This window comes from Lissotriton vulgaris, chromosome 5 (genome assembly GCF_964263255.1).
Source record: "Lissotriton vulgaris chromosome 5, aLisVul1.2, whole genome shotgun sequence".
NCBI lineage: Eukaryota > Metazoa > Chordata > Amphibia > Caudata > Salamandridae > Lissotriton > Lissotriton vulgaris.
This window is the reverse complement of record NC_141693.1, coordinates 1,601,936,043-1,602,985,641: the sequence shown is the minus strand read 5'-3', so window position 1 is coordinate 1,602,985,641 and position 1,049,599 is coordinate 1,601,936,043. Positions and strand designations below refer to the sequence as shown.

General features: G+C 47.0%; 2 protein-coding genes, 1 non-coding gene and 3 pseudogenes across 4 annotated transcripts; 3 read left to right on the top strand and 3 right to left on the bottom strand.

The window, feature by feature from the left end:
- Positions 1-37,092: 37,092 nt before the first annotated feature.
- On the bottom strand, positions 37,093-38,134 carry LOC147716796 (28S ribosomal RNA; annotated as a pseudogene).
- Positions 38,135-51,896: 13,762 nt separating this feature from the next.
- Positions 51,897-52,050, bottom strand: LOC147716795 (5.8S ribosomal RNA). Its single transcript, XR_015296141.1, has one exon. It is a non-coding gene; the product is annotated as a 5.8S ribosomal RNA (ribosomal RNA).
- A 327-nt stretch (positions 52,051-52,377) lies between these two features.
- On the bottom strand, positions 52,378-54,103 carry LOC147716794 (18S ribosomal RNA; annotated as a pseudogene).
- Positions 54,104-112,014: 57,911 nt separating this feature from the next.
- On the top strand, positions 112,015-691,914 carry REC8 (REC8 meiotic recombination protein). Its single transcript, XM_086920433.1, has 19 exons — positions 112,015-112,070; positions 113,044-113,112; positions 119,620-119,762; positions 128,219-128,294; positions 221,072-221,195; positions 250,415-250,496; positions 253,250-253,329; positions 292,879-293,038; positions 293,144-293,210; positions 306,257-306,366; positions 306,457-306,542; positions 317,606-317,752; positions 501,813-501,879; positions 552,476-552,678; positions 555,150-555,195; positions 555,301-555,367; positions 621,143-621,256; positions 641,077-641,183; positions 691,826-691,914. The coding sequence occupies exons 1-19, from the start codon at positions 112,015-112,017 to the stop codon at positions 691,912-691,914; spliced, it is 1,893 nt and encodes a 630-aa protein (XP_086776559.1).
- Positions 308,055-317,489, top strand: LOC147716793 (uncharacterized; annotated as a pseudogene).
- Positions 691,915-815,283: 123,369 nt separating the features above from the next.
- Positions 815,284-1,006,712, top strand: LOC147716791 (dehydrogenase/reductase SDR family member 1-like). 2 transcript variants are annotated; one of them, XM_086923742.1, is made up of 9 exons: positions 815,284-815,548; positions 885,321-885,472; positions 885,550-885,693; positions 902,084-902,163; positions 908,072-908,204; positions 924,907-925,050; positions 954,800-954,869; positions 955,134-955,214; positions 1,006,303-1,006,712. In XM_086923742.1, the coding sequence occupies exons 2-9, from the start codon at positions 885,323-885,325 to the stop codon at positions 1,006,437-1,006,439; spliced, it is 939 nt and encodes a 312-aa protein (XP_086779868.1). In that variant the 5' UTR covers positions 815,284-815,548; positions 885,321-885,322; the 3' UTR covers positions 1,006,440-1,006,712. The 2 variants fall into 2 exon arrangements, with proteins under 2 accessions (XP_086779868.1, XP_086779869.1); XM_086923743.1 differs by having other exon boundaries at positions 815,306-815,361.
- Positions 1,006,713-1,049,599: the final 42,887 nt, after the last annotated feature.

The window sequence follows — 1,049,599 nt, the reverse complement described above, 5'->3', positions numbered from 1 at the left end:
GCAAACCAGGACATTTTAAGGGTTCCTGACTGACCAGCGCTTTCTTTGTGGCCAAGAGGTTTGGGTCAGAGTCAGTCCCAGGCTTGTCTGGAGTTCACCCCATTTCCCAATAGACTCCTTTTGGTTTTGACTGAATACTTCAACTGCCTTATGCCACACCAAGGTGAACTTGTATGTGCAAATGTAAGAAACTGGAAAATTAGTTGGGGTGGGCGACTACTCATCTCAAGGAATAATTACAACCCTTGTCAGGGTGGACCACTTAATTCACTAAATAATCCTGTGTTCAACACCAGTAGTTATGCCACAGAGAAGATTTACATTGGAGGCAATGTTTAAAGCATTTATGCAGTAGCAAAACAGTAATAAAGTCAAAATACAATGCATGAAAAATTCCAAACCAATTTAGAAAAATTGAGTACATTTTAATAAACAAATGGACACCAAAACAATAAAACAAAATCCAATAAGAGGGACCAGAGATATACTTATTTTTAAGGATTTAAATTACAATTGCACAAAAAAACATTAAGAGAAAAATACCCGGGTCAACTGGTCATATTAGTCTGAAATTTTAGGCCAACCATGGTGCAGCACAGGTCGGTAGCAACAACTAGGTTCGACCAGTTCAGAAGTTTTACCATGGGACTTAGTTACGAAAATGGTAGTTCAAAATCTTCAGCGGGACAAGGCAGGAGGCCTCCACCAAGGAGGGCTCTATGAGGTCAAATAGCCTTTGTAGAAGGTCAAAAAGGAAGGTGTTGGTTTTTGGAGAGAAAGCCCGGAGTGAGAAGAAATTTAAATTCACGCCCAGGAAAGGTCCCTATCGGGCCGAATATATTTAGCGCCGTCACATGGTCAAGATTTCTTTTTAACTTTTTAACTGCCCAATCACTGCGGCCGTCCCCGGAGGAACCGAATCGGAAAACTGTTACTATGTCCTCGTAAGAGACCGACATCGGATTTTCGTCCCTGCCGGGCAATTATCGTCTTTGAAGCTGTAAAAACTAACCGCTGAGAAGAAATATACCACTATTATGAACCTCGTTTAGAAAGTGGTCTGATTCGTCCATTTGCTGTTTCTTTTTTAAAAGGAATTGACACTTAAAGCTGTGCACTGCTGTAACAGAACAGTCTCTACCCTTCCGGGTACACGAAGCCCCTGAGAGCTGATCCGGTCGTTTAAGAAACTTGCAAAAAATATCCCACAAAGAAGCGTGAGTGATAGACGCCTTGCGCCAGCTGGTTCTAAGAGTGGCCAAGGCTGTAATTTTATGTTGACCCCTTTGCCCCCCATTGTGTACATGCCCTGATGAAGGTGCCGCCGTAGATCGGGCTTGGCACTGAAACGCGCGTCGATGTGGTGATCGTCTGTTCTGCTAATACCATCTTGTTTTTCCCCAGCTAGTTGCTGAGAGGATAGCGCAGAACAACCTCAGTGTATTTGTCCGCGATGGGTACTGAGGTTTATGTATTATGTTAATTGAGTGAGTGGATTGAATATGTGTTGTTAGTTTAGTGGAATGAGTCTGTGATTTTGAATGGAAAATGAGTGGGTGCTTAGGGGTGTCCTATTTATGTCTATTGTGATTTAATGATTGTATATTGTATATATCTCGAAGATGATGTTTTTGTATTCGCTTAAAATTAACTTTATATCTTGAAAATGAAAATAAAACTATATATGTATTCCCATGCTGTGTGGATAATTTAAATGTGGCAGCCGTGAGTCACAGTGAGCTTAAAGTTGTGCGCATTATTTATGTTGGACTCCTTATGAGCCTTTAAACTAAAACATGTAGGGCAGACTTATCTCTCCTGAATTGGACAAGATTTCTTTTTTCACACTTAGTCACAGTTTTGGAAGACGGATTCCTCCAACTCCGGGCTGCCACCAAAGAGGGCTCCAGGAGGCCGGATAGCATTTCTATGAGCTCCTGCTGATAAGGATTTGTCGTGAAAAACCTAAAAAGCGGGGGAAACCTGAATCTACAGCTGTGTGGCAACACACCTTGGTCAGATCAGATTGGCAGATTTGTCTTGGTCATCCAGAGGTCTTTGCAGCCAAAACTTTCTAGTTTCCAGACTCCTGGGTTGCTTGTGTTCCAGTAGGCCCAGGCCTGGCAATTACGGACTGGACTGTTCCTATTGGAGCATGGTCAAGTTTGATTTGAATATGACTGGACCCAAACTGAGGTGGCGGGGTGTTCAAAACCACACTGGACTGGGATGCAGCCCCAGGTAATTACCAGTGGCTGAGCTTAATTCAAGCATTTTATCCACCAGTTTTTGTATACTTTAATATGTTGCCCTAAGTAGGATGGCTATGTCAAGATGTGGGTCCTGTGAGCACGTCACTCGACCTAAGCTATACCTTATTGATGAGCCCTGACTAGGGCGAGCTGGTCCTGGGTAGCATGTGTTCTGGTTCAGGGAGGGCCTTGCCTGGCAGTTAGACTGGACTGTTCACACTGGAGCAGGGACAAGGCTGATTTGCATGTGGCTGGGTCCGAACCGAGGTGGCAAGGTGTCCTGAGTAATTATCAGTGGCTGAGAATAATTCAAGCATTCCATCTATCACTTTTTATATACTTTAGTGTGCCGACCACTAATGACATTTAACTTAAAGGACCTTGGCACACCTGGCACCATACACTAGGGATTCATAGGTCAGTTACATATGCTAATAAGAAGCATACCAATTCAACCATGTTAAAAGGTGGATCACAAGCACTTTACTACTGGTTAGCAGGAGTGAAGTGCGCAGAGTTCTACCGCCAGCGAAAACATATAGGGCAAAACCTGGGGGTAAGTCAGGCAAAAGGTTGTTCATTTCCTACAGTAGGCATGGGGTAAAACCATTGAGATGGATTTTATAACTTGCGTGTGTGGATATTTACTTGTGTCCGCCTTCTCTGCAGAGAGCAAGGATTCTTTACTAAGACATTTCCAGTGGAAGACCAGTTGTCTGTCATTGACCATTTGGACAGAGCCATTGAAAGTCTGTGTTCAGAAACTCATGATATGGAGGTTCTGCAACCTGATGGAAAGAAGTGAAAAAAGGAGCAGGGAGGCCGAAAACTGAATTCAAGGGCGGTAAATTGAATACAGACCACCCGAATAGACTACGCAAAAAGGCAGTACGCAAAAAATAGTCTGACAACATCCAGTCACGTGCTATACCTTAGGCTGATCCTCTGTCTTCTAGGATGACTCCAAAAAGTCCCTTATAACGGTGGCTCCTTTTTCCTTCTAATAAAGAGAACTCCACGGAAAAGTTAAGATAAAAAGACTTGTGTGGACCTTTTACACCAATATTACTAAATGGTGTTTCATGACGATTGATGGAATTTTCCTCGAATTGACTACAGAGGATTACATCTCTAATGTAATGAGAGTTCTTTTCAAAAACCCTGTCCTGATGAAGGTGTCATCATAAAAAACGAAACGCTGCGTCGACAACTTGTTTTTAACAGCCATCTGCTTTTTAATTTTGTTCTTGTGTTTAAAATATTTGCACTACTGAACCAATGGAAGTGTGATTACACTCTTTTAACTATTTCATATTGAGGCACTGTAATTAATATTTGATATTGTATATTGTACGGAATAAATTGTTCACATTTTATAAAATTTGTTTTATTATTGTGCATATTCTTTCATAATGTGGTTTTACATGTAAGGATCTCTTGAGTTATGGCGGTACACTATAGATAGGATAACCCTTTATGAGTTAACAATAGGGACTGTTTGATTTCTTGCTTGCGGTTCTTGAAGAGGTGCACACAGTTACCAAACAGTGGTTAAACTTTGCCTTAGACCTGTATGGCATCAAACGAATGAAGAGAGTATTTACGACATACATCGCCATCATTTACAGGTTGTAGCGCTTTGTGCCGAAGGTGGCAGGAAGAGGTGAAAGCACATAAGGTATCAATAGCGACTACCACGATTGTAGATAACCTGTGTCGGGTGTCTATAGTTTCAGTGAACTACACTAAAGACAGGAAATGCAAGAAGTATTCCAGGGTGAAGAGAGAGTCCAGTGGTTTGACAGCCAGTCAAAAGATCTACTAAGTGGCGGCTCATCTGCTAAGGTGGAGGAGCAACGCCCCACTGCTTTGTGCAGTGTAAAGAAAAGAAAAAACATTGCAGTGTTGTGATTGGCTGCGGGGAGTGTGGGAGCCCTGGTGCTTCCTGTTTCCCCCAAGAAGCCAGGAAAAGGATGCAAGAGAGGCGGCGGCCGGAAGGTAAGTGTTTTTTTTTTTAGCCGATTCCTCCCCCTCCCATTCCCCCCCTCACCTTCCCCCCACTGCACCCCATTGCTGATTCTAGGTAGCAGCCACCACTGTGTCTACTAATGAATATTTCACATGGAAAACTATTAGCACACTTTAAACTGTTTTGAAAAAGAGAAGCTTAAAATATTTGTTCGAAGTATATGAGCTGCAGATCACACAATTTGCATTAGATCGCCATCTGGTGTTGGGCTCGGATGGTTGCACCTTGTTGTTGTCTTGGAAGAAGTCTTAGTAGTCACTAGATAGGTGACTCCTCCCTTGGACGATAGTGCGCATGGGCATCAACTCCATCCTTAGATTGTTTTTTTCCGCCATTGGGTTTGGATGCAACTTTTGCGCACTGGTTCAAGACTTTGTTTTCAAACTTTTTTGACGCGCACAACTTCTCTAACTCGTCGAATTCTCTTTAAACTTCGACGCTACCTTCATCGTTTTGATTCCAGTTGACGACGCCGGCCGCTGGGCCTATTGACGCAGTTAGGGCCTACGGCTCATGGAAAGGACTCAGTCTAAAAAATGCCCCCAGTGTGGAGCAAATTTCCCACACAGTGACCATCATAAGGTCTGTAACCTGTGCCTCTCGCCAGAACACAATTAATCCAGCTGCCAAGCCTGCGCATCTTATTGATCGAAAAAGACTGAGATCGACGGGCTCGACGACACATCATGGTGCAGAGATGAGCTCTGGAACCAGTGGAACATCTTCGGCGAAGGCCCAGATGTCCCAGAAGAAGATTCCAAAGATCTGGAAATCGTGTCAGAGGCAAAAGACTCAGACGACCCTATCAATCCTAGTCGAGTGAGTACTACTGCCCCGGCAACTCATTAATAGGGCTGCTGTTTTTCACGGTGTGACCATGCACTCGTACACACCAGAGGAGGATTTCCTTTTGGATACATTTGAACAGTCTAAAAAATCTTACCAATGATTAAAGGAGTCATTCAACATGCCCCTGACATATTCAAAGATCCTGTACGAGCCAAGATTCTAAATCCTAGAATCGATAAGAAATATAGACCTGCCCCTGACGACCCTGCCTATATCAAAGGACAGCTGCCTTTGGATTCACTAGTAGTTTCCAGCACTAGGAAGCGCACCAATTCACAAATCTCATGGGATGCACCACCCCGATAAAGAATCCAAATTACTAGAGGCATCTGGCAAAAGGGTAGCTGCGCAGGAGGCCAATCACTGGCGCATAGCCAACACTCGAGCCCTGCTGGCTAGATATGATAGGGCCCACTATGACCAACTGGAGACCCTATTACAGCATTTACCAGACCAATACAAAACTCTAGCAAATGACCTCATTCAAGAAGGAAAATGAATAACATATGCCTCAATTAAATGCGCCCTTGATGCAGCAGCCACTGCTTCTAGGTCCATTAATACTAGTGTACTGCTCAGACGACATGCCTGGCTACACATTTGAGGCTTTACGCAAGAGGTCCACACCACCATTCTAAATCAGCCGTTCAATCAAGTACACCTTTTTGGACCGGCTGTGGACACAGCTCTTAAAAAAAATAAAGAAAGACACAGTGACTGCAAAGTCCATGGGAGCACTACAGTCTCCACACACATGTGGCTCCTTTCGTCGCTCCTTTTATAGAGGAGCCTCTAAAAACATCAGTACAGATACCTCATCTTCCTTCAAAACCACCACCCAAACATCCCCCAACAGAGGATATTTTAGAGGAGGTTACAGAGGGAATAACAACAAAGGGAGAGGCTGCAGTAACAATAACACTCGCACCTCCCCTGCTGCTAAACAGTGACTTCCCTCCACTTCCCACAGGCGATTCCACTCCGGTCGGGGAAAGATTATCACAGTTCCTACCTGTCTGGAACTCCATCACAACAGACAAGTGGGTAAGACAAATTATCCAATATGGTTACTGTCTGGAACTTACAGCTACACCCGTAAACATACCACCCAAGCAGCGTCAAATGTCCACAGAACATCTTACGCTTTTAAAACAAGAAGTTCTCTCACTGCTTCAAAAGCAAGCCATAGAGCCACTCCCCTTACTACATCAGGGAACAGGAGTTTACTCCGTATATTTCCTAATCCCCAAAAAGGATGGGACCCTAAGGCCATTACTCGACTTCAGACCCCTCAATCTGTATATACACTCGGATCACTGCCACATGATCACTCTTCAACAAGTGCTTCCACTGCTCCAACAAGGAGACCTCCTTGCCACACTAGATCTCAAGGACGCCTACTTCCACATTCCCATACATCCTTCTCACAGGAAATATCTAAGGTTCATAGTGGACGGTCAACACTATCAGTTCAAAGTCCTTCCATTCGGAGTCACCATCGCACCCAGAGTGTTTACCAAATTCCTCACAGTGGTAGCAGCACACCTAGGAAGACAACAAATTCATGTCTTCCCATATCTGGACGACTGGCTAATAAAAGCCATGTCATTCAACCAGTGTGTTCAGCATACTCATCAAACGGTACAAACATTGCACAACTTGGGATTCACAATCAACTACACCAACTCGCATCTCCATCCCTCTCATGTACATCAATATCTAGGGGCTACAATAAACACTTCCACAGCTCTAGCGTATCCCAATACAGCCAGGATAGCCAGTATACAAGCTCTCATTACCAAATTTCAAACACAACACTCTCTCCCAGCCAGAGTGTTAATGCAACTAACAGGCATGATGGTATCTTGCATACTGTAACTTGTGCAAGACTTCAAATGAGTCCCTTACAGGAATGTCTAGCACATCAGTGGAATCAGACTCAAGGACAACTTACAGATCTGGTGTTGGTGGACAGCCGCGCACAATGCTCTCTGCAGTGGTGGAACAAAATGTAAATTGATACTTGTATAGCGCACTACTCACCCGCAAGGGTCTCAAGGCGCTTGTACGAATACCGCTGTGGAACCCATCCTGGCTTTCCCTGTGAGGCGTCCACTCCTGGGCACCCCCAAGATGGAGGCCAGCCATCCTTAGCGTTGTGGGGGCCGTTGTGGAGATTAAGCAAGCTATTGCCCAGAGTTGCAGAGTGGGACTACATGATTGGAATAGGCACCGAGGCGAGAATTATCAGGTCCGTGGAATTTTGAGCCCAAGACCCGCCGAGGCGGGTAATTGAACCCTGGTCCCGGGCTAGACCTTTGCATCAGGGTCTGCCGCTCTAATCATTGAGCCTCACTTCTCCACAAAACAAACTTGTCCAAGGGGCGGCCGGCCGTTCCTCGAGCCGGTACCACAGATAGTTCTAAAAACAGACGCATCACTCACAGGATGGGGAGCCCATCTCCTCAATCACACCACTCAAGACAAATGGACCGCTCAACAGAAAGTGCTCCATATCAATCATCTGGAACTACTAGCAATATTCCTAGGCCTGAAATCATTCCAACTCCATGTACAAAACAAGGCTGTCCTCATCCGGACGGACAACATGACAGCCATGTATTACATACAAAAACAAGAAGGCACACATTATCTGCCGCTGTCTCAGCTCGCACAGAACATTTGGAGGTGGGCCATTCCACAAAACATATACCTGCTTGCAGAACACCTTCCAGGAGTTCACAATCAGATTGTGGATCTGTTAAGTCGACAGTCACAACAGATTCACGAATGGGAACTACATCCACAAATTCTTCTACCATTTTTCCAAATATGGGGCTGACCAGACTTAGATCATAGATTGCACCTGCTGACCTAGGGCAATGCGATATGGATGAACTGGTCAGGCAGATTTGCGTACGCTTTACCGCCACTCCCACTGATTCCACTAGTGGTATGCAAGCTCCGACAAAAGTCTCAAACAGTTTCAAAAAGTGATCCTAGTGGCTCCCACATGGGCACGTCAACCGTGGTTCACCACACCAAAAAAAAAATGCCTCTCCCCATCACTACTAACCCAGAACCATGGAGAGATAAGGTACCCTGATCCAACTCAGCTGAATCTGGCAATCTGGCCCCAGAAGTCCTAGAGTTCAGTTACCTTAACCTTCCACCGGACTGTATGAACATCATTAAAGAAGCTAGGCGCCCTACCACCAGATCTTGCTAAGCAGCAAAATGTAAAAGATTTGCCATTTACTGCACTAACAATCATATCAATACACTGAATGCGTCCATCCAGAACATCATTTGCTACTTACTACTTTTGCAAAGATGTAATTTAGCATACTCATCCATACGTCTACATCTAGCAGCAATTGCGCTTACTTACAAAACAGACAACACTTGTCACTTTTTAGAGTCCCAGCAAATAAAGCCTTTATGGAGGGCCTTAAAAGAATCATTCCTCCTAGATTACCACCCTCTCCGGTGTGGAATCCCAACATTGTCCATACTAGGCTCATGGGACCCCCATTTAAACCTTTACATAAATATGAACTTCAGTTCTTACATGGAAAGTAGCTTTCCTTATTGCAATCACCTCTCTTAGAAGAGTAAGTGAGATCCAGGCTTTAACCATACAAGAACCCTTCTTACAAATACATCGTAACAAGGTAGTTCTCAGAACAAATCCAAAATTCCTTCCTAAAGTCATCTCTGCTTTTCATTTTAACCAATCTGTAGAGTTGCCAGTGTTTTTTCATAACCCAGACTCCGTAGCAGAGAGAGCTCTCTACATACGCTAGACGTCATAAGAGCTCTATTTTATTACAAAACAATTGTTTGTAGCTTTCTCCCCACCGCATAAAGGTAATCTCATCTCTAAAGCTGGGATTGCAAGGTGGATTGTTAAATGTATACAAATATGCTACCAAAAAGCCAAACGCTCATTGACGATTCCCCCTAGGGTGCATTCAACACGCAAACTAGGGGCTTCTATGGCATTCTTAGGGAACATTCCCCTAGAAGACATTTGTAAAGCAGCAACATGGTCTACAACACACACCTTCACTAAACACTATTGTGTTGACGTTCAGGCCAAGCAACAGGCTTCTATGGGCCAAGCTGTTCTTAAAACACTCTTTCAAACTACTGCAACCGATACAGGTGACCACCGTTAGGGGAGATACTGCTGTACAGTCTATGCAAAGTGTGTGATCTGCAGCTCATATGCCTCAAACGGAAAATGCTACTTACCTGTATGCATCTGTTCTTGGCATATAGAGCTGCAGATCCACACATGCCCACCCACCTCCCTGGGACCTGTATCTATTCCAGTACTATCTTACTTAAATATACACACAGGGACATCTTTTTCTTTTCTACTAACTGCACCATTTCCCATCATGGGGAAAAACAATCTAAGGATGGAGTTGATGCCCATGCGCACTTTCGTCCAAGGGAGGAGTCCCCTATCTCATGAATACAAAGACTTCTTCCAAGATAACAACAAGGTGCAACCAGCCGAGCCCAACACCAGATGGCGAACTAATGTAAAGTGTGTGGATGTGTAGCTCTACATGCCAAGAACAGATGCATACTGGTAAGTAGCATTTTTCCTTTTTCTGAATAGGTTGAGCTACTCTTTCAGTATGACTGTTGGCTTTTTAAGTAGACAAATAAAATCAAATGGCTTAATCAACTTTGTAATGTCCAGTGTGCACAGTGAAGAATAGTGGGGGAATCTAAACTACATGGGTTGACCTCTGCCCTGGGGTGGTCGGATGCATGGCGTGCCTACCATCCATCGGAGTCAGGCTTCACTTACCTCTCAGCAGCACACTGATCATTGTCTAGAATAGACTAAATTTTCCTCCCACGGGTACACATACATAGGGCCACAGGGGTCTTTATCCTGCCCAGGGGATTATCAGATCATTCCCCAGTCACACTAAGGTCCCCATGCCTCTCGCCTTAGATGGTGCATGTCACCCTGGCATCTACGAGACCCATCCTATCAAGCTGCCCTTGGACAAGCAATCATGTACTACCTAAAGTCCGATATTGACACAGCCCCATCTTGTACAACATTATGGGAAGCTCTTAAACCTCCAATACGGGGATGGATATCAGTCACCGAGCTAGAGAGAAACCCCGCAGCCTGGCGCAGGTGGTGGATCTCAAAACTTGCCAGTGTTTCCTAGAGACCGAAGTAAGGGAGGGCACAAGAACTAGTGCCAAATGAGATCATCTCCTCACGGAACAGCAACTATACCAGTTGCTTACCAATGAAGCCCAGCACATAGGGCAAGTTACCCAATCCCGAATTTACCAACAGGGCGACAAGTCAAGCAAAATGCTGCATTGCCTCTGTCAGGAGGCCCTGTCACCCATTCCAGTGCCGCACTGCAAAATGCGGAGGGGGCTCACATACGTGAGCAGCTTAAAGAGCCAATCACGTAGAGGAACTCGGTAATGCTTTATCGGGCCGTCGCCCTGGTAGAGCACCAGGCCCCAATGGATTCCAGAGGGAATTTCTATGAACACACATGACCCTTCTGAGCCCGCATCTCCTTTGGGCACTCCATGAAGCCCTAGAACTGCAAATCGTCCCTCTAGACTGCCAACATGCCGAAATAGTGGTGTTCCTTAAGCCAGGACGCAAACCTGAGGAACACTCCTCATACTATCCTATTTCTGTCCTGAACATGGAGTCTAAATTCCTGGGCAAGGCTCTTGTGGACCGTCTACATACACATATTCACAAACTAGGGCATCCAGACCAGGCAGGTTTCATGCCACAGAGATCCACACAATACAACATCCGCCATGTCCACAATGCCATCACGAGGGCTCCAGACCTTGGTCTCCCCGCTGCCCTCCTGCTGGCCGACATTTACAATGCATTTGACCCAGTCAGTTGGGACTATGTTTCTCCTCTTTCGAGCACTCAACTTCAGCCTGCGGTTCCTTTCATATGTCTGTCTCCGCTACACAGCTCTCTCCTCCTCAGTACGGGTGGCGGGGACACACTCAGCGCAATTCCCATTCCATCGGGCACTATTATTTACTTTGGCTATCGAGACCTTGGCAACATGGGTGAGGCGGGACCCTCTGGCGCGCAGATATGAATGGTCCCCAGGAAAATCCAACAGAATTGCATTATATGCAGATGACATATTATATTTGGGGAAACAACTGGGATTAGAACCAACCCAGCGAAATCGTGGAGACCAGGATAGAGACTCCTGGGCTACTCGACTAACCCATGCTACAGGAGGGTTCCAAACCTAGGGGTATACATTTCGCCATGCCCTTCTATTTCATGGTCATATAACATTTATCCAATATTGCCACATCTCAAAGAAGAGACAAAGGTGGAGTCGGCTCTGCCCCTATCCCTGTATGTGCGGTCGGTAACCTTTAAGATGTTCTCCCTTCCACGAATACTGTACCAGCTTCAAAACTTCCCATATGCAACTTGCCATAACCACAACTGTGGTTTTGGCAAGTTAACTCTCTCCTAAATCAGTTCCTATGTTGCCATTCAGGTGGCTTTGCGGAGCAGCACACAATTCACCTACTGCGGGTGGTGGTACAGCGCACAGGCACACCCGGCCTTATTAGGTCTCCTATACAGCCAGACAAGCCTATACCACCTACCACCAGCATGTAAGGTAGTAATACTCATATGGCGATACACAGTTAGGATGGGCTGGAAGGGGCGACTGACATAGACAACCCCCCTCTGGACGGTACCTACCTCCATCAGGTCGCTACATTACCAGGATTCTGGGCATGGCACACTATTGGAATTTCAACATTAGGTGACATAATGCACGGGACAGTGCTTAAGTCCTTCCAACAACTACAAACAGAATACCAATTACACCGGTCAATTTTATGAATATCTTCAGCTTAGGCAAGCATTGATACCACATATCCGATCCATGAAGGACCTACCAGAGTTTCACCTGCTGGAAGGACGCTTGTTGATGAGCGACCGGGTTGCCCACTTAATCAGATAAATCTATCAAACACTAATCACACCACACTTGACACATCACGCACGACATGGGAAGCAGACATTACGGATCTCATAGACATCCACTCAACTGAGGCCCTGGCAAGTCCCCACAGAGTAACTGACGCCACCCTAAACCGCATAATCCAATTTAAATATATATATACAGCATACTACACAAAGTCCTGTCTGGCGTATGGGCGTTATCCCGTCCTCTGCCTGCCTTAGATGCGGGAATGAGGAGGTGACCATCCTGCATACACTATGGATATCCAGGACACTTCAGCCCTTCTGGGGGAGGGTGACCCTGTGTTTCGAACAGGTCTTATCCTGGCGAGTTCCTTTGATCCAAAAGTATTCATACTACACATTACTGACAGGATTGGGGAAACCGATACAAGCAACATATTTTATTCCTATGGCTCAGCTAGCCAAATAAGATATAGCCCAGTACTGGAAGGGTATCTCCCCGCTGTCCGTGGGCGGGTGGAAAAACACCATGGATAAATGTATGGGAATGGAGATTGTGGTGTTCAGGGCACGAGGCTGCCCACAGAAGCATAATAAGATTTGGTCTCGCTGGGCTGAATACAGGGGTATTGAATGCCCCCTCACCACCCTTAGAACCGTTCATCCTACGGGAAACGCACCCAGGCAGTCACAGACCCTCAGTCAGCGGTGTAGGTCACTCTGGTCAGCTTGACAGACAATCCCCATGGGTTGCCAGAGTTGGTTTTTATAGTTTTATTTTTCTTTTATGTCTTTGTTGATGTATTGCAATCTTGGTATAATTCTGTAATATTTTCTAATTGTATCTATGCAATGGGCCACCTGGGCCATGGTGTACCAGCAAAAATATCAATAAAAAATGTTATAAATAAAAATCACAATTGCACTCAATATGACATACTAGAATTATTATAAACAAATCAGTATTTCTGAGTGCTACAGATGGCAGGCCCTGCACCTATTCGTTCCCCCTCTGGCCCCCCTTTACCAGGCTCTCTTCCCTAGTGCTGCACTCGACTGCCTCCCCCCCCCCACCCCCCCTCCCCAAGACCCCAGGGCACTCCAGGAGTAGCATGAATGAATCTCGGTGCAGTTTCAATCCCACCAAATGCATTCTGACAGGGGGCTTTAGGGTCAAGCTATAAGAATAAGTAGTTCTTTTTAAGAGATTGATGAGTACAAAAGCAGATATGCCGTGGGCAAATTTGTCTCAAACAAGGGAACAATATACTTGAATGGTCCACGTGCAACCTCTGGAAAAATGTATATAATTTAAAAAGAAGTTAGCAGGGGTTTGTAGATATGAACTAGTTTGCTTCAAATCTTACATTCACAAGAGCAAATTGAAAAAAGGAGCTATCCCTGTAGTTTCACGACTGAGGAAGTTACCTCTTAGTGTATGGGGCAATGTATAATAGGAACTAGAAATGTTGTGTGCCTCTAGGGTAACAGAGCCAGTTGAGGCAATTGAGTGGCTTGCCCTCCATCGTAGTGGCGCAGAACACTGATGGGAAGATATGATTATCCGTAGATCTGATAGCTTTAAAGAAAGCTGTGGTGGTGAAGGACAGATACCCCCTACTCATCTAAAATGATGACTAATTTGTGTTGCACCAAGATTTTTTTCCACCCTAGATCTGGCATGAGCCTACCAGCTTAGCTCACCACTACCATCAAGTAAGGCTACATCCAGATTAACAAGACCTCACAACATTTATCACGCCCATGCTCGCCTACAGGTTCAAACGCATGCCCTTTGGATTGGTGTCTAGAGCCACTGTATTTCAAAGAGCAATGGTGTTCATGCTGATGTTCATCCCAAGTCAAGTCAAGTCAAGTCAAATAATTTGTATAGCGCACTACATACCCAGAGGGTTTCAAGGCGCTTAGGAAGGGGAGGAGGATTATTTGTCAAATATCCACGTTTTAAGCTGCTTTCTGAACGCTAGGTGGATCTGGGTGAGGCGAAGGTAAGCGGGGAGTGAGTTCCATGTTTTAGCAGCCAGGTATGAAAAGGATCTGCCTCCCATGGTGGTCTTGTTGATGCGAGGTACAGTGGCGAGGGCTTGGCTGGAAGAACGTAGTTGGCGGGAGGGGGTGTAGAAGGACAGTCGAGAGTTGAGGCAATCTGGTCCGATGTCGTAGAGTGATTTGTGTGCGTGGGTAAGCAGTCGGAAAGTGATCCTCTTATTGACGGGAAGCCAGTGGAGGTCTTTAAGGTGACCAGAGATGTGTTCGTTACGTGGGATGTCTAATATGAGCCTGGCTGAGGCGTTTTGTATTCGTTGGAGTTTCTTCTGGAGTTTAGCGGTGGTACCTGCGTAGAGGGTGTTTCCGTAGTCCAGTCGGCTCGTGACCAGAGCGTGGGTGACTGTTTTCCTTGTTTCGGAGGGGATCCAGCGGAAAGTTTTTCTGAGCATGCGAAGAACGTTGAAGCAGGATGAGGATACGGCGCTGACTTGTCTGTTCATTGAGAGTGAAGAATCCAGGATGACGCCAAGGTTCCGTGCGTGGTCTGTCGGGATGGGTGCTTTTCCGAGGGCTTCCGGCCACCAGGAGTCGTCCCAGGCAGAAGGGGATGTACCTAGGATGAGGACTTCTGTTTTGTCAGAGTTCAATTTCAGACGGCTTTGTTTCATCCATTCGGCGACTTTTTTCATTCCTTCGTGTAGGTTAGTTTTGGCGGTGCAGGGGTCCTTGGTGAGAGAAAGGATCAGTTGAGTGTCATCCGCGTAAGAGATGATGTTGAGGTTGTGTTGGCGGGCGATGGCCGCGAGGGGAGTGATATGAATGAGCATAACTGTAGGGTGAAATCTGCTCTGAATAAGTTTTTTGAGGATTAGTTAACTTTGAAGCACATAAATGTAGATAAATTGATTACTTAGGACATTTAGGAGGTATAAACCTAGGAGAGAGCTAATTGAAACCATAGTTAAGATGTCTTCACCCACAAATAATGAAGAATAACGTTCCTTCATAGAAATGGCTGTATTTTACAGCAAATTCATTGACAACATGGCAAAAAGAATATTTAATATGAGGAATTTGTTGAAAAAACAAGTGAAAAAATGTGTGTGACACTAGGGGTGTAAGCCTTAATTTAAGACCATTAAAGTTTGTTTGAGAACAACTCCTAAATTAAAAGCTTTTTCACCCCAGCATATTGTGATGGTCACCACTGATGCCAGTTCAAAAGCCTTAGATGCTTTACTTATACAAGCAAACGAGTCAGGAGAAGAATCAGAAGTGACCATACCTTTTGTCTCTACAGCCCTTTATAGTTCAGAATCTACCTACTGAATCATAAAGAAGGAGGCGTTGGCAGTACACTGGGTTTTGAACAGGTTCAGACATTTTTGTGGTGCATACAGTTGAAAGTATGGACTGACTACAAACCTCTGAGAGAAATTGTCATGAAAAAGGGTTAAATGTGATAGGTAGTAGTATAATGCATTGGGTGATCAATTTACAGGAGTATACCTTTGAAGTTAATTACATTGCTGGAATAAAGAACAAAGTTGAAGATTGTTTGTCCAGGTTAGCAGAAGATGATGATCTGGATAAAGAATCTGGAGGTAAACCAGAGGATGAAGATTGGGCTTTAGATAAAGTGTGTTATTACTAGAGCTCCTAGTTTTATGGTATTTTGTTTCCATCTATATTTATATGTATTGGTTGTTATATAAGTCACTCAACTTAGAATAGATTTGAATGTCCACAGCTATAAAACCCTCCTTTATAGGGCAAACTCCCCCTAAGCTGGCCGTAAAAACTCCACCAACTACAAAACATGGAGAACTACTCCTCTCCCCTGTATGCATAGACCTCTCAGCACCTCTTGCCATCTCTCCCTGTCCAACCTTACTGACCTATGCAACTCCTACCATCCCAGTTCATCAATCAATAATCCTCCACCCCCCTACTCTAGCATCCCTGTTATATTGGGGACCAACAGAATCCCCTCTCTTGTCTCCCCCAGACCACCTCTTCAACTCACCACTATCCACTCCTGCCCACCCCCCAAATGCAACCCCAAACCTCTCGCCTGCATGCTTTTGAACTGTTGATCCGCTGTCCGACATACCACTGACATTTCAGAAACTATTCTTAACGAAACCAATAACATCGCGTTCCTCATGGAAACCTGGGTAAATGACCATTCTACGAGCATACTTGACCTCCAGGATATTCTATCCTTAGAAAAGACAGACCTGACAGAATAGGTGGTGGTTTAGTCATCTTCAAAGACGAAATTCAGCTCTCCCTTGTTAACAATTCTGAACACTCCACCTTCGAATACCTTGAAGCGGAACTAAAAGTACAAGGTTCCCTAGATAATTCGCCTACATAATATCTACCACCCTCCTGGAGATCCTCATCCCTTCATTGATGAGTTATCCAACCTTCTGACACAATCCTCAATATCAAACTCTAAAAATCTCTTCCTTGGAGATCTCAACCTTCATTGGAACGATCCTGATGATCTCTCAATCACCCTCCTCACCAATCTTCTTGAAATCAATGACCTCAAACAACTGTCAGTCCCTAACCCACACCAAGGGAGCCATCCTGGACGCTATTATTACCAATAAGGATCTGGGCTTCCGGTCCAATATCGTCCCCATCGACTGGTCTGACCACCACCTCATACTGTTCACCATAGCTACCACGGCACCCCCCCACTAATATCATTATACCCAAGAAATGGACCAGAAATATAAATGTTATCCCCCTTGCTGTACTCGAGTCTAAACTTCATGCTCAACTTCTCCACATCCCTCCCTCACGAAATGCAAATGAGCTTACTGAGCACTTTAATAAAGCAGTCACTGATACCTTGGACCAATTGGCCCTGCTGAAACCAAAAAAATCAAAGAAATATCCCTTCCAAATCATGGTTTAACTCAAAGCTAAACAAAGAAAGACGTACACTCAGACTGACGGAAAGAACATGGAGACAGCATCCCCCTCCCTCACATTTGGCACTCCTCAGATTAGCCAGATCAGCATACAAGAAACGCATTTTAACGAAAAGGCATCCTTTTTCCGAAATCAACTCAACCGGGCCAAAAATAGACCCAGAGAACTGTTCAACATTGTTCATAACCAAACCTCCTCTGCACCTCCGATTCCGCTGGCCTCGACTACTAGATGTTAAGTAATTGCTCACTTCTTCTCGGATAAAATCGCAAAGATAGAGCAATCCTTCCTTTCAACTCTGATCCCAACCTCCCCCAGCTCACCCTGACATCTCCTCTAAAACTCACTCCGCATTCACCACACCCCCTAATCCCACTTCGAACCTGCATACGACTACCTCATCCTTACCTTTCCTCACACACACCCTCTATAATACCTCCCCTAAACCACTCCTCACACTTCCCCACAGCCACACTTCTTGAAACCAATCTCCCTAACCCACAACTAAAAAACAATGCCTCCTGGCATAATTTCCACCCTGTAACTGAGCATGAAGTTTTTAACATCATTCCTAAACTAAAACCGTCCTCCCACACTAAAGACCCCCTCCCTTCCAACCGTGTCTAAGACCTAAAACAAATCATTACCCCATCCTGGACCTCTATCATCAACACCTCTCTTGCCACAGGTTATGTCCCTACCTCCCTTCAAATTGGACAAATCACTCCCATTCTTAAAAACCCTATGGCTGACCCCAATGACCTTAAGAATCTCCGCCCCATCTCTAACCTCCCCCTTCTTTGTAAAAAGCCCTCGAAAAATGAGTCCTGCTCCAATTAGATAATCACATTGAAAATATTGACTTACTGGACCCCCTACAGTCAGGCTTCAGGAAAGTTTGCAGCACCGAAACTGCCATGCTTAAAATTGTCAATGACATTCCCCACTCCCTCGACAATGGCGAGACTTGTGTTACATCCAAATAAATAAATTGCAGCAAATCCAGTAGGTAATAAAAACAATATTTAATCTTGTAAAGAAGAACAACACTAAAGATCCAACAGTGTGTCTCTCCTGGTCAGTCTCCACTCACTAACTGAAGGCTGGAGCTTCCAAGAGAGCAACATTCTATATTGCTAGGTAAAAGAGCATATTGAAAGATGCAGACTTGAATAAGGATAAGTGACTAATTGATCCTATGCATATAAAGAATACAACACATCTTCCTTCCTATAATAATAATAATAATAATACAGAAAAGTTAAAAAACTAAGTAATGTAATTCTTTAGATACTTAGGTCTACATTTCTGCCTAGAACATGTGACATCATTCAAAACATTGGAAGATAAATGGTCTTCAGCACTCTCTACAGTCATCTCAGATGAAGAATTAATCAACGTATCAGAACTGGAGTGATCATTTTGTAAGAGTTCCGTTTGTGAGATGGTATTACAAGGATCTTCCAAATTATGATCTTGAACATGAGAATAAGATGTCACATTATTATTAAAAACATTCTAATCATTAGAGCAATCTGGGAATTGAGAATGTCTATCTTGATGAGAAAAATTAAAATCAACATTCTTTACCCTGGCAACATTTCTCTTGCTCCACCATTTTCCTCCAGAAATCATAACAGAATGTTTCCTAACTTTGACAACAATAGTTTCCGGATAGAATTTAGAACCTCTCACTTTAAATTGTCTCCTTATGTGAACTTTATCACCAACATTGAAAATTTCCTCCTCAACATGTTTATTCACATTATACCTGGACTTAGATACAATTTGAGAATGTTTAACATTAGTTTTAATTTGATCTAAAGAGGGAATACTGGGGCGTGGCCAAGATGGCGGACTGACCAGACGTCTCCTTGAGTGGCTCCCCGCCTTAGCACCCTTTAATGCCCTTTCTGTAGCTGAATCTCCCCCCCAAGCACCTTAATCCGGTGCGGCTACTGTGGGGCCCCTCACGGTTGTGCCGGTGTGTCCAGACTCTGCGGTGCAGCTGCCCCCGGGCTCTCCGGGGCTGCGAGTGAGGCGCGTGGCCAGCGAGCCGAGTAATGGCGGCCGTGTCCGTTCAGTGATTGCAGCCGGGCTTCTATTCAGTGGCAGCCAGAACCTCGGCGCGGAACAGACTTGCCCGCGGTGTCTGCCAACGAGTCAGGCAGTGAAGGCAACGCCGGACGGTGATCGGAGGCTGCGGCTGGCTGTGCGGCGCCAGAGTTGAGGAGAGGCGGGACCGGCCGGGAGGAGCTGTGGGAGCGGCCCGGATCGGGCCTACGCGGGACCGGCTGACGCGTTCCCTGGAGCGCTTGGGCCCCGGGGGAGAAGGAAGCAGCGGCCCGGGAGGGCGGAAGGGGCACCAGCTGCCATAACAGCCCAGAGAACTCCCCATAGTTGGAGGCTGGAGGGGCGGGGGCATAATCAAGCCCCCGGAGTTGAGCCTGGCGGGGCATTGCCGGCCTGGAGTAGTGGCCTGAGGAGGCGCTGGAGGACGTGGAGTGGGGGAATCCTGGGGGCTAACGCACCTGAGCCCATTTGCCCCATTATTGAGACTGCAGCGTTCCCCCCCCCTACACCTTCCCCGGTGGCAGTCGGCTGAGTGCCCTTGGAGGTTCAGCGGCATCATTCCCGCATTGCGGGCGCCATTTTGGGAGCTCGGCCTGAGCCGCGGTGGCCCCGGGGGGTAGCCGGTAGCTCACAGGTGTTGCCGCAGCGGGGGCCTGGAGGAGGGGCCCTTGTCAAAGCGCAGGGAGGTGACGTGGTCCGATGGGCATCTACCGCCTGGGCCTGGAGTGACTGCACTGGGAAAGCTACCCCCTGTGACCGGGGGACTGTCCCGGGGGCGAGGCGAAGATCAGCGGTGCTCCCGGTTGCAAGGCATCAAGAAGCGAGCCCGTCCTACTGTGACCACGGGGACTGTTGGTGCGGGGGCGTGCCACCGGGGATCGAGCTGGGCCCGGCGCCGGCGCGCACGAAGGCATCGGTGGGCCGCCTTCCCCCGAGGCCCAGAAATCCATACCGGCCCCCGCTGAAGACAATGTGCCTATCACCAAATCCTTTTTGGAATCGCTGTTCAACTCCCTCAGGGACGATTTCAAGTCACTGAAACAAGAGGTGGCCGGTGAGGTCAGGGAGCTCAGACGGGATGTTGAAGATCTGGGGTAACGCATGGTAGCTATTGAAGACGCAGACAGGTCCCGGAGTGAAGAGGTCGAACAGTTTCAACAGGAGGTCCTGCGGCTCAAGGACCAACATCTGGACCTCCAGGCCCACGCGGAGGACCTGGAAAATCGGTCCCGCCGAAACAACATTCGGGTCCGGGGGGTTCCGCTTCAGGCAGAGGGAACGGACGTCACCGGCTATCTACAAGGCCTCTTCAGGGATATACTGGGAGAAGCTGAGGGCTTTGAGGTCAGGATAGATAGAGCACACAGAGTGGGACCCTCTCGGCTAACATCTGGCCCACCCCCGGACATTCTGGCATTCCTTCCCGATTTCCCCCTCAAGGAAACAATCCTCCGAGAGGCCCGGCGGAAACAACCGCACCAGTTCCGTGGTCTTTCCATTGCCCTTTTCCAGGATCTTTCCGTGATCACATTGCAGAAGCAGAAGTCTTTCAAGATCGCCACAGACTTCCTTCGTCAACATGAGGTCCCATACTCCTGGGGCCATCCGTTCCGCCTCATTTTCAAATGGAATGGTGCCCTACATCAGCTGCGCTCCCTCATTGTCACCTGCAAGCTGCTGGGCATAGAAAGCGAGGAGGAGCCCCCAACGCAGGGGCCGGAGCGGGGCCAACCCAACAATGGCTGGCACACGGTCAGCTGCCGCCGCTCACCGAAACAGCGCCTGAAACCTGAAGCCCTCATCATATCACAGGAGCGAGCGACGGCCATCCTAGAGGGGGCCAAAGAAACTGCAAATTCTGAGTGATTCTTTCATTCGGATGGGGGGGGATCTCTTCGCACGTTTGTATTGGCAGGGGGTGGCGGACGGGGGGCCATGGAGGCCACCACGAGACAGTGCTCCTATTAGTGTTAACACCACAGCCCTTTGTTGTTTTGACAGGTCTGGGACTATGGACTCACATGGTTGGGGAGTTGGGGTGCAGGTGGGGGTGGTGGGGCTGGGCCTTGGGGATTTTGGGGAAAGGGTATCCTGTGGGTTTGGGGGGGAGTTAGCTGGGGTTGGGGGGTGGGCAGTTCCAGGTCCGTGGTTGAGAGTGCGAGTGTGTGTTGTGCGGGAGGATGAGATGTGCGTTGGCTGGGTCGCGCCAGCGACGGGGTCACAGAGGAGACGGGGCTACTGAGTGATCATGCCTGCTACTGAACTGCGCCTGCTCACCGTGAATGTTCGGGGCCTAAACAACCCGGTAAAGAGGCGAGCGGTCCTTTCCTTTCTGGAGAACTCGAGGGCTGACATCTGTCTCCTTCAGTAAATGCACCTCTTGGCCAAAGATTGCTTCAGGATGAAGTCACTTAGCTTCCCACACCAATACTTCTCCTCAGGTCCCAACAAGTCCACAGGGGTGGTGGTACGGGTGGCCCGGCACTTCAGGGGGAGGGTTGGGAGGAAGGTGGCAGAAATCCGAAGCAGACTGCTCTCCTACAGCTTCTCCCTAGGGGGTTCCTCCTTTACGGTTAGCTCAGTTTACGCACCTAATGAAGGCCAGGAGATGTTTTTCCATCAGACACTCACTGAGGCAGCGGCTGCACCGGATAGACATGTCCTGATCGGGGGGGACCTGAACCTGGTGTTTGATACCCAATTGGATAGGTCGGGGCAGCGCTCTACGCAGGCGGGTGCCCTCTCACAGGAGGGGTTGGCTAGAATGGAGGAGGTGGGGCGAGTGGACCTTTGGCGCAGCGTTCATCCAGGAACCCAAGACTTTTCCTACTATTCCCATGCCCATAAAACCTATGCGAGATTAGACTATTTTCTATGCTCTACATCACTTAAAGCGCTTGCGACTTAGATAGACTTTGGAGCCGCGGCACTCTCTGACCATGCACCGTTGTCGGTGGTGTTCTTCTTTCCCCCGGTGCCTAGAGCCGGGATTTCTATCGCACAATAACACTGCATACACATCTCTGGCCACACGTTGGGCGGCACTTAAGGCGGTCCTGCGTGGGGAATTTATAGCAATCTCGGCGGCGGAAAATTCCGAGAAGGCACACAAACGCGAGGAATTGACGGTGCGGACGAGGGAGCTGGAGCAGATGCACCAGCGGACGGGAGCACCCCGGGTGTGGAGGCAGCTCCATCAAGTTCGACAACAATTGTCCGCCTTAGACCAAGACAGGGCTGAGTTTGCGGCACTAAGGACACGGCACATGTTTTACAGTGGAGGTGACAGGTGTGGGCGTCTGTTGGGCCACGCACTCCGAGAGACTCAACAGCAGCGTATGGTACAGGAGATAGCCACGCAGGATGGGGGGTCCGTCACGGGCGACGGGGACATAGCGAAGGCTTTCAGTGATTTCTACGCCTCCCTTTACTCAGGGGCGAGGCTCGACCACGCAGATGCTGAGACCTTCCTGGTGTCGGTTCCCCTCGCGACCCTGTCGAGGGAGCAAGCGGAGCAGCTAGACAAGAGCATTCGCCCCGAAGAAGTTATCTTGGTGATCTCTAGTCTCAAGCTTACCAAGGCGCCGGGTCCTGATGGATTCACAGCGGTCTTTTATAAAACCTTCTGCCCCCAAGTTGCACCGTTGTTGACGGCTTTATTCAATTCCTTTTCGGAACCCGGAGCGATTCCGCGGGACTTGCTAGACGCCACCATCTCAGTCATCCCTAAGCCGGGAAAAGATCGCACACAATGTGGGTCATACCGCCCCATATCTCTCCTTAACGTCGACTTTAAAATCTGCAGGGGCTGATAGACCCAGACCAGGCGGGTTTTATCCCAGAGCGACAAACGGTTGATCATACGAAAAGAGCCTTACACTTGATAGAAAAGGTGACACGCACTAGTGGGGAATATATGTTGCTCGGCATTGATGAAAAAGCCTTTGACCGAGTCCACTGGCCATATCTAGAGAGCGTCTTGATGAAAGCGGGGCTGGGAGAGACTTTCCGGACCTGGGTCCTCAATTGTTACACCTTCCCCACAGCAACGGTGAGGGTAAACGGATATTTATCTCTGCGCTTCCCCATTGAGCGGGGGACGGGGCAGGGGTGTCCGCTGTCACCCCTGCTGTTCGCTCTGTATATGGAGCCTTTGGCGCAGGGGCTGAGACTAGATTCAAGAATACAGGGGATTAAGTTTGGCGCATTTGTTCACACGGCAAGTCTTTACGTGGACGATGTCCTCCTGTCACTAGGCTCCCCCAGAACATCCTTACCCGCATGTTTGGATATTCTGGACTCCTTTGCGAGAGCTGCAGGGTTCAAGGTCAACATGTCAAAATCAGAGGCGCTGGACCTCTCCCTGGAGGGACAGACGCGAGCCTACCTGCAGAACCGTTTCCCTTTTCGGTGGGCGTCGGAGGCTATCCCGTATTTGGGGATCCAGCTGGCGGACACCCTTTCTGGCACGGTGCGTATTAATTACGCTAAGTTGCGCCAGACGCTGAGGACGGAACTCGGCCGGTGGAGGCATCTCCCCCTGTCATGGCTTGGCCGCGTCGCCGCTGTTAAAATGACCATCCTGCCGCAGATTTTATATGTCTTCCGAGCTGTCCCCCTGCGTCCCCCGGAAGGGTGGATTCGGCAGACGCAGTCGGAACTCGCCCAATTCGAGGATGAAGCTAAGGTTGGCCATGCTGCTGCCGGAACAGGGGAGCCTGGACCTTCCGGACCTTCGACTCTACTATCAGGCGGTGCAGCTAAGAACCCTGGTAGAATGGAGCAGATGGGAGTCAGAAAAGCACTGGCTCTTCCAGGATCAGGCTGTAGCGGGTAGACCCTTACAGGAAGTTCCCTTCCTCCGCCAGAGGCATCACCCTCCTAACCTACACGCTTCTTTCATCACGCGGGTGCCCTTGGAGGTATGGGACCAGACTAATCTGAGACATGAGCTGACTTCATTTCCCTCCCCGCTTGCGCCGCTAGTAGACAACCCGGAGTTTGGGCCGGGATGCGATGCTTAGGCCTTCGCCAGGTGGTGACCGGCGGGATGCAGAGTGCTGTACCACTTATACACGGCAGAAGGGATAGCCCCCTTCGAGCATTTGCGACGGGAACATGGCCTACCGTAGACAGAGAGGCTCTGCTATTTACAGGTGCGACACAGGGCACTTCATGTTCAGGTGTGGACGGAGGCGGACAGAAAGCTTAGCCCCTACGAATACTGGCTCCTCTCACGGACGTCGGACAAACGACTCATCTCAGATCTATATCGCATGCTGCTGCTCAGGTATGCACGGGTCTACAACCCAAGCAGGGTCCGCTGGGAGCGGGAGCTGGGTCGGGAGCTCTCTAACAAAGAATGGGAGGACATCTACTACCGCGCACGACACTCGGCGTACCACATGGGGCTGACAGATACCTTCATCAAACTGGCAACCTACTGGTACTATACACCAGAAAGAATGCACCAAATGGACCAAACTAGGGATGCCACCTGTTGGCGGGGTTGTGGCGAAAGGGGCACATTGGTACACCTGCTATGGGAATGCACCCGGATCCAGGACTATTGGAAGTTGGTTTTGGATGAGGTAGATGTCCACTTTGAAACGGAGATCCCTAGGTTCCCTGCCTATGTTCTGCTGGGTCTTCCGAATGCCCTGACCTACCCGTTGAAATCACGCAGGGGAAGGTTGATAGCTATAGCCTTAGGCTCTGCAGTTCAGAATGTTCTCTCCTTCTGGCGTACAACACACATCCCCACCTTTCAGGGTTGGTTGTTTCGACTTTGGGCAGTACTTGGCATGGAAAAGCTGTCCTTAATCAAAGCTGGGGAGGGATCTATATACACTGAACTGTGGCAGCCGTTCCTTGCTTTGTTGGCCACAGAATTCAGGGAAGTGACATGTCCTCGATATTTGCGTTTGCTACGCCTCTCACAGGCTCATCATTGAGAGGCTTTGGTATGATTGGTTGTTTGCGTGCTGGCGATCACGGACCGGGAACCGGGGAGGGGGGCGGGTAGTTGGGGGAAGGGATGGAGGGTGGGCGTGGGGGGAGGGGAGGAGGGGTTGTTTGTTTTTCCCTTGTGCAGCCGATTTGACTTTATAATTACTGTGGAAAAGAGAGAGCATTGCAGGGCTTGGGTACCGCTTACTTATGACTGTTTTGGGTTTTCAATGCCTCTTCCATTGTTTGGTGCGTTCATTATCAACAATGCTTCTCTGCCTGTATTTGAGCTGCCTTTTTCAATAAAAAGATTTAATACTAAAGAGGGAATACTTTTACTTGTATTAGTGTTAGATACAAACCTTTCAGGAGATAATTCATTGAAAGATTGTCTGCCTCTCAGCATAGCAAAAGGAGTAACACCTGTGGTTGCATGAGGTGTATTATAGTACGACCAAATTCTGTCACTTACAACTTCTTGAACCTTTAAACCTGAAGATGATGCCAATTGTATCGAATCTTTGAAAATCCGGTTCACTCTTTCCACTAAGCCGTTTCCTTTTGGGCTATAAAGCGCAGTCGTAAGATGTTTAATGCCATAATTTTACAAAAAACTTTTCATGTTGTGTGATATAAATTGTACCCCATTATCTGACACTAAGAAAGAGGGTAATCCTTCAGATCTAAAAAGTTGTTTCAAATACTTAATCACATTCTCAGTATTAGGATCTCTCATGAATGTATAAGAACCCCACTTTGAATGATAATCAACCACAGTTAAAATGTACCTAAACTCTTGATTGAGACCACCAATGGGACCAATAAAATCAATTCCAAGTTTTTCCCAAGGGTTGTGGGGAAAATTGACTGGACACAAAGGCGAATTAACAGTATGAAGAGATTTTTCTGCATGTGTACACTCAACACAATTGTTTAAGGATGTTTCAACAAGAATATCCATTCCAGGCCACCAGTAATATAAGCACAACCTTTTCGTGGTACTGGTGATACCAGTGTGACCTTTATGAACTAAAGAAATAAGTTTATTCCTAATACTAGCTGGGGGAATGAGAAAAGAACCCCTCAAAATGAAATCACCTTCAATGCTTAATTCCTCCTTAACTTTTGAAAAAGGAACAAGTTCTTTATCAATTTGGTTTTCTCTGGGCCAACCATTTGAAATACATTTTTTGAGTATTATTTGGCAACTGTCAGAAGACATTGCTTGTAACCAATCAGACTGAGAAATGGTATCACTGTTCAACTTTAACCCTTCAATAAAGTTAACAACTACTTCTTTGTCATCCAACAATGTTTCAATGTTATTTTCATAAATAGGATATCTCGATAAAAAAATCAGCTTTAAAATGTTTCCCACCAGGAATGTGTCTCATTGAAAAATGTAATCATATAATTTTGAAAACAAGCGTACAAGCCTAGGACTGCCATTCCTTAACCCTCTATCATTCCAAATGGAGATTAAGGGTTTATGATCAGAAATTGGCACAAATTCTCTTCCCCATACATAATGCTTCCTTTTCGATGGTACTGTAATTTTTCTCAGATATGGAAAGTCCTCGGGAAGCAAACGCAATTATATTTTCCTCACCATCAACCATTTGACTAAGAATAGCGCCCAGACCAGAGTTACTAGCATCAACAGTAATGTAAGACAAAATATCTTCATTAAAAGGTCTGAGTGCAGGACCATTAACTATTAAATGTTTTTAACTTTCAAATGAAGATTGTTGTTCCTTGCTCCACATGAATTTAACATTACTTCTGGTTAAGTTTCTCAATGGTTCACTGATCAGAGCAAAATTTTGTACAAAGCGTGAATAATATTCGGTCAAACCTAAGAATGACCTTAATTGATCTTTGTCAGATGGTTGAGCACACTCACGAATTGCTTTTTAAGAGGTCTTGTTTAGGAGTTATTCCAGAGTAAGAAATAACATGACCCAAGTATTCCACACTATTAAGCATACATTTGCACTTTTGTTTGTTGACTGTCATGCCAAATTTACCAAGAATGCCTAAAACTTGGTTAAGCTTTTCCAAGTGTTCGTGAACAGAATTTGTTGAAATTAAAATATCATCTTGATAAGCCAAAACGTCTTTGATCTCACCAAAAAGTTGAAACATGAGCTTTTGGAAAACTGAGGCTGCTGAAGCCAGTCCAAAGGGCATTCTTAGAAATCTATAAGCACCAAAGGGCGTGTTAAAAGTAGTGAGAACCTTGGAATCTTCATGTAACTCAATTTGATGGTAGGCCGCCTTTAAGTCTATGGTACAGAAAATGTTTGTACCTTTCAATTGAGCCAATATATCTTGTATACGTGGAAGAGAAAAACAATCAACTTGTATGTTTTTGTTTAAAGATCTTAAATCTATGCACAACCTAATTTCATCACAATTCTTTTTAAGTGCCACGACTATTGGAGAAACCCATGGGGCAGAGTCAACTTGTTCAATAACTCCATCAGCACACAGTTGTTATAAATATGCTTTTAATCTGTCTCTCATACTCAACGGAACATGTCTCACTTCATGAATGACTTGAACTGCATCAGGTTTCAGTATAATTTTATGTTGGAATCCTTTAACTGATCCTAGTTTGTCATAGCTTTTAAAAAAAGATTTTCTGAATGTAAGGCATTGATGTTGGTGAGTTATCTAAAGAAATGGGATTGTCAGTGCCTGGCCTTAAGACCATGCGAAATTTACCTTGGTCTTTCCAGCCAAGTATATTATAACCTTTCTTGGCTACATAAATTTTAGAATTGATCATTCTATCTTGAAAATTGAGATCATCAGTGAAATAACCCATCATAGCAATTTCCTGTCCTCCAAAGGCCACTGTACGAATGTCAGGAGGGAGTAGTTTGGTTTCTTCCCATTCATTAAAGAAAAAATCATCCGACAGGATGGTTACAGGTGAACCAGAGTCCACTGTGACTTTAGTTTGAGTGTCACCAATTTTAATGTCACAGACAGGATCACCAATATTGACTTTGTCTGCTACTTCTAACATGTCAACTTATAATAAAATTTTATTAACAGTGGCGTTATCTGTATGAGATTTTGAGACATTGGAATCTAAGGATTCTAAATGCATTACTTTAGATTTAAACTTACATGCCGAAGTAAGATTCCCATTTTCTTACAGTTAGAACATTGTTTATTAATAGCAGGACAATTAGATGCATTCGCCAAATGAGATTTGGAGCCACATCTGAAACACTGAAGTGGTTTATCAGATTTTTTCCAATCTTGTCTAGAGTTTACAGGTTTATTTCGTTGAGACACAGTTGGTGTTTGAGTAGAGATTTTATTTATGGATTCAGTGATAGTGTTTTTTACATTTCCTAATTCTTTAGAAGAAGCTACAGATCTTTCAATACCTCTAGCAATTTCTAATGTTTCAGTGAGTGAATGTTTTCTGCAGCACAAAATGTTGTTGCTGAAACAGTTCATAACAATTTAATCTCTCAAATATTGTTCAACAGGACCCTCAAACTCCCAAGAGGAGGCAAGTACTCTTAAAAAAAATATCAATAGATTCATGTTCACATTGTTTATGTGTATAGAATTTGTGCCTCTCAACAATTATACTTGGCTTGTCTTTAAAATGCTTTTCAAGTCTCAAAACAGCATCAGTGAATTCATTCCAATCATCCGAAGGTGGACGAACAATAGGAGGTTGATGATCAAATATTCTTTGGCCTTCATTGCCTAGACAATTATATAACATTGCATTTTTCCTAACAGGGGAAAGTTTTACACCATCAATGGCTATAATATAGCTATTGAATGACTTGTACCATTGAGTCCATTTGATTTTAGGTGTACCAGGTTCAGGAAGAAAAGGAGAAGGGAGTATTGCAGTTTGAACAGCCATAGTTAGATAAAGCGTGAGAATAAAAACATGAAAGTTGTAAGGTAAACAAGTGAAAAGAAAGAAAAAATATAACTAGCAAAACCACAGTGGAGGTGTAACAGGGAATCTGAGCAAACACAGAACTGTGCACAGAGACTAAGGCCTAATTAGGTAGTGCCAAAACTCACCTTAGGGCCATCTCAGGAATGGTGGGAAGTGAGTACACTCTTTTGTTATATGCTCATACCAGTCCGCAACAGGAGTAAAATAAAGACACAGTAAGGTTAAAATGTTTATTTTAACGACATGTTCTCAAATGCAGTATTTTAATCAACATCAGCATACACATGGATAATAATAATAATAATACGGACAGCACGGTTACAATTCCATAAAATACAAATGGAGGAATCATGTTACAATGATAGTGCTAACAGGTGATAAAAGCGCCTATTTAAAGCACCCTCCCTATCTAGGAACTATGTATTATAAAACTATAGAAGGTCTCTTGAGATTTCTTAGGGGGGCCCTTATTTACCTGTCCGCTCAGTAAGTGTAAATTACATCAGGATCGGTTAGTCTCTCTGCATGCCTGGAATCTTCCAAGTGTGTACAATTCTGGCAAGTGTGCTATGATAAAGGTGCCAGAATCCTACTCGACTTGCAGCTGCCAAATTGTTGTGTCTAGAGTGTGTTACATGGACAAGCCAATAAACAGGCTCACATTATGATAACCTTGGCGGCTTAGCACTCACTGTACAGACTGGGGATACAATGTATGTCTAGAGATGTCGAAAAACATCCCTTTTCCCTTGTATAGACCTTCATCCAAGCTTAGTCAGCAAAAACAGCTAAGCAGTGTCGTGCGCAAAAGTAGCAAAAGGGAAAAATGGCGTTAAACTTCGAATCAGCCATGCTAACTTAACATACATGCAAAAGAGGCCCATAAACCATACGATAGAGAATTATATTAAAATGCAATTTTCATGAGATCAAACATGTAAATGTCAAGTACAAGCAGTCATATAATTAGCAGCAAAGAATTGTTATATATTATTCAGATTAACTTCCCAAAATTATAGTAAAGGTGTGCGCGTCACCGCGCTCATGTTACTTATTATTGTTGAAATGAAGATATACAAATGCAGTTTATTAAATCCATTTTTAAATGGTGTGCGCATCACCGTGCGCAATGATAAATGCAAATAAATAAATGAATTAAATATATAATAGGTGTGCGCGTAACCGCACTAGAATACTTACTATAGTTGAAAGAAAAAAAAGATATACAGAAGCAGTAGATTAAATCAATCGTCAAAAGGTGTGCGCATCACCATGCACAATGAGGAATGCAAATAAATATATACAGAAATGCACGTGAATGCGTTTAAAAATGGAAATAAATCAGTCAGGAAGAATTGAGGTGTGCGCGTCACTGCGCTTCTCACGTAGCACTTGATAGGACGAAGATATGCGCGTAGAGGGTGTGCGCGTCACCGCGCATGAGAGGAGTATAAATGACGCATCAACGTGAAACGTCACTCGAACGCTGATCCAAGGAATGGAGAATGAAGACCAGGAACTCCAACGCTGTAGCCCGTGGAATGAGGAGTGGCGAAGGTTCCAGAGGTTCGGTAAGTCGTTATGAATTCACGGTCTTAAAAATAAGCAATGTTGTTTGAATATCGCCAAAACAAAACAACTATCTCAGGAAAAAAATGGTCTTTTGTATAAAAATTGGGGTTGAAAAAACTACAGGTTGATTTGTCAGCATAAACTATAAATACCAGCATTAAGTCCAGTTTAATAGTGAAACATGAGGAGTCAAAAACGAGTAAATCAATGTGAAATGAGGCACCTCCAGAAATAAAGTTTAAAAGTCGCTCAATCGTTGCAAGAGGCTTTTCAGCAAGGAAACCGTTGAATGATGTGCCAACACAGATTGAAATCAATGTAGAATGAGGTACATCCAGAAACAAAAACTGTAGAAGATCGCTCAATCGCTCGATCACTGCAGGAGGATTTTCAGCGAGGTTACAGCTAAATAAGGTACCAGCATAAACTGAAACGAGGCATTAAAACTTACTCAATCACTGCAGGGAATCTTCAGCGATGAGTAGTAGTTCGATAAAGTACTTAAATAATCAAATGGATTGAAGTTGAAATCACGAGGATAAGGTCTCATAAAAATTAGTGATCAATGCATACCTTAACATCCAGTTGAAATAAGATGAAATGATACTGAGTTCGGTAGGATCATCAAAGTTTTTGAAGATAAAATGGTGAGTCCGTGTAGTGCTGTCTTCTCCACCTCGTTGGCAAATTTATGTTGCATCCAAATAAATAAATTGCAGGAAATCCAGTAGGTAATAAAAACAAGATTCAGGGCCAGATGTAGGTAATCCTAATTTACCGATTCGGTAAATGCTATGTAGGAAAACATTCGGTAAGTATTATCGAATCGGTACGATTCGGTATTTACCGAATCGGGATTTACAGATTCAGTAATTCCCATTCATTCCTATGGGCCGAATTTGTAAATTGGCCACCTACATCTCAAAAACCTAATACCGGTCGGTAACGGGCGAAATTCGGTAATTTCGGCCATTACCGATCAGTATTAGGCTACCTACATCTGGCCCTCAATCTTGTAAAGAAGAACAGCACTAAAGATCCAACAGTGTGTCTCTCTTGGTCAGTCTCCACTTACTAACTGAAGGCTGGAGCTTCCAAGAGAGCAACATTCTATATTGCTAGGTAACAAAGCATATTGAAAGATACAGACTTGAATAAGGATAAGTGACTAATTGATCCTATGCATATAAAGAATACAACAACTTGCCTACTTATACTCCTTGATCTCTCCGCTGCATTCGATACAGTCAAACCGTATGCCCTACTTAATCTCAGAGATCGATTCAGCCTCAATGATACAGTACATAAATGATTTACCTCCTACCTCCAACACCGATAACAGCAAATCAAAATCCACAGCTGCTTATCAAACCTCACTCTGTTCTCCTTAGGAGTCCCCCAAGGATCTATTCTCTCTCCTTCTCTCTTTAACCTCTTCATGGAACCCCTCACCCTCATTCTTAAACAAGCTGTAATCAACTACCACCTCTATGCCGAGGATACTCAACTCTACTATAAGATCAAAACCCATGCGGACATCCTATACCTTAACAACGCCCTCGCCAAGATTCAACCCTGGTTCCACTTAAATCCTCTCAAATTTAACCCACAAAAAACTGAAATCATTCTCTTCTCCCCAAAAAACAACCATCTCCCCATTCACACCTGGATCTCTGACTTCAATGCCCTCAACTGCTCCCTATCCTTGTCCAACTCAGTAAAACCCCTGATTATCTCCATCGATAATAGCCTAACTCTCAATGTGCACATGAAAAACTCGGCTAAAGGAGCCCTCTTCACTCTCTGTCATCTAACGAAAATTAAGCCCTTTGACTTTAAATGAGTTGTTCAATCTCTGGTCCTTTAGCGTATTGATTACAGCAACGCCATCCTCACCAGAATCCCCAAGGTCCACCTTGCTCCGCTCAAATCTGTGCTCAACCTTGCAGCAAGACTCATCACCGACTGCAAACGCTTCGGCCACATCTCCCCAGCCCTCAAAACCCTTAAATGGCTCCCCATCAAAGGCCGGTCCGCCTACAAAACTGCCTGCATTACACACACAGTCCTCCATCCAAATACACTGCCATACCTCGACAACAAAGTATGCAAAACGGGCAGCACACGACCCTTCAGAAGCACCAACGCTATCCTAGTCCCACCCCTGCAAAAAACAGAAATCCACTCAATCCCGCTCCTACTCTGGCAATGGCCCAAACATCTGGAATGGCCTCCCTAAAGGCCTACGATGCAACCCTGCCCACAACAGCTTAAAAAAAGACCTCAAAATGCACCTCCTCAATAAAGAATGGGGGTCTTAACCGCGCCCTGAACTCGCCCTTTCTCCTTCCACTTTTCGGATCCCCCCTTCTTTCCTACCGTCTCTCTCCTCTCCCCCTCCCCTTCCTCTACATTCCACTGGCTCAGCTTTCTCCCTTACCCACTGCTCTCTTCCTCTCCCTCTCATAATCCTTTCCACCCCCAACTACCAAATTGTTCCACTTTGCTTCCCTCCTCCCTGTCTCACGTCTAACCTCCAACCCCCTGCTGTCCTTCATGCCTTTCCTCTTCCCATACCACCACACAAAATTGTGATCTCTCACTTCCATGTATAACTTGCTTATATAGCCCCCACTCTTTCTATCTGTTTATTTGATTTATGTAAATTTAAGCTGTTTCTAGTTTGTGAACATGTTTGCTGGTTTTCCATGCTGTTGAAGGATTGTTTTATACCATGACCACCTTCTTACCCATGTAAAGTGCTCTGATACCACTGGGTCCAGCCAGCGCTATATAAAACCTCTAAATAAATACATAATTTATTATATCAGTATTTATCCACATTTATTTTCACTTTTGTGAACGAATGAAGTTGTAACTTGTATATTTCCACATTTAATAACTGATAAATGTGAACTCATACTTTGATGCCGGTGGGTTTCAGAACATTACACAGCCAATCCATACTGCAGCATAGAAAATATTGTCATTCTACCACAAGCACATGCTGCAATATGGTGTTATTTAAGGAACTCTCATCCTGTTTTTAACTTCTCTATGCGGTCAATTTGCATAGCTATTGGCCTGAAAATGATGAATGACAGCATGGAAGCCTGATTATCTGTATTTTTCCGCATTTAAAAAATAAATACGGACAGGAAACACACTGTTTTCTGCCTGTATTTATCTTTACGAATCAATAAAAACAGAAATCTAGGAGCCTTCATTATTACACAGGGTGCTATATCAGAAGAAGAGTGGAAAGAATATCTAAACAGTGATAATTTGTCAATGGTGAGGGACATGGTGAGTAAAGGTTGAAAACGTGGTGGCAACACCTGGGACAGGTTGAGGCCGTTTTTGATGGTGAGAGAAGAACTAGGTGAGGAAAGATTTTAAGGGGCATGAAGTTGGTTCCTCCTGAAGATTTGCACGGGACTTGATTATGAGCGCAGTTTTGGAATCTGTAAAATGAAGGAGATGTTGAGCATGGATTTTTGGTGGCCAGGAATAAAAGTTCCAATTGAAAGGATAATAAGTAGGGGTGGGCAGAAAACTCTGCTCTGCCAGCGTAGCGGATAAAGCCAGCCACCCCTTCTCCCCGGCCCTGTCCCTGCTTCTAAAAGCAGCCAGGCCTCCCTGGGCCCCGGTGAATCCCGTCCACAGTGCCCAGATCCTCGGCTGGCTTGTCGGACGGGGGGCTCCCGCACCCCAGGGCCCGCCAGACAGAGCATGAGCTCCGGGCCCGGTCCCAGCTTCTGAACCGTAGCCTGGCTGGGGAGAGCCTCCCTGGGCCCCAGTGGACACCCTTCCCCAGTGCCCGGACCCTCGGCTGGCTTGCAGGACGGGGGGCTCCTGCAGCCTGGGACCATGAGATGCAGCACGAGCCCCAGGCCCGGTCCTGACTTTCGAACCCTAGCCAGGCTAGGAAGAGCATCCCCGGGCCACGGTGGACCCCCGTCACCAGCGCCAGAACCCTTGGCTGTCTTGCAGGGCGGGAGACTCCCGTACTCGGGCCCGCCAGACAGAGCACAAGCCCCGGACCCTAGTCAGACTGTAGCCAGGGTGGGGAGAGCCTCCCCAGGCCCCGGTGGACACCCTTCCCCAGTGCCCGGACCTTCGGCTGGCTTGCAGGACGGGGAGCTCCCGCAGCCTGGGACCATGCTTCCAAACCCTAGTCAGACCGGGGAGATCCTCCCCGGTGAACCCCAGTCCCCAGCACTCGGACCCTCGGCTGGCTTGCAGGACAGGGGCTCCCACAACCTGGGTCGGAGCACGAGCCCCAGGCCCGGTCCCGGTCACAGCTTCTGAACCCTAGCCAGGCCGGGGGGAGCCTTCCTGGGCCCTGATGGGTCCCCTGGACCATTGGCTGGCTTGCAGGATGCGGAGATCCAACTCCCCGGGGCCTGCTGGATGGAGCTGAAGCACCAGGCCTGGACCCAGCTTCAGAACCCTAGCCAGGCTGGGGAGAGCCTCCCCGGCCCCTGATAGACCCCCGTAACCAGCGCCCAGTCCCTCTGATGGCTTGCAGGACGGGGACTCCTACCCCTGGGGCCTGCTTGATGGAGCTCAAGCCCCAGGCCCGGACCCAGCTCAGAACCCTAGCCAGGCTGGGGCCTGATGGACCCCCGGGAACCAGCACCCAGACCCTCTGATGGCTTGCAGGACGGGGCTCCCACACCACTGGGCCTGCCAGTTGGAGCTCGAGCCCCAGGCTGGGGAGAGCCTCCCCGGGCCCCGGTGGACCCCAGTCCCCAGCGCCCGGACCCTCGGCTGGCCTGGAGGATGTGGGGGCTCCCTCACCTCAGGGCCCGCCAGACAGAGCACAAGCCCCGGACCCTAGTCAGACTGTAGCCAGGGTGGGGAGAGCCTCCCCGGGCCCCGGTGGACACCCTTCCCCAGTGCCCGGACCCTCGGTTGGCTTGCAGGACGGGGAGCTCCCGCAGCCTGGGACCATGCTTCCAAACCCTAGTCAGACCGGGGAGATCCTCCCCGGTGGACCCCCGTCCCCAGCACTCGGACCCTCGGCTGCTTGCAGGACAGGGCCTCCCACAACCTGGGTCGGAGCACGAGCCCCAGGCCCGGTCCTGGTCACTGCTTCCGAACCCTAGCCAGGCCGGGGGGAGCCTTCCTGGGCCCCGTTGGGTCCCCTGGACCATTGGCTGGCTTGCAGGATGCGGAGATCCCGCTCCCCGGGGCCTGCAGGATGGAGCTGAAGCACCAGGCCTGGACCCAGCTTCAGAACCCTAGCCATGCTGGGGAGAGCCTCCCTGGCCCCTGATAGACCCCCGTAACCAGCGCCCAGTCCCTCTGATGGCTTGCAGGACGGGGACTCCCACCCCTGGGGCCTGCTGGATGGAGCTGAAGCACCAGGCCTGGACCCAGCTTCAGAACCCTAGCCAGGCTGGGGAGAGCCTCCCCGGCCCCTGATAGACCCCCCATAACCAGCGCCCAATCCCTCTGATGGCTTGCAGGACGGGGACTCCCACCCCTGGGGCCTGCTGGATGGAGCTCAAGCCCCAGGCCTGAACCCAGCTTCAGAACCCTAGCCAGGCTGGGGCCTGATGGACCCCCGGGAACCAGCACCCAGACCCTCTTATGGCTTGCCGGACTGGGCTCCCACACCACTGGGCCTGCCAGTTGGAGCTCGAGCCCCAGGCTGGGGAGAGCCTCCCCGGGCCCCGGTGGACCCCAGTCCCCAGCGCCCGGACCCTCGGCTGGCTTGGAGGATGGGGGGCTCCCTCAACCCCAGGGCTTGCCGGACGGAGCTCAAGCCCCAGGCCCGGTCCCAGCTTCTGAACCCTAGCCAGGCCGGGGAGAGCCTCCCCGGGCCCCGGCGGACACCCCTGGTCCCCAGCATCCAGACCCTCGGCTGAAACCAAGGAGGGTTCAGCCCAGGCCACGTCCTCGCCCCGATGGGAGCCCATTTTTCACGACTATTAAGCGTAGTGGGGGCTTACAGAACTTTGGGGAAGGCCAAAAGTTGGTGTTAGCCCAGCCGCCAGCCCGCAGGGCCATCTGGTCACCCAGCCAGCAGGGCCATCTGGTCATCCGGCCCGCAGGGCCATCTGGTCGCTCAGCCAGGTGACCAGATGGCCCAGGACGACCCAGCACCCAGATGGCCTGGGAGGGTGCCGTTCCCAATCGCCCTTGTAGTCCAGCGAGGGGTGGCCAGGCACACTTAGGCAGCCACTCGGGAGGCTCCTTCCCCGGTGCTGCTGCTCACCTCCCTGCCTGAATGGGGCAGCGGGAAGGAGAGACTTGGCCGGCCCAGGCCATCTGGTCACCCTGCCGACCCGCAAAGGATGGTGGCCCCGTCCCCGCACCCCAGTGGGGCAGGGACGGGAGGGGGAGGGCACGTGGTGGAGGCAGCCTCCCACGAACCCCCGTCCCTCCAGCCTGCCCAGTGGCAGAGGGATCCACCCCTGGGTGTGATGAAGGAGGGCGTCCGCGGGCACCCACGCACGGAGAGACAGTAGCTTGTCTCAGAGGATGGTTTTCAATAGATCATCACGAGGTAGCTCCTCTGCTACTTACAAAACCCTAACCCAGAATCAGGTCGTCTACGAATTATTTAGCCTCGGGTGCCCCACGAACATGCGGTGCACTAAGGGCGATTAAGGCGGCCCCCTTCCGTCTGCGCTCCGGTACCCAAGCGAGCTGCTCTGCGCACCGGCCCCCCCCGAAGGAGGCCAGCAATTCCAGGCAAACCGAGGCTCCACAGCACTGCGGTACCATTACGGTTTAGGGGGAATTCTGACTTAGAGGCATTCAGTCATGATCCCACAGATGGCAGCGTCGCCCCATTGGCTCCTCAACCAAGCACATACACCAAATGTTTGAAACTGCTGTTCCTCTCGTACTGAGCAGGATTACTATTGCAACAACACATCATCAGTAGGGTAAAACTCACCTGTCTCACAACGGTTTAAACCCAGCCATCGTTCCCTATTAGTGGGTGAACAATCCAACGCTTGGTGAATTCTGCTTCACAATGATAGGAAGAGCCGACATCGAAGGATCAAAGAGCCATGTCGCTATGAAGGCTTGGCCACCACAAGCCAGTTATCCCTGTGGTAACTTTTCTGATGCCTCCTGCTCGAAACCCAAAAAGTCAGAAGAATCATGAGGCCCCGCTTTCACGGTCTGTATTCATACTGAAAATCGAGATCAAGCGAGCTTTTGCCCTTCTGCTCTGTGGGAGCTTTCTGTCCTACCTGAGCTCGCCTTAGGACACCTACGTTATTGTTTGACAGGTGTACCACCCCAGTCAAACTCCCCACCTGCCACTGTCCCCCGAGCCGGTCACGCCCGGTGGTCGCCGGACACTTGGAGCCAGAAGCGAGAGCTCCACGGGGCTCGGCCCCCCGCCTCACTGGATAAGTGAAAAAACAATAAGAGTAGTGGTATTTCACTGGTGGCCAGAGGGCCTCCCACTTATCCTACACCTCTCATGTCTCTTCACAGTGCCATACTAGAGTCCAGCTGAGCGACCTTCTTTCCCTGCTGATTCTACCAAGCCCGTTCCCTTGGCTCTGGTTTCGCTAGATAGTAGGTAAGGACAGTGGGAATCTCATTCATCCATTCATGCGTGTCACTAATTATATGACGTGGCATTTGGCTATCTGTACCACCTCGCGGTGGCTCATTCTGGGTTATTATGCTGCCCATCAGCGTCAATTCAGTTTTGCTTCCAACAATACAGCATTCTTTCGCTTTGGAGTACAGCCACACTGAACACTGTCCTCACTGGAACTGGGATCACGTGTAGGCCAGAGATAGTACACCCTGCAGTACTATTCCAACAATTTTAAAATTGTCTACGAACAGTCCTGAGAAATTAAAATATGATTAGCAGGACATCAATAATCAATGTGTGATAATTATGTGTATGTGATTATTTGAGACCTTTTCATCATTCAAGACATTTCAATAAGCATGATGTACATAACTATATCTACATTTTACACATCTACAAATTGCACATCTAAGTAGAAAAAGCACATCTAAAAAAAGTCACATCTTTAAAATTCACATCTATACTAAATCTTGTGTCAACTATAAACCTATATGTTAAAATAATATGCTTTATAAGGGTGACATGTGACAAATGACTGTCCCAAAATTCAAACACAGCAGGCTCGGCGGCCAATCCATCTCAGTTAGAGCGGCGAGAGCATGGAACACCCTCCTGCAGCAGCTAAGAACAGCTCCCTCCATCTCATTGTTCAAGAAGGGACTGAAGACCCACCTTTTTAACATCATTGTTTAGGGTCCCCTCTGCCTTGCCTCTCACCCCTTTCGCGCCAGGATACTATTTTTTTAGTAACAGAGCGCGCTATAAAAGCCTATAATAATAATAATAATAATAATAATAATAATAATAATAATAACATGTGTGCTGCAAGAAAGGTATATCTAAGTATAGCTTGATACTCAATTGTCCATGAATACTTGGCACATTTTAAGAGTGTCCATTAAGGTAGTCAGGCAAACATTTTTCTTGAATGGGAGTAACATTTGCAGACCTAAATCAGCCAGAACAACATCATTACATTGAGGCCAAATACCACGACATCCAACGATAAAGCCATGAAATTTTACAGTGTTGCATTTGCTGGGATAGATCCTGATAGTATATCAGTTTACTCTCAAACGCTAATTCAAGGGAATTCTGAGAATTTTCATAACGAATTAGAACATGAATCACTACACCTGTACCATTTTTGGTAAACACTACATCTGGTTGTCGTAGTTCTCCTTGATTATTCTAAACATGAGGTTCCCTATATGCCATCCAACCTCACCTTTTTGCTATATCAATGAGCAATTCCAGAATTTTGTTATGTTTTTTTATCCTAATGTCCTTAGTTTTAGGACGTGCGCCTGAAATATGAGAAACTGTTTTGCAAACATCATTACAATACCTACATGTAGCAAATGCACGATTTCTTCCCCTAGTGATGGTTTCTCTAGTATATAATACATTTGCTCTTAACATCAGCACAGCTATGTACTGGTTTTCTTTAATTTTGTTATGCTTGCTGATCCAGAAGTTTGAGCTTGGATTACTTGCTAAGTATTTTATACCATCACCTTGGACTCGGAGATTTGCCCATTTCTCAAACTCTTCTTTTCTCCAATCATATGTTGCTAACAAATTCAAATCATAGCTCATAAACCTACTGTCTAAAATGTTGAGTTTGTGTGTTTTGATGATGTTATCAATTTTTTTCATTCAGATCTTCTCCTGCATACATGAATGAATGAGCTATGTACAGGTCTGGAGCTGCCCTGAGATACAATAAACTATTAACTTTATTGAGACCAATTTGTGTACATAGTGTTGGTATACTGAGGCCCCCAAATGATCTTTTCGAATATAGGAGACCATCACATGTGTATGCAGGAAGGTGTAGAAAGTGTTTGACATACTTTTTTATTGTTTGATTCAGAACATTTAACGTTTTTTCTTCTGTTCCTGTCATTTCCAATTTGAATGATAGTTGAGGTACCAAGTACTGACACAAAATTTCTATTTTCTGCGTGGCCTTAAGTGGTAGATTATCACGTTTTTGAGCCCAATTGACAAGAACCTCATTAATTTAGTTGTTGCTTGTATGACCAGTGTGTGGATCAAAGTTAAATCCGAGGTATCTCTCACTTTCTCCTGGATGAATGTTTTCAATATTTTCTTTTTCAAACTGCCATGGTTTACAGTTGTTAATCGGGATTTTATCTTTATGGTGACTGATATAAAAACCATGTGTCTTTTTCACATTAAGTTTTAATCCTGTAGTTTTACTGAACTTTTCAATGATTTTCAGATTTGTACTCATTCCTTCCCAGGTACTGCTGAGTGCTGCGATGTCATCGGCAAAGGTGAGAGCAGTGATTTGCTCAATAAGACCATCTGATCCAAATGTGAAGCCCTTGCCGTTTTTCTGAAGATCACAGATCAGAGGATCCATGGCAATGTTAAATAGTAGTGGGGATGGGGGCGTGGATATCAGCCGACAGCAATGGCCGCAGCCCAGAGGAGTTCTGGGGACAGGATCGCTTCCACAATATTCCGCATTCTAATCCGCTGATAAAACTACACCCAGAGTCACTATGCACCCAACTGAGACAGAGCGACGTCCACTGGCCTGACTCTGGAGCCGGAGAGTGCCCGAAAACATGAACGGTGCTCACTGATCGGTAAGGCCTAAGAGTGAGGCTGCAGCCGGGGCCTCCATTAGCCGCGAGCCATCCGGGGGGTTTGCGGGGAGACCGGCGGACCGCGAGACAGCAAGCGGAACAGGCCAGGTGATACTGAGTGCCGGGGGGGCGCGGAGTGACAGCGCTGCCCGCAGATACCTACAAGAGATAACAGAGAACGTTGGCGGCCCTGCGCAGGCACGGAAGCACTAACTCCCATGGGAGCATCGGACCAGACGGCCGGATCGGCCCCCGGCCACCATTTTGAATCAGGAGCAGCCAGAGATCCTGCACAGCACTGTGAGGCGGTAAGAGTAACACTGCCCGGCAACAACACCAGAAGGGGCACCAGGGGACATTACAAATAACTATATGAACCCGCGCAATACATTTCCTTGGAGTGAAGGGGGAAAACAAAGGTCCACACTCTGCAAGCATTGAATTGAACCCACGGGGGCTATCAGTAGCAGTACGGTGCGCCCGTCACCCGGCGAAGCAGAGGCTACACGGCTCAAAGTTTGGAGGAGGGAAGGAGCCGCTCCCGCAGAAGCACAGGTTGACCACCTGGGGATCGCACTTTGTGGTTGGAGGAGGGGTGGACCTGAGACATCCTGGTGTCCCCCGCATCCCCCTGCGATGAGGTGACTACCGCGTTAGGCAGTAAACGATGAAGCGTTGCAGCGCTAAACTGTGGTGAAGCCTCCCAATAGCTGCCTGTTGTAAATCACGACCACAGGTCTTCACACTTGCGTGCCAGCTGTCAGCATCATGAGTGGCAGGAGAACTCGTGCTAACCAACAGGGCAAATTGGACAAATATGCTTACACAAAGGATTTCCCCCCACTCTCAGATACCGCAGACCAACCAAATAAAGGCTAAGTGGCGTCAGGGAGGCCCAAGGTGACACTGGAGGACATCATTGCGGCCCTCCACAGCGTGCAGACGACGGTGGGCACCATCTCAACAGACATCACTTTTTTGCAAGCTGATTTTCAGAAAATGTCTGCCAGAGTAACGGAAGTTGAACAAGTGACAACAACACTTTCAAAAGACTCTGCACTCCTAATTAACAAAGTGACACCCTTGGAAGACGAAAACAGACGAATGGCGGCGAAGTTAGACGACCAGGAACGACGCTCTTGCCGCAATAACGTTCGCATCACGGGGTTTATGGAGACGGAAGGGAGCCCTGCAATGGACCTGTACGTCGAGGAACTCATAAAGTCTCGCCTGCAACCTAAAGGTCTCTCAGCCTTCTTTTCGGTGGAACGGGCACATAGGGTGCCAGGTGGACGACCAAAGCCCGGAGCCCCTCCACGGCCGGTGCTGGCCCGTATCTTCAACTTTCGGGACAGAGATGCAATATTGCAGACGGCCCGAGTGGCACCGCCGGTCAGAGTCCAGAATTCTGTCATTTCCTATTTCCCAGACTACACTGCAGCGGTTACGGCGAGACGCAGAAGCTTTTTGGAGGTAAAGAAGGCATTGAGAGGCCGTGAACTGCCGTACTCCATGCTATTTCCGGCTAAATTGCGTGTCGTAGCAGATGGTAAGACCTGGTTCTTCGAAACACCGGAGGAGGCCCATGATTGGCTAGAGGGGTGGAGAGTGGCTGGAAGAGACGGCAAAGCACAAAACGGTAGACGACCTCATGGAAGACATGAAGATCCGGAGAATGATGAGCAAAATCAAGACGATATCAACCAATCGCAGGCAAGATTGACACTGTGAGCTGAGGTGGACTCGGACGCTCCTTGGTGATTTAACGGCAATGGAACTATACATGAAGCAGACTCTGGGGCATGGGAAGCTGCAATCCTCCTTGGACTTCCCGCTCCCATACGTGCAAGTACTGTTTAAAGGGTTGGGTACCAAGCAATCTGCTCAGTTGGGGTGGCGGGCAGTTCTAAGTCCGCAAGGCAGGGAGGCAGGGAGGGGAACGGGGAGGGTGGGATTGTTACATTTTTGTTTTCAAGCAGTTTATCCTATCAGTCAGTACACAGTCAGTAATGCGGTAGCACAGAACCTGGAGCACGGCTCCCATTTTATCCTACCCGATTGCGATAGTCACAGTAGAAATGGCAGGAATGACATCGGATGGTACGGTGCAGGCTGAACCGCTGGTGGTCCATGACACCATGAGGCCTACTCTCTCCCTGCTTACATGGAATGTGAGGGTCTAGGGGATAAAACAAAGCGAGGTATAGTTTTACAGAGCATCAAGAGAACGGGTTCGGCTGTGGTACTACTGCAAGAAACACATCTAACAGGTACAGCTAGTAAAGCGATGGATAGATGGGGATACAAAATGTTAGTCCACTCGGTGTTCACGTCAGGCTCCCGGGGAGTAGGCATTTTATTGAAGAAACAATTCCCGCTGAAAGTGCATAGTACTAAATTGGATACACAGGGGGGATTTGTAGCTATCAGTACACAGTGGGAAGGGCGGCCCCTTAACATAGTGTCTGTCTTTGTTCCCCCGGCATTACATACAGTGGCTCTACCGGATCTCAGTAAGTTCTTACTTGACCTTCCAGAGGGAGAGCTCCTTATTGGTGGGGATTTTAACGCAACTTTACATGATACCTTGGACAGACTCCCGGCCAGAGTAGGTACAACTGGAGGGTCGGACCTTGGGAGTTTCCTGGAGGCAATGGGCCTTACAGATATATGGACTCAGGGGTAAATAACAGTCTGACCAGTATAGATTACTTCCTGGGATCACTGGGTAGTCTTAAAAATGTAGACACTATAGAAATCAGACCCCAGGGCATTTCCGACCATTCTCCACTCTTACTTAAGTACACATACTGCCAACAGAAAAGACGTAGAATCTATCCAATTCGCCCTGGATATTTACAGATACCGCAAATCAGGCGAGAGCTTAAAAAAGGAGTTGATCACTATTTCAAAGAAAATTTGGGTTCAGTGGCTTCCCCAACCACCCTCTGGGAGGCCTTTAAAACGGTGATCAGAGGCCGAGCCATTTCGTCAATAGCAACACATAAAAATGAAGGACAAGTAGAACTACAGAACTTAGAGTCTGAACTGTATGCAGCGGAGGCCTCCCATGCTAGAGATCCCACCCCTGACACGGCTGATAACCTCCGCCGCCATCGGGGCACTGCAGTCAGGCAAAGCTGCAGGACCGAATGGGATCCCGATCGAATTTTATAAAAGTGAGGCAGACAACATAGCGCCTCACATGTTGAATATGTTCCTTAACAGTCTGGAGAGGGGTGAACTACCCTCAGACCAACGCACGGCCACAATCGTGGCAATTTTAAAACCCGGGAAGCCGGCAGATAGGTGTACCTCGTACCGACCTATCTCCCTCATGAATGCAGAAGCCAAAATCCTCGCGAAATTATTAGCTAGACGACTTATGCCACAACTAACGACACTCATACATCCAGACCAGTCTGGATTTATGCCAGGCAGGAACACAGCCCTGAATTTAAGGAGGCTACACAGGGTACTAGCCCGTGCATAGTACTTGGAGGAGCAGGCGGTGGTGCTTTCATTGGATGCCCATATGGCTTTCGATATGGTTAGGTGGTCATTTCTCTTTGTGGTACTAAAACACTTGGGATTTGGTCCTAAATTTACCTCTTGGGTGCGACTCCTCTATACCAAGCCTCTGGCACATGTTACTGCTAATGGTCATATTTCAAATGACTTTTCCCTAGCACGGGGCACACACCAGGGCTGCCTACTGTCGCCATTACTTTTTGCACTGGTCCTCGAACCTTTGGCGGCATGGATACGGTGGGAGTCAACAATAAGGGGCCTTAAATGGACGGACGACTGGGAGGACCGAGTGTCCCTTTATGCTGAAGACCTCCTGCTCTTTCTAGCCAACCCAAGGCGATCTATAATAACCCTATTGGATGTATGTCTGGCCTATGGTGTCGCTTCAGGATATACCATTAATTGGTCGAAATCCATACTCTACGTGCTTTATGGCCCTCCGTCACTCCTCCCTGATGACTGCCCGCTTACAATAGCCGGAAACACGTTTAAATACTTAGGGATCTACGTCACCGCTGACTCAAGGAATTTTTCAATAAAAACCTCCAGCCCCCACTGTAGCGTCTTAGGAGAGAAGTGCACCACTGGGAGACACTGCCACTAACGTTATTGGGAAAGGCAGCGCTTTTTAAAATGATGGCTCTGCCTCGCTTCCTCTATGTTCTAGAAAACACGCCATACCAGGTACAAATTACTTACTTCAAAGCTATCACAACACAGGTCTCCAGCCGCTTATGGGGTAATAAACAGCTGCGCATCGCACAGGCCAAACTGGTGAAAGGGTGGTACGATGGAGGAATAGCGCTCCCTGATAAACAGCTCTATTACTGGGCAGCACAGCTCAAGGTGATTAATCACTAGTTACATGTCCCACACTCCGACCCAGCGTATACGGCAGATAGAGCGCAACTAGGCACGCGCAGTATGCTCACTCCCCTATATGATAAAAAAATTTGCATTGACAATGTTTGGCCCACTGCGGCATACGCTGCTATTGTGGCATACTGCGCAGACAAAACTGGGATGGCGGGGGGGTGCTGACACAACTCACACCACTATAGGACAACAAAAAACTAGGAAAGCTTCGAAACAGTAAGGGCTTCGATCACTGGGATGACAAAGGAATATCAACAGTGGGGGACCTGTGGCAGGGAGGGGAAGTGGTGCCGTTCGAACGTCTCCAACAATTATACAACATGGTGCCCTCTGAACTGTATAGATATACACAAATTAGACATGCCCTGATGACGGCGATACCTCCTGGCTCTGAGGTCCCTGAGGCGTCATCTATGGAAGATAGACTGCTGACAGACTTCATGCAGAAGAAGGCTACCTCTTTCACTTATCGGAAATTAATAAACAACTTGCCCGATCCCACAGGCCCCCTGAAAGTTAAGTGGGCACAGGACATAGGCGAGATGGATGATTCTGAGTTGCAGGAGGTGTTGGCATCCCCGAGGGAGGTTGGAATACCCTCACGCCTTAGACTTGTACAACTTAAAATTCTGCACCGCTCCTATTACACCAGACTGGTTTTGCACAAGATGAAACGAATAGACCACCCCTTTTGTCTCCGAGGCTGCGGAGAAGAAGGAACTTTCTTTCACACTATGTGGGAGTGTCCCAGAATAGCAGCGTACTGTACGCAAGTGCTACATACTGTGTCACAGGTGCAAGGGGTGTTGCTTATACCAGAACCACGCAGATGTAAATTAAATATATGGGAGCCAAATGATCTCACGCGCCACGGGCAAACTTGGGTCACGTTCGGAATAATGATAGCTAAGAGAAATATAGCACAAAGGTGGGGAGGGGTGGAGGTGCCTTCTTTATCAACATGGAGCATAAACATGGATGAGGCTATGATAACTGAACGGGCAGTGTTTAGTAATAGAGGATGCCCCAGAAAACGGTCCAAAATCTGGGGGGCATGGAATGACTACAGGGGGGGAATTTGTGATCCACCAGCAGATAATGAAAGTGACAGCTCGGGACTGGATGAGGAGTGAGGGGAGGTGGTTAGAGGGACAAGGTTTGACGACAACGGTAAATAATCGGGGATATTATATGTATGCTCTGTGCAGAACTGTGTATTGCTGAACTGAGATGTGTTATAGATTTGTTATGTATACGATTGATTCAAATTACTGACAGGATGTAACAATAAAAAGTTTTAAAAAAAATAGTAGTGGGTATAAAGAGTCACCTTGTTTAACCCCAGATTTCATTGTTATTTCAGGAGTTGCTTTGTTGTTCAATCCCTTGAAAGATGTTGTTGAGTCAGTGTACAAGTCTTTCATTATGTCTCTAATGTATGATGGAACTCTTAGCCTTGCGAGACTCTGTATATTGTGACCATGGCTGACAGAGTCGAAGGCTTTTGATATATCTATGAACACTACTGCCAATGAGTGACTGTTTTTTCGTGCCCCTTTTATGATATTTTGCAGGAGAGTCAGATTCTCGAGACAACCTCTCACCTTCATGAAGCTTTTTTGTCTCGTATTCAATTCCACAAAAAATGAGAGTGTTTTAGTTAGTATTTTTGTGAAGAACTTCATGAATGCAGTACCGATGGTAATTGGACGTCAGTTACTGATTTTTTTAAGTTCAATAACCCACGGTGCGCTCCAGGAGCCGGTGCCCGCCGTGCCACGCCAGAGGCTCGCGCTCCTGCCGGGCTGGTATTGGCGACCAGGGCTGGACATGTCGCCACTCCCTCCAGTCATGATGTTGGACGACACGCTGCTCTTCGACCCTCGGCTGCTGCTCAACCTGGACTGCAGCCTGAACGCGGCGTCCTTCTCCCCCGCTGAGCCCGGCGACGGGCTGTCGCTCAGCTCGTCATGAGGCACAGTGCTCGTGTGCTCGTGACGAGCTGAGCTCGTCACGACCACACCCGTTTCAATGGAACGTTCAGCACAGCAGGGGAATCATCCCCGCGTTTGAGCGTTCCACAGCTCATGACGAGCTCAGCTCGTCATGAGCACACGAGCACCTTGCCTCATGACGAGCTGAGCTCGTCATGAGCATAGAAGGTGTTATACAAGTCATTCAGACCAATTTTATCAGGCCCCACTGCTTTCTTTAAATTGGAGTTCTCAAAGGCATAAGTTATTTCAAGCAGTGTTATTTCTTTACATAAATTTCTAATTTCGTAATCCTCTGGTATTCGATCAATCGGCATGAATTTAGGGCTTTTCTTGTTTTCTTTCTCAATTATGTTTTTGTAGTAGTGAAAAATTTCATCAGCACTGATTTGGCAAGTGGCATCTTCTGCCCCATCAGTGATAATCCTGGCAATTTTCTTTTTATCTTTTTTAAACATTGCCTGGTATTCTTTATAGCTGCCCTTTGCTTTTGCATAATTTTTCTTGTGGGTCCGATTAAGCCTTCTGTTTTTCTTGTCTTTTTTTGTTATCTTGTTCCCTACTGAGGCATTCTGGTGCTCATCTTGAGCAGAGTTCACAGGCTCATTATTGAGTTCACTTGCTGGTTCATTTGTAGGTACACTTGCTGGTGTAGGACTTATATCAGTGGTGTTCTCTGCAAAATAAGTCACTACATCATCCATCAGATCCATAGCAGGCATTGTGTTGCTCTATGTTTTGGGTGTACTTCTCGATTTCTGTGATTCTATCTTCCAGCTCATCAAAGTTCTTGATATTTTGCGCACGTTTGCGATTGATAAAGTCTCTGGGCTTTTCTGTTGTTACTTACACTGTAACCTCTGGTTCAACGCAAGAGTCATTTTCATTTGATGCTTGCAGTACATCTTTTGCGGATTTTTTGCTTTTATTTCCTCTTTTTTCTGGAATTTGTTTTCTGTTTTTATTATCAAAATGTGGAACCATCAGCGCATTAATATTCCTCTTATTTTCATATACTTTTTCCAATTCTGCTAGTAGCAGTATTTCTTCCTGTGACCATAATTTTGACGGTTTGCTGCCTGCTAGAGCTGCTAGTCTAGCCTCATTTTGCGCTCTTGGATGCGCATGCCGAGCATGTTGAGAAACGCCAATTTTTGTTCCAAATCTGAGGTCACAGAAGCTGCACAGGAATGGCAGCTCTTCTTTTTGAGGTCTTCCTTTACATTTGGCATAATGGCATACAATATTGTGGTATTCGGCTTCTTTGTCACATTTTGAGCAGTACGTTTTAAGATAGAAGCCTTTGTGCTTGTTGGAGACATGTTTTCTCAGTTCTTTAAAAGTTCCAAATATGTCTCCACACAAGTCACATTTATATTTTTCGTTTGGGTATTTCCAATAAGTGTCTTTTTTTGTGTAGTCACTTTTCTTTGTTATTACATCTTTGCTGACCTCGTACACATCAGGAAGATTTTCAGAGTTTGCAGTAGCGGTGGGTGACATTTGAAAATGGTGGGGCGCAATGTGATTTGCATACCGCACCGTAGCGAGCGTGTGTAGCGCGCGAGCCCGAACCCCAACATTTTGAAAAAAAAGACGACAAATCGTGCATTTTCAAGCAAATTTGAGAAAGCAGTAAGGTTAATAAAGCAATTGTGAAAGTGCAGTTATTACATTATTCTCTATGTTCTCGTAGTAAACTCTCCTAATTGGACTACTTAGGCTCTCGCTCTCTCCCCTCTCTATCTAGTATCTACGTCCCTTTTCTATCCCGTCTCCTCCTTCACTCTTCCCTAAGGTCTATTTCCCTCTCTCTCAGCACGTTCTACTTCTCTCCTGCTTGCCCTGCTCTTCCCCTCTCTCTCAGCAAGTCCTTCTCTCGTACCTTTTCCTTCTCTCCCCACACTCTGACCCCTTCTCTCTCTCTCTCTCCACTTCTCATTCTCACTAGTCCCCTCTTTCACTTTTTTCTTACTCTTTTTGCCTCTCTCTCTCTTTCTCTCTTTGCACTTCCCTCTTCACTATGGCTCGATCTTCTCACCCCCCTCTGTCTCTGCACATCTCTTCTCTCCTGTGCCTTCCTTCTTTCTCCCACTCCTCTCTCTATCTGTTGCTGCACTTCTCATTCTTTCCGGCCTCTTCCTTCTCTCTCCCCTCTCGCTCTGCACTTCCCTCCTACCTCCTTCACCATCTCAACCCCGTTCTTTATCTCTCCCCTTCTCGCATCCTCTTCAGCTTTATCCTATTGACTCTTGTACTCTAGCCAGCTTAAACATCTCATTATTGTACCACCTTTTTTTTCATTTTATCAGTGTTTGCAGTTCCATTCTTCTCTCTGTCGACCTAAATGCATGCACGCATGCCTGTCTTCCTTCCTTTCTTTCCTTCCTTTCTTTTCCTTCTTCTCTTTCTTTTTTCCCCAGGTCTGATTAGGTGCACACACTCTTTATCTAGCTAAATTGTTCCCTCTGCATTCCCATTATCAGTGTTTCCTTGTCCTTTCTTCGTCGCTACAATTACAGTCTAGGTATGCCCCACGGTGCCCTGTGCACTGTAACTTGCTCACGCCGGCAAAAATGTGCACACGGATATGCAGCCTGATGCAAACTGGTATTGATGTGCATAGTCATATGCGCTAAACAAGCGAATTACCTACAAACGACGGGAGGTAGTCAAACCAGCATTTATCAGTTCAATGTCTTTGTTTTGTTACAAAATATTTTTTACAAAGTGGGTGCCCATGAACGAGGGACCAGCCACCATAGACCCTCTGTCAGTCAAACATCTTGGTCAAAGAAATTATAAAATATTTCTCAGCACTCCAAATCAAGCGACCACTGCAATATTACTTCACGCATAATGTGAATCAATCTCTGTAATAAACGCAAAGACAGCGTAGACAACCCAAACTAGTTAGGCGGCTGCAGCTCAGAGATCTGCGCTGCCCTCCAGCTGTGTCTAATAAACCTCCCAGAGGACACGTTAGGTCTTTCCACAAACGGGATCACAGAAAGCCAAAGCTGTCCTAACAGGTGCACATAAATACAAAACTGCTCTCTAGTTTGCCACGGTGACGGTTTCTATGAACAAATCAGGGAGGGAGAAAATGGAGTAAGTAAAAAACAGACAGAAAACTGAACATTCGACGGCGGTATGTGGCATGACGTCGCCTTAAGCACATGGGTGGCTCTAATTAGGCCAGGCGGCAGTGAGTTTCTGACTGTTGGTATGTTTGGTGTTCGGAGTGTCCCTTAGGTCCCGTCCAACATGGCTAATCAGAAGTCCGCTAATTAAAATGAAACGCTGAAAAGAAACAGTCGAGCGGGTAATGAAATGCGAACCCTCAAATGCAAGGGAGACAAACAAAAAAGCAGCACATCTTGGAAGAACCTGGCAAACGAAGCACTAGCGTGAACACAGCATTTTATCGAAGTCAGAATGTATTACATTGACATGTGAAGCGCGGCATCAGCGGTTGTTTTACGGCGGTAAATGAATAATTTGTCTAACAACATTTCTTTGATATATGCATGAAATGTAAAATAGGGGAGATCAAGTGAGTAACATGATTTACATTTCGTCATTCAGTAATTCACCTTGCCACCAACTCCCTCACACACATTTCCTGTAGAAAGTTGGCCGTGTAGTCTTATAACGCGAACCTTACCTAATGGTGTCAGGTGCTGTGATAACTGGAAAGCGTCACCGAGTCCCGACACCTCTCGTCCTCCCTGAGATTCACTCTCTTTCGCCTCGAGGGCCGCGGCTTCCTGTTCAGAGAGAGTGAGAGTGCGCGGCATCCAATGATGGATGCCGCGAGGCTGACCAGCCAATCCTGGAGCTGTATGCAGCGCCAGGATTGGCTAGAGGGTCATTTTGCTGCTCGCCCTGTCGCCCTTTGGAAACCCGGGCTGTGGCAGGCGAGCAAGCACCCCTGGGTCCTGCTGGGAACTTACAGTGCGCATGCTTGAGAAAGTTGAAAACTTTCCCAAGCATGCGCACTGTAAGTTACCCAGTGGCGGTCTGCTGCAGCCTGAGTGTGTGGACTGTCACTCAGGCTGCAGCAGGCCACGCCCCCTTTGCAATTCACGCGGCTGATTCCTGATTGCTAGTTTACTTGTCTTTACACAATTATTGTTAGATCCGGCGGCCGCGATGCGGGGCCATTGTGGCTGGTGGGGCTACGCCCCTACGCCCCAATGGACGCACCGCTGCTGAGAGTTTGTTGTACCAATGTCATTCTTGGCTGAGGAGGCCATAACCTCGATGGATTCGCTGAGGTCTACTATTGTGTCTTCTTCTGCTACGGAGGGTGAACTAAGGCCTATATCGTGATCTGAATCGTTGTTGCTTGTTGCATTGCTTGAAGCGGGCGCGGGTTTGTCAAATTCGGTGAGGAGGTTAATGATTTCTGGGAAAGACAATACCTCCTTACGCCATCTTAACAGGGTTTTTATTCTACAGGAACTACCCCATCTGGTTTGTTTGCTTCGCCATTTCTCACTATCATGCTTGCTGCCATGATAGAACCTTGTTTGACCTGTCTCTATATGCTTCTCTACACCATGGGCAATCAGGGGGTCTGACCTTGTGGGGGGACAAAGGGAAGCAGAGCTAACCGTGCGACGGCCCAAGCCGCATCCCGGGAGAAACCCCGGGGCGATTGACGATTGAGCGACCCTCAAACAGGCGTAGCCCCGGGAGGAACCTGGGGCCACAAGGTGCGTTCGAAGTGTCGATGATCAATGTGTCCTGCAATTCCCACTAATTCTCGCAGCTAGCTGCGTTCTTCATCGATGCGCGAGCCAAGTGTTCCACCGCCAAGAGTCACAGGCAACTTTTCAAAAACGTTCACCCACCTGTGTAAGTAGGAGATGCGGCTTGGGCGTACCATCTCAGGAGGGCCTACCACTGTGCCCCTCCCAGAGAGGGACAGGAGACAGGGGCCTCCCTCGTCCTCAGTCCCTCACCCGTCGGTCGGGTCCTCCCCGGTGGAAGAGGCCCGCTACTCTCCTGAGCACCCCATGCGGCCGGGGACCGCTCTGCCAGCCAGGGAGGACCAGGGCAGGGCCGGCCCCGTCCCTACGGTGTGTGCTTGCAGGAGGAAGCCGAGGGCTTCAGGCTGGCACCATCGGTCGCTCAGGCCGCTCCAACGTTAATGATCCTTCCGCAGGTTCACCTACGGAAACCTTGTTACGACTTTTACTTCCTCTAGATAGTCAAGCTTGATCGTCTTCTTGGCGTTCCACCAGGGCCGTTGCCAACCCCGGTGGGGCCGATCCGAGGACCTCACTAAACCATACAATCGGTAGTAGCGATGGGTGGTGTGTACAAAGGGCAAGGACTTAATCAACGCAAGCTTATGATCCGCACTTACTGGGAATTCCTCGTTCATGGGAAATAATTGCAATCCCTATCACAAACGAGGTTCAGCGGGTTACCCGCACCTGTCGGCGAAGGGTAGACACACGCTGATCCGTTCAGTGTAGCACTTGTGCAGCCCCTGACATCTAAGGGCATCAAAAACCTGTTATTGCTCGATGTTGTGTGGCTGAACGCCACTTGTTCCTATAAGAAGTTGGACGCCGACCGCTGGGGGTCGCATAACTAGTTAGCATGGAGGAGTCTCGTTCGTTATCGGAATTAACCAGACAAATTGCTCCAACAACTAAGAACGACCATGTACCACCACCCACAGAATCGAGAAAGAGCTATCAATCTGTCAATCCTTTCTGTGTCCGGGCCGGGTGAGGTTTCCCGTGTTGAGTCAAATTAAGCCACAAGCTCCACTCCTGGTGGTACCCTTCCGTCAATTCTTTTAAGTTTCAGCTTTGCAACCATACTCCCCTCAGAATCCAAAGACTTTGGTTTCCTAGAAGCTGCTTGGTGGGTCATGGGAATAACGCTAGTCGGCATCGTTTATGGTCAGAACTACGACGGTATCTGATCGTCTTCGAACCTCCGACTTTCGTTCTTGAATAATGAAAACATTTTTGGCAAATGCTTTCCCTTTGGTTTGTCTTGCACCGGTCCAAGAATTTCACCTCAAGCGGCACAATACAAATGCCCCCGGCCGTCCCTCTTAATCATGGCCCCAGTTCCGAAAACCAACAAAATAGAACCGGAGTCCTATTCCATTATACCTAGCTGAAGTATTCAGGTGAACGCCTGCTTTGAACACTCACATTTTTTTAAAGTAAACGCTTCAGACCCCCAGTACAGGGGCTGGGACAGGCGGTAGCTCGCCTCGCGGCGGACCGCCAGCTCGATCCCAAGATCCAACTCAGGGCTATTTAACTGCAGCAATTTTAATATACGCTATTGGAGCTGGAATTACCACAGCTGCTGGCACCAGACTTACCCTCCAATGGATCCTTGTTAAAGGATTTAAGGTGTACTTATTCCAATTACAGGGCCTCGAAAGAGTCCTGTATTGTTATTTTTCGTCACTACCTTTCTGAGTCAGGAGAGGGTTATTTGCACGCCTGCTGCCTTCCTTGGATGTGGTAACCGTTTCTCAGGCTCCCTCTCCGGAATCGAACCCTGATTCCCCATTACCCGTGGTCACCATGGTAAGGCAGATATCCGAATGTATTGTCGCCGTCACGGGGACGTGCGATCGACCCGAGGTTATCTAAGTGGCCGGGCGAGCCCGGAATGGTCTTGGTCTGATAAATGCACGCCTCCTGTGAGGTCAGCGCTCGTCGGCATGTATTAGCTCTAGAATTACCACAGTTATCCAAGTAACAGATGGAGCGATCAAAGGAACCATAACTGATTTAATGAGCCATTCGCAGTTTCACTGCACCGGCCATGTGTACTTACACGTGCATGGCTTAATCTTTGAGACAAGCATATGCTACTGGCAGGATCAACCAGGTAGCCGCCCCTGCTGACGGGGTGGGGCTACGTGCCCATCTCCCCGACCAGCAATCTTCACGTATCCCTCCATTTCTCAGTAGCCTGCCAGGGGAAGGAAACCACCCGCCTGGGCGGGAGGGCTCACTGGAGGGGTGTGGAGAGGTGCGGTCGCATGGGCACCGGCAGGCCCAGCCGTCTCCCCTGGGAGGGAAAGGCAGGCAAAGGCGCAGACTGTGTGAGGCGCAGGGGTGCCAGAGTCTGGCGACTGTGACACCCCTCGGAATTGTCGTTCTGAGCTGCTGTGGAAATATGCTGGGCAGAGACGGGTGACGGAGTGGCGCACTGGGCCTTCGGACCTGCCGGGCAGCAGCATCCGAGGGCCTGGCGCCACCCGACCCCTTCGGTCGGGTCAGTTCACTGGGGGGCACAAGCTGCTGGGGCCACTCGGCCTTCTCTCTGCTGGGTAGGGTCTCCTGCCAAGCGGCAGGCCCTTGAGTCTGACAGTCCATGTGGGGTGGAATCGCTTTGCTCAAAATAGCTGAGGCTGGCCAAGCAGTCCATCCCTAAATGGACCGAGAGTGCCCTATCGATCAGAGTACGGCTGAGGCATCCCCTGGCAGGCCACCTTGCGCAGGGGGTATGCTGGCTTAGCGTCCCTGCCTGCACCCGGGGCAAGCAGACTCGAAGAAAAAGGACCATTGGGTAGGGGCTGAGAGGCAGGTGCGTACCCAGGCCCCTGGGGGCCCCGTCGGGTGGGCCAGGGTGCTGCCTCCCCCTTCTCAGCATCGCTGGACCTCACGGAAACCTGACTGAGAAAACTCGGAGAAAAAGGACCATCTGGAAGGGGCTGAGAGGCCGCTGAGTACCCGGCGGGCAGGCCCGGGTTCTGCCTTCCATGGTTTCAGAATCGCCGGACCTCACAGAGGTCTAACTTAGCAAACGCGGAGAAAAAAGGACCATCTGGAAGGGACTGAGAGGCAGGTGAATACCCAGGCCCTTGGGGGCCCTGGCAGGCGGGCCCAGGTGCTGCCTTCCCTGTCTCAGAATCGCCAAACCTCATGGAGATCTGCCTGAGCAAACTCGGATAAAAAAGACCATCGACAAGAGGCTGAGAGGCAGGTGCCTACCCGGGCCCCTAGGGGCCCCGGCAGGCAGGTCCGGGATCTGCCCTCCCCTGTTTCGGAATCGCTGGACCTCATGGAGGTCTGACTGACCCTCTCCCTCGTAATCCGGAGGAAAATTACCCCCCTTTCTTGTAATCCGTGCACATGAGGTGACAGAGTGGACCCAAAGCGCAAAAGTACCTGAACTCTTGGAGCCCTCGCTGGGATCGGGGAGGCAAATGAGCCCTCATCAGGACTTCCAGGGAAGCCCGGCCATCTGGTCACCCCATAGGAAAGCATTGGGTGCAACCAGATGGCCGAGGGGAACGTGCGTCCAGATGGCCGGGCACGAAAGGGAAGCCATCTGGTCACTCTGTGCCCCAATGAAAGAGTGAACGGGCGCCGGGGCATGGGGAACCGGAGGCCATGGAGGCTGTGAGGGGGACCCGACGGGCACTCAGACCCAGGGCCCACAGACACCTTGACAAGCAGGGGAGGCCTGCACGGGACCGACTGACCCCTGTCCTGGGCCCTTGGTGTAGCAGCAAGCCGGGGGATGAGGCCCAGGGCCGGAGCACCGACCTGGGGCCCGAGGGGCCCCTTGAGCAAGCAGGGGCTCACAGGCCCGGAGGCGCAGGGGACATCTCACCGGGCCCTCCGGACCCCATATTGGGCATCCTGCCAGGCGGCAGGACCGAGGACGGAGCCCGGAGTGGGGATGCCGCCCTCCCCGGGCCCTCAGGAGCCCTGGCCGGAGCTCCTGAACCAGGCCAAGCAAGGGGAGGCTCCCCGGGCACAACAAAACCCCATACTGGGCCTTTGGCAGTGCAGCAGGCTGGGGACAGGCCTGGGGCCGGAGCACCCGACACGGGGACCGGCAGGTCCCTGGTCCCAGCCCGGGCTCCCAGGCCCGGAGGCGCAGGGGAAGCCTCCCTGGGCCCGCAGGACACCATCCCGGTCACCCTGCCATGCGGCAGGACCGAGGACTGAGCCCAGGGTGGGGAGGCTACCCTGCCTAGGGCCCATAGGGGCCTCCGTTGGAGCTCAGGAACCCAGCCAAGCAAGGGGAGGCTCCCCAGGCACAACGGAACCCCATCCCAGGCCTATGGCAGAGCGGCAGGCCGGGGGAAGGGGGCCAGGGCCGGAGCACCCGACCCAGGACCCGGCGAGCCCCTAGACCCTGCCAGGCCTCCCAGGGCCAGAGGCGAAAGGGAAGCCTCCCCAGGCCTGCGGGACTTCATTCGGGCACCCTGCTACGCAGCAAGTCTGAGGATAGAGCCTTCGGTGGGGAGGCCACCCTTCCTGGGGCCCCTGGTCCCTGCCCAGCCCGCCGGACCCCATCCAGGGCAGTCTGCCACGTGGCAGGCCCAGGGACGGACCCAGGGCTGGGGCGGCATCCTGGCCCATCCAGCTGCCGGCTGAGGACCGAGAGGGGTCCCAGAGTACCTTGTCCTTAGTAATCCGGAGAAAGGCTACCCCTCTTTCTAGGAACCCGTACGCACCGCAAGGCTCAGGGGACCCAAGGCGCAAATGCGCCCAACCTCCTGGAGCCCTGGCTGGAATCCGGGAGGCAAATGAGCCCTCATAGGGACTTCCAGGGCAGCCCGGCCATCTGATTGCACCATTGGAAAGCATTGCATGCGGCCAAATGGTCGAGGGGAAAGGTACGACCGGATGGCCAGGACTGAAAGGACTCCCATCTGCCCACCCGAGCCTTCACGGTAGGAATCCCGTCTGCCCATGCAGGGCTCAGGGGCTCCGCTTCCCGGGGGCTCGGGGACCCCGCTGGGCCTCAGGCATGGGGACGACCCCCTGAGCTCTCAGGCCCGGACGCCCAGGGGAGCACTGCCTGGGAGCCATGGAGCCCGTCCCTGGCACTTTGCCATGCCGTGGGACGGACAAGAGGTGTTGTCCGGGCATAGACCATCTGGTCCCCGGCAAAGAACCGCCAGCCCAGGAGGAGTGTTCCAGCATACCATGCCCCTAATAATCTGGAGGACTGCCTGGGATCCATGGAGCCTGTCCAGGGCACTTTGCCACGCCGTGGGCCGGAGGAGGGCGCCCCCGGACGGAGGGGAGGTGTTGTCCAGGCATAGACCATCTGGTCCCCAGCAAAGAACCGCCAGCCCGGGAGGGGTGTCCCGACATACCCTGCCCCTAGTAATCTGGAGGAAGGCTACCCCTTTCGAGGAACCGGTGCGCAGGGCGAGGCTCCGGGGACCCTAGGCGCGAACGTGCCCGACCTCCTGGAGTCCAGTCTGGGATCCGGGAGGCAAATGAGCCCTCATCGGGACTTCCAGGCCAGCCCGGCCATCTGGTCGCCCCATTGGAAAGCATTGCGTGTGACCAGATGGCAGAGGGGAGAGGTGCGACCAGAAGGCCGGGACCGAAAAAACGCCAATCTGCCTGCCCCAAACCTTTGCAGGGCTCGGGCTGCAGGACTCGGGGGCTGCAGGGCTCGGGGACTGCAGGGCTCAGCGCTGGGGCTGAAGGGATCCAGAGCTGCAGGGCTGGGTGGTGGTGCTCGGAGATCCCACGCTGGGCCTCAGGCATGGGGAGGCCCCCAGGTGTTCCTGGGGCCCAGACGCCCAGGGGAGGACTACCCTGGACCCATTGAGCCTTGCAGGTCTCTGGGGTTCTGCACCAGGGACCCTCGTCCCGGGCAGATGGACACTTGGCAGGCCGCAGGACGGAGGCTCCCAAACCCCAGGCCCTAACTGAAACCCAGGCCCCGGGGATGGTCCCTGCTTCCCAACCCAGCCAGGCTGGGTAGATCGGGGAGCCTGCCCAGGCACGAGGGACCCCTGTCCCGGGCACATGGACCCTCAGGATGTGCGCTCGTTTTCCACACATTTTTTCTAAAATTCTGCATATTGGCGCTATGCTAACTACGCCCAGCCCTAATAATAAGGGAGTGCTTTCTGTGTAGTAACAATGAAAAAGTTCTTCCCACTAGGAGACCTCTAATGCATTGCTGCAAATTACTAGTGAACTTTAGTTAGAAGTAGCGATGCACACTATTGGTCCATGGTGAATCCAGATTTCTCTACGTGATAGTCATGATAGATCTTTTGTCAACGTGGCCAACATGGCCAGAGATACATGTGTTGCATATATTAGTAATAATAGTGTAACAATATTTTAAGACAAGTTGTGTACGAGAGAGGGATTCCCAAATGTAATTCTAACTGAAAATTAGGTTCCGTTCTGTTCCAAAGAAATGTAAGAATTTCTGGTCAACAAAGTGATAGAAACTTGCAAGTCTTCCCTTTATCATCCAGAAATCAATGGTGTGGTAGACAAGATTGACAAAACACTCAAAGAAGCTATAAAATTGACCAAAGGAAATGGTCTAAACTGGAGAGATGAGGTTGTAGAACGTTTACTTTCATTGAGGCTGACCCCATATCAAGTAATGGAATATTCCATTTCAATTGTTTAGGAGCAGAAACCTCAACACTTCACTTGTCCCTGGGTGGATGAAATGGCAGAAAGGCTGAATAAAAGTAGACACATGATATGTCTGGAGGTATAGAGAATGAAAGCTGGAAAAGAAGGGAAAGGAAGAGTATGATACTAAGAAAAGCACGGGTGTGATTGAGAGGACAGTGGTGATATGATGACAGTGAGAGTTCCCACTGAATATGCGGCAGTGTTGAAATTCACTGCACCTTTGAAGGTTGTGAAATTATTTTGCAGTGCAGTCAAAACACAAGTTCAGAGAAACTTGAATGTAGGAAGAGTTCCCATGGGAGAAGTTAGCCTGGCATATGATTTCCACTATTCTTGTGGGCACCTTGCACCAGTCTAAACGACCCTTATTGATAGTGGTTGTAAAGTCAACCTTATAGACAAGCTATACTAGTGGTAGCATGGACCAGCAGTCATAGACTAAGACTTCAGAGAGCATGTGAAGCAAGCTGTTTTACCAATTATAATCCCTTGAATATCAAATGAAAGGACACCACACAAGGTATATATCAAATATGTATGTATTTATTCCTAACACAACCCCTCTGCACTCTTTATGAGGTCAGAGATCAAAGTACATCACAAGTTACTCAATTAGCATACGATAAGTTGCACAAATACAGTTATGCCCTAGGGGCCTCACAAACCATATACTAAGTAAGTGGTATAAGAACCACTTCAGGAATAGTGAAGAGGTCTAGGGCCTAGGGAATCGTTGGGGCTACACTAAACAACCAAAGGTTAGGAAGTAGGAGACCCACGGGAGACGCGTTTAGTTTGTAAACACAGTTGTGAGTTACCATTGACTTATAATGGAGAACGAAGAAGTTACAAAGTTACTGTTTTAGGGCACTTCCGGATGGACTACGACAAAATCCCTTTAAACTAGGACACTTGGAGAGTCAATACCCATGGAAGCACCGGAGTACTCGAGTTACTTCACCCAGGGAAGCCGGGTGCATAGGTGTCTTTTCGTGTCGGGTTTCGTCGATGCTTTCAATAGAGATCTGCAAAAGAGGTGCTGCATGTGGCCAAAGGAAGAGTGTCCGGGTGGATCCAAGGGTGGATCGAGGAAACTGAAGAACCTGAAAGCAGAGGGGACAGAGTCTGGGTCCATGCAGGAAGTGAAGATTGGCTTTAAGTCAGACCAGCAAGGTCTGGGGAGCTTCTCCTTTGCAGGGAAGCCTGAGCAAGCCTGGAGCAACCAGGAAAGCAGTTTGGTTTCAAAGGTTTGTCTTCAGGGGGCTCACTAGCCAACGGGCTAGCAACTGGGAAGACGCGTTGAGCTGAAATGCAAGAGCAGGCCCCACGCGGCACTCGTGGAGTGTGGAGGGCTGAGCTTTGGTGCAAATGGCGCTCGGGTCTGGGGCTTCTCATTCCCCAATGCACAACTGCGAGGGTGCCTTGGTAGTTGCCCTGTTAGCAAAATGCAGGATGTCCAGGGTGTCCTGTCCCATGTCTCTCATGTCCGCCACGGGTCTCAGCTTTGCTGTGGATGTGGGTCGGAGTCAGAGAATTCTGAGAGTCCAGTTCCTGAGTCGCTGAGTCTTCGGGATCCGTCGGGAGTGTCGACAAAGCAGACCGGCAAGTTACTGGTGGTCTCTGTTTACACAGGGTGGTCACTCCTTGACCACAATGGAGATGTCTTCAGACTTCTAGTCAAAATAGAACGTTGAAGGTCCAAGAGTTTCGTTTCAGAGTTTCCTTCCAGGATAATCTAAACTCCTGGGGACACAGCACCTATCTTTATACTAAGAAAATGGGCTGGATTACCTGCTAAGTCCCTCCTATGGGTGGACCTGGGAAGGGGGTGGTTACACCCCTTTCCCTTTGTCCAGTTTCGCGCCAGAGTGGGGCTGGAGTGCCCCAGCAACTGGTTTGAACCGGGCCATGCATGGAGCACCTTGTGTGCCCCAGGCAGTGTCTGGAAAAGCATCTTTCCATTCAACCCACCCTGCCCCAATATACTACAGGCTGTCTGGGGAGGTGCTAGCATCTCCCTCGACAGGAAACCTATTGTCCAGGCCTCCCTTGCTGGAGTTTCCCCCAGCTGCAGGAGGTCAGACTCGTGTCTGTGGCAGCAGCATCCATTTTATGATACTGAGGCTCTGTTTAACTTTAACCCGGTAAAGCAGTAACATACATGTCTTTTCCCTCTAGAAGGGTGGAATGCTACCCCCGCCGCCAGAATTGGCGGGGGGTAGTATTCCAAAGTGTTTGACACCTTACACAACATGTTTTGATAAAGCCAAACCAAAGTTAGCATTAACCGCGAGGATTATAATGCACTTAAGACTATATGGTATGGCTATATCATAGAACAGCTATAAGGACATGGTTCCGAAAGCTGCGGAGCGGCTCAGCTCATGCTAGGGCACCCCTCACATAAAACCAAGCACTCTGCCTCCAGGATTGTTAAAGGCCTGCCTTAGGAGTGACTTATAGGTTACTATGTGTCGATATATAAGGTAGATATAGATATACTATATCTAAGTAAGGGGTGATTACACCACCTTACACCAAGCTGAGTGATCAGCCTCTGGTGTCAGTTTGGATGGCCAGCCAGGGGTAGCATAATACATGCTGCAGCCCCTGGTAGGCCTTGGATGCACGTATGCCCTGGGTACCTAGGGTACACTATACAGGGGCTCACAAAGGCGACCCAATACCCAATCAGGTATGCACCTAAAGTACATGGTATCAATTTAGAGAGAACAGCTGGGCTGTGGGTTTGCTTAGCAGGCCCACAGCCACACTAAAGTCGAAAAACCAGAGAATCACAGCAAAAAGTGGGGGTCACATAGGAAGCAGACCCTACTCTCCTACACAACCCCCTTCCCCCCCAAACGCAGGGACATTAAACTAACCTTGACCAGTTGAGCCTTCATGTTCTAAGTGGAAATATCTGGAGAGTCCATCTGCATTGGCATGGTCAGTCCCAGGTCTATGTTCCACTGTAAAGTCCATCCCCTGTAGTGAAATGGACCACCTAAGCAGTTTGGGATTTTCCCCTTTCATCTGATTTAGCCACAAGAGGGGCTTATGGTCTGTCTGAATCTTGAAGTGAGTACCAAACAAGTATGGCCTCAGCTTCTTCAGGGTCCAAACCACAGCAAAGGCCTCCCTCTCAATAGCTGACCAACGTTTCTCTCTAGGGGTCAGCCTTCTGCTAATAAAAGCTATTGGCTGGTCTTGACCATCTTTATTCAATTGTGAAAGAACAGCACCCACACCCATTTCAGAAGCATCTGTTTGAACAATGAATTCCTTGGAGTAGTCTGGACTTTGCAGAATAGGTGCAGTGCACATGGCCTGCTTCAGGTCATCAAATGCCTTTTGAAGGCTTACTGTCCTCTGAACTTTCTTTGGCATTTTCATTAAAGTTAAGTCATTGAGAGGTGTCACAATGGACCCATACCTTTTGACAAACTTCCTGTAGTACCCAGGCAGGCCCAAGAAAGCTTTGACCTGTGTCTGGGTGATGGGGGCAGTCCAGTCCTTTATGGCCTGGATCTTGCTCTCCAATGGTTGAACCTGACCCCCACCACCAGGGGGCCCAGGTACACAACCTTGCTCTGCCCTATCTGGCACTTGGTAGCCTTCATAGTTAGGCCTGCCTTTTGAAGAGCCTCCAAAACATTCTTCAGGTTGATCAGGTGATCTTCCCAAGTGGAGCTAAAGACAGCAATATCACCAAGATAAGCTGCACAGTAGTCATCCAGACCTGAGAGGACTTGGTTTACCAACCTTTGGAATGTGGTAGGTGCATTCTTCAGACCAAAGGGCATTACCACAAATTGATAATGACCTTCTGGGGTTAAAAATGCTTTTTTTCATCAGCTAGTCTGATCTGCCAGTAGCCAGCTGTCAAGTCAAATGTACTCAAAAACTTGGCAGAATCCAATCTGTCAATGAGCTCATCTGCTCTAGGTATTGGGTGGGCATCTGTCTTAGTGACAGTATTGAGGCCTCTGTAATCCACGCAAAACCTCATCTATCTCTTACCATCTTGGGTGTGAGGATTAGGCACCAGGACTACAGGACTGGCCCAAGGGCTCTCTGAGGGCTCAATGACTCCCAACTCCAACATCTTTTGTACCTCTGTCCTGATACAGTCCCTGACATGATCAGATTGCCTGTATATTTTACTCTTGACAGGCAGACTGTCCCCAGTGTCCATTTCATGAGTGCATCAGGTAGTCTGACTTGAAGTCAGTGAAAACATATGTCTGTAGGCCTGCAGAACTTTTCTGCAGTCCCTCTGCAGCTGATCAGTGAGGCTGCCTGCCAAGGCTACACAATAAACTGACCCATCATCAGGGTTCTGGGAGAGCAGGTCTGGGAGAGGGTCACTCTCTTCCTCCAGTCCTTCATCAGTAGCCACGAGCAAGCCCATGTCAACCCTGTCAACATATGGTTTCAGTCTGTTGACATGAAGGACCCTGTGGGGGCTCCTGGGAGTTCCAAGATCAACCAAATAGGTTACCTCTCCCTTCTGTTCAACATTGCTGTGGGGTCCAGACCATTTGTCTTGGAGTGCTGCAGGGCCACTGGCTCCAACACCCACACGTTCTGCCCTGGCTGGTAGACAGTCAGCACAGCCTTTTGGTCATGCCAGGCCTTTTGGAGTTCCTGGCTAACCTCAAGGTTTTTGGATGCCTTTTTCATATTCTCAGCCATCCTGGAGTGGAGACCAAGTACATAATCCACAATGTCTTGCTTTGGAGCTTTGAGAGGTAACTCCCATCCCTCTTTCACCAGACAAAGGGGCCCTCTTACAGGGTGCCCAAACAGAAGTTCAAAGGGGCTGTAGCCAACCCCCTTCTGTGGGACCTCTCTGTAAGCAAACAAAAGGCAGGGCAGTAGGATGTCCCATCTTCGCCTAAGCTTTTCAGGTAAACCCTTAATCATGCCCTTTAAGAACTTGTTAAATCTCTCCACCAGACCATTGCACTGTGGATGATAGGGTGTGGTGAACTTGTAGTTCACTCCACACTCCTTCCACATAGCAGTCAAATATCCAGACATCAGGTTTGCACCTCTGTCTGAGACAACCTCCTTCGGAAAACCCCTCTCGAGAAAACTCCCAGAAGGGCTCTTGCCACAACAGGTGCTGTTGTGGTCCTTAGGGGAATAGCTTCTGGGTATCTGGTGGCATGATCCACTACCACCAGAATAAACCTGTGCCTAGATGCTGTTTGGGGATCCATTGGTCCAACAATGTCTAACCCAACTCTTTCAAAGGGAACCACCACCACAGGTAGTGGTATTAGGGGGGCCTTTGTGGTGCCACCTGATTTGCCACTGGCTTGGCAGGTGACACAGGAGCGATAAAACTCCTTGGTGTCGTCTGACATGTGGGGCCAGTGAAAGTGAGGGAAAGCCTATCCCAAGTCTTGTTCTGGCCAAGATGTCCTGCAAGGGGAATATCATGGGCTAATGTAAGAAGGAAGCCCCTGAATGCCAAAGGTATGACCAATCTCCTGGAAGCACCAGGCTTGGGGTCTCTAGCCTCTGAATACAGGAGCCCTTCATCCCAATACACTCTATGGGTTCCATTAGTATTCCCAGCAGCCTCAGCAGCAGCTTGCTGTCTGAGGGGTTCAAGAGAAGGGCAGTCCAACTGCGCCTGCCTCAGACCTGCCCTTGAAGGTCCCCCTGTCCCAAGAAACTCAACCTGATCAGCCTCAAGCTCTTCTAGGACAGTTCCTTCTTGGGTCTCACAATCAGCTTCCTTGGAAGGCTGATACTCACTCTGAGGCAAGGGGGAAGGCACTGCCTTAACCCTACTGCTTCTCCTCTTGGTAAGCAACTGGTCTATAGTTTCAGGATTCAGGGCCTGTTCAGTGTTGCACCCTTTGGCCTGTGCCCTGGTCACAGCAAGGACATGTGCTGAGATACCTAACATTTCTGCATGAGTCCTATACTCCACTTCAGACCAGACTGAAGATTCTAGGTCATTGCCAAGCAAATATTCTACAGGGAGGTCTGAACTAACAACAACTCTTTTGAGGCCAGTTACCCCTCCCCAGGAGAAATTAACAATTGCCATACTATGGGTGGTAGTGACATTGCTTGCATTGGTCACTAAGTAATTGTCACCTAGTATGATCTGTCCAGGGTCCACAAAGTTGGCTGTCACCATTGTGACACTTGCACATGTGTCCCTGTAGGCCTGAGCCACTTTGTTATTAATCAAAAGAGTCTGTCTGTACTTGCCCAAGTTACTGGGGTTCACAGTAGAGGACATAGCCCTGTCCATATCACAGACAAGAACATCTTGAGTTGGTATTCTGACTAGGCCAGAATCCACCTCAGTTTCCAGGGTCAACCCTACTACACCCTTCTGTTGAGAACCACCACTATTAGCTGTACTAGGGGGAACAGTTGCCTTAGGGGCAATGGTGGTTGGAACTGTCTCCTTTTTGGTGCATTCACTGGACCAGTGAGTGTTAACCTTACAAAAATTGCACCATGGTTTCTTTGGACCTTCTTTCTTTTTAGACTTTTGGGGACCCCCACCAGTAGAAGCTTTTTGGGGACCTGGCGAAGACTTCTGGTCTTTTGCTTTCTCCCCACCCTTTTGGTCTTGCTTCTTCAGATCATCACCTTGGTTCTGTACCTTCTGCTTCACCCTGGTTCTGACCCATTTGTCTGCCTTCTTTCCCAATTCTTGGGGAGAGGTTAGATCAGAGTCAATCAGGTGTTGATGCAATAACTGGTTCTGACAGTTGTTAAGTATTTGTTCTCTCATGATCAGATTATACAATCCTGTATAGTCATTAACTTTACTGCCCAGTAACCAGCCTACCAAAGCCTTAGTAGCACAATCTACAAAGTCAGTCCAGTCCTGAGTCTGTGTCTTCTGAGTATCTCTGAACAGCAACCTGTACTGCTCAGTGGTTAAGCCAAACCCATCTATCAGAGCACTCTTCAGGACATAGTAGTTGTCAGCATCCTGTTCACTTACTGTCAGGAGCTTATCTCTACCTTTGTCTGCAAAGGAGAGCCACAAGATTGCTGCCCACTGATTTTGGGGTACCTGCTGTACTTTGCAAGCCCTCTCAAAAACAGTTATTCATTTGTGGAAGTCATCCCCAACCTGATAGGGAGGGACAATCTTCTTCAGGTTTCTATGGTCATGAGACCTTTCGCTATCACTAGGAATATTGCTGCCACCAGTGGGTGCTAACCCACATAACTTTATCTCTCTTTCAAGAGCCAGGGTCTCTTTTGCAAGGGCAATTTCGTGCCTCTTGATCCTAAGATTTACTTCCTTCATCCTAGCTGTATGCTCTCTCCTCTCAAGGGGAGTCATCCTCCTTAGAGCAGAGGCATCATGCCCTACTGAGTCATCAAAATGCTCAGAGCCACTGGACAGTGACCTGTGCCTTCTGTGTCTCTGGTTAGGCCTACTTGGAAGGTTAGGAGGGGGCCCACCAAGGCCCTCTCCATCTCCAGATAGTCCTGTGTTGCCCAGGATAGGTTCATCAACCTCCTCCTGTTCAGCATCCACCACCTCATCAGATAGTGGTGGATCTTCCCCAACATTCTCTTCTGTGGATGGATGGCCCCCCTCTCTATTACCTTTGTTATCTGTGTCTGATGCATTCTCTATATCATGAGCCACTACGATGTCTACCAGGTGGTTAAAGGTTGGACTTGTCCTTGTCTCAATCTTCTGACTGCACACCGGCTTCTAAGTTGATTAAAAGTGAATGAGTCCTACTTAGAGGGCACCCTCTGGGTGTCTTCTTGAAGAGGTCCACTAGGGCCGGCTTCCAAGGGCATTTTCTAGTGAGATGTGGTGTGTGCACCTACCTACACTAAATGGTTTCCTACTAGAACGTCTTTAGGAGTTGTAGTCAGGGTGTGCTAAGCCCTTTCCTCTACAATTGCTAAGTTCAGTAGAACTTAAAGTATTATAAGAACTTGATTTATATGTACCTACAGGTACCTTAATGTGATCTTTCAAATGATATCTTAAGATTATATGGTGAAACAACAGCAAGCTCTCATCCCATCCGCTGCACACCAATGTGAGAAGTTAGCCTGGCATATGATGTCCACTATTCTAGTGGGCACCTTGCACCAGTCTAAACGACCCTTATTGATGGTGGTTGTAAAGTCAATCTTATAGACAAGCTATCCTAGTGGTAGCATGGACCAGCAGTCATAGGCTAAGACTTCAGAGAGCATGTGAATCAAGCAGTTTTACCAATTATAATCCCTTGAATACCAAATGAAAGGACACCACACAAGGTATATATAAAAATATATATATATATATATTTATTTCTAACACAACCCCTCTGAACTCTTTATGAGGTCAGAGATCGAAGTACATCACAAGTTACTCATTTAGCATACGATAAGTTGCACAAAAACAGTTATGCCCTGGGGGCCTCACAAACCATATACTAATTAAGTGGTATAAGAACCACTTCAGGAATAGTGAATAGGCCTAGGTCCTAGGGAATCGCTGGGGCTACACTAAACATCCAAACGTTAGGAAGTTGGAGACCCACGGGAGACGCGTGCAGTGTGTAAACACAGTCGCGAGTTACCGTTGACTTATAATGGAGAACGCAGAGGTTACAAAGTTACTGTTTTAGGGCACTTCCGGATGGACTACGACAAAACCCCTTCAAACTAGGACACTTGGAGAGTCACTACCCATGGGAGCACCGGAGTACTCGAGTTACCTCACCCAGGGAAGCCGGGGGCATAGGCGTCTTTTCGTGTCGGGTTTCGTCAATGCTTTTAATGGAGATCTGCAAAAGAAGTGCTGCAGGCGGCCAAAGGAAGAGTGTCAGGGTGGATCCAAGGGTGGATCGAAGAACTGAAGAACCTGAAAGCAGAGGGGACAGATCTGGGTCACTAGCCAGTGACCAGAAAGGTACCAGGCGATGTTGCGATGATCTAAGGTGAAGAGGTGAAGCTTGTCTCTGCAGCCACGAGGACCAGGAGGTGTCAACGACGACCAGGAGCTGGATTCGAGCTGTCCCATGAAAGATCTATTTGACTGCGGTGTCAGTATCCGGATTGGACTCAACAAGCCTTGGCAAACGCAATCCACGCAGGAAGTGAAGATTGGCTTCGAGTCAGACCAGCAAGGTCTGGGGAGCTACTCCTTTTCAGGGAAGCTGGAGCAAGGCTGGAGCAACCAGGAAAGCAGTTCGGTTTCAAAGGTTTGTCTTCAGGGAGCTCACTAGCCAACAGGCTAGCAACCGGGAAGACGTGTTGAGCTGAAATGCAAGAGCGGGTCCCACGCGGCACTCATGGAGTGCGGAGGGCTGAGCTTCGGTGCAAATGGTGCTCGTGTCTGGGGATTCTCCCAATGCACAACTGCGAGGGTGCCTCGGTAGCTGCACTGTTAGCAAAATGCAGGATGTCCAGGGTGTCCGGTCCCACATCTCTCATGTCCGCCACGGGTTTCAGCTTTGCTGTGGATGTGGTTCGGAGTCAGAGAAGTCTGAGAGTCCAGTTCCTGAGTCGCTGAGTCTTCGGGATCCGTCGGGAGCGTCGACAAAGCAGACCCGCAAATTACTGGTGGTGCCTGTTTGCACAGGGTGGTCACTCCTTAACCACAAGGGGGATGTCTTCAGTCTTCTAGTCGAAATAGAACGTCGAAGGTCCAAGAGTTTCGTTTCAGAGTTTCCTTCCAGGATAATCTAAAGTCCTGGGGACACAGCACCTTTCTTTATACTAAGAAAATGGGCTGGATTACCTGCTAGGTCCCTCCTATGGGTGGACCTGAGAAGGGGGTGGTTACACCCCTTTCCCTCTGTCCAGTTTCGCGCCAGAGCGGAGCTGGAGTGCCCCAGCAACTGGTTTGAAACGGGATATGCATGGAGCACCTTGTGTGCCCCAGGCAGTGTATGGAAAAGCATCTTTCCATTCAACCAACCCTGCCCCAATACACTACAGGCTGTCTGGGGCGGTGCTAGCACCTCCCTCGACAGGAAACCTATTGTCCAGGCCTCCCTTGCTGGAGTTTTCCCCAGCTGCAGGAGGTTAGACTTGTGTCTGCAGCAGCAGCATCCATGTTGTGATGCTGAGGCTCTGTTTAACTTCAACAGGGTAAAGCAGTAACATACATGTCTTTTCCCTCTAGAAGGGTGGAATGCTACCCCCGCCGCCAGAATTGGCGGGGGTGGGGTTAGTATTCCAAAGTGTTTGACACCTTACACAACATGTTTTGATAAAGCCAAACCAAAGTTAGCATTAACCGCGAGGATTATAATGCACTTAAGCGTATATGGTATGGCTATATCATAGAACAGCTATAAGGACATGGTTCCGAAAGCTGCAGAGGGGCTCAGCTCATGCTAGGGCACCCCCTCACATAAAACCAAGAACTCTGCCTCCAGGATTGTTAAGGCCTGCCATAGGAGTGACTTATAGGTTACTATGTGTCTATATATACGGTATATATAGATATACTATATTTAAGTAAACAGTGATTACACCACCTTACCAAGCTGAGTGATCAGCCTGTGGTGTCAGTTTAGATGGCCAGCCAGGGGTGGCATAATACATGCTGCAGCCCCTGGTAGGCCTTGGATGCACCTATGCCCTGGGTACCTAGGGTACACAATACAGGGGCTCACAAAGGTGACCCAATACCCAATCAGGTATGTACCTAAAGTACATGGTATCAATTTAGAGAGAGAACAGCTGGGCTGTAGGTCTGATTAGCAGGCCCACAGCCACACTAAAGTCGAAAAACCAGAGAATCACAGCAAAAAGTAGGGGAGACCATAGGAAGCAGACCCTACTATCCTACATTCCAAGTATACAGGAGGGTTGTGTAGAGGTGTAGAAAAGGATCCTGTGGTACACCGAGTAATATTAGTGAAAGTGGTGAGTCTAACTGAAGAAAATCACAGGGAAGGACCAGAACCCACACTTCATGCCAACTGAGTTATTTTAAAAGATGGTTTACAAATAAGTGATGTTAGTCAACACATGAAAAACTGGTAACCAGGTATAGGTTCTGGCGCACAACTTGTATATAAAGGCAAAGTAATATGAAATATAATCACCGAGTGCTCCAAGGGTGAGGAATGGGTTACCACTCTATCCCACAAAACCCAAAATAAATTCTGGATACATCAATAATCACAACAAAATTCTCCCTGAGCTCTACAAAAGTATACATTAAACATTACATATATTCAAGTAACACAGAAATGATGTATAAGTGCAGACGCAGTCCAGTAATCTTTTCTTCTTTTTACCTCAAGAATTTGGCTAAAGCAATAGCTATATAGGGAGAACAATCAGATCCTAGTATCCTTAAAGCTTCTATATGCCTCAAAGTTCCCAAGGAAGAGCAGATAGGTCTCAAACATTTGCGTCGTGGGGCTGCATATAGGGGACATACAAAAAGTAAATGGGCTATAGTCTCTGCCATATCTAAACAATTATGACATTTTTCATCTAAAGAGTACGCCCATTTATGAGTAAAAGCTTTAATTGGTAAAGTTCCTATCCTGAATTGAAAATACAATTTTCAATCGAGGGGACTCTCAATTATATCCAAGTATGCTTCACAGGACGGCCAAAATTTGTGATCTAAAAAACGGCTTGTCAAATTAGTGTTCATACCGGACCGGTAGGATGACATCAGGACCATTTCCCAGTATTTTTCTTTCAATTGATTTTCTGTGGGGAAAATTGCAGTACCTGGTTCATCCCATAATAATCTTAAATCCATCTTTACCAAGGGAGTCCTTAGATCTTTTAGCCACTGGATTTTATGAAAGCGATCTACAAGGATCACATCCTTCAAACCCTGGGCATAATGTGTAAGTTCGGGGGTGGTCTAGATTCGCCTCCAATACAGGAGTGGGCGTAACCTAGCCATGTCTACCACATTTTTCTTACCTAGGTCTAATAAAAGCAGAGCCATAGGAGTACTTTGGGGAACACCAATTAAACCACGTAGGAATTTGTTTTCAGCTTTTACAAGGTGACTCAAATTATTAAATCCCCATAACTCTGCTCCATAAAGGGCAGAGCTTATCACTTTGATGTTATATCTTTCCAAAACTGGAGTCATTGGTTTTGTGAAAGAGGATTTATATTTTGAAGATAATGTACCTACAAGCTGATGGTATTTTAAGATAGTCATATCCATGTGGCTTTTCCATCCCATGATACTCTGAAGCATAATACCTAGGTAGGTGAAAGCACCCACCTGCTCTAGGGGAGTGTTTTTCAGGAGGATTCTACCTTTGAAGGGTTTATGCTGATTCAGGGACATAAACTTTGTTTTTGCGGTGTTGACCGCAAACCCACGCAGATGACAAAATTCCCCAAATGCGTTGACAGCCTTCTGCAGACCACACAGGGTCCTGGAGACGATCAAGGTGTCGTCCGCAAAAATGAGGACAGGTACGCAAACCCCAGCTAAGACGGGGGCATCAGTAGGGGATCTACAAAGATGGTCCACTATTCCATTGATGTATAAAGAAAACAGGGTGGGAGCCAAAACACAACCCTGCCGAATACCACGTTTGACAGGGAATGAATCAGTGACCTCACCCTGTGTGCCCCGTCTGATCCTAGCAAAATTGCTCTCATGTAAGCGGACGAGGAGAGTCAATAACTCAGGTGCCATCCCCAATTCATTGAGGACTCTCCAGAGTTTGCAGAGAGGTACAAATCGAAAGCCGATTTCAAGTCAACAAATACCACGTAAAGTGTCCCTTTAGTCAAGACCACGATCCTCCAGTAGATTGTGATGAAACAAAAGACTTGGTCTATTGAACTATTGCAAGTGCGAAAGCCAGCTTGAAATGGGGATAATATATTAGATTCCTCTACCCACGACTTTACTTTATTTTGAACTAATCGGCCCATTAACTTTTGTGCTGAATCTATTAGGCTTATAGGCCATATAGTTACTGGGAGGGATTTATCTCCCTTTTTAAAAACAGGGATTATTTCTGCTCCCTTCCACGAAGGTGGAATGGGAGCACCCTTTGCCACTGAATTAGCTAGCAGTGCAAAATACTGGCACCAGGTCGGTCTATCGCTTAAAAAAACATCGGCAGGGATACCGTCCATGCCTGGGGCTCTGCCACTTGACACACAATCTAGTGCTAGGCTAACATCTTTTATGGAAAATACCTGACCTTGATAAAAGATATAAGGGGGTAAGGAGTAATCCTCCTCTATCGGGCTAGAGGCCTCATTATACTACCTAGCCACATTGATTTTTGTACCTCGGTTATCCGTTTTTGACTCTTTTGAGAAGAAGATTTTTAAACTAGAGAAGAGTCGGGTGTGAGCCTCTAACATAATTTGGGGAAAATCCGAGCCTTTGGTAAGGGTATTTAAATGGGTCAGCTCGCTCACGACCTCTGCTTTAAGCGCAGCCAATTTGACTGGGTTTTCAATAAATTCATTCCATTTAACATGGCGCATATTAATAGAGGCAACAATGTCGAATGTTGATACCCCTCCCCTCGAGGGCTCCTCTCTATCCCCCTTTTGAATTAGGAATATGGAACAAAGGGGGTTATGGTCACTTTCCAGTCACGGTTTAGTAACCATATCCACAAGGCTATGCCAACGTCTTATATCCACCAACAAGTAGTCTATACGGCTACTGTTACGTCCGTTATCAAATGTGTTTGCTCCCTGGTGGTCAGAAGGGGGCCTTTTGCCGCTCTAAGGCCTCTTTCTAGACAAATAGCTTTTAATTGAATTGCAGCTGCTGATCATCTTTTTACAGCTGGAACTTCGAGTTTTGGGATTCCCCATCTGGAATCCTGATCTGCAGAAAGGTCCTGATGTTCTTGGCCAAGTGGTTTGAAAGTAGTGAACAATTTGGTCTGGTAGAGCCTCAAGCTGAGAGTAAAGAGCAGCTATTATCTCGGAAGTATGCCCCCCAATTAACCCCTTAGCATAGACGTTAAAAATAGCCACCCAGCGATCTTGGCTCCATTCAAGCCTGACCATCAAAATATCGTAAACGGGGGACAAAATATGCTGGACTTTGCAACGTAAGCTCTGGCGAACCCAAACCACCAGGCCACCTGCAGGGCGTCCTTTAGTTTTTTTTGTTGCAGGGCTATAGAAATTGAGGAACCCCACACGAAAAACAGGGGCCACTGACGAAGACTGAAAAAGCAAATGTCATACTGGTCTATGAATCTACACCATTCCGGAGACAGTAGTTTGTTACCAATGCCTGCAATGTTCCATGAGAGCAGGGACATATTTGCTTTAGTTATCAAGGCAGAGCTAACATTTAAAGGCCTCTCTATTCTTACTGAAATGTCAACCTCCCTCTCAAGTATTGACTCGGCAGTGGTAGGTTTAGTAATTGGTATGCTGGCCGGAAATATATTCTTTATACGAACTCCTAGGTCTACAATGGGATTGGAATATACCACTAAAGAGGTGTTAGATTCTTGGGTAGCCCTGGTATTGATCGATAAGCTAGCAAAAGGGGGCAGGCAGCATATTATCTAGGTAGGTAGCCACATTACCTTGCACTTGGGGCTCACTAGCTCGGGTGTTAGATAATGTATTTCTCAATGAGATTCTAGTGTCAGCCTGTAGTCAGTCTTTTCCTTTTCCTGCTATCTGCTCCTCTTCCCTTTTCCTCTTTCCTTTTTTCATTCTCATCATGTTCTACTCCAGTCTTGCATTCCATATATCTACTTTCCTCATTTCTCTTCACATTCATTGTCTACCGCATCTATCTTTGCCTTCAGACCTCTCCTCCTTCCTCATTCTCCCTTTTACGTGTTTCCGTCTTGCTCAATATTTTATATCCACCCCAGGAATCTGTGTTTGTCCTCAGGGTCAAGAATTTAAATCTTGGTGCAGCAACTCAGTCTTTCATATATCTGAGGTCGATCAAATGTGTGCCAGTGAGCTGGATAACATTTTAAATTCAGTGTTAAAAACCATTTTGGTGAATATGTGCTTTACAAACATACATGGTATGTTAAGGACACAAATGTATTTCAATTTTTTTTTCAATTTCTATGCAATATCACACTGTCATTATCCTCTCTCCTTGACCCAGTACCTTTCATACTCCTATTCATTTCCCTGACCTCCTTTCTTTCCTTCGTCTCATCTTTTTCTTTTCCCCTTTCATTCCTCAGCACCTCCAGCCATGCCTCCTATACCCTCTTGCTTCTTGCTTCCTTACACCCTCATTCCATTCTTGCTTCCTTACACCCTCATTCATTCCCCATACTTCCTTCCTGGGTGCATTTATTCCTCCTTCCTCTATTCTTTCCTCACTCTTTTTCCTGCTCCTTCCGTCACCTCTTCTTTAATTTCTTCCTTTCTCAACCATTCCTTATGCTTATCTTGCTCCTTTCCTTTCTTCTTTCTATTCATCCATCACACATAATTCACTTCCTTTCTCCCTCTATTCCTTCATTTCCTCCATTCACATTCTTTTCTTATTCCCTCCTTCTTTCATCCATTGCTCATATATATCATCACTCCAGTACTCCACTTCCTGCCTGCATTTGTTGCTGCCTTTTTTAATGTAATCCTTCCTGTACCGTTCCTTTCTTTTAAACAGCACAGTAGAATTACATTCTCTTTAATTTGCAAAGGTACCTCTAAGTCCTCTAGTGACTGTTCCCGAAGCTGCATTTTGAGATTTACACACATTCTCCAATTTGAGTTCACTTTTAAGTTGTTGTCATGGACTTCCCAGATGTTACATTATGTTAAGTTATAATTGAGTTGTAGTAAAACTAATCACCCAAGGGGGTATCTAGGCACTTGGGCAGGTGTGAGGTCCCTGAGGCACTTATGTGAAGAGCCAGGTGTTGAGCTTCTTGCGGATCTCAAGATGTGAGGAGAGTGGCTATGGTGTGTTGAGGCTTGTGGCTGTGGGTAGAACCGATAAAGGAAGTGGGTGCAGCCTCTGGAAGAAGTCTCTGGCGGAAGTGGGTGGAACCGGTAAAGTGGGTGTGGCCTCCTAAAAAATATTCGAGCACCTGCACTTAATATTTTACAAATTAAGCACTGTGATCAAGACAATTTATCCATCCACTATCTCGACTTGTAATATCAGATATATGCCCTCTGGGTTCATGAGTTTGGCCAAACAACGGAATCCCAAATTCTTCCCCACAAGAGTTGATAACCCCCTGGACAAGGAGTGATAAGAAGAGAAGTACCTGTGCAGCTCTAAGGATTGCAAACTTCTGCTCCAAGTTTTTCGTGAGATTTATTTCTTATCAATATACAATTTCTATATCATACAGTTTCACATAGGCCAATACCAATTTCACCTTTGTTTGGTTGCTCAGGCGTTAAATGTTCCACGTCATGAATTTAATTGTAAGTGGACCTAGGTGCTTCTTTCTTCCCGAGATAGCAGAGTAATAGCATTGTTTGTGATATGCTGTAAATTGAGCTTCCACGTTCCACTATTAGCCGGGCATGGGGTCTAACAATATCCTCTCTCTGTCGGATATTGTGACTCAATATTATGTAAACCTATGAGCAGTCTCAGAACAAAAAATCCTCAAAAAATGCATATACAGAACACAATTTGTAAAAAGTGTGATTCCCACGTTGAGGCAACCAATGACCACCAAAAAAGATCTTCTCCCTCCCCCTGACCCCTCGTTAATGGCAGCTGCTGCGCAACAGGGTGAGCAAGACCTCTGACCTCCTGGTCAGGGAAACTGCTCTACCTTCGTGCAGCTCCGTCATTGTGCTGCTGCCCGCACATCTCTCTGATTGCAGGTAGGTGTTTGAGGCCCTCCTCCACCCGCAGGCTCCTGTATGCACCTCATCCCTGGTGGTCCAGTGGGAGAGCCTTCCTCTTCTGCTGGTTTACTCTGCCAGCCTTTCTGGGTGTCTTCCCTGATTTTGTCTGTCTGTGCCCTGTCGTCTCTCTTTGCCCAAGTTGACCGTTTTGTGCAGTTTGTTTCTTGTGCCTCGTTGTTGGTTGTGCCTGTCTCTCTTCGTGCCTCTCTCTTGTACCTTTTTGCCTTTTTATCTCTTTTTTCAGCCGTATTTTTTCTCTGCTGCTGCTTTTTGCTCACTTTCCCGCCGCTGCTGCCCCCAAGTCCCCTCCCCCTGCTGTTCCCTCTCACGCCTCCTAGCTGCTCTCCCTCCCCTGACCTCTACTTTATGGCAGTCGCGTGCAGCGGGTGCATCGCAGGCATGCCGAAAGCACACCAAAGGCAAGCTCGTCTGCGCCTGTCCGTGACTCGACCGCGACTAGTGCCAGGGACACAGTTCCTTCGACCACCCACTGCTATGACTCAGCTACCCTCCATGCACTCAACCTGAGAAGAAACAACAACTGCCAGCTGTCGATGCCCAACACCACCCAGGGCCAGTTCTCCTGCAGACACAGCGGCCGCACCTTCACCCACCTCTGGACCCTATTGCTACCGCCGACACATCGGACGGCAGTGGGCCCAAACCCCTGAGTTGCATCCTCCTCAACATACGCTCCCTGCACAGACATGCAGTAGAAATCTGTGACCTCCTCAACAACCTCTTGTCCGGTGTCGACTTCGTCACAGAGACCTGGACCAATGCCAGCTCCGCACTCGACATTGCAACCGCCTTGCCCGACGGGTACAAGATCCAGAGGAAGGACCGCCACAACCATCCTGGAGGTGGACTCGCCATTGTACACAAAAACTCCCTCTGACTCACTACAGCCAGCACGAACGACTCCTCCTCCCCCATGGAGCACCTCCATTTCCAGATCAACCCCAGAACGATTCTACGTGGCACCCTCGCCTACAGACCTCCCGGACTGCGCACCACATTCACCACTACCATTGCAGGCCTCATTCCCATGCCATCGCTTGCACAGACTACGTATTTCTCAGAGACCTCAATTTCCAGCTCAAAAACCTCAGCGACCCCAACTCCACTGTCCTCCTGGACAACCTCGCCAACATCAGACAGAGACAGCACTTCACCACCGGACGCACCTGGCAGGACACACCATCGACCCCATCTTCGCAGGAGGAAACATTTGCTTCAGCCACGCAACCCCTCCAGACCGACTTCCACTGCGTCCACTTCTCCTTCTCGAAACCAACCGCACACAAGCCTACACCATGCTCCCTGCACAGGAACTGGAGCAAGACGACCGAAGAGCACCTCAACCACGCTCCTCCACCCACCACGACCGACGCCATCTCCGCAGCCTACGAACTTCACAGATGGATCACTAACTGCGCAAACACACTCACTCCCCTCCAGAACTCCGACAGACAACACACCACAAAAGCCACCTAGTTAACCACCTACCTCTGAGAATCCAAGCACACGTGCCTACGACTTGAGAAACAGCAAAACCTTGGAAACACGCACTGCCTACAAGACCGCCATGACGGAACACCACCAACTCATCAAAACCACGAAGAAGAACTTTATCCAGGACAGAACGCTCTCCAACTCCCACAACTCTAAGGAACTCGTCAGCATCATACAAGAATTCACCAAACCCCCCAGAGAATCCTCCGACGTCCCTCCCTCCTGGGAACGCTACACAAACTTAGCTCCTACTCCCATCACAAGATCAGGACTCCCTATGACAGCTTTGACAAACAAAACCAAGGCACAGACACTACACCCACCACCAGCAATGCCACCCTCATACCATCACCGCCTGGACCGCTATCACCACAGAAGACACCGCTAAGACCATGAGGAGCATACACTCAGGAGCCTACACTGACTCCTGCCAGCTGCACATTTTCCAATGAGCCGCCTCCACTACAACACCCAAACTACGATGTACTATCAACTGCACCCTCAAAACAGGCATGTTTTCCGATGACTGGAAACACGAAGAAGTCAAGTCCCTCCTCAAGAAGCCCTACGCAGACCCTACAGACCTCGAGAACTACAGACCCATCTCTCTCTTCCTCTTCGCAGTCAAAGTCACCAAAAAGATCGTTAACAAACAGCTCACGAACTTCATCGCAACCAACTCGATCCTCAACCGCTCCCAATCCAGATTCCGCAGCAACCACATGGCCGAGACCACCCGCCTAACGGCCATGGATGACATCAACACCCTCGTCAACCAAGGTCACACAGCAGCCCTCATCCTACTAGGCCTCTCAGCAGCCTTCAACAGCGTCTCCCACAGCACACTAATCGCCAGACTACTCAACGCTGGCATACAGGGTACCGCCCTAGACTGAACCTGCTCCTTCCTCACTGGCCGAACTCAAAGAATCCACAGAGATCAGCTGCGGACTACCCCAAGGATCCTCACGCAGCCCAACGCTCTTCAACATCGACATGGCCCCCCTCACTTCCATCATCAGAAAACACGGACTCAGCATAATATCCTATGCCGAAGGCACCCAACTTATCCTCTCCCTCACCAAGGAACACAACATCACCAGACACAGTTTCCAGGAAGGAATGAAAGAAGTCGCTTCCTGGATGAGCAGCAGCTACCTGAACCTCAACTCGGAAATAAACAGAAGTCCTCGGATCCACCCCCTCCACATGGGACAACACCTGGTGGTCCACCGCCCTCGGCAACCCTCCCACACCCACGGACCAAGCCGGCAACCTCAGCATCATACTTGACTCCTCCCTCACCAAGAACCGACAAGTCAGCGCCATACCTTCTACGTGCTTCAACATCCTGCGCATCCTCCGCAAGACCTTCAAATAGATCCCCCCCCATCCAGAAAAACCATTACCCATATCCTCATAACCAGCAAACTGGACTACGGGAATGCCCTCTATGCCGGACTCAACATCTCTACTCCTCAAACTCCAGACCATCCAGAACGCGGCAGACAGACTCGTGCTCTACATCTCACAACAAGACTGCATTACCCAGCACCTACGAGACCACCACTGGCTTCTCATTGACAAGAGTCTGACCTTCAAGCTGCTCACTCATGCCTACAAATCACTCCACAACATCGGACCCCCGATACATCAGTGAAAGAATTTCCTTCTACGCACCGAAGAGAAACCTCTACTCTGTCGACCTTGCCCTGGCTGTAATCCTACGCATCCGCAGAGCCAGAACGGGAGGAAGAGCCTTCTCCTACATCGCAGCCAAGACCTGGAACAAACTCCCCCTCAGCATCAGACGAACACCCACACTGCAAGCATTCAGGAAGTGCCTCAAGACCTGGTTCTTCGGATGAGAAGGAGCTGCTCGAATTCCCCCCTCCCCCAGCACCTTGAGACCCTCTTGGGTGAGTAGTGCGCTTCACAAATGCCTGATTGATTGATCCTCCAATTCAACTCCTCCATCTTGCTTTTCCGTATTTGGTCTTCCTTATTCATTGTGGTGAAACCACGTTTGTCAGTTTATAATCTCAAAGTTATTCATCAATTTCCTTCCACCAAAGCAATGATAAATCACGGCCACAGCCAACCAGCACTTAATGATCAAGGTCATGTCAGCCAATTTTGACCTATTCTGGGATGTAACATTCGACTATTGCCCGATTGGAAAGTTAAGAGCCTTATATACTGTTAATACTCCTTGAAAAGTTTACACAGCTCAGTTCACACCCATGTCCATAGCGGACCTATTCCGTGATCCCAAAGTGGATCTTGGAGAGCTCCGTTTAGATTCTCCCTGCAAAAAAGACATGGCCGATTTTGGGTTGGTAAAAAAAAAAGAAGGATTTTTTCTTGTAAGTGATTTTATTATGCAGCAAGCAGGGCGCTCTTTCTACCACCCAACAAGTCCCAACAATTCCCAGTTGTGTGCTTCAGCCAGCAGCACTTCAAGTTCATTCAGCGGCTGTATCTGGGAGGCGAGAGTTTTCAAACCGCTAAACTGATGAATTTACAACATTGTTGAGGGAATTATGGCTATTTTAATAGGACAGATCGTGACCTGGGAACTGAGTTGCTTGATCAGGTGGTCATATTGATTTACAGTTCTCGGGCGCCCCCGAACTACTTTAATTTTGGTCACAAAAGATGGGCATTAACTAACAACTCTAAGGTACTGCTCCAAAATATTTTATTTATTTGAAACACAGCGTAGACAGTAGCACAGAGTACAGGCCGCTGATCCAAATCTGACCCCATTTTCAAACTTAAACATTTATATGAAAAGTGAGGGCAAAAGCTTGTGGGCAATTTACATATAATTATGGTTACAAGACAGCATATCTCCATTTTCCCCCCTAAACAATTGATAAATCTATATATAAAAAAAACAGAAAGACAAACGTTACTATACAAAATAGGGCATAAAGAGTTTGTTATTATGAAATAAATATCCATCATGGATTGTATTTTTTTGTGTAACCATTGATTAATGTTTTGAGAGATTTCCTTAACGTACGATAAAAAGGCATCAGCTTGAGTTACTGTGACTACTTTTTCACGTGGGATAATGTTTTGCGGTGGCGGTTGGTTATCTTTATTGCCATTTTCTTTCAGTCTTGATAAAGCATCTGACAAGATCTGTTTTTGTCCAGGATGATAGGTAATAATAAATCAAATTCACAGAAAAAATGTAACCATGCATTTCTCTTGGGGTGAGTGCTTTCACTGATGTAAAGAATTGCACATTTTTATGGTCTGTGAATATAGAAATGGTGAGTTTAGCTCCTAACAGGTGATGTCTCCATTTCAGAAATACTGCCTTAATAGCTAACTGTTCACGTTCTACCCCTGTATAATTTTGCTCTGCTGCAATAGTTTTCGTGAATAGTAAGCTATTGGGTGTAAATGACCATTGTTGGGATCTTTTTATAAAAACACTCCTCCTAAGGCACTTTGAGACGCATCCGCTTCCACAAAATATGATTGATCTGAATCAGGATGGATTAGAATAGGGGCTATGGTAAAAGATTTCTTTTAAATCTGAAAGGCCTGTTCAGCATCTGTGGTCCAATTAAAAACTTGAGCTTTTCGTAATAGTTGAATGATGGGTGTAACTATTCCAGAGAAATTAGCTATGAACCGTCAATAAAAGTTTGCGAATCCAAGAACTCGCTGAACATCTTTTACAGAAGTGGGCGAAGGCCATTTAAGAATGGCCTCTACCTTTTTAGGGTCCATGGTAATACCTTCCGGAGACAGCCAGTATCCAAAGAAGTCCAGTGATTTTACATGGAAAATACATTTTTCCAATTTTGCATACAGGGTATTTTCTCTGAGCCTCTGTAAAATGGACTGGACATGATGGATGTCTACTTCTTCTGTTTTAGAAAAGATCAAAATATCTATATAGACAATAACACAGATATCCAGAAAATCGTGAAGGACTTAATTAATGAAATATTGAAGCGCTGCAGGGGCATTGCACAGCCCAAAGGACATTACAGTATTTTCAAATAAACCAAGCTTTGTGTGAAAGGCAGTTTTCCATTCGTCTCCCTCTTTAATACGAATAAGGTCATAAGCTCGAAGATCGAGCTTGGTATATATGGTAGAACGCTTTACTTGATTTAGAAGGACTGGAATAAGAGGTAATGGATAACGATTTTTATGGTAGCCTTATTAAAAAGTAGTGATGAAACAGGGGGTGTTGAGTGCCTAATGAATCCAATTTCCAATAATTCATCTAAGTATTTTTTAAATACTGGATCTCTGGTTCCGTAAGCATGTAAATTCTGCTGCATGGTAAAACTACAGAAGTTACTAAATCTATTCTGCAATCATACACCTTGTGAGGGGGCAATTGTGTGGCTTAAATAGGGTCAAAAACATCAGCAAACTTTTCATATTCTTTGGGTAACTGTGATGAATGAGTCATTTGTGGTGGGACTGTAAATGAGGACTTGCACAATCTAATGGGATAATAGGATCCTGTGCTTCTTGATAACAATGAGTTTTACAGTATGAGGAATCCTAAGTGATAGTTCTTTTAACCCAGTCTATTTTAGGGTTATGTAATTCTAACCAAGGTACTCCTAGTGTAATTCCAAAAGTGGGTGTGTCAATGAGGTCAAAACAGTTTTTTTCTGTTTGGCCATTTTCACTGACTAAGGTAAATAAAATAGTGTGAAATGTAATCAGCCCCGATGAAAGCGCTGATCCGTCTACTGATTTAATTACTTGTGGAACTCCCAATTTTTTAGCTAAACCTAAATCGAGAAAATTATCCGTAGCACCAGAATCAATTAAAACTGAAAGACCATTTATTTCTTTATTTTATTTTAGCAACTTATAAAGCGCCTGGTGACCCGAGGGCATCCCCGCGCTATTAAGATTAAATCCTGCTGAGGGGGATAGAGCCAAAGAGTTTATTTAGGAAATAAAAGGGTTTTGAGTTTTTTCCTGAACGTCAGGTAACTGGGCTCCAATCTGAGGGAGCGTTGGAGGGAGTTCCATCCGGTGGACGCTTTTACAGAGAAACGTCGACCTCCGGTGCGTGTCCTCTTAAATTTGGGGATATTGGCCAGGTGTTCGTTCTCGGACCGTAGAGCTCTGGGTGCTTTGTAAGGAGTGACCAGGCCGCTGAGGATCGCAGGTCCCGAGCCATTGATCAGTTTATAGGCCGTGCACATGGCTTTAAATTCCACCCTTTGGCGGACTGGGAGCCAGTGCAGAGCCTTGATAGCGGGTTTGGCGGATACTCTTGGAGGTACGCTCATGATAAGACGAGCTGCTGCGTTCTGGGCTCTTTGCAGTCTCGCTAAGGTAGCTTCCGGCGCACCCAGGTAGACCATGTTGCTATAGTCTAACCGTGACAATATAAGGCCCTGAACTAGTAGTTTCTGGACACGGGCGGTAGAAGGGGGAAGATTCTGCGGATGGTCCGCAAGAGCCCAAGACAGGTCCCTGCCGTTTTGGCCGCTTGAGTCTTCATTGAGAGGTCGGGTTCTAGCCAGACTCCGAGGGTCTTGATTTCGTGTTTCGGGGTGGGGATTTTCCCGAACACGTCTGGCCAGATCGCCGGGGGGATGGTCGCCCATTGTTTACCCATGAGCATCACCTCGGTCTTCGAACCGTTGAGTTTTAATGACGATTCGCACATCCACCCGTGAATTTCGGTGAGACAGTTTGGTAATTTGTCTGGGTGGTCGTCTAGATGGGATAGGGAGACGACCAGTTGTGTGTCGTCAGCGTAGCTCACGATTTTTATCCCGAATGGTGTTACCACATCTTCCAAAGGGGCCATATACACGTTAAAAAGCGTGGGGCTCAGGGAGGAGCCCTGAGGCACCCCGCTGGTGAGTGGAAGTGTGGACGAGTGGTATTCGCCGTCCCAGACCTGGAACGTGCGTCCGGTGAGAAAGGACTCTATCCAGCTGAGTGCCATCCCGGTGAGCCCTGCTGTCGCCAACCGATGGAGGAGGACACGATGGTTGACCGTGTCGAAGGCGGCACTCAGATCCAGGAGGATCACTGCCACTGATCCTCCTGAGTCTAGAATGCGCCTTGCCTCCTCGATGACGGCAAGAAGGGCGGTGTCTGTACCGTGTCCCGGACGGAACCCGGTTTGGGATTGCCGTAGGATGTTATTCGTCTCGAGGAATCGGGAAAGTTGACCATTCACCAGTTTCTCGGTGATCTTGCTAATCCCCGGGAGGAGGGATATGGGTCGGTAGTTTGCCATATCAGTTGGGTCAAGCTGAGGCTTTTTAAGGAGTGCTTCACCACTGCGCTTTTCCAGCTGTCGGGGACTGATCCTCGTGCAAGTGAGCAGTTGATGAGCTCCGTGAGTGTGGGGGTGATAGCGGGGGCCACTTTTTTAAGAAATCTCATGGGTGCAGGGTCTAAAGGAGATCCGCTTTTTATTTTATTCAGGGTTGCTTCCACCTCGTTAGGCGTTACTGGCCTGAATGTCTCAAGTTGGGGACGTGTTTCCGTCTGACAGAGGAGCTGAGTATTGTTCCTGTGGGTGGGGGAACTAGGAGGGTGGAGGGATGTAAGGATACGGGCAATTTTGTTGTTAAAATATGTGGCTAGGTCGTTGCTTCTGTCTACCTGGGGGGTGGTGGAAGAGGGAGAGATGGGAACTTTCAGTAGCTCCTTTACGATGAGATAGGATTCCCTAGAGGAATTTGAGGCTTCCTTTATCCGGGTGTCATAGTGGGAGGCTTTGGAGAGCTTAATTGCAGTTTTATAGATTTTGACTGAGGTGTGGTAGGCCTCTTTGCTGGCATTTTGCCAGTCTTTTCTCCAAAGCCGTTCGGCTCTTTTACAGTTTTTGCGGAGCTGACGAAGTTCTGGGGTATACCACGGTGCAGAGCCCGTGTTGTTGGTTTTGTCTTCTCGCATTCTGAGTGGGAGCACGGAATCAAGGGAGGTCGTGATCCAATTTCTGAAATTGCTATCGGCGTTGTCCGGGATATCTTCATAAGCCGGGGTAGTGGATATCAGGGTCTTGGCCCATTCTTCAATGGGAAGTTTGGACCAGGTCCTACCTCTGGTGTAGGTGGGCAATTTCTGAGGTTTCCTAAGGGTTCCCGGAAGTTGGAATAGGACCAAGAAGTGGTCCGTCCAAGGAAGAGGGATGGAGTCTATTGCTTGCATCGTGGGGGTGCTGGTGAACACTGGGTCCAGCAAGTGGCCTTTGATGTGGGTGGCTCCTGAGTTAAGGAGACGGAGGTCCAAGGCCGCTAGTTCAGTGATCAAGTCGACTGCTCCAGGATCTGAAGTGTCTTCGAAGTGAATGTTCAGGTCTCCCACTAATATGAAATTCGTGACGGAGTGAACCTGTGTTGCTACAGTATCTAAGAGGGCATTGGGAAAAGAACCAGGGTGGCCGGGGGGACGGTAGACTAGAATCCCTGAGAGGGAATTCGAAGGGTCTAGTTTGATTGTGAATTGAAGGCTTTCAGAGTCAGGAATTTGTGCATCGCTAGAATTACAGATGAAAGAGTCTCGGTAGATAATGGCAATGCCTCCACCTCTACCTAGTGGGCGAGGGAGAGACTGGATGAGAAAGCCCGATGGTGTGGCTAGCACTATGTCAGAGTCAGAGTGTGGGGTGAGCCACGTTTCCGTCAGGAAGAGGATGTCAATCTCGTAGTCTTCTATAAGGTGGTGGATTGGTGTCGCATGTTTAGGGAGGGAGCGGCAGTTCAGCGAGGCAAATTTGAGGGTTGCGGGCTTCAGCACTCGTGTAGGGAGTTTAAGGTGGGCTGGCTGGCAGTTAGTACAGCTGATAAAGGGTCCCTTCATATCGTGGATATATCTACATGAGGGGGCGATGGGAGGTCTGAGGCTTAGAAGGTCCCGACGGGAATAAGTAGTCTTGTTGGAAGCTTTGTGTGCCAGGGGGTATGGCCCTAGGCCCGGTCGTGCGTGGACGGGCGCAGACGGGCTTGCCTTAGGCGCGCCTTCGGCGCGCAAACGGCGCTCCCGCTGCGCTAGAATGGCCGACACATTAGTAGTGAGTATTATGGGCGTGGCTTCGCCTTTGACCGCGCTGGCGGTGTGGGCATTTTCCCCCTCTGACAGCGGGGACTCGCTGTGTCTGGAGGGTCTGGGAGGGCAGGCTGAGCGCGTGAATGCGGCGCTTTTGCTCAGGTGAGCTTCGTGATGTCGAGTACAAGTTTTAAAATCAATAACAAGTGAAAACAGTGACAGGTTTAAAATTCAAATCAGGTGCAGCGTGCTAAACCTCCGGCTTTCCGCCTCAGAGGGAAATTAATCAAGAATGAGTCGTTGCGCTTTTCAAGCGTTTATGTAGTCCGATGGGCGTGGCCTCGCAGTGGGCGTGGCTTCGCCTTTGACCGCGCTGGCGGTGTGGGCGTTTTCCCCCTCTGACAGCGGGGACTCGCTGTGTCTGGAGGGTCTGGGAGGGCAGGCTGAGCGCGTGAATGCGGCGCTTTTGCTCAGGTGAGCTTCGTGATGTCGAGTACAAGTTTTAAAATCAATAACAAGGGAAAACAGTGACAGGTTTAAAATTCAAATCAGGTGCAGCGTGCTAAACCTCCGGCTTTCCGCCTCAGAGGGAAATTAATCAAACCATGTCTCTGTTGTGCCAAAATGACAAAAGTAATTCTAACGGTTATGTGTTTAGAGACATGTTTTTTTTGCGCAGTTTTATATAGCGCAAACTTGACCTGAATCGGGTATCAAAGTGCTTTACATAGCACCAGTTGTGTTACATGAGGACACATTCCTTTTTTTGTTAGGCAAGGGGAGATTACGTGATTTGCCCAGAATCACAGGATGTTCAGCTTCGTTGCTGAGACTCGAACCCAGTTCCCCAGATTCAAGGACAACCGCCCTAGCCGTTAGGCCAACTCCTCTGCCAATTAATTACATTAGTAACATATTGTGAGATCTGTGTCTTTATTACTACCGAAGCGGCGACCTCTAAACTCTTCGAAATAATTAGTTTTCCTATTCCGAAGTAACACAGCACCGAAACCGCCCTCATCACAGCAACAGACGACATTCGAACACTACTGGACAACGGAGAAATAGTTTCCCTCATCCTACTTGACCTCTCCGCAGCCTTCGACACAGTCTGTCATAGCACCCTCATACAAAGCCTCAGCAACGTCGGAATACAAGGAAAAGCATTGGACTGGATCATCTCGTTCCTCGCTGGAAGAACCCAAAGAGTCCGCCTTCCCCCTTTTAAATCAAAGGCCACTGAAGTCATCTGCAGGGTCCCACAAGGATCATCACTCAGTCCCACCCTCTTCAACGTTTACGTGAGTCCCCTTGCATCCATTGCGCGCCAACACAACCTCAATATCATCTCCTACGCAGACGACACCCAGCTGATCCTCTCTCTCACCAAAGACCCAAACACCGCCAAAACCAACCTACACGAAGGAATGAAAGAAGTAGCTGAATGGATGAAGAACAGCCATTTAAAACTGAACTCGGACAAAACGGAAGTCCTCATCTTAGGCTCATCCCCCTCTGCCTGGGATGACTCTTGGTGGCCACCTGCCCTAGGAACAGCACCCATACCTACGGCTCACGCACGTAACCTGGGCTTCATCCTGGACTCCTCCCTCTCGATGACCAGACAAGCCAATGCCGTCTCATCTTCCTGCTTCAACATCCTACGCATGCTCAAAAAAGTCTTCCGTTGGATCCCCACCGAAACTAGAAAGACGGTCACACACGCACTGGTCACCAGCCAACTGGATTACGGAAACACCCTTTACGCCGGTACCACAGCCAAACTACAGAAAAAACTCCAACGCATCCAAAATGCCTCAGCCAGACTCATATTGGACATCCCTCGTCAAGCTCACATTTCCGGTCACCTGAAAGATCTCCACTGGCTCCCCGTCAACAAGAGAATGACGTTCCGTCTCCTCACCCACGCACACAAAGCCCTCTACGACCTAGGACCCGAATGCCTCAACACGCGACTGTCCTTCTACTCCCCCACCCGCCATCTACGATCATCCAATCAAGCCCTCGCCGTTATTCCGCGCATCCACAGATCCACCATGGGGGAGAAGATCCTTCTCCTACTTAGCGGCCAAGACCTGGAACTCTCTCCCCACCCACCTTCGCCTTACTCAGAAACACCTCTCCTTCAGAAAGCAACTAAAAACTTGGATATTCGATAAGTAAATGCACCCGCCTCCCCAAGCGCCTTGAGACCCTCTGGGTGAGTAGTGCGCTATATAAATCTTTGAACTTGAACTTGAACATTCATTGTAACATTTGCAATCATTTTCTTCTTTTTTGGTTTGGGACCTTCCCTAGCAAAATGTCCTGCCTTGCCACAGTAAAGACAAAGGTTTCCTTTTCCACGCCTTTCTTTTTCTTCAAAAGTTTGGGAAACTTTTATTCCACCTAGTTGCATAGATTCAGTACTATTGTGTTTATCATCTGTATCTGTTTTCTCTGGTTTTACAATAACTAACCTAGATTCCCCATGTGGTCTTTCACTTCTCCTTTCTCCTAGCCTGTGATCTAATTTGACGACAAGATCTATGAACGCAATATAGTCATCACGCAAATTGACAATATGAACTAATGAGTCCTTTACCTCATCCCTAAGCCCTCGATAAAACAAGGAGGTGCGTTTTTCTTCTGTATATGCAAAGATTGCTGTGCTGTTCCTAAAGGGAGAAGGAAGAGGAGATTAATATAGTCTGTGATGCGAATGGTAATGGTAGGGTAACGTGAGGTTAACCCTGGGGGTCAATTTTGTTGGATGTAATGCCCTCACACACCCTTTCAGGTGTCATGCTTCATCATTTGAGCCTGCTCCTTGTTGGGTCGGCGGTGCAATACCCAACGGGCAACACCTCATAGAGGGGCTCTTTGGCAGAGATCTTTTTCCAACAGCCGTATGGATGAAGTGCGGGTATGGGTCCAGAATAGAATAGTAGACATTGCTGGTTGAATTAAAATAAAGCTAGGGGTACCGGGAATGATTTATTTGGATGGTCCGCTGCTTTAATTAAAAAGGGATTTCTAGAGGAGAGTGCTGGAATATTATGCTTCCAGAAATCCTCCAGATCTTATTATTATCTGGTCAACATGTTTTAATTAAACAAGCGATTCTTCAGGACCTATGTGACTATTTAGCAAGTATCTAAAAGTGAAAACTGTCTACTCTAATTCCCTAATGTGTAGTGTGTGTACACTAGTGTGGGTACAACAACAACTAGGGATGAAGGGAGAGAACATTCCTATATTACTCTTCTTCTATTGAAACCTGTGTTAAGCTGTCATTACCTAAAAATTTGTAACAGTCAGATAACAACAGTATCCAGCGGGAAAAGCTTCAGGTAGATCTTCCACCGCAAGTTTGGGAGTTCCTGAGCTGCGTAGATCGCGCCTACCCCTCGCCGCTGGATCCGTTTTTCTTCTGGCCAGTGAGTTTCTGAAATCAATCTATTGAAATAGGTAATGCAAGTTAGAAGATCTTTGGACCCGTCTCAAGTTTAACAACTCGTTTTCACTTGACTAAATGCAGACGTGTTTAGCAAAAAGACGGGACGTAGCATCCTTAAATGCAACAAAGTTATTTAACAGAGGATCATTATTGTCAATTACTGGTATTGCCCAGTTTGCTGCTACACCACCCAAATATTAGCAGTATCAGTGTTAAAAATCTGTGGTTTGCATAAAAAAATGTAGTTGACATTGACTCATAAAATGATGCAAAACGACCACGGTCCTCAGTGAACCTTTCTGGATTAGCCCAAGGAACTGGGTTTGGTGTACTTACAGTAACCTGAAGATTTTGATCTGGACGTTGACTAGAAGTGTTTGGAAGAGAAAAAGTAGGTATACCAAATTTGGACAGAGCTATAATTGGACGCGTATATGCTCCCCTAGGATCCCTCCACTGAGTGAATACTGATTTTCTCCTGGTAACTTCCTCTCTAAGAGCTTGGTTTTCCTGCCTTAGTTGTTGCATTTCATTTGTTAATCCACAAATTATGTCGGTTAATTGTGAAGTATCCAAGGAGGATTGATCAAACTCCATTATGAGTCTTCGTCAAAAAAGGAATATAGTTTATTGTGGGTTAGCCTTCTGTTATGCTTTGCCACTCACCTAAACTCCAGGTTATTCCTTCTTTGACGTTGACTGTTCTCAAATCCCTCCGGAAACTAAGTGGTAGGAAATGTAATTAACACAATTGCTAATCCACAAGTCTCCTGGGAGAAGGGGGATTGGATTGAGAGACAAAAGAGAGAGACCGGACTCAAGCTAGTAGCTTCAGGTACATGGGCGGTGTGCCTCTCGGCGTTTTCAGAATCTCAGGAATAGAGTGTGTAGTTATGAAGGGTTTCTGAGCAATTATAGGTATGAGCTAAAAGAAATAAACAAACAGTCAAACGACAAATATAATATAATAAGCTATTCCATTCTATATATATTTCTTATCTATTTTGTGTCCTACCTATCTTATTAAAAATCGTGCTTTCCTTAGTTGAAGATGTCCGTAATAATCACAGCTTGATGCACCATCTAAATATTCCTGCATTAATAAGGGAACGATTGTTCCTTCACAACCATTAAGTATTTACCATTCATTCTGGTATGTTCATATGATTCTAATAATTGTCTGTCCAACACTATTGCCACCAAAACGTATGACAAATGTACAATGTTCCTTCTACCTGAAGGTTGCTGAATCGTTGAGATTGTTGGCTGTATTATTAACAGGCTGCAAATAATTTGTAAAACTAGGCTTACCGCGTTGTTGAGGTTGTAAGCATTTTACCCGTCTAGATCAATGCGTTGCTGGGCTACGTTGTTGTAATGCGGTCTGTTCTTTTTTTTTCAGGAAGCATGTAGCATGGAGAACGGATGGACGCGTCAGAAGAATGTTGAGTAGCACCGGGCAGAAGACCCCCTCTCAGGATACTTAAGGCCAGAGAAGAGAGGGGAAAAAAGAAAACACAAGACTAGTATATTCCCTCATAGCCTACATACTTTACATATTGAGACATAGTTCATAGCATTTTCTGCGACCTTCAAAGCACAACAATTGCACTTTCCGTGGTTGTATTATTAATAATTTCTTTCTTTTTTATCATCACTTTTCATCTTTTTCTTTTAATTTGTTCTACTCTTTTTATCATTTATAGTAAGGCAACATATAAAAATATTTTTTTTAAATAGGTAAATTGTCACCATTCTGTACAGTACAATAGATTATCTACAACACTTTTTGTATCAGACAGAAAAAATTGATTTTCAGAGAAACCAAAAAAGGAGAAAAACATGTGATACCCTGGTTACACAACACCGTAATTACTAACATACTACACTCATACAAAATCATACACTTTCACACCAGCCAATTGCAATCATATCTCTACATAACAAGGTATGCTGTGTGGCAGAAAGAAACTCTGCTATGATGAAAGCCACAGAGTGTTTAGTAGGGTTCCACGCCAGGTCGGCACGCGTTTCGGTGGGTTATAGTATATGTCAACCACCTTCCTCAGGACCTAAACAGAAACACACTCTTCCTTTATATGAACCATGGCATATGCTAAAAAGAAGTATTTATTGAGTCCATGTGTAGACTTTAATAATTGAATTAAGTGCCGACACCCAATAGGGTCAGCCAAAAAGTAATTCCAAAAAATCAATTGGGGAAGTGTAGAGGAGATGATAGAATCACCCTCCTGAACTAGACTTGTAAACAATGGGATTCTATCAATGTGAGTGGTGACTAATTTTATATGATTTTGTATATTTTCTAAACTAGTGGATACACTGCAATTTGAAGATTAGGCCTCTCTGCGGGTGGCAAAATGAGGGCACTGTGTGTTTTTAAAATACCCCTCACACACTATGAATCTCATAGTGTCATTCTCCCATCATTGGGGTCTTCTCGTCCCTCTACGGGGCGGGGCGTGCTTCGACCTACGAGTGACGCCGGAGCACTTATATTTTTGACAATAGACTATGTGATGTGATGAGGATAGTGATATGTGTTAGGGAGTGTAGGGACCTATTTACGTGAATGGTAGTGTAAAAAAGGGTATAAATTCCTTGGCTAGTCGAAAAAATTAACTTTAATGGCTTCGCAAGCTGGGAACATTAAAAAGGGGGTTAGTAAGTAGAATTACAAGTGTGGTCTACTTTGTCGTGGTAAAGTTGGATTTTTCATTACAATTTTGAAAATGCTACTTTTAGCCACACTGCAGGATTAACTCATTTGGAAAGAATCACATTGCTCAGACACAAATACAATGGGAATCTTACAAGACACTAAAGTCTATGGTTGTGCACAGCCTCTTAATTTTATTCAAATATTAATGTCTTAACCGTGCTCCAAGGTATCGCTCCCCGCCTGGAGTGTAGTCAATGTTTGGTAGGTAGCAGTTACATACACAAGTATAACTGTCCCCCTGGGCACTGGTGTTTGGCTGACAAAGAAATTCAGCCCTTTCTACAAATCATATGAGTTCATTCCGTTGATTGTTAACATTCAATTTTATTTCATTGAATTTAAAAGTCTTTGCGTGTTCGTATCAATGATATTCAAATTTCATCCAAGAAAATGATATACATCCAATGCATTTCGGTGGAGAAACCACCTTCATCAGGGATCCATCTGCACTGGCCGCACTCGCGTTTCTTAGGTGTTACCGTGGGTAACACCTAAGAAATGCGAGAAACTCATATGATTTGTAGAAAGGGAAGAATTTCTTTGCCAGCCAAACACCAGTGCCCAGGGGGACAGTTATACTTGTGTATGTAACTGCTACCTACCAATCTTACAAGACAACCACCACTTTCAAAGGAATTATGTGAGTCTGGTCAATCCAAGTTTTGACCAGTCTGTGCTCTCTCTGAAACTCTTAATGGGCAGTCCACCTAGTCACCCTGCTTGTTTTTCTCACTCAGCCTTATCTACGGTATAAATAAAGATGGGGAAATGGAATAAGCAGAATCCATAAAACTGGAGTTAATATAAGTTTAGCAGTGAACTGTGATCCTTCACTGATATTTAGCCCACTTTGAAACTAAGTTAGAACACTCACAAAATATTTCCCCCATTTCTGTTTCCCCTTGTTATGCAGTGTCAAGCAGTTCTGGGTTCTGAGGAGAACCCCGAATTGTTCACAGGTTAAAAATGCGTCAACAGTGTTAAAAACCAGGAAGTGTGCTTGAAAATGCAACTTTGGCACACAACGATTTTTGAGTTGAACATTGTATAACAGAGATCCCTGTTCTATGCCTCGGATTTTACATTTAGCGTGCACCCTCTGGGTATGGCCCAATACACAGGGTCTTACATTGTTAATTAATTTATATACAGGCCCCCTTTGTGTTCAGAACTGAAACACAGATGAGTCTGTGCATTCATAATGTTTTGATGTTATGTTAGCTTTTTGTAACAATTCATTTTGTTGATAATGTGATGTGCTGTTAAATGCGATGTTGGAGACTTTTAAAAGAAGTTTAATTCAGGGTGGTCTTTGTTCCACTGGTTATGACATTTAAGAAAAAAAAGTGCATTTTTTGTGTAAATAATGATGAAAATAAATTGTGATCACAATAATTTGTTTGTCTGATCACATATATAGATCATTGTGACAAAGTCAGGGCAGTACTGGCACTTGCTGACATTAAACTGGCCCCAATCCCTTGCTTTTCTTTAGACTTTTAGAAAGTTGGCATTTTCCTGCCCTTAGCCATCTGGGCCTGCAGCCTCTCTTGGGTCACATGAATGGGTATAGCTGACAGACTTTGTGAATTTCTCCCAGACAGTCACGCAATAGAGGGATTACGTATGCTTCAATGGGCCATCTGCTTGCAGGATGAGGGGGCGGAGCTGAGCACAGCCCCACTTACACCTGAATAGCCTGTGCTCTCCCTTCACACAAAGGGCCTTAAGACCCTGTATTGTCCCTACAGCCATCTTGAAGCCAGGACAGGGGAGTCAGGAAATTCCATGCAAAAACACAATTTTGTATTAATTGTTTGGTCCAAATGTCAGTGCAGATTTTAACCACTGTAATCTGTGTGATCTGGTCCATTGTTTTTATGTTTTGTGTTTGGGACAGGCTTTAAACCAATTTTTATTTTGATGCGCAAGCCAAGACCATGTAATTCCCCCACATTCTCCATAGTTCAAGTAAGTTTGTTTACCTAACTATTTGTTGTACAGGGTATACTCTTATACAACTCACCTACAGCCAAGACACCATGCAGTTGGTCGTTGGAAACTTTGAAGACAACATAGCAAAGCAAATAACTGCCAACTGTGACCTCGAAAATGAACAATTTAATTGCCACCCTAACAACGACACTTAAAGAAACAAAACATCTTCCAATTTCTTCTCTTTCCTTCAAGTAGTTCCATCATTCATTTGGCAACAGTGAAACCACCGATCATCAAAAGACATATTTTATAAGTGTGTAGTTGTGTGTAGTTGGATTGTCTTATAGTACTCCTTACTCGTATAAACATGCAGTGGTGCGTACTACATGAGGATCTGGTACAAAATATGGTGATGGTTCCTCAAGGCTTCCCTTAAAATACAGAAAGCAACTTGGGTTCAGTAGACCCGTGCCCCTTAAGTGAAGTAGCTTAGGTTACACCTCTACAACCATGTTGCTGGTCCAGTCTTTAGACATTTTCTGTATCTGCTCTCCTGCCGGCTTTGGATTGTGAAAGTCAGATTTGTATTAGCAGACTGCATGCGGCCATCTGGTCAGCTCAGCGACAGAAAGTGACCTAGATTAGACAGCAATGTATGCTTTCACCCAGTGCTCCTGTTGAATGGCAGCTGTTCCCAGCTCTGGCATATTCATATTCGGATTCACTGGCAACAAATCACCAAAATCACAGGGTCTCTCCAGACAGACTGCCTGCTGCTGCTGCATACACCATAGCAGGAGCCAGTCGGCAATTCTAATCCTGCTGGACCTGTCCGCCGCATTCGATACGGTGAACCTTGACATTTTGCTTTCAAGGCTAGAGACCTTTAGAGTGAAAGGAGTAGTGCTTAGGTGGCTGCAATCTTATCTGTCGGACAGAGGACAGGCGGTGGCACTCCCCCCGTACCAATCGGAGCTTGTGGAAGTTTCTCATGGGGTACCTCAGGGGTCGTCAATTAGCCCTATTCTGTTCAATGCGTATATGCAACCCCTGCTGGGTATCATTAAGGCGCATAATATCAGCGTGATTAATTATGCTGATGATGCACAGCTCCTGATATCCTTGGATGAGGACCAGGCGGAATCATTGGACTGCTTTCATGCTTGTATGCATGAAATGACAAAGTGGCTGAAGGCAAACTCTCTCTAGTCTAACAGTGGGAAAACTGAGGTTCAACAGTGTAGGACGGGGGGATTGCCCGAAGCCTGCCAATAGATTTCTGGCTCCTAACATCAGATGGTACACTGACCCCAGTGAACTCGGTACGCAACCTGGGGGTCAGTTTTAATGAGAATCTTAATTTGGACACCCACGTTAATAAACTAGTGGGAACCTGCTTCTCCTTAATTCGAGGTCTCCGGAAGGTGCTGCCGCTTCTACCTACTCAGGTCAGAGCAACGGTAGTTAGGAGTATGCTAAAACGAAGTAATAGCGTTGACATCTCTTAAAGAAGGTATAAGTAGATTTATTCACGTAGTAATGAACAGGTATACAGTTACAAGAAGATGTATAGCAAATCAGGTAGTCTCTGGTAATGTCTGGAAATGCCCCACCAGGAGCAAGGTCCTCTCTGCTCAGCCCATCAGACCAACTGAATCCCAGCTACATACAAACCAGCCCTAACATTCTAGATGACCTCACACAGGCTGAGCAGACAGGCAGAGAACCACAGTGGGGAGACAGTATTAGTAAATAGCACATTACAACACATCTCCCTTTTTAATAATCAAAGTATTCAAAAGAAACAGAAGAAGATAAAATCACGAAATAGACAAAGATAAAATACACGAGTCTGGAATGGAAATACAAAAGCTCAAGACTGAAAGAGAATGCACAAGTCAAGAATAGAAGCAGATAAAATACAGAAAATATAGAAGTCAGGAAAAGAAGAATGTATCAAAACAATAAATAATGCAACCTTCCCCCACACAAGTCAGAAAAAGAAGAATGCAAAAACAATATAACACATCCTGAGGCATACACTTAAAAAACAGCTCAGTCATAGTGTAGTTTTCATTTAGGACATGTCACAGCTGTCAATCCATTGAAGAGTCAGTCAGAGTCAAAGCAGGGATAACGTAGCAAAGACTTTCAGTCATTTCTCAAAGACAGCAAGCAACAAACAGAAACTGGCACAATCTAGTCAAAAAGGGCGACCGTTGACAGGGTCACTGGTGGGGCAAGTGGGGTGCCAAGTTTCATCCCTTTTACTTATTGTAAAACACTTACTTGAAGTCTTTAAATCTTTAAGTTGCAATTCTTTAAATCCTTCTTTAAAAGCGCTACTTCATCTACTTCAGTTTTAAAAGTCAAATCCATCCAAGGTAGCATACATGGGTTCTTTTTAAAACGTCGCCAGTGTTAAAACGAAGTAATAGCGTAGACATCTCTTGTAGAAGGTATAAGTAGATTTATTCACGTATTAATCAACAGGTATACAGTTACAAGAAGATGTATAGCAAATCAGGTAGTCTCTGGTAATGTCTGGAAATGCCCCACCAGGAGCAAGGTCCTCTCTGCTCAGCCCATCACACCAACTGAATCCCAGCTACATACAAACCAGCCCTAACATTCTAGATGACCTCACACAGGCTGAGCAGACAGGCAAAAAACCACAGTGGGGAGACAGTATTAGTAAATAGCACATTACAACAGAGTACCATTCTTAACCGCCTGGACTATTGTAATGCTTTGCTTTTGGGATCCCCGGGATACCTGATTACCAGATTACAAAGTATCCAGGCGGCAGCAGCGAAGTTAGCACTCTCCCGACCACGCTGTTCCTCTACAACACAAGCACTGGTGGATCTACATTGGCTCCCAGTAGCCAACAGATCCGGTTTAAATCATTGTGCATGGTGTTCAGAGCACTCCATGAACAAGGAACTAAGCCACTTCAGGATAGGTTTCAGTGGTATAAGCCTACCCGAAATCTTCGCTCTTCCACTGCCAATTGTGCAAGAGTGCACAAAATAAGGAGGGTGACCCTCGGAGGAAGAGCCTTCAGCGTGCCAGTGGCTCGCCTTTGGAATGATCTCCCTTTAGATATCAGGAGAACACAAGGCCTGCTGCTGTTCCGTAAGAAAATTAAGACCTGGCTCTTCCCCAAGATATAATATGCCCCCATTTGAGGGTAGGAGTAGATTTTCTGGATGATAGGCTGCTTTCATCATGCTCCTGTGCTGGATAGTTCTCTTAGCACCAGGAGGCCCGCAGGGTTATAGTGCGCTCTATAAATGTTTTATAATAATAATAATATAATAATAATACACAAACACCCATGCATGCATTCTCAGAAGTGCCAACTCAGCGGCTTCTTGTGGCGCACACTTTTTTCCAGCAGACATAAGCACCCAGGGTCGCAACATGTGTCCTTTTCTTCCACACCACCACAATCACAGTATAACTTCACGGCTTGTGTCTAAGATATACTTAGGTGAATCTTACCTTTTGCCACATCTGTCATGCCTTTGTTTATTATTACAGACTGTAAAGTCTAGTGAGGCCATCAGTTTTTTTAACAGCGCTATATAATACCATACTATTACATTTATAATGCATGTATTTCTCTATATGACATGTGTATATTGTAATAATCAAAATCTGAGCAGCGTGTCCACAAAAAACAGCAAATGAAGCGCTCTTTTCATCTCAGGAGATAAACCCGGAATGTCAAAAATTGCATACAACGGTAATATCTTTGGAACAGTGGCCGGTGTTTTGGACGAGTGGCATCACCAGGAGGGGCATAGTGGACATGGAGGGAGGGGGGACAAAATAAAAATAAAAAAAATAAAAAAAATTTAAAGTACCTTTAGCCGGCGCGTTGCGCATCCCTCGCATGCTCCTGTGCTCCTCTTTTTCAGGTACAGACTCCCAGAATGCCCTGTGGCCAATCCTGAAGCTGCTCTCAAACGCGAGCAGCTTCAGGATTGGCCTGAGTGCCTTCGATTAGCTCTCCATGACAGACTGGGAGTCTGTGCCTGCTCTCTCCAATCCCAGCAATGTAGCTGGGGTTGGAGAGAGCTTCACTGCCCATGATGGTTTGGCCGGCCTGAGACGACCAACCAAACCGTCATGGGTAGTGAAGGAAGTGCACTACTACTCCCCTCAGTGCGGTCAACCCCCCAGGCCCATCCCCAAGACTCAGCAGGAGTCATGTTTGGGGGGTGATGCTCCTCCACCATAGCAGAGGAGCCGCCGCTGCCTCTTTGCAATTTAAATATGCATCATGCTGCAGGTGTACAGAGTGTTAACATAATTACAAATGATCAAGCTCTACAATTCCAAAACAGTTGCATCAGCAACTTTATTCTTAGCAAAACGTGTCCTAAATAACCAAGGGACGCACTGAGTAGGGACTAAAAATGAACACTCCCTGAAATCAAAGGCCCTTCCCTATGTGACAGTAATGTTTACAGCTCACATTTGTGACATGTTTTAAGCATTTGGTAGAGCGCACATCTGGCTTCAAGAAGCAGCAGCACACTTTACATTTTTGTAGCAAGAAAACCTCAACATAGAACAGAATGGTGTACAGGGTCGGGTTAAAAGTGGATTACAAAACAGTGGAAGGAGGGCAAGGGGCAGGCGGGGAATCAATATGAGTGAGGTGCTTGGGAGTGAGGCAGAAGCAACAATGGACAGCAGGAGGAGAGGCGGGTGGGGGTAGACCTTTTGAGTTTATATCATAAAGTTTTTTTTAAAGTACCTGGACCAGCATTAGGCCAGCGGAAGGACACTGGACGCAAACAGCAAGCAGTGATAGATACATGCTCCAATGTAGAGAGAGAAGCCACAGGAAGAAAGTAGGAGGCGGCAAGCGACGGGGAGGAAGCAGGCAATGTGACTAGTAAGAAGCAAAAAAATGAGAGTGACATGGAACCCAACCAATGGTAAGTAATGGGCGGGCTCTAACCCCATTTTTAAACTTTGTTTTTTAATAACAATAGCTTTCCCTGACAGCTCATGTGCTCTGTTCAGGCAAAACCTAAATATTCTACTTCTTCTGCTTATAGAGATTGAGGAGTGCATAGCTACCCCAATGGGGTTTCCCAGAACTAAGCAAACACAGAGCAGGAGCCAAAGTTAGAAGAGCAAGGTTTTTAAGACTTTACGAAAACCAGCTAAAGATTTGCATGTTTTCAAAAAGACAGGTAAGATATTCCATAATTAGGGACCCAGGTGGGAGAAGGACTTCCCACCCTGCCTAGCCCACCTATACATGGGAACTGCAAAAAGATTCAGATTGCAGGAATGAAGGGGTCACCTGAGGCAGGTATGTGACACAAAGGATCTGAGATAGAGTGGACCTACATTCGGCATAGCCCTATGCATAAAGCACAGGCCGTTAAATTGGACTAGCTTCTCAATGGTGAACCAGTGGAGGTCACATGGTAGAGTAGAGATAGGAGAGTGCTTAGGAGGATGAAACAGCAGCCAGGCCGCCGTATTCTGGACTATTTGAAGGTGTCTAAGAGAAGCCTTAGAGGACTACAAGTAGAGAATATTCCCATAGTCCAGCCTACAGATAATTAAGGTCTGAATTACCATCCTCTAAGTAGAGAACGGGATCATCCAAAGTATTTTCCTAAGCCACGTAAGGACACAAAAGCAGGTGGAGGCTACTTTGGTGATTTAGGGCCATGTGTATCAAACAAGCATTTTGTGATTACCAAATAGCGACTTTTACTGAATCGCTATTTGGTAATCACAAAATGCTATGTATGCAAGCATCGCAAAAAACTAAAGGGGGGGGGAGAACTAGGACACGTGGACGGCCGTCCTTGTCCCTAAATGTAACTAAGACGGCCACAATAAATGACTGTCTGACACTATCCTGTGGCTCACTATTCACTAGGATATTGATGAGGGGACGGGGAGGTGGAATGTCACACTTGAATTCACCTTAGAAGAGATTACTGCTGGTATCCTGGGTCTTACTAGAAATAAGGCACCGCGACCAGATGGGATTGCCCCGGACCTCTTCTTAAATAAGGTGGACCTATGGGCGCCAATCTTAACAAGAGTAATAAATGCTGCTATAGCTACAGGGCTCCCCCGTTTGTGGTCATCTGCCATAATAGTGTCCATTTTCAAAAAGGGGAACAGAAATAGTCCCCAGTGCTACCGCCCAATCTCCCTCATAGATGTTACTGCCAAAGTGCTTGTACATGTTGTTTTAAATCTCCTGATGATTTGGGACGAGGAAATTATTACTGACGTCCAGTACGGATTTAGGCCTAATAGATGAACAACAGATCAATGCTTAAACGTATATTTACTGGTGGCTAAATACACCATTGCCAATAATGAAGCGGTTTATCTAGCCTTTATGGACCTTACTGCAGCATTTGACTGTGTCAATAGGGAGAAGTTGTGGGTTCTAATGAGTAACTTAGTGGCAGATCAAGAGTTTATCAAGATTATGAAAGCCCTACATTGCAACACCTCGGCTAAAGTCAGGTACAATCTAGAGGGCGGATGCAATGAGCCTTTTATTTGTACCAGTGGTGTACGACAGGGGTGTATTTTGGCTCCGTTTTTGTTTTCCCTGTATATAAACGGCCTAGAACAAGCACTAATAAGCCTAAATGTAGACTCATCCAGAGTAGGCAGAAGAGCAATCCCTGTCCTGCTCTATGCAGACGACGCGGTCCTGCTTGCACGCACTCCACTGGGACTACAGCGACTGATAGATGGTTTTGTGGACCTTATGAATAACTTAGATTTGCCTGCCAACTTGACCAAGTCGTATGTCATGGAGACAGGGACCAAATCAAGGAAAAGTTTTAACTATAGAATAGGCGAACATAGTCTAGAGAAGGTGCAGTCCTTCTCGTATCTGGGCATTTTAATTTTAAAGCATTATTTGAGGAGCGCTGTAATAGGTTAGTGTCCAGCACAGGGGCAATCATGAATTTTGGCCGTAGACTTGGACGTTGGTCCCCGGAGCAAATGATGAATTTATATAACTCAATCTGCTACTCCAAAGCCGCGTATGGTGCGGAACTTTGGGGGTTTGTCGACTCTGACAAACTGCAGGTAGAGAACAAATATATGAGAAGGCTCCTTAAAGTCCTACAGATGGTGCGTTCCCTTTTACATTGCCCACGAAGAACTGGGTGCGGCTTTTATAGAGGACAAGGTCCAGGTCAGACCCCTGTTAGCATGGCTAAAGATTTGGGTTAATCCAGAGGCAACGCTGACCAGACAAATAATCACGGATTGCCTTGGTAGGGATAGAGGAATGAATATTCCTTGGTTAAAGCATTTAAAGGCTGTTTTTGAAAGCATTGGCTGTAAGGATCTCTTCTTAAATCCGACTGGAATTATAGGTCGGGATAAGGACAGAGTGAAGAAGAGGTTTTCGAACTATAAAGCCTCCTCCAGAGAAGTGAGGGAATGGGGTAAACAGTCAGTCAAAGCTTACGGCTTAGTGAGGACCAGTGAAGGAATGGAACCTTACCATGCCCTCATACACAATGCCCAGGATAGATTTTTAATCACACGTTTTAGGCTCAACCTTTTACATTATTTATTAGCTGATCCGGCAGGTTTTACCCGTTCAGTTGAGTCAAAGGGTCCCTGCGGCTGCGATCAACGATCTCCGCAGGACACCCTTCATTTTGTATTATTATGCCCCTTTCATTTATTACCCAGGCGCCGTTTTTTAGTATGCTGAAAAAAAACAAATGTAGGCATGTCAAGGTGGCCCTTTTATACTTGCAAATGGCCCAAGACCCTCTGGCCCTACTTTCTTTTACGGGCTTTCTAAGGCTAACAGTCAAATTAAGAGAGACAAGAGGGAACTGCTGAAAGGAACCTCCCCGAAAATAGGAGCAACATGTGGGGGTTGGACAGGAGTTCAACGAATTGTAATTGGAATAGCTTCTGAATCTTTTTTTTTTAAATGTGCATTACTGTCATTTTAAACTGTACTTTTATGGTGTTTTTGTATAATGCCGAATAAAGACTATTGATTGACTGTCTGACATTCAAGGAGTGTCGAGTTGTTGTGGCGTCACACGCCAGCAGGATTAGGTTTGTTCAGTTGCTGCACCTGGCGCACCCGGACCTGGGTCGGGACCGCGGGGCTGAGGGCCTTCCATCGGACCGCATTCACCGTTTCCAGTCTCCCGAGGCTCGGTCCGGTACACCCGCCTGCCAGCCTGCCTACATGCCTGTGTATCCCTGGTTGAGAGTCTGCAGGGAGCGGTCTGTGAGCCGAGAGCCGTGAGTCTGAGCCGCGGGTCCGAGCGGCTGGCTTTCTCCAGAGCCGTTCTCGCCCGCCTGGGTCCGTCCTGATTCACCCTCCCAGCGATTGCCGGTGATTGCCGGGTGCCGCCGTCTCCAACGCCGTCTATGCGGACTCCAGCGCTGGGGGTGACAGCAAGAAGAAGCAAGCAAGAGTCTAAGCGAGCCCAGGCAGAGCCAAGCAGAGCGGAGCTGGCATCCCGGCATCTAGCATCCTGAACCTAGTGCGGCAGCGGTTACCAGCGGCGCAGGCGGCAAAGAGGTGAGCTGCAGCAAGAGGCAGAGGCGGGCGGGTGGAAAGAGGAGAGAGAGCGCAGCCCCCCGGCCCATAGCCCTGCCTTGCCTCGCACCGCCTAGCATTGCCAGTATTGCCGTCAGTAGCACTCAACAGGACCCAGTGGGGCTTGGCTTAGCTTAACCCAGCAGGTCACCTCAGCTCTTCATTTCTGTGTTTCTGCACCCACTGCCCAGCACCATGTGCATACTGCACCTGCTATTTCTTCATCACCAAACGCCTTCAGCAGAAGTTCATAGTGCAGTAGTTTAAAGTGCAAAGTTTAATTAAGTGCACTTGACCTCTAGAGCCGCTCATCGGTTCAGGCTCTGACAGAGTTTGTAAGGAGCAGAGTTCATCCATCACGCCGCTGCAGAAGCCACTCCGTGTTTTTTAGTGTCTCTCACCAGTGCAAGCCAGTGAGCAGAGCAGAGCAGAGCTAGTAAGCGGAGCCAGCGGAGCGGTCACGTTGCCACCGCACACCAGCATACAGTACACAGTATCCAGCTGCCTTGCACATCCCGTGCAACTCGCATTACCTCTTAATTTTCCCCAACAAATCGCACCAACATCCACCCCCTCCTTTAGGGGGCGGAGTAACGGAGGATGCGGTCAGGGAGAGTAAGAGGCACACCTCCACCAAAGAATAAGGAAAAAGCTAAAGCGGTAGCAGCCGAAGAACTCCAAAGTTCGACCTCCCCCGGCCCCCGTCCTCCTGCCAATAATGACACACATCAGGGGCCAGATCCCAGAGTCTCAATAGATAAACAACCATTGCTTACAAAAGCAACTATTGCAGCAACTACAAGCAACTGGTTAACTGCCGCACGTAAAAAAACTATTGTGGCAACTCCTGCAGCGAGATGGGGCAGCAGCACCAAGACCATCCCGATAGCCCCACCAAGGCATCACTCAGTACCAAACAATAGTAAAGGGGCACTGATCACGGACTTTTTAAAAGCTGTAACAGAAACCACCTCATCCAACCGACAGCGTAGCAACTCCGGTGCCCTCAACACAAGAGGCAAAACTAGCACTACCCCAGCAAGTGAGTTCACAACATGCACCCCCAGCGGGAAAACTCCGAATCTGGAGTGCGGCAGGAAAGGTTTCCAGTCACCACAATGTTTGGAAGCCCCTCAAGGAGTACCCACAGGCATCCCAAGCCTTCAGTTCCTATCGTCCAATGCCCTTATCCCTTCTGAACTTAGATACAAGCAGCATATCCAAGTCTTCGAGGCACGAATACACAATCCTCCCACTCCAGTTGATTTTCCCAAACATCGGACACCATTTTCATTTTCATTTTTTCCACGTATAGATGGACCCCAAGGTCACAACGAAGGGGCCCCCGCCGAGGAGACGACCACAAACATCCCGAACCCAACCGGGAACCTAATGGGGATCCAGACCAACCCCCAGGGCGTCAAGTACCCCGGGGCCCAGGGATTCGCCAACCCCACCCCCATTAACAAGTCTCGTTTTTCTCCACTTTGGTTTGAAGCACATGTAATACGGAACCACTCCCAGTCGCCTCGTCAGGCAACCCCCAAGGAGGTGCAATCCCTCCTCCCAGCAACGCAGGACTTAGACCCCCTTCAGCCATTATCCCCAACCAGGGAATCACCTAGCAGGACCCCGTCTTTTCCACACCCTCCTCGGTCAGCTTGCTCAATATAAAGGACAAATGGCGCCCAGGCTTCCCCAATCGAACCAAGCAGTGATTCAACTCCATCAGCCTGGCAGCTCTTGTTACAAACAATGGACACAATCGCCAAAGCAATGTCTTACCATGCTGACAAGCTGGATACCCAAGTAGATCTTCTAAACATCCTAGCAATTCACGTTCAGGGGGTAGAACAGAAACTGCAAAGTTTCAACAAGATGGTCTCGAGGGTACAGCGAGACCAGGAAACTACATATCAAACGTGTAACTGCCATTGCACCCAAATAATAGACAAACTAGCGGAGGTCCCCACCATCCTTTTAGATCTACTCGCCTCAAGCAGGGAAGTCACAGAAAAGGACGCCCCGCAAACAGTGAAAGATAACAATGCCCTAAGGGAGACTGACCCCGAATCACCCAACCATGTGGGCAAACAGATACAAAGCGGCGCAGTTCCCTTTTCAAATCAATATCAGTCAGACCTTTCAGCACCTAGTCCAGCAACTACTGTCACTAACCCAAATATCTCAGTCTTACAACCAGCAGAAAAGGTGGAGCAACCACAATCTGAGCCACTCACACCAATCAAGTTACTAACTAAGCGTGAGAGAAAACGCCTAAGAAAAACAAGAAAAAAAAGGCAACCTAGACAGGCAATCAATTCATTCCCTGTGCAAACTAACCAGGAACCAAACCAGAGCGACAATGAAGAAGCCCCCACTCCTCCTGACACAACTCCATACAATAATCAATTGAATCACCCACCCATGCAATTTACCCACGCAAACCGTCCAACTAACATTAAAAGGGAATAACTGCAGTCTGAGAAAGTATATAGCATTTTTAAGCCACCAACGAAAGCTAAACACATTAAATCCACCAAGGAAACCTATTCAGTGAACTCACCAAACAAACCAAAGAAACCTATGATAGATACAACCACATCAAGTCCACGCAATGCACTTTCAGTTACAGAAAATCTAGGGGACAATATCTTTCAAACCGACACAGCCAATAATTCTAATGCGGGAAGCACTCAAGCAACCCGAACAATTGTCCATAAATATCCAACCGAAAACAATGCTAAGGTAACTTTGACCACTTCTCTGAGAACAACAGCGCCACCACTGCCTGATAATGTCTCGGGAAGGGCAGTACACCCAGCATCGCACCAGGATTTCTCCTCAAATTCCACCAAATTAGACTTCATCCCCCACTACGTATCAAGGGGAAATCATGACATTTTAAATAGAAGCATTTTACTTAAACTCTTTAAAGCACTGCCCTCCCTGAGTCACATAAATACCAGTGACATTGTTAGTATTGCATTCAAAGAGAATACGTTCTTTAAGGGACAGGAAATCACCACAGCCTCGTTCTCAGCCACCTCCTAAGGTGAACAAATTTGGCAGCAGAGGGATCAATTTGCAACATGGGGTATTGAGTTAAAAAAGATCGACCCCCCCCTGCTACCCCAACCTGCTCCAACCAGTCTACCCATCAGTGGGTCTGCTAAAAGGGGCAAAAGGCTTGAACCATCAAATTTTTCAAAAAAGAAACGAGTGCATGTCCAAGAACATTACTATCACTTTGCTAACCCAGAATCCATTATGCCTTTGGATCGAACCACAGCCGGACCATCTCAAGATATGGCATGAATCAATACTCATGCAGCTTCTAATCGTCTCCAAGGCTGTAACATCTGCTCCTGGAATGTGTTCGGGCTTAACACAAAACTTGAAGATCCAGGCTTCATGGAATTTATTTCAAAGTATAAAATTCTTCTCTTCCAGGAAACTTGGATGATTAATCCTACTCCCATAACTGGATATAAGGAATTTCAGCGCCCCGCCGAAAAGGCAGGAAAACTAGGGAGAGCCAAAGGAGGGCTTTCAACGTTTGTCTCAACCGATATTCCATGGCAAGTATCAACAATAGAACTCGAGTTTTCTTGGCTGCAATGTGTCAAACTTGAAGCCCCGTCTCTAACTTGTTTCTGATACTCAATATCTATATTTACCCATCGTTCAGTCGGAAAAAGATATGCGTAGACCGTCTATTAGCAACAATGACAACCTTAAAACTTGCCTATCGGGAAGCAAATATCATCCTGTCTGGGGACTTTAATATGAACTTACTTAAAGCCATTGACGAGCGCTCACAAGCACCGAAACTACGAGAGTCGCTCGGCAAGAGATGTGCGGCCAGTCTGTCGGACCTTTCAATGCAAATGCTAAATGGGAGCGGCCAGACAGACTGTGCAGCCGCACACACTAGGATTACTCACAAATCTGCCTCAACAATAGACTACACTTTCACGGATCAAGAGCTTTCTCCCTTTATCCCAAATTTCCAAATATTGGATAGGACTGAAAGCGATCACCAACTGCAAACATTCACGTTACCAATTAATACAGACCACGCAGAGCCATCTAGAGTATTATCAAACCAAACGCAATGCTTTAACCTAAAACGTCTGGTCTGGAAACCAGATTCGATAAACGACATCATGGGGACATGTACCAACCTCTTAGAAAGACTTCAAATTGAACCCATTAACACTCAGGCATGGGAATGCTTTACTCTAGAACTAAATCAAAAATTTTGCAAGCAGGCTATAGGGAAAAAAGCCAAAAGTCATCAAGGGGCTGAATGGTTCACAAAATCCCTCAGGAAGCAAAAACAACAATTGAACAAACACCTCAGGAGATTACGCACTCAGTGCTCTGCCCCCTCCCAGGACCTCCTGCAACTCATCTCCAAAGCCAGAAAAGACCTAAAAAAAGACATCAAGGCAGCCAAAAAAGCATTCCAAGAACAACTATGGGCCAAACTCCACCATTCTACTAAACAAAGGGACTCAAGGCAGTTCTGGTCAATAATTAACCAGTTAGAAAATGGCAGGAACGGGCACCACAATTCTGACATCACGGAGGACTCCTGGAGTGCCCACATTGATTATCTATACAACGACATGTCAATGGTTTGTCCCGTAACTCACAGCCTGGAATTAGGGGAGAAGCCAACTGTTGTAGATCATACCAGAACCACCCCCAAATCTGAAGCTTTTGAATACTCTCTGCAAATCCAGAAGGAGCAAGTATTAATAATCATTAAAAAACTAACACCCGAGGGAGCCCCAGGACCCAACGGGTTGCCAAACGCCTTGTTTCGGCACAACCCTCTATTCTGGTCTGATGTCCTCACGCCACTTTTTTCTTCAATTTTAGCTTCTTCTACCATCCCAGACTCTTGGAGGGGCAGTATTTTAAATCCAATATACGAGTCGGGTCCCCGCTCCGACCCCTCCAACTACCGTTTGATAGCCTTAATCGATGTGGAGGCCAAAATGTATGCATCAAACTTGCTGGCTGACCTGGAGGACTGGTCAGGAAGCAGTTACCTCATCCCCTATACCCAAACAGGATTCAGGGCAGGGATGGGTACACTCACGAACATCTCTGCGGTTACCCTGCTAGCCAACCAAGCTCTCGCAAAGTCCAGGCCTTTGTATGCTTGCTTCATAGACCTGAAAGCAGCCTTCGACAAAGTCCCAAGAGCCAAGCTATGGGTAAAAATGCGCAACTGGGGTGTTCCAACCAAACTCCTGGATGCCATAATCAACTTGTATTCCCAGACGTGGGTTCAGGTCAGGAAAGGCGACGGGCACAGCATCACCAAAAAGATTCAAACCCTTAACGGGCTAAAACAAGGGTGTGTGCTGGCACCCTGCCTCTTCAACATCTATATCGCCGACCTAGATAACCAACTACGGTCAATTCCATCAGACCCTCCAAAACTGGGTAATGTCCCTATACCCAGTCTTCAATACGCGGACGACATTGTGCTCCTCGCTCTAACACCAGTAGGCCTGCAGCGACTCATCCCCAAATTAGGAGCTTATACCACCAATGCCCAATTAACCATCAACCATCAAAAAACAAAAGTGATGTGTTTTGCCAGAAGAGTTAAATCTAAGGCTCATCGCAAATTTACCTGGCACCTGGACGGGCAACCCCTGTCCCCAGTAGACTCCTATAAACATCTAGGTTTCACTATTAACAGTAACCTCAACTTCAATTTACAACTGGGGCAAGGCTGTATCAGAGCTAAAGAACTGCAGTTCGCCTTCAGTGTCCTAAAGAAAAAACTTACGGGGTGCTCTACAGGCCATTTGCTTAAAGCCATTTCAGCAAAATTTTTACCCTCAATTTCATATGGCTCGGAAATTCTAAACACGAAAGACGTCATCTCCTTAAACTCAGCACAATCAACTCTCTTCAAGGCCCTGTTCTCAACCCCCCGACACATTTCACCATCCCAAATTCGTCTTGAGTATGGCCTGAGAAACCAAATCCCCAACAGACAAGGGGCATTAGCGAAATACTACTGGAGAATGAGGGACGCAGAGGATAACACCTTAGCACACTACTGCTGGAAGGAAATTGAAACCCAATCCAGGCTAAGTAATTCAACGTTCAGTGTTCTGAAAGACTCTCTCGCGGCACTGCAAGTAGAGGAGGCCTGGCTTACCCTCCCTACTTACTCCAGTTTCAAAATCGTAGTGAACAACGCAATTAAAAGGACCTCCCTATTAATGGACAAAACAGCTGTCTAAAAAAAAAACACACCTGGACCGTGATTCAAGGCTATCAGCGGCTGAAACCTCAACCATATTTACTCGATCATTTCTCCCAGGAGAAAAAACAGTACTTAAGGTTATTGCGGCTGGGGTAATTTCCATCAAAAGATCTGACACCAAAATGGAAATACCTCTGGCAATCCAAGGAATGTCGCTTATGCGGAGGTCGGGAAGAGTCCCTTTTACACCTGCTATGCATATGCCCCTCCCTGGCAGCTACCCGAAGAACGTTCCTTCAGGAAGCCTTAAGGAAGGAAGAAATACGGACATGCAGAGCTGCTGTCATCCAATGCCTTGGAGGGTCATCAATCCAACTGTCCTGTAGAGCAATAACATTTCTCAAAATGGCAGCAAGAGAGCTGGATAAAAAGGAAATCATTCACTAATTTAATTAGTTCCAGCATACCCATCAACGGCATAGTCTTAATGTTTTAAATTCCTCTGTTTTAAAATTTAAAATGTATTTTTATTTAAGGTGGTTCCCCACCCTTTTATGATTTTTTAATTGAAATCAAATAAAAGTATATATGACTGACTGACACTAGAGTGTCTCCCACCTCAGAGGTTTGTTAAGAAAACCCTCACACACCAACCTGGTTAGTGTCATGCTTCATCATCGGGTCCCAGCTGAGTAGCCAAACCTATTTCGGTATCCTCAGGAAGAGGCTGGCTTGTTCCTGAGTACTCCTTGGTGCGAGTACTAAAAATGCTTTAACACGTGGTAGCTGTTTTGCTTCCCTTTTCTTAGAGAAGTTTTTAGTCCACTCACATGATTAACTAATAATGTGACAAGTCCATGGCGATACCAAGAGGAATGTGAAAGTTCTAAATTGTGTACAAATTGCTGGTAAAGCATCACATGGAGTATTGTCCTCAGTTTTGTAGAACCTATCTAAAAAAAAAAAAAAAGTTTCATCAGCACCTACGTTTATTTAATGTCTGCCTCTGAACCTTGTGTACTTGAAGACTTTACATTTTTTTATGAGGAGTACTATTTCTGTTTACGAAGGTATTTCAGTTTCATTATCAGCTATTCTCGATTCTTGGTTCACTCCTTCCTCCCTAAATTTACATAGCACTTTATCTGTTGCATCACATGGATTTTTCAGGCTATAGATGTTTGTAATAAAGTTGTGCTATGTTTTTCCATCAATCGGTACTTCAGATATTCTACTATTTTTTTCCCTAATAGCTAGTCACCAAATTCTATTATGTACATCTTTTTCTTTATAATTTAAATTCCCCAGTAGGGTAGCCCTGGACAGCCGAGAGGTAAGGGTGCAATGTATTTAAAAAGTAGGACATGTACTTTTAAGTTCTACATGTCCTGGTAATGGAACACTCTTAAATTAGTTTCGCTACTGCAAGACATACCTCTCCCATAGGATAAGTTTGTAGTTACCTTATTACATTATTACCTTATTACATTTTATAAGTGCCATTTCTAAATGGCAATAGGTAACCAGATCATGTTTGGTGTCTGTGGAATCACAATTTAAAATCCGCATTTCCAAAACATATGGTGACGTCAGATTTTAAATTGCAGTTCCAAACATCCCACTTTTAGAAAGTTGAAATTTTCTTACCCTAGTCATTTAGTGTCTGTAGCCTGTTTCCAGTCACGAATGGATGTAGTTGACCGTTATGCTTTATGTATTCCTCCTAGACAGCCACACATAATGGGGAGCTCTAGTGGAACTGGATAGACCATCACTGGCAGGATGGGAGGGAGGGAGGAGTTGGGTACAGCCCCACTTAAAACTGAAATAGGCTGTGTCCTGCATCCACACAAAAGGATGCATACCCCCTGCAGGGCAGGAATGTCAGGGAAACCTCTAGCAGCTTCTCCCCACTTCGAAGGCACAACTGTATAAATACGGGACCTCAGGCTACTCTTCAGTACACTTCTGGACCTGACAGGAAAAATAACTGCCATGTTATTCCAAGGACTGGCACTCTGCTGGACTGCTGCGCTAAAGGAACTGCTGCCCATCTGTGCTGACCTACTGCCCTCTGAAGTGGACCTGCAACTTCATCTGCAACCTGGGACCCCACAGTGACTCCAAGAGGTAGTCTGCTGGCCTCCTGATCTGAGCCTCTGGGACATAAAAGGCTTCTTCCCAAAAAGGTCCTGGGCCCAGCAGCAGCAAGAAATGACCCCTAAGTGGAGCCTCTCAGGTCGTGGGCTCTTGGTGTGGATGACAGGCTCTTAAATCAACCTTTGGGTTCTTTGCTACAGTGAACGGGCCCATTTGCACCAAGACCGCAACGCTCGCACTGAAATCCAGCACGAGCCACAACAGCAGTGATCGCCTTCGGGAGACTGCTAACACAAAGCACTCTCCCTGCCATCTGGATTGCCCGTCCTGTTCCTTGCGCCATGCTGACAACTGGCCACGACGCTCTCCTTGCTCTCTGCGACGCTCTCCAACATGGAACATGGTCTAATTGTGTCAGATAGTTGGGAGCTGGATGATGTTGGGAGTTCCAGAGGGTAAATGGTTGCTGTAAATCATGCTTGTTAAAATTACGCAGTGGCTGCTGCTGGATTCTGCAGAGATTTGGCAGCAGCAGGCGGAGATGATGTTTCTGCTCATGTAATCTCATGTGGTTTACATGTCACCCTCTACACACCAAGTACGAGTTCTGGGATGGGAAGATGTAGGAGACGTGTGGTGCTCCTACGCACTTAATAACATTTTATGTCTATCTTACTTTTATTTCTAATGTTTTGGGTACTTAGCATGGTCTGGATGTATCTTCTTTCGACAGGATAGCCATATTTAACATGCACTACATTCAAGTAGCTTTTGTATTACTATTTTGATGGTTATGATTTTCTCTTTTTATTTTTTGCTTTTATTGATTGCTGCAAGGGGAGGTGTGTAACATATATTGGATAAAGCACTACTTTATACATGGGATAAAGGATAGCAAAAAACATACATGTTGCTGTAAATAAATACTTTCTTCCTGTCAACGTACCGCTAGAAAAACAGGGCAAAAGAAAGTAAAGCCATGTTTGGTATTCGTTATATGAACAGCTGCTCTAATTGTGCTCCGTGACCCTCGTTGCCATCCACTGCTGGCTTTGTCAGTAGGGACTGTGACATTAGAATTCAACCACAATAATTTGTTACAGTTGAGATTTGACGTAATTTCTTTATAATCGGCGAGTGGGTGGGTCAAAGTTCAGCGTTTATAAAGACATTAGAGACGAGTTTATAGACAGGGGTTGTAGAATCCTATGTATTTATATGGTGTATTTTCCAACCTGCCTCTTTTTGTATAAAAAGCTGCTGCTGTCAGAATAGTCTTCTCTTCATCATCCATTGACGAGCGTTCCTGAAACTGTAGTAGTCGGCAAGGGACGTCGAGTGCGGTTTCCTTTTTTAATCTATTAAAATAAATCCCAAAAAACTCAAGCGGCTTTAGACTCGTGGTTCCCATCATGCAACACCGAGTGCAGAAGTGAAAATAATTTATATAAAATGAGTAAGCAAAATGCCTGACCTATCAATGTACTAGTGGCAGTTGCCAGGGGTCGTGTAGCAGTTGTCTGGCTGACAACAACCTATTAGCTCCCTGCTCCGCCCCAGCCACTGTCACCCTCACAGGAGACGAGCCTGCTGCTCCGCTTTCCACGATGACTGGCTCCTCATGGGCGGGACGAGAGACAAGTGCGAGTGAGAGCCGTGCTGTCATTGGCCTTGAAAGAACGGGGCATTCACTCTTGGCCCCTCCCACTGCTACCAGCGCCAATTAGAGGTGAGGGAAATCCCGACCCCCGAGTCACGAGGCAGGAGAGCGGTGCTCGAGGGATCTCCTGCAGCTAGCGTGGGGGCATTTCACGCCTCTGGACTCCCACTGCACCGACTGCAGCACTGATCGCTGCACCCCTCCCCTTTAAAGATCGTTTTTTTACTTCAGGTTAAAGTCGACGGTCCGCGTGAATAGAGGAAAGAAGTTTACCTCAGGAGTCAACAACGTGACTGTCACCTAGGACGAGGAGAAGCGCGTGGCCATGTTTTACTACCCCAGCGTCCTTCAGCGCCACACCGGCCGCTTCGCCACCATCTGGTATGGGTCCCGAGGGCGAGATTGTGGTAAACCTTTGCAGAAGTACTATTGCATTACTAACAGTTGAAGGGCAGATTTGCAGCGGACTTGTTGGGAATGCTGCAAGTAATGGTTGCTATTTACAGCTTGGAGTTTAGTGAAGTAACAACCCCTGGGGTACCGTTGGACTTCGATCTCCAACCAGTTGGCCTATGCTGGAAGTAACATTAGTGTAGTACTGGCCTTGGTAACTCAACTATTTGGTCAGTGTCCACAAGGGGTTGTTTAAACGTGTGAGGACTGGGAAAAAAAGAATTAAAGACACTATACACACACACACACACACCTGTGAACCCAGGGGGCCTTACGTGGTTGTAGTTTGCACATGCTAGTTGGTGAGGCAGCTTGGGCCTCTCTGTGAGCTGGATAAGCGATGCGAGCCAACGATACTTTTCAACCTCTTCCTCACTATTCTTCTCCGCTATGTACACACAGCTATTTGTAAAAGCACCAAAATGCCTGATTATATTTTTTTTATTAATCGAAATCCCCATTTTGATTTTCTTTAGCCCTCAGCTTGCAAGCAAGCAGCTTCCAAACCCTTGTTCCATCCTTAGTAGCAGGATGGTTCCTACCTAAGGAGTGCATACTGGGCTCTGTGTCCAAAGCTTTTTAGCTTACCCCAAGACCCTTCTATTTGGTCCCAGAATTGTTACGCCCCCAGTCCAGCTTAAGAACCTCTTCAAGCTCTCTGATTCGAACCTCGAGTTCTCCTCGCTTTTCTTTCCTATTAGTCTTAGCAAATAAAGACATCAAAAGCCCACAAATGACGGCCTTCAGTGTGTTACAAACTATTTTCATCTTTGTTCCCTGCGTATCTTTCTCTTTAAGGAACGTCACTACTGCATCGGTGAATTTGGATTTCGGTTATTATTTCATAGTAGGCTTTCTCTTAGAAGCCCCACCCTTGATATTATTTGTGTTTTGGTTTCAGGTTGGCAGCGACACGTGGTACGAAGATTGTGAAGCGAGAATATCTGACGGTCAATGTGCCGAAGACCTGGTGCGTATCATGTGAAAGCCTTAGGTTTGTGGTTGGGCGGCAGGTGCTGGCTTCGGGATTAAAGTGGGCAGGTGCTTCCTGAGGGACTGAAAACATTGCTTTCTGCAGCTTTCGGTAGGGTGGAGGCTCTTGGGTGGGGCAGGCTGTCCATGTGTCCTGGATCAGGGTGGAGGCTCTTGGGTGGGGCAGGCTGTCCATGTGTCCTGGATCCGCAGGATGCAGTGCCAATAGGTGGACTGTAGTTGCTCGCTCAAAGTCTCTGCGATGCCTCTGGGTACAGGTAAGACAGTAGTGCTGCTTAAGGCACCAGCTGGCTGGTACCACTGGTCGGGAAGCTTAGATGGCAGGTGGGCTCTGTTGGGCAAAATATTGCTTGCAGTGGCATATGCATGCTGAGCTTGGTGCTGGGGAACCAATTCCTGTCATCCACTCAATGTCCTGCGATTCTTGGCAAATCACTTTGAACTCCCTGTGCCTAAAAAGTAAATAAAAAGGGATACTGACCTTGTGTAATGTAATCTGAAGCTCATAAAATGTGCTTTAATCGTCTTGAAAATTAGTAAAGTGCCAGCAAGGGAACTTGTTTGAAAGGATATTTAGCAGATATCAGACTTGAATATTATTTGTGCCAATTAGTCTGTTCCAACCCAATTGGTATCTGATCACGACTATATTGTTTGTCTAACTATTAGACAAAAAAGATCAAAAAGCAACACAGGAAATCTTTTTTATCAAAACAATATTTCTTTTATATATATTTTTCATAAATGAATAGGGTACATATCAACCATCAAAACTGATCATAATGCATTCAAATGAAAAAGGAATTTACAAATTGTTCCCATAGTACATCTGAACAAAAAAGTCCAATCCAATAAATCAAAACAAAAAATGACTCTTATTTTTCTTAAAGTAAAGGTCACTTGTAAAATTAATAGTGGATACGGAAAATGGACTCGGTAGTCGACGTTTCGGTCTTTTGTCGTGTTACTCCTTAAGACCTTCCTCAGGACAACTGATATTAGCATGTAGCAGTGACCCCTTTTTTCAATTGATCCTGACGTTACTTCAGAACCAGTATATTCTAAACGGACTCTCTATGGCGGTCCCGGTTTTCTGAGCGACTTGCGTCTCTTAAACTGGTCTGCGTGGGGAGTTACTTTCTCTCACAGCCAGGCGTTTCTTTTATTCTTTTAAAATATTACTGTCTCTTTTTACATTAGACAATTTGCAGAAATTAATCCTCCGCATGGAAAGTAAAAACCTTCCAGATCCAAACGCTAGAGTCCTCCAAAGTCACGCAAGATCGAGAAACACCGAGAACAGACTAATTGGCACAAATAATATTCAAGTCTGATATCTGCTAAATATCCTTTCAAACAAATTCCCTTGCTGGCACTTTACTAATTTTCAGTATCTGCCCAAGCCCACAAGGGTATAGTGGGTTTCCCACCGTTTTTTATTTAATGGTCTTGAGCCAAGTTTGCTCTATGTAAAACTGTAAAAATAAAATATTAATGCTGGTGAGAAGATATTGGCTGCTGGACTCAAGTGAGCTGACCTACAGGTGAGGGTCTGCTGTGCTCCTGTTTGGCTTTGGGCTTTGTTAACTGGCTGCTGGACTTGTGTATGTGACTACTGCCTGCAGGTACTGAGGACGACTGATTGTCCTAGCTGCGTGATCTTGAGGAAGACTGTGTAACAGTGCTGGTGGTAACATGGTATAAGCTGGCAAGTGGAGTTACAGTAGGACTCTAATAGCAGAGGCTGGATATCACCCTCGCATTCCAATGGTAATGTCTGTGGGACTAGAGTGGGCATTAGGTGCTCGCTGTGGTGCTTGGTGTTCGTATTGTGTAGGCCAGGGTACTGACTGCTATTCTCTGCAGATTTAGCTGGTTGTGAAGTTAGGATACGGCTGACAAGCTTATTTAATACCTCCAGTGGACAGGTGCGACTGGCTGTGCATGGGAAGATGGCTCGGGCACATGGGATTCTAACTGATGGTGATTTGTTTTCAGGGTATTCTGACATGGTACTACGTTTCCCCGACAGGGTGGTGGAGGAGGGAGAAAAGAAAGCCGGGATTGAAAGGGCTTACTGACTATGGGTGAGGACTGAGAGATGCTGTAGGCCATGGCTCTTTCTTGGTCAGAAGAAACATTCTACTGTTTGGTGTACGGTGCTGGGAAGGTGGTGCTGCTGGTAGAAATGGGTTGGTAGAGGCCACTCTCTGCATACTTCTTTTGAGCAGAGGTTTCTGGCTGTGGAGCTTGGATGAAGTTGGAGTGATAGCTATGGGATCACAAGTATTCAAGTGACTGTAGTCTTTGGAGTGTAGCGGTTGTGCTATGGAGGATATTGATGGCTTCTTGGCACATGAGAGCGAGTGGACAGCACCTGCTCAGTCCAGAACCCTCGTACAGTTTCTGAGCTGCAAGTGGGTTCTGGATGAGCAAGTCCTCGACTCAGTTTTGTTTGAATAGGGTGCAGGTTCAGGGCTCCAAACGTAGGAATTACTACTGGTGAAGTTAGCAGGAGATACTGGCTGCTTTGCTGGGAAATGCAGATGTGTTGACTGGTGTCTTTGCAGCTACATTCAGGCTCTGGTGGTCTGAAAGTGTTGATTGTAGGTAGGCATGGTGTGCTGGCTGCGGACCTAGACATGGTGTGCTGACTGCGGACCTAGACATGGTGTGCTGACTGCAGACCTAGACATGGTGTGCTGACTGCGGACCTAGACAAGGTATGCGGACTGCAAACCTTGACATGGTGTGCTGACTGTGGACCTAGATGTGGTTTGCTGCGCTGTCAAGACATGGTATGCTGGCTGTGGACCTAGACGTGGTGCGTTGGCTGCGGTCTAGACGTGGTGTGGTGGCTATGGGGCAAAACATGGTGTTCTGTTTATGGACTTGGTCATGGTGCGCTTGCCATGTACCTATTCGTGGCGTGCTGACTGTGGACCTAGATATGGTGTTCTGGCTGCGGGTCTAGACACAATGTGATGGCTGCGGCCTTGATATGGTGTGCTGGCAATGGACCTAGACACAGTTTGCTGGCTGCGGACCTAGACACAGTGCGCTAACTGCGGACTTAGATATGGTGTGCTGACTGGGGACCTAGACAAGGTGTGCTGACTGCGGGCTGTGGCCTAGACATGGTATGCTGGCTGCAAGCCTAGACATGGTATGCTGGCTGCAAGCCTAGACATGGTATGCTGGCTGCAAGCCTAGACATGGTATGCTGGCTGCAAGCCTAGACATGGTGTGCTGACTGCGGACCTAGACATTGTGTGCTGACTGCGGACCTAGACATGGTGTGCTGACTGCGGACCTAGACATGGTGTGCTGACTGCGGACCTAGACATGGTGTGCTGACTGCAGACCTAGACATGGTGTGCTGACTGCGGACCTAGACAAGGTATGCGGACTGCAAACCTTGACATGGTGTGCTGACTGTGGACCTAGATGTGGTTTGCTGCGCTGTCAAGACATGGTATGCTGGCTGTGGACCTAGACGTGGTGCGTTGGCTGCGGTCTAGACGTGGTGTGGTGGCTATGGGGCAAAACATGGTGTTCTGTTTATGGACTTGGTCATGGTGCGCTTGCCATGTACCTATTCGTGGTGTGCTGACTGTGGACCTAGATATGGTGTTCTGGCTGCGGGTCTAGACACAATGTGATGGCTGCGGCCTTGATATGGTGTGCTGGCAATGGACCTAGACACAGTTTGCTGGCTGCGGACCTAGACACAGTGCGCTAACTGCGGACTTAGATATGGTGTGCTGACTGGGGACCTAGACAAGGTGTGCTGACTGCGGGCTGTGGCCTAGACATGGTATGCTGGCTGCAAGCCTAGACATGGTATGCTGGCTGCAAGCCTAGACATGGTATGCTGGCTGCAAGCCTAGACATGGTATGCTGGCTGCAAGCCTAGACATGGTGTGCTGACTGCGGACCTAGACATTGTGTGCTGACTGCGGACCTAGACATGGTGTGCTGACTGCGGATCTAGACAAGGTATGCTGACTGCGGACCAAGACATAGTGTGCTGACTGTGGACCTAGATGTGGTTTGCTGTCTGCGGTCTAGACATGGTATGCTGGCTGTGGACCTAGACTTGGTGCGTTGGTTGTGGACCTAGATGTGGTTTGCTGGCTGCGGTCTAGACATGGTATGCTGGCTGTGGACCTAGACTTGGTGCGTTGGTTGTGGACCTAGACATGGTGTGCTGACTGCGGGTTGTGGCCTAGACATGGTATGCTGGCTGCAAGCCTAGAAATGGTGTGCTGGCTGCAAGCCTAGACATGGTGTGCTGGCTGCAAGCCTAGACATGGTGTGCTGACTGCGGGCTGTGGCCTAGACATGGTATGCTGGCTGCAAGCCTAGACATGGTGTGCCGACTGCGGGCTGTGGCCTAGACATGGTATGCTGGCTGCAAGCCTAGACATGGTGTGCTGGTTGTAGACCTAGACGTGGTCTGCTGGCTGTGGCCTAGATGTGTGTTCTGGCTGTGGACCTACTCATGGTGTGCTGGCTATGGACCTAGTTATGGTGTGCTGGCTGCAGGTCTAGACACTGTACTGGCTGCGGCCTAGACATGCTGTGCTGGCTGCGACCTAGACATGCTGTGCTGGCTATGGACCTAGACACGGTGTGCTGGGTGCGGACCTAGTCACGGTGTGCTGACTGTGGACCTAGACACGGTGCGCTGTTTGCGGCCTAGACATGGTGTGCTGGCTGTGGTCCTAGACGTGGTTTGCTGGCTGCGGCCTAGACATGGTGTGCTGGCTGCGACCTAGATGTGGTGGGGTGGTTGTGGTGTGCTGGCTGTGGGACTAGACATGGTGTTCTGGCTGTGGGCCTAGACATGGTGTGCTGGCTCCGGGCCTAGACATGGTGTGCTGGCTCCGGGCCTAGACATGGTGTGCTGGCTAAGGGCCCAGACATGGTATGGGCTGCAGCCTAGACATGGCGTGCTGCTGAGGGCCTAGACATGGTGTTCTGGCTGCGCGCCTAGACGGTGTGCTGGCTGCGGCCTAGATACGACATGCTGGTCATGGACCTAGTCATGGTGTGTTGGTTGCGGGCCTGGACATGGTGTGCTGGCTGCGGGCCTGGACATGGTGTGCTGGCTGCGGGCCTAGACATGGTGTGCTGGCTGCGGGCCTAGACATGGTGTGCTGGCTGCGGGCCTAGCCATGGTGTGCTGGCTGCGGGCCTAGACATGGTGTGCTGGCTGTGGACCTAAACATGTGTGCCGACTCCGGGCTTAGACATGGCATGCTGGCTGCAGGCCCATACATGGTGTGCTGGCTGCGACCTAGACATGGTGTGCTTGCTGCAGGCCTAGATATAGTGTGCTGGATGTGGGCCTAGACATGGTGTGCTTGCTGCGGGCCTAGACATGGTGTGCTTGCTGCGGGCCTAGACATGGTGTGCTTGCTGCGGGCCTAGACATGGTGTGCTTGCTGCGGGCCTAGACATGGTGTGCTTGCTGCAGGCCTAGACATGGTGTGCTTGCTGCGGGCCTAGACATGGTGTGCTTGCTGCAGATCTAGACATGATGTGCTGGATGCGGGCCTAGACATAGTGTGCTGAATGCAGGCCTAGACATGGTGTGCTTGCTGTGGGCCTAGACATGGTGTGCTTGCTGTGGGCCTAGACATGGTGTGCTGAATGCAGGCCTAGACATGGTGTGCTGGATGCAGGCCTAGACGTGGTGTGCTGGATGCAGGCCTAGACGTGGTGTGTTGCAAGCGGGCCTAGACATGGTGTGCTTGCTGCGGGCCTAGACATGGTGTGCTGGATGCGGGCCTAGACATGGTGTGCTTGCTGCGGGCCTAGACATGGTGTGCTGGATGCGGGCCTATACATGGTGTGCTGGATGCGGGCCTAGACATGGTGTGCTGGATGCGGGCCTAGACATGGTGTGCTGGATGCGGGCCTAGACATGGTGTGCTGGATGCGGGCCTAGACGTGGTGTGCTGCAAGCGGGCCTAGACATGGTGTGCTGCAAGCGGGCCTAGACATGGTGTGCTGCAAGCGGGCCTAGACATGGTGTGCTGCAAGCGGGCCTAGACATGGTGTGCTGGATGCGGGCCTAGACATGGTGTGCTGGATACGGGCCTATACATGGTGTGCTGGATGCGGGCCTAGACATGGTGTGCTGGATGCGGGCCTAGCCATGGTGTGCTGGATGCGGGCCTAGCCATGGTGTGCTGGATGCGGGCCTAGACATGGTGTGCTGGATGCGGGCCTATACATGGTGTGCTGGATGCGGGCCTAGACATGGTGTGCTGGATGCGGGCCTAGCCATGGTGTGCTTGCTGCAGCCTCAGACATGATGCGCTGGCTGAGGACCTTGTGTTTGGCAGATGACTGAGATGACAGAGGTGCTGGTTATATAGCTCAGGGATGCAATAAACTTTGGGTGGGGGCACAGTTATTTGTAGTGATTCTCTAACACCAGGTAAGCCCTTGTCTGCTCTCTTCCTCTTTACAGCGAGGAGATCATTGCTTATATCCTGGTGCAGGTGCTGCCTTCGTCCCCAGGAGGCCAGCGCCCTCGCTTCTCCCTCTATCTCTCTTCCCAGCTGGGCTATGGCGTGGTCTGCGTTTACCATAAACAATGTGACTACCTCATCGGTAGGTGGTGAAGCCAAGTCTATGTCTGTTAGGTTTTCCATAGTTTTTGGAGCATGTCTCACTATTTGTCATTTGCATTCGAAATCTAAGTATCTCATTTAATAATCGATGTATACCATCTCACGATGTGTCCTGTTGGAAAATGTATGCATATTGCCTCCGTTTATCTGTCCTGTGTCAACATTTATGTGTTCTGACTTTTTATTTTTTTGTCACATGATCTATGTATCCCATCTGACAATGTGTGGGTCCCTTCTAATATTTATGACCTCTTCTCACTGTCTTCAATTTACCATGATTTTTGGAATTTTTAAATAAAGGTTCTGGGAAGACAATTTTTGCTAGCAAAAATTAGGATTTCTTATTAGTAATACCTATATGACAAGGTTATGGGTACTTATTTGTCTTTAGTGTGTGTTATGGTAATGAGTGTGCCATATGATTTACCAGGTACCATGCTCTTTTTCATGCATTCCATTATCATGAGGCTTGAGAATTTGGTTTATCATATATTTTTAATAAAAAAAAATGTAAACATATTTTATTGAATGCTAATTAACATACAGCAATATTTGCAATACTCAGCACTCCCAATCATTAATTAACGCTTCATTTATACCTCAACAGATTCAGATGCCCACCTCCCTCTCTCCCTCAAGTGGTGTGGGCGTGCAAATTCAAGAGGATACATTGTGTGATGCGTAGCCATCAGCTAAGAGTACACAACCTAATAACTCCAGATGCCATCTGCGCTTCCCAGTGCTCTAATTCTCCTCGTCCGTCTGTGGGACTGACAGGGCCTGCACTAACGCTTCCCATGCTCTGGCGTGCTCTAAGATCTTGTCATGACCTGACCGCTGCGCCTGCCTCATCCTAACAGTACTCTCGGCCTTTGCCCATTTGCTAAATTCCGCTTTCCAGCGTGCATAGGACGGTCCCTCCTTTGACTTCCAATGTAGGGTGATCTACCTCTTTGCCAATATGAGCCCCAAATCTATAAATGTACACGTTATTTTCGTCTTGGGTGTGTGGGGGAACCAAAGTAACACACATGTGGCCATGTCATAGGTTAGATCCTTACTTGTGATTTAATTTAATAGTTCTCCCACTTCCGTCCAATAGCTCCCTATTCCCGGGCAATCCCAGAGCATGTGTTCCAGTTCTGCTCCTCCCTCCTAACACCTGGGGCATGGTGCGTCCCACGCCTGGAAGTATTTCTGAATCCTCCCCGGCGTCAGGTAGGCCCGATGTAGTATAAAAAACGGTATCAATTGGAGCCTCGCATTCGGTGCACTCTTCAACACTCTTCTGATGATATGCCCCCATGTCGTGTCTGGTATTGGTCTGCCTATTCCTGCCTCCCATTTTGACTTCAGGTCAGTCAGCGGCCGTATCCCTTCGTGCAGCATCCTGGAGTGGAGGCATGTAACTGCTTTAAAGGTCCCTGATGCATTACCACATACTGGCATGCCATTGTCGTCTGTGGTTCCGCCTGCCCTTCCCTCCAATGTTTCCGGATCGCCGACACCATTGCGGCATGGACAGGAAGTCGCCTGTCGGTAGGTCATATCTCTCCTGTAAGGCCTGATAGGACAGCAGTTCTCCCTCCTCATAGAGGTCTCCTACCATCTGGATTGCCAACCGCTCCCACTCTTCGAGGGCCGACCAGTCACTCCCATGTGGAAGTGCAGTTAGCATCCCCAAAGGATCTCCGGAGCATAGGGATGTAAGACTCCTGCCTTGCGCTGGCTACGATTCCAGCATGATCTCAATGTACGCTCCTCTAGGGTTAAGTCCCTTAATCGGAGCGTCTGTTGTAGAAATATATACGATAGGACATGCCTCGGGATCCCTGTACCTCTCATGTGTCAGGGCCTCTGAACTCCAGTGCGACCGCCTGCGTAAGAACCTGCAGCTGCGCCGCTAAGTAATAGATTTCGAATTCCGGAACTGCTAGTCCTCCCTCCAACTTCGGCCTCATCAATTTGTCCAATGCTATCCGTTTCCTACCGGTCCCCCACAAAAAGCTTATAATCAATGTTCTTAATTCTCTGAACGTCGCTGGCGGAACCCAGACAGGCAGCGTCCGGAAGTAAAAAGTAGCCTCGGTAACGCCACCATTTTAAGTAGGGCTACCCTCCCCATAACTGATAATGGGAGCGTGGACCAGAATGTTATGTTCCCCTTCAAGGCTCTTATACACCGCCCTACAATTCCCTCCAGGACATCTGCGGCGCCATGATACAGCCTGACCCCGAGGTAAGTGATGCATCTCGGTTCCCATTTTATCTCCTGAGGGTAGACCGGCGCCACTGCACCCGGCCGCACCGGCATGAGGCTCGTCTTACTCCAGTTCACTTTAAGCCCAGACAGCTCCCAAAACCGAGTCAGCAGTGCGATCGCCCCCCGTAATGCTTCTCCTGTGTTTTCCAGGTATAGGAGCAAGTCATCTGCATACAGCGAGATGCGATGTGGCATCTCATTCCGCCAGAGCCCTCCAAAGCACTGTCCCAATCTCGCTCGCACAGCCAGGGGTTCTATCGCCAATGCAAACAGCAGCGGGGACAGTGAGCATCCCTGTCTCGTCCCCCTCATGACCGGATACTGGTCAGAGATCAGTTTCCCCAGCCTCACCCTTGCCACCACCGAGGAATATAAAACTGCTACCCAGGCTCCAAACTGCTCACCCAGACAGAAGCGATCAAGCACTTTATAAAGATATAACCATTCCAGGCTATCAAAGGCTTTTTCTATGTCCACTGAGAGCACCGCCGGTGCGTCCAGGCCACGGTGTTCCGTGTCCAGTATCCCCATGAGCCGGTGTATATTCATGGAAGTGTTCCTAGTCGGAATAAATCCAGGTTGATCTGGGTGCACGAGAGTGGTCATGTGTGACAAAAGCCTAGTAGCTAGTACCCTGCTCAGTATCTTATAGTCCGTCGTCAGCATAGATAACGGTCTATACGATGTGACGTCCACTCTGTTCCTGCCCGGTTTTAGGAGAGGTATAATAAACGCCTCTCGCATGGAGGATGGTAGTCGACCTGGCACCTTAGCTTCCCTGTAAACCGCAAGGAGACTTGGAGCAAGGAAATCAATGTACTTTACATAGAACTAAATCGGTAACCCGTCTACACCCGGTGTTTTGTTCCGGGCCATTTGCTTGATTGCACCGCGGATCTCATCTAGCGTGATGTCCAGTCCCAATTGTGTAGCCTGTTCCTCTGTCAATTGTGGGAGCTGGGATTCCTCCAGCTATTCAACTATTGCGCCCCTCTCTGTCCTTAAGCCACTCTCGTACAATACCTCATAATATCCCCAGAACCGCGCCAGGATCTCGTGTTGGGCATGCACTATAGCGTTTGGCTCTGTTTCCAGCGCTAGCATTGGACATCCCTTCGGTGTCGGGTCCGCCAGCCACGCCAACAGCGCCCCAGCTTTGTCCCCCTCTGCGTGTACTCTAGCCGTGTACTTCTTATAGTCGAAACTGCGCAATCTTTCTACTTCTATCTCTACCTGTTCCTTCGCCTCGATCAGCTGTGTGTTCAGTGCCGGCCGCCCCGGCCTCTGTAGTTTCAGAGTTCTCAGTGTCCGTTCAGCTTTATCTATACCAGTCAACAGCACTTTCCTCATCCCCGCATATTTGCTAATACATATCCCTTGGACCACCACCGTGAAGGCGTCCCATTCTACTGCTCTGGATGACGCCGTTCCCTCATTTTCTTTAAAATATTGTTCTATGCCTTCTCCTATTGCTGCCTGGTAGGCTTGGTCTTCTAGGGTTTCTGGGCGTAGACGCCAAGTAGGGATAGTCGATCTCTCTAATTCCCAATTAAGAGATATCAGCAAAGGGTTGTGATCAGATATGGTTCTGGCCAGGTATTCTGATCTACCCACCACGGCGGCCAGCGGTCTTGAGCACAGAATCGCATCTATACGAACATGGAGCTCGTGGAGGGCCGAGAAGAATGAGTAGTCCCCCTATCATGGGGGTGTTGATTACGCCAAACATCTACCAGGCCCCATCTGTCCTGCCAGTTCAACCTGTTCTGTGTGAGCCGGTGTACTGGTGATTCCGCTAGCGGAGGGTGAGACCTATCCAGGTCGATATTTGTAATTGAATTGAAATCTCATCCCGCCAGGACCGGATTAGTCAAATAATACGCCAGTGCGCCCGACAGATGCTCAAAGAAGTGCGCCTGATCCGTGTTTGGTGCATATATACTGCAGAGTGTGATGTCCCTCCCATTCAGTCGGCCCTCCACTGCCACATATCTCCCCCCTGGATCTACAACATGTTGTGTGGCCTGAAACGGAACCCCAGCTCGCACCCAAATTAAGGTACCTCTCGCAAACGCCGAATACGACGTGCAGAAAACCTGACCCCTCCACCTATGCTTTAGCGCTTGCCCTTCCACTTTGGTAAGATGGGTTTCTTGTAGGAAGGCTATTTGGACGCCCCTCCTGAGTAAATAGGCATGTACTTTCTGTTGTCTCGTCATTGTGTGTAGGCCGCGCACATTCCAGGAGACGCAAATCAATTCAGGTAATGTCCCCATCGCTAGCAAGCCAACCCCCCCCATGTGATTTCTAAGCATCCGCCCACACCGTACCTTCCCTGCTTCAAAACAACATTCCCAACAGTCCGCCTCCTCCTCCCCCCAGAACAGGACCCAATATCAAAGTATCAGCCCCCATCCAAACACAAAAAAGAACTCAAACGCTCAACTATACTCCGTAGTATTCACTGCGGATGTGCCTTAAGGGCAAGTGGGGTGTAACTCCGGCCCAACAGGCAGCTACGCTCGCCCACAGCTCCCAACGCCACGACCCCACTGTGGAAGTCCTCGCCAGCCGGACCCTATCTCCCACTGTTATAAGGCCATCGTCTCTGTATTACTGTGCAGCTTCGGTGTCCGTCAGCCCGTGCTGCCTCCCCCATCTCATGCATTTAGTACTCCATCTGCCGTTCGCGGTGTGATCTTCGGTCCCTTGAGAATGTCCGTTTCCGACAGTTCCGTTTCTGAGTACGTTTTGTGCCCCTCCGATTCAGTTCCTCTCGTCAACGTAGTTTTTTGCGTCCCAGAGAGCTCTAGCACCGCTTGCAAGGCCGCCCGCCTCTCCTCACCAGTCTGGGAAGTCGATGGTTTCTGCGATCCCTGTCGCCGCCGGCGTAGTCTCTGCGATTTCCGCACTTGGCGTGGGCTTCTGAGGTACCGGGTCACGGTTCCCTTTGCAGTCCGTTCCTGCTTTGTAAGTTTCCAGCCACGCCCAAGCCTCGTCAGGCGTACTAAAGAAGTGTGTTGTGCCGTCCAGTATGACCCTTAGCTTTGCCGGGAAAAGCAATGAGTATTGAATTCCCTCAGTTCTGAGTTCCTGCTTGACTGACAGAAAAGACGCTCTGAGCCTCTGAGTCTCGTACGTGTAGTCCGGGAATAGAGTCACTTTGTTGTTGTCTACTGTGAAGGGCCCATCACTGCGTGCCTTCTGGAGCAACATGTCCCTATCCTTATAGTGAAGTAGCCGTGCAACTACTGGTCTTGGCGGGCAGCCTGGCTTCGGAGGCCGCGCAGGGACACGATGTGCTCTTTCGAGCGTGAAGAAAGTGGATAATCCCTCAGGGGCCACTGTTGTTTGGAGCCAGGACTCCAGGTATCCAATCATGTCTTTCCCTTCAATTCTATCCGGCAGACCAACAACGCGTATATTATTATACCTGTTCCTGTCTTCTGACTCTTCGGCGGACTCTTCGGCTCTCTTTTCCAGGGCCTGAATACGTGGGCCAGTCTGGGAAGTGAAGGCGATCGTCATTTTGTTCTCCAGGGCCGCCTGGGCCGGGGTTAGGACCTGGAGTATGTCCTTGTTGACTTTACTCTGTCTCTCAGTTTGGAATGATCCGCTTGTAGGAGCCCCAGTCCCGTTACTACTTGAGCAATATCCTGCTGTGACAGCCTCCAATATGCGGTCCAACTGTTTTTGTAGGTCTGCAGGTCCCTGCAGTGTTTGGCCCTGTCTCAGATTCCATGACTCCGTTTGGCTTCTTCTTTGGCTTGACAACACTCAAGTTGTCGCTACTCTGCTTTAGTCAGTGTGATCATGTCGCATAGAGGCAACTGCATGCTGTGCCCCTCTTGTTACAGTAGTCTTTAGCTGTTTAACCACAAAACCGCCGATGTTGCGCGTCGAGGAGGCAGGACAATACCAGCAGTGTCGCTTTGCTGCCACTATCTCCCTGGCCTTGATTAGTAGCCGCAGTCACTTAGCCGTGCAGTCGGTGCCCAGTACTTCTGCGCCGTAGCCCGAACGGCAACTGTCACTGTTCTGTGCACCCAGTCGCCGTGACCCTCAAGCGCCTTTATGCAGTGTGACGCGACCTCACGGTAGCTCCCTTGGCCCTCCTCCGTGTGCGCAGTTGCCCAGTTCCATCCACTTTGGCGCTGATGTTCCCTCTATATGGTTACACGTCCAGAGTACCCTCCGTCACTTCGTGGGTGATGTCGTACACTCGCTCAGGGTCAGTTCAGCCCCACCCGGTAGTCCGCCGCCTCCAGTGTCCCTGCGCAAGTCCGTTATCTTGGCGTGCGCTGCCGCTTTCACTCTCGTGTCCGCAATCTCCAGATGCGACCTGGCCAAGGGGTGCTTGCAAAGCATCCTCTCCAGCACACTGTGCACCACACTCCTACGAGACTCGGCACTCCTTGGTAGGCCTTCCAGCAGCGTCCACTCTTTCTTCTTTCCTGATATCTCCGGCGGCCCCAACACGGCTCTCGCCTCTTCCCACACGTCTGCCAAGGCCTCCACCAGTCAGCCCGCCTGAGTGCTGCACTGCCCCTGGCCCGCAGGACGCGGCCCGCCTGCACCCCGCTATCACCACTTTTTGTGCAGGGCCCCAGGTACACCGCGCCCCACTCACCCGGGCCGCCTCAGGTGTATAGTCTAGCAGCCACCGCCGTCTCTGCTTTCCTTCTGTACCCCAGCGGTGCTCCGGAGATTGTTCACCTCTCAGTCTCCGCTACTTCCTGCTCTTCTCCCGCACCACTTGCTCCGTCGAAGGTGTTCCAGCCCCCTCGAGTCGGGCAGCGATCCTCAGGGGGTAGGCGTCCTGCACGCTCGGCCTCAGTGAGTGTTCTTCTCCTCCCCAGGCCGTGTTGCGCACTCCGCAGTGCCCGCTCTCATTGTATAGTCGCCGCCATTTTAGGGGTCAGTTCCTCCGGCTCCGTTCCGCTCGCCTGGGCTCAGCGCGACTCGTCCTCTATTTCTGCCACTGCTTTCCCGGCTGTGCTCCCTCTCGCTCCGCGGCTGTAATGTCTGATCGGGCGCTGCTGCCTCGGTGTCACCGGGTCGTGTGCTCACCTCCCCCTTAGCAGTACGCCAGGAGCAGCCGCCATTTTAACTTGCCTCCACGGCGGGGCTCCGTTGTGTGGTTTAGTCTCTTCGTGGCGCCGGGGGGGTCTCTGGTCACTCTCAGGTCTTCCGTTTCCGTGCTTAACTGTTCCAGCCTGAATTTGGTCTCGGTTCAGGGGCCAGTTAGCGGATTTAGCAGGAGAAATGCGGGATCTGGCGCGGAGCTCCGAGCTCACGCCGCTGTCCTCATCACGCCCAAGCCACGCCTTTTTAATCAATAATGCTTTTATCAAATGTATTAAAATAGTTCCAGATGACTTTTGTATGTATCTCATATGCAGCATAATTTATGTATCCTGACTGTAGGCTTCCCACCGCAAGATTTAAATGTTCATATTAGCAGTATTTCTGCTGTCCATATCTTCTTTCATAGTTTATATGCGAAGTCTCATTGTTGGCTGCTTGCCTCACAGAGGGCCCGATTTACAAAAGTAATCTGAGACAAAATCCTAACTTTACAACTTTTGGTCTTCACAAAAGGCATTTAGGAGTAGTAAAGTTAGGATTCCTAACTTTACTACCCCTAAATTGAGAAAAATCATAACATTACGACTTTTGTGATTCACAAAAGGCATTTAGGAGTAGTAACGTTATGATTCCTAACTTTACTACTCTTAAAGTGAGAAAAATCCTAACTTTACGACTTTAGGTCTTCACAAAACGCATTTAGGAGTTGCAAAGCTAGGATTCCTAACGTTACTACTCCTAAACTGAGAAAAATCCTAACTTTACAACTTTCAATATTCACAAAGGAAGTAGCAAAGGTAGAAATCCTAACCTTACTGCTCCTAAATGCCTTTTGTGAATACCGAAAGTCGTAAAGATAGATTTTGTCTCAGATTACTTTTGTGAATCGGGCCCAGAGTTCGTTATCTGTCTTGCTCCTTCTTTTGTGCCATCTCACGGTTTAGCGCTGTCTCCCCTCAGTTTGTGTCACCTGTCTTTGTCTCAGAGCTGTCTCTTCCATCGCGGCGCGTCTTTCTCATGTCACTGGTTATTTGTCCCACTTTACTGGATGTCTCTGCTCTCTCTCGTTTCTCTGTCTCCCGCAGATGAAATCAAGATCACCCTTGAGCGGCTGCACCGCTCCCAGAGGCAGCCGCGGATTGACTTGGTCCTGCCGGAGCAGTGAGTATCAAACCGCAGCGAGAACAGATAAGGTGGGGGAAGGTGATCATTGTAGGGTGAAAGCCTTCCGGCCGGCAGTGGGACCAGCATGAGCCGATAGCCACATTGCCCCCTACCGCCTCGGTATTTAGCCCACCCTTTGCTTATGACCCCCAATTCTCTGTGGCATACCCCTTATTCCCCCATGCTGCAGTTCTGCACGCCATACCTCGTAGAAGGAAGGCTCAGACATGTTCTAAACCACAGGTACTCATAGTACGGCCCGCGGACCTTGAGACATCATGCCCGTGTTTTAAATATTTTTTTTGAAATTAGTAAAAACAGTTCCCAACCACGCACCAGCCAACTATTTTCAAAGTATTAGGCAGTCAGTATTTTAAGATGCTTTTTTTATTAATCGAAAGCCAGTGATTCATTTTGCCGCACACTGTATTTCTTCTCCGGAAAGCTGCCAAGCACTTGTTAGCGAGTATGAATATCTGAGCAGCTACCTTAGGCACTGTAGCCCTGATAACTGTCTCGAAGTTGGCAGGCGAATTCCCACATGGGAGTGCTGTTCTTCATTTTTCTTATAAACACATGCACACCTCAAAAGAAAAGCGCATTCTTTAGCTGGAAAACCACCTACTTAATCTGCACTTCTCGCTCGCTCAGTCTATTGCCCCACATTCAGGGTCTACCATGGAATGCAAGACCACCGATAGAAAATTACGATTTACATTTTTGTCCAAAAATAATCAGTGCAACAAATGCTACTGCAGCTTTGAGTAACCTTCTTACATGTAATCGGTTTTAAGCCCAAACAAGGTAATTTAGCTCTTTCCCTATCCAGGATGCCTGTAAGAATTTGAATACTCTTTCATATTCAGCAACACATTTATAGCACAGGTCAGGTTTTACTAAGAGGGATTGCCCAGCGTTTATTTGGTTAAAGTAGTGTATGTACTATTGATTCAGCGCCGACTATTAGTTCTATATTTGACCCCATGGCTTCCGGAAATTATGCGCTACATTTGTTTTAAAAAATATTATGTTTTTCTAGGTGTTATCTATTCACAACCCTGTTTGCGGCTGTGAGTGTGTGTGTGACACACAGGCAGGGTGAGATGAGAGGGAGGGGGACGGAGAGGGAGGGAAAGGAAGAGAGGGAGGTAGACGGAGAGGGAGGGAGATGGAGAGGGAGGGAGAGGGAGGGAAAGGGAGAGAGAGGGGGGAGTGAGACTGAGTGAGACAGAGGGAGTGAGAGGGAGTGATAGAGAGTGAGAGGGAGCGAGAGGGAGCGAGAGAGAGTGAGAGGGAGTGAGATAGAGGGAGAGAGAGAGAGAGCTAGAGCGAGAGGAGACCAAGAGAGAAAGAGAGATGTGTGTATGCCGGGTCTGGTAGCTCAGTGGACGAAGGCGTCCACTGCAGGGACCTGTGATCAACCTCATGGTCAGTTTTTTAAATTGCTCTAGCCCCACCCCCTCTGACCCCGCCCCCACTGGTGCGGCCCTCGGACACAAACCAAACTGTAAATTTGACCCTGAGAGAAAGTTTGTGAGTATCTATGTTCTAAACCTTCATATGTGCTTTATTCCTACCCTTGAAAGTAGAAGTCACACTTCCAACATTAAGAACGACTTCCAATCTTTCCCAACAACAAATGATTCACCAAAGAGCAAAATGAATTCTTTAAAACCAACTACTATGGTCTGAAGACTTTAGGTGGTACATCTATATATATCAGCAGTATCGTTTCTTGGCATGATATAAGCATACCCCAATCGATCTTTTTCTGTTGGTGTTAATATCGGAACCTTCATTAAAGTTGTTTATATAAAAATAATACATTTTTTTTTGTTTTTGTTTAAGAAATTTTTATTAGGCATTGAAAGGTAATACAAAAGACATGTCATGAAAAGTTAGAAAAAAGTACATATGAATATAATATTAAATGACGTCAGTCCTGAGGAATTTTATGAGGAAAAGGGGGAGAAAGATAGAGAGAAAGAAAAGAGAAAGAAAGAAGAAACGAAAGAGAAGGAAAGAGTAGAGGGTAGAGAGGAGAGAAAAATAGGGTAACCAGAGGAATCATGTGGGAGTAATAGCACGTGGTAAGGGAGAGGGATTAAAGGAAAGATATGAAGTGAAGGGAAGCCAAAACAGATCAGATTTAATTTTTAGAGGTACAGAGGTGGAGGAAGCAATAGAAATTCTGTGTTCATCACAAATGTAGTTCAACCAAGTGTGGACAGATAGTTTAGTATTATCCTTCCAACACGATAAAATAACTTTAAATGCAAGAGCAATAAATAGGTCTAATAATTTAGCAGAAGAGGATGTAACAATATTAATATCATCATCAGATAAAGAACCTAAAAATTTGTGTAAAAAATATAATGGGGAAGAGAGAGAACATTTTCATGCAAATATTCCAAACATTAGTCCAGAAAGATAAAACAGGGGAACAATCGTATAATTGGTGTTTTAGAGTGCCTGGAACTTTGGAACAAGACCAGCATAAAGGAGAAGAGGCATGAGAAAATTTATGAATACTAACCGGGGTAATAACAACTCTATGATATATAAAGAGTAAGGATTGTCTAATGCGTGCAGCAATGGAGACTTTAAAAATCTTGGACCATAACCGATCCCACATTGCAGTATTGAGGGAGACATCAAGATCAGTCTCCCAAGCAGTCTCTACATTAGATTTGGAGCGATCAGAGGTATTGGATAATAAAATTGAGTATACAAGAGCAGCTTTAGGGAGTTGAGTAGAAAATAAAGGATAAAGTGGAGTGACAGGAGTGAAGGAAGAGAAAGACTCAGAAGAAGAAAATAGGGAAGACAAGTGGGATTGAATGGCAGATGTAATAATAGTATATTCAGAGAGAAATGTTGAAGGTAAATGAAACATGTTTTGCAATACTGGAAAGGAAATAAGAGAGGAGTCAAGAAAAAATTGATGTACAAACAGTATATCCTTTTCCTTCCAGTGTTTAAAATAAAACGATTTTCCTTGGTATCTAAGAAATTTGTTATACCAAACCACAGAGGATAAAAAACATTGAAGAGGTGAAAGGGTAGAGGAAAAACAGTTTGTAATAGGGATTGGGAATATTTTAAAATAGGATATTTGGATAGAAAGGTACAATTTGACATAAAGGTGATATGTTGAAAGGAGAAAGGGAGCGTTCCAGGAGAACCCACTTAGGGACAGGAGTATCAATGAAGTCATAAGCCAAGGAGAAGGATTGTTTGATCAAAAAGGCAGAGTGGTATGATTTAAAGTCAGGGAATCGAACACCACCTTCATTTTTAGGCCGGATCAACTTATTTTTTTATTTTTTTTGAAATAATTTTTATTGTAATCATGCCAGAGCAGGCCAAAGCACAGATATACATCACCGTAAGTTTGAGCTGGTACATAATATCATCTGTTGTCCCATACACAGCCTTCGTGCCCACAACCCGGGGGTTGGGCGGCAATGATTTTGTGGCTCCCCCATGCCTGTCGTTAAAGATATAGGAGTAGCTAGTTACAGGAGTGTGTGCATGACTACTTTTTATGCCTCATCTAACCAACGCGCTAAGCCCCAACTCCCACCCCCTGCGCTAAACCTGTATCCCCGGCGATTTGTTGCGTGCCATATTCCGCACCGCCTTCCTAATCTCCCCTAGTTCGATGTCCGACCCCAGCACCTTCGCCTGCTCCTCCTCCAGCCGCTGTAGGGGCAGGCCGCTCAAAAAGGGCTCGGCCAGTCCCCTCCGATCGCCCGGGGTACTCTTATACAGGCCCTCATAATATTTTTGTAATCCGTCAACTATACCCAGCTGAGTGTGCTGCACCAGGCCAGCTGCATCCCGTAGCTGAAGTATGGGAGAGCATCGCCTAGTGGGGTTCGAAAGCCAGGCTAGAAGGGTGCCCGCCTTATCTCCGTCGACGTGGGAGCGCAGCACGTAACGTTTATAATCAAAGGCTCGGAGCCTCTCCACTTCAGTGGCCACCGCCTCCCTAGCCGAGCAAAGCGCCTCCTGGAGGTCCGGGTGCCCGGGCCGCCCCCGTTCCACCTCCCTTAGTTTGGTATCTGCCTTATCCAGATCGCTCAGCAGCACCTTCCTCACGCCTACATAGTCCTTGATGCAGATACCCCTCACCACCACCTTAAAGGCGTCCCATTCTGCTGCCCTAGTGGCCGCCGTCCCCTCATTCTCCGCGAAATATAAGTTCACCCCCTCCTCCAGGGCCGCCCCAAATAGGGGGTCTTCCAGTGTCTCGGGCCTCAGTTTCCAGGTCGGGACCCTTGGCCTCTCAGCCACCCACTCTAGTCGGACCAGGAGTGGATTATGGTCCGAGATCGTTCTTGACAGGTATTCCGACCCAGTGATGTACGGCAGTACCCCCCGGGAGCATAGTATCGCATCTAGTCGGACATGCAAATCATGTAGCCCAGAGAAGAAGGAGTAATCCCGGTCAGTCGGGTGTTGCCCTCGCCATACGTCTGTCAGTTCCCACCTCCCCTGCCACTCCCTTCTACCTTTAGACAGCCTGTGCACCGGGGAATCTTGCAGTGGGGGGTGGGATCTATCCAAGGAGGGGTCAGCTATGGAATTAAAGTCAGCCCCCAGTAGGACCGGGCCCGCTAGGGAGTGAGCCAGCGTCCCCGATAGTGTCGCAAAGAAAGCCAGCTGGTCAGTATTCGGGGCATATATACTAGCCAGCACAATATCTCTGCCCTCCAGCTTCCCTTCCACTACCACATATCTCCCCTCCTGATCTACCCATTGACGCGTGAGTTGGAACGGTGTGCCTGCTCTAATCAAAATCAGTACTCCCCTAGCATAGGCTGAATAACAGGTGTGATAAATCTGGCCCCGCCACCTCCTCTGCAGCGCTGTCCCCTCCTGCTTTGTGAGATGCGTTTCCTGCAACATTGCAATATGCACCCCCCTCCGCACTAAAAAGGCATGTACTTTGTGTCTACGCTGCATAGTGTGTAGGCCCCGCACGTTCCAGGTTATGCAGTTCAAATGGTTCGCACTAGCCATTGTCCCAATGATCCGGTCGGAACACTCTCCTCATTGCCTGCCCTCCGACGGTGGTGGTACCTCCCTTGAACAAAACAAAACCTCCCAACTGCCCGGCCCATGGCATACCCAGGGTCAATGACTTCAAAGAGAGCAAACAAACCCCAACTGTGGGACCCCCCCCACCCCCAGAACAGGCCCCAATATCGAAATATCAGTCCCCATCCAAACACCCGCACCTGATTGACCCAGGTCTCTACTACACAGCCGCAGCCGTGGGTGCCTTAAGGGCCTACGGAGCGCGGCCTCGTCCAGAAGGGAGCTGCGCCGCCCGCCCCCCTGCCCCCTCCCCAATCCCCCATGATCGTCCGGCTCTGAGCCCTCTGGTGTGCCCCGGCCCTCGTGTGCATGGAGCTATGGGCCCCCGCCTAGCGCCCCAAATATTACCCATTGTCCACTACAGGCAGTTCAGATGTTCAGGATCTCATCCGCAGTCTGCGGCGTCACCAGTGGTCCTTCGGTCCGATGAATACCAGAGAGGTCCGATTCTGATCCTGAAGCCGAGACACGTGTGTCCGAGTCCGTACCATGTTTAGAGCCGGGATCCCCAGCCCGCCCCAACCTCACCACCTCCAGCAATGCGGCCTGTCGTTCTGCCTTGGGAAGCCGTCGGCCCATGCTTCCCCTGCTTCCGTTTCCTCAACCGTTTCGATGTCCGCAGCCGGGCTGGCGAGCGCTCCCGCTCCTTTTCCCTTTCCTCCCGTACCTTGGCTCCATCAGTTCCAGCCTTGTACGTCTCCCACCAGTCCCAGGCGTCCACTGCCGCATTAAAAAAGAGCGTCTTGTCGTCCACCACTCCCTTGAGTGCGCATTTCCTTTTTAATGGTGAGGAAGGAGGCCCGTTGCTTCTGCGTCTCGAAGGTGAAATCTTGGAAGAGTGTGACCTTGCTGTTCGCGATCTGAAATGGGCCGTCTTCCCGGGCTTTTTGCAGGAGCAGATCTCTGTACTTGTAATGAAGCAACTTGGCTATGATCGGCCTGGGCGGGAGCCCGGGCTTGGGAGGCACTGACGGGACCCTGTGGGCACGCTCCAGTGTGAAGAATGGCGACAGTCCTTCCGGTGCCACCACTGTTTTCAGCCATTCGTCCAGATAGGCCACCATGTCCATCACCCCCTCCGTCTCCGGCACGCCCACGATCCGCACATTGCTGCGCCGGCTTCTATTTTCCGCGTCTTCCGCTCGCCTTTCCAGGGTGCGTATTCGGTCCAGTGCCTCCGTCAGTTTGCCCTCCAGCACTTTGTGTGCGGGCGCCAGGTCCTGAATCGCAGTCTCAGTGTTCTTGACCCTGTCCTTTAATTTATCGTGGTCCGCCCGAAGCAGGCCCAGCCCCGACGCCACCTGCGCTATATCATTGTGGAGCGCGTCACGCGTGGCTGTTATGGCGTCCAAAATGCGATCCTGCAAACGCTGCAGGTCCGTTTGCTCAATGGGGTCACCCTCCGCCACATCTGACGACGCCGCTCCCTCCGCCTTGGCTTTCGGCTTCCCCATTGCGGCAGGCCTTGTCGCTGGCGTCCGTCCGGTGGTTGGCGCCCCCCCTGGGCCTCTGCAGCAAGTCCAGCTCCAAGTTATAACGTGGCCTTGTTGCACAGGTACTGCACTCCTCCTGCGCTTTCCGCCGTGGCTAGGGGGGGGGGGGGGACACCAGGGCTCTCGGCCAGTCCCCCTCGATGCGCGCCCTCTGGGATCCACAACAGTCGGCCCTTCTCCGCCGCGGCTATTGCTCCTGCTCCGTCGCGCCTCGGGAAACCTGGCGCCGCCGGGGCCCCTCCGTAGCTCAGCGGGCCACTCCTCCTGGTCCCCTCAGTCAGTGCAGTCCCCCGTGGAGGGACACCACCAGCGCTGGGGGGGGCCGGGGACGTGCGAATCAGTTTCCCCCCCCCCCCCCCCCCTCGGCCCGCTGCACAGGTCTGCCCCGCTCACCTCCGTGCACAGCCGGGGCCCGGCTCAGGGTCTCGCTTCGCCAGCCCTTCGGGCTCTGGATGCAGTCTTGCAGCCCCGCTCGTGAAGGCGCACCCGGGCGGTCGCCTCTCCTAGCGCTCGTTTCCGCGGCGCATCGCCGCCGGGGGGTCAGGGAGTATCTCCTGCCTCAGAGGGGACCACCGCAGGATGCCCCAAGGCCGGCGGCCGCGCTCAAGCAGAGCGGCCCGGCAGTGTAGGCAGCCGGTCAATCCGCAAGCTCTCTGGGCTCCGCCGCGGCCGCCATCTTGTGCGCCGTCTTCGGCTCTCCGCTCCGGCAGCCTCGATGGTCGGCGGCCGTGCGCTCCGAGGCAGTCTCCCCAGCCGCTCACACCTTGCCCCGCCGGTCACCACCGTGTTCTCGTGCGGCACCGGGGCACACGCGGGCTCTCCACCGCGTTTGTCAGGATCTTCGAGGGGAAGAGGCACGGAGCTCTAGGCTCACGCCGCCATCACCCTCGGCGCTCAAGCCACGCCCCCCCCAGGCCGGATCAACTTATGCAAACCAATACGAGGATGCTTATTATTCCACAGGAATTTTATACATAGAGAATTAATATGAGTAAAATAGGATTTGGGAATTTTGAAAGGGAGCATAGAAACTGTGTACAAAACATGTGGGGTGATCATCATTTTGATGGTGTCCAATCTACCCCACCAGGATAGGAATAAGGGGGACCAAATTTGAAGAAGAGATTGAATTTTGTTAGTCAGTGAATCAAAGGTTAATTTAAGGGTATCCTTTAGAGAGGAAGAAAACCATATACCAAGGTATTTAATTTTGGATGGGCACCATGCAAAATCAGTGTTATTAAACATGTATTGAAAACATATTGAGTTAAGGGGAAGGACTTCCGTTTTGGATAGATTAAGCTTATAACCTGATATGGAGGAATACAACTGAACTCCATTTAAAAAAGGTGGAAGGGAGGATTCTGGATTAGACATGTAAATGAGGACATCATCACCATACGCAGATAATTTAGTATCAACAGAGGAAAATTTTATACCAGTAATAGCAGGGTTGGAACGAATACGTTCTAAAAAAGGCTCAAGATATAAAATAAATAACAAAGGGGAAAGGGGGCAACCTTGTCTTGTGCCTCTGGTCAATGAAAAGAATCTGGAAAATTGGTTGTTAACAAAAATACTGGCACAGGGGGAAAATTGGTTGTTAACAAAAATACTGGCACGGGGGGAAAAAAAAACTTTCTCGAATAAACAAGAAGGGATTAGTTTCTGACAACCATATAACATGACAACTTTGTTCCCCAAGAATAAGAAATATATCTTCAGAGTCGCGGAAACAATAGATGGCTATTTCACTCAGGCAATCGTGCATGCTTGTTTCACCAGCAGTGCAGAGAAATAGAGAGATGGGTGTTTTCAATAAAAAAGTTATTTATTGAGCAGTCTTCTTTCTCATGCAAGAGAAGTTAATTGCAACAATCGTAATACTTGCTATGAAGTAAAGTGCGTACAGTAAAAGGAGTATTATGAAATAATACTATAAAAAGCATTTGTATGGTTTCTAAACCATAAGATACTTAAAATATATAAAATACATACAATGATAAATAATGACTAAAAGTACTCAACTGGTGCATCTAAAATACGCCTACCCCGGTGTACCTAACCTAAGTCTAGCACAAGGGAAGAAGTAAGTGAGGTGTAGCTTGAGTTAAATAATTTCTGCCAAGAATCTATCCAAGAATTCTCTACGAGTCTAATCAGCTCCGTACCTTGGTTATAGAATGAAGGAGGTCTTTTAGCTCTCTCTCAGGACTCGATCTCCCAGTAACCTGCAAGGGTAGCAGGGAAACACTGGAGCTGGATTTCTCGGCAGGAGAAGACAGCGTCTCTCTCAGTGTGTCGCTGGAGGGTCTGCTTCCTTCGGCACTCGCTACAACAGGGCGTCGGGCAAGTAGTTAGTCGATCTGCTCCAAACCACCGTATGTTTGCTAGGGCAGATGTGGGTATATTTATACCTGGAAGGTGCCGAGTTTGACGTAAGGGTGGACATAATACCGTCACTAAGAACTTGAAGTTCTTCACACGCTCCAGGAGTTCTGGGACAAATCAATACTGAAGCAGGGGGAAGTCCGCTACTGCTGAAGGCTGGTTGTCTTCAAGAACTCGTTGTAGTCTAGGAGCTTAGTGGAAGTAGCCATGCCGTATTTGAACTGCATTGGCTGTGCCTAAATATGGTTATGATTCTTATGCCTATATAAGGATATGATAAGTTATACCTATATAAGGGAATGAATCGGGAAAATTACACTAGAGCCCTAGATACGTTACAACAGGCCTGGGACCAGAGCGCTACTATGCCTCTCTTGGCCACCGCCACAGCTTTCCCCAAAAGGTGCTTGTCCATCCTATACTCATCCAAGCCATCAAACACCCCCAACAGCATACGCATTGGATCATGGGGAACCTCCCACCCCAGGGCATGCGTAAGCTCAAGCTCCACTCCCTTCCAAAACGGCGCCAGCGCCGGACAGCACCATACCATGTGATAAAAATTGGCAGGGGCAAAGGCACATCGTGCGCATGCTGGAGAGGGTTTCAACCGGGCCTGAAATAGATGTGCCGGGGTGAGGTATGCCGCATGAAGGTAATACAGTTGGACAAAGCGCAACTTGGAGGATGTGTTCAGGGTTTGGGGCGCCATGAGGGCATCCCTCCAATCCGCCTCCTCTAGGGGAACCAGCCAACCCTCTCACCGAGCCCTGAACCGATCCAGGGAAGCGGGACCATTATTTACCAGGCACCGGTATATGCGGAACACTCCCCCTCTTCCTAGGTTCCCCATCATCACCTGAGCCTCCAGCGGGCTGAACTCTGGAAGGGAGACAGGAGGTGAGACATGCATATAGAGGGCGTGTCTAAGTTGCAGGTATCTATAGAGTTGGGAGTGAGGAAGGGCGTGGCGCTGCTGTAGGTCTGCAAAGGAGTGGATGTGGTCCCCCACCCAAACATCTCCGAGCTCTGAAACTCCAATGAGGTCCCACCGTCAGAACCCCTGCAGGGACGAGACCACCTGCATTCAGGACCCATGCCAAAGTGGCGTCTGTCGAGTGATTTTCGGGTCCCACTTCACGTTGGGCCGTGCGCCAGGCCAGAAACACTCTCCTGGTGACCGGGGGCATAGCCTGTGGCACTGGACTACCGTATAAAAGCACCTGGACCTGCGTGAAGTCCGACATACTGAGTTCCACGCGATAGGCAGGGTCGGACCAGCCTCCCGCATACCAGTCGTGGATGCCGATGAGTTTCGTGGCCAGGTAGTAGAGTCGGAGAATGGTCACCCCCATACTCCTGTCAAAGGGGGGAATACAACAGTGTGCCAGGGATAAGCGTGGTCTCTCGCCTCCCCAGAGAAACCGGGCGAGGACGCCATGAAGCTCGCGAAGCCCAGAGACCCGCTCAAAATAGGAAAGGACCTACAGTCAACTAGGGCCAGAGCTTTCCGGGTCCGCCAAATACAGCAGTACGTCATCTGCATATAGGGCTATCTTGTCCACCTGGCTCGAGTCCCAGGCTCAGCCCCGGATAAATGTGTCCTGCCGGATGTGCGCCTCCCAGGGGCTCCATTCCCAACGCGAACAAGAGTGGTGAGAGGGGACACTCCTGACGCGTGCCCCTCCGGATCGGGAAGGCCTCGGAGAGCTCTCCGTTAATGAGTACATCGGCTCTAGGATTAGTGTAGAGAACTTTAATCAGATGGCGGAACGAGGGACCAAAACCCATCCCGTCCAGCACCGTATCAAAGGCCTTCTCGAAGTCTATAAAAAAGCAGTGTTAGATACGGGGTTAGCCAACCACAGTGGGCCAGAGCCAGATGGAGATGACGGATGCAGTGGCGAGTGCCCCTAGCCGGCATGAACCCGCACTGGTCGGGGTGGACCAGGTCCTACAGGAGGGGTCGGAGTCTCTAAGCCAAGACAGTGGCGAAGAGCTTGACCTCCGTGTTGATCAGTTAGATCGGGCGGTAGTCCGCACATGTCTGCTTAATTTAGGTATGAACACAACAGCTGTTTATTAATTCAATATACATTGACAATGACTGATACCCTCCCCCAATCCATTCTTATAGCTTTGAGGACCTGGAAAAATATGAATTGTCACACTTGTAAGAGTGTGACGGTAAGTAGTTGTGTTTGTACCGTCACTGGCAGAGGTGACATGGACAATGTATGGTACAAGCTGCAATGTCCTCTTGACTAGGGCCCTGGAACTTATTATTTTCCAACATAAGAACTGGACAGCCATTGTACCTGCAATAAAGTCAGGAACAGATGTCTTGTAGAACGAAAGTAAGGTTTTCCAGCAACCAGACAATAGGTACACAAAAACTGTTCTGGCATCTTCTTGCCCTTTTTCAAGTGGTCCCTCGTGGTCTATGTAAAACCCAGAGAAAGAAGTCTGGTACTTCTGACTTGGTATACCTGCTGCATTTTGGAAACCATTCAAAGCGCCAAGACTTAAAAAGTGATGTTTCTAATCAGCTTGGGAGCGCGCACAGGATTTCCAAATTGCTTCAGCTTCACAGGCCATTGATAGACCTTCAAACAGTATTAAGCTTTGCCTGGGCACATCAGTGGGAAAATGTGTGGACACCTTTTCAAAAGGGGCACATTGAGGCGGGCTGACGGGTTAAGTGTGGGGGTCTCTGTGCAGACATTCGATCTCATAAGAGGTTTATGTCTAAAGTATATATTTGGATTCAATAGAGGATTTGTAGCCTTGTATTTTGTAAAAGGAAAAGTATCAGTAAATACATTTATTCTAAATTGCACCTTTTCCCAACATATGGTTGTCTGTATGCCTTCACTCTGAGTCGTAAAGTGACTTAAACATTTTTTTAAAAAAAAAGGAAAGACATCATTTTAGAAACATGCTCAGACGACTGCCAACAACTACACATTTCAAACGGGTAAATTTTGTGAGATAATGTTAGAAAATTGCCATTATTAATAGCAATTGTATGTTATGTGAGTAACACCTTACCGCATTTAAAAAAATGCTCAAACTAACATCTGTTCTTTGGCATTTCTAAGGTTAAAATTATTCAGTTTAACTCATCCCCACTTTTACTCCGCACCACTTAGAAAAGTCATCAGCCACCACTGTTATTCACTCTCTCTTTCCGTTCAAGTAAAAATTCCTGATTCAACCATGAACAGGAATAATATTGCCACCTTTTCAAACTGAAATTCGACTCATATGCCAAATCCTCCAATCACTAAGGAGTGCTAAATTACAAAAAATTTTCTTTATTTGCAAGGACTTTGAATATCCGTTATCACACTTCCTTGAGAAACTTGAAAACTTGACCGTGAAAATATCACCTACAGTCAGTTGACTTTTCTTACAACTATGTTTTTAATCAAAATAATTTTTGTATGTATTCTAGGCATCTTTTAACTTTGCTTTGACCACTTATGATGACCAATCCACCTTCATAGATTCTGACATCCACCCCAAGTCATCCCTTGAAAAAGGAGTTCTCCCCCTCATTAGTTCAAAAGGACTATGTCACGTAGAGGCACACAGAGTAATACTATTTGACCACACTGTAAGTAGTCATTTCATTCCTCAGTTCCTACTAGCATTATAAGCCAACGTACCCTTCTCAACTCTGTTAAAGCGCTCAACAGTACCAGTACTCACCGAATGGTATACTGAAGGTGTCCTATGTTTAATTCCATTCCTCTTGATAAATTCCTTAAAAACATCTGCGGTAAATTGTGCTCCATTGTCACTCACTGTAATTTTAGGAATCCTTCCCTTACAAATATTTTATCCAAAAACTGTCCCGCTGTCTTAGAATCTGCCCTTGCTACCACTTCAATCTTGGGCCATTTTGAAAAATAATCCATCACAGTAATGATATACTTTGGATCACCCGTTTCAGCAACTGGTCACACTATATCAATACCCACTCTTTACCAGGGCGTGTTGGGACTGTCAATCGGACATAAAGGTGGATTGCAAAGATTTCTAGGTTTATCAGACTTATTGCAAAGTACACATTCTCTGACCTGCCTCTCAATTGCCACATCTAATGAAGGTCACCAATATATATTTTTCATTCTTCCTTTAGTTTTCAAAATACCAAGATGACCTTTAGGACAGATGTTTACAAGCTTGTCCATTGTACACTCAGGAGAAATAACTTTTCAATTCCTAATGAGTTTATCAACAACCAATGAAGGTTCATGTTTCAATAATCCAAAAACTTGCAGTTTATTCAGTACTTTTTTCCCTCCGGCCTTCCCTCAACAAATAACTTTTGTAGTTTGTGCAAAACATCATATTTAGCTGCAGCATCCTTCCACCCTTCTCGTGAAATACCAATTACCTCATAACTTAAATCAATGCAGCTGTCTCCTAATGCCTCTAGAAGAACCTCTTTGATTGGTGTAGGTAGACTACTTATGAAATCTGCAATTTGTTTTCCCTCCTGCCATGTATTGTACTTAATACTTCTAATCACTCAATTACGCAAAAATGCTGGCAAGCCGTGGCGACGTGTTACATACCTCTTTAGTAGCGAGAAGCTTCGTTAGAGGTTTATGAACCGATCGCAACACCACATGGAAGCTCCATATGATTTGTCTAAAGTGATCTAACCCCCAGGCAGATGCAAGTGCTTTACTTTCTATTACAGAATATTGTTCTACGGTAGGTGGGAGAGAACGTGAAGCAAATGCTATTATATATTCCTTACCACTTGAGTTAACCTGATTGAGCACAGTACCCAAACCTTTCCCATTGGCATCAGCTGTCACAATTCTGGTACCTTAAATATATTATTTTTAATATTTTGAAATGCAATTTGACATTCTTATGCCCCCCAAAAAATCCTTCTTATTGTAAGTAATTGCCGGATCTGGTAGCTTTTACTTGAAAATAGGTTAACAAACTTTGAATACAATTCTGCCTATCCCAAAATGTCCTTACATCATCTTTACTCTTTGGAGAAGGTGAATGTTTGATGGCTTCCTCTAGATCGCTCCCCCACGCTCCCTGGTCTCCCTGGTCACCTGGTATCGTAACGCTCTGCACCCATTGCTTGTATGTTATTAGTGCCTGACTATAGCGTAGCGCTCTGCCCCCATTGCTTGTATCTCATTAGTGCCTGATAATAGCGTAGCGCTCTGCTCGCATTGCTTTTATGTTATTAGTGCCTGACTGTAGCGTAGTGCTCTGCCCCCATTGCTTGTATCTCATTAGTGCCTGATAATAGCGTAGCGCTCTGCTCCCATTGCTTGTATGTTATTAGTGCCTGACTATAGCGTAGCGCTCTGCCCCCATTGCTTGTATCATATTAGTGCAGATTATAGCGTAGCGCTCTGCTCTCATTGCTTGTAATTTATCAGTGCCTGATTATAGCGTAGCGCTATACTTGCAGAGCCCACATGGCGTGTATATTGATTTTGATCTGTGCCTGTCTTAACTCGTAGCGCTTCACTGCAAAGTTCGCATTGTACCTGATTGTGCCGGTGCCTCTACCCACATCATAGCGATATTGCATCTGGTGCCCCAATCTCGTCCTGTTTTGCTTTTGTTTTGCTGCCATCTTGTTGTTGTGCCTCCCAGCCTGTCCCTCCACCCCGCTCCCTCCTCCCAGCTGCCCCTCCCTCGCTCGGCCCCCCCCCACACTATCCACTTATGTCATAACAGCTTACGCGCAGTGGACGCGCCCCATGCGCGCCGAAGGTGCGCCAAAGGTAAGCCCGTCTACGCCCGTCCACGCCTGGACCGCGCCCAGCGCCAGACCCCCTGGCCTCCGCAAAACCCACTCCACCCGCATAACGTACGGCGCCGCAACCCTCTCAGCACTTAACCCCGGCCGACTCCCTAAATGCTACCAAGCCGTCCCAGGACACTCCCATGGACCCTTCACCTGCCACTCCTGCAAGTTCGACTGCATCAGGACCCTCAGCAAATTTACAAACTGCAAACAGAGCTCCGACAACAACCACCTGAAGTGCATCCTGCTCAACACCCGCTCGGTCCACAGACACGCCATTGAACTTTGGAACCTACTCGACACCACATCGCCGGACGCCGCCTTTCTTACAGAAACCTGGATGAACGCCTCATCAGCGCCCGACATCGCCAAAGCCATCCCGGACGGCTACAAGATCATCCAAAAGGACCGCACCAACCAAACAGGAGGAGGCATAGCCATCGTCCACAAGAACACCATCCGCATCACGACCAATTCCGACGATAACCTCGCAGCCGCCGAACCCCTTCACTTCCAGATCCACACCGACCCCAAGACCACACTCAGAGGCACCCTCATCTACAGGCCACAAGGACCCCGCACACATTTCAGCGAAGACATCACTGACTTCATCAGCCCACACGCCCTCGCCTCCGAGGACTACATTCTACTGGGAGACTTCAACTTCCACCTGGAAAAGAACGACAGCAACACCACCACCCTTCTGGACAACCTCGTCAATCTCGGACTCGAACAACTTGTGGACACCCCCACCCATATGCCGGGCACACGCTCGACCCAATCTTCACCTCCAGCAAGCCCATCTCCTTCAATCACACCACAGCTCTCCATTGGACGGACCACAGCTGCGTTCACTTCAACTACAAAAAGACTACGACCTACAACCACCCACAACCAATTCCCCGCAGAAACTGGAACAAAATCACCACCGACCAGCTCTTCACATCGCTCCACCAAAACCCTCCTGCCAATTCATCGGACCCAAACCAAGCAGCCACTAACCTCACACAATGGATCACCCACAGCGCTGACGAATTAGCACCCTTGAAAAACAATCAAACCAAGCAAGGTAGCAAAAAAGCCCCCTGGTTCAATGATGACCTTAAGAAGTCCAAGAAGATCTGTTGCACCCTCGAGAAAGCCTGGAGAAAAAACCCAACCACTGACAACCTAGCCACCCTCCAGAACGCCACCCGAAAACACCACCAACTGATCCGATCCACCAAGAAATCAGCATTCAAGGATCGACTCAACAACAACGCCCACAAAAGCAAGGAACTATTCAACATCGTCAAAGAGTTTACCAACCCCACCGCCGGCACCAACAACATCACTCCCTCCCAAGACCTCTGCGACTCTCTAGCCTCGTTCCTCCACAACAAAATCGCGGACATACATAACAGCTTTGGAGACCAGTCCACCCCACCCCCCTCCGAACTAAAACCCCCCTCCAACAACCTTTGCGCCTGGAACCCAATCACCACTGAAGACACCATCCGCCTGATGAACACCATCCATTCAGGATCGCCAACCGACCCTTGCCCCCACCACATTTTCAACAAAGCAGACTCCATTATCGCACCCCATCTCCGAGACGTCATCAACTGCTCCCTCAACTCCGCTACCTTCCCGGAAAGCTGGAAACATGCCGAACTCGGCACCCTCCCGAAGAAACCCACAGCAGACCCTACTGAACTTAAGAACTACCTCCCCATTTCGCTCCTCCCATTCCCTGCAAAAGTCATCGAAAAAGTCGTCAACAATCAGCTCGCCACCTTCCTCGAATCCAACAAAGCCCTCGACCCTTCGCTGTCCGGCTTCAGAGCCAAACACAGCACCGAGACCGCCCTCATCGCAACAACTGACGACATCGAACTCTACTAGACAAAGGAGAAACAGCTGCCCTCATTCTACTTGACCTCTCCGCAGCCTTCGACACAGTCTGTCATAGCACCCTTATGCAACACCTCAGCAACGTCGGAATTTAAGGAAAAGCACTGGACTGGATCATCTCGTTCCTCACCGGAAGAACGCAGAGAGTCTGCCTCCCCCCTTTTAGATCAGAGGCCACCGAAGTCATCTGCGGCGTACCACAAGGATCATCACTGAGTCCCACCCTCTTCAACGTATACATGAGTCCCCTCGCATCCATCGCGCGCCAACACAACCTCAACATCATCTCCTACGCACACGACACCCAGTTGATCCTCTCCCTCACCAAAGACCCAAACACCGCCAAAACCAACCTACACGAAGGGATGAAAGAAGTAGCCGAATGGATGAAGAACAGCCGTTTAAAACTGAACTCGGACAAAACGGAAGTCCTCATCCTAGGATCATCCCCCTACGCCTGGGACGACTCATGGTGGCCACCGGCCCTGGGAACCGCACCCATACCGACGGACCACGCATGTAACCTGGGCTTCATCCTGGACTCCTCCCTCTCGATGACCAGACAAGTCAACGCCGTCTCATCATCTTGCTTCAACATCCTACGTATGCTCAAAAAAATCTTCCGTTGGATCCCCATCAAAACAAGAAAGACGGTCACCCATGCACTGGTCACAAGCCGACTGGACTACGGAAACACCCTTTACGCCGGAACCACATCCAAACTACAGAAAAAACTCCAACGCATCCGAAACGCCTCGGCCAGACTCATCCTAGACATCCCCGCCAAGCTCACATTTCCGGTCACCTGAAAGACCTCCACTGGCTCCCCGTCAACAAGAGAATAACGTTCCGCCTCCTCACCCATGCACACAAAGCCCTATACGACCTAGGAACCGAATTCCTCAACACGCGCCTGTCCTTTTTCACCCCCACCCGCCAACTACGATCGTCCAATCGAGCCCTCGCCGCAATTCCACGCATCCAAAGATCCACCATGGGGGGAAGATCCTTCTCCTACTTAGCGGCCAAGACCTGGAATTCTCTCCCCACCCACCTCCGCCTTACACAGAACCACCTCTCCTTCAGAAAACCACTAAAAACTTGGATATTCGATAAGTAAAGTACCCCCTCCCTCAAGCGCCTTGAGACCCTCTGGGTGAGTAGTGCGCTATACAAATTTTTAAACTTAAACTTAAACATACTTCATGACCTAAATAATTCACCTTTTCCTGATCAGATTTACACTTCGAGTACTCGACAGTGACACCCTTTATTTGCAAAATCTCTAATACTTGTGTAATTCTGGCATCATGTTCTTCTCTCTTTTTTTCCCATGACTAAAATGTCATCTTGGAAAAATATAACCTGTTTTATTCTTTTAAAAGCTTGTACATCAACTGCTGGAATATGGCAGCTGCTGATGCCAATCCGATAAAAACTCTCACAATTTGGAAACACACAAATGGAGTAATGAATGCAGTCAGCCTATTGTTTTTAGGATATAAAAGGACTTGATTATAGGTTGAAGTCGAGTCTATGAATGAATACCATTTAACCCCCTTAAATGAGGCTAGCATTGCTAAAATGTTTTAATTTAAAACTCTTAGTCCACACACGATCTGATCTTCCTATTGACCTTCTGTGCAACCACTAAGGGGGTAACCCAACTGAGGACTCAATGGGTTCAGTAAACCCAGTTTATTCCAATTTGTCCACTTCCCTTAAAATGCCTTCTTTCATTGTAAAAGGAATGCCTCTTGCTTTGTGTACACACGGTATGACATTTCCCTTCAGAATTATTTCATGCTGGAACCCTTCTAATTTTCCAGCCTTACCAGAGAAAACACCAGGTTATGACTTAATAAGATTAGATTCCATATCCCTCTCTGGTTGTATCACTAGTAATGATTCTGGAGCGTTGGGATCAAGTATAATTCCAAGATCTCCTTGATCTCTCCATCCCAAAACTGACGGACCTTTTTTTCGAAAAATAATGTTTACATGCAGCTTCTTTGTTCTTACATTTTAACAATAATCTCCTTTAGCCAATGATGTCAATACTTTCTCCAGTAAAACTCTAGTAGGAAATTGCTGGTGCTTTCTAAATGTCCACCCACTGTACCTGCACATTTGTATGACCATACATCTTTATTAATAATTGTGTATGGTGAACCTGAATCCGCAACAATTGACATAATAACTCTTCCAAACAACATAACACAAACCGGTTTCTTTTTCCTTCAATTCTGTAAATCACAAATATTTGGTTCCATTGAACAATACTCAGAACATACATGTTAGTGTCACTGTCTATAGAACTATCATATTCTGGACTGGAATCATCCAATAGCGCTTTGACTGCTAGGTCTACTGTCTTCTGACAATCCTTGTAAAATGCTCTTTAACTCTACAACTAGAACTCTACTGGTTACATGCAGGACATGTTTTTACCATTGGCATAATGTCCTGAGTTGCCACACCTGCTACATCTTTCTTTTAGCTCCATGCTAGTAGCTGTTTTTCTCCTATTTTTTCCAGAGTTTTTGGAAATTTCAGCCTTCAAAAATGTCTTCCTGGTTTTAATCCTTGCAATGGTTTCTTTGTTGTCCTTTATTCTATCATCAGGTAGAACTGCCTTCGAAGCTGTCGATTCAGCTCTTTTAACAATATCAATCGCCACTTGAAGTGATGATTCAACTTTTGCCCATAGACTTTCATGAATGTTTGAATTGTAAGTATGCACACCAATCTGGTCACGAATAAGCTCATTGTGTAAATTTCCTCACCTCCATGTCAAAGCACATAGTTTTAAAGCTGCCTCAAACTCCTCAATAGACTCATCTTTGTTCTGCTTCCTGTGATAAAATGTATATCTGTCAATCCCAATGCAAAAAATAATACTTTATTGTTGATTATTAAAAATCATTACAAACAAGAAATACATATAAAAACATTAAATTGTGCATAAACACAACAAAAAATTATAGAGTGTAAAATAGCACCGAAGATACGTTATATTTTAATTCCATGATTATACCATAGCTAGGCAGCATTTTCAGGATTTTTTTTCTCCAGATTTTAATTTAAAGTGCCATTGGTAAGGTGCCTTTATATGTAAACATTGCAAAGAAGCCAACCTTCTATGGTTGGTATTCCATTTCTAATATTAGAAATCAGAAGTTTCACACAAAGTGCAAAAGACCACACTACATTATTTGTAAAACTAATAATAAAAATTTCTAAGATTTTTTGGGAAAAATTACCTACACTGCCCCGTATTTTAAAATCCAAAGGTTAAAATTTAATAATTAAAAAAACATAGGTAAGATGCCACTTTGCTTTTCCTTTTTATATGGAGCCTTTCTCAAAGTCTTCTAAGAATTGCTTAAACTACCCCTTTTTTAGTGTAAAAAAATAAAATGCCATAGATACAATGCTACTGTGCAAACCTTTTCAAAGAAACCTTTCCTACGTCAATCAACATTCTATGTAATTGTCAGATTATGGCGGTATAGATTGCAATAACATCTTTGGGATAGCATCTTTGAACAGCCGAATATTGGTTATCACAAGCCCCTAACATCAGGTGGCATACTGTAAGATTAACTTTTTTCTGCAATAAGAATAAACTTTACAAACTGTGTGGTCAAATGATACGATTGCTCGGAGAGGCAAATAGTAATTGCTTGGCGGCATGCCCTTAAACCAATTTTCTTTAAGGATGGTTTTTAATAGGACTTACCCCTCTACTAGTAGTTGAGGACAAATAGATAAAATATGCAATAGTGATTCATTATGAAAGCTGCATAACCTGCAATTGTTTCAGTGCCAAGTTTGTACCCAAGGGGGGATTCCATCCTTTATGGGATATCTCCCAAATCGTAGCAGCAAAAATGTGTCTCTTATAAGTAATTTTAGATGGTAAATAAGATATAATTGTGGCTCCAATTTGGTGAATGACTTAATAACCGACCATGCATGTTTTTTTTGGCAAACTCATCCTTGTCCAAAAGATCCGTTAGGAAATTAGCTGTTTGGTTTAGTGTCTGTCTGAACACAGCTTTATTTCTAGCTACATTTTCAAAAGGCTGAGACTTTTAAGTTATTTAGGCTCTCCATTAAGTAAGATCTCCAACCCTCAGTGTGCTCATATCTCATTATTCCTGCCAACAGAAATTCACAAGTGTGCCTGAGTCTGAACAAAAGAAGGAGTATAAAGATTTTAAAAATGCAGATTCTTATTAAAGATTGTCTTTTCAGACCAAATTCCAATCTGACATTGACATGCCTGATGTTCTTTAGAACCCTGAAGACCGATTTGAAAACTTTAACCTTTAGATTGTCAAGAATTTTTTTGTCTTTTCCTTGGAAAATCACTTACCCATAGGCAAGGGAGGGAATCAGCTTTGCTTTCATTACCTTAAGTAAGTGTTCAAGGTTCGGACATGCCAGGGTGTCTCTCAGCTTTCTGAAAGCAAAAGACAGCGCCGTAGCTTTTGCTTTTAAATTAAGAAAGTGATGTTTGAAAGATAATCTGTTATCAAATGTTATTCCTAAATATTTATAACATTTTACAGTTTCAATCTTTAAACCATTAATATTCTAAACTTGTGTGTGATTTAGTTGAACCAATTGTCATCATTTTTGTTTTTTTTGGTGTTCATCAGTAAACCATTGGATAATATGTAGTTGTTAAAAGAATCTATTAATCTTCATAAACCTATGGGAGTATGACTTAATTGTATGGTGTCATCTCCGTACTGTAAATATTTTACTAAACCGTATGGTGTCATCTGCGTACTCTAGTTATTTTTTCCCTAAGCATACTGTGTAGTGAGGGCTGGGCCTTGTTGCGCACATTGCTATGTTAGCATTGGCTTATTAGAAGTTTAAACACCATTTTACCTTTTTGCTGCTTTTTGCACACAACACTGCATATAGCTGTTGTTGTAAGTTATGCTGCGTGAAATGCTTCACATGAGAATGGCTTGTTTTCGGCATCCCTAGACTTACATCGCGTCCCTAGTCTGCACAGTGAGTGCTAAAGCCTCCAAGGTAATCATAACAGGGTAGCTGTTGTTCGGGCTGATCGGCTCACGTTTTATGGTTTAAATCTTTTATTGATTTTCAGAACAGATAAAGAGAGAAAGAACAAGACCTCTGCTCCCTGGGGCAATGTAATACAGACACCAAGTATCGCGATTAAGGGCATTACCGAGGTAGCATGCACGGAGCAGGTCTGCCAGGAAAAAACATTCAAAGAGAACAGAAGAAAACAGCACAACAAAAGAAACCCAACCTTACCACCCTCCACCCTCCATCCTCCCCCCTCCTCGTCCACCAAACAGAATAAAACGGGAAAAGGGAAGAAAGGAATCGCGGGACATGCTGAGAGTTATCATGGTCTGTTAACTTTGCGCGAGGAGCCCTCCTGTGGGATTTGCGTGCCGTCAAGGCATAGAAGTCTGAGATATCGGGGGCAAGTCAGTTCCCTGAATTCCGTTATGAGCAATGTTAGGAAGGGACGCCACAGCTCCGGGAACTCGGACCCTGTTAGAAAGGGGATCTTAGGGGGGAGGCAGAGGCTGTCTGGCCGACCACCCCGAGACCCACCCCTTATTCTAGAATTGGCCGAGCGAAGTCGGGAGGCCTCCTGGCGATGTTCCTCCCCTAGGATCGTACAGACGAGCAATCACACCACTACAGATGGACACCACACAAGGATAGATTCTTAACGTCTTTATCAACAATTAAGGCAGGTAATCGTAGCAATACAGGTTCAACTGTATCAAGGGATCTCTTTCAGGTTTAGTCATTGAGGGAAGGGGGTAGCGGGACAGTCTTGGTACCAGCTTGGTACAGGGATACCCTACGCTCAGCTCTCAATCCTAGAGCTGGGGGGTTCCTCGGGGTCGGGCCGCGGCAGCGCCAGCAGAGCTCCAAAGGTGGTTTCAGCGAGGATGGGCCGCGGCAGCGCCAGCAGGGCTCCAAAGGTGGTTTCAGCGAGGATGGGCCGCGGCAGCGCCAGCAGGGGCTCCAAAGATGGTTTCAGCGAGGATGGGCCGCGGCAGCGCCAGCAGCGCGCCAAAGATGGTTTTAGCGAGGATGGGCCGCGGCAACGCCACTACGGCTCCAAAGATGGTTTCCGCGAGGATGTGCCGCGGCAGCGCCAGCAGGGCTCCAAAAATGGTTTCAGCAAGGATGGGCCGCGGCAGCGCCAGCAGGGCTCCAAAGATGGTTTCAGCGAGGATGGGCCGCGGCAGCGCCAGCAGGGCTCCAAATAGGGTTTCAGCGAGGATGGGCCGCGGCAACGCCACTACGGCTCCAAAGATGGTTTCCGCGAGGATGTGCCGCGGCAGCGCCAGCAGGGCTCCAAAAATGGTTTCAGCAAGGATGGGCCGCGGCAGCGCGAGCAGGGCTCCAAAGATGGTTTCAGCGAGGATGGGCCGCGGCAGCGCCAGCAGGGCTCCAAATAGGGTTTCAGCGAAGATGGGCCGCGGCAGCGCCAGCAGGGCTCCAAAGATGGTTTCAGCGAGGATGGGCCGCGGCAACGCCAGCAGGGCTCCAAAGATGGTTACGGGTTCCACGTAGATGAGTTCGTCTCTGTGTCTCTCGACTCCAGGATACAACTGCCGACCTGCTCTAGAGCTGCCCCAGATATAGGTCTGGCGTCCTTTGATGTCCGGACCCTCGCACCTGGGGGTCGGAGGGGCCGGGATGAGAGTGTCCAGACACCCAGCAGGGGGGTGGAGCCAGCGCCCAGGGAGGCCGGAGGCGATCGAAACCAGGCGTCGGGGACGGCTGGAGGACCATCGAAACTCTTCTGCTCATTGATCCGTCAAGTGGCCGCTTTACCACCTGGTTGGATCTTGGTGCCTCGATGTCGGGGCTTTGCTGGGTCCGAGGTCGGGCCGAGGCCACGGGGCCTGGTCGTGGAGGGTCCAAGATGGAGTCGGGGTCTGAGATGGTGGCCCGGGATAGGGGTCGGACCAGCAGAGTGGGGCGAGTAGGGGTTGCCGAGTTCCAGAGGGGGAGAGCCGGCGGTCGCCCGGAGGGGCGGCTTTCATGAAGGGTGGAGGGTTTTGCCCTAGGCCGGAGGACAGGGGTCGAGGTCGTCCAGGTCCCGCCATGCGGGAGGAGTGGGACCACGCCACGAGGCCGGGTCCAACAGACCCCCTGCCCGCCAGAGTGAGAGTTAGTTTCTCCAACCCTATTACTAGCCAGAGTCCCTGCAGCCATCCAGAATGCGGAGGGGGCTGGGAGGAGCGCCAGTATATTCTGAGTGGCCTCCCCCAGGGTGATTGCAATCAGTCAGCCCCTTCGGGTTTTGGGGGATACATTAACGTGTTGGGTAGGCCCAAGAGGATGTAGGCTGGGAAGCGTGGGAGTTGCGTGTCGATGAGAATCTATTTAGTCTAGGATTTGGGACTAATATGGTTGAATGCGGTCACAGCTCCACAAAAGGTGCTCCAAGGTACCCACCTCCCCACAGCCTCCCCAACACAGTGCGCTCTGGGGTGTAGTACCAGTAGGTAACCACCTTAGTCAGTGTCTCAGTGAGGCCTGTGTGGTACGCTGAATGTTAGGCCCTATAATAGATATTGTCCCATTCCTTGTGGGGGAGAGATCGGCCCAGCTCCCGTTCCCATCTTGCCCTCCCTGCGTTGTATGTAAATGTAGTGGTGGCCAACAAATGTTTGTAGAGGTCAGAGATGAGCTTCTTATACGAGGTTCGGGTAACAAGCCACCTTTCATACCTGGTTAGGAGTCGTTGGGCACCAGGTTTAACTTGTGACTGCAGAGCCCAATGTCTGAGCTGTAAATAGGGCAGTCTCTCAGTTTCCGGGATACCATAATCTGCACGGAGTTGCGGGAAGGGAATGATTCCCTCCAGATTAAATAGATGACCCAGAGATCGGCAAGGAGTGGGGCGCCAGTTTGCAAAGGCCTTAGCATCCATGCCGGGTTGGAATTCCGGATTATTAAATAATGGCATCAGGGGGGACGGAAATGATGTCAACTCGTGGGTGATGGCAGTGCGGTCCCAGGCCTCCATAGTCGTGCTCGTGATGTAGGATGCGTAGAGGTTAGGTGGCCTATGTGTCCTGTGGAGAAAGGGGATACTCTGCAGGGGCGTAGCTGCAACTGCCTAATCTTGGAACAACCAATGCTTCTCAGATTCGAGACTGCTCCACTCCACTAAATAACGAAGCTGCGAGGCGTAAAAATAAAGCTGTAAGTCAGGGATCCCCACTCCACCCCGGCGGTAGAACCGCTATTGCGTGCTTGAATCTAGGTTTGCGGCCCTGCCATATGAAGTGTGCTAAGTCGATTGAGTTTGCTGAATCCAGCCAGCGGGGGGCCGAAGAGGAAGTGTCTGGAAGAGATATAGAATCTGGGGTAGTATTGTCCTCTTGGTGGCCGCTATCCCGCCCAACCGGGAGAGAGTGTGATGTTTCCACTGGCCTAATTCTTTGCTGATGTGGGCACGAAGCCTATGGCAGTTAGCGGTGACAGTATTTCGAATAGTAGAGCCTAATTGCACCCTCAAGTACGGGATCGTGGAAGCGGGCCACTGTATTGGATGTTCTTCCTGTATGTGAGCCAACGCGTGTGGAGTGAGTGAAATGTTAAGAGCGGTCGATTTGTCCATATTAATTTTAAACCCCGAGGCCTGCACAAAACCGTGTAATTCGATGAAGAGCGCCCTCGGGCGCCTGAATCGGGCTAGAGAGGCAGAGCAGGATGTCGTCTGCATATAAGCTGATGGTATGAACATCCCCTCCAAATCTGATCCCAGTTATTAGGGGGTGGTGTCTGACCCGTAATGCAAGCGGTTCCATATAAAGCGCAAAGAGGAGGGGAGATAGAGGGCACCCCTGTCTCTTGCCTCTACCTATGGAGAACAGGGAGGATGTCTGACCATTTACTCGAACTGTGGCTTTGGGTGAGCAATAGCAGTTCAGGATTTGCTCGCACAGTTTTTTCACAGAAACCGAATCTCAACAGGACCTGCTCTAAATAGAGCCAGTGTATCCTATCAAAGGCCTTTGCGTCAATGGCCAATAACATATATTCCCCTTGTGTGCGAGACTCTTTTTTCAATGAGGTGTAGGACCCTTTTTGTTTTATCGCTTGTTTGTCTTTGTGGTATGAAACCCGCCGGGTCTGGGTCTACCAGTTGAGGCATGTAGGGCGCTAGGCAAGTCGCGGGTATTCTCGTGTAGAGCTTAATATCTACGTTTAGGAGGGAGATCAGTCGATATGCGCTGCAGAGTCTTATCTTTTTCAGGTTTTGGGATCTCTACAATGGGTTCTTACAGCATTTCCTCAGGGATGGCTCCATTGTGTGCAAAGGTGTCAATAGGTCCCGTAACAGAGGGGCCACCTGAGCACAGAAGGTTTTATAAAAGGCTGCTGAATAGCCACCTGGCCCAGGCGATTTACCATTCCAGAGGCGGGAGATCTCCGCAATAACTTCCTCTGTTCCTATGTGCTATAAAGATGGTCTGCTTGCGCTTGATTAAGAGAGGGTATCTGTGCCGCCTCAAGGTAGTCGGAACTGTGGAGTGCTTCCAGGGGGTCGCTCGAGTAAAGTTCCGCGGAAAAGTCTCAGAAGGCCTCCGTGATGGATGCATCATCCGAGGTAAGCTCGTCCCCCGTGTGTCTTATGGTCTGCACCCCTTGACGCTGCCCTGATTCCCGCTGTTAGTGGGCTAGAAGACGGCCGCACCTATCGCCCCCGGTGTAACAGGAATGACGAAGACGGAGAGCCGCACATTCAGCCTTATCTTGATCTAGTGCTGCGAGTTGCTCCCTTTCCGTACAGAGTTGACGCCAGGCTCTGGCCGCACCAGTGCGTTGGTGCATCTGCTCAAGTTCTGCACCCCTTTTAGTGAGCTCTGCTAGTTTTTGACTGCGTTCTATGTTACTGGCTGTCGAGATGGCAAATTCTCCCCGCAAGACTGCTTTAAGAGCAGTCCATTGTGTCGTTATGGATGTGTCTGAGTTAGCGTTGAGGGCAAGATAATTTGAAATGGCTGTTTTGATTTGGTCAACTGTGGAGGCCTGGTGTAGTAGTGCGTCACGCAAATGCCAGTGTCTTAGTGGTTGCTGGACACGCAGGAACTGAAAGGATGCCATAACTGGAGAGTGATCGGATAAGGATGCCGTGAGGATCTCGGTGTCAGTCGCAAGCGCCTGCAGTGGGGTGGAGCTAAGGAAGTAGTCTAACCTGGTGTACGTTTTATGAGCCCCTGAATAGTAAGTGTAGGCCCGACTGTGAGGGTGAAAGTGGCGCCACAGGTCAGTGAGTCTCAACTCCCGGACACAGGCCAGCTCAACCTGAGAAAGAGCCCCAACCTGGGTTGTGCGCTGACAGGAACGGTCAGCAAGATTGTCAAAAACCAGGTTTAGGCCCCCCACCCCCCCCAGCAGCAGGCGTCGCTCAGTGTTAGCCGTCGCCTCAGTGAGCGATGCGTGGAAGAACTTATCTTGTCCCTCATTTGGTGCGTAAACAGAACCCACTATAAGGGAGACCCTTGCTACTAGAAATTGGTATGTAAGCAAACGACCCTTAATCACAGCTTCCTTTTGGCATACTCACCTCTGAAAGGAGCATGAAACTAGGATGGCAACCCCCGCAGACTTGGTAGAGTTAGAGGAGAACATTTGTGTGGGGAAAGCACAGGACTTCATCCTATGATGGTATTTGGGAATGAGATGTGTCTCCTGTAGGAGGCATATGTCTACGGTAGACTGTTCCAAATAGTGGAGAACCTCCCTGCGTTTGATCGGGTTATTGAGGCCTCGGACATTGAGCGTTAGGATCTTAAGTGGTTTATGTGGCATCTAGCATGTAAGAGAGGCACTGGCTAAACCATACCCAGCAGAGACCTCCCTGGTGTACATTGTTGGGGAAAGAGGGACTCAACTTGCTGACAATAGGGCCAACTATCTGGAAAGGAGGGGAAGGTGGTCACTGGTCACTGGTTACGCTGGTCTCCCGAGACAACTGGCACTGCAGCCGTTATGGCTATTCTACTGTGTTGTGGTGTCGCGTGTGCTCTCCTTGTGGGTCTACAGGGGGGGAATCCGCCCTGGCCAGGAGTGGCTTCGTCTGAGCCATTGCCTCTGTAGGGCCCCAGGGGGACAAATCAGTGCTTCGTTTTGAGGCGGGGGGGGGGGGGGGGGTGGAAGTCCACAGCGCCCAGCCATAGGTCGGGGTCACTTGCTCAGAACCTCGGGGGGGGGGAGGGCGGATGGTGTAGGCGTACATACAAGGGCCCCCTTGTCTCTTCAATACCCCACAGGCCCTACATAGCCCTTGATCAGTCACTGGCGGGGTCGGCTGAGTGTAGTTCAAGTTCCTCCCCATGTGATTGGATTCCCATGTTGCTGAAGCACCAGGTCCCGCAAGGCAGCAAATGACGACACACCGGCCCCTGGTCAAGTCATGCAAGCCTCTCACCGTGTGCTCCACAGCTCCCGCTAGGTTCTAGGGACGTCCCCGCCGCCAGCTCCTCCGGGGACTCTCCTCCACCGTATGTTCTCTGCCGACCAGTATGGGCCCACCAGGTCCTGCGCCACGTGGGCGGCCGCCCCTGACCGGTTGGAGAAGGTCGGTGTGCAGAGGGTGGGGCCACACCAATCCGGCCCCAAGTGTTGGCAATCAGGGCCCGGCCTCTAAAGCAGCGGCTTCACCTAGGCTGCGGCTGCGTTCCTTACAGCCACGGCGGGCTCACTCCCTACTCCAGGCCGGGGATCTGCGTGGCCTGGTGCATTGGCAAAGCCACCAGGCCGTAAGCAGCACTCTACCCGTGCCCGGCGGTGAATCTTGCTGCACTCCTGGTGTGGTCATGTCGTGCGTCCAGGAGTCGTTTGGTCAAGTTTCCCCTCTCCGTAGCTCAGGGGGGGGGGGAGCAGGCCTCACCCACAGCCCCGAATGCGGCCTCACCGGAGCTTCGTGTCCCGGAAGGTAATCCCGGTGTTGGGAAGGTCACTGGTCGAGTCACTGGTTCCGAGGTGGCCAGGAGAGGAGTAGCTGGCCTCGATGGTCCGAACCTTGGACCCCCGCATGGTTGGAGCCTCCCCGCCTCGGGGAAGCGGGAACCGTCTCCTCGCTGACACGATGGGATGCCCGTTTCCGCTCCCTCTGCCGATTTTTCGGGCTCGGCTTGGGTCCAGTACGCGCCAGGCCAGGTCCCGGGGTCACCTCAAGCTATATTGTACCCTGGAAGGGTCAGGCTATGCCGATCTGGGAGGCGGAGGGCAGGAGCCGAGAAGAGTGCATTCTATCCCGCCGCCATTTTGGGCACGCCCCCCCTCGGCTCACGTTTTAGACATAACATACATGCAGCTGCAGCCAACGCGATTCTGGCTCCTTTAATATTGCACTGTAAGCATGATTTCAGGCACTTGGAAGAATCCCGTTTTTCAAGAGAGACCGAGAGCTTTTGCAGATCCTGATGTGATACACTCCTGATCTTGAAGACCTTCTATATTTTATAAAACATAGTTCCTAACTAGGGAGGGTGCTACACTAGGCACTATAAGACATGTTTTCACCATCATTGTAATATGATTTCTCCTTTTGTGTTTTATGGGATTGTAACAATGCTGATCATATTATTTCTAATCATATGTCTGCTTATGTAAGCAAAGATACTGCATTTTAGAGCACGTTGTTAAAATAAATATTTTAACCTTTCCCTTGTCGCTTTTCGCTCCTGTTGTGCACTGGTATGAGAGTATAACGAAAGAGTCTTCTTGCTTCCCACCATTCCTGAGTACAACCTAAGTTGCATGTTCTGGGTTGTCTAATCATTGGTTCCTTTGCTATAGGACGAAGAGCTAATATGACACTGATGCTAGCTTGTTAGGGTTTCTAGGTACTGTGGTGAGTTGTTTGGTCCACCACAATTCACTGAGGTCCTGGGTCTCTGTGCACAGTTCTGTGTAGGAGCAGAATCCCTGCAACAACTGTAGGCGCAAATTAAGCATGAAGATTCTTCAAGGCATCAGTAAATGGTGCCTTGCCCCATTTGTCTTGGTTTCTTTTCTATTCTATTATACTCTTTTAGACCTCCTTAACAAAATCTTATTTTTCTTATCTGGAGTCATGGCAGCATCCTTATCAACCGTGTCAATATAATTTATGAAATTTTCTTGCCACTCCTCCCACTTCATACATGATACTCTAGAAGATGGCATAAATGTTTGAGGTGGTGTCAAATTTAATACATTTAAAATAGCCATTATAACAACAATCAGCACATTGTGTTCATATAGGCCAACAAAAAACGTCTTAGCATCTCTAGTCTGCTAGTGATCACTGGAGTTAGTAGTCGATAGGTAACCCAAATTATTCTCAACAGGTGTTCCTGTCACTGGATCCACAGACACAGGGCCTGATATGTAGTGCTCACTATTCTAGTGATCACTGTGTATCAGTCCAAACGACCCTTATTGATGATATGTTGTAAGTCAACCTTTAGACCAGCTATCCTAGTAGCATGGACAAGACCAGTCTTTAGGCTAAACTCTAGAGGGCGTGTTAAGCCAGCTGTTATACCATCACATATACCCCTTGAACACCAAGTGAAAGGACACCACACAAGTTGTTCTGAAAATAAAGTATATTTATTTAGAACACAACAGCCCTGGACTCTTTATGAGGACAGGGCGCTAAGCACAATACAAAGCTCTTAGAGAATTTCTGAAAGTCGCACAATTTACGCAAATGCCCGAGGGGCACGGAAAACCATATACTACAAAAGTGGAATGCGAAATACTAGGAGGTAAGTAACTAATCTCAATGACTTTAGGATCGCTAGGACTTGACTACTGAACCTTCAGATTACTAGCAGGAGGCCTAGGGAGATCGGGTGCAGAGTGTGCACTCTCATGCGGGACAAAGTCTAGGGATGCTAGATTTCGTAAAGTTAGTGTTATCGGAGGAATCCGACTAGGTAGAGCTGAAACGAAAAAGGATCTGGACACTTAGATAGTTAAGCTATGCTGGAGCACCGAAATGCTCGGGTTACCTAGCCCAGGGGCTGCGGCTGCATAGGTCTGAAAAGACGTCGGGAATCCTCGTTGCAGTCTATGGAGCCTGAAAGAAGAAGTTGCTGGCAGGCGACCAGTGATGAAGTTCGAAGTGATCCAAGCCTGGATCGAAGATGGAGGACACCTGTAAGCAGAGGGGACCAAGTTCTGAATCACTAGCCAGTGATTAGATGGGCACCAGGATGGCATCGGACGAAGTCACCTCGACCAGGTGAGTGGGCGACGCTGGGCTCTGCAGTCTCACAGACCAGGAGGCGTTGTCGGCAACCAGGATGAAGGTGCGAGCTGTCCCACGATGGTATCTGCTGTCGACGTCGCTGGACCCAGGATTGGGGCAACAAGTCTTGGCAAATGCAAGCCCACGCGGTGGACTCAAAATGGCGTCTGGAGTGGACCAGGAGGGTCCGGGGTGCTCCTCTGTTGGAGGGGAGCAAGGGCCAGTCTGGAGCAACCAGACCAGCAATGTTGTCGTCGTGGTGCGTCGTCAAGAGGGCTACAAGCAAGCAGGCAAGTGGCCGGACAACGCGGTGAGCAGCAAAGAACAGAAGGGCCCCACGCAGATCTCGTGGATGCTGGGAGGCTGGACTTCGGTGCTGGAGGTGCTCAGGGTTAGGGCTTCTCAAACCCCAAAGCACTCACTCTAGGATCCCTCGGCGGTCGTGCTGGATAAGCGTCGTGCAGTTCTGAAGATGGCCGGTCCCTCGAGGTCTTGTCACTCCCACGGATCTCAGCTGGGCTGATGATGTAGGTAGAGGTCAGAGGTGCCAGGGTCTCGTCGTTCTGGTCGGTCGGATTCCTGAGGAAGGACGTGCAGCAAACCGCAGTGTTCTTAGTTGGTGCCCGCAGATGCAGGGTGACTACTCCTTAGCCACAAGAGAGAAATCTTAAGAAGAAGTCTTGAGTTCCTTTCGTAGAAAGTAGTTTCAGGATTCAAAGATGATCTAATTTGGAAGGGTCCCCGCTCCCACCTTTATACTAAAGAAAGGGGCTGGTACGGGACTAGGTCCTGCCCATGGGTGGGACCAGGAAGGGGGGTGGTTACACCCCTCTCCCATTTTTTTTTTTTTTTTTTTAAATAATTTTTATTGTAGTCATACCTGTACAGGCTCCTACACATAAGCAGCTTCAGAAGAATGAGCAGGTATACAGTGTGATTTGTTGACCAGTACACAGCCGTCATGCCCACAACCCGGGGGTCGGGCGGCAATGATGTCTCTGCTCTTCCATGCCTGACGTTCAATATCGAGGAGTGGTTAGTGTCCGGATTATGTGCATGACTACTTTTTCAGTCCTACCCAACTACGCGCAAGCCCCAACTCCCACCCCCTGCGCAAAACCTAGAACTCCCCCCCTTGTCCCACCCCACTCACCACCACCCGTCTACGGCTCTTGTAGCGGTCATTCCTGGTGATCTGGTGTCAGTCCCCCTGCATATCTGCTGGTCCTAGAGCCTCAGCTCGCTTCTTCCGCCCTACCTGCCTCGGGGGCCTCCCCCTCCTCATCAGCCTCGCTGTCCCTGAGTGCCTGTACCTGTACCATTACTTCCCATGAGGTCGCAGTGTCAGCCGCTGTCTGGCTAGGGGTCCTGCGCGCAAGCTGGTACCTGTGTGTGCTGTCAGCCGTCGCCCATTTTAGAAATTCCTGCCGCCACCTCCGTGGAGTTGGCCCCACCCTCGCCTTCCAGTTCCTAGTGATCTCCCTCTTAGCTACCATTAATCCAATGTCAATAAACTTGCTCGTGAGTTTGTTTTTGGGGGTGTGGGGAAACCAGTGCAAGAGACATTCCGCTGGTCCGTATTCTATGGTCCTTTCAGTCACCTCGTTCAAAACCTCCCCAATGTCCAGCCAGTAACCCCATAAAGTATTTATGAAGAAAAAGTACCCCCCCACTTATTTTTCAGAACAGCTCTTAATTATGAGCAACACATCCACTAGAATTAGATATGTTCGGTATATTTATTTGTACCTTGAATCCAGCAATTATTTAGAAAATTCTGTACATTTCATGTCAGACAAAGAACACCACAAATATAACATAAGTTTTAAACATAAATAAAGGAAAAAATCACTAAATACATGTACTGTACACAACAAAGCATGACATCAGTGTTAGGGAAAATCACAAAAATCAATAATGAGAAATTCTTTTCACAGTAATAAACAAAGTCACAAACGAAAGGAGATATCACGACACATAAATTGTGCCAGCCGTTACACAACACTCGTTTTTTGGTCGTGTTAATTATTTATTGTGGTTGCTTGTTGTTTCTATCCCCTTTCTTGCGATACCAAAGTTAGCAAATAACCGCGAGGATTATAATGCACTTAAGAGTATATGGTACGCGTTATCATTAACAGCTATTAGGACTTGGTTCCGCAAGCTGCAGACGGGCTCAGCTCATGCCAGAGCACCATCTCACATAATTCCAAGCACTCTGCCCTCAGGATTGTTAAGGTCTGCCATAGGAGTGACTGATAGGAAAACATGTGTCCAATTTAGGGTTAGATATAGGTATACTATATCTACAGCAAAGGGTGATTACACCACTTTGCCCCAGCTGTCGTGCAGCCAGTTGTGTCAGATTTAGATGGCCATCCAGGGGTGGCATAATACATGCTGCAGCCCCTGGTAGGCCCTGGGTACACCTATGCCCTGAGTTACAGGGTCTGATAAGGTGGCCCAGTACCAATTGGTAAATGCACCTAAGGTACACGTGTCAATTTAGTGAGAGAACAGCAAGGCTGTGGGTCTGATTAGCAGGCCCACAGCCAGAGAAGTCGTAAACCAGTGAAGCAAAAAGCAAAAATCTGGGGTGATCATTGCAGCCCCTACTCTCCTAACACCTTTGCTGTAGGACGAAGAGCTAATATGACACTGATGCTAGCTTGTTAGGGTTTCTAGGACTGTGGTGAGTTTTTTGGTCCACCACAATTCACTGAGGTCCTGGGTCTCTGTGCACAGTTCTGTGTAGGAGCAGAATCCCTGCAACAACTGTAGGCGCAAATTAAGCATGAAGATTCTTCAAGGCATCAGTAAATGGTGCCTTGCCCCATTTGTCTTGGTTTCTTTTCTATTCTATTATACTCTTTTAGACCTCCTTAACAAAATCTTATTTTTCTTATCTGGAGTCATGGCAGCATCCTTATCAACAGTGTCAATATAATTTATGAAATATTCTTGCCACTCCTCCCACTTCATACATGATACTCTAGAAGATGGCATACAAGTTTGAGGTGGAGTCAAATTTAATACATTTGAAATAGCCATTATAACAACAATCAGCGCATTGTGTTCATATAGGCCAACAAAAAACGTCTTAGCATCTCTAGTCTGCTAGTGATCACTGGAGTTAGTAGTCGATAGATAACCCAAATTATTGTCAACAGGTGTTCCTGTCACTGGATCCACAGACACAGCTTGTAAACAAACCACGTGAAATAGTATAAACTTAATGGTGGGTCTCCCAGCCACATTAAAAGGCCACTGTTGCGTACCAAAACGTTGTTTTTGACACACAATAGGGCTTGTTTTTAAACAAATAGCCAGTTTTCGACAGATGGTGGCCCTTTTGTAGACGTCGTTCATGAAGCAGTGCAGCAGGAAAAAGGATGATTGTCTTGACGCAGATGAGGAGCTGCAAGAAGCAGAATCCAGGCATGAACACACTAGTGGCTGTTACGAGTGCAGGATACTGAAGTAATGCTTGTAGATACAGGCAGTGAAGTTACTTCTTCCTGTATTTGTATAGGATTATTTTTTCACAGCCTCGTATAACTCTCCCATACCGGAATTGTTTTGAATGATGTGATAACATTGTTGTTCCTCCACCTCCTTTCACACAGCGGTGGGGTCTGGTGCCAGGAAATCCTGTCACCAATTTGTAAAGATGCTGCCACACTCGAGTTAGAAGTTCAACATTTAATTCTCCAATAAATCGTGGCACCCTCTCAGGAGACACAGCTTCCCCCTGGGCGCGGTTTCTTCTAACTCTCACTTTTGCTCATCACATTCCATTACATCATAGTGCTAATATTCGGTATACAGCTTTTAACAAAGGATTTCAAAACAGAGCCTGTGGAATATCCTTCTTTTTAAGGTAGTGGTCTGATGATTTTAGAAATGGGGTACCTAGAGGGGAGCATGTTCTGAGAGCATTATTAGGTGTATATTAGTGTTATGCGCTTCTGGGAACTATGGCCCAGGAGCGCATAGGCAGTTTGGGAGTATGGCCTAAAGTGTGGATGGAACAATTTCATGAACTTTGAGGTTAGCACGTGGTCAGTCGAAGTACAACACATACCATGAACATTGTCGGTTCATACGCTGGTGAAACTGGTATTAGAAATACCCACACATTACCCTATACAATATACCTGGAGGTTCAGGCCCACATCCTTGCTTGATCCAGTATTTAGGGAGAGAATGCACACTGCCATACTCTAATACTTCAAGAATAATGTGGGATCTGTGACTTGGGACAGACACTCTCTAGGAGGCATTCAGGTTTACCACTAGAGGAGTCTGCATAGGTACCCAAGCGCGAGTGTTACTCCAGACTATAGAACAGAATATTTGACACCTTTAAGCAGAACATGAGTCTGCCCCTAGGCACCACGTGTTGGCTGCCATTCGGAAACATGTCACAAATTATATAGAAATGGCAGAGCAGGAGGTATGCCACTTGCCTAGGCATTATTTGGCGAGGGCTTTTGGAGAGAGAGGTCACCCAGTCTGAAACCTGGCAACCAAATTGAAAAAACCTTGGGCGCGCACCCATATTACAACTATATCCTCGACTTTCTTATGCCGGAAAACCTCCTACAAATTTGAGTCTTAGTAGCCGCCCTCATTAATTCATATTTATGTAAAATACTGGTTGCTAGACTCCAGCCACTCCTTACATATATGGTGCTACTCGATCAACAGCACGCAATCTCCGCACTCTCCTCGCGCTCCTCCACCGATTGGACCCATTATTGCTGACAGCGGCGGTACTATTAGATACCTCCAAAGCTTTTGATTCCATAGAATAGACGTATATGTTTACGATCTTGCAACGTATGGGGATCCCTCAGACATTCACCAAATTGATATGCCTGTTTTATACTGGTCCACTGGCACGAGTGCAGATCAATACTAACCCATCAGTACTGCTACACATATACCGATGCACAGGACAGGGATGCCTGTTATCCCCGATTTTATTTACGCTAGCTTTGGAACCCCTGGCATGTGTGATCCGACAGTGGCACGCGGGAGCTGCGCTTCGATTTTGTCAGCACCCACTTGTGATATCGTATGATGACAATATGGTACTGTATGTCAGAGACCCGAGCACTCACTTAGCACCTGTCATACAAGAATATATCAGCTACAAGCGATACTCTGGTCTAAGCAGCAACTGGTCGAAATCCACTATATTTCCACTGACCCTGTCCACTTTGCCTTTTCAACTGGACTTCCCTTTAGAGTGGAACACAGACCCGGTTAAATATTTGGGAGTCTGGATACATAGAGACATCCATTACAATTATGGTAGGGCAATTTTTAAACTTGAGAACCAGGGAAATGGTCACAATTAGCATTGTCACTAGCTGCAGGGTAGCACTAATGAAAATGATAACACTGCCCCAGTTTCTATATCTTTTCATTAATATACTCATTACACTAACCCTGCATTTGTTCACAACACTCCCATCGCACATGATAACCCTGGCCTGCGCTGGCAAGCAGCATAGAATCAGTTGGGACACACTCACACTATCACATGGTCAGGGGGATTCGGAGCCTCGGATCGACATCTCTACTATTTGTGTGGACAGGAAACATCTCTACTATTTGTTTGGACAGGCACAATTTGCTCACTATTGGGTATGCCCCCCTCCATATCTTCCGCACTTAATAATAAAAAGCGATTATGCGCATGGGGTCTCCAAACCGGTCCTGGAGGGCCGGATCCATGCCAGATTTTTGGGATATCCCCATTGAGATACATGTAGTTATTTTAAAAATCTGGCATGGATCCGGCCCTCCAGGACCGGTTTGAAGACCCCTGTACTACAGTATAGATGGCAAGAGAGAACATGGGAGGAAATTAATAACATTCACTGTACTACGAGAGCATGGAATATGCTGTGCATATGCCCCAGTATTCCAGTTACTTTGTCACCCGTTCATCTCAGTCACCCAGGAGAAAGGGCACTCACCGCGCTTGAGAAACAAGGTCTAAAGAAAATTGGGGCTTTGTTGTACCCTCAATTCCCGCTAAACCTCCAGCTCTTAGTGCGCTACAGACAATGCAGACTGGCACCACACACAGGAGACTTGTTACAAAGTTATATAGTGGTTCGCAACGATACAAACAGAGGGTAGCACCCACTGCCTTTGAAAAATAGACCGCTGCCCTAGACACACCTTTAAGTCCGAAACATTCTGCTGTGTGTTAACAGGTATGCTCACACACAATTGTAATATGAGAATATTCCATTTTAATTTCTTGCAACAAATGTATTATTACAGCCCTCAGATGTGTTTACTTTGCCTGGTTAAGCCATTACCACCCGCAAATCGCAAATATGTAGCGGTGGCGCTCCTTCTGGCAAAATGGAGGATTGCGATACTCTGGGGAAAAGAAGCCTGTTCTCTAGACTGCCCATATGGCTTAAGGACATAGAATACTGTAAGGAGCAACTTGAACTGTATGCAGAACTAGTGCTGAAACCCTTTAGACCTAAGGATACATGGGGCGAGTTTACTGCTTACTTACTGTCCAGCTCTGATAAAACTTAAACATGAAAATATGTAGATAAATCTAGTTTTTGGTACTTAGATCTGTGTTATCTACACTTGTCTCCGGGGTGACGTGCGGAAAAAATACGCAAAATGCAAGGAATGTATATCATGTAATGGCAGAGGGTTTACTCCCTGTGGTGTATGTTGTTAAAACTCAATAAACAGAATAAATAAAATGGTATTTTCTTTATCTTGGTGGTGCTCTCTCCAGGGATTGCAATAGACTAATGTGTTTTAGTATTTTTTTAAGGTTGCTCGAAAAGGCACCTAAGTGGTTTGTTCTTGCACCTGATCTATCGTCTATTATGTCCCACCTTCGATTAAAGTCTCCTTTCAAAATTTAGTGCCCCACTGTGAAGTCAGCCAGTGTATTTATAAATCATATTAGGAATTTAGTCTGTCCAACATCTGGGGCATATACCATGGCAAATATGGTGCGTCTGACTTATAGCTTTTCTAAAACCTTAAAATATCTCCCCTTTTTGTGTTAATAAGCAGGAGGAGCAGAACCCAAACACTTACTAAAAAAGCTGTTGTGCTTCGTTCCAGCGAACAATATGAAAGTATTTGTGTGTTGCTTGTGTCTAAGACAAAACTCATCCTGTTTTCACATGTGAGTTTCCTCTAAGTCTATACATATCAAACATCCCTTGCCAAAGAAAAGACCACATTTTTGTTATCATATTCGGGGGGACACGCCCTTTCATGTTCACCAAGACAAATCTAACTTTCATTTATATTGAGTGTGTGCTTGGGCTAGAACTGTGACAGTACATCCTGCTACAATCCCCATGAATTCTAACCCTCTCTCAGCTGCAGATCTTGTGAATGTTGACCAAATTAGATCATGTCCACCACATCTGTGTCTCCTAACTTCCCCTAAACATAACCCCAACACTCAATTACCCAAATACAAGCTGGAGTAATGAAAAAAAAAAGTTGGGCAAATTAGCTTGTGAAAGGGAGGTATCAGTGTGTGCTATTAGCATGGGGGCTATGAGGCACTAAGTGTTGGAGGGGGTACAATAGTCATCTTAGGCCCCTCTGCAAGTAAGTCACATGCAGCTAATTTATACTGTGGCTCAAGTTAGAAAGGTTACTCTCAGACCACTTCCTTCCTCCTCAAGTCCAACCCTCAAAGATGTTAAATAAGCATAAGCAACAAAGCTGTTCAACACATAATCAGGGCTTGAAAATTCCACTTGCCCACTCACATTGTCGAGCAAGACTTATTCAGGATGAGCTATTTTTTAGGGAATACTCAGAAAGGGTGAGCTGAAAATCCTCTACCTTCAAGGAAGACAAACTGATTTTGACCTCTGTCTCTGAAAGCAGAGCAAATGTGACAAGATAACAAGATTTAAAGGCATCTTTATTGCTCACATAGTGAAAGAGCAATAAAAATATTGTTAAATCTTGTTCTCTTGTCACATTTGTTGGCTTTCAGAGACAGAGGTCAAAAGTCATCCATAGCCTTTTGATACTTTTGTTTTCCACAATCTGTAGGTGGCGACTTTTGTTGTAACCCCAAACTCCTGCCCCATAGGATGCGACAGATAGACATTTAACATTATATAAGGTACCCTTACCGAGTGGGATGGGTATGCTCAGACGTGAGTCCCGTGCTCTCCATGCCACGGGAATCAAGCTATCCTTGCTGATAACCAGAAACCGGTCCTGGGATGCTTGATTCCGGTCCAGGAAAGACATGGCTTGGCAGTTCGGGCTGGACTGTTCCCATGAGGCACAGGGTCAGACTGATTTCATATGGCCATGTCTGAACTGGGGTGGTGTGGTGAGCAAAATAACGATTGATTAAACCCAGATCTGTGACTGGGGGTGAATGTTTTGCCATTGTGCAACATTCCGTCCATCAATTGTTGTTTTTCCATTTGTCACCCCGAGTGGGACGGGTATGCTCAGACGTGAGTCCCGTGCTCTCCATGCCACCGGAAACAGGCTTTCCTGGCTGATGACGGCTGATAGCCAGAAACCGGTACTAGGATGCTTGATCCCGGTCCAGGAAAGACATGGCTTGGCAGTATGGGCTGGACTGTTCCCATGAGGCACAGGGTCAGACTGATTTGCATATGGCCATGTCTGAACTGGGGTTGTGTAGTGAGCAAAATAACGATGGATTAAACCCAGATCTCTGACTGGGGGTGAATGTTTTGCCGTTGTGCAACATTCCGTCCATCAATTGTTGTTTTTGCATTTGTCACCCTGTAAAAAGGTGGGAAGCAACCAATAAACAAAGATCCTTAAGTATTGCCCGGCGGTGTCGCCTCTTTAACCCACAAAATATTAATCAATGAAGAGGCAGGCGCTGGAGACTGGAAGGCAGGAAACAAGGGTTTATTCTCTCCGGAGGAGAACACATCAGTTCGGACAGCAAGTATCGTCACAAGGTGCTCTATCCGCATCTCTGAGGCTTGGCCTCTTATACACAAGTTTATGATCTTTATTGCATGTAACACATTCTTGCAATGCTTTGAAGTATGAAAGGACATCCTCGGAATCTCCCCTTCAGGCCCGTTCCCACACACATTTACAGTTGAAGTCCCCACCCCGGTCACAACAGGTGATGATTATCGCGCAGCTGGACATTCCGCCGATTCACGGAATGTGTGGAGTTGATCGGATCTCATAGGGTGGGGGCTTTGATCAATTCGAGGGTCCTTTAATGGGGGAAGCTTCCTACTGTACGGGGGGGGGGGGCAATAAACAGTATCCGCAGGGCCAGGTGGCGGCCTGGGAACGAGGAAGACAAACGGGCACACAGGAAAAGGGGGTTTGTATCAAAGGACCTGGGACCATGAAAGGAATGAAGGGAGGTGTCGCGCTGGGAACAGGATGGGATTCCGAGGCAGAGCTGCGCTGAAGAGGGGTTTATGACCCAAGGCATGTGAGAGCGGGGGGGGGGTTGTCAGCGTGCGGGTGATGCCTGCGAGGTTAGGAGAGAGAGAGAGAGAGACGCGCTGGCTATCAGCGAGGGGCAGGGAGGCCATGGTGCTCAAAATGGCTGCCGCTTACGTGCACGAATGGGCTCAAAAAGAGCAAGATGGCGCCGATAATGTTGACGTTCGCAGCCTAACTTTTAACAGTCCTCCCTTTTCAACATATCTAGCCAACTTACCTACTCAATGTCAATCTTCATCAAATTCCTAACCTCGGCATCATATAATGCTCCCATGCGTTCGTTTCCAAAGTCCACAGTCTTAGGGCAAATACAATTTGTACATAATGAACACAGAGGTGGCAGACATTGAATTCCTAAGCATAGACCGCATATTACAACTACAGGAATCAGGATAATGGTGAACAGTCTCCAGCCCCAGTTCTTAACGGTGTTCCAGAACCAACCACCAAGCGACCATTCTTCCTGTTCCTGGTGGACTTCTGAAGAGAGTCTGTGAAGATGTTCGATGGCTTTGTACACTGAGGGTGAGTTGTCCGGTATGTATGTACAGCAGCTGGACCCAATAATGCGGCATGCTCCACCACGGTCTGCAAGAACCACATCTAGGACAAGGCGGTTCTGGAGGGCCACCAAACGGACCGCTTGAAGCTCGGCGGTGTTGTTAGCAAGGATACCAGCTGTGATGTTCATTGTTGTCTCAACTGCCTGAGTCAGATGTCGGATGGCACGGCTGTTTGCCATCGGGCCCCAGAGTGGAACAAGTCCCTTCATAGCATCGAGGAACTGCGCTCCTGTTGAGTCGGCTTGTTCAATGTCCTTGGCTCGTTTTTGTCTATGATGATTCGCTGGAGCCACATAAGTCGGAGGAAGGATGAAGGAGATGAAACAAGTGCCCCCCCCAGCCTTTGGGGAGCCAGGTGTAAGCCTTTGTGCCGCAGACGAAATACATGTTTGGGGACGACACAAAGGAAGGTGGATCAGTGGAGTCCAAAGTTCTGGTAAAACGGCAAGCACTGCGGCCTACCAGCTGTGTCCCAAGCCCTTCTATGCACATGTGGCCTGTGACGTTGATGACTGACAGGGCCACAGTCAGAGTGGCAGCCGTCCGTTTCCGCAGGTAGGAGAAGGTGGGTCTGGTTGGATTGTTGAACACCTGCATTTCAAATCGTTCTTTAGCAGGGATGTCCATGTGGATTGAGTCGTTGGAGGTCTGCGGGCAGAAGTGTGTCTTTGTTTTGTTTCGCCAGACCCCGTGGAAGAAATGCGTTACGGTTTTGCTGGAGGTGGCATTGTCCTTATAGCTTTCTTGCAGGAGGATCAGCCAAGCAAGGCAGGAGCCATGAACTGAGAAGGGTGAAGGGATGAATGGTATCGAGTGTCCAGTGGCGTGGGGTAGCAACCCACAGATCCAACAGTTGGTGGCATTGGTGGCGAGATTGTGCTGGTGAAGTAGCTGTACGAAAGAGTTATTCCAAAACTCCTTTCGCCTCTCTCTGAGTTGAGGAGAGAGCGAAATCAGATAATGTTCCTTCATGGTGGTAGGCTGAGCAGTGGTCAGGAATGTTTCGTGAGCAGGTGCATTTTCTTCCATAATCCAGAGTGTGGTCATGAGGAGAAAGCAGAAAAGGATTGTGATGAAGAGTGCAATTGTCTTTGAGCTGTGGAGTCTGTCTGTTCTTGGGTTTCTATAGTGGGTATTTCCTGTTGCTTCCATCATCTTCTTATTTGGCGCTTCCATCATCTTCAAGGTGCTCGGTAGCGGGCAGAACCACAGACTTCGTTTAGCTTCTCTCCGGGTGACCCTTGGTGGTGTTTAGGTCACCGTTCTGAGATTTAACTTAGTCCGTGGTCTACTTAGCCGAAGCTCCCTCCTTTCGACGCAGGAAATACCCTCTCTGGATGGCACAGTGGGATCAGAGAATTTTGAAAGTTCAAGTGCTTCGGTATCAGGATAGCAGGTTAGTGACGGTCGGTCCTTGTTCAGGAGCTCTTCTTGGTTGTCGATGTTTTCTGTCGTGGCCAGGGTCGAGGAGACCTTCTTACAGTGGTGTGCGTGCAGCCAGTGCCGTTTCCCCTCCACACGAAGAGCCGTCCGGGTGGTGATTAACACTTGCCAGGGGCCCGTCCACCGGGGTTCCAAACTCTTCGACCGCTGAAAGTTTTGGATCAGCACGAAATCTCCAGGTTGGATGGCGTGACCCGGACCCCTGGAAGCATCGGGGATGGCCTGCTGCACCTGCTGATGAATGACAGACAGAGTTTCAGTCAATTTATACAGATAATCAGACATTAGGACGTCCGGGACGTCATGAATGGAAGTTGGTTTCGGTGCAGACCAGACACTCATGGGTCGACCGAAAACAACCTCATAAGGTGTCAAGTGATGTTTGGTGGGGGTGGAACGCATCGATAGCAATGCCAGTGGGAGGGCGTCTGGCCATTTCAGACTCGTGGTAGCCACTATCTTGGCCAGTTTAAGCTTTAGTGTGGCATTGTGTCGCTCAACAAGTCCAGCAGACTGGGGGTGGAAGACTGCGTGGAAGTTATGCTTGATGCCCAGCCCCTTTAAGATGAGCTGGATGACTTCGGCTATGAAGTGGGGGCCATTGTCGCTCCATAAAATACGACAGAGGCCGTAACGGGGGAAAAACTCCTTTAACAGTACTTTTGCAGTGGCCATAGCAGTGTTGTCACGGGTTGGGTATGCTTCCACCCATTTGCTAAATGCGCATACCACAACAAGTACATATTTCAGGCCTTGGCATCTGTCTAGCTGGATGTAGTCCATCTGCAGGACTTCAAACGGGTGATTTGGGACCCCAAACCCTCCCCGGGGTACTACAGTTCCTTTCCAGCAGTTGTGTTGCAGGCATATCAAGCATTGTTGGACCAGACGTTTGGCGGAGTCTGTTATTTTTTCATTGTGCCAAAGTCCGGAGACAAGTTCAATCATGGGGGCTGATCCTATGTGGGCAGGGGAGTGTGCCATAGTCAGTATGGGAATCAGGTACGAGTCAGGTAGCAACCATTTGTTTGTCCGCCAGCAGCCTTCGTCATCTTTTAATCCCACCCGTGTCCATTCAGTCAGTTCGTGTTGTGTGCTAGCCATTTGAATGTCTCTAATAGTGTCCCTAGCGTCAGTCCATTTTTCTGCTTGTGACCTGGTCACGTACATATGTGTTGTCGTCCTATTTTCAGCTGTCGTTCGGGCAGTGATGTCGGCTAGTGCATTTCCCTGTCCAATAATGTCTGTCACCTTTTTGTGTGCCTGGCATTTGACGACTGCAAGCTTTTTGGGGAGAAGGACAGCTTCGATCAAGGCGGAGACTAGATCCCCGTGCAAAATGGGGGTGCCGTGTGAGGTCAAGAATCCCCTTTCCCTCCAAAGGAGCCCAAAATGATGAACCACCCCGAAGGCGTACTGGCTGTCGGTGTAAATGTTCGCTGTGGTTCCTGCTGCTAGAATGCAGGCTCGTGTCAGGGCAATCAGTTCCGCTGCCTGGGCAGATCGTTGTGTGATGCGGGCTGTCTCGACTACAGTTCGAGCCGTGGTGACTGCATAGGCAGCTGAAGTGGTGCCATCGGGGAGTTTGATGCAAGAACCGTCCACCCACAGCTCTCCGTCAGGGTCAGGAAAAGCCGTGTCTCTGAGGTCAACCCTACTTCTAGTCTGTTCGTCCGTAAGAGTCACGCAGTCATGTACAGGGTGCACATTGGGATCGTTCTCTGGTAAGGGTAACAGAGTTGCTGGGTTCAGTGTGGTGCATCTTTTCAGGGTGATATGGGGTGCAAGCAAAGTCAGTTCGTATCCAGTCAGTCGTGCACTCGTCGGGTGTTGCGTCTTGGTTTGGTTCAGGAGGGTGTCAACTGCATGGGGTACCAGTACCGTGAGGGAATTCGAGAGCACGATCCCCTCACTCTGTCGGATAGAGATTGCAGCGGCAGCTACAGCTCGAAGACAGGCAGGCAAGGCTCTGGCTACAGGGTCAAGAGTGGCAGAGAAGTAAGCGCACGGTCGTTGCTTTGGGCCGATGGACTGGGTCAGGACAGATAAAGCGCACCCCTCCCTTTCGTGAGTGTAAAGGGAGAAGGGCTTTGTGTAATCGGGGGTACCTAGGACAGGGGCCGAACAAAGGGCATCTCGTAGTTCCGTGAAGGAGGTTTGACATTCAGGGGTCCAAGGGAGTGGGAAGGGGACGTCTTTAGCTAGCAGAGAAAGCAGCGGTTTCACAATGAGGCAAAAGTTTGGTAACCACTGTCGGCAGAAGGAGGTGAGGCCTAGTAGGGAGCGAACCTGTTTCTGAGTCTTAGGGACAGGAGTTTCGAGAATGGTTTGGATCCGGTCGGGAGTGAGTTTCCTTCCGTCTTTGGACAAAAGGTGGCCTAAGTAAGTGACCTGGGGTTGGCAGAATTGCAACTTCTTCTTGGAGACCTTGTGGCCATTTTCCGCAAGGAAGTGCAGTAGTTGAATGGTGGCTGTAACTGCTAATGGAGTGGTGTCTGCTGCCAAAAGGATGTCATCGACATATTGCACTAACACCACTCCATCGGGTAACTGGACTTCAGTTGTCTCTTGAGGGCCTGGCTGTAGATGCTAGGGCTTTCTGTGTAGCCCTGGGGTGCTCGGCAGAACCTATATGAGCGGGCTTTTAGGGTGAAGCCGAAGAGATATCGGCTGTCTGGGTGGATGGGGATGGAAAAGAATGCGTTTTTGAGGTCAATGACAGTGAAGGTGGTGGCAGTAGAAGGAATCAAAGTCAGGATGGTGGTGATGTCCGAGACCACGGGGTACTGGGGTACCACCACTTTGTTGATCTCTCGAAGGTCAATGATAAAGCGGTATGCTTTCTCATCTCCCTCTCCCTGTTTCTTGATGATGGGCAAGATAGGGCTGTTGCAAACGTTGCTAACCACTTCCTCTACCACTCCTGCGTCTATCAGTGACTGAATAATCTTTACCAATGCCTTCTCGCCCTTGGGCGATATCCGATATTGTGGAAGTTTTGGGAGTGTTGCGTCTGGTCGGACAGTAATGTGCACTGGGTCAATCATCATGCGCCCTACGTCCGAATCCGTCTTGGCCCACAGATACGGAGGCAGAGTGTCAAGCAGGGATGTGTCAGCGTCGGTGATGGAAAACATGCGTCGGGGAGGGCAATGTCTAAGCAGAACGGGGTTGTCGTAAAGGAAAACTCGAACTCCGTCTTGAGAACATCTAATTTTCGCTCGGAAGTGTTTCAATAAGTCAAGTCCCATAATGGCGTCAGGGCTATTGGAGGAAAGCAAAAACGTGGTGTCAGTGGTGTTGTTTTCTAAGTCGAAGAGGATCGGGGCGGACAAAGGGTTAGTGGAGGGCGTTCCATCGAAACCTGTCGATGTTATAAGTGAGCCAGACAAGGGTGCACTTGGAATCAGTCGTTTAGATAACGCACTACGTGCTGCGCCAGTGTCTACCAGAAATGGAGACTTTGTACCCAAGACCTTAGCAGTGACGTAAGGGCCTTGCTGGTCAACATAGAGCTCGACTGGATCCCTCCCTTGCCCTTGGCAGTCCTATGCAAAGTCGTGGGCGTCATCGTAGTCAGATTGCTGGCATTGGTTCTGTCTGGGTCGATCAAATGTATTTGGTCTGCCTGATCTGTCGTTAGTCGTGTCATTTGGGGGCCCTCGCTGCTGTCCCTTATTTCTCGGTCCACTTGCTATGTCCTTGGGGTCTTTGTTTCTGATTATTTCCAAAAGAACCGGGCACTGGGATTTCCAATGGCCAGTTCCTTTACAGAAAGCACACTGGTCCTCTCTAATGTCTGTACGTCCAATGTGGGGAGTCAAAGTGCGGTCCTTGGGAGGTGCAGTCTTAGGGACGTTCGTCTGATAGTTTCCCCGGTATTGGTCTCGTCCTATAGTCACCCCTTGCAGTTGTGCAATCATCACCCTCTCTTTCAAGTCCTTCTTCTTTTTCTCTGTTGCTCTATCGTTTTCATTTTTCTGATGTTCATAATATTGGGCCATCTGGAGGATAGCCGTAGGTTTGGAGGCTGCCCAACTACTCTCGCTGGCCTGCAGTTTCTGGGAGACCTCTGGTGACAGACCCTTAACATAATTCTGGACAAACAGATGGTGTCCGGTTGCAGTGGTCATGTCCTGGCCGCTGTAATCGGAGAACACCGTTTCAAACCGGGAGAAGTAGTCCGATACATCCTCCTGGGGTTTCTGGCGACAGGCCGTTACTATCGACCAGTCCACTTTCTTTTCTGGAATCAGGGTTTTTAATTTCTGTACGATTTTATCTGAGAGGTCTAAAATGGATTTCAAATGCTTTTGTCCAGGTTCTCGTTGTTTATCAATGCCATCGAGTTGTGACCAGGTATGTCCAAACAGCTCAAGGTGGTCGACTTTCCGGATTTGCTTCCACACATCAGCTGGTAGACATAACCCGAAAAACAAGTCGATGTCAGCCGAGGTCATAATCGTTGAACCTAGGGCTGTACCTAATTCAGTATAGAAGGCAGTGGGGTTTTTACGTAGGTCAGGCAGAGATTTCCGGAATGTCAGAATCTCTAGCCGGTCCCATGGCTGGTAGACCCAGTTGTACACTACCCTTCCTTTTGCATCTTTGTGGTTTGCATCATCGTTAGTCCCTTCACCTCGTGGAGGAACCCAGTAAGGGGCAGCCTCTCGTATCGGCATCATGGCGTTAGATTGCTCAGTTTGTGGTTCGGTCGCTACGGATGTCGTGGGTTTAGTTCCCGATTCTTGTTCAGTGAGGTGGCGGAAAACCTCAAGCGTACGCATAAGGAGGTCCGTCACATCACACTCGCCCTCATCCCCGAAATCGACCTTCCGGTACAGAGTCGTTAGGCTCTCGGGACCTTTGTCTCGATATCGGTCCTCGTATGCGTTCAAGACATGGTAACACAGTCGTACGGTAAAATGTCGTCTGTGACTCCCTGTATACGAGTTAAACATATCCGTGATGTACTCTTCATCTTCCTTCCTTTCTACCAGTGTCCTTGCTATCTTGTCAATCCCTGCTCGCTCATCTTTGCTTAGTCTGCCTGTTCTTGCAGAACCAACCCTTCGGGTCTCAGGGTCGCCTAACGTTGTCGTTTGCGTAGTATCTAATACAAGGAGTTCGGCCGGCACAGAGGCCATGGGGGCCGAAGCTGTGGCGCTACTCTCGTTTGTACCTGGGGGTGGTGGGTGCTGTGCTAAGGGTTGGGAAGGGGCATATGGAGGGGGCATGTAGATGATCGGAGGACCTAACAGCAGATCATTGTTGGCTCGTTGTTTCAAGGGTAATTCAGGGTAGAGCGTGGAGGACGTTCTAACCGGACACTGGCTTGATGTTTCCATTTCTAGTTTCTGTTTGGCTTCCTCTCTTTCCTTTATCTCTTCTTCTAGTTTCTGAGCAGCTAGGTGGGCTGCTTTTCGCAGCTCTTTTCCCAACCTACTCTCAGTTCTCTTTGGGCGTTGTCTTGTTTTTACCAAGGGCTGTTTCTAGTGCGTTTATTTTATCATCATCGAAGGATCCTATCAGTGGCCACTGACTTTCTCGATCCTTTTTCGTATATTTATGCCACAGCTTGCTATAGGCTATAGCGATCAATCCATGCTTCATGAACATGTCCTTATTAGGGGTGCCTTCCAGTGGAGCCGGATGGTTCATCTCTAATAAGCGGTCCGGGCTAAACAGGCTACCAATCAGTGGGGAGAAGACAGGCATGACGGATCACAATGGGGACAAAAGTCAGCACTACCTATCTTATCACTGCGTGCAAAGACTAGACAGAATATTTCTATTCTACGTTGTTTGCAGGCAGTGAATACCTCATGAACCAATATCGAACAGTCAATGTTCGGTCAATCAAACAATCAGTGGGGAGAATAAGTAGGCCCGCAAAGGTCTGCGTTACCTACCCTTTCACTATCTGCAAAGAGGGAACCTGTTCTTTCCTGTTTGCAGACAGAGAATCTCCAGAAAACAATCCGCGAACAGTAGTTCGGGTTCAAACAATTAATCAGTGGGGGAGAAAGATAGGCACGACGGCTGCGTTACCTATCCTTCACTGCTTGCAAAGAGAGAGCCTGTTGTTTCTCCGTTTGCAGACAGCGAATCTCCAAACAAATCAACAAAGAGTAATACTAGTATTTTCCAAACAATCAAACAATCATTTCGCAATTCGTCGTGTTTACACGACCTTACCGGGACCGCATGGACAGTTTCTTGTCTTCCGAATCCAGCGCCCGATCGTCCTCTATTCTTCGTATTCCTCGCGGCACTCCTGATGGTTCCCAGTCAGGACCGTAGATCACTCGAGAGAGGTCTGTTCGGAACCAGTGAAGTTTGGATGATCGGCTGTCAGACGAGGGTCTATCGGACAGGTGCACTCCCGATCGTTGCAGTCGTTCACTCTGTCGTCAGGACCTCTCCCACTGGATCCACGAGTCGCTGATGGGCCCCACGTTTGGGGCGCCAATTGTAAAAAGGTGGGAAGCAACCAATAAACAAAGATCCTTAAGTATTGCCCGGCGGTGTCGCCTCTTTAACCCACAAAATATTAATCAATGAAGAAGCAGGCGCTGGAGACTGGAAGGCAGGAAACAAGGGTTTATTCTCTCCGGAGGAGAACACATCAGTTCGAACAGCAAGTATCGTCACGAGGTGCTCTATCCGCATCTCTGAGGCTTGGCCTCTTATACACAAGTTTATGATCTTTATTGCATGTAACACATTCTTGCAATGCTTTGAAGTATGAAAGGACATCCTCGGAATCTCCCCTTCAGGCCCGTTCCCACACACATTTACAGTTGAAGTCCCCACCCCGGTCACAACAGGTGATGATTATCGCGCAGCTGGACATTCCGCCGATTCACGGAATGTGTGGGGTTGATCGGATCTCATAGGGTGGGGGCTTTGATCAATTCGAGGGTCCTTTAATGGGGGAAGCTTCCTACTGTACGGGGGGGGCAATAAACAGTATCCGCAGGGCCAGGTGGCGGCCTGGGAACGAGGAAGACAAACGGGCACACAGGAAAAGGGGGTTTGTATCAAAGGACCTGGGACCATGAAAGGAATGAAGGGAGGTGTCGCGCTGGGAACAGGATGGGATTCCGAGGCAGAGCTGCGCTGAAGAGGGGTTTATGACCCAAGGCATGTGAGAGCGGGGGGGGGTTGTCAGCGTGCGGGGGATGCCTGCGAGGTTAGGAGAGAGAGAGAGACGCGCTGGCTATCAGCGAGGGGCAGGGAGGCCATGGTGCTCAAAATGGCTGCCGCTTACGTGCACGAATGGGCTAAAAAAGAGCAAGATGGCGCCGATAATGTTGACGTTCGCAGCCTAACTTTTAACAACCCCGAGTGGCACGGGTATGCTCAGATGTGAGTCCCGTGCTCTCCATGCCACTGGAATCAAGCTGTCCTGGCTGATGACGGCTGATAGCCAGAAACCGGTCCTAGGATGCTTGATTCCGGTCCAGGAAAGACATTGCTTGGCAGTTCGGGCTGGACTGTTCCCATGAGGCACAGGGTCAGACTGATTTGCATATGGCCCTGTCTGAACTGGGGTGGTGTGGTGAGCAAAATAACGATGGATTAAACCCAGATCTGTGACTGGGGTTGAATGTTTTGCCATTGTGCAACATTCCGTTTATCAATTTTTGTTTTTGCATTATATAAGGTAACCATCTCTGTCATCAGTTTGTGACCTAGTTTGCAGGCAAAACGAAATAGCCCCTCCACCGCCCTGCTAGTATGTTGCGCCCTGACAGTGAGTAGGGGACTCCAATTCATAGTATCATTAAAATTATTCCCCAGATATGTTAAGTTGGTCAGCTTGTCGAGGTCTTTCCCCTTACAGTGAACTTTCTTGTTTTAGTAGATTTGGGGCCACACACCATAATATAAGATTTTATAAAATTTACATTTAAGTCAAGAGCCGAGATAAAATCTGTAAAAGATTGAGTGACTTTTGAAGGCTATTTACTGTCCAAGCCATTAGAACAATATCAGCGTAGGATAATAGCTGGACTGGATTGCCACCTATTCAGGGAAAGTCAAAATCGTTTTCTATTAAAAAGTGCCTCAAGACCACTGTATAAATTAAAAAAGGAATGGAGCTAGAATATACTCCTGCTGTACACCTTCTGTAGACAAGTACTTTCCCCCTGGGAACCATACCTTATGGCGACAGTAGTAGAGGCATGAAGCCTACTTACAAGGTAGATGAGAGCCTCCCAACACCTATTGTCCCCATCAGGGCTCAGAGCTTCTCCCTGTTAACAGTATCAAAAGCGCTAGACAAGTCCATGAAGGCCAGGTGGCTAGAACCCCCCCGGGCCTTCATGTACTTGTAAATAATCAGGGACAGGTTAAGGCACTGTTCTGTATGCTCAACCCTCTCCTGAAGCCATATTGTGTCCTTGACATGATCCCTGTGTTGGAAGCCCAGTTTTTGTGTTGCGCAAGAACGACCCTCCCCAAAACCTTGGCCCTAGCATCAATGAGGGAAATTGGCCTATAGCAGGCTGGGTCACTCCTATTATCCATTTTGAATACAGGAACCACAATGGCCTTCTTCCATGACACTGGTATAGGACCAGTCACCACAGATTTGAAGACATTGGTCAGTAAGGTTGCCCAGAGGTTGGGATTACTTCTAAACAAATCTAAAGGGACCTCATCGGACCCTGGGGCTTTCATACAAGTTCCTTTTTCTAGAGCCTCCTCAACCTCCACTACAGTGAGGGATGCACCTAGTTGGGCGACCATGGGAGGTTCTGGGGGTAGGTCCTCACTTTCCTCCTCTTACTGCACACCAAAAATTGTTGCCAGGACTAACCTCATTTTTATATGTATAAGTCACCCTCAAGGTAGGCCCTAAATAACTCAATGCAGGGTGCATTGTATTTAAAATGTAGGACATGTTTTTTAATTTTTCATGTCCTGGTAGTGAAAAACTCCCAAAGTCGTTTTTCACTACTGTGAGGCCTATCTCTCCCATAAGGTAACATTGGGTTACCTTATTGGGAACAGGTGAAACTGTTATGCTTGGTCTCCAAAGAACTGTACATTTTAAATCCGCTTTAATGGTAAAATCAATTTTTTAAGCATTAATTCTATAAATGCCACTTTTAGAAAGTTACTAACAACGATAGGGGTTAAGCCCAAAGGACCGGTTCCAAGTAAGGCTATTCAAAATTCAAAATACAACACGAACACCTGGCTCCGTACTAGCCTACACTCCTACTATTTATGGAGCAATGGGCAGACTATTCTTTTATCTGTCCGAATATAATTTTTATTAAGTAGTCTTTAAACTGATCTAAAACAATTTTTTAAAAAGACTGAAAAAGAAATTCATATTTCGCAAATTGACACAGAAACCATCACATATAAATAACACAATTCACAGTCAAAAACCAAATTGAACATACGTCAAAATAAGAATTATTTGCAACAAGTTACAACAAACGACAAAATCACTAAATGAATACAAACATGAAACAAATACAGAAACATTTAAAGCTTGCATCATCTGTGAAAAACACAAAAGTATTTGTGAAAAGTGTCCAATTTTATGGACTAAACTTATTTCAGCAAAAATATCACAAAATTGTTAGAAATCATGAACTTAATCTTTAATATATCCAACACTAAACGCATTTAGATTTGACTAAATGCCTCTCGAAATGCTTCTCGAATGTTGTAATTTTTTTGTCCTAACCATTTGGTGCCTGGGTCCTTGGTCACATGAATGTGAATATCTAGCAGTTAGCATTTGTATATTCCTCCCACACAGTGAGACTGCGGGAGGCTAGGTGTTGGCAGGATGGACTATCCTGCCAGGAGGGGAGGGGTGGATGGCCCTGCCCCTCTTCCAAAGGGCTGCCTCCAGCACTAAGGACCTTGACACCAGCCTTTTGTCACGTTAGACTAGTTGGAATCTGGGCAGGGAAAGGAAGGAACTTTCCGGAACCAGATGAGAGGGTAGCCTAGAAGTTTCCCCAGGCTGCCCATTCAAAGGCTGGTACCAGGTATAAATATTTGACCTCCTGTGCCACTCTACAGTACACTCTTGGACCATTGATCAACAGAAGGACTCTCTTGTTCCCTAGAGGACTGCCCTGCTCTTGCTTTGTTCCTCAGAGGACTGCCCTGCTCTTACTTTGTTCCTCAGAGGATAGCCCTGCTGCTACCAGAGGACTGCCAAGCTGCTTGAGCCCTGCCTTTTCCAGAGGACTGCCCTGCTGTTTAAGGCCTGCCCTGCTCTCTGTGAAGAAAGATTGGACCTGATGCTCGAACGGTCTTCGTGCTACAGCGACTACCGTGTGTGACGCCTGGCCTGCTCTCTCACTACAGCGATGACCATCTGCGAAGCTGATAGAGCGCGGGTTCACCTGCTCGTTTTACCATACTTACCTGGGCCCATAAAACATACACACTTTGAACAGGTAAACCTACGCTTAACCAGAATTTTAATTAACCAGTTAGGACCTATACCATTAACTTACCAATCCTAGTTGCCGGTACCTAGAGTCTTAAGGGATCAAGGGAGTTAGAATAATAGGCAGTATATAAACATTTGCACTCATAAAATAACCACAGACTCTGGAACGGTTTAAACACTTTATCTATGTAAATTCTTAAATGTCAGAGTCCATAACAGTTTAATTAGAGCTTGTTAAATTAGGAAGAAAATAATCCAAGTAAGATGATGTGAAAATATTATGAGACTTTCTTTAACACCTTGGCTGCTAGGCGTTTTCCCCCTCCTGTGCTGAAAATTGCCATTTTGCTGGTGTCATGACGAGCTCAGCTCGTCATCAGCACAGCTCAACTGTGCATCATGACGAGCTGAGCTCGTCATGAGCATCGAAAGGGTTAAGCATTGAAATATATTAAGGGTAAGAAAAGGGAAACAGTACAATGACATACCCACATGAATTTTTATATTTACCTAGAATTGTGTGAAGACCAACCCTGGCCACAGGCTGGGATTAAGGACAGGACTCCCCATAGTTCAGGTGCCAACAGGACAGGATAGGTGCAGACCAGAATCAAAATAAGTACGGACCAAATTGGATCAGGACAGGACCACCGCAGGTCAGGACTGGCACCCACAGCTAAAGTGCAACGCCAGCGTTGCAACCCTCTCTGCAGCTAACAGTCGGACCCTGATTGGGTAATCGAATCGTCTCCCACAGAACCCCGATTGGATTATCGAACTCCTTCCCAGAACCCCGATTGGGTTATCGAATCTTCTGACAGAGTGCTACGCCAGCACCTCTGCTCTCGATCGCCTATTGAGTGCGTTGGGTCAGTGACAGGTCAACTATTCGGACAAGTCAGACAATCTAACTAGCTAAGCCTACCTTAGTTATAACATTTTCCAGGGCAGTGTACCACCCCCCAATGTTGCAAATGTGTGTATTCCCTCAATTTGATTGGCCAAAAGGCGAGGAGAGGAGAGGTCATCACACCATACCAGTTATGAGGTCACTTGATTCAATAATGCAAATTATCTTCCCGCCCATAACTTTATTTTTCCCATGTATTTTATTCCACCCAACAATGAATGTTCTAATAGTAAATACAATGTTAAACAAGTTATCAATCTTTCTTCCTCTCAAGAGGTCGCGGGTGAGTTTCCCAGGCGCATCTTCAGGCAAGACTGTCGCTGACATAGATTCAATGCTATGGCTTGTGGACTCTTGAGAGCGCAGCATATGCGCAGTCGCGGGACCCAAGATGGAGCAACATTGTACTTGATTGGTCCAAACACGAGCTAATAGCAAAGTCGAAGAAGAATAGTTTTAGAACAAAGAATAAATGAATGCTCTGTATACCACTTATCTCTACTCTATTCCCATTTCTTTATTTTAACGACAGCGTTAGGAATTAGGCAAAACGAACAATTTAGTAAAAGCTGCAATGCAAGCGTTAGCACATGAACCCATAGAGCAGCCATCTTTAGTTCTAGTGCGCAGAAGCAAAGTTTCCCACCAAAGCAGAAAGTACTTCATGTCACGTGAGTGTGACAGACGCATTCGCTGAAAAGTTCCCGCGTTGCGGCTGCCACTTTAATATTACTCAAGTTACTGTTAGTAAGAAGCACATTGTCAAGCTTCCCCAGTTTACTAGAAATGTTGTGTAGTGCATTATTAATAAGACAAAACATGTTTATTAGAGCATTATATATTATTTCGAGAGTATTGAGTCCGAGCAAGTCTCTTTACGAGCGAAACCTTGCTCCATCAATCCCCTCTTTGATTATATTTTATATCATCACAAATTACAGAAACAGATGCCAACTTTTCAACATTTGCTTATTTCTATTTCTTTAAACATTCTCTTGGTTTTCACCATTATTCATGTGGAAGTTTTTCATCTTTTTATACTGATCCCCATTCAATTCTTCAAGCTCAATTTCACTGAAGTTCCTTTTCTTCCCTTTCTTTTTTACTGCATATGTCTTTTTATGCTTGCGACATTTGCAACAAATTATTATCCCTAATATCAGTAGGGCTACTCCCACCATTGGCATCAGTATTCTAGCTACAAAACTTTTTCCTACGTTAGAAAACCAACTACCTATTGAAGAGAGACCACTAATTAGTCTCTTCCATACACTGGCAACCTCCAGTGGTTTGAATTCTTCTCTCAAATGGGTAATATTTCTCGCATACTTTTTAATTTCTAAGCTTTCGTCTGGAATGTAAGTGCAACAATGTTGCGTCTTCAACATTCTACAGACTCCGCCTTCTTTTGTCAATAATATATCAAGAGCAAGTCGATTTTGTAAAACCATTGATCTTACCGCAACTAGTTCGGTATTGATCATTAGAAGTCCACTAGCAGTGTCAGTCGATAAGCGATCCACCACTGTTGACAATTTGCAAATTCTTTGAGTGTTCAAAACTACTCCCACTGAAGGTATTATTGCACTAAATATGTCACCTACAATTTCAGCAAATGATGCTCTTTTACTACGAGATCAGGCAATTTAAAATAGGCCTTGTTCCCACAAATGTAATAGATTCCAGGATAAACTGGTTCAGTTTCATCTTTGAAACCCCAACCCCCAATTACTTTGAAATTATGTTCACATTCACTGGAACCAATGAATATATTGTTATAATATTCTGTTTTCTCTCTATGGAGTTTCCCTTTCTTTTCCAAATCCAACAACATAGCATTAGGTAAGGTATAGCTAATGTCAATCCAAACCATAATATAACTACTGTTACTTTACTACATGTGCATATTCTACAACATGTCTTTAGACAATTTCTTTTCGGTCTTCCGTTAACATTATAATCAGCCATTTTCGACTAAGGAGATTTTATCCCCTCTTAATAACTTTTCCACCGAATTTAACCTGTGAATCTTTTCTCAAGTTGGTCTCACTTCTTCGTCAGTCTGATCAACAATCAGTTTGTCAACACAGTTCTAGATTTTCGAAATCTTCAAGTATGATGTAGGTCCACTCAGGTCCTTTGAACTTGTCATTTACAGCCTGATTCATCATTGTTAAATCCGGTCGCAAAGGGCCAGATTCTGACAATCTGGCCCTTTGCGAGCGGTATTTTTGCATTTGGGATTCATCATCCCAAATGCAAAAATCGCTATTTAAGAATTCGCATTTTTGCGAGGAATAGCATTTAGGGAATCTCTATTAGAGATTCCTTAAATGCTATTCTTGAAACATTTTTAAATTGCAAATTCGCAATATTTTCCCGCTATTTACCGCGAGGTCAAACCTCGTGGTAAATAGCGGAAACTTAGAAAAATGCATTTAAATGCATTTTTCTAAGTTTCATGTTACACACACACATGTCCTTGGACATGTGTGTGCGCAACACCAATGTAGCATACATTTCAGGGGTGCTACAGGGTATGCTTTGGACACCCCTGCACCCTTGAAATCGCAATTTCAATATGCGAATCGCTAATTGCGATTCGCACATTGAAATGTCTTCCCATTCATTCCTAAGGGCCTTTGGGCCCATAGGAATGAATGGGGAGATATTCCTTAATTGCGATTAGCAATTTGCTAATCGCAATTAAGTAATAATTAGAAATCGCAATTTATTTCGCGATTTCTTGGTGAATAGCATTTTGCTATTCCTTAATAGCGATTCCTTAATAATCGCTATTAAGGAATAGCAAATACTCACCTTGATGAATCAGGCTGCAAGTCTTTTCAAACGTGGACTTCTCCTTCTTGGTTGCTCTGTGGACGGACCAGCTTGGCTTGATATTTCATTTACTTGTTCAGGTTCTTCATTTATTGTTTTAAGGCGAGATTTTAGTCTTTTAACAAACCCAGGCCACTTATCTCCCTTTCTGAGTGTTTTAGCTTGCACTTTGCTTTGGCTTTCTTCGGATGCTCTCTTATTCTCGTTCAGTTGTGGCACTACTTGTTCTTCATCAATTTCTGAATTCCTCCCTATCTGACTTTGTCCAGGGCTTAATTTGATTTCTTCTGCCTGGATACTAATCTGGCCTTGTTCAGGATTTTGCTGTATTTGACTTTGACTTTCTTCACTTTCTTCTTCCTGAACACAATTTTCTACACCTATCTGGTCCTGCTCAGGTCTTTGGATTTCTTGTTTGTCTTCTGCCTGAGCTTTCGCCCTAATACCTATCTTTCCCTCCTCAGACTCTGGAGTTCTGTCTGGAGTTTCAAATGTCTCAGTAAACCGTTCTTTCCTTATCTGGTCCTCCTCAGAATTACTTTTTACTTGGATTTCTGTAATCTGAGTACATTCTTCTATTCCTGACTCATCCTCACTATCACTCTGTCTATCTAGATAGGTTTGACTTCTGGTTCTCACAACTATATTGACTACTGGAATCCATTCATCCTGACTGGTGCTCGATTGTTCCTCGTCAACTACTTCGGGATCAACTTCTTGAGACCCCTCCGCTGTCTTCAGCTCCTACGTCATCAGGTTCAGTCACTCTCTTGGTATGACTCGCATGGATCCAGTTTGGAATTCCCCTGCACTTTACAGCTGTGGTGGTGACCAATATCACTTGATGTGGCTCTCCCCAACTTGGTGCTAGGCAAGATTCTCAAGTATGTTCTTTTATGACTACCCAGTCACCTGTATTCAGATCATGTGCTGGAGTTGATTGTCTGGCGACAACGTCTTCCCCAACCTGGTGAGATATAGAACGCACTTGGTCAGCCAGATCTTTGCAGTACTCGAGCACTAAAACATCAGATATATTTATCAGCTTATGTCCTGGTACCCATGCCTGCCTCATTGCTCTTCCCATGAGTATTTCATGGGGACTCAAGCCTGTGTTTCTGTCTGGGATGCTTCTGAGTCCCATCAGAACAAGAGGTAAAGCATCAGGCCACTCCAATCGGGTCGATTCATACATCTTTCCCAATCGTGACTTGATTGTGCCATTCAGGTGTTCTACCTCTCCAGAAAACTCTGGGCGGTATGCTAAGTGCAGCCTTTGCTCAATTTGGAATGCTTCACAGATCAGACAAATTATTTCATTATTAGAATGAGACCCTCGGTCTGATTCAATCGTTACTGGTAAACCGAAACGTGGTATGAGTTCCCTCAATAGTAGTTTAGCTACAGTAATGCTATCATTTCTGCGGGCAGGGTAGGCTTCCACCCATTTTGAAAATGGGCAGACAATTACAAGGACGTACTTCAATCCTCGGCAAGGGGATAACTGAATGAAATCAATTTGGGGTCGTATGAAGGGACCTTCTGCCTTTCCAATCTTTCCTGGCAGCACTATAGTTCTCTTACCAGGATTCATTCTTTGGCATGCTATGCACCTCTGGGAAAGAATCTGTGCTACATTCCTGAATCTCGCATTGAACCAACTCTGTCTGAACTGCCTAATCATCGCTTCTCTACCTTTGCGTGAACTTCCATGATACATCCTAGCCATAGGAGCAAGCATACAATCTGGTAGCACAGGTCTCCCATCAAGGTAAACAATAACACCATCCAAAGCCCTTCTCCGACATCCTATTTTCTCCCACTCTTCCTTTTCCTTCATTTCTGCCTCATTTTGCTAATCTCTCACTTCTTCCCATGTTTTCATTCTTTCAAACAACATAACTTGTCAGCTGTTTCCATGTGCATCGATTTTCCTATTTATTGCCATCTTATGTTTGGCACAATGCTGGGCTAGTTGGTCAGCATATTGGTTACCTGCTGACACATTGATTCCAGCAAGTCTTTTACATAATGTCCATTCTTAATAGGAGTACCCGAAGAAGTCAGGAACTCCCTTTGCATCCACAGTTGGCCAAAGTCATGCACAACCCCGTAACCATACTGACTGTCACTGTATATGGTTACTTTCAAATTTTTCCTAAATTTGCAGGCTCTTGTCAATGCAACTAATTCGGCTACTTGTGCAGACTTGACTCCAGGTAAATAGGATGCTTCAACTGGACCCCATAAAGTACATACAGCACAAGCAGCACTTAAAACTCCTTCCTCATGTGTCATGCATGAGCATCCACAAACAGCTCATATTCAAAAGTTAACAATGGCTCTTCTTTTATGCCTGGTCGGGGCTTAGTACTGTATTCTGTAAGGTCGATGCAATCATGCTCGACTTCCCCTTTCCCTTCTGCGAAGTGTGATTCAGGTAACAGTGAAGCTGGATTTAAGACAGTGCATCTAGCAATGGTCACATTCCCTGCACCTAGAAGAATTCGCTCATACTTAGTCAACCAACTAGGAGTCAAATGCTGAGTACGTGTTCTGGTTAACAGAATCACCACTAAGTGTGGAACATACAAAGTTACAGGGTGTCCCATAATAATGGATTCACTTTGTTCAAGACTCATGCAGGTTGCTGCTACTGCTTTCAAGCATCCTGGCAATGCAGATGCCACTGGATCCGGTGTGGATGAAAAATATGTCACAGACCGTCTCATTAACCCATGAGTTTGGGTCAGAACAGACAATGCACAATTTATTTATTTAGTGTGCTTTGTATAGCGCACAGCTACCCCAACGGGGTGACCCGACAATTGTCGCGTGCATCACAGAACAATGCAAATTCATTTGAATAATCAGGTATCCCTAAGGCTGGAGCTGAGCACAGACAGTCTTGCAGCTTCAAGAAGGCAGTCATGCTTTCGTCATCCCACTCTACTGGGTCTTTTGCTCTTTTCTTTGTCATTTGTATCAAAGGTTTAGCTATGACTGCAAATCCCTCAATCCACTGCATGCAGTAACCTACAACTCCAAAAAACATTCTGATTTCTTTCTGTGTTTGAGATAGATTCATGTTTCTGATTATTTAAATTTTTTCAGAGGTAACTCTTCTGACTCCTCTTTCTATCTGGTGCCCCAGATATTTTATTGATGTGGTGCAGAATTGTAACTTTTCAGGTGACACTTTATGCCCTCCTTCTGCCAAATGATTCAGCAATGCAATGGTATCAACAACACAGTCATTTCGAGTCTTAGACGCCACCAACAGGTCGTCTATATATTGCACCAGGACAGACTGTCCAGGCAGGACCAGAGATTCAAGGCACTTTTTCAAAATCTGATTAAAAATCGATGAACTCTCTGTGTACCCCTGAGGGACACGGTTCCAAACGTAGACATGGTCGTTGAATTTGAACGAGAAGAGATATTTGCTATCTGAATGTAACGGGATGGAGAAAAATGCATGGCACAAATCAATTACCGTGAACCATCCGGCTCCCCATGGTATTTGGTATAGAATTACTACAGGATTTGGTACAACTGGTCAACATGGGACGACAATTTTATTAACTTTGCGGAGGTCTTGTACAACCCTATATTTTCCGCTCGGTTTCTTTATTTGTATTTTTGTATTTGTATTTGTATTTGTGGGGGTATTTGTAGAGCGAGACGTTCGCTCCGGAGGGAGCATCTTGGCGCTGGGAATCCTAGAAGCCCAGTTCGGAAACAGAGGGGGGTTAGATGGCTGCCTTGACGAAGTCATCGGGGAGGTTAAAGATCCAAGTCTTCAAGAGCTTTCTGAACGGTTTTTCGATGGTTTGTTGCCTAAGATTTTTGGGCAAGTTGTTCCATGCTTTGGTGGCCAGGAAGCTTAAGGTTTTGCCTCCTTTCGTCTTGAGATTATACTTTGCGGGGAGGATGAGGTTGTCCAGAGACGAGCGGAGGGATCGACTGGGGGTATAGTGGGGAAAACGTCTGTACAGGTATTTAGGGCCGGTTTTATTAAAAGCTCTGAAGGCGATGATCAGGATCTTAAAGAGAACTCTTTTGTGGAGAGGCAGCCAATGTAAGGATCGAAGGGCTGCGGAGATAGATGTTCTACGGGGCAGTTTGAGTACCAGTCGGGCGGCAGTAGTGAGCACGCTCTGAAGTTTCGCTAAAGTGCTCTTTTTTGCCCCAGCAAGAAGGCCGTTGCAGTAGTCCAAACGTGAAATTATGAGGGCTACCGCAACAGTCTTCCTGGCGTCGAGAGGGAGAAAGTCGAAGAACTTTCTAAGAGATCTTATAATTCTGAAGCATTTGCCGGCAACAATCTTAGTATGATGATCGAAGGAGAGGTCTGAGTCGAATACGACCCCTAGATTCCTCGCCGTAGTCACAGTTTGAGGGGGAGCGACTGAGTCGTCAGGCCACCAAAGGGATGGGCAAAAAGAGGTGTTTTTACCAATCGGGAGTATCTCAGTTTTGTTGGAGTTACACTTTAGATGGTTGGTGTTCATCCATTGGAAGACCTCGGTTAGGCAATTCTTAAGGTTGAGCTCAGAGCTGGTCGAGTTCCCATCCAGGGGCACGATGAGTTGTGTGTCATCGGCGTAGGAGGTAACTGGTATTCCAAAAGATTCGATCAAGGACAGAAGTGGAATGAGGTAGATGTTGAAAAGGAGGGGACTGAGGATTGAGCCCTGAGGAACGCCTGAGGTGATCATTTTCTCTTTAGAGTGAAAAGGGCCCAAGGCGACGGTCTGTGATCGGTCAGCAAGGAAGGATTTTAGCCAAGATAAAGCGGAGTCTGATATCCCTATGTCCATCAATCTACTGACAAGAATGGAGTGGGAAATGGTGTCGAACGCCGCGGTCAGGTCGAGAAGAATGAGGATAGAGTTTTTTCGCTGATCTTGGAGCATTTTGATCGTATCTGATAGTTCTATCAGCGCTGTTTCCGTCGAGTGTTTGGGACGGAAACCCGACTGCTGTGGGTGGAGTATGTTATTTACTTCCAGGTATTGTCTAAGTTCTCTATATACCAGTTGTTCTGTTATTTTTCCCAAGGCTGGGAGTAGTGAGATCGGGCGAAGATTAGTCAAGTCAGACGGTGATTTATTAGCCTTTTTCATGAGGGGCTTGACAGTTCCATTCTTCCATCGTGGGGGAACGATACCTTTACTAAGCGACGAGTTGACTATGTCGTTGATTGTAGGGTTTAACACCTCAATAAGTTGGTGAAGAATTTTGGGGGGACAGGGGTCAGACGGGGAGCCCGATTTGCAGGCCAGGATGACTTCTCTGGTTAGCGCCAGTGTTGCAGGGGAAAAACTTTTCAGGTTGCCGGGGAGAGAGTCCGGGGGGGGGGGGGTGAGTGAAGAAGTACAAAAAGGGGGGAAGTTGCTCTGGATGGAGACAATTTTGTCTTCGAAATAGTCGGAGATTTTGTCGCATAAGTCTTTATGCCAATTATAGGCGAATTACATGGACTGCTCATTATTTCTTGTAAAATGCCTTGCTCAACCAAACGCTTTATTTCTGCTGCAATGCCTGCTTTTATTTCTGGGCTCATTTTGTATTGTCGAATATTTGGGTAAACTGCACCTTTATTTGATTTATTATTTTTATTTTGTAAGCTTGTATGGCGCAACAGCTACCCAAAAAGGGTTTCCCGGCGCCTGATAACACAGCCTCAAGGATGGACGAGTATAGCTGGCACATTCAGGTTACTGATCGAACAACCAGGTTTTTATCGCTTTACGGAACTTGGAGAGGCTACCCTCCTTGCGTATGTGCAATGGAAGTGAGTTCCATGTAGTGGGGCCCAAGTGGGAAAAGGATCTTCCTCCCATCCTGGCGAGCTTGAATCTTGGCACGCAGAACTTTTCTGCTGATAGGGACCGTAGGTTTGTTGTAGGGACATAGGGAAGTGCAAGTGCCTGAAGATATTTCGGGGCGGTACCTGATTTAATTTTGAACATGTAGTTTAAGGCTTTAAATCTGATGCGATTTTCTACCTTCAACCAATGTAATTCCCGTAAGTAAGGAGACACGTTAGTATTTTTGGGGATGTGGCAGAGAAGTCGGGCAGCCATGTTTTGAACAAGTTGTAGTCTTTTTATGACTGCTTTATTAGCCCCCAAATACAAGATGTTCCCGTAGTCAAGCTGGGATGTAATAAGGGCATTGACTACTGTTTTTTGCATGGGGACTGGCAGCATCCATAGAATTTTCTTGAGCCACCTTCTTTTACGGTCACTTTTACTGGGTCAACATTTGCCTTTAATCATACATCTTTCCCAGTGAAATCCCACACTTCAGGATTTACCGTATGCTGTAATTCTTTCCGGAGGTCTTCCACTAGCATCTTTTTATTTTCAGTTTCTTGTTTGGCTAATATTAATTTATAAACTCATCTTCGTCTGGTGTTTGAATTTCAACACCACTCGGGGTAGAAAAGATTGCGCAATTCATTTTACACAGCAAGTCCCTACCTAATAGGTTTACTGGACTGGAGTCGCATACCCCAAATTTGTGCATTTCTTTAAAATTCCCTATTCTGATTTCCATGGGTTCTGTAACAGGGGTACTAATTTGTTTATTAGAAACGCCCACTACTTGGATTGCTTCTCCCGAGAGGGGTAGGTTTGGAACGTCTGCTGTTCTTACAGTAGAACGGGTAGCGCCAGTATCCAACAAAAAGTTAACATAATTTCCTTCAACTTTTCCCTCAATGTATGGACCTGACTGATCTACCGGCAAGGATGCGCTAAGCACGCACTCCTCGTCCTCCCCTCGCAGGCACCGTCCGTAACTATCTTCCTCGAAAAATGCGTCACTCAGAAGAAATTGTGATGTCACTGCGTCTCTCCTTCCGCTTCCCTCCCAATTTGTGGTATCCACCTTGTAATTTGCTTGGCTCCCAGAATCTGGCATAGGTGCAAGTGGTAACTGGTTCTGTATTACCTGTTGCTGTGGCTTCCTTGACACCCCATTCTGCGTCTGTGGATTCAAATTATCATTTTGCACATTGTTACTCAATACAGCCTTACACTCATTCCTCCAATGCCCCATTTTTCCGCACCCATGACAAGGAAACTTTTTCTTGGCCTCCTCTCTATTCATTCTACCTCTCGGTTTACCCCCATTTCCATCTCCTTGATTCTGATTATTTTTCAATTGATTTAACTGGAGTTCCTGTTGCTCTGCTAATTGTACTTGTGCTCACATAACCTTTTCTTCTAAATTCTTTCGTTTATTCTCAATTTCATCCCCACAATATTTTGCATACTTAAGTATTTCATCTACCGGCTTGGCCTGCCAACAGATTTTATGATCTTTAATCATTTGCGAAATGTCTGGCTTTAATCCTGACATGAATCGATAAATAAAATGTGTCATGTCTTTCGTATCGATGCTTTCCAAACCACTATACTGCTTGAAAACGTGTAAAAGGCATTCATAATATGCATGTACTCATTCATCTTTATTTTGGGTAGTTTTGTCTATTCTTGTCCAATCTGTTTCTGTCAGGGGTACTTTCCCTTTCAGAAATGTTATGACTTGATGATACTTTTTCATCACGTCATCTGAGGGTGCTCCTGTCTTTGGGTCTCTTGGGTACTCGTCATTAGGCCAATCAATAGTGATCTTACATTCTGTCCATTGATCTGCGGGGACTACAATATCAAACAACCCATCTAAATCTTTCAGCAATACTTTTGAGACTTTCACAAACCTTTTGACTTGCCTGTACCACTCTACAGGTTTCTCTCTGAGTTTCGGGAAATCATTTGTAAATGATAAAATATCCTGTCCGGACCATGGGACATGCACATATCCTCCACCTGGTACTTCTCTCATTGGGCACAATCTTTCTACCTTTTCTGGTTCTTTTAATACATATACATTTGTAGTGTTTTTCGCTTGGGCTTCCTCCTTTTTCTTTGCCCATCTAGCTTTCCATTTATCTAAATCACCCCATATTTGCAGTAGGGACAGTAGCTCCTTGATTTGCACTTTTCGTCCTGACACATTCATGTTTTCTAAATCTTTGTCAGAAAATTCAGCTCTGTAAGGTTTCTGTAAAACTTTAGATTTTCCAATATCAATTCCCATTTCAGAAGCCAAACTCATTAACTTTTCATGAAATGTTTTAGTATTCCGAGTGATACTTCGACATATAAACAACAATTCGTCCTCACTGAAAGTGTTTAACCTTTCCAATCCCACATTTCCAGAAATCATTTCTTCTAGTTCAACTCTTAATTTAAAAATGTTCAACATCTTTGGCTGTGATTTTGGCTTTTCTATTTCTCGAGACCATCTCTCTATTTCTTCCGGGGATACTACAGTAGCGCTTCTTGTACCTAAGGATGTTTCCATCCGTACCTCCCTAGAGCTTCCGGGAGTGTTTTTTCTGTTTGAGTCACCCACCGGTTCTTTTCTAGATTGTACTACACGTGTAGTCAGAATGGGTGGTTTAGGATAGGACTGCTTTTCTCCATATAATGGAAAAACGGGACCTATGGTTACCGGAATGGTTAATGCTTCGGGACTCATATTCAACTGTGAAATTTTCTGATTTAATTCACTTCTCTTTTTATTTATGGCTTCTCGTTCCCTATCCTGTAATACTTTTTCTAACGAAATTTCATGAACCAAAGGTGGTTTCAAAAACTGGGCGCTAGGGTTAACTCTATTTTCTTCTTCATGGTAAGGTGGTGGACATTTTATTAACAAATCCTCCAAGTAGTCATCATTTAAATCACCACTAGTCATCAAATTTCTCGTTTTCTCTGTGCACTTGCTTCCTGACAGTTCCTCTAAAGTCATTACAGGATATAATCCTTCCACTAACATGGACTGTCTCCATTTCTTCATTTGCTTATCTTTTGTCTCTTTTGGAAATCTGGGATAACATTTACTCCAATTTCTGTCGCGTCTGTGTCTATCTAGCTCAAAAGCCTCAGTTTCCCATTCTTCTAATGCTTCGTACTGAGTTAATCTAGGTCTGGGATCTAATTTATTCATGCGTGTTCTCAAATTGTACAAAATTCTACCATTAAAAGTACCATGTTCTGGAAATGCCAAAACACCATCATCTTTTGTGTACTCTGTCCAGTTCTCTTACCACACACAGGTGTGGTATCCCCTTTCTACCATCATGCATGATGCAGGCGTATTTGGTGGAGGAATAATAATTCCTTATTTAGTTTTTAATCGCTCTATCCTTCTTAAAGAAATTTTTAATTTTCTTAAATAGCGACATGTTTCTCTCTACTCCACACATGATATGAGGTCTTCCTCTTATGTATTGTTCTTGCGCAAAACCTAAGTACCTCCTATTGGGTCTTTTTCCTATAACTGTTGGATCTATATGCCACATATACTTTGCACAGTTTAATTTAGTATGCAGCTACACTCAATTGTTTACTAAATGCTTCACCAATACCAGCGCGTTTCTTATTTACGAAAACCAATCAGTGATTTGAATTCAAGTAACTTTCGACCAATGATTGCGCCGCTGCTTTACTCGTGAGACAAGTTCTCACGCTCCTGCACTCACCCCTCCTTTACAATTATTACCTCAGTTACACACCCGCTGTCTCAACCAATAACAGCGCGGCTCTTGGTGACGTCAGCGCAGCTCCGCAACAGACTCCCTCCTTTGCAAGGTAATATGTAAACTTATTTCTTTTCACTTTTAAGTGCAATATTCATTAATTTACAACACAAAAACATTCGCCACTGTGCCTAAGTGACTAAATTCAAAGGAAAGAAAATTTTCTCTCACTGCGAGTAAATCCCTTCCGCCTACTCTTCATACACTGCTAGTAGATCCCTTCCGCCTACTCTTCATACAAACATTAGAGGACCTGTTACGCCTTCGGGCTTACCCTTTCTAGGTGATATAAGGCCAAAGTTTCACCAGAGAACTCCTTTGTTATTATTTATTCACACATTTATACAGAAAATCCCTAATCAGCGCTTCCAGTTTTACCTAACCATGCAGTTACTTCCTTAGGCAAGTGACCTCACTGCTGTGTGGCTTGCATTTACCATCCGCTATTCCGCTCCGGGGATTCCAAAACAAACAGAACAATACAAACAGGTTTTGGTTAATACATAAAATCAAATACAATCAACTGATCAATACACAACTAACTACCTATCTTAACTTAACCCTAACCATCTTACTGCTACCAAAAGAATACTGATAGAGCGCGGGTTCAAGTGCTCGTTTTACCATACTCCCCTGTGCCCATAAAACATACACACTTTGAACAGGTAAACCTACGCTTAACCAGAATTTTAATTAACCAGTTAGGACCTATACCATTAATTTACCAATCCTAGTCACCGGTACCTAGAGTCCTAAGGGATCAAGGGAGTTAGAATAATAGGCACTATATAAACATTTGCACTCATAAAATAACGACAGACTCGGGAACGGTTTAAACACTTTATCTATGTAAATTCTTAAATGTCAGAGTCCATACCAGTTTAATTCGAGTTTGTTCAATTAGGAAGAAAATAATTAAAGTAAGATGATGTGAAAATATTATGAGACTTTCTTTAAGAATTGAAATATAGGAAGGGTAAGAAAAGGGAAACAGTACATATTTACCTAGAATGGTGTGAAGACCAACCCTGGCCACGGGCTGGGATAAAGGACAGGACTCCCGATAGTTCAGGTGCCAACAGGACAGAATAGGTGCAGACCGAATCAGGATAAGTACGGACCAAATTGGATCAGGACAGGACCACCGCAGGTCAGTACCGGCACCCACAGCTAAAGTGCAACGCCAGCGTCGCAACCCTCTCTGCAGCTAACAGTCGGATCCCGATTGGCTAATCGAATCTTCTCCCACAGAACCCCGATTGGGTTATCAAACTCCTTCCCAGAACCCCGATTGGGTTATGGAATCTTCTGACAGAGTGCTCCGCCAGCACCTCTGCTCTCGATCGCCTATTGGGTGCGTTGGGTCAGTGACAGGTCAGCTATTCGGACAAGTCGGACAATCTAACTAGCTAAGCCTACCTTAGTTATACCATTTTCCAGGGCAGTGTACCACCCCCCAATGTTGCAAATGTGTGTATTTCCTCAGTTTGATTGGCCAAAAGACGAGGAGAGGTCATCACACCATACCATCTATGAGATTACTTGATTCAATAATGCAAATTATCTTCCCGCCCGTAACTTTATTTTTCCCATGTATTTTATTCCACCCAACAATTAATAGTAAATACAATGTTAAACAAGTTATCAATCTTTCTTCCTCTCGAGAGGTCGCGGGGTGAGTTTCCCAGACGCATCTTCTGCCATGGCTTGTGGACTCTTGAGAGCGCAGCACATGCGCAGTCGCGGGACCCAAGATGGAGCAACATTGTACTTGATTGGTCCAAACACAAGCTAATAGCAAAGTCAAAGAAGAACAGTTTTAGAACAAAGAATAAATTAATGCTCTGTATACCACTTATCTCTACTCTATTCCCATTACTTTATTTTAACTACAGCGTTAGGAATTAGGCAAAACGAACAATTTAGTAAAAGCTGCAACGCAAGCGTTGGCACATGAACCCATAGAGCAGCCATCTTTAGTTCTAGTGCGCAGAAGGAAAGTTTCCCACCAAAGCAGAAAGTACGTCATGTCACGTGAGTGTGACAGACTCATGCGCAGAAAAGTTCCTGCGTTGCGGCGGCCATTTTAAGAGTACTCGAGTTACTGTTAGTAAGAAGCACATTGTCAAGCTTCCCCAGCTTACTAGAAATGTTGTGTAGTGCATTATTAATAAGACAAAACATGTCTATTAGAGCATTATATATTATTTAGAGAGTATTGAGTCCGAGCAAGTCTCTTTACGAGCGAAACCTTGCTCCATCCACGCACTCACTGCAACTTCTCGTTCGTCTCGCCCAGCCCAGCTCTGACTGCCCTAACACCTACTTCTGCTTCCACCTCTCCTATCAGCAGGCTGGCCCCACAGCATTGCATCGCCTGGCTGGGGACTAATGCAGTTGGATGGTTCGGGCTGCTTGATTGGACGTTCAGGCTTCTGCATGCTGCGGCCTCTGTGACGCCAGGACGGCTTGCTGATCTTCAGCGCAAGGATCGGCTTGTTGGGCTCGCCCCTGTCCTCCTTGAAGGAAACCTAAAGAGGTGTGCGGGCACAGGCAGACTGCAAAGGAGGGGCATCGAGAGGCAACATGGGCCCGGTGACCTGAAGAGGTTGTTGGCTATTGTAGGCTACCCACCCCCGTTGTGTCCTACTCCCTTTGGGGGATTGGATGTGCTGCAGGGTGAGAGGGTGGGGGGTATTTTTTTCTCAGCCAGCCTCATTGAGCCCAGTGAAGCCTAGTGATCCCAGTGAAGACCTGTATGCCCAGGCTCAACAATGTTGTCAGTCCCCCCTCGTCCCCCCTTATTTTTACCCTGGTCTCAATCAGCATCCTAAATCAAGAGTTCCATGAAAAAAGTTGATTTTACCCTCTTCCCGGCTGTACAGACTATGATGTAGTATTAAGTGGCGTTTGGTAGATGAGTTCAGAGGAGGTGGTGGAGGCGGCGGCAGCAGCAATCTTGAAGCGTGCTTAAGAAGGAGGTAAGTGTCACTTTTCTTCTCTTTGGAGCTCTCTTTGATCTTGATCTTGCCAGCAATGGATACTTCCTCTGATGTCTTTCCTCCCATGCTTAGACATAAGAGAGACCTCCCCGGTGTTTCAAAAGGAAGTGTCCAAGAGAGAGGCTGCAAAAGGAGGAAGACAGGAGGGGAAAAGGGGACCATTGAAACTGACTTAAGTCCCCAATCAAATGGGAAAGCACCACACTCACCCCTTGTCACATCAATAAGAAACTTTGTCCTCAAACACTTTAATACAGGCTCTTTTCCGTCATTAGATGGGCAATGCAAGGTACCCAGTGAGTTACCCAATGCTTCCTGTTCAGCAACAGAGGCATCGTGAACAGCAACGGATTGTGCCCAATTAGTCAATCGTTCAGAAGGCCCAAGCAGAGGTTCAAGACTGTCTTCTTCACCTTCCCTTGATATTTCTTTATCCTCTTTGTTATTGGAAGGACTTGAGTCCCCATGGCTAGATCATAGTGGAGGCTCCCTGAATCGAAATAGCTTACCATCTCTGGGGGGGCGATAAATATTCAGCCGACCCCTAGTTCATCCCTGTTGGACGTAATGTTGCTAATGCAAAAGACTTTGCCTGGCATTTTAGAATCTCTCATGCCTGTGAGATCAAATCAGGTGGACCAATCAAAGCTTCTGAAAGACATGTAGTGTGAACTACGTAATTCTAATAGTGAGGTATTAAATGTATGCGAAGCCATAGGCTCCAAGTCCCAGCCCCAGAGTCTTGGGGGGCACCAAAGTCCTATACTATAGGAAAATGTGAGGCCCAATCAGTCCGGGAAGGTTCTGTTTACGTCTCTAAACACCCAATACTTGTGAGGAAAAGACAGCACTTTTTTGGCCCCCTCAAATTCTCAAGTTTTTACCTTTCCCAGAGGGCTAGAACCCAGAGTAAATTTGCAGGATCTCTCAATCCATGTGTTGGCAAAAAGAAAACTCTGAATACGAAAGCAAGGTCCAGTCAGAATGTCCCCTGTTTAGACCAGTATTCAATGCCTCCAATGGCGCCTAGCGGCACTTTAGCAGCTGAACCTACTTGTAATGAGGCTACAACAAAAACTTGAATTAAAACTTGACCAGTTACCATTTCCAAACCCCTCCTTAGCACACATAATAATTATGTTAAGCTCAAGTGAGTAAGTGTTTCCACACATTTTCAAGTAATAGAATACAATGATAATTCTTTTTCTTCTTTCTTGTCCACTTTTATTCTTGTGTGGTTTATTCTGGATATTGTTTCACAGCCGACACGTGTTTCGTCGTAATGGGAAATCTTCCCACAACTTTCTCAAGGCTAATTCCAGTTAGATTCAGTCGTTTTTATATGCGGAATTTCGCTTCGATTGGACAGGGAGACGTCCAACAAAGCAACAGAAATAGCGGCGAAAGCTACATTGACAGATTAAGAAGCCAAATAAAGGCCCCCAATATTCAAAAAGGAAATTAAAGATACAGACGCCTACCTGAGAACCCCTATGCGGGTTGGAATTATCACTGCATATAAAAACGACTGAATCTAACTTGAATTAGCCTTGAGAAAGTCGTGGGAAGATTTCCCATTACGACGAAACATGTGTCGGCTGTGAAACAATATTCAGCATAAACCACACAAGAATAAAAGTGGACAAGAAAGAAAAAAAGAATTATCATTGTATTCTATTACTTGAAAATTTGTAGAAACACTTACTCACTCGAGTTTAGCATAATTATTACGTGTTGTAAGGAGTGGTTTGGTTCTAGAAGGCAGTAGCCTGTTTTAACCCCTTCCATGCTCATGACGAGGTCAGCTCGTCATGAGGCACAGTTGAGCTGTGCTGAAATAGGATTCAAGGAGCTGCAGCACAGAGGGGGAATTACTGCAGCAGTCAAGGTGTTAAAGAAGACTAGTGGTTCTCTTGATCTTATAGCACCTTACGATAACAAATGTTTGATAATATATTATGTTAATGTTCTAAGTGGCGCCGTATTACCTATAACCAAAACCACTACCAAGTTGAACTAATCAGTTACCATTTCCCTACTCTGAGGTGTTTTTTTTTTTTTTATTTGTTTTTATTGCAGAATTAGAAACCCTTGCATACAATAAATCAACCAGCACACTCGTGGTGTCCCCCCGCATGGATCGAGTAAACATAGATTATACACAGCCATTCAGCCCGTATCCCGGGGGCCGGGCGGCATAATTTTCCATAGTTCCAGAAAGACATCATAGTGAGCATCCCTGAGGGACAATTGGTCGAAAATCTCTTCATGTATCTGCATTTTACCCCCCTAACCTCTGACCCACCCCCAACACCGTCCAGCATATTCTAACAGTCCGGTCACATGGCGACATTGCGATCCCGTCCCCCAGTCCCTCCTGTGGTGGGCCCTAACATAACAGTGCCACGTGTTCCTGCCCCTGCTCCGCTATCTATCCAAACTCTGCAGACCCGTTAGGACAGTCACAGGCCCGGAATTACCTCCGCTTCCCAACCTGGATCCCGGTGCCCAACCCGCCCCTCAACAACCCCAAAACAACCCCCATCCCCTCCCCTCCCCCCCCCCCCCCCCCCTAGCAACCGCTAATGATGTGGACCGCGTTCCTAGCGCCAGTATGGGTCCCGCTACAGATCTACTAATACCTCCATATTCGTAAGCCTCACGGAGTCCTCATGTCCTATTCATTCAGTCCTCATCGTCCACCAGGGAGTCACGCAAAGCCTGCACTATCAACTCCCACGCGCGCGCTGATTCTAAGTTCTTTTCATTGTCGAGCTTAACAGCTTGTCTCATACGGAGCACACTCTCGCATTCAGACCACCTCAGCAATTCATTCGTCCATCTCCTCACAGACGGCCCTTCCCTGGACTTCCAGTGCCAGGTGATCTCCCTCTGCGCCAAAATCAGCCCCAGGTCAATAAATTTACTTGTCACCTTAGTGTTTTTTGTGTGCGGGAACCAGAGCAACAAGCACGCCGCCATGTCAAACTCCACCTCCCTGTCGGTCACTGCATTTAGGAGTTCCCCAACCTCCGCCCAGTAATCCTCCAGTTTCGGGCAGCCCCATAATAGATGATCCAAATCCGCCTCCAACGCCAAGCATCTCGGGCACCGCGCCTCCTGCACCTGAAAATACCGTTTGATCTTCTCCGGGGTCAGGTAGGCCCTATGCAACACATAAAAATGCACCTGCTGGAAGCGTGCGTTCCTCGTGCCCTTCCATGTACGCTTAAGGATATGACCCCACACCGTGTCCGGAATAGGCCTGCCTATGCTAACCTCCCATTTCGCTTTCAGGCCCAGGAGCGGTTCTAGCCCCTCATGCAACATCCTATTATGGAGGCAGGTCACCGCTTTAAAGGTGCCAGCGGCCATCACTACATATTGGCAAGCCATAGTCGTTTCCGGTTCAATGAGCCCCCCTTTCCAATGCTTCTGCATGGCCGCCACCACGGCCGCATGCAAGAGGAAGCTCCCCTCCGGCAACCCAAACTGTTCTTGTAGCTTTTGGAAGGGAACCAGCGTCCCATCAATATACAAATCCCCCACCACTTGCAGTCCCAGCTCCTCCCACTCCAGTAATGGAGACCAGTCGCCCCCATGCGGCAGCGCAGTTAGCATACCTATCGGTATTTCCGGGGCATACGGTCGGGACGCCTTCGCTCTCCTCAGACTCCTCTGCCAGCATAACCTGAGCGTCTTCTCCTCCATGGTAAGGCCTCGCAACTCCAGCTTCTGCTGCATGATAATGTAGGCCAGGACATGGCGTTGTACTCCCTGCTCTCGGTCGTGTTCCGGCCCTCTGAACACCCTACCCACATGCTGTGTGAGAACCTGAAGTTGCGCGGCCAAGTAGTACAACTCAAAGTCAGGGACCGCCATCCCTCCCTCAAGCTTGGGACGAAGCAACGTGTTCAGTGCCACTCTACGGCGACCATGCCCCCCAAAGGAAATCGATGACCATCGTCCGCAGGTCCCTAAAGATCCTCTGAGGAATCCAAATGGGCAGAGTGCGAAAATAATACAAGAGCCGCGGGAGCGCCACCATCTTCAGCAGAGCTATCCTACCCAACACCGACAGAGGGAGGGAGGCCCAAAAAGACATGCAGCCTCTCAGCGCCCGTATGCACCGCCCAATATTACCCTCTAATAAGTCCACGACCTCGTGGTAGATACGGACTCCCAGATAAGTAAAGCAAGATGGCTCCCAGACCACCCCTACATCACGAGAGGGGCGGGGCGCGTCCGCCCTAAGCGGAAAGACACAAGTCTTCGTCCAGTTAACCCTGAGGCCCGACAACCGGCCAAACTCAGACAGCATGCCCATCGCCCCTTCCAGAGCCCGCTCCGTATCCTCCATGTACAGTAGCAGATCATCGGCATACAATGATATGTAGTTCAACTGCCCGCCTCTATCGATCCCTGCGCGCATGTCTCCCGACCTGGCGCGCGCCGCCAGTGGTTCCATCGCCAGTGCAAACAAAAGCGGGGAGAGGGAGCACCCCTGTCTCGTCCCCCTACCAACTGGATAAGCCGCAGACACCAGAGTGCCCAGCCGTACTTGCGCCGTTGCCGAGGAATACAACACCTTCGTCCATCTACGAAACCACTCACCAATGCCGAACTTCACTAGGACTTCATCCAGATAGACCCATTCCAGACTATCAAAAGCTTTCTCGATGTCTACAGATAACACCGACTGGGCATCGTCCCCGTCCGTTGCACCGTCTAATATCCCAATCAGACGGCGAATATTAAGCGCCGTGCTCCTCGTGGGGATAAACTCTGCTTGGTCCCTATGCACCAGTTTGGTCATATGTGGGGCCAACCTGGTGGCCAAAATAAGGCTTAAAATCTTATAGTCCACCGTCAACATGGACAATGGCCTATAAGACTTCACATCAGTCGCCTCCCTGCCAGGTTTCAGCAACGGTACTATCAGCGCCTCCCTCATAGATCCGGGCAGACCCCCCAACCTGTGAGCCTCCTCGTACACCACCAGTAGTCTGGGTGCCACGCTATGAACAAACTTCTGGTAAAATTCAATCGGCAGGCCATCCACCCCGGGTGTTTTATTCCTCGCCATATGTTTAATGGCCGCCCTAATCTCGGCTAGCGTGACAGGTCCACCTAAGTCCTTTGCATCGTCATCGTCAAGCACCGGAAGCTGCATCGACTCCAAATATTCCGCGATCTCCCAAGCCTCCACCCCTAATTGACTCTCGTACAACTCAGCATAGTAGGTCCGAAAGCATTCCAGCACCGCCGTTTGTGAATAGACCGTCTCCCCCAGTACATTTTTAATGCTCAAGATCGGGCAGCCTCTGAGTTCAGGATTAGCGAGCCTAGCCAGTAACGTGCCTACCTTATCCCTTTCAGCATGCGCTCTGATGGCATATTGTCTGTAGTCATAGCTCCGCAGCCGTTCCGTTTCAGTAGCCACCACCTCCTTGGCTTCCAATAACCGGGCCTGTAGGTCCGGCCGGTCCGGCCGATGCCGTTCCAGATCCCTCAATTTCTCCTCCGCACTGGCAAGCGCATTCAACACCGACATTCAAGCATTCGAAAACCTACCCATGCATACTCCTCTCACCACCACTTTCATCGCGTCCCATTCAGTGGACCTACAAGTAGCTGTCCCCTCATTCTCATCAAAGTACTGATCTATGCCCCGTTGGACCGCGTCACTAAACACCGAGTCCTCCAGGGTGTCGGGCCGGAGCCGCCATGTTGGAATCGCGGAGCGCGCCCGCTGCCATTGGACGTGCACCAGCAAAAGATTATGATCCGAGATGGTCCTGGCCAGGTACTCCGTATGGGAGACCAGTGGGGCTAGGGACCCGCTGCACAGGACCGAGTCGATCCTAACATGTAGAGCGTGGAGGGCCGAGAAAAAGGAGTAATCCCTACCCCCCCGGTGTTGTTCCCGCCACACATCCAGCAGTCCCAATCTTTCCTGCCAATCCTTCCTGTGTGCAGCTAGCTTACGTACAGGGGAATCGACCAGTGGTGGGTGAGATCTGTCCAAGGCCACATCTGTGATCGAGTTAAAGTCCCCCCCCAGTATCACAGGACCCGCTAAGAAAGAGGCCAAGGAGCAGGATAAACCATCAAAGAAGCGGGCCTGATCAACATTTGGAGTGTATACACAGCTTAAAACCACATCCCGACCATACAACCTCCCCTCCACCGCCACATATCTACCCTCAGGATCCACTGATTGATTCAACACCTGGAACGGTATCCCCGCTCGCACCCATATCAGTACCCCTCTAGCAAACGCGGAGTAAGTGGTTCCAAAGACCTGACCCCTCCATCTCTTCTGCAATGCGATGCATTCTTGTTTCGTTAAATGAGTCTCCTGCAACATGGCAATCTGGACCCCCCCGCCTCACCAAATAAGCATGCACTTTGTGGCGTTTGACCATAGTTCGCAGTCCTCGGACATTCCATGTTAGGCATTTCAAGTTAGGTAACGTCCCCATACCAACGCAGGATGATCCAGTTCAAGTGTAGCCATTCATTGCCCACACCATAGCAGTTGCCCCCCCAAACGAACCATAAAAAAAACTCCCCAAACCCCACTCCCCAAGACAGAGCCTACAAACCCAGTTTCAGCCCCGATCCAAACCTTAAACAAAACACACATCCGACTAAACTGTGGTCGCCACCACAGAAGGCCTTAAGGGCCCCGAGGGGGTGAGTTATCGCCGACCTCGGGCAGGCGGAGCCCGCGCCCCGCGCCTTCCATCCCGCAATGCTGATGCTTCACCCTACCTGGCAACCCATCTAGTGCCAACAGAATACCTCCCCACTAGAGCTACAGTGTCCCAAGTCCCATACAGGAGTCAGCCATGAAAAATCTCATCAGACGTCTGGGGGGTGACCACCGGTCCCTTCGAGCTCTCCGCCTCCGAAAATTCCTCTCCAGTCCTGCCACCGTCCTCGCCAGAGTCCGTAGCCGCCAAGTCACTCTCCTGCTGTGATCTCGTAATGGCCGCCGTCGCTGCCAGCGCCCCTCTTTTGTCCGCAGCCATTTGGGCCTCCCGTTTCGCTCGCTGAAGCTTGTTGCGTGAGCGAATCCGTTGCGATTTCCGGACCTGAAGCGGTTTAGGCCTCTCTCGCTGACTTTTGCCAGTCCTGTCCGTGCCGGCGCAATACAATTCCAACCATGACCACGCTTCATCCGGAGTTTGAAAAAATTGAGTGCTCCCATCCAGGATTATCCGCAGCTTGGCCGGGAAGAGCAAGGAGTACTGGATGCCCTCCTCTCTCAGCTCCTTTTTCACCGCCAGGAAAGATGTCCTATTCTTCTGGACCGCCTGAGTATAGTCAGGGAAAATCGTGACTCGGCTATTTTCCACCTCATACGGACCCGAGGCCCGAGCTTTCTGGATTAGGAGGTCCCGGTCTTTATAATGGAGGAGCTTCACCACCATCGGTCTAGGGGGGCGACCAAGCGCTGGTGGGCGAGCCGGCACCCTGTGTGCTCGCTCTAATGTGAAGAAGGAAGTGAGACCCTCCTGTGCCACCACTGTCCGGAACCAGTTCTCCATGTAGGCCACCGCATCCTCCCCTTCAATTCCTTCCGGCAGGCCTACGACCCGCACGTTGTTCCGTCTGTTGCGGCTTTCGGCATCCTCCGCTCGTCGCTCCGTGTCCAGCCGGGTCAGGATGTCCGTAATCTTATGTTCCGCGGTCACCACCGCCGGTTTCAGGTCTAATAGCAGCTGCTCATGGTCCTTAACCTTATCCGCCAACTTGGCATGATCCGCTCTCAGGAGCCCCAGCCCCGTGGCGACCTGCGCAATGTCCTGCTGCAGTGCCTCCTTGGTCGAGGTGATGGCATCCAGAATAGCATCCAGGCGCCGTTTCAGTCTCTGTTCCTGGTCCATCACCGGGGGGGAGGCCTCACCGACCTGGGATAGCGCGATCGAATCCTCCCGGCCCTGCTCCGTGATGGCCGCTCCTCCCGCAGCCGCCATCTTAGGTGCCTCCGTCGCCGTTGCACGGGCAGGCCCGGACCTCACCAGGGCCCGATATCCTCTGCCCGGGGGACGTGCGCTTCAGCAACGATCGGGGTAGGGTGCCTCCGCTGTGCCTGCAACTCTAAGAATCAAGAGTTCTAGCGCCGTCCGCCCCACTGTCGCCAGAACTGGGAGGAGGGGGAGTGGGGGGGAAGTAGAGACGAGAGCGTGCCCCCAGTACACCAATCCAATGTCGGTCACCAAGCCCCCCGCTCCTCAGGTCTGTGCCAGCAGTTCCCGCAGCTCCGATCTCGCATAGGCGGGCCACCTCGCAAGCCGATGCCAACTCTCCTCAGTTTCGGTTCAGAGACCATCGACCCTCACCGCCGCCATTTTCTTCGCACTCCGGGCAACACCTCGGGCGCCGACTTTCTAGGTCTCCGTGGGACTAGCGGTCCCCAAAGAGTTCTCAGCCGCTCTCCAGTGGTTCCCCAACACCTCGCTGGCCAGTTGCGCCGATCAGGGGTTGCCCCAGATGTAGTTTTCAGGAGAAATATCGGGATCCTGCGCGGAGCTGCAAGCTCACGCCGCCATCCCGATCGGCGTCCAAGCCACGCCCCCTTCCCTACTCTGAGGTGTGCGCTCCATGTCAAGTAAAAAACCTTCAATATTAGTTAACGGTAAGGTGTCTAACTCCTCGAGCTCCAATAAGTCTTGTGAAGAATCCTCCATCGGTTCCGAATCCCCGCCTAAGTTTGATCTGGAGTCCTCAGAATTACTGCTGGATATTACCCACCGGGGTAAAAAAGTAAAGAAATCAAGGCCCCTGAATCCTTCAAAAATTCTTCATATATTTCATAAAATCCCTTCACTCTCTGGGATATCCACAGAGGATTTATTCTCTGTGTCGTTCTAGCCTGGGGAACAAGCAATGGAAGTGTCAAGAGTTTATTTTATTTCTCCTGCTTTGTGCAATTAGTGCTCAAGGCGGTAGAGGATTTGGCCAAGGCAAACTCACAAGCCTCAAGCCCCTTCAAATGGACCCACGCCGTACTTGTCCCCCAGCCTGAGCTTATCCCACCCTCCTTTTAAGTGTTCATGGTGGGTTATCTGCCAGCCAGTGGGAGAGACTTACACCTTATTCCTATGACAGGCCACTCCCAAGGCCTAGAAATCATGGCAAGATAGTCAGCTAACCAAGAATTCGAGGGTAGTTTATGTAAATAACAGATCAACTAAGCAGACTGAGGCTGTTCTATGGGGGCCGGGTAAGAGATTCTCTCTCCTGCAGCAACTTTCGAATGTCAGTTGTCGGGATGCCTGGCCCAATTTCGTATGCAGCGAGGGTTCCTCTCTAAACCTGAGCGTTCCGTTTTGGAATATCCATGGGTTGCGAACGCCTCAGGAGTAGTGGTGACCTCGAAGGAAGATTGAATACCATTTGGTGGTCCTTCAGGAGTTGTGGTTGAAAGAGGAATAGACCATAGAAGTCTTCATGGTACTGAATAATAAAGGCAGAGGGAAGAGGATAGCGTTCTAACCTTAATATTTATTAAGGTGATTAAGAAATCAGTGCATGTTATAAATGTGTCCAGTGTTTTACAGCTGTCAGTGGTTGAAATCGGTCTGAGTAAAGATATTTGTAGGCGCTTTCTTCTTATAAATGTATATATTTATAAAGAAGAGTACCGGAGAATTAAAGGCTGGTTGGAATCCTTAGAGCAATCTTTTCACAATTTTGTAGCAACATTTCCTGAAGCAATCATAATAATGGCTTGGGACGTCAATCCCATCTTTTTCCTGCCCAGTCGAACTTACTGATGGAGGATGCCCTGGATTTTTATAACATCCTTACATCTCAATTCCCCCCTTGTGCTGTTAAAAAGGATGCAAAAGCCTTGAGTCAGTGGGTGGTGAATAATGGATTGATTTGTTTAAATGGCCTTTTTAACAATGACCTGCCTGCCGCCAGGCCTGATTGACTATATGTTAATGCCCGTTTAACATTTTGATCTTTTTAGATTTTGAAGTGGCAAAATACGAGGGTAGCGACCATTGGGCTACCTCGGCAGTTCTTAGTCTCTGCAAGCCGTTGGCTGTAGAGAAGGTATTGTCCTTGAAAGTATCCTATCCGTGGAGGCTCTCAACTTGTTTAGATCCTTTTCATCTCCAACGCCTTACTGCATTCTAATTAAAATAGAATATCCAGGCTCTAACCGACTTCTCGGAGAACAGAATAGTGTGATTCAAAGAAATTGTCCTCAATGTGCTGGGCTGCATTGATTTAAATGTAAGGGAGTGGGCATTCCAAGCTCACCTTCACACAAAGGGGAAGGGTGGGTTTCATTTAGCCTGTCAAGCAGGTAATCTCCAATTCAAACAATCCACCATGTTATGGTAGCAGACAAGCGTGAGAGCTACTTAAGAGGTGGCTCAGGTTCCCTTTGAGTGTGGTCTGGTAGGGGGTCTCAGGTTCCCTGAAGGTAGTTGTGAGTCTTTCCATGCCTGTTACTGTCTGCTAGGGCAAGACTTGGAGCACGCCATCTGGAAAGCAGTGGAGCTACAGTCTTGTTTAGAAATGTTAGGGGAGCCTGAGTGGGTGTGCCTGACCACAAGGTTTCTAGCATCCCGTGAGGGTAGTCAAGGAAGCCTAGAGCTTGGAAAAACGGCCCAGGTTGCTTCAGGTGTGGTGTGGGAAACCAACTTCTGAAACTCCCATTGTCTGAGAGGAGGCTAAGCCTGAGGACGACACACCAGAACCTAAAGTGGAGGACATTGCTGCCCTTGGAAACGTTCCTGAGCTGGCCGGCTGGCAAGTAAGCATAAGGTGGGCAACGCAGGGTAGAGTTCTGGGCTCAAAAGGAGTCCCCCACTCTTAAGAGCTTGAGCGTCAAGCTAAGACCCAGACAGCTGTTGACACCTCTGGAGATACCTTTATCTATTGGGAGAGTGACCTTCTGTAAAGTGAGCTAAGGTTCCGGAGTCTTAGGCAACCCATGTGTTTGTGGGCCTTCAGTGTTACAGAGCCTTCCTACTGGGTCTGGCTCATGACTTACCCCTGGCAGGACATATGGGGCAGAAACTGGTGGCTATCATTCGAGTGTTTTTTTTTTTGTGGCATTAAGGGGCTCATTATGATCGCGGACGGACTTGAGTCCGTCCGCGACCATCGAGGAGGAGGGAACCTCCGCATGGCCTGCGGAGTTCCCTCCTGTCCAATTAGAATGTGACCGCCACCCTGGCGGTCACATCCTCTATTTTTAACATTGCGGCTGGTGCGGCTTCAATCTGCACCCGCCGCAATGTTAAAAATGCATACATTGCATTTGTATGCAGAAAGCGGAAGGCACCGCGCGGTGCCTGCCGATTACTGCATACAAATGCAGTACCCCCCATGTGCTCCCCCGATCCCCCCCTTCACCCAGGGGGCCCGCAACGGGCCCCCGCAGTGAAGCTCCGTATGCTTTTCCACGGCGGAAAACCCGCCGGTAAAAAGCATTTCTTTTTGGGCATCCTAATATGGCTGGCGGTGTCTGAGACACCGCCACCATATTAGGGCTTTTCCGCCGCGGTTGTAAGCCAACCGCGCCTAAAAGCTGCGGACGGAAACCAGGACCCACCAGCCATCCTAATGTGGCGGTGGGTCTTTGGTGGGTCCGCTGCGGTTTTTCCGCATTCTCTGGGCCGGCGGTGGCTTCCGCCGGCCCGGAGGATGCGGAAAAACCTCAATCCTAATCTGCCCCTAAATCTTTATATCCAAGAAGGTCACATTGGTAAGGACTCCAGCCTGTTCCCTGAAACACTAGTGTTACTGATATAGTGGAGAGTTGTATCGTGACTCAGATGAGATGTCACTCACTCCTAGTGTGCCCCATGGTGTTGTGGACAGGACCATGGTTTCTGCAGTTCACTTCTGGCATATCATTGTAATTGCACTGGCTTTGAATACATTATTCCCAGCATAGGAACGTGTCAGGGAAGTGTCTGCATTAGGATTCAAGATTGCAGCGCTCTTCTCTTACTTGGCTCTGTTGGTTTCTCTCGTTATTTTAGACTTTTTATATCATAAAATTAAACCTGATTACTCCTGTGTTTTTGTTTTGTACATGTTTACGAATTGAGTCACAATGCTGCCAGGCCTCCGGGATCTACGGCTGAATAGCGGTGTACTTTGTTTTGGTAAATAAAGGTTTTCCAAAAAAAAAAAAAAAAAAAAAAAGATTGCAGCGCTGCACCCCCAGTCCTCGCAGAAGATTACAGTACTGCGCCCGCATCCAATCAGACACTCTCTCCCAACATTTCTCCCAACAGAGCCCCTTCAAAGAGGGGAGTCCCTCTTTTGTATCAGTATCACACAGCTGTTCGTGTTGGGGCCACCTCTTCACCACAACTCCTCCTTTTACCATTCTCTCCATGGGACACAATGGAAGAGAAGTAGTCTCCATTCTTTTTTTTTTTTTTAATTTTTTGAAAACCTTTATTGTGCATGAAAAATGGAACAAATACGGGCCTACAACCGTCAGGCCGGCCACGATACTTTAAGCACAGGAGCAAGCAATACGGTTCCCCAGCGCCACCAGGCAATATAGCAACAATTAACAGCAGTTACACTGAACGGAATCATGCCGCTAGGGAAAAGGAGCATTGAAGGTTAAAATTTTTAAATTTTTCAGTCTAAAGATAAATCAGTGAAGAATAGAATCAAGGAGAACTGAGTCCGTACATTAACTTCACAACATGGGCAGGCAGCATCAAGAAGAAACAGCAGTAGTGAGGAACACCCCGTCAACTTGGCAGTACAGTACAAATCAACAGGAGAATCAGTTCGCATTTACGTACCACCCACAGCGCTACCCACTCCCTACTAAACCCCAGAACAGAAAGAAAGAGAAAATTATAAAAGAAGATCATACATAGGCACCATAGAAACTAACAAAAACTAAATATAACCCCCCACCCTACACACATGCAGAGGCTACGGCCTGCCCCCCCCCCCAGCAGAGTGTCTGTCGCCCCAAAAACCCGAAATTTAGGAAGAAAAGAGAAGTAGAGAGAGAAAAAGGAAAGAGGAAGCAAAGAAAAATATTGACCAATGATATAGGGAGCAAGGAAAGAAATCTGTCCCAGGACTCCCACTAGAGAACGACGGGGAGGAGGGCCACATCATACACGCTCGGACACCGCCGGCTCATTAAACATTCTCTCCCCAGTACCGGCAACAGATAGCTTCACCAAAGGTCTAACCATTAAGGAGAGTCAACAGACAGTACACAGTGTCACCTGCAAGAGTCGGATCCCTCGCAGCCTCCACCCGCCAGTATATCAATGCAGCGAGGGGACCGCCTAGCCCTGTCCCGACCTGGGATTTATTCTCTCACCCACCCTACGTGGCAGTCCGATGCAGTCCGGGTCGACAAAGAAACATGGCCGCTCCGAGGATGGGGGAGGTGCACAGTCGCTGAAAGAGCATCGCCTGTCCTCCGTAGGTAGTTCTCCCCTGGTAACACACTCATCCGAGGCATCCAGGCGACAAAAGTCACGAGATGAGGAAGTCAAAACTTTCAAGGAAGGAGCAGAAGACAAGGCAGGAGGGCAGGCTAGCAGTGACCAGAGCAGCGAGACTGTTACACGAGGCAGACAGCCAGTCAGAGAACAAAGGGGAGACAATGTTGCAGCAGCAGTCCTGACGGGTGGCAACAAATCACCACAAGCCTCAGCAGTAGTTTCCTTAATCGCAACAGTAGCACTCGGAGGCGGCGGTGGGCTGGCAGATTGTAGCAAGGTCAATTCCAGACCTTGTCGGGGGTAAACCTCCTGCGCTCGGCATATATCATGGGCACATGCATCAAGTGTCTCACTCAGTACGTTGTAGTTGTGCATCATCTCCGATCGTACCTCACTCAAGACCGTCATCACATCCTTGTAGGTCCATTCCGGCTGTAAGTCCCGCAGCTCAACACTCCCGGAGGAAAAATCAGACCCGGCCCCCTGTACGAAGGTGTGCTCGTCGTCCCAAGAGGAGAGCACATAGTCGTCCCCACAGCGCCGAAGAGCAGGCACCGCCATCTTGTCCTCAGTCCACGGAGTGCTGGGGGGGGGAGAAAGGGGGCCGCGGGACCCGATCGGTAGGCAGCTGTCGTCCATGTAGCAAACTGTATCCCCTCCTGTCTACCGTGTAGTCAGGGAACAGCCGGCCGCGAGGTAGTCAGGCAGGACAGTGAGGAGCTCACCGGTAACAGGCACAGTAACGGGAAGAGCCGACCAGCATCATGGCGGCCACGAACAAAGGAAGCTCAGGCAAGCCCTCTCTCATTCGTCCCGGTACAGTTCCGTGTAGTCTCGGCAGGGTAGCGAAGGCAGGCGTCAGCCAAGCAGCAGTCGGGTGGAAGCACCCCCACGTTGTATTACAGCTGCCGCAGCAGAACAATCACCTCGGGGCACGCGAGGTCCGGCAGGCGCTGTGGAGCGGGTGGGGACCCGGGCAAAGGCGATCCGTCCAGTAACTTCCGACTCCGGGCGGGCGGAGAGGTCAGAGGGACACCGTCAGAGTCAGTTCCATTTTCCCGCACAATCCAGGCAAAAAGATCCGCAGGATAGCAAGCAGGATGTAGGTGCGGGATTCCAGAGCCGGCGGAGCCGAGCGGCCGCACGTCCGTTCAGGTCGCCATCTTGGCTCCTCCCGTAGTCTCCATTCTTGACGCTTCACCTTAAACTCTGCAGCCTTCAGTTTTAAAGGTGCCACTTCTGTTAGTTGGGCTACCAATCACCAGTTACCACTGCTGCAGCTAGCCTCTACCAGATAATGTCCTGGTACTCCCCTCTTAGGTTTGGCACCGAGGCTTCGGGGGTAAGGGGTCAGGGACGGGGTTTAACTTTAGTTCTGCCATGCTCTCTCTCTTTGCAAGGTGCAGCACGTCTGCGCAGGATGCAGCTGCACTCCCTCCACCCTCAGTAGTTGTTGGTGTAAAAGGGTGAGTGTGTTTGTGAGAGTGAGAACCAGTGAGTATATGTCTGTTTGTGTGTGAGTAACTGTGTGGGAGTGAGTAAGATTGAAAATGAGAGAGTGCGAGTTAGAATTAGGGGAAGAGAGTAAATGTGAGAGGGAGTGAGTATGAATGAGAGTGTGAGTAAGTAAGAGTGTTTACGTGTTTTATGATTGTGAGTCTGCCACTGGCCAAGACATATTCAATATAATTAGGGACATGGCCAGTTTTTGAATTTTGAGGGGGAAAAGTCATGACGTTTGGACAATTTATCCTTAGATACACTGCAGTTTTTTTTTGTTGTTGTTTAAATCTGTTTATTCATTTTTGTTTTTCCAACATTCTCAGAAACCATGTTATACAGGAGAATTGGACAGTATACACTCTTCTACAGCATGCATCTCTTACATGAATGTGCCGTTTCCAGAAAAACATGACTTCAGTTCTTGTGAAGCGGGCACGCCATTCCTCCCCCATGACAAGACACTATCCCCACTATTTTGGATACCCCCCTGTACATACACGCCATGTGGCCCTGCCTGATGGCCGTATCAGTTGCCATTAGCTTGTGCATGAAACAGCACGGGCCATCCCATCCTGGTTCATGTCCGTGTCTTCAGGTGTATTTGCCTCACCTGTGTGCTGTCCAGTGAGCATTCTGTAAGGTGAGGAGTAGTCCCTCCCAGTGAGCTGCCATTGGCTCTTTCCGTAGGCCTAGTGTTTCCTCCCTTTTAATGGCGATTCCCTCCGCTTTGGCCCATGTGGAGAGGGAGTGCCTCCATGTCTGCGTATGTGGTGGGTCCTGGGCCTTCCAGTGCTTAGTGAGGAGTCGTTTGGCCGCCACAATGCCCAGGTCCAGGAACCTAGACGTCACTTTCGTGGCCGTGGTTCTGTGGAAATGGAGTAAAAAGTATGTGGGACAGTCAAAAGGTATGTCCCGGCCGGTACACTCGTGCAGCTGTGTGCTGATGTCCTGCTAGTATGTGTGGAGTCTACGACAGTTCCAAAGCATATGTACAAGCCCCACCCCCTGCTCAGCACATCTAGGGCAAATTGCGTCCTCCCGATGGAAGTATATATTAATTAGGTCGGGTGTGAGGTATGCCCTGTGTACGATGAATAATTGTATTTGTCGAAACCTCATGCTCCTGGGTATACGTATTGGGCTCTGCAGTATTCGGTCCCATTCTTTGTCTCTCAGCTGGATTCCCCAGATCTACCTCCCACTTTTATTTGAGGGATGTCAGGCTAATCGCCGTGTGTGTCCGGAATGCTGCTGCAAACCAGCGGACTAGGTGTCGGCCTCTACTCATAACGCGCAAATATTGTATGACAAAGTGTTGCTTGGGTTCTACCGTCAGGTCCCCCCATTTGGCCGTAAGTGTTGCAATCAGCGATCTGTGCATGAGGAATTGTCCCGGTGGCAGGTTTTCCTCCCTGATTAGGGTGTCATATGGCAGTAGCGCCCCATCGTGGTATAGGTCCCCTAAGGTCTGTATGCCCGCCTCTCTCCAGTCTGCGAGCCTCGGCAGTGTGAGTACTCCCGTCCCACTAGGTGAACCCACTAGTGATAGCGCTGGTGTTTAGGCTGTCAGTGTCCTGGTAAGGGTGCACAGACAAAATATTGAGTCCAAAATATCGATTGGACATAATATCGAGTTTTAAATATCGATTGGACAAAATATCGACGGGACAGAATATAGATATCAAAAGTATCGTTTTTAAGGTAAGTGATGTAATATCGATTGTAAAAAATATAGAAAGTTAAAATATCGAAGTATATAATATAGATTGTTAAAAATATCGAATTTTTAATAATATCTAATTTTTTTATAGTGTTTTTTAATGTTATAATATGTGTGAAAAGTGTGTATTTATATTATAATTAATTTTTATTAATGAATTTTGTATTTTTCTTATTTGCGTAATTTAATTCTGTAGCGGGTTGTGGGTTTATAGGGGAATAGGGTGGGAAGTAATTTAATTATAATTAATTAAATAAGTAAATGTATTTATTGGTATTTTTTATTATTTGTTAATTTTTTTTAATTGGTAAATAAATAAAATGTAATTGGTAATTCATTTTAATTAATTGATTAATTGCTAATTATGTTAATTTTACTCAACTTTTTTGTGCAGTGGGTTGTGGATTTATAGTAGAATTGGGTGGGAAGTAATTTAATTATAATTAATTAAATATGTAAATGTATTTATTGGTATTAATTTATAATAAATAGTTAATTAATTTATATTTGGTAATTAATTATAATTTTAATTGGTAATTACATTTAATTGATTAATTGCTAATTATGTTAATTTTACTTTTTTATTTTCTGTAGCGGGTTGTTGGTTTATAGGGGAATAGGGTGGGAAGTAATTTTTTTTATAATTAATTAAATTAATTTAATAGTATTTAATTCTAAGTGATTGTTAATTAATTATTTAATTAATAAATAATTAATAGTTAATTAGTAATTAATTTGTATTAATAGGTAGCTAATTGTAATAAATAATGTTAATTAGTCATTTTAATTGATTAATTATTTAATTATAATACATTGTTAATTTCTTATAAATTATTTATAGATATTAATTAAAAAAAATTACAATAGTATATGAAGTATTTACTTTCCCTAATGTTGCATTCTCTGGAGTGGGAATAGTAATTTTAACCCCTACGCTATCCAATGCTTTCCCTACTGTTGCATTCTTTGGAGTGGGAATGGTAATTTTTACCCCTACGTTATCCAACGCTTTCTCTACTGTTGCATCCACTGGAGTGGGAATAGTAATTTTAACCCCTACGTTATCCAATGCTTTCCCTACTGTTGCCCCCACTGGAGTGGGAATAGTAAATTTTACCTCTACGCTATCCAACGCTTTCCCTACTGTTGCACCCACTGGAGTGGGAATAGTAAATTTAACTTCTACGCTATCCAACGCTTTCCCTACTGTTGCACCCTCTGGAGTGGGAATAGTAATTGTAACCTCTACGCTATCCAACGCTTTCCCTACTGTTGCACCAACTGGAGTTGGAATAGTAAATTTTATTTCTACGCTATCCAACGTTTTCCCTACTGTTGCACTCCTTGGAGTTGGAATAGTAATTTTTACTCCTACGCTATCCAACGCTTTCCCTACTGTTCGACTCCTTGGAGTTGGAATAGTAATTTTTACCCCTACGCTATCCAACGCTTTCCTTACTGTTGCACCTACTGGAGTGGGAATAGTAATTTTTACCCCTACGCTATCCAACGCTTTCCCTACTGTTGCACCCACTGGAGTGTGAATAGTAATTTTAACCCCTACGCTATCCAATGCTTTTCCTATGATTGCACTCTTCGGAGTGGGAATAGTAATTTTAACACTTCTGCTATTGTACGCTAATAATATTCGATATTATTTAATTATTTTATGTTAATATATATATATATGTTTTCACAATTGTGATTTATATATTTTTTTTAACTTTTATTAATTATTTAATTATTATAAGTTAATTTAAGTATTTTTATATATATTTTAGTAATTCGTTTTTAATATTAATTTAATTTAATATTGTTTTTAATAAAGTCGATATTTTTATAAACTATATTTTAGTAAACGATATTTTATACTCGATATTTTTGTACTTACCTGTTTGTAGATACAAAGTCGATATTCTGTCTGTCGATATTTTTAACACGATAATTGTGGTAGTCGATATTCTGTCCCTCGATATTATGTCAGTGATCCCTGGTAAGGTATAAGCTCCTCCAATAGCATTTGTGCGCTACCGCAAGGAGGAAAGGTGTAGGCACTACTGTTTTATTAGCCGGGTGGCATAGGGTGTTTATTTGTTCCGGGGTGTATGGGGGTTGCACGGACGCCGTATCGTCGCGTCCCCTGTCCGCCAGCCACCGAGCTATCCACTGCAGCTGCGCTGCCAGGTAGTAGTGCTCCAGGCAGGGCACTTCGAGTCCCCCTTGATCCGTGGGTAAGTGCAATTTCGACAGGGACAGCCTGTGCCGTGAGTTCGCCCAAATGAAGTCTCTGAGCAGTTTGGTAAGTGGAGTAAAGAATGCTGCCGGGATATATAGAGGTAAGTTAGTGAAGTAATATAGGAGTCTGGGGAAGATCACTATCTTAGACAGAGCCACCCTGCCTGTGATTGTTAGTGGTAGCGCAGACCAAAATTTCACTTGCGATCTGATCGCCGTTATCGCTCTCCCCAGATTCCCATCTATCAGATCTGACGGTTGGCGGTATATTTGAACTCCCAGATAGCGGAAGGTGTGTGTCTGCCATTGCACCCTAGTGCCGTTGAGGGTATATCCCGGGTCCTGGTTCTCTTCCCCAAACGCATATATGCAGGACTTTCCTGCATTCACACAGAGCCCCGAGACCGCAGCGAAATCTCCAAGGATGTACTCCAGCTGATCCGGTATACGCTCAATGTCTTGCACGTAGACCAATAGGTCATCCGCATATAGGGAGACTCTATGGATTGCATCTCCTAATTGAATGCCGCTGCTGAGTGACGCTCGCAGTGTTGCCGCGAGGGGCTCGATAGCAAGCTCAAATAATAGGGGCGATAGCGGGCAACCCTGTCTGGTTCCCCTGCCCTAATCTTACCCTGACCGTAGGTCCCCTGTACAGGAGGCTAACTAACTGCTGGAAACCTTGATCCAGACCGTATCTCTGCAGTACTGCCGCCAGATAGTTCCATTCCAAGCAGTCAAATGCCTTTTCCAGGTCCAGAATAAGACATCCCGACTTAGGCCAGATCCTCGCTCCAACTATCGCACCCTGAAGAATCTCCGTAAGTTGAGGGATGTGCTCCTTTTGGGCACAAATCCATTTTGGTCGGTGTGTATCAGATCGGGGACCACTTAAGCCAGCCGCTCCGCCAAGACTTTGGCTAGAATCTTATAATCTGCATTGAGTAGTGCCAAAGGCCTGTATGACCCCAGAGCGGTCGAATCTCCGCCCGGCTTCAACAAGGACACCAGATACGCCTCACGCATTGAGGGGGGCAATCTATCTTCCTCCACCGCCTCCCTATATAGAGTGTGCAAGTGTTGCAGCAGATACTCTCTGTTGGCTTTGTAATATTCAGCGGGCAGGCCGCCAGGCCCCGACGTTTTGCCGGACACCATTGACCCAATCACCTCCCCGATTTCGTCTAGGGTGAGGGGGTCCCCTAAGGACTCACGTATTCCCCAATGGCTACGGGTAGCTGGACCTGCTCCAAGAATCTCTCGATGTCATGCGTAGTGCATTGGGTCACGGATTGATATAGCAGAGTGTAGTGGTCTGTGAAAGCCTTGTGGATTTCGTGTTGGCTGTACACCAGGTTGCCATCTGGAGTGCAAATGGCCCCAATGAGAGTATGAGCGTTCTCCTGCCGTAGTAGCCATGTCAATAAGCGGCCCGGTCTATCTGCCGTGGCGTGTGTGCGCGCCGTGTAATTGTGGCATCGGAGTCGCTCAAGCAGGTCCGCGTGCTGCGCCCTAAGCCTCCCCAGTCTGTCAGCATGCTCTCCTTCCTTCTCTCCCTCACATTTGTATTGCAGCAATTGAGATTCTATCTTGGCTAATGAGGAGGATAATTGTTTCCGGATGTTCCACGTGGAACCCAGACAATGACCCCAGACCACGACCTTTAGCGCGTCCCATTCTACCAATTTGCTGCTCGTTGTACCTTCATTTTGGTAAAAATATGCCAAAATGGCTGTCTCTAGTGAGGAGCGGAATTCGGGGTCTTCCAGCGCAGTAGGCTGTAAGCGCCAAGTGGGCACCGGGCGACGGCCAGCATCTCAGACAAACTGAATTTTTAGGGGGTTCTGGTCAGAGTGGGTCCTGACCAGATATTCGGACCCATGTATGAGAGGGAGCAGTGACGAAGAGCCCACCACCCTGTCCAACCGTAGGTGTATATCGTGCACCGCCGAGTAGTATGAGTAAACACGGTCAGTGGGGTGGTGTGTGCGCCATAGATCCATCAGCGCCCAATGTGTGAGCCAATCTGTTGGAGCCTGGGCATTGGACACTGCTGTTGTCCTGTTAAGTGGAGGGAAGGATCTGTTCATGTGTACATCTAGCACCGAGTTGTAGTTTCCGCCCAGCAGCCAAGGAAGTCCCGCAAATGGGGTCAATGTGAGCAAGAGTCGCGTCAGGAGAGAAACCTGGTCTACATTCGGGGCATGATGCTACTTGCGTGAATCACCTTAGACAGGGCGCCGGTCAGTGTCAGCCTGTTTCATCCTATGATCTCGTCTGCTGTCTGGGGGGTGACCACCGCTAGGTCAGTGTCTTCTGACAGGTCAATAGACGGTGAGGATGGACCACTGACCATTATCGTGTCTCGTTCATGATGGATTGATGTCCCTTCTCTGGGCGAAGTGCTCAGGGTCAAGACTGCTGCCACTGCATTCTGTCGCTCCACTCTCATGTTGTCTGGGCTCGGAGCCGCTGTGGTCGACTTTGTTTGCCGTTGTTGTCGTTGCCTTCTACTTTTCCGGTACCCTGACTCCTCCCCTTCTGCGTCCAATGGCCTGGTGCCTGACCACTGGCCAGATTCCTCCAGCCAGTCCCATGCTTCCGCTGGTGTCTCGAAAAAACGGGCCCCGTCTTTTGTGGCCACCCTCAATCTGGCGGGGTAGAGCAAGGAATACGGGAGCTCCAGTTCCCTTAGTTGGCGTTTCACGGCTATGTAGTTGCTCCTGCGTCAAAGCTGTGTAGTCTGGGAAAAGCATGATTTGTGCCCTATCAACCTTTATCATTCCCAATTTTCTTGCTTCACGCAGGATCACGTCCCTGTCCCTGTAGTTGAGGAGTTTAAACAGGAAGGGTCGTGGGCGCGCTCCCGGCTTGGGCCTCTGCGTTGGGACACGGCGCGCTCTTTCCATTACGAACTGTTCCGATAAGGTACCCCGGGGTAGTAGGTCTCGGAGCCAGGTTTCCGTATATTGTTCAGGGTTCTTCTCTTCCTTTCCCTCCGGCAGACCCACCACTCGGATATTGCTGCGCCGGGAGCGCCCTTCTGCATCTTCCACGCTGTCTTCAAGGGCGTGTATACGGTTGGTCGTATCCTGCAGGACCGCAGCATGACTATTTGTGATTGGTTGGAGTTCTTGAATTGCCTGACCTTGCGTGGTCACCTTATCCGCCAGTTTTCTGTGGTCCTCGTGTAAGAGCGTGAAATCGGAGGTTACTTTATCAATCCGGTTTTGAAGGGAAGTTCTAGTTTAGATACACTGCAGTTCTTGTTTGTTGCATTTAAAATTTCAGTTGTTTACCATGTACATTGATGGCAAAAAGTGTTCCTGGTTAGGAAGATTGTAGTGCTAATGATATCAGTGAAGAACCTGCAGAATGTATTTTATCGCAGGCAACCAAGAAGATATTACAAATAGGTCATATCAAATTGTTGTTGGTGCATGAAGATGGCACTCAAGTAATTTATGGTTTGCTATAGGACGCGAATAGATGTGGCTTAAGCATTTCAAGAACACTTTTTGTGCTTGACACAAGGATAGATGTTAGTGATACCTCTTTGATAAGGTGTTTATGTCGGGCAGTGAACAGTTGTAAGTAATAATTCGAATTTAAACACCTCATAGACAGTCCTATATTTTATGACCACTACTCTGGAGAGTAAAAATACACAACCCCTACTACTGCTGCACTAGGAACCGTATGCAAGGCTACTATCTGTGGTCGGCTGCGTACTACGGAATGTGAGAGGCTTGTACATTGAAGCATTTCCACCAACAATTTTTCTATGGATTTATTTTTTACAGCAACCCATGTTTTCTGCTGTTCTGGAAATCACAGTGCAGGTATCTACTGCTATTACAAATCTATTCATTTGGGGACCATACAAAGGCTGTTCCGTCCACCGCCCTGGGCGTCAATGTCCTCATTCTCCTCAGATTGAAGCGCTTGATTTTTTCTCCGCCTTGAGAAATCTCGAACGGCAGATACATATGCAATGCACGTATGTTAAGGTGACTCGTACTGGTGAAAAAAGTGTTACCTGCCTTTAAGAATTGCACCACTTACGTCTTTCCGCAGAAGCCATGGGGTTTCTACATGGATGGCAGTGCAGTGTAGTCTCTAAGATATATATGGTATAACCCCGCAGGGTTTGTTGTGATTTATCTTTCATCCTATATTAAACAATGTTGTGGTTAGAGGCACTTCCTGTTGCTCCTTGATCTGTAACTGAACTGGTCTTCCTCAAGGGGCCAATGTTTAGTTGTCCCATATTCTGTCCAAAGTATTTTATTACTAGAGTGACAGTACTATAAAAATGCAGTATTATACGGTATCTTTGCCTTGCGTCACCACACTCCATCTCACTATCTCCTCCTTCTATCTCTCCTGTCTCCTGTCACTGCCTCCACTTTAACTCTTTCTCTGTCTTCAGTGCTTTTCCTGTTTTTTGATTCCCTGGTATCTTCTCCCCTCAAGCGTGGCTCAGTGGTGTCCTACCTCTTGTCCATCATGGGGGCACATTCTCACCCTCATTTCCTAATTTCTCTTTGTATTTGTCCTCAGGCCTCCTGGTTTGCTACTTCCTGATCATCTGTGTATGATGGAAACACTGGAGGATGCACCTGACCCTTTTTTTGGGGTCATGGAAGTGGAACCAGCCCTCCCTAGTCCTATGAACATCCCACAGGTACTTTTGTCCTCTTTCCTTTTCCTCCCTTTGAGTGTCCTGTACATGTGCTAGGTGGATGCTGTATTTCTACCTACTACTTACTACCTTTCTTTCCTCTACTCTTTCTCCTCCCCTTTCTTTTCTTCCTTTCCTACATCTTTCTCCGTCCCTTTTTACTTTCTACTTTTTTCCCACTTTTAGGGAGCTACTTCTTCCTTTATGCTTAAGCACTCAGAGACTGCATGTGTTTTGCAGCGGTCTCTCTCATGTTCTTGTCTCCCCCACATTGCTCTCTCTTGCCTATGTGCTTGTCTCCTCAGCTTCACTTTGCTCTCTCTCGCCCAAACGTTGCTTCCCCCACCCTTGCCCTTTGTGTTGGTTTCCCCCACCATATGTGCTTTCCATATTAGTTCTTCCCTCTGGCACTCCCTGCATTGGTTCACCCCTAACTGCACCCTCCATGTTGCCCCCAAACCTACTTTTGAAAAACAAATGCTTTTGTCTTTTTATTTTTTACATTTACGGATCAGGAAAATAAAAACAAGAAAGAAAGCCCTTGTGTTTTTCTGTTGATGAGTGCATGAATGATAATGCATATACTTCCTTCCATAATGACACAATCGCTACGGCTGTGTCATACTGTCTTTATCTCTTGTCCTCCATCTCTTTAGCCATGCTGCACAGCATTGGAGATGCTGTACAGCATTGTTGAAAACCAATGGCAAAACTCATAGGTCCCAAAGGCGAGACCTATTGCTTTGCCAGTGCTTATTTTCTTTCTCACCCTCTTCTTCCTTGACACTACCTCTTCTGCTTCATTTACTCTTCTCCAGCACCTAGCGCTTGCTGAATCTACCCACCTTCTATTCTGTGGTCTAATTTTTTTTCTTTTCCTTCCTCACTCCAAAAATCCCTTCTCAGCATCCCTACTATCATCTTCTCATTCCCTCCTTTCTCCTACTTTGTTTTTCTTTCATTCCCCACTAACACACTCATTATCGTTCAGTTCACTTCAAATGTAATATTGTTTAGTGACATAAAAGTTTGTAAATTAAACCTCGATTCATAATTTTGCAAATAACATCAGTTATTAATACGCTAGAAATAGTTGTAGAAGAACAATAAAAGCAGCCACTCAAAGTCAAAATTAATATTCATCAATCTATATTTATAATATTTTTAAATATGAAGCCCTGCGTTAACATTAAAACTTCAGAAATCTAAAAACAAACTGTGTTTATTTTTACTAAAAGAAATATTAGAATAACCACCTTAAAAAACTGGTAACGCACAGTGGGCTGGAGGTCATTTGAATGCATCGCAACAACAAATGTTCATATGTGACTACTTGCACAGCACCTCCCTGAATGTAAGAAGGCTATTTTCTGATAAAGACTTCTAGCTGCAGATTCCTCTCCTTTTGAATATTCCCTAGGGGCCAGACTGGATCTGTAAACTTTTCCTTAGTATGTCTACGTGCTGGAAGAAGGTGCAGTGTGACACGGATGCTGTTCTGCTCCAGAATTGACGTGTGGGGGCCTACATAGGCACAACCCCTGTGCGCTGACCTTAGTTCCTTTCCTTAACCGCCTCTATTATCAGATCCGGAACTATTTGTTCGAGGCATATGGGCTGCAGATGGTACATTATGAATAGATCGCCATCTGGTGTTGGGCTCGGATGATTGCACTTTGTTTTTCTCTTGGAGAGTCTTTTGTATCTTGGTGACTCCTCCCTTGGTTGGTAGTGCGCATGGGCATCGGCTCCATCCTTAGATTGTTTTTTTTCCGCCATCGGGTTCGGATGAGGATCGAGACGCTCCAGATCAACTTCAGGAAAAAGTGATTTATCGGCGCGTATTCCCTTTCCAATTCGACGGTATTGTTATCGAACGCGTTTCATTTCCATTCCGGCGCGTTGCGAATTCAACATCGAAGAAAAAACTTTGATCTACGTCGACGAACAGGAGGCCTTTCTCGACGCAGTCCAGCCCGGAGTCCATGGAAAGGACTCCATTCAAAAAATGTCCAACGTGTGGTGCTAAGTTCCCACACAAGGACGTACACGAGGTGTGCAACCTCTGTCTATCGCCTGAACACGAATCCAGGGACTGCGAAGCCTGCGCAGCATTCTCCTCCAAGCTAACGATTAGAAATCGTCGGGCTAGAAGACACGAGGCTTCCAGAATGCAGTCGGAGGCGATCCCGGAGCTGTTCGGAGACGAGCAACTTGAGGAAGAAGAGGATCAGGAGGATCAGTCGGGGTCGGAAGGGGACAGTCGGATGTCGAAGAACTCGACGTGCAACAAACCGTGAGTGACGACGTCCCCTTACCGAAAAACCGACACCGTGTGGTAACGACCCCGCCTTCGAGCCCGGTCAAACCGCAGAAAAAAGTTTCCGACGCCCCGCCCTCGGGCCCGGCAACGAAACCGAAACTGAAACCGAAACACTCGGCCTCCCACCATGTCGGATCCGAGAAAAGGTCGACATCAACTTTGACACCGAAGCTTCATACAAGGGAAAGCTCGGCATCGAAACATTCCATGTCGAAACACAAACATGATTCGTCGTCCAAGACTCACTCGATACCCAGGAAGTCGGAATCGAGTAGACACTCGGTGCCGAAAACACCGAACATTGACGATCGAAAACATAAGCACCTTTCGGAACCAAGTTCGGTACCGATTCAGGAGCAACAGACAGATCCCAAACAAAAGATTTTGTTTATCGATCCGCAAACTGGCAAAGTAGTGACGAAGAAGAGAAAGAATGAACAGACAGAAGATAAATCTCTTCCTCCAAAAAAGAGAACACTGGGGACAAATACAACTCCTCCTGCTTCTCCTCGACCTAAAGTCACACCCTCTTCTCCTATTCCTCACACTATGCCAAATATTCCTACACCTTCCACACCAAGACCATCTACACCTCAGTCTGATGTAGACAGTGATCCAGGGGAGGGAGAACCTCAAGGGGATGATGAAACCATCCCAGATGAGGATGACCCATGGGAAAATTATGACGTAGGGTCAGAGGAGGACAACGACCCAGAGTTATATCCCTCAAAGCCTTCACCACCTGATGATAACACAGGGTTTGCACAGCTCATTAATAGGGCAGCAAAATATCATAAAGTAGATATACATACAGAACCTCAAATAGAGGATTTCCTGTTAGAGACGCTACCTAATGCACAAAGAACATCAGGTACTCTTCCTATGTTGAAGGGTCTTCTCAGTCACACAGAAGAAATATTCAAAGACCCAGTGAGGGCTAGGGTGTTAAACCCAAGAATTGATAAAAAATATAAGGCGGCTCCAAAGGATCCAATATTTATCAAAGGGCATGTACCTCTGGACTCGCTTGTAGTTTCAAACGCTCGTAAAAGAGCAAACTCATTATCTACAGGAGAGGCTCCTCCACCTGATAAAGAGTCAAAATTAATAGATGCATCAGGCAAGAGAGTAGCATCACAAGCGGCAAATAGCTGGCGTATAGCCAATACACAGGCACTACTTGCACGTTATGACAGGGCACATTATGATGAATTAGGAAAACTCATCACACATCTCCCCAAAGAACATCAGAAAAAGGCAGATCAGTTAATACAGGAAGGAAAAATAATAAATAATACTTCCATTAAGTGCGCCCTAGACGCAGCAGACACTGCAGCAAGATCCATCAACACCAGTGTCATGTTAAGGAGACATGCATGGCTTAGAATCTCAGGATTCAAACAGGAAGTACAAACGTCCTTATTGAACCAACCATTTGATCAAAAGACACTTTTTGGTTCAAGCACAGATGAGACCTTAGAAAAAATGAAAAAAGATACAGAAACGGCGAAGTCAATGGGAGCATTGCAACAGCCAACACAAAGAGGTTCCTTTCGTAGATCCACCTATAGAGGGGGCTCAAAGAATACAGGAACAAATCAGCAATCCACCTCTTTCACACCTACATCACCCAAAGGCAATTCAAGAGGTAATTACAGGGGTAACAACAACAAAGGTAGAGGCCGCGGAAATAATAACAACCGCAACGCCTCAACCCCAAAACAGTGACTTCATAGAACTCCCCCCAGACCACATAACACCGGTCGGGGGACGTCTATCACAGTTCCTACCTGTCTGGGAAAACATCACATCAGACAAGTGGGTGAGACAAATTATCCAACATGGTTATTGCCTGGAACTCACAGCTACCCCACCAAACATCCCCCCCAAACAGCGTCCAATGAGTCAAGATCATCTGACATTGTTAAAAGAAGAAGTACTAGCACTTCTACAAAAGCATGCAATAGAGAAGGTCCCAAAAAATCAACAAGGGACAGGAGTATACTCTCTATACTTCCTAATCCCCCAAAAAGACGGGTCCCTAAGACCAATATTGGACCTCAGACCTCTCAATGCTTACATAAATTCGGAACATTTCCACATGGTCACGCTCCAACAGGTACTCCCTTTACTGAAGAAAGGGGACTTTCTTTCTACACTGGATCTAAAAGACGCTTACTTTCATATCCCAATTCACAAAGCCCACAGAAAATACCTAAGGTTTGTAGTGGAAGGACAACACTATCAGTTCAAAGTCCTTCCGTTCGGGGTCACAACGGCACCAAGAGTGTTCACAAAATGCCTAGCTGTGGTGGCAGCACACCTAAGAAGACAACAAATACATGTCTTCCCCTACTTGGACGATTGGCTAATAAAGGCCAAGTCACAAGAAGAATGTCTTCACAACACACAGAAGACAATTCAATTGCTGCACCACCTAGGGTTTACGGTGAACTACAAAAAATCACACCTGCAACCAAACCAGATTCAGCAATACCTGGGGGCTACTATAGACACAGAAAAGGCAATAGCATACCCCAACCCGATCAGGATACAGACAATGGTCGGGTTAATACAAAGATTTCAACCACAACACTCACTACCAGCACGAGTGTTTATGCAACTGTTAGGCATGATGTCCTCCTGCATACTGCTAATACCACATGCCAGGCTACAAATGCGTCCACTACAGGAGTGTCTAGCGACACAGTGGAATCAGGCTCAAGGTCAGATTACAGATCTGGTGTTGGTAAACGACCGGACGTATCGCTCTCTGAAGTGGTGGAACACAGAAAACATTTCCAAGGGACGGTCGTTCCTAGAACCAATTCCACAAGGGATAATAACAGCGGACGCATCGCTCTCCGGATGGGGAGCGCATATGGACAAATACACAGTGCAGGGGAAGTGGAGTGTGCAGCAAAAGAAACTGCACATCAACTACCTGGAACTATTAGCAGTATTTCTAGCACTAAAGGCTTTCCAAATGCAAATAACAAGCAAGGCAGTCCTGATCAGAACAGACAACATGACTGCAATGTATTACATTCAAAAACAGGGGGGGACACACTCTCTCCAACTATCCAGACTAGCGCAGGACATTTGGAGATGGGCCATTCCTCAAAAGATTTATCTGTTAGCAGAACACCTACCAGGAGTTGAAAATCAGATAGCAGACATCCTAAGCAGACAGTCAGAACAAGTACACGAATGGGAACTGCACGACCAAATACTGCAGCCATTCTTCCAGAGATGGGGGCAACCAGAGATAGATCTGTTTGCCAATCATCAGAACGCAAAATGCAAAAACTTCGCATCCAGGTACCCACACCAACGGTCCCAGGGCAATGCACTATGGATAAATTGGTCCAACAAATTTGTTTACGCTTTCCCTCCTCTCCCACTAATTCCGTTACTGGTTCGGAAACTGCAGCAACACTCAATGACCATGATACTAGTGGCACCCACGTGGGCAAGACAGCCGTGGTTCACCACGCTACTACAACTCTCACAGGTGCCACATCAAAAACTAAGATGATTACCCATGCATCTTACACAGAACCATGGAGAAATAATGCACCCAGATCCCAAACAACTGAACCTAGCGATCTGGCTCCTGAGGTCATGGAGTTTGGATATTTAGATTTACCACCAGAATGTATGGAAATCATTAAACAAGCAAGACGTCCTACCACCAGAGCATGCTATGCAGCAAAATGGAAGAGGTTTGCTATACACTGTAACAGTAAGCACATCAACCCTCTGGACGCATCCACTAAACAAATCATTTGCTATTTACTACACTTGCAGCAATGTAACTTAGCATATACCTCTATCAGAGTTCATCTCGCAGCCATAGCAGCGTACCTACAAAACAGGCAACATCTTTCCCTGTTTAAAGTACCAGCAATTAAAGCTTTCATGGAGGGACTCAGAAGAGTCATTCCACCAAGACGACCACCTTCCCCAGTCTGGAATCTCAACATAGTACTTACCAGACTAATGGGACCACACTTTGAACCTATGCATAGGTGTGAAATACAATTCCTCACATGGAAGGTGGCTTCCTCATAGCTATCACGTCACTTAGAAGAGTAAGTGAGTTGCAGGCTTTTACGATTCAAGAACCATTCATGCAGTTACACCAAAAATAAAGTGGTTCTTAGAACAAACCCAAAATTCTTACCAAAGGTAATTTCGGCATTCCACATCAATCAGTCAGTGGAATTACCGGTTTTCTTTCCAAAACCACAAACAGTAGCGGAAAGAGCCCTACATACATTGGATGTTAGAAGGGCAATACTGTACTATATAGAAAGAACACAAACTTTCAGAAAGACAAAACAGCTATTTGTTGCGTTTTCTCCTACACATAAAGGCAATCCCATCTCTAAAGCGGGCATTGCCAGATGGATTGTAAAATGCATTCAAATATGCTACTTAAAAGCAAAGAGAACATTAACTGTTCCTCCTAGAGCTCACTCTACACGTAAACTAGGAGCATCTATGGCATTTTTGGGAAACATTCCACTAGATGACATATGCAAAGCAGCTACCTGGGTTACACCGCACACCTTCACAAAACACTATTGTGTAGATGTGCACACAACACAACAAGCTAGAGTGGGACAAGCGGTATTAAAAACTTTATTTCAGACAGTTGCAACAGACACGGGCAACCACCGCTAGGGAGAGAACTGCTGTATAGTCTATTCATAATGTACCATCTGCAGCCCATATGCCTCGAACGGAATATGCTACTTACCAGTATGCATCTGTTCTTGGCATAGAGGGCTGCAGAGTGGTACATGCCCTCCCAGCCTCCCCGGAAACCTGTGTCTGTTCCAACATTATCTTATTTAGATACACTTACATGGGCATTCTTATCTGTATTCTATCATACTACTCCATCTAACCCTACTATGGCAAAACAATCTAAGGATGGAGCCGATGCCCATGCGCACTACCAACCAAGGGAGGAGTCACCAAGATACAAAAGACTCTCCAAGAGAAAAACAAAGTGCAATCATCCGAGCCCAACACCAGATGGCGATCTATTCATAATGTACCACTCTGCAGCCCTCTATGCCAAGAACAGATGCATACTGGTAAGTAGCATATTCCTTCATTTCTCAGAGACCCTTTCCTTCTCACAAATGTTTTTTTCAGTGTGTAAGGGATGGTACAGCGTAAGACAATAGTTTTTAAAACTTGTAAGGACTTTTGTAATCAGATCTCTGTGACAGTACCCCACTAGATATGCCTGGATTGTCTGGAGTCAGGCCACAACTCTTAACACCTGTGAAGACTGCGCATTGATGAACCCGAAAGCCATCAGGAACCACAACTCGAAACTTTGTCACCAAGCACAAGAAGATGCAGTATTGGGACTGCTCCAATCCCAAAGCTCAAACCCGGTCCCAATCTTGGAGTCGATGGAACCCCTCTAGAGGCCCATCTTTGTCACTCTCCAAGTCCTCCGATGAGCACAAAAACCACAAAAAGTTTAAGTGGCGTTCCGCTCCTTCACGCCATTCCCACTTCCCTGAAGAAACTCGTAGGGCGGCCCAACCGTCTCGCTCTAACTGCTGAGCCAAATCTGCAGCGGGTTCGATCAGAATCTGAATTTACAGAGCCTTCAGCCATGCTGCGCCAGATCAAAGAGCTTCGTGGTGCTATGCTCCAACTCTTTAGATTTCTGCCTACTCCCTCTGGCGAGTCTTTGGGCACCATGAAGCATGAGGCCTTCCACCAGAACTGCCATGGCAGGTTCACCCTTCGTGCCAGCTGGATCCTCTGAGCCACTACTGCCCTTGGCTCCAGCCCTGACGCCACCCCTAGGACTCAAACCCACATCTGCCCGGGCATATCAATGCTGATGCCGCTCTTGCCTCCTGAGACCTCCAGTTAACACACAATTTGCCAGACGCCATCGCCCTGCTGTAGGCGACCTTCCTTTTTTTAATCACAAGACCCTTCTCCAAAGAGCCTCTATCAGCGGATCACCCACAAGACATTCAGAAAATGCCTCTTCTTATCAGCCAGATTGGACCTGCGATCGATCAATGGCTCCTCTTTGTTGAGCAGTTACACTCATGCCCTTTGGATCTCAGTGGCACAATTCCTCACTGGTGTACTATAAGACCTTTGCCTTGTCTACTTGCAGCGATTCAAGATGGTTGTTATGTGGCCAAGTTCCCAATCCATTGTACCTGGAATACCACTGACTCAATTGTTCAAGCTATTTGCATCAGCATTGCCATTTGTCGCCATGCATGGCTGCGATCGACTTGAGTTCTCGGGACATCCAGTTCTTGCTGAAGGACATGCCATCAGGTGGGACTCGCCTGTTTGGGGACAAGGCTGACTCTTCCCTTGAACACTTCAAGAAGAGTAAGGGTCTCTCTGGGCCTCTCTGCCCAGCCTTTCCAGACGAACAATTCCACCATTCCTTTCAGGTCCTCTTGCAGGCTCACAGCCACCCAGTAGGAGACAGAATCCATCAATTCTACGTGGATTGCTCTACCTTGTCCTTCTTCCCCATTGCACCTTCCACAATCCATTCAGCAACGGACGGAGGACCATCTGTCCATTTTGCAGAACAAAGTGCAAGTCTTTTTGGCCAAAGAGGCAGTAGAGAGGATGCCAGTGCCATAGTAGGATGTGATTGTTAGCCTCGCTACTTTCTGGTGCCCAAGACGGGCAGAGATCTTCGGCCTGTGTTGAACTCTGCTTTACTTTGTGGTTAGCAACTTAGACCTAATGCGGCAAGTATAAAGCAGGTACAGTGAGATGGTGAACACTAGCCGTTTAGTGGAGTCTGATCTGGAAACTCGCAGGGCATCTGCTGGTCGCCTAAACAATAGTCTGGGCATAGCAGAGGCAGAAAAACATATAATGGTCTAAAGATTCAGGACTAAGAGAAGACGCACGGCACATTGGAGTTACAGTAGCCCAAGTCCACCCACTTCAGAAAAAATTCTGAGTTAGTGTTCCATACCTGAATTGTAAGTAAAGGTATGTGCGTGTGGAGGTTCACTTTAATCCATACATGCCTAAAAAAAATACATTTCTGAACCCTAAAAACCTTCCTGTTAGGGTGCCCTGTGATATGACAGCATAACATGAGCCCTGATTATGAGCCAAGAACTTTATTTTGAGAAGAGGTACTGCTTTGTTTGTCAGGGATTTAGAGTCGTCCCACATAGCCTTCAGCCCCAAATTCACTAACCAATGGCTCACCTCTCTAAACCTGTTCACCCGTCCCACTGCTCTATCGAGGTTTTGTAGTTTCTCAACAGCTTTTTTTTACGTGGATCTGAGTTTTGGTTTACCATATCCTGACCCAAAATAATAGTCTTGAGTTCAGCTATATGGTTAACACTTCTTAGGCCAAGGTCTAGCCGAACTGGAATGAGTGGGGTACTTTTTGGGAGTTTTAATATAGACCTTATGAACTTGTTTTCTGCCAGCTCTAAACTGTTTGTTTGATCCAAGTCCCACAAATCTGCACCAGAGAGTGCTGCCCCAGACCTCTAGCTCGATGTATTTTAAGGGCTGGGGAAATAAGGCGGTAGGCTGTTTGATTCAGTTATTTGGCCACTGCTGAGTCACCATGCTCACCTCTAGACTAATGTGAACCTCCTGTCATCTATGGGGATCATTATAAACATGCCAAAGTCACAACTGCCTCCTTCCCAGATGCTGCTTTTCATCAGAGCCATTCTTGACACTGTTCGGTTTCGTGCCTTTCTGGGAAAGAGAGTCCAGGACATTCAGACTATGATTCAGATTTTTCAGCCTAGGTCCTGGATTTCAGTGAGGCCTATCCCAAGGCTGCTGGGACTTATGGCCTCCTGCATCCTACTGGTCGAGCACTCCAGATGACGTACGCGGGCTGTAGTGGGAATTGAAGTTCCTGTAGGCTCAACATCAGTGGGTCCTCCCTGACTAAGGAAAAAAACGGTTGGGAACGGGAAGATTTGCAGAATCAGCCCCTTTGCGACTGGTATTTGGGATGCAAAAATCACAATTTAAGTAATCGCAAAATTTGCGATTACTTAAATTGCGATTGCATTTAAGGAATCGCAAATTATGATTCCTTAATTGAAATGTATTAACCAGTAACATTTAGCAATTTCGCAAATAGAAAATTACCGTCAATCACAAGTTGATGGTAATTTGCCATTTCTTTGAAAAATTATTAGTGCAGTGTTTCCCAAACTGTGGTCCGCGGACCCCCAGGGGTCTGATACACATTCCCAGGGGGTCATCTTTTAAAAGCACAACAAAGTTCCTTGTAGAATTACCACTTTTCCAGCAACAGTAAAAGTGTCAAGATAACATCAGTGATTAATGTACCTGCTGGAGAGAGATGAGAGATTTGTCAAGTTGCAGCTTTGACTTATCTAATTTAGCACAGAGGGTTAACATACCTACTGCAAAGAACGTGTACCATGCATTTTAAAAAACAGTTTTTTATGTGCATAGGTTAGTGGGTTACTGCTTTTGTCACAGAGATTATTTTGTTACTGTGCAGTTCATCAGTGACAATTGTAATCTAGCACAGTGACCTATAAAATGTCATCAAAGATCTGCTTGCAAACTGCATGGTACAAGTTAGAAACATTTGTTTTTTCCAAGTCTTTCATTATCCTGATGCTGCTAAAAAGGTTTATTTAGATGGACATACATTATTTAGGTGGACATACATTTTTATTGTTAAAGTCAATGCTAACCACTGTGTTATGTTCTGAAACCTGAGTTTGTGCTTCTCCAGACCAAGCACTCTTTAAAAATGCCTACCAGTATGAATGACATGGGAATCCTACACCTTGTAGTCACCTTTGCCTTATGTAACATTTTCTATAAACTGATTTACACGTATAAATCATTGTCTCCATGGGGCAGATTTACATTAAAAATGATTCAGTGTGTGCCACAAGCCATTTGGCTGCGCCACACTAAGTCACTTTCAAAGCACAGGGATGCGACATATTTACAACAATATGTTGCATCTCTGTGCTTCCCCCTGCGCTGGCGCACAAACTGCTGCCATGCGCCTGCCCAGGCACATTTGCACCATGGTGCAAGGATGCCTGCGTCATAGGGAGATTGTTTATGTGCAGGAAGGGAACCCTTCCTGCATATAAACAATCAGAAATTGAGTGTTCGAAGCATGTGGGCTGCTGAATTCATATCTGTGCATAGATCGCCGCCTAGTGTTGGGTCTGGATGATTGCACATTGTTGTCCTGGAAGAGTCTTCGAAGTATCACGAGATAGGTGGCTCCTCCCCTGGACTACAGTGCGCATGGGCATCGCCTCCATCCCCAGATTGTTTTTTTCCGCCATTGGGTTGGGATGTGTTTCGGTTCCCTCTGTCGGAATCGATAGTTGATTAACTTTTCTAACTCGAGACCAAAAGGTCTTTAGGCTTGGCGTCGGTATCGTTTTCGTTCGGGTTTTGTCTGTTTCTCAGCTCCGAACTCTTGCTACCCATCCGCGTGCTCTCGGCGCGGACGGGCCTACTCGACGCTCCAGACATGGAACGAACTCCGTTCAAAAGGTGCCCGGTGTGCACCTCCAAGTATTCACACCTCGATGTGCACCCTGTGTGCAACAAATGTTTGTCACCGGACCATGATGAGGCCAGGTGTATGGCCTGCTCGAAGTTCCGGTGTAAAAAGACTCTCAAGATTCGTCGGGCCGCTAGACTCCAGGCCCAGTTATCGGCGCCCCCGGCGGACAACATCTTCGAGGAATTTGTTGAAGAAGACGATGTCCTACAGGTTTCGGACTCTAGCCCTGCGTCCGAGGGGGATGCCTACGACGCGGGAGACGAGGAGTTTGACGAAGCCGGCGACGAGGTAGGGGACGACGATGGGGCCATTGCCACCGTGGGGGACAGCTCGGAGGAAGAGCTTCCCCAAACTGACTCAGGGGTCAACCCCCTTCATGCGGCCCAGGTCGAGGGATCGCCTTCGGGCCTTACCCAAGACCTCGTTACTCGTCCAGCAGCCCCGCCTCCGGGCCCGGCCACGGACATTTCGGATGCGCCACTCCCGTTAACGAAAACGAAAGTGAAGCCATCGGGATCCACACCTCCGGTTTCAAAACCGAAAGTGAAAGCTGCACTGGTGGGACAGAAGGCTCTGGAGGCGTCAATGTCTAAAAAATTCAAAATGGCCGATTTGAAGAGCCGCGCCAAGATGGCCGACCCGGGGACCTCGGGGTCGACGCCGAGGGCGAAGTCGTCCGACGCGGCCGCGTCGGCGCCGAAGATGGTCGAGGTCGATGACCCGAAGAAAGCTTCGAAGAAGCGTCAAGGCGATTCCAGAGCTCTGGCTACGCCGACTCCGACCGTCGGGGCCAAGGATGGTGATGTGTCGGCTCCGAAGACGGTGCCTCTCGCCGACCCGACTCCCGCACCGGGGAAGTCGCTCGAGCCGGTCAAGCCCTCTCCGGCCTTAACGAAAAAGGTCGCGGAATCCCTGCAAAGGATTCGGAAGGACGCTGTGGTTCCCGAACCAGAGGATGTGGTGTCGAAGCCCACACAGAAGCCGACAAAGGCGCAAACGCCTATCCGCTTCACCCTGCCGCCGAAGTCCACGCCAAAGGCTTTCGCTCCGAGGCATGGGGCAGGCGTGCCCTCGAAGGAGGTGTCGACGCCCAAAGCGACGTTGGTGGTGTCGAAGCCTCGGCTCCAGCCACTTACAGAAGAAGAGCGTCGAGAGGTCATCATCGACTCCAATACCGGGAAACTGTCCCTCCTCAAAAGGAAAATCACCACGGAGCCGGTGTTGGAACATTTTCGTATTCCTCTCAAACACAAGAAAGACTCTGAGGGTGCTTCGGCCCCTATAGCGCCGGCATCCCCACAAGGCCTAGAACGTTCTCCAACGCGTTCCAACGCGGGGGATGGTGACGAAGAGGAGGTCGAGTACAGCTATCCGGCGTACTCGGATCCGGAGGAGGAACATGTACCTTGGTCTGCCGGAGGCGACCCAGAGGACCCGCAGTCGGGTCAGGAACCGCAGCTCTTTGCGGCAAAAACCTCACCGACGGAGGACTCTGCAGCCTTCAACGCTTTGATCGAGAGAGCTGCAGCTAACCATGATGTAGAGCTACATTCAGATCCTGTGGATGTGGACTTTTTGTTTGACACTTTCTCAGTGGCTGAAAAGTCAGTAAAGACATTGCCAATGCTCAAGGGAGTGCTAAAGCACGCGCCGGAGGTCTTCAAAGAGCCCACTCGGGCACGTGTCGTCAATCCACGCATTGACAAAAAATATAAGGCAGCGCCCTCGGATCCAACATACATCAAGGGACACTTGCCACTGGACTCTTTGGTTGTATCCAACGCTCGCAAGAGGGCGAATTCACAGACCACTGGTGACGCTCCTCCCCCAGTCAAAGAGTCAAAAATATTTGAGGCCTCAGGGAAACGGATTGCTGCGCAGGCAGCTAATATTTGGCGCATCTCAAACACTCCGGCCCTACTTGCACGCTACGATAGGGCTCATTACGACACCCTAGAAACAATGCTGCAACACTTGCCTGACCAGTACAAGGAGGCAGGGGAAATGTTAATTCAGGAGGGAAAGCTCATCACAAACGCTTCCATCAAATGTGCGTTGGATGTGGCTGATACAGCCCCCAGGGCGATCAACACTAGTGTGTTGCTAAGAAGACATGCATGGCTTAGGATATCAGGTTTTAAACCGGATATACAGACAACCATCCTGAACCAAACAGTTAATCCTGACCACTTGTTTGGCCCCGAGGTGGATGCGACGCTCGAAAAAATGAAGAAAGACACAGACACTGCTAAGTCTATGGGGGCCCTCCAGTCTCAGCAGTTTCGGGGTGGTTCCTTTCGCCGCTCCCATACCAGAGGCACCTCAAGGGGTCAGGCATCGCAATCCACACAGTACTATAAGAGCAATACCCAAACCTCATACACCAACAAGGGTAGAGGTGGCTACAGAGGCAACAACATCAAGGGCAGGGGACGTGGAAACAACAGCTCCAGGTCCACCACCGCCAACAAGCAGTAACGTCTTGTCACTGCCCCCCGACCACACAACACCGGTCGGGGGGAGACTCCAGCAGTTCCTGCCCGCGTGGAAATCCATCACCACGGACAGGTGGGTCAAATCTCTTATCCAGTACGGTTACTGTCTGGAACTTACTTCCACTCCGCCAAACATACCTCCAAGAAACCGTCCTATGTCCGGCGAGCACTTGCGCTTGTTGCAGCAGGAAGTCCAAGTCATGCTGCAAAAAGGGGCAATAGAGCTCGTTCCACTACAAGAAAGGGGAACAGGAGTTTACTCTCTGTACTTTCTAATCCCCAAGAAGGACGGATCCCTGAGGCCCATCCTGGACCTCAGGCCCCTCAACTGGTATATTCTCTCGGAGCACTTCCATATGCTCACGTTGCAGCAGGTGCTCCCTCTGCTTCAACAGGGGGACTTCCTGGCTACGTTGGATCTAAAAGATGCATACTTTCATATCCCCCTGCATCCTGCCCACAGGAAGTACCTCAGATTCACGATTCAAGGCGAGCACTACCAGTTCAGGGTCCTGCCTTTCGGGGTCACCACAGCGCCAAGAGTCTTTACAAAGTGCCTGGCGACTGTGGCGGCGCATCTGCGACGCCAGAACGTCCACGTCTATCCCTATCTCGACGACTGGCTCATTCAGGCAAAGACAGAACAGCAGTGCGCGGACCATGTGTCCCGCACAATTCACCTCCTGCACGATCTGGGATTCTCGCTGAACTATCCAAAATCCCATCTCCAACCCGCCCATATACGGCAGTACCTGGGCGCGACAATAGACACTCTGGCAGCCACTGCGCAGCCTAATTCAGTGAGAATCGCCAGTATCCAAACGCTGATCCAACGATTCAGACCTCAGCACTCGCTTCCAGCGAAGGTGTTAATGCAGTTGATAGGCATGATGGCCTTCTACATCTCCATCGTCCCGCACGCGAGACTACATATGCGTCCGCTTCAGGAGTGCCTGGCACGTCAGTGGACACAGGCTCATGGGCAACTGACAGACCTAGTGTTGGTGAGCGGTCGGGCGTACAACTCTCTGCATTGGTGGAATCCACAAAACCTTTGCAAGGGCCGACCGTTCCAGGAGCCTGTGCCTCAGATTATCCTGACAACGGACGCTTCTCTCCAGGGATGGGGAGCGCATGTACTCCACTACACAATGCAGGGACTATGGACACTACAGCAAAGGAAGATGCACATCAACGTTTTGGAACTGATGGCAATCTTCATGGCCTTGAAGACATTCAAAGTACATCTGTGCAACAAGGTCGTGTTGATCCGGACGGACAACATGACGGCCATGTACTACATTCAGAAGCAGGGGGGCACCCACTCTCCGCAGCTGTCTCAGAGCATGTGGAAGTGGGCCATTCAGAGGAACATCTTCCTCATGGCAGAGCATCTCCCGGGCAAGGACAATCAGATGGCGGACCTGCTCAGCAGGCACAGCCACCAAATGCACGAGTGGGAGATACATCCATCAGTACTCCAACCGTACTTCCAAAGGTGGGGTCATCCAGAGATAGACCTGTTCGCCACAAAGGAGAACGCAAAATGCCAAAGCTTCGCCAGGTTCCCACACCCGCAATCGCAGGGCAATGCGATGTGGATGAACTGGTCAGGCAGATTTGCGTACGCTTTTCCCCCAGCACCTCTGATACCGCTGGTGGCACGCAAACTCAGGCAGCACTCGATGACTCTCATCCTGGTTGCTCCAACGTGGGCTCGCCAACCATGGTACACCACGTTTCTGGAACTCTCCGTGGTGCCGCATCAAAGGCTTCATCTCACTCCCAGCCTTCTGACGCAGAGCCATGGCGACATTCAGCACCCAGATCCGCAACAGCTCAACCTGGCGATCTGGCTCCTGAAGTCCTAGAGTTTGGCTACCTCAATCTTCCTCCCGACTGCATGAACATCATTCGGGAGGCAAGGAAGCCCACTACTAGAGCTTGTTATGCGGCTAAATGGAAGAGGTTTGCCATTTACTGTGTAAACCACGATATTGACCCGCTAGATGCTTCCATTCAAAACATAATTTGTTACCTGTTCCACCTGTATCAATGCAATTTGGCGTACTCTTCCATCCGCATTCACCTGTCTGCTATGGCAGCATACCTCCAGAATAGGCAACACCTGTCACTTTTTAAGGTCCCTGCTATCAAGGCTTTTCTGGAAGGACTCAAAAGAGTCATTCCACCAAGGACCCCACCAGCTCCAGAATGGAACCTCAATGTGGTTCTTACAAGACTGATGGGTCCTCCCTTCGAGCCACTGCACTCTTGTGAGCTTCAGTTTCTGACTTGGAAGGTTGCTTTCTTAGTAGAAATTACATCGCTACGGAGGGTTAGCGAGTTGCAGGCGCTCACCATCCAAGAACCTTTCTTCCAAGTACATGCTAACAGGGTTGTACTCCGTACTAACCCTAAATTCTTACCCAAGGTTGTATCTCAATTCCATATGAACCAGACAATTGAGTTGCCAGTGTTTTTCCAAAACCCAGAGACGCTGGCGGAGCGGATGCTCCACACCCTTGACGTTAAAAGAGCCTTGATGTACTACGTGGACAGGACAAAAGATTTTCGCAAAACCAAGCAGCTTTTCGTTGCTTTTGCCTCACACCACAAGGGAAACGCTATCTCCAAAGCTGGGATCGCTAGGTGGATCGTGAAATGCATTCAAATCTGTTACGCTAATGCTAAACGCACTCTCACTATCCCACCAAGAGCCCACTCCACCAGGAAGTTGGGGGCCTCTATGGCTTTCCTAGGTAACATTCCCTTAGAAGATATTTGTAGAGCAGCCACATGGTCTACCACACATACTTTCACTAAACATTACTGTGTAGACGTGCACTCCAAACAGCAGGCAGCTGTTGGCCAGGCTGTTCTCAAAACACTTTTTCAAACTGCTGCAGCTGGCACGGGCGGCCGCCGCTAATGGAGGGACTGCTATGTATTCTATGCACAGATATGAATTCAGCAGCCCACATGCCTCGAACTGCAAATGCTACTTACCAGTATGCATCTGTTCTTGGCATGTAGGGCTGCTGACATTCATATCGCCCACCCTCCTCCCCGGCGCCTGTAGCAGCTGCAGTATTCATATATATATATATGCTCATAGCATGGTCATCACTCACATACTTTACTCCATCTCTGCCAATGGCTAAAAACAATCTGGGGATGGAGGCGATGCCCATGCGCACTGTAGTCCAGGGGAGGAGCCACCTATCTCGTGATACTTCGAAGACTCTTCCAGGACAACAATGTGCAATCATCCGGACCCAACACTAGGCGGCGATCTATGCACAGATATGAATGTCAGCAGCCCTACATGCCAAGAACAGATGCATACTGGTAAGTAGCATTTGCATTTTCAACTTCTAAGTGTGCTGCATTAGCACACATAGATTCTGCAAAACGCCATTGTTTTACTAATTGTTTATGTGCAGGAAGGGACACATTCATGTACATAAACAATCACCAGAGGTGATATCCTCTTTCTAAGCGTGCTGCAGAATGCAACACGCATAGAAAGAGGAAAAACAGATGAGAAATTAATACATTTCTCCTCGTTGCGCCTACCTATGCCTCCCCTAGGGAGGCATAGCATTCAGACACATTTCCAGATTAATGATTTCTAGTAAATTTGGAAATGTGTTTGGTTTCACGGCTGTTGCTTGGGAACACCCAAAGCAACACTTATGGAACACCCCTTTCACGCAAAGTGCTGTGTGCAAATGGGCCATATTTACAAAACCAGGAAAAGTCATGGACGGTGGCTTTTCCTGCCTTGGAAATATGGGGCACTAAAATGCACCACCGGTGCGTCTCTTTTTGCGACGCACCCGTGGCGCAAGGGGCTTGTAAATCTGCACCTATATGTTTGTGATGTAAAGTGCTTTGACATCCTTCAATGGTATGAGAGATGCTATAAAACAAATGAAATACATGTGACAGACGGGCTATGGAGAGATGAGAGTTACAGTTGAAGGGTGATAATAAGGGAATCATTGAAGAACCCCAACAAAGATTGTCGTATCCTGGTGCATAGTAAGGCCATCATTTACTATTCTTTAAAAGCTGATACAATTCAATATATGATACATTTGTTGCTGAATGCACCAATGTTTCCTACATTTTCTTGGGGGGAGAACCTCCCAAAGCCCCCTTTGTAGTGGTCAGGCTCACTCACTGCACTTGGTGTGCACTGTATGGGGACTGGTCTGAAAACATTTGCCAGGGCTGCTTTGGGTTTCCAGTCCGGCCCTAGCAGGAGCCTCGTACTGCGCAATAAAACCAATCATTTAAAAGTTAGTCACAGAGATGCAGCACTAACCATCCTGTTTTTTGCAAATTCTTCCAATGTAAAATACGAAAATCCTTAGTAATTTGAGTATTTTTTTTAATGTTTAAAAATTTAAATCATAAAAATTGCTTGGGGGGTCCCCGGCTTCCAGTGGTGACTCAATGGGGGTCCTCAAGAGTCAAAAGTTTGGGAACCACTGCATTAGTGCATTTTTCAAAGTCCCATGTTACAGACACACATTCGCTTGGGGCATGTGTGCGCGCAACATGTGAATAAATTGACATTTCAGGGGTGCAACAGGGTGTCCTTTGGGCACCCTTGAAATTGCATGTGCAATTTGCGAGTACTTATTAGGTACTCGCACATTTCGCATGCAAATCCCATTCATTCTTATGGGCCTTTAGGCCCATAGGAATGAATAGGAAGCAATTCCTTAATTGCTACTCGCAATTAAGGAATGTGCAGGAATCGCAAATTATTTTGTGATTCCTACATGCATAGGCAATAGCGATTCTTTAATTGCGATTCCTTAAAAATCGCAATTAAAGAATCGCTATTGACTGGAGAAAGCGAAGGATCGACAGTGGACCGCAATTGGGTCAGAGGTAGACCCCTCTCACTTTCCTACCCAGAGCTGACAATGGTAGCCGATGCATCACTTCTGGGCTGGAGTAGTCACCTCGGAGAGGCGGCGATCAGGAGCCTCTGTTCTCCGGCAGAGTACCAGCTAAAAAACAACCGTCTGGAGCTGAGGGCCATCCGCTTGGCGCTGAAAGCCTGCCAGCTCGCCATCAAGGGGAGGCTAGTACAGGTGCTCAAGGACAACACCACCATATGGTACTGCAACAAACAAGGCGGATGTGGTCGTGGACCCTGTGCCAGGAGGACTTGAGCCTCTGGAAATGGCTGGACAATCAATGATTCTTCCTGGTGGTGAACCACTTGGCAGACTTAATGAACAGAAGAGTGGATGAACTCAGTTGTCGACGCCTAGCAGATCATGAGAGGTAGTTACACCCAGAACTGGCACAAGGTCTTTTCCACAAATGGGAAGAACCTTGGTTCGATCTATTGACTACCGCCTAGAACGCGCAATGTCTGCACTTCTGCGCGTTGGAGTTTCTAAGGCATCACTTGCTTGGAAACTTTCTGCCTCAAGTGGAACGCAGGACTCCTGTGTGCCTATAATCTAATACTCCTGCCCTGAGTTCTCAAGATCAGTACCAGTTGGGCCCTGGTCATCCTAGTGGCTCTGCCCTGGGCAGGAAGACTATGGTATCCAGAACTACTGGGCTTGAGCCTCTGTCCTCTAATCAGGCTGCCCCTCCGAGAGGATCTGCTGTTGCTGCAGAAAGGTTGGATTCATAGAAGGTAATGTGTAGGGTGATTACTCCACGTAGGAGTCCGGTAATGTGTGGATCATCGGGCACAGTATAATACATGCTGTATATAAGGCGTTGCTATCTTGAATCTGACAAAACCTTATTCCCCTAATACCTTTTTCAATAAAGTTTTCTTTCCATTTCTTACAGCATTGTACAGCAAGAGTTAAAAAAATAAAGTGTGTTGAATATATGTTTGTGATTTGTAATTAGATTGTGTTGTGACATTGATAGCAGTGACATATACATCAAACAGGGGCAACCCATTGGTCCTAGAAAACTTGTGTAATAGTAAACTTAAAAGAGACAAATAGAATCACTTTACAGGTTTTATTAAAGAAACAGGACAATAGTATTGCAATGGGATAAAAGGTTTTACTTATAGTGGAAACAGAGCCGTACGCATGGTCATTGAACAAGAGAAATGGTGCTCGAAAGAACACAGCATGTTCCATAGTTTTATGGCCATTTTAAATAATATGAGATGACATAAATGAGAGTCTTCAATTAAGGATCATAATTCCACTTTAAACAGTCCAAAATATAATTATAGTCAACATTTAAACCCATATAATTCTTGTGTAGATGGGGTCTTCATCAGTATGAGTAATTATTTGGTACACTTTAATAAAAGAGATCAAGGATTAAAAGGTAGCTAGATGTTACTGTTACAAATGTGATGCACCAATCGTCCCCATAGGCGTATGATATTCTGCATTGAATCACTCGAAAACCTCAACAAAATATGGTGCGCAGTCATGACAAAAAACGAGATTCAAAACAGCATATTAATTCCTCAAGGCTCTCTGTATCAGGCTCAGATTGCATAAGATGGAGAGCCCTGAGGAATGTTATGTTATGTTAGCTGGTTTAATAGAGCACAACAGATCCAAATCCAAATCGATTCCCAGCGTTCACAGGAAGATGACTAAGGGCCAGATGTAGGTAAATACTATTTACCGATTCTTAAATACCGAATTTTACCGATCCGGTATTTAAGAATAGGTAAATAGTATGTAGGTAATTTTTCGGTAAATGTTACCGAATCAGTAAAATTAGATATTTATCTATTCGGTATTTACCGAATCTGTAATTCCCATTCATTCCTATGAGCCTGGAGGCCCATAGGAATGAATGGGGAACACATACAAGGTTGGCAGGGTGTCACATTGACACCCTGTTGCACCCCTGAATAGTGCATGGGTGCACATGTGGCCCACATACATGCCCTAAGGGCATGTATGTCTGCCACATCGCAGTGTTGTAAAAGCAAAAAATTGCTTTTTTGAAGTATTTCTTTATTTACCACCAACTTGTAGTTGGTGGTAAATAACAAATCCTTAACTGAGGAATGCACTCACTTGAGTGCCCTCTACATTACGGATTCGGTAATTTACTGAATCGGTATGTTAAGAAATCGGTAATTTACTGATTCCTTAAGTTACCGATTCGGTAAAATACCGAATCCTACAAAAATGCCACCTACATTCCAAATGCCAAATACCGGTCAGTAACGGATGAAATTCGGTAATTTCGACCGGTATTGGGCGACCTACATCTGGCCCTTAGAATGCTATTTGTTTCCTGAAATTTAGCAGATTATTGTTAAACGAGAGCTGTTGTGGAAGATAATTCCATAATTTGGCAGTAAGGAAGCTGAATAAGGGAAATTAATATTCACACCATATTTTGTAGTACTTTTTGAGCCTTTCATTGCTGAATTCCACAAGTATATGGTCGTGACTTGTGCAGTAACTTGTAGCAACTAACAACCGGAACACTACAGACAGGTGAACTTGTTAAGGACAGTACAAGACCAGGGGATAGGTAACTGCTCCAAGCCCAGGGCTCTATTTCTCAAACAGGAGCAATCTGCATACAGCGTTACTATAGTCAATTCGGTTGTCATTGAGTTATTGTGTATATTAAAATGCTTGAACTTAAGCCTGGCCTCCCTCCGTCATTGTCCTCTAGCTAATTATTTGGCATTTGTGTTTGCCAGTATAAAGGTATTCCCAACGCCACATGAAATTACACTCGCCCAATTTCTCATTAAAGAAGAGTTTTGGAGAGAGACGGAAATAAAAATACAGCAACATCTATTCTGCCTAAAATTAAGTGTGCGCATTGTCAGTATCTCCAGCCTTAAGAACGTGTTGTGTGAAACTAAGCTTGCAGCACATCAAAAATCTGCAGTTTTTTTAAAAGCGGAGAAACTGGGCAAGCCAATCTCACAACAAAGAAAGGAAAACATAGAATACCTTGCACAACCTGAATAGCAGTAGACGGGTGTGTTGGAGAGTATGTCATGCAACGCATGGGCTGGGTCGAACCAGCCACCCTCAACAACGGGTGGGGCTTAGGTAAAGAGACAAGGCACAGTTGGGAAGATAGTATAAACCAGGGTGACTGCAGGGTAAAAGGAATATTGGAAAATTCCCAGCAGTCAACGTTTTAATGGAAAACCCGTAAGACTATGGCCTTGGGCTTAAGTACATGCCTCACTGTCAAGGCTAAGGTATTATCCTTTTTCTTTGTTCCATGGATAATTTTCTTCTGGCCCAGGCCCTTTTCAGAATTCAGAAATGATGGGTGGCAGAGCTGCAGCACGTTGATATCTGAAGAGTCTTCTGGTTTTCCTGAAGTACGAATGGTGTGGTACAAAGGAATTAGAATATAATATAAAGGGATTCAAGACAGGGTAGAAAAAGAATGGCAAAGACCTTGTGTAGATGGGTTACATCCACATGCTGTTTGTAATCAGGGGAGATCTTCTAGAAGTATTATTACTGCATCCTGGGATAGATTTCTGGTGGGTTCCACTGTTAGAAATTTGGAAGGTACTACATTGGCAGTTTCCCAACTTTATCTCTCAATTAAAGGCTGATGATGGAATAACCTGGATCTTCAAGGTTTGATGCAGATCTGCTCGTATCTATTCAAAGACTAGTTCATAAATATTATACATTCAGTGGTATTAACCCTAAGTAAAGTTAGGTGTACTGATTTTCAGGGTGTGTCATTCTAAATACTTATGATATCTGTATTCCTCATGAATGGGGCTGGAAGAAAGAGTATATGGGGATAATGTTTTAATACTTAACAGTAATCTATTACTCAGAGATTCTTCTGTTTATTTTAGCTCTTCCTGATAATATCATGTGCTGACGTGTAAATTAAATGATTAGTTATATTGTTGTCTGAATATGACATACCAAAATGTAGTTTTCTTTTGTTCACTGTGTAATCTACAAAAATATAGATTTCAAAAATGGCATCTACCAAAATAACTTTAATATACAAAAACATTGATTACTTAAATGTATTTCAAAAAATGAAATGTAAGCATCTCAAATATTGTAAACAAAAATATTGTCTTCCAAAACATCATTAAAATATTGAAAAAAAACAAATGCATACAAAAGTCCTCTCTTACAAACACCACATGCTTGAATTTTTTTGGGGGAATCAATTAGCTAACGAAATATTGCACATATAATCCACCTCACATCCTCCTTACTCCAAAAGAAATGTTTGTTTGGAGAAAACACACATTTTGTGAAAGGTTACAGTGGCAAAGGATAGAACTAAGTGACAAAATGTAAGTCAACTTATTAATAGAATTAACTACATAGATTAAATTATAATTCATACAGAGTGCATATTTCATAAAATGAGAACTTTAACACTTGCTCATATTATTTTCTTCCATAGAAACATCAACTGAAATACTTGAAAATTAAGAAATCTATCTAAAACAAACAAAACAAAGAACTGTGCAAATGGTTCCAAAGTAAAATATATTACAAACACTTTCATTTACTGAGGTAAAAATTACATTTGTATGTTCATAAAATATTTTTGAAAATAGTAACTTAATTATTTCCAAAATAATATCCAGAATTAAAATGTATATGTATGTTTGTTACTTAGAGATATAAGTAATGCTTTGAACGTAGCTTATCTCACCTTTCAAAAGACATACACTTACTCTAAGGTATGTGTACTCTCAAACATTTTCTGAGGGGCTGCAAAATGTGGTCTGTGGTGTGCCCGAGAGCCGCAATCAATGCAAGCATGGTGGGATTCGGGCTTTTTGAGAAGAATGGTTATGGTGGGCACTATCGCTAACTTGGGAGACACAAATTTTAAAAGGAAGTGACTTGATTATTGAATTGGAATGAAATAGAATGGTACAATGTGAAACCAGAAAACCTGGGACCAAATTGTCTAATTTCACTTTGCCTCCTGGGTTCAGGCTATTAGCTGTTCAAAACCTTCTCTCTTGTGTTTGATTTAATAGACTCCAATGTTCTCCATGTATAATAACAACCCAGACCAACCAGAAGGTTCTATGTGACAACTGACTTGCCTCTTAGTTCACTATTGGCGTTGTTGTCAGGGTGGGTGGAGGTATGAATGTTTCTACGCTCATTTTTTAAAACTATCAGTTGTTCAAAATACTTATGAATGCACAGATATAATCTGATTTACTATGGTGAAATGCATCTGCATGTTAATGAAATACACTTTTTTGAATTTTTAAGAAACGTTATCACATTTTTTACACGTTTGTTGCGAAAGGTCATAAAAAGCATAACGCTTTCCTAAAGTTAAGTGGTGCAGTACACCTTATTTGCTTCTTCTCTTTTACTCCAGTTAGGGTAAATGAATGCTTGCCGTGTATTTAACATCTTTCTGAATGTTACTGCTCAATCAAGTAAACAATGTAAAAAGAAGGGACATTGCTACAAGGGATTTTGTTTGTTGAATATTTCAAATAGTTTATCAGATAAATCTTAGGGGTTAGTTGGCAGCAATCTACCTCACCTGTATCCAAAAGCAATGTCAATATTGAAAATCATACATGAAAGAACAGATTAATCTGAGAAAGCACACGGAAGATCTTGTTTATATGAAAATATATTTGTATTATTTCATTGGAATCAATTCAAGGGGATACAATGTACAGAAAACATACTCACTTGCTCAGGTGTTTTTCTAATTTTAATCAAGCTTTCTGAATATAAATGCATAAAAAACTCACTAATTCAAGATTATTTCACATAAGAGCTCAAGTTAAATTGAAGGAAAAATGTATTGCCTGTACATTTTGATCCACCAATGGAAATGACCATCCTTAAAATTTAATCACACTAATGGGGATATCCCCACTTGATTATTTTGAAGATACCTGGGTGGGTCGCATCATCCAATCGAATAATGATGAGAACCCAGGTTCCACTTCCTGTAGTGGAATTGTTACGAAAGCACTAGAGACAATCCGGCAAAAACTAGTATGCAAGTGAATAGTGGCACAATTAATTCTAAGCTGAACTTGGAGAAATCACCCCACTCTCTATCAGTTCAAAGACATTTTAAAAGGGAACAAGGCTACCAAGAAGTTTGACAACATTTCCCTTCTCTAAATGTCTATGCTTTAGTTGCCCAAATGGAACAGTCCAGTGCATGCTATGTTATGTACAAAAAGTAAAAATGTTTAACGTTGTTAGGGGCATACACTACCTGAAATCCATAGCCTACACCCTATTGTAACAAACAAAGCTAAGTTCCAGAGTCAATACATTTCTTAATTGAAGGACACAAATAAAGCACAATCCATACTCAGTAAAATAAAACACAGCTGCACCTATTATCAACAGTTACCGATAAAATTACAGTAAAACCAAGCAAAAAAGCATTTCTATGTACACATGCCAAACCTTAATTAAGCGATATATTTTCTGTCTCAAATACATAATATCAATTAATCATAGGGGGAAGGATCACTTGTCCTGCACAACCAGGGTATGCAGGTGGATATGTGGGGTGTCTCAGGTAAAAAACCCTCATGCACGTGATGGGAAGATCGTGGTAGCGGTATATGTTGATACTCCGCTCTTCATTCACGTGTGTGCATAATCATCGGGTCAGTATGGTTATGCAGCCTCCACCTGGAGGTTCTTACCCATGGTTAAAACAGTAGTGATCAAGTGATGTGGACAGTGCTCAAATTCGTTAAAATACCCGGACAGCCAGATGCTTCGCTTTATTGGGTCTGGATTCGGGTAGCCCGTCAAAGGGTATTGAAAATTGTGCGTTCCGCAAATGTATTAGGGATTCTAACGCACTCAAAGTTAGTGATTGAAAATGGCCGACATGTTTCAGCCCAAATTGCCTAGATAGGTCTTATGGGCTTTCTTCAGGACCGAGAGTGAAAGGTGAAAACGTGAATGTTTATAACAAAAAAATGCCTTATTATAAACAGTGTAAGAAAAGGAAAAATTCAACCTGTTTCTTTGCAATACGGGAGGTCACAGTGTACCTGCAAAATATAAAGACAATATGTATACAGATGGGGATGGGGTGGAGGGATGGGGGTAGAAGACACACAAGGTACATACATTACAAAATCAAGGTTGATTTTGTCCCAATTAGAAAATGGCAATACTTTACAGACTCCACAGTCCTTGGCAGTGTCAACTCTCTCATTGTCTGACTATAGTGGCATGCACATGATCTTCAGTTTTTTTTGTGATTATCCAATATCGTCTATGTCTTTAGAGAGCATGCAGTGGAATTGCTATACTTAGCATGCTGGCGCAATTACTGGTGTTGAGCCCATGCGCATGTAAGGGTGACTACTGTGCACCGTTGGCCGTTTATGAGTTACTGTGAGGGTTGCCTAAATCGGCGCTATGGTACGCATCCATTCAGTGGGCGTGAATCGGGTGAAAGGAGACCAATGTCTATTCTTTTTGGGCGCTTTTAAGACGTACCTCAAGTGTGAAATTGTCACACTTTCTCGGGTTATGGCAGGGGGTGAGGGTGCCTTACTAAAAGGAAATGAAATGAAGGGAAATGTTATTCAAAGAGTACTTGCGGTTCGCATTGTGCAGACAATCGGAGATCCGTCTCTGCTATCTGTGGCTCTGAACCTCGTGCGCTGCTTGTGCTGACACTTCGCCCGCTAACCCGGAAATGCTGCGGGGTTGCTACAGGGTCTATTTTGAGTATTCAGTGTTGGTAACTGAAAAAAGACTCGGTCGATAGACGCGAGTCTCTCTTCGAGAGCGGAGTCTTTCAATTATGTGAATATTCATATTTAGGGGAAATTTCTGTGAATGCGTTTAGCGGAGTCTTTCAATTATGTGAATATTCATATTTGGGGGAAATTTCTGTGAATGCGTTTAACGCGATAAAAATACCTATTCATGGAACTCTCTAAATTAATTAATACGGGTATTAAGACTGTTGGTCTAACATGAGAAGTATATCTATAGGGTCGATTTGACTTGCAAATCCTAGTTGGATATGCTTAATACTGTTAATGTTTCCTTTCTAGTCATGTTGCTTATTGGGGGGGGGGGGGGGTGATTTTTTGCAATTCGAAATTGGAAAGGTAACTGGTTGTGTTTGAAGAGAGGATAAGTACTTATACAGGTTTTGTCTGTATATCTTTTCTGTAGCCATCCTAATCACGTTTCTTAGTTCATGAATAAAAGGATTATTCTTTTCTCAGGCTCAGCCAAGGTATATTGTCATTTAAGCCCTCGGAATCTGTCTTCAACCTATGGACCCAACGTTGCTCTTTTTCGAAGAGGATCTTCTCTGCATTCCTGTCTTTTGTCTCAAGGGTTTCAAGGATGACCCAGTTAAGTTATTCTACTGTGTGGCCCACAAGCAAAAAATGATTGGCCATCTTGGTGGTGCTTTTTTTGCACTTAACATTGCTCTGATGCTCAAAAATCCTCTGCTTGGCCTTCCTGCAAGTCATTCCGATGTATCGCATATTACACAGGCAAGTTACCATATACACCACGTGACTGGTGTTACAATTCGTGTGAGTCCTTATGGTCCATTTTAGGTTTGAGAAAAGTTGTAATTCCTTCGTCGGTTGAGTGAGACTACACACCGAGCAAAAGCCGCAGGGGAAGTGTCCTGTAACAGGTGAAATACATAATAAACATTCACTTGAAGTGAATTTTTCCAGATGAAATTAAATGTAGTACAGTGTTCAAGATAAGCAACATTGCATTCAAGGCCTTATAAAAAAAATATCCAGTTAAGTGAAACATTAATAAAATAAAGCAGCAGTTATAAATAAAACATCCAAATACCAAAATAAATCAGATAACCATAGCAGGATTCAAGGGAGCTCTCTGAATCTGGATTATAATTTTTTTAAAGATTGAAATCAAAAAAGTTGAGCAACACCTGTTCCAGGTAAACATAGCACATAAAACAAACATTCGCCCAACATCACAGTAAAACATTCCTCCATAATACAAAGTGTAAATGTTTTCACGGAATAAGGTACTTATGTCAATGGGAGTGGCTGAAGAGTGGTGTAACTTAACACCATGAGTAAGATATGCAATTGGCACAAATGACAGTCATGAATTGAAAAAGATTAAAAAAGAAAACATTTTTTCTTTTCCAATAAACCTTCTCTTCCTCTGTCCACCCTGTGAACATGAGTTTGACTGTGATACCTTCACACCTAGTTACTGATGATTATACCACCAACTTGCACTTTTAACTTGGGGCTTGCTAAGGTGACCAGATATGTGTTGAAAAACATTTGTGAATGTCTTTAAAGTTAATACCTTTGGAATGTTGGCATTTAGAAAAGTTTTAAAACTTTGTTGGATAGGGTGATCACCCATTTAACATGATAAACCCTAAACAGACGTTGGAGACTTATTCTGTTTATAGAGCTCGCCGTACTAGTCAGGACATCTACAATAGTAATCCTCAGTTTTTTAAAGGTGCTTTTATTCCAGGACAAATCTCAGGCAGAGGCGGGAATCTACAACTATAGTGTTCATTAGAAGAAACATATCAGGGCTTTGTGTTTAAGAATACTGGAATACAGGCTCCACAATTTTAATAACATCTGGACTTGCTTATTAGCTAGGAACATTGCAGATCCTCTCTTAAAAAAATAATGCTTGACCTACTTTCTTCTCTGTCTTTTAATGCCCTCTCTCCTCTTCTTGATGCTCTTACACTTTTCATTTTCACCCCTATTGTTCACCTCTTTAATCTTTCACCCCATACTCATATCTGTTTTTTTAGTTTCTCTCTATTGCCAGGAACAAACATAATTTCCTGTTTTCCTTAATTTTTTTGAAAGATTCGCCACCTCCTAGAGACCCCGAGTCCTGAACGACGACGACTGGAGCATACCCCTCCCCGACCACGTACCAGGAGGCCAGGTTAGAGTGGCATGTGGTCTGAACACCACAGGGAGAAAGTGACTTTAGATAGATTGAGGGCAGGAGCAGTCATGCAGGAGTGTAATGTATTGATATGGTTCTGATTGGGTTTCACTCTGCTTTGCTGGTAATATGACTGAGTGCTCAGTGCTTGCAGCTGGTTGGTAAGGCCAGAGATGGAGTATGGTTTCAGTAAACCCGATCACAGTTTACCAGGATCCGGTCATTTCTCATTACGCCCTTGGAGTTATACAGGTTGGGGAGAGAGACACAGGAAGAAGAGATGTGATATGCCATACAGTGACCTACTGTGCATACAGGTATATTTTAAGTAGAGATCTGGGTTTGCATGCATTCAAGTGTAAGCCTCTACTACCAAGTCAATCCATCACCAGATCCCATTCCTGCTCCCTATCTGGCAGACAGAATAAAAGATTAAAAGATAACCTTTAAAAGGCTATGCTAGACAAGAGCCTTTATAAAACAACAGTGCATTTTCAAACAAATCTTTTTATTTAGTTTGTACATAGAAAAAACAAGGGGTTGCAATCTAAGATCTTCTTGTCGATACACAGAGTATTCTTTAAAAAAAAGCATGTAACACACTCTCCACCTCCCCCAGTAAGCACTGCCATAGATAAGCCCCCCCGAGAGGGAGTGTCACAGGTTAAACAGCGAGGAGAGCTCCCCAAGTTTATCCATCTGGCCCCCAAACCGGATACCTGTAATTCCCTGGTAATTTTCTTGTCTGGGTGGATCCTTATAAGCAATGGTTCTACGATGAGGGTAAAAGAAGGGGCGACAAGGACAGCCCTGTCGTGTTGCCCTGGCCAGTGTAGTGTGTTCTGTGTGTTGTCCATTTACCCTGAATACTGCTGTTGTCCATTTACCCCGAATACTGCCGTTGGATCCGTATAGGCATCCCAAGATTTTCTCTATCATGCCCTGTCCCTGGTGAAGTTTGTTGATTGCATCCATAAGGTAGAGCCAGCTGAAGCATTCGCAGCATCTAGGGAGAGGAGCAGTACTGAGATATTTTGCATGTGTGCTTTTTCGATCAAGTGGGCTAGGAGGCAGGGTCCAAACTGAGGTGACATGGTAGAAAAAAGAACAATGGATTGGGAAACTTCCCAAGTGATTACTAGTGGTTAGACTTATTGCAAGTATTCCTGCCTACACCTTTTGTGTTTTTGATGTAATGCCCTAAGTGGCAGGGGTATGCCCAAACTTGGGTCCTTTGCTCACTGTGCCACTGAATTCAAGCTAGGCTTGACTGATGAGCCCCAGTCAGGACATAGGTAGTCTTGGGTTGCTTGTGCTGGTCAGGGAGCATCGGGCCTGGCAGTTCCGTTGGAGCAGGGTCAAGACTGATTTTTATATGGCTGGTCCAAACTGAGGTGACATGGTGAGCAAAAGAAAGATTGGTTTGACTGCTACCCTGAGAAATTGCCAGTGGTTAGAATTATTATAAGCAATCCTCACATAACCTTTTGTGTGTTTGGCAGTTGTGATTACACCAGGGCTCCAAGTCAACTGCCATGTGTTCCTAACTTATTAGGACTGATTATGCAGCAGTTCTGATCACGTCACGGTCTTTTCATTCCCAAGGCGCAGTCTTTAAAAATCCCACCTCAGCCTTTTCATTTATAAAGACCTAGATGAAATATAATAGTTTTCTGTGAAAACCATTGTTCTAATTATAACAGCGCTCTTTATCAATGCTCTATTGATGGCTTGCCTTTGAATATGCAAGTGATTTCTACTTGGTATGGTAATGATGATTCAGGGCTTTCAATATACCAGTGGTCTGGTTATGTCAGAACTCTCATGGCAGTGCAGCTCTGAAAATGGGATGATGCCCTTTATGCCAGAGTTTGGCTTGCATTCAGGGCTGTGTCCGTGATCGGATGGCACTGTCACTGTGAATATACCAGGGTACTGAAGATGACAGGTTTCTTATTATTCCAAATTCCAATTACACCTGGGCTGTGAATAACCTAGAAATCGGATATGCTTGTGGAGATTTTCACCCAATTCTGTATGCTATTGATTACCCTGCAAGGGGTCTCTAATGTAAAGTCCTGCTTCTAGGTACTTGTTTTATTTTTATATTGAATTTTGTGTTCATCGACTCTTCTCAAGGTTATTCTGTACAGTTTTTTATTCAGATCCTATGATTTTGCCCCTCAGTGTCTCCTGTAAATAGTGTAACCATAGATTAAATGCTGGGTTATGCATTCCCTTATTCCCCTTCTGATGGTATCTTGTTAACCCCTTGCGTGCGGGGCGTATTCCCCGCCTGTGCTGACTCCGCCTTACGCGGGCGGAGTCATGACGGAACGGTTCCGTCATCAGCACAGCTCAACTGACGCTGATGACGGAACCGTTCCGTCATCAGCATGGAAGGGGTTAAAGCCTCTAGTTACTCATATACGTTCTGTTGTGTGTCTTTCTGATCCTTTTAAAGGCATCCTATTGAAGCCTTTACTTTTGTCTATGACTCGGTTATGCTACATATCCCCACTTTCCTCTACTTGGAACCTACTGTTGAGAGTTTCAAAATATGTATATGGTGTATATTCACTTTCTCACCTCCTTTGTGTCTCCTGAAGAGACAGACCTCCTTAGAGGTGTAGCTGTCATATAATGTGCTGCCTGATTTCCCTCTCAGGGTCCTCTGTAGAGTCCTTTACTCAGGTCTGTGGGTCTCTGATATCTGCTTTTTACGGACAATTACTATTCTTCCCTGACAGCTATAGATCGAGAATTACGAACTTCCCCTGAACAGATCACACTAATGGAGGAGGTCTCAATCAAGATGCCAGAAGTAGAGGTAACAACTTGTTCTTTGATGATTTTAATAAATACGTGTGCCTATTGAACCTACCTTGGTACTTTCTTTGTAAGTTTGTGGCTTAAAATGCTTATGGTTCCTGCCTAGGTCTCTAGACCTATTACTGAGTGTTGCTGCGTGTACTTATTGTTCTCCATCATTGTCTGCACACCATAATTCATTACCTTTAACGAACAAACTTTGCACCCCACCATTCTGTCCAGTGGTGGCTGCTCCCGGGAAAGCAGTAGTGGGGGTGGGGGGGGGGGGGGGGAGGGGGGGGAATGGTGTTTTAAAAAAAATTAACCTGTCGTCTCCTCCGTCCTTTCCATCCTCTTCCTTCTGTAAAAGCAAGAAGCACCTAGGCTTGCCTAAGCCACTCCCGATAGTGTGTGGGCCCAGCATGGCCTCCTGGAGGGCCATGATGAGTTTTGGGTCACGACGATGGGCTGCTGGCCTGCCCGCGCTGCTAGGTATAGACTGCCTTTCCAGGCTACTCTAGCTGTGGCTTGTAGAGGTGACATCCCAAAGTCGCAGCCAGAGAACTCCACACTTGGATCCCCACCTGCGCAGACAAGCTCGCCCCTCTATGCAACCCCGACAAACAGCGCTCCAGGAAAGCCGCCTGGTTCACCACCGATCTCCAAGAAACCAGACACACCTGCAGACGCCTGGAGAAGAAACACCAAGACACCCAAAAACCACACCACCTACAGGGGCGCCATGACGAACTACCACAACCAAATCAGAACCACAAAGATGAACTTCATCCACAACAAAATCCTCGCCAACTCCACCAACTCCAAGGAACTCTTCAGTGACATTCAGGAATTCACCAACCCACGCAGCAAAACCACAGACATCACCCTGTCCCAAGAACTTATGATAAGCTTTGAACCTACTTCTACCTCAAGATCAAAAACCTCTACGGCAACTTTGTCGACCATCCACCAGATGCTGCAGCCGCCCCCCATCCTCCCACACACACCAGCCAGCCCACCATCTCCACCTGGACGCCGGTCATGGCGGAAGACACCGCCTGGACAATGAAAGGCATCCAGTCAGGAGCCCCCACTGACCCCTCCCCTCCCCACATCTACCACAGAACCGCGGCCACCATCTCACCCAAACTACAACACACCATCACCCCACCTTCAAAACGGGCACCTTCCAGATGACTGGTCAAGGAAGTCAGGCCCCTGCTCAAGAAGCCCACAGCTGACCCCAGCGACTCAAGAACTACCAGCCCATCTCGCGCCTCCCCTTCACGGCCAAAGTTGCAGTGAAAACAGTCAACAGGGAACTAACACTCGCCGTCCTCGACCTGTCCCAGTCCAGATTCCGAAGCAACAACAGCACCGATACCGCCTCACTCGCCGCCACGGACGACATCCGCACCATCCTGGACCAAGGCCACTCTGCAGCCCTTATCCCACTCGACCTATCAGCGGCCTTTGACACCGTCTCCCACCACACACTAGTTGCCAGACTACACGACGCCTGCATTCAAGGAACATCCCTAGACTGGATCCGATCATTCCTCGCCAGAAGAAGGCAAAGGATAAGACTGCCACCCTTCCTCTCCAATCCCACGAAAATCACCTGAGTCTCACAGGGATCATCACTGAGCCCAACCCTCTTTAACATCTACATGGCCCCCCTCCTCGACATCGTCCGACAACACGGCCTCAACATCGTATCCTACGCTGATGACACCCAGCTCATCCTCTCTCTCACCAGAGACCCCACCACCGCCAGACTCAACTTTCAGAAAGGAATGCAAGTCATCCCAGAATGGATGACGAATAGCTGCTTGAAGCTCAACACAGAGAAGACAGAAGTACTCATCCTTGGAACCACCCCTGCAGCATGAGACAACACCTGGTGGCCACCGCCCTCGGAAGCCCACCGACCCCCTCAGACCACGCTAAAAAGCTCGGCATTGAACTTGAATCATCCCTCACTATGAACCGACAGGTGAACGCTGTCACCTCCAACTGTTTCAATACCCTCCGCAAGACCTTTAAATGGACCCCTCCCACCCACGCACTCATTGCCAGCAGACTGGACTATGGAAACGCACTCTACGCCGGCAATAACAAGTCCCTACTCCTTAACCCCTTTGCTGTGGGGGTTAATCTCCCGCTGTGCTGGGGGGGGTGAGGGGGGCGTGCACAGCCCCCCCATGCTCATGCCGAGCTGAGCTCGTCATGAGCTACGGCGCTCCAGTGCTCATGACGAGCTCAGCTCATCACATGTGTATTGCCTCCCGTGGAACGCTCAGCACAGCGGGGAAATTCTCCCCGCACCTGAGCGTTCCACGGGCCATGAAGAGCTGAGCTCGTCATGAGCACCGGAGCGCCGTGGCTCATGACGAGCTCAGCTCGTCATGAGCATGCAAGGAGTTAAACTCCAGATTATTCAGAACACCGCCGCTAGACTCGTCCTCAGCGTCCCCCGGCACAAACACGTCAGACAACACCTACAAAGACTCCATTGGCTCCCTGTGGAGAAAAGAGTCACCTTCAAAATCCTCACGTTTACACGTGCCTCCACAATAACAGACCCAAATACCTCATCAAGAAAATCTACTTCTACATACCCAAATGAAACCTCCGATCTTCCAACCTCGCACTGGCCGAACCCCATGCATCCACAGAGCCAGAGCAGGGGGAAGATCCTTCTCACACATTGCAGCCAAGACTTGCAACGAGCTACCAGCAGACATCAGACACGCCCCCTCCCTGAACACCTTCAGGAAGACACTCAAGACCTGGCTCTTCTGCTAAACAGATTGACGACCATCCATCGCCAGTGAGGGGCTGGCAGCCTAACCCATCGATGGGTACTGGCCTTTGGGGCTGCTCTGGGAGCTCTCTGACACACCAGCTGCCTGGCCACCACCTGTCTTCTCCCAATACTCCAGGGGTTTGGTAATCAACATCCCCTTGTTGCCAGTGTGGGCCTACTTGGGGAACACAGGCTGCGACCCTCCAATGCAGGAGGTACAAACCATGATAGCCATTTACCGATTGGGCTTCCTCACTGGGGTGTTCTTCCCACCTTGACGGCGGGTGTCTCAGGCACTGATTTCGCCACTGGTAGTTCAGGAGTTGCACCACGACCATTATGGCCCCACTCCAGCAAACAAAGCATGCTGAACAAGTTTGTGCATTCTGGGGGATTTTGTGTTTGTGCACCTCACCACATTGCGAAGCCGGCTGACCAATGAGACGAGATGAGGAGCCCCACATCAGACACTGCCAGGTTCCTAACAGCCATTGACCAATACTGAGATGCCCCAGAGGCTAAGATCAATGCCATGGGGGCAAATATCATGTTGGTGTGCCAGATATGCCGCCAAGCTGTGGACAGAATAATGACAGCTGAAGTCTGAATGTCTGGGGTGTAAGACACATTGGTGGAGATGAAGAAGATCATAGCACTTCTATCCTCTATCTCAAGAGAACTGGAGGCGAGGGTGGACGATGCAGAGGGAAGAGCCCAGAGGAGCAACCTCCAATTTGTGGGATTCCCCATGGATTGCGAAGAAGCCTCTCCTGAGAAATTCTTAAACCCAACTACCGCCGCCTGGAGCACCTACCAAACCTGTGATTGCTCATTTACTGAACTATTCTATTCATTTGTTATGCTTGCTCCCGAGACTCTCTGCTGTTCCAGTCTAACAAAATAATGGTCTTCCCAGATTACACCAGAATGGTCCAGCAACAGTGAAAGTCCTGCGTAGAGTCCCCGAAAAGACTGTTGAACTTCATCTTCTGTTGCATGCTTTCAATCACAGATCCTCTTATTTGATCACCGCTGAAGAGGTACTTCACCCACATACCCCTCCACTGTTTGAAAGCGACATTGTTCGTGGGGACTGACCCAGGCCTCCCATGAAAATCAGCAGTGTAGGCGGCTTTGGGCATCTCTACTCTCCTAGACACAAAAATTGAAGAATGCTTTTTGTAGGTAGAGGATATTAAGAGACTCACTGGGCCTACGATCTGAGGTCTTCCTGCGGCTTGTCATCCAGATTTGCCATACGTAGGAGAATGATGCTCTGCTTGCTGGAAGTACTGTTTTTGATTATGGCCTAAGGTGGGCCACTGGTTTAGCCCAATGACTGCGCCCCCACTTGGTACTTGTTGACCCTCCTTAGACTTTTGAGGTTGTGACTCCTAAGCTGGATGACAGGTGCTGATGTTAAATTTTTGGGAAAGGATACAGTTGGGAGATTACCTCACCGCCGTCCGTTGGCACTGGTCCACCATTGGTCCCGCAACCGATGCTTTATGTTTCAGAAGTATAGGGTGGAAGAGATTTGGAGGTCATTGCTACCAATCACTGTTGTTGGCGCTGAAGTATTCTCCATTTCCCTTGACCAGAACTGTTGTTGGCATCGTCCCCCTTCCTGACGGCTGCTCACATTAGTGGGAGCCGAAGAGATCTGAGCCGGGTAATATCCTGGACCGTGAACTGCCTCTTGGAGAAGATTAGGTGTATTGCAGTCCTGTTCCTCCAGGAGATCCACTTACTGGGCAACAAGGTTCCCTTTCTGGCACGTTATGAGTTCATTCCAGTCTTTTACTGTGGATTCACAAGGGGATTTAGAGATGCATCTATCTTTTGTTAGGGGCCGCTTTCATTTTGTGGAGAAAACGGAATTAATGGATTGATGGCGCAGATATATGGTCCCTCCATAGAGATCTTTTTACATTGGTAAATGTCTTCATCCCATCACAACTGAGCGCCTTATTTTTTAAGGTAATCACAACATTGTCTGGAAACCTCCCGGAGGTTACTGTAGGTATGGGGAAAGATTGGAATAGAATGGTTGATGACACTAGATATAGGCTTCGGGGAGGGGGCATTGTGGCCAAGAGATGTTTACCAATGGCACCTTTTATAAATGCGATGGGCCTCTCTGACATATGATGACTGTTCCACCGACCTGAGTGGGGATTTATGTTTCACTCCGAGGCACACAACACTTCCTCCAGACTTACTTTCTGTTTCCAAAGGCAAAGGTCCATAGAGTATTGGTAGCACACATCCTTCCCCAGGAGATCTCTATCCTTTTACCGGTGAATATAATCATTAAGATGGGGCACGTCAAATTCCAGATGTGGTGGAGGTTGGCCATCTGGTCTCCATGGTAAGGCATGCAAAGACCACATAGATGAGGCCACAACCACATACTTTTCCCAGAACCAAGGTTCATTTAATTCCCCAGGTATCTTATGGGAATCCTTTTAAGCTACCCTTGGGGGGGATATCATAAGTTATTGAACAGGCAAGAAACGCAGAAGGCTGCAATCAGTAAATGATCTGGAATCGCAAATTCTGGACCAGGTGAACACACTGTTTTGTGGATTCAGGGCCAGAACTACATAGGAAATTGGCCCTCACTCAATTATTGCTCCAACAAGCACTACTAGATGATGCTAAGAAAATACGGCTAGCCTCACAGACATGTCTTAATCAATGGGGACATGGTGCTTCACTGACTCATAAAACACCAAATCCCGATTTTCTTTATTGTTGAGTGTTGACTCAGATGACTCGAAAATTACTGGAGGCAAAGATGAAGCCAGACAATTTGCGCAATACTATACCGATCTATATGTGCAGCAAGATGTAAGTCTCCAGGCCTTGTGTGATTGATCTACCCCTCCGGTCCTTCTTGGATTTTGATCGGCAGTCTTTGTAGATGGACCTCACAGCAGGGGAACTTTTGGTGGCTCTGAGCGGCCTGAAATCTGGGAAAAGCACCTGGAACTAATTATTTCCCTGTGGAATTTTTCAAGTCATTAATGCATAAATTGAGTATTTCCCTGGAACAGGCGCTGACGGAGATGGTGAACGCCGCTGCCCCCTGACTTTACAAAGCACAGATCATGAAAATTCCTGTGCCGCTCCCACCAGCGACTAAAGTGGTGGTCCACACATGGAGAACATTCCTGCAATGCATGGGGTGGCGGCAACAAACTGGCGGAAATTATGGAACAGACACTACTGTGGGTGGGCACTCTACTGTGACATTTGGCTGGGTTGAAGGGATTCCAGAAATGGGATGCTTTAGGCATCTTCACCATTGGTGACTTGATGGAGGACGCAAAACTTAAATCCCACCAGACTCTACAGCAGGAATTTGACCTACACCACAGCCAGTCATATCGCTTCCTGCAACTTAGGCATGCTTTAAGACCACTCCTATTGCATTTAGAGGACCCCTGGGAATTAACCCCTTTGTGGTTAAATTTCTCATTGGAGAACAGGGAAGCCATACAGTGACGCAGGTCTACCGCTCACTAATCCATCAAATGGCTGACTCCTTTGACACCCTCCGCTCTTCCGGGTGCAGGATCTGGGTGCCCCAATGGCTGAGAAGTAGATTGCGGCTAGCGCATCTCGGTGACACTCTGCAATTACAGCTAGAATCCTCCTTATACATCTGAAATGTTCTCATAGGGTATACCTTACGAGAGACTAACTGTGCAAGATGGTTGTGGTTGCCTCCCTCAGCGCAGGATGGAGACCTTCTCTACACAACCAGTAGTTGTACCAAGTTAGGTCCATACTGGAGACTGGTGCTCTCCTGTTTGTGATTGGTACCGGGGCGGAATATACTGTGGGATCCCAAGTTGGTCCTCCTACATGTCAACTCAGATTTCAATGACGACCGGTTCAGGCTGACTTTGCTTTGTCTGAGATCGACTGTGGCAAAATGAGATGTCTCTCGCCGATACAAAGATGAAACACCCCCATCTATTGAGGTGAGGCGGAGGAGATTAGACTCCTGCATGAGTATGATAAATTCAGTGTGCTAAGCTCAGGGCTGCTGCCAAAAATATATGCAGAAAATGCAACATTAAATATAGGAGAAGTGGGCAGACTATTGGGGTATTACCATCACTCCAGGCGAAACCCGCACTGCAATGTAAGAGACTAAAATACACACGAAGGATAGCTGTGTATAATCCTGAATAGCCTAACTATTGTCAGACTTCGTCTGGAGGTGTGGAAATCGTTGAGGGAGACGGTGGCACATAAACCAAACAGACCACCAGAGCTATGTGTATCCTGTCTTCAGATTTCCCTCTTTAACATTGAAGCCAAAATTAGAGCTGAGGTACTTGGTTGATTCACTGGAACTACAGTATATCTGGATCAATGTGTCTTAATGTTCCATTGCTCCATGAGGCATAACATTAGACATAGATGGACCGACTAGAAGGGCCACTGGCGCTACTGATGGTAAATTTTGAAAAGGTGTTTTGACTTGATGGATTGGACCTAATTGCTCGTTTAGAAAAAATTAACCTTGGACCCAAATTATGAGGATCTAAGTCTTCTATATACTAACTTTATAGCCAAGGTACTGTTGTCTGGGAGACAATGGATATCCTCTCCCTACGAAATGGTATCAAACAGGATGGTAGCTGTTACCACTACTGTTTGCTATGGCAATCAATACCCTGGACGTGTGATTCAGAATCTATGCCATGCCGGGGGATTCAAGTGGTTGCCTAAGATAGCGGGTAGATTGTCCCTATACTCTGACTATATGATAATGTTCCTTCAATGCCTCAAAGAGTTAACACCCAGAGCCTTCCAGGTGTTCTGCATCTTTAACAAATATTCTGGCTGAAGGACAAACCTGTCCAAGTCAGTCATATAAAAGATAGGTGTTGGGGAGCGAGCCTGCAGCGGCCCACTGACCTGAAAAATGCTACAGAGGGCTTTAAATATTTAGATTTTTATCTGGTTAGAGGAACGATCAATGCATAGCAACGAATCATAGTACCGCAAATGAACAGGCCAAAAAGCGATCTCACCTTTTATTTTTTTTTTACCATAATTGTTAATGGGGAAAGCAGCCTTTGTCAGAATAGTTTTACCGCCACGCTGTCTATAACTATTCCAACACTACCAATATAGAATCCCAAAAGAGTTCTTCACTTGTCCTAACTTAATGATTAGTGTTTTTCACTGGAGTGGATTACCATAGCAAAGTGCTCTAAATGCAAATATGATTAGGTTATCTGGGTTGCAGATATTATTGTATACTATCTAGCAACACATCTAAAACTCAAAATCAAGTGGCAGAATATCACACAAACAATCCAAACTGAACTTATTCAGTACTGGCCGACTTCTTTTGTAGAAGGTGAACCCACCCAGATCTCCCACCAGCTACAAAAACAGTAATAAAACTATTGCAAGAGACCTTGTGGATCACAAGATGGCATAGAAAACTGATGCTAACCCAAGTAAATGGCTCATCGAACCTCCGTGGAAGGGATAACATAGGACTCTCTAGATTTAAGAGCAGGATGAAAGATGCTACCATGAGCTAAAGATAATTATAACATGCACAGAGAACAGAGCTTCAGGAATTACCAATTGAAACATGCCTTGCTCCCCTATATCAATGATCTTACTGAACTATCAAACTGTAATTCCCCAGAAACATAATTGCTGGTGTAGGATATGGGTTGGAAGAAGATATCCACACTATATTGTTCATTAGTGATTACACCCCAGCCACATTCGATGTTCTCATGTGAGCTTGGGAGAGGCATGTGGGACAATTCTCAGATGAAGAATGGCAAAAGGTCAGGATAGCGATGAGGGACGTTGCCGTAGCCACCTATTTTAGGATAATTCTACTGCTATACCAGGGCCTTGTAGTTTCATTGCGTGACATTACTAATGCCTGACTGAATGAAGAACTACTTAGCTTGGAGGGGTGGTGGGTACAGGGGGTGGACCCCTGCATAACATTGAAGATTATAGTATATAAATCACAAGGCTGTCCGTAAAAGCATATTAACATCTCGGGATAGTGGTTGTTTTTTCGAGTTTTAGAGAGGGAACTGAGGGAAGAAGAAGATACACCAAATGTAGCTTTAAGTCTGTTCACATATTTACAGTCATACAGCAATTAAGGAATGTGAAATCGGATATGCACTGGGACCTAAAGGTGCCAAATAAATTAATATGATGCATCCTACAATGTGATTTATTGCAGCTGTTGTGTAAATTATGTCCTAAATGCCAATAACTGTTTCATTAAAAATGACCTTTAATCTCACAGCAAAATAAAATACTACATAGTTCAAAAGTAATTCCAATTACGGGGTTCCGATCCTCAGTAAGGCATAACACCCTATTTCCGGTACTCTCTTCCCGATCTAGGGGGTTTCTAATTAATCTTGTCTCCATATTCTGTGGGCACTAGGTAATAAAAGATGTGGATTATTTCAAGTTTCCTTACTGATCAAATGCTAACTCCTGTTGAATGCCTTTGACAACCTGCGTCCATTTTGTCAATAAGTCTAAAGTCTGTGTAACAGGTTCTTCTGTGCCTCTGTGAGAAACTGCCCTCTTTCTTGCATGGTATGCCCCCTCTTTGTGCTGAATTGCTGATGTTATTTGACTGAGTGTGCCCTGGGCTCCTGCTAATCAGGTACCCAGGGCCTATGCTCCTGCCCTAAAATTGCATTGAAGCCTAAACCCAATTGTGGTAAGTGGTACCACAGGTACCCAGGGCACTGTGACCAGAGAAGGCCTCTAAGGGCTGCAGCACTTATTGTGCCACCATTAGAGGTCCGGTACCCTGACACAGAACAAAGTGAAGAGTCGACATGGCACACATCTCTGTGTATCACAACAAATGGAGTAGTACCCCCTTAAGGTTGGTTACAACCTCTATTGTATAGGTTAACTAGGTGCATGGCTTGTGACCCAACTTGGGACAACCTTTGTCCTTAGAAGACCCCTCACTCACCAACCTAGTTGGTGACATGCTTCATCATCGGGGTCCCACCCAGACAGCCGAGTGCCATCTGGGTGTGCTGCGACACCTGACTACAGTGGAGCTGGTTTCTTGATATTTTATATGTGCAAATAAACTTAAAATAGGTGTATTAAAAGTTGTCCAATGCTACTCACTCATGGACTTTATTCCGGAGTGCTTGGGCAACGGTTAAAATATATTTAGTTGGACACCCTTGCCTGATTAGGTAGGCTGTGGTGTCAGTATAGTCGTGTTCTGTTATCCTCCAAGTCCTCGGAATCAGCAGGCTGATGAGATAAGGCCACCTCCTGATCTAACCGAACCCAGAAGGCTATTATAGCCTGGGTCCAGGAAGGATCAAGCGAGGGCAGAAGGACAAAATAATAAACAGGAAGGAAAGGAAGGGAACAGCAGGGAGGGAGAACTGCAACGACAAAAAAAAGAGAAAAGAATAATTGTCTCGGTTCTTGATAAATTCTAAATACTACAGTACTGATGATTACACTACACCCTATACCTGTAACAAAACTAAAGGTAGGCCTGAAGATAACGTCTCTTCCCCCACTAATTGGTTCAGGGTATGGGTCTGCAGTGTCTATATACGCCACCTGAAATATACAAGCAGATGCGGGCTTAGCGTGGAAATGACCTTCCTGACACTTATTTGAGTATATAGTTACGGACATACCATGCTTACTCCGCTGGAGGCCAAGAACGTACAAAATCCCACTCGATAGACCAATGATACCACTGAATAAGTATATAAGAAGAAATGAAAACATAAGGGGTTACGTCACCCTAAATTATAAAGAACGATAGTACCTGATAGATGACTTCAGGAACCTGGCGCACCCTGCACGAGCCGGTGCAAGAAGGCTCAGCCAACAGGGACGCCGTGGAACCACAAGAATGATGAAAGCGTGGCGCACCCTGCACGAGCCGGTGCAAGAAGGCTCTGCCAACAGGGACGCCGTGGAAACACAAGAATGCTGAAAGCTTAGCGCACCCTGCACGAGCCGGTGCAAAAAGGCTCAGCCAACAGGGGCGCCGAAGGAATGGATGACAAACAGGGCGTTCCCCGCACGAGCCGGTGCAAGAAGGCTCAGCCAACGGTGACGCCAGAGGATTAAGCAGAACACTTCCAGCCCTAACAAGCAATGCCGGTGAGTGAGCTGGAAAAAACAGAACCGCCAAACTGAGAGGAAAATTGCCCCTCCTCTGCACGAGCCGTTAAGAGAACGACTCTGCTGCTGGAACAAGAACGTGGAAGCGAAAGCACAGGAAACAATCACAAGAAGCAAACAGGAACTCTGAGATGAACAACTCTCCACACCAGGTCCGGAGTCAAAATATCCGACGTCCCGCGTTGTTTCCTTCGTCCTTTTATTCTCCGCCACCAGCGCCAAGGATTCTGGGACATGTAGTTCCTTGTGAGCAAGATCCTTATACGGGTGCACTTTCAGTGAGCTTCCAATCACTTGACATGTTCTATGGAGATAAAAAAAGGGGGTTGGTCTACATGTTTCAACCTATGTGTAATTTTAAGGTTTTCGTTAGGACTAGTGTGCTGAAGTCTGGGTGGTGTACACACTCTAAGGTGTACCCTTCCCTCGACTTCAAAAGTGTCTATATCACAAAATTATGATTTAATGTAAACTGTGTTTTTCGCCTCGATTCCTGGAAAAAAAACCTGTGAAGAAAAAAGGGGCAAAGGGTTGGGGAAAACAAGCATTTGGTACATACTCGTGTTGTATGTTATTTGCTTCAGGTGCACCTCGTGTTAAACTTTCTCATGGCGTGGAAAAACCACAAGGAAAGTTCATTTAGTTTTAACTATGATTCATAGCTTACACAGGCAAACGTGCTGTTCCTTGTATGACTCATAGCTTTCACAAGCAAACGTGCTGTTAAATAACAGACTCAGTCCGTGGTTGTTATTTTTGCATACCCACACATAAGTTGACGTGCTTGGCTCATACAGATCAACGCGTGGGTATCAAACCTCGTGGTCGAGGGGATCGTAAAACAAATGACTCTCTCTTCACGTGTTTGCATTAGAAGAATATTGATTAAAAACATTCGTAAAAGCATAGCAAAACACACATACGAATGCAGCCGCTCGGAAACCGTACGATACTCAACAGGATTACATTCTCAAGAAAGTTTGAAAAAAGGGGGGAAGGACAGGGAGTCCTCTTACTAGAAGCACTCGGATTGCTGGCTTCCTGGGCGTCCCCGGGCCTGCCGTCGGTAATTTCCACGATCTGTGAAAAAGCGGCGGGCGGAGATGGGAGGGTTAGTGTGCCGTAGGGGATGGGCGGAGTTTCCGTTCTGAAACGGAGGGGCAAAGTCCCCATTTAGTTCTTGACGCATTAGCACTTACTTGTAGAAGAAATCTCGAAGGCAGTGAGCCTAGCCGGTTTGCCAGGAGCCCCGTGAGTGTGGTTTGCCAGCTACTGCGGCTGTGATAAAGGGAGTGAGTGACTTCCTGGTTAGGGGCTTGGTCACGTGGGGCCCGTATCTAGGGCGACCGCAGCCTGTGTCAAGCGCGTCATTGCGTGCCGGGATGATGAGATAAGTTGTTCGTGTGTGAAAGACAACTCGATAAAGTTAAAAATAAGGGTAATACAGTTCAGTAAACCATGGCTAGGCGATTGGTAACGGGACATGGGTACATGTCGTGTCACGTGGTGCTCGTTGGTGGGTCTGATAGTATGCGAATGGCAACTCATTTGGGTTTAAGTGACGAAGACTATTTGACAAAATAAATTTAATCCTCCAGGTAAAGTATACGTCATGGACACCAGACGTAGGGAACATACTCCAACTAGCATGTGTATAATTCAGTGAGACAGAAATTGTGGGGAACTTAATTTTACATGTGCAACATCAGTCATACCAATATAGGTCATACCGAATCATATTGCATTGCAGGCAGGTAGCACAGATTAAAATATAAGAATACAGTTATATGACAACCGTATGCTTAAAGTCATTCGATTCGTGGTCAATATTCATGAAGGAATTTGTCTGAGAACGCATGTTTTTCATGGGAGTGCATATTATGGTTTAATTGTGCGGCCCTCTTTGCAGAAATACAGTTTCTGCTTGATCTTAGTGCATAGTTTATTTTGTGAGTACAGAGTTCCACGGAATATTGTCGTTGAGGCCATTTTTATGTGTAGAAAGTCTGTAGATCCAGCGCTGTTCTTTTTCAACAGCTTTTGTTGTAGTCTTTCTACTGTACTTATTTGCTCTATGATGGTCCAGCTCATAACATTGGGAGTATGATTGGATGTAAGGTAGTGTTCTGTGAGTGTTGTCATTGACTTCTTACATCTGATAGTGCTTCTATGTTCACATATTCGCTGTTTCACTTTCCTGCTAGTCATGTCTATATACTGAAGGTTGCAGGGGCACATGATTCTATACACTACATTAATGCTGTGGCAGTTAGTGTGGGACCGGATTGTCCAAGTTTTCCCTCTTCATCGTCTACATGAGCCCTCTCGCAGCCATCGCACGCAAACACAACCTCAACATCACCTCCTACGCCGACGACACCCAGCTGATCCTATCCCTCACCAACGACCCTGCCACCGCCAGAACCAGCCTACACGAAGGGATGAAAGACGTCGCCGAGTGGATGAAGAACAGCTGCCTGAAACTGAACTCAGACAAGACGGAAGTCCTCATCCTGGGATCATCGCCCTCCGCCTGGGACGACTCCTGGTGGCCCCCTGCCCTGGGCACCACTCCCAAGCCAACGGACCACGCAACCTGGGCTTCATCTTGGACTCCTCCCTCTCGATGACCAGACAAGTCAACGCCGTTTTATCAACATGCTTCAACACCCTGCGCATGGTCCGTAAGATCTTCCGATGGATCCCCATTGAAACCAGGAAGACGGTTACCCAGGCACTCGTCACCAGCCGACTGGACTATGGAAACACCCTCTACTCCGGAACCATGGCCAAACTTCAGAAAAGACTGCAGCGCATCCAGAATGCCTCCGCACGACTCGTCCTGGACGTCCCCCGACACAGCCACATCTCCGGCCACCTGAGAGACCTGCACTGGCTCCCCGTCAGCAAGAGGATCACGTTCAGGCTCCTCACCTACGCACACAAGGCCCTCCACGACCTGGGCCCCAAGTACCTCAACAACCGCCTGACCTTCTACGCACCTGCCAGCTACGATCGACCAGCCTCGCCATCGCCGCCATACCATGCATCCGCGGAGCCACCGCCGGGGGAAGATCCTTCTCCTACCTGGCGGCCAAGACATGGAACTCCCTCCCCATCCACCTTCGACTGACCCAGGATCACCTTTCATTCAGGAAGCTCCTAAAGACCTGGCTCTTCGAGCAGTAGAGGATCCCTCCCCCCCCCTGCGCCTTGAGACCCTACCGGGTGAGTAGCGCGCTATACAAATGTCCATGATTGATTGATTGATTGATGGTCTGCTGCTTGTTTCCTTTGGTCTAGTGTTTACCATGTTGTCTCTTATGCTTCTTGCCTTTTTAAAGGAAAACAAGGGTTTTTACCATTTCAGGTTTCCAGTGTTCAGCAATTTCCAGTGCTTGTTGATTGATTTTGTTACATTGTTGGATGCTGTGTTGTATGTTGTTACACAGGTGAGAGGAGGGTCGGTGTCATCTTTATTCACATCCTCTAGTAGTGCTTCACGCGGCTGGTTACGTGCCCGTTTCTGGCATTTGTTGAGGATTTTGTTCGGATATCCCTTTGTTTGTAGTTTCGCTGTAAGGTCGTTCGCTTGTTCTTGGTAGTCACTGGTCCTACTACCAATTCCGTCGGATCCTCAGATATTGTCCATATGGGAGATTTTCTCTCAGATGTCTAGGGTGAAAGCTTCCAAATCTAAGAAGATTGTTTTTTGCAGTCAGTTTATTATGTGTTTTCATTACCAGGCGTTTATCTTCCTTGCTGATAACGAGGTCCAGGAAAACCATCGTTGTAAGATCTTTTGTGTAGGTGAATTTCAGATTTACATCCCTAGTATTAATCCATTCGAAAAAGGAGATTAGTGTAGTTTCTGATCCTTGCCAAATTGCTATGACGTCATCAATGTAACGTTTCCAGAATAGAATATGAGGTCCAAAAGGATGTCGATCATTGAGTATGTGCTTCTCCTCAAAGTCAAAGAAGTACAACCCAGCGATACTGGGGGCAAAAGTACTGCCCATCGAGGTACTCCCTGTTTGCAGATATAGGGTCCCCTCGAATTCAAAATAATTCCTTTTTAGGGCCAATCTGGCACATTCCATGCACCTAGTTAACCAATACAATAGAGGTTGTAACCAACCTCAAGGGGGCAATCCTCCATTTGTTGTGATATGTTAATTTAAGGGGACCCGGAGTTCCAAGAGTATATGGTGCTGGGAGTTTGTCATTATGAACTCCACAACACCATATTGGCTACACTGAAGACTAGGAAGTGGTATCAAACTTCTCAGCACGTTAAACCCACACTGAGTGTAAAGTGTGGGATTTAATGTAAAATGCACAACAGAGGGCATCTTAGAGATGCCCCTGAAATTCAGGCAACTCCTAGTGACCTGACTGAGTGGCTGCTTAGGCTGCCACCAACAGACATGTTTCTGGACTCCTGGGTCAAGAACCTGCTGCTCTCAGGGGGCCTGAAACAATGCACATTCTGGAACGAGGTGCCAAGCCTCCTCCCCCAGGATGGGCAGGGTTTACAAAGAGAAAGCTTCAAAGGCTGCCGACTTTGTAAGCCTCTCCAGACCATTTGCTGCTTTCAGCAACTGGTCCCTACTGGTTCTACCCCCCACACTCGGGGTGGCAAAAACAAGTGAGGGAAAGAGAAGTGTCCACCTCTGCCAACTCCACCCCTCAGGTTGGGGAAGCGAGGTGAATCACAAAGCTGAGTCCCCGCCATCTTGTGGATGGAGGGACCTATGTAGCAATCAAGAATAGGGAGAAGGAAAGTTAGTGATCCCACCAAGTTCCTTGGCTTTAAATACTGCTAATCAAGAAGGGGGGGGGGGGGGGGGGGGGGGATCACTTGTCCTGTGTAACCTGGGTACAGTTCTTACTAGAATGACCCTTGGTAAAAGACCCTCATACACGTGTAATCATGATGGTATGGGCGGTATATCTTGATTCTCCGCCTTCGTTTACACGTCTGTGCAGAATCACAGGGTCAGTTGGTATGCACCCTCCACCTGGAGGAGAACACCCTAGGTTAAAACAGTAGTGATCAGTGATTGTTGGTGAAGTGTGAGTGAATATCTTTAAAACAATCCAATCATGCCGGGAAGGAAATAATTTTATTGTCCGGGATTGAATTGGTGGTAGAGGATATGGCAGAATAAGTTGAGGAAATTGTTAGGTTTCACACATATTCAATCCTCCAGTGTTCAAACAATGGTCGACATGTTTCAGCCTTATTGCCCAAGGGGTCGGTGCGGCTTTCTTCAGGACCAGGTGAGTTCAGTGTAGAGAGTGACTGAGGTCTACTCTTTAATGAAGGTCAAAATTGGACCTATAGGTGAAAAGAAAATAGTATTGCTAGGGTGTGGGTCATAAGAATTAAAGTTAAAGTATAGTTAAAAAATAGGTTTCAGTCAAGAGTTAAAAACTTCGCTGTAGGACTCCCTATCTCTAGGGGACATAAACCACATACTCAATACTGGTAAACAAGTAGTGAATGGGAACCTCCAATGATATATAGCAGGAGGTAGAGGTAACTCTAGAGTTTGTGTAACTTCCTAGGGTTCTCTAAAAGCGTGTTGTTTAGTAAGGTATACAAAGGTCTGGATTCAGAAGAGAATCATTGTGAAGTAGTAAAGCTGTATAATCACCACCATTTGTTTGGGGTATCAAAACGTTGTTACATCAAACAACAGTATTAGGGAACTGTTGTGATTCGTTCTTAAAAATGCCCCTAAATGCCAAAATTACACTCGTAGTACATACCTTTCATTAGTTAATTTTTACCATCTCAAACAGGTACCCAGAGACTTGAAGGAGGGCTCCTACAAAAATAGAAGTAGGTTTTAATTAAGGGAGCGGGTGGGTACTTATCTCCATTCAGTGTCCCGGTCGCTTGGTCTTTCCGCGCCATACCTCGTTGCTCCGCTCGCGAACACGCAGCTTGTGCTGTCTCTGCCTCTCGCGGTCCCGGATATGGCAGTAGCCAGTGTTGCCGGGTTAAATGCTCATTTTTCAGTATGGAAATAGAGGAAGACACACAAAGCCAGGAGTCCACCTCCGGGACGCCCCATAGTGTCCGGTATTGGGTCAGTTCTGGAGCCCCTGTCCCAGTTTGTAGATGAGTACTTAAAACCTTTGACCCAACAAACTCCAACGTACCTCAAGGATACCAGAGACCTTCTGAACCACCTTTCCACCGTGACCTTCTGTGAAACATCCATGATCCTTGTAGGGTTAGATGTGGAAAGTCTCTACACGAGTCTCCCTCAAGAAAAAACATTAGATACCCTGGAGAACATATTATTCAACATGGATTGGAACTATAAAACACCAAGACATTTCATACTGGAGTGTTGCAGACTTGCACTAACAGAAAATTATTTTCTTTTTGAAACAACCATGTACAAACAACGACACGGAACCTCGATGGGCAGTACATTCGCCCCGAGTGTGGCCGGGCTATATGTCAGTGATTTTGAAAAAACGTTTGTCAACAACCAATGTAACCCCTTCCAGAAACAGATTCGTTTCTGGAAGCGTTACATAGATGACATTCTTCTCATCTGGGAAGGGAGTGCTGACAGCCTGACACAGTTTCACAGTTGGTTAAATGATCGAGACCAGTGGCTCAAATTCACATACACATCAAGCAAAGAGAGTCTAGATTTTCTGGACATCACCATCTATGTGGAAGAAGGCATACTACACACAAAAACTTTTTTCAAACCTACGGCCAAAAACAGCTTATTGTCGTTCAACAGCCATCATCCACGACCGCTGAGGGAAAACCTCCCCTTCAGCCAGTTTCTACGCTTACGGAGGAACTGTAGCAAAATCGAAGAGTATCAACTCCAAGCAGATGATCTATGTGCTAAACTCTCAGCTAGAGATTACCCCAAGAGAGTGATTAAGAACTGTAAAAAGAGAGCCAGGAACCAAAACCGTGAGAATCTTTTGGAGACCAACCCAAGAACTCAAGACCAAGACCTCATGACCTGTGTCACGACATACAGTCCGGCTTCCAACCAAATCAAGAAAATAATCAATAAACACTGGCGAATCCTAACCTCGGCGAACCTATCGTGGCCTAAACCAAGATTTTCCAACAAACGGACCCAGAACCTCAAGGACATTCTAGTCCACACCAGACCTCAACTGGAGCAAAGAAAAAAACAAACACAACTTTGGGACCTTCCGCCTGTCCAAGGTCACTTCCCTTGTGGGAGTTGTTCGGTATGCCATCTGACAACCACCACAAAAATGATTCAACTATTACCAGATCTGAAATGGTATTTAAGAGCCCACACAAATTGCAATTCCAGCCACGTGATCTATATGATCACGTGCCCCTGCAACATGCATTATATTGGAATGACATGCAGAAAGATACGACAAAGGATCTGTGAACACAGAAGTAATGTGAAGTGCAAGAAGGCTACAACAAAAATGGCCAACCACTATCTGGAGAAGGGACACACTGTGGAAGACCTCAGATGGGTTATCTTAGAGACTTTGAGCATTAAAGATCACAATGCGGAACGCACCTTGTTCGAAAAGGAACAGAGATGGGTTCACCGTCTGAAGACAGACCAATGGGGACTGAATGACAACGTCCCTTGGCTGAGCCTCAACAGATGAACTGTTCCCTTATAAATCCTTCTGGACACTGTGAATCAGACTAATTAGATAAATGATAAATTTTAACAATCACAAGACTACCTTCGATACCCGTAAAAATAACACCCATTTAGTTGATAAATGACAACAATACGGGAGTCTTTCTTCCCCAACAGTTCTTCTGGTGACATTAAACCTCCCGGTAATAAAAAATACTAATCTGCTGTTGGTCTGTATAATCTCACCACTGTTTTACGAATTATGGACAAACTATACCTCGCGATTAATATCGCTTTTATTACATTCGCCAATATTTCTCCTTTACCAGGTGTGATTCCGTTAATCCCTCAGAGTCTTTCCTCTATTTCCATACTGAAAAATGAGCATTTAACCCGGCAACACTGGCTACTGCCATATCCGGGACCGCGAGAGGCAGAGACAGCACAAGCTGCGTGTTCGCGAGCGGAGCAACGAGGTATGGCGCGGAAAGACCAAGCGACCGGGACACTGAATGGAGATAAGTACCCACCCGTTCCCTTAATTAAAACCTACTTCTATTTTTGTAGGAGCCCCTTCAAGTCTCTGGGTACCTGTTTGAGATGGTAAAAATTAACTAATGAAAGGTATGTACTACGAGTGTAATTTTGGCATTTAGGGGCATTTTTAAGAACGAATCACAACAGTTCCCTAATACTGTTGTTTGATGTAACAACGTTTTGATACCCCAAACAAATGGTGGTGATTATACAGCTTTACTACTTCACAATGATTCTCTTCTGAATCCAGACCTTTGTATACCTTACTAAACAACACGCTTTTAGAGAACCCTAGGAAGTTACACAAACTCTAGAGTTACCTCAACCTCCTGCTATATATCATTGGAGGTTCCCATTCACTACTTGTTTACCAGTATTGAGTATGTGGTTTATGTCCCCTAGAGATAGGGAGTCCTACAGCGAAGTTTTTAACTCTTGACTGAAACCTATTTTTTAACTATACTTTAACTCTTGCACTAATTCTTATGACCCACACCCTAGCAATACTAATTTCTTTTCACCTATAGGTCCAATTTTGACCTTCATTAAAGAGTAGACCTCAGTCACTCTCTACACTGAACTCACCTGGTCCTGAAGAAAGCCGCACCGACCCCTTGGGCAATAAGGCTGAAACATGTCGACATTGTTTGAACACTGGAGGATTGAATATGTGTGAAACCTAACAATTTCCTCAACGTATTCTGCCATATCCTCTACCACCAATTCAATCCCGGACAATAAAATTATTTCCTTCCCGGCATGATTGGATTGTTTTAAAGATATTCACTCACACTTCACCAACAATCACTACTGTTTTAACCTAGGGTGTTCTCCTCCAGGTGGAGGGTGCATACCAACTGACCCCGTGATTCTGCACAGACGTGTAAACTAAGGCGGAGAATCAAGATATACCGCCCATACCATCATGATTACACGTGTATGAGGGTCTTTTACCAAGGGTCATTCTAGTAAGAACTGTACCCAGGTTACACAGGACAAGTGATCCCCCCACCCCCTTCTAGATGGAGGGACCTAGCCAACCAGGAACAGGCTCCTGCCTCCCCTCCCACTGGAGGGTGGCACATAGGGGTGTACCCACCCCAGGGAAGGGACCCATTGGTCCCTGCCCTCTACCTATCTGTAACACCCCTAAATCTAGTATTTAGGGGGCACCCTGATTCTTGCTTCCTCAGATCCAGCAAAAAAAAGAAGAAGGACCGAACAGCCTTGCAGCCAGCTAACAAGAGGAAGATGCCCACTGGCTTGGCCCCAGCCGCACAGGCCTGTCTCCCCTCGAACCTGCTAATGCGAAATAAATACCGGCCGGTACTGCAGCCAGCAACCTCGAAAACCCAGAGGACCTGCTTGCCTTCACTTCCAAAGAATGCTTCTCCTGTGAACACTGAATTTATTCAAGTGCAACCTCTGGCAGCAGCCGGAGACCGCGAATCCAACCCTCTGTGCACCCGCCAAACCCGGCCCGAGCTCAAGTGAAAAAACACCACGTGGAGGTCACCCTTGCGATCCTGAGCCGAGATCCGGCGACCCCTGACCTGCCTCAAGCCTCCAGCCGAAGCCTGCAGTCTAAATCCAGACGCCCCCCCCCCCCCTAACCACGACCAGGAGCTAGTAAGAAGATCCGACCCCAAAAGGCACCCCTGCTCCCAATGCCCCACGGCCTTGTGTGCCCAAACCGACTGGCCCTAACCAACCCTTAACTTCCCAACTTACCTCTCCAAGTGGTGGTCGCACCCAGAAGTCCTTCGTCTCCCGACCTGCAGTGCTTTTGCAAACCAGAGGTTCTCCATAGAAAACAACATGGCGCCCATCGTCGAAACAGCACTCTGCATCTAGTCGCCCCAGTGCCACTGAGGGTGCACCTTTTGTGCTACTGTGTTTCCACATTTGCCCTCACCTAAACCCTAGGAGCTTTGCTCCCACAACCCAGTGGCCTGCTTGCCAGCAGCCACCGACCGGAGGCCCTCTAGCCCCCATTGGATAACATTGGGCCTCAACACTACCTGTGAACCAATATCCTGTTTTTCCTCCATAGGTTAACATTGACAATTTTTTTCCAAAAGGTTTCTAAGCGTGGAGTTTTGAAATCTAAATATATTCTTTAAAAATTGCCCAAATAACCAAAACGTATTTACTTACCTCTTTTCAGGAAATGTCCTAGTGCTGAATCTAGGTATCCAGGACTGAGTTAGAAAAAGTAACGTAAAAAGTAACTTACCTGTAATTTACTGAAAAAGCCTATTCATTTCAATGTACTGTATTTGCTAAGTGTTGCAACCTACTGCCTCCCCTGTAAATCAAACAAAGTACAATTCCAGTTGCATTTTCAAACTGTTCTATATTCAGCAGCTTATTACTGAACAGTATTTAATGCTTACCTGTGCCAGGCTTGCTTGGTTCTAAAATAAAACATTATATATTTTATACAAAAACAATTGCCTAGAGTTCAGTTCTTGAGTTTGCGAATTTATTTGCTGACTGAGTGTGTACATCAAATGCTTAACACTGTCCTCTGATACTGCCTTACTGCTCAACCACTCTACCACAAATAGAGAGTAAGGTTCGTTTTTTCTTTTTTGTACTCATTACCAAAGAAAAAGCTCTTGATGGGATTCCTCTGCTCAATCCATGCCAACTATTACCGACCCTAGGGTGAGGCATATGGAGAGAAGAGAGATCATTCTGTCCAAGATGTTACCCTTACCTTTTCCCCACTCCTGTTCACATTTTGTGTGGCGCCCAGGGTTACTTAGGAGAACAGGACCAGCGGTATCTTGGCTTAATCATAGGACCGACTTTACTTTTCCCTCCAATCCACCAGAGCTGCCCGAATCTTGCTTTTGCTTGATTGATCACATCTAATTTGCTGGTATAAATAATATTCTTTAAACAATCCGCAAAAATTGGGTGGGTTTCAGATTTCCGTGCCCTGCAGATTTCCCTCCTGGCAAGAACTACCACATAGAAGACGAATTTAGAAGTGGATGTATTCATAGAATAATCATTTGGTAAACCAAAGAAAATCATATTAGGACTTATTTCCAACTGTTGCTGTAACACAGCCTCTAGAAAAGCACATACCTCCGTCAAATACTGCTTGATTCTTGGGCAATCCATGGACATATCGATATCATCTGCAGCAGAGCACTTACATCTGGGGCAACTATATTCCTTCCCCGTGGCTTTGAATAGTTTTTTGTAGACCAATAGACTCTGTAAGCCATGTAAAGATGGTTCCTCCTTAGAGTAGCTGCTTTAACTATTGCCTGCAACATAGAAAAAGAGCCAGGCCATATGTTATATACTTCCTTTTCTCTGCCTCTGAATTCTTTGCCCCACAGTCTTACGACTTCAAGTTCCACATCGTCACCAACTTCCAGAAGGACCCAATACCAAAAGTAAGCTTCCCTTTTCCATGTGCTTGTTCTAGAGACTCGATTTTCAGTTTGTTTCATCTTCGCACCACGTCTGCGTTGCCCACCGGGAGGATAGTTGGTGAAACTTAAACCTGGTCAACATCCCTCGAGTTAGGCTGCTTAACGCCTCCCAGCTTATTAACTTTGAATCCTCTTGCCGGTCTCCCCAGAGTCTTATACCTCCCCTTTCTAGCGGTTGACAGAGTTGGTCTTGTAAACATTCCGGAGTACCCAGTGAGTCCCAGACTGGAGCCTCCGCTGCAAATTACGTAATTTTCATTCTTCTCCTGATTTGCATCCAAGTCTTTAATGCCGCCCCCAAGATTTTTATTCTGACTTTTTTATAGAACTTCGGGTAGCTGTACTTATAAAGGAAAAAATACTGCCCGTACTCTACATCTTTTAACATTGCCTCAAACAGTAGACCTAAAGATAAGAGAATCAGTTTTGTTGGCCAAAATTTTAAAAAAAATTAAATGGAAAGCGTAACAGTACGTAAGTAGATCAGGTAGCGCTAACCCACCCACGGAAAGGCCTCTCCTTAACTTTTTCCACGCTATCCTGGGACTTTTTGTAGCCCAGATGAAGAAGCCTATTTTACCCTATAATTTAGCTATATCCTCCACCTTAAATATTAGTGGAATAGAGTTATATAAAAAGGTGATTTTTGGCAAAATTATCATTTTTACAAGGTTGACCCTCCCATAGATGTTTAAAGGGAGGTTAGCCCATTGTGTTAATAAACTAACCACCTCTTTGGAGACTTTCTTCCAGTTGATTTGGGGGATATCATTTCTGAGCCAATTGGACACCAAACTACCTCATTTGGCTTTTAACCCGCTGGCTACCATCAGCTTAATTCCATTCAATTTTTTCAGTCTTTTCTTTATTGATTTTATATCCTGAAACTCCACCAAATATTTCTGCCTTCTCAAATAGCCTGGGTATGGCTTCTGCCGGGTTTGATGAAAACAGAAGCAGATCATCTGCGTAAAGAGCGAGGTTTAGCTCAAGCTCTGTGATTTTAAAGGGGTGAATAGTTGGATCTGCCCTAAGCTAACACACAAACGGCTCGATGTATAGGTTGAAGAAGAGCGGAGACAAGGGGCACCCCTGCCTAGTGCCTCTTGTAATATTGAACCAGTCTGTCAGTGCTCCGTTCACTAGAATTTTTGCTTTTGGTTTAAAGTAAAGAGATTTCACAGCCTGAACAAATTTATTTGGGAAACCAAAACTTTCTAATGTCCGCCAAAGATATACCCAGTTCACCTGGTCAAAAGCTTTTGCCGCATCTCTTGCTATAATTGTGAGAGAGAGCCTTTTAACTTCTGCAACATCAATTGCACCCATTACCTGAAAGGTGAGCTCGTTTAACTGTCTCCCAGGGATGAACCCTCTCTGATCCGGATGAACTATAGTCTTGATAACTTTAGCCACCCTTGCTGCCAAAATACCTGCAAAAACCTTATGATCTGAATTTAACAAGGATATTTGCCTATAAGACGCTATCTTCTGAGGATCCTTGTTTGGTTTTAAGATCAGGGTCACGGTCACTTCGGCCCATGAACTTAGGGTTCCTTCCCCCTCCATATATATTTTATTAAACATGTTTTTTAAAACCGGCTCTACCTTATCCAACATTCCAAAGTATACCTCGATAGGAAGCCAATCTGGACCTGCTACTTTGCCCCTGGCCTTTTTTTTACATTGTGCTCTGACCTCTTCCTCTGTTATGCTTGCTCCCAAGAGTAACCTATGTTCTTCTGACAACTGAGGAAGAGTTATTTGCTTTAACCATGCCTGGGCTCCCTCAGAACCTGATTCAGTATCTTCCTCATATAAATCATTCATAAGGGATCTTGCCTCCTCCCGAATTTCACCATCCTCATAAAGCAACGCTCCTGTCCTTCTTTGAGTTAGGATCTTTATCAAACTCCTTACCCTATCTGTCTTTGCCTTCCATGCTAAAAGAGAAAAACATTTTTTGCCATAAGAGAAATGCTGGAGCTTGCTAACTTTCCACCTGCTAATAATGTTCTTATCCAGATTAGCCTGATATTATGCCTGTAAACATTCCAGGTCTTTTTCCAAACACAACACCAAACTCTGAGACGCCAAAGACGCCTTCTGTAAATCCAACTCCTTTTCTTTTATCTTCCTCATCATATCAGCTTCATCTTTTTTCATAAGTTTCCTTTTGCTAATCATAAAGGATGAAAATAACCCTCTTATGTAAGCTTTAAAGGCCTCTCAGACTATCTGGTTGTTAGCTGTGCCGTCGTTAAACTTAAAGTACTCATCTGTTTTTATTCCCAACTCCAACATCACTCCTTCATACAATAGCATGCTCCTATCAAGAGTCTACCTTCTTTGGAGCTCTTTTTGCTCAAATCCCAAAATCATCTCTACGGCTGAATGGTCTGATAGAATTGCAGTGATATGCGTTATTGCCTCAATTTCGGAAAGCATCACCCGGTCCGTGGGAAAATAGTAGATTCTTGAATGATGCTTATATTTCTTACTATAAAAAGTAAAATCCCTAGTTTTCCCATTCTTACATCTCCAAATGTCGATCAGGTTAAAATCTTTAATCATATTTTTTTAGCGCCACAGACATTCTTGTTGGGGTATTATATTTTGCTTTAGAGGAACGATCTAAATCCTTATTCAATATTAGGTTAAAATCTCCGCCGATTATAATTGGTGCGGTGGTGTTTAACAAACTGGCCTCTAATTTCAAAAGCGCTCCTGGGTTGTCATCATTTGGCCCGTAGTATGCTACCAAACTAGCGCCATGCCCTTTACTGTCAAGGTAGCCACCAACCATCTCCCTGTCAGATCTGTGTCATATTTTACTAAATGTATGCCTGCATTACCGCTAATAACTAAGGCAACTCCCCTTGTGCTTCCCTTTTGCTCTGAGCAGAGCACCTCTTGGATCCATCTAACCTTGCTAAAACCCAATTTACACTCTTGGGCCTCTAAATGAGTTTCTTCTAAAAAACAGATTTGAGCTTCACTTTTGTTAAGAAATTCAATGACCCGGTACATTTCCATCCTACCCCTCAGGCCGTTAACGTTCCAAGTTATTAACTTAACTTTATTTGGCCTATCCATTTTCACAGTTCCCTGAGCTCATCCTTCACAACTCTAATGTTTTAAAACCCATACGAGGACTATATTTTTTATTATTCCCCTCTTGCTTCCTCCACCCTGTGCTCCCACCCCCTCTCCCACCCATAAGGAACCCTCCTACCATACCCTTGGCGATAAAAAGCCGCCTTTCGGAACCCTCCCTTAGTGGCAAAGGCACCTACCCTAAAAAGAAAAGAAAAAGAAAACAAAACCTCACCCTTCCATATTTCATTATAGTAGGGCATATCAAAAATATACTAAATTTTAACAAAAATTCATTTACTTATTTATTTATTTGTTTTTAATACCTCCTGGAATATTTTGTGCCCCTCCCTTTTTTTCACTCCACCCCTTGATTCTGCATTGCAAGAAAAGCATAACATGCCTCCCTAATCCTTAGTGTGTCCATATAGATACTGGTACCATGTCATTGCCCTAAATTATTTCTTCATTTGTGCCAAGAAAGTGTCTACTTCCTCTGGGGAGTTAAAATTATGCATCTTGTTTCTCCAAATGACATTCAATTAGGCTGGAAATTTCATTTGGAACTAGAATGCATGAGCTGAGAAGTCAGGGCGCCCAGGTCCATATGAAATTTCCAGCCTTATTGAAGGTCATGTGGAGAAACAAGAGAGTAAGGTTCTATCTAACTTTAACCTCTGCCTACCTCTGGGGTCACCTGGACTCAATGCACACTATACCTCATTTTGGTTTAGTATATATAGAGCCAGTTTCCTACATTGGTGGATCAGCGGTGGGATACACAACTTGTATTTGTTGGACTTCTTGATTACCACCTGATCACACGACAGAACTCTTAAATTGCCTTTAGAATTCAGATTTTTTTCAAATTGGCATTTTTACCAAACTGCTAAAAGTCTTGTTAGGACCTTGCTTAAGTCCCTTTAGAATTTTAGAAAATAAAAAGTCACTGTAGTCAAGGGTAAAGGGGTTAGAACTTTTTTGTTAGAATGTCTCAAAATAAGAATCCAGCTGTTAGTGAAGATAACCATAATGACATACAGGACATGGTTGAGGAGCTTGACCTCACCCCTTACCTCCACTTGTCATTCAAGGAAGTAAGGTCCCTCATCCAACCAAACAAAAGCTCCAGGAGCTGTTGGCTTAATTTTTAAAGGCCCACACCTCTGAACATGGTGATGACCAGTCAGAGGCAGAAGGAAGATAGAGAAAGGTGCCCATCTCCACCACTTCCTAGGGAAGAAAGGAACACTGTTCCCTTACTTCCAAGAATAAACCCATGGGGACCTAGAGGCCACACAGTTGACTCAGGTTCTGGTGAGGACATTGAGGACAGCCTCAATGAGGAGGATAGCCTGTTAGCAAGGCTGGCCAAGACTGGATCTAGAGTCCAGACTCCTGGGTCTAGAGAGAGAAAGAAAGAAGATGGGTTTAGCACCCATCAATGGTGGCAGAAATCAAAATAATAAGGATAAAGAGCAATCTTATGATCCTAAATTCCCTATAGGGATTGTCCCTAAATTTGAGGAGGGGGATGACATCACTAAATGGTTCACAGCCTTAGAGGGGCTTGTGACATGACAAAGGTGAAGAAACCTCTCTGGGAGGCTCTCCTATAGGAACTGTTCTCTGGTAACTGCAAAGACAGCCTCCTGACCCTTTCTGGGCCAGATGCAGGGTCTTATGACCTCATGAAGAGAACTCTGAATGAGGGATTTGGACTCTCAACTGAGGAGTAGAGAATTATAATCAGGGGGGCTCACAAAACCAAAACCAGTCCTGAATTGATTTTGTAGACTACTCAGTAAAGACACTAGATGGTTGTTTAACTGAACACAATGTGCATGACTTTACTGGACTTTAGAATTTGTTTATGAAGGAACATATTTTAAGTAATTGCACAAATGAGAAGTTACATCAGCATTTGGTAGACCTAGGTCTAATTTCTCCCCAAGAATTGGGAAAGAAGGATGGCCACTGGGTCAAGACTAGAGTGACCAAGACAACCACTGGGGGTGACCCCAAGAAAGGAGTTACAAAACCTCCCCAGGGGAATGGTGGTAAGAATCCCCAAGATAACATGTCTGAATCTTGTAAAGGGCCACAAAAACGTGCACAGGGCGGTGGGTCCCAAAATCTTTCCTACCCTTCAAAACCATATAGGGGAAATAACGTTGATCCTGCAAGACCTGGTGTAACAACTGTAAGAAGTTGGGACACTTAACTGGAGACAATGCTTGCCCTAGCAAAAAGGCCCCTCGTCCTACAGATAGAGCTACTCCTGGTGTATTAAGTCTCCAGGTGGGATCAACAGTGTGCCCAGGGCAAATCAGGTTGCACACTGAAGCAGTTCTAGTTTCAGAGGGGGAAGTTTAGTTTGCCTCTGTAGCTGTGTGGCCACCCAACTCAACGAAATACTTACACTACCCTTGGATTAATGGAACTAGGATAGAGGCTCTGAGGGATACAGGTGCCAGTGTCACTATGGTGAGAGACACACTGGTTTCCCCTGAGCAATATTTGAATGCTGACAGTGTTACCACTAACCATGCAATGGCTATGGTGACATAGACTGGGGGCGCTTACAGGCCTGAAACAGGTAGTGATTGGTCTCTCCAAAGCTACCAGCTGCATGTCTGCTTGGCAATAACCTGGAAACCTCACCCTGGGCTGAGGTTGAACTAAAAACCCATGCAGCAATGCTGGAATTCCCTGAATTGGTGTGTGTAAAAACAAGAACACAGAGCAAAAGGCAGGTCGAAAAAGTGTTGGAGCCTGAAAGTATGGCCCAAACTTCCAAGGGAAAAGGTAAGAAGCCTGGGGAACCAGCTTCTGTTCAGCAAAAGGATCAGGACCCCACTCCTCAGGGAGAGGACTTGGACACCCCAGAGGGAACTGAGCCTATGGAGCTTGACCCTTACCAGGTTGAACTCTTGGGCCCAGGGGGACCCTCCAGGGAAGAGCTCTGCCAGGGGCAGCAAGACTGTCCCCATCTTGAAAGCCTGAGGCAGCAAGCTGTTTCAGAAGGAAAGGGAGATGACCGTGGTACCTACAGAGTTTATTCGGAAGAGGGATTACTGTACACTGAGGCAAGAGATCCCAATCCTGTAGCCACCAGGAGAGTGGTAGTGCCACAGAAATACAGGGAGTTCCTCCTAACTTTAGCTCATGACATCCCCCTAGATGGACATCTGGGCCAAATCCAGACTTGGGAAAGGCTAGTTAGCCACTCTTTTTGGCCCCGGATGCGCCAAAAGGTGAAGGAGTTTGTCAGCTCCTGTGTTACCTGTTACCTGTCAAGCCAGTGGCAAGACAGGTGGCCACCCAAAGGCCCCCTGATACCACTGCCTGTGGTGGGGTTTCCCTTGAAAAGGTAGGTGTGGACATAGTAGGTTCACTTGAACCTACCCCAGCATCAGGGAACAAATTCATTGTAGTGGTAGTGGATCATGCCACTAGGTACCCTGAAGCAATTCCACTTAGGACTACTACAGCACCTGCAGTAGCCAAGGCCCTCGTTGGTTTCTTCACCAGGGTAGGGTTTTATAAGGAGGTGGTTTCAGAAAGAGGTTCTAACTTTGTTTGCTTTCCTGAAACACATGTGGAAGGAGTGTGGAGTGCAGTACAAGTTTACTACACCCTATCACCCACAAACCAATGGCCTTGTTGATCGGTTCAACAAGACATTGAAAGGCATGATTATGGTACTCCCTGAGAAACTCAAAAGGAGATGGGATGTCCTCTTACCATGCATGCTTTTCGCTTACAGAGAAGTGACACAGAAGGGAGTAAGGTTTTCCCCCGTTGAACTTCTGTTTGGCCATCCTGTGAGGGCACCACTCTGTCTTTTAAAGGAGAGTTGGGAGAAGGCTCACCAAGAACCCAAACAAGATATTGTGGACTATGTGCTTGGCCTAAGGTTCAGAATGGCTGAATACATGGAAAAGGCATCCAAAAATCCTGAGGCCAGCCAGGGTCTTCATAAGCACTGGTATGACCATAAAGCTGCACTGGTTGAATTTCAACCTGGGCAATAGGTGTGGGTTTTGGAGCCAGGACAGGACAGATGGAGTGGCCCTTACCCTATCTTAGAGAAAAAGAGTGAGGTCACCTACTTGGTTGACCTGGGCACAAGCAGGACCCCCAAAAGGGTTATCCATGTCTACCGCCTAAAGCTCTACAATGACAGGGCTGACATCACCATGCTGATGGTGACTGATGAGGAACAGGAAGCAGAAAGTGAACCTCTCCCTGACCTCCTCTCCTACAGCCCAAAAGATGGGTCAGTAGATGGAGTTGTCTTTTCAGACATCCTCTCGGCCCAACAGCAGACTGATTGCAAGCAAGTCTTGCAACAGTATATGAACACCTTCAGCGCGGCGCGAATTTTCGCGCTGTGCTGAAGGTTCTAAATAACGGGCGTGGCCGTGACTGAACGGTTCCGTCATAAGCACAGCCCAACCGGCGCTCGTGACGGAACCGTTCCGTCACAAGCATCGAAGGGGTTAAGCTCTTTTCCTTGTCCCCTGGTCTCATAAACTGGTGTACCCATGATGTGGACACTGGTGACAGTGCACCTGTCAAAAACAAAATCTATCGACAGCCAGACCAAGTCAAGGAAAGCATCAGAGCTGAAGTCAAAAAGATGCTGGAGTTAGGGCTTATTGAACCCTCCAAGGGCCCCTGGGCGAGCCCAGTGGTTCTTGTCCCCAAACCTCATCCAAAGGGTGGAAAGAGAGAAATGAGGTTCTGTGTGGACTATAGAGGGATCAGCTCTGTCACAAAGACAGATGCTCACCCTATCCCAAGAGCAGATAAGTTGATAGACGAATTGGGGGCAGCCACATTTCTAAGTACCTTTGACTTAACTGCAGGGTACTGGCAGATTGGCATGGCCCCAGAAAAAGAGAAAACAGCTTTCTCCATACATGATGGCCACTATCAGTTCACTGTTATGACCTTTGGTTTAAAGAATGCCCCTGCCACCTTCCAGAGGTTGGTGAATCAAGTGCTTGCTGGGTTGGAGTCCTTTAATGCAACTTACCTTGATGATATTGCTATTTTTAGTTCCCTCTGGCAGGATCACTTGATCCACCTTGGGAAAGTTTTAAAGGCCCTACAAACTGCTGGACTAATTATCAAGGCATCCAAATGCCAGATAGGGCAGGGAACTGTGGTGTACTTAGGCCACCTTGTTTGTGGAGGCCAGGTACAGCCATTACAGCTCAGGATCCAGGCTACCCTGAACTGGGCCGCTCCAACCACCCAGACTCAAGTCAGGGCACTCCTTGGCTTGACTGGATACTACAGGAGGTTTGTGAAGGGATATGGGTCCATTGTGACTCCCCTCACAGAACTCGCCTCCAAGAAAATGCTCAAAACGTTTAACTGGACAGTTAGTTGCCAAAAGGCTTTTGACACCCCGAAAGGAGCAATGTGATCAGCATCAATTCTTAAGACTCCAGATTATGCCAAGCAGTTCATAGTTCAGACTGATACCTCTGAGCTAGGGATAGGAGCTGTCCTATCCCAGACCAATGATGAAGGCCAAGACCAACCTGTTGCTTTTATAAGCAGAAGGCTTCTCCCCAGGGAGCAGCATTGGTGTGCCATTGAGAGGAAGGCCTTTGCTGTGGTTTGGTCCCTGAAGAAGTTGAGACCATACTTGTTTGGTACTCACTTCCCAGTTCAATCTGATTACAGACCTCTCAGATGGCTAATGCAAATGAAAGGAGAAAATCCTAAACTGTTGAGGTGGTCCATCTCCATACAGGGAATGGACTTTGAAGTGCCCATGCCAATGCAGATGGACTTTCCAGGTTCTTCCACTTCGACAATAAAGACTCTAGGGAAAGGTTAGTCTCATCATCTTTCATTTGGGGGGAGGGGAAGGGGGAGAAAGTGCCCTCTTTCTTGCATGGCATGCCCCCATTTTTTCTGAATTGCTGATGTTCTTTGACTGAGTGTGCCCTGGACTCCTGATAATCGGGTACCCAGGGCCTATGTTTCTTCCCTAAAATTACATTGAAGCCTTAACCCAATTGGCATTTCTGGCCACATGTCAGCCCATGTTAAATGGTACCACAGGTACCCAGGATACTGTGACCAGAGAAGGCCTCTAAGGGCTGCAGCACTTATTGTGCCACCCTTAGAGGTCCTGTACAGTGACACACACACACTGCCTTGGCAGGCTGCGTGTCTTGGTGCAGAACAAAGTGAAGAGTCGACATGGCACACATCTCTTTGTGCCAAGCCCACAAACCACTGCCCTGGCATAGATCAGTCACCCATCTGGCAGGGCGCACTACACCAGTGGTGAGGGGACAGGTGCCTGAGCCCTGTACCCCTACAGCGTCCAAGTCCATTCTTGGGCAGTGCTGCCATTAAGAGTATATGGTGCTGGGAGTTTGTTATTACGAACTCCACAACACCATAATGGCTACACTGAAGACTGGGAAGTTTGGTATCAAACTTCTCAGCACATTTAACCCACACTGATGCCAGTGTGGGATTTAATGTAAAATGCATAACAGAGGGCATCTTAGAGATGCTCCATGAAACACGACCAACTCCTAGTGACCTGACTGAGTTGCTGCTTAGGCTTCCACCAACAGACATGTTTCTGGGCCCCTGCGTCGAGAGCCTGCTGCTCTCGGGGGCCTGAAACAATGCACATCCGGGAACGAGGTGCCAAGCCTTCTCCCCCAGGATAGGCAGGGTTCACGAAGGGGAAGCTTCAAAGGCAAGTCGCCTTTGTGTGCCTCTCCAGACCATTTGCGGCTTTCAGCAACTGGTCCCCACTGGTTCTACCCCCCACTTTGAGCAGGACAACCAGCGGGGAAAAACAGGTGAGGGAAAGAAGTGTGCCCACCTCTGCCAACTCCACCCCTCAGGTGGGGAAAGCGAGGTGAAGCACAACTCTGAGTCTCCGCCATCTTGAGGATGGGGGTACCGAGCCAACCAGGGACAGGTTCCTGCCCCCTCCCACTGGAGGGTGGCACAATAGGGGGGCTTACCCACCCCAGGGAAGGAGCCCATTTGTCTCTGCCCTTTACATAGCTGTAACCCCCTAAATCTAGTATTTAGGGGGCACCCTGAACTTTGCTTCCTCAGATCCAGCAAAGAAGAAGAAGAAGAAGGACCAAACTGCCATGCTGCCAGCTAACAAGAGAAAGACGCCCACTGACTTGGCCCTAGCCCTACAGGCCTGTCTCTCCTCGAACCTGCTCCTGCGAAATCCTGGCGTGTCCTGCAGCCAGCAACCTCAAAAACCCCGGAGGACCTGCCTACCTTCACTTCCAAAGACTGCTTCTCCTGTGGACACCGGCTTTGTTCAACTGTAACCTCTGGCAGCAGCTGGAGACCGCAGATCCAGCCCTCTCTGCACCCGCCATACCCGGCCTGAGTGGAAAAACACCACGAGGAGGTCTCGCGGGCCATCCTGACCGCGAGATCCGGCGACCCCTGACCTGCCCCAAGCCTCCAGCTGACGCCTTCAGTCTAAATCCAGAAGACCCCCTAACCGCGACCAAGAGCCGGTAAGAAGATCCGACCCCAAAAGGCACCCCTGCACCCGACGCCCCACGGCATTGTGTGTCCAAACCTATGGTGCCTAACCAACCCCTACCTTTCCAACATACCTCTCCAAGTGGTGGACACATCCAGAAGTCCTTCGTCTCCCTGCCTGCAGTGCTTTTACCAAACCGGAGGTTCTTCATAGAAAACAACCGAGTGCATGAAGTCGAAAAAGCACTCTGTACTCGGCCGCCCCAGTGCCGCTGAGTGTGCACCTTTTGTGCTACTTTGTTTCCCCATTTGCCCTGACCTAAACTCTAAGAACTCTGCTCCCACAACCCAGTGGCCTCTTGTCAGCAGCTACCAACCAGAGGCCCCCATCCCCCTTTGGATAACATTAGGCCTCAACACACTACACACTACACACGGCCGCCCTAGTGCCGCTGAGGGTGTAACAAGAGTGCATCACTGACCCTGTGGGACCCGTGAGTCTAACCCCAGAACCTTAACTCCCACAGTTGATAACTTACCTGTGAACCGATAACCTGTTTTTCCTCCATAGGTTCAATATTTACAAATTTTCTTCCAAAAAGTTTTCAAGTGTGGAGCTTTGAAATCTAAAAATATTCTTTAAAAATTGCACAAATAACCAAAACATATTTACTTACCTGTTTGCAGGAAATGTCCCAGTGCTGAATCTAGGTATTCAGCACTGAGTTAGAAAAGTAACGTACAAATTAATTTACCTGTAATTTACTGAAAAAGCCTTTTAATTTCAATGTACTGTATTTGCTATGTATTGCAACCTACTGCCTCCCCTGTAAATCAAACAAAGTACAATTCCAGTTGCATTTTCAAACTGTTCTACAATCAGCAACGTATTACTGCAAAGTATTTAATGCTTACTTGTGCCAGGCTTGCTTGGTTCTCAAATAAAACAACAGTATATTTTGTATACAAAAACAATTGTCCTAGAGTTTAGTTCAGGAGTGTGTGAATTCATCCCTGACTGAGTGTGTACATCAAATGCCTAACACAGTCCTCTGATACTGCCTTACTGCTCGACCACTCTACCACAAAGAGAGAGTAAGGTTCTATCTAACTTTAACCTCTGCCTACCTCTGTAGTATATAGAGAGCCAGTTTCCTACACTATTCGCATGTACAGTTCATTAAAATAGTATAGCCTAACCCCAGGATTACATGTAAGACCTCTACAGGAATACAAGACAGATCAGTAGTGTAGGGAGACTGAAGGCTTGGTTGACAATATTCTAATAAATAAGTCTGCTATCCTTTTTCTTGAAAGTCTCAAAAGAGTAAGATGTTGTTGTGTCAACCTACCCTCAAGTAACAAATTGTTCTGATAAATTATTACATGATGAGTTGTGACCGCTTAAGGGTGACCTTGGAAGACTAATTAAGGAACAGCAGTCATAGCAATATGTTGGAGTTGAGTGATTTTGCACTAAAATCCTTCCTGCCAGCATCCAAAGCACTACCGTACTACTTCAGACAAGACGGTTTGACTGTGTCAGACAAGGAGAAAAAAGTTTAAAAATTCTTTCCAAGGCAGCCTAGACATAAACAGGCTAGCACTGGCTGCTAGCTAGGAATATCTTTATCACTGTAGCCGATCTCCACAGATTTCAGATCTCGAAAGCAGATAAGATTGGCAGATCTCCTCAAAAATAGCACAAATAGGTGCCAAATAAAGAAGTATTCTCTAAAGTTTTCTTAGCCTTGACGATACCGAATAATCTTCATATGTGGTGAATGCTTTTATAGATTTCTGGACAAATTCAGCATGTTCCTTACAAGCAACTACAGTTTAATATATTTTTCTAAATAGTCTTTTAACTGTAGCACACCATTAGAATCACTAAAAGGGAAGGGGGACAGATACCTGTAAAAGGCAGCATGTAATGATCTGGTGTCAGTTGGGACTTTTTCTGAAAACTGGTTCAAATATCCATATTTTTCCTTTTTGTTCAGGTGTCTATTTTCTTGCTCTTCTTATTTAGGGATTTCCTCAGGACACTGGAATTGGTGGAAACTGTTTCTGAAATATTTTGGAGGGATAGTCAGTTAATACTGTAATTATAAAGTTGGGCAACCTGTGGTTTGGGAGAAAATGGAGTGAAAAGCAGCATATACCTGCACCCTGCATATAAGAAAGAGCCTGGACAGTATAGGTGACAAGTAAGATGTTTGTAGGACTACATGACCGCGTTGTCTGATCTGTAGAGTGAGCACAATAAATTCAAATGACCTTACCAGAAATGACTCGAGACATTTTAGTGTTGTTGCATTGATTCCAATTCCAGCAAAGGGTTGAATCTGTATCCCATGGTCTATAATATTGAATTAGTGGGAGATGCGCAAGTGGGCAGTGATCAGTGCTGACTCAGTTCAGTGAACAAGGCTCAGATCCTGTTGCCAAGCTGTTAAGTTCTCCAATGTAAAAGAGTTTCTTGGTGATAGACTTCTCCTGCAGGTTGCACAATGCAAACGGAAGGGTAGTGGGCCGTTGCTATTGGGGTCAACAGCTTTGGAGTTATTCTTTTACCAGAGCTCCAAGAGCTCTCCGACCTAAGGATTTGAAACTTTCTGGATGTGAGACTAGCATTAATCACTAGTGCCACTTTCGTAATTATGCTGGAACCTAGCAGTCAAAGAAGTGCCACTTGTCAAGGATCTTCAGGGGACCTATAACTGTGGTTCACCAGCGGGAAATCATCCCCGGATTCATACTAACCCACTTCCCTCCCAACATTGAAGGATTAGTTGCAGATCAGACTTTTAAAAAAAACTATTAGCTGCCTAGGGCGGTGTAGTGATGAAAAGGCCTTACACCGGATTCGTTGTTGTTAACAACTTTATTGGAGCCTGCCAGGTGCGTGGCTTCCTTCCTGCCAACTGTGGAGCAACTGACAGATCATATAACCCATGCTCCTGAGCGCTCTACGGAACACTGAGGCACATACACATCAAAACACATCTTCCCCCTTTACATAACCAATGCAACAATGAGATTGACCTAAGCAAGAAACCTTCAGTGACAACATGCAGAAAGGAAATGTACCAAAAGTCATTAATAAAATACAATACACTTATACCAAAACCAAAGAAAGAAAACTTAACAGTTTTTGAAAACATATAAAATGACATATTCCACTCAGGAAAGGTAACAAGGGATAACACAGAGTTCACAAGGGCAAATCAAAAACATTACTTCACCACCTAACCGCTCAGGTAACAGGGAGGTTTGCGAACTCGTGGGGTCCTGTCCCTGAAGTTCACACACTCCCCACCTTCTCCAACTCTTGTACGTCTTCAGCATCTTTTACTAACAACTCATTGTCATTAATCATCATGTTCCCACTAATGTTTCCACCGGAGACAGGTGAGGATGGCACCCCACCACCTTCCTGTTAAAGAGCCACCCTCCTCTTGTTCCATCTGTCACCATTTTCAAGCACGACGTGCAAGTCATAGATTGCTTTGACCTTAAAGGATCCACGAATTTCGACAGCCCAGCTCCTACCCAGCCACTTTTGACTTTCACCCAATCTCCCAACTTTATTTTGTCGCACCCCGTACATTCAGCATTATTCTTGAAATACATCATCACCTCTCAGTATCAACCAAGCAGGAAGCAATTTAATTCCAGGCTTCCTTCCCTTCATACACTCAAATTGGGAAACGTTCAAAGATCCAGTGACAGTAGAGCCTATGTACTTAGGGTAACACGGCTCCAATGCCGGTGGCACTGGCATCCACCATTATAAAGTCTTAGCAATGGTATCGAAAGGTACAAAGATTCCTGCAATACAAATCTCTCCCCTGATCTTCTCAAACGCATCTTGCTGTTCCTTGCCCCATACAAACTTGCATCCCTTCCTCAAAAGAATTCTCGATCCTTCCGTCTTCACAGCGAACTTGTCCACAAGTTTGCTGTAGTATTCTATTAATCCCATGAAAGACCGTAATGCTTCCTTGTCTACGGAAACTGAAACCTCCTGGATAGCTCTAAGTAAGTCTTGCTTAGTCAAGACTCCACCCCCTGTGATGGTATGGCCTAAATACTCAGTTTCATGAACCATGAAACAAATTGTGTCTCTCCTGAAAAGTAGGACCAGCTTACACCAACCTTCTAGGGACTTGTTGGAAAGGACAATTATGCTCCTCCTGCGTCTTATCATACACCAGTATGTCATCTTAGAAATAGATGACATTCTTGATGCCTCTGAAAACAGTAAACATCATCCGCTGAAATTCACTGGCAGCGGCCGAATGTCCAAAAGGCATCCTTGTAAAATGAAATGTCACCTCCATCATAATGAACAAGGTACGGTCTTTGGAATTTTTGTGCAGAAGGATCTGATGGTAAGCGCTCTTAAGGTCAAGCTGTGAGAACATGTTTCCTCCATTGAGCAACACAAACATCTCATTAATATTGAGAAGGGTAAAATTGTCAGTCACAATCTCCTGATTCAAGCTCCTGAGGTCTACACAAAAACGTAATCGTCCATCTGCCTTCTCCGGTATGACCACAGGAGACACCCAACTAGCTGCTTCTACTGGCTCTATCTATCACCCCCTCCTGCAACATCTCATCCATCATTGCTTACACTTTATCTCTGATTACTAATGGGACTCTCCTCACTTTGTGCTTTGCAGGCACAGCTCCTTCCTTTTGTTTTATCTCATGGGCATATCCTTTCAGTACTCCCAATTCTTCCCTAAAGCCGTCCTCCCACCACCATAAAGGATTGGGTGCCCTGGAATTGATGATATGTAAATTAAATTGGTGCACCCATCCTAAGATGGGAGGACCACTCCGCTACATACACTTTATCCCAGACATCCCGGTTCTGAAATTGTATGAGCGCTGAAAAACAAGCTAACAAGTCGATGGTTTATCCCTGGTACCCCACTGGATTTATGTCTTTGGGTAGAAGCGTCACTCCAGGCCACTTGACCTGAAAAATTGCTTTGGGAATGATGGGAAACATGGATCCAGAATCTACCATTCATGCCACCTCTTTTCCTATTAATCCAAAAGAGGTAACGGGACGACATTTTCTTCCTTCAGCCCATTCTGAGGCTCAGCAACCAGAACATGGACCACACTACCCCTTAAAAGCCCTGCATCCATTTCTGTAATTGCTACGCTCACTTTCCCTTTGCACACCCTTGCATAATGCCCACCCTTGCCACACTACGCAATCTTTGTTGGCAGCATGGCAAGATTTCAAGTCTTCAAGATGATACATACTCCCACATCCAGAACAAGACTTTTGATTTAATTTAGGAGAGAAAGTTTTCCTTTTAGAATATTTTTCGCATGTCATTGCTCTGTTCAGTACCCCCATGCTCTCTTGATCCTTGTCGACCGTAGAAATGGGAAAACCACCTCCTCCTTCGGACTCATCTCTCTTTCCCATTTCACGCATACAGTAATCTGACTCCTCTACAATTTTTGCAATTTGGATGGCACCCTTCAGAGATGGGTTCTTTGCCGCCCATAACCGTTCTTGTATCTTCTTGCTGCAACATTGTACTATGAGTTAGTCTCTGATTAACTCATCATTCATTTGACTGAACTGGCACTTCATTGACAACTCGCTTAGACAGGAAGCAAAGTCATCGATGGACTCCTCTGCTTTCTGAGGATGAGTATAAAAGTTGTATCTCAACGTTACTACATTGGTCTCTCATCGTCATTGGAGTCGGCCGGGTGGTGGTGCTGCCAGCTGTGGATTAACTGACAGATCATGGAACCTGCGCTCCCGAGCGCGTTACGGAACTCTGAGGCACTTACACATCATAACAGGTAGCTCACTCTACCCACAAGTAAGCTCCATTCACTGAGGAAAAGGGTTTTAATGGAGCAGACAGTCTTTTATTGTGTGCTACTATACTGATGTGTAATTTCTTCATTTCAAAACTTAATTATTTGCAAATGTACAATGTAGGAAGAAAGAGGTTATGTAAAAACAACTTAAATAATTTGATGTTCTTGCCTGCTAGCCAGGAATCGGCCTGGAGGTATGAATCTGCTAGGTAGGTTTCCTTGCTGAAGAACTATAATTACGATCACGTTCCTGGTGAAGTTAGTGTGTTAATTGCTCCCTGGTAATAACTACACATGTGTGTTGTTTCGAATGGCTCTCTAGCTGTGTTAGTTTATTTCATAAATATATCTGCAGGCCTGTTGGATGTATTTTCTGGTAATAATGAGCTTGATAGAAAAATGTTATTGCCAACTGCCCGGAGTGTTGCCCGTCATGCGTCTCATCTACGTTTTCCCTGTTTCAGTTTGACAGAGATCTGCAGGAAATCACTGCACAGGAGCTGGAGTTTCTTATGGCGGAAGAAATACCCGCTCAGCCTCCAGAGGAGCCCACCCAGCCCCACAAGGAGTCCGTCCAACCCCGTGACAAGCGAGCGGTGCCTCGCAAAAAACCAAGTGTGTCTGGTTAGTGTTAGCCATCAGTGCTTGTGCAACTTGAGCACAAGAGCACAGAACACTAGTGTGAGTGCCTGCTGACTGTCCACTCAATGCCTCATACTCCCTTTTCAGAGTCTGTGGAGAAGGGGCGTGCCCCGGAACCGGAAGTCAGCATGGCGCCGGTCTCACCCATTTTACGGTAAGGCTGGGCATCTGTGAAGGTCATTCGTTCATCTCAAGTAATGGGGAGTTTTACGGTCGTTATGGTGGGAACAATCAATACTTGTATCACAGCACTGGGAATTATTATGATCAGAAACACTGTCCGAAGATTTGTGGGAGCCATGGATGCACTGTAATAAGCATAGCTGCCAAGGTTTCAGATTGAGGGGGAAGTGACATTTCCATAATTTCAATGTAAATATGAGTGACATTCAATGACTATGAGTGACACATTCTCACGAGCAAAGTCAAGAAATAATGACCATTGAAACATATACATATTAGAAATTACACCCATTTGAGCAACAAGAAACAGATCTTAAAACTGCTGGAAAGCATCAAAAATGGAAGGGATCTTGTTCCCTTGTGACCTGATCGTACTATTATACAAATGTAACATAGGTGGGCCCACTTACAGACAACTTCCAGAAAGCTGTGATTTTATTATTAAGTGTGAAAAGCAGACACACTAATGACCCCTGCTTTGTAATGTGCAGCTGCCAGGGGTGCAATGCCCATTGGGCTGAAATGGATTTAGCCCACCAAGTTCCTTAGCCCTGTTTGTGCAGCCTAAGTTTCAAACAAACAGTTATTGAGCTGTCATGGGCTCGGGCTGGGCAGGGTTTGATGCCTCAGACTCAGTTTTGTCTGGTCAAAATGTCCACTCATTAGAGGTGACTGGTGGGCTCTTAAATCTAAATTATCGAGTGACTGCTTGTATCGAATCACCGCCCGTGAAGCCTCGTAAAACCAAAAGAAAAATAGAAAAGAGAATATTGTCTGCAAGTCTTTTCTATATATGGTACTCAGTTATCCTTGGTAGTATGACCCCTTTGTGTTCTGCTTACGGCTCTCCCAAGAATAAACATGCACCATAGGACTCTTAATAACTATTATAAATATTGTGACTGTTCAGACCTTGGATTTAACACCATGCCACCTGTATATCATTCTTTAAACCTTCTGTTTTACCCGTATTTTTAAAACCTCTTGCTTAGTCAAATAAAATATACAGAATTAATAATTTCCCTTTTGCACACAGACTCAATATGCACCATTTGTATATTGAAACAGCATCGTTGGAATGTAATCCATGTATTTGTTATTGTCTAAACTTCTCCTTTGATAATGTGGCAGGGTGTTTTCTGTGCTTGTGCTCGTTGGTGGACATAATGTTTGCTGACATACTGTAAAAAAAACTCTTTTTATTACAAATTTCCTATGCACTAGGTTTTTGTGTAAGATTTGTGTGTCGGACGCTCCAACACTACACATTATTGCACACCTTAGTGGAAATAAATATGAAATCACCAACTAATGGTGTGGGATTGCATTTTAATCCAGATCTATTTGGCTGGGAACAAAGGCACTTTTCCTGAGGAATGGAGCAGACATTTAGAGACAAAAGATGCATGTTGTTCGGGGGAGATGTTGAAAATCTCCCCACTATCTGTGTGCTCTGCTGCATTAACATGCAGGTCGCATATTTTCTTTTGAAGTCAGGGCTGTTGAAAAGGAATCTATTTTTTAGCTGGGAGTACTGATTGCTGGCCAGGTTGAGGTTGTACACACAGAGCAAATTAATGAGACACACAGTAAAGAAGAAGCTTAAGACCAATTTACAACAAGCATTTGCAATGCAATAGGTCTCGCATTATTAAAGTTAGAGCTATTAGCATTGCTAAAGAATGCATCACCAATAGCTCACACTTTAATAATGCGAGACCTATTGCATTGCAAATTCTTGTTAATATATTGCTGCAAAGGTAATGTTTGTAAATAGGCACATAGGTCAAGTCTGAAAAGGGAAGAAAAGATTTTGCTCTGCAAGGATTAAGGGAAAATATGAAATATAACAACTGTGAGAGGCATTCAAAATATGCGCTGGGTGAACAGACCCCTCCCTCTTCGATAAGTGGTTACATCTGCCTGGATTAGCCGCTCGCCACATTGAAGAGGGACCTGTACAGTCATGCCAGCGAAAAGGAGAGGTGACTGTTTGCTTAGAATACATGGAGGAGGCCCCCAGACAACCCCAGGCACCCTTCATTCAATAGCTGAAAATAGCCAGGCTTAGAAGAAGGGGGATGAGGGGGAGGAAGGGGTTGTCGCTTGACAGAATGTCAGGCAGAAAGAAAACACACCTTTAAACAGATTCCAAATCATCAGCCTCGAGCTGAAGAAGGGATATCAAGGAGGCAAATAAAAAAAACGAGCGTGTTCAGAAGAAAAAGCTCACAAGTTAAAGAGCGAGCGTGACTGTGTCAGCCAGTGTCTGTTGCAGCACCTCTGCTGCTAACACGCCCGCGAGTGGTGCGAGTGGTGCGCACGCGTGCGACACACGTGACCACATGGCCTATTGGTGTCTATTACGCGAATCGAGCGTAATAGACACGAATAGTCCATGGGCGGAGCAATGCGCCCGCCTGTGGCCTATTGCGTGCAGTCTTCATTAAAAGACGCACGCAAAGGCCAATACCTGCCCACAAAAGGAAAAGAACACGCACAAGCGTGTGCGATTCCTAGGGCAGCTTACAAACCCCGTTTTTCACCTACTAAAGGGCTCGAGCTGCAAGCACTGCTGCGCAGTGCAATGCAGGGCGCGAGCCCTAAAAAGTGAGCAACTACTGTCAAGTCGACCACTGATGTCATGGAGCAGCCCCTCTCATATCTGTTCCATCCTTCAACAAATCTCGCACCAGGTGAAACAGCGAAGATGTGCTACTCCGTGCCAACAGGAATAAGAGGAATTTGCAAACAGCAAGAAAACTGGAGCACATTAAATCTTGGCTGCGCAGCCATGTAAGAGGGAGGGCATGTCTGCATGTAAGAGGGCCGATCTGCGCTTTCGCACAGAGTACCCGTTTCCAGACCTCAAATGCGTCACTCAGCATAACAGCCACTGGTCACGCTTGAACCCACACCATCTTAAACCTTTGCACTTACGGTCTCAGCATAAACCGGAGTGCTCCACAGCCCGGGGATGAAGTGCTGTGTAAATGCCACAGTGCAGTACATGGTATCGGCAAATTCTACTACAGTACCTACTTCAGTGCACACTTGCACTCAGAGCAACTGCTACCCCCTCTTGTTATGTTCTTTTGATTTTGAAAAGCTGTGGAGGCTGTGTTGAGGGGTGAGTCGAAAGGATGCAGGGAGTTCCTTCCAGACCTTTGCACAATCAGTGTGCATTCACGCCACCCCTATTTCTGTCTCTTTTTATATGTTCACTCTCATCTATGCAAGACATTTACTCTGAAGTTTTTAGGCCTTAAGTGGAAGGCTGGTCACCCTGAGTTTAACCCTCTCCAGATCAGCTGTAGAGATCCTGCGTCTTGAACTGTGGCTTGCTTGGCAGTGTGTTTTCCCAGTGTACTCTTCTATAAGCAGTCTCTTGTGGTGGGGAGTAGCTGCTCTGCGGTCCCATCTCCAGGTCTCTTAACATCCTGTCCGGCCTTGCAGAAGTGGCCTTCGGGATCTGCAGTCCCTGGATGTGTGTGTTTTGATTGGACAGCTATGTGTGGAATTACCTCGTTTGTGGATTAGTGAGCATGAAGTCTGACCAGGTGCAGGCCTGCTACCCCCCCCCCCTCTTACCCCCCGTTCTGCCGAGAACAAGAATACAGACGCAATGAAAAACTCCCAAGAAAAGAACTGGTCTGGTGGCTTCTTAGTGAGTGAAAGTTAAGGGTTTTACATTCCCAGGGGCCATTCTCGAAGCATGCGTCATCGGCATGCGCGCGGTTGTGAATGTATCTGCGAAGTTCCGCGGGCCTCGTTCAGAGTGGCGCGCATTGGCTGGGTCTTGGAGATCTGCGTCCACGTAGATCCGGACGCAGTTGGCCATTCACAAAGGAAGGACAAGTGCCCATCCCTGCTCGTGCGCTTTACTATTCACTGGTTGCCATGGGACACGGGGAGGGGGTGAGTTGGCAGGCCCACGACTACAGTCCAAAGCATGACCTGTGCACGCATCCCATTTACTTTATTGTCTTATGTAGAGTGAACTCGAAACCGAGTTTCAGGGCTTGGTACAATGGATATTTAACAAAGTAAAATCAACCATACGTTGACTGGTAGCATATGAAGGAAAACATCTGTGGCGTATATGCCACCATGGCTACGATTTTTTTCAGAGTTGCAGATTCGTATCTGAACTGGTATTGATGAAAGTGTGACGCATATCCCTGAAGACCCACAAAAGGCAAAACCTCCTCGCCAACTTAACCCCCAGGACATTGGTCTTGTACATACCAGCAAAGAGTGCACCATGTCCCAGATGCAGGAGAAAGAGGGTAGGCAGAGGGGAGATAGGAGCGCGAAGTAAACGGTAACCAGGAATTGTACAATACGATGAAGTAGTTATACAGTAAGAGGTCAGGTAAATATGTAGATGTCAGTTGGATAGCAGCAAGGAAATCACTTAGGTATTTGCTTGTGGAAGAGAGTAATAGAGAACAAGGGCATTAAACAGAGCGGGTAAGGAGAGCTTGATTGACCATGCAGGTGATAGGCAGCGTAGACATAGCTCACGTAGACAGCAGCACCTTTGAGTATGGTGTATGTGCTTGGCTTTGCCCTGGCCTCCAGAGTAAAACAAAGGATTAAGCTGTCTCTTTATCCATAGTTTATTTTGCGCACAAGCTGAATTTTTTGGAAATTCGACTGTTACAAAATAAAAGTTAAAAAAAATGCAATTTTCATTAATTTCCACACACGTCGATATTAGGAAAAAATATTTTGTGACTTGGGTTCTTCAACCGTATTCCCGTTTTTCAGAATTGTGTGGTGACAGAAAATCCTACAATAGTATTTTGGTGAATGAAAAAAAAGCTCAAAAGTTAAAGAGCGAGCGTAACTTTGTCAGCCAGTGTCTGTTGCACCGCCTCTGCTGCTAACACGCTCGCGGGCGTTGTGAGTGGTGCGCTCGCAAGCGTCACACGTAACCACATGGCCTATTGGTGTCTATTACGCACACCAAGCGCGTAATAGACACCAATAGCCCATGGGCGGAGCAATGCGCCTGCCTGCGGCCTATTGCGTGCAGTCTTTCATTAAAAGACGCACGCAAAGGCCAATAGGTGCACACAAAAGGAAAAGAACACGCATGAGCGTGTGCGATTCCTAGGGCAGCTTACAAAACCCGTTTTTTCACCTACTAAAGGGCTCGCTGGAGGACTCTTTGTTGTCGCTGCGTGTCGGATTGTCGGTTGGCCAGCCCTAACTATCACATTACGATTCGGGCATTATATTTGCAAATGGACTTGGCATGAATATCTACGCACTGAGGGACTACAGACTAGGATTGTACGACAGATAGGTTGTGCAACATTCCATTCCGGACTCTCCGTGCCTATATACTTGGACGGCCCCCGAAATCTATTTGGCCTTTTTAAAATTTTACTTTGTGAAGTTGTCAGACGGCTCAACCTTCTATCTTGGGCTAGTATACATAAAAACCCGTTCGAAACCTGCGGAGATCGGCACTGGGACGGCCCTTAAATTACTTGAGTCGTATCCGGAAAGACGAGCCTCTCCTCTGTGCGCAGTATCATACACATACCTTTGCCCACTCTTGGGGGTACTTTGAAGTTTCTTCTTCTTTTTTCGCCCTAATACACTGACGTTATTCTCTTTTGACAGGAATTTTGCCACTTTTAGAGGTTTCCTTCTAGTGTGTGAAGTATGTCATCATGTAGGACAGGTTGTAAGCCCTGCAGAGCTTGTCACCGGGTGAAGTTGGTGATGGTTCTGCATCTTGCCTGTCTGCCGTGGCTGGAACGCGATTATGACTCCAAGATGTGTTCGATTGTCGGGCCATGGTGCTGAAGGCTTTACGGGTGCAGTCCTGGTCAAGACGATCGTTCACGGAGTCCAAAGTCCTCTTCATCCCAGCTGAAATCGTTGGAACATTCAGGTAAGAGGCACAAAACGAAGAGTAAGAAGTCAAAGCTCTCTTTGACTTTTCTTCGCCCGTCGGCTGACTCGACGAAGCAGCATCGGCATCCATGGACTGGTTCTTCGGAGCCTGTGCCTCGGTCGACTCCGCACCTCCCCAAATATCCCTGAGCCGGAGCTACCCATGCCAAACTTGAGTTTTATGAGGCCCTGCATCTCATATTTGGCAGCTTGACTCCATTGTGGACCCTATGGCCATCCTGGGGTTGGGAGTGCCCTATCTAGTTCTGCACCAGCAACTCCAGCTTTAGGAGGCCCCGTAGATCTGATAATGTATCCAGATCAGCGGCGGTGGTACCACATTGAGCTTCCCCAATGTCGCTCCCGTTGCCGACCCTTCTGGCGCTGAATCCGACACGGAGCCAGAACCACGTTGCCCGGTGCCGTAGCCGCAAGGCCCATCGGATCCTAGATCAGATCCTGAGCCCCATTCCTACAGGCTAGGTCTCGGGGAGGAGTGGAAGGTGTCACTCGACCCTCTAGAAGACCAGAGCCCCAAATGAACTGGTGTTAGGAACTGAGTGACGCCAGCAGACTGGATACCACTCCAGATCTGGGAATGTTTTCTCCCCCTACTGTGGCTACGGAGGAGGGAGCTTTTTTTGCTATGGTGGTGTGGAGAGCCACCGAGGTCCTTGACTTTCAGCTGCCCTTGGTGGCTGTCAAGACTAATCTCTTGACTTAGGTACTGCAACCGGGAGTTTCCTCCTCAGACCCACTCCCATTCAATGAGGCAGTTAGCGATGTCCTCCTGGAAACCTGGCCAATACCCAGGACAGGGGCTCTTGGGAATAGGACCGCAGGTCCCGGAGGAGGCATGAGCCAACCTCTCCCAACCCGTTACAGACGGGAGAGACTCACCAAAGTTCACGATCTGTTGTGGTCTAGACACAACTGACTTGCTAGGCAAAGCAGTTTCCTTAACTGTGGCCCTGAGATGCCACAACTGACTTCTTGTGGGATGTCCAAGCTTCAACTCTGGCCATACCCTTAGATGGCACTCATCTATTCAGAGACTAGGCATACTAGGTGCTGGAGCGCTTTAAGGACTCAGGAGCTATGGCCAAGTCCTTGGGCCCACGTCATCCCCAATCTGCCTTTCTTGGCTACAGAAGAGGTTTTCAACAGCTCCAACCCTATCCCAGCCCCGAGTCACACGCGTCCCAGCCTTCGCATGGGCATGGGTCGGGTAGCCAATGGTCTGGTCCAGCCACCACACCCCAGAAGCTACAGCCACCAAACCTCCTAATCTTGCCCTTCTAGATAATGGGCGTCCAGTTGGTGGCAGGATCTGCCATCACTTCCATCACTGGCAGTCTATAACATCGTACAGGTGGGTTTTGCAGATCGTCCGAAAAGGCTACTCCCTCCCATTCAAGACCACCCATCCCTCCATGCCTCCATCTTACGACCAGCTGATGGACTATCATTTTTCCTTGCTCTGCAAGGAATTCATGGTTCTCTTGGCCAAGGAAGCCATACAGAGGGTTCTGGGGCCAGAAGGAGGCTGTGGTTGGTATTCCAGGTACTTTCTTGTCCCCAAAAAGGACAAAGTCCTTTCCCTATCTCTGAGCCCTCAACATGTACCATCAAAAAGGAGGTATTCAAGATGAGCCCACTGGCTCAGGTCTTGTCTGCCCTGGATCCAGAAGACTGGATGGTAGCTTTGGACTTGCAGGACTCTTAATTCCATATCTCCGTCCTGCCTGCCCACCAGTGTTATCACAGTGGGCCACAAGCACTTTCAGTTTACTGTGCCCTCTTTTAGCCTTGCCTGCGCCCCTCGGATGTTCACAGAAGTGATAGCACGGTTGTTGCAACTCATCTGCAGAGATCAGGGGTGTCAGTCTTCCCTTATCTTGACGACTGGCTGTGGAAGGCGGGCTCACCCCAGACTTTCTTCTTACAGTCCAGGTTACGGCGGACATCCTGTATTCGCTTGTGTTCAATATCAACATGCTGAAGTGACACCTGACTCCCTCTCAGACGCTCCCTTTTATCTGAGCTGTTCTGGAAATAAGGATGTTTCGGGCTTATCCTCACCAGTGGCGAGTCCAGGATATTCAGGCTATCATACCGATATTTCAGCCTCTTTACTGTATTTTACTGAGACTAAGTCTGAGCCTGCTGGACCTCATGGCCTCCTGCATCCTGCTGGTCATACATTCCAGATGGCGTATGTGGTACCTGAAGGTCCTATGAACGCTACCTCAGGGGAATCCTACCGATCTGGTCCAGATCTCAGAGGAGGCTGTAAAGGATTTGCTGTGGTGGCTAACGTACTGCGATTGGGTCAGAGGCAGACCCCTCTCACCCAAACAGATCTCACAGTAGTTACAGATGCGTCACTCCTGGGATGAGGCAGCCATCTTGGAGAGGTGGAGATCAGAGGACTCTGGTCTCTTGCAGAATCCGGGCTCATCAACCTTTTGGAGCTCTTAGTGATCCAATTGGCATTGACAGCCTTTCTACCCTCCAAAATTGAAGCCTAGTACAAGTGTACAACACCACCACCATATTTTACTGCAACTAACAGGGCGGGGTGGGGTCCTGGACCCTTTGTTAAGAGAAGTTGTGTGTGGAGATGGCTGGAACATCAGGGCATTTCCCTAGTGGTTCAACTCCTGGCAGGTTTCCTGAACACCAGGGCGGACCAGCTCAGCCTTCGATGCCTAACAGATCATGAATGGTGTTTCAAACTGGCGGTGGCGCAAGGTCTTTTTCAGCAGTGGGGAGAACCTTAGTTACATCTGTTTTCCTCCGGTGAGAACGCGCAATGTCAGCAGTTTTGCATGCTGGAGTGTCCAAGGTGGCACTGGCTCGGAGAAATTTTTCGGTTTGAGTGGAGCTCAAAATTCCTGTATGCATTTCCGCCCATACCATTTCTGCCCTGAGTTCTCAAGAAGATCAGGAACAACCGGGCCCAATACATCCTTGTGGCTTTGGACTGGGCACGGGCACGAAGAGTCTGGCATCCCCAGCTCCTCAGCATGGCAATCGATCTTCCGATCAGGTTGTCCCTTAGGTAGGATCTCCTGTCGCAGCAGCCCTCCAGCCAAACCTGTTAACTCTCCCCCTTCTTGCGTGGATATTGAGCAGCGGGAGTTGATAGCTTTCGATCTTCCTCTCAAAGTCTACAATGTTATTTTGGAAGCCAGGTGTCCCTCCATGCCTCCTATTTGAAGCGATTGAAGCATATTGTACACAAAAGTCAGTTGACCCATTTTGTGCCTCCCTTTCTGATATTTTACTTTTTATTTTTTACCTTGCCCAAGAGGGCAGTGCTTTGAGCAGTCTGAAGGGTTATTGCATTTATATAGTGCTTAATACCCCTGACGAGGCGTTGAATCGCTTTTTCTGCAAGTAGCATGCTACTCCAGAACCCTTAAAGTATTAGTGGTGAATTAGTATAAGGAAATATGAAAAAAGTATGAGTGTTAGATGTTAGTCAGTTATTTGGATTGAGGATAATGGAGGGATAGAAGAGGGGAAAAAAGGTTTGCATTTATATAGCGCTTGCTACCTGCTAACTGGTCGTCTCACTCTCACATCTTGACAACCACCCAGACAATCTGTTGAACTGCCTCCAGGAAATCCATCACTGGATGTGCGAGTCATCACTTAAGCTCAACGGATCGAAAACCGAAGTCATGCTTATGGGCAAGAAATGGACCACCATCCCCCCATCGGTCTGGCCAGACGTTTTCGGCGAGGTGCCCACCCCGAAACAAGAAATCAAGACCTTGGGAGTCTGGCTTGAACCTGAGCTGTCCTTGAAGACCCAGGCAGCCAAAACGGCAGGTACCTGCTTCGGACTCATGGGCTCCATCCGCAGGATCCTTCCACTACTTCCGCCCCTATCAAGGAAGCTCTTGGTTCAAGGTCTGATCCTTGCTCGGCTGGACTACAGCAACGCTGTCTATCTTGGAGCCCCTGAATCCACCTTGGCAAAACTTCAACAAACTCAAAACGCTGCTGCCCGGCTCCTTATGAGTCTCCCTTCCAGAGTCTCCGCCAGACCAGCGCTCAAGGCCCTACACTGGCTTCCAGTACGTCAGAGGGTAGAATTTAAGGCCTTGTGTACCGCCCACAAACTCCTCAACGGGCTAGGCCCTTCTATCCTGAGAGACTTGGTCACTCCATACAAGGCCTCCAGACCCCTGCGCTCGGATAACGAGCGTCTGGCCAATGTCCCTAGATTTAGGAAGGCACGCACTGGCGGTCGACGCTTCTCAGTAAAAGCGTCCTCAGGATGGAACTCACTCCCCCGCCTCCTGCGGCTGGAACCCAGCCACCTCCTTTTCCGTAAAAAATTGAAACCTCTGCTTCTCCCAAAATAGTTCCCCTTCCCCCTCTGGTCTCCACAAGTTTTATAGCGCGGGGATGCCTCCGGGTCACCAGGCGCTCTATAAATCGCTAAATAAATAATAAATAAAATTGACTTGCTTTTTCGGCAAGTAGCATGCTACTCCGGAACCTATAAAGGATTAGTGGTGAATTAGTATAGTGAAAATCTGAAAGTAATTTGAGTGGTGGATATGTTAGTTAGTTATTTGGATTGAGAAGTATAGTGGAGCGCTAGAAGAGGGAAAAGGCTTCCCTGATGAGATGTTGAAACGCTTTTTTGCCAAGTAGGACTCTACTCTGGAATTCATATAGGACTCATGGTGAAGTAGTACAGTGAAATATGAAAATGATGTGTTTGGTGGGCATGTTGGTCTGTTATTTAGATTGAAAAGGATAGTGGAGGGATAGAAGAGGGAAGAATTTAGATTTTTTTATTGGTCATAGCAATAGGAGGAGGCTTGGGATGAGTAAAAGGGAAGTGGAGGGGGAAGAGTCCGAGGGAAGGGGTTAGAAAGGCTTTGTTAGGAGATCTGAATAGTAAAAAGGTATGAGCTGATGCAAGGTGGTGTAGAGTAGCAAAGAGTCTAGTAAGGGTTATTTTGGGGATCATAGTAGTGGTATGGGGGATGGGATGAATTAGAGGGTGGAGGTAGAGGATATATTGATAGAGGTTTAGGGTAGGAAATAGGGTAGTGCATTGGAAAGAGTAGTAGAATGAGATTTGAAATGAGTCAGAGAGTTGAGGTAGAGGACATATTGAGAGCGGTATATGGTGAGAAATAGGGTAGTGCATTGGATTTGCTGAATTAGAAGAAAAAGAATAAATATATAGATACATAAGTACATGGAAGGTATATATATGCATAAGGAAGGTAGTATATGTAGATTAAAGATGCAACTAATAAACTTCGGCTTTCAAGTGTTGTTGACTTTTTTTTTTTTTATTTACAATGTTTGTAATTCCATAATGAAGGAATTGGTGATCATTAGTTATAATAAGAGATTTAGTTATTTATGCATTTACTTATATACATGTTAAAAACTTAGAATATTGTAACTATCAGTAAAATGTACATTTGTTAAGCAGAACTAATGAATATCTATATTTTTTTTAACATAATTTCTATACACATTTATGGAAAGCAATACACATGTGTAGATACATATGTATATACTGAGGTATATGGTGTATTTTTCTGGTTGCGTATGGTGTTCATGCAGCAGTAGTTTTCTGAAGATAAAGTGGTTATCCTTGGATCTTATGTTGAGGGGTAAAGAGTTCCATGGTGTGGCTGCAGAGAAGGATGTGCCACCCAAGGTTTTTCTTGTACTTTGGGATTTTGAGGCAAGATGCCACTCTAGAGCAGAGGTTCCTTTGTTGAATGTGTTCAGGGATTTTATTCCTGATGAAGAGCGGTCCCGTTCCATGTATTGCTTTGTGGGTGATACAAAAAAGTTTGAACATGGATTATCTGGCCACTGATAACCAATGCAGGGCTTTAAAGGCAGGGGAGATGTGGCCTTGCAGTTTTATGTGTAAGAGTAGGCTGGCATCCGAGTTCTGAATCCGTTGTAGTCCTTTCATAGTAGTTAAAGGTGATCCATGGTAGAGGCTATTGGCGTAATTGAGTTCGAACAGAACAAGAGGGATGGTAGCCTGGACCTTGGGTAAAAATGCTGAATGGGGGAAGATTTATCTCCGTTTTTATAGTAACAAAGCTTGATCTTGCTGGTTTGTCCACTTTGGCATTCATTGATAGCTTTAAGTCCATGGTCTTTCCGAGGTTTCTTACTTCCTTAGACACTTTAGGCGGTGTTCCCAGATCATCAGGCCAGGCGGCGAGCGGGTCATAATTTTCTAATCGCCACATGTGAGTATTTCCGTTTTGGAAGCACTCAATTTGAGATGGCTGCACGTCATCCATTGATCCACGGCTCTGAGACAGCTGAAAATAAGCGACTTTCCAATGTCTTTGGCGCTTTCCAGTTGGAAAAGTATTTGCGTGTCATCTGCATAGTTATAGAAAGTGAGGTGAAATTGATTGATCAGTGCCGGTAATGAATTCATGTAGATGTTGAAAAGGATGGGCGACATTAATGCAGACCTTTTCCCTCTTCTATCCCTCCACTATCCTTCTCAATCCAAATAATTGACTAGACCAACATATCCACCAGCCAAATTAATTTCATATTTCGCTATTCTAATTCACCACTTATTCTTTATGGGTTCCAGAGTAGCATGCTACTCGTCGAAAAAGCTCTTTGTCATGTCGTCAGGCATAGTAAGCGCTATATAAATGCTGTTACAATACAATACAGTTGCCTCAGACAGATCCCACCATCTACTCTCTGAATAAGCAGAGAGTACCGAAAAAGGCTAGTGCGTCAAAGGAGGCATGGGCCATATCGATACTGCTTGAAACCTAACCATTACGGAAGTTCATCCGATGGGGCCCAGAACTACCAAGCAGGTCTCCTAAGCAAAGTAATATCACAAGCATACGAGTGGCCCATCCACACAAAGGTAAACCAAATCTTTCATACGTGTGGGAAGTCCAGAATACATATCTTTTTAGCAAAAGAACATGTAAAATGTCAAGATTTCAAATTTAGGTACCAAGAGAAGAGACCTATGGGAAATGTACTTTTAATTTACTGATCTTAGCCTCTAGTAGTAAGTCAGTGTCTGTAATATGCTGATTCTGGTTTTGTCCTTAGGCTGCAGGAAGAGCCAGGCCCAGAGCTGGATTCTGTGATTCTTTTGGATGACGTAACTGGCGAGCCCATTATTTTGCCCCCTGCCCCAGAGTCCTCCGAACTTCCTGCTGGTAAATACATCTGTACTGTATTTATATAATGCATCGTGTGTATTAACTTTTCGGTGGTGACTTTTTCATCTTCCGTTGTTTTTTTTCCAGAGGTGACACCAATCGAGCCTCGTGTCCCTTCACTTCAACAAGTTCCGTTGTCTCCTATGGTTGTAGAGCGCCCAAGAAGCCCTCAAGTAAGCACTTATTTACAGAAAATAGGAATGTCAGTCTATGCACCTCATATTTGTGAAAAGATAAAGTTGCCCACACCCTCTGTTCATGTCTTAAGTTGTCCACACCTGTGCTCTAGATAATATATGAAAACAAGGAATAGGGTGTCCTTCAATGTATGTGAAGTAAAGGCAATGATGCACTCTCAAAAGTTGTAAACATCTATAGCAGCCGAACCTACTCTAATTGTTAAAAATAGATGTTTTGGAAGTGAGTGTTTTTTGTTCCACCACTGGGATGGGCTGGTGTGGTTTCCTTTCCATTGCAGCAGCATTTCAGCTTCGAATGATAACACTTGGTGACAAACATTTGTGGATGGTTGGTGTGGGCGCTTTGATACAGGATCAGTCAGGGTGGGAGTCAAAGTGTCCTTGCACCTTTGACAGGAGACAATTCTTCCAAGGGCTTTCCTCTTTCTTTGCAGATTTTCACAATGTTCTTTTACTTGTTTACTTTGACACTGAAGAACAATCACATAGTGGACAATCTTGGCTGGTTCTTTTAGAACATTTCCGATTCTCACCCCTGGTGACATTGCATGGGTCAGGGTATCTTCAGAGGTCATTTGAGATGCAGGAGTGAAAGAGAGGAAAGAGTGTAACGAACCTGGTAACCAGTGTGAAAAGAAGATGGAATTACAGATGAAATGTTTCATAGAGCTCAAAAGTTGCAGATAGACTGGGCAAAAGCGGGCCCATTCAGAATGGGAACACAATGTTGCACCCTTCAGCAGCAAGAGTGCAAGAACATCACAGATGGAAATCAAAGGGATTTTCATCCTGTGTGATCTCAGGAAGGATGGAGAAATCGGGTAGCTGATAAGTTTTAAAAGAGATTATGGGTGAAAGCGGCATGACTCAATAAACATCAGTGGGCACATGAGCAGCGGCAGGAACAAGCTGCTATGAATCAAGCAAATCATTGGTTTCCTTTCCATAGAAGATGGTTAAGCCTTTTACCATTTTGACCCAAATCTCTCTTGGCCATAACTGGATAATCCATTGGACAATGAACACATTTATGAAATCTAATGCAAACCACATACTGCAGAGCATTGTTAGCCTCAATGAGTCAAATAAGACAAAACAATAAAGCACCAACCAAGTTATTTCATTTTTCTTGAGGAGATCCGACTTCCATCTTCTCCCGCTACTTTGCCTTGAGGAGCAGATTTATTACAAACTAGTTTGTTCGTTTTTGCTGATGCTGCCGTTCATAGGGACATGGACCCCCACTGGTGCATGTGTCCTTGCATCATTGATGATTTTACCATGAGGTGGGACACAAGAAGGCAATATACTTTAGACTGCTTAACTTGCTTCCTCATTTATTGATAAATGAAACCATCAGTACAGACAGATCCTGCAATATTCCTTTTGTAATACATAGGAAAACTTCTCCTTCCCAATTTGCCAACTAAGGAACTGGAGCTAATCACTATACATTTCTGTTTGCATAGTCTCCAAATATCGTCCATGTTAAGTAACCCAAATGGGACTAAGAAGGAGAAAAAAGAGCATAAAGTGATCATTAAAGCAGCCTTCAAAGTATATTCTACATATCCGCTCAGCTTCCTCTACGGTGAAAACTCTCCCGGGAGATCAAGAATGACCTCTTCAGGCAAAGGTCACAATGAAATTCCCGTCTGCCCTACATTACCCCATTACCATCTAGCTTCTCATTATGTAGCATCTGCTGAATTTATGCCATCCAGGAAAGTGCGAGCAGATTCCTCTTGTGTGAAGACAAAGTTTTCCCTTCATCTCAAACTTTCAGACATCCCAGGGGATTCGCCATCACCGGAACCTCCAGAGCCAGTAGCTCAGTTCTAATCTCCCACAGTTCAGACTTTGGGCCTTTCGACGCCACGTGGGCCTGCTGTCGATGGAAATGAGCTTGTTCAAAAGGTGCCCACAATGCCACTTCAAATTCCTGCATACTGACAAACCTACATTATGCAACAAGTGCTTATCACCGGAGCACACCGAAGAAAATTGCCCAGCGTGTGCCCAATTCCGTTCGAAGAAGACCATCCGGAATCAACGGGCTGCTAGGGAAGAGATGCAGCGGCCGGCACCGGAACCGGAGAACATCTTCGATGATGAACACGACCTCTCAGAAGCGGCGGACTAGGATCTAGAAATCGTCACCGTTGAGGACCAGTCGGACTCTGATGACCAAATCACGCCGGGGCAAAAAGTGAGTACCCAGCCCCCAACACTGCTTATCTCAAAAGATAAGGCTCCGGTCGAAGCATCGCCTAAAGGCCTTCGCCGAGATCGACAAGCTCCTTCAGAAGCCCTGCCTTCCGGCTCGGCTCCGAAGCACAAAACCAGGCCTTCTGATAGCCCAGGACCGAGTACCACTTTCCCCAAGGAGGTTGTCGACCCCAAGAGGGTTGTCGAACCGAAGGACGTCGAACCAAACGTCGTCGAACCGAGGAAGGTTGTCGAACCAAACGTCGTCAAACTGAAGAAAAAGGTTCTCGAGCCAAAAGCTATCGAGCCAAAGAAGAGCCTCGAGCCAAAACGGGTGGTCGATCCAAAAAGAACACCCGACCCAAAGAAGGCCGTCGATCCTACAAAGAGTGTCGATCAACACAAACAGGATCACACTACAAAGTACGTCGAGCCGAAAAAAGCCATTGACTCGACCCCCGAAAAAGCCATTGACTCGACCAAAAACATTGAGCCGAAAAAGGCCGTTGAGCATAAAAAGCGTATCAAACCAAAAGATCCGGTCGATCCGAAACAGGTTGCCGAGCCAAAAAAGGTCGGCAAAATTAAAAAGACTGTTAAACCAACAAAGGACGTCGAACCGAGAAAGTTTACCAACCCAAAAGCAACAGCAGAGCCAAAAAAAGCTCCACAACCAAAGGCCCTCGGGCCAAAGACTCACAAACAAGTCACTAAGCCAAAAACATCGGCGCCAAAGCCACGGACAGTTGAGGAAGAACTATTCCATCCTGATCCAGTGAGTGAGGAACAACCTAAACTATATATAGACCCTGAAACAGGACACGTTACAGTTTACCACTGGAAAAAGAGACCATTGGACACGGACACTCCTTCCCCTGTTCCTCCAAAGAAAAAAGACTTCGGGACATCTCCCTCAAGGCCTTTTAATCCTCCTCCTTTCTTTCCTAATATGCCTTTTGTGCCCTACTCTCCTACACATTCAGATTATAATGATGGAGATAACATGGGGGTAGATCCTCAGGATAATTTTAATGAGCCAGAGGATCCTGATGCACAGGATGACACATGGGATGACCAGAATGATCCATATGACCCACAACCAATCCAAGACACCTCCTCATACCCTACAAAGCCGTCGCCTACTGACAACACCATTGTCTTTAACCAACTGCTGGATAGGGCAGCTAAATACCACAATGTCGACATGCACACTGACCCAATAGAAGAAGATTTTTTATTTGACACCTTCCCTACTTCTGAGAAAAATGTCAGAACACTTCCTATGTTTAAAGGGGTACTAAAACACGCGCCAGACATATTCAAAGATCCAGCCAGAGCACGTGTACTCAATCCCAGGATTGAGAAGAAATATAAAGCGGCCCCTACAGACCCTACTTATATTAAATCCCAGTTGCCTTTAGACTCACTAGTAGTAGCAAACGCTCGAAAGAGAGCTAACTCACAAACCACAGGAGATGCTCCCCCTCCTGACAAAGAGTCTAAGGTTCGAGGCATGTGGGCTGCTGAATTCATATCTGTGCATAGATCGCCGGCTAATGTTGGGTCCGGATGATCAGACATTGTTGTCCTGGAAGAGTCTTCGAAGTATCACGAGATAGGTGGCTCCTCCCCTGGACTACAGTGCGCATGGGCATCGACTCCATCCCCAGATTGTTTTTTTCCGCCATTGGGTTCGGATGCATATTTGTTAACTCAAGTTCGGAATCGATAAAAAACTTTCTTTTTGGCCAAAAGGCCTGTAGTATGTCGCCGGTATTGTCTTGCGATCGGTGCCCAGTTCTGTTCCAGCTCAGTTCCCGAGCCGGACATCCAGTGGAGCCGCGTGGCTTTTCAGCACTGAAGGCCCGGTCGATGCCAGAGGCCTTATCGACGACCCATCATGGAACGGAGCCCGTTCAAAAGATGTCCCGTGTGTAACTCAAAATATCCCCACATCGACGTCCACCCAGTGTGCAACAAGTGCCTGTAGCCGGATCACGATGAAGCCAGCTGTATGGCTTGTTCTCGTTTTCGCTCCAAGAAGACGATTCGACTTTGACGAGCAGCGCGCAAGGAAGCCCAGCAGACGGCACCTGACCCGGTGAACATATTCGATGCCGGGGACGATGAGGGGGCAGAGCGGGAGGTTCGAGATGACCTGTCTGATCCCGCATCGGAGATTGACTCCAGCTACGACGCCGATATTGAAATGGTCGATACTGAAGACGTCGTCGACGAGGTAGGAGACGACGATGGGGCCTTTGGGGCCATGGAAGATAGCTCAAGTGAGGAGCTAGGCCCGAACGCTGATACTGGGGCCGAGACACTGTAATAAGGCCACATGGCCTTACCCAAGATCTTACACTAGGTCCTGCAGCCTCGCCTTCGGGCCTAGTTTCGGACACTTCTAAGGAGCCACGGGTTGCCAAATCGAAACCGAAAGAGAAAGCTTCAGTGTCTACACAACCAAAAGCACTAGAGGCGAAATCGAAACCGAAAGTGCGTATTGCTTTGGTCGGCTCGAAGTCGTCTGAACTATCTGCACCGACGAAGCAAAAAGGTGTTATCGACCCGGTGAGGTTGCTAAAGGGTGTCGAGCCGAAGACTGGGACACTGAAAAAACTGGTCAAAGACGTCGACCCGAAAAAATCGGCGCGGAAGACCGTCGACACAGACGAAGGACTCGGAGCTCAGAAGGTTCTCAATCCTACGCGTCGACCAGACAAGGCTAAGAGCGGTACGAACCTCGAGTCGACGCCTGGCGGTGGCTCGAAGGAACCCGTCGGATCGACGCAGCCGTCCGCCTCCTTCTCGACGCAGGTGTCGGACTCGCTCAAGCGAATTAAGGAAAAGGCTTCGGCTGTCGGACCAAACGATACTCCACCACCAAAGCCTGCCAGAATACTTCAAAAGTCGCCGGCGCCCATCCAGTTCACGCTGCCGCCGAAAGTGGTACCTAAGGCCTTCGCCCCAAAGAGGGCCGTCGAAGCGTCTAAGAAGGTGTCCACGGGGCCGAAGCCCACAACTGCGGTACTGGTCACGAAGCATCGACAATCCTCGCTAGAAGAGTAGTCGGAACAATTCATCGATGCCGACACAGATAGACTTTCAATTTACAAACGAAAGATCGCCCCGGAACAGCCTATGGAGTCATATAGAATCCCATTGAAAAAGAAGAAAGATTCTACTACAACACCTGTTCTTGTCGAACCTATATCTCCACGTGGCCAATACACTGCTCCTGTTTCGCCCACTTACTCGGATGTGGAGACAGGGGAAGGTGACAATGAGGAGTACAGCTATCCTGTGGACACTGATCCAGAAGATCAAACTGAACCCTGGGCAGACGCTGCTGACCCAGGGGATCCACACACTGCCCCGGACAGTCATGTGTATGCTGTAAAAACATCGCCTACTGAAGACTTGGCGGCGTTTAATGCACTTATTGAAAGGGCAGCCAAAAATCATGATGTTCAGCTCCATGCTGACCCTATTGAAGTGGATTTTCTGTTTGACACCTTTTCCACCTCAGAAAGAACTGTCAAGACTCTGCCAATGTTGAAGGGTGTCTTAAAACATGCTGGAGACATATTTAAAGAGCCCACAAGGGCCTGGGTAATAAACCCCAGAATTGAAAAAAAGTACAAACCGGCGCCTGGGGACCCTACCTACATTAAGGGACAGTTGCCGTTGGACTCTCTAGTGGTTTCCAATGCCCGGAAGAGGGCGAACTCACAAACAACGGGTGATGCTCCTCCCCCTGACAAAGAATCTAAAGTGCTAGAAGCATCAGGGAAAAGGGTGGCAGCTCAAGCGGCCAATATCTGGCGCATTTCAAACACTCAGGCACTCTTAGCCAGATATGACATGGCCCATTACGATACACTTGAGACCCTGTTACAATACTTGCCAGATGAATATAAGGAGGCAGCAGAGATGCTAATTCAGGAAAGAAAGCTCATATCAAATGCTTCTATCAAGTGTGCACTGGACGCAGCAGACACCGCGGCCAGAGCCATTAACACCAGTGTGATGTTGAGGCGACATGCCTGGCTCAGAATCTCCGGGTTCAGCCAGAGATACAGACCACCATACTAAATCAGCCTGTAAACTCCGATCATTTATTTGGCCCAGAGGTGGACACCACCTTGGAAAAAATCAAAAAGGACACTGAAACTGCAAAGTGTATGGGGGCTCTCCAGTCGCATCAGTTCAGGGGTGGTTCTTTTCGTCGCTCAAACAATAGAGGAGTTGCCAGAGGCCAGCTGTCCCAGCAAACACAGTACAATAAAGGTGGCGCGCAAACCACATACACCAAACAAAGTAGAGGTGGCTATCGTGGAAACAGTGCCAAGGGCAGAGGGCGTGGAAACGACAGCTCCAGATCCTCCGCCACTAACAAATAGTGACGCCTTGTCACTGCCCCCCGACCACACAACACCGGTCGGGGGGAGACTACAACAGTTCCTGCCAGTCTGGAAATCCATCACCACAGCCAGGTGGGTCAGGAAGCTTATCCAGTACGGTTATTGTCTGGAGTTAACATCTACTCCACCCACCATACCCCCAAGACACCGTCCTATTTCCACAGAGCATTTGCACTTATTGCAGCAGGAGGTACTCGTCATGCTGCAAAAAGGAGCAATCGAACTCGTGCCTGTGGAAGAAAGAGGCACAGGAGTGTACTCACTGTACTTCTTAATCCCAAAAAAGGACGGGTCCCTCAGACCCATACTGGACCTCAGACCCCTAAACCAGTACATCCTGTCAGAACACTTTCACATGCTAACACTGCAGCAGGTCCTACCGTTGCTCAGTCAGGGAGATTTCCTCGCAACATTAGATCTGAAGGATGCATACTTTCATATTCCGCTACACCCGTCACACAGAAAATACCTCAGATTCACCATTCAAAATCAGCATTACCAATTCAATGTCCTCCCTTTCGGAGTGACGACGGCACCCAGGGTGTGTACAAAGTGCCTGGCGACAGTGGCTGCACACCTACGGAGACAAAATGTTCACGTCTACCCTTATCTGGACGACTGGCTTATCCAAGCAAAGTCGGCCGAGCAGTGTGCCGCCCACATGTCCCACACCATTCACCTTCTTCACGATCTGGGATTCTCACTAAATTACCTAAAGTCCAACCTTCAGCCCGCCCACGTACGACAGTATCTGGGTGCGACGATAGACACTCTGGCAGCCAAAGCACAGCCAAATTCAGTGAGTATAAACAGCATGCAATTGCTGATACAGAAATTCAGACCTCAACGCTCGCCTCCAGCGAAAGTGTTCATGCAGTTGATAGGCATGATGGCCTCCTGCATTTTCATAGTCCCGCACGTGAGGCTACTCTTCAGGAGTGCTTAGCACGTCAGTGGAATCAGGCTCAAGGACAGTTAAAGGACCTAGTGTTGGTAAGCGGTCGGGCATTCAACTCTCTGCATTGGTGGAACCCACGAAACCTTTGCAAGGGCCGACCGTTCCAAGAGCCTGTTCCACAAATTGTACTGATGGCGGACGCGTCTCTCCAGGGATGGGGAGCTCATGTACTCCACTACACAGTGCAGGGACTATGGACAGCACAGCAAAGAAGATGCACATCAACCTTTTGGAACTGATGGCAATCTTCATGGCGGTGAAATCTTTCAAGGTACACTTGTGCAACAAGGTCGTGTTGATCCGGACGGACAACATGACTGCCATGTACTACATACAGAAGCAGGGAGGAATGCACAGTTGTCTCATCTGGCTCAGAGCATGTGGAAGTGGGGAACATCTTCCTCATGGCGGAACACCTCCTGGGCAAGGACAACCAGATGGCGGATCTGCTCATCAGACACAGCCACCAGATGCACGAGTGGGAGATACATCCATCAGTACTCCAACGGTTCTTCCAGCAATGGGGTCATCCACAGATAGACCTGTTCGCCACAAGGGAAAATGCAAAATGCCAAGCAGGTTCCCACACCCACAGTCGCAGGGCAATGCGATATGGATGAACTTGTGAGGCAAATTTACGTACGCTTTTCCCCAGCACCTTTGATACTGCTGGTGGCACGCAAACTACGGCAACACTCGATGACCCTCATCCTGGTTGTTCCAATGTGGGCACGCCAACTGTGGCACACCACTTTTCTGGAACTATCCGTGGTACCGCATCAACCGCTACGCCTCACACCCAGGCTTTTGACGCAGAGCCATGGAGACATTCAGCATCCAGATCCGCAACAGCTCAACATGGCGATCTGGCTCCTGAGGTCCTAGAATTTGGCTACCTCAACTTGCCGCCGGAATGTATGAATATCATCAAGGAGGCAAGACGGCCCACAACCAGAGCATGCTATACGGCTAAATGGAAAAGGTTTGTCATATATTGTACCAACAATGACATTAACCCACTGGATGCATCTATTCAAAACATCATCTGTTATTTGTTGCATTTATACAGATGTAATCTAGCGTACAGTTCCATTCGCATACATTTATCCGCCATAGCAGCCTATCTTCAGAACAGACAGCACCTCTCCTTATTCAGAGTGCCTGCCATTAAAGCTTTTCTGGAGGGACTTAAAAGAGTGATCCCTCCCAGACACCCACCGTCACCAGTCTGGAACCTGAATGTGGTCCTCACCAGATTAATGGGACCACCTTTTGAACCTCTACACTCTTGTGAGATTCAATTTCTGACTTGGAAAGTTGCTTTCCTAGTGGTCATTACCTCACTGAGGAGAGTTAGTAAACTCCAGGCACTAACCATTCAAGAGCCATTCATCCAGGTCCACGCAAATAGGGTGGTATTACGCACCAACCCTACATTTATGCCTAAAGTGATTTCGCGGTTCCACATGAACGAGACCATAGAACTGCCAGTTTTCTTTCCCAATCCGGAAAATGTCGCAGAGAGATCCCTACACACGTTAGATGTCAAAAGGGCTCTAATGTACCATATAGACAGAACAAAGGATTTCAGAAAAACAAAACAGCTTTTCGTTGCCTTTTCTCCACAACACATCGGCAACCCCATTTCCAAAGCAGGGATAGCCCGGTGGATCGTTAAATGTATATAGATTTGCTATGCTAAGGCTAAACGCACACTAACCATTCCACCACGAGCACACTCCACACGTAAGTTAGGAGCGTCCATGGCTTTCCTGGGGAATATTCCTTAAGAAGAGATATGTAAGGCAGCCACTTGGTCCACCACACATACATTTACGAAACACTACTGCGTAGATGTGCATTCTAAACAGAAGGCAGCTGTAGGACAGGCTGTTCTCAAAAGTCTTTTTCAGACTGCTGCAGCTGGCACGGGCAGCCGCCGCTAACAGGAGGGAGTGCTATGTAATCTATGCACAGAGATGAATTCAGCAGCCCACATGCCTCGAACCGAATATGCTACTTACCAGTATGCATCTGTTCTTGGCATGTAGGGCTGCTGACATTCATATCGCCCACCCTCCTCCCCGGCGCCTGTAGCAGCTGTAGCATTCAGAATTACTATCTAGCATGGACATCACTCACTGTATTACACTCCATCTCTGCCACAATGGCGAAAAACAATCTGAGGATGCCCATGCGCACTGTAGTCCAGGGGAGGAGCCACCTATCTCGTGATACTTCGAAGACTCTTCCAGGACAACAATGTGCAATCATCCGGACCCAAAACTAGGCGGCAATCTATGCACAGATATGAATGTCAGCAGCCCTACATGCCAAGAACAGATGCATACTGGTAAGTAGCATATTCGATCCATGTTTTATAGGTAGATGCAAGGCCGTCCGGCCACAATAATTGTATTGCCTAGGGCTGTAATCTAATTGATCCAGCATTAAGGTTGGTTGAAGACACTCACCATGGTTCAAGTCAAGGAGTTCCCTTTGCATGTAAGTTTGCCCAGAAAAATGGGCAGGGGTTCTGGCGCTGGTCGCGCTCTGGGCGCAGACGGGCCTGCCTTTGGCGCGCCCGCGGCACGGTCGCAGCATCTGGTGTTTTATTGTAGTGGTGGTGGGAGGTGAGAGCAGCAGACTAGAGGGCTGACCTTAAAGGGCGGGTCCGCTCTTACAGGCAGTGCGAGGAACAGCTAGTAAAGTGCAGGCAAGTAGTACAATTCAAACACAATGTAACAATTCTAAAAACACTAAAAAAGCTAAGCTCAGTAATGTAGGAGCGAGTAAGAAAGTCTCCCAGTGCTCCAGCAGCGCAAGTTCCGGGTCGCACGTCATAGTGGTCAGAACATCACAGGGAAATCGTGGAATGAAATGACTTGGATGGGCTTTTGGATTTTTCCATTCAAGACTATTTTTATAAATTAATTCTAGTTAATTGATTTCAAAGCACAATGTTGTACTTACATTTAAGTAGTAAGTATGGTACAGTTGTAGGAGTGTTTTGCTTCCTTATTAATTAATTGCAAATTGGTAAATTTTACACTTCCCTAAATAAAAACTGTTCTGAAAACATAGCTCAAGGTGCATCATTTTATTTGTGAGTAGATAGAGTGATTGTGACAACGACAAGTATCAGAATGGAAAGAAAAAAACAGGACTGGATGGACTTGATTGGCAAGACATTGGTTCTTGTATATGATAGGAGAGGCGACATTGCCATTTACACAGTGATGTACTTGGGAATAAGTTGATACCTTAGATAGATGTATTGTTGCATATCCTTAGAGATCTATTAAGCGTGATACAAAATATCAGTAAATAGTATGTATTGTAGTCTAAACATGCGCACCATTGTACATGCATGATATCGGGTCATCGCCTAGAGGCCTTGACCTTTATCTGAACTAAAGAACTTTTTCAACTTCTCCCTATAGTTGGAGCTCCCGGATATATATGAGCTACCAGGAGCTGGTCCACGGAGACGCCGCCGCCAACTACGCTTCATTGACCAGGTAACACAGATCCCGCCGGAGGTGATAAGGCAGCTGCTTGGAGATCCACAGGCCCACTGCCAGACAAGGGTGAGTTCCAGGGGTAGTGGAGTGACCCCGGCCTGTAACACCATATCTAATTCAATTTTGTTAGTAGTGAAATTAACCTAAGGTTCTGGAAAGGCATGGATTTGGTTAAATATGCGCTCACAATCTTTTGTTAAGAAGATCCTATTCCAAATCTGTGCCTTTAGACTATTGCATTACCCATGACCCTCACTGTTTCCTTTGGTGTAGCTTCTTAAAACATCTTGCACCACATGTGACCTTTACTTTGATGATATCCAGCTACTGATCGATTTCAGTAATAATTCCAATATGGTAAATCTGTTTGAGGACTATTTACCTATTAAAGACTTGATGCACACCAATAGCATTTGCTTAAATGCCAACAAAACTGGCCTAGTGCTATTGAGTAGGGCTCCAGGCTTCAGTCTTTTCCACACTGGTTTGTGTTGCTTTCAATGTTGGGAATCATGTTTGATGCCAATGTGCCTTTCAGCCCACAAGTTTAGGCCATTGTCAATTTTGCATTCAGCACCTATATGCTGTAGCCATCGTCTGTTCATTGCTAGCTTCCAACAATTGTAAACTATTCATTTAAGCTTTTGTCTTTTCTAGAATTCACCACTAAATGACTATTTAGGCCTTCCCATAAACAAGATCTTCAAAATCCAAAAAGAGCAGACCCCATATGTCTTGGACTTAATAATAATAAGCATGATCATGTCACACATACAAGAAATTAATTAGTATGGCTCGCCTTAGAAAAACAGATGCACCATTGATGCCCGACGCTGGTATGAAACTCTTTACATGACAAGCACCAGTTTATTTGGCTGACTTCACTTTTACTTCCCGTCAGCTCACCAGACTGCTATGTTCTAACAAAGGAAACTACACATTTTAAACTGGGGCCTTCGAGGCTTAAGGAGAAATAATTGAAAGTTATAGGTGCTAAGCTTTGGAACGATCTCCCAAGAGACAAATCAAGGCTGATCCTCTTGGCTTTGATATTTCAGTTTTTCAGTCCTTTTCATTGATCTGTTTAATTTGTATGTTATGTGTTGGCACCTAGAGCCTGGGATTGTCTGGTAATGTTGCACTTGATAAATTCATAAACATATTAGATTTATCTCCGGCCTTCTCCTTTGACTGGCATGTAAAGCTCAGGTCAGTGCCTTCATAAATAGCCCTATCATTTAAACAAAGTAGTAATTTCTAGATCTGTACCCTTGTCTTAGCCATGTGGTCAGAGAGTTCTTACCTAAGTATGTTTCCCCTAGGTTTGTTTATCTTTGGTGTACTACTGTTGTTCCATTTTATTTCTCTTTCTTCCCCATTCCCTTATTTATCCCTGATCACCTTTAACATTTAAGGTGTTGCTCTAGGGTCCATCAGAATGAGCAACTGAGAGCTTTGGCAGGCGGCTGTTGGTGGTTTTGTTGAAATACTCTGCATAAAACATGTTGAAGTGCTTTGCTTATTTACATCATGCCTATCACTGGCGATGAAGACAACTTGGAGAATAGCTGTGGTGGAGGCAGCACTGACACCAACCCCACACTTTTGGATCACCTTCCGTCAACTCAGTCGGTCTGCTGTGGCGCCCACCAATGCTATACTTTTGCCGAGTGGAATGCAATTGACTGAATTGTTGTTCTTTCAGCCACAGTGCTCATCTCCTGAATTCCACTGCGCCCCTATGCTGTTGAATGTCCTATTGGAGTGGTTTGCGACAGCGGTTCACCATGTTGCACTCATAACACATGAAGAAGTGAGGCCCAGCAAATATCTGCCTGCTCTTCACATTACTGCCATGCTGGAGGCACTGCTGCAATGCCATTGGCTGCGACCTGCCTGACCTTGGCGCAACCAGGACGCTGGGTCTTGTTGTGTGTGCTCTGTGCTGCTTGGATACACTTTCTGAGGAGGGAAAGCGGATCTCACCAGAGTGTTTTCCCTATCTGGTGGCAAAGGATCGATCTGAGCACCTTGTAATAAGCTATTCTTGGCTCACCTTTTCTGAAGTGAAGCAAATCCTTGGTGCATGGGCACTGTTCCTTCTTAGAGTGCTTTGGCAGAGAAAGGCCCTTCTCCTCACACATGGCAGTGTTCTCTGACTGATAGTCTCTTCCCAATGTGATCTGGTTTGTCTTTTATCGCTCTCCTTGAGAGCATATCGTTGTGTTAATGCTTCTTGGATGCCTGCCCTCTGTAGCGGCTCCTGGTGTAGCTGGAAATCCCTTTGTGTTCTCCCCCCGTGCGCTTGGATGTTTTCTACAAGGCCGGTAGTGATTAACAATTCGTAAAGCACTGTGAATTTTTTTTTTTTTACTTTAAACTCGTATTTTATTCTGCTACGTTATGAAAACTAGTAAGGGGTACTGAGCTAGGTGTTACATTTGTTTATGAACTTTTCCCATAGGTTTCTGTGTAATCTACAGCCGATAACGTCTCTTCAAACTTCAAGCATCATAAATGTATTCATTATTCTTAGTATTTGTCTACTGCAGAATATAGTCTTTATTACTGAAGTTTATATTACTCCAGTATAGGGCCTTCCCATAGTTCATATGTGTGTATTGCCCTCCCATTTCACCTTGGAATGCTTGCTTCCATGGCTGCAGCGTGCATGTCTCAACTACCACTGTTTCCAAATGAAACAGGAACTCCTCTCACCTTGAAAACATTGGGTCAAACTATTTGAATCTTATCCAACCGCCAAAGGAGGTGAAATGATTTCCCCTTTGAGAAATCAGCATGTTTTTCTTTATGACCTGGAAGTGGAAGGGAAAGTCTTCAAGAATAAACCCGAGAGCATTTTGCCAGAAAATCTACGGATGTATTCCAACCAGCGTAAAAAAATGTGGATGATCATTTTGAAGAAGGATTAATAGAGAGAATGGTGAAATAGAGAATGTAGCTCTTTTTTGGCAAGATGCAAGTAAAAATGTCAATTATAAAACAAGTCTGAGTACTATCCAGTACGTGCAAGTTTGGGGAGTTATGCGACGTCCAACTTATCCAGCGCACTAACAACCCTTGCATTTAATAAAAACTGCTCGCTAAAAATCCATATTTCAAGGAAGTGATATTCATAGAAGAGGGGATTGTGCTTACAGTGGACTGTGCTAAAGACATTAAAGTTTCTGGTGGATCACAAAAATGTACTGCTAAAACAAAATAAAGCAAAAATCAATTATCAAATCGTAGTTCTGAGAAATCCTCCCCATATAAGACAACCATTGAGACTCAAGTCTTTTCGGTGTGGTAATTCCGGACTTCTAGGAAACAGTACCACTAGTGCTTCAAGAACCGTGGTGTGCAGGAAATGTAGTAAGAGAATGCATTTTTCAATGATAGAATACCAAACATGTCAGTACCCATTAAAGTCTAGAAAAAGGCTTCAATACATTTGGTTTCCAAATTGGCAGCGATGTTGATAATGATGGGAAACCCTTCCTGCTTACAAGATTGATCTTTTTAGTCTTAACAGTAATGTTTACCAGACATATGCTTTGACATATACCTTAGTAGATAAAGGAATGTTTGAAAACCTTTCTTCAGACATGATTGTTGCTCTAGAAGTATCAGATTCTGGCTGTGGTGGGAACAACAAGGACTCTGTTCCTCTAGGCAAGATGTTAGTGATGCACATTTCTTTCAAAGTAAGGTCTACGGTGGTCATGATACATGAGGGTAAGAGAACACTCATTTTTAGCTCTTGCCTTGACAGCGCATGCTCTGTCTCTTCGAGACGTGTTATGTTCAATCTGGGGGCTTCAGTCCGCTCATTGTTTTTCATTTGTCTGTTTCATTTGCAAAGCTTTAAAAGATTGTGTTATTTATGTGCTTGCTGTGGCAGCTGCAAGTCAGCATGTGACTCCTTATTATTTATTTGCTTTCTCTCAACATGGCAGCGTCTGTAGCCAATGAAGACTTTACGATTTATTCCTTATGCTTCCCTTTATAGCGTCTGTCTCCTTTTCAAAGCTATTTCTTTGCTTTTTATCTTTGGTTTTTATATCATGCAATCTCTAGATTAGATCTGAAAAGTATAATTAAAATCACCTTTGAAATTAAAGCGAGCGTTACCTTTTTTAGGTCTCGCCTAGCGCTGGAGCGCTCATGCGCTCCTCGATCTGCAGGGCTTAATGTGATCGAAAACATTTCTGTAGTGGACTTGTAGCCACGTCCATCATTTTGATTGGCTGGCGTCATCATTTATGTTAAACGCTGGCCTCCGATTGAAAAGTGAGGCCTTTTTGTTACCGCCCTGTCTCCTTCTGCAACAGCCCATCCAGACTGGATTGTTTGCTTGTGGCGTGACACGGTCTCCTTCATTAGTCTTTGTAGGTCCTTTTTTTTCCATTAAAGTGAAAGCGTGATGGCGACAGCTTGTTTTAGTTTGTAAGCCCTCTTTTCTTTATTGGGTTTCGGCCTGCTTTCACTTTTAAACACTGCATGCTTTAACTTTTATTTATTGTTTTTTTCTGGCCGCTTTCACTTTCAAACACAGCATGCTTTTAACTTTTCTTTAATGGGTTTCTGGCAGCTTTCATTTTCAAACACGGCATGCTTTAACTTTTCTGTAATGGGTTTTTGCCCGCTTTCACTTTCAAACACGGCATGCTTTAACTTTAGTGGCCTCGCTCCACAGGATGTTAAGCGCCCCTGCCGAGACTCAAACCCGGTTCACCAGCGCTGAAGTCCACCTGGGAAGTTCCTCGCGCCTCTAGTGAGTCTTTCAGTTGCACGAAGGACCGTTTCAGTGGAGATGTCCTGTGACGGGTTCTGGTCAGGCTTGTGATAACATTTTCCGGTCTCAGGTTTACCACTGCCTGTACGAACAGTTGCCATCTTGGAGTGGGAGACATTCGATTGTTTTGATGAGTCTTAGTCTTAGCTGTTGTTTATATGGAGGCGACAGTGGTGGCACTCTGTATCACCTACGAGCAAAGACCTGCTACTTCCGGGTGTGTAAACATCTGTTTACAGTATTAATCTTGGCATAGGACTGATTATGAGAAATTAAGGAACTGATGTTTGAACACTACTGAGACAGCAAAACAGCATTTTGCGATTTATATACATCCTAGTTTTGTGACTCATTTCGAATTACAGATAGGAGGGAGCGTGAAAGGGACTTCCCTCCTAATTGCGAGTAACAATCAAATAAATCAAGGGTTTGTGAATGCAGTAGCAAACTGTTGAACAGACAACAGTGTTGGGGCGGCAGGATTTAACAAGCATTTTCAATGCACTAGGTGTCGTTAAGCTATTGCCATCATAAATGACAACGCCTTTTATGTATGTTTTAAAAACCAAAAGGCATTGTCATTTACAATGCCAATAGCTCAAACTAGCGTCAATTTGAGACCTATTGCATTGCAAATGCTTTTCTTATTTTCTTCACGCAGTTACGTTTTGCTATGTTGTCAGTAGGCTTTCATTTTTTTTTTTTTTTTTAAACAATTTTTATTGTAGACATACCTGTACAGGCCAATACACACATAGCAGTAGCATCATAAGTGTCCGCAGATATATAATACATTTCTCCAATCAGTACACAGCCGTCCGGCCCACAACCCGGGGGTTGGGCGGCGTTGAAGCCTCTGCACATCCATGCCTGACGTTCCATATAGAGGAGTGGTTAGTGTCCGGATTAAGTGTATGTCTACTTTTATAGTCCTACTAAACTACGCGCTAGTCCCCAACTCCCCTCCCCTGCGCTAATCCATAAACTCCCCCCCCCCCCCATCCCATCCCATCCCGCCCACCATCACCCGCCTAAGGCAACGCAAGTACCATCCCTGGGCTGCTAGCTTCATGCTCCCCATATTCCTGCTGTTCCTGGGGCCTTAACTCGTCTCCTCCGTGCCCTCTACCCCGGGAGTCTCCTCCTCTGCGTCAGCTTCGCTATCCCTGAGTGCCTGCACCATTACTTCCCATGCGGTCGCAGTGTCAGCCGCTGTCTGGTTAGGGGTCCTGCGCGCAAGTTGGTATCTATGTGTGCTGTCAGCCGTGGCCCATTTCAGAAACTCCTGCCGCCACCTACGTGGAGTAGGCCCCAGCCTCGCCTTCCAGTTCTTGGTGATCTCCCTCTTAGCTACCATCAGCCCCATGTCGATGAACTTACTCGTGAGCTTATTTTTGGGGGTGTGGGGAAACCAGTGCAAAAGACATTCGGCCGGTCCGTACTCTATCGATCGTTCAGTCACCTCATTCAGCACCTCCCCTACTTCCTGCCAAAAGTCCCGCAGGGCCGGGCACGCCCATAGCATGTGCACCAACTCAGCCCCCTCCTCCGGGCACCGGGGGCAGGCTGCTGTGTCATCGCCAAAATACCGCCTGATTCTACCTGGGGTCATGTACGCCCTATGCAATACATAGTAATGGATCAGCTGGAACCTGGCGTTCCTTGTGCTGTTGCGAGCCCTACGGACAAGTTGTGCCCAGGTCGTGTCCGGTATGTCCCTATTCAGATCCGCCTCCCATTTGGTTTTTAGGGATGTGAGAGGAGGGATATTCTCCCTAACCATTCGATTATACAGGCATGTAACCGCCTTAATCGTGCCCGCCGCCATCATGGTGTACTGGCACACCGCTGCCGTCTCGGGTTCCCCAAGCCCCGCGCCCCAGTGGCGTGCATCGCCCTGGTTACCGCTGCGTGCAGCAGAAATCCCCCTCTCGGGATACCGAAGCGTTCTATTAACTCCTGGAACGGGAGCAGTGCACCACTTTCAAAGAGGTCCCCAACTACCTGTATTCCCGCTTCCTCCCATTCCTGCAGGCTCGACCAGTCGCCGCCATGTGGTAGTGCCGTCAGCATGGCCAGTGGTATCTCAGGCGCGTAGGGGCGCTGGGTGCCCGCTCTCTTCTGGGCCCGGTTCCAGCATTGGCGGTACGTGCGCTGTTCCAGCGACAAATCCCGACTGTCCAGCCGCTGCTGGAGGGTTATGTACGCCAGGACGTGCCTGGGCGTTCCCCGCGAACTTTCGTCCTCTGGGCCCCGAAATACCCTCGCTACCTCCTGCGTGAAGACCTGTAATTGGGCCGCTAGGTAATAGAGCTCAAAGTCTGGCACCGCCAAACCCCCCTCGTCTTTCGGGCGAGAGAGCGTGGCCAGCGCTACTCTGCATCGTCCCGCTCCCCAAATGAACGATGTGATCTGAGATTTAAGGAGCTTAAAGAAGGAGCCAGGTATCCAGATTGGGAGCGTCCGGAAATAGTACAGTAATCTCGGTAGGGCTACCATCTTTAGTAGGGAAATCCGGCCCGCTACTGATAGTGGTAATGTGGACCAGAAGGACATACAGCCCTTCAGTCCACGCACACAGCGTCCCAGGTTGCCCTCAAGTAAGTCTTCCGACTTATGGTAGATGTGGACCCCCAGGTATTTCATGCAGGTAGGGTTCCAGGTCGCCTCCGACTGGTGTTGCGGCTGGGCAGTGCCCTCCAACAAGCTCGTCTTGGGCCAGTTGACCCGCAGGCCTGACATCTCTCCGAAGCTCTCAAGTAGAGCCTCCGCCCTCCGTAGGTCCTCACCACCGTCGCAGAGGAATAGTAATAAGTCATCGGCATACAGCGAGATGAAATGATGTCCGTCACGGGTCGGTACTCCGCGGGTGTGCCGCCCCGTTCGGGCCGCAGCCGCTAGCGGCTCAATAGCCAGTGCAAAAAGGAGCGGTGATAGGGAGCAGCCCTGCCGAGTGCCCCGCTCCACCGGGTATCGGAGGGACACCGCCGGCCCTACCCTTACTCTCGCAATCGCTTCCGCGTAAAGGACCTTAGTCCAGTGGATATAGCCAGTTCCCAGGCCGAAACGCTCCATGACAGCATAGAGGTAGTCCCTTCAGTCAGTAGGCTTTCATTTTGCAACTTTATTTACATGTGGACATCGCCTTCTTCACATTTAAAGAATTATAAGCAAAGAAGAGCGTATGTTGCATACAGTTACAGAGGCCAACATTAAAGCTGGGGAACCTGATTTAAGTCCCAGCAGGAGGCTCAAAATCCCTGCAAATCACTTAATAGCTGGGTGCTGTAACGACCGGGTTCTAGACTAGATGGGATCAGCTCCTGAGAGCCCCTCCAACCCAGGCGGAACGTAACCACCTCCCTCCTCAGGACCATCTATCCAGGCACCTGGGTACCTACCTGAGGATGGGGAACTCGCAATATACAAGCTCATATCATCAGAAACACCACTAAATCTATAGGGATACTAAGAATACTCACTGATTACTAAGGACATCCATGCCCTACACCACACTCATACCTCATAGTCTCGCGACCACATGGGTCCAGACTAATCTACCCTGGGGCAGTTCTGATTATCTACCATTACACACTGATCACTATCAGTGCTCACTCGACACACAATCTGGCGTGCCTACACACTGGGCTGTAGCCCCAGTGCTCACTCTTTATCCGGTCCACAATCCGGCGGACCTAAGCACCAGTCTCCTACCTGGTGTTCTCATTAACGCCACTTTCCCTAGAGGCGATCTCATTACACACCGTGTCCCCCCGGTGCTCACTCAAGCCGCAATCTTGCGGGTATACACACTGACCACAATCAGTGCTCTCACTAACGCCACTTACCAATGACGACCACTTTCCTATGAATACCTTCAGCTCTCTGTCTCTCTATGTTGGGAAGTCTCTCTCTCTCTATTCACTAAGGGCTTGCTACTACAATATTAGGAGTTAGAACAGCTTTCCAAATTGAATTATGTACCTTCTGCTCTTGGCATCAAATGTTCCCTCTCTCCCTACTTGCTCAGTCACTCCTTACCTGATCGGGATTCGCATCCGTTCATGCAAACAATGTCTGACTAGAAGACCAGGTTACCCTGATTGAACAAGAATACAAGGCACATGTCGGTTCACTAAGAACTGGGGAAGTTTTATTTTAACAATGATAAAATACACATACATAAATCTGCGGGGTCTCTATGACTAACAGGAACTTTAACACACCGCTGAAAGAAAAGGATTAGACATACAGTACAAGGTTATCTGCGGGGTAACAGGAACTTTTAACACACCGCTGAAAGAAAAGGTTTAGACATACAATAGCCTAGGGAATAAGGACAAGATTAAGGTGTAATTGTAAAGGGGACTAGTTTAAACTACCTCACCTATTGGAAGGAAGATTTCTCTCTGACTCTGGTGGGATCAGGTCTCTCTCTGTCTCTCCCTCCGTCACCACAACACCACGCCTCTGGTTCAATTGCTCCAGCTGACAGCCTTAGCTCCTCCATCTGCTTTGATGCTCTCTGCACTGCTCTCTCTTCAGCTTCAGCAATCATCTGCCTTCTTTCTCCATTCCAGAACTGCACTGCATTCTGCAGCTCCAGCAGACATCCTGCTCTCTCTCTCCTCTGCAAGAACCAAACTGCACTGACTCCAGACTGCACTGACCACTCCTCCTCTCCTGCAGCTCGCTAATATGGATTCCTCTCCCCTCATGGAAATTTCCAACAGAGGGCTGCCTCCCACCGAATTCCTGTGCCTGCTCCAGAGCTCTTTGCGCAACTGCAGTGCCCAGCTGCTTGTTACGTCTGGGCCCAAGAGACAAACACATTCCTCGGATAAGAAGCAGTCCTGACTGGTTTTCCTCTAGCAGTCAACAGCCTTAACTATAAACTTTACCTTTACCCCTGAAGCCTCTCAGCTCCATCAAAATGGAGTCCCTCTAGTTCTGGGCCTGTACGCCTGAGAAGGATGAAATAACCCTTAGCTCTGTCAGAGTACCTACATAAACCATACCAATGTGTAATATAAAGTCAGGACCACAGGATCCAACCTCTACTATAAGCAATAATGACAGGCCAAAGCCAATAGGCAATAGATGGCCTCTTCTAGGTCTGGAAGAAAGGGCTTAAAAGGGCCAACACAAGCTAGGAATACGTATCCTAGATGTGAGCAAGATTAAAGTCTATATCACTGCCAACTAGGGCCAAAAGCCTGTCTATACAGGTGCCTAGTAATAAATGTGTCCATCTGTAATACACCTTGTGCCAATATAAAGTGCTCCAATCCTTTGGGTTGAGTCAGCAGTTTATAATACATCATAGCATTTCATAATACCACTGTTGAATAGGCTCCAGGACAGAAAATAAAAACAGAGAGGATTTTTGCGTACATTTCCAGTAACATACACTGGCCAGCACGCTATGGACATTTATTCCAACTGCCATTTTCCTACTGCTCTGGAGGACTTGGAGTCAGGTTTTATAAACCAAGGGCCTCTCTTAATGACTCTGGAATAATTGGATTTTGTTTCCATTATTAAATATCAGCTTCAAGTAGGTACATTTCACAATGTTATTACAGGAACTTTGTTTTGTAAATAGATTTACATTTGGTCTTCACCTGCTTCACTATATAATACATCATATCATTTAACTTTATAGCATCTGAAGCCTTTTCAAGCTATTTCTTTGCTTTTTGTCTTCAGTGTTGATTCACGCGATCTTGCTGCACCACCCCTTTTAACCCCTTGTGGAAAAAGCAGCCTGTTTTCCAGAAACCTCCTTCACCTTTTAAATCCCCCTCATAGCACTGCTGACTCTTACCACACAGTGCATAATTAATTAAACACAGAGGTGTGAAAGCTTTAAAATTAACCAAAACGATAGCAGACTTGACTCCATCCTGTTGCACCCATTCAGATTTAGCCAAGAGGTGTGAGCGCTTTAAACTCAAATAAGGCAGTGAAGGTAGCCTACAGGCTACAAGCCACAGGCTAAAATAAAGGATTATTAGAAGACCGCACAATAAAATGTATCTCATTCCTGCTTTTTTCAATAAACACCACTGTTGAATAGGCTCCAGGACAGAAAATAAAAACAGAGGATTGTTGCGTTCATTTCCAGTAACATACACTGGCCAGCACGCTATGGACATTTATTCCAACTGCCATTTTCCTACTGCTTTGGAGGACTTGGAGTCAGGTTTTATAAACCAAGGGCCTCTCTTAATGACTCTGGAATAATTGGATTTTGTCTCCATTATTAAATATCATCTTCACATAGGTACATTTCACCATGTTATTATAGGAACTTTGTTTTGTAACTACATTTTCATTTGGTCTTCACCTGCTTCACTATATAATACATCATATCATTAAACTTTATAGTGTCTGTAGCCTTTTCAAAGATATTTCTTTGATTTTTGTCATCAGTATTATATCACACGATCTCTAGTTTATTTCAGAGAAATATAATTCAAATCAACTTCCAACCTAATGCATGTCGCATTTTTCTTATTTGTTTCACGTAGTTACATTTTGCAGTGTAATCACTAGACCTTCGTTTTGCTTTAAAACTGTTATATTCCCAAGTTAAGCCCATTCAGCGAAGCAGCTTATTTCTTACATTGTCCTCACAAATAACATTTTGAGCTGTGACCCTTTGCACATATTTGCGTGCAAAACAATGTTGGATTTGTTACCTTGAAAGTAAACTTCTTTACACATCTAGCTTCGCACACCATTATCACAACGCCCTGAATATTATGTACAAAGTGTTGTTTACACTATGTACAAATGTCATCTCTATCTTCATCCATGGGGCGACAGGGCTATCTATATATTCAGAAAATCACTAATCTATACGCACATCGTAAGGCTGCTTTCTATTATGAAAGATGAGCATCCTGATAGATTAGTAGAGGAGGCACTTCCGCTAACACCGAGGTCCCTGCATGCTGTGAAATCACCATGCAGCGGTCTGACATCTTGTGAGGGTGTGTCCAGTTTGTGACCAAGATGGGGTCCTTCATTCTGTCCCATCAAGTAATGGGGTTGGATAGTCCCTTGGGGGGATTCCTGGCTTCACATCTAATACACTCTAGATACACTCAGAGTAGGGTTCTGTTATATCCTAAGTATTACATTTATATGTAATCAGCCTAGGTCCTCCTAGCTGCTCAGCCAGAGTGAGAGATGGTATTGGAATGTTGGTGTGACTGTGATGAATGGAATGCCTGGGTGCCTGTGTGGATGAGTGGTGACAGTTGGAGATGGGCTGAGCCGCCAGGCAGGCTGCTCCTGGTGGGGCTGGTACCACACTATAACTGGCTGGTCTTAAGATTTGTGTAATCTGGACTGAGACATAATAAAGAAGACTTGAAAACTCTATCTGGCTCCTGGTGTCTACCTTTACAGCAGAATTGGACCCTAGAGTCTCTTAGTACAGCACAGAAACCAAGGGACTACAAAGAAACTACAAGAGAAACCAAGAGATCCTAAAAGCAACTACATCTACAAAGAATGTATTTCCAGGCAAGCCAGCGCCAACCCCACCAGTGTCCTTACCAATGGACAGCCCCACCGAACAGTGTCATCACCTACAGACAATACAGCCTGTAAATACGCTAATGGTCTACAGTGAGTTGGAGGAGTAGTTAAACTACAACCGCATCTGGTGTTCCAGCCACATCATTCTCTAAAGTATTACAGTGAGTTGGAGGTGTAGTTAAACTACAACCACATCTGGTATTCCAGCCACATCATACTGTAAAGGATTACAGTGAGTTGGAGGTGTAGTTACACTACAGCCATTTGGTGTTCCAGCCACATCGATTTACAGTGTCTTCAAGACCACAGTGATTTCAATTAAAAGGTACCTTTTGGGGACACTTGTATCGTGTCACAACGGTCTGCGTGCAGTGGTCGCACAGATGGACAATGTTTGATGCCTGACAGGAATTTTAACCAAAGCGAGTGACAAGAATTTCAACCAAAGTTAGTACGTCTACTTGATACTACGTGCTATTGTGCAGATGCCTGCCCCAGGTTTGTCAACCTCTGGATGTCTGCTCTAAAGGCGAGGTGCCAGCTCAATGTCTTTGAGGCACTGTTTGGCGTCCACACAATGGTTCCTGTCTACATTAGAATAGAGATCCCCACACCGGGTCTTGCTCTGGTTTTCGCTAGTACAAGGTCAGCTTGGTACAGTTTTTTTTACTTCCAAATCTGTTTATATTTTCCAAAATAAAAACAAAACACCGGGCCAGGTATACATAGCGTTATGCCCACAACCCTATTCAGGGCTGGCCACGCAATTTAGAGTAAAAAAAAACCAAAGGAAGCATAGTGTGGCAAGTTAAACACAGCATGTCGCCTACAACCCTTGGTGGGCCGGCCGCGTTGTATAGCATAGAAGGCAATACTGGTTTGTTGTGTTGCTTCACAGGGCCCATAAAAACCAAACCATTCAATTCTAGAACATTGGCTAGAGGCCCAGAAGAGAAAGAACCGAGAAGAACAGAAAGAATGAAGACAGATAAAGAGTGAGTAGGAGCATTTAGGTAACAGTAGAAGAAAAGGTCCTGCGAGCGGGGGCGGGGGGGGGGGACAAAACCAGTGCTCTAAGCCAGTGGGGATGCTGTTACTTATATGAGGAGATTACGCGCAGTACTGGGTCGGGTACGGGAGCAGCCTACCGGGTACCGGGGTCAGGCGGGAGGACAACATCTTCGAAAAGGCTCAGCGCTCTAAGCTTGGCAGGTAGATAGTGTGCATGTTCTTGCTTGCAGAGATAATTAACTAGGGGTAGCCAAACTGCTGTAAAGCGTGTATCACGTGCTTGTAGGCACGCTGTAAAGAGCTCCATAGTGATGACCTGCCATAGATGCGCGTACCAAGCGGCGATGGGGGGCGCCTCTGTTTTTTTCCAATGCAGCGCTATAAGCTGCTTGGCTGCTCCAAGTATATGCAACGCTATAGTCCAATCGCTTTGGGTGATAGCCTTTAAGTTAGCCGGTTTAATGCCCAATAAAATAGTGTTTATAGACTCAGGCAGAGGGAAACCAAGTACCCGTTTGATATGACTAAGGTCTTCCTTCCAGAATACGGTCAGAAGTGGGCAGGCCCACCAGATGTGTATGAAATCACCAGACGCAGCCAAACACCTCCAGCACGTGGGAAAAGAAGCCGGAAACATTTTGTGTAGACGGTCCGGTGTGTAATACCATTGGGTCATGATTTAGTATGCATTTTCCCTTTGCGGGATACTGCGGAAGACCCTGGTGATGTCGCACCACAAATGACCCCACTGTGCAGGCGTTGTGTCCGTGTTGGACGTCTGCTGCCACTGGCGCTGGCCCGGGTGAGTAGGGGGTGCTGTATCGCTCAAAGGGAGTTAACGGATGGGTAGCTGCCTCGTGCATCTCCGCAAGGTGACCCAGTGCCGTAGCTGTGCGTACTGTAGCTCAGTTCTGTAGTAGGGGATCTCTCTGTATAGTCATAATCTAGTGAATAGTCCCGCCCATGTGCGTGGACCCCGGAGCAATCAAAAATAATCTCTTAAATTGTCCTCAGTGCAGTCCTGCATAGACACTTAAGAGAAAATTAAAGACAATAATGCAGCCTATACCTGTAAGGCTACACTGTCCAGTATTTCAACTAGAAATGCAAAGGAAAATTCCACCAACATCACCTGCAACACAGTCTGTTAAGTTTCACCCATAGAGAAACTTCCCCTTCACAAAATCCTTGGAATGATAGAGAGGAAAGGATGGACAGACAATTCCCCATAGGCTGCCATTATGTGTCTGCAAAAAGGGTACCGTGCCTTTAACACCTTGGCTGCTATGGCTTTTCCCGTCCTGTGCTGAAAAACCTTGAAAGGCATTATTTCATGACGAGCTCAGCTCGTCATAAGCACAGCTCCAGTGTGCCTCATGAGCTCGCCATGAGCATGGAAGGGGTTAAGGAACTCTCCAGAGACCGTCGGTATCCTATGATGCACATCAAACTCATTTTACTTTCAGTTCTTTTTTCCGGCTCCTGCTAGCAGGACCCTGGAGCATTGAGCTCTCCCTTTTTGGGTGTTTTTCAATTTTTTGGCACTTTTAAAGTGTTTAGAGTGTTTCACTCGACGTCTGACTGCTTCTACCTGTTTCTAAAGTTTTTGGCCAGGTTAGACCACTCTTTTGTCGAATATGCCAGCCTTGTTCGACAAGTGCCCGACTGTTCTAGGAAGAAAGCTAAGTCAGACCCTCACAGGGTGTGCATCCTCTGCCTCCCATCCTCTCATGTCCCTGAAGACTGCGAGATTTGCCAACAATTCTCCAGGAGGACCCTGAAGGAAACAGAGAAGATCAGGCTCCAAGGACTGGAGCTCAGGAGACAACAAGAGGTGGGTCTGGGCATGGAGGGACTTCTTCCTCTGTCCATGCTTCAGCCTCTGGGGGGCTCCCCAGCCAAGACAAGGCCAGAAAATGGCACAGATCTCTGTCGACGTCGATAGCCTCGGCGTCGAGGGGGTTGACCGCCATTTTCTCCCCGTCGTCCCAGGGCTCTGGGTCGAAGCGACGTCGCCGTTCGACGTCGAGGAGGCCGACATCGAGACCTCGGATGAGGTGGACGTCGAGGACCGCGTCGACGTCGAGACACCATCGACGCCAAGAGGGGTCCGAGAGACGCCGGCGCTCGACGTCGACATCAAGGCGATACCGCCGGTCGAGGTCGACGTCGAGGAGGAGAGACTCGACGTCAAGGAGGAGAGACTCGACGTCGAGGGATGTATCGACCTCGAGACGTTCGACGTCGAAAAAGAGGTCGACGTCGAGGAAAGAGAAGTCGAGGTCCTGGGGGCGTTCAAGGGCCGGGACTGTGTCTCATTATTCGGTAGTCACCCTGTCCTCTGCATCCACAAGCCCACGGTCACGGCAGCACCCACGCTCGTCTAAGAAGAGATCGGCCTCTAGGGCATCGTCTTTAAGGCCTGCACAGAGGAAGAAGAAAAGAGTGGTGCGGTCTGTGGACTCTGATTACTCTCAGACATACTCGCCTGCTAAGCTTAGGACGCCTACACCTCCTCCGCTGCCTAAGGATGCCCCTCCTCTGCTGCCTAAGGATCCTCCTCCTTTGTTGCCTAAGGATCCTCCTCCTCGTAATCCTCCTCTTCCTCCTCCACCTCCTCCGCCTCATCTTCCTCCCCCTCCTCCTCCACCACGGTCTCCACGGTCTGGATCATTGCTGCATTTCCATCGCCGCCTACGGGGCCTCCACAACCTAGGTTTCCGGTCCGGCCTCCGCAACCTACCTCTCCAGTAAGGCCAGTGGATCGCCCTAGACCCAGGAGGTCAAGGCCACGGTCCATGAGGAGACACCGCTCAAGGAGTGACCGTTACTCTTAAACACGGTCCAGACACCGTCACCGGAGGGGCAGGTCCAAGTCCCGTCACACGGACTCTTCCATTGCCCGCGACTACTCACCCACCTTGTCGAATTCACCACTTACGAGGGTGTCACCGGTGGATGACATTGTGTCGTACCAGGAGGTGTTGTTGAAAGGGGCGGCAAAGTTGGGAATCAAGCTGACGGTCCCTACACCTTCGACGTCAGTGATCTTCGAGACCCTGCACAAGAAGCAGCTGTCTCGACCTTTGTTGCCCTTGGTACCAGGGCCGGAGGAGCTGGCTATGGAGCTCTTCCTGACTCCGGCGTCGACAAGATCGGCTCCTTCCCGGCTGCAGAAAAAATACAGACCCCCTGACTCCGATCCGGCGTTCCTTAGATCGGTGCCAGATTCAGTGATTGTCACTGCGGCTAGGAAGCAGCACACTACTGCCCCGTCCTCTACGGTGCCTCCTGACAAGGAGAGCCATATGATGGATTCTGCAGGAAGAAAGGTGTGTGGTACGGCAGCGACGTCCATGAAAGCTGCTAGTGCCACGGCTCTCCTGGGTCGGTATGACCGGTCTTTATGGAGCTCCCTACAACAGTTTCTGGAGCACCTTCCTAGGAAAAAGAGGGAGGACTTTCAGGAGATCATCAACGAGGGCATGATGGTATCCAACCAGGTGATCAGCTCGGCTGCGGATTCCTCTCTCCTGGCTGCTCATGGTTACTGCCACGGAATTAACCTGAGGCGGCATGCCTTGTTGCGCCTGATTTCGCTAAAACCGGCTGCGCAACAGAGTCGCCAACCTGCCGTTCTCTGGTGCTACGCTATTTGGAAAATATGCGGATGAGGGGATGGCCCGCATGAAGGCGGAGGCTTAAACCCTGACGGCTGTCGGGTTAGAAAAGCCGCAAGAGAAGAAGACCTTCCGCCCCTTCCAGAGACGTTTTGGTGCCCAGGGCAGAGGGCAAGGTCGTCAAGCTGGGCAGCAGCAACACCAGCAGCAGCAGTACCAGCAGCGTCCTTTCCAGAAACGCCAGAGGGGTAGAAGCGGCCAGAAGTCCTCCTCGACGCCTAAAGGCCTGGGTCTAGGCCCTGAGGTGCTACTTCCCCCTTATCCGTTACCCTCTCCGGTGGGGGGAAGCATACAACATTACTTGGCAGAGTGGAGAAAAATTACTCGGGACAAGTGGGTGCTGAATATTGTTTGCAATGGATACAGTCTTCGTTTTGTCAGCCCGCCTCCAGCGATTTCACCAGTTTGCTTGCAGTTCCAACTGCACGAGCTCCAGGTGGAGGAGGATACCCTGTTAAGAAAGAGGGTGATAGAAGACGTCCCTTTGTCTCAAAGGGGAAAGGGTCTTTACTCCTGGTTCTTCCTCGTGCGCAAGAAGGACAAGAACGAGTTCAGGCCTATTCAGGATTTGCGACAAGCGAACAAGTGGATTCTCAGGGAGAAGTTTTGAATGCTGTCTTTGCACCGATTTATCCTCAGCTACAAAGGGAAGAGTGGCTTTGCGCAATAGATCTGCAAAATGCACCAATCACTATCAGTACACCGTACTACCGTTCGGACTGAAGTCTGCACCCAGGCCGCTTTCGAAATGCATGGCAGTGGTGGCCGCGCACCTGTGAAAGAACAGGTGTTTGTCTAGCCTACCTGGACGACTGGATGATCAAAGTCTCCACCTTCCAGAAAGCACAGCTGCACTTCAACAGGACGGCCGTTCTGCTGAACCAACTGGGGTTGCACATAAGTATGTCCAAGTCTGTCCCGACGCCTGTCCAGTGCCTACAGTACTTGGGAACCTCCATCGATACACTTTCAGCAAGCGTGTCTCCTTCGGAGGAGAGACACTTGTCGATCCTTCGGAAGGCTCAGGCTCTCATAGCTGTTCCATCTACAACAATGAGGACGGTGTCTTCTCTACTGGGGTCGATGGCCTCTTGCATCTTCCTCACGCCACACGCACGCCTACACATGAGGCCGTTGCAGGAATGTCTGGAGGATCAGTGGGACCAGAAGCGAGGGAGCTGGGACGACAGGATCAAGCTGTCCCTCCATGCTCAACAGTCCCTGAGATGGTGGTGCTCTGCAGTGAATCTCCTCAAGGTGGTCCCATTCCACAAGGACATTCCCACTCAGACTGTCATCACGGATGCTTCTCTACATGGCTGGGGAGCGCATTCAGACCATCTACAGATCCAGGGAACGTGGTCCCCGGCGGAATCCACATGTCACATCAATTTCCTGGAACTCAGAGCAGTGCACTTGGCACTGAAGGCCTTTCATCTGTCCTTCCAGACCAACTCCTTGCTTGTGCAGACGGACAATACGACCACAATGTATTACCTCAACAAGCAGGGTTGCTCGAGATCGCGCACACTGTCGCAGGAAGCTAAGGCAATCTGGCACTGGCTGCTAGCCAGAGGACTGACGATCACGGCTACTCATCTGCCAGGTGTGCAGAATGCTCAGGCGGACGCACTCAGCAGGCTGGTGCAGGAAAACCACGAGTGGGTTCTAAACGACGAAGTGCTAGGAGACATCTTCAACAGATGGGGCACTCCGGTCGTAGATCTGTTCGCCACCGCCGAAAACAGAAAATGCAGAGATTTCGCCTCCAGGTATTACCAACCGGGGACCCTGGGGAACGCGCTATGGATCAGCTGGTCGAACAGCTTTCTGTACGCTTTTCCACCCATTCCCCTGATTCCGGCGGTGCTCATCAAGCTGTCCCAGTCCAGAGCACGGATGATCCTCATAGCTCCGGAGTGGCCCCGACAGTGGTGGTTCACGGACCTGCTTCACCGGTCTCTTCTACCCCACATGCGGCTGCCATATTGGCCGGACCTTCTCACGAAGTTCGGGGGACAGATGGCGCACCCCAACCTCTCATCATTGAGTTTGGCGGCATGGCTCCTGCAATATGGACACCTGAATCTGCCTGAGGATTTCATGAACATTCTCAAGGAGGCTAAGCGACCGTCCACTAGGACATCTTGTGCCTACAAATGGAAGAGGTTCTGCATATGGTGTACTTCCAAGAACTATTATCCGACGACTTGCAAGGAAGATGTTGTCCTTCCTATCTCTTGCATTTGGCTCAGTCCGCCCTTAATTTTCATTCTATTAAGGTTCACCTTGCAGCGTTAACTGCATACAGGAAATGTCCTTCACAGACTTCCTTTTTTCAGGTCCCTGTGATTAAGGATTTTTTGGAAGGATTGAAGAAAGTGTTTCCTCCCGTTTGGAGTCCTTCGCCGTCCTGGGAGTTGAATGTGGTGCTGTCCAGAATGATGAAGGATCCTTTTGAACCCATTCATAAGGCTTCACTGCAGCACTTATCGTGGAAGGCGGCTTTCCTTCTGGCCATTACATCGGCCCGAAGGGTGAGTGAGACTCAGGCATTATGTTGTCAAGAACCATACACTGTTTTTCATGCTGCTAAAGTTGTGATGCGTACTCACCCTAAGTTCCTTCCTAAGGTGATCTCTGATTTTCATGCTAATCAGACAATAACTTTACCTACGTTTTTCCGGAATCCTTCCACTCCAGCGGAAAGGTCTCTCCATTCTCTGGATGTCAGAAGGGTGTTGAAATTCTACTTGGATAAGACTAAGGACATTCGTAGGTCAGACCAACTGTTTGTCAACTATGGGGCGGTCAGGACTGGTCTTGCTACCTCGAAGCAATCCATCTCTAGATGGATTGTGTCCTGTATCCAGTTATGTTACCAGAAGGCTAATAAGACCTTAGGAGGTAAGCCTAAGGCTCATTCCACCAGGGGCAAAGCGGCTACAACGGCTTTGCTACGTAATGTTCCCATTGCAGAGATCTGCAGGACTGCCACGTGGACGTCGGTCCATACCTTTGCTAAGCATTACTGTCTGGACTCTGATGCCATAGCAGATGCTCAGGTGGGGCAGGCTTCACTAAGAAATCTGTTTGCACAGTAGTGGTATTGTTTTTTTCTCCTCCGCCGGTTAGATTTTGGGGATGGGCTTGCCATTCTATTCACTAGATTATGACTATACACAGAGATCCCCTACTACTGAAGGAGTAGTTTCTTACCTGTAACTCCAGTTCTGTAGTAGGGGTATCTCTGTTATAGTCATAAGCGCCCGCCCTCTTCCCCGGTGGAGAAAATGGTACTGTAACGTATGCTACAGGCCTTTCATTATACACCTTCAAAAAGAACTGAAAGTAAAAGGAGTTAGCTGTGCATCATGGGATACCAAGGGTGTCTGGAGAGTTCCTTAAAGGCACGGTACCCTTTTTACAGACACATAATGGCAGCCTATGGGGTCTTGTCTGTCCATCCCTTCCTCTCTATCATTCCAAGGATTTTGTGAAGGGGAAGTTTCTCTATGGGTGAAACTTAACAGACTGTGTTGCAGGTGATGTTGGTGGAATTTTCCTGTGCATTTCTAGTTGAAGTACTGGACAGTGTAGCCTTACAGGTATAGGCTGCATTATTGTCTTTAATTTTCTCTTAAGTGTCTATGCAGGACTGCACTGAGGACAATTTAAGATATTATTTTTGATTGCTCCGGGGTCCACGCACATGGGCGGGACTATTCACTAGATTCTGACTATAACAGAGATACGGTATGTAACTGTTACCACAGATTTTTTACAACGGATTCCATTACCACAGATTTTGTACAACGCAGGTCATTTTACCACGGATACCTTTACAACGCAATACACTACAACGCAGATACTATTACAACGCATACCATTACATCGTAAGTATTATTATAGGTAAGTTTATCTTTTTTAAAAAACATTTATTAGTGGTATTTTGTTATGGGTACAGGGGTATTTTTAGGTTTTAGGGCTGGGTTTGGGTTTTGGGGTACAGGGGTATTTTTAGGTTTTAGGACTGGGTTTGGGTTTTGGGGTACAGGGGTATTTTTAGGTTTTAGGGCTGGGTTTGGGTTTTGGGGTACAGGGGTATTTTTAGGTTTTAGGTTTGGGTTTTGGGGTACAGGGGTATTTTTAGGTTTTAGGGCTAGGTTTGGGTTTTGGGGTACAGGGGTATTTTTAGGTTTAAGGGCTGGGTTTGGGTTTTGGGGTACGGGGGTATTTTTAATATATATTTACAAATTTAAAAATTACAATTATTTGTTTTAATTTTTTTTTATTAATTAAATAATAAATAATTAAATGTAATAATTCAAAAATAATTATTTACATTATATATTAATATTATATACTTACCTATAATTATACTTATGTTGTAATGGTATGCGTTGTAATAGTATCTGCGTTGTAGTGTATTGGGTTGTAAAGGTATCCGTTGTAAAATGACCTGCGTTGTAAAAAATCCGTGGTAATGGTATGTGTGCTAAAAGTACGCGTTGTAACATCATACATCCCAGAGATACCCCTACTACAGAACTGGAGTTACAGGTAAGAAACTACTCCTTCCCGATGGGAGGTTAAATTCTTCTCGGCACTGCACAAAAGTTTTAAGCACTCCCCCCTCGTAGAAGTCACAGACCACTCTGCATCCCCCTGCACCCATCTATCAACTGCCTGGGAGCAGTAGGACGGGGGAATAGCGGGTTGCCCACTGTGGGAGTGTGAGGAGAGGGCAAGGTTGTGAGACCCCTGCGCACCGCCACCTTGTCCCAGATGTCCAGTACCGTTTTAGTGGGTACCACCATATAGGCGCTTCTGGAGCGAGCTGTACGGTGGAGCCACGTGAGGTCCCAGATGATGCACCCAGTGACCAACCTGGACCAACCTGTCCATGTGGAGCCAGACCTTTTCACTTTCCGTAGTTGTCCACTCCAACGCAATGGGGAGATGGGAGGCCCAATAATAGTCTAAAAGGTTGGGACAGGCTAACCCTCCTCTATCGAGCGGCAGCATAAGGATCTTCTGGGAGAATCTCGGTCTACGCCCACCCCATATGAACGTAGTAAGGTCGCGTTGGAGTCCCTGTGTCTGATGATGCGGGATCGGGTTGGGTAAGCATTGGAATAAATATAATATTTTAGGGAGGACCAGCATTTTGATGGCATTGAGTTTGCTCAGCCATGACATTGTCCCGGGAGAGATATGTGTGGGCGTGAGAGTATGAGGATGAGGTCGAATGCGAAGAGCGCCACCTTGTTCTGTCTACTCCCCATAGGTATGCCATGTATGTCTGCCCTTTGCCTGATCATCTCCGCTAGGGGTTCCACCACAAGGGCAAACAGCAGAGGTGACAGAGGGCATTCGCTGCAGGGTACCCCTGTGAATGAGGAAGGGCTCAGTGAATTGTCCCTTAACCCGAACCCTGGCCTGTGGTGATAGGTATGGCGCCATGATCTTGGAGTTCATGTTCCGGCCCAGCCCAACCTTCTGCAGCACCGCCCGAAAGAAAGCCCAGTCCACCCGGTCAAAGGCCTTCTCCGCGTCAAGCGATAGAAGGCAAGCTGGTATGTTCCAGGCGTGCGCCTTCCCTACCAAGTGCGCAAGTCTACGTACATTATCCGCCCTCTGGCGATTGCGGATGAAGCCGACCTGGTCCGGCTCAATCTATCCAGGCATGTGGGGGTCCTGCTGTTTGGCAAGAATTTTGGTGTAGTTTTTAAGGTCAGTGTTCAGCAGCGCTATGGGACGGTAGGAAGCGCACAGCGTGGGATCCTTCCCGGGTTTGGGTATTAGTGGGTATTAGTGTGATTTCCGCCATGCCCATGGAAGGTGTCGGCCCGTCCGTGTCCGAGAAAGAATTGTACAGTCGCAGAAGGTGGGGCGCAAGCTGTGTCTGAAACATATGGTAGAAGGCTAGTGGCAGGCCGTCCGGACCCAGTGACCAACCAAGAGGGAGTTCCTTCAATGCCTTCGCTATCTCCTCTGCCATTATAGACCCCTCCAGAGCCTGGGCGTGGTGGGAATGTATCAGTGTCTAAGCACACTGATTTAATGCATCCTCAATGAGTTCTGGGGCCGGTGGTTCTGCCGCGTAGAGTGCAGCATAGTACTCCCTAAAGGGTTGTATTTGGCCCGCTCTGAGGTGACCCGAGTACCGTCTGGGAGTTGAATATTGGCTATGTGAGCCTTTGCTATCCGCGCTATAGCAATAGCAATAGCCTGCCTGCCTTATCTCCCCCATCATAATAACGCTGCTTCAAGGCTGTCCGGGATCTTTCCGCTTTATTGACGCGCAAATCGCGAAGTTGTCCCCTGAGGTTCACAAGCCGCCGCCAAGATGCGAAAGAGGTGCGGGCCTGGTCTTGTTTTTCGGCTGCCTTAATGTCAGCAGAGAGGTTATCCTCCAGAAGTTGGGCCTCGCTTGCGCAATCGAGAGCAAAGTGTTATGACCTCGAATCGTGGCCTTGAAAGCATCCCACACCATGGGGAAGGGCTTCTCAGGGGTATCATTGCTCATGAAATAAGAGTCAATGGCAACCTGTATGCTATCCCGCAAGATACTCAGCGGTAGGCACCACCGCGGTGTGGGAGGAGGGCAGGCGGCCGGGTCCTGCAGGAGAAGCTCTACGTGGGCATGATCAGAGAGGGTTATTGCAGACATAGAAGCCACCAGCATATCTCGCACCAGGGCATGAAAGATAAAGAGACAGTTAATGTGCGAGTATACGCGATGTACGTGAGAATAATACGAAAAATCCCGTGCCTCCGGTGAATGATATCGCCATGAGTCCATCAGGCCTAGGTCCGCTATTTGTGCCCGAAGCGTAGAGGACATGGCCCCCGCCCCATTATTAGATGCGCCACTGCGTTCCACCCCAGGGTCCCAGACCAGGTTAAGGTTCAAGATCAGTGAGGGATCTCCCTGCGGGATATGGTCTCTCAAGAGTGTTCGGAGACAAGAGTCCTGCATCTGGTTTGGTGCATAGACATTGCACATCGTAAATATGCGCCTCCCAATTCCAACTCCCACTTTAATAAAGCGCCTATCCGGGATTCGGAAGTCTTTGGTTTCCCCTGGTTTTCCCTGAAAGAACGCAGCACTTCCATGGACAGACCTTTCAAACCTCCGACCCATCTCCCTCTTGCCTTACCTCAGCAAAATGACGAGAGACACGTGAACACTCATCTGTCCAAGTACATCGAGGCAGCGGAGGGCCTAGATTTTTCTCAATCTGGATTTAGGCCCAATCACAGCACAGAATCTGCCCTCCTCTCAGTGACCGATAACATCAGGATGTCACTGGATGAAGGAGGCTCCATGATTCTGGTGCTGTTAGATTTATCCGCTGCCTTCGACACAGTGTCTCATGAGATACTCCTCGGTCGTTTGAGGGAGATGGGCATAGAAGGTGTGGCTCTGTCCTGGTTGGAAAGCTTTCTTTCGGATCGACAACAAGGGGTCAGACTGGGCTCCCATCATTCCATCTCAAGGGAGCTCACCAAGGGAGTACCACAGGGCTCATGCCTAAGCCCCACACTTTTCAACATGTATGTGGCCCCCTTGGCAGAACTTATGGGTTCACCCCTGTGTCGTACGCTGACGACACTCAGCTTTTGTTCCCCTTTAAAAACCTAACGCCCGCAATACAAAAATCTTTTGCGGACGGAATGAGGGCAATATCAGACTGGATGGCTACAAACTGCCTCCAGTGTAATGTAGGCAAGACAGTGGTCATGCTGTTCGGAGAGGCCACACTTTTGTGGTCCCCCGAATGGTGGCCCCCGGATTTGGGACCAACACCAAGCCCCAAACAGACCGTAAAAAACCTCGGCGTGCGGCTAGATAAAACACTTCTGCTCAAAGAGCACACGAATCAAGCAGCAGGATCTTGTTTCCGGGTAATTGGACTGCTACGACGCATTTTCCCGTTTCTATCAGACTCCTACAGGAAAACTCTCGTCCAGGCCTTGGTAGTTAGTAGACTGGACTACTGTAATGGCTTGTTAATCTCGGCCAATGAGGAACAACTACAGAGATTACAGGTGGTCCAGAACACCGCAGCGAGACTCGTTCTCAACGCTCAGCCAAGGTCTGCTTCACTCCCCCTATCTTGGTCAAACTTCACTGGTTGCCAATTAGGCAGGGCGTAAAATTCAAAATTTGCTGTACAATTCATAAATGTCTTTTTGGTAATGGACCCAAATACTTAAAAGAAAAATTCACTCTCTATAAACCTACTCGCATTCTGCGCTCTAGAAGTCAGCAACTACTCCAGGTCCCAAGGATAAAAAAGGCCAGGCAGGGAGGGCGAGCCCTGTCCTATAAAGGCCCCATTCTTTGGAATTCATTGCCCCCAACCCTTAAAAATACCACCAACTTTCAATCTCTTAAGAAAATCTTAAAAACCTTTCTATTTATCGCCTGCTAAGAAATTTACTCAAGCCCTTTTACAGCTCAGAACCAGGTCTTAGCTCCTTTGGTCGGGGGTCGAATTCTAGCGCTATATAAGAATATAAATAAATAAATAAAAATTGAAAGCCTTTCTACCCTTTATCAAGGAAAGGCTATTGCAAGTGTTTCTCTGACAACACCACCTCCATATGGTAGTGCAACAAGCAGGCCTGGGTGGGGTCGTTGACCCTCTGTCAGGAGGCCCTGTGGCTCTGGACATGGGTGGAACAACAGGGCATATTCCTGGTGGTTCAACATCTGGCAGAAGAACTCAGCCACAAATGTTTCATAGATCACGAATTGCAACTTCATCCAGAGGTGGTGCAGTGTCTCTTTCAGCAATGGTGAGAGCCTTGTTTAGATCTGTTCGCCACTAATGAGAACGTGCAATGTCAGCTGTTCTGCGCGCTAGAGTTTCCAAGGAAGCTCTCATTTGGAGATGCTTTTTGTATCGAGTGGAGCTCAGGCTTCCTGTATGCCTTTCCTCCCAAAGCACTGTCAATGCTCTGCCTTCTTGTATGGAGATTGAGCGGCGACAGTTGACAGCTTTCCACCTTCCTCCTGAAGTCTGTCTTGGTAGAGGGACGCCTGGCTGCCACAATAATGTCACAGTTTACGCCTGCCTTTGGGAGAAATTTGTAGCATGGTGTACAGAAAGTTTAGTTTAGTTTATAAAACTTTATTTGGATATCCAAGTATCCACAAAAGTACACTGCATAAAAACAGAAAACAATACATTAAGAACACCATAATAAGAATGAAAGGATCACCATGATACATTTCCAAAAAGCCAGAATTATGGATCAAACATAGTCTGTCTTGCTCGAACGGCTATCCGCAAAAAATTACTAGTGCGAAAAGTAATTTCATCATCATGCAGAGTTAGCATCATCAAATGAGCAGTTTCCAAGTTAATAGGTTTACATTTTCCAAAATACGGAATTAAAAACCCTTTACTGTATTTCATATAAAATTTGCAAAAGAATAAAAAATGCAATACGGATTGTCCACTCATCCCATCACACGGACAGGGCAGAGAATCACGTTCATTGTGATGGCCAAGGGGGAAACAAAGTGCGGATTTAATAGTGCCAGCCCTTAGGCGAAATAATAGGCCACGCTCCCAGTTACTCATCGGGGGGTGTCAGATAGCGGGGCAGGGGTGGAGTCAAAAAAGCATAAGACAAGTAAGAGGAGACATTTTTCTTCAAAGATTCCCTGTGGGATCTTCCCCTGGCGTAAAATGTGTATAAAGAATGTCGCAAGTCATTTTTTGGTGGGAGGACATTAACAGAATGGTTATTGAAAATACTCCCTTGATTGATACTACTAAGACTATTATAGACTTCCGACAACCAGGGAATGTCCATGCACTTATCATAGTTCAAACAATCAGTGATAATATATTTTGTGAGTAGTGCCGCAGGGTTCTTCCAAATGGAAAGCCAGAAAAGAGCAGGGCGTGTGCGAACAAAGTCTTCAATAAAATTAACTCCCAGTTTTTCATGGCAGATATATTGGGGGGTGGAAATAGGAGCTCAAAGTGTTTTCCTCAGAAACCTGTTCTCCTCATACTGTATGGGTAAGGTCTTGGCAATGCCCCAAACCTCTGCTCCGTAAGTGGCGACCGGGAAACATTGTGCTTTATAAATCTTTAAAGTTGGCACTAGAGAACCTTTGTTTTTTTTGGTGCGGTAAGCTGAGGATAGAATTAATGGCATTTGAGAACCTGCCCCTGGAATAGGCAATGTGTTCTGTCCAGGAGTTGTTCGCAGCAAAGACCATCCCTAAATACGGGAAACTGTTAGTGGACCATAGCTTATCGGTGCCCACAGAAATACAGCATAACTGTCGTTTGTTAGGGCCGCAGGACATAATAAAAGATTTTTTAAAATTGGCTTTTAAATCAAGGGACTCCATATGGTCAGTAAACCCCTTGACCAGGGTGCGTAAAGCATTCGGAATGCGGACCATAATCACTGCATCATCCGCGTATAATAAAACAGGGTAGGGTTTACCCATTATTTTGGGAATGTCATGTGTGATTTCAATTAGGGTTTTGTGCAGCCCGTTAATATAATATAAATAATAAAAAGAAGCGGGCCAGCACGCAGTCCTGTCTTACCCCCTGTGGACTTTAATTGCTTTAGTCACTTCACCCCCCTGGCCGATCCTCACACAGGCATTAAGGTCTTTGTGCAGATAAGCTAAAAAATGCACAAGAGATTCGTCTAGACCATAATTTAAAAGGGCTGTCCAGAGCTTCGATCTATTCACAAGCTCGAAGGCAGAGGACAGATCCATAAAGGCAAGATAAAGTTCTGATTTACGTGCAATGTTATATTTGCCTAGGATAAGGTTTAGATTAAGGCACTGTTCAATGGTTCCTACTTTATTACGGAAACCCAATTGACAGCGTTCCAATATGCCATTGTCCTCTGCCCAGCTTAAAATCTTGTTATATAAAATCCTGCCAAGAATTTTCAAAGTATTATCGATAAGGGATATAGGTCTATAACAGCTCGGTTGAGAGCGATCTCCCTTCTTGAAGATAGGAACGATAATACTTGATGACCAGGTAGGAGGAAGGGGAGAGGACGTTAGGTTATTAAAAACATTTCAAAGAAGTGGGGCCCAGATTTCCAAGTTTAATTTAATAATATCAATTGGTAGACCGTCAGGGCCAGGTTCCTTGTTCCCTGCGCTCTGAGTGATGCCGTCTTCTACCTCTGCTAGGGTTATGTCGACCCTCGGTGGTTTGGAGAAGGACACTGGGACTAGCCTAGAAGTTGGTGCGGCATAGATGGTAGCAAAGTGATCCACACATGCTTCGCCTGCGATGGTACAGCTAATCGGGGTCAAACTTTTACTTGAACTGCGTAGGTCCTTGACAGCGGCCCAGAAGTCGTCACCCTTTCTTAGATCGGCTGCTCTGGCTAATGCATCCCAGCGATCTTCAAGGATTTAATTTTTCCTTTTATTAATTATTGTCTTATACCTTTTTCTTGCTTCTCTCACAGTGATAGGACACACAGGTTTAAAGGATAATGCCCTAGGTAATTCTCTATTTGCTGCTGAACACTCAGAGTTAAACCATCTCGGTTCTGATTTAATTTCCCTTTGTGGTACTGATTGTAAAGACTTTGAGGCTGAACAAATCTTAACAAAATCACAGACAGCCTTGGGATGAGGAGCTGTATCTGACAAGCAAGAGTTAAAGAGGCATAAGTTATCTCTTACTAGGACACCAAACACTTCCTTTATATTAATTCCCGGCCATCTGATTCTAAGATTATCAGTTGAGGGTGATAAGTTCCTGGCGCCACATTCCCTTACTGTAATCGATCATGATTCCAATCTCATAGTGACCTTGATGGGATTATGTTTCCCTGGCTCATTGGGATGACAGAACCCTCAAGTAGACTGTCAGCAAGGCGAGGTGAAATAGAAAAAAATCTATAGTTGACGAGCACCCCCTTCCTCTAAAAGTAGGCACAAACTGGGCTTTTGGTAAAAATTTAGCAGCTATATCCAGGGCATTTTCCAAGTTGTGGGAACTCAGAAAAGAACGCAACTCGAGACCCCGTCGATGGGAAGTGCCTTGCTCCTTACTCCTGACAAGCGTGGGGGCATTATTAAGCCTAGCATTAAAGTCCCCATCCACTAAAATGCCATCAGCTTTCTCATAGCCTTGCATGGTTTCTAATTTAGCAATAAATGTAAATAACGCAATAAAATTCCTATTTGGAGTCGTGTTAAAATCATTATTATAAAAATTGATGAAGAAAAAAGAAACCTTCCTCTTAAAAATTAAGGCTTGGAAATGTAAATTATCTGTAGAGATATACTCAAAACTCCCGCCGGGGGTGATGTTAATCCAAATAGAGAGTCCCCCAGACAGACAGAAAGACAAATCGATCCCCCTTCTGCTCCCCTTTCTCAGGGTCTCCCGTTCATACTTTCCCTTGCTCAGCAGGGCTCTGCACTGAGCCCTCTGAAGGGTTATCTCTGCTATTTCAGCTTTTCTGTCATTGCCTGATCAACCATCCTTCTTCAAATCCCCTATTGTATATAGGTTTCTGAAAGGTTTACAACATTTGTTTCCACCTTTTGCCTTTATCTTTACCTTTTTTCCCTCAGTCCTGTTCTCACTTTTCTTATGTGTGCGCTTCCTTGTGCCCCTGCACAATTGTACTCTGAGGGTCTTTAACATCAAGACGGCCTTCCTGGTAGCAATAACATCTGCCCAGAGCTTCAGGCCTTGTTATTTAAGCCTCCTTATCTAAACATCTACCTAGACAAACTGGTGCTTAGTATGAGAGCTTCCTTTCTCCCGAAAGTGGTCACTCCATTTCACATAGGCCAGTCTGTCACTCTGCCTACTTTTACGCTTCACCTCATCCCTCCAAAGAAAAGGAGCAAATTTACCATCTGGACCCCAAAGGAGCATTGTCGTTCTACCTTGATCACACACGAGAGCTCCGGTTGCACAACCAACTCTTCGTAGGGTATGTCAGACCAGAAAGAAGGGATGCCATACAGAAGCGGACCATCTTATGATGGATCGTGCTCTGTATCAAAATCTGCTATGCATTGGCTAAAAAGCAACCTCATAAGGGCTTGCATACTCATTCCACTAGATCTATAGATGCAACTACTGTGTTTGCCAGGCAGCCACGTGTGCTTCCCTACACAAGTGTATGGGACTTTCTCATGTGAAATCGTTTGGCAAACCCACCGCCGGAAGGTTTTGCTTCGGTATCTATTTAAAAAAAAAAAAAACTCTTTTTATTGGTTGAACGCACACAAACGCAGCACTCCGTATCCCGGAGGAACTACAGTAGATATAACATAGCATAGTCAGCGATCCAAATAACATTTTATGACAAAACCCCGAACCCCCCACTCACCAACCCCCCCTTGTGGCCCCCCCCCAACCCTAACCCCCCCGCACAATGTCTCTGTATTCCAGTAGAAAGGTTTGCATGCATATCACCGTGTGTACGATATTGCCCCCTCATCCCAGTCCCTCTGTGTCTCTTATCTGTGCTGGCGGTTCCAGCCATATTCCCCTGTAGTTTGCCCATCTTTTCCATATTTTGTAGTGTTTCCTAGAGCAGCCCCTGGCTTCGAAAATCGGCCTCTAACCCCATACAAAAATCAAGGCCCTTCTTCCATACTACTACCTTGGGAGCCCGGGGGTCCTTCCAAGCCTGTGCCACATCCCTCTTTGCAACTGTAAGACCCAGTAAGAGTAGGTGCCTCTTATACACATTGCCACCCACGCCTTGCAGGAAGTGAAGGAGCCCAAGTTTAGGGGAATAAGGCAGGTCCCAGCCCAGCACCTCAGACAAGCAGTCCCACACCCCGGTCCAAAATCCAGCCAAACCACCTCAGCTCCATACTGTATGGAGGAAAGGGCCCACCTCATGACCACATCTCAGACATGCAGGGGATTCAATCAGACCCGCTCGCCACAGTCTCTCCCTGGTGTAGTACGCCCTATGTAGGTACTTAAACTGGATAAAACGCAGGCGGATGGCTATAGCCGCTCCCCTAGGGGCCTCAAGAGCTTCTCGCCAATCTTCCTCCTCTAGGTCCCCAACATCCCTCACCCAAGAGTCCCGCAGAGACTGTAGAGAGGAGGAGCAATGCGTGACCAGCGTTTGGTAGATGCGGGAAATCTTTTTCTCTGCCAGATCTCCCATGAACACCTTTGCCTCAATCGGGCTGAACTCAGGCAAGGAGTTCAGTCCCTCACGTGTGGGTGCCAGGGCATGGCGGAGCTGCAAGTACTTAAAGAACTGCATCCGGGGCATACAGTACTCCTCACTGAGCTCCTGGAAGGATTTAAGTGTCGTGCCCTTCAGGACATGTCCAAGTGTGGAGATTCCTATAGAATCCCAGCCTCGGAAACCCGGCAGTGACGCCAGCGCCGGCAGCCGCCCATTGTGCCAGAGTGGGGTCTCCTCCGTCAGCCTACCCCACCAGCCCATACGACGCAGCGCTTGTCTCCAAACTTGGAAAACCACCTGGGTAGCCCTGGGCAACCCCTTCCATAACCGCGCCGAGTATAGAATCGTATGTAGCGTATCCAGGTCCATCAAGTATCTCTCGAGGGCATATGCTGGGTCACCCCTGTCTCCATACCACCATTCGTTCAAGAGATGAAGGTGGGATGCCTAGTAGTAGGACAAAATATCTGACGCCGCTAGCCCCCCACAGTACGTGGACAAAAAGCAGGTGCGCAAGGCCACTCGCAACTGCCCCCCCCCCCCACAGGAACCGACCCAATGCCTAGTTGATTTGCCGAAACCATGATGGCGAAATCGAATAATTTATTTATCTATTTATTTATTTTAGCAATTTATTGAGCGCACAAATACCCTTAGGTGTCTCGGCGCTATTGAGGAGAGATCCGTGCTGAGCAAAAGGTGCCTAAGCTTGATCAAAAAGCCAAGTCTTCAAATGCTTACGAAATGTCAACAGTGAAGGGCTCTTTTTTATGTGGAAAGGAAGTGTGTTCCACAGTCTAGAGACCGCGACAATGAAGCGCTTTTCTCCCCAGTTTACCTTTTTCGTACGGGGGATTGGCAGTAGATGAGCTGAAGAAGAACGTAGAGTTCTAGTTGGCATGTATGTGCATAAGCATTTTTTCAGGTAATGCGGCCCTATATTATTCATAGCCTTATATGTGATGCACAAGGCCTTGAATTTTGTACGGCTTCGAAATGGAAGCCAGTGTAGTTGTCGAACAATAGGGGAAATTGATACAAATCTAGGTGTCCGTGTCAGAATTCTAGCAGCAGCGTTTTGGATTAACTGCATTTTGCTCATGACTCGCTCCTGAGCATTTAGCAATAGTCCGTTGCAGTAGTCCATTTTAGATAGTACTAACGTGCACATAAGGGTCTTGCCTGCATACAGCGGGAGAAACTACAGGAGTTTCCTGATCATTCGGAGAGTATAGAATGATGACGAGACCACTGCGTTTGCGTGACTCATGAACAACAGCTTCTCATCAAATAAAACCCCTAGATTTCTAACCTTTTTAACTGGAGTTGGGGGAGAACCCAAATCTGACGGCCACCAAGTGGGAGACCAAGATGGAGTCAACCGGCCGAAGATCAAGACCTCGGTCTTTTCCGAATTCAGCTTTAAACAGTTATAGTCCATCCACGTACTGATTGCCATCATTCCATCTTGAAAATTTGATGCTACTGCTTCTCCGTTGTTATGGATGGCTAATATCAACTGCGTGTCATCAGCGTACGATGTTAACCTCATTCCATAGGACTTAATTACCCTCGCCAAGTCCGACACGTAGATGTTAAATAGTGTCGGACTCAGCGAGGAGCCCTGGGGAACACCGCACGGTAGTGAGAAGACAGGAGAGTAGAAGTCACCCAATTTAACAGTTTGGGAGCGGTCTGACAGAAAAGAAGCCAGAAGAGATTTGGCTTTGTCTATGATGCCCAGTTTGCCTACACGGTTGATCAAGATGTTGTGATCAACCGTGTCGAAGGCAACAGATAAGTCCAGCAGGATGAGCACTGCTGCACCTCCCTGGTCCATAATCTCTCTGACTTCATCTGCCGCTTTTATTAATGCTGTCTCCGTCCCGTGGCCTTTTCTAAAGCCAAATTGTGTGTTATCGAGAAGATTGTTCTGGTCGATGTAATTAGTTAATTGGCTGTTCATAATCTTTTCGATTATTTTAGTAGGGAAAGGGAGCCCTGCAATTGGTCGGTAACTTTTCGGCTCAGCCGGGTCCAAGTTGGGTGAATAAGGATAATTCTGTAGCTGGTACAGCAGGCGCGGAAGGGCAACCATCTTAAAGATAGCCAATCTGCCATAGAGATTGATGGGCATGCGAGACCAGGACTTCATTTCCGTCTGAACTCGGTCCCAGACCGGCACTATGTTGCGTTCCCAAGCTATAACGGGCGTAACTGTCAAGAACACCCCCAAGTACTTAAGGCCTCCTGTCGCTACCTGCAGTGTTGACGCCCATGGCCTTATCCCACCATGGTCGCCTAGCACCCAGAGGGTGGACTTACGCGGGTTCAGATACAATCCCGACATTTCACCGAATATCCTCATAACTTCCAGGACTCTTGGCCCCGTTTTATTCACTTCCGTAAGGAAGAACAGGACGTCATCGGCATACAATGCGATTCTGTCCGACGGGCCCGTCTCCCACTCGAAGCTCCGCAGTTGTGCGTCAATCCTGACCCACGCCGCCAACAGCTCCATAGCCAGAGCGAACAGGTACGGCGAGAAGGGGCACCCCTGCCGGGTGCCTCGCCCAATGGGGAAGGCCCCAGAAGTAGCACCAGCCACCCCTACCGAAGCCGTCAAATCAGTATACAGCAACTTCAGATAGGACATAAAATGCGGCCCAAAATTAAGGCGCGGGAGTAGTGCAAAGAGTTAGACCCAACTTAGGGAGTCAAAGGCCCTATCTATGTCCGCTAGTAACAGCGCCGCCTGGACCCCAGTTTTCCTAATCGCCTCGACTGCTATATGTGCGCGCCTGATGTTATGTCTCGTCGCTCTACCGGGCATAATCCCGGCCTGATCCGGGTAGACCAGCTCCGTAATATAAGGGAGAAGCCAGTTCGCAAGCGCCTTGGCCAGTATCTTGGCCTCGACGTTTAGAAGGGAGATCGGCCGATAAGACTCGTGCTTATCCGGGGGTCGTCCAGGCTTACCGAATACAACAATTTCAGCGTGTCGCCAGTCCGCCGGCAGGCGTCCATTTTCTCTCGCTGCCTCCAGAGCTGCCTTGTAGTGTGACCCTAGTTGCAAATGATATTTCTTAAAAAACTCGCTCGGGAACCCATTGGGCCCTGGGGCCTTACCAGTGTTAAGCTCCCCCAGGGCTGTGCCCAATTCCTCGGCCGACAACGGAATCTCTAGGCGTTCTCGCACGTCCTCTAGGAGTGCACGCGGTGGGAGGTTTGCAACAAACCTATCAATATCCAGCGCTGTGAGACACTCCTGCGGAGCATATTGAGCCGCGTAGTACTGGGCGTAGCTGTCTGCCAGCGCCTTTGGGGCCGAGATCGGGGCCCCAGCGTCATCTCCGAGGCCCGGCAGTGTCTGCGCTCGAAACGTATTTTGGCAGAGTCTATGTAGCATGGTACTCGATTTGTCCCCCCATTGATAAATCCTGCTCCGAGTCGCCAGCCATATTTGCCGAGCCTCATCGAGCAGCAGGGACGCATAGGTCTGCTGCGCCACGAGTAACTATCCCACTTCCCTTCCATCCCGTGCACTACCGCACTGAGTCTCCAGCAATTCCACCGCCGCCGTGGCCTTCACTAACTCCTCCTTACGTTTCCGACGAGCCGCCGCGCACCAGGCGATATCTACCCCACGAAGCGTTGGCTTTAGGGCTTCCCAGAGCGTCCCCACATCAGTCACCGTGCCTATATTATCTGTCCAGTAGTGGGCTATGGCCTCTCCCATATGATGCTGATATTCTTCCTGCTGTAGATTCCATGCTGAGAGGCGCCACTAAAACAGCTGCCTCCCCCTATCTAATGTGGACATTATCCACTGTAACCGGAGAGTGGTCTGACAGCCCCCATGGCAAGATAGACGCCGCTTCTACCCTCCCGACAGTGGCATGAGGGACAAAGATGTAATCGAGCCTGGAAAAGGACTTATGAACTGCTGAAACGTATGTGTACTCCCGACCATGTGTATGGAGATAGCGCCACGTGTCCACCCATCCCATACCATGTTTCCCAGTCTGGTGGGTGTGTCTGTAACCTGCCCATCTCCTGGTCTACAGCGGTCTAGCTGGTTTTGCATAACATCATTCCAGTCACCCGCTATCACTGCCATGTCTTCAGGGATCTCCGCCCACACCGTATGCAACTTCTCAATCAAAGACCACTGCAAAGGGGACGGGGGATACACACTCCCAATTATTAGCGCCTCCGCACCAATCATCCCTCTTACAATCACATACCGGCCCTGTGGGTCAATCCATTGTTGCAGGTGGACATAAGACAGTCTACGGTGAACTAAGATTGCTACTCCTCAAGACCCCCTTACAAACCCAGCATGATAAACCTGGTCGTAGCCGTATCTCTTCAGGCTGAGTATCTTATTGCCCGCCAAATGCGTCTCTTGCAGCAAAAGAATATCGGCTCGCTCCCGTTTCCCCAACCTCAGGACTGCCCCTCTCTTGATTTTATCAAGCATCCCCCGCACATTCCAGCTCAACACTCTCATGGAAGCCCTGGGTGTTCCCAGTCCAAGATTCTCAAACGCCATCTAATCGCAGTGTGGTAAATAAATTTACCAATGCATTTTTCCGTATAATTATCAATACAAGACAGCTCATTCAAATGAGAGGCAGAGTCCGTGGTATCTGAGTCATACGGGCTTTAATGGACAATGATCCTCGAGGATGGGATATCATGTTCCATCACCTCTAAGGTTCAGGAAGGGACATTCAACGTTTTATTAACATTACACATTATATATAGTAAAACGTTACAATAGAATCCAATACAGTAGGCGTAACAGGTGAAAAGAGAGAGATAAGAACACATGTGCGTAACAGGAGGCGTGTAAAAGGGCGTACACATGGGCGTGCACAGTACATGTCAGAGAAACGTCATAAGAAACGTCACATGTGGGTGGATGCATAGAGAAAGTTGCAGAATCAGCAGAAACCCTTGACCTGCATGCGCGCACAACTAGCATGACGTGTAACTGGGGGCTTTGACTTTAGCACTAGTGGAGGAGACTGGTGTCTGGAGTGTCGGGGCAACCTGTACCTATAGCATATCTGGTATCTCATGTTTGGAGGATGTAGTGTCTGAAGTGAAAGGTCTCTCGGGCAAGGGCCATTCAATACTGAATGCTAGTGTGTGCATACGTGTCTTGGTGCAACGTGCGGAGCCATGGGCCTACCATGGTAACGGTTTCAGTAAATCACTTGCAAGGAGGACAGAAAGGCCGGGCCCTTTGCTCTGCAGCCGGGAATATGATTACCTATTTCACTAGACAGGAATGTGTTTTCGAGGAGGCTGAGCAGATAACTGTAGGCAAAACATGATTTTGGCAGGCAGTCCAGGCCGAGCCGGGCACCGCTGCGCTGGCAGGAAGTAAGGCAGGGGTCAGGGATGCGTACAGCTTTCGGAGACAGGAGAGATGAGGCAAAGAGGCCTCGTTTAAGGGCCTAGCTCGACTGGGCCAGGAAACATGGAGAAAACGTGTGCGAATTTCAGAAGTGCACCATGTAAAGACGTTGGCACCGTATGCCTAGAAGTCTAATTAACGGGATTTCTTTGCATGACTGGATAGCTAACATGTTAAGGTTGGACGCAAATGTATTTGCGTCTTTCTAGCATGTACAGAACAGAAGTTACACGACATACATGGAACATGGGTGCATGGATAGGGTGCGAGTGGGGGACACATTAGCTACCTGAAAATTTCTATTACCTCATTCCCTCCTTGGACCCTACTACACCCTTTAGGATATATCTATATTCATGAGACCATCTATCTGTTCATAAAGCATCATTTGTTCTTCTTTCTTTATTCGGGAACGGGAACGTGTACTTGAACGGGGAATACAAGCTGTGGCGCACAAGCCGCAAATCGCTGGCCCACATTGCAGACAGAGACAACAACTGAATACTATGACCAATATTATTCCTAGGAATGACAACAATCTCCATCCCCAGGCGGATACCACACTCCAGAGCCAGCCGGACCAAGTCCAGGTGTCTGGATTCTGATGCATCTGATGAGCTATGGTATGGAGCCTCGCTATGGCTTTATACACGGATGGCGCGTTATTAGGAATAAACACGCAACAACTGGATCCGATGACTCTACAAGCCCCGCCCCTATCTGCCAGGATGACGTCAAGGACAAGGCGATTTTGGAGAACAACAAGTCTCATAGCAGACTGTTCCTCTGTCAGGTTACCTAAAGCAAAAGTAGTCTCGTTCACTACTGCTTCTAAAGTTCTGGTCAATCTTCGAATTATCTTACTGTTTTGGACAGGACCTATGAACCAAAAATATCCTTTAATGTAATCTTTGTACTGATCCCATGATGATTCAGAATAATCGATAACAGGAGGAAGGTCTCTCTTATGTCTTACGTGTACAAGGTTTGGATTTCTGTGATAATCGGGCGGTGCTAGGAAAACAGGTGGCAATAGGAACGCAATATAGCACGTCCCATCCCAATCCAGTGGCAGACGTACATAGGCTGTCTGACCACATATAAAATAAGAATGGCGAGAAGCTTTGAAAGTAGACTTTCCTTTATCACTGAATTTGACAACAGTATTACAATCACTGTGTCCTAGATGTACTGAACCATTCTTTCTGACGCATAATTCACCTTTCACTGGCAAAACTGTAATAAACGGCAAGTCCGAATTAGTCTCAGACTGCACATTCAGGATCATGAGGTTAAGTGTAAAATTACCTAATCCATACACTTCATTTTCTAGATCGGTCCCTGTCCTTTGGGGAAGACCTTCTTTGTCTGGGAAACATATTTTATTCATGACTGTATTCAGGTTCCCCCATATCCAATTGCCTTGGGAAACCGTGGACTTACTATCTAGGGAGGACATTAGAGTAAACCATGCACCACACGAACCATTATGTGTGAACGGATAAGGAAAGAGGGGCAGAGCTCCCTTGTACTTCTGGTAGGGAGGGAGTCGGCCACATACCCAGCAATTAGTGGCATTGCTGGTCTGGTGAGAATGGTGTAACATACGGATGAATGTATTGTTGCGCATGGCTAAACGATAGGATAGTTCATGTGGGGGCAAATCACTAAAAGTGTGCTCCACAGTGTCATTAGAGGAAACATGTACATGTGAATCAAGAGGGAAAAAAACGTGTAACAGTAAACTTATGCAGATTATCGTAAGACTCAGAAGAAACATCGAAAACAGCGCGATTATGCATCCACTGTGCAAAACTTTACAGTGCTTTTTTCTTTTTTCGTCACGCCTATCTCTCTGACTACTTGGGTCTATTCTATACATGTCAGAAACCTGTCTAACCGCTTCACCCGAGGGGGACTTAAACAATTAAACGCTGTCTGACTTACTAGACCTTAGCTTGGCACGGTACTCCTCTTGGGGAGTTTTCTCTAGCAGGGGAAGTTTAGAGTCAGAAAGTGGGCAGTCCTTAAACGGAGTTTCTGGACACAGTCCGTGAACTTTTTTCACATGGCTCGAATGCAGCCATCCCTTCCTTCCTTCTATCTTGACTGCAGTCCTTGTAGACAATAAAACCAATTTAGGCTGTTTCCATCTGGGTTCCAGCGGACTCTTCCGATCGAAGTTCCTCACACAGACGAGATCACCAGGGCGGACTTCTTGCGGTTTTACTTGGGTGTTGTCCGGAAAGGCAGCCGCGACCTGTGAACGACAAGATTGTAGTGCAGACATCAAGGAGGCCAGGTAATCTGTCAGCATAGAACTGTCAACATCAGTAATCTTACGGGGCATAGGCGTCCCCCACATATTCGGAGGCCTACCGAAGACCACCTCATACGGGGATAGCCCTGTCCTAGAATGAGCTACCATTCTCATGTGTAAAGAGTGCAACTGGCAAAGCAACTATCCAATCTACACCTTTCTCGGCACATATTTTGGCTAGGCGTGTTTTCAGGGTCTGATTATGTCTCTCTACGAGACCTGCGGCTTCAGGATGTCGGACACAATGGAACTTCCACTGGTAACCTAACAGGAGTGATACCTGCTTCATAAGCTCGGACGAGAATGGCTGTCCATTATCAGAGTACACAACACGGGGCAAACCGTACCGTGGGAAGAACTCACGTACCAGCTGTTTGGCAGTGGTTGCAGCAGTGTAATCGGGGACTGGATATGCTTCTGTCCATCGGGAAAGAGCACATACGACTACGAGGACATACTTGAAACCTCGGCATCTGTCCATCTGGATATAATCCATCTGGAGGACTTCAAAAGGATGGTCAGGAGGATGAAATCCACCCTGTTCCACGGGGACACCTTTTCCTGGATTAAACTGACAACAGATCATGCAAGTACGCACTTTCTGTTTTGCTGCTGCTCGTAAATGTTTGTTGAACCATAGATTCTGTAAACTGTCTAACATGGCTTTCTCTCCTAAGTGTGCTGGACTATGTGCTGTGTTAATTATGATTTTAACCATAGAGTCAGGGAGGAACCATGTGGCTTTTCCCTTCATCCATCCCTGATCTGTTTGGATCCCTCCTTGTTCAGTCCATTTCTTGATTTCATCTGGTGTGGCATGTGTCTGTATGTCGAGTACATCTACAGTGGGATCCTTAACTGTCAGGCAATGTGTCAGTGTAGTTATATCAGTCTTTGTCATGTCAGTCGGAATGTCTGTCTGAGCTGTGAGTTTGGCTGTACGATCTGCCAGGTCGTTACCCTGGGAAATAGTGTCGGTGACTTTGGTATGTGCTTTGCATTTCATAATGGCTATGGCTGTAGGCAAGTGTATTGCTTCTAACAGGGCTTGAACAAGGGGACCATGATGGATCTTGGTACCATGAGAAGTTAAAAAACCTCTCTCTTCCCAAAGGACTCTGAAGTCGTGAACGACTCCGAATGCATACTGTGAGTCTGTGTATATGTTTACTTTCTTGTTCTTGGCTAGTATACAGGCTTGAGTCAGAGCAATGAGCTCTGCAGCTTGAGCAGATAGTGTGTCAATACGGTGTGTTTCTATGACTTCAGTTTCAGTGGTCACTGCATATGCGGCCACTAACTCTCCTGTACTTGTTCTCATACATGAACCATCCACATAAAGTGTCAGGTCTGGATCGGTCATTGCGATATCTGTCAAGTCTTGTCGGGGCTTCGTTACTGTATTAATGACGTCTACACAGTCATGTGGTGCTGGATCTGTTGTACTCGAGGGTAACAATGTGGCAGGATTAAGTATGTTGCAGCGTCTGATTTCTATGTGTGGCTGGAACAGTGTCAATTCATAACCTGTCAGTCGTGCTATGGTCAAGTGCTGAGTCTGGGTACGGTTCAGAAGAACTTCCACGGAATGTGGAACCTGTACTGTCAAGGGATGTCCTAACACTATTGAATCGCTTTGTCTGATAGCTAGTGCTGTTGCTGCAACTGATTTCAAGCACGCAGGCAAGGCCTGGGCTACTGGATCCAATGTACTAGAGAAATAAGCACAAGGCTTATGGTGTCCTGCTTGATCTTGTGTGAGAACGGATAACGCTGTGCCATCACGTTCTGTGACAAAAAGTGTAAAAGGTTTACTGTAACATGGTGTCGCTAAAACTGGTGTTTGACATAAAGCTTTCTTCAAGTCATTAAAAGCTTGTGTATGTTCCTGAGTCCAAGGGAGGACAGTCGAAGTCGCTGCCTCCTGTGTTGTCAACTGTATGAGTGGCTTGGCTAGAAATGCATATTGGGGAATCCATTGTCTGCAGTACGAAGTGAGGCCAATAAAGGCCCGTACTTCCTTTTGTGTCTTAGGTTGTGGCAGATGTGCAATTAACTGGATACGATCTGGTGTCAACTGTCTACCCCTCTTGGACAGCAAGTGTCCAAGGTATACCACTTGCTGGGCACAGAATTGGAGCTTCGAAGGGGACACCTTGTGCCCCTTTTCGGCCCAAAAATACAAGACTGTTAGTGACACGCGCTCGCAGTCACGTTCGGTCCGTGCTGTGATCAAAAGATCATCAACATATTGCAGTAGAGCAGTGTCAGTAGGCATGTGAATACTGTCTAGTTGTCTCTTCAATGCTTGGCTGTAAATACTAGGGCTTTCCGTGAACCCTTGAGGTGCACGAGCAAATTTGAAGCTTCGGCCATTTAAACAGAATCCGAAAAGGTATTGGCTATCGGGATGAATGGGGACGCTAAAGAAGGCGTTCTTAAGATCAATTACAGTAAAGAACGCGGCTTCAGAATCAATGGCAGTCAATAGTGACGAAATATCTGGGACCACTGGGTACTGTGGTACTATACATTTATTGAGTTCTCGAAGATCGATCACCAGTCGATAGACTGGAGGTGCATTTGGATCAGTTCGTTTAAGAATCGGAATGATAGGAGAATTACATACATTGGAGTCAGTTTCTACAACTACTCCTTGGGCAATGAGTTTGTCAATAATTTTCAGTAAGGCTGCTACAGCCTCGGGGGGCAATTTGTATTGTCGGATTCGGGGCAGTACAACACCTTGCTTGAGTGTGACACGATAAGGAGTGATGTGCATACAACCTACATCAGTTGGACCTTGCGCCCATAAATGCTGTGGAACATTTTTCAATCTTACATCAAAATCTCTCAACACATAATGACCCTTAAAATCACGAAGGAATAATCTCACTCCTTCCGGAGAACAACATATAACCGCTTCGTAAGCAATAAATCTGTAGTACGGGACAATGGACCAACTGCAAGGGGAACTGGCTTTGATACTTTGTTAACAATAGGCTTTCCTGAAAATCCAAGGGAAACATTCTGTGAGCCTGAGAGGGGTGCCCCTGGAACCTCGTCATGACTAATGGTAGTTCTGCTCGCCCCTGTGTCAATCAAAAATTTTCTGTCTTTCCCTAATACCTGACTATGTACATAGGGACCATCTTGATCTACAGGAACCTTGATAAAGGGGCAAGCCAACCTCCCTCTCTAGGCTGTTTCATGTGTACTGCTGATAATCGGGATAATCTGACTGTGCATACTGGTACATTTGTTGGGTGACGTGTTGTGTTGCGGCAATGGGTTGGGGTTGGGGTACAGCTACTGTCTGTTGCTGTGCATTCTGTGGAGGTTGCGGATTCTGTGGAATATTCTGTTGAACGTGTTCTGGTCTAGGCGGACGTGGTCTTTCTTTCGTTTTGCCTGTAGCAATATTGTGTCTGAGAACGGCACATTCGTTTATAAAGTGACCTGGCTGTTTGCAGTAATTGCAATTCCCTTTAACAGGAGCTGTAGAATGACTAGTCTGTGTGTTCTGCGTGTTACCCCTTTTCTGACCATCTGCTGGAACAGACTGGGCAACTAGTACTTTCATTTTCGTGTCTTTCATACGTCTCTGCTCATGATCGTGTTCCTCTCTAATTCTGTTCTGGTGGTACTGTAACATTTGTAGCATTTGGGAAGGCGTATTAGCTTGCCATGTACTTTCGACTTTCAATACTCTGTTCTTAACCTGGGGTAAGGAATTCTCTACTAGTTTGGTCACAAAAAGGTGTGGATATGACTCGCTACTTGTTTTCAGGCCACTATTAATAATGAAACATTTCTCGAATCTGGAATAAAAATCACTAGTATCTTCGTCTTGTTTCTGTTTGCAGGCTGAGATTGCATCCCAGTCTTCCTTTTTAACTGTCAATAATCTAGGCAAAACCTGTACTAATAATCCTGGTAATGCTTTAGTTTTGTCCCCAAGACCCAAACCTGGGGTACGTCTATTTTCCTTGTCTTCTAATTCAGTCCAAATAATCTTTTTATCTCCCACCTCCCATTCTTTTTCTTTCAGTTTTTCGTAAATCCCTGCTGGCAACAATACTTTTAGCATTTTAAGAATGTCGGAATACGTGTAATCGCCCATAAGTAACATGTGTTTTAATTCACGGTGGAATCCTGCAGGATCTTTATCGTGACAAGGTACTATATTCTTCATTTCCAATAATTCCATTTTGGTCAAAGGAGTGTATACGAATACGCGTTCAAGCGTACCTCCTGTATTCAGGACGGGATGTACTTCTCGTAAGGGATTCTGTCTGTCTAGGTGATATGTCTGTCTTACCGGGGGTGGAACGGAAACAAGATGTGGAGTCAGGAAAGTTCTGTATTTATGACGTTGTTCTAGAATGATATCAATTAAATCGGTACCTAGGCCTCTCCATCTTCTCAGGAGTAAGTCTTGCAATAAATTATACAATGGACCTGGATCAGATTGCTGATTTTCATATAATGTAATGAGATGTTGGATCATGTATATACCAGCTAGTCGCTGTTCTTCTGGAGTAAGGCTCAAAAATGTTTGCACTACTAAATCGTCTTTATATATGCTGTCATTTCCAGCCCATTGGACTGCTGACCGGGCTAGTTCCTGATCACGTAAGGTATTAAGTTCATGGTAACCTATTCTTTCTTTCAGTATTTTATCAGTAACTTGGAATACATGTTCAAGAGAACATTGCTCTGGTATCGGGGAAAGGAAACGTTTCTTGTTTTCGAGTCGAATGGGTCTGTCAAAAGGTCTATCAAAAGAATACTGTTTAGGGAGTTTCACTCTACCTACGTACGCTATTTTATCCTCAATCTCTACTGGAGTCTCTGCTTCTTCCTCCTCCTCCGAGGATTCATTCTTGTTATTTGTTATTTGTTATTTTATGGGGTATTTCTAGAGCGCGACGTTCGCTCCGGGGGGAGCATCTTGGCGCTGAGGATCCTAAATAAACCAGTCCAAGAGGATTAGATGGAAGCTTTGGAGTAATCATCCGGGAGATTAAAGATCCATGTCTTTAGAAGCTTTCTAAAGGGTTTTTCCTGGGTTTGTTGTCTGAGGGTTTTGGGCAGTTTGTTCCAAGCTTTAGTTGCAAGGAAACTGAGGGTCTTCTCACCCTTCGTTTTCAGATTGTATTTAGGGAGACGGATGAGGTTGTCATCGGTTGAACGAAGGTGGCGGCTGGGCACATAGTGGGGAAAGCGCTTGGTGACGTATTTAGGGCCTGTTTTGTTGTAGGCACGAAAGGCTATAATCAGGATTTTGAAGAGAATCCTTTTGTGAAGGGGGAGCCAGTGAAGTGAGCGAAGCGCTGCAGAGATAGAGGATCTGCGGGGTAGGCCCAGAACAAGACTGGCAGCTGTGTGTAGGACGCTCTGCAGTTTAAGGATGGTGCTCTTTTTGACTCCTGCGAGCAAACCGTTGCAGTAGTCCAATCGCGAGATTATGAGCGCTACTGTCACCGTTTTTCTGGCATCGATGGGGAGAAAGTCGAAGAACTTTCTTAGGGATCTGATCGTTCCGAAGCATTTGCCTGCGACGGTTCTGGCATGCTGGTCAAAGGAGAGTTCGGAGTCAAAGATTACGCCGAGATTCGTGGCCGACGACACTGTCTGGGGGGGGGCAACAGAATTTTCCGGCCACCAAAGTGCTGGACAGAAGGAGATATTTGTGCCGATCGGGAGGATCTCCGTTTTACTCGAATTGCATTTCAAGTGGTTATTGTCCATCCATCGAAATACTTCGGTCAGGCAGTGTTTCAGGTTAAGTTCAGCTTTGGTAGATAGTTCGTCCAGTGGCACAATGAGTTGTGTGTCATCGGCATACGAAGTGACAGGTATGCCGAATGATTCTATCAGATTAAGGAGAGGAATGAGGTAAATGTTAAAAAGGAGAGGGCTCAGGATAGATCCTTGAGGGACACCTGAGGAGACAAGTTTGTCTTTGGAGTGGAATGGGCCCAGAGTGACGGTTTGAGAACGGTCGGAGAGAAAAGACGTAATCCAGGATAGGGCGGAGTCAGAGATACCAATGTCCCTGAGTCTACTGATGAGGATGGTGTGGGAGATGGTATCAAACGCCGCCGTTAGGTCGAGAAGGATTAGGATGGAGTTTTTTCTCTGATCTTGTAGGGTTTTTATGGTGTCAGACAGTTCAATGAGAGCGGTTTCTGTTGAGTGCTTGGGGCGGAATCCGGATTGTTGGGGATGTCTGACTCGGCTTCCTTTTCAGCCTTCTGTCTTTTATGTATGGCTACTATTTCTTTACGGATCTTTCTGGACATGGCATCTATACAATTCTGTTTATCATGTTTACAATCTGCGATATTTTGACTCCATTTTGTCAGTACATCCATTTCTTCTTGAACAACACCTGGCCGATCTTGTTCCCTTATCAAACAATTAATTAAGAATCGTAATAGTAAACCTTGTGTCTCAACTTTCTGATATGCCATGGCTTCACGAACATATTCTGGTCTCTCCCCAGTTCTAATAAAATTATATATTTTGTCTAGATGTTCTGGCATTTCTGGTAATATCATCAAATAATCTGTAACACGTCGTAGACGTAACGAGGCTAACATCATGTCTCCTTTCTTGCCAGGTACTGAATCATATCTACCATCCGTAATATACTGTCTAAGTTTTTCATGTGTCATTGCTTTCGGAGTACGCTGCGTTGCTAATTCTCTGATTGTCATTCGTTGTAACTGTGGCGGGGTGCGAAGGTGACCTCCTACGGCACCTCCTGAAGCAGAAGCGTGGGCATGACCTGACGTCATGGCGGGTGGAAAAGGTATATGTAACGGGGACGGACTCTGAGTTATATCTGTCGCAAAAGGATTATGAGGACCAATAATAGGGGGACCAGTAGCAGCAGCAGCAGAAGGGGAAGTGACAGCAGAAGGAGAAGTGACAACAGGTGCGGGAAGCAAATCTTGGCGTGGAGGGGTCGTGGCTTGATCAGCCGGAACATGCTGCTGTACATTATTAGCGGGTGGTACGGGTACATTGGTATATGCTGGAGCTACATCATCTAAATAGGAAGAAAGGAAAATGTCTGCTGCGGTCTGTTTGTGACGGAGTTTAGTCGGAACCAATGGTGGTGGCAAGTTACGGGGTACTTCCTGGGTCGCCTTGGGCAGGCCCTCGGCAAGAACTGGATACATACCTGTAATGAGTGCATTTCTTTGGTGGTCTAATTGTTCTAATCTGACCTGTTCTCCTTCTTCTAGTAACTCTTTTTCTCTGGCTTTTTCGGATTCTTCTCTACTTTTCTCTGTTTTTTCTGATTGCTTTTTCTGTTCTTCTATGCGATTCTTTACGCCACAATTCTATGGCATCTTTCTGAGATTGTCTGGCTTTCTTTTTCCACAATGCTTCTTCTACTCTCATGATGCATTCGGCATCCCATGTCCCTGAGACAGGCCATCTATACTTCTCTTCCAGATTCTTGGTGTAATCCACCCATAAGTCTAAATACAGCACAGCATCTAAGCCGTGTTTGTGGTACATAAAATATCCTGGAGTGTCCCTAGGTGGGACAGGAACTGCTTCTTCGAGTATCCCTTTCCTAGTACCTATCTGACGTAATTTTGAAAACAGCGGCATGACTGGAATGATTCGGACGTGAACACAATAAACACAGTAATAAACAATAAACAATCATTCATCCCAAGACATCAAAATACATTAAAACATATCGGACTGAAATTACCTGGAACACAGAAAACAAATATTCTGAAAAAATCTTGAGATAATACTGGATAACTAGATGCACTGCTAAAACAGTACAGACAATACCGGTCCCATAAAGAGACACGTCGGACCGTATTCACCTAAGTGAACATGTCAGGACCAGGTCTGTGTACCCAAACCTGTCTTTACCGGGCACAAATTAATGAACCCGTCTAGATGCGTTCCCAACAACGGTACTCACCGGGAAGCAAGAAACTGAAGGCCTCGGAAACTGGACTGGACTGCTACGACATCTGACGGTGACGCATCACGCTACCACGCATGCGCTTCGGAACAGGTGGGCCTCCGGACACCTCGGACCTTGCTCTCTCGACTAGGGCTCTGGTCGGGATCCTCCGCATTCCTCACCGCCTCGTCTGGACGCCGGACCGCAGTCTCCGTCTCCCTCGTGGGCCCGAGGGAAGATAGCAGGAAAAACCCGCAAACGTGCACGGTTTCCGTCGGGGCTGTAGAAGGGGTCAAAGGCCGCGTGACTTCACCGGCGAGTGGGGAAGGGGGGTCCCTATTCGGGCGCCAAATTATGTGGTAAATAAATTTACAGCTCATTCAAATGAGAGGCAGAGTCCGTGGTATCTGAGTCATACGGGCTTTAATGGACAATGATCCTCGAGGATGGGATATCATGTTCCATCACCTCTAAGGTTCAGGAAGGGACATTCAACGTTTTATTAGCATTACACATTATATATAGTAAAACGTTACAATAGAATCCAATACAGTAGGCGTAACAGGTGAAAAGAGAGAGATAAGAACACATGTGCGTAACAGGAGGCGTGTAAAAGGGCGTACACATGGGCGTGCACAGTACATGTCAGAGAAACGTCATAAGAAACGTCACATGTGGGTGGATGCATAGAGAAAGTTGCAGGATCAGCAGAAACCCTTGACCTGCATGCGCGCGCAACTAGCATGACGTGTAACTGGGGGCTTTGACTTTAGCACTAGTGGAGGAGACTGGTGTCTGGAGTGTCGGGGCAACCTGTACCTATAGCATATCTGGTATCTCATGTTTGGAGGATGTAGTGTCTGAAGTGAAAGGTCTCTCGGGCAAGGGCCATTCAATACTGAATGCTAGTGTGTGCATACGTGTCTTGGTGCAACGTGCGGAGCCATGGGCCTACCATGGTAACGGTTTCAGTAAATCACTTGCAAGGAGGACAGAAAGGCCGGGCCCTTTGCTCTGCAGCCGGGAATATGTTTACCTATTTCACTAGACTGGAATGTGTTTTCGAGGAGGCTGAGCAGATAACTGTAGGCAAAACATGATTTTGGCAGGCAGTCCAGGCCGAGCCGGGCACCGCTGCGCTGGCAGGAAGTAAGGCAGGGGTCAGGGATGCGTACAGCTTTCGGAGACAGGAGAGATGAGGCAAAGAGGCCTCGTTTAAGGGCCTAGCTCGACTGGGCCAGGAAACATGGAGAAAACGTGTGCGAATTTCAGAAGTGCACCATGTAAAGACGTTGGCACCGTATGCCTAGAAGTCTAATTAACGGGATTTCTTTGCATGACTGGATAGCTAACATGTTAAGGTTGGACGCAAATGTATTTGCGTCTTTCTAGCATGTACAGAACAGAAGTTACACGACATACATGGAACATGGGTGCATGGATAGGGTGCGAGTGGGGGACACATTAGCTACCTGAAAATTTCTATTACCTCAGCAGGCACATCACAGGACACAGCAGCGGGCAAGGTGGGCATGTACACACCAAGAATAGCAATCGAAGCAACATTGTGCAGTGCAATTCTCCTGCCCATCCTCCCACAACCCCATCCCGCCCCCCCCCTTCCCAACTCCCCCTCAACCCCCCAACTTCCCCCCTCCCCATACCTCAAAAACAATGAAGTACCTGTCGCGGGACAGGATATCGCCAGCCCCCAACGGGGGGCTGGAGACCATCTATCCCAATGGATCCCCTTGAACTACCCACCTAACCCCCACCAACCCCCCTAAGAATGAACTCCTCTAAACTCGGGGATTGCGTCCGCCTCACATTCTGCATCTCCCCCACCCTTTACCCACATCCCATATCAGCTAAACAATTGTCATTTACACCTCTCCAGCGGTGCTTCCCAGGGCAACCACCAGTTTCAGCCGGAATGTTCTTGGCCACTCAAGCCGCTCGCGCCGATCTGTATGACAATATTTCAATCTGTATCCCTCAAGCCCTCATGGATCTGGCTTCTGATTGTCCGAGGCATCTGTCCCCTCTGCTTCGGCCTCTTTGGAGGGAGAGCGTCTCTTAGGTCGGGCTCTCCAGTTGCTCCTACTGTGCGAACGTCTTGGGGTCCGTGTCTGCGCCGTTGTTGAGGATGAGTCAGAGTCTCGAGCTGGCGGAGTGTGTACTCTAATGCGAACTGTCTCATCCGTCCAGGTGAATACTTCCTCCTGCGTATTGAAAAACTGTGTGCGGGACTGGAACACCACCCGCAGGCGGGCCGGGTATAGCAAAGGGTATGGGATCTTGAGGTCCCTCAGGCGCGCCTTGGCTGCTGTAAATGACTGCCGTTGTTGCTGTACCAGCTTGGTATAGTCTGGGAATATCAAAATCCTCTGATTATCCTCTGATTATCGTACATGAGGGGCTCCTTCACTTGTCGCAGGATAGTGTCTCGGTCATGATAGTTGAGCAGCCTGGCTATCACCGGCCGGGGGCGAGCGCCAACGGGCGACTTCTTGGTAAGTGCCCTGTGTGCCCGTTCTATAATGAAGCAGCCTGAGAGGGACTCTGGCGGGAGCCATCCCTCCAGCCACTGAGTCAGGAAGGCCTCCATATCTCCTTTTTCGCAGTCTTCCGGAAAGCCAACGAACCGTCAGTTGTTGCGTCTAGCCCGCCCTTCCGCGTCTTCCGCCCGGAGCACCAGGCCCTTCTGAATTCCTTCCATACTGGCCACCATTTTCTTTAAGGTCGCTACATTGTCTTCCACTCCCGTGAGTCTGGTCTCGGCTTCATTGATGCGGGCAACGGCATTTCGCGGGTCCTGGCGCAGGAGAGTGACATCCGCCCCCACCACGCCAATCTTTGCATCTAGCATGTCTCTGGATTGTGTAATGGCGGCCATGAGAGGTGCGTTGTCCGGCCCCGGCGCCGGATGGCCTCCCGAGGCCCCGGCACCTCCACTCTATCCCGTGAATTTGTCGATAGTCCCCTGATTCGAGGTTCCACCGCCACTCCCGCCTCTGGTCATGATCGGTGGCCGCCGAGGGCGCTACACCTGGCCCCGCCGCGTGTCCCCTCGTTCGCGCCGCCGTACCCCCGGAGGGAGACCACTTGCCAATGCCCTCGCCTACACTCCACTTGGGGGTCCCGCCAGCCGCCCCTTCTGAACCCCATGTGTCACACTGCCACTGTGCGCCACATCTGTCGTCCGACGGAGTTCTCCGCAGTGCACCCCAGCTCCTCTCTCAACGTCTCATGTAAGCCGGTCTTCAACCCAGGACTCTCGCCAGGGGTCACGCAACGGTTCGTGGGGCCTCAGCCGCATACAAACAGGGCCTAGTGCAGCGCCTCTAACGGCACCTCCTCCGCCTCCCTCGTCAGTGTTGCTCCAATGGTGTTCAACTAAATTGGCTATTCAAGGCCCACTGGCCTCACCTCCGCTGCGGCTCGTCCGTCAAAGCCCGGTCCAGCAACCAGGTGAAGGCCCTTTCTTCTGTGGGCAGGGCGCCCTCCCAGGCCTACGCCGCGGTCTGACGTGACGCGGCAGCCCCCCTGATTGAATGTAGGGTCCCCAGTTTCGACCCACATCTCGTCTTGCACAGTTCCACACACCCCCACGAGATCAGGGGGAAAAAAAGGCCGGCGCGCGGCAATCAGCGCCCACAGCAGAGAAGAGCTATGCTGCCACCGTCTCTTGCCTCCGCCGCGGTCCAAAATGACCGCCGGGGTCCTGCCGGCCGCCCTGCCACTCCCCTCGCTCCACTGGGCCCCCACACACTGTCCCTAAGCGCGACTCACCTTCCGCCGGGCTCCTCCATGCCCCAGTCGCGCCGCGGGAAGATTGCCTCGGGGATCGCCAAAATCCAGGTCCCGCCTGCCCCGTGTCTCCCAGGCCTCCACTCCGTTGTGTCCCGGGGCAGCCACTCGATCGCCGCAGCTAGGCGCACTTTGATGGCTCTCACTGGCGATATGCAGACTATGTAGTCAGCGTAGTGACCGCCGGCACCAATTCGCCCTCGGCACCTCCGGCTTACCGCTGCCCCTCGCTGGTCGGCCGTTACCGCCGGGGCCCGCGAAACTCGAGGTCCCCGGCACCTTATCTCCGCCCAGGCCGCTCCGCCTCGAGACCCGGTATCCGGCCTTCCGGACATCCGATGCAGCCCAAATTCACTCGAGGCCCTCCTGCCACCTTCCGCTGCAGGACACCTCGTTGGGACACAGGCAGGTGAGGGAGAAGCAGGATAATTGCGCAGATAATAAAGCAGCGGGACGGAGCTCCTCTAAGCTGCGTCTGCCATGTTGGCCCCTTCTGTATCTATTTTAAGGTAAGGACTCTGCTGCTAGAAGTCTCTATGAGTAGAAATTTGCCTAGCCTACGAGAAGGAAAGTTTCAGTTCTATTAAGGACGCGGAGGCGAGGATTATGCTCATTCTCTCTTTGCTTTTATTCAACAAAATTCCACAGCAGCTCATCACAAAACTTAGTATGAAATAACATTTCCCAAAACAGGAAAAACACAACAGTCTCTTTGCAGTCCTTCCACAGTGTCCATGGATCCTGGCCAATAACCGATACTGACACCCCCTGCACTTCCTCTTTCTTCGCTGGAGGATCCCTTCCATAATTAACCATTCTGCTTCGCATTGTCGTTTCCTGAAAGAAACCACAGTAATCAAACAGCATTCCACGACTATGAAGGAAGACAAGTAAAATATCAACACAACCTTATCAGACCAGTATTATAACATTGATACATCAATCATTAAGGCATAGAACCATTCTAGGAAGCATCATAAATCAGAAGAACTCAAAGGTAATTACTTACCACCATTATTGGCAGGACAGCAACCCATGCGCTTGCTGGGAGGGATAATCCTCGCCTCCGCGTCCTTAATAGAATTGAAACTTTCCTTCTCGTGGGCTAGGCAAATTTCTATTCTATGCCAGGACCGGAGGCGAGGATTATGCTCCTTCAAAGCTTGTTGATAACCACCTAAGTCACGTTCAGCAGTGGTTTAAAATAAAACCTTTTAAAGGTCGAATACGAGGACCAATCCGCTGCTCTCATGAGTTCTTCCAGGCGCGCCCCCAGGCTGAACGCCTTCGAAGCCTTTGCTCCTTTAGCAGAAGGCGCACCAAAAATGCTTGTATTAATGCCCGCTTCTTGCATAATCCAAAGCACCCAATGGGCTATCGTGGGCGAGGACAATGCCCTGAAGGGCTTTTTGAGGGCTATCAGGAGTTGTCGTTCGCCCGGGGGCCGAACTTCCTCCGTGGCCGCTTCATAAGCTTTCAAGCATTGCACCAAGCAGAGTTTAGGTGTTTCCACAAAAGCAGGATAAGAAATCGTGCGAGTATTAGATTTGGTCCTCCTACTCACTGTAAAGGTCACCCCTTCCGGGGAAAAAACTCTCGCCGTAATATCCAGAGCTCTAACATCTGAGACTCTCCTACATGACACCAGGCAGAGCAACTTGGCTGGCAATTCCTTCCGTGACAGGAAACGATTTGGTTGCCAAGATAACAGCAAGTTCAACACCTGATTCACATCCCAAAGGACCGAATAGCGTGGCTCTGGAGGGAGCGACAACCTAATGCCCCTAAGTAATTTGCATACAAAAGCATGTTCCCCCAAGGGCGCTCTGTCGAGCGGAACATGCCCGCTGAGATGGCCGAACGGACAGTATTGACAGATCTGTAGGCTAAGCCTTTCTGGGTCAATTCCGCTAGGTAGTTCAAAACATGAGTCAAATCGGCGACCACGGGATCCACTTCCCGTCGCATACACCAACATACCCACCGTGTCCATGCTGATCGGTACCGTTTAGACGTGCTGTCTGCCCAAGCCCTGGACAGCAGGAGTTCAGCGTGGCCCGAAAGGCCTGGCAGGCGCCAACGTTTCCTGTAATCTGCCATGCCATCAGCTGGAGCGAGCCCTCCTCCACCAGCCAGTGAGGAGTCCCCTCTGGTCTCAACAGGAGACGGGGAGTTAGGAGGAGTCGGATTGGAGAATCCCCAAAAAGTTCCAGTAGAACTGGAAACCAAACTTGCGATCTCCAACAGGGCGTTATCAGGACCACTGAGGCCACCTGTCTGCACACCTGGGCTGCCACCCAGGTTATCATGGAGAACGGCGGGAACGCATAACCCTTCTTCTGACTGCGTTTGATGCCACCACCAATGAATCCGGCCTCCAAATGAAGAACCGTGGAAGTTGGTAGTCCAAACGACATGCAAAAAGGTCTATGGAGAAAGGACCCCAACAGTCCTCCAGCCAGCGGAAGACCTCCGCGTCCAAAGTCCATACACTGGCATCTGGGAGGTGACGGGAGTGCCAATCGTACTCTGCTGTGACCGATACCTGATTGGAGAGGCAAAACTTCCAAAACTACTTCGCCAAGGTTGCTAGAGCCTTTGATTGTGTGCCGCCCAGGGGACTGATATACCTGACTGCGGACACATTGTCCATCTTCAGGAGAACGGATGCCTGAACTCTGTCCTTGGTCCAACAGCGAACCCGCTAGCAATTCGAGGCAATTGATATGAAGTTGCTGTTCTTGAGGAGACCAGCCTCCTCCTGTGGAGAATTCCCCACACCTTGCCCCCCATCCGGACCGACTGACGTTCGACTCTATGACCAAGTCGGGGGCCGAGCCAAAGATGGCTCTCTCTTTCCATACCTCCATGTGGGACAGCCACCACTCCAATTCTTCGCGAACTTCGTTCGTCAGTGGAACCACCTGAGAATATGTGAGGCCTTTCCAGAGGTGATACGCCTTTAAACACTGCAGGGCCCTGTAATGCAACGGCCCCGGAAAGATTGCCTGGATGGAGGCTGAGAAAAGGCCCACCAGCTGAGCTATCTGCCGCAAGGATGTCCCCTGCCTGGCCAAGGTCTGCCCAACTCGTGGCGGATCTTCGCTACCTTTCAAAAAGGAAGGCTGAGCGTGGCTGATACGGAATCTATCAAAAATCCCAAGAAAGAGGCTTGCTGAGACGGGGAGAGCAGAGATTTCTTCTCGTTGATCACGAACCCCAACTGTTGGAGCAGGGACACCGCCATCTGCAGGTGAGTCCTGAGCGTCACCGGACTCTGAGCCATGATAAGAATGTCGTCCAAATAGACGATCAACCAGACACCCCGAGCCCGCAGGTACTCCACGGCCGGTTTGAGGACCTTGGTGATGCACCATGGTCCCGAGGAGAGGCCGAACGGAAAACAGCAAAACTCGTAGGCTTGACCCTGCCAAAGGAACTGAAGGAAACGTCTGTGCGGAGGAAAAATTGGTACCACTAGGTAGGCGTCCTTCAAATCCAGTCTCACCATCCAATCGAGTTGCTGGAGTACATCCCGAAGCAGGTGCATACCTTCCATTTTGAAGTGCCTGTACACCAGCCACTCGTTGAAGTTCGGCAGATTGATCACTGGTCGCTGACCCCCATCTGCTTTGTCCACTAAAAAGATGTTGCTGTGGAACCCCGTAGGGTGAATCTCTGTGCGATATACCGCCCCTTTCCGCAGCAACTCTGCTACCTCCTCGCTCACCAGCGCTGCATCTGCTGCCGAGAACATTAGTGGCCGGGGTCGCACTCCCTGTCTGGGATCCCAAAGAACTCTATCTGGAAACCCCGTACAGTCTGAAGCACCCATGCTTCGCCCATCAATGCTTCCCAAGCGGGGAAGAACTGCGCCAGTCTGTCACCCATTCGCAGCTGCGCAGAGGGACAAACACTCACCGTTGACATTGCCATCTTGGCCTCTGTAGCTCCCTCGTCCGCGGAATCGCTGCCCTCTTGTGGGATAGAAGGTGTTAAAGCGTTGGTCTGCCTGGTACTGGCCGCGTCCGGAGCCTTGCGGGCTGCTGGTTCTGTCCCCGGACGGGCGGGCGGCTCCTGCCCAGACCGGCCCCGCGGAAAACCCAGGGCTAAAATCCCTCTTTATGTTGGCGTGCGCCTTATCTAGGGATGTGAAGGTGGCGACACATTTTCCAAGCTCTTTAATAATCTGCTCGCCAAACAAGCCGCCTTGCGCCGAGGCACCTGCCTCGGAACAGGCCAAATCCCCTAGCTTGGGGTATACTTTGATGAAGAGGGCCTACGCCTCTCTGTGGACAGGGCTTAGTTTGTGTACCCCATAAAGCAGATCGTGTGCTACGCCCACGCCGACAGAACCTCCGGGTCAATCAGGGCACCTGAATCTTTGATAAATTTGGCGAGGAAGGTCACCATCTTTCTCTCTGGGATGATCGCCACTTTACCCTCCAGAGTAGGGCGGGGACATTCAGCCCTCAGTCTGCTTCTGGCTTCGTTTTCTAGGGGTTTTTTCAGTCGGGTCACCACATATAGAGCCGCTTTCTCAGCCGGGACCCATTCCGCTGACCTAGGGTGTACTATTTCGTCGGGGTCAAGCATATCCGCTATTCCAGCCTTCGGAGGGTCAGTAGACCCCGAAGGCCTCCATGACCTCGAGGAGCCAGCTTCGTCGTCTGACGCATCTGGGGTGTCCCCCTGCTGGGTCTGCGGGGAAGCTGGTCGAGTGTGCTCTACCTGGGGAGCCGGTTGTTGGGGCAACACAATGGGAGCGGTATGCTCCAAGAACGCCTGCTTCAGGTGTTCAAACGCGTCCTTATCGACGCCCTCTTCGCACTTCTTCTTGTGGGGAGGAGGTCCCTTGCTACCCGACTGAGGCGACACAGTCGCCGCCGCAGGGGCTGACGTGCCCGGCGACACCTTCGCACACAGCTGGTCAATTCGATCCGCTAAGCGTTGTTCCATGGGGGTCATCAACTCGGTGACCGCGCTATAAATGGAGTTATCAACCTTAGTATAAAACTCATCATCCCACTGTAAGTAGGCCAAAGAATCCTCCTCCTCATAGTAGTCCTGCTCTACCGTGTTGTCCATTATGAGCAATAATCGACAGTCACAGCACCTACAGACTGGGAACCCCTCACAAGCAGCACCAGGGAGGGTATTTATATATATGTATATATAGATCTAGGGCAGAGGGTCTCTCAGGCGTTAAAGCAGGGCCAGATGCACCAGATTTAACAGGTCTGTTAACCCCCAGGACACCTCACTCTCCCAAAAATCTACAGGGAATCACTCCTGCCTGCCCAGGTGTCTTTGTGAGCAGTGGCCCCAAAGCCCCCTCACACTTAATACAGACCCGTGCCACCGGGCGATGTAGGGCGAACCCCACGTGTGCAGCGCACAACTACCTACCCGCGAAGCGGGCGTTTTTGAAATCGGGCAAAACGTACCGACCCAGGCCAGAACTGGGCGATTGGCAGGCCAGGCAAGGCGCAAATTTTCGCGGTGACCGGAGCGCGTTGTTTTTGAGCATTAACTGACAGTATACGCGCTCCGGGCACTGAGTCGCGATGCCACCCACAGCGCTCTCTGGCGGGCGGATGACCGCACCGCGGTCGGGAAAGTGGCGGAACCGCGTCAGGAGCGCACTAGCGTTCCCGCGGCAGTATAGGGAATCTGTAAACACGCAAATATATGCACAAATTCTCCCAAACGAACGCCCGTAGGCCCAAATAAATAACCCCACAGCAGGAGCAAAAAGGAATGCACTTATCTCGAGCTGCCGAGCAGGGAAGAAAGAGGAAGTGCAGGGGGTGTCAGTATCGGTTATTGGCCAGGATCCATGGACACTGTAGAAGGACTGCAAAGAGACTGTTGTGTTTTTCCTGTTTTGGGAAATGTAGTTTCTTACTAAGTTTTGTGATGCGCTGCTGTGGAATTTTGTTGAATAAAAGCGAAGAGAGAATGAGCATAATCCTCGCTTCCGGTCCTGACATAGAATTGAACAAGTTACTTACTTTCATAAACGCCTTATCTTGTAGAGAGTCTATCTAGCCACAGATTCCTTACCGACTCACTGATCCTCCCCACTCTGCAAAATGATTTCTAGGGACAGGACTTTCGCCTTTCAGGGCCCTAGTTTTCCACTACAGTGGTCAGTGTCCGTCTTGGCTCCGTGCTTCTGGCTTGGAAAGTCGTGAAAAATAATTAACATAAGACTGCCTGGCTAGCGTATATATAGGCACCGCTAACATCACTTTCGGCGTGGACAATGCCAACTGTGCCAGGTGGATAAGAACAACGCCACCTACCGGCATGCAAGGGCACTGCTCACGAAAACATCTCTGGAAGCTAAATAATAACTTTTTTTTGCGAGCAGGTAGAAATGTCATTTTTGGTGTCTAAAGAATTGCAACTTAAAATACTCTTTAATGGTAGAGTCAGATTTCAAGTCACAGTACTGAAAATGCCACTTTTAAAAATTTGGCATTTTCTTGTTCTAACCATTTGGTCTCCACAGCCTGATTCCTGGGTCATATGATTAGATGCATTTGGCTTTAGTGTGTTCCTACCTGACAGCCACACAGTAGAGAGACTGGATGTTGGCAGGATGGGGTATCCATGGATTGGGAGGGGGCAGAGCTGTTCACAGCCCTACTAGCACATCAAAGACACTGCTTCAATTCACAAACAAAGGACTTCACACTACCTATTGTGCCTGCAAATGGACTAGAACCCGGGCAGGGAGGCAGGAAACTCCAGACCTTTCTATAAGGGGAAAACTCCTGAAGTTTCATTCACATCAAAGCCAGCACCAGGTATACAAATTGGGCTTCCATACCCACTCTTCAGTTCACTACTGCACTTGCGGAAATACTCAGTGGGCTGCCCTACTGCATGTGGCCTGTTGTGAACTTCAAAGCACTGCCCTGCTGCTGGAGGCCTGCTATCCTGCTTGAACCAAAGACGTCCAAAGTGACTTGAAGTGTTAGTTGGCTGGGGTCCTGATCAGAGCCTCAGGGACAGAAAATGCTCCGACCATCTTGAATGCCCACCTGGAACCAGCCTAAGTGAGTCAATACCAGCCAAGTGGTGCCCCTACAGTCCTTGACCCTTGTAAGTGGTGCTAAAGGTACCCAGATGGCCCACATCTAAAACTTGGGACATAAAAAATGTTCTGCCAAAAGGTGCTCTGCCAAAAGGTGCTCTGAGAACTGAGAAGAGACCAGGACTTACCTAATCTCCACTAGGACATATTCGGCTAATGTACTTAGGGGGGTAAATCATATTATCAGGTGTAACTGCGAAATCCCAATAGATAATCTATGGGGCCCTATTTCATGTCGTACATGTTCATGGACTATGCCAGGGCCGATTTCTGATGTACAGGACAATCCCCCCACTGTACAAAACAGTCTAAAAGGAGGGCTTATCAATGCTCCATGTGTAGACAGAATCAGGACATTAAAGATCTGATTTTAAACCACCACCTCGACTATCTCTTTGTTACAGAGACTTGGCTCAAGGACTGGAGCGCCCCGACTTATCGGTGGCTTTACCTCCGGAATATGGCATATTCAGAGCAGACAGGGTGAATGACAGGGGAGGAGGGGTGGCCATAATCGTGAGAAGTTCCTTGAATTGCCACACGTTTAACCTTGACTGCATTAAAGGCGCTGAAAGCATAGGCTTTTCCATCGCCATCTACGCCTCATCTTCTTTCACAGGAGGTCTAATATATCGCCCCCCGGGCAACCCCACGGGGTTCCTGGAATCCTTGAGAGAATCTTTAAGACACTTGACTCTTCGTTACCCCTATTTTACACTTCTAGGTGATTTCAACCTTCATCTGGAACCAAAAACTGAACCTCAGGTTAATAGTTTCCATCATACCCTCGAGATTTTCGGACTCTCCCAAAAAACAGGAGATGTAACCCAGCTAGCAGGGCATATACTGGATGGGATCTGTTCCAACTTTCCAGTATTAACTACTTATACCCCAATACCCCAAATTTGGACGGATCATTGCCTTATTCTATTCAGCATTAAGCTACATCATCCTCAGAAAAAGGAGATGAAAGGCCGTCTATTTCCCACCACTTCGTTAAACTTGACAGGGATTGCTAAGAATATTAATCTTAGGCAATCAGTCCAGTCACAGGTCCCCACTTTGTCTGGAGAGGTTGAGCTAGACTCTAAAATTTTTCATTCCTGGATACAGCCTTCTACGCGGGAATTAGTCCCCCCGAAGCATCTCCATAAGAAGAACGACAAACTTAGGAAGATAAGTGCCTCATGGTATACACAGGCCTTGGTGGAAGTTAACCTTCAGTGTAAAAAACGTGAACGGAAATGCAGGAGGGACTATGATCTCTTAGCAAAAGACCTTTAAAAAAAAAAAGGCACCACTATTTCGCGCTTATAAAAACAGCCAAGAGAAATCATTACATCAAAATGATTTCCGAAGCTCAACAAAGACAAAAGACAGTCTTTGCCATAGTGAAATCTTTTACCCATCCTAAAACCCTGCAAGTAGAATTTCCACCTTCCCAAGATCTCTGCGACCGGATCGCAGACTACTTTGAAGATAAAATAAAACTGATTCAAGAAGATTTCTCCGAAACATCGTTGCAAATTGCCAAGGAAATAAAAAGCCTCCCGGCTGAGACACCTAGTGCCCCCAGCGCTTTTAAACCCATCACCTTAGCCCAATCAAGGGATGCCATAATGTCCTATAAATCAGGGTCACCCTCGGATTCGTGTCCTCCGTTTATTCTCCATCAAATAGTGGATATAGTGAATCCTATCATAAACAGAGTAGTTAATGACTCACTTAGTAATGTAATCGTACTAAGAGACTGGAAGAAAGCTACACTGAAAGCTTTAATGAAAAAACAAAATAAAGATCCCACTGAGCTTTCCAATCTGCGTCCTATATCCCTATTGCCAGTACTTGGGAAAATAACGGAGTCCACGGTCCACCAAGAACTCTCGAGCTTTGTTGAAATACACAACCTTTTACATCAACAACAAACAGGCTTCCGTAGTAAGCACTCTACTGAAACTGCCCTCATGGAAGTAACTGATACCATTAAATCTATCAAGATGAAGGAAAAAATGCCGTCTTGATATTGCTTGATTTATCAGCGGCGTTCAACACCATATCTCATGACATCCTCATCAACAGATTGAGATGTAATGGTGTAACAGGCAAAGCCCTTGACTGGATTGTCTCGTTCCTTGCTGATAAAACTCAGACGATATCTTTAGGACCTTTTCTTTCAAAGGAAAAACTAATAACCGCAGGAGTTCCCCAGGGTTCGATTTTAAGTCCCCTACTTTTTAATATTTATATGGCACCCCTCATCACTCTCATTGAATTGTACGGCATAAGTGTTACTTCATATGCCGACGATACACAACTTATTTTATCCTTGGACAAAAATGCCACTAGAGCCGAACAAAACTTTCAAAATTGCCTAATGGAAATCTTGCAGTGGATGAAAAACAACCACCTTAAATGCAATTCTAATAAAACGGAAATTCTGCCTATGGGGAAAAATAATAACTTCTGCCCTGCCAAATGGTGGCCTGAAGGTATCACTTCACCTCCTGCCGTGGTTGAGTCAGCAAGAAACCTTGGTATTCTTTTTGATTCCTCTCTTTCCTTTGATCACCATGCGAGAAACATAGCAGGCAGCTGTTTCAATATAATAAAATCTCGGAAGAAGTTTTTTGATTTTCTCCCTATCGAAGATAGAAAGTCCGTGGCAGTCTCACTTATACTTTCCTGCCTAGATTATTGTAACGGGCTGATGGCCGGAATTAAGAAACAAACATTAAAGAAGCTGCAAAGCATTCAACATGTGGCAGCACGGCTTGTCTTAAAACTCCCTAGAAGATCCTCAGCATCTGCAGCCCTTAGAACTCTACATCGGCTCCTGATGCACAAAATAATTCTTTTTAAGCTCCTATTAACTACCTTCAGAGCCTTAAATGATAGTGGCCCAAGGTATCTGTCGAAAAGACTTTGTCGTTATAATCCAACCAGAGTCTTGAGATCAGCGGGGCTCAACCTTGCCAACGTCCTCAAATTTAATCTCAAAACGAAAGGAGGCAAATCATTTGGTGTCCTAGCTCCTAAAGCCTGGAATGCCATGCCAAATGACCTCAGAATGCAACTTACGGAAGCAGCCTTTAAAAGAAACTCAAAACCTGATTATATAACCTGACAGACACATATGTACTTGCCGCCATCTAGCGCTTTTCTTCCACTCCCCTAAGCTACCTTCCTCAGCGTCAGGATGCTCCTTTCGGAGCGACAGTTTGCGCTCTATAAATACCTTTTTACATTACATTACATTACTAGCGAGTACTCCCAAGGTGCATCACCGCCGGACTGAATTTGCGATAGCTCCCTCCACATTTTTCTCTGCAGCAGCAAATCCTGTTCAGTGGCTCCTCTCAGAAGGTGCGTCCGGCCTTGTGGAGCCCTCATTGGCTACAGCCTGCAGCTTCATCCCACTGGAGATTTCTAACTTCCAAAAAAGGACTTGGGGCCTGATTTAGATCTTGGTGGATCTGGTCCCGCTGTCAGTTTTTCGATGGTATCACCGTCTGCCTACTTGGCAGTCCGCACAGTCTGATTTAGTTGTTGGCGGGTCCATGGACAAAAGACCGCCTGAGTGCCGCTGATTCCGGAAGGATTGCCCGACGGCGTCAGAGGTAAGAGCAGCTGTTGGACCGAGTACAACCAGGATTACCTGCGGGCTAATCACAATGTGCCTTTCCATTCGGACTACTATGGCAAGGATACTTGAGTTGGCAGAATCAAAGGAAATTAGGTATTAACCCCCTGGATGCGGGTTTATTTCCTGCGCGGTGCAGGAGAAATAAACGGCGGGCAGGAGTCGGATGGCTCTCGGCCGTCGTGCGCACACGCCCACTGTGACTCATGACCTCTATAATACTGCACTGGCAGATACTCAAAACACAAGAACAAATGTTACGTTACGTTACGTTACATGAGGCAATGGTGGCAATTGTGCATGTATCAAAAGCAAATAAAATAAAAGAGGTAGCAAACGATACATTACTAGAGGAAAAGTGATGTGTGCATGTTACAAAGGAGTACACACTACAAGTAGAAGTTTAATACTGCAATAAATGGCAGACTCTCAAACCAGAAGAACACATTGGGAAGGCACTTCTATAGTCATGTAGAACAGAATTTCCTATAATTGGAAGGACTTCCTTCAGATAATAGAGAGGGCGTGAATTACATTTGGAAGCGTCTTTGAAGGAGGAGAGCTTTGAGGTTAGTTTTGAAGGCCTGGGAAGAGGTGGTGGTCCTGAGCTGAGGCGGAAGTGAGTTCCAGATTCTCACTGCGTTGCCTGAAAAGGATTGGGCCATCGACCTTTCCTTCTTGAAAGTGGGAGGTTCAAGCAATAGATTTTCTGTATTACGTGCTGGTCTAGAGCCTCCAGAGAGTTTCAGTTTGTTCGCCAGGTAGCGAGGAGAGTGCAAGGCTTTGTGGGTGATACAGGCAGTCTTGTAGATAGATCTTGCCTCGATGGGAAGCCAACGGAGGATGGATAAAATGGGTGTGATGTGGTCGCTTCTTTTGGCCCCATATATGAACCGAGCTGCTAAATGGAGAACAGATTTAAGGGGGGACAGGTGGGATTTGGGGAGGCCAGTAAGAAGAGAGTTGCAGTAGTCCAGTCTGGAGAGAACCAGCGATTGGACCACTTTATATGGTCATGCTCCGGGAAGGAGCGACAAATCCCCCAAAGAAGGCGCAGCTGGTATCGAGCAGACTTTGCAATGGAATTTATGTGGAAGAGTAGATTGAGTTTTGTGTTGAGCGTGACACCAAGGGATTTTGCGCTGTCAACAATGTTGGGTTTATTGTTAAGTAGATTCATCTGATCCATCCATGATTGAACCGGGGGAGGAGAAAGAGAGGAGGAGAGGAGGAGGAATTCAGTTTTAGAGGGATTCAGAATCAGTTGATGAGTTAACATCCAGTTTTGAATGGAGTCGAGAGTAGAGTTTAGGAATGAGAGATCGTGAGTGGAGGCAACCTGGAGGTAGATTTGAGTGTTGTCCGCATAGAGATTATAGTGGATCCCGGATTTGCTTAGGAGATTTCCCAATGGTTCCAAATAGAGATTGAACAATGTGGGTGCAGGTATAGAGCATTGAGGAACACCTTGACCTACCGCCAAAGGAGATGAAAGACTATTCGCTATTTTTATCATTTCGGATCTATCAGAGAGGAAGGAAGCAAACCATTTAAGCACAGTGCCCTCCATGCCCAGTCTCTGTTAAAGAGTGTTAAGGAAAGTGTTGTGATTGACAGTGTCAATTACTGTAATTCTTGGTCCTGTCCATCTGCATCTGCAATCACATGAAATTCAAGCCTTTCACCCTTCTAGACATAAAGCCCATCCAATCTCGGTATATCGATTCGGATATGACCATGCCTTCTGAGCAGGATCTTACTCTCAGTGTTTAAGCAATGAAATAAGTATATATGAAGAACCTCAGTTCGCCGGTTTCCCCTGTTTAGAAATGACCACTATAATCGCATGGTTGACATCGGGAGGCAAGTTCCCTTCGCCATGTGTCGTCTGGAATAGATTAAGTAGGTGGGATTGAGGAGGGAGGCCAGTCGCTTATAGAGTTCCCCTGGGAGACCAATAGCCCCAGGTGTTTTCCCAGAGACATTGCCTGCACTGCCTCCTCTGTCTCTTCCCCTGTTAAGTCTTCCTCCAATTCCCCACTACTAGCCGCGTCGCGTCCAGGACAGGAACTGGTACTTCCCCCAGGAAGGCCGCAATATCTTGTCTGTGCTGTCCAAAGGGGGCACATAGACCGCTTGGTAGTACTCTGCAAATGCCTGAGCAATAGCAATGTCAGTATGCGCAATGTTCCTTGTGTCCTTCCGCACCTCACCCAACCACTGCACTTCCTCCTCCCTCTTCCACAGCGAGGTCAGGAGACGGCCCACTTTATCCCCGATGTCATATAGCTTCTGCTAAACCTCCAAGTAATGTTGGCCGCCGCCTGGGTATGTTATTATGGTACTGTTGTCGTGTGGTCCCCAGGATCAGGTACGTTGCCGGTTACCAGTCTCTGCTAAGTTTTTTCTAGTTAAAGGAGCATGCGCTCTAGCTGGCGCCGCTTTTTCTCCCTGTATTTCTTTTTAACCCAATGGCGTTCTGGGCTGTATCTCTGAGCATCATTTTGTAGTTAAAGGAGCATGCGCTCTAGCTGGCGCTGCTTTTTCTCCCTGTATTTCTTTTTAGGCCAATGGCGTTCTGGGCTGTATCTCTGAGCATCATTTTGTACACCTCTCAGAGGGTGGCCAAAGAGGCCACCGACCCTTTGTTTTCATCAAAATATATTTGGATGTCCACCCTCAGAGACCCAGCTATTGCTACGTCTTTCAGGACTCAGGCATCAGGTTTCCAGGTCCGTTTCCGATCATGCAGGTGGACACCCAGTCAGTAATGGCAAATGATCTGCTATTCCACAAGCTAGGTATTCCGCATCTCTCACCCATCCCCTTTCTCCTATTGGAGGAATGTCGTCCTGTCGTGTCAGTGTCCCATAAGCCCCAGAAAGAAATGAAAATTGTCTATCCTCAGGGTGGAGGTGTCTCCAGACATCCTCCAAGCACACTATGTGGGCAAATCATGGTAGTGCAGTTGGCTCGCTGAGTTTTGATGGCCAAGGAGGATGTGTATCTATATCCCAGTCCAGGACGTCATTAAAGTCTTCTTCCAATATATGCATATCACTCGATACTGGCCCCAGGGCTTCCAAAACACTGTCCTTAAGCTGCAGAGGAGCGTATACATTGACTATAAGGACCTTTTTTCTGCCCCTCTCCTCTCACCACGGCATATCATCCCCTCAGGTCCACCCATTGCTGTTTGACCAAGAAGAGAGGGGACTTCTTAGCTAGGATCGCCAGTCCCCGGGAGCCATTTGTGAACTCCTTGTGAGCCAACACTGTGTATTTGCGCTTCTGGAGGCTGCGACATGTGTTCCCCATTAAGTATGTTTCCTGGCGGAGCACTAGGTTGGGAGATGGTCATCGTATAGACTGCATAACCACCTCTCTCTTGTGTTTGCATCACAATCCATTGATGTTTTACAAGAGAACACTCAATGCTTCACTATAGTGCATGGCCAATTGCACTTGTAGTATTCCCCCATGTCTCTGTGGGCTTAGGATGATGCATTCTGGCTCTGCATTCTGGCTCTCCCTCTCCGTCTGAAAATTTTTGTTGTTGGTTGCAGGGGGAAGAATGGGGGGTGAAAGCCTACTCTCACAACAGCCACAATCTTTGTCAGGGTGAACCACAAAAAGTCACTAAAGGAACCTGTGCTTGGAGGCAGGCCAAAATGGAGGTCGCTGCTTAAGCCGGATCACAACCTCCTCCCTTATCCTTCGCCACCCTTGACCTCAATATCTACAGGGGCTCCTCCTGGCCTTAGCCCCTTGTTGGCTGGTGAGTTGATCTGTGAGGGCTCAGAATTCAGGGGTCCGTTGGAGGAACCAGTGTGGCGTAGAGGGCCTAGGCCGGCGCTGCAATGCGATCCTGAGGAGTGTCCTGCTGCCGGGCCTTATTGCGGGGAGGCTGCCCGAGGCGTGAGGGCCGAGTGGAAGGCACAAGAGCCATTCCAGGACAATTGGCGAGTTGAAACTGCTGAGGCGCAGGCAAGGAGTCCTGGGAGTTGGCGATTGCGACCAGAGGCTAATCCAGTGGTGTAACGAAACCTGAGGGGGCCCCCCTTCAAGGTACTTGGAGGGGCCTGCTCAGTAATTTATCAGTAGCTCTTGGGCTAGAGTATTGTGCTCAGGGGGCCCCCTACAGCTCAGGGGCCCTGCACTGCGTGGGCCTGTGTTACGCCAATGGACTGATCGGGGCCTGAAGGAGGAGGTGCTGGTGCCCTCACACTGTTGGAGTTTAACCCGTTTGCTGCTTCGAACTTTCCGCGCCAGTGCGGAACGTTCTTTTAAGTGGGCGGGGCCGCGTCAGTCAACGGACGTGCGCAGCACTACAGAGGTAGTGCTCACGACGGCCGTTGACCGACAGAAGTAGCAAACGGGTTTATCAGACCATTAAGGATTGCGGATGTAACATAGAGTATGGTCAAATTGGGCAGTGGGAATATAGAAATGCTAAACATGTTCTGGAGAATTCTGGATCTCAACCCTCCCAGTACAGTTGTATGTCAGACTATCATAGTCAGTGTTGCATTCCAAGAAGAAAGAAGTCGCTTGTTCTAGCTGTGTCCTTACGATGTTTATTTAACATGCAAACATCGAGCCCAGAAAGAGACAGGAGAGAAGAAGAAGGAATGCCAACTGAGCTAACAGAACACACCATGGCAACAAACTCAACCGTGCTGATTCATAAGCACACAACAAGGTAAACATATTACAAGTAAACATTTCAAATTACATATAAATAAAATAAGAAATTATACTTTAAAATAGCAAAAATGTATATGATAATACAACATCTCTCTTTCAGCAGAAGCAATAAAAGAGATAAAAAAATCCCCCCAAAATTACTTAATAAAACATATAACTCTTGCACAGAAGGCAAAACGCTTGTCTTCTAACCTGGCCTGCTATCGAACCTGAAAGAGATAAATTATCCATTTGAGTAAAAATGTCGACATCCTCACTGGACAACAGATTATCTGACCTCCTGTTTGACCACTAGAATTTCCATTGTCAATTGCTTGATCAGAGACAACACTGGGCCTCAAATCAGGACCGTCAACATTGCCACAATCTGACACTTTCTCATGACCACTAGCATTTCCATACAATCCTGCACTGCTAGTATCCACACCATTACACCATGTCCGAACTGCTACACAACACAACTGTCATCGGACTCACCAATATGATGTTTACTTCATTCAATAAGCTCTTTTTGAAAAGGATGGATCATAAATACAGATCCCTTATTCCACCACCCTCAATCTTTGAGTAAAACAGCAGAGCGAGTGACTCCATTTCCACGGGATCAGAAAACTTGGAATCACCTTTAGTCACCTTCCTAGGTGTTTTAACCAAGTGTCACTTACCTACAAAAAAATATTTTTTTGACAAGAAATGAGATTTATCATGAGTTTTATACTTGCGCGCAAAATTTCTTCTGACTGCAATGTTCCTTTAGTTTATTCTGACATGACATCTTACAACTCCAAGAAAGTGTGAGGATAGTTTTGGCTTATCCAGTATTAGGTGTGTCTTTCATAGATTCACATGCCTGAATCATTCCCCGTCGTCGAGACGGGAGTCTTTGGTATATAGAAAAGTAATGTCCTATAGACATACATAGAGAGAAGTAGGCCTAAAGGTCCCACCTTAGTAGCCTATCTATGTCCTTTTGTAAAAAGGACCAAACTCTAGAAGAGAGCCAATCAGATAACACCTCCCTCTAGAACCTTCCTGACAGGAGCTTCAGTCTCTCAGATTTTCTACTGCACGTTGTGCTAGGGAGTCTCCACCTGAGTTCTCCTCAGGTTTGCTTGTTTTAAGCTTCTTTCTTCACTATTTTCAACAACTTTCAGCAAAATCTGACTATGGCTGACCCACAGAAGAGGGGTCTCTTCAGAGCTTGTGCCTCTTGTAATAAAAAGAGATTACATATTGAGGACCAGCACAAGACCTGTCTTTACTGTCTCTATCCGGAACATTCGCCAAAGGAATGCAAGATTTGTAGAACATTCTCTACAAAAACGCTTAAGGATAGAGAGGGACGACTTTTGATCTGGTTGAACAAACTTAAGACCAGGGACAACTTGGAGTCTTCAGAGGACGGTGAGATTGCTTCTGTTTCCTCTAAATTATCCTTGAAGAGGCCAAGGGTTACTTCCCCTAGCCCTTCAGACGCTCCTCCTAAAAAGACTGCTAAAAAGTCTTCAGAGGCAAAATCTTCAGCGTCTGACAAGGAAATTCCTGCCTCCAGGAAGCCAGCGCCGTCGACGACATCGTCAACGCTATCGTCAGCGCATATGAAGACTGTGTCTCCTGCCCATGTCTCCACTTCGACGACGACAGTTTACACGACGACGGCGTCGTCGGCGTTTTCAACGTCGACGAAGACTACTCCATCATCGTCGGCGGGTAAGACTGTGGCGTCGATTATCCTCATAAAAAAACAGTCGTCGACGCTTAAGATCTCGTCGACGACGTCTTTGTCGACGTCAGTGTCGACGACGAAGCCAAGGACGTCGACGCCTTTGCCGCCGACGAGGACCCTCCCGTCGACGGGTGTACCGTCGACGACGATATCAACGATGAAGAAAACACCGTCGACGGCGGCACCGTCGACAAAAGTTACACAGTCATCGTCGACAAGGGCACCTACGACAACATCGTCGACGGTACAGTGGAAGCAGTGGGAGATGATTCCTCCGTCGACGGGGAATATGGTCTCTATGCCGTCGACAACCTTACAGTCGTCGGTTCCGATTTTCATGGATGAGGACGGTCTACAGCAATCCTCTCAAAGAGCAAAGAATGTCAAGAAGACGCTTACACCGGACTTAGCATCTCCGAGTAGGGTACAAAGGTTGCCACCATCTCGTCTTCTACAGGATGAAGACTCAGATGAGGAACAGGACATGCAGGCTACGAGTCCTTCTCACCTGGTGGTAAAGTGCCAAAGCACTGATGATGAGCTCGACAATGCGGAATTTACTCAAGAACCTTCTGTTCAATCACAGGTCCAGACACATAGTATCAGACTTAAGGTTTTTGATCCAGGACTATAAACAAAGGTTCCCAGAATCTTTCACCCCACAGGCAGCGGAACCGGTGCCATCAACAACTAGGGTGACGACGTCTCCACGTGCTAGACCATCGCCCTTGGTGTCCCATCAGGAAAGGGAACCAGTGCAAGTTCTTCCGTCATCGGACGATGAGGAGGTAGAACAAGAAGAGGGGGAAGTCCAATCTGATCATGGGGATGATGTAGACTATATAGCTTCTTCCCCAGCCCCACCTGAACCTGCAACCTCAGACTCACCTCCTGCAGACATAGGAGGGTTCCACAATCTAGTTGAAAGAGCGGCTAAAAGGTTCCATATGACTATGGAATCTCATGAAACTGACTGTTTTCTTTATGATTATAAGGACCCGATTAAGAAAACAACCAGGTCCATTTTTATTATTGAACACATATAGGAGCAGGGTCTACAAATAATGCAAACACCGGCCTCAGTATCGGTGGTTGTGCCGAGACTGGATAAGAAGTACAAGGCCCCATCGACGGCACCAGCTTGCCTTACCGCTCAACCCAAGCCGGATTCGGTAGTCACTCAGGCGGCACAGAAAAATACTAGGAACCTGTCCTTGCCGGTGACAGCTCCACCAGACAATGAGGGTAGGAAGCTGGACAGCATTGGGAACCGGTTCTCTACCTCCTCAGCCATGACCGTGAAAGTGGCAAACTCAATTGCACTGTTAGGGAGATATAACAGGCAGTTGTGGGCTGACATTGCTCCGTATCTCTCCGAGCTGCCAGAAGACATGAAAGAAGAGGTTCAATCCCTACTCAAGGAGGGCCAAACATCAGCTTCTGAACTGATTGACTGCTATGGATATAGCAATGACAGGTTTTAGACAGCTGGCTGGAGCATCATCTGTGTCCTACCGTTTGGCCTCAAGTCTGCGCCCAGGATTTTCACCAAATGCCTCTCCCCGGTTGCAGCTTTCCTCAGGCCGCATGGACACCAAGTCTTCCCATATTTGGACGACTGGCTGGTAAAGGCACCATCACTAGCAGACGCAACTGCATCCTCCACGTCTGTCTGAATCTCTTCAGGCATCGGGGTTTGACACTCAACCATGAGAAATCCACTCTGCAACCCTCCCGGGTCATTTCCTTTCTCGGGGCGACGTTATTATTATTATTATGTTTCTTATATAGCGCCAGAATCGACCCCCAAATTGGTATCTCCGCGCTTGCCTTGGGAACCCGTCCTGGCTTTTCCCTGTGAGATAGCCCCTACAGGGCATCCCCAAGGTGAAAGCCAGGCATCCCGCCGCGGGGGGGCCGTTGTGGAGATTAAGCAAGCTTAATGCCCAGAGTTGCAGAGTGTGAACCCAAGATTAGGTCAGGCACCGAAGCGAGAATTATCGAGTCCATGGACATTTGAGCTCAAGACCCTGCCGCGTCAGGAATTGAACCCTGGTCCTGGATCTGACCTCTGCTTCAGGGTCTGCCTGCTCTAACCAACGAGCCACACTTCTCCATACGTTGGATACGGTAAATGCGAAGGCATTCCCATCTCAGGAGAGGAAACAAAAGCTTGCCTCTCTGGCTGCGTCAGTGGCCTCAAAGAAGACTTTACCAGTCCGTATTTTCAAGTCACTCTTAGGGATGATGTCCTCGTGCATCCTGCTCATACCGCACTGCCGCCTCAGGATGCGTCAGCTGCAAGAGGCCTTGTCAAGACAATGGACTCAATGCTCGGGATCCTTAGAGGACCGCATTATGATCACACAGCAAATAACCAAGGCACTGCAGTAGTGGAGGTCGCCCAAGAACCTTTCACAAGGGTTGCCGTTTCTGCTCCCTGCAGCTCCACACGTAATAACAACGGATGCTTCTCTGGAGGGTTGGGGAGCAGTCCTTCAGGAATTGCAGATCACTGGCAAGTGGACAAACCAGGAAAAACAGCTTCATATCAACCTCCTGGAGCTAAGAGCGGTTTTCCTAGCCCGGCAGGCTTTCATACCTCGGATCAAGAACTCCCCAGTGCTCGTCAGGACCGACAACACCACGACGATGCACTACTTGAACAAACAGGGAGGGACGCGTTCGCTCACACTATCTCGCGAATCGCAGAGGATCTGGAATTGGCTTGTTCTCCACAACATCTCATTAAAAGCAGAGTATGTCCCAGGCAAGGACAACGTCATAGCAGATGCTCTGAGCAGGCAGATGTCTCTGTCCCACGAATTGGAACTCGACATGGAAATGGTAGCTTACATCTTTTCGGTGTGGGGGACACCGCAGATCGACCTGTTTGCGACCAGGGAGAACGCCAAATTGCGCCAAAAGTACGCAAGTTGGCATCCCCAGTCAAGGTCCCTCGGAAATGCATTTTCCATTGCATGGTGCAACGTATTTGCGTACGCATTTCCGCCATTCCCAATGATCCCCAGAGTCCTCAGGAAAATGAAGGCGGAGCATTGCACTCTGATGCTGATTGCCCCATTCTGGCCGAGACAGCATTGGTTCACGGACCTTCATCGCCTCTCAATGCAACCTCCAATCCGCCTGCTTCAAAATCCATCTCTGCTCACGATGAGCAACAAGCAGGTTCAACATCCGGATCTGAAATCTCTCAGGTTATCAGCTTGGCTCCTGAGTATAGAGAGTTCAGTAAACTGAGCATTCCGCAGGAGTGTAAAGACGTCCTAGCCAAAGCAAGAGCGGACAGTACTAACAAGACCTATTCTCTAAAGTGGAAACGTTTTTGTGTCTGGTGTGCGGACAACGGTCTACGTCCCTTCCGCATGTCTCCGGAACAAATATTACCCTATCTGCTACAGCTGGCGCAGTCGGGCTTGGCCCATTCATCCATTAGAGTACATCTGGCTGCAATTTCAAGATTTAAAAGAACATTGAAAGGACCCTCCCTCTGGTTCAATAGACTGATAAAACAGTTCCTCAAAGGGCTTTACAGATCCTTTCCTCGGCCACGAATAATTCCTCCAACATGGCATCTTAATGTGGTTCTTCACCAATTGATGAAACACCCTTTTGAACCCATCCATAGGGAAGATATCAAATATCTTTCATGGAAGACAGCCCTTCTACTTGCACTTACATTGGCAAGGAGGGTCAGTGAATTGCAGGCTCTTTCCAAACAAGACCCTTTCATGCAGTTTAAGGGTGACCGAACCGAGTGGTTCTCCGAACTAATCCTCGGTTCATTCCTAAAGTCCCGTCGGACTTCCACTTGAATGAGCCAGTGATCCTCAGGTCTTTTTTCCCAAATCCCAGCACTGCAGCCGAAAGATCTTTGCACTCATTGGACCTCAGGAGGTGTCTGAAGTTTTATATTGACAAAACAAACAATTTCAGGAAATCAAATCAGCTATTCATAGCCTTCAGTAGACCACGGAAGGGTATGCCACTCTCAAAACAAAGTATTTCAAGATGGATATCTTCGGCAATTGCCTTTTGTCATGACAGAGCTGGACGGCCATTGCCAGCAAAAGTCAGAGCTCACTCTACAAGAGCCGTGTCCACTTCTGCGGCACTTTTTGCTGGGGTGCCAGTTCTGGATATCTGCAGAGCGGCAACTTGGAAGTCGCCGCATACCTTCACCAGGCACTACTGCCTGGATACAGAGCTGATAAAGGATGCGGCTGTGGGACAAGCAGTGTTACGCCATCTGTTTTAGTAAGGTGAGCCTTCCTCTATCCCTCCATCCCTCCATCCTTTGCTGGTATGCACATTCTTTTATGATGTTTCTGGTTAATGGGTATTGTTTATTCATAATTGCATGATATGTATTATTGGATGACTTGTATATGTTATTCCACCAGAAATGTGCACAATGTATTGCTTGCAACTCTGATTCAGGCATGTGAATCTATGAAAGACACCCTTAATACTGGATAAGAAATGCGTTACTTACCTGTAACTGCAGTTATCCAGTATTGGTGTCTTTCATAGATTCACATGCAACCCTCCCGCCTCCCCTGGAAGGACTCACCTATCTCTCTGTCAGAGCTACGCCTACCTAGCTTGGTGCGTACGAAAATCTGAGAGACTGAGGCTCCTGTCAGGAAGGTTCTAGAGGGAGGTGTTATCTGATTGGCTCTCTTCTAGAGTTTGGTCCTGTTTACAAAAGGACATAGATAGGTAGGATAGTAACGGTTAGGATAGTAACGCATTTCTTCCCTACCTTCTACAAAAGAAAAGGAGAAAAACCCTGTAACCGAATGACGTACATTAATGTTAAAGGCTAAAGCAGTTTGAATTCCTTCTTTAAACAAGCATTGGTATAGCCAATAGGTCTCGCCTTTGGGACCTTATAAGTGTTTAGCCACAGCTATTGGCTTTGCCAATGTTTTTAAGATATGGTGTAGAGCAGTGTGGCTGCTGTGCAGCATGTTGTAAAGTTATAATAAAAAAGAGTTTTATTTTATTTTACATACAACCACGAAGATATTATTTAGAACTGAACGACCAGATTAAAAAAAAGAACAGAACAAATGTCTTCTAGTTTTTTTGTTCTTGTAGAAGGTTATACATTGTGCTATGTAACATTTTCCATAGACTGATTTAGACATGTATGATTCATTGTCTCTATATAATGTGTGTGATTTAATGTGCTCTGGCACACAATACTATTATGAGTAGTGCTAAAAAATTCATATATGTGAGAGAGGGGCTAGGAATAGACGAGGGGCACTGTTGCTATTAGCTTTAGGTGAGAGCCAGGCATTGCTAACATTACTTTTTGCCTCGATAGAACATGCAAAGTTTCAGCTATTATAAGCTGAAACAATGATCTGACAGTCTGTAGAGTTGACAGGTTGCAAAACATTTAGTTGGTCTGCAGTGTACGCTAGTCTCTCAGCAGACCGGGACCAGGGCGCAGACAGGCTTGCCTTTGGCGCGCCCACTGTGTGTCTGCTCTTCTTAAACAGGCCCGTGTCACTCGGAGATAGACAGCAGTCAACAAAGAAAAAATTGAAGCGCCACAAAAATGGCCGCCAGGTTAGGAAACAGCGCTCAAACACATGCTTTCCTACAGCCCACCGGTAAATGCACACCACCCCAATCCCCCCGAACAACGTGTTCGCACAGCAGACACAAAATGTTAAAAGTAGAACAAGCAGGGGAAAAAAAAAATCGATATGAGAAATCATTCCAGTAACATGGTTTTATTCTTGGGCACTACACAATGACTTGGATGCACATATGTTGGCAGCAGATACAGAGGAGCAACGTACACTGGCTACAATAACTTTAATAAACTTCCTAGAATCCCACGATCATAAAGCATCACCTGAAAAAAATTACAATTTTGCAGGAAACGGGTGCCTTATTTTGGCCAGCTGATTTCTGAAGGGGAGAGAGGATGGTCACCTGAAAGAATACGAGCCATTCTACACCATCCCATACCAACTACAGACTGAAGTTGGGCCTTTCTTGGGGATGGCTGGTACTTGTAGACAATGGATACCAAATTTCTCTCTGATCTCCAAGCTCCTGTAGAAACTGACCCACTAGGATATTTCAGCCCCAATACTATGTACACCAACTTAAAAGCTGTGCTTTCAGACATTGAAACAGGTTTGTGTAGCCTCCCAGCTCTGGATATTCCTGATTATACTAAGGAATTGTCAGTTTACGCATGAAACAGTGTTAGCATAGAATCATGCTTTACCGAGGTGCCTATGAGCAGCAGCTCTATCGGTGGAACAATGGGATAGTTTAGTGCTGGGAAATACTCTTTACGTATATGTTCGGAAGATACACTCTTAAGTCAGACTAAGACTCAACACTTCACAAATGCTCAGTAGCTTAAATATGAGCTAATGTTGTTGGCTGCCTCCAATGTGATACTGCATAGATGCACAACAATAAATACAGCACAACATTAAATACAGCAACACTGATGCACTTGCCTGACTGACAAATCATCGGAATTACACAGTTGTGTTTTAGTGACACAGCAACAGACCAAGGAGAGGTTTGATATGTCTGACACTGTATTCTCAGAAAGAGAAGCGGATGTATGGGTGGATAGGTCCTGTCTTCAATTGCCATCAGGAGAGACAAGAAAATCTTAGGCTATATGTACACTACAGACAGTTGTTGAAACAAACTGCATTCCCATTCATCAGCGCCAGCAGCAGAATTAGTGCCTTCAACTACAGCATGTGAAATCAACTAAGGTTTTAAAGTAGACATATACGGAGAACCGGTGTGCCTCTGGGTTGGTCATGATGTTTGGAGATTATGACAAAAAAGAGCATTTTTGACAGTGTTTTTAGAGCATGGCACGTTGATTACTGAATGCCTTGGCTATGGCTAAAATATTAGCCATAATAAATTGTGCAGCAAACCAGAAGCTGACAAATGAAGTAGCTAAAGGAAATGATTTTGCTGATAGAATGCCGAAACCGCAGCAGAAGCATCAGATTGCACAATATATGTAGCAACGGTGGCGGACTGTGACTTCAATAATGAAGGAGCGAGGAAAGACCGATGGCGGCGCCGTGAAAGTAATAGCGGCTGTAAGGGTGCCTGCGAGATGGTGCCTGTGCTTGTAAGCGCACACCCCTTTGGTAGCTCTTCAAAAAGCCAGTTACTAAATGTCTCACCAGAGCAGCGCATGCGCTGGCTCTAGCGAAACCTAAAAACTCGTTACACCGTTCAACCAAAAAAATCAGTACTTTTCGTTGAAATAAAATTAGTGCAATTATCGGAGACCAGATTATACGGACTTCCTTCAACTGCAAACACTTTATCCACATAAGTTGTAGATGGATACAAAATCGTAAACTAACCATTTAGATCAATAATATACAACTACAATAACAATTTCATGTTGCTGGGTAAAGTGAAACGGCCCTGAAAAATCAATGGCTAGTTTATCCCAAGCTTTGTCAGGAAGAGATTTCATGACAGTTTCCCACTTACTAAGCTTCCAGTGTTTGTCAGAAAGTAAACATTCCGAACACTTGTTTACAAATGTTTCTACACGTGTTTATACCTGGCCGTCAATAACCTTTTCGGGGCTCATGACGAGACCAGCTCGTCATGAGTCACAATGGAGCTGTGCTCATGACGAGCTGGTCTCATCATAACGGTGCCGCTCCGCCCACGCGCGATTGATTCCCCGCCTCTGGGGGCGAATTAGTCAGTGGGCGGGATGCAATGTTGGGTTTACATTTCTTACAGGTGGCCATTTACTTAAAATTAATTGTTTTACTTTAGATAATACTGTGTCGTCATTAGAATGCCCTGCCCATTCCTCTATATGATAATACAAGTCAGAAATATTGCCCGACATAAATGTCGTGCTGTAGATATCTTTTAGCACATTATTGCCCTGTTGGCTGTATTTTTAGAGGGCAATATTTCTGTAATAGATATGTCGCTGGAAATGTACAGGGCTGTGATATCCTGCTTGTATTAGCCATATTCTCCTGGTAGACTCCTGTCATGTGGTTACTAGAGAGTGATAATGTAATTATTGTCGACTGGGGTGGGCTCCTCCGGTTCCTCCCTGCAGTGTACAGATTAGCTGCTGTGTATACACATGCAAATAACATGGACACAGAAATAACTTGACATGGACTAAATATCACCGTACATGTTGACTTTAAAACGAAGTGGAAGTAGTCTCATTACTGAGGAGAATAATCTTTGGGATGCCCCCAGTTTGAGTGCACTCATAATATCTCCAGTGACCTTCATTGGTGATGGGTGACAAATCATGCCTACGGGTCAGAGCCCACGTGGCACACTGTACCCTGGTGGTTAGGGATGAAACCACACAACCCCAGGCCAGCTCATCTGCCGCTTTCACCTTTAAACCACGCCTGATTGGGGAAGACTCATGAACCTTAACATTTGTGCAATCTTACCTGGGACCCAGTTCCTGCTGGTTCAGTGTGTGCAACTCTTGTGACCTGCCTCAAAAGCTGTACCAATCCTGAAGCAATTTTACTTCTTTGCCACTGTTTTCAAACCACAAGCTCATGCTCATCTTGAACTGGTAGACTGTGAGCAGAAGCCCATCTGAGTGCTTCTTGACCTTACCACCACAAACTATTCCAAAACTGACCAGGCACTTTTCCATTTGCATTTGTTTTGCATAGTTCAAGTGCCTCTACTACCTCTATGTGTGTTGGACAATACAATACCAAAACATATTGACTCTCTTATCTTTATGATGCAGCATTGTTCCTGTTGAACCATCTTGGTGTTGTCCTTACCTTTGTAAACAGCTACCAGCTCACTGGCTCTGTTTGCCCAGTGATATGAAATGTACACTCATACAATAATCAGATTCCACTTATTACAGGCTCACAATTAATTATATCAATCAGTGGCTCAATAAGGTATACCTACTGTTCAGTTCAGTTCAAACTTAAAGTTTATTTAGACCATCTTGTCTTTAAACAACAGCTCATACAATAACTTTTAAAAAGAGTCTACACATTAAAAAATCTTGTTCACAACCATATAAACATCATAATACTTAAAACTTCATTCCTAAAATTTTAAAACATTAAAAAATTTTAAATAGTGATACGCTTTTTTTGCGCTTAGGCCTCCAATGAATGTAACCCTGCATATATTTCCCAATGGCTATCGCTATATCTAAGTTTTCAATATCTGCGAGAAGTTCCCATGCTTGCAAGCACGTCTTTACCTCATACTTTAAAAAAAATTTGGGCGAAGGAATAAATTACGTAACTTTAAAAGTATTCGACAATCCAATAAAATGTGTAAAATGTTACATTTCATTCCTAACACACACATGCATTTGCCATCGGGTTGCATTAGGCCTGTTTTATTTGCACTATTTATTACAGTCGGGTTTATTCAGATTCTTATCCTTAAAACTTCCATTTTAACCATTGATTAGGTAGTATATCAAGGTAGGGATAACCTATATTTTTCTCCCAGCTTTTGCTCATAAATTTTACAGAATCTTTCTTACTCAGATACTCTAGGTCTTTTGCTCTTGACAGTTCTTTTCCCTGCCTTTTGAGTACACACTTTATTACAGTAGTTTGTAATGTCTTCGGGTCAATTTTCACCTTCAGGTGGTCACTGATGGTCTGAAGTTTGCTTCTTGTGGCTTTAGCCCATTTTAGCTCACTTACTTGGATCTCTTTCATACACCATTGAGATACCTTTGTGACCTCCTCACAACCTAAGCGATTCCAAAACCTAAGAAGACTTTGTTGCACCTGTATATTCCATGCTATCAGCCCTGATTCCAGTCTGATAACTTGGATCATTACCGAGCTTGGCAGGGGCAATAAAGATTTTAGGCATTTCCCTTCCTCTTTTGTCCCAAGAGCTTTTAGCATCGATACAGAAGATTTCTGAACCATATTGGAATTGTGGGGGAATCATTGCTATATAGGCCGTCAGTAAAGTTTTATGGGACATATCACCATAGCTATGATTGAATCTTTTCAGCCCGCCTACTGCTAGCTGAGCTTTTGTGTTCTGTGCCTCTAAGTGCACACACCACTTCATGGAATTTGTAAACCACATTCCAAGGTATTTATATTCTTTTACAATATCTAGTTTTGTTTGGCCCAAATACCAATTGCACTTCGTATTCCTTTTCCCGAATCACAACATTTTTGTTTTGTCCATGTTTACTGATAGTCTTTTGACCGTACAATATGCACTAAAAATGTTTAGCTTTCTTTGTAGACCTATCTCAGTTTGGTCCAATATCACTAAATCGTCAGCATACAGCAAGCATGACAAATGCCTCCCTTTTTTTTTGTGAGTTTGTGCCTCTAGCAGAACTCAGAGTACTTGGCAGGTCTGCTAGATATTTGGCAAACAGGAGCGGGGCCAAGACACAACCTTGCCTAAAACCATTATTTATTGCTATTTCTGGTGTTAGGCCGCCGGATGTATCTTTAATTACTTGTGCCCAATTATGTCTATGTAGCTCCTGAACCACCATCAGAAGATCGGGTGGAACCTCATATTTTCTCATGGTCTCCCACAAACACTCCCTATCCACCAAGTCAAATGCTGCGCGAAAGTCCACAAAGCAGCAATACAACTTGCCCTGCAGCTCCATGGACTTCCGCGCCACAGCCCACAGGGCAAAGCAGTGGTCAATAGTAGAGTGACCTTCCTTGAAGCCTCCCTGTTCTATCGGGACTATCGACCGTGGCCCTTATCTTAGACCAAGATCCTCTTTCCCATGCCACTGTCACAAAAACGTTTGTGCTGCTTGGCAGCCACTGGGCTGCTCCCTTATCCGCCAAACCCACATACTGATGTGTATGAGACCAACCTCGTACTGTCACTGGCAAAAAATCATCTGCATACAAATAAAGACAGCTCTGGACGTATGCAGGCTGAACTAGTAACACCGGCATACAACGGGGACAGATGGGCTGTGACAACAAGAAACAGAGAAACTAAAATAGCAATATAGAAAATGGAAAAATAAAAGAAAATAAAGAATGCCAAAGCACACAGAAACTAAAAGTAAGTCTGAAAGCAAACCAGCAAGACAACACCAGTTCAGACAGAGTGTCAACAGTATAAACAGTTGTGGAAAAACTATGCTCACAAGGCAGAGGGAAGGCTGCACCGGGACTTGGAGAAGGAAAAAATAAGAAAATTCAGTAGGGAAATCAAGAATGGAGGGCAGATTGGCGCTGCGAGCAAGAAAAGTTAGCAAAGCATCTATGACTAGGTGAGTATATCCATAGGAGCCAAGAGCAATGATACCAAACTGAGCTCTACCTACAGGATGTAATGTAAGCAAAGATTGGTGACATAATGTACTACATGGACTGTAGTATTTGAGATGGTGGTGTGGAAACCAATACTGGAGTGTGATGTGGAGCACATGTACAAAGTGCTCGAGATTGTTGTCACATGACCTGGTCTAAAGGCAGGACCCCTCAAGGCCTTTGCAAGCATCATGTGATGTAAAGACGGCAGAATCCTAACAGATTACAATTATTTGCAAATTATCAAGGATCGTTCATGTCCAGATCCTGCTCATGCTCATGATCGGAGCATGCACTAATGATCAGTTCTTTACCGCTTAGCATGTGGCAGCATGTTTTGTCTGCTTCTTTTAGTCCATCATATGGTCTGCTGCCATTTTGGCTTCATCGGAGTTTCCTAAGTGAATATTTCAAGCATAGGCAGGTGTTTAGTATTGCGTCTTTGAGTGTGTGATAATCACTCTCTATTGGACTATTTAGGTCCGTCCATAGACGTTAGGTGTCATTTAGCATACAGTGATGCCCTGCACTAATATCTTAAATGAGTATGCACTGATGACTAGAATCTGAACGTTGGCACATCTGTTAATGGGCAGAAATGCTGTTGATGATATAATGGTCTGTTTACTTGTGTCTATAGTAGGACAAGTAAAGACATCTTAACATTCATTACTACATTTAACTCTGTTATCCATAGTCATGCAATCTGCTGCTGGTTCGGCTTGGCAAGCATTGGCCTGGATCGCACAGTTTAAGCATGGCGAATACATAGTATCTCCCCTCTGAGTACTAAAAAACAAAATGACTAAACCAATTTGCTTTGTTAAGTCCTTTTTTTAAAGAGACAGGTGTAATTCAAGAGTTTGTTTTTATTTCTAAGGATTTTGGAACCTCCAGTAATCTTTAGGTTGTGAACCAGATCTTGCAGAGTCTTCATTTTAGATTTGTATATGAAGCAGGCTTCTTTGAATGAGTGTCAACCTTCAATAGATAGCCACCTGAGAGCAAAACTGTCAGGAGCTATTTTTGTGTAAGAATGTGCTTGAGGATTCTCTTTTTCTCTAAGTGAAATCTTGGCTCATTCATCTGTAACCTGGAAGTGATCTTCAAGATGAATCTATTTTTCTATTTAAAGATAGAGAGATTTAGCATTATAGGACTCTGATGTCTGCCAAAAAGCATGCATTGCACCTAAGAATGTTTCTGATATTTACTTTTATTGGGCTGATAAATTATTGAAAATTACTTGTGGAGCCATGTCCCCTTGCATCAGTACCGGACTGAGAGAAATGCTTAGGGAGGCTAGAAGCAGTGTGAAATAAAAGAAGTGCTAATATGTTAAGGAGTGCGCTGTCATGGTATTAAATTTGTAGATATAATGTGTTTGTCTGAATTCTCTGGCCATGCATCTTTTTTCTGGCTAGTCGTGAAATGTCATTGGATAAAGGAACAACATATTGACAGACATTAAAGATATGAATACTTTCACAGAGGAGGGTGAAGCATGTAATACGTATAAGAATATTTCGAGTATTTATCAGTAGTAGATGGTTAATATAATTGAAAATGACATCCTGATCCACAATCACCTCGTGGCACTGTGCCCTCTCTTCGTTTTAAGAATATTGGGCTGAGTTTATTGAAAACTGCTTACACCTTAATGCTTGGGGAGGTTAGCAGTTAAGCAAATAAAAATACAAGGGCTAATAATAATAATAATACTTTATTTGATTTAAAACAAATCATAAAAGGGTGGACTTACCACCATGCAAGAGATATTTACATCATAAAAACAACACAGAATAAACTTTGAGTCGAGTTAAAAATTAATAACATGCTCTGCAAAAGTGGCGGGAAAAAAAGATCTAAGAAGAGAAGAAAAAGTATAAAAGAATAATGGTTATTCAAACAAGAGGCTCATTATTATTAACTTGTGCTGTGTAAAAACAACCATTGGAAAGAAGGGAGGAAGAGTCTGTGGTCTGCCAAAGCCTGGCCTATTGTCCAGGAACCTCTTTGGATGGTGCTCTTTTTTCCAGCTCTATGGAGCCAAGGTTCAAAAATGTTATGGTTTTGCATGATAGTTCAATCCAAGACCCGCTTAGCCATCTTATCACCGCCGCCCTGCAAGTTCTCACCTGGGCTTCTCTTAAGGGAGATCGAAGGAGCGTTTTTCTTAGATTTTGGAGTGCCGGGCATATACATATGAGGTGCAGTAAAGACTCTGCACCGTTGCCGCATAGGCGGCAATCGGGAGTTGCCCACTGCCGTAGCCATTTGGGAGTGAGGTCTTTGGACGAGAAGCAGCCCAACCTTAGAAGGCTTAGTTTCCTTTTATAGTGGTCCCTGAAGCATTCTTTCAAATAATCCTGTGGTTTTAGGTGGGTATATGACGGCAAGACTATCCAGGCATGGCTTTTGCCAGCCACTGCTGCTTTGTCCATGAATAGTGATGATTGTTTGACTGCTTTCTTGGTTAGCAGTTTGAAGGCAGAATATGTCATGGGCAGACGCCAAGATTCATCTAGTTTTAATGCCTCCAGCGCTTGCCTCAAGATCTTGTATATTGAGTCTGGCTGCCCGGCCTGTTTTTCGACTTCTAACCAACCTACACCGGACAACATGACCGCCCTCAAACTCGCCACCCGGAAGCACCACCAACTGATCCGCGCCGCCAAGAAAACTGCATTCAAGGACCGGCTGGACAACAACGCACACAACTGCAAGGAACTCTTCAACATCGTGAAAGAGCTCTCCAACCCCAACGCCGGAAACAACGACATCACCCCTTCGCAAGACCTCTGCAACTCCCTCGCCTCCTACTTCCACAACAAGATCGCGGACATACACAACAGCTTCAGCACCCAACCGACGCACGCCACGACCACAGCAACACCGCCCACCACCACCCTCCGAGCCTGGACTCCAATCAGCACGGAAGACACCGTCCGCATGATGAACTCCGTCCACTCCGGATCTCCGACCGACCCCTGCCCTCACCACGTCTTCAACAAGGCCGACGCTGTCATCGCACCCCACCTACGGGACATTATCAACACCTCCTTCGACACCGCCACCTTCCCCGAGAGCTGGAAGCCCGCCGAACTCAGCGCTCTTCTCAAGAAACCTACAGCAGACCCCACCGAACTCAAGAATTACCGCCCAATATCGCTTCTCCCGTTTCCAGCCAAAGTCATCGAGAAGACCGTCAACAAACAGCTGGCCGCCTTCCTCGAGACGAACGGATCCCTCGACCCCTCGCAGTTCGGCTTCCGAGCCAACCACAGCACCGAAACCGCCCTCATCGCCGCCACCGACGACATCCGAGCCCTGATGGACAACGGAGAAACAGCGGCCCTCATCCTCCTAGACCTCTCCGCGGCCTTTGACACTGTCTGCCACCGCACCCTAGTGCAACGCCTCAGCAACGCCGGAATCCAGGAGAAGGCACTGGAATGGATCTTCTCCTTCCTCGATGGAAGAACACAGAGAGTCCGCCTACCGCTGTACAAGTCAGAGGCCACCGAAGTCATCTGCGGCGTCCCTCAAGGATCCTCGCTGAGCCCTACCCTCTTCAACGTCTACATGAGCCCCCTCGCGGCCATCGCACGCCAACACAACCTCAACATAATCTCCTACGCCGACGACACCCAGCTGATCCTCTCCCTGACCAACGACCCCGCCGCCGCCAGAGCCAACCTGCACGAAGGGATGAAGGAGGTAGCCGAGTGGATGACGACCAGCCGCCTGAAACTGAACTCAGACAAGACGGAGGTCCTCATCCTGGGCTCCACGCCCACCGCCTGGGACGACTCCTGGTGGCCCCCCGCCCTGGGCACCGCACCCAAACCGACGAACCACGCACGCAACCTGGGCTTCATCCTGGACTCCTCCCTCTCCATGACCAGACAAGTCAACGCCGTCTCCTCGGCGTGCTTGAACATCCTGCGCATGCTACGGAAGATCTTCTGGTGGAAGACCGTCACCCAGGCCCTCGTCACCAGCCGTCTGGACTACGGCAACACCCTCTACGCCGGAACCACCGCCAAGCTCCAGAAGAGACTTCAGCGGATCCAGAACGCCTCAGCCAGACTCATCCTCGACATCCCACGAAACAGCCACATCTCCGGACACCTGAGAGACCTGCATTGGCTCCCCGTCAACAAAAGAATCACCTTCCGTCTCCTCACCCACGCACACAAAGCCCTACACGATCAAGGCCCGAGCTACCTCAACAACCGAATCAACTTCTACGCTCCCAAACGCCACCTCCGTTCAGCCAGCCACGCCCTCGCCGCCGTCCCTCGCATCCGTAGAGCGACTACAGGAGGAAGGTCCTTCTCCTACCTGGCCGCCAAGACCTGGAACTCCCTCCCGACCGACCTGCGCCTGACCCAAGACCACCTCTCCTTCAGGAAGAAGCTCAAGACCTGGCTGTTCGAGCAGTAACGGCACCCCCCCCCCCCCCCCCCCTCCCCTAAGCGCCTTGAGACCCTACGGGTAAGTAGTGCGCTCTATAAATGTCTTGATTGATTGATTGAAAGGTGGGCCAGGGATTCCTCTTCTGCCTCCCTCATGCGCCAGTAATATTTGACGAGTGCTCCTTGTCTTGCTGGGAGCTGGTTAGTGAGACCGTTCCAAACGGATTTGGGCTTGCGAAATGTGTCTCGGAATTGAGAAAAGAGTTTTGAACAGCCTAGATTGGGCGAGATTTAACGCTGTAGCGTCCTGGGTTGCCTGTAGTTCGGAACCGTATGTTAGTGATGGCAAAAATTTGGCAGCTACGATGTTGAGAATGTGGCCGGTGGAATGACCTTTTAATTGCTTTTGGACTGTTTTGAAGGCAAATTGGAGCTGCTTTGCTTTGGATTCCCCCTGGTCTTGGTGCAGTTTAAACTTTAATCGGTGGTCTAGTAAGATTCCCAGGTATTTGTAATGATTTACCTGGATTAGAGGGGTAGAATTAATCCTCCAGACAAAGTTTTTTTTTTTTTTCTAGAGCCACAGAAGCATATGATGCTGGTTTTCTTTAGGTTTATAGTCAATTGTGCGTTCACAAGGTACTGCGACAGTTTAGAGATCGAACATTGTAAACCGATGGGGGTTTTTGAACGGAGAACAATGTCGTCAGCGTATTGGAGACTTGTTATAGGCGAGTGGGCCAAATTTTGGTGGATCCCCCGGGATGGTGCTTATGACACTTTCTAGGTCCGCAGTGTAGATGTTAAAGAGGCTTGGGGCCAGAACGCAGCCTTGCTTTAAACCGTTAGTTGTGTGGAATTTCCTGGTCAGGCGTCGACCATCTCCTTTTTTCACTTGGACCCAGGTATCTGTGTAGAGCTCAATAATTGCTCCCAACAGCTTTGGCGGCACGCCCCAGGCTTTCATTTTTTACAAGGGCTAATATGCTGAGGAGTGTGCAGCTAGAACCTGAAATGCTGAAATTCACCCTCCCTTCTAAGAACTCAAGGATTCATAAGCGCTTCTGTGAAACCTGCTTGCAAACAGTTGTGTCTCTTTTTTTTGGAGTATACGCATTAAAGCCTCAGCTAACACCAGAATATTGGCAGAGCCCAGTCCCTTGCCTCCTCCGTCGCTGTCAGGCAAGCTTGCTCCACTTGTACTTGGATTTGACCTCATTGTTGTTCCATACTGTCACTTCCCATACATCCCATGTTCTACTTTAGAATTGCAATGGCTTGTTTTGCATATGGTCCAAGATTTGCCTTTATGGATAGACTGCACTTGTGAGCAACTCTGCAACTCCTCTCCGAATTTGTAGTAATTCTAATTTGGATCAAATTACAACATGGTCCCTTTTCCTTTTCTGTACACACTTTTTTCCCCTAACACTGAGGGACAGAATCCGAAGGGTAGCTTTGCCAACCAGTCCTTAGCTTCCAGCACTTCCAGCATTACCATTACCAGGTTACTATGACACTATTAATTACATTTTTACATATCTGAGTATTCATTAATCATGTTAACTAGTATCTTATCTCAAAAGCGAAAGTGGAGGACAACCTATGTCCCATGTTAATTTGTGCCACTATCAGATATAAACATTTGTCCCAGACATTAATTTGCCACCTTATTAAAAGTGCAAACTATATCAAGATTCATTTTTTTGTCTGATAAATGTTTTTATAAGGATAAACAACACCTTAAACAAAGCATAACTAATGGCAATCCATTAGAAGACAAGAAAAAACTAACGTGATCAGAAACATGGTAATAAAATACAGCAAATGCATAATCATAATCTGAAAATAAAAGGATGACCTAAAAGATATACAGAAGACATCAGACAGTGAAAAGCACAAAACTAGGAAAAAGGGTAAATGATAAGGAATAGGTGACTTTATAAAATACATTACTAATAACATAAAATATTTACTGTAAAATAGAGTTCGAGGCATGTGGGCTGCTGAATTCATATCTGTGCATAGATCGCCGCCTAGTGTTGGGTCCGGATGATTGCACAGTGTTGTCCTGGAAGAGTCTTCGAAGTATCACGAGATAGGTGGCGCCTCCACTGGACTACAGTGCGCATGGGCATCCTCAGATTGTTTTTTTCCGCAATTGGGTTCGGATGTACTTTCTTGACTCAAGTTCGGAATCGATATAAAACTCTTTGCGCAAGGCCAAAAGGCATTCGGGGCGTCGGTATTGTCTTGTTCGGTGCCTATACTTCATCCAGTTCTTCGAACAGAACGTCGAAGGCCGTTTGCCTTTTCGACACCACTGCCCCCAACTACGACGACGATGGAACGGAGCCCGTTCAAGAGATGCAGCGTCTGCAACTCTAAATACCCTCACATTGATGTGCACCCAGTGTGCAATAAATGTTTATCCCCGGCCCACGACGAGGCCAGCTGTATGGCCTGTTCAAAGTTCCGGTCGAAGAAGACGCTTCGACTTCGGCGTGCCGCACGACAGTCGGCACAGAAAGCGGCGCCTGACATCTTCGAGGCCGATGCCGATGAAGGCGTAGATGAAGAGGATCCTGACTAGCAGTCGGACCCCGAGTCAAGGCGAGACTCTACCTTCGGTGTGGACGACGATGAAGACTACGTCCATGAGGAAGACGTCGTCGAGGTAGGAGACGACGCTGAGGCCATCGGAGCCGTCGATGACGACTCGAGCGATGAGCAAGGCCCACCCGCAATCGCGGGGCCTAATGTTGACACTGTGCTCTCTAAGGCTCAGGTCGAGGCATCGCCGGAAGGCCTTAGCCGAGATCCTACGTCACATTCTATAGCCCCACGTCAAGGCCCGGCTAAAAATACTTCTAAGGGGCAATCGGTCGATCCACAAAAATCGAAACCAACAGAGGCAAAAACGAAACCGAAACTGTTAAAGGCAGTCCTCGGATCGACGCCCTCGAGCTCCTCGGCTCGGGTCGAGTCTACAAATGTCATCGACCCTTCGGGGCCACAAGGCGGGGTCGGCCCCAACAGTGGGGCCCCGAAGCCAGTCTCGACGGTCAAGCACGTCACTCTGACGCCGTCGACGTCCAAACATGGCGACACTGCCAAAGGACTCCAGACTAAAAAGACTGTCGAACCGACGCTTGCAGCCTCGAAGACACTGTTCAGCAAGGCCCTCGAGTCGAAGACCAAACCCGACCCGAAGGAGCGTGTCGCGTCGAAGCCCAAGGCCGTACCTGCTGCGCACCATGAGCTTGAGTCGACGCAAGGCCGCAAGCATGCTGGTGATCCATCGAAGCCAAACGGATTGAAGACGACATCAATCCCTAAAAAGGTTGGTTCGTCTCCGAGGCTTCCTCCACCAATTAAATATGGACTGCCACCGACCGCTCGACCCAAAACGTTCAAGCCACAAAAGAGCGCCGAAACCTCCAAAAAGGTATCGGGACCTTCTAAGTCTCAGGCCATTCCGGAGGAGGTAATGTTCCAGGTACCCTCGTATGACAATCAGTCGAAGCTCTTCACCGACTCGGATTCTGGCAGACTCACCATTCACGAACGGAAAATCGCTCCAGAACATCCTTTAGAGTCATACAAAATCCCTCTCAAAAGGAAAAAGGATTCAGCCACCTCACCTGTTCTCTTTGAACATGTTCAATCCTATACACAACTGTAAAAAAGTAAGAGGCTCCTTTGTATAAAAATAGTAATTTATTTAAAGTTGGATGGAAAGAAGCACAGCACATCCAATAAGTAAAAGGTACAGGGAGATAATACAGTTGGGAAAGAATCTGGAACCAAGGATGTAAGATGCAGGCACGCATCATACATTCCAGGTTCCAGCACAATGAGGTAAGGCAGTGTAAATAAACAAGCAGAGGAAAAGCAAGGATGCAACACATCTTACCCCAATAAAAGAAAAATCAACATAGAAACCTACTAGGAGTTTTCTTGGGTCTAACGTCAGATTTAACCCTAGAAGCAACAGACAAATCTTTAAGAACAGGAGTCTGGAGAGGTACATTAACCTGCACATGAGGAGGAACATTGACAAATGCAGGAGAAGGCATATTGGCCTGTGCATGTGATGGTGATGGAGAAGATGGAGAAAGGTCAGAAGTAACAGGGCATCTAGCAACCCTACGAACATTCCAAACCCTCCCGTCTTGTGTGGCAACACAGTTTTTAAACACCTTGACTACTTTAATAGGAGGAAAGAACTTGGAGAAACCTTTAATTAAGAAACCAGGTTTCTTTACCCTCACCCACTCACCAACAACGAAATCATGAAGTTTAACATTCATTCTGGAATCATATGCAAGTTTCATACTCTGCTGTTTGTCTTCAACACGCTTGGCAACACTTTCGACGTCAACTTTAGGGTCATTCCTATTAAGTTTTTTAACCCACCAGGGGCAAATGGCAGAAGAGGGTTCTCTACCCTTTAAGAGTTTGAAAGGGCTCACACCTGTGACCGAATGTCGCGTGATACGGTAGACCCAAAGTCTTTTCCTGACCATCTCCAACCAGGAATCGTCGGAAGAACCAATACCAGAGATACAATCTTTGAGGACACGATTAAAACGTTCCACCAGACCATTTTCTCTAGGCTCGTACAAGGACACAGTATGATGTTTAATACCACAGCAGTCAAGAAACTGTTTAACTTCAGATGAAACAAGCTGTGTACCGTTATCTGTAACAAAAGTTTCTGGAAAACCTTCTCTGGCAAAAGTCTCTTTCAAGAAAAACAAAATAACCTGAGAGGAAACACTATTTACAAATTTAACTTCAGGCCATTTAGAATGGTAATCAACCAACACAAGTGCAAAACGGGCATTAGAAGGTAACTGTTTAAAAGTGCCTGAGATGTCAAAAGCCACTTTTTGCCATGGAAATTTGGGCCAAGTCACAGGTTTAAGAGGAGCGGAAGACAAATGGAGCATTTTGTCACTGCTAATGCACTGAGAACATTCCCTTACCATTCTGTCAATCATTTTGTCAAGGCCAGGCCACCAAAAGTTTTCCCTAACAAGGCGCTTCATGGATGACATGCCAATGTGGCCTTGGTGAGCTAACAACAAAATCTTCTCTTGTAAAGAAGCAGGGGGAATTAACTTGCCAGATTTAAACAGAAATCCCCCAAATTCTTCAATCTCTGAAGCAACTTGGGAAAAGGAAGCTAAGTCAGAAGGAATGGATCTATTATTAGGCCATCCATCCTTCACAAAGCCAAAAATTTGTTGACAAATGGAATCCTTTGCCATTTCACTAAACCACTCCTCCTCAGACAATGTTAAAAACTCCCTCGAAATACAATCCTCAATGGAAGCAATAACATCAACATCCTGGTCAATGGTGGAAACCTTATCAATACTGCACGGTAGTCTGGATAAAAAATCTGCCGTTACATTGCTTTTTCCAGGAACATACATGATTTCGAAATCATATTCCTGGAGACGTGAGGACAAACGAGCAATCCTGGCAGTCGATTTCCAACCACCACCCGGGGAAAGAATACCTACTAATGGTTTGTGGTCCGTTCTCAAAACAAACCTGTTCCCCCAGACATAGTTTCTAAAGTGTTCTACAGCCCAAATGCAAGCAAGTAGCTCCTTTTCAATAACAGAGTATCTCCTTTCAGTGGGGGATAAAGTTCTGGAAGCGAAGGCTACACACCACTCATCCTTACCCGCAGTTTGACTCAACACAGCACCAATGCCATACAAACTGGCATCAACAGTGATGACACACTTCTTACTAATACAGAAAGATTTGAGTGTAGGAGCATTAACAATCTCACTCTTAATTTGCTTGAAGGCAATATCTTGCCTATCAGTCCAGACAAATTTGGCTGAGCTTCTAGTCAACTCCCTTAAAGGTTCCATCTTGTTGGCGAAATTTTGAATGAATTTACTGTAATATTCGCACAACCCCGCAAAAGAGAGTAACTTCTCTTTACTATCAGGGGCCGGTGCATTCATAATTGCGTCAACAAGGTTCTTCTTTGGTACCACCCCATCACCAGAGAGGGTGTGACCCAAATATTCTACTGACTTACAGAAAAATTTACATTTGCTGGCTTTAATGGTCAAACCAAACTGCTCTAACTTAGAACAGACTTCTTTAAGGTGAGTATGATGTTCACTGTTATCTTTTGAAAAAACCAGAATATCGTCCTGGAAACATTTGACGAATGACGGGTCCTTAAAAATATGGTACATGGCTCTCTGAAACACTGAAGCAGCCGAAGCTAGGCCAAATGGCATTCTCTTGAACTGAAATAACCCATGAGGGGTAATGAAAGCAGTAAATTGTTTGGAGTCTTCAGTGAGTTCGATCTGGTGATACGCAGATCTCAGGTCTAAAGTAGAAAACACACTAGCCCCATCTAACATGCAAAGCATTTCGTTAATATTAGGGAGTGGATGACAGTCTGTGACTAAACTCTTGTTAAGTGCCCTTAAATCAATGCATAGCCTAATACTTTTATCAGGTTTAATGGCTAAAACAATGGGGGAAACCCATTCGGACGATTCCACTTCCTCAATTATACCATCTTTTACCATGGTGTCAAGCATATCTCTAAGTTCGTCCCTAATACTAATAGGCACTCCCCTTAACTTCTGTTTAACAGGGATAGAGTTAGGTTTGACTTTAATCTTATGGCTAAACCCATTCAATTTACCTAACTTGTCAGAAAACACTTTAGGAAAAGCACGAGAAATCTCAGTGTATTCAGATGATTCAGTGGAATCTCCGTCGGATATAGCTAAAACTAACACAGGATCTTTAAGTCTAGGATTTAAAGAAACACCAAGTCTCGCTTGGTCCCTCCACCCCAAGACATTCACACCCTTCCATGCAATGTAAAGTTTCACATTAGCAGAACTATTTTTGATAGTAAGCACAACTTCCTTAAAGCCAATAATATTGATCTTGGAGCCATCAAAATTGTAGCCACGTATGCCAGGCTTAGATAAGGCATTAATATCAACTAAATCACCAAAAGACTTAATACAATACTCATGTGTGATTATAGTCCAAGGAGAACAGGAGTCCACCATAAGTTCTAGCACTTTGCCTAAAATGGTAACAGGACTTTTAGGAGAGGAAAGGGTATCTGCTTGAGATAAATCAAATGACTCCTGTATAGCAATTACAATACCAAATTCCTTAATATCTGGATCATTGCATGCATCATCATTGACATATGATATTTTACCAGAAGAACGTTTAGATGAAGTAACAGAAGATCTTCTAGTGTCCTGGAAGGACCTTGTGGAAGTTTTACACATATTAGAAAAATGACCAGAGCGTCCACACTTATTACATTGTCTAGAGATAGCTGGACATTGAGGAAAGGAAGCAATGTGGTCAGGGTTTCCACATCTAAAACAATAGAATTGTCTACCTTTTCCATCATTCTTGTTGGAAGGCACGACATTTCTTTGTTCTTGGGGTTTTACAACACTAACTTCACTAGAAGAAGTGGAACTAGTCGAGGAGGTGGAAGCAGTAGATGCTTTATGTAATGTTTTTATCCATTTATCGGACTGTTCAAGAGCTTTAGCAGTACTGATCGCTATTTCCAAACTAGGATCACCTAAAATCCACAACTGCTCTTGAACTTTCTTATTTTTTACATGTACAATGATCTGATCTCTGATCATTTCGTCTGTCATAAGACCAAAATTACAATGTAACGATAATGCACGTAGAGCTGTAAGGAAATCATCAAAGCATTCTTTTTCATCTTGAATTCTGGTATAGAACTTAAACCTATTCAGAGCGACACTAGTAACAGGTTTGAACCTCCCTTCAATTCTAGCAACTGCCTCATCATACACACTAGTGTCACCTCCAGATCTTACAGGTGGTAAAGTTCTAAAAACTAATTGCCCTTCAGAGCCAAGACAGTGTAGAAATATGTTCTTCTTTCTCTCCGCAGACATGCGTTCTCCATCCATGGCCTTGAGATATGTAAAAAATTCCTCCTTCCATCTTGTCCATGGAATGGGTGGATCACCCTTAGACTGTAAAAATTTTGACGGTGGATCAAATTGCACCTCCTGGAAAGAAAATGGCGACGCCATTACAAGAAGGAAGATAGGGAAAACTATAAGAATGTTAGGAGGAATTACCACACCTCCATCAAGTTGGCGAAAACAAACTATTACACCAACTTGATAGAAGCGACCAACAACAACCAAAAAGAGATATTCTAAATAGTCAATGGCTTCAGAAAACCCAAAATACTATCGCAGGAAATTCCACCGTCCCAGGCCCTCTGCGACAAAATAGCGGAATATTTCGAACAGAAAATCACAAACTTCACAAAAGAGTTTCCACAGATCAGTCAACAAGCATTAAACACAGCAGACCCTACCATTCAAAAAGATTCACCTTGTACCACTACATGGGACAGTTTTACTTTGATTAACCCAACCGAGTCCGCTCAAGCTATCTCAAAATTGAACTCAGGCTCTCCTCTTGATCCCTGCCCACCTCTACTACTCAAGGCTATAAAAGATGAGGTCAACCCAATCATTAATTCAATCCTGAACTCCTCCCTACAAACAGGAGACATCCCCACATGCTGGAAGGTCGCGGTAGTCAAACCCCTTCAGAAAAAAGTTATTCAGGACCCTACGACATTGTCAAATCTCCGACCCATATCACTTCTCCCAGCACTATGTAAACTCACAGAGACATGTGTAAACAAACAGCTCACTGCATATTTAGAGAACAACAACTTGCTACATCCTAATCAAGCAGGTTTTCGCTCTCACCACTCAACTGAATCTGCCCTTATTTTCTCAACGGAAACCATCAGGGCCGCTCTGGATCAGGGCAAAAGAGCCGTCCTGATCCTACTGGATCTATCTGCGGTGTTCGACACGGTGTCCCACGATATTCTACTTCATCGCCTTAGTAGTGCAGGCATAGGGGGCACCGTGTTGAAATGGTTCACCAACTTCCTCAGACAAAGAAAACAGACTATCCTCCTAGGCCCATACCACTCTGAGGCAAGAGAAGTTCAATCTGGGGTACCTCAGGGCTCTAGCTTAAGCCCCATATTGTTTAACCTATACATGGTCCCTTTAATGAAACTTATCTCCTCTTTTGCCATCAGCTCAATAGCCTATGCCGATGACACTCAACTAGTTGTAATCCTAGATGAGGACGCGGCACCTGCGGAACGTTCCCTTAGAGATTGTCTGAAGGCCACTTTTGAGTGGATGAACATAAACCATCTGAGATGCAACACTGCAAAGACGGAAATTCTACCCTTTGGGAAAAATAATTTGTTTTCTCCCCAAACCTGCTGGCCACTTAATGCTGAAGCCCCGCCGAGCACTATAAAGAGTGCCCGAAATCTAGGAATTAAAATTGACGAGGCACTATCCTTCAAGCAACAGACCAGTGAAGTGGCTGGCTCCTGTTTTAATATCATCAAAAGTCTTCGGAAATTCTTCGACTTCCTCCCCCTATCAGCTAGGAAAACGGTAGCGGTGGCATTGATCACATCTAGGTTAGACTATTGCAACGGACTATATGTAGGTGCCAATAACGCCTTCCTACATAAGCTGCAAATGGTACAAAATACTGCAGCAAGGCTGGTGCTAAAAATGCCAAGAAAGTCCTCAGCAACCGCAGCACTCGACACCCTCCACTGGCTCCCTATCCAAAAGAGAATCCTATTCAAATTACTGATCATTTCCTTCAGAGCATTTCATAAAAGAGGCCCTACTTACCTGATCAACAAATTTAATCGCTACCACCCCGGACGTCATCTAAGATCTGCTACTGCCAACCTAATGACTATTCCAAAGTTTCGATTGGCCACTAGAGGGGGAAAGTCCCTGGCGGTCAAAGGCTCTAGAGCGTGGAACACACTCCCACCTCAAATTCGTGAAATCTCCTGTGAGAGCAAATTTAGGAAAGCCATCAAAACCTGGATCTACAACCAAACTGCCTCCACCTGCAAAACCTTGGTCTAAAATCATCTCTAGGGGCTATTACATCTCCCCTCTGCCTATGAACTACACAAACTACACCCAGCGCCAAGATGCTCCTTGGAGCGATAGAGAGCTATATAAAATCCCCCAATCAAATCAAATCAAATCAAATCAAAATGTTAAAATTAAATGTCAAAGTAACTGTCTGTAAATAACACTAAAAGAAGTGAAGAGAAAAAAAAAATACCAAAAGTATCCAGTAGATGGCAGTCTAATAAAGGAGTACAAACTTCCACTGAAGATTCCACAAAAAAAAAATCAGGATAACTTGGAATATAGAAACAGTTTGAAGCCAAGTAGTAACAATTAAGCCACTGAAATAATCATCCCAAAATAGTATTGACGATGAAAGTGTCTAGTTTATGTCAATAAAAGTTATTCCTAAAATAAATAATAATAGGAACACATGATTTGCTGGAAAACCAGAAGGAAACACTCCGCTTCTCTCCTGAAGCAGATGGGACGACCTTGAGATAAATAACGTGGATTCTTTACATTTCTGCTCCTGTGCTTCGAAAGGATGTGGCAGAAAAATAGATGAGATTCCTTCGTCGCCAGTGTAAAAAAGTAAGAGGCTCCTTTGTATAAAAATAGTAATTTATTTAAAGTTGGATGGAAAGAAGCACAGCACATCCAATAAGTAAAAGGTACAGGGAGATAATACAGTTGGGAAAGAATCTGGAACCAAGGATGTAAGATGCAGGCACGCATCATACATTCCAGGTTCCAGCACAATGAGGTAAGGCAGTGTAAATAAACAAGCAGAGGAAAAGCAAGGATGCAACAACAACACGTTGCCGATTCTCCCACACGCAGCGATGAGGATGTGGGAGATGATTACAGTCATATGGGATTTATTTATCATGCTGACGCAGATCAAGGGGAATCTCAACACTGGACTGACCCTGTTGACCCTGATGATCCACACACTACGCCTGACACTCAGTCCTATAATGTCAAGACCTCGCCTACTGAAGACACAGCGACGTTTAACGCTTTAATTGAAAGGGCGGCCATTAACCATGATGTTGAAATGCACTCTGCTCCTGTGGAGGAGGACTTTCTATTCAATACTTTCTCCACCTCAGAAAGATCGGTCAAAACATTGCCTATGCTGAAGGGTGTCCTCAAACATGCTACTGACATTTTCAAGGAACCCACAAGGGCAAGGGTTGTAAACCCAAGGATTGAAAGAAAATATAGGCCTGCGCCTGTGGACCCTACGTACATCAAGGGCCAGCTCCCATTGGACTCCCTAGTAGCCGCTAATGCTCACAAGAGAGCAAACTCTCAAACAAGTGGTGTGCTCCTCCTCCGGACAAAGAATCCAAAATCTTGGAAGCTTTTGGCAAACGGGTAGCAGCTCAAGCGGATAATATTTGGAGGATCTCCAATACACAGGCCCTATTAGCCAGATATGATAGGGCTCACTACGACACGTTAGAACAGCTGATGCAACACCTGCATGACGCTTATAAAGAGGGAGCAGAAATGCTAATACAGGAAGGAAAGTTCATTTCAAATGCATCCATCAAGTGTGCACTCGATGCAGCAGTCACAGCAGCTAGAGCCGTCAACACTAGTGTAATGCTGAGACGTCATGCCTGGCTCCGCATCTCTGGTTTCAAACCAGAAATCCAAACAACTTTGCTCAATCAGCCAGTTAACCCTGAATTTCTATTTGGCCCTGATGTAGACACTACCCTTGAAAAAATTAAAAAAGACACTGAGACAGCAAAATCAATGGGGGCTCTGCAGTCACAGCAGTTCAGGGGCAGTTCCTTTCGTCGCTCCGGTAACAGGGGAGCTTCTAGAGGTCAGGCATTACAGCAAGCCCAATACAACAAGGGGAGCACGCAGACAACCTACAACAAGAATAACAGGGGTGGTGTAAAAAGGGGCTCGAGTGGGGGTGCGGCAGTAATAGGCAACAACTTAGTTTTGGTTACTTGTGGGTTTATTTTAGACAGTAGATGGTCAGTACAACTCCTTCTACTTGAGGGGGGCCTCCGAGGCGATCTGCTACGGCTCCTCCTTCGTCTAGGGGCTTTCTTCTTCTTTCTCTGTCCTTCCAAGGGTCTTGGGGGAGGCTCTTCGTCGGAGTCCGTCGCGGCTGGCACTGGCCCCTCCCAGATGGTAGAGAGGGAAAGAAACAGGAATCGAGTATAAGTACTGTGTACTCTAGTGCATCATCAAAGGGGGGTAGGGAGTGAGGGAGAATAACACCGGTGCTCAACTATCTACAGAGTACTACGTGGGTGGAGTGGTAGTGCTCAGGATTGGATATACCGTGGCTTGGGTCTCCCCTGCTTTAGTACCTAATGTACCTTTACCGCCAACCCAGCCCCGCAAGCGGTCACGCACCTGTACAAGCCACGCACCTCCCCTGGGTGAGTGGCTGGGCGGCTCACAGGAACGGTGGCCTCCTGGCTTGCTCCCGTCCTCAGCTGTCGCCGACTCAGCTTCCCTCTGGGTTTTCTCCGCTGGTATACTCTCCGCTGATACTCCCCCGGCCTCTGATGGTGTCCGCCGTCCTCCTTCCGCTCCTCTCCGTCTACCGCGTCCTCCTTCCTCCGTCTCGCTCTCCAAACTCTCTCGCTGACTGTTCCACTCGTTCCGCTCCTCCGACCTCCTCTCCTCCGTCCTCCAGGTGTACAAGCACACCTGTGGTTCCGGGTCTCGACCTTTTGTCGGAAACGCGTAGTCGGTAGACTCCTCCCCACCTTGCAGTGTCCAGGAATTAAAGGGCCAGTCCTCCTCTGCCGTCACAGATGCAGCCCAGTCCATGTCCTGCGAGGTGGAGAGAGAGACAGAAGGCGGTAAAGGCAACACATCACCAACCCCTCCCATGCTATTTGCGGTGTCCCGAGGGGGTGTGGGAGCCGCAGGCTGTGCAGAGCGGTCACGTGCAGGGTCCCTCCTATGCACCCCATTACAGGTGGATATCGTGGGAACAGCACCAAAGGCAGAGGACGTGGAAATAACAATGCCAGATCCTCCGCCACCAATAAACAGTGACGCCTTGTCACTGCCCCCGACCATATAACACCGGGCGGGGGAAGACTCCAGCAGTTCCTGCCAGTCTGGGAAGGCATTACCACAGACAGGTCGGTGAGACAACTTATCCAATACGGCTATTGTCTGGAACTAACCTCCACTCCTCCCAACATACCCCCAAGGCACCGTCCTATGTCCGCAGAGCACATGCACTTATTGCAGCAAGAAGTAATCTGCATGCTGCAAAAAGGAGCCATAGAACTCGTGCCTTTAGAACAGCAAGGTACAGGGGTGTACTCACTGTACTTCTTAATCCCAAAAAAGGACGGTTCCCTGCGGCCCATTCTAGACCTCAGACCCCTGAACCAGTACATCTTGTCAGAACACTTTCATATGTTAACTTTACAGCAAGTTCTACCATTGCTCAGGCAAGGGGACTTCCTGGCAACACTAGACCTGAAGGATGCCTATTTTCACATTCCCATTCACCCAGGTCACAGGAAGTATCTCAAGTTCACAGTCAACAACCAGCATTACCAGTTCAAGGTCCTGCCTTTCGGGGTCACTACAGCCCCCAGGGTGTTCACCAAGTGCTTGGCGACAGTGGCTGCACACCTTCGGAGACACCACATCCATGTCTATCCTTACCTGGACGACTGGCTTGTTCAAGCAAAGTCAGCCCAGCAATGTGCCAGCCACAAGTCCCGCACAATTCACCTCCTACACAGTCTAGGATTTTCACTAAATTACCCAAAATCACACCTTCAGCCCCCACATGTACAACAGTACCTAGGGGCAACAATAAACACTACGACCGCAACAGCGCAGCCAAACTCAGCCAGAGTCAACAGCGTGCAATTGCTAATTCAGAAATTCAGACCCCAACACTTGCTCCCAGCGCAGGTGTTCATGCAACTGATAGGTATGATGGCCTCCTGCATCTTCATAGTCCCACACGCAAGGCTGCACATGCGTCCCCTCCAGGAGTGCTTAGCACGACAATGGAACCAGGCTCGTGGACATCTAAAAGACCTAGTGTTGGTGACCGGTCGTGCTTACAACTCTCTGCATTGGTGGAACACACAAAACCTTTGCAGGGGACGACCGTTCCAAGAGCCTGTACCACAAGTAGTGCTTACGACGGACGCGTCTCTCCAGGGCTGGGGAGCGCATGTCCTCCATTATACCGTGCAGGGACTATGGATGACACAGCAGCAGAAGATGCACATCAACCTGCTGGAGCTGTTGGCAATCTTCATGGCGATGAAGGCGTTCAAATTACACTTGTGCAACAAAGTCGTGCTGATCCGGACGGACAACATGACTGCCATGTATTACATCCAGAAGCAGGGAGGCACACACTCTCCACAATTGTCTCATCTAGCCAGAGCATGTGGAAGTGGGCCATTCAGAGAAACATGTTCCTCATGGCGGAACATATCCCAGGCAAAGACAACCAGATGGCGGACCTGCTCAGCAGGCACAGCCATCAGATGCACGAGTGGGAGATACACCCCTCGGTGCTCCAACCATATTTCCAGCAGTGGGGTCATCCAGAGATCGACCTATTCGCCACACAAGAAAACGCAAAATGCCAAACCTTCGCCGCCAGGTTCCCACACCCGCAGTCTCCGGGCAATGCGATATGGATGAACTGGTCAGGCAGATTTGCGTACGCTTTTCCTCCAGCACCACTCATACCGCTAGTGGCACGCAAACTGCTACAACACTCCATGACGCTCATCCTGGTTGCTCCAACGTGGGCACGGCAGGCCTAAAACACCACGTTCCTAGAACTTTCAGTGTTGCCCCACGAAAGGCTGCGCCTCACGCCCAGTCTCCTCACTCAGAGCCATGGAGCCATTCAGCACCCAGATCCACAACAGTTGAGCCTTGCGATATGGCTCCTGAGGTCATAGAGTTTGGCTACCTCAACCTACCCCCTGACTGTATGAACATCATCAAGGAGGCAAGGCGACCTACAACTAGAGCATGCTATGCGGCCAAATGGAAACGGTTTGTCATTTACTGTTACAATAATGACATTAATCTGCTGGATGCGTCCACGCAGAACATCATCTGTTATTTGTTGCATTTCTACAGATGCAATCTGGCATATAGTTCCATCAGGATACACCTGGCCGCCATTGCAGCATATCTTCAAAACAGGTAGCATCTTTCCCTTTTCAGGGTGCCTGCCATTAAAGCCTTTATGGAAGGACTCAAAAGAGTGATCCCTCCCAGGCACCCTCCTTCACCTGTCTGGAATCTAAATGTGGTTCTCACCAGACTAATGGGACCGACCTTTGAACCTCTTCACTCTTGTGAAATACAGTTTCTTACATGGAAAGTGGCTTTTCTGGTAGCCATCACATCGCTAAGAAGAGTTAGTGAGCTTCAAGCCCTAACTAATCAAGAGCCTTTCATACAGATTCATGCTAATAGGGTAGTGCTACGTACCAACCCTAAATTCATGCCTAAAGTGGTGTCGCAGTTCCACATTACCCAAAACCTAGAACTGCCCCTTTTCTCCCCCAATCCAGATTCTGTGGCAGAGCGAGCACTGCACACCTTAGATGTTAAAAGAGCTCTCCTGTATTACATCGACAGGACAAAAGATTTCAGAAAGACTAAACAACTGTTTGTTGCCTTCTCTCCACAACACAAAGGCAACCCCATTTCCAAATCAGGTATAGCCAGATGGATTGTTAAGTGCATACAAATCTGTTATCAAAAAGCTAAACGCACATTAACAGTTCCCCCAAGAGCGCATTCCACACGCAAGTTCGGCGCATCCATAGCTTTCCTAGGTAACATTCCCCTCGAGGATATATGTAGAGCAGCCACATGGACCACCATACATATATTTACCAAACACTACTGCGTAGATGTACACTCTGAACAGCAAGCTGCTGTAGGACAGGCTGTTCTCAAAACCCTTTTTCAGACTGCTGCAGCTGGCACAGGCAACCACCGCTAAGGAGGTAACTGCTATTTATTCTATGCACAGATATGAATTCAGCAGCCCACATGCCTCGAACGGAATATGCTACTTACCAGTATGCATCTGTTCTTGGCATGTAGGGCTGCTGACATTCATATCGCCCGCCCTCCTCCCCGGTGCCTGTTGCAGCTGTAGCACTCAGAATCATTCTCAGGCATGGTCATCACTTACTGTATTATACTCCATCTCTGCCACAATGGCGAAAAACAATCTGAGGATGGAGAGGATGCCCATGCGCACTGTAGTCCAGGGGAGGAGCCACCTATCTCGTGATACTTCGAAGACTCTTCCAGGACAACAATGTGCAATCATCCGGACCCAACACTAGGCTGCGATCTATGCACAGATATGAATGTCAGCAGCCCTACATGCCAAGAACAGATGCATACTGGTAAGTAGCATATTCCTTTCTAATGAAGGGAAATGTTAAAGTATTCATTAATAATGCATAGAATCCATATAACTATATCTTTAAGAAGGGCTAGCCACTCCATTATTTGCAATCATACAAAAATTTGAAGATAGATATTTTTCTTCAGTATTCTGTCAAATGTAATAACAGTTTGTTATTTTCATAACCTGGATGAAAAATAATCAATAGTATTATATGTGAAGAAAGTTGGTAATATTTTTCCAGTGCAGAGAAATTTGCTGTCACATGATTACAATAAATCTATATAATATCCCTTCATTGCTATGCTGTCAAGAAAATATTTTGCAACGTACCGTGAGTACCGAACACCCCTTAACCCAAACTCCAACCCAGCCGAAACAAAAGGCTTCGGTCCCACCCCGCCTTCGTGCCATGGTCGGCACTGACAAGATGTTTCTGACGCTCTGCCCTCCGGATCGCACCAAAACACTTCTCTAAGCTCGAGATAGAGTCGGATGAAATCTGGCACTGAGCCAAAACCTTCAGGCCCTGAAGCCGAAAACCGATTCAAAGCTGAAATCGTTGACACTAAAATCAAAGCCTCCTTCGGCACATAAACCTTGAGTGCCGAAAATTTATTCTACCACAGCACTGAAATCCTTGGCGCCGAAACCTAAAACTGTTCCTTCGAAGCTGCAAGATCCGATTTTCGACGCCCAGCACTCAAATCAGACCCAAAACAAACAGAAATTTATATAAATCCAGATACAGGACGTGTTCTTACCAAGTCACCTCAGAAACGCAAAGCTGAGTCAGGGGACACACCTTTCTTTATTCCTTTCAAGAGGAAGAATGTGGGTACTAACCCTTCCACTCCTCCTCTTTTACCACGTTTCCCTACACTAACATCTCCACCTTTGCGTCATTTACTGATCATACCAATTAACTGTCCTTCACTACCACCTGATGATGATGATGATGATGATGATGATGGAGATGGGGGGAACAATATTTTACCAATAGACCCCTGGAAGGATTATCACACAGATTCACCTACAGATAACGACCCAAATCTTTACCCCGCAAAGCCTTCCCCTCCTGAAGACCATGTAGGATATCTAGAATTACTTGCTAGAGCTGCAGAATATCATGGGGTACAGTTATACAAGGAATCTTTACAGGAAGATTTCCTATTTGAAACCCTCAGTACCACACAAAGGGCTAGTCACACCCTACCTATGCCTAAAGGCATGATGAGCCATGCCGACAACATCTTTAAAGATCCAGTGCAGGCTCACATTCTCAACCCAAGGATTGATAAAAAATACAAATCTGCTCCCTCAGATCCAGTTTTTATTAAAGGACAGTTACTACTAAACTCTTTGGTGGTCTCTAATGCCCATAAACAGGCCAATTCACAGACTACAGGTATTGCTCCCTCTCCAGACAAGAAGTCAAAACTATTAGATGCCTCAGGTAAACGAGTAGTTGCCCAAGCAGAAAATTATTGGCTCATTGCCAACACCTAGGCCCTTCTAGCCATATATGATAGGGGTTACTGGGATGAAATGGAGCAGTTGCTACAACACCTCTCAGATGAGCACAGAGCAAAAGCCCAGGATTTAGTCCAGGATGGGAAGCTCATATCCAATTCCTTAATAAGATGCGCTTTAGATGCTGCAGACACCGCTGCTAGAGAGATCAACACTAGTGTGTAACTAAGAAGACATGCATGGTTGATGATTTCTGGTTTTAAACAAGAAGTACAACAGTCTATTTTAAATACTTCTTTTGACAAGGAACATCTCTGTGGGCCCGAAGTATTTAAGTCATTATAAAAAATGAAAAAAGACAAAGAGGTATCCAAAACTATGGGAGCTTTGCATTCTCCCTCTAATCGGGGCTCCTTTCGTCACTCTTTCTACCGTAGAGGGTTGAAAACCATGTCCTCAGACAATACTGCCACCTCTTATAAAGGCAACAGTCAATCTTCCTCTACAAGGGGTTTCTTTAGAGGAGGATATCAAGATTCACAACAACAGAGGTCGAGGCAAGAGTTCTGCACCGCCTAATTCTCCCTCCCCTAACAAGCAGGGGACGTCTTCTACAATTCCTCCCCATTTGGCAATCTATCACCACAGACAAATGGGTGTTAGGAAATATCCTACATGGTTACTGCCTGGTGCTTACCAACAATCCTCCAAGCATACCACCCCATTCTCACAAAATGCCACTAGAAAATGTACATCTACTTCATCAAGAAGTCCAGTCTCTCCTACCCAAAGGAGCCATAGAACCTGTGCTGTTTCAACATCAGGGGGCAGGCATGTACTCCCTGTACTTTCTCATTCCCAAAAAGGACAGCTCTTTGAGACCTATTCTAGATCTCAGAGAACTAAACCGCTGTACTGTCAGATCATTTCTGCATGGTAACAGTTCAACAAGTGCTCCCACTTCTACGGCAGGGCAATTTTTGTCTATTCTAGACTTAAAAGATGCCTATTTCCACAATCCAATTTAACCCTCATCGCAAATACCTCAGATTCATCATAGCAGGTCATCATTACCAATTGAAAGTACAACTGTTTGCTGTCACCACTGCTTCCAGGGAATTTACCATATGTCTGACAATAGTCGCAACACATCTGAGAAGACAACAGATCCATGTCTTCCCATACCGGGACGACTGGCTCACAAAGCCAGTACTTACCAAATGTGTCTCCAACACACTCAAACCAATATTCACTTACTTCACCAACTACAGTTTACAGTGAATTTTTTTTGAAGTCTCATCTACAGCCTTCCAACACACAAACTTATCTGGGAGCCACAATAGACACTCACAAAGTGCTAGCCTTTCCCAGTACAGCCATGATTCACAGTACTCAGTCCCTTCTCACTCAATTTCAGCCCAACCAAGCCAGCAAGAGTCTTCATGAAACTGCTAGGCATGATGGCATCTTGCATTATAATTGTTCCCCACACAAACCTTCATATGCGTCCCCTTCAAGAATGCTCAGCAAGTGAGTGGAACCAGTCGCAGGGTCAGTTAACCAATCTAGTGTTGGTGGATGGCCAGACCCATCACTCTCTGCAGTGGTGGATTCAACAAAATGTATCCAAAGGGTGGCTCTTTCTCGACCCTGCTCCACAGACAGTGCTAACAGCAGACGCATCGCTCACTGGTTGGGGCGCTCAACTACAGAGTCACACAATCCAAAGATTATGGACTCTAAAGTACAGGAGCCTACATATCAATCACCTAGAGCTACTAGCAGTGTTTCTAGGGCTCAAAGCCTTTCAAACTCACCTTATAGGCAAAACTGTTTTAGTCCGCACAGACAACATGACAGCTACGTACTACTTACGAAAACGGGTGGAAACACTCTCTGCAACTGTCACGCCTATCACAAGACTTTTGGAAATGGGCTATACATCACAAAATGTATCTCCTAGCAGAACACCTTCAGGAGTAAACAATCAAATTGCAGACATTCTCAGCAGACAAAGACAGCAAATCGACGACTGGGAACTTTATCCCCAAATTCTTCTTCCCTACTTTCAGTAATGGGGATTTCCTCACATACACCTGTTTTCCACAGCTCAAAATTCAAAATGCCCAAACTTCGCCTCCAAGTCCCTACTCACGCTCTCCAAAGGCAATGCCCTATAGATGAACTGTATACACAAGGAGGTTTTGGGTCCTACAACTGACCAGCCTGGACCTCAACAGTTGCAAAACAGAACAAAGTGGCTAGCCAGGATACTTTAAGGGGAAGTTAGAACCCACACAGCCCATGTATGCTGCGTGACCCAGCAATTTGTTTAGCAAAACATTTATTTTCATTTATAATCAAGCTTCAAGAATTCATAAAAACATGTCTTCAAAGGAAACAATTGTCAAAAACAGTCAAGTCAAAAGCAAAAACAAACAATTATGTGCACAATAAATACAAAATATGCAGACATTGATAATGAATACTCAAAAATTACGACACCAAAATACGACTTGATACACAGTACATACATTCCAAATCAATTGCGATCAAAAAACATTACACAAGAAATAAAGGGAAAAGCCAGTCCTTTAACTAAAATACCAATGGACAGGCGGAACTAGAGATGGAATGAGACTGCCTGCCTGTCTCACAAAACCTGTGACATAGTATTTAATATGATTGCAAGCAAGGGCCCACAACAGTGGAATTAGTTGATCCCTAGCTGCACCCTTCTTTCTTGTCACGGGCTGGGGGTCAACGCGTTTCGAACCAAAAGAATTACAGGTTCTCCTCCGGACAGGGACTGGGTATAGACTTCACTGTGAAAAAATTAGAAAGGGTAGTGTCAAACTGGTAGTGTCACAATTTAAGGAACCTCTCTGTCTATCCACAAGAACATAAAGGCAAGTTACCTGCACAGCGAGTAAAGGGATTGCAGGAGTGGAGGAAGACTGTGAATCAGGGGAAACTATCTGTAGAAATAAAATGAGTGGCAATCAGGGCAAATTAATGTGCTGCTTAGGCGCACACACCAAGGGCACATAGAGAGCGTTCGTGCTTCTAAACGGTGAAATACCTGTATAAAGTTGTGGAGATGTCAAGGCACAGGGCGCCCGCGAAGCGGTGCGCTGTTGGATCGTGACTTGGCTCACATTCTTTAGATCAACTGAAAGGAAAAAATATATATATATATATACAGCCACATAATGGGTTCCCGCGGATTGGTACATTAATTCAAAGCGCGTCTCCTACCTGCACGCCGTATGGCAAGTTGAACGGCTGTATTTTGGACGGAGCCGGGTAGTCTTTAGTTAATTAGTTTTTTTGTTTTGTCTCATGCGGGTATTATTTAGCCGCACCGAGCCACTGGAAGACAAGGAAAAGAGAGGCGTGTTCGATATTACCTACAGCAGCGAGTGATTAGTCTACAAAGTCGGCTGGGGGCCTCGGGGAAAGAACTTACTTGTGCACTACAGATTCAATCCTTTCAGATGCCGAGGACGTTAAGGAAGTCCATGACGCGGGCTGGTTTGGGTGCTTCTAAATGCTAGCTCGGTTGATAGATGGAAAGCGAAGGAGGACACGAGGAAGGTCCTAAGGATGCTGGTACTCGTAGTCCCACCGGGCGGAGTAGTGGGTCAAAAAACACAGTTTACCAATGTCAAAAAATGTTTTTATGAATTCTTGAAGCTTGATTATAAATGAAAATAAATGTTTTGCTAAACAAATTGCTGGGTCACGCAGCATACATGGGCTGTGTGGGTTCTAACTTCCCCTTAAAGTATCCTGGCTAGCCACTATAGATGAACTGGTCAGGGATATTTGCCTATGCTTTTCCACCTCTCCCACTCATTCAGCTGCTAGTTCGGAAGCTCAGACAAACATCCCTCACACTGATTCTCATAGCTCCCACATGGGCACGTCAGCCCTGGTTCACCACCCTGCTGGAACTTTCAGTAATTTCACACCGTAAGCTGCATCTCAACTCCAGTCTCCTCACTCAGAGCCAGAGAGCAATCAGGCATCCAAATCCTGGAATTCAACTTGGCGATTTGGCATCCCGAAGTCATAGATTTTGGTTATTTACAATTACCACCCAACTGTATGAATATCCAAAAGGATGCTAGGAGACGTACTACTACTGCATGTTATGTAGCAAAGTGGAAATGTTTTGTTATGTATTGTAACAATAATATCAATCCCCTTGATGCTTCAGTACAAAACATCAAACATCATACAGCAATCTGGATTAGCTTATACATCCATTCGATTGCATTTGGCAGCAGTAGTTGCATACTTACAAAACAGACAACACTTATCTCTATTGAGAGTACCAGTGATTAAAGCCTTTATGGAAGGACGAAAAAGAATAAACCCACCAAGAGCTCTACCTGCACCAGTATGGAACTTGAACATAGTCCTTACAAGGCTAATCGGACCACCTTTTGAACGGATGCACAAGTGTCAACTACAATTTCTCTCATGAAAGGTTGCTTTTCTTATTGCAATCACTTTCTTAAGGCGAGTTGGTGAACCTCCAGGCACTAATTATACAAGAGCCTTTCTTTCAACTTCACAAAGACAAGGTGGTTCTTCGAAGCAATCCCGAACTTCTTCCAAAAGTGGTTTCTGCTTTTCACATCAATCAATCGGTTAAGTTACCTGTGTTCTTCCCTCAACCTGATTCTGTAGCAGAACGAGCTCTGCACGCACTGGATGTTAGAAAAGTTCTACTATATTATGTAGAAAGAACAAAAGAGTTTCAAAAGACAAAGCAGCTCTCTGTTGCTTTTTCTCTACCACACAAAGGCAATTCCATTTCTAAATCAGGTATTGCAAGATGAAATATTAAATATATCCAAACATGTTAAACAAAAGGAAAAAGAACATTGCCAGTACACCCAAGAGAGCATTCCAACCTCAAACTTGGGGCTACTATGGCCTTATTAGGGAATATTCCCTTAGCCAACATCAGTAAGGCAGTAACATGGTCTACACCGCACACATTCACCAAACACCATTGTGTAGATGTTAGTGAGGCAACAAGCTAATGTAGGCCAGGCAGTACTTAAAACACTTTTTCAAACAATTGCAACAGCTACAGGTTAGCCACCGCTTTGGTAGAATACAGCTGTATAGTCAATGCAAAGCATGTGATCTCCAGCTCACATGCCTCGAACATAAAATGTTACTTACCCAAGAAGCATCTGTTCTTGGCATGTAGAGCTATAGATTCACTTGCGCCCACCAGCCTCCCCAGGTACCTATACCTGTTGCAGTTCTTTCTTATCTTACATACATACATACGCATGGACATCTCTATTCTACCGTTACTAACTCCGAGGATTCACCTACCTTGAGACTAGAAAGACTTCTTCGAAGAAAAACAACTTTTAAACATCCGGACCCAACACTAGATGGCAGGTGTATGCAAAGCACGTACATCTAAAGCTCTACATGCCAAGAACAGATGCTTAATGGGTATGCAACATTTTCCTTCCATATCCACCAGATTTTCAGGGCAGACTGAGGCTCAAAGAACAGCAGAACCTGATTAGTTCGAAACGACGAGTGGAGGAAATCACCGTAGAATTGCTGGAACTAAGAGTTGAACTACACACAAAATAGACAACAGGTGGTAGCCTAGCAGAAGTGTTCAAAAGTCTCTTTTCTACCTGGTTTTACTGAATGACAACAAAAATAGCATCTGCCTGTGTCAAAAAAGATTGCACAATTAAAGACATGCTAGCGGGGACAGCCACTTGGGACCTGGGCGCCCCCTTGGAACAGCTGCAACCCCAAGACGAAGCTACATCTTATGAGCCACTGACGCGGTCCTTCATGGAATGTTTGTTCTCCTCCCTTAAAGATGATCTGCCAGGGCTTCAGTAAGAACTTTTGCAAGATCTGAGAAACGTCCAAAAAGACGTCGACGCACTAGGGTACCGTGTCGCAACATTAGAAGAATGGGGAGACAGGCATGAGGAAGAAACGAATATGCTCCCGCAGAAGCTCATTCGACTTAAAATGCAAAACCTCAAGTTGCAAGAACACACTCAAGAACAGGTCTAGACGTAACAACATAAAAAATAGGAGGAATTGCTTCAAAGTCTGATGGAGACGATATGTTTGCTTTTGTAGGAGACCCCTTCCGTCATATTTTAGGATCCCTACCTGAAACCATAATTAAAATGGAACGTGCTCACAGGGTCGAGAGGCCACAACCGAAGGAGGCGCCTCCAGCAGATGTACTGGTCTGCCTACACCATTTTCCCATAAAGGAGAATATACTCTATACAGCCCATGAGAAACAACCACTTAGCTTCCGTCGACAGTCACCAGTGTTGTTCCAAGACGTATCAGCCATCGCCCTACAAAAACTGCGTGAATTCCGGCCTGTCGCATAGCACCTGCGGGACAAAGGAATGGCTTACTCCTGGGGCCACCCCTTTCCGTTTTATCTTTCGCCTAGAGTGCCGGCTCCATCAGTTGCGCTCTCTGTCTGAGACCTGCCAGATTCTTGGAATAGACACAGAGAAAGGAAAACAAACTTCGGACTCCTCCTGGGCACAATCTAAAGACTGCAAAAATCGAGGGAGGTATCGAGGAGGGAAGAAGAGTCCGAATGTCCCGGACTCAGCCGAGATAGCTGAGGGGCAACAGGCGCCCCTTAAATCCATCTCGGAGGTTTGGGCCAAAACAGATGACTCACATGGTTCCGGTTGAGCCTAGCATCAAAGAAACAAGCGGTTTGGTTAGGGTTTGGAGGGAGGGACAGGACTATTGGTCACCATACAGGACTTGATTGTGTGCTTTCCGCACCACACTTCCCATAATGCACAGTCTCATCGGAGCCTCCCATCGGCGGGTGTGTCATATGGGGCAGATCCATTACGGAGCGGTATCTACAAGCGGATCCCCGTCCTCACTTACACATAAATCAAGCTGCTGCTCGTGTGCTACTCAAGAGGTGGACAACCTGGAGCGACAATTTACACGCGGCAGTCCAGCCGCGGAGTATGCACCACCCCATTATCCTTGGGGGTCACGGAAGTGAAACAGCAGCCGTACATGGGATCGAGGACGGGCCCACTTGTGAGGTCCATACAGGACTTGATTGTGTGCTTTCCGCACCACACTTCCCATAATGCACAGTCTCATCGGATTGAGGAAATATAAATTTTATGGTCAAGTTGTGTTCCCTAGCGTGTACCCCACCGTCTCCATGTACCAGCTTAAAGTGCATGTAACTTCCCTCCTGTGCCAGCTATGAAGACGCAAATACATTTGCGTCCAACGTTAACATGTCCTCTTTCAGACCCACCCTGAATGGGTTGAATAGTCCGTTCCTAAATATGCTATGCCAACGTCTTTTTGTGGTGTACTTTACACGTTTTTCAGCTCTGGCAAAGTAGGCCCTGAATTCTGCCATCGAGCCTTTTTCTGCTGCCTTCTGACTCTGAAAGCCTCAGCCCAGGCTGTCTCTGTACCCGTGACCTCTGCCTTACTTTCTGTGCGGCTCCCGGCGCTTAGCACAGCCTGCTGCCTGCCAAGACTGACTTCAACCTTCGAATTATCTGTTCCGCTCCTCGAAAATACATTCCTGCCTACTAGTTTAAGTAAACATCCCCCCAGCTGCAGAGCAAAGGGCCCGGCCTCACTGTCTCCGTGCAAGTAATTCATAGCCCCTGTTACCATGGAAGGCCCATGCCCCTCGCATTCTCATGTAGACACTTAGGCGCTTATACACACACTCACAGTCAGTATAGAATAGCTTCTGCCCCAGAGACCTTTTCCGTTTAGATAATATGGTTCCCAAACATCAGATATCAGATATGATAGAAGTACGAGTTGATCTGACATGCCAGACTTCTGTCTCTTTCCGCCAGTGTAAATGTCAAGTCCCCCTGCACCCTCTGGTTTCACGTCAATCACACGTCATGCAGCTGCGCACGCATCCAAGCCTCAGATTTCTGCTGACATTGCAACATTCTGCTTTGTGCCACCCACTTGTGACACCTATCTGTGACGTTTCTAGCACACACCTCTATGTTCACGCCTAGTTCACGCCTTCTAATTACGTATCACTACCACGTGGATGCTGTTATCTTGTTTCTCTCAGCTGTTACGCCTACTGTATTGGTTTCTACTGTATGATTTAAGTATATAAGCTATGTATTGTCAATAAAATATTGCTCTATCCCTTCCTGAACCCCTGTGGTTGCAGGAACATGATATCCAGTTCTAGAACCATTCCTTTTTAAGGAATAAAACCCCAAAGAACTCTAACACCACAGACTCTGCCTCTTTCTTTCCGATTGAGTTATTATTGATTAAGTACTTACCTGCATAGAAATTAGGACGGTAAATCAAATATTTACCACATTATTCTGGCGCCCGAATAGGGACCCCTCCCCCACCCCACGCGCCGGTTGGTGCGTTGCAAGCTCTGTCCCCTGCCATCAGTTAGACGGAAACTACGCGTACTGGCAGGATTTCCTGTATCTCCCTCTGGCCCACGGAGGTGACGAAGACTGCGATCAGCACCCAGACGAGGCGGTGAGGAGTGCGGAGGATCCCGACCAGAGCCTAGCCGAAAGAAGCAAGGTCCGAGGTGTCAAGAGGCCCACCAGTTTCCGAAGTATCCACGTGTCGAGTCGAGTCGAGTCCGGTCCAGTCCAGTCGAGTTTTCCGAGGCCTTCTGTTTCCGTGCTTCCCGGTGAGTACCATTGCTGGGACGTATCTAGACGAGTTTGGGTACACAAATTCGGTCTGCACTGTTTTAGACAGTGTATCTGTGCTGTTTAGCAGTACATCAGTGATTCAAGTTCTTGCATTGTCTCAGACAGTGTATCTGTGCTGTTTAGCAGTACATCCGGTATAGGGGGTAGTCATACATGTGTCAAATGTCTTTCATGTGATTAATGTCGTGGTATGAGTGTGACTGTTTTTAAATGTGCATTATTGTGTTTTTGTGTAACTAGTCGTGTTCAGAATTAAGTAGCAAGGATTGAGCATTCAGTACTAAGTAAACAAGATGCCGTTTTTCAATAAGTTAAAGCAGATAGGAACTAGGAAAGGGATACTAGAGGAAGAAATTCCTATCCCCCCTAGGGACACTCCTGGAAATTTTATGTACCACAAGCATGGCTTAGATGCCATATTGTATCTAGATTTATGGGCCGATTATACTAAGCATCTAGACGAGAGACACAGATGGCCTGTTACCGGAACATGGGATGCCGAGTGCATCATGAAGGTAGAAGAAGCACTATGGAAAAAGAAAGCCAGACAATCTCAGAAAGACAGCGTTAATCAAGTGAAAAAATGGACACTTGTAACAGATCCAGACCATTGGTTGGAAAAACTATGGTACCCTCAAAAAACCCAATGTGAATAGGTGTACCGGTATATATCGTTCCTCCGCCCCTACATTGTGGTTAGTTGGCAGTTATCATTGGGTACCATAGGTAGTGTAGGTGCCTGCCTCAACCAGAGGCTCCTCTGGTCTGGATTGCAGTGGCCAGAGAGAAAAAATATTGTGCAAAAGGAAAATCAAAAAGGATAAAAATAAGATCAGCACTTTAGGAAATTTAATGAAATAGTGTGGATCTTATGTTAAAACCAATGGGTACTTGTCCTGGATCGAATTATGGGATCCAGAAGTAATCAATTTACAAGAGTGTCGACATGTTTCAGCCCCCTCTGGCTCAAAGGAGTCTACGGGGCTTTCGTCAGGACAAAAATGACAAACAAACACAAAAGTTCTACTCACACTTAAAATGTGGAGTTCAAAGGAAAACGGCGAGGGTCAAATTAAACCACTCGAGTTTTGAGAGCCTGTAAAAGACAATATAAACAGACATGTTGTGCAAAGCAATGAAACATTCGTATCATGTAGCTTAAATGAGAGCGGCACACTAGTAAGCATTAGTCTTAACTAGCAACACAGAGCTTAATCTAAGCTGAGCGAGTCAAATATCATTTCTAAACATCAGGAGCATTCCCTGGTAGAGTAGAGGAAAGAGGGGAGAGTGGAGAGCGGTTCTATATGCTGTAAAGATGTATATTACAGCGCCAATCAATGCTATGTTGTGTCGAGGTCTGTGTGATGGAATATACCCATCGTGCGTATTTAAGAGTCTATCACCACTTAAAACTCAAAGGGGACACATTCAACGAGAAAGTTAGCATAGTTGAAAAGAGACGCTCTGTTTGAGAAAGCGGTGTTTGCTGACTCTGATGCGATAAAGTAGCGCGCTCAAGCAAGCGTTCTTGGAGAGGCACTTACCCCCTAATGTGGAGATTCTAGCTTGCATCGGGAAGGTTCAGAGCTGTAGGGAACAGGTAAGAATGTTTCAGAGATCTCTTACCTACTCGGAGGAGGAATTGAGAATACCGAGCGAGGTGCGCGTGGCGCCATTACCAGCGTGTCTGCTTTCCTAAGCTGCTTGTGCTGGCTCTGCCCCCGGACGTCAGAACAGCGTCCGGGGGAGGGATTAAGACTCCGTTTTTTTCAACAAACTTTATTGAGTAGTTGTGAAAAAAGTCTGTTTGATAGGGTCTGACATGTGGGTGTACACTAACGTAATATGCAGACCTCTAATCTGAGGAAGGTAAAGCAAATACTCAATACGAGGTCTTGTTAATGAACTGCAAATTGGTGCCAAGGGACATTATCATTCATCCCGGTGATGTTGGTCTTCAACCGGTCCACCCACCGTTGCTCTTTTTCATACAGGATTCTTTCTGTGTTGTGGGTTTTTTCAGATAACATTTCGATGACAGTCCATCTTATGTCGTCACATGAATGTCCTTTCTCTAGAAAGTGGGCACACAGTTTTGTGGTGTTTTTCTTCAGGCGAATATTACTGCGGTGTTCCCCTATTCTGATTTTGATTTTACGGCACGTCATGCCTATGTAAAGTTTTTTGCATGGACACATAACCAAGTAGATGACACAAGAAGAGTTGCAGTTAGTATGTTGTTTTTGAGTCCAGTTTATTGTTTCTGATAATTGAAGCTGTTTTGTATGTGTGGTAAATTGACAGACTGTACAGCTACCGCATGGATAGTGCCCACTCACCGGGGCCATAGCGGCGTTCCTGATGGGATCTTGACTGCGTGTTACACGTGGTCGTGTATGGACCAACGTGTCTCGTAAATTTTTGGCTCTTCTGTTGGCGAAACGTGGTTTTGGCCAGTCAAATTTCCCAGTGTTGAGGATTTTCCAGTTCTTGTTGACTAATTTTTGGACCTCGTAAGTGGATGGACAAAAGGTAGTTACACATGTCGTGAGGTCTGGGATGGGGTCTTTTGGGTAAATTTTTAAAAGGCATTCCCTCGGTTGATGGTTAGCACGTTTCATGCATTTCTGGATGGTCCTCTGTGTGTAGTCTCTCTTTTTTAATTTGATACACAAATCTTTTGCTTGAGTTTTATAGTCATTGTTCTCTGTACAGTTTCTTTTTAAACGGAGAAATTGGCTATAGGGTAAATTGTCCCGCAGTGGTTTTGGGTGGTAGCTCTTATAGGAAAGCAGACTGTTTTTGGCAGTGGGTTTAGTGAATGTTTTGGTTTTGAGTTTGTTGCCTTCTGCGAAGATTGTGAGGTCGAGGAAGTCAATGGATACATTGTCGGCCATATGTGTGAATTTCAGCCAAGGATCTTTTTTGTTCAGCCAACTCAGGAAAGCATCCAGATCCAGTTTGACGTCCCAGATGAGGAGGATGTCGTCAATATATCTCTTCCAGTATAGAATACTGGAAGAGTATGGATTTACCTCGTTGAGGACGAATTGTTGTTCAAAATTGCTGACGTACAATCCTGCCACCGAAGGGGCAAAGGCACTGCCCATCGATGTACCATGTTTTTGTAGATACAACGTGCCGTTGTATTCAAAGAAATTCTCTTTAAGTGCAAGTTGGCAGCACTGTAAGATAAAATGTCTAGGGGTGTGATATTCCCAGTTTTCACTGTAAAGTACATCCTCCAGCATTTGTAGGGTGTCATCTTGGGGCAAGCTGGTGTATAATGACTCCACGTCAAGACCTACCAAGAACATCGTGTTTTGATCAAATGGTATATCTTTGATTTGTACCAATAAGTCACGTGTGTCTTTGAGGTAGGTGGGTGTCTTTTGCACTATTGGTTTAAGAAACTCATCCGTTGTTGTTGTCCCTGTTGGCCTGGATGTTGTTCGTTACCTTGTTGAGGCATCTGATGCATTCCGTAATTGTATGGTGTCATCCATCCTCCGTATGGTGGCATGTAAGGTTGGAAATGGGGCATATTCATGTTTGGGTAGAAGGGTCTTTGCCATCGGTTACCCCTCCTGAATCTTTGTGGTCGATTGTTAAAACCACCTCTTCTTGTCGGGTGGTCCTCAGAGCTACTCACCGAGTTGTTTGAGGAGGCTCTGCCTAAGGATTCATTGTCAGAGCTCTGGTCATTGGAGTTATAGTCCTCTTTAGTGTAAAGATTCAGGAGGGGTAACCGATGGCAAAGACCCTTCTACAACAACAGCCGCCTTTTTTAGGCAGGGGCCAAAACCAATTCAGAGGAAGAAAGAAAAATATCGTATGGCAAGATCAACAGAGGAGTGTCCAGACGAGGAGCATGTCGTCTGCCCAACCGAGCACGAGCAAAACCAACACTCGCTAATAGTCAATATTGCCAATATCGAGCTAACAGAAGACCAAAGGGATGTTCTGGAAAAAGGGCTTGGATTTGTCCCTACTCCACCTACTGATAATTTCAAGCTAAAATGTGAACTAGCTGAGTTTTGTCGAACTTTAAAACTTAAAGCGTTCTTCTCAGACAAACCTTACCAGCCTTCAGAAGGGGATACCAATCTAAGAAAGAGATCGACCTTCAACCCTCCAGCAGGAAGTATACCACCTGAAGTCCACACCTTCGAACAGGCTATACTAAAAGGTATAGACAAAATGACTACTAGAAAGAAACCACCCTTCCAAAATTTGACTACTAGGGAACGACAGGCTCTAAAAGCACTTGAATCCAATACAGACATTGTCTTGAAACCAGCAGACAAGGGGGGAGGGATCGTGATCCTAAGTAAAGAGGGTTATGATCTACAATGCCTCTCCCTCCTATCAGACAGTAAATACTATGAGAAAATTGAGGAGGATCCCACAGTAAGGCTCCAGAACATAATCAGCATAATGGTCAATGAAGCTGAAACCAAAAGATGGATCACAGGGAAGGAAGCAGATTACCTTTGTACGAAAGAACCTAAAATCCCCTTCTTTTATTCCTTACCCAAAATCCATAAAAATCGCTCACCTCCACCAGGACGCCCTATTGTGGCTGGCATAGGATCACTGCTCGAACCCCTATCAAAATTCGCGGATGAGTTTCTTAAACCAATAGTGCAAAAGACACCCACCTACCTCAAAGACACACGTGACTTATTGGTACAAATCAAAGATATACCATTTGATCAAAACACGATGTTCTTGGTAGGTCTTGACGTGGAGTCATTATACACCAGCTTGCCCCAAGATGACACCCTACAAATGCTGGAGGATGTACTTTACAGTGAAAACTGGGAATATCACACCCCTAGACATTTTATCTTACAGTGCTGCCAACTTGCACTTAAAGAGAATTTCTTTGAATACAACGGCACGTTGTATCTACAAAAACATGGTACATCGATGGGCAGTGCCTTTGCCCCTTCGGTGGCAGGATTGTACGTCAGCAATTTTGAACAACAATTCGTCCTCAACGAGGTAAATCCATACTCTTCCAGTATTCTATACTGGAAGAGATATATTGACGACATCCTCCTCATCTGGGACGTCAAACTGGATCTGGATGCTTTCCTGAGTTGGCTGAACAAAAAAGATCCTTGGCTGAAATTCACACATATGGCCGACAATGTATCCATTGACTTCCTCGACCTCACAATCTTCGCAGAAGGCAACAAACTCAAAACCAAAACATTCACTAAACCCACTGCCAAAAACAGTCTGCTTTCCTATAAGAGCTACCACCCAAAACCACTGCGGGACAATTTACCCTATAGCCAATTTCTCCGTTTAAAAAGAAACTGTACAGAGAACAATGACTATAAAACTCAAGCAAAAGATTTGTGTATCAAATTAAAAAAGAGAGACTACACACAGAGGACCATCCAGAAATGCATGAAACGTGCTAACCATCAACCGAGGGAATGCCTTTTAAAAATTTACCCAAAAGACCCCATCCCAGACCTCACGACATGTGTAACTACCTTTTGTCCATCCACTTACGAGGTCCAAAAATTAGTCAACAAGAACTGGAAAATCCTCAACACTGGGAAATTTGACTGGCCAAAACCACGTTTCGCCAACAGAAGAGCCAAAAATTTACGAGACACGTTGGTCCATACACGACCACGTGTAACACGCAGTCAAGATCCCATCAGGAACGCCGCTATGGCCCCGGTGAGTGGGCACTATCCATGCGGTAGCTGTACAGTCTGTCAATTTACCACACATACAAAACAGCTTCAATTATCAGAAACAATAAACTGGACTCAAAAACAACATACTAACTGCAACTCTTCTTGTGTCATCTACTTGGTTATGTGTCCATGCAAAAAACTTTACATAGGCATGACGTGCCGTAAAATCAAAATCAGAATAGGGGAACACCGCAGTAATATTCGCCTGAAGAAAAACACCACAAAACTGTGTGCCCACTTTCTAGAGAAAGGACATTCATGTGACGACATAAGATGGACTGTCATCGAAATGTTATCTGAAAAAACCCACAACACAGAAAGAATCCTGTATGAAAAAGAGCAACGGTGGGTGGACCGGTTGAAGACCAACATCACCGGGATGAATGATAATGTCCCTTAGCACCAATTTGCAGTTCATTAACAAGACCTCGTATTGAGTATTTGCTTTACCTTCCTCAGATTAGAGGTCTGCATATTACGTTAGTGTACACCCACATGTCAGACCCTATCAAACAGACTTTTTTCACAACTACTCAATAAAGTTTGTTGAAAAAAACGGAGTCTTAATCCCTCCCCCGGACGCTGTTCTGACGTCCGGGGGCAGAGCCAGCACAAGCAGCTTAGGAAAGCAGACACGCTGGTAATGGCGCCACGCGCACCTCGCTCGGTATTCTCAATTCCTCCTCCGAGTAGGTAAGAGATCTCTGAAACATTCTTACCTGTTCCCTACAGCTCTGAACCTTCCCGATGCAAGCTAGAATCTCCACATTAGGGGGTAAGTGCCTCTCCAAGAACGCTTGCTTGAGCGCGCTACTTTATCGCATCAGAGTCAGCAAACACCGCTTTCTCAAACAGAGCGTCTCTTTTCAACTACGCTAACTTTCTCGTTGAATGTGTCCCCTTTGAGTTTTAAGTGGTGATAGACTCTTAAATACGCACGATGGGTATATTCCATCACACAGACCTCGACACAACATAGCATTGATTGGCGCTGTAATATACATCTTTACAGCATATAGAACCGCTCTCCACTCTCCCCTCTTTCCTCTACTCTACCAGGGAATGCTCCTGATGTTTAGAAATGATATTTGACTCGCTCAGCTTAGATTAAGCTCTGTGTTGCTAGTTAAGACTAATGCTTACTAGTGTGCCGCTCTCATTTAAGCTACATGATACGAATGTTTCATTGCTTTGCACAACATGTCTGTTTATATTGTCTTTTACAGGCTCTCAAAACTCGAGTGGTTTAATTTGACCCTCGCCGTTTTCCTTTGAACTCCACATATTAAGTGTGAGTAGAACTTTTGTGTTTGTTTGTCATTTTTGTCCTGACGAAAGCCCCGTAGACTCCTTTGAGCCAGAGGGGGCTGAAACATGTCGACACTCTTGTAAATTGATTACTTCTGGATCCCATAATTCGATCCAGGACAAGTACCCATTGGTTTTAACATAAGATCCACACTATTTCATTAAATTTCCTAAAGTGCTGATCTTATTTTTATCCTTTTTGATTTTCCTTTTGCACAATATTTTTTCTCTCTGGCCACTGCAATCCAGACCAGAGGAGCCTCTGGTTGAGGCAGGCACCTACACTACCTATGGTACCCAATGATAACTGCCAACTAACCACAATGTAGGGGCGGAGGAACGATATATACCGCTACACCTATTCACATTGGGTTTTTTGAGGGTACCATAGTTTTTCCAACCAATGGTCTGGATCTGTTACAAGTGTCAATTTTTTCACTTGATTAACGCTGATATTGTTTGGGGAAATAAAATGGACACGTTTTCCTCGTCCCTCCTCTGATTATCCTAATCTCAGAAAGACGCCATAGAATTTTGGCGTAAGGAATCACATAAGCGTGCTGAAAAAGCACTCCGTAGAGAAGACAGACTTAAAGAATCAGATAAAGCCCGAGAAAACGAATTAGTTACTGAAGGTATCCGAGTAAAATCAGAACAAGTAGACCGCGCACGAAACAATCTCGTAAATGGCATGTATCTTGTGGCCGAGGGTTCGCCTGAAGCCACTTCAGAAATACCGAAAGATCTGCCGCCACCATTGGTTCCAACTAAAGTAAATCACAGGACTACTAAAGACATATTTCTGAATTCCTATCTAGAGGATGTAGCACCCGCTTACACTAATCTGCCTGTCCGCGTCCCGCCTACTGACGGTGACGGAGGTGGCAACCCGCCTCCAGACCATATCCCACCGTTACTGCAACCAGGTTTTCCCTCCGACAGCCTGTCGTTCCCCCACCTCCACCACTTCCCACACTTAAAATTGATGTACCAAAACCGCTTCTACCTGATCCTACTAAAAGACAAGTTCAAGTACAGATACAGACTCCACAGAGAGATAATGTCCAAGCTTCCGCCTCAGGAGGTGCGACCGGGGGTTACCGGACCCCGCCACCAACACACAGATTACACCTTAGGGATATGCAGAACCCTTTTACACTCCAATCACCCCGTCTCGACATACTCAAAGAACCGCTTCAAGTTTGCAGATACGATCCGGTACCCGGTAAAGACGATAGGATGTTTTTAGCATCACTACGCTTACGACATGCTACAGATTATCTACTGTTTTTCTCTGGAATGAAAGAGCACCTAGATAGAATATATCATTTTGTCCAGACTGGGGAAGACCCTGACAGTATTAAGGAGGCCATGGCACATCAGAAAGTTGACACTCAAGCATACATACTACGCTTTTTTATAAATTGCCTAATAAGAGAACGAGACAGGCCTGAGACAGAACAGGATGAATTAGATGGACTCAACAAGTGGGGTCAAAATATATCCGAAGGAAAACATGATAAAGGAGGTTGCATAGCCAGTATGTACAAGAGAATAAGAAAAGCAGTGATAGAAATACACGAAAAAGAGAAAGAAAAAGCTTCCTCCGAGGAGGAGGAAGAACCTGAAGAACAAGAAAAGACTACAGATACGATAGCGTATGTAGGTTAGGGAACTTACCTTAGGAAAGGCATTCGTCCGGAAAGCAAGAGAGTTTTTCTCTCTGGCATAACAAAAACGAATTCTCCTGAACATCAGTTCCAAGAGACTGATAAAAGGCTTCGAGAACGAATGGGGTACCATGTACTAAATTCTATGGATGAACAAGAACTAGCCCGGTCAGCAGTACTATGGGCTGACAATCCGAACATATACAATGATGACACAGTAGCGCAGACATTTCTGAACCTTTCCCCAGACGAGCAGAAATTAGCAGGTGTATACATGATTCAGCACCTCCTCACGTTATACAGAAACCAACATTCTGATCCAGGTCCCTTACACGATACATTAGAAGCACTACTCATGGATAGATGGAAAGGCCTAAGTACCAAGTTAATACAAATAATTCTAGAACAACGACATAGATATAACACCTTCGTAAGCTCCGAATATGTTCCCGCTCCGCCCCCAGAAAGAAAAATGTATCATATGGAGCGTCTGCATGGTATTGAAAGTCAGAACCCCTTACGAGAAGTACATCCAGTTATGGGTACCGATAATAACTTGAAACGTGTGTATGTACACACGCCTCTGACCAAGTTGGAACTGTTAGAAATGAAGAAACTAGTACCCTGTCATGATAAAGACCCTGCAGGTTTTCACAGAGAACTTAAAGACATGTTACTGATGGGGGATTACACATATGAAGATATCATGAAAATGTTAAAGGTACTGCTGCCCACGGGCATCTACGAGAAACTCAAGGAAAAAGAATGGGAGGTGGAAGACAAAAAGATTGTATGGGCAGAAATAGAAGACGAGGAGGAAAAACGTACCCCAGGGCTAGGCCTTGGGGAGAAAACTAAAGCATTACCAGGTTTGATAGTACAGGTTCTGCCAAGATTACTGACAACTAGAAAGGAAGATTGGGACGCAATTTCGGCCTGTAAACAGAAACCAGATGAAGATACTAGTGACTTCTATTCAAGATTCGAGAAATGTTTCATTATTAATAGTGGTCTTAAACCAAGTAGCGAGTCGTACCCGCATCTTTTTGTATCAAAGTTAGTCGAGAATTCCCTGTTAGCAGTTAAAAACCGTGTATACAAGGTTGAGAGTACATGGCAAGCAAATACGCCATCACAGATGTTACAGATGTTACAATACCATCAGAACAGAATTAGAGAAGAACAGGATCATGAACAGAAACGTATGAAAGACACAAAAATGAAAATGTTAGTGGCCCAATCAGTTCCAGTCGACAGCCAGAGAAAGGGTACGACCCAGACAGGTCACGCCGCAGCTCCCGTTAAAGGGACATGCAACTATTGCAAGCAGCCAGGTCACTACGTACATGAATGTCTAGTTCTGAAACATAATATAGCAACAGGTAAAACTAAGGAAAGACCGCATCCGCCAAGACAAGACCAGGCCCAGCAACAGACTTCACAGAATGTACAGCCCATGCAGAATACACAGCCTATGCATGCTTCATCACATGCAGCACAGACAGTAGCGGTATCACAGCCACAGCCCATTGCCGCGACTCAACAAGTTTCACAACAGATGTACCAGTATGCCCAGTCCGCTTACCCCGATTATCCACGATACACATGAAACAGCCTAGAGAGGGAATTTGGCTTGCCTCTTATTGAAATTCCCGTAGATCAAGAGGGTCCTTATGTACACAGTCAAGTATTGGGAAAAGACAGAAAGTTTTTAATTGACACAGGGGCAAGTCGCACAACAATCAGCCATAATGAAGTCCCAGGGGCACCCCTCTCAGGCTCACAGAATGTTTCCCTTGGTTTTTCAGGACAGCCTATTGTAAATGAGGTATCAGAACCAGTCCCCCTGGCTGTGGGTCCATTATCACGTGTTACAGACCTGTTACTTACGAAATCATGTCCAGAAAATCTGTTAGGAATAAAGACACTGAAGGCTCTAGGAGCAGTGATATGCTGTTCTCCGGAAGGAGTTAGACTCTTTCTGCGAGATTTCAAGGGTCACTATGTATTACGAAAGTTTGATGTCAGATTGAAAAATGTACCAGATCACTTGTGGGCACAAGGCCCAACTGATGTAGGCTGTATGCATATCACACCATACCGTGTTACACTCAAGCCAGGAGTTGTTTTACCCCGAATCAGACAATACAAGTTACCACCCGATGCTGTAGTGGCTTTACTGGAAATCATTGAAGAGCTCATTGCCCAGGGAGTGGTCGTAGAGACCGACTCCAATATCTGTAATTCCCCTATCATTCCGATTCTTAAACGTACTGATCCCAATGCACCGCCAGTATATCGGCTGGTGATTGATTTACGAGAACTGAATAAATGCATCATACCACAGTACCCTGTGGTTCCCGACATCTCTTCCCTATTGACTGCTATTGATTCAGAAGCAACGTTCTTTACTGTAATTGACCTCAAGAACGCCTTCTTTAGTGTACCTATTGATCCAGAGAGCCAATATCTCTTCGGATTCAGTTTAAATGGACGAAGTTTCAAATTTTCACGCGCACCTCAAGGATTCACAGAAAGCCCCAGCATCTATAGTCAAGCACTGAAAAGACAACTCGATTGTATTCAAATTCCAGTTAACACCGCTTTATTGCAATACGTCGATGATCTGCTGATCACCGCACGAAGTGAGCCCGAATGTGAACAAGCATCACTGACAGTTCTACATTTTCTGGCCGACAAGGGACACAAGGTGTCTCCTTCGAAGCTACAATTCTGTGTTCAGCAAGTTGTGTACTTGGGTCACTTGCTGTCCAAAGTGGGGAGACAGCTCACTCCTGATCGCATTCAGTTAATTGTAAATATGCCACAACCCCAGACACAAAAGGAAGTTCGGGCCTTTATAGGCCTCACCTCGTACTGCAGACAATGGATTCCTCAGTATGCATTTCTAGCTAAACCACTCATTCAGTTGACAACACAGGAGGCAGCGATTTCGACTGTCCTCCCTTGGACTCAGGAACATACACAAGCCTTTGAAGAATTAAAGAAAGCTTTATGCCAAGCACCAGTTTTAGCGACACCATGTTACAGCAAACCTTTTACACTTTTTGTTACAGAACGTGATGGTACAGCGTTGTCTGTCCTCACCCAAGATCAAGCAGATTCACATAAGCCTTGCGCTTATTTTTCAAGTACATTGGATTCAGTAGCCCAGGCACTCCCTGCGTGCTTGAAGTCCGTAGCAGCGACAGCTTTAGCAATCAGACAGAGCGACTCAATTGTTTTAGGACATCAATTAACAGTACAAGTTCCACATTCTGTAGAGGTTCTTTTAAACAGAACCCAGACTCAACACTTGACTATAGCACGACTGACAGGTTATGAATTGACACTATTCCAGCCACACATAGAAATCAGACGCTGCAGCAGTCTAAATCCCGCAACATTGTTACCTTCCATTATGACAGATCCAGCCCCGCATGATTGTATAGAGATCATTAATGCAGTAACAAAGCCCCGACGAGACTTAACAGATGTTCCATTGACAAATGCAGACCTGACACTTTATGTGGATGGTTCATGTATGAGAACAAGTACAGGAGAATTAGTGGCCGCGTATGCAGTGACCACTGAAACTGAAGTAAAAGAAACATATCGTATTGACACACTGTCCGCTCAAGCGGCAGAGCTTATTGCTCTGACCCGAGCCTGTATACTAGCCAAGAACAGAAATGTCAACATATACACTGATTCCCGTTATGCCTTCGGAGTTGTACACGACTTCGGAATGTTATGGCAAGAACGAGGTTTCTTGACCTCTCATGGTGCCAAGATTCAACATGGTCCCCTCATTCAAGCACTGTTAGAAGCAATACATCTGCCTTCAGGCATTTCCGTCATGAAGTGTAAAGCACATACTAAAGTTACAGATTCCATTTCCCAGGGTAACGACCTGGCAGACCAGACAGCAAAACATACAGCACTGACTCACACCCAGACAACTGACGTGACAAAGACAATAGTACCGACACATTGTATGACAGTCAGGGATCCCACACTAGATGTAATCGATATTCAGACACATGCTACTACAGATGAAATAAAGAAATGGACCGAACTAGGAGGGATCCAGACAGATCAAGGTTGGATGACGAAGGGAAAATCTACATGGTTTCTCCCCGACTCTAAGGTTCAAGTCATAATCAATACAGTACATAGTCCTGCACATCTAGGAGAGAAAGCGATGTTAGACAGTTTACAGAATCTCTGGTACAACAAACACTTACGAGCAGCAGCAAAACAGAAAGTGCGTACCTGCATGATCTGTTGTCAGTTCAATCCAGGAAAAAGTGTCCCCGTAGAGCAAGGTGGATTTCATCCTCCCGATCACCCTTTTGAAGTCCTCCAGATGGATTATATCCAGATGGACCGTTGTCGAGGATTCAAATATGTCCTCGTAATTGTTTGTGCACTTTCCCGTTGGACCGAAGCATATCCAGTCCCAGATTACACTGCTCCGACCACTGCCAGGCAGCTGGTTCGAGAATTCTTCCCACGGTACGGCTTGCCTCGTGTCGTGTACTCAGATAACGGACAGCCATTCTCATCCGAACTTATGAGACAGGTTTCCTTACTGCTAGGATATCAGTGGAAATTCCATTGTGTCCGACATCCCGAAGCCGCTGGCCTTGTAGAAAGGCATAACCAGACACTAAAGACCCGCCTTGGTAAAATATGTAAAGAGAAAGGGGTCGATTGGATAGTCGCCCTGCCAGTTGCATTGTTCTACATGAGAATGGTTGCCCACTCGAGATCAGGACTATCCCCGTATGAAGTGGTCTTTGGCAGACCACCGAATATGTGGGGGACGCCCATTCCTAAGAAAATTACCGATGTTGATTGTAATATGCTGACAGATTACCTTGCCTCCTTGATGTCTGCACTCCAATCATGTCGTTCACAGGTTGCCGCAGCTTTCCCCGACAACACTGATGTAAAGCCGCATGATGTCCGTCCAGGAGATCTGGTCCTGATTAGGAACTTCGACAGGAAAAGTCCGCTGGAGCCCCGCTGGAAAGAGCCGAAGACCGTCCTTCTTACAACGAGGACCGCCATCAAAGTGGAAGGCAGAAAGGGGTGGATCCATACAAGCCATATAAAAAAGTGTAACGAACTGATGCCAGAAAAAGACTCGTCCACCCCCTCCAAAGACTGTATCGAACCTAGTGACTTTAAAGTTCCGAAACAAGAGAAAACTCCCCAAGAAAAGTACCGCATGAAACTCCGATCTAGCAAGTCAGACAGTTTAATTGTTTAAGTCCTCCCCTAGGTGAATCGGTTAAATAGTTTCTGACATGTATCCCCTAGATCGAGATAGAGAGAGAGAGAGACAACTCAAGAAACGTACATATTGTAAATCACTCCGCAGTCACTGTATAGTGACATTATTGATTATGTTTTTTCTAAGTCTTCTGATTATTGTTGCAAGTATATTGCTTCCTATATACTACCCTATTTTCAAGCGTGAACAATCTGCTTACAATGTCACTTCTGAACATTCTTTTAGTGAATTACCTCCACACGAACTTTCTTACAGACTTGCGCTGCGCAACAACACATTCATTAGTATGTTACATCACTCCCATCAGACTAACAATGCTACAAACTGTTGGATATGTGGCCGACTCCCTCCCTACCAGAAATACAAGGGAGTTCTGCCCCTCTTTCCGTACCCGTTCACTCACAATGGCTCCTGTGGTGCATGGTTTAGAATAATTAATTCCGTAGATCCTGATATTGCTGTTTTCAAAGGGAGCTGGGTTTGGGGAAACTTGAACTTAGTTCTGCTTAATGCCTGTTACCCTGACAAGAAGGGGCTTCCCATTAGAATAGGAACTGATCTAGAAAATGAAGTATATGGATTAGGTAATTACACAATTAACCTTATGATTCTTACTGTTGAATCCGAAGCTGCACCAGTTCTCCCTGCTATGTCAGTATTACCAGTTACTGGTGATTTATGTGTCAGTAAGAAAGGTTCAGTACACTTAGGGCATAGTAAATGTACTACTGTGGTCGAATTCAGTGATCAAGGTAAATCGTCCTTTAAAGCTACCCGTCATTCCTACTTTGTTTGTGGTCATACCGCATACGTACGCTTACCTCCAGATTGGGATGGTACCTGTTACATTGCATTCCTTCTGCCACCTGTTTTCCTAGCCCCTCCTGATTATCACAGAAATACAAATCTAGTAAAGAATAGGCTCCGAAGAGATCTCCCGATTGTCGACTACACTGAAACGGCATGGGAGCAGTACACAGATTTCAATAAAGGATTCTTTTTCTTCACAGGCCCCGTCCAAAATAGTAAATTAATACGCAGATTAACTAGAACACTTGAAGCAGTAGTAAATGAAACTGCCTCCGCCCTAGGTAACTTAACAGAGGAGCAGTCCGCCATGCGGGTTGTTGTTCTTCAGAATCGTCTTGTTATTGACGTCATCTTGGCAGATAGAGGCGGAGCTTGTAAGGTCATCGGGTCAAGTTGCTGTGTTTTTATCCCGGAAAACGCGCCAACGGTATACCAAGCTATTACACGTCTTCATAAAATTGCAAATCTGATACATCAGAATCCAGGCACCTGGACTTGGTCCGGTTGGTTCTGGACAACGTTAACCGCTTGGGGATGGAAGATCCTATCCTTCCTAGGCATTGGCCTAGTCATAGTATTCAGTTGCTGCCTGTGCCTACAGTGTGGGCCAGCGATTTGTGGACTGTGTGCCACATCATGCATTGAACATTCCAGTTTTCTCTCAAAACGTGAGAGGAAGAAAGAAGAGCAAATGATGTTACAAGAACAGACTGATCGATTCATGAGGATCGATATATCATGAAGGGTCCGTAGGGAACAAGGAGGGAATGAGGAAATATAAATTTTATGGTCAAGTTGTGTTCCCTAGCGTGTACCCCACCGTCTCCATGTACCAGCTTAAAGTGCATGTAACTTCCCTCCTGTGCCAGCTATGAAGACGCAAATACATTTGCGTCCAACGTTAACATGTCCTCTTTCAGACCCACCCTGAATGGGTTGAATAGTCCGTTCCTAAGTATGCTATGCCAACGTCTTTTTGTGGTGTACTTTACACGTTTTTCAGCTCTGGCAAAGTAGGCCCTGAATTCTGCCATCGAGCCTTTTTCTGCTGCCTTCTGACTCTGAAAGCCTCAGCCCAGGCTGTCTCTGTACCCGTGACCTCTGCCTTACTTTCTGTGCGGCTCCCGGCGCTTAGCACAGCCTGCTGCCTGCCAAGACTGACTTCAACCTTCGAATTATCTGTTCCGCTCCTCGAAAATACATTCCTGCCTACTAGTTTAAGTAAACATCCCCCCAGCTGCAGAGCAAAGGGCCCGGCCTCACTGTCTCCGTGCAAGTAATTCATAGCCCCTGTTACCATGGAAGGCCCATGCCCCTCGCATTCTCATGTAGACACTTAGGCGCTTATACACGCACTCACAGTCAGTATAGAATAGCTTCTGCCCCAGAGACCTTTTCCGTTTAGATAATATGGTTCCCAAACATCAGATATCAGATATGATAGAAGTACGAGTTGATCTGACATGCCAGACTTCTGTCTCTTTCCGCCAGTGTAAATGTCAAGTCCCCCTGCACCCTCTGGTTTCACGTCAATCACACGTCATGCAGCTGCGCACGCATCCAAGCCTCAGATTTCTGCTGACATTGCAACATTCTGCTTTGTGCCACCCACTTGTGACACCTATCTGTGACGTTTCTAGCACACACCTCTATGTTCACGCCTAGTTCACGCCTTCTAATTACGTATCACTACCACGTGGATGCTGTTATCTTGTTTCTCTCAGCTGTTACGCCTACTGTATTGGTTTCTACTGTAATTATTTAAGTATATAAGCTATGTATTGTCAATAAAATATTGCTCTATCCCTTCCTGAACCCCTGTGGTTGCAGGAACATGATATCCAGTTCTAGAACCATTCCTTTTTAAGGAATAAAACCCCAAAGAACTCTAACACCACGGACTCTGCCTCTTTCTTTCCGATTGAGTTATTATTGATTAAGTACTTACCTGCATAGAAATTAGGACGGTAAATCAAATATTTACCACAGGATCCTCCCATCGGCGGGTGTGTCATATGGGGCAGATCCATTACGGAGCGGCATCTACAAGCGGATCCCCGTCCTCACTTACACATAAATCAAGCTGCTGCTCGTGTGCTACTCAAGAGGTGGACAACCTGGAGCGACAATATATATATATATATATATATATATATATATATATATATATATATCAGCATAAAGACGTCTCGCTGCAATGCAGCAGCAGAAAAGACGAGGCAAACCCGGATATCGTGAATAGTGATTTCATTGCTCACCATCATACCACCATGACGCGTTTCGGTGCAAACAGCACCTTGATCACATGACTATATATATATATATATATATATATATATATATATTTCTTTATTTATTTATTTATTTATTTATTTTATTTGACAAGTTATACTTCTGTAGTTGAGCAAAACAAAGCCACTCATCAATATCATAGAGTGTACATACCCAACAACAAAAATTTCTCTGCGCCCAACTTTTCTAAATAGTTTTACTTTTAATTATTATTTATTTTTGTACCAAACACGTGAAGCTTTAAGTGGTTTTTGGACAAAATATCGAGTTGTAAATAGCAGGAGACATAAATATTAGGAAAAATATATATATTGTGAAACAAAAATATCACAATGCATAAATATCTTTGTCGAGAATATCATTTTTTCAGGTACATAATATCGTTGTTAAGAATATCATTGTAAATATAGTTTTCAATATTATAGTTGTATAGAATATAATTTTTTAATTCATTTGATGTGTTTTAGTTTATATATTACGTTTATGTGTTAGTATTGTTTGTATTATTGTTATTAGTATTTTTAAATATAGTTTGTCATTTTAGGTGATTTAGAATTTTTTATTTAATAGGTAATAGTAAGTTATAGTGTTGAAGCACGTTGTTTGTACGGGATATGGTGGGAAGTTAAGTAATAATAATGAATTAATAATTTTTAAGTGAGTGATTAATATTCATTATGTATATTATGTAATATTTATTGTGCTTATATTTTAAGTATGGCTTCTGTTTTTAGGGGAATAGGGTGAGAAGTTAATTATTTTTGGACTAATAATTATTTAATTTGTGTAATATTCATATATTTTGGATAATGTTTTTTAAAATATATATATAATGGTAAGTAATGTTTATATTTTGAGTTTTATATTTTTTCTAAATGAATAGGGTTATTTAAATATGTAATGTGTTTGAAGTGTAGTAGTTTACCTACTTTTGCTTAGACTTGGGCGGGAATAGTAAATTTTACCTCTCCAAAGTCCAGCGCTTTCCCTACTGATGCACACGCTAGAGTGAGAATAGAAAATTTTACCTCTCCAAAGTCCAACGCTTTCCCTATTGTTACAGGGACTGGAGTGGTAACAGTAAATCTTAGCCCTCCAAAGTTGAACTTTTTCCCTACTGTTGCACAGATTGGAGTGGAAATAGTAAATGTAACCTATCTGAGGTCCTACACTTTCCAAACTGTTGCACAGACTGGAATGGGAATAATAAATGTAACCCCTCTGATTTCCAACACTTTTCCTACTAATGCACAAACTGGAGTGAGAACAAGAAATGTAATCCCTCCGAAATTCAAAACTTCCCCACTGTTGCATAGACTGAAGTGGGAATAGTAAATGTAACCCCTCTGAAATCCAATGTTTTTCCTACTGTTGCACAAACTAGAGTGGGCATAATAAATGCAACCCCTCCAGAGTCCAACACTTTGACTATTGTTACACAGACTGGAATGGGAATAGTAAATCGTACTCCTCCAAAGTCCTATGCTATCCCTACTTTTGCACAGAGTTGCGTGGAAATAGTAAATGTAATCCCTACGAAGTCTGACCCTTTTGCTACTGTTGTGATGTCGGAGTGGTAATGATATACTTAACCCCTCCAAAGTCCTACAATTTTGCATAAACTGGTGTGGGAATAGATTACCTAATATTTACAGATTCCAATACAGTTCCTAATATTGGTTAGATATAATTTTCATTAATGTTTGTTTATAATGTTATAGTATTGGTTTATATCTTTATTTGTGTTTACAATCTTGTAATATTTTTTGAAACTTTTTTATTTTGTTTTTTATTTTTTGTATTTTATTTGTTTGGTAATTAAAACAAAGGATAAAGGGATGCTATAGTTAGGTTCAGACTTTAAACACACAAAACCATACCAATTCAGCAGCTATAGTTATCTCACGTAACTTTAACTCATGCCCTAAGGTAACTGTAATGCATTGCCCTGCCATGCACAGTTTTCTCATCAATAATTTCAGTGCAAATGTTGCTGTGCATATCATCAATGATTTCATAGATGATGTCATGAGTGATATAATATGTGGGGTAATTAGCAGTGCATGGCGAGGGCCCTAGTTATAGTTACTTTGGGCCATATGTAGGTGGCCAAACACCAGTGGGTAAAGCTGAAATTCTGTAAATTTCGGCTTTACCGACCAGTATTTGGCCCTGTGCGATGTACGTGTTACCGAAACGCCATCGGTAATAACGAATCGGTAAATATCGATTCCTTATTTACCGATCAGTGAACATCGAAACAGACAATACCAAATCGGTAAATAACCAATCGGTAAAAATCCCAAAATGCGATGTAGCAAAAATCGGTAATGACCAAATTCGGTTTTAACGATTAATTATTTACCACTGATCCAGAGCAGGTGGTAATCAGGTGCAGCGCTTAAAAACAGCCCCAAAATGCAACAGTGTGAACACAATGGCGGGCCTCTACCTCATAGCGAGGCGGCTACGTTTGAGAGCAGCACGAGTGAGGATTTGGAGACAGGAAGAGCGGGTGTACAGACTGCGCGTCACATTGTTCCAATTGACTGAACCAGAAATCCGTGAGAGGTACAGGCTGCACCCACACACCATCCTTGACCTCATACGGGACCTGAAACCATATCTTGAGCATCAGACACCAAGGGCGCACTCAATACCCACCCATGTACAGGTGCTCTGTTGCCTGCACCTCCTGGCCTCAGGAAGTTACCAGGGTGTGATAGCCGCAGTAGGTGGTGTGTCACAGAGCTGCCTATTCAGATTTTTCAACACCTTCCTGGACGCCATGATGGACCGAATGCATCATTACATAACCTTCCCCAATACACGGGCGGAGCTGCAGAAGACGAAGCTGGATTTCTACCAAATAGCACAGTTCCCACACGTCATTGGCTGCGTCGATGGGACCCACATACCAATCTGCCCACCTGCAGCAACAGAATACATTTATCGCAACCGCAAATCCACTCACTCCATAAATGTGCAGGTGATATGTGATGCAAAATTCATCATAACTGACATTGTGGCAAAATTCCCAGGGAGTACCCACGACTCGTACATATTCAGGAACAGTGGTATCCATACACGTCTGGCTGCTGGTGAATTCGGAGAAGGATACCTATTAGGTAAATCAATGTCACACACCCTGATGTATACCTTGGCTCAACCTACTGGTTATACAAATTACTGGCACTTTCATTTGCATTTAGGTGACAGTGCATATGCCCTCCGGTCCTACCTACTCACACCATACCTCAACTCAACCACACCAAGGGAGAGGAGATACAATGTGGCACATAAGAGCACACGCAACGTGGTGGAGCACACCTTTGGACTGTTTAAAAGCAGATTCCGTTGCCTCCACAAAAGTGGATGTGCACGTCAGTACTGCCCCATCAAATGCTGCAAAATGATTGCAACATGTGCAATGCTCCATAATCTAGCCACCAAAAAAGGAACAGCAGTGGAACTAACTGACTCTGAGGACGAGGGCGAGGACAATCCCCAGCCAGAGCCCTGCGCAGCTGGTGTTGCAGTAGAACAGGATGGGAAACACAGACGGGCAGAGATTATGTCCAACTATTTCTGAGTGAGTAACGACACAGAGCCAGTAACAGTTTTTGTGCAATGGTGTTTAATCAGCACACCACCAGGATTGGAAGCAGTGTCCATAAAGACATGGGTTACATCACCCATCTAATGATAGCCAAATAGCAGTTGGACCTATTTTCTGCGCCCACGTGCTGAATGTGCACGTTCCCTTGCCACACTGTCTGTAATGTCAGATTGTTCCTGAGCAGCGCTGTGCCTCCTGCCCTCGGTGGGAGAGGGCGTAATGCTACCACGGCTGGTAGCCTCCTCACTGTCCCCCGCCTTCCATTGTGGCCGCCTTCACGTTCTGCAGCAGTTCTAATGCAGAGATCATCAAGACCATGCCCCTGGCCACGTCCCTGCTACAATGCGCCATCTCCTCCTGCATGGCGATAGACCTGCGACACATGAGGGAGGTAGCAGTGGCCAGCCGGTTCACTGCCTTGGTATAAGCCTGGAGTCTCTGTCTCTCCCTGCGCCTACAATGACGGTCCTGCTCCAACTGGATGCATAGGTTGTCTACAGAGGTTGCAATTCCCATTATTCCCTGACACATGTTGTCGCCCATTAAACTAATGCCCTTTTCAATCCTGCACATGTGTTTGTTCATGTGGGCCACCTCTCTGTTCAATGTTCGCATCTCCCTCCATTGCAGGCGCTGGACCTTGAGCATGTTGCCTTCCAGTCCAGCGAAGACACTTTCTTCCTGTTCGGAGTTTGAGGACTGGCTGGCCTTGCCCTGCGGCGTCTTGATGAAGTGTGGGCGCCCTCAGATGGAGTACCAGCCCTCACTATGTTGCCCTTTTCATGGACTGGAGACTGTTGGCCCCCTGTGCCCTCCTCCTCCGACTCCTCCATCTGCTGGAGGGTGGCCACGGCATGCCTCCTGCCTGACAGCGGTGGTGGTGGTGGTGATTGTTGCAGTGGTGATTGCGTATGAGGAGATGGCGGCGTTCCCTGGCGCTGTGGTGATGTCGGTGAAGGAGTAGTTGTTGGTGGTGGTGGTTGTGCGGAGCTTGTGTGCCCTGCAGGCAATCTCTCTTCATCATGTTGCCTCCCCTCTGGCCTGGCTGTCTTTGTTCTACTCCCCTCTGCAGCACTGCGAGATGTCTCGCCTGTAATGACAGAATGTAGATGTTCGAGGCATGTGGGCTGCTGAATTCATATCTGTGCACAGATCGCCGCCTAGTGTTGGGTCCGGATGATTGCACATTGTTGTCCTGGAAGAGTCTTCGAAGTATCACGAGATAGGTGGCTCCTCCCCTGGACTACAGTGCGCATGGGCATCGACTCCATCCCCAGATTGTTTTTTCCCGCCATTGGGTTCGGATGTCTTTCGGTTCCCTCTGTCGGAATCGATAGTTGTTTAACTTTCTTTACTTGAGACCAAAAGGTCTTTAGGACTCGCGTCGGTATTGTCTATCGTTCGGGTTGGTTATTCCTCGGCTCCGAACAACTGCTGCCCTTCCGCGTGCTGTCGGCGCGGACGGGCCTACACGACGCTCCGGACTACTTCATCATGGAACGAAGTCCATTTAAGAGGTGCCCAGTGTGTGCCTCAAAATATCCGCACATCGACGTGCACCCAGTGTGCAACAAGTGCTTGTCGCCGGACCATGACGAGGCCAAGTGTATGGCCTGCTCCAAGTTCCGGTCGAAGAAGACTCTCAAGCTACGCCGGGCCGCTAGACTGCAGGCCCAGAGCTCGGCACCCCCTCCGGCGAACATCTTCGAGGAGGATGTTCAAGACGACACCATCCAGAATGTCTCGGACTATGACCCGGCGTCAGAGATCGAAGAAAGCTACGACGCGGAAGATGAGGAGTTCGAGGAAGTCGTCGAGGAGGTAGGGGACGACGACGGGGCCATTGCCACCGTAGAGGATAGCTCGGAGGAGGAGCTTCCTCACACTGACTCCGGGGCCAGCCACCATTATGAGGCCCAGGTCGAGGGATCGCCTTCGGGCCTTACCCAAGACCTCGATACCCGTCCCACGGCTCTGTCTTCCGGCCCAGTCACGGACATTGGTGCGGCACCACTCCCGGTGCAAAAACTGAAAGTGAAACCATCAGTGTCGACACCACCAGTATCGAAACCGAAAGTGCAAGTCGCACTGGTTGGATCTAAGACTTCGGAGGCCTCGGCGCCGAAGAAATCCAAGATGGCCGTCGAGCTCAAGAGCCATGCCAAAATGGCCGACCCGAAGACTACTGTGTCGAAGCCGAAGGCGAAGACGCCCGACGCGGCTGCGTCAGCGCCGAAGTTGGTCGACGCTCTGAAGAGTCGAGTCGACGCCAAAAAGGTCGATGACCATAAGAAGGCCCCGAAGAAGCGCCAGGACGACCCCAAGGCTCTGGCTGCACCGCTTGACCCCAAGGCTCTGGCGGCACCGCTCCCATCTGACAAGGCGAAGGGGGGAGCTGCGTCGGCTCCGAAGACTGCGGCCTTGGTCGCCGACCCGAATCCGGCTTCGGAGGACTCTCTTGAGCCGATCCGTCCCTCTGCCTCGTTTACCAAGAAGGTCACAGACTCCCTTCAGCGTATTCGGGAGGGGGCCGCGGCGGTCGACCCGAAGGACACTGTGTCGCCCAAGCCTCTGCAGAAACCGGCGAAGGTGCAGACGCCAATTCTTTTCACGCTGCCGCCAAGGACGGCGCCGAAGCCATTCGCAGCGAAACCTGGGGCCGGAGTGCCCTTGAAGTTGGCTTCGACTCCAAAGGCATCGTCGGTGGTTCCAAACCCACGACACCAACCACTGGCGGAGGAGGAGCGTCGAGAGGTGGTCATCGACGCCAACACAGGCAAGCTATCTCTCCTTAAACGGAAAATCACCCCGGAGCCGGCGTTGGAGCATTTCCACATCCCACTTAAGAAGAAGTTGGACTCTGCGGGTACATCTGCCCCTATGGAGCCTGCATCTCCGCAAGGTCAGGATCTCTCACCCACTCATTCCAATGCTGGGGAGGGTGATGGAGAAGACGAGGATGAGTATGCTTATCCAGTTTACTCAGACCCCGAGGATGTCACGGAGCCATGGTCTGCTGGGGGCGACCCTGGGGACCCTCATTCGGGACACGAGCCACAGCTTTTTGCTGCCAAAACTTCCCCAACGGAAGACTCTGCGGCCTTCAATGCTTTAATTGAAAGGGCTGCCGCCAATCATGACGTCGACCTCCATGCAGACCCAGTTGATGTCGATTTTCTTTTTGACACTTTCTCGGTGGCAGAAAAGACTGTCAAGACACTGCCAATGCTCAAAGGAGTGTTAAAACATGCGCCAGAAGTTTTCAAGGAGCCCACCCGGGCAAGAGTCATTAATCCTCGTATTGACAAGAAGTACAAGGCAGCGCCCACTGATCCAACGTACATCAAAGGACAGTTGCCGCTAGACTCTCTGGTTGTCTCCAACGCACGTAAACGAGCCAACTCACAGACCACGGGTGATGCTCCTCCCCCAGACAAGGAATCAAAAGTGTTTGAGGCTTCAGGGAAACGTATTGCTGCGCAGGCAGCCAATATGTGGCGCATATCCAACACGCAGGCCCTACTTGCACGCTACGACAGGGCACACTATGACACTCTAGAGACCCTTCTACAGCACTTACCAGATCAGTATAAGGAGGGTGCGGAAATGTTGGTTCAGGAGGGAAAACTTATCACTAATGCCTCAATTAAGTGTGCTCTAGATGTGGCTGATACCGCCTCGCGAGCTATCAACACTAGCGTTCTGCTGCGCCGACATGCATGGCTCAGAATCTCAGGCTTCAAACCGGACATTCAGACTACCATCCTAAACCAAACTGTCAATCCTGACCACCTGTTTGGGCCAGATGTGGATGCCACCCTAGAGAAAATGAAAAAAGACACTGACACGGCTAAATCTATGGGTGCCCTGCAGTCCCAGCAGTTTCGGGGTGGTTCCTTTCGCCGCTCCAACACCAGAGGCACCTCAAGGGGTCAGGCGTCACAATCCACGCAATTTTATAAAAGTAACACCCAATCCTCATATACCAACAAGGGTCGGGGTGGATACCGTGGCAACAACGTCAAAGGCAGAGGACGTGGAAATAACAGCTCCAGGTCCTCCACCGCCAGCAAACAGTGACGCCTTGTCACTGCCCCCCGACCACGCAACACTGGTCGGGGGGAGACTCCAGCAGTTCCTGCCCGTGTGGAAGTCCATCACCACGGACAGGTGGGTCATATCTCTTATCCAACACGGTTATTGTCTGGAGCTCACATCCACTCCACCCAACATACCTCCAAAAAGCCGTCCTATGTCCGGCGAGCACTTGCACTTGTTGCAGCAAGAAGTCAACGTCATGCTGCAAAAAGGGGCAATAGAGCTCGTTCCACTGCAGGAAAGGGGTACAGGGGTTTACTCCCTGTACTTTCTCATTCCAAAGAAAGACGGATCCCTCAGGCCCATCCTAGACCTCAGACCTCTCAACTTGTACATTCTGTCAGAACATTTCCATATGCTCACTCTGCAGCAGGTTCTCCCACTGCTTCAGCAGGGGGACTTCCTGGCAACTCTGGATCTCAAGGATGCATACTTTCACATTCCCCTGCATCCTTCACACAGAAAATATCTGCGGTTCACCATTCAAAACCAGCACTACCAGTTCAAGGTTCTGCCTTTTGGGGTCACCACGGCGCCCAGGGTCTTCACGAAGTGCCTAGCAACGGTGGCGGCGCATCTAAGACGTCAAAACATCCACGTCTACCCCTATCTGGACGACTGGCTCATTCAGGCAAAGTCGAACCAGCAGTGCGCCGACCACGTGTCCCACACTATTCACCTTCTGCACGATCTGGGATTCTCACTGAATTACCCAAAATCCCATCTCCAGCCCGCCCACATACGGCAGTATCTGGGGGCGACCATAAACACTCTGGCGGCCACTGCGCAGCCGAATTCAGTGAGAATCGCCAGCATTCAGTCGCTGATCCAAAGATTCAGACCTCAGCACTCGCTTCCAGCAAGAGTGTTCATGCAGTTGATAGGCATGATGGCCTCCTGCATCTCCATTGTCCCGCACGCAAGACTACATATGCGCCCGCTTCAGGAGTGCTTAGCACGTCAGTGGACTCAGGCTCACGGGCAATTGAAAGACCTAGTGTTGGTGAGCGGTCGGGCATACAACTCTCTGCATTGGTGGAATCCACAAAACCTTTGCAAGGGCCGACCGTTCCAGGAGCCTGTGCCACAGATTATCCTGACGACGGACGCTTCTCTCCAGGGTTTGCGGAGCGCATGTACTCCATTACACAGTGCAGGGACTATGGACTCTACAGCAGAAGAAGATGCACATCAATGTGTTGGAACTGATGGCGATCTTCATGGCCTTAAAGGCGTTCAAAGTACATCTGTGCAACAAGGTCGTGTTGATCCGGACGGACAACATGACCGCCATGTACTACATTCAGAAACAGGGAGGAACACACTCTGCGCAGCTGTCTCATCTGGCTCAGAGCATGTGGAAGTGGGCCATTCAGAGGAACAACTTCCTCATGGCAGAACACCTCCCAGGCAAAGACAATCAGATGGCGGACCTGCTCAGCAGGCACAGCCACCAGATGCACGAGTGGGAGTTACATCCATCAGTACTCCAGCCGTACTTTCAAAGATGGGGTCATCCAGAGATAGACCTGTTCGCCACAAGGGAGAACGCAAAATGCCAAAGCTTCGCCGCCAGGTTCCCACACCCGCAATCGCAGGGCAATGCGATATGGATGAACTGGTCAGGCAAATTTGCGTACGCTTTTCCCCCAGCACCCCTGATACCGCTGGTGGCACGCAAGCTCAGGCAACACTTGATGACTCTCATCCTAGTTGCTCCAACGTGGGCTCGTTTCTGGAACTGTCCGTGGTACTGCATCAAAGGCTTCATCTCACACCCAGCCTTCTGACGCAGAGCCATGGCGACATTCAGCACCCAGATCCGCGACAGCTCAACCTGGCGATCTGGCTCCTGAAGTCCTAGAGTTTGGCTACCTCAACCTTCCTCCCAATTGTATGGACATCATTCGGGAGGCAAGGAAGCCCACTACTAGAGCCTGTTATGCGGCCAAATGGAAGCGGTTTGTCATTTATTGCGCAAACCACAACATTAATCCACTCGATGCTTCCATTCAGAACATCATCTGTTACCTGTTCCATCTGTACCAGTGTAATTTGGCATATACTTCCATCCGCATTCATCTATCTGCGATGGCCGCATACCTCCAAAATAGACAGCACCTTTCACTTTTCAAAGTGCCTGCTATCAAAGCTTTTCTGGAAGGACTCAAACGGGTCATTCCACCACGGACCCCACCAGCTCCAGAATGGAACCTCAATGTGGTTCTTACAAGACTGATGGGTCCTCCCTTCGAGCCACTACACTCCTGCGAACTTCAGTTCTTGACTTGGAAAGTGGCCTTCTTAGTAGCAATTACATCGCTATGTAGGGTTAGTGAGCTGCAAGCCCTCACAATCCAGGAGCCGTTCTTCCAGGTTCATGCTAACAGGGTAGTACTCCGCACTAACCCTAAATTTCTACCCAAGGTTGTGTCTCAGTTCCACATAAACCAAACAATTGAGTTGCCGGTGTTTTTTCAAAATCCTGAGTCACTGGCGGAGCGGATGCTCCACACCCTTGACGTCAAAAGGGCTCTGATGTATTACGTTGACAGGACCAAGGATTTTAGAAAAACTAAGCAGCTTTTCGTTGCCTTTGCGTCACACCACAAAGGTAACGCTATTTCCAAGGCTGGTATTGCTAGGTGGATCGTGAAATGTATTCAGATCTGTTATGCAAAAGCTAAACGCACTCTTACTATTCCACCAAGAGCCCACTCCACCAGAAAGTTGGGGGACTCTATGGCCTTCCTTGGAAACATTCCCTTAGAGGACATATGTAGAGCAGCCACATGGTCTACCACACATACCTTTACTAAACATTACTGTGTAGACGTGCACTCCAAGCAGCAGGCAGCTGTAGGGCAGGCTGTTCTCAAGACACTTTTCCAAACTGCTGCAGCTGGCACGGGCGGCCGCCGCTAATGGAGGGACTGCTATGTATTCTATGCACAGATATGAATTCAGCAGCCCACATGCCTCGAACTGCAAATGCTACTTACCAGTATGCATCTGTTCTTGGCATGTAGGGCTGCTGACATTCATATCGCCCGCCCTCCTCCCCGGCGCCTGTAGCAGCTGCAGTATTTACATACATTTCATAGCATGGTCATCACTCACAAAGTTCACTCCATCTCGGCCACAATGGCTAATAACAATCTGGGGATGGAGTCGATGCCCATGCGCACTGTAGTCCAGGGGAGGAGCCACCTATCTCGTGATACTTCGAAGACTCTTCCAGGACAACAATGTGCAATCATCCGGACCCAACACTAGGCGGCGATCTATGCACAGATATGAATGTCAGCAGCCCTACATGCCAAGAACAGATGCATACTGGTAAGTAGCATTTGCAGTACTCACTTATCTGGCTGCATTTGCATTGCATTAAATAGCATGCCTAAAGATCTCAGTGACGGTCTTGAGCTTGCCAGTTACTTTCACATGCTATTGTTTTTGCTAGGCTGACTGTCCTATACATCAGTTGCCTAGGACTACATCCCCCACAATGCATAGCAGGTAATGAGTAAGACATGAAGTGGAGTGGGAGCCCCTATGCCACTATGGGGATTGGGGTTGGGGAGGGAGTAGCAACGCATACTGGGCAGGCATCTTACCTTGTTTCCTTGCAGCTCTGGCAGAGATGTCTGCATCTCCCACGCCACTCACACTCTCCGGCTGGAGGGTGGACTCTACCATCAGTTCCAGTGGTCTTGGTGCAGGTGCTTTGTTCTTCCCTCCGCCAGTTTTGCCAGCCTGCCTCTGCCTCTCAGCCATCCTTGCCTTCCCCATCTTCCTGAGGTCGTACCACCTCTTCTTGATGTCCTCAATGGAACGCTGGGTGACACTAATTGCATTGATCTTGCTCTGTATCCCACTCCAGATCTGTCTCTTCTGAGACTCGGGCACATGGAGGGACTGCTTCCCAAACAGCTTGCCGTGGTCCTGACTCACATTCCGAATTAGCACCTCCAGCTCCTTCTCGCTGAACTTCATTTTCCTTTTCCTTTCAGTTGCCTCCGTCTCTCCCTCCTGGCTTGCCATTTCAAAAGTTTTTTTTGTTTTTTTCTGTAGCTGTGAGGATATGTAGCTCCTGGCTCCTCGGCTCACGTGCCTGCCTCACAGTCAGCTCCAGGTTCAGTGCAGCTGCCTGGGTGTGGCCACTTCCTGTTTGGGAGGTAATTGGATGACACAGGATTGGCTGATAAATCATATTACGAATTTTTGAATTTCCGAATCGGTATTGCTGTTTCGTTTTTTTTTTTTACCGATTTCTTCTGATTCTGTATTTTTTACCGATTTTTAGTGTATCGGTAAATTTTACCGATTTTTTTTACGTACATCTCATTTTCCGATTCCTTAATACCGAATCGGTAATATTCGGTATTGAGGAATCGGTATTCATAGTTTACCTACATTTGTGGCATAATATTGTGTTTTGGGCCAGAGAGAGTGCTAGAAAGAGTGGCATTGAAAGGGACCTAGATTTACCTAATGTGAACATTACTTGGGTTGGCCAAAGAAGGTTAAAGTGGCATCAATTGCAGCCTTTGGTTGAAAGCATTCAGATTGCCAGCATCCAGACATCATGATTGTGCACTGTAGTGACCATTGACCTAGGCACAATTACTGGGGGTCAGACTGAAAATCCTAATGATGGATACCTTTGGTAAATTAATGTCACTTTTCCGACATACTGCGTTGGTGTTCTCCAAAATTTGCCTAAGACAGAATTGACAATAGTCAACCCAATGCTGTCCACAGTTGTAGAAATCCAGGAAACCGGTTAAGAAAACTGTTTCTGCATTCTTCTGAGACAACACCTGTTGTATGTATGATTATCATCTACACATAATAAACACAAAGGCTCTTTTTGGAGCCAACACTTTTCCCAAATACTGTTTGGTTTTGTTTTCAATTTTTTTTTATTTCTCACTCAGATCAGTGGATCCCCAACCAAATGCTCATATTCAATACAGCAAAGCAACACATTTTGGTTCAGTGACAGATCTGAGGATTTGGTCCCAACCACAAGCATTCATTCAGAAGTACAACAGAACTACAACAGATTTATTACACTGAGCATGTGAGCGGCAGCATGGTAATGAGAGAGAATGTGCGAGTGTCTATGTGGGTTGTGTGAGTGGTTGTGTGGGTCTGTTAGTGGATGTATGAGTGGCTTTACGGGTCTGTGAATGGGTGTGTAAATGGGTAAGTGAATGTGTGAATGGGTATGTGAGGTGTCACTGACTGTGATGGGTGTGTGAGTGGATTTGTAGTTCTGTGAGTGGGTGTATGAGTCTGTGAGTAGGTATGTGAGTGGGTGTATAAGTGGGTATGTGGGCCTGTGAGTGGATGTGTGAGTGGATGTATGGGTGTCAGAGTGGCTGAATTAGTGTGTGAATGGGTGTGTGAGTGAGTGGCTGTGGGATCTGTGAGTGGTTTTCTGGGTTTGTGAGTGGGTATATGATTGGTGGTGTGGGTCTGTGATTGAATGTATGAGTAGTTTTGTTGGTCTGTGAGTGGGTGCGTCAGTGGCTGGAAGGGTGTGTGAGAGCCGGGATGGGTGCATGGGTGTCAATGCTTGTGTGGATGGGTAAGTGGGTGTGTGTTGATGTGTGGGTCTGTGAGTTGGTGAGAGTAGCATTGTGGGTGTGTGAGTGGCTGTAAGGGTTTGTGAGTGGGTGTGTGAGTGGTTGTTTCGGGTGTGAGAGAGTATGTGAGTTGGTGCATTTTTTTTAAATTGGGGCTGGTTTTGCAGATCCGTCACAGATTCACACCGGGAAGCGGTGCTGAGCGCCACAGTGGGTCCAAGGATCCTCAGGCTCCCCCAAAAAACATTTTGTTCCCATGAGTAGTCCCTCACAGACCCCATCATGGGACATCTGGGGTCAGGATGCCTCTAACCTCACCCCTTATATCCCATTTATAGTTTATTCCCCCCCGCTCCGGAACCGAGTCCAATAAAAAAAATGACAACTTTGCTCTCAGCTTGCGGCCAGCCTATCACAACATTGCTGTTGGTGCATGGATCTGCGTATACGTCTCTAGATGTACTTGAATTTTGTTTTCTTTAATAACTCCAAAACTACTGAACAGATTTACACCACATTACAAAAAGAGATCTTTCTAGACCAAGATCTGCCAAATTTGGTGTTATTCCACAGCTGTGTCTAAATTCCCTATGGGAAAATGAATTTTGGGACCCCCCCCTCCCCATTCCCGAATCCCCCCCCCCCCACCCTTTTTTCATAAGCCCTGATTTACGAATCACCCAAAAACTTTTCAGACAGCAAAAAGATGACTGGCTTACTAGTTTTTATAATTTTATGAAGATTTTTCAAACAGCGACAAAGGTATTAGCGAAACAAAAAACGCTTTGTCTATTGAAACTAGGTCCTTACTATGGTGTTCATTAGGATGGCGGATGGACTTTCGTCCATCCGCCATCCAACGTATTTGGGACCGCCTGCCTACAAGGTGGTGGTCCCACAGGGCAAATTAGCCCATGTTTTTTATTGCGGCTGGTGCTGCGCTCTGCAGCAGCCTCTGCAAGACAAAACAGACACCCCATAGAAATCCCTGCACTACATGGCAGGCACCATGCAGAGCCTACCACATGGTGTAGGGATATGTAGGGGGCACCATAGGTGCCACCATGGCCTTTGTCCCTGGCTTAGGCTGTTAGGGTCGTCCGCCATCGGTCCCCAAATCTGTTTACGCCTGCCGTTTTGCTGCTGTTTGACCGCCGCAGAACGACCCGCAGAAAGGGATATTGTAATCCCTATGGCTGGGACCTGACAGGCACTGCCACCATTCTAGGACTACAGGGAGGTCAGACAGGCGGTCAGATAAAGCTGCCTGTTAGGACCGACCACCCTCGGACCGCCACCCGTCCAGAAGCCATTGTGATATGGCGGACGGAGATCCCTGTTAGCATGGTTTAGGGACTATATATATATATATCCATCACAGGCTTCCATTCAATAGAACAGACGTCTCCGACACTCGAGAGTTGCAGTGCACGTAATTATTTTAATCAGCAGGAAAACAACGCGTTTCCCAATGTTGCTTGATCACGTTTACAGATTCCAATCAAACATGTGTCATTTTACTCTCTCCCAAAAGACGTAAACATCAAAAGTGGACTTTCACCCAGGTGCATTGGTACTGGTTTTGGCAGACATTTTGAACTGGTCAAACACTATAGATATCGTATCCAACACTCGTAATTTGTTACGGTGATGACAATTTGCCCTCTACATCATATCTATTAGAGACAATTTGTAATCGGTTCATATTCACAGAAAAATTCATTATTGACATTGCGACATTTGTTATTTGAATGTTTATTCATGTGATCTTCAGTTATAACAAAAAGAATTTAGCCCAAGTGGGCATTCAATTTCATCTTACGAACTATGGCTCGGTGTGAATATCAATATAATATTAATATTCCAACTGCAGGAGTTCAGGCCCAAGTGGGCACAAGCTACTTCGAACCTTATATTTTCCTTTCATACTCCGCCCAAGTGGGCAATGGATATCGGTCTAAATCAATTACGATCCATTCTTATCATGTTATATCACAATTTCAAAAGAACGAAAGAAAACAAATTGCACGTTACAGTCCAAGCACATACTTCTCAAGTTTGCCGAACCCAAAAGTTCTGTGGATAGATCACAATGTCAGAATTGACTATATGTGGTTTGGCAACCAAATACTCTTTCAGCATTCACATGTGTTTGACTTCATATTCATGGTCACAGAAATTCGTCACAGTACCAATAAAATAAAATAGACGTTTTAAAAGAAAGACCATTAAGGGTCCTACAGCAGATACTTAATATAATTACATTATACTTAGATTTTTCATTATGCCAGATGTATTGCTAGCTCCTCATTAATGTTTAACCCATTCGGATTCATACATTCGAAATCGATTATGTATCTTGACTCCATCTGGCGTAGTGCTAGTTTCTTATTTCCTCCTCGAATACCTAGATTGACCTTGTCTATGACAACCATTCTCAACAGATTTTCGTTCTGAAAATGATGGTCAAAGAAATGGCGAGCCACTGGATATTGTTCATTGTGGTTTTTTATGGCCCTACGGTGCTGTAAAACTCTTTCTTTAGCTTTTAAAGTAGTGCTTCCAACGTACCACATTTCACACGGACAGATCAGTATGTATACACAGTACATTGTGTGACAGGAGAGTGATTTTTTGATTTTAAACACCCTTCCTGTAGTTGGAACAGTGAGTTCTTTACAGTTTATGCTGTGCCGGCAGGCTTTGCATGAGCCACAGCATTTAAAACCTGGATTAGCTTTGGGTTCTACTTTACTCATTACAGCATTAAGGCTTAGATCATCTTTGAGTGATCTACACTTTCTGAAGGTAATCTGGGGATTAGGGTTCAGATGGGGTTTCAGATGATTGTTGGTCAAGAGAACAGTGTTTTTGGAAAATCCTTCTAATCTCATATGACTGACCTGAAAAGGTTGTAATGAACCTGACCTTATTCTCCTCTTCTCTTATTTTGTTGGGGTTAAGTAACTCATTTCTAGATGTGGTATCCACCTTTTTGCATGTTTCTGCAATGGTTTTGTTCTTATAACCCCTTTCTCTGAAACAATCACTAATGACTATCTTTTCTGCCTCATACGCCTCATTTGTACTGCAGTTCCTTCTAGCTCGTAACAGTTCCCCATAGGGTATACTGTTCACGAGGTTTCTAGGATGTGCACTTTTTGCATTAAGAAGGCTGTTTCCTGAAGTTTTCTTACGAAACAGGCTCGTAGTCATGGCAGTTCCTTGTATTTTTACCTGGATGTCTAGGAACTCAATTTCAGTTTTGTGTATATGTTCAGAGAATGTCAGGTTAACATTATTTTTGTTAAGTGAGCCCACAAAAGCTCTTGCACTGTCAGTACATCCATCCCAAATCATAAAAATGTCATCGATGTACCTAAGCCACAGGACAACATTGGTGTTAAATTCGGCTAATTGATTGGACACCTGCTCCTCCCACCAACCCATGAAAAGGTTGGCATAACTAGGGGCGAAGCAGGTGCCCATAGCCGTGCCCTGTAGCTGTCTGTACATCTTGTCGTTAAACACAAATGTTTGTCAAGCAGAATTCAATTAGCTTGAGCAGCATTTTAGAATGGTCCAAATATGAGACTGATCTGGATTTTAAGAAATGTTCTATGGCCACTAGACCTAGGTCATGACGTATGCTGGTATATAAACTGCTCATGTCTAGTGTGACCAATGTGAAAGAAGATTCCCAGATGATGCCTTCAATAGCTTTCAAAAAATGAGTAGTATCTTTTTGATATGATGGAAGGGAGGTTACAAACGGTCTTAGATAGTGATCAATGTATTGGGATGTATTCTCTAATAGAGAGTCTATAGACGACACAATCGGCCTTCCCGGTGGATCTACAGCATCCTTATGTAATTTCGGAAGGAGATACAAAATAGGTGTTTTCGGATAATCACATCGCAAAAATTTGTACTCATCCCATTCCAATAATCCTCTCTCCCTATAGTCTTGTAACAAATCATCAAAGATACTCTTCACATTCTTTATATCCGACTGGGTGCACATTTGATAACATATTGTGTCACTTAATTGTCTCATGCCCTCAGCCAAATATTTTTCTTTCTCTAGCACAACAACATTGCCCCCTTTGTCCGCATTGCGGATGACAATCTGATTGTCCTCCTTCAGATCTTGGGTAGCTTGAATTTGTTCAAGGGTCAAATTTTTCATGTTGTAGCCTAGTCGCGTTTTTCTCAGTTTTTTTATGTCCTTGAGTACACCCTTTTCAAATACATCTACCGCTTCACAAGAACCGTGGGGAATAAATCGTGATTTGGATTTAAAATCACTTCCAGGATTCACATTGGTGACCTTATCTAGCAATAAATCATCACTTTCAATTTCTCCTGATATTAGCTCCAAAAGTTCCACATCGTTCGAATTCAAATTCCTAGGATTGGCCACTGCGCCATCTACAGATGATCTAGACCCATGATTTTCAAACCACTTTTTAAGTTTCAATTTTCGTGAGAAATAAAATAAATCAATCCTGGTCTGCGCGTAATTAAAGCTGGTAGACGGACAAAAAGATAACCCCAATGACAATACATCGTAATTATGTACAGTTAGAGGTCTGGTAGAAAGGTTAATTACCGTCATACTTTGGCCTTGTTGCCCCGTGTTATTACTCCCATGGTTGATTTTTCTGCGCTTCTGTCTTGCTTTGGCTTGTTTGTTCCTCTTGGCCTTCCCCGGTTTCCTCTGCCTCTTCCCCTCTGGGCTCCTTGGTCTTGTTGTGGATCCGTTCGTCCCTGATAAGAATGGATCGTAATTGATTTAGACCGATATCCATTGCCCACTTGGGCAGAGTTTGAAAGGAAAATATAAGGTTCGAAGTAGCTTGTGCCCACTTGGGCCTGAACTCCTGCAGTTGGAATATTAATATTATATTGATATTCACACCGAGCCATAGTTCGTAAGATGAAATTGAATGCCCACTTGGGCTAAATTCTTTTTGTTATAACTGAAGATCACATGAATGAACATTCAAATAACAAAGGTCGCAATGTCAATAATGAATTTTTCTGTGAATATGAACCGATTACAAATTGTCTCTAATAGATATGATGTAGAAGGCAAATTGTCATCACCGTAACAAATTACGAGTGTTGGATACGACATCTATAGTGTTTGACCAGTTCAAAATGTCTGCCAAAACCAGTACCAATGCACTTGGGTGAAAGTCCACTTTTGATGTTTACGTCTTTTGGGAAAGAGTAAAAGGACACATGTTTGGTTGGAATCTGTAAACGTGATCAAGCTACATTGCGAAACGCGTTGTTTTCCTGCTGATTAAAATAATTCCGTGCACTGCAACTCTCGAGTGTCGGAGACGTCTGTTCTATTGAATGGAAGCCTGTGATGGAAATAGTGGGTGACCGGGAGCCCTACTCCGACCTACTCGTGAGCGGGACTGGTAATATACCGGAATCTTGGGTTGATATATACACACACACACCCATGTATATATGTATGTGTGTTTACAGAAGTATATATCTATATATTGTATTAAATATTAGTGAGATTCATTTAACATTCATTTAATAATTTTTATTAAAGATATATATATATATATATATATATATATATATATATATATATATATGTATATTTCAAACAGAAGACCACGCCGTGTGAGATTTAAAATGGCTTTTTTAATGTGCCGCTGCCAAACGTGTTTCGACTGCACAACAGTCTTGATCACTGGTCATCGTTACACAAGCGCGCGGCCATTTAAAAAAGAAACTTTACGCAACGTCATTAAAACTACCTGTCAATAGACAGGGAAGACAGAACCGTAGTTTTTACTTAAAGTGGATCACATTTCATTGTTAGCAATCATAGTCTAAATTCATATTGCACTTTGTGCTCGCATACACAGCAAAAATTCGTAATTTATAACACAACGATACCAGTTAAAAAACATTCCGTCTTTTAAAGCATCTTGTTTGTCAATATCAATCAACTTTATCGACAATCTCGCGTGTGCACTCTCGCGCTGCTTGGAATTTGCTGTAGCCACTGTAGCGCGCCAACTAATATAGTCCGCTTCCCTCTAGTACTGCTCAAGTGAGCATGTAACCTCAAACGGCATATTAATATCTCTATGTGCAAGCACTAGCAATGAAATCAATTTTAGCAAGAATTATAACCATAAGCCCCCAGTGGGGATCCAAACCAAATGTTCCTCAATGTTCAAACCGTTTCCAAACAACCTAACGGTTTGAACATTGAGGAAGATTTGCACACACATTTATGAGGATAAATGTCTTTGAATATGAGTAGCCGCCTGCAATAATATTTATATGTACTGTGATCAGGTATATTTTTTGGACAGACTTTGCACTAAAAATTTGGTGTGGACCCCCACTGGGGGCTTATGGTTATAATTTTCAATACGTAAATTAACAGCGAATTTCTACACAAATTTACGTATTGAAAATTAAATTCTGTCCGGCTGGACAAAGAATATAGAAACTATCTAGTCTATATTTACTCTGCAACTTATCCCGAACTGTCTAGGGACCACTGTCTTTAGAAAGGATATAAGTACCCAAAGTCCCTGACCAATTGCTAAATTAGGTTTCCCTTGTTTTTTTTGGAACACCATCTTCTACCTAATCAATAACTGGTAGTCATTTCCTCATAGTGATAAATAAAATGCATATTCATTCAAGATGAAATTGATACAAATCTTCACAGCTTTTGTAAATATATCTATCTATATTTATCTATATATATATATTGATATATATATATATATATATATATAGATCACCTCCACAGCGGTTCCTTCTCGGGAGTTGATGCAGCGCTCTCGCATGTGCGGTATCCTGCGGCAGAACCAAACCGCTAATTATCCCAACAACTTTTTCCCGAAGGGGAAAACAACGGGTCGCACAACCAGCTTAGATTTAAACAGCAATCCTTTTTATTTTTCAACTCAAAGGGCAACAAGCGAATTGATCTACGCGTTTCGGTGTCACTCCACCTTGCTCACGATCACCGGGTTTGCCCCACCCTCAAACATTTAAACACATTTTTTTCTCAAAATTAGGTATTTCCTGTCACATGTTCTACTAAGGATTCTGGTCCTTGTAGTTTTATCGACGACTTGTTGATAATCTGGGATGGAACTGGAGCAGAATTCCAGGAATACTTTCAAATAATGAACAACAGTGTGAAAAATCTAAAATTCACTTACAATATGAGCAAGGAAAGAATCATATTCCTGGACACAGAAATTTATATTAAGGACCAGCAGATACACACAACTCTCCACCGAAAGTCAACGTCAACCAATGCTACACTTGAAGCCACCAGCTTCCACCAGAAAACACTACTCAACAGTATAACGTACGGTGAATTCTTGAGAGTCCGTCGGATATGCAGTGAAGAAGAAGAGTGGAACAAGAACAGTAGAAAGACAATGGAAAGATTCATAAAAAGGAAATACCCAGAGCAAACAGTCAGAAACAGCCTCATAAAAACCAACACAAAGACAAGAGAGGAATGTCTGAAGAGGAAAAACAAAGAGGATGACACGGAAACGGATAAAATCCGCTTGATAATGGACTTCTCCCAAGAAAGTGACAAAATATCCAAAATCCTCCGAAAAAACTGGAAACTTCTACAATCGAAATTTGCCTAGCTTACGTAACGGTAAGTTTCAATTCTATTAAGGACACGGAGGCGAGGATTATGCTATATCTTCCTTCGCTTTATTAACATAAAGAAACCACAGCAGCTCAGGAAAAGATATAATAAGAACAAAGATGCTTTAAACATAAAGCATTGACGTAATGTTCAACAAAAAAACCAACAACAACTCCCAAGAGTCTCTTTGCTTATAATAATAGTCCATAGTCCTTTGTCTCTGTCCATCATCACTATATAACCGGACTTCCCATCATCTTCCTCCTCTTTCTTCGCGCAGATCACGCTTAAGCCTCATTGGTCCTGTTTAGCACCGTCGTTGCCTGCCAAAAAGGAACAGCATCAGCGAGGTGGCCCAGGAAATGCGACAACAAGGCGAGGAGCATTCAGTGAACAACACAGTACCGACAACGTGAAGGAAAATGCTTTACTTACTGCCATATGGGTGGGTAGAGACACCACTGTAGTCCGGGTGGGATAATCCTCGCCTCCGTGTCCTTAATAGAATTGAAACTTACCGTTACGTAAGCTAGGCAAATTTCGATTCTATGTCAGGACCGGAGGCTTCAGATTATGCTAGTTTAAAGCTTACTTACCACCAACTGAGCCAAATCCACCACCGGCTTGAAGTAAAACCTCTTGAAGGTGGAATCCGAGGACCAGCCTGCTGCTCGCATAAGGTCCTCCAGACGAGCACCCACCGAGAATGCCTTAGAGGCCATGGCCCCCCTGGCGGAGTGTGCTCCAAAGAGAGAAGTATTGATGCCCGCTTCCTGCATGACCCAACGCACCCACCGAGCAATAGTGGGGGAGGAGACAGCTTTGTGTGGCTTCCGCAGGGCAATCAACAACTGACGCTCGCCCGGAGGGCGCAGATCCAAAGTCAGGTCCTCATATGCTTTGAGGCATTGCACGACACACAACTTAGGAGTGTCAGTAAAGGCTGGATAAGAGATGGAACGCGACGACGTCTTAGTGCGTCGGCCCACCGTAAAAGTAACCCCATCCGGGGAAAAAATGCGTGCAGAAACATCCAGCGCGCGCACGTCCGAGACGCGCCTACAAGAGACCAGACATAACAACATGGCTAATTTCGCTGAGAGCTCCTTAAGAGACAGATAAGAATTCGCTGGCCACGACAGGAACAGATTCAGAACCAAATTGATGTCCCAAAGGACGGAGTACCTGGGTTCCGGCGGCAGTGCGAGGCGAACCGCTCGCAGAAGCCGGCACACAAAAGGGTGTTCCCCTACCGGATGGCCATCGATGTTATCATGGCCCGCAGATATCGCCGACCGGATAGCATTGATCGTCCTATACGCTAAACCCTTGTCGGCCAAATGAGCCAGGAAATTCAGCACGGGAACAAGGCCGGCGACCATGGGATCCAAATCCCTTCGTAAACACCAACGCATCCACTTAAGCCAAGCGGATCTGTAACGCTTCGTCGTACTATCGGCCCATGCTTTGGAGAGCAAGTGCGCAGCTGACCCCGAAAGGCCCGGGAGCGTCCAGCGTCTCCTGAGAGCCACCACGCCAAGAGGCGGAGAGTGTTCTGCATGACGAGAGGGTGAGGTTCCTGATCCGGGCTCGTCAGGAGCAGAGGAAACAGGGGGAGTAGGATTGGAAAATCCCAAGAAAGTTCCAGAAGAACCGGAAACCATACTTGAGACCTCCACAGCGGTGTAACCAACACCAGTTCCGCACCCTGGCGGCGTATTTGAGCCGCCGTTCGCATGATCATGGAGAACGGGGGAAACGCAAACGGCTGTTCCCGACTCCAATCCTGCAGGAACGCGTCCGTGGCCGCCGCCAGAGGGTCCGGCCTCCAGCTGTAGAACCGCGGCAGCTGGTGGTCGAGACGGGACGCGAAGAGGTCCACCGAGAAGGGGCCCCAAAGGGAGTGTAGCCACCGGAAGACTCCCGGATCCAGTTTCCACTGGCTGGCATCCCTGAGATGTCGAGAGTGCCAATCCGCCACCTGATTGCGCTGGCCTGGCAGATACTCCGCCGTCACCGCAATGTGACGAGACAGGCAATAATCCCAGAAGTCCTTCGCTAAGTCCGCCAAGGCGCGGGACCGAGGACCTCCTAGGTGGTTCACATACCGGACCGCCGAAATATTGTCCATCCGCAGCAGGACACAGGCCTTGACCGAATCCTTGGTCCAACAGCGAACAGCGAAGGAGCCCGCTAGGAGCTCCAAACAATTGATATGCAATTGTTGTTCTTCTGACGACCAGGCGCCGCCGGTGGAAAAATCCCCGCACCGGGCTCCCCAGCCCGACCTGCTGGCGTCGGACTCTATGATCAAGTCCGGAGCCGACCCGAAGATCGCTCGCCCATTCCATGCCTCCATGTGAGACAGCCACCATGACATCTCCTCCTTCACTTCGTCCGTGAGGGGGACCCACTGATTGTAACACATCCCACGGCGCAAATACTGCGCCTTCAGGCGCTGAAGAGCCCTGTAGTGCAGCGGGCCTGGGAAAATCGCCTGGATGGAGGACGATAGAAGACCCACCACCTTGGCGACATGGCGCAGTGACGTACGGTCCCTCGCGATCGTCTGCCGAAGCAGGTGACGTATCTTTGCGACCTTCCGACCCGGAAGGCTCAAGACCGCCTGTACCGAGTCCACCACGTAACCTAAAAAGGTGATCTGCTGAGTGGGAACCAAAACCGACTTGGAGCCGTTGATGACGAACCCCAGTCTCTGAAGCAGGCCGACAGCTTGGCGCAGCTGTCCTGCCAGCACCTCTGGGCACTGCCCCATGAGGAGGATGTCGTCTAAGTATACCAGCATACGGACCCCCTGACTTCTGAGAAACTCCACTACCGGGTGGAGGACCTTCGTGAAGCACCACGGGGCCGAAGAAAGACCGAACGGCAGGGCGGTGAATTCGAACACCTTGCCGTCCCACAGGAATTGTAGGAAACGACGATGAGGGGGGTGGATGGGAACGACCAAGTAGGCATCCTTGAGATCCAGTCGCACCATCCAATCCCGAGGGAGGAGCACGTCCCGAAGGAGGTGGATCCCCTCCATCTTGAAGTGACGGTAGACCAACCACCCATTGAACTCCTTGAGATTGATCACAGGCCTCTTGCCGCCATCTGTCTTGTCTATCAAGAAGACGTTGCTGAGGAACCCATGTGGGTGGCGCGTTGATAGACGGATGGCTCCCTTGTGCAGCAAGTCTGAGACCTCCTCGTCTATCAATCGCGCGTCGGAGTCTGAAAAAACCATCGGGCGCGGGGGCCTCGCCTGAGTTGGTTGGTCGTAAAACTCTATATGGAAACCTCTCACAGTTTGCAAAACCCAAGCGTCGGCAGTGAGCAATTCCCACTCCCCGTAAAAGCTTGCCAGCCGCCCCCCAATCGGAACATGATCCAAGCAAAGTACACTTACCGGGGGCATTTCCTTGTCCGGAGTTCTTCTTGAACCCTCTGCCACCATAGCGCTGTCCCCTTGTGGGGTAGAAGTTGGTGTAGTTGGCCGAGGTCTGGTACTGACCTCTTCCGGAGCCTTGTCCACGGTTGTTGGTCTGCTGACCACGGCCGATCGCGCGGCCCCTGCCGCGACCGGCCCCTCCAGAAAAACGCTGGTGGAACACCCTCTTGATGCTGGACTGGGCCTTGTCCAGCGACGTGAACGTATTCACGAACTTTCCCAGCTCGCGGATGAAAGGCTCACCGAAAAGGCCACCCTGGGCCACGGCACCTGCCTCCGACGAGGCCAGGTCCCCCAGCTTCGGATCCAGCTTGATAAGGAGCGAACGCCGCCTCTCCGTGGATAGGGCACAGTTGGCGTTGCCCAAAAAGACGATCACCCTCTGGGCCCAGTTGGAGAGCACCTCCGGTGAAATGGCGGTGCCATTCGCTCGGGCCTCCTCCGCCATATCAAGGATCTTCGTGGCGGGCCCGACCGCATCCAACAGCTTGTCCTGGCAGGCCCGCCAGGACCGGTCGATCCCCTTCCTGGGGTCCTTCATGAATTTCGCCAGGAAGGTGGCCATCTTGGGGTCCAATTCTGGTGTCATGGCCACTTTCCCTTCCAGAGTAGGCCGAGGGCATTACCCGCGCAGGCAACCCCTCGCCTCCTTCTCCAGGGGCTTGCGCAGCCTGCCCGCGACAAACTTCGCCACCGTCTCCCCCGGGGCCCAGGCCGCGGATCGGGGGTGGACGATCTCGTCCGGGTCCAGCATGCCGACTCGTCACGGGGCATCTCCTTCGCTGAAGGTGTCGGGAGCCAAGAGCGGGTCGACTCCCCGTCGTCATCCGTGTCCGGGGAGTCGTAGATCGGGGAGGCGGGTGCCGTAGACACGTCGCCCGAAGTGCCAGGGTCCACCAAGGGCGCCGGAGGCACCGCCGTCGCCTTGGCCAGGAAGGCGTCACGAAGTCGCTCGAAAGCGCCCTTGTCCACGCCTTGGGCCTCCGATGAAGGTCCCTCACCACGGGGTCTCTTCGGAGCGGGTGGCAACCCGCCGGACGTCCCCGGGAGTTCGGGGGACGGAGGCACCTGCGCCGCTGCCAGCTTCGCACACTCCTCCACGATGCGGGCAGAAAGGCGGTCCTCCATGGGCCCTACCACCTCCGTCACGCAACGATAGATGGAGTTGTCCACCGCCTGATAAAACTCATCATCCTGCAGATAGGGGCAGGCCTCCTCATCGTACTCCCCTTCCATCTCGGAACCAAGGGGCAAATGCGGGGCACCCAAGAGGGCGGCAACCGAGAAAGTTCTCGAATGTGGGCAGGCCCAGCGGCTGCGATCACGTTTTTGGGCCAGCTGACGTGGCAGGTGGGCTGCACCAACCCCCAAGCGCGCAGACCCTCCTCGCCGGGACCTGGTCTACGTACCCCTCAAGCGCGCTAGGCCACACACGGAAAAGAGGTGCACAGATCTCGCCCGAGGGCGATTCACGCGGTCAGAACCGCTATACAGACCCCAGAGGGCGTCAAAATTGGTAAAGTACAGACCCGGATCACCAGGTGTCAGAGGGGTACGCGAGGGTCGGCCCCTGCGCAAGCAGACCCCACGGCGTGGCTCCTCGCACTGCGGAGGCGCGCCGGAAGGTCGGCGAGACGACAGGCCGCCCCCTTGCGGTCTATGTACACACCGCACACAAGTGGGAATAAAGTCGCGTAGGAACGATAGAACGTTCCCGCAACCGGGGACTCTGAAAGGGAATAAACCATGCAAGGAGTCCCCAAAGACCGCACACAAGACAATCAATCACAATAAAAAGAAGTCGAAACAGAAAAGCACTTATCTGGCTGCGGGAGCAGCGAAGAAAGAGGAGGAAGATGATGGGAAGTCCGGTTATATAGTGATGACGGACAGAGACAAAGGACTATGGACTATTATTATAAGCAAAGAGACTCTTGGGAGTTGTTGTTGGTTTTTTTGTTGAACATTACGTCAATGCTTTATGTTTAAAGCATCTTTGTTCTTATTATATCTTTTCCTGAGCTGCTGTGGTTTCTTTATGTTAATAAAGCGAAGGAAGATATAGCATAATCTGAAGCCTCCGGTCCTGACATAGAATTGGATAACACCGTAAAAGAGTTCATGGGAACGCTCCCTAAAATAACATATAGGCGTGCAAAAAACCTGAAGGATCACTTAATACACAGCCACTTCCAGAGGAAACGACAGGATGACTGGCTAAAAACCAAGGGATTCGTGAAATGTCATGGCTGCAAAATGTGCCAGATAGCGAAACAAACTAAAGAGATCACGTTGGCTAATAAAAAGAAATGGCAAATTAGACAATGTATAACGTGTAAAACACCATTCACTGTATACGTAGTGGAATGCCCGTGCCCTATGCAATATGTGGGGAGCACAACTGTGGAACTAAAAAATCGCATTTTGCAGCATATGCGGGCAACAATTCATAAGGACCGCTCAAATGCCATAGCCCAACACATGGAACAATCACACCAGGGTGATTGGCAAAAACTGAGATTTTATGGCATACAAACAATAACCAAAGGTGAGCGGGGAGGTGACCGAGCGAAAAAATTAAGGCAAGCGGAATCAAGATTTATCATTAACCTGAGGACCCTGCACCCGAATGGGTTGAATCAATCGGAGGAATTGTATGTGCACCTATGAAAAGACATTGCAATGAGAACCCAATGTACATTGTATAGTAAAAGTTGCAAGCCTATTGGGAGGCAGGATAATGACAGAGACATCAGCCTATTGGAAGGCGCATGAGTTCATGCACTGAATAGTTACCAATAGATCTAAATTTGATGACTGATCTGCACATTGAATAGTATTATTTTGTTTAAACAACCGGTAAAACTACAAGGACCAGAATCCTTAGTAGAACATGTGACAGGAAATACCTAATTTTGAGAAAAAAATGTGTTTAAATGTTTGAGGGTGGGGCAAACCCGGTGATCGTGAGCAAGGTGGAGATACACCGAAACGCGTAGATCAATGCGCTTGTTGCCCTTTGAGTTGAAAAATAAAAAGGATTGCTGTTTAGATCCGAGCTGGTTGTGCGACCCGTTGTTTTCCCCTTCGGGAAAAAGTTGTTGGGATATATATATAGATAGATATCGCTCTCTCTCTATATATATATATATATATATATATATATATATATATATATATATATCCTAATCAGTGCTAAGGGTAAACCTCTCCCAACAGATAATTAAGATACACTAAAATTCACTCCATGAATATATCATAATCTGTATAAAACTAAAGGGGCTGGAGGTTCTCCCTAGGAAATACATACTATCTGGCTACAAAATATTAGTAATATAAATTCATCATATCAAACTATTAATTTCATCAATAAATACATCAATAATATCAAACGAGAGGTGCCACCGACAAGGTAATTACAAAATGAGGACAGTTTACATCTCCTAATCCATCTACTCCATAAGGTAACTATAGACTACTCCAAGATGGCGTATGCAGGTGGCATCATTAAATTATCAGTATTCTCCCCAAATGCACTTCTAGCTCTTCATCCTTATTGAGACTGGCTGGGAATTTTGTATGTAGGTCCAAGATAAACGTCTCAAATTGTTCACCCTATTCCTCCCTCTTATATTTGGGACAACTCTTTCTACTGCAAAGTAGTTCAGTAATCCTAGGTCACTGTCATGCTTATCATAAAAATGTCTAGCCACCGAATAGGTAAAATCTATATATATTTTTTTATCACTCATCTTGTCAATGGAAATAAAAGATTGATACAGATTTGTATATTTTTTAAACTGGGCAAAGGTAAAGAAAGAAGTTTTTGTGAAATATGAAAAAAATCAGAGAAAGAAAACGTGGTAATGAAGGCTCTCTCCAACCAGATTAGAGAATCCTAAAAAGACGAGTCCTGTAACCAAAATCAGAGTTTTGTGGGGGAATAAAAAGTAAGGAAAATATCTATATAAATTGGAATAAAAAGTAGGAAGGTATCTGCAATATCCCTGTGAGAGCCATCATAACACATCCAGTGTTCCATCAGTAATAAAGTCACAATAGATCTCTTTTTTGTAACCTTTAGATATTCGGCGAGTAAGTTCCCAATCTTATTTATACCTCCATAACTCTAAATAAAGTATCACATAATTACTTGGGAGAGGACATATTGAAATCTCTTCTGGTTTTAATAAAAATTGTTAGGATATCCTTATATTATAAGATTGGTATATGTGTTCAGAACTTTTAATATGCCTTAAAATGTATTTGTCTTGTTTGCTGCTGCCTTTTTTTTGCGGATAATGAAAAATCGTCTTGAAGCAGCTTTAAAAGCATCCTATGATTATGAACAGAAGTATTAGAATATTTACTGATTTAAAAAAAAATCATTAGTTAAATGTTTAAATTATGTATTAAACACAATTTTTGTAATAATGATTATTTAAACCGTCATATAATATTACTGTTTTCCCCAATAAGGCATCAAAATCTGAAAGACCTGGGACATAATCCGAGATCAAGATATATCCAATTTCAGAATGCAACAGATTAGTAGTTATGTGTCTACTAGAGATTAATATATTCTAATTTAGACTGAGACTGATGTTCCGTGAGTAAAATGTAAACTCTAATATAATAGGATTACAAATTCTCCAATATTCTGAGAGCGTTCTTTCCATAAAAAGTTTTGGCATTTTATTGATAATAAATGCGCTATCCGATTTTCTTTCTGAAATGAGGCCAGAGGACAAAATATAATCCCCTGCTGCAATTAAATTATCATCATCAAAGTGTGACAACTTCTCAATGATCAAAATACTTAATAAGCAATATAAGATGTGAGAAGGTGGTCTGATATGCAGTGTTCACTATTCTAGTGAACACTATGTATCAGTCCAGCAACCCTTATTGATGATTGGTTGTAAGTCAACCTTATAGACCAGCTATCCTAGTAGCGTGGATACGAGCAGTCTAAGGCTAAAGACTCGAGAGGGCGTGTTAAGCCAGCTGTTTACCACACATATACCCCTTGAATACCAAGTGAAAGGACACCACACAAGTGTTAAGAAAATAAACAGTTATTTATTTAAAGATCACAACAGCCCTGTACTCTTTATGAGGACAGGGTACTAAGCACAAACCAAAACTCTTACAAAAATACTTAAGTTAGCACAGTATATACAAATGCCCGAGGGGCACGGAAAACCATATACTCTGAAAGTGGAATGCGAAATTCCTAGCAGGTAAGTACAGTACTAATAGCTTTTGGAATCGCTAGGACTTGACTAGGGAATCGTTAGATTACTTCTAGGAGGCCTAGGGGACTCGGGTGCAGTGTGTGCACTCTCACGCGAGATGCGGACAAAAGTCTATGGTAGCTAGGAATTAGAAAGTTAGTGTTCTCGGGCGAACCCGACCTGGTAGGGAGAAAACAAAAGTAGATTCTGACCCTTGGATAGTGAGGCTATGCTGGGGCACCGAAATGCCGAAGTTACCTAGCCCAGGGGCTGCAGCTGCATAGGTCTGAAAAGACGTCGGGAATCCTCGTAGACGGACCAGGAGCCGGAAGAAAAGATGCTGGCCGGTGACCAGTGAAGAAAGTTCAGTTGGATCCAAGCCTGGATCTCGAAGATAGATGACACCTGAAAGCAGAGGGGACCAAGTTCGAGACTACTAGCCAGTAGTCAGTGGGCACCAGGAGGGCACCGGATGGTAGCCACCTCGACAAGGTGAGTGGGTGACGCTGTAGCTCGAAGATCTCGCGGACCAGGAGGCGTTGTCGGCGACCAGGATGGAGGATCGAGCTGTCCCACGAAGTTGGAAGCTGTCGGCGTCGCTGGACCCAGGATTGGGCAACAAAGCCTTGGCAAATTCAAGCCCACGCGGTGGACCTAAAATGGCGTCTGGAGTGGACCAGGAGGGTCCGGGGTGCCTCTCTTGAACAAGGAAGCAAGGGCCAGCCTGGAGCAACCAGACCAGCAGTCGTGAAGTCGTTGGGCGTCGTTCAGGAGGCCACAAGCCAGCCGGCTAGTAGCCAAACAACGCGGTGCACAGCAAACAGCAGAAGGGCCCCACGCAGATCGTGGAGATGCAGGGAGGCTGATCTTGGGTGCTGGAGCTGCGCAGGGTCGGGGCTTCTCGGACCCCAAAGCACTCACCAGTGGAGGACACGGTGGGCTTGCAGTAAAGATGTCGTGCAGTCTTGGCGATCGTCGGTCCCTCGAGGTCTCGTCGCACTCACGGTTCTCAGCTTGGCTGTAGAGGTGAGTAGAGGTCAGAGGTGCCAGGGAAGCCGGGTCTCGTCGAGCTGGGTCGTCGGATTCGTGATGAAGGACTTGCAGCAGACCGCAGTGTTCTTTAGGATGGTGCCCGCTTGATGCAGGGTGACTACTCCTTAGCCACAAGGGAGAATCTTGAAGAAGAAATCGTGAAGTCCTTTCGAAGAAAGTGGTATCTTGATTCCAAAGATGATCTAGTTTTAACAGGGGGCCCGCTCCCATCTTTATACTAAAAAAAGGGGCTGACCCGGTGACTAGGTCCTGCCTATGGGTGGGACTAGGTGGGGGGTGGTTACACTGTTAAAAAGGGTTCCAAAGACAACCGGTAACCAAAGACCCTTTTATGTTGCCCGGCGGTATCGCCTCTATGACCCACCGATATTAATTAATGAAGAAGCAGGCGCTGGAGACTGGAAGGCGGGAAACGAGGATTTTATTCTCTCCGGAGGAGAACACATCAATTCAGACAGCAAGTATCGTCACGAGGTGCTCTGAACACATCTCTGAGGCCGGGCCTCTTATACTAGAGTTTACAACCTTTATTGCACATAACACATTCTCGTAATATTTTAATACTTGAAAGAACATCCTCGGAATCTCCCCTTCAGACCCGTTCCCACATACATTTACAGTTGGATTCCCCACCCCGGTCACAATAGGTGATGGTTGTCGCACAGCAGGGCATTCCGCCGATTCACGGAATGCATGGGGTTGATCGGATCTCATGGGGTGGGGGCTTTGATCGGTTCGGGGGTCTTTTGATGGGGAGGGGAAGCTTCCTACTGTACGGGGTAATAAACAGTATCCGCAGGGTCAGGTGGCAGCCTGGGAACGAGGAAGACAAACGGGGACACAGGAAAAGGGGGTTTGCATCAAAAGGGATTGAGGCCATGAAAGGAAAGAGGGGAGGTGTCGCGCTGGGAACAGGATGGGATTCAGTGGTGGAGCTGCGCTGAAGAGGGGTTTATGACCCAAGGCATGAGAGAGCGGGGGTTTGTCAGTGTGCGGGGGATGCTTGCGAGGTTAAAGGGAGAGAGAGACGCGCTGGCTATCAGCAAGGGGCAGGGAGGCCATGGCATTCAAAATGGCTGCCGCTTACGCGCATGAATGGGCCTGGAAAGGGGCAAGATGGCGCAGATAATGTTCACCAAGTTTGTATTTATTTTCTACAGTCCTCCCTTTAACATTTCCAAGACATCTTGCTGGCCTATTTCCTATCTACATCTATATGCAGCGATCATAAGTAAGGGAGAGGGGACTTAGGCGAAAGAATTGTACATAAACATCACATTATAAACATCACATTGAAAAATCTCATCATTTAGTAGGCGGGTTCATTGTTAAGTTGGTTGCAGGAAAAAGTCATCGTAATGCAATATCAGACTAGAATTATGTAGCGAGGGCGTTGGGTACAGATCATAGAATAAGAACTGGTAAGTTATCATATAAGTAAGTCCTTTTTGTATACGGCGGGTGCATAGTCAGTCCAATGGTGATTGGGAGAGAAAGGAGAGATAGAAAAAAATATCAGAGTTCTCGTTGTCTTTTGTCGTCTTCTGTTGGCACTGTTAAGCACCTGGATTACAATTCGGTCTGTCAACAGGAATGTTCATGTGGATTGAGTCGTTGGAGGTCTGCGGGCAGGGGCTTGTTTCGCCAGGCCTCATAGGAGCAATGCGTTACTGTTTTGGAGCAGATGCATCTTCTTCCGTAATGCAGAGCATAGATTTGCAATAAAAATGCGATTGTTCCTGAATTGTGAGATCTGTTTGTTTCTTGAGTCTCTGTGGTGGGCATTTCCTGTCGCTTCCATCATCTTCGAGGCGTTCAGCAGCGGGTAGAACCACATACTTCGTTCATCTTTTCTTTGGAGGCGACCCTTGGTGGAGTTCTAGGTCACCGTTCTAAGATTAACATAGTTCGTGATCTACTTAGTCGGAGCTCCCTCCCTTCTGACATAGGGAGTACTCTTCTCTGGGGAGCTCAGTAGGATTTGGAGGAACTTGGGAGTTCGGATGGAAAGGTGCGGGTGTGAACAGTCCTTATGGTAGGTCGGAGGAAGAGGGGATGGAGCAAGGCCAAGTCGGGAACAGATCAGGGGGAGGCGGAGAGTTTTGCGTCAGGCGAGTCCGAGACCATGTTCAGAGAGCGGGGGCTTTTTGGCACACGTTGATCATAGAGCAGGGGCTTCAGGTCAGCCCTTTCCTTAGCTTTGTCTGAAACAATGCCCCGTCCGGCGTCTCCTTACTGCTGGGGTCTCGCCTCGGCCTCCGTCGCTGATGTTCCACAATCCGCAGTCAGGCCACGTGCTCCCACATCCGGTCTCTTTCTCCTCCGACAGTGGTACCCTTAAATGAGTTTGAAAAGACAGTCTTTAGAGATTTTGCAGAAGAAGGTAATTACATAAATCTATTTCTCTCCCAACACCAAGCAGCAGGGGTAAGCACTCGCTACATTTGAGATTTTTGCGGCTTACGTATAAACAATTGATGATGGGTTTGCTGGATTCCTTGCAATTTCCTTTTGTTGGCTAATTCTTTGACGCTTTGATGATTATTACGTTCATTTGTCATATGTCTATTATAGTAGATGTCAGTTCTTCTGGCAGAGACCCATTTCCCTAGTACGAGTCTTGCAAGGCTAGGCTAGTCTTCAGGGCCTTGTATTTTACAAAAAGTGCAACGTGCTATTCACCATAGTCTGATAAGCATCCTTCTGAGGGATGAACATAGGCTAAACAAGTCTGCATTACATAAAAACATCTTATTTTCAACCATGCCTACTGCAACAAGTTCTTTCGTTTTTCAATCTAATTTTCAACTTTGCACACATCCTTCTAACTGTCTATATAAATCCTCGCAACCTGGTTACTACAAAAACTCGGGAGGGGTGGTTTGCAATAATTATTAAACTTATCCTCGGGGAAGGTGGGATCTTATGAAAAACGATCAGGAACGTAGTGAATCGGAGCAATGTGCGTTTTTCAAGTTCTCGTTCAGGGCGGCTGATACCAAACTGGGGGCATTTTGGGTAGATGGGGGTGTCTCGATCATTTCTTACAGCTTGGGGTACGGAGACAATTTGCAATGGGGATGGTCGTATTACTACAGACATATTTTATCATAGAAGCCACTGACAAATAGTTCCCTCAGAGCGGGTCAAATTTAGGGAACTTTAGTCGTCTTACCTGTCCCTTTCCTATTGGCCAATTTAAATTTCGTCCATATTTTAGTAGAAAAGGAGAGGTAGTAACGTGGTATCGATACAATTTTATTTAGGACAAATTTGTGCAAATACTTGTGGTATTTGGGGCCAATCAGGAGGTGCACCAGGTTCGCCAATTAGGTGCCAGTTGTTTTAGGAAGAGGGAAAGCGTGGAGGGGTGGAAGAGTGAGTGAGAGAGAGAGAGAGAGAGAGAGAGAGAGAGAGAGAGAGAGAGAGAGAGAGACAATAGGCCGAACAGTACACGTGTGACATAGAGAATGACCGTGTATTGTTTGGGCTATTCAGTGCGTTACCCAACGTTAGACGTTTCGGGTCTGTGTTAGGAGGTGGGAAGCATGCGGTTTTGGGACAGAAAAGCGTTAGATTTGGTAAAAAGGTCGTGAGAGCGTCCTTATTGTGCCATTTTGTAGCGCTAGTCCGTCTTCATGCATCGGGCGTGACGTGGTTCCAGATCCCTTATGATACTCTAATCGGGATTCTAATGTAACCTGCAGAAAAAAAGGGGGAGAAAAAGGGGAGGTAGGGGGACAACATTCGAACACATCAAATGTAAGGGCACGAAAATCCTTTACTTACCACATAATCGTACTTGTCTCTTCGGGATATAATCCCTTAGGGTTCTGGTTTCTTAAAGTCATGGGGGCAGGCAATGTGATAGGTGGTTCATGGGGAGGTTCGAGGATGGCGTTAAGGATCGTGTGTAGTGAAAAACGCTAAAAAGAGGAATCAGAGGTGCCTAGCGCGAGGTACCCGGTTTCGTAGATGTATCCGGTCATCGGGGTCCCAAAATCATTCCCAAAGCTGTGATGTTCTTAAGGCATACCAGTTCTTTGTTCAACCCTGTACCTTAGTACCTTCGACCACCATATCCTTATAGCAATTTATCAATCACACCATTTTACTTTACCCATTCTCTGAAGTCGAGGTCCTTCTTCATAAGCAGCGTATCATACCTTCGTTTTGACCATCAACCCAGGGCCGAACAACCATTTCTCGGATAACCTTAAAAAGAGAGCAGAACAGTTGCGCACAGAAAAACCCTCCCACCGATACCCGTATTTACAAAAGTACGCGGAGCCTATCCATAGCTTCTAGGACTTTTATTTGTAGAGTTATTCAGTACGTAAAAGGTGAGAGCGCAATTCATATTTTGGCCTGACATGTCGTCGATGGAAGCACATACAGTAGGGGGTTATTTTGTAGTACAAGAACATGTAAAAAGGTCTAATTAATTATTTGTAAGTAACCAAAAACATTTCATTACGTGACGAAGGAATCAGGGGCATTTCAGTTCATAGATGGAAACACAGTCAAGCTCATCGTAATCACATTTCCTAAATGCAAACCGCGGGCGTGCATCATGAGCGACGTTATGTATCAGTTACAACAAATATCAAAAATAAATTGTTCATTGGAATCAACATTTTATGGAACCCTTCTTAAATGTTCGCCAAGTGAACCCTCCTCCCTTTAACATCGAGTGCGCAATGGTTCATATATATACATATATATCTTAGTACATCAAGTTTCATTAGCTAAGGAACACCATGTGGCACCCGTAAGTTCCATTGATACCAGCGCCATTTTGGGCGAGGCCGGTTTAGTCCGGAAGTAGCATCAGGGGCAAAAATATTCCCGGCAATTGGCGGTTGGACCAGAGTCCCTTTCGGCAGTTCAAAAGAAAACTGTGCTAACAGAGGGGCTGGTGGTGCGGACCATCAATCAAGAGAGGGAGGGGGTAAAGTCTCTCTTACCGGGTCATGTTGATGTTCAGCCGGAACTTGTTCAAGTTCGTTAGCCCATAATGTTCCTGGGTGGTTCAGACGGAAGCTGATGCAGACACGAGAGCACCGCCATCTTGTTGCTGTGCCGTGGTTATTTCATTTGAGATCAATGCAGCTGTTCCTCACCGGAAGCCTGAAGGGGCCGAGGGCTCTTGGGACTTTGGTAGAATCTTCAAAGTCGAGGGGATGTTTTGTCGATGGTGGGGGCTTGCGCCCAGGTGGGCAAGCGCCCGAATTGCAATTTCGGACAAAGTTACTCCAGCGGCCTAGACCCGCCTTTCGAGGGCCCAGACGCCATTTTGAGGCCCTGCAGCAACCTTTGCCGTATCCATCAGGAGCGGAGGAAAACTTCTTGTGATGGCGAAAAACAGAGCATCATGCGGTTGGAGCAGGACATTTTGGTTCGGGGCGCCAGGGTGCAGCAGTGGAGCCTTCATCTGGGGAGGTGAGGGAGGCTCACCGTGCCGTCTTCCTCTCCCGGTGCATCCTACGCCGTCTCTTGGAATCAGGGGCGCACATGATGACCACCCTACACCCCTGATTCCGACTCTTGGGGGACCACTGTACATCCGGTACTCCGGAAGTATGCCCATCGGACATTGTGTGTCCTGTACCACGCAAGTATACCAGCCGGGTCTTGTATATCCTGTACTGAGAAAGTATACCAGTCGGGCATTATATGTCCTGTGTTACGGAAATATACCAGCCGGACATTATATTTCCTGTGCAGCGTAGGTATATGGCCGTCGCCCGGCTGGAGGACATCGGCGTCGGGCCAGGGCAGGGAAGCCTCCTACCTGTGGAGGTGGAAGAGGCTCGTCCGCGTCGCCTCTTCCTCCCTGCCCACCCTGCATCCGTTCGATGGAGGAATTCGTGATGGCCGGACCAGGAGATATGAGGGAGGGGGTCATTTTCATCCGCCCCCCTCCCTACTCGCGGCCCGGGGGACGCCATCCCTGGAAGGGCAATATGGGAAGACCATTTCATTGCCCGCTGTGTGGAGTCTCCAGTACCTTCTCGCCAGCGATCTCTTTTTGGCCCATGGTTGCTGGCAGGCCCCGCCCCACACGTGCTATGTGTTTCGGATGGGCGGGACCATCGAACTGTTACATTTCGAGGACTTCCGGAGTGAGCATAACATGTTTTGTATTTTTCCTATTAGTCAAGTTTGCTTTTTAGAGAGTTCTACTAGTTATTCTATTTACTGTTGGTTGTGTGTTTTACCGTAATTAAATCCTAAGTTATATAATAGACGTTTGGCTTTCTTGAATCTTTTCTCTAACGGGGGGTTGTTTACACTGACCTGCAGTTGTGTTTGTTTTTCAGAGTGGGGGAGCAACAGAGAGCAATCAGTCCCAGAACTCCAACATGTCGTTAAAATTTGTCTGACGAAATCTGTGCCACCGAGCATAATCGAACGGGGTGGTCCTGTCTGTCCTGTCTGCACTAGTCTGATTGGTTTTTATCTCACGTCTTTTTCCTTTCTGTCGGTCCGTCCTTTCTGTCACCCCTTCATTCTTACCTATGCTTTGCAGAGTCGGGCATTGGGCTTTCCAGTGTCCAAGACATTTACAGAAAGCACATTGGTTTTGTTTTAAATCTGTCCGTCCTGTGCGTAATGTCGGGGGATTACCTTCAGGTCGTTGTGTTCCGGGGTTGGCTTGTCGGCACATCCCTTTACACCATTCGCTTTTCATGTCTACTTCTCGGGACTGTGCCATCGCTGGCCCTTCCCTTTGCCTACTAGACGTTTGGGGGGTTGTCCGTCGTGTCCCTTCACCTTCTCCGAATTCGTCGCCTTCCCTTCGTCGTGCGGCTTCTTTGCGCCACATGCCGAGACTATCGAGCATAATAGGTGTTGTTTCATTCCTACGAAGGGCTATTTCTACTGTTTCTATTTTGTCGAGATCAAAGGATCCTCTCAGTGGCCACTGTCTTTCTCGATCCCTTTTCGTATATTTATGCCACAGCTCACTATAGGCTATAGCAATTAATCCATGCTTCATGAACATGTCCTTATTAGGGGTGCCTTCCAGCGGAGCCGGATGGTTCATCTCTAATAAGCGGTCCGGGTTAAACAGGCTACTGACCAGTGGGGAGAAGACAGGCATGACGGATCACAATGGGATAATAATCAGCACTACCTATCTTATCACTGCGCGCAAAGACTAGACAGAATATTTCTATTCTACGTTGTTTGCACGTAGTGAATACCTCATGAACCAATTCTGAGCAATCGATCAACGTTAGGTCAAAAATAAAAAATCAATATGGTCAATGGGGAGAATAAGTAGGCTCGCAAAGGTTCGCGTCACCTACCCTTTCACTATCTGCAAAGAGGGGACCTAATCTTCCCTGTTTTCAGACAGAGAATCTCCAGAAAACAATCTATAACAGTTAATCAATGTTAGGTCAAAAATAAAAAATCAATATGGTCAATGGGGAGAATAAGTAGGCTCGCAAAGGTTCGCGTCACCTACCCTTTCACTATCTGCAAAGAGGGGACCTAATCTTCCCTGTTTGTAGACAGAGAATCTCCAGAAAACAATCTATAACAATTAATCAATGGGGGGAAGGGGGGCAATTGTTCAATGGGGAGGGGGAAAATAGGTCCGACGGGTGCGTACCTATCCTTCGCTGTTTATAAAGGGAGAGCCTGTTGTTTCTCCGTTTGCAGACAGCGAATCTCCAATAAATTAACAAAGAGTAATACTAGTATTTTCACAACAATTATCAATTATTTCCAATTATCTATCACTATCGCAATTTCGTCGTGTTTACACGACCTTACCCGGACCGCATGGACAGTTTCTCGTCTTCCGAATCCAGCGCCCGATCGTCCTCTTCTCTTCGTACTTCTCGTGGCACTCCTGATGGTTCCCAGTCAGGACCGCAGATCACTCGAGAGAGGTCTGTTCGGAACCAGTGAAGTTCGGATGATCGGCTGTCAGACAAGGGTCTATCGGACAGGGTACCTTCCGATCGTTGCAGTCGTTCACTCTGTCGTCAGGACCTCTCCCACTGGATCCACGAGTCGCTGATGGGCCCCACGTTTGGGACGCCAATTGTTAAAAAGGGTTCCAAAGACAACCGGTAACCAAAGACCCTTTTATGTTGCCCGGCGGTATCGCCTCTATGACCCACCGATATTAATTAATGAAGAAGCAGGCGCTGGAGACTGGAAGGCGGGAAACGAGGATTTTATTCTCTCCGGAGGAGAACACATCAATTCAGACAGCAAGTATCGTCACGAGGTGCTCTGAACACATCTCTGAGGCCGGGCCTCTTATACTAGAGTTTACAACCTTTATTGCACATAACACATTCTCGTAATATTTTAATACTTGAAAGAACATCCTCGGAATCTCCCCTTCAGACCCGTTCCCACATACATTTACAGTTGGATTCCCCACCCCGGTCACAATAGGTGATGGTTGTCGCACAGCAGGGCATTCCGCCGATTCACGGAATGCATGGGGTTGATCGGATCTCATGGGGTGGGGGCTTTGATCGGTTCGGGGGTCTTTTGATGGGGAGGGGAAGCTTCCTACTGTACGGGGTAATAAACAGTATCCGCAGGGTCAGGTGGCAGCCTGGGAACGAGGAAGACAAACGGGGACACAGGAAAAGGGGGTTTGCATCAAAAGGGATTGAGGCCATGAAAGGAAAGAGGGGAGGTGTCGCGCTGGGAACAGGATGGGATTCAGTGGTGGAGCTGCGCTGAAGAGGGGTTTATGACCCAAGGCATGAGAGAGCGGGGGTTTGTCAGTGTGCGGGGGATGCTTGCGAGGTTAAAGGGAGAGAGAGACGCGCTGGCTATCAGCAAGGGGCAGGGAGGCCATGGCATTCAAAATGGCTGCCGCTTACGCGCATGAATGGGCCTGGAAAGGGGCAAGATGGCGCAGATAATGTTCACCAAGTTTGTATTTATTTTCTACAACACCCCTCAGCCATGCCGGACTTCCCCAGGCCAGGGGCTGGTGTGCCCCTGGAACTGGTTCAGACCGGCCTATGTGTAGTGAGCACCGGGGTGCCACTCAGCAGTCACCTTCCTGTAAAGCCCTGCCTACCCAGGATACACAAAACCATGTCTGGGACGGTGCTAGCACCGCCCCTGACAGGAAACCCTTTGTCCAGGCTCCCCTCGCTGGAAGGACTCCCAGCTGCAGGGGGTCAGACTCGTGTCTGTGGTGGCAGCATCCATTTTGTGGAGCTGAGGCTTCAGTTAACTTTAACCGGGGTTCACAGTTACATACATGTCGTGTCCCTCTAGAAGGGTGGAATGCTAACCCCGTCGCCAGAATTGGCGAGGGGTTAGTATTCCAATTCGTATGACACCTTACTCGACATGTTTTGATAAAGCAATACCAAAGATAGCATTTAACCGCGAGGATTATAATGCACTTAAGAGTATATGGTATGCGATATCATGGAACAGCTATTAGGACTTGATTCCGCAAGCTGCAGACAGGCTCAGCTCATGCCAGAGCACCATCTCACCTGATTCCAAGCACTCTGCCTTCAGGATTGTCAAGGCCTGCCATAGGAGTGACTGATAGGAATCTGTGTGTCCATTTTAGGGTTAGGTATAGGTATACTACACCTACAGCAAAGGGTGATTACACGACTTTGCCCCAGCTGTCAGGCAGCCAGTTGTGTCAGATTTAGGAGGCCAGCCAGGGGTGGCATAATACATGCTGCAGCCCCTGGCAGCCCTGGGTACACCCATGCCCTGAGTTACAGGGTCTGATAGGGTGGCCCAGTACCAATTGGAAATGTACCTAGGGTACATGGAATCCATTTTAAAGAGAGAGCAGTAGGCCTGGGGTCCTGATTGGCAGGGTCCCAGGTCGACTATGTCCAAAACCAGCTAAAACACAGGGCAAAAAGTTGGGGGCAACCATAGTCAGGATGTACCTTCCTACACAACCCCCCCCAAACGAAAGGAGATAAGGCTATCCTTGTCCAGGTAAGCCTCTATTACCTAAGTGGCCATATAAGGAAGTACCAGCTCTGGCTTGGTTTCCCCCTGTGTCATGGTCCACTAGGCAACCCCTCACCCTAAGGGTATCTGAGGGTCTCCACCATAGGGAATCTCTGTCTCTGGTGTGTCTTGGGAAAGAAGAAGGCTGATGCTGGGATGGAGTGCTGAAGTGAGGCTCCTCTACCTTTGGGCTCAACTTCCTCCAATAACCATTCATCATGTGTGCCTTTCTTTCTTTAGCTGAGATGCACTGAGCTCTCAGGGTCAGCCTCTGGCTACCTAAAGCTGGAGGTTGAGTCCCTCTGTTTGGCTCACTGGAGGGACAGGTCAGGTCTGGGGTTTTTAGGCCCCATGTTTGGCTGTGCCCAACAGTGTCCAGCTGTGGGAGTTCCCTAACTACTTTTAAGGGGGATCCCTCAGGAGTCTGTTCTATTTTCACTTGGCTAGGTTTACCAGCTTCAGTGATCCTAATCTGCTGATTAGGGGGTTCTTTTGGACAGGGGGCCCTTTGGGGTCCACCACTGGCCTCCCTGGTCTCTGCAGCCCTGGGCTGACTGAGGCAGGGTAGAGAGGTGCAGGTTACCTGCTCCAGACTGGGTCCCACCTGGGAAGGGTCCACTGACATCAGGGGCTCTGCCAGGCTAGGCCTGACTACCTCTGGGGCAGTTCCTTCAACAGGGGTAGAGTCAGTTCCCTGAGGAGGCTGGCTCTCACCTAGTGTCTGGGAGGGGGAAGACTCTTCTTCCTCCTCAATGCTCTCTGTTTGAGTGGAGTGATCCATTGTTTCAGGCTTCACAACCTCACTATCTGTCTGAGTAGAGGCTGAGACCATTTCAACCTTGCCAACCTTTTCAGGAGGGCACTCAGTTTGTGTTTGGGCTGTGACTGTCACAGCCCTCCTATCCTGTTCTGGAAAGTCTGTCTGAGCCTGGGCAGTGGCTACCACTGCCCTTCCAACCTTTTCAGGGAGGACTGGTGCTTGGACTGGGGCTGTAGCTATTACTGCCCCACTAACCTGTCTGGATAGGCCTATCATTCTGGAATGAGTTTCTTGTTCCACCTCAGCCCATGCTGAGAGTTCCAGGTCATTCCCCAGTAAGCAATCTACAGGTAGGTTATCTGTCACTGCCACTCTCATGGGCCCTGTGACATTACCCCAGCTGAGCTTGACTACTGCCATGGGATGCCTTCTCTTCATTCCATGAATGTCTGTCACCTGATAAGTAAAACCAGGGGCCAGTTGAGCAGAGGGGACCAGATGGTCACTCACCATGGTGAGGCTGGCCCCTGTGTCTCTGAATGCCTCAACTTTCTGACCATTCACTAAAACTTCTTGTCTATACTTGCCCAAAATGTGGGGTCCAGTAGTGAAGTTGGCAAACCCCATGCCAGTCTCACAGACAAGAGTGTGGTCAGGGAACCTGGCTAAGCCATAGTCCTCCTGATTGCCCAAAGTAATGCCCACCACATTCTTGGGGGCACTCCCACCACCTGGGGGATTACCACTAGTGGTAACAGGAGGTTTAGGAGTATTACCTGGGGTTACATTTCCCTTATTGCCATTTTTAGGGCAACTGGCATCACTTTTGTAATGGCCCACCTGTTTACAGGTATGACAATAAGGTTTCTTTTGCTCTGAAGGAGTGTTCTGGGACCCACCACCCTTGTTGGAGTTTTGGGGCCCTTGGGAAGTCTTCTCTGTGGATTTATCCCCACCCTTCTCTTGAGGCTTGGTTGATTCCTTTTTCTGGTCACCACCCTGGTTTTTAGGCCTAACCCTGGTTCTGACCCATTTGTCTGCCCTCTTACCCAATTCCTGTGGAGAGGTCAACTCAGAGTCTACCAGGTGCTGATGTAATAGCTGGTTCTGACAATTACTTAAGATTTGCTCCCTCATAATTAGATTATACAATCCTTTAAAATCAGTAACCTTACTACCCAGTAGCCAGCCTTCAAAAGCCTTAGTGGCACAATCAACAAAGTCAGTCCAATCTTGAGACTGAGTTTTCTGGGTGTCTCTGAACAGCATCCTGTATTGTTCAGTGGTTAAACCAAACCCATCAACCAGTACATTCTTCAAGACTTGGTAATTGTTAGCATCCTCCACCCTTGTGGTGAGGAGCTTATCTCTACCTTTACCATCAAAGGAGAGCCACAAGATAGCTGCCCACTGACTTTGGGGAACACCCTGCACAGTGCAGGCTCTCTCCAAAGCAGTAATCCATTTGTGGATGTCATCCCCTTCCCTAAAGGGGGGCACTATCTTATTCAGGTGCTTTTTATCAAAACTCCTTTCCCTATTGCTAGGTTTATTGCTGCCACCAGTGGGAACTAGCCCACATAATTCTTGCTCTCTAGCAAAGGCAAGCCTTTCTTTGGCTAGGGCAAGTTCTTCCCTCTCAATCCTCAGATTGGCTGCCTTTTCCTTGGCTTCATACATTCTCCTCTGGGGAGATGTCATTCCCTTTTGAGAGGAACGTTGAGAGCCATTGGTATGAAGGGATCTGTTAGAGCCTCTTGATAGAGACCTAACTCGTCCATTCCCAATGTTAAGCTGACCTGAGAGTGGCCCTAGGGGTCCCCTAGTGCCCATCTCATGTCTGCTTAAGTTGGACCTGGTTAGTCTGCTGACTTCTACCTGTCCCTGGTCTGCCTCACCCCCAGACTCCAAGTCATCATCCTCATCATCAGCATCATCTGCTTCCTGAAGGGGACGGTCCTGGTTATCAAAGGGTCCCTGTAGGGAGGGCATATTGCCTTCTGAAGTAGAAGGGTCTGGGTTACCAGCCCTCCTTGCATCATGAGTCTCTAAGAGACCAATCAGAAAAGCAGTTGTGGGGTTAGACCCCTGCTTAATCTTCCTAGAGGTACATACTTGTCGTAACTCATGGAAGCTAAGCGCAGTATATCTTGAAGGGATGACCTGTGGAGGGTCAACTGACACAAGGGGAGACTCAGTGTTTCCTCCTGTGACCGACATACTGCTTCTAGTGTGGTGTAAGTGATGCACCTACCTACACTATGTGTTACCTACTGGTCCCTTGCTAGAGTTGTAGCCAAGGTGTGCTAAGCCTTGAGGAGCTACAACAGCTGGTTCAGTAGAACTCAGAGTATTCTAAGCTTGATTATATGTACTAACAGTACTTATGTGATCTTTCAACAAGATATTCTTAGGATACGTGTGGTAAAACAACAGCAAGCTCAAATCCCAACCGCTGCCCACCAATGTGAGAAGGTGGTCTGATATGCAGTGTTCACTATTCTAGTGAACACTATGTATCAGTCCAGCAACCCTTATTGATGATTGGTTGTAAGTCAACCTTATAGACCAGCTATCCTAGTAGCGTGGATACGAGCAGTCTAAGGCTAAAGACTCGAGAGGGCGTGTTAAGCCAGCTGTTTACCACACATATACCCCTTGAATACCAAGTGAAAGGACACCACACAAGTGTTAAGAAAATAAACAGTTATTTATTTAAAGATCACAACAGCCCTGTACTCTTTATGAGGACAGGGTACTAAGCACAAACCAAAACTCTTACAAAAATACTTAAGTTAGCACAGTATATACAAATGCCCGAGGGGCACGGAAAACCATATACTCTGAAAGTGGAATGCGAAATTCCTAGCAAGTAAGTACAGTACTAATAGCTTTTGGAATCGCTAGGACTTGACTAGGGAATCGTTAGATTACTTCTAGGAGGCCTAGGGGACTCGGGTGCAGTGTGTGCACTCTCACGCGAGATGCGGACAAAAGTCTATGGTAGCTAGGAATTAGAAAGTTAGTGTTCTCGGGCGAACCCGACCTGGTAGGGAGAAAACGAAAGTAGATTCTGACCCTTGGATAGTGAGGCTATGCTGGGGCACCGAAATGCCGAAGTTACCTAGCCCAGGGGCTGCAGCTGCATAGGTCTGAAAAGACGTCGGGAATCCTCGTAGACGGACCAGGAGCCGGAAGAAAAGATGCTGGCCGGTGACCAGTGAAGAAAGTTCAGTTGGATCCAAGCCTGGATCTCGAAGATAGATGACACCTGAAAGCAGAGGGGACCAAGTTCGAGACTACTAGCCAGTAGTCAGTGGGCACCAGGAGGGCACCGGATGGTAGCCACCTCGACAAGGTGAGTGGGTGACGCTGTAGCTCGAAGATCTCGCGGACCAGGAGGCGTTGTCGGCGACCAGGATGGAGGATCGAGCTGTCCCACGAAGTTGGAAGCTGTCGGCGTCGCTGGACCCAGGATTGGGCAACAAAGCCTTGGCAAATTCAAGCCCACGCGGTGGACCTAAAATGGCGTCTGGAGTGGACCAGGAGGGTCCGGGGTGCCTCTCTTGAACAAGGAAGCAAGGGCCAGCCTGGAGCAACCAGACCAGCAGTCGTGAAGTCGTTGGGCGTCGTTCAGGAGGCCACAAGCCAGCCGGCTAGTAGCCAAACAACGCGGTGCACAGCAAACAGCAGAAGGGCCCCACGCAGATCGTGGAGATGCAGGGAGGCTGATCTTGGGTGCTGGAGCTGCGCAGGGTCGGGGCTTCTCGGACCCCAAAGCACTCACCAGTGGAGGACACGGTGGGCTTGCAGTAAAGATGTCGTGCAGTCTTGGCGATCGTCGGTCCCTCGAGGTCTCGTCGCACTCACGGTTCTCAGCTTGGCTGTAGAGGTGAGTAGAGGTCAGAGGTGCCAGGGAAGCCGGGTCTCGTCGAGCTGGGTCGTCGGATTCGTGATGAAGGACTTGCAGCAGACCGCAGTGTTCTTTAGGATGGTGCCCGCTTGATGCAGGGTGACTACTCCTTAGCCACAAGGGAGAATCTTGAAGAAGAAATCGTGAAGTCCTTTCGAAGAAAGTGGTATCTTGATTCCAAAGATGATCTAGTTTTAACAGGGGGCCCGCTCCCATCTTTATACTAAAAAAAGGGGCTGACCCGGTGACTAGGTCCTGCCTATGGGTGGGACTAGGTGGGGGGTGGTTACACCCCTCAGCCATGCCGGACTTCCCCAGGCCAGGGGCTGGTGTGCCCCTGGAACTGGTTCAGACCGGCCTATGCGTAGTGAGCACCGGGGTGCCACTCAGCAGTCACCTTCCTGTAAAGCCCTGCCTACCCAGGATACACAAAACCATGTCTGGGACGGTGCTAGCACCGCCCCTGACAGGAAACCCTTTGTCCAGGCTCCCCTCGCTGGAAGGACTCCCAGCTGCAGGGGGTCAGACTCGTGTCTGTGGTGGCAGCATCCATTTTGTGGAGCTGAGGCTTCAGTTAACTTTAACCGGGGTTCACAGTTACATACATGTCGTGTCCCTCTAGAAGGGTGGAATGCTAACCCCGTCGCCAGAATTGGCGAGGGGTTAGTATTCCAATTCGTATGACACCTTACTCGACATGTTTTGATAAAGCAATACCAAAGATAGCATTTAACCGCGAGGATTATAATGCACTTAAGAGTATATGGTATGCGATATCATGGAACAGCTATTAGGACTTGATTCCGCAAGCTGCAGACAGGCTCAGCTCATGCCAGAGCACCATCTCACCTGATTCCAAGCACTCTGCCTTCAGGATTGTCAAGGCCTGCCATAGGAGTGACTGATAGGAATCTGTGTGTCCATTTTAGGGTTAGGTATAGGTATACTACACCTACAGCAAAGGGTGATTACACGACTTTGCCCCAGCTGTCAGGCAGCCAGTTGTGTCAGATTTAGGAGGCCAGCCAGGGGTGGCATAATACATGCTGCAGCCCCTGGCAGCCCTGGGTACACCCATGCCCTGAGTTACAGGGTCTGATAGGGTGGCCCAGTACCAATTGGAAATGTACCTAGGGTACATGGAATCCATTTTAAAGAGAGAGCAGTAGGCCTGGGGTCCTGATTGGCAGGGTCCCAGGTCGACTATGTCCAAAACCAGCTAAAACACAGGGCAAAAAGTTGGGGGCAACCATAGTCAGGATGTACCTTCCTACACAACCCCCCCCCAAACGAAAGGAGATAAGGCTATCCTTGTCCAGGTAAGCCTCTATTACCTAAGTGGCCATATAAGGAAGTACCAGCTCTGGCTTGGTTTCCCCCTGTGTCATGGTCCACTAGGCAACCCCTCACCCTAAGGGTATCTGAGGGTCTCCACCATAGGGAATCTCTGTCTCTGGTGTGTCTTGGGAAAGAAGAAGGCTGATGCTGGGATGGAGTGCTGAAGTGAGGCTCCTCTACCTTTGGGCTCAACTTCCTCCAATAACCATTCATCATGTGTGCCTTTCTTTCTTTAGCTGAGATGCACTGAGCTCTCAGGGTCAGCCTCTGGCTACCTAAAGCTGGAGGTTGAGTCCCTCTGTTTGGCTCACTGGAGGGACAGGTCAGGTCTGGGGTTTTTAGGCCCCATGTTTGGCTGTGCCCAACAGTGTCCAGCTGTGGGAGTTCCCTAACTACTTTTAAGGGGGATCCCTCAGGAGTCTGTTCTATTTTCACTTGGCTAGGTTTACCAGCTTCAGTGATCCTAATCTGCTGATTAGGGGGTTCTTTTGGACAGGGGGCCCTTTGGGGTCCACCACTGGCCTCCCTGGTCTCTGCAGCCCTGGGCTGACTGAGGCAGGGTAGAGAGGTGCAGGTTACCTGCTCCAGACTGGGTCCCACCTGGGAAGGGTCCACTGACATCAGGGGCTCTGCCAGGCTAGGCCTGACTACCTCTGGGGCAGTTCCTTCAACAGGGGTAGAGTCAGTTCCCTGAGGAGGCTGGCTCTCACCTAGTGTCTGGGAGGGGGAAGACTCTTCTTCCTCCTCAATGCTCTCTGTTTGAGTGGAGTGATCCATTGTTTCAGGCTTCACAACCTCACTATCTGTCTGAGTAGAGGCTGAGACCATTTCAACCTTGCCAACCTTTTCAGGAGGGCACTCAGTTTGTGTTTGGGCTGTGACTGTCACAGCCCTCCTATCCTGTTCTGGAAAGTCTGTCTGAGCCTGGGCAGTGGCTACCACTGCCCTTCCAACCTTTTCAGGGAGGACTGGTGCTTGGACTGGGGCTGTAGCTATTACTGCCCCACTAACCTGTCTGGATAGGCCTATCATTCTGGAATGAGTTTCTTGTTCCACCTCAGCCCATGCTGAGAGTTCCAGGTCATTCCCCAGTAAGCAATCTACAGGTAGGTTATCTGTCACTGCCACTCTCATGGGCCCTGTGACATTACCCCAGCTGAGCTTGACTACTGCCATGGGATGCCTTCTCTTCATTCCATGAATGTCTGTCACCTGATAAGTAAAACCAGGGGCCAGTTGAGCAGAGGGGACCAGATGGTCACTCACCATGGTGAGGCTGGCCCCTGTGTCTCTGAATGCCTCAACTTTCTGACCATTCACTAAAACTTCTTGTCTATACTTGCCCAAAATGTGGGGTCCAGTAGTGAAGTTGGCAAACCCCATGCCAGTCTCACAGACAAGAGTGTGGTCAGGGAACCTGGCTAAGCCATAGTCCTCCTGATTGCCCAAAGTAATGCCCACCACATTCTTGGGGGCACTCCCACCACCTGGGGGATTACCACTAGTGGTAACAGGAGGTTTAGGAGTATTACCTGGGGTTACATTTCCCTTATTGCCATTTTTAGGGCAACTGGCATCACTTTTGTAATGGCCCACCTGTTTACAGGTATGACAATAAGGTTTCTTTTGCTCTGAAGGAGTGTTCTGGGACCCACCACCCTTGTTGGAGTTTTGGGGCCCTTGGGAAGTCTTCTCTGTGGATTTATCCCCACCCTTCTCTTGAGGCTTGGTTGATTCCTTTTTCTGGTCACCACCCTGGTTTTTAGGCCTAACCCTGGTTCTGACCCATTTGTCTGCCCTCTTACCCAATTCCTGTGGAGAGGTCAACTCAGAGTCTACCAGGTGCTGATGTAATAGCTGGTTCTGACAATTACTTAAGATTTGCTCCCTCATAATTAGATTATACAATCCTTTAAAATCAGTAACCTTACTACCCAGTAGCCAGCCTTCAAAAGCCTTAGTGGCACAATCAACAAAGTCAGTCCAATCTTGAGACTGAGTTTTCTGGGTGTCTCTGAACAGCATCCTGTATTGTTCAGTGGTTAAACCAAACCCATCAACCAGTACATTCTTCAAGACTTGGTAATTGTTAGCATCCTCCACCCTTGTGGTGAGGAGCTTATCTCTACCTTTACCATCAAAGGAGAGCCACAAGATAGCTGCCCACTGACTTTGGGGAACACCCTGCACAGTGCAGGCTCTCTCCAAAGCAGTAATCCATTTGTGGATGTCATCCCCTTCCCTAAAGGGGGGCACTATCTTATTCAGGTGCTTTTTATCAAAACTCCTTTCCCTATTGCTAGGTTTATTGCTGCCACCAGTGGGAACTAGCCCACATAATTCTTGCTCTCTAGCAAAGGCAAGCCTTTCTTTGGCTAGGGCAAGTTCTTCCCTCTCAATCCTCAGATTGGCTGCCTTTTCCTTGGCTTCATACATTCTCCTCTGGGGAGATGTCATTCCCTTTTGAGAGGAACGTTGAGAGCCATTGGTATGAAGGGATCTGTTAGAGCCTCTTGATAGAGACCTAACTCGTCCATTCCCAATGTTAAGCTGACCTGAGAGTGGCCCTAGGGGTCCCCTAGTGCCCATCTCATGTCTGCTTAAGTTGGACCTGGTTAGTCTGCTGACTTCTACCTGTCCCTGGTCTGCCTCACCCCCAGACTCCAAGTCATCATCCTCATCATCAGCATCATCTGCTTCCTGAAGGGGACGGTCCTGGTTATCAAAGGGTCCCTGTAGGGAGGGCATATTGCCTTCTGAAGTAGAAGGGTCTGGGTTACCAGCCCTCCTTGCATCATGAGTCTCTAAGAGACCAATCAGAAAAGCAGTTGTGGGGTTAGACCCCTGCTTAATCTTCCTAGAGGTACATACTTGTCGTAACTCATGGAAGCTAAGCGCAGTATATCTTGAAGGGATGACCTGTGGAGGGTCAACTGACACAAGGGGAGACTCAGTGTTTCCTCCTGTGACCGACATACTGCTTCTAGTGTGGTGTAAGTGATGCACCTACCTACACTATGTGTTACCTACTGGTCCCTTGCTAGAGTTGTAGCCAAGGTGTGCTAAGCCTTGAGGAGCTACAACAGCTGGTTCAGTAGAACTCAGAGTATTCTAAGCTTGATTATATGTACTAACAGTACTTATGTGATCTTTCAACAAGATATTCTTAGGATACGTGTGGTAAAACAACAGCAAGCTCAAATCCCAACCGCTGCCCACCAATGTGAGAAGGTGGTCTGATATGCAGTGTTCACTATTCTAGTGAACACTATGTATCAGTCCAGCAACCCTTATTGATGATTGGTTGTAAGTCAACCTTATAGACCAGCTATCCTAGTAGCGTGGATACGAGCAGTCTAAGGCTAAAGACTCGAGAGGGCGTGTTAAGCCAGCTGTTTACCACACATATACCCCTTGAATACCAAGTGAAAGGACACCACACAAGTGTTAAGAAAATAAACAGTTATTTATTTAAAGATCACAACAGCCCTGTACTCTTTATGAGGACAGGGTACTAAGCACAAACCAAAACTCTTACAAAAATACTTAAGTTAGCACAGTATATACAAATGCCCGAGGGGCACGGAAAACCATATACTCTGAAAGTGGAATGCGAAATTCCTAGCAGGTAAGTACAGTACTAATAGCTTTTGGAATCGCTAGGACTTGACTAGGGAATCGTTAGATTACTTCTAGGAGGCCTAGGGGACTCGGGTGCAGTGTGTGCACTCTCACGCGAGATGCGGACAAAAGTCTATGGTAGCTAGGAATTAGAAAGTTAGTGTTCTCGGGCGAACCCGACCTGGTAGGGAGAAAACGAAAGTAGATTCTGACCCTTGGATAGTGAGGCTATGCTGGGGCACCGAAATGCCGAAGTTACCTAGCCCAGGGGCTGCAGCTGCATAGGTCTGAAAAGACGTCGGGAATCCTCGTAGACGGACCAGGAGCCGGAAGAAAAGATGCTGGCCGGTGACCAGTGAAGAAAGTTCAGTTGGATCCAAGCCTGGATCTCGAAGATAGATGACACCTGAAAGCAGAGGGGACCAAGTTCGAGACTACTAGCCAGTAGTCAGTGGGCACCAGGAGGGCACCGGATGGTAGCCACCTCGACAAGGTGAGTGGGTGACGCTGTAGCTCGAAGATCTCGCGGACCAGGAGGCGTTGTCGGCGACCAGGATGGAGGATCGAGCTGTCCCACGAAGTTGGAAGCTGTCGGCGTCGCTGGACCCAGGATTGGGCAACAAAGCCTTGGCAAATTCAAGCCCACGCGGTGGACCTAAAATGGCGTCTGGAGTGGACCAGGAGGGTCCGGGGTGCCTCTCTTGAACAAGGAAGCAAGGGCCAGCCTGGAGCAACCAGACCAGCAGTCGTGAAGTCGTTGGGCGTCGTTCAGGAGGCCACAAGCCAGCCGGCTAGTAGCCAAACAACGCGGTGCACAGCAAACAGCAGAAGGGCCCCACGCAGATCGTGGAGATGCAGGGAGGCTGATCTTGGGTGCTGGAGCTGCGCAGGGTCGGGGCTTCTCGGACCCCAAAGCACTCACCAGTGGAGGACACGGTGGGCTTGCAGTAAAGATGTCGTGCAGTCTTGGCGATCGTCGGTCCCTCGAGGTCTCGTCGCACTCACGGTTCTCAGCTTGGCTGTAGAGGTGAGTAGAGGTCAGAGGTGCCAGGGAAGCCGGGTCTCGTCGAGCTGGGTCGTCGGATTCGTGATGAAGGACTTGCAGCAGACCGCAGTGTTCTTTAGGATGGTGCCCGCTTGATGCAGGGTGACTACTCCTTAGCCACAAGGGAGAATCTTGAAGAAGAAATCGTGAAGTCCTTTCGAAGAAAGTGGTATCTTGATTCCAAAGATGATCTAGTTTTAACAGGGGGCCCGCTCCCATCTTTATACTAAAAAAAGGGGCTGACCCGGTGACTAGGTCCTGCCTATGGGTGGGACTAGGTGGGGGGTGGTTACACCCCTCAGCCATGCCGGACTTCCCCAGGCCAGGGGCTGGTGTGCCCCTGGAACTGGTTCAGACCGGCCTATGCGTAGTGAGCACCGGGGTGCCACTCAGCAGTCACCTTCCTGTAAAGCCCTGCCTACCCAGGATACACAAAACCATGTCTGGGACGGTGCTAGCACCGCCCCTGACAGGAAACCCTTTGTCCAGGCTCCCCTCGCTGGAAGGACTCCCAGCTGCAGGGGGTCAGACTCGTGTCTGTGGTGGCAGCATCCATTTTGTGGAGCTGAGGCTTCAGTTAACTTTAACCGGGGTTCACAGTTACATACATGTCGTGTCCCTCTAGAAGGGTGGAATGCTAACCCCGTCGCCAGAATTGGCGAGGGGTTAGTATTCCAATTCGTATGACACCTTACTCGACATGTTTTGATAAAGCAATACCAAAGATAGCATTTAACCGCGAGGATTATAATGCACTTAAGAGTATATGGTATGCGATATCATGGAACAGCTATTAGGACTTGATTCCGCAAGCTGCAGACAGGCTCAGCTCATGCCAGAGCACCATCTCACCTGATTCCAAGCACTCTGCCTTCAGGATTGTCAAGGCCTGCCATAGGAGTGACTGATAGGAATCTGTGTGTCCATTTTAGGGTAAGGTATAGGTATACTACACCTACAGCAAAGGGTGATTACACGACTTTGCCCCAGCTGTCAGGCAGCCAGTTGTGTCAGATTTAGGAGGCCAGCCAGGGGTGGCATAATACATGCTGCAGCCCCTGGCAGCCCTGGGTACACCCATGCCCTGAGTTACAGGGTCTGATAGGGTGGCCCAGTACCAATTGGAAATGTACCTAGGGTACATGGAATCCATTTTAAAGAGAGAGCAGTAGGCCTGGGGTCCTGATTGGCAGGGTCCCAGGTCGACTATGTCCAAAACCAGCTAAAACACAGGGCAAAAAGTTGGGGGCAACCATAGTCAGGATGTACCTTCCTACATAAGAATCATTTGTTTAATAATGATAATGAGGCACCTTTAGCTGTACAATAAGTAAAACTCCCTCTTGCTCCTAGCTTGCTTTCTTGAGAAATCACAACCTTCTGGAGAGATGTATGGAATACTATTGCTCTCCCATTCTTTATACCTAAGACTGTAGACCAAACAATATTACCCACCAATGTTCACTTCAGTGTTTAGAATTGAACATCATTCAAATTAGTATTTTGTAATAATGCAATATCTGCATTTAATCTGGAAATATGAGCTAAGTCTCTTTGTTATTTAATTTGATTGTGAAGATCTTTGCTATTCCAAGAGATTATGCGTACCATCTCACATCATTAATAAAAGAATGTAGAACAACACTACATTGTTTCAAATAAAGTATAGTATTGTGATTATACTCTTAGACGTTGAGTACAAGAATACTGCAGCACACTAATATCGTGGACAAAATATTGAAAGGTACGTGTACAGAAAGAAGTATAGATTTACAAGGCACCTTTATGCATAGTTATTTATAGAAAATCTAAATCTACTTACATTTCTACATTTTGGTCACAATATTAGTATCTCGTTATATTCTATACTCGATATTTAGGAGTCATTGCTAGAACTGTAAAATGAAAGTCTCCATATAAACACAAAAGGAGGGAGGAAGTTACAAATAAACCATATAGAATAGGAGAAATTCAAATATGCGAAGATAAAGACAACAAAAAATAACACTGACAACAAATGCAATTACTATAGGGCATGGCGAAGTCAACAGGGTGAGACAAATCTTAAAGAAAATAAAAATCATAAAAACATTACGTAATAGTTCATGAGTGAAACTGAACATTTAAAATGCAAGAAGAAACAAACATATTGGGGTCGATTCTGATTCGGGAAACTAATCCGTACAACGATTCGAATTAATAGCTGTTTCCGTACAAATCCGTCCGAATCGCGTAGTATGATCCGTAGGAAAAAAATACGTCCGAATCGTTGTGAACCGTACAAAAAGCAAGGGAAAATCCGTACGATACGGACCCTGAAAGTGAACCGTACGAATCGTAAACATGCCGTATGACCCGACAAGTACGATCCGGACCGGGGACCGAGAACGCGATTCGTACGGAAAACGTTGTATGAGCAATTGGTACGAAGAGCCACACATTCACATACGCACCGTACCCCTTCAATCATGGGGGTACGCACTGTACCCCTATGTCCTGTACCCCAGCTCACTGTACCCCTATGCTCTGTACCTTTACGCACCGTACCCCTATGCTTTGTACCCCTACGCACCGTACCCCTGCAATCATGGGGTGTATTCGCGTACCCGGGGCGTCCGTTTTGCACGCGATTGGAGTCTAAATCTGCTTTTACGGACGTTTTATACTTCCGTAGAAGAAGAGTCGTACGGAGTGCTGTCGTAACGAATCGTACTTGCTGGGTCGGAAAAAGCTGCTTCGATCCGCACGGACGTCGCGTACTGCGTGTTTCGAATGCGATTTGTACATAAGTCGTATGGTCTTTCGTACGATTCGTACAGAGATCTGCTTTGGGTTCGGATCGTACTTCATCGTACATACGGGGACCTTAAAGGTGTACGTTTCGTATGGGAAAAATGCTCCGTAGGCTATTCGTAGGGAATTTTACCGAATCGGAATCGACCCCATTATGTTATTACAACAGAAATATGAATAAATATACAGAATACAATTTAAACGGTTAACTGTTCAGAAAGACCCATTTCATTTTCCCTTACATCTTAAGATGTTTTATTTAAGTTTCATGTGATCAGAATACGTAAATGTTTTATTGTTATGCGTGACCTTGAAAAAAAGCCACGTGTAGTATTGAGTTTTATTAAAGCAGATCTCAAATTCAGTAATTCTTTGCATCTCACAGTTGTAGCTCTTGCAACATTTAAAAAATGTAAAATGGTGTGACCATTTCAAATTAAGTTCCTTACTGCTGCAGCTTGAACAACTTTTGAAAGGTCAGTCTATACCAGAAAATAAATGATGATGCATCTGGGATTAAATTACTTACTGTTAGTAAAGTTCTTCCCCACTCTATGAGCTTTCTGAATATTAACCTTCAACAACTCTGGATGCCCTATAACTATGTAAAAGGAAAAACAGGAATGTACGTAAATTAACTTCTTCTGACACCATAAACCCTTACTTAATTCGTTGCAATTTCTGTTTTCAAAATCTTTAAGTTTAAGTAAAGCGATTTCTTTCCCCATTTCGACCAGTTTAAGAATTTCATCTTCCACATTGCTAATTTGTTGCTCTATTTCTGATTTGATTTTCTACAACAGAGCATTTGTTATCTATCTTTTGTAGCACCTTGTTAGTCTTGTCCATAAATGACCGAAGCACTCTAATCTCCTCTAATAAAACTTCCAAGGATAGGTTATCAGGCGTTTTACCCAGAAAAGGTCCTGTATTCATTGTAACGGCATTGTCAGATAAATCTTTCTTGTTTTAACTGGAACTCAAAGAAGATTTTTTCAGGTGCCTTGATAGAGCATTAAACTATTTGGTCACTTAAGATCAAAAAGGACTCATAGGATCAGATAAATTAAAGGCAGCATTTTTAAGGCTAAAGGGGTAGTTTAATTTGAAATTAAAGAAAGCTGCTTGCTATTTCCCACATGATTATATGAGGCACTAAAATGACAGCATTATAATTAGTATGGCCTTATACTGCATCTCATACACATCAAAATAATTAGAAATGGTCATAAGTGCAGTTGAAGCTAGCAAAATGGTATTAGATTATGGGCTTATAAAAAGTTATGTGTCGGTAAAAACACACCATCAGAATATCCACACACATGCCACTGCATCAAAATATACATTCTAAGAAGCATTTCAATAATATTTGTTTTAACTATATTCAGTTCACTGTTTTGCATTCAATAAAATGTGCTGCAAACAATTAAATCAGGCTTCACATTCATAAATAAACAAGCATGCTCCCATGAACGTTTTCTTTTACTTTAGCGTTAAAATTGTTGTGCTCTTCGTGCTGGGAAACATTTATTTCAAGCTCTACTGAGCACCACAGAACAACAAAGGTAAAGAGGTGACAGGCTCCTAAATCCCCTCATCCACAGCCAAAAAGGACTCTTAACAGTTGTAAATGTATGCCAGCTCAGTGCTGGAGTATGTTCAGCATCACACACGCCCAACCACTGGTACTGCAACACCTTACCCTTGAAAATAGTGGAGCTAGGTACTTAAATTAAAACCCTGTAGTAACTAATGCTAAAATAAATTAAGTTAATGTTAACGAAATTAGTTTATAAATAAAACATAATTAATATTTTATTTTAAAAAAGCGTATTAAAGTTATTTTTAATTAAAAAAATGATTGTAACATTAATATTTATTTTACCAATATTAAATTACTTTATTTAACTTAGTACATTAACTTTATTACGCTTTAATACATATTTTAAAAAAAATGTTTTACTTTAGGTGGGACTTTTTTTAATTTAAACTTTAGAAAAAGAATTTAATTTAATTTTATATATTTTAAATAATGACATATTGTATTTAAAATTGAGTTATTAATGTTGTAACATTTAAAATACATACATACAGTTAATATTTTTCTATTATTTTTCAAAGGTTTAATAAATTTTTCTTTCCATATACCTTACCATTGGGAGCTCTCTGCCCGACTGCAGAAGTCTCCACCAAGTGTGTGTGGAATGTCAAATACAGTTATAAAGCCACTGCTTTACAGTCGTATTTGATGGTATTACAGATTCCACCCCCTATTTCAGGTAATGAAGACACATACGTCTACAGTGTGAGCTGTTACAACACACTGTGCCCATACTGCTCACTTCGATACCACTTGACGAAAAAGAAGGGCATAAGATGGATTACTCTGAAGTAAAAAATGTTCAGATCCAAGCAAATAATTTCAGGTGTTTTGCATGGTAATGATGTCACATTATGTATCCTAATGGTTTGGTCCATTCCTTTTATGCGCCAGCCCCCAGTTGAATTGCCATATAAGAGGAGGAAGAACACAATAGAACTGCTCGACAACCCCACTTATGGTGAGTGTGTCAACTATGTATATAGGGGTGCAAATCCTTTTTCTTCTTTTTCAAACCAACTTAACTACAATTGCACTTAAGGAACATGTTTGCTATGCATATCCTTATACAGCTGACATGGTTTGTTACAGTAACAGCAAGATATGATGCAGTGTGGTGTCAACAAACATGAGTATCTTGGGCTCGCATTAACTGTTTGGTTTTTAGATACTATCTTAAATATTGTGAAGAAATAAAGGAGAAAACTTCTGAACAATAATCATTGCAGGTAGAGGATTTAGTCAGCAAAGCAATCCAATGATGGCCTTGGGGAAGCTGTAGCAGGAGTAGCTAAAATCTATAGGTGCATCATTAGGACTTTGATAGTATTGATCAATGACATATAGGGCAATTCAATCAAATAAAATTAATTGAATGGAATTATTAAAGCCTTCTATTTCATTATGTAGTTCAGTTTAGTTTAGTCCTTCCCTTGGGCCTTTCCTGTACTGTGTTCATCAGTCAGTTCCTTGGGCATTATAGGCTGGAAGTTATCGTTTCTCATCAGTTTTTTAAAAGTAAGGAGCAAGTCATCCCAACTGCCAGTCACTGGACTTTTTCTAAGGCTCTCACCTCTTCTCAAGGAAATGCAGCACTCTCATCCTTTGCCTAGCATTGCTTGTTCCCACATGTTTGCTTCGGGGATGATATACTCGCCTTCCATTTAAGTGTTAAAGTTTACTTTGCTTACAATTGAGCTAGATTCAAAAAGCGAAAGGCCAGGTTGTTTTTCTTTGTCAGCTTAAAGAGACCAATAGTGCAAATCTCAAAGCTTCCAAGGCCAGGAATACTAGTTGTGGCTGAACGTTTGTCAGATACCTTGTGCCAATAATGTACTAGGGCAATAGAACTCCACAGCATATAGTGGACATCTGCTACAGGGGCATTATATCAGGGGCATATAAGATTGGGGAACAATGTGTTGCTCTTAGCAAGGGGAAACCTAGGTCCTATGCAGCGTAATAAACTGAATATATTTAAACGTCTTGAGACTATTGCGGATATGTGTTACATCTAAAGTTTATTTTTTGCCTTTTCCCCGTGTTCCCTTAGCCTACCTATTTGGATTTGGTTCTGTCTTCTCCTCTCTCCCCCTACACCTCCTTTGGTTCTTCCCTCTTCCTGGAGCTGACATTAGAATGTTGTTGTTGCGAGGATTCTATTTCTTCTGTGGCGGAGAGTGGAGGCTGGAAGTAAAACTCCAGAACTGAACTTGCTGTGTGAGGGAGATTTCTTTAATACGCAAGGACCCTCTCCCATTCCTTATCATGTAATGCCCTTCACACTCATACCTCCACACTTGCAAAGCTCATGTAAAGAGATTTGTGCATAATCCCTTGCGACTACTGCTAATTGTGAATAAGTACTGTAAGGGGACTTGTGTTTGTGGTTCCTCTGCTAATGTATCCTAGCTAGTCTGGCATATGTGAATAATGGCTCTGTATGTCATAAAATGGCCTCTGTGGATGGTATACTGATCTATGACAGATTCCAAGGCTATTAGCTGCCCATCCTAAAACAGATCACCTAATGTTGGTATACTAGCTGCTTTTCAGTGTCTCAATCTATCGTAGAGAGGAAGTCTGATGTTTTGGTAAACTCAAAAGAAGGATGGAAGGTGCATAGGGCACACTACCCTTAGTAATTTGCAACTTGTACGGAAATCTGTTTGAGATCTGCTCTATAGACTCGACACATCTTGCTAATCAATGGACCTTACCCTGACCAGGTGTCTTCCATTAATCATCCTGGGAGCCACTGGCTTACCCATTGCAACTGCGCAACCAAATACTAGTGCACAAAGTTGGGTTCCTTCCCATATCTGTTGGAAGGCAAAGCTTAGCTATTGCTACCCTACACTGGCAATTTTGCCATCCAAGGTACCCTAATAACAATTCTACCTCCCAGAAGGGGACGTTAGCAAAATAATGCAAATGGGGGCAAGTATTAATATCTTGGATAAGGCGATGCAGCACATGACCGCAAGTGGAGAAGTGCTCCAAAACCGGACCAGAGCCTTCACAGTCTTAATAGATTTTCTATCTAGCAAGTCTTGTTTGGCATGATAGATCATAATCTATAGGTATCTCAAGTATGTTCCCTTTCTTTTAAGTGCCTTTGCCTATAGGTCTCCCCTTCCCTGACCCCACAATCCACTGGAATCTCTGTCATATTCAGGTGTAAAGGAAACAAACAAGATTTGGCCCCGTGAGCACAGTCTCAAAACTAATCTGACGTTCTGTGGAGTGTGTGCGATACCTTTATTCTCTGCATGACCAACCCAGATACAGACTAGAAGGTACTCTGCAAATAAAGATACTGCATGAACACTGTCATATAAAGGGACCCCTCTCTGCACATCCTGACAGCGAAAGGCCCCATAGCAAGAGCAGATAGCAAGGGGGAGAGCTGCAGCCCTGTCATGTTCCTCTGTGTACCGCAAATGGGGAAGACATCAGCTTCCCAACTTTGACCCCAGCCACTGGGTCTATGTACAGTAAATGTATTAGCTTTACTGCTCGCTTACCAAAGCTGAACTTGATCAGGGACGCTTAACAGGCATCGTCAGCCTGGCATGTCAAATGCTTTCTCCAAATCAAGGATCAAGCATCCTGAGTAAGGCTAGTTCACGAGGGCCTCCTTGATAAGCCTATAAAGTTTGTAGATGTTGAAACAAGTATTTCTCCTAGGAACAAAACCATTTTAATCCAAAATAATTAAATCCAGAAGAACTGGTAGTATTCTGTTTGCAATAATTTTACTAAGTATTATATCCAGTGTCTTAAGTATCTTTTGCTAGTGGTCTGTAAGAATAGAGGTTATGGGAGTCGCGGCCCAGCTTGGGTATTGAGACAGTCAGGGCTTCTGTAAGCAAAGGAGGCAGCCTGTGTTCTGCCACTTTTGTCTCATTTAAAATGGCTAGTTTTGGTGGGAGTGTGTCCAGAAATGATCTATAGAGTTTTATTGGGAACACATCACTACCAGGAGTTTCCCTAGAAGCCAGCTCTCTAATCTCTTCAGTCCAGCTCAGCTTTAAGGGTGGGGAATGAGTGGTAATGGTATGCTGGCTAGGAATTCCTCTACCACACAATCTGAACTACAACCTGCATCACTGTATAGCTCTTGATTGATTCTATGGGAAGGTTTATGCATTTTACGTTGGGCATAAATCATAGTGCCTCCTGATATCTGAAGAGCAAGTATCGGGCATGTTTATGCTCTTGAACAAGAACTCATGCCAAGGATCTGCCCTCTCTGTTCCCCTTCGAGGGTGTTCTGGCTACATGCACAATATAGTCAAATCGGCAGAACGACCCAAGCGGCGCGGCATGTGGAGTACGTGCCGATTAAAGTGCGCTTTCATTGATGGAGTCTACTGCTCCTTCTTGGTCTAGCCCGTGGGCAGGTTTCTTCCCCTATGCAGAATTCCCTACCTAAAGTTTTACGTGCTCCTGCTAAATTTTGTATACAGAGTTCCCTACTTCCCACTCGAAAGTCAAAGAGGCGGCTGTACCCAAATTGTCATCAAGTTTGTTTATGAATTTCCTCGCCCAACGGAGCTCAAAATGCTGGGTCTTCTTAGGTAGATCTGCAAACAACAAGCCGGATTGGGGTCCTGCACATTAACCCAGTTACATCCAGCCAACAGGGGTTATGATCAGAGATAGCTCTACCATAATAATAAGAGTACGCAACCAGGAAGCAGAGTAAGTCAGAGCAGATGATTCTTTCTAGGCAAAAATAGAAGATGTGGTGGTAAGTAAAATGAAAAAATTATGATCCTTGTTGTAATCAGGAGGAAAGCTCTTTTGCGCTGTGTGTACTAGGGGCTTGAGGGAGAGAGGGGATAAGATCTATCCAGGCAGTATCTCAAACACAGATGAAGTCTCTCCCTAGGATCCAGGGTATACCTACCCAACTACTAAGATGCGCCAACAACTTAAATAGGAAAGCAGGCTGGTCATCATTCATACCTTAAATACTTTATAGCAGTATCCACTCTCTCTTGGCAGTTCGGGCTGGACTGTTCCCATGAGGCACAGGGTCAGACTGATTTGCATATGGCCATGTCTGAACTAGGGTGGCAGAGTGGGCTAAAGAACAGTGATGGATCAAACCCAGATCTGTTGACTGGGTGTGAGTGTTTGATTGGTTCAGATGCCTGTCTATCACCACCCCCTTTTGTATCGCTTTGTTCGCCATAAGTTGGCAGGGTATGCTCAGACGTGAGTCTCTTGCTCACTTTTCAACTGGATTCAAGCAAGCCTGGCTGAAGATGGCTGGAATGCCAGAAACCGGTCCTAGGAATCTTGTTTCCGGTCCAGGGAAGGCATGGCTTGGCAGTTCGGGCTGGACTGTTCCCATGAGGCACAGGGTCAGACTGATTTGCATATGGCCATGCCTGATCTGGGGTGGCAGAGTGGGCTAAAGAACGGTGATGTCGAAGAGCCAGGTTTTGAGGTTTCTTGAGAAGATGGGGAGCGATGTTGTCTGTCTGAGGTGGAGCGGAAGGGCGTTCCATGCTTTGGCCGCGAGGAAGGAGAAGGAGCGGCCTCCCGATCTGGTCTTTCTGGTGCGGGGGACCACGGCGTAGGAAAGCTGGGCTGATCGTAGGGTCTTTTGGGGTGCGTGGAATTTGAGTCGGCTGTTCAGGTATGCTAGTCCAGTGCCGTGGAGGGCCTTGTGTGCATGGGTGAGCATCTTAAAGGTGATTCTCGCCTCGACGGGGAGCCAGTGGAGTGTGCGCAGGTGCTGGGAGATGTGGCAGTGTTTTGGCAGGTTGAGGACCAGTCTTGCTGTGGCTTTATGGATGTTCTGTAGCTTGCGGATGAGGTTTTTGTTTATTCCGGCGTAGAGTGCGTTGCCGTAGTCGAGTCTGCTGGTGACCAGGGCGTGAGTGACTGTCTTTCGGTGTTCGAGGGGGATCCATTTGAAGGTCTTACAAAGGAGGCGTAGGGTGTGGAAGCAGGAAGATGAGACAGAGTTGATCTGGCGGTCCATTTTGAGCTCGGAGTCCAGGATGATTCCCAGGTTGCGTGCGTGGTCTGTGGGGGTTGGCGGGTTTCCGAGGGCGGTGGGCCACCAGGTGTCGCTCCAGGCGTCGGGGTTTGGGCCCATGATGAGTACTTCTGTTTTGTTGGTGTTTAGTTGAAGGCAGCTGTTTTTCATCCATTTGGCGATGGCTTCCATGCCTTCTCGAAAGTTGCGTCTGGCGGTGTTGGGCTTGTTGGATAGGGAGAGGATGAGCTGGGTGTCGTCTGCATATGACACGATGTTGAGTCCGTAGGTTCTGACGATGGGGGCAAGTGGAGCCATGTAGACGTTAAAGAGCGTCGGGCTGAGGGAGGAGCCCTGGGGGACTCCGCAGGTGATCGGTGTGGGGTTCGAGAGGAAAGGGGGGAGTCTGACCCACTGCGTTCTGCCGGAGAGGAAAGAGCAGATCCAGTCGAGGGCCTTGTCCTGGATTCCTGCATCGTAGAGTCTGCTTATTAGGGTGCGGTGGGAGACTGTGTCGAACGCCGCTGATAGGTCGAGGAGGATGAGGGCTACTGTTTCTCCTTTGTCCAGTAAGGTGCGGATGTCGTCTGTTGCGGCGAGGAGGGCGGTTTCCGTACTGTGGTTTTTTCTGAAGCCGGATTGGGAGGAGTCGAGGATGTTGTGTTCTTCAATGAATGTGGCGAGTTGGCTGTTGATGGCTTTCTCGATGACTTTCGCTGGGAACGGGAGCAGGGAGATGGGTCTGTAGTTTTTGAGGTCGGTGGGGTCTGCTGAGGGTTTCTTTAGGAGAGGGTTGCCCTCGGCGTGTTTCCAGTCGTCGGGGAACGAGGCGGTCGCCAGGGAGAGGTTGATGGTTTGGCGGAGCATGGGTGCGATGGTGTTGGCGGCTCTGTTGAAGATGTGGTGGGGGCAGGGGTCCGTGGGGGCCCCTGAGTGGATTGATTTCATTGTCTTCAGTGTGTCTTCGGTGGTGAGGGCTGTCCAGTCATCAATCGCTGGTTTCCGGGTGTCGGGGGTGGTTGGTGTGGGTTCAGTGTGTTGGTTGTCTTCGTCGAAGTTGTCGTAGATGCTCTTGATTTTGTGGTGGAAAAAGATGCTGAGTTTGTCGCAGAGGTCTTGTGAGGGAGGGATGTCGGTAGACTCGCTGGTGGGTTGGGCGAACTCCTTGATGATGCTGAAGAGTTCCTTGCTGTTGTGTGCGTGGGTGGAGATTCTGTCTTCCAGCGCTTATATCCTCGTTTCTCTGATGAGTTGATGGTGGGCGTTGGTGGCGGCTCTGAAGTTGTTGTGGGCTTCTGTGCATTTGGTGTTTCTCCAGGCCTTTTCAAGGCGACGACATGTGCGCCTGGACTCTCGAAGTTCGGTGGTAAACCATCTGGCTTTCTTGGCACGGGTATTGTTTTTCTTGAGGGGGGCTATGGTGTTGGTGCTGTCCGAGATCCATCTATGCAGGGTTCGGGCTGTGGTGTTGGGGTCGTCGTTTTCCGCGATGCTTGGGGTGGAGTTGTTAAGTGAGGAGGTGAGCTGGTCATCGGTGATTTTGGTCCAGTTTCTTTGTGGAAGCAGGTGCTGGTGTCTGTGGATGGTGGGTGTTCTGAAGGTGAAGTGGACGCAAGGATGGTCGGTCCATGGGAGTTTCCTGTAGTGAAGAGGGGTTCGAGGGTGTGTCCTGCTGAGTGCGTGGGCTCGGTCACGATCTGGCGGAGTCCTATGTTGTGGAGGTTGTCCAGGAGGGATGTGGTGTTGGGGTCCAGTTGATTGTCGAAGTGGAGGTTGAGGTCTCCCAGCAGGGTGTAGTTGGTGGATGCGATGGCCTGCGGGGAGATAATGTCCGTGATTGAGTTAGCGAAGGGTCCGCGGGGTCCAGGGGGTCGGTAGATGAGGGTTCCTCGGAGGGCGGCGGTGGGGCTGGCCAGTATCTTGAAGTGAAGGCAGGGTATGCTCAGACGTGAGTCTCTTGCTCACTTTTCCACTGGATTCAAACAAGCCTGGCTGAAGATGGCTGGAATGCCAGAAACCGGTCCTAGGAAGCTTGTTTCCGGTCCAGGAAAGGCATGGCTTGGCAGTTCGGGCTGGACTGTTCCCATGAGGCACAGGGTCAGACTGATTTGCATATGGCCATGCCTGAACTGGGGTGGCAGAGTGGGCTAAAGAACGGTGATGGATCAACCCCAGATCTGTTGACTGGGTGTGAGTGTTTTATTGGTTCAGATGCTCCGTCCATCATCACCCCTTTTGTACCGCTCAGTTCAGAAGTGCAGCACATCATATGAGGTGAGAAGTCAATAGCCGCAGAGAACTGAGGTTAAGGTTCTTGGTGCATGTTGACATCGTGTGCAGGGGTCCCTTCGAGATGCACACCATTACTCTGAAAGCACCATTGGAGGATGCAGAATACGCATATCACAGCCAGTTCATGCTCAGTTACAGCCAATGAGAGGGTTTGCAGTGGCCAGTCATTACAGGGCCTCTAGGCCCTCAGCGCTATTCAGGGGAAACTCTGGCCGGTGTAGGGAAGCCTTAATCCTCTCAAGCTGGTGATAGATACTGGACCCGGGGCTGGGGGAGTCCCAGGACCTTCTCTTTTCCCACGCAGTTCTTGGCCAAATGGTTATAAAGAAGATGGTACAACGCTAAGCCAAAGGAAGGTGTACAGGGCACAGAACTAACCCCATGCACCCTATTTGGAGAACCCGACCTGCATAGCGGAAATGTCTGTGCTGGGAATGGTGACATCTTTGCCGAGACTCTCTACACAGAATGATATCGGGATCCCTTATGCTGATTTCTATAGACATGGGTGAACTCACATTAATGCACCATGACATGGGCTTGCTCCACGGATTGCAATCTTTTTTTGGACAGTGAGAGGCTCCCAAAGCTTTACTGTCATAGTGGAGAAAATCTACTGCCTTTGCAAGGATTTGAGTAGCACACGCACGGTGGTGGCAGCGACCTCACTGAACTCTATAACAACACCATGCAATCTGCCTTGCCCCACTTCAACTAAAAAGAATTCCCATAAAAGACTCCAAACCGTGGTTCAATGACAGTCTAAATCAGAGGTCTTCAAACTTTTTGATGCCGAGACCCCCTTGTAAAACCTTTTTAGGGGTAAGGACCCCCTTCCGACAAAAGTTTCTAGAAACTGGTACTCCTCATCATCATCTTTCGACAACCATAAATGCGCCTGTTAGACCTCATCACATCCATCCATCATTCATCCACCCACACTTTCACACAGCCATCCATCCTTTCATCCTTCCATCCTTCCATCCATCCTTCCTTCATCCATCTACCCTTTCATCTTTCCATCCATACATCCATCCTTTACCCATCCACCCTTCCATCCATCCACCCATCATTCATCCACCCACCTTTTCACACATCCATCCATCATTCATCCATGCAACCTTTTATCCATCCACACATCCATCCACCCTTTCATCCTCCCATCCATACATCTATCCATCATCCATCCACTCTTTCATCCATCCTTCCACCCACCCACCCTTTCATCCATCCATCCATCTACCCTTTCATCCTTTCATCCATCCACCCACCCTTTCATCCTTTCATCCATCCACCCATCATTCATCCACCTTTTCACACATCCATCATTCATCCATACATCCATCCACCCTTCCTTCCATCCATCCATCCTTCATCAGTCCACCCTTTCATCCTTCCTTCCATCCATCCAGCCTTTCATCCATCCATCCTTCATCCGTCCATCCTTTCATCCTTACATCCATACATCTATCCTTCATCCATCTATCCTTCATCCATCTATCCTTCACCCATCCACCCTTTCATCCTTCCATCCATACATCCATCCTTCATCCATCCACCCTTTCATCCATCCATTCACTCATCATTCATCCACCCATCTTTTCACACATCCATCCATTCATCATTCATCCATGCAACCTTTTATCCATCCATACATCCTTCATCCATCTACCCTTTCATCCATCTATCCACCCTTTCATCCATCTATCCACCCTTTCATCCATCTATCCACCCTTTCATCCATCCACCTTTTCACACATCCATCCATCTTTCATCCTTACATCCACCCATCGTTCATCCACCCACCTTTTCTGTGCCTCTCTCATGGGGGGGCTGTCAGTATCTCTCTGCGTCTTCTTCCTTCTTTCCCGATCATGGGAGGGCATCTCTGTGCCGCCCTACTGAGGGCGGGAGACGTGGCACAGGACCCACAGCTCCAGGCGCGCAATATCCATTCACCTCAAAGGGCTACACTACAGCCTGCTCCCCCAGTCCCCCTCCGCCCCTCCGCCCCCCGCCTCCACTTCCCCTCCTCCCCCAGCTCGAAACGGCTTTAGGGACACACACATACAGCCACACCCGAGTACTTGACAGGTCTTTAAAAGACCTTTTACTTGTTAATGAGGCTTTGATGTTTTTCACACCTCAGTGTGAATTAGGCCTCCACCGTTAGCACCCTCGATCAGGCCAAGCCAGGAACTACACTCTGACAGAATCTGCGACCCCCTTCCAAGGACTCCACGGCCCCCCTGGGGGTCGCGCCCCACAGATTGAAGACCACTGGTCTAAATGCTGACAGACGCAGTCTTAGACTAGCTGAACATAAGTGGAGATCCTCTCCCTCCATGGATCTTCTAAAAACTGTACGACTCAAAATAAGTACATACAACAAACAGATTAAAACGGCGAAAAACAACTTTTTCAAATGCCAACTTGACGAAGCCAAAAATCGCCCGAAACTACTTTTTGAGCTCATTAAATCTCAATCCACTAACACCTCTACCCTATCTATAGCACCCGGCACCCCCGCAACCAAACTGCGATGCAGCTGCTAAATTCTTACTCAAAAACACTGAAAAAATCGAATCACACCTAAGGACTGCTGCACTCATTCTCTCGCCGTCTCCACACCTCTGCCCCCAACTCTTGAACTCTCATTCAAAAAACAAGGCTTTATGGAGTTAATTACTCCCCTCAATTACATTACCATCCTCAATACTTTCTCGTCCCTTAAACCATCAAATCACTTCAATGACCCCTTTCCCCCCAACTTCTTTAACCCCTTCGATGCTGATGACGAGCTCAGCTCGTCATCACCCACGGGTGTCGTGTGCTGATGATGAGCTGAGCTCGTCATGGTGCCACTAAAATGGCAATTTCCAGCACAGGGGGGGGGGGGAAACGCCTAGCAGCCAAGTGGTTAAAGTAAAGTAAAGTAAAGTATGAAGTCTTATATAGCGCGCGATTACCCTGGGGCATCTCGGCGCTTGCATAGGGAACCCGTCCTGGTATTCCCCTGTGAGATAGCCCTGGAAGGGTATCCACAAGGTGAAAGCCAGGCATCCCGCCGCGAGGGGCCGTTGTGGAGATTAAGCAAGCTATTGCCCAGAGTCGCAGAGTGTGAACCCGTGAGCTGAGAAGGCACCGGAGCGAGAATTAACGAGTCCGCGGAATTTTTGAGCCCAAGACCCGCCGAGGCGGGGAATTGAACCCTGGTCCCGGACCGAACTCAAGCTCCAGGTCTGCCGCCTCTAACCCCTGAGCCACACTTCTCCACTTAAAGAAATGATGGACTCACTAGCTCCACTCTGGTCGAAGATCATCAATGCCTCACTTCTGCAAGGTGAGATCCCGGACTGCTTGAAGGCGGGCCTAGTTCTCCCTATTCTCAAAAAAACCCTTGGCTGACCCTGTTGACCTGAACAACTACCTTCCAATCACAAACATACCCACCCTGGCAAAACTTCTGGAGAAATGTGTTCATGATCAACTACGCAAACACATTGAGCAATTCCAGCATCTCAACATATTCCAAACAGTCTTCCGCACGGCAATCCCTTACATTGTGAATGACACTCTCACTTTTCTCGACCAAAATGAAGCCTGCCTCTTAATTCTGCTCTAATTCTCATCGGCTTTTGACACTGTCAAACATGACAATCTACTCAACCATCTTGAACGCAGAATCGGGCTCTCAGGCACAGTCCTTAAATGTTTTTCCTCTTTCCTCAGCAACAGAACACAAAGAGTCAAATCCAACCAGTCTCTCTCCTACCCGAGCCCATGCACAGTGGGTGTTCCCCAAGGATCCTCACTCTCCCCCACACTCTTCAACCTTTTCCTTGAACCACTGACTTTAATTCTTAAAGCCTTCTACATCCAATATCACATGTATGCGAATGATACCCAACTCTACATGAAAATATCCTCCCCCGAAGACATCAACTCCCTCAATGGAACCCTTCTCAAAACCCTCAACTGGCTCACCTCCAACCATTTCAAATTAAACGCCTTCAAGACTGAATTCCTCATCATTGCACCCGCTAGGCAAAACCCCACGGTGGTGAAATTTCTCTGTAACCTCATAGCCCTCAAATGCACACCTCACATCGTGGACTCCACTAAATCACTGGGAGTTGTGCTTGACAAAAACCTAAACATGCAAGACCACATCAGATGATCGACAAAAGGAGCGAACTTCCAACTCTGCATCCTAAGAAAACTCAAACCCTTGCTTCCCCATGATGACTTTAAATTGGGAGTGCAAGCACTTCATCTCCAGACTAGAATACGGCAATGCGACTCTTTGCGGTCTGCCGAAACTCAGTATAGCACCTATCAGAGCAGCTCTAAAAGCTGCTACCAGACTCATCACAGGTTCTAAGAAGAACAACCACATTACTCTGGACCTGAAATCACTCAATTGGCTCCCCTTTGAAGGAAGGATACAACTAAAGATCGCTTGTATGACCCATAGGGCACTACACTTCAACACCCCACTATACCTGTCAAACAAGCTGGAACTCTCTGGTGGCGCCTTATCCACAAGGAGCACCGGAACACTGCTGCTCAAGCCCAAGAAATGTAATAAGCTTAAAACATAAAATCGTACATTATCTGGCATCGCCACGAGAATCTGGAAGTCCCTCCCAGTGGAAACAAGACTGATTCCCTCTACACTTGCCTTCAAAAGGGAAGTCAAAAATCTACTAATGAACAATGCGCTGAACTAGATACTGTGCTCCTCTTGTCGCTACGTTACTATACATTGTCTCCTTTGTTTCTGTTGTTTATTGCCCGACATGCTCTCCTCTTGCCGCAGAGTTGAGTATACTGTCTCACTTGTTCCGGTTATTGTTCATTGCCCTACATGTCGGTATCTCCCAGCCTGCTTCCTTTGTCCACCTCAATTTCTTCTTGCACCGGCAGTATTTTATCCCAGTGTCCACCTGATTTCTCTCCCCTAGCTATTTCCTTTGTCTACTTAAACCGTATGTAAAGCGCTCTGATACCCTTCTGGGTCATGTTCGCGCTATACAAAACTTTAAATAAATAAATATTGTGTTGTGAATAGTCGGTGTGAACAGGTCCTTTTTACCTGTGTCACTAGAGTGAGGCTTATAGACTCACTTATTTAAAAACCTTCTGCTGTGTGCTTAATTCACCCTTGTCTTACATCGATTTGGTTTGCAGTGCTGCGCAGAGCGTTTGTGTTTTGCATGTGCTTGGATGTATGTGTGCCTGCGAATGGTTCAATACAAGGATAATGCAGCGCTGTGCAGTGCAGTGCATGTATATGATATGCATGTGTGCCTGTGAATGGTGAATACATGGAAGACTTCGGGCTCCATTTTCGGAGACCCAGGCTGACTGGAGGAACATGAGGAGGGAGAGGGATCCCCCACCCTCTTCCAAGACAGATTTGTGGATTGCTGCATTCCTGTGAGTTGACTGGGACACACTGGAAACAAGCATTGGCATAGCCAATAGGTCTCGCCTTTGGGACCTTATGTGTTTATCCATAACTTTGGCTATGTTGTAAAGCATTGTGGCTGCTGTGCATTATGTTAAAAAGATATAATTAAAAGTGTTAAGCATTTTTGTTACCTTTATACAAACGAAGACAACATTCTATACGACTGAAAAACCTGATTAAAAAAAGATTTACACATAAAAAATGTCTCCTAGTTTTTTGTACTTGCACTGCTGTAAATTCTTCCTTCCTGTTCTCATGCTTGTTTGCTATACATTACTTTGTTACGGGGGAGCGGGACATAAATTACAGGGCAGTGGAGGTCGGAAACAGTAATTTAATTAGAACACGAGCAGCAGACAGACACTAAGGGAGAATCAACAGATGCCAGATTCCAAGGGCAGACATCTAGGGGTGTCTGGAGCCGCCCTCACTTGGCTGCAATCCTTCGTGGAGGGCAGGTCATTCCAGGTATTTGAGGGTGAGGCCACCTCGAAACCTTTGCCCCTCCAATGTGGGGTCCCTCAGGGTTCCTCCCTGAGCCCCACTCTTTTTAACGTTTACATGGCCCCTCTCGCGGATGTAGTTCTCTCCTTTGGGGTGAATATTGTAACCTATGCTGACGACACTCTGATGATTGTTGCACTGAATCACTTAGATAGAGCCTCTATCTGCCTCAGTCTCTGCTTGGAAGAGGTAAATAAATAGATGGAACTCTCATGCCTGAAATTGAATAGCCATAAGACAGATCTTATGCTTCTCTGCAACCCCTCTCTATTCAAGGCACACACTATGTGGCCAGTGTGCATGGGCTGCACACCCTCTCCCAAGCAGGAGATAAAGAGTCTTGTTTTTTTGGTTGATTCAGATCTTGGCTTTAAAACACAAGCCAGGAAGGTTGTGGCGTCTTGCTTTGCCATTATAAGAATGCTTCACAAAGTGCTTCCTTTGCTCCCCTTCCAAGCTAGAAAGCTCATGGTCCAGGCGCTTATTCTATCACGCCTGGACTATGGAAATGCCCTCTGTCTTGGGGCACCAAGCTTGGTCCTCGCCGAACCTCAAACTGTGCAGATTTGTGCTGCAAGGATTCTCTTGGGGATTCCAAGTAGGCAATCTGCAAAACCTGCCATTACATTTCTGTGACTAGCAGCCAAGAGAGGTGGACGCAGCTTCAGCCCCGTGGGGCGCACAGGGATGCCCTTGCTGCCCGCTGCGGAAGCCTCAGCTTGCCGTCCCGCATGTTCAGGACCAAACGATCGGTGCTGGTCTGGTGGTTTCCCGTGACCATCCGGCTGTGGGGAGGGCGCCGGAGGCCGAGGCCCGGGACAAGCTCCCCGGCGGCACCAGCACTGGGGGCTGCTGCATGGGCAAGGCGGCCAAGATCGCCTGGGCCGCACCGGGCCCCCCGGAGGCGGAACTGAAGGCACTGGGCCACTCTGCGCTGAAGAGGCTGAAGGAGCAGCAGCTGGAGGCGCTGCTGCAGGCAGTGGAGGCCTGCGGGGGCATCTGGACCGCCTGTCTCCTGCTGCCTGCCGAGGCCCGGCCGCAAGTCCTGCTGCACCTGATCTGCCTCCTCTTCTGATGGCCCGACCTCAGGCATTCCTGCGAGCTGAAGCGGCTCAGTGGCTGCGAGATCCACGGCAAGGCTGAGCCCGAGCTGGTGTGCTGCAACCTACACCACCTCAGCCGGCTCTGTGAGCTAGAGTCCCCTCCTCCTCCCTACTCCAGATACCCCATGGACTTTTTAAAACCAAACTGGTGAGTGCACTTTATTTTAATTTTTATTCGGTTTGACTTACCTTTTCATTCATGTTTGCCTTAGTTCGTAAGTCCCTGCTGGAAGAAATGAATGTGGCTGTGCTAACTTTTTTCTGTACAGTTTTTATTGTTCAAACTTGGCTGCGGTTTTGTGCCGATTGATGCCCCTTCGATGATACCAATAATGCATGCGGCGATGGTCGTTTATGTTTTAGCTCTGTTTAGCAGTATATTATAGCCATCTGTTGCCTCCAAGCAGAAGGGCATTCCAGGGCCCAAGTCTCAGACCTCCGCCTTCCGCCAGCCGGGGGGGTTAGCAGGCACAGTCAGCTAGGGCTCCTCTGTCTCCCAACAGGAGGAGGTTGCACTCAGTGCAGTGGCCAGAAGAAGGGGACACGGCCATGGGCTCCTCTGCCTCCTTTCGGGGTGAGGGTGCACTCAGTGAGATGGCTGGACGAAAGAGACAGCCAAGGGCCAGACGAAAGAGACAACCAAGAGCAGAACGGCTCCACGAGCACCCTTACGTGTTTATGCGATTGCTCTACATGCGAAGAACTTGATGCTCGTTCGATTTCCTATCATGGCTGTCCTTCGATACCCAAAACACGCAGCCACCATTTTCTTGTTTCTTGTCCTCTCCCTCGGTCTGTTGGACTTCATCCTGCCAACCCTCAGACATTGCTCCTCGGCTGGACTACCTTATCGCTTTCTCCCCCCTAGGGCCCTGTCTCTCCTATCACCTATCGCATCTTCCTCCCCTCCCTCTATCTACCCCCTTGGATGTCTTATTTCTCTGTTCACTCTGTAGATAAGTAATATACAATTGTTTTTAGCCTAATCGTTGTGAAAATGGAACCCTGAGTGAATGTACTATTTGCATAGTTACAACTCTAACCACTAGTATATGTAGTAGTTCTTTGTACTTAATATCACTATTTTGTGATTCTGAGCTTTCCTGTTTGCATCTCTCCCCTAAGTGACTCTACAACGTATACATTTCCTTTTCTGCTATCTGTATCTCTTCCTTGTGGGGATCTTCAACTCGCTGACTCCCTCCCTTTGTCCTCCCTGACCCTTGCCTTTCGTGGATCCTGTCTTTTTCTGGATCGCTAATTTTCCCTGGTATTGAATGTGTTATCTTTCTCTAATTAATGTGATTTTTTCTTTTGCCATTTGTTCCCCCTCTGTTGACCTGCCAGTTCCGACTAGCCTCCTAGCTCCCTGTGCCTTGTTGCCCTTTGACTAAGCACTCCTTCTCCCCTTGTTGGAAAAAGATCCAATATTCATACTCTGGAGTCTCAGTGACCCCTCAGAGAGAGTCCAGAGTGTCAAGGGAGCCACGCACAGTTGAGGTATGGTATGGCGCCCCTTACCAAAACACTCCTTCTCCCCTTGTTGGGGAAGGATCCAGTAGGTAGGTCTTGGAGTCTCAGAGACCCCTCAGAGAGAGTCAACTGCGTAAAGGGAACCACACGCAGCGGAGATGTGGGAATGATACCACTTTCCCTGGGAGCACAGCTTACTGGACCTGAAGAATATCGAAATGAGTAAGTGCCTTATGTGAATACCAAAATGGTAGTAAGTTTAGCATTTTGTCTTAAGTTAGTTCTGTGAATCGGGCCCATTGAGTACAGTATAATTATGTAGCATAGAATTATGTGGCACTGAGTGGAATTGTATGGAGTGTTTGTTGCATTCAGTAGAGTGTAATTATGTGGCCTGTAATTATGTTGCACTGAGTGGTATTATTTGGAATCAAAATATCACAACCTAAGGTGGCAAAAGTGCCTTGCACCATTCCGCCTACTGAATCTTAGGCCATGATGTCTGAAAAATGGCCGCCTGAACCTCAACAAACGTAACATTTTAGATCTGCAGTGTTGGTGGTAATGCCATGTCGTTGGATGCTGATTATAGTAATCAGGCTTTATATTTAATTTGAATAGACAAACATGTGCAACGCAGCCAACAACTTTGCGCATGTACACTAGGTCAGTGCTCCCAGCAACCACTTCCTGTACTTGGCTACATCTGTTCTCCATTTTCATATCTGTTGGCATTTACAGAAAAATTGGAGCTCCAATTTCTGAAGTGCTTGTCCCCTCCCATGTGACCATCACAATCACGTAGGCAGCCGTTCCCAGCAAAAGAGCAAACTGTCTCCGCATTTTAACAGAGCTCTGTGGCATTTACACTTAGCGCAGCAATTTTCTTTCAATTTCAGATGTAGAAGTTTCAGTCGTGATTTTTTTGCCATCACGGAGGAATATGCAGAGAGCCAACCACAAGGCATTTACTCCAACCAAAACGGCTTAGAGGCGGCCTTAAAATGCTGGGTGTGGGTGAAGGGTAGACAGGCCTCAGACATTGAACTGTGCCAGTGATGGCAGCAGAGGGGTGGGAACATTCCCGACGACTCAACATAGAGCTCCCATTCAATCAGACATATTTATTTTATTTTAGGAATCTGATATAGCAAGGGTTGAGCTCCAAAGATCACATGGAGCTACTTTTCATTGTAGCGGGAGAATCTTAAACGTGAGTTGTGGTCCACAGAACACTATGGGGGCTGGTTGAGAACCACTCCTGAACGCAGAACATGAAAGAGAGGGCAGAAGCTTCATATCATGGAAGAAAGACTAGAAAGAATGCTGCATCCCCCCCACCCCCACATAACTCATATTTACATTTGGACCCCTATATGACTGAAGGCACCGACAGATGAAGTCATTTTTCTGGAGTCACACAACGCTCGATGGTGAAATACCGCAACCAGGATTAGAGCCCGGGTCTGGCGAATCCAAACCTAGCTGTTTAGCCCTACACTGTACTAAAGAAGGCAGGATGAACATGCCTTTAATTACAATGTATCACAAGTACTGAATGTAGAATCTGCAGAATTGCACACCCTTGTATTTAGCTGAGATATATATCTCAATCCTTTCAAAGAGGGGGAAAAGGGGGTCGTTTGTACTTTTTAAAGTTTTGTTCAGCATGTCATTTTGCAGGTGTGACTAATGTGAAAGGCATCCGATGGATAGCACTTCTCGGACATCACCAATTTCCCAATTCTGAAGGGCTTGTTTGCATAAAAAAATATCCATTCCATATAACACGTGTTCCACGTGATTGCAGTACAGAATGGTTAGGATCAGAGTTGGAAAGATGTGGTCGAAATTTGGAGAAAAAAAAACATACATGCATGTCCTTGCTAGATAAAATGTTCGCTTAATTTTATGACATGTATCTGATTTGCTAAAAGTATAGCGGACAATGTTGAAAATCATATTATTTTATGCAAAAGTCCCAATTCACTTGAACATTAAATAGTCCACAAATCTAGAAGTAGAAAAAGGAGTAGTACTGCTGGAAGCAACTCATAAATAACTCTGTAGGAGACTAGATAGACCACACATCCAGGTCTTGTAAATCCCGTGCACTGAGGCGTGAACTCTGCTGGAACAGTGAGAAACATTGAGTGGCTGCCATCCTCTGGGTAGAGAAAGCAGGGTGACCTCGGCGAAGTGGGGCTGTGTGTCCGTTTCCTGTTCCGAGGGAGGAAGTGGAAAGCCAGCTTAGAATGTGAGAAGGGCTCGTGCTGCTTCGAGTAAAGCAGCTGTGATCTGACTTCTGTGTATCAGCGTGTGCAGTGAAAACTCATTAGACAAACCCGGGAGTGCCCGCTGTAAGGAATGCAGCTGCCAGAACAGATGGCACCCTGTGCACTCCCGAGACCCCTAGACCATGGGAGGGAACATTTAGAGATAAAGCGGGACATACCCAAGCCTTTGGCCATTTGTTTGCTTTATTTTGTGAAAGCCTTACGCAAATGGCCAATCAAATGCGGGCCGGAAAAAAAAAACACGAGGAAAAGATGTGTAAGATGGAAGTCCCTACTACAGGGGTGTGGAATTTTATGAAATATGTACTTGTCCATGGGACAAGTAGCTTTATAAATCTACATGTCCTGTAACAAAATGCACTTGTCCCTTTGGTGCCATGTAATGCGCCATCAAACAATGGCTGCAATCTCTTTATAGAAGAGCTCTGATAATAGCCTCTCTGGTTATGTCAGGCTAATACTATAGAAGGATTTGAATTTTGGAGTTTTTCACCAGCTCTTCTCTAATCTTTTCCCATATTAAGAAAGGTCGGCAATATACCCCTGACAATGGCAGAAGTAAAGTTTCTTCCAGGGCTGGGAAAAATATGGTTGGAGAAAAAGTGAACTTGTAAACACTCAACAGATTTCCACTGGGGGCATATTCATATTTGCTCATGCTAAGATGCAATTCACAAATATTTCCTAGGACTACGGTTTCCTGGCCTACTTAAGGATATTCATGTGAATTCATGAAAAACGTAAATCTGCATTAATACAAGGACATATATCATGGGTGCACTTTTGTGACTTTAACATTTGAGCCCCTAATTAAATATGAGTTAACCAAGACCTTTTGTTTTTAATAAAATGCTATCTCTTCCTATCTGTGAGCTTACTTCATTGTGTGTCACAGCATTCTGCTCTTTTACAAAGTAGTTTTGTTCAGTGCCAGGAATTTCTATGGCAATGTGGCCTTTATGAGACCAAATACTAGCGGTCTGGCATGCAGCACCACGCCTACCTGATAATCCCAAGGTAAAGAAAGGAGCATAGTGTAGGCCAAGTGAGTAACTAGAAAATTAAAATACCCCCCACGTTGATCCAAAGTTCTTATGACACCAAGCAAGCGAAAAAAGTTTTTGGAATCCTCGACAGAATAGCTCTCTTGTCTTTTCCCTCTAAGCATCTATCCATTCATCCTTTCACCCACTGATATCTAGCCTTTCACCTTTACATTGGCACCCATTCATTCTTTTATCCATTAGCCTTTCACCAATCTGTTCGTCCATCTGTTCATCCGTCAGTCCATCCTCTCATCCATAGCCAAACCTACCCATTCATCTCCAAACCTATCCATTTCAACCATCCATCCTTTCGCTCATCCATACACCCTCCATTTCACTCATCTATCCACCCTCCCCTTCACTCATCCTTCCACCCACCCTTCGACCCATCCATCAATCCATCCTTCCACTCATCCATCCATTTATCCTTTACACTCATCCATCCTTTCGCTCTCTAATCCTTACACCCTGTAACCCATCCACTCATTCACCCTTTTCTTCATTATAACAACTGTCCATCCACCATCCCTGTCACTCAACCATCCCGGTCACTCATCCATCCATCCATCCATCCATCCATCCATCTAGCCAGCCACACTTCCACTCACTCATCCTTTCACCCACACATCCGTTCATCCTTTCACATTAATTATGAATCTTTGTCTGCCGAGCTGCAGACACAAGGGGCCCATCAAGGGCTCCACCTCTACTGTAGCTGCTAAAGCGGGGCGTTCACGAAGCCCCTGTTCAAACCTACCCTGCCATCTCCAAATCTATCAATCCAACTGATCCATCCAGCCTTCCTTTCACTCATCCATCCTTTTGCTCATCCATCTATCCTTTCACCCCACACATCCTCCCTTTCACTCCTTTTCATCCACCCTTTCACTCATACCTCCATCCATCCTTTCACTCATCCATCCATCCACCCTATCCATCCTCCTTTTCACGCATCTATCCACCGACCCTTTCCCTTCCTCCATTTATGCTTTCGCTCGTCCATCCACCCTTTCACCCGTCCATCTTCCGTTTCGCTCATATATCCATCCACCCTTTCACTAATCCCTCCATCCACCTTTACAGGAAACTGTCCACCCATCAACCCTTCCACCCAGCCACCCACCCACCCACCCATCCATCCATCCATCCATCCCCACCCACTCAGACATCTATTCATCTACTCTCTCACCCATTAATCCACACTTTCAATAAGCCGTCCATCCTTTCACTCATCAATCCACTTTCAACCTATCCATCCACTCACCCAGCCCTTCTTTCACCCTTGCACTTATCCTATCATTCTTTCACACATCCATCCACTCATGCATCCATGCATCTGTTTCACTCCACTCATTCAATATATCTATCCAGCCAGCCTTTCACTCATTCATCCATGCATCTATCCATTCACCCTTTCACTCATTAATGTATGCATCTATCATCCACTATTGCATGTATTCATCCATGCATCTATACATCCAACCTTTCACTTATTCATACATGCATCTATACATCCACTCATTCATCCATGCATCTATCCATCCACCCTTTCACTCATTCATGCATCTAAACATCCGCCCTTTCACTCCACTCGTTCATCCAAATATCCATCCAGCCTTTCGCTCATTCATCCATGCATCTATCCATTCACCCTTTCATTCATTAATTTATGCATCTATCATCCACTCTTGCATGTATTGATCCATGCATTTATACATCCGCCCTTTCACTTATTCATACATGCATCTATCCATTCACCCTTTCACTATTCATCCATGCATCTATTCATCCACCCTTTCACTCACTCTCCCGCCCACCCTTTCTGTGGACTTGCAGACTGAAGAGGCCCATCAAAAACTCTACAGCTGCTGTAGTTGCTACAGTGGTGTGTCCACAATGCCCCTGGTGCAGGCACAAAGTGATATGAGAGGCCTAGTGCAAGGACAGAATTGGGGGTGGCCAGGCCTGCATGAAAGCCCATGGGGAAACTAATGAGCTTTAATGTAAACCCTTGATGACGTAAGATATGAGAGGCCAAGGGGAGCAGGTCAGAGAGGGCGGCGGAGGGTGGGGTGGAGTTAGCATGTTCAGGCACCGGGTGTAACATAAGGTGTAAAGGGAAACGCAAAGTGTCAAGGAGGGGGTTCATGAGAAGGGAAATCAAAGTGAGTTGAAGATGAGCAGGGATATTGGAGCCCTATGAGGCCCAGGAGTGGAGGAGAGAATACAAGGCAGGGGTCATACAGTTCAAGTCAGAGCAAGGGGCCAAGAGGCACAAAAAGCAGCCTCTTACATGCCATTGCTGCAAGTGTACTGGAGCTGTAAAAGCTCGATGTGTGTCTCATGCTTGAAGAAAATAAAAAGACCAGGGGAGGGCCTGGAAGCCACACGAGCTTATCGAGCTGGCTCCAACTTTGAGCTCTGCTTTATCATTTTGTTGTTCTGCTCTGAGGAAAGTAAAGTGCAGGCCCCAGCTTTTGCATTGACCCTTTCACTGCCAATAAACTTCTCAGAGCAACTTATTTACTGGCTGTGACCTACAGGGTTATACAGCTGTGTATCATAGTACCATAAAACTGTCTACTTGTCCTTTGGACAAAATGCAGATTAAAACCTCTTGCCCTCCTAAGAAATCTAGATGTCTCGGGCGTCGGGAGATAGGAATTCCCCACCCCTAGCTGTGCAACGCATGCGCTGGCTCAGGCAAGACCTGAAAAGGAGAGCCAGACTCTTTAGTACACTTCACAAGGTGCTCTTTGAGTCAGAGAACAGAGTTGGGGGCAGAGTAGCAATTGCCTTTTCTAGTAAATTTAACGTCTTGATTTTTGATATACCTCTCGCCAATCAGCTAGAGATGAGTGTGTTTGGGCTTGATTTACCTTCTCACAAGTCATGGAAAGGAGTTCTAGTCTACCGTCCTCCTGGCCCAAGGAAACATTTTAGTTTTAGGTTGGTAGATTTGCTCACTTCGCACATTTTAGAGGAAGAAACTTTTCTGTTACTGGGAGATTTTAATTATCATGGAGAAGACATATTAGATAAAAAGGTTGATTACATTGATGATGGACTTGGGGTAGTTGGCCTGAAGCAAATGGTGGTAGGCCTGACGCATATTGTGGGCCACACAACTAGATTTCATAATTAGTAATTCTATCCACCTGAAAGTCAATCAGCCCAATCCATTATTTTGAACCCATCACCATCCTACTTGTGTGAATTACCTTTGGCTAGTAACTGTTGGCATCAATCAATCAATCAGGATTTAGATAGTGCTGCTGATCACCCAATAGAGTATCCAGGCTCTAGCAAGTCTCGGAAGGCTTATTCGAATAGCCAGGTCTTGAGGGCCCTTTGGAATTCCGGAAGTGAGGTCATGCTCCTGAGCTGCATGAGGAGGCTGTTCCAGGTCTTTGCTGCGATGTAGGAGAAGGATGTCCTCAACTTCTGCTTCGATGGATGCGGGCATGTGGGCGAGTGATGAGGAAGCTGAGCGTAGTTTTCTCGACAGTTGGTGGAAGTTGAGGTGGTGGTTAATGTAGGCAGGTCCTTCAAATGTGTAGAGCTTTGTGTGCACTGGTTAGCAGTTAGTTGCTGGAACTGTTCTGTTCTGTACTGTCTTCCCCACTATCTGGAAAAAGGTATCCATAGTGCTTTTATTGAAAAAAACCTAACCTTGACCCCACACAGCCCAATTATTATAGGCCAATTTCTCATCTTCCTCTACCTGGCAAAGTAGTGGAGAAAGTCATGAACGAACAGATCTACTAAAATATAACTATTTAGATAAAACACAGTTCAGTTTCTGAACAGAACACAGCACAGAAGCAACTTCTATTAAAGCCACAGACGAAATCAGAGTAACCTTGGACTTGGGGAGTGGCCGTCCTGGTTCTACTCGACCTATCGGCAGCGTTTGACACTGTTGACCATGATCTTCTGCTAAGTCATCTAATTTCCATCTGCCTTTCTGACAAAACACTTACACTGTTTTCATCCTTTTTGTTTGGCAGAATACAATCAGTAGCCTTGGGGAGCTGCGAGTCTCTGCCTTTCGTCCTCCAGGGTGGAGTTCTGCATGGTTCATCTTTAAGCCCCACACTATTTAACATTTTTGTATCAGAACTGCCTAAACTGATAAGGTCTTTCGGTCTAGCGTTGACATCCTACTCAGATGATACACAAATTGTATTATCTTTATCAAAGAAATCTGCATTACCAATGCAACATTTTGAGGATTGCATGTTGCCAGTCAGCTCCTGGATGAATTTCCCAATGTCTGAGATTAAACTCAGACAAAACGGAGGTAATCACTTTTTGCAACTTTTTGCCTAACTGGTCCCAGAGCTGGTCGCCGGACGAACTGGGATCGGCCCCTATTCCAGTCACCAAGGCAAAGAACCTTGGTGTGATCATTGATGACAAATTGAATTTTAAACCACAGATGATTGCTGTCGTCTCATCGAACATCTTCTTGCTGAAAACCATGAAAAAAATACTACCTTTCATCCCCACTGACAGCAGAAAAACAGTGATTTCTTCTTTGATCCTGGAAAAACTTGACTATTGTAATGGTCTCTATATTGGCCTTCCTGGAAAACAACTCAATAAGCTGCAAATGATCCGAAATGTGGCTGTGCGTCTTTTGCTAGGTATCCTACACACTCACAGTTCAAAATCATCCGTATAAGCTGCACTGGCTCCCAGTTAGGAATCGCATTATTTTCAAAGCCTTATGAATTACCTATAGAGCACTTCAGAATACTGGTCCCATGTTTCTGAGACGCCTACTTTAACTGTATGTTCCAAAATTGCGTTTGCGCTCCGAAGGAGCTAAACTGCTAGAACTCCGAGAGTCTTTAAGGCCAGATGGGGTGATAGTAGCTTTAGGGAAGCTGCCCCCAAACTCTGGGATGCACTCCCTCTCTCTATCAGAACCCTCTTAACTATACTTGCCTTTAGAAAGGCCTTGAAAACCTGGCTATTTGAGAAATAGACACTTTCGTCTTACAGATACTGGCATAATCCACTGCTCAGCGCCAAGACACCCTCGGGTATTCGCAAGCTAAACAAATTTATTAACTTAACATCTCTACCAAGATTGTGGACACCCATGGTGTGGGTCCCTTGGCTTTCTTTATAATATCTGCCTTTTCCAGCATCCTAGGCTCCTGCTGTACTTTTGGGCGGAGATGAAATGGAAATCTTCCGTGGCAGAGGGTGACCGGTTTGATCGTCTAGTCTATGTGGAGGCCTACTATTTGTCCTTCTAGGCACCCGATGCCTTGAAATAGGGGAACACATTCACCACTATGGACTTCACTCCAGCTGTGTGTGTGTTGAGTTCAAACTAGAGGAGTTGGAGTTCCTCTGACGTGTGGCAGCTGAGGAGAAAACCATTTCTTTCTTTTGTGACATAGACTCTGGTCTGGGCCATGTGGTCTTGGTAGCAGATGTCCGTGGTGAAGGTTCCTGACAACGGAAAGGGTGCATGACTTCTGAAATCATAGATGTGAACCTTTCTTATTTTTTATTTCATGGGTACAGTTCTTGTAAGATAAGGTTTGTGGATGCCCTGGTATCATGCAGGCTGGCAGTGGCTGTTCTTGTACATGGACCTGACATTTGGGGGATGACCGGGTGCTTTGCCTCCGCAGTTCAACGGTATGGATGATGAATGCATTCCTGTTCATCATCATTCATATGCTGTTTTCTGGGGCTGTCTGTGGGACGTCAACGATGTTCACTCCTTTCTATGAAGGCTTCTTTGGTGTAGGGGTGGACAGGCACACTTTTGTGAAGTGGTTGAGTTTTCCACACATGGAGCACTGTTGCTGAATGCCGGGCACTCTCTGGTGTGAGGGAATTCATTCTCACAGCTTCCCTGACGAGCAGCCATGGAATGTATGAACTTTGCCCTGATTTAATCTTCCTTGTCAGGGGTGGGGGAGGGGTACATAATTTGCTTATGCGGGCGTAGAATGCTTCTACTGATTCATCTAGGGTCAAGCATGCTTGTCTCAGAATGAACCTCTCGTAGTCGGGATTGAGAAGTGACTCTAAATGGGCTGAGAGGACAGCTTTGAGGGTGTTATAGGTGAAAGATGACCGGGCTTCTGTGACTGTTCTGGGTAGCTTGTAGACTTCTACCCTTCCAGGTGAAGCAGAATCAGTCGATTGCAGCAGTCTTCAATGGCCAAAGCCGCAAAATGTTTTCCATCATGCAATGTCTGTGAGTGGGTGCTCTGAGAGGTCAAAAGGCTCATTGGGCGGGATGAAGGCCATGTCACAGGCTCTAAAAGGCATAGCAGGGTCACTGGTAGCTCTAGTACAGCTATGTGAGAATGGTCCCCTTTCATTAGCATGCAGGGTGGAATCGGCGAGCAATGTAGCTTGAAAAACACGTTGAGCGTCAGGGTTGTGCAAGGGGATTGTGCTGTAGGTGTCTGACTCTGCTGTAGCAGAAGCACAATCCCCATGAGCCGGGGAGGGGCTGAGGCACTGCAGCCAGCAGTCAGCTGTCTCCAGTTAGTCCTGTGGGCTGCCTGCTGGAATGAAGGCACCGAGAGGCGCGTGAGCAGCACCTCAGTGATGTTCTGGTTGGGCGGATGGCTGGCAGAATGCCCGCCTGGATGCCAATTTGGGCCAGGGTTCCAGCAACCTATGAAAAGCGGAGCAGCATGAGAACATAGCTGCCCACTGTCAATAAACCATCAGGGGCCTCTAGAGCTGTCCCGTCGGCAGCAGGGATTACCACGGTGTCCCATACACCCTGGCGGGGTTCTGGAGAAACACCTGCCTCGTCTACATTGTAGGGTATTTGGTAGGCAAAACACACGTATATAAAACAGGCCAAGTATAGTGACCTGAGGTCAGGGGCACTAGGACCCTGCACTCGGATGGCTGGAGGGAGGGGACTGAGACCGGACACCACTTCCGGTCAGGGAGTGGGGAGGCAACTTCCAGGGACCAGAGCAAGAGATAGGACGTGCACGTGGGCAGAGGGCCCGGGGAAAGAAATAAAGAATAAAGCGATCATCTACCTGTCTCTGAGCAATAATTGGTAGAACACGACAACTGGCGACAAGCAGGTAAGATCAGGAGCCACCATTGAAGCGTGTTTGCCCATCCATCACAGCGACGCGGAGCCAGGAGCCCAACCCGGTTAGCGGAGTAAGGGAAACGACTTTGGGAGTACGCCCAACGAAGAAAAGACTAAACCAGGAGCCCACCCTGGTCCACCGGGCCCCAAAAGGAAAAAATGCCAAATCGGGAGCACACACCGATCGGAAACGGAGCCAGGAGGACGACCTGGTCTGTGTGAAGCATGTACTGCGGCATCCGGCGCCCACCCCGGCCGCATCCAGGAAAGCGAGGTGAGGAAATTGCAGTACAGGCACCCAATCGTGGTGAAAGCTGCCTGCTGACCAAAAGAGAGCCCAAGTCTCCCTCGTTAAGATTTGACTCGAAATCTTGCAAGACCCGGCGGCCATCTTAAAGTCAGGCGGGACAGCTAATGAACAGCTGAGAAAGGCCCGACGGCCATTTTGAAGTCAAGCAAATCCAATACATTAAAAATCTCACCCACTGAAGTCCCGGCGGTCATCTTTGGGTCAGGGGGACAGCAAATAAGAAGCTGGAGAAGGTCAGGAGGCCATTTTTGACTCAGGCATCAACCAAACACAATAGGAAAAAGGCAAAATAGATTTAAAGGGATTTTACAATGGAAAAAAAGCAAATAAGAGCAGAGAATAACAAAGAAAGACAGAAAGGAACAAAGATACAAGGAAGATGAGCATCGAAAGTGACAAAAGCGGCACAAAGGCAATATTTTGCAGAGCACTACCATTTAGCCTGTCGGAACCACAGACAGGCATGAGATGGGAACGCTGGATTCAGAAATTCTAGCGATACGTGCGCGCCACAGACGTCGTAGAATCGAAACACGTTGACCTCTTCTTAAATCTCGTAGGCGATGAAGTGGAGGATCTGTCCTCCACATTCCGCAGCAAAAAAACTGCGACGATACAGTGCCTCACGGAGAAGTTCGACCCGTAAAGAAACACCGACTTTGAGAGGTACACTTTTAACACCGCATGTCAACGAACAGTGGAGTCCCTTGATGATTTCCAAACAAGATTGCGCAAGCTAGCAACGTATTGCGAGTTCGAGAAGTTCGACAATGAACAAGCAATACAACTGCGCATCATTGAAGGCTGTCAGTCCGTGGAGTTCTGCGCGCGCATCCTAAAGGAACCAACAACGCTGGAGAAGATACTGGCACTGGCCCAAGCAGAAGCAAAAGCAATGGCACATGCCAAAGAGATGGAGCTGGGAAAAGTTAGAAGGGCAGAGCAAGCTAACTGCGTAATGGGAAGCAACAAAAAGAAAGACAGCACACCGCCACCACCAACGAAAAGGCAGGAAAAAACATGCTACTGGTGCCGCCTTAACGTTCGAGGCATGTGGGCTGCTGAATTCATATCTGTGCATAGATCGCCGCCTAGTGTTGGGTCCGGATGATCGCACATTGTTGTCCTGGAAGAGTCTTCGAAGTATCACTTGATAGGTGGCTCCTCCCCTGGACTACAGTGCGCATGGGCATCGACTCCATCCTCAGATAGTTTTTTTCTGCCATTGGGTTCGGATGTATATTGGTTCACTCTAGTCGGAATCGATATAAACTTTCTTAAGGCCTTTAGTTTTTTCGTCGGTATAGTCTTGCGTTCGGTGCCTGATTCTTCCAGCTCGGTTCCGAGCCGGATTCCAGAGAACCGCGTGCTTTCGACGCGGAAGGCCCAGTCGACGCCACAGACCCTATCTACTGATCATCATGGAACGGAGCCCGTTCAAGAGATGTCCTGTGTGCAACTCCCCCACATCGACGTCCATCCGGTGTGCAACAAGTGTCTGTCGCCGGATCATGATGAAGCCAGTTGCATGGCTTGTTCCCGTTTTCGATCCAAGAAGACGCTTAAGCATCGACGCGCTGCGCGCCAGGAGGCCCAGCAGACAGCACCGGCGCCTGTGGACATCTTCGATGCCGGGGATGATGAGGGAGCTGACCGGGAAGTTAGTGAAAACCTATCGAATCCCGCATCGGAGGTCGTCTATAACTACGACGCGGCGTTGAAATGTTCGAAGCAGAAGAAATCGTCGACGAGGTAGGGGACGACTATGGGGCCTTTGGGGCCATGGAGGATAGCTCGAGCGAAGAGCTAACTCAGACTGACATTGGGGCTGAAACGCTTCAAAAGGCTCAGGTCGAGGGATCGCCACTAGGCCTTACCCAAGATCTTACAATGGGTTCTATGGCCCCGCCTCCGGGCTCGGCTACTGACATTACTGCAAAATCGAAACCGAAAGTTAAACCAACGGTCTCGACGCAAGCGAAAGCACTGGTGCCCCCCTCGAAACGGAAAGTGCGCGTTACTTTGGTCGGATCGAAGGCCTCGGAGCCGTCGGCACCGATGAAGCAGAATGGTGTTGTCGATCCGAAGACACAGGTCAAGGGCGTCGAGACGAACTCTGCCATGCCGAAGACAAAGGTCAAGGTGGTCGAACCGAGTAAATCGGCGCCGAAGGTGGTCGACACAAACAAGGGACTCGGTGATCCGAAGGTTCTCGAGACTCCGCATCAACATGACAAGGCCAAAAGCGGCACACCCCGCGAGTCCACGTCTAGTGGTGCCTCGAAGGATCCCGTCGACTCAGCGCGGCCGTCCGCCGCTTTCTCCAAGCAGGTGGCGGACTCCCTAAAGCGCATCAAGGAGAAGGCCTCGACTGTCGGCCCGAAAGATCCTCCTACTTCGAAGCCTGTCGAGAAACCTCAAAAAGCGTTGACGCCCATTCACTTCACGTTGCCGCCGAAAGTGGCGCCGAAGGCTTTCACCCCTAGGATGGGCGCCAGCGTGCCCGAGAAGGTGCCCTCGGTGCCGAAGTCGACGACAGTGGTTCCTACCTTAAAGCATCGACAATCTTCGTTACAAGAACACTTTATCGATGCCGAAACAGGCAGACTTTCCCTCCATAAACGGAAAATTGCCCCGGAACAGCCAATGGAGTCCTATAAAATTCCTTTAAAGAAAAAGAAGGAATCGACTCCAACTCCTGTTCTTGTGGAACCACTTTCTCCACATGGCCATGATGTCTCACCCACTTACTCTGACGTGGATGCTGGGGAAGGTGATGTTGATGATGATGATGAGTACAGCTATCCTGTCTACACCGACCCTGAGGATACCAATGAACCCTGGGCAGCTGGTGCTGACCCAGGTGATCCTCACTCTACCCCAGACACTCAACTCTATGCTGTAAAAACGTCGCCTACAGAGGATTCAGCGGCGTTTAATGCCCTCATTGAAAGAGCGGCTAAAAATCATGACGTCCAGCTCCATGCTGACCCCATTGAAGTGGACTTTCTTTTTGACACTTTTCCGTCTCAGAGAGAACTGTCAAGACTCTGCCTATGTTGAAGGGTGTCTTAAAACATGCTGGGGAGATCTTTAAAGAGCCTACCAGAGCCAGGGTGATAAACCCTAGAATTGAGAAGAAGTATTAACCAGCGCCTACTGACCCTACTTACATCAAGAGACAGTTGCCTTTGGACTCTCTTGTTGTTTCAAATGCCAGGAAGAGGGCTAATTCTCAAACAACGGGTGATGCTCCTCTCCCAGATAAAGAATATAAGGTGTTTGAGGCATCAGGGAAAAGGATGGCAGCTCAAGCGGCCAATATCTGGCGCATTTCGAATACACAAGCACTTCTAGCGAGGTATGACAGGGCACACTATGACACACTGGAGACCCTGTTGCAGCACCTGCCAGACCAATACAAAGAGGCAGTTGAGATCCATATCCAAGAGGGGAAGCTAATATCCAATGCTTCTATTAAATGTGCACTGGACGCGGCTGATACTGCAGCCAGAGCTGTCAACACTAGCGTCATACTGAGACGACATGACTGGTTCAGAATCTCGGGATTTAAGCCAGAGATACAGACCACCATTCTTAATCAGACATTAAACCCTGATCATCTGTTTGGCCCAGAGGTGGACACCACCTTAGAAAAGATCAAAAAGGACACTGAAACTGCTAAGTCCATGGGGGCCCTGCAGTCCCAGCAATTCAGGGGTGGTTCTTTTCGTCGCTCAAGCACTAGAGTTGTTTCCAGAGGCCAGCTCTCCCAAACCACGCAGTACTATAAAGGCAACACACAGACCACATACAGCAAACAAAGTCGAGGTGGATATCGTGGAAACAGCGCCAAGGGCAGGGGTCGTGGAAACAACAACTCCAGATCCTCTGCCACTAACAAACAGTGACGCCTTGTCACTGCCCCCCGACCACGCAACACAGGTCGGGGGGAGACTTCAACAGTTCCTTCCAGTCTGGAAATCCATCACCACAGACAGGTGGGTCACACAGCTTATACAGTACGGTTATTGTCTGGAGTTAACATCCACTCCACCCAACATACCCCCAAGACAACGTCCTATGTCCGCCGAGCATTTGCACTTATTGCAGCAGGAAGTCCTCGTCATGCTGCAAAAAGGGGCAATCGAGCTCGTGCCTGTGGAAGAAGAGGCACAGGAGTTTACTCACTGTACTTCTTAATACCAAAAAAGGATGGGTCCCTCAGGCCCATACTGGACCTCAGGCCCCTCAATCAGTACATTCCCTCAGAGCACTTTCACATGCTGACCCTGCAGCAAGTGCTCCCGTTGCTCAGTCAGGGGGATTTTCTCGCAACTTTAGATCTAAAGGATGCGTATTTTCACATTCCGCTGCACCCGTCACACAAAAAATACCTCCGGTTCACCATCCAAAACCAACATTACCAGTTCAAGGTTTTGCCTTTCGGGGTCACCACGGCACCCAGGGTGTTTACAAAGAGCCTGGCGACGGTGGCGGCGCACCTAAGGAGACAAAGCATTCACGTCTACCCTTATCTGGACGACTGGCTCATCCAGGCAAAGTCAGCCCAGCAGTGTGCCGCCCACATGTCCCACACCATTCACCTTCTGCACGATCTGGGATTCTCACTGAATTACCCAAAGTCCCACCTGCAACCCGCCCACACTGCAGTATCTGGGTGCGACGATAAACACTCTGGCAGCCACAGCACAGCCAAATTCAGTGATGGTCAACAGCATTCAATCGCTGATACAGAGATTCAGACCTCAACACTCGCTTCCAGCGCAAGTGTTCATGCAGTTGATAGGCATGATGGCCTCCTGCATCTCCATAGTCCCGCACGCGAGACTACATATGCGTCCGCTTCAGGAGTGCTTGGCACGTCAGTGAACTCAGGCTCGCGGACAGTTGAAAGACCTAGTGTTGGTGAGAGGTCGGGCATACAACTCTCTGCATTGGTGGAATCCACAAAACCTTTGCAAGGCACGACCGTTCCAAGAGCCTGTGCCACAGATCATCCTGACGACGGACGCTTCTCTCCAGGGATGGGGATCTCATGTACTCCATTACACTGTGCAGGGACTATGGACACCACAGCAAAGGAAGATGCACATCAATGTTCTAGAACTGATGGCGATCTTCATGGCACTAAAAGCCTTCAAAGTACATCTATGCAACAAGGTCGTGTTGATCCGGACGGACAACATGACGGCCATGTACTACATTCAGAAGCAGGGAGGAACACACTCTCCAAAGTTGTCTCATCTGGCTCAGAGCATGTGGAAGTGGGCCATTCAGAGAAACATCTTCCTCATGGCAGAACTCCTCCCAGGCAAAGACAATCAGATGGCGTACCTGCTCAGCAGGTACAGCAACCAAATGCACGAGTGGGAGATACATCCATCGGTACTCCACCCGTACTTCCAAAGGTGGTGTCATCCAGAGATAGACCTGTTCGCCACAAGGGAGAACGCAAAATGCTGAAGCTTTGCCGCCAGGTTTCCACACCCACAGTCGCAAGGCAATGCGATATGGATGAACTGGTCAGGCAAATTTGCGTACGCTTTTCCCCCAGCACCTCTAATACCGCTGGTGGCACGCAAGCTGAAGCAGCACTCGATGACTCTCATCCTGGTTGCTCCGACGTGGGCTCGCCAACAATGGTACACCATGTTTCTGGAACTGTCCTTGGTACTGCATCAAAGGCTGCGCCTCACACCCAGGCTTTTGACGCAGAGCCATGGCGACATTCAGCATCCAGATTCAGCAACCTGGCGATCTGGCTCCTGAGGTCTTAGAGTTTGGCTACCTCAACTTACCTCCTGACTGTATGGACATCATCCGGGAGGCAAGGAAGCCCACCACCAGAGCATGCTATGCGGCGAAGTGGAAGCGGTTTGTCATTTATTGTGCAGGCCACAACATTAACCCGCTGGATGCATCTATTCAGAACATCATTTGTTATCTCTTACATCTGTACAAATGTAATCTGGCTTATGCTTCCATTCGCATACATTTATCCGCAATGGCTGCTTATCTCCAAAACAGACAGCACCTCTCACTTTTCAGGGTGCCTGCCATTAAGGCCTTTCTGGAAGGACTCAAACGAGTCATTCCTCCGCGGACGCCACCAGCTCCAGAGTGGAACCTCAATGTGGTCCTCACCAGGCTGATGGGTCCCCCTTTTGAACCACTGCATTCCTGCGAGATTCAATTCTTGACATGGAAAGTGGCTTTCCTTATAGCGATTACATCGCTACGACGAGTTAGTGAACTCCAGGCACTAACTATCCAAGAGCCATTTATCCAAATTCATTCTAACAGGGTGGTGCTTCGCACTAACCCTAAATTCCTTCCTAAGGTAGTGTCTCAGTTCCATATCAACCAGACTATAGAACTACCTGTGTTCTTCCAAAATCCAGAGTCACTGGCGGAGAGAATGCTCCACACACTTGACGTCAAAAGGGCCCTAATGTATTACATTGATATGACCAAGGATTTTAGGAAAACTAAACAACTCTTTGTTGCCTTTGCGCCACAACACAAAGGTAACCCCATTTCCAAGGCTGGTATAGCCAGGTGGATCGTTAAATGTATTCGGATCTGCTATTAGAAAGCCAAGCACACTCTCACCATTCCACTGCGGGCCCACTCCACCCGAAAGTTGGGGGCCGCCATGGCTTTCCTTGGAAATATTCCTTTGGAAGACATATGTAGAGCAGCCACATGGTCTACCACACACACATTTACAAAACATTACTGTGTTGATGTGCACTCCAAACAGCAGGCAGCTGCAGGGCAGGCTGTTCTAAAAACACTTTTCCAAACTGCTGCAGCTGGCACGGGCGGCCACCGTTAATGGAGGGACTGCTATGTATTCTATGCACAGATATGAATTCAGCAGCCCACATGCCTCGAACCGAATATGCTACTTACCAGTATGCATCTGTTCTTGGCATGTAGGGCTGCTGACATTCATATCGCCCGCCCTTCTCCCCGGCGCCTGTAGCGGCTGCAGCATTCACACATACTTCTAGCATGGTCATCATTCACTTAGTTCCACTCCATCTAGGCCACAATGGCTAAAAACAATCTGAGGATGGAGTCGATGCCCATGCCCACTGTAGTCCAGGGGAGGAGCCTCCTATCTTGTGATACTTCGAAGACTCTTCCAAGACAACAATGTGCGATCATCCGGACCCAACACTAGGCGGCGATCTATGCACAGATATGAATGTCAGCAGCCCTACATGCCAAGAACAGATGCATACTGGTAAGTAGCATATTCGTTCCCACACGTCGGGGCACGCCCTGCAATGGGCCAGACGAGCAGGAAGTGCAACAGGGACAATCATTTTGTGAGCGCTTGCATGAGCTGACAGTTAAGAAATGAGCGAGGCAGACCGGCATGAACATGCGTAGCAACAACAAGGTATGCCAGGCACATGGAGACAGCAAATCGCAGCTCATCAGATGAATCTGATGGAACAGTAACATCAGAAAAAACAGAACAACGGAATCTGATGTCAGATGCACCCACGTAAGAGCAAAGGGCAGAGCACATTAACAGTGTAGAGAAGCATCAGATCAGAAAAACAGCGACAGTGTAGATTTGGTAGGCGGCATAACACACAGTTCATGCTTGACAGTGGGGCAACGTGCAACATCATGTACACGGCGGAGTACGAAAAGATGAAGACAAAACCGCCACTGTCACCATCCACCGTTGACGTTTTCACCTGGGGCTCAAAAAAGCCGGTGGAAAACATGGGGAAATTTACGGAAACACTGACGTACATGGACAGGTCTTGCAGAAAAGAGATACATGTGCTATGGCGAGACATCCCAGTACCATGCCTGCTAAGCAATGTCACGGTGCAGATAATGGGCCTACTGGCAATGACATACCACATGTCAGAGAAACGGAACATTCTAGAAGGCATTCAGCAATACTAGAAGGCATAGGGAAACTAAAAGGGAAACAGATAACATTGCACATTAACGAGGGAGTCAGACCGGTGGTGCAGCATCACCAACGAGTGCTTATACATCTGCAGCCTCAGGTCGAACAAGAGATATAGAGTCTATTAGCACAAGAAATCCGTGAGCCCGCGGACGGACCGACACCCTGGGTGTCTCCAATAGTGGCATTTCCAAAAAAGAACACGTCAAAGATCCGCATTTGTGTGGACATGCGGATACCGAGCAGAGCTATTAAGAGAGAACAACACCCTTGGCCACACCTGAATGACATGATAAGCTGTCTCACTGGTGCATGCTGATTTTCGAAGTTGGACCTGTGCAAAGGGTACCACCAACTGGAGCTCGACGAGCAGCCAAGGTACATTACCACGTTCTCCACGCACATGGGCCTCTTCCGCTACAAGTGTTTGAGTTTCAGCATCTCATCTGCTGCTGAGATATTTCACGAAATGATAAGGCAAGTGATAAGGCCCGTAAAAAACAGTCTAAATTACAGCGATGACATCCTGGTATTATGTCGGTCTGATGAAACACATGACAGTGCCCTACATGAGGTATGCCGACAGCTGGAGCAAGCAGGTCTAACACTGAACGCATACAAATGCGAGCTAGGAAGGAGTGAACTTGTGTTCTTTAGACACATCTTTTCCAAGAAAGGAATGAGGCCGGACCCCAGCAAGGTCGAGACACTGCAGAAGGCAAATCCTCCACTAGATATGGCAGAAGTGAGTTCGTTCCTAGGTTTTGACAGCTACTGCGCCCACTGCATAAAGGGCTTTGCCACGGTGAGCACCCCTCTGCGGAGCTAACAAAACAGGGCCAGAAGTTTATCTGGTCACAAGAGTGCAGCTGGGCATTTGAAGCCATAAGACAAGCAGTAACGGCTGTAGATTACCTTGCATACTTTAATCCATTGCTATGCACCGAGTTAACAGTAGACGCCAGCCCGGTTGGACTAGGGGCAATCATAGCACAGCACCTGCCAGGCAAAGACTCCCCAAGAAACATTGTCGCGTACGCAAGCAAAAGTCTGTCTGAAGTTGAAAGAGCATACTCTCAACCTGAAATGGAGAGTTTAGCGGTAGTATGGCCTTGCAAGCACTATCACATGTTCATTTATGGAAAACCATTCACCATCGTAACTGACCATCAGGCCCTGGTGACAATATATGGCAATCCAAATGCAAAGATGCCACCCCACATTAAACGCTAGGGCATAAGACTGATGAACTACGACTTCAAAATAGTGCACAAGCCGGGAAAAGAGCACAACCCGGCTGACTACATGTCTCTGCACCCATTACCACTGGTACCAGAAAAGACCTCAATGGCAGAAGAATACCTGAACTTCGTACTAAAGCAGAACGCACCAACACTAATAACACTGGCGGAACTAGCGCAGGAGACAACAAAGGACAACACAATGCTAGCGGCAAAAATAACAAGACAGCAGAGATGGAGACACATCAACAACAACTGAACAATGGGAGACGGAGTCAACAAGGAGGAAATGTTAGTGTTCAAAAAGATACACGATGAACTATCAGAGACTGAGAATGGCATACTGATGAGAGGAACACGGATAGTGATACCAAAGGGGCTGTGTCGATGGACTGCCAGTCTAGGACACGAATCACAGAGAGGCATGGTTGCAACAAAGAAGATGGTGAGGGAAAAGATGTGGTTTCCTGGCCGAGACCGAATGGTGGAAGACACCATCATGAGCTGCCACATCTCTCAAACAACAGGCAAACCAGCAAGACCAGAACCACTACAAATGAACTTCCAAATGCAGTATTGACAACGTTAGCGGCAGACTTCTATGGGCCGCTAGACACAGGCGACTATCTACTAGTCATCATAGATGAATACTCAAGGTTTCCCATCGTACGCCACATCTCCTCCACATCAGCAACCGCAACGCTACCATATTGGACGACGTATTTGCAGCCTGGGATCACCAGAGACACTAAAGACAGACAACGGTCCTCCGTTTTCAGGGGAGGAGTTCAAAAAGTTCATGGCGCATCTAGGCATCCATCACAGGAAGATAACGCCTCTGTGGCCACAGGCTAACGGGATGGTAGAACGATTCATGGGTAACGTAAAGAAGGCAGTACAACGAGCAAAGATAAGGACAGGCACTCTGTCAAGTGCTACGGGATTACAGAAACAGCCCCCACAGCTCCACAGGACGATGCCCTGCTGAATTAGTGCTGGAAGGTCAAGCAGAACAAGGCTACCTCAGCTAGAAGCAAAGAAGTCACCAGAACACAGCAGCATCGCCATCAAGGACCATGAGGCTAAGGAGAAGATGAAAGCAAATGCGGACGCCAGGCGACATGCCACTCCCGGCCACCTGAAGCAAGGAGACCAAGTAGTGGTGTGTCAGCGGCAAAGGAGAAAATCTGACAGCCCATTTTCAAAGGAACAAATGACAATAACAGAAGTCAAGGGACCAATGATCACGGCGAAAGCGGGTCCCTATCAAATAAGTAGGAACAGCTCTCACTTCAAAGAAGTAAAGACAAATGATGAAAAAGGAGAAGAGACTGCGGCAGAGTACATCGGTGCCCATGAGAAAAGCAAACCAGTAGAAAATGAAGGAAAAAGCACGGACAGCTGCGAAGGACAAGACGAGGAGTTACAAGAAGGGAAAAGAGTGAGAAAAAGGGCAAAAAGACTGAAGAAATGCCATGATGAGGAGGGCATGCCTTTCACCTTTTCCATTATTTATCTCTCTCTCTCTCTCTCTCTCTCTCTCTCTATCTCGTTTTCTCTCCCTCTATCACTAGTTCTTTCTGGAAATACAATGGGATCTATCACCACCTCCCTGCATTCCTTTTTGCGACAAAAGGGGAGATGTAGTGACCTGGGATCAGGGGCACTAGTACCCTGCACTCGGGTGGCTGAAGGGAGGGGACAGAGACTGGACACCACTTCCGGTCAGGGACTGGGGCGGGCACATCCAGGGATGAGGGCAAGGAGATAGGACGTGCAAGTGGGCACGGGGACCGAGGAAAGAAATAAAGAATAAAGCGATCATCTACCTGTCTATGCGTAGTAATTGGTAATACTCAACACCAAGCAACTGTGCTATTTATTCCGCTTGCTGCCTGCCCAGCCAACAAGCCTTTATTTTATTTTTTTACGTCACTCAGGACTAAACCATAACATACCGTATGGCTCGTGCTAGTATACTTGTCCTCCTCAACTGCACCCTGTGATCTGTTCATAAGGTAAATAAACATTATAGCAGTAGGCTAGCGCACACCTGAAAAGACTGAGTGTGTGTAATGCACTTTCAGGATGCATATGTTCAAATTACAATTTTCAAGATCATAAAAAATGTGCTTGTTGTTAAGCATTAAGGTAGGAGGCATTTGAAGATTTTGAAGTCACTTCCAAATGCATAATCTAGAGCTTTGTAGTGTTTTTCCACTGTGATGCAGAGGATTCAGCATATGGGGCCTTTTGTATATAACACACTAGCTTACCCGTCGCGCGTTGCTGCAATCTCCAAAGGAAATTCACGGAAACTCATATGATAACATTCAATTTACATTGTGTCGTTTTTATTTAAACTTATTCATTTTATTATGGAAAACATTTCAAAGTGTTGTTTATGAGGGCCCTGGGGGGCCGATATTTAAAAAAAAATGTATGCCAGAAACCTTTGTGGGAGTGTACTCAACAACTTCCCAAGTTTCCTGACGATCGGATGAATGCTGTTTTGATTCTATTTATTCATTTGAGTGCTTTTGTTTTTCCGTCTTGTGCGTACATCAGTATTCGAAAGATTAGGAGGGTCCTGGGGGGCTGATATTTAAAATAATATAATGCCAGAAACCTTCGCGGGAGTGTACTCAACAACTTCCCAAAGTTTCCTGGCGATCGGATGAATGCTGTTTTAATTCTATTTATTTATTCGAGTGCTTGTGGATACACGATTTTTTTTTCCGTCTTGTGCGTACATCAGTATTCGAAAGATTATAAGGGCCCTGGTGGGCTGATATTTTAAAAAAATGTATGCCAGAAACCTTCGCGGGAGTGTACTCTACAACTTCCCAAAGTTTCATGGCGATCGGATGATTGGTGTTTTAATTCTATTTATTTATTCGAGTGCTTGTGGATACACGATTTGCTGTTTTTCTGTCTGGTGCGTACATCAGTATTTGAAAGATTATGAGGCAGGGCGGGCTGATATTTTTTAAAAAATTATGCCAGAAACCTTCGCGGGAGTGTACTCAACAACTTACCAAAGTTTCATGGCGATCGGATGAATGGTGTAGTAATGCATAAAGGACAAACAGACAGACAGACCGACAGACATACTTTCATTTTTATATATATAGATTTTGTTATGATTTTCAAAGGCATAATGATATATGCCATTGTACAGTGTGTTTCTTTCGGGGACTGTACTAGGCCACTCGGGTACACATTCAAACTGCACTTGTTTATCAACTGTAAAAGAAGAAATAGAAAAATAGAACACCCCATCCCCCCAAAAAAACTCCTTCATTCCTTCTCCGCTCACACAACACTCAGGCAATGCGTTTTCAAGACCAGCAGCCACTAGGGATCGGTCCCTTGGCTTTTTCAGGGGTCCTCGTTTTTGTCTACGCCAGACTAGGTCCTAACTGGGTCCTATTCCCATTGTTTAGGCGTGCCATGTGGGGACTTTTTTGCAACAGAAGTTGCCAGAGGATCTCTGACGGTCAGACCATAAATGTTTATCTGTAGGGTTTATTTTTACTGAAAGGTTTTCGTTCTTCTGCTAGCCAGACTCCATCCATTTCAATTGAAACCCTAAGCACAACTGCACCTTGGTTTCAGGAATGCCTCAAACCAGTGGTGTAAGTGGTCAGGAAGCTGGGAAGACAGGTTAATTGTTCTCTCTTTTGCTCTTTAGTCCCTTCCATCTGGCTGAAGAAAATAGTAAAATAAGTTATTTTTCACAATCAGCTTGCTATCCACATTCTGCGCTGAAACAGTCAGGTAAACAACACTGTTAAAGGAATTGCTATCTCAAAAAGAATAATAAAATATTAGCAGCGTGTTTGAACTGAGAGCCATTCCTCTTAGCCTGACGTCATTCCCTACTCCCTTCTAAAAGAGCCATACTACACACACGATACAGTAACCATGTATGATCTCCCAAAAAAAGATGAATGTAAACCATGACCCTCTCAAAGTAATCTCACAATGTTTGCCATTGGCTAATTTATATTTAAAGCAACCAAGCTGAACAGAGGTCCTGAAACCCAACTAAAGTCATCAATGGCTTTCTTACTAAAACCTTAGTTCAGACGGGGGATCCCACAGCTATGTCTTTTCACCCTAGCAGAATATTCAACATATCAAGACTTTGCTTCAGGGTGTGCAGAGCTTAACTCCAAGGACAGTGCCTTGGTGATAATATCATCAGATGCTTTCTCTATACTTTCCTCACTTTGTGCTATTTCAGCAAATATGTCCCTTAGTGGGTAGATAAGGGTGATTGTTATCTGTCCGGATTGGCCATGTCTGTGTATTCCAACCTGCTTTTCCTGTCTTTTAAACCACAGGGGAGATTGTAGTGCAAACCTTATCTCTTGTACATGGCTGATGACAACATTTCCATCTCAAGCCTGCAACACTGAACTTGAGGAAAACATCCATTATTAGTTCATTCATATGGGTTCAAATGAAAGGGGCTCTGCATCCGATGCCTAGAAACATAAATTGAACCAAGGACATGCCTTTTCTTCTTTATTTAGTTAAATGGAGGTGACAGGTTTAGTCCATAGAAACTTACCTAGCAACTATTACATTCTCTGAAAATGCTCCAGTCGGGCTTTTATTTGCTCCTGTGTGAGTTATGAGTTAACTACGTTTACTCACACCCATAAAGTATACATAAACCCGCAGTTAGACTCCTAGCCCCACAAAGTGAAAAAGAAGGGTAGTAAAATGTATAATGAGAATACATTGTTGAAAAAAGTTTATAGAATAATTTGAACTGAGGTTGTGCTATAAGAGGAGGAGATTACTAAATGGTGGATGCTGGAATGAACAATGTCTGCCACCTATCCTACGCCTTTAATAAGAATACGAATAGCAGATAGTTTTCCAGGTGTCTCACATGACCTAATAGAATAGAGCTGCTAGGAAAGGAGGTTCAAATATGTAAAACAACCTTTATGTTGTACTTATAGCCTTGAACAGACCTCTGATGTCTGATGTCAACCAGCGATGGGCACTCAGCAAAGGAAGCATGGTAAAATAAAAACCAATCCATGGCTTCAGCATCCTGCAAGCCCTGTGACTATCCAGCATGTGTTTCACCAAAGCGTCATACAGCTGCAAGATAGTGCTTAAACTGTGAAAATTATGGTGACTAAAAAAAGAACTCCTAGTATCTTCTTAACTTTAGAAGGATCAAAGCAGTGGCCAATGTGTACAATCAGATAGATGCTTGCTGTGTGAGCCTTGAAACTGGAGAATCTCTCTTTTTGAAAGGTTATGTTTTCAAACAAATGTGTCCATCCAGTAAACATTTTATAAAGTTGCTGAGGTTTCTGGCTGATGCCTGATTTAGGCTTTGGACAGTGTGGTATTCCTATGGTGAATATTCTTCTATAGAATGTTATTATTCTTTTCTGGTCATTCATTCTATTGATGGGAGTTGGGCACTGAAGGGTTGAAATTCAACAAGCGTGGACGTTTAAGCTGTCTTGCAAGAATAAACGAAGTTTACTTATGAACCTGCGTTTTCCATTTACTACATAATTTAGCGACAATCTGGATTTTCAACAGACAGCGTTCACTTTTCAACAAAACAGGTACTATGTTTATCCTAATTTTGTGTCTTGATTGTACCAGCAGGCGTTTTACGACTATTGTGCCCTGATAGCACTAGCCGCTGTTAATTGGATAAACGTTCCTGTATAGTGTGGATTTTGTTTGGATAGGGCTGTCTCTTCTCGTAAATTTGAATATTGATTTCATCCTTGGTATTTCCAGAAAAGAGCTTATTTAATCAGCTGATGTTTCCGTTTGCAATTTGACTACAAGGAGAGTATTTATTTTACAAAGTTGAAGTTCTACGGACAAGAAACCTAATTTCACTTGTAATCTCTTTAAAGCACTTTCTGCTGTTCACTGGATATTCATGTCAAGTGTGTGCTAGTGACTATTGAACTGTGAGTTTTTCAGCGATTTTTTATTTCTCTCTCATTCACCAAGATCTCTGCCTGCAACTTGTGTAGGAATTGTGCTTTACCTTTAGTTTCTTATTTCTTCATTTGCACGGCTCTATTCAACGGTGTTTCCGGGCCGCATTGTTTGAGCGGCGGTGCCATTCCATGAGCGAGTTGATCTTCTTACGCACGCCTCACGTCAATGTTTTGACTGCGTATTACGTTCCAAGATCTGATTTGTTTCCACAGAGATTTACGCGTGACAATATACGTTCCATATCATCAAATCGACGTCACGTGATGTTAAATCTCAATTTTGTTCTGGGAACCAACTCGTTAATGCAGCAACGAGTTATCATTATATTTTCTTTTTACTCATGACTATTTTAAGGAATTCAAGGTACTTTGTTTAATTAACTTTGAAACTGTCATTTTCATCGGTGATGTGCACTCCGCATACTACGATGAGCCCCATTCCTACACAATAATTTTATGCTGTGGTGTGCCAACTATAATTTTTCTTTCACACAACAAGTTGTTCCAACTTTAAGGATTGTAATTTCATCTAGAAACAGTCAGACTTCGGTGACTACATTTAATATTTTAGTTTCATATCATTTCTGAATCAGAATGGTAGAATGCTATGTGTGCGGACAGCACATTATCTAATGCTATAAAATTCCCGCAAGTTGGTTGGCCTGAGGAAAGGAAATTAACTGGTGATCTTTTGTCTTTTTGCAAAATCAAAGACAAATTAATGTTTTCTCATGGTTTTGTAACTAGAGGGGATAAGATTGTTCCTCCTTTTAAGATGAGAGAAAAAATTCTGCTCATGGTTCATGAAGGTCATACGGGCATGCCCAGCACCAAAAGACGTATTAGAGAATTTTATTGGTGGCCTGATGTTGATGGCATGGTTGATAAGTGGGTCAGATTGTATCTGCCGTGCTCTAAAAGTGACAAATCAGTTAAACCTTTGTCAGCAGGTGTTACTCCTATTGAGTAAGTTTCAAGTCCTTGACAGAAACCTGGTATTGACATTATTGGTCCTCTTGGATTGTCTCCTAACAAGGATGTGTATGCATTCGTTTTCATAGATTACTTCTCTAAATGGCCAGAATTGAAAATTGTAGACAAAATTGGTCCAACTCAAATAATTGAATTCTTAGATGAAGTTTTTTGCCGTGAAGGGCTACCTGCTGAAATTGTCTCCGATAATGGCCCCCAGTTTGTTAGCAAGGAGTTTGATTTGTTTCTTCAAAGGTGTGGTATTTTACATAAAACACTATCCAATTATAACCCACAAGCCAATGGTCAAGTGGAGCGCTTCAATAGAGTAGTCAAAGAATCTGTCCAACTAGCTATAGAAAGTGGGCTTGAGTGGAAAAAAGCTTTACGTGCCACTTTGTTGTCATATTATACTTCTCCAAATTCTGTTACAGGTTTATCTCCATTTGAGATGTTACATGGGAGAAAACCTGGTTCTAAACGTTTACCTTGGTGGATGAAAGTTAAAACTTCTAATGTTTCTACTCTTGATACTCTTGATTTATCACAGGTCAGGGAGCAAGAGAAAATGAATAATTTTTTCCAGCATTGCATCCATAGCACTAAAATCAAAGTGGGAGATTTTGTTTGTGTCAAGTTTGGTAGTTTTCCTGGTAGGAAGTGGGCCAAATGGTCTCATCCCTGCAAAGTACTGGAAGTTTTCAGTAAAGCCGTAAGAGTAGATGGGGGGGGGGGGGGAGATTTTGATTTTTTTTTGTGTAAATCTGGAAATTCACAATAATTTTCTCAACCCATTACTTTCGAAACCTCTGACAAAAATGATAATGCTGCCGTTATGTTGGATACTTATGAGAATGACATATCTACTTCAAATGTCTTGGAGTCACGTTCTACTAGTATAGACATTATTCTGAATCCAGCTTCTCCTATGTTTAATGATAACAATGCTGAGTCATGTAATGACATGCTTGAAACCCGAAAGTAATGTGATTGAGTTAAGGAAAAGTTCTCGTATTAAGCATACTTCTGTCAAACTGAAAGACTTTATTCAATATTAACATTTACATTTTCTAATACTAGTATAGTTTTTTTTGTTGCTTTTTTTGTTTGTTTGTATTTATAAAGGGGAAAGGTGTATGGTATTCCTATGGTCAATATTCTTCTATAGAGTGTTATTATTCTTTTCTGGTCGTACATTCTGAGTTGAGCACTGAAGGGTTGAATTTCAACAAGCGTGGATGTTTAAGCTGTCTTGCAAGAATAAACTGTTTACTTATGAACCTACGTTTTCCATTTACTACAGACAGTATGGGTATTATTGGCAAAATTGAAGAATGATTGACCAAAGAATATAGTCATTTTGTCTTGGGGCGAAGCTATGTACAGAAAAAGTTAGAGGCATACTATGGCCCTGTGATGCTACAAAAGATGAATTAGTACAGCTGAGTTTTTTCTAACCTAAGAAAAATCCAAACAGCATCTGCCTTCTCTTTAACCACATGGCTGCTGGGCGTTTTCCCCGCCCTGTGCTGGAAAATGCCATTTTAGTGGCACCATGACGAGCTGAGCTTGTCATCAGCACACGACACCCGTGGGTGAGGACGAGCTGAGCTCATCATCAGCATCAAAAGGGTTAAGGAACAGACACGTGTCTGTGAGCATACTTTGGAAAATTGTTTATTTTGATGGTTTTATTCCATTCTCCTTCTCACCCTTGTGCATGTGAGATGAACTTCTCTCTTTATTCACTGTGCACGAATATTAATGACCATTCAATGAACAAAAAGGTAAAGTTATGTATTTATAGTCCTAGCTCGTTATCTTGGGTGTGGTCAATAGCTTCACAAGCAACCACCATGCCTCTCCATTAAAGTCAGACAAACATTTGGGTATAGTGATTAAGATCCATGTTGAATGATCCGCCAAAATGAACTGTCCTTAACTGACCCTGCATTCCACTCTAGAAGCCTGGGTTGGTCTTGACCTATAAGGTTCGGTGTCAAATTTCATTCTGAAGCAGTAGTTACCATGGTTGATTCCCCAAAGTTCTTTCCTCTAAAATAAATAATTAAAACATAACCTCTCATGGCTAATGCTTCTTTATACTAAATTCCAAATGAAACATAGATGGTGCTGACGTTTTGATTGTCAGATTGGCATCTGTCTGAATGTTTTTTTACAAACGGAAATTTCTCTTGAAATGTGCCCTAGCTTCCTGCCCTTAGCTATCGATATTCACAGGCACATGCATCAACCACTTTTGCAAGCGCAAATGGTGCGAGTCGCAAAAATAGTCCGTTTGCACCCGCAAAAAGGGCAATTGCGGTGCATCAAGGTTCAAGGCACTCACATTTATTTATTTATTTATTTCCAAGGTTTTATATAGCGCTACTGGACCCAAAGGTATCAAGGCAGGGAAGGGGTCGAGAGAAGGCGAGTGCCAGGGAGCAAGGAGTGAAGAGTCAGGCTTCAGTGAGATTACGTTGCCCAATATTTGTTGAGAAGGAGTATTTTGAGTCTTTTTTTGAAGAGAGGATAGAAGGGGTTGCATCGAAGATCTTTGGGGAGATAGTTCCAGATCGTGGGGGCGTTCCCAGAAAAAGCACAAGATTGGGCTTTTTTGTGTTTGAGTCTAGAAGGGATTAGGGCAAGAGAGTTGGTGCTTCTCAGGGACCTGGAGCACCCAGCTTTTTTCAATTTCTCTGCCAGGTAAGAGGGGTGGTTTGGTGAAGGGCTTTGTGCGTGATACATGCAATCTTGTTGGTGGATCTTCCTTCTATTGGGAGCCAATTGAGGTTTTTTAGGACCAGAGAAATGTGTCGAATTTTTTACAATCGGAGATAAGTCTGGCGGCAAGGTTGAGAACAGATTTGAACGGAGCTGGGTGTGCTTTAGGGGTGCCAGCGAGTGTGGCGTTACCATAGTCAATACGGGAAAGGACAAGCGATTGGACAACGGTTTTTAAGTCATCTGCTGGTATGAAAGGTTTGAGTTTTTTGAGGTGGTGGAGGGTGAAGAGGTCACCCCTGGCAGCATTTTTGATGTGTGCGATGAGATTCATGTTAAGATCAATGGTGATGCCTAAGGATTTGACAGTATTCAAGGAGGAGAGGGAGCATTTGAGAGCTGTTATATCCTTATATCCAGAGGTGAATGGGGAGGGAATTGTTTTTAGGAGTGAAAAGGATGATTTCAGTTTTTTTCGGGTTACGTTTGAGATGATTAAGATGGAACCAAGCTTGTATTTTAATCAGGGCCTCGTTGAGGTGAAGGATGTAATTGTGAGATTAAATCCTGTAGTATAGCTGGGTGTCGTCTGCATAGAGGTGGTAGGATATTTTAGCTTGTTTTAGGACGTGGGTGAGAGGTTCCATGAATAGGTTAAATAAGGTAGGGGAGAGGATTGAGCCTTGCAGAACAGCAAGTGAGACAGGTTGAGGCTTGGAGAGGCAGAGGTTGAGCTTAATTTGTTGGGATCTATTTTGAAGGAATGAGGAGAACCATTTGAGTATGGTGCCCTCTAGACCGAAGCGGACTTCGAGGGTGTTAAGAAGGGTGGGTTGGTGGACAGTATCAAAGGCAGCCGAGAGGTCAAGGAGGATTAGTAGAGAGGATTCACCTTTGTCTAAGGAGCGATGGATGTCATCAGTAATATTGAACATGGCAGTTTCAGTACTGCATTCTTTTCTGAAACCAGATTGGAATATGTCTAGGAGATTGAATGAGGCGATATGGTTATCTAGTTTCGTCAGGACACATTTTTCCAGGGCTTTTGAGAGGAAAGGCAGGTTAGAGATGGGGCGTAGGTTGTTAAGGTCGTTAGGGCCAGCAGAGGTGTTTTTGAGGATGGGGGAGATTTGGCCTAGCTGAAGGGAGGCGGGAACACAGCCCGTGGAAAGAGAGGAATTGATTATGTTGGTCCAAACTGGAGCAATGACATGTTTGAGTTCTTGTACCAGGTGTGCGGGAAGAGGATCTTTAGTGTGAGAGGAGGGTTTGAGTTTAGAGATGGTATTGGTGACAGCGGTTTCGGAGACAGAGGAGAATTCGCTCCAGGAGGCATAATTTTTTGCATGGTGGTTTGTGACAGTGGAGACAAGTTGAGGGCGAACAGTGAGGGATTTAGAGGGAATTTGAGGTGGAGTGGAAGAGGATGTACTAGTGTTAGGGATGTTATGGAGGGGTAGTTGATTGAGGGGAGGTTTGGGTGGGAGAAGGGTGGAGGCGAAGGAGAGTTCAATCGAGTTGGCTTTATTCGAAAAGAAGCTGGCGATTTCTTCGCATCGTTCAACAGACGCTAGCATTTTGGGCGGGGGGGGGGGGGCGGCCGGAGGATGTTTGTTTTTTAACAATGTTAAATAGTTCTCTGGGGTGGTTTCTGGCCTGATCTAGTTGGGACCGGGGATAGGAGGCTTTTTCATTGAAAATGTGTTTTTTGTATAGGGCTCTGGCCTTTCTGAGGAGGGTCAGATTGCCAGCGGAGGGATGGTTCCTCCAGGTCCGTTCTGATTGTCTGAGGGCCCGTCTTTCATTATTGAGGTCACAATTGAACCAGGATTTGGGCGGAAAGTTTTTTTGTTGTTTGATTTTGATTTGGGCAATTTGGTCAAGGGCTTCAGTAATAGAATTATTGTAATGGTCGGTTAGGTATTTAGTACTGTGGGAGAGAGGGGCGAGGAGTAAGTGAGTTTTAATAGTGGATTTCAATTTGCCTGGCGGAATAAGGTGAAGTTTACGAGTAGGTTTCAGAGGAAGACTGCCAATGGGGGTGGGGTGCGTAATGGAGCAATTCAGGGTGAAGAGGATTAGGTGGTGGTCGGACCAGTCAACAGGAAGGATGTTAGAGAGGGAGGCCAGATCCTTGCAGGTCAGAATCACATCAAGGGTGGCACCTTTGGCATGAGTTGGTGATTGGCAGAGTTGAGTCAGCTCAGTGATACCCATGATGCCGTTAAATAGGGAGACTGCAGGGTCATCATTTTTATTCCAGTGGATGTTTTAGTCCCCAAGAAAGAGATTTTTAGAGGGGGAAAGCGATGCTTGGGTAATAAGACCAGACATCTCTTCAGTAAAGGCGATAGAATTACCAGGAGGGTGTTAGATAGTGTGAAGCCTAATGGAGGGGGAGCCAGGAATGTTGATGTCAGCGCATAGGTACTCAAATGTGGAAAGGTCTTGCACCTGGACTGTTGAAAGATTAAGATCTTCTTTAAAGATTAGGGCAAGGCCACCTCCTATTTGCTCACTTTTAGATTTCTTGATGATGGAATAACCAGGGGGGATCAGCAGGTCGAGGATAGGGGTGTAGTGAGGGCTGAGCCAGGTTTCAGTAAGGAATGCTATGTCAATGTTATCGCAGAGAATGGTTTCCGCAATCTCAGTCGCGTGGCAGGAGGCGGATCAGCAGTTAATCAGCATGCACGAGAGGGGGGTGGGGTTGGGCAGTTTGGAAGGGGGACAGGTCTGAGTTGTCGGGGGGTCTAGGTGACGCCGGAAGTAGAGGGAGTCTGCTTGTACCAACGAGAACTGGGATAGTGGATTGATGGTTAAGGGGAGTGGAGGGAAAGGATGGTGATGGAGAGACGAGAGCGCTAGTATGAGAGTTAACTTCTAGGGCTGTCGTGCAGGTGTCAGGCTGTGGGGGAGGCGTGTTGGCATAGAAGGGGGGGATGATTTTGGTAGTTTCAGTGGGTTCGGATAGGGTAGAGCCGTTTAGGGGGAGGGGTGGGCAGGGGGAATGTTGGAGTTGGTAGCAGCTCCAGGTGGAGTGTGGGTGTTGGCAACAATGTCATGTGGGCAGTTTGTAGGGGGGTTGAGGGGAGGGGTGTTGGAGTGTATAGAAGAGGGGATGGTGTAATGTGAAGGGATCGATGTGGGGGCATGAACCAAGGAGTGGGCTTTGGTGAGGAGTGAGACATCAGTTCTAAGGGAGGTGAGTTCAATGGCAAGGGATGATAGGAGAAGTTCAACATTAAGGAGTGATTGGGTAAGAAGTGAGGAATGAAGTGGCTCAATAGTGTTAATGAAGTTAGAGGGGTTAGAGTGGTCTGAGGGTCGGAGATAGAAGGAGGGACGGGGGGGATAGCCTGGGGGAGGGAGGACACCAGAGTTGTGATGAGGGGGAGGATCGTCATTGGGGAGAGCGGGGGAACAGGAGATAGATGGGGTGGGGCGTTCAAATTGGGTGGAAGGATTGGAAAAAGGGACAGGGAGATAGAGTGGGGTGGCGTTTCTGGTGTCTTTTGGGTTGCATGAGAAAACGAGGGAGTGTGGGAGGGAGGAATCAAAGGGAGGGACGTGGGAAGTAATAAGGGGCTAAAGGGGGACGTTAAGCGAGGAGGGCGAGGGAGAAGTGCATCAGAGGGTGGGGTGAGGTGGAATTCAGAGGGAGATGAGGGTGTAAAAGAAACTGCGTTATTAGTATGAGGGGAGAGTCGGTTGGGCTCAAGAGTGGGCGAGTTTGTGAGGGGGGAAGGGGGGCTGGGGGGATTGGGCATTTGGGGGAGTTGGGGACACTAGTGGACAGAAGAGGTTGGGAATCGATAACACAGATGGGGCGTGGGCTGTAAGACCGGAAGTAGAGAAGGGGGGGGGGGGGGGAGAAACAATGGATAGTGATGGACCCGGTAATTTGAGAATTCGCAAATAATTGCGAATTCTCAAATTGTGTTTGCAGTTAAGGAATCGCAAATTGCGATTCCTTAAATGCAATGCAAGAAACACTTTCAAATAGCAATTTCGCTATTAGGGGGCGCAAATTACCATGAAGTTGAACTTGATGGTAATTTTCAAGAACTTTGAAAAATGTACAAAAGTGCTTTTTTCAAAGTTGTAGGTTACACACACACATGCCCTTGGGGCATGTGTGTGCGCAACATCTGTGCGCAAATTGCGATTCCTTAAATGCAATGCAAGAACCACTTTAAAATAGCAATTTCGCTATTGGGGGTGCAAATTACCATGAAGTTGAACTTGATGGTAATTTTCAAGAACTTTGAAAAATGTACAAAAGTGCATTTTTCAAAGTTGTAGGTTACACACACACATGCCCTTGGGACATGTGTGTGTGCGCAACATGTGTGCACAGAACAATTTCAGGGGTGCAACAGGGTGCCCTTGGACACCCTTGCCCCCTTGAAATTGCAAGCGCATTTTGCGAGTACCTATTGGTACTCGCAAATTGCTCATGCAATCTCCCATTCAGTCCATAATTGCGGCTCGCAATTTGCGAGTCGCAATTAAGGAATGTTTAGGAATCGCTATTTTAATAGCGATTCCTACATGCATAGGCTTTTGAGAGACCTTAATTGCGATTCCTTAATAATCGCAATTAAGGACTCGCTAAAGCTTTTCTTGATGCATGTGCCTGTCAGTGTTTGTTTATTAATTTAATGACGATGTCCTGAAGGAGAAATTTGATTACAAACAAGGTTCCATTCTTTATACAAGTTTCTATCTATTGACTCTGTCCTTCGACCTTTCCATCTTCCTTTCACTATTGACGACTGTTTTTCTCTTCTGTCTCTTGACTCAGTTGTTATTTGCCTTATCATAGTCTTCTTTTTTATGTTGTTTTGTGCCTAGTCTACAAATTTTCTTTCATCCGTTAATCTGTCCATGCGCCTTCTCTTCTCATTTCTCTCTGTACTTCTCTCTTTTTGTCCTTCACCCCTCTCAGTCTGTTTAGCTGTGCCTTCTTTATCTCTTCTATGGTTGGTGTTGTTTGTCTCTGGTAATCTCCACATTGCGTAGGGTACTCCACACAGTGCTCATTTTTGCAGATCGCTGGATTCCCCCTGAGCTCCGCCACCTCTGGTCTCGCTGTGCTCGGATAGAGGCTGTAGACTATGACAGGCTGCAGGCCGAGGAGGAAAGGAAGGAAGCTGAGGAAAGGAAGGAAAGAGAGCAAGAGAAGGAAGCAGAGCAAGAGAAGGAAGCAGAAGAAGAGAGGAAGAGACAGCAGGAGAGTGTCAGTGAGCTTGAGGTACGCAGCTAACTGTTGGACAGCTGTCGACAATATAGTACAGGAATATCATTGTCAGAATAACCCCAGATATAAATATTTTGTCCTAAATACCATTTACTAAATTAAAGCCCTATTGGAGTTAATAATAGAATGACTATAGCCAACAGGGACATATGTAGGTCCACGGTATTCTAACGTAAATTACACCTATTTAATGAGATCATTTTGTTACAGAGCATGTTTTAGACAGTAATAGTATCGCTGTGGCGCCACTGGACCCATTTACTATTGAACATAATATCTCCTGGCACTACACCTCAGAGTCATTTACATGGTCCTCTGATGGGACTTGAACCGTGCCGAGAGGGGTCGGATGTAGGGGATCCAATCCAGTTATCCATTGAGAACCAGGAATTGGGTCACTGACCTACAGGCTGGTAATTAGATTCATGTATATAACTCTCAAAACTATGCTATACAAATACAGAATTTGTACGGCTAGATCAACTCTCCTGTAGAAATTCAGTCAGACTAGAACTATACAAGCCAACAATTCAGTTAAAGCAAGGCAAAATAGTAACATTACAATATGTTGACAAGATACCTCTCAATTAGAATTCTCATCCCACATCGATACTATCATTCGAATACACAATCAATTATTGGAGACAAAATCATAGAGAGACGGAAACAGGATATAAAATAGTTAGATGTTTATCTTTAAGTTAGGATAGGTAAATCAAGGAGTACAGAATAATCAAATGAATCTCTTTCAGGCCATCAATTACCAAGGCTCAAAAGGAAGAGTTCAGAAAGGGACATGAACCTTATTAGCTCTCTCCTAAGGGGGAGAACAGTCTGGGAGTATTGCACACAGCCTATGCGTCAGAGCAGGGAAAGCCAGAAGAGCCTGCAAGAACGAAAATTGTCTCACAGTCCGCAAGGAAGCAATCCTCAGTGGAAAGGTGGCAAATTGTGTCACACGAGTGGCATCCTTATCATCCATCCAACATGTAATATCATTCCCCACCTTCCTGGGTGACACCTCCTGGGTCACGTCACCCGGTCAGACCACTCAGTCTACTGGTCATTTTGTTTAGAGAGATTGTCATGTAGCATAAAGAAGACACATATTATGGGAGACAGGTGGAGATCATTACGTAAGCTATCGAACCATTAAAAAAAATTAGGTGTCTGAACAATCGTCTTTTAGCAAGGCACATGAGTGAGTTGAAATGGCCAGTTGCTCACGACTAATGCTCCCAAAGTAACAAAATAGTTGTGAATAGTACTGGTATGTGCATGGGAACTCTTTTTATGGAACATAGTTTTATCCCACATTACAAATGTATGAGACCTTCTCATTGGAACACAATTGAGCAAAAGTAAGAAAATGCAAGCCTAAATCAAATTTAAGTTCATAAAATATACAATATAAGTCAATGGAAACACATATTCCATTCTAAAGGTTCTTAACCCTTATATTCTTTCCTCACTTTTAGTTACTTGTAAAGCATTTCAATTTCATTCCCAATAGCACATGTAACTAAGGCACATTACTACATTTCGAAAGTACCAACGTATAAAATTATTTCAAAATGTGAAGTAACTTAATCGTTACAATTAATTCTCATTAATACATGAATGAAGATCATTTTCTGAAAGTTTCAGTGATATTGGAATTAGCATAAATGTGCAACACCATTTCATTTTGTTTGGTTGGTGAACAATTTAACATGAGCAAAGATAGCTTTAGAGCAAACCTCTTCAATAAAAGTTCATAGGGTTATCTAGTTTACATTTAGTTCCATTAATTCCTCACATACATCATTATTCAAAAGAGAATTGATTAATGAAACTTATAACATGGGTCATCACTTTCACAATTCTGTTCCACGTTAAAAAAATGCACCATGGAAATGTAATAAACACAAACCTATGTTATTCAAACGAGCATTTTCATCTAGTCTACTCTCTTCTGCATGCTTTTACGATGCAATAACTACGTTCTTTATGATCTATTTCTCATAAGTCTTCAATGTATAATGTACACAAGGGGTGCACGCTTGTCATTTTTCTCTCAAAAGATGTCAAGATCAGTTTTATGTGTCAATTAGAGAATCCACAGTTTATCTGCTTCATCTGTATACCGTAATAGCCGTGCTGCATCAGAAACTTTGAAGACACGTGCATCTTCTAAGGGAAACTTGTGTTACAGAGCCCTCAGAGCACACAAGCTTCTCTTCATTTGGAGAAGGTCTATAATGGGTGGATGGTGGTATTGACATATCTCAGACACTGGTGGATGTGGTAACCCAGACGGTTTGAGAATGATATAGTGTGGCCAACAGCTTAATAGATATGGCTTAACTGACTGATGGTTGAAGCTTTCCTACTGCAGACAAGTAGGATGTCTACACTAAATTAGAAAGATGTCGGAATACTTTCATTGAAAGAAGAATGTTAAGATTATCTTCTTTTTTCTTCAGTTATTGAGAGAAGAAGAACGGACAGCCCCCCACCTGTTGTCCTCAGGTAATCCTGGGAGTAAAGTGTGCCTTGATGTAAGGGTAGAAATAAGGTGTGTTGTTTACGTTCCTAATGTTGACTGATTGGTTTCTGACCTCTTCCTACTGACAGAAATTACTCTGGAAACTTCAGAGGAGGAGCGTTCACGAGTTATGATGATGACACCTGAAGAACGAAGGTGAGGTTGGTGCAGCGTCAGTATGGTGTGAAACATGGCCTAGTTGCCATGAGTTTCTAGAGTGTGTTATATGGTTATTTTGGCATCTGTATCTAGTGGAATATGAAGGGACATCAAAAGGCAGCAAAATGAGAGACTGCAGTTTTACAGGTTGTTACCAGGTGGTGTTCAGCAGCCTGGTATTGCCACTCTATAACACGTAGAATACCTGTACTCTACAATAGTTGCATAGCTATGAGTTTTAAAGCCTGACAAACATCACCTTGTAGCTAACTGCTTGTGACACTGAAATCTCTCACTACGCCTCTTCCTGCACTCCTTTTTTATTAGACAGGTCATGAAATGCAACTATTGTGTTGTGTTGGTATTAGTTCAGGGCTTTCCATAGCCCTAACGAGGCCTAAGGCACTTTTCTGGGAGCTCTGGTTGCATAATTTATATAGCTCCTCATACCCCTAGTAAGATCATGAAGTGCTCTGATATTCTTTGGATTCCTAGGTGCCCATCAGGGTGCATGATTCGAACTATGTTGTTAATTTGTTTGCCTATATGGGATTACCTTGAGGAGTATATAGCTAAAGAGCACTTAACCGGCTTTGATCACAAGTCAGGTAAAGTTGGAAGTGGAGCACAAGTAGAACTGATTTAGGAGGAGGCGTTAAACTTATTTTTTGAAAGCCGGTAAGAAGGTAGTAGTGCAGATTGCTGGGTATGGAATTCTACTCTTTGGGTGTGACAACTAGGAACATTGGTTGGAGTAACACTTCTTTTTAAAAGTAGTGATTTAGAGTAATAGCGAGTCAGAGCTGTAGAGTTGGTGTGAACCACCAAAGATCTTCAGTTTCTTTGCCAGGTAGTATTAGTGGCCAAAGAGGGCGAGATTATGACCTAGACAGACAGCCTGTAAGTGGATCTACCACTAAAGAGCCTAAACGGAGGTGGCAATTGAAGTAGTCAACCCCTGACCTCGAGGGTGCTACTGCATTCAGAGAGGCTTTAGGATGAAACAGATTCTGCGAATGCTGAATAGAATAGCATACCCATATTTAAGTCTTGGTGAGAATATATAAAAAAATAACTTGGTTTTGGAGATGGTGTGGGCTGGCAAGGATAGAAGGTACCGTTCCATCCTGGAGGGGTGATATGGTCATCTTCAGGTCCTTGATGAGGTTTGCTGTTAGGTGTAAGATTACCTTAATGTGGGTCACTGAGACATCTGGGAGGCTGTGGAGCAGGGAATTGCCAGCACCAAGATGCAAGTGTACCAGCTAGGGTTTGAACAACAGTTCTGAAAACTCTTTATTGAAGGGGTGGTATCATTTACTTTAGTTGAGTGAGTTTGTGCCAGGTCATCTTTGTTTTCTTGGCAATGTGTTCCTTGAAGATGAGATCTATGTCCAGGGTGAATCTTGCATTGGGGGAAAGTTGTAGTATGAATCTGTCAAGGTTCATGAATTTGAGCTAAGTTAGGACTAGTTGGTGCTTGTTGTTCTTGGCATATAACAGGGATTCTGTTTTGGGGAGATTTGGGCATCAGCTAGATTTTCAACATCCAGCTCTGAATGAGGTGTAAGCAGTGATTGAGGCATTGGTTATCTAGGTAAATTATGCAGCCTACGTCCCTGGTGTAGTGACATTCTGTCACTGATCAGAACTGCTTAGTGAATTACCAAGGAGTGTATGACAGACCAAACGGCAACAGTAGGTTCTCTTCCAGGGGAGACTCGTCAATAGTCATAAGCTCTGAATAATCCCCGCCCACGTGCAGGATCCCGGAGCATATAACAAAAAATACATATATATGTGTATGTTTAGACAAACAAGCACAGAGTACTTCTAAAAACATACATACATATATTATGCATAAATATGAAGCCTAAGGCACTTCCAATACGCTAATGTGCCAAAATTACATGGATTGTTTAGAATAGATAATAATCTCTAACATAAACACTATAACAGAATACATATACTGCACTTGTGGATGTTTTAGAAAAGAAAATAATCTCGAATATAAACACTATAACAGAATACATGTACTGCACTAGTATACCAAACACAGCCCTTTATTTTCAGTAAAGGCAAGTAATAGTAGGCAATTAGCCCATAGGCTGCATAACAGAGAAAAAAATCACAGTAATAGAAACCATTGGCACTTTGCATTTAAGGATTCCAAAAGCATGGACACTGTGCCTTTTTAGACCCCCAGGAGCCCCCTGCTCCCATGATGACCACAGGTGACAGTTAGGTTAGTTTTTTTTCTGGCTCCTTCTATTAGGATCCTAGAGCTTGAGCTAGTCTCTTTTGTAGTCAGAATTTGTTTTTTTCTTCCTAAATTCGACATTTTTGATTGCTGGTAGCTATTCTTAGTGATTTTCTGACTAATTTACATCTTTTTTTCCGGTCAGAAATGGCATCTTTATTCAATAAATGGCCTTCCTATGGGAAGACGATGGCAAAATCGGATCCACACTCGGTGTGCATTGTGTGTCTACCAACTTCACACAAGCTGAGATATGCTAATACTGCCAGAATTTCTCTAAAAGGACTCTCCGTGATAGAGAGAGGATAAAGCTTCATGCCATACTGAAGAGAGGAAAGAGTCCCTCTAAAAATGGCCTTGGAAGTACCCAAAGAGCCCTCCTCTCATGAAGAACGCAGAAAAAGGCGTAGATCTGCATCTCCAGCATCTAAAAAGAAGCAGGTTCCTATCTGTTTAGTTTATAGAGCGCTTACATCACCCTGGGGCATCGCAGCGCTATCCAGATAGACGTACAACCTAGAGGTAGAGAGATGAAGGAGGTAGACTACCCAAAAATCAAAACAGATACGCTTTCAACTTTTTTCTAAAAACATTATAACTTGTCGTTTTCCGTAATTCAAGCAGGAGTTGGTTCCAGTACTTTGGTGCCAAGAAAGAAAATGCTTTGCCTCCCGTCCGGACCAGCCGAATTCGAGGAATCAGGAGCAAGTCCTGGGCCCTAGATCTAAGGTTCCTGCTAGGAATATATTTACGTAATTTATTCCGTAAGTACACAGGGCCAATGTCGTTAACTGCCTTATTCGTTAAGCAGCAGATCTTAAAGAATGATCTTTTTTTTACTGTCATCCAATGCAGCTTCTACAAGAGCGGGGCAGAGGGTGAACCTGCCGGTTGATTAAGGATCATTCTAGCGGTAGTATTCTGCACCACCTGCAGTTTGGCCAGCAGAGTCTCTCCAACTTCCGCCAGTAGGGCATTACCATAATCCAAGGGAGGAATGTCCATTGTTTGTACTAGGGTTCTCCGATGGGTGACGGGGATATAGGGTAATATTTTCCTCACAAGTCGAAGGGCATAGTAGCGTGAGCTTGTCATCGAGGAGACTTGGGCTTTCATGTTTAGGGCTTGATCAAGCTTTAACCCCAGACTTTTTACTGATCCTTTGGGGGATGGTGCTGATCTTAACTCCTGTGGCCACCAATCCTCTGACCAGACATCTGTTGCTTTCCCCAACAGCATCAGCTCAGTCTTGTCCGGGTTCAACTGGAGACAGTTTACTGTCATCCAGTTCACGATGGTAAGCATACCTTCCGCAAAACGAGCTTTATCAAGAGTGGAGTTCGATCCGATGTTAAAGATCAGCTGTGTATCGTCTGCATAAGAGACAATTACAAAGCCTAATTGCTCCACTATCCTGGCCAATGGGGCCATATACATATTAAAAAGTGTAGAGCTCAAACAGGAGCCCTGCGGGACGCCTCTGCCCAAATACCTTTTTTGGGATGTATAATGACCCAACATCACTGTTTGGAATCTCCATGACAGGAGGTCATTAAGCCACTTAAGTGCCACCCCATTTATACCTGAGGCCACGAATATCTCCGCCAGCCTAGAGTGCGAGATGGTATCGAAGGCTGCGGAGAGATCAGGTAAGATTAGTATTGCTGAGCCCCCTGCATCAACGGTTAATCTGAGCGAGTCTGTCACTTCCAGAATCGCAATCTCAGTACTAAACCCTGGCCTGAATCCAGATTGCGAAGGATCCAGGAGCTGATTTTCTTCGAGGTAAGTACTGAGTTGTTGATTTGTAATCCCTTCCAGGATTTTACTCAATTTCCGAGTATGGAGGGGTCCGCCGCAGGCTTTTTCAAAATAGGGTGCACAAAGGCCTCCTTCCATATTGATGAATAGAACCTGTGAGTATTGATCGAGTCTGTTTGCCGTTGGCGTCGAGAAAGCAGGCAAGACATTCGTCGAGGGACAGATCATCATGAAGAAGACAAGAGCCTCCGTCGCCGAGAAGTAGGTCGGCGTCGAGGAAGGCTACTTCAGGATCGAAGTATGCTAGTCAGGAGACACGTAAGTCTCAATCCACGGCGAAACACCCGTCGACGTGGAGACATCTGTTGTTGCCTAAATCTCCGCCTCCTTCTCGAGGGTCGGCGTCGAGAAGTTCGACAGCTAAGCCTCTGCTCCAGGCTTATAGGTTGATAGAGTCTCAGTCTTCATCGCTGTCGAGGCGTTCGACCTCAAAGATGGCGGTGAAGAAAGACCAAGGGCGATCGACGTCAAAGACACATTCCCGGTCCCGAGGAAGATCGATGTTGAGGACTCATTCCTGGTCCCAGGGTCCGACGTCGACGATTTCGCGGAGGCTAGAGTCCTCAAGCACGTCGCCAGAGAGGCGTTCGACATCAAAGGCGGCACAATCGGTGTTATCGTCGAGGCATCGCTCGACGTTGAGAGAAAAAGAGCCGGCGGTGGCTACAGAAGATGTGCCTGAAAGATCCAGATCAGAGTAGAGGATACGGTCGACGTCAAGAGAAGTCTCATCCTCTCCTGGTATCACTATCATCCAGGTTAAGCCAGAGGGATCTCCGATTAAAGCTGAGAAGTCTCCTCAGGTCAATCTTTCTGCCAAAGTGGTTAGAAAGTATTCTACACTGGAAGGTGCTAGCGGCCACTACTAGTTGTAGAAGTCCGGGCTCGGATTTCTCCAGGACATATTCTCCTTCCAGACTGTCTGGTGATCCTCTTCCAACTGCATCCACTCGAAGTAGGACTCCAAAAAGGGCTAGGTCACCTTCTGCCCGGCGCTCACGACCTCAAGAACATTCACAATCTCATCGTTCTCCTACGCCGAAAAGGAAGAGAAGAAGGTCTCCATCCTGGTCTACTTGCACAAGGTCGTCTATCAGAGACTATTCTCTGACTCTGTCTGCAAAACCTCCATCCAGGGTCTCCCCTATTGATGATGTGTGAACTTTTAATGATGTTCTTTGTAGAGGCGCCTCCAGGTTGAACATTAGTTTGTCGACTCTGACAGTCTCTACATCTGTCATCTTGAAACCTTACATCATAGGTCATCAGTGAGACCTTTTTTGCCACTGGTGCCAGGTCTTTTGGAACCGGCAATGCAGGCCTTTCTTATCCCTGCAACAGTGAGGTCAGTACCCTCTTGTATTTCTAAAAAGTACAAAGCGCCTGACCAGGACCCACTCTTCCTGCGCTCAGATCCTCCCCCGGATTCTGTCATTGTGGATGCTGCCTGGAAGGCGCATTTTAATACGACTTCCTCTTCAGTTCCCCCAGAAAAGGACTCTAAGAACATGGATTCTCTGGGTAAGAGAATGTACAACACTTCTGCTGCTGTTATGAAAGTAGCTAGCGCTTCCGCTCTCTTAGGAAGATATGATTCACCGAGAAGCTTCCAAAGGAAGATCAACAAGACTTCCAGGAGATTCTACAGGAAGGTGGTTTAGTAGCCAATCAGGTGATTAGTGCGGCGGCGGACTCATCTGATCTAGCTGCACATGGTTATGCCCAAGGCATCTTTTCAAGGTGCTCAGCGTGGATGCGCCTCACAGGTCTCAAACCGGACTCACAACGGAGGATTGTGAATCTCCTTTTAATGGTTCCTCGTTGTTTGGTTCTCATGCACACTACGAAATGTCCAAAATGAAAACAGAACTTGACACAGTTAAGGCTGTGGGGTTGGAAAAGTGTAAGGAATGTCAAAGAAGGTTCCGTCCTTATGATCAACCTTCTTTTCAGCAGAGGGTTCAAACCCCTCAGTGGTCTTCGCAGCAACAACACCAGTCAAGGTCCAACTACCATCAGAGAAGACCTGGTAGAGGAAGAGGATCCACAAGACATCCAGCGTCCTCTTCGAAACAGCCAGCTAAACAATGAACAATGGCTTCCTCCATGCCCGTTAACCACTCCGGTGGGAGGAAGCATCTCTTTTCACCTGGCAGAGTGGAAAGCAATCACAAACGACAGGTGGGTTCTGAATATTGTGCAGAATTGCTATTTGCTCAAATTCAGATCCCCTCCACCGTCAGTTCCTCCACCAGGCATGTTCCTTCGAAATCGCTTGTTGTTGCAGGAGGAGGTCAACAGTCTTCTGCAAAAAAATGCCGTAGAAACTGTTCCGGTTCAACAAAAGGGACAAGGTGTTTATTCCCGTTATTTTCTGGTGCAAAAAAGAGGTCCCACCAGAGAATACAGACCAATACTCGACCTGAACAAATTCATCCACAAGGAGAAATTCCTGATGTTAGCTATGCACCAGATCTTCCCGCATCTACATCAGGGAGACTGGATGTGTGCTATGGACTTGCAGGACGCCTACTTCCATGTTTCAGAGTCCATAAAACATCGAAAGTTTCTTTGATTCCAAGTGGCCCATCAACATTTCCAGTTCACGGTTCTCCCGTTCGAGCTCAAATCATTCCCCCGAACTTTTTCGAAATGTATGGCTTGGCAGCTTTTCTGCGCAAATGAATAATCTTCATTTACCCTTACCTGGACAACTGGCGTTTGAAGAGCTTGTCACCCGCTCTGCTTCAGAGTCATCTAACATACTGTCTCCAGCTCCTGGGCAAGTTGGAGCTACAGGTCAACTTAAAGAAGTCAATCTTCAATCCCACTCAGCAGATTCTCCACCTGGGTGCTTTTTTAGATACTGTAAAAGAAAGTGGGTGTCCTTTGAAGGACAGACTATCCTCAATCAGGGAGAAATGTCGCAATCTTCTCATCTCTCAACATCCTACAGCCAGACAAGTTTCATCGCTTCTGGGTTCATTGGCTTCGTGCATCTTCATTGTTCCGAACGCCAGATTGAACCTGCAACCTCTGCAGCAAGCGCTGGAGGACCAGTGGATGCAGATATCGGATTGCTGGGAAGACCATGTGTTTCTCCGTCAGTCAGTCATGGATTCCATCAAATGGTGGATGAAACGTTCTCACCTAGTCAAAGGAGTTCCTTTTCATCAGGACCCTCCTGTCCAGACACTTGTTACGGATGCGTTTCTGCAGGGTTGGGGCGTTCATATGGGTTCCTCTTCAAGTACAAGGACTTTGGTCAGATGTAGAGCAAGGATATCACATCAACCTGTTAGAGCTGAGAGCGGTACACCTAGCTCTCAAATCACTGCTCCCCTCTCTTCAGTCCAGCTCCCTGTTGTTTCAAACAGACAACACCACAAAGATGTATTATTTGAACAAGCAGGGGGGCACCAGGTCGAGGACTCTCTCTCTCTCGAAGCACAGGCCATCTGGAAATGGCTTATCGCAAGAAATCTAAGTATTGTAGCCATTCACCTTCCAGGAAATCTCAACGTCCAAGTAGATGCCCTAAGCCGGGACTTCGTTGAGGCTCACGACTGGGTTCTCAACTACGAGGTCCCGTAGGAAATATTCCGACAATGGGGAGAGCCAGACATAGACCTGTTTGCACATGTGGCAAACTACAAATGCCCCATCTTCGCATCCAGGTTCCATCAACCAGGCTCACGGGGCAATGCCCTTTTGATAAAACGGTCTCAGACATTGCTGTACGCTTTTCCACCAATTCCGTTGATTCCTGCAGTGATCAACAAATTCTACAGGTCCAACACCAGAATGATTCTGATAGCTCCGGAGTGGACTCGTCAGTGGTGGTACCCAGACCTTCTTCAGCTGTCAGAAGTTCCTCACAGGAGGTTACCATGTCGCCCAGACTAGTTTACCAAGAACAGCGGGAAAATCGCAATCTATCATCCCTGAGATTGACGGCATGGCTATAAACTGAAGTCCTTCAGTTTGGACATTTAAACTTACCCTTGAATGTATGGACATTCTCAAGGAAGCCAAGAGACGTTCCACCAGGAAATACTATGCTTTCAAGTGGAAGCGTTTTTACTTGTGGTGCAGAAACAATGGGCATGATCCAATGCAGGGCCAAAAACAGGTGATCTTGCCCTATTTACTACATTTGGCTAATTCTGGTCTGTGATTCTCTTCCATAAAAGTTCACTTAGCAGCGATCACTGCTTACAGTAAATCTCCTACAAAGGTGTCCTTTTTCCAGATTCCAGTAGTTTAAGATTTTCTTGAAGGTATAAAGAAGATTTATCCACTGATAAGCTCTCCAGTGCCACCTTGGGAGCTTAACGTAGTTCTGGCTAAATTGATGGGTGCTTGTTTTGAGCTTATTCATAAGGCTTCTCTGCAGCACTTGTAATGGAAACCTGCTTTCCTAGTCGCCATCACCTCCACACGCAGGGTCAGCGAGATCCAGGTATTGTGTTGTAAAGAACCTAATACTGTTTTTCATGCAAACAGAGTGGTGTTAAGAACCCATCCAAGTTTTCTGCTTAAGGTGGTGTTGGATTTCCATATTAACCATGTCATCACCCTGCCCACCTTTATGCCCAACCCCTCCACTCCTCCTGAGAGATCACTTCACTCTTTTGACCTTAAGAGGCTGATAAAGTTCTATCTGGACAAAACTAAGGACTTGAGAAAATCAGACGGTTATTTGTTAACTATGTTTCTATAAAAACTGGGTCTGCAGCTTCTAAAAGGTCTATTTCTAGATGGATTGTCTTTTGTATATGCTCCTGCTACCAACTAGTCAGTAAGACCCTTCCGGGCAAACCTAAGGCCTATTCTACCAAAGGGAAGGCCTCTACCACTTCTCTCCTCAGGAATATACCTGTTGCAGAAATCTGTAAAGCAGCCACGTGGCGATCTGTACACACTCTCACTCGCCACTACTGTTTGGATTCTGATACTCCGGCGGATGCCCAGTTTGGGCAAGCCACTTTAAGAAATTTGTTTGGGTGATTTCTATCTGTGAAATGTTGAAATATTAGTATACTTACACTGCTCCTCATCCGTAGGGAAGTGGGTATGGGCTTGCTACTCTGTTCAGTGCTTATGACTATTGATGCGTATCCCTTGGAAGAGAAGGATAAGTTACTTACCTGTAATCCTGGTTCTCTTCCAGGGGTATACTCATCAAAGTCATAGCCAACCCTCCCGCCTCCCCGGACGAGTATTGATAGTAGGGTATTATTGTCTATGTTCCTACCATGATTCCTCTATTGTTGTACACAGTAAAAAAGAACTGACCTAACTGTTACCTGTGGTGCATCATGGGAGCAAGGGGGCTCCTGGAGGTCTTAAAGGCACGATGCCCATGCTCTTGGAATCCTTTAAGGCAAAGTGCCAATGGTTTCTATTACTGTGATTTTTTTCTCTTTTATGCAGCCTATGGGCTAGTTGCCTGCTTTTACTTGCCTTTTTTTCTGAAAATAAAGGGCTGTGTTTGGTGCATTTAGTGCATTTTGTTATAGTGTTTATATTAGAGATTATTTCTTTTCTAAAACATCCATCTAATTTTGGCATATTAGTCTTATGGAAGTGCCTTAGGTGCATATTTATGTATAATACATGTATATATGTATGTTTTTAGACATACTCTGTACTTGTTTGTCTAAACATATACATATATATGTATTTTTGTATATGCTCCAGGATCCCGCAAGTGGGCGGGGATTATTCAGTGCTTATGACTTTGATGAGTATACCACTTGAAGTGAACCAGGATTACAGGTAAGTAACTTATCCAACTTGAAGATCTGCCCCTGCCGCTCAATCTGAAGAAATCTCTGGTGGGGCTCGCAAATTGGTATTTCCAGATAGGTGCCCATCAGGTCCAAACGCACCTTCCATTCCCTTAGCATTTAAGAGGTCACTTATGGGGTGAATGCCCTCCATCTTGGAATGCAAGTAGCCCTACCGAGATTTGAATTCCCTCAAGTTAACGACCGGCCTGAAACCTTTGTGGTTTTTTTCTCCATGAGAAATATATTGATGAGGGACTCTTGGGGATTCTCTATGGTTCTCCAGATGGTGCCAGTTTGCTGCAACTGTTCCACATTCCCCAAGATGAACAGCTGCTGATCCTTGTAAAAACAAATCTACTTTGGCTAAACCTGTTGAATTGGAGTGCCATAAAAGCTAGCTATAGGTCCTGCACTGTCTGCAAGATCCATGCATCCACAATCATCTCCTTCCATTTGTGAAGGAACAGTAAACTGCTCCTTAGAGCAACTTGTAGAAAATGTATACAGCTAACCTGCGCCTCGTTGTTATAGGAATCCTCCAAATTGTCTGTGATCTTAATACTAGCGCTGTGGGGCAGTGATGCGTGGGTATGACTGGTCAAGTGCCCCCACTGTTACCAGCCCTTCCAAATCCACTAGGCCTACAGAACTTCTTGATGGCGATGTGTGCAGTGTCCAGGGTGTTGAATTTGATGACAAAGTTCAACAACTCTTTGAAAAACAAGTCACCAAACAGCTAACCTAGTTCCTCTGGCTCCACCCCAACCATGCCAGCTCAGTAAATTTCAGGTTAATGGGTAGCAGCAGAGAATGCCTTCTTGCACAGTTTGCATTTCCTACTATGTTGTAGTGTTAATCAGGCAACTGTGCGCTTGCTCCAATTCCTTTGCATGTCGCTCCTCTGGGTACCTTCCTTCTCTGAGGCTCCAGGTCTCAGTTTGAGCCCTACTATCTCTAGTTCATAGAACCTTTCTGGTTCTCCAACCTTTTCAGCTAACTACTCTTGCCATCTCCCGACTGGCCACAGCCATAGAGATTGTCACTCTCATTGTGTGGATCATGATCTTCAACTAGCCTACAGTGGTGAATACATATACATTATTGTGTATCATACCATTGTTTATAATATCTAAAAGGATTCCAGTTGATATACCTGACAGAAATCACGGTGACTCTGTATACCTAAATGTTAGATTTGCCTGAAGGGTATTGAAGTACATGAAGAACTTGCAACAGGACCAGTGTTTATCCCATTCCTACAACTTCTTTCCTGTTTTCCCTGGTTGTTTTACTTAGGGTTTGCGTATTATTTAAGCATCCATATACTCTGCTCTTGGGAGGCTCGGGTCTTGGCTGCAGGCATCCATCTTATGGTTATTTGTGAAAGGTCCTGACAGTTGCCACATCATGTAGGGGTGTTCGAGGCATGTGGGCTGCTGAATTCATATCTGTGCATAGTCCGCCACCTAGTGTTGGGTCCGGATGATTGCACATTGTTGTCCTGGAAGAGTCTTCGAAGTATCACGAGATAGGTGGCTCCTCCCCTGGACTACAGTGCGCATGGGCATCGCCTCCATCCCCAGATTGTTTTTTTCCGCCATTGGGTTCGGATGTGTTTCGGTTCCCTCTGTCGGAACCGTTGGTTGTTCAACTTATACTCGAGACCAAAAGGTCTTTAGGCTGGGCGTCGGTATAGTTGCGTTCGGGTTTCTTTCTGACTCTCAGCTCTGATCTCCTACTGCCCTTCCACGTGCTTTGGCGCGGACGGGCCTACACTACACCCTTTGCTATGGAGCGGACTCCATTCAAGAAGTGTCCGCTGTGTCATTCTAAATATTCACACCTCGATGTGCACCCCGTGTGCAATACCTGCTTGTCACCCGATCACCGCGAAGACACCTGCATGGCGTGTTCGAAGTTCCGAAGTAAGAAGACTCTGAAGATTCGCCGGGCAAATCGGCTACAGGCTCAATTGTCGGCTTCGGCACCCCCACCAGACGACATTTTCCAAGAATCTGTCGAGGGAGAAGACGACGAGCAAGGTTCGGACTCGAATCCCGCGTCCGAGGGTGAGACCTACGACGCGGGTGAGGAGAACTTTGACGAAGTCACCGACGAGGTAGGGGACGACGATCAGGTTTTTGCCACGATGGGAGATAGCTCGGAGGAAGAGCATCCCCAATCAGACTCAGGGGTTATTCCCCTTCATACGGGCCAGGTCGAGGGCCTTACCCGAGATCTAACTATAAGTCCTACGTCCCCGCCTTCGGGCCCGGTCACGGACATTTCTAAACCATCACTTATCGTCAAGAAAACGAAAGTGAAGCCAATTGGTCTCACACCCTCGGATGCGAAACCGAAACTGAAAGTGGCGTTGGTGAAGAAGGTTCTGGAGGCGTCGACTTCCACAAAAACCAAAATGGCCGACTTGAAGAGCCACGCCAAAATGGCCGACTTGAAGAGCCACGCCAAGATGGCCGACCCGAAGCCCTCTGGGTCGGCGCCAAAGGTGAAGGCCTCCGACGCGGCTGCGTCGGCGCCGAAAGGGGTCGTGGACCCGAAGACGGCTCCGAAAAGGCGTCAAGACGACGGCGCGCATAGCCATGGGGCGTCGGCACCGAAAAAGAAGCCTACCGGAGATCAGGCTCTCGGAGAAGAGGGGTCGCTCGGGCCGGTTCAGCCCTCGGCATCCTTTTCAAAGAAGGTGGGGGAATCCCTCCAGCGGATCCGACAGTCCACTGTGGTTCCCGATCAGGACACTGTAGTGCCTCAACCCACGCCTAAGACTGCTAAACAGCAAACGCCCATTCGTTTTACCCTTCCACCCAAGTCGGCGCCGAAGGCCTTCGCGCCTAAACAGGGCGGACACTCAAAGGAGGTATTGACGCCGAAAGCTGCCTTGGTGGTGTCGAAGCTTCGGCTCCAGCCGCTTGCGGAGGAAGAACGTCGTGAAGTACTCATCGACGCGAACACTGGGAAACTGTCGCTCCTCAAACGTAAGATTACGTCGGAGCCGGCGTTGGAACCTTTTAAGATCCCACTCAAGAACAAGAAGAACTCTGAGGACTCTCCGGTTCTGGTGGAGCCCGTGTCCCCACAGGCCTTGGAACACTCGCCGACGCACTCCCCCGTGGTTGATGCGGACGAGGAAGATGCCGAGTACGACTACCCTGCGTACTCGGATCCGGAGGAGGAGCATTAGCCTTGGGCCGCAGGAGGTGACACAGATGACCCGCAGTCGGGTCAGGACACTCAACTTTTCGCCGCCAAGACGTCCCTGACGGAGGACTCGGCGGCCTTCAATGCCTTAATAGAGAGAGCTGCGGCGAACCATGACGTCGAGCTGCACTCGGACCCCGTGGATGCGGACTTCTTATTCGACACCTTCTCGGTAGCCGAAAAGCAAGTCAAAACGCTACCGATGCTTAAAGGGGTGCTGAAACATGCGCCGGAGGTTTTCAAAGAGCCCACCCGGGCACGGGTGGTCAACCCTCGCATCGACAGAAAATATAAAGCGGCGCCCACGGATCCCACTTATATCAAGGGACACTTGCCATTGGACTCCTTGGTTGTTTCCAACGCTCGGAAAAGGGCGAATTCGCAGACTACTGGTGACGCTCCTCCCCCAGACAAAGAGTCGAAGATCTTTGAGGCCTCGGGCAAACGCATTGCTGCGCAGGCAGCAAACATCTGGAGAATATCTAACACCCAAGCCCTGCTTGCACGTTATGATAGGGCACATTATGACACATTAGAGGCCATTCTGCAACACTTGCCTGACCAATACAAGGAGGCGGGTGAGATGCTCATTCAGGAGGGTAAACTCATTACAAATTCATCCATCAAATGTGCCCTGGATGTGGCAGACACAGCCTCAAGAGCTATCAATACCAGTGTGTTACTTAGACGCCATGCCTGGCTCAGAATTTCGGGGTTTAAACCCGACATCCAAACCACGTTATTGGCTCAAACAGTGAATCCTGACCATTTGTTTGGCCCTGAGGTGGATGCCTCCCTGGAAAAAATGAAAAAGGATACCGAAACTGCCAAGTCAATGGGGGCATTACAAAGTCAGCAGTTTCGGGGTGGTTCCTTTCGCCGCTCAAATTCAAAAGGCACCACGAGGGGACAGGCATCCCAGTCCACACAATACTACAAGGGTAACACCCAACCCTCATATAACAACAAGGGTAGAGGGGGTTACAGAGGCAATAATATCAAAGGCAGAGGACGTGGAAACAATGGCTCCAGGTCCACCACCACCAACAAACAGTGACGTCTTGTCACTGCCCCCGACCACACAACACCGGTCGGGGGGAGACTCCAGCAGTTCCTGCCAGCGTGGAAAGCCATCACCACGGACAGGTGGGTGAGGTCCCTTATCCAGTACGGGTACTGTCTAGAGCTTACATCCATTCCACCGGACATACCACCAAAAAGCCGTCCTATGTCCGGCGAGCACTTGACCTTGTTGCAGCAAGAAGTTCTCGTTATGCTGCAAAAAGGGGCGATAGAGCTCGTTCCATTGCAAGAGCGGGGAACAGGGGTTTACTCCCTGTACGTTTTGATCCCCAAAAAGGACGGATCACTCAGACCGATCCTGGACCTCAGGCCCCTGAACTGGTACATCCTCTCGGAGCACTTCCATATGCTCACGTTGCAGCAGGTGCTTCCCCTGCTTCAGCAGGGGGATTTTCTGGCTACGCTGGATCTGAAGGATGCTTATTTTCATATTCCCCTGCATCCTTCCCACAGGAAGTATCTCAGATTCACAATCTTAGACCAGCATTACCAGTTCAGGGTCCTGCCGTTCGGGGTCACCACAGCACCAAGGGTATTTACAAAATGCCTGGCGACTGTGGCGGCGCATCTACGTCGCCAGCACGTCCACGTCTTTCCATACCTGGACGACTGGCTCATTCAAGCAAAAACAGAGCAGCAGTGCGTCGACCACGTGTCACGCACCATTCATCTCCTGCACGATCTGGGATTCTCTCTGAACTACCCAAAGTCCCATCTCCAGCCCGCCCACGTGCGACAGTATCTGGGCGCGACAATCAACACTCTGGCAGCCACTGCGCAGCCGAATTCAGTGAGAATCGCCATTATCCAGGCGCTGATCCAACGATTCAGACCCCAACACTCGCTTCCCGCGAAGGTGTTCATGCAGTTGATAGGCATGATGGCCTCCTGCATCTCCATTGTCCCGCACGCGAGACTACATATGCGCCCGCTTCAGGAGTGCCTTGCACGTCAGTGGACTCAGGCTCGTGGGCAACTGACAGACCTAGTGTTGGTGAGCGGTCGGGCATACAACTCTCTGCATTGGTGGAATCCACAAAACCTTTGCAAGGGCCGACCATTCCAAGAGCCTGTCCCACAGATTATCCTGACAACGGACGCCTCTCTCCAGGGATGGGGAGCGCATGTACTCCATTACACTGTGCAGGGACTGTGGACACTACAGCAAAGGAAGATGCACATCAATGTGTTGGAACTGATGGCAATCTTCATGGCCTTAAAGGCGTTCAAAGTACATCTGTGCAACAAGGTCGTGTTGATCCGGACGGACAACATGACGGCCATGTACTACATTCAGAAGCAGGGAGGCACACACTCTCCGCAGCTGTCTCATCTGGCTCAGAGCATGTGGAAGTGGGCCATTCAGAGGAACATCTTCCTCATGGCGGAGCATCTCCCGGGCAAGGACAATCAAATGGCAGATCTGCTCAGCAGGCACAGCCATCAGATGCACGAGTGGGAGATACATCCATCAGTACTCCAACCGTACTTCCAAAGGTGGGGTCATCCAGAGATAGACCTGTTCGCCACAAAGGAGAACGCAAAATGCCTAAGCTTCGCCGTCAGGTTCCCACACCCCCAATCACAGGGCAATGCGATTTGGATGAACTGGTCAGGCAGATTTGCGTACGCTTTTCCCCCAGCACCTCTGATACCGCTGGTGGCACGCAAGCTCAGGCAGCACTCGATGACTCTCATCCTGGTTGCTCCGACGTGGGCTCGCCAACCATGGTACACCACGTTTCTGGAACTCTCCGTGGTACCGCATCAAAGGCTTCATCTCACTCCCAGCCTTCTGACGCAGAGCCATGGCGACATTCAGCACCCAGATCCGCGACAGCTCAACCTGGCGATCTGGCTCCTGAAGTCCTAGAGTTTGGCTACCTTAATCTTCCTTCTGACTGCATGGACATCATTCGGGAGGCAAGGAAGCCCACTACTAGAGCTTGTTATGCGGCTAAATGGAAGAGGTTTGTCATCTACTGTGCTGACCACAACATTGACCCGCTAGACGCTTCCATTCAAAACATCATCTGCTACCTTTTTCACCTGTATAGATGTAATCTAGCGTACTCTTCCATCCGCATTCACCTGTCTGCTATGGCAGCATACCTTCAGAATAGGCAGCACCTGTCACTCTTTAAGGTCCCTGCTATCAAGGCCTTTCTGGAAGGACTCAAAAGGGTCATTCCACCAAGGACCCCACCAGCTCCGGAATGGAACCTCAATGTGGTTCTTACAAGGCTAATGGGTCCTCCCTTTGAGCCACTGCACTCCTGTGAGCTCCAGTTTCTAACTTGGAAGGTTGCGTTCTTAGTAGCTATTACATCGCTACGGAGGGTTAGCGAACTGCAGGCGCTCACCATCCAAGAACCTTTCTTCCAAGTACATGCTAACAGGGTGGTGCTCCGCACTAACCCTAAATTCTTACCCAAAGTGGTTTCACAATTCCACATAAACCAGACAATTGAATAGCCGGTGTTTTTCCAAAACCCAGAGACGCTGGCGGAGCGCATGCTCCATACCCTTGATGTGAAAAGGGCCTTGATGTACTATGTAGACAGGACAAAAGATTTCCGCAAAACCAAACAGCTTTTTGTTGCTTTTGCCACGCACCACAAGGGAAACGCTATCTCCAAAGCGGGGATTGCTAGGTGGATAGTTAAGTGCATCCAGATCTGTTACGCTAAAGCTAAGCGCACTCTCACTATCCCACCAAGGGCCCACTCCACCAGGAAGTTGGGGGCCTCTATGGCTTTTCTAGGTAACATTCCCATAGAAGATATCTGTAGAGCAGCCACATGGTCTACCACACACACTTTCACTAAGCACTACTGTGTAGACGTGCATTCCAAACAGCAGGCAGCTGTTGGTCAGGCTGTTCTAAAAACGCTTTTTCAGACTGCTGCAGCTGGCACGGGCGGCCGCAGATAATGGAGGGACTGCTATGTATTCTATGCACAGATATGAATTCAGCAGCCCACATGCCTCGAACTGCAAATGCTACTTACCAGTATGCATCTGTTCTTGGCATGTAGGGCTGCTGACATTCATATCGCCCACCCTCCTCCCCGGCGCCTGTAGCAGCTGCAGTATTTATTCATTAATACACATATGCTCATAGCATGGTCATCACTCACATTCTTCACTCCATCTCTGCCAATGGCTAAAAACAATCTGGGGATGGAGGCGATGCCCATGCGCACTGTAGTCCAGGGGAGGAGCCACCTATCTCGTGATGCTTCGAAGACTCTTCCAGGACAACAATGTGCAATCATCCGGACCCAACACTAGGTGGCGGACTATGCACAGATATGAATGTCAGCAGCCCTACATGCCAAGAACAGATGCATACTGGTAAGTAGCATTTGCATTCACAACCAATCCCACAGCCTCTCTGCTACAAGCCATTAAAAATATGCAAACGGGGGGGGCGTGGCTAGCAGCCGATGATGGCGGCAGCAAACTAGAGAGGCTCCCGTAGCGTGGCGGCTTCCCGCATCAATCCGCATGCCTATCCGCTCAACGACGAACCCAGAAGGGGTGCCCCGGGTCCGGTGACCGAACGACAACTGCAGGAGAAGTTTGGGTGCGTTTACGCCCCCGGGAACGGGAGGAAAGAGCTACCTCAACTGACCTCAGAGTGCGGCCTGGCGGCACGAGTGCAGCCGCGGTGGCTGAGTTGAGTCCTGTCCGGGCGGAAGTGGACCATCGCCGGCACGGCCAAGCGGAAGTGCCCGTGGCGGACACAGACCAATGCCAGCGGGGCTTGAAACTTGCGGATCCTTCTCGGTCACTCAAATGCTGGCTTTATCACTCCGACGTCAAGGCAGTACAGTGAACAACAGCGGCGATAATTGTAACTGAAGTTCGAAAGTAACTGCGTAGTAGCCGCCATCTTGCATCTCGTCCGCCAGTGCTGGTACGGACTCACTGCCGAAGGGACTAGACGCCATCAGTGACTCGCACTCTACGACTGGCGTGTCTGCCTGCTAAGACGACTGGGCACCGCTGAAACAAGGGCGGCCTGACCGCCCATCCACCGGGAGTGCTCCGACGGCGTGCCACAATGGCGGGGAAGGGACTCTGACAAACCACCACTCAGGCTAAGCTCGATAAATTCGCCTACGAGAAACAGACACTCTCCCAACCGGAGCAGCGCAAATCTGTGGGCAAAGGCACGGAAGGTGAAGGGGCGAAGAAGGCTACCCTGGACGATGTCTTGCACGCCCTGGCGCAGGTACAAGCAACGGTGGGTGCGACTGCTACCGAAGTGACCCTGATACGAGCGGACCTCCAGAAGATGAGTGAAAGAGTGAAGCAGGTGGAGGTGGTAGCTAAATCGTTGGTGGAGGATGTCTCAGATCTACAGGTCGCAATGGAGAAGCTGCAGGCCGATAATAAACTGCTCAAAGACAAACTGGACAATCATGAAGGACGCTCCCGGCGGAACAACGTCTGCAGTTTGGGGGTCCCGGAATCTGAAACCAAAGGGGCCATGGACTTGTATGTGGAGGACTTGATAAAAAATCAGCTGGCCCCCAAGGGGCTCTCTAACTTCTTCACGGCTGAACGAGCTCATAGGGTACCTGGAGGAACACCTAAGCCAGGTGCTCTCCCGCGTCCGATCCTAGCGAGACTTTTTAACTTCAGAGATCGTGACACGATCCTCCAGGTGGCCAGAGTGGCACCAGCCATCCAGATCCAAAACTCGCGGATTTCCTTTTTTCCGGACTATACTGCGGAGGTTACGAGACGGAGGAGAACTTTTCTGGAAGTGAAGAAGACACTACGCGAACAGGAATTGCCGTACTCTATGCTATACCCGGCCCGGCTCCGGGTGGTTGCCGACAAGAAGGTTTGGTTTTTTGACTCCCCCGAGGCAGCAAGAGACTGGCTGGAGGGTTGGCGCACAGTGGATCGCACGTCTGGCCGACAGCGCAACAGACACCAAAACGACAGCCGGCCCGGCTCACAGACTTCAGCTGGAAGGAGTGCGAGTGCATCGCCGATGCAGGACCTGTCCGGGGCTGCCGGGGGCAAATGAGGTCAGCAGGCCGTGAAATGTTTGGACTTGGACTTCCTCCCACATTGGTTGCTCATATATGTCGTTAGTGGGTGCTGCCCTGGGCATCCCGAGGGCAGCAAGTGAGCCGCCTGCTTTGGGAGACACTCTCCCCCGACGTGCAAGTACTCTGTTTGTGGGATGGGTTAAGCGCTCTGCTAAGTTGGGGTGGCGGGCAGTTGTAGGTCCGTTAAACAGGGAGGCAGGGAGGGAAGGGATGGGGGGGGGTTTGTTTCTTTTTCATTGGAAATTCACTAAGTCGGTCAAGAACGGAAGTGTGTGGTGCTACTAGAATGGTGTTTTTGCAGGTACGATTGATTCTTTCTGGACGATTTGTGTGTGGTAGTGTGATTAAAAATGGCGGATGAACAACTCAATGCCGCGGGGCAAGATAGGGCGCGGTCCAATGGCTCCGCCCTTAGAATACTTTCCTGGAACGTAAGGGGCCTAGGGGACAGGGTGAAACGCGGCCTAGTACTAACTGAGCTGAAACGGCATAAACCCCAACTAGCACTCTTGCAGGAAACACACTTGGTGGGAGGGACTACTAAGGCCTTAGATAGGAGGGGATACAGGATGATTGTGCATTCGGAATTTTCATCGGGTTCTCGAGGTACGGGTGTCCTGATCAAAAAATCCTCACACTTTATTCCACTGAGCACGAAAACCGATAGTCAGGGATGCTTTGCGGCGGTGGTGGGGCAGTGGGACGGTCGTCCCTTGACAGTGGTTTCTGTATATATTCCACCGTCCCTCCATTCAGCAATGCTTCCAGCCCTTGGTGGTTTTTTGTTATCTCTCCCCGAAAGTGATGTAATTTTGGGTGGAGATTTTAACGCAACTGCGGATCTACAGCTCGATAGGTTTCCGGTGACTGCTTCGCCGGGGGGACCCTCCCGGTTTCAGCGGTTCCTAGAGGCACTGGGATTGGTAGATATCTGGCGTCATGTTCATCCTCAGGTCAGACAGTACACGTTCCACTCCACAGTCCATAACAGTCTTTCCCGCATTGATTACTTTCTGGCTTTGGGGGAAGGGATACAGCGAGTCGACACTGTTGACATACACCCGAGGCATTTCAGATCACTCTCCGATAACTCTCACCATTTCCACCCAGACAAAATCGCGCCACCGCATATACCCCATTCAGGCATCTTATCTTAAAGTCCCAAAACTCAAGAGGGCTCTTCAGAGGGCCACGGAGCATTACTTTGTTGAGAATGTGTCAACTGTGGCATCCGCCGAGGTCCTCTGGGAGGCCTACAAAACAGTGCTTTGGGGGCAGGCTATAAGCTCAATCGCGGCTCATAAGAAGGAGCAGGCAGCTGAACAGTCAAAAAGAGTGTTGTTCTACATTGTTCGTACCAGAGAGTTCAAGGTGGACTATTAACTCTTCATTAGGTACATTGGGGTTAAGAAAGGAAAGGCTGTGAAGAAACAGGGCATCTCACAATGGATTGTGCTCTGCAATGACATCTGCTATGCACTGGCCAAGAAGCAACCCCCTGAGGACTTGCACACTCATTCTACCAGAGCCAAGTCTGCAACCATTGCAATGGATCGGGGAGTCCCTGTCATAGACATCTGTCAGGCTACAACGTGGGCGTCTCAGCACGTGTTTACCAAGCACTACTGCCTGGACAGTGAGGTCTGCCGTGACAGGCACTTAGCTGCTCAGTCCACAAGGACTTCTTTGTCTAATTTGTTTGCAGACCCAGCTCCGGGAAGATATTGTTTGGGTAAGGAATCTGCGGCTAGAAGACTCATTCAGATGAACAAGTTACTTGCCTTTGATAATGCCTGACCCTCCCATGCTCCAGCTCTGCAAATGAATTTCTCATTATACGGTAACCCCTTATGAGGTCCTTAGTGCCTGCACCCTGGTATATCAGCAGACTTCATCAGAGCTACATGCTTCTGATATGGAAAAGTTGCAGAAAGTAACTGATGTCAGCGCCTCTATATTGTTACAAAACACAAGGGAACCCAATATGCAATTGGTCAGGGACCTTGGATGTGTTACTATTTCTAAAGACAATGATCCCTAGACAGTCAGATAGAGTGTAAATTAATATAGACCCAATCAGTGCTATATTCTCTGTCTTGCCGGACAGGTTTTTAATATACAATATACTTATAACACAAAGTAAACGAAAAATTAAAGTGGGACACAACCTGTGTCCTACTAACTTAGACATACAAACAACATTGAGGGAGCGGTTCAGGCAAGGAAAACGTGTCTGCATTTACGTTAGATATAAATAGTCAGCGCCTATATAGCCACCACACATGTCATTTCCTGCTTGGAGCCGAACGACACCACCTACCTGTGTGTGCAGAGGTACTGCTCAAAATGTTTCCGGATCCCGTCTGACACCTGGGGAATATTCTATGATAAGGAATCCGCAGCTACATAGAGTCTCTACTGGATAAGGTGTTACCGAAGGTAAGTAACTTGTTCAACTGCAAAGTGTATGTCAGCAGCCAACACTCTGGCTTCCCAAAAGTTGAGTATACCGATGCTCGAAGGATAAGGAAGAACAAAATAACTTACCCATAGGGAAATAGAAAGAAGGGGTAGGAAAGGAAGAAACAATGGTCTTGACAAGAAGTCTTCAGGCATTTCAGTACCACTTGGGCAATACCATCATCTGAGTATACAAAGTCACAGTGGTTTTTGTCAGCGAATTGCCACACTTGTAGAAGTTAAAAACAATGGTGTAGCAAACAGTGATATAGAGTCACCACTGTAGGCTAGTTAAACAACAAGACCCACAGGATGAGATTGACAGTCTCCATAATAATAGCTACCCAGAAGATGGAAAGAGTAGTCAGCTGAAAAAGCTGGAGGACTAGGAAGGATCTGCAGACAGGAGGCAGAGGGACTCTGAGGCCAGGAGAGTCCGAGAAGGAAAGTACCTGAAGGAGCAACAACCCAAACAATGATGCACACGGAGAGAGGCCAAAGGCAAGGATACTTAAACAAGCACACAGTTACTTGGCATTGCAGCTCATGTTGCGCCGCCTCCTATACCAGCACTGTCAGTCTTGACCTGGAAATTCCTGAAAGATCACTGATATTTTAAAAAGGAGAAGTAATCATTCATGCTTATTGCCAACACTGCCCTCTTGGATTGAAAAAACACAGAAGTGGTTATCAAAGACTTTAGGCTTCGAATGCTGTATGGAAACTGAGGTTCCAATATTTCCATTGATGTAGTGGTGGCTGTAAATGCCATCCGCTGTGGTCAAGCCATGTCAGGGAGTGCCAACGTTCAAGTAGGTGGCACAGCTGTCTTGTTCTTAAGTGAGAAGAATGTGGTACTCCAGTTGACTAGTGGGTATTTGCATAACTCCTGTCACCAAAGATTATTCGGAAACTTCCCTTTCTGCGAAGCATTCTTCAACTAATTCACAGCTGCCTTTGTGTAAAGCTGTTGTTTCTTTTTTGTATCACCCCCTTTTCAGTTGGAATGACCCCCTTTTCAGTTGCAATGATCCTTTTGAAGTTTCAGATGCTGAACATTTTTGAAAGCCTTTTTGATTATCTTCTTTGAGGATCTCTAATCTCCTCAACCCTATGAAGAGTACCTGCATCTATAATCAGAGTGATATTTTCAGGGGGCTTTATTTCTCTTATACTTCTAAAATTATACTCTTTCTGAATGCCATCATATTTATATAACCTTGTCTTTCCTTTGTAGGATTTGCCTATAAACATAGATGTATCTTTTCAAAAGACTTCATATCCCATTTCTTAGATTTAGCATCACCTTCAGCATCTTCAGATTTTAGTTGAAGTTTAGAAGCCTGGCACCTTGGGGGATCTAAACCCAAAGCAGCATATACTTCAGACGTGATTTTAGAAAGTTCATCTTCTCTGTTTTCAAAAGTAACATCTGTATATTTCTGTCTGACAGCTAGAATTGCTTCCTCTCCTTTGACGTTGCTTAGAACCATCTCTGCCACAGTTTCAATGTTTCCAAGGAGTTTCATCCCAACATCTTCTACAGAGAAAGCACTTTGCTCTTACTGTATTTTCTTCAGCATATCAGAAATCACTGCACATGGAGGGATGCTATGTGTCGCTGTGTAGGGTAGAAAACCTAATTCTCCATGTTCTGCTCTGTTTTCCCTTTTGCTCTAGAGTTAGAGGTAAACAGAAAACCATAATTCTGTGTTAATCTACAGTGGTCCTACTGGGATTCATTTCATCTGTCTTGTGCGCCACCAAGAAAGGAATTTCTTAGCAATCTGTTACCCATTTTCCTATAGTAGATTTTATAGTTTGTGGGTAAATGCCTCCATCAGTGGACATACGTACAGCAGGCAAGATTGAAGTACTTCTAATCTTCAGAATATACTGTTTTAGTTGTATGTATATGTTGTTTTTTGCAGTCAACACAAGTCAAATGTCTGGCCCTTTGAGGATAATGACCCTTTTTGAATTGCTGCTTTGGGATGCCCAATTCTACCATTAAGACATGCTTGATGCTCAGCATACGTGGCTGTACACAAATGTTTCAAATTTGCAACACTTTATCTAGCTGGAGACACCACTTTCAGATGTGCATTTTCATGTTATGTAAAATATGTAGGCCCCTTCCCTTGAACTAAAGTTTGATTATAACTAAAAATCATAAATATTTTAGGAAATGGTAAATATAGAGGCGAAACCACAGTCTGAATTTCCTTCATCGTCCATGTAGGATGCTAGAGAAAATTCATTCTATTCCGTATTTAGCATTTCCTAAAGAAATTGGAGAATTTTCAGTTACCACAAGTCAGTGCCTTAATGTCTGAAATTTTTCATCGTAACATACTACTAATGGATACATGGATTTAAAATCACTCTACTGTCCTACTCCTTTACGTTTTACACCCATCTAAAAAAAGACTTCTTAGATGTGACAGAACATTACAGTGGACATTTCAAGTATGGCAATGTTCATTTTGAGTATTTAAAATATAACAGTAAAATACTTCTTCTGACCCTCTTATCCATTTGTGTGTGGGTGCTTTTTAGCATCTTGCAAAGTCAGCCGGAGGCTCCCGTATTTCATGCAAACAACGCGCGCATGCGCAGGGCTGAAACAGTTGTTGCCGACGTCCGGATCAGCGTGAAGGAAGACATGCAAGGCCACAACGTGACAGGCAGGGACCAAAGGGCTCAATTACCTACATCAAGGACCGCGCGAGCAACGTGGTGCCCAGCGGCAAGATCGGTTCCCCAGACAGGCTTAAGCAAACAAGCATTGGTAAAGGCAACAACAGCTTGTGAAGAAAAGAGACAATAAACAGAACCACCACTCGCCACACCCAGCGCCTGGACGACTCCTCCACGGAAGAAGACGAATAATGCTACCTTGTATCGTTTGCAGGTGATTTTTTTTTTAAACGACGACCGCAACCCTAGTGCAACATTGAGATCCATGGGTCCCCAGTAACTGGCCTGATTGACACAGGAGCGACCGTTAACGTAATGGGGTTGCAACACTACAAAAAGCTGAACCCGAAACCAACACTTACCCCATCGAAAATCAGGATTCTCACGTATGGAAGCCAAAAACCGCTTCCTTTGAAAGGAAAGATGACAGTCCAAGTGAAGTCCGAGACCCAGGAAGTAACAACAACATTCCATGTTGTTGATAGAGAAGCAGATATACTAGTTGGGAGTCACACCGCCGAAGACCTCAATTTGATTGTGTTTGCAAACGCAGTGAAACTTCTCCAAACCGACGACGTTCTGGATTTATTCCCACAATTGTTTAAAGGATTAGGGAATATTAGGAGACCACCAGTAAAACTGCATATAGATCAGGCAGTACAACCTGTTGCGCTAAGACACCGACAAATCCCTTTCCACCTCCGGCCACTAGTAGAGCAAGAACTCCTGAAGCTGGAACAATAAGGGGTGATCGAAAAAGTAACAGGGCCAACTCCTTGGATATCCCCCATGGTAATCGCTGAAAAACTAAAGCAGCCAGGGAAAATTCGAATCTGCATCGATATGAGAATGCCCAATCAAGCCATAAAACGAGACAGACACCTAACACCAACAGTTGACGACATTTTGGCCGACTTTAATGGTTCACAATGGTTCTCAAAGTTAGACCTAAATGCTGGCTATCAACAGCTGACACTAGTAGAGGAAAGCAGGTACAGTACCACATTTTCAACCCACCTTGGGCTTGGTCGGTACAAGAGACTGAACTTTGGGATATCTTTAGCAGCGGAGATATTTCAGAACGCTGTGAGAGAGATTCTGTCAGGCCTCCAAGGCGTCCTTAACGTAAGCGACGATATTCTCATTCACTCCAAAACTCTTAAAGACCACCACCGACGACTCCGAGCCATGCTCCAGCGACTGGCAGAACATGGCGTGACCCTTCACAAGGAAAAATGCCAGTTCTTCCGCAAAACAATTGCTTTCTTCGGTTACGTATTTAGCTCGGAGGGTGTCAAAGTAGACCCCAGGAAGTCCCAAGCAATTCAACTCGCTCCTGCTCCAACCAACGCTTCTGAAGTAAGAAGTTTTCTAGGGATGCCAACATACTGCGGATGATTTTTCCCAAACCTGGCAACAATTCCAGAACCATTGCAGAATCTCCGAAAGAAAGAAACACCCTGGAAGTGGCCCTCAGAGGAAGACAGAACCTTCAAGCAAGTAAAGTCAGCTCTACTAGATAGCACAACCATGGCCTACTTTGACACCACTCGCACCACAGAGTTGCTGGTGGATGCCAGCCCGGTAGGCCTTGGAGCTCTGCTCACCCAAGAGACTGAACCAGGAACCTGGGTCCCATTAGCTTTTGTAAGTAAAGCACTCATAGCAACAGAAGCCCAGTACTCACAAATAGAGCGAGAAGCACTGGCCATCAAATGGGCATGCAACCACTTTCATTTATATGTGAGCGGCCACCCGTTTCGAGTGATAACAAACTATCAACCTCTTGTTCCTTTGTTCAAAGGAACAGCGCCTCATCCATCTCCCAGGATCGAAAGGTGGGCCATCCAATTGCAACATTACCAGATGGAACTAATGTACCGACCAGGCGCAAAGAACCCCGCTGACTTCTTGTCTCGCCACCCAGTGCTAACAGCCGAAACAGGCGGTGATCAAGAGACAAGGACAGAAGAGTTCGTCAACATGGTCGCCCAGTGGTCGTGTCCACGAGCTCACTCGATAGAAGAAGTAAAGACGCATATGGACAAAGACACGATCCTCCAGCGAGTAGCTGACGCTCTGAAGGACGGCTCTTGGGAAGGATTCCTTAAAAACATCCAAGGGTGGAGTGAGCCTGACAGGTCCCGCCTGGGAACATTTTGGAAAGTTCGAAACAAACTCAGTTCTGCGGAGAACGGAATCATACTAAGGGGCAGACGCATCGTCATACCGCAAAACCTGCAGGAACGAGCACTGATACTCGCACACGAGGGTCATCAAGGCATCGGGAGGATGAAGTCAAGGATGAGGGAAAAGGTGTGGTTCCCAGGTCTAGAAGACAGCGTAGACACCGTCGTGCGCAACTGCAGAGCTTGTCAACTCACAAGCAAAGTTGAAGCTTCAGCATCCGTGATCACCGAACATCCAGCCCCATCGCCATGGTCGTGGGTGAGCCTTGATTTCGGAAGCTTCCCTGACAGGAGAGTCACAGCTGTTCTCATCCACAGTTACACCAAATATCCAATCGTCGAAGTCTTGCCGTCCACAGCATTTGCCAATCTGCAACCCGTTTTGGAAAAGCTGTTCGCCCTATTTGGCCTGCCATACGTCATCAAGACCGACAATGGGCCCCCATTCCAAGGCAGTGAGTTCAAAGACTTTTTGGCACGAATAGGAGTTAGGCATCACCGAATCACCCCTCAGTGGCCACAAGCCAATGGTGAGGTCGAACGGTTTATGCGCACTACCAACAAAATATTACGCATAGCGATGGCCGAAAACACAGATCCAGAAGTTGCTCTACAACAGTTCCTGAGAGAATACCGCAGCACACCTCACTGTACAACACAACGGTCTCCATGGTCACTCATGCTGACAGGACCTCGACGAGACATGTTACCCATGGCCGACAACTGGAGGCAAGAGCCCTACGACCCAGCGGGTGCCCAAGCAAAAAGACAGAAAACCAACGTCCTCGACGAAGAGCGAGGGTCTGTGTAGTGACGCCTGGGTGCCACGTGTTGCTACGGAATCGGTGGAGCGGAGGGAAGTTCCGAGCTCCCTATGAGCCCGGGGTGTGGACCGTCAAGTCAACCAAGGGAACGGCGATCACTGTAGAGCGAGATGGCGAAATAATAACGAGGAACATTTCATGGTTCAAGAAAGTTCCGCCCCCAGTCAGAACATGCGAGGGGCAGATCAGTCCAGAACTGCCGAGCTGCAACCTGATGAGGCTGAATGCAACTCTGATGAGGCTCCACCTCAAAGTCCAACGGGGTCACCACCTTCTGAAGCTCTCGGTCTTAGGGACACCGCTAACGATCAAGGACCGATAAGTCCCTGGCAAGAGCAAGAGAGCCGCCAACACCCGTACAATCTCAGGCGGAATTCCCGGTCTAACAAGAGACTAGCTGACTTTGTATGTTCACATCTGTCTTCTATTATTTGTTTGAAAAACCAATTTGGGATGGGATGTAGCGATCTAGTTGCTCATCCTATGGGGGGTGAATCCCCGGAAGCAACTTCACACTATGAATCACTCTCTGGCCAGGCGTAGCCAGAGAGCATAAATAAAGGGGCCGGGGTCGCTCGTGACTGCCGGCTCAGACGACCATCACTGAGTGTCTGTCGTCCTTACTTGCATACGCTACATATAGGTGTATGTTTCCCTTTGGTTTAGTCTGTCGCATATGTGCAGGACCCCCACACTGGCGACGAGGGTGGGATATCATATGCCCAACACCCGCACTGGAGGAGCGACGCCTACCTGAATTTGAAGGCGGCACCGACAGGCACGAGCCCAGCGGCAATGAGGCTCGTAGGAGAGAGCGCCGTCGTAAGCAGATCCAGAGGTGAGCGGCGCACGACCCAGCTAACGCTCCCGAAATCCTCAGTATCGGAAGGCGCTACGCGCATCGACCGACGGCATCACAGCGCAGCCGGCGGCTCCCGTATTCCATGCAAACAACGCCCGCATGCGCAGAGGCTGAGACAATTGTTGCCGACGGCCGGATCAGCGTGAAGGAAGACACGCAAGGCCACAACGTGACAGGCAGGGACCAAAGGGCTCAATTACCGACATCGAGCACCGCGCGAGCAGTGTGGTGCCCAGCGGCAAGATCGGTTTCCCCAGACAGGCTCAAGCAAACAAGCATTGGTAAAGGCAACACCAGCTTGTGAAGAAAAGAGACAATAAACAGTGACAAAGGCAACTCACCTGGGGCACAAAATCGCACGGCGGCAAGGACGACATCCCCAAGAAAAAAAACAAAGACAACAAGCACGAGCAAAAACAACACAACCCGACACAAAGGTGCATAGAGACACAGACACGTGGCAATACACTTGTGTTGCAGACAAGTGAGTGTACACCATGTCGAACCCTGCGGCGCAAGCAGCTCAACAGCAAGTGGCCCCACCTGTGCCACCACATCCAGTACACACCCAGATTACCGCACTTCCACCATTCAGTGAACTAATTGACCCTGCTATCGCGTCACCAAGATGAAAGGTGTGGGTTGGCCGCCTCGACAATTACTTCATGGCAATGAGCGAGACAGACAGAGCCATCAAAAGATCACTGCTTTTACATTTCGCTGGAGACGAAATATACAAAGTGCGCATCTCCTGAACACCGGCGCAGCCACCAACTATGATGCTGCGGTCAGAGCCTTGAACGCACATTTTGACCCCCAGCTTAACCCTCACTATGAGCGGTTGAAACTCCGACAGGCCAGGCAAAGAGAGGGAGAGTCAATGGACACTTTTCATGCACGCCTCAGAGAACTAGCAAGCACCTGCACTGAGGACGATCAGACAAAAAAGGTGACGGCACAACTCATCCAAGGCTGCCGCAACAAGACACTGCGGACACTCATACTTCGACAACCCCGCAACTCTCTAGAAGACATTTTGATCCTCGCTCGCTCACACGAATTATCAGACATCTGAGCAACTGCTATGGAAACCGCGCTCAACCATTAAACTGAGCAACCAGTTAGCGCATGCCTAGTGTAATGCAGGAGCCTGAAGTTAGGATCCTGCTCGGGTGGTGACGTACAGTCGGCCCATGCCCTGTCAAATGGCAGGAAACCTCCGAGTAGCCGGCCCCAGTCAGAGACGTGATGCGTCGCGGGACCGGCTGAGGAGGTGCCTCATCCTGATCCTGGTAAGTTTGTTTTCGAGGCATGAGGGCTGCTGAATTCATATCTGTGCATAGATCGCCGCCTAGTGTTGGGTCCGGATGATTGCATATTGTTGTCCTGGAAGAGTCTTCGAAGTATCACGAGATAGGTGGCTCCTCCCCTGGACTACAGTGCGCATGGGCATCCTCTCCATCCCCAGATTGTTTTTTTCCGCCATTGGGAAGATACCTTGCCAAGAAAATTAAGCTATCGGGAAGCAACAGACCAACGAGAAGCGCTAAAGAACTGCTACTGAGGCCAGCCTTTTTCCGTAAGAAAAAGACCTACAACCGAGCGTTCTCAGGAGCCGCCCCCAGAGTCTGGAATTCTTTACCTCCGAACATCAGGAAGATTAAAAACTTGATATCATTCAAACGCGAACTGAAGAACCACTTGATGAGCAAACACCTCTCTTAGGAAAGAGTATTGAGTACTGATGAGAATATCCTCACCTAAGAGAGACGGCCTCGACTGGAACTTCTTGAAGATCAATTATCTGTTAACTGATTGATTTCATGTTTATACATTGGCCACACACGTTACTACTACCTTAAATCAAGGGGATCCGATATCTGTAACTCTCAGACAATACGATATACCCTCTACCTCACTTTGTTTAATTGCCTAGGATACCGGTTACATGGCAACACTTTTTACTCCTTAATGCTATTTATACACGATATTTGCACTGTTATGCTATACAACCCTACCTCATTCACCTCCTAATACTAATTGGATAGGCTGAAGAACTATTACCTATAATCCCCCTTACAGCTTATCGCCTTAGACCTTACACTCATGTATGTCTGTTGATACAATTGCCTCCATAATGTCTGTAACTTATCCTACATGTGAAGCGCTCTGATACCCACGGGTCTTGTCCGCGCTATACAAAACTCTATAAATAAATAAATAAATAAAATTGGGTTCGGATGTCTAATCTCTTACTCCAGTTACTTAACTTGTACTCTTTCTGTTCCTAAGGCCAAAAGGCCTTCTTAGCGTCGGTATTGTATCGTTCGGTGCCTGGCCCTTTCGGTTCTTCGATCGGCGTCGAAAAAAGATTCTCTCGACGACTCAGGCCCAGACTACATCGACGATGGAACGGACCCCGTTTAAGCGGTGTCCTGTGTGTAATTCAAAATATTCGAACTTAGATGTGCACCCAGTGTGCAACACCTGTTTGTCCCCCGACCACGACGAGTCAAAATGTTTCGCCTGCTCGAGGTTCCGATCAAAGAAAACTTTTAAACTTCGCCGCGCGTCGAGGCAGTCGGCCCAACAGTCGGCTCCAGCACCTGCAAACATCTTGGATGCCGGGGACGAGGACATCTTCCAAGATGAGGATGAGGCGGAAGATGACGTTCCCGAAGAAATGTCGGAACCGGCATCGGAGCAAGACTCCAATTTCGAAGTGGACGAGCCAGACGAGGAGTTCGGCCACGACCAGGATGTCGTCGAGGTAGGGGACGACGATCAGGCCCTTGCGACCGTTGATGACGACTCCGGTGGTGAACCGAGTCCACCCGCATTTCCAGGGCCTATCATTGACACTCAGCCCGCTCCGGCTCCGGTCGAGGCATCGCCGAAAGGCCTTAGCCAAGATCCATCCTTTCGGTCTACAGCCCCGCGACATGGCCAGGCTAAGAGCCTTTCAAAGGAGCCAACGGTCGATTCCGTGAAATCGAAACCGAAACAGACGGAGACGAAATCGAAACTACTCAAAATGGTGGTCGGTTCGACGTCGACGCCCGCCTCGAAGGTTGTCATCGACCCTTCGGCGCCGAAGATGCCCGTCGGCGCTAAGACTGGGACTCCGAAGCAGGGCTCTTCCACCAAGAGCGTCGCCTTGAAGGCCTCGGCGCAGGTGCCTGCGTCCACTACCAAACATAGCGAGAAGGGCAAGGGACTTCCGTTCGGGAAAGGTGTCCAGCCACCCCTCTCGGGACTCAAGGCTGGGCTAGCGAAGAGGGTCGAAGCCACGGCCAAGGACGCCCCGAAATTATCGTCGACGCCCAAAGACGGAGGTGCACCGCGCAAGGAGGTCGATTCGACGCGCTCAAGCGAGCGGCCTACTCAGGCGTCGAAGAAACACGAAGCCGGCGCTTCCGGTTCGAAGCAGGCTGAATCGACGCCACTTAAGTTTGGCCTTCCGCCCACTGCACGTCCAAAGACTCAAGAGGCCTCCAAGGTGGCGATGGTGTCCTCACATGCACAGGTCGTCTATCATGAGCCTTCTTACGACAACCAAACAAAACTGTTTATTGACTCGGAGTCGGGCAGGCTTACTGCCCACAAGAGGAAAATCACGCCTGAACATCCTTTGGAGGGTTACAAAATTCCCCTCAAAAAGAAGATGGCCTCCGGCACCTCTCCGGTTCTTGTTGAACCTCTTCAGGACTACTCGAACCATACTGTTCATTCTCCAACACAAAGTGAGGAAGACTTAACTGCGGACTATAGCCACATGGGCTTCTCTTACAATACTGACACTGATCAGGATGTCTCAAATCAATGGTCAGGGGCAGCGGATCAAGACGATGACCCTGATGACCCCCATACCGCCCCAGACTCTCAGTCCTACAATGTCAAACAATGTCCAACTGAGGACACTGCAGCGTTCAATGCATTGATAGAGCGCGCAGCCCTCAATCATGACGTTGAAATGCATGCTGAGCCAGTGGATGAAGACTTCTTATACGACACCTTCTCCACATCTGAACGCTCCACCAAGACTCTGCCCATGCTTAAGGGGGTCCTCAAACATGCCACAGCCATTTTCAAGGAGCCAACGAAAGCCAGGGTTATCAATCCACGGATCGACAAGAAATACAGGCCTGCTCCAGTGGACCCCACCTACATCAAAGGACAGCTCCCCTTGGACTCCCTTGTGGTGGCTAACGCGCGCAAAAGGGCTAACTCTCAATCAACGGGAGACGCTCCCCCTCGGACAAAGAGTCCAAAATCTTTGAGGCGTCTGGGAAGCGGGTGGCAGCGCAGGCCGCTAACACTTGGAGAATAGCCAATACACAGGCCCTGTTGGCTAGGTACGACAGGGCGCACTACGACACCCTAGAACAATTAATGCAGCACATGCCTGATATGTACAGAGAGGCTGCGGAAATGGTTATACAAGAGGGTAAACTTATCTCCAATGCGTCCATCAAGTGCGCACTGGACGCAGCGGACACTGCAGCAAGGGCAATCAATACTAGCGTGATGCTGCGACGCCACGCATGGCTGCGCATCTCTGGGTTTAAACCCGAGATCCAAACTACTCTTCTCAATCAGCCGGTTAATCCGGACTTCCTGTTTGGACCCGATGTTGACACAACACTCGAAAAAATGAAAAAAGACACTGAGACGGCAAAGTCCATGGGGGCTCTCCAATCACAGCAGTATCGGAGCGGTTCCTTTCGTCGCTCCGGTAACAGGGGAGCAACAAGAGGACAAGCTCTACAGCACTCCCAGTACGCCAAGGGCAACACGCAGTCTGCATACACTAAGAACACCAGAGGTGGATACCGTGGGAACAGCGCCAAAGGGAGAGGCCGCGGCAGTAACAACGCCAGGTCCTCCACTCCCAACAAACAGTGACTTCTTGTCACTGCCCCCCGACCATCTAACACCTGTCGGGGGGAGACTTCAGTAGTTCCTGCCACTCTGGGAAAACATCACAACAGACAGGTGGGTGAGACAACTTATCCGTTACGGCTATTGTCTAGAACTGACCTCCACCCCCCCAACATACCCCCAAGAAACCGTCCTATGTCCGCAGAGCACTCGCACTTATTGCAGCAAGAAGTTCTCTCCATGCTGCAAAAAGGAGCCATAGAACTGGTGCCTGCCGAAGAACGGGGTGCAGGGGTGTGCTCTCTGTACTTCTTGATTCCAAAAAAGGACGGGTCCCTAAGGCCCATTCTAGACCTCAGACCCCTCAACCAATACATCCTCTCGGAGCACTTTCACATGCTAACTTTACAACAAGTTCTGCCGCTGCTCCGTCAGGGCGACTTCCTAGCCACCCTGGACCTCAAGGATGCGTATTTCCACATTCCCATTCACCCGAGTCACAAAAAGTATCTCAGGTTCACAGTCAACGGTCAGCATTACCAATTCAAAGTCCTGCCATTCGGGGTCACTACTGCTCCAAGGGTTTTCACCAAGTGCTTGGCAACTGTGGCAGCGCACTTACGCAGGGAAGGTATTCACGTGTATCCCTACCTGGACGACTGGCTCGTCCAGGCAAGGTCTGCCATACAGTGCGGCCACGACATGTCGCGGACCATTCACCTCCTTCACAGTCTAGGGTTCTCTCTCAACTACGCAAAGTCTCATCTGCAGCCAGCCCATGTGCAACAGTACCTGGGGGCGTCAATAAACACACAGTCGGCCACGGCGCAGCCGGCCGCAGCCAGGGTCAACAGCATGCAAGCGCTCATCCGGAGGTTCCGACCTCAGCAATCCCTCCCAGCACAGGTTTTCATGCAACTGATCGGCATGATGGCATCCTGCATATTCATAGTCCCGCACGCGAGGCTGCACATGCGACCCCTCCAAGAATGCTTAGCCCGTCGGTGGAACCAGGCTTATGGGCATCTAAAAGACCTAGTGTTGGTGACCGGTCGTGCTTACAACTCTCTGCATTGGTGGAACCCACAAAACCTTTGCAGGGGACGACCGTTCCAGGAGCCTGTCCCATGAATAGTGCTAACGACGGACGCATCTCTCCAGGGTTGGGGAGCGCATGTCCTCCACTACACGGTGCAGGGACGATGGACTGCACAACAGCAGAGGATGCATATCAATGTGTTAGAACTCATGGCGATCTTCATGGCACTGAGAGCATTCAAGTTGCCCCTGTGCAACAAGGTCGTGTTAGTCCGGACGGACAACATGACCGCCATGTATTACATCCAGAAGCAGGGGGGCACGCACTCCCCGCAGCTGTCTCACCTAGCCCAGAGCATATGGAAGTGGGCCATTCAGAGGAACATCTTCCTCATGGCGGAGCATCTCCCAGGTGTCAACAACCAGATGGCGGACCTGCTCAGCAGGCACAGTCATCAGATGCACGAGTGGGAAATTCACCCGTCGGTTCTCCATCCGTACTTCCAGCAGTGGGGTCATCCAGACATCGACCTGTTCGCCACAAGCGAGAACGCAAAATGCCCAAACTTCGCCGCCAGGTTCCCACACCTGCAGTCTCAAGGCAATGCGATATGGATGAACTGGTCAGGCAGATTTGCGTACGCTTTTCCGCCAGCCCCCCTCATACCTCTGGTGGCGCGCAAACTGCGACAGCACTCCACGACACTCATCCAGGTTGCTCCAACGTGGGCACGGCAAGCTTGGTACACCACGTTCCTGGAACTTTCAGTGGTGCCTCACCAGCGGCTGCACCTCACTCCCAGCCTCCTCACGCAGAGCCATGGCGACATTCAGCACCCAGATCCACAACAGCTGAACCTTGCGATTTGGCTCCTGAGGTCATAGAGTTTGGATACCTGAACTTGCCTCCTGAGTGTATGGACATCATCAAGGAGGCAAGGCGACCAACTACCAGGGCCTGCTATGCGGCCAAATGGAAGCGGTTTGTTATTTACTGCTCCAACAATAACGTTAACCCGTTGGACGCATCTACGCAAAACATCATATGTTACTTGTTGCATCTGTACCGATGCAACCTGGCGTACAGTTCCATCAGGATCCATCTGGCGGCCATAGCCGCTTACCTTCAAAACAGGCATCACCTTTCCGTTTTTAGGGTACCTGCCATTAAAGCCTTTTTGGAAGGCCTTAAAAGAGTGATCCCTCCCAGACACCCCCCTTCACCAGTCTGGAACTTAAATATCGTTCTCACCAGACTCATGGGGCCACCCTTTGAGCCACTCCATTCCTGTGACATACAGTTCCTCACCTGGAAGGTGGCCTTCCTGATAGCTATTACATCCCTGCGGAGGGTCAGTGAGCTGCAAGCCCTCACGATTCAGGAACCCTACCTGCAAATCCATGCGAATAGAGTGGTGCTTCGCACCAACCCTAAATTCATGCCAAAAGTGGTTTCGCAGTTCCACATCAATCAAAATATAGAACTGCCCGTTTTCTTTCCTAACCCAGATTCGGTGGCAGACAGAGCACTGCACACCTTAGATGTTAAAAGAGCTCTCCTGTATTACATCGACAGGACAAAAGACTTTCGAAAGACTAAACAGCTATTCGTTGCATTCTCTCCACAACATAAAGGCAACCCTATCTCCAAATCAGGTATAGCCAGGTGGATTGTTAAATGTATCCAGATCTGTTATCAGAAAGCTAAACGCACACTAACAGTTCCCCCTAGAGCGCATTCCACACGCAAATTGGGGGCCTCCATGGCTTTCCTGGGTAATATTCCTCTAGAGGACATATGTAGAGCAGCCACATGGACCACTATACATACATTTACCAAACACTACTGCGTAGATGTACACTCCAAACAGCAAGCTGCTGTAGGTCAGGCTGTTCTCAGGACTCTTTCAGACTGCTGCAGCTGGCACGGGCACCCGCAAGTAAGGAGGAAACTGCTATTCATTCTATGCACAGATATGAATTCAGCAGCCCTCATGCCTCGAACGGAATATGCTACTTACCAGTATGCATCTGTTCTTGGCATGAAGGGCTGCTGACATTCATATCGCCCGCCCTCCTCCCCGGTGCTTGTCGCAGCTGCAGCTCTCAGAAGCATTTTCAGGCATGGTCACTTTCAGTATTACACTCCATCTCTGCCACAATGGCGAAAAACAATCTGGGGATGGAGAGGATGCCCATGCGCACTGTAGTCCAGGGGAGGAGCCACCTATCTCGTGATACTTCGAAGACTCTTCCAGGACAACAATATGCAATCATCCGGACCCAACACTAGGCGGCGATCTATGCACAGATATGAATGTCAGCAGCCCTTCATGCCAAGAACAGATGCATACTGGTAAGTAGCATATTCCTTTATTTAATTAACCACCCCCGCGCCCACCCCAGAGTCATGCCTTATCCTTGCAAGTTTATTTGACCCCCCCACGCGTACCCCCGAGTCATGCCTTATCCTTGTAAGTTTATTTCCCTCCCCAACCCCCTCCCGCGCGTACCCCCAAGTCATGCTGGCCGCGAGGTTCCATCCAGAGTGACACCCTCCTTAGCTTTTCAAATGGCTAAACCTCGATGGCTGCTTCTGGGGTTATCTGAGACACACCGCCCTATTGACCAGGAATCAGATTCATCCTTGCTCATAAAACGATTTAGAAACACAGTATGTTATCTATTTTAGCAGCAAATGTTTCGTTTAGAAATGTAAATGGACACAGCTTTATTTTTCGCTGCACAGCATCGTACAAGCTCTGAGTGTAAAGCTGCACTTTTCTGCATCATGGTACCCCACTTATCACTGTCAAAGAACTCAATTAAAACGATGGCCTATTTCGCTGGCACTGACTAACCTTCGCTTCTTCCAAACTATGCATTTGGTGAAACAAAAGGGGAGGGCAGCCAGCTTACATTTCTTGGTATTTATGTAGCGTGCCCCTCGCACTGGAGCTGAATTTGCAGATTTTGAGGTTTTTTTTTCATGGCTGGAGCATCGATTCTCTAGTCTAACTGTGATCCGCTGATAATAGGTTTACGTTGCACACCATGGTGGATATTTTTGCCTAAAGACAGTTTGGCATCCTGTATGGTACTTAGGACGTTGACAAATCTGCTGGTGTGCACGTCCAGAGTGGACTCCATGTGGCTAAGCAGCACGTCCTATTGTTGAAGTGATTCCCACCCTTCCATGTGCAGCTCTCCGTGCTGGGGCTTGTTTTGCTTGGTCTTGTCTATAGCTTGAAATGCCACTTTGACCAAGGATTAGAAAGTAAGGCACAGCTCTCATATCTGATGCGGTTGCTGTCCTTCTGCAATGAGGAATGCGCAGAATACGGCAAGTTACAGCCTGGGTCCTCAATGGCATTAAGCGCTGTTTGTGCAATGGTCACCTTTGGTGATTTTTGTTGAGTTATGCTTTGTCCTGCCTTTATTGTCAGAATGCGCATGGGGTGCCCCCGGGGTGGTCCAGGTTGCATGTTGGGAGGACGCACTCATTGCTTCTCAACTGAATCCATTGATGCAGGGGCACGTCCCCTGTGGAGTGCAAGGGTGCTCTGGTGTAGGGGCCAGGTCTCATCACAGGTGTCTCCTTCACCTAAGGCAAGTAGGGCCTGCCACCTCCTGAGAGAAGGTATTGGCTTGCTCCTTTTTCGTTCTTCAAAGGGGCAAATCTGGTATTCAGGCTCCCATAGCATTCTACTGCTCTCTGGTTGGCCTGTCCAATGAGTCCCTGATCCCCCCCGCGGCCCTCGCTTACTGGTTACCAGCACCCACGCTCGCTACGGTGCACCATGACAATAATTTTACGCCTTACCACTTTCAAATGTCACCAGCCGCCACTGCATCTAGCGCCAGAAGAACCCACAACTTTGCAATCAACTAGAACCACCACTCGCCACACCCAGCACCTGGACGACTCCTCCACGGAAGAAGACGAAGAATGCTATTTGTATCGTTTGCAGGTGACCTCAAAAAGAGACGACGACCACAACCCAAGTGCAACATTGAGATTGATGGGTCCCCAGTAACAGGCCTGATTGACACAGGAGCGACCGTTAACGTAATGGGGTTGCAACACCACAAAAAGCTGAACCCGAAATCAACACTTACCCCATCCAAAATCAGGATTCTCATGTATAGAAGCCAAAAACCGCTTCCTTTGAAAGGAAAGATGACAGTCCAAGTGAAGTCCGAGACCCAGGAAGTAACAACAACATTCCATGTTGTTGATAGAGAAGCAGATATACTAGTTGGGAGTCACACCGCCGAAGACCTCAATTTGATTGTGTTTGCAAACGCAGTGAAACTTCTCCAAACCGACGACATTCTGGATTTATTCCCACAATTGTTTAAAGGATTAGGGAATATTAGGAGACCACCAGTAAAACTGCATATAGATCAGGCAGTACAACCTGTTGCGCTAAGACACCGACAAATCCCTTTCCACCTCCGGCCACTAGTAGAGCAAGAACTCCTGAAGCTGGAACAACAATGGGTGATCGAAAAAGTAACAAGGCCAACTCCTTGGGTATCCCCCATGGTAATCGCTGAAAAACCAAAGCAGCCAGGGAAGATTTGAATCTGCATCGATATGACAAAGCCCAATCAAGCCATAAAACGAGAGAGAGACCTAACACCAACAGTTGACGACATTCTGGCCGACTTCAATTCTCGAAGTTAGACCTAAATGCTGGCTATCAACAGCTGACACTAGCAGAGGAAAGCAGGTACATTACCACATTTTCGACCCACCTTGGGCTTGGTCGGTACAATAGACTGAACATTGGGATATCTTCGGCAGCGGAGATATTTCAGAGCGTTGTGAGAGAGATTCTGTCAGGCCTCCAAGGCGTCCTTAACGTAAGCGACGATATTCTCATTCACTCCAAAACTCTTGAAGACCACCACCGACGACTCCGAGCCACGCTCCAGCGACTGGCAGAACATGGTGTGACCCTTCAGAAGGAAAAATGCCAGTTATTCCGCAAAACAATTGATTTCTTTGGTTACGTATTTAGCTCGGAGGGTGTCAAAGTAGACCCCAGGAAGTCCCAAGCAATTCAACTGTCTCCTGCTCCATCCAACGCTTCTGAAGTAAGAAGTTTTCTAGGGATGGCAACATACTGCGGACGATTTTTCCCAAACCTGGCAACAATTCCAGAACCATTGCGGAATCTCACAAAGAAAGAAACACCCTGGAAGTGGACCCCAGAGGAAGACAAAGCCTTCAAGCAAGTAAAGTCAGCTCTACTAGATAGCACAACCATGGCCTACTTTGACACCACTCGCATCACAGAGTTGCTGGTGGATGCCAGCCTGGTAGGCCTTGGAGCTCTGCTCACCCAAGAGACTGAAGCAGGGACCTGGGTCTCGTTAGCTTTTGCAAGTAAAGCACTCATGGCAACAGAAGCCCGGTACTCACAAATAGAGCGAGTAGCACTGGCCATCAAATGGACATGCAATCACTTTCATTTATACGTGAGTGGCCACCCGTTTCGAGTGATAACAGACCATCAACCTCTTGTTCCTTTGTTCAAAGGAACAGCACCTCATCCACCTCCAGGGATCGAAAGGTGAGCAATCAAATTGCAACATTACCAGATGGAACTAATGTGCCGACCAGGCGCAAAGAACCCGCTGACTTCTTGTCTCGCCACCCAGCGCTAACAGCCGAAGCAGACGGTGATCAAGAGACAAGGACAGAAGAGTTCGTCAACATGGTCGCCCAATGGTCGTGTCCGCGAGCTCACTCGATAGAAGAAGTAAAGACGCATATGTACAAAGACACGATCCTCCAGCGAGTAGCTGGCGCTCTGAAGGACGGCTCTTGGGAAGGATTCCTTAAAAACATCCAAGGGTGGAGTGAACCTGACAGGACCCGCCTGGGAACATTTTTGAAAGTTCGAAACAAACTCAGTTCCGCGGAGAACGGAATCATACTAAGGGGCAGACGCATCGTCATACCGTAAAACCTGCAAGAACGAGCAACGATACTCGCACACGAGGGTCATCAAGGCATCGGGAGGATGAAGTCAAGGATGAGGGAAAAGGTATTGTTCCCTGGTCTAGAAGACAGCGTAGACACCGTTGTGCGCAATTGCAGAGCTTGTCAACTCACAAGCAACGTTGAAGCTTCAGCACCCGTGATCACCGAAGATCCAACCCCATCGCCATGGTCGTGGGTGAGCCTTGATTTCGGAAGCTTCCCTGATGGGAGAGTCACAGCTGTTCACATCGACAGTTACACCAAATATCCAATCGTCGAAGTCTTGCCGTCCACAGCATTTGCCAATCTGCAACCCGTTTTGGAAAAGTCGTTCGCCCTATTTGGCCTGCCATACGTCATCAAGACCGACAATGGGCCCCCATTCCAAGGCAGTGAGTTCAAAGACTTTTTGGCACGTATAGGAGTCAAGCATCACCGAATCATCCTTCAGTGTCCACAAGCCAATGGTGAGGTCGAACGGTTTATGCACACTACCAACAAAATATTACGCATAGCGAAGGCCGAAAACACAGATCCAGAAGTTGCTCTACAACAGTTCCTGAGAGAATACCGCAGCACACCTCACTGTACAACACAACGGTCTCCATGGTCACTCATGCTGACAGGACCTCGACGAGACATGTTACCCATGGCCGACAACTGGAGGCAAGAGCCCTACGACCCAGCGGGTGCCCAAGCAAAAAGACTGAAAACCAACGACAAAGCAAGTCATTGACGAAGAGCGAGGGTCCGTGTAGTGACGCCTGGCTGCCACGTGTTGCTACGGAATCGGTGGAGCGGAGGGAAGTTTCGAGCTCCCTATGAGCCCCGGGGTGTGGACCGTCAAGTCAACCAAGGGAACGGCGGTCACTGTAGAGCGAGATGGCGAAATAATAACTAGAAACATTTCATGGTTCAAGAAAGTTCCGCCCCCAGTCGGAACATCCTGAGGGGCAGATCAGTCAAGAACCGCCGAGCTGCAACCTGATGAGGCTGAATGCAACTCTGATGAGGCTCCACCTCGTAGTCCAACGGGGTCACCACCTTCTGAAGCTCTCGGTCTTGGGGACACAGCTAACGATCAAGGACCGATGAGTCCCTGGCAAAAGCAAGAGAGCCGCCAGCACCCGTACAATCTCAGGCGGAAATCCCGGCCTAACAAGAGACTAGCTCACTTTGTATGTTCACATCTGTCTTCTATTATTTGTTTGAAAAACCAATTTGGGATGGGATGTAGCGGTCTAGTTGCTCATCCTATGGGGGATGAATCCCCGGAAGCACCTTCACACTATGAATCACTCTGGCCAGGCGTGGCCAGAGAGCATAAATAAAGGGGCCGGGGTCGCTCGTGGCGGCCGGCTCAGACGACCTTCACTGAGTGTCTGTCGTCCTTACTTGCATACGCTACATATAGGTGTATGTTTCCCCTTGGTTTAGCCTGTCGCATATGTGCAGGGCCCCCACACTGAGGACGAGACCGACGCGGCAAAGGCAGATGAGAAGGGTGCAACGCAGCTGCCTGGTACTGGATATTGGACCCTATGTGAGCGGCCACAAAGATGATGAAGGGTTTGTGGGGTGAAAGCCAGGTCAAACACTTATCCCCAACCCCGCAAAAGAGATGAGCTCTTGGGCTAGAGGGTCTTGACACACAGTAACGGCAGGCAGAGATTAGTGGTGTACAAACTCCCCACGGGAGATAGGTGGGCTGACCGAATCAAAGTGCCTGGCCTCCAAGGCAGTTACTGCCTATAAGTCTAGAAAGAAGGTATATATTGCTGGAAGGGTCTGCAGGGGGAGATGGAAGGTGCACTGCCGCTGAAGCACTCTAAATTTAGAAGACCGGCAAAGTGACACCCGGCGAGCAGCCATTTTGAGAAGGATCGCTGTGAAAGGTGATTGAGCACCCAGATCTCAGGGACTGGATAAAGGCTTAAAAAGACAATCACAAGCCCTTAGGAGTAGACGTGACACACCCTGGGTGAGATAAAGTGCTGGGGTTTACTATATGATCCAAAAAGCGAGCACTGCAGCAATCAAAGCTCAGGCGAGAGAGGTGTTGTGTGGCATCTGTGAGTCCTGGCAAGATGTTGACGCAGAAGGGGCAAACATCAATGCACCAAACAAAATTGGACAAATCTACACATTCCAAAACAGAAACAGCCTCAGAAAACAGTGAAATGCACGACACTAAGCACCAAGTGGAGGACGGCGCCCCAACTCTACAAGATATTATGGAGGCCATACAGGTAGTACGCTCAATACTAGAGATTAAAATAGACACAGTTACAGCCAAAGTAACACTAATGCATGCAGACCTGAAAAATGTAGGGGATCGAGTGAAATCTAACGAAGACTCGGTCTCCGCAATGCAGAGATCTACAAAAACATTGGGAATAAGTGTTAAAAAATCTTCAAACAACGATGGTGGATTTGGAGGTGAAGCTCGAAGACTATGAAGGGCAGGCATGTAGAAATAACGTGTGAATTTTTGAAGTGCTGAAGAAGGCAGAGGGCCAGGCTGCGGACTTGCTTATGGAAGACCTCGTAGAGAATCATTTACAAGCCAGCACTCTCTCCCAGTACTTCTGAGAGGAACGTGCCCACGGGGTGCCAGGAGACCCACAGAAACCGGGTGCGCCCCCACACCCTATCCTCGCGAGGATCTTTAATTATAGGGACATTGATATCATTTTGCAGCCAGCCCGCACAGCCCCCTCACTAAAGTTTGAGAACTCTACAATAGCCTTTTTCCCAGATTTTACATAAAGGTGCAGAGGATGCTACAATCCTTCTTGGAGGTGCTCCGGGAAAAAGACATAAAATATGCAATGTTCTTCTCGGCCAGGCTGCGGGTAGTGGCGGAGGGGAAGTCATTTTTTTTGTGAACCTCGAGGAGGCCTGGGAGTGGCTGGAGGGGTGGAGAACCCCTGAAGCCCAAAGACCTAACACTTGGAGACGCACACTGGGGCAAGAGAGTAGTCAAGATAATCGTGGACACAATGAAGGACTGGAAAAGGAAGTAGGTCAGAACGGTAAAGCTAAGCAACTGCTAGATTCTCAGGACAGTCATTGAAGTAAGACCCGTGCAAGTGGGCACTGATGGCCTCTTCCGATTTGTAATGAATATACTGCAGACTGTTAAATATGTCAACATTTTGCTGTAGGATTTAGTAGTAAGATGCTAGACAAGTCAGTTCAGTACCACCAAAGTAGGGCAAGTCACTTGAAATCTGTTATATGATATATCTGGTTCAAATTGCCCTAAATATAAAATGTAACAAAAGGGCTTAATTGAGGGGAATAATGATGATTGGCTAGGAATAAGTGAAACCGCGTTGCCCTACGCTGTGTTCAATGGTTAAGGGGATGCAGGCCCTCTGCACAGTTGGGGGGGGGGGGGCAGTTTTAAGTCCATGCTGCAGGGAGGGTGGTTGGGTTGGGTAGGGTACTTACACTAGGGTATATTACAGAGTTGTTGAATGTTTAAAGTGAAACGTGGAAGAAAACGTTTTGCAGTGCATGTGCTGAACAGAAACGATGGATAGGACGAACGATATCACTAAAGGTCAGATGGTCAGTTGCGACGACATCAGTCATTCAATGGCGTGTTGAGTCCCGGAGAGGTATTCACAATCTCATGTATCGGCAGAGGGCACCCTCAGAAACGGTGGGATGCATATTGACTCGATGGTAGCTCCGCCATCCTGCAATTATAAGATACTTTCATGGAACGTAAATGGGTTGGGGATAGAATTAAACAAGGGGTAGTATTGCAAGACCTGAAGCGACAAGCACCTTGATGTGGTATTTTTGCAAGAGACCTACATACGGGGACCTCCTATTGTGCGTTAAATAGATGGCGATATAAACTGGTTGCCCAAGCAAGGTACACCAGAGGATCAAGAGGGGTAGGTATTCTACTGTGTAAATCGTTCCCCTTTAAAATACAAACTGTTAAATACAGTGCATTGGGTGGGTTTGTGAGGGCAGGTTAGTGAACATTACATCTCTCTAAGTAGCACCCAGCATCCTGTGCCCTGGCTGATTTGGGATTGCCTATACTTTATCTTCTCAAGGAAGATTTATTAATAGGAAGGGACTGTAATGCAGCCATTAGCGGTGACTTGGATAGAAATCCAACCAAACTAAGGGAGGCCTCCGGGAAGTCACTAGAAGAATTTCTGAGCGCAATGGGCATAAAAGATGTCTGGAGAGCTCACAATCCCACAACTCCCCAATATACTTTCCACTCTAGGGCCCATGGGAGTCTGTCACGCATAGAATATATTTTTGGAAAAGCTGAGCAGCTCCCAATGTTCAACGAGGTGGACCACTCCCCAGAGATCACAGGTTATGGGGGCAGACATTTTTCCAAAAGGCATGGGATGTTACTAAATCCCTGGTATCTACAGGTACCGAATATAAGGGACGGTCTGACTGAGGCGATCACAAACTACTTCAAAGAAATTGAAGGATCAGTGGACTCAGCCTAAACAATGTGGGAAGCGTACTAGACAGTAGCTAAAGCACAATACCGAGCGACCCAACATAGAATATACGAGGTGGGAGATTAGGCGGGTAAATTATTGGCACGGTTGGAAAAGAGGAAAAGGCCACTAGATGGGTGTTTGAGATTACGTCAGGTGAAGGGACTCAGTTTATAAATAGACCAGAAATAGCAGAAGCTTTCGCAGAATATTTTAAACAGATCTATACACCAACGGGTGCACAAGAGTAGTTGGCTGCACTCGATCTTCCCTTCCTGGAGAGTATAGATAGAGAAAGTTTAGAGTCTGACGACCAAAAAAGAAGTGACACAAGCAATTAAAGCACTGCAGGCCGGCAAAGCAATAGACCCGAATGAACTACCAATCGAACTATATGGACTATATGCATCCACAATTGCCCCATATTTGTTGAAAATATACGCAGAGTGCAGCGAGAGGTATCCTGCCTGAAAGTCAGAACGGCTAATATCGTAGTAACACCCAAAAGTGGGGAACCTCACGAAAAATGTGGCTCTTATCAACCTATGTCCCTGTTGAATCCAGAGGTTAAAATTCTGGCTACTCGTTTGTAACCCCTACTACACAAATTGGTCCACCCTGATCAAACCGGATTCATGCCGGTTAGAAATACTGCACACAACTTGCGGCGCCTCAGTGGAGTTCTGGGTAGGGCAGAGACTATTAGAGAAGAGGCAGTGATACTGTCACTGGATGCAAAAATGGCATTTGATATAATCAAATGTCCCTTTCTGTTTGTGGCTCTTGAAAGATTTGTATTTGGGGAAAGGTTTTTGTCATGGATTCGGCTTCTCTACTCAGAGCCCCTAGCACAAGTTACAGTGAATGGAGGAAGATCATAGGTTTTAAAATTGCAGAGATGGACGCGACAAGGCTTCCCACTCTCCCCACTAATATTCGCACTTGGCAGTCTGGATCAGAGGTGATCCACTCATCAGGGGACTTAAATGGACAGAGGAATGGGAAGACAGAATTTCCCTATATGCTAATGATATTTTCCTTTACTTAGCCAAACCATATTTCTCAATACACAGAGTGCTACACATATTTACCTTTTTTTAAAAATTCTCAGGGTATACTATTAATTGGGATAAGTCGGACATATATGTTCTTTGCAGGACGAGCGGTAACCTTGACAAGGTCTGTGCTGCGAGAAGAGTAGCTGAAGGGTTTAGATAGTTGGGGATGTATGTCACCACAAGCCCAACAGTTTTTTATGACAAAAACTTGCACCGCGCCCCCCCCCCCCCCCCCCCCCCCCCTCCCACTACGTCATCTACAAGAAAACATGCAATACTGGAAGACCCTGCCCCTCTCGCTACTTGGTAAAGCTTCCCTTAACAAAACAATGGCACTCCCCGGTTTGTTTATATCTTGCAGAATACTCCATACCTTGTACCAACAAGGTATTTTCAGGCAATAGAATCAGAAATACGCACACTTCTGTGAAATAATGGTATCCCTCGTATAGAACTGACTAAACTCATGAAAAGCTTGTACGATGGATCATAGCCCTCCCAGCAATCCAAAATTACTATTGGGCATCTCAGTTGGTTGTCACAAATCATTGGGCGCACTGGCTGCAAACAGAGCCAGCCTATAGGATGGACAGACATAACATGTCCACTGGAAATTATTTAAGAGCAATTTACGGTTGGAGGAAGAATGGTTCAAGACATACACCAACCTCAACTACTGTCACTATGGCTCACGGCATCAGCCGTGCTGGGGTGGAAAAACACGATAACAAGGGCCACTCCACCCTTGAACCAGGGGCCCGGGCAGATTATTTGGCGATGTTTGCTGCATATAAAAAGGCAATTCTGACAAGCAAATCAGAATTCTACGAAGCGAAGATTGCTGCAGCTGATAACCCACACAAGGAGACCTTCTGGATCCCAAAAGAGCTAAGACAGGAAAAGGAACAGAAGCCTTCCTTTCGTCAGGAAGACTGCAACAAATTCCAATCTTTCTTTATAAAGAAAGTTGAGGATTTCCTGATGGAAATTCAGCGCACCCCCACATTCCCCTGCTCTGCAGTGCCAACAGTCCCGCCCTCTACGTTCGATAATCCACTGATCACCTTCCCTCTGCTCACCAAGCATTCTCTATCGCTCCTAATAGGACAGGGGGAAATCCGGATCTCCGGCAGACCCCTGTCCGCCAAGGATCTTCAAGGTGGCTCTCCCCGGGATTGATAGTGAACTTCTTAATCTGTCCCTGGAAGCAGGGCATGTCCCTGCTAACTTTAAGGAGGCCTGTGTCATTCGGCTGCTAAAAAATCTGGGGCAGACACGAAGAATGTTAAAAAACTTCAGGCCCATCTCCCAACTGCCTTTCCTCGCTAAAGTATTAGAACAGAACGTCCTATGCTCTCTGTCACACCATCTAGAGGATAACCACCTCCTGCAATTTAATCAGGCAGGGTTCAGAGTTCCCCATAGCACGAAACTGGTCATGCTGTCGGTACTGGACGAACTAAGACTGAGGGCTAACAAGAAAAAGCCCTGTCTTGCTGGACCTATCTGCGGCATTTGATCCGGTCAATCATTACCTATTATTGTCGCGGATCTCAGAGATGGGAATCCAGGGCACGGCCCTGGCGTGGCCCACATCCTTTCTTAAAGGTCGCTCCCAGAGAGATCAGCTTTCTGACTATGTGTCCGACCCAGGGACATTTTTGTGCGGGGTGCCACAGGGTTCAGCTTTGTCACTCCTCCTTTTTAACGCCTACCTTCAGCCCCTGATAGCTGCACAAAACCATATGGAGTGCCGGATCTATAACTATGCTGATGACACTCAGATTATCATCCAGATAGACAACTCTCCGACTGCCCACTTAAGGATTCATAACATTCAAAAATGTACTGTCAACTGGATGACGGCCAACTCCCTCAAAATTAATCCAAAAAAGCCTGAGGTACTGGCCGTCACTACAGACTCTAACCCACGGAGTGAGCTCTTTTGGCCACAAGAGCTAGACACTTATCCAGAGCCGGCCTTGACCATGAAAGGTTTAGGCATCAAAATTGATGCCAAGCTCTCCATGATACAACAGGTGTCGGCAGTAGTGGGCACATGTGTCGGTTTGCTGAGACAGTTGGCGGAAACTGGCCCCTCTTTTCACTTTCGACGCACTCAGACTGTCTGTATGAGCAATGATACTGTCACATCTGGAATATGGCAATGCCCTATATATCGGCCTCCCGCGACAACTGTTGGCCAGACTGCAGGTTGTCCTAAATAATGCCGCCAGACTAATCTTCAGAGTGCCAAGAGGAGCACATGCCACCCCGTTGCTACGCCAGCTGCACTGGCTTCCGGTCAGGCAGAGAACTATGTTTTAAGGCCTCTGCATTGCACACAAAGCCATTTATGGCCAAGCCCTGAGATATATCTAGGACCGCTTAGCCAACTACACCCCCAGCAGGGTGCTCCCGTCTGCGGAGGCCAGCCTATTGGTCTACCCCCCTCTTCAGCCTGTCTTCCCTGGGAGGAAGAACATTCTCAATATCTATTCCCCAAATCTGGAATAACCTGCCGGAGAACGTACGCAAGGAACAGGCCATCCTCCCTTTTAGGAAGAAGTTGAAGACAGTCCGTTTCTCAGAGGCCTGGGGCGTTAACTAACAGCTGAATTCTCCCCACTATCATGGTTAGGTGCTCTCTCTTACAGCGCTTAGAGACCTGCAGGTGATAATGCGCTCTATAAATAACAATTACAAATACTTGGAGTCGGTCCATCTGAGGCTGCGAGCAATGTATCCGGGGTTGGATAAATGGGACCTGATTGGCCATACTAAGGTTGGAGATTTAGGGGCAAGAGAGAAGATTGTCCCCTTCAGTGACCTTCAAAGAGACTATGAACGAGATGAGGGGGGAACTTTTCAACACATTCAGGTTCGCAGCGTATTACAAAAGGCTTTCTCCAAAGGTACTGAGCTCTCGGCCTCCTCACCTTTAGAAGCTTGGACGACTATATGAAGGAAAAGGTGATATAATTGACATACAGGAAGATATTGAAAAATACACCTGTAAATTGGAGAAATGGGTGGATGATGTAGGGGACATGAGTGACGAAGAGTGGCAAGAGGCCTTGGCATCCCCCCGGGAGGAGGCGATACGTTCACAATTTAAATCAATACAACTAAAGATTTTACGTAGAGGGTAATAAACCAGTATGGAACTAGTTAAAATAGATACATTAAGCTCACCATTGTGTCTTAGGAGCTGTGGTCAGGTGGGAACGTTTATACACCAATGGTGGGAATGTCCAATTATTAAGATATACTGGGATAAAATAACATCGAGAATGCTGACATTGTGTGGAGGGGAGGCAAAGGTCTCACCTCGATGGTGCCTCCTTAACATATGGGACGTAATGAAACTTACTGCGAAAGAAATAACCTGGGTCTCCTTGGGATGCATAGTTGCCAAGTGCAACATTACGAGGACATGGAGGGGAATAACCGGGCCTAGATTCCAAGACTGAAAGACAGACATAGATTGGTGCATGCAGGCGGAAAGAGTAGTTTATGAGGGAAGAGTGTGCCCACAAAAATGGTCCAAGATTTGGGGGGAATGGAACAAAAGTAGAGGGATGATATGTATGTCGATCGATGGCACTTCCTTCCAAGGGGAGAAATGAAGGAGGAGAATATTTGCAATGCGGCTGAGAATAAAGGCGATGCTACAATTGATATTGAGCCTATGCAATGATACATTCAAAACTATAAACATGCACTCTATCAGATTGATGTCAAATGTTCATGTACTCCGATTACTTTTCAATAAAAAGAATAAAAAGGGAAAAAAAGAATGCGAAGGACAAACCCAATACCACGAACAGCAATGAAAAATAATCTAAAACCCCTGCAAACATTAATCTAGGTATCTTGATACAGGCTTTTCTCATACTTTCATTCAAACCTACGACAGTTAAAACACTAACAGTGGATACATGATAAAGAGATCCCTTACATAAGAACAGAAAATATCCTCCAAAGCACAGACTAACGAATAACTCCTTTAAAAAATTGAATAACGAATCAGCTAATTGGAAGTCTGGTTGGTCATATTCTTTACATAAGCAAGCCCTCCTTGGTGCTGACAATTCCTATAAAAAGATCATCTGGTTTTCTATGAGCTTTCTAGCCTTCTCACAACAACTGAGCAATAACAGCAGTGGCTTTCCTTTTGAATAAAGGTGAAGCAGTGCACTTTAATATACTTTTCTCTACCACTTCCACGCAGGACAATTTTTGTATTGAGCTTTCTGACAGTCATTTCTGGTGCGTTTGTTTATCTCTAGGAGTTGAAAGTCGCCAAGTTCATCATGCGACAAATTTGATCTATTCACAAATTATCATTAACAACGACAAGACACATCTTGGCATCTTGACCTAGTTCCTTTCACGTTGCTAGTTTCAAAAGGCACTTTATTCAATTTAACACAGTAAATCATAAAAATACACAGTTCAGTAAAAACACCTAAAAACAATACATCAGATCTCATAAGGAGGCATGAAACACCTCTGCTAGAAACCACAATACACAGAAACAGACATAACTATTAAAGAACTGAAGATACACTAAGGCAGATTCATTGATAAGAGAAGGGGACATATGCACTTATGACGTAAATTAGCAAATTTAAAGCAAATAAAAACAATATGTAAAGTGTCCAGTGCAACAGCCATTTCACAAGTGCTCATTGGAGACTCTAATAGTTTAGGCCAGCCTGCTATAAGCGGGTGAAACAAATTTAGGTGAAAATAGGACAGAAGTCATCTTTGCAAAATTGTCAAATACAATTCTATTTTACACAACGATTCCACCATGGCATAATGAATACACCCATTTTTAGACAATGCTGGTTCAACTCTTTTTCATGCATATTGGCGCAAAATGCATACTTCACTCATAACAAGTCTAATTTGGTCATTTGCTCTGGTTCAGAAAATAGTTTGGGCCTACCAAGATTACACAAAATACCTTTGTCATATTACAGCCAGGAGATACGATGGCTATAATCCAGGCCCAGGCAATCTTTCTGTATTTCCAGATAATTTTCTTAACCAGACCAAAAACCCCAATAACAAGGGGTGGATTTGTATATTATTAGAAATGAACCCTGCACCCAATTCTTCATGCACAATCTCTGAGGATACACCATGCGGTATCCTCAGGATCCTCCTGAAGAATTTATTTTCAGCAACTTGAATAGGGTGTCAATGCTCATAGCCCCAAATCTCAGTGCCAAATGATTCTGTTCGGACACATTTCGCTTTGTGAAGGGCCATTATAGATTTGACATGGGTACGACGAAGGCTCTTCAAAAAGGCATCAATACTATGGGCTACCCTACCGAAGGACTGTACGTGGGCACTCAAAGGAGGATGTATGACGTTAAAACGCATACTTTTACATCGCATACCATTACAACGCGATTTTTACAACGCAGGATCTTTTACAACGCATGCCTTTACAACACATGTCAATACATAGCAGATGCTATTACAACGCATGCCATTACAACGTAAGTATAGGTAAGTATATCTTTTTTTAAAAATTGGAATTAATAAATATTTAATTAATTTAATTTAATGTAATTAATTTATTTTATTTTAAGTAGTTTTTTTAATAACTACCCCATAACCCTAACCTAGCTCTGAACCCTAAAAATACCCCTGTACCCCATAACCCAAACCTAGCCCTGAACCCTAAAAATACCCCTGTACCCCATAACCCAAACCTAGCCCTGAACCCTAGAAATACCCCTGTACCCCATAACCCAAACCTAGCCCTGAACCCTAAAAATACCCCTGTACCCCATAACCCAAACCTAGCCCTGAACCCTAAAAATACCCCTGTACCCCATAACCCAAACCTAGCCCTGAACCCTAAAAATACCCCTGTACCCCATAACCCAAACCTAGCCCTGAACCCTAAAAATACCCCTGTACCCCATAATCCAAACCTAGCCCTGAACCCTAAAAATACCCCTGTACCCCAAAACCCAAACCTAGCCCTGAACCCTAAAAATACCCCTGTACCCCATAACCCAAACCTAGCCCTAAACCCTAAAGATACCCCTGTACCCCATAACCCAAACCTAGCCCTGAACCCTAAAAATACCCCTGTACCCCAAAACCCAAACCTAGCCCTGAACGCTAAAAATACCCCTGTACCCCAAAACCCAAACCTAGCCCTGAACCCTTAAAATACCCCTGTACCCCAAAACCCAAACTTAGCCCTGAACCCTAAAAATACCCCTGTACCCCAAAACCCAAACCTAGCCTTGAACACTAAAAATACCCCTGTACCCCAAAACCCAAACCTAGCCCCGAACCCTAAAAATACCCCTGTACCCCATAACCCAAACCTAGCCCTGAACCCTAGAAATACCCCTGTACCCCATAACCCAAACCTAGCCCTGAACCTTAAAAATACCCCTGTACCCCATAACCCAAACCTAGCCCTGAACCCTAAAAATACCCCTGTACCCCATAACCCAAACCTAGCCCTGAACCCTAAAAATACCCCTGTACCCCATAATCCAAACCTAGCCCTGAACCCTAAAAATACCCCTGTACCCCAAAACCCAAACCTAGCCCTGAACCCTAAAAATACCCCTGTACCCCATAACCCAAACCTAGCCCTGAACCCTAAAAATACCCCTGTACCCCAAAACCCAAACCTAGCCCTGAACCCTAAAAATACCCCTGTACCCCAAAACCCAAACCTAGCCCTGAACCCTTAAAATACCCCTGTACCCCAAAACCCAAACTTAGCCCTGAATGCTAAAAATACCCCTGTACCCCATAACCCAAATTAAATAAATGTTTTAAAAAAGATAAACTTACCTATACTTACATTGTAATGGCATGCGTTGTAATAGCATCTGCTATGTAATGCCATGCGTTGTAAAGGCATGCGTTGTAAAGGATCCTGCGTTGTAGTAGTTGCGTTGTAACAGTAGTCCGTTGTAACTGTTGTTTCCCCTCAAAGGATCCTACTTCATGCTACTATCTAGCCAATCTGTATTGCCGATATGTCCATTGCTGTGTATGTTTTAGTTTTGGCATTTTCAGGACATAGCACCAGAGTATATGATTCTGTAAAATTAGATCTCAAACCCATGCTATCACTAAATTCATAAACAAGAGCTGCAGGCCATTAGCTGTATATGCAATGAGGACAGTATCATCTGCATATAGCAATGCAATACAGCAATGCCGGAACATGCCTATTCCCTACCTTTGGGACATCCCGGCATGGAACCACTAAAAATCTGTCAAGCTGATAAAAAGCAGAGGGGCTAAAATACAATCTTGGTGGACTCCTCCCCAACTGAAAATGAGTTGTGCATTCCCTATCGGGATCGAATCTTACTGAAACTTCGAGTCCAATGTGCAAATCATGCAGGAAAGTTACAAGGGCACTGTCTACTCCATTTCCCACAGTACAGCCCATAACTTCGATCTATCCACTGTATCGAAGTCTATACTGAGGTCCATGAAGGCCAAATGGACAGACTCCTTTTTTACTATTGAATACTTGTTGATCAGCAAATAGAGATTCAAATATTGTTCAATCGTTCCTCGACCTGATCTAAAGCCATACTGAATATCTGACATGATGTTCCCTTTCTCTGCCCATTCTCCTAGCCGGTTCCATAATTCTCTGCCAATAATTTTAACCTCAGCGTCTACTAAAGAAATGGGCCGAAAACAGGCTGGGTCGGCTCGGTTCCCTTTTTTGAATATCTAAACATTTACAGACTTTTGCCAGAAAGGGGATATATGCCCTTGTACAGCTGCATTTAGGTATTGAGTGACTACAAGAGCCCAGAGATCAACACAGAACTTTAAAAGATCGCCTGGCCCTCCATCCGGGCTGTGCGCTTTCCTAGATGAAAGGACCAATATGGCTTCTGATACTTTGGCCACCTCGAAAGTAACTCTCTCCCTCTGTTAAAGGAAGTATTAATGTCAGAAGGCAAATAGTGATCAACAGAATAAATGGATTCAAAGTGAGTGACCTAATCCTGCGCTGAGATACTTTGGACCAAATCTGGGAAAACTGCTTCTTTAAAATTGGGCTGGTTTCCAAAAGGCTAAACTATCTCTAAACTCACATGCAGTCACTAACTGATCCCACTCTTCCTTTTTGAGAGCTTTCTTCTGATTCCGGCCGGCCATTCTCTATTGAGTTCTGGCCTCATTTACTGCCTCTTTGGATCTCGGTTTTTGTTGCAGGACTGTTATCTGATCTTCATGGGTCTTTCTGCAGCTTTAATAAAACCACTTCGGTCCAGGTATATCCACCCTTCTCCTGTCCCTCGTGAGAGTGATCTTCACTCCTTTACAGATATTTGGAAATAAATCCAGAATTACTTTATCGGCTGTATCTAATTGTAGACATGCTTCAAAGTCATTATTGCATGGTTCTATCAGCTTCCTTAGGAAATCCTCTGGAATGATCTTCCCCCAACCAATTCTACAGCCTTGCTCCTTGGGTACAAGAGGTTCCTTATATCAAGAAGCCCCCCCCACCCCCACCCGTCCTCCCCAAAGTGTACCATTTGAACTCTGCAAAAAGAGGATTATGATCGCTAACGCTATTGCTTTCAGTTTTAAACTTAATAAGAAAAGTTATAAAACAGGTCAACACATGAATAAAATCATTAGTAGATCTAAAACTTCTTCCCTCGAACGTGGGTACTAAATCGGGAGAGCTACACTCAGATTTATTAATGAGAAGGATAAGATTAAGCTCTATCAGCATACAATTTAAAATGTCTCCTTCCCAAGAGTGAATAAAATGAGCCTGCATGACTCAGCAGGGGGTATCTGTCTCTGTAATGGGACCACAATGTGAGCAAGGTGTAGTAAATAGCTGGAGACCACAGGTGTACCAGAAGAGGTTTATTGCAGGAGAAAGGTAAAGAGCAACCTCAACACAAGCTGGCCAGGCACAAACTGTCACCACCTAGAACACTAGGAGGAGGCAGAGCCATCTACATTCTGGAATGAGTGACACAGGTAAGAACTATGGTAGAGCATGGAAATAGAGGAAAGATAAATATACAACACATCTCCTCTCGTAGAATAAAACAAAAGATAAAAGGAAACTTAACACAAAAAGGAGGAAAAGTCAAGGAAAGAAAACTTAACTCAAGACTAAAGAGGATTAGCACAAATGATGATAAAGCTGCAAACAACAGTTGAGGTGAATAAAATTAGGCATTGCAAACATAAGTTGAGATAAATAAAATTAGGCATTGAAAGGGACACACGTCACCCCTCTAAAAGCTTAATCGCAACAGAAATCATTCAAATAAGAAGGGGGTCTATGGCACCTCTGAGGTCTGGAGACAGGTAGAGAGGAACCAGAATCAGCAATTGGGTTGGGTACAGCAACAACAGGGTCAGGAGCATCCCCTCCACCATCGCCCCTCACCAAGGCATTTACAGGGGCAGGCACAGCAAGGGCCGGATCCGGATCCTGAGAGGGAATAAACATGAACCCTGAAGAGGAGAGATCCCGGGCAGGGACGGACGGAGAAGAAGAAGGGCCAGGACAGACACCAGCTTTCTGATAGAGGGCAACCCTCCTTAAATTCCATTTTTCCCCATTTGAGAGGACAACATAGTGAGGGTAAACCATTTTTACAAGGAAAGGACCACGGAATTTGGACAAACCACCTGAAACACGACCAGACTTTACCTTGACCAGGTCACCTTTTGCGAGTTTGCAGGAAACAACTTTAGCAGAAGACTTACCACCAACAGCAGATTTGCATGAAAGGCCCTTAGAGGACAGACTCACAGAACTCTTACTAGAGACACTCTTAGCAGGTAAGGCCACAGGACTCTTACAGGGAGACTTAGGGACCACTCTGGACACATCACCCAAGAGGGACTGACAGACCAAGTCCTTGAGCCAAGAGGGAATGAGTTTGGTGCTGGGAACCCTACCCCTCATCATCTCAAAAGGGGATTTGAGGTGAGAGCCGTGAAGGGTGGTACAATACGCATAGACCATTTCACTAACGAGGGAAGAGACAGACGAACCACTGGAGATGGCCATTTGAACGGTACCCTTCACCAACCTATTAAGGCGTTCACAAAGACCATTCCCCTGGGGGTTGTAGAGGGAAGTCCTATGGTGAGAAATACCACAATCAGACAAAAAGGCTTGCATCTCATGCGAGACCAACTGCGTACCGTTGTCAGTTATAAGAACGCTAGGAAAACCTTCCCTAAAAAACACAGAACTAAGATGTTTAATAGTAGTGACCGTAGTGATGTCTTTAAGAAACTCCACAGACAAACATTTGGAATGGCAATCCACAATTACAACAGCAAACCGCTGGGAAAGAGGTAGCTCAGCCATGGGACCTATGAAATCCAGACAGATGGTGTGCCACGGAATTTCAGTGAACTGCAGCACACCCATCTCAGATCCCGCAGAAACCTTAAGTCTCTTCTCACCCACCTTGCAAGTATAACAGTCCTCAACCCAAGAAGAAACCATGGAGTCCATACCGGGCCACCAGAAGTTCAACTTGAGACGCTGTTGCGTCAGGGTTTGGCCAAGATGCGAGAAAAGGAGCCCTCAGTTAGCAGGAGAACATCATCAATCCAGGCAACATTCTCATCAAGGCCCTCTAGACTAAATCCAACATCAGGACCAGAAGGAACGGCCAACCTAGATAGGCAGTCAGCCTGGAAATTTCTCCACCCAGAGATGTGGGAAATGTCAAAATGGTATTCCTGGAGTTTGGAGGCCAACCTTGCCAACCTTGGAGAACCAAATGCCCCACCCCCGGGAGAAAGAATGCGTATAAGGGGTTTGTGGTCAGTCTTAAGGTTGAAACGAATGCCCCATAGATAGGGTCGAAAGTGATGAGCACCCCACGCAGCAGCCAAAGCCTCCTTCTCGATAACAGAATAATTCTGTTCACATTTGGAAAGGGTACGTGAGGCAAAAGCAACCGGCCTGTCGCCGTCCTTGTGAGACTGAAGCAAAACTGCACCAAGACCATGAGCACTGGCATCTACCAAGAGAGTTGAGGGTTTTGCAGTATCAAAGGGGGCCAGTACCTTAGCATTGCAGATGGCTTCCTTGATACCATTGAAACATGCTTCTAGATCAGGGCCCCAGGAAAATTTGCAACCCTTCTTCAACAAGGCCCTCAGAGGCAAGGTCTTCTCTGAGAATTTCTCCACAAACTTGGAGTAGTATTCGATTAAGCCCATGAATGACCGCAACTGGTCCTTGTCAGACGGGCAAGGAGCTAGGCGTATTGCATCAAGAAGATTCTTCTTTGGTCTGACTCCATTGACAGAGATTTCATGTCCCAAGTACTCAATGTTCTCCACAAGAAAAGAACACTTTTCCTTACGTAATGTAAGGCCAGTGTCCCAGATTCTGTGTAAGACATTCCTAAGCACGAGGTTGTGATCTGCCACGGAGTCACCAAAGACCAAGATATCATCTTGAAAAAACACCACGTTTTTGAGCCCCTTGAAGATTTCGCTGACCAACCTTTGGAAGACACTCGCCGCCGAAATCAACCCAAAGGGGAGACGAGTAAATTGGAAAATCCCTTCCAGGGTGATTAAGGCCGTAAGATGCTTCGAGGATTCATGGAGCTTAACCTGATGGTAGGCACTCTTCAGGTCAAGTTTGGAAAAGTATCTTGCCCCCTGAAAAGTGGAGACCATCTCCGTAATATTGGGTAAGGGAAAGTGTCAGCAACGACACACTTGTTTAGGGACCTGAGGTCCACACAGAATCTCAATTTTCCGTCTGATTTTTTAGAAATCACGACGGGCGAAACCCATGCTGATGCTTCTGTGGGTTCAATTACCCCAGACTGGAGCATCTCTTCAATTAGGAGTTTCACCTCATTGCGGATAGAAATGGGAATCCTCCTTACACGATGTTGCACAGGCAAACTATCTTTCTTCAGTTTTATAAGATGGGCATACCCCCGAAGCTCACCCAACTCCTCCCTGAAGACAGACCCAAATTCAGAAAGGATAAACTCAATAGAGTCATCATCTACCACCATTATTTGATTCTTTGCCCTAGGATTAATAACAATGTGGAGGTCATATTGATGTACCCACCCTAAGATGGGAGGGCCATCAATAGAAACATAAACCTTCCCAAAGATAGACCTCTTCTCAAAGGTAATCTCAGATTCAAAGAAACCAAGGATTTCTATTTTCTGGCCGTTGAAACCTTTAGGGGAAATATCACTGGGATGTAAATTCACCCCTTCCCAAAAGGCATCAAAGGTAGACTTAGGTATAATGGTATGACGAGAACCAGTGTCAACCATCAACAACACCTCGTGGGAGTCAATCTTAAAAATGGCTTTGGGTCTGGTTTGTCTTGGATCATCACAGATGACATCCACATCATCAATGACCAGGAGTCTATCGGGCTCAACGCCAGAATCATCAACATAGTCATCAACAATATTCACTCTCTGTCTGGCTTTGGCCTTGCACATTTTGGAGAAGTGTCCAACTTTCCCGCACTTCAAACACTCTTTGTTTGAGGCAAAGCAAAACCTTGCGTCGGAAGAGTGACTACTACTGCCACACCTGTTGCAGACTTTGCTCACTGAGGTTTTCTTGGCAGAAGGTCTGGGTCTGTTTTTCACTACAGCAACATTGTCACCAGAGCAGTGTTCACACTCCGCAACACCACCTTTGTCAGAAACCACAGAGACTTCTTGATGAGGAGAAGGTTTGTGTGAATCCAGGACCTTCATGCATTTACTAGACTCCTCAATCACTTTGGCCAGATCGATAGCATCTTTCAAAGTCGGGTTCTTAGCAGCCCATAGCCTCTCTTGGATTTTTTTTACTTGAGCACTGGACTACTAATTGGTCTCTTATGAGCTCATCGTTCATAGAACCGAACTTGCACTTTATAGACAGCTCCCTAAGTCTGGCCACGAAATCATCTATTGTTTCTGAGTCTTTTTGACGTTGTGTATAGAATTTATAGCGGTTCATAATCAGATTCTCCTCCTTTGCGAATCTGATCTCCAAACGATCAACCGCTTCTTTAAACTCATCAATGTCTTGTCCACTAGCTCCAAGTGTGTTCGGTAGGAATCTAAAAACTCTCTGCCCTTCCTTGCCCAGAGTACTCAAAAGGATAGCCTTTTTCCTTTTGGCTGAAAATTCCTGTCCATCCAGCGCTTCTAGGTAATTGTCAAACATTATGTACCAGTCTTCCCAAGGTATGTCTGGAACCCCAGGCTCAGGTAAGAACTGAGGAGGTAAAGTAAATATAAATTGTTGTGCCATATTTACCAGGTTGGCAGAGTCAAAGGTGAAATAAACGAAAATTTAGCACAACAGGTTAAGTTTTAAATTATAATAGTAACATACCTCTTTTCATTCAAAGAAATGTCCAAGATGATGTCTGAGCGCTGTGACAGGAATAGGCAAGAGTTTGACTTTGTAACGAGGAAAATCACGTTAAATCCGCGTTAGGGTGGCTTAAGATGGCCGCCGATCGAAGTCGAGGCTTGGAAAGCAAACACTTGAGGTTAGAGATGGCCGCCGCTGAAAACGAGGCTGGAATTGCACCCAAACGAGGCTTGGAACGCACAAGGAAGTGCGCGTCGGCGAAACAAAGCAAGGAGGCGTCTCCCAGGTAACGGTGGACAACAGCGTTGTCAGAGCGAGGTAGAGACGTCTCCTAGGCAACAATGCCGCTCGCGCTTCACTCACCGATCAGCTGACGATGACGTCAGCGCTGGTTGCGCTCGAGCTCCGCTCCACGATGTACTCCCAAAAATGCTCACAATTTCCCCAGAAGGGCGTCTTCCTTTGAAATTGAAGCGGACCAAGGGGAAATTGATGAAACCAGCACGCCGCAGGTTCGTTTCTTGTCGAGGGTGCTCCGCTGTGACTCACTTTCTGGTACAGAATCTTGAAGAGGAATCAGGCATCAAGATGAGGTCTTCACAGGTACTGGCTAGCAAACATCGTCGCCAAAATTGTAGTAAATAGCTGGAGACCACAGGTGTACCAGAAGAGGTTTATTGCAGGAGAAAGGTAAAGAGCAACCTCAACACAAGCTGGCCAGGCACAAACTGTCACCACCTAGAACACTAGGAGGAGGCAGAGCCATCTACATTCTGGAATTCACAGCATCGAGTTCGGAGATAGGCGTGAGGAAAGACACGGGATAGAAATCTACCTAACTTCATTCAAATACACTCGGTTGCGTTGTGCCTGTTACAAAATGGCTGCCTGAGCACGTCGTGACATTTCACGTAGGGCAATGACACGCTCTGTGAATGTTGCTGTGGCAACGCTGTGCTCCTTAGTGACAATGAAATGCTTTCACGAGACGCTGCCTCCTAGCAACACACAGCGCAAGTATGGCGCATGCGAGATGAACTAGAAATCTTGAAACTGACTCACAGTAATGGCGAGTGACGTCAGATCTGCCTCAGACGATTTTCTTGATTTTTTCAATCTTGCCCCAACAAAATTTGCATCACAGGTTGACAACTGCGGGAAACACAAACGTGAGCTACTCTTCTCATTTTTCTCATATTTAAAGTTTCTTGTAGCAAAGAATTTATGGGCGATGCCAGCAGTTGTTTTCTTTGATACTCGGCCAGAGATCAGCAATTAACTCACTTAGAACCAGTACTTGCTCCTTCTTTCGTTACTTCAAAATGTAATATCAGTTTACAGTCTTTTACAAGATTTCTTACTTCTTGTCACCACGTTGTAGATGGGCTGCCTTAGATTCTTAGTGCTGCTGCCAGGGATGAGAAATGGACTCACAGTTTTTTTTTGCTTGCTTTAGTCTATCAACTGGATGACCTCCTGTAAGACGTTGTCCCTAGACATAGCTTCGACCCACTCAGAGCGAGAAAAGGAGCCCTCAGTTAGCAGGAGAACATCATCAATCCAGGCAACATTCTCATCAAGGCCCTCTAGACTAAATCCAACATCAGGACCAGAAGGAACGGCCAACCTAGATAGGCAGTCAGCCTGGAAATTTCTCCACCCAGAGATGTGGGAAATGTCAAAATGGTATTCCTGGAGTTTGGAGGCCAACCTTGCCAACCTTGGAGAACCAAATGTCCCACCCTCGTCGCCAAAATTGTAGTAAATAGCTGAAGACCACAGGTGTACCAGAAGAGGTTTAGTGCAGGAGAAAGGTAAAGAGCAACCTCAACACAAGCTGGCCAGGCACAAACTGTCACCACCTAGAACACTAGGAGGAGGCAGAGCCATCTACATTCTGGAATGAGTGACACAGGTAAGAACTATGGTAGAGCATGGAAATAGAGGAAAGATAAATATACAACACAAGGATGTATATTAAAATCCTCTAAAAGCAGAATCAATGGTGAGATTGTCCGAAACAGGAAGAAACCTTCCAAAAACATTTTGAGATCTATCTCCAAAAGTTCTACTGAAGAAAATGAGTTGTAGACATAAATTATTAGGACACTTGTCTATTGAAGCATGGTTAGAAGGACACCTAGTACATTTACCAAATTAAAAGGGACTCACCATGTCATGGCCTAATTTTAGGTTCACAAATGTCACCAACTCCCCCTTTGCTCTTCCATGTGGCAAAGGTATAGCATGGACATGAAAAACAGCATAACCATCAAGGAAAGAAGTCCCCCAGGTGTCCCAAGTCTCTTGGAGACCAATAATCTCAAAAGATTTTAACAGGCTAATGCCACGATGATCAGCTATTAAAGATCTGACCCCTGCCTCATTCTGGCATAATATACCTAGTGTATTAAACGTCCCCAATGACACCCTTTTGGTGGAGATGGCGTATGCAGGGTCAGGTACCTCGGGCAGGCATAAATCCACATTGGTCTGGGTGGACCAATTCGTGTAGGAGGGGGCAGAGGCATTGGGCCAAGGCAGTGGCAAAAATATTCACCCCGGTATTGATGAGGGAATTTGGGCGGTAATCCGCACAGGAGAGGGATGGTGCCTGTGTCTTATCGATAACCATGATAGTGGCCACGTCAGTCTCCGGAGGGAAGGACCCCTTCTCCACCACGTGACGGAAGAGATCGTCTAAATGAGGAACCAGCAAGTTGCGGCAGGCCGTGTAGTATTCCTGAGGGTAGCCGTCAGGCCCTGGCGTCTTGCCGGAATGCAAGAGGGAAATGTCCCCATATATCTCCTCCGGGGTAAGGGGGAGGTCCAGATCTTCCAAGACAGTCTGGGCAAGGCAGGGTAGTTGAACCTCGGCCCCCTCCAACAGGTCAGCTAGGGATGCCTTGGGAGGCCGGATCACGTAAAGCTGGGCATAATAGCCCGCGAAGGCCTGGGCAATAGCATGCGAGGTAAAATGGTGGGTGCTGGCTGCGTCGCCAACCTCAGGGATTATGCTGTTGGCTTTGGGCTAGGAGACCAAATTGTGGAGCAGTTTTCCGTTCTTGTCCCCCCAGCCATATACACGTGCCACTGAGGAACGCCATAACATTTTAGCTGATTCTAGGGAGATCTGACAGTTCTTTTCACAGAGCAACGTCAGCTGTCTCTTAGAACGAGCACCCTTTGCGGTGGCAAGAGTCGATTTCAACTGAGCGGCCTGAGCCTCAAACTGCAGCAGGCGGGCGGTCTGGGCCACTCGTTTTGCGTGGACCATTGTATTGTAGCCTTGCCATATCCACCCACAACTCGCCGATCTTGTTCTCCACCGAGGCTTGAGAGGCGCCAATTGCCTGGAGAATAGTGGAGAGGTCCCTCCCGGCAGGTAGTGGGGGGGGTGGGCGAAGCCACAGGTCAAAATCCCAGCCCCACGTGGGGTCCAGCATTGGGAGGGGGCCACCACGAGACAGGGGTGTCCACACATGCCCAGCCCGTGCCCACAGGTTGACACATGCAAAGAGGCGCCCCCAGGCAGGATTCGTAGCGTAGGGGAAGGTAAGGTAGATCAGTGAGGGGAGGGGGGCAGGAACTCCAACATTGTCCCTCTGCACCGCCACCCGACATGGCAGCCCATCCCCAACTCCAACTCCACTCACCAAGGGCCCGCAGATGGAGGCCTCACGCGGCCTGTGTTGTCCTGGGAGGTCGGTTAGGCCCAAGAGCCGGGGTGAGGCCTCAGCACTGTCACGGCCTACGAAGAGTAGGGGCCCAGGCAGGGCCGAGCTCACTGTCCTCGTGTGAGTAGTATGGCGCCAGCAGATCCTAACAGGGAAGGGACCTAGAGTGGCGTGAAAGGCCGCTCCGAGGGCCGAGTCCACCGCCCCAGTACAATGGAAGGCGGTAAGCAGTGTCCAAAGGGGCCAAAGCAAATCCACGGGCCTCCGCAACCCACCTCCAGCCGTAGGGGAAGGGTCGCCTCAGAGATGGGTCGGCAGCACAAGGGTAAAAGTCACTAATTCAGTGAGGGGGAAGGGGGGCGGGTGGGCCGGTGCCTGACTCCCGGCGCCGCTACCCGACAATGGTAGCCGGACCTGGCTCAGCCCCACTCACCGGGTAGTTGTTCCGCCATCTTGACACCTCAGGCTACGCCCTGAGTAAATCGAATTTAGTGTCACTGCTCGGCATAGTGCAGCCATAGAAGTTGCCACTTTAGTTGTCCAAGGTTTCCGGTGCCCATTTACGATTGCACACAAATCGTCCAAGGTTTCCGGTGCCCATTTACGATTGCACACAAAGACTGTCCTCAGACAGCCTTCTGCCCTCCTGGGGAGAAGTGAACGACTCCCAGGAAAGGATACAATTGAAGCCTGCATGGGTAAGAAGTGTTACCTTTCCCTGGCAGGAAGCCACACGGGTGTTAGCCCAATAGGCAAGCTTCAAAGGAGAAGATGCCTTTGAAGGGACAAAGGGAAACACTTGGTAGAGGGGCTGCCCTGTAGTTTAGGCAGACAGGCTGGCACTATGGACATAGAGGAGAAGTGAGTTGTCACACCGGTTTTCTTGGGGCGTATAGACTCCCTGGTAGCAACACCTCTGGGTTGGGCCAGGGAGCTCTAGACGCAGAGAAAATGTTTGTCATCTTAAAAGTGGGCAGGATGGAAAATGCGGACATAGACAGATGCCACACTTCACAGGAAGTGGTCATCAGGAGGGAGGGAACATAGTAGCCCATTGGCTACTGACTGCGTCCACCCTGAGGACATATTCTGGGCATAAAAAGGGCACCCCGGCACTCACTACTCAGATTGCGAAGGACTGGAAGAGAGGACAGCAGAAAGACTGCCCTGCTGCTCCAAGGAACCGGCAAAGAGAGGCTGCACTGGCATGAACTGCACCGGGGGGACTGTGCCTGCTGTGTCCTGCTAGTGGAGAAGTTGTCTATCGAGCCCAGCTGAAGCAAGAGACTCCCGGGGGTCTTTGTCTGATCTACTGTTCGCAGCACAATAGTGGAAGAAGACTGGTGAGGCGAGTCTGTAGCACATGTCTTTAAGCCGACACTCCTCATCGCCGTGGAACACCATAGACCAGAACCCGATGCTCAAAGTTGCTCCTGTGTCTGCTGAACCTGGGGGAGTCATTGAAGTACAGCTTATTCACCAAGAAGATGTTATCATCCAAGAAAGGATTTTGCTGTATACGGGATACCGAGTGACTGGTAATCCAGTAGCGACTGGACTGCTCGATTTTAGGCACTTCGTGGGACATTAACCCCTGTGGCCAAAACCACCCTGTCATGTTTGTGGACTGAGGAGTAGCCTCAGGATGACCCCCGTCGACCGCCTTACATATACAGCATCCTTGAGCATCTTCAGCATCCAGTATCCCTTGCATTAGGACCACTTCAATAGGAACCTATAGCAAAAGGATGAAAGTGCTCCCTGTCTTAGTTGATGGCTTAAAGTAACTGGAAGTAACATTGATACTTACCCAGATTTTTCCTAAAAAAGTTTATAAGTCCACAGTTAAGAAAAATTACATATTTACTGTATACAAACTCATTTTACCACAAGCCTGTTTTTTACGATATTGCATGTTGCTGCCACGGTCGTTATCCAAATCAAGTTTAAACTTGTATTTTGATGTGGGAATCACCGTTTTAATTTAGTCCAACCTTCTCAGGATCATTTTTATCATGATAGTGTTTGTTGTACTATGGGACCAAATAAATCTTGCTTTTAAATGACTCCTTTAATATATGAACCTTTTCCCACCTAAGTTCTTTTGCTGGTTCTCTATTGTATGATCCTGAAATTTCTTGAATAACTGTGCACATGCACTTCGAGAATGTAGTTGTGGAAGTTATACATGCTTTGCTACTTCTTATTGTCACCATGATCCTGAAATTGCACATGCACTCCCACAACTACATGTCTCACACAACTACAGTAGTTGTGGGAGACATAAATGTTAGCTTAATTCCATAGAGGAGTCCTGCAGCGTTGGGCTTGCACTCATCACAACAATCCTCCGATTCACTTTCTTTATTTTAATTGTGGAAATGATATATGTCAGCTAAATCTGCAAAGGAGTCTGCCAAATGGGGACTTCTACTTATCATAATAATCTTCTAATGCACTTTCTCCATTTTCAGTTATTCCGTTTGTTTGTCCCCATTGATAATTGATTTTAATAATTTGTAAGGATGAGTTTTATGATCTCGCTGCTTATTGAAAGATTATTTAACAAATAAAAAAAAGTATACTTTTATTCTGTACATTGTATATTCTGTATCTCCGTAACTCTCAAGTGGATTTTTTTCATTTTGGTGTCTAGAAAGGCATAAAACTAAATCTATTTTTAGAAATCGGTGTCATTTTTCCTGAGTGTCTTGTGTATTCCTTTTTTCAATTATATTAGTGTTTAAATGCTTAACACTTGTTCCTTTGTGTAAGCCTGACTGCTCAGAGCCATAGCTACGGTTTTCTCAAGCGAAACCTTCTGGTCCTTAAGGGATTGGCATGTATATTACATGCTGAGGTCACACAACCACAACATATATACACCCAATTTCCTTACAAAGCCCTATTAAACATGTATTTTACCCTTGAGTTGTACTCACCACACTGCTTCTTCTCACAGGGCCACAATGGAAGTGGAGGAACCTACCCTGCCGATAGTGTTTGAACAACCAGAGCCCGTGGTATCAGAGCCACATGTGGATAGGGAGCAGATCACCCCTGAATTTGTGCACAGGTGAGTAGTGTTTCTTCACTTCTATGCATATATGAAATAGATAGCAAAAGTTGTTGTATTCCTTTTTAGCAGAACAAAATGAAATGCTGTAATTGGGAGATTCAGCTGTCCTTTGCCTATATTCTTAGCTCAGTCAAAGTATAGAGAAGGGACATAGTGGAAAAGATGTTAGTAGCTTTATTGCTCAAATGCTGATGGGTGATATCAAGCTATGTTCATCTTGGGCCCTGGAGCTTTTACAATAATAATCTTGGGTGTACCCTTTCACCGAGTGGATATGAAACTGCTTTGATAGCCGTTAATTAAGAGCTTTCTGCTCTTTGTTCCATTAATCTTTTTAGAGCAGGAACCTCCATTAAACATACCTATTCCTTTCCATCTGAAAACACTTATCAGGGATAGATTGGTCCCACCATGTCTGATAGATACTTGTGCCTGCAGATTTCTCACCTTTTAAATGTCCCCATGCACCAAACTAGATCATGAACCAATTACATATAGAATCTGCATGCCTCCATTGTTACTCTATCCTTTCTCCGGAAGTGACGACTCATAGCTGAATATATACACTCCATGCTGAAGCCAGTACTTCATTTTTCACACCCATCAATGCAGATTTGGAGCAATGTCCCTACCAAGTTCAGTTTTGACTGATTTTTTTTGTTGCAAACCAAATCTTTTGGAAATGTGCAGGAATCTCGCCCCCAAAGATGATAGACCTCTGATCGATACTTCTAATAGCAGCCCAAGTGTCAGACTGGATCCAGAGGTTTTTCTCAGCAATTGCCTTGCGGGCAGATAGGTGGCTTTGTGCGGCTCAACATCTGATCCGTCCCGCCCTGGAAGTGATCTCATTGGAGTCCGCGAAAATGCTTTGGCGCTCTTCGGTTGCGCGCGTGTACGGCTGGGGCAATAAGAATAGCAAACTCCTCCAGAACCTGGTCTCACACCCCAGAGCCTTATCGCATTATTCCCTAGATTCGAGATGGAACTGGAACCCACCACACTACCTCCCACGACATTGCCCAGACGTTCGCGGACTACTACTCAACCCTCTACGCAGCCCACCCTCCCCGGACCTCCTTGGCAGGTTTGATGTCCGAGACTGGGACTCAGTTGCCCTGTCTTTCCCAGACTGACTACGAGTTCTTGGACCGACCCCTCTCCCCAGAAGAGATACACGGGGCTATCTCTTTGTTGCGCTCTGACAAAACGCCCAGGCCCGACTGTTATCCCCAGGAATACTATGCGGCTTACTGAGACACGTTGGCCCCGCACATACAAGACCTGTTTGAGCACGTAATCGAAGTGGGGGCCTTCCCACCAGAGACTGATGTGGCCGCTATTGTAGTCATTCTGAAGACACAGCCACCTTCCCTAGTGTGTTCAGACTACTGCCCCATTTCGCTTATTAACATGGAAATTAAACTCTTTGCCACCGTGGTGGACCAACGGCTACGTCCCCACTTACATGAACTGGTGCACCCCGATCAATGCGGCTTCATGCCTGCCCGAGGCACCCGGCACTGCATACGCCATCTCCATCTCGCCCTTGCGCACCGCCACCTCCTCACCCCGTATCTTGCACTGCTTTTCATAGACTTTGAGAAAGCATTTGATACGGTGTATTGGGGCTACCTGGAGGATGTGTTGGAGAGGATGGACTTCGGCCTCCCTTTCGATGCCTCATCCGGGTCCTTTACTCCGCCCCAAGGCTAGGGTCCTTATCAATGGCTTGGCTTTGGAGGCGTTCCCCATCCGGAGGGACACACGCCAGGGTGTCTCTCCGGATGGGGAACTTCTATTCGTACTTGCAATGGAACCTTTAGCTTCTCTCATCCATCAGGACCCCCTCATCCACAGCTGGGCCTGGGATTCGCACCAGATTGACAAGATTTCCCTGTAAGCTGATGGCGTCCTTCTATTCCTGGCGGACACAGAGAGCTCTGGCCCGAGATGCCTGGACGCCCTTTTGGCTTTTGAGCGGGTATCTGGCCTCAAACCCAATTCTGCGAAGTTCACCCTAGTTCTCTTGCATTCCTCCAGGGCATGCTTCGATTGGCAGACGACCATCCCCCTGCGGAGGCAATCCTTCAAGTACCTGGGGGTGTGGGTGGCCCTCATCCGAGAGCTTGAATGGGCCCTGAACATCACACCCCTAGTCTCCAAGGCCAAAGCGGACCTCAGAAGATGGCAGACCCTTCCCCTTAATCGCCATGGTAGGAGTGCTATCTTCAAAATGATGGTCCTCCCCCGCTTCCTATACATTCTACAAAACGTGACCACTCATCTCCCCAGCGGCTGGTTTCAAGAGTTGGACGGCATCCTCGCCCGATTTTGGGGAGGAGGCAGGCCGAGCATGTCCCTAGCGCATTGACGCATACCTCCTTATGATGGGCGAATGGGGGTAACTAATCTCCACCTCTACTATTTGGCCACGAGGCTGATTGTGATCCATGACTGAATTGCGGGCAGCTGGTCCGACCCGGCGTACAGAGTGGAGCTCCGGTCGATGGACTTTGCGCAAATCCAGGCCTACCTGTACGGGACCCCAGTAACGCTGGCTCTCTCCCCCCCTCCCCCCACCTCTAGAACGGTGCTCATGGCATGGCGCACCGCCCTAGGGTACGTTGGATGGGACCGGAAACTCACCAGACAGACGCCTCTATGGAGGGGGCCTGGCTGGAGGAGGTCTCGTCCCTTCAGAACTTCCGTAAATGGGACCACATCGGGATCTCGCTACTTGGGGATGTTTGAGTGGGAGACCATGTTAGATCATTTGCAGACCTACAGCACCGCCACTCCCTTCACTCTTCCCAATTCTACAAATACTTGCAGTTGAGGCACGCCCTCGGAGCCCATATTCTGTCCCCTACCTCCCTCCCCGAATTTAAGCTCTTGGAGGCCCAAGCGATGATGGGGAACCTGGGCAGAGCGGGGGTCTCGCGGATTTACCGCTCCTTGGTGAACAACAGCCCCGCGTCCTTAGACACGCTCCGAGCTCGGTGGGAGGGGTGGCTGGGTCCCCTGGAAGACGCGGACTGGAGGGATGCTCTTATGGCACCCAAGACTCTGACGACTTCCTCCAAGTTGCGTCTAGTTCAACTCTACTACCTCCACACTGCATACCTCACCCCGGCCCGCGTGTCTGCGCTGCAGCCACGCCCCAGCCATACTTTTTAATTGGTGTGGCAATGCCCTGCCTTGCGCCATTCTGGGCGGGAGTGGAACGTGAACTCACGCAAGCCCTAGGGTGGGAGGTCCCTCACGGCCCGGTATGCCTGATCCTGGGAGTGTTCGATGTCCTTGATGGATCACAGGCAGACAAGCGCTTTCTGGGCACAGCAATAGCGGTGGCAAAGCGGGACATCACTGCACTTTTGTCCCAGGCCAGGCCGCCCACCTTGAGGAACTGGAGGCGGGGGTGGACTGGTGCTGTACCCAAGAGGAGCCACTCTTTGAGGCCCGAGGTTGTCCAGAACTCTTTAAGAAAATATGGGGCAAGTGGTTTAATTTATTGCCAGTGTGAAGGGTCCAAACGGATGCGTAAGTGATGAGCAGCGGGCGGGGCAGGGCCCCCCCCCAAGTATCGAGTGAGTCTAAACCTTACCCTATTTAATATGATGTACCTTTATAACATGTCTGATTGCTACCGATGTTTTTGATCTGCAAAAATGTTAATAAACTTGATTATCAAAAAAAAAAGTCCTGCAAGAATGACTACAAACATATATCATTACCGGACACTCATAAGGTCTGTCTCTAGGGTGTGGACTCCTGGCATGACACAAAGTCAGTGCAGCAAATGCTTTCAGGGGAGGCTGTTAAAACTGGGGGTCTCTAGTTGGCAGAGGTAGGTACCACTGTCCAAATAGGGACCCTTGATTCTAGTCAGGGTAAGGAGGAAACCCTCTGAGATAACCCCTGCTCACCCTCTAGGTAGCTTCGCACGAGCAGTCAAGGCTTTTCAGGAGGCAATGTGTAAAGTATTTGTACCAACACTCACAGTAACACAGTGAAAACACCACAAACTGACTCCACAACAGTTTAGAAAAATAAAGGTATTTAATCTAAACTACACAAGACCAAAACGACAAAAATCCAACATACACAGTTCAAGAATATGGTTTCAAAAAGAGTTCTTAAGGTTGTAATGTAAGTTCTTTAGGTTGCGATAAAATAATCCACGGATGCGTGAAAAGTTCACAGTTGCGTCACGTTTACTCACAGTACCTTTTAGTTGCGACAAAGTTCCAAAAGCAGAAGCTGGTGCGGTGGAAAACAAGCGATGTGTTGCTCCTGAGACCCTGGGGAGGCGATGCGACAGCCCCGCTGCAGCAGCGGGCGTGTTGCGACGAATCCGGCCTGGAGAAAGGCCACTTGTATGGATTCTGGTGCGTAGGTTCTGTAGGAAGTTTATTCTCGCAAAGGCACGATGCGACGATCTTTGGAGGTGCGACAATCTCCCGGGCGACGATGCGCTGACCAGCGGTGATCTTCTCTCTCGCAGCTCCTCGACGCGATTGTTTCTGCGACGACACTCGCAGCGACGTGATGCGATCCGCAAGCAAGCAGTGCGGCGATCTCGCCCAGCGACGAAAGGCTCTGCGAGGACACTCGCAGCGATGTTAGGCTTCCCGCACCAATCGGGTGCGTCCCGCTAACGAAGAATGCGACGGCTCTGACAGCGGCAACAGGCGCTGCAACGATCTCGACCTTCGTAGCGGCGGGAAACTTCTCGCACTGTCGGGGATGCGCTCCGCAGCGAGTGATGCGATAACTTTTCAATTGCAAAAAAGTCTCTCAAGCTTAGTTTCAAGCTTCCCAGCACAGGTACAACTTCCAGAGGAACCACAATTGGATCAAGCACTCTAGGAAGGACAGACCTCTCTCAGCAGAGTTCAGGGAAGTTGGGGGTGAAGTCCTTTTGTTCCTGGGACTTCAGAACAGGGAGCCAGCTCTTCTCAGGCCCTTGGGGATTCCTTCAAGACAGGGGACACAGCACAACAGCAAAGTCCTACCCCTCTCCTTGGCAGCAAAGCAACAGGTCAGTCCAGCAGAGCAACAACAGGATAGTCTTCCTTCTTCAGATTCAGCTTTCTCCTTGGCAGAGGTTCCTTCTTGATTCCAGGATGATCTAATTTTCTGTTTTCAGGGGTCCTGTACTTATACCCCTAAAAGTCTTTGTTCTCTTTGTGCATGTGGGCCCTGAGCCCGGTCTGAACCAGTTCTGGGTGTTTCTTGAGTACTTTGTTTTCCTGGCTTCTCCTTTCCTTTCAGAGTGAGGGGCAGGGTCGTCGGCCGCCCAGCAGGAGATGGAGCCAGCATTGTGGCAGGCAGGCACAGCCCTATTCAGGCCCAGGTGCTAACTCCTTCCACCACTCAGGTTGCAAATGCAGTCATTCAGCCTAGGGTTGACCCAGCCAGCCTCCTGGGGAATCCCCAGCCCCTGTCACTCTCAAACCAGACAGTCAATACACAAACAGGCCAAGGCACACAGAAGGGTCAGACAAGAGTACAGCATCTTTCTAAAAGTGCTGTTCCCAAACACAGGATTTTAAAACAACCTTTCCTAAAAGATGTGTTATTAAATTCTGAGTTCAGGGATGCTAGATACTCTTGTCCTATCTTGTTCCTATGGGAAGAAATGCTGGAAGCCACTGTCGCCAGCATCCCCCATGTTAATCTATGGAGCAAGATAGCCTTACAGTAGTGAAAAACGAAAATGGCTGTAATTCACTACCAGAGCATGTCACCTGCACTAGTACATGCTCTACCTTTTACATACACTGCACCCTGCCCAGGGGGGTACTTTAGGCCTTCCATAGGGGTGACTAATGTGCACAAAAAGGAAAGGGTTAGGCCTGGTCAGTGGGGACACTGACCAGGAGGACACAGCAGTTCCTAGACTGCACACAGGCACTGCAGTGGCAGGCCAGAGACACCATTTTAGGGCAACTCATGTGGGTGGCACAATCAGTGCTGCAGGCCCACTAGTAGCATTTGTCATCACCAGCCCTGGCACACCCAGTGCATTTTACTAGGGAATTCGGGGTGATACAAATATGCCAATCATGTATATCCAATCATGATAACAATTTACATAGGGAGCACCTACCCTCTGGCACTGATCAGCAGTGGCAGAGTGCCCAAAGCATCTAAACCAGCAAAAACGAAATCCAGCACAGCATCAAAAATACAGGAGGCAGAGGCAAAAAGATAGGGGAAAACCACGCCAAAGATGCCAGGTCTAACAGAGGCCATTTGTGACCGTGAGGACAAGCTCTGTTTCACCGACCACAGCTGGAAGGCTCTGAAGGCCCACTCAAAGTTCCAGAGTGGTCATCATCCCAAACCAAATCCTCAGGAATGTCCAAGAAGAAAAAACACAATAAGTTGAAACATGTCTCCCTTTCTGTCCACTACTCTCATCAGGAGAAATCGCACAGGTGTTTGGGTACCTCCAGATCTCAGCCCCAGTCAGCCACCATGGAACTGATCCCCTTGTTAGTCACGATCCAGCAAGAGTTACTATGGTCATTGGCGGCACCTTAGCAGATACACGTCTTCAAGGAGGCTGAGCTACAGTTTTTCAGGACCCTTCCAGAGCCCTTCGGAGCCTTCTGCCTTCTTGGATCTGAGGAGGCATCTAATCGGGTTACCGACGGCGGATAAGTCCCCGACATAGACTGTGCCTCTTACTTACCCTGTTCCGGCATTGAAAAATGCACCAGTTTACATTCTAACTCTGCAAGCTTCCACTACCACAGAGATTTTCACCCCGGCCAAACAACAGCGATGATGAATTATAAATGTGATGAAAATATTTTCCTTGACCTCAAGCAGACCAGTAGGCTTGGCACTTCACCTGACACCGGCCTCAACTCTCTTCCTGACCCCTCTATGGAGGAATTACCTCATTCGCAATGGTCTTAAGAAGGGCGGCAAAAGTTCTTGATCTCCAGCTACCCTCAACCGAGGTTAATTTAAACGCAGAGGTCCTTCAACCAGGGCACACCTCTTTGGAATCACTCCTACTGTTTAATGACACTCCTATTTGGGCACCTTGGCGAAGCCAGGCTATAGCCCTCCTGGCGACAGACAGATGGCCAGATACTACTGGCCAGCTCCAGAGTGCCTTGCTTGCCACTGTCAGCACTAAACACATGAGAGTCTAGTGGTTCAAGCCTCCACAAGTAAACTTAACCCAAATGCACTTCTGACCACCCCACCAGACTGAGAGTTAAAATGTATGAATGTGTTCTGGGAGCAAATGTTCTCCTCTTCCAGCCTTGCCCTCAGGTCAGGAAATTTGAGTTGACTTCTGGGACTCATGGGGAGCAATATCTTGTCTGCTGTTCCAGATGATAGCCGCGCCAACTTCCTACAGATAATTTAAGATGTCCAGAACCTGTTGAAGTATTTTTTCTTTTTTACAGTTGTATATAGCGCAAACTAGACCAGAGACATCGGGTATCAAAGTGTTTTACATGAGCACAAGTTTCGTTACAGATGGGCACATACATTTTTTTTTGTTAGGCACGGGGAGATTAAGTGATTTGCCCAGAATCAGAGGGTTCGAGGCATGTGGGCTGCTGAATTCATATCTGTGCATAGATCGCCGCCTAGTGTTGGGTCCGGATGATTGCACATTGTTGTCCTGGAAGAGTCTTCGAAGTATCACGAGATAGGTGGCTCCTCCCCTGGACTGCAGTGCGCATGGGCATCGCCTCCATCCCCAGATTGTTTTTTTCCGCCATTGGGTTTGGATGTGTTTCGGTTCCCTCTGTCGGAATCGATAGTTGTAATACTTTTCTAACTCGAGACCAAAAGGTCTTTAGGCTGGGCGTCGGTATCGTTTCGTTCGGGTTTTTGTCTGTTCTCAGCTCCGAACTCTTGCTACCCATCCGCGTGCTCTCGGCGCGGACGGGCCTACTCGACGCTCCGGACATGGAACGAACTCCGTTCAAAAGGTGCCCGGTGTGCACCTCCAAGTATTCACACCTCGATGTGCACCCGGTGTGCAACAAATGTTTATCACCGGACCATGATGAGGCCAGGTGTATGGCCTGCTCGAAGTTCCGGTGTAAGAAGACTCTCAAGATTCGTCGGGCCGCTAGACTCCAGACCCAGTTATCGGCAACCCCGGCGCCCCCGCCGGACGACATCTTCGAGGAATCTGTTGAAGACGACGATGTCATGCAGGTTTCGGACTCTAGCCCCGCGTCTGAAGGGGATGCCTACGACGCGGGAGACGAAGACTTTGACGAAGCCGGCGACGAGGTAGGGGACGACGATGGGGCCATTGCCACCGTGGGGGATAGCTCAGAGGAGGAGCGTCCCCAGACTGACTCAGGGGTCAACCCCCTTCAAGCAGCCCAGGTCGAGGGATCGCCTTCGGGCCTTACCCAAGACCTCGTGATTAGTCCAGCAGCCCCGCCTCCGGGCCCGGTCACAGACATTTCTGGTGCGCCACTCCCGTTATCAAAAACGAAAGTGAAGCCATTGAAATCCACTCCTCCGGTTTCGAAACCGAAAGTGAAAGCTGCACTGGTGCAGAAGGCTCTGGAGGCATCGACTTCCAAGAAATTCAAAATGGCCGACCTGAAGAGCCGTGCCAAGATGGCCGACCCGAGGGCCTCGGGGTCGACGCCGAAGGCGAAGGCGACCGACGCGGCCGCATCGGCGCCGAAGATGGTCGAGGTCGATGACCCGAAGAAAGCTTCGAAGAAGCGTCAAGGCGATTCCACGGCTCCGCCCGTCGGGGACAAGGAACGTGAAGTGTCGGCTCCAAAAACGGTGCCTCTCGCCGACCCGACTCCCGACTCGGGGAGATCGCTCGAGCCGGTCAAGCCCTCCCCAGCCTTGAAGAAGAAGGTCGCGGAGTCCCTGCAGCGGATTCGGAAAGAAGCTGTGGTTCCCGAATCAGGGGTTGTGGTGCCGAAGCACACACCAAAGCCCACAAAGGCGCAGACGCCTATCCGCTTTACCCTGCCGCCGAAGTCGACGCCGAAGGCTTTCGCTCCGAAGCATGGGGCAGGCGTGCCCTCGAAGGAGGTGTCGCCGCCCAAAGCGGCACTGGTGGTGTCGAAGCCTCGGCTCCAGCCACTTGCAGAGGAGGAGCGTCGAGAGGTCATCATCGACGCCAATACCGGGAAACTGTCTCTCCTCAAGAGGAAAATCACCACGGAGCCGGTGTTGGAACATTTTCGTATTCCTCTAAAAAACAAGATGGATTCTGCGGGTACTTCGGCCCCGATAGAGCCTGCATCTCCACAGACTTTAGTACATTTTCCAACGCGTTCCAACGCAGGGGATGGTGACGATGAGGAGGTCGAGTACAACTATCCGGCGTACTCGGATCCGGAGGAGGAACATGAGCCTTGGTCTGGCGGAGGCGACCCTGAGGACCCGCAATCAGGTCAGGAACCGCAGCTCTTTGCGGCAAAGATCTCACCGACGGAGGACTCGGCAGCCTTCAACGCTTTGATTGAGCGAGCTGCAGCTAACCATGATGTCGAGCTGCATTCGGATCCTGTGGATGTGGACTTTTTGTTTGACACTTTCTCAGTGGCTGAAAAGTCAGTCAAGACATTGCCAATGCTCAAGGGAGTGCTAAAGCACGCGACTGAGGTCTTCAAAGAGCCCACTCGGGCGCGTGTCATCAATCCTCGCATTGACAAAAAATATAAGGCAGCGCCCTCGGATCCAACATATATCAAGGGACACTTGCCACTGGACTCGTTGGTTGTATCCAACGCACGCAAGAGGGCGAACTCGCAGACCACTGGTGACGCTCCTCCCCCAGACAAACAGTCTAAAATATTTGAGGCCTCAGGGAAACGGATTGCTGCGCAGGCAGCTAATATTTGGCGAATCTCGAACACACAGGCCCTACTTGCACGCTACGATAGGGCTCACTATGACACCCTAGAAACACTGCTGCAACACTTGCCTGACCAGTACAAGGAGGCAGGGGAAATGTTAATTCAGGAAGGAAAGCTCATTACAAACGCTTCCATCAAATGTGCGCTGGACGTGGCTGATACAGCCTCCAGGGCAGTCAACACTAGTGTGTTGCTGAGAAGACATGCATGGCTTAGGATATCAGGTTTCAAACCCGATATACAGACAACCATCCTGAACCAAACAGTTAATCCTGACCACCTGTTCGGCCCTGAGGTGGATGCGACACTGGAAAAAATGAAGAAAGACACAGACACTGCTAAGTCCATGGGGGGCCCTCCAGTCTCAGCAGTTTCGGGGTGGTTCCTTTCGCCGCTCCAATACCAGAGGCACCTCAAGCGGTCAGGCATCGCAGTCCACACAGTATTATAAAAGTAATACCCAAACCTCATACACCAACAAGGGTAGAGGTGGCTACAGAGGCAACAACATCAAAGGCAGGGGACGTGGAAACAACAGCTCCAGGTCCACCACCGCCACCAAGCAGTGACGTCTTGTCACTGCCCCCCGACCACACAACACCGGTCGGGGGGAGACTCCAGCAGTTCCTGCCCGCGTGGAAATCCATCACCACGGACAGGTGGGTCAAGTCTCTTATCCAGTACGGTTACTGTCTGGAACTTACTTCCACTCCACCAAACATACCCCCAAGAAGCCGTCCTATGTCCGGCGAGCACTTGCACTTGTTGCAGCAGGAAGTTCAGGTCATGCTGCAAAAAGGGGCAATAGAGCTCGTCCCACTACAAGAAAGGGGAACAGGGGTTTACTCTCTGTATTTTCTAATCCCCAAAAAGGACGGATCCCTCAGGCCCATCCTGGACCTCAGGCCCCTCAACTGGTACATTCTCTCGGAACACTTCCATATGCTCACGTTACAGCAGGTACTCCCTCTGCTTCAACAGGGGGACTTCCTGGCTACGTTGGATCTAAAAGATGCATACTTTCATATCCCCCTACATCCTTCCCACAGGAAGTATCTCAGATTCACAATTCAAGACCAGCACTACCAGTTCAGGGTTCTGCCGTTCGGGGTCACCACAGCGCCATGGGTCTTTACGAAGTGCCTGGCGACTGTGGCGGCGCATCTCCGATGCCAGAACGTCCACGTGTACCCTTATCTGGACGACTGGCTCATTCAGGCAAAAACAGAACAGCAGTGCGCCGACCACGTGTCCCGCACCATTCATCTCCTGCACGATCTGGGATTCTCTCTGAACTACCCGAAATCCCATCTCCAGCCCGCCCATGTACGACAGTATCTGGGCGCAACGATAAACACTGTGGCAGCCACTGCGCAGCCAAATTCAGTGAGAATCGCCAGTATCCAAACTCTGATCCAACGATTCAGGCCTCAACACTCGCTTCCAGCGAAAGTGTTCATGCAGTTGATAGGCATGATGGCCTCCTGCATCTCCATTGTCCCGCACGCGAGACTACATATGCGTCCGCTTCAGGAGTGCCTAGCACGTCAGTGGACTCAGGCTCATGGGCAACTGACAGACCTAGTGTTGGTGAGCGGTCGGGCATACAACTCTCTGCATTGGTGGAATCCACAAAACCTTTGCAAGGGCCGACCATTCCAAGAGCCTGTGCCACAGATTATCCTGACAACGGACGCTTTTCTCCAGGGATGGGGAGCGCATGTACTCCACTACACGGTGCAGGGACTATGGACACTACAGCAAAGGAAGATGCACATCAATGTGTTGGAACTGATGGCAATCTTCATGGCCTTGAAGGCGTTCAAAGTACATCTGTGCAACAAGGTCGTGTTGATCCGGACGGACAACATGACAGCCATGTACTACATTCAGAAGCAGGGAGGCACACACTCTCCGCAGCTGTCTCATCTGGCTCAGAGCATGTGGAAGTGGGCCATTCAGAGGAACATCTTCCTCATGGCAGAGCATCTCCCGGGCAAGGACAACCAGATGGCGGACCTGCTCAGCAGGCACAGCCATCAAATGCACGAGTGGGAGATACATCCATCAGTACTCCAACCGTACTTCCAAAGGTGGGGTCATCCAGAGATAGACCTGTTCGCCACAAAGGAGAGCGCAAAATGCCAAAGCTTCGCCGCCAGGTTCCCACACCCGCAATCACAGGGCAATGCGATGTGGATGAACTGGTCAGGCAGATTTGCGTACGCTTTTCCCCCAGCACCTCTGATACCGCTGGTGGCACGCAAGCTCAGGCAGCACTCGATGACTCTCATCCTGGTTGCTCCAACGTGGGCTTGCCAACCATGGTACACCACGTTTCTGGAACTCTCCGTGGTACCGCATCAAAGGCTTCATCTCACTCCCAGCCTTCTGACGCAGAGCCATGGCGACATTCAGCACCCAGATCCGCAACAGCTCAACCTGGCGATCTGGCTCCTGAAGTCCTAGAGTTCGGCTACCTCAATCTTCCCCCCGATTGCATGGACATCATTCGGGAGGCAAGGAAGCCCACTACTAGAGCTTGTTATGCGGCTAAATGGAAGCGTTTCGTTGTTTACTGTGTAAACCACGATATTGACCCGCTAGATGCTTCCATTCAGAATATCATTTGTTACCTGTTCCACCTGTACCAATGTAACTTGGCGTATTCCTCTATACGCATTCACTTGTCTGCAATGGCAGCATACCTCCAGAATAGGCAACACCTATCACTTTTTAAGGTCCCTGCTATTAAGGCTTTTCTGGTAGGACTCAAGAGGGTCATTCCACCACGGACTCCACCAGCTCCGGAATGGAACCTCAACGTGGTTCTTACTAGGCTGATGGGTCCTCCCTTTGAGCCACTGCACTCTTGTGAGCTTCAGTTTCTGACTTGGAAGGTGGCTTTCTTAGTAGCAATCACATCGCTACGGAGGGTTAGCGAGTTGCAGGCGCTCACCATCCAAGAACCTTTCTTCCAAGTACACGCTAACAGGGTGGTGCTCCGCACTAACCCCAAATTCTTACCCAAGGTTGTGTCTCAATTCCATATGAATCAAACAATTGAGTTGCCAGTGTTCTTTCAGAACCCAGAGTCGCTGGCGGAGCGGATGCTCCACACCCTTGACGTTAAAAGAGCCTTAATGTACTACGTTGACAGGACCAAAGATTTTCGTAAGACCAAGCAACTTTTTGTTGCTTTTGCCTCGCACCACAAGGGAAACGCTATCTCCAAAGTTGGGATCGCTAGGTGGATTGTAAAATGCATTCAGATCTGTTACGCTAAGGCCAAGCGCACTCTCACAATTCCACCAAGAGCCCACTCCACCAGGAAGCTGGGGGCCTCTATGGCTTTCTTAGGTAATATTCCCTTAGAAGATATCTGTAGAGCAGCCACATGGTCTACCACACATACTTTCACTAAACATTACTGTGTAGACGTGCATTCCAAACAGCAAGCAGCTGTTGGTCAGGCTGTTCTCAAGACACTTTTTCAGACTGCTGCAGCTGGCACGGGCGGCCGCCAATGATGGGAGGACTGCTATGTATTCTATGCACAGATATGAATTCAGCAGCCCACATGCCTCGAACTGCAAATGCTACCAGTATGCATCTGTTCTTGGCATGTAGGGCTGCTGACATGCATATCGCCCACCCTCCTCCCCGGCGCCTGTAGCAGCTGTAGTCTTCATACATATGTATATGTTCATATATCTGCTCGCAGCATACGCATCATTCACATACTTCACTCCATCTTTGCCAATGGCTAAAAACAATCTGGGGATGGAGGCGATGCCCATGCGCACTGTAGTCCAGGGGAGGAGCCACCTATCTCGTGATACTTCGAAGACTCTTCCAGGACAACAATGTGCAATCATCCGGACCCAACACTAGGCGGCGATCTATGCACAGATATGAATGTCAGCAGCCCTACATGCCAAGAACATATGCATACTGGTAAGTAGCATTTGCAATTATGAGCGTCATTTCCGAGACTCGAACCCAGTTTCCCAGCTTTGAGGTCGACTGCTGTAGCCATAAGGTGACATCCTATTTGATACGACCTAGGCCTGGACACTATGATCGTCAGTAGAGGGTAGTCTGTACCATCATGGTGTTTTGGTACCAAGCATAGTTATGATGTACAAGCTTCTCAAGTGATGTGCAAGCATCACTGATGGACATCCATTTGACGGCACCCAGCACTTCAGAGTTAAGTTTCAACACTAGAGCGCATCAAAGTAGGCAAAGCAACAGTGCACGCTCTTGACACAGTCTGATATTGGACCTCTGTCTTTGACTACACAGCAAATGTGACGAGATAAATATAAAATATAAATGCACCTATACTGCTCATTCACCTTCTGAACTCCTGCATGGCTATATTGTGGGTGCTGTAGCACCTACCTCACCCTGAACAGTTACTCCCTGGCCAGCCAGATGAGGGACACTTTGCCTGGTCAATCATGCAGGATTTTCAGATCTGACAAGGGGGTGTGACAACTTTGGTATTTATTCTAAAGGTTAAGATTCTGTGGTTAGAAGTATCCATCAGAAGTTACTTTCCTTTTGTAACCCTCTTTCTGATGGATACTCTTATCTAACTGCAGGTTCCTCACCAACCTAACCTCTTTCCTGTTTCTGTGAAATGGAGTCCGTTGGTCCAAAATATTTCAAATTATAGATATGCGCTCTGGCACAATCTGATTACTGAGAAATGTATTTTTTAACTCGCGGACAGATATCAGAAATTACCTGTTGTCGACGCACAGAGGTTGAGGGTATATTATATCCCTGAAGTCACTTACTGGGTGGGAAAGACCTGACGAGGAGCAGCACAATACCACCTTCCGGATGAGAGGGAATTGCTGAGAAAACTCTCTGGATCCAGTTTCTAATCTGGGGTATTCACAAGAGGTAACTTGTTCTTAAAACCATGTTGTAAGTGCCAAAAACAGATGTCTGTCTGGACCCACACAGCCTTTTTCCGTTGTGTCTCAGTATCAAGCACGACTTCAAGTCCTGAGTAAAATGCTCCTTTTAGGCATATGATGGTCTTCAAGAAGCAGAAAGCCAAACTATCAGTCAATAATTACAAGAAACTAGGTGGTTCCAATCCAGTTTGCCCTTTTAAGTTTCCTGGGTCATTGTTGAGTCTGCAGCAGATTTCGGTCTGCATGGAGGCCATGCTGTAAATGTTCAACTTTGGCATGCCTCCATAAGGAGCATCTTTAGTCCCCACTGACCTGTTGGATGCCATTTACACTTCCGCATGCGGGTCCTCCCCAGCGCCAACTAACTCTGTCCAGAGCGAACCTACTCTGCCTTCGGCAACAGGCCATGCCTGAACTTCTCTGCCAGAAGCCTTCTGGTTCTGGCTTCACTAGTGCAGCTACAGATGATATAAAAGTTGGGTACAATCCGCTGGCACCAGCTCCTGATCAGTCTTTTGCAAGATTTTGTCCCATGTCACACAGCGCTATCACTGTATTGCACGTTCTGTGCAAGAGGGCTCCCCAACAGTGCATCTTTCTCAGGAACAGGTTTTTTGATTGATAGAAAATAATTTTGGATGTGATTCAGATGTTCTCCAAGGTCTTGAACCGGTACAACATAATAATGGTTATGAGGCAGATCAAGTGCTATATTACCCTGATGCTGGCTTGTACAGTGATTCACAAAATGCCAGCCATTTGATATTTAGCCTAAATCTGCTCTGGGATGTGGCTCGCCTACAGAGGAAAGTGTTTCCTTTGTGGTGGGTGGTAGGAGGATAGCTGAAGTTTTGCGAACTGCCCCTCCTGGCAGAAGAAACCAAAGCTGGTTTACTAAATGAGATACTCAAACAGGGATCCTTCACTAGCGAACCTCTGTTGCCATTCAGTGAGGCTTTTGATGATCCCAGTATGGCTGCTTGATCTATGCCTCTCTGGTCCAGGCCACCCCGTTGTTCAGTGCCATATACCCAGCTCTTGGATTTCCCAACTTTTTGAGTTTAACACTGTTTTTAAAATACACTCTGTCTTTTAGTCCATTACACCCACACTATTTTGGACATACATAGTATGCATTATTTTACCCTCAGTCCCTGAAGATATGAGTGCATCTTTCGAATAAATGGCTCAGGATGGACAGGATGCCGCCAACAGATTTTATACTCTGGTCTTAGTGTTAAGGGTAGCTATGCCATGGGTACTATTGTGATTATTATATAAACTACCCGGATGTGCTTTGCTGGATTTTCCTGAGAAGTCAAGGCTTCCTGGATGGACATGCCCTTTGATGGGGTAAGGCTGTCCGGTGAGAAAACCAACTCAGACTTGGAGATATTTACAAACACTATGAAAAGTTTGAAGGTTGTTCCAGAGGACTTTACACCAACATCAGCCTTCCTAGACACTTAACAGTCCACACAGACTTTTTGTAGCTCTAGGTGCAGAAGCGGTACCAAGGGAAGAACACAGCCACAGCTGTATTAATCCTCCCCCTTTCCTGTTAGTGCCTCCAAACTACTTCAGATTGCCCTTGAGTGAGCACCTGAACCTAGTGGGGGGCGGAATTCAGCATTGTCTGTCCTACTAGTGTGCAATAACTTTTGATCAGTGGGCCCTTCAGATTGTTCAGATTAGCATGCTCTACTGTTCGTGGCATATGAGCTGTAGATCATATGCTGTACATAGATCGCCATCTAGTGTTGGGTCCGGATGTTTGCACTTAGTTTTTGTTCGAAGAAGTCTTTCCAGTCACAAGGTAGGTGACTCCTCCTTTCGGTGATAGTGCGCATGGGCATCGACTCCATCCGTAGATTGTTTTTTCTGCCACCGTGTTCGGATGTGTATTGCTGCGCCCCAGTTTGGTACCGTTTTTGGACCACTTCGACGCGCAATCCACTTCCCTCGACTGTATTGTTATCGATCGCGGTTCACCATTTGATGCACGTCGTCTCACCTTGGAAAACCTTTGTTCGGGAAACTTGTGGCAGGCCGTTGGGCCTACCTGCGCCGACCGCGCTAGCAGTCGATGTAACGGACTACCTTCAATTACTGTTCCAGGTGTCGTGCTAAGTTTCCAGGCACCAAAATGCACAAAGTGTGCAACCTCTGCTTGTCCCCGGAACACGACGAGAACGACTGTGTCGCGTGTTGATCGTTTCGATCGAAAAAGACACTTCATGACCGTCTGGCTCGACGCCACCAGATGCAACACCAGAGCGGGTCTGCACAGGACATATTCGGCGAAGATTCCGACACTGAACATCAGGCTCAAGGAGCCGAAGAAGAAGAAGAAGAACAGATCACCGTGTCCAAGGCCGACTCCGACATGGAAGAAGAGGAACAGGTTACTCCGGGTCAGCGTACTGTGAGTAAAGATACCCCTTGGCCCCTCAACATAAAACAAAGGCTCCGGTCCATCCTCTGCCCTCGGACCAGGTCGGCACTGATAAAAAGTTTCCTACGTCCCGCCCTCGGGCCAAGCTCCGAAACAGAAAGAGAAGCCTTCCGGCTCGGGCTCGAGCCGGCCCCACTCTGGCGCCAAACCAACACCTTTGGCGCCGAAACACAAGTGCGAGCATGAATTGGTCACAGTACCACAGTTGCAGAAGATTCCACCTTCAACACCGAAAGGGTTGGAGCCGAAAACTTCAACGCCCAAAGGCTCGTAGCCAAAACCTTCAACGCCGAAACTGGCACATAAAGAGAAAGACACTCCCTCTAAAGAGCCTCGACCCGATACCCCGCCTTCGGATCCGATACAGAAATAACTGCAAAATCATGCCACTCTTCCAAAAAATTGAAGATTGACCTATCTGAGGACTACTACATTCCTCTCAAAAGAAATGTGATAGTTCCACCTCCTTCTCCGACTGATCCCAACTTGCTCATCACGCCATCAAATTCACCACCACCACCCCTTTCACCTGACCCACAGGATGAAGGGGATGGGGATGAGGATCAGGATAGGCTACACAAAACTGACCCTTGGGAGGATTATCATAAAGACCCAAACATAGACAATGACCCTAATTTGTATCCCTCTAGACCAGGGGTCTTCAAACTGTGGGGCGCGACCCCCAGGGGGACCGTGGAGCGATGTAAAGTGGGTCGCGCCTTCCGAGTCACATTTCTGCTTAGGCCAAGGGCTTTAGCCCCCCTCTTCCCCTGTCCTGTGTCTCAGCCCGGGCTGCTGCAGTGCAACTCAAGCTGCTGGGGGCTCAGCTTGGCAGTACCTGGAGTCTTATCTCCGGCACGGCCGTCAGAGTTTTTCACAGGTCTTTAAAGACCATTTGCATATTTACATGCCTTTGTAAACTGCTTACAGAGGCTTAGTTTTTTTCCTGGTTCCAGTACCCCTGTCCCCCACTCTGCCTATTCCTTACGTTTGTATTTTACATTTTCTGCAGTAGTGTCAAAAAGTATTTTTCATAAAAAGGAATATAAAGTAGGGTTGTCAAAAGACAAATGCCTGCCGTGTTCTGTTTAAAGAGCCTGCAAAGATCTCCTCTTGACACTAAATAGACTTATAAATAAAAAAGTATGTATTCATTCATTATGTAACTTTTCTGTCTTTGTTCTCTTTAATTATGAGTCATGGATCATTGAGGCAGCCCTAGAACACAATTAAAAGGGCTTTCTATTTATATTTGCTGTTCGAAGTATGCTCAGATAAGTGCTGAAAATACAGCTTTAATTGACTGCTTATTTTTGTACTGACTGGGCCATCAAAATAATCTGCTGGCAACCCTAATCATAAGACTGGAAGTTTGTTGCAGGATCAGCACATTATTTATTTCCTTCACCCTTGATCCCAGATTAATGCCGCAATAGTTTAACCTAGATCCAACTCTACTCCGCCGTCAATAACATGCAGAGTTACTTCATGTGTCTGAGAATGCACCCTATATTCAGACAACTCGTTCCTCATTCTCGCCCTTCACTTTCATGCTCACCTTGCACTCACAGCAATCACAATGCATTCATACTGATCACCATGCACTCACACCATACACCCTCTCACCCTACACTCACAGTGATCACTCTGCACCCGCAATGCACTTGCGCTGTTCACCCTATACCTCACCCTGCAGTCACACGAGTACACTACTCATCCTGCACTCATGTGACACTTGACTCACCTGTCACCTCTCACTAATCAAAATGCAATTCACTCAAACAAGCCCATCAGTAATCATACATTCATTCATCCCATTCTGAACTTGCATCCGCACCCAAATTCATACGCCACCTCACTCACCCTGCAGTCACTCCTCTTACCCTACTCTCACACTGTTGCATCGCTCACTGTGCACTCACATGGGCACTCTTGTCACCCACACAGTGCAGAGGGTTAATGTGCCTGCTACAAAGAATATGTACCATGCAGATCACAGAAATGAGTGTGAGTAAACTATGAGTAGCGCTATAAAAAAATGTAATGTTTGTCAGGAAGGTCCTCCTGGGGCCCTGTTGCAGTCTGGGCAATGCAGTCCCACCAAGATGCTGCCCAGCCAATCTCCACTAATATCGTAGACAGTATACTGAGGGACAGAATATCGAAAGGAAAGTATTTATAGATTTTCTGTACCTAACTCTACGTGCATGTTCCTGTGTTTATCTTCAAAGTACATAGATGTGAAGTAAAGAATAGTAAATCTATACTTCCCTATGTGCACTTACCTTTCAATATTTTGTCCACGTTGTTAGTGCGCCACTGTATTCTTGTATTCGATATTCCAGAGTGCAGTCTGCACGCTCTAAAGTGCTGCAAAGACTGGAAAACTGTAGAACGTTAATCTGGGCAATTAGATAGTAGAGGTGATGGCCTGAATCACTCAAGACACTGTGATTGTGGCCACTATCATTGATGTGAAAGGCCAGAGAAAATCCTGTGAGCATCCCAGCTGTGGTACTGACTGCAGACTGTCTCTTTTTTTAGAATGCTACATCACCAAATTGAGCAGTTTGGAGAGACCGATTTTGAGACCTTGGTTCCCTACACCTCTTCGCGACGGATCGCTGGAAAAATCTTCTTCTGTTGCTTAGGTAAGAAACAGTCAAGGATAATCAGCGTGAAAGAAATGGACATCAAGAGAGATGGAGAGAGAGAAATAGAGATAGGGAGAGTTGGAGCAAGAATGGTAGAGAGATGCATACATAGAGAGTTAGAGCAAGAGTGATAGAGAGATGCATACATAGAGAGTTAGAGCAAGAGTGATAGATACATACATAGAGAGTTAGAGCAAGAGTGATAGAGAGATACATACATAGAGAGTTAGAGCAAGAGTGATAGAGAGATGCATACATAGAGAGTTAGAGCAAGAGTGATAGAGAGATACATACATAGAGAGTTAGAGCAAGAGTGATAGAGAGATGCATACATAGAGAGTTAAAGCAAGAGTGATAGAGAGATGCATACATAGAGAGTTAGAGCAAGAGTGATAGAGAGATACATACATAGAGAGTTAGAGCAAGAGTGTTAGAGAGATGCATACATAGAGAGTTAGAGCAAGAGTGATAGAGAGATGCATGCATAGAGAGTTAAAGCAAGAGTGATAGAGAGATGCATACATAGAGAGTTAGAGCAAGAGTGATAGAGAGATACATACATAGAGAGTTAGAGCAAGAGTGATAGAGAGATGCATACATAGAGAGTTAGAGCAAGAGTGATAGAGAGATACATACATAGAGAGTTAAAGCAAGAGTGATAGAGAGATGCATACATAGAGAGTTAGAGCAAGAGTGATAGAGAGATAAATACATAGAGAGTTAGAGCAAGAGTGATAGAGAGATACATACATAGAGATTTAGAGCAAGAGTGATAGAGAGATGCATACATAGAGAGTTAGAGCAAGAGTGATAGAGAGATACATACATAGAGAGTTAGAGCAAGAGTGATAGAGAGATACATACATAGAGAGTTAGAGCAAGAGTGATAGAGAGATACATACATAGAGAGTTAAAGCAAGAGTGATAGAGAGATACATACATAGAGAGTTAGAGCAAGAGTGATAGAGAGATGCATACATAGAGAGTTAGTGCAAGAGTGATAGAGAGATACATACATAGAGAGTTAAAGCAAGAGTGATAGAGAGATGCATACATAGAGAGTTAGAGCAAGAGTGATAGAGAGATACATACATAGAGAGTTAGAGCAAGAGTGATAGAGAGATACATACATAGAGAGTTAGAGCAAGAGTGATAGAGAGATACATACATAGAGATTTAGAGCAAGAGTGATAGAGAGATGCATACATAGAGAGTTAGAGCAAGAGTGATAGAGAGATACATACATAGAGAGTTAGAGCAAGAGTGATAGAGAGATGCATACATAGAGAGTTAGAGCAAGAGTGATAGAGAGATGCATACATAGAGAGTTAGAGCAAGAGTGATAGAGAAATACATACATAGAGAGTTAGAGCAAGAGTGATAGAGAGATGCATGCATAGAGATAGTGGCAGAGAGATCTAGAGAAATAGCTAGAGATATATATAGGGCTCTAATATGATTTCGTTGAGGATTTTGAATTTTCTATGTGGCCCAACATTATAACAAATGCATGAGTTAAATGCACAAACTATAAATAACATTAATTTAATTTGGAAAATATGCAAGCTGTGAAAATGATAAAAGAATTAACGTTTTGCGCTATCTGTGAACAAAATTAACAAACTACATGTCCCAGAATGCCTGTATAACCTACAGGAAGTGATGTAATCCCAAATGGTTTCCCCCCCTTCTTTTCTTCTTTATTTAAAAAGCAAAATGTTGTCAAATACACTAACCTGTGAGCAAGGTCTCCGTAGAGACCGAAACGCGTTAGGTTTTGCTGGATGCTGAAATAAAGAAACTGTAATTCGACTTAAAACCCGGTGTGGTTTTTGAATTTTTCACACGGGAGTGCATGAGGAAAAAACTTCCCTACGGGAAAAGCTGAATTTTTGTAACCGCAGCGGGTCCTGCTGCGCCTCGCGTGCACCGCCCCAGAGCACCGGGAGCCTCCGAACTTGGGCCAGACTGAATTTTATATATATATATATATATATATATATATATATATATATATATATATATATATAGAGAGAGAGAGAGAGAGAGAGAGAGAGAGAGAGAGAGAGAGAGAGAGAGAGAGAGAGAGAGAGAGAGAGAGAGAGAGAAGTAGAGACAGGGAGTTAGAGCGAGAGAGATCGAGAGAGTGAGAAAGACAGTGTGAGAGAGAGAGAGCCCAAGCCTGATTTCCTCTCCTCTCAATCAACAGGTTTCTCAGGTGGGCCTTTTTAGCTCGCAAAAAGAAAAGGCAACAAAAACATCAGGGGACTAGAGTTATTGTTTTTGTGAGCTTCCTTTTCAGTAGTGCCACTCAGTCTTGGATCTGCTACCTCCACCTGGTTCACCCCGATTGCCATCCCTGGTCAGACCTAAGAACCCTCTGCAAGACAACTGTCAAGCTCACAGTTGCTGGAGATTGGTCAGAATGACCCTTTGGATCTAAATCCACTAGATTTCGGGAGGGCAAACCTGCTGAATTTTACCATGTGAAAAAAGCTAGGCAAATAATACAAACTCTACGATAAGCACCACATTTCACATGTTCTGCTGAAACTCGTTAATACCATCATTTATTGAAGCCAATAAATAACAATCCCCGGGCTATCGCTAGTTATCAAATGCAATAAACAAAGCAGCAGTTATGCCGGACTCATAATAAAGGCCTTGTACTTGCACATGTTCCTGAGCAGTTGAAGAAGTCTAACCATTAATGAGGCATTCTCTAGAGTCCACAAGTGCTTAGCCTAAAGGAAAAATCAATGAGATTGTCACCAAGTTAGAACACCTAATTAGGATTCTGGGTCGGTAACATTGTTAGTATAATTTAATATTTTGTTTCTGCTCAGCTGGCAGACCCCCGGGCACTGGCCTCAGGAGTCAGTTCATACCAGCTTTCTCCCCTGTGTGCTAAGGTTGTGAGACCTAAAATGCAGAGCAGTAGTATTGATCGCCAATAGTCCAGCCCATGCTCCTGTTCCCATTCCAAATGGCAGGTGTTAGTAGGCAAAGTTATAAGTCCAGAATTTGAAATCTGGCCCCATTTTGCCTCATTTCATCGGAAGGAGCCAGTGGCCACCTCAGCAGGTGCCCTGCTGTCGAGGTCCGACCCGGTTTATTGTCGGGCCATGTGAGCAGCATTTCTGCCTATCCCTAGTATGAGCATATATTCTATTGAGGGTGGTCGATTTTAACAGCCCTGCTAGCCAGTTCCACTAAAGCTGATCTTATCTGAATTTCCAACGTTAGGCACATTTATGAAGATTATGACACCTGATTTGAGAACCTATTTTAGGGACTTCAACTAATATGTCCAAAACCAGGTATGTTTGAACAGGGATGTCCCCTGGATGGCGTGCAGGCGTTTGTCCCTGCTCTGACGGCTTGACTATATGAACCTGGTATCCTGGCTTTAGATTCTTGGCCCTGGCGTCACAGTGATCTATTGTATGGACAGTGACCTAGGCCTGTCCCTGACATGAGGGGTCCTGGACTTGACCTGTTAACTGGTGAAGTGCATAAAGCGTGCCCTCATTTACTGACATTGACTACCATCCCTGTCATGGGTTTAGTACATAGAGTGGTGGTGTGTTTTTAGAATCCTTAGTTGTATCAGATCTTTTTATCTGAGTCACTAGACTGGAGGGCTACTAGCCCACCCATGTAAAGTTCTTCTTCTGTGCACTTTCCCAGTTCATAGCGCTAACATCTTGAATGCATGTAATGCAAGTTGATGGGTTTTGTAGTTCCTACAGAAAGTATACAGGATCTGCGCGTTTAGACAACATACAATGTAGGATTTGTGCCAGACAAACTCTGACCACCCCCACCGGGTATGTTGGCCTTTGTACCAACTAGCTCACTGTGCCACTAGAATCTCCTCTTACCAAGGAGAGAATAGTTCCTGGCCACCATTGAACATGACAACCCTGATACCGCTGGACCGTGGAAACAATATACTACCTTTCAATCAGTCACTCGTGCTTACTTAGTCTGTCTCAGAGAATTACACAAAATAAACAGGCTGGGTGTTTTCAAAAAGCATTTATTGAACAGTTGTTATTCTGGTGTAAAATAAATGAGCTGCAGCACCCATTAGCCAGTATAGGATATACATGATTGGCAGTACTATAAAGGTAAATGGATGGTATAGCTCTACCATCTTACAATAATCATAAATACATCCGAGTATATAAAACACATGATAAAAAGATGCGTACTCCTATAATGCTTCCCTAACTAGATGTACCTAAGTGTACCTAGCATGGTGATATGTGTTAAGCCAAGAATCCCTCTAGGATTTAGTTGACCCCATTACCTGAAGTGAGAGACTGGGGGACCCCGTCCTGGTCTCAAGTTGGACACCCCGCAAGGGATGTTTTAGGACCACTGCAAGCTGGAGTGTCTGCATGCAGGAACCTCAGTGTCTCTGGTCAGTATGTCGGCCGGCAAGTCTTGGTCTCCTCTGTCTTATCTTAGCAAGATGTGATGCATATATACCCATAGGTCTCCCCAGGGGTCCTACCCTGCTGTGTTACTGTGTTGGACTAAGGATGACGTTGGGCATGAACTTTGTACATAGATTTTATACCGGAGATGATAGTCCTGCTGTGCTTTCAAGAATCGTCATGCATAATGTATGAGATTTCGAACTAGGGAAAAGCTGCTTCTGAAGGCAGTGTAGTATCTAGGAAAATGGTCAGTCCCTGCAAACCGTGACAAGTGTAATGTAGTAAGAATATAGGTGAAAGGTAATGAAGTTACTGAGGCCTATATTATGGTACCTATATGGAATACAACCAATTTGTGTAGCCTCCATGGTACTTGCATGCTGTTTGTGAATGAGCTAGAGTAATAAAGGTCTGCGGTATCCATTTTGCATACTCCTGGGCTGTATTTGCACAAGGTGGTGTTACGGAAAAAAAATATGAAATGGCTCAATTGACAATAATGCACAGAATTTAATAAGCGTGGAATGTCTGTCAGCTCTGGGGAACTGGAACTTCAAATTTCAATACAGAGGATAGTTGCTTTTATACTTTTTTAAAGTGAATATGTCATATACAAATAAATTTGCATATTTACTGATAGGTTGTTCAAGCATAGCATCATTATCAAAAAAAAGCAATACTGTTCTACTAAAATAACTGATGAAATGGCTGAAGGATGCTGCCTATCTACTCAAGTGGTTTGCTACAATTCTACACTGCCACTTGTACTTCCTGTGTCTGGCTTGTCTGGCTTCAAAGCATATCAGTGCCCTACTCCTACATGTCTAATGTTCTGTGACTTCTAATATCTCATCTGTCCACCACCTCTATTCTGCTTTTTCAGCTTATTTTCTTATTTTCCTAAAAGCTCGTTCCCTCAACGGGAACCTGTGGCCTTCTCTTCTACAGTAGTGTATAAATATATTTCCCTATTCTACCAGAGCTTGCATCTATTTCCCTCCCTCCAAATCTTAACCATATTTGTGCTGCTTTTTTATTCTGCCTTTGAAGTAAACCTGGGCCTGTATCTTTCCTTTTACACGTACACCTGCACGCGTTCTCTTGCTGATGTTTGCATTTACGTGTATAGACATCCTTAATTTTTGACAACAGTGGAAATGAGGTTTGTGTTCACAGCCAGTGGAAGTGTATTACTAAAGTTGCTTAGAGAGAAGGCCTCAACACTGAGGTGAGGGGATAGAGAAATAGGTCCCGTAGATATTTATTTTGGGCTTTTGCTTAGCAAGGAGCTGCTGATTATTCTTCCTGAACACTGTCATTTGGTGGACGGCAAGTGTGAGGGGTGGGGCTGAAGACTCTGTGCAAGGTAAGGAACCCTTTAGCGGAGGCCTGCCCTTTTGTCTTTCTCAGATTACTTTTTCAGTGGGTAAAGGCAGCCAGGTGCAGAAGAAACCCCATTCCTTTTTGTGCCTCTGTTGTGCCCTCCTGTGGTAGGCTTCACACTACTCTAATGTTCTATCTAGAGAAGAGCCTAGAAAGGACATTTGAAAAGAGAAAAACCTTAAGCCAGATTTACAGTTTCAGACAGCGGCGGCTGGCAGAAGTAAACGCAGTGGGGCGGTTGCGGGGTGGGGCAAAGTCGACAGACAACAGAATAGGTATAATTTAATAAATAATACCTATTGCACTGTCTGTAGTCTTCCCCTGCCGCGCCCTGCCCCATCTCACGGCACTTACCTGTGCCGGCCGCCGCTGGTTTCAGACAGTGGATACACATCTGCTGTTTGCTATTTGTGTATGAAACTGGGGCCCTACTACCCAACTACTGCACTTTTTGTCCCAGTTCCAAACTGTGATGGCCAAAGAAGGAAGTGCTCAGCAGAATAGTCATACGACTGCTGCGCAGCCAAGATTGTTGTCTGCCCGATAGCCAGTTTCCCAAAGGTAACATGATGTCACCTGAGGTCTGGGTCTCTTGCTGTGTTGTAACAGCTGCATTATTGTCCAGAAGTTGCTAGAGGCCTGCCTGTCTGCTGATAGAAGGGAAGGATCCTGCCTACCTTACAGGACGTGGGTCCTGAAAGGTGCAAAGAGCAGTGCGACCCCAGTGTCGGCTGAGAGTGATCTGTTTGGCCTGAACAATAACGGGCCGACAGACTCTTTTGCCACTTCATGGCAGGGACTGCAATTACTGTGGCACAGTGAAGGCAGCGATTGCTTGTTGTGACCGGCCTGTGTGTTGCCACAGCTGCCAAGTCGAAGATCTGCATGTGCACGGATGTGCCTGCTCAAGTTATGATCTGCCTCTGTGTGGGCGGAACTACCCCAGTGTTGATAGGCCTGTACATGTCTACAACTGCGAAGGTGATCAGTCGAAGTCATGATCAGCCCAGATCACACCGACCAGTCCACTCGTGAATCCAGGGACCTCACTACTCCGAGCCCTGAATTAATTGGCAGCATATTACCCTGCTAACATTCTCAATATATACTGAGACAAGGATAAGTGGAGCATAATTGGAGGAATAGTGCTCTTTGACTACATACTACCTTATCTAGAGGTTACTCTAAAATTGTTTTGCAACATACTTAAGAATACCAGAATTTTTTACCTCCCACACTGTCATATCCTAACAGGAGGTCTGGCCTCGGGACCAATACAAAGACCAGCCCTGATGAAGTCATAGGGACATTTCCCGGATACGACGAAATATGTATTGGCTAAGGCTAAAAGAAGATCATCTGAAGAAGATGAAATAAAACAAAACACCAGAAAACCAGACAACCGATATTTAGCATATTTATTAATTCTGATTATTGTACAAAACAGTAACTGATTTAAATGGCGTGTGCTTCAAACCCCTAATTATTATTTGCTGAAAAACCTTTAAACTCGTGTTCTTATGCAACCAAACTAAGGGGCTCATTAGGATTGCGGTTAATCCTCATCCTCCTGGACGGCGGAAGCCACCGCCGGCCCGGAGGATGCGGATTAACCGCTGCGGACTGAAAAAAGACCCCACGCCAGATTAGGATGGCTGGGGGATCTTTTTTCCGTCCGCCGCGGTCACCTTCCGACCGCGGCGGAAAACCTCTAACATGGCTGGCAGTGTCTATCAGACACCGCCAGCCATATTAGGATGTCAGCGGTGCTATGCATTTACACGGCGGCATTTCCGCTGTGGAAAGGCATACAGACTTTTCTTTGGGGCCCATTGCGGGCCCCCAGGGGTGAAGAGGGGTGGGGGGTGCACATGGGGGGTACCTATGGTACCCCCCTGCCTTTGCGTGCACGAAGCGGCAGGCACCACGTGGTGCCTGCAGCTTCATGCACGCAAAGGAAAACTTGGTGTCTACAAAAGAAATGATTATAAACAAAATGTTAAATGGCTGTGTACATCATACATTTTCTCTTTATCTTTTTAAGGCAATTAAAATGAAAGGAAGCAAGAGTAAAAACAATTCTGACGGAGACTTCTTTTTGATTTCAGAGTAATTAATAAAATGTTATACATACATTTATCATCGCTTTACCATTATAGGGTAACTGCCCTAACTAGCTGTTCCTTTCAATGACACTTCTAACCAAAGATTCCTCACCATGTGAGTGTTCCCAAGTGCCATGCTGGATCTTGAAAACTCAAACAGCAGTGCTCCTGCATGCTGGTAGGTGGTGTCATGCGACTTCGTGATGATGCTGTTCTGCTCCGGAAGTGACAAACAAAGATGCATCTACGCACCAAAAGTGCTCGCTGATGTCAGTTCATTCTGTGCCTTCAAACACAGATCCGGAGCTCCACTCTTTCTTCTCTCTGCGATGAGATTTTCTTGCAAATTTCCACTGTGCAATGAACATGTCACCCCTTAAAATGACAGGGTTTCATCCTTGTAGGTACTGTCACTAACAGATGTCTATGACTGTGACATATCCCCACGAGATGTGCCTGTGGTATTTGGGTTCAAGTCACAACCCCAAGACCTGCGATGACTGCTCCCAGAGGATTACAAAAGCCATCCAAGAATGTGAAGCGAAGCTTCATGTGCCGAAGCACTGGAAGCCTCATCACCGGCCCCTCTCCAGGCTGAAGTCGAGAGCACACACTCATTTCCAAAGTCCTTCCTATAGCTGATTTTCTTCGTGGTCGAGGAGCTGATTACTTTTTTGGTCCAGATACATCCCGAGTCCCAGGGTCCGTTAGTGATGTCATAGCAAGTCAATGCCTTTTGAGAGTATCTTTTGCACACTCCCGACGTCCTCTTCCGTGCCTTCAGGCCCCATATATTCACATAAGCCTCCAGTCGGGTTACTGCCTGTGGGCTTGCCACCAGAGCCATCTGTGTGTAGTGTAGAGTCGGGTAGTCTTGAAATCCTTTATTGGCATATTAATAAAGATCATATGTACAACAGGTGAGTGCCAGGAAGCAGCATACACTCTTTAAGCTACTGGACAACTGACCCATAGAACCAGAATGGCAAATCGCCATACTTTCTATGGCTCTGGCATCACGAGCATTTAAAGTAACATAACACAAGGAATTTGTAAATAAACAATATAACCCCCCCCCCCCCCCTTTATAACAAAAAAAAGAAAATATACAAAGAGAAAATAAAACAAAATGAATTATATAACATATTACTAAATCCATGAATTATATAACATATCCTTTAAGCCAGCCCGGTAACACTCTTGTTCTTTTCCCAAGTACAGACTCAACAACCTTAGAAATACCATCTCCAACCCTTTCCCTCCTTACAGGAAGAGGATGCATTTTCCAAAGAAAGGTCCTTTGGCTGTTCATATGTATTTCCCACATCACCAGCTAATTGAGATTGCAGACAACTATTCTCAAAGTGATCCTCAAGCCATTCAACATCATTTTGATTGTTCAACTCCTGAGAACCCATAATCCCACTTTGTTCTGGATTAATAGCAATCTTTTTAAGATTCCACACTCTACCATCACATAGTCTCATTGAGTTCCTCAAGATTTCTATTACTTGTCTAGGTGGTTCATAACGGCTTTCACCTTTAGGTACCTTAAAAGGTTTTTTAACCCGTACCCAATCACCTACCTTAACTTCAACATCTTTGGTACTATGATGTTTGTCATAGAATTCTTTGTTTTTGGCACGAACAAAATCCAAATCATTCTTTACTTCCACAGGAGACCATAGTGTAACTTTTCCATCCAATAGCCAACCAGGGTTGAACTTGCAACTGGGTGACCTACCTCTCATCATGACAATTGGAGATGATCCAGTGCTAGTCTGAGATGTTATCCTGTACGACCCCACAGCTTTTTGCACTTGAACTTTCCACTCCAACCTCTTGCTAACAGACGCCTGAATGATCCCTGTAATTACCCTGTTAAACCTCTCCACTGTGCCGTTGCCGCTTGGGTTATATAAAGCTTTAGTTTTATGTTTAACACCGCATTTCTCAAAATAATCTTTTGCCATCTTAGACATAAATTGTACTCCATTGTCTGTTAAAATACAGACAGGCAAGCCTTCCATAATGAAAATTTTATCAAGAAACTTGAGAACAGTATTTGTGTCTATTTTGTCAACAAACCTGACAATGTGCCACTTAGTGAAAAGATCAACAGCTACTAATCCAAATTCCTTCAGTTGGCCAATAGGTCCAATAATATCCACTGCAACAGTATCCCATGGGAGATCTGGGATCTAACCATCACTCATTGTAGGATTCAACGTTCTAAGTGTTTTATCAGCAGAATTACAAACCTCAAATTCCCTCACAAAACTTTCAACATCCTTATCAATTCCTGGCCACCAAAACATGCCTTTAACTATCAGTTTGTTCCTTACAGTCCCAAAATGGCCCTCATGGCACAATTGCAGAATGTTCCTTCTCAATGAAACAGGGGGAACAATTCTATCACCGCTCAACAGTATATCTTTCTCAAGAGACAATTCCATATAAACTTCCCAAAAGGCATTTAAACTTCCTTTTATAAAGTTTTTCCTAGGCCAACCCTTACAAATGTAATCCATAACATCTTGCAAAACCATATCCTTCCCTTGTTTTTCCATCCATTGATCTTTGCTGATAGATGGTGCACCAGAATCATGAACCAAAGCCACAGTAATATTGCCTCAAGGATCATCAACACACGCTTCAAGTGGAGACGGCAATCTAGATAAACAATCCGCTATAAGATTTTCTCTTCCAGGTAAGTAAACCATTTTATAAATGTACTCTTTCATGCGCATGGATAATCTAGCTAGTCTCGCCGAAGCTCCTGAAATACCTTCACAAGACAAGATGCGAATTAAAGGTCGATGGTCAGTACAAATAATGACCGGTTTACCCTACACAAAAGCCCAAAAATGTTCTAAGGCCCATGCATACGCCAAGGCTTCTCTCTCTATAATCGGATATCTTCCCTCAGCATGAGAGAGTGCTCTTGAAGCAAACAAAATTATCCTTTCCTTGCCATCCAATCCTTTCTGTGATAATACAGCTCCGAGACCCTTATCACTAGCATCTGTAGTCAATAAACACTCTACGTTAGGATCAAAACTAGCTAACGCATTCACATTTTTTAAGTAAACCTTGATCATTGCAAATTCATCCTGACAAGCCTTAGTCCACTCAAACTTTGTATTTTTCTTGAGCAAACTACGAATGTTATATACCTTCGATGCAAAATTATTGATAAACTTCGCACAGTACTCTGCCATGCCAAGAAACGCTCTCACTTCTTCTTTAGTAGTAGGTGCAGATGACGTTACAATATTTTCTACCAGTAAAGGTTTAGGCCTGACTCCCTATTCACTAATAATATGGCCCAAATAAGACACACTTCTTTAACCAAATTTACATTTAGACATTTCTACTCAAATCCAGCTGACTGCAACGTATTTAGAACCTGTTTTAACCTTGAATCATGTTCAGTTTTATTTGCCGCTGCCACCAAAATGTCATCCTGGAAGAATGAAACCATGTCCATATCTCTCAAAAATCTATGCATGAAACGCTGGAAGACAGCCGCAGCTGACGTCAGCCCAAACGGCATGCACCTGAATTGGTAGCAACCGAAAGGCGTGATAAATGCCGTAAGCTTCCTAGTTTTAGATTCTAATTCCACCTGATGGTAAGCGAGCGAAAGATCAATTGTTAAAAACCATGTGGCACCTCTTAATGAAGACACCATTTCGTTAATCTTAGGAAGCAGAAACTTCTCAATCCCAATATCATTGTTCAGGTGGCGCACATCAATGCATAAACAAATTTTCCCATTGGGTTTTTAGGCAACCACAATGGGAGAAATCCATTCAGATGTTTCCACCTCCTCGATTACTCCCTTGGACAACACGCCTTGTAACTCTTTCCTAATTTCGTCCCTGATCAACAAGGGAATAGGTCTTGCTTTGTGCACTTTAGGTTCAGCATTTGCTTTCAACACAATTCTTAGTTCAAAACCCTTCAATGCTCCTAGTTCTTCACCAAACACTTCAGGAAAACTTTTATACATTACATCACCCAACTTGCTGCACTCATCCATGATCAAAACTTTCTCTTTGCTATTGGGGTCTAAAATTATGTTTAAGTTCTTTTGATCAAACCACCCAAGCACTGATGGTCCAACCTTTGCCACATACAACTTCCCCCTAGTGGAGCCACCCTTGAACAAAAAGGTAAGCCATTTAAAGCCCAACATCTCAATGTTCTCCCCAGTATAACTAACAGGGCAAATGTCCAATACATTCAATTGGTCCCCAATTTTTCCAATACATTTTTTCCTCCAATTTTCCTCGTTAACAATGGTGTAGGGAGATCCCGAATCTGCATATACATTTACTATGACACCTCCCAAGGATATCTCGCACACAGGTTTACCCTCTAAGGAATTTTCTGTGATGTTTATAACATAATTCCCTCTTACATTTTTAAAACATTCATAATCCAATACTTCATCTTCCATTTCACCACCTTCCACATCCCAAATATATTTCACATTAGCGCGTTTACGGCACATTTTACTAAAATGGTCCATAAGTCCACAAATCCCACATTTCTTCTTTAAAGCAGGTCAATATTTACTAAAGGCTAAATGTTCTTTACTGTCACAATGATAGCATCTTCTTTCTTCTATCTTCCTATCTTTACTTTGATACTTGGCAGGTTGACTCATCCATTTCCCCTGCGATTGCTGATGAAAACTCTTAATCGGTGTCTGAATTTTACATATAGCTCCTGATGTTTTGACTGGACCTTTATCTGTCTCCTTAACAATTGTTGCACATCTGCCTGACATTTCTGATTTTCTCATTATAGCAACTACGTCGTCTAGTGATGAATCACCATTAACCCACAGACGGTCCTGCAAGGTAGAATTGTTATTGTGCATGACTAATTGATCACGTAATAGATCATCGTGCAGTCCTCCGAATTTGCAAACAATAACCAGTTTTTTTTAAATCATCGATCCATTCTTCAACTGTCTCCTCCTTTTTTGCTTCCTCTGAAAGAATTTATGTCTTATAAATCCAATACTGACTTTTGGAGCAAAGTATTTATCCATATCTCTAAGAGTGTTTTCAAATACATCTAAATCTGGATCCACATATTTACTCATTCGTGAGTGAGTTTTCAATCCTATAGGCCCTAATGAATGCAACAAAATTCTCTTTTTCTGTTCAGCTTTCATCTTTTTAGCCTCATCAATAGCTTCAATATAATTAATGAAATATTCCTTCCATTCAATCCATTTGATAGTAGGTTGTGTACCTGTTGCCCAGAATGGTTATGGGGAACTAATTGAAAAATTCTGCTGTGTCATGTCTTTATTCCTATTTGCAGAACAATCTCCTTCTTCCATACACAGTGTAACTTGTTAAAAAAAAGAAAGTATTTTCCTCTCAACTTAGAACGACTTAAACAAAACAAAATAGCTGTTCATACAACAAAATAACTTTTCCCCAACTTTCTCACCTGTTGTTACTTAAATTGTGCCAATTTTCAAACAGGAACTCCTTAAATACTCCGCGTGTTGCTTTACACAATTTCCATAATCGTATGTAATTCGTTAAATTATCCGATCCTTAGATGTCCTTACATCGGTGGCTTTATCATAACCGATGTGCTCAAAATGACCTCTGGGCAAGGTCACGTCACTCGGTTTTCAGATGTCTTCAATCCTGCGCATGCCCGGTGACGTAAGGAGAAGAACACTCACTGCGTCACTGGCAACGCGCACAGCCCGTGCCGAATCCCGCCGCTGCTCGAAAAATGCAGCCGGAGGCAGTGGATTCAACGGTCACCGTGCAGGCCCAAAAAAAAAAAAGTAAATCTTACTGCAGTAATTTGACTTGATGGCCGGTCGATCATTGAGACTCCCAAGGCTGAGGTTTCCACGAAGCCCTTTTTTCTTTTTTTTTCTTTTCTGTAAACACCGCCCAAAATGACTTCTTGTTTCCGTTCCAATAAAAAAAAGAAAAAAAATGAACACCATAAAAGATGTTATTTCAGGAAAGTCCAGTTTCCCTAGTAGCCAATTTGTAGTGTACAGTTAGGTAGTCTTGAAATCCTTTATTGGCATATTAATATAGATCATAGGTACAACAGGTGAGTGCCAGGGAAAGCAGCATACACTCTTGAAGCGACTGGACAACTGACCCATAGAACCAGAATGGCATATGGCCATACATTCTATGGCTCTGGCATCACGAGCATTTAAAGTAACCTAACACAAGGAATTTGTAAATAAACAACATAACACTGTGCCTCTTGAACCCACTTTGGGTTCCAGATCAGCATCTGTGCGGGCTTGATGCACGTTGCTGAAATCCTTGATGACGCTGCAAACATCGACACCAGCTCCCACGCTACCTGCACCAGAGGAGGAGTCACAATCCATTGTGTTATACGATCCAAGCTGTCTTCCTGTAGACCTTGACTGATGCCCCGTCCAAATCTTGATGTGGCATACTCAATAGTGAACCCATCAAACTGTGACATAGTACCGGCAGCCACTAGTAGAGTAAACACTAATGCCTTGAGCAGCAGACACACTTAGGGACATTGTCGTTAAAGTCACACCATTTATGATAGTCAGGAAGCAGCCAAATTTGTCATCCATTCAGGCCTAGACACCAGAGATTGTCTGGGCAGGACTAGGGAAATGAGCATGGTACTCTGCCTCCACACATGGATGAGGTCGACCATTTTCTCCAGGGGTCTCCATGTTTACTTAGTGGACATGCCTTTCAACAGCTGTCTGGTGAAATGTTAGACTCGCCCCTAGAACTTTTTAAGGAAAGCAGAGCCATGGCTCAATTTTTGGGCCTTTCAGCTTCATCCCTTTTTAGGGATATGCCAGTGACTTGGCATATCAACAGCGTCAAGGCCCACTACACCCACAACAGGCCTCACAGCCCTTTTGCAGTTGGGCAGTGGGCCCAAGAGACTACACCCTAATAATCAGAAGGAACACACATCTTAAACCTCCACTCCTCTGGCAATAACATCAAATTCCCTTTAGTTTGACCGTAGCAGCACACAGCTATCCGGTAGGAGGCAGGATCAGCCACAACATGCAGAGGTGACAACACTTTACATCTGAAAAATGAATCCTGCAGATTTTCCAACAGGGCTACACCTTGCCATTCGATTTCACTTACATGACCACTTCTCTGAAAACCATCTGTTCTTTTTATAGCAGGAAGGGCAGGCTCTTTTGGCCAAAGAATTCATAGAGGTTGTACCAGCTTTGGAAGTTGAAACTCGGTGCTGTTTCCACTCCTCCTTGTGCTGAAAAAGGAAGGAGGCCTCCACTTTATCCTAGATCTTTGCCCACTCAACACCTCCCTGTGCAAGGACAAATTAAAAAGAGAACCCTAGCCCAGGTTCTATCTGCCCTGCATACTGGAGATAAGATACTGGTGCTGGATATGCAGAAGGCTTATTTTCACTTCTCCCACAGGCACAACCTGTAATTCAAGGTGAGCGATGAGCAGTGCCTCTTAGGTGTACACAAAGGTGATGATGGTAGTTGCTGACCATCTGCGGAGGTGAGGGGAACTAGTATTCTCCTCCCTTGACAACTGGCTGTTCAGAGCTTGCTTACTACAGTCAGTCACCGACCCCCTCCAGGTGTCGTAAACCTCTTGACATCATTGGGGTTCTCAATCAATCTTTCAAAGTCAAATTTGACTCCTTCAAAAATGCTTCCCTTCATTGGAGCTATTCTATACTTGGTGCAGTCCCATGCCTTCCCCCATAATGGAAAGTCCAGGACATTCAGGCTATGATCCCAATATTTCGGCCTCTGTCCTGGATATCCATGAAGATAACTAAGACTGTTGGTGCTCCTGACCTCCTGCTTCCTGGTGGTAAAGCATGCTGTGGTATATGCAAGCTTTATAATGGGGTCTGAAGTCCCAGTGGGCATAGCATCAGGGTATCTGTCTGACATTGTCCTGCTTTTGGTGGAGGCTACAAAAGACATGCAGAGATTGCTGGTGGACCATGATTGGTTCAGTAGCAGATCCTTCATCCTGTGCCACTCACAGCTAATAGTGGTGACCCATGCATAGATTCTTGGTTAGGGCGGCCATTTGGGAGAGGTGAAGATCAGAATCACTTGGTCTCCGTAGGAGGCCCGTCTCCACATCAATCTCCAGAGGTTGCAGGCTATCCATTTGACATTGGAAGCCTTTCTACCACACATCAGAGAAAAGCTAGTGCAGGTGCTCACATACAACACCACTGCCATGTGGTACTAGAACAATCAGGGATGAATAGGATTGTGGACCCTGTGTCATTAGGCGCTATGCATCTGTAAGTGGCATGAAGATCAGGACATTTTCCTGGTGGCACACCACCTGGTTGGTGAACGCCAGGGCGGGCAAACTCTACCACTGACACCTAGCAGATCATTAATGGCAGCTGCACCCTGAGGCAAGGATAGGTCTCTTTCTCAAATGGGGGAAATCTTGGCTCTCTCTTCACAGCTGAAAATGCTTAATGTTAGCTTGTTTGCGCTTTGGAGTCCCCAAGACGTCTCTCTCTCGGTGATGCATTCCACCTAGAGTGTAGTGTGGGACTCCTGCATGTCTATCTTAACCTACCTCTCCTGCCCAGTGTTATGAAGTTCATGAATGACCAGACCCATGTCGTCCTGGTGTAACTGAATCAGGCCATGAAAATAAGGTACACGAACTCCTGGGCAAGAGCATATGTCCTCTGATCAGCCTGCTGCGTCTGGAGGATCTTCTATGACAGATCCTGCAACAAGGCCTTAGGAATCTTCATCTCCACGCTTTGAGATTGTGTGGTGGCAGTTGGGTTCATTCGCTCTTCCTCCCAAAGTAATTGATGTCATTCTCGCAGCCAGGTGTTCTTCAACAAAATAGTACATGCCTGCTATTGGAACAAGTTTGTGGTTTGGTGCAGTACTCTGCAGATTGGCCCACTTCAAGCTGAACTATTGCTTTTTGTGTTGGGCTTAGTCCAGTGTGCACTTGCTTTGGGCACAGTTAAAGGTTATTTGTTGGATCTTTCAGCCTTTTTGCAGTTGCTAGACAAGCCCTCTTTACTTAAATCACCTGTTGTGATGCGTTTTATGAAAGGACTGCAACATTTATTTCTGCCGACACCCTTCCTCATGTCCAGTGGGACCTGAATCTAATTCTCACATTCCTTTCTACCAGTGTGCAGCTGTCCATTGTGGTTCTTACTCTAAAGACAGTTTTTCTCATTGCCCTAACATCGGTGAGGCCTGTGAGTGAACTGCAAGCCTCTGTCAACACACCATACACAACATCTTTTCCAGACACGCTGGTGTTTAGAATCCCTGCCTCCTTTCTCCTAAAGGTAGTAACTCCTTTTGATGGCAAAGAGAAGAGACTCCATGGGTTGGGTCCCAAGAGAGTTCTCAGCTTCCACATTGATAGCATGAGGGAACAATATGTGAACAATCAGCACCTTGGTGGGTTCGCTGGAGCGAAGAACAGCAGAGCCCTGCAGAAAGGGACTATTTCTTGCTGGATTGTTCTCTGCATCAAAATCTGCATGCTCTGGTTAAGAAGCAGCCTCCAGAAGGCTTCCAGAAGGCTTCTGGGGTCATTCCATTAGAGCCAAGGCTGCTACGTGGAGAAGTGTGGCTCAATGATTAGAGCGGCAGACCCTGATGCAGAGGTCTAGCCCGGGACCAGGGTTCAATTCCCCGCCTCCGCGGGTCTTGGGCTCAAAATTCCACGGACCTGATAATTCTCACCTTGGTGCCTATTCCAATCATGGAGTCCCACTCTGCAACTCTGGGCAATAGCTTGCTTAATCTCCACAACGGCCCCCACAACGCTAAGGATGCCTGGCCTCCACCTTGGGGGTGCCCAGGAGTGAACGCCTCACAGGGAAAGCCAGGATGGGTTTCACAGCAGTATTCGTACAAGCGCCTTGAGACCCTTGCAGGTGAGTAGTGCGCTATACAAGTATCAATTTACAAGTATCAATTTACCAGTGCACTGGATAACTGAGTGCGTGTTCTTAACATTGGCCAACCTGATACGTAGGCATCGCACCACTCGTACATGAAGCACCACTGTCTGGATAGCCAGGTCCGTCGAGAAGGGCACGTTTCCCACATGGTCCTGCAGGACTTATAACCAGTTCACAGACCCACCTCCTGGGAGGTACTGCTTTGGTATTCAAAAAATGAGTGTAGGAAAATGCCTCTTTTTGCATAATCACCCCAAAGTTTTTGGACTGATGCTTCTAGCTAACCAAACCTCAGTTCCAATGCTCTGATCCCTAAATGTACATGGTTTATTGCCTTTGACCCAATTGGCATAGGTTAACTTACTTGTAAGATAGATCACTAGTCTATGGTAGCAGGGGTACCAGGGCCTGTAAGTAAAGATGTTCCTGACGGACTGCAGCACGTATTGTGCCACTCTGAGAATGACAAAGTTAAACATGGCTCCCAGCCTGACACTGCAGACTGGAAGAGCAGTTTTAAACTGCTAAATCAACTTTGCCATTTAAACCAATGACAAAGTCTACACTTCCTTTTTTAACATTGATAAGACACCCCTGAGTTAGGGCTATTGAGTCCTAATGCCGGGTGCTGTATGTGATTAAGTAGGATATGTATTTTCACATGCCATAGTTTATTACAAGCCTCAAATTGTCGTTTTGACTGAGGAAAGGCTGTAGCCCCATTTGTGAGTACAGAGTTACACCCTAACAACTCACCTGTGCTAACTTCTGAAGAGGACTACTAAAGTTAGTACTTCAAAATATCAAAATAATTGTCACACTAAACCCAACTTGATGCCCAAGTCATATTTAATGTAACTTTTGAGTATATGCAACTTTTAGATACTTGCCACTCTGTTGCCCAATTATTCCAGTGGCCATTCACAGATGCTGGCTTAACGCAGTCTTCTTCCTACAAGATGTGTAAACAACTACCAGGAACTGTAACAGTGGTGGATGCCTGCCATTGGAAGAGGTGTGACCTATCCCTGGCAGGAAGTTAGACAGGGTGTGAGCCCAAAAAGCGAGCTTCAAATTTGAACGCACCTTTGAAGGGCCACTGGTGAATACATATGAGAGGGGCTACTCTTTTGTTCAGGTAGTGCTGGCGTTAGGAACAGAGAAGGGAAAACAGTTGCCCAACCGTGTTTCCCATGGGCGTGGAGCTCTCGCGAACACACCTCTAGAGTGGGCTACAAGCCCAAGAGAAGGGGTCCTGCCTTCTTGGCAGTGGGCAGAGTAGTGCACTTTCGGATAGCTAGTTGCCACACATTGAAGGAAGTCATCATTAGGCGGGAGGCGACCTAGTAGTCCATTGGCTAGTGACTGTCACAACCCCGAGCACACTTTCTGGGAATAAAGGTGGCAGCACTGGCACCCAGACCTTAGATCACATCTGGACTGGAGAGTGGGCTGATGAAGGCCTGCGCTGCTGTTCCCTAGACCTAGCAAGAAAAGCACCACCAAAGACTGGACTGCACCTGCTGCTCCTTGGTTCAGCACAAAGAGGACTGTGCCTGTAGTGCCTGATTCATGGAAAAGTTCTCCTGAGCCCCAGTCAGAAGAGGGGAACTCAAAGAGTCAGTTGGCTGTTTTCCTATTACAGCTTCAGGGCCACAAACGCTAAGGAAGCCCATTATGGCAAGTCATTTGACAAAATCACTTGACCACCACTGCCTGCTGATGTGCAACCTGGGAGACTAAAATCCGACACTCAAAGTTGCATCTCAGTCTGCTGGACCTGGGAGAGTTGCGACGTGCAGTTTGGTTGCTCAAGACAGACACCTGCCTTCACCAAAGGAAACCGCTAGTTTTGCCGTGACTGGAGACTAGTAGTCCAGTGGCAACTGGACTTTTGCTGCACCCACTAGGACTTCGAGGGAAATCAAAGCCTGTGGCCAAAGTCACCCCGCCAGAACCATGTTCTGAGGAGTAGCTCCAGGAAGCCCTCCATCGACTGCACAGCACCCTTCAGAATTCTGTATCCTTTGTATCAGGACCACTCGATTGAAGTCTATGGCGGTTCTCCAATAGAGGTTGGAACTGAACTTGAGACTGCTTTGATGACGAAGTAATTGTTCTACAAGTCCTTACTGGTCCCCTTAACCTCTTCCCTACCAGAAATGGGTGCCAAAGGGGGCTCGATTAGCCAAACACAACTTAACAAAAGCTTTACAAAGTTTCCAAAGCTTCTGCTAACCCCTCCATTTGCCTATACTTGTTGGTGATTTGAGTGAAAAGCAGTGATTTACGTGTTATTTAAAAATCAAACTCCCGAGAGCCTTCAGGTGGATTTTCTTAACTTTTGTGTATTAAAATGAATACAAAAAAAATGTATTTTTATTATTTAGTGTAGGATTTCTTTTGTGTCTTCTGGCTTTCTTATTTCGTTGTTTTGGTGCATCTAAATGCTTTATACTTTTTCCTTTGTTTTAGGCCGAATGCCCAAAGCTACAGCTTCGCAGGCTTGAGCTAAAGAATTTACATACGGTCCTGACTAAACCCAAGTCGGTATTGTGAGTTTATTACAAGTTGAGTGAGGTTTTACACCCACACCTCTTTCCTCACAATGAGGAATCTGCGTTTAGAAGTAGCCATCAGAAGATGTAGTTACTTCTCTTCGGGAATGCTCTGTTTGAGGCATGTGTGCTGTAGATGCACATGCTTTGCATACTCCTTCAATCTATTTTTGGGTACGGATGTTAGCAAGTTGTCTTTCTTCGAAGAAGCCTTTCTAGTCACGAGGTATCGCGTCTCTTCCTTTAGGTGATAGTGCACATGGGCATCGACTCCATTGTTAGATCGTTTTTTTCCGCCATCGGGTTCGGAAGTGTGTTGCTGCGCTCCAGTTCAAACTGTTCTTCTGATTCCCCTCGGTGCGCAATCAACTATACCCTCAACGGTATTGTTCTCTAACGCATTTGCCTGTTCTCCGGTTATCGAAACGATTGTTAAACATCGGGGCGGCCCTCGAGGCTAGCAGCGTCGGTCCACCCTTCCGGCGATGGAACGAATCCATTCCAATTCAGTCCTCGGTACCCTTGCACTGACCGACATCAAGTTTGTAACTTGTGCCTATCACCGGAGCACATGGAGGAAGACTGTGATGCCTGTAAGTCGTTTCGGTCGAAGAAAACTCTACGTGATCGTCGGGCTTGACGACGTCAAATGCAACACCAAAGCATTCAACACACTCCGGACATCTTCTGCAAAGATTCTGAGTATGAAGAGGTCGAAGCATCTGCGGCAGAAGAAGAAGAGGCCTCCTCATCCCAGAGCCGGATTCTGAACTCGAGATCGACTTGTGTACGAAGACGTGCCACCTGGACGGGGTGCTGTGTGTACCCAAGACCCCTTGCCCTCCAAAACCTTTTCCAAAAAACATAAGGCTATCGCACCTCCTCTGCCTTCTGTCATCTGCACCAAGATAATGTTTCTGATGCCCCACCTTCTGGCTTGGCACCAAAACAAATTGTCAAGCATCCGGCTCGGGACCGAGCCCGCTGAAATCATCTTCGGATGAAAAAAATTCTCTGGTTTAAAAGGAAGATCTGGGTTGGAGCTTAAACACTCCGGTTCCTAGGACAAATCTGGTTCTGAGCCGAAACCCTCAGCACCGAAACAAAAACATGCTTGCGAGCCATAAACTTCTGCTCCCAAAAGCAAATCTATTTCGGTGCCAAAATCAAAGGACAGCTTCTCCGAGCCTCCCAAACCAATTTTAGATGTTCTCAAGGCTAAATTGGACCCAAAATTATATCAATCCTGATACAGGACATATTTCTGCCAAATGCAAACTTCATTCAGAGGACCCTGCAGATAAAATCCCTCTGAAGAAGAAAAGAGACATGGCAACCAGCCCTGATTATCCTGCACCACAATCCCCTCCACTGCCACCATTTTCTCCACATTTACCAATTCAAGAACCTTTACACAAAACGCCTCAGGGATCTCCACATACAAAGCCTGAAGGAGATGATAATGATGAATAAGTCACTAATTTGCCTGTAGACCCATGGAATGATTACACCATTGACCCTCCATTAGATACTGACCCAGACCTTTACTGTGCAAAGCCATCACCATCAGACGCTAATGTGGCTTATCAGGAACTTATTGCTAGATCAGCAGAGTACCAAGGGGTGGCTTTAGACAAAGAGTCCTTGGAGGAAGACTTTTTATTTGAAACTCTTGGGTCCACACACAGGTCAAGCCAAACACTCCCTATGCTAAAGGGCATGATGAGGCATTAGGATATTTTCAAAGACCCTGTGCGAGCATGCATTTTAACTCCCAGAGTCAAAAAATATATAAACCTTGTCCATCTGATCCTGTGTTCTTCAAAGGACAATTGCCTCTTAATTCCCTAGTGGAGTCCAGTGTTCGTAAAAGGGCTAATTCGCAAACATCAGGGGATCCACCTCCCCTAGACAAGGAATCTAAACTTATAGATGCCTCGGGGAAACAAGTTGCTGCTCAAGCTGCTAACCACTAGCACGTTGCAAACACACAGGGCCTACTCGCTAGTTACGACAGGTCACACTAGGATGAAATGGAGCAACTGCTCCAATAGCTCCCAAATGAACACAAAAGTAAGGCACAAGAGTTAGTTCAAGAGGGCAAACTCATTTCTAACTCCTCTATCAGATGTGCTCTAGATGCCGCTGACACTGTGGCTAGGGAGATAAATACCAGCATTCTCCTCAGAATGCATGCATGCCTTAGGAGGTCATGGTTTAAATCTGAGGTTTAGCATTCCATTTTAAACACTCCTTTTGACAAGCAACACCTGGTTCGAGGCATGTGGGCTGCTGAATTCATATCTGTGCATAGATCGCCACCTAGTGTTGGGTCCGGATGATTGCACATTGTTGTCCTGGAAGAGTCTTCGAAGTATCACGAGATAGGTGGCTCCTCCCCTGGACTACAGTGCGCATGGGCATCGCCTCCATCCCCAGATTGTTTTTTTCCGCCATTGGGTTCGGATGTGTTTCGGTTCCCTCTGTCGGAACCGATAGTTGTTCAACTTCTACTCGAGACCAAAAGGTCTTTAGGCTGGGCGTCGGTATAGTTGCGTACGGGTTTCTTTCTGACTCTCAGCTCCGATCTCTTGCTGCCCTTCCACGTGCTTTCGGCGCGGACGGGCCTACACTACACTCTTGCTATGGAGCGAACTCCGTTTAAGAAGTGCCCGGTGTGTAACTCTAAATATTCACACCTCGACGTGCACCCTGTGTGCAATACCTGCTTGTCGCCGGATCACCGCGAAGACACCTGCATGGCGTGTTCGAAGTTCCGGAGCAAGAAGACTTTAAAGATTCGTCGGGCCAATAGGCTCCAGGCTCAGTTATCGGCTACGGCGCCCCCACCAGACGACATTTTCCAGGAATCTGTCGAGGGAGAAGACGACGTGCAAGGTTCGGACTCTAATCCCGCATCCGAAGGTGAAACCTATGACGAAGGTGCGGAGAACTTTGACGAAGTCACCGACGAGGTAGGGGACGACGAACAGGCTTTTGCCACTATGGGTGATAGCTCAGAGGAGGAGCATCCCCAACCAGACTCTGGGGTTATTACCCCTCCTACGGCCCAGGTCGAGGGATCGCCTTCGGGCCTTACCCAAGATCTAACTATGAGTCCTACGTCCCCGCCTCCGGGCCCGGTCACGGACACTTATGAACCATCACTTACGTCGAAGAAAACGAAAGTGAAGCCAACTGGTCACCCACCCTCGGATTTTAAACCGAAAGTGAAAGTTGCGCTGGTGAAGAAGGTTCTGGAGGCGTCAACTTCCAAGGAAACCAAAATGGCCGACTCGAAGAGCCACGCCAAGATGGCCGACCCGAAGTCCTCGGGGTCGGTGCCGAAGGCGAAATCGTCCGACGCGGCAGCGTCGGCTCCGAAAGGGGTCGTGAACCCGAAGTCGGCTCCGAAAGGGGTCGTGGACCCGAAGTCGGCTCCGAAGAAGCGTCTGGGCGACGACGCGCATGGCCAGGGGGCCTCGGCCCCGAAGAAAGCGCATGTCGAGCCGGTCAAGCCCTCTCCGGCCTTGACGAAGAAGGTGGCGGAATCCTTGCAGCGGATTCGAAAGGACACTGTGGCGCCGAAGCTCACGCCTAAGCCTGCGAAGGAGCAGACGCCTATCCGTTTCACCTTTCCTCCCAAATCGGCGCCGAAGGCCTTCGCGCCGAAACAGAGTGGACCCTCGAAGGAGGTATTGGCACCTAAAGCGGCCTTGGTGGTGTCGAAGCTTCGACTCCAACCCCTTGCTGAAGAGGAACGTCGTGAGGTAACCATCGACGCCAACACCGGAAAACTGTCGCTCCTCAAAAGGAAGATCACGACGGAGCCGGCGTTGGAACATTTTAAGATCCCTCTCAAGAACAAACGGGACTCCGAGGGCTCTTCGGCTTTGGTGGAACCTGTGTCCCCACAAACCCTGGGGTACTCGCTGACGCATTCCGTCGCGGCCGGTGCGGACGAGGAGGATGCCAAGTACGACTATCCGGCGTACTCGGATCCGGAGGAGGAGCACGTTCCGTGGTCCGCCGGAGGCGACCCGGAGGACCCACAGGGGGGTCAGGACGCTCAACTTTTCGCGGCCAAGACGTCCCCGACCGAGGATTCGGCGGCCTTCAATGCCCTGATAGAGAGAGCTGCTGCTAACCACGACGTCGAGCTGCACTCGGACCCCGTGGATGTGGACTTCTTGTTCGACACCTTCTCGGTAGCCGAAAAGTCAGTCAAAACGCTACCGATGCTGAAGGGGGTGCTTAAACATGCAACGGAGGTTTTCAAGGAGCCCACCCGAGCGCGTGTGGTCAACCCTCGCATCGACAGGAAATATAAGGCAGCGCCCACGGATCCGACATATATCAAGGGACACTTGCCATTGGACTCCCTGGTCGTTTCCAATGCTCGGAAGAGGGCGAACTCTCAAACTACTGGTGACGCTCCTCCCCCAGACAAAGAGTCCAAGATCTTCGAGGCCTCAGGCAAACGGATTGCTGCACAGGCAGCTAATATTTGGAGAATATCTAACACCCAAGCCTTGCTTGCACGTTATGATAGGGCCCATTATGACACATTAGAGGCCATACTGCAACACTTGCCTGACCAATACAAGGAGGCGGGGGAGATGCTGATTCAGGAGGGTAAACTCATTACAAATGCATCCATTAAATGTGCGTTGGATGTGGCAGACACAGCCTCCAGGGCTATCAATACTAGTGTGCTGCTTAGACGCCATGCCTGGCTTAGAATCTCGGGGTTCAAACCCGACATCCAAACCACTATACTGAATCAGACAGTGAATCCTGACCATCTGTTTGGCCCAGAGGTGGATGCCACACTGGAAAAAATGAAAAAAGATACGGAAACTGCCAAGTCCATGGGGGCTTTACAAAGTCAGCAGTTTCGGAGTGGTTCCTTTCGCCGCTCAAACTCCAGAGGCACCTCAAGGGGACAAGCATCACAGTCCACACAATATTTCAAGACTAACACCCAAGCCTCGTATAACAACAAAAATAGAGGTGGTTACATAGGCAATAATGTCAAGGGCAGGGGACGTGGCAACAATAGCTCCAGGTCCACCGCCAACAACAAACAGTGACGTCTTGTCACTGCCCCCCGGCCATGCAACACCGGTCGGGGGGAGGCTCCAGCAGTTCCTGCCGGCATGGAAGTCCATCACCACGGACAGGTGGGTGAGGTCTATTATCCAGTACTGTCTAGAGCTTACGTCCATTCCACCGGACATACCCCCAAGAAGCCGTCCTATGTCAGGCGAGCACTTGACCTTGTTGCAGCAAGAAGTTCTAGTCATGCTGCAAAAAGGGGCGATAGAGCTCGTTCCATTGCAAGAGCGGGGAACAGGGGTTTACTCCCTGTATTTTCTGATTCCCAAGAAGGACGGATCCCTCAGGCCGATCCTGGACCTCAGGCCCCTGAACTGGTACATCCTCTCGGAGCACTTCCATATGCTCACGTTGCAGCAGGTGCTTCCCCTGCTTCAACAGGGGGACTTCCTGGCTACGCTGGATCTGAAAGATGCCTATTTTCATATTCCCCTGCATCCTTCCCACAGGAAGTACCTCAGATTCACGATCTTAGACCAGCATTACCAGTTCAAGGTTCTGACGTTCGGGGTCACCACGGCACCAAGAGTGTTTACCAAGTGCCTAGCGACTGTGGCGGCGCATCTCCGTCGCCAGCACGTCCACGTCTTTCCCTACCTGGACGACTGGCTCATTCAGGCAAGGACAGAACAGCAGTGCGTAGACCACGTGTCGCGCACCATTCATCTCCTGCACGATCTGGGATTCTCTCTGAACTACCCGAAGTCCCATCTCCAGCCCGCCCACGTGCGACAGTACCTGGGCGCGACAATCGACACTCTGGCAGCCACCGCGCAGCCGAATTCAGTGAGAATCGCCAGTATCCAGGCGCTGATCCAACGATTCAGACCCCAACACTCGCTTCCAGCGAGGGTGTTCATGCAGTTGATAGGCATGATGGCCTCCTGCATCTCCATTGTCCCGCACGCGAGACTACATATGCGTCCGCTTCAGGAGTGCCTTGCACGTCAGTGGACTCAGGCTCATGGGCAACTGACAGACCTAGTGTTGGTGAGCGGTCGGGCATACAACTCTCTGCATTGGTGGAATCCACACAACCTTTGCAAGGGCCGACCATTCCAAGAGCCTGTCCCACAGATTATCCTGACGACGGACGCCTCTCTCCAGGGATGGGGAGCGCATGTACTCCATTACACTGTGCAGGGACTATGGACACTACAGCAAAGGAAGATGCACATCAATGTGTTGGAACTGATGGCAATCTTCATGGCCTTGAAGGCGTTCAAAGTACATCTGTGCAACAAAGTCGTGTTGATCCGGACGGACAACATGACGGCCATGTACTACATCCAGAAGCAGGGAGGCACACACTCTCCACAGCTGTCTCATCTGGCTCAGAGCATGTGGAAGTGGGCCATTCAGAGGAACATCTTCCTCATGGCAGAGCATCTCCCGGGCAAGGACAATCAAATGGCGGATCTGCTCAGCAGGCACAGCCATCAGATGCACGAGTGGGAGATACATCCATCAGTACTCCAACCGTACTTCCAAAGGTGGGGTCATCCAGAGATAGACCTGTTCGCCACAAAGGAGAACGCAAAATGCCAAAGCTTCGCCGCCAGATTCCCACACCCCCAATCACAGGGCAATGCGATGTGGATGAACTGGTCAGGCAGATTTGCGTACGCTTTTCCCCCAGCACCTCTGATACCGCTGGTGGCACGCAAGCTCAGGCAGCACTCGATGACTCTCATCCTGGTTGCTCCAACGTGGGCTCGCCAACCATGGTACACCACGTTTCTCGAACTGTCCGTGGTACCGCATCAAAGGCTTCATCTCACTCCCAGCCTTCTGACGCAGAGCCATGGCGACATTCAGCACCCAGATCCGCAACAGCTCAACCTGGCGATCTGGCTCCTGAAGTCCTAGAGTTTGGCTACCTCAATCTTCCTCCCGATTGCATGAACATCATTCGGGAGGCAAGGAAGCCCACTACCAGAGCTTGTTATGCGGCTAAATGGAAGAGGTTTGTCATCTACTGTGCTAACCACAATATTGACCCGCTAGATGCTTCCATTCAAAACATCATTTGCTATCTCTTCCACCTGTATCAATGCAATCTGGCATACTCTTCCATCCGCATTCACCTGTCTGCTATGGCAGCATACCTCCAGAATAGACAACACCTGTCACTCTTCAGGGTCCCTGCTATCAAGGCCTTTCTGGAAGGACTCAAAAGGGTCATTCCACCAAGGACCCCACCAGCTCCAGAATGGAACCTCAATGTGGTTCTTACGAGGCTGATGGGTCCTCCCTTTGAGCCACTGCACTCTTGTGAGCTTCAGTTTCTGACTTGGAAGGTTGCGTTCTTAGTAGCGATTACTTTGCTACGGAGGGTTAGCGAGCTGCAGGCGCTCACCATCCAAGAACCTTTTTTCCAGGTACATGCTAACAGGGTGGTGCTCCGCACTAACCCTAAATTCCTACCCAAAGTGGTATCCCAATTCCACATAAACCAGACAATTGAATTGCCGGTGTTTTTCCAAAACCCAGATACGCTGGCAGAGCGCATGCTCCACACCCTTGATGTTAAGAGGGCCTTGATGTATTATGTAGACAGGACAAAAGATTTTCGCAAAACCAAGCAGCTTTTTGTTGCTTTTGCCACTCACCACAAGGGAAACGCTATCTCTAAAGCAGGGATTGCTAGGTGGATAGTGAAGTGCATTCAGATCTGTTACGCTAAAGCTAAGCGCACTCTCACTATCCCACCGAGGGCCCACTCCACCAGGAAGTTGGGGGCCTCTATGGCTTTCCTAGGTAACATTCCCTTAGAGGATATCTGTAGAGCAGCCACATGGTCTACCACACATACTTTCACTAAACACTACTGTGTAGACGTACATTCCAAACAACAGGCAGCTGTTGGTCAGGCTGTTCTAAAAACGCTTTTTCAGACTGCTGCAGCTGGCACGGGCGGCCGCCGTTAATGGAGGGACTGCTATGTATTCTATGCACAGATATGAATTCAGCAGCCCACATGCCTCGAACTGCAAATGCTACTTACCAGTATGCATCTGTTCTTGGCATGTAGGGCTGCTGACATTCATATCGCCCACCCTCCTCCCCGGCGCCTGTAGCAGCTGCAGAATTCATTCATTTACATACATATGCTCATAGCATGGTCATCACTCACATTCTTCACTCCATCTCTGCCAATGGCTAAAAACAATCTGGGGATGGAGGCGATGCCCATGCGCACTGTAGTCCAGGGGAGGAGCCACCTATCTCGTGATACTTCGAAGACTCTTCCAGGACAACAATGTGCAATCATCCGGACCGAACACTAGGTGGCGATCTATGCACAGATATGAATGTCAGCAGCCCTACATGCCAAGAACAGATGCATACTGGTAAGTAGCATTTGCATTTTGTCCTAAAGTCAATCAAGCGTTAGAAAAAATGAAAAAGAACACAGAGGTAGCAAAGTCTATGGGACTGCTCCAGTCTGCTTCAAATAGATGCTCCTTTCACTGCTCCTTTTACAGAGGAGGGTCCAAAACCACATCTTCAGACCCAAATGCTTCCTCGTATAAAGGCAACACTCAATCCTCTCCCTCCTGAGGTTTTTATAGAGGAGGATATTGAGGAAACAATTCCAAAGGTAGGGGTAGAGGTGCCACAGCACGAAACTCCCCTTTTACCAACAAACAGTGACTTCCCAACATTCCCCTCTGAGAGGAAGGCCTCTCCATTTGGCAATCCATAACATCCAACAAATGGGTGATTGATTTTATCCGACATAGTTATTGCCTGGAGCTTACCACCAATCCTTCAAATTGTCATCAGACCACTTACAGTTACTCAAAAAGGAAGCGCAATCTCTCTTAGAAAAGGGATCCAAAGAACCAGTTCCATTACAGTACCCCAGTTCAGGGGTGTACTCTCTCTACTTTTTTAATCCCCAAAAAGGAAGCCTCCTTAAGACCAATTTTGGATCTCAGAGTGTTAAACCTGTAAATACTGCCACAACACTTCCACATGGGAACCCTCCAACAGGTGCTTCCACTTCTACAACAAGGCGATTTTATGTTCACACTAGACCTAAAAGACGCATACTTTCACATTTCGGTCCATCCAGCTCATCACAAATATCTCTGATTTCAGATAGAAGCAAGCACAATCAGTTAAAACGTACTCCCATTCAGAATAACTACTGCTCCTAGAGTGTTTACCAAATGTCTAGCAGTGGCAGCTCATCTCAGAAGACAACATTTTCATGTCATCCTGTACTTAGACGATTGGGTCATCAAAGCTATCACACACCAGAAGTATCTAAAACCTGCTCAGACCACAGTAAATTAACTCCACCGATTGGGCTTCACGGACAACGCACAAAAGTCTCATCTAAAGCTTTTACAAATACAATCTTACCTGGGAACAACTCTCAACACTCACACAGCTCTAGACTCTACCAGTGCAGCCAGAATTCGCAATATTCACAATGTTCAAACTCTGTTACTACAGTTTCAAGCCAATCAAACATTAACAGTCAAATCTTTTATGCAAATGTTAGGACTGATGGCGTCATGCATCGCAATAGTGCCTCATGCAAGACTAAACATGCTTCCTCTACAGGAATGGTTAGCACGTCAGTGGAATCACTCACAAGGTCAATTAACAGATCTAGTGTTGGTAGACAGCCAAAACCCATCGCTCTCTGCAGTGTTGAAACTCTCAAAATTTAACAAAAGGGCGGCACTTGGGGCGTGGCCAAGATGGCGGCGGTGTAGGACGTGCTCTCCCTTCCCTCCTGCGCCGCCTGTGCATTTGCCTTGTGTATCGCCCTATCTGGTGCCCATCCACGCCGCCCCTGGGGATTTTCTGCCTCTGTGTACTGCCCTGAAGCTGCCGGTGTGTTTCTTTCCCCGCTGCGGTGTGCCTGGTCATGGTGCTGGGCATCGCGGCCCCGGCGTCTCAGAGGCTCCGTGGGCCTGGAGGAAGAGAGCTGCTGAGCTTGCTACCTACCGCGTGGGGCCCCGCTTGCCTGGTGTGGCCGCTGCCTTGTTGGTAGGGTGGCTAGGAGCCCGCTGGCCTGGAGACGTGTGAGATGGGGCAGCGGTGGTGGAGGAACGGAGCTGGGACCTGTGGAGTGGCTGCCATATTATGGATCGGCGGCATGCACACGTGGGGCGTGAGGGGCCTAGACAGCGGCTGCTGAGACCGAGACCCCAGTAGGGGGGCCGTGAGCTCCCGCGGCGTGGTGCAGAAGAGTGCCCTTGCTCGGGCCCTGGGGACGGCGCTTGGCAAGGTGAGGAGTGAGGGACTGATAACTCGCAGCCAGGAGGTCGGTCCGCGAATCGGCAGACGGTGGGAGGCCCCCGCGGGTGGATGAGCGGGGGACCTCGTTGCCGGCGCCGGTGTGTGGTGTGGTCGGTGCCCTCTCCCCCTCTGTGACTGACAAACTGTGGCCTGCTGAGTGGAAGCGGGGGCCCTGCGGATGTGCCCTGTGGACTGCGGAGGTCTTCTCCAGTGTGCTGGTGGCAAGAAGCATGCTCTGCGGCGCCAGGGGTGAGGGTCCTGTAAAGGGTGAGAGGCCCTGGCTCGGCCTGCACGTCGGCGGGCGGCACACACACGCTGCTCCTCTGCATTCCTGGACCGTGCTTTAGACCTGCCGTTGTATGAGCGGCGGGAACATCCCGATATCGGGGAGCGAGCTAGGAGGCCTAGGAGAGGCCCGGTGCTGAAGGTGTGCATATATTAGCGGGCTGACCCCTGGATTGCTGTCCCTCCTGGGCGGGCCGGCCCCAACGGAGCGGCGCACTGCTGGGTCCACCAAGGCGGGGCTGACGTGTCGGCCCCCCTGTCTTGTGGGCTGTGTGAGGCTTCAGGGACTACAAGTTAACAGCGCCTCAGTGATCGGTACGGCCCCTTGGGTGACACAGCTGGGGTAGTGTACGAGTGGAGCTGGAGCCTGGGGAGTTGCCGCCATCTTCAAATTATAAGGCCTGCTACGTGAGTGCAGTGTGGAGCCTGGTGTTCGGAGGCTGCAGTGCGGGTGGGCCCTCTGAGTGGCCTGGAATGAGGTCTGTAGCTGTGGCGGTGGAGGAGGAGAGCCTGGCTTATACCTGACTTAGTGTTTGTAGTTGCTGGACTGTGCTACGGCCGCTGCAGGGTGTGAGGGCACTGGGGTTGGCCTGAGTCTCGGAGCGCGGTGCTCCTCTGCCTCAATTACCTGGTTGCCACGGCGAGACACTTCCTGAGTGGTTGGTGGGCCGGGAGGCCTCCTGGTGCTACCCCTCGGCGGTGATGCAGTGGTGAAAGGAGTCGGGGTCAGTGGGAGGTGCATCATTGGCCCGCACGTCGATGGGCAGTGTTTCCCTGCTGTGTTTCGGGCCTGGGCTGCAAAGTGAGGTGTGGGCGCTGCTGTGGCTTGATCGCCCCGCTAGGGACCTGGCTACGTCGCGAAGTCAGCTTCCAGGAGCAAGCGAGATAAACCCCTTAAGGACATGCTGCAGAGGGCGGCGGGGAGGGCCGCCTCGCAGTCGGATGCCCAGTCCTCGCAGCCTGAGGATATTGACTCACCGGCGACAAAGGCGTTTATGTTAGAGCTCTTTGCGGCCATCAATGAGGACATTTTGGAGCTCGGCTCCCAGCTCTCTTCAGATGTGCGGGAGATGCGGCGCGATGTTGATGCCATTGGAGAGCGAGTGGCGACCCTGCAAGAGCATGACCTGGGCACTGCTGATGAGGTTCATCAGCTCCATTAGGATGTTCTCCGTCTTACGGAACAAAACCTGGATCTGCAGGCGCACACCGAAGATTTGGAGAATCGATCGTGGAGAAATAACATCAGAATACGAGCGGTCCTGTGGAAAGGAGAAGGAGACAATCTGCGTGAATATGTCAGTGCGCTGTTTTGACAGATACTTGATGAGCAGGACGAGCGGGGCATTCAGCTGGATCGCTTCCATCGCGTGGGCCTGCCGAGGGGGGCCAAGGCTCCACCATCAGACATCCTGGTGTGTGTGCATGACTTTCAGATTAAAAAACGGATTCTTCGCAAAGCCCGAGATCTCAATCCTGTGCAGTTCAGGGGCCATCAACCCGCACTCTTTCAAGACCTAGCGTCCTCTACACTTGTCAAGCGCAGAAGCTTCAAACCCATCACGGCCTATCTGCGGGAGCAGGGCATCCCCTACTCGTGGGCACACCCATTTCGACTTATTTTTAAATACAAGGGCAAACTCCTGCAGATTCGCTCGCTGGATGCAGCCTTCGAGGTGCTGGGATTGGAGCGGCCCGCACATCGGGCCGAGTCCGCTGGATCACCTCCTCGGCAGCGCAGACGCTCTACCGAATGGCAGCGAGTTGGGAGATCGCCTCTGCCGGTGAAGCCGGACCTCTCTGCGAGCCTCCTGGAGAGGGAATCGGCTGTTTCATCGGTGGCGTTGGTGACTGATAATACTTGAGTTCCTTGAGGTCCGCATGCTTGATTCTGGTTGGGTTCTTCGGCGACGCCGGAGGCGGGACACTTGGGGGAGAGAGGGATTCTTGGATTCTTTTCTTTGCCCTTGTCGATTGGATGCGCCCTGTATCAGGTGGGGTAAGGTTCTAGGATGGCGCCATGTTCCCCCAACGGTTGGTTTTATCAGACGGACTAAAGTCATCTCACAAGACTCTTGGTATTTTCTTTCCTCCCTATGGTTCATTACTTTCTAGTGGGAGTTGGGGTTTGGTTTTGGGATTGGGGTTGTTTTTGGGGCTCCGCATCAGTTCTCCTAGCAGTTAGGCGTAGGTTAGGCCCGCAGGCAGCTTACTGTGATCCCTTTAGCACTACTGTCCTAGTGTACCGCGCTGGCTCTTCCCTTCTTTTCAGGGATTGTGGATAGTGATCTGAAGATTGTAAGGCTGAACGTTAGGGGCCTTAATAATCCTGTCAAGCGTGCAATCATCCTTTCCTTATTGGAGAATGCAGAAGGTGATGTGTGCTTGTTACAGGAGACTCACCTCCTCTCTAGGGATACTAAACGGATAAAGGACAGGCGATTTCCTGTACAACTGTGGTCCTCAGATCCAGCGAAGAAACATGGGGTGGCAATCCTTTTTAGTGCACGCGCGCATTGCAAAATTCTCTCCCAGGTGGTTGACATCAGAGGGCGGTTCTTAGCTGTCCGGGTACAATGGGGAGACACGCAACGTGGGGGTCACTCTATGCTCCAAATGAACTGCAAGAGCCATTCCTGCAGGCGGCCCACTCTGAGGTGTTGGCATCCCCGGATGCATTTGTACTGGTGGGGGGGGGGGCGTCTGAATGTAGTAATGGACCCGGGGCTGGATAGGTCTGAGAGCCGGTCTCACCAGGCGGGGGTTTTGTCGCCACGCTCCCTCACCGATCATGCTCTCATTTCAGTCCTGCTCACCTGTCACAGCAAGCGGCCTCCACCCTCTGGTTGGCGTCTCCGAGACTCCCTCCTTCATTCAGAGTCCCCAGTTACTCGAATCAGAGACACGATCACCCAATACTTTGCCAATAAAGACCAAAATGGCATGTCCCTGACGGTGGTTTGGGAGGCCCTTAAACTGGTGGCTCGGGGGGAGTTTATTGCACTGACCGTGACATATGCGCGGGTCCTCAAAGAGAAGCGTGCAGAATTAGAAAAGGAGGTGAGTGCCCTAGAAGCCATACATAAGAGGACGGGGGCCCCACGAGTTTGGTGGGAGTTGGAAACAAAGCGGCGCATGCTAAAGCCCCTAGACTTAGATAGGGCAGAGCACGCCCTATTGCGCATGCAAAGGGGGGCGGATGTTAGCGCATAGGTTGAGAGCGCGAGTACAGCAGACGGCCATTTAATCCATTCCGGATTCTCAAGCAGTGGAACATACTACCGATTCACTTATTGTGGAATCCTTTCGGCAGTTCTATCAGGACCTGTGTAAGGGGGAGGCGCCGGACTCTGGGCGAGTAGCGGCTTACTTGGCATCCTGTGATATTACGCCTTTCCTTAAGACCTCGGCAGATGCTCTGGATGCCGCGATTCGTGTAGAGAAGGTCATATCCGCGATTGCGCGCCTGAAGGTGGCCAAATCCCCGGGGCCGGATGGTTACTCTGCCATTTTTTCTAAGACGTATTGTGTGGACCCGCCTTTTCAATTCCTTTTTGGTTACGGGAGAGGAGACTCCTTCCATGTCGAAAGTAGCCATTACGGTTATTTCCAAGCCCGGGAAGGATACTAAGGAGTGTGGATCGTACCGGCCGATCTCGCTCCTTATTATTGACATGAAGCTCTTTGCCAGTATCCTGGCAGCGAGACTTAGCCCGTTGATGGATGGAGTCATAGACCCTGACCAGTCCAGCTTTGTTCCAACGCGCCAGTTGGGGGATAAATCTAAGCGGCTTCTTCACCTCACGGATCTGGTTCACCGCTCTCGTGCAAGACCTTTTTCATATCTTTCGACGCATAGAAGGCCTTCGATAGTGTAGATTTGGAATATCTGCTTGCGGTATTGAAGGCCTTCGGTCTGGGCGACGGCTTTGTGTGATGGGTCCGCTGCCTTTATGCGGCTCCTAAGGCGGTGGTGCGGGTGAACGGGTGCAGGTTCGCCCTTTTCTCATCACCAGAGGGACACAGCAGGGGTGTCCCCTATCCCCGCTGCTTTTTGCGCTCTATATGGAGCCTTTTGCCCAGTGTATCCGGTCCAATGGGGGCATATCGGGGATTCGGTTCGGTGCCGATTAGCACAAAATTAGCTTATACGCCGATGATGTGATCCTCTCGCTCACTCAGCCTCATTCCTCCCTGCGGCATTTGTCCAGAGAACTCCTCAAATTCGGCGAGGTTGCGGGCTTTAAAGTTAATTTCTCCAAATCCCAGATCCTTAATAAATCCATTCCTGATGCGGAGGTGCAGGATCTGCAGCAGGACTTTGCCTTCCAGTGGATAAATTCCAATAATCAGTACTTTGGAATTCGTCACACCCCCTCTTTAGCTAAAACGGTCTCTCTCAACTAAAAGATGTTGGTGGACCTGACTGCCAAATCCTTGTCGGATTGTTCCCGTTTTAATTTAGCTTGGTACTGGAGGCTGGCGGCAGTCAAAATGATGGTGCTCCCCCGCATCCTGTACCTCTTTCAGATGCTCTCATTGTGTTATGAGTTGTATTACCGCTCAATAAAAATGATTGACCCTGTTCCACAAATAGTGGTAACAACAGACGCATCGCTCACAGGTTGGGGTGCCAATCTCCACAGTTACACAAATCAGGGTCTCTGGGACAACAAGCACTAACAACTCCACATCAACTATCTAGAGCTTCTAGCAGTATTTCTAGCCCTGAAAGCTTTTCAGTCTCATCTCATAGGCAAACTATGTACAAAAACAAAGGGGAATAGTGTTAAAAAGAATTATACCACCCAGAATACCTCCGGCACCAGTATGGAATCCCAACATTCTACTTACAAGACTCATGAGTCCACTCTTGGAACCATTATACAATTGTCCTTTACAGTTCCTTTCATGGAAGGTTGCCTTCCTGGTTGCAGTCACTTCATTAAGGAGAGCTGGTGAGCTTGAGGCATTAACCTTAGAAGAACCCTTCTTTTAGCTTCATAACAATAGGGTACTTCTTCGCACCAACCCAAAATTAATCCCTAAAGTAGTTTCTACTTTTCATCTTAACCAATCAGTTAAGTTACCTGTGCTCTTCCCTCAACCTGAATTGTAGCAGAATGAGCCCTTCACACACTTGATGTCAGAAGAGTGATATTATATTATATCAAAAGGACAAAAGATTTTTGTAAAACAAAGCAACAGTTTGTCGCATTTGTACAACCTACTAAGGCAATCCTATCTCTAAATCTGGCATTTGAAGGTGGATTGTTAAATGCATTCAAACTTGCTATGCAAAAGCTAAAATAACTTTATCTTTACCCCCTAGAGCGCATTCCGTTCGTAAAATAGGTGCATCTATAGCTTTTTTAGATAACATTCCATTAGCTGCCTCCAGGAGACCCATCTTAAGGGCACAAAATGTGGATTCCTGGCGCGAGGAGCCTATAAGGTCCTAGCCCATGCAGGATATACATCTGGGTCCCGGGGAGTAGCCATTTTGATTAAAAAGTCCCCGCCTTTTACCGTGACTCGTACTTGGACAGATCCACAGGGGACCTATGTGGGGGTAACAGGGACATGGGTGAGGCAGCGGATCACTGTGGTCTCGGTCTATGCTCCCCCGAAACTGCAGACCAGGACACTGACTAGGATGGCAGAAATAGTGCTAGACACGCCAGATTCACTACATATTATAGCAGGCGCCTTTAATGACGTCATGTCCACCCCCCTGGACCGGTCAGGCACATGACTAGATGATTCCCACGCAACACCTCTGACCAGAACTGTGGGCACACTGAGATTGATAGACGCTTGGAGATGGCTACATCCTGACACCAAAACCTACTCTTACTACTCAGGGGCGCACAGTGTGTATTCCCGACTGGACTACGTCTTTCTTCCCCGACACGCCATAGGGCCCGCCCATGTAGCTGACTATTTGGCACGAGGTATCTCGGACCACTCGCCGCTAATGGCCCGACTGGGGAGCAGGCCGAGATCGCACACGGGGAGCTGGAGGTTGGCATCATGAGACCTGCAAAACTCTGCGATACTTCAGGACCTCTGGGCTGACACCAAGGTCTACTTCGCTGAGAATTTGGGCTCAGTGCAGTCGGGGTCACCTTGTGGGAGGCCTACAAGACGGTACTTCGAGATAGTGCGCAGAACAGGGTATCGTGGGAGAAACGGAAAGCCCGCAAGGAGCTGTGCACAGTGGAAACCAAAGTTTTAGACCTGGAGCGTCCACACTTGGCAATTGGAGATACACAAGTGCTTCGGTACCTGCTTGATGCTCAGCAACAATACAGGGATCTGGCCACCAACGAAGCGAAATCACTGGCACTCGCCACCCTGCACATACTGTACGACATGGGGGACAAGTCTGGGAAACTCCTGGCCTGGTTGCTTCGTAGAGAAAGAGACTCACGGTGGGTGGAGGGTGTGATTGATAACCAAGGACAACTGCATAGAGGAGACACCCAGATAGCCCACACGTTCACCTCCTACTTCAGGGACTTTTATGGGGCCCAAGATTTGGGTGATGCAGACGATATTGTGGCCTATTTAGATGAGATACACACCCCAATTCTAACTGAGGAAGACACTGACGCCCTGGATGCCGATATATCAGCTTCGGAACTGAAGGAGGCGATAACTAGGCTTTGGCCGGGGAAGGCTCCAGGTCCCAATGGCCTCCCTGCGAAGTTCTTTAAGAAGGGTGCGGACCTCCTAATTCCCCACCTTCTGGCACTGTATAGAGATGGAACCCAAGAGGGTGAGCTCCCGCCGGACCTTAGAATGGCCACGATAGTCCCGATCCATAAACAGGGCAGACCGTCAGACGTCTGCGAGTCGTATAGACCGATCTCTCTCCTTAATATAGAGGCCAAGTTATTGGCCACAGTTCTGGCCCTTTGATTGCGCCAGATGATTTCCAGGTTGGTTCACCAGGACCAAACAGGATTTCTGCCGGATATGGCGACAAGGCAAAATCTCCGGCGGACCCATAATTGGCTCATGGAAGTGAAATAAAGGGAGGACCCACATATGTTCCTCTCCTTAGATGCAGAGAAGGCGTTCAATGCGGTCCACTGGCCCTTTCTGGAGGCGACGCTGATTAAGTTCGGGGTCGGCCTCAACTTTCGGAGATGGTTGGGCCTACTATATACAGACCCGAGGGCCCGGGTGCTAGTAAACGGTGTGTTGTCACAGGACTTCCCAGTTCGGAGGGGGACCCGACAGGGTTGCCCACTGTCCCCGCTGTTGTTTGCCCTCACGGTTGAAATAGTGGCATGTCATATCCGTCAGGTGGATGGGGTACATGGCTTTCGCATAGCACGGGAGGACCTGCAGGGGGAGAAGATCTCCATATGTTACGCAACCGGAAATTACGATCCCGGCACTGTTTGCGCTCCTGGATAGGTATGGCTCCTTTTCGGGCTACAAGATAAATTGGCACAAATCGATCTTATACAGCCCACGCCCGGATGAAGATTGGCCCCCGCTTCCGGGAGCCCTACAGACTACACAATCTGGTTTTAAATATCTAGGGTTATAGTTGACTACAGACAAACAAATCTCATATCAAAAAAATATACTCCGAGTAATCCAGAACTTTGCAGAAGACGCCCTCCGCTGAAAATCATTGCCTTTAACAGTACTAGGACGAGCAGCGATGTTCAAAATGATCACGCTGCCACGTTTTTTGTATGCCCTGCAGAACGAATACTTCCCCCTGCCCCGACAGACGTTTTTGACAATTAATGCCGAACTGCGAGCTCTTCTCTGGCTAGGGAAACAACTGAGAATAGCCTTAACTACCCTTCAACGGAATCAATATAACGGGGGGATCTCTTTGCCAGATGTGGAGGCCTATTATTGAGCAGAGCATCTTGCACCAATAAATGACTGGCTGCACGGACCGGTGGACAACCCGACCTACAGACTAGAGAGAGCCACCATGGCACACCGCACTAGCCTGCACTATCTATACGGGGGAATAGGGAGGCGACGGCAGCTGCCCGCCACGCAGCTCACCATAGATGTATTGGACAGGTCGACAAAGATGATGGGGCGGGCACATAAGCTGACTAAACATACACCGATTTGGACCTATACATGGTTAACTGAACTACATAAGCTCGCCGGCTTCCGTGAATGGGACGCCATAGGGAATTCAGCATTGGGTGACTTAGTGAGAGGAGGGAAGCTTGGGACATACGAGTCCCTGAGGGCGGAATTCGGACTAACCCCAGCGCAGTTCTTTAAATACGCACGACTCCGTCATGCCTGGAAGGCCGAGACGGCCCTAGCATCGCAACTACCAGAATATGCCCCCCTGGAGGGTCGCCTGTTACAGGAACAGGTTCCCAATAAATTGATATCCCTGACGTATAAAACTTTGATTAATAATGTACCGGACGGATTAGGGAAACTAAGGGCGGCCTGGGAGCAGAATGTGGGCGACATGGACACCATAGACTGGGAGTCGGCCTTGATGCACCACAGGGAGGTTGCGGTTAAGTCCTGATTACGCCTCATTCAATATAAAATACTACACCGGGTCTATTACGACAGGGTCAGAATGCACCGCATGGGGAGAGCTAGTGATCCATATTGCTTGAGGTGCAGACACCCTCAGGGAACCTTTTTTCATACCCTATGGGAGTGCCCAGCCATAGTCTCCTACTGGACTTATATACTAGATGAACTAAGTAAGGTCGTGGAGGTGACGCTACCGATGGACCCTAAAATTGTGCTACTCGGAATCACAACCGACATATATTTGACCCGCCCACACTTGATCTTTGCCCTGTTAGCATTGGTGGTGGCAAAGAGAGTTGTGGCACGGGAATGGGGAGCTCCACTCCCCCAAAGGTGGGAGAATGGCAGAGAGGTATGGACATGTATATGGCGACAGAGAGAGTGACATATAAAGCTAGGGGCTGCCCCTGTAAGTTTCGCGGGGTATGGGGAAGTGGAGAAAATACAATGGGTTCGACGCAGGGTTGGGGAATGACTGAGAGGCCGCGGAGGACACCGGCCAGGATGTCGCCCTGGGCCAACGGCCTATGGCCCAGGACGTTAGATATACAGTTCTGTAGTAGGGGATCTCTATGTATAGTCATAATCTAGTGAATAGTCCCGCTCATGTGCGGGGACCCTGGAGCAATCAAAAATAATCTCTTAAGCTGTCTATTTGTGCAGTCCTGCATAGACACTTAAGAGAGAATTTAAAGACAAATAATGCAGCCTATACCTATCAGGCTACACTGTCCAGTACTTCAACTAGATATTCCACCAAGATTAAAATTCAGCACAGCCTGCCAAGTTTCTTTCATAGAAAAACTTCCCCTTTTACCAAGAAAGCCTCTGGAATGATAGAGAGGAAGGGGTGGACAGACAAGCCCCATAGGCTGCCATTATGTGGCTCAGAACAAGATACTGTGCCCTCTAAGGAAACTTTCTAGAACTCTCAGTATCCCAGAATGCACAGCAGGTCCCCTCCACTTTCAGTTCTTTTTTCTGGCTCCTGCTAGCAGGACCCTGGGGCATTGAGCTCTCCCGTTTTAGGGTTTATTTCAATTTTTTTGCACTTTAAAGTGTTAGAGTGTGTTCACTCAACGTGTTTTTGTGCCTTCTATAAATACGGGTGTTTTTCTGGTAATTCTGAGCCCTCATTTATCAAATATGCCTGACTTATTTGATAAATGCCCTGAGTGCTCTAGGAAGAACGCCAAGTCCGATCCACACGAGATGTGTATCCTGTGTCTTCCTTCTACACATGTTCCTGAGGAGTGTGAGATCTGCCAGACTTTCTCCACCAGGACCCAGAAGGACAGACAGAAGATCAGGCTCAAAGGGCTGGAGCAAAGAAAACAGCACGGTCAAGGTGGGTCTGGGCATGCTGGACCTGCTTCATCTGCCCGTGCTGAGGCCTCTGGGGGGATCCCCAGTGAGAAGAAGGCCAGAAAACACCACCTGTCTCCGTCAATAGCCTCGACGTCGGCGTGGAGAGGATTGACCACGGTCTGTTCCCCGTCTCCCCAGGGCTCTGGGTCGAAGCGGCGTCGGCATTCGACGTCGAGGGGACTGACGTCGAGACCTCCGTTGAGGTCGACGTCGGGTACAGATTTATTGTCATCGACGTCGAGAGAGGTCAAGGCGACACCGCCGTTCGACGTCGAAGAAGAGATCGTCGACGTCGAGAAGATCATCGACGTTGAGACGAAGAGCTTCGAAGTCGCGGCAATCTTCGACGTTGAGACGTAGATCATCGACGTCGAGGCGACGCTCGTCGGTGTCAAGAAGTCGTTCATCGACGCCGAAGAGGCGCTCGAAGCCTAAGAGGAAGGCATCGGCCTCCAGGAGACGTTCTGATGTCAGAAGCTCCTCCAGATCATCGGGGGCACGGCGGCGATCTCGTTCACTGACAGGGGGCACGGCCTCTCGGTCTCCCCAGTCAGGTCAGGCGAGGAAGAAGAGGAGAGTGGAGAAGTCTCCGGTCTCTGTGTACTCTGTGAATACTCGCCCCCTTATCCGAGGTCGCCTTCACCACTGCCTCCGTTGCCAAAGGATCCGCCCCCTCAGATTCCGATGCCACCTCCTCCTCATCATCCTCCTCCTCAGCCGCTTCATGGGCTGCCACCGACTCCACATTTGCCACCTCATGGGGGGCCGCCTGCTCCACCGAGGTCGGCCTCGTTGCCGCACTTTCCGACTCCGCCTACAGGGCCTCTTCTTCCGAGGCTCCCTGTCAGTCCGCCGCTAAGACCTGCGGAACGACCAAGGCCTAGGAGGTCTAGATCCCGCTCCGGACGGCGCCACAGGAGTGGCAGGTCTAGGTCCCGTACGGTTTCGTCCAGTGCCAGGGACTACTCACCTACCCTGTCGGAATCCCCTCGGACGAGGGTGTCACTTGTGGACAACATTATCTCCTACCAGGATGTGCTGCTGAGAGGGGCGAGCAAGCTGGGCATCACACTTACTGTGCCCACGCCGACGACCTCAGTCATTTTTGAGGCCCTTCATAAGAAGCAATTGTCTCTACCTCTGTTACCGTTAGTGCCGGGATTGGTGGAGCACGCCATGGAGTTGTTCCTCACTCCTGCGACTACGAAATCAGCCCCCTCCAGGCTACAAAAGAAGTACAGGGCTCCTTACTCGGACCCAGCATTTCTCAGGGTGGATCCGGCACTATCTCAAGAGGGCGGTCCCTCGTTTTCATGGGGGCATAGCCATATGCAAATGAGGAAATCTCCTTACCTCTGCGCCCACGCTGTATTATGGAGGCGGGCCCAAAGGCAAACAAGCTGTCAGGAAGTGCACTGAAAGTGCAACACAAAAAGGTGGTGCAATGTTGATACCCCCTGATGGCAGCCCTGTGGAGGGGGGCAATTTGGTCCTATGGACCCCCACTCATCCCCTTGCAAGCGGGTAAAGTTACTCGCGGCTAACTCCTGCAAGTTGTTCTCCAATCCCTCTTAAAAGTGCTGGCGGGTTGCCTCCTGCACAGTGAAACATCGAGTGGCTTTTGAAGTAGCCTTTCCGTATTTCACTTGAATGTGCTGTCCCTAGGTCAGCAAAAGTTTGTAGCTACCCTCAGGGCAGCGCAATTTTCCTAATAGGGCGCACTTTCCCTGTTTGCGCGCTGTTCACCTATTCAAAGATGTGCCATGGCGCAAACATGAAAAATGCCCCTTATCTGTAATAGGGACCCAGGTCATCCCCCAATCTCCTTGGGACTGCAGACATTTCAACACACCGCTGCTTCCCTTCTAGATGGCATTTCACATCAAGGTTATCTGAGGCTACCCACTCAATTTTAATTTCCACTTGACTTTCAAGATATTTTTCATCAGTGAGGACCTCATGGTCCAGCAGAGATTCACCATTAATGCCTCCAGCAACAAATAATCATATCATTCAGTCCAGTACAGTGTCATGTAAGAGAATTAGGACTCTTCCGCCATTTTGGGTGACTGTGGAACCCTCTGCTGAGAAGCTTCTACCCATTTACTCTGCAGGCAATGATTGCAATCTAAGCAGCATCCATAGAAGCCAGCCACTCCATAAGCAGTTCATCCACCTGCTGAGGCGCTCATCATTCTTGCGCCACAAGAGAAGACAAATTTGAATACAAACATAAGTGAGGACCGTTTGGAAGACTCATGTGAGCAACAAATAAAAGAGCACCACACTCAGGATCTCTCAAGGAGACACAAATCAGAATATGACTGACCAAAACATGTCAAGAGCTCTTTTTCAACACAAAAAAATCTAGAAAGGATGTCCTGGGCAGGAAGAATCAGCAGAAAAGCGTCTTCCTTCTCCTTGGTTACACCACAAACAATCGTTTTACCTATGACAGCAGATTTTCAGACTGCAGTACTTGATTTCTTTTTAGGAGGCTACCAACGGAGAGAAGAAACGCTGAACATTAAAACTAATATTCCCGTCTATAAGGTATCAGCTATTCTTGAGACATTGGGTCATAAGCCGAAAGCAAAACCAATCGTGCTGGTTCTGTGCTTTATTCAGCCCACAATGCCTACTTTTCTTAAACCCCTTTCTGTTAAACAGTTAGTAGGAAAGCTGTAAAAGTACAAGCCACTCTGAATCATTTAGTAGTGGCCTTGACTGCCAAAATGTCTCTAATTCCAAAGCTAATCCTAGAAAGAAGAGGGTACGGTATGCTCCTTGGGGAGGAAACTGTCTGACATCAGCTAACAGATGGATAGGAATTTGTAGAAGTACAAGCATGAATATTGAAATATCTTTATTCGGCAAATTAATCACCATAAAAGAATACATATACATTTACATTTCCAAATTACCAGTAAAAAGATTATAAAATACAATAAAAAAGCATGGACACCTCATTCATTAGTTTGCTAACAGTAAATTCATCATCAGCTTGTAGGACCCCCCGGGTGCAGTTTCAGTAAGCGGGAGCGTGTCAACCACGCACTTCCCAGAAATTTAGCCACCCCACAAATCATACTGGCAGATGAAGAATCTGTAGAGAGGACGCGTAGTGCCTGGCTATGGCACCTCAACCCTAATTCCCTACAGACGGGTTTCAACCAGAATTTCCGCGCCCCTTTGTAGGCTGGGCAGGCGAAAAATAAGTGAGCCACCGATTCCTTTGGAGCCGCACAGCCAGGGCATGCACGCAAGAGGGCATCTGAATTCGACCATCTCACCGAAAAGTCATGCACCGGGAGCGTCCCATATCGCAATTTTAGGTACAGCGCTCGATCCAACGGTTTAGTTATCAAATCGAGAAAGGGTTCCAATTTTCTCACACACTTAATTGACAAAAATTGATCAGTAAGTGAGCCCACATTCGTAAGCCTCGTAGCGTTACTCTGTACCCAGTCCCAGTATAGTTTTTTAATAACATCTTTGGGTGGCGGTGATTGCGACTCCCATGCCTCTCTTAGACCCAAATTGAAAGCCAGTTCTTTCAGTTTGTTTAGCCATCCTATTTTTTTACATGTGTCCAGTAAGAGTAGATCGTCCAACCCTTCTGCGTACTTTGCGAGCTCCTCAGTTCTTCTTAGACGGGACCAGAAGAGCAACGGGCGTAGCCTCACCAAGTCCTTTAATGTTCTTCTGCCCAGATTTAATCTTAGTGGGATCATTGGGGTGGAAGCGGGAAGAGCTACCACTTTCCTAAAGAAATTGTTTTCCGCTATCATCAGATCTGAAACCCCTTCAAACCCCCAAAGTTCGGAGCCATAAAGTGCTGCAGGAAGAATCTGTCCCTCATAGATGGCCATAGCTGGGGAGATCGGTTTACTACTTGATTCACGGAGCTCCTTCAGCGTCACCCCGGATACTCTTCGGTGACTGAGTAACATTTTGGAAAGATGGTCCTTCCAGGTCATGCGGCTGTTTATCCGGACACCAAGATAGTCAAAAGATTCGACCAGCTCGAGGGGAGCATTATTGAGCACAAAATTATTTTTAAATCTTTTTGAGGGGGCAAAAGCCATCAATTTGGTTTTCGATGTATTGATGGTTAAGCCTCGGGTGGTACAGAAGGAGCTAAACCGATTCAAGAGTTTTTGTAAGCCCACCGGGGATTTGGAAATTAATAGGGTGTCATCAGCGAAGAGAAGTGTGGGGATTTTCTCCCCCGCCAGGGATGGGGCATCCGTCTCCTCCCCCTTCAGATGGTCCACCACTCCATTTACGAATAGGGAGAAGAGGGTCGGAGCCATGACACAGCCCTGACGTACTCCTCTCCGCACTGGGATCCTATCTGTTAGTTGTCCCTGGGATCCCCATCTAACCCTCGCATAATTCCCCTCGTGCAGCTTTACGATTAGGTTCAGAAGACCGCTGGGAAAACCCATCTCTCCAAGTATTTCCCAAAGTTTTGTACGAGGGACCAGGTCGAATGCAGTTTTGAGATCTATGAAGGCCATATACAAACTGCATTTCTTGATGGTAACCGCCTTCCAATAGATGGCAAAAAAACGAAAGACCTGGTCCATCGTGCCTACCTTCCTTCTGAAGCCTGCTTGTAAGTGGGAGAGGATACTGGCCTCCTCTATCCAATCGCCTACGCTTTATTCAGCCCACAATGCCTACTTTTCTTAAACCCCTTTCTGTTAAACAGTTAGTAGGAAAGCTGTAAAAGTACAAGCCACTCTGAATCATTTAGTAGTGGCCTTGACTGCCAAAATGTCTCTAATTCCAAAGCTCATCCTGAGAAAGAAGAGGGTAAGGTATGCTCCTTGGGGAGGAAACTGTCTGACATCAGCTAACAGATGGATAGGAATTTGTAGAAGTACAAGCCCTATTCACCTCTTCTTTTCCTTCAAGACACTCCTCCGCGCGATTTGGTATTGCTCTCAGCTGCCAGATGGGCTCCACTTTCTAAGCTCATCCTGAGGAAGAGAGGAGTAAAATGGGCTTCATCAGGAGGAAAGTGTACCTGAAATCAGCCTTTCCATGATATAATTATCACCACAGGTTTCTCGAGACACTACAATAATTCCTGATTGGATTTCAAAGAGAGATTTGTCAGGGAGAATTGAGAAGATTTCTTTTACATTTTTAAGTAAAGGCAAATCAACTTGAATAGTCTATGGAATAGGGAACTGAAGCAGAAACAGTTTTAAGATCAATCCTCCTCTATCAGGTCAGTCAGAGCCTTGTTAAATGGCAATAAGGGCTCAGAGGTGGAAGGGTCAGGTTGTAAAATCTGTCAGATTAGCTTCAGTTTCCGATGGTTACTTCCAACCACAGATTCCTCACTTTTAGAATATTCCACAGGCCCCGGACTGGGTCAGGAAAGTTTTCACAGCAGTGCTACTGCCCGAAGCCAGGTGGCGAGCAGAGCCACATATAAGCACCATCCGTGCAGACTAACATAAGTTTGTTTTTTTCTGTGCCTTTGAAGACGAATCTGGAGCTCTGCTCCCTCTTTAATTGGTTTTTAAATCTAACTTAAGTGTGCAAGGGAACAATGTCCTTGTCTAAAGCTGTAGGGTGTAGAACATGCCATGACTGTCGAAAACCGTTGTCAATAACTGACCTGCACTAGGTGTACTTTTGGTGTTATGGCCTGACTCGGGTGAGTTGTGCAATGAGTTTACCCGAAGGTGATCCACGACTGTGAGGTGAAGCTGTACGTCACAGAACATAGGAAGAAGTCAACAGACTTCGAGTAAGTCGCGCTCCAAGTCTGGGGTAAGAACTGCTCCACTCTCAGGGCAATCCTGCAACAGATCTTCGCAGTCAAGGACATCCTAATCAGCAAATTTAGAGCTGTCGGAACCACTGTCATGGCGGTAGTTTGACAAACGATGGTCAGCCATGATGGCTAGCTGTCAAACTATTCACATTTTTTTTGTTTTTTAAAACAAACTCCGAAAATCGATGTGAGTTTGTGAGTAAAAAAATGATGCCCCTACTCGTTTTCTCCCAGGGTGTGGGGGTCATTATTGATTTTTTTCCGGTCCTCTCCCAGGTTTCTTCCCAGTGCCGATAGACTGGAAAAAGAAGCATTTCACCATCCACCCTAAATAGGGTTGACTGTGTGATGTCTTTCCTCTGAAGGACCCTACTCCTTTGGACTGTCAGAGGAAGTATTCTGTTGACGTAACCAACAGTGGCATCGTCAATGGAATACTTAAGTTCTGTACGTCTCTAAATTAGGCGCGTGGACTGAGGTTTTGGTGAACAGGGTACTCCATTGTGTATGTGACAGAGAACCTTGTCTGCCAAACTCTGAATCAGGCCGTTAGTCTCTATCAAAGAAAACATAAAATCTAATTAAATATTTTTTGATCAATGTTATCTATAATCAAACAGCAGAGACCTAGCACTATTCGGCACTCTCATCTATTTTATAAGCATATTGGATTGGTATGAGATGATATTCTTATCTTTTCCAAAACTCAGATGCACTCTGACCTAATCCCCTGTGCCTAATTGATTAATAATTTAAAACAACCAGAAAGGAGAAACCAGTCGTCAGTCAGATCACTCAGCAAACAGCACTCAAAAAATTAAGTGTATGTGTACCATAAAGAAAAAGGTGTGGAGAAATGAGAAAGTATCTCACATGTGCACCACCAGAGGAGCTACTGGCAGGTTCTCACCAGCTTGCGTGTGTACTTATTATTATTATTATTATTATTATGCTGTTTTATTACGCGCTCAATTACTGCCGGAGTATCCTGGTGCGAAGATGAAAAGGAAAAACAGAATAGAAGCAGAACAATAAGACAGAAGGCAGCTAAAAGGCCAACCTGAATAAAATGCGTTTTCAACGCTTTTTTAAAAGAGCCGAAGTTCAGGGTAGCTCGCAGGAATAATGGAAGTTCATTCCAGGCCAAGGCGGCCTTCACCGCCACTGATTGCCCTCCCAGCCGGGCACGCCAGAAACGTGGGACCTGCAGCAGATGTTGAGCGGCAGAGCGCAAGGGTCTATTAGGAGAGTAACGACTGAATCGTTTCATCAAATATGCAGGACCTTGCCCATTAATGGCTTTAATAGCCAGTGTAAGAATGTTAAAGATAATCCGCTGTGGAACTGGCAACCAGTACAAACTCTGCTAGTGATTCTTTACGCTCACCCGCATGGGGATATTACCTAACAGTCGGGCGGTCGCATTTTGAATCACTTGGAGATGCCTCACCAAGTAAGCCGGGGAGCCACTAAGCAAGGCGTTGGCATAGTCAAGCCGCAAGAGGATTAACTGACTCGCTTGCTGAGGAAGGAAGATAAGGAAAAAACTTCTGAAGCGCTTTAAGGGTCCCAAAGCAGCCCCCCGTCAGCTTCTTAATGTGAGCCTCGAACCGGAGGTCCTCTCCGAACCAGACCCCCAAGTTCTTAGCGAGGATATTGACTAAACAGGGCATCGGAAAGCCAACCGGCCAAAGTAATTCTCTAAAACTAGGGGGAAAATGACCATTACACTTCAATTGTGAGGAAGCAAGCCAATTAAAAACTGAGGATAGACAGGACTGAATTTGCCCTGTGTCTAAGACATCGCTGGGCCACGTAAATAGCAGCTGCGTGTCATCCGCCTAGGAAATAATTTTGGCCCCTAGTTGTTCGGCCAATTTTATCAGGGGGGTCAAATAAACATTAAAAAGCAAAGGGCTCAGTGTGGAGCCCTGAGGGACCCCCCTGAGGACTTATCATCATTGATAACTTTCTCATATGAAAAAAGATATGTGTTCAGTGTAGGGAGTGTGTGAAGATTAAATGTAAAGGAAAGGCCCGTGAAAAATGAGACACAAGAAGTCTCTAGTAAATATTGAGCTAAACTCACACACATACTCGCAGCTTTTAATCCAAAACGTGAGTTCGCCGATTATTAAAACACAGCATGTTGTGAACCACTTCAAGGCATGCCAACATGTTTCATTGCCAATTCAAAAGTAGCTGCAAATTCGTCAGGGCATTCAGGGTCAGCAAATTTTTGGAGTGCTGTTTGCTGAGTGATCTCACTGACAACTGGTTTCTCCTTTCTGGTTCTTTTAAATTATTAATCAATCAGGCACAGGGGATTAGGTCAGAGTGCATAAAAAGCATCTGAGTTTGGGAAAATATAAGAATATCGTCCCATACCAATCCAATATACTTATAATATTGATGAGAGTGCCCAATAGTGCTATGTCTTTGCTGTTTGATTACAGGTTGATTGGGGGGTGACCTGGCACATAAATTCCCTCTGCAGCTCCTTGTTGAGAAAACAATATTATCTATAGCCTTACAAAGACATTTGTTAGAGATAGATGACCGTTGAGTAGACAAGTGTGTCCAATATTACCTCTGACAAGTAGAGCGTCTTTCACTTCCAGCCTGAACACCAATGTATAGATTTCATGTCTGAGAGAGCAACTGAAAATAAGTAGCACCCTTTCAGCCCAGCATTACTTAGTCCTCACAATTATTGTACCAGGCATCCTTCTCTGTAGTCAACAAATGCACAGTTGTTGGAGAATGTTGTGTTGACCGTGTCAAAGCATGATCTGATGTCTTGAAAAATATCTTCCACATCTTGACAATCTTTCAGGGATAGCTCCTAGTTCAGTGAAATCCAGATGACGGAGCTACTATGGAACACACAGGTTCCAGCATTATACTTGTAAGCCTCAAGAGGGAAAAAAGAGGATAGGCACCCTCCAGATTTCCTTCTGTAGCCTGCAAGGTCATGGGAGACGTGCATCCATACCATAGCTAGGGAATGCACCAGCTGAACTTTTCTTTTTGTAATGACAGGAAACTGCCCAGCTGTTTAGGTTGCCCATCAGAGACAGACACTGTCAGAATTTAATGGAGAGCACTGAATTCCCATGTAGGCAGTGGGACGGCATGAGGTACTTAGATCAGGTAGCATAGTTCACTTTCTTTGGGTGAGGCTCATTATCATTCAGGTAAGGATTGCAACACAGAAGAAGGACGAGGTGGAAGCAGTGTGTTTAGTGGTGGTGATTCTGAAAGGATAAAAGCAAAGTTTAGCAAAATAATTTTGGTGCCTGTATTAGACGAGAACTGACCTTAGCTAGCTGGAACGCTGCAAGGAAAATACTTTCAATTTAAAACTGTTTTATCACCCTGATTGCTTCATTACTTGTTTACATTAATACAGCTCCCAAAGCGTGTACTACTCCTCAGAAGCAACAAGGTGAGTGTACTACTGTAGCTAGAAATTATTTGGTGCTATCCTTTCCTGTTTACACACCGTCCATGTTTCCTGTTTCACTTGTCCTCGACTTTGCTTCATTTTTTCAACTGTACACTGGGTGTAGGCTTCGAACAGAACCCTCTACATTTCTTGTCCAAAGGACACTGACACTTTTGATAATGTGCACGGTGACACCCAGTGCTTCACTATGCCCTTGAGCCTGCTCCTCTTTGACATCATTGGTTGATATTTGCCATGTGCTGTGTTTTTACAGGTGTGCCTAACTTGTCTCTCCCTGGCTCTTCCTTCTACCCCACCCGTCTCCACCTTTCCTAGTTCTCTCTTCCATGCAGATCCTTGTGCTGGAGCAAGAGGAGCCTTTCGAACGAATTCTGATCAAACCAGGAAGCAGATTTTATCAATAGTGACGCCTATGCGCGCAGGAGTCTCTGACTACAACCAGTGGAAGAGTCTATAACAGATTCCAGCGCAGAGAGCATTACTATTACTAGGGAAGTGGCCATGTACTGATACCGACGCAGATCAAGAAAGTCTACAACCTAAGCTTAAGGGATAAACCTGGCCAATGAATTGTGTTACGGGATGTCACATTCATGCCCTGGGCACACCAGGAGCAGAATGGAAACTGCTGTGTTTCTAAGGTTGGATCCAGAGGGCTGCCAGGCCAGAGCAGAAGCAGCCTAGAGTAGTCTTAGTGAGAGTACCTTAGCCTGCTGCTGCTTGAAGCTGAGTAGCCCTGTTGTGAGTCCCAGAGGATGACAAAGCTCCATGCTTCAATGGTAATTACCTACTGTTCACTCAAGGAATACAACACAGTTCAAGTTTCTGATTATGTTCATGGTTTATTGTTAACGTATGTTTGCAATTATGTAATTAACTTCTGAATGGTCAGTGAGCCCTCATCTGTTTTCTTCTGGTTCGACTGTTCACTCGCTTTTTTAATCATTTCCCCTTTTGTTGTTCCATGTGTAACTGTTGTTGTCTTTATTTATACAAAACTACTTTACTCTTTTTAGACGTAGGTGGGAAGTGGCGGACCCAAGCTACTCAGTTTGGCTGGGGTGGTTTAGATTATTTGTGGGCTTGGATGCCCAAAACAGTCTTCTCTCTACCTGCAGCATGGGACATATGTTGCCCTCTATGTTGCTAAAGGCCCAGCTGTTGGTGCACCCATAGATTAACTTTTACCTGCCACTGGACATTGAGATTTCTCTTGAAAGTTTTAGAAGAAAGTTCATCAGTGGATTTCTTCATTACCAGCCAGCTCTAAATCAGGCACCTTGTTCTAATTTGCAGGTGGTTCCTGTTAATTTACAGAAAAGGTTTTAAAGTTCTTTGATTTATTCATCAGAATTGCTTTGGGAAAGTATATATATATCACCAAAACACTACAGGTCTTGCCTTCCTCTACACTGGATATGAACTTGTGCCGACCTTTAATGTTGGGGTGCTAATAGCTCTTAGCTAATGTGTGTGTCGGTCTGCCACTGAAGAAGGTGAGCTTTTCATGTACCGGCATGTGGATCTGTAGGTTCATATGTTAGTACATGGGGCCCCAACGGCACCAGAATTGGTGTTTTAAAACAAAAGAAGGATTTGATAGGCAGTGCCCATCTCTCATGATGCGCCAGCGTTACTAATTGGGAGTAAGAACTGAGCTTGTTCTAAACCCTGACTAGGACTCAATGTTAGTGTTTTGTACTCAAATCTCAGAAGCTCCTGTGCCGTTGTGTAAATAGGTGGGAGACCAGAGCCTGGTCTTAAATGTTGAGATGACAAAACCTGATCTCTTTGCGCTGTGATCAGTTTCGCATTGTGACCGAATTATCTTAATAGTCACTGTTTTAATTACATTAACTATGTCAGATTTTGCAATAAATTTGTTTTTATTAGAGGTGTGCAAATACTTTATTGATGTTCGTGCATATGAGGGTGTGTGTTTCAGAGTGTATGTATGAGGTGTTTGATCAAGGGTTACGGGCAAATGTATACGGACAAAAAAGCTGATTATATATTTTTAGGTTTGTATGGTTTGCAGTTACTTTTAAGTAATGTAAAGCACTGGGACAGCAGCAGACACTCCCTTTTCAATCCCCTCGCTGCTCTCTTGCTATGAGAACATCACAGGGATTGGCTTGAGCAGGATGGATTGACGCTCTTCTCAGGCAGATGGAGTCTGTGCTGTTTCTCCAACCCGGCTGTTTAATACAGCTGGATTAGAAAAACATAAGTGTGATTGTGTTTGGCTGGCTTAAGGAGGCCGGCCAAACACACATGCGCACTTCGAAGTGACCCAACCGGTCCTCCTCCATCTTTCCCCCTTCCCTCCCTACACACGCTGGCTCAGTCAGAAGGTGAAAAATAAAACGATGATAGAATATCGTTTTATTTTTCAGCTGCTGTCTCTGCGACAGTGGGGCGATGCACCTATGCCATTGCGGAAGAGCCGCACCTGCCTTCACCACTGAGAAACTGGTGTCATACAGACCTTCTCTGGATCACAGCAGCTCTTGGAGTACTTTGTGGAACATTCTCTTTGTCAATGATATCTAGGAACTACAACAAAGTGTGATGATTTTGATCCTATCTGTATGCTCATTTTATAGGCATGGGATGTGGATCCTCTGCGTAAGGTCCTGGAACTGTTTTGAGGTGGTTCCTTTTCAGATGTCCTTTGCTGGTTGTAGTATAGACACAGCCTTTCTGAGAGCTGGCGTCTTTCACTGCTGGTAGTTGTGATACTAGCTTCAAGCTGGAGTACACAAAACATGGGCACAATGAGGTGTGAAGTCTCTGCACTGAACTCTCACCAGCCCTCTTGGATTAGCAATAAAGACAGACAAATAGGAGGGCTCTGCCTAGAAAAGTCCTTACCTTTAACAGTGGAATCTGCTGACTCATCCACTCTCCCCTATTGTCCACAAAATGGCAGTGCATGGGAACGACTAATCAGCTATCCTCGGCTAAAAGGTCCACAAAGGATATCCCTGTCTCCTTCCTCCCTCACTTTATTGCCTGGGTTTTCACTCTCCAGCTTCGGGAGTTCCAGCAGTACACTTCACTGTCTGCGTCTTGTACCATGCTAAACAATTGGCATTACAAACTGGACCCCACAATCATACGATCAGCACTCATAGAATATCGCTATGACATATCACACATCTATCGGGTATACACCCACTCTGAATGTTAGCACCAGGGTCTGGGTGTAATATCTAAGCAGAACCTTACGCAAGTGGGGCAGGTAGGCTACACTACATTTACACAGGCATATGGTCTATTCTAGTAGATACCTTTACCTGCAGATTCATCACCTGTTGAATTATCCTAGGCGTCAGACTGGAACTGGAAAACTTCAAAGCTATTTCGTATGAGTTAAGGGCCCCGGCTCCCTACCGGTGTTGCAAGTGATCTCTGGTGTCGTCACTAAAGACATATATGGCTAACTCTAGTGCAGCGATGCTAGTTCAGATGTCCATCACCAGCCTTCTTTCTGCCTCCAGTGCCTGGGGTCAGACCATGGCTATAAGTCATGTTGATCTTGCAAATGCAATTATGGAAAGGGAGGCAAGACTCATGGTAGGAAAAGATGCAGGTGTCACTCTTGGGCCCACTCGAGGTCACCATCTTCACAATCCTCGAGCAGAAAGAAGAAGCATATGAAATACTCAGCATTTTCTAGAGGTAAGTCACCCGGGCACCTGCTGACAGCCACAGGATGTTAATCCTCGTAGCTGACGGTAGTACATGTTACTCCTTCCAAACTGGCCTCGATGCCCCCTCCCCCTCCTTCTGCATTCCCTCCTCTCAGAGCCTGCCAAACAGCGTCCGGTCAGTGCCCATGCCGCCTTATTCTGACTTCTCGGCCCCAGGGTCAGATCCAACTGTGGTGCTTTATGCGATGTTCAAAGTTTTCTTTAGGGCAGCAGCTCCCTCTGGCGTACCTGGGTCCCCAATGGAGCCATAAGGCATGCCCATGCCTGTAAAGCCAACTCCAGACTCCGACGCTAGCCAGGTCTTTGTCTTTACACTGGTCCAAAGATGGGTCCACCCCCTACATAATCAGAGCTTGTGCATCCCATTGAAGAGCACAGATGCAGACTAGAGGCTCAAATATTGCTGGAGGAGGAGTGATACCGCCACACTAACCATGATCTTTTTGGGTTTCATTCTGATCGTCTTGATCCTTATGGGTCTAGACAGGTGCTCTTGACCCAGTTGTTGATTTTTCTGGCCTCCCTTCGACCAGTTACTTTGATACCTCGCCTGTGATAGAAAAAAAGTTCCGTTCAGGGCCTCCACCTTGTGAGGGTACATCTTTCCACTCCGTTGTGAGGAATGCAGCAGCAGTTCTGGAGTTGCCCCTGCCCTCAATTGAAATTAAAACAAATGTGCTCATTGAAGCTCTTCAGTCCTAGACTCTGAACCACTTCACCTTTTCAATGAGACCATACTAGAGCCGATACAGTCAGCATGGCAGAAGCCCACTTCTGTTATGGCAATAAATAGTGTGGTGACAGGTAGCTATTGCCCTGCCTCTGGGGACAGCCCCCACTGCCCTCTTCTTGTCCACCCCTCTTTTTCTGGAGAACTTAGCAATTCAAGCTTCTTACAGCTCAGGATAGATCTCAGAACTTTCACATCCACTCCATCAGACTGAGAATCAAAACACCTGAAGGCTTATGGCAGGATTATTATTTCTGCCGACAATATGGTGTTGAAAATCATTGAACGCTATGTGCCTTTTGAGCCAATACGTGCATGCCCGTTGACTCAGTGGTACTGGTTGTGGCTATGAGGTCCTTTGCTGTTGTGCATCATCATGCTTGGCTTCGCTTGTCTTGGTATTCTATGGATTTGCAGGTCACTGTCATGGACTTCCATATAAGCAGCTCCCATTTGTGTGGAGACAAAGCTGATTCAACCTTGGATATATTGAAGGGCAGTAAGGCTACTGTCTCTAGGCCTGCAACAATAACAGCCACAAAGAGGTTGTAGGTCGTTTTGGTGCTTTCAGAGCTTTTAGAGAGGCTTCAGCTTTCGTCAGCAGCAGTCCACTAAATCACAATAGTCCAAAAATCCCCTCGTTAGACAATAAGTTGTCTCCTCCTCCTTCCCTGCACCACTAGGGAAGCTACTCTAGTTTTCTTTTACCAGAGCACCAGGAGCTCATAGAAGGCCTCATGTCTTTCTTCCTATGAGCCTGGAAGGCCATCACTTCGGGCCAGTGAGTCCTACAGATATTGTACATGGAATATACTCTACTCTTCCTATAGCCCATCTGCCCCATCCCTCCCTGGCCTTCTTCCCTTTCTGAAGACCACCTCCATCTTGCTGCAGGAGGGGACAGCACTGCTTCTCAAGGGAGCAGTGAAGTTGGTGCCAGAGCAGGAAATTGGGTAAGTATGTCACTTGTGATACCTCCTTGTTCCCTAGAAGGATGACGGTCTGCATCCAATTTTAGATCTCAGGAAACTGAACTTTTTCCTCAGGAAGGAAAAATTTAAGATGTTGACTCTCGCTCTGGTCTTTTTGGCGTTGGAAGCGGATTTGTGTCACTCGATTTACAAGATGAGTACTTTCATGGTCAGATCCTGCTGTTGGTTTGGAAGTACCTGTGTTTTGTGGAGGGATCAACCTTTTTCCAGTTTGCGTTACTTCTGTTCTGCTTGATATCTGAACCTCATGTCTTCACTGCCGTGATGTTCGTGGTTGCAGCACATCTCAGACAGACATTGATCCCAGTTTTCCCATACCTGGAACACTGGCTAATCAAAGGTGAGTAGCCAGAGGTGATGACATGCCATCTGCACTCAACTGCAGTTTTGCTGTTTCACCTGGGCTTTTCCATCAATAGGTCCAAATGTCACCTGGAGCCCTCCAACGTCCCCTGTTCATAGAGGAAGTTCTGGACACTAATGACCGCAAATTTCTCTTCCAGGGGATCCTCATCAATAGTCATAAGCACTGAATATTCCTGCCCATGTGCGGGACCCCGGAAACAATATAAAAATATATATGTAAAAACACATATATCTCGCTCCACTATATGTACGTACATAAATTATTTTTCTCACACCAATGCAGCCCCAAAACTGAGGCTAAAACAATGTAATCACATGTACATGTACTGCAATTAGTAAGGAAACAAAAAACACATTAGGTCAAATATCCCTTGAACTTTGTGTTTTAATGAGTAAAACCACTCATAAATCCTGAAAATTCCTAATAAATAGACATTGTTAGCCCTCAGGCTGCATTGTAAAACAATAGCATAGAAAATGAAAACATTTTCAACAAAAACTGGCACCGTGCCTTTAAGACAGCCATGGCCCCCGGCTTCCCATCATGCCTCAGAGGTGACAGTTAGGTCAGTTGTTCTTTCCGGCTCCTTCAGTCAGGACCCTGGTGAAACAGCTCCCTTTTCTTTTTGACTTTCTGTCAAAAAATATTCTAATTTAACTACAATTTTTGCTTTCACTCGACGTCTTTTGGTTACTGCTACCTTTTTTAGGCTTAAAAAAGGTCATTTTTCTGTCAAAATGCCTTCCCTTTTTGACAAATGCCCTTCATGTGGAAAAAGAAGGCCAAGACTGACACTCATCCAGTGTGTATCTTGTGCCTTCCAGACTCTCATTCTTCAAGTTCCTGCGAACACTGCCAGGTTTTATCGGCCAGAACTCTCAAAGACAGAGAGAGAATTCGTATTTATGGGCTTTCTGAGAGAGGAAGATCTCCCAAGAAGCAGAAAAGTCGCAGGACGCGGTCGTCGTCGAGAGGAATCCCGACGTGTTCACCTTCGGCGTCGGGATCAGCGTCGAAGAAGCTATCGACGGCGATGAAGAAGAAGTCTTCAGCGTTGAGAGACAAGGTACCTCTGCTACAGACAGCGTCGAGGGATAGGTCGCCGTTGGAGCAGATGGGCTCGACGGCGAACCAACCGGCGTTGAAGCAGCATCGTCATGCTGTGACGTCGAGGCCTTCTCCGTCGACGCCTGACTATCGGCGTTCGACGTCGAGACAGCCTCCGTCGACGATTAGTCGTGGTCGTTCGACATTGAGGGAGCCTTCGTCGACGATCAGGCATCGTCGCTCGACGTCAAAGCAGCCCACAATGACGCCCCATCAACGGCGTTCGACGTCGAGGCATACTCCGACGTCGCCAGATCATCGGCGTTGGACGTCGAAGCAGCCTCTGTCGTCATCTGGCAAACAGCCCTCGACGTCGAGGAAATCTCCGTCAAGGGACAGTCATCGTCACTCGAGGTCGAGGGAACATTCGAAGTCGGAGCAGAGGCGCTTGACGTCGGAGCATCCTATGCCGTCTCCCAGAAACCGGAGATCGGTGTTGAGGAGATCACGATCGACGTCGAAAGGGCGCAGGTCATCTACACGACATCGGCGTTCGACGTCGAAGCAACCACCGTCGATGGGTCAGCGGAGATCCAGAGAACAGGGTGGCTCGAATTCCAGGCATGTCTCCCCTGCAAGATCACAGGGAAGGTCACCTTTGCAGCAGGTGGTGCAAGACTTGGATAGTCAATCATTGGATCATCCTCAGGCCCTTACATCTCAGCAGGGTTCCCCAAGATCAGCCTCAGCTGCGGAGGTGGAGCAGTCCTCTGTACAGGATCCTCCCAACAAAAGGAGAAGGGTCTCAGATGAGAGAAGTCGGTCGAGGTCTTCCTCTAGACGATCTCTGGTTAGCCTGTCTTCATCCTCCTCGGCATCTCGCAGTAACAGATCTTCGGATGGGGAAGTCAGCTCCTCGGGCAGTGAGAGGTCCAGGCATTCTCTTCCAAGGTCGCAGCATGGGCAAGCGGTTCAACCTCATCCGGCACGTTCTCCAGTGAGAGATCACACCCAGAAGTCTCCTCCTGTTCGTCTTTCCCCAAGATGGTACAGACCACTTCACCACTGCGCAGCGGACAAGGAGACGGCGGACCGTTTGAGGGGGTATCGAGAACAAGCCTCCCACCCCAAAGAGCGTTCGCGCTCTAGAGTGCTCTCCAGTAAGAGAAGATCTAGGTTCAGGAGCAGAAGGCGGTCTCATAGATCTTCAAGTTCATCGAGGACCCACTCTCACAGGAGTTACTCTCCGACTCTAACAGACAGCCCACCATCAAGAATATCTCCAACTGAGGATATTTTTTCGTTCCAAGACATCTTGGGCAGGGGAGCCCTGAAGCTAGGAGTGCCTATGACTACTCCGCAGGTCAAGACGACGGTCATCTTTGAAACCCTGCAGCACAGATCGGCACCCAAACCTTTGCTGCTGTTGGTCCCGGGAATCATGGATCTGGTGAATGAGGTTTTCCTGACTCCGGCGACGGTGAAGTCTGTCCCAGCGAGGATTCTTAAAAAATATCGCTCGCCTGAAGAGGATCCTCTGTTCCTCAAGTCAGACCCACCACCAGATTCAGTAATCATTGCGGCGGCTAAAAAATCCAATGCGGTGGCCTCCTCATCCACGGTACCGCCGGATAAGGACAGCAGGTTGCAAGACTCATGGGGGAGAAGAGTGTGTAACACCTCAGTCTCTTTCCTCAATGTCGCCAATGCGGAAGCTCTACTGGGCAGATACTATAGATCTCTGTGGGACTCGCTTCAGAGGTTTTCTGGAAAGCTTCCTCTGGAAGATAGAAAGGACTTTGAAAAGATTCTGATGGAGGGCAGTCAAGTCCCCAATCAGGTTATAGGGGCGGCTGCAAATGGAGCTACTCTGGCTGCGCCTGGATATGCGCATGGGATCACAGCAAGGAGATCCTCATGGTTGCGCCTGACAGCCTTAAAACCCGAAGCTCAAGCCAGAATCCTAAACCTTCCTTTTTCGGGCACATCTCTCTTTGGGGCGAGTGCTGATGAAGAGATGCAACGGATGAAAACAGAGTTAGACACCCTTAAAGCCGCTTGAAAAGAAAAAGGAATTCCGGAAGAAGTTCCTCTCTGACAACAAGGGCTCTTTGAAGCAGAGGGTTGAAACCCCTCACTGGCAGAAGGGTCAGAAACCAACAAGGCCAACAAAAATCACAATATAAAGGCAAGCGCAATTCCAAAGTAGGAGGGAATCAGCGCCAAGGCAACAGCTTCAATAAGCCTCAGCAGAAACAATGAGTCTTCACTTCCCCAGCGCCGTTGTCCACTCCAGTGGGGAGAAGCATTGCACATCACAGGGCAGAGTGGCAGGCCATTACAAAAGATCAATGGGTGTTGTCTACGCTGCAGAATGAGTACTGTGTTCGTTTTCGTCTACCTCCATCCGTTCCTCCGATGCCAACGTCAAGCCACCAAGTACAACTGCTAAAGAAAGAAGTAGCGACACTCCTCGAAAAATCAGCCATCGAGAGGGGCCCGTGGCTCAAAGGGGGAATGGAGTCTATTCAAGGTATTTTCTGGTAAGAAAAAAGGGCCAGAAGGCAGAATACAGGCCCATTCTGGACTTGAGGACACTCAATCTACATGTCAGAAAAGAAAAGTTTCGCATGTTAGCGCTTCATCAAATATATCCACATCTCAGGAAGGGGGATTGGATGTGTTCGCTGGATCTTCAAGATGCATACTTTCATGTCCCAATACGGCCCGATCACAGGAGATTCCTTCGGTTCCAGCTGGGGACCTCCCAATACCAGTTCAAAGTCCTACCGTTTGGGTTGAAGTTGGCTCCCAGGGTGTTCACTAAGTGTGTTGCAGTGGTGGCAGCAGCTCTACGCCGCAGGGGGTCTTCGTATACCCATACCTAGACGATTGGCTGTTGAAAGGTCCTTCCCCAGACAACGTAAGGAATCAATTCCAGACCTGCATAGAACTCTGTCAGCGGCTAGGCCTATATGTCAACTACAGCAAATCTGTCTCCCAACCCACTCAGAAGATTCACTTCCTAAGAGCTCTGCTAGACTCCGAAGTGGGAAAAGTGTTTCCTTGGGAGGAGATACAGTTTTCTATAACGCTAAAGTGCCAGCAAGTTCTTCGCAGCAGGACTCAGAAGTGCAGAAAATAGCCTCCCTCCTAGGGTCAATGGCGTCATGCATTTTCTTGGTACCGAATGCCAGACTTCGGATGCGTCCTCTTCAGCAGGATCTGGAGGACAAATGGGACCAGCAATCATCTCGCTGGGAAGATCAGATCAGTTTGTCAGAGGTCGCTCAAGCTCCATCCCGTGGTGGACAAAGAAGCAGAACATGCAGGTGGGAGTACTCTTCCATCAACCTCCTCCTGCGCAAACGATAATCACAGACGCTTCTCTACAAGGCTCGGGAACGCAATGGGGCCTCTCCAAGTGCAGGGTCTGTGGTCTTCCAAAGAGCACCTACCACATCAACTTGCTGGAATTGAGAGCAGTCCACCTGGCCCTCAAAGCGTTCCTTCCCTCGCTTCAGGAGGCAGCGGTTCTAGTACAAACAGACAACACCACCACAATGTACTACTTGAACACGCTCAAGGACGCTATCACTGGAAGCTCAGCGCATCTGGCATTGGCCTCTGGCTCGCAAGTTGTCTGTTCAAGCAGTCCACCTCCCAGGAGAGCAGAATGTGAGGGCGACGCACTAAGTCGGCACTTTGAAGACAGAGAGGACTGGGTTCTCAACGACGAAGTGCTAGAAGGTATTTTCCAGTCTTGTGGTCGCCCTTCCATAGACCTCTTCGCGGACAACGTAAACAGCAAATGCCCAAGCTTTGCCTCAAGGTTCTACTGGCCAGGAACAAGAGGGAATGCTCTTTTGATCGACTGGTCAGGGAAATTTGTGTACGCTTTTCCACCCCTTCCGTTGATTCCGAAGGTGGTGAGCAAGCTGAACCACTCGTGCACATCAATGATCCTGATTGCCCCCAACTGGCCGAGACAATGGTGGTACACAGACCTGCTTCTCCTGTCAGTGGCTCCTCACAAGAGGCTTCCATGCAGGCCGGACCTGGTATCGAAGATGAACAGGAGGATTCACCATCCCAAACTTCCGTCACTGAGCTTGGCAGCATGGCTCCTGAGGTCATTCAATACGGCCATCTAGGACTGCCACAGGACTGCATGTCCATTCTGAAAGAAGCACGACGGCCTTCCACAAGACATTCTTACGCATGCAAGTGGAAACGGTTCTATATGTGGTGTATGCAGAATGGGCATAATCCGGTGATGGGTTAGGAAGAAGCAGTTCTTCCCTACTTGTTGTACCTGGCTAAAGCAGGGTTGAAGTTCAATTCCATTAAGGTGCATTTAGCTGCTATAACAGCTTATAGGCGATCACCTTCACAAACTTCTTTTTTCCAGTTGCCAGCAGTAAAGGATTTCTTGCAGGGTCTAAAAAAGGTGTACCCTCCAATACGTCATCCTTCTCCTCCCTGGGAGCTGAACCTAGTACTATCAAAATTGATGGGCCCTCCTTTTGAGCCCATTCATAAAGCGACTTTACAGCATATTTCCTGGAAAGCCGCTTTTTTGGTTGCGATTACGTCAGCTCGTAGGGTGAGTGAGATTCAGGCTCTCTGTACCAAGGAACCATATACAGTGTTTAATTTAAATAGAGTGGTTCTGAGAACGCACCCTTCTTTCCTGCCGAAAGTGGTGTCAGATTTTAATGTCAATCAGTCAATTTCTCTGCCCACTTTCTTTCCCAATCCCTCTACTCCAGCTGAGAGGGCTTTACACTCTTTGGACCTGAAAAGTGTTTTAAAGTTCTATCTGGACTGGTCCAAGTCAATTCGGCATTCTGATCAGTTATTTGTTAACTATGGATCGATCAGAACTGGTCATGCAGCATCGAAACGTTCCATTTCCAGATGGATCGTTTCGTGTATCAAACTTGCTTACCAATTGGCGCAAACACCTCTGGGGTTTACCCCTAAAGCGCATTCCACTAGAGGTAGAGCGGCCACGGTGGCCTACCTGCATAATGTGCCCATGTCTGAGATTTGTAAAGCGGCGACCTGGATGTCTGTCCATACATTTACCAGACATTACTGTCTAGATTCTGACACGAGAGCAGATACCCAGGTGGGCCAGGCCTCCCTGAGGAATCTGTTTAACAGCTGAGTTATTGACTGTTATGATTTGGTTGGGTCATGTACTTCTCATTTACCTGTAGGTGGTTGATGGGCTTGCTATTCTATTCAGTGCTTATGACTATTGATGAGGATCCCCTGGAAGAGAAAGATAAGTTACTTACCTGTAATCCTAGTTTTCGTCCAGGGGTATCCTCATCAAAGTCATAAGCAACCCACCGCCTCCCCAGGTAAATGAGTTTCGGTACTGTTACAATCTTATGGTTGAGCCCTGTTTTCAGGGTTATGCAAAGAACAACTGACCTAACTGTCACCCCTGAGGCATGATGGGAAGCCGGGGGTCATGGCTGCCTTAAAGGCACAGTGCCAGTTTTTGTTGAAAATGGTTTCATTTTCTATGCTATTGTTTTACAATGCAACCTGAGGGCTAACAATGTCTATTTATTAGCAATTGCAGTACATATACATGTGATTACATTGTTTTAGCCTCAGTTTTGGGGCTGCATTGGTGTAAGAAAAATAATATATATACGTACATATATGTGGAGCGAGATATATGTGTTTTTACATATATATTTTTATATTGTTTCCGGGGTCCCGTACATGGGCGGGAATATTCAGTACTTATGACTTTGATGAGGATACCCCTGGAAGAGAACTAGGATTACAGGTAAGTAACTTATCCTTACATCCCCTCAGAGCAACTGAGACATCCAGTCTATGGTTTGGTCTTGCGTCTGCTAGATCTGCTGGCTTCCTTTATTCTCCTGGTCATGCAACCAAGCACATCGATACATAAGGACTCTGCAGTGCTGCATCCACAAGCAGCGGTTCCAGCATGGGGCAGGTCTGTCGAACACCACTGTGCTCTCCTGGAATGCTGCAGTGCATGTGGTCTGGTGATAGACCAATGAGAACCTTCTTCGAGGAATGTCCTTCTGTCCCCCTCCAGTCATAGCCACGTTAGTGACAGATGCCTCCACTCTCGGTTGGGGAGCCCATCTCGAGGATCTAGAGATGAGGGGCATCTAGTTTCCAGAAAAGCAGGTGCATCACATCAAGTTGCTAGAGCTGTGGGCAATTCGGCGGGTGCTTAAGGAATTCCTCCCCTCCATTTGTATCCAGTCCGTCCAGATCCTAACACACAATATGACAAATATGTAGTACATTGGTGCATGAAGAAGCAAGGGGGAATAGGGTCTCAACGCCTTTGTCAGGAGGCACTGAGGCTTTGGTCTTTGACGCACCATCAAAAGATCTAGGGTCTCTGAATGTCAAAGGCGACAGCCTGAGACAGTGTTATTGTGCCGATCACGGGTAGTGTATTCTACCAGATGCAGTCCTGGACATGTTCTTCTTGTAGGGCACTTTTCAGGTGAACTTTTTTGCCTCCTCTAAAAATGATTAGTGGTAGCAGTTCTGCATCCTCTGGTATCCCTTGAGGGGAGCCTTGGAGGACACGTTACAGTTGATGTGGAACGTATTCCTCGAGTTTTGAGAAACATTCACCAAGGCTGGACTCAATTCACTCTTATCACTGCCGACTGGCTGAGAAGCGTGTGATACACAGACCTTGGCACCTCTTTCTCCCTGTGTCCCATGCTTCAACTGCCACTCAGGGTGGATCGCCTCTCCCAGTTGGGGGATGGTTCTGCACCTCAATCTGAAGAGACATTCCTGCATGGAAATTGAGCTGGGCATGTAAGTGTCTTTCAGCTGCTGACAGGTCGTCAGCATCATTATGTCAGCTCACTGGCCTTCCATGAAATCTGTATTCTGTAAGGAGGAACAGTTTTTGCTCATGGTGCGTGGGCAGCAATGTAAATCTCTTGTGGGCCCAGTTGTCGGAAGTCCTCCAGTTTGCACTCTCTCTGGCTCGGAGATGGTTTGCAGTGGGCGTTGTCAAGGGTTATTTGTAGCATTGACACAGCCAGCACATCCTACCAGCACCTAAGTGCTTTGACGTTGTACAGATCCAGTCTGATCTCTGGGATATTTCAACAGGTGAGGAATCTGTAGCTAGAATTACCACAAGAAAGAATGTTAAAGTAAGTATTTTTTTCAAAAGAACTATTAACTCACAAAAATGTGCAAGCTGCCACAGCCATTCATGTCAGTAACCTAGAACATGGGCAGTATTCTCATGTCGACAATAGATGGTATGCTGGGTGCACCCCTCCAGGCCACCAGACAAATTAAGGACCTTGGCTTTAAGATGGACAGGCCAAGACCTCTGCTCACATGTGAGATTCGTTTGTAGGTGGGCAACTAATGGTTTAACAGTTCACATACTATTAGGTCTCTCAGGGAATATATGAAGTTACAAGGCAAACAATTACAACGCATGCTTTTACAACACTGTGTTTACATCACAACGACCACTACATCGCATGATTTTACAACGCTTGCCATTACAACGCATTTTTAAAAAACTACCATTACAACGAATTCCGTTACAACGCATACCATTACAATGCATGATACTTTTAGGGCAACAGTAGGGCAAGTGTTGGATAGTGTAAGGGTAAAAATTACTATTCTCACACCAGTGAGTGCAACAGTAGGGAACGTGTTGGATAGTGTAGGGGTAAACATTACTATTCCCATCTACCCCAAAACCTATACCCACCCTAAAACAAAAAAATCTCTTTTACTTACCTTATAATGCGTTGTAATGGCATGCATTGTAGTGACATAAGTTGTAATGGCATGCGATGTAAAGGTAGTTGCGTTGTAACAGCTACTTTGTAAAAGCAGTGCCATGTAATCACTGCGTTGTAATGGTTGTTTCCCCTCTCAGGCCAGGGGTACATACCGGTTCATCATGCAAGGGAAATTACCATCCTAATATTCCATTCAGGCTTATTCCAGACTTATATAAGAACCTACGGACCTTTCCAGAAAGAACCCTACCCTTAGAAGGACCTCTTGACCTGAACCCTACCCTTCTATTATCTATCTATTATCGACATGGGAATACTGTCTGTGATGGGTAGTTTACTATCTGCAGCTCCAACTGCGACAAGTGGCATTAGTCTTTTAGCTCTGTAAAATAAATAAACATAGCAGTACAATGTATACTCTCCTGAATAAAGTTAAGAAAGTAAGCACAAAATACGCACTCACAATTTTGCTGATTTTCATTAGTGTGAACACAAGAAATGATGTCTGGAGTAAAAACTTCACATAAGTGCGTTAGTGGATGATAATGCCTTACAAGTGATGCTAATCAAAATGTATTAACGCTAAGGAATAATTTCTATTATTAACATAGTTACATTCAATATATGGCTTACATGAAGAATACAGGTAGACAAAATATTGTTTTTTAAATATTTTGTTTGTCTAATTAAATAATATATTGTAAGCTCGCTGCAAGGAAATGCCTCCTTTTGCATGATCACCCTCAAGGTGTTAGACTGATGGTGCTGCTGGTTTTTCGACTCTAAAGGTCTCTGAGGGCTGCTGGACAGCCCTCCATTCCAATGCAATCTGATAGGTTCACCCATAATTGGCATAAGTTAACTTAATTATAAGTCACTAGACTATGGTACCAGGGGGACCCAGCGATTGTAAGGTAAAGTGTACCTCGAAGACCACAGCATTTAATGTGCCACTACGATTATTGCAAAGCCAAACAAGACTCAAAGTCTTTCATTGGTGGCTGGCAAAGCAGTTTCCGAACTGTTAGCTCGACTTTGCCATTAAATTAATGACAAAGTCCAGACCTTCTTTTTTAATGTATATAGTTAAAACCCTGAAATATCGTGTTCGAGGCATATGAGCTGCAGATCCACACACTGCGCATAGATCGCCATCTGGTGTGGGCCCGGATGTGTGCACTTGTTTTTGTATTGGAAAAGTCTTTGGAAGTCACAACATAGGTGACTCCTCCTTTAGACCATAGTGCGCATGGGCATCGGCTCCATCTTCAGATTGTTTTTTTCCGCCATCGGGCTTGGATGTGTTTCTTGCGCTCCAGTTCGGTGCTGTTCAGATACAACTTTCGCCGCGCAATCCTCACCCTTTCTCCGGTATTGTTTCGATCGCGATCCTTAGTCGTTGCGCATCTCTCCAACTTCGAAATCCTCGATTCCGGTCGTCGACGAAGGCCTTTGGGCCTACCTAGGCCAATAAATCTGGCTCATGGAAAGGACTCCTTTTAAAAAGTGTCCTCAATGTGGATTGAAGTTTCCAAACACAGACTTTCATGAGGTATGTAACCTCTGCCTGTCACCGGAGCACAAGGCCAGAGACTGTCCAGCTTGTGCCTCTTTCCACTCCAAGAAAACCATTCGGGATCGTCAATCTCAAAAAAGAATGGCTTGCTCGTCGATATCCATACCAGACGACATCTTCCAGGAGGGCGTTGATGTACCAGAGCAGGAGCGGGTCGAAGAAGGCCTCATTAGCGCCTCCAAAGCCAATGACTCAGACGTCGAAGACATCACTCCTGGGCAGAGGTTCGTAAGTAGTGACGTTAACCCGACCCCCTGCCCCACCACCGAAAAAGGCTTAGGTAACACTGTCACCTTCGGGCCTAGGTGCCCACCGAGATAAAACCTCTCACGCCCACCTTCGGGCCAGGCAAAGAACTCCACCAATCAGCCTTCAGGCCACTCGGCATCGAGTCAACCTGCTGTCGGTGCTGTATCCTAAACCCCTGCCCCCAAAAAGAAACCGACCACTGCCTCCACATCCAAGCACTCAGCACCAAAACCTACTGGCACCGACCCCTCGACTCCGAAAAAGTAATCGAAACAGAGTTAAAAACCACGTCCGAAGAGTACAGATGCTCAACCTTCGGAGCCCAAAAAACCCTCGGAGCCCAAAAAACATCCGGTTCCGCAGGCTCCTTCAGAGACTAAAAAATCTCACGCTTCCAAGCCAAAAGACTATAAATCCACTTCAGATTCGGTGGCAAGTAAGCCTTCGGAACCGAAAAAAATCGGTGCCAAAAGACCAGCCTCAACCACAGAGGTTTTTACACCGGATCCAACCCAAAAAAAACTCTGCTAAAGGACCCAAAAACAGGTCAACTAACTCTCAGCTCTAAAAAGAGGCCAAAGGACATGCCTCTACCATCTCCATCTCCATCTCCACCAAATAGGAGAGACATTGCAACATCTCCTCTCAAAATCCCTTCTCCACCTCCCCCTCCACACCACTCCCCTACACCATCTCCACTCCCCTCACCATCTACTCCACCAATGGATGATGATGACACCTCTGATGAAGAAGGGGAGAGTGCAGTTGATGAACCACTCTGAAATCCTAGTCCACCTTACACCCCAGATCCATGGGACGATTATAGTACACCAGATTTCCCTTATGTACCACAGGACGACATCTATCCCTCTAGACCTTCCCCTCCAGAGGACACCATAGGTTTCACCCAGCTCGTTCATAGAGCTGCACAATACCACAGGGTAAATTTACATACAGACCCTGTGGAGGAGGATTTCTTAAAGGACACATTTGAAACATTACAAAGTTCCACATCCGTTCTCCCTATGTTAAAAGGGGTAATCAAACATGCACCTGAGGTGTTCAAAGATCCGGTTAGGGCTAGGGTTATTAACCCCAGGATAGAGAAAAAATCCACATCTGCCCCAGCAGACCCTCTTTACATCAAGGGACAAATATAATTGAATTCTTTAGTAGTCTCCAACGGCAGAAAGAGGGCCAACTCACAGACATCAGGGGATGGCCTGCCTCCCGACAAGTAATCAAAATTCTTGGACGCTTCCGGTAAACGTACAGCGTCACAAGCAGCCAACATATGGCCTATCGCCAACACACAAGCTCTCTTGGGAAGGTACGATAGGGCACACTATGATGAGCTAGAGACCCTATTGCAACACCTTCCTGACAAATACAAGACCAAGGCCAGCAACCTCATACAGGAAGGCAAACTCATAACAAACACCTCCATTCCTTGCGCTCTAGATGTGGCAGACATCCCCTCACGAGCCATTAACACAAGTGTTCTCCTACCTCGACATGCATAGCTGCGCATTTCTGGTTTCAAACCAGAAGTACAAACTACAATACTTAACCAGCCATTTGATCAGAAACACCTATTTGGCCCTGCCATGGATTCATCTCTAGAAAAGATTAAAAAAGACACAGACACGGCTCAATCAATGGGAGCATTGTAATCGCAGGCTCCTAGGCGTTCTTTTCGTCGCTCCTCTTACAAAGGCACTTCCCGAGGCTATTCCTCTGACAACTCTTCCACATTATATAAAAATCCCGCCCAAACCTCATTCACCAAAGGTTATCAAAGAGGCGGCTACAGAAGCAATAATAACAAAGGTAGAGGCAAAACCAACAATACTCGCTCCACCTCCACCCCTACCCAATGACTTCCTTCCACTCCCCCCGAACCATTCCACTATGGTCGGGGGAAGATTGCTACTGTTCCTACCTGTATGGAACAACATTACTACAGACAGGTGGGTGACACAAATCGTTCAATCAGGTTATTGTATAGAACTCACATCTACCCCCCCAAACATACAATCCAGACAGCGCCCAATGTCACCAGAACATTTATCGCTGCTAAAGCAAGAGGTAATTTCCCTCCTGCAATAGAACCAGTTCCCCTGCATCAACAAAACACAGGGGTTTACTCCCTGTACTTCCTCATTCCTAAGAAGGACGGCTCTCTGAGACCCATTTTGGACCTCAGACCCCTAAACCTATACATACAATCAGACCATTTTCACATGGTCATATTTCAACAGGTCCTTCCTCTTCTCACACAAGGCGATTTCCTTGCCACTCTAGATCTGAAGGATGCCTACTTCCATAGTTCCATTCACACCTCTCACAGGAAAAACCTTCGGTTTGTAGTGGACGGTCAGCATTACAAATTCCAGGTACTCCCATTTGAAGTCACCAGAGCACCCAGAGTATTCACCAAATGTCTGATGGTGGTTGCAGCTCACCTGAGAAGACAACAAATTCACGTCTTCCCATACCTAGACGACTGGCTCATAAAAGCCAAGTCATACACCCTGTGTGTATATCACACTTACGCTACAATCCAACTACTCCTCAATTTAGGATTTACCATAAACCACCCAAAGTCCTAGCTACAACCCCCACATACAACAATACCTCGGTGCTACAATAAACACCTCAAAAGCACTTGCATATCCCAGTCCACCCAGGATAGCAAGCATACAAAGCCTCATAACAAAATTTCAGCCTCAACACTGTCTTCCGGCTCGAGTGTTCATGCAGTTGATAGGGATGATGGCCTCTTGCATCTTTATAGTGCCTCACGCAAGACTCCAGATGCGCCCCTACAAGAGTGCTTAGCACGTCAGTGGAACCAAGGTCAGCTTACAGATTTGGTGTTGGTGGACGGCCGCACGCATCGTTCTCTGCAATGGTGGAACACCCAAAACTTTTCCAAGGGGCGACCGTTCATCGAGCCCGTTCCACAGATTGTGCTAACAGCGGACGCATCGCTCTGCGGCTGAGGAGCTCATCTATTACATCACACCACGCAGGATGTGGAGTAACAAAGGTTACTCCACATCAATCACCTGGAGTTACTGGCCATATTTCTGGCGTTAAAGTTATTCCAGAAACAAGTATCAGGCAAAGCTGTCCTAGTCCGCACCGACAACATGACAGCAATGTACATGCAGAAGCAAGGCAGGACACACTCCCTACAGCTCTCTCAACTAGCACAAAGCATATGGAGATGGGCTATTTGCCAGAATATTTTTCTCCTAGTCCATCACGTTTCAGGAGTCCAGAACAACATAGCGGATCTGTCGTCAAACACAACAGATTCACAAGTGGTAACTTCATCCGCATGTTCTTCAACCGTTTTTCCATATGTGGGGACAACCACAGATAGATCTCTTCGCCACACTCGAAAACACCAAAGGCACAAGCTTCGCCACCAGATATCCTCACCCACTGTCCAAAGGCAATGCAATATGGATGAATTGGTCAGGCAGATTTGCATACACTTTTCCGCCTCTCCCACTCATTCCATTGATGGTGCGCAAACTGCAACGACACTCAATGACTCTCATTCTTGTTGCTCCAACATGGGCCAGACATCCGTGGTACACCACATTACTGGAACTATTTTTAGTCCCGCACCAAAAACTACACCTCTCCCCACAACTCTTAACCCAGATCTGTGGAGAGATCAGACACCCGGACCCAGCACAGCTCAACCTAGTGATCTGGCTCCTGAGGTCTTAGAGTTTGGTTACCTTAACCTCGGCCCCTGACTGTATGAATGTTATTAGAGAAGCTAGACGCCCCACCACTAAAACCTGCTATGCAGCCAAGTGGAAAGATTTGTCATATACTGTCACAACATCAATCCTTTAGATGTTTCTATACAACAAATCACAACTTATCTACTACATCTCCAAAGGTGTGTTCTAGCATACACATCTATTAGGTTACACCTCGCTGCCATAGCAGCATACCTACAAAATAGACAACCCTTGTCGCTATTCAGGGTACCTGCCATCAAAGCATTTAAGTCGCTTTCCTCATAGCCATTACTTCCCTTAGACGAATCAGTGAGCTACAAGCACTCACTATTCAAGAACTATTTTTACAACTCCATCATAACAAAGTGGTTCTCAAAACCAATCCAAAATTCATCCCTAAGGTTATTTCTCCCTTCCACCTCAATCAGTCTGTAGAGTTGCCAGTATTTTTCTCGCAACCACAAACAGTCGCATAAAGAACTCTTCATATTCTAGATGTAAAAAGAGCACTCCTTTATTACATTGAAAGAACAAAACCTTTTTGCAAAAGAACTTTTCGTGTCCTTCTCTCCACCACATAAAGGCAACCCCAAATCAAAATCTGGAATCGCAAGGTGGATTGTCAAATGTATACAAAGTTGCTATCACAAAGCAAAACGTACATTATCTATTCCCCCTAAAGCCCACTCTACCCGATAGATACGGGCTTCAATGGCATTTTTAGGGAACATTTCCTTATATGACATCTGCAATGCAGCTACATGGTCTACACCGCACACATTCACAAAGCACTATTGTGTAGATGTGCAAACAAAACAACAAGCTAGTGTGGGCCAGGCTGTACGCAAAACACTATTTCAATCTACTGCAACAGATACTGGTGGTCGCCACTAGGAAGGGGTACTGCTATACGATCTATGCACAGTGTGTGATCTGCAGCTCATATGCCTTGAATGGAAAATGCTACTTACCAGTATGCATCTTTTCTTGGCATGTAGAGCTGCAGATCCACACACACCCACCCACCTCCCTGGCTACCTTCATCTGTTCCAGTATTATCTTATTTAGATACAGCATACATAGGCATCTTTTCTGTTTATAACAAAACTCCATCATTTCCCTGCTGGCGAAAAAACAATCTGAAGATGGAGCCGATGCCCATGAGCACTATGGTCCAAATGAGGAGTCACCTATCTCGTGACTGCCAATGACTTTTCCAATACAAAAACAAGTGCAAACATCCGGGCCCAACACCAGATGGCGATCTATGCACAGTGTTTGGATCTGCAGCTCTACATGCCAAGAACAGGTGCATACTGGTAAGTAGCATTTTCCTTTTACTGTAGAAAGGCTAGTAGCCACATTGGCGAGTACATGGTCACACGCTGACTACTCAGCTCTGCTAACTTCTCAATAGACTACTAAAGTTGGTACTCTAAGTTATCAACAGATTTGTTGCACTAAACTCGATTTGATGCCCAGGTCAAATTTAATGTAACTTTTAAGTAAATAGCACTTTTAGAAATTTGCCTCTCTGTTGCCCAAAGGATTCCATTGACCGTTACAGTTGCTGGCCATAATACTGCCTTCTGCCCTCCTGTGGGGAGGTGTGAACGGCCTACCGTTGGAAGAGGTGTTGCGTTGCCCTGACAGCACAGCCAAACAGGGTGTGAGCAGAAAAGGCAAACTTCAAAGGAGCAAATGGTGGACACACATGAGAGGGCTTGCTCTTTTGTTTTTGTTTTGGTAGACAGGTTGACTTTGGGGACAGAGATCGGGCATTTAGCTGTCAGGTAGACACACCTTTATTGTGGGCTACCATGCTCCACTCACAAAAGGGTTTTTACCATTTTGAAAATGGGTAGAATATTGCATTCTGGGATAGACACTTTGCAGGAAATAGTCCTCAAGTGGCTAACTAATTGGCTAGTAGTCACTGCTTCCCCTGAGGGCAAGTTCTTGGCATAAAAGTGGCACCGCTGATACCCAGACCTAAGATCACGTCTGCACTGTAGCGAGGACCGAAGAAGGCTTTCCTGCTGTTCCCTGGAGACTGCCCCGAGGCTGCACCAAAGGCTGGATCCTAGGGATAACAAAAAGAGGACTGTGCCCGTGGTGCTCTGCTCAAAGAAGAGTCTTCCCCTAAGTCCCATACAGAAGATGTGACTCCAAGAGTCAGTTGACTAACTTCCCGTTCCAGCTCTAGGGCCTCAAAAGCTGAAGAAGCCCCCATGGTGAGTTGGTAGCCAAGATTGCCTGATCCCACTGACCACCAAAGCGCAGCCTAGGAGATCGAGTCTCAATGCTCAAGAATTGCACCCATGTCTGCTGGATCTGGGAGTATCGACAGGGTGTACTTTGGTCACCCAAGACGGACACTAGCCTCAGTTTAGAGGAACCGCTGGTCTTGCTGTAACCAGAGACCAGTAGCTTGGTGGTAAATGGTTTTCGGCTGAACTTCAACCGGACATCAAGGGACATTGACTAATGTGCAAAAGTCACCCCACTGTGTTCATGGACTTAGGAGCGGCCACAATAAGACCCTTGTCACCAGATCGGAATCCTTCAGCATCTTGTATCCCTTAAATCAGGACCACTGTATTGATGTCTATGTTGGTTTGCCTGCAGAACCTGGAACTGGACTGGAGACTACTTTGACTGTAAGGTAACTGTCTTGTCAAGCCTCATTGACTCCTGTGACTCTCTCGCAGCCTGAGTTGGTCACCCAGATCTGGCCTGACTAGTCATAGTCACCCTTACAAAAAATGTCAAAGGTTTTCCAGGTGACCGCTAACCGCAGTAGTTGCCATTGCTTGTTCGTGATTTGAATGAAAAAGCTGTATTATTATTTGGTTTAAAATTTAAAACTTCTGAGCCCTCTGGTGGATTTTGTTTGTATTAGTGTCAAAAAATTCTTACATGTATGAGCTATTTTTATCAGTTGGGGTCAGATTTCTTTTGTGTCACGTTTCCTATTTAGCTGTTTTGGTACATCTAAATGCTTGGTACTAATTTCTTTCACAAGGCCTGATTGATCTACGTCACAGCTACCCAGGGTTGAGCTAGGGTTTTACAAACAAGCCTGACTGAATCCAAGATGGTTTGGGTGTTTATTACACAGTGAGGTTGCATAACCACACCATATAATAAACCGCCTTTATCACACTTGCGGTATATAGTAGGGAAATCATTAAATAATGGCAGTTTGATGTGTAGAAAAAGTGGCTTCCCAGAGTTGTTTTATGTTTTTGTGGCACTTTACTCTCCACCAAGGTGAGAAATGTGTAATGTTCTTATTATGTCAGAACCCTATTTAAAATGAAACTCGTATTCAAAATGGAAATGTATTTATGTTACTAACTGTTGTGTTATTATATAACTGCAGCAATGTCAGTTCTTGATGTTATTCTAATGTGATCAGGATTAAGGTCAAGTGACATCAATTCCTGGGAGGATTCAGTGCTAAAGAACATGTGTTGTCACTTCCTCTGATGTCACTGAGTTAAAGGGTGGTTATCTAATGTCACTTATGCTACTGCTAGAATTTTGTTGACCTGAACCCTGTGGTTAGTCCCTACATCAGAGATATTTGTAACTCATCCCTACTCAACAGAATTCTACATTATAACTCTCTAGTTTGAGACCCATAAGAAAATAAACATCCCTATATTCCTGTAACTGCCAATTCCAGGCCCATTTCTATCCAACCTTATCTTTGTGAAGTAGTGTGGCTCACTGGTTAGAGGCGGCAGACCCGAGAGCAGAGGACGGCCCGGGACCAGGGTTCGATTCCCGGCGCGGCAGGTTTCTGGACCAGGGTCAGCGGACTCGATAATTCTCTCGCCTCGGTGCCCACTCTGATCAGCGATCACACTCGGCAACTCTGGGCATTAGCTTGCCTCATCTTCACTAACGGCCCCACCAGACCGCCGGGGATGCCTGGTCTCACCCTGGAGATACCCATTAAGGGACCATCTCTCAGGGAAGCCAGGAAGGGTTTCGCAGCGGTCGAAGCGCCTTGGGACCCTACGGGTAAGTAGTGCGCTATATAAATGCCAATACATTTACATTTACATCTTGCAAAGCTTTAAAGAAGGTGTTCATCTCTCAGCATCAAAGTTTGGTCAGAAGATACATCCCATGCAAGACAGCTTCAGACCAGGACAAAGTACTGAGCTTGTGGTCATTTCTGACACTGATGACCAATAAAAGATGACAGACAAATGGAACAAGGGGATCAGGATTATATTGTACCTCTTTGTTGCATTCAACACCAGTCGATCCTACAACAACTAGAAAGCCTATCGATGAGTGAAACCTATTAAAATAGATTTATTTATTTCTGTCAGAGGGGATTACAATCAGATTCTCTGCAACAGTTCACTTCTCAAACTAAACCTTTACTCCCGGCGGGATCCAACAAGGATCAACATTGTCTGCTCTTCTCTTACATATTTACTTGTGTCCATTCCGGCACATACTACAAAATGTATTCAATTTATTTTGCAACTACCAGTAACTACACCCCAATTTAGAAAGTGAGCCTTAGTGTGTACCACCCAAGAATGGATGATTAAAAACCTCTAGAAATAAAACCTAAACTAAGCAGAGATCATCCTGGTTTCAACAAACTTTCTGAATGGAACAATTTCCTCTGGCCATCTTCCATTAGCAAATGTTCATCCCCAATCAGGACTGTTCATGATCAAGGTAGTATGTATTATTCTCAACTGTCACTAGAGGCTCAAAGTACTACCGTTTTGAAATTCTGCTTCTAGCACTTAAGAATATTGAGGAGAATTCTCCCTTTTTCTAAATGTTTCTCAGAAGACATACAGGCAATTTAATTGGCTCTCCATATCACAGTGAAAGCAATTTAAAGAGTCTTGCATACTTATAACAGTTTCTATCCTCCTTTATTTCCCAGAAATTTGAGATGAAGGTGATCAGTGAACTAACTGTAATTTGAGGTCCCTAAATATAGGCTTGAAAAATGGGAAGGCAGAGGCTTCTCCACTCTAGGACAAAAATGTGGGAATTCTCTTTCACTCCAGCTGCAAGCGGAATCAGATCTTCTAGAATTCAGAAAACAATTAAAAACATGTCTGTTCAGCCAGTAGCTCCTTTGGTACAGTAACAGGACCAGGAATGATATGTATGATGAATGATGTGCACTCTATGAATGCTATCAATAATAGCACTAATGATCTAAATTGTGCCTAAAGTATAGCCTTCAGAACTGTAACCAATATTACAGATATTGGCCCTAATCCTAATTGCAGTGGTCCAATTGTGACACAGAACTGTAAACAAGGTAGTACTTAAGACATTTAACAATTTTTCAGATGAAACAAACTAAGCTAAAACCAACACAACACAATATGAAATATATTGGTAGGTAGTAGCAGTGCTCCACATGTGACTTCAAGCACTTGATAGAGTACTCTAGATGTGGCCTTCAGAACTGGATACAATGTGACCAAAATATGACGTGATCTCAAGAATTGGATACAATTCGCCACAAAAAGCATTTAGAACTGGACATGACTCACCAGATTTTGACACCCATGTCCTGGTACAAAGAAGGACTCCACAACTTAGCCACAGATTCCATATTTTAGAATCCTCCCCAGCGCCAAGGCTGGATACAGAATTTTTTTCCATAGCATGTCTGCTTGCTGACAAAGGGCGTAGCACGACTCTGTCTTCCACCGGATGTGATGTCAACGGAGGACATATACATTCTGTGCCGATACACTGACTTCAGTTCCTTCTTTTCTGCGCTTGCTACGCAGATCTGGAGCGGTTAAGAGGCCATGTTTCAGGCCCATCTCGATGTCTTGTCAAGAGAACAGTGTAGTTTTTCAAAGAATGTCATCCGGGTTTAAACCCCTGTGGATCTTGTGATAGACTAATGTTGATCACGGATCCACATAGTCTATTTGTGGTCCCTCTGAGAAAATCACGACTCCCGAGGACTACGGTTCCTGCCATCATCTTCGACCAAAGGCATTAAAAGAGTGACATATGAAACTCCTGGTGGCACGCTTTTCTGAGAAACAGCAGCATCATCACTCCTCACTGAAGATCAGGGACAGGCGGAAGAGTCGTTCGGGTGAGGGGTCACCTCCGTCGATGTTGAGGAGCAGGTCAGAAGTAGAGGAGACAAATGTATTTCTTGCTAGGATCTGACTATACCAGGCTATACTCTCCATCTTTACCTGGAGTCTTGCCAGCCTCTCCTTCACCACCTTCTCCATTTCCTCCAATTCCGCCACCTTCTCCACTGCCTTAAGCGCTGATACCATCTGCCCCAGCACCTCTTTTGCTATCTCGTCTGAGGCCAATAACTCGTTCCAGGACGCACCATCATTCTCACAGCCACCATAGGTCACAACATTTATCATCAACATGGCCTCGTCATCCTCAGCGGTCACACAGATGCCAAACATGGTCACAATCGCGATCTCACCATCGTTCCAGATAATTGTCCTCCACCTCTACAGGACACTACTTGCCTACCTTAACAGACTCTCCACCAGATAGAATCTCCCTGATAGATTACATTACCACATTTCATGACGTCTTAGTGAGAGGAGCAGAAAAATGAACAATCCAAATGTTGGTGCCTACTCCAATCACATTAGTGATATTTGAGATGCTCCAGCAAGGCACAGTATCCAGACCACTCCATTCTCTAGTGCCAGGCCTCTTGGAACTGGCCATGTAACTCTTCTTGACTCTGGCTTCAGTCAAGTCAGCTCCATCGAGGCAGCTAAAAAAGTACAGTACACCTGAGCAGGATCCACTCTTCCTGCGTTCGAACTCTCCCCCAGACTCTGTAGTAATATTAGCAGCAAAGAAGCACCATGCTACTACTCCTGCTTCCCCCGTTCCACCAGATAAGGAGAGCAAGAAGTTGGATTTGATGGGCCGCAAACCATGTGCTACTGCTTTCACTTCCATGAAAGCAGCAATTGCAGCTGCTCTTCTCTAACGATACGAATGGGCATTGTGGGATTCTGTTCAGAAGTTTGCCGAAGATCTGCCCAGAGACAAGTTGGAGGATTTTCTAGAAATAGTGAACAAGAGTATGATGGTCTCAAACGAGATAAGTGCTGTTGCTGACTCCTCCCTTCTAGCACCTCATTAATATTGCCATGGTGTGGTCCTCTGCAGGCATGCTTGGCTCCACCTCACATCTTAAAACCGTAGGCACAGCAACGTATCATAAATCTGCATTTCTCTTGTTCTACCCAATGTAGCAGCCTCACGGATGATGAAATGGCTCGCATGAAAGTTGAAATAGACACTCCTAAGGTGGTTGGCCTAGAGAGGCCTAAGGAACAAAGTAAATTATTTCGCCCTTACCTGAGGTGATACTACTCTCAGTGGGTTCAGACCCTTGCATGGTATCAGGGGCGACAGCAATGACCCTATACCCAACTGCTAGGGCAGCCTAGAGGAAGAGCCTTGCAGAAGCCAGCACAAGTCAGAAAGCCTATCACAGGCACAAAACATGAATTGTTCATTCCCCCTCTTCCGTTACCCACTGTAGTGAGTGGAAGTATTTCAGATTTCCTGGAAGAGTGGCAACAAATAACAAAAGACGTCTGGGTACTGAATATTGTTCGGCATGGATTCTGTCTTAAGTTCACAAGTCCTCCTCCTACTGTACCACCAAAGTCATCCTATCGCCACCTAATAATGTGAAGAACAGAAGTCAACATCTTGTTTCTAAAACATGCGGTGGAAGCCGTTCCTTGCCAACAACAGTACAGGCATTTATTCCAGATACTTTCTGGTACACAAAAAAAGGCAAGAACTAATTCAGACCCATTCTCAACCTCAAATACACCTACAAATGGATTAGTCTGGAAAAGTTCTGGATGCTGTCCTTACATCAAATCTATCCCCAACTCCACCAAGGGGATTGCTTCTGCTCCATCGACTTCCAGTATGCTTATTTCCGCATCCCACTTACAAAGAAACATCACCACTACCAATACCAACTACTACCATTTGGTCTAAAGTCAGCACCCAGAACATTCTCGAAATACATGGCATTCATAGCTGCCCATCTCAGTAAACACTAGACATATCTAGACGATTGGCTCAGAAAGGTGTCAACTTTTCAGGAAGCAGAGCTTCATTTCAACTTGGCATGCAACCTCCTATTATGCTAGGGGCTTCATGTCAATCACAGCAAATCACAACCAATCCCTGTTCAGACCTTGCATTATCTAGGAGCCTCCATCAACACCGTCCAAGCAAAAGTGTGTCCTTCGGAAGTGAGATGCTTATCAATCCTTCGGAAATGTCTCTCGTTTATAACAGCATCTCATCCCAAGGAGAGGACAGTCTCATCCCTACTCGGTTCTATGGCCTCCTGCATCTTTCTCACTCTGAATGCCCATCTCCACATATGACCTCTCCAAGAAAGCTTAGAGGACCAGTGGGATCAGTTAACGGGCAATTGGGACAATACATTCCCTCAAATGGTGGTGTTCCCCTGCCAATCTGCTTCAAGAAATGCCTTCTCTTTAACAGGTTCCTTGTCAGACCATAGTGACGAATGCATTACGCCAGGGGTGGGGAGCCCACATGGATCATCTACTAATCTGAGGCATGATGTTAAAGGAGATGTCTTATCACATCAACCTTCTCGAACTTTGGGCTGCCCATCATTCAAGTCACAGACACTGCTTATTCAAACGGTCAATACGACCACATGTACTACCTCAACAAGCAGGGGGGATGAGGTCCAAGCCATTGTCACTGAAAGTTCAGTCAATATGGAAGTGATTGATTGCCCAAAGCCCACAAATCACAGCGACTGACCTTCCAGGCATGCAGAATGCACAAGTAGATGTCCTCAGCAGAGTTCTACAAGAAAACCCCAAATGGGTCTTGCACGACAACGTTGTTCAGTAAGTCTTCGGACTGTGGAGCACAGCCACCATAGATTTATTCGCTACCACACAAAACAAAAAATGACATGGCTTTGCCTTGAGGTACTACCAACCAGGGACACTGGGGTATGTCCTATGGATTGACTGGACCGGCAAATTTATTTACGCCTTTCCACCGACTCCTCTGTTCCGGTCGATTCTAATCAAACTAACCCACTCCAAAGCCAAGATGATCCTCATAGCTCCAGAGTAGCCATGTTAGTGGTGGTTCCCGAACCTCCTTCACTGGTCACAGCGTCCACATGCAGACCCGACCTGCTGATTAAATTCAGAGGTCAGATGGTACACCCCAATCTCTCCTTGAATTTGGCTGCATGGCTCCTGAGCTAGTGCAGTATGGTAAACCTGCCACAAGACTGCATGAAGATCCTGAATGGGCCACACAACCATCCACCCGGTCACCATATGCCTTGAAGTGGAAGAGATTTTGCATCCAGTGTTCCTCCAAAAGTGTGGATCCTACAACTTGCTAAGAAGATATTATTCTTCCGTACATCTTGCAAAATCTGGCCAGCAATTCTCTTCCCTAAATGTTCACTCAGCTGCTCTTACTGCATACAAGAAATGTCCTCACAAATCTCTTTTTTCAAAATCCCCATCATCAAGAATTTCCTAGAGGGGAAGGGCCCCCAGTAGGCGCCCTTCCCCTCACTGGGAGCTTAATGTGGTCCTTTCACGCCTTATGCAGGACCCATATGAGCCGATACACAAGGCATCTCTCCAACACCTCTCTTGGAAAACAGCTTCCCTTGTAGCAATAACTTCAGCACGTAGGGTTAGTGAGATCCAAGCATTTATGTTCTGACAAACCATACACAGTCTTCCACTCTTCCAAGGGTTATGAGGACTCACTCAAAATTCCTCCCTAAAATTATTTCAGATTTCCATGTTAACCAAACCATTTCATTACCTATATTCTTTCACAACCACTCTATGCCAGTCGAGAGAACACTTCATTTTGTAGATTGCATAGGGTTTTAAAGTTGTATCTTTATAAAACAAGGGACATCTGCAGATCAGACCAATTATGTGTTAATTATGGCCCAGGCTGCACCAGTCTAGCCACTTCCAAACAGTCCATTTTGAGACAGAGTGTTTCTTGCCTCCTGTTATGTTATCAGAAAGCTAATAAAACACTTGATGCCAGACCTAATGCACATTCCTCTCGGGGTAGAGCTTGCACTTCTGCCTTAATGTGGAATATAACCATTACAGAGAATTACGAGGCAAGGGGGTATCAAAAAATGTTTTTTAAACAAAGTTGCGTAGGCTCTCAGCCTTGTGGGCTTCCCTGAAGTATGTGAAATAGTGTCAAATGAAAATCTGGATTCTGTGGCTAAACGAGTTTGCAAATCAGGCATTGATAAGTCAGTTGGGTAGGTGTGATCTGTATCATCAAGGCGAGTACCAGGCAAAGCACTCAATAAAGGACTTGAAACTGCAGGCATCTTGAGGGCCACCTCCGGTGCACGATCCGAAGCAGTGGCCAAAACAGAATTTCTCACTATCGAAGGACATGAGACTGCCGGTGTCATGCTAAGAAGAATCGGCCACTCTGTGTATTTTGACATTGTCAATGGAGATATACCTGTTCTCTTTACGACCTGGAAGTGGTGGTAAAATGACTGTTCTTGTGCCCTTCACTCCAAGCACGAGAACCGGAGCACGGTATGAGGGACCAAATTCCTTTTTGTTATCGATCTTCTCCCAAACCAGTTCTCCAACTTGGGGTAGCCAGCCAACTACCGGGATCTGCAACGCATCATCCGATGTGGAGAGCAAATGTTCCTTTGCAAGACTGTCTCTGGTCTCTTGTAGAGTTGCAATGTTCATCTATGTCAAAGGAGGCAGCCGAACCGACCGTGTCTAGACGGTCAAGGTCCGGGACATACATCTTGATACCAAAGAGCATTTCGTATAGGGTCCGCCCACCCAGAGACCTTCTAGGGAGATTATTAAGAGCACGCTGCACGCCATTAAGATGGGCCAACCAGTTTCTGCCAGTGCCTATAACTCGAGCTGTCAGTGATTGCTTTAAGTCACGGTTCATTCGTTCCACAACACTATTACCCTCAGGTCGGTATGGAGACGAAAACTTGACATGAACTCCCATCAAAGTCATGGCATCCCTATACGCCTTAGAGGCGAAAGCAGGACCCTGATCCGAATGGAAGGTACCACAGGCAAAAATCCCTACAAAGACACGCAAATCCCTGATGACAGTCCGTGAATCAGCGCTGCGATGAGGCCAGACCCAAACAAAGCGTGTGCATGAAACAACTGCTACTAAGATGTACTTAAATGCAGTATCAGATGAAAAACGACCGCAGTGATCTAAATAAACATAACCAAATGGTTTATTAGAAATGAACAACTGTGTTTGGGGCGGACGCGTAGCAGTTGAAGGCTTAATCTGCTGGCAAATGTCACATTGAAGGACATAGTCACGCATCGGTTTGTACAGTTCCTGCCACCAAAAACGTTGTTGCAACTGAGACAAAGTAGCTGAAACGCCTGCATGCTCAGACGCAACCCCTTCATGGGCTGTTGTGATCAGTGAATGTTTGCGATCTGAGTTGGGAATCAACCTCTCCCCAACCTCAGGTATTTTCACATAAGGAACATTATCGGGACTTAAGTGGTATGTGTACTTCGGAGGGAACCCCGCAGGACATTTATCTTCCTTCTCAGTGGCAGCAACAGCCGCCAAGATATCATTATCAATCTTACTTTTGGACCGTGTGACTGCTGCAACTAAATATGTCGATACCGCTGATTTCGCTGCTTCATCAGCAAGCGAGTTGCCGACAGCGTGGACTCCAACGTGCTGGTGACCGAGAGTATGAATTTCAAACACGAGTGGCAACTGCTCTTTAAGCTCAGCCACTCGGACCCAGATCATTTTATGTTTTATTGTGCTACCTTTGGAATCACGAAAGTCATTGTGAATCCAAAAGAACAAGTTCTCATTGTAAGACTGGACACAGTAGTAAGAATCACTTACGATAAGTGTTGTCACACTAGGATCAGCGTACTCCAATGCAAGCATCAGAGCACGAAGCTCTGCTAATTGTGCGGTGCAGTCCCCTAGAGTCTGCGTGTGCACGACTCTGGACTTGAACTCATCGTTCACCATGGCACCTACCACAATGGCGCAAGCGGAAACGTAGGCGTGTTTAGAACCATGCGCAACCTGCGCCGAACCATCAGTGTTTATGATGCAATGGAAATCCTCCTAAGGCCGCATAGCTAAAGGAGCAGGATGAACAAACTCATATTGCAAAAACTCCTGCAACCGTAAGGAGGCATCAAAAATGAATGTGACATCCGGAGACGTCAATGATGCAGCCCATTGTATCCACCGAGGGTGCAAAGCTTTAGAATTTGGTACACTGGCTTTCGTAACCGCTTCCAAAGCAGGACACGGGGTAACAACCAACATGCGTTTTCCCTGTGACAGAGCGTGTTCCTTCAGAATCGCCATCTACACTGCCGTCAAAACTTTCTCCACAGTGGAAAATCGCATTTCAGCCGAAGTGTACAAGTGTGACTTTTAAGCAATAGGTACTGTATCTCCTTCGTTAAAAGTAAGGTACGTGAAACCCACCGTCCCAGGGATGATTCTTATCACTAGGTTGGTGTGATTATCACGAGTCAGTAAGTATTTAGAAGCGAGCAGATCAGCCTTCAGGGATTGCAGTATAGCTGAGTGCTCAGGCAGCGAGTTAGATTTTGTAAAATGTGGTTGTATCAAAGCATACAAGGGCTTGATACGCTGGGCATATTTAGGAATGTATGTTCTCCCGAAATGTAAAAATCCCAGCACAGACTGTAATTTTTTCAGAGTTGTCGGAGCGCGCAATTGTGTGCATTTCTCCAAGTGAGGAGCCAATCCTCGACCTTCATTGTTGAGCTCGTAGCCCAGGAACAACACTGTGTACTCTGCAATGTGCGTTTTTGCAAAGTTGAATTTGTAACTGAAGTCCGCAAAGCTACAAATTAACCGGTCAACTCGACATAGATGCTCCCACAATTCATTATCAGTGAGATAAATGTCATCCACATACAAACAAGCATCTGGGTCAGCTCTCTCTAAGAGAGAGATTATGCGGGCAGCAAACACCCCAGGACTAAATTTGAAGCCCATCGGTAAACGTTTGAAATGTTTTTGGACACCGCCGCAAGTAAAGGAGGTCCATTGGGAACTCAGACTATCCGAATGGTGGGCATAAAAACCGTTGGAAATGTCAAGTGTGGTCTTAAACCGCTTACGCACAAGACTATCCACTAAAGCAGAGCCGTGTGTATTCTGTACTGCACAGGTACAGCAATGCGAGTTCAAATGGCGATAATCCAATACCAAACGATACGAACCGTCAGGTTTGGTCATAGTAAAAAGAGGGTTTTTCATTGGTGACACGCAAGTTTCAATAACACCCTGATATTCTAATTGTTCAAGGATTTCCGCAACGGAAGCCTTCGCTTCGCGCTTCAAGGGATATTGAGGTTGATGCTGAGGCAAGGAATCTCGTGGTGAGGGGAAAATGTATCCCATCCACAGTGAGTATGGTACAGAGCCGGCGCAAGGGCCATAGCCCACTCTTCTGCAAAATTCAGCGCATGCTCCTTCGAGACTGTGTGCGCGAACTAGGGAGGATTACCTCCTCCCCTCTCAGAGCTGCGAGCACAAAAGGTGGGGGCCAGTCAGCCTCCGCTAACAAAATGTCATAGGTAGTCGTAAGATTCTCCCAAAATACCCCTTCTATGGTGCGTTGAATGTCACCGTCAATGAATAAGACTATTTCATAGATCCTGTCAGGGGGAGCTACTCTAGTGTCAGCTGTCTCCACAACAACATAACGGTCAGTCTCTGTCACCTTCAGTAGTGGACGCAGGGCCTCTCGCACTATGGTAATCTCCGCTGCGCTGTCCAGCAAGGTCAGAGCCCATGTCTGATTCCGAAGCTGGGTTCTCACTATCCGTGGCATATCTGTGTGCTGTTAAAGCAGCGACTTTCTTTTTCTGAAACTGGGGTGTTTTCTGTGTAGAATCGTCCTGCTTGCCTTTGCCGTCTTTCGGGTGGGGCTAGTCGCGTCCCTGCTGGCCACCCCGACCCCTGCCGCCTCCTCCACCACAGGATGAAAAAGCTGATGACTCCTGAAGAGAACGAGAGCGTTGATCAGAAACCTGAAAACGATCAGGTGATTTTATCATTGCGCGATCGCGCAAGTCATAAACACGTTCTGTGGGTGCAGGCAATGGAGACGCAGGACGAGACTCCTGTTTCTGTTGTTGTTGTTGTTGCTTTCCCGGTTTTTGTTTTTTTAGGCCAATTTTGTTTTTTGGACTTGGGCTGGTCGTCGGTTTGCGACTTCTGCCCTTGGGGTTGTTTTTTCTCTTTAGTAGAAAAAGGCTTGAGACCCCTACTATTGCGGCCCACTGTTTTATAAGCCGCCACGATAATCTTCGCCAACTGCCGGGGTTTATCGGGAATCGCCTGCAAAGCATTGGCAACCTGAAAGTTCCCGGCATCCCCCTTGACATTCGCAAGTATGAGATTGGAAACCACATCAAAGGTGCCACAGAGACGCATACCCAATTCAACCGCAGCCTCTGGTCCGTGTTCATCCTGAACACGTTTAAGGACCGTCGGCAGGACAGTCATAGACGGAGTGCCGTAACACCTCGCATAGACCGCCGCAAACGTCTTTCCCCAGGTCTCACAGTCACCAATTTCGTGGGTCAAGTCCTTTGGTAAGCTAATTGTCAGAATCCTGTGTTTTTCACCAGGAGAAGTGTTAGGAAATATTGCTTCCAATTGGTCAAACTTTTCGGCAAGCCAGAAAGGAAATTCATCCTGTTCTTGGGGACGCTTGCCCATCACAGCGTTGACCATAACGGGACTGAGCTTCATTCCGCCCTGCCCGGCAGGAAGCGCCGCACCACCCGGGGCCCCGCCCGGGAGATTGCTGGTAATGTATTGTACTAACGACCTAATTACGCTATTTGCGACTACATGTAGTCGCCTTAACTCAGCTACATTACATGCTCCATGTAGAGGATGATTCAGAAAAGGGGGTGGTGATGAACAGAGTGTCTGAATTAAGCAGACCACTCTTACCCAGTCCAAAGACCAGGGCTTTATACATCACCGTTTTTTAGCTCACTGCACCATCCCAGCTCAGAACTTGGCTATATGCAAATTAGTCTGACCCTGGCCCAGTGCATCATGGGAACAAGGCACACCAAACTACCAAGCCAATTCTTATACTGGGAAGGAAACAAGCTACCGGGTTCATCACCACCCCCTTTTCTGAATCGTTTTTGGCTACTATAGGTGTGGCAGGGTATACTCCGACATGAGTCCCTTTCTCACTGCACCATCAGGTTTCAAGCAAGCCGGCCGAAGACGGCTGAAATGCCAGAAACCTAGTCCCCGGTAGCTTGTCTCCTTTCTGGTGAAGAATTGGCTTGGTAGTTTAGTCTGCCCTGTTCCCATGATGCACTGGGCCAGGGACAGACTGATTTGCATATAGCCAGGTTCTGAGCTGGGATGGTGCAGTGAGATAAATAACGGTGATGGATCAAGCCCTGATCTTTGGACTGGGTAAGAGTGGTCTGCTTAATTCAGACACTCTGTTCATCACCACCCCCTTTTCTGAATCGTTTTTGGCCACTATAGGTGTGGCAGGGTATACTCAGACATGAGTCCCTTTCTCACTGCACCATCAGGATTCAAGCAAGCCGGGCCGAAGACGGCTGAAATGCCAGAAACCGGTCCCCAGTAGCTTGTCTCCTTTCTGGTGAAGAATTGGCTTGGTAGTTTCGTCTGCCCTGTTCCCATGATGCACTGGGCCAGGGACAGACTGATTTGCATATAGCCAGGTTCTGAGCTGGGATGGTGCAGTGAGATAAATAACGGTGATGGATCAAGCCCTGATCTTTGGACTGGGTAAGAGTGGTCTGCTTAATTCAGACACTCTGTTCATCACCACCCCCTTTTCTGAATCGTTTTTGGCCACTATAGGTGTGGCAGGGTATACTCAGACATGAGTCCCTTTCTCACTGCACCATCAGGATTCAAGCAAGCCGGGCCGAAGACGGCTGAAATGCCAGAAACCGGTCCCCAGTAGCTTGTCTCCTTTCTGGTGAAGAATTGGCTTGGTAGTTTAGTCTGCCCTGTTCCCATGATGCACTGGGCCAGGGACAGACTGATTTGCATATAGCCAGGTTCTGAGCTGGGATGGTGCAGTGAGATAAATAACGGTGATGGATCAAGCCCTGATCTTTGGACTGGGTAAGAGTGGTCTGCTTAATTCAGACACTCTGTTCATCACCACCCCCTTTTCTGAACCATGTAGAGGATGAGGCGTAAATCCAGCCAAAACAGGCCAAGTGTTGCCTGGAATGGACAAAGGACCTAACCTCGGAGCTGTTAAAGTATAGGTTAGGGCGCCATTAAACCAAACTCGATGCTGCTAAGTGTCTATAGGAATCTCCTGTGCCCTATACGGAGCATATTCCTGTGGCACAGCCGTGGGAGTGTACGTGCCGAACACACGCATATCTGCATTCATAGCTGGGAAGGTCACCCATGAGTAAAAAATCTCATACGGGTAAGCCACCTCTGCACTCACTACCATTATCACGGCCAAGCCATCTTCGGGGACATTATAATTCTGTAAATGATTGCGCACCGCAATGCGGCTATGTTGCGCAATGTCCACCCCAACCATAGTGACACAGAAAGAAAAAAGTTACAAAGGAAACTTTGTAGCACAACTGGGGAGTAACTCAATGAAACCGTTTTAGAAAGATTCAAGCTTGAAAGGACCTATACGCATACAGGTAGGTTTGTCCGACACCACTGTTAACCGGAAACAATAGTGAAGGTGTTAAGGACTGAATGATGTACTACTCAAGTATCAAGCTATAAGACCACCAACGATTGGGCGCCATGTCGCAGGGATTCCGGGCTCAGACAGAACTGTGCATAGAGGCTTGGAACCTCAGTGAATTAGGGTGTGCCAAAATTCACCTTAGTACCCAAAAATCCCCTACCAGACTAGCAATCAGTGTCTCATTGGTCATTATAAACTCCCAATGCTTAGACAAACCAGAACATGGACTTAGTACACCTCAGGTAACGTGGAACACATGAACACTCTTTCGTTATACAATCATTTCAATCCAGAACAAGGAGTAAAAAAGGACACGTGCTTATTTGAAATGTTTATTCACTAATACAGTGTTCTCAAACGCAGTATCTTAGCTAATACAAGCAAACATATTATAAGAAACAAAGTAATAAGCATAGTCACTAGTCCATAGAACACAAACGGTGAAAGCAAAGTATTATGCTAAAATGAATAGGGTTTAACAAAATCTAATTCTCACCCTCCCTAGGTAGTATATAATATTATATCTAAGAAGGTCTCTTGTGGGTTTTAGCAGAGCTTCCCCATATCACAATATCCTAGTGGTAAGGGATCACCTCATCAGCAACCAGCTCTTCTGCATGCGAAGCACCATCAAGTGTGTTTGTATGCTCCTGTGCAAAGCAATATAAAACGCGCCTAAAGCCAGAACTTGGCTGCAGCTGCATGTATGTTATGTCTAGGAACGTGCGAAGATCAGTGCTCATAACAACCACTGTGTTGAGATATCCTTGAAGGTTTCAGAACTCACTGTACAAACACAGCTCGTCAAGCAAGGCTGATATCAGTGTAACAACATATTATTCTCGTATGAATCAAAAACATTCTACTAGGCTCTAAGCTAAAGCAACAACTATGTGTTGTGTGCAAAGGCAGCAGAAAGGTAAAATGGCGTTTAAACTCCTAAAAAGATTGTGCTAACTTAACACAGCATACAGGCTATATATCACTACCACGTTCCCATTTTACCCCGTCACAGAAAGTTCCTGCGTTTCAGAGTGGCTGGCAGGGATTTTCAGTTCAAGGTCCTTCCCTTTGGACTACGATCGGCACACAGAGGGCCCGATACACAGAACTAACTTAAGAAAAAATCGTAAACTTACTACTTTTGGTATTCACAGAAGTTAGGATTTTGTCTTAAGACAGACTTAAGACAAAATACTAACTTAAGTCTGTCTTAAGTCTGTCTTAAAACAAACTTAAGACAAAATCCTAACTTCTTTGAAAGCAAAAGTAGTAAGTTTAGGATTTTGTCTTAAGATAGTTCTGTGAATCGGCCCCCTAGTGTTTACGAAGGTCCTAGCTCCAGTGGCAGCGCACCTCCGGCTGGAGGGGATTCAAATATTTCCTTACCTGTACGATTGCCTTATCAAGGCGAATTCTTTCTCAGACACAAACATCCATGCCCAGAGATGTCTGTTTCTTTTCCAATCACTGGGTCTTTCTATAAATCTCGACAAGTCACATCTTGTTCCTTCACAAAGACAAACGTTCTTAGGAGCAACCTTAGGCACACAACTAGTTCAAGCTTTCGTATCGGACGAAAGGCAAAAGAGAATCCAGAACATGGCTCACATGTTACTATCAAAAAGGTCTATTTCAGTCCGACAGTTCAACTCCTTTCTAGGAATGGTCTTTTCTTGCATCCCGTTGATACCAAATTGCCGCCTCAGGATGAGGCCCCTGCAAGAGGAACTCAACCTGCAATGGTTACAAGTCTCAGGTTCATTCGAAGATCTCATTCAAATCACACATCGGATGTGGGAGGCTTTTCTCTGGTGGGACCAAGAAAGAAATCTAAAGAAAGGGTGTGAGTTCCTTCAAGAGACGCCGAATTACACTATCACCACAGACGCATTTCTCGAGGGTTGGGGAGCACATCTTCAAGGGCTGAAGGTCAGCGGAAAATGGAGCCCTCAACAAAGGACATGGCACATCAATCTGTTAGAGCTAGGAGCCATCTTCTTAGCCCTCAAGTCCTTTCGCACTATCATTCTAGGGGCCACAGTATTGGTTCGCACAGACAATACTACAAGTATAAATTACTTAAACGAACAGGGAGGAACGAGGTCAGTTCTTCAGTCTCAGGAAGCCCAAGATATCTGGGCTTGGGCGATACGACACAGGATCAATCTCTTGGCAGTACACGTGCCGGGAGTTTCAACTGTTCTGGCAGACACCCTCAGCAGGTCAACAGTGTCCACCCACGAATGGGAACTGCATCAGCCAATGGTGAAACGAATTTTCCAGCAGTGGGGTCATCCCGATCTGGACCTCTTTGCCACCAAGAATAACAGCAAATGCCTGTTCTTTGCAAGCTGGCTTCCCCACAAAGACTCTTAGGGGAATGCATTTTCGATCAACTGGTCTCAAATATATGCTTACACCTTTCCTCCGATACCGTTGGTTCCCAGGGTTCTCGGGAAGATGAAGAAAGAACCTTGGGGCATATTATCAAGCCTGTGCGCTAAAATTATCGCCGCTTTATCGGCCGAACACGGCCGATAAAGCGGCGATAATGGGCTTGATAATATGCTCTATGGAATTCCAATCGAAGCACATGTTAGATGTGAAGATATCTAACATGGGCTTCGATTGGAATTCCACAGAGCATATTATCAAGCCCATTATCGCCGCTTTATCGGCCGTTTTCGGCCGATAAAGCGGCGATAATTTTAGCGCACAGGCTTGATAATATGCCCCCTTGTCGTTTAATTCTCATCGCTCCCAGATGGCCTCGCCAATTATGGTTCACCGAACTTCTTCTCCTATCAGAGTGTGATCAAATTCAGTTTCGACCAATACCGAATCTCCTGACCATTCAGAACGGTCAAATTTGCCATCCGGATCCTGCTTCTCTAAAATTAGCAGCTTGGCACCTGAGCACCTTGAATTCGCTCATTTAAATATTCCTGCGGATTGTAAGAAGGTACTGGCTAATGCGCGAGCACCTGCTACAATAAAGACATACAGACTTAAATGGAAAAAATTATGCATGTGGTGTCAATCTGCTGGCGTGCGCCCGTTTCACGCAACGTCAGAACAGATATTACCCTTTTTCCTGCATTTAGCGAGACCAGGCCTATCTCATGCAACGTTAAAGGTCTTTTTGGCAGCCATTTCGAGGTACCGACAGGATGGATCCAACTCTTTTTATTCATCAAGAATAATACAACAGTTTTTTAGGGGACTATTCCGAATGTTTCCTCCTGTACGTTGTCCGCCTCCATCATGGCATCTTCATGTAGTATTAGCGCAGCTCATGCGCCACCCATTTGAACCAATTCACAAAGTGGATTTTAAATTTCTAACCTGGAAGGTTTCTCTGTTGCTGGCATTGACTTCCTCCCCCCCCCCCCCCCCCACCCCCCCGCCCTCCTCCCACCGTTAGTTTTGTAATCAGCTTTCAACTTGACCCTGTTCACCAAGGCGCAAGTCGGGGGTACACGAGGGCGGACTGCGGCCACCCACTATTTTCACAGAGTGGAAGCAGTCCACCTTGCGAAGAAGTTGTTAATTAAAAAAAAAACATTTAAAACAGGCTTAGAGGCCTTCTACTACTTACTATTGGTTTGCTTCCACGTAACTCTTGTTTCCTGGCTTCTTACTGGTCACTCCTCCTGCTTCCTCCCAACTGCTCACCTCCTCCTGTATTCTTTCCATAGCTTCTGTCCCTGCAGTGGAGCATGGGTCTATCCTTCCTGTCTGCGGCCAGTATCCTTCCACTGGCCAAATGCTTGTCCATGTATTTTATTATTGTTTTACTTTTTGCTGTGCACTCTGGAAAAGTGAATGACACTGTACAGTCTACTTCCACACCGCCCTCAGCTTGCTCTCCATCATTGGCTTCTCTGTCCCCCCTTATCCCTTCCCCGCAGCTCACTCATTTTGATTCTCTCCCCCAACCCCGTCCTCTTCCCACTGTTGGCTTTTGTAATCGTCTTTCAACCTGAACCTGTTCACCAAGGCATAAGTCAGAGGTACACACGGGTGGACAGCGTCCACCCACAATTTTCATTGGGTGGACACCATCCACCTTGCAAAGAAGTTGGGCTCCACTGAACATGTCCTGGAGTCATTTTCTTTTTTTTCTTTCAAAATAGTTTTTTTATTGTTTTATACAACATATAGGGCCCGATGTAGGTGGCCACTACCGGTCGGAAACGGCCGAATTCGGCCGTTTCCGACCGGTATTTGGCCTTTTGAGATGTAGGGGACCTTTTTTTCTCCGATTCGGTATTTTACTGATTCGGTAAAATTACCGAATCGGAAAAATACCAAATCGGTAAGTTTACCGATTTTAAAAAATCGGGATGTAGGCGGGACTACTTTCAGTCCCACAGGCCCTTCAGATTCGGTATTTTAACACCCAATCCAATTGGGTGTTAAAATACCGAATCCAGGTGTGCATGCACATGTGTGCATGCACACCTATGCCATGTGACAGACAGACATGCCCTTAGGGCATGTCTGTGTGCCACATGGCACACAAGCCAGTATTGGGGGTGCTAGAGGGTGTCAAAGTGACACCCCCTGCACCCTTGCAGAAATCGGTAATTACCGAATCGGTAAATACCGATTCGGTAATGCACATTGATTCCTATGGGCTTCAAGGCCCATAGGAATCAATGGGGGATACCGATTCGGTATTTACAGAATCGGTAAATACCGAATCTTACAGATTCGGTATTTACCGATTCTGAAATACCCACATCTCCCCCCCTCCAATTTACCACTTCTTAAATACCGAATCGGTATGATGAGATCTGAAAGAAACACGTTAGTGTTAGATTCCTTACCTTAGAATATCCCCAGGCGTCAGTCTGGATCCGGAAACTTTTGCGTAGCAGTACCCCTGCGCGTCGGTAGGCGTCGTCTGCAGGCGTCCCCTGCGGCTCCGCGTCCGTCGTCGGCGTCGTGCGCCGTGATGACGTCGCTGGAGTATATAGACGCCGCCTCCGCGCGCTGACGTCAGTTCTTCTTTTTTCCGCGCCAGTGGACGCAGATCTGAAGAGCAGTACTCCGGTCTTTGACCAAGTTTTTCGATTGTCTTTTTCTCTATTGTGCCTGATAGGATGCCTGGATTTAAGAATTGCGATGACTGTGAGCGCACGATGTCGGTCACAGACCATCACCGCCTCTGTCTCCGGTGTCTGGGCCCCGACCACGACGTGGACTCCTGCGTCGACTGCCGGGCCCTTACCAACAAGGCTAGGCGGGAGCGGTCCCGCAAGCTACTGGAGCTCCGGGTGTCGGCCCCACGTCGGGACCGGGAGCGGTCCCGGTCCGGCCAGAGGTCGAGAGAGCGTTCGAGGGAGCGGTCGCGGAGCCGCGCCGGGCGCTCCGGAAGTCGACACCACTCGTCATCCTCGTCAGGTAAGAAGCACAAGAAGTCGGGGCGTCGTCATCGTACCCCCGACTCCCCCCGACGCTCGCGCGATGCGGCCGGGGGCTCGGGTGACCCCAACCCCGCGGCTCCGCGAGAGTCGCCGGCGCGGCCTGCCTCATACCCTCCGGTCCCTGGGCATGGTGCGACGCCTGAGGAGATCGAGGCGTTCCTCATGGCCATGAGGGCGCTCGCTTCTCCGACGGGGCCTACGGCGCCTTCGGGCCCAGTGCTACCGTCTGGGGGCCCTGGCGGTTCGGGTGTCCCTGCCTCGGCGCCGTCGGGTGCTCCGGCCCCGGCGCCGCCGACGGCTCCGACCCCGGCGCCGCAGGGGCCTTCGGGATCGGCGCCGGCTGGTCTTCCGGCCTCCCCGGCGCCGTTGCCATCGGGGTTACCCCCGACGCCGCCCCCGCGCGGCGCCGGTTCTCCGCTGCCGGTTCCGGCCGGCGGTGGGGTTCCGACGCCGGCTCCGGGCGGCGCCGTCCCCTTACCTTCTCCGACGCCGGACGCGGCGCCGGACGGGCGTCGCTCGACGCCGGTCCCGGCGCCGATGGGGCCCATGAACCCCGAGGAGCCGGTCTTCATCATTGACTCCGAATACGGAGAGGATGAGGAGTACGGTGAAGGTTGGGAGGGGTCCGAGGACCCTCTGGCTCGCGAGTGCCAGTATGACCCGGACTGGACAGGTGACTTGGGGGATGCCAGTGGTTTGGACGACTCCCCTAACCCTGGTTTGATCTCTCCTCCTTCCGTGGCATCGGTGGAGGGAGCTGCCTATTCTGTGGTGCTGATGAGGGCTGCCAAGGCCTTAAACCTTGAGCTCCCCGTCGCGGCCGTGAGGCCTAACATCCTCACCGAGGTCTTCAAACCGCAGTCATGCCCACTGGAGCCACTGCTGCCGTTTAATGAAGCCTTGTCTGACGTTCTGTTGGGCACGTGGTCCAGGCCCGCTTCAGGTGCGCCTGTTGATCGGAACGTGGCCAGGCGCCACCGTCCTTGTCCGGACGACCCCAAGTACCTGTCTACCCACCCCACTCCTGAGAGTCTGGTGATCCAGGCCTCGACCTCCCAGTCCGCATTCCCGTCGGCCCCGCCCGACCGGGAATCCAAGAGGTATGACCAGTTTGGCAAAAAGGTCTTCTCGTCCATTAGTTTGGGCCTGCGGTCTTGCAACACCGCCTGCCTCTTGGGCCGCTACACCCACTCTGTGTGGGATACGGTCGCGGAGCTGCTGCCAGAATGCCCCATGGAGGTGCGGGCAAAGCTCGGTCAGGCTGTGGCTGAGGGCCGAGATGCAGCGAAATATTCAATTCGGTGTGGTCTTGATACGACCGACTCGCTGGGCAGAGCTATGTCTACGACGGTGGCGATTCGTCGTCACGCCTGGCTGAGATCCGCCAATTTTTCGGCTGATGTCCAGAATACCCTGATGGACATGCCGTTTGATGGCTGTCACCTGTTCGGTGACAAAGCGGACCACGCGCTGGAACGCTTCAAGGACTCCAGGGTCACGGCCAAGTCCTTGGGTCTCTCGACCCAGCGTCAGCAACCGGGTTCGTTTCGTCCCTTTCGTGGCCAAGGAAGGGGCGCCCCCACACGTGCTGCCAGCCACGCGCCGCAACAATCCTTCCAACGCGGTGGCGGCCGTGGAAACCGCCGTGGTGGCGGTCGGGGACAACGGCGGGGTCAGACCACACCTTCCCCCGCAGCATCTACCCCAAAATCCTCCTAGTCCGTGCTTTCGGCCCCACGTGACACCAGTGGGTGGCAGGGTTCGCCATCACCACGCTCACTGGCGCACGATCACTTCACTTCGGACAGGTGGGTGCTGCAAATTGTCCGAAAGGGCTACTCCCTCCCCTTCGAGACCTCTCCTCCAGCCATGCCACCGCAGAACCACCGTGTGTTGGGGGACCACTTGACACTTCTGCAGGAGGAAGTTACGGCCCTCTTGGCCAAGGGGGCCATCGAGCGCGTTCCTGGGCCAGAAGTAGGGCGTGGTTGTTATTCCCACTACTTTCTGGTGCCCAAGAAGGACAAGGGGGGCCTACGTCCTATCTTGGATCTAAGGAACGTCAACGGCTTCCTCCGGAAGGAGAAGTTCAAGATGTTGACGTTAGCTCAGGTCTTGGCTGCTCTAGACCCGCAAGACTGGATGGTAGCGTTGGACTTGCAGGACGCCTATTTTCACATCCCCGTCCTGCCGGCCCACCGGCGTTACCTGCGGTTCACGGTAGGCCAGGAGCACTTTCAGTTTATCGTGCTCCCCTTCGGCCTTACCAGCGCCCCACGGGTGTTCACAAAGGTGATGGCGGTGGTCGCAGCCCATCTGCGCAGGTTAGGGGTTTCAGTCTTCCCCTACCTAGACGACTGGTTGTTGAAGGCGGGCTCGCCCCAGACAGTCGTCCACCACCTTCAGATGACGGCAGACCTCTTGCACGACCTGGGGTTCTCCATCAACGTGCCGAAATCACACCTGTGTCCCTCTCAAAAGCTCCTTTTCATCGGAGCGGTTCTGGACTCGGCGCAGTTTCGGGTTTATCCTCCGGAACGGCGGGTTCGGGATATTCAGGCTTTGATTCCCATCTTTCAGCCGCTATCCCGAGTCTCGGTCAGGTTGACGCTGCGGCTGCTGGGACTGATGGCTTCCTGCATCCTTCTGGTGCATCACGCCAGGTGGCGGATGCGGGCTCTGCAGTGGGACCTGAAGTTTCAGTGGGCCCAGCATCAGGGCAACTTGTCCGACCACGTCTTGATCTCGGAGGGCACTGCGAGACAACTGCAGTGGTGGCTTACGGACCGCGATTGGGTCAGGGGCAAGTCCCTCTCCCTTCCCCAACCGGAGCACGTTGTCGTGACGGACGCGTCCCTCCAGGGCTGGGGTGGCCACTTGGGAGAGGCAGAGATCAGAGGCATCTGGTCTCCGGCGGAGTCCCGGCTCCATATCAATCTGTTGGAGCTGCGGGCGATTCGTCTGGCACTGAAGGCATTCCTCCCCTTTGTCAACGGGAGTGTAGTGCAAGTGTTCACCGACAACACCACCGCCATGTGGTACTGCAACAAACAGGGCGGAGTGGGGTCGTGGACCCTTTGCCAGGAGGCTCTGCGCCTCTGGCAATGGCTGGAACGTCAGGGCGTGACTCTGACGGTTCAACACCTGGCAGGTTCTCTGAACGCCAGGGCGGACGAACTCAGCCGTCGGTGCTCGATGGATCACGAATGGCGTCTGAACTCGGACGTGGCGCAAGGCATCTTTCTGCAATGGGGAGAGCCTTGGTTAGATCTATTCGCCACAGAAGAGAACGCGCAATGTCATCAGTTCTGCGCGTTGGAGTTTCCAAGACGGCACTCGCACGGCGACGCCTTTCGGCGCGAGTGGAGTTGCGGTCTGTTATACGCCTTTCCGCCTATACCACTTCTGCCCAGAGTGCTGAAGAAGATCAGGCGCGACCGGGCCCAAGTTATCCTTGTGGCTCCGGACTGGGCTCGAAGGTACTGGTATCCCGGGCTACTCAGCATGTCAGTCGATCCCCCGATCCGCCTGCCCCTTCAGGAGGACCTTCTGTCGCAGCAGCAGGGGACGGTCCTCCACCCGAACCTGTCCAGTCTCCACCTCCATGCTTGGAGATTGAGCGGCGGCAGTTGAGGCCATTTGACTTGCCTCCTGAAGTCTGTGATGTTATTCTGGCAGCCAGGCGTCCCTCCACTAAGTCGGTATACGCCTGTCGGTGGAACAGATTTGTGGCATGGTGCACAGCAAAGGCTGTGGACCCTCTTTCTGCCCCTCTTTCGGAGGTTCTTCTGTTTCTTCTTTCTCTTGCCCAGCAGGGCTCTGCTCTGGGCACTATCAAGGGCTACCTTTCTGCCCTTTCAGCCTTTTTGAGGCTTCCTGATCAGCCTTCTTTGTTCAAATCCCCGATTGTAACTCGATTCTTGAAAGGCATCACTCACATGTTTCCACCTGTTCCGTTTGTGATGCCTCAGTGGGATTTGAACCTGGTTCTAACTTTCCTGATGTGTGCTCCCTTTGAGCCCCTTCATTCTTGCCCTCTCCGTCTCCTGACTTTAAAGACGGCTTTCCTGGTTGCCATCACCTCTGCCAGGAGGGTGAGTGAGCTCCAGGCTCTTTCTGTCCAACCTCCTTTCCTGTCCATTCATCCTGACAAGGTGGTTCTGAGGACTAGACCTTCTTTCCTGCCCAAGGTTGTTTCGGCCTTTCACATCGGGCAGTCCATCACCCTCCCTTCCTTCTTCCCGCCTCCGCATCCTTCAAAGGATGAAGAGCGGCTCCATCGTCTGGACCCAAAACGTGCGCTTTCATTTTACATGGATCGCACACGCCAGTTCCGGGTGGATGACCAACTGTTTGTTGGCTACGTGGGTGCGAAGAAGGGGCGGGCGGTTTGTAAACGAACCATCTCTCGATGGGTCGTCCTCTGCATCAAAGCGTGCTACTCTTTGGCTCGGAAGGAGCCTCCTGTTGGGCTGAGGGCCCATTCCACTCGGGCCACGGCGGCTACTACTGCCCTGGGCCGGGGAGTCCCCTTGCAGGACATTTGCCAAGCGGCTACGTGGGCCTCGCTGCACACCTTTGCGAGGCACTACTGCCTGGACAGTCAAGTCCGGAGGGATGGCTTCTTTGGCCGTTCTGTCCTCCAGGACTTTCTGGTGTAGTTTTGTATTGGTTCGCAGACCCACCACCGGGGTTGGTATTGCTGGGGTATGTATTCTAAGGTAAGGAATCTAACACTAACGTGTTTCTTTCAGATGAACAAGTTACTTACCTTCGGTAACGATATATCTGTAAGAAACATTAGTTAGTGTTAGATTCCTTACCGAACCCACCCATCCTCCCCGTTCTGCGAACTGATACCTAGGGTTAAGGTCATCCCTTTCAGGGCCCTAGTTTTTACATGGCACCAGTGTTGGTTCTCTCATGGCTCTGCGTCTCCTGGCGCGGAAAAGCTGTGTGCAAAGAACTGACGTCAGCGCGCGGAGGCGGCGTCTATATACTCCAGCGACGTCATCACGACGCCGACGACGGACGCGGAGCCGCAGGGGACGCCTGCAGACGACGCCTACCGACGCGCAGGGGTACTGCTACGCAAAAGTTTCCGGATCCAGACTGACGCCTGGGGATATTCTAAGGTAAGGAATCTAACACTAACTAATGTTTCTTACAGATATATCGTTACCGAAGGTAAGTAACTTGTTCTTTACCTACATCGGGCCCATAATGTATACTCATCAATGCTTTGTCGTTACAGGGTGGCAACCCACACTGGTTGTGTTAATGGTAGTACAATTGCACCTTATATAAGCTTGGCTGTCCCCCTATCCACTATCTCAGTAAGAGGAGAGGAGTGTGAGGAAAGGGTAAAGGATAGGAATTAAGGTAGAGAGAAAAAGAGATAGCATACTGAAGTTTACTTTCTTCTCGTTAGTGTTTTGATCCTGTGAGGGTGTTCTACAGAGCCAATTGTTTCATTGTGTTAGTACTACTCATTGCGCTTCATCTGGGTCAAACACGAGGATGCATTCAGCAGCGCCCGCACATTGTCTGCTTTTGATCCGAGCAACAATGTGTAGGCGGCTAAGGGCTTTACTATTTCAGACTCCAGCTGGGCCTACAAGAGCCCACGTTAAGAGGCTAACAGGCCTTTTAGTCAAGTATCCTGACTGGGTCCTATCTGGAGCCTCACACCTAGATGAATATGCACAAAGGCACAGAGCTTGTTAGCATTTCACATGTACTTAGGAGAGACACACTTGTTCAGAACCTGTATATAAGAGATATGCATGCACTGTAATAATGTCAGATGTGTTGGTCGCTCCCAGTATTTAGACAAAATAACAATTTAAATACCACCGTTTTTTATTTATTTTATAGCGCTACTCCATCCCAATGCAAGGTGTCAGAGCACCTTACATCAGACTTAAACATTACATTGAAAGTAAATTGTGCAAGTGTGTAAATCAATGTGCGGGATGTGTTACATAAGACAGTGAGGGTTACACTATTTGAGTCACATATCATCCTTGATAGCTCACTGTGCTATATTAGAAGGATTACAATTTGTGAACAGCAATTAACAACAGGATCTCTGTGTTAAAAGCAGGAGCCTACTTACCTATCTACATAAAATAAAAATCTGTCATTCCTCTGGGTGTGGCTTTGGGAGTCAAAATCGCGGTCACACCGCCTTGATCCATGTGGTGTATCACCTCATGTGGATGGCTGCCATTGGACCGGGATCTGCGCGATGCATCAGCTCCTCTGCCTGAGTGTAAAATGATTGTATACAGGCACCATTAGGGTCAAGGCAATTGGACACACCTGGGTCCCAGCGTTGCAGTGCTGGCCAATGGTTGCTGATATGAACTCAGCTGCTAGGTGTGGGCTGAGTTGGGCCATACAATTTGCATGGCTGCGAGAGGAAAGGGGGGGCGCTCGGCCCCCTCGCACGTATGGCGAGCCGTCGGCCTCCCCTTCCCCTGCATCCTCGGTGGTGGGGCATGCCCCTTCGCCGCGTTTTGATAACGCGGCGGGCGCGCCCACCACCGATTGGTGGCGGCTCCTGCGTTTGACCCGGAGGCAACCGGATTGCTTCCGGGTCAAAGGGGAGGAGCCCGGGGGGGCGGGCCAGTGGGAACTGGTCTGCCCCCAGTAAGTTTAAAAGGCCGGGAGACGCCCTCTTGCCCCCGCGCACTCCAGGCCCGCTCCATGCCCCCCACCAAGGGGCTGAATAATTTTATCTTTTGTTTTACAGAATTTTCGGGTTCCTGAGGTTTTTGCAGAGGTTTGATTGCCCGGCAGCGGATTCGTGGGATTTTTTGCGGCGGCTGGACAACGTTCCCGAGGTTTGGTGGAGGTTTCCTCGTGGAGCAGCGGAACATGGCAGCAGGGGAGGCATCATTTACCACTCGCTCGGCTGGTGGCGGTGTCAAAGAGCGGGCATTATCAAGTAAGGCAGCAGAAGCTGGGGGGGAGGCCCGCATTGGTCATTGTGGTTGGCGGCAATAGCGGGGGTAACTACTGTGCGACCGAAGCGGAGCACGGTATCAAGAGCATATGGCTCATTGCTATGTGCAGGTCACATGTTTGAATCACTGCCAGTTCAATCGAGAAACTGGGTAACAGAAGCCCCTATTTGAAACGTTTTGCTGATTTCAAAGGAGCTGGTTGTCGCGCATTGAATAGCGAGGCGGCTGCAAGGGGTTGGCTGTAAACGAGCTGGTTTGTGGCAATTGCGAAGCAGAAGGGGCAATAACAAGGGGTCATTAAAAGCTTTTCTGTTAGTAAAAGCGGAATTAAGTGGATATTGTAACTTTCGCTGGCCTTGTTGTAATTGTTGTATGAAGTAAGGAGGGCTGGGTTTCAGCTACAAGGTTGCAAGTTTCTTTCAGGAGTGACAATACTGTGTGCTAACTTTCCTTTCATCGTAGGCCATCATACGGGGGTACTGTGGACGGAGCTGACGGAGAGTGTCACGGTGGACGGCGCTATCCGAGGACACGGGCAGGCCTGCATTTCACTGCTTCTGTCGGGCCGCCGGGCTAGAGTGCGCTCGCCCAAAAACCCAGGCTATCTGGTGTGTCGCGGTCACAGTTGCGTGGTGCTCACGGCCAGCCTGTGTGCCTCCAACGTTGTACAGGTACAAGGGCACATCGTGCTCATTGGTGTGGCATTAAGTTAGGTCGTTCCCTGTCGCAAAGGAAGGGAGAATGTCTAGTGGGCGTGGTGCTAAGCGTTCCCGCATGGAACTTACGCTTCAGGGCATGATGCGCAGGATGTCAGCCATGGACAGGAGACTGGGGAAAGTGGACCAGTTGGGGTAGAATGTGGCGGAGCTCAGTCAGAGGTTAGAGGATCAGGCAGGGCCTTTGGGGAGACCCAAGCAAGTTATAGTGCCCCCGCAACCCAGGGGGGAACTGGATGCTTTGCCAAAGCGGAGCAGAGCCAAGAGGGGTAATGGTCGGGTCCCCAAGCCACGTGTAGTAGGGGGGTCACCTGGGTTGGTCCCCGACTGAGTGCCCACACCACCAGTAGCACCCATACCTACTCCACCAACCCTGATAAGTTTACTGGTGTCACCAGCTCCGGCCACACCACCGCCAGCCCCAATCATAGCGCCCTTGGTAGTCCCAACAATAATTCCAATGGCACCAGTGGTGAACCCAGCACCTACCCAGGTGCCCGACATGGGATCACCCAACCCAGTTAATGCTCACCCGGGGGTTGGGCAGGTGCCCCTTGAGCTGGCAGCACAGATAGCGGCAGTACTCCCCTGGCTGGGGAATGGGGGGATGTTACCTTCCTCGGAGGATCCCTCCGCAGAGGCACAGAAAATGGTAGCAAAGATCTTGTTGGCCAGGAGTAATGGCGGGGAGCCAAGCGCTCCTATTTCTCCTCAAGCAACAGGTTCGGGCAGCGACGCGGGAACAGACAAGAGTATTGAACCAATGCGAGTTGCTGAAAGTGGTAAGGAGGTGTCACTGCCGCTACTAGGGGCAGGTACTATATCCTCCAAGAGAGAATACCTGGCCCAGCATGTTACACAAGGAGTGAAGGAGTTGATTTGGGCCGGAAAATATGTTAATATATTTTCACTGCTAGTTGATAACAGAGAAATGGAGTATGCTAGGACGCAGAAGGATTGGACGTTCCCTAGCGAATGGCGGGCCCAATTGACAAAATTCAGGGTGGAGGAGACACTGATTAGTTGGATAAGAGCCTTTTCTGTGTTTATGGCAATCACGGCTGAGCGTTCCTCAAATGTGCATGCTGAAATGGCATGTTACCAGAGTAGAATTACAACTTTCAGTGATCAGTATGGAGGGGATAAGTGGAAAGAATATGACATGCCAAAAGAGTTTGACAAGTCATTATCCTGGGTTAGGGTTGATTCTATTTCATGGTATGGCCAGTTTACAGGCGGGCAAACAGTGAGTGGGGGCCCAAGCGGGAACAAGGGCTATCCCTCCAAACCCCAGCAGCCCTTTCGCCCAGCGCAAGGGGGTGATGTAGCCGGTAAGGCCAGAGGCAGTGGGGATCGAAAAGGGGTGTGTTGGGATTTTAACAAAGTTACATGCACCAGGGCAGCGGGCACTTGTAAGTTCAAGCATGCATGTTACATATGTGACCACCCTTCCCACCCAGAAACAACATGCCGCTCAAAAGGTAACGCCTCCGGAAACAGGGGAAGAAGGAAACAGGACTGGGGGGGGAGGCCGGCGGGTCGCTCACTCACCCATTGACGTTATGGCTATGATTCCTTGGCTGAACAGGTACCCAGACCATGCCTCTACGACAATGCTGCAGGAAGGTTTCTCACATGGTTTCAGGATCCCAGCGTTAGGATATACCGGGACGTCAGAATGTAGGAATCAATTGTCAATTAGGCACAACCCAGTAGTAGTGGCATCAAAAATTGAGAAAGAACTGCGCCTGGGTAGGGTAGCGAGTCCCTTTACTAACATACCTGTACCCAATTTTGTCTGCTCACCCCTCGGAGTGGTCCTAAAGAAAGAAAAGGGCGAGAACAGACTCATCCACAACCTCTCAGCGCCTAGGGTTAAATCATTAAATGACGCCATCGACTAGGAAATTTGTAGAGTTAAGTATGCGTCCTTTGACCAGGCAGTGGAGATGTTGAGGACTCTTGGGCCAGGGGCCCTGATGGCTAAATCAGACATTGAATCTGCTTTTCGGCTGCTGCCAGTGCATCCTCTAGATCAGCATCTGTTAGGTTTTTCTTTTCAAGGCAAATTATATATGGATATGTGTATGCCCATGGGTTGTCGGCTGAGGTTGGCCAGGACATGCGTATATGGATGGCATTCCTGGAGGATTTCAACGGCAGAGTAGTGTGGTGCGGTCCCCCCACTACGTTGGCCGAGTTAGGTCTATGGACCGACGCTGCGGGCAGTGTGGGGTTTGGCGCCATACTTGGAAACAATTGGGCGGCACAACAGTGGCCGGCTTGGTGGGAAGAAAGCAGCTTGACAGCGAACATCGGCTTTTTGGAGCTATTTCCAATATGGGTTGCCTTAACAGTTTGGCCTGAATTTTTGTGTAATCAACCTGTGATCTTCTGGTCTGATAACATGACCGTAGTTGAATGTATCAATCAGCAGGCGGCACGGTGTAAGTTTATACTCCGCCTCCTGAAGGAGATTGTGCTCATATGCATGGAGTTGAATGTACCGTTTAGGGCCAAACATGTCCCAGGAGTATTGAATAAGGCAGCTGACTCACTCTCTCGCTTTAAGATGCAGGTATTCAGGGAGCATCTACCAGCTGCAGAGGCAACACCGGCACACTTCCCAACAACACTCTGGCAAATTGGTGCCCCCAGCTACAGAACCTCGTGGCAGCTAGCCTAGCCCCCAGGTCCAGGACGGCTTACGAAGGAGCGTGTATGTCTTATTGCTCCTTTTTGGGTTAGGACTGGGCGGTGAAGTGGGATCAGGAGGGGAACTTTACCCAGTACATGGACACATTACATAATGAAGGGTGCTCAGCAGCGACAGCTAGCAGACACAAGGCGGCCGTTTCTTTCTTTGCGCAGCTAAATGGGGCAAAAGATCCCACAAACAGTTTTATAGTGCGGAAGGCTCTGAGGGGGGCGGCGCCTGTAGACAACTACCACTGATTCCAGGCAACCAATAGGTTTAGAGCGGCTTGCAGCATTATTGAAGACTTTGTCTGACACTTGTAGCTCCTCATGGGAGGTACTATTATTCAGAACCACCTTTTCGTTGGCCTTCTATGGGGCAATACGAACTGGTGGCTAGCAGCAAGCTGGACATGCTAGGGGGTCTCCGGCTCGAACACACAAAGATAGTGGACGATACCCTGGTGATTACCATACTTAAATCGAAAACAGACCAGGAGGCCCGGGGCGATAGTTTGGTACTTCACAGGGCTTGGACCAATCCTTGCTGCCCAGTGTTCCATGTGCAGTCCTTTGTCGAGCGACGAGTGACGCAACAGAGGGAGCACTGTTAATGCATGCAGACGGTACCCCATTGACAAGGTTCCAGTTCCAAAGAGTGTTGGCAATAGCAATTAGCAAGGCTGGTTTAAATCCGAAGGATTTTGGGATGCATTCTTACAGAATAGGGGCGGCCACTGAAGCAACAGCGAGAGGGTTGCATGCCAACAGTGTAAAGAGGAGTGGGAGATGGTCTTCCAACTGTTATAAACGTTATGTGCAGCTGCACATGTTGTAAGGTAACGAATAAGTTATGCTGACACCTCTCGTGTTTGTTTACATTTTCAGTTTCTCGGGCCTGTCACGCAGGACGGAAACTATTAACGGAACATCAACAGCAAGCATCCTCATCACGGCGGACGCAAGAACACAAGAAGGAGACACAAGTGGTATGGGTGGTTGGTCACTCGTTCGTTAAGCGCGCTAAACCTGTTTTCCTTTCAGGCGACTTTAGACAGAGGGCGGAACAGGGAGGTTTCAAGGTTTCCTTTCATGGTAGGGGTGGCTTTGCCTCAGCCAGTTTAGGGCGTTCTTTACAGAATTGCTCGTCAGACACACCCCACCGCCCTCAGTGATTATTTAACACATAGGTGGCAACGATTTGGTTAAACTGGGGAGGAGTGTGCTGATGGAAGAGAGAATCTCAGTAGCGGGCTGGCTAGCAAAAATAAGCCCAGGCTGCACCATAGTGTGGTCTCATTGATTCCTAGGCTACAATTGAGGGGAGGGAATCTGTCAGGGCGTTGAATCACTCGGTAAAGACCATCAACAACAAGATAGAGTAGTTATTTCAATCGCCTCAATTGCAGAATATTCACATGGGTGCATCTGGGGGGAACATTTCTACTTACAGGATGGGGTCCACCTGACTAGGGAAGGCAACAAATTACTGACAAAGAATATTTTTGCATGGCTTGGGGGTTTTCTAGGTAGGCATGACCTTTCAGAGTAGGAGGTTTGGGGGGGGGGGCCAGATAGTCGGTCAACTATGCTGGCCTGTGGCGGTAAGGTCATGATCGGTGAGCAGTCAATTTAAGGTCCTTAAGGGGCGTCACCGTTCTGTCTCTCCTAGAATTCCAGGGGCGGATATCCGCTTGGTTGGATGGGTGCGGGGGAGGGAGTCACGCTTTCTTTGGGCTCATTAGCCACCCCGCACGTACACTATGACGTCAGTAAACGGCGCAGAGTGAAAGGGCCCCCCTTTTGATTAATGGAGTTCATGGAGCTTACGGGGTAACCGGGAGGGGGGAAAGTACTCTCCGGGTAAACAGGCCCTCTGCGCATGCGCACTCAAACGTGGGGGCGTAGCTAGGTAATAAGGATCTAACACCGGTTAGCGACCTTGTGGCGTAAATAACAAGGACCCCCTGTTTAGACAACCGAATTTGTTATACAGGGAAAATAGACAATGTAAGAAAAACACGAAATGTAATCTAGCCAGGGACTCATACTCATGATAAAAGCATTTTAATTCATATTAGACAATATTTGTCCGCCACTGTTTTATGAATTTTTACATATTTGTGTTATAAATATTTTCATTTGTACTTCATTGATTGTCCATTTAAATAATTGGTGTTTACGTTTTTGAATTAAAATGCTTTTATCATGAGTATGTACACTTATAAATAAATATAATTTTGTGTTTTTTAATTGGTTGTTGTGCTTTTCATATGTTTTTCTCTCCCTGGCTAGATTACATTTCGTGTTTTTCTTACATTGACCGGTTAGCGACCTTGCCATAGGCCCAAAAATGTTAGGTATGCAAAATTCATACGTAGGATGTTAGATTCGGTTAGGAAACACGCTGTATTAGACATTTGTTAAAGTTAGCCCTTTGATACCTGTCAACATTAAAAAAAAAAAAATAATTGATACTTGTATAGCGCACTACTCACCCGCAAGGGTCTCAAGGCGCTTGTACGAATACCGCTGTGGAACCCATCCTGGCTTTCCCTGTGAGACGTCCACTCCTGGGCACCCCCAAGGTGGAGGCCAGGCATCCTTAGCGTTGTGGGGGCTGTTGTGGAGATTAAGCAAGCTATTGCCCAGAGTTGCAGAGTGGGACTCCATGATTGGAATAGGCAACGAGGCGAGAATTATCAGGCCTGTGGAATTTTGAGCCCAAGACCCGCCGAGGCGGGGAATTGAACTCTGGTCCCGGGCTAGACCTCTGCATCAGGGTCTGTGTGTAAATATTGTTATTATTTCAACAATTTTTAATTTGTTTTCATGCTTTAATAAATACGGCCGGAGGGTCGTGAGACCCCGTACCTTCCAAAGAAAACTCCTCGCATGTCTAATTGTTTTAAGGGTTGATGATGGTTGTGCACAAGACAGGGAGGGGGTGGTCGGTAGACCCAGACCATATGCTGCTGAGGATCCTGTGCCACCAATGGCGGGCGAGTGCTTCAAGTAGCTGAAATCTGCACTGACCACCTGTTAAGCGCTGAATGCGGCAGGAGAGCGAAGCTGTGGACCAAAAAGGCCTGCTCTGCTCTTGGGAAGCGCCGGATATCTGGACTCAGTGATATTCGTGGCTGGCGAGTGCCCCATGCCGCCTATTGGTAACAGAAGATGAGCTGAGAGACTGGGGAGGGGTTGTGCATATCTGTGCCCCCCCCCCCCAAGACAGTGATATTGCCCCACTGCTGACCCCCTGGTGTGGAGGGGCTCTGTTATGATTAATTATGTGGGCTTTGTCTGTCTCTGTCCTGTCACCCCCTGTGGAGGCATATAACTCACTACAGTAGTGCTGAACCTGAGAGACGTAATCTTTACATGAAGGTGCATCCAGATTTAGACTTGGGGGCCCCTTGCTTCCTCTCTTCTCCTAGATGTGGGACAGTGCCCTCTTGTGATTCATCGCACTGGGGTGACGGTGCTTCACCGACCAAACATCAGCACTACACTGACGATATCTGTCCTCTCCCCTCTCAGTCGATAACACCTTGCAGAGTTAGGTCCTGATGAGTGGGAATCCTAAGGAGAGTCAACAAAGCAGCGAGCTGTGAGAGAACTGAGTATATTCTACATTTGCTACGCTGGGACTTACAGAGGTTTAGACCCTTTTTTGGGGGATGACGACAGCTTTCTCTAGCCAGTTGCCACTTTTCACTTTCTGTCTTCCTGGCAGTCAACCGCATCTTGAATGAAATTCCTCCCATGCCTGGCTACTTGTGCTGCCACTGAATTTGGCAAGCAGGCCAGACCCTTGTCTCATCTGCTCCTTGCAGTGAACATTGAACATGGGGAAAGATAAAATGACAAAGATGCAACCTTCTCCACCACGCTTTGACCAGAATACCACCTTGACTGGTGCGTCAGCAAGGGAGACCTCAGACAAAACCTCTCCTGTGATGGGGATCTTGTCAAAATATTGCATGCTATCCATACCTCGCATGCAGCAGTTAAAACAAAAATTGAGGGGCGTTTCTCTGCCAGGATCTCTGTAACACCACTATCAGTATCACCGAGGCAGAGGGCCTTTCTGTCCGTAGTAGAGGATAAAGTAGCTAACCTTAAAGCCAAGGTGACCCGCCGCCTCACTTGTACAAACAAGCTCCATCATTCAATCAATCAATCAGAGTACTTGTAATGCGCACTACTTACCCGTGAGGCTCTCAAGGCGCTGAGGGGAGGGGGTGCCACTACTGCTAAAGAGAGATGTCTTGGGGAGTCTTCTGAAGACGAGTAGGTCTTGGGTCTCCTGTAGGTGGGTAGGGAGGGTGTTCCAGGTCTTGGCGGCGAGGTAGGAGAAGGATCTGCCGCCGGAGGTTGTTCGTTGGATGCGGGGAACAGCGGCGAGGGCGAGGCTGGCGGAGTGGAGCTGGTGGGTGGGGGTATAGAGCGTGAGTGTGCTGTTCAGGTAGCCTGGTCCGGCGTTGTGGAGTGCTTTGTGTGCGTGGGTGAGGAGCTTAAAGGTGATCCTCTTGTCGACAGGGAGCCAGTGTAGGTTTCTCAGGTGGGGGGTGATGTGGCTGCGGTAGGGGATGTTGACGACCAGTCGGGTGGAGGCGTTTTGGATGCATTGTAGTCGTCGTATGTGTTTGGCTGGGATTCCTGCGTAGAGTGTGTTGTCGTAGTCCAGTCTGCTGCTGACGAGGGCCTGTGTCACTGTTCTTCTTGTTTCGGTCGGGATCCACTTGTAGATTCTGCGGAGCATGCGGAGGGTGTTGTAGCAGGAGGAGGAGACGGCGTTGACCTGTTTGGACATGGAGAGGGAGGAGTCGAGGATGAATCCTAGGTTGCGTGCATGGTTGGTGGGTGTATGTGCTGTTCCCAGTGTGGTCGGCCACCAGGAGTCGTCCCAGGTTGAGGGGGTGGGTCCGAGGATGAGTGCCTCCGTCTTGTCCGTGTTCAGCTTCAGACCGCTGTTCCTCATCCAGTCGGCGACGGCCTTCATTCCCTCGTGGAGGTTGGTTTTGGCAGTGTGGGGGTCCTTGGTGACGGAGAGGATGAGCTGGGTGTTGTCAGCGTAGAAGATGATATTGAGGTTGTGTTGGCGGGCCACTTGTGCGAGGGGGGCCATGTAGACGTTGAACAGCTTCGGGCTGAAGGATGAGCCCTGGGGGACGCCGCAGATGATGTTGGTGGCCTCGGATTGGAAGGGGCGGGAGGCGGACGCTCTGGGTTCTGCCGGAGAGGAAGGACGTGGTCCAGTCAAGGGTCTTCTCTTGGATTCCGGCTTCTAGGAGGCGTGTCTTTAGAGTGCCATGGCCGACTGTGTCGAAGTAGGCTGACAGGTCCAGGAGGATGAGGGCTGATGTTTTGCCGTTGTCTAGTAGGCGCCTGATGTCGTCTATGGCGGCGATGAGGGCTGTCTCGGTGCTGTGGTTTCGTCTGAACCCTGACTGGGACGGGTCCAAGATGTTGTTGTCTTCCAGGTGGTGGGCCAGTTGCATGTTGGCGATTTTCTCGATGACCTTCGCCGGGAACGGGAGCAGGGAGATGGGCCGGAAGTTCTTGAGGTCCTTGGGGTCCGCCTTGGGCTTCTTGAGGAGGGCGTTGATTTCGGCGTGTTTCCAGCTTTCTGGGAATGTCGCTGTTTCGAAGGAGATGTTGATGACCTTCCGTAGTTGGGGTGCGATGGCAGCGTCTGCTTTGTTGAATACATGGTGGGGCAACGGGTCTGACGGAGATTCTGAGTAGATGGAGTTCATGACCTTGCGTGTCTCGTCGTCGTTGACGTTGGACCAGGAGGTCAGGCGGTTGGCACTGGTGGTGTTCACAGGAGAGGTGGGGTCTGTTGTAGTCGGGGCGGTTATGGTGTTGAAGCTGTCATTGATGTCAGAGATCTTGCGGTGGAAGAAGATGGCCAGTGAGTTCCACAGTTCTTGTGAGGGCGATATGTCGTTGGCGTTGGGGTTGGAGAGTTCCTTTATGATGCTGAAAAGCTCTTTGATGTCGTGTGCGTTGTTATCCAGGCGGTCTTTGAAGGAGGATCTCTTGGCTAATCTGATGAGGTGGTGATGTCTGCGCTGAAAATGTGCAGAACTGCTCAAGACGCATTCATTTTTGTTTTATAGGCTTCTTGGAGGATGCTGAAGACACTCAAGTAGCAGAATTCCTAAAGGACTGGGTCACATCTGGGATATCAACTGATACATTGTCGTCCTGGTTTGCTGTGGAACGGTACAGCATATTACTTGCCGGCAGGCCTTCCCAGGTACCTCGTGCCGGCCCATAATTCTGCCATTCTTTAACTTTAAGAGACCTAATCCTATGCGAAGCTCCTGTGCAAACTGATCTCCACTGCCAAAACTCAAGAATCTTGATTTTTCTGGACTATTTGCGGGAGGTCCAGGACAGCCGAACCTCTTACTAATCCATCAGCCAAAAGCTCCGGGACCTCCACCTGTCTTACGCACTCCTCTTTCCAGCATGTCTTAAGGTGATCTATGCAGAGAGGACCCACCTTTTTGACACGTCTGTATGGGAATGGCTGATGGTAGAAAACGGATTTGTCACCCAGCTTCCTCTCCTCTTGCAAGTTGCCGCAGGGGATGTGGCCGCACTGGGTCTCGGCATGGGAGACGCAATGATCTGACTGTGTCCCTTTCGCCTGATTCCTATGCTTCAGCGTCACCTTCACTACTACTTTCAGACCCTTCCTCGGGGTCCCAAGAGGAACAATGCAGTCCGCCTATGCTGAGGTCTGTTTGAGCAATACACCTTCTCCCAACTTAGTGCATGCTTGGGTGATACTTCAATTGCCTTTTCGTAAATTCTATGCAAAGCATGCCATAGACCGGCTCCTACTTGTTGGTAGCTGGATCAGCACACGTGGACCATATCAAGACCTGCAACTTGGTCTTGTTTATGCATGCTTCACCACATGAAACTAATAGCCGTTCCCGTGAATGCGAACAACGTATAGTTTTCTTTTCTTTTTTTTCTGGATGGGTCCACCACTCCACGCCTGTCTATGAAGAAGTGGTTATAAGTTGGGGTTGTTCTTTTGGGGTGACAGATGCTTCTGGGGGGGGGGTGTCGTGGGGTATGGTTGCTTTATCATGATGTTGACACTATGTAATTATGTGTTATGTCTCTTAATTTTGAATGTATGTCATTACATCGCATACTAATACCACGCATACCATTACAACGCGGGTATTACTACACAATGTCAATGACAACGACATGCCATTACATCGCATACTTTTACCACGAGTATGCCTTTACCACGCATGCCATTACAACGCAAAGGCATGGAGTCATCCCCGTTTCCTCTTCGGGCCTTCTCCTGCCGAATTGCATTCTCAGATGCAGCGTTAATTTTGCACTCTGATCTAAGGATGGCAGTTGGAGGCTAAATAAGAGGAGGGCCAGGCAAATGAGGATTAAAAAAAAAGAAAAAAAAACGCAAAGGCATGTGTGGTAAAGCTATACTTGTGGTAAAAGTATGCAAGGTAAGTTACATCCCTATCCCTACGCCTACACAACAGACTACTCCCACCCCTACACTACACCAACCCAAAAACACTACCACACTACTCCCACCCCTACACTACCCTAAACCCTAAAACACTACTACACTACCCACACTACTCCCACTACCCCAAACCAAAAACACTACCACACTACTACACTACCCACACTACTCCCACTCCTACACTACCCTAAATCCTAAAACACTACTACGCTACCCACACTACTCCCACCCCTACACTACCCCAACCCAAAAACACTACCCACACTACTCCCAGCCCTACACTGCCCTAAACCCTAAAACACTACTAAGCTACCCACACTACTCCCACCCCTACACTTCCCCAACCCAAAAACACTACCACACTACTACACTACCCACACTACTCCCACCCCTACACTACCCTAAACCCTAAAACACTACTACTCTACCCACACTACCCACACCCCTACACTACCCTAAACCCTAAAACACTACTACGCTAACCACACTACTACCACCCTTACACTACCCTAAACCCTAAAACACTACTACGCTACCCACACTACTCCCACCCTTACACTACCCTAAACCCTAAAACACTACTATGCTAACCACACTACTCCCACCCCTACACTTCCCTAAACCCTAAAACACTACTACGCTAACCACACTACACCCACCCCTACACTACCCCAACCCAAAAACACTACTACGCTACCCACACTACTCCCACCCCTACACTACCCTAAAACACTACTACGCTACCCACACTTCTCCCTCCCTTACACTACCCTAAACCCTAAAACACTACTACGCTAACCACACTACTCCCACCCCTACACTACCCCAAACCCTAAAACACTACTACGCTAACCACACTACTCCCACCCCTACACTACCCTAAACCCTAAAACACTACTACGCTACCCAGACTACTCCCACCCCTACACTACCCTAAACCCTAAAACACTACTACGCTTCCCACACTACTCCTACCCCTACACTTCCCTAAACCCTAAAACACTACTACGCTACCCACACTACTCCCACCCCTACACTACCCTAAACCCTAAAACACTACTACGCTACCCACACTACTCCCACCCTTACACTACCATAAACACTACTACATTACCCACACTGCTCCCACCCCTACACTACCCCAACCCAAAAATACTACCACACTACTATACTACCCACACTACTCCCACCCCTACACTACCCTAAACCCTAAAACACTACTACGCTACCCACGCTACTCCCACCCCTACACTACCCTTAACCCTAAAACACGAACTACGCTATCCACACTAATCCCACCCCTACACTACCCTAAAACACTACTACGCTACCCACACTACTCCCACCCCTACACTGCCCTAAACGCTAATACACTACAATAAACAAACACTACAGCACTACACTACCCTAAAACCTAAATCACTACACTACATAACCACTACACTCCCCAATACACTACACTAAACAAACACGACAACACGGCGGCCATCTTAGGTGGGGAAAGCGTCCGTCGCACCCCAGTGGCCAGTATAAAAGGGCACCCAGTCAGGTTTCACTTCACTGTGTATTCGAACCCCTCTTGAGGCGGAAAGCCGGGAGGTCGCTGTGATTTTTAACTTTGTTATTTTTATTTGCGATACTTGTGTTTGATTTACTAAACGCTCTTGCGCTGAAATCGCCTCTGTTCTTACCCCCCGTATTTTATCCCTTAATTGCACCACTTAGCTTGAATCGCTAAGCTGTATTTTTATCTTGGGTGCTACGATCCACTTGACTTCCAAAAAGCTATTTTAACTCTCACTGAGACGATCGGCTTGACTCACTAAGCCTCTCACCTCTGTACTTGTGTGCTACGATCCGCTTGACTTAAAAAGCTTCAATCTTAAACTTTCACTGAGACGATCGGCTTGACTCACTAAGCCTATCGCCTCTGACCTGCATACTGCACTTTGTTTTTCCCCCCGCCCCGCCTGTCCCCCCCCCCTGCGTGGCCTCAACTCTGCCCCCCCGTACTCCTTCACTCACCGGGTCCGTCCCAGCTGAACCAGGAGCTGTGGGCATATCGTCATCCCGGGCGAGCTCAGAAACGCGGCGGCCATCTTAGGTGGGGAAAGCGTCAGTCGCACCGCAGTGGCCAGTATAAAAGGGAAGGACATGCCCCCGCGCAGCGGACGCGCCTGGTTCGCGCCGGAGTCGTGCCAGAGTCCTGTCCGTCTGCGCCCGTCCGAGACCAGGACGTGGCCATGGCCGCAGCCGCAGGAAATCCTGCATATCCTGGCCCGCCCCCCTTCCATTCTCACGGTAGGGAGGCGCTCTTGAGTTTTAAACCCAAGACCTGTACCTTGTAAACTTGTAAACTTGAAGATTTATAGAGCGCGAATTGTTGCCCGAAGGCGTCCAAGCGCTGGGATAACCATGACCTTCTGAAAACAGGGCGGGAACAGCAGTTAGTAGGCGGATGAGAATAAGTAAGTCTTTAATTGCTTGCGGAACACAGTGAGGTTCGGGATGGCTCTGAGATGGAGTGGCAGAGTGTTCTAAGTCTTGGACGCGTTGTAAGTAAACGTCCTTCCGCCAGCTCTAGATCTTTTTATTCTTGGAACCACTGCCAAGAGAGTCTGGCTGGAACGAAGACTTCGGTTTGGGGTGTAATGGGTAACCAGGTCACGGGTGATGATGGGTCCCATGTCCTGGAAGGCTTGATGGGCTATGCATAGCGCCTTAAATAAAACTCTCTGCCGAACCGGTAGCCAGTGAAGGCTAGTCAGTCCGGCCCTCACTGAATGTCTACGGGGGATTTTGAGTAGAAGGCGTGCTGCGCAGTTGCCCCAGTATTGGAACTTTCATAGATTCCCATGCTTTGTATCATTCCCCGTCGTCGGACTGGGAGTCTCGGTAATAAAAAATATCATAGTAGTAGGTACAAAAGAGAAAGGGAAGGCCTAGGCCTCATTCCCTTTTGTAACATATCAGCCTCTTTTTGTAAAAGAGACCAAACTCTAGGCGTCAGCCAATCAGAAGAGCCTCACCCTTAGAACCTTCCTGAAGGAACCTCAGAGCCTCAGATTTTCTACCGCACGTTGTGCTAGGGAGTCTCCATTGAGCTCTGCTCTATTTCTACTCTTTAAAACTCATTTCTATAGATATTTCTTCAGATTTTTCTTCAGATTCTTCAGGAAACACCTTTCTTCATCAAAATGGCTGAAGTTAAGAAGAAAAAAGCCCTTTTTAAACCCTGTTCCACCTGTGGTAAGAAGAGGCTATTTGTGGAAGACAAACACAAGGATTGCATTTACTGCCTGTATCCTGATCACAAGGCAGAGGACTGTCGAATTTGCCGCACTCTCTCCACCAAGACCTTGAGAGATCGTGCTGGAAGGCTTCTGACATGGTTGCAGAGGCAGAAGGAGAGGAAACATGGAGTTTCCAGTGATGAGGAGGAATCAGTGTCCTGCGCTTCTTCTAAAAGGTCAGTGAAAAGGGGTAGAGGTTCCCCTTCTTCCTCTACTGGGCGCCCCTCTAAGGCTTCAAGGAAGACCCCCAGTGAGTCTGATGGCCGGGGTTCAGGAGGTTCCCCCCACCACAGTGGGTCGGGCAAGGCAGAACTGGTTTCGCCTCCTAAGGGTGAGAAGACAGACCCAGCCTTCAAGAAACCCTCATCACACTCTTCTGAGAGGAGTTCCAAGTCCTCTACGACGAAGACATCGTCGACGGTGGCTCCGTCGACGACGAAAATGAAGCCCAAGATCCAATTGGTTCCCTCGACGGGCTCGTCGACGGGAGCGTCGACGGCTAAAGCACCGTCGTCGTCGAAGAAGAGCTCGACGACTGCAGCGTCGACGGACAGTATGCCGACGACATCGTCGACGAAGGTGAAGACATCGTCGACGAAGAAGCCGTCGTCGTCGACGGCGGTGGCGACGACGCCGTCGTCGCCACCGCCGTCGACGACGACGGCGATACCGATGACGACGAGCACATCGACGACGACGCCGACGACGATGGTGTCGACGACGGTCATGTCGTCGACGAGTGCTTCACGACGACAACAATTTCGACATCGACGGCCGGCTCGTCGTCGGTGGCGTCGACGACGACTTCCACCATTCCTATCTCGTCGACGAGGATTTCACCGGCATCGACGGAGCAGCCTACAATACTGGCTGCAGAGAGGAGGGTGACGATTTCTCTTACAAGGATCACGCCTGAAATGACGTCCCCAAGGAGAGTGCCATCATTACCTCCCACAATGTTGCTAGACCAGGAGGACTCTGAGGGAGACGGTCAGGATGGCTTTGATTATGCGAATAGCCCTTCGCAGCTTCTCATTAAAAGTCAAGAGACTGACTCGGAGGAGGCATATTAACAAGGTGGCAGTTACTACCCACAAACTGACGACCCAAGGGAATATGAATCACATGACATGGTTTCAGTCCCGACGTTCTTCCTACATGACCTGCACAAGATGTTGCAAGACTATAAATCCAAGGCCGAGCGCCCAGCGCCGAGAAGATCTATTCCATCAACACCAGTTAAGGACCACTCTTCAATTGTCCCACCTGTGCACCCAGTGCAGTCTCCTCCTCAACCTCAGCGGCCAGTGCCCCAGACTCCGTCTGAACCAGCAGATGATCCGGATAGGGATCATGATAATGAAACTGATGTGTCTTCCGATAATCGTCCGGACTCGGATCAGGATGGAGATGAATACAATGATTACGTCCACCCGGATCAGGCTTCGCCACACCAGGACCTTGGCGATTCTCCTCCTGCTGACATTGGTAGTTTTCACCAACTGATGGAACGTGCAGCCGGCCGATTTAAGTTGGTCTTGCCTGCGCAAACAACGGATTGTTTCTTGTATGACTTTAAAGACACACACCGTGAGTCTACGAGGTCCATTCCGATTGTGGACCATATATGGGAGGAGGGGTTAAAGACCATGAAAAACCCAGCCACGGTAGTCCCTGTGCTACCGCGCCTTGACAAAAAGTATAAAGCGCCGGAGGATGGACCGGCTGCCCTGACAGGTCATCCCAGGCCGTACTCTGTAATCTCACAGGCAGCGCAAAGGAAGTCACGGAACCCTTCTGCACCCTTACCGGCCCCTCCCGATAAGGATGGACGTTGGTTGGATAGCACAGGCAAGAGATTTTCATCCATCGCTAGCCTTCTGGTTCGCGCAGCCAATGCTTTGGCAATACTGGGACGATATGATCGCCAGTTGTGGTGCGATATAGCTCCCTATTTGGATCAACTTCCTCCAGAATCAGGACTGGAAGCCAAGAAGACCTTGCAAGAAGGTGAAGCGGTCTCCATGGAGATCATAGACTGTGCCATGGACATTGCCACTACGTTCTTTGGAGCTTTGGCAGGAGCAGCAGTGTTAAGGCGCCAGGGGTGGTTAAAAGCGACGTGGTTTAGACCAGAAATCCAAAATAAGGTCCTGGATCTACCTTTTGACGGCGAGGCACTCTTCGGCAAATTAATCGACGACACACTTCAGGAGATAAAAAAGGACACGGAGACGGCTAGATCGTTGGGAACGCTCCAGTACCGCAAAACTCCTTTTAGGGGCACAAGAGGCAGAGGTGGCACTTACAGGGGCGCATATCAACAACAGCGCTATTCTTCGACCAGCTCTGGATACCAACCAAATCGCCAGTCCTACCAGCAGAGACAGGGCCAGTCCTCTGGTTATTCACGGCCATACAATAAGGGCAAGCAGGCTGCCCGTGGACGGGACTCGTCTAAACGCCAATAGCGGCCTCCTGGCTCTGCCTACTGCTCCCTCCTCCAAGAGATCATCAGTTGGAGGCAGGGTGTCAAAATTCCTTCTGAATTGGTCCCAAATTACATCGGACCGTTGGGTGCTCAACATAATCAAACGAGGACATACTTTAGAGTTTACGGAAGTCCCTCCACCCAGACCCCCATCAGCCATACCATCACGACATCTTCATCTCCTACGGCTAGAGGTTCAACAGATGCTCCGTAAGGGAGCGATAGAACCGGTCCCCTCCAATCAACGGGGCCAAGGTTTCTACTCCAGGTTCTTCCTGGTGAGAAAAACGCAGGAGAAATGGCGTCCCATCCTCGACCTCAGGGAGCTAAATGCCTATCTCATCTCCCTATCCTACAGGATGGTATCCCTGCAGGATGTTTTGAAGATGGTCAACCCGGGGGATTATATGGCCACACTCGACCTGGAGGATGCGTACTTCCATGTCCCAATTCACCCAGCGCACAGAAGGTTCCTACGCTTCACAGTAGCCAAGAGCCATTTTCAATTCAGAGTCTTGCCATTCGGCCTTCGCTCTGCTCCAAGGATTTTTACGAAGGTGCTGGCACCTGTTGCAGCATTCCTGAGAAAACACCACTTCCAGGTCTTCCCTTACCTGGACGATTGGTTACTGACATTAGCGCAGGACGCGGTGCAGGCTTGCACCACTCTGTTCCACAATCTGGGTCTCACCTTGAACAGAGACAAATCCACGCTGCTGCCGTCACGGAGGGCGCGGTTCCTCGGAGCAATGCTGGATTCGCAGCTTTCCAAGGCTTTTCCGACTCAAGAGAGGATTCAGAAACTGCAAACACTAGCAGGAAACCTTCAAAGAAAAAAGTGTCTTTCTGTACGCAGCTACAAGTCGCTGCTGGGGGTAATGTCATCCTGTATCCCCCTGATCCCGCACTGCAGGCTCCGGATGCGCCCCCTGCAGGAGCAACTGGACCTCCAGTGGCAACAAGTGCACGGATCGTTCGACGACAAAGTACTGGTCACTCGAGACATGAAGGAGGCAGTGCGTTGGTGGTCAAATCAGCAAAACTTATGCCGAGGTCTATCCTTCGCAAGCGTTCCATCACCTCACATACTGACGACGGATGCGTCATTGGAGGGATGGGGAGCCGTGATGCAGGACCTGCAGGTCAGCGGCCATTGGTCCCCAAGCGACCAAAAGTTACACATCAACCTGTTGGAGCTGAGAGCAATCAGGCTGGCCCTTCAAGCCTTTCTTCCGCGTCTCCGGGGTTCACAGGTGCTAGTCAGGACAGACAACACCACGGCTATGCATTATGTGAACAAGGAGGGAGGGACCAGGTCACTTCCCTTGTCACGAGAGGCTCAGCAGATTCTGGAATGGACGATTCTTCACGGAATTTCTCTGAGGGCGGAGCACTTACCAGGAGTGCTCAACGAAGGCGCAGACAGACTGAGCAGGCTCACTTCAGTCACTCACGAGTGGGAGCTGAAGCAACAAGTTCTGGATCTAATCTTTCAGGAATGGGGCACACCAGAGGTGGACCTTTTTGCAACTCCAACCAACAGAAAGTGTCCAGCCTACGCCAGCAGGTTCCATCACCAAGACTCTTTGGGCAATGCCCTATCGATAGCCTGGACGGGGAGGTTCCTCTATGCATTTCCACCGATCCCCCTGCTTCCTCGACTCATCAGGAAGATGAAATCGGAACCATGCAAGCTCATCCTAATAGCCCCGGCATGGCCAAGACAATTCTGGTACACCGAACTACATCTGCTAATGCTAGTACCTCCGATAACGCTAGAGGACGTTCCGGATCTCCTGGCAATGTCCGGAGGACAAGTTTGGCATCCAGACCCAAGGTCGTTGCACCTGACCGCATGGCTCCTGACCAGCGAGAATACATGAATGTCCCACTTTCCACTGAGGTCAAAGACATCCTCTCTCAGGCGAGGGCTCCGTCCACGAACAAAACATACAGATTAAAGTGGAAGAGATTCTGTATTTGGTGCAAAAAAGAAAAAATTGATCCTTTCACGTCACAACCTCATCAGCTCCTGCCTTACCTACTCTCGCTAGCTAAGTCTAATCTGTCCCATTCTACTATCAAGGTTCATTTAGCGGCGATTTCGAGATTCAGAAGGTCGGATTCGGGTCCTTCGTTGTGGTCTGCGAGAATTGTCAAGCAATTCCTCAAAGGCCTGTTCAGGGTCTATCCACCAGTGCGATCTCCTCCTCCAACATGGCATCTAAACTTAGTCCTGGCTCAGCTAATGAAAGGACCTTTTGAGCCGATTCACTGCTCAGACCTAAAGTTCTTATCGTGGAAGTTAGCTCTACTCTTGGCCCTCACGTCAGCGAGGCGAGTGGGGGAGATACAGGCCCTAACTATCCAAGAATCATTTTTGCAGTTCAAAAAGAACACTACCATCTTAAGGACGAACCCAAGGTTCATTCCCAAGGTCCCCACTGACTTTCATCTAAATGAACCTGTCATACTTAAAACATTTTTTCCGAACCCAGTCACTCCAGCAGAGAAGACATTGCACACTCTGGATTTGCAACGCTGTCTAAAGTTCTACATAGACCGCACCAAAGACTTTAGAAAATCTTCGCAATTATTCATTGCCTTCGGCGGTCCAAACAAGGGTCTCCCTCTGTCCAAACAGGGGATCTCGAGATGGATTTCAAGTGCCATTCTGCATTGCCACAAGTTAGCAGGGAAAACCTCTGGTGGGCAAGATCCGCGCTCACTCGACGAGGTCCGTGGCTTCTTCTACGGCCCTCTTTGCGGGGGTACATGTCAAGGACATCTGCAGGGCTGCTACCTGGAGCAGCGTGCACACGTTCACTAAGCATTATTGCTTAGAATCCTTGCAGCAGGATGATGCGGCTGTGGGCCAGGCTGTCCTGAGAAACCTCTTCAAGTGATGGATGAGCTTTCCTTTCTATCCCACCTTCCATGGGTGACACATTTTGTACTTTCTTGCTAATGTTATAATGTACTGCTTTACAAAATGTGTTTATGGTGTTTACTGCTTGCTATTCTGATACAAAGCATGGGAATCTATGAAAGTTCCAATACTGGGGCAAGAAAACAAGTTACTTACCTGTAACTTTGGTTCCCCAGTATTGGTAACTTTCATAGATTCCCATGCGCCCACCCACCTCCCCGGGGAAAGCTCAGCCTTCAGCAGGTATGGTGTCTAGCACACTACGGCTACGAAAATCTGAGGCTCTGAGGTTCCTTCAGGAAGGTTCTAAGGGTGAGGCTCTTCTGATTGGCTGACGCCTAGAGTTTGGTCTCTTTTACAAAAAGAGGCTGATATGTTACAAAAGGGAATGAGGCCTAGGCCTTCCCTTTCTCTTTTGTACCTACTACTATGATATTTTTTATTACCGAGACTCCCAGTCCGACGACGGGGAATGATACAAAGCATGGGAATCTATGAAAGTTACCAATACTGGGGAACCAAAGTTACAGGTAAGTAACTTGTTTTCTTCTGTACAATCTGCAGCCTGCGTAGGGTGTATTCTGGGGCGCCAAGATAGAGTACGTTATTAAAATCAAGGCGTGAATGAATGAGACCTTGAATGGCTGCCTGTTTGCCTTCCATGGGAAGGAGGGGAAAAATGTTATTTATCACTCTCACGATGCCAAAGCAGGTAGCTGAAAGTTTTGTGGCTTGGACATTGAAAGATAGGGAACTGTCCAGCCACACTCCGAGGCTTTTGATGTTATTTTTAGGGGTTGGGGGGGGGACCTAGGCATGGGGGCCATAGAGAGGGGGGAAGGGCCGGCTCTGAAGGTCCTAGGAGCATCAGCTCAGTTTTGTCCCCATTCAACTTCAGGGATGATGACGACATCCAGTTCCTCACTTCCTCCAGGCATTCTCTAAGCCCGCCTGGCGCAGTTCGGTTTGCCTCCTGCGCCAGTGAGACTACCAGCTGCGTGTAGTCCGCGTATGAGATGATCTTGACTCCAAATGGGCGGACGATACTGGCCAGCGGTCTCATATATAGATTGAATATTGCAGGGCTTAAAGAGGAACCCTGAGGAACACCACAATTTAAAGGTCTGCTGGAGGATACGGATTCGCCATCAAAAACCCTGAAGGATCTGTTCTCCAAGAAGGATTTAAACCATGCCCAGGCTTTATCCTTAATCCCCGCACAGGACAGGCGGTTCAGTAGGGTGTCATGACTGACCGTCTCAAATGCCGCACTTAGATCAAGGAGGATCACTGCCACTGATCCTCCTTGATCCAGGATTTTTCTCGTCTCCTCCGTGACCATGAGGAGAGCGGTCTCAGTCCCGTGCTTTGGTCCGAAACCCGTCTGAGTAGGATCTTCTAGAAAGTTCACTAACAGTTGGTTGACATATTTCTCAAGAACCTTGCTCAACCAAGGGAGCAGAGAAATGGGGCGAAAGTTAGCCAAGTCAGACGGGTCCAGATTGGGTTTCTTGATCAACGACCTAACCATGGCTTGTTTCCAAGCAGTTGGTACAGTGCCAGAGGTGATGGAAGTGTTTAGTACCTCCCTGATGACGGGCAGGGTGGTCCGGGATGCTGCCATTAGGATATCACGAGGGGCAGGGTCGTCCGGAGAACCTGATTTGACACTGAGAGCTAGTGATACCAGGGTGGAAAGATTCAGTGGGGGAAAGTGGTTTAAGCTGTGTCGGGCGGAGGGGTGTGATGGGCTAGGGGGGATATTAGGTTGATTAGATGAGTTGGTGCTTGGGGAAGTAAACGCTGAGTAGATCTTGTTAATTTTCTGATAAAAGAATTCGGCAATATTATTGCACTGGGTGACAGAATTCTCGACATGCACCGCGGGGGATGGGCTTGTTAATTTTTTAATGATCTGGAAGATCTCTCTAGGTTTAGATTTGGCCTTCAAAATTTTGTCGGCGAAGTACGTGGACTGAGCTGCTTTTATTTGGGTTTTATACTCGTTAATGGTTTCACGGTACCGGGTTTTGTTGTCTGCAGAGTTATCTAGACGCCAGCGTCTTTCTGCCCTTCTACAAAGACGCTTTTTGTCCCTAAGTGACTGCGTATACCATGGGGCAGTTTTGTGGGGCCGCATCAATACAGTCTTGCTTATTGGGAGAGTGGTGTCAAGAGTGTGAGTGATCCAGTTGATATAAGCCTGATTTGCTAGGGCAGGATCCTCCTGTATCTCTGGTTGTGAACTGGCAAGTTTAATGCACCAGTTGTCAACCTTGAGGCGCGACCAGGCTCGCCTGAGCCTAGTGGTGGGGGCAGGTGGTGAGATTTTAAGCGTGGTCCACTTGAAGGGGATCAGAAGGTGATCTGTCCAGGGCAGGGGAATGCCTGGGTCCACTGTGATGTCAGGACAGTTAGTAAAAATTGGGTCCAGTAAGTGGCCTTTTGCATGAGTAGGGGAGGGGACACGTTGGGTGAGTTGTAGAGCTCCTAGATCCTCTAGTAAGATGGCGGCTTTGTGGTCCGAGGGGGAGTCAAAATGGAAGTTCAAGTCACCTAGCACGGTGAAGTTAGAGGAGGTACTGGCTCTATTGGCCACACTAGATGGCAGTGTTTCAAGGAACTGCTTCGGGAGGCCGGGCGGGCGGTAGATAAGGGTGCACGAAAAACAGATGTTGGGTGACAGGTTGATGTTAAAACCGATGCTCTCGCAGTCCGAAATGGTCTCAGAGGAGACTCGGCAGTGATATTGTTCCTTATGGATAATAGCCAGGCCTCCTCCTCTCCCTTTAGGCCGGTCTTGCCGTGTGATTTGGAAGCCAGTAGGGAGGGCCTCTACTATCGCCGGGTCAGAATCAGTAGTGAGCCAGGTTTCCGTAAGGAATAATATGTCTGGGGTATATTCCTCTATCAATAAGGCCATTTTGGCGCTATGCTTGGGCAGCGAGCGGCAGTTTAGTAGGAACATATAGAATTCATGTGTGGGCGTTGAACAAGGGTTAGGTTTGAGAGGTGCGGCGCAAGTAGGGCAGGTTGATGGTAGGTCCATGGCTTGAAGGGTATGCCTAGTGCAAGTGTTGGCAGGGGGCCTTAATTTATGGAGGGTTGCCGGGGTGTAGCATCTGCGCAATGATGGCTGGGATGCAGGGGGGGTGGCCAGGGCCCGGACTCGGCGCGGACGAGCGCAGACGAGCTTGCCTTATGCGCGCCTTCGGCGCGCATTCGTCGCGCCCGCTGCGTTTCCTGTGCATGCACATCTTTATAGGCTGGGAATCCTACAGGGGCGTGGCCTCGGAGTGGGCGTGTCCTGCTCCGGGCAAAGAGAATGGCGTTTTCCAAACTTGCCGATTTTAGCCTTCCCAGCGCTCGTTCGGCCAGGGGGACAGGTGCCTGCACACAGCAGTCGTGTGACAGGTAACAGGGGTGAGTGCGTTTAAAATTCAATTTTTTCAGTTTTAAAAAGCAATCAGGAAATGCATACACAAAGACTCCCGGCTGTGCCTCAGGAGGAAAGCGTTATCAGCGTACTATCGGGTCAGCGCGCTTTAAATACTATCTGCGAAGGGGGCGTGGCCTCGGAGTGGGCGTGTCCTGCTCCGGGCGAGGAGAATGGCGTTTTCCAAACTTGCCGATTTTAGCCTTCCCAGCGCTCGTTTGGCCGGGGGGACAGGTGCCTGCACACAGCAGTCGTGTGACAGGTAACAGGGGTGAGTGCGTTTAAAATTCAATTTTTCAGTTTTAAAAAGCAATCAGGAAATGCATACACAAAGACTCCCGGCTGTGCCTCAGGAGGAAAGCGTTATCACATCAACCCTTCTGTCTGGCCCTCCCCTCACCCCTTTCATACAATGTAGCGAGCGAGATAACGCAGACACTCCCTGTAAATACTGCCCTCCCCCACAGACCCCCCCGTACTTCCCTTATCAACAAAAACATTGCCATCAAAGCGGGCCTGATTAACTGCCGCTCGTTAGTAAAACACTCTCTTGACATAGCGCAATCTCTGGAGGACAACAAGTGGAACCTCCTCTTCCTCACCGAAACGTGGTTGGGAAATGAAACCAACCCTGCTCTCTGCCTCGCTATCCCACCTGGCTATAAAATTCTGTGTGCCAACAGACAGAGAGCCCCCATCCAGGAGGTGGAGTAGCAATAATATACAGATCACACTGGACCATATCCTCCTTTCCCTACACCCAAATCGTATGTATTGCCCTACCCTTCTGTATAAAACTGGAAGCCGATCTCACTTGCTCAGGCTTACTAGCCTACCGCCCTCCGAAATCCAAGCTTACATATCTCCCTACCTTTCTTGATTAAGTCCTCCAGGCAACCGTCCGCTATGCAAATTTCACTCTAATTGGAGATTTTAACCTACACATTGATAACTCCATTGACCCCAGCACGCTTAACTTCCTATCCACCCTAGCGGACGGCGGCCTAAGCCAACTCATCTCCAGCCCCACTCATAAAGCCGGTCACACCTTGGACCTCATCTGCACCAACCTGTTCAACATCACTATTAATGACCCCATCCCCGTGATCTGGTCGGATCACTTTTTTATCCCGTTCTCCTTCTCCTTGCATCACCATGATCGCCCTAAACTCACGGCCAGAACGGTTGGTCGCAATTGGAGCAAAATCTCCCCAGATAATTTAGCGGCCCACCTCCCTTCGGCTGCCCCCCAGGAAGCGTCTGACTTAGACACCAGACTGTCCAACTTCAACAGCTGGATCTGTTCTGCTATCGACTAAATTGCTCCTGTCAGACCAATAAAAACTTTCCGAGCGGCCCCCTCCGCACCGTGGTACTCGGATACCCTCCGCACATGCAAATCAGCATGCAAACTACTAGAGAGACGTTGGCGACAATCCTATTCACCCGATAGCAAACTTAAGTACAAATCTGCCCTAAAGGATTACAGGAAGAGAATTATTGACCACAAAAGAACCCACCTAGAGGAGAAAATTAATAAAGCTCAAGGCTCATCTAGAGAAATTTTTAATACCGTCAGAACCTTCACTAACCCTCAGGCCCTTACACAACAATCCCCAGTGTCGCAGACCCTCTGTGACCGCTTGTCTGACTATTTTGAAGACAAAATTGCAACAATCTACGACTCTTTCCCCAACAAGACATGCTTAGACACCCCCAATACACACAGAGCACATGCTGAGCCCGCCCACACCCTCACGAAATTTGACGCAATTTCCCGGGATCGCTCCCTGGCGGAATTATTAAAGTGTAAATCTGGCTCCCCCACAGACCCCTGGTCAGCCAAACAGTACAAATCCCTGGCGCCCCTGCTCAACCCCGTTCTCAATGACATCTGGAACGACTCCCTGCAGACAGGCATCTATCCCGACTCATGGAAGCACGCTCGATTGGTAGTACCCATCCTTAAAAAACCCAATGCAGACCCTAACGAACCAGCCAACTACAGACCCATCTCTCTGCTCCCCGCACCTGCTAAAGTGCTCGAAAAGCTAGTCCAACAGCAACTGGCCAAATTCATTGAAGCCCATGGTACTTTTCACGACTCGCAGCACGGGTTCAGACCCGGATACAGTACCGAGTCAGCACTCATTGAGATGGCAGACTCAGTGCGGTGGAAAATGGATGTTGGATCAAGGGCGGTGTTGGTGCTGCTCGACTTGTCGGCGGCATTTGACACCGTCTCCCATCCCGTCCTGCTCGAGCGTCTCCACGCAAAAGGAATCCAAGGCAAGGCGTTGGAATGGATTGCGTCCTTCCTCTTAAATCGGACACAGGCCGTGTTCACCCCCCCCCCCCCCGTTCACCTCCAACAGCCGTCCGCTCAGGTGGGGAGTTCCTCAGGGCTCCTCCCTGAGTCCCCTTCTGTTTAATGTTTACTTCTTCCCTCTGGCGGAGATTATTGCCCAGTCAGGAATCAAGACCACGTCGTATGCTGACGACATTCAGCTTCTGTTTTCCTATGACATCGTCTCCCAGACCACCTTCGGTCCCTTAAAAGACTGCCTACGCAACATCGCCCGCTGGATGGACAGCAACTTCCTCCGGCTTAATTCCGGAAAAACCGAAGTCCTCTTCTTTCAGCAGCCCTCGCCACTGGATTCCAACCTTTGGTGGCCCCTGGACCTAAGTGCAGCCCCCATACCCAAGGACTCTGTCAAAAACCTGGGAGTCAGATGGGACTCTAGCCTTACATTTCAGTCCCAAGTCCAGACGGTGTCCGCAGCATGCTTCTCCAAAATCAGGATGGTGAAAAAATGTATCAATTTTCTTCCCAGCCATACGAGGAAAACAATTGTTCAAGCTTTAATCACGTCCCATCTAGACTACGCCAACGGCCTGTACATAGGTCTGTCTTCTGGCCTACTCCATCGTCTCCCGACAGTCCAGAATGCCGCAGTCCGCCTGGTCTGTGGCGTCTCCCTACAAGAGCATATCTCTACCCACCGGCAAAAACTACATTGGCTGCCAATCCAAAAAAGAGCAGAATTCAAAGCCCTCACACTTGCCCATAGGGCAGTAAAAGGAAAGGGCTCTGCATATCTTGTTTCCTGCCTCCGCCCCTACAGCAATGCTCGCCTTCTCCGCTCTAGCTCTAAACATCTCCTCGCCACGCCAAGATTCAAAAAAACACGTTCTGGAGGGAAAACCTTCCAAGTCTCCGCTTCCTCTTACTGGAACAGACTCCCCATCTCCATTCGGATGATACAGGAAGAACTCCCCTTCCGTAGAGCGCTCAAAACCTTCCTTTTTTTCTAAAAACTTCTACCCAGTTTCTGATCCAGCTTAGTATACCCAGAAGCGCCGGGACACCCCGTTGGGGTAGCTGTGCGCTATATAAAATTCACAAATAATAAATAATAATAATAACACCACAACACACACTAAAACGTTTTTTAAAAAACACACACAACACAAACACTACCACAATACTTTTAAACTACCCTAAACTCTACAAAATTACCCCCAACCCTTGCACAAACCCCCTTACCTCTCTCCTCTCCAGCGTCGCCGTCGGATCCTGCTTCCTCCTTCCTGCTTGCTTCACATCGTTGTGAGGAAACAGCCTAAGTTTCCTCACAACGATGTGGATAGCCGCCGCCATAACACATTACTTCGCATGCGTTGTAAAAGCGCATGCGATGTAATGGTATGCGTGGTTTTACCGCGCGTTGTAACATCGCATGCGTTGTAATGCATGCGATGTAAAAGCAACGCGTGGTAAAACCAGCGTTGTAATGGCTGTTCCCCCTTAATTTTTCTTCCTTTTTCTAGGTTGTCACACAGTCCTAACACAGCCCAGCTCATTCTGGCCAAACTGTGCCCAAATACGCATACCTTGTACTTGCGCTTAGATTCCTGGCAAACAGCTGCAGCATCCTTAGGCCCGATGCATAATATATCTCTAACCACCTATGGCCCAGTCTATGATTCTGTCATGGAACGTGAATGGCCTTGGACCGAATTAAGCGCTCAGTGGTTCTAAGATATGCACAACTCCTTCTCCCATCTATATTGCTGTTGCAGGTGACACACCTCTTTGGGACCAACTGACCGTTTTTGGCCTGAACTGGATTCAATAGATAATCATGCGGTCCTTGTGCGTCCTTGGGTCTAGCGGAGTGGCAATCCTGCTGCGTCGCACGTTACCCTTGGTGGTCACCCAGAGGTGGGCAGATATTTCCTTGGCGGGTGCGCTGGAAAGTTTCCCGATGAATATTCTATGTCTCTATGACCCCCTCCCAACACTGGACTCGTTTTGTAACATAATTCTGGGGATTATTGCTCTGCTCCCATTAGGTGTCACAGTTTTAGGGGAAGACTTTAATGTGGTCCCAGAACCCCCTCAATGGACTCAACTGGGTCCCCCTCCGATGTTCGGTGTCAGAGAGAGACATCCCTGAATACATTGGTGGGCTCCTTGGGCTTGTGTGAGATCTGGAGGATTTGAATCCTAGACAAAGGTAGTACACTCAACTCCGCTGCACATCTCACACACACACACACACAAGTATAGATAAAGGGTCCAATTCACAAAGGTAAAGTGAGATGAAAGTCTAGCATTTACTACTCGTAAACAGGCCCAGACTGGCCGTTGCGGGCAACGGGCAATCCCCCGGTGCGCTGCAAGGGTGGGGGCCGGTTTTTGGCCTCTGGGGCCGTTTTTTTGATACAGGGCCTTTTTGCAGCGTTGCTGCAAAAACGGCCCTGTAACAAAATAGGCCCAAAACCGGCCCTGGCAAAGAGCGCGGTCGCACTCCCAACCCCCCAGGGGTGTGGGGGGGTCCGGCCGAGCACTTTGCCAGGGCGGGTTTTGGTTCTCAGTCCGGCCCTGCTCGTAAATGCCCTTTGTTAATACCGAAAGTCATAAAGTTCCGCTTTTGGTATTTACAAAGAGCAGGCACGAGTAGTAAATGCCCTCTGTGAATACCAAAAGTCGTAAAGTTAGACTTTTGTCTCACTTTACCTTTGTGAATTGGGCCCACAGTCTTTATGCCGGCAATGGATGTTCTGTTGGTATTACATGCTCGGATATTGGCACATGGGATTTCTGATCACGCTCCACTACTCCTATCGATGCAACAGATCCTACCTGCTGCCCACTTTGGTTGCTGAAAGCTTGGCACTTCCAGGATGAGACATACACTCAAGACCTGAGGCGCAAAATTGAAACTTATTTTACCGATAATGCAGGGATGATCCAGTCAGTGGGTACCCTTTAGTGGGCATGCAAGGCCACTGTTCGAGGATACGCAAGGAGTCTTGTGAGAGGGAAGGAACAGGCACAACACAACCATGTTACACAACTTAAGGCTCAAGCTCTTCACTTAGAGGAGCAGATCCGTGATGACTCTAACAAGACCCTTGTAGAGAGCTTGCTATGATTCGAGATTAAATCAGAACTCATTCGCTTGCGGTGTCAAAACAGATCTAGAGGGTCTCTGCTGCCTGTATTTATGGATGGGGGACAGAAAATAGCAAACTACTGCATTGGTTGGCATCTCGGCCCCTTGCGGGGCGAATCATACCTGAGCTGGAGGACCACTGAGGACAAATGCATTGCTCTTCCCTCGCCATTGCCCAAGTCTTTGCCGACTAATAAACAACTCTTTATACAGCTGTCCCATGTCCCAAGGTCAAAAACACTGCTCCCCCCATAGATGATATACCCTTGCCCAAACTTTCTGATGTGGACAGATGAGTATTGGAGGAGCCCATCACGTTGGAAGGGATCGGAGATGCGATCTCTACGGTGGCAAGACCGGATGGGTACCCCAAGGAATTCTACGTTAAATACAAAGATTTCCTCACTCCTCACCTATTGAATCTTTAGAAGGAAGCCATCCACAGGGGCTCCTTCCCCAAGGAGGTTGATGAGGCCACTATTATGGTTATACCGAAGACTCAGCCTCCGTCCTCCTCATGTACCAAATAAGGACCAATCTCTTTAATCAATGGGGAGGTTAAAGTTTTTGCAGCTGCCTTGACCATCTAGATGTGGCCGGTTTGTGGTCTCTTATTCATCTGGACTAACGTGGTTTTATGCGGGAGTACTAGACACTGTTTGTGCCACCAGCATGTAGCCTTAGCCTACGGTCACCTTCTATCAGCGCTGTTACCCTTACTCCTAATAGACTTTGAAAAGGCATTTCACACAGTGGACTGAGATTATTTAGCTTCAGTGCTGGAGTTAGCTGGGTTTGGACCCCGCTTTCGCAGTCTGGTTTGAGTTTTCTGTTCTAATCCCACAGCCCATGTGCGGTAAATAGAGTGGTCTCTGATGAGTTTCACAGCCGTTGGGGGACTAGACAGGGTTGCCCCCTGTCCCCCCCTACTTTTTGCGTTGGCTGTAGAGCCCCTAGCTATACTCTTATGATGCAATGCCAAGATTCGGGGATGTGATGGGCACTCGGCCCATGAGGGCCGTGTTGCCCTCTATGCCGATGACATAGTGCTGTACTTCTCGTACCTGACGAACAGTGGGCCTCTATACATAATTCTCTTGCAATTTTGCAAAAAGCCCTCAGGCTTGATCGTTAATCCCATCAAATCAGTTTCGGTGCCCCTGGAGCCTATATGCGTTTGCTTTGATTGGCAAACTAACATCCTAATTCGCTGGCTCAATTTTCGCTTCCGGAGCATACAGGGGTCTCTCCTTACCGAATTGATCTGGTCCCGAAACATTACCCATCAAACCTGCAAAATTAAAATTGACCTTAAGAAGTGGCAGACATTGCCGCTGAATGTAATGGGGAATATAGACATATATAAAATTATGGTAAAAACAAGATTCATATCTCTTCTTCAAATCTTTCCCCAAAGTATCCCCAGTCATGGGTTCAGAGAGATAGATTCACTATCCATCTCCTTTCTCTAGCACAACACCAGGGCCTGCTTGGCCTTTTCCATTTGTCAACACCCTTCCTATGAAGGGGGTCTTGAAATGGTTAACTTACATTACTTGGTCACTCATCTTTTGGTCATTAATGATTGGTTTACTGGGGGTTGGTCGGGCCTGTCGCACAGGTGAGAGCTAAATACACTGTTTTTCTCATGCATTATGGAGTTACTCTATGGTACTACTATACCGAACACATTACCGGAGGTGATTTACGGGGTGGAAGGAGGCTCAGAAATATACATGGTGGTGGAAGAAACTCACTCAACACACCCGTTATGGCATGGTACATGGTTGGGAGAGTTGGCAACACTTGAGGTGTTTGCTCGTTGGGACAGCATAGGTACCACCCTTTTAGGTGATGTCTGGGCAGACTTGCATATGGTCTCCTTCCAGGTTCTCCAACAGACCTATACATTTTCTAATACACAAATTCATACATTTCTACAGCTGTGTCGTGCAATGCGCACCCATATGCCCTTAGACACAATCAGAATTTAGCCCCATGGAAGTGAAGATACTGATGGAGGCCCTAGGTAGAGGAGGGTCTCCCAGATCTATTGTACCTTGATCCTTACTGCCCCAGGCTCGTTCACTGTCCCTAGGACCCATTGGGAGGAAAGGATAGGGCCTTTAGAAGATGATGACTTGCACAATGCATTGATGGCCCCTAGAGTAATTGTGGTTTTATCTAGGCTCCGTTTGGTGGAAACGTATTATCTACACACTGCCTATCTTACTCCTGTGAGGCGGTTTCGTGCTGGCCAGGTGACCGAGCCTACCTGCTATCTCTGTTCCCATAGGCCTGCAGACTTCTTTCACATGGTGTGGTCCTGTCCTGTCATAACCTGTTACTAGATGATATGGTAGCTGAATTATCAGCCATACTGGATCTGAAGCTGGGAATATCCTCTTTGCTTATCCTCCTGAGAGTAGATGACGGTGTGGGAGTCTCTAGGGCTGACAGAGCGTTAATGGAAACCACTCTTGTAGTGGCTAAGAGAGATGTTGTTGCACATTGAAAGGCTCCTTCAGCACCATTGCTGGCGTTATGGCGGTGTTGGTTAGACTGGTGCATGCAACAAGAAAATCTTGTGCATGAGGCATGGGGTTGTCTGGCTAAACATGCAAGAGTCTGGAGTAAATCGCTTGGGGCTTCGAATGTAGGCACAAGAATAGAATGAGAAAGTAACAATTTCCATGTTTCCATGTTTTTTATTCCTGTTTGTGCTTGGTTGATTACGTTGATGAGCTTCCTGCTAATCTTACTTATTACAGAATGGTATGAATCATGGACTTTTTCCTTTCGAAAAACAATAAAAATATGTTTATCAAAAAAAAAGCTGTCATGTTAATTGTACATTATGTGCTTTGCAAGAGATACATTACACTCTCTACGCTATTTTGAGTAAAAACTGGACTAGACAAGACACAGATCTTTCCATCAAATGCATTAACCACCAGACTCATTTTACCATTATTATTATTCCCTCAGATTTACTGGTAACACAAAATTCTCTGCAACAGGTGCCTTCACTGCAAAACTATTTTTAAAATTCAGACTTTGCAACCAATTAAGAAGAACAGATTTACTGTCATGTTTCCCCTTGTTGCCAATTTCTTTGTGGCAGAGGTTTTTTTTTTTAATGTATAAGTTGAGGCAGAGATTTTGTCTTGTGGTTGTGCTACTTTTCTGACAAAACCCTGACCAAAAAAATCTATTTTGGGATTTACAGTGCCATACAAATCCTATTTGCTTGGCTTTGTAAAACAAAATAAATGACTTATGCTAGGCAGCACATTGACCTGCCTTGCATTTAGACATTACATGGGTGGTGTTTGGAAGTTCCTGTCCATCCACCCATATATTTTGATGCAAACACACATTTACAAAGACTAGTAAAAATAGATTTGCACCGAACTGGTGAGCCTACTGGAGGACGCTGTGAGGTCTGGGGGCCCATTATTCAGTCTTAATGCTCTCGCTGGAGTAAAGGTTTGGAGAACCCTGGCACGCGTCTGTGGCCCGGCGGTGAGCAGACATCTGGATGCTACGGTAGAGGTGGATGGCGTCCACATGCTCCTCTTCCTACGCAAAGCCTCCCTGAATCCAGTAGCATGTCTTTGGTAATCCTGGATTGTCAGTTAGTTGAGTCATTGCTCTTTGTCTGCGGGTAAAGGCTTGCTTCTCCTTCCTGGCTGCAAGCTTCGTCAGGACGACAGCCTTCTCATTTCACCATAGCCCTTTCCTGGCATGCAAGTTTTGTAACAGCACGCACAGGAAAAAGGTCCCTTCAGGTCACAGCATTACACAGGGGACTGCCCTCTTCTTGATAGAGAACTGCACCAGGGCCACAGCCCACAATCATCACTACGGCCGTCTGCTGGCATACCGAGGTCATGGGCAGCACATAGGTTTTCGACATTCACTTTGTGCAATTCAGCCACTAAATGGACATCTCTTTATTTCTCCTATTTCATATCAATAGTTAATATTCTGTCTTTAATTTTTGGCACATGAGGTTAGCGTGTGGCTGGAAGGCAGAAGCAACATGAAAGTCAAGTGGCAGGTGCATAGATTCTTATTATAGGTGGTGCAACATTAAAGCCAATTAAATGAAACACAAGAGAGAGATTTGCCTAGGATCACACTATTTGGGCAAGCTGGGAAGCCGTGATTGATCTAGGGGGTTCTGCTTTCACAGTGTTGATTTTAGCCACTAGATAGACATCTCTGTATTTCTCCCATATCTCCTGTTTTACATCAAAGGTTAATGCTTTGTCTTTAATTTGTGGCACCAGTTAGGAGCATTGTTGGCAGGCAGAAGCCACTTGCAGGTCAATTGTCATGCACACCCTATAAATGGCCTAGATTCTTATTAAACATGGAATAACATTATAATTGAATAAATCACACAAAAGTGTTATGTACCTACCACTTATAGCTAAGCCCCAGTTCAGCTTCAACGTATTGCTGTATGTTTGTGAAAGTGCATGGACCAATATATGTATGTTACACTTGTCAACTTGAACTGATCATTTTATGTTTAGTCAGTACCACAGATTGATGAGCACTTATTACCCAACTTTTAGAAATTGCCTGTTGATTGTCTCGGTCATGCTGCAACTGTGCATTTTTCACTTCTAATAAGGACAGCCTTGCATAAATCTGCTTGTGACTCCAAGACCCAAATATTACAGTTTTGTGCACAACTATCTAAAACCGTGGGGGGCGCTAGAGGGCGCACAGCAAGATGGCCGCACTTCTGTGAGGCTCTGCCTGATCAAGCTACTATCCGCCAAATATCCACTTCATCCATGAGATTTCTACCTGGCCACTGATGTGGTAGCCTTCCTGAGCCCTGCGGCAGAGTTTCAAGCTATCTGTGGCGTCTATCGACCCTGTAGATCGGATCGAGGAAGAAAGCTCCGTCCTGTACACCAGGGCCCAACAATATGGTGGCCCACCAGGAGTGTGGAACCTGACAAACTACACCCTCTAACTGGCGTGCATTCCTAGCATAAATGCGTCCTACCTGTGCAAGCTGATCTGACTGGGCATCGGAGGACAGGGCAGTACAGCGAGGGCACCCCGGGGTCTCTAAGAGCGCTGCTGCGTGTATCACACTGTGACATCCACCGGGGTGAGTGGCCTGGAGCAGTGCGGCGAGCTGAGCATCGGAAGTGCGGGGGCCCAGTCACCGGAGATCACCCTCTGCCCTGCGGAGCTGCTGAAGATCGTAGCTGTGCCCCCGGGACATCTCCGGTGCTGACGGGGGTGAGTGGGGCTGGGATCTGGTGTAGGCTGGGGTCGCAGAGGCGGTGTCGGGCCTCGCACTGAGATACCCCCTGCGAGCTACGGTCGGCACTGGGGGGTCCGGCGGCAGGGACGCTGCCGACGTCGGAATACGGAGTGGGAGGGGCTGCTGCCGAGGAGGAGCGGTTCTGGTAGTTGAACTGACGGTGGGATCCGCGAACGCACTCCGGACCTAGGCCGCGGATCACTGGCCTCAATTAGTGGCAGACGGGAGCTAGGAACTGTGGTTTACACGCATCACACGCTGAAGGCTGCTGTAACACCTGGCTTGAAGAACTGTCTGAGGCACGAGTCTGAATACACAGTGCCAATCTTACTACCCACAGGGCCGGTCCTAGAACTCCTGGGGCCCCGGGCGAAAGAGAAGATGTGAGGCCCCTCTAATTTGCATATATCTTCCAGTCGCAGCCGGCATGACTCGCAGGTGGAGGATCTCGCAGGAGTTCGGAAGGGGGGGGTGGAGAACAAGAAGCAGGCAGCCTCCCTCCCCTCCCCTTAGCCAATCATATTGCTGCAATGGCAGCGTTGTGATTGATCAGGAGGCCGACCAGCCAGTCGCCTATGGGGAGGCCATTTTCCCCATGTAGGCTGCATTGCAGCCTACATAGAGGAAGGCCAGAGTGCGCATGACTTGTTTGGCCGAACAGTCAGCGCCCTTAGCAGTTGGCAAGGCAATCCTCTCCTGCCCTAAAACAGACCCGCCCGCCCCCAACGAAACACTTCTGCTTTCTCGCAGTGCTAGAAGCAGAAACATAAAATGGACATTTTAGCATTTTGCGTTTCTGCTTTTGCAAGAAAGTAGTGGGGTGTCGCTCCTCTGCCCTTGGTAACATCACAAGAAGTGACATCATAGAAAGTGACATCGCAGGACTATTGATCTTATTTGGCATCCCTGAAGAGACCTAACATGGATATCAGTAACATGGACAAAAAGATAAATATACAAATGAAATAAGTCCATATATTTTAAAACTGTTAAATGGATTACATTTGTCTCATTAGATGGAAAAGCTAGGTGCAGGTCTCACAAAGATGTATATCATTGATCACCGGAGTTTCATGACATTTTTGTTGTTGCAGAAAATTCCTGGAGACTAGGAAGGAGGCAGCAAGTGCTTTTAGAAAGATAATATATTCGCAAACATGACCCAAAGTCAGCGCTCAATGCGATCTCAGCGTTTGCACCGCCCTAGAGCCTCCCTGCTCAAGGGTCCTGTGACCTCAATGACAGAGTCACTGTTGCTCTAGGGTGTGCTGCTTCGTAGGCCTCCCCAAAAGACTTGCAGTGGGCTTCAATAGGGATTGTGGTAGACAGGCCTTCAAGGTTAACCCACACTTGCCACTGCTATGGTTCAGCTGCTGGTGCTAAGACACCAGGGCTTCTAAGGTCGTGTGGGTCCTTGCAAGGTCTAGCATGGAAATGTGCTCCCTCAGGGAGATTGGTCTGGTGGACTGGTCATGAAGGCTGAACCTGTCTCCCCAGTTCCAAATTCGGCAGCTCTGACCATAGTGCCACATCCTCTCTCCACTGAACACCATACTACCCCACTGAGAGAAACTCGCACTGCCTTCAACTACAACCCAATTGTGCCCCGCTACTAACACCTAGAGGCGACTCATTAAAAATTACGCACTAGACAAGAGCAATATGCTGCCTAAAAAAAAAAGTGACAACATTCTGGAAAAAGCAAACACTCATAAGGAATGTAAGATTAATTAAAGCATGTGAAATATAAGCAGGAACAACATGGTTACCTTGACGCTTTAGCACTTATTCAGAAATGAATGAGTGCTTTTGCATGAAAAGTTAAGGCCATGACTACAGGGCCAGAATGGACCTGCTTCAATGCCCATTGAATATATCCTTACAAAACAAAAGCAATATGGTTTAAAAAGACCACGTTTGTGAATACAGAGCAGTGGTATGCACTTTATTTTCCAGTCCGCCCATCAAGGAGGTATTGCAGTACATCCAGAAATGGTGCACTTCCCCACCTGGGGAAAACAATGCTGTTTAGAGAAAGACAAGAAAACAAAAGTAGCGCTTCACTGGTAAACTCGGTGTAGTGGCACTAATGTGATTTAGGTGTGAATAAAATCAATCTGGCCCCTTTTCGACCCACTCTGTCTTGCTTTAGTTATTTTTTACGCTTGAATTTTTTATTTCTCTCTTTCTCAAGGCTGCACTTTGGAAGTGAGAAATGTCACACAAAAGATGACCTTTCCAGCAAAAAAGTTTTTCTTTTTTGGATTCATTTCACAGGGGAACAAATAAAGGAAAGGAAAAGAAAGAGGGAGTAGTGGCTACAAGGCGCTGGGAAGGGGGCCCCCACACCCTGACCTTGCAGATTTCTATAGTGCTTAGAGGCCCAGGGAAAGGGGGCCCCACACCTGGACCTTGCAGCTTGCTCTAGTGCTTCGAGGCCCAGGGAAAGGGGGCCCCCTCCCCCGGGCCTGAAGCAGTAACAAGGCCTTTCTTAAAACACTGCCCCAGCACCAGTTTCTCCGGCTGCTCCCTCCTCCCCTCACCCACTGCTCCTAACCTGTGTCCGGCTGGTCCTGGAAACAAAGGGGCCTTCTGTCACCTAGCACCAAAATGCAGACAGGAATGGCTGGTACTCAAGAGAGGTGTTGCCTCGCCCCTGACACTCTGAGCCCTAATTGATGGCCCTGCCGCTGTGACTTCCCCACTCTGTTTGTCCCTCCCCCCCCACCCCTGCACCCCCAGGAATGCCACCACGCGGTTGGACACCAGACATCTCTGATGTGTATTGTAATGTTTGGGGAGGGGGCCCTGGTGGAGCAAGGGGGCCCCCTGCCTCTCACCTGAGCGCGAGGCCCTGGGCGGCTGCCCATGCTGCCCATGCCTAGCGCCGGCCCTGACTACCCATACTGTATTTGTCTGCGTGCTACTGGATTGGTTATCCTAACTGGAAAGACCTATATCAAGGGAGGAAATCTTTATAGGCGACAAAGGGTACAGTGCAAGCATTGAGGTCTTTTCCTGCCTTCTTGAGCCTGGTTCTGTGGCTGTCGAGTGGGGGCATAGCTGTACGGGGCAGATAGGGAGGACATTGGAATCCTGCTAGGCCTTGGGCTCCTGTAGCCTCTGTATCTTAAAGACCGGACCTACACTTTAATCCTTAACATGGGCCGACCAGACAAGGGTCAACCGAAAATAACTTTTGAGTCGCGTCAACTGCCCAAGTCGTCGCAAAGGACTGCTTCTGACTCAGAGACTGAAACAGCGGCGGGGGGCCAATCAAATCTAGAGGCCACGTTGCTGGCTATGCAGAAGTCACTACAGTCCATCGAGGGGGCCATGTCAGTGGTGAACCACAGGCTAGATCACATGTCCACGCAGCTAGAGAAGCAAAACGCGCGTATGGGGGAGAGGGTGTCAGCCACAGAGGATGGATTAACAACGGTATCAGACAAGGCACTGAATATGGAGCGGGTCCTCTCCATTATCCAAGCAAAGAATGAGGATTTGGAGGCACGTTCGCAACGCAACAACATCTGCGTCACGGGGCTGGCAGAATCCACGAATGTGGGGAAAATGGAACTGTACGTGGAACGTCTTTTCACTGACTTTTTTGGGACTGAGCAACTATCTAACATGTTCATTGTAGAGCGCGCTCATCGCTCTCTGGCTGCTCGCCCGGTGCCTGGGGCTCCTCCACGCCCTATAATAGCGCGTATCCTGAACTATAGGGATCGGGATGCAATTCTACGAATGGCAAGGGAAAAATGCACGATAGAGCATCAAGGGAAGAAGCTTGCGTTTTTTCCCCGACTTTACAGTTGCAGTACAGGCGGCAAGAAGGGAATTTGGCACTGTAAAACAATTCTTACGTAAGGAGGAGGTACCATACGCCATGCTGTATCCGACGATGCTTCGCATCGGATCACCTGCAGACAATAAGATATTTACCTCGCCATAAACAGCAATGGATTATGCTAAGAAACTGAAACGCAAGAAGCGGGACTCAGCTGGCACACCTGAAGATGATGATCAGGGAGAGGTGGAGAGCTAGGCGGCTTACTTAGGATACTTGCGGCTTGTGCCTGCTGTTTTGCTGCTTACATGCTCAGCTCTATATTGCATTTGCATTTTGGCTCTCTTGGTTGGGGAGGGGCACAAAGGCACTATATGTCAATGGTTTCAGGGTTGTTAACTGAATTGCACATGTCATTTGTATGGCGCTTTGCATTGCAGCGACTGTTTGGACACGATTTGATCTGTCCCCCATTATATGCCGTGACTCTCTATGGAGATGTAAGACGTTTTTCTATGATGAAATGCAGGGCCTGGGTGGGCTGCCTCATGAGGCCAGTAGGCCTTAGTTTTATTTCTGTTGCAGTTGGATGACACACTATTGTCACTTGGTTACCTCCTGTTGTTTCGGGAGGATTACGCATCTGCGCACCTTCATATGGGTGCACCCCAACTTTTGGATGAGAGGGCAGGTGGGGATTCGGGATGGCTTTGGCGGGTTTGGGGTGCTAAATTGGGTTTGGGGTTGATGGGGGCGGGTGGTGGGGAACGGGACTGTTTGCTCTCCTCCGGTTCACGGAGGGATAAGTTCTGTGTGTGCAGCCAAGGATTGAGTATTTTTGTATCCTGTCAAGGTAACTCGAAGATGTGCTATTTACCTATATGTCGCAGGTTAATGTTTGATGATTCTTAATGAATAGAATGGGTAAAATCAATTGGATTACGTGGAATGTGCGGGGCCTAAATAGCCCAAAGAAGATCAGACAAGTTATAGCATATTTAAGTCGCCATAATGTACAAGTGGCTTTTCTCCAGGAGACGCATCTCACAGGGCAGACTGCAGCATCAGTGGCCAAACAATGGGCTGGGGTTCGCCTCGCTTCCACATATTCAACATATGCTAGGAGGGTCATAATTTTGATAAAGAAGAATATCCCATTTGAAAGCTTGCATAAGGAAATTGATAAGGAGGGTAGATACATTGTACTGCAAGGGAAACTGTGTGGGACCTTGATCACAATGATAAAGGAATATGGGCTGAATGCAGACGATCCTGAGTTTTATACAGCACTATGGAATAAGGTCTATGCATTGCCACCATCTGCTATTGTATGCGGGGGAGATTTCAATGTGGTATTGGGTCATGGGATGGATCGAAAGACATGTAATCCTACACATGACAAGAAAACGGTGCAGGCAGTGTGTGATGGCATGACTGACTTGGGATTAGTTGATATGTGGCGGTTGCGACATTCAGGGGTGAGGGAAGGGACCTGCTACACATATGCACACAACACATGGTCCCGATTGGACTATTGGCTGGCGACCCAGGATGTTAACGCTTGGGTATCGAAAGTTATACACTTGACTGGCACGTTGTCAGAACATTCACCTGTCCTGATGGAAATGCTTCCCCCGGCATATTCACCTGCTCCATTCATATGGAAACTGCAGCCCACGGCTCTATTGGACCTGGTGTTTAACACCTTGGCTGCTAATGGTTTTCCCCTCCTGTGCTGAGTGGCTTTGAAAGCCACTGTTCATGACGAGCTCAGCTCGTCATAAGCACAGCTCACTGTGCCTCATGACGAGCTGAGCTCGTCATGAGCATGGAAGGGGTTAAGGAAGGCGTTGCTGAAGCTATAGATAGTTACTTTACAGTGAATGTGGGGTCGGTGGAAGGTATGGACACCGTCTGGGAGGCTTTCAAAGTAACCATAAGGGGGGTATGCATAGGCTTGCAGGCTGGGGTCCTTAAATCATTAAGAACATCTATGGAACAGTTGGAACGTGAACTAATGGGACTGGAACGTCAGTATGATAGCGCTCCAACCTAGTCTCTTCTGGCGGATATACGGTCGAAAGTAGACGAATACAATGAGCTAGCTGAGCAGAAGGTGCGGCATTTGTCGAAACGGCGCAGAGCCCGATACTATGGGGAGGGTGGACGTCCGGGGCGTGGATTGGCAGAACGGATCACGGAGCCTTGGGCCAAATACTGTAATGTGTAAGAGCTTACGGTAGATGACCGGTCAGTGACGGACAATGCTGGTATCCTGGAGCAGTTCGTCCACTTCTACAAAGACAGTTATGGACACAGGAAAATGGCCACTGAGGAAGAGATAGCCCAATACCTTGATGACGTGGCATTGGTCTGGCTCTCAAAGGGTCAGCAGGATTTTTTTTAATGCATCATCTGTCGGCAGATGAGCTTAAAGATGCAATTGCTGAACTGCCAAATGGGAAGGCCGCTGGCACCGACGGCCTTCCCGCTGAATTTTACAAACAATATGCTGACCAGCTGCTGCCTCACCTCGCGGCCATGTATGAAGAGTCGTTTGAAAAACAACGACTGCCTGCCTTGCTTAGAGAGGCACTAATAGTCGCGTTGCCTAAGCCTGGCAAACCCCACAATCAGTGTGAGTCGTATAGACCATTATCACTTATGAATGCCGATGTGAAAATCCTGGCTAAGGTGCTGGCGACGCGGTTACAACTGCTCCTCAATGTTATGGTTCTGCCAGACCAATCGGGATTTATTCCGTTGTGCTCCACGCACATAATCTTCGAGCACTGTTCGCTGTCCTACGCTTGCTCAAACCAGACCTAGCGGCCGCTGCAGTCCTGTTGGACGCTGCTAAAGCGTTCGATTCTATCGCCTGGAGATATATGTTTGCAGTGCTACATCGTATGGGGGTACCATTGTTCTTTATTGACTGGATAAAACTACTATACACGGAACCAGTAGCGCGAGTGCGGATTAATGGCCATATCTCCGAGGTATTTCCTATTAAGCGTGGCACCAGACAAGGCTGTCCACTCTCTCCTCTGTTATTTGCTCTGATATTAGAGCCGTTAGCTTGTATATTACGGCAGAGGCACGCAGACTTGGCGCTACGATTTCTACAACGGCCGCTTGCAGTATCCATGTATGCTGATGACATGGTCCTGTACGTGAGGAAACCTTAACAATATTTGACAAGGGGTCATTCGGGAGTATGTCTGTTTTGAGTGGTTCTCAGGTCTGTCCAATAATTGGGTGAAATTGATCATACTGCCGCTCACAAGCAGTACCACAACTTTTGCCCTAAACTTTCCCTTGGAATGGGCCACGGACCCTGTCCGCTATCTTGGCATCTGGGTGCACCGAGACCCTCAGGAGGTTATCAGGGCCAACTATGGGGTGGCTGTGTCTAAGCTTGAAGACCAGGTGGACGCGTTTGCCCTTGTCCTTTGCTGACCGGGTTGCACTGATTAAGCTGGCAGTGCTTCCAAAGTTTTTATATCTCTTTGTGAATGTCCCACTGGCACTAACGGGCCATTTTTTTGCCACGCTTCGCTCGTTATTAATCACATTGGCTTTGGGGGGGTAAGAAACCTCGCATAGGATGGGACACATTGACCAAATCGTATGCGCTTGGCGGGTTCTCAATCCCGTACATGCACTTATATTATCTATGTGCGCAGGCACACTTTGCCTCGTACTGGCAGTCGGCACCGCCCTTCACGCCGCACGTGGTGATTGAAGCTGGGGCAGTTCACCCACTGCCTCTTGGGGCCATGATAGTTAACCCTCATTCGGTGTATGAATGGGGAGAGGTGGACACAGTACGTGTACAACCAGAGCTTGGACTGAGCTAGGGAGAAGAGCAGGAAGGCTACCCTTGTATGCGCCTGCAATGCCTTTATTGCATCATGCAGACATATCAGTGATGAGCGAGACAGGGGCACTTCAACTTTTACAAGCTGCAGGGATTCAGGAGATGGGCGATGCCTTTAGTGGCGGTATGTTTATTGCACTCCAAGACTTCTTGACTAAAGGAGGGAATGCAGTTATGTCCACGTTCATTTATGCTAGGCTCAAGGTAGCGCTGCGCAGTCTATATCCATTGTTTCCTGAGGAACCAGTGACGTTGGAGGCACTGCAGCTTCTATACACGTCAAAGGACAGGACGAAACTGGTATCACGCTTGTACCTTGTATCGCAGAGAGACGAAGGCGCCGCAGTGCCGCGTGCTAAAAGTAAGTGGGATGACAAACTTCCGTAACCGCTAACGGACGAAGAATGGGAGGAAAGCTGCTCTCTGACTGGACGCTTCGCAGTTAATGGTAATTTCAAACTTATACATTATAAATATCTACATCAGTTGTACTACACCCCTGCACAGCTATGTAAATACGGACTGAGAGACTCTGATAGTTGTGTAAGATGTGAAGCGGATGGAGCTGATTTTGTGCATCTGGCGTGGGAAGTACTAGAATATTTGCATTCTGGATGGGAGTGACTGAGGCGCTGACTGCCATGACGGGCTTTCAGATTGAAAGTGATCCCAAGGTATGTTTGTTGGGACTAGTGTCTGCAATACCGACGGGAGTGTGTAAATTGGTGGTGCTCTCGCTGCAATTGGCTAAGCGCAATGTTGCTATATGCTTGGGAGGGCGGCGGGACCTGGGCTACTGCTGCGATCAACTCACCTGCTACTCTGAGGAGCTACCGGCAGAATCTAGGCCCCGAGACATCTGGGGGCCCTACACTACATATATGTTGGCAAGAACCGAATCTGACTAATTGACTGATGATGGCTATACCAATATCGGTGTGCACTCTTCTCACCAGGTAACCGCCCTCCATAATGGAGAATGCTACTGTGTTACTTGTGGTGAATACTATAGTGCTATTGAGTTGACCTGCCTTTTCTGTATTGTAAAAACAGATGATATTTTTACCTGTTTATGTACCTGCGAGATATGCTCTGCTTTTAATACTCCATATCAATATCATGTATGCACACCTTTAGGCTGCACTGCGGTTTTGTTTGTGTTCCGTCTTTGGCAAAATGATAAATAAAAAAAACTAAAAAAAAAAAAACTATCTAAATCAGTCACACCACAACAAAAAATAATTTCCAACCATTTGAAATTGTGATTTATTTACCAGTTCCAATCACTAATGTTGGACCTGGCCTCGTGGCGTGGCGTTCATTCTCATGAACACAGAACTGGAACCTCGGAGCCCTGCTGACCTCGTCGCTGCTCTTCCTTGAAACTCGAAGGACCTTCGCTGAACACCCCGAGCCCTGCTGACGTTGTCGCCGCTCCTCAAGAACTGACATACACTCTGTTCAGTCCGGATCGAGCTCTGCTGACCTGGTCGCGGCTCGAGGAGAACCTTGGTCCGGCGGACCATCGACACTACCAACACGACCTTGAGCGAGAGGAGTGAGTACAGCAGCTAGTACGACCACCACCGCCCGTATCCCCTGGCTCGAGGATTGAGAGCTGTGCGCACGATACGCTTCGTACTGGCCTGGTACTGAGACTGTCCCGCTTCCTTGCTCCTCCTAACCGAGACTTAACGATCCCTCGATCGCTTGTAAATAAGTGTTCATTTTGCCTAAAGCTCTACTGTTGATAAAGAACTTGCTTACTGAAATCCACGGTGTGGTGTCCGTTCATAAGTGTGGTGGGAGCTCAGTGTGTACGATCTTAGACCCGGCGTCCTCCCCGGTGAGGACTTCACGTTAGGACTCAGCGGTATTCCTGGAAGAGGTGGATCACGGGAAGGTCGGGAGAATATATTCTGACCCCCCTGGGATCGCCCCTTCTAACAACTAATTGCAAAATAGCTGATTTTCTTGAAAGGAAATCAAGTTGCTTTTTTGTAGCTCTGTAATTTTGAGAGCGAATGATTTGGCCATGTCAAATAGGGATATAGGTGGTCTTGTTCTTTGCCCTTCTCACACCTACCTACTGCAGCAATGCTGCAAAGTGTGTGATGTACTGTAGTATAACACAATAACACAGCATAGCTTTGTTGTTACAGTGCTCTTAGGTCTGGGAGACTGATGAAATTCAGAGTTATGCTATGTATGAAATGAAAGATCATGTGTCCTTACTTAGAGCTGGCTCCATTAAGGTGAGGTTACAGTGAATAGATGAGCCACCCAGTCAGTGTTACTATAAAGAAGAAGCCCAACTAGGCTGTCTCCAATATGCCGTGATGGCAGCGTAACATGTCTAGAATATGCAAAGTTCTAATTAGGGAGCGTAGTCTAGTGTAGATTCTGATTGCTGGCAATAGTCTGTGGTGTCTAGCACTGTTCCTACATCTACCCATCTTGGACGTTTTTCTATGCAAACTAGCAATATTTCCTTCTGAATGCCGATATTTTCTTGAAAGTGCTCATTGGTACTGGAAAGTTGTGACATTTTCTTGTGAGTTATGTTTATCAACATTTCCTTCCGATCCTTGGATACTGAATTGCATACACTTATTTGATGTGGAGCTAATCACACTTACTTAGAAATAATGGTCCAATATTTGTGTGGGTATTCTGGTTGTTTTGATTTCAGGGCGAGCTGTTAGGTTGCACTGGTGAATGTGAGGGTGGTTAAATAAAGTTATGCCAACAATAACAACATGAGAAACACATTAAGTGGTGGGAGGGCTGAGTAAGCATACCTCACATAGAAGAGCGGTCTCACCTCTGTACAGAGCCGACAGCTAATGCAATCACATCTACATGGAAATGTTCTGCATATGAAATATTAGGCCTGCGGGAGTACACTGGCGGCAGAGTTAGTCTCTTCGATCCTTGGCTAAAGGAAGCTTTAGGCTGGCAAAAGGCAACATTGTTTTATGTGTCCATGGTTTTTTAGGACACCGTTTTGCTGACAATAAAGTTGCTGATGCGCTTTTTTGGGGCTGATGCAGTCTTCCTAAATAGGACTGTAGAACTTGATAATTTTTTATAATTATGATGCGGTTATGTACACCTGCAGCATGGTGCAAATCGAAATTGCAAAGAGGTTACTGTTTAACGCCCTTTTTTGACGTTCCGGTTTAAGGGCCAAATGTGCGACCCTATTCTGCATGGGCAAACGGGTTTGCGACCCGTTTGCGCATGCAAAATCCAATAGGGCCATGTACAATCCCGAATTAGCGAGTCGAAATTCTTTTGAGACTCGCTAAATAGGAATTGCGTGTCGCTATTAGGAATGTGCGGTTTAATGGTGTCCCTTCCTAATAGCGAGTCAGAGGCCTATGTACGAATGTTTTGCAACCGCAATTGCGGTCGCAAAACACTCGCAATGTACCACCCTCTTCAAGAGTGTGGTAAAGCACTCGCAAATGGGAAGGGGTCCCAAGGGAACCCTTACCTATTTGCGAATGCAGGGGAAAATATTTTTAATGGGTAGGCAGTGGTCCCAGGGACCACTACCTGACCTTAAAAAACGGAATGAAAATGTTTATTTTTTTCCCTTTTTTTAAATACATCCCTTTTTCCCTTAAGGAAAACGGGATGCATTTAAGAAAAAAACCTGCTTTTAAAAAAAACAAATGCAGGTCTTTCTGAGCGCAGCAGGCCAACATACCTGGAGGGCCAACTATTCCTAATGAGGTTGCAAATTGCAAGAGCCTTATTAATATGCATGAAGCATGAAATTTGCCACCCCCATTCGGAATCGCTAACAGTGCCTCAGACACTGTTGTACATGGCATTGAGCTCAATTTGTGAGTCGCTAAATGACATGGTCGTACAGATGGCCCCTAATTATCTCCAGAGATGAAAGAAGCATTTCATTTGCAGTTTTTGCGCACACACTGTTTAGGTTTTGTTTATTAGAATATACACACTTACATGTCATATAGAGAAATGATAGTTATGGCAAAGCGTAGGATTCACCTAAGAACATCTTGGACGCAAGCCTTGAAGTTGCGCAGTTATTGTGGTGATGTGGTAGAGGACACGTGTTGCTTTCCTGGGTGCTTTAGACTACTAGAGAGCATCACAAGAAGATGCTAAGTGTGCCCAGCAGAGGATGCATGCAGGCGCGTAACGCTCATAAGGCTCAAAGGGCTTCAAACTCCCTCCCTCCCCCCCCCCCCCACCACCCCCCTCCTGGCACACAGACAGATTTTGAGCTGCTGTAGGCTGGCTGGTCTGGCATCCGTTTTATTGCAGCCGCACCCGAGTACTTCACAGGTCTTTAAAAGACCATTTACTTGTTAACAAAGCTTTGTTGTTTTTTCACCCCTTTCTAGAGCCCCTGCATCTCCACCTTGCCTATTGCTGAAAGAATTAGCCCCCATCCTCCATGAAATTTGGCTCTAGTTGCGCCTCTGGATGCATGCATGGGTTTCTGTGTGCCCCCTGCTGTGTGGCGTGAAGCGGCATCAGGCAGTCCGTCTGGAGAGACCCTGTGTTTTTGGTGGTATTTGTGGCTGGTAAATATGAATATGCCGGAGCTGTGAACAGCTGCCATTCAAACATTACGACTTGGGAAAAGCGTACAGTGCCGTCTAATCTAGGTCACCTTCTGTCGCTGTGCTGGGGGGATTGCAGTGTGTAGTCTGCTGATACAAACCTCTGTGTTATAAAGATCCTCTTGCTCCCATATCCAACAAGAAAAACAAGGAGAGGCAGGTACGCTGCAGAGCAGTTTATTAAACCAACTGCATATCTCCAGCACAACTCTTGAATAGCAAACCCCCACATAGCTAAACTGCTCTTGCTAATCCCAATTTGAATGAACACATCCCACGTGGTACAATTCAAATGATACCGTGCCGTGTGGAATGTTGTTTGAAGTCGACACGAGTGCATGAGCACTTGTGTCCACTTCAAACATCAACACATAACACACCTCCCCCTTTAATTTTTTTTTTTTTAAGAGAGAACAAACAGCCTGATTCATCATTGGGCCGTTTTGCGAGTCTGAAATAGCGATTCATAAGGAATCGCTATTCCAGACTCGCAAAACGGTATTCATGTAGGAATCGCAAAAAAAAATGCCATTTCTACACATTCCTTATTTGTGATTAGCAAATTGCTAATCGCAAATAAGGAAAAACTCCCCATTCATTCCTATGGGCCAAAAGGCCCATGGGAATGAATGGGGAGTATTCCTTATTTGCGATTAGCAATTTGCTAATCGCAAATAAGATAGCGATTTGAAGGGTGCCAGGCGTGTCCAAAGGACACCCTGTAGCACCCCTTAAATGCACATTTGAACAGGTGTTGCGCACACACATGTCCAAAGGACATGTGTGTGTGTAACATGCAAAAGAAAAAAATGCACTAAAGTGCTTTTTACTCTTTTTTCGCTATTTACCACCAAATCAGACTTGGTGGTAAATTGCGACCAAATATTGCGATTTCGCAATTTCTAATTGGTTGATGAATTGCATTTAAGGAATCTTTATTAGAGATTCCTTAAATCCAATTCCTCGCAAATATGCGATTTCGGTAATAGCGATTTTTGCATTTGGGATGATGAATCCCAAATGCAAAAATCGCACTCGCAAAGGGCCAGATTCTCAGAATCTGGCCCTTTGCGAGCGCAATTACCTTTGATGAATCAGGCTGAAAATCTTTTAATTTGACAGGTAACCTATGAGTTCTTGAGCTTCTGGTAACACAGTCTGGAACAGAATTACTTTGATCAGTAATAGAGAATTCTCCTGGAGCAGAATTATTTTGTCCAGACATGGATGATTCAGTACCTGAGTTACTTACATGGTCTACATTAACATCCAAAAATACATTTGAGGAATAAGTATCATCACAAAATTCCTTCTTCCCTTTGTAGATTGAAACCCTATTGAGATTCCAAACACTTCCATATTCCACACGTACTGCATTTTAGAACACTTCTACCACTTCCAAAGGATCTTACCAATTAGATAATCCCTTATGTACAAAACAACCTCTCTTCAACCGTACTAAATCTCCTACCTCAATTCGATATTCCCTTACATTCCTATTTTTTAACAAGTCATCTTTCATTTTCATTTTATAAGCATCTACCTTATGACGAATTTCTTTGAAATCTATTTCAGCAGATTCTGCTTGAGTTCTATTCTTGGTCCTTAAACACCAAGGAACTAATTTTGTACTAAGTTTACGACCTCTCAACAATTCAAAAGGAGTCAATGAAGTAATTGCATTGGGAGTTGTTCTATGGGAAAGTAACATGAATTGTAAGGCTTTGTCCCAGCACAACCCACCTTTAACAGCTAGCTGAATAGCTTCCTTGACCACTCTATTAAATCTCTCAATTTGACCATTGGCCTCAGGATGGAAAACTGCAATCTTTTTGTGAATTATACCACATCTCTTTAAATAATCTTCCATTTTCTTGCTAACAAATTGTGGTCCATTGTCAGTGACTATCTCTTGAGGAATGCCTTCCCTACAAAACACTCTGTCCAAAAATTGTATGATGACTTCAGAAGTAACTTCTTTAACCATTTCAGTTTCTGGCCACTTAGAAAAGTAATCCATAAGCACAATGCCAAATGAATGTTGATGTGGTAAGATACTGAACGGACCAATTATGTCAATACCAAGCTTGCTCCAAGGTGCAGCGGGTAAGTCAATCGGTTGTGGAATAGTTGATAAAGGTTTGGCAGACTTATCACTATTAGCACACAATTTACAAAATCTCACTTTTTGCTCAACATATGAGTCTATCCCTGGCCACCAAAAATGATCCTTTAACTGTCTCCTAGTGATAGAAATACCAAAATGCCCCTCATGAGCTAAATCCACAAACATCTTCCTAAGACCAAAAGGTGGGATGCATTTATCTCCCTGTGACGACCGGATTTTCGTACCAGATAGAATCAGCTCACAAAACACCACCAATCTAGCCGAAACGTAACCATCTCCCTCCTCAGGACCCATTTATCCAGGCACCTGGGTACCTACCTGAGGATGGGGAATTAGCAATATACAAGCTCATATCATCAAAAACACCACTAAATCTATAGGATTACTAGGAATACTCACTGATTACTGAGGACGTCCATGCTCTACACCACACTTATACCTTATAGTCTCGCGGCAACTCAGACCCAGACTATGCTACCCTCCTACTCATAGTGAAGGGGGCAGTTCCGATAACTTACCATTACACGCTGACCGCAATCAGTGCTCACGCAAGCCACAATCCTGTGGGTATACACACTGACCACAATCAGTGCTCACTCAAGCCACAATCCTGTGGGTATACACACTGACCACAATCAGTGCTCACTCAAGCCACAATCCTGTGGGTATACACACGGACCACAATCAGTGCTCACTCAAGCCACAATCCTGTGGGTATACACATTGACCACAATCAATGCTCTCATTAACGCCGCTACACAACAACAATCACTTTCCTATGAATACCTTCAGCTCTCTCTCTCTCTGTTGGGAAGTTTTTCTATATATTTCTAATATCTACTGGGGATGTCTCATATGTAATTGTTATATTTTATGTGGTACACAAGAATGGCCAAATCCAATATGCAAAGGTTATTATCAAATACAAGTGCTCCTCTACTCCCTTGCTCAGTTGCCATTTACCTGGACAGGAGATGCATCCGTTCACATAACAGCATCTGACTAGAAGAAAGGTTAACCTTATTATGAATAATAATACCTACACAATTGTTCACTAAGAACTGGGGTTCCTTTATTACACAATATCAAATTATAACATCACAATAACTAGCAATCTAGACAGAGCCTGAAAACTAAAGGGGAATAGACAAATACACAGATCTGCGGGGTCTCTTTATTATAATGGAAAGCTTTATTACTATAACACATCCACATGTAACTGACAGGGACTGTAGATAGCTAAAAAGGGAACTGGATTATAACAGACTGCACACCGCTGAAAGAAAAAGGATTAATCAGTGTAACACTACAATAGAGAATCTAGCTCAGGAAATAAAGAACAAGATTAATGATTAAGTGTAAAGAAAACTAGTTTAAAATACCTCACCCTATTAGAAAGGAATGTTTCTCTCTCTCTCTGGTGGAATCAGGGCTCTCTCTCTCCCTCCGTCACCACGGCTTCACTCCACTGGCTCAACTGCTCCAGCTGGCAGCTCCAACTCCTCCATCTGACTGGTAACTGCTTTAATGCATTCTGATAAACTGGCAGCTACAGCTGACAGTTCCAACTTCATTCCAAGATTCATCTGACTGCTCTCTCCAGCTCCAGCAATCCTCTGCCTTCTCTCTCTCCATTCCAAAAATCAACTGAACTGAACTGTTCCAAAGACCAACTGACACTTCGCCTCTTCTGCACTTCGCTAATATGGAATGCTCTCCTCTAGTGGAAAGTTCCAGCCAGTAGCCTCATCCCACCAAATCCATGTACCAGGCTCCTTGCTCCAGACGCTCTCACAGTGATCAGCTGCTTGTTTCGTCTAGAGACTTGAGCCCAGGTACACTTCTTGATAAGATTCAGCTCCGGCCGGTTCTCTCTAGTTTGCAAAGAGCGAACAACACCTCATAACTAAAACATCACACTTGACCTACATGCATATCAGTCTGCAGAGACAGAAAGCAAAATGGAGTCTCTCTGGTTCTGGGCCTTGCAGGCCCGAAAAGGATGAAATAGACACTCAGCTCTATCAGAGTACATACACAAACCATACCAATGTGTAATATAAAGTCAGGACCACCCTCTACTATAGGTAGGATGATGAAAGGACACATAATTATGTCAAAGCCAATAGGCAATAGATGGATTAGAGTCAGGAATAAGGGATCTATCATCATATAAAGCGGCTATCCTCTAGTTTATGCTTCTAGGTCTGAAAAGAGGCCTAAAAGGACCAAAACAAGCTAAGAATAGGGATCCAGGATGGTAGCAAGCTTAAAGTCACCATCACTCAGAAATAGAGCCAAAAACCCGGTCAGCACACTCCCCTCAAGATGATGTCATTCTCAATAGCTAATTAATCACAAATTTTGTAGTAACTAGCCAAACTCTCTACAAGTTGTTTCTGCTCTGGCCAATCATTTAATATAAACTTCCTCACCTCTCTAAGTTCTTGATCTTTTTCCATTTCATCATTCCACAATTCCTCATGTACAATAGAATTGTCATTAGACAGCAGCAAGTTAACATCGCTCACAAAATGAGGTACTTCACATTCATCCTTGTCAACACAGTCCGAATCTCTACATGGAAGAGGTAGTCTTGACATCTGCATGAACATTACTTTTACCAGGGACATACTCTAGAGAATACTGAAAATGTTGTAGTCTTGATGATAGTCTAGCCAACCTAGATGACAGTGTGCGTCCACCCCCAGGTGATAATATGTGGACTAAAGGTTTATGGTCAGATTTTATGGTAAACTTGGTCCCCCAGAAAAATAGTCTAAAATGTTCAGCACCCCATACACATGCTAATAGCTCCATTTCAATTAGAGAATAGTGGTGTTCTGTTCCCCTCAATGTATTTTAAGCATATGCCACAATCCCTTCTTTACCCCACTCTTCTTGAATTAAAACTGCACCTAAACCACAATTGCTTGTATCTACCATAACAATGCAATGTTTGCCAATAAAAAAACGTTTACGGCATGGTGCTTTGGTGATCATTTCTTTGACTTTGGAAAATGTTGTTGTCATGGGGTCAGTCCAAACAAATTTCACATTCTTTTTTAGCAATTTCCTGAATGGTTCAATTATGGTTGCATAATTTGGAATACATTTTGCATAAAACTCCACTAACCCTAGAAATGCAACCAATTGCTCTTTGTTCTCAGGAATAGGAGCCTTACTAATGTTCGACAAATGTAACAATTATGGTTTAATTCCATTTCTACTGATGCAGTGTCCCAAATACTCAACTTCATCTTTCTTGAATTTGCAATTTTCTGAACGAAGTGTTAAGCCTTTATCTGATAGAGCATTGAGAACTTTCATCAAATTGTAGTCATGCTCCTCATCACTTTTCCCAAAGATTAAAATGTCATCTTGGAAAGCTATTGCTCCGGTGAGACCCTGTAGTGTTTCTTTCATCAGCCTCTGAAAAACAGCAGCAGCACTAGCTAAGCCATAAAGGCATCCTGCAAAATATGTACAACCCTTCAAGTGTTATAAATGCAGTCAGATCTTTCAATTCCTCATGGAGCAGAACTTGATGGTACGCACTAGCTATATCCAAACATGAAAACACTTGTGCATCACCCAGCGTAGAAACCATCTCATTTAAATTAGGAAGTGGGTGGGAATCCACACATATAGCATATATATTTTTTTTTTTAAATCTTTTTATCATTTTTAAACAAGGAAAAAGGAAGAGACATATCTGGTGTCATACATTGCAACATAATAATAGGGCGGACAGGTACAAAGACAGGATATACTTGCAATAACAGACGAATCGCTGAGACACCTGCGCTAATAAGCAAGAAGCAGGATTAGTAGCATTACAATCGACATACAATTTAAGCGCCGGCCTTCGAAACCCGCCCACCCAAAAAAATCAGAATTGTAGACAAAGCATGGCAACCAGACACTGGAAGGTAAACAAGATCAGGATATTTCGCCATTATTGCTTATAAGGGAGAGACCTAAGAGAAGATTGGAGAAAAGAAAACCATTAAAATGAGAACCGAAATAAAATAATAAACCCATCCCCCCCACCCTGCACCCCTGCATATGGCTATCGCCTAACTCCAACTAGCAGTGTGCCTGTCGCCCAAACTAACTAGATTCTAAAAATAGAAAAGAGAAAGACATGGAGGAGGGCATTTCCGTATGGGCTCCCGGTCCCCTTCCCCCGCCAGATAACAGCACCCCATATGATGAAAATACAATGTTACAGAAATCAGGAAGACAATAAATTAGGGGGAGCTATAACACACCGCCCAGCCTTCCGTTAGATCAACAGTCGCAATTCTCACATCCATTAAGGCCATAGTACCAACCCCGGTAATCAAACTCAGCTTTGCCCTTTCCGAACCATCATGCAAACCCCTCCCGGTAGGACAACCACTTCTACAGGATAATCAAAACGTAGAAAGAGTCCAAAAAAATTCAGTCCAACAAGAAATCAAAGTCAGTGATTCCTCAAAGACTCCATCAGCACGGAAACGCTCCCTCACGGACGGACAGTTCCAATGTTGTTTTCTCCACGAGCGCGTGGTCATCAAAGAGGGAAAGGATGAAACAGAAGTTCAAAAACAATTACCGACAGGAATCTCCGGGAAGGGAACACCAGTCGATTCTCCCAAAGTCAGAGGTGATGGTAGATGTAGTAAAATGTTCGAAATACCGGGTTCAGGATTCTCCAGAATACCGACCGAGGGCTTCGGCGCTTCTTGTCGCACGGGGTCCTCGTCCAAAGTCAATATGGTCACCTTGTAAATTGCAGCTGGCAGTAGTTCTTGTAATGTCCGGTTTCACACACTCCTTCTCAGATATGCCCGTAATCATTTTGTGAATCCGGGCCTCCATATTTAAATGAAAAGCCCCGATGGCTGCCAATAAAGTCCTTAGCGACGGCTCACGCTCCGTCCGGTCCATTTCTCCCTGCACTGCAACGATCATTTTCACTTCACCCAGAGAGCCCGGTTTCTCCGGGGGAACAGACATGGGGGGAACGGGTGGCGTCGGAGGGTGACTGTTCTGTTCCTGCAGTAGCAAGCTGCACTTCGCTGCCGCGAGCGAAGACCCCGACCCATCGAGCCCCAGTGAGGTGGAAACCGGGTCCGCGGGACAGTGGCCCCCATCCACAGCCACTATCGTGTCACGTCACTCCTCTCTCGATGTTAGTCACTCAGAATGATCGCCGTCGAAATCGGGCAAAAAAAAAAAAAGACCTCCACTGCGGTAGACCGGACCCTGCTTGGTTCTCACGGCCGATGTTGTTCAACTGCAACCCGGCTGGGTCAAAACTCGAGGCCCCGGCTCTCCTGTTGGACAAGGCCGCAAACTTCAACGCGACACAACTCCGTCAAACAAGCCAATTAAGTTTTCGGGATTGCACCATCGGAGTGCGCATCAGTTCATCCACATGGAGGTCGGGCGTAAAAACGGGATTAATGACCGGATTATCTGGCAGGATACGGAGGTCAGCGGAGCCGGGAGCCTAAGCAGCCATCTTGTTTGCTAGCGTAGCTCCTCCTCCACATATAGCATTATTAAGGCTGCGCAAGTCAATGCACATACGAAGGTCACCTCCAGATTTAATAGAAATCTGAAACTGGAGAAACCCAAGGAGATGATTCTATTGGTTCAATACTTTTCTTAGCGCACATATCTAGCATTACTTTTAACTTATTCCTATAAGACAAGGGTACATTCCTAACTCTATGACGTACAGGTATGGCATTTGCGTGTACTTTTATGCGATGTTTAAAACCTTTGTACTCACCCAGTTTGTTACTGAATAATGTTGGGAAATCATTTTTAAATTTAGAAACAAAAGAAGAATCACTAGATTTAACCAGACTCGGTTTAGTGGTGATTGTATCAGCAGAACATACAGGAGGATCAGCGTTTGGATCTAATTTTATGCCTAGTTTCTCCTGATGTGGCCAACCTAAGAGTGATTGCCCTACTTTTGTAACATATACTTTCCCTTTAGTATTACGTTCATGAAAGCTTAAATTAGCCATAAAATACCCAACAAGTTGTAATTTATGACCAGTATAGCCACTTGGTGAAATATCAGGTTGTGTAAGTACTATATTAGGCCAATTAGAACAGACTAAATCATGAGATAGGATAGTATACCATGAATACGAATCCACTAAGACCTTTGTGGAAACACCATTAATGATTACATTGCATGAAGGAAATGTTTTGGTGCACACATCTTTAGTTACACAAAGTATGGTGTTTACATCATAATCATAATCAGGTGGTTCTTCATGCTCTTGAATGACATTAACTCTTCTTGGAGCTGACCTACAACCCCTAGGAAAATGCCCTTTTTTGTTACATCTGGCACATATTTTTCCAAAGCAGGACAAGCTCTTGAGTTCCCAAGATGGTAGCTGCTACCACATCTAAAACAATAAATACTGTTCCACCTTGTGCCAGGTCTTTGCTGTCTGTTCCTGTTTTCTGATAGCCTTCACTTTTTTGAGTAGAACATTTTTTATTTTTGTCAATTTCCTTCTGTTTGTCATTTCCCTTGGTGACAATATGTATATCTGATTTATTGCACAACCTGATTTCATCAACACATTTTTCAGAATGTTCTATTTCAATAGCTGTATTAAGAGACATGTCAGAAGATGTCCAGAACCTCTGTTGTATTTTTTTGTTAATAGTGCACATCAGAATTTGGTCTCTCAAAACGTGGTCATAGTTAATGTGTTCAAAATCACATGTGACTGCCAAGGCCCTTAAAGCTGTTACATAGTTGTCAATAGATTCATCTGATGTTTGTTTCCTTGAATAAAATGTAAATCTCTCCTTGACCATGTTTATCTTTTTTCCATAACGAATAGACAATTGTTTGGATGCAATTTGGTAAACATTTAGATCAGACATATTGGTTAAAGGAGGTAAATTGTTGTATTCCTTAAGAGCAGTGCCACCAAGACAGTGTTTCAATAAGGCCAATTTCCTTTCTGGTTCACATTCTTCCCCTTCTAGGACATCAACATAAGCAAGAAACATTGCCTCCCATATAACCCATTCTATTTGTGGCTCACCAAGTAAATTAAGAAAAGATGGAGGAGCTTGAATCCCAGACATTACTATAAAGCACTTGTTAATATTCCTTTATGCTGAAAACTTCAATAGTAACTGTATAATAATTATCAATAGTGTGTGTGTATCACAGATGACTAGAAGATAGTTATATACGATTTGCTATGACACACCTTGTTAAATGTGTGTGTGTCACAGAAGAAATGCTCATAAAAGGTATTCGCGTATAACAGCTAACCATGGAATGTCTTTTGAGCTTATCGTGCTTGCTGAAATACTTACGAAGATGAGAAGAATAATCCACTCGATCGTGCTTTCAATCCTTATCTGATTATATGTAAACCGGGCTTAATAACTACGTGTATTCCCCAAGATCGGAACACAACGAGTTAACCCGGCACAAACTTGAGGTAGCAACAACCAATGGCAGGCAAGATTTGTCGATCAGACGTGTGCGTAAGGCAGTGAAGCACACGTCCGTCACACCAATAACATTCCTGGATATCCGGAAAGAGACTGAAAAGCTTCACGCAGCCAATGACAGCGTCGATCTTGACTTGACACACAAATTCCTTCCGTTGATTCCATACGTCAAGCCACCAATAAGCTTTATGCTTACAAAGTATTTTTTTTTCTCAAAACAAATTTTATTGATCAATCAATCAATCAGGGCATTTATATAGCGCACTACTCACCCAGAGGGTCTCAAGACGCTAGGGGAGGGGGGTCCGCTACTGCTCGAACAGCCAGGTCTTGAGTTGTTTCCTGAAGGCGAGGTGGTCCTGGGTCAGGCGGAGGTGGGTCGGGAGGGAGTTCCATGTCTTGGCGGCAAGGTAGGAGAAGGACCGTCCCCCTGTGGTGGCTCTTCGGATGCGGGGGACGGTGGCGAGGGCGTGGCCGGTCGATCGAAGCTGGCGTTTGGGAGCGTAGAAGTTGAGGCGGCTGTTGAGGTATGTTGTGTAGGGCTTTGTGTGCGTGGGTGAGGAGACGGAAGGTTGACCGGGAGCAAGTGCAGGTCTCTCAGGTGTCCGGAGATGTGGCTGCGACAGGGGATGTCCAGGATGAGTCGTGCTGAGGCGTTCTGTATCCGCTGGAGTCTCTTCTGGAGTTTGGCGGTGGTTCCGGCGTAGAGGGAGTTGCCGTAGTCCAGACAGCTGGTGACGAGGGCATGGGTGACCGTCTTCCTGGTCTCGGTGGGGATCCACCGGAAGATCTTACGTAGCATGCGCAGGATGTTGAAGCACGACGAGGAGACGGCGTTGACTTGTCTGGTCATGGAGAGGGAGGAGTCCAGGATGAAGCCCAGGTTGCGTGCGTGGTCTGTTGGTTGGGGTGCGCTGCCTATGGCGGGGGGCCACCAGGAGTCGTCCCAGGCGGAGGGTGAGGATCCCAGGATGAGGACTTCCGTCTTGTCCGAGTTCAGTTTCAGGCGACTGTTCTTCATCCATTCGGCTACCTCTTTCATCCCTTCGTGAAGGTTGGCTCTGGTGGTGGCGGGGTCGTTGGTGAGGGAGAGGATCAGCTGGGTGTCGTCGGCGTAGGAGATGATGTTGAGGTTGTGCTGGCGTGCGATGTCTGTGAGGGGGCTCATGTAGACGTTGAAGAGGGTTGGGCTGAGCGAGGACCCTTGAGGAACGCCGCAGATGACTTCGGTGGCTTCAGATCTGAACGGGGGGAGGCGGACTCTCTGTGTCCTTCCGGCGAGGAAGGAGATGATCCATTCCAGTGCCTTCTCCTGGATTCCGACGTTGCTGAGTCGCTGCACTAGTGTACGGTGGCAGACAGTGTCGAAGGCCGCAGAGAGGTCTAGGAGGATGAGGGCCGCTGTTTCTCGGTTGTCAAGCAGTGCGCGGATGTCATCGCTGGCTGCAATCAGGGCGGTCTCGGTGCTGTGGTTGGCTCGGAAGGCAGACTGCGAGAGGTCGAGGGATCCGTTCATCTCGAGGAAGGCGGCCAGCTGCTTGTTGACGGTCTTCTCGATGACTTTTGCAGGGAACGGGAGCAGCAAGATGGGGCGGTAGTTCTTGAGGTCGGTGGGGTCGGCTGATGGCTTCTTGAGTAGAGCGCTGAGTTCGACGTGCTTCCAGCTCTCCGGGAAGGTCGCGGTGTCGAAGGAGGTGTTGATGATGTCCCGCAGGTGGGGTGCGATGACAGCGTCGGCCTTGTTGAAGACGTGGTGAGGGCAGGGGTTGGTCGGAGATCCGGAGTGGATGGAGTTCATCGTGCGGACAGTATCCTCGGTGCTGATCGGGGTCCAGGCGCGGAGGGTGGTGGTGGTAAGCGGTGGTTCGGTCGTGGCGTGCGTCGGTTGAGTGCTGAAGCTGTTGTGTATGTCCGCGATCTTGTTGTGGAAGTAGGAGGCGAAGGAGTTGCAGAGGTCTTGCGAAGGAGTGATGTCGTTGTTTCCGGCGTTGGGGTTGGAGAGCTCTTTGACGATGTTGAAGAGTTCCATGCTGTTGTGTGCGTTGTTGTCCAGTCGTTCCTTGAATGCAGTTTTCTTGGTTGCGTGGATGAGTTGGTGGTGTTTTCGGGTGGCGAGCTTGAGGGCAGTCATGTTGTCAGGTGTTGGGTCTCTGCGCCAGGTTCTCTCGAGGGCTCGGCAGTTCTTCTTGGAGCTCTTGAGTTCGTCGGTGAACCATGGGGCTTTCTTGCTGCCGGGTCTGCTAGGCGGGGTCCTTAGGGGGGCGAGGTCGTCTGCGCAGTCGCTGATCCACTTCGTGAGGTTGGTGGCCGCTTGGGTGGGGTTTGTTGCGCTGGTGGGTGGGTTCTTGCTCAGGGAAGTCGCGAGCTGGTCGGCTGTGATCTTGTTCCAGCTTCTGCGTGCAACCTGTTGCTGTTGGTGGTGGATCGTGGTCCTTTTGAAGCTGAAGTGGACGCAGCTGTGGTCCGTCCAGTGGAGTCCGGTGGCGTGGCTGAAGGCGATGTCCTTGCTGTATGAGAAGACTGGGTCGAGTGTGGGTCCGGCGTAGTGGGTGGGGGTGGTCACCAGCTGCTTGAGTCCGAGGTTTGCGAGGTTGTCCAGCAGGGTGGTGGTGTTGCGGTCGTTGTTGTTCTCCAGGTGGAAGTTGAGGTCCCCGAGGAGGATGTAGTCAGCGGAGGGAAAGGCGTGCGGGCTGATGAAGTCGGCGATGTCTTCGCTGAATTGTGTGCGTGGTCCCGGGGGTCTGTAGATGAGGGTGCCTCTGAGGGTGGTCTTGGGGTTGATGTGGACCTGGAAGTGGAGGTGATCTGCGGGTGCGATGGTGTTGTCGGTGTTTGTCGCGATGTGGATGGTGTTCCTGTGGATGATGGCGATGCCTCCTCCGGTCTGGTTGATGCGGTCCCTTCAGATGATCTTATAGCCGTCTGGGATGGCGATGGCGATGTCGGGCGCTTAAGAGGCGCTCATCCAGGTTTCCGTGAGGAAGGCGACGTCTGGTGAAGTAGTGTCGAGCAGGTTCCAGAGCTCGACGGCGTGTCTGTGGACGGATCGGGTGTTGAGCAGGATGCATTTCAGGTGGCTGCTGCTGTTGCTCGTCTTGGTCTTGGTCGGTGCAGGACTAGTGCAGGTCCGGATGCAGGTGAACTTGCAGGAGTGGCAGCAGAAGGGTCCGTGGGTGCGTCTCGGGGTGGCTCGGTAGCAACCCGGGGTTCGGCCGGCGTTGAGTGCGTAGAGGACGGAGGCGTCGTAGGTCCGGCGAGAGGGCTGGAGTCTGCGGGGGCCAGGGGTCCTGGCACTGGGCACCGGCCAGGCGCGGACGGGCGCAGACGGGCTTCCCTTTGGCGCACCTTCGGCGCTCAGTCGGTGCTCCCGCTGTGCTCGTCCGCTGCGCGGTCGCTGAGGGGGCGTCATAAGAAGGGAGCCGGGAGGGCGGGTCAGCTGGGAGGCGGGATCGTGGTAGCCAATCGTCTGACGTGGGGGGAGGCCGCAGGCAGGCAGCGGCGGGAAAAAACGGGTGCAGGCTGAGCGGGCGGCCCAGCGTCGGCTGGGGCGCTGCAATTGGCGTCGGCTTTCAGCGGCGATGTGTTCAGGCAGCAGGGGCGCAGGAGAGGTGAGGAGCGTGGGGGCGACCGATCGATTGCACACAAGGTGCAGCTCCCCACTTTCAGGAGAAAACTGCAAACAAATCAACAGCAGCAAATGATTGACAATCTATATACATCTTTTGGCTGCCTTCCTCCTTGTCCCAAACTCCCTCCCACTGCCAACTCCCCCCTCACCCGGATCCCTCCCTAGCCCACTGCACAATACCGACCCTTACCAAGTATTTAGAAAACGTGAATCAGAACAAAATCTTGCACGAAGTAACTGTGATCGTGGAAAAAGTTCCCAATCATCGCCAGTGTTATGAAGATCCTCTTGCTCCCATATCCAATAAGAAAAACAAGGAGAGGTAGGTACGGTGCAGAGCAGGTAAGGTAATGGTAAGGTAACGTAATATTTATTTGTACACGATTAATTTAAATCTTTACAAAAATATAAAACACAGATAAAAACATTTAAACCACTTTGTAGTTAGGATTAAACAGATCAAAGTTCGCAATGGTCAGATCAAAGTTGACCTGAAATGCTAGTGAAGAAGTTCAAATGGTATCAAGTCTTTTTCTTATTGATGCAGAGCAACTGCATATCTCCGCACAACTCTTGAATCGCTAACCCCCACATAGCTAAACTGCTCTCACTAATCCCAATTTGAATGAACACATCCCTGGCGGGACAATTCAAATGATACCATGCCGCGTAGAATGTTGTTTGAAGTAGACACGAGTGCATGAGCGCTCGTATCCCCTTCAAACATCAACACATAACACATTACGACTTGGGAAAAGCATACAGGGCCGTCTAATCTAGGTCCCCTTCTGTCGCTGTGCTGGGGGATTGCAGTGTGTAGTCTGCTGATACAAACCTGACATTCAGAATCCGAGGCCAAAAGAAGAGCAGATACAGGAAACTTCTACAGGCAGGGTGTGAAACTTGGTTGTAGGGGTGCAACCTGAGCTAGTTCATGGAAAGGGGCCTCAGACCCTCGAGGAGAGCGGGGCGGGGGACTGCTCAACCCAATACACCTGTATTTTAAGGGACACCTTCTAGCAACATCTCCATATTTTGCAACTGATCCTCATAATTTAGTACACACCACCAGGGGAGTAGCCAAAAAATGTAAATACCGCCTACTTGATCCGATCTTTAATGCCCAAGGGAGAGGGAAGCGAGTAAACCTTACTCACACTTTATTAGGTCCCTTCATCCCACTTCTGTCCATCTCTCATGCTTCCTTCCTTCCTTCATTATTCAGTCTATCCACCCTTTCATCATTACTCTTCCACCCATCCTTCAGTCCTTCCACTCACACCTCCAGCCATTCATTTATCATTTCCACATCCATAGATCCATTCTTTTTCAACTATCCATCATTTTACTCTGCATTTATCAATTCACCATCTATCCACACTTCCATTCATCTATCCAGAATCTCATCATTTCAGCCATTCTTTCTTTCACCCACCAATGCAAAGTTGTTTTACATTTCATCCATCAATTCTTTTACCCTTGCATCCATCTTTTAATGCTTTTTGCCCTTCGTACTTGTCACAGTTTGTCTTCTTGTCATATGTTCTTCATTTGATTCTTCTTTCTAGCCATCTTTCTCACACTCTCAGTACTGTAGCCAATGTATTGTGGACTGCACTGTAAGGAAGTAAATGGAGACCGGCTACAATTTGATTTCTAAAATACAGCTATAAACAAGGTTCAGAGCACCGCATAAGCCTGTGGGTCCTGGTCCCACTGCACCTGCTATACCAATTGAAGATATGCCCATACCCAATCTTTTATTTTCTTTCTCTCATCATTTCTCCTTTTAGGCCTCCTTTAATGTCATTGGCTTCCCACCTCTGACCTCTGTTATGGCTTTCCTTTTTATGAGCATTTTTCTGCAGACAGAACAAGTTCATAAATATTTAAAGGTGTCAACGCCACCCCTGCTTAATCTGTGACACAATTACATACTTATAAAATATATGCCTTTTGATGACTGGCGGTTTCACTGTTGAAGCTGTGATTGAAATATAAATAAAATAATATTTGCCAAACAAATGAGCGATGGAATAACTTGGAGGTAAGTGAAAGGAATGGAAAGATGTTATAGTTCTTTAGCTGTGGTTGTTAGGGTGGCAATTATCCAGTTAATTTTCAAGGTCAGAGTTAGCCATTTTTTTTGCTATGCTTTATCGTGTGCGAAGTGCCCAGCCAGTAACTTTGTGGTGTCATTCCTCTAGGAGTGTTGTATAGGAATATATCCTATACAACAAATGGTTAGGTAAACAAATTTAATTGAACTATGGAGAATGTGAGGGAGTCACAGATTCTTTGCTTGCAATCAATATAAAAAAAACAGTTCAAAGCCTGCCCCAAACACAAAACATTAAAACAAATAGACTAGATTACAGTGGTGAAATTATGCACTGACATTTGGACCAAATAATTGATACAAAATGGTGTTTTTGCACTGGTCCCTGCTGTGCCGTTTTCTTTTATTTACTTTAAGCCATATTGCACAGCGCGAGTGCTGTTTTACATGTCTAAAAACATTGCATTGCATAGGCAAAACGTCTTGGCTTTGTCAGTGCTTGTTTCCCATTTCCACCCCTCCGTAACTGGGACCCCTTTCTTCTTAATGCACCCCTCCGTAACTGGGACCCCTTTCTTCTTAATGCTGTTTCCCATTTCCAGCTCTGGTTTAAAGAGAGACTTAGACATAGTCAAATGCATCTTGTTGTTGGCCAAATAGTAAGAGAAGTGTCATATGACTTATCGCCACCAGGCTTGTGCCCCCATGCAAATAAGAGGAGCTTGAGCTGCTTCTGCGGCACCTGTGAAGTGCCTTAATGAAGGTCTGAACACGTTTTAATATTGAAACACCAGCATGTTTCCACCCATCAGTTTCCCACTCGTGCTTTTTAGGTTTTGCCTAGCCAATGCGTACGAAGTACGCATGGCTAGGAAAAACTTAATGATGTGTGTGTGTGAGGACTGGACCGTCCCCACTCTCTCATTGGCTAGCTCCATAAATGGAGGCTAGCCATTGGGAGACGGGCCTGTCCGTCAATGCCGGACCAGATTTTGGCTTTTGGCGACGTCACGCTACGTCAGCCAAAAGCCCTCGGGAACGCCCCCGAATCTGGTAAGGCACTAATGGCACCCCGAGCGCTCTGCCGCCTCCTACTACGGTGCAAACGCTGCCTCCGTGATTGCCGCCGCTGCCCGGGGCCGAGAATAACTTTAGGACCTCGCCTGGGCCGCGGAGAGCAAGAACGAAGGAGCTGCCCTCCCATTGGCTGAGGCGGTCGAGCCCCCTCAGTGCCGCCGCGCTAGGAGTGGTTCTCGAGCCGCCGCGTCATCGCTAGAGCCGAGCTGCGATTGGCCGCAGCTTTGCCACCATCGGAGGCTCGGCCTGAGAGCGGCGCATCCATTGGCCACAGCCTCGAAGGAGGACCAACAGCGATCACCTTTACAGAAGAAGCCAGAATATACATGCGAAGAACCGTTTCCGTAGGAGCACATGCCCGACTACATCCCTTTCGCCGGCACAATGCAAAGCACCCTCGTGACACGTAGACTAGACACGCCATCTCTTAGACACTGAAGTGCTTGGAAGCACACCGTGAATGATGACGCCCGCCACGTGGACACTGGTGAAAGCCACACACTTGTGCCTATTAACAGTACGTACCCACACACCTCGAGGGGCGCACACCCTTGTGTTTTTATCTCAAACCATTTTGCAGCTCAACAGCTTCATATTATAAAGCCAGCAACTTTTTATATAACACGTCACTATTGCATTTGTGTACATAAAGACAACAGGGCCCGGACTAGAGAGCGATCGCCCGGGATCACACGTGTTCGCGTGGACGAGTCGTGACACGATGTCTGCCGCCTCTGCTGACACCAGACACCAGCTCCGTCAGTCATCTACTGGCCACTTCCGTCCAAAATGGACAGACATGTTCAATGCACCAGCGATGGAAAAATCCCCCCAGCGGGGGTTCTTCATATGGAAAACATCATCCGCCAGAGACAAGCACGAGGCGATGATGATAAAATCAGGAGCAGTGGCCGGACGGATGCAAACATCACGAGGCAAATGATACAATCTGGAGGCGCGCGCCTGAGCGGGGGCAGATTGCGCCCCCACCCCGTCCTTCGCTTGGCAGTCGGGGTACACTGGATACATTGGGATGGTAGCGCCTGTCTGCGGGGCCGCAGGTCTCAAGCGCTTCAAACAAAGCGCATTTTTGAAGACGCTACAGCTATTTAGCGCTCCGCATCCGCCTACGGTAAAGCACTGCGTGATGCAAGCTTGCTGGGGGTATGGCGTACGAGACGGAGCAGCAAATACACTGCAGAGGACACGAAAAGGGCATTCCCGACCATTCCTCTGTTCAAGAAGAACATCTGGCTGCAAAGGGAACGAACAGCTGTGCAGCCTGATGCAAAGTCCAGCACATCCACCCCAGCCCGTCTCACCGCATCTCAGTCGAACTCCAGCAATAAGACTCCCACCAATATTATTCCTAATAATATATTCACTATATCTCGCCGTAGCGCCTTCACGACAACATGTAGCGCCGCTCATTTTAACGGTTAAACCATTTATTTTCTTGCAATTGATCCATTTCTCCCACGAGCGCTTGGAGTGTTAAATTACAACATTCAACACAAAATGTGCAAATTTAAAAGAGAACAAAATCTAAATGTCTCCATTTGAAATTGTTCTTCATCTGATTGACAAATAGATAGTGACAGAAATGCAAAAACAGGAGGACTGGGAGAAAATAGGAGTTTGCTTGTGTCCCCATAAAAAGGTTTTGACAAACCAATAAAAATAAGACTCCTGTGTGTGTCCGGCATTAACACCTGCATTAGGGCCCATCGCGCGAGTGTACCGCTGTATGGCTCTTCTAATTAAAAGTCTAATGTTACTTCAGAGCGTTATGTTTTTTTTTACATGACCTCTGTTACAGAGTATATACTGTTTGCATTCACAGTATTACGAACAGATGCGCATCTATTTAGACGGCAGATGTCTCAAAGGCCGTTCGTCCAGTAGCATTTGACAGCAGGTCACGTTCCTTTTTTTTTTTTTAAATAATTTTTATTTTTCCTTTTTCTTAATATGCACATTGTATTTCACATCATACATTTGTACTTTTTATACATCAATAATTTCAAATTTCACTGGTTTGAAGTTTTAAACAGTATAAACAATATAAACAATATAGAGATATCATGCCACATAATTTAAAATTCAAAATTTCATATTCTGTTACAATATCTTATATTGCCATCCTTTCTTTCCATTTGGCTATTGGTTCCCAAATTTTGAGCCCAAGTCTCCTTCCCCTTTTCCCCTTGCGTGCATAAATAGCTTTCTCAAGGTTATAACTAGCTAGTAAATTTGCCAGCCATACATGCATTCCTGGGGGTACCTTGTCTAGCCAGACTCTTGCTATTGTTAATCTCAGAACTGCAGTAGCTATAAACATGAATTCCTTCTGATGAAATCCATCCTGATTATCTCTCCCAAACAATATCATCATAGGTGTCAATTTGGTTCGTATGTCAAGAGTATTACTAAGAAAATCTTCTATATTTTTAATCAGGGAATAGAGCTGAGGGCAGGTAGCAAACATATGGATGATATCTGCATCCCCTGCATTACAACGTGGACAGGTGGTGCCAGTGGTGCCTCCCCATTTAGCTATCCTGGCGGGAGTATGGTACAACGAAAATAAAGTCTTATAATGCTGCGATTGCATGGGACCCGAACACAGAACATTACATCCCATGTCCAGGGATTCTTGAAAATTTCCTGTCTCCCCACCCAATTTTTCAATCCATTTGTTGCTAACTTTCTCTAAGTCATCAATTTTACTTTTTGCTAGACATGCATAAAAAGATCTAATTGTGCAGTCCCTCCCCATTTTTATTTTCTCCAATACTTCATTACTGTTAAAACCCACACTGCCACCTTGCTTACGACAGAGGAAGCTCCTTACCTGTAAGTATTTGAAAAAGTCCTTCCTCTCAATCCCATACTTGAGGATAAGATCTATAAACTGAACTAACACCTCCCCATCCATTAAGTCCCCGATCTGTCCTATCCCTTTTTGATTCCAACTCAGCATTATCGAGTCTGCAAATACTTCCGCCGGGAAAGATCTATTCTTATAAAGCCTGATATATCTGTTATATCTTCCCAGCCCCATTTTTTTTAGGAATGCAATCCATACCCTACCTGCTGCCACTACAGTCTTAAATCTAGTCCTTTTATGGTACCCAAACTCAACTCTATTTAAAAAATTATTTTCTGCCTCTGCCCCTAATACAATAGAGTAAACTTCTGTTGACATAGTCGTAACACTGCTATCACTTCCTCCACCCCCAATTAACCCCTGCATATACTGCAGTGCTGCAGCCATCTGATATAACCTAAAATCAGGTGCCCCCCAACCACCTCTTTCTCTTGGGAGGGTCATATATCTATAGGCCCGTCTAGTTTTCCCATGTGCCCAAATAAATCTATTAAGTACCCTCTCTAACAAATTAAACCATCTAGCCTCGAAAACTAAAGGAATAGAACGAAAGAAATATAGAAATTTAGGTAAAATTAACATTTTAATTATATTCGTACAGCCCATAAGGGAAAGGTGCAAATTATTCATCCTTTCTAAGTCTTTTTTAACTTTATCAATTAGAGGTGCCAAATTCTGCTCTACTATGTTATCCAAACTTGTCGTTAAAAGCACCCCTAAGTATACTACTGAGTTGACCACCCTATCATCAGTACATACAGTATATCTATTTTTGATTATCTGCGTTTTTAGTCTATTTAGGCTATACCCTGAAATCTTTCCAAACCTCTGAGCCTCTATCTCCACCTCTTTTATAGCTAAGGTCGGGTTAGGAGTTAAAATTGCAACATCGTCTGCGTAGGCTAAGGTCTTCACCACACAGTTATTAATCCTCATTGGTGGTATCTTTTGATTAGCTTCAAGCCTTCGCAATAGTGGTTCCAAATATAGCGCAAACAGCAGGGGAGAGGAGGGACATCCCTGCCTAGTCCCCCTAGCAATTTTTACTTTATCAGAAAGCCCTCCATTCACTCTTATACTTGCTGTTGGTGCATTATACAGTACCCGTATGGCTTTTATAAAAGGTTCCCCCAATCCACACCACCTCATAACCTGCCACAGATAATCCCAGGAGACCCTGTCGAATGCCTTCTCGGCATCCAAAAATAGTGCTGCGACAGGGTCTCCTAGGATATCCGCAGAGTCCAACATCGTAATCACAGTCCTTACATGTTGCGTGGTCCCTTTCCCAGGAATGAATCCATGCTGGATAGGGGTTACAAGCTGCTCGATTATCCCAGCCAGCCTTTTTGCTAAAGTTTTAGAGTAAATTTTAACATCCGAGTTCATTAATGTGATTGGCCTATATGACCCTGGTGTTTCTGGTGGCTTCCCCTTTTTCAAAATAACTATTATGTTAGCCCCTCCCCACGTCTCCGGGCTGGGTTCCCCTACCTGTGCTTGTTGCATTATCATGAACATGTCTGTCAAAAGCACTTTTTTAAATATTTGATAAAATTCAAGTGGAATCTGGTCCGGCCCTGCTGCTTTACCTGCCGGTAAACTTCCAAGGGCTTCCTCTAACTCTTCAAGCTGTAATGGTCCATCTAATATCTCCCTGTCTTCTTCTGACATTATTGGTGGGGGAATATTCCTCAAATATTTATCAATCTCTTCTAGATTCGTTGGATCTTCTGGAGTATATAAATCCGCATAGAATTTTCTAAAGACTTCTCTTACTAGGTTAGTCTCCATGACCATGTTCCCCTGCGCGTCCCTTACTTCTTTTACTCCCGCTTCAGCTGCTCTCTGCCTAGTTCTAATTGCCAGCACCCGCCCCACCTTCTCACTAAGTTCGTATATTTTTTCCCTTTTTGGTTAAGAAGTTATCTGCCGCCTGCCTCGCGAAACCTTCCACTGCTTCAGCTTTTAGAGCTATGATCTTAAGCAGACAATCCTCTAAGGGTAGATTGTGTCTTATAGCCCTACTTAAGTTTCCTTCCTCTCTTAGCAACCTCTGTCCTATCTCCTCTCTCTTTTCCCTTTCTCTTTTTTGTCTCCCCATTGCAAAACTAATTGTTTCACCCCTTACTCCTGCCTTGAATGTATCCCAGACCACCCCTGGGGCTGCTGTCCCCCTATTTATATCCCAAAACCATTTGATCCAAACTACCATATGCTCCCTATATGCAGGATCCTTTAAAAGGCGTCTCTCAAAAGTCCATTGTGCAGGAATTCTTGGTATTTGGTTGATTTTAATAGTAAGGATCACCGGACTATGGTCTGAGATTACCCTAGGTAACTTCTCCACCTGTGACTCGGCTAGTAAACAATTCGTTATCAGAAAGTAGTCAAGCCTAACCATTACTTTATGAGGTGCAGAAAAGAAAGTACAACCATCAAGGTGGGGATGTAGCTTTACCCAAGGATCTACCAGAGCATTATGTGTGACCATATCTGCTAGAGCCCTAAATACTTTCCTTTTCCTACCTCTATAGGTCGCATTTTCTTGTGTAAATGAGCTCTCTAGGTCGTGTATATTAAAATCTCCACAGCATACTATGGGTTCATTCCACTGGGCTAACTCTGCATCAAGGAACTGGAATACGTCAGGGTCATCTTCTGTAGATCCATAGATAGTAACTAGCGTTAATTTCTGCCCTTTAAAACAGATTTCTAAGATAACCCATCTACCCCATTTGTCTTCCTTCTTCTTCCCTACCACGACATCCCTTTGTCTACCCAGGATTGCTACACCTCTGGTCCTAGTCTCTTGTTTAGATCTTGCCAACAAATCAAATCCTAATTGCTCTAAAAGGTATGACCTACTTGACTCTATATGGGTTTCTTGCAGACATATCAAATCTAATCGCAAGGATTTTAAATACGCTGCAACTCTCATTCTCTTATTAGGCTCATTTAAACCACATACATTGAGTGATACTATCCTACATGCCATTGTGCTAACTTTGACAGGTACCACACAAGATAAACATTATTTATCATCATCAAACCAGACTGCATACTTTCACTAGTTCTTGAATACGTAACAATGTGCCATATCTTAAAGAAAAAATGTTGTCGTTCCACCCCCCCCCCTCACCCTCCCCTTCCCTCCCTCTCCACCCCTGCTCTGCCCCCCCCCTCCCTTTTACAGGCAAATAGGTCAACTGACCTATGTGTGCCCGCCTTTGTTGTGCAAGCCGCTTCCCTCCCCCACTCAATTCAATTACTTTGCTGTGCTCCCCTTAAATCCCCCTCACTCTTATCCAGAAACATCTATAGCCATATATAAATATCTATACCTCTTAACCTCCCTTCTGCCTCCTCATTTCTTCTAAAAAGAGCTCAGCTTTAATCTCAGAGTTAAACATCCAAGTTTTCCCTCTCACAATTACTTTGAGTCTGGCTGGGTAAAGTAAATATGCTTCCATACCGAGAGCTTGGAAGGGAGCGATCAACTGCCTTAACTTCCACCTCCTCTCTACTGTGAAATGGCAGAAGTCAGGTCTAGCGAAAAAGGTGATGTCTTCAAAAGTCCTCCTACTCTCTGGCTTTGCCTTACTCAAAATCTCCTCTCTGAGCAGGAAGTTCCCAATATAGACTAATATTGCCCTGGGATGGTTTTTCTGACCATCCCTCCCTCCTCCTCCTGCCCCCCCCGGCTTTTCTTACTGTAAATGGGAACCTGTGTGCCCTCTGTATTTCTGTTTCCCACTGCCACTGGGATTCTGGAAAGGCACCCTTCAGCAAATTTATCACGAATTGCCTGACGTCCTGTCCTTCTGACCCTTCTGCCACACCCAGCAAGCGAACGTTGTTCCTCCTCTGCCTATTTTCAAAGTCCTCCATCTTCCAACGCATATCCTCTGCCATTTTTTCTTGCTCTGTCTTGAATGACTGCCATCTCCCAACATCATCTTCCAGCTTGCCTGTACGCTCCTCAACCTCTGTGACTTGGTCCACCAGTTCATCATACAGTTTGTTGACCTTCCTTAAACTGTTTTGGATTTTCTTTGATGCCTGCCTCGCTCTACGGCTCTCTGCCCTTGCTTCGCTTTGCATTTGTTTAAGAGTCAAGAACAGGGTATGAAAAGGGTCCCGTTGTGCGGGGATACCGCCAGCTGCTGCTCCCTCCGCCGTGTTTTCATGTACATCCTCTTCCTGGTATACATGTGAGGTTGCTGAATAGTCCCAGCGAAGTCGTTTCTCCAGTTTAGAATGTCTTTTTTTCATTGTGGACTCTTTCTCTGACGCGCTTATACCTGATTCAGTGCCTTCCTGTTCGTCCTCTTCTGCGCTAGTTTCTGACGATAATGTTGATCCTGAATCTTCATTAACTGAATAGAATTCGCCTTCCCCTTCTAGAGAAGTGCAATCACCGCCCCCCTGCAGGTGTTTGTTACTGTTTAATTCTCCTATAAGGTTCTCATTCACTAAACTCTCACGGCTTCCCCATGAGCCGGGCATTTTCTTTGAGGCGTTTATTTCTTCCTCCACCAACATTAGGGCTCCGAGCATATCGGCTGTAGTACCTCCTGTTGTGCCTCCCGTGTTCCTTGTGCCATTAAACTGCTCCCCTCCGCGCTCCCCTTTACCTTCACATTCACTGCTTTCCAGCGCCTGCTCCGCTTCGACATGTACACCGCCGCCTACCTGCGTTGCTTCAATGATCTGGCTTACTCTCGGCGTCGGCTCTCTCGGTTGCCTAGCAACCACCCTCGCAGAGTCTCCGCCGTCCGCTGCGTCCTCGAGGACGTTTCCTGCAACCGGAGTGTCAGCGTCTGCTATGCGAAGGGAGACCGGCATCTCAGCATCTCCGCATTTTGGCATTTCTGCTGCTACCGCATCAGGGAGTTTCGCTGTCAAGATCTCCGTCATGGTAGGCTGCCGCATTCCCGATTCTCGTGACTTCTGATCGTCTCCCTTTACTGGGTTACTTTTACTAGCGCAGCGCGCCTCTCCTGGATTGTTGAGTTTGGAGATTAAACTCTGTTTCCATAATTCTGCTTTCTTAGCTTTCTCTGAAGGAGGGGGGGGAAATACTTTTTTAATCGCGCCGGTGTTCTTTCCTGCTGGGGTATCCGATTTTGCGCTAATGGCTATTACTGTCTTCATTGTTGCCGAAGTATCTGGTAGCTTTTTACCCCTCTCGCTCACCTTCTCCTGATTGGGAGCACGAACGGGTATTTTAGGAGCCATGTAGTGTCCAGAAAAAAGTTTCAATAACGCTTCTTTCACTCGGACCCAAGCCTGCCCAACTTGCAATGTTTTCTGCTTAAAAGTTATTTCTACAAGCCACCAGCGTCCAAACTCCATTAGAGGTATTTCTCCGTGTAGCACAGCGTTTTCCACGATATATCAACTCATTGTGGGAGAGGGAATTAATTGCGACCTCTCAGCACAACAGTGCAGCGGCCATCTTGCCCCAGCAGGTCACGTTCCTTAACGACACTCGTTTTATTGGGCAAAACAATTGACAATTCAGATACATTTTATATCTGTGTATATATCTACCGGTGTTATATACTTCATCGATTAAATGCAGCTTTACAAGAGCTCAGTTTATTTATTTTTTGGTGCTTGCAGATTGTATGTCTTATAGCAGTTGATCCATCCAAAGTAACGTTTCGGCCTACACTGTAGAAAGTTCCAACACGTACATGTGGATTTCTTGGATGCGGAGATTATTTGAGTTTACTTAATTATGTGTACATCGTAGGGAAGTTGAGTCAACCCAATCACATTTGGTACTGTTTTTGTTGTTGTTTTTAATCAAGAAGTCTACATTAAGTGCAGACTTTTGAGGAGTGCCGTTGTCATTTGTAATATTCAAACTTCATATTTATTGCACTACACGACTGACAAGACTGCTAGTGCCAAGCTAACTTATTATTTCATACAAGGTATGTAGGTCTTTTGACACCTTTTAATGCCCTAATTGATATGTATCACCTGTCCAAGTTTAATATTTCATCACTTTTTTGTTACTGTTAGCGAAACATGAGAAGTGCAAGTGCAGTCTGATAAATGAATTTAATGGGACTATAAAGTGCAGAGACCTGCCTGGGACTGCAGTTGTTGCCTAGAGTTTGAACTATTAAAATATTTAAGTTGACTTCTTTTAGTGATTACGAAATTATTTTCTCTTACTAGGGCCTTCAGTCATTTGTATGCAATATATTTTTCTGTAGCGCAACAGAACGTTTATTCGTATAGTATAATGCATTTCCTACACGTCATTTCGCTAATCATTATTGAATGCCAACATGTATTTGTAAAGCACATATGTCCAAGAGGGTATCTTGGTGCTGAAATAAGATATGGATTGTTACTCAATTCAGTGGTACTCATTTTATCTACCTTGGAAGGATTGAGTGGATCTGTCAGGGTTCAAACAAAGACGCTGCAGTGGATGCATTGAGCCCCCAGACTTCCAACATTGTTGGAGGTTGATTCTACAAAGCAAATGTCTACAAGGACTGACGCAATGAACACCTTAGTTGTACATGGTGTCTTGTGCCTCCGTGTGCCCCTGTTGCCTGCTTGTGCCTCCGTGTGCCCCTGTTGCCCGCTTGTGCCTCCGTGTGCCCCTGTTGCCTGCATGTGCCTCCGTGTGCCCCTGTTGCCCGCTTGTGCCTCCGTGTGCCCCTGTTGCCTGCTTGTGCCTCCGTGTGCCCCTGTTGCCCGCTTGTGCCTCTGTGTGCCCCTGTTGCCTGCTTGTGCCTCTGTGTGCCCCTGTTGCCCGCTTGTGCCTCCGTGTGCCCCTGTTGCCCGCTTGTGCCTCCGTGTGCCCCTGTTGCCCGCTTGTGCCTCCGTGTGCCCCTGTTGCCTGCTTGTGCCTCCGTGTGCCCCTGTTGCCTGCTTGTGCCTCTGTGTGTTCCTCGAGCCTTTCCTATAGACAATTTTATATGATGTTGTTTGACTGCTTATCGTGGTTCATAACCCATTAAAAACATAAATAAACTTAAAACCTGCCTACACGAAGGACCACTGGAATAAAGTTGTCAAAGGGGGCAACGTCACCCGGCAGGATTTGCTATATGGTCCTGTCAGTGTCGGACCGGCCTAAAGGGCAATCAAGCTGGGCTGGTTTTTTCGTGTCATTCTGGTGAATGTTTTCTTTTTTATGGGGGAAAGTCCATTAACAAGCTTCAACCTTCTCATTGGGATTATCTCGGTGTTTTATTTTGTAAACTGCTGCTTTAAAACTCCGAATTGTTTGCTAATTACAAAACGTACCAAAGTTCAATGTCCCTGGGGCCAATCTCTGACCAGCAGAACTCGCCCCACCAGCGCCCCTGCATCACCTTTGCTTTTTGAGAAGTCCTGGCATTGACGTGTAAACTGGTGTGGAATGAGTGACGTTTTATTATTTTGCAATCTGCGTTTTAGGCATGGAGCCGGTTTTAAAGCCTGGGTGCATGGGCATTCAACACCTCATAGCAGACGCCTTTTCCTCCTAGTGCATGGGCTAGTCGCAAGTTGTGATGGGTGCAAGGAATGAATAGATTTAGTTAAAGTGAAGCCCTCTCCGTTGAAAGACAAAAAGACATGTAAGGCAAAGTGTGTCTGCAACATGGAGATCGGCAAAGTGTTATTATACCTGGCAGAAGAAATCTGACAATATGTTACTTCTCTAGTGGTTAGGCTTTGCTGGTGGCCTAAATATGGAGTTTATGGTCGAGGCAACAGGAAAGATTAAGTGCTGATTTCAATGCGATGGAACAACCAGGTCTTCTCGCTGTGCCCTTAGGCAGTCAGTGATGACTCAGCGGTTCTTAAGCAAGAAACTTGTTCACCATTGGTGTCCTAAGGCCTTTGGTATGATTGACATGTTAAAAAATGCAGTAGATACACTTTTTATGTCTTGGTTTCCCCGGTGTAGCATTGTCGAAAAGTTAGTCTCAGTCTAGAGATGGTGCTGGATTAAGAATTTAGAATCTGTACAAATCAGTCAAAATAACACTTTACGTCAGCGCTACAGCTTACAAAATATAGGTTTTTGTTGTTCACATTATAGCAGAGTGGAGCAGTTAAAATGATAACTAATGCACACCAGAAGGGTCTGGTATCCTCTGTGGATGAGATCTAAAGCCAGAGTGTTATAATGTCACTACTGTCTCACGGCTCATCAACGATGTTGTAGAAAGCCCTGTGACTCGCATTAAATGTAGCATACTTCTTCTCTGTGTGGGTGTGTGTGGGGGGCTCTGTGTGTGGGGGGGGCTCTGTGTGGGTGTGTGCGTGGGGGGCTCTGTGTGAGTGTATGTGTGGAGGGCTCTGTGTGGGTGTGTGTGGGGGGGCTCTCTGTGGGTGTTTGTGTGTGGCATTTGCGAGAGATTAAGCTATTGGCATTGTAAATGACAATGCCATTTATTTATGTTAAAAAAACAAATAAAAATAATGTCAAGAGCAATGCCAATAGCTATAACTTTAACAAAGGCAAAACCATTGCATTGTAATTGCTTGTTTTAATTCCCCACAATCTCTCTTCATTTCCCGCTTTTATTTTTGCATTATTTCCTTTCTTTTTTCCCTTCACTACCATTGTTTCCTCCCTCTTTTCATTCCCTTTCCCTCTTATCTAAGTATGTTCTCTTCCTTTACACTTTTTTTTTAACATTCGATATTTCCTTTGATTTTTTTCCTGTTTATATGGCTATCAGTGCAAGTAGTCATAGCTGACCGCAAGATACCTGACCCCTTTCTGTTCTTTACAGGGACCCTGGCTGTAGGGACGTTGCTCGGGGCTCAGCTGCTTCTGTCTGTTCTTCTCGCGACAAGGCCAAGGTTCGCCTCTTGATAGTGCTGGCAGTAGGGTAGAGTTCCGTAGTGAACGCAAAGCAGAGGTTTAACATCCTTTCGGTAGGATACCTCCCAATTATTACAGAACACCTGTGTTTGAGCCTCGCAGGCAGATTGGCATCGCCACCTGAGGGGTCCCTATTCCTGCATCATTCGTGGCTGCCCCTCATTCGCCGAGGAGGGTCTGCTCGCAGCCGTAGAGCTGCCCCCGCCACAGCCGGAGCCTCGCAGCCTCTATCAGTGTGAGGTAAGCGGCGCCGTGTTCATCAGCTGCATACATGCCAACATTTTAGAGCAGGCAAGTGGCAGATTAAAGAAGAATAGTCCGGCGATGTATTTATTGCGAGTGACTTAGTTAGATTAAGGGAGAGGAATTGTCTGAATCGGGTCTATTTGCCTGCTTTGTGACAGATAATCATAATTTCATTTTTGGCAATTTAATAACAGAGCGTAAACAAAAAACTTCGTTTTTGCATGCGCCTTGTAAAAGGGCCAACAATTAAATGTCAAAACCTGTCACCTTCTAGGCAAAGCGTTGCGGTTCAGGATATGTTTCCCGCCGACCTGATCCATCAATTTGAATGGGGTTTCTGCATGCAGGAATCAGCAGGCGGGAGACTAGCCTTGACATCGGCACTCTCCCGCCTGAATCGGCAGGGTTGGCATGTATGTTTAAAATACTCCCACCTGCCCTAGTCCAGAGCTCTACGCTTTCCTAGGTCCTTTCGTGCATCGCACGCACAGTCCACATTTTTCTTTGCATTCTGTGACCTGGCTGTAATCCTGTTTATTCCCCTATAAAATCAGGTTTTATAGGACACAGAATGCAGACAAACAAACATGGGCTCATTGATCTGCTCTTGCGTGGACTTTGGACTCTTCAGGGCTCAGTGTCTCCTGGCAGGAGTTGCAAGTCTGTTCGGTGAGATATACTGTGCGAGTTGCTCTCTTATAACGTGTTTTTACACCACTGTTTATTCCTCACGTAGCTTTTCTGTGTTATTTACACAGCGATACCACATTTACGTAGAGGCGGGCAAACCACCTGGGAACCTTGAGCTCAAAATACGGATTTTTTTATTGGATGCAATGCAACTTAGTGGCTGCAGTCAGGTTCTTGGATTTTTGGGCCCCTGAAAAGAAAGGGAATGTGCTATACCCCTTTAATGTGAAGATACTGTACCTTCCGGTCATCCCACCCAGAGCCTTCTTCCGCGATCTTGATTCCCTCCTGCGTACACTCATATGGGGATCGGGCAGGCACAGAATAGCGCTTAGGATACTGCAACTGACAACCACCCAGGGAGGCCTAGGAGCCCTTTCCTTCGAGTCTTATTTCTTGGCGACTCAACTCCAGTGGTTATCTTACTGGACGGCGGGGCGGTACATGGGCGAAACACACACCCCGACGGGACAGATCCCCATTCCGGAACTCACCCGTCTCCTTTTCCTGGGTACGAAACCACGGCATACATATCCCCTACAGGTGACGGTGGCATGTCGGTGCATGCTCAGGGTACATCGCATATCGCCCGAGACACCCCCATATTCCCCGCTACTTCCGCTGATCGGTTGGCCCAGGCTCGACACATACTTCCTAACCAACATGCTCACTGCATGGACGACATGCGGGATCACGGACATGGAATACCTCTTTGAAGAGGGCCAGCTCAAACCTTTCCGACAGCTCGTGAACGAGTACGACCTCCCCCCAGGTCAGTTCCTGCGCGACTGTCAGTTCCTGGAAGGCTTCCGCCCCCTTCACAACCTTCAGGCTGGGGAACCAGGTACGCACCCGGTTATACACGCCATCCTTCACATGGGGATGGGCCGACACCTGGTTACCTGGCTATACAGGGCGCTATGCGACATTGTGCACACACACCCATGACAGCGCTGCGCGCCACATGGGAAGACGAAATCGGACGCCCACTACACGACTCTGACTGGGTCAAGGCTCTCGAAGCCCCCAAAAAGACATCTAGAAATGCCCGTTTCAAAAACGTACAATACAACATTCTTCCTAGGGCATATTTAACGCCAGCACGATTCTACCCCGACTCCCAATTCCTTTGCCCCAGATGACACTCCCAGGGCGCAGACTTCCATCACATGTTCTGGAGCTGCCCTACCCTCCACACTCTATGGCAAGCGATCCATACCACTCTGACAGACCTCACACAGGGGTGTGGAATTATTTTAAAAATCTACTTGGCCAAGGACAAAATGTTACACAAATCTACTTGCCCTCTGTAAATATCTGCTTGCCCTACCTACTGTATAAATCACTAAGCTAGGTCTGCACAGAGAGAGCCTGCACTGCAATCAGTGCAACATATCTGCAATACATATTTCAAATGCCAGTTCAATTATGCAGTGAATGGTGATGCACACTTATATGCAAATGTTGAACTGGCTAGTTGTACAGCATGTGTGAAGAAGTCATTGTGCACTGCACCCACGTATCAGCAGGTTTGTCTGTGCAGAATTTCATATGTAAAGAAATGATATCTAAAGGCAGAGAGTAGACTGGTAATTGACTACATTATTGCTGTCTTTGGGGACGACTGTGTCAGAATATGAACCTGTAGAACAGAAAGGGTTTCGTCTCATAGTTCTCCTGCTTCAAAAATCCACAAGAGATGTTCTGATAAACATGTGTGGATGGGAATAACTGCACTGCCAAGTTTATTAACTCATCATGGAGCAGCAAAATCATGTAGCAGAGGTACTGTGGTTCACTTAGACTGTATCCATGATTCTTGTCAGAGTTTCTATACTTTTTATGGGGAAGTTAAATCAATTTCTCCTTTTACAATCCTCAGTAGGTGTAAGGTGGTTATTATGGTGTATGCAAGGCAACATCTGCACATTCTTCCCCCACACAAGTATCATATACAAAACTGGCAGTATTAGTACAAGGTTCTCTTGCACAGTACTGGTGTAGTAATGGTGGAAGCAGCATGATATGGAGAGGCAAGTTTGTCTAACTCAGAATAAAAGTTATGTAGAACAAATCACACACACACACACATTTACATAGCAGCAAATAAAACATAATTTCCTTCTCACAGCAAAGGGAAGGACAGCTAAGTTAAAGAAACAGTCAATCTAGAAGTGGAGGGCTAAGGATCATTGTGATGGAGGGGTAGTGAGTCACTGGACAGACTCAGCATTTCATTTCACGTCACCTAGCAAGGACACCTGGGCTTAATCACAGTAGAGTTGGAAACCCTTTCCTGGTCTAATGGATATTCAAGGAAAATTTGACGAATTAAGATTATTTATACTTCAACTACCAGGATGTCTAATTCCAATATTAACTGTTCAGCTGAACAAACATCAAAAAGTGCCACTACTAGTTTTTATGTTCTCTCTGTTATTGTGGTCTCTGACCATCATCTAACCCCTTTTGCAGACTGACTCGATATCGTATTTCCCTGAAGGACCAAAAAAGGTTGTAAGAGGAAGGGAGCAGGGGGTACACCAAAACCATACTTAGGGCATGGACCAACACACTGCACAAATGCCAACACGACAAAGCCCATCCCTCCCTGCTTTTTAGCCCTAGTCATAAGAGGTGTAAAGGTCTTCAACTCCTCTCAACATGAACCTACCCACCACTTCAGACAAGATGAAAACGCACACCTTGCACTGATAGCAAATAAAGTTAACACCCCTAATTAATAACTGCAACATAAAGCAATGTATACAGCACCTACTGCTAATGGTTGCAGGCAAAATACCCTCCAGTAATTGCACCACCCTTCATTATAGATAATAATCAAATACAAAAACATACAAATGTGCTACTGTTTTTTTTCCCACAGGGTACATCTTTAGCCAGAAACAGTTTGGGGGTAGATTGCTAAAATATAAATCCATAGTAATCTAGGAACCAGTTAAGGTTTAATAACTGACAAGCACACTTTGGGAGTGAGCCTTTAGCTGGAGTGCAACTGCAACCAGATCACATCCCATATTTCCAGACAAAGGCAGAGGAAGAAGACATTAGGAATGTTGGAGCACCATGCTAGAGTGCGGGTGTGAACTAAGCAATTACAATTCTTGTGGCAGCAGGTGTGTGAACTCACTGAGCTATTTTTCTTGCTCATGCACCCTGTATTCCCATTCCTGTAGGTGCTCTGTTCTGCATTGTGAAGGATAAGTGATGGGGTGTACAGGTTCCTCGACCTGCACTTAAGAGTGCATAGCACAAGAATTATGCAGCAGGTGCACTTATAGGCTGTGCTATCCTACTGGCGTGTTCTTCTCGCACACACCATACAATTGTTCCTACCATCCCACTACTAGCCCAGCTCTTAATCAGCTACTACATTCTAAAGTCGAAAGGGCCTAGGTTCAGAGCATAGCCATTCTTTTCAGTTGAGAGGAAGACGAAGTCATTATGAATTGGCCGAAAAATCCTTGCAAATGTGCGCATCAACTGCATATTTGTTTTAAATGGTGCAGAAGCAAGTACTCTGCTGCAGCACTAGATCAATAGAGTAGCCGTGCATCTGAACTTGCATTTCAGATACCACCAGTGTCTGATGCACAAGGTTATCGGGGACAGGCAGTGTAAGTGAAACCACAATGCATGCCCTGCCTGCTTTAGAGCAGAGTCAGAGAGACGGCTGGGAAGTGCAGGCGGCTGGGAAGTGTAGGCCCTCGTGTTGGAGCACAACATGGAGCTTGTCATATATCCTTTACACACATTCAGCAACCAATGTAGATATTGCAGAGGGGGCAGATCTCGGAGCACAGGGCCACACAGAGTTAAGCGAAGGAGAAAATAAAAAAATACAGGAACCTACATCTGATTCCTAGAATGAGGACGGCACTGGATCAAATTACAAAGGGCAGAGGGCGAAATGACAAGAATGAAAACCCCTCTCCTCCCTCACCCAAGCCTCTTACTAGTGAATGCTGAAAGTGAACTTCGGAAATGCACAGGAGTGCCCCTAAGCCCACCCCCAGACTGAGATAACCAATAGTCTTAATTTAATATCACCCAGGACCCCGTCTAATAATAAAAATGCACTCTAGACATCAACAATTCTTCATACACAGACCCACTCATCTTAAACTATCCCAAAATACATGCACAGTCGCCCACACAACCATAAAGACCACAAACTTCCTTTTGATACAGACTTCAGTTTCACTGGCAAGGTATGTAGTCCAGTGTCAAAATTGTTAACTGCGTTCTGAAAAAAAAGTCTAATCCTGAATTGCTCTTCAGGCGATTTGCGATCCTGACGAAACGAGTTGACCTCCCAGTTCACCTGCCAGTGTTTCCTGAAAAATAAGCCAAATGAGTCACAGTTCACAAACAAAGAAGTGACACACAAAGACTCCCACACTGACAGGTGGCGCGCATACACCGCTGTCAGAACAGACCGATGTAACACACTCATGAAGGCTCACCGTAGACAAACCTGCCTCGGGACCGTGCAGCCTCACAATTAACATTGTTACAACGCCGGACCTCACCACCAGTATCCGATGCTCACTGTCAAGTCTCTTGCAGGGCTGTGTCTTGGTGCTCTCGTCAAAGCACAGATTATTAGAAGTGACGGCGGGAAGACACCCCATTGCAGCAGCTGGTGCCTCAGGCCCCTCTGGGGTTAACTCACGTGCTGAATGCTGAGTTGCTGACAGCGCTCAATTCATGTTTAAAGAGGCAGGGGCACAGATTGTTCCTGTGCCTGGTAACATGTTTCCGACGCAGGGGAGGGGAGCGCAATCCGATGCTCATGACGATCAGAGGCCTCAAAGTTCTCTGCGTGTCTGTGCGCCGCAGAGTGCCCACAGCGCCGATATTTATTATTTACCCAATTTAATGTCTACTTGTCCCTCGGACAAACTAGACATTAAATCTTCTTGCCCATCATAAACATCAACATGGTTCGGGCGTCGGGCGATATGATTCCCCCACCCCTGCTCACAGGACTTACAACCCTCGCCACATGGGAGGCCAGAGCGCTGGGCATATTCAGGATCCACAAGCATCTGAGGGCACACAAGCGTTTCATCTCCCTGGTGCTATTACTGGCAAAGAGGAGCATAGCCATGCACTGGCGATCCCCTGCGGGCCCCCCCTTGGCGGCATGGGTGGGAGCAGTATGTAAGTGGGCGGCGGCGGAGGAGGATGCTTTACGCGAAGAAGAGGTTAAAGGGGCCCGGAAACGTCCCATCTCCATGGAATGGGCCATGCGAATGCACAGCTTCAAACAGCTGACACAGGAGACAGCTCCGGAACCCCTCCGCCCCCCCGCCCAGTTCCGCCACCCCTAGCCCCCCGGCGCAGTCATGATCCCAGCCCTTAGGCTCTCTCTCTGATAGCACCACGATTCCGCGATACAGCTAGTCAAGTCCGGTCTCACCAGACCTGTATCGCCCCCCTTTCCTACGCACACTTCGCACCCACATGCTTCTTCCCCTAGTTTATACCCCACACGTTACTTGCTACTGCTAGCACACGGACCATACAGACCCGACCTAATCACCACTGTTCCCCCATTCTCGACCTCCACTGCTGTTTGTGCACACTATTGCGTATATGTCTCATGATATGTTCTGTATTGTGCAATATCGAAATGCCAATAAAAACAAGTTAATAAAAATAATGTGAAGACACTGTGACACATTCAGGGCAGTATGCATCTCAGTAGATAAATTAAAGGAAGTAAGCCAAAGTAGGAGAACACTTTAATAACGGTAACAAAATGAAGCACAGAAAACACTGTATGCAAGTTACAGTGCGAGGAATATTGTGAAAATAAAGTTAAACAGTAACAAAAGAACATGACTAGACCTCACAGCTCAACTGTACATAACTTTGTCACTTAGACCATAACAAAATATTTAGGTTTAAAGTATTTTATTAAAGTACAAAAAGAGCATGGGGAAGGGAATAGGAGGTCAAGCGAATACACAGTACAAGAAGCGGAACGCTGCAGCGGTTCAGAAGAAAAGGAGGGAGGCAGGAAGCCCCAGTGGGTAACAAGGCATAAGTCATAAAGCAATAAGGTATTGTGAATGACCCCCCAGGAGACCCCCGCTCCCCAAGCAAGGCAGAGCTGGAATAACGTCCCGCATTACAGTAAAGAAGAAAGCACACCGTCCCCCCAACCCCCCGTCCCCAGAAAAAGAGAAAAAAGAGAAAGGAGGAGGAAAAAGAAGAAAACAATACCCCAACATCCCCGTCCGAAAATCAGCATTAAAAGCATGTAACCCCACGCCCCACCCCCAGCCCCAGTCCCCCGAACCCTCACATTCACTCCGCTGTAGCCGCCGGTGGTGTCAGCCTAAGGAGTCGCAGGTACCGTGGACATGTGAGTTCGCGAAACTCCGTGGACAGCAGTGCCAAAAAGGGGTGCCAGAGCTCTTCAAACTGATCAACATTCCCAGCCACCGTGAGCGACATCTTCTCCATGCCTAGTACCTGCCAGAGCCTGTGTAGCCAACCAGTGATGGAGGGGGCAGTAGGGGTGCGCCAGAGTACAAGGATGTTTTGGACCGCGGAACCTAGCGCAATCGCAATCTGCCTACCCCTACGGGACTTCAGCGGGTACATCAGGTCATTGGGGAGGCCTAGCAACACATACGCGGGGAAGCGCAGGAGCTCGATCTCAAAATGCTTATCTACCTCATCCAGGACCTCCTTCCAATAGGTCGACAGCACCGGGCACTCCCAGAGAATATGCGTGAGGGTGCCCTCCTGGCCGTAGCCGCGCCAGCAACCTTTATCACCGATTTTGCGCATCTCATAAAGCCTCTCCGGGGTGTAATACCAATAGGTGGATACCTTAGTAAAGGTCTCCGTCAGCCCAGTGTGGTACGCAGAGTGCCTCGCCCGATACGCAATCTTGTCCCACTCCTTGTGGCTCAAGGACCTGGCCAATTCCCTGTGCCAACGCTCCCTCCCTGGGTTATGGTAATGAAACGGCGGGGGTTGGAGAAACTTGTACAAGTCGGTGATAAGCTTGGCATCCGAGGCCCGGGTTACCAGCCATCGCTCATAGGGCGTAATCGAACGGGCAGCGACGTCGCGTACTGAGGGTTGAAGAGCCCAGTGGCGGACTTGCATATAACGCAGCCTGTCCCCTCCGTCAGGCCAAACTCCTGTCGGAGCTGCTGGGAGGGGAGCACACCCTCCGGCCCGTAAATCTGGAAAAGCACCCTGCAACCCGCGCTCACCCAGTGGGAAAAGGCTCCCGGTTCCAGGCCCGGAGTGAAGTCTGGATTGCCAGCAATGGGAGTGAATGGCGATGGAAAAGTGGTGAGTTCACGAAGCTCACCCACCGCGTCCCACACTCGCAGCGGAACCCGGGTGATAAAAGAGGCGTAGAGATTAGGCGGGCGGTGAGTGCGCCGCAGGAACGGGACTTCCTGGAGGGTACGGCCCGCAACTGCCTGATCCTGAAAGAGCCAATGCTTGTCCGATTCCCACCGGCTCCATTCCACCAAGTACCGAAGTTGCGCCGCCTGAAAGTACTTCCGGAGGTCCGGGACCCCGAGACCCCCCGCCTCCGGGGCAAGCATGGAGAGGACCCGCTTCATCCGCGGCCTACGACCCTGCCACACAAAGCGGGAGATGTCTGCCTGCATCTGCCGTATCCAACCTACAGGAGGCTGGAGAGGCAGAGCGCGAAAAAGATACAGGATCTGAGGCAGTATCGTCATCTTCACCGCTGCGATACGGCCCAGCCACGAGAGCAGGCCTTTGTTGCATCGGCCGAGTTCATCCTTGACTTTTTTGCCCAGAGCGGAATAGTTAGCGGCGACCATTGCAGGCAGGGAGGGAGCAAGCAAAATACCCAGGTAAGGCACCGTGGAGGAGGACCACTGCAGAGGAAAAAGACGCTGGAGGTCCCGCCTGGTGTCGACAGAGAGCGATACGTCCAGGGCGGCCGACTTAGTCATATTCATTTTAAAGCCCGCCACGCGGGCAAAGGAGTCCAGCTCCTGGACGCAGGCAGGGAGCGACCGTCTGGGGTCATCCAGGGTCAGCAAGACATCATCCGCATATAAGCTGACAGTATGCGTGTATCGCCCCATCTTCACCCCAATAGCGTCCGGGTTATCGCGAATCCTCTGGGCAAACGGCTCCATATAGAGGGCAAACAGGAGCGGCGAAAGGGGGCAACCCTGTCTCGTGCCACGTTCAATGGCGAAGCTGCTGGAGCTGTGCCCGTTGACGCGCACAGATGCTGATGGTCTCCTATAACAATTGAAGACCATAGTGCGGAACTTCTCGCCGATCCCCAGTTTCCCAAGGACCAGCTCGAGGTACGGCCAATGAACCCTGTCAAAGGCCTTCTACGCGTCGACCGATAGCAGCATCCGCTCCCCCGGGACACGTGAGGCCTTTTCTAGCACGTGCGTCACCCTCTTGGTGTTGTCGACCGTCTGCCTACCGGGTACAAAACCGGCCTGGTCCGCTTCCACCAAACCTGGCAGGTGTAGACCAAGCCTGGCCGCCAAGATCCCCGTGTAAAGCTTGAGGTCCACATTCAAAAGCGAGATGGGCCGGTACGAGCCACACAGAGTCCGGTCCTTTCCCGGTTTCGGGATAACCGACACAGTCGCCGAGAGAAGGTCCGGCGGGATAGCTCCTGGGTCGGAGAAGGAATTGAATAAGCGAGCCAGGAGAGGCGCGACAGTGGGACAGAAGGTCTTGTAGAACAAGGCCGTATAGCCATCCGGGCCCGGAGCCTTGCCGTGCTTGAGCCGAGCAATAGCGGAGATGACTTCCTCCACGTGAATATCCCTCTCCAGGTGGTCCGCCTGGGCGGAATCCAGGGTCGGGAGGGTCACGGAGTCCAGATAGGCTTCAGCCGCTCCCGGTGGGGAGGGCTCTGCAGTGTACAGCGCCTCGTAAAAGGCACGAAAGGTATCCGCCACCTCCGCGTCACCGGAAACCGGGACCCCATCTACTCCCACCAGCTCTTTTACCACGTTGCGTTGCTGCGCAGCTCTGAGCCGATGGGCCAGGAGCTTACCGCACCTATCTCCGCCGGTGTAATAGGCATGCTTCAAGCGTAACGCCGCATACTCCGCCCGGTCCAGGTCCAACGCAGAGAGGAGTTTCCGCGCCGCCTTCAGTTGCCTCCAAACACGAGGAGCCCCCGTCCGGCGGTGAACCTGTTCAAGTTCCCTGACCTGCGCCGTTAGTTCCTCCCTCTTGCGTTGGCGCTCCTTATTCTCCGCCGAGGAAATGGAGATAAACTCCCCCCTGATGACTGCTTTCAAAGCCGCCCACTGCGTCGCCAGGGACGTATCGGAGATGTCATTGTGGGTCAGGTACTCTCGGATGACCTCCTCTATGCGCTTCACCACCAGTTTCTTATGGAGAAGCGTGTCCCGAAGCCGCCACATCCCTCTGGAGGGGGGGGCCGCCGGCCAAGCAAAAACTCCGGAAACCGGCGCATGATCGGACAAGGACAAGACCCCGATGTCCGCCGCCGTGGCGGCTGAGCGAAGCGGGCCGCTCACCAAGAGATAATCTAACCGCGAATAAGTGCGGTGTGCGTGGGGAAAATATGAGTAGTCCCTGTCGGCGGGATGCATTGTGCGCCAGAGGTCATGTAGGTCCATCTCAGCAATCTGGTCTTGCACCGCCCTAGAAAGCTCCCCCGTCTGCGGAAAGCGCTGGGCAGACCTATCCAGGGTGGAGTCGAAGACCATGTTCAGGTCTCCCCCCAAGATGATATGGCGGTCGGGCGAGGCAGTAACGTCCACTAACACAGAGTCCAGGAAGCGATCCTGGTGGTCATTCGGGCTGTAAACGGAACCAACCGTAAAGGTAACACCTCCCAGACGCATGCGATACACTAGAAGCCTCCCCTTCTGCTCGGCATGTTTATATAACACTTCACCCCTGAAGGAGCTAGCTAGGAGAATGGCCACCCCCGCAGTCTTAGTCGCAGCCGAGGAAAAGAGTTGCGTGGGGAACTTGGCAGAGCGCAACCTATGACAGTCTTTAGAGAGTAAATGGGTTTCCTGCAGGAGGCAAATATCCGCCTGCGACCCCTCTAGCAGGGAAAGGATCGCCCTACGCTTTACAGGGTTATTCAGACCCTTAACGTTAAGGGTCACTACTTTCAGGGGCGGCATCGCTCACGGGGAAGCAAAGCGCTATGCAGCAAGCGAGGGATCAGCGGGAGGGGCACGCGGGGCAGGGGAGCAGGGAAGGCCAGGATCGGCTTCGCAAGTGTTCGGACAGTATCGGACGGGACCCCCCCAGCACCAAACCAGTTCTTAAACCCCCCCAAGACCAACCCATGGCAACCAGCCAAAACCAAAAACAAGAAAAAACACCTCATTGTCTCAGTCCAGCCCAAGAGGGCGAGTCTGCAGAAAACAGTCAAGTGGACGTCCAGCCACACACCTCCAACCGCTCCCCCCCAACCCCCAGCCCAGCATCATAGAAGCTAAGAATCTCTCCCCCCAAAGTAAAGTTAGGCCGTCAAGGCCACACCGTCAGATTCAGGCAAGTTCCTGGCCGCAGTCCTCAGGGCCTCCGCCATATCCGCCCTAATGGTAGGAGAGTCAGGACGACTCGCTGCAGCCGACGATTGGCGCCTCCTCGATCTCCGCCGGCCCCGCCGCTCGGGGCGCCTCCATGCGGGCGTAGCTCCTTCTTCCTCCGTAGCTGCGAGTCCCAGCACCCCACAGACATCCTGTAGGGAGCGCAGCTGATGTAGCACCCCATTCCATCGAAAGATAAGACGGAAGGGGTGACCCCAGGAATAAGCCGTTTCATGCTCCCGTAGAAAGTCCGTGGCGATGCGGAAAGACCTGCGCTTCTGCAGTGTGATGGCAGACAGGTCTTGATAGAGCGCCACGGGTCGTTCTCGGAAGGACAGCGGTTGCTTCCTGCGGGCCTCCGTCATGATGCGCTCCTTCAAGGGGAAATCCGGCAGGAATGCCAGAATATCAGGCGGGGGCGCCGATGACTGGCGCTGGCGGCCCACCCTGTGTGCTCTGTCGATGCGGATCTGGAAATCCGCTCCTTCTTCCAAGATGTCGCGGAACAGGTCTTGCAGATAGGCCACTAGGTCCGCACCCTCATCCGCGGACGGAACGCCTCGCACCCGGATATTATTCCGCCTGGACCTGTTCTCGAGGTCCTCCGAGTGGGCCTGGAGCTCGACACACTGCTCCCGTAGGCGGAGGACGTCCTGTTGAAGGTGGACTATCTCTTCGTCGCGACGCTGGGCCGCCGTTTCCACAGTGTCGACCCGCTCGCCCAGGCCTTCAACCTCCCTACGCACTTCACGAACCTCTCCGGCCACCTCGGTCTTGAGAGTCTGGAATTCCTCCTTGAGGGAGCTGAATAAGTCCTCCATAAAGGACCTCGTGACTGGCGGTTCGCCTCCGGTGGCGTCCGTTGAGGCCCGGGAGGACCCCGGGGACGGCTGCGTCCTGTCGCGTAGTTGCTGGGACCTGCCGAGCATTTCCGGCAGAGTGCGATCTCCCCGTGCCGCGCCTCGTCTCCCAGTCATCCTGGCCTCCGCGGTGGATGAGGCCGAGAGCCAGCCGCTGTGGATGAGCCCCACTGCACGAGGGCACCAGACGTGAAGGCCTCACCAAGGACAAGGGTGGTGCGTCACAGGCGACAAAATGGCGGCCCGGGTCAGGGCGAGACGACCGTCGAGCCAGTCAGGGTGGTCAGCAATGTTCCAGACGGAGGCCTTCAGCTGCGTGCTCCCAGGGAGGACAGCAAATGTGTAGGCACCAGGAGGAACCAAGGCGCCCACATGATAAGGGCGCGGGCGAGGCCACCAGTTCCAGCTCCACAAAGACAAGATGGCGGGAGGGCGGCACCCGGGAGGGCAGCCTAGGCCAGCAAGTCTATGGGCGACCCCAAACAGCGATGGGTCGGGAAGAAGCGAAACCAATGCCTCCCATTAACACCGGCCAGGACGCCCAGGCTGGGCCCCGCTCCGACTCCGTCGTCCTCCACTTCCAAGCTCGGGGTCCGCAGGGCGTCACACACCGACACCCGTGGCAGGGGGGTGGATCGCCGTCACCGGGCTGGGGTCTGTCGTCCAGCGATGGTCTTTGCGACAAGGGCGCCGGCCCGGAAGCCTCCACACTCCGCGGAGTCCGTCTAGTCCGCTCCCCGGGGTCTCCAGCTTTTCAGCACTCGGCCCAGCCGAGGCGCGCGGACAGCGCCGCGATATGCTCCGCCTCCAGGTCCTTCTCCTCGGGGCGACCCAGGCTCTGCTACCCGGAGCGATCGTTGAGCAAACTTTTCGGGGACTTCCCCCGGGGCCGCAGAAGTCAAAGTGGTATCAAACTGTGCTCCAAGAACTCCGGCACAGTTCTCTCGCCCGCAGTGCAGCCGCGGGGGGAGAGAAGCGCAGGAATCGGGGGATCGAGCTGAGCTGGGCCGGGGGAGCTACGGGAGGAAGCGTCCGCTCACCCCGCCATCTTGGCCACGCCCCCCGTGCATAACAAAATATTTAAAACGTTCTGAAACAGAAACTTTCCTACTAGACAATCTGTAAGCATGCGCACTTGCACTAGGTTCAGGATGATCGCAGCAACGTTTCCATCAGGATTATCCTCATTAACGTTGTCTGACACAAGGTATCTCCAGCCCGACATCACCCAATGGTTACGTACCACTGAAGTTTTAGGTGAATGAATTAGAGAAACTTTTCCTTTATTCCACACCTTGCCACCATCCACATTTACATGATTCTTCACTCCAACAACACGTACGTTTGCAGAAAATATCGATCAACCCATCCTGACAGGAACAATTTTTTAAAATTCTCACTCAGTCACCAACTTTCACCTCCTAACTCCTTTTTTTTCACAATGGAGTTTTGAGTTCTTCTCCAAGGCTCTCCTCACACTAACAGCGTAACCATCACATCACAATTTATCAACTTGTGATTCATCAATTCTCTGTTCATGTCAGTATCAGCTACTCTACCCCTCATCAAAGTAAAAGGAGACACACAGGTGGTACTGTAGGAGAGTAGGGTCTGCAATCCTATGATCACCCAGATTTTTTGCTTTTGTTTCACTGGCTTACGACTTTCTCTGGCTGTGGGCCTGCCAATCAGACCCACAGCCTGGCTGTTCTCTTTCTAAATTACGATATGTACCCTAGGTGCATTTACCAATTGGTACTGGGCCACCTTATCAGACCCTGTAACTCAGGGCATAGGTGTACCCAGGGCCGCCAGGGGCTGCAGCATGTATTATGCCACCCCTGGCTGGCCTCCTAAATTTGACACAACTGGCTGCATGACAGCTGGGGCGAAGTCGTGTAATCACCCTTTGCTTTAGATATAGTAGCTCTATATCTAACCCTACAATGGACACCCGAGTTCCTACCAGTCACTCCTATGGCAGGCCTTGACAATCCTGAAGGCAGAGTGCATGGGCTCGTGTGAACTGTGTTCTGGCCCGAGCCGAGCCGGTTGCAGCTTGCGGAGAAAAGACCCAATGGCTGTTCCATGATAACGCGTACCACATCGGTAACTTCGGTGTCGCGTTATCAAGACATGTCGAGTAAGGTGTCATACGAATCGGGGTGCTGCCCTCTCACCAACCCTGGCGACGAGGTTAGCATTCCGCCCTTCTAGAGGGACACGACATGTACGTAACTGTGAACCCCGGTTAAAGTTAACGAAAGCCTCAGCTCCACAAAATGGATGCTGCCACCACAGACACGAGTCTGACCTCCTGCTGCTGGGAGTCCTTCCAGCGAGGAGCGCTTGGACAAAGGGTTTCCTGTCGAGGGCGGTGTTCGCACCGTCCCAGACAGGGTTTGTGTATTCTGGGTAGGTAGGGCTTTTGCGAGAAGGTGACTGCGGAGTGGCACCCCGGTGCTCACTACGCATCTGCCGGTTAGAACCAGTTCCAGGGGCGACAGCCCTGGCCTGGGGAAAGTCCGGCAGGGGAGAGGGGTGTAACTACCCCCCTTCCTGGTCCCACCCTTAGGGCAGGACCTAGTCATGTACCCACCCCTTTCTTTAGGATAAAGGCCGGAGCGGGGACCCTTCCAAATTAGATCATCTTTGAATCAAGAATACTTTCTACGAAAGGACTTCAAGACTCTTCTCAAGATTTCTCCCTTGTGGCTAAGGAGTAGTCACCCTGCATCAGCGGGCACCATCTAAGAACTCTGCGGTTTGCTGTAAGTCCTTCCTCAAGGAATCCGACGGCCCAGCTCGACGAGAACCGGCTTCCCTGGCACCTCTGACCTCTACCCACGTCATCAGCTCAGCTGTGATCTGTGGGTGCGACGAGACCTCGAGGGACCGGCCATCATCAGAACCTGCACGCTCTTAAAACCAGCACGACCATCGAGGTAACTCTCTGGTGAGTGCTCTGGGGTCCGAGAAGCCCCGACCCTGAGCCGCTCCAGCACCGAAGTGCAGTCTCCCAGCATCTCCACGATCTGCGTGGGGCCCTTCTGCTCGCTGCTCAGCACGTTGTCTGGTCACTAGCCGCTGGCTTGTGTCCTTCTGTGACGACATCCGAGAATCATCACTGCCGGTCTGGTTGCTCCAGACTGGCCCTTGCTTCCATCTTTTCGAGAAGCACCCCGGACCCTCCTGGTCCACCCAAGACGCCGACAGCGTCATCCTTCGTGGGACAGCTCGCACCTCCACCGTGGTCGCCGACAACGCCTCCTGGTCCGTGAGACTGCAGAGCCTAGCGTCGCCCACTCACCTGGTCGAGGTGACGGCCAACCGGTGCCTTCCTGGTACCCTCTGACTACTGGCTAGTAGTACGAACTTGGTCCCCTCTGCTTTCAGGTTTCATCAATCTCCGATCCAGGCTTGGATCTCTACGAACTATTCATCACTGGTCGCCGGCCAGCAACTCCTTTTCTTCCGGCTCCTGGCTCGTCAGCGAAGACCCCGACGCCTGTAAGACTTGTGCAGCCGCAGCCCTCGTGGCTAGGTAACTCGGCATTTCGGTGCCTGCATAGCCTCCTTACTCTAGGGTCCCGAGTCCCTCGCTTCCGACTTGCCTTAACCTTCCCGTGTCCTCGGACACTTGTTTAAACGTGCACTTGAAGTATTTGCTAAAGAGATTTGGTTTGTGCTTAGTACCCTGTCCTCATAAAGAGTACAGGGCTGTTGTGATTCTTAATAAATATACTGTTTATTTTCATAACACTTGTGTGGTGTCCTTTCACTGGGTGTTCAAGGGGTACATGTGTGGTAAACAGCTAGCTTAACGCGCCCTCTCGAGTCTTTAGCCTTAGACTGCTCGTATCCACGCTACTAGGATAGCTAGTCTATAGGTTGACTTACAACCAAACACCATAAGGGTCGTTGGAACGATACATAGCGGTCGCTAGAATAGCGAACGTTGCATATCGGGCCAACTTCTCACATTGGTGAGCAGCGGTTGGGATTTGAGCTTGCTGTTGTTTTACCACACGTATCCTAAGAATATCTTGTTGAAAGATCGCACAAGTACTGTTAGTACATATAACTAAAGCTTAGAATACTCTGAGTTCTACTGAACCAGCTGTTGTAGCTCCTCAAGGCTTAGCACACCTTGGCTACAACTCTTAGCAAGGGTACAGTAGGAAAACACATAGTGTAGGTAGGTGCATCACTTACACCACACTAGAAACAGTATGTCGGGCCAAGGAGGAAACTCTGAGTCTCCCCTTGTGTCAGTTGACCCTCCACAGGTCATCCCTTCAGGATATACTGTACAAGGAGTTAAGAGGACTGTGTCACTCCCGGAAGATTCAGCAGGGGTCTAACCCCACAACGTCCTTTCTGATTGGTCTCTTGGAGACTTATGATGCCAGGAGAGCTGAGAAACTTCGTAGCTCTTCTAATCCAGAAGGAGACATGCCTCCCCTCGAGGGAACCCGGGACGATCCTGACCTCATACACCTCGCAACTGAGAACGAAGATGGCGAGGAGGATGAGGATCTCTCTGGGGACGAGGCAGATAAGGGACAGGTAGAAGTCGTCAGACTAACACGGTCCAACTTAAGCAAACACGATAGTGGTACTGGGGAAACCCCGGCGCTACTGTCGGGTCCGCTTAACATGGGGAATGGACGAGCCAGATCTCTGTCAAGAGGCTCTGGCAGATCCCTTCATACCAACGGCTCTCACAACTCTTCTCAAAGAGGGATGACGTCCCCTCAGAGGAGAGTGTACGAAGCGAAGGAAAGGGCAGCTAATCTGAGGATCGAAAGGGAAGAACTTGCCCTGGCCAAGGAAAAGCTTGCTTTTGCTAGAGAGCAACAGTTAAGTGGGGCAGTCCCCACTGGTGGCAGCAATGTACCTAGTAATAGGGAAAAGAGTTTCGATACGAAGCACCTTGGGAAGATAGTGCCCCCCTTTAAACAAGGGGACGACATCCACAAATGGATTACTGCTTTGGAGAGGGCCTGCACTGTGCAAGGTGTTCCCCAGAGTCAGTGGGCGGCTATCTTGTGGCTCTCCTTTGAAGGTAAAGGAAGAGACAAGCTCCTCACCACAAGGGTGGAGGACGCTAACAATTACCAAGTCTTGAAGAATACACTCGTTGAAGGGTTCGGCCTAACCACTGAGCAGTACAGGGTGCTGTTCAGGGATACCCAGAAAACGCAGTCTCAAGATTGGTCTGATTTTGTCGATTGTGCCACTAAGGCTTTTGAGGGCTGGTTGCTGGGCAGTAAGGTTACTGATTACAAAGGATTGTATAATTTGATGATGAGAGAACAAATTTTAAACAATTGTCAGAACCAGTTGTTGCATCAGCATCTTGTCGACTCGGATCTGACCTCTCCCCAAGAATTGGGACAGAAGGCAGACAAATGGGTTCGTACGAGAGTTAAACAGAACCAGGGCCAGAATCAAGGTGGTCAGAAGAAAGCAGACCAGAAGGGTAAAGATTCTAAGGGGGAACAAAATGACCAGAAGTCTTCGACAGGTCCCCAACAACCCAAAGAGGGTGGGGGTCAGGCTCCCCAAAAGAAGAAAGAAGGCCAATCCAAAAGATGGTGCCAGTACTGTAAAAGTAAATCTCACTGGTTTAGTGAGTGCACCAAGAAAGGAGGAGGGCAGACTCCTGCCACTGCAGCCCCTAAGGCACCTGTGCCCCCTAGTACAGTCAGCAGTGGTAGTGCGCCTCCCAAGGGTTTAGTAGGGTTAACCCTGGGTTCTGAGGGGCGTGACAACTTAGTTGGCACACTCACTCAGGCTGTCCTTGTCAGTACAGGGGACGCAGACGTATCCCCTGACGTAAGCCCCAATACTTTGGGCAAATACCGACAGACGCCTTTCATAAATGGAAAGATGGCTCAGGCCTATAGGGACACTTGTGCCAGCGTCACCATGGTGACGCCTAACTTTGTGGACCCTGGACAGATCATGCCAGGTACAGAATTCCTGGTGACCAATGCAAGCAATGTCACTACCAATCACAGTATGGCAATTGTAGCTTTCTCCTGGGGAGGGGTAACTGGCCAAAAGAAGGTTGTAGTTAGTCCAGACCTCCCAGTGGATTGTTTGTTGGGCAATGATTTGGAGTCGTCACAATGGTCAGAAGTGGAGCACCGGACTCACATGGAAATGTTAGGTTTGCCAGCACATGTGTTCGCTGTGACTAGGTCACAGGTCAGGAAATGCCCCACTGAACAGGTGCTGGATCCTGGAACAACGGACCAGACACCTCCCAAGAAAAAGAGCAGTAGGGTTAAGGCTGCGCCTTCCCCCTTGCCCCAGGTCGAGGATCAAGTCTCAGAGGAGGCTGACCTACAGGAATTGAGGGAAACTGAGCCTAGGGAGTTCGAACTTGATCAAGTTGAATTCTTGGGCTCAGGGGGACCCTCAAGGGAGGACCTGGGGAAGGACCAGTTAGACTGCCCTTCTCTTGAACCCCTCAGGCAGCAGGCTGCTGCTGAGGCTGCTGGGAACGCCACAGGTACCCACAAGGTATACTGGGAAGATGGACTCCTGTACACTGAGTCAAGAGACCCCAAGCCTGGCATGACCAGGAGGCTGGTCGTACCCTTGTCTCAGCGTGGTTTCCTACTTACCTTGGCCCACGAGATTCCCTTAGCAGGTCACTTAGGCCAGACGAAAACGTGGGACAGGCTTGTCTCACACTTTCACTGGCCTCACATGAACGAAGATACCAAGGAGTTTTGCCGCTCCTGTGTCACTTGCCAAGCCAGTGGTAAGTCAGGTGGCACGACAAAGGCCCCCCTTATACCAATGCCTGTGGTGGGGGTGCCCTTTGAACGGGTGGGGATCGACATTGTCGGTCCCATGGAACCACCGACAGCCTCAGGGCACAAGTTTATACTGGTGGTAGTGGATCATGCCACCAGGTATCCTGAAGCTATTCCCCTTAGGACCACTACAGCACCTGTTGTGGCAAGAGCCCTAGTTGGAGTATTCTCCAGAGTGGGCTTCCCTAAGGAGGTCGTCTCCGACAGAGGTGCAAACTTTATGTCGAGCTACTTAACTGCTATGTGGAAGGAATGTGGTGTCAACTACAAGTTCACTACACCCTATCATCCACAATGCAATGGGCTTGTTGAGAGATTCAACAGGACCCTAAAAGGGATGATTCATGGACTACCGGAAAAGCTTCGGCGTAGATGGGACGTCCTGATCCCCTGCCTCTTGTTCGCCTACAGAGAAGTCCCACAGAAGGGGGTTGGCTACAGCCCTTTTGAACTTTTGTACGGGCATCCTGTAAGAGGACCCCTGTGTTTGGTGAAGGAAGGATGGGAGAGACCTCTCAAAAAGCCTGCAACCAACATAGTGGACTATGTGCTTGGCCTCCGCTCGCGGATGGCTGAGTACATGGAAAAGGCATCTGAAAACCTTAAGGCCAGCCAAGAACTCCAAAAAACTTGGCATGACCAAAAGGCTGTCTTGACTGTTTACCAGCCCGGACAGAAGGTGTGGGTGTTGGAGCCAGTGGCCCCAGCAGCACTCAAGGACAAATGGTCCGGGCCCCACACCATCCTGGAGAAAAAGGGAGAGGTCACCTACCTGGTCGACCTGGGAACTCCCCGGAGCCCCCACAGGGTGCTTCATGTCAACAGGCTAAAAGCATATGTCGACAGGAAGGACATGAGTTTGCTCATGGCCCTAGATGAGGGACAGGAAGAGGAGAGTGACCCTCTCCCCGACCTGCTCACTCAGAATCCTGACGATGGCTCGGTAGATGGTGTTGTCTTTTGTGGCAGCCTCTCCGAACATCAGCAGAGCGACTGTAAACAGGTTCTTCAGTCGTTCCGACATATGTTTTCTCTGACACCCAGTCAGACCGATTGGTGCACCCATGAGGTCGACACTGGTGACAGCTTGCCCGTAAAGAGTAAAATCTACAGGCAGCCTGATCACGTTAGAGACTGCATCAAAAGTGAAGTGCAGAAAATGTTGGAGCTGGGAGTCATTGAACCCTCGGATAGCCCTTGGGCTAGTCCCGTAGTTCTAGTGCCGAAACCTCACACCCAGGGTGGTAAGAGAGAGATGAGCTTTTGCGTAGACTACAGGGGTCTCAATGCAGTCACTAAGACTGACGCCCACCCAATACCAAGGGCAGACGAGCTTATCGATAGATTGGCTTCGGCCAACTACTTAAGTACGTTTGACCTGACAGCTGGGTATTGGCAAATCAGGTTAGCTGAGGACGCCAAGCCTAAAACCGCATTTTCAACCCCTGGTGGGCACTATCAGTTCGTGGTGATGCCCTTTGGTCTGAAAAATGCACCTGCCACCTTCCAACGGTTGGTGAATCACGTACTTACTGGGCTGGATGACTTCTGTGCGGCGTATCTTGACGATATTGCTGTCTTTAGCTCCACCTGGGAGGATCACCTGGTCCACCTGCGGAAGACGTTAGAGGCACTGCAAGCAGCAGGTCTCACTATCAAGGCCACCAAGTGCCAGATAGGGCAGACACAGGTTGTATACCTGGGCCACCTTGTAGGTGGAGGCCAGGTTCAGCCACTGGAGAGCAAAATACAGTCAATCAGGGACTGGGCTCCTCCAACCACCCAGACTCAGGTTCGAGCTTTCTTGGGCCTGACTGGTTACTACAGGAAGTTTGTCAGGAACTATGGTTCCATCGTGACACCATTAAATGAACTGACAAGTAAGAAAATGCCAAAAAAGGTTCAGTGGACAGCGAGCTGTCAAAAAGCATTCGATGACCTAAAGCAGGCCATGTGCACGGCGCCAATCCTCAAGAGTCCGGACTACTCCAAACCATTCATTGTCCAAACAGATGCTTCTGAGTTGGGTGTGGGAGCTGTTCTTTCTCAACTGAATTTTGATGGTCAAGACCAGCCCATTGCTTTTATAAGCAGACGGCTGACCCCTAGAGAGAAGAATTGGTCAGCTATTGAGAGGGAGGCCTTTGCTGTGGTTTGGGCCCTGAAGAAGCTGAGGCCATACTTGTTTGGCACTCACTTCAAGATTCAGACCGACCATAAGCCCCTCTTGTGGCTAAATCAGATGAAGGGTGAAAACCCCAAACTGCTTAGGTGGTCCATTTCCCTACAGGGGATGGACTTCACAGTGGAACATAGACCTGGTACTGATCATGGCAATGCCGATGGGCTCTCCAGATATTTCCACTTAGAACAAGAAGACTCACCTGGTCAAGGTTAGCTAGTTGTTCCGACGTTTGGGGGGGGGTCATGTAGGAGAGTAGGGTCTGCAATCCTATGATCACCCAGATTTTTTGCTTTTGTTTCACTGGTTTACGACTTTCTCTGGCTGTGGGCCTGCCAATCAGACCCACAGCCTGGCTGTTCTCTTTCTAAATTACGATATGTACCCTAGGTGCATTTACCAATTGGTACTGGGCCACCTTATCAGACCCTGTAACTCAGGGCATAGGTGTACCCAGGGCCGCCAGGGGCTGCAGCATGTATTATGCCACCCCTGGCTGGCCTCCTAAATTTGACACAACTGGCTGCATGACAGCTGGGGCGAAGTCGTGTAATCACCCTTTGCTTTAGATATAGTAGCTCTATATCTAACCCTACAATGGACACCCGAGTTCCTACCAGTCACTCCTATGGCAGGCCTTGACAATCCTGAAGGCAGAGTGCATGGGCTCGTGTGAACTGTGTTCTGGCCCGAGCCGAGCCGGTTGCAGCTTGCGGAGAAAAGACCCAATGGCTGTTCCATGATAACGCGTACCACATCGGTAACTTCGGTGTCGCGTTATCAAGACATGTCGAGTAAGGTGTCATACGAATCGGGGTGCTGCCCTCTCACCAACCCTGGCGACGAGGTTAGCATTCCGCCCTTCTAGAGGGACACGACATGTACGTAACTGTGAACCCCGGTTAAAGTTAACGAAAGCCTCAGCTCCACAAAATGGATGCTGCCACCACAGACACGAGTCTGACCTCCTGCTGCTGGGAGTCCTTCCAGCGAGGAGCGCTTGGACAAAGGGTTTCCTGTCGAGGGCGGTGTTCGCACCGTCCCAGACAGGGTTTGTGTATTCTGGGTAGGTAGGGCTTTTGCGAGAAGGTGACTGCGGAGTGGCACCCCGGTGCTCACTACGCATCTGCCGGTTAGAACCAGTTCCAGGGGCGACAGCCCTGGCCTGGGGAAAGTCCGGCAGGGGAGAGGGGTGTAACTACCCCCCTTCCTGGTCCCACCCTTAGGGCAGGACCTAGTCATGTACCCACCCCTTTCTTTAGGATAAAGGCCGGAGCGGGGACCCTTCCAAATTAGATCATCTTTGAATCAAGAATACTTTCTACGAAAGGACTTCAAGACTCTTCTCAAGATTTCTCCCTTGTGGCTAAGGAGTAGTCACCCTGCATCAGCGGGCACCATCTAAGAACTCTGCGGTTTGCTGTAAGTCCTTCCTCAAGGAATCCGACGGCCCAGCTCGACGAGAACCGGCTTCCCTGGCACCTCTGACCTCTACCCACGTCATCAGCTCAGCTGTGATCTGTGGGTGCGACGAGACCTCGAGGGACCGGCCATCATCAGAACCTGCACGCTCTTAAAACCAGCACGACCATCGAGGTAACTCTCTGGTGAGTGCTCTGGGGTCCGAGAAGCCCCGACCCTGAGCCGCTCCAGCACCGAAGTGCAGTCTCCCAGCATCTCCACGATCTGCGTGGGGCCCTTCTGCTCGCTGCTCAGCACGTTGTCTGGTCACTAGCCGCTGGCTTGTGTCCTTCTGTGACGACATCCGAGAATCATCACTGCCGGTCTGGTTGCTCCAGACTGGCCCTTGCTTCCATCTTTTCGAGAAGCACCCCGGACCCTCCTGGTCCACCCAAGACGCCGACAGCGTCATCCTTCGTGGGACAGCTCGCACCTCCACCGTGGTCGCCGACAACGCCTCCTGGTCCGTGAGACTGCAGAGCCTAGCGTCGCCCACTCACCTGGTCGAGGTGACGGCCAACCGGTGCCTTCCTGGTACCCTCTGACTACTGGCTAGTAGTACGAACTTGGTCCCCTCTGCTTTCAGGTTTCATCAATCTCCGATCCAGGCTTGGATCTCTACGAACTATTCATCACTGGTCGCCGGCCAGCAACTCCTTTTCTTCCGGCTCCTGGCTCGTCAGCGAAGACCCCGACGCCTGTAAGACTTGTGCAGCCGCAGCCCTCGTGGCTAGGTAACTCGGCATTTCGGTGCCTGCATAGCCTCCTTACTCTAGGGTCCCGAGTCCCTCGCTTCCGACTTGCCTTAACCTTCCCGTGTCCTCGGACACTTGTTTAAACGTGCACTTGAAGTATTTGCTAAAGAGATTTGGTTTGTGCTTGGTACCCTGTCCTCATAAAGAGTACAGGGCTGTTGTGATTCTTAATAAATATACTGTTTATTTTCATAACACTTGTGTGGTGTCCTTTCACTGGGTGTTCAAGGGGTACATGTGTGGTAAACAGCTAGCTTAACGCGCCCTCTCGAGTCTTTAGCCTTAGACTGCTCGTATCCACGCTACTAGGATAGCTGGTCTATAGGTTGACTTACAACCAAACACCATAAGGGTCGTTGGAACGATACATAGCGGTCGCTAGAATAGCGAACGTTGCATATCGGGCCAACTTCTCACAGGTACCATGTGTCGTAGTTCTTTTAGCCTATAACATATTTCAACACAGAAGTCCAACATGTATTGTTCATGGAAGCTAATTGCCACTGTTCCTTCCATACCCAGTTGAACCTCTCAACCAGGCCATTGCTTCAAGGATGATAACGAGAAGTCTTTGTATGTCGTATATACAAACATCTTAAAAACTCTAATTTCCATTGACACCAATTGGGTACCGTTATGGCTCTTTCTACTGCGACGGGCGCTAGAACGCCAGAAACTACCGCTGTTGCGGCTTGTGCGGCTGGTGGCAGCGCTATCCCGTGAGCCACGTGAGCTGCGAGCCGGGCTCCTCAATCGCGGCAGGACGCCCCAAATTCTAATCTTGTGAAAACAACAGGAGTAAACCCATCAACCACGTTGGGATTGGGGTAGAAAGTATGCAATTAACATATAGTATTCCAACTGGTCTAACTTGGAGACAATTAGAGAAGATATGTGTAAAACATTATCACAAGGAGATAAGGAGCCTCTTTTGGTATTCCACTAACTTAATCTACGCCATCAAGTGTCCCTGCGGAAAAATCTACGTAGGAAAAACGGAGAGGAAAATCAAAGTGCGCATCAATGAGCACAAATCCAACATCCGCACCAAGAACGACAAATCTAATGTAGCTACCCATTTCCTAGAATTTCACCACACCATCGCTCAATTGAAATTTATTGTCCTAGAAACCATCACGAAAGTAGAAGGAAGAGACAATCAGAAATTCCTTTTACAACGGGAACTTAAATGGATTTATCGTCTCCAATCATTGAAGACACATGGACTCAACGACCGTACAGAATTTAGTTGTTATTTATAAACTTGATGTTTACATGTATTTATATGTACTGCTCTTTGTGCATCCTTTCATACTTACTCCTAAGTTATCTATTTTACACATCTCCACCTCACCCCTCACCCAAGATGGCCACCATAATCACTCTTTTCTATGTCCACTACCACCCCCTCCCACACATCACGTTAGTCCATTCTTTATTACCACGTTTATTCACCTAGCCCGCGTCTACCCTTCGTGTCCACACGCTACTTCACTCGAGACCCGAACACACCGCGACTCCGTTTCAAGACTTCGGCGCTCGCGCCATGAAGTAAGTTCCCTCTAAATACCTCGCGATTCCAGCAGGAATTAACATTTAATCAACTCGTCACTTAACAATTCCTATTACTCTCTCCATAGCCTCCCTGCCGCTTACGCCGCTACAGTCTCGTAAGTACCAGGCTCGCGCCACATATCACTCCCCCCTCCACACGTCCATACAAAACTCCAAACACTACCTATATCACTACCCCACTAACTTATCCTCTAAACAGCCCATTTCACAACCCGCCTATTTGTTTCTCCATATCACGAGCACTTTGTTTTCTAACTCTCACGATTCCCCTCGCTTGACAACCCAGCCACCTTAGAGCCATTTATATCTTCTTCTTTCAGTACTCCTTGAGAAAGGGCTAGATTAGCCCGAAATGCATCGGAGTTCCACCTAATGAAAGTACTATGATTTCAACCTTGAATTCTTTGATATGCTATCAATATCATGAATGAAAAAAACTTATGAAAATAAAGAACAATATACAACTCTTCAATAACCTCGGAGTCTTTCATGATCCTAAGGAGTGCCTCTACCTACAGGGATGCATACGCAGTTTCATGCGCGCACAACTCACTAGTTGAAGTAATGTCCTCCATACACGAAAAAATAATAGCTTTCAATAAATTACCAATCGAAGGTAAGGTTGAAGTAAGAAAAAATAATGTTCAAAGCAGTGTCCAGACATTCGACAACCTGATGGTAGAAGGATATACAAGTGAAAAATTAGATGAAAATTTAGACAAAATCATCCTGGACAGCCAACTTAGAATAAAAGGACATATATCTTTCCTGCCAGAGTCAACAATGATGTTAGAAAATGATGAAGTCACAAATTTGGAAATAAACTGTTCAGAACAGATTAAACAGAGAAAATAATCACTCAACCTATTACCTATTCGATCAGTCAGGCAGCAAAAAATACCACCAACTGGCAATTGGGTAAATGGAATAACTGAAGATAGCATACAAGTTCCAGGTGCCATTACAAAAAAATCGGAAACCACTCAACCTTATATCGATAACAGGACCAAATACAATGCAGAGGTGAAACGGAATTCTCACATCCTAGTAAACACCTACTTGAATCCAAAAACCTCTCTTGATACCAGACAAGAACCTTAGAGGGACCAAAACACAAAAACCATAGAAAATCATGATTTGGGGTCTATCTGGGACATCTTTTATCAAACTTCATCACTAACTCTTGAAATATATATAAGATATTCACATTGAAATACTGGGTACAATGGCAAAAGCGGTGGCTGGAATAGACCATAGACTAGCTGAACTAAATAATTTGATAATTCGAGCACAATCTGATACATCAACTACTTATTTGGAATGTTCCTGCGCACCAATAATTAAAAATTAACATCAATACCGGAAGTCAATTATACTATATTGGAAAATGTTAAAGTAAGCCTTCAACTGAAAGAAAATAAGAAACCAAAAAATAAAGAAGGCAACAACGGAGGAGTTAACAGCTCAAACCGATTTAAATGCCCAAGATGGATTATTCCCCCCAAAAACCCTGAGTAATCAGTGGGGGAAAGTAATCCAACAAGAGGTGAACCTTCTGTCTAACTTGCAGGAATCCTAATTGACGATCAAGTGGACAAAGCAGTGGACTTGACACCGTTTACAATTACAAAAAGACAGAGGAAAAATGTACGCAGCCCAAGACACAAAGTTAAGATTGAGAATCAAATAAATACACACTCTCAAGCGGAAATGCCTCTCAATGCTAATAGTGAAAAAATACCATTCGGAGGAAACAGGAAAACAAAAACCCAATATAGTTAAGGATCAGTCTATATCGGCAACAACAACGAACATTCAGTACTTTGATATTATACGCGACACCATAGTGCTTTCCCCCGACGAACGAACCGAGGTGTGAAATCAAACTCAACCAGAGAAGACTATTCCTGACCAGCAGGGAAACTGCTGTGAGGAAAAAATGGCCAGGGAAGACACCCAAAGGAGCTCACAAATAAAGGGTGAGCAAAAAACGAGTTCGCTAAACGCGGGAAAAGCTAAAGCCCAGGTAGCTATAAAGGATGCAGAACAAATAAACAGCAGTAACTTAATGCAAAGATCACCTCATGGAGATCGTAATATAGTCTCAAATCCAAACTGGAATTCAAATCAACCAGCTTGCAATCTCACCTGCTCAAGTTGGATACAACCGAATAACAAAGTAAACCATGACCTTGTGAAACAAATTCAACAGAGGGATCACATAGAGGACAAAAGTCATATAACAAAATTGGACCATTTAGTTATAGTAACACATGGTGAGAACAAACGTGTTATACATAAAGCCCAGCAAGAATCGGAAGACAGCTCAGAAAGGGAACTTCCTGTAAAAGGGTCGGAACAACTAATTTTCAAACCTGTAAATGAGTCCCGCGGGCAGCAAGTCATGTTGAATAGAGGCAATCTTCTGTGCCTTTTTTTTAAATCGATACCTTCACTAGCCAACTTGTTATCTAGTGACATTGAATGTGTTGGCTTCTCACAAAATCCTGAAGGTTCACAGCCACTAACGATAATAACAGTAACAACACCCTCTATAGTGGAACACATTATAAACAAACAAGATACTTTCCGCAGTTGGGGGATAATAATTAGCAAAGTCACACCAAAGGAATATCCCACCCCACTGTTAAAAGCAGACAACCTGCTAACAGGTGAAAAAGGAAGAAATGGCATCCCGGTCTTCTCAGTATTAAAAAACACACAAGGAAAAACAAAATTAGACGTCGAAAAGCAATGGGTTGACAAAAAGACAGTGAATACAAGAGGGATAAATGAGAAATGGATAACATGGTCTTGCATGGGAAAGATAATCAATGACAAAATAAACAATATAAGTCATATAATGACCTAACAAATGAAAGTGAAAAAATAATAATCTGCTTGTGGAATATAAACGTAATAAGTAAAAAACTAGATAACTCTACTCAAACTTCAATATTTAATTTCAATAAGATTATATTACAAGAGACCTGGGCAACGCACCCGTTTCTTCATGAATTTAAAGGATACTTCGAACCAGCGATTAAGCAAAATAAACACAGTAGCCCTTGTGGAGGCTTAGCGATATTTATATCAATAGACCTGAAAGCAAAACATAATCAACTGGTTACGAACAACTGTAATGTCCAAATGGTAATGTTAGACTACAAAATGCATGATCAGGTAAAAATGTTAAAGGGATATATGTCGGAGGCCAAAATATTTCCGAATCTGTAAATTTACTGAATCGGTAATTTTACTGATTCTTAAATTACCGATTCGGTAAATTTACAAATTCGCTAATATGGGATATAGGTGGCACTGAAAACAGTGCCACAGGCCCTAAATAATTCGTTATTTACCATCAAATTCTATTTGATGGTAAATAACGAATTCCTGTGTACATGCACATCTGTGCATGTACACCTGTGCCATGTGACACACATACATGCCCATGTGTGTCACATGGCACACAAGCCTGAATCCGGGGTGCAACAGGGTGTCAAAGTGACACCCTGTCCCCCTTGTAAAATCGGTAATTTTACCAAATCGGTATTTACCGATTCGGTAATTGCCATTGGTTCCTATGGGCCTCAGGGCCCATACGAATCAATGGCAATTACTGATTCGGTAAATACCGATTCGGTAATTACCGAATGTTACCGATTCGGTAAGTATTTCGGTAAAAATACCTACATAGCATTTACCGATTTGTAAATACCGAATCGGTAAAATTCGGTATTTACGATTCGGTAAATGCCATTTACCTACATATGGCCCAAAGTTGGTTAATATATATATTCCCCCAACAGGGATCTCAAGGAAGTCTATTTGTGCTACACTTACCAGTTATCTACTTGAACAAATGGTTGACGATCCATTTGCAGATTATATAGTTACGGGAGACTTGAATCTAAATCTGCTAGTACCTTTTACAAGAGAGGATGTCACTCAGTCACAAGACCAATAATGGCTTATTCCAGAGCAATCAATGAACACAACAACAAAATCTAAGCAAAACAAAACAGGTCTAAACTTCGTGAAAGACATGGAAGCATTGGGGCTACGCATACTAAATGGAGATTCCAGACGGATTCGCCCCCAGCGTGTTCATTTCACACACAAAATGTGAAATCACTAATTGATTACACAATGGTATCACTGAGCATCTTTAACTACATTTCTTCGTTCTATTTTAGGAAGCTCCATGAGAGTGATCACAGCCAGCAAATAATTACTACATCATTTAAAAGCATGAAACATCAATTATATTTGTAAATGCAAGGTCAGGTTGGAACCATAAATTACAGTAAATTAATTTGGAAGCCAAACACTAAAGAACGCACCAGTGAACTAGCTCAAAAACTGGTTACTGAATGCTTTCAAGAAAAAACATCCACGTCCGCAATTGATCATTGGGTAAGCTTTACACGCAAATAGTTGATCCATATGACCCCTCCATCGAATCTAGGAATACAAATTCAATGCAGAAAGAAAAAAGGGAATCAAAAATTAATTTGACATGTACGGTTCGGAAAATGAAACAGTCTTGAAACAAACTCAGGAAAGAGCTAACCAAGATTCCAAACAACTAAGAAATATTAGCCACCATAAAATCATTAACTCAAAATCTGAGGGAACTAATCTGAAATGAAAAACCCATAGCCAATCATGAACTTTGGACAAAAATCTTTTATGCCAGCAATCAAGCAAACTCAAGGGAGTTTTTGGAAAATGATAAATAGCCTAGTAAGACCGGATAAAACTGTTGTGTCATCTGTACTGAGACCGAATGGATCAATTTTTTGGGGAACCATTTAAACCCAGATTGCAAAATAACGAAAAGATATGACCATAAAAGAAAGGAGACATCAAACCCAGAACTGGAAAATGAAATTGAAATAATAGTTCAAGTGGCTAAGCTAATAAAAACACAAAAAGACGGTGCACCAGGTCAAAACGGTATCTCTTTTGCCCTCTACAAGGAGGATCCAGCCGTATGGGCGTACTTGCCCCATTACTATTTTAACTGTTCTTAGCAGATTTAACGGCGGCACTGAATGATATAAACGCTCATCCACCTAAGCTTGCTGATTAACATACATCAAATCTCCTATATGCGGACGATGTTGTTCTCTTTAGTAATACAAAAGTGGGATTACAACTCCTAATAGCGCGATTATTTGAGTATGCAATAGAAAATGGGATGGTAATAAATTAATCAAAATCCAAAGTCATGGTGATTATAAAAAACTTAAGACGGAAATACAAATCAAAATGGTTTCTGGGAAAGTCGCAATTAGATCAAGTAGAAACCTATAGATATTTGGGTGTTATATTTAACGATAACGGAAACGTTCTCCCACAGAAACTTGAAATCTATAGGAAAGCAAATGCCTTGACAGCAGCATTTAGGTTTATCAAAAAATCAATTAGCGACTTAACGTATTGCCCGTTCCTAAAAAGTGATTTCTGCTAAACTGCTGCCCTCCTTAACTTAAGGCAGTGAGGCTTTAAATGGAAAAGATGCAGTTATTATCAACAATGCTACTTCAAAAATGTTTAAATCCTTTTCCATTTGCCCACTAACGCAGCACAAGTCAGACTGGAATTCGGTCTAAATAACCAGGTGTATGCACGAAAGGGACATGTAATTAAAGTCTGAAATAGAATAAAAAACGACCAAGACAATTTAATGTCCCAGTTAATTTGGAGAGAAATTAGCGGCAATAGCAAATCACCTGCCTGGAAATATTTTGATGCGGCTCTGGAAGAATTTGAGGTTTGGCCGTTTTAGGATTCTACTATAACTCAGGAATCATTTAAGAAAAGTGTCAATAAAATAACAGATCACTTATCATTGATAAGCGATAAAGCCACTTTTTCAAAAAGAAAACATGCATGGCCCATAATAAATGGATTTTCAAAAAAGATGGCACAGCAATACTTGAATACGCCATGGTTGCTGAAAAACAAGCAAATCTTTATTAAAGCAGGTTTTGGGGTATTGCCGGGACTATGCCATTTACCACCTTTGAAAAAGTACAAAAAGGACACTATATGTAGGCTTTGTAAATCTTGGGAGGAGAACATTATCCACCTATTGTGTCTCTGTTCTGAAATGAGAAATGAAAGAGTAACTGTACTAAAGAGACTATTTAACCCCTTCGGTGCTCATGACGAGCTCAGCTCGTCATGAGGCACAGTGCTCGTGTGCTCATGACGAGCTGAGCTCGTCAGGACCACACCCATTTCTATTATGGTCCAGCACAGCAGGGGAATATCTTAAGCTGCCAAGGTGTTAACAAAAGAGGGGTAAGAACTTGTAGACAGGCATTGATCCAATGTTGTTCCTCAGATGATATACTTATGAATTCTGCTTTGGTAAAAATTTTAACGAAAGTGTGGAAAAAATAAGAACTCCAAGAAACAGAATACTAATAACTACTTTATTTTTTTCCTTTTAAAATTCTTATTGATTTGCTTTATTCTCACCTCACTGTAAAGAATTTCATCGAAAATATTCACTCAAAAGATGTATTGAATTTTAAAGAATTTCTGCTATTCAAATTGTATATAATGGAATATTGAATGAACTTGTTTTATTGTAAGATTTTAATTAATCAAACAATAAAGGATATCTATCTATCTAGTACTGTTATAGGTTACCAGATCCTCAGGATACCCTTCCCTAGCAAAACCCTAACGTGAAAATTCAATAACAGTACCAGTAGAAACACTCAAATTTGTTTTTACTTTGGGTCACTTTGACAATCAATCAGTATGAGGGCAAACTTAGGTGTGCTACCCAAAACTCCAAAGGGCCCTGAAATATCCAGCTCTAGCTTGTTCCACAGAATGCCAGTAGACTCAATAAGTGACGGCACAGTAACCTGTGTTTTATCGCTAACAACACATTCATTGCAAATTCTTATGAAATGTTCCACTTCTTTGTTTGAGCTCGGCCACTAACATTTTTCCTTAATCCTACGTTTTAAAGCCCTTTAACTGCCATGACCACTATGAGCAAGGGAAAGTGCCTTCTCTTGCGTGGACTTAGGCACTACATGCACATCACAACGTCTCAAAACCCCTTCAGCTATTGACAATTCATTGCCACTTTTATCAAATGACAATATCTCAGACTTAAGTTTTTTCATATTAGGCCTACCTTTATTCATTGACATTTTTACCACGCATAATGATTCACCCTCAACCACAGACTGAAGCCACTCCTCCCTACATAACGTTCTATTAATTACTCCATAAATGGCACTTACCATGCACACAATATTGATATCATCGACATCATCATCATCATGGCGGTAGTGGTGAAAAAGAGCGTTTCCTGCTCAGTGCTTCCCCTGAACGCCATTGGGAGCGCTGAGTCGCTCGCCTTCACGCTCAGACTGTCCCCGGGCCAGGCTCTGAAGGGGTTGCTGGTTTATAGACCACCAGGCCCTGTGGGTTCCTTCCTGGAAGATCTGCAGACAGCTGTCTCTGAGTTGGTGCTGACCTCACAGCACTGCGTCATGGCCGGTGATTTCAACTTCCACCTTGACGTAGCGGACGACCCGGATGCGGTCAAACTGTTGGATATTACATCTCCACTGGGTCTTATACCGTTCGTGTCGGGGCCAACTCATGAGAAGGGGCATACCCTGGATCAGGTGTTTTCGTCTGTCCCTCTTACGGAGGTTGACACCCTGCCGATGCTCTGGACCGATCACAGGCTGATCAGATTTTCGGTGCTGGAGAGTGCGCGGCCGGATAACAGCGCCTCTGTCTTGTCTAGACCGGCCTCGAGAGCGCTGCACAGAGTGACACCTGATATGCTGGAACAGGCGCTTCTGGATCACCCATGCCACCTTTCCGGCGATCTGGATAGCGACACTGAGGCTTTGCAGCTATGGCTCATTGAGAGGCTGGACGATCTGGCCCCAAAGGCAGCCCCCCGGGTCCACGGCGGCACGGCAATCTGCACCGTGGTTTACGGAGGCGCTTCGTGTGGCTCGCAGCCAATGCAAGGTGGCCGAGAGGGCCTGGCGCCTTCTGTATGATGGGGAGGCTAAACTCGCCTATAAGGCGGCGGTGAAGGCCTACCATAGGGACATCCTGGGAGCTAAGAGGGACTATTTGGCTAGGAGGATCGAGGCAACTGCGAACTCCTGTAAGGAGATCTTCACCATTGTGAAGGAGTTCACGACCCCTAGCTCCCAATCGCCCCCTCTGGTTTCTTCGGATGCGTGGGCATGTGATCTTGCCGGTTTCTTTACTAATAAGATCAAGGCGGGGGCGTGGCTTGGGCGCCGATGGCGATGGTCGCCTGAGAGCTCGGCTCCGGGACTGAGCCCGGGATTATCCTGTTAATCGGAGGCCGCGGGGCACCCTAGCCCCCGCAAATCGTTGTTCGGCCCAACTGGACCCTACTGAGACGCCTGGCACAGCCTGGACGGGTGGTGATCCGCCCGAAACTCGAAGTTTGTGGTCCCGAGGAGAGCGACCGAATATGGCGCCCGGACCCCTTTGTCCCCTTAGACGGGACCATTAGCCTGGAAGAACGTCGCTGGTCATAGCGAGCCCTCCGCTCTTGTGTTTTCCTGGAGAGTGAGGAGCTGGACTTTACCCTGCTGAGACTCTGATATTGGTGACTGCGCCCGGACGGTCGGAAGCCCCTACCATAGTGAACCCCGGCACACGGACGCCTGGAGGTCCTGACGGTGGTGCCGACCCCCGACGCGGCGCTTGGCAGCATCCCCCGATCGACCCGATCCCATGGGAAGCACAACCCCCTGGCGCCACAAAGTCTCTGGTGGTGTGGGTGGCCCTCGCTCCGGATCCTCATCAACCAGACGGGCCTGCCCGGCCTGGCGCCGAGTGTCTCCGCCTCCTCCTCAGCGCTCTCAGACGACACGGTGGTGGCGCGAGCCGAAACTGTGGAGATCCACCTGGCCCTGGAGAAGAGGATCACCGGCCCTCACCCCGAGGGCCTGCATTCGGGAGAGTTATAGTCGGCGCCCGCACTCGGTGGCACCTTCATCTGAGTCCACACTGTGCGCTTCCCGCGACATGGGGAAGCCGAGAGGGGCCAAGGGGACCACCCCGGCCGCCTCTGACTCGGAGACCCCGGACAAGGAAGGCCATGGAAACCCGGGGAGTGCTGGTGGTGCGCCGCTGCAGCAACAGTTTGATTGCGTCCTGGAGGCGATTGCGACCACACGCTCGGCCCTTCAGCAGGACATTGCCCAGGTGGCGACGAGCCTGGGCCTCCTCAGGGCGGATCATGGCAAGCTGTCGGACAGGGTCAAAGAAGTGGAAGGCTCGGTGAAAACCTTGGAGCCGGCGCAGCGCACCTTGGCCGCGGCAATGAAAGATGCCCTAACCCGGATTTCTGCCCTGGAGCAGCGAGCGGAGGATGCGGAAGGCCGTAACAGACGCAACAACATCCGAGTGGTAGGTCTGCCGGAGAAGATCGAGGATGGCGACATGGTGGCCTACTTGGAGGCCTGGCTCCGAGACACGGTGGCCCCGGAGGGCCTATCCTCTTTCTACACCCTTGAACGAGCTCATAGAGTCCCAGCAAGGCCACCGCAACAGGGCCGTGCGCCGCGTCCGGTGGTGGCGCGCCTCCTACATTTTCGCGACAGGGACCTCATCCTCAATGCCGCTAGACATAATGGCCCCTTCAAGGTGGAGAACAGCCAGGTGAACATCTTCCCGGACTACACTTATGAAACCCAACGCAGGCGGTTTTCATTCTTGGCGGTCAAGCGCGAGCTCCGGAGCGAGGGCATCCAATACTCGCTCCTATTTCCTGCAAGGCTCCGCGTCATTGTCGATGACAAGACTCAATTTTTTGATACCCCGGAGGATGCCTGTAACTGGCTTGAACTTTATAGAGCTGGGAAAGATGGCTTCGCCTCCGCATCTCAGCCAACGGCGGAGCCGGGACAGCGACGGCGATCCACGAGGGTGCGGAGTCGCCGGGGCCGGTCGGGCGGCCCTTCTACTGCGGAGACATCGACGGAGCGGAAAGGAGTACTGGAGGTGTTGTCTGCACTGTCTGGTTCACGAGATGATACCATCGCGGAAGAAGAGAACCCTGGTGACGAGGGGGCATCGACGGACTCGGAGAACTCGGTGACAGATAGCACCGGCACACCGGTGATCACGCCAAAATCGGTTGAGGACCTTCTTGATGGACAGGGTTGACGGGGTGAGCTGCATCCTTTTGGGTGGGGGCCCGTAGCGGGGGTGGCGGGAGCCGATGGTTCAGCATGATCTCCGGAGAAGCGGGGGGTGGGGTGCCTTGCCTTTGCCCCGAGGGTTTCCGTTACTGTTTGGGGCTTGCTTTAGTCCTGGTAGCCAGGGCATCGAGGGCCCACTGCCACCACCCAGCCCGCACCTGGCCCTTAAGGCCTTCCTACGGTGGCGACCGTAGGATTAGTTTGGGACGAAGGGTTTTTCTGAGGGCATGGTTTGGATGGGAACTAGATGGAGTTATTTGGGTCCTGTTCTGGGGAGGGTGGGCAGGGGTTTGGTTAACGTAAGAGTTGTTGAGTTTTGGTTGGGGGAAATGGCCGCCATCAGTGCTGGGGGGATTGTTGTTCGCCTTTTGTTGAGACCCAGATGGGGAGACTTTGCACGGACAGTATGGGACAATGGCTGACGTTGCTAATGTGAAGTGTATTACTTGGAACGTGCGGGGGCTTCATACCATGTCTAGGCGGCACAAAGTCCACGCTTATTTAGTGCGTAGGGGAATACAAATGGCGCTGCTGCAGGAGACCCATCTGAACAAGGCGGAGGGGGCGGCGCTACAGCGTAGATGGAGGGGGCAGGTCTTCTGCACGTCGTACTCAGCGTATGCCAGGGGGGCGCTAATCTGGATTAGGGCTGGGGTTCCCTTCCAGGTCACAAACTCAGTGGTAGATCCAGAGGGGCGCTACGTGGCCATCTCGGGCACTCTGGGGGGGAGGGACCTGAACGTTTGCTGTGTTTACGCACCTAACATGGACCAGATTGCCTTCCTTTCTAGGTTGTCGGGCTCGCTGGCCCACTTTTTCACGGGGCCCCTCCTGCTCGGTGGGGACTTCAATTCAGTAGTGGATGTGGAGACCGATCGCTCGCACCCGCCCCTCCCTGATTCTCCTGTCCGCCGTGTGGCCAAAGGCCGTAGGGACTGGCAGACACGGTGGGGTCTGACGGATATTTGGAGAGCGCATCACCCTGACGCTAGAGATTACTCCTACTTTTCGGGCCTTCACGAGTTGCACGTTCGGCTGGACGGGTTTCTTGGCTCGACTGAACTGGTTTCAGCGGCCATCCGTTCCGAATACTTGACTAGGACCGTTTCGGACCATAACCCCCTCCTGCTGGCCCTTCGCTGGTTTCCGGGGGCGCCGGCGGTGCCCACCTGGAAGTTACGCCCTGAGATCCTCGAGGACACTGTATTCAGAGCGGACTTAGGTGATAAGATCGAGGAGTATTTCGCGTCCAACGGGGGCTCTGCGAGCTCGAGAGCACTGGAATGGGACGCTTTTAAGGTGGTGGTGAGGGGTTATTGCATCACCAAGAAGGTAGGTATGAGGCGGGTTATCCTCGATGACTTGGACGTGGCTGATCGGAGGCTCCGTGAGTTGGAACTCCACCGCCCCGGGCACCCTGAACTCCAGGAACGCACGGCGGAGGCGAGGGAGGCGGTGGCGGCTGAGGTCGAGCGGCTGCGCTGCTTCGACTACAAGGCCTATACGGTTCGGTCCCTTGCAGAAGGGGATAGATCGAGCGCATTGCTGGCATGGCTGGCTAACCCTACGCGCCAGACCTCACTGACGACGTCCATGCGCATGGCGAACGGGACCATGGTGCACACTCAACCGGAGATTTTAGGCTGCTACCGGCACTACTATGACCAGTTATATCGCAGTCGTGCTGCCAAAGACCCTGACCTTCTCGAAGACTATCTGAGGCCCCTGGAGCTCCCAGTGGTGGAGCCTGACGTGGCGAAAGCCCTGGGGTCCGATATTGAACTGGGGGAGATCCGCAGCGCCATTAAAAAGATGGCGCGGAATAAGACCCCAGGTCTAGACGGCCTTCCTGTGGAATTTTACGCGGCCTATGCCGACCTCCTGGCTCCAAGACTGGTGATTGTTTATAGAGAGGCGAAGAGGCTTGGCCGACTGCCTGGCTCGATGCGCGAGGCTCTGGTGGTTCCCCTCCTCAAGCCGGGGCGGGACTCAACCGATCCGGCGTCCTACCGTCCCTTATCGATGCTGACGGTCGATTATAAGATTCTGAGCAGCATCTTGGCCTCGAGACTGCTGGGCCACATGACCTCCCTGGTGCATGAGGACCAGGCTGGGTTCATCCCCAAGCGCAACACGACAATGAACATCCGTAGGTTGTTCCGCTTGCTGGGTGAACCGCTGGTGGATGCTCCGTGCCCGGTGGTCCTATCGGTGGACTTAGAGAAGGCGTTTGATAGCCTGGAATGGGACTACCTACACACTGTGTTGCGGCGATTCGGCCTCGGCGAGGGCTTCATCAGGTGGACCGCGGTCTTATATACCTCCGTATCGGCCAGGGTTCGGGCGGGTCCGTTAATTTCCTCGCAGTACCCAGTAGAAAGAGGCACGAGACAGGGCTGTTCGTTATCCCCACTTCTCTTCGCGCTGGCGGTGGAGCCCCTCGCATTGCTACTCCGATCGGGGGCGCATTACAATGGTTTCTGGACACCTTCGGGCCCGCACCATGTTTCGTTATATGCCGACGACCTGTTGCTCTTCCTTGAGGACCCAGTCGAGGCCCTACATGGAGCTGAGACGGCGCTCACGGCGTTTGGGGAGGTCTCGGGCCTACGAGTGAATTGGGCCAAGACATGCCTTTTCCCGGTTCGCAGAGGCACCCCTAGTCCAGTCCTCAATAGAGAGCTTAGATGAGAGCCTGACTGCTTCAGGTACCTGGGAGTGTACGTCTATCATGATCCATCTGACCTCCTGGACGGAAACATTACCAGATGCAGTCGAGCTCTACGGGGGAATATGGACTTCTGGGCTACGCTACCGCTTTCGTTGGCGGGCGGGTCGCTCTCCTCAAAATGGTGGCTCTTCCCCGGCTGCTGTACTATTTCCGGGCGCTACCAGTTTGGATCCCGCCAGCCACATTTAGGCTCCTACGGTCGATGATAGTCGGATTCCTCTGGGGCTCGGGCCGCCGTAGAGTGGCCCTTAAGACCCTGATGAGGCCGAAAGCCGAGGGTGGACTCGCGGTGCCGGATTTTGAGAAATACTATCTGGCAGCGCAGCTCCAGACCCTCACCCAGGAGATTGCCAGGGAATTCCGTGGCCCGGAGGACAGGAGAGGTATAGGGATGGCCAGGCATGTCCTATCCTTCATAGCTCTACGCCAACGTTTGACCTTGCAGGACCTGACGCTGGAGGAAAAGACCATTCGCCTGTGTTGGAACCGGGCTCACGCCCGGGGAGGATCGCGGATACCATATGCGCCTGAAATACCATTGGGGATGTTGACGGCCTTGCCCCATGGCGGTGATTGGTCACGATTGGCGGACTGGGAGGACGCGGGGTTGCAGTTGGTGGGGGATCTTTATGAGGCTGGGGTACTCTTGCCCTTTCAGGAGCTCATTGACCGCTTCGAGATTCCCCGCGGAGACTTCCTGTTGCACTCGGCCCTGGTCCGTGCGATCCAGGCGCATTGGAAAGGCGGACGGGAGGAACCTCCTACGTCTCCGGTGTGCCAATACGTCATGATGTCTGCGGGCACGGTGAAGGCGGTCACCTGCCTCTACGGTAGGTTGATCAATGAAGGGCTGACCCCCCTTACGACCCTGAAGGCCCGTTGGGAGGCAGACATAGGCAAGGAAATCCCGGAAGCGACCTGGTCTCAGCTCGTGCGACGAGCTTGGAAGGGGACGCGCCACGCCCGTTTTCAGTTGGTCCACTATTACATACTCCATCGGGCATACCTGACCCTGGCGAAAATCCAACAGTACTTCGCCACGGGCTCGGCAACCTGCCCCAGATGCCCGGCGCCGGAGGCGGACCTCCTACATATGTTGTGGGCCTGCCCGGGTTTGTCCTCCTACTGGGTGGAAGTGGAGAAGACCCTGACGGAGGTGACGGGGAGACCCCTATCGGTCGATGCGGCGGTGGGTCTTTTGCATTGGTTTCCACATACCCCCAAAAACAAAATTTCCAGTAAATTTATTGATCTAGGGCTTCTCTTGGCCAAACGAGAGGTGACCAGGAACTGGAAGGCACGAGCTGGTCCGACTGGGAGCAGGTGGCATAGCGAACTCTTGAAGTGGGCGGCGGGAGAAAGCACGCTGAGATACCAACTGGCTGGGAGACAGCGTAACGAAATAGCACAGGAGATAGCGCTAGAATGGGAGACACTAGTGCAGGCCCTCAGAGACTATTGCGCCCCCAGCGACTCTGATAGTGAGATTGCAGCGCGCCCTGAGTCCCGATAGGCGATTGCGTTTTCTGTTTCTGATACGCTCATCTTGGGTCCTCTCACGAATCCTATTGCGGCTGCTACCATACACTGATGGCGGGGTTGGGTTGGGGAGGGATTTCTTTGTAATTTAGTGTTTTGTGGGTGGGACTTTCTTTTGGGTTTTGGGGCTTGTTTAGAAAAGCAGATGACGGACAGTGGATCATCCGGACCAGCCTTGCTCTCCTGCTGAGCCCCCACTGGATTTTGTCGCCCGACCTTTGGACTGTGGGCTGAATGATTATGTATGAAAACGTGCTGCGGGGGTGGGCGGGATGCAGTTAATTGATTTCAGTGGATTTTTGATGCTGGTCATATATGTAACAGTTTGCTGATTCCTGCAATAAAAATATATTTCACAAAAAAAAAAAATAATAAGATCAAGGCGATTCAGGCCTCCTTTGTGGAAGGACCGGAGGATGGAAGCGGCGTCACCGGGGCGGGTTGCGGACTTCCGCACACACCGGCGGCGGTGTTGTCTGATTTTCCTGCTGTTTCCAGCGATGTGTCCAGGCAGCTGCTGGCCAATCTGAAATCTGGCTCGCCACTTGACCCCTGCCCCGCCAAATTTTTGGCTGGGATGGCGGCGGTGGTGAACCCGCTGGTTAATCCCATCCTCAACGCCTCTTTGAGGGAGGGGAGGGTCCCTAGCTCTTGGAAAAGAGCGATGGTGATCCCCCTCCTAAAGAAACCGGGTCTTGACGCCGAGGTTCTGGCCAATTATAGGCCAATTTCACTTCTTCTGTCCCTCGCGAAGATCACGGAAAAACACGTCCACGGTGTCCTGTCGAGCTTTCTGGAAGCTAACAATCTGCTCCACCCATCCCAATCCGGTTTCCGTCCTAATTTTAGTACGGAAACGTCATTGCTAGAGGTCACTGAGATCATCAGGGAGACTCTGGATGTCGGCGGGAGGGCCATGTTGGTCATGTTAGACCTATCGGCGGCCTTCAACACCGTCCCCCATAGGGCGCTCTTAGTCTTAGCTATGGTGCATGCAGCAGTGCCCCGTGACCATTAAGTCCCTTGGATTTGCCTCCCGCCTCCCTTTATTTACAATGACCCTTTTTCCCGATTCACGTACCGCGGTAGCCGCAGTTCTCCTGAAACGCGGCGGCGTCTGCCCCTTCCGGGGGTGTCCACCAATCTTCGGTCCACTCCTCCCGCTCGGCGTTATCGACAGCGTCTGCTTCTCGTCATAGTTGCTCCTCGTCTACTTCTCATCCTATTTGCTCCGCGTCTGATTCTCGTCCTGGTTGCTCTGCGCCTGCTTCATCCCCTGGACTTCCCTTGAGCGATCTTCCTTCCACGTCTTCCGGTTTTCAAGGGGAGGCCCCGCCTCTGGGCTTCTCCGTGATTGAGTGATGTCATCAAAGGGGCGATTCCTGTTCGGGAGAGGAGTCGAAGGATGTTAACCTTTTCCGAGGTCTGGGTGCGGTGGCGGTCTGTTTCATCATATTAAAGGGCTCAGAACCGGCTAAAGGGGACCCGATGTCCCGGTTCTCCTCACAGTCCTATTTCCCATTGGTGCATTTCTGTATCAACACTGCACCTAAACCGGCGTTGCTAGAGTCTTTCATCACTGCACTTACATCACTGATATTGAATGGTGACAATCAGGGCCGGTTCTAGGATTTGCGAGGCCCTGGGCTAAAAGGGAATGTGCGAGGCCCCTCTAATGTAGATAAGTGGCCCCTTGCAAGGAGACCATTCACAGACTTTGCCGGAGGTGTATTGTCCAGCATTTTGTTGCCCCCTACAGTTTTAACTTTGAGCCCACAAGCATTTCTCACACCTTCAGTCCGATAGGTGTGAGAATTGCTTGTGGGCTAAAAGTTAAAACGATGAGGGCACAAAAATGATGGACTATGGGCCTCCCACAGTGTCTGTGACTGGGTCTCCTTCCAATTGAAGGGAGCGTCTCCCTCCCTTGTGTATCCAGATACCATCCCTGAGAGGCCAAGGGAGGGGGGCCCCTCCATTTCAAAGAAAGGTGACACCTTTCTTTGAAATGGATCGCCAGGGAACCGACAGGACACATCACCAGTGCCTAGCCCCATGCTGGTGCGAGGCCCTGGGCAGCTGCCAATGCCTAGCGCCGGCCCTGGTGACAATGGCTGAACAGACACAATGTCCCTCCTTTATCTTATTTTTAAAAAACGGCTACATTCATTACTCCACACATACATGGCATTCCGTCTCAATAAGTCACAAAGGACAGCTTTTTTTTTCAGGCAATCTGAGGAACAGGTTTAGCATAATACTCATCTAGCTCCAAAAAGGGTTTTAACTGTCTTTTTTCTCGGACGTTGAAGGTGCATCCTCTTTTTTTTTTTTAAAGTAAGTTTATTATTGCAAGATAAGACATAATACAATAAATATATTGAGTCATGTGACAGTAAATTGACATAGTATTAATTTTGTATTAGGTTTTACAATAAAAAAGAAGATCAATAGAGAAAAAAAAAAAGAAAACAAGAGAGGAAAAAATAAAGTACTTTTTAACTGACTAAGAAAAATGCTCAAAATAGTACATAGCCATCTATAAATAGAAAACTCCACTTTTCTCAAAATAAAAATTGTTTCCAAATTTTTTCTTGTTTTTTAGAGGCTTTTGGGCCTCTATGTTTAGCTAGTGTAAGTTCCATCATTCTTATTTCGCTAACCAGAGCGCACCATTCTGCAACGTTAGGAGGATCTTTAGATATCCATGTCCTTGGTATAACTAATCTTGCACATGCAAAAAGGATAGTTATGAGATCTTTATTAAGACAGTTGGTTTCTTGAATATCTAATAAAACTAAGTGTGCAGAGAGTACCGGGGTTAATATCTGTTTAATTTTTAGGATTTCCATTATTCCGTTCCAATATACAGAAAGTGCGGGACAGGAGAATAACATATGTTCGATTCCGGCCGCAAATAAATCACATTTAGGACATTTAGTTTTATCTGTTAAAGAGTTGCCCTGTGCCCAGGTAGAAATTCTTTGTGGTGTATAATAGAGTTCTGTAATTGTTCTGTATAATTGCAGTCTAAGATTGGAAGAATGTACTATGTTATTTAAATGGGTTAGTGCAGATGCAATCTGTATGGGATGTATATCCAAATTAAGTCTACGAGACCATTTTGATGCAATTTTAATCATATCATCGCACTTCTCCTTAATTAAGTGTTGGTAGGCCAATTTTATTAGTGATTTTGTTTTATCGGAATATATACACTCCAATATGTCTGATTGAGTAGCTTCCGTTATTTTCAATTTGCTATAAAGGAAATCTCTTATTTGTCTATATTTGAAGTACATATCATTAGTTATGCCGTTTGTTATTTTCAGGCTTTCAAAATCTAACATACCATTTGATCCGTAAAGGTCTCCCAGTATTTTTATTCCATGTCTAGCCCATCGATTTCCTGTCCCATCAGAGAAAATACCAGGAAGACCTGGGTTGTTCCAAAGTCTAAGTTCGGCATTAAAAAATGAACTTTTGCCTATGAGCAAAATTTGATCCCAAATTTTTTTAATATGCTTGGCCGTCTTGAATTTGACCCGTTTAAAATAGTTCGGGTCATGTGTGCGAGATAAGAATTGTTTACAATCAGAACCTAACATAAATTGGTGAAAAAATAGTGGAGTTTCATTCTTTATTAAGCTCCTTATTCGGCGAAAAAAAGTGGCTAAAAAATAGAGATTAAAATCCGGAAAAGCAAGTCCCCCTTGAGATGTTGGCAATTTCAGAAATTTAATAGCCCTTCGTGCTTTTTTGTACCCCCATAAAAAGCTGCTACATATGCCATCTAGTTTTTTAAAGAAAAGTTTATTAGGTTGAAGTGGTATAGCCCTAAATAAGTAAAGTAATTTAGGTAGTATTTTCATTTTAATCAAATTAAGTCGTCCTATTAAGCTAAGAGGTATTTTGTGCCATTTTCTAAGACTTAACATAGTTTCTTTTAGAAAAGCTTCATAGTTCATGTCTAGTATTTTTCCCACATTAGCAATTATTTAATTCCTAAGTATATAGCATTTTGGCATGTATCATATATAGGTTCATCAGGGGTATAGTTGACAATAATTTGTGTTTTGCTCACGTTAAGTTTGTACCCAGATACTTTTCCATATTTATCCGCTTCATTAATAATCCCGGGCATTGCTTTGTTTATGTCTGTTGTGTATATTGCAATATCATCGGCAAAAGCAGTTAATTTGAGGGGTTTTCCCCCATGGTTGGCTGGAATAATATTAGCCTGATCGTTTAGTGCATTTAAAAAGGATTCGAGAGAAAGAGCAAAAAGTAATGGGGAAAGGGGGCAACCTTGCCTTGTTCCTCTTGCTATCTTAAAGCTAACAGATTCTTTACCCCCATAGCTTATCTTAGCCAGTGGTTCATCATACAGTGATCTTGCCCAGTCCAAATAAGACCCAGATATTCCCATTTTCTCTAATACTTCCCACAGGTATTCCCACCCCACTCGGTCAAATGCCTTTTCCGCATCTAACATGATCATACCGAGTGGGGTGTGAATAGTTTCAGCCACATCAAAGGCTGTAATTGCCATATTTACATGAGCGGTGGCATCTCTACCCATTACAAAGCCATGCTGTTGTATGTTGACCATATCCGGCATAATAGGAGCTAGGCGGTTGGCGAGTATTTTAGAGAAAATTTTAGCATCTGAGTTAAGCAATGATATTGGGCGGTATGAACCGCACTCTTTTTCGGGTTTGCCTTTTTTGAGGAAGAAGATTATTTTAGCAATTTTCCAGGATGCTGGTGCTTGTTTGGATAATAAAATTGAGTTTATCACATTTTCTAACAATGGTAATAGTTCTTGAGCACAAGATTTATATATTTCCAAAGGCAGACAATCCTCTCCAACCGCCTTCCCTAAAGGTAGATCGTCGATTGCACGTTTTATTTCGAGTGATGTTATTTTTAAATTTAATTGTTGAAGAGCTTCTATATTTGATACCCTTTGTATTGTTAAGTGTTTATTAAGGTATTGTATGATTGTGTCTTTAGAGGGTATATTTTCGGGGGTATAAAGATTTAGGTAAAATTTAACAAATTGGTTCAGTATTTGGTCAGCTTGTTCGTAAGTGCCTTGATCTGCTCCTATTATTGCCTTGATTTTAGTTTTGGCTTTTTTATCCGCAGTTTTATAGGCAAGTACTTTGCCTATACGATCACCGCTTTCATATTGAGCAAATTTATACTTATGAATTTTTGCACTATATCTTTCTCTTAATGTTTTTTTTAAGCTTGATTGTAATTCGGTTAGTTTTAGTCTGATCTTATCGATGTCATTTTTTGAGTGTCGCGTTGCATCAGCAAGTTGAAGTTCAGTGTGTAATATAGTAGAAGTAATTCTCTTGTTAGCTCGGCGACTCTCAGCGTTTGACATTAATATATACTGTTGAGCAAATCCCCGAATGCTACATTTGCAGGTATCCCATACAATATTAATGCTAGCCGAATTGATATTTAGCAAAATGAACTCGTGTATGTGTTTATTTAATAGTGTTATGAATCTAGTATCAGCCAATAGGTACCTCGGGAATGTAAAGTTTCGTGTTTCTTTTTTTTGATCTTTTATTTCAATTTCGAGTCACAGAGGGTTATGGTCTGAAGTAATTTTTGGACATATTTCAATTTCACAGTTATCTACTATTTGATCCGATGCCCATATCATGTCAATTCTAGAGCAAGATATATGTGGTGCAGAATAGTGGGTGTAGCCTGCTATCAGAGGGTGTTTAAAGCGCCATCAATCTCTCAAATTGTTTAGTCTTGCTAATTCTTTAATTGCTGATCTAACTTTGTGCATTCTATTGGAATTACTTTGCCCGGTGGAGTCGACTTTGTAATTAATAGCACAATTAAAATCCCCAGCTATTATGCTTTCTCCCTCCCATTCAAGTAGCTCCATACTTAATTCTTCAAAAGTTCTGGGATCATCAATATTAGGTCCATATATTACACATAATACAAATTTTTTGTTGTCACCTTGCATCTGTGCTATTGCCCACCTGCCCCGAGCATCTGAAGCAGTTTTAATGATATCACATCGAGTTCCTCTTTTTTATTTTTTATTGAGATGGATCAGAATATAAAAAAAACACATTTACAGATATCAGCTGGATAAGAAAATGGTAAAATCAGACATTACTAATAAAAATATACATATACATCTTCCAGAACTTAGCAATCATCCAAAAACTTGTTACAAGACTAGCCACATAGGGAAAAGTTACATTCCAGAACGATAGAGGAGACACAAGGAGTTCCTCTTTGTTTTAAAATGGCTACCCCTCTAATAGTCGCATTCAACGTAGAGCATACAACCAATTGATACCTCATCTGAGAAAGAAGCTTTCTATCCTGATATTTAATATGAGTTTCTGAAATTAACACAATGTTTGGATTGTACATTTTAATCTCTTCTTGTACTAAGTGCCTTTTACTTTTACTATTTAGACCATTTACATTCCAACTTAATAGTCTTAGTTTAAGCATTTATGAAAACATAAGGTTACTCCCATATTAATTCCCCTCAATTGATATCTTCTTTTTTAACCAAATATTCGCTAGTGTTCTTTAAGACATAATCAAATCTTGCGATACATTTTTCCCATATTTTTCCCCCCACCTTTTACCACCACCTCCCTTACAACCCCCCCCCCCCCCCACCCTCGCACCCTCACGTCCCTTAGGGGGGAGCACCCCTCTATCTTCTGCTGCCGCTGTAAAGGCAGCGTAGTGAAGGGTTTCACATGTGAGACTGCCCCTACCACGTCATATACATATCTATATTTGAACACACCTAAAGAAAAAAAAAAGAAGTATATGTAAGCCCACATTCAAAAGAAGAAAAATATAGATAAGTGAAATGAGAGAGTAACGAAACATATAAGCCAAAGATTGTTTTGGGTATTATATCAGCACAGCACAGTGGTCAGAAAAAAGGGAATAGTATCATTGTTAGTAAGTTCTAATTTTTTAGTTCAGTTATCCTCTTTTTCTTTTTCTTTATCCAAAGAAATTCTTTCCAAAGCTTGTTCTGCCGCTTCGAGATCAGTAAAATAAAAACACTTGTCCATTGCGTATCACCTTGAGACGTGCAGGCTCTTGGAGATAAGCCATGCATCCTAAATTTTTGAAAGCATCTATCGTTTTTCGAAGTTCCCAACGTCTGTCCATTGTACCTTTACTTAGGTCAGACTTCACAAAGAAGGTGAGATTATCAACAGTTACAGGGTTGTTAGGTCTGGCTTTGAGTGAAACAGCTTGTCTCAATAGGAAATTCCCAAAGTATATCAAAAATGGTCTAGGGAATTTACTATTTTTATTTTTTTGAAACAGGGCAATCTATGTACTCTTTGTAGTTGGGAGTCCCAGTCCCAGTCGGATAGATCGCTAAAGGCTCTTTGAAATAGTTTCACTAAGAACGATCTCGGGTCGGTCCCCTCCATTCCTTCTGGAATTCCAAATAGTCTGAGATTTCGTCTCCAAGCCCGATTTTCCAAATCCTCAACTTTAGCTTCTAGTTTGGAGACCCTTAATGAATTTTGTTTAGCTGTAGAATCAGTCTTGCTGGCACCTTCTTCCACTTCTACTATTCGTTGTTTTATGTCCTCTATTTCTTTTGTAACCCCGCCAAGACCTTGACAGATATCTCTCATGGAGTTTTGCAACTGAGTGTTGTCTTCTCTCAACTGCAAATATTGCTGCTGATTCTCCATTCTCTGTGCCAGAAGAATTTGCATAATTGATTCCATTGATATGGTTCTTGATGGTGCTTTTGATGTTATTGTATCTTGTGCCTGTGTAGATGTATGATCCAGTAACGGAGTTGGATATGGGAAGTCCATATTTGTTTTCTTAACCAGCTCATTGCTAACTTCCAGTGGGCAAATATTCATATTTATTTCCTCAGTTGATATATTTATCATTTCAGATTGATCTCCTGAGTTGTCCACTAAATTTTCCGCTGGCGAGGCTTCAATTAATTTTAAGCTTGATACTATACAGTCCGGGTCTTCATTTATCCAATTGGGGTTGGAGAATGTGTCTTCAGTATTAAGATCCACAGATTCATTGACCTCATCATTATCAATAGTAATTGGGGTTATTGTCAGGAGGGCCCCTTCTCTGTTCTCATTGCTTAAGTCAGCTCTAGTCTCACCTATGGAGGTTGTTATTTCTTGGTTTACAAGTGATGATTCCTTTATAGAGTCCGTTATGGATTCTGTAAGGCTTCTTTTATTGCTCACCTGAGAGTTATGCACATCTTCAGGACTTGTACCAGAAAGTCTTAGAGCCATGTTTTTAACGCCACCCTTTGCCTCTATCCATCTTCTCAATGGGCTATCATCAATTCGGCGATTTTTCTTGTTTCCAGCTGGTTCTCTAATTACTGATTTATGAATCGAAAGTTTTTGCTTCGATTTAACCTTCATTTTAATTTTCTTTGAACTGGTTAGTTTGCTGGATGTATTTTTAGACTTATCATCTATTTCATCTTCATCGGTTAATTCCTCGTACTCTAGATTGGAATCTTCATCTGTTAGCTCTATATTTTCTTGATTTGAGCCATCTCCGGCCTTTTTCCCCTTCGATTTAATTTTGTTTAAGTGTAAAGTAGAGTTTGTGTTTGGTTCCGCAATGTCCGCCCCTTTTTTTTGCGTGATATCTTGTATCTTTTTATGGCTTGCATTCATCGCAGACGTCCCTTCTTCACTTATTGTGTCCATAACGGTTTGGTTTTCTTTTATTAAAGTACCCTCAGTGCACGACTGCTTTTCTAAAAAGATAGTTACTATATTGACTCTTGAAAGTATATCCGAGCCTTTGCTTCTGCTCTTAGTTTTCACTTTCTCCACAGAAAATATAGTAGTAGCTGATAAAGCTTCATTTACATTAGTAGCTGTTTCTTTTATTTTATCCTTGTTTTTATCTGTCTGCTCTCTGGACTCTAACTCTGTTACTAATTCTGGCTCGGATTCTTTACACATTCCGCTATTACTGCTCGGCATGGGCTTCATATCAGATCCCAAAACTGCTTCAGTCTTATCAGCGGGCTTTTGTTTGATATTTTTGCTTCTCCCACCGCTGTTGTTGCCTGTGGCTAATTTTAGTTTCTCTGAGTGCTCTATTTGTGGTACATTCAGATCGCCTGACGCTGCAGCCGCCGCCATCGTACCTGTGTTCCCTGTGTTCCCTTGTTTCACCGTTTGGTAAATCTTCCGGCTTCTTGCAGACCTCGTCTGCCTTGCTGACATCGGCTCCTCCTCAGGTGCCACACAATTCGGCGTCAGTAGTGCTGAGCGCAGCGTCGGGTGAGCTCTCAGCTGCAGGGGAAACAGACCGGGTCCGGGACACGCCCCACTAACCAGCCTCGCCGGCGTGTGAATGGAGCAGACCCTTGTGAATGTCCAGGAGCGGAACAAACCCCTGCTATGGCAAAGCAGGATCCGTATCATTGATGCTTGTCGTGTCGTGTAGTGGAGTAATCACGGCAGCGAAACAGCACCGGAGCAGTTAATGAATCGGTGAGTCCCGAATTCCGAGCTCCGAAATTGTTATCGTATTTCCCGATACACCGTCTCTGTTCTTCTCACATTTCCTTCGACGGCTATCACAGTCAGCCAGTGTGGGTGTATTCTTTTTAATCAGATCGAGGTTAAATCGCGGCGGAGCAGGTCCATGCAGCAGCCTTCACTCGGCGGCTTCAGCCCGCCATCTTGACTCCTCGCCAACAGAAGGTGCATCCTCATTGGCTTTCATAATCTGGAACTTTGGATGAATACCATTGGGAGACACATAATGACCCACGTATTCAACACCGGGTTGAGCAAATTTGCATTTCTCCTTCCTTAAAGTCATACCACTTTCTTTGAGAGTCACTAATACTTTCTTCGACCTAGAATTCAGGTTCCAGGGTCAAGCCCACTACAAAATCTGCCCTCCTGTTTACGGCTGAGACCCTGCGGGCTGCCATCGACCAGGGGAAGAAAGCCGTCCTGATTTTACTACATTTATCGGCTGCTTTTGATTCGGTCTCGCACCCTATATTAATCGCCCGCCTAGTAAAATCTGGTTTAGGGGGAGTAGTGCTGGCGTGGCTGAAGAATTTTCTCAGTCAAAGGCGCCAAGTCACCGTACTGGGAGAGTTTCGTTCTGAGGAGAAGGTTATCACGACAGGGGTGCCTCTGGGCTCTAGTTTGAGCCTTGTACTTTTCAACTTATACATGGTCCCCCTGATCAAACTAATCTCATCTTTTCAGATCAGCACAATATCATATGCTGATGATACTCAGCTCATCCTAGTATTGGATAGAGAGTCATCTGGAGCGGAGGAAAATCTTAAAAACTGTCTGGCCGCCACATTCGATTGGATGAGGAGTAACCATCTCAAATATAACTCGGGTAAAACCGAAATCCTGCCTTTCGGTCATCAAAATCTGTTCTCTCCAAAGCAGTGGTGGCCGGAAGGTACTGAAGCTCCTCCAAACACCATCTCCACCGCCTGTAACCTGGGCATTAAGTTTGATGACTCCCTGTCATTTAAACAACAGGCGGTGACTGTGGCTGGTACCTGTTTTAACATTATTAGAGGTCTCAGGAAATTCTTCGACCTTCTCCCCCTGACAGCAAGGCAAACGGTTGTGGTTGCACTCATAACATCAAGACTTGATTACTGCAACAGCCTGTATGCTGGAGCAAATACATCTGTACTCCACAGGTTGCATATGGTCCAACATGCAGCCGCCCGCCTTGTCCTTGGCTGGCCGAGGAAGTCATCTGCCTCGGCCGCACTCAATGTAAATGTAAATGTAAATGTACAGGTATTTATATAGCGCAAATCACCAACCGGTCTCTAAGCGCTTGCTTAGGGAACCCGTCCTGGTATTCCCCTGAGAGATAACCCCGGCAGGGTATCCGCAAGGTGAAAGCCAGGCATCCCGCAGCGAGGGGCCGTTGTGGAGATTAAGCAAGCTATTGCCCAGAGTCGCAGAGTGTGAACCCATGGATCGAGTAGGCACCGGAGCGAGAATTGTCGAGTCCATGGACATTTTAGGACTCAAGACCCCGCCGAGCCGGGAATAGAACCCTGGTCCCGGGCTGACCTCTGCTTCCAGGTCTGCCTCCTCTAACCAGTGAGCCACACTTCTCCATGCCCTTTATTGGCTGCCAATACATAAGCGTATTTTATTTAAAATACTGGTCATCACGTTTAGGGCTCTCCATCTCCAAGGACCTAAGTACCTGTCAAACGGCTTTAGACGCTACTCACCAGTTCGGAGTGTCAGGTCATAAAATCAGAATTTGTTGAGGATCCCAAGTTTCAGGCTTGCTACTAAGGGGGGAAAATCCCTTGTTGTATTGGGATCCAGGGCATGGAATAAGCTCCCCCTGCAGCTTCGTCAAATCCCCTCAGAGAGCCAGTTTAGGAAAGCCTTGAAAACCTGGATTTTCAGACTTCCGGATACCGCCAGTAAAGCCTTGGTGTAAAATGTGCAGGATCTTCCAAATCCCAACAGTCAGCCGGCCTCACTACCAACTGGCAACGGTACCAGCGCCAAGATGCTCCCTAGAGTGATAGCCGCGCTATAAAAATACTATACGTAGATTAATATAACGTGATACAAAGAATACCCGATTAGACACACTAAAATGGCCGCTACAGCAACACACCCTGCTGGATGACAATTTTCACCTCTCACGCGGCTCTCGTGAGACCACACGAAGAGCCTATGACGTGAACGGGAACTTAAATGTTTGCCGGTGGATTTAAGATACTATAGTGTGAGTACACCGAAGAACCGGAGTCTTACGGGAGGACTGGGGACGAGGAAATATAACTATCGAACGGCGAAAGGTAGGCACAATACTGTCTTGTATGTTCTCAGACCGGGTCGGAGATATTTCATTCTAATTCGGTCAATAATATTGTTGCAAAGTAACTCGTTTCCGACATCAAAGCAGATTATAACGTACTGTCTCACGCTAACTTGTAGCACGACGGTATTTTCACAATATAGCCTGTATTGATTTTTTCGAGCACATAAGAACGTATTTATAACGCACTTCGGGTAGAAGTTACATATACTGTAATGCAGGATTTAGAATTATCTGACCGAAATACCATAGTTCTATCCTGGCTGCATTATTCTCAGCCTACGAACGAGTGAACTTGCTTTACAGAAAAAAATGTACCATTATCTATATTAAGGAGCTTTACTCCTATGTTTGAACGCTTGGCAAGCCTTTTTTTGATATCATGACTACCTCTTATACGGAATAGGGTAGCGTATTACATCTACTATTAGTACTTGTAGTAGATTTTATGAACAGAATACCTAGAGTGGTAATAATTAACTTCACGCCGATATATTGTAGCTTTAATATGGACTCAGAGTTCTCACAAACGAGTTTCTCTTGTACACAAGACATTTCAATAATAATGAGGAATCCTACCTTATTCCTACAGCCATACAAATGGAATAACAGAACTAAGAAGCAACATACCCTGACTTCTTTATAAACCTACTTGCGACTCCAGGATCGTCCATAAATAGAAACCCACTGCGGGTTGGAATTATCACCGCAAAATAAGTAAGTAATGAAGAAATGTGTACTGACAAGTACAATAAATATGCCTAGAGCGAAGCTAAATTCTATACTGATGATTTCGAAAATCTCATCATATTTACAGATACGTCCGCATCATCACAGAAAGAGGTATTTCAGGGAATTTTGATTTCACTTTCACCAGCTATTATGCATGTAACGTCACACCGACAACCGGTCTTTTCTGCACACCTATCCGAGAAAATAAGTTCCCAAGTAAATCAAATCACATCCTAAACACTATAAGACTTACAAGTAGATGCACCAATCACGGATATATCTATACTGCACGTGGTCTCTCCATCTTACCATGAGTTCATAGACCTACTGAATACAGAGGTACATTATGTGTTATATGGACAAATAATTATTAATATATGTAGCTTTACAGTTTTCAAGGAACTAAATGAACTGACTAACCACCACCCAAGATGCTTTAATGCTAAGCACTAATGCTTATCAATGATTCAACTTGGACAATAACTAATAGATAACAGTGTGATGAATTAACGCTGAAACAATGGGACTTTGTGCTAGGTCCTAAAACAATATTGTATGTTCTTTTCTTTCACCTATGCAGCCTTGAGAAAGTCTGGGGTTACATTCCCAATGCGACGAAACACGTGTTGGCTGTGAAAGTCCAAGAATAAACTTCATAAGAAACGACCGGACCCTATGAACAAGAGTCATTTCTGAATGCAAGAATGATGAATGTACAACTCGGAAACATTGTAAAAATACTTTACGTGTGCTAGGGATTTTTTTTGCGTATGTATAGGCCTTTGCCATACTTAAAGAGGGTTGTGGTTCTCTTTACCTTATAGCACCGTTTTCAATACTGAATTTTCTATATCAGTGTGATATTCTGACTGGCGCCTTTAATACCTAAAATAATACCACTGGCCTAGTATTTACGTCTTAGTGATGACGTAGTTCAATGTCACAATCTCAAGCCTGTACTTTTGTACCTCTTTGCTCAGAATTTTAGAATGATGCCAAATACAAAACTTGCTTGAAACTGCATAAAAAAACAAATAAAAATTTTTTTTTAAAACACACGCGAGGGATTCCCCAGCATGACACCTTAATGTAGATCAAGTTACCAAAAGTACTTAATACGTTTCCGTAAGCCTACCGAGCCACAATAAAAATGTGAGTTTTAACCTCGAGATACTGCAGTGCAGCCTCTGTGGCTATTTCCACGCGCGTGGCTGAGTTATGAGTCATTGCCTCGTGACGTCCACGCCCAACGGAAGCAGCAGGCAGTGCAAGCCCTGCTCCTTGCTGGAGGTGAAAGGCCAGCATGCAGGGAACCCGCGCTGCTTCCAAATAAGGCAGTAATCTGTGGGACGTGGTGTGCACGCTTGGGCGCCATGGGGCCACCGAGAGCCAGTTCCATGCGCCTCATTCACAGCAGAGGGACTACAACTCACTGGAAGGATTAACAAGCATTTACAATGCAATGGTTTCGCCTTTGGAAAAATTAGAGCTATTGGCATTGTAAATGACAAAATTTGTATTTATGTGTTGGTTTTGAAAACAGATAAATAAATGGCATTGTCATTTACATTGCCATTAGCTTAATCTCTGCAGTCACTCTGCAGTCCCTAGCACTCCATAGCACTCCCTAGTCACTCTGCACTCCCTAGCACTCCCTAGTCAGTCTGCACTCCCTAGTCACTCTGCACTCCCTAGTCACTCTGCACTCCCTAGTCACTCTGCACTCCCTTGCACTCTGCACTCTGCACTCCCTTGCACTCCCTAGTCACTATGCACTCCCTAGTCACTATGCACTCCTAGCATTCTGCAGTCACTCTGCATTCCCTAGCACTCTGCAGTCACTCTGCACTCCCTAGCACTCCCTAGCACTCTGCAGTCACTCTGCACTCCCTAGCACTCCCTAGCACACCCTAGCACACCCTAGCACTCTGCAGTCACTCTGCAGTCCCTAGCACTCTGCAGTCACTCTGCACTCCCCAGTCACTCTGCACTCCCCAGTCACTCTGCACTCCCTGCACATAGGAGACCTGCTCACAGGTGGCACGAGGGCGACCAGAAGCTTGCGATCTCCTCTTTGGAGAAGACTGGTCTACAAGAAAATCAGTGGAGACGGAAAATGCGGGTATAGCTTCAGTTACCGTGTGAATGCATAGAATGAGCATGCACAACTAGCCCCTATAATTAATGGGCTGTAAAGCGCTTCAACATCTCGTCAGGGAAAGTATGCGCTGTATAAGTACAATTTAAACCCTCCTTGTGGCCGTTCAGAATCCATAGTCATGCATAATTGCGGGTCAGATGTGCTTGTGATAGAGGTCACAGGCAGGCCGGGTCACCCATGTTGCAATACTGCCCGTACATTGCCCTAACCAGAGCACTTTCTTGGGTTATAGACTTTTATCAGAACGTGCTTTCTAGTTTGGGTTTGAGTGGTAGTGCAAAGAGTTAATACTGAGCTGTGAAGTGCGTGTTTTTAATTGAAATTATATAGAGTTAACTTCTCCTGATGAGATATTGAAAGGACAGGCATGTTAAAAAAAATGTATTACTTACAGTCATGGTTTCACTAAAATCTATATTTTGAAGGCCCCATTTTATCTTAACCCTTTCTGCACATTTTGTAGCAGCCACTGTACTGTGTGTAATGCATGTTCAAAATAATGGCTCACAGTCCTTTATGTCGCAGACTGGGAACTCGTAGCACTAAACATACAGTCACTATTCTATATGGCACCAACCAGATCAAATTATATGCTCTCTGGTTACACACAGACCTCTGCAGTGCATCCACCACTAGAGGTTTCATAATGTACAATATTGCATTTCACACGGAATAACAACTTCTCTATTTTTCATTTAAGCTCAGCATTATTTTATATGTAGCTACCTGACGGTAAAAGACCCCCCCCCCCAAAAAAAAAGTCCAGAATATTTTCGTTTTTTAGCCACACCTTTGACCCCGCCCCATGCTCACTGGCCCGCCCCATTGCATGCAGCATCACAGATCCCAAACTTTTTTTTTAATACCCGTTGACAGCTTGGCAGCTGTGGTGGACAGATAGACAACCAGAATATATCCTGCTGGCTGAAACCCTTTGAACTCAGTGGGGGAGGAGCTCTAGGCGACATCATTACCTCACAGCCCATTCCCCTGCATACATTTTGCACTTTCACTGTATTCTCTGAGCCCTGTCTTGTCATGCCTTCATGCTCACAGTGTCTCAAAGCGCTTTGAAACGGCAGACAGGCAGCATACGAGCGCTACATCACAATGTTTAAACATAAAAAACTGTTCAGACACTCTTTGTCACTCCTGTTCTTTACAATGCTGCGTTTGAAACCAGACCCCTGACCCCCCAACCACACACATAGCACCCACAAATATTAAGAGGCGCTCAGTCCACCAGTCCGGTAAAAGCGCCAGAAGTAACTGAGGCCGGGGCCTTGGGGTGATTTTGCATGAAAATGTATTTATTTCCCTGTGCGCCTCGCTGCGTTTTGTTAGCATTAAGTGCAAAATTCTAGTTTCAGAGAGCACTGTATAGACGGGATCGCTTCTGGGGGCTACATTTAAATGTAATTCTCTGAAGGATGTCCCAATGACAACACAGCAAATTAAATTGATAGAACGTAATTGCAGATCACACGCTTTTCAGGTTGGGCAGGTCCAGCCCCCTTTACATTCATTTCACGCTTTGCATCATGGTACTCGTAGTCACTCATTTGCCATTCATTCATTCGCAACGCTGTAAGTTTTCACAAACATATGCTGATTTTTCTTTAAGCTTTCTCAACAAAAAGCATCTACTCACAGTGTAGACAAGGACGCAGTTCAAAGGGCAAGGGACAGAATTGCCTTCCGGGGGCGCGCACCCTCGCGCAGGCAAGCAAGGCTCCCACGACCACCTTCATATGCTTGAAAACGTGAGACCTGCCTTCCCGCCTGGCCCCCCGCCTACCCCCAGCCTGCCTGCAAATGGGCTCGTTGAACAATAAAAAGTGATCGAACAGCGGGAGGGGGGGCGGGCAGGCACACGGACAGCGGGAGGGGGGGGGCGGTCGGGCACACAGACAGCGGGAGGGGGGCGGGCGGGCACACAGACAGTGGGAGGGCGGCGGGCGGGCACACCGACAGCGGGAGGGGACACGGACAGCAGGAGGGGGGCGGGCAGGCACACAGACAGCGGGAGGGGGTGGCGGGCTAAAAATTTTGCACGTGGACATCACGAAATAAGTGAAATTTAGATTTGCATTTCAGCCAATTTTAGCTGCCCAGCTTAGAACTGTGGCCATGCTGCTATGACAGTATTCTTATGGGAGACTCGTCTTCCCCATACCGACAACTTCTGCATGTATATTTTGTGTGTACTTTAAACAGCACCACCTTTTTTATGCGTGTACGTTGTGAGTTTTATGTAGCGCCGCGTGAACTGCGCTCCCAAAGCGCACGTGAATATTCCAGCAGGGCACAGGCACTGTGAACGCATGCCAGGTACATTTAATTGTAAGTTGTTCACTTAGTGCAAGGCAAGTAAGCGCGGCACTACTCAAGGTTTGAAGTATAGGCATTGATAAGGTGGGCTGGGCTTGTCTTTGCTGTTCCAGAGAGATCCAGCCCTGGCCCAATAACCCTGCCGGCTCTCTGACTGGGGATGGCGCGTGGCAGCAGGGGCCGGGTGAGATTCTGCTGTGCTTTTACCAGAGATATACTGCCAGTTTCACGTGCACATACAAACTTCGCCAACATAGAAATTAACACAAATGGTCGCATGTTGGAAGAGTGAACGGCGGAAGTTTTCTTGGTTTAATTTAATTTTGGCCGGGCCCCTGCCTATCAGCATATTTTTTTTGTTAATATATATATATACACTTCTCGGCCTCGGATAGCCGCTCTTGCATCTGCAGTGCACGTAACCCTGGTGCCTCATTGCAGGTTTTAGAGCCCAGATGTACATGTATATTGGTCCTCTCAGCTCTGTGCCCGCACTGTGAGACTAGCTGCGTCTGTGTACCTGCAGCGCCAACAAATGCACCGTTGTGAGGCGCTATGTGCTCTGCGCCAATCTGTCCCTAGAAGCAGGGCAGGGCAGAAGCAGTCAGTCATGCTGCTGATGCCCGTGTACCCCCGGGGGAGACACTAATTTGGGTGGGAGCACCGAACCCCTCGCATTACATATCTAGCACTTGTGGGATGTCGGTTCTGCAGAGAAAGTTCCCCTGCCCGTGAGTAAGGAAGGTAAGTGGTCGGTGGTGTTATGTTCATTAAGGCGAGGGGGGTCTGGAGGGGGCGCATTTTGTCTAATGTGCATAGATCCAGGGCCAGGTGAGAACGAGCGTGTTGGGCTCATCATCAGGACTGAGACGTACAGAGAGTGAGGTTTGGCCCGCCTGTGTCCCGCGTGAAGGGCGGGAGTACTGTGGGCAGGACTCGCCCTGATCATACTCCAAATTCTCCTGCTCTGGAATGCGCCTCCCTCCCTCTGGCTGCCCAGCTCCTTGCGCTGCTCTCCAAGGCACAGGAAAAGAAGAAGAGAGAGCGAAAAAGTTTTCAACAACCGCGGACCGGGGCAGGCTGGGGAAGAGAGGCCTTCTCTGGGCACGGGGCAGCTTGGAGCCTGGAGGTAACGAGCATCCCGGGACCCCGGCTGTACTGGATCAGAAGGGAGCAATGGTAAGCAGCCGGAGGGGGGCTGGCAGGGAGGCACACTCCCCTGGCCCGCTCGCCGGATCTCACCCTGTTTCTCCTTTACAGGCTGCCTGAACGCGCTGCTGCTGCTGTCTTTACAATCGGTGGGTTGTAGAGTTTCAATCCCCACTGGCCTGTACATGGTGGGTGCTTTCCTTGGGTTGGGGGGGCGGGTGGGCACACAGACAGCGGGAGGGGGGGCGGGCAGGCACACAGACAGCGGGAGGGTGGGCGGCGGGAACGTCCAGCACTCACCTGGACCTGGACTTCCTCCAGCGGCGGTCGGGCGCGGAATGAGCAAATGAAACATTGACGTCCAAAAAAATAAACCCCGCCCACCGCCGCACTGACGTGTCCAAGGGGGCCAGATGAGAAAAATTCGCAGAAACGCCCACGAGTCGCCTCGCAGAATGACGGACGCCTCTGTTTCCCAATGGCTAGCGTCCATTTATGGAGCTAGCCAATGGGAAACAGAGCCGGGACGAACATCCATACTGGTTAACAAAAGTTTTCGCCTGCGCGAACCGCTGCTTGCGCAGCTTTTCGCCAGGCGAAACCTAAAAAGAAAGGTCCGTTCACAAGAGCTCGCAATTTAGTCTCAAGTAGTTCTGTGCTTGGTGGTGCGAGTTGCACACTGATGACGTTATAGCTCTTATTGGTCTATATTTAAAATAGAACTACAAAACTACCGGAATCAGGTTTCCCCCCCCCCTCAAAAAACGTGGCGTAGTAAACTCATTTACACCTGGTACAAAACATTTTCTGGAGAGCATTATTTGGGGCCAGGATTATTACATTGCAATGCTAAACGTTACCTGGTAAGTTATTTGAAAACGACACTATGATGGTGGTATAGGGTGGCACTTTGCCACCACTTTGCATGGGAACGCTAACTACGCATGGCCTTTTCCTCATTAATTTTGACTAAATAATATAAGAACGATGGCCTGGAATTTTAGTTAAGGCGCCATTTTATTCCCCAATTACTCAACTGTTAGAAAGACGCCGCTAATGTCCCACACCCCAGAGCTCACAGGTTGTCCTTGTGTTGACTGGGATGACAGGCAGTGCTTTGAAGCCCTTTGATGCCTGAGGGATTGTGAGCCATAGGTGTCAGTTAGATTACCCTCCTCTCACGTGCCTGGCAGCACTCCCTGGCCATCCATGAGGAGGGCCTGTTGCCGCCCTGCATGGGGGAGGGAGGTGGGGGGATAGCCTCTCCTTATAGCCTGCCATGACAAAAGGTGGGGCTGAGGGGGGCATTCACTGCAGACACTTTTACAGGCTCTGGGAATGGTCACGGAGCGGGGACTGGGAGCGGGTACAACAGACATTCCCTCCAGTAAAAAAGCATTGGCATAGCCAATAGGTCTAGCCTTTGGGACATTATAAGGGTTAAGCCATGCAACAGTTGATGTTGTTGAACCAAGGATATTGTGCTGCATAACTAAACACTTATAAGGTCCCAAAGGTGAGACCTCTTGGCTATGCCAATGCTTGTTGGAATGATATTAAAGAAACCTTAGGTCATATACTTTGCTGCTGTCCAACCTTTTCAAATGAACGTCAGAAGGTTTTACCACCATCCTTTCTTTGCTTAAAAAAACGAACTTGTAATGGTGCAGTTGACACTTGTTTTAAGAGTTTTGATGGAGCTGAAGTAAGTAGGTTTGTCAAATTCATAAATGTAGCATCAAAGTACTTAGAAAATGTCACCAGTAGAATCGGAGGACGAATTTACACAAATGGGGCCAATCTCTTGTTACGCAGTTTTTTCATGTAGTTTATATTTGGCTGCGAATGGGAGACTGATAGCTAAAGTTTAAATTGAAACTATTAATTTGATATCTCAAATTGGTTTTAATTAAGTATTATAAAACTATTATTCCTTCATTCAAGATTGTGATGTCTCACTCCATCTCTGTTTGTGTTACTGTTGTCCTGAAACTGTGTAATATACCCTCGCACCTTATTGTGCCTTCCTCCTTCAAGCAACCACATGCAGCACTTCACAAAAAACTCAACAACAACAAAAAATTACTCGTGCAGCGAGTTCACCAACTTCTTCTCTTGCCTTTGCAAGGGACTCACGTCTGAGCATACCCTGCCACAATTATGGTGGCCAAAAGCGGTACAAAAAGGGGTGGTAATGGACAGAGCATCTGAACCAATCAAACACTCACACCCAGTAAAAAGATCTGGGTTTAATCCATCACCGTTCTTTAGTCCACTCTGCCACCCCAGTTCAGACATGGCTATATGCAAATCAGTCTGACCCTGTGCCTCATGGCAACAGTCCAGCGCGAACTGCCAAGCCATGCCTTCCCTGGACCGGAAACAAGCTGTTATCTATGTGAGCTTAACAATGGTTTACCCATAACCTCGCGTGTGCTGTCCTCTTACTTCCAGGGCCACTCAGGAGTTACAATTGGCAGCCTTGTGCTGGGTCATGATTTGGGGGTTTCTGGGGTAGTGTTTAAAATATGCCAAGGGGAGACGCTGGAAAGCGCAGTTAAAATAAGGCGTACCCAGAAGTCTTGTCATCACCTTCTAGCCTAGAGGGCTCCGGGCTCTCAATATCTTCAAAACCAACTGCCGCGCTCTCCTTTTTCACAACACCAGCCCAACCTTCTATGGTGGACTTTGTCACAATGAGCTGGCCTAGAATGTTCTAGCTATAAATCACAAAAATCACACATACCACATAAATCAAACTCAGAAATACATTTTTCACCGGAGTCAAATCACTGCCCCACGCTGAAAATCCTATGAAGACCAAAGTAAGATGTTTATACTGTTCGTTCATCCCATTCTATCATATAGTTCTTATAAACAAATTCCCTGTGTGTACACTTCAAAGTGTGGTCACCAAACTGAACCCTTTTTCTGTGAAAAGGATTCACACTAATCATTAGTACACAACTGCTTTTCTAGTGGGCTTCATTTTACTGCCTGCTAACATCAGGTGTTGAGGATTTACAGCCCCACAAGCACTGCAGGAAATGCCACCTTACCTTTATATAGACAAGCACTGGCGTTACCAATAGGTCTCGCAGTAGGAAAGTTGGAGCTATTACAATTGCAAATAACAATGCCTTTTATTTTTGTTTTCATTTAAAAACATAAAGGGCTTTGTCATTTACAAAACCAATAGCTCCAACTTTCCTACTGCGAGACCTATTGTGCACTGCACAGTGTGGGTGAAAGTGGCACTGCGTGTGTGTGAGTGGCTTTGAGTGAGTTGCGTTGCGTGGGTGAGTGGCGTTGCATGTGTGAGTGTTGTTGCGTGGGTGAGTGGCGTTGCGTGTGTGAGTTGCGTTGTGTGGGTGAGAGTGGCGTTGCGTGTGGGTGAGAGTGGCGTTGCGTGTGTGAGAGTGGGCTTGCGTGGGTGTGAGTGGCGTTGTGTGTCTGAAAGTGGCACTGCGTGTGTGTGAGTGGATTTGCGTGTGTGAGTGGCGTTGCGTGTGTGAGTGGCGTTGCGTGTATGAGTGGCGTTGCGGGTGAGAGTGGCGTTGCGGGTGAGAGTGGCATTGCGGGTGAGAGTGGCGTTGCGGGTGAGAGTGGCGTTGCGTGTGTGAGAGTGGGCTTGCGTGGGTGTGAGTGGCGTTGTGTGTCTGAAAGTGGTGCTGTGTGGGTGAGTGGCGCTGCGTGGGTGTGTGGCGTTGCGTGGGTGAGTGGCGTTGCGTGGGTGAGTGGCATTGCGTGGGTGAGTGGCGTTGCGTGGGTGAGTGACGTTGCGTGGGTGAGTGGCGTTGCGTGGGTGAGTGGGGTTGCGTGGGTGAGTGGAGTTGCGTGGGTGAGTGGCGTTGCATGGGCGAGTGGCGTTGCGTGGGCGAGTGGCGTTGCGTGTGCGAGTGGCGTTGCGTGAGCGAGTGGCGTTGCGTGTGTGAGTGGCGTTGCGTGTGTGAGTGGCGTTGCGTGGGTGAGTGGGGTTGCGTGGGTGAGTGGCGTTGCGTGGGTGAGTGTCCGGAAAAGAGCCGAGACTATAAGACTATTGTGCAAACTTAAATATCGTGCCTTTATTCATTGCCCGATTTTTCTGTAACACCTCAAATAACGTGCTATGATTATGGAACTTCTTGAGTGCCAGAGACTGGCAGCATCGCAGTAGTACTTCTCTTTCAAGGAAACAGAAGTCTGGCCTTTTGGAGCGCACTGAGCCTCACACGTGAAGGAGCGTTACATCTTTACAATCAGGTGAGACTTTAAGAGCACCTGGAGTGAGCAGCCGAAAGTGCGCGTGCACTGATCACTTCGAATGCGCCCCTAATTTCGATTGAAATACCTTGCCACGATTACACTTGCAGACGGCTTTCTAATGACTATCGAAATCCAGATGCCGTTTAAAAAGAACAGCTGGCAAATGAAAATGCATGTGCATTTAGGAGTTTAAGAAATTCCGCTCCTGCTCAAAAGCCGCGGCAGTGGCAGCCTCCTGTCGACGGTGCAGGCGGCTGGATCTCCCTCGGAGCCTTCCCATCATTTTGGTTACGTTTTTCCGCTCCGATTCAGCGCCTTCGAGTCTTTTTACGAGTAACTGACCCTGCCTAATCCATCTTTCAGGTAGGCAGGCGGAAAAGATATGTAATTAGTGGTCTGCGGGGAGGGGGAGAGAAGGGAAAAACAGAGCGAGAGGGGAGAACATGGAAATTGGTGGAGAGCTTAGTACAGAATCCGAGAAAAGAGTACGGAGAAGACAGACAACGGAACAAAGATGTGAAGAGTAGAGAACAAGAGGCAATCTAGACTACGTTGGAAGGAAAAATAAGTAAAGTGATGGAACAGCAGATGCAGACAAAGTGAGTGGAATCACAGGGGAGGAAAACAAAAAGGAGTGGGAAATAAACAGTCATGAGGATAAAAGGAACTGGCAAGAAGTCGAAGGAGGGGAAATTAGAGACAAATAGAAGGAAAAAGATGCATGGGAGTAGAGACAAAGAGAAGGAAAACGATGCATGGGAGTGAAGAAAAGAATGAAGTGGTGAGAAGAGAGTGAAGTGGTGAGAAGAGAGGGAAGTGATGAGAAGAGAGAAATGAGATACACAGATAAAAGTCGAGACAGGGAGATGCGAGAGAAAGCAGAGACGCAAAGGTGAAGAGATTGGGGTCAAAGGCGAGACGTGGAGGGGAAAGAACTGGAGAGGGGAAACAGGCGTGGAGCTGGAGAGAGGCAACGGCAACAAGCATTGAATAAAAAAAAAATAATAAAAACAAACGTTGGCAAAGCAGGCAAGTCTTCCGTGCTGAAAGTGAAACCAGCCCTCGGCATTGCTGTGGTGGGGGAGGGGGGGGGGGGGCGGGGGAGAGGCAAGCAGGGAACAAGTTAAACGAGGTCTGGCAGGGAACAGATGGCCTGGGCGTGAAGCAGGGGGCGGGGCAGCGCTGGGGAAGCCTGTGGGAGGTTGATTGATGGCTTTGATGTGGGGAGGGAGGAGAGCCTTTTGCGAGCCTGCAGGAGAAATGCTGCCGATGCGCGTGCATGTTTAATCACGTGGTTCACGTGAACTGCATGAAAACCGTCGGGCTGAAAGCCCGTGGTTTGAAGAAGATTTTCGCCACTTGAATTCTCGCTCCGCTCGATGCGCTTGCGCACATCGATAGGTCGCGAGACCTAAAAAACAAAAATATTGGCAGATTCCTTTCAGAGTAAGTATTGCCCGTCAGCTGATCTTGGAATGTTTCCACTAAAAGAACCAAAACTGCCTTGTATTTAGTTACTCCCTATCTGGAGTGGCACCGTGGGCAAACACATCAAGGGCTGGATGTGGCCCTGAACATTTGCCAGTGGTTTGGTTGGACTAAGGCCGTCATTCCTCCCATAATCCTTTTTTAATGCAACACACTAATGGCGCTAGGTATCCTCTGACTTAGGTTCTAAGATCCAAACTGTTCCTTGCTGGTGTAGCCCTACAAGACTGACATTGGTGTCTGGTTCTCTTTGAGAGTGCGCGTTATCTGTGAGTTCGGGCTGTATTCTTTCTATAAAGCAAGCCTGGGATTGATTTACATTGGTTGCTCCCTGTCTGGAGAGGTGCTGTGGGCAAAAACAACAGAGTTGAATGCGGCCTGAATGATTGCTGGTGGCTGACTCTTTCGCAAGCCTTCCGTCCTATAGTTTTTATCCTTTTGCTTTGCAGGAGCTCCTGTAAGCTGTAATACAAACTATGTAATGAAACTTTGGGGAACAAAAATAAACCTAATACATGTTTCTTTGAGTCACGAAGGAATTACAGCTGTCTTTAATTTCTTCATGGCCAGAGTGAAGATAGGGGCTTCTTTAACGTCACTATTATATTATATGCTTTAATCAATATGTGTGGATTTTATACCAAAGCCATTCTTTGTAAACCACCGATCACAACTCCTTAATTCTACATTCTCGGGCGTACTCCCATATAAAAGCTAAAGCCAATAAGTCTGTGTTAATGTGTTACGGTATGCAAACATATGCATGCGCAAATGAGCACAGCCTATTTGTGCCATATCACTGTGCAACCTGCTGCATGAGCACGGTCAAATGAGGCAGGTTGGAGACGATAGGCACTGAAAGTATGTGCATGTGTTCATGTCTTTATATACAGACATTAGCACATTGGAGCCAGACCTATTGACTTTGACAATTCTTCCTTATTTTCTTCAGTGAGGGGCTCTAAGTGCAAAAGATGGGCTTACTAGTAATCTAGATTGTGGTATCATCAGACATAGGGCCTCATTACAATAACTGTTGGACGAGTGGCTGACTCCATCGCCTCTGGAAGGTGTCTGACTGACTACATGTTGGCAGTCCCACCTGCCTGATTACAGTGTGTGCAGGCGGTCGGAAAACTGTTTTTTTCCGTTGTGGCTTGTGCTCCTGCCCTAGAAAAGGGCTGCAGCACAAGCCGCAGTGGAAAAGGGCAGTTCCTAAACATCCATGCACCCTGTGCCAGGCACCATGTGGAGCTGGTACACGGTGCATGGATGTTTGGGGGAGCACCACATGTGCCTACCTGGGCCCATAGCGGAAGCCCACGGCGGCCCTCCTCCAGGCCCCCAAAGTCTCATTCTGTTTGCCTTTACATGGCAGTTGTAACAAGCATTTACAATGCAATGGTTTCGCCTTTTGAAAAGTTTGAACTATTGGCATTGTAAATGACAAAATTTGTATTTATGTGTTGGCTTTGAAAACAGATAAATAAATGGCAATGCCATTTACAATGCCAATAGTTTAATCTCTGGCAAATGCCACACAAAAACATACAGACCCACACACACACACACAGACCCACACACACACACACACACACACACACACAGACACACACACACACAGACCCACACATACACACAAACAGACCCACACACACACACAGAGCGAGCCACACGCAGAGAGAGCAACACACACCCACCCAGAGCCACACACACCCACCCAAAGCCACACACACCCACCCAAAGCCACACACACACTCAGGAGAGTAAGCACAGCGAGGGGGCAGGGAAGCAAGCACAGCAAGGGGGCAGGGAAGCAAGCACAGCGAGGGGGCAGGGAAGCAAGCACAGCGAGGGGGCAGGGAAGCAAGCACAGCCAGGTGGCAGGGGAGCAAGCACAGCCAGGTGGCAGGGGAGCAAGCACAGCCAGGTGGCAGGGGAGCAAGCACAGCCAGGTGGCAGGGGAGCAAGCACAGCCAGGGGGCGGGGAAGCAAGCACAGCTGTGCACGAGGTCTGCCCTTGGTCCCAGACCCCCTGGGCGCAGGGGTGGCAATGCCAGCACTTGACTGGCTCCTGCCTGAAGCTTCCGCGGCAGTGCCCAGCTCGCACCCACAATTCACCAGGACGTCTTTCTAGCTGTCGAAATAAGTCAACTTAACATCTCAAGAAACATGACAGTGATGAACAGCAGCCGGTGAGCTGCATGCTGCAAGAGTCCGAACCACTTGAGTGTAACTCAGCCTTTTATCGTCCAAGTGGCGATAACATGATTAACGCCGACTGGCAATAGCAAGCATAATTTAAGCGCCAGGAGAAATACGAGGCTCGGACTCCGGAAGTGCTCCACATTAACATTATGTGTGGTTGTTTACCAAAAGGACACATTTAATTTGCTCGGTGACTAAACCCACGCAACCAACTCTTCCTGCGGTACGAGCGGAAGCGCGTCATTGGGTGTCTGTCCGTGTCATAGGTGCGCGGGCAGAGGTCAACACTCTCCCAAAGTTTGTTCCGCTGCAGCAGGGGCAACAGCTTTCACCACCAAACAATAACCCAGAGATAACGAGAGGTGGAGACAGGAAGAGCAGCACAGACAGAAGCCCCCCTGGACAGGGGAGGACGCCCACTCCCTGCTGATTAGGGCCCACTGAGTCAACACTGTGCAAACCGGCAGCAGGGAAAGCAAACACAGATAGAATGCAACGCCAACCACCCCGGTGAGCGGCGGGACGGGTAGGGCAGGATCAAGGCCACTGCCCGGGCTTTAGAGCAAACAGTAACCACCCGACCATAGCCCCTCCCCCGCAGGTCACCCGTGCCAGCATCCAGGGTCACGCATGGGCAAAGTTCAAACAGTTCCGTCCATCTCCAGTGAAGAGCGCGCATCACAGGGACACACGAGCCATCATGGCGGGATCACTCCCAGCAAGAGATAAGACACGTCACAGGGAAGAGACAGCTCTAAGCAAAGGCAGCGGCCTGGTGTCAACACTAACCTGCCCACAGCCTGGCACAGAGCTCGATTCACCCGCCTGGCATGGAGCCGAACCAACAGTCGCATATTGTTGGCACAGGGCGAAACAATTATACAAAGCACTGACACAAAACGGACTACCTCGCACCTGACACAGAGCACAATTCATCCTGCTGCTGGCGCCGCAAAGTACAACCAGAATAGCCTGCCGAGGCGCCCAGCACGCGCCAGCTCCCTCGCCTGGCACCGTGTCCGCCCCCACCCCTGCCCTGGCACAAAAGGCCCTCTTCTGTCTCTTGACACGAACGGGTCCCCCATGGAGCACACCACAGCCGGATCCATCCCAGGCAGTATCCTCATATCTGGTTATAAGCAAACCTGCATTATTCCTCTCTGTAATACAGGCGCTGCAGTGCCAAATTCATGGCAGATTGTGAGCTACACGGGGCCAGAAACCATCACTGTTCACCAGCCCCAGCAGGAGTAACAGGGTACCTGTCTGTTTAAACTTACTGCTTAGTTAAGAGCGCATGGAGGGTCCGGGGAGGGGTAAGACACCCGCTAGCCCCTGCCTTTAAGGGAACAACATACATGTTAACCCACACGTACATATATTTACACACACACACACACACACCTGTATATCACGAGTTAAATGCCTCTCCTAATTGAAAGCCAGTCCTCACAAAATGAATACCACACTGAGCCTAGAACGTAATGTAGGGATGCTTTAAGTGGCAGATATAAGATAGGATTATAACGGACAGTGGGAGGGGGGCGGGAAAGGCACGGACAGCGGGAGGTGGGCGGGAAAGGCACGGACAGCGGGAGGGGGGGCGGGAAAGGAACGGACAGCGGGAAGGGGGCGGGAAAGGAACGGACAGCGGGACGGGGGCGGGAAAGGCACGGACAGCGGGAGGGGGGAGGGAACGGCAAGAAAGGCACTCACCTGGACTTCCTCCGGCGGCGGTCGGCCGCGGAATGACCAAATGAAACCTTGATGAGCGAAAAAATAAACCCCGCCCACTGCCGCACTGACGTAGGCAAAAGGGAAAAATTCTACGGAACGCCCACGAGTCGCCTCGCAGAATGACGGACGCCTCTCTCTTCCAATGGCTAGTCTCCATTTATGGAGCTAGCCAATGGAAGACAGAGGCGGAACTGAGGCCACACTGTTTCTAACATTAGATTTCGCCTGCGCCGAAAAGCTGCGCAGTGCGCAGCTTTCGACGAGGCGAAACCTAAAAAGGACATCGTAATCCCTATAGCGGTACCTCTGCAGGCACTTCCCCCTTTGTAGGGACTGTGCTCCGACTGACGCTCCAACGAGCTCCTTGAGCCTGTGGGAGGCGTTGGTCGGTCCCTCTGCTCGCTGATCTCAGACGGACTTCATCATTATATGGCGGTCAGTCCACAGCCTTCGATGTCGGGTGGTCCTCCACCGATGTGGAGCGGACCGACCCCGATGCCTGTGGGTGGCTATCCGCTCAACATTATAATCTGGCCCAGTATGTTTTTTCCCAAAGGTGCAAGGTGTGAGGTACAGTAAAGCAGCTTTTAGGATGCCAAGCATCTGGTATTTTCTAACTAAATGAAAGCTATTAAAGAGGTATTACCGCCATCTAATTGTGGCCCCCAACATACTCTCAAGTGTTTCTGCCCCTCACCCTGGTGGATCTATCCTCTGTATGTTTTGGTACTTATACATGGTGAACCTAGCCAAGGAGTAAGTGAGTCCCGTATGTTAGCCAGGTAAGAGGTGATTCATAACGGTGTACATCAAGTGGGGTTTTTAGATATTTTTTGCACATTTCATATATTTACAATTTATCCATAATCATATAATTTTGCAATAATGTTGACTGGAAACATCCCCTTCCACATTGCATATTGCAGATATTTTACCGTTTTGTTAAGGATTGTAGGAAGGAAGGAAGGCGGTGGGTCACTTGTAAACTGAGTGTAAACCATACGGTATCTTTACACGAAATAAATGCAAGATAAGGTTAAGCCAACGGGTGATAAAATCGAGGAATAGAACCCTTATCTCTAGGTTTCAGAGTCAGGAACTTATCCACGGGACCTCATCTACTCCACACCAGGTTGACGCGTGCCACTAAACCTCATGTCTATGCCCACAACTTTCCTCTAGATCTTTAATGTTAATTGTATTTGTAGACCGCTGGTTCACCTGAAGGTATCATGGCATTGAGCCCCAGGGATATATTGTTCTACTTTCAGGGAAACCATCTGTGTGCGATCGAGCTAAAAGCTTTCTTAAAAAGCCAGGGTTTCAATGCATGCCTAAAAGTTTCCATTGCCGTAAAGGGGAGAATGTGCAGCGGAAGGGAATTCCAGGCCACAGGAGCAAGCACTGAGAACCTCCGTCCTCCCATCCTTGTTTCACGAAATCTGGGAACCTCTAACAGGTCTTTATTTAACCCCTCTTCATCTTGTGTCTCTCTCATGGGCTCCTATCTTATAGATCCCAAAAGTGCCGACTCAGACAGGAGACTTGATTTTTGAAGCCAGAAACTGATTAATTTTATCAGTCTTCCGCCGTAAATTGTCTTTGCTTCAATGAAAGTCTATGGGGGAAAAGCCAGACCCCCGATTTATGTCTCAAAATATCCCCTTCTCATTTCAAAATGTTGGCATGTGTGCTGTCTAGTTAATTGGTGTCATCCATCCGCCATGAGTCTCACTCCCTAAGCTGCCCTTCTAACTACCCTCAATTTGCATCTCTGTCACAATGTGTGGGTCCATCACTTCCAAATTACCCGCTGCTGGATCTTTTCTGCGGAGTGTAGAATTGTGGAGAGCAGCTGGTCAGCATTTTTTCCTCTCACTCCCCTTTGTCTGTTTGTATACCATCTCCCCCTTGATTACGAATCAATTTGTGTCTCTGCAATATATGTGTTTGGCCCTGACCAAACGCACAGTTCTTCCATTCTGAATTTCACACTTCACCTGTCTTTATCTCTAGAATAATCTCCAGATCTACTGGTACTTGTGTTTCTCCCAGTTTCTTGCCTTCGATATTTCTGTTCTTCCACAACTTTGTCCCCAGCTTCTCTACGTCTTTTTTTCCTTCCTCCACTGCGTCCTTCTATATGTCTGCAGCGCCACATCCACATTTCCACTCTTGCCCTTTAATCTGCCAGTCCCCCTCCCAATGTTGGTCTTTGACCATAAATTACCCCAGGGTTTTCTTGATCCTTTCCACCCTTCATATTGCCCAGCTTCTATTATGGTATGACTTTTCCAAACTCCTTGTGTAGCAGCCTCTTCCACAATTTTGACAATTCTGCTCATTCCCTAGAAATGACCGGGGTGCTGTCTGGATATGTCTCTGTTGTCACTGGAGCCTCCCGGGGCATCGGAAAAGGCATTGCCCTCCAGTTATCTGAAGCTGGGAGCACAGTTTACATCACTGGCCGGAATAAGGCGACTTTGGAGCAAGCAGCCCAAGAGGTAAGAACTTGCTGTGCTTACCACTCCCTTTGCTCATAGTAGGAACAGCGCTTCAAACTTTTTTGTCCATCCTTCAGGTGGGATCTCGAGGTGGAAAATGCATACCTGTGGTCTGCGACTCATCAGAAGACGACAACATCAAAGCTCTTTTTGAGAAAGTTCGACGAGAGCAAAAGGGGCGTCTGGATATCCTGGTAAACAATGCCTACTCTGGAGTCAAGGTAATCATTCTAGATATCTCCTTTCAGAATTGCTGAAAAAACCCTCTGTTCGAGGCATTTGCGCTGTAGATCACATGCTTTGCATAGTCCTGCCATCTAGTGTTGGGTCTGGATGTTTGCAAGTTGTTTTTTCTTCGAAGAAGTCTTTCCAGTCACAAAGTAGGTGACTCCTCCTTTCGGTGATAGTGCGATCCATTGTTAGCTTGCTTTTTTCTGCGATTGGGTTCGGAAATGAATTGCTGCACTCTGTTTTACACAGTTTCTCAGATTCCCCTCGGTGGCTAATCCACTTACCCTCTGCGGTATTGTTTTCAGTCACGTATTTCCATCCTTCCCATATTGTATTTACTACAAAAACCCTCTTTCGATTGGGTAGCTCGTGGAAGGCCATTGGGCCTACCCGCGTTGATCCGCCTTGCAGTCGATGAAACGGACTCCATTCAAATTCTGTCCTCTGTGCCACGTGAAGTTCCTGCGCACCGACTCACACAAAGTGTGCAAATCTCTGGAGCACAACAAACAGGACTGCGACACGTGTAAGTCTTTCAGATCGAAAAAGACGCTTTGTGACCACCGGGCTCGACGTCGCAACACACCGGTTCCATTGCGGACCTCTTCGGAGAAGATTCCGAACAAGAGACCGGTGATGCCATGAGAGCAGAGGAAGAACAGGACTCTATCTCCATCTCGGAGTCCGGCTCCGATGTGTACGAGGACATCCCGCAAGGGCAGCGCATTATAAGTACAGATCCTCCCTTGTCCTAAGGCTCAACTCAGCCCAAGAAAAAGGTTCCGATGCCACCCCTGCATTCAGGTCACAGTCGACACGAGAACATATTTCAGATGCCCCACCTTCCGGCTCGGCACCAAAACTCACCCCAAAGCCTTCAGGCTCCGAATTGAGCCGTCTAATTTCAGGCACTGAGGTGAAACCTTTGGGGTCGTAGTCGAAATCCTGCTCAGCCCCACCTCCTTCAACGCTGAAAACATCTTTGGATCCGAAATCCTTGGCATCCAAAACACCGGCACCATGGCGAGGTTAGATTTGACCAGACTGGGAGACTTGTACCCGGATGGCCAGATCTTCTCACCCTTGGAAGATGCACTTTTTAATGCAGTTGACTTTATGGACAAATATGTATTAAGCCGCCTCCACTTTGCACTGCGCTCCACTTTCCCGACATTCCTACTGGAGCCTGCTTCGTTCCCTCCCCACACGATACGGATAGAAAAAGAAGACGGTACACACCTGATATCGAAACTTTACAGGGCATGCGCAGCACTGAAACCTGTACAGGACAGCAAGACTCTCAGAGCATGGGAACAGGACCTGAGTATTACAATCACTGATGAGTAGTGGGCCTACTGCTGCTCGGTCACGCAAGACATTTCTCTTAACAGAAGGCACAAACTCCTACATTTCAAATTTTTACGCCGCACTTATTTTACCCTGGCACTGGCACATAAAATAGATCCATCTAAGCCACACACTTGTCGCAAATGTTTTGCTTCGCATGCGGACTTCGCACATCTCACTTGGACATGCCCAAATCTACACGACTATTGGTTGTAAGTACATAACACGCTTGGGCAAATATTGAACATCCCATTGACTCCGATTCCTGAGGCTTCCCTGTTAGATTACACTGTAAATGTCCCCTCAAAAATCTGCAGGTTTGCAGCTTTAGACCTTTTATTAGCTAAGCGGGAGGCGGCACTGCACTGGGGGCGGAAAACCGCCGACTGTCCAGGGTTGGTTGCGGAGTATCGCCTATTGCAATGTAAACAGTGTTCTCTATGCATGTATGATGCCCAGCACGTCATGCCCCAAAGATATCTGGGGACACTACAAGTCGTATGTCGAGACCCTTAGACAAGCAACTGAGTCCCAGCTAGAGCAGGGTATTGTCCCGGCTGGAGTGCGATGAACCCCTTACAACGTTCAGCTTGATTGATTTCTGTACACGCACAATGTAAAGTATACAACACTGAATAGTGGGTTTGTTGTGTGAAAGGAAGAAAAGTAACTGTTAGAGGTGTACTGCATTTTTGTTGGCTATTGTGAAAGAGGTTGGTTCATGGACCCTATTGTTATCAACTGTTAATGCCATTAGTCGTCCTATTTGATGCCACTTTAAACATATCAACATGTTATTAATTACGTGAATTCTATAAGATGAGACAGCCTGTGATTGTGGACTGCTGCAAGTACATTATGGTATGTTTTTGTATTGATGGAAATGCTAAATAAAGTTTTTTTTAAACTTGCTATCTGGTTCCTAAAATCATAAAGTTTGGTTATCTAAATCTCCCACCAGACTGTATGAGCATCATTAGAGAGACCGGAAGGCCTACTACAAGAGCCTGTTATGCAGCTAAATGGAAATGTTTTGTTATCTATTGCAATGATTACACCATCAATCATCTTGATGCTTCAATTCAAAATATCATTTGTTATCTGATACACTTGTAGCCGTCGGGGCTAGGTTACACTTCTATCCGACTACATCTCGCTGCAATATGTGCATATCTACAAAATAGGCAACACTTATCTCTCTTTAGAGGGCCAGTATTCAAAGCTTTTATGGAAGGACTTAAAAGAGTTATTCCACCAAGTGTTCCACCTGCCCCAGTGTGGCACCTTAACATAGTCCTCGCAGAGGAGAGTGGGTGTACTACAGGCACTATCCATAGAAGAACCTTTTTTCCAACTTCAAAGAGACAAAGTGGTTCTTTTTACTAACCCCAAGTTTCTACCTAAGGTAGTTTCAGCCTTTCACAGCAATCAATCGGTTGAGTTACCTGTATTCTTTCCTCGACCCGATTCAGTGGTAGAAGGAGCCCTACACACCTTAGATGTTCGAAGAGCCTTTTATTTTACATGACAGCTGATTTCTGTGGGTTCTGTTTTGAACAGTGGAAGTCTGACTCTCTGGGTTCGGCCAGTGAGGAAGGAGCGAATCTATTATAGGGCTTTGTCATGGCGTCATGTGCAGAGGGTGTGGTAGGAGACAGTGTCGAAGGCGACTACTGAGAGGTCCAGGAGGATGAGGGCAGCAGTTTCGCTTCAGTCAAGGAGGGTGCAGATGTCGTCTGTAGCAGCAAGGAGAGCGGTCTCGGTGCTGTGGTTGCTTCTGAAGTCTGATTGGGAGAAGTCTAGGATGTGGTTCTTTTCGATGAGCTCAGAGAGTTGGGCATTGATAGCTTTCTCAATGACTTTGGCTGGGAAGGGGAGCAGAGAGTTGGGTCTGTAGTTCTTGAGGTCCGTTGGGCCGGTAGAGGGTGTCTTCAGCAGTGGATTGATCTTTGCATGCTTCCAGACTTCTATTTATAATTCCAATGAGGATTTACCTGATGAGAATTTAATGAATGGGGTATCTTCCTTCTGCTCACAGATTGCATTCTGGTGCTCTCTCCTGACAGTACAGGGCCGGGTTGTAAATGTAAATGTAAATTGATACTTGTATAGCGCACTACTCACCCGCAAGGGTCTCCAGGCGCTTGTACGAATACCGCTGTGGAACCCATCCTGGCTTTCCCTGTGAGTCGTCCACTCCTGGGCACCCCCAAGGTGGAGGCCAGGCATCCTTAGCGTTGTGGGGGCCGTTGTGGAGATTAAGCAAGCTATTGCCCAGAGTTGCAGAGTGGGGCTCATGATTGGAATAGGCACCGAGGCGAGAATTATCAGATCCGTGGAATTTTGAGCCCAAGACCCGCCGAGGCGGGGAGTTGAACCCTGGTCCCGGGCTAGACCTCTGCATCAGGGTCTGCCGCTCTAATCATCGAGCCATTGAGTGTCAAAATAGTTATACGGCAGAGATTGATTTACTGCTTCCCTAATATACTGATTCCCATGCCCAGAAGCACTGAATGCCATCCTGAGAGTCGTAATTTTGAATAATGGAAGTTTTGCCTTAGCCAAACTAAAGATCCCCACAGAACAAGGAGGCATTTTTTACACCGCAACATCCATTACAACGCATTCCATTACAACGCATGCCATTACAACAAATTATTTGAAACGACCTTTACAACGCATTCCACTACAACGCATACTACATTTACAACGCATATCATCACAACGCATACCATTACATTGCATGTATGGTAAGTATTGGATAGTGTAGGGGTAAAAATTACTATTCTAACTCCAGGGGGTGCAACAGTAGGGTAAGTGTTGGATAGTGTAGGGGTAAAAATGACTATTCTAACTCCAGGGGGTGCAACAGTAGGGTAAGTATTGGATAGTGTAGGGGTAAAAATTACTATTCTAACTCCAGGGGGTGCAACAGTATGGTAAGTGTTGGATAGTGTACGTATGCGTTGTAATGGTATGCGTTGTAATGACTGCGTTGTAATGGTTGCGTTGTAATGGCATGCGTTGCAAAGGTAGTGCGTTGTAAAAGTGGCGTTGTAAGTGTTGTTTCCCGCCCAAAGTACCACCTGGGAGCTTTTAATCCCCAAGTTGGTTTTGCCTGCAGCCTCAAATAAATTGATGCGTATTGCATATTATAGGTACTGCAGGTTTTTCTGAGTACCATACCATATGCTCAAGTGACTTAGCTGAAAAGTATTACTAGCTTTTAACAAGCCATTGGGTGGAAGAGCCACAGAGGCGTGAGAAAGCTCGGATATGTGCTATACGGGCATCCTATTTCAAGATGGTGCCCTGATACGTTTCGAATCATTGATGAAGCAATCTAGCCTCCCAGCGAGGCAGTACTTAATTCATGGGCATTTCATTGGGGAGTTGGAGTCCCTCTGGGGCATTACGGATTCTGAGAGCTCCAAATATTATTCATGATTGGGTCAGGTCAAAGGCTAAGTGTGCTAAGGAGAAGTGTGGCTCACTGGTTAGAGCGGCAGACTCTGAAGCAGAGATCAGGCCCGGGACTAGGGTTCAAGTCCTGACGCGTCAGGGTCTTGGGCTCAATATCCGCGGACTCGATAATTCTCGCCCCGGTGCCTACTCTAATCATGGGTCCCACGCTGCAACTCTGGGCAATAGCTTGCTTAATCTCCCCAACGGCCCCAACAACACTGGGATGCATGGCTTCACCTTGGGGGTGCCCAGGTGGGGCATCTCACAGGGAGAGCCACAAAGGGTTCTACAGCGTTATACAGCGTCGGAACGCCCCGTTACTGGGGCAGCTGTGCGCTTTACAACTATACTACATTTACATTTACATTTTCTGATTGGTTATATCTGTCCTGGATCTATCAGTGGCCACCTTGACTTAACTCTGGGTTAAGTGGCAAACAGATGTCAGTCGCCCATTCATACAGAAAGAATGGGACCCATACATCCAGCATAACATACTCCATTGAGCCTATTTAACCCTAGCATGGCTCAGTAAAAAGCCTATAATGTCACTTCTAACTGTCCACGCCGCCATACTCCAAACACATTTATAACAAGGAACAAGAGAACGCTCACATTGAGCCTAGGGTGAGTGAAGTACTTGACTAAGAAACAATGGCTCCTGTGGACTAATAACCTTGATATAATAATAGTAAGCATGAGCGAATTTTGCGGATCTCGCGTTCGCGAATTTTGCGGATTTGCGGATTCGCAATCCGCAAAATCCGCGAATTCCCGCGAATTTGCGGATTTTTTTTTTTTTGTGTTCGCCCGTGTTTCTGCCAGTTCGCGAGGGTTTTGTACACTTTCGCAAATTGCGAACTTACCTGTCGGGTCGCAAGTTTCGCGAACTTGTTGTTTCTACGTGTCCAGCCTGTTTGGGACACTCTTCTTCATCACTGCCACTCTCTGTCACCACTGCCACTCTCTGACTACTCATGCCACCCTCTGGCCCACCCATGCCACCCTCTGTTTCATCACCACACCCTCTGGTTGTCCAGTGTACATTATTTTCGGCAAAGCAAAGCACACCTTCCCTGCCTCAAGTGACCTGAATTAATTTGGGGCTGATTAATGTGTCACAGAATATTTTTTTAGATGGCACCTGCTTCCTTAGTGCGCCCTGATTAGTGATCTTTTGCACTTGCTAAGTGCTTTCATTGTTGCAAAATTAGTTACAACACCTGCCCTGCCCCAACTGACAATAATGAATTAGGGGCGGATTAATGGATTTTAACTTCCAGCCTGGCTCCTGCTTGTCTCCCTTAGCTGTAATTCAGGACCTTTGTGGCATATGTGTAACTATTCTGAGGTTCAGAGCAGGGTCACATAATAGTTTCAACTGGCAACTGAACTCTGGAGGGGCCCCTCAGGAAGCACTACAGGAAATGGCTACTAATGATGAGCCTGAACTTTTGAACCTGGTAAGTAGTTACTTTCAGTTTTGCTAAAATCGTATTTCTGCAATTTTGCACTTATTCGCGGGGCGCGAACTCACGCGAACTCACGCGAACGGTGCGAGCAGTGCGAGCAAAATCCGCTGCTCGCGGATTTGCGGATTTTGCGGGAGATTCGCAAATCTCGCGGATTGCGGATTTCCTGAAAATCCGCAAAATCCGCGAGCGAAACGGATTTTCCGCCCATGCCTAAATAGTAGGAAGTTCTGCTCAATGGCAATAGTAAGAGTTATTGTGTGATATCTGAGACAGAGCAGCAAAACACACATGGAAAGCGATAAACAATTTTGTTTATGAAATATATTGAAATAACATGAATAACCATGAACAAAAAAACTTTTTGGGCGAAAGGTGTCCCGTGAAAGTATAAGGAACCTATAATGAAAGTGACATATTTTTGCGACATATGTACTTGGTTTCCTTAAAAACGAAAAGCGACCATTAACAGATATATGTTTTATAATCAACACTTTCTACAATAAAAAGTGCTAAGTGTTGATTCGCTTTTAAAGAAGTCGACGGCCTTTCGACCCTGTTGTGTAAGGAAGGGTCTCTTCAGGACCTCCAATGGAAGGGACACCTAGGAAAATTAAGGAATAGTGCAAGTACTGGGCAGATAAAGGACAGTCTTGCGGAGTTGGTAGGAGGGGACTCGGGAATGAATAACCTGAAGGAATATATGCACTATCTTGTGTGTGAAGTGTCAGCGTGTGTTGCAGTGAAGAAAAAGGAAAAGATGACTCACAGGGTGACCCAGCCTGGCACTGAGTGATATGAAGGAAAACAAAACAAGGCAGATTAGACCAATAGTAAAGTAGAGCATATGGCCACAATCCAGTAGGTTCTGGGATAAAACGTACCCCATGTGAGGGTTATGGTGGAGGCACGTCTTGTATACATCTGTGGTTGGGCTGATCCAAATGAGGGCGCTGTTTAACAGAGAATGGGGCTGTTAGACCATATTGCTGTCTGGCAGGTAGGAGAATGCTTTAACGCATATGCCTGTCCACTTACCCAAAGGGTGCGTCTGCACGCCGAGTCACCGAGAGACAGATTGCTTCTGTAGCAATAATAATCTTCAAGTTTATCTAGAATGATAACAGACAGAGTGCAAATTAAAACTCTGTGAAGGGCTCGAACGGGATGTTTACATTACGCGCCGTGCGCGTCTCTCAACTTACATTTCGTGGATTCGAAAGTGTCTTCTCCCGGGTGGATGCGAAGCAGACGTGTGTAATCACTCTGCTCGGGACGATGACAAGGGCCAACTGGGATTTTCAAGGTATTTAAGGAAGAGTTTGCGCGCCTCGGATGGCCGTGATGGAGCAGCAGGGCTGCAGGGTTCTGATCATCGATCAGTGAAGGTAATAAAGATAAATAAAAGACTATGCGTAGAGGCTGTGAAAGGTCGTGGGGCCGCTGGGTGTCAGATGTAAGTGTTCTGCATATGTATGATGCGATGACACACACTAAGGAGTTAAAAATAATAAAGAGGTGTGAAAGGTAAAAACGAGCGTGATCTTTCTTAACCTTGACCTTGACACAGTCCTTTCAATGCGTAACAGTAGTTTTTGCTAATAATTAATATACGTAAATGACAGTGGGAATGTCAAATGTGTTCCACCGTGTTAGTCAAATTGAATTGTTGTTCCCAAAATACTGTGAACATTTCTACTTTTTAAATAAGACATTTGTACTTGTGCATGCATTTCTTGCAGGCCTACTAATATCCCGTAGTTTCATGATCATTAGACACATTGATAACTCACTGAACAATGTGAAAATTCTACAGTCGAAACTTGATAATTTCCAAATAGACCATATGTTTTCATATAAATATACACAGGAAGGGTTAAACCCAGTAAAGTCAAGGGACCTGGGTAGTTATGAGGTACAAGGGAAAGGGGTCCCAGAAAAAGAACTAATAATTACAATTTAGTGCACTTATTTCAAAAAGACAAATTATTCAATGCAAAAGAATTTATTTCAAAATTGCATTATTACCTTTCATTGGTTAGGTTTTCGTCAACATTTTTTCACAAACTTTATGTAAATGTGCCCACATACACAACAGGGAGGGGAGGTGAAGTGAGGGAAAGTGTCAAAGATAAAGTAGTATTAAGGGGAATAGTCAGAGTCATTCGTGACAGGTATTCATCATAGCTCCAAAAACAATGTTCATGTGGTTCCTTGAAACAAGGGCCACAATATCACGCTCATATAATAAATATACAGCAACCTAATTTAACATGCATGTCCTGCAGGTCACACGTTTCTCCTGGCATCATGTTCGATAGTCTACATTCTTTGGCTAACATAAATCAATGTACATAGCTGTGTACATAGTAAGCTAGTCTGTCATAGAACACAGTGGAGAATTGTAGTCTTGGTGTTAGGCATTTCCTGTCCGTGGTATTCACAGACAGGAGGTACTGTGTTGTGGTCTAACTTGAACTGGCTGAAACAGTATAAAGGGAGTTTAACTCTCTAATAAAAGAGAGAGGGACCCCACGCCAAAGGGATAGGGTACTGAAACTGACTATATGTCAAAATAAATTCCCTTTGGGTTGTTTCAAGGAAAGAGCACCAATTCTTACAGACCATAAGACAAATAACACTCACTCTTATAAGACCTTTCAGTTGGAGCAAAGCAATATACAACAAACACTTCTATAAAAACAAAATGGATTCAATGTGACATTTTATTCTTGTAAAAACCAAATAAAAACAAATATAAAATTATTTTCTTTTTCAAAAGAATTAGAAATTGGGAAAACAGACAATAAAGAACGGAACAAATCAGATACACATTCTAAAACTAAAACTAGAAACAGTTCCTAAAAGTAATTCCTAAAAGTAATAAGGGAGGTGCAAAATCAAGGTAAAGATTCTACGACAGTTAGAATGATCCTTGTTCATTATGTGTTGCACTTCTCCCCTTAGCTCAACGCGTTTCAACGGACATTAAAATACAGCCGCCTTCATCAGGAGTTGCCTGTCTTCCCAAAATTAATTTCTGAAAATTAAATAAATAGCGCTTTAGATTCCAATTACATAAAAGTTATACAACATATCACAGGTGAATCCATAGTCAAAACAGAAATGACAGTCAGAAAGAACAATGCTCCAACATAAGTCCTGGTATATTCAAAACAGATAAGAGACAATTACCTAGAAAACACATTCAACGTATGGCAATATAACAATATCAAGAGAAAATATCATGTTTTAACAAACAATAAAGAATAGCAATGCAATATGACACGTACATACATGTTAATTAAAAAAGGGGAAACTCTACATGTATACATCACATAACATTTCATCATTTGCGGCAAATTTTAGATAGGTCACTATAGGGAACAACACTCTCCTATACCTTCAGAATCTTTGTTAACATTTCATATTGGTCAATGGTGTTATACCCATCAAGAATAGTATATATAAACATTATAAAACATTACTCATATACGAGGTAGTTCATTCATAATAGGGAACAGTATTCTCCTATTACTAAGAAGTAAGTAGTCTACTCCGGGGGAGTGAAAGGTTTAAGCTACAATATCATTAGAGTGTATACTGATATGGAATTTTTATATATATTTCTACACTTTAGACCTCAAGTAGTAGGCGTTTACGCTTGTGTGGATGGCATTCGTCATAGGAAGTCTCGTGAGTGCTCTAATAAGGTATTCTCTCCTCCTTTTTACGACCTTTTAATTTCCCTTTAGGGTCTTTGAGCTGAGTGGTATAGCTTGTGTATATCTGTCCTTCCACTATAGCAAGTTTTGTAAAATGGGTGCATTTCTACTCACCAGTATGAACCATTGTGAAAGATTGATCTATGTGTCTTAGTAATAGGAGAATACTGTTCCCTATTATGAATGAACTACCTCGTATATGAGTAATGTTTTGTAATGTTTATATATACTATTCTTGATGGGTATAACACCATTGACCAATATGAAATGTTAACAAAGATTCTGAAGGTATTGGAGAGTGTTGTTCCCTATAGTGACCTATCTAAAATTTGCTGCAAATGATGAAATGTTATGTGATGTATACATGTAGAGTTTCCCCTTTTTTAATTAACATGTATGTACGTGTCCTATTGCATTGCTATTCTTTATTGTTTGTTAAAACATGATATTTTCTCTTGATATTGTTATATTGCCATACGTTGAATGTGTTTTCTAGGTAATTGTCTCTTATCTGTTTTGAATATACCAGGACTTATGTTGGAGCATTGTTCTTTCTGACTGTCATTTCTGTTTTGACTATGGATTCACCTGTGATATGTTGTATAACTTTTATGTAATTGGAATCTAAAACGCTATTTATTTAATTTTCAGAAATTAATTTTGGGAAGACAGCCAACTCCTGATGAAGGCGGCTGTATTTTAATGTCCGTTGAAACGCGTTGAGCTAAGGGGAGAAGTGCAACACATAATGAACAAGGATCATTCTAACTGTCGTAGAATCTTTACCTTGATTTTGCACCTCCCTTATTACTTTTAGGAATTACTTTTAGGAACTGTTTCTAGTTTTAGTTTTAGAATGTGTATCTGATTTGTTCCGTTCTTTATTGTCTGTTTTCCCAATTTCTAATTCTTTTGAAAAAGAAAATAATTTTATATTTGTTTTTATTTGGTTTTTACAAGAATAAAATGTCACATTGAATCCATTTTGTTTTTATAGAAGTGTTTGTTGCATATGGCTTTGCTCCAACTGAAAGGTCTTATAAGAGTGAGTGTCTTTTGTCTTATGGTCTGTAAGAATTGGTGCTCTTTCCTTGAAACAACCCAAAGGGAATTTATTTTGACATATATAAAGGGAGTTTAACTCCTTAACCACATTGCTGCGGCGGTTATTTTTCCGCTGTGCGGCTTTTTTCCAAAAGCCGCGTTAGATGACGAGCTCAGCTCGTCATCAGCAGCGAAGGGGTTAATTCTGTCACAAATCCCCACCACTCCTCGGCAGAAATAAGCCCCCGATTGATGGAGTCAGTGTGTTCTATCCATCTACATTCAAGCCTTTGTAGTATATGTGTAAGATCACCTCCTCTCTCTGGAGTGAAATGGCTCCAACCCTTTGGGATGCAGTTTGTACTATTCGCTCTGCTACCACTGGCCACCCAACGTTGAACAGATTCGAATATTGCAAATTGGGGCTTTACAAGCATCCTGAAGCTGGTAGAGCAGCAAGTAGATTCTTAGCCATGGCGTTCGTGATAGCCAGGCATTTGATCACAATAATATGGACGCTCTCATCCCTGTCAGAAATAGCCCACTGCCATTCCACGGTGGTTCAATGGGCAGACGTGGAGTCTATCCCGGAGGTGGAAGAGGCAAGAGGACATCTGCAAATACCCCATTGCTTCCGCGTGGTAAAAGTTGATCTTTTTTTTCAGAGGCTGTCTTCAAGATGACCGTTGACCACCATAGACTGAACCCACTGTTCCAACACATCAATGCTGTGCACAGAATTACAATGTGGAACCTATTTGGAGTCCTCGCTGTAGGTGGGCTCCCCTGACAGTCGGCATATAAACCAATGAATAATGCACCTTTAACTCCGTCACCATTACTGCTTATAATATATGATTAGTTCTGCTTTTGTTTGAGTCTGTTCGGTTTTCCTTATTGTTATGTCATGGTTTAGCAGTTTCCATGTATCCAAAGCGTCAAAAAGATACTGCAAGTTATTGACAAACTGACGTCACTAACTTGAATGGTCCCTTTCTCAATGTGTCGTTATAGCTGTCTATGGGGCCAATGCCTCAATGATTAAGTCATAATGCCAGGATGTAGTCAGTGTATTTGGTGCTAAAAAAGAAAATTGCACATTTTTAAATGTAGATTAGAGGGACGAACTGACTGGATTCATAGTTATCTAATATTACAACAGATCTGAAATGCTTAATGTCATTTATGTGACAGGGCACGTTTACCCATGCAGCAAAATGAATGGGCTAAAGAGAAAAATATAGCTTATTCTTATGGTAGCAAACACAGTGTGTCTTTGCATTTTACTTTACAGTGACTACATGGTGTAGGTGGGTGCTCCAAACGTATTCATATTTTGGTATTTGGTTGCTTTGGCTCTTGCATGCAAATGTTGTTTCTGATTGTATGATACTGTTGACCTGTTGATTTACTGCTCTTCCATGTTTCATTTGAGTACTCATTTACTAACGCATGCCTGCAGGAGTTTTGTTAAATTCTTGCAGGATCTTAACGGTGTTAGGTTCCTACAGGAGTTGTATATAATGTCTGCAGGAGCTAAGTAGGGTCCCAGCAGAAACTCACTGGTTTGCCTGCTGGAGCCCAGTTTGAAGCCTCGAGCAGCTGCATGTGGTGCCCCTAGAAGCCAAGCTGGGTGACTGCGGGAGCTCTGTTAGGGGAGATGGGTGGCATATGACACCATTCTGTCATAGGAAGCATGTGAACTTGAGTGTTATGATTGGGTTTCATACCTGTGAGAGAGACCAAATCAGTACTGGCAAAGGTTAGAGAGAAATGGCTCAGCTCTCTGATCATGGGTTACCTGATGTACTGATAGTTCTTGACCTCAGCACATACAGCACAGTTGGTCACGACATTATACTAGATTTACTATAACACTGGATGCGGGTGTCAGACACCATCCTGGACTGGATCTGATCTTTTTTTCTCCTTTTGGGAGTAGGAACTAAAAAATGTTCATGAGTACATTCCATCATAAAAAATGATTCTTTTTAAAACTACATCGATTTACCGTCTACTTAGGCCTCATTACTCAAGCAATTGACCAGTGAAGTGGTGATTGCAGTCTTCGGTAAAGATTTTCAACTGGGAATAATTTACTCCCTTCTTTTGGAATTTAAAAGTATGATAACTTTTGGGGAATCAAAATAACTTCTTTAATCTCTGAGAATATATTTAAGTAGGTTAGGAAATAAAAAATATATTCCTAGTGTGAAATAGTGGGTAGCTATTTTAGGTTACCCATTGCTGTCTTTACAATTGGAATATCATGTAAATTAAAAGGTGGAGTTTTTACCTTAAGTCTCTGATGGGGTCGTTGATGGAGCTATACTAGGGCAGCATGTTTGGAAGCATGGATAGAATCTGTGTATCTGTCTTCCCTGTGTTTTTCTTTTGAAAAATGTTTCCGGATTATTTGGCATGAATCTGGTTTGTGAGACATTTATGTGCTCGGCTGGTTCAAGAAATGTGTAGACAATACTAAAGTCTCATCTGCTGAAGAAGGAACCTGATTCGTTCATGGTAATATATGTACTAAATATTTGAACGAATATGTATTTCGAGGAACATATGCAGCATGTACCTGAATCTCAGAAGTACAGCAGGCGGCTGTCACTCAGCAGTGTTGTTAATCTGCCTGGCCATCTCCTTGTGTGCGGCATTGAAACCGCCAAAAGAGTCCGGATTGACTCAGAGTTCTTTTCTATCATGGTATTTGCTGTGGGCAAGGGCATGACGTTTCTAAATATGGTATTATATAGCACAAACCTAGCTACAGATCAGCAAAGCTCTCTGCAAATGTGGGAGAGGATAGGGAATCATCATAGCCTAGAGAGAAGAGGTACATATAAAGAACAGGATAATTAGTGAAGTAGAGAAGGGAACAGAGGAGAAAGATATGTGTGGACGGCAGCCATCACAAGATGTCCAAGGAGAAGGAGAAACTACACAGACTCTGTAAAAGTCTTACTGTTTCTCCAGTTTCAACATCTGAGAGTAGTAGACAAAGGACTTTAAGGTTTTGTGGACAGTATTCAATTCATAAGGGTGACAGGGAAGGTTACCAGGCCTCGCAAAAATCATAAAAATGTTACTAGACCTACAGGTCGAGTAACTTGAATAATCTACATGACCTAAATGTAATGTATTTACCCCGTAAACTGGTCTGAAATTGTGTGATAATTGGCAACTATTTTATTTCACAGTCTTTTTCCACATCCTCACATATGAGTGCACCTTCAAATATGTGAGTTCAGCATTTCTTCTGTACAAAACAAAACTCTTTTGTTTGATTAAATAGACTAAACATTTTTCTCCATGTGTTATAAGAATCTAGCCCACTTATTGGGTACACATGTTCCCTAACTTGCCCCTCAGTTTACTAATAGCATTTAAAATGTCAGATTTAAAGGCATCTTTATTGCTCTTTCACTTTCTGACTCAACAGAACACATTTTCGTTGTCAACTCTCCAGAACGGGCGAGTTGATCCTAAATATAGCACAACCTGATAAAATCTGACTCACCATAGCAAGTGGGAGAGTAGATTTTTCGAGGCCTGATTACCTTGGTCAAATCTAGGGCTGACCGCTGGCCAAGGGGTCATGCCTGTTCATTGAAAGGAACTGCTGTCACAGTGGTTCCTTTCAATATACCGAAAAGGTTGGTGACGGGCTGCCATTGGTTTTGACAGCCTTTTGCCAAACATTTCCAAAGGTTTTTGTTTTCAGAAACAAACTCCCAAAGCAGGAGTTTGTTTCTGAAAAAGAAAATCTAATGACCAACACCCTGGGAGTGCTCTCCTAGTGTGTGGGGCTATTATTGGGTTTTTTTCTGACCCTCACCGCAAGGGTTTTCTCGACTGTGACAGACAAAAAAGAATGACATCATCCACCCAAAATAGGCCGGGCAGTATAATGTCCTTCCTCTGACAGCCGATATGCCATCTCACCATTGGATTACGTTTTCAGTCGATGGAACCAACAAGGGCTCTTTCGACAGAAAACTTGCGGTCCACCTGTCTCTAAATGAGGCGGGCTGACCAAGGGTTTGGCAGACAGGGTTCTCCATGATGTTTGCAACAGAGTACCCTGTCCACCCAATTCTAAATCTGGCCCAAAAATCAATAGTCATGCCTCTCTTGACTTAAGGTAAAATTGTTCATGAAGGTCTACACAATAACCATAACCAAAAATTACAAGGACTATTGTAAAAGGCTGCTAGGCGTTACTTTAACAGAAACAAGTCTGACCACATTACCCCGTTTCTAGAATATCTGCATTCGCTACAAGTCACTTTTCACCAAGTCCATGGCCCAATGGAGAAACATCTCCACTGCCAGCAAATTCTGGCAGAAGAACAATTTCCTGCCTGCCAATTCTACCAAGTCCGGTTCAAATAAATTAAGCATGGCAGCAGATCTCTTAGCGTCTGGGTCCACAGCTTTGTAACGTTGTTGATCCATCACTGAGGACCAAGCCAAACCGTTTTCAAACCATGTCCACTTACACAAAAAGAGTCACTCTTCAAGTGTGTCTTCAGTCACTCCAGAGTCTCTGCAAATGTGTTGAAGTACCGATCTCTGCCTTGCCAAAGACAAACACCATCTTCCTCAGAACAGAGGAGATCCGCTGTCATATTCTTAGAACTAATGAACTCAAGATATCAAGATGGTGTTGAACCAAATTCCTTATTAAAATAATAATACCTGATTCTTCAAACATGTACTTGTGCACAAACAGACATTGAGCACTTCTTTAACAATAACATTATTCGCATAGGACCATCTTACACAATCATGACTTTACACAAAAAACACCACTTCATGCTCAATACACACCACTTCATGCTCAATACACAAAAACATTTCACTTTAAACTTGAAATCACTCTTGTTTGTTTTACTTGCCATATCATTGAGGATGTTTGGTTTAGGTAAGTTGAAGCTGCTCTTGAGAGCTCACTCTAAAATCTCTTGGTATCTGGATGATTGAGATTAATGATGCTGGATTATATAATGGGGTTGCAGAAGATGTTGTTGGAAGATGAATTGATAGGGATAGATACAAAAATATGTTTGGGGCAAGCAGCAGCCTGACAGCATGGATGAAGCGAAGGTAGCAGTTTATATGGCAGGGGGAATAAACTGGTTGAGATAAAAGGAAGACAAGGAGCCGTTTAGTCTAGTCACCGATTCCCACACTTGCAAGGACCATTGTATTAGGAGGTCCCAGGTTGACCTTGAAAACAGAAGACCCAGTCATCTCACTCACAGTACTAAATCAGGAACTTACTGATGTTTCTCCTGGAATTTTCTGTTTCGTTGCAGGCAATTATGTCAAACATGAATAATGCGTTCTGGGAGTGCCCAGCTTCCTATTGGGACAATCTGAACAACGCTGGTCTTAGGTAGGTACACAGTCCCCGAGGGACACGACTGACCGATGGATTGAGATGCATGAAGCACATAGTGCAGGGAAGTAAAAGGGATTTGTGAGCCTAGAGACAGTTTGGTTTGATTGCCAGCACTAATCCTGGCATTTTGGTGAGCAAAAGGGAAACATTTGGCAGGAAAATGTGTGCGTCCTGTCATTTGTGGCACTCACTAAGTGTAGGCGTGAAGGTGCATAAGATTCTCCATCTTGTGACAATGAGAGAGGCGGTGCAGTTCAAGAATCTGGAGATGTCTATTGGTGGGGTGAAAGGGGAGGGGGTAGCATCTAGGGATATAGAGTAAGGGCACGAATAGAAGTGTGTTGGAAAAAGTGTCTCAGAACTAAAAATCTGGGTGAGTTGTATTTAAGTGAAGGCTTTCCCCCGGGTTGTATATCAGAATATCAAGCACAAACTTGGGGGCCGATTATGATGGCGGACGGACTTGCGTCCGTCCGCCACCACTGAGTGCGAGGGACCGTCCGCATGGGCAGCGGCGGTCCCTCCATGACAATTAGGATGTGACCGCCACCCTGGCGGTCACATCCTGTATTGTTTACATTGCGGCGGGTGCTGCTTGAAGCGGCACCCGCAGCAATGTAAAAAATGACAACAGTGCATTTGCATGCAGAAAGAGGCAGGCACCTCGCGGTGCCTCCCGCTTCGTGCACGCAAATGAAGGGGGTTACCATAGGTACCCCCCATGTGCACCCCCCACACCCCCTTCACCTAGGGGGGCCGCAACGGGCCCCCGCAGTGCAGAACCGTATGCTTTTCCACGGCGGAAATGCCGCCGTGGAAAAGCATAGTATTGCAGACATCCTAATATGCCTGGCGGTGTCTGATAGACACCGCCAGACATGTTAGTGCTTTTCCGCCGCGGTCGGAAGGCGACTGCGGCGGAAAAGCTGCGGACATAAAAGCAGACCCACCAGCCATCCTAATTTGGCGGTGGGTCTGTGGAGGCTCCGCAGTGGATTTCCCGCATCCTCCGGGCCGGCGGTGGCTTCCGCCGGCCCGGAGGATGCGGGAACTCCGCAATCATAATTAGCCCCATAATGTGCTACAAAAGCATTGCACTAAAAACTCAGACTGCCAAAATATTGTGAAGGTATGTATGCAAAGGAAAGTATACATTTGCTATTCATTACTCCACATCTACATACCTTGAAGATGTTGTATCAACAAGGTGTATATGTAAAGTTAAGAATAGTAAATCTGTATTTATTTAGCTTTACTTACCTTCAAAATATGTTTTTAGTCTTTATTTCTGGCTAAGGTATTTTTGTTCTACAATATTTGAAAATTAGACTTTCTGGTACTGTACCTCCCCTGGGATTTCTAGTGGCAAAGCACTTCTGAAAGATTGGGAGACCCTTGTACAGTGTCAAAAACGAATATAATGATTGTGGCCAGACTCTCATTCTGTTCTTGCAGCGAAGTCTTCACCATGTATACATTTGTCTTTGTATGTTCATTTCTGTACTCTACCATGCCAATCTCTGCTGCCCCCAGTTCAGGACTGAGGCAGATGTCATCAAATCTAGGTTGGAAATTCAAAGTTTTACTTTGAAATACATAAAGTTTGAAACTTTCAGTTCGAAACTTATAACTGTCTGCCTTTTGCATCTAACTGTAACATATTTAGGGCTAGTACATATGCCAGAAATGTTTATATGCCTCAAACGCGTATCCCTCACATTCTCCGCCCCAGATCGCGATCAGGTGATGCCATTTTTCCGTGTGAAAGAGCTGATGATGGGAAAACCCTCATGGTGGGTCATATACTGGCTAACATGATGTCGAAAAGGCCACCTTCTTCCAGTGTGATGTCAACAGTACTTTTTCATGTCTGAGAACATCATGCACACCAGGATGTCCCTTGATGGGTAAATAACAAAGCTTTCCCCTGGGGAGTGCACGACAAAGACCAGCCTAGTGAGGCAATGCATTTTATTTTCCAAAGAGAGGCAATCGTTTTACTAGTTTGATTACGGAAAATAAAAATATAAAAATTCAGACTGCTGTGTTTCCATGGCATTTTGATAATCTGGATCTCTATTGATGCCACCAAAGTGGCTTCCTCCTGAAAGACAAGAGCCTTTTTGGTAAAAAAAATAAATATATATCGCAGAATGTTTAAGATGCCTCATACCCTCCTTCTTATCCCTCACGTTCTCCACCTCAGTTAGCGGTCAGGTGATGCCATTTTTGCCGATGGCAGAGCTTCTGACTGGAAGAGGTCATTCGCGGGTCATCTGCTGCCTAACATGATGTCCAAAGGGCCACAATTATACTAAGCCATGCCAACTGGGTTTTTTGTGTGTATGAGACCCACATACTCACCATGGTGCCTCTTGACAGCTAAAAAATAGCAAAGACATCCTATCCCTTGGGTATTACGAGACAATGCCCAGTCTATTGGGAACAATGTATTGTTTATTTTCCAAAGAGAGGCAGTTGTTTTGGTGGTCTGTCTATTAAAAATAAAATACACATCAGACCATCATGTCTCCATGACATTTTGATCATCTGGCACTCTATTTTTTGTCACCAACGCAACTCCCACCATGGAAGCCGGGGCCGCTTTGGTTAACAAACCCTGGGCTGAATTCTTTACAAATGGCAACCGATCATGACCGTGCTGTAATGCCAGAGTCTAAATAATCGTTTTACTAAGTCTGTTTGGAAAAAAATAAGAAAAAGTTAAGGTAATAGTAGCAGTTCCGTTTTTAAAAAAATGCTTCCTTAATAAATAATTTTCTAATTAAACATTTCGAAGTCATTGCTTTTCTGAATAATCCCCTAACTCGTGGTTGAGCTGTAATGCCGAAATCAGCAGGAGCTGCTGGCCGAAAACGATACACAAGTAATTCAGGGGGTCCATCCTCAGGATTTCTTTATCTGCTCACATTTCAGCGGGAAAAACCAAGTCAAATTCCTGATGGGAAAACTGCCAGCTACGCAGAAAAACTGCTGGAATTGGTTCCTTGATACTAATTCCTGCACTTATAACACATTCCGAGCATCCGGACTCTTACTTGGGATGAATTCCTTCAAAAACTCATGATCTTGGCGATATCGGGAATTCCCCAATGTGGGAAATCCCCACCAGTTTACTTCGGTAGTAATGAAGTCTTCACTGTTTGAAATTATTGCTGCAGTATTTTGCAATATGTGGTGATTGTGTTTTATGGATGAGACTCAGTAGCTGCTGTGGGAATATTAAAGGTTGAGGGGGCCCTGCTCATTACAGTAATGTGTCTTCCCATTGGCAGGAAAGTGAGGCCATCCAGTTTGGGAATCGGGACATGAATGTGATGAGAGGATGGGGGGAGGAGAATGCACGGCTCACTATCGCCTCTCACAGTGTAAACCATGGGTCCTTGGATTCGTAGCAGCCTGTCCAGCTCAAGAGTCTCTATACAGTGGCAGCCTTTGGAGGGATCTGTAGTAATGGCCAGTGCTGGGTTTTGCTTGGATGTCCACAGCACAAACCCCACTCATCCAGGCCACAGAGAGCCTGTCAGGGGGATACAATTGGGGCAGGCACGAGGATGCTTCCTTTGGTGATCCATTGGGTGCAGTAGTAGTGAAAGCAGTGTGAAACTCGTAAGTGTTGTCTTCCATCACGATGACGTACTTACTGCTTGTTCTCCTTGTTGCATAGACACACTTGAGGTCAGGTTACTGACCACCACAGGAACCACCAGAGGGCACCCCTTGTGTTGACACTTTGGTCTTTTGTTTCCTTCATTGTTTCATTGGCCATTGTCTTTTGGGTCTCATCACAGGTTTTGATTAGAGTGTCTCTTACACCATGTCATCTGTCTTCGAATGGTACAAACATTTCCTTGCGGTTTATGTGTTTGTGCCTTGCAGATAAGTTGTTGAAGCGATGATTGGCCTTTTTTCCAGGTTTGCTTAGAACAAGGACTTTAACAACTCTAGAAATGAAGCATTTTCGTGCTGTTGTTCTTTCTGACTCTGGCTAAATGCTGCAGGAAGAGAATATTCTGTGTAGAGCTGCTCTAGGCTTGGCTTTAGTCTGGGGCACATCTTTCCGTAAGAAGAAATGCACTGGGCAATAACCCTGCAAAGGAGGGTGTTCTTATGCGAGGGGGTACTCCAAAATGGCCCTCTTAAGTGGGTGCATGTGATGGAGAGTGGGACACCGCGACGGATTACAGAGAATAATGTGCATGAGTGTCAGGGGGCAGGGCAGTTTAAAACCTCAGCTCCTTTCACTACCAGTGGACCTGGTCTATGCAAACAAGGCTGGGATGAGCTTCAGCAGGTGAATGCAGTGACATCTTAAGGATTTTGGGGGCCCTGGGTCAAACATATTTTGGGGGGCGCCTGTTCGAAACTGCTTTGAATGTATGAACCAATGTCATCGCTTTCATGACCTCTTTGGCCAATTCACTCACAGTGTACAGGCACACTTGCTCAAATTGTAAAAGCATTTACATCTAATATTCAGGGATTGTTGTGTTTTCAATATTGTAACACAGCTGTAACTCACTGATATCACTGTAAATAATCTCTGTGACACCCTCCCTTCATATGTGAGGTCCTGTTTTGACCTTAAAGAAAGTTTTTTAATGGATGTTGCCTGTCATAGACTCTCACACACCACCCTCATTAAAAATAGATTACAGTAAAATTGTATTTAACATTAATTAATCAGGGCAAGATTCTGCAGAACAAAGTTGGCTGTATCAGATGGGGCCCTGAAAGGATGGGGCCCTGGGCAAGAGCCCACTTTACCCGTGCCTTAAAACGTCTCTGGGTGAATGCATCCGCTTGCTTGCAGATGGATGCCTGGATGTTGGAGGGCTTGGGACCACTGTGCCTCTCTCCCAAGGAGCACCCCCGGGGTGTTCACTAACTGTGTATCCCTTAATATAAAAGGTGCACAATCAACATACCTCTTGTCAGCCTTTTGCCCTTGCAGCATAACACAGAAAGGGATGCACAAGTGTATGTGGCTCCTTCTGTAATACCTTAATCCCCAGAGGTGCAAATAACAGAGGCAGGTGCTTGTTTTTTGCTTCTGGGGCATTTTCTTTAATAGGGCCCCTGGAGTGCACAGTGGTCTGCAGCAAGCGGGTGGCCACTCCTGCGGTCAGAGCTGCTGGCCTAGACAGATCCTCAAGAGGTGGATGGTATTCCGGTTTATTGCCTGTTGCATATGCAATCCAAAACTCTGGAGCTAGACGTGAACTCGCATCTTTATGCAAACCAGAACCTTAAAATTGTACTTTTCCGAAAACCCTTGGGAAAGTCCATACCACAAATATGCAGAAGAAAAAGTCATGTCTTCTGTTGTGAGAAGAAAAATACTACCCCTTGTTTGGAACTCCGTGGACTGGAGTGCAGGATTCTTTGCTTGCCTTTATGATTCCCTGTAGAACCTCAATAAATATCTATCTTTCATTGGTACGTTTTTGAGATCTGAGGGTTTTGACTAATGATGTATCGTGTAACGTCAAAGGCATAGCTTCCATAGGTGCAGCAGGTGCAGTGGCACCGGGGCCAAAAGGTCTAATTGTTGATGTATTTTGTACTCTCATCCGCAACTAGCGGGTCAATTTTCTTCCTTGTATAGGGGCCCATGACACACTGGTTGTGTTCAGCCCTTGTGCATCCCTTTTAATCTGTGTGTATGAAAACTGATCAGGAGACCTTGCATACTTAACTAAAGAAACCTGTGACAGTAAGTCATCGGCAACAGTGGTTAGATGTGTTCCTTTTTCTCGTGTGTTCCTGGCAGCTCTATTCTGTTTTCATCTTGTCGCCTTATGGCAATGCTTTTTTGTGTTCCCTCGCCTTATCATCCTGGGCACATGGTCACAGGTTTTTCATTTTATTTCCCATCTAGGGGGCACTACTTGTGCTCGGTGTATGCAGCTCAGATGATGGTGGAGGCTCGCAGAGGGCTAATTGTCGTCATCTCCTCCATTGGCGGCCTTCGATATTTTTTCAACGCACCCTACGGCATTGGAAAAGAAGCAGTAAGTGTAATTGGGGGGTGAACAGAGGATCAAATAGACTGACGCACACACACACGCACATGAACACACATAAACACACTCATTGTTCATAGGTTTTTATCAAGAGCCTACTCAGCCTACAGATGCTTCATTGAGTTTTGTTGTAATTGTATTTATATAGCGCTTATTACTACCCCTGACGAGGCGTTGAAGCGCTTTTCAGCAAGTAGCACGCTCCTCCGAAACCCAAAGAGGATTAGTGGTGAGTAAGTATAGGGAGATAAACATTAATTTGAAAGGTGGACATGTGAGTTTATTATTCTGATTGGAATAGTATAGTGGAGGGATAAAAGAGGGAAGGGTTTGTATTTCTATAGCGCTTGCCACCCCTGATGAGGTGTTGGAGCATTTTTTGCCAGGTAGCACGCTACTCCAGCAGCCAAAGAGGATTAGTGGGGAATTAGTATAGGGAAATTTGAAATTAATTTGAGTGGTGGACATGTGAGTATGTTAGTTGGATTGAAAAGGATAGTGGAAGGATAGAAGAGGGAAGGGTCGAGAAAGCGTTTATTGTTTTGGGGATCATCACAGTAGGAGGAGGTAGCGGATGAGTAAGGGGGAGGTGAAAGGGGAAAGAGTCAGAAGGAAGGTTTTAGAAAGTCTTGTTTGTTTGGGAGATCTGAATAGTAAAGGTTGTTTGAGATGATGCAAGGAGGGGTAGAGGAGGGAAGAGTCTAGAAAGAAGGGTTATGTATAAGGAATGTAATATATGTAGATTTGAGTTCTATTTAATAAACAGACAATCAAGCTAATTTATTTGTGTGTATATATATATATATGTATATATATATATATTTATATATATTTATATATATATATATATATATATATATATTTATATATATATTTTCTTTTTATTTTATAGTTAACTACAAAAGCAATTGTAAATAGCTATGATAAAAATTTAATTTTTTATTCAGTGACCTATATATATGTTAAACATGGGATAATATAACCATAAGTAATATGTACAACTTTCAAGCATATATTTACAAACTCAACTAGTATACATGTTTATAGCAAGGAATACACATATATAGGTACACACATATAGTCCAAATAAAGGCTCACATACACAGGGACACACTGCACATCTATGTTTGTGCATGGTAGTTATGTGGGGAAGAGCCAACTCTTAAGTAGTCGTCTGTAGATAAGGATGTTATCCATAGGATCTTGTGTTTGGGGGTAAATAGTTCCATAGTTTGGCTGCTTGAACAGAGAAGGATGTGCCACCTATGATTTTTTCTTGTTCTTGTATGGTGGGATTTAGAGGCAAGGTGCCAAACTAGAGTGGAGGTTCCTTTGTTGAATGTATTTGGTTATTTTATTCCTGATGAAGAGCGGTCCCGTTCCATGTATCGCTTTGTGGGTGATCAAAGCAACTTAGATGTGGATCTTCTGGCGACTGGTAACCAATGTATGGCTTTCAAGGCAGGGGAGATGTGGGCTTGTGGCTTTATATATAATAGTCTGGCAGCAGAGTTCTGAATCCGTTGTCATCTTCTGATAGTTATTAAAGATGATCCATGGTAGAGGCTGTTGGCATAATCGAGTCTAGACAGAACAAGAGGAATAGTAGCCTGGACTTTTCTTTGTGGAAATCCCAGGTGGGAAGATGCTTCGCAAAGTTTTTATAGTAACAAAGCTTTATCTTGCTAGTTTATCCGCTTGGGCATTCGTTGATATCTTGGAGTCCATGTTAATTCTGAGGTTTCTTATTTCCTTATGGCATTCGCAGATCGTCAGGCCAGGCGGCGAGTGGGTCATAATTTTTCCAGTCATCACATGTGAGTATATCCTTTTTGGAAGCTTGCAATTTGAGATGGCTCCATGTCATCCACTGATCAATAGCTGTGAGCCAACTGAAAATGTGTGAGTTTCCAAAGTCTTTGGGGCTTTCCAGTTTATGGAGTATTTGTGTGCCATCTGCATAGTTATAGAATGTGGGGTGAAATGAATTGATCAGTGCCGGTAATGACTTCATGTAGATGTTGAAATGAATGGTTGAGATGATAGAGGCTTGAGGAACCCTTGCTTTTGTGAAGTACAGTTTGGATGAGAAAGGGTGGGTATGTATGACCTTAGCTCTGTTTTGATGGATCCAGTCAAGAGCAGTCCCCTCTATGCCGGCTTCATAGAGTCTTTGTATTAGAGCAGTGATACTCAAAGTACAGCCTGAGGGCTGGATGCAGCCCTCCTGACCTTTACGTACGGTCCTCTGCTCAACAGTAACACTGGGCTGCTGTTTCCTTGATTCAGCACTAACATTAAAAAGGTGTTAAATAAAGAAGCAAGCATGCATTCAATGGTTAATTGAAGTTAAAGAAAGGACTGCACTGCTAAACTTTATAATCACCTTCATTTTTAAGGACATCTTGCAGCAAAAATGTAAAAGTATTATAAGTCTGTTAAAAAGTTCAAAAAGTGTATTTCATTAATATGAAAAACTGTTTCCTCTTAGTACTTCGGATCATATCAGCGCATTGTGAAGTATGTTTTTAAATGTGATTGTCTTCAAACATCAATTTAGAAACATTCATTCTCCCCACCCCCACCTTGACAACAATGCCAATAGTGAACTAAGAGGCAAGTCAGCGTACACTTCATCCACAACCGGAAGTCATTTGTTCCATAATGGCACTGACTTTAAACAGGCTGTGGAGAAAGGCCGACCATAAACACAATCTGTACTTCGTTTTGAAGTTAAAATGTGGCAGCTCTTTTTAGTGTTGAGGCTCAGAGAGCATGTTAATGTATGTAAGTATTAACTCAGGAAAATAGACGTTTAAGCACTAATCAGGCAAATGAAAGGACCATCTGATGTTTTCATGCCTGCCTCACTTCTGGTTTTTGGGTCTTTTGGGGTAAATTAGAGGTTAAAATAGGAATTCTTGAAACATTTAGGAGCATCATTTGGATTTAATTCAAGTCGTCTGATAGTTTCAAATTAGAATTTGACTTCCTTTCTTATTTCCCATGGGAATGATTAATAAAGACTTCCAGAAATCATTCTTGATGCCAAGAAAACTCAGAACTCCAAAAACATTCCACAGGCCTGTACTAACGCATTTCTTCTGAGAAACCCTTCAATTCAGTAGAGCTTGTGACAAGAAAATGTGATTTACAAATGTACTAAACCCAATTAGCGATTTGAAAACAGATTATCGAATCTCTAAATGGGTTTAGGAAATCATAAGGAATTGCTTTTTGGAAGGGGCCTGTTTAAGGCGTCCTTTCCAAATATCGATTCCTTATGGTTTGTATTAATGTTTTGCTACCGCAATGCAACACCAGAAAATACACTTTTTACTGACACTTCAAACAGGAAGGGGTCCCCAGGGGATCCATTCCTCTTTGGGAATGGTCAAAGAACAAGCTCTTTGTGAACTCAACCCGTTCTCCAGAAAATGGGCTGCAATAATAAAAAAAAAGATTACCTTATTCAAAATCAATCACAGACGTGAATATCGGCAAGTCAACTTCCCTGTGATGGCAGCAAATCGTTGTGGGTCACATTTGAAACTTACCTCATTAATATTCATGAGATAGGTCAAATTGAGACCACTGCTATTCAGTATTTTGAGAATCGACCTATTAGTACATAGGTTGGTTGTATGAGGCTAGGGTAGAATATGGTGCATACTTATTTAAGTGAAGCACCCTGCACTAATATAGCCAACCATTATGGTCTTAGACAACCTTAAAAAGCTCTCTAGGTGGTAGCTGTGGTGAGTAAGCATGGGCGGAAAATCCGTTTCGCTCGCGGATTTTGCGGATTTTCGGTAAATTCGCAATCCGCGAGATTCGCGAATCTCCCGCAAAATCCGCAAATCCGCGAGCAGCGGATTTTGCTCGCACTGCTCGCACTGTTCGCGTGAGTTCGCGGCTTCCCAGTACAACTTCGCGCCCCGCGAATAAGTGCAAAATTGCAGAAATACGATCTTAGCAAAACTGAAACTACTTACCAGGTTCAAAAGTTCAGGCTCATCATTAGTAGCCATTTCCTGTAGTGCTTCCTGAGGGGCCCCTCCAGAGTTCAGTTGCCAGTTGCAACTATTATGTGACCCTGCTCTGAACCTCAGAATAGTTACACATATGCCACAAAGGTCCTGAATTACAGCTAAGGGAGACAAGCAGGAGCCAGGCTGGAGGTTCAAATCCATTAATCAGCCCCTAATTCATTATTGTCAGTTGGGGCTGGGCAGGTTTTGTAACTAATTTTGCAACAATGAAAGCACTTAGCAAGTGCAAAAGATCACTAATCAGGAAGCACTAAGGAAGCAGGTGCCAGCTAAAAAAATATTCTGTGACACATTAATCAGCCCCAAATTAATTCAGGTCACTTGAGGCAGGGAAGGTGTGCTTGCGTTGCCACAATAATGTACACTGACTGGACAACCAGAGGGTGCTGTGATGAAACAGAGGGTGGCATGGGTGGGCCAGAGGGTGGCATGAGTAGTCAGAGAGTGGAAGTGGTGACAGAGAGTGGCAGTGATGAAGAAGAGTGTCCCAAACAGGCTGGACACGTAGAAACAACAAGTTCGCGAAACTTGCGACCCGACAGGTAAGTTCGCAATTTGCGACATTGTACAAAACCCTCGCGAACTGGCAGAAACCCGCGCAAACACAAAAAAAAAAAATTCGCGAGAATTCGCTGATTTTGCAGATTGCGAGTTCGCAAATCCGCAAAATTCGCGAACGCGAGATTCGCAAAATTCGCCCATGCTTAGTGGTGAGCAACCTTCAGGCTTAGTCTAGAAGGAGTGTTAAGTAGCTTGTTTTATCAGTACTAATCATATAGTGTAAGTTAAACATAAAAGAACCATACAGTGTAGTTATAAAAATAATAATATTTATTAAACACACTCCCTAATACATTGGTATATCTCCTACCCGGAGATACAAACACAATAAAAACAATATTTCAAAAGGAGAACAGTTAAGTAGCACAAAAACACAATGGTATCCAGGGGGAGACCAAACCATATACTAATAAAGTGGAATGCGAAATGCGACCAAAGTGTAGACTGAACCCAGAAGACTTAGAAGAGCTGGTGGCCGAAGGAACAGACATGGAAAAGGAAGAAGCTGCAGTGTCGGAATCAGCAAGGTCCCATGGGATCACCAAGTACAAGAGAGTCCGAGCGGGCCCGAGCAGGAAGAGGAGCCAAAGAGGGCCTCGAGGGGACCCACAGGCCGAGGAACAGGAGTCGCAAGAAGACCTCAAGCAGCTTACCAATGATAAAGGCCCACGGTGCGTGCAGAGGGTGTGGTGAGGACGAAGATCTTAGTAGCAAGAGATGCTGGAGGCCCGAAGATCTCTGAAGAAGAGTTAACAAGCCTTGGCAATGGCAGGAGTACTGTTACAGCAGTGCTGACGAAGGATACTGGCCTAAAACTCGGATGAGAGGACAGTGCACGCCTCTAGGGTGGTGCAGAACCACCACCTGTGTTGCTGGGCTTTGCGAAGTCCGGAGGATGTCAGGAGCAGCAGACCAGTCAGCTTAGTTGTGGTGCCTGCAGATGCAGGGGAGTGACTCCTTCACTCCAAGGGAGATTCATTCGGGTGGTTTTGATGCCCACAGGCCTGGAGCAGAACTTGGATGGAGCACAGGCAATGCAGCAGTAGCCTTCCCAGATGCAGTCTCGGTTCCCAATGAAGTTCAAAGTGCCCAGACAATTGAAGTGGTTTTGGATCTGAATCTTGTGACAAGACGAGTCTGAAGAGCCACCCACAGGTAAGCCCTTAAGTACCCAAAAGAAAGGGCTGGGACGGTTTAGGGGCCCCTCCCAGAGGAGGGGCTGGACAGAGGGCAGGATAGGCCCATGTTCTTTGTCCTGTTCTGTGCCAGAGCAGAAGCCAACAACTCCCTGAACTGGTTTCAACTGGAGTATGCAAGGAGAGCACCAAATGTGCCCTTCAAAGCAGTCTGGTGTCACTGGCACTCGCCCCCACCCCACCCCAATACACTAAGTGCTGTCTGGGAGGTGGTCACAACTGTGACAGGAAACCTGTTGTTCTACTTTCCCCTGCTCGGGCTTAGCTCAGCAGTAGGAGGGCAGAATCATGTATGTGGTTGGCAGCAGCATTAGTTTGCTGTTAAACATTCAAAGGCTGGTACTGGGAATACAGGGGGGGCTCCCTAGGGGAGCCCCCCATTACATGGGATCCTAAATCCAACATTGGAATCGGTTTTGGGGTAGGATTCCAACATGTTTGATACCAAACATGGCCGGTTTCGGTGCAGCCAATATATAGCTAGACATCTCATAATTGACTTGATGTCCACTAAATGTATACAATGGCTGACTGCTGTTGCAAAGCCTGGTGAATCGACTTGTGGCTTTTGGGCACCCATACTTAGAACCAAGCGCCCTGCCTTCAGGATTGAAAGGCCTACCTTAGAGTTGTCTTATAGGTTTTAAGTGTAGTGACCTTAGATATGAGGAAACTTGTATCTGTGGTGAGTGGTGCTAGCACCAGCTCACAAAGGCTGCAATGGCAGGCCAGTAGTTACAATTTGAGTGGTCTCTTATGGGTGGCATAATGCATGGTGCAGCCCATGGGAGAACCCTGGTGTACCTATGCCCTGGGTACCTTAGTACCATATACTAGTGGCTTAGAAGAGTACACTAGTAGCCAATTAGGAAGGTACCAAAGCACTTACCATATCCAATCTAGGGAGAGACCACAGGGACTGGGTCCTGATTAGCAGGATCCTAGTCAGAGTAGTCAGAAAACAAAATTATACCAGTAAAAAGTGGGGGTGACCAAGAAAGCATATCCTACTTTCCTCCGCTTGGTTTGCAAAATACTGTTGGATTCACCACATCTTCACCAAAGGAGGGTCATAGGGATAGTTAGAAAAGCACTCAAGCAAGGAAAAGTAGCCTTTTTCCATGCCTAATAGCACCCGCTTTAAAACAAGGTTAACCATATCATCCCAGACCCTCACAAATAGCTTTGGAAGATGTACAGGAGAGAAAAGGGAAAATCAATAACAGATGTCAAGGGGAATATGAAAGAAAAACAACTTCATTTATACCACACTGTGACCAAGACCAACCTCCAGGTGACTGATCATACCCTGTAGGAAGCGTAAAGGGCCTCAATACAGCACACAATGGAAAATAACATATCTAATACAGAACATTTTTAACTGCAGTAGAGCCAGGGTTCTAATCGTGACGCACAGGTGCACAATCTACAAAAGCGCAGCATGACAAACGTCTCATTAAAATAAAAGACATCATACTCTCATCTTAAAGAGTGTTTAGATATAGCTCTTTAAAAAAGAGGCATATTTATCTCTTTGTTGTAGACAACATAGTAAATGCACAGACGAGTTCCACAAATGCACAAGACACAGCAGTTGCTTGGTTAAAGAAGGGGTGGGGGTTAGGAATAGTTTTCAGGGAAGGTGGGGTTTCTGGGTATTTGTCAGGGGTGGGAGGTTCTGGGTAGTTGTTAGGGGTGGGGGTTCGGGGTAGTTTCAGGGGTGGGGGTTTGGGGTAGTTTTCAAGTGTGGTGGGGGTTCATGATAAATCAGGGGTAGTTTTTAGGGGAGGTGGGGGTTCGGGGTAGTTTTAGGGGTGGGGGTTCGTGGTAGTTTCAAGGGTGGCGGGGGGTTTGTGGAAGTTTTCAGGGGGGGTTTGGGGTATTTTTTAAAGGGGTTGTTTTTAGAGCTCAGGGAGGGAGATGGGGTAATTTGTAGGGATTAGGGGAGGGCGGGGTTGTATTTAGGGGGTGTGGGAGGGGGAGGGGTAGTAACCTTAGCAACGCATACCTGTTTACCATGAATGTCTTAACCACAAACATTTGTGGTAAAGGCATGAGTGGTAAAGCAATTCGTGGTTAAGACGCAGCCGTTATAGAGACCGCGCTGTGTTGGTATGCGGGGTAGAGCAACTCGTTGTTCCGACATACAACTATTCCAGAGGACTGTAACCCATCAGCGTCATGCTTACACTGAATGCCTCCATCTCTTCTGCTACCTTCCCAGTTGCTTGGAAACATGAAACTGTCCACACATTGTTGAAGAAACCATCCGTGGACCCTTCAAGAATTGTCAACTACAGACTAATCCCCCTGTTACCATACTTTGCAAGTTCAAATGGTGCCTCATTGAATGCCTCAACAACCACCAATTCCTCTACACCATTCAGTCTGGTTTCAACCCAACCACAGCACAGAAACTGGCCAGCTTCGCCCCTATGGATGGCATCCGCATGACTCCGGACAGAGGAGACATGGCAGTCCTCACCCTCCTGAAACTCTCTGCAGCATTTGACTCGGTCTCCCGCTTCAGCCTAATCCAATGTTTACACTACTTTGGAAACCATGGACACCCACACTGATGGATCTGCTCCTTCTTGACTGTAAGGACCCGGTCCTCGGATCCCGCAACCTCATCAGTGGAGTTCCACAAGGATCCTCCCTGAGCCCAAGCTTCTTTAATGCATACATCATCCCTTCAAGGCAACATCATCCGCTCGTGCAACATTAAAGTTCTCAACTACGCCGACGACACGCACCTCATTCTCTTCCTCAAGGACGACACAACCAGCACTGGATCAAGTTTAATATCTTCATGGCTGAAATCGCCTACTGCATGAAGACCAGCTATCTGAAGCTGAACACAGAGCAGAAAAAATTGGGATCCTCAGGAAGAGCACATGACTGTGATACTCAACCTGGTGGCCAACAGAGCTAGGACCGACTACCCCAAGAACTTTGGGATCATCATCAAGAAAAAACTCAACATGACCTCCAAAGTCAATACTGTCATCGTCTCATGCTTCCTTACCCTGTAGATCCTGAGAAGGATTTAAAAATGTCTCCCAATCAGCCCACAGAAAACTGTCAAGCATGTATTTTTCACAAGCAAGCTGGACTACAAGAACATCGTATTTACCCGGATCAACAAAAAACTCTCCAGAAGGTTGCAGACCATTCATAACTAGATGACCATAATCACTCTCCACCTCTCCACTCGCTCCACATACACAAACAAGCTCTCCCTCCCTCATGAATAGCTGAGCTACAAGTTCCTCAGGGCACACACCCAAAAACAGTACCTCCTGGAATACATTCAAAACAACATTCCAAAAATCCTGACAGCGCTTAAATCCTCAGACCATTTCAACGACCTGTTCCATTGCATATTTTCAGGGAGATCAAATCCTCCTTACTCCTACTTTGGACCAAGATAGTAAATACCTCACTGTAGCAAGGCACTATCCTAGACTTCCTAGAATGTAGGACAGGTAACCCCTATGCTGAAAAAAACCTACTGCATATCGCTCGGACCTAAACAACATCTGCCCTGTTCCAACAATTCATTGAAAAATGAGTTCAAATCCAACTTTTCAACCATATTGGGCATTTCCAACTTCTTGACGCAATCCAAATCTGCTTCCTTCAAGGCAACAGCACTGAATTGGCTCTCATGCACATAGTGAATTACTTGCTAAAAATGTTGGATCAGAACAAATCTTCCCTCTAATCCTCCTAGACTTATCATCTGCCTTCAATACGGTTAAACATAACAGTCTCCTAGACTGACTTGAACGGAGGATGGGGCTCTTAGGATCCATACGAAACTGGTTCACTACACTTCTCCACAATAGAGCTCAAAGAATAAAGGTTAACTAGCCCCCGTCCAATACCACACCGGTCACATTCACCTACCCTCTTCAACCTTTTGATCAAATCGTGAACTCCCCCAACACTCATTACCACATGTGTGCGGATGCCACCTAACTGTACTTGAAAATGTCTTCCCCTGAAGATATTAGGTCCTACAACACAATTGTACTAGAAACCTAAAATTGGCTATCCCACAAACACCTCAAACTTAATGCCATTAAAACAGAATTCCTCCAAATCGCCTGACAGTGATAGATACATCATCTAACTGCGCTTAACTGCTCTCCACACATTATTCACTCCACAAGATCTCTGAGAACAACACTTGACAATAACCTGAACATTAAGAAGCACATTAGTACCACCATCAAAGGAGCGAACTACCAATGAACATTTTAAGGGATTTAAAATCTTTCCTTCCTCAAGACAACTTCAAATCAGCCGTCCATGTCTACTCATTCCCAGGTTGGGCTATAGAAGTGGAACCCTTTGCGGCCTTACCCGATCAAAGTTGACACCTCTAAGGGCATCTCTCAGTTTGGATGCCAATCTTATCACAGGAACAAAAAGAAACAAACACATCACCCCGGACCTAAAAGCTCTAAAATGACTTCATGTGAAGCAAGGATTCAGAAAAAAATTGCTTCCATGACCCATTAAGCACTTCATTAAAAAACCCTAGGTGCTTGTCACTAAAGCTAGAATTATCTGGTGGATCCAGATCCTCTAGAAACACCAGCACCTTGGTACTGAAACACCTGAAATTCCATAAAAAGCAAATTTGCAACAGATATGTAGTAATCCACACAGGAAGCTTCATTTAAATTCTTGAATTATCTTTACAATTTTCATGCAGCAACCATCAGCAACACAAGCAAAATACTGGTTAACATTAGAACATTTCCTGTGATGCAATTCCACTGCATCATGACTGCATCATACAATTCTAAATATCACCACATATCTTCCCCCCTATGATATCTAAAAGAAAAAAAAATAAGAAAACATTAGAGAAAATGTTCAACCTACGAAATACTCGTATTACAGGAAAACATTTTTGGGGAATAATTACAAAATGAAATACATATAAAAAAAATAACATCACAAATGAGATACTTTGCACAAATTACCAAAACTCCACTTCTTGCCATCATCTAGTTCAGCCACAGAACCCTTGACAGAAATTACTTTATGTGGCTGAGAAAACTTACTCTCTCCCTTCTTCACAAATTCAAATTTTCTTACAACAACCCACACCAATTCCTTAGCACTTTTCCTACTATCAAAATCCATCTTATTACGCTACTGACAATCTGCAACTCTCGACCTCATTCTTTCCCTATCAACCCAAACTTGATTTTTTCCATCAACCACATCGAAGACTCCTTAGTACCCGGCTCTCTACCTTTCAAAGCCACAAAAGGAGAAACTCCAGTCACCGAATGAGGTGTAATTCTATGACCCCACATCATTCTCCTTTATTCATCTTTCTATGACAAACCATTAGCCAGAGAAAGTTGAATACAATCCGTTACAATCCTGTTCACCCTTTCCACAAGTCCATTGGCTTGCGGACAGAACAAAGCTACTCTTTCATGACTGATTCCAAGACTAAAAAGAAAACTAGTCATTTCAGAAGAATTTAACTGAACTCCATTATCAGTTACAAGAGTTTTCGGCACCCCTTCTTCCAAGAAAACTTCTTTCAAAAATGCTATCACATTTGCAGTGCTGACTTACCCCATAGATTTGCAAGTAAACCAATTGCTATGGTAATCAACCAATACAAGTAAAAACCGATTATTGCTTCCCAACTTGTCAATTGGGCCCAAAACATCCAAATCTAATTTCTCCCAAGGTTTCATAGGTAGTTCCACACATCTCAAAGGAGGTTCTCTTGTAGCCTTTACCTTATCACTATTGCTACAAGCATGACAATCTCGCACCAGATCTTCCACATTCTTGTCCATCTCCGGCCACCAATAAGATTCCCTTAATCTTCGCTTTGTCAAACTCCTACCTAAATGCCCTTCATGTACAATTTTCAACATTTTGTTCTCAACAAAACCGGTGGAACTATCCTATTTCTTCTTAAAACTTTGTCACCTTGCAAACTAAGTTCATCCTTTACAGACATGTATTGTTTATGAACAGTCCCTTCGCTAGATCCGTTCCAAGAATTCATAATCAATTCTTTCACCTTCTTATATTCCTCATCCTTCTCCACAGCTTCTTTTCACTCATCTTGACTAATAGCAAATTCACAGTCTACACTTACAACGAAATCTTCCAAAATTTCCACATAAGAGTAATCTTCCACTGGCATCCTAGAGAAACAATCGGCAATAACATTTCTATTGCCACGCACATACTCAACCACAAAATTGTATTCTAAGACAGATAGTAACCACCTCGATATACAGGGAGTTACACTTCCATCTAAACCCCGTCCACCTTTAAAAATATGGACTAAAGGTTTATGATCCGTCTTTACAACAAAAGGCAAACCCCCACAGATAATACTTAAAATGCGCCATTCCCCAACAACATGCCAATGCCTCTTTCTCTATACTTGAGTATGATTTCTCTGCTTCCTGTCATCTGCGTGAAGCAAACCCAATGATAGTTTCATTACTATCTGCCACTTGCAACAACACCGCCTCTAATCCCACATTGCTAGCATCCGTAAACAATATAGATTTTTTCTTAAAGTTAAAATGTCCCAATGACGGTGCATTGGAGAGACTATTTTTTACCTTACCAAACGCATCCTCACATTCAGCATTCCATTCAAACACCGTCCCTTTCTTCAAAAGAAGTCTCATAGGTTCCACTAAATCAGCAAATTTCGGCACAAACTTAGAGCAATATTCAGCAAGACCTAAGAAAGACTTTAATTGCTCCTTATTAATAGGACAAGGAGCATCTCTCACAGCTTTCACAATACTACTCTTTGGTCTTATACCCTCTGCTGAAATTTGATGATCCAAATAGTTGACCTGACTCAATCTTATTTGACACTTCTCTCTTTTGATTGTCAACCCAGCCTCAGAAATTCTACGCAAAACTTCTTCCATCAACTCATCATGTTCCTCAACTGATTTTCCCACAATCATTATGTTGTCTTGAAAACACAATACTCTCTCCATTCCCTTGAATATATTCTGCATAATACGTTGGAACACAGCTGAAGCTGAAGCCAATCCAAACGGCATCCTACGATACCGAAATTCACCCAAAGGTGTTACAAATTATGTTAATGGACGTGACTCGGGATGTAAATTCACCTGATGGTAGGCTGAGGACATGTCTAGGACACTGAAAACACTCCCATGACTATTACTAGACCATCGGTCCATGCGCAGTGTCCCATCAACTAGTCCTAGAGATACTACCTTCCTCAATTTGTGAACCTACACAGTTTTTACCTCTCATGATTTTGTTGTTTTCCTTTTTGTTACAACCATCTGTAAAGTGCACTGATACTCTCATAGGTCATGTTCGTGCTATATCAAATGTCATAGATAAAAAAAAAAACAAATTCAAACTAGTCACCCAGATTTTTAAGGCACTACATAACACTGGCCCAGGCAGCATACCTCGATCACATCTGCTTGCACAAATCTCATACACCTCTGCTCCTCATACACCTCTGCTTTCACACATCACACGCAAATGGAAAACTCGTTCCAGTGCTCGAGACTTTTAGTTCGCTTCTAAAGCATGGAACAGCCTGCCTCTGCCCAGACGAGCCTACGCCTCACTTCTTGAATTCAGGAACTGTGAAGGTGAATCCAGCCTAGCACTGGTTATTCACTGAGGGGGGAAATACCAAAGCAATAATAATCATTTAGAATCAAGAAAATAAAGTTCAGGAACTGTCAGCCAGGAGAGCAAGATAATACAAGGAAAAACTAAAAGAATGCAAACTAGAGTTTCCAGATTCCTCCTGATGGTCTGAAAAAAGAACCTAGGTAAAATGACTGCCCCGGATGTAAGCACTGCGAGCCAAAATAGGCGCAACTCACTGTAGAAACAAATCATGAAAGAGACAGGCATATTTTGTTTATAGTTGCTTTAGCTTGAACTCTTTTTAAAGACAAAGGATGAATATTTTGTGAAAAATATTGACATTTATATTTGAACATTGTTGTTGTGAGGTAAATAGTTGTATGTCGTGGGCCGAATGTTCACTAACTGAGGAAACTTATTTGTCCCCATCATCTGATACTCCTTGTGTATTGGCATTGAGGAGATTGGCAGCCCAAATATTGTCACACAGAAATCTGCATTTAGTGCATGCCAACATTATTGGATTGTGACATATCCATATGTCTGCACGATTTCATCAGTTTCTTTGGGGATGATATATGACCATCCAGCTAAGGATGTAAGGCAAGTGGCACATTTTATATTCATCTATGCATAGGGTTTTCAGGCCCTTCAATTCTTTACACATGATATGAGATTGGAAGTTGACTGCAACCACTCGCCCACAGTCGGTCTCATGTTCTAGGAAATTATATTACATCCTAAACCGAGGATATTTGAGAGGGTTGGTGCTAATGAGCCAAGTCTCAAAGATGACAAATAGTTATAAGTTGTAGTTAACATTAATGTTGTGAATGTTGATGAGGGAACCTTTTGTAGTGGACGTCGTGGGGTGGGGGACTCATTTGAGGATGATGGTAAGGGAGAGTCCCTTTGCCCAAAGAAAGACACCGCCTGGTCCAAGAAATTAGAGAGTACTTGAGATAGGTCTCAATGGCAGAGGATCCAGTGGAGGACTACAGATATGGTCTTTATTTCTTAGAAAAGTGCTTTGAAGGAGTTCGAGTTAAGCATTCCTTTAATTATTTGCTCACAAGAATTAGAAGAGCAAAGAAGGTCTGAAGGCCATGAAAAGGTTTCAGAAATGTAGATTGATACTGCAGGTGACAGGGGTGTAGTCCCTTGTTTGTTGGCCGTAATGAGAGACAAGGTGGGAGGAAGTTTTGGGGGAGGGGGTTTCCAGTATTTGAAGACACAATGCTGAGACGGTTCACATCCCGCTTATATTATTCCATTTTGTATGTTTATACTAGATTGTGGTGCTCAGTCTGTGTCGAACTGTATGTTTTCAGCTTTTCTCACATAATTTGTTGCACTATAAAAATTTGAAGAATCAGATTTCCCCCCAAAAATGAATTAAAAGAATAAGGGCTTTCTTGTCACAGGAAATGTACAGCTCACCGATTTAGGGGCAATGCTTTGTCTGAACTGCCAGTATTTGAAAAGGTAGTAGCCTAGCTTGTGGTGGTACAGCAGCCTGGGATAGGTTGTAGGGTGGTCCACAGTTCAGTGGGTGGGTGTCATCTCCCATGACTGAATGAACTTTCACTTCAGAGGACTCTGGGCCCGATTATGATGCGGCCTGGCGGTCGGAGCCTTTAGGGCTGTATCGTAATGGGCCGCTCGGTTTCCATTCCAACGGCCTCATTATGATGGAGGCGGTTGGAAAGGAAAGCGGCCGGTCATTCCGTCCGGCTTCTGACGGTCTTGGAGAGCCCGTCCACTAGTCAGAAGCCAACTAGTAATCTCAATGGCGGGCCTTTCCGCCCTTGAGATTACAGTGCATGCTTTCCAACATGGTTTCCATGGCGGTCTGTCTGACATAGAAACCATGTCGGAAAGCGTGTTTGAGGGCTTACAGCAGGGCCCCCTTTGGTGCAAGGGCCCCCGGTTGGAGGCAGTGGAGGCACCTATGGTGCCCCCCTGTTGATCCCTGCACCCCATGGCAGGCACCTTAAGTTGCCTGTCACGGGGTGCAGGGATGAACCGCACCTCCCCTTTCACCATGGGAGCATGCATTACGGGAAGTTTACGGCCATAATGCATGCTCCCATAGTGAAATGTAGGAACACTGTTTGGTCGCATCCTAATGAGGCAGTCGGGACCACCGACCGGGTGTCGGTTGGTCCCAGGACCAAGTCAGTGTCTGGCGGAAGGAATTCCGCCTGACATCGATATCAGGCCCATAGTTGTAAATGCTTGTACATAAAGTCCATAAAGAGTGATGGGGTAAGTTCAGCACCCAAATTCAACATTGCCCGAGGTCCCCCATGAGACTAATCATAGTGTAAGAGCACAGACCACACAGTTAGAGACTAAGCAGAAGGCACAGATTCTTAGCTGTCTTTGATACTTATTATGCTTTGAACATATTGGGGCCGATTATGATGTTGGTCCTAAAGCCTTAACTGCTAGTTGGAAGCTTTCTGACTGCGGTCGGAGGCTTTCTGACCAACACGGTTGGTTTACGGTCAGACAGCCCAATAAAGATTTCAGCGGTCGGAACGTAAACCAGCCAGTTATTCCAACTTGGTTCTGACCGGCTCTCTGAGTCTTCCAGACTGTTAGAGCTACACCGTAATCACCCATGGACAGCGTATTCACCGTTGGGATTACAATGTTGGTTTCCCACAGCCTTTCCGTGCTGGCCTTTCTGACACGGAAAGGCAGTCGGAAAGCAACTTTGGGGGCCCTTAGCAGGGACCCCTTCCTCCGCGGTCGATGGTTGGTGATCCAGGGGGTACCTAGAGTCCCCCCCTGTAAAAGCCTGTACAGTGTGCCAGGCACCATGGGGGGCTTGCCACACCTTATTTCTCTATAGGAGCCTGTATTGCGGCTGGTTTACGGTCATGACACAAGCTCCCATAGAGAAAAGTGAGTATGCAACCAAACAGTGTTCGGTCGCATCATAATCAGGCGGTCAGAATCGCGGACCGTAGGTCGGTCGGTCCCGAGTCCGAGATGGTGTCGGTTGGAGGCAACTCCGACCGACATCGTAATAAGACCCATAGTGTAAGATAAGGGACTATCCTAACGTTGAAGAATAGTCTACATTCCATTTTTTTTCAACTAAAAAGTCCTCACTGTACCCCCACAACTCACTATACCAACACACTTCTTGTTACATCCTATTGTATCACCATCATGCTTTGGGTGATTTCACTTGTCTCTTTCCTGCAGTGTGACCGGATGGCTGCAGACTGTGCCATAGAATTAAAGAAGCACAACGTGAAGTATATCTCACTGTGGCCAGGAGCTGTACTGACAGAAACTATTAATGAGGAGATGGCCAACGGCGACACATCCGGTCCAGCAGCAGAAATGGTGAGCTACCTACAAGGAGGTGCATCCTTTATCCGGTTGTACGGGTTGTACCTACTTCGCTGGCAGGGTTGAGTGAAACCCTCATGCTTTTCAAACAAGGTCTGTTTCATTTCAGTGAAAGCATAACATCTTGTGGACTTGAGTAAAGGAGAGTTGAAACACTCCCCTATTAGGAATGAGTAGTGTACTATCCTGCTTACTTTTGAATACCATTTAATTAGGTAACAGTAACACCCTTTATTTACCGACATTGGTGTTTTATGACACTCTTTTTCCCCTTTATGTAAAAAAAGCGAAATATTAGTAAAAAGAGAGAGCTATATAGTCAGTCCCATGTAGGCCACTCTCCCTCCATTATCCCCACTCCCTACCGCTCGCAGTTTGTGTAAACTAAATGACAACTGACAAGTGGCCACATTCCATCTGACATCTATGAAGAGTGCAGCAGTTTTCAACTGACTGGTACCCGCGACTTCTGCATTGATAATAAAAAGCGAGAGTTGCAGGGTCCGTAATCTGATGGATTTAAAGCTTTGAGGTTCTTCATTCAAGGAAGCAAAGAAAGCACAGGTTGTGGACTCCAGTCAATCAACACTTACAGTGACAGCGAGGTGCCGGTAAGAAGTGCATCTTTTATCAGTGAAGTGCCTTTTGGGCCAGGAACTGGAAACACATTGCCCCACTAAAATATCTGGCGTCTTCAGTTAGTAATGGAATCAGTGAACTCCAAGTTTATTGACAGAGTGATAACTAACAAGGAATGAAACACGTGTACGAAGGAGACAGATAGCGTGGGTTATTCTTCCTCAAGAGTATAGCCTTTATTTTCTCTTGTTGGCAGGAAGATTAGAATAATTCAGGCTCGTGCTAACATTGCGAGGGACGTCGGGCGCGTTTGCCATGATCCATGATGTTGTACACTCAGGTGTATTAAAACGCTCCTGGACGGTTGGGCCTTGCTTTGTCCTCCAGGCAAATTGGTGTGGGGTAGCGACAGCCGTTATGGCCTGCTCAAGTCTTTGTAGTAGACCTAGGTCACGGAATGTATCATTTGTGGATACGAAAATGGAGTATGTAGAAAGGGGGGCTACAGACCTCTCGCAATGACCACATGTGAGCAGTTATGTTGTTTGTTATCTACTTGCGCCAATGGGGCGTTGAGGGGCGAGAGGGAGGAAGGGAAGCAAGTTAAAATGTTACAAAGGAGTTGGGTGGGGAATGCCACTTGCAAGAGTAGAGGATACCATTAAAGATGCAGGCTGCCCGTTAAAAGGAATGCAAACACGCAAGAATGGTGCAAACAGGAAGGGAAGATAAGGGGAGTACAAAGCTCAGGAAGAGAAGATAAGGGGGGAGTACAAAGCTCTAACATGAAATGTAAACGGTGTAGGGAATAAAGTCAAAAAAGGTCTAATACTACAATATATCCGTAGACTCAAACCAGATGTAGTCCTTCTTTAGGTAAAGCACCTGCAATGCATGGAATATAAGTTCTTGCAGAGAGGCCAACACTTGCAGGATTCACCTCGGGGTCCAAAGGTGTCAGAATAGTAATCCAGAAGAATATATCCTTCCAAAGACGCCGTTAAAAATATGCACTGAATTGTACTTTAACGAAAACGAGGGCACAGTGGAAGCGGCAACACTGTGAGAGGCATATGAGATGATTCTCAGGGACGGTGCACAATATGTAATTGCAAGAAAGAAAAACAAGCATTGGCATAGCCAATATGTCTCGTCTTTGAGACCTTATAAGTGTTTAGCAATGCAACAGTTGATGTTTTTGCACCAAGGATATTGTGCTAAATAACTAAATACTTATAAAGTCCTGAAAGCGAGACGTATTGGCTATGCCAATGCTTGTTTTTCAAATGTGGTCAGCTACGCAACTCTTAATCACCCACGTTTCGGTTTTCAACATAACCAAAAATTATCGGGTGATGCTCCCCGTGAACGCCTTCATCCAGTTGACGGATAATACATCTCTACTCACAACGGTGTATCCTGACCCCAAAATGGCTCCAAAGGCCTTCTCAACTCATTAGGTGGCATGTCCCGCAACAGTGGAAAGGAAATGGTTCCTTTTGTTAATTAATCCTCACACACCCTATTGATGTCATGCTTCATCATCGGGTTCACCCTGACTCCTATAGGTCAGGGTGGTCCTAAGACCCAAAAAGACTGCCACCGTGTTTCAGCCCGAAAGGACGTGGCCACAAAATGGTCCTGGGCTTTCATCAGGGCTTCCTGCACCTTCAAAACAAATATATAGGTCCGCTAATATTGTTTTTGATCTAAACCAGGGAGGGAATTTCATTGTGCCCTGACCAAAGCCCATGACCATTTTTTGGCCACGTACCTACGGGCTGAAACATGTTGTCAGTCTTTTAGTATCTTAGGACCATAACTTCCAAAAGACAGGCTTTTATTATCTTTTAATACCCAATACATCCCCGCTAATAAAGGGATACCTGGGTTGTGTAGTAGGATTTTTATCTTCAAGTCCCCCTGGCCTACATCTCCTAAGAGCTCCCTGAAATGCGATCAAGCCCACCCTGATCTTTAGGTGTCAGTGCGAACCTGATGATGAAGCATGGCACCAAGAGGGTGTGTGAGGGTTAAATAACAAAAGGAAACATTACCGCTGTTGCAGAACACGCCACCTAAGGAGTTGAGGAGGCCTTTGGAGCCATTTTGTGGTCAGGATACTGTAGTAAAATAAATCCTAATGATGGTCACAAGTAGCCAGAAGGTATTTTCCATGTAGGAGGTTTATTGGTAATTTGTTACAGGTTCCATAGAAGTCTTAAGTAAATATTGAAGAGGTCCTGTAGCAGTCCCACCAGGAGCTGCATGGTTGCTGCTCATCCCACTCTCTTCAACTGTCATTCTCCACACACAAGCAGGCACACTCACATTCCACTCTCTGTCATCAAGCATTCCAACATTCCACACAGACATTTCATTCATTCTGGCTGAGCAGCTAAGGAGGAGATAAATCAAGGTATAACAGATGCTCTGTTGTGAATAGAGTTTTACCTGGGAGAAGGTATCCTTACTTTCACCTCTCTTACCCCTTCTCGTGCACTGTGGGGGGCTCCCCACTGCCACTTGTTGGTTACAGGAGAATACATCTCATCAAAAAACAGGCATTTGGCAGGGGTAATAGAGACAAAATCTCGACTGTTCCTTCATGTGCGCATGTGACTCTTCCTTCAGCTGATCATTTCTCTATTTGGTTGTTTTACTGGTACTAACAATGTGTACTCTTTGCCCAGATAGCTACCATGTGTAAAAATGATAAAATAACAAAGTAATACTAACAAAAAGTGTGCCGCATTCTGCAGCATAATTTGACTTTCATTGCCGTATAATTTGGCCAAACCGGTCCACTGCCTTATAACTCCAATGGCCCCTGCACATGGAGCCCCCACGCGGTCTTTCGTTTGAACTTCCCTTTCTCTAGCTTCTTTGTGTGTACTCCCCGGAGGTTCCCCCCCCCCTTCCCTCCTTTTTGGTATACCAGAAGAACGAGGAAAGGAGTGCAGTGCACCTGTGCTCACATTCCAGCATGGCAGCTTCAGCCACAAGATGGTGGAACGCGGCAAGTCTCTTCTGCCCCAACTGCAGATCTGCCTGGAACCGTTTCAACAGCTCCAGGAGCACTGGGTTTGGACTCCACACACCTGGTGATGCAGGTGCAGCTTAAGTACAAAAAAGTGCCCTGTTATTTTGTTCATAGCTCTTCCTGCCATAGAATGTTTGGCATTTATTATTAGCGCTGCAAGTAACGTTATTATTCTAAACCAGTGGTGTTTGTGTTATTAACCATGAAAGAATGGAGTCCTATGGGTTTTGCACAGAACTTAACCTATGACCTGCATTTTAAAAGGATAGCTCTGCAGTGGATGCATAGGACACGTGGAATAGGAGCTGCGCTGTCTCCTTTGGTGTGGGGTCACCGTTCATTTGCATATAGTAGGTCTGTGTCGAGTCTAGAGGGACATGGAGCGGTATACGGCATAAAGTAATCACAGGTGGCGGAGAGTGATGCAAGATGGCTTCCTTTTTTGGCCTTTTCAGTGAATACATCATCCGCACACTGACTCAAAACACCCCAAAAACACAATAACATGAATGAACTGGGACAAAAGTGAGTAAAACTTGCGGATCTGGACCAACAAAGGAAGTCCTTGGGCCTAGGGGGTCATGAAAATCTAATAAAAACGACATGCAATGTTTGTTTATCATTAAATAAGCTGGACCGTTTCTGCCGCAGTCATTTCCGGTAACCCAGGTGCTGTAAAACATGCAAATCAGCTTACAGTATGCAAGTGTCTGCTAAATAATGCACATTCTCGTAGATACCGTGACATTCACCAAAATGGGCATTATCTTGTCTGAATCCTGTCTAACACACTCTGAAAGACAAGCATCGCGGCACTGACGCTTTACTTTCAATGTTAAAAGTAAAGCGCGGGTGCCGAGATTATACCAAAAGTAAAGAAATAGAAACAAACATCTATTTCTTTACTTTTGGTATAATCACGGCACCCACGCTTTACTTTTAACATTAAAAGTAAAGTGCTGGTGCCGCCATTATAGCAAAAGTAAAGAAATAGATGTTTGTTTCTACTTCTTTACTTTTGGTATAATCGCGGCACCCGCGCTTTACTTTTAAAGTTCTAAGTAAAGCATGGGTGCCGCCTTCACACATGCAATAAAAGAAGCCAAATAGCAGCTGTGCACGATGGCAGCTGTGCACGTCACACGCATACTTGTGTGCGTGATACTAAGCTGGTCGTCGGGAAAGTAGCAATTTTCAAAGCAGCTACTAAATGTCTCGGCCAGACCAGCGCATGCGCTGGATCAGGTCGAGACCTAAAATGGGTAGTAGCAGAAATAGCGGGGCTGGAATGAGAAGTAACACAGCTGAAAAGTTCAATGGAAGTGACTCCAGAGGAACATATAGTCAGTCAAGTAACGCTATTGAAAGCACAGTATAGTAACTGGCAGAGTATGAGACAAAGAAACAGATAAAGGAAAGCATGGAAGGCTATACAAAATGGTAGATAAGGTAGGCACGCTACTGGCATGGCTCAGTACGAAAGAGGAAGAGACCAGGTGGATAGGGCAAATCATTGACACATGGGAGGATGTACAAAACACAGACATAGGCATTGCAGCAGAATTTGCCAAATATTACTAAAAACTATAAGAGACACGCACCCAAAACTGTGATCAGCAAATCCAGGAAATCTGGACCAAATTAATCTCTCAACTGTACAGGAAGAAGATAGGGAAGACCAGGATAAGGAAATAACACCGGAAGAAGTGTTGGGGGCCACAGCTAGGGTTACATCGGGGAATATCCCACGGTCAAATGGAATCCCTACAGAATTCCATAAATTTTTTGTGGGTCAAGTGGCACCTAATATGCTAACGCTCTTTACAGGAGCAAAAGAGAAAGGAAAACTGCCAGCAAACCCCCAGCACTCCATCATAATAGTGATACACAAGGAGAGAAAGCCAAACTCGTATCGGCTGATTTCCTTGATAAACTTAGACACCAAAGTGCCTTCTACGATCCTAGCAACGTGTCTCTTAAGAGTTATTACATACTTAATTCACAAGCATCAATGTGACTTTATGCCAGGATGCTCAACTAGACTTAATCTTAGACAAGCTCATAATTGGCTAGCCGAAGTAATAGGAATGGTACAGAGCCTCACATCTTCCTTTCCCTTGACGTAAAAAAGGTGTTTGATGCAGTACATTGGCTCTTTCTTATGCAAACTTTGGAGAAGTTTGGGTTTGGCCCACAGTTTAGGGAATTGGTGGTACTTTTATACCAGGGACTAACACCAGTGGTGCGAGTCAACAGCACATCTGAACGGTTCATGCTGGGGAGGGTGACTAGGCAGGGTTGCCTCCTGTCCCCACTCCTCTTCGCTCTTATAGTTGAGTCCTTGGTTGGTCTTGTTAGAGCCCACAGTGGTATGAGAGGGTTCAGTGTAGTCAACACTCCTAGCAAGGAGAACATCTTGCTTTATGAGGAATGCATCCTTTTGTATGAAACAAACTGCAAAACCACTATTCCCACTGTTTTCCAGGTGTTTGAGGAATATTGGACATATTCAGGATACAAAATTAATTGGGGGAAATCGGTACCAGGGGCAGAGTCAGCACTAGGCACGAAATCCGCGCCGCATGGTAAAAATCCAGAAGCGACTCCCGGTCCCTGTTGATGCCAATAACTGAACTTACAAGCTTGGAAATTCCAATTAATCATTTTTCGTAACACACACCAATAGTGTGCGTTTTTTCTTTATGTATGTTTGTTTTTGTTTCTGTCCTGACGAAAGCTCCCCTGACCCTGGTGGGCCCCGAGAGCTGAAACATGTCGACACTCCTTTATAATGATATGGTAGCCCAATAACTCAACTACCTACATATCACAATGGTTCTTAATGATAGTGACTAGTCCTTTTTTTGAGATTAAAATTGTACAGTCCTGACTAAGTCATTATTTTTTAAAATATTTTTCCCCCTCCTTTTTATTTCTGGACACTTCTGTAAATACCAGAAGTAGCCTCTGGTGAGGCAGGCATCCTGCACGTTAATCGTTGACCCAATGACTATGCCAGGACTCCTGATGGGGCGGAAAAAAGATATACCGCTACGATAATTCCAGGAAGTCTATGAGGGTTCTCGATAAAAAACTATTGGTTTTTTGCAGAAACTAGTGTCCATTCTCTTTTTGATTATAAGAAATCGGTTTTGTATCAGTCACAAGGATCAAGGCAAAATTGCCACATTCCACTGAACTTTGAGGTGGCAGCGGAGGGATACAAATATCTAGGTATCTGGGCTATAGCAAGCAAGGAGAGTTTTCAAAGCAGGAACATAGTTCAGTTGATAGCCAAATTTCAAGCGGACGTTGATAGGTGGCACACATTACTGCTATCGTTATTGGGTAAAGCGGCAGTCTTCAAGATGATCAACCTCCCTAAATTATTGTACACGCAACAGAATACGTACTGTCATATACCAGATGAATTATTTGTTGGAATAGACAAAGAACTGAGGATGCTGGTATTGAATAAGGGCCATTCCAGAATAGCTCTCAAGACATTATTCAGGAACCCTTACAATGGTGGAATTGCTCTCCACAATATTAAGGTCTGCTACTGGGCGGCACATTTGATTACCATAAATGAATGGATGTACACTCCACAAGATCACCTAACATTTAAGTTGGAGCGGGCAACACCCCAGGATTGCGATTTCACTAATTATACAAGGGAGAGGTATACAATAGTTGCTGCCCGCAAACCAGGTAGCGATAGAGACATGGTGGAGGGCAACAAAAGCCATAGGATGGGACAATAAAGTCACCAGAGAACCATGGTAGGAAGGGGTAATCTTGTGATAAGTGAGGAAACTGAAAGGGTTCGAAACCTGGGATTCCATTTGTATAACGAAAGTTGCCAACACAATAAAAGAGGGGGACCTTATGACGATCCAGTCACTGCAGCGTGAAAATCAATCAGCCCAATGCAATATTTAAAGTACGTACAACAATGACCCGTCTGCCGGGCTGATCAGAAATCCCAGTGTACGCACCACTGGAAGGTAGAATACGTATGCTAAGGCTGGGGCAGGGACCGAATCTGCTACATATAAGACACTAAACAACAACATGCCAGATAACTTACAGAAGCTGAGAGAAACATGGGTAAGAGACACAGGGGAAATGGAGAACATAGACTGGGAAGCGGCACTGATGCACCCACGAGAGATGGCCATAAAAATGAAGCTGTGTCCAATTGCAGTTTGCATAAGATAAGAATGCTTTTCTGTTACAGGATCAAATTTCAATTTATCACGGTTACTATAATATCTATATCATTTCCCCAAAAACGTAATTCCCCCCTGTCTACCCACCCTATGCATGTCAATCAATCAATCAATCAAGTAATTTGTAGAGCACGCTACTCACTCATTAGGGTCTCAAGGCTCTGGGAGGGAGGGGAGTCGCTACTGCTTGAACAGCCAGGTCTTGAGTTGTTTCCTGAAGGAGAGATGGTCCTGGGTCAGCCATAGGGGTGTGGGGAGGGAGTTCCTTGTCTTGGCCGCCAGGTAGGAGAAGGATCTTCCTCCGGCGGTGGCTTTGCGAATTCGTGGGACGGCGGCGAGAGCGAAGCTGGCAGATCGGAGATGGAGGGTGGGTGTGTAGAATGTGAGCCGGCTGTGGAGGTATTTGGGGCCCATGTCGTGGAGAGCCTTGTGTGCGTGGGTGAGGAGTCTGAACGTGATCCTCTTGCTGACGGGGAGCCAGTGCAGGTCTTTCAGATTGGCAGAGATGTGGCTGTGACGGGGGATGTCCAAGATGAGTCGCGCAGAGGCGTTCTGTATGCTGGAGTCTTTTCTGGAGTTTGGCTGTCGTTCCAGGGTAGAGGGTGTTCTCGTAGTCCAGTCGGCTGGTGACGAGGGCCTGGGTGACCATCTTCCTGGTGTCGGTGGGGATCCACCGGAAGATCTTTCGGAGCATGCGCAGGGTGTTGAAACAGGATGACGAGACGGCGTTGACTTGCTTGGTCATCGTGAGGGATGAGTCCAGGATGAAGCCCAGGTTGCGTGCATGGTCTGTGGACTTGGGGGCGGTGCCCAGCGCAGAGGGCCACCAGGAGTCATCCCAGGCAGAAGGGGATGGTGGGGGGTCTGGTTCGGTGGTGGGGTGCGTGGTCTGTTCGCCGAAGCTGTTGTGTATAGCGGCGATCTTGCGGTGAAAGAACAAGGCGAGTGAGTCGCATAGGTCTTGCGAGGGTGTGATGTCGTTGTTGCAGGCGCTGGGGTTGGAGAACTCTTTAACGATGCCGAAGGCTTCCTTGCTGTTGTGGGTGTTGTTGTCCAGTCGCTCTTTGAATGTTGTCCTTTTGGTGTTGCGGATCAGCTGGTGGTGTTAGCGGGTGGCGTACTTGAGGGCTGTCATGTTTTCTGCTGTCTGGTCGCGGAGCCAGGCTTTCTCGAGGGTGCGGCAGGTTTTCTTGGAGTTTTTGAGGTCGTTGGTGAACCACGAAGTTTTCTTGCTGCCGGGTCTGCTGGGAGGGTTCTTCAGTGGTGCAAAGTCATTGGCGCACTTGGTGAGCCACTGTGTGAGGTTGCGGGCTGCTTCGTTGGGGTTTCGTTGTGTTGATGGGAGGGATCTGGCTGAGGGAGGTGGTGAGCTGGTCGGCGGTGATCTTGCTCCAGCTTCTGCGGGGAACCTGTTGCGGGTGGTGGAGGGTCGTGGTTCTCCGGAAGTTGAAGTGGACACAGCTGTGATCTGTCCAGTGTAATCCGGTGGAGTGGCTAAAGGAGATATGCTTGCTGGAGGAGAAGATGGGGTCAAGCGTGTGCCCGGCGTAGTGGGTTAGGGGTGTTCACCAGTTACTTGAGTCCAAGGTTGGTGAGGTTGTCCAGCAGGGCGGCGGTATTGCTGTCATTGTTGTTCTCCAGGTGGAAGTTGAGGTCCCCCAGGAGGATGTAGTCCGGGGAGGTGAGGGCGTGCGGGCTGACGAAGTCTGCGAAGGCTTTGCTGAATTGTGTGCGTGGTCCCGGGGGTCTGTAGATGAGAGTGCCTCTGAATGTGGTCTTATAGTCGGTGTGTATCTGGAAGTGAAGGTGCTCGGCGGTGGTGAGGGTGTCGTCGGAGTTGGTCGTGATGCGGATGGTGGTGTTTCTGTGGACGATGGCGATGCCTCCTCCAGTTTGGTTGACGCAGTCCCTCCGGGTGATCTTGTAGCCATCCGGGATGGCTATTGCTATGTCAGGGGCTGAGGAGGCATTCATCCAGGTTTCTGTGAGGAAGGCAACGTCTGGTGATGTTGTGTAGAGGAGGTTCCAGAGTTTGACGGCGTGCCTGTGGATGGAGCGGGTGTTGAGCAGGATGCACTCGAGGTGATCGTTGCTGGCGCTTGGCTTGGCGGGTGCGGTGCAGGTTGGGAGGCAAGTAAATTTGCAGGCTTGGCGGGTGAAGGGTCCATGGGTGCGTTTCGGGGTGGCTCGGTGGCAGACGGGGTTCTGGCCGGCGTTGAGTGCGTGGAGTGTGGAGGCGTCTTTAGTCCGTCGGTTGGGCTGGCGTCGTCGGGGCCAGGGGTCCTGGCGTTGGGCGCGGTCCAGGCGCGGACGTGCACAGACGGCCTTGCCTTTGGCGAACCTGTGGCGCGCCCGCTGCGCGCGCCCGCTTCGCTGTCTCCATAAGAGGGAAACTGGGAGGGAGGAGCAGCTGGGTGGCGGGAGCGGGGCGGCGAATGAGCTTGGAGGGGGCGGGGTTGCAGGGAGGCAGCGGCGGGAAAGTGCGGGAGGAGTGGCAGGGGGAGAGAGCGAGCGCTGGATCAGCGCTGAGGCAGGCAGTGGGCAGCAGCAGGCAGCAGCGGCGTGGGGGCAACCTAGCCTGAGGGCAGGGTCAGAGGTCCTAATGTCTATTGTCTGTACTCTCGTCTGGAGTTCGATAACCATCATTAGAAGTGCAGTGAAACCCACATTATGTATGTCTACCATGAGCCAAGCTTCTCTTTTGTGGGGCAAGGTTAATAGTATGAAACCAGTTGTGGTAAGAAGATGAGTGGCACAAAAGATCCCCACACTGAATGAATGGACAAATGGCATGGTTATTTATATGGAGGCAAAAAGGGTTGCCTACAAGAGTAGGGGTGCCCAGGTGAATTCCATATGGGGTAGTAGGATAAAATATTACAATCTGGAACCAGTAGAGGACAAAGACAAGACTCAAAGGCTTACAGATCTGGGATGACACCTTTACTGAACTTCGGCTGTATACACATAAAACAGATGAGGGGTGTAGGAATCTATTTAGTGTACCAAAATGAGGTACACTGTGCCGAAAGTCCTGGCAACTGTTATTGGTTGACAGGGGGTTGCTTTAACAATCCAGAGTTGCTCTATTTTCTGTTAGTGTGGTTGAGCAGCTTTAGACTTTGTTGTAACGTCGTATTTTCCCCTTCCTATGTTCCCCCTCCTTTCCCCACCCATTGGTACAACCTCAGATATAATGTTGGAGTGAAGCTCACCTTAGAATGTTGGTGAGCCCACTCTGGTAGATCCTGATGCAAATAAACTTCTTCTTGCCACAACTCCTGTGTGAGCATCATCTTTACAGACTTATCGTTGGGAAGTGTTGAGCATTTGTTGTACACACAGTGTCACTAAATGAGACACACACTCTAGAAGAAATTCGAGACCAATTTAGAAAAATAACAGATTTTTATATTAATTTAGACACCAAAATTATCTGAATCAGGTAAGCACTTTCGGAGGTATTGTTTTTACAGAAAAAGCTGAAGAATAGCAAAGGCTGTCGGAATTGAGGCATGAGCCTCGAATGCAGTAATGCTATTCTATGCGAGAAACATACACTGCATAGGTATACTTGCAAACAGTTGTTAGGGTTGAGCTGTTGGACTTAAGGTGCTTAGAGGTCAAGGTCCATAGAAACACCAGCAGTTTTGATTTACCTGCCCTGGTGTGTCTGGGTGCAGAGATGCCGGTTGCGATGGTAAATCCGTATTTGTAATTGTAAAGCGCAAACTACTCACCCTTACGGGTCTCAAGACGCTGGAGGCCATTGTGGAAATTAAGTGAGCTATTGCACAGAGTCACATGGTGCTGAGCTGAGCTGCCACCAGAGCCAGGGATCGAACCGTGAACCCGGTGCTCCGAAGTCATCTGCCCTGGCCGCTGCACCACACCTCCCCTTGAGCACTACACTGTAAAGTCAATGGAGAAAAATGTAACAAAAAAAAGGCTGCAATTCGGAACATGAGTCAAGTCCAGTAGAACTCAAATGGGAGCTCAGCTTTCGAAGGTCTCTGGAGCAAGGTGTCACTGTAGGTTGGCTTGGACTCAGGCTGTGGGGCTCAGGTGGAGAGGTGTTTTGTCCGATTGGTACTTGCATTGGAGTCTCACTTCTTGGGGGTCTACTTAGTGATAGGGGCAAACAGGACAGCTGGGCCACTCTTAATGCTGCCCTTGTGATGCTGACGTCCCATCGTCAGTAGGTCGGTCTGGGCAGGGTCAGTGTCCAGACTGAACACTTAACAAGCCTTAGCTGCTGCAAGTGCTCCGGTTCCCAAGGTATTGGATTTGGGGTGGTTCCTGGAGGGTCTAGCAGCTCATAGCTCGCTGGGTAGAAGGGGTTGACCTCTGGTAGCCACAAAGCCCTTCTCCTGGGGTGCTGCTTCCTAGGTGGCCCTGGTGGTCAGTAGAACGGTGTACTGGGTACATGCGGTTGGTTTCTGCAGACTGCAGGAAAGTGGTTTCTACATTTCAACGAAAATGCTGACTGGTTGTTGAAGTGCTGGCAACCCTCCAAGGCTTTGGGAGGGAGTAAAGCTGCTGGAAAGGTGGAGTCTTTGCAATTGTCGGGACAGAAGCCGGCAAGCAGTGTTTGGTGCCAGTTCTGGAGCTGGTCTACAGTTATTGCATTTTTGGGTTTTCTTTGTCCTTCTTCTGTTCCCAGTAGAGGGATCTGAGTTCCTGGTGTCAGTTGGACTCCTAAATACTGACTTTAGGGGTATTAAGGGGAGTGTAAGGTAGTAGCCAATGGGCTACTTACCCATGGGGTGACTAAACCCTGTCAATGACCACATCCTGTGAGAGAGGGCATAACCCTGACCCAGAGTTCCTAATTTCACCAAAAACAAGATGGTGAAACCCTTCCTTTGTTGTTCACTTCAGGTAGGCCACCTTAGAGTTGCGCCTACCCTGTGAGTTATTACACCTCCTGACTAGCTAATTTTCCCATAACAATACAAAAGAGTCACTCTGTTCTGCCAGAATAATGTTTCCCTTCCCAGATAGATGGTAATGGTGTTTTTAAATATATAAGGAAAAGCACTGTGTTTTCCGTAAATAACCCTCACCCACCTTAAAGCGAGGAAGTAGCCTTGAGACAAGTGTGACTACAGGCATCCCTTCCCCTCTTTTTGGTCTCATGTTACAATTAAGAGGCAACGATTATTTGATATTCAATCTATGATGATTTCAACACCGATGGGTGCTGTATACAATAATTAATCTTTTTATGTTGATTACTAGCATTAGAGTGGTACCACATTTGGACCTGAAGAATAGCTTTGGGATAGGGCTAGAAAGATGTTGACCAGTGGAACCTAGGCACAATGCTAGCTTCAAGTTCCCATTTCCCCATATTTTAACTATATCAGACAGGGGTAACAATAAAGATTGTTTCCTACTGACTAGGTATTTTTGACCTTTTTGGTCCTCCACTCAGACCTCCACACTTCATCCACGCATAGTACAAATTGAAAGTGCTCCCACGTCTTTGTAGGTCGCAGCAACCCCCGTTCTGCAGCGGGACAGGAATAACCCGATGATGAAACATGCCACCAAGGAGCAACAACTTGGACGGAAAATACAGTGCTTTTCCTTATATATTTTAAAACATCATTACCATCTATCTGGGAAAGGAAAAATTAGTCTGGCTAAACAGAGGTACTCATTTTGATTGTTATAGGTTTACTTGTGGAGGACGGGTCTTCCTGCTTCTCACAATCCTCTACTTCTCCTTTGCTTTGAAGCTAATTTTCCTGCCTGACCTGGTACCAAGTGGGACACAGAGCAGGGGGTGGCATTCCCAGGTTTGCGGGGAAGCCAGTGTCATATATCAAGGGTGGCAGAGGATTTGAAGCCTCTGACCTTGATATGCTAAAACACTATAACCATCCTTCTGGATGAGGTGTGAACACCTTCCTCTGGAGAAGGCATTGTTTCTGATCTTAGATAGGGGGAGTCTCACCTGTTGGGGGTCGGAAACTGGTCTGTGGTGGCATGCTGGATGATACCAGTCAGCCAGCACACTAAGAAACTGGTAGAATTCAGGGGGCACCTCCTAGATGCCCTCTGGGTGTATGTCAGGACAAATCTGGTACTGGCATTAGTATAGATTTGTCAAGACAAAGTGAATGATACCAAACACCATTATTTTCAGTGAAGCCATTAAGTGCTGGGTAACTCGTAATGAATGACCAGTGCCCAGTCCATATACTTAAAATGGTTCACTGATCACTTGTAATATCTAGCAGTGGAACTAGACATCACAGGGACATATATAGCGCAGAGACACCCTTGGGTATTTGAGCATTTTATAAATCTCAAAAAATAATAAATAAAATAATTAAATAAAAAAATATATGCTCATGCAGATGTGCCCTCACATGTAAAATAATGCTCCCAGCTTTAGGGCTTCAAGGCCTGCTGTAGGGGTGACTTACAGATATTGCATGCAGTGTCTGTGGGCATGGCACACAGGGAGCGTGCCATTTTGTATTTTCACAATGGTGTGCACCATTTCATGCAGCCTTCAATGGCCATCAGTATGGATATGGGTATGGGCCCCTTAGGGTGGCCTTGGGCACCTTCTTAAGTGCCCAAGTCCTAGTAACAAGAGTGCCATTTACCAGGGACTTACAGAGGTGCTAAAGTCCTTGCCAATTGGTTTATCAATTGAACATATAGATTGTTTTAGGGAAAGAGCACTGGCACTGGGGTCTGGTTAGGAGGGACCCAGTGCACATCAGTCGAAAAACATCAGTACCAGTGGAAAGAAATGGGGGTGACATGTCATAAATGGGCACTTTCCTACAGAGGGTACATAAATGCTACTTAAGTGGTAATTTGACCCATGTTGGGGTTGTACATGTTCATACTGTTACAAAACAGAAAGTGAATAAATCTATTTAAACAATGTATGCAGAAAGCGCCTGCTGAGACTATTGAGCCTGGTCCAGAGCTCTTGCATCTGAAGGTTCCTGAGGTGTATGCACCAGTTCTCAGGCGGGGCTCACTGAGACCAGGAAGTGCAGGTGCGGCCATGCAGTGTAGCCTATGGTGTTTGTTGCCGGACAGGATGCTGAATAGAATCTTGGTCTCCAGCAGTAGCCTAACAACATTGGGAAGGGGCAAAGGCTGCCACAGGTGGTGATGCCAAGCATGAAGGGCTAGGGTCCTCGGCCCAACCTACCACGCCAGAGCAGGGGCACAAATTAGCAGGGGAGGAAGGTCCGACAGTGTATAAAATGCCAATATGGAAAAAAGATAAACAGAAAGCACTGGACCCTCCTCCCAATTAAAAGAGATGAGTAGGACCTCAGGGGAAGAAGAATATTTTTATTTGATAGAAGCAAGGTAGCTCATCAGACATAGGTAGGTTGGAGGCAGGAAAGGTTGCTAGAAGGAAGAAATGAGCCATTTGAGGAAGTGTAGAGGTCTCATCTACAAGGAGCCTCAGGGGGAAGAGAAGAACAAGGGTTTATACAGGCCACCCCCCACGCAATATATCTTAAACAAACAATGGCCTGCCCTGATGTAGTATGGAATCAAAGACCCCTACTTGCTGTACCTTAATCTATTCAACAGAGGGTGTTGTACAACCTTCTATCTACATGTGCTAAATAAAGTCACCATTTTGAAGATAAAAAGATAAAACAGTTAGTATGTGTGCGTGAACCCCATGTGCTGATCCCACACCTCACTAGACTTTTCTCAGAGGGCGAAGCCTTCAAAAAAAGGGGGAGGGAAGTTGGCAGAGCCTCACGGGAGCAACACCCGGGGAAGGATTTTACAGGCTGGTACTTGCCTGTGTTCTCACGTTCTCATCATCAGCATCTGCCAACCGATAACAAAAGGGGGATATAACAATGCAGAAAAAGAAAAACCTGTGTGTGTTATGTGTAAGTGACCCACTGTGGTATGCATTCTCCCCGATGGTCGAAACCCAGCAGAGGGGCTCCTGTGAATAGGGCGATGAAGCCATCGTAATGCACCTGGGGACCCAAACTTCCTCTCACAACACCCTACCCCTGACAACTTGGTGGTCTAAGCCTCCACCTCCGAAGGCGCTTTGCCTACTGCTCCATGGATAGGAAATCCAAGAGGATGGATTCATTTGGGAAGAAGAGGTTTTTTTCTGCCAGCCTGGCATTGTGGTCCTTGAACAAAGCATGTCTTTTAGGCTGTTATTGCCACATTTTGTGGGATACGGTTGCACAAGTGCTGCCACAGGTCCCAAAGGAGGCCTGGGCTGTACTCTCCCAAGCTGACCAATGGGAAAGATGCAGAAAAGTTCACTATTCGATGTGGACTTGACACAACCGACTCGCTAGGCAGAGCGACCTCCATGATAATGGCCCTTGAGCACCACGGCTGGCTGCGGATGACTGGCTTTTCGGAGGATTTCCAAACTTCCTTTATGGACATGCCCTTCAATGGTACCTGTCTCTTCCGAGACAAGGCAGATTCGGCCCTTGAGTTGTATAAGGACTCTCGTGCTACGGCCAGGCCCATAGGCTTCTCTGTGGCCCGACGTCCACCCCAATCTGCTTTTAGCTCCATTCATGGCTACGGAAGGGGTTTCCAGCCACGCCAATTCCAGCCCAGCCACCGCACATGCTTCCCAGCCTCTGCGTGGACAAGTGCGCGGTACCCACAGGTGGGTCAGGTGGCCAGCTGGCTGGTCAGCCTGCCACCCCCCTCCCCCACTGCAACCATTTCCAAACACTCCTAGTCTGCCCCTTTACCACCATGGGCACCCAGTTAGCATTGTTATTATTATTTTAAATTTATAAGGCGCACAGCTACTCAAGGGTTTCCCGGCGCGTTATGATTTGCCATCACCAACTCCACTGGCAGTCCATAACATCAACCAGGTGGGTTTTGCATATTGTCTGAAGGGGCTACTTCCTCCCCTCCAAGACTACCCCATGCCATAATCGGCTTACAGAGCATCATCTGTATATTCTCCACAAAGAGGTCACGGCTCTCTTGACGAAGGGAGCCATAGAGAGGGTTCTGGTGCCAGAAGTCGTCTTTGATTGTTATTCCCGCTACTTTCTGATGCCCAAAAAGGACAAGGGCCTTCGTCCTATCCTAGATCTTAGAACTCTCAATCTCTTCCTCAAAAAGGAGAAATTCAAAATGCTCATGTTGGCTCAGATCTCATCTGTCCTAGACCCAGGAGACTGCATTGTAGCGTTGCACTTGCAGGGCGCTTATTTTCATATTCCTGTCCTGCCTGCCCACCGGCGCTATTTGTGGTTTACAGTAGGCCACGAGCACTTTCAGTTCACCGTTCTCTTTTTTGGCCTTAACAATGCCCCACTGGTGTTTACCAAGGTGGTGGGGACGGTTGTAGCTTATCTGCGTAGTTCAAGGGTGCCAGTCTTTCACTACCTTGATGACTGGTTGCTGAAGGCAGGCTCGCCCCAGGCTGTCGTCTCCTACCTCCAGACTGCGGAAAACATTCTGTACTCGGGGATCACCAGCAACGTGCCAATGTCACACCTGACTTCCTCTCAGATCCTCCCTTTCATCTGAGCTGTTCTGGAGACCAGTTTTGGTCTTATCCCCTTGAGCGGCAAGTCCAGGATACATAGACTATGATACAGATATTTCAGCCTCTATCCTGAGTTTCAGTGAGATTGATTCTGAGGCCGCTGGGCCTCATGGACTCCTGCATCCTGCTGGTGACACATACCAGATAGCATATGCGGGCTCTGCAGTTGGACCTGAAGTTCCAGAGAGCACAGCATATGGGGAATCTCGCCAACCTGGTCCAGCTTTCGGAGGGGAACTGCGAACAATCAACAGTGGTGGCTAAAGAATCACAATTGTGTTGGAGGCCTCTCTTCCTTCCCCAAGCAGATCTCACAATAGTGACAGATGTGTCACTCCTGGGATGGGGCGGCAATCTGGGAGAGGTGGAGATGGTGGAGATCAGAATACTCTGGTCTCCGTTGGAATCCAGACTCCACATCAACTTGCTGGAACTTTGTGTGATCAACTGGCATTGTAAGATTTTCTGCCCTCCATCAGGGGACGGCTGGTACAAGTATTCACAGACAACACCACCGCAATGTGGTACTGCAACAACCAGGGCGGTGGGGTCAGGGGCCCTTTGTCAAGAGGGCCTGCTCCTCTGGACATGGCTGAAACAGGAGGGCAAATCCCTGGTCGTTCAACACCTGGCGGGTTCTCTGAATGCCAAAGCGGAGAAGCGGATCACAAATGGCATGTCCACCTGGATGTTGCACAAGTTCAGCAGTTTTTTGCGCTGAAATTTCCCAGGTGGCACTCGCTCAGATGCTTTTTGTCTCGGGTGGAGTTCAGACTTCCTGTACGCATTTCTGCCCATCCCACTCCTGGCCACAGCTCTCAAGAAGATCAGGAACGACCAGGCCCAAGTCATCCTTGTGGCTCCGGGCATAGCATGGAGAGTCTGGTATCCCAAGCTTCTGAGCATGGCCATCGATCCTCCGATCAGGCTGCCTCTTTAGGGAAGATTTTCTGTTGCAGCTGCAGGGGAGGGTTCGTCACTCAAGCCTATCCACTCTCCACCTTCTTGCGTGGAGATTGAGCGGCAACAGTTGACAGCTTTTGACTTTCCTTCCAAAGTCTTTAATGTCATCCTAGCAGCCAGGGGTCTCTCCACCAAGACGGTGTACGCCTACCTTTGAAAATAAATTGTGGCATGGTGTGCAGAAAAATCAGTTGATCCCCTTTCTGCCCCTCTTTCTGAAGCTGAAAATAGCCTTCCGTGTAGCAATTACATCTGCCAGTAGAGTGAGTGAGCTGCAGGCCTTATCATCTAAGCCGTCTTACCTCTTAGTCTATCCTGACAAAGTGGTGCTTTGCACAAGTTTCTCATTTCTACCTAAAGTGGTCCCCCCTTTTCATGTAGGCTAGTCTATCACCTTGCCTACATTTTATGCTCCTCCACATCCCTCTAAAAAATAGGAACAACTCCACCATCTAGCCCCAAACATAGCATTGTCATTCTGCCTTGATCACACACAAGAGTTCCGGGTGTACAACCAACTCTTCGTGGGGTATGTTGGTGCAAGGAAGGGTCGGGCGGTGTAGAAGTGGACCATTTCCAGATGGGTCGTGCTCTGAATCAAAATCTGTCAGGCAGCAACATGGGCTTTCCCACACACGTTTTCCAAACGTACTGCCTAGACAGTCCGGTCCACAGGGTGGGCACTTTGCCCATTTGGTCCTGTAGGACTTTCTCATTTGAAATTAGTTTGCAGGCCCTCCTCCTGCGATGCTGTTGCTTGGGTATCTATTCGAAAGGTAAGGAATCTGTAGCTAGAAGTCTCTATCAGATGACAAGTTAATTACCTTCGGTAATGCCATATCTTCTAAAGGCTATATTTAGCCACAGATTGCTTACTGACCCACCCATGCTCTCCTCTCTCAATCCAATTACTAGGTTCAGGGCATTAGTCCTGACACATCTGGGGTCAGTGTTCTTCATGGCTTTGCGCTTCTGGCATGGAAAGTTGTGAAAAGTAATTGACATCAGTGCATCTAGGTGGTGCCTATTAAAGTACCGCACTTCACTTCTGGTGCGGATGATGCCAACGACGAACACAGTTTTTACCTGATGAGCACAAAACTAGAGCCAATGACCTAATTTAGGAGGGTAAATTAATCACTAACCCTTCTATTAGTTGCGCCTTAGATGCAGCAGACACAGCAGCCAGCGCAGTGAACACCAGTGTATTACTACGCAGACATGCTTGGTTCAGAATTTCAGGGTTCAAACCTGAAGTTCAAACCTCTATTTTAAATCATCCATTTGAGAAAGAGCACCTCTTCGGTCCTACAGTGGACACTTCTCTAGATAAGATGAAAAAAGATACTGAGGTTGCAAAATCCATGGGGGATTTGCCACTCCCTTCCAATAGGGGATCCTTTTGTTGCTCCTTTTACAGGGGTGGCTCCAAAACTACTTCCTCGGAAAATCCCTCCTCTTACAAGAGCAATAATTAATCGCCCTCCTCAAGAGGTTACTTTAGTGGAGGATTTAGAGGAAACAACGGCAAGGGAAGAGGCAGAAGCAAATCAACATGAACTTTCCTTGCAAACACTAAGCAGTGACTTCACTACTCTACCCCTGATCATTCCACTCATGTAGGGGGACGTCTTTCCCATTTTGTACCTGGCATACTTTCACCTGAGACAGATGGGTTCTACAAATTATCCAATATGGTTATTGCCTGGAACAAACAGCCACTCCTCCAAAAATTCCTCCAAGACCACATCTGAACCTTCTCAAACAAGAAGTTCTCTCTCTGTTACAAAAAGGAGCTATAGAGTCAGTTCTATTACAATATCAAGGGACCGGAGTATACTCCCTATACTACCTAATTCCCAAAAAGGACGACTCTCTAAGGCATATATCAGACCTGCGAGATCTAAATCTATACATCCAATCAGATCACTTTCACATGGTAACACTCCAGCAAGTGCTCCCACTCCTTCAGCAAGGCGACTTTATGTCAACCTTAGATTTAAAGGACGCCTACTTCCATATTCCAATCTACCCCGCTCATCGCAAACACCTCAGGTTTGTGATAGAGGGACAGCACTACCAATTCGAAGTGCTTCCTTTCTGAGTCCTTTCGGAGTCACCACTGCTCCCAGGGATTTCACCCAATGCCTGGCAGTAGTCGCAGCTCATCAACGAAGACAACACATTCACATCTTCCCACACTTAGACGGCTGGCTCATAAAAGCCATCTCGCAAGCATACTGTCTACAACATACTCACAAAACAGTGAAGCTGCTCCATGATCTGGGATTCACAGTAAATCTGTCCAAATCCCATCTCCAACCCTCCAACACACAAGCGTATTTGGGAGCCACTATAGATACACAAAGGGCTCTGGCCTATCCCAACCCCGGGCAGAATCCGCAACATTCAAACTCTACTTTGCCAATTCCAGCCTCATCACTCATTGCCAGCTCGAGTGCAGTTACTAGGAATGATGGCGTCTTGCACCCTAATAGTCCCCTATGCAAGACTTCAAATGTGTCCCCTTTAGGAATGCTTAGTATGCCAGTAGAATCAGTCTCTGGGTCATTTATCAGAACTAGTGTTCGTGGATGGCCGCTCTCATCGCTCTCTGCAGTGGTGGAATCCACAAAACCTTTCCAACGGACGGCCATTCATCGACCTGGTTCCACAGACAGTGCTGACAGCAGACTCATCGCTCACTGATTGGGGAGCTCATCTCCACACTCACACCATTCAGGGCATGTGGAGCCTGCAGCAAAAGCACATAAATCATCTAGCGCTTCTAGTGATATTTCTAGTGCCCAAAGCATTTCAAGTTCACTTGGTAGGCAAAGCTGTCCTGATACGCACAGACAACATGACAGCAATGTATTACATACAGAAACAGGGGGGAGGCACACTCTCTCCACCTGTCACAACTAGCACAGTCCATCTGGAGGTGGGCCGTACGTCACAAAATGTACCTCCTCGCAGAACACCGTCCAGGAGTAGACAATCAAATCACAGATCTGCTCAGCAGACAGAGACAACAGATCCACGAGTGGAAACTCCACTCTCGAGTTCTCCTCCCATTCTTTCAGATGTGGGGTTTCCCAGACATAGATCTGTTCGCTACACGCCAAAACGCAAAATGCCAAAGCTTCACCTCCAGGTATCCATACCCATTGTCCAGAGGCAATGGACTCTGGATGAATTGGTCAGGTATATTTGCCTACGCTTTTCCACCTCTCCCACTTATTCCACTAGTGGTTCGGAAGCTCAGGTAGGCGTCCCTGACACTAATCCTAGTTGCTCCCACATGGGCCCGTCACTGTGGTTCACCACCCTGTTGGAGCTCTCAGTAGTCCCTCACTGCAAACTACATCTTATACCCAATCTCCTCACGCATAGCCTAGGAGAAATAAGACATCCAGATCCCGGTGATCTCAACATTGCGATCTGGCACCTCAATCATAGAGTTTGGCTACCCTAATCTTCCTCCAGACTGTATGAACATTATCAAAGAGGCTAGACATACTACCACAAGAGCTTGCTATGCAGCAAAGTGGAAATGATTTGTTATTTATTGTAATAACAATCAGATCAACCCGCTTGATGCTTCAGTTCAGAACATCATCTGCTATTCACAATATCTACAGCGTTCAAATTTAGCGTATACATCCATACGTTTACAACATGCTGCAATAGCCACATACCTTCAAAATAGACAACATCTGTCTCTCTTCAGAGTGCCTGTTATTAAGGCATTTATGGAAGGACTCAAAAGAGTTATTCCTGCAACACTTCCACCTGCCCCAGTGTGGAATCTCAATATTGTCCGAGCCGGACTCATGGGTCCACCCTTTGAGCCATTGCACAAATGTGAGCTGCAACTTCTGACTTGGAAAGTCGTTTTCGTCATAGCTATTACATCACTGGGGATAGTAGGTGAGCTTCAGGCACTAACCATAGAGGAACCATTTTTACAAGTACACCAAAACAGTTTGGTTCTTCGGACTATCCTAAATTTCTACCCAAAGTGATTTCTGTCTTCCATATCAAACAATCTGTTGAGTTGCCTGTGTTCTTCCCTCAACCAGAATCTGTGGCAGAACGTGCTCTACACACCTTAGACATTAAAAGAGCATAGCTCTATTACATAGAAAAGATCAAACCTTTCTGTAAGACAAAACAACTCTTTGTGGCTTTTTGCTCCACTTCATAAAGGCAATCCCATCTCAAAATCAGGTCCCCACCGAGACCAGGAAGACCGTCACCCAGGCCCTCGTCACCAGCCGACTGGACTACGGCAACGCCCTCTACGCCGGTACCACCGCCAAGCTCCAGAAGAGACTCCAGCGGATCCAGAACGCCTCAGCCAGACTCATCCTCGACATCCCACGAACCAGCCACATCTCCGGACATCTGAGAGACCTTCACTGGCTCCCCGTCAACAAAAGAATCACCTTCCGCCTCCTCACCCACGCACACAAAGCCCTACACGACCAAGGCCCGAGCTACCTCAACAGCCGAGTCAACTTCTACGCTCCCAAACGCCACCTCCGATCAGCCAACCACGCCCTCGCCGCCGTCCCCCGCATCCGAAGAGCGACTACAGGAGGAAGGTCCTTCTCCTACCTGGCCGCCAAGACCTGGAACTCCCTCCCGACCGACCTGCGCCTGACCCAAGACCACCTCTCCTTCAGGAAGAAGCTGAAGACCTGGCTGTTCGAGCGGTAGCGGCACCCCCCCCCCCCCAGCGCCTTGAGACCCTACGGGTATGTAGCGCGCTTTACAAGTGTCACTGATTGATTGATTGATTGTATTGCATGGTGGATAGTCAAATGCTTTCAAACATGCTATGCAAAAGCAAAACGAACATTGACAATTCCCCCTAGAGCTCACTCCACTCGTAAAATAGGGGCTTCTATGGCTTTTTTAGGAAACATCCCCATAGATGACATCTGCAAAGCTGCAACATGGTCTTTACCTCACACATTCTCAAAGCACTATTGTGTTGATGTGTTAGCAAGACAGCAAGCTGGTGTGGGCCAGGCTGTTATACGTACATTCTTTAAAACCGCTGCAACAGCTACAGGTTAGCCACCGCTTTGGGAGATTACTGCTTTCTAGTCTATGCAAAGCATGTGATCTACAGCTCACATGCCTCGAATGGAAAATGCTACTTACCCAGTATGCATCTGTTCTTGGCATGTAGAGCTGTAGATTCACATGTGCCCACCCGCCTCCCCGGGTACCTATCCCTGTTGTAGTGATATCTTACTTAGATACATACACACATGGACATCTCTATTCTACTACTCTTACTAACTCTATTATCACCCTCTGTGGGAAAACAATCTAACAATAGAGTTGATGCCCACGCGCACTATAACCGAAAGGAGGAGTCACTGACCTCGTGACTGGTAAGACTTCTTCAAAGATAAACAAAGTGCAAACATCCGGACCCAACACTAGATGGCAGGCTATGCAAAGCATGTGAATCTCCAGCTCTACATGCCAAGAACAGATGCATACTGGGTACGTAGCATTTTCCTTACTTTTTCAGTTTCGTTTGAACATGGTAAAAAAATGAAAACAAACTCACAACTACCAATTACAGAAAGGCGCAGTTTCTTCGTCTTATTGATACATGCATATGATTTGATTTATGGTTTTGTAAAGCGCGCGTATGCCCGTGGGCGTCTTGGCGCTGGAGGTACAGAAAGACTAGTACGGCGGTGAGAGGACCGGCTAACCGGAAGTGAACAGCCATGTTTTTACCGATTTCCTGAAAGAAAACAGGGAGGTGCTGTTTTTGATTGCAAGTGGGATCCGGTTCCAGTCTTTGACTGCGTTTAGCAGGAAGCTTCTTCCTCCACACGTAGCCTGTTTGAAGCAAAGGATCTGGGTCAGTTTTGCCTGGCTGGAGCGCAATTCCCTTGGTGGCTCGTATGATTTGAGACGCCTTCTCTAGAACAGCGATCCAGAACCATGAAGGGCTTTGTAGGCTAGACAGACAGATTTGAATTTGATTTTTTTTACCATGGGAAGCCAATGTAAGGTATCCAGGGGATGCAAAATGGGTTCAGACCTGGGGATGTCCAGTACCAGCCTTGCTGCTGAATTTTGCAGGCTTTGTAGTTTAGCTAGGTGCTGGGCTTTCATTCCGGCATATAGGGCATTCCCATAGTCCAACCTCAACAGGGCCAGTGTCGGGACCACAGTTTTGCGTGAGTCAATGGGGATGTAAGGCAGTAGTTTCCTGATCATTTTCAGGATGTACCACATGGTGGATACTAGTTTGTTAGTTTGGGCGTCCAGCGTCATACCCAGATTTTTCACTTTGTTGACCGGGGATGGGCAATTACTGAGATTAGCAGGCCACCATTCCGGAGGCCAGACAACATTACTTGCTCCTAGTATCATGACCTCACTTTTGTCACCATTCAGTTTCAGGCAGTTTCTCTGCATCCATTGGCTAACCTGCAGCATACAGTTTTTGAATTTATCTGCTGTATCTGAGGTGTCGTTTGTGATTGAAACCACGATTTTGGTGTCGTCTGCGTACGATACTGGAAGGAAACCGCAGGTCCTAATAATTCCTGCCAAAGGTGCTACATACAAATTAAAAAGAGTTGGGCTTAGTGATGATCCCTCTGGAACCCCACAGGGGGAGCTGAAAGGTTTGGATTTTGCTTCCCCCAGCTCAACTGTAAAGGTCCTATTGTGCAGATATGATGCCAACAGTTTTCTTGCGTCCGGATGTACGCCGGCCTTTGCAAGTCGTCCCAGGAGTGTATCATGGCTGACCGCGTCGAAGGCTGCCGAAAGATCCAACAGGATCAAGGTGGCCTTCCCTCCGGTATCCAGTACACTCCTGAGTTCTTCAACTGCCATCAGCAGGGCTGTTTCAGTACCGTGTCCCTCTCGGAAGCCGTACTGAGAGTGGTCAAGGATGTTTGTGTCTGCGAGAAATTGGACAAGTTGTTTGTTCAACAATCTCTCCAGAACCTTAGCACCGAAAGGTATCCTGGATATAGTTCCCTGGTTCTTGTGGATCTAAGTTGGGTTTCTTTAAAAGTGGTAGTACTGATGTGGATTTCCAAAGATCAGAGAAGTGACCAGAGTTCACTATATGGCCCATAAGCCTGACCAGTTGTTCACGTAGGAGCTCAGGGAATAGGTGAAGTACTTTCGGTGGACATGGGTCCACAAGAGACCCTGATTTAGTGATTATAACTGCCTGATATACCTGTTCTAAAGAAGGCGGTGAAAATTGAAACAATGGTTTTGGTTTTGTTAGGGAATTTTCTTCGCTGGGTTCGGGTTTTGCAGATGTAGGGGGCTGCATGTCAGCAGATTTAAATTACTCATATACTGAGGTCACTTTATCAATAAAAAATTGGCCTAGGATGTTACAGAAGGCAGCGCTGATAGGCGCCTGATTGTCGGTTTTTTATTTTAGATAATTTTTTGACAGTACTGAACAGTTCTTTACTAGAGTCTTTAGCCTCCTCTATTTTCTGAATAAAGTAGATGCTTTTTTCTGTAAAGATAATTTTTTTATATATGCTCAGTGAAGTTTTATATTCAGTTTTCCTCTCCTGCTCGTAATTGACTCTCCATATCCTTTCCAATTTTCTGCATTTCGTTTTTGAGCCTTGAGATACTCGGAGAACCATGGTTGGGACTGCTTTTTTTTCCTAAATGTAGCTTTTTTTAACGGTACTGCTATTCTACTGGCAGCCGTTATCCAGTTGGAGATTTGAGTGGCGCAGTTACTCTCTGGTATTAGTTCAGGAGTGGTAGATGAGAGTTGTTCTTTTAGTTTAAGGGGGTCTAGCCTCGACCAATCTAAATATGATGTCGGTCTGGGAGGTGGGGTGGGGGAGGCTGCTCCTACAATCTTTTTCAACTTTAAGGAGAAGGTTATAGCCTTGTGGTCTGACCATGGAACCGGAAGGATTTCAACTATCTCAACGTTCTTGTTGGAGGTAAAACTTCCATCGAGAGTGTGCCCTGCTTTATGGACATCCTTCTTTACTATCTGCTCCACGGCTAAATTAGTAAATGCATCTATCAGTGTGGCCGTGTCTGCATATGCACTCTTCTCTAGGTGTAGGTCAAAATAACCTAGAACTGTGAAATCTGAGCTCCTTACACTGGATTCCAGGAACGGGCTTAGTAGTTGTGTCAGAGGAGTTTTGGCTTTTGGTGGCCTGTAGATCAAAAGACCGTTAAATGTATAGTTGTACGTAATGTTAATTTGAAAGGATAGAGTTTTGTAGTCCGGATTACTGCCTTGGTATGAAGACTGAGCGTCAACTCTGTAATTCATATATATACTGCAAAACCTACATAACATATTTTCTCTCTCCATGAAAGAATGCCTCCCAATATGACAGCCCATTCCCACCAGGGTGATCCGAGCCGGACTGGCCGGACCGGGCACCGGGCAATTCATCGGTGCGCCGCACGGGTGGTGGGGGGGGGGGGGGGCGTTTTTGGTACAGGGCCGCTTCTGCAGCATAGCCGCAAAGTCAGCCCTGTAACAAAATCGGCCAAAAACCGGCCCTGGCAAAGAGCTCGGCTGCAGCCACAACCCGGGGGGGGGGGGGGTGATGAATAGAGAATACCCTATGTACCTCATGCTAGGGAGGCTTATCCTCTATTTCATCTATGTCTGCAAAACTCCCAAGACCTCTGCCCATATCTCCAGGTCTTCCATTAGTACTAAGTGGAGTTAGCAAAATGTGATAGAAAATCATCATCATGTTCAGTTCTCATCATGCTGGTGCACTCAGAGGCTTTCTTCCTTTTCGGGAATGCAATTTGAATGGGCCTTATTTTTTTTTACAAGGTATTGACCATGAGTAGCTCCATCTCTTGTTCCCTTTTAGATATATTCAGTACTTTCTTGTCACGGGAGTCCCTGGTGAAGTCTGGTTTGGTTTTAGAGATTCATTCTTTGGAGATTTCATGTTTATTGGGCCAGCACGGTCAGGCATATGTCAGAGGGCATTGACTGAGTTTCGGCTACTGGTGAATGATATTAAGGTGCCTTTGGAACCAGAATAAACAGAAGGGCCTAGCGTGGTGTTGACTTCCCTGCTTATTGAATTCAACTCAGTTTTGATACAGGCTAGATAACAGCAAAGAGAGATTGAGGAGGTGGTAGTGCTGCAAAACAATTGCCTTTGAAGAAGGTGTAGATTTTGTTGGGGCACTTTAATTTTGCTTGTTGTGTGGTGAGTGTTAGTAGGATGTATAGTAGACATGTAGGTTTTGCCATGTCCGGAGCAGATTTTCCCCAGCAGAGTAAGGATTTCATAGTGGTACAGACAGATCCTAGGTGTGGCTGTACTTCTTGACACACTTCAACGTTGTGATGATGTCGTCGGTGCATGATGAGCTGCTGCGGTAGATTCACATTTATTTTGATGCTACTGGGACACACATATTTGGCTTGTTCTTGGAGGGGTGATGGCGTACGTAAAGGTGGCTGGAGCATTGGCTGAGACAGGGAGTATTGCACTTCTGAAGTTTTTTTCTGGTGATAACCATATCCTTTGCGTGGTGGAGCTGGCTGATAGACTAGTGATGTTCAACATGAATAACTAAGTTGTGGTAGCTTTTGTAAGTGGACAAAGCGCTATGGATGTTATGGTATTGAAACGATTGCGTAGAGTTACGGTAGGTTAAATGCTTCGCAATATTGTATTCGGAGCCAGATACGTGCCAGGTGTGAACCATAACAGAGTACGCTTTGCTTCATTCACACAGGCAGAGATTTTGTCAGTTGGTTTTGGGGTAGATGCAGAGAAAACTATGATGCTGATGAAATATGGGAGTTAGGAGAATGAGAATGATTGCGCTGATGGGATACTGGTTTGCGCCCTGGACCAGAAGGTCCTATGCACAGGCGTAAAGGGAGTTTCAGGATAGTCGTGCAGTGAAGAGTAGTGTGTGCAGTAACTTGGGGTTACAAGACAGGAGGGACGATACGGTGTGTTTCTTATTGAGGGTCATCTGCCACAATCATTCACCGGTGGCTACAGCTGGCAAATTGGCAGGAGTGTTGTTTAATGCTTAATGTTGGGGGAATGACTCAGTGGAAGGGGAATTGGCGAGGAGAGTGCTAACCGGACTGGCACAGGAGACTCGTTTGGCTTGGTGAGTTTGGATACCCATCACCTTTCAGATACTGGGAGCGCTGGTGAGGGTCTTGCTGGGGTGCTGGTATTCGAATTCTGAGATGAAGCTGTTTACATTGTGCATAAAATGGATGTTTTTCTTGACTCGGAATTGTTAGGCTGTGGGGACAGGGTGTGGATTTTGAGGCATGAGACGGAGTTTGGAAAACAATTCTGGTGTTGTGGTTGAGGTGGCCATGAACTGACCACAGGCGAAGAGGATGTTGGGTCTTGCTCAAGGAGGTCCCGGGTATTGGTTTGCACCTGATAAAGGTGTGGAGGGTTTTCAATAAAGAAGGCAGCAGACTAGAGGTATGGCACTTGGCAGTGCTGAGAAAGGCAGCGAGGACCATCAGTTTGGATACAGAGCATTGTATCGCATATTTATGTGGGGTAAGGTCACGGTGCAGGCGTACCCAGCTCGTGGAAGGGGTGGGAGCTGTGGTCGGGTATCTCATGGCCTGAGATGAAAGAAAGGAGAGCAGGGTAAAGAGGTTAAGGATGGCGGGGTGGGGGGAGTATGAGTAGTTAGAAAGGGTGGGCACCTGGATAGAAGAATGAGCATTCCTGCTTGATGATGCAAGTTGTTTGTTTTGGTGAGGGGGTCTGGGTCTTAAGGTTATGGGTCGACAGGATCATGTTTGCCCTAGTGAGGTGGGGTTGAATTTTTATTTTAAGGTATTATACCGATTGTTTTCAGTCCTGCCCAATTAAAGTGCCCCTCTGCGCCACATACACGTCTGTGGTGCCGTCTCGCCTGATAGCTAAGATGGAGCTACTTAAGATCCTCTGCCCTTAGAATGGACCAGATATTCAGGGAGGAGAGTAGACCCTGCGGGAGTCTGTTTAAGATGTATGACACGTGTCCCTACGCTTCCGTGAGGCAATAGAACAAGCTGGAGTAGTGCTTATGTTTAGATTTGTGTGGTGAGGTTAGAAGTAAAAGACTCACCTTAATATTTGTATTAACGTGAAATGTGATGCATGTATTTTCAATGAGGTATATAGTTTTAGAACTGAGGAATCTGACTTCCAAAGTATTGTCTTCTTGCTTGCTGGAAGAAGTTGAGAGTGTGCATAAGTTTCAGTGGGTGACATGACACATGTACATGTCCCGAGTTGAATGATTTGCATTGGTACCTCGGACAGGAAGAACTGTCTCTGAACTCCTATGTTTGTGTTTTCTCAGCTTAGGGACATGATGGATTTCAATGAAAGTCCGGAGCTGAGCGGCAAATGCATTGTGTCCTTGGCGACAGGTAAATACCACAGAGTCAGTCCTGGGCTTGGATTTTGAGGGTTCATGAAATCATTATATATACTGTTATAGTAAGCTTTTCTGACATGCTTACTCCATTATCTTTGTCCCCACCTGCACTTAATCTGCACAACTTCTGTCTTGAGCGCTGTCATTCTCCCACGCTCTTCTAGTGTCTCAAACCCTCATATGCTGTCATTGGATGTCTCACCGCAATTCTCGATTTTGCACTAAAATGTTTAATTTCTTTACAAACTATTTTCAGATCCAAACCTCATGAAATATTCAGGGAAGGTACAAATGAACTTTGACCTCGCAAAGCGCTATGGATTTAAAGACATCAATGGTATGTGCTTCTATACAACAAGTCTGGGTATGGAGGTAAGCGGTACATACATGAATATCAATTCAGAAAAATGGCAGGGGTAGCGGCAGTGACATCACACGCCCTTTGAACCCTATGACATCACACGTCCTTCGGCCCTGATGGCATTACATGCCATTTGTCCAAGTACAGTAATTGCTAGCTCAATTAAATATTTAATAACACGAAAATGAAACTGAAACAGACAAAGAAGTCGTTAAGTTGCCACATGAACATTACACAGGGAGCTGCAGAGATGTGCTGTGCCCAGACACAACATCATACTTGACTTGCATCATGCATTAATTTCCCATGATTTTGGAAATTCACAAGATGTTTTAATGCACATCTATGTTAACCTGTCCTACCAGTGAGACATTAAGAGAGTTCTTATAGAGCACCTCAATCCTGACATGCACCAACACTACTTTAACAGTGCCAAGACATCTGCAGAACTTTTGCACTGCATCTATCTGGGTTTTCACAGTACTTTAGTTTCAAAATACTAACACCCGATGAGTTCTAGCATCAGTAGTGTGGCCCAGAGTTCCTATTTTTAGCAAATATTAGAGCTCTCACTGTGCAGCTGTAATCGAATTTTCAGTGCACCCTGGTATCAAAGTATCAAAACAAGCAGATGGCTCATATATAGCACCCCAATCCTGAATTGCACCCTACACAAATATAACAATATTGAAACAGCCACAGAGCTCTTACGGCGCATATCTGTCTTGATTTACTGTAAACTCCAGTATTAAAACACTTTTATGAAGCGCTTCAAACTCAACTTGTAGGTTGTCCAATAAGCCAGTACTGATACATTCCTAGAGCTCTCCCACAACACACTTCCACTGTGAGTGACCTGTAGTACAGAGGCTGTAATACCAGTAAATCTACTGCAAAGGTTAATGCAATGGTGGCATACAATTCTTTCTGTATGCATACGTATGCAATGAACACGCACATTTCAGCAGTAGGCGCATTAACCAAACAAGCTGTGTCACTCTTACTGCCTCCTTTCACAAGCAGGTTTCACATAAGATAGAGCTCTTGGTCCACATCTTTAACCCTCCTTATAGGTGCACAACAAGCAGTGCTTAATTTGAGTCTGTGGTTGCACGTGGGCTCCACCAGTTCTCGTTTTAGGGACCGCACTTATGTTTTAACAAACTTTTAACCAGAAAAACAGAAAATGGAAAGAAGGAAAACAACACGAAAGATGGGGAAAATATGACACGGGGAAAACGCAGGGATCACAAAGAACCTGCAGTATTGAGCTAAAGGGGCAGGGAGTGACTGGTGATAAATAAAAGAGGTATGAGGTGTAATCAAAACCATGCAGGCTTGGTAATCAGCACTCCGACCTTGGATAGTGTTATGTTCTTATTGTTGTCATTTCAAGTTTGCACAAGTGCTGCCCAGCTCGTGTCTACTTCAAATGTCACCGTGTGTGGGATGGCATCTTTTTTTAAGTTCAAGTTTGTTGAAACCAAAAAATAGCATAGAATACAAAATGTAATACACTCAATCACTGAAAAGTATATGAGATACATAAATAAAATTTGAGAAACGGAATCAATAAACACCTATATCTAAGTCATGGAAAAGGAAAACAAGGGGGGAAAAGGAAACAAAACAAAAAGGGGAAGTGGATGGCATCTTTTAAAATATCCATGGAGCATATAGGCATGGCAGGTGGCGGTTGTGATTATTCCTAATGGTACCTGTGACTTGAATGGATGTATTAAAAGACGTTTTGCAATCTTCGGAGTTCCTGCTTCCTTTCTTTTGGATTACGGTGCAGCAGGAACTTATTTCACTACAGATAGTGCCGGCCACAGGCTTCTGAGGAAAACTGTGGGCCTAGCACTTATTCTTTTTCAAATGAAGCCATGATCACTGGAGCTTTCTGAACCTTTCAATACTGGTATGTTAATGCATAGTTCAAGCGTTGCCAATGCTTAAATATTGAAACACAGATGTAATACCACTGTCTCAAAAATTCTTTCACATCTCAATTTTCACTTTCTTCTCATTTTCTCCGGTTGTCACCTTAATACTCCTCATTCGACTCTACATTTCACAGTGATCCCTTTAACACTCTTGAGCTTCTGTTTCTTCAATCACTCATCTTACTTTTTATTTACATGCTTCACTGACTCTTCTTTTCACATACTATCTATCCATTGATCCTATTAAATATGTCTCGAATAACTCACTCCCTTATACACCTACAGACCACTCACCCCTACCTGTGTCTGTTACCCCTTACTTTTCACGCGCAGGCCCTTTCTCCCATTATTTTATCTCTTGCATACTCTATCATTATCGCTTTTATCTTCCTTTGTCCCACTTGTTACTTCCTTGCTATTTCTTTAGTACTCTATCCTATTGTATTTCCTGTCTATTTTTTTCATTCTCTTTGCCTCTATATCTACAATTTTCTCGTTTACCCCCTTCTCTCTTATTAGTTTCTTCCCCTCATGTTTTTCCAATTTGCTTAACATCACCTTTTTGTTGCATGTCCTGCATTTTCTGTTTCTTTCTCCAGTAGTTCTCTCCTTGCCTTTCATTCTTTCACCCTACTCTTCTGTTTCTTTCCCCTTCGTCTTTTTCCCTATCATTCTTTATCAATCTTTCATTGATTCCTTATCTTCTACTGTTCCTTATTTTACCTCCATCTTTTTTCTTTGCCGCATCGTTCCTTCTTCTCTCATTTTAACTAGTTGTCACTCACTCCCATCTTGATGAGGTCTTTGCTGCTCTTCCTTCCCTGGTGCCTCAGCCCCGCTTGTCCGTCCCTCTGGCAGGGTGTTCAGATGTAATAGTTGAAGAGGGCCCATATAGATCACTTACAACATAATTAAAAGCGAAAGAAACAACAGAGCAGTCACCTGTTTGGAGAATACATTTGGCACAGGTAACAGCAGCATACGCTTCACTCTTGCACACACAGGTTCCTGCACAGGCAGTCACAGTGCAAATTTCATAAAAACACGAAACGAGTACAACTCTGGCAGGTGTTAGGAATTGCCTCTCGCGAATGCGTCGGTAGTGCTGTATCTATTACAGACACAGTACAGTTACAGCGGGTACAACAAGGCTGTAGCAGTGCAAGAATTTCCCACACAGAGCAATTTCAGGAGCAACACTGCGGTGTCCATCCTACAGAACACATGGCAGCATTGCAGGCTTTCCAGAGACCAGAAGACACAGGACAGGCTGCACCTACAGGTTTCCTTCACTAAGAGAAAAGGCACAGCACAGGAAACACCAGTGCCAGCTTCCCTAAGGTAGGGAAGATACAGCTTCAGTAGGTACTGTGATTGTGAAAGCCATTTTATATAGAGCTCGTATAGCCTGGAAAGCATCAGAGCCAGCCTTTCTTTCAAAGCTCAGGCACAGCATGGGAAACAGGAGAAAAGGCCTCCCTCAAATAATACACGTAGAGTAGTAGAGCAGATCTACTTCACAAAATAGGCACAGCAAAAGTATTGCAAGCCTCAGAGACAAAAGCAGCTACATGAGAGCAGCCTCATAAAATGGAACAGCACAGCAAGCAATACAGGTACAGTGCAGACAGCAGCAAAGTCTGCCTCACAAAACAGGCACAGCACAAGAGGCAGCACTGCATGCCTCTGTCAAACAAAACAGGTACAGTGGGGGAAGTAGCACAGCCTACCTCACAAAGAAGGTGGCGCAGCACAGAAAGCAATCAACATGTCAAGACTCCCTTACAAAACAGGTTCCGAGCGGAATGTACACAGTGCTGCATGCCTCCACATTAAATGGGGCACCGTCCTGGCTTTTTCTCCAGCATCATTTTGCATACTGTTATTTTAAGGGCACACTCCCAATGGTGAGAATACAACTAAGAGCACGATTCTGATGCAGGTTGGAATGCTTTCGGACTGAATCAGTTTGAAAATGGTTTCCTACCCACTCGGATCGGGGGAGTCCCACCGACAGAGTACGATGCATCCGGATACTTCCCGATACGATTTGGTTGGACTCCCATTGACTTCAATGGGAGCATATGTTCCTAACCACATCATAATTGGGCCCTCGGTCAGGAAGACACATTCCTGATCTGATTTGGAAGTAGCAAATGCTGTTAGGAGCATGGGCGTCCGCAGACATTTTTCCAGGGGGGGTGGGCAAAATGTTAACGTCATCACCATCCTCCGACATGATGTGTGCCAGGTGGGGCACAAGAAACACTGGGGCTCAGAACTGGGATAGACTCAATTAAATGCCAGGAATCCAGGACATGTGACTGACCACAAACACGGCCTGTAGGGAAAACGCTAAACTTTCTGACAAGCTGCTTTATCTCTGTCTGCTAGGTGTGCAGACTTACGGGTCCTCGATCCAACACCAATCAAGGCTGTCTTCAGCACAATTCGATTTTTTTCAGAATACTTTAAAACAGCCTATGATTAAAGCACCAGATTAAATATACTGTATGCACAGTGTATGTTAGGGATTATTTGTAGCACACATATTTACCAATATTGGCTTCTTGGTGCTAGAATTCATGATAACTTTTATCCAAAGTTAAAGCACAACGTCAAAGTTAGTAATAAAAAATGCAGCAATCACACACGCTAGTGAGTCACCAATGGGTGCTCCCTTTACTAGAATTCTCCGTGCATTGCTAAAATTTACACATATTCAATTAATTTATACAAAATAAAATGTATAGGTCCAAATGTTAGCTATATTTTTTAAAAGAAACTTAGAGTCCCTTTACGTGTAGTCAATGTCAAACTGACAACGTGCGCAAGTTTAGGGATACAATAATGGCCTACTCCCTTATGCGGAAGCCCGGCATCGTAAATGTGTGGCACATGCGGCTACCGCAGCGGCGGCACATCACAGGTCCAGGGATGCTGAGTCTTACACAGTGGTCGAAGTGGGCGGGAATAACCCAAGGATTGGATCCGTGGGTGTAGCCAGAGGTGTGGCCAGAATGCGGAGACATCCCAATTTTTAGTATTTGTTTGGCATTTCACTGCCCAGTTTAATCAACCAATGGATACACGTGATTATTTAAGGTTATAATGAGTTATTGACATTAAAATATATATATACAAAGTGGGAAATGCTTCTAATCACAGAATGTACCAAATACGATAAAATGTGGAAACACAAGCCATTTGTCTCCGAGCCATGGAGTTTCTGTCATCAGCACTTCTCCCTTTTTCCACAACAGCAGTTCAAACATGAATGGCAAAATATCCTAGTTTGCAAATGTTTTCTCTAAAATTATGGCTCTGCCATATTTGCCTCATAATGCAAGATCTTCTGCATGATCTGACCATTTAAACTAATAAACAGTTTGCAGCTCAAACATATCAAAAGTTAATATAAAATGTGACTTGTGTTGCTGCGGAGTGGATGGCCTATTGCAAAGGTTGACTGGTCACCTTTCTCACTGCTGCATTTGTATGTTACACTGGTACTAATAAGGCAAAATCTTTCCAGAGACTGTTAGTATGTGTACACACGTCAAAATAATAAAATATCTGAAAATATAGTGCATTACGCTGCAGCCTTTTTTTTAATGCATAATTTAGTCAACACTACGGCATAATGTTGTCATCCTTTGCTGCATAATTAATTCCAGTGGCCCCACAGCAGGCAGCACATGTTAAAAGTGCTTGTGAATGAAGCAGGGAGACTGTGAAGTTTGAGAACTTAGTTTGGTGTGCATGCTAATCCTGCATTGCCAATCCCTGGTGAGTTGCAGCTACTACTGCTGAAACAAGGCCAATGGAGGTACCTATGGGTGAGGCAGACTGGCCTAAAGGGCAGGGCCAGCCATAGCACTGGTGGTGTCCTGTGCATTAATGTTTGTTAGTGCCCCCAATGACCACCTCTGCCATGGATTCCCTCCCAACCACCCTTTAAATGTGCCCCCCAAGCCTCCATAACCACTCTTTCTCAGATGCATTTAAATTGATTTACAGTGCCACTCATACCATTGTAGGGTGTCAGAGCACTTTACATCATACACATTGCACAGAGACAATCAATATGTGTGTAAATCACTGTATAGAAAATGTTACATAAGACTAAGGACTACAAGGTGTAGGAGTCACATGACAACCATACTAGTAGCCCGTATAGTTTGTATGCAGCTCTTAGATGACAGTTAATAGCTCACTGTTCTAAGTTAGGATTTTAACTTATAAACTGCAAGTAACAAAAGGATCTCTCTGGCAAAAGCAGTAGCTCACTGCCCTATTTACATTATGTGCACTTTGTGATCTGCATGGCGCATGTTCTTTGCAGCCGATACATTAACCCTCTGAGCTACCTTTCCATGAGTCAAAACTTCCACTGGACAAAATTATGATCTCTCTCTAGGAAGAACATTAATCACCAGAGTCATCATGACATTTTTATTGTTGCCAAAAATTGCTGGAGGCCAGGAAGGAGGCAGCAAGCGTTTTAAAACCATAATATACTTGCAAACATGATGCCTCCACCTAAAGTCAGCACCCGGTGCGGTCACACTGGTTGCACCGCCCTAGAGCTGGCCCTTCTCACGGGTCCTGTGACCTCATTGACTGTTGTTCTAGGGTGTGCTGCTTCATAGGCCTGCCCACAAGACTGGAGGTGAACTTCAGTATGGATAGTGGTGGACAAGCCTTGAAGGTTAACCTACATTGTCATGCTAGGGTCCACCTGCTGGTGCGAAGACACCAGGACTTCTAAGGTCTTGCGGAGCCTCCTAAGGTCTAGCATGTGTATGCGCTCTTGCAGGAGAGTGGTCTGGTGGACTGGTTATTAAGTCTGAACCTGGTTCCCAGTTCCAAATTCAGCAGCTCTGACCACAGTGCCACATCCTCTCCCCTACTGAACACCGTACTGCCCCACTGAGAAAAGCTCCCACTGTCTTCAACTACAACCCAATTGTTGCCCGCTATAAACACCTGGATGCGGCTCAATTTAAATTACGCACTAGACAAGAGCAATATGCGGCCTACAAAAAAAAAAGTAACAACATCCTGGAAAAAGCAAACACTTATAGGGAATGCAAAATTTCGCAAACCATAGGAAATGTAAGCAGGAACAACATGGTTTACCTTAATGCTTTTACACTCACTATTCAGAAATCAGTGAGTGCTTTTGCCTGAAAAGTTAAGGACATGACTTCAGGGCCCTGAATGGACCCATTTCAATGGCCATTTCTTATATCCTTACAAAATGTAAGCAGTATGGTAAAAAGACCTGGACGCAGAGCCGCAGCACACATTTTGTTTTCCAATCCACACATTGCAGTACCTCCAGGATTGGTGCACTAGTTCCAAGTCCAGGGAAAACAAAGACAAGAAAACAAAAATAGCGCTTCACTGGCAAACTCTGTAAAAGTGGTGCTAATGTGTTCCAGTGTAAATAAAATCAGTTTGGCCAGTTTGCTACCACTCTGTCTTACTTTATTTAGTTATTTATCTATTTTTCATATTTTTAGCCTTTTATTCCCAATGCTGCACTTTGGAATTAAAATGTCAGAAAAATACGACATTTCCAGCAAAAGCGTCTTTATTTTTTGGATCCATTTCACAGGGAAGCAAATAAAAGAAAGGAGAGGAAAGAGAGTGAGAACCCCGTCTTGAAGTCACGGTGTTCATGGGCATCCGCAGGGGGGGGCAAGGAGGGTCGCTCCAGGGGGGGGGGGGGTGCAAGCTCCCCTCCTTGCCCCCCCCTGTGGACGCCCATGGTTAGGAGGCCTTCCTAACCACATCAGAATCAGGCCCTATAAGTGACATATTGCAAAGTGCTGTTGCAATCAGCAGTGTTTGTGCAGGCAAACCTTTGAGATGTTTGCTAGGTATTTATGTTTAAATATGATAAATAATCAGAACCATCGGACACCGTTACTCTGAAAGTGGCATCAAGAGCAATTTAATCATCAACTTTCAAATGCTTGCTATTTCATGAAATTAAATAAACAATTGAGTTAGTCAGGGCACCTGGTCTGGGGAACAAGGTCACACCAAGTTCTCATGTTGTGTGGGAGGATTGAATGAGGGAGGTTTGGTAAGGTTCACCACCCAAAGACATTTTGGAAAAAAATCGCAACATATTGCATTTTACAAGACATTTCTGAAAGACACCGACAATTATAACAAAGGGCATGATCTCACTGCACCATGACCTCCAGTGATGGTGATACAACAAGGAATGCCTTGACAACATGAACAAACCGTAAAAGCATTACAAAGTGGAGATGTCCTCCCGAGAGGGAATTATGCTGCTCACTGGAGAGCAGGATGGCAGAGGGGAGCCAGAAGTGTCTCCATGCCTGTACAGAGAATGGTGGAAGACACAGCCATAGTCTGTTGTCTGAATCCAACTCCTTGGAGATTTTAACCCAAAGACAGAAAGACACACTTCTGTTGGCAGAAATAATAGCAATGACTACACAGAAAGATACAATGGTAATTCATGGGGCAGGAAAGAAGAGGGGGGGAATATTTTGCTCACTTTAAATAGCCGATTCAGAAAAGGGGGTGGTAATAGCCAGTCGTCTTTACAGCATTTTAGTATAGGTGAGTTGAGCCAAGAACAGGTACAGTTCGGACAAGTCCAGGGCAGTGTAATTCTATCACTGTTCTGGATTGGACATATACAAAGTGTATGGAAAGAGGTATAATTTGCAAACAGTCCACATATCCCTTATTATTGGACAGGAGCATTCTCTAGCAAGCCAAGGTGCTTCTCTGAGGGGGTAGTCTGGTCGAGCAGCCTTAGGCTTATCAGAGAGGAGTGTTAGACATCTGCAATACACACACAGTCAATAAATGATGCACACAACTCAATAAGGAGATCCACACCAATTTATACAAAATATTCTTATCTTTATGTAACTTTTAGCACCAAGATCATCAAAATCGGGCAAGTACAATTCAATTTATGAATTTTTAATGGTTTGAAAAAAACAACACTGCAATTTCTGAAGTGGTAATGTTATCATATGGAGGAAAGACATACATTGCATACAGTTACTTCACAATGAATTATGGGTACAATCTCCTGGACTTAATGTAAATATGGGGCAAGGTCCAAGGCAGCACCAACAGTGCAGATAAGCAGCTCCGCTGCTATACTGGAGTTCTTGAGTCTTGGCAGGAGTGCTGGCAGTTTTTGTAGGCTTTTGGAGGCACAGCAGCTTACAGGGTGAGTCGACTTTGGTGCAATTGCCGGGAACAGTGAACAGGCCAGTAGGGTTGGCATCAAGGCAGTTGCTCCTTCCACAGTTTTTGTTTTTGTGGCTCTTCAGTCCTTCTTCTTCTTTTAGGTCGTCAGAATCAGATTTTCTGATTCCAGGGGCTCCCCTGAATACTAGATTTATGGGTGTTAGGGGAGTGTAGGATAGTAGCCAATGGGCTACTTACCCCTGGGGTCACTCATCGCTATATGACCCTGTGGGAAGTGGCCATAACCCTGTCCCAGAGTTCCTAGGTTTGCCATCACAAAAATGACAGACTAGTAATTTTCATATTCACTTCAGGTTGCCCACCTTGTTGGTGGAATTAGCCTGAAGGTGAACATGGCTCACTGATTACTCATTTTCCACCTGTCTAGGTGCCAAATGGGCCCTGTACAGGGAGAGTCTGCATCCTCTCTTGTGAGGTTAGCTAGATTCGCATACCAGAGGCAGTGAGCTCTATGAAGCTCTCTGCCTTGGAATGCTAATTTGCAAGTCGTCCTGTAGGACGGGGTGTAAATACTCTCTGCCCGAGCTGGCTTTGTCCCTGACCTCCTGAGAGCAACGGCCCTCACAGCTGGGGGTCAGAACGTCGTGTGTGGTGGCAGGCTGGCTAGGACCAGTCAGTCAGCGCACTAGTGGTTGGTAGGTTTTCAGGGGGTACCTCTAAGGTGCCCTCTGGGTGCATGTATCAATAAATCCTTCACTGGAATCAGTGTGGGATGTTAATACGAGATGTTTGGTACTAAACATCTCTAGTATCAGGGTAGCCATCATGTAGCTGGGGAACTCTTTTTTTACCAGGGTCCCGCACAGGTACGTAAAATGGCTTCCCTAGTCACTTGTACTTGCAGTGATTGAACTGGCCAGCACAGGGGTATCCACGCTCATGCAGATATGTCCACACATGTAATATAATGCACCCGCCTTAGGGCTGTTAGGTCAACTGTAGGGGTGACTTACAAATATTACATGCAGTGTTAGGGCACATGGCACACAGGTGTGTGACATGTCTTGTTTTCACTTTTTCGATCACCTTGCCATGTAGCTTGTAGTGGCACTCTGAGTTTTGGTGCTGGGTTCCTTAGATATACTGTAGCTCTTAGGGACCATCTTTAGTACCTATCCCCTAGGTACCAGATGTACAACTTACTTGGGACTTCCAGGGGTGCTAAAGGCCTGGTCACGTAGTGATCAAATGACCAGTTGTCTTGTTTTGGGGAAAGAACACTGGCACTGGGGACCTGTTTAGCAGGAACCCAGTGCACGTCAGTCACAGTTGCATCAAAAACCAAGGCAAAAAGTAAGGGGACTACTGAAACCACTCTCCTACACATAGTAAGAGTAGGACTTTGCACATTCAATGTCAAAACTTTCTCTGGCCTGGTCAGTGTAGGAATATTTTTACATTACAGTGTGATTAAGAGAGTAGGCATAATACATTCGTATTTTCTGCAGTGGTAATACAGTATATTTAAAATAAATGGATTTGCTATCACCTACAAGACATGGTCAGTTAATTACAGAGATATAGCAATAGCCTTAAAATAAGTTGCAAGTTCTCATGGAAACTTCTAATTTACATTGTACCTCTAGAAGGTGGCCCAGTGCTTAATTTATAAAAGAGTAAGTGCCGTTGCCCAAAGATCTGCTCAGAAGCCTGCGGCAGGTGCAATTTAATGTAAGTACACCGAATACCAAGGCTACATAGTATTACATCAAACTCATGGCTTTTCCATCCACTATCAGACTTCCCTTGACCCTTTAACTTACTACTGCAGGTTCCTGCTTTCTTCCTTTTGAAACGGTTTTCCATCTTTCTATTGCTCTGTCTTTCTATTTTGTGTGTTTTTCCCTCTCATGATCTTGGTAAATATGTGATGTGGCAAAAAAGTGCCAGGCCCCAAAATAAGTGTTGTTGACCTCCACCAGTTCAAATTAAGCACTGAGTAGGCCTCATCAGAGTCAACAGAAAAACAGTATAGTAATCTAAACTTGCCTGTGGCCAGGTTCAAAGAGACACTGCCTACTGGTTGAATTTCTTTCCAACCTAGACAGTTTAGAGTATTGCTCAATGAAAATCGATTCTGCAAGCTGAGGCCCATTTCCTGGGTGTGACTGTGTCTAGCAGGATCGGGGTAATATTGCGGGCTGCGTTCTCACTTCCATCTCTGTGTGTTTCATGACATTAGTGCAGCCGCATTTAATGTTCTGTAGAGTTTAGCCAGTGCAGGGCACCATCATTCTCCATTCATTGAAAAGCTTCTGTTGCAATGAGATGTGGTAGTCTAGATGTACTCGCTGTAGCTGTCTCATAACAGCCATTTGAAGTATTTGCATTGCTGTCACTTTCCAGAGTGTGAGACTCCAGGGCATAGTGTTTTTGCATTATATTAAATATGATATTACTAGGGATGTAGTGGCGTACATCTTCTGTAGGAAACCAAGATGATGGAAGATTCATTCAATGGTGCGCATGGTGTGAAAGGTGCTTCGTGTAACTTGAATCTGAAAGAGACTATTAGTTAGAAATTCCTTACCTTAGAATTACCCCTAGGCGACAGACTGGATCCGGAGACATTTTTTCATAGAAGTACCCCTGCGTGTTGATAGGTGGCGTCTGTCGACTCCACGTTGGGTGTCGTGGTCGCCAGGATGACGTTGCGGTATCTACTTAGATGCTGCCCTCGTGCACTGACGTCACTTCTTTCTTTTTCCGCACCAGTCTATGTAGATCTAGACAGAGCGATACCTCGAGTCACTTTTTGACTCCAGTTTTTGCGACTTCTGTCAACACCTTTTTTTGTCGATAGACTCTTGGTGCATCGGACCTGCTTCAAGGCTTGTGACGCCTGTCACAAACTGATGTCAGTTACTGACCCTCACCTCGTGTGCCTTTGGTGCCTGGAGCTCAACCACAAACCAAAGTCGTTCTCCGACTGCCGGGCCATGAATCCGAAGTCTTTACGGGAGTGGTCCTGAAAGCTTGTTGCAGAGCCGCCACCACCACCACTAGTCATCCAAGTCTTCGGGTAAGTCAAAGCACAAGAAGAAGGAGAAGAAGCATTGTCACTCTTCGCGTTCTCCTGGTCCATCGGCCGACACAACTCGGGAAGCGAAAGGGAGCCGTCCCGCTCCGTCCGCAGAGCTAGTTGGATCGACTCCGGCCTTCCCTCCTTTTCGGGGACCCAGAGTGACCCCTGCCCAGCTTTGAAGCTTTTACGAAGCCATATATTCTATTTTCGGGCATCCCAACTCCGCCGGCACGCGCTCACGCCCCGCAGACTCGGTTGGGAGATCTAGGCCTTCGATGTCAGAGGCTTTGGCTCCAGCACCGCAGGGCCCCCAAGGATCCAGGCCTGTACCCGGATCGGTGCCAGTCGACCTCGTGACACCTCCGACGTCGGGACCATCGCCAACCAGTACTTTTGTACCCCTGTTCTCTCCTGATGTTTCCTACTGCCCGGAGTGGCTCACAGGAGAGTGTGAGGAGGACTGGGAGGGATCTGTGGACCCTCTTGCAGATCAGTTGGAGGAACCTGACTGGAGAGAGGAGTTGGGTGAGGCCAGTGGTCTGGACACCTCCCAGACCTTGGCATGCTGTCTCCCCTTACCGTGGCTACGGAGGAGGGTGCATCTGATGCAGTGGTGTTGCGTAGGGTAGCCGACAGTGGGATTCAGGACCAACCTCCTGACAGAGGTGCTTCAACCACCAGCCGCCTCTTCGGAGCCCCTGCTGCCGTTCATCCTTTTGGGCACTTGGTCCAAACCCTAGACAGGGGCTCCTGTGGACAAGATGATTACCCGAAGCCACCTCCCAGCCCTGGGCGACCCCATTTTCCACTCTTCCGATCCTACCCCTGAGAGTTTTGTCCAAGCCTCCCCGTCCAAAGGCACATTCCCAGATGCACCACCTGATAGCTAATCCAAGAAGCCGGACCACCTTGGGAAGAAAATGTTTTCTTCCTCCAGCTTGGTGTTTCGGTCGGTGAACACTGCATGCCCATTGGGCCGTTCATTTCACTCTGTGTGGGACACGGTTGCGCAGGTGCTGCCACAGTGCCCAGAGGAGGCCCGGGCCGTGCTCTCCTGTGCTGTTGCCAAAGGGAGAGACACAGCGAAGTTCACCATCCGGTGTGGGCTGGACACTGCTGACTTACCAGGCAGGACGATTTCCACATCAGTAGCACTGAGACGCTACGCCTAGTTAAGGTCCACTGGTTTTTCAGGGGATGTCCAAGCAACCCTTTTAGACATGCCCCTTTGATGGCCATCACCTGTTTGGCAACAAGGCAGACAGCGCGCTTGAGCGCTTTAAGGATTCCAGAGCTACGGCCAGATCCTTGGGCCTTGCTTCCACCTCTCACCTGGTGCAGCCTGCTTTTCGCCCCTTTCGTGGCTACAGAAGGGGTGTCCTCCCCATGTTCTGCCCAGAGTCACAGGCCTGCGCAAGCTGTCCAATTTCTGCGCGGCCGAGGACGTGGATCCCACCGTCGTGTGCCAGGGGACCAGCCGGCGGGCCTGTCCACCAGCGCCCCTTTTGCGTCAGCCTCCAAACTCTCCTAGACCGACCTTTCAGGCCCATCATTCGCCAGATGGTGGCAGGATTCACCATCACCTCCCCCACTGGCTCAACATCACGTCGGACAGTGAGTTTTGCAGATAGTCCCAAGGGGCAACTCCCTCCCCTTCAAGCAACCCCTCCATCCAATGGCACCTCAATTCAGTCACATGTTGGAGGGTCACCTGGCCCTTCTCCTACAGGAAGTTGGAGCTCTCTTGGCCAAGGGAGCCATCAAGCGCATTCCTGTGCCAGACGTAAGTTGTGATTGCTATAAACAAAACTTTCTGGTACCCAAGAAGGACAAGGGCATGCATCCTATCTTGGACCCCAGGGACGTCAACCGCTTCCTCCGGAAGGAGAAGTTCAAAATGTTGACTTTGGCTCAGGTTCTGTCTGCCCTCGACCCTGGAGACTGGATGGTAGAGTTGGACTTGCAGGACGCCTATTTCCACATCCCCATCCTGCCGGCACACAGGCGTTACCTATGGTTCACAGTAGGCCATGAGCATTTTCAGCTCACCGTGCTTCCCTTTGGCCTTACCAGCGCCCCTCGTGTGTTCACAAAAGTGATGGCGGTGGTGGCAGCTCATCTGCGCAGATCAGGGATTGCAGTCTTCCCCTATCTCGAAGACTGGCTGTTGAAGGCGGGCTCGTCCCAGGTTGTCGTCTCCCACCTCCAGACTACGGCAGACCTCCTGCATTTGCTGGGGTTCTCTATCAACGTGAAGAAGTCACACCTGACTCCCTCTCAGAAGCTCCTCTTCATTGGCCCGGTTCTGGACAGGATGCAGTTTCGGGCCTATCCTCCTGAGCAGCGAGTCTGGGATATTTGGGCTATGATGCCGATCTTTCAGCCTCTATCCTGGGTTTCGATCAGAATGACCCTGAGGCTGCTGGGCCTCATGGCATCCTGCTGGTGGGCTATGCCAGGTGGCATATGCGGGCTCTGTAGTGGGACCTCATGATCCAGTGGGCACAGCTTCAGGAGAATCTTTCTGATTGCGTCCAGATCTCGGAGGGCACTTCACACCAACTGCAGTGGTGGATAAAGAACCAGGATTGGATCAATAGCAGATCCCTCTCCCTTCCCCACCCGGAGTTCACAGTGGCAACAGATGCATCACTTCTGGGATGGGGCGGCCACATGGGAGAGGCAGAGAACAGAGGCCTCTGGTCTCCGGGGAGTCCGGGCTCCACATCAACCTTCTGGAGCTCTGGGCGATTCGTCGTGCACTAAAGGCTTTCCTTCCCTCTGTCTGGGGAAGAGTAGTGCAGGTGTTCACGTACAACACCACCGCCATGTGGTACTGCAACAAACAGAGCGGGTGGGGTCTTGGACCGTATGTCAAGAGGCCCTTCGCCTCTGGACATGGCTGGAACATCAGGGCATATTCCTGGTGGTTCAACACCTGGCAGGTTATCTAAACATCAGGGCGGACAAACTCAGCCACAGGTGCATGATGGATCACGAGTGGCGTCTTCACTCGGAGGCGGTACAACGGTGTCTTTCAGCAGTGGGGAGAGCCTTGGTTAGATCTACTCGCCACCAAAGAGAACGCGCAATATCATCAGTTCTGTGCATTGGAATTCCCAAGACAGCACTTGCTCGGCGACACTTTTTGTCGCAAGTGGGGTTGAGGTCTTCTATACGCCTTTCCGTCTATACCACTTCTACCCAGAGTGCTGAAGTAGATCAAGCGCGACCGGGCCCAACTTATTCTTGTTGCTCGGGATTGGGCACAAAGAGTATGGTATCCCGAGCTGTTACATCTGGCCATCCTCCCATCCGACTGCCTCTTCGGGAGGATCTTCTGTCGCAGCAGCAAGGGACGGTTCTCTACCCAAACCTGTCCAGCCTCCTCCTTCTTGCGTGGAGATTGAGCAGCAACAGCTGATGGCTTTTGACCTTCCGCCCGAAGCCTGTAATGTTATCTTGGCAGCCAGGCGTCCTTCCACTAAGACAGTACGCCTGCAGATGAAACAAATTTGTGGAATGGTGCACAGCAAAGGTTGTGGATCCGCTCGCTGCCCCTCTTTCTGAAGTTCTTTAGTTCCCTCTTTCTTTGGCCCAGCAGGGCTCTGCTCTGGGCACACTTAGGGTCTATTTTTCAGCCATCTCAGCCTTTCTTTGGCTGCCTGAGCAGCCTTCTCTTTTCAAGTCCCCCTTTGTAAATAGATTCCTTAAGGGCATTACTCAGCTCTTTCCTTCTATTCCTTTCGTAATGCCCCAGTGGGACTGGAACTTAGTTCTGACATACCTTATGTGTGCTCCTTTTGAGCCAATACTTAATTGTCCTCTCAGACTTTTAACTTTAAAGACAGCTTTCCTATTGGCCATCACCTCTGCTCGCAGGGCGAGTGAGCTTCAAGCCCTGTCCTCTAAGCCTCTGTTTCTTACTGTTCATCCTGACAAGGTTGTCCTAAGAACCAGGCCTTCCTTTTTTCCCAAAGTGGTTACTTCTTTCGACATTGGTCAAACCATCACTTTGCCCACATTCTTTCCGCATCCTTCAAAAGAGGAAGAGAGGCTCCACCGTTTGCATCTAAAACGTAAAACGTGCACTATCTTTCTCTCTGGATCGCACAAGGCAATCTATGGTGGTTTACCAACTCTTTGTTGGGTATGGGGGCACCAAAAAAGGTCGGGCTGTGCAAAAACAGACCATCTCTCGGTGGGTTGTGCTTTGCTTTAAAATTTGTTACTCTTTGGCAAAGAAGGAGCCTCCAGTAGTTTTGCGTGTCGATTTCACCATGGCGACGGCAGCCACTGCTGGTTCGTAACGTGGAGTTCGCCTTCATGTTATCTGCCAGGCAGCCACGTGGGCATCTCTGCACACATTCACCAAACACTTCTGCCTGGACTCTCCAGTCCGGAGAGACGGCTTCTTTGGGCGTTCTGTTCTCCAGGACTTCCTGGTGTGAACTTGGTTTGCAGACCCACCTCCGGGGTTGGTATTGCTGGGGTATCTATTTTAAGGTAAGGAATCTATAACTAATAGTCTCTTTCAGAAAAACAAATTACTTACCTTCAGGAACGATATATCTGTAAGTGACATATATTAGTTGTAGATTCCTTACCGCCCCACCCATCTTCCCCGTTATGGGAACTGACTTCTATAGTTAAGGGATTCCTTTCAGGGCCCTGGTTTTGTGCACCAGTGGTCAGTGTCTTGCATGGTTCTGCGTTTCTGGCGTGGAATGTAGTGTAAAGAACATAGGTCAGCACATGAGGGCGGCATCTAAGTAGATACTGCGCCGTCATCTCGGCAATGCCGATGACGAACGTAGAGTCGACCAATGCCATCTATCGACGTGCAGGGGTAATGCTACGAAAACATTTCTCCTGAACCAGTCTGATGCCTGGGGGTAATTCTAAGGAAAGGAATCTATAACTAATTTATGTCTCTTAAAGATATATCATTACCGAAGGTAAGCAACTTGTTCTTTACTTGCCAAGCCATGAAAAGGTGGAACCTCTCCCATATTTCTCATTTCTGCTAAAGTTCTCTGGTCAGTGTATCAGAGACATTCATCTGGTCTTTAGCCACCAAGGCAATGCTTGATCAATTAATGAGGTAGGAGGAGAATCAGTAAAGGGGGCCTACCTTTATGAAGTTTCCCCTTTAGGGAGTGGTGACATATGTAGGTGAAGAGACCAAGTAGAAGAAGTGTTGCGACTCAGTTCTTATCCACTATGGTTTCAGATCATTCCAGATGGAGATCAGGAAAGATTACGTACCATTCCTTGGGTTAAACTCGGTCTGTTGATCTGGTATTATTATTATTATTATGTTTGAGCTTGTAAAGTGCACTGTTACCCGGAGGTTTCCTGGCGCTGTGTAACGCTGGGGAACCTGTCCTGGCTTTCCCTGTGGGATGGTCCCTGCTGGGAGTCCCCAAGGTGGAGCCAAGCATCCCCGGCGTTGTAGGGGCTGTTGTGGAGATTAGGCAAGCTGCTGCCCAGAGTTGCCGAGTGGGACCCCTGATTAGAGTAGGCACCGAAGCGAGAATTATCGAGTCCGCTGACCAAAGTCCACGACCCTGCCGCGTCGGGAATTGAACCCTGGTCCCGGCCGACTTCTGCTCCTGGGTCTGCTGCCTCTAACCAGTGAGCCACACCACACCACACCAGTGAGCCACACCACACCAGTTTGCTGTCTTCTAAAAAGAAGGTAAAGATCTGATAGAATTGTCTCTCTGTTTTCCAGTGAATAGACGATTTGAGAATGGAATTAAGCTGGTCGAATCTGCTGAGTGCCTATTGCTCTTCTTAATGAGTGGCTGTTTGTAGATCTTAATTTCTGCAGGGAAAGTGTCTGTGGTTAGGAAACTACTGATAATGTTTATTGTAGATGTTTCAGAGTGGGTAGATAGCAGGATATTTATGAAGCTCTGTGGGTCTGATAGTGAACCAGAGGGCCACTGGCCTTGATCACTTCATGAAATCCTAAAGCTAAGACTTCCTAGAATGATCGAAGTGTAAGGGGATTTTATTCCGAGTAATCCACCTTATCTTGGACTCAGTGAACTTGGAGCCTCGTGTTTTGTCAGCAAGATGAAGTACTAGCATGTGCTATGGAGAAATAGAAGTTTTGAAAATGAAGAGAATTTAAGGAGGTGCATTTGATTTGTGCAATTCTGAGAGGATTTGTGGTGCTCCCTTGTGGGTATTTGGCACTGGAGATCCTGTTTGAGTAGCTAAGTGTTAGCTTTATTGATGGTAGCTTCTTAAATCCTTAAGGATCTCTGGAGGTGAATTTTGTTGAATATATTTCTTGATTTCTACCACTGTCACTGAAGTGCAGCCAGTTACGATTTATGTTTCATCATTTCTTTATTAAATATGGTGTTTCTTGGTGTTGTTTAGGTTGTGTAAATGTTTTGGGGAGCATCAGCATGTTGAATTTCTCTGCCCCTCCACACAAGGTGCAGTGCGGCGTCCCTCAGGGTTCCTCCCTTTCTCCCCTTTTATTCAACCTGTACATCTTCCCCCTTATTTTTGCTTTACAGCAACTGGAGGTCACTGTCTTCAACTATGCAGATGACCTCCAGTTGATCTTCAACCTCTCCCACTCCCCTGAGTCCACCCACAATTTTCAATCGGTTATGATTTTCATCAGGGACTGGATGAATTTCAACCACCTTAAACTCAATCCAGATAAAACTGAGGTGGTTCTCACAGGTGGCACATCCAGTCCCTGGACCCCCACGTTTTGGCCCCCCTCACTTGGTGTCCCCCCCTACCTTCTCACTCAGTTAAAACCCTTGGGATCACACTGAACTAACATCTTACCCTGCACTCTCACATCAGATTGGTGGTATCATCTTGTTTCTTTACCCTTCGCACCATCAGGAAAATTTCCAGATTCTTCTCCCCCTCTGCCTTAAAACTTATTCTGATGGCAATGGTGTTATCTCGCCTAGACTACGGTAACATCCTGTATAATGGTGTCCCGGCCTATGCCCTCCGACACCTTCAGTTGGTCCAGAACCAAGCCGCCCGCCTCATTTATGGTCTCCCTAAATTGCACCATGCCACCCCTTTACTAAAGGACTTGCATTGGCTGCCCATCCGAGAGCGGGCCCTCTTCAAACTTGGCTGCACCACGTTCCAGGCCCGAGCCGGAACTGCACCAGTTTTTTAAAATTCTGAAATCAAAAATTACACCCCGGTCAGAGAACTCCGTTCCTCCACCCAGTCTCTTCTTTCCGTACCACGCTTCAGGAAGAAAAGGATGGGCGGGATGAAATTTGCTGTACTTGGTCCCACTTTCTGGAATTCTCTCCCCCCCTACCATCAGATCTATACCCTTGTACTCTGACTTTCGCAAGGCGCTCAAAACTCATCTTTTCCTGCAAGCCTTTCCGTCTTAAACTTCTGCTCCCCTTTCACTGGGTTCAATTGCATCCTCAGCGCCAAGAAACCGCTAGGTATATGTGCGCTTAATAAATGCTTTTAAATTCAAATTCAAATGAATGTTTTGTTTAGCTGCTTATTTTATAAGTGCTCAGCCGGGCGAAATTCGAGTTTGAAGAGGCAGAGTTTGTTCCAGTGTCCATAGGTGGTAGATATCGATGTTGTTTTGGCAGTATAACGTGGTGAGTTCTTGGGGGGGAAAGAAACAAGATGGCGGTCACTCCAGCAGATGGATTCATTCCCTGTGATAGTGATAATTCCAGGTGGGCCATGTATAACATCCAAGGTGTGGCCTGTTGTATGTATCTCTCAAGTGAGTAGTTGAGATGAGTTGAGAGCTTCCAGATTTGTAGTGATGGTTCTTGGCTGTGTCAATGATAGTCGTAAAACAACATTTTCTGGTCACCAGGGATGCACATGTATTCTGTCAAATAGAGGTGTCAGTTAATGCAGAAAAGAGGATCTGTGAAAGCTCCTTTGTGCAGTGGTGGTCTGTATACTCACAACAATGCTCAAGAGAAGATTGGGCTATACTTCCTGTGGCTTTCCTCTAGCAGTTTTGTGTATGGATTTAACACCATCGGTGCGGCGCATTTTCCGGCTGTGCGCTAAAGATTCGCAAATCCCGCGGTTCATGACGAGCTCAGCTCGTCATGAGCGTACGAGAGGTGTACTTCATGACGAGCTGAGCTCGTCATCAGCGTCGAAGGGGTTAATATCCTGTTGGAATTGCCTTGAGGAGCATTGGTCTGCTGTCCTCTCCATACCATGTTTCTATAGTCGGTCTGGTGGCTCAGTGGACTAATGCATCCACTGCAGGGGCCTGTGTTTGATCTCATCGTCACAGGTTCAAATACCTGTGGGTCCACTCAGCCTTTCATCCATCTGAGGTCGATAAAAGGAGTACCGTTGGGTAACAATAAACATCTGTTATTCAGCGCCAAGATGCCTGTGGGTGGATGTGTGCTTTACAAATATATGTTATGTTATTATGAAGAGCAAATCAGGTTCTGTTTCTCATTTGAGGCCAAAAAGATTTTGCCTTTTCTTGTTCTTTGGATGAAGAAATGCCTAAGGCAAGCCTGTCTGCTCCCGTCCTTGTCTTGATGTTGCCGATGGCCTAAGATGCTGTTCCACAATCATCTATATCCATGCACATTACAGGTCCTGGTAAAATATTCAACAGAGGGTTTGCTCTCTTGCTTCTCAAAGACCATTACTTTGTCTTGTGAAGTAATTCAAGCTGTCCATGCAGTCAGTCTTTATAAGATGAGTACATTTTAAAGTTTCTTTCCTCTTCCCAACTAAAGGGAGATCATAACTCTAAACTCAGGCCTATGCTTTGTAATTGAAAACAAGGCTTACTTTGGTTTGCTAAATTGAATATGCCGCTCACAAACAGACTCTCAACCACTTATACCCATGTCAGCTTAACACAAGGGAGTCTAGTTGCAGACCCCAAACCAGAACACAAGAAATTGAAAATATATCTATCTCTTTATTTTTAAAAACATATAAAAACATATGAAGATCGATTGATCATTAAAAACAAGATAAAAATAATTTCACATAGGAATTACGTGAATTTAAAATTCATACATAAATTTGGCAAAAGTACTACTTAGTTGTGTCTGGTCGCAGAACCACACACACAACCACACCGCAGGACTGCAACACTCAGAAAAATAAAACACAATTGCAGCACCAGCGCAACACACATATATCAGCACAGACTGCAAGAAAGAAGCTGCAGGCTGCAACTACTGCACCATAGTCTCAGACAAACAGCACAACATATAAGCACAGGCAAACATGACAATGTGTAAGAGAACCCCAGCAAAAATATACAGGGACGCATGTCACGTTGTGCCTCCTTTGACTAGCACAACAATAAACATTTTAACTGAAATGTTGTAGCAAGTGCTATATTTATAAGTACAGTAAAGGTAGAACAGGTCACAGGGGGAGCTGGTACAAGTATTGGTGACCTGCAGCCTACACATTTATGGCTGCAGGCAGTATATTAACCCCTGAACTATTTCACCAGGGTTAGAGTCAAAAAACGGTAGATTGCACACACTACTCTGCATTTGTTACAGTCCCCCCTGCTTGTATCTCACTCATATTTTTTTTTTCCAAAACTTTTATTATACCTTTACAAATTTACACAGCAGTTTGCCTACAACCCAAAGGGCCGGCCGCTAATGAATGAGCATTGGAAGTCATGTATATAGTAAGTCCATGTTATATTCATGCTGCGAAGGAAAAGGTGTATCATACGGTCGGGTGAAAGGTATACAATCAATATCATGTTGCAAATCAGTTACGGTTTTGTTTTTTTGTTTTTTATGAAATTAACAAAAATAACAATCAGGAAATCGCAATGCGGTCATCTAGAAATAGTAGTGCAATTTAGCCGTATGAAAGGTCCCAAGACAGTTCGTGCTGCTATGTGTTGTCAGGAGTTCAGGCCTACATGAAAGGTGGCAACATCCCTTCATCTACGTGTAATTGTATAACGTCCCTACTCTCCCTCTTCCCCTCAACCTACCCCCCCCTCATCATCCGATTCCAACTGGTCGTCCTCTGGCAGAGGGTCACAAATTTCACTGCGATACACATTCCATGGGGACCATATCTTATTCCACTTTCCAGGGCATGCGCGGCTCAAGTAGACTGCCCTCTCTGTCACCATCATCTTGTCCATATTCATGCACCACTTCGACTTCGTCGGTAGTTCTGCCGCCCCCCAACGCTGGGCAATATCTCTCTTAGCCACTATCATGCCTAATGTGACCCAGAGTTGGCCGCATCTGGACAAGTCAGTCGGTCCCCACACATTTAATAAACATAGCCTCGGTTCTGGGAGAAGTGAGGTCTCCAGAGTCTGAGACACAGTGTGTAATATTTGTCTCCAGTAATGTTGTATGCGCGGGCAATCCCAGAGTGTGTGGAAAAAGGACCACTCCTCCCCACAGCCACGTAGACAGAAAGGATGTTGTATTCTGTGGATGCGATGTAAAAGTGTTCTCGTGTAGTATACTCTGTGGAGGACCTTAAGCTGTACAAGTCTCAGCCTAGCTGGGATGCCCACCTCCTTAGGGGACGCCAGCGCCTCATTCCATTCGTGTTCATCTAGGGCGTCCACTTCCCCTTCCCACCTATCTTTCAGGGGGGCAACGGGTCAGGCAAGTTATTCAGGAGTTTACGGTAAGTCAGTGATGTCGCTCTTTCCAACATAAAGTCAGTCAGAAGTCGATCTTCCAGCGGAGATGATTCTGGCAGAACCGACCCGGAGGGGATGGCTGCAAGCAATGCATGGCGTACCTGAACGTAGCGGTATGTTTCGTGTGGACCCAGTTCATATAGTTCCTTCAGTCGGTCGAATGAAATGACTTCACCCCGTTCCCACATGTCGCCCACTGTGGATATCCCGATGGAATCCCAGTGAGAGAAGCCCCTACTGCATCTCAGGTTTCCCAAGGCACGGGTGTCCCAAAGTGGGGTGAGCTTGGTAATTTTCCCCTTCCAGCCCAATGCGACCATATCGACACAGTAAGTTTGGTAGGCCCCGTTAATGTTCTCACTTTACGTTGGTCGTAAAGCGGGGCCAGCATGTTGTTGGTGCCCAGTTGTGCCCTATCCGCCTGGAACGCTGGGTCAGTCTGCGAGACATGTATCCACTGGTTAATGGGCTTAAGATGTGCCGCCCAATAATACAAATGGAGATTCGGCAACGCAATTCCGCCATCGTACCAACCCCTGTGTAGCTTGGCTTGCGCTATGCGTGCCAGGCGATTGCCCCAAAGCAGACCGGAGACAACTGCTGCCACCTTCTTAAAGTATCCCGGTGCCACCGGAAAAGGCGTGTTTTCCAGTATATATAGAAAACGTGGCAAAGACATCATTTTATATAGCGCTGCTTTTCCCAGCATTGTTAATGGTAACCCTGCCCAAAACTTGACATCTTGTTTGAGCCGTTCTAACGGCGGCGTAAGATTTAATTTCGTATATTCCAATGGATCCCGTGTGACATGAATACCTAAATATTTGAAAGAAGAGCCAGCTATTCTCAGGGGGCAATCAGGGGCGAGCGTTGGGATCTGGCCTTTCAAAACGTATAGCTCCGACTTGTTCCAATTAATCGTGTAACCTGAGATTTTACCGTGACCGTCACATAGATTCAAGAGGGCCGGTACACCATGTTTGGGGTCAGTTAAGTACACCAGCATGTCGTCCGCGTAGAGGGACAGTCGGTCTTCCCAGCCCTCCTTCCAGTGTATTCCCTTAAGTAAGGGCGTTTGCCTTATTAAGTTAGCCAGTGGCTCTAGGGAAAGCGCGAAAAGCAGAGGTGATAGGGGGCAACCCTGTCGGGTGCCTCTCCCCAGCGAAAATGTACGAGAAATGTGGCCATTCGCCACTACGTGTGCCATCGGTTTCGTATACAACAGTCTAATCCACGATATGAATTTCGAGCCGAAGCCCATACATGACAGAACCTCAAAGAGATAGCCCCATTCTACTAAGTCAAAAGCCATTTTGGCATCCAGGGCCAATATAACTGCGTGGTCTTGGATCAAGTCCGCCCTCGCCAGTACCCCATGTACCCTGCGGAGATTTAGTGCTGTGTTCCTGTGGGGCATAAATCCGGATTGATCCGGATGGATAAGATCAGGCAGATGTGCCATCAATCGGGTGGCCAGGAGTTTAGCCAAGATTTTACCTTCTGCGTTGAGCAGGGAGATGGGGCGGTATGAGGCGCAGTCGTCCTGTGGCTTCCCGGGTTTAGGTAACGCCACTATAGTGGCCGTCCTTTGATCGAGTGGAAGCTCACCTCTATCTCGGCACTCCTCGTACATGTTGAGCAGGTATGGACTGAGTTCCTCGGACTGGGACTGATACCATTCCACTGGAATGCCGTTCGGTCCGAGAGCTTTGCCAGGCTTGAGTGCTCGTATGGCCAGCTGTATTTCATCGCTGGTTATGGCCGCACCCAGGTCCGCTATTGCCTCTGGTTTCAGTACTGGGAATTCCATTCTACTTAGCGCTTCCCTTGCCATGTCGGCGGTCACTACCCTCTCCGGAGTATACACCTGTTCAAAATGTGTCGCCAATGCCTCCACTATCTGTTCAGGGCTTGTTTGTGATACGCCGTTACTATCTCTCACTTGCTGAATCCCTCTGGAACTACCCCCCCTCTTCTCGAGCCAGGCCAACATCTTTCCTGCCTTGTCGCCTACGTCGTATATCCGATTTTGTGCATCGAAAATGTGTCCCTTCACCATTTGGCGAACTTGTTCTGTATATAGTTGCTGATGGAGTGCAAGGGTATGTGCCGTGTCTACTGTGGGGTGAGCCTCATGCAAAGTTGTTAAACTGCGTAGTGTCAGTTCAAGCTGAGATTGTTCAGCCGTCTGTTCCTTTTTATAGGCCACGATCGAGCTTATAGCTTGCCCCCTCAACACAGTCTTGTAGGCCTCCCAGAGCACCTCGGAAGAAGCCACAGTATCCACATTTTCCTCGAAATACTGTGTTGTAGCCTTTTGGAGGGTTTTCCTGATTTTTGGGATTTTGAGGTATGACGTCTGAATGGGGTATATACGGTGGCGAGATTTTTCCTGGGTGGAGACTGTTAGGGTGATCGGGGAGTGGTCTGAAATGCCTCTCGGGTGGATGTCTGCAGAATCTATGTGCTGTAACCCTCCCCCCAATGCCAGGAAATAATCTATCCGAGTGAGACTGTTGTGGACTGTGGAGTGAAACGTGTATTGCCTGTCTTGGGGGTGTACGTGACGCCAGATGTCCATCAGTCCCAACGCTGTCAGGAATCGCTGAAATCGGGAGGGCCCCCCTGTCGAAGTTGTCACAGGGAATCTGTCCAGCTGTGAATCTACCACTGCATTAAAATCCCCTCCCACAATTACATCACTTTCAGGGAGAGACAACAGAAAGTCGCTAAGAGCTGGAAGCATTATAGAATGAAGGGATGGCGGGATGTACACCGATACCACAGTTAGGGGGCGACCCTCCCATTGCCCCTGCAAGGCTGCAAAGCACCCCTGACCATCTGTTTTTGTGCCCATTGGAATGAATTGTGAGGATTTTTTAAGCAAAATACCAGTTCCCTGAGAGTCCGATGTAAATTCCGAATGTGCCACCATCTTGTACCCTCTCCTATCTAAGGCCTTAGTGGCCCCCCGTCAAGTGTGTCTCCTGCAAGAGCGCCAATTGAGGTTTTTGCCTCTTTAACGCATTTAGTACCAGGCCGCGCTTCACCTTATCCCCAAGCCCCCTCACGTTCCACGAGAGTATTCTAAGGGAGGAACCTCCCGACTGTGACTCAGCGTTCCCCACGTGGCTCAGCTGCTCAGTCGCCATTCCCAATCATGCAGACACATACAAACAATTTTAGAAGGATCAATCGTACCTGTAGGCTTATCCTACCAGCTCTAGCACATATACAGTGAGTACCCATTCCTGACCAACATATTGAATTTCCAACCAAAAACCAACCTCCCCCCACCCATTCCCTCCCTGCCTCCCTGCTTAACGGACCTTCAACTGCCCGCCTCCCCAACTTAGCAGAGCGCTTAACCCATCCCAAAAACAGAGTACTTGCACGTTGGGGGAGAGTGTCTCCCCGGGCAGGCGGCTTCCCTGCACCTTTCGGAGTATCCAGGCCGGTGTCCACTAACGACCTGTGTGTGTGTTCATTCAGGGAGCCAGTGGTCAAGTCATGTAATGGCCGGCCATGTTATATTCCCCTGGCTGCCGCAGATAGATCCGGTGTCGGTGATGTGCTCGCGCCTCTTCTCTCCGAAGTTTGTGAGTTGGTCCGACTATTGTTTCGTGTCTATGATGCATTCTGTCGGACTTGCGTTCTACTGTGCGCCAGCCTTCGAGCCAGTCCCTTGCAGCCTCAGGGGAGTCAAAAAACCAGACTTTCTTATCGGCGACCACCCGTAGCCGAGCCGGAAACAGCATGGAGTATGGTAATTCCTGCTCACGCAATGTCTTCTTTACTTCCAAAAAAGTTCTTCTCCGTCGCGTTACCTCCGGCGTGTAATCTGGGAAAAAGGATATGCGCGAGTTTTGAATTTGAATGGCTGGTGCCACTCTGGCTGCCTGGAGGATGGTATTGCGGTCCCTAAAGTTAAAAAGTCTCGCCGGGATCGGGCGTGGTGGGGCCCCTGGTTTCGGTGTTCCTCCTGGTACTCTGTGGGCCCGTTCCACGGAGAAGAAGTTCGAGAGACCTTTTGGGGCTAGCTGGTTCTTGATCAAGTCCTCCACATATAAATCCATAGCTCCCGTGGTTTCAGATTCCGGGACACCCAAAATGCGAACGTTGTTTCGTCGGGAGCGTCCTTCACGATCGTCCAGCTTCTCCTTGAGCAACTTATTGTCGGCCTGCAGTTTCTCCATTTCCACCTGCAAGTCTGAGACGTCCTCCACCAAAGATTTAGCGACTACCTCCACTTGTTTCACCCTTTCGCTCATTTTCTGGAGGTCCGCACGTATCAAAGTTACTTCCGTTGTGGTTGTTCCCACCGTTGCCTGTACTTGGGCCAAAGCATTCAATACGTCCTCCAAAGTAGCCTTCTTCGCTCCCTCTCCTTCAGAGCCTTTGCCCAGGGATTTGCGCTGTTCCGTTTGGGTGAGTGATTGTTTCTCATAGGCAAATTTATCAAGCTTAGCTTGGGTGGAGGTATGTCTGGACCCCTTGCCCGCCATGTTACCACTCCGGTACTTTCAGCCTGTGGCGGTCCCTTGTAACGAGAGTGCCCGTGGTGAGCGGACTGCCGGGCCGTCCGAGTTGCAGCGGCGCCCAATCTTCGTAGGCGTTTGGCTACTCACGGCCGGGTCTGTACTCTTTACTGCAATCGTGATGATCGCTCAAGATCTAGTTCCAAGAGTATGGTACAGGACCCCGGCCCTGCAAACGAGAAGGTTCGCGCCCACAGCGGCGAATGTGATAGAAAAAGGCGGCGACCACGCACTCACTTTACAGATTTCAGTGGCAATTAGTAGCGCCGTCTTCCTCAGCAAAGTCTCGCCTTTGGAGCACAATGTCCAGCCCTTATGTGAGCGTTAAGGAGCTTCAAACTTCTAGCGCCTTATCGCGGGGTCTGTACTCGCTGCGGGCACTTCCGGTTAACAGCACCGACAAGGCTCCACTTCCGCCCGGGCAGCTCCCAAACCAGTCGCCGCGGCTGTATTCACGCCACCAGGCCGCACCCAGAGATCACCGTTTCTTCCCGTTCCTGTGGCACTGATACTCCCAAAGTTCTCCTCCAAGTGCCGTTCGGTCACCGGGCCCTGGACATCTCGTCTGGGTTCGTTTTTGTGCGGATAGGCATGCGGATTGATGCGGAAAGCCGCCTTACTCCGGGAGCCTCTCTAGTTTGCTGCCGCCATCATCGGCTGCTAGCCACGCCCCCACTCACTCATATTTTACCTCTGGAACACAAGGCTTCTGCATTTTCCCTCTGCTTTCTTTTTATTTTCATTACTTTCACTTTTCTCTCCTTTTCCTCCTTTCATTTCAAGCTGCTTCATTTTGTCTGCTGCCTCTCCTTTCTTTCACCTTTCCCCTTGGTTGCTATCTTTTGATGATTTCTCTCATTCCTTCCCTTCAACTGTGATATATTATTTTTCTGCCATTTAGCATTGTCCACTATGTTCCACATTTACCTCCAGATGCATCAAAGTTATGTTTTGCGAGTCCTTAATAGCGAATTTTAAGGAATCGTTATTAAAGACTCGCAAAACGGGATGCATTTAGGAATCGCAATATTATTTGCGATTTCTACTGATTCCTTATTTGCAATTCGCTAATTGCTAATCGCAAATAAGGAATGACTCCCCATTCATTCCTATGGGCAAATAAGGAATGACTCCCCATTCATTCCTATTGGCCTAAAGGCCCATAGCCATAGGAATGAATGGGGAGTCATTCCTTATTTGCGATTAGCAATTAGCGAATCGCAAATGTGCCGCAATTTCAAGGGTGTGAAGGTGTCCAAAGGACACCCTTTTGCACCTCTGAAATGGTAATGTTCACTGGTGTTGCGCACACACATGTCCCAAGGACATGCGTGTGTGTAACATACAACTTAGAAAAATGCACTAAAGAGCATATTTCTAAGTTTTTGCTATTTACCACGTAGTTTGACTTTGCGGTAAATAGCGGCCCCAGATTGCGAATTCGCAATCTTGGAATGGTTCATGCATTGCATTTAAGGAATCGCAAATTGCAATTCCTTAAATGCAATCGCAATTTGAGAACTCGCAATTATTTGCGAATTCTTAAATTGCGAGTGCATGAACCCTTGATGCATCTCAAATGCCATTTATGCGGGCGCAAACGGCCGAATTTTGCGATGCGCGCCGTTTGCGCTCGCAAAAATGCTTGATGCATCTACCAGTTAACTCTTAATCACACCCCACTCTGTATGTTTTTTTCTGCTCTGTTATTTCTATTCATACTTCTCTTCTCTCCTTCTTTTTTCTTTTCTTTTGCCTATTTCTCTTTAAAATTGCTTGCTCTTTCACTTTTTTCTCCATCCTTGTTCCTGTTTCAGCCCCCCTTACATTTTTATTTTCATTTCTCTCCACCTTCCTTTCTGCCTTCTGTGTATTGGGCACAGGTGCTAGTGAAGTGAAGAGAGCAACTGAATGACCTTCACGAATGGAGCAGTTGATTGCGAGCTTCTGGTGAAAGGGATCCCTTTACAAATTCAATGAACATGTGTTAGCAAATGGCTGCTCATTAGACTTCCCGAAGTTCTGCCCTTTTTGTAGATTCTATGGGTGAGTAGGGGTGGAGCTGCAGGTTGAAGGGAACCTTTTAGGTGAGGCCAAGGATTTGTCTACCTTAATCACACTTCAGTGCAGAGCCTCCACACCATTTTGTACCTCCGCTGGGGGCGCCCCAGGCCGGAGCCAGCCCTGTTGTGACGGACATCACTACACAAACATGTCTGGAGCGCAGCCTGGAAGACATTTGAAATGTAAACGTATTCAAATGTACCTTTCCTCAACAGGAAAGGTAGCTGCCCCAGTCATCCGGTTTTTTGGATGTGGGCAGTTTTAAAGGCAGGATAACAGCTATCAATCATCGCAAAGGAGACATCAAGGAGAGGGGATACAATCTACATAAATAAGGGACGGCGAGGGGAGAAGACTATCCGTCTTTGTATAATGACAATAAATAACATTTCTGCACTTACTCCCTTGCCACTTTTGGTCACTAAACATGACCACAGGCAGAACAGTTTATTTCAAAGATAATAGTGTACTGTCTCTGCCCGCAATGTAGTGGACTCTACCAACATAAGTGTCAATCGGCACTGAAATAATGCACAACATTTTTGCCCAAATCGTTGCTACTTTAATTGAAGAATTAAATGCTGAGATGGCTCAAAGTGATTCAGTCCGCGATGTCTGATGAATAGTGATGCCCTGAAACCGGTCCCAGGGAGGACCTGGCTTGGCAGTTCGGGCTGGACTGTTCCCACAAGGAACAGGGTCAAGACTGATTTGAAAATGGCTGGGTCCAAACTGGGTTGGTGTGGTGAGCAAAAGAATGATGGATTTAACCCAGATCCTTGAGACTGGGGGTGAATGTTAGCATTGTCCAGCATTCCGTCCATCAATTGTTTCTTTTGCAGTGGTTGATGCACAAGGCAGCATACATGGAGCATTTCACCTTTCAATCAAGTGATGGACACTGGACAGCATCCTTTCGTCGAAGCTGTAAAATGGGCAGATTGTCACGTCATACCATGAGTAGTGACAGATTTTTCATGTTTACGTCAGAACTAATTTCTTCGCATTAAATATGCAGAAAAAATGTATCCCTGTGATAGTAACCGCACACACACACCAGGCAGAAGCACCACAATCTTTAGTTTGGGCACTTCACACTGTAAAACAGCGCAATTAGTGCCACTGTAAACAAAACCATGTCTGTAGATAACGCACTTCGATGCCTTCGAGGACGGAAGTATGATGTTACAACGCGTACTTTTAGCACGCATACCATTACCTCGGATTTTTTACAACGCAGGTCATTTTACAACGGATACCATTACAACGCAATATACTACAACGCAGATACTATTACAACGCAGACCATTACAACGTAAGTATAATTATAGGTAAGTATATAATCTTAATACATAATGTAAATAATTATTTTTGAATTATTAAATTTAATTATTTATTATTTAATTAATTAAAAAAATTAAACCAAATAATTGTAATTTTTAAATTTGTAAATATATATTAAAAATACCCCTGTACCCCAAAACCCAAACCCAGCCCCTAAACCTAAAAATACCCCTGTACCCCAAAACCCAAACCCAGCCCTAAAACCTAAAAATACCCCTGTACCCCAAAACCCAAACCCAGCCCTAAAACCTAAAAATACCCCTGTACCTCAAAACCCAAACCCAGCCCTAAAACCTAAAAATACCCCTGTACCACAAAACCCAAACCCAGCCCTAAAACCTAAAAATACCCCTGTACCTCAAAACCCAAACCCAGCCCTAAAACCTAAAAATACCCCTGTACCCCAAAACCCAAACCCAGCCCTAAAACCTAAAAATACCCCTGTACCCCAAAACCCAAACCCAGCCCTAAAACCTAAAAATACCCCTGTACCCCAAAACCCAAACCCAGCCCTAAAACCTAAAAATACCCCTGTAACCCAAAACCCAAACCTAGCCGTAAAACCTAAAAATACCCCTGTACCCCCAAACCCAGCCCTAAAACCTAAAAATACACCTGCACCCCAAAACCCAAACCCAGCCCTAAACCCTAAAAATACCCCTGTACCCCAAAACCTAAACCCAGCCCTAAAACCTAAAAATACCCCTGTACCTCAAAACCCAAACCCAGCCCTAAAACCTAAAAATACCCCTGTACCCCAAAACCCAAACCCGGCCCTAAAACCTAAAAATACCCCTGTACCCCAAAACCTAAACCTAAAAATACCCCTGTACCCCATAACAAAATACCACTAATAAATGTTTTTAAAAAAAGATAAACTTACCTATAATTATACTTACGATGTAATGGTATGCGTTGTAATAGTATCTGCGTTGTAGTGTATTGCGTTGTAAAGGTATCCGTGGTAAAATGACCTGCGTTGTAAAAAATCCGTGGTAATGGAATCCGTTGTAAAAAATCCATGGTAACAGTTACATACCCTTCGAGGACACCTTGTTCACTTGCCCTGGTCAGAGCTAGCAAGTGGAGAATTCTTTATTGAACCCACTCGGAGACTGCCGGCACTTCAAAGTTTTGGGAAACGCTTCTCGATGTGGGCTTCAGTGAAGACTTCAAGGTTTGTCAAACTGAAGAGGGGATCAAGGACCTTCCCAAAACCAGAGAAGTAGAGAGGGATCCCTCCATCCCCAACCCTGACCCGCTCCCTTTCTGAAGTGGCCCGCCGAAGTCAAGCATGGGTGATTTCACTTTCCTAGTACTTTACCAAGTATCAAATGGTCCATTTTTTAAAACCCAACAGATTAGCTCTACAATTAGCACCTAAAGCAGAAACAGACTTTTGTAAGTATACGCATGTGTGCTTGTTAGTCAGATAGTGGAATCTATGCACATTGTGATAAATGACTTGGCCAGCATCACACTTTTTTGTGAAACAAGAAATCCGAAAGAAGCTGCTAGGTTTTTTAATTCACTGCTACTAGAAGCCATCGTAGTTCCTAAATTAAACCTAATTCTCCCAAACCATGCTCTGTTCAGGCCCCTAAACCACTGTAGAGCCTTGCCTGCTACCATCTGGAAACGCTACTTGTGAAGGGCTAACATTTATTCAGTATCTGTCAGCTGTTCGAGTCATTTTACTCGTTTTACTCGTGTTTTTAAAAGTGTATATTTTCACTCTGTGTTTGCAGACAGCATACTCCTGGGCCACCTGCACGCATTTCCGCTAACATTTTACAGCTCTAGCGGCCGTTTTGGGCTTTAATTGGGGTTAGGGAATTCATCCCACAGCGGCCATCTTCAGTGTGGCCCAGAGCGATGTGAGCGCTCTAGTGGAACACATAAAAGGAAACGGTCATCCTGTCGCGCTTGCAGAAGCGCCGTCCCTAGCGCCGGAGTCTCGCCTGAGTCAGCCCGTCTGCGCTCGTCCGCGCTCTGACGGGCTCTGGGCTCTGGCCAGTCCCCTATTTTTATTTGTGAGTAACTTTGTGTTTTGTTTTACTTTTTCACACTATGTTTCTCTCCTATTCTGCAGAGGAACTATATTTATGGCGCCGCACTTCTAGCAAGAACTGCTCAGTATGTACACTGCCCTCCCCCAAATTCAAATGTCACCACTGCGGATTTGCTCTGGGAATGCCGGCGAGCTGCAGATCGCTGAAGCGCCATTGCAGACGCAGTAGGCCTGTTTCATTTAAAACTGTCTCTTTACACTCCTCTTTACAGTTCTGGAGTGTTAATTGTAGATCTCTCCCACAACACAAGTACAACATATTTGACTTCATTACTGATGAGCAACCGGATGCAGTGTTTCTTACGGAAACCTGGCTACATGACAGTTCTGGCCCCGATATTGCCGCTGCAATTCCCCCTAATTACGTCATCGTAAGAAAGGATAGGGTTTCAGGCAAAGGGGGGGGGGGATAGCCATGATTTTTAAATCTAAGTACACCTGTAAATTTGAAGATATTTCTCTTAAAGGTTGCGAGGCAGCCCTGTTTAAGTTAACTATTAGCCCTCAGTTTACAACGACAGGTTTATTAATCTATCGCCCTCCTGGGAATGCTAATTCCTGGGTTTCTTCTTTGCCGGATTTCCTGGCCCCCTTGCTGCTTAGAGCAGCCAACTTTACGATTCTTGGGGACTTAAATATCCATCTCGAAGATTCTGATTGTACGTCTAGTAAACAGCTTATTTCTATTCTTGAAGTCTTTAACATTCAGCTAATGAACTCTGCCCCTACACACCATGCTGGTCATTTATTAGATCCCATCTTGTCAAATCTACAGTTGGACTGCTACCAGAAAGCACGACCAATAGAATGGTCCGACCACTTTGCTGTTCCTTTTTCATTAGATACTACCAGGACAGCATCACGGATCGGAAAGGGAATAGATAAACGGACATGCAGTTGGGGGAAAATTAACATGCCAGAACTTAATAAACAATTATTGAGGACACTCCCTAACACTGACCTACCTATCTCTGCACTAAATTGTGCAGTTGGTCAGTGGTTAAATGATGCTGTTGATTCCACGCTTCCTCTGACATCTAAGAAATCTATGCCTCATCACCCCCCTGCACCATGGTTTTCTGACAAGCTTAAGTGCCTTCGCACTCAATGTAAGACTCTAGAAAGAAAGTGGAGGCATAACTATTCCCCTACTCGCAAAGTAGCATATAGAGAAGCTCTGAAGGGCTATCATACAAGCTGCAAAACAGCCAGAGCAGACTTTCACTAAAAAAATAGTTTCAGATGCACAAAATTGCCCCAAGGTGCTTTTTTCAGTTGTAAAAAAACTGACAGGAGCAGACTCTATTCCTACGCCCCCGCGCTTGACGCGGTTCAATGTCAATACTTAGCTGACTTTTTTATCAAGAAAGTCGACATGATTTATGATCTTTTCACCCCGTCACCGGTGGGGACACCTTCTGCATCTGGCTCTGTTCAGTCATCTGCTAGTGTCGATGACGTCGCCAAACTCTCTGTATGGCAGCCACTAGACAATGTTTCTTTTTCCTCTTGTCTAAATAGTGTGCGCTCTGGTTCCCCGTGCGATGCACTTCCGGTTAAAATACTGAAACAACTAGATTCCTCCACCCATAAGATCTTTGTTAAATTGTTAAATGCCTCACTTACTGAGGCATATGTCCCCCAGCCATGGAAACACGCTATGGTAGTGCCCTTGTTAAAAAAGACTGGTGCTGATATTTTGAATCCTGCTAATTTTCGTCCTATATCCCTGCTGCCCATCTTTTCTAAAGTGTTAGAAAGACACATTAACACCCAGCTTACTGAACTGGTGGAAAGTTCTGGTTTCTTACATTCATCCCAGTCGGGTTTCCGGACTCGCCACTCGACCGAGACAGCCCTTCTCGGGGTGACGGAGAGTCTCCGACACGGTGTTGATCAGGGTGAAACCATGGCGCTCATCCTGTTGGATTTGAGCGCAGCTTTCGACACCGGGTCACATTCCATCCTCCTTGACTCTCTGCGGTCTCTTGGTGTGACTGGTATGGCCTTAGCCTGGGTGGCCTCCTTTCTTGGTGAGCGAACCTTTCAAGTGTTCTCCCCTAAGGCGGCATCAGCGGTCTGTCCATCAGCGCTGGGTGTCCCCCAAGGGTCAACACTCAGCCCCCTATTGTTCAATCTTTATGTAAAACCCTTGGCTAACATCGTAGAGCAGGCGGGGCTGACTCTGTTCTCTTACGCGGATGACACCCAGATTGTCTTCTCCCTATCAGGGCGAGACGAGAATAACCCCTCTGCACTAAAGTCTGGCCTCATTCTTGTGGCTGACTGGATGCAGAGGAACTGTCTCAAACTGAATGGGGAGAAGACAGAGGTGGTCATTCTGGGTAAAAATAAGAACCTCTGGGGCCCTCAGCACTGGCCAAATGAGATGGGTTCACTTCCTGTACCCACACATGCTGTACGTAACTTGGGCGTCCAAATTGACGACAAGTTAACAATGAAGCAGCAGGCCACTAAGGTCGCAGCAACCTGTTTTTCTACTCTTAGGTGGCTACAAAAGATCCTATGGATGCTTCCCATTCCCTCCCGTAGAACGGTTGTCCAGGTATTGATAACATCTCGCCTGGACTATGGCAATATACTATATTTGGGCGCTGATGTAGCCACTGTTAAAGTACTGCAGGTTGTACAAAATGCAGCCGCGCAACTTTTGAAGAATGTTCGTAGAAGAACTTCGGCATTATCTGCCTTGCATGATCTTCATTGGCTTAAGGTCTCTAGTCGCATAAAGTTTAAGACATTGTGCTACATGTTTAGAATCAAGCAAGGCATTGCACCCACATACTTACAAAAGCTAGTGCAACCCTACAGGCCCAAACGTACTCTACGATCTTCGGAAATTGGGAATTTCATTGTACCAAGATTTAAGCTGGTAAGGATGGGGGGACGTTCCTTTTCCTATCTTGGTCCCAAATATTGGAATTCCCTGCCCACAGCCCTTAAATTAGAGACCAGTCTTCTTCGCTTTCGTAGAGCACTGAAAACGCTGTTGTTCACATAAGTAGTTGGTACCTGTATGCTGGCTTATCTGACATCTTCTTCTCCAGTCTGTCCCTAGCGCCGGGAAACCCACTGTGGGTAGCTGTGCGCGGTTAAAGTTCAAATAAATAAATAAAATAAATAAATAGAGCCTACATCACACCCATCACGTACCTGCCTGCTGTTAGGGGTCCGGGGGATGCTATCAAAATGAAACCATAGACATGGCATCAGCAATTACAGTATTATTTTCCGTTTAATAAGCATCCACTTTCTTATAGTTAGTACTATATGTTAATGTTATGTTAATGAATTTTTTAAGCTCGTGAATACCCAATGGTGTCTTGGTGCTGAGCGGTGCTATATGTCAATATCTGTAAGAACAAAGAAGAAAAGGACTATTGCTCAAATAGCCAGGTTTTCAAGGCCTTCCTAAAGGCAAATAGAGTTGGAAGGGTTCTGATAGAAAGAGGGAGTGTTATAACAAAAATCCTGTGCACACGTTATGCGAGGTGTATACAAATGTCAAACTAGAAGAACAATTTGTAGTCAAATGAAACAAGGTGGACACATGGAAGTTTCTTTTTCAAAAGATTGTATTGGTCCTTCCTTTCTGGAAGGATGACATCAAAAGACAATACCCAGCCGATGTGTTTCATCATGCCGGGAATGTGCCCGTGACTCTTCAGGGCTCTGGGTGAGATGAAAGACATGGTACAGTATAGAGAATGTATAAATATAGCGCAATATCTGCCAAATGGTAAAAAGCACAGAAGAAAACATGCGCTTTTTACCATTTGGCAGATAATGCGCTATGTTTTGTTATAATTACTGAGTGGGCCCTTGCCACTTTCTGCAGAGGTTTCGGGGTCTCCTCTGACCTTGTTGCACCGTTCCATCACTGTTGCTTTTCACCCGAATACATACCGATACCAGTTAAGGCGCCATACTTCCTGCACATGTGAAAACCCTCCACAGAACCCACAGAAAGAGGGAGTGTGTTCCAGAGTCTACTGCCATCCCCATCTGACCTTGAAAACTCTCGGTGGTGCTAGTACTTTAGCTCCTTCGGAACGTGTAGCATCTTGGTTTTGCAAACTATAGCAAGATGCCCCCTTCTTTTGCATTCAGAACAAATTACATTCAAGGCAGGACATTTCTTATCATTTGCCAAGTGGCCAATTTTATCGCACCTATAAAATTTCAGAACAAAAGGTTTATTTTTAGTTTTACCCACTTTCAGGTTTAGGTATGATTTTTGCCTCTTCCTTGACAGCTTGAACTGCTACCTGCTTGTCCCTTTTTATGGTTTCAACACATTCTAACGAGTGTTTGACCCTTTTTGCTACTTGTATTACCTCATCTAAGGACAGTTCATCCCTCAACCAAAGCTCCTCTCGGATCCTTTCTGTGTTGCATCCCACCATGAATTGGTCTCGGATCCTTTCATCCAACAATTCCGCAAACTTGCAGGATGAAGCGAGCTTTCTAAGTTGAGTGATGTATCTTTCAATAGTCTCACCTTCATTTTGCAACCTTCTGGTGAAGTGATATCTTTGTAATATGGTGCTAACTTTAGGTAAGTAGTGCTTGTTGAGCTTCGGCATGCATGCAGATTTCAAACTCATTTAGGTCTCTTGCTTCTGCATCACTGAGTTCAGGAAGGTGATCAAAAACGTCTTGTCCTTCCGAGCCTAAGCAGTGAAGCAGGAGGGAAGATCTATGTTCCGCACTCAAACTTACCCCACAAACTCTTGCATAACCCTCAAAAACCCTTTTCCATTTCTGCCATTTAAAGGGAGGCTCCCCAGGTGACATCAGGAAGAAGGGAGGGGCAGTTACATTATGCATGCTTAATTGTAAAACAAACTCAAAAACTCCAAAAGAGAAAGCTTATTTGAAATTGACAAAGAAAAAATTACAAATAAAAGTTAAAGTTCCAAAATGTACATGTCTCCTCGGAGCATCATGACACACTGATCTTGATTAATGTGTTTGTGTGCATGTCACAGATGTGGCACTCAGGGTAGAGGTATAACCGATTGAACCCTCCTCAAAACCTATTAGGCAAATGTGTGCATGTCAGAGAAATGGCACGCAAGGTAGAGGTATAGCCGATTGAACTCTCCTCCAAACGTATTAGGCAAATGTGTGCATGTTACAGATGTGGCACGCAGAAGAGAGGCATTACAGCTTGAACTCTCCTCCAAACGTAATAGGCAAATGTGTTCGTGTCACAGATGTGGCACGCAGGGTAGGCAAGTAATAGGGTAGGCAGTTTCGCAAAAAAAAGAAAGAGCTCCGTGGGGATCGAAGGCTCGAACACAGAAGACAGGGATCAAAGGCACTCCAATGGCTCCCGAGGCTCGCAAAGAACACACGAGGTAAGGAGCGTTATTTTCCCTTATGCCGTTTGGCCTTATGAATTTAAAAGATGACAGTAAATCAAAAGTTCACACTGCCAGGAGACCCAAACAATAATAGTTGAGAAAATGAATTCATGGGCTGAAACGCCCCACACACCAGCAAATTGAAGTTAGATAGGTGAAAAGACCAAGTTGGTAAGAGTGCAGCCCATGGTGATCAGGGAACTTCCCTGTGGACCCTGGAAGGAAGCGGCCTTGGATATACTTTGGCCAATTCATTACGATGGTCGACAGGTCTTCATCTTGGTGCTCAGATATTTATTTTCTAGGTGGCCAGAGATTCACTTCACCTCTATCATAGAGACTGTGAATGTTATAAGGTTTCTGGAGACTCTCATGGCTAAGGAGGGGTATCCTGAAACCATCCTCACTGATAATGGAGTGCAGTTGGTCTCACGGGAGATGGATTTTTTTTTTTTTAAGATCGTAGCATCAGGCACAAGAGATGCTTCCTTTACCACCCAGAACCCAAAGGAATGGTGGAAAGGTTTAATAGGGTGCTGAGGGAAACCATCACTTGTGCCAAAAGCTCTGGTCTCAATTGGAAGGAGGAGGTTCTTAAAAAAGTTGAGACCTATAGGGTGACCCCACACAGTACAACTGGTAAGTCACCCTTTGTTCTCTTCAAAGGTAGATCCCCGTGTACCATTGTTGAACCGTCTTGGGTGAGGAATCTAGAGGAGTCAGTCTTTGTGTCTCCATCTAAGAGTGCCTCGCCTGACTGGCGCATGAGGGAAGAAGCCAAGTGCTTGTCTAGGAAGTTGTACTTTGACTCCAAAAAATCCACTAAGGGCACTGTGATGAAGGTGGGTGACCTGGTTGTCATAAAGCAACCTGGTTCCAAGGGGAAGTTCTCTAAACCCATATGTGTCACTAAGGTTTTCAAAAATGCTGATAGGACCCAGGTTCACAGAAATTGGAATGTGAAGAGTTGCAGTGTACAAATGGCCTGTGTCGACTGATGGTGCTCCTGTTAGTGAAAATTCTGGTGCCACCTCTTTTGTTCCCTCACTCTCGTCCTCTAGGATTGTCAAAAGGCCAAGTTATTAAAAAGACTATGTATCATAAGATATACTCTTTATTGTTAACACTTCATGTGTGCTCATTTGCTATGTCTGTTCCTTTTTCTTTCCTCACTTCTCTTCTCTCCAGTCGTTCCTTTCTTTCTTCACTGTGTTAAGGGAGGAAGGTGTGTGGCATCTTGGGCCTACTCTTCTTCTGATCTCATGATGCCATGGTTACCTAAGATTCCATACTGGGTGTTGGTTTTCCAGGTTATAGAATTTGTTGGTTCAAATGTTAAGTAAGCTGTTACCTTTGACTGGCTGAGGACCTGGATGGGTTTCTTCTTGCTGAAAAATAAACCTGGACTTGTACTCCTCAACCTGCCTTACTTGCCGTGATCCTTTCAGCTGCTTCTGGGATCTTACAGAACGCAAATGCCTTTTTGGGACACACCAGTAGGGTAAGCATCTCAAAACATATCTACAAATGATCATTCCATCGATGGAATTCGAATGACATAAATATCCCAGTTAAAAAAACAGAACATGTGGTGTGCATAGAACACACACCAGTGGGAGAAAATGTAAAAAGATCAAATTTACTCAAAGCCATATCAGGACCCAAAGTGCCCAACAGCCGCTGTACCCAAGTACACAGATCACTGCAAAACCAGCAATATGGTTAGGACACGCAAAGTGAAGCATGTCGGCGAGAGTGAAAGATAAATAAACAAGCAAACAAACAAAGACAAATGTAAGAAACCAGGCTCCACAACTGTCTTCCTCCCTCCTCTCTCCCTGCACCAGGTTAACCAACACTCAAGAGAACAACCAAATTGCGCAAGCACCCTCTTCAAAGTCCATTCTAAGAGAACATTACTGTAGAGTAGTAGTCTTATTTTTCCTCTCCCCAAGGTTATTACACCAACATCCAAACGATCCATAGACCTTTCCGACGTCAGACAAGCATAGACCAACTAAAATAGCCTTGAAAAAGCCCTGGAGAGGGCGAAACACGTGTCGGCAGTGTAAAGCTGGGAAACTTTTAACATATTTGATCAATAAAGAACTTGAAGCACAAGACTTGGTTTTGGATCCATACTTCGAAACTCCTATTGAACCATTGATTGATGTTGGTGTAATAACCTTGGGGAGAGGAAAAATAAGACTACTACTCTAGAGTAATGTTCTCTTAGAATGGACTTTGAAGAGGGTGCTTGCGCAATTTGGTTGTTCTCTTGATTCTTGGTACTTGCATTAAGTTGCATTGCTCAAACACCCCTGGTGGTGGGTGTATTATCAAGTTCTCAGTGCACCTCTTTTGATACCTCACGTATAACGTACCCAGTGAGAATAACATTAGCATTAGGTGCGGACGTTTTCTCTTATGAGAAACACTACCACCAAGTTTGTTGTATAATTAGGTTAACCAACACTCACCGGGTCAGCCACAACTCTGCTGAGTTGTGGCAGGTTATTTAGCAGATTACGACCGGTCCTCCTCTTCCTCTCTTTCTGTCTCTACTGTGTATACCTGATATTGGTACTATAAGAAACGGGAGGGAATACACCGGATTCACATCAGGCATAGATTTATGCGCTAAGTAACATGGCGCAAGAAGGGAGCCATTACCATAAAAAAAACTTTGGGCCGTGTACGTATACCTGTAAAGAACTGTATGTTGTCTCCTTCTGCACGCATTTGTAACTGTTGTAGGGCCCGATTCACAGAACTAACTTAAGACAAAATCCTAAACTTACTACCATTTTGGTATTCACGGAAGGCACTAACTCATTTTGGTATTCACAGAAGTAAGGAGTCTGTAATGGGCGCGGGAGGAATAGGCAGGAGGCGAGTCCGTGTTAAAGAAGGTTTTATTGCGGCATACAGAAAGTCAGTGCAGGTTTTCCTAACGTGGAGGGCCCGGCGTGGGGATCGACTGTGGCTGGGTCTTTCAGGCTTTCTTGGGCTAGATTCACTCCTCCGACGTCCTTCGGGGTTCCTCCGAGGTCGGGACTCGTCTACTTCCGTGATGCCTCTCGACAGAAAACAAAAACAAGAAAGAAGTATCAGGGGGAGTGTCCGGGCTATTTACACGTGCATTGGGGAAAAGTAGTGAGGTAATAACCCGTGTCACACTTCAAGACGATCGTTAGTGAAGAAGTCTGTGCACAAGATAAGGGGATACCAAGAAGAGGGGGAACCCAGGTACGGTGTTGGTTCGCTCGTCCTCCCCAGCCAACCCGCAATCCTACTGCGTACCTGTGTTAGCCACACACCTCCCCTGGGTGTGTGCAGGGTGACTCGTATGGACGGTGGCCTCCTGGCGTACTCTCCGTCTTGGGTACTGCTTCTCGTCTCTGCTCCTCTTCCTTCGATCTTCCCACGCTCTCTTCTTCCGCTTCTACGCTTCTCCTCTCTCTCGATTCTCCTCTCCAACCACCAACCCTCCGGGTGAACAAGCACACCGCGTCTCCTCCCGTTTCCGTATTTGATGTCGGAGCGTCTCCTGCTAGCTCCGCCCCCTCCTCCTGGGGCTGGGAATTAAAGGGCCAGGGAATGTCATCGTCGTCAGAAGACCTGGCAAGGTAATCCATCGAGGGAAGCTCGAGGGAAGCTCTGTCTGTGTAGGGTAGAGAAGAGAGGAGGGGTCTCGTAAGTTCAGCGTGGGAGCACCATACTCTCCATTCCGTGAGGTACGCTGTCCCACTCCGTTACACAGTCCTAACTTTAGGACTCCTAAATGCCTTCTGTGAATACCGAAAGTCTTAACATTATGATTTTTCTCAGTTTAGGAGTAGTCATAAGCTTGCTTAGGGGATCTTTCCTCTGTCTCTCCTTTTGTGCTAAGAATATCCACCAGAAAGAGTAATACCGTAAAGTAACATGTGCTCCAGAAACAGGGTTCTACAGTTATATCTACAGGGCTTACCCAAGAATGACATTCCTCACCCTATACACAGTGACTTAACACAACACCTATGGTGCCAACAATATCTGCAGTGTCTAGCAGCTGCCGTGTCAGAAACTCGTAAGTTACAGAGTTCACACTGTGCAGTTGGATTTTCCCTAAGGAGCTGGGTTAGCATTACAAGTTGAAGATGCACTCGCTCAAATTTATATTTTAAGGACACAAGTTACCTGTTCCAGAAACCTCCGGTGATTTCCCTGTACCTCTGGGAGACAACGTGTCATACAGACTCCAGCCCTGGATCACAGCAGCTCTTCTGGAACTGTGAACAAAGTGTGATAATTTGGGATTTACCTTCGAACTCATTTTCCAGACAGAGGATATTGATCCACTCTCTAAAGTTTGGGGTGGTTCCTTTTCACATTTAATTTTCTGGCTGCAGTGCAGGCATTGTCTTTGTGCTAGGTGATGGATCTCATAACAGTTTGTGATGATGCTAGCTCTAAACAGGAGTATCCAAAACATGGGCAGAATGGAGTGTGAAGACTCTGCATGTAGCTGTCAACACCCAACTTGATTTAGCAGTCGGGAAGGACCACAAAAGAGCAGACCCTTTCTAGAAACTCCCTCTTTCTTGAATAATGTAGGCCTCATTTACAATATTTTGACGCATGGCAGCACAGCAAGCTTTCTTGCTGCTCTGCTGTGCTTCAAAAGAAAAGGACAGGAAAGGACATCTTCCCTCACAAAAACAATCACAAGAAGTGTTTTCCCTTGTTCTATTTGTGCTGCAGCACACATTAAAAAAGGAAACTGTTAGCTAAAGGAGAACACCTTGTACTTTACGAAGGACTGATTGGAGTACCCAGCATTAATGAAATTCTGTACTTTCGTGTTGCTTTTTGGTGTATCATTTATTATTATCTACTAATCAATTAGTTAGAGATATTTACTTTTTCATTAATTGTGACCTTTTTCTCTTCCCCTATGCTTTTCTCTGATGATGTATTTTTCGAAATATTAAAAAAGTATCAATAAAAATATTTAAAATATATATATATATATATAATAAAAGAAAAGGGAAATACAAGTAGAAATAAGGTATTGCTCCTCACTGCTCCTCCCTTAGACCTCCCAAGGGGAGGCATAGGAATCTGACTGATTCCCAGGTTTACAAAGCCTTGTAAATCTAGGAATGCGTCATGTTCCATGTATGGTTAGGAAGACCAGAGCATTGGAATGCCCCTTTCAGGCAGAGTAATGTGCAAAAGGGGAACATATTTACAAGGCCATGAAAAGTCACTCAGGGCGGTTTTACTAGGCCTTGCAATTATCGGGAGGCAAACTGCCCCACCATTGCATCAAAAAAGGCGATGCGCCGGCGGCGCAATAGGCATGTAAATAAGCCCCAGGATATGCTAACTCTCCCTCGCCTCCTCTCCCGCCCTTACTACCAACCAGGTGACTGTGCTCAGGGAAAACTAATCAGCAATTCCCTGCTAAGGCTAGCCCTGTCTCTACCCTCCCACTCTTAAGTGTCTGTATTTCTTCCATCAACTCTAGAAATGCAGGCAATAAACCACCACTGTCTGGGGAAGCAGTATTCCACCCTATATTTTGATGCCCTTTCAGACTTGGGCATATCCAAAATGGATCCCACTAGTCCAAGCAATCAGACTCTCACCACATAATGGAGTCTTGCAATCATTCATTCTTTGCACACACGCCCTCAACATGTACATAAGAGGTCAGTGCAAGGGTATGGGTGTTGTACCTAAGCAGAAATGTTCCAGAGTTAGCCCTGTAGGCTGCAGTCCTACTAAAACAGGATAAAGTTATTTTGAGTATTATAAATACACCAAAATTGGTATGCTGCCATGCAGCAACCCAGGACATGGACACGATGTGTCAATAAAAACGGCCCACATGGTGTGCCCCTCCAGGTCACAGAACAGGCTCTGGACCTTAGATTCTCCATGGACCGGCCTAGAGCCTCAATGCATATGCAGGATCAGCATGCCTATTCCGTCAGCACCATGGTTTAATAAATCCTGAAGAAAGGAAGAACATGAGGATCCTGAAGAAACATTGGAGACAATCTCCACCCACCACTAATCTTTCTATTTTACGTTCAGCAAGATCAAAATACCAAAAACACATCTTCCATGAAAAAACATCACACTTCAGAACCCTCCTCGACTCAGCCAAAAACAGACCCAAAAAACTATTTGACCTCATCAAAAATCCAAACTGCTTTCCCTCAACCACCACGCCTGACGATTCTCCAAAGAAAGCAGCTGATTTCACCATATTCTTTGATGAAAAAGTGGATCACTGTTGGATCAGGTCACTCATCCTACCCCCCCCTAGAGGAGCGCAAATCCTTAGTCATTTGACAGAACTTTGACGTCCTCTTTGAAGATGCCCTCCTCAAATGCATCCTCGAAACAAAACCTAACCATTTGTTTGACCCCATCTCTAGTGACATTGCCATTGATTTCTACACCCACACTCTTTACTATTGGACCAGTCTGGTTAACCTCTTCCTCAGACAAGGCTCCCTTCCTGTTGCCCTAAAATCACTGCTGGCGTGTCCCGACTGGCTGCAAACTTATTTAAAATCGCATTCTGGTAGGCTACTAGATGCGGCTAAATTGCCTCCTATTAATTTTCCACTTTATTGTATCCAATGTACTGCGACGCGTCTTTTTTTATTATAGTAAGTGTTTCCTCTTTTGTAACATTTGCTAGCTCCGTTGACTTTGACAATGTCTTAATATGTTGTTTAGGCCATGTTATTTGATCCATAACAAACACTGTTTCCTCTAGTGTTGTTATGGTGGCACACGATAGAGGAGCCTAATTCTAAATTTGAATGTGGCGGGAGTTGAGCGAAAAGGCATGACCTGTCAAGCATAAGACTCGTGAGCAGAACTATACTTGCCTTGCCCTGGGCTCTGGCAACCCACGCTACCCTGCTGAGGGTAAGGCTCCTTTGCCATTCAGGAGACATTAGTTTCCCAACAGATTATGATGTGGAATCCCTAATGTTAACAATCTGACTACGTAGTCATCTCAACAATGGTATTACTTCTGCCCTCGATAAACTGATGCTCATCTCATTCAGGAATAAACAGCTTCATAGATGTGGGGCACATAATTGCTGGTTCTTTCTTGATCTAAAGCTATGAAATTAAAGGCTCACTTAACTTAAAGAAAATGGTAGGCACCCGAATTCAAATTATACTATATTAGTCCTATTCCTGGATACCAAAGCAAAATACAGGAGGCAAAGAAAATGTATTTCTCTGAGCAAAGTACACATGCCCAAATCTCTCCAAAGAGCTCCCTCTCACTATAGGGGAACTCTAAAGATCCTGTTCCATATTTCCCTGTGCCATCCTTCTAGGGAACTTTGTGATGGAGAGACATCATTTTTGAGGGCAGGATCAGAACATTAGAGCTGCGATTCACAATGAGGAAGTTTCTCCTCCGGTGAAGATAAGTGAGTGCTCGTCTCCAGTTCCTCTAGTCTGTTGCTCAGTATTTAAACCCCACTGCTGGAACTATCTCACAATCCTGTCCCTCCGGCTCTCCAACTGACCTGCGTACTGCAAGCCTGATGAAACTTCTCTGCCCTTACCTGAAAGATGACCTCGGTTACGCTCCCACTCCTCCCCAGTGGTGGCTGGTGACATTTGAAAGTGGTGGGGGTAGAATGTGTGGTCAGGAGAATCGCGGCGAGCGAGCGTATCGAGCGAGCCCGATTGGCATAAGGAGGGTTCGTGGGGGGTTGAAAAGAGTGGGCAAATAGTGCATTTTCAAGCAAATTTGAAACAGCGCGAAGGTTAAAAAAGCAATTGTGAAAGTACAGGTTTTACAATAATAAAGAGATGTCAATGTCATATATTAACATAGGTAGTTGCTTATTCAATATAATCACAGAACTTCATAACAGACTTCGAGATAACAATGCTGAGTACCATTCATACATAGCACATTTACCATCAAAATGCTCTTTTTTTTCCAAAGCATTGACCTTATCTGTTTGAGATCGTAAAATAAGTAAAGCAGTGGCAGCTGGTGATTTTTCAAAGTGTAAAAAGTTAGCCCCAAGTGAGCCCAACCGATATAAGTCAAGATCAGGGGGAGGTTTTTTTTCCACTGATAAGTTTTTGAAAGAAAAAAAGGGCAAATAGTGCATTTTAAAAGCAATAAGAATCTAGACCACATATAGGGTGCACGACAACTGAGTTGCCTCTTTGTTAATGGCATTATTATAAGGAGGGAGGCTGAACACTTTTAGTAAAGTACACCTGCACCCCAGTAAGCAGTCTAGGGACATAGTGTTGGACTAAACCGGACTTGTATTTTTATTTGTCACAAATCTAACATAAAATAAAAACATAAGTGGGCCACTACATAGTGCCCCCAGGGCACAAGCAGGGACTCACTTGAGTGCGTTCGCCATCGCGTGCACTCCCCTCAAATTCCCCCCCGCACAAGCAGGCATCCACTTCAGGACTTGTTTGTTTCATTTCAGCAAATGAGGCGCAAAGCACAATTGCTGATGAGTGACCCGTGGCGGTTGCTTGTACAGGGCGTCGGGGCTCCGCCCCCTCACCCCCTTTACTTTTGTCACCATCTCCACAATAAAAACAGCATTTGCTGTTTGTTATTAAAAATGCGGGCTGCTGCACTCACCTAAATTCGGAATTTGGAATCGATCGTATAAATGCCATCCTTGTTTTCTCTGTTGGGGCCATAATTAATGCTGAGTGGTGCTGGGTAAACCATTTGCCAGGCTGAAGAGCTCACCCACCTGAGGCCTGTGAGGTCATCAGCTCGGCAAACACATCGTTTTTTTAACCTTCTTGCTGTTTCAAATTTGCTTGAAAATGCACTATTTGCCCACTCTTTTTCAATATTTTCTTGGAGGGAAACCCCCACGAACCCTCCTTATGCCAATCGCGCTCGCTCGCTCGCTGTGGTGCTGTCCACCACACATTTAAGGCCCACCACTTTCAAATGTCACCAGCCACCACTGTGAGTGACACGTTAATGAGTAAGAGTGCTTGTGTGGAGGAGTTCATGTTTGTCATGCGAACCGTGTGAGTAGTATTTGCATGTCAAGACTGACGATGATAGGTGCCCCTTCTAGTATTTTGTCGCTGCGCCTTGGCGTGCAGTGAAGTGAAAAGTAGCAAGCCATGTACGCATGCACACTTCAGGACTTTTAACTACAGATTTAGAAACTGGTCACTTCATTGTCTCCTTAACACAGCTATTTCCCTCAAATGCAGATCCTCACCCCTAACTGCATTGCTCTTCTAGACTACAACAGACTATAGCTCAATACATCTCCCATACACATTTCTTGTGTCATAACTTTCGGATTACAACCTTTTCCCGAGCAACTGGGGTATTACGATGCACACAGGGCATGTCCTCAGTCATTCATGAAGTGTCATACACTGGGTTTGCTCCAGCTTTTCACCAGGGGTGCCACAGAACGAGCAGTCCGCGGAGTCCCAGAAGGTTTCGTCATTCCGCTCATTGCCTGCAGCATCGGGCAGCAACTGTTTGATGGGCTGCCACAGAACAGCTAAGAAGCGTCACTGGAGCGAGTGTAGAGCACAGGCCTCGCAAACAACTTGACATCATAACCACCCCCAGGACAGGTGGCCAACCGGCATCTCTGCTCAGCATTTGTTTTGAAATATTTAATGAGGTAGAGGCAATTCTGTGTGCAGGGCTTTCCACCTCAAAATGAAAGCAAGTCAGATATGTGTCATGTGTGATCACAACCAACAAGGAACAACACACATAAAAAGCTTAAAGGAAGTTGGGAAAACCTCTATTTTACAAACATTAACAAAAAGACAAAATGATTCAATAAAGTGTCAAAAACTAATTTCCATTTTAGATCTGATCATGGTATCGCACCCTTGTCTACCTTATGTTATTAGCAGAAAGAGAGATTTCAAAACTACCACAGAGATGGACTTGGACTCAACCCACTTGCCCTTGAGTACAGCTATTTAAATAATCTTCGTTAGGCCATATTATGAAAGCTAGTATTGTACTTGTGTAGCGTAATTTTGCATACGTTTGAATTCATTAATTATGAAAGTAGTTAAAAAAGTGTACGTTCAGAATAGCATGTGTACAAAAATCCTTTGTGCTTTATTTAATGGACTACAGTGTTGCTCTATAATGAGCTGAGGCACTACAGGGTTAACATTAACATGACAACTGCCTTGACTCTTGGTGCACTAATTGTTTGTTTAAAAAGTATTACTTTTAGTGGATACTTCTGAGTGCTATTATGTGACATATCAATGTCAGAGCTTCACACATTATAGAAATACACATTTTGCTTGATGTTTGTTGCATGATTTACATGTAAAACATTTTCAGGGCTCGGCTTGTGCACAGGCTCTAAGATTCCAGCGAGACCCTTGGCTCGGTTCTCTGTGCAAAGTTATTGGCTGTCCCCCTCAACTGACAGGTTGTCAAAGTAGCTTAGCCGAATGCACCTGCCTCAATGGACTGGCTGCAGCCCAGAGTAATTAATTACCAGTGGCTAAGACTAATTCAGACGTCCCAGCCATTATTTGTTTTGTTTTCAAGGTTAATGTCATGGCCACCCATGGGACCAATAGCTCACTGTGTCGTAGGACTCAAGCTGCTCCTTATGGATTCCCAGCAAGGCTAAAAATGTCCTGGATTTGTTGGTGTTACTGGTCGGCGGGGATGTGGCCTGGCAGTTCAGCAGAACAATTTTTATGTTGGCGGACCAGTGCCGATTTCCATTTCAACATCTGAAGTGGTACAGTGTTTATTATTTTTTTAAGAAAAACAATGCACTAAAATGATGCCTAAAGTAAACATCGGAGGCTGAGATTCGTTCAGACATTTACCTATCACTTTTTAGGTCGAGCTTGCCAGACAGCACAGCTGTCTGGTTACAAAAGGCATTGTGGTCTTACCAAGAACATAGTGGCTTGCAGCCTGCCTATTGCAAATTTGTGACATACTGTGAACATCCTTTGCCTATTTATGGCTCTTTCCCCCGGAATTGCGATGTACACCAGTGGCAAAATTATAGCATAAATGTGTCCACACATTGCTTAATGGTAGCTGCCCCTGCCAAAATGTTGGCCATTCCAAACACATTGTGTCCAGCACAGTATATTGCATTTCGTAACAAACAAGTCAAAACACTTTAACGGAGAAGTTGAAGTACCTTATACTGCACAACTTCTCACCAAACTACAACTTACAACAAAAAACAGCTTATTATTAATCACATAGGCAAAACCTAATGCATTTACCAAAGATTGTTGTTTTTTTATTTTGTGTGTGGTGGTCAGGTGTAGGAATAAGAAACCAAAACACTCAAAAAGATGTTAGTGGTATGCTTACCATTGTGCTGTTAATGTGAGTGGCTAGAACTAAGTTGCTGAGGGGTAGTAGAAGAGACGGTAGGTAGGTGTGCAGTTAACAGTCTCGGTCGGCATGATGGGCGAGTGGGGGGATGGCGTACGAGGGTCGCACGTGTGGAGTGGTGGAGGCGGGAGGGGATTAATTAAAATAAAATAAAATTTACCTTCCCCCGGGTCCCACGTTTTCCTTCTGCCGCAGGTCTCCTCAGGAAGCAGCCACCCACAGGCAGCCTCCCTCCCCTCCCCTCTGCCAATCACAATGCTGCAATGGCAGTGTTGTAATTTGTGCGGACAGTGACCAGCAGGGCGCCTAATGGGAGGCCATTTTCACTATGTAGGCTGCATGCAGCCTAAATAGAGAAAAGGGAGAGTGTGCATGACTGTTTGGTCGGCCCCAGAGGGCCAACCAAACAGTCATGGCCCACAATAGTGTGCTAGCCACGCCTCCCCTGCTTTCCAGCAGACCCGCCCACCCACAACCAGGCACTTCTGCATTCTCGCAGCGCGAGAAGCAGAAACATAAAATGGTATAACAGTGGGGCAATGCCTCTCTGCCCTGAGGAGCCGCCCCTGGCAGTTATTATGGCATTTTGCAAGTGTAGGGCTACATGAGGACGAGGGAGAGGTAAGTTGTCTTCGCAGGAAGGGTGTTCAGAGGGAGCAAGAGATGGGTGTGTGCTGGTGTGAGGTGAGGACTATAGGGAATGTGTTTTTGGAGTGGGGTCAGTGTGAGTTGTCATCTGGTTGGTAAAGAGGCTATGAGTATAGTAGGCATTAGGAGGGAGAAGAGCGCTTGTGTGATACAAGGGAGTGAGTGAAAAGGTAGAGGAAATGTTAACATGATGTGGTACAACAAGAGTTAAAATCATTAGAGGAGCTGGTTGTTAGGAAGGAAGGAGTGAGATGACGTAGGTAGTGAGGATGAGTGAGAGACTTTGTGCTTGTGGAGTTTATGTACAAGTTGGAAGGCTGTTATGGGGTGGGGATAGGTGGCCTTGAAGAGCATAGGGGAGCAATTCATGTGCTGTGTTGGATATGAGTTTAAGGTTGGGTGAAGAGGCAGTTATCACTCGAAGGAGTTATGAGAAGAAGGGTCGATTATGTACACAGTTGTATCTTCTAGATGTGTAAAGAGATGATTTATTTGGTATATTATCTCAATCCATCGTGTTGCAATTTGTTCCCTTCTTTGAATAGTCAATGGCTTATCTCATAGTAGACACTGATCCTTGCTTCCTTCTGTCACCTTGCACAAGCCTCTGCACTGTGTTGCCTTTGGCAGGAGATGTTTAGGCCTATATTAACCTTCCCCGTTTACCTTTTGTCTCCACTGCAGGCCGGACGATCACGAACTACACTTCCCTCCGCTATATTGTCTCCATGGTCCCCTCCATTGCCTGGCTAGCTCGCTTCATCCCAGGGTTCATCTGCATCCCCAAGTGGGTCCTCACCCTCTCCGCCAGCAAGTTCTAGCCTGTGAGCCTGACCTGCTCTCTAGAACTGAACAATGGCACTGCAGCTAGGGGTGCTGAGGGTGCTGCAACACCGCTTGATATTATTGAAGGTGCTCAGATAACAATAAGCAGTAAAGAGTTTTTGATGTAGTTTGGTTCCCAAGTTGGTACGTCCTGCCCACCCCTTCCCTGCACTTCCATTTGGGTTCCCCCTGATCATGGCTCGCCTTGGAATGTTGGGGTTGAAGCTGTTATTGGAGACATGAATGGTCAATAAAGAAGTACCCTAAGACTTCTGTTCCAGTCATCTTTATTTTCAACACTTTTTTTATTGAATTTTCTTACAGCTTTTACTTTGGGGTAAAGGATAAAATGCCAAAGATCAGGTAGTTCTGACTGCTGCGAATTGTGTTAACATCGCAATCAGTTTACCTATCTGACTTCTAACCACAATGTGAGGGCATGAACTAACTTGTGATACACTATCTAGGTTACAGGGAAGTGTGGAAGAATAAGACTACAGTATGTTGTGTGTTTTCTAACAAATGTAAATAAAAACATTTTATTCCTTTGCAAATTAAATATGTTAAAACAAATGAGCAACAGGGCAAGTACAAATAAGGCACATCGACTCTTACTCTGGAAGTGAAATGGAACAAAGTTTTAGGTAGCACCAAGACACATTAATTTTACTGTATGTGATTCCTACCAGGTAAAACCAACTCTGATGTATGGCCCTGTTTTCATTTAAACTTAAACCCATTTCAGACTTGCTGTATTTTGTATCTTAGGAGCAAACATTTTATTGTTCAAATATCTGTATTATTTAGTTAAAAAATAAATACTTTTGTAATACAGTACCAACACATAAAACACAGATTCAAATGTATAACGAAGACAAATTACATAGAATATATGACAGCAAGCATCTGGACTGGGATTAAAAGATATGAAAGTTATCATATAAAAATGGTCAGAAAGATGCTATGACGAATAGCAGGTATAATAAATTAATCAAATATTAAATATAAATCCCAGAATAACTGAGACAGATGGAGCATCTACATATAACTTAGCCAAGACAAGTGTGACTTCAAATTGCTTGATGAATAAAATGCATCAAAAAAGGAAAAGAACTAGAAGAAAGGAGGAAAGAAAGAGAGAGAGAAAAAGGAAAGAAAACTAGAAGAAGGGAAAGAGGATGAGGTGATAGGGACATCTGCTACATATCTGAAAAATAAATTAGGAACGGAATCAAAATGCTATTGAGCTACCAACCCCTGAGAAGATAACTCCATATATTTATCTAAAGACCGCCATACAGTACTAGTAATTGAAGGTTTCTTTTCAACAAAAGTATGAGCTCCACGAGATATGAAACCCACACCCACCAAGTATGATAAGACAGGAAATGAAACTATTAACATTCTGTGAGTATAATTTTGACGGCAATGGATAAAAGCGAATCTAAAAGCTCCAAATACGTATTATCAAGAGGTAAAGGGGTAACTGTAGCCCATTGACCTATCAAAATCATAGGTAAAGAGAGAATTACAGGAGTATTAAAGATTACTGATAAATGTTTCTGTATCAGACCCCAAAAGGAGTTTAATAACGAACATTCAAAAAACATATGTTGATGGTGCCTGATGCTAAATTACAGTTCCAACGAAGATCAATATTCCGTAACTTATGCCAGCGAGCAGAGTTCTAATGTTAGAGATTTAGTGTAAAGAATTTATATTGGATCAATGAAGGAGCTATTTTTTTTACATAAGGATACTTTCCCAATCAATTGCCAAGTATCTTGTGAAATATTTTTAAAAATCTTAGCTTCAAAATGGTGAGACCATTTATCACAATAAATTGTAGATTGTGAAGACAGAGAAGCAGATAATAATGTATACATTTTAGAAGCGGTATGACCTGAATGTACCCACATGGAAGAAGTGAGACGATACCTGGGTCTTAGGAAAGGATTAATTTAGAGAGCTTAACTTTTAGCTTCAAAAAGAATAAAAATCTATGTCACTAAGATTGCATTTATTTGCTAGAAAAGAGAAAGGAAGAGGATCATGGTTAGTATCATAGAGATCGTTCACCAGTCTGATACCTTTGGAAGCCCACAAAAGAGCAGGGTTAGGATCAATGTCCGTAAGAAGTTTAGAGTTAAACCATAAAGATGGCCAACTTAATTTATGAACAGGATTCAATACTTTCTTGTCAATAAATTTCAATGCACTAACCATATCTGATATAATACGCTGAGAATGAACTAATGTAAATTTAGAAGCTGTGAGTAAGGAAAGAGTGGAAAGAGGAGCACATAATTCTTGTTCAATATGAATCCATGGAGGTAAATGTTGTTGAAGATCTGGTAAAAACCAAATTGCGCCATGATTTGCCAAAAAAGAAATTTGATAAAGTTTCCAAGCCGGGAGATTACAGCTACCCAAAACAGAAGGTATCCTAAGAGATTTATAAGCCATTCTGGCTCTCTTATCGCTACATAAGAATGTAGAAGTAATTAAATCAATCTCATGGAAGAACCAAGAGGAAAGCTTTATAGACAGCATTGAAGATAGAAAATTAATGATTGGGGTAATCATCATTTTAAAAGTTTGTAATCTACCCCACCAGGAAATATATTTAGGAGACCAGGATGACAAAAGTTTCTTAACTTTAGTTATGATATGGGATTCATTATAAGTGATAGTATCTGAAACATCATTACAAAACCAGATGACTAGATATTTAATACGAGTAGATTGTCACTTAAAATCGGAATCACCCAGATGAGAAGGGAAGCATACAGAATTTAGAGAGACAATTCTGTTTTCTCTTTATTGAGCGTATAACCAGAAATGACAGAAAAATCTCTAATAATATTAGAGATAGCAGGAATCGCTGATTTAATCTCTTCTGAAAAGATAAGAACATCATCGGCGTAAGCAGCCATTGAAGTGTATGTAAACCAAATTGGAAACCATTAATATTGGGTTGAGATTAATTAGGCGAAGAAGAGGATCAATAGCCCTTGACCCTGCTCGCAAATCAGGCCGCTCCCCACGCCGCGCAGCACCACCACTGCGCCCGTGTCTCTCCCCCCCGCTGAGTTTGCCGCCCCCGTGCCTCCTGTGCGCTGTTGCTCCCGTGTGCCCCCTGCTGGTAACTACTGTCGGTATTTGCTGATTGCTGATTCTGTAGTATTGCTGTAGTTTTATCTGCTGTGTGCCTTCTTGTTTATTGTTTGCACGCCTTTTTTCCTTCTATACCCCGCCCCGATCGCCATCCCGGGCCGCTGCTTCCCTGCGGCCCCGCCCCCTCGCTCGCCCATTGGCCACCCCGCTTCTGCCTCCCAGCTGCTCCCTCCCTCCCATTTCCCCCTTATATGGCGGCCGCCGCGCAACAGTGAGAGCGACTCTTGACCCTGCTCGCAGGTCAGGCTGCTCTCCACACCGCGCAGCACCACCAGTGAGCCCGTGTCTCTCTCCCCGCTGCTGGCGCTAGTTCGCCGCCCTCATGCCTTCTGTGCACTGTTGCTCCCGTGTTACCCCTGCTGGTAACTACTGTCTGTATTTGCTGATTGCTGATTCTGTAGTATTGCTGTAGTTATATCTGCTGTGTGCCTTCTTGTTAATTGTTTGCACCCCTTTTTTCCTTCTGTACCCAGCCCCGATCGCCATCTCCGCCACTGCTTCCCTGCGGCACCGCCCCCTTGCCCTCCCATTGGCCGCCCTGCTCCCGCCTCCCAGCTGCTCCTCCCTCCCACTTCCCCCTTATATGGCGACCGCTGCGCGACATTGAGAGCGACCCTTGAGCCTGCTTGCAGGTCAGGCCGCTCCCCAAGCCGCCCAGCACCACCAGTGCGCCCGTGTCTCTCCCCCGGCTGCTGCCGCTAGTTCGCCGCCCCGTGCCTCCTGTACACTGTTGCTCCCGTATTCCCCCTGCTGGTAACCACTGTCTGTTTTTGCTGATTGCTGATTCTGTTGTATTGCTGTAGTTTTATCCCCTGTGTGCCTTATTGTTTATTGTTTGCACCCCTTTTTTCTTTATGTACCCCGCCCGATCGCCATCCCCGCTGCTGCTTCCCTGCGGCCTCGCCCCCTCGCCCGCCCCGCTCCTGCCTCCCAGCTGCTCCTCCCTCCCACTTCCCCCTTATATGGCGGCTGCTTCACGACAGTGAGAGCGACCCTTGACCCTGCTCGCAGGTCAGACCGCTTCCCACTCCGCACAGCACCACCAGTGCGCCCGTTGTCTCTCCCCCCCCCCTACTGCCGCTATTTCGCAGCCCCCCGTGCCTCCTGTGCACTGTTGCTCCTGTGTTCCCCCTGCTGGTAACTACTGTCTGTATTAGCTGATTGCTGATTCTGTAGTATTGCTGTAGTTTTATCTCCTGTGTGCCTTCTTGTTTACTGTTTGCACCCCTTCTTTCTTTTTGTACCCCGTCCTGATCGCCATCCCCGCCTCTGCTTCCCTGCGGCCCCGCCCTCTCGCCCGCCCATTGGCCACCCCGCTCCCGCCTCCCAGCTCCTCCTCCCTCCCACTTCCCCCTTATATGGCAGCCGCTGTGAGGCCGCGTAGCGGACGTGCCGCTAATGCGCCTAAGGCAAGCCAAAGGCGCGCCTAAGGCAAGTCCGGTTGCGCCTGTCCGTGCCTGGACCGCACCCAGCACCAGAACCCCTGGACCCTGAAGACACCACAACACCCGACTGCACTACGATGCCAGCACCCTCCACGCACTCAACCCCGGACAAGAACACACCTGCTACCGGGCCACCCCAAAGCACACCCACCTGCCGGAACTGCAGCTTCACCAGCATCCGACCCGCAAAACCACCAACCAATGAACCCAACTACGTGAGATGCATCCTTCTCAACAACCGCTCCTTCCGCAAACACATCGTCGAACTCTGGGACCTCCTCGACTTAACCACCTCAGACGTCGCCTTCCTGACGGAGACCTGGCTGAACCCCGCCTCAGCTAGGGTGACCAACCGTCCGTAAATTTCACGGACAGTCCGTAAAATGGACCTCACGTCCGTTGTCCGTGAAGATCCCTCTTAAGGACGTCCTTTGTCTGTAATTTGGGGTGTACAGCGACCTGCACTGCTCACCTTTGTGACGCCTCAGTGTTCTGAGAGAGCTCCCTGCTAGAGGCCCCTCGCACTTCTCTGTGATGAAAAGCAGCCCCTCCCCAGCCTCTCACAGACTGTGATGGACCATTGTCATTCTGTATGCCGACTGATTGTCGCATACAGAAGGACAATGGGCCAGTCTGGGCAGTTAAGGAAGGCATGTGGGGACCCATTTGCAGTTTAGGTAAGTAAGAATAAAGCTGAACACGATGTGTGGTCTAATTTGCAAGGGTGTTTCCAGATTACATGCTGTTTTTATTCACCACCATAAAGTGATTTAGTTTATCACCTTTAGGCAAAGTGGAGGCACGTTATTTCACACTGCTCATGGGCACTGTGCCAGATGTATCATTAGTGTCCTTTATAAAATGCAACTATTTTCAAAGAACATATTTAAAACATTTTGTTGCAGAATGAAAAGTTGGCCCCGTTTAAAAAAACTATCTTGGTGTTGTGGGTTCCTGTTATAACTTGTGTTTCCCTGCAGCTCAGCTGGTATGTATGTCATATAGAATGTTGGATGATTGGAATGTTGCTGTGCTGTGAATGTCAGTTGAGTGAGGGCTGAGCAGCAGGACAGCTGCTCCTGATGGGGTTTCCTTTCTATCTTAACCAATTAACTTAAATAAAGTAACTTGATCAATCCTACATGAAGTATCCATCTTCTCTTTGAGTACAACATTTTGGCGACATTTGGGGACCATTCTGTAAAGAATCAACGCGTGCAACTTAAAGGAAGAAGACTATATAATGAAAACTTCATTGTGACCAAGGAGAGAAGGAAAAGGATAAAGAACCGGTAGCACACAAGTACTGTTGAAGAGGAGAAAAGAAAACTAGAGGTAAAACACTTTAAGTTTGGATGTAAAGTGTGTGTGTAACGCTGGCTGGCAAACAAACCCCATCAGTGACCCCTACATTGGTCGCCCTGAAACCAAGATTTGCTAGAGTGAAAAGAGATAATCTAGTTTTAACTACCAGCAGCAGTGTGGAGTATCACTGTGGTCTGCTTGGTTGCCTGTTTAAAGCTTCTTGGCAAAGTAGAAGAGTTAGCGCTGTAACTGTTAAAAAAAAAACTTTAGCAAGGAAGAAGAGATTAGCGCTGTTACTGTCCAAAAGGAAAATAAAACTTTGACAAGCCAGAAGAGATTAGCTTTGGCAAGGCAGAAGAGTTAAGCGCTGTAACTGTAAAAAAAAAAAAAGGAAAATGAAACTTTGGCTGGACAGAAGAGTTTAGCGCTTAGAGATTGGAAACTTTGATTGGCGTATTGGCATTGCCTGGATATTTTTAAGGGAAAAAAAAGGAAGAAATCGGCACATTGGGTGTAGCGGTGATTTCGAACATTTATTTGAAAGTAAACCAAAAGAAGCCTGGCTCGAGCAGAGAGGCGCGTGCCAACAAAGAACTCACTGTTTGAATCTGTGGAATGGTGCAGTGCGTGGAAGCATCCTTGCGATCCTGAGAGGGGCGCTGCAGGAAGCGGAAGCGGCGTTATCGCGTCGCAAAGAAACGTGGCGGACATCTTGGTAAAGGGGTCGCTAAGCAACTGGAAGCAGGAAGAGGAAGCGAGCGTCACGCCAGGAAGCGGCAGCGACGTAACGACGCTACGTGGCAGCCATTTTTGGTCAGTATTTTGTTACTAGGCAACCCGTTTTAGCGGAGCAACGGTCTTGAAGAGACGTCATGTACATCACGTTTCAGTGAAGGAACATCATTTTAATTGGAACCGGGTGAGTTGAGCGGTAACAAGTGTCGAAGTAAGCAACGCGTTTTGGTGGTACAACGCGTCTTGTGGAGACATCGTGTCTCAGTGAAGGAGCACGATTTTGAATCACAACTCTGTGAGTGAAGTAGCAACAAGCAGTGTTTACAAGAAGTCCTATAGGAAGCTGCGTGTACAACGTTGTTAAGAGTGCAAGACTTATTTCTTGATTGGAAAAGGGGAAGTACCTTATACGAGCAGTATACACAAGTGTCTGCCTTTAAAAAATAAACTGCGAGCATGTAAACAAGGGACAATACCTGTGGTATAACCTGAGGATTATCACTGTAGAAGACAACAAAAACTGTAACTGCAATGGAGAACCATAATGTCATTATGCCGCTGCAGACACTTTGATGGGACAATTGAAGTACAGTGCAACGCTAAGGGTGCTTGAGGATGGGTGTAGTTTGCTGCTGTGTGTGAGTTGAGATCTAGGAGCTGTTTCACATTTGGTGTTGTGTGTGACGTGGTGTCAAGATACTAAGCCACTCATCAGTTTCACTGGTGTTGTGCATATCGTGGGTTTGTAGTGACTTTGTAGTATGTGGTCACTTGGTTATTTGAGGGCATAGCTGTATATGGTCACTCGTTATTTTGTTTTGGTGTTGGTGATTGTTTCACCAAGAGTTGTTCCACAACTGGTGTTGTGTGTGTGTGTATAGGTGTTAGGTGACTCATTAACTCATGTAGGTGGCTATGTAGTATGTGGTCACATGGTTATTTGAGGGCTATGCTGTATATGGTCACTCATTGGTTATTTTGTTTTGGTGTCGGTGATTGTTTCACCGAGAGTTGTTACACAAGTGGTGTTGTGTGTGAGTGTCACACAACAGGTGTTGTGTGTGAGTGTGTCTAGATGTAAGGCGACTCATTACTCATGTTTGTGGGGGCTATGTGGTATATGGTCACCCCTTGGTTGTGTTGTTTGGGTGTTGATGCTAATTTAGCAAGAGTTGTTCCACAACTAATGTTGTGTGTGAGTGTGTCTGGATGTTAGGCGACTCATTAACTCATGTTTGTGGGGGCTATGTGGTATATGGCCACCCCTTGGTTGTGTTGTTTGGGTGTTGATGCTAATTCACCAAGAGTTGTTCCACAACTAGTGTTGTGTGTGAGTGTGTCTGGATGTTAGGCGACTCATTAACTCATGTTTGTGGGGGCTATGTGGTATATGGTCACCCTTTGGTTGTGTTTGTATGGTTGAGTTATGCGAGTACTTGTACTTAGTCTATGGTGTGCGCGATGTTTCCTGATATTTGTTGTGTTAAGTTTGTTCCTTTGTGTCTTCCTTGTTATACTGGTCTGGCCAACTTGTATAATTAGTGGCATAAGGATGTAGGATGAAGATAGTTATTCATTTCAGGAAGTAATGCGCAATGCTTCTTCGACTGTAGTGTGCGGGATGTGTTAAAATCTTTATGTTTGCGTTGTCCATTTGTACTTTGGTGCATTGTTTTAATATCTTTGACTTTGTGTACTAGAGTGCATTTTATTGACAACCATTTTATTGCTTTTTGCAATTGTACCCATAACGAAGGGAGATATGTTATAACTTGTGTTTCCCTGCTGCTCAGCTGGTATGTATGTCATATAGAATGTTGGATGATTGGAATGTTGCTGTGCTGTGAATGTCAGTTGAGTGAGGGCTGAGCAGCAGGACAGCTGCTCCTGATGGGGTTTCCTTTCTATCTTAACCAATTAACTTAAATAAAGTAACTTGATCAATCCTACATGAAGTATCCATCTTCTCTTTGAGTACAACAGTTCCACCTTCCGTCCCAAGCCCTTTCATGGAGGGCCATTCTTGCTCATAAACTCTGCGCAGTATGGGTCTGGTTGCAGCGCTGCCTTTGGCTGCTTTTCATACTTTGATGAGGTGACCGGAAGCACAAAAACTGCAGAAGGACTACACTATATATTCCTCATTTGTTGCTGATTCGAGTCCAGAGTATGGAACGGTGTAAAGATTTTTAGTGTTCCTAGCAAAATAGGAGTTTGTTTTTGGTGTGCTCCCTCTACAGAAAAAAATAAGGCTGTTTTCAAACATTTATTGTTTTTGGTGTAACGCAGTGGCAGTTCTTAAAGGGTCCTGTCTTAAATAGCTTTATGAAGTGCCGGTCCTGCCTCCTGGCTCCATGTTTCCATTCCTGATCTTTTCATTTGCAAACCATTGCTATCTGTTGTGCTAGTCTAAATAGGTCAATGTAAACAATAGTTATTCGTAAAAGCAATCCCAACCAACATGTTAGGTTTTAACTCCTGAGTTTCTATAGTTACCCAGGCCACACACTCTTAAGATACAATACCTACCAATATAGATGACATCCGACTCTTACACCTTGTAGCCCTCATTGTCTTATGTAACATTTGCTATACATTGACTTACACATTTATATGAGACATTGTCACAATATAATTTGTGTGTGATTTAACGCACTTTGACACCCTGCCCTACATACTTGGCATGGAAAGCACTATGTATGGGTTCCAGATTAGCATGCTACTCGCCGAAAGAAAACACTACAACCCCCATAAGGGGTAGCAGCACTATATAAATGCAAACCTTTTTTCCCTTCTCTATCCCTCCACTATCCTTCTCAATCCAAATAATCTGGCTGATATATCCACCACTCAAATTACTTTCATATTTTCACTATACAAATTCACCACTAACCCTTTATGGGTTCCGAAGTAGGATGCTACTCACCCAAAAAGCGCTTAAACACCCCATCAGGGGTAGCAAGCGCTTTGCGTTATAGAAAGCAAATCTTTTTCCCTTCGCTATCCCTCCACTATCCTTCTCAATCCAAATCACTAACATATCCACCACTCAAATTACTGTAATATTTTACACTATACTAGTTTACCACTAATCCTTTATGGGTTCCGGAGTAGCGTGCTACTCGTCGAAAAAGCGATTTGACAGGGATAGTAAGTGCTATAAAATGCAAGTACAATACAATAAAATAAATGAAATACCCATGAGAGAGGGTCTAGGTGAAGGTGAAGGGCCCCATTGGCGGATGGGCCGTACCAGGCATCGGGATTTTCACAGGAGGCTGGAAGGGTAGGAGGCTGGTTTTGTTACTGGGGGCTGGTTTTATAGCAGTGCAGTAGTTTTGAAAGCATTGCTAAGTTCCTTGTATATCCAGCAGTTTTCAGGCAACAATAAAAGTGTCACAATAACTGGTGATTAATGTACCTGCTGGAGAGAGATGGTAGTTTTGTCCAGTAGCAGTTTTGATAAGGCAGAGAGTTAATATGCCTGCTGCAAAAAATGTTTAATGTGCATATCAAAATACAGTATTTTATGTATGCAGCTCACTGGGTTACTGCTTTTGTTACAGAGCTTCTTTAGTTATTGTGTAGTTCATAAATGACAATCATAATCTAGCACAGTGAGCTATGAACTGCCATCAAAGGGATGCTTTGTATAGGTTAGAACGTTATGGCTGTTTCCCAGTCTTTCATTAGCCCAATGTTGCTAAAAAATGCATGTTTGGGTTGAAACAAATTCATGTAATTAAAGTCAATCCTAACCACAATGTTATGTTCTGAATCCTGAGTTTGTGCTTCTTCAGACCAAACACACTTAAAAAATGCCTACCAGTATGGGTGACATGGGCATCCTACACCTTGTAGTCTCCTTTGCCCTGTTTAACATTTTTTATACACTGATTTACACACTTATGATTAATTGTCTCTGTATGTGTGTGTGATGTAAAGTTTTCCGACACATTATACTGGTATGAGAAGCACCATAAAACAAATGAAATGCATGAGAGAGGGCCTAAGAAGAGTTAGAAGGAACTGTTGGTGATAGTGAGAGAATTGTTGAAGAGCCCCAATAAATATTCTCCTATCCTGGTGCACAGTAACGTCATCATTTATTATACTTTAGAAGCTAATACAGCTTAATATCTAATGACAAATGTGTTGTAGAATATACCATGCATTCCCAAATTTTCTTGGGGGTTTGAAAACAAATGCTGTAAGCTGTCAGTATTTTGTAACACTCAACAACCTTTGAATACCTGTAAATCAAATCATACAAATCAAACAGCATTTGTAAAGTGCAATACTGTCACCCCTAAGGGTATCTAGGCGCTGTGTCTCAGTCAAAGAGCCAGGTCTTGAGTCTCATTCTGAAGTGTGCCAGCGAAGGGGCTGTACGGAGCTGGAGGAGAAGGTGGTTCCAGGTCTTGGCAGCGATGTAGGAGAAGGAGAGGATACTGCTGAGGCTGCAACGTATTTGAGGTGTGTGTACGAGGGCGAGTGAAGAGGAGCGCAGGTGTCTAGCTGGTTGGCGGAAGTTCCGTTGATGGTTGAAGTAGGCAGGGTCTCAGTCATGGAGAGCTTTGCAGCCATGCGTGAGAGTCTTGAACTGGCATCTTTTCTGGATTGGGAGCCAGTGGAGGTCGTACGCGAGGCGAGTCAAATTGTGGAGGTCCAGGATGACTCTGAATGCAGTGTTCTATATGATCTGGAGCCTTATGAGGAGCTGGTTGGTGATGCCGGTGTAGAGGGCGTTGCCATAGTCGAGGCGGCTGGTGACGAGGGCCTGAGTTATGGTCTTTCTGGTGTTGATTGGGATCCACCTAAAGATTCTGCTTGTCACACAAAGTGTGTAGAAGCAGGAAGAGGCGACTGCATTGACTTGTCATGTCATGGTGAATTGGCTGTCGTGGATGATGGTGAGGTTGCGTACATGGTCGGTTGGTCGTGTGGTCCAATGTGAAGGTGTTCTTCCCGAAGACCAGTACTTCATTTGTGTCAGAGTTGAGTTGGAGGCAGTTGTCTCTCATCCATTTGGCTACGTTGGTCATGGCGTTGCAGAAGTTGGTTTTGGTATTGGAGGGGTGCTCGGTGGTCGAGAGGATCAGTTGAGTGTCATCGGCGTAGGAGAATATGCTGAGTCCGTGGGATCTGAGGACGTCTGTAATGGGGGTCATGTAGGTATTGAACAGGGTGGGGCTGAGGAAGCATTCTTGTGGGACACCGCATATGATGTCTTTGGTGCGGAGGTGAAGGGAGGCAGTGGGATGCTCTGTTTGTGTCCTGTAAAGAAGGCGGTGATCCACTTGAGGGCGCCTTGGCGTATGTCTGTGTTGTAGAGTCTGTTGATGAGGGTGTTGCAGGAGACTGTGTCGAAAGCTGCGGAGAGGAGTGTTCTGACGTTGTCTGTGGCAGCAATCAGTGAGGTCTCAGTGCTGTGGTTGGCACAGTATCTTGATTGAGAGGCGTCCAGTAAATGGTTTTGTTCCAGGAATTCGGTGAACTGCTGGTTGATGGCTTTCTCAAGAAGTGTGGCCAGGTAGGGAGCAGGAAGATTGGATGATAATTTTTGAGATTGTTGGGGTCAGTGGAGTGTTTTTTTAGGAGGCGTTTGAGGTCTCCGTGTTTCCATCTGTCCGGGAAGATGGAGGAGTTAAGGATGCTGGTGAGTTGCGCGGTTGTAGAGGTGGTTGAGGCTGCAGTTTGTGGGCGTTCCTGAGTGGATGGAAGACATGATGGCTGAGGTGGTCAGGGTGGTGAGTGGTGACCAGGTGGTGATGGCTTGGCTGGTTGGTTGAGGTCATCGGGGTTGAGGGTGGTAGGTTGGATGTTGAAATTGTTGTAGATGGTGGTCTTGCTGAGGAAGTAGTCTGAGATGGGTGGATAGTCTCCATGGCTGTCAGTTTGGAGAAATCTTTGACTATTTTGAAGAGTTCCTTTGTGTGGTTGGCTGTGGAGTCGATGAACTGTGCACATGTCAACAGTTAGGAAACCACAATTGGACCACTTGTTTGTAATTCAGAAGTGTGCTCAAAACAAAGTTTTAATAGGATCAAAACAATCAAGGCACTTTACTTGGTGATGTTCAAATGATACATATTTGCTGAAACCACATTTCCAAACATTATTATTTGTGCGCTATATGGTTTTATCAGTAAAACTGCATGTTGGCATTGTTCTTCTGTTTCAAAAGAAAATGTTCTGTATGTAAAAGACAGTGTCCCCTTCTGACCCACAATACTGCCCCAACAACGTATACAGTTACTAGTCTATAGCACATTTCTGTGCATTAGTGAGAATCTGCAGTTTAAACCTTACAGAAATGGAACAGCCCAATCATATATAGGTAAAATAAGGAGGGCTGATATATGGCTAGCCAGGACATTATATAGTAATGTCAACTACTATCTAATCGTTCTGGCCCACAATAATGCCATACCACTCAGCAGTGTGCAGCCAAGCATAGCTCATGCAGGGTCGTTAATAACTCTGTTTTCCTGCTTCATGCTCTTACACTCACATAAGACCTGTGCGCTACAGGTCTTATCCATCACTCAGTTCTGTACCAGCCCCATAACCAATCATCACCAGCTGAACAGAAATTAAATACCTGACGCGATCTGACACATAATGCTGGCCACTCGGAGGACTGCATTCTAGTCCAGCACAGCAGGTCCCCAATTAGTTACATTTTATGCGTGCTGCTTCATATTTCACAATGGAACTCAGAAATGAGATGCTAGTAACTAAGTCCATCCATCCAACCAGTTCTCTCACCAAACATGCCTTCCCAGGCGCATGAACTGTAAACAAAATATCAGACTGGACAACCAGCGCAGTAACCATATAAATAAATCATATGAAATACCACAAAAACACCTACCCAGTTGCTCAAAATTGTACGAAAAACTGTGACGCGCACAATTGCCTCAACCTACTCTAAAAATATTTTGACTTGTACTTATATTGGTTGTCTATTTCCTTATATATTATTGTAAGACCTCCTCTGATACGTCTGTAAAAAGTACCTTTTGTCCCAAAGTTTTGTCCTGAATTTTGACCTTCTGTCCTGAATTTTTGTCCTGAATTTTGACCCTTTGTCCAGAATTTTTACACTCCCCGTCCTGAATTTGCACCCATGCTAGTTGGTCACCCTAGCCTCAGCACCCGAAATCGCCGTAGCCATCCCGGAAGGCAACAAGATCTCCCGCAGGGACCGCACCAACGGAATAGGAGGTGGGATTGCCATCGTCCACAAGAACACCCTCAGAGTCTCGACCATCACTGACGACACCCTCAGCACTGTCGAACACCTGCACTTCCAGATCCACACCGACCCCAATACTACCCTCAGAGGTACCCTCATCTACAGACTCCGTGGACCCAGACCACAGTTCAGCGACTCCATCGCCGACCTCATCAGCATCCACGCCCTCGCCTCCACATACTACATCCTCCTTGGGGACCTGAATTTCCACCTCAAGAACAACAATGACGTTAACTCCGCCACCCTGATCGACAACCTTGCCAACCTCGGACTCAAACAGCTTGTGACGACATCCACCCACGCCACCGCTCACACGCTTGACCCCATCTTCTCCACAAGCCCCCACGTCTCCTTCAACCACACCACCGAACCCCACTGGACTGACCGCCGCTGCATCCATTTCACCTTCAGGAAGCCCACCACACACCACCGCACCCAACAGATGCCTTGTTGCTGCTGGGACAAAGTCACCGAAGAGCAGCTATCCACCACCCTCGCCCAGAGCCCACCAGCCGACCCCACGAAACCCAACACCTCCGCTCTCAACCTCCGACAGTGGATCGATGACTGCAACAACACTCTCGCTCTGCTCAAGACATCCTCCAACAGCCACACCAGCAAGAAAACCACCTGCTTCACTGAAGACCTCCAGGCCTCCAAGCATACATGCCGGAAACTGGAGAAGAACTGGCTCCACGAACGATCACCAGACAACTACACAGCCCTCAAGAACGCCACCCGCAGAACCACCAGGAGGACTGCTTTCAAGGACCGCCTGGATAACAACACACCCAACAGCAAAGAGCTCTTCAGCATCGTGAAGGAACTCTCCAACGCAATCCCAATCTATTAATTCCTTTGTCCCTGCGGGGGTGGGATGAGCAGTATTACAACAGTACTTGACAACTACGTCTGGCACTATTTGACACTAGGGCATGCTTGACTGGCACTACTGGGCCACGTGGCTGTCTGCACTGGTTATATTATGTGTGCTCTCTATGGCCACACTGAGTGTTGCCTTTCTTACTAGGAAGTTCCTGCATCCTCTATGTGACATTTGACAAATGACGGACCTGGGACTAACAGTCATGTTGCTCCATTTGATTTGTGTCATGCTATATACAAGTCAAGATTTTGTGCTGACTAGTCTGCTTGATATTGCTCGCAACTTTATTGTCCTCCATCATTCTGTGTACCTGTATGACCGCTTTTTCTTTATTTCTATTATGGTTTATCTTTTACTTTCTTGTTTTCTAAAAAGCAAAAATGTATTATCGCTATGTGTCAATCGGATAGTTTGCAATCCCACTGTACTGTACCACACTATTGGCTTTACCACCGAACGCTTTTCATTTATGTAAGAAATAACTCAATGTGTGTAATCATTGGATTGCTATTTTGTGTAATAAACAGATTTACAAAAAAAAAAATAAAGGAACTCTCCAACCCCAGCTCCAACACCAACGACATCCCCCCTTCACAGCACCTGTGAGATTCACTGGCCACCTCCTTCCACCGCAAGATCGTCGACATCCACGACAGCTTCAACACCATGACTGCCCCGCCAACCACCGAGACCTCCACCCCCACGACCACCAGCCACCTGATTGCCTGGTCCAACATCAACGACAATGACACCATCAAGATCATTAACTCCGTCTGACTCATGTCCACACCACGTCTTAAACAAAGCCAGCACAATCATCGCTCCCCATCTCCGAAAAGCTATCAACATCTCCTTCGAGACAGCAGCCTTCCCAGAGAGCTGGAAGCACACCGAGATCAACGCCTTACTCAAGAAGCCCAAGGCGGACCCCAAGGACCTCAAGAACTTCCGTCCCATCTCCCTACTCCGGTTCCTGGCGAAGGTCACCGAGAAAATCGTCAACAAAAAACTGACCCGCTACCTCGAGGACAACAACATCCTGGAACTATCCCAGTCCACGCTCCGCAGCAACCACAGCACCAAAACCGCCCTCATCGCCGCCACCGACGACATCAGGACCCTGCTCGACAACAGACAACCAGCAGCCCTTATCCTCCTGGACCTGTCAGCCCCCTTCGACATGGTCTGCCACCGCACACTACGAATACGCCTACATGGCGCCAGGATCCAAGAGAAGGCCGTGGACTGGACCACATCCTTCCTCTCCGGCAGAACTCAGAGGGTCCTCCTCCCACCCTTCCGCTCCACCGCCAACGAGATCATCTGCGGCATTCCCTAAGCCCATCGCTGTTCAACATCTTCAAGTGGATCCCCACCGAAAAGAGAAGAACAGCCATCCAGGCCCTCGTCACCAGCAGGCTGGACTACGGAAACGCACTCTACGCAGGAACATCAACCAAGCGCAAGAGACGGCTGCAACGCATCCAGAACGCCTCGGCACGACTGATCCTCGACATCCCCAGCCGCAGCCACATCACACCCTACCTGAGAGACCGACACTGGCTCCCCGTCAACAAGAGGATAATCTTCAAGCTCCTCATCCACTCACACAAGGCCCTCCACAACGCCGGCCGAGCGTACCTCAACAGACGACTCTGCTTCTACACCCCTACCCGCAAGCTCTGCTCTGCCGCCCTCACCCTCACCACAGTCCCCCGTACCCTAAGAACGACCGCCTGTGGCAGATCCTTCTCCCACCTCGCCGCCAAGACCTGGAACACCCTCCCCACCAACCTACGGCAGACCCAAGATCTACTGGCCTTCAGAAGACTTCTGAAGACCTGGCTCTTCAACCATTAGCAGCACCCCTCCCTCCCCCCAGCACCTTGAGACCCTCACCGGTATGTAGCACGCTTAACAAATGTCCTGATTGATTGATTGAATAGATAAAAGAAAAAGAAGGGGTGAATGAGGACACCCTTGTCTAGTACCTTGACAAAGACTAAAGAAAGAGGACGTTGTACCATTAATCCTAATATTAGCTTTTGGTTGCTTATAGAGAGCCATAACCATATTATTAAAGGAATCACCAAGGTTATGGGATTCTAACACTGATTGTAAAAAGGCCAAGAAACCTTGTCAAAAGCCTTTTCGTCATCAAGGGCAATTGCCGCTGAAGGCAATGAAGACGTTTTGCTAAGATTTTTGCAAAGTTCTTTGCTTCCATATTTAATAAGGAAATAGGACGGATGTTTTTGGGTTGAAGTGATCCTTACCTTCTTTTGGTATGACTACAATAGTAGCCTCAGCAGCCGTACCTGAAACTTTGCAAGAAAGACAATAGTTATCGAAAATCCTCTTAAGATATTTAATTATGGACAAAATAGATGTTTTATAAAAGGCAATAGGGAATCCATCAAGTCCGGGAGCTTTCCCAGAACGCATAGTCTTAATGGCTTGAATGATCTAATCAGTATAAATTGGTTTCCCCAGCTTGATCATATCTGCCTGTGAAATAGTATTAGTAGGGAGAGAATTAAGAAACTGTTGACAGGAACTCTTAGTGCATTGATCCCAAGGTGTATATAGATTTTCATCGAATTCCCGAAAAACCCCAAGAATTTCTTGGGTATGAAATTTTTCTGAGGAGCCAGAGTTATCCGTAATATGAGTAGTATTGGTATTGGTATTCTGATATTTTAGAGTAGCAGCTAATAACTTGCTAGCCCTATTCCGTAACAATAATTGACAGGATTTTAGGGCATGCACTCCACTATAAACTCTTTTGATAACTATGGAATTAAAAGAATATTTTAAATGTTTTATATCCTGTAAGAGCAATTTATCATTAGTGTGCCTGTATAAATCCTCTTTACCTTTAATGTCATCGCACAAAGACTAAAGAGACTTCCTATTCCTTTGGCCATTTTTTAATAATGTGACCTCTTATAGTACACTAAAACGCGTCCCACAGAACCTTTGGAGAATCCACTGAGGTTTCATTATCTTTAAAAAAAGTTGAAATCTCAACATTGAGTTCTTTGACCTCATCATCATCTTCTAAAATGTCTTGTTTTAGACGCCCATTACGAGAGCCTTTAGTATCTGTAAGATTAAGGATGGTTAGAGACACTGCAGCAAGATCAGAAATAACTATGGAGTGAATCATAACATTTATGGTATGTTGTAAAAGAGAAGCGTCAACTAGAAGATAATCAATACAAGAAAAACTACAATGTGGAGAAGAGAAAAAAAGTCAAATCGCTCCCCATGGGATTGTGCAATCTCCATGCATTTAGAAGATGATGAGACAAGCACATATTAAGCATATGTTTGAATGACCTAGTAGATGGCAATTTAAAAGCAGAGTGTCTATCTAAAAAAGGATCCAAGGGAAGATTAAAATCTCCTCCAACAATTGTTTTTGCATTCTGAGCAATATCAGTAAGTTTGTTTGTTTATCACTCGCCAGAAAAGTGGATCATCAATGTTTTAAACATATAAATTCATAACATATTAATCATCCGAGCCATTAGTCAGATGAGTAAGTAACCATCTACCGCTGGTATCATGTTCAGCTGCAACTATAGATAGACCAGAATTTTTAGATATAAGAGTGATAACCCCATTTTTCTTTCCTAAAGCTTCGGAGGATGTAACATCTAATACCCAATAAAAAGTGCCTCTTTAAAACCTATCTTAGTCTCTTGAAGTAGGACCACGTCACCAGATAAACTCTTACAATAATCTAAAATCTTGACCCTCTTAGCAGGGTCGTACACACCCCTAACATTAAGGGAAACTACATTTAAGCTGTGCATTGATATATATGGAACCTTTAAAATATATGATTCTGATAAAAGGGTGCAAGGGCAATTAACATATAGATAAAAACTAAAAGAGATGAAGCAGATGTCCCAGAAAGAAATTGTAGATAAAGAAAAGGGAAAAAGAAAAAGAGGAAAAAAGAGGAATCAAATGCACTTCAAGACAACACAGAGTAACAGCAAAGTCATGCCCCACCAGGGGATGTCTGTAAGAGACAAATTGCATGAGGGAATCAACGTGGAGTAGCAACAGCAACGGCTACCAACAGCGGTATAGACAGCTGGAGAATGAATAAACTGCAGAACAGTGGAACTAGTATTATCAACACAAATGCATAGCTATATCACATATATGTTTAGTTAATAACAATAAATAGCATGAGACTGAATAAATATATAATATAACTGGAATGACTAAAAAGAGCTGGCATTTCATTAGCAAATAAAACATGACTATAATGCGATATAAATAACATGCATATATATGTTTCAACCAATATATAAAGTTCGTTCAGATAAGATTTGAAGAGGTATGCACAATATATAAAATTAATAGCGAACTATAAAAAAATATTAACCTACGTATTAATAAAATAACTGAAAAAAAAATAACATTAATTATAGCACAGAAAATACGGTGGATCATAAAAGATTAGAAAAGATAAAACATAGTATATAAAACATGTCACCAAACTCCCATAGATGAAGATGATATACTTACCGAGAAACATTAATGGAACGTCTATCATAAAATATAATTTCATAAACAATTCCATCATTACTGTAGTAACATAAACATTGTAGATTAAGCACATTTAAGAACCTAGATCAAAATTGATCAAATAAATTATGAATTGATACATATAATATTATTGGATAGATAAAAATTAACATTTCATTGGTGAACAGTAATATTAATAAATAATATATGGTATGTAAACAAACTATATAGAAAACAGAGGGCACAAATAAACAATAGAAATAGAAAACTGGTAGAAAGGGAGTAGAATGCTAACGTGTATCAACTAAGTAGGCCGACCTTAACCAATGCATATCTGTAGTACACTAATTTCAAAAATAACTAAATATAGCTCACGGTATTACATACTACTGTATAAAGTAATATCAATTAGTAGAGTGTGGCTGCGTTAAAGTGAGAAAAACAAACTCAAGAGAACTGGCAAATACCAACCTATATGGAATCCTATAATAAAGGAATATTCAGTGATATTACCAAAAGCTGACCCACAATAACACAAAAACAGAAGGGGTTAAGTGGAAAAGCATTTGAAATAGGCCAGGACAGTAAAAACAGATCATCAGGAGCTGGAAGTACCCGGATGAGAGTCTTAGTCCATCTGAGATTCAGATTGATTATCCAAGAACCTCGAAAGATCTAAAGGCTCACAGAAAACCTGCAGACAGCCTTTGAAAATGATACGGAATCTTGAAGGCCCAGCAAAGGAGAATGGAATATTCATATCAGAGAACCTTTTATGAAGATTCAAGATGTCTTTACTACAAATTACAGTGTCTCTGGCAAAATCCTGTGAAATAGAAATTCTATGACCATCCAATTGTATTATCTTGATTTTCCTAATTTGTGACAGAATTTGATCTGTATGTTGATGAAGCAGAGGTTTAAAAATCAATGGCCTTGGAGAAGACATAGTTCTGGGTTTGAATGATGGAACTCTGTGAGCGCCTTCTATCTCAAAGTCTTTTGTGAAAGAGAGATTTGGGATCCAAGAAAGCAAAAAGTCAATCACTGAAGGAGTAGAATTTTCACTCCCCTCCGGTAATCCAAAAATATGGAGATTACTTCTACGATTCTGATCTTCCTGTTTTGTTAAGTCTCTCCATAAAGAAGTAATGGAACGTTCCAAACTTTGGATGTCTTTTGCTTGTTTGTTTGTAAAATCTTCAATGTTACTTAATCTTGTTTCAGCATTAGATACACATAATTTCAAGTCATTACAAATTGCTATCACCTCCACCTGAAGTAGATCTGTATTAGTTTTGGTACTTTGAGCCATATCATATACAGAATTAAGCTTAAGTAATATAGATTCTAAAGTTGATATATAGTATAGCTCCCTATGACAAGATCAATGGACTATTTAGAGAAGCAGCACACAGTACCTCTTAGTCAGCATAAAAAATAAGCCATTGTGAGGAGTTTAGAAGACAATTTCAGCTATTATCACCGTAAAATAACTGCAGCAATGGCCACCAGTACAGAGCACCAAAACCGCCGAAATACTACATGTGTAGTAGCCCGCCAACATTGATTTATATCTCAAGAATAAAATTGTGGCCATTCAAAAGGAATTATTTCACTTGATAAAGTTCCTATCAGCGACCGCCATTTTGTAATTACTTATGAATTTGCCTCAGGGGTCACCAAAGTCATACTCCAAAAGAGGCAGCCATAATCCCGACTATCCAGCTGAGGGCTTGGCCCCGGTTTACACGCACCTCACTGATGATCCTTGGGAGGATTACAATGTAGATCCTCAGGGGCACCCAGACCTAGACCACGTTCCCATCAGGGGCTTCCTGCCAGATGACACCATGGCCTACACATAATTATTCAACATGCGCCCGCCTCTTATAAGGTGTAAATATATGTCACACAAGAGGATGACAGTTTTTTGGTCGAGATGCTTACCAAAACAAAAAGGTCTCTACAATACCTCCCATACTCAAGGGATGATGAAGTGATCAACACTAACAGTTCAAGGTTCGACCCTTTGGCGTCATCACAGGCCCACGGGTCTTCACCAAGTGCTTAATGGCGGTAGCTATTCACCTCAGTAGGGAAGGAAATCCTGTCTTCTCCTACCTAGACGACGGCCGATCAATAGCGTTAGCAGTTAAAATGCCTAGCCCACACCCAGGCCATCATTTCCCTCTTACACAGCCTACGGCAGTGGTTCCCAAACAGACTTCTGGACACCCCCTCTTAATCATTACTGGAACCCGGGGATCCCCGCTGAATTATTATAATATTCCTTATAGGAATGATTGCCTCATGGCTTGCCATGGCGTGCACGCCAGCCTCCATATGTGCCTGCTTTAGGAGTGCCTGTCAGGCCAGTGGTCACAAACAGAGGATCAGTTGGAAGCTCTAGTATGGATAGGGGCCTGCACCCATAACTCACTGCAGTGGACGAAGAGCAACAATCTGTTGCAGGACAGGCCCTTCACAGACCCAGTTCCTCAGGTAGACTGGAGACCACATCTCAATGAAAAGACAGTTTAGGGTTTGTGACCACCACCTCATCATCAAGTTCGCCACATCAACCACTTAGAACTGTTAGACAGTCATCTAGCTCTCAAAATCTTTGTTCAACAGATTCCAAGCAAAGTAGTTCTTGTGTGCACAGACAACATGACTGCCATGTTCTACCTACAAAAGCAGGGGGAAACATTCCCCTAAGCTGCCAGCCCTAGTGCAGAGAATATGGAGTTGGACCATCCATCAGCTAGTACATTTCCTAGTGGAGTATCTTCCGGCATTGACAACGACTTTGCCGACCTGCTCAGCAGGGCACAGCAACAAATTACTCCCTTTCTTTCACAAATGGGCATCCCAAACATAACCTTTTTGCCACGTATAATAAAGCAAAAGGCCCAAACTTCGCCACCAAGTTTCCACACCCCCAATCCATGGGTAATACTGAACTAGTCAGGAATCGATGTGTACACTTTTCCTCCTCGTCCATTGATACCCTACATGGTCAGGTAGCTGAGACAGACATCCCTCAACCTCATCCTGGTTGCTCCAAAGGGGTCCAGACAAGCAAGGTTCTCAACCCTTCTGGAGATATTAATCTTCCTTCATAAGAAGCACCCCAATTAGCCAGACCTTCTTACTTAAAAACACAGGAACGTCAGTCACTAAGACCACAAGCAGCTCAACTTGGCAATTTGGCTCCCGAGGTCCTAGAGTTTAGTTATCTTGGCCTACCTCAAGAGTGCATGGACATACTCAGGAAACATCTGTTATTCTGCTTAATGAAAGCGTTGTGTCCACTACTGTACTCCATACCAAGTCAACCCTCTTATGCATTTTATTTTTGGACAGCTCCACGCCATGTGAAGGAAATCAGCGTCGTTCAGGATTCTGGACATATCTGGGACAGCTCAGCTCAGTGTATGTAGCATGGCATTCAATCTGTGGGGTGTGATGTATGTATAGTGCAGGTAGCTGAACTGGGAATACTTTACCCCAATGCAGGCATCCCACTTGGCCTTCAAAGCAGGTAGATTGTCTAGCAACATGATAAGTGTAGTTTTGTACAACCAGGAGACCAGGTGCTGACCCTCACCAAAAGTATGCAAGGTTTGCACTTGGTCGTGGACACATGGTTCCAGTTCCACATACCACAGGAGATGTCGTAATACTCTGGTCAGAACCCTATAGGTCAGGAATGAGTGCCAAGTAAATTATCTCCGGCCATGATCTCTTCCAGGGTGAGGAAGGAGCCTTCTGAGTAGCTGTCCCCCAATGTCTCCACTCCCACCTCGATTCAAAGCTCCATCTATCGGGCGACGAAGTGGCCCCTCTTACAACTGGCACACCCACCAGTGGCATTGCAGGGTCAAACAGAGTGGCAGATGCCACCCGGCGATGTCTCCCCCGCCCCCGTAGCAAAGGGCAATGCAGAGCAAGCATAGTTTATGAGGGGGATTGAGTAGTAGTAGTGCCGGCAGTGCTCCCTCCATGCTTGGGACCCCAAACTCCCCCCATCTCTGCAAGTTGAGTCCCACCAACCAGGGGATGATCCACTGTATCTGTGCAGTGAGATAGTACATTTAAGAGGACGGCCTCCCTGATTTCCGGCACCGAGAAGGGGTTGTCCAGTTCCTCTCACTCCTCCAACAGCTGCGGTGGCTATACCCTATCGAGGAAGGTGCCCAAGATCTCATCAGCTATAAGGTCACTGGCCTCAAATATCTTCTGATAATCCTGTAAAGACTTAATGGATGCCAGTTTGAGAGTAGCTCATTTGTCCTGTGGACCGGCAACTTGGGTAATAGGGCTTTCATTGTCTTCCTAGCAGGTCACCCATGCCGACAACTTGCCATTGTGTCCTCCGCGGGTGCAATATATTCCTGGCCGCATAAGGAGTGAAGCTTCTCCCGCTCTACCCATAGGGACTGCAGGATGTCAGGGCAGTCCGGAGCCTCAGTTTCCCGCCGCCAGATTTCACCCCCCAGAGTGGTCAACTCAGAGCGAAGTGAGCGCTCCTTGACCACTGATTGGCTTAGGCAGTGCCCTCATATCACAGCTTTAAAGACATCCCATATAGTGTTCATATGGGAGGTGGTATGTGCATTTGTGGAGAAGTAGTCAGTAGTCCTATCTTCCAGGGTGTCCTTGAAGGTGGGCTCATACAGAAAGCTGGTGGAAAGCCTCCAGATGGGTGCCGCCTCCAATGGAGCTCAAGCAAGAGAGGGTTATGGTACAATATTATACAAACTAGGAATTTGGTGTGCCCAAAATGGCAATGAGCCTAATAGTTTGTCTAGGCGTGCGAGTAAATCATGTACTGGGGAGTAAAAGGTAAATTCCTTTTGCCCGATGCCCCACCAACTCCCTGAAACTCTGTGCCAACCTTCTCTCTGGGGAATCAGCCAGTGTAGGGACAGAGGGGTTGAGGTCAACATCCGCAAACAGTTGTAGTAGTCCTACAGTAATGTTGGGGTATCAAGAACCATGTGTGTGGATCCTGGAAAGGTTATCCAGGAATTGTGGCTGTTCCATTTTCGAGGTGTAGATACTTCCATTTCATATGTGGAGACTATTTAGTATTCTAACTATGATGACATACCATCCCTCGTCACCAACATATTTCTTTAAGATTTCTAAAGGGACCCCTTGCCGAACTCAAATCAGCACTCCCCTAGAGAAGGCGGAGTAGCTTGTCGCATATATGCATCACCTCCAGCTTTTCTGTAACTTAGGTGTCCCAGTTGCCCTGTGAAGCGTATCTCGTGTAGGAGGGCTAAGTCCACTCCCCTCCGCTTCAGGATAGACAGTATTTTGTACCGCTTTTTTACAGACACCATGCCACGAACATTCCAGTTAAGAAAGGAAAATTGCATCAATCTCTCCTTCCCACAATGTGTGGCGGGAGTATCCCATCAGCACCACTCCTCCCCATCTGCCCCCAGTTTCCACCCCACCCGCCCCTCTCAAGTGTAATGTTGCATGCAACCAAATAACCACACAACGCTATTTGTGGGGTTCCACGTGTTTATTCAGTGTAGAACTCAGAGAGCACTGAGCCTGCACCTTGCTCTGCTCTCGTACTCGCGCTAATGCCGCGGACTTGATCACCGCTCTGCCCCTTCGGGTTAGTCTTACCGCGGTGGCCATTGTCTCTCTCACTGGAGTCTCTGCTCTGGCCCCCCCCTGGTTCGGCGTGGTCAGGCTCTCCCTTGGACCCCTTGAGCTCATCTCCTTCTCCGTTCTGGGACTTCCTCTGTTGTTTCGCTCCTCGCCAGGTTCTTCTCCTGCCATGCTTGCTTCTCCATCAAGCCATCCTTCTTCTACTCTAGGCTCTCCCGTGATGTCAGATCCTCTTCCGGCTTGGTTCCACTGTAGCACTTTATTGCATCTTGCCATGCGGTCCTGTGACCACACATTTCCGTCACTCAATAGAGCGGCCCTATCATACACTTCCTTCACCTGCAACGGTTTGCTGTACTTGCTGTCGCCCTTCATTTGCAACATTGCCAGCTTCACTCGCACCCATTCTCCTTCCTCCAGACCTGTGTCTCTTACGTTCCGCCGTTTGTCATAGTGTTTGGCATATATAGCTTGGGATTTCTCCAGGTTTGCCAGGACCACTGCCAGAGACCACTGGCTCACTATGGTCTTCTCCTTCCATACTCTATTGTCCTTCGTGAAAGGATCACGGCCTCTCAAGATTTGGAAGGGGCTGTATCCTGTACCTGTGGGGGTGATCCTGTAGGCCCACATCATTTTCCAGATTTCCTTCTCCCAGTCCTTGTTGTTTGCTATGGCCGCCTGCACCGACCCCATCACCACACGATTGAATCGTTCCACCTGACCGTTGCCCGCTGGGTGGTAGATCGACGTGTGCTTGGAGAGGATGCCATTTCTTTCCATGAAGTTATTCATTTTTTCCGAAGTGAACTGCGGACCATTGTCGCTTAGTGTCGATTTGGGGATACCTTCTCTCAGGAACGTGTCATCCAGGAAATTCAAGATCGTCTCTGGGTCCATTATTTCATCCACCCTCATCTCAGGCCATTTTGAGTATCTGTCTATGATGACACACAAACGGTGGGTTTATAATGTTCGTTTAACTCCTCTATGGCATGTGCATACACATCGTCATCCGTGCTTGCTCGTGGTTTGGGTACCAAGTTCTTGAAAATCCTTAACCCCTCCGGGCCTAGATTGTGTAATAGTATTCGTCTCTTCCGTTTGCTGGAGAACTTCTCTTCCTTCTCATCCTCCAACACCTCAATGAAGTTGTCTATGTAGTCTCGCCAATCCTCCCACTTCATGAGAGGTTCCCCTGGTTTAGGTAGGAACTGTACGGGGGCCGTCGCTGACGCTGTTTGCATGCTCATCTTTTCACGCTTTTCAGTGGCCGGTGTGTCTCCGTGTCTATTGGGGCTCCCTGGCGCGCTGTTCTCCTCCCGATAGTCTGTCTGTGACTCGGGGGACCCTTCTCCTGCCCCTTCGTTGAACCTTGAGGTAGCCAGCTCTCCTGCTCCCCGTTGTGTCGCGTCGTGGGGTGCCCCGACCGATGTGCTCCCTTTTCAGTACTGTATCCTGCCCCTGTTCTGGGGTCGCCTACCTTCCCGGGGCTGTGGGCTCTGCCGCGCGTCCTTCACTGTGCCTTGTTGTTTCCTGGTGGCCTGTGACGTTGTTTTCATCAGTTTTGTGGTTTCCCTAGCGTTTTTTTTCTTTTTCTCTTCGTTGTGGGGCGTTGCATGGGTTCTTCTGCCTTCTCACCCCGTCCTCGTCGCCATTGTAATGTTGCATGCAACCAAATAACCACACAACGCTATTTGTGGGGTTCCACGTGTTTATTCAGTGTAGAACTCAGAGAGCGCCGAGCCTGCACCTTGCTCTGCTCTCGTACTCGCGCTAATGCCACGCTAGGATGCGCGTGCATCCTAAAATGGCCGCCGCCGCACGTTGCGTGGGTACGCAACGTGCATACACTAGACCGCGCCACTACATCAAGGAGCACACAACCAACCAGCCAAGCTCAAGCATTGGTCAGAAAATCAATAACAGTTCCCATCACCCTCCATCCAGACCCAGGTAGCAATGGCTCTCTGGCCAAAGCAAAAATCAAAACATAAGTAAGTACGTGGTCGAGCACCTCAATTGTGCGGGGCTGCTCACACCTCTGCTCGTTAAGCATATTTTCGTGTCCTGCCGCATGTGACCTCCGCCACCTGCAGCAAAGTTCGGGCTTACCTCCAATGACACTAGCCCAGATCTACCAACCCTCAGCCGCAGAACACCTCAATCTGCCTGCCAGGCCGTCATAGGCTTGGTGTGGTTCCGGACCCCCCACAGTGCCAGATGCCGAGGGCTCCGTCACATGCAGCGGGTCTCGCTTCTCCCCTGCTTAGTCATGGCGGCCATGCTCTAGTCAGGCATTATACATGCGGGCGCTGCTTCATGAATCTGTCTCTGCTCTTTTGGCACAACATTCAATTCTTTGTGGCTGCACCTGATCGTGGCGTATTCAGGAACATTGTACCCCCTGATTCAGTAGCCAATGGCAGCCTAAATACAGAATATTTGAAGTATTTGAGACCCCGGCTGGCAGTCCTGCATTAGAGTGCAACTCTCTTGCCGTGTGCAATCCCTGGTCGTCCCCTCCTTAGGTGTTCTGGACACCCTTGTTTTGACCCAGTGGTCAGCCTTCTTACCCAAATCATGAGGAGAGACTAACCCTTAGCCCATTAAGTACTGATGCAATTTTTCAGAAGTGCAGTTACTTAACAGATGCTCTTTAATTATCAAATTATAGAGCCAATTACAGTCTTGCACCTTACTTCCTTTTAACTGGCCACTTAGTGTTCTGAATAATCTACCTAGGATTGACACAAGGTTTTGTGAGTCTCCCTGAACTTTATTCTGTACTCTTCAGTGGTGAGTCTAAAGCCCTCAATCAGGCTATACTTCATGACATCTTAAGACTCAGCATCTTTCTCATTAAGTACCAGGAGTTTGGGGCATGGCCAAGATGGCGGCAGGAGCACATAAAAGCAAACTCTGTCCCAGCGCCAACTTGATCCAGACCTAACGGGCTAGTTCTTTACCCCACTCCAATGTAATACGGGGATAGTGACCCCCTAAAGCATTCCTGACAGCTGCGGAGGTGTGAAGGGTGCACACACTGGTCAGCACACCCAGCATCTGGCATGGAGACGGCCGCACCAAACACATCTGGGAAACCGAGCAGGATCAGGTGACTGGACGGAGGCAGCAGTGTGTTTGACCCCAAGGGAGCGGCACTTACTCTGCTGTGTTGATAGACTGGAATTTGCTATCCAACATTGGCTGTGATGGGGCATGGTGACCGTCACCTCTCCCACTGACAGAAACGGAGGCAGTGCACTGACAGCTCAGCGAAACTACTTGGGTTGCAACTCACAATGCTGGGCCCCAGAGAACTTGTTGTTGGCACCTGAGCGGGAGCAGGACAGCTCCTAAGACCACCCTCATAGCAGCGGAGAATCCCTTCTGCATCACTAGCTTGGCTGAACAGGCGGTGGTGGCCTAGTCTGGCCTGAATTACATATGGAACTGCGAGGAGGGGCATGATGCAGAGAGGTGCAGCCGGTCCTGGAAGACTTGAGACTTGAGCTCATGTGAGGAGCAGAGGTCCTCCCATAAACTCTGGTGAGATAAGTGCAAATCTTCCTTTGCAACAGACTCTAAATGGGGATTGTGGCCTGCGAGGGGCCTTAGGGGTGGTGAAGCCTTTCTATGGTGGACCTGCTGAGATCGCTGACTGTCCTGGGAGGACTTGGTACCTGGACCCACATGGGGACCGCTGAGCCCCCTGTAATTACCTATGGGATGGCTGTAGACCCCTTTTGCCCCCGCTGAGGGCCCCTTTGACCCCATACTCTACCCCCAAACCTACTGGTGAGGACCCATCACCGTAACCAGAGAGGGCCTGGGCCGGGCTGAACCACACAGGCAGTCGATTGAGCCCTCAGGGCACTCAGCCTTGGGCTCATGAAAGTGAGTGGGACGTGGTAAGCTCACAGACCTGTAACTACACCTACAGGATCATTTTGGACTTGCGAGTGAGCACCTGCAGCCATTGACCTGGGGGGGCTCTGGTCATGCTGGATTGCAGCTATGGCAAGGCCTCCATTAAGGTGACCACATGTGACTTTGTCAGCTGGGCCGTAGGGGGATACAAATATGCATTAGCCCTGAACAATTTACCCAAAGTCATCGGACTGTGGGGGCATGAATTGCTAGTGGGATGTTACCCTAGATAACCCTGCCACAAAGAGGCTCAAAGGTAGTGTGAGTGAGCTGGACACCGCACAGCAGTTGCCGACTGGGACAGTATTGGTGGGAGTGAGAAGCAGGAATGGAGCCGAGCGGCCCCTATCACCTGGGGGCCATTAGGTACACCATGATGGTTCAACATAGAGCTTGAAAACTGGTGAGGCGCTTCAAGCCACCCCTTACAATGCGATACACTCTTCACAGACAGGGGTGCCTCTCAGCGCAGAGCACGTAATGCACAACACCAACACTAAGTTTGCTGAACTTCTTTCTGCTGGGCAAAGTTTGAAGATGACGTTGGACTCTACCTTAGACATGTTGGTCATTGACATGGGACAAATGCTAGATGAACACAATAAACTAGAGGAGAAGGTGGTCGCTCAAGAATCGGCCATATCAGAACTGCATTCTGCAATGTCGAAGACAGACACACAGGCTCTGGCACTCCAACAGGAAGTAGAAATACTGATGCGGCAGGCGGATGATGCAGAGGGCCAGTCACACCGCAACAACACCCACAAATTGGGATTGCCGGAGAAGTTGGAGGGGTCGAGCATGGACCTTTAAGTGTCCAATGACTAGCACAGACAGTGTTGGGGGGCAAAACATCAACCTTCTTCTCTGTGGAGAGGGCTCATCGATTGCCAGCCAGACCCCCCACCCGGAGCACCCACGTGCCCAGAAATAGAAAGACTTTTTTCATTTTCATGACTGGGGCAATATCCTGCAGATTGCCCCGCACCAAAGGGCCCTGGCAGGTGGAAAAACAGACAGTCACAATCTACCCTGATAACATGACAGATGTCCCGAAACGCAGGGCCTCATGGTACTCCATTAAACCAAAGGCTTCAGCAAATAGAACTCAAGTATGCCCTAATGGTCCTGGTGCAGGAGGCATGGGAATGGCTGGAGTCCGTAGGGGAACACTCACCCGCAGAACAGATGGAGCTTGATGGGAATGTAAGACAGTAAGGATCAGGCGTAGAATCCATCTAAGGTCATGTGGGTCAGGAATGGGAGCAGGCGGTGGTGAAGTTGGAGAGGACTGCCTCCCCGGGACACTGGTTCTATTGGCTGAGGTGGAGCTGGAGCACCTTTGTTGTGTGGCTCCCTTCCTAATGTGATGCCGGAGTCCCTACTGGGAGGACCCCTGGTCAATCCAATGACAGCTGATCTTCTATGAAGCTTGCTGCAATACTTATACTAAGGCTCAGGAATAGAGCGCACTGATGGCTCTGATTGTTTGTATAACACTGTTGGGGTGTGGTGGAATGAGTTGGTGGGGTTGGAAAGAATACACGCTTGTTATGGTGTTGGGTCACTCACAGACCACTCTAAATGTTATTAATGGTTGCTTTGCACTAACCCACATTGTCCACTGGACTGTTCCATATATTTGCTGTTTTGCATGGTTTGTGCAGCATAGTTGTGCGACAGCCTTGGGAGCGGAGTTTAGAGGAATTGTGTTTACTCACATGTTTGCGAAGTTGAGGAAGGTAGCTCACCCCTCACGTCTCAGAACTAGCAGGGAATATCAACACATAGCCACTACATGACCCCACCTTGCTACAAATGACTTACGTGGAACAATAGAGGTATGGGTTCGTACATTTAGTGCCACAGGTTCTATACCAACCTGCAGAGACAACAGGTTTTGTCTCTGCAAGAGACGCACCTTACATAGGCAGAACTATTGCAAGACAGTGCTTTGGTACGTCCTTTTCGGGTTTCACTACAGGGGTGTTATTGTAGGTTGCCCTGGGAGTCCCCTAAACGGTCGCTCACAACAAGATGGACCCAGAGGACTGTTTTCTGGTTGTTGGGGGAACATTAGACAGGCTTCCCTTAACGTTGGTCACATTATATGCCCCAAATGTAGAGTAGCTCACCGGAGGTAAACAGAAGAAGTTACTGTAATGATGTACCTTCTTCCCCCAATAACTCTCGGAGGCAAGCTTCAGGTTTACTCTATTTATTCAAGTAGTATCATACAAGGAGCGCTAAGCATGTCTTCTCTCCAGCCAGCTCACGCGCTAATGCCTCGCTGCGCACGCCGCTTCCCTACGTCACCGCACGTCACGTAGCCACGTGACGTGCACGTTAACACGCTCACTACATATCTCCCTTTTTTCCCAACACTCATATGTACAAGTCCTGGCTCATGTCATAGTCTCTGAACCTCGCAGGCTGAACCACCACCCTGCCCCTTCTCGTCAGTCTTACCGGGGACGTGGCAGTTGTCGCTGCATTATCGTTACCACTTCCTAGCGCAGCCGCACTAGGCTCACTCCTGTTTCTATCCTCTTCAATTATCTGCTCCCCACTCGTTTCTTGGTCCTCTTGCCTTGTCTCACCAATGTCCAAATCCTCTCCCCCATACTCATTGGGGTCATCGCTGCTGTTCTCACCATCTTCATCACTTCTGTTGCCTCTCTAGCAGAGTATTCTGTTGCATCTAGCCATGCGGTCCTGCGACCACACATTACCATCGCTCATCAAAGCTGCTCTGCCTCTGACTTCCACTACCTGTAGTGGCTTGCTGTACTTGCTTTCTCCCTTCTTCTGCAATGTGGCCAGTCTTACTCTCACCCATTCACCTTTTTCTAAAACAGTGTCTTTCACATTCCTCCGCGCATCGTAGTGTTTGGTGTACACCGCTTGGGCTCTCTCCAGATTGGCCTGCACCACCGCCGGTGACCACTCGCTCTTAATGACTCTTTCCTTCCATATTCTGTTGTCCTGAGTGAAAGGCTCACGACCTCTGAGGATCTGGAAGGGACTATAGCCGGTGCTCGTGGGTGTTATTCTGTATGCCCATACCATGTGCCAGATCTCTGCTTCCCAGTCTTTGTTGTCTGAGATCGCTGCCTGTATCGAACCCATCACTACTCTATTGGGCCATTACCTGCGGGATGGTATATTGATGTGTGTTTTGCCGTGATACCATTTCTCTGCATGAACTGGGACCATTTCTCAGAACGGAATTGGGGCCCATTGTCACTGAGGACACATTTTGGGATGCCCTCTCTCACAAAAGTTTCAGCCATGAAGCTCACTATCCTCTCCGTGTCCATGGTTTCTTCAATCCTCAATTCTGGCCATTTGGAATATCTATCTACCATTACGCAGATGTACTTCTGTATTCCCTGGGCATTTAATATTGGACCCAAAATGTCTATGGACAGTTCCTCCCATGGATTCTTCGGGGTATCAAATTTTCCTAAGGCTGGACGCAACGGTTTGAGTGTTTTATCCGCGCCCTGGCACCTCGGGCATTCTCTCACGTGTCTTTCCGCTCTTATGTCCATCCCCGGCCACCAATAATTCTGCTTGGCCCTTAGTTTCAACTTCCCTGCTCCCAGATGGCCTTCGTGCAGCATCTCCAGCAGCCTGGGAATCATCCTTGCTGGAGGTATGACTCTCTCTCCTCTGTATACGAAGATGCCTTGGTCATCGATTGATAGTTCCTCTTTAACTTCGAAATATGGAATGAGGCCTCGCCCTGTCTTGTTTTTGATTGGCCACCCCTTCACTATATGGGCTTTCACTTCTTCCAGGACAGGGTCTTCTTCATACGCTAGTTTCCATTCCTGCTTGCTTATGATCACTTCCAGGTCTTCAGTAAGTGCGACCCATTCTTCCGCCGCTTCACAGCGTTCCGTGCTGGGCTCCATTGCTGCCGCCCTGCTCAGATAATCAGCCACTTTGTTCTTACTCCCTGGGATGTGCTCCACGTCGTATCGAAACTCCATTAATTTGAGTGACATTTTTGAGATCCTCGGCGTTGCGTCAGCATGCCCACTGGATGTGAGTACCTTGAGTAGTGGCTTGTGGTCCGTCCTCAACCGGAACCTGGTGCCCCATAGAAATTGCCTGAACCGTGACATGGCCCATACCACCGCCAACATTTCTTTTTCGATCACACTGTACTTTTTTTCAGTGTCGTTCAGGGTGCGGGACGCAAAGCTTATGGTTTCCACTTTCCCTTGGCCTCGGTCTTGCATGAGGACTGCTCCCAGTCCTTTGTCGCTGGCATCCGTTGTCAGTATTGTATTTCCTTGGGGGTCGAATCCTTGTAGTGGGACAGCCCCTGCCACCTCTCTTTTCACCTTCTCGAATTCTTGCCGGGCTTCTTCCGACCACCGGAATTCGCTGTTCTCTCTGGTCAGAAGTCTCATATGGTGGGTCTTGGAGGCAAAGTGTTCTATGAACTTCCCATAGTATTCTGCCATCCCCAGGAAGGATCGGACTTCTTCCTTGCTGGCCGGTGGGGGTGCGTCGCATATCGCTTTCACATTTTCCCTTTTGGGGGTTACTCCTCGTGCGCTTATCTCATGGCCCAAGTACGTCACCTTCTCCATTCCTATGCGGCACTTAGCCCACTCTGCCGTGAGGCCCTTCCTTTCCAGGATTCCCAATACCACATCCAGTTTCTTGTCATGGTCAGCTCTGTCGCAACCCATCACTAATATATCATCCTGGAAGTATTGGACCCCTTGAATGTCCTTGAACAACTGGTGCATGAGTTTCTGAAATACCGCAGCCGCCGAGGCTAGCCCAAACGGCATGCGGCGGAATTGATAGCACCCGAAGGGGGTTATGAACGAGGTCAGTCTGCGGCTCTCCGGGTGTAATGCAATCTGGTGATAAGCCGACGTTAAGTCTATGGTGGAGTACCATCGAACGCCCCTCGTGCTGGCCAACATCTCTTCTATCCGGGGAAGGGGGAACTTCTCTACCACTATGTTTTTGTTCAATTCACGCAGGTCCACGCATAGGCGGACCTTCCCATTGGGTTTCTTCACCACCACCAACGGCGCCAACCATTCTGCGCAAGTAATCGGCTCGATGATCCCTCTTTTCTCCAGTTGCCGTAGTTCCTCCTTTACATCGTCCCTCACGGCCATCGGGATATTTCTCACCTTGTGGGCCACCGGTGTTGCGCCCTCTCTGAGTATGATTTTGTGCGCAAACTTGTCGAGCCTTCCTACTGTGCCCCCAAAGACTGTTGGGAACTCCTTCTTCCATCTGGCTGTGTCCAGCCCGTCTTCTTGCTCCGTCAGCAGTATTTGCTCCTTGCCCCCTGGATCCAACTTGATTCCCAAGTCTCCTTGGTCGAGCCACCCCAGGACCGATGGGCCTTTCTCGGAGACGTACAGCTTGCACTTGGCCGACCTGCCCCTGAACTCAAAGTTCAACTTCCTGCATCCCGCCATGGGGATCCGGTCTCCATTGTATGTAACGGGCGTATGTCCAGCCTGTCCAATTCAGGGCCCAGTTGCGGGGCAAATTTCTCCTCCCATACGCTTCTCGGAATTATGGTGTATGGTGATCCTGTGTCTGCCACTACTTGGATTTCCACGCCTCCTATCATCATGTCCATTACCGGTTTCATCGTTCTCTTTCCGTCCTTTCCACGAGTGCGGTCATCCACACTCAAGATCTCGTCGTAGATGCAGAGGACCGTGACCACCTCTTCTTCGGCCACCTCGTCTGGTTCTTCCGCTTCTTGATCGACGTACTTCACTGCGTTTTTGGAAGCCTTCTTCCTGCACACTTTTTCAAAATGGCCGACAATTCCACAAAACAAGCATTTGGCGCGAAGCGCGGGGCACTTCCGGTCGTGCGCCTCGTGCGCCCAACTTCCGCACCTATAGCAAGACCGTTTATTACTTCCGGCCAGTTTGCCGGAGGGGCCTGGGTTGCCTTGTCCTTTGCTCGGGCCTTTTTCTGGTGGTTTCCGCACTTGATGTTCCTTGTGGTGCTCTTCGTTGTCTACCTTATTCACTACCCCGCTGGGCACACTCTCTTTCTTCGTGGCCGCCGCACACCTTCGCGCCAGTTCGGCCCTCTTGACTATCACCAGCACGTCCTTGAGTGAGGTGTCTCCCGCTGCCCATAGCTTGTCCTGTACGTTCGTGCACGTGGTGTGCATCACCACTTGGTCTTTTATGAATTCACTTTCCCAGTTGGCGTACTTGCATGAGGCAGCCAGTTTCCTCAACGCCGCCACATACTCTTCCACGGTTTCTCCTGGTCGTTGTTTCCTTTGTTGGAAGTTAAACCGGTCCACTGAGACACACACCGATGGTTTGAAGTGTTCCTCCAGGTCTTCCATTGCATGTGCGTACACGTCGTCATCATCCGCCTCTCTCTTCTTAGGAACCAAGCTTTTGTAGATCCTCAGGCCTTCCGGGCCCAGGTTTAGCAGTAGGATACGTTTCTTTCTCGGTGGCTTGAATTTCTCCTCACTCTCGTCTTCCAGTACTTCTATGAAGTTATCTATGTACTCCTTCCAGTCCTCCCATTTCATAAGGGGTTCCCCGGGTCTGGGAAGGAACTGGACAGGTGCTATCGCAAACCCCGCTTGCGCGCTCATCTTCTCGCCCTTGGATGTGGGCGGCGCACCTTCCTGGCTTCTCGGGCTCCCCGGCGCGCCGTTTCGTTCCTCCTCACTGAGTAAGAGTGGAGGGCTGCTCCTTTCAGCCCCTTCCCGCTCAGGTGGGGTAGCCAGTGTGGTACCTGTGGGCCTAGATCGTAACTGGTTTCCTGCTTTGGTTTGTGATGCAGTTCCCAACAGGTTGCTCGCCGCACCCCTGCAGTGTTCGGTTCCACGTGCTGTCAACTGCGTTGCGCTCCTTGTGGTGCCCGGTCAGGGTGTGGTCGCTGCACGTTCCCTCGGGCCCTCCTTGCTCTCCGCTCCGCGACTCCGCTCCGTTCCTCCGTTCTTCGCGTAGTCGGCGTCGTGGGGGTCGTGGGTCGCTTATCCCACCCTCGTCGCCACTGTAATGATGTACCTTCTTCCCCCAATAACTCTCGGAGGCAAGCTTCAGGTTTACTCTATTTATTCAAGTAGTATCATACAAGGAGCGCTAAGCATGTCTTCTCTCCAGCCAGCTCACGCGCTAATGCCTCGCTGCGCACGCCGCTTCCCTACGTCACCGCACGTCACGTAGCCACGTGACGTGCACGTTAACACGCTCACTACAGTTACGTCCCTCTTTCCCCTTCATAACGACCGCAAACTGGCGGTGTTTAATTAATCACTTCCCCCTAACTACTTGAGACCTCTCTGCCACCAGCTGGTGGAGACCTTAGGTACTTTCTTCGTAGTCTCAGACCACAACCACCTGGTGTGTGTCTACATGTGGAATTTGTTCGGATCCTACACTATTCACTTCATTGGATCCTTTTCAATTTACTAATTACAGCTGTCAACTATTGCACCCCTTGTCCTGATAAAGACCCGCTCTTGACGCATATTAAGCTGCACTATTTCCTAGGGTCGAAACGTCGATGTTGCAGTCACGCTAGTCCAAGTAGTTTCTCAGGCCCCAACACAAAGTCATTCTTGGGTCGTGCATCCATGCATTGAGAATATTGGAGAGTACAACCTTACTACTGTTGCTCTTACCTGTTACCGATTTCTATAATATATGTATAGCACATTTTTCTTCACGTTTCGCCACAAAGTCACTTTTATCACTTTATTATCCCTTATTATTGACAGCCATGTTCAATAATTTGTGTACATAATATTCATACAATACAAAATGTTATGTTTGACTGGAAAAGAATTGTCCTAGTGGTGTGTTCAAGCAGTACGGTTTGGTTTCCCAATTGGGAGGTTAAACCCTTTCTTTTACATCATATATGTTTTTCACAAAAAGTTGAATGTTGTGGACACAGTAATTTCTTTGAACAAAGCAATTGACACATTTCCGACAGAACTTCTTTTTATATATCATACATACCCACGTTCTGAGGGACACAGGGTCACCCCATTTTTTCTAATGGCCAAATTTAAGTCAGGAAGGCTTTTTCACATCCCTGACACCCACACTGTTAGGTAACCATACGGATCCCACTATTTGGTGCAGAGATTTCAACAGAGTCATGAACACCACAATTGATAAAAGTGCTCCTTCACTCTCAGAAGCACCAGCAAGCACGGTTTCCATTTTTATATGAACGCACAACATGCAGCAGGGGGGCATTTGGAGGGTACCACACCCAAGAGACAGGGAATTTTCCCATTATTCGTCTGTACAGGTCCTACACTCCAGACTGGATATGGTGTTTGGTTCCCCCACCCTGATTACAGAGTGCTTGCAGGCGGATTGCTGGGGCACACCATCTCAGATTATAATCCACTACTGATGTCACTCACATCGGGTAAGCCCAGACAAAATATCCCCACTTGGCAGCTGCCTACACCTGCACTAGAGGACACCCGGTTCATCGCCCAAATAGGGTATGATATAGAGCAATATTTTCAGGATAACAAGGGCCTGTCTCGGGACTACTGACCGAATGGGATCCAGTCAATGTAATCCTGAGAGGACTGTGCTTGAAAACAGTCTATGGGTTGTGGAAGGGCCTCAAATCCTAAATTCTAGCGACAGAAGATCACATCAGAGCACTTGAGAGGGAGGGCATAATGGACAAGCCTAGCCACCATATGAGAGGCTTGTGGGAAGACTACAGGGCACTATTAGTCAGACTGGCCAACTTCGACTATAAGTCGTATCTCCAGACGCAGCACGAACAGGGAGACAAAGTGGGCTGCCTACTGGCTTGGTTCCTCCGGATGGAATCCTTGAGCTGCCTGATTGCAGCTCTCCGTCTGAGGTTGGGGCACAAAGTAAACTCGCAGGCTGAAATTAATCCAGCTTTTGAGGAGTACTGCAAAGTGCTCTATGTGGATAATCTATTTATTTATTTATTATGAGTCTTATATAGCGCGTGGTTACCCTTGGGCATCCCAGCGCTTGTCAAGGTGTCCGTCAGCCCGTTGCAAAGCCAAATCCAACGTATTAAGACGGGAAGAGATGTGTTTTCAGAAGCTTCTGAAAACGAAGTGTGCATGTCTCGGGACGCAATTTCAATGGGAGCGCATTCCAGAGGGTGGCTGTATGCACCGAAAACCTTCTGCCGCCAGTGCGGGCCTTATGAACTCTGGGGACCTGCCAGGGTAACAGTGAACACAGCCAATGCATACTTGGCAGGGATACAGACTTCCATGATTCATCCCCTGCATAGACAGGAACTCGATAGATGTTGACTTTGGGAGAAATCAAAGGGGCGATTACACACATGGCACGTGCTAAGGAACTACGTACGATGAGGTTCAATTCCTATTACCAGATTTCGCTAGCACCTACATTGCTGAAAGTGTACGAGGAGGCTATGACCCAGGAGCATCTTCCACCTTTCATGAGGGAGGCAGTGATAATTGTGCTTCCTAAACCCACCCTTATCCCCTGAATGTGACGTCCTATTGTCTTCTGTCGCTGCTCAACCTAGATTACAAGGTGCTGGTTGAGATTTTGGCTACCAGACTGACGGAGCAGAACGGTTTCGGTTTTGTACCGGGGGAGGAACATGTTCCTCAATCTGAGAAGACTCTTTCATACCATAAACTGGGTGAGACACACAGGGACAGAGGGATGGGTGGCATCACTAGCCATGAAAAAGGCTTTGTGGCATGGGCCCACTCTTCCTCCAGTGGGTGACGCTACTGTATACTAGTCCTGAAGCCCAGGTGCGCTTGGAGGTGAAATCTCTGAACCGTTTTCCATCACCAAGGGAACAAGACAGTTATGCCCATTGTACCCATTACTATTCACCCTGGCGATGGAACCCCTGGCATGCCAGTTGAGGGACCGAGCATCCCAGTGGACCTTGATGATATAGGGGCAGTCGCAGATGGTTTCTCTGTACGCAGATGATGTGCGTGTTTACTTGAAAGGTGACCGTGTTGTTCTCCCGGTTGTCATGTCCGTGCTAAACTACTTTGGGAGTGTGTCGGGACTCCATATCAATTGGGACACGTCTTGCTTGTTCCCCCTAACACCACTATCAGACGTTCCAAGAGCAGCACTACCAGATAGGTGGCTATCCTGGCAGTTTGACACTGAAGTACTTAGAGGTCCAAGTATTCCATGAGGTGGCTGCCCTGCTGAAAGGGAACTTGGGTAAGGCGCTTGCATATATTTACCGATCGCTAGCCTACCGCTGTCGCTAATGGGTAGGATTGCTGTGTCTAAAATGTTGGTGTTACCTGTACTGCTATACTTTTTTGCAGCCATCCCGATGGTCCTCAAAAAGTTCTTCTTTTGGGACCTTTAGGAGTTTGCTGAAACTAATATGGGCCAATGGTAGGCACCGAGTGGCTCTTAGTAAGATGCTTGGCCACTAGACGAAGGAGGCTTAGGTGCCCCATGCTATGAACTTTACTATGCAGCCGCAGAGCTACAATGGCCTATGAGGTGGTTGGCTGAGGCACCATGGCTGGAACATCTGAGTGTGCTCCACAGGCTTCTAGATATCACAGCTCCCGAGAGGACGGATGGCATATTGCTTTGAGTTGCTATGTACATGTGGAGGCGCTATGCCTGCGGCAATGAGCTGTCTACACCCTTCACCCACAACCTCCCACTATGATTAATACCAGGATGCATAGGTTTACGTGTGACTTACAAGACCCAGGACTGGGAGGAGGTCAGAACTGGAACGTGGGCAAATGTGATGACAGAGGAGGGAATATGTGCATTTGGGGAACAAATGACAGAGGAATATGGACTAGGTCAGGACTAGTTTCTTCTCTACTCTGCCCTTAGGGAAGTGATGTGGAGGACGAGGGGATCTGACAGGAAGCGCCTACCACTGAGGGCCCCACTAGACGTGGCATTAACCGCAGGGGTTTGCTCCGGGGCCACTACTCATCTCTACGCTGCATTGCAGGGCCATTCCGCAAGGGAGACAATGACATTGAGAGACCGCACTGGACATAGACATTCTGGACAAAGTGTGGGCGAGCTCTTTACATTCAGTCAGGCACACGGTTTTGCTTGATACAGTTCTATTTCTTACATCACACATATCTGACGTCAAAGAGGATCCGGCAAATGTACCCGGGGCAGCTGGCTAATGCTCCAGATGTATGACCGAGGGGCTGGACTTTGTGCATATGATATGGGCATGTGTGGTGCTGTCTCCCTTCTGGCAACAGGTCACAGACATTGGCGGCGGTACCAGGCAGTCTGTTTCCCCTAGATCCATTGCGGTGTGTTCTTGACTTAGACTGTGTTGTCAGAAAAATGGGAGGCATAATACGGTTTCAGAATTTAGCATTGATTTGAGCAAAGCGCTGCATAAAGATGGCGTGGAAATCATCTACTGCGCCGCTGATGCCCAGATGGCGAGCTGAACTGAGCAATTGAGCATTTCACAGGAGGCTGCGCACTAGAGGGCGAGGGAAAGATCCGCTAATTTGTTGGATACCTATTTAGAGAAATTAGAGTCACATTCGGATGACCGTGTCCTGTGAAGCGACTGAGATTGCGGGATGCAATAAGAGCACAGCTTACCATGCCAAAACGCTTACTGCATGCACAAATGTGGAGGTACTCTTGGGGTGGGAGATGGTAGACAGGGCATGGGTCATTAGGAATGACGGGTGCAGGACCATACTGATCATGAGGTGGGGCACTGAGGGGGCCCCGGTGGACACAGAGGGAGGTCAGAAAATGCATCAGTGTTAGCTGTGCACACACGTGATTAGTTTGTTGTTTTGATGTATTATTTGAGATCATGTATATTGAGCTATGACATTGCACTTGGCATCCCTTTGTTGATACAGAGTATTGATGTTGTGCTGTACACGATTTGAGGATATACTCTATATGTGTAAAACAAATAAACACATAAAACAAAAATTGTCAGGAGTCTATTCCTGCACTTGTCTGAGAATAATTCTCACAATAGAGAGCCCTAGTGTTTCTGGTGTAAACGTCTGATTTTACAAGCCCTCTCAAAGACTGTAAATCACCTGGTAATGTCATCACCCTCAACATATTTGGGGACAATCCCTTTTGGAATTTTGGGATCTAAAGTTTCCTTCTCTGTCTATTTACTTTGCAGCTACCACCACTTAGGGGTGCTAAATCCATCTCAGTCCTCTCTCTTTCTATGGCCAGAATATGGGCCTCAAGGGCGGCTCCCTTGGCTAGTTTAGCAGGAATGCATCCTGCTCATCTAGATCCTCTACTTCACTTTCCCTGGGCATAGGGACAGGTTGGAGGTTGGGGTCCTCACCCTCTTGAACACTGTGCAGAGTGTCTGGGTTGCAGCTAATCTCCTCCACCTTACATGAGTCATACCCACTTGCTGCTTGGTCTGCACCATACTCTGCAAGGTACTCCTGGAGTTGAATCTTGCTATGAGTTGGACCAGTAGCAATATTGTTTGCCTTACATAGGGCCCATAACTGCTTTATACTATGTTGCAGATAAGGGGTCAGTTTGAGTTCTCTGACTATATCCTCTGAAGAAGACCTATTTATTACAATTGTGACCTTTTTAGAAAATGACACAAAAAGTTCTACACACACTTTTAAAGCCCAACTGACTAGTATACTGTTTAAATCTCTAATGTAATTAGACTGGGGGTCTTAACACAAGGTCCTACCAGTTCAGATTCAAACATTTGGAAAAAATCAAAACATCTAAAAAATTATTTTTGACTAAAGTCAATTGTGGATTTCTTAGTGGATTCACCTATTTACAGAGTGGCACCAGCGAACGCAAAGTCTCACCGCTGCCAATAAATATAAGAAGCTGGCTATTCATGTATTGTACCAATGTTGGGGTACACCATGCAAATAGTCCAGACGAACCTTACATAATTTACGGGGCTTACTTTAATAATCCTAAGTGCTCTATTTGTGGTAGTGTGGTTGAGCAGCATAGGCATATTAGAGGGGAGTGTTGAGCATTTGTTGTAAACACAGAGTCAATAAAGTGAGACACACACTCATTAGCAAGACTAATTTAGAAGATGAACACAGCTTTTTATTTAATTTTAGACACCACATCATCGGAACCAGGTAAATATTTTCAGAGATAAAGATTTTTCAAATAATATTGTAAAATACTTGAATAACGTTTTTTGAGGTCTGAGCCTCAAACTCAGTTATAATATCCTATGGGAGAAACATACAATGCATAGATATACTTGCAATCGGTTTTGTGGGATACCTTTTAGGACTTTAGGGGCCAAGGTCCAAAAAACCACCAGCAGTTCATGTTTACCTGCCCTGGGGAGTCTGGGTGCAGAGATGCGAGTCATGTTGGTTGCATCGAGAGCTATATGTTAAAGTCAATGGGACAAGTACCTGCAAAAGAAAGGCTACAAGTGGGGACTTGGATACAAGTCTGTCAGAATCCAAAGGTAGACTCAGCTCTTGAGGGTCTCTGTAGCACGTCGACACTGTCGGTTTACTTGAACTCGGCCTGGTGCCAGGCTGGATGATACCAGTCATCCAGCACAAAAGAGGAGTAGTAGGGCTCAGGGTGCACCTCTAAGCTGCCCTGTGGGTGCCTGTCTTATAAATCCAACACTGATATCAGTGTGGATTTATTAAGATGAGGTGTTTTATACCAAACACTATTATGTTCAGTAAAGTCATTATGTAGATGGGTATCTCGTAATGACCAGTGTCCAGTACATATGTTTAAGATGGCTTCCTGATCACTTGCAATGTTGTGGCAGTGGAAACAGACATCACAGGGGCATATCTGCTCATACAGATATGTCTTCACATATAATATAGTGCACCCTGCCTTCTGGCTCTCAGCTCTGCTGTAGGGGTGACTCACATACAGTAAATGCAGTTTGCATGGGCAGGGCACACACAGAGTATGCCATGTCATGTTTTTGAAATGGTTTGCACCATTTCATGCATTCTGCAATGGTAGGCTGCATGCAGCTGTTGTGTGTGGACCCTTTTTAGTACCCCTGCCCTGGGTACCAGAGATACTATTTACTAGGAACTTACAAGGGTGCTAATGTCCTTGCCAAACGGGTTCCAATTAGACAGTTACCTTGTTTTAAGGGAAAGAGCGTTGGTTGGCAGGGACTGAGTGCAACTTTAGTCATAAAGCATCAGTACTAGGGCAAAAAGTAAGGGTGACAATG

Excerpts from the sequence above, each read along its gene's own strand:
- REC8 (XM_086920433.1), top strand. The coding sequence starts at position 112,015 with ATGTTTTACTACCCCAGCGTCCTTCAGCGCCACACCGGCCGCTTCGCC. Across the intron at positions 253,330-292,878 it reads TCAAGATGCCAGAAGTAGAG|TTTGACAGAGATCTGCAGGA; the intron begins GTAACAACTTGT and ends TCCCTGTTTCAG. Across the intron at positions 555,368-621,142 it reads ATGACACCTGAAGAACGAAG|GGCCACAATGGAAGTGGAGG; the intron begins GTGAGGTTGGTG and ends TTCTTCTCACAG.
- LOC147716791 (XM_086923742.1), top strand. The coding sequence starts at position 885,323 with ATGACCGGGGTGCTGTCTGGATATGTCTCTGTTGTCACTGGAGCCTCC. Across the intron at positions 908,205-924,906 it reads ACGGCATTGGAAAAGAAGCA|TGTGACCGGATGGCTGCAGA; the intron begins GTAAGTGTAATT and ends TCTTTCCTGCAG. Across the intron at positions 955,215-1,006,302 it reads TGGATTTAAAGACATCAATG|GCCGGACGATCACGAACTAC; the intron begins GTATGTGCTTCT and ends TCTCCACTGCAG.